This window comes from Puma concolor, chromosome C1, assembly GCF_028749965.1.
Source record: "Puma concolor isolate L17-30 chromosome C1, mPumCon1.1.hap2, whole genome shotgun sequence".
Lineage (NCBI taxonomy): Eukaryota > Metazoa > Chordata > Mammalia > Carnivora > Felidae > Puma > Puma concolor.
In genome coordinates this window covers 139,384,377-140,419,486 of record NC_141674.1, presented here as the reverse complement: position 1 = coordinate 140,419,486, position 1,035,110 = coordinate 139,384,377, and the positions used below count along the sequence as shown (strand labels likewise).

General features: G+C 37.1%; 3 protein-coding genes, 3 long non-coding RNA genes and 3 pseudogenes across 32 annotated transcripts; 5 read left to right on the top strand and 4 right to left on the bottom strand.

Moving 5' to 3' along the window:
• Positions 1-92,379: 92,379 nt before the first annotated feature.
• Positions 92,380-97,702, bottom strand: LOC147578467 (uncharacterized). The gene is made up of 2 exons (XR_015255217.1): positions 94,696-97,702; positions 92,380-92,749 (listed from the first exon to the last, which is right to left on the bottom strand). It is a non-coding gene; the product is annotated as an uncharacterized LOC147578467 (long non-coding RNA).
• An 18,227-nt stretch (positions 97,703-115,929) lies between these two features.
• MBD5 (methyl-CpG binding domain protein 5) lies at positions 115,930-555,253 on the bottom strand. Of its 12 annotated transcripts, XM_086718525.1 has the most exons (16): positions 554,603-555,205; positions 388,746-388,839; positions 344,795-344,942; positions 258,941-259,061; positions 189,587-189,760; positions 178,848-178,958; positions 178,285-178,563; positions 169,277-169,379; positions 167,975-168,155; positions 160,998-163,133; positions 147,803-148,828; positions 145,958-146,169; positions 141,030-142,238; positions 130,201-130,274; positions 121,546-121,621; positions 115,930-118,645 (listed from the first exon to the last, which is right to left on the bottom strand). In XM_086718525.1, the coding sequence occupies exons 7-16, from the start codon at positions 178,395-178,397 to the stop codon at positions 118,574-118,576; spliced, it is 5,202 nt and encodes a 1,733-aa protein (XP_086574651.1). In that variant the 5' UTR covers positions 178,398-178,563; positions 178,848-178,958; positions 189,587-189,760; positions 258,941-259,061; positions 344,795-344,942; positions 388,746-388,839; positions 554,603-555,205; the 3' UTR covers positions 115,930-118,573. The 12 variants fall into 12 exon arrangements, with proteins under 12 accessions (XP_086574651.1, XP_086574648.1, XP_086574647.1 ...); XM_086718522.1 differs by lacking the exon at positions 554,603-555,205 and adding an exon at positions 555,218-555,253 and having other exon boundaries at positions 178,285-178,958; XM_086718521.1 differs by having other exon boundaries at positions 178,285-178,958.
• On the top strand, positions 347,948-352,104 carry LOC112865861 (prefoldin subunit 5 pseudogene; annotated as a pseudogene).
• On the top strand, positions 404,323-406,394 carry LOC112871819 (small ribosomal subunit protein eS24 pseudogene; annotated as a pseudogene). The gene is made up of 2 exons (XR_015255214.1): positions 404,323-404,447; positions 405,853-406,394. The product of XR_015255214.1 is annotated as a small ribosomal subunit protein eS24 pseudogene (transcript).
• Positions 555,254-555,474: 221 nt separating the features above from the next.
• On the top strand, positions 555,475-637,112 carry ORC4 (origin recognition complex subunit 4). Of its 13 annotated transcripts, none has more exons than XM_025930850.2 (15): positions 555,512-555,631; positions 568,583-568,663; positions 593,537-593,610; positions 596,171-596,247; positions 596,830-596,920; positions 614,299-614,374; positions 614,839-614,924; positions 618,024-618,072; positions 619,767-619,918; positions 622,564-622,737; positions 627,981-628,067; positions 633,199-633,307; positions 634,012-634,107; positions 634,193-634,260; positions 636,541-637,112. In XM_025930850.2, the coding sequence occupies exons 3-15, from the start codon at positions 593,554-593,556 to the stop codon at positions 636,727-636,729; spliced, it is 1,311 nt and encodes a 436-aa protein (XP_025786635.1). In that variant the 5' UTR covers positions 555,512-555,631; positions 568,583-568,663; positions 593,537-593,553; the 3' UTR covers positions 636,730-637,112. The 13 variants fall into 13 exon arrangements, with proteins under 13 accessions (XP_025786645.1, XP_025786650.1, XP_025786635.1 ...); XM_086718534.1 differs by lacking the exon at positions 568,583-568,663 and adding an exon at positions 556,965-557,136 and having other exon boundaries at positions 555,525-555,631; XM_025930860.2 differs by lacking the exon at positions 568,583-568,663 and having other exon boundaries at positions 555,475-555,631.
• A 4,161-nt stretch (positions 637,113-641,273) lies between these two features.
• On the bottom strand, positions 641,274-722,598 carry ACVR2A (activin A receptor type 2A). 2 transcript variants are annotated; one of them, XM_086718533.1, is made up of 12 exons: positions 722,401-722,598; positions 676,053-676,260; positions 673,403-673,512; positions 673,069-673,223; positions 660,711-660,734; positions 656,269-656,412; positions 653,830-653,973; positions 652,685-652,830; positions 650,631-650,745; positions 648,007-648,145; positions 644,545-644,675; positions 641,274-643,624 (listed from the first exon to the last, which is right to left on the bottom strand). In XM_086718533.1, the coding sequence occupies exons 1-12, from the start codon at positions 722,453-722,455 to the stop codon at positions 643,430-643,432; spliced, it is 1,566 nt and encodes a 521-aa protein (XP_086574659.1). In that variant the 5' UTR covers positions 722,456-722,598; the 3' UTR covers positions 641,274-643,429. The 2 variants fall into 2 exon arrangements, with proteins under 2 accessions (XP_086574659.1, XP_025790533.2); XM_025934748.2 differs by lacking the exon at positions 660,711-660,734.
• Positions 722,599-738,427: 15,829 nt separating this feature from the next.
• Positions 738,428-742,642, top strand: LOC147578466 (uncharacterized). Its single transcript, XR_015255212.1, has 2 exons — positions 738,428-740,860; positions 741,472-742,642. It is a non-coding gene; the product is annotated as an uncharacterized LOC147578466 (long non-coding RNA).
• Positions 742,643-746,399: 3,757 nt separating this feature from the next.
• LOC147578465 (large ribosomal subunit protein uL24 pseudogene) lies at positions 746,400-746,922 on the bottom strand (annotated as a pseudogene).
• A 199,799-nt stretch (positions 746,923-946,721) lies between these two features.
• Positions 946,722-1,034,777, top strand: LOC147578464 (uncharacterized). Of its 2 annotated transcripts, none has more exons than XR_015254288.1 (3): positions 946,722-946,814; positions 1,033,225-1,033,278; positions 1,034,193-1,034,777. It is a non-coding gene; the product is annotated as an uncharacterized LOC147578464 (long non-coding RNA). The 2 variants fall into 2 exon arrangements; XR_015254287.1 differs by having other exon boundaries at positions 1,034,189-1,034,777.
• Positions 1,034,778-1,035,110: the final 333 nt, after the last annotated feature.

Genomic DNA, 1,035,110 nt, shown 5'->3' with positions numbered 1-1,035,110 from the left:
AGGTTGGTTGGAAAGATGAGTAACAGTAAGAGATGTAAATAGTTGAAGAACTGGGCAAAAAGTAATATAAATGATGGGAAAAAATTAAAAGTGTAAATACTTTACACAGGAGATGACACAAGGCAGTAGGACATGATTAGTTGCCAAGTGAGTTGCACAGGCAACAATGGCTATAAGAGAGCAGAGAAAGGAGACATTACTTTAGCTTGAACTGGGTAGAGAATGTTCTAAAGAGGAAGGGAAATCAAGTTGACACAAGTTAAGTAAGTACCAAGACTATTGTTGACATCAATCTTGGTTAGCCAAGAGTTCCTTGGTTAGTCTTTTAAGCATTACAGCGTTCTTACAAAATCCCTAGGAAGACTAACACATTTTACTATTTTCTAATAACTGATAAATATCTAGCTCAGAGAAAAGTAGGTGGTTGGCTGAAGACTAGAAGTGAAAAAAAATGATTTCTACAGTCATTTCTATATGGCATCAAAATTCTTCCTCCATCATTTCCCCCTCATCTACTTGTTCCCCTCTTCCTTTTTCCTCTTCTTCCTCTTCTCATTGCTCACCACATTCCCCTTTGAGGCAAAATGGTAGATATGGACTTTGTGGCACAGTCTAACACATTTGACCCAGTAAGACCTCAAGCAGTATTTAGCAAGGGCTAAGTGTTTTCCATCTACTTTGTTGTTGGAAACAATGGAGATGTTATGACTCACTTCTTGTAAGCAGTACTTTTCTCAAGCTTATGGGCATGTCCTGCTCGAGGTACTACCCTCTGGAGCAGTTCTAGTTCTCTGCAAAGAACATGATCTTATTGGTAGTGGTCAACACTGCAAGTGTAAAAGGGGGTAGAGGGAGCCATGGTTGAAGAAATGAGTCATCCAGGGTTTTTATCTGGGTGCCTAGCACTTCTCAGATTCAGAAAAGATAACTTTCCCCCCTATATATTGTTATTCTCTTCCTCTTTTTTTAATGTTTATTTATTTTGAGAGACAAAAAGAGTGCGAGTAGGGAAGAGCCAACGTTTTTTGAGTTTCCTTTTTTACAAGTCTATATAATTTAAAAAATACTTAGAAAATAATTAGAACATGTTGTTTAAAATGGAAGCTGAAATACAACTCAAATGAAACACAAAACATTCATGAAATTTATATTTTACCGCTGCTTAGAACTGCTTATCAAGGCAGAACATTTTTAAATTTTCTTTTAAGTTTATATTTATTTTGAGAGAGAACGTGCATGTGCAAGTGAGGGCAGAGAGAGGGAGAAAGAGAATCCCAAACAGGTTCTGTGCTGTCAGCGCCGAGTCTGACGCGGGGCTCCATCCCACGAACCCTGAGATCATGACCTGAGCCAAAATCAAGAGTCAGAGGCTTAACCGTCTGAGCCACCCAGGTGCCCCGTTACTCTCTTTCAAGAAAGGAAATATTCAGTATCTATTATATACCAGGCACTACAGTAGTACTTTAAAAAGTACATTATCTCAATTAATTGAATTCCACTTTGTTCTCATTATAACCCTATGGAGAAATGTTATAATTTTACTAATAAGGAAACAGGCTCAGACAGATAATTTGCTGAGTTTCAACACTAATTATTCACATAAGTGGTTTCAAATCCAGGTCTAGCCTGAGTCCAAAACTCTCGTTTTCTCATCAGTGCCACCCTGCTATCGAAGCTCTTCAGTTTACTGATCATTCAACATTCTAAAGTTGCTCTTCCAAAGTCCTGAGACCTCCCAACCAGTGTCTAATACAGTCATAACCCAAAGCCTAAAAGATGCAGTAGGCTTGAGGAGAGCAGGAACAACATCTGCCCCGTTAATCACTGTATCTCTAGTTCTGTGCCTCACATATAGCAGGACCCTAATATATACATGTAGACTGATATTCCCTGAAGAAATTTACCGATACTGACCCCGATCCATTCCAGCTTGGAGTTCACATACCCTATTGGCCTGTCATTTGACCTAGCCATTGCTGACAATATTTGCTCTTATTATGGCCTACCCTGAATTTTAGAACCAATTAAAGCAGTTCAAAGAAATTCTTTTGAAACCTGAAATTCTATTACAGTAACAGATTTTTGCTGTAGTTATTGTTTTATTCTTCTTTTTCATTGACCATGTAACAGATTTCTTCCCCAAATCTTCACTATCCTCTTGCCCTGTAGTCAATGACTATAGAGCTGGTAATAAAATAGTTTGAGGTTGAAAACACAATATTCTTTTCGAGTGAGACACAGCCTGTGTATTCTTGGCTTCCACTTCAGTACCCAAATCAGAACACCTCTGTTTCATATTTGGAAAGTAACTTTTATTTGAATACAAATATTATTTTTCATAAAGTTTGTTTCTTTTTAAAAATGTTTTAATGTTTTATTTATTCTTGAGAGAGAGCATGAGCAAGGGAGGGGCAGAGCGAGAGAGGGGCACAGAATCTAAAGGAGGCTCCAGGCTCTGATCTGTCAGCACAGAGCCCAACGCGGGGCTAGAACTCACAAGCCGTGAGATCATGACCTGAACTGAAGTCAGACACGCAACCACCCAGGAGCCCCTCATAAAGTTTATTTCTAATCTCTTTGTTAAATGCCTTTATACTTGTTAGAGCTAAAAACAGAAAATATCTTTCCAACTTTTGAGGTAGATCCTGTTATAAAATTTTTTGTCAAAACTTGTTTCAAATGATTGTGCTGCCTAATAGCCTATTTTAATTTCCACATACAATGCACTGAGTACAGTTATTCTCTAATCAGTCCACTTCAAATATGCTTTGGACCAATTCCAAATGGCATGCATTTAGCCAAGCAAGTGTAATATATACACACCCAAGAATTAGAAATAGTTTTAAAACTACTGTCTAAATGTAGCCTAGATTAGCATAGAGGTCAAATAGCTGTTAAGTATTGGGATTATATTCCAATTTCCATTTCCCTGTACTGCAATCAGGGCAGGCAGCTTCCAGATAATGAACAAATTACTTTTTGAAAGAAACCTTAAAACTAGTAAACACAGTTGCTATTCAACTATTTCAGAGTTTTGTAAATGTCACGTTCTTTCTAATTGGCTCCCTATTTCTGAAAACCCAATTGAGAGTTAATTGGGTTGGTATGTGAACTGCATCCCTCCCCTCCGCTTATGTTCCAGGAATGAGCCCAGTACCAATAAAGCTTCGTTGTTTTCCATATGTAATCTGAATGTGGGGTCTGCACTCATTACAATCAACTGAAATCAGTGCCTTTGACTGAATCTTTGAGACAACAGGATGGAGACTGCACTCAGAGGTGACAGGCCAAATATCTACTTCCACCTTTATATTCGCCACAGTGGGAAAACAAGATGCTAAATAAAAATTTGTGCCTGTAGCTCACTCAGCGGCATTGCTCCTCTCAGACCTGGTTGGAATCACAGGGTGCCACCTTGTGTATAAGCTGATGATTTACTTCCCAGTTCCACAAAGGATCCAGATAGACTCAAAAATAATGAGTGCAAAAGCTCTCTATTTTATTAGTCAAGGAAAAATGAAACAGTTGTAATTAGAGGAAACAGATTTGAAAACATACAACTCCAGAGGGTCCATGACACTCCGTTTTGAATCACACAAACGGTCTATCCCATTTCTCGCCCCGCCCTGACCAAAAAGCACACTCAATGCCGCACACAGGGAATAGATTGCTACTCTCCACTCGAGCTCTTTGATGGGGATACCAGAAATTAGTAAAGTTCTTGTGACAAAGCTAATGAATCCACTAAGACAACTATTTGTGTTCGAACAGTAAGCAAGCTCCATGGATTTAATTTCAGGACTTTTGATTTCTGAGAGGAACTAGGTTCTATCGATGTGATGAATATGATCCTCCTTATTTTTTAAAAAGTGCTGAGTTTGAAACAGGGAAACACAATTGATGGAGCAAGGCCACGGGTGGTAAAATAGGATCCTTTCCAATTCAGCTACCTTGCCCTCGAGAAATTCCACACTTCGCTAAATTCAGCATAGCTGCCATTCAGCTGAAACCACCATTACATTTATGGGACTGGCTGGACCTTTCATATTATTTTCAGGAGGCAGTTGAAGAGCCTGGGGCTTTGGGGCTCCAGGTGCACATCTCCTGTCTGGTTAGGTCTCCTGTAACATCTATTCATCTCAGTTGCCTTCCCTGGCCCCTTGTATCAGCACATTTTTTTCTCCTCAAGCATCTCTGAAAGGTAACTTGGAAGGTGCTTGCTCTCTCCTTGTGAAGGCAGTTTAGTCTCGCTGGTGTGCTGGCACACCTCAGACAACTGAAGCAGACCTAGAGTGCCAAGCTAGCTGGGGTCCAAAGTGTTAGCTGAGAGAAGTTCCCTGTCAGGAACCTTGTGTTACTCATGTAAATGTGGGTCCCCTCACCTATGTTTTTAATCTCTCCTGCCACCAAAGGACTAATGTTTATAAATACAGATTTGTGAATGAAGTATGCAGTTGGAGTCCTGAATTAAAGAAAATTAGTGAATTGATTTAGTCACAGCCACGCCTTATTGATCTTATCTTTGTTGTTCCCAAGAACGAAATGGCTTGTTTCCTAAGAAAAGGTTCTGGTATTAGCATACTGAGAGCCCCCTAAGCTCCAGAATGACTTGTTACGAGCCAGAAGGGAAAGCAATTTTAAGTCTCCAAGTTAAAAAACAGGTCTGCTAGTCTTTCATCAGCTATTAAAGGTGATTTGGGCAGAGGAAGAAACCATTGAACTAAAATACACCAATTACCTAGATATTTACTGGTTCATCCACACCCTTCACCTTATTTTAGAAGGGATTTCAGGTGGCTTTTGAGAGTAGCTAAAATGTGTGAGGATAGCATTTGGGCTCTCAATTTCCTGGTAACACGAAATTTCCTAGTCATGTGAAAATAGGAAACCTTGTCAGCTTCACAGTTCACAATGTCCATTAGATAAAATGATTGCTCAGGAGCTTTATGCTTGTTCCTGGTCCTAACCAGAATACCCGAGAGTTCATAAATAGAGCAACTAGGTGGTATGACAGACACCTCAACACTATCCTTATGGAAAACACAAAAGAAGCATCCCAGGGCTGTTTCTTATAGTGATTCTCCATATCAACTAATGGCATCATATGCAATCCAGCACAATTCTGCAGGTATTAGGATGTCTGATGCCATGAGCCCCACCCCATGCAGGTCTGGGAGTATGAATGGACTCTATGATCACCCATGCAGATCTGAGAGTGTAAATGAACTCCATGACCTCCAACCGATCCTCCCTGAACAGTGTTTTTGTCTCCACTGCCTCCTGATAAACTGCGTGGCCGAGAGCTCAAAACTGTGCTCTATTACAATTGCCTAAAATGTGGCCCTTCTAAATGCCCAATTAAGGGTAGACCCCTATGCCTTAAATGACTGCATTGTGCAGTATAGCAGTTAACATTCTTTTAGAAAGAAAGAGGCTTACCAAGGACCAGTGCCTGAATAGAAAGCTGTCCCTCCTACTCTTGCAGTGAGCTAAGGGTGTATTCACTGGCAGGGCCAAGAGGTAATTTTGCCTTTGCATAAACAAGGTGTGCATTGCTGTCTCAGGTTAGATGGTATGGTTGGTGGGACGCAGAGAAAAGGTGTTCTTGCACTCTATATCCACATGAAGGCTGTCCTCTAGTGGGTAGCAATAGCCAGCTTTGTTTTCTAGCTCTGACTGCTTCCAGTGCTTACATTGGTGTGCCTTTACTTACAGAGCAGCCCCATCTCTGCTACTCACCATAGGCAGCGTTTGTAGCCCAGCAGCTGTGCCAAGGCTAGTCTTGAAGGAAACTAAGCTTCAGAGTATCTTCTCTTAAATGAAGACATCAGTTCCTCAACTCAATGCCATGCAGGGGATACTTTTGTACTAAGTCCCTCATCTTCCATGCTTACCCACTCCAGCAATCCTTCACAGGATCACTGGGCTTTCCCCTCACTAGTACACGGGCTCATGCCTACAGAATACCTAGACCTGCCATTTTAGGTTAGCTTAGTGGAAGTCCATGAACAAAGGGATTCCAGAAGTAGATGTTGGTTTGAAGGCCCCACACTGATGTCTTTCACTAAGCTTGGGGGCAACTCTACCTTGGTCCAGGGCTTGCTACTTCAAGGCCCTGCTGACTGTCTTGGTCCTTTCTTCTACTGCCTCTCTATTTCATTGGGATAAAATGGCCTAAATAGTATGTTTCAACCCATGTATGCAATAGCTCCAGCTATTTAAAATGTACCAGAGTGGTTACCCAAAGAAAACAACATGTGAAACCTAGTTTAAGCATAGAGATGAGTCTGGAATATTCCACCAAAATATTCCCTCTAGTGAGGGAAATGAGATTGCTGGAAAAGAGGTGGTAGTAAAGAGAAATCCTTAGTTCTTACTTCATAAAGCCCCTCTGTAGGGTTAAATGATTATAATTCCACATAGATGGTTTAAAAAATCATTTAAAGAATTAAAGTCAGATAGTGGAGCATACTTGGGCTTTGGAGAGAGACAAAGCTTGTTTCTAGTATTCTATGACCCTTACTATATTATTTAACCTCTGTGACTTTATTTGCAAGCTGGATGTAATGTGCCTGTCTCATAGGCTCCTGATGAGAGATAAGTGAGATAACATGCTATAAATTGGCTAATACGGTGGTTGACAAATTGATAGGCCTAATCAACATTAAAACTACTGTGTTTTTCTCCCTTCCCTCTGCCTTTAAAAAAAATTTTTTTTATGTTTATTTTTTTATGTTTGAGAGAGAGAAAGAGAGACAGAGCATGAGCAGGGGAAGGGCAGACATGTGGAGACAGAATCTGAAGCAGCTCCAGGCTCTGAGCTGTTAGCACAGAGCCTGATGGGGGCTCAAACTCACAAGTAGTGAGATCATGACCCAAGCCAAAGTCAGACCCCTAGCCAACTGAGCCACCCAGGCACCCACCTCTGCCTTCTTATTTACATGGCTTGAGATGATTCAGATTAGAGCTGTGGCACATATAAGACAAAACCTTGAGTTTCTACTCTGGCTTATGGTTTACTTTGACCTTTTTAATTTAGAGCTAAACTAAACAGAGCATTTCTCCCAGCCCCACCCCCAATAACACCTCATTCCCTGTCACTATTTTGGTTTTACCCATGGAATGGAACTATTATTCAAATCATTACAGCCATAGGGCCCTGCCAAAGAGGTAACATTAGATTCTTAAAAAAGAGAAGATCTTTATTAAGGATAGACACACTTATATCTAAATACCTAATCTGACTCTCTGAAAAGCCCAATTTATTTTCCATTTTCCAAGAGTTCTGTTCAATAATTATGATAAGATGAATCACATGACCTTAAGACCCAGATTTGAGGGGAAGGATCTACTTTTTCTTCTAATTTCTGCCCACCTCTCATCCTCCCTCCTTCTGTCCCTTGCTTCCACCCTCTTCTTATTTTAGGGCATTCTAAAGCTAATTTTTAGAAGTTAAAGTTTCCATCTGAACAGCAACATAGTTAGCTCCTGTTCAAAATCACAAACAAATGGGCTACTTACCTATGAAAAATCCCATCATAATCCATGAGCTAGCTTGTCTCTGAGTTTATGTTCATCTGTAAAATAATGCTACTGGGTTCACAAGTGAGATCATAAAGGATATTAGCAGGAGTCATAATATAACATAGTGGGAGGCTTTCCAAAAAATTTTACAAGTGATGTTTGAAGATAATGTTTGTATGATTGTTTCCAACAAATCTGTCAGAACTCATCCACCCAAATGTGTGCCCTTTGACACATCCACCTTAGCTTTATAAAAAGCTAGACATCTCTTAAAGTCAAACCTGGTGACTAAAGTGAGCGAACCATTTGAGGGTTTTTTGTTTGGTTTGGTTTTGGGTATTTTGGTCACAGAGGAAGAAGGTAGTGATCCTGGTGTGCCTACAGGATTTGTAAACTATCTCTGTGGGCTTTTCCATAAGAAGAGTTCCACAAATACTGTAAACTTATCCAAGTCTCCACCTTGGAGGATCACATTGATCTGGATGTTTGTATGTTGGTGTGCATATTAAGCCAGGCCCGTTGCCTACTGACCTTCTCTCCTCTTTATTACCCATTGATACAATTTAATTTAGAGGAAAACACTAGAGCATGAGACTGGTAGCCTTGGTTTTACTAACCTTTCCCGATTCTTGAGATATGAGAAAAATTTCCAGTTAAGAGTTCAGCCAAAAAAGAGCAAACGTCCTTCTCAGTGCTATGTTGCCTGACAAGATATTTATTCTTTATTAATTTTACAACTTTACAAACAGCTCTGAAAGCATTCTATTTGAAAAAGATAAAGAGTATGCAAGCTTGATTTTATTTGTTAAATTTTATATAGCCTTAGTCTATACAAATTTCATCACTTTTAGAGATTCCTTGTCCTAATTGGAAATAATTTGAAATAATATGAAATAGTAAGAAAAGAGGGAATAGCCATAAGATACTTAGAATTGAGAATGTCAACTTCATTTCCATCTGCAAACTAAAGATTTGCTTCCCACCCTGAAAGTTGATGCTTGCTCTCAATAGTATAGCTAATAGCCCAAAGCAGGCACAATTATTGACTTCTGTGCCCTGTTGCCCGATCTATAGCAATAAATTCCCAGGGTGGCTGTGCAATTACACACAATGTGATCACTATCACAGCAGGCCCAGCTACATATGGATACACAACATGATCACTTACCCAGTAGGCACCGTTCAATATGGTTAGACAACATGATCACTACACAGCAGGACCTTTTCAATATGGATTCCTAACATGGCCATGACTGATACGCCAAGCCAATTTGCATGTATCCGAACTGCATTCACTGTCCCTGAAGAAACAGTCTGTTGGGGGTATGTCATATAATAGCTAACTGCAATATACACTCAAGAATAGACACCCTGCAAAGGTTGTTTAGCACAGCAGTTTCTGCTATATGGAGAGTTGACCACGGACCCAGTGGAAATAGATTTGGCCTTGCAGACAACATGTGAGAGGACTTTCCAATGGGACTGCTAAGATGGTGGGCAAGATTCTGACTGTAGCCAAGTGTTAATAAGCAAAAGCTTAATGATGAACCAAAGATCTGTAATTTAGAAAACATCATGACAAACGGGCCTGAGGGAAAAGGCAAGGAGCACACTGTCTTATGTGGAGTGTGGATTTTCCTGCACCCACACCACCAGTGCCTCCATCAGAAGAGGATGCCTTTGACATTATCCTGCTACTTTTGTTAGAGGACATCCTTTTGAAGGAAGGTGCTTGTGTCTCTGAGCTGCTTTGATATACGTGAAAATACACCAACTTCTTTGTATAAAGTAATGTTATCAACAGTTGTGCAGAACGAAAAAAGAAAAGCTTTTTAGGCAAATAAATGGAATGCTTCTTTTTTGCAAGCTTTAAAGAAGTAAATGAATTTGCAGATTTGAAATCAAAATAACAAAATCTGAAATCAAATTAACAAAAAGAAGAGTAATTATTTTATCAAAAAGCTTTTCATTTGCTTTTAAATGATTCTACTCCCAAAGATTCCAATTTGACTGATCTGGAATGTGGCCCAGAAATGTACATTTAACAAATATGCCAGGTGATTCTGCATCAGAGTATTTTATATAGCTACATCCCATTGCTTCTCTTTCCTTCCTCATCTTTTCTCTAATTTTCATTTTCCTTTTGCTGTCCCTACGTCTCCTCCCCGTTTGCTTGTCTTTTCTTGACTTATCTCTATCCTCTTCCCTTAATTTTTTTTTTTTTTTCTGTAGGTGTGGACAGGGTTGGAGAGGTTAGTTGGAGGGTCATGAGGAAAAGAGAAGAAAGAAAATACTGTCAATTTCATAAGCCTCAGGCCTGTTCCAAAATGATATAATGTCTCGCTGCTCTCCCCCGCACCCCTTTAATTGTAGAACAAAGATCACGGCCACCTACTTTTCTACAGTCATGCTTAATACAGGGAGGTCACCAGGAGCCAGGAGAAGATAGGCAGAGATCTTGGACTGAGCCTGCGATTGCCCATATTTGCTTCTACCTACTAGAAGATGCTGCATTTAAAATACTTATAGCAAACCTGGGATTGGAGCAACTACTGTCTGAATTTCTCACCAGTGGTCTTTGTATATGAGGCTCCTGTATTTGTGGTCTTCCCTTTCCTCTGTCCTCCACCCCCATTCTCCACCTATTTACTGGTTGTCTGGTTTTGTTTATTTCTTCCGTGGACTTTTTATCGAACATGAGTGAAGCAATATCGTTTGAAAAGCCCCAATCCAGGACACAGGCAGCTGGTACCCACATCTGGCCCTGACACTAGCTAACCTGGGACCTTGGATAAGTCATGCACCATCTCCGGTCTCATCGTCCTTGCTGTAAAGTGAGGGTGCATCTGTAATGTTCATTTAGTTCTAAAACTATACAGGGATGCCTGGGGGGCGCAGTCGGTTAACCAGCTGGCTTCGGCTCAGATCATGATCTCATGGTTCATGAGTTCCAGCCCCGCGTCGGGCTCTGTGCTGACAGCTCAGAGCCTGGAGCCCGCTTCGGATTCTGGTCTCCCTCTCTCTCTGCCCCTCCCCCCACTTGTGCACTCTCTCTCTCTCTCTCTCTCTCTGTCTCTCTCAAAAATAAGTAAAATGTAAAACTATACAGAATAAAAAGAAGTATGATTCCTCTTCTATGATGCTTCAAGATAAATGAGGCTAGGTGTAAATTATAGCAATGTTTTTAGCAATCAGAAGAAGTGATTATTTTGTCCTTAAAAAAAATTAAAACTAGCAGTATCTTATCTAGAGTCAAACTTACATGGCTGACAAATTTCCTACTGTTTTTGTTAGAATAAAATCAAAGGTAGTCTGAGTGGTAAAATACAAACTTAAAAAGAGGTTAATGTTTTCAATTAAACTACTGGCTTCTTAAATTTCCTTATTATTAATGATATATTTTTATCATGGTTATCTTTTAAAGTAACTACTAGAAAGCTTTTTTAAAATTAAACAATTTGAATGGATTCAAAGAGTGGGTATATTATTACCACAACTCATATTTAGAGTACTTTTAATTTTTTCTCAACACTTATAAAAGGGGTAAGAATATAATACAGAATTAACTCATATGAGTTCTTAGGATACAAAATCTTTCCTCTCGGACACAAAGTATCAGCCTTTATGGTAATATTTCCCAGAAGAAGAGATGGGGAGGAGGGAGAGGGAGGACTAACACTTATGGAACAATATCATTTACCAGGTACTATACTAGACACTTTTAGTTTGTTTCATACATAACTATTGAATCCCATCTATACCTAACCTAGGAGCTGAGCATGGAATGGTGAGCAAGAAAGACATAGCCATTGCCCCCCATTTAATTCCATAACAATCTTTAAAAGTCCATATTATTGGGGTACTGGCTGGATCAGTCAGTGAAGCATCCAACTCGATATCGGCTCAGGTCATGACCTCACGGTTCATGAGATCCAACACAGAGCCTGCTTGGGATTTTCTCTCTCCCTCTCTTTTTGCCTCTCCCCCACCTCTCTCTCTCTCTCTCAAAATACATAAACTTCTTTTTAAAAAGTCCATATTAAATACATTGTTTAAAAAAAAAGTCTGCATTAAATAAAAGTCCATATTATTGACCCATGTTCTTTGCACCACTCACCTTGCATTTTATTCTAAGTCACAAAGCTTAAAATGTTTCCTCCCATCCCTCACAGGACATAAATATACCTTTCCTCTTCTATCCTGTACCTAGTGTTGGTGATAAATTAAGTGCTATTGAGTAGAGAGCTATTCAGCATCTGTAAGGCACATATTACCTCCTTTTACTCAATTAACCACATTAATAAGAACATTAGTATCCAACTTTTACCATCTATCCAGACAGAGAAGTCAATTAAAAAATTAACAACAGCCTGAAATTTCCTTGGATTTCATAGAGTTCTATATTTTTTTGTTTCAATTTTTCATTTTTAATTGTGATTTTTTAATTTAAAATTTATCATCTTAACCATTTTTAATTGTTTGGTACAATCACATTGCTGTGCAACTGGTCTTCAGAACTTTTCATCTTATAAAACTGGTTTACCACATATCTTGACCCAAGTTGAATGCTCTATGCCTGGCTGACTTTGTGTAAGTAATTGGGTGACCCCCCCACCCATAAAAATTAAACGGAAGGTACACTGACTGGGGATCTTTGAACTTTTCTAGAGTATGTTTCTGTTCTCAGCTCTGGAATAAAGAGGGGATTTGGGGGAGGGAAGGAAGTACTAGAAAACAATTTCTTTTCCAAAGATCATACTTTGGGACTTTTACTTTTTTCACTTCATTGATTCATTCAAATACTCAGTAATGCAAACTCTGCTGTCTACTTTCTTTTTTTTTTAATTTTTTTAATATTTATTTATTTTTGAGAGAGACAGAAACAGAGCATGAGCAGGGGAGGGGCAGAGAGGGAGACACAGAATCCTAAGCAGGCTCCAGGCTCTGAGTTGTCAGCACAGAGCCCGACGTGGGGCTCGAACTCACAGACCACGAGATTATGACCTGAGCCGAAGGTGGACGCTCAACCGACTGAGCCACCCAGGCGCCCCTCTACTTTCTTACTAAGTAAGGCTTTCTACTAAGTGGAAAAGCTGTGATGATTCAAAGATGAGACAGTATCTGCCCCAGGTGCCTACTGCTTGGTAGAGCAGACAAAGCCTGTACACAGTTAACTATGGTGAAACACAAGAAGTGCTAGGTATCTTACAGAAACCCCACCAAAGAGTCTATGGGAAGAGCAACCATGGAGAAATTACTTCTGGCTGATTGGCTGGGCATTATGACAGAGGAAGTTTAAGGGGGAAATATTATCAGAGCTTTGAAAAATACGTGAACACGTGGAAAAGGGGCAAGAAGTACATTCCTGGCAGAAAGAAATGTGTGGCAAAGACATGAAGGAGAAAAGGATAGGATGCATTCCAGGATCAGGCACCTGAAGAATGAAACATGGTGAGTGAAAAGGTCTAGGAAACATCAGCAAAGCTTTCAATCTTGGTCCTGCCTATTAATGGCTATTTGGTCAATGTACTCAGTTTCTCTCATCCTCAGTTTTTGTTGTTGCAGATGGCAAAATATCAACAAGGTTATTGTAGATATAAAATATAGCAAAATGTGTGAAAATGATATATAAACCACAAAAATCTATACAAATGTAAGCAGTTTTTACTGGTAGGTTGGGGCCCAATGAGGGAGGGCTTAGGGGTTTGCACGAGCCACACCCAGAGGTTCTCTACCGTGAGCTCCCCTTGTTTCCCAGGGAAAGTCTAGTTATCTCTTTTACACAGTGGAATATAATCTGGTACAGCAGCTCTATGTACACGTTTGATAACTGGTGTAGGTTTCACACCTGTAACTCTTGTGATTAAATCAACTTGCTACAGGATCAAAGTTTTAAGTACAGCCTTCCCGATTTCCCTGTTTTCCTCTTCAATAGGCTGACAGGCTTGTCTTTTTGCCTGGAGGTTGGGGTCTCCATTTTGGATTTCCTGTTTTCAAAACCACACCCCCTCAGGCATCCACTAGGTCATTCCTCCCAACTCCATGGATTCCTGGAGAATAGGATTCAATCCTGGTCTAAGGCGCAGAGTCCACTACTTACCTTACACTGAAAGGAATTCCTACCTCACACAGCAGAAAACAATCTAAGTTAATTAAGGGTGAAGATATTTGTATGCCACAAAATTTCAAAGGATCTGCAGTAGAAGTTTAATTGTCATTGACTCTAAATTTCAGTTGGTTTTATTTTATGTTTAACTTTTAGGTTGTCATTAACAATGGATTATTTGCAAAATTAAAGCCATTCAAAGTAAAGATAAATTGAATTCCTTGTACGTGCAGTGGCCTCTTCATTCCCGTGGCACACTCATGGGATGTTCTCAGTTGTGGCACCATTTCTCCATGACCAGATGCTTTTTCCTGGACTCTTACTGGTCTCCTAATTCCAGTGGTCTCCTAACTAGACACTCTTGCTCAGCCTTGCCTTCTTCCCATCCAGTCTCCACAGTGTTTCCAGAATGGTCATTCTGAACATGCAAATGCATTTGTGCATTTCCTTTGCTTCCTTAGCATGGCACAGAGCCCTCCATGACCTCACCCTCTGTCACCCCTCCCCATCCCTCACACCTCCAATGTACACATCTTTTCTGTCATACCACACATCTGCTGTACCTCAAGCCAGCCATGCTCTTTTAGAATTTGCTTGTTTACATTCTATTCCCTGGAGTTTCTGCTTGGTATTCTCATATTCTATCCTCAAGGTTCGTATCTATCAATCCCTTCTCTGTGAAGACACCCTGATGGGGGGAGTCCTCCTATCCTCTCCTGACCTCCAGCATCATTGATTCAGGCCTTCTCTCAGTACTTCATGCACAATTAAGTCTATTGGAACATTATCACTGTTTCACTGTTTGCTCATCTGTCACCTTAATTTTATTTTTTTCAGCCCAGATATCTGGGGCAGTTGAGCCCAATAAATAGTTGCTAAATGAATAAATAATGTACCCATGGGCCTGGACTTTAGAAAGTACTCTACAAATCTTAGATACCTTTCACTCTTTTTCCTAACTCCCATTTCATTTAGTTCCTAAAAATCACAATTTCCATTTCAGCCCAACCCAGGTCATCCTATGGAGATTCCAACGACAAATGTCCACTTTTAGGAAGTCATATTACCAGTCATGATGAAGAGGCCATTTTCTATTTTCAAGCAGTTTTGAGTAAAAAAAATTTTCAAATCCATTGACTATATTTCACTCTCTTGCCTGAATCAAGTTTTCAGTTACACTTACACTCTGGAGACAAATGATTTTGTCATATTCATTTCTAGCCCTGCTTTATAAAAGAGAATTTTAACCAACAGAAGTATAGACAAAAGATAAAAATAGAGGTGATATCCCAGACAATTTAAACTGGAAGTTCACTTCAATATTGGATGACTTCTCTGCACCAAGCTAGGTATGAGATAGGTCTTTGAATATATTTTTCTCTCTGGCTTACATTTACCTAGTTAATTCTTCTCTACATCGCTACAATTGGCAGTTTGGACCAGATAAGGTTTTGTTTTGAGAGTTTTCCAGTGCATCTTTGGATATTTAGCAGCATCTCTTGCCTCTACCCACTAGATGCCAGCAGTACCCCTACCCCAATTGTGACAACCAAAAATGTCTCCAGATATTGCCAGATGTCCCCTAGGGGGCAAAATGAGTCCTACTTGAGACTCACTGACATAACTGATTCCTGCTTATCCTTCATATTTTAGCTAATGTGTCTCCACCTCTAGGATGCCTTCCTTGGACCCTCCAAGTGGCTTAAATGACCCATTACATATTAAAACATTATACACCATTCCTTCATAGTACACATCAAGATTTGCAATTAAGCATTTATTAGTAGGCTTTCTTGCTTATTATTTTCGTGTTGAGCTATAAGATCCATGAAAATGGAAACTGGGTCTGTTTTGCTCACTATTGTACGGTATCTGGTTCATACTAGGCACTCCACAAACAAATGGCTTGTAAAAAAGAGAATGGGGCTGCAGAGATGGAAGATGTAATCTCTGCCCTCAACAACAAAATTCAAAAAAGTTCAGAGGAAATATAGGTGTGAACCATGGACTAGAAGTATCTAAGAATTAACGCAATTCGAGTGTATGAAAGCTTTTAAATGATATTCTTTCTGTATAACTCAAAGACAGTGGAGAGCAGCTATGAAATTATGTGGCAGGAAAGTCTCAGATGAGACACTAGGGGGGATTGAAGGGATGGGCGCAGAGAGGCCCGGGGTCGTCTGCAAGTATTGTGCCATGGGGTTAACGCCCAGAAGGGGCCGAAGCTCATGTAATGGACTACAGGAAGGACTTTACAGTCGCATGTTCAGATAGCAGGCCTCCACCTGCACGAAAGCAACAGGCAGCAGCTATAGCCCTTAAGGGAACCCAGGGCAGGGAGAAGCTCGGGGAACATGTGTACCATCATCACATCCAGCTTCTGATACGTTCTGTATCCATGGCTAAATGAAAAGCAAAGTAAATATTTTTTTTCTTTCCTTTCATGTATGAATAACAGACCATTTCCTTCATGAAGATGGAAGCAAAATAAGTACTAAACTATATCTTCTCTCTTTTTTTTTTTTTTTTTTTTTTTCAACGTTTATTTATTTTTGGGACAGAGAGAGACAGAGCATGAACGGGGGAGGGGCAGAGAGAGAGGGAGACACAGAATCTGAAACAGGCTCCAGGCTCTGAGCCATCAGCCCAGAGCCCGACGCGGGGCTCGAACTCACGGACCGCGAGATCGTGACCTGGCTGAAGTCGGACGCTTAACCGACTGCGCCACCCAGGCGCCCCTCTTCTCTCTTTTTTAAACATAACATCTTCAGTGCTCTTACAATGACAGTTTAAAAAAATTTTTTTTTAATGTTCATTTATTTTTGAAGCAGAGAGACAGCACATGAGCAGGGGGTGGCAGAGAGAGAGAGGGGACACAGAATCTGAAGCAGGCTGCAGGCTCTGAGCTGTCAGCACAGAGCCGGACGCATGCCTTGAACCCACAAACCATGAGATCATGACCTGAGCCAAAGTCAGACGCTTAACTGACTGAGCCACCCAGGTGCCCCTAAACTATATCCTCTTATCTGCTGTCAGCACCTTTTCCAAATAAGGGGTCTTAAACTGTTCTCATCTTTTTATTGCACTAAACTTTTTCCTTTGATTTGTTTGTTGTCTGTTTATTAGAGTGGTGTTAGAGGCAGGGTCTTGACAGGAAGAAAATGGATTGATAAAGGAATTGTTTACAGGATGTATTAGGAAATCAAAGGCTAGTGCCATGTCTGGGTCTAACAGTGAGGCACTCTTGTCACCTTTAGGCCTGAAGGAATATAGGAGGGGAGAGTGGTTACAGGAAGAGAGAGGAAGACAGAGAGAGCTATAGAAAGAGCCATCTGCAATGAGCTGTGGCCACAGAAGAGGACGCAGCCAGCTTGCAGGGATCAGGCAGGGAGGGAGCACAAAAAAGAATCACTTCCTAACCTTGCTCTTTTTTTTTTCCTTTCTCTCTCTCTCTCTGTCTGTCACTTTTTCTCCCCAACTGCTGTTGTTCCTTATTGGTGGCAATCAAGTAGGCAAGGGTTACCTACCAACTCAGTCCACAAAGGTGAGCCTCCTTGGGTCCAGGACAGGGGGGAGAAGGATGAGGACATGGAGGGGCAGGCGAAACTGTTCCACACAGGGTGTCATTACACACCATTTCCAATGGGTGGACGATCACATTATTTTGGACTTAATACCAATGATTTGTAAAATAGCTTTGATTTTGTGACCTCGTTTTTTACTGGGAGATGGAATATATACACACTTGAAAGTAATAAAGAGTAACACAGAGAAATCCTACACGACTATCTCAGAGACCTAATAATTTTCATAGTCAATGTAGTGGCTCAGATTAAAAACTATGTTGACACCAGCTTCCAAACCCCATTATATTCTTGAACACAGCTGTGAAAGACTGGATAAAACCTAATCTACCTCTGCCTCTCTCCTGGAGGAGTGTAATGGGACCATACAATAGAGACTTCTTGCCTTTCCCTATGAGGGGAGTAGAAGTGGCTGAAGTGAGGAGAGCCATCATAGCACTTTGAGGAAGTCTGGGAGGTGGGGAGAGAAGCAGCTGTTGGGAAGGGAAGGACCTTAGGGCAATAGGTGGATGAAAAGGAATGTTAGGATGTTTGCTGGTGTGTCGAGCAACATTAGATCTCTCCCCTTGGAATTTTCTAAGAGACCTAAGTAAAGATTAAATTGCTTCCTAATTTTTTATTTGAATAGGAAGCTGTTCAGATAAAGACCCCAAATCATCCCAGCCTTCTGTAGGCTGCAGAAGCAAAGAACAGATGGCCATCTGGACAGGGGCCCTAGAGCCAGAAGGAAAATACAAAGAGCATGGGAACTCAGAGTTGCCAACCTCAACATGATGCCTAGGTGAACTCTCCTCTACCCTCACTCACATTTTCCAGGAGGAGAGAGCATTTTCACCAAGGGCAATCTGAAAAGTTCATGGATGAAGTAAGTGGAGCCTAGCTCAGCATACTAATAGGCACCAATGTTTAATAACTGTGATCTTGTTAGATCCCCTTTCAGGGTAATGAAGCCTACTAGGGATGATTCTAGTTACCGTCTGAGACCATGCCTTGGCTTATGCCTGCCCCATCTCTTGAGTCCTGATCTGGGCTTGTCGCCCATGCTCCCATCTGTCCTGCTCACTGCTTGGCACTCTCTCCTGTTCATAACCCCAGCCTCCACCTGTCTGTGCCTTTGATGAGCCCATTCGGTAAGCTCTAGCCCTAAGCATGCATGTGAATTAGGAGTTTTGATAACTGCTTCTCTCACCAACATATTTCTTCCAATCTTCTTTGGGATTCTTGACACTGGCTTGCCTTGAGATACACACTATTCTATATAATAACAAGGATTCATTGGGATCTGATGCTAAACCAAGTCCACGGCACTGCCCTTAGGATACTTCAGCCTGGCCAGGGCCAACTACCTCAGTTCCTGCAAACCAATATTACATCACTACTATCGATTGATTCCCCCCCCGCCCCCCGTGAGCCTACCACTTTGCATGAATTATCTCATGAAATCCACAGGACATACCAATCTGCAAGAGCATACTACCTTTCCTATTTTATAGATGAAAATACCAAAACACAGAAAGGCTGCATGTCAATTATACTCCAATAAAACATCTTCCCCTTGCCCACACAGAAAGACTGAGTAAATTCTCTATCAGAGAGCCAGCCAGTAGTAGAGCTGGGATTGAAACCCAATCAGACTTCTGATCCTATGCTCTCAGCTGCTGTGCTACATGTGCCCAGAATTTTCCCAACCCTCCAGAAAGTAGATGATCCAATACTTTCACAGATCTGTGCCATCCAGTCTGGAACACCCTCCCTCATCCTGCACTCGATGAGCTCTTTCTCACCCTTCAGGTCCATGTTTCCTCCTCAGAGAGGCTTCCCTTCTCACCAGTCTAGAGATGGTCTCCCCTGCCTATAGTCTCCTGTGCTTCCTGTCTCTTTTCTCCTATGTTGCATTTATCCCAATAGATAGTCCTTTGCATGTCTACTTGTCTAATGTGCCACCTTACTCTGCATGAGCTAGGATTGGGTCTGTGGGCTCAGCACCATATCCCCAGCACTCTGCCCAGCAACTGACCCAGAGCGGTCAATATCTTTCGAATAAGGGAATAAATGACTAGACTTCCTTCTGGCACTCTTTTCATCCTGGAACCTTCCAAAATTCCATCTATTACCTAAATTGTTGAGACTGTGACAAATGCTTTTTACTGTTTGTTTACTGCTGAGACAGCAAACATCCGGCCTTTGAAGGTCGATTTTATTTTCAGAGATAGATAAGTCTTTTGAGGTCAAATTTGCAATGAACAAGTTTGTCACAATTAGGTAGCCTGATTTTGATTCAAAATGCCTTGTGATTATAATGTAGTAGGACTGGGTCACCTGGGTGGCTCAGTTGGTTAAACGTCCAACTCCTGATTTCAGCTCAGGTCTTAATCTCAGGGTTGTGAGTTAAAGCCCCACTTGGGCTCCATGCTAGGCATGAAGCTTACTTTAACAATTGGAAAATAAATAAATAAATAAAGTAGTAGGAGTGTGTGTGCATGTCCTATAGAAGCTGCAGAAGGGGCTTCTAATGGTTACCCAATGATGGTGGTCCCAGCCCACCTGCAATCTACAGGCAACAACTCAATTGGTTGCATAAATTCTAACACATCTGTTCAAGATTACCTTTATTGCTTTCTAATTAGATTCCAACATGCCTCGTTTAGTCCAAGTGTTCTCAAACTTTTTGGACCTAAGACCCTTCATATTTTTTAAAAGTACTGAGGATCTCTAAAGTGCTTTTGTAACGAGGGTTATATATCTATCAGTATTTACCATACTGAAAATTAAAACGGAGACATTTTAAAGACATAATTTATGACATCACTTAAAAATAATATTTCTTTGTTAGGTTGTTTTGGTTGAAGTATATGAGAAAAAAATCCAGCATCACCCAGATATGTGGTTGGAAAAGGAAGAAGTATTATATTAGCCTTTTCAGATAACCATGGATATTCTTTGATACTATTCCAAAACTCAACAATTGGTAGTTTCTAAAAGATGAATTCAATGTGAAATATGAAATGTTTGTTATATTCCCTTATCTTGAACTTTGGATCCATGCATGATTTTATAATATCATATTGTTTGGTCTCTTAAAAAGTCGTGGCTCACTGAGTTATGCACATCTTGCAAATGTTCATGCATTTTATTATGCAATATCAAAAAAAATATCCATTAATATCACTACTGCTATTGTCAGAAAATTCTTTAAGTATTGGGACGTTGTCAAGTTCACAGTGGCAGACACAATTTTTCCAAAATTAGTTATTTTGGTAATTTTTGTTCGAGGGCTTGAAGTTTATTATTGACAATAATATTGTCAGTTATTTTCCTTTATAATGTCAGGCCCACTTTGTTAATTTTCAAGAAAAGTTCTCCAAAATAACCATGTAAAAGTAGTAGTTCAGCTTGCAATTCAAATAATCACACAATTGCTTTTTTTGAGCTACGTTGTACTTCAGCATAAGACAGTGCTTTATGCATGCTTCCCATTGTGTTGGAATATTAAAGAGACATGAACTCAAGAATCAATATTAAGTGAAATTGATAATTTTTATGATCCCCACCAAGGAAATCCTTAACTTACCTTTTCTTTTTTCTTTTCTTTCTTTCTTTCTTTTTTTTTTTTTTTTGTGTGAATCCATTTTTTCTTTTCTTTTCTATTCTTGTGTTTTCTTCTTTTCTGCCCCGGGGCTACTTACTATCTTGATTTGTGCAAAGGTACCAGCTAGTTTGACTGCCACTCATCATCAGCGCAGATGTTAACAGAGCAGCAAAGCCAAATAACATCTTTATTTATTTATTTATTAAAAAAAAATTTTTTTTTAACGTTTATTTACTTTTGAGACAGAGAGAGACAGAGCATGAATGGGGGAGGGTCAGAGAGAGAGAGAGGGAGACACAGAATCTGAAACAGGCTCCGGGCTCTGAGCAGTCAGCACAGAGCCCCATGCGGGGCTCGAACTCACGAACCGTGAGATCTTGACCTGAGCCGAAGTCGGCTGCTTAACCGACTGAGCCACCCAGGCGCCCCCCAAATAACATCTTAGTATTATAATGAAAATAGTTTTGACCTTTCTAATCCCCCCAAAAGGGGCTTCTGCACTCCCAGGAGTCTACAGAGCACTCTTTGAGAGTGGCTGTATCAGTTTATCCGCTATAAAATTTTCCGAAAGACTTCTACAAAGTTGTGGCATTATCTTCCAGTATGATGTGACCAGACAGCACACCTGTAAAAAGTGTAAGCCAGAAACTGGAAAATGGCTCTAAAACCATGAAAGGAAAAATAAGTGGGAGAGTGCAGACTCAGTTATAGAAACATTTTTGTTACAATGCGTTTGGATGCAAACGCATTATGATGGCGCTCATTCTAAAACCTGCTTTGCTTTGCATACAACGTGCATAAGAACGATCTCAAAGGTCACTGTGTCTTGCCGGCTTCTTCTAATTCCCAATTCTCAGAGCACACCAAGATACGAGTTTGCTTCTGAGGGAAAAGGCAACAGGAATTCAGAGAGATGTCTTATTTTGTAGCCAGAATTTGCCTTTAGCACAATTTCGGTCACTTCCTACCAGTCTGATTTGAGTTCTCACCTGTGCCCAATCTCACTGCATCTTCTCCGTCTCCAGGGTATTTAGTGGCTAATTAATAAATGCCTATAACATCCAGGAGAGGACAACTTTGAGAGTAATACAGTTGTTTGCGGGAGTAGACTTTATTTTTTTAAATGAAGAGCTTAATTGTTCCCGTACAGAATGTTGCAGCTGTAGAGTTGTTCTGAGGGGAGCAAATGGGTTGTGTTCACAATCAAGGATAGAGAACAGGGGAGCCCATCGCTTAAGACCCTTTGTGTAATGTTGAACAACGTGGGATCCTGTGTTGGCATGGCTGGCCACAGGGGAAGGGATCTTGGAGAGGGTAATACATAGAATCTGGGTGAAGTGGGAGAGAGAGGCAGAGAACATCCCGCAGTTTGTTGTCAAGGAAAACAAAGCTCTCTGTCCTTTTGGCATCTTTCTGGCTCTGAATGGTGCAGGCAGAGTTCTCCTGGGCAGAATTCACACCATCCCTGGACATTGGGCTTGCAACAAAACCTCACACCAGCACCAGGCCAGTGAGCCAGAAACACTGGAAGAGGTTACTGACCAGCTGGCCTTACCTTAAGACTGTGGAGGTAGAGCACTGGGATGGACATGGCAGTGAAATCCCAGAAATGTGACAGCAGCTGCTTCCTGTCCCTGCCTCCAAAGTGGATGACTTGGACCCTGCTGGGAACCCTGACTGATGAATTGGAATCAAGAGAATTTTCCAACCTTCCACGTCAATAGGCAGAAGGGAAAAGAATATGAGATGAGAATCATCCAGGAGAAGGGGAAAGGGAGTCAGAATATTTCTCTTCTTGTGAGGGAAGGCTCATTGACTGGAGAAATCTCAACCCGAGCCAAGGTTTTTGTTGAAACAAAAACAATGGTGCCTTACATTTTTTTCAAAAGCAATTTACTGTTATGGAGTATTTTCACATTTCACACTACCACAGTTGCACCTCACTACAACCAAATGAGGTAGGCAAAGGGAAAAGTGAGTAGCTTTTCGTAGCTCACAGAAAGGCTGGGGAATTTTTCTATTATAAGGAAATACACAAGTTCTGAGAGCTGCCCATGCATTTGAGCCACAAGGCTGTTCCTCGGTACAAAGCTAAAAGTAGAAACGAATGCCAATGTGAGCTCTTTTAGAAAATTTCTTTTTGATGTCATAAAAAACAAGAAGGACCTAACCTTTCTCTCAAATGTAGAACATTCGCAATGAGAACAGAAGGTATTCTGTTTTGGATGTTTCTGATGAGATCGTTACATTTTTCTTTTCTTTTTTTCAAAACAAGAATAAAGGCTTCCAGTGACTTTCAGTTCACTTGTAGTCTTTACTACTCCAAGGGCATTAAGAGTCGTCAGTGCACACAATTCTAGTAATAAGTATTTATTTGGGTAAAATTGCCAGCATCTGGAGCTTTCTCAACCTTAAGCTCCCATGGGTCTCCTGTTGGTACCTATAGTCAGAAGAATTGGGAAAAGATTCAACTTCTTTGATGCCAAGCTTCCCATCTGTGAAATGTGATGATAATATCTACCTCACACGGTATAAGTAGTAGATTACAGGTGATATCAAACAGATAAGAGTATACAGCACAATTGCTTGGCACATTAGTATAGAGTAGATTCATTTGGTGATGTGCTGAACTTGATTTATACGAGTTCGCAAGAGCTCATTATTATATTTTGGGGAAATGTGCTGGCCAGTTGCTAAACCATTGGTAGCTTGAAACCAACCATGGTGAGAGTATTCATACCCTGGAAATCAGCAAACTATAAATCAGCAGCATTCCTCATCAGCCAGGGGCTAAAGATTTACAGGCACACCACTACTACTCATATGTGTTTCTCGTAGTTTTCAATTTTCTATTTAATATCATTCTAAAAAAATAGGATGAACTAAATACGTATTGTGTTATACATGTCTTGAAAATGTAACACGTTTTCTTTCACTGGTATACAGTCTCTGTTAGGTTAAAGCACCAATGAAAAATAATGGGATCCCAGCCATGAACAGATTTAATGGTTATGGTAGACACTGCTGGCTACCATCCCAACAATCGCTTTCCTTGCTCTTGCCTCTCTTCCCTCCTCATAGAACTAGATTCTTTGATCTCAGGCAGGGTGGACCCCAGTGCTAATTTATAGCTCCAGAAATGGATCACCATTGCTCTAGTCAGTCATGGTAATGTGATTCTCCTTCAATAATGATTGGTTTACCAGAGGGCATATAACTGAATTCCGACTTCTCAGGTTTTATTTTATTTTATTTTTAAAAAGTTTTTTAATGTTTTTTTTTTTAATTTTTATTTTGAGAGAGAGACAGAGTGTGAGCAGGGGAGGGGCAGAGAGAGAGACACACACACACAGAATCCAAAGCAGGCTCCAGGCTCCGAACTGGCAGCACAGAACCCAACACAGAGCTCAAACTCACAGACTGTGAGATCATGACCTGAGCTGAAGCTGGACGCCCAACCGACTGAGCCACCCAGGTGCCTCTGGACTTCTCAGGTTTTAAAAAACAGACCCCGATTAGAAGAAAGCTCTTGAGTCCTTTATCCAGTCACTTTGGTATGGGGATGTGATGCCATGTGACTATAAGGCAACAGGCAAGCAGGCAGGAAAGTCAACTCCTGGAAGATGTCTGAGGGGAAGAGTGGAGAATGTCTATTTCTGTGTTAGCATCACTGAGCCACTGATCGAACCATGGACCTGTCTCTTACAAATAAAATGGTGTCAACCACAATTGCGTTTTTTCCATTACTTTGTGGCCAAAAGCATTCCAATCAAATATGGAGAGAGTAATATATTATAAGAACAGCTGTCTTTTCAAACTTCCCCAAATTACATTGTGTAGTTGATATCTACTTATAAAGCCCATCCTGGCTCTAATGTCAAAGAGCACAGGGCTCAGAGTGAGAGGGGATCCTATGACGGTGAGGAGAAGGCAGGTATGGAATTGAAAGGTCTGGAACTTCCCCTTGGATCTGTGTGGATTTGTTCAGGAATCAAGCAGAGATGAATATCACTTTGAAGTCCTTAAAGGGACTTGTGCCTCTTGAGATCTTGCTCATAGGGTATTCCTCTAGGCAAAATATCATTAGGATCTTTTGAGGATTATTTTATCCTGAGTTATTTTAAATGCTTACCAGAATGGAATTCTGGGAAATTCATTCACAGCTGGCAAATAAATGAAAGGTTTTAAGGGAGTGTTAGAGATGGGGGTGGAGCTAAAAACTACACCTATTACCCTGTCAAACAAGATTTGAAAAGAACACGTCATCATGCATATGAGAAAAGAAGAACCTGAAGAGGATGAGGATTTTCTAGAGAGGAAATAGTGAACTCGCACATTGTATACTCGCCAGGTGTCAGAATCTGCTTATGACCCTCCTCCCCACCGAAGACTGGGGATTCTTGCCACCAGGTCAGTGGAATGCCAGCAGCAATGGAGCAGGGAGGAGGACATTTCAAAGAAGTAGGTGATAGAGGTCTTGCTCCTGGAAGCAGCCTGGATGTAGAGTTAGAGAAATCTCTGCCTGTCCGGATGGTTTCCCTGCGTGCCCCCACAGCAGGGTTTTTTCCAGACTCGCTGTAGGAGCACTGGGCACCGGGAGACAGGAAGTGTGATTCAGGACGGTATGAAAATAGCCCTATGTGCTTCTTCTCCCCAGTGCCACAGTTCCGGCTCATCTCTTTTTCCACACGGTCTGTGATCGTGTCTGATGGCAACGTCTTCCCATACCCCAAAGGCTATAAGCTTTGGGGAGCTCAGCTGCCAGGCTAGTACCCAAGAGGGACAATGGCGATAGTGAGAAGCCACACTCAGGGCCTTCAACACTGGGAAATGGCAGAGAATGCTAGGAAGTCTATGAATGGCCTCCCAGGCTGCTTCGGGCTTATAAAGTCCTCCTTTCTCCTTTTGCTGAAAACTCCCATGGAAGTGAAAGGAACCTCTGTCTGGTTTATTTCAAAGGGGGGTTTGTAGAAAAAAAAATATTCAACATTATCCAAGTGGCTCCTTACTGGCTAATTTTCAGAGCTAAATATCTCAGCTGCTCCAAAACATTTCTTTTTCATATTAGTCAAAGGGACTGGTGATGGGCTCTGACATCAGATGCATTTTCCATTTATACATTCTGGTTCTCTCTCTTTAGGGAGATAGCCAATACTTAAGCCTTCTCAAAAATGATTTTTATGGAACAACTTCTCACTGATAAGAGTTCATCAGAATAAAATCAACTTCAGGAAGCCGGGTAGTAACTGCTAAATGTTCTTGTTATTTGGGGTCAATGAACTTCAAATCTCTCAAAGCTGTCACAGACCTGTGAAAGAAGCCTGTCCCTCTGTAGAAAAGCAAGCGAGAGCGTGCCAGGGCACTCGAGAGTCATGGCCTTTCTTTGGAGGGTATGAGTGGTATTCCTGAAGCGATGTCTGAGCGAGTGAGAATACAGACACCTCCCTTCCCTCACATCCAGGAAGTTGTGAGTGTGTGTGCCCGCGTTTAAGCTACCATCATGCTACAATTACATCATTCAAAATAAGACTATAAATAGTTTTAGTGACAGAGACACACTCAAATTACCTCAAAATATGTGTGTGGGGAGCAGTACTTCTGCTGTTGCTCTTGGGAACCCAGGAAAAGCCAACCCCCCTCGTGGGAGGAAGAGCAGGAGTTGGAACAGTGAGATGGAGAGGAGGAAATTCTCCCACTGCACACAGGTGACCTGCTGTTCGTGCGCCATTCAGCCACTCTCTCTAGGGCTGAGCCACCATCTTATTTTTGCTTTCTCAGAGTTTTTGCTTCCTCATCTTGCTCACAGTTTGTTTCCCTTTAACATCTCTGCTTGTGTATGGATCCAGCCCTACCTCCCCATTTCTCTCAAAGCACCATTTCAGCTCCCTGCCTCGGTCACCAAGTGTTTCCTCGTTCCAGGTTCTGGGAGAGAAGTTGATGGCCCTGTTCATCTTCTCCTATGTTTCTGGGTATCCTAAGGATTGTTAGCCCTTGGGCACAGCCAGTTGTAACCTAGGAATAGGATCATGTGGTTCAAAATAGCAATCTTGGGGCACCTGGGTGGCTCAGTTGGTTAAGTGTCCAACTTCAGCTCGGGTCATGATCTCATGGTTCATAAGTTCGAGCCCACATAGGGCTCTGTGCTGCCAGTGCAGATCCTCTGTCCCCCTCTCTCTTTCTGCCCCTCCCCCATTGGTCCTCTCTCCCTCTCTCACTTTCTCTCTCTCTCTCTCTCTTAGAATAAATAAATAAACTTGAAAAAAAACAGCGGTCTTGGCATTCTCTTGCTTGGGGGTGTAGATGAGGCAGCTAATAGGACGTTGTTAGGGGATTGCTAATAGTCTTATTAATAATGGTGGGTACCATGACTGATGTGTCTAATACAAACATGTGACTGTGCAGTTGAAGTATCTTCTTAATTAAAACTTACATTAAGGAATTTTTCATTTGATTTGTCTGACTGAACTAAAGTTCGTGTGTGTGTGTGTGTGTGTGTGTGTGTGTGTGTGTGTGTGTTTTATCCTGAATAACAATTCAGAGGGAAAAATACCACAGATTGTGCATCTCAGTTGAACTGTTGCCTCCTCATGGAGCCTTCCTTGACCACCCAATCTAAAGGAACCAATAAGCCACCTACACTCCAAAGTCCTGTCACTTTATTTCCTCCTTAGTTCTTATTATCTGAATTTACATTGTTTTTAAAGTTTTTAAAAATATTTATTTATTTTTGAGAGAGAGACAGTGCAAGCAGAGGAGGGGCAGAGAGAGAGAGGCAGACACAGAATCCAAAGCAGGCTCCAGGCTCTGAGCTGTCAACACAGAGCCTGACACGGGGTTTGAACTCATGAACTGTGAGATCATGACCTGAGCCAAAGTCGGATGCTCAACCGACTGAGCCACCCAGGCACCACCAAATTACATTACTTTTTAAAAAAGAATTCATTGCCTCTCTCGCCCCTTCCCCCAGGCTATATATAAGCTCCTTGAGGCAAGCACTTGCCTGATCTTATTCACTACTTTACTCCCAGCACCTAGAATAGCGACTGACACAAATAAATATTTGTTAAATAAATGAATAAATAAATGGAGTGTGTAAGAGAAAAAAAAATCCTCTGTAGACTTTAGATCTCCAGCTTTAGTGTGCACAAGAATCATTTGTTTCTTGTTGAAAATGCAGATTCTTTGCAGATATGCTGACTGAGTATTTCTGGGGTCGAGCCCAGGGTTCATCAGTGTCCACAACCACTCTGAGCGATTCTGATATGACCGGTGCAATGACCACATTTTGATTATCGCTGCTGTGGTTGAACTTGCAAGACCTTCGACTTGAAATTTCCCACCCAATAAATACAAGGACAGACATGAGGTTACAGGGGGCCAGCATTTGGAAGATCAGAGCTCACTCCTTTGTTCTCAAGGGCCATCACGCCCTATGCGCTATCAACTAGCCTGTTGCCCCCAATTAGATCATGGGCTACTTTTACCAAAAGAAAGAGAAATAGATGCTCAGCAAGTATAAATAGTAGATGTCCACCCAAATATCTTGGCAGGACTGCATCACTCTCAAACTCTTTTGTGTGATGTTGAGACATTTCATGACCTAATTCCTGATGACCCGCTCAGCCACACCTGTCAAAACTAACCAATCTCATTAGTAAGGCAGACATACTGACACTTAGGCGGTTTCCCCTAGATTACCATGCTCTTCATCACCTCTGGCAAGTATTTAGGATCATGGGCCCTTAGTGTTGGCAAGTATTTGTCAGCTGGCTCTTTAAGGGCAAGAAGCCCTGGTCAGCAGTGTTTGCCACTTTCTGTGATGTGGATACTCCCACCTCGACTCATTTCAGGTTATCAGTGCCAAGTCACTGAATGTGGAATTGGGAAAAGAGGCACAGAGTTCCCTCTTCCAGTAGGTATAAGCAGGCTCCAGCACACCACTTCCTCTGGATCTTCACACATTCTGCCCTTTTGCAGGTCCTCCTGGATAAGGGTCCTTCACACCACCCCTCCGCGATGCGTTCAGCCTAATTCCTATAGAGCTTCAACCTGTGGCCCAGCCACAGTCGCCTTGCCTGCGAGCCATGCTCCTCCTTCCTGCTTCCAAGCCCCTGGATTCCCCTCCAGTACAGACGTTCACACGCGTCTCCATGAGACCACAAGCTCACGGCATCCACACACTTTGCTCAACACCTAGTCCATAGTAAGTACTTCAAAATGTTTCTTGCATGAATGAACGAATGCATTCCTTGTGTCGCACGAAATCTCCTCCCGTGGGCAGCTGTCAACTTGATCTGGTACAAGACCACACAGAATATTTTTATTAAAGATGTAAACAGTGCAGCTTGGATATAACTTTCCAAGGACTGGGCTGGTTGCCGGCTCATTCTCACTTCATTAAGATAGTGTGCCCAAAGGATCGGTAATTCTCTTCTCGGTCCCCAATCCTGCGTTTACCTTCATTATCCGTGAAGCCTGAGGGAGGCATTCATTAGTGAACTGGCTCCTCATGCAAAGATGGAAGGTGTCTGTGTGAGCTGAGTGCCTCTCTTGTTTTTGTTTGAGAGAAATGCTCACCAGAGGGACAATAAAGCCATCAGGATGGGGTGTGTACAGCATGGCAGGGGTGCTGGGGCGATAGCAGGAGGGAGATGGGGACAAGAGGCACTCAGAAGGGAAATCTGAGAGATATGGGTTCATTCTCAACATATTTTCTGAGTTTAGGGGGAGTGAAACATTTTATATCCAATGAGATTTGAAGGTTGGTTTAATATTATACATTTTTTTCTGGCAAATTAAAGACCAGAGCTTTCTGTGGGCTTTCTGACTCTCAGCAATAAATAAAAATTAGAGTAGCATTTCAAAGAGGGTTGGTGTCTCCTCGCACAGCAGGTGGGAAATAAAGCTTTTCAGCCTTCTGGGTAGCCGGTGGGAGAGACGTATATGCTCATGTCGCTGATCCCCGGTATGCCTCCCCAAGGGACAGTAACAATTACAGCGCCTGCATGGGCACACATTTGGGGGCACACTGGCTGTGGCAGCAATGCAGATGGGAAGTGGATGACCAACAGCTACAGCCTTGTGGCTGTGCCTTATAATTATGTAGACTCTGTTGAAGGGAAGGGAATCATTTCTTGAAACTTTACTCCATAACATGATTGTTACTGGAAAAGGTTTTCTCCTCTTCTGCTTCACGGACTCCTTACACACCCTCTGAGTTTCTACTGCACTTTCACGTAAGAGCAAACATTTCCATGGCTCTATGGCGTACCCACCCTGTAGTTAGATGGAAGTAGGAAAACAGAGACCTCTATCTTTGTCTTTAAGAGATTTTCTGACAAAAGGAGTGGTTCTTTACCTGGGCCCATGATCCTCAAAGGAGTCCATGGATGACCCTCAGAGGTTTTGCATGTGCCTTGACATTGAACGCAAATTCCAGTTGTCTGGTGGGAGGATCCATAGCATTCACTGTGTCTCAGAAAGGTTCCTGAAGCCCACACTGTTAAGAGATGGGCCTTAATAGATGTGACTTAATAGAGTAAAGCTGCAAGGTGTCAGGAAAGTGCTGGGCTCTCTCAACAACCCCATGTGAGGGGTCAGAGCTCCAGGGTGATGCCCTGAAGGAGAAAGCTCGGGAGCTTGTGCCTCAGCTAGGTGAGCTTTAACTCCTGGCTCTGCCACTGAGCCACAGGGAGAGGTTGGGCAAGCTGTATAACCTCTGAACTCAGGTCCTCACTTGTTTTGAGAATTCCATGCAGCAATGTACAAGGTGTTTGAAATGTTGGGCAACACAGCACAGATTACTTTTAAACAGCATATCAGTTATATTTTTCAAAATGTGCTCAAATGTTCTTTTTTGTTCGTTTGTTTGTTTTCAATCTCCAGATACCTTTTCAGATAAAGAACCTCCAAAGGTAAAGAATGAGGCCAATTCCTCACCTGGAAAAGTACAGTAAGTACTTATTTTCCCTGTTTCCAGACTTTTTCGAACGCTCTGTAGTGCACTGAAATCTAGAAGAATTTTACCTGAGAAGGTATCTGGAGGTTGAAGAAGAAAAGATATTAAGCACCTCATTTAGAAATGCAGTAGCACACTATTTTAAAATAGGTTTATCCTATATACCTGGACTTTTCAGACACCTTCTATATACAGGTTGTTGAGACACCATTTAATTCTATATATTTTTTTCTGTGGAAGAAGCAGAGGTATGTGAATCTCAAAGACACCAGTTGGCAGCATAGATAGGGGTCTCCTAAATCCTGGTCTACGTTTTGTCAACTGTTCACTACCAGCATTCGAGTGCGCATCTGGCCACACGCCCCTGTCTCTCTCTACTCTAGTGGCTTGCAGATGTCTAGCAGTCCTCCCTCGTAGATGACTACCTAGGTCTGGCCTGAGGGGGAAGACTGCTGGTCAGAGAGGAGCTCAGTTGCATTTATTCATATGAACACAGTTTTTTAAAAACGATGGTTTGAGAATAAGAAGCCTGGAGGACTCTTTTTGACCCCTTGCTCAGACTGGGTGCCTCTGCTGTGTGCTCGCAGAGAGCCCTGTACTTTGCCTCTGAGCATTTAGCACTGGGATTGCAATCACTCCTCTGGTGTCTGTCTCCTCTCTGGCTCACATCCAGTACTCACCAGCCCTGGGCGGTGCTTGCTACATAGCACCAGCTCGGCAGGTATGTTTTTAAACAGTTACTTAAAGAAACTTCATGTCCTCCTAAAAATGGAAAGGGATTGTTACTTGAGATTATAGAGTTGTACCTGGAGTTAAATTTTTCTCAACTAAGAAATAAGTCTTGGGGCGCCTGGGTGTCTCAGTCGGTTGAGCATCCAAATTCAGCTCAGGTCATGATCTCATAGTCCGTGAGTTCAAGCCCTGAGTCGGGCTCTGTGCTGACAGCTCAGAGCCTGAAGCCTGCTTCGGATTCTGTGTGTCTCTCTCTCTGACCCTCCCCCGTTCATGCTCTGTCTTTCTCCGTCTCAAAAATAAATAAACGTTTAAAAAAATTAAAGGAATAAAGAAGTAAGTCTTGCTAGTAAAGCCAAACATCTGCACTGCAATTCCCCACCTCCTTTTCTCCCATGAAGTTGTGTCATTGTCATTAACATAGGAAGACACATGGGAAACAAACAAACGTATGAATGTGCTAGCAGATTTTATTCATGAAGCAGAGTGCTACGGCACCAGCTCAGAGTCCTAGATCTGCTTCATAGAAGTTTTCTCTGTGTGAGTAGCACACCAAAGGCACTTTGAGGCCTGCAAGCAGTGAAGGAAGTGGTTTCTAGCCCCAGCATGTCAAAGCATCACCTAGAAGTTTTGGTGATAATACAGATTCCTGAAATATACTCCTGGAGATGCTGATTCAGGAGGTCTGGAGCAGGGCCCAGAATCTGTTTTTAACAAATGCTCCCTGTGATTCAGTTGATCAGCCAAGGTCTGAGGACTGACTTCTGAGGAACCTGTACTGAGTAGTCCTGGACATGTGCTCTATGACTCACATCGAGAGCAGTGGTTGAATATGTGTTAAGAATCACCCACAGAGCTCATTAAAAATGTAGATTAAAAATTTTTTTTAATGTTTATTTATTTTTGAGACAGAGAGAGACAGAGCATGAGCGGGAAAGGAGCAGAGAGAGGGGGAGACACAGAATCCAAAGCAGGCTCCAGGCTCTGAGCTGTCAGCACAGAGCCCGACGTGGGGCTCGAACTGATCAACCACGAGATCATGACCTGAGCCGAAGTCGGACGCTCAACCGACTGAGCCACCCAGGCGCCCCTAAAAATGTAGATTTAAGGGATGCCTGAGTGGCTCAGTCAGTTGAGTGTCTGACTCTTGATTTTGGCTCACGTCATGAGCCTACGAACCATGAGAGCTACACCATGTTCTGCGCTGACAGCATGGAGTCTGCTTTGGATTCTCTCTCTCCCTTTCTCTGACCCTCCCCCGCTTTGCCTCTCTCTGTCTCTCTCAAAATAAAGAAACATTTTTTTCAAATGCAAATTTGATAGCCAATAGAAAGTGGCTCAAAAGACACAGACAGCAGCAAATATCAGTAAAAGGAAAGGGGGAGCAGCTGGAACTCTCATTACATTGCTGATGGGGTTGCAAAGTACAACCATTTTGAAAAGCTGCTAGGCATTTTCTTATAAGGTTAAATATATATGCCTACACTATGATCCAGCAACTTCCCTTCTAGATATTTGCCTAAGACAAGTAAAAGCATATATTCAGTTGTGCACTAATATTCATAATAGCTAAAAACTAGAAACAACCTTAGTGGATACACTCTAAGTAACCTCGATTATCCACACAGCCTGTGTAAATCTCCTCTCCTTGAGACTGGGTGAAATTTGTGCTTCTAATATGGCAAAGATGACAAGATGTCACTCCCGTGGCTTATATCTTATTATTTATTTTTCCTTATATTTTATAGGATTCTGTGTTAGCAGATGGAAGAGTAAGGCTCTCCTGCTGGCTTTGAAGAAGCAGACAGCCTTGTTGTAAACTGCCCCTCGAGAGGACCACGGGGCCGGGAACTGCAGCAGGCAGCCAGTCTCCAGCTGACAGCCCGTAAGACGCCAATGTCCTCAGTCCTACAGCTGCAAGGATCTGAATTCTGCCAACAACATGTGAGTTTGGAAGAGGACCCCCAAGCTCCAGACAGTAATGTAGTTTGGATGATACCATAGTTGCTGTTTTGTGAGACTCTGAGCACAGAACTCAACCAAGTAAGTCATGATAGGACTCCTGAACCACGGGATTATGAGATAATAAGCGTGTGTTGTTTTTAACTGCTACATGTGTAGTAACTTGTTACACAGTATAGGAAATACACAACTGAGATATCCAGGTGAATGTATAAACAAATTATAACACATGTCTACAATGGAATAATACTTAGCAATGAAAAGAAACTAACTACTGATACATGTAACAATGTGGATGAATGAAACATGGAGTGAAGAAGAGAGAGTATATGTGGTGTGATTGAAATGAGAATAGTGATTGCTTCTGGCAGAGGGGGAGTAACTGGAAAGGGGCCTAAGGAAACTTTCTGGAGGGTGACAGAAGTCTTGAGTGGGGTGGTGTTTACATGGGGTGTATACATTTATCAAATCCCATTGAACAGTGTGCTTAAAAGATATGCATTTAATTGTATATCAATTATACCTCAATTTTAGAAAATCATAAGTAACTCTACTTCTCAGATTCTGGCTCAGTAGGTCTTGGACAGTACAATGTAGAATTCTTCACTTCTAATAAGCATCCCCAGACAATCCTAACACATCAGTCCTTGGACCACACTTGGGAAAACATCCCAGAGCAATGGGTCATTTAAGAAGGAAGATGGAAGAATAAGAAACACATGGTTTCTTCTGAGTCAATATAGCTTTCTCCCCAAATCCTGTATTCTAGTTAGAACAATGTCTTCATTTGTTACTCAGCCAGTCAACAGGCAATTTCATTCAGTTCAATTAACTGAGTATTTTCTAAGTACTTGCTATTTATCTTACCCAAAGAAATAATAAGATATAGCCATTCTTCCAAAAGAGGTAAACATTTAATTGAGGGAAAATGCTCATATATGCACGAAACTGGAAACTGTTCAATTGCAATAGAAAGCAAAGAGGACAATCACCCAGTCTTTCTACGTATCGAGTCTAGTTTTTCTTGGTCACTTTCAAAGTATTCCTTCACTCCAGTGTGTCTTCAAAGTGACCTTTTAATGCAATAGTTAATCATTCAGATGTTGTTCCCCTTACTAGGTTACCTCTGTTTTTCAACTCTTAAGAACCAAGGAAGGAAACTTCTTTCCTTCAGAGGCCCAGATGGACAGATGAAATTCAACATTTTCATTCCCAGATGCTGCTGATTTTTACTGAGCTTACCTCACTTGGGGAGATCTCTGTTAACTACCTAAGTATCGAACTTTAATCCTAATGAAGTATCACAGTCTATAATGTTCATGCAGATTCCTACTTCTAAAATCTTCCCGACAATTTTCTACTTCATTTTCCTCAATTCCAGGTCATTCTAAATGATGCTTTCCTACTATGGACAATAGGATGGTCAATGATCCATAAAATAATGTTTATCTTTGGTGATAAAGATGGAAAATTTCTCCTTTATAATGGAAGAATAAGATACTCTGAATTTACAAAGGGCTTTCAAACATATTGCTGTTACAGTAAATTCCCATGTTTCTAGAGTACAAATCCAGGGGCCTAAATAAAACACAACTGAGAAAAGTAACCAGAGAGGAGAATACACAGGGAATCTTTGGTTCAAAGAAGGGGAGGTTCGGAAGGGCTGTCTTCAAATAGAGGATGGGCTGTCAACATGGCTCCAAGAAGTAAAATTAGATGTAATGGCGGAAGAAACACAGTGATGGATCTTAGTGCAACAAATAAGGAAATATTTCCTTACGATGGGTGCCATTCAAAGATAGAGCAAGCTTCTCGCGAAGGTTTATTCATTTTCTGTGGCTGCCGTAAGAAATCACCACAAGTTTAACAGCTTGAAACAACACCCATCTATTATCTCACAGGTCTATAAGTTTTGGAGTAATTTGTTACAGAGTAATAGAGAACTATTACACAGAGCTTTATCCTTGATGCTTTTTTATTCTTACATTCCACATCTAATTCATCATAAAATCTTTTTGGCTCCACTTAGGATACATCAAGAATCTGACCATTTCTCACCATCTCCACTGCCACCTCCCTGGATCATCATCTTTCTGCTTCCATGCCTGCACTACCTCAGTCTCCTCCTCCTCCTCCTCCTCCTCCCCCTCCCCCTCCTCCTCTTTCTCCCTCCTCCTCCTACTCATTCCCCCTCCTCCTCCCCCCTCCTCCTCCTCCTTCCTCCTCCTCCTCCTCCCCCTCCTCCTCCTTCCTCCTCCTCCTCCTCCCCCTCCTCCTCCTTCCTCCTCCTCCTCCTCCCCCTCCTCCTCCTTCCTCCTCCTCCTCCTCCTCCTCCTCCTCCTCCCCCTCCTCCTCCTTCCTCCTCCTCCTCCTCCTCCTCCTCCTCCTCCTCCTCCTCCTCTTTTGTTTATTTACTTATTTGAGGGCTGGCAGAGAGACAGGGAAAGAGAGAATCCCAAGCAAGCTCCACTGTCAGCACAGAGCCCAATGCAGATCTCACAGAACCATGAGATCATGACCTGAGCCGAAATCAAGAGTCAGACGCTTAACTGACTGAGCCACCCAGGTGCCCCTCAGTCTCTTCTTAATGGCACATCCATGATCCTTATAAGACATTACTCAGATAATATCACTCCTCTGCTCAAAGCCCTGCATTTTTTTTTTCTCATTTTACTCATATAAAAGCCAAATTCTTACAGGGACTCTATATGGTGTTTCCTCCCCACCCCAGTCCTGTTGGATGTCATCAACTACGACTATTCTACAACCTTCCCATCCCTTCCTCCCAGTCCTGCCCAAAGCTCCACACTCACCTCTTTGCCTCTATCTAAATGTGTAACCCCGTGTATCCTCTACCCATCCCCATATCCTTCGCATTCATGACTATCTGACATACTGTTTAGGGCCCCGCCATTTCTGCTTAGCTCAGGACTCTTCTGATGGGCAGTCTGGCCCCAGAGTTCCCCACTGTGTTGGCAGAGGTGCTGTCAGATCTGCATCATAGTCTGAAGGCTTTGCCTACCCAATCTTTCCTCCTCTTCCTTTCTATCTTTTATGGGCATTACACCCGACAATCTTTTGCACTCCTAATTTCATCTCAGTGTCTGCTTCCCAGAGACCAAACTGAACGCAAGCACTGCCCCTATGTTAACTCACTTAAATGCTTGGCTTTCCTCCCTTCTAGCTTCTACTCATAGAACTTTCAAAATTTCTTAGGATATAAAATGGCAGCAGCATGGGAATTAACTAAGCCTCCTAAATCCTTACCCTTATCAGCAAAAGTCTCCTGGTTCTTAATGTTAAATCATGGCAAGATTTCCCTAATTTTCTGTTTTTGGAAAGAAAATAAACCTTTTTTGGAGCCCTTGGTCCCCCTCTAATTTTCTCTTTCTTTCCACTGCCATACTTGCTAAACGAGCGGTCTCCTCCTTCTCCCTGCACACCTGTGCTGTGTACCTGGCAGTCTGATGTCCCACAGCCCGGGAAGCTGCACTTCCAGAACTCCTGCTGTAGCTGGCACTCTCCATAACTCCCTGCTTGCAACTCTTGCCTCTGTTTGTTAGTGACCCACATCGCCTCTTTTCCCCTCCTCCACACTCATCTATTTCTTCTGGATTTTCTTTGCTTTCTCATCTTCTCCTTCAATCTCTGCTTTGGATGTTCCCAAAAGCACAGTACTTGGGCCTCCTTCTGTCTATTTCTGCATACCCTCTTCCAGACAACTCATTTATGCACCTGGTTTCAGTTACCACAGACATTTCCTGATGTTGATCTCTATCCCTTCAATGCTTTGCTACCACTTCAGAAGAGGTGCCATAACAGAAAGCTTGACGTGGGAACCAGAAGCCATAGGGCAGACACTAATAAATTTGATGACCAAAAATTTAAAATACCTATATGGCTAAAAAGCTCAGAAATGTGAAAAGAGAACAACCAACCAACCTACCTACCATAAGTAAATTTAACAGATAATCATAAATTGAGAAAGAATACTTATAATTCATATGGCAAGGGACTAATTTTCTTACTATATAGAAGTCCCTTGAAAATCTGCTAAAAAAATAAGAACAATACAATAAAAATAATAATAAAAATAATTGGGAAATATATGAATAGAAAATTTGTCGGGTTAAAAAAGGGAAAGTGGATGCTGGGACAAATGGATACTGACATATGGAAAAATGAATTTGGATCCATACCTCATAACATATTTAAATGTTAACTCCAAGTGGATCAAAGTTCTCAAAGTGTAAGAGCTAAAACTGTAAAACTCTTAGGAGAAAACATAAGTATAAATCATTGTGAACTTGGACTGGGCAAAGCTGGGTTTCTTCGATATAATGCCCAAAGCACCACAACCAAAGAAAAAATAAATAGGGCTTTCAAAATTAAAAACCTCTGTGCATCCAAAAGACACTATCAAGAAAATGAAGAGAAAAGTCACAGATGAGAAGAAAATATTTGTAAATCATATTTCTGGTAAGGGACTATTATTCAGAATATATGAAGAACACTTACAACCCAATAATTAAAAGTTAAACACTTTTTATTACTTACTTTTTTTAAAGTTTATTTATTTTTGAGAGAGAGTGCACATGCACATGAGCTGGGGACGGGCAGAGAGAGAGGGAGAGAGAGAATCCCAAGCAGGCTCCATGCTGTGAGCACAGAGCCTGATATGGGGTGCAATCCCAAGAAGGATGAGATCATGACCTAAGCCAAAATCAAGAGTCAGACACTTAACTGACTGAGCCACCCCAGGCCCCAAAATTTAAACACTTTTTTAATGGGCAAATAAATAAATTTAAAAATGGGCAAAGGATTTGAATCAGTATTTCTTCAAAGAAGGTATCCAAATGGTCAGTAACCACATGAAAATCTATTCAACCTCAGTAGTCATTAGGGATATGCAAATCAAAACCATGATGAGGTATGACTTCATATGCCCTACAATAGTTTTCATTGATTTTAGAAAGGAAAATAAATACTGGTAAAGATATATAGAACTGGAACTCTCATATATTGCTGATGGAAATGCAAATGGTACAACCATCATGAGACATAGTTTGGCAGTTTCTAAAATAGTTAAAGCATTACGTTCCCATGTAACACAGCAATTCTTTTTCTAGGCATATACTTAAGAGAATTGGAAATACACATCATACAAAAACTTGTGCAGGAATGTTTATAACAATGATATTCACTGGGCACCTGGGTGGCTCAGTCAGTTGAGCGTGACTCTTGATTTCAGCTCAGGTCATGATCCCAGGGTTATGGGATTGAATCCCGCATCAGGCTCCACTCTGAGCATGGATCCTGCTTGAGATTCTCTCTCTCTCCCTTTGCCCCTTTCCCCCATTTGCATGCTCTCTCTATAAAATAAAAAAAAAAAATATTTACAATATGCAAAAAATGGAAACAACCCAAATGTCCATCAATTGGTGAATGGATAAACAAAATGTGGTCTCTCCACATAGTGGAGTATTATTCAGCCATAAAATGAAGTAATGACCCATGCTACAACATGGATGGATCTTGAAAACATTATTATAAGTGAAAGAATTCAGTCACAAAAAGTCACATATTACTTGATTCCATTTATAGGAAATGTCCAGAGACAGGAAGTAAATTGGTGATTATTGGGCTGGGACTTAGGAAGAGGCTTCTGCTGGGACTGGGGCAAGGGAAATGGGCATGACTGCTAATGGGTATGGGGCTTTTGGGGGTGATAAAAATGTCTTGGAACTAGGTAGAAGTGGTGGTTGTACAAACTTGTGAATGTACTAAAAACCACTCAATTGTATACTTTAAAATGCTGAATTGTACGGTATGTGAATTATATTTCAAAAAAAAATGAAACAAAGCAAGTGGCTAATAAACTTGGGAATAGATGATCCAATTCACAACAATGTTGAATATGTGAATTAAAATAATAGTCAGGATTCATTTTCCCATCATTGGATTGGCAAAGACTTAAAAATCTATACCATACACAGTGTTTCATGCTTGTAGAGAAACTGTTACATCCTTTTGAAGGAAGCGTAATTGGCATATTGTGTTCATACTCTGAATAAATAACTTCACTTCCAAGAATTTATCCTATGCTTATATTTGCATATATATATATATATATATATATATACACACACGCACACACACACATAGATACATATATGAACAAATGCTTAAAGATGATAGCTGTAGCCTTGTTAAGAGCAAAAAAAATATTTAATTGTATAGCCATACAACAAAATATTATGCTATTGCTAGAACAATAAGGTAGGTTTATCAACAGTCCAACACTTAACCAACTGAGCCACCCAGGAGCACCTAAGGTATTTTAAAGACATCATTTTAGAGAAGAAAATAAAATTTTTTAGAATCTGCCATCTAGGATATCCTAAAGTGCTTTTTTCTTTTTTTTGAGTGTTGCTTTCTATGTCCTTATCATCAGTTCATGTTTTTTTTTTTTTCCCCCTCCCATACATTTACTTACAGTTCTTTTTATCTTTTTCTACCTAAAGAGAAAAGAGCTGGAGCTTTGGAAATAAGGGGCTCCTGCTGGGGGATCATAATCCTGCTATACTGAGAATAACTATGCCCTTGGGGAATGATTAATTGCTAACATTACCATGATTATCAATAACTTCATGGCTAACAAAGAACTTCTGCGCATCTCACCTCATTGAACTGGGGGCCTAGAGCTATTCTGTGTACCTTAAGAGCAGGTTCCTATTTCATTAACTGCTGTCCCCAGGCTCCAGCTTAGGCAAAGTGCACAATAGGTGTTTTCTAAACTGAACTGAACTGGAGCTGGAGAGTGAAAGAGTTGCAAGGATCCCAATTATCCACTTGCATTAGAGGAAATAGGAAGTGAGGAGGAGAATGTTGAAAATAGGAATAGGAATAACCTTTTTTTTTTTTTTTTTGAGAGAGAGAGAGCGAGCGTGAGCATGGGAGGGACAGAGAGAGAGGGAGAGAGAGAATCCCAAGCAGATTCCATGTGTGGAGCCTGACATGGGGCTCGACCTCATGACCCTGGGATCATGACCTGAGCCAAAATCAAGAGTTGGATGCTCGATCGACTGAGCCACCCAGGTGCTCCAGGAATAACCCTTTTAATAGGATATCAAGTTTCTGCCTCCCACCTCTCTCATCCCACCTTTGAAGAAATCTAGATAGGAAGGCAAGACAGGAAGGCCAGAGGAGAGTGATAAGAGACAAATGGACAACGGGAAATGACAAAGTCGAGTTTCACCTAGTCCTTGTTTTCCGGACCCAGCCCTCCAAGCACAGTGAACCATTTTGTGTTTTTGTGTTGTTGTTGTTGTTGTTTTTGTTCTTGTTTTTTGGAAGCCAAGGTGTGATCTATCTTCAATATGTGGCTGAGTTACACTAGGTTGGTATTTGACATTGTCACAGTCCTCATACCTCTCCATGTGTGACAAGCATAGCTCTAAATGCAGGTGGTCCAGAGGTCTCCTTCGAACCTGACAAGTTGAAGTTTCGAGCTGTGGCTTGCAGTAGCTTTAAATTTTCTCTTTGCTCTGAATTCTGCTCAGTTCAAATGAAATTCATGCTTCCTACATCAAGAAAGACAGGAACCACGTGAAATTTCCTGAAACACCTGGTGCCAGGCAGGTTGAGGCAGGTGATCCTGTCCCGCTGCCCTTGACAGGTTTGTGATAGCATCTCTTTTTGGTCTTTATGTTATTTACTGGCAGATTCCAGGTAATGTCAGTGCTGATGAATGCAAAACAGCCACTGTGACTGTGCTATCAGTACCCCCTAGAGCACAGGCTTTGATTGATCTAGAGCAGAGTTTTTCAGACTGGAGGTAGTGTGACCCATTGGTAAATTGAACAAACAATTCAGTTGGACACTTATGTAACACCGTGTTACACTGTGTTTGTGTGTGAGCACCTATAGATATATATATATAAATGTGTGTGTGTGTGTGTGTGTGTGTGTATAACAGTTCAGTGGATTGTGGCAGCATTTAAAAATAAAACCAAGTAGGATAAAATCAGCTTATTATTCACAGAAAACCCAAGAAACTGAAACTTAAGTTCCTGTATTTGTAGATTATAATATAATATTAAATACCTTTCTTACAGTCATGGTCAAAAGAGGTTGAAAGCCATTGATCTAGAGTAGAATTTGGCAACATCCAACTTACTGCCTATTGTTTGTACGAATGGCTAGCTCAGTATGACTTTTGCATTTTTAAATGTTTGGGAAAGAAATCAGAAGAATATTTCATGACATGTGACAATTGAATTTCAGTGTCTATCAGGTATTATTGGCACGAAACCAAACCTGTTTATGTATCATCTGCAGCTGCTTTTGCCCAGAGTTGAGCAGACTTTATGGCCCATAAAGCCTAAAATATTTACTGTCTTTATGGAAAAAGGTTACTGACCCTGATCTAGAGGAGCCATTTTTATGATCTTTTTTTTTGGTCTGTTCATCTGTTTAATTTGTAGAAGAAATAGGGAAACTATGGTAATTTAGGGGTTGTAGTGGACACCACTTCTGCTCCCCATATCTCCTGGGATCCCCTGTCCCATTTTCTGTGGCCCTCCTCTGGAATCTGTGGGTTTTGGTGGCCTGCTCCTGCAGATTTCTGCAGACACTTGCCCTTGTGCTTCTGGAGAGCAGGTGTGCCTACCTGTGCAGGAGCTGGAGGTACCCAGGTGCTTCAGCTCTTGCAAGCAGGCCCTTGGCCAAAATGCAATGGCATGGAATGCTAATTATCTCGCCTCAAATCATGAGGACAAAACTGTGAAGGGTCACTGTCATTCCAGGGTGTCCTGTGGGATCAGGCAGAAGTTCTCCCCCTTCAGATTTAGCCAGAATCACTCTCTCTCATGTGGTTTCTCTCCCTTCTCTGTCCTGGAGTACTTTTTAACAGTTGGGGTCATATGAATCCCAGTCACAGAGTCATCTTCTGGCGATCCCAGCCTCAGAGAGAGGGAGTTGGGGGAGAAGTTTATAAAAGGCAACTATTTGACAAAATTCTGGTTCAGTCCCCAGCCTCTCTTGCTCACTGTGGACTCTGCATGCTGTTGGTACTTTTCAGGAAGGTGAAAGGTGGTTTTCTCATTAAAGATAAATTTGTGATGTGCTGTAATTACAAAGAGCTCTGGGATAAGTCAAGAGAATTGGATTCTAATTCCAACTGATCCACTGGGCAAACACTAATCTCTGTAAGACTCATTCTGCCCCACTTGAAAAATAGTTAGACTCGCTGATTTTTAAAGGTTTCCTCAAACTTTGAATCTCCTTGTGAAGTGGGTGGTTAAAACCATCATCTTGAAGCTGAGTAATACTGATAGAGCCATCTTAGATTGGGCTCCAGAATTTCAGGCTGAAGTCTGCATATTACCCATGCAGTGGAGGTGCTTGCCCTGTGAGCACCCATAGTGAAGCAGAGCACCCCGGGGATCCAGTGCTCCCCCCATCACAACCTAGACTTTGATAGTCAGTTAGCAGCACTCAAGACTTGGCTTTCATAACGTGCAGCCACTGCATTAGGTTTTAGGCTTTAAAACTATCAACTCTCTCCTACCCCCCAACCCCCAGTTTCAGCCTGGACTCTACTGGACTGGGCTTCCTACTTGGCACCAAATCTTTGGTCTGTCATTCTTTTCTGCCATGGTTATGCTCCACAGCTGGCCATTTTTGTATCAGTTCTCTCAGGGTACCAAAGCTCCCAACTGTGAGACAAGAGCAGCTCTCATAGGTAAACCCTGAAAAGGAAAACCTTGAAAAGGAAACAGCATAGGGTGGGGTAGAAAGAAGGTAGACAAGAAGGGGAAGAGGGGCAGAGAGAGAGGAGAGAGAATCCCAAGCAGTCTCTGCACTGATGAAGGGCTTGAACTCATGAACTGTGAGATTATGACATGAGCCAAAACCAAGGTTGGTTGGAAGCTTAACCACCTGAGCCACCCAGGTACCCTGTAATACTTTTAAAATTCTCAATTTTTTCTAACGTTTCATTTATTTTTGAGAGAGCGAGAGAGAGAACGTGAGCAGGGGAGGGGTAGAGAGAGAGGAGGACAGAGGATCCAAAGTGGGCTCTGTGCTGAGGGCAGACAGCCCAACATGGGGCTTGAATTCATGAACCATGAGATCGTGACTTGAGCTGAAGTCAGATGCTTAACCAACTGAGCCACCCAGGCTCCCCTATCATTTCTACTCTTAATTGGGTTTTAGCTTTTAGAGAAATCCTCTTAAAAACTACTGGTATAAGTGCTTCTGATTTAGGCTTTTGTTGGAATTGGTGACAAAATATTTAAAAAGACAACTATAAATTCTCTCTGAAAACACAATTGACTTCTCAAAAATGAAGCTTCCTGTTGCAAGTGCAGAATATTCCCACCTACCCTGGGTCAGCTGAAACTACTCCAAAGAGAAAGTTTACATTTCTATAGTGTTGTGGGGACTGGGTTAGCCACCGTTACCAACTCACCTAGCTACCTTCATTTAGAAACGAAAGTTATGACTACTAATAGCAACTCTGTTACTGAGTGACCTGATCATATCAAACATCAGATTTCCGACCATCTTGAAAGCTCCACAGTTTAGGGGACAAAAAATACAAAGCAAATCTAACAATGGTCAATAAGAGAAGTCTCTCTGAAGTATTATCTGACCGCTCTTCTCACTTCCTTTAGCTTTTTTTTTAATTGAAATATAATTCACATACCATAAAGTTCACCCTTTAAAGTGTACTATTCAGTAGTTTTCAGTGTTTTTACCCATCACCACAACCAAATTCCAGAATATTTTCATCACCCCAAAACAAATCCTCATCCTCCAGCCCCTGGCAACCACGAATCTACCTTGATCTTCTTTTACTTACCCCTACTTGATAGTGACTGTAGCCTTGGGGAGGCAGTGGCCATTAGTATCACAGGCCGTGGGAAACAGTTCTGTTTCCCAAGATGCTTTTCTCTTTTTGCCACCATCAGTAAATGCTATTGACCAAGCACAGACATCCCAGGGAATTCTCCATATGGCAATTATTCTTTGTCATATATATATATATATATATATATATATGTGTGTGTGTGTGTGTGTGTGTGTGTGTGTGTGTGATGACTAGAGAAGGATTAACTGAGGAAGGAGCACATGCACTACTACCTTGGCTGAAGTGGAGTATTGATTGTCATGGACGGCTGAAGATGACATTCTCCCAAAGACATAAAATAGCAGGGCAATTTCTTTTAGAGTTAAACAAAGACACGTGCCATCACAGAGTCCAAGATTGGACCTTAAGTTTGTTAACATAACACAAAACTCTTAACTTGCTGACAATTTGTATCTGGCATTTTGTCTGGAAAGGGAGAAAGGTGGCTCAGGAAAGAGCTACACAGGAAGATGTGAGAAGAAAAGCAGCCTCGAAATCCAGGATTTGATGTGGCACTGACAGCTAGGTCTTGTTCTTTTGTTGAACATAAACAATTTCACAGAACCCTAAAAGCAGACAAGGCCATTCTCTGACCATGAAGGATGAAGAGAAAGCAGAATACTCTGTGATTATGTCTGAACGTGGCCTAAACATGAATGTTGCCCAGACCACAAAGACGGCCCAACATCCTCCTTCCCTGGCTGTGAGGAGTGAGTGCCACTTCCTTACCAACCCCAGTTTTAGCTTATGTCCATTTCTCTCACCTTTTAGACAAGACTTATTAAAATGTCAAGTTACAGAATTACCTTTGCTTTCACACAGCATCCAATCCAGAGCAAGGCTCCACTTCCTTGACCCTCCTCAAAATCAAATAATGCAAGCCAAATCTTATTCATAAGTCCTTTCTAATATCTCTTGCTGAGATATCCCCACAGTTCTCCTTCACTGAAACAAGTAACAGACCCAACTTATTCATCTACAGATGTGTTCCTCTTGGTCTCTGGCTGAAGGACACTGATGGAGAATAGGTCATCTTCTACAAGGATGGTTTCAGGGCACCATACCAGGGGTCCTACCTGAAACTATTTCACCTACTTACCTGCCACAGGAAATACCTGAAATTCCACCATGAGAATGTTATTCCTTTAGGTCAAAACTTTAATGGTTATTAAATCTGAAATGCTCTTAGAAGAGAGTATAACCTGTGAAACACTCAGTGATAGATGTTTGACTTTGAGCAAGACCTTCCATATTTCATTTATTCTTTAAATTTCGCCACATTTTAGGCCTTTGAAATTAGGGCATATCCTATGATTCCTGATGTCTTAAATTCTCTGAGACATAGCGATACTATCTGATCTTCAGTTTCCTCAGTTATGAGTTCTAGTTGTAGGTTAAACACTGTTCCCCAAACCTCAGTTATCTGCGTAAAACTCTCACAATTTTTGCTATATACGTGTGCTACAGTAATGATGTTCATATAATATTTGTCTTTACAGCAATTCACTTTGAAAATTTAAGCAAATGTATCTTTCTCCTCACAATAATATCTATGAAATCCTGGGCAAGATATGCTAGTTATAGCTTTCTCTAAAACATAGTAAGAAATATATACAACTATAACAAAATTATAAAATGGCTGTTCCTGTTCCATCTAAACTCATCTCACTTATCCCGCAGTGGTAGCTGTACCATGGCTGGACAAGCCTGAACTAGCTGATTCCTAGGTGTCTTCCTGTTCCTGTGTTTGGTAGTTTCTATGGTTCTAAGAGGGACACAGTCTATCCCCCAAAGTTTATAATCTAAGGGTCAAGACTGACATGAACAAAAAGAAGAAGAGATACAATCATATACATTTTTCAACACAAAAATAGGCCCTATTCACTATTTATATGGCTTTTAAGTAAGGATAGTTGTGTTGGAGTCCCCGAAGCTTTATATTGGCAAAAACATCAGATCTCTTGATACCCAGAAACACACATGAAGGATTTCAGATGTGACCTTTGTTTCAAGTAATCTGAGGGAGGATTTTGTCCAGAAGATAAAATAGTTTTGTTTTGAATAGTCTGGGAAGGCCTCTTGGAAGGGAAAAGATTTTAGTAATTAAACAAACTCTTTCTTTTATTGCCAGAGGTGCTCTAAGCCCTTCCTGCTCACAGTATGTTTGGTGGACATTGGCATGGCCGGGGACTTGTTAGAAATACAGGTTCTCAGGTCATAACTGCAGTCCTGCTGAACTGGAATCTGCATTTTTCCTGATCCAGGACGATTTGTATGCATAGTAAGTTGGAGAAGGGCTGCTCTAAAGCCACCCAAGCCCACCTTAGCCACCGCTTATCTGAAAATGGTCCTTCCATGACCTATCCCAAGCCAGGTAGCAAGGAAAAGCCTGAGGTCCCTGACAGATGAAATATATCATATTCATGTGTTTCCCCTCTACTGTCTTTGAGGGACACCACATTACACAGTAGACTTAGGAAGCAAACATTTATTTTATTAAGGGGGAAATAAACATCAGTTAAACTAAAATCAAAACCCCAAGTCATAACTTGTGGTCTTTCAGCTGACTGAGGCTAAGAATAAGATTCAAATAGCCCTCATTTTCTTCCTTCTTCTGACCACCCCGCCATCTCACTCCCCTGCACTTACTGGTCCAGAACCCATCCATCCTCCACTGCTTGCAAGCCTCAGTGAGAACACCTAAAGTGATAAAGATCCATATAAAAGAAATCTATTCACATGAAAAAGAAAATGTTATTTTTCACTTGGGAAAGGCACAGGCATTTCTACGAGAAAACATTTTCTCTGGAAAGCTTTACCCCAGAGGACTCCTTCATTGATCATAGGATCCCTAATTCCTTCCTTCATTCCTTTAGACAAATACTCAATAAGTGTTTGTTGAGTGAATGAATGAAAATAATTTCCCCTCATGGGTAATGGCTTAGAAGGCCTCCTTCCCCTCTCAGCCTCTTTGGAAACTGGATTTTTGCCAAAGGCCATTTGATAGCATGTTTTCTGCCATCCCATCAACAGAATTAAATCAAAAGCATTTAAAACATTTTTAGTGACTAAGCAGAAATTGTTTATTAAGAAGGCCAAATGAAATGAGCCAATCAGAAAACAAATAGCCAGAGGCTACACTGATTCTTTTTAAGTGAGCTATACTCTAATATTTGGAAATAAATGAAAATTGTTTAGTTTTTAGTATATTCAAATTCTTTATTCCTAGGTTTCCATTCTGAACCTAAAATATACCAGGTTCTAATACTGTCAATGTTATATTTCTGTGCCATATTTCATCAACATATTCAAAAGTTTTCCCAATGAGCCTCTCAGCAGTGATAAAATATTATTGTTTGAATATTATCTCATGTAATTACATATGATAATGAAAACTGATATATTCATATGAATAAGAGTACAATCATTTATTTGAGCTTATATTTCCCTCAGTATGGGCATTTTGGCAAGCACATTTCAAACCCTAAATACTACTGTGCTTTACTTTTCTCCAGGAACTTTCTAGCAAGAAGGAAGAGTGAAAAGGAATAGCCAATTATTGTGTCCCTATTCTGTGCCAGTTAGTCTGCTGGGAGCCTGGTAAGAAAAAAAGGTGAACAAAATATTAGAATAAGAGATATTATGGGTGGGCTAGTATGTGCCAGGTATTGTTCAGACTCGAAGTGCCTCAGGAAGAAATTCTAATGTAATGGTTCTCAGTGCTGGTTGTAGAGTAGAATCAGCTGGAGTCTTTAAAAGTATACAGTATAAAAGAATGATATGGACCCCATTCCCAGACATTCTGATACAATTTGTTGAAGTGGGGCTGAGTACTCCAGCATTTTTTTTTAAACTCTCTAGATGATCTGCCTGTGGGCCGAGGTCAAGAACCACTGCTTTGAAACATGTGTATTACAATATTGTAATATCATCCATATGTAAATCAGAGTGGTAAATTTATTGAGATTTCAGTGTAAATAATAGATACAACTTTTCTTTTTTAAAGCCTCTTGGGAAAATGGGCCAAGTCTTTTATCTCCAGTACCTATCACAGTGTACAAAAAGTAAATGTGTGTTAAAGATCTCAACAGTGATGATTGGAAAGCTTCTTGAAGCCATACTCAAGCACTTAACATATGTTTTTTAATTTAATTTTTATTTTTACTTATTTTTAATATTTATTTTTGAGGGGAGGGCAGGGGAAGAGAGAGAAGGAGACAGAGGTCCAAAGCAGACTCTTTGCTGACAGCAGAGAGCCCGAGGCGGGGCTCAGACTCATGAAAGGCATGATCATGACCTGAGCTGAAGTCAGATGCTTAACTGACTGAGCCACCCAGGAACCCCTTAACACATGTTTATTAAATGGGAAAAAAAAGCTTCAGTTAATGAAGAAATGATGATGAGGGGACATAGTACCACATTACTTCCTTGAAACAAGGAAGACAGAAACTGCTGGCTCCACTGTTTCCAGCTCTATGGAACTTCTACTGCCTATGTCCTCAGCAGCAAATGAATAGCATGAGTTCTTTGCCACAGTTGGACTCGAGAGCCCTCGTCCTTCTCTTGGACCCTCTCCTGCTTCATCTGAGGTTCCTCACTGCCAGACTCAATTTGTGATCAGGCAGGGAGATCAAGTAGGGAGTGCTTCAGTGTGGGGATTAGACGGGACATTAGCACCACCGGTGAAGAAAGAGTTCCATTGACTCTGGTAACTAGTAAATGAATTCTGCTGTGGGAGTATCTCTTTTCCTTTCTTACTTGGAGTCAAACGTTTGTCCTTTTACAAATTCTTCCCTCTTTGATATGACTAACTACAGTGGGACTGAGCTCTCAAGCATTGAATGAGATTCATAAGATCAAGGGATATTATGCATGTACATGGTCTGTAAGATATGTTTAAATGTCACCTTCTTTGAAAGAGTCCTTTGAACCATTTGTGATGCCAGAATCTATGTAATATATCTTGCTGTCTTAGTACATACTAGGTAAGATGTATCACGTTGTGTTGTTCCCATAGGAGCATCCCACCACATTATAACATTTTATTGCAGAGATTTGGATACATTGAGAATTGAATTGTTTCATGAAACTCATAATGCTATAAAGGACATGTTCGAACATTGTCAGCTCCTTTGGTGGATATTAGTCTCTCCCCCAAATACCAGTATGATAAACTATCCACTATTTGACACTAATCTACGTATCTGCTGCTGTGTGATGCTCTATGTAGGATATTCTAGGAGGAGGTCACATGCTGCAGCATTAGTCATTGCAAATATAATTAGAGTTTCCAAGTGTCTCACCTGGGAAGATGCTATCTCAAATGGAAGAATACACTGTTTCTTGGACTGCAAAGAGCAACCACGGGGGATACGCACAAGGACAGAAGGAATTTGTCGGAACTCTGGGAGCCCTGACTATACACATATCTGTTCCATGATACCATCTGGAAAGGAAATGAGGACATTGGCACAAAGAGGGTTCACTTCTGTATGGTACAATCGTAGGAAGATTCTATGAACAAATTAAACAACCTCTTTGTAGCTCTTGCCTCCTTGCTTAGTCTATCTCCCACAAATACTCTTACCCAAAACTTCACCCTGTGTTCTTGATGCATTTAAAAATACGGGGTGCCTGGGTGGCTCAGTCACTTAAGCATCTGACTCTTGATTTCAGCTCAGGTCATGATCTCTCAGCTTGTGAGTTCCAGCCCCACGTAAGGCTCTGCACTGGAGCCTGCTTGGGATCCTCTTTCTTCCTCTCTCTCTTCCCCTCCCCTGCTCACATTCTCTCTCTCTCTCAAAATAAATAAATAAACTTAAAAAATACACCTGATTTCTAGAATGATGTAGAAAATAAATATGTATCTATATTGAATACCATATAAAAATATGTAGATCCAAAGATCTCTTTCCTTGAAGATTGTTAATTACAGTTCATCCCATTTCACCTGCAGATTTATCACCTGACTCTTTATGAACTTATCTTCTGCCACATTTCTTTACTCCTTCCTCTTGTCACTTACTCTTACTGTTCCAGCATCTCCAAAACTTTCAACTGTTTACCGAACCGACTTTCCCCTTTTCCCCCTACTAATATTTAACACTAGGGAATAGTTACGATGAAGAAAATTACATAAGGTGCCAGTCACACTGTCTCCATTTTCCTAGCAAATCCTTCCTGGGATTTTGTTTATAAAATACTAACCACATTGTCTACAGTTTGATCTTTTTTTTTTTTTTTTCATTTCACTTTCCTTCAATTTCTCTGTTTCTGTACTAAAAGGAGACGATTGCAATCACCAAGGGAAATATGCCTGACAATTCAAGTTGGACACCAGAGTGGATATAATAGTTTGCTAGACCTATTATAACAAAGTATGAGGTAGAAAATAAATATGTATCTATATTGAATACCATATAAAAATACATAGATCCAAAGATCTCTTTCCTTGAAGATTACTTGTTATTACAGTTCATCCCATTTCACCTGCGGATTTATTCACCTGCCTCTTTATCAACTTATCTTCTGCCACATTTCTTTACTCCTTCCTCTTGTCACTTACTCTTACTGTTCCAGCATCTCCAAAACTTTCAACTGTTTACCAAACCAACTTTCCCCTTTTCCCCCTACTAATATTTAACACTAGGGAATAGTTACGATGAAGAAAATTACATAAGGTGCCAGTCATACTGTCTCCATTTTCTTAGCAAATCCTTCCTGGGATTTTGTTTATAAAATACTAACCACATTGTCTATAGTTTGTTCTTTTTTTTTTTTTTTTTTCATTTCACTTTCCTTCAATTTCTCTGTCTCTGTACTAAAAGGAGATGATTGCAATCACCAAGGGAAATATGCCTGACAATTTGAGTTGGACACCAGAGCAGATATAATAGTTTGCCAGACCTACTGTAACAAAGTACCACGAACTGGGTAGCTTAAACAACTGAACGTTATTGTGTCATAGTTCTGGGGGCTAGAGATTCTAGATCAAGATGCTGGCAGAACTAGTTGCTTCTAAGGGCTGTGTCAAATCTGTTTCATGTCTCTCTTCTAGTTTCTGGTGTTTTGCTGGCAATTTTGGTGTTCCTTTGGCTCATAGAAGCATCACCCCAATCTCTGGCATCTTGTATGTGTGTCTATTTCCAAATTTCCTCTTTTTATAAGGGCACAATCATATAGAGCCCATCCTAATGGCCTCATTTTAACTTGATTACCTCTATAAAAATCCTATTACCAAATAAGGTTACATTCCAAGGGACTGGAGATTAGAACTTCACATTTGGGGGAGACTGCAATTGAACCCTTAATAGGGGGTTACTTTTCTGTATTGTGTATGGCTGGACTGGGCTATGCCTTGCTTCCTCAACAGCAGACTTGACTAGACAATGGACAGTTATTCCCACCTTAATTCTACCTTTTGACCACATGACATTGGTCTCACTTGGTATCATCCTTCAAAGGAAATAGTCAATACTGGAGAGTGTGAAAATAGTGACTTGATTTTAAATAACCTGCCCATCTTCCCTATGGGAGAACAAAACCTCATTCATACTCTGCACTTCCTTGTTCCTGTCCCTCCTCATCCCTCCCCACTGCCCACTCCTTCTTCCAAGCTGAAACGCATCTGACCCTCCTCGGAAGTCTCTCTGGCTTAAGCTACTACCTGCTGCTGTGCAGAAAGCCAAAGAAGCAGCTTAGCTGGCTCTCCTTCTCAAATAGCAGAACTGCTGAGCCTTCCTGCTGTGAACCTTTGTCCCTCTCAGCCATTACCACAGGGAAAGACCTTCACTGAACCAGAGATCAGCAACAGGTTTATCAGTGAGTAAAGAGGTCAGTGGGATGAGCTGAAAATGCCACACCTGGGGAGCAGGGGGTGGATGTGTTTAAATGAAAATAAATAGGAGAGTCCACGTGGCCATCCAGAAAATCCTGCAGGGTTTTGTTTGTTTTCCCAGCGCCCATGATGTTTCCTGTAGACCTCTTCCTTCTAGAGAGAGCGTACCCCTTGGCCATCTCTCAGGCCTACGAGAACAAAGCTGCAAAGCCAAGTGGTGGTCCAGATAGTTCTGTTTCAGTTTTTCTAACAGAAAAGCTAGCACTTTGCTCACAACTAAACCATTTGCAATCTTTGTGTTCTTCTGATGCTTTGACATCAACAAAAATAAGAGGTACTTTTGCCTCAGGGAAACTTGTAAGCTAACTGAGTCACAGAGACTAGGAAAACTTATTGAAAATCATCTCCCAGTACATATGGGTATTAGACTTTCCAGAAAGGTGATTGGTTACGAGGGGAATCAGAAAGACTAAGAAGAAATGAAAGAGGGAAAGTACCTTTTGACTGAGAAATTTTGGCAAAGGGCTTAACCTGAGTATGGAGGAAAGGGTGATCATTTTGAAGTAAATGCCTCTTAATACCTCTGTGACTTAACCTTTCTGTTTACTTTTAAACTTGCTAAGTCAGGAAAATAGTCCTGCCTCATGGATGACTATTGCGTTGAGATGACACAGAATTACAATGGTTTTTGCCTGGGCGGGTCACTTGGAAGCAAATTCTCCCGCCTATTTCAATGGAAAGATTTCATTATAGTTTTGATTCAAAGGCAGGAAAGGAATGGACAAGAAAGTGAGAGACAATAGCAAGAAAAGTAAAGTAGCTCCTTAGAGCCCAAGCAGGCCTCTGTGCAGACCTTGTCTGAGGAGCTCCTCTCATTCTGAGGTGCCAGGCTGGCCAGAGCAGGGCTGAGACAACATTCCTGGTCTCACGCTCCCCATCCAGACTCAGTCCCTCCTAAAATTGCACAGAAACACATCCACCTGCACATGCATGTTCATAGATTGACAGGGAAACTTTATGATTGTTCTGGTGTGGGAGTTGAGGAACAAAAAAGACTTTCTCTGATGACTACAGCTCACTTCAAGCATCTCCTCCTCTCCTAATGGTGTTCTCGTTCTGTAGAGTGCTGTAACTGTTCCATATACTGTCCTCTCTCCCCACATGAAGGAGAGATGGGGAATATGTCTTTTATTCCTCTTTTATGGACTGAAGCTCCACTGAGTAGATAGTAGATAATTAAATGCCTTATTAACTGGATTTCCACTCTGGCTAAACAGTCAACTTGTATGAGACCAACTCCACTAAACACAACTAGAATAGCTGGGTTTTTGTTCTTACGTTTATTTATTTTGAGGGGGAGCAGAGAGAGAGGGAAGGAGAGAGAATCCCAAGCAGGCTCTGCACTGCCAGGAAGGACCTGATGCAGGGCTTGAACTTAGGAACTGTGAGATCATGACATGAGCCGAAACCAAGAGGGGCTCGAACTCATGAACCATGAGATGATGACCTGAGCTGAAACCAAGAGTCAAGTGTTTCACTGACTAAGCCACCCAGATGCGTCTAGAACAGCTGGATTTTTAAAAAGATCCATCTGTTTGAAGTCACAGAGTTACCACAGCAGGCAGAAATTAGAGGCACAGTCCTGGAGAGAAAAGAAGTACACTGAGAGGAGAGCCAGCATGGGGCTCCTTCTGTGCTTCAGGTACTTGCTGACTCATAGGAGGGATGGGGCTGAGAGCTGAGGATACAGTCGATCGGAGAGGGATAGCTAATCAATTCTATATCAGTATAGCTGGGGAAAACCCGTCCCCCTCAAAACAAATGTTCTTAGAATTCTAAGAAGAATTTTTTAAAAAAGGGCTGGCTAAGAAACAGAGAAGCTGAGCAGTCTCATGAGGTTGAGGAAATAAAAACTGGGGCTGTGGGCTCATCAGAGAGAAGGGGCCTAGGTCAATGCTTCAGGCTCGCAGTTGTGATCCCTGAAGGGCTGCCCCAGGGAGTAAGGGGGAATGGGAAAGAGTGCTGTTGTCAGCAACACTGCAGCCCAATTCAGTTCAGATCAGTCCAAGTCTAGATTCAGGTGAATGGCCCTATCTGTTGTAACTGCCTTCCAGAAGCAAAAGTAGATCCACTCTGGAGGAAGATAACATCATTTGAAACTGCTATACTTTCTCATATAGTTGTTTAATGATATTTACCTTTATGTATCTCCTCTACACTCACCTTTCAAATTCTCTTGGGAAGGTATGGAAAAGGTATGGAGAGGCAGAAACCTTGGCCTCTAGATCTGTTTCCTTATTTACAGGGTGAGACAGGTTTATCCAGCTTTGAAATTCTCCGTGTCTATGTGTGGAACTGGACTCTGCCTCACCCTGCTTGTATTGCCTCCTATTTTTTTTTTAAGGTTTATTCATTTTTAAGAGACAGAGAGAGACAAAGCATGAGTGAGGGAGGAGCAGAGAGAGAGGGAGACACAGAATCCCAAGCAGGCTCCAGGTTCTGAACTGTCATGACAGAGCCTGACACAGGACTCAAACTCATGATCCGTGAGATCATGACCCGAGCCAAAGTCAGATGCTTAACTGACTGAGCCACCCAGGTGCCCCTGTATTGCCTCCTATTTTAATCACTTCTTGTTTGCCCCACTGTTTGGGGAGGATTCCTGCCTAGGGTTCTGGGGATGACTGAATGGGGGATACCCAACACAAATATACCCAGAGCCTCATATACTCACCACCCAGGGAAGACAGACAGGACACTGCATGCCTTGCAGGGCCACATGTGGGCTGTGCTTGAGAACAGAGCAGACCAGGAATCAGGGCTTTGGGAAGCAGGCTTTGTGGTGTCAAGATGGGGGAATGACCCCTGGCTCCCATGGAAAGAGGTGATTGGTCTGTTTGAAATGTTCCATGGGCTAGTAGGGAAGTGGAACCCACTTCTCAGGGATAAGCAGGAACTGTGCCTGGTCCCCTTGATAATGAGGGTTGCTGGCAAGAGAATCTTACCTGTGGGAGCAGAGTTGGGGAGGGGAACTTGCAGATAAGCCATTTGATACTTTCATGATTTTACCAATTGATAGGGCAGCACATAATACTGAGCCTTCCTTTTAGGCCTTACACCACACCTCCCAAGGGAGAAGGCCGTATACTTACACCCAGCGCCCAGCTTCTCCTCCATTGTCTTGACTTTTCGCCTATCTTTACATCTCATACTCCTTTCTTACATGCTATGGCTCACACTGGACTTTGGGTCCTCATCATCTCCCATCTGTTGTGATAACATCATGTAACAGATTTCTCTGCCTCTGTTCTTTCCGATTGAATCTATTCTTGTCACAACTGACATTACTAGTCTTCACAAGATACTACTTTAACCACTTTGGTTCCCGGTAGCTTCTCACAACCCATCGATAACTCCCTACGGGGAACTTGTATTTGGCTTCCCCAGGTTGTGTGAAAACACAACAGTGGCTAGCACAATGGCAGGAGGACCGAGCTAACCGTGATCCACTGAGCTTGGGGAACCAATTCTCTGACTTCAGCTTGAAACACTAAATTCCTGCCTCCATGTTGCTACTTTCTAAACATGATCACATAATCAACCTTAAAAAGTAAAGGGCTACCTGGGTGGCTCAGTCAGTTAAGCATCCAACTTCAGCTTTCAGCTCATGTCATGATCTCACTGTGGGGATGGTGTGGAGCCTGGAGGCTGCATCGGATTCTGTGTCTCCCTCTCTCTCTGCCCCTCCCCTGCTTGTGCTCTCTCTCTTTCTCAAACAAATAAATAAACTTAACAAAAAATTTTTTAAAAAGTACAGTTAGTGCCAATTTTCTTAGTGACATCTTTTTCAGTAAAATAGGTAATCTTGGTTATAAGAATATGCTTTTTTACTTATCAGAGTCAAAAAGAGCTCTTTTTTTTTGGAGGGGGGAGTACTTTTTATTTTTAATTTTTTAAGTTTATTAAATTTTTTTTAATGTTTATTTATTTTTGAGAGAGAGAGAGAGAGAGAGAGAGAGAGAGAATGAGTGGGGGAGGGGCAGAGAGAGAGGGGGACACAGAAACAGAAGCAGGCTCTAGGCTCTGAGCTGTCAGCACAGAGCCTGACATGGGACTTCAACCCATGGACTGTGAGATCATGACCTGAGCTGAAGTCTGGAGCTTAACTGACTGAGCCACCCAGGCACCCCTAAAGTTTATTTTGAGAGAGAGTGAGAGAGTGAGTGAGCAGGGGAGGGACAGAGAAAGAGGGAGAGAGAGAATCCTAAGCAAGCTCTGAGCTGTCAGCACAGAGCCCGATGTGGGGCTTGAATTCACCAACTGTGAGATCATGACCTGAGCCTAAACTAAGAGGCAGACACTTAACCAACTGAGCCACCCAGGCGCTCTATTTTTCATTTCTAGAAAGTAAACTCTACTCCCAACATAGGCCTTGAACTCATGGCCCTGACTGAGTCAGCCAGGTGTCCCAAAAGGAACTATTTTCATCTTGAATGATTAAAAACAATGGCTATAACCTTTAAAAATTTTTTCTGAGTTGATTCGTTTCAAGAGAAGATTGGGGAAGATAGGCCCATTATAAAGACTTTGATTTTTTCTGCTTACTCCCTGGATGCACTGCCTATCACTGGGTCCACACAGGATCCCCATCACATAAATTCATCACTCATTCATCTGGCTCGCTTTTTAAAAAATAGAATGTATTTTTTAAGAGTAATTTTAGGTTCATAGAAAAACTGAACAGAAAGTATAGAAAGTTCTTATATATGCCCTGCCCCCACACATGGGCAACCTCCCCTACTATGTTCATCCTGCACCATAGTGGCACATTTGTTTTAACAGATGAAACCACATTGACACATCATCATCACTTAAAGTCCAAGTTTTCAGCAGGGTCTGTGCTTGGTGTAGTTTCTATGGATTGGACAAAAATGCATAATGACGTATATCTACCATTGTAGTATCATACAGAATAGTTTCACTGCCCTCAAAAAAATTCTCTGTGCTCTGCCTATCCATTCTTCCCTCCCCACTAACCCTTGGAAACCACTGATCTTTTTACAGTCTGCATAGTTTGGCCTTTTCCAGAATGTCATAAGTTGGAATCGTACTGCATGTGGCCTTTTCAGTTTGGCTTCTCTCACTGTCTTTACATGCCCTCCATGCCTTTCAATGGCTTGATACCTCATTTCTTTTTAGCACTGAATAATATTTCATTGTCTGGATGAACCACAGTTTATCCATTCATCTACTGAAGGACGTCTTAGTTACTTCAAAGTTTTAGCAATTAAAAATAAAACTGGGGGCGCCTGGGTGGCTCAGTTGGTTAAGCATCTGACTCTTGATCTCAGCTCAGGTCTTGAGCTCAGTGTTGTGAGTTCAAGCCCTGCATTGGGCTCTTCGCCGGGCATGGAGTCTACTTAAAAGACAAAACAAAATAAAACATCTGGCATCTGTGCCTCTGGCACACCTTTTGCCTTGTAAACAAACCTATGTGGGCTGTCTAGGCCAAACAGGACTGAGATGGGAATCTCCATTAACAGCAGCTTCATTAAGTGTGGCCGTATGGGGTGTGTTTGGGTAAGATACCAGCTAACTGCACCACACACAGGCTGTATTATAAATTCCAGGGACACCAGATTTCCCCAGTAGAAATCATTCAGGGGGCGCCTGGGTGGCTCAGTTGGCTAAGTGTCTGACTCTTGATTTCAGCTCAGGTCATGATCTCACAGTTCATGAGATTGAGCCCTGCATTGGGCTCCGCGCTGGAACCTGCTTGGGATTCTCTTTTTCTTTCTCTTTCTGCCCCTTCCCCCCTTCTCCCTCCCTCTAGCTCTCAAAACAAATACACTTAAAAAAAAAGAGAGAGAGAGAGAAATTATTCAGTTAACCCCTACAAGCATTTATAGAGTAGTATGTATAATCAATGTTAGGAGGATAATGGAGTGACTTAGAGGACTGCCTGCCCTCAGGATGGCTTGTGCACAGTGTAGAGAGCCCATGACAACTATAACATCCATATAACAATAAACCTTTATTGAGCAGGTACTAGGTGCCAAACTCTGTACTTGGCATTTCATTTAAACCACACGACAACCCAGCAAGGACATTTGATAGAACAGGGAATTGAGGCTTAGGCAGATTAAAGGAAAGCCTTCCCCAGCTGAACTGCAGAGACTTGAAGTACATTTGGGACAATCTGGACCTGCCCCTGTCCATTTGTCGATGTCCATAGGAAGCTAATCTTTGGACCCTAAGGTCCAATACTATGTTTTCAATTACTTTCCTTCTAGGCCAAGGGCAGTTTCAAGAATACATTGGAAAAACTCCTTCCTGGGATTCCTGTGATTCACACAAATCACAAAAAAGCACAACAGGCCTCTTGTCCTAGCAGAGAAACTTGATGCCTTCCTGACAAACTGTTTGGTGCCCCTGGATTTGAGTAAGATAAAGACATGTAGCCAAAAATGACTACACACCTTAGGAGGTGAAGGAAAGAGGGGAAGTCATTATGAGCCTTTTGGGCAGCAGACTGTAGCTTTTGGCCAATACCTTCTCCCAAAGCTTTCTGTGACAAGCCATTCAAAAGACACACTGATTTTTAAAGAGGGTGGGTAGGGAAAGTCAGAAAAAGAACAACCACCATAATAAAATAACAAAACACTAAAGCAAATCAACAAGAAGAAATTAATAAAAATACAAAGAGAAATTAATAAACTGAAAACAATAAAACTAATATAAATAAATGCAAAAGCTGATTATTTAACAACAATAATACATTACTAATTAGTAATTCGTAATCTATACTACTACGCACCATGGCTGGTCTAGCTACTGCCACTGTTGAATGTCCAACTACCCCAACAGGAACAACACTGAGTTCCTAGTAAAGCACCATCCCTCATGGGGACCAGCCAACCAATCAGTGGTGAGCTGGTTACATTAGACTCCTTCCATCCTTCAAGGGTCAGTGATTTCCCTTGACTAGAATGGTCACAGATTACAGATTTTGATTTATCTTTACAACATCACTATCCATCCACTATCCTTTCAATGTTTCATCCACTAAGAGAATCCTGCAGAGTATCACAAAGGATCAAGGGACTCACATTATAGCCAGGGAGGCATACTGTGAGCCTATCAGGGGATGCATTGATCCTCTTACCCACCACTCCACCCAAAAGTTGTCAATCTGATCAAATAATGGGGATGACTTAATGCCGGGTTGCCTTGTAAACACCATCTTCTAGGATGCAGGATGCACCTTAAGACAATGACCATTGTGAAGGATTGTGTCTTCAGTAGGTAGAATCCATGGGTCCAGGAGTCAAGGGGCAGGGGAAGGGGTGGGAAAGAAGGCTGTGCTCACCATCACTCCCAGTGATTCACTTGGGAATTTTATGTTGATAGCTCCTACAACTCTCTGTGTGCCTGTTTAGAGGTCCTGGCTCCCAGAGGGAGAAACCCTTGCACTAGGAGTCACAAAAAAAATCTTATTCAATGTTAAGCTATGACTGTTGCTTGTTCACTTTGGGCTCCTTGAGTAGATAGACCAGCAGCAAGCAGAGGCATTACTCTCTTGGCAGGGGTGATTAGCCTTGATCAGGGAGGACTACTTTCACACAAAGTGGCAGGGTAGATTATGTTTGACACCCAGTCATCCACTAGATATCTCTTGATAGTCCTCTGACCAATTACAATGGTAAATCAACAAGTGCAGCAAGTCTGGCTAAAGAAGGGCATGGCAACCACAGACTCAGAGAGCTTATTCTCCCCAAGAGGATAGCCACCTAGACTAGGATAGGTACTAGCTGAGGCTGAGGAAAATTGAGAATGGGTAGCAGACAATGAAGACCAGTTGTCTCAAGATCAGCTTTAGCTGTGGGGGCTGTAATTTGTGTCACTAACCTTATTTTAAGTTTCCCTAGAGAAATGAAGAATCCTGGGGAACATGTTTCGAATGAGATATGTTTCTTATACTAAAAAGCAGATCTTAATGCACAAGGGGTGGACTGTAGTGCACTGGCTAGAATTCCCCCTTCAGGGCTGAGGCTGAGGCACACACTGTACCAGCTGCTCTAGGAGTGTTGTTTGCCAGAGGCTTGGCTTTCAGTTGAGTCTCTCCCCAAGAATTGCCCTTAGCTGAAGGCAGGGATCTCACCCCCAGTTACAGTTATGCCCCTTGCTGGTCAGCCAGGATCTGACTGACATGAGGGTCTGGAAGGCCATCTTGACTCAATTTGAGACACATCTCTGGAGGGCCACCCCAGCTTCAGAGCTGAGGCCTCTGTTGTGACTGCATCACAATGCAACTTCTCTGTCACCCTGTTTCCCCCATTCCCCTACAGTGTTTTTCTGGAGAGTACGTTCCAACAATCCACCTGCACACAAATCTCCACCTCAAGTCTGTTTCCTAGGAAACCCAACTCATAATATTGGTGACTGGACATTTTAGAAGCTGATTCCACCTCCGCTTTGTGAATACCCGCAAAAGGGAAGCTGAGGGTGAGGGGTGCAGAAAGATGACAGGGAAATCTTGGAGATACCCCCTTGCATCCTTGGCTCCTGGTTGGCTCTGCAGAGCAACGGCAGCAGCAGGAGTGAAGCCAGGAGTTCTACAGGCTCAGACATTTCCCTTTTTCTCTCAGTGGTTCTCCAGAGCCTGAAGCCAGAGGACCTGTCTCATTGCTCTTTTGTGCTGGTTATTCTGCCTTTCCTGACATCCTTGAGAGGCCTCCTGTTAAGCAATCAGCAAAAGAGCTGACTACTGCCAGAAATGAAAATAAAAGTGCTTCTTCTACTCTGTTCTTAAATGTCTCCTAGAAGAGAAACTAAGGGATATTTCCCAAACAGGATGTGGCTTAACATTTTTCTTTTAAAATACATTTTTAGCAGCCTACGGTAAAAGAAAGTTTTATCCAAAAAAGAAGCTTTATCAACCTCAAAACCATTTCATCACACTTCAATTCTCTTCAACTTTTAAAAATGTGTCCTTAAAGTCTATTAGTCATCAAAAAAAAAAAAAAAATTAGAGCAGACCAGAAACAAAGTTGGAGAGACAATGAATGATTCAGAAGATCGCCCTTGTGGTTTGGGGGCCCAGCACAAAGTGAGAATTTGGCTGTATATATTTTTGTCAGATTTTCCGCAGTCCCAAATGTAGAAGTCTCCATGTCTTTTTTAAAAATTTATTTGTATTATATTATTAGAAGTCTCCATGTCTTAAGGTCAGTGTCAGAGCAGGCACAAATGGCAAGTAGAAGGATGAAAAATTGGTAAATAAAGAGTTGCTTCTGCTTCTTCCCTGTGGTCATACAATCCTACAAAGGAGACTGGAGAGAATAGACCCATTTAACAGTTAGGTTCAAAGACTGCTGGCTGCTAGCATACTCTACCTTCTTCCCTGTTCCAGTGCCTTCTCTGATGCCCACCTTCCAGGCCCAAGGAAACAAGGAAAGGAGACTGCCACTTAGTTTGTATTATGATTCTCTCAGGCAGAAGGGAAGGTGCTATGAATGCCAACTGGTAAGTGGAAAGGGATGGCTGGAGGTATTTACTTCAGTCTGTCTCTGCTGCCTGTCATAGGGAAGGACTGATTTGTAGGACGGAAGCTATCCATACCACCTGAGAATGTTCAGGTCATGAAAGCGTCAGTTTACCACAAGATGCATTGATGCAGCATTTCATTGGCCACAGTCAATTTCCTAATAAGCTGACTCTCCTCTTCTCTCTCACAAAGACAGAGCTATCAGGTGAGCTTTTGCTCCAGCAGACTACATCTGGAATACATAGTTACAGGAACAAGCACAGGAAGAGTAGAGCCCTGGCCTGCCCCCTGCCTCTTACTCTCCCTCTGTGGGGTCCCCAGCCTTGACCTTCCTTCCTTTCCCTGCTATCATTCTCCAACTCTTGTCCCAAAAGCTGGGGTGAGGATGTTTCCAGAAGGCCCAGGAGCCTTCTTTTATCAGGCTAGCCCTATGGAAGAGCCACTTTGTACCTGTTAGCACAAAGAAAGCCAGGATGTGGTGATGCTGAGAAACCCCACATGCACAGCACTCTGGGTGGTGCAATAAGGCAGTGTGTTCACCAATGCCCATGCTGCTCTCACCAGCTCACGCCCAGGTCTGGGCAACACTGGCCCCACAGGGGACATTTTCTACACTCTCGAGAGCTTTTAATTTGTGTTAACTTAACAAAATTTTTAACCCTGAGGATGGCCACAGTCTAATATTATGCTCACCCTTGGGCTAAGGAAGGTTTCTGGTTCAAAAGGAAAACAAAGGGAACTGTGGTCCCTCAGGGGCATGGATTTTTTCTCACACATTTCTCTGTGCTTTTACCTCATGTTCTGTGTCCTTCCATCAGAAGCCTTTCCACCATCTGCAGGTCCTGCCATGTCTTTCAGTCCTGTGGCTTCAGTCAGCTGGCCTACGAAAGAGATGAAACAAGACCATGGCTGTGGTGGAACGAGTTGCCAAAGGTCACTTTGTAATTAGGCTGCTTCTAGAAAAATCTCTTCACCTTAACCAACTCCTGTTGGCTATTCCACACTTGATCTTAGCCAAAAGGCTGAGAAGTGATCCTGTGTGCCAATCCAGAATAGGAAGACTGCTGAGAAGGCACAGTTCTGAAGTCCTGCCATTGAGGTATGGCACATGCAGTGATAAAAGGCTGTACAGAGAGACAGCATAGAGGAAGAAGTACATTATCCTTTTTCTTTTTTCTCTTTTTTTTTCCCCTTTAAAAGTGAGGTGGTCAAGAAGCCCTGTAGAGTAGACAGCTGAGTGAGATGTTAAAGTACAGCTTTCAAAGCTGTTGCACTATTCTCAGGTAGGAATATGGAGTATGGACCCTGGAGGTCAAATTCTGCCTCTGCTGCTTGCTAGCTGTGGGGCCTTGGGTAAGTGATTTAACCTCTCTTGTCAGAGTTTCCTCATCTATAAAACTGGAGGAAATAAAAGTTCCTGACTCACAGGTTTATCGTAAAGATTGGGTGAGTTAACATAAGTGAAGCTCTTAGCATAGTCTCTGGCATGTATTAAGTGCTCAATAAACGTTGGCTAGTAGACAATTAAAAACATTTTTTTATTAGTTTTCTTTATTTTTGAGAGGCAGAGAGAGAGCGCGTGTGGGGGAGGGGCAGAGAGAGAGGGAGACACAGAATCAGAAGCAGGCTCCAGGCTCTGAGCTGCCACCCAGGTGCCCTGACAGTTTTAGTGTATCTGCTTTTACCCTTCCTGTGACAAGAGTCTTTTCATCTGGCCAGACAGATATAGAAGTAGAGAAAAAAACAAAACCCAAAAGATGGGGAGAGAAGAGGAGAAGAAAAGAGATGGGGCTGGAAGAGTGAAAGGAAGGGCAGAGCTGCAGGTACATCCGGGGGTTAGGATGGCAGAGACTCCCACAGGCTGCTGTGGCCCAGGTGAGAGCCTTCTCCCCGGAGAAGGAGTGACTTGGATATTCCAAAGAAGATGCATTGCCCAAGCTCTCGCAAGAATCAAAAGGAGAGTATTTATATGATTTCTGAGAAAACTGAGAAGCTGTGAGACCACAAGTGTGGAAGATACACACCCCCCAGCTTCTCTGTCTACTGGGGATAATGCAGCATCATCAGTGGGGGAGATATGGTGGGGCACCCAGGGAAGTCAGTCCATGCACTTTGCATTGTTTTTATATGAGGTGGTGTAGGATATACAGAATCTTCTGTTGATTACATTTCTTGGTGTACATAGGATACAATGATCCAGTACTTCATATGTTCAGGAATGCTGGGGAAAAGGGCAGGAAGCACTGTCATTTGACTACATTCCATGCCACTGATTACCTGGTGGTAAGTGTATGTTTAAAAAATGCCTTCTGTGGCTACCACCAAGGGATGAAGAAGAGTTCCCAGGTAGATAAGCAGGAAGGGGAGAGGCCTATCAAGCAGGAGGAAGAATGTGTCTAAAAGTCCGAATATGAAGAACAGCTTGGAATGTCTCAGCGATAAATTTTACCTGAGGATAAAGTGCAAGCACAGGGAGGTGAGGCTGAGAGCTGGGGCTAGGAGGGACATGGTGGGTCTTGCCTGGGTACTTGGACTTGATTTTTCTGAGCTGTGAGAAATCACCGAAGGGTGTTGAGTAGGGGAATGTCAGCTTAGAACACAGTGGAGAATGGTTTCAAAGGGGCTGTGACAGACAGTGGGAACAATATTAGAGGCATCCTGCAATAGTGCAAGAAGGACTCATGAAGGTCTGAGCTGCTGCAGGACTCCAGGGGATGGGGCAATTTACCCTCTGGAACTTTGCCAGTGGAACTTGGAGAAATTACCAGTAAGAGAAGGGATGATACCCTGGTTTCTGGCTTGGGTGATTGAGGGGATGGCGGTGGCTCAGGAGACAGTTATGTGCAAGTGGAAAGAAAACATCCCGTATGATGCAGGGCGGTGAGGATGGGCTGGGCGGGGAGGGTAATGTGTATACATATGAGCAGAAAGAGTGGAATTAGTGGAAGATGCCTTTTCTAGGCTAAATGGGCAAGACGTTCAGTCTATTTGCGGTTTTTTATGATCCTTGCCACCTCTTCTCTTCTTTAGAGAGTGACTATTTAAAGACACTCCAAAAACAGAGCAACTAATATTTACTAAGTGCTTCCTTTGTGACTTCTTTGGGTGTTAGGCACTTTGCATATATTACTTCATTGATCCTCAAAACAGTCCTATAAAATGAATATTATCATGTCTAGTTAGTGACGAACACATTGAGATTCAAAGGGGTTAAGTAAGGCACTAAAAGCCTCACCATTAATAAATGATAGAGCTGATACCACTCGAGAAGGATAAAGAAAATTTCAGGACAGAAAAAGTAAGAATTTTTCACCGTTCATATTTCTGGGTGGGGGAAGACAGGCTAAGAAATGTAGGTGAACAAATGAACTTTGGCAATTTTATTAACACCTTATGTTTATATGTTCATGCTTTCAAAACATGTTCACATCCACTATCTCAGATTTCTCTCCAAATGTCTACCTGAGGCATCCAGGGCAGATGCTGGCATCTCTATCAATCCATGAAGCAAGTTAGCTAGTCTTTATGCCAACTGAGCTGCTGAGCATCGCCCCTGAGCAAGTCACTGTTCACAGGGTGTTTGCTGAAACTTCACCCATGGTCCTGCTCACAAGAGGTTTACCATCTTGTAAAGAGTTGCTATAGGGGGCTGTGGGACACACAGGCTAAGTGCTAATTGGAGGCTTTCAACCATTCGTTTTCAAAGGAGATTCCCCAGATTCTAGTGCCTCTAGAGCAATGGTTCTCAACGAGTGGAATGATTTTGCCCCAGACATTTGGTAGTGTCTGGAGACTTGCTATATTCTCCCACCTTTGGGGGTGGTGCTGCTGATCTCTAGTGGGTAGACGGCAGGGATGCTGCTCCACATCCCACAAGGCACGAGACAGCCCCCACAACAAAGAATTCTCAGCCCGGTGTGGCTGTAATGCCAAGGTTGAGAAGGCTGCTCCAAGTTAATACGATTACTTGATTTGAATTTCATTTTTTAAATTACACTTTATTTTAAAATAGCAATAAAACAATAGCTATGCTGAAAATTATATATGAAATTTTAATGCATTGTACTCACCAAAGGATTAAACTTGTGCTACCAAATTAAATGCTTTTGTGGAGACTTGGACTAAATCTTCCCGACACGGTGAGTGTGAAGGAGAACAATGTCTTAACATTACCTGCTATGAGGAACATCCTACAGTTTCCAGATAATTATTGTTTTTGAAAATGTACCCATTTGTGACTATGTATCTGTCAGGATTTTCTCAATAAAATACAGAAATAAATTTGGAAGCTGAGGCTGACACAAGACAAGCAGTCATCCACAACACTCAATTTCATATTTTTGTATTTATCAAACAGCCCAAGTGATTGGCTTTGAAAGTAAATGTTAATGGGGCACGTAGGTGGCTCAGTTGGTTGAGCGTCTGACCTCTGCTCAGGTCATGATCTTGCAGTTCATGAGTTTGAGCCCCACAGATCCTCTGTCCCACCCACCCTCTCTCAGAAATGAATAAACATTTTAAAAAATAAAATAAAAGTATGGGGCTCATGGGTGGCTCAGGTGGTTAAGTATCCAACTTTGGCTTTGGCTCAGGCCATGGTCTCACAGTTCGTGGGTTAGAGCCCCTCATCGGGACTGTCAGAGCCTGGAGCCTACTTCAGATTCTGTGTCTCCCTTTCTCTCTGCCCCACCCCTCCCTCTCTCTCTCAAAAAGAAACATTAAAAATAATTTTTTTTAAATAAAAAGAAAAATAAAATAAAAGTAAATATTAAGTTTGAACTTGTACAATTGAATTAATGAATGAATACTGATCTCATTTGGGGAAAAAAACAAAAGGCCTGTGTATTAGAAAGAAATTTGGAAAGCACTGATACGGGGCATAGGATTCGTGGCCTGGCCTTCAGAGAGCACTACTCAGACCAGCAGCGTCAGTGCCACTTAAGCGTTCAGTAAAATGCATGATCTCTGGCCCTGCACCAACCCCCCCCGAATCAGAATCGGCATTTTCAACAAGACTCGACACATATTAGTGTTTGAGAAGCACTGGTCTATAGGACTTCACAGAAAAGGAATCAAGTAGGGCTTACGGTATAAACAGACTGCGCACAAGGTGGGATTTCAACGGGGCATGACTCCAATATTAACTAGGCAGGGAAATGTGGGGAGGGCCTTCCAGGTGGGGGGAGGGGCAAGATGAGAGGCCCAGTAATAGACCACCCTGGCCAGACAGAGGATTCTGCGAACAGAACCCTTAGGACCAGTTTGACGAATCTGGGGGCAAAGGGGAACTTGGGGCTGAGGAATGCAGACGGCCAGCCAGCTCGCCGGCTCCAAGCTGCTTCCTCATGGGCTGCTTCCGGCCCCCTTACCTTGTTGACAGAGCAGCTTTGGTTGAATTCTGGGCCAGAATCACCAACCACTTCACCACCATGAATCAATTAAACCTTCAATAGCCCCAAGAAGTTGGGGCTCATTATCTCCATTTTCTGGATGGGGAGCCAACCACTTCCGAAGCTGTAATTACTGAAGGTCAGAGGGCACCTGAGGCAGGAAGTCTGGTCTGTAACAGCACATTCTTAGCCCTCCCAGGTTCTCCCTCTCCAGGGGCACTGAGGAGCTGCTCACAGCTGCTGGGACCCCTTCCAGAACTTAAGGGGCTTCAAGGAGCCCTGGCAAGGAGAAAAGGGACTATCAGTGTCTCCACTAAGGCCGGGCTCTGGGAAAAGAACAAGACTCATCTTGAGTCAGGAAGGGGGAGGCTCCTGAAAGGGTTTGCTGGAAAGACGCTTGGATAGGGGAGCAAGAAGAGGGTGCTGGAGAGGGGTGGAAGAGAGGCAGCCACAGGGGAGAGCCCTGCCTCAGGGGGAGGCCTCTAGTGGGGCGATTCCTGAGAGGAGCTCGAACTATGATAGCCCTCCAGGCCAGCAGCAAAGAAACTTCAGTTAAGAATCACTTATTTTTCTTAAGAATACAAATAGGCTTAACTGAAGCCTTGTGTGTCAGCTGAATTCTTTACAGGCCCACAAATAAACCCTGGGAAATGAAATGTGCAGCTTGGCCGTTGGCCTGGAGCTTTGATTCTGACTGGGTCGTCCCTACCAGCCCTGGTTTTGCTCGGAGTCTGTCACAGGGTCAGCTTTCTCCTGACCTCTTGAGAGACCTGGTGAATTTCTAAGCCAAGGTAATGGACTCGATACCAGTAGAAAGACAAGTGCCCAAGGATAAGAAGAGGTGTCAGGGCGAGCTAGCCCGTCCCTGAGGGCCCCCTCAGCTACCCTGTCCTGAAGATGGAGAGTCTGGGGCCCTACGCTCACTGCTCAGGGCATTTGTTGACATTCAGCTGGGGCCCCTTAACTCTGCCCTGAGGCTGATTCATCAACTCCTGGAGGCTGAGTGTGTTGAGGCCCTGCCTCCCCTTGATGCTGCCCTTTGATTCCTGGTTAATGACTCCCAGCTGTGCTGTCCGGAGTTTGTTCAGACTTTCTGAGAAGGAATGGCTCTGAAACCTGAGCTCTTCACTTGGTGGCTGTGGACAGGTTTGGGGACACAGCAAGTGCTGCTAATCTACAGTGGAGGCAGCACCATGGCCTGGGGTGTCTCCACACAGGGTGGGAGAAAGAGGCTGGGATTGCCAGGGGCGAAAGCAGGGAGGTCATCCCCACCTCTGGGCCTCTCAGACCTGCCAGACAGGCCTCAGGCACAAGGTCTTTCTCTAAACTCAAGGAATGATCTTTGAGACAGGTCTCAGCCTAAAGAGCCTAGGACTTCACCAAAGCAGAGAGACATGGATCTTGCCTCTCCCCCAAATTCCCGAAACTATTCCTTGATGGTTGCAAAAACCTGGAGAGGGAGTAATCTTAAGCTGAGGGCACCTTACTAAAAGAAGCCTGTTTGGGACCTTCTGCAAAGTACACCTAGGGAGGGGAGAGTGTAAAGAAAAACGGAGGCTCCAAGTTCATTATGCATTCAGGTAAGGGGTGACCTAGGAGGGGTCACCTTCCTCAATCAGGGAGGCAATGTGGGCACTTGAGAGTCTCCAGGGGAGCACTTCAGGGTAAGGCAGGGGCTGAAGAGAGAAAGGAAGACAATGAAACTCAAAACTGAGGGGTCAGTGCAGCCCCAGCCTAGGTCCCAGTTCCTGGTGCATTGGAGAGGAAGGCAGGTCTGGGGGCTGGGCTAGATTTGAGCTGCTGGGGCAGGTCATGAGGAGACCAGACACTGTCACAGCTGACAGATTTACCTCTCCAGAGGCCAGGGCAGCAGAGAGGTCAGGTGATTTCAAAACCTGAAGGCCTGGGGAAGTATAGGATAGCCGTATACCCATGATGTATAATTATATATACATACACACCAACTAGCCACTAAAAATCACACTATTCTTTGAGAATACTTATGTGTATGGGGAAATTCTCTTGATACGCTTGCAAGTGAAAAGAAGCTAGTACTACAAATAATGGACACAGATTCCACTTGCTTTGCTGAATACACACACACGTACACACTGGAAATCCACTGACACATTCACACTGCTTATCTCTGTTATTGTAGTACTGTGAGGAGTGTTTATCTTCTTTATATTTTTCTACACTTTCCAAATTTTCTATAAGCAGCCTGCGTTGCTTTTGTGAACAGAGGGGACAAAAACCGTTTCCTTCGATGATAGCAGATCTATGTAGAGTGTTAAAGAGTCAGTGGAGCTGTGAGCCAGTGTGATGGGAGCTTGGTGAACACTGTTAGTTGCCTAAAAGCACCCATTTCCCCTTCTTCCTTCCTAACTTTGGCCAAATCAGAGGGTAACCTGGGGGCTTCTGGGCAGTTCCTTACTCCTGTGAGAGAATCACAGGAAGAGATGGTCCTTCTAACCCCCTCCTTCCTCTGGACTTTGGCCTGTCTGGGCACAATGCCCACAACTGCTGTGGCTATCAGCGAGGGAGCCAAAGAATCCTCCAGCCCTGAAGGTGGTCTTGCTCTGGCCTTCCTGTCATGTGGAATGCCATATTTCTATATGGTTTACTTTGATTTAGGGGTATGTTATTAGTGGCTGGAAGCCTACCAAAGGATAGAGAGTTTGATTGGTTGTATATTACCTTAAGCAAGGTTGTTCTAACGGTTTAAAGATCCCAGCATCTTTTTAAAAAACTTTCAAAACTTGGAAACTCTTGTAAAAAAAATTCACGATGTATTCAGTGTGTTTACACGTGGTTGGCAAATGGTAGGGAAGCAAAATGTGTAGAGATTTATAGTCAACCTCCATGTTAAATAGGGAGAGGGCCTGAAATAATAACGGTAAGGTAAAACAAAAGTCTGTGTAACACAATTGGATATTCAATTCAGCAAACAACTATGAAACCTACATGCTAGGCACTTAGCACTGAGGTATCAAATCAGAATCAGACACTGGTCATTTTCCTTGAGGTGCTCTTAGATTGTTAAAAAAAAAACAACATTTTTTCTAGGTTGCATTTCATCCAAATCATGGAAAAATAAATGCAAAACTATTCATCTAGCAATAATTGCACCGTTCACCTTCTGTACTGTTCTTGATTATATACTTTGTAAGAAATGTACTGTTATAATCAACATGAATGCAATTCAGAGGCAGAAAAATAGGAAGGAATTTGATTCAGAAAGATCACATAAAGTATGAGAACAAAACTGATCTTTACCCCCAAATGCTAAAAACTATGTTCTGCTTATAAAGTATTACTTGGAACTGTTATAGATCTTTCCCAGGGTCCAGTTGGAAGAGAACTACTTGGGGCTTGGGGGAGTGCGTGCTGGGCCTGCCCACCAAACTTTACAGTAACACAGGTAGAGACGGAGCCATTTCTCCAGCAGCCGACACCCCTGCCCCTTAATTCCAGGACCCAGAAGTAGAAATCCCTCAGTGAGTGTAGAGGATTCCTCAATCAAAAATCACTCCCATCTCTGTGCTGACAGTGCAGAGTCTGCTTGAGATTCTCTCTCTCTCCCTCTCTCTCTGCCCCTCATCTGCTCACACTATCTCTGTCTCTCTTAAAATAAATAAATGCCCTTAAAAAAAAATCACTGCTACAAATCTAATTATACACCAGAGAACCTTTCCTTTGGGTCAAGTAGAATAACTCCATGAATCCTTTTCAAAATTCTAGTTCTCTTAGGAGTGGTGTTCAAATTAATTCACAAGAGTGGCTGATTCAATTTTTCAACAAAGCTCTGGGAGAATGGGACACAGAGGATGAAGAGAGAGATTAAGGGACTGTTGTTTGGGAAGTCTGGCACAGGAAGGAGATTCAGATTGGAAATCCTGGCAGGTGGAAGGCTGAGTGAGGGGCCGCGAGACAAACCACCTAGTTTTTCCTCTCTCCTGGGTCCTATTTCTCATCTCAGCTTAGCCTTCCTTTTTTGAGGAATGCTTAAATAGAAGCCAACCTCAGCCAATAAACTTTCTCAAGTTTTGCTCCATGGAACAAGATACCCTTATCTTGTTCTACAAGATACCCTTAGAAAACTCTGGGTACTGAAAGCTCTTGGAGAGTTACAAATAGGTGAGCACATTGATGCCTCTGCCTCTGATTCCTGTAGTTGGGAATCCTAATCTGTGATTGTGCAATCCAGCATTTTCCAAACTTTTTTTTTGATCAAAGAGCTCTTCAGTGTATGCGAATTATCATGTCTCAGCAACATATTCTGAGAAATGCTTATCTGATGCTCAATTACAGTGTTTTTTTTTTTTTTTTTACCTGGGTTTTTAGATCACATAGTCCTATACTCCCTTCTTTTTCCATTTCCCTAGCTAAGTGCCACCCATAGCATGTGAATAGGAAAGAGAAGAGGCCAAAGGCACACTGGACCCTCAGCTCTTCTTGTCGGCTTTCTTAGCAAATGATTTCATTGGAAATAAATTTAAGCAATTCCTTGCTTTGTAGTTATCATGTTAGCCACAGATTGCAATTATCTAAACTCAGTTCTTCATTAATCTGGAAGAATTGGAAGTTGGCTTTTACTGACTTGTTCTCAGCAACACTTGGCTCCTTTAAAAGCAGTAGCCTCCCTTAGGAAGCATCTTTTCATTATTCTGTAATCTTTGGAAAAAGCCCAAACACCTCTCCTCCCCAAGGGGAGCGGGTTCAGGAAAACCACTATTATTCCTGGCCAGAAAATGTTTCAAATAGAATCATCACAGATATAACTGGATATTCAGGATGTTGCCTGGAAGACACCAAACCACTGGATATTTGGGACCACAAGAGACAGACCCAAGAGCTCATTCTAAATCCTTCCTCAAAGTGATCTCTCTGAACTAACTACTGAGAATTTGTTAAAAATGCAGAATGTGCCCCTCCCCCAGATCAGAGAAGCAGATTCTGTATTTGAGCTAATCCCCAAGTGATTTCTATCACTTGTACATCAGAGTCTAAAAAATATCAGGATTTATCCCATCATTTCTCATTCATTCAACGAGTAATTATTGAGCACCACACGATACAACCGGCTCTCTTCTAGGTATTGAGGAGATGGTAGTTAGAAAAAAAAAGCAGGAAAGTTCCCAGTCCTCATGCAGTTTACACTCTAAGGGAGAGATAGACACAGACAAGTTTAAAATGAAAGATTGCAGGAAGTGGTAAATGCTCAAAGAAATAAGCAATTATGGATTAGAAACTGACTGGGAAGTTGGGGATAAGATGCAGTGGTCAGGGAGGGTCTGTCTGAACAGAGACCTGCACTGTGACACAGAGAGTGGTCCTAGTGATGGTCTGGGGCAGAAACATTCCAGGCAGATGGCACAGCCAGAGCAAAGGCCACAAGGAGAGTAGGAGCTTGGGAACAGCAAGAAAAAAGGCCAGGGTGTCTAAAGCTTGGTAAATTAGGAAACTCAGAGGTCAGGAGGTAGGGAAGGGCCAGATTATGTGCACCAGTGGTTCTCAAACTTAGTGTGCATCTGAATCATGCCAAGGAGGGCTTGTTAGACACAGATTGCTGAGTCCCATCCCCAGAGTTTCTGACTCAGCAGCTCTGGGACACAGCCCAAGAATTCACATCTCTAACAAGTTTCAGGTGATCCTCATGCTGCTGGTCCAGGGACCACACTTTGAGAACCACTGATATAGAGCCTTGTGGGGTCTTGTAAGGAGCTCAGTTATATTCTAAGTATGATGGGATGCCATTGGAGGATCCTAAGTAGGGGAGTGACAAAATCTGATTTTCATTTTCCTCTGTCACTGCCAGAAGAGGAGCAGACCTTTCCTGTCATCCATTATCATCTGAACTCGCATCGCTTTCCTGCCTTACTCATCTCCTGATTTGGGTTTTGTTTTGACTTGATTTTTAAGCTTTTATTTAAATTCCAGTTAGTTAATATATGATGTAATATTAATTTCAGATCTACAGTATAATCACCACCTGATTTGACCCAATTTCCTACCCTTCCCCTCCATGTCTTCCCAAACATTTCCACTGTGTCTTCTGGAATCTCCCCACCCCTCATTCTTGGATCTACAATTCTTACACATCCTCAGCCTATGACTGCCTTCCCTGCCACTTCTTGGCTTGGTTAGAGCCAGGCTCATCCCAAGGACACTGTACTTCTGCAGTTCTTTCTGGGAGAGCCCGTTTGATCTCTTGGAGCACACAACCTTAAAGGCCAGGAGATGGTAAATGCAGGTGTCTGCTTGTTCTCTGTTGTTGTTCCCAGACCATAACTCTTATTCCCTCTTACACAGCCCCTGCCTGGTAGAAAGTCCTCCTGCCTGATTCTATCACTGGATCATGTCCCCATTCACCGAGGGCTACAGGCCCTGCCTCTCAGTCTTCCTGTCTACACAGCCCTCTTTTGTCAACCTCAGTGAGGTTAACTACACCCATGTCCATTCCAGCACCCTGGGTTCTCTGTTTCCTTGATCTTTTCATCTCTAATGGCCTTTTCTTCCTTCATTCCACCTCAAGGTCATAATCTGAACCTTGTCACCACCAGAACTTCATGCCTCTGCAAGCCCTTATGCCCACCATCTTCCCCAGCTTCCTCTCCTTCAATGCACTTGTTCAAGCGCTCACTGAAATAATTCTTCAACTCTGTTGAGATCTCCTTTCCGTTGACTCCAACACTTTTTGCTCTCCATCAGTCACCTCTTGTGTTCAATCTTCTTCTCCAACATAAAGTCCATCACTGTGGACCCTCCCATCAAAACCTCTCATCTGTCCGATCCCCTTGTCTTCTAGGACAGAACCCTACAAAACACCAAATGGATCCAATCATCTATTTCTCTATACTTACACTCAAGTAATTTAAAATTGCTATGGAAAACCATGTCTGCCCTGTAAGCAGACTGTTTTCACTTTATGTTCATGATCACAGAACTCAAAGGAGTGTACATAACTGCTAGGTAACATTACTGTGTTTTCTGGTAAACCAGCATTCATATTTTAATGCCTTTTTTTTTTTATCTTTAAAAGATTTTTTTAATGTTTATTTACTTTTGAGAGAGAGGGAGAAAGAGAAAGAGAGAGACAGGGTGTGAGCGTGGGAGGGGCAGAGAGAGAGGGAGACACAGAATCTGAAGCAGGCTCCAGGCTTGAGCAGTCAGCACAGAGCCCGATGTGGGGCTCGAACTCACAAACGGTGAGATCATGACCTGAGCTGAAGTCAGATGCTTAACCGACTGAGACATCCAGGCACCCCTATACCTTTTTTATCTTTAAAACTCCCATGTCCCTTCCTGCTTCTTACTCAACTGATGAATACTTCTCATATTTCATTGAGAAAAGAGAAGCTGTCACATGAGAACTCCCTCATTTCCCCATTTTCCCTGAAATCTACCCAAGTGCACTTGTTGGCCTCTTCTTCCCTCTAGTCAGATATGTCTGTTCCCATTAAAGGGCCATCAGTCCCCTGGTGCTCAGGGTGGCCTCCCCTCATTCATGCAGTCACCCTCCATAGTGCCTCCGTCTCTACTGAATCATCCCCACTGGTGGATGCACATGCTTTAGTATCTCCCGTCTGTTTCTTCTGTGATTTATACCTGTACTTCTAAATAATGTAGCTATTTTTAGCTTCTTCAATTTTAGACACTTTCAATTGTCTTCCTGAACCCCCTTGTACACATTTCCCCTCCTTCCATCCTCCCAGTGTAGCTATATCACCAATTTTAGTTAAGTCAATGTTCAATATTTGCACTGTTGTCACTTAAGTACTCACAGCTGAACCATTATAATATGTTATTCTTTTATGGGTCAACTTTGTTTTTCTTGGGGTTACTAATTACCTCATTTTTTCATTGCTTAGTTTGTAAAGTATCTATTACTCCTTTCTTTCTTTAACCAAACTTTCTAATCAAATTATAAAATCCCTCTCATGAGTCACAGGTAGCTAATCAAGATGGCTTCTTCACTCTTGAGTCTGGCACCTGGGTTGTTAAGGCTAAAGTACACAAAGCTGGGAATGTCGACCTGTGTACTTGCATGTAGTCTCTCCAGCATGATGGTCATAGAATAGCTGGACTTCTCACATCATAGCTCAGGACTTTAAGAGTGAGTGTTCTGGCAAACTGGGTGGAAGCTGTATGGCCTTTTAGGACATTGGTTGGGAAATCACATAGTATTGCCACACTGTATCAATTGATATAGTCATAGGTTCACTCAGAGTCAAAGTGAAGGGACGTAACTCACCTTTCAATGGGAGGAATGGCAAAGAATAAATGTGGCTATGGTTTAAAACTGCCACAGAGACACATTTATACTTGCATATGAGTCAAATGTCTTTGGAGGGAATAGCAAGAAATTGGTAAGGGGAGAAACTGGGTGACTAGGGAAAGAAGTAGGAAAGAAATTAACTTTGTCCTATAAACCATTTTGTATCTTTTGAATTTTGTGTCATGTGCCTGAACTATCTTTTTAAAAAATTAAATATTATTCACCATATTACAGCTTTGCCTAGAATTGCACCTGTTTCTAAAGGTCTAACAATTTCTAGGATACTCTAGACCAGTGCTCTTCAACAGAACTTGCTGTGATGATGGAAATATTCTATGTCTGTACTGTCCAATATAATAGCCACTAGCCACATGTGGTTATTAAAATTAAAATTAAACCAGACAAAAAGTTAATTCCTTACTCACACTAGCCACATTTGGAGTCCTCACCACATGAGTCTAGTGGCTACATATTGAAGAGTATAGCTCAAGAAAGTGGGAGGGGCTTACACAAGTGGGATGAGGGTAGGGGAGCCTGAGAGGCCTTGGATCAGTGGTCTCCAAACCCTTTTACACGCATGCTTCCTAAAGTAACTTTAAGGAAATACATTACCCCCGCAAAAATTAAAGTTGCCATCTAAATACCTTTAATTTGAAAATTTTATTTTTGGGGCACCTGCGTGGCTCAGTTGGTTAAGTGTTGTGGGACTCTTGATTTTGGCTCAGGTCATGATCTCCCAGTCCGTGGGACTGAGCCCCACATCCAGCTGTGTGCTAACAGTGCCAGAGCCTGCTTGGGACTCTTTCTCTCCTTCTCTCTCTGCCCCTCCCCTGCTCACATGCTCTCTCTCTCTCTCTCTCAAAATAAATAAATACACATTTTTTTAAAGTTTATTTTTGTTAGGAGTTACAAAAGATTCAACATTCCATAAGATGAGAACTAACTATAATTAGAATAAATATTTCATGAGATGGTTTGATAAGATAGGTTTAATTACTCAATCATGCAGATTGAATCTGAGAGAAATTGTGTAAAAAATTTAGCACCACTAACCTATCCTGCTTTAGTTGTTCTAAATTTAGAGTATTTCAATGTGGGCCATGCTTCAGCCTTAACGGAAATACATGCAAGACAGGGAAAGACAGGAAGCCCTAAGAGGCAAAGATGCCTTGATGAATCATTAAAGAGCCTCTCCAGAAAGCAATATATCAATTCCTCCCCACTTTTTGGGGGGGCTTGATGTTTTCATACCCTAGAGTAAAGCTCCGTGGTGAGATTATCATGAGTGAGGGGGACATGGGAACTTTTGTGAGACAGTTTCAGAAATCTGTACTTGGAAGTAAAGATTCTGAAAGCAAAACTCTTTAGATCATTCATGGACATTTATCCTCTTTAGAGTAGACCCTCAGGTGTACTTGAACCCTGGTTTGAAGATGGCTGCCATAGGAAGATGGAAGCTGGGCTTGACACGCAGGTGCCTGCTGGAGTAAAGATGAGGACAGGTCCCAGGTGCCCCTGAAGCTGAGATGGGATGGCACTGTCAGCATCACTGCTGCAGCCCTGGCCTGCTGTCCAAGGCTTGTTTGTTACTAAGGTGGAACGATTGCCTCAGGTTCTTCCATAGGAGCTTGCTTTCCTTGTGTGGAATTGTTAAGCCTTTTCCAAGAGGAAAGGGCCATGCACAGGGCTTCCCGGACTTGGGAACAATGGGCAAGGGCAGAGTGAGTTTCTTCTTACCAGTTGATTCTGTTCATACCTCCTTCCTCACCACTGCTTCCCCCTTCCCTCTCCATCTAATTACTTCAGATGGAATATAGATTAGAGATGAAATTGGACAATCATAGTTCACTAGAATAGGGGCAAAAGGGCTGAGAGGGGCTGACCCGGTGCAACAAAGTGGACAGTAGTCTAACTGAGGTCTGATTAGAGTGGCCTCTCCACAGAGCGGTTTATCTGAAAGCAGGAGATTGCTCATAAGATAAAAACCTCACATAGTCAAAATTGCCCTAAAAAGTCTCTGAAGTCAACCTCTGAATACAGCTCACAGGGTGGTGTTTATGTGCCATACTGGAGACCAATACATCATCTCTCAAAATGTCCAGTATGGAAACCATTTTTTCCTTCTGGCCAAAGAAGGATAGATCAATGTTTCTTTGGTCAGATACTAGATGTGTAGTTGGCTTGCACCTAAGAATTATATTGTGTGAAACATATATTTCTTTGAACCCAGGAATCACACTAAGCATGTAGGGTGCTGACACCGTGAGAGGCTGGAGGGAGCTGAGACCCTGGGGGCAGAGCAGAGTTCTGTTCTTAGGCCTTCCTCACACCAGGGCAGATGAGCATTGTGTGAACTCAAGGGCAGAAGCCCTGAGCACTTATACAGCCATTTGAAAACCTTCCCCTGCCCTTCATTCTTGGCCCAGCAATCTGTAGTTGAATTTTGTGAGTCTGCATCTGTATATGGCATGTCTCTCCTGTATTCCCTCACTTCTTTACTATTTTTGGTTGTCTCAGGAAGGTAGCAGGTACCTATCGATTGCTGCTCCGTGCCAAGCCCTGGGCTAAGCAGCCTGTCCCCATCTTTCAGACAGAGGTTAGCATATAAGTCCTTCAAGGGCACCCCACTCTCCACTTAAAGTAGACCCTCCTCTATCTACTTACAGAGCCATAAACGATATGGATGACTAGGAAGATAGACATGTTTGGCTTACTTCCTCACACATGAGGGCCCCGAGACTGCGGCAGTGGCAGAAGTATCGGTGATTAAACACCTAATGATCAGATGAGAGGAATGGAGTCCTCCTTGGGGGGTGGCAGAGGGTCCCAGACACACAGCAGCTGAACAATTTGAGTTGAAAATGAACACAGATAAGTCTGGGAAAGTAAAGGTATTTCGTTTGCCAAGAGGGGTGCCATCTTGATGATCTTCAGTGGAAGAAGTTTAAGTCAGCAATGTATTGCCTCTAATTTTCTGCTTTGGGGTGACGTGTAAAACATCAATTACTAACTACTACTGCATGTTAACCAATTTACCTGTAAGTGCCATTATAAAGAAAAGCAATTGCCTACGGTGAACATATTTGGCTTAATAGCTTGTAAGACCTGTCTCCATTTATTCCATCATATTAATGTTGGTTGTGGATGCTCATCTCTTCTTGGAAATGGATTCCATATTAACACTGTCACAAGAAAATGCACATGCTGTTTTCTCTTGCCATAGCACAGCCCCATCATTAAGCTTACGATGTCCATTTCCCAAAGACCACGTGGGAAGGTGTGCGGAGGCAGGCTCAGCAAGGCTCCCCCTTGGCCAACTACCTAAATAGCCCATCTCACCCTGCAGACTCCAGGGAAGACACAAGTACAAACCAACCAGAGAGTAAGTGACATGAGCTCCCCAGGGAATCGTTCTTCTGGTCCAACACTACCAATAGACTGCTTCCTGCCATTTTTAATAACCTGACTGATGCTTTATTACCTCTGTCGCTGTATTTTATTTGAAGTACTCATTACCAAACTATCAGGATGCTATTTATCCAAGTAGAAAATAAGGCTGGTGTTTCCCTTTGTAACTTGGAACCCAGCCCTTCTGCATCTCTTTCAGCATCAGGGCTCATCAGTTCCTGAGTCAGAAGCTGAAGTACCATCCACACTAGAGTGTCTGCCCTGGAATTATTAGTTGGCTTGTACACTCTCTGATCGCACACGGTCAGGGCCTGTCTTTTAAACATGTCTTCATGCCTAAACTCGCGATTCTGCTAACACTTCACCCCTGTGAGTACACTTCCACTCTTCTTCTGCTAAGGTCTAGTTGCAAGCAAGGGCATTCTTAGTTCTGACACCCACCAGCCATTCTCTCCCTTTGCTAATGCTGACACCTTTTCTCTCTGAGCTCCGACAGCCCGTCCACGCTGCCCAATTCCACGGCACCTATTTCTGCCCTGGAGTTGCTAATGCATTTGTATGGACAAGTCTTAGCTTCCTAACCAGGTAGGCCTTCATCTTCTTCAGAGCACAGACTTTGGCTTATTTATCTTGGTTCCCCTCTCCCCCCTTACCGGCATGTCTGGCACCAGGCCCTGCACAAGTAGGGGCTCCATCCATGGATGGAGCTCTGTTGCCTGTGCAGCACCCAGGGCCAGAGCTTGAGAGAAACAGTTTGGCCTCTCAGCATGCAATCTGTGGGTCCACAGCTCCTCCTGCCCTCAGCCTCCCTGTTCTTTTCTGGAGTCAAATAGATACTTTGGTGGGCAAGGTTCCCCTTGGGGACTCCATGCTGGAGTGCTGAGTGGCAACCACCTGGGTGGGCTCTATCTATCAGGTGGGATCACTCTGAGAGTCAACGCTTGGGAAACCCTCAGGCAATAGAGAACTTGAGACCACAAGATAGAAAACCAAGGTAGACCCTGCCTTTGCTGTATCTCTTACTTGAATTCCTCAGACAAATAAAAAATAACCTTTTTATTCCCTGCCATTTGACCATGGTAGTCACTGCTTCTAGCCCTGCCACCTTCCTGTCCCCTGCAAAGGAGCTTTAGCCCCTCCATGTGGGCAGGGGTGGAAAGGTCCTGGTTCAGGTCTTTATTCAACAAAGGTTTATGGAGAATCTATTTTGTGTCAGTGAACAAAACAGACCCTGCCCTCAGGTACTCACAGAAAACACCTGTAAGAAGGTAGAGGAAACATTTGGACAGTGGGAGTCAACAAACCACCTCAGATTTCATGTGTCACAGAATTCAAACATATAAAGAGCTCTTTCACTTATGGAAACATCACCCTTATCAGCAACAAGGAGATTTCCAAATAGGAACTGGGAACCTGGTAAAGCTCAGGTTTGGTGGTAGAAAAAACATTCAGAAGTTCCTGGGGTCTTCCTGATGGTCTTTGTGTTCATTTCCTAGGGCTCCCAAAACAAAGTGCTACAAACTAGTTAGCTTAGAACAACAGAAATGTATCATCTCACCGTTCTGGAAGCCAGAAGTCCCAAATAAAGATGTTGGCAAGATGATGCTCTCTCTGAACACATAGGGGAATACTTCCTTGACTCTTCTTCGCTTCTGGAGGGTGCTGGCAATCTGTGGTGTTACTTAGCCTGTAGTTTGCTACATAACCCCAGTCCCTGCCTTTGTTGTCACACGGTGTTCTCCCCGCATTTCTGTGTCTTTACATGGTTGTCTTCTTATAGGGGCACCAGTCATGTTGTATAGTCTCCTTATAAGTAGGGCCCATCCTACTTTGATAGAACCTTATCTTAACACATTATAATGGCAATATATTCCAAATAACATTTTGAGGTACTGGGAATCAGGACTTCAACATATCTTTTTTAGGGGGACACAATCCAACCATAACAGCATCGGATTGGAAGAAACAGGGCCAAAGATAGATGTCCCTTCACAGCTGGCAATCTAACAGGAGAGAGAGTCAGAGATGACCACAAAACTCCCTTGAAAGTGGAAATATTTTCAGAAAGCAAACAAGAACACAAGGGCACGGGTTAGGAAGAAAATAAGTCTTGTGGAGCATCATGAAGGGGAGAGGAAGTAGAGCAAGAATAAGGAGAGAGGAAATACTACTTGGCAATGAGAAAGAATGAAATCTGGCCTTTTGTAGCAATGTGGATAGAAGTGGAGAGTGTTATGCTAAGTGAAATAAGTCATACAGAGAAAGACAGATACCATATGTTTTCACTCATATGTGGATCGTGAGAAACTTAACAGAAAACCATGGGGGAGGGGAAGAAAAAAAAAAGTTAGAGAGGGAGAGAGCCAAACCATAAGAGACTCTTAAAAACTGAGAATAAACTGAGGGTTGATGGGGGGTGGGAGAGAGGGGAAAGTGGGTGATGGGCATTGAGGAGGGCACCTTTTGGGATGAGCACTGGGTGTTGTATGGAAACCAATTTGACAAGAAATTCCATATTAAAAAATAATAAAATAAAATAATAAAATAAAATTAAAAGAATAAGGAGAGAGGAGGTCAAGGGAAGGAGGAGGCACCTGAGCCCAGAAAGACACACAGGCAGTGAGAGGCATAAGAAGGGAGGGCAGGAAGAACGTTCTAAAGGACAGGAAACCACAGATGCAATGTAAGAAATCTCGTCCTTGCAAGTAATTATCTTGGAGTTCATTAAGCAACTTCCTGCATGAAGCTAGAAGGGCAGTGAGTATTCTGCCCAGTGAGTTGATAATCCTGCTTCATCTTGGTTTAAAAGGTGGAAGAGCACATGAGAGAAACCCAGGGTCATAGCATTTTGAGCCAGTTCCCCTGAGCTGTGGCCCCAACCCCGGGCTGATAGACACCTCAGCTAGGGGACTGGCAGAAATGCCTGGAGGAGCAGAGCCCAGGGCCTGGCTGGATGCCGCCAGCCCCAACCTGCAGCAGGAAGCGGCACCTCCAGGTTCTCCCAGCAATCTCCACACGGGAAGAACACCACCCCTAGCAGCCAGCTAGACTCCCCAATGTCACCCTGTCCATCTCTCCTCCAAGGGCACTTGGCTATAGTTCTGTCTGAATGAATGGGGTGGGAGGAGCAGATTCCTCCATGTGGGGTTATAAGGAACCATTTATCACCTCCTTCCAGACAGAGGCTGTACAAAGCACAGATCTTTGTGGAGCACTGATCTTCTTCAGGGTCACCACTCAGATTTAGGAAGGAGGTGGCAGTTCCCCCACAGCCTCCAGTCACCCAGCATCCTGGGCTAACATACTAGACTTCCAGGTCCTCATGGTGGGTCTGAACCTCTTGTGTCCTCCCCCTACCCCCGGAAGTGTCCCTCAAAATAGCCCTATCCTCTGTTCCATTTGTTCCTAATAGTTGGCAAATATTTAATTTGATAAGGCAATCAGAACAATGTAAAAGCCCCAACATATTATTAATGGGTGATCGTTATCAACTGACTCTCTTAGAGATTTTGCTTGTCCAGAGCAAGAAGTGACTCTAGGCACTTAGGTAGGAGTCATTTACTGAAAGGTCAGACAGAGCATAGCAGAAGGAAAAAATCAGCTGCTATGGGAAGCACAGCTGAGCAGAAGTGACTTTTGGGAATGTCTTCTTGGTTATCACCCTGGTGGTTCTGGCTGCTTGGCACTGTTCCCTTGGATTTGACCTGGCTGTACTACCTGTGGATCATCTCCAACTGGCCTGGGCCTTTGGTCCTGGGCTGTAGCATTTGGCTGGAGCACAAAGTCCTGTGTCTCTCCAGTTTTCTGGAGGTGGGGAAAGACCATCCATAAATTCAGTTTCTGTAGTAGAAAGTATAGCCCTTTCTCCTATTTTAGGATTCTTCCAAAATAGGAAGAGTGTTCCATGAGGGCAACTCAAAAGAACAACTGTCCACAAAAATAATATGGTGAGTGTTTGGAAGGGCCTCCTAAGACAACTCCCTAATCCCAAAGAGTGCCCCTCTGGAGATTTCAGGCACTATGGCGGTGAATGAGGAGACTGGCCTGATGTCGTAGATAGAAGCCCTAGATGTCAGTCAAAGCTCAAGTCTTGTGATTATAGATCCATGTGCTTGCACCAGCCTCACTGAGTGCCTTGTACATAGCTGATGCTGAAGGAATATTTGTTAAATTAATGAATGAATTGTGGAGTCTCCCAGTATGTAACCACCTGCCTCAAATACATCATGAAATGAAGCAGGTTAGAATCATCAATAAATAAAATAAAATAAAATCTGAGGGCCCTGGGGTAAGAAGTTATTTCAACTCTTCCACATCTCACTCTCCTTATCTGGTAAGTTAAGAAGTTGGGTAAGTAAGTAAGTTAAGGGCTGATCTCTAAGAATTTACTTTTGAACAAACTATGAACAGAACTTTTGTCACCTGTAAGACAATTTAAAATGTTTAGAAATTTAAACACTGACTAGATAATTTGATAATATTAAGGAATGACTGTTAATTAATTATTTTTAAATTAATGTCATGGTTTGATTTTGAAGAGTGCCCTTTAATATGGATGGACCAAGAGGACATCATGCTAAGTGAAATAAGCCAGACAGAGAAAGACAACTATGACATGATATCACGTATATGTGGATTTTAAAAAACAAAACAAATTAACAAATAGCAACAACAATAAAAAGCAGAGAGGCAGACTCAAATATGGAAAACAAAGTGGTGGTTGCCTAAGGGAAGGCATTGGGGGAATGGATGAAATGGGTGAAGGGAATTAAGAGGTACAAACCTCCTGTTATAAAATAAAGAAGTCATGGTGTAAAAAGTACAGTATAGGGAATACAGTCAATAATATTGTAATATACTTATTGTGGTGAGCATTTTGTAATACATGCAATTGTTGAATCACTAGATTGTACACCTGAAACTAATTTAATATTATATGTCAACTATACTGCAATTAAAATTGAAAAAAAACAAAAGTGTTCTTGTCTTTTAAAGATACATGCTATGGCACAAAAACAGACACATAGACCAATGGAATAGAATAGAAACCCCAGAACTAGACCCACAAACGTATGGCCAACTCATCTTTGACAAAGCAGGAAAGAACATGCAATGGAAAAAAGACAGTCTCTTTAACAAATGGTGCTGGGAGAACTGGACAGCAACATGCAGAAGGTTGAAACTAGACCACTTTCTCACACCATTCACAAAAATAAACTCAAAATGGATAAAGGACCTGAATGTGAGACAGGAAACCATCAAAACCTTAGAGGAGAAAGCAGGAAAAGACCTCTCTGACCTCAGCCGTAGCAATCTCTTACTCGACACATCCCCAAAGGCAAGGGAATTAAAAGCAAAAGTGAATTACTGGGACCTTATGAAGATAAAAAGCTTCTGCACAGCAAAGGAAACAACCAACAAAACTAAAAGGCAACCAACGGAATGGGAAAAGATATTTGCCAATGACATATCGGACAAAGGGCTAGTATCCAAAATCTATAAAGAGCTCACCAAACTCCACACCCGAAAAGCAAATAACCCAGTGAAGAAATGGGCAGAAAACATGAATAGACACTTCTCTAAAGAAGACATCCGGATGGCCAACAGGCACATGAAAAGATGTTCAGCGTCGCTCCTTATCAGGGAAATACAAATCAAAACCACACTCAGGTATCACCTCACGCCAGTCAGAGTGGCCAAAATGAACAAATCAGGAGACTATAGATGCTGGCGAGGATGTGGAGAAACGGGAACCCTCTTGCACTGTTGGTGGGAATGCAAATTGGTGCAGCCGCTCTGGAAAGCAGTGTGGAGGTTCCTCAGAAAATTAAAAATAGACCTACCCTATGACCCAGCAATAGCACTGCTAGGAATTTATCCAAGGGACACAGGAGTACTGATGCATAGGGGCACTTGTACCCCAATGTTCATAGCAGCACTCTCAACAATAGCCAAATTATGGAAAGAGCCTAAATGTCCATCAACTGATGAATGGATAAAGAAATTGTGGTTTATATACACAATGGAGTACTACGTGGCAATGAGAAAAAATGAAATATGGCCTTTTGTAGCAACGTGGATGGAACTGGAGAGTGTGATGCTAAGTGAAATAAGCCATACAGAGAAAGACAGATACCATATGGTTTCACTCTTATGTGGATCCTGAGAAACTTAAGAGAAACCCATGGGGGAGGGGAACAAAAAAAAAAAAAAAAAAGAGGTTAGAGTGGGAGAGAGCCAAAGCATAAGAGACTGTTGAGAACTGAGAACAAACTAAGGGTTGAAGGGGGGTGGGAGGGAGGAGAGGGTGGGTGATGGGTACTGAGGAGGGCACGTTTTGGGATGAGCACTGGGTGTTGTATGGAAACCAATTTGACAATAAATTTCATATATAAATAAAAAAAAAAAAAAAGAAAAAAAAATAATAATAAAAAAAAAAATAAAGATACATGCTAGAATAATTTTGGATGAAATGATACAATGTCTGGGATTTGCTTTATCACGAAGTGAAGCAGGAAAGCAGGTAGGAAAATAGATTAAAAAGGCCAGGAGTTGCTCATCGTCAAGGCTTGGCAATGTGTATGTGGGGGTTGGTTGCACCGTTTTGTCTACTCTTTATATGTAATGAAATTTCCATAATGAAATGTTTTTTCAAAACTTACAATTCTCTTTTCCTACAGCCCCTGTAGTGCCCATCCCAGTCAGAGCTTGTGGTAGACCCTGGTAGCTGCTGACCCAACATCTCTTGTTCCCTGGCTCTTTCTTAAAAAAAAAAAAAAAAAAACAATTCCATCCAGGCACTCACTCTTCCACACAGCCCCTGTGACCCAAGGCAAGGTGACCCCAACCCAACCTCCAGCCCTAATTAGTCTCAGCAGATAAGAGTGAGGCCAACCTTCTCACTAGTGAGTGCTTCTGAGAGGATGAGGACTGAAGGACAGCTTTGCTAGGACTTCTGAGAAGTTTCTCCCTACTCCTAGAGGGTCACTGAAAACACTTTTCTCCTGTTGGAAGGAAGCAGGTGGCCCCAAATGTCCAGCAGCCATGCTGTATCCTAGAGGAAACCAGCCCCAAGAAGACTGAACATGCCGAACAGCAGAGCAGAGAGATGAAAAAATCCAGAGTCCCTGATAAGCACGCTGAACTGCTGGATCCGATAAGCTTGAAGTCCACCCTCTCTCTGGACTCCTCATTATACAATATAATAAATGTTCTTTTTATTTTATTTTATTTTATTTTATTTTATTTTATTTTATTTTATTTTATTTTATTTTATTTTATTTTTTTACAACCAAGAGTATTTATAAGCAAGAGAACCTTAACAGACCCAATCTCAGTGAATACTTGCCTTGACAGTGGTGGAATGGGGACCAAACTAAAGGGAGGGATTCCCCCCACAGTACAGCTACCACCATTTGGGATGCAGGAAGCAGTCAATGAAAGAGAAAAAGAAGGGTGGTGGTAGGAGGGATCTTTCAGAAGGTGGAGACATTGTTATACTCTGTACCATTTTCAGCCCAGATAGTTCTTCCTGATGTCTGGCCATCTTGCTTTGAATGACAATAACCTAAAGCTGCATAAACAAGATCAAGGGTCACCATTAGGAGAGTTGTGCCCAGTCCTTGCTGCTGTGGATTGCCTTTGAAATATGATGGCACCCATTTCTTGGCAGACATTCCTCACAGATATTATGCAAATCTACTTTTCTTGTTATGGGATGCCGAGAAGAGCCATTAGCAGAAGAGGGCGACGGAAGAGGGTATGCAGCCAGTGGAGGGCTCTGGTTTTCCCCATACATTAGAGATGGAATTGTGATCTTCTCCTTGTCTGAGTGTTCTCATCTCCTTCTCAAGTGGATTGAAATCCAGTGGACTGCACCCTTGAATGAAGCCCGAGGTTATTTATAAAACAGAAAGCGTCTCCTCAGTTTCCAGTGGGAGATGGTGTTGAATGTTTTCATCCTGTTACTCCTCACTCAGTCTCTTATTGGTTCCACTTTCCCTGCCACAGCCCCAGTGCAAATCACCACCATCTCTCACCCAACAACTGACCAAAGGGGCACAACTACCTCCCTGAATGGATTCCTGCCTCTTTCCAACTCCGTTCTTCTCACCACAGCCAGGGTGATCCTTTAAAAATGCAAGTCTGATGGGGGACCTGGGTGGCTCAGTTGGTTGAGCTTCCGACTTCAGCTCAGGTCATGATCTCACAGCTTGTGAGTTTGAGCCCCGCGTCAGGCTCGGTGCCGACAGCTCGGAGCCTGGAGCCTGCTTCAGATTCTGTGCCTCCCTCTCTCTCTGCCCCAACCCACTCGCATTCTGTCTCTGTCTCTCTCAAAAATAAATAAACATTTAAAAAAATGCAAATCTGATGGTGTGTTTTCCTTTCCTGGAACCTGTCAGTTGCATTCCACTGGCAACCAGGGTCTCCCTCCCTGTTCTCTTCACTCCAGACACGAGGACATTCTCTCACCTCAGAACTTTCCACATATGTTGATCCCCTAGGCTGGAGCTGTCTGTACTCCATCCTTCCTCATCATTTGCACACAGGCAACTCCTTTAGGTCTTATCTTAAATGTCACTTTCTTGGGGAGAAGACTTCTTACCCCCAGCCAAGCTACATACTCTTTACTTGCATCCACAGTATCTTGCCTTTCTCTTTCATAACATTCAATGTCATTGGAAATTTTGCTTAACATCTATCTTCCCCATTAGATTTTAAGCTCAAAGAGTAGAGATTTTGTCCATATTGCTTTATACTCCATCCCAAGGACCTACCACAGTATCTGGCACATAACCGACACTGTGGACACAGTGTAAGTAAACATTGGTTGGTTACCTAGCAGGTGTAATCACAGTTGAAGCCTCCCAAAAGTGTGGCCCCAATGATTCCTCCAAACCCTGTTCAGCCTCTTGAATTCATGGAGCTTCACACCTACCAAGTCCCTGCTCTAGAGGACAGAGTATGGAAAGAAACAGATGTAGACAGATCAGAGTCCAATTTGGAACCGAAAAACAATGTTGTTGCCTTACAGAGCAAATGGCTCATTAGAATTCAAGACATTCCCCTTCCAAGCACACTTGTTTCTTATTGTTTGCTCTAAAGTGTTTTGTGTGACTCAGAGATACAGACTACAGACTTGAAACAGAAAGCAAAGGCTGAGAGGAAGAAAAGCCGGAGCCATTTCCTGTTCAGTGACAGCACACACCAGGGAGGAGAGTGTCCTTGTCCTCCCCCTGCTGCTTCGGCAATAAGCAGAAGGCTTTCAAGTCCCCAGGTCAATGCTCTCTCCTGGACTACAGGCAGAGGTCTAGCAAGAGAAGCCACAGGTGTGGTGTCCAGGGGGTGGGGACGTCGGGAGGTGCCATGGGTGGGAACTGCTGGCTCCTTTCCCTTGGACACTCAAGTAGTTCAACTTCCTGAAAGGAGATGTGATGGGGTGGGGAGAATGCACTCTTCTTCCTCCACACTAGGCTGTTGAGCTTCCCTTTTCAGGATTACGTAAGCCTCATCTTCACTCTGTGCAGGTGGACACCCTCTTTTCTTCATAGCCAGCCACAACCTCTAGAAATTCATCGCCAAGAATTCCTCTGGGAAAATCATGGAGTCACTTTATCCTGGAGTTAGATGTGGAATGGCTGAGACCGTTCTGTTCAGGGAATGGGTTTAGTTGAAAGTCAAGGGAGCCCAGTGGCAGGTTCCCGGACCCAGTCAGCTGGCTAAGGCATCATGGCTTCCTATAAGTGGGCCTGGCCTCAGGGACTCTGAAAGCCTGCCATATTGGATGGAGATGGAGAAGGCCAGAAGATGGGAAGCATGGGGACAATTTTCAAAAGGTGCAGGGGTGATGATATTCAGTAGGCCTAGGCTTGAATTCAGGCCATGCAGCTGAGAGCTAGCTCTTCACTTCTTGAGGCTCAGTGTCCTATGAAAACATGGGTGTTGAAATGTATGTGGATGCCCTAACACACAGTACGCTCTAGATTCAAGAGGCAACCTGTATAATTATTACCCAGGGGTTGAGCTCAAGAACCTAACCTCCATTCCCTTCTGACTCACCATGCATCCTTCAGAGTGTTTTTTCCAACACATGAGCTGACTCCATCAGTCCTCAGTGAGGGAGATTTGGGGTCTCCCTGGGGTCCACTTCTCAAACTTTTCTGCTCTAGTGTCCCTAACAAGAGTGAATGTGTGCCTCGGAGCAACAGAGATGAAAATTCCTTTAAGTCCCTTGTTCTATTTTAAAAATTCATGTGAATTAGGGGTACCTGGCTGGCTCAGCTGGTAGAGCATGAGACTCTTGATCTCGGGGTTGTGAGTTCAAGCCCCACATTGGGTGTAGAGATCACTTAATAATAAAATCTTTTTAAAAAAAGGTCATGTGAATTTATGTATCTTAATCCATAATATAGTCCTGCTGGTTTAATATAAAAATAATGTATTCTTCAGCTATGCAAATAAAATGTACAGTTCTGGGAGGTCGCTGGGAGAAGGAGAATGCACTGACCACCCACATCTGAAACCTTGTTTCATTCTCCCCATAACTGTTTAAAATAGAGACTTTTTAAAAAGAATGAAAACGGGGCGCCTGGGTGGCGCAGTCGGTTAAGCGTCCGACTTCAGCCAGGTCACGATCTCGCGGTCCGGGAGTTCGAGCCCCGCGTCAGGTCCTGGGCTGATGGCTCAGAGCCTGGAGCCTGTTTCCGATTCTGTGTCTCCCTCTCTCTCTGCCCCTCCCCCGTTCATGCTCTGTCTCTCTCTGTCCTAAAAATAAATAAACGTTGGAAAAAAAATAATAAATTAAAAAAAAATAAAAAAATAAAAAGAATGAAAACATTACAGCCATTACAAAGCAGAATGTGAGCATTCCCCACACTGTAACTCCCTAAAAGAAACCCTTGTGAACAGTATCTGTGACACCTTTCTTTTCCTTGGCCTTGTGAGTTGTTGGACGTCCCTGCCCCCTGGAGTCTGTGAGGTGTCTCAATTGTACAGTCAATCTCAGACACCGTCCCCACCCTTTCAATGGAGAGTGGCAGCCTCCTGCCCAGAACCCATTCTGTTAACTCACTGTAAGCTTTGACCTCAAGTCAGCTCTGTCAGAAATCAAGAGAAGTGTTAGGAGGGAATCTCACTTCTTCAGACTTTTGCCTGATCTTTATTTTAGAAGTAGCTGAACCTAATGGGAATGTGTTGTCTGGCAGAGCCACAAGCTGGTAGCCAGCTCCTCAGGGGTCAGTGTGCAGAAAGAGAGGAGGTGATGTGGACTTCAGTTCAGACCCTGGTAGGGAGGGAGTGGAGCTGGATGGCGTGCTGTCTAGGACTCCTGCTTTGTAGTAGAGGGGCTGGGATTGCAAAGAAGCTACAGGCAGGTCAGTGACCTGCTTGCAGTGGGAGCTTCCAAGACTCGGGTCCTGAGGACAAAATACAAGGCAGGATTGGGATAAAGGTCTATATCCCCATGTCTGCAGGGTGTCCAGGAGCTCAAGGAGGAAGGCACTGCTTCCAGATATCCTGGCCAAAATGGCCATGAGTGGCTTTGGGGGCAGCGGTCTGCAGTGAGGGGCCAGGCAGAAGGGCCTGAGAGCAGAGATTGTTCTTTCACATAGACAAGTCTCCAGCAATACCCAGCGGGAGCCTTACAGGGGATGCCAAGGCACAGGCAATGGGCCAGTATAATTGAATGTTAATGCTTATGTGGCCTAATAAGTATTCGCATCCAGGGACATCTTGAAGAAATTCCGTTTAGGGAAGAATTCTGTCAACCAAGCATTTAATCATGGGATTTCTTTTGCCTGTATATGTTCCTAAAGACAAAAACCAAAAAAAAAAAAAAAAAAAAAACCCACAAAAAAACCCCCACAAACTGGAACTTATATGTGAAATGAATTTGCCCCTTCAAAGTGGTACTTTTGGAGCTAACGCACATTCTAGGATGCTCATGATATTTGCAGTAATCATCTTTGGGAACTGACTTCAGAGCCATCCTAAGAGTCAAACCTCAGAGTCAGCTGGTTTGATCACTCAGCTTATGCTTCAGATGTGTCTTTGAATAAGTTTTGTTTGATTCCAAAGATGAAATCCTCTATCAAGTGATTATGTTTTTTCACCAAGTCTGTTCCTCTGTAGACAGTAAATTTCTTGAACCAATGGAGCATGTCGGGCTCATCTTTGGCTGCAGGAGACCTGGCCGAGCACTTGAGAAATGCTTGATCAATATTTAGTTCTGTGCTTGTTAACTACACTCCATAGGCCTATTTCTGCCACTGTTGTGTTTTGCACACATTGCAGACACACACTGCAGACATCAAAACATTTGGGTTTTCCTCTCAGGTGGCTTTTTGTATTAAATAGTTAATATTTAATCCAGAAAAGGAAGGGTTATTCTAAATCTGCACCCACCAAAACCCACAGTAGAAATGCCTTCTGGAATGAGCATCAACAATTTAGCTTTTTCTGTTGGTTGATGTCACAGAGAACAGTCTGTCAACATTTTCCCCTATGTTGCTTTTCTTTCTGGGGGCACAGAATAAAGACGAAAAATCACAGCTCTGGGAGCAAACAGAATAGAGAGCTGGCACTCGAGGGATTGATTATGTATTCACTTATTTATTATAATTTTTTAAAAAATGGCCCAGCTGCTTCAGCTTACACAAGCTGGGCTGAAATATTTCAGTTGATAGTATTCTCATCTGGTGGTTATAATACTGTTTTTTTTAACCCTAAAAGGAGAAAATAAAAATTAAGTAAAAAAAATAATGCTTGAAACTAAGATTCAAACATTCCAGTGTTCTCAAGAAATGGCCACTGTTTTGTTCTCCCTTCCTTGTGCGTTGATCCATAGTAGCCATGTTCACCAGGGGTACACGTGGGAACCAGCTCACCTGGGAGAATTTTCCAATTATTCACATGTCCCTCATGTGACCTAGAAGGCCCAGGCCCAGACCTGTTCACTTGTACGATGCAGACCACTGATTGAGAATATGTGATCTATAGCAATCTGACCACTGCTGCTCTGTTATTTCTCTCCTGTGGTCATCATTATGCCAAATAAGTTACGTTTTGGTCAAATGATAGACTAGCTCAACTCCAGCTGTCTCAGAGAGAAGGAGGAATGTATTGGCTCATATAACTGGAAAGTCCAGGGAAAGGTTTGGCACAACATATTACTTGATTCAATTACCTAAATGGTGTCAAGATCAGGCTTCTCTTATCTCTTGGCTTGGCCCCCTAATTGGTACTTTTCTCACACAAGCTCTTTTGTGAAGGCAAGATGGCTGCCAGCTGCTCTGGCCTCATAACCTCCAACTCCATTGGAAAGTTAGCCTCTATTTATCAACTTTTGGAATGAAATTCTGTGATACGTCTCTCCTTGGTCCAAATGGGGTCCCAAGTATCTATCTCTTCTGTACCAGACAGAATTCACTCAGAATACAGAAGCCACTCTAGATATTTAAAGCAGAGAGGGATTTCATTCCAGTACTGAGTTCTTACAAAATTGGTGGATGGTCTGAAGGAGTGAGATAGATAGATGATAGATAGATAGATAGATAGGTGATAGATAGATTTATTTAGTAATAGCATTAGGGTTTATTAAGTTGTGCCTTAGCACAGGCTCTGGGACTTGCCCGTGGTGCTCTTGATGTATAAAGCCTGGATGTTCTGCCAATTCTTCTTGAGCAATGGTACCAGGAAATTGACAGCTAAGTGGATGTTGTGCCCAAGCTCATCCTCTGTCATCTTCACATGGCCGATAGCCACTGCCAGACGCCACACCATCTTCAACTGGGAATTTAATTATGGACTTCACTTCACCTACTTTGGCCATCACATTTTCACTGTGGATCAGCAAGGAAAGGAACTTGCCAGCTTTATTCAGGCCTGGGCCCAGGATTTGTGACATTGCCTCCAAACTGCTTCTGAAACCCAAGACACAACTGACCAGATGTGGAACCACTGCTTCATGGAAAGTGTCCATAAGCATGCATGCCTACAGAAAATGTGAACATCATGGGGTGCCTGGGTGGCTCAGTTGGTTAAGTGGCCGACTTTGGCTCAGGTCATGATCTCACACTCCGTGAGTTCGAGTCCCGCGTCGGGCTCTGTGCTGACAGGTCAGAGCCTGGAGCTTGCTTCGGATTCTGTGTCTCCCTCTCTCTCTGGCCCTCCCCCCATTCATGCTCTGTCTCTCTCTGTCTCAAAAATAAATAAACGTTGAAAAAATTGTTTTTAAATAAAAAAGAAAAGAAAATGTGAACATCACAGGGAAATTATCTCTTCCAAATACAGTTTGAATGGAAAATTTTGGGTAATAATTTGCATTCCTATCATTGCCTGTAGAAAAGTATAGAAAGGTGGTTTTTAGCTGTATAACTGCTACAATATGGATAACACACTGGAGGATGGTTTGAAAGGAGGAGAGTGGGAGGGTGCAAGGCTTTCCTATGCAAGGAGCCACACCCCCAGCTTCTGGGACTATCCAGGGTCAAGTACACCTGTAGTTCAGGGATTAATAGTGGGATCACATTGGTTGTCCAGAGGAAATTTATGTTATGGGTTATAGTCTGGGTTAAATTTAGTTTATATTATGCTGCTACTAGAAGGAGAGGAAAAGATGTTGGGTGACAAAACCCAAAATTGTCTCCTGCAAGGTGTATGATGCTTTATCATTACAAGTACCTTCACCTACACTGTTCCATTTGATTCTCACAAAAGCCCCATAACTCGAGGAGGATTGGGGGGGGGCGGGGTAGGGGGTGCAGTAAGGTCAAATACGGTTGTTCCCATCCTATAAAGGAGAAGTCCAGGAGATGTTTCGGAGGTTAAGAACCTGCTCAAACTAATCTCTTACAGCTGGTGAGAGGCAGCACTTGCATTCAGACCCAGTCTCCTGACTCCAATCCCATTTCCTTGGGCTACAGCAGAATGTTCTTTCTGAAACAATGGTTCCCACCCCAGCCCTCATGTGTAGAGCCTTATGCCAGGGGCCTTTAGGGAAAGCATTCCTCTGCTTTTCAACAGCTATGGCCAGATTGGAACACAAGGTCATGGAAGATGCCAATACTAGAGAAGAAGAGGGAAACTTTCACAAGTGCTTGGATGCTTTGTACTTCTCTTCATTTGGTCTTTATCTGAAGAATGAAACAGGGAGTTCACATTTGTTTGTTTAATGCTGGGTGTTCCAAGATGCTATAGTATCATTTCAAATATCTGAATTTAGGACATAGATTGGCTGTTTCTCCCAAACAGCAATATTTTTAGTATTAGCCATTCTCACATAAATGCAAAATCTTCTTTGATAATAGATCAAAGCAAATCCCTCCTCCTAGCCTTCCTTGTGGGCTGCAAAATGACTGGGTTTGCATAAACCAGATTAGAGCCTTGCAGAGCTTCCACCAGCATTACAAATGGCTCCTGGCGTCAGCACCCAGGAACCCCCCGCTGCCTTATCAGCAAGAGCTTCCTCTCCATGACTCTCAGAGATTCAGGCCACCACAGTGACAGAGATCTCAAAACTGGACTACACAGCGTCCCAGAGGCACCACATCCCAAAGAAGGGGACTTGCCTTGAGGCCAGTGGGTCAACAAGAATCTAGGGACGTGTTCCTGGGGAAGAAGAGCAAGCATCACGGCCTGCCCCCTGGAAGTTCTGCCTCGAGTTCAGACCTTGTGGGGCCCACACAGCGGCTGCATGCAAGGCATCTCCACCCCAATGGGCAATAGGGCCAACACTGTGATCAAGGACGTTCTTCCTTTTCACATGTGTGGTTGAGGCATCACACTCCTAGAATCCTCGCCATCTGTCTTAGCTCAGGCTGCTGTAACAAATTACCATAGATGGGGTGGTTTAAATAACAAAACTTACTTTGCACAGTTCTGGAAGCTGAAAGTCCAAGATCAAGGTCCTGGCAGCTTCTGTTCTGATGAGAGCCCTCTTCCTGGTTTGCAGATGGCTTTCTTCTCATATCCTCACATGCTGGAGAACAGAGAGAAAGAGCAAGCTCCTGAATCTCTTCTTATAAAAACAGTTATCACGTTTGCAAGGGCTCTACCCTCATAACTAATCACCTCCCAGATGCCATACTTCCTAATGCCATCACATTGAGGGTTAGGATTTCAACATGCAAATTTGAGAGGAACACAGATATTCAGTTTATAGCATCATCTGGCTGTAGAGAAGACTTTTGGCAGAAGCTGGTCACTCCTGAGGTCCTGGCCCAAACTGGCTAAGTTGGGCCAGTCTTTTTGTCATTCATACCAGGTCTCAGTGAAGCCTTTATGACATTTCACACAGTGAGCTGGTTAGTTCTTTTTTTCTCTCAATGCTTCATTTTAACAAAGTTAAGAAAACACTTCTGTTATAGGCTGAATTATGTCTTCTTCCAAAATACGTATGTTAATCTCCTAACCCCAGTATCATAAATATGACTATATTTGGAGATAGGGTCTTGAAAGAGGTAATCTAGTTAAAACGAGGACATTAGGGTGGGTCCTAATCCAGTATCACTGATGTCCTTATAAGAAAAGATTAGGACACAAACATGTACAAAGGGAAGATCGTGTGAGGACATAGGGAGGAGATCGCCATCTGCAAGGCAAGGAGAGAGGCCTCAGAAGGAAGGAGCCTTGCTGACCATTGATCTAGGACTTCTAGCCTCCATAATAATGAGAAAATAAATTTCTGTTGTTTAAGCTACCCAGTCTGTGGTACTTGGTTACAGTAGCCTTAGTGAACTAATATAACTTCCCTCCAGACCAGCTGGTATGATTTCCTGCCTCCGTTCTCCAGCCCTTTTCCTTGATAGCACTACTGACCATTTGTCCTCTGGATGCAGAGATGACAATGAGGCCATCACTAGTAGGTGTGTGCTTGGAGCCCTTTCCCAAGTACGACCATGGAATCATCCACTTATTCTCTCTTTCCCTGGACTCTCTCTAGGGCCAAGAAAACAATAAAGGCTTACCACATGCTTGTGGCTGGGGAACATTTCATGAAGGGGGACTTCCAGTAGTAGAGGGCCCACATGTGTTTGATGCACCTCCATTGCTACCATTCTAGCCAACTGACTCACCAAATATTTACACCTCTGTTTTCTCTCAGCATCATTGGTTTAATCCATTTGGACCCCACCTTCCTAAGTTTATTTCCAACTATGTTGTCACAACACACAGACACATGGATTGCCTGGATTGGCTTGTGTTTCCTAGACAGGTTTAGTACCTTGCCTCATGCAGACACGATGGGCTCACCCATCTGAACTGATCAGACATTATCGATGATGACAGTTGATACATTGTCTTACTTTCAGCCCTTTACGGTATAGCTTGTGTTCTTGCTACAGTGTATTTAATAAGCATTGTGAACTCTTAGGAGAATAAGGATTAACCATATTACTAGTGGTTGTATTGGGAAGGTTGCATCTCTTTCCCAGAAGTCTTATAGAACCTAGTGTTTTAGCCATCCTGGTTGCTCCATCTGCACTCGAGGCAATGGTATTTATATCTCCTGTCTCCTTAGCAATTGCCTCTTTGTGGACAAGCTTTTGCTGGGACTCTCTGTGACCTCCCCACTGTACCCAGCACAAGTCCTGACATGCACAGGGGCTCAATCAAGATATCCTATAGGAATAAATTATGCTTATTATTTAGATTAATTTGCACTTATTAGTCATTTTAATTTCAAAGTATTTCTCCCTTTTCATCCTCACAGTAACCACCAGAACAGTTAAGGAATCAGAGACATGTACCTGATGTGATTAAAAGGCTTAGGCCAGGGTGCATAAGAAATATTAGAATGCCTACTCGTCTGTATTCTTAATTTTGTAATTCAATGTATGTTTCACTGATATTATTAATGTGTTACATGGTACAGTGTATAATATAGTACATGTATGCACATGCCAACAAACAAACAAACAAACAAACAAACAAACACATTGCAGCTGCCTGCTGAAGAAGTTTCCCTAAGGAGTTGGCATTTTTAGCAATGTTTCGAGACTGAACCAAGACTAAGAACCAGACATCCCTGTCCCTCTGAGCCTCATTTCCTTACCTGTGACACAGGACCATCCACAGGTGTGGTCCTGTGACCAGGGCTCCTTCCCAGCTCTGCCAGTCCACTCTGCATGGACTTATCTAAGGGGCAGATTCCCCTGGAGCAAGAGAAGTTCCTGCCTCCTTGGACATTTTGGACTCTGGCGTGATGATGCGTGTGATGTGTTAGCCCTGCTCCTGGCCCATAGAAACCCACGTGTGATCTCTGCCATTAGTATTACTACTGAGAGAGCCTCAAATGGTCAGCACTAAATAAATGTTTGTTAAATGAACATGTGAGATGCTCTGAAGACCAAGTCCCTGCCCTGGTGCTCAAAGGATATGTGTCTTCCTTACCCTGCTCCTTGGTAAGAGGACCAGTGGAAAGCAGGACTGTAAAGTCTGTAATTTGTCCCTGTCTCCTGCTCCCTTTAGGGTCTAGGAAGGGGATGGGAGATTGAGAGTCTTTGACTTCATGAAAACCTGCAGAGATAATTCTTCATTCCTCTTTTGCCTGATGAGGTGCTGAGTTAGGGTATCCCCATGGGATTTCAGGGTAGCCCTGCCCTGCCTTAAGCCCGGATGGCAGTACAACCCTGGCCATCCCAGCCCCCAGTTCTGGGAGGCAGAACCAGAGAGTGAGAGTACTCCTGGGCCCTGGGGTCTGGGGGAAGCAGGGCCTGCTGCCTGGTGCTCCGGGGCCCCTCAGAGCAGTGCTTATTATACCCCTTCATTCCAGCTGGAGGTTTCTGGAAGGACAGCCCTTTTCTGAGAGCATGGGCAGCTACAGAAACCTGGCTTGTAGTGACATCCAGAGGTCATGGAGAGAGGCAGCTGATTGGCAAGGGAATGCATGAGGGTGGAAATATTTAAAATAAAATTTTTTTTTAATCTTTATTTATTTTTGAGAGAGAGACAGTGTGTGAGCAGGGGAGGAGCAGAGAGAGAGAGGGAGACACAGAATAGGAAGCAGGCTCCAGGCTCTAAGCTGTCAGCACAGAGCCTGACGCGGGGCTCGAACTCACGAACCGTGAGATCATGACCTGAGCTGAAGTCGGACACTTAACCGACTGAGGGTGGAAATATTTTCATCTTAATTTGGGTGAATCTACAGTTGCATTTTTAGCTGGATATCAACGAGAGCCTGGAGGCACAACATTCCCTATGGGCACATTCCCGGAGTGCAGACAAATCCCACTCAGGCTGCCAAAGAGAGGGTCCCAAGGGGAATGAGATCTGCTACAGAATAGCAGAGACATCTACAAACACACACAGCACAACCAGAGAGTCTAGAGAGCTTCCTCAGACATCAAGTGCATCACTGAGCTGGGCAGCTTGTTACAGACCCAGGTTTTGAAGCCCCGCCTCAAGGATTATGACCCTGAGGCTCTGGGGTGGTTCGAGGAAATTTGCAAATGAGCTCCTCAGGTGTTGCTGATAGGGTGATCTGTGAGCCACACTTTGGGAAACACTTTCTTAATGCCCAGAATTACAGTGATGAGAGTTTGGATTGCAAAGCCTGAGAACTAAATAATTTAGAAGCCTGACTCACTTTTTGGGGGAGGTGGGTCTATCCCCACCCAACTACTCCAGAACACTGGTTGCAGGGTGGGGAAGGCGGGGTATGGTTAAGGAGATAGAGTGCCAGGAATGAATGAAGGTGGAGATGCCAGTTTAGCAAAGGAGGTAGAGGATGCAAAGATACTTTCTGATCTTTAAATGCATACTGCTCTTTCCTCTCTCCCTTATGTGGACCACTGTGGGAGGCAGCAGGGTAAGGACCAATCAGCCAGTGAACTTACTCCTTATAGAGGCCAGGCTGGGCCAGCCTCGGTGGGGCCCTGCTATAGTGCTTCCTCCCTGCCTCCCCTGAACCTGCCAGGCCCCTCCAGCACCCCCACACCTTCTCACCTTTCCCCCACCCCATTCTACACGGGCCCACCCCACCTACCATCTTCTCCCCAGGAGAGGCCTCAGTGAACATGTTGGGCCTTGTTCTCCTCTTAAGGACAAAGGCAGGTTGGGAGAAGGCAGGAGGCCATCACTGGCTGCATCTCTACTAACTGGCTTAGGCGATGATAGCAAATGGGTTTCAGACCCTGCTTAGTAAAGCCCCACCTTGGTGGGCAGGTTTCTAGAACTCACTTCTCCCCTTTTGATCAGAGCAGCCCAGCTCACAGGTACCTCCTTTGTTTCTGCTTCCCAGCAAGACTTCTTTTGAAGACAGGCTTCTTGTGGTTTAAAGAAAAAAAATGTTTTCAACCGCAAATCTAGTGTGACTGCCTCGTTTTTCAGATAAGGAGGCCCAGAAAGTTAACTCGCCTTCCTAGTTTTCAGTTTTGATTTGGGTATTTGGAATATTTTCGTAAACGGGATCATATTTTTTATCCAAGTTCCAAAGTGGAACCAAAAGAATTATAGTGAAACAATTTTTTTTTGGAAAGCCAAATTCAGGTCAGTGACATTGGCTATGGCTAACCAGCCAGCCAGCAAAGCAAGCTGCCAGAAAGGAAGGAGGCTGCTTCCCCTCCCCCTCCCTCCTCAAGTGTGTGCAGCTGGGAACACTGGGCTGGAAGTCGGTTTGCAGAGCAACCCGGAAGGCCCTGATTTCTCATGTTCAAACTTTGCGTATCCAGAGTCTACATGTAGCCTCTAAACACTACTCTTCCAGGTGTCCCCTGGCCACTGACCAGTCCCTCCAGCGTTGGACTGTGTGAGGCAGGAAAGAGAAGAGGGAGAAACAGGAGGACACACAGATGGGCTTTGCTTCCGGCACCAACCTTCTCAGCCCACTGCTCGCCTAGCTGGCTACCTCCCGGTCTCAGTCTGCCTGAGCTGCAGGCTGGGGGGCTTAAATAACAGAAATTAATTTTCTCACAGTTCTGGAGGCTGAAAGTCCACAACCAAGGTGCTGGCAGGTTTGGTGTCACCTGAAGCCTCTCTTCTGGGTTTGCAGATGGCCGTGTGCTCGCTGTGTCCTCACATGGCCTTCTGTCTGGGCACGCACTCCTGTGGTGTCTTCTTATATGGACACCAGTACCGTTGGATTAGGGCCCCACCCTTGTGACCTCATTAAAGGTCGTATGTGCCCATCACCCTGGGCATTAAGGCTTCAGCATATGAATTCTGGGGGACCTGATCAGTTGTAATAGTCCCCTGAATCCGGCAGCAAGAATGCGTGGGGCAGAGGCTTACCCTCTCACACATCGTGTCAATCGTCACCTGACTCAGGCCCAGTACAACTCTCACTGACTTTTTCAACAGCCAACTATGGGCTGGGAACCCATGGTCCACAGAGAGCTGCTTCCTCCTGTTTTGCTCATGGAGATCTGAAATCCTCAAAACTCAGCTGGGTGCTAGGAAACGTGCCCTTGTCTGATGTGACCCACGTGGGACCTGGCTGCCCTTTGAAATTTAGGTTAAACCTGGCTCAGACTCTAATTGCATGGCCTCCTTGCAATTTCCTTGCCTTATTTTCTCCAGCTTCTCACTCCTCACTGTGACTTCTTGGCCTCAGACTGGAGCAGGAGTTTGCCCCTTTACGGTTCCCACACACATCCAGACTCACGTAGCATTTTCCCCGGTCACTTACTTTCCTGATTCCAGGCAGGGGCAGAGTGAGATTATACCAGTAGGGAACAACCTTCTGCAAACACCTCCTGTCTCCTCTCAGCCCCCCCACCTTTCCCAAAGTCCATGCTCCCCTGCCCTATTTGGCCCCTGAGAAGTGGGGTTCAGTTCTGGTGCATAGACGATGCGGTGATGTGCTACCCAGATCCTTTCAGGGCTAAGGCACACATCCCCCCATCCACATGGGGTGTTGCTTCTGAAAGTCTCAGAACTGAGCCTCTTCCCAGGAACTGCCCTTGACTCAAGGGAGCTGCCTCACCTAACAGAGCATCCCAAGCTCAAAGAGTTCTCGGTGAGGTGGGTACAAAGGCACAGCCCATCGCTGTGGGGACAGTTCTGAAGAGCTCAAGTTCCCCCCTGGAACTGGCTGCTGTCATTGCTGTGACTTCTCCCTCTGCTCAGCCAGATGCCCTCAGTCCTCACAGGTGATGATACCGAGCACACTCCCTGATAAGCTTCCTGCACTCACACCTCCATCTCAGAAACTGTCTCTGGAAAACCTGACCCAAATGCCAGGTCTGGCAGCCACAGGGGGCAGCCCCATTGTGCTGATCTGCACCTTCCTAGTCTCCCCAAAGTCTTGATAAGTCAAATTCTCTCCATTTTTTAAAATAATCATTCCCATCTTATTGACAGAGAAACCAAGACTCAGAAAGGAGGAGGCATGTGAGCCCAACCTCACCCCTTGTGTTGTGTTGCGCTCTCTCAAAAATAAATAAACGTTAAAAAAAAAAAAAAAAAGAAGCTCCCTCCTTCCCTGAAACCTAGCTACGGAGGCACCTGTTACCCCACAAATGGGTTATCCCAGCATCTTTCCCTCAAATCCAACCTCCTCCCTCCAAAAACCTTCCGATAACAGCTACCAGAAAGGTACAGCCTGAATTATGTCAGTCTTATTTGGTTAGTTAACTGGCTACCATATGGCACTGTGGGTGCCTGATGGTAAAACTAAGCCATATGGTTCTGGCTATGGGAGAGAAAAAGTCTCTCCCTTGCCCTTAATCCCATCCCCCTGTGCTTCCTTATAGGTCTGCTACATGGACACCCCTCTTTCTTTCATTTGGAAAGCCCCAATCTCCCCATCTGGTTTGGTTTGGGTTATTTTGGTTGCCGGGAGCTGAAACCCATTCTGGATGGCTCATATGATCTCAGGATATCCAATAAAACAAAACTGCCTGAGTTTAGGAAGTGTTGACTCCCAAGGGCTGCAGGAAGTGCCTCTCATGTCCCTTTCAAAGGGCAGTAATGCATGGTAGCTAAAAGTAGGAAGTCAGGAGTCAGCCTACTTAGTTTACATCATGGCTTTACTGTGGGTCATCTTGGGCACCACTTCTTTGTGTCTTGGGTTCCTCGTCTGTACAATGAGGATAATCACAGCACCCATATCCAGGGATTTTTGGAGAAATAAATGAGGTACTATCAATGTAAAGGACTTAGTACAGTGCTTGGCATATATGAAGCACCGTGGCTTCGTTATTGTCTCTTACTCATGGCTTCTCCAATTTTCTCCTTGTATCTGTTGTTATCTTGTTCTTTCTTTCCCAGCCACTCTCTGTGGGCCCTCATGACTTGGATATGTACGTGACCTGAAAATATCCACTTTATTTTCCTTTGGTTTTCAGGTCAAGGGTCCATTCCCATGGAGCATGCTTCATCTGTACCTCTTAGTTTGGGGCTCCTATGAGAAGGGATGTGACTGTCCCCAGTCATCCTTTGGAGCCTAATCATTCAAGTGAAAGGTCATTGGCAACTTAGATCAGCCCTCCTCACATCAGGTGCCCACCTCAGTGGAATCATCTGAGGCTGGGAGCATGGAGCTAACCAATGCCCTCTCCCTCAGAAGGCCCACTGGGCAGGGGCAGGCTCTAAGAGAAGGGTGTGTAGGAAGGGCAGCAATCCCCAACTCTGCTTGCTGCATCACTCTGTGAAGCTGATGCAATCTTTGACTTCCCCCATCACTATGGTTTCTCTCACCACACATGTTGAAAGAGTAATCTTTTATGATGGCTTTGCATCCTCTCTACCTCCTTAGCCCTTTGCATCAGACCGCCTTCTCTACCCACTCACCCAGAAGTAATTCCTTGAAGACCTTGCTCAGCCCTTTTTCTCCTTGAAGTGCCTGCATCATTGAACCTCCCAATCACCTCCTCTGTGAAATTTTCCCCTCTCACTTTTCAGGCTGCTAACCAGCCTTATGGTCCTCCAGCCTCACTCATCAGCTTAGCCACTTCTGCTACTTTAACGGATGCTTGGGCATCTAATCTTGTCTTAGATTGTAAGCTTCTAGAAGGCAGACACTATCTTGTACAACTTCATATTCCACAAAGGCTTCCTCACAGTAAGCATGTAACTTACATTATGAGTGTTTTAGTCAGCTTATGCTAGGTTAAGCTGTAGTAACACCCCAAAATCCTAGTGCCTGAAACCAACAAAGGTTTATTTCTTGCTCATGCTCTTTATTTCATGGCTCTTGCGGGTCAGAGCTGTAGCTGAGCTCCATCCAGCTTCATTCTACATGTCTCATCTTCTGGGGGATTGAGAGTGAAAGAATACTCCTCATTTAAAATATAAATTTGTGGATACAGAAAACAGCAAGAAACATGACAGAAACACACAGTGACTCTTGAGGCTTCTTTTTGGAACAGGCTCTGTCACTTCTACTCACAATTCACTGGCCAAAACTAGTCCACAGTCAAGTCTGATTGTCAGCAGGGTGGAGAGGTAGAAAGACATCACAAGTATTTAAAAATGAAGTCCTTTATAGAAAGAGGTTGTAGACAATTAGGGAAAATGATACAGTATTCTACAAAATGATTAAACAGTACTGTTTAAGGGAACCTTGACAGAGGGGCTTAAAGGTATTGCATAGGAGGGGTCATGGTATCCACATTTCTACACAACGAGGGATCCTTTTTAAGTTATGACTCCAATCAGAATATAAGTAATGCCTCCCATGAGAAGGGTCATAAAGCCCTTGCTCCTTTTGGCGCTGTAAATGTGTAGTCATCTCCACAGGGAAAGCACAACAACCATCAGAGTGTGCAGGTGGTAGTGATAGGAAGCTATGGAACCTACCATCCCAGGGCCATTTTTCAGAGCTTGATGGAGGAAACGGAAGCATTTTGAAGAAAACAATTGACACCTAAGTGTTTAATGGCTATGTTTGGTGTAAATGTTGAGGCTTATCACCAAGAATCTGTGGCAAGAGGCACCAGACGACAGTGGACAAGAACAACACAGGAAACCCAAAGTTGGCCTAGATCAGACCTGAGCTGTGCCTTCAGCTAGACAGATTAAGAGTTATTGCCACTTCCCTAATGAAAGGGAGCCAAAGACAATCCTGGAGGCTCTTTGGTGTAAGCATAAAGAAAAAATTTATTTGATTCTCATCACAGAGTGTTGGGTTAGTCTCAGTGGGTACTTGGAGTTGGTTTCATACTCATTGCAGAATTATTACATATCTGGACCAAATGAGACCTACCTTCCACGTAGATTCCTGGTAACCAAAGTAGGCAAAACAAGGTGAACAGCCCCTCAATCCAGAATTTAGTCTTACTGAGGTTTGTTCATATCTGGGTATGACAAGTGCCATAGACACTCAGTAAGCATATGCTCAGTGAGGAAATTCATTCTTCCTGGAACAGATTGGGCTTGATGCCAATCACTGGGAAGGATGAACAGGCTCCTAGTGGGACTGAAACTAGTTAATGAATTCCATCACTCTGTCAAGGACACGAACTACTTGTTATAGGGCATGATTTAAGAACCCAGAGGCTAGTGCCCCCCCCCTTTATTAGCATAGGCTAATTTTGAGCAATTCATGATACAAAACTCACCCTCTAAACTAGCTATAAAAATAAATTGAACTATACACACCCACCATGAATTTTTGTAATTTCACATAAAAATGTTGGAGGCCTAGGGGGAGTTCATGTTACACAGCACATAGCATCTTACAAATCCCTTTGCAGGAAAGAAATCTCTTTTAGATGTCTCTGCTCCTAAAATCTCCTTCTGATTCTCTTACGGAAAAAGGGGTGGGTTGGAAGGCCTGGAAATTGCCTATTTCTTCACCATTCTTCCACAACCCTCAATACCTCTCCCTTCAAGAAGCTCCCTCCTGGGGCATCTGGGTGGCTCAGTTGGTTGAGCGTCGACTTTGGCTCAGGTCATGATCTTACGGTTTGTGGGTTTGAGCCCCGCATCGGTCTCACTGCTGTCAGTTCAGAGTCACTTCTGGATCTTCTGTCTCCATCCTTCTCTCTGTCTCTCCCCCACTTGCACTCTCTCAAAAATAAATAAACATTAAAAAAAAGAAGGTCCCTCCTGCCCTGAAACCTAGCTAGGGAGGCACCTGCTACCCCACAAAGGGGTTATCCTAGCATCTTTCCTTCAAATCCAACCTCCTCCCTCCAAAAACCTTCCAATAACAGCTACCAGGAAGATATTTTCTCCTTATTGTTGGAACTGTACAAGCATATTTTGTGTGTGAGGTTGGATACAGTTATACATCCACTTATTAACTTTGAAAAATCTATTTCATGCACCTGAAACTCATACATGCAAAAGAGAGCCTGAGGAAATGTTGACAGTTTGGCTATTAATGGACAAGCCTGCCTGGGCTCCTGTCCTGGGACTGCCACTTTCTACCTGGGTAACATGGACAAATTATCTAAGGTCTTCAAGTTTTAGATTCCAGATTGATGAAATGGGGAAATAACAGTACCTGTCCTGTAGAATATGGGATAGTTTGTCATTTAACTGTCACACGCAATTATTTTATCTTAGCAATACTTACAGAGCAAGAAGAATATGTTCCAACCACATGTTTTGTTCAAAACTTATGTGGTGGTTTTAAATGTGTCTACAAATTTTTTTTCACTCCATCAAGAAAGGCAATCAAGGGGCACCTGGATCCTCAGTCAGTTAAGTGTCCGACTTTGGCTCAGGTCATGATCTCATGGTTTGTGAGTTCAATCCCTGCATCAGGCTCTCTGCTGTCAGCACAGAGCACACTTCAGATCCTCTGTTCTCCCCTCTCTCTCTGCCCCTCCCCCCGCTTGCACTGTCTCTATCATAAATAAATGTACATTTTTAAAAAATGAGAATATTTCTTTTTTTAAAAAATGGCAGTCAAATTTCCCTTTTCTAGAATACAGGCTGGCTTAAGGGCCTTGCTTCTAACCAATTAGATTGGGTAGAAGCAATGACATGTGACTTCAGAGGTTAGATTAGAAAAGGCAATACAGCTTCCACATGGCTCTTTCTCTGTGTCTTGGAGTATTTGCTCTTAGAAGCCAGACACAATGCTGTGAGGAAGCCCAGACCACACAGAGAAGTCAAGTGTAAGTTTTCTGGCCAACAGTCCTTGTCAAGGTCCTGGCTGACAGCCTGCATCAATCAGCCACTGGACATGTGGAAGGGAAGCCTTCATCATGAGCCCTCAGGCATCACTGACTACTACCAAGATGTCGAATGATAGCCACCCAGCTGAGGTCGGGGTAGGCACACACAGGTGACGTGTACATAGTGGTGGTGAATCTTGACAGGAGGTGCCATTTATGTTTTTTGTTCTTTTCTTCTACCTTGGAAAAAAGGAGTTTCATAGATGCAGAACAACATATGAATTACATGTCATCACGTAAGTGGCATCATTTTTAGGCATGTTGACAAGCACACTACCATTTTGTCACCTGGAATGACAGAATGTGATACTGGGACACCCCACCCCCATCTTCCCTGCCATTCTTGATACAATTGTCAGGCTGTCAGGTCATTTGTCTGATCTCACAGGGATTTGTTAATCTTGGTCATGGAAATTTCAGACATTGAGATGGGCTGGTATAGGTTTTGGTACCCATCAAAGCTCATCCCATGTAGCTTCCTGTTCTGGTCCTGGAGAAAGTATTAGCTTCTTGCCTAATGAGGAGCTGTGCCTCATATAATCTTTTGTAGTAAAAAAAAAGAAAGGCAAAATCCAGTCGGAGGGAGCTAATAGCCTGCTGTGAGGTCTAAGAACAACATGCACACATCAGTGGGATTGTTCCTTGTTGCCCCATCTGTTTGATTTGATTCAGTCCAACAAAAAGGACAGTGTGAAGTGAAGGATTGTGTTGGAGGGGGGTGAGTTACATGGAGAAAGTGCTTCAAAATAAAAACTTAAATTAAAATATAAAAATAAAATTAAATTTAAATTTAAAAAAAGTACTTCAAGAAATTGTCTCTTCATTGTCAGTCCATGAGTAGGTATATCTGACAAAGATTAACCCAGAAGGCCCTAGCAGGGTTGCCACTGAATCTTAGAACATTAATTTGGGGGCCGCCTGTCTGGTTCAGTCGGGAGCACATGCAACTCTTGATCTGGGGGTTGTGAGTTCAAGCCCCACGTTGTGTGTAGAAATTACTTAAATATGAAATCTTTTTTTTAAATAAAGAACATTAATCTGAGAATAAATCTATTATTTCCTTGAAATTAGTAAGCCCAGTGAATGGTGTGATTTGCTCAAAGTCACATGGGTAAACAGGAGCAGAGCTGAGACCACAGTATAAGACTTTTGATTCCAACCTTATGGCTCTGGGTTCTAAATACAATCGTATTAAGTTGTTGACCTTAACCTAGCTATTCCTTATGCCTTAATTTTGGAGGTCAATAATCTCTCTCTCTCTCTCTTTTTAAGAGAGAAGGAGAGAAGGGCAGAGAGAGAGAGAGAATATCTTAAACAGGCTTCACACTCAGTGCAGAGCTCAATGCTGAGCTGGATCCCATGACCCTGGGATCATGAGATCATGATCTGAGCTGAAATCAGGAGCTGGACACTCAACTGCTCTACTGATTCAGGCACCCAGGCACCCTGAGGTCAATGATATCTTGATTGAGTATCTCAGAGAGCAGCTGGGTTTTTACCCAGAGGTCAATGGAGTGAACTTGAACTGTTGGCACTTTTCCAGGAGGATAGGAAGAATGATCCAACCTCTTCTCTGATCAGAGTGACCTTTCTAAAACAACATTAAATGGTGGCATAGAACCCTATGGTCATCATAACACTCATTACAGTTTAATAATCTTTTGGTGTCTGTCTTTGACCCTAGGCTATACATTCTATGAGGGTTGGAACATGGGAGTCACATTTACCATTGTATCCTACAGTAGTGCTGGCATATGTGAAGTGCACAATAAATAAAATTGTTGATACGTGTATAGATAAATGATTGTTGCCCATCTGACTTAAAATGTTTCAAATGGCTTTCCATGTTCTGCTGGCCTAGAAGACCCGCCAGCACCCCACTTCCACCATGAGCTAGCTGGCCTCTCCTTACTTTCCAGGCTTATCATCTCCCGCTCTCCTTCCTGGAAATCAACTCAAGACTTACTGAGTCCCTCACAGTTCTCAGAAAATCATGTTGTTCTCTACCCCTTCCTATCCTCCACCCAGCCCCTAGCCTTTCACTTTATTGCTTCTCTTGTAATATTCTTTTTTTTTTTTTTTCAACGTGTTTTATTTATTTTTGGGACAGAGAGAGACAGAGCATGAACGGGGGAGGGGCAGAGAGAGAGGGAGACACAGAATCGGAAACAGGCTCCAGGCTCCGAGCCATCAGCCCAGAGCCTGACGCGGGGCTCGAACTCACGGTCCGCGAGATCGTGACCTGGCTGAAGCCGGACGCTTAACCGACTGTGCCACCCAGGCGCCCCTCTTGTAATATTCTTTACCCCTGCTGGCAATGCCTGAATGCCTACTCTTCCCTAAGTCACTTAACCTGATTCCCCAATATTTTAGTCTCCCAATATTCCAAAGCTGTTTGTAATTCACACCTTGCAGTGGCTCTTGCCAGTGTACTACAATGATTGTTTATACAACTTCCTCACTCACTGGAATGGGAGCCCTTGAAGGAGGGGCCTTTTTAACTTTCTCTCAGAGATAAGATGCTCTGTAAATATTTGCTGAATGAATGAATGAACAAAAAAAATTACATCTCTTGGAAATCTTGGCATTATCTGGAAGCATGGAAATGTACCTAAATATTTAGAAGTCATCATTGTCCACTTGGTTTATTCTTTAGGGTTACTTATAAAGCTTCTAGGGCTCTGAGTTCAGATGAGAAATCTACCATGAGCCAATTTCCCTCTGAGCTGGGTTCCTCAAGAGAATATTACGCAGGATAGTTAATTCCAAGATTTCTAGGACAAGTTTGTCTTTATGCCTTGAAAAGACCTTAATACATGAATCTGAATACCTTTGTATTTGCACATTTTGCTTTTTGCAAAGCACCTTCATAAGTATGTTCATTTGAACTTCATGGTAACCCTGTGGGGCAGGAAGTATAATTCCAGTTCCCCTAGGGACAGATGAGAAAGCTCACATTGGAAGAAGTTAAGGCACTTGTCCAAGGTCACACAGCGGAGCTGGGCCTAGAACCCAGTTCAGCTCTTTTTCCACAATATCATGGCTTAATGAATGAGATGCCTGGAACTACGCAATTTGGCTACTTGTCAAGAAAGTTCCAGAACTTTCCTGAGACTGGGGATGCATGGAGTACATGTGCATGTGCACAGTGAGGGTGCCTGACTAGGTTTGTGAGCATGGGTGTGGCCTCTCCTACCAAGAGTGGCATGGGCAGTGCTGGGCCTGCAGTCAGGGCTGGCAACTCTCCTGAGTAGGTGACAGAATCTGACAGTGACTCTGTCTCACATCCAAACAGACATAATTAATAGACACTTTGAACTTATAGAGAGATTGAGGTTATTCATATAACCTAACATAAAACATGGATTCCATGTTATTTATCAGATTTCCAAGAATGCTTTCTTTCCCTTACCATTTAAGTAGAACTGAGCACAGAAAGTTGAATAAGAAAAACTGGGTCCCCCTCCTGCAACTCCCTTTGATCACTCAGTGCTATCACTGCCTTTGCTCACTGAAGCAACATATTCTGGCCTCCCTGTATTTCGTCACTTAAAGCAATCTCCGAATGTGGATACACACACCTCAGGCACAGTACAAGATAATCCACTGGGATGAGAGAGGGAAAAAAGAAAAACTCTTATTTCTGTTCAGTTAATCTCCGTCTTTCTTAATTTGTATTTTGTGTGTTTCATAACGCACATCTATAATTATTGCAGTAGTACACACAATACACACACACACACACACACACACACACACACGCATTTGTATATAGTTAGTCCTCAAAGTTTGGCAACCACTGCTTCACAACAAGGAAATCCATTCTTTGAGGGAGAAACCACACCTCTTGTTGATTTTGTTCTTCACTCAGAGAGCTATTCCTCCTCACGATGGCAGTCACCATGGTCTGATCTCTTTTGGCTGACCTGATTGCCTTGTGAAGCACAGAATCACAACGCACACACTTTCTCTCCTCCCAGGATGCCCCACCTGCTCCACGATCGCCTTGGACATTTGGGAAGAGCTGGAAAACAATCAGAAAGGGGAGGGAAGGGTCTCTCTCGCCTTTGGTGACTCTTGCTCAGACAGGCAGCTTATCCATAGCAAGCCAGTGCACTTCACGCCAATTCTTAAACGCTTTCTTTTCCAGCTCCTGTGAGTGTCTGCTTCCCATTCTTTGCCAACTAAACCAGAAGAGTGAGACTCAGCCTGAAATCACAGGCCCCTGACCTCCATGCTTGTTTTGAAATTTGAAGGAACTTATTGATCCTAGATGATCTCTATTTGATTGGGAAAGGGGGATAGAGCCCGTAAAAGGTCACAGAAGATTTCCTAAGGATATCTTCTCTGACCACAAAAGCTGCTTAAGATTAACTTGGCAGTATGTTCTGGGGAGGATTCAGTCACAGTCCAGGGACCAAAGCCCCTGGCGACTAGTCCCCCAGATGCTTTCCCACGTGTGTTGTTCTACAGCAGCCCAGGATACTGAACAGACGGGAAACCCCAAAGAGGCTCTGCCCCTGGGACCTAAGTGCTCAGCTAAAATCGACTCCCTCCATCAGTGTTTAACAAATATCACCCCCTCTTTCAGCTAGATGTGACTAAGAATTCAGTCTAAAAAGTCTAGGTTCAGTATTTAGACATAAACTTCCAATTTAAAAATAAATAATAATTCTTAATGACACTTGAAGATATTATCACTTTAGATTATTTGTTCTTTCCTCTCCCTTTTTGAAAGCATGTCTCAGTGTATTATCTCTTCTCATTTTCATATTAGTCCTCTGAGTATAGCTAACCCTAGGAGAGTTGTGAACACCTTCTTCCCACCCTCCGTGAGTCTCAATTTTTTTTTAGGAAATTCCTGATTCTTGCTTGGTTCACAGTCTTACTCCTCTCAAGAGCATCCCTGTTTAAATCAGGGAAAAGAAATAAATGGTTTAATGTAAACAGTAGGATCCTCTAAAGGGATCATCCCACAGAAGACTGGATCTTTCTTTAAGACAAATAAAAGCTATGTAATTTCCGTCTGTGGATGAAGGAACTGAGGCTCAGCCCCTACTATTAGAAGTAATAATAATGACAACATCTAGACTTGCATAGCATTTACTCTATGCCTGACACTCTTCTAAGTGCTTCACATAGATTGATTTATTTAATCCTCTAGCACATTGATGATTCTATTATCCCATAGTTTTCAGATGATGAAACTAAGGCACCAAGAAGGTAATTTGCCTGAAGTCACACAGCCACTGAATAACTGGTTTTGCATCCTAGGAGTCTAGACCCAGGATCTTTTTAGTGATTTGTCCTAAATCATGGAGTCAGTCAGCGGTAAGAACTGGGACCCCAAATTTCAGTCTCTTAAGTCAAATATACTCTTCTCTGTACTAAGCTCTGTAGTCCTGATCTGACTGATTTGAAATTGTTTAAACTTTTCATACCTTGAGCTACTTACTCAAAGAACTCGTTCTGACTTCACTCTGAGGCTGAAAGCTAGAAGTTCTGTTTCTACCATGGTTGCCACAGTCAGTGAATGCAGTTATATTATTAGAGAAGTCATTTTCCCACCTAGTTTATTAGAAAACCATTTTATTGATTCATTTCTGCATGTGGCATTATGGGAAGTAGAATTAATCTAAGAAACACCATAGGTAGAAGATCCAGAAGCTCAGGGCTGGATAGGAGAACCAGAAAAGGCTTCCATGATGCAGTTTGCTTGGGCCAGAACTGCCTTGGACAGGGAAATAGCACTTTCCTACCTTTAAAGCCTTTCTGGAGAGACACAACTCCTCCTTACCTGTGACACTTCACTGGCAGGAAGCTCCCTTTCCTGATCTAAATCTTTCATACTGCAGCTTAACGATACACGTTCTCTGAGGGCCTGTTATGTGACAGGCGCTAAGAACTTTATCTGCATTATCTCATTCAATCCTTAACCCCATGAGGGAAGTGTTCCCCTTTTACAGGTGAATCTAAGCATAGATAGGTTAAATAACTTGTCCAATGTTAAACAACTGTTACTGGCACAGTCTAGATTTGACTGGAGATGATCTGTCTCCGGGACCCAGTTTATCAACATTATAATGGGCTGCCTCCCTGTCAAGGGTCCGTTTCCTGTATACAGGACCCTGTTATAGAGGGAAGGCCTATTTGCTGGCCTCTGGATCATAGGATTGAATGCCTGTTATTGCACTGCCTCTGTTGTTGTTGTTATAGCTTTTTTTTTTTTTTTAACTGATAATTAGCTTTTAAAGCCCTTATGTTCAATGTTCATTGAATGTAGGAGGTGATAATAGTGGTTGGGGATACTTTGAAGGGCATGTACCTAATAATGACCTGGGATGGATGATGAAAGACCCCTGCGGTCTCCCCTGCTGTGGGATAGATGCCCCTGTAGCCAGATGGCCTTGTCCCGGGTCCCCGACTCCCTGTAGTCCTGCTTTCTTGGGCTTTGACAACCCTTGGTGCTTACCTGGCACCTCTGGCATCTCGTGGGCTCTTCTGCAGCTTCCTGTTTCCTGGTGGAGCTGTGTGGGAGGAAGCAGGCATGCCGAAGGTCTGTACCTGACCTACACTTACCTGTGCATTCTGGTTAGCAGGCCTCACTTTCTAACATTTCTTAACACGGTAATGCTTTGGGGTTCTAAACTTCTGTGGCCTCTGATCATCAAAATAGAAACATTATTGGTCTGCCAGCACAGCACTAATTTGTGTGAAGGAAATAAGGGATTGATGCTACCTCAAGACTGGGACAGGGCTTTGCTCAACAAATGTGGCATGAAGGGTTATGGTGGGCCCAGGATGTTTTTCACTTTTTGAGGATTAAGTGCTTTTCGAAAATGCTGTACTCCAGACGAGATCTATGCTCCTCAGTGTCGTCTCACTCCAAATGCCTGTTCTTCCCACAGCTGTCGGAATAGTCTTTCTAAAACACAGACCTTGATCATATCACGCCCCACCTTAAAACCCTGCAGTACTCCCCACCACCGCCATGCTAAAGTGCAGTCTGGGGAATACTTGTCCAGATCCCCCTTAGGGCTTCACCCCGCTTCTCTTCTCGACTGCCTCATGCACGCTACTCCTCAGCTGTTCTCTCACACTTCCGCCAGCCTCCAGCCTTAAGCGTGCCCCAACACACTCCTTTACCCTCCTCCAGGCCACACACATCTTCTTTGCCCCATTCCTATTCATCTTTCCCTCATCCTCACTAACCTAGGTCAGAGGCCTGCCATGTGCTTCCCAGACCAGCCCTTATCACCCTTTATTGTACTTACGTGTTCCACTGGCCATCTCCTTGGGTTGCTCTGTGGGGACAAAGAATCGGGTCTGTCTTATTCACTATTGTATGCCTACTGCTGCCTACTGGGTATGGCATAGAGAGGAACCCAAGAATATTTATCAAATGAATAAATGTATCAGTGATATCTGCAAGATCTACGAAACTGCTTCTGTCAGAACTAAGAGGAGGATTGCACAAAAACTACTGATTCTTGAACCAGACTGCTATAGAGAGCTGTTAAAATGTATACATGGAATGGTCTCCTTAGCCAAATTCCTCATCTTGACCCAAGGCAGGCAGCTACACTATCAGCCTTCTATTACCTGAAGCTCCATACACACATCCAAAGCGGGCTATTAGCCTTCTTGTAAACTGAATCATGGTATTTAGATAACTCTCCTAAGCCCAACATGGGAGTTCTCAAAACATGATTGTCTTGGGTCTTATGATCACAAGCGCCAAATGTGCTCAACATGAGGCTGAAGCTAATATATTCACTTCCTCATTGATGGATTGAGAAGCACTACTTTGGCATGGATTTTGTTTTGGATTTTGATCTAGGAATCAGTTTCCTGTTGATTACAGCAGGCAGAACATGCCAATATTTCACACAGACATATGTCCCCTAACTGATTCTGTTAAGGCAGTGGTTTTCAAGTCTCACTTTGTCCCCTACGCCCACTCTCCATTCCCCACCCCCACCCCAGGAGACATTTGGCAACGTCTAGCATCATTTTTGATTGTCACAATTTGGAAGGTATGCTACTGGCATCTAGTCGGTAGAGGCACGGGCAGCTGCCAAACATCCTACAATGCACAGGACAGGCCCCACGACAAAGAATGATCTCACCCAAAATGTCAATAGTGCCAGGGTTGGGAAGCCCTGCATTGAGGCGTCCCTCTGTAGACACATTGGTGCATGAGAACTAGGCCCTGTTTATCTGTGTAGTGCTTTCCAAGATGTGTGGAAACAAAGCAGAAAAGAACAAGTTAAAAAATGGTAAGAAGACTGTGGTTCTTCCCTTGCCTATGATTTAGAAATTAAGATGCACAGCCTGTTCCTAAAGCAGAATAATTCAGTTTGGGGAGGTTTCCTAGGTAGGTCCCAGTCCCAGATCAAGGACTCTCCTATGGAAATATAATAAAAGGCATTTAGTATGGAATTGAACAGACGCTTGAGTGTGAAAAGGAGTTTTGGTGATTTCAAAACCATATTTGTTTTCCACATTGAAAATGTTCAGGTCATTTTCTTGTCCTAAGAAGATAACCACTTGGACAAAAATATCCACTTGAAATGCAGGTGAAATGTAAATTGCTACTCTTCTACACAGACAATCCAGTGTATTTATACTTAATCCATAAAGGCATGATGTTACAAAACACATTTGTATATTGTGAAGCCATCTGGCATCAAATTTTCCAATTTATAGACAACTTTGTATTTACATAACAAATTATTAAATCAACCATCTTTCCGGTTTATAAAAGGTCGCTGAGGTACACACACAGTGTGTATAAAAGCAGATAAGGCTGATATTACATATTTACAGTAGATACAAATTAATCTTTCATATTTGAAGATAATGCTTTTTATATATTTTTTCTGTATCAGACCCCCCACTGTTAGCAGGATTTCCCATGCTTGAGTTGTTTATTGCTTTTTGGCTCACGGATTTAAAATTCACTTCTGGGTTGTTTACACGTATGAATTACTAATGGTCTTATCTCTTTGGCTAATGCAAATGTGATAGAGTGAATGAAAGAAAAGATAAACTAATTCAATATTACAGTTCTGGCTGTTGATATTATTTTTTTCATAGCCCCCAAATGAATCAAGTAACGCACAGCTCATTTTATACGCTACATTGAAAAGTCTTTAGACTTGTGTTAAACACCATTTGGGCATCAATGGGCAAAGTAAACAAGGTATCATATTTTCGGTAAGGTCTAGAATCTTGGCTTCCTTTTCAGAAAGAGTAATGTCACCAACATCTGAAGCATCTTAGATTTTAAAATCTCAATGCAAGACCACTTGTGACTTACAAGGGAACATTGCAAACTGCAGAGAAGACTACCGGAGTTAACCACAATGTGTTACCCTGGTCTGAAAGGAAAAAAGAATTACCTCATGGAATAAGTCAGTTGGGAGTCTTCATAAAACTTACAGAAAGCAAAATAGCAGCTCTCTGCTGTTCCCACAATTCTGCAGTGTTACATTCAAAAATGAAGGTGGGGTTTACTTGAAAAAGAGACATTGCCAATAACTCAAAGTCAGGGTCCAACTACAAGAGTAAAAGTGGCCCATGATATCACAAGGGATGAATGCTCTTAAAGCATTTACATTCACAAGGAGACTGAAAACTACAAACCAAAAATATTCCTTTAAATAAATAAAAACCCTGATTACTTTTAATGCTACAAATGAGACAAATCAAACAAGAGCTGCTCAGTTAATTTTCATTCGCTTGAAATAATCTTTAAAAACTACTTAAAGATGTAGTTTATTCTCGTTGTGCTTCCTAAGACTGTTAAGGGACACAAAATAAAATGAGATTTTCTTTTCCAAGAGGGGTATTATGTTCTTTGAAGGAGCAAAAAAATTTTTCATTGTTTCAATTGTCAGATTTGTTGGGGGGAGAAAAAAGTTTACTTTAGGAAATAAAAAATTTAGTAATGTATAAAGGCTAGCCTTCATTTTTAAAAAATGAATTGGCTTCAATACAAAGAGAAAGAAATGGCTCTATGGGCAAAATTCAAGTATGAGTGACCAAGTTTTTAATTGTAAAGTAGGTGCAACATTTAAAAAAATGTTACAGCACTGCATGACCTGTAATGCTAACAATATTTACATTAACTGCTTACACGAAACCATATAACTGTAAAAGAGAAGGGGGAAAACCCCATGTGGACTGGAACAACAACACCTAGCAGCCACATCAAAGCCATAAGCAACTAGTGAAATCATGGGCACAAACATACTTTACATGGTCTACAGATGTAAAGTATACATTGGTGGGGAACCACACATCTAATTAGCTTAAAATATCTAAAAGAAGGCCAGGTGGACACAAACTCGTTCTAAAGACAGGAAAGGCTAAAAAAACTTCTACGTATCAACACACACATCCACACCCACATATACGCAGACACACGCCATGCACAAACACGCATATGCATCTATCTGGGAATAAAAACAACCATGTAGACAGAACAGTAGAAAAGCAGATTGGTGGGGGGACAACAAAGGACATTTATGGTTTAAACATAGCAAACACGCAAAGATGTGTCAACTGAACTACACAAAAGATTACTTAGGGTGACTGCGCGAAGGACCGGCAGGTAATCCCACTGTTACATGAAAGACAAAATGGACCTACCCCTACAAGGAAGGTTTCCTGCCTCCAGGCCATGAAGCCTGGGTGCCAGTTGTATTCCATCAGGCGTGGGGGTAGGGGTGAGGGTGGGAGTGAAAGTACAGTGAGACACAGGAGACCCAGGAGACCCTGGGGGGAAGAACTAAGAGCTGTTGCTATCAAAAGTGAGCCCTGGTGGAGTGCTCTGTGCTGTGGCCCCAAGAAACCAACTGGAAGAATGACCTTGGTCTCCTTTTTCCTGAGTTACTGGAACTCTGCTACATCGTGGGAGTGAGGAGTATGCGGGGTGGATGAGAGAGGAGGGATAGTGGAGGTGGTGGGCATCTGGGGGTTCAGAGCCTGCTATTGAAGGGCTCCCGGCAACTGGAGCATGAAGCTGTTGAGTGAGCCCCAGGCTAGGGGACAAGGCAGCGAGCGCTCTCTAGGGGTTTATGGGTTTAGGGGTGGGGGCTGGTGATTCTAAGAATAAAGGGATAATGGATCCCTTCTTTTGACAATCCATCAGCTGAAGTCAGGCTGGAGGCCTGAAACTTCTCTCAAGTGCGTGGGAGACAGGGTTATACCACCACCACAAAAATCGTGAAAAAAGACGGAAAATCATGTTGTGCTACATTTCTTATTAATAACCTTGTACTTTACAATGGCTCACAGTTTTAGGTTTGTATACTTGTAATGTAGTATTTTCTCTCTACATTTGTTTCACATTTTTTTTCTTACTTAATATAATATAAATAATTTGGTTAATAGATTTAACCTGCACATTTCAGCCACATTAATATATATAAGAATCTGTTAATGGTATAAATAATTCTTTAAATAAAATAAATCTGATATGTTACATAATACTGATAAAAAATTACCATTGCTAATAATTTTGTAAGCCACCTTCACTTCTGGTTTGAGTAATACTGATGAATGGCTATGACACTTGCTGTGATGATTGTTTTTTTTTTTTTTTTTTTTTTTTTTTTTTGCCACTACAAGAAAACTGACTTATAATCAACCTTACCTCTGATAATGGTTTTGAAGGGGGGCTTTTGCCTCCAGGTGTGGAAACAGAGTTTTATCTTGTCCGGTATTGTTTGCCAAAAAAATTCAACTCTGAGCATCCGTGGTGGTGCGGCCTAAGCTATCTGAGTCAAGAGGTGGCTATCAAACATTAACTACAGAAATGACTGAGTAAAATATTCCATCTAAGATTTTTTTTTTTTATAAAACCTATTCTACTTTAAAACTTAGGTAAAAAAAATATGCAACAAATGGTTGCAGTTTCTGAATTCTTAATTTAGACCTGTGAGCCCTCATCCCTTTAGGAATCTGCAAGGTTTTGATTTCCTAGGCACCCGAAATCGGGTCCAGTGCTTCCGGATAAGGTTCATTCCAAACAGACAATAGAAATGGACACTCGGTGGTGTGCAATGTATGTCATAATTCAGGTAATACATCGTCATGCCTTTTCTCTGCTGTTAAATACAAAAACAGCATCTTTTACATTATCATAGAAAAGCATTTAGGTTGTATTTTTATTTATCACTTTACACTGGTAGTCTCTGGTAGGTGTACTCCATAGAAACCAAAGGATTTTGTACACTATTTCTTTGTACAATAAAAGATAAAGTGTGCATTAGGTACGCTTGTACATGACAATATTGTACAATATTTACATTTCTGATATCGCCATGAAATTCTGCATTTTCTATATACAACATTGAAAATTCTTCAGAAACATGTGGACATTTCTTATAATCACAATTTTAGTATTATAGAAAAAGTTTCTCAGTAATCTCTTGACCATTTATTACTCTCATCATTCAGGGATTTTGATTGGTTTTCCAGCATTCATTATCCTTCCTCATCAAAAAAAAATATCGTATCACTGTTTCTTTTAGCACCCTGTGGTGGTGGTAGCTATCTGCCATAGTATAAATACTGATATAACAGTGGCTATATCAATACCTATATAGAGATAATATCTGTGCACGTTCCTTTAATAAACACTGCGCATTGGTGGAGTAGTCCCTGTTATCTGGAGATCTTCCTCCTCTTGGGTTTGGGGGGTCTCATTTGTCTGTCTCCCTGTGGGATTTGGTGAACCTGGAAATAAAGAGGTGGGGAAAAAATAACAACAAAGGTTGAAAGTACAAGCACCATTCGATTTCTGACAAAGAAACAGGGGAGGAAAGAGATTCCACCTTTCATTTCCAATCACTGATCTCCTGAGTCATTTAAAATTTTTACCAAGATTGTCCATAGTCACTATAGGGAATGAGGAGTCCTAGGAACAGATGAGCAGAGCAAACCTGTAACACTGGAACACAAGGGAGGAACCAGAGAACATCATGTGTGGGAAATGACGTGTGCAGTTGCTACCTCTGCTGTGCATTTAAGACAAAAATAAAGCCCTTTTTGTTAGGGATCCCTAGATCGCCAACTTCAGCAGAGTCTAGAAAAGCAGAAAAATACATACCAAACATGTTTTCTTCTTTACTTCATCACCTGACTTATTTTACAACTACTAAGAAGGGTCAGAGATGGTAAGAATATGCACTCAGCTCAGCCCATGGAAGTTTATTTAAGAGAACAATCAGAGTGAAAAATAGAAGATAACTACCATCTGTTGGCAGATCTGAGCTTGTATAGTCTGGAAAGTGTAACTGATGAACTCATCTCTGTATACTAAATGCAGAAACTGTAGCAGTTAGGGCTGTGTATCAGATTGAGCAGGCATGGAGCATGGCAGAGCATGGTTACCAGGTATCGGACAGCAGGTATGGTTTGGAGGGGCAGAGGACAGGTGCTAGGGAGGTGATCAGGTGCCCCACAATGTTTGTGGTTACTGACAGGAGAGGGCAAGCCTAGACCCAGGAAAGGCAGGATGGTCCCAAGGCCGTGGTGTAGCTAATGTTTAACAACCAGTACCCTGTGGAGGGACACAAGCCGAGTGTAGGATATGCCAATTTCCATGGTGTACGTACTTGTACCACAGCCAATTTCAAAGTTACCAACATAATGTCACAGAATTCATAATTAGGAGATGTTCCCAATCAGCTCTCAAGATCCACTACAAGTTGGCTTAATTGTTTTAAAATAATGTTAAGATAACAACGAAGGCCAATGCTATTCGAAGGCAAACGCAAAAAGCTGTTTTAAAAACTTAAATTTTAAAAGTAACATTTATAAGTTTGTCACACTGCCTCTTCCTCCTAACCTGTCCATATACATTTTTTAAAAACCACTAGTTTCTGACGAAGAGTGATAACTAAAAACTTGTTATAATTGAGGAAAGAAGCCTTTATCCAAGGCTGCAAAGAAGTCTTGGTAATCTGTGAACCAAATATGGCCTGAAAAGGTATTTTGTTTAACAGCTATATGATGTTTCAATGTTTACAAAGACAGTTGTCAACATGAAAAAAGTTGGAATTTTACTTCTAGACTTTAGCACCTTATGAAAAATTGGAGGAGCTGGCAATTCTGGCATAATTTCCCATAGGTTTGGACCTGCTGGAGTATGGAAGAAGGAGTTCCTTCTGGAGAGAGCATGGCTGCCAGGTTGCCCCAATCCCATCACTCCTCACTGCCTGCTGGCCACAAAGGCCAAATGTCCTGCAGCAAAGACCAGCAAGAGGCTCACGGAACCCATTTTCTCTTCTTCCTGAACGGGCACATTGTAGAATGCATTTCCTAGTCCATTTGCCTTAAGAAAGCCAGATGAGGGGGTCAGTCCAGTGGAAAACAGCAGAAGTGAGGAGCCTATCCTGGCACCCCTGTGCATACTCACTTCTCTCACCTGCTGGGCTGCATGAAAATGATATGAAGGAGCACTCGGAAGCCCTGAGGAATGGGGGACACTAGAAACAGAAAGAAGAACCTGGGCCTCTGAATGACTGTGTGTGGAAAGCCCTTCCCCAACCGGCACCAGACTGAAGTAAGTAACAGTATCTATTGTGCTGAGCCTCTCAGGTAGCCTCCTTGACCTCTAGTTGGCATTTTTCAATCCACTTGAATTGCTGTTTTTTCTCACACCTGACCCACTTTACTTAGTGTATTTGCCTGGCCTTGGAAGGTGTTGGACTTCATGATCCCTGCTTCCGAACTTTCCTACATTCTGTCAGGAAGTTTAACATCTCAGGGCCTTAATTCATCCATCTGCAAAACGATGGGTTAGATCACAATATCTCTAAAGCCCATACCAACCCCAACATTCTATGAGTCTATAACTTACACCTGTCAATAAGTAGCCACTGAATGGGTTGTTGGGGTCCAGGTGACTTTAACACAAAGTGTTGAGTGAAAGTAAATTAGCTTTCATTGCTGAATAGCCTTGGATAATTCACATTTTTTAAAAGAAATTACCAAAATTATATTTTGAGTGTTTACACTCACCAATGTTTGAATTAGAGAACAATGATGAAACTTCTCACATTCGATACTATTATGTGAACAGTTAAGTAAAAATGTAAAGAAAGAACAGACACAACTTCTTGAAAACCAGAGGTTACTATGTTCAGTAATTTAACAATAGGACTTTGTGCCAAATATTTTACTTTTTAGGTAACAATAGAAAGGAAATGAGAGGTCGATACACTCTTGATCTTGACCCTATTGTTCAATATCCCTCTCCCCCTTTTTTTTGGTTCTATGGACAAAGAGAAATTTGCATTATTGAATATTTAGGCAACAGTAATGGCCACTGCTGTGCAGAGAGTTAAATGCATAAAGCTGTGGTTTGAACTTTATTTTTTGCTGCTTACGTTTAGAAGGAATGTTATGTGGGAAAAACAAAAGTTATCTCAGAAAAAAAGACACAGTTAATACTACTAGGTTATTTTTTCTTAAATTACTTTGAATCTTTTCTGATATCAGTCTTTTTTGGAGCCTAGCAATTTAGTATTGCTACGTGAGTTGCTTGTCAATATTGAAGACACTTTACCAAAAAGTGTAATACAATTTATTTTCAAAGAAACATAGTATAATGGAAAAATAAATTAACTTACAGTCCCAGACATTTTGTCCAGTTCACTCATGGCCTCATGAATAGCAGCTTCTAAATGGTTATTTAGCTTTCCACTTCTGGAATTAATCAAAACAACACACCAGATTAACAAATTAAGGAAACAAAGTCTCAATTTAATCCCCTAATCAGAAAACAGAAGCACCAATTCCACCCTAGTCAATTTATATTTACATTTGAAAAAGTCAGATGACAAACATCCCTGGATTCTCACCACTTAATACTAATAATAAAGTCACAGAACTATGAAAAAACGGAGCACATGATAGGGGACAATGGATTCTTTCCCTTTCCACATGCTTCTTCCACAGTCGGATGATTTTGCAAGAAAACTGGGCCGCGGGTCTCTTTTCCCACAGACGCAGCCTGTCGTCGAGGATTCCAGCCTGCCCTGCACTGCCTGTTCTGGCCTGTCTTTCTCAGGCAGCCAGGCTGCATGGCCAGGGGGAGGGCGGAGGGGCTGAACTGCAGACTCTGGCCACTAGGGAGCTCCCTCTGCCCTTGCTGCCGTATCCCGGCTTCTGAGTTGAGCAAGTGAAGGCTGAAATCCTGGTGCCTGCACAAGTTCTGGGTGGGAAACAGTTTCACAATCTATCACACCTAAGGCGCCCTCCTGGGTCCACCACCTTTTCTGCAAAACCGAAGTGACTTAACTATTTGAACAGATAAAGAATGGTGTCTCAGAGTGTCTATCGCTCGACTTTTTCTCTCTACTCAGCCTAGCATTACACACATGTGCAGCCTGAATAACACAAAACGGTATATTCAAACTATAGGAAGCTGTGCAACGAACTACTTAAAACCAGGCAAATCCACACCATCTACCTCTGTAATTATGTACCCTTTGTCTATTCTAACTAACTTACTTTATTCTTTTTTATGCATATAGTTACGCAATTATTCTGAGTACTAAGCTGATTCATTTCATTTATCTTGTCACAACAATTACTAGAAAAGCTGCAGAGATAAAGCTGCAGGCTGTCAGCATGGTTTTCCAAGAGTTAAGTCTCACCTCGGCACGTACACGGAGATTGGAAATTTGCAGTTGGGGAAGAATTTGGCTCATAGTCCCATTTAGTTTGGCTCACGTCGTGTTTAAAAACATATTTGAACTTTAGTGGAATGCCTTTACATGAGGCCTTTTGGTTTACCACAGCCCCCACCAGGTTTTACCCTCATACGCAGGGACTAGACAATTCGTACATTTAGTTTCTGCATATACCCTGAGGAGTATACTGCTGGGCATATCACGGATGCTCCACATACTTCCTAAATAAAAAATCTGTCCAAAGCTAACACGACGTCTGTATATTCTGGGATATACATATATGAACTTGAATCAGTTTAACTGGAAAAAAAAAAGATTAATGTATTGGTTTTAACTAAATTATGTGGGCAATACAACAGGAACCCCTTACCTTTTGCTGGCCTGTAGGCTAGCCTCTAGCTTTCACATTCTTCCTATTTATTTTTAGAAATATAAACAATGCAGAAAAGTGCATAGAATAAGTTAACCTCTAACAAATCCACTTCTGAAAATAAACTGATAATAAATTATTATTTCCTTTCTTTTTTATTAAAAAAAAAAAGCTGAAGTTCCCATTTGTTATCAATTCCTAGTCTCATTCTCTCCTCCTCTTCTCCCCAAAGGCAACTATGTTGTGTTTTTTTATAGTATGTTTTTATACTTCATACGGTATATCCATGAATGGTACGTAGTGCTGTCTTTTGTGTGTGTGTGTGTGTGTGTGTGTGTGTGTGTGTGTGTTTAATATACACACAAAGGTGTCCATCAAGGGTGGTATGGTATACATGCCCTTCTGCAACTTGTCTCTTTCTCCCTTATCACTGTTTTCGGGCACTGTTTAAGTTGATATAATCTATTCATACACTGTCTTTTATTTACCTACCTATTCCAATTTTAAGGGACCATGGGCATCTCATGGAATTGGTCTGAGTTGCTTTCCCAGTGAGGAGTTTGCCAAGCCTGATTCTGGGTGACTGGGCGGGGGGGCGGGGGGGGGAATCAAATGCCAGGATTCCATGGGGTCATGTAAGCTTGGCTGGGGTTGGATTGGGATCCCATTTGTGGGCTGTTTGGCAAAGGTCTTGACAGTATCATACATTGCCTAGTTGCCTAACACTATTACACCTTGTGTAACATGTTACATAGATTTGTCCTATTTCTTTTGTACTTAAAAGTATGAATATACATTTCAAAGGATATTTGTTATGGATTTTTATTGTAATATCTTATGGGTTTATATTTGACTACCTAAAGTTCTAAATGTCTAAAATGAAGGTAAAACATTTCAATAGAAAACCATTAGAGAATTTTGGTTCTCTCACTTTTACCTTAATAACAAGAATTGTTACTATTTATTGAAAATTGTCTATTTGCCAAGAGTTGTGTTAAATCTTTATATACATCATCTCATTTAATCTTTACAGCAAACCTATGAAATCAGTATATGACAACTGTTTCTATGCCATACTTTATGACTTTATAGGGAGAACTGGTGAAACCGATTCTAATTTGTCAATGAAGAACATGGATATTTAACTACAAACAGTTTTTAAAAGTAATAAATTCAAAGAGTCATGAAAAAGGTTTCCCTATGAAAAATTGCAATAACATCACCATTAAGGTACAAAAATAATTCAATATTACTTGCTGAACAAAAAGATAGAATTTAGGGGTCGCCTGGGTGGCTCAGTCAGTTAAGCATCTGACTCCTGATTTTGGCTCAGGTCATGATCTCACAGTTCATGGAATCAAGCCCTGCATTGGGCACTGCACTGAGCATTGAGCCTGCTTGCGATTCTTTCTCCCTCTCTTTCTGCCCTTTCTCCACTTGTGTGTGTGCATACACACACCCTGTCTCTCTCTCTCTCTCTCTTAAAATAAATGAATAAACTTTAAAAAAAGAGAGAATTTAGGACTTTGTGATCTCTTTCTTCAACAAGATATTTAAAATGTTTATAAAGAGTTTATATTAATTTAAGCTAAATTTATTTTTCCTTTAACAAACTTAAGTACTTAACAGTTAAGTAATTGACTACTTGTGGAAGAGAGAATAAATACAGAGAGGTGGGGCATGAAATTACTTGAATGCATCATGAGATTCAAGAGGTAAAGGGAGACTCTCCCAGGTGTTAAAGCTGCAGACTAATTTTTACACTAACTGGTCAGGTCAGGGAAGAATGCACTTAAAAGAGGAAGAAAAATTTCCATGAGTTCATGAAATGAATAATTAGTCAAAATTCAGTCTTCCAGTACAGAGGGCCTCCCTGTGGAGTTTCATCCACTATTTTCTATTTCCTGCTGACATTTAATAATAAACATTTTTACTAATGGACACTCTAAAACCTACTTGATTAAGCAATAGATGTTCATATAATGACATTTCTAGTTATTAATGGAGATAATTGCCACTTCCATTTTTCACTGCCTATATTGTCACACATTATCCTTATCTTCACTAATCAAGGAAAAAGGCAGGTACACATCTGTGAATGGTATAAGAAATGAGGAAAATGAGGAACCACATGTCGCTCTACACTGTCAGTTTAGAATTTAAGCAACTTGCTTCATGTAGAATGGAACAAATTTGGGTGAGACCTAGACATCAAGAATCGTAGATTCTGAAACTTAATCCGCAGAGAAAGTATGAAGAATTTAAGGAATTTAGCATAACTACAATTTCTTGATCTTAAAGTGGAAATAGGATGTATTTTATCACTTTATCACTTTTGAACTCCACAAAAACCAGGTTGCCAGATTTTAAATTTATGTGTAAGTATAGGTAGAAGATTTGATCCTCATTTCAATGAAAATCATAGCAAATCTAAAAGCTATGAAATTTTTTCTTTAATGAAGCTATTTCCTCTTTCAAGTATAAAATGACCCTGAGTAATGTTTTCAATAAATATGTTAATATTTCTTCTGTGATTAGGCTGTAGTAAGCATATACGTTTAAAGATATTTATTATACAGTTTGGTTGTAGAATATTAAAAATTAAAATGATTACATAGAATTCTAAACATCTAATATGGTGGTAGAATGTTTCCACTGGCAAAAATATCTCATAATTTCATTTGCTTCACCTGTATCTTTATAATAAAAATAGCTGTTTACTAAATACTTACCATGTGCCACGTACTGTGTTTATATGATCTATATTATAACAATGCTAAGAGGTAGATATTAATGTGCCCATTTTATTAAAAAAATTTTTAATGTTTATTTATTTTTGAGAGAGAGAGAGAGAGGCACTGTGTGAGCAGGGGAGGGGCAGAGAGAGAGGGAGACAGAATCTGAAGCAGGCTCTAGGCTCTGCTCTGAGCTGTCAGCACAGAGCCCGATGCAGGGCTTGAATGTGTGATCATGAACATGAACTGTGTGATCATGATCTGAGCTGAAGTTGGATGTTCAATCGACTGAGCCACCCAGGTGCCCCTCTATGCCCATTTTAGAAATGAAGAATTTAGGCTCAGAGAGGTTAAGCAACATATGCAAGGGCATACAGCTATGAAGTGATGGAAATAGGATATGAACTCAGGCCCCAAACCAGTCTCTAAATCATCTTATCCAAATGCCACCTTCCTTTTTCACTCACTTTCTCTCTCCTTTTCCTTTGTCTACAAAAAGCAGTCACATCATTGCCATTTAAAAAATTCTTCCAGTTATTTTTCAGGAAAATTTATATTATGGGTAGAAAGAAGACCAAACTAATTTGTATCAACTCTCTCTACTCCCTTCTTATTCACTCTTCAACCCATGGCCACTTTGTTTTTACACCTGCCACTTTATTGGAAATGGTTTTCACTAAGGTTGCCAATAGCCTCCAAATTGCCCAGTTTCATGGAGATTTTTCAGTTCTTGTCTTACTGGACTTCTGTTTATCATTCTGGAAGCTTTTAGCCTTTGGTTTCTAACACCCTGCTCCCCTGACCCCCTATTCTCTTCCTCCTTTTTGATTATTCCCATCTGCTTCATTATCTCTAGTAAACATTCAAATGCCCAAGAGGTTCAATCCTTAACCCACTGTTCAAATTGGCCAAAGGATCTCTGTGTGATCACAGCCATTTTTACGTAGTCAAATATCACTTCTTCCCAGTGTCAGACATGGGTTCAACATAGTCCACAGGCACCCCACATGCACTCAACAGCCCCCCTGTACTAAATTCCATTTCAGTGTCTCCACCACCCACCAGGTCACCCCAGCTGAAACCCTGAAAGTTGTCCTTGATTGCTTGCTCTCCACATTCCAACCAATCACCATGATGTTTTGTGAATTTTCCCTCCTAAATATTTCTTGACCACGTTCCTTCTCCTCCATTCTCATCACTCCTGTTCTGGTTTGAGCCCTCATTCTCCCTTGACTGCTGCCATGGCATCCTAAACAATGTCCCTGTTTCCAATATGGCTCCCCTAAAATTTATCCTCCGTACAGACATATCTAAAGTGAAAATCCATCTAGCTGTCCCATCAGGCACTTCCAATAAGATAAAGGATCCCACTGGCCCTTACTAACCTCTTCATGATCTGATTGCTGCTTATACCTTTGGCCGCATCTTTTACAATTTCCTGTCTGAGGCTTTATAGTCCCCCAAATCCAACTGCTGATCTCATGTAAACATCATCCCACCCCACCCCATCTTGGTCTTTGTTTTCTTTGTCTGGCTAATACATATGTATTGTGCAAGACCTGGCTCAGATATTTCCTCTAGAAAGTCTTCCTTTACCTGAGTTTAATGCCACTTTCTATGATCCCCAAATACACTATACATACTGCTGTCATTGCAATTTTAATATTTTAATGGCTTCTGGATCTCCCTCCTTTGCTAAACAGTGAGCTCCAGGGGCTGTAGCACTGGGCCCAACACAGGTGTTTGCTCAATTAGTCTCCTTAACTAGGGCAATAACTAAATGATTAAGTAAATGAATAAACACATGATTGGGTTCAATACACCATTCATCACTAATGTGACCTTCAACTAATTATTAAGGTTATTTGGGTTAAAGTGTCTTCATTCATAAATAGGCATAGTTATTCTGGCCCATCTTGTGATTGGGAGAATAAAATAATCGAGTTTAAATACTATATGCAAAATGTGAAGTATTCTAATGGGCATTTATAAGGCAAGTTGGTCTGAATAGACAATAGCATAATAAGTAAAGCTGGTTTTACTAAAGTTTGCCTTAGATTTTCTTCTTTTACCTCTCCAATCCATATTCTAGATTTATGGTTTCATGAGTTTATGTAGATAATGCCACTTAGGACCCATGCAAATTCACCACAACTTGTAAACTAGCTTTGAAGAAAAACAATTTAAAATTGCTATTTATTCCTTATTACCTTTCAAAATTGATTAATACCAAATTTATGGGGAAAATGAAATTCATTTCAAGGCAGTATATTTATAAATATATATTTAAAAAATTTTTTAATGCTTATTTATTTTTTGAGAGAATCAGAGTGTGAGTGGGGGAGGGGCAGAGAAAGAGGGAGACAGAATCCGAAGCAGGCTCCAGGCTCCGAGCTGTCAGCACAGAGCCCAATGTGGGGCGCGAACTGACAAACCATGAGATCATGATCTGAACGGAAGTCGGGACGCTTAACCCACTGAGCCACCCAGGCGCCCCTCAGGGCAGTATATTTAAATATTTTAAGGAGTTATTTCATTTCTGTTATCAGTCAATTGGATATTTTGCACATAATTCAGCTAATGGCATATCTCACTAGAGGAAAGATTTGAGAGATCTTTTACGTCAAATAAACAAGTACTATTGAATACTCCATAGCAAACAGCCCATTGCAAGTTTGTGATTTAGGTAATTTGCAATTTCCCTCCTTTTCTCCAGACCTTGTATTAATTTTATGGGCCTTATCCTACTACAAAGCTCTGCATAGCAAGTAGTACTTCAGTCGGAGCAGAGGGGACTTACCTCACTGTATTCCTTATCAGATCTACAGCAAACCTGGCTATTCACTTGATCATCACCACAACCCTCACTACCTTCCAAAGAACTCCTGAACACAGGGGGAGTTTGCTTATTGTGGATGGCATCTTTTTGTGAGACATTCTATTGAGATGAAGAGTCTCCCTAAGAGTTGTTGAATTTTAAAATTTTACCTCTGGCAAGAATTATTAAAGATACCACTAAAAGAAAAAGTGCTCTTTAATAGGTACTATTGATATCATTATGTACATAAGACACACTATTAATCATTCTGATCTCATAATTCTTAGATGTTCAATAATGTGAAAATTGTAGTAATTGAGCAGGTATGTCAATTATATGTATATATTTTTAAATGTTTATTTCTGAAAGAGAGAGAGAGAATGAGCAGTGGAGGGGCAGAGAGAGAGGGGGACAGAGGATCCAAAGCAGGCTCTGCACACTGACAGCAGTGAGCCCCATGCAGGGCTCAAACTCACAAACCATGAGATCATGACTTGAGGCAAAGTAGGAGGCTCAACGGACTGAGCCACCCAGGCGCCCCCATTATATGTATTTTTAAAATAACTTTTCATGTGCATGTACAGGAGCACATTTGTAGTTCTCTACCTTAAGATGAAATAATAATTATGATACATAAAACTACATTGTATGACAGGGAAACTGTGTTTCAAACATTATCTACTTGTCCTTACAACATTTACCCAGAACATACTAGAAATACTTGAATAATAACATCCCAAAGTACAACTTCTTGTTATAATTCCAAAGAAAACCTATTACTCCTGCCCCAAGAAAAAGAATTATTTACCATCACTTTGACTAACAGTTAATTGGATGAAATTACTTACTTGTGTACAGTTGGGGATATCTCCTCAGCCCCTCCTCCTGAAGGGACAGACTTTTTTTTTTTTTAACTTTTTTTTTTTTTTTAACATTTATTTATTTTTGAGACAGGGAGAGACAGAGCATGAACTGGGGAGGGTCAGAGAGAGGGAGACACAGAATCTGAAGCAGGCTCCAGGCTCTGAGCTGTCAGCACAGAGTCCGACGCGGGGCTAGAACTCACGGACCGCGAGATCATGACCTGAGCTGAAGTCGGCCGCTTAACCGACTGAGCCACCCAGGCGTCCCTGAAGGGACAGACTTTTACTATACTTTTATTTTTTAATTTTTTAAATTTTTAAAAATTAAAAATATATGTATGTATGTTTGTATGTATTTATTTATTTTTTAGTAATCTCTACACCCAGTGTGGGGTTTGAACTCATGACCGTGAGATCAAGAGTTGCATGCTCTCTGACTGAGCCAGCCAGGCACCCCTTGCTATACTTTTAGAAACTACTTAATTGGCAAACATTGAGAGTGTTTCTTTCCCAGTAAACGAGAGGGATGGACATGGAGGGAGTGAGGAAAGAGATGATGAAGAGGGACATCCCACACACAGTACAAATTGTTAAGAAAAGAAAATATTTTCTGTAATAGCTACCTAATTTGGCTTGTCTATAATGATCCTCTTGGGCGATAACCATTAAACTACACTTAGGGAGGCCCTAAGATGGACAAAATTAGTGAGATTTTCTTGTCCCTACGAATAAAATCCAGTAAATTATATACTTGAGAAAGAAATGGCAAAAAAATAAATAAAATAAAATAAAATTGGTGCTTACTTTCTGTTCCTTTTCCGGGCTCGGCTGTAGGCTTCTAAACCTTCTGTTAGTGTCTTCAACTTCTCGGGCTCCACCTGAGTGAAGGCATGAAGACCAAACCATATTACCCAGACCTGCAATTGTTAACACCGTTTTTTACTTTCCTGCTGTGGGGAGGGAGGCTTAACTTTCACTGCCCTGTCAGGTGTCCTGTCCTTGCTCAAGCTGGGGCTGATTGTGTGGCTCCAGGCTGTAACATCAATGGAAATGAAAGATTGGTTGGCTTTCCAATTGTCAACAGTTTGTAAAGAATGTTTTAAGAACAAAATCTGGAATTTAAATAGCCTTCAATTCACAAAATCATATAAATCAGAGATGGCTTGCTTCCCCTACTGCCTGACACCCAGCTACTGCAAATCTGTACTCCAGGAGAAGGGGGACAGGAGCGGTGGTGAGTGAAGGGGGGCGGCCCAGCTACTGCAAATCTGTTATTCCAGCAGAAGGGGAACAGGAGCCATGGTGAGTGAAGGGGGCGGCCTTTGGAGCTGGCAGACGGAAGTTTGAATCTGACCTCCTCGGTTTCTAGCGTGAATAAAACACTCAAATGTTCTGAGCTCAGTTTCCTCCTCTTTAAAATGAGGAAAACGATACCTACCTTCCTGCTACTATGGCTGTGATGATTAAAATGCAGCAAGTCATGTTGAACACAGCCAAGCACAGAGCGGCTATTATTACTTAGGACATGTTGGGTTCTGCAGAGGCCACAATTTGAGTGGGAGGTGGGCCACCTTAGTCCTTACTGCTGTGGGAAGAGGTGTGGCTACACCTTGTGGGCGTGTCCTCTCCCTTCTTGCTTCATCCCTGCCAGCCTGTGTGAAGCTTGCTACTTCTTCACAGTGCAGCCACCAATGGTGGCTGGGGTGTTGGTGGGGGTGGGGAGGTGCAGGCTTTGCCATTCGCCCCCAGTAATCTCTGTCACGGTTCTTGAAGCCACCCCCCACCAAGAAAAAGTTACTAAATAAGAAAACTTGTATGTAACTTGTGAATAAAAAGACCTTTAGAAAAACATTGTTATTTTTTGTCAATCTTAAAAAAAAAAACAATTTAAGTAAAAACAGTGTTGCTTGCTGTGTAAACACAGCTTCAAGGCAAGTCTTCTCAGCCATCGCTTAGCCCCCCCGCCCCATGCTACTTTTATATAAAAATTCAAGAAGTTGTCAAAATGCCTCATGGGTAAGACAATAAATACTAAGAAGCAAGGAAATGATTAACTTTTCTCTTGAAATCTTCCTGAGTCATGAATATCATTATTAAGTAATTTTTCTTTGACCCCTTCAAACTGAGCACACGGTAATGGGTAACAAAGGGTTTCATCTCTCAAGTTTGAAAACAGGTATTTCTAACTATTCAGTGAGGAAAACATATAATGAAGACACTTTCCTCTTCACAATTTTGCGTTTTGTCCTAAAGGATGCAAATACACACGACTTCATGGGGGACACCCAATCTCTTGGATGCTAGAAAAGGAGACAATTTTGTTCTAACAGCACTTCACAGGAGCCATGAAGGAAAGTGTCTTGTTGAAATAAAAAAGGAAAGGAAAGGAAAGGGAAGGGAAGGGAAGGGAAGGGAAGGGAAGGGAAGGGAAGGGAAGGGAAGGGAAGGGAAGGGAAGGGAAGGTGCCTGGATACACTTTCACATTTCATGTTAGAAAAGAGGCTTCATTTTGTATTTACTCACATGAAGAGCATAGGAAAGATATTTCACACATTAATTTATGTAATCTATAGCTAATTCCACAGATATTTAAATAACCTCCTTTGGTAGTAGGAAGGAAGCTCTCTTGTAACATAAACTCATATTAGACACGAGTCGGTGTAGTGAAAGATCTCAAAAGGGAATGATGCAAAGCAACAGAAAGCGGATTCACAGTGAAACAAAGCAAGACGCCAACATGAAGACCTACCCCCTTGGTCTTAGTTCCTCAAAGTTAAGTTAAAACTATTTTTTAAACCTCAGTTTTTATTTTTAGTTAAAGAATAAGGGGTAATAAAAACATTTCTTGTGCATTTATTACGGGAAAGGTACTGTTCTATCATTTAATATGGTAATACTGCAAACTAGTATTATTTTTGTTGTTTTACACATGGGACTCAGTGAATTTAAGTAGCATAGCCAGCATTGAAACTCAGGTCTGACTGCAAAGCACTCAACCTCTCTCCACCATACCAACTCCAATATACATTGAAGTATACAGTCATTTAAACACCCACTCCCCCACCACAGATATACCAAAAAAATAGATCAAATTAATTTAAATCAAATTACATTTTTACAAAAATTTAGATAACACATGCCTAAATTTATCTTTTAAAATTTTTTATGGTTGGATAATTTTCTGGTAATTTTGCTGAACTAATACTCTTCTGTGATTTTTTTTCCCCCATTTAAATCGCCTGTAAGGCTGTAAGGTACTCCATAATGAACTATATTATTTATAAAGGATTCAATGACCTTGACACAGAAAGCAATGATGGTGCTTTCCAAAACTAAATATAAATAAGATACACATCACTGTTTATTTCTGATTTGACAAGATCATACATATCCAGAGGTAAATGTTTAGTTTATTTTGTTTCAGAATTTTAGTACTCTACTGGATTGTGAAATATATGAGGAGCGTACATTGTTTGTAGGGAATTATTCATACACTTATGCAATATTCAAGAAACTGTTTAAAGATACCGCCGTCCCCTCAGATAGTATCAGAGAACAAAATAAATTCAATTTTTAGTCAAATCGAAATCATATTTAATGATTTAATGAATACTCCCTCATAAATTACTTAGCTGACTTGTAAATGAGGAAAATACTGAGAAATCAAATACATAAATGCAACATTAAAAAGGAAAAACACACAAATATTTTTATAAAACTTACACTGAAGGAGCCAGTAATTCAAGACACTTAATACTTTGATCTGTAATTATAACCTTATGTTCCTGTATAGTCATAAGTCAGAAGTTCCATAAATTATTTAACTCTTATCTTGGTGAGAAATCAAGGGAGGACTTTATAATGTATCTTTCCTCATAATCTGCCCCATATTCTTACTCAAATAAGGATGATGTGAATAGTAATGACCAACATTGAATAACTCTCTTCACAGATGTCAGTTGAGACTTAGAAAAAATTACCGGAATTTATATGTATTTATAGCTCACATATTACCTCATGTATAAATATACCCATATACTGAGTATTTTTTTGACTCCTAAAATCCTCCTTTCACTCATTCATATTCTTTAGACATCACAATTCTTCAACACAAATAGTTCTATAGCCTGTTTGTTCAGTATGGTTGGAAATATACCCAGAAACATACCCATATACTCTTATAGGGAGGAAGTTTCAGACTTCTCTGAACAAACCTGAATCTCGGTTGCTGTTTTTGTTCATGAGGCACACATTAAAATTTGGTAATTTAATTAAGTTTGATTTGGGGTCAACATGGTAGCATGTAGTGTATCGTAGAGGTAACTTAAATCTACAACAGAGGGAGACACAAACCTTTAAGGGAGCCAAAGTGACCCTCTGAAAGTGAGGTGGGGTATAGGTTAGAACCTGGATCAAAGATCTTAGATCACTTTTTTTTTTTTTTTGATGTTTATTCATTTTTGAAAGACAGAGAGCATGAATGGGGGAGGAGCAGAGAGAGAGGGAGACAGAGAATCCAAAGCAGGCAGCACAGAGCCCAACGCGGGGCTCAAACTCACAAACTGTGAGATTATAACCTGAGCCGAAGTCGGATGCTTAAACAACTGAGCCACCCAGGAGCCCCTTAGATAATGTCAAAATTTCCTGCAAGCTTGAAACCTGGTAATGGGATTGCATTTCTTGGTGATTTACTTGGCTCCTACTTAGTGCTGAGGCAAAGCTGTTCCACAAAGGTCAAAGGACAGAGTACAAGCCACATTCCAGATTTCCTAAGACAGACAGGACAGCTGAACTCAAACCCGCTCTTCATTCCTTACATTTCATCCAATTTTTACAATGTCCTCAGCTCCTGTTATTGGGGAATGGTATTGTGCACAGAGTACCAAGCTTAGTTTAGGAGACCAGACTGGGTGCCTGGCTTAACTGCCTGTCATTTGTGTTCTCAGGAATGCCACTTTGCTGAGTGTCAGCTCCCTGGCTTGTAAAATGGGGGTGGTTGTGCATCTTTATGGGTCATTGAGAGAATCTAAAAAGATAATGAAGACGGTGCTTTAAAAACACCAAAGTGTCATTGGTGGCACGTGAAACAGGACCAACCTTTAAACACTTTTAATAGTTATATATTCATATGTTTATATTAGAAAAATACAAAGAACATTATACCTGTGATTTCACACATATTATATCTTAGACTAAGACTGAAGGAGTTATTTAAAAAGTGGCTTGAATGGTGCCTAGTTCATAATAGGGGTCCAAAAAGCATTTGTTGAATAAATAAATAAAGGAGTAAGTGAATTTGAATAAAGTTTCTAGCTAAGTGGTCTTACAGGTAGCATGCAACTTTGGCTGAAGCCTGGGAAATACAGCTCTGAAGCAACAAGCAAATATGAGGCATTTATCAGGTTCATTATTGTCAAACATTTATTAAACAGTAAATATTAAAAAATATCTTCAACCTGAAAAAGTCCTGCTAACCTAAGGGCGATATTTCAGTATTTTTTTTTAAAGAATGGGAATTAATGATAAAGAAATACTTTGGAGTAAAGAGTTGACTCACCTGTGACAGAAGGATGAATCTAATTTTCCATCAATCATACTCGTGGAAAAATCCCTAAAGCGAATCCCATTGTTCTTCCAAATGAACTAACCAAATACACATGAACAATTTTTGCCAGTAGCATTATCTGAGGGTGTGTGTGTGTGTGTGTGTGTGTGTGTGTGTGTGTGTGTGCGTGTGTGTTTCCTTTCTTCTTCACTTTGGAAACAGTGTTTTTAAGTAGTGGAAAAGTATACTACAGGACTAGAATAAATCTATTCTAAATGTACAACAAATTTCACGTTGATCTGCCACACATAAATGGAATTAAATGGTTTGCGTAAGCTCATATTTCTAAAGCAGGACTGTTTAAAAGTTCACATCACAGAAACACGCATTGGCCTCAGACTAACTCTATGAACACTGTCCTGACAAGCTCGAGGACACTGTGTGGGTCTCAGCTATCTGCAAATGGAACTAGGCCTCTTTAACCTTGTTTAAGGAAAAAAGGTTACAAAATTCCACAATTCACTTCAGTGATGTTTACAGTCTCACCCGAGGTTTTACTTTGCTTAGTCTTTTTGCTAATATTCACATTTTTGGTCTTCTCTATTTCTTCATTTTTATTATCCTCCAAATTTTGACCAGGCACTGACTTTGTTAGCCTGGATTTTATCTTGCACAGAACTTTCCCAAAACTACTTTCCTCCCTTTTCAAGGAGATTCTGTTGCCACAGAGTGTTGATGGTCCTGCCACCCCACCAGCCACAACGCAGCCCAAATACTGTGGTTGGTGACTGGGTGTGGAGACAAGGACTCATTTCCAACTGTAGTTAAGAAAATATATAAGGCAAAGGTAATACACAAAGAACACTTTCGACAGAGAATAATAGTACTAAAGAATACAAATAGCTAATCTGATAATCAAGCACAGGAAGCTGGTTCTTCAAAGTAAAATGTTTAAACATCGCAAGAAAACTCAAACTTAAGCTATACATTCCCAAAATGCGACGGTAAGCTGTCTTTATGTTTCACACTGTCAAAATATGTGTGTGTGTGTGTGTGTGTGTGTGTGTGTGTGTGTATGTGTGTGTGTGTGTGTGATAGTCACCTGACATACAGAAAGTGTATTGTCCTCAAATAAGTTTAGTTATGAGTTTTAATAATAAATGATGAGTCTTGTCTCATTTGAATGACTATTCAGAGAATTATTTTTATCTCTACCTGCCAAATATAATCATGTGAAAAAAGGCAAAGTGTAATTCTAAAGACAGAACCCTACCCACTGCTATTAAAAACATGCTTTTATTTGGTCATGTAGTGTGGCACTGAAATGTAGAACTTTTCTGGGTAATCAGGAGGTGTCTCTACCTGTCCACTAACAACCAATGTTTCATTGAAAAGAAACATTATGGTGCCAATCTAGAAATAAATCTTTTCCTAAATTTGGCTCAAGGCAGAATACACATTGAATGTAAGAGCAATGACATGAAGACCAACGGGAAATGTTCAAGAAGAGTAAAATTTATGTACTAAAAAAGGAATTTTATTATTTGATTATTACTTTGACAGACAATACTTGTAGGCTAGTTAATGTAAGATCAGAGATGGCAGATGATAATTTCAAAATATAGTTTAGAAAACAGGAGCACTTTTCCCATTTTTAAATAATGACTGAAACAAGTATATAAAGACACCCATTTCCCCCACCCCAGTTTCATAGACTCAAAATGTAAGTTTTGAGTGTGTACATCATGGTGGAGGTGGAGAGGTGTAATGCCAGCCGAAGCCACTTCCCTTTCCAAGAATTCCCTAATACTGTGCCAAGATCTGGCAGTGCGCCTCTCCGGCTATGATGATGTACTGGAGCCCAGCACTGAGGGCTTATTCTTGGCCACTGAACCTTAAACTATAAAGGATTTATGGTTCAGAGAGAAACTTGCATCATTTATTTAGAAAAAGTATAAATATCTTTCAGGCCATACTTCGTGACAAACTGGTAACTGAAGGAAAGAATGTAGCAGAGGGTAAGGAGATGAATGCTACTTTCTGAGTGGTGTAATACCAGGCACAGGATATTCTCTAGTGTTGTCACATAGCTTCAGTATTGGGGCAGTATTCTGTAGGGGCGATTCGGTCCAACTTTCCATGGACTGTTAAAAATCTCTACTAATTAAAATTGTTGTATATGTGGGGGTGGGGTAGGAAGGTAAAGGAAGAAAGTCTGAGTTGGTAGTTTTTAGCAACACTGTTGGGAGGGACTTTCAAGCTTTAAAATGCTTCCAAGTAGAACTCGTGCTTGAAATGAACAGCTAATAACAACTTGTAATCTGATACGCCAATTTGTATGCGATGTGCTGAACTTGATTAACAAATGGTTATCAACAATTTCATCCATTAAACATATATATTATAATCCTCTCACCCTCAACCTGGTTAGTAAATCTTTTATTCATGGATAATGCATAGGTAAACAATAACTAAAGTCAAATTAGCACAATTCCACGGTGGTGAAATCCAAATTAATAAGGTTGTCTAACATAAAACAACAATAACAACAAAACAAAAACAAAAATAAAAAACCACAAAGAGATGAAAAAAAAATGGGCAAGGAGGCTAATTTTTACTGAGCCTCATTTGAGTGTTGGATAATCTACTTATGGTATCTCATTTAATTCTTAAGACATTATTTTGAGTAGGAACTGATATTCCCACTTGGGGGGTGAGGAGATTGCAGCTTGGGTGATTAATACAGCTACCCAGCATCATTTAGGAAACTGATGCCCCTGGGATTAAGCTCATGTGAGAATGCCTAAAGCCTATACCTCTTTCTGCCACACTCTGCTTTCTCTCTAGTTCTCTGTAGACTATGTTCATAGAGTACTTGATGTTTTGAAATAAAACCTCTTAGGAAGCAATCTCAAAAAGTGCTGAACAGTTCTAATGCATTATTAGTAATTCTGTTACATTTAATATCCCACCAAAGATTAAAAATGCCTTTCTAAGACCATAAACTGACCAGGTCATTTACTATGACAGTTGGCTAAGGTATCAACTTAAGGACAACGTGGACATCTCAGCCCTAGGCAGACATCAGTGCTCCAGTCACAGCATTGATCTGTTGGTCCAGAGAGGACCCACACAACCTGAAAACAAGATTGATGCCCAGCTTAATTAATTACCATAATTTTTTTTCTTTTTACTTTGCTTGCTTCTGAAAAGAATTTGAAGTGGTTTGCTGAGAACAAAGACTGCAACAGAAAATAAATGATAGGTTTGTGGGATGTGGGGGTGGGGAGAGATAAGATAATAAATCTATTCTAACACTTGAGTTAACATACACTTTATCTGGAGGGATCTGACAGAATCTTGGATTAATTTACTTTGGTGGACATGGAAATAGTATGAAAAACTGAGAAGCTAAGAAGGTTTAAAATGATAACGTGTAAGAAAATTGGTTACTAACCTTTTCTTCTGAGATACTACAAAGATAAACATAGGGGATGTGGTCCTAACATTCCACATTAGCAAGGTGGAATCAATTAGATTTTCCTATAATAAACAAATTGTTTATGGAGTCAGTCTCTATCTTTCTCTCTTGACTTTATTAAAATGTCAGCCTTTGCTACAGTATATAGAAGGAAACCTAATGCATTGCTTATCTTTTTAAAAGCAGAAATCTGATTATTAATGCACAAGACTTTATTTGTCCAGCATTGCTGAGGACTAAGGGGTTCTATGTAAATAAAATTTACATCATGACTGGTTTGTTCACCGGACTAAGAGTACACATTTTAAAAATGTTTTACTGGAAATCTTTTCAAATAGAATCATGCTTTGTCTTACACAGATATTGAACATAGTTTAATTTTTTTCTTGATGAACCAGAATCATCAAGACATCAAGGAAAGGCCATTTGGCTTGAAGTCAGACAGACTTGTGTTTGAAATTTCACCTTTCCTGGTCTTATACATTGAGAACATTGGCTTTCGGGGGCATCATTAAATAAGCTATGAGGAAGCCCTTCCTTTTTTTGTGAACTATAGAAGAAAAAACAGTGTTTGTGAAACAGCACTTTGTTTTGTTTTTTTTAATGTGCAAAAGTGAGGTAGGTCCTGAAAAGACCAGAGATTTTTAAAAATGTTATGTGCCCTAGAGCTTCTAAGGCTGTTATACCTTACTTTTTAATGATAGATAAATATTTCATGTGTTATCATTAATATTTTATTATATGTTTTCAATTTTGCACCTCTAAATGTATGCTTTACATTATTTTTTGTGAATTACTAAAAATATTTTTAGTGTATCATGATATCAAGGTTTTCATACTAAGGTTGTCAGAATGCCAACTTACAATGTCAGGCAGTGGGGAAGGACATTTGAATTGACAGAAATGTTATGCTCCCTATTAGCAATTCATCTATTGCCTATAATAAGGAAGAAGAATCTGGATATTTTAAACACTTACAATAAACATAGTGAGTGAAAACCAGGTGCTTATTCAAATGCAGCAAAATAAATGTTTCTTGGACTCTTAGATAATGATTTTTTTAAAAGTGTATCTCCCCAAACATTAGTGAGCAACTCAGTCCCAGGAGTTTGCAAACACACACTAACCAGAAGATTAGGACCATTGTTTAATGTGAAATGTGTTAAAAGTACATGCCTTTATTCTCCTGAGGACATGAAGAGATATTTAGACAAGGCATTTAGGACAGGAAGAATGTTTCCAGGAAAGGGAGGCCATAATCTTTTTTTTTAGCTAAGCTTTTTGTAAAATGGCACCTAAAAAGACGTGGTTTCATTTGCACAGAGATTGTAAAACAGTTCAGCATCTACATTTTAAATTTGTAGCAGTCCATTTATATTATAAAAGCCCAATTTTGCTGTTTCTAATTACTTTTTGAATAAACTGTCAAAAGTATTTAGGTTTATCAACCTAAAGAATGTTTTGTCTGGTCTCAGAGAGATTAGAGAATAAAATGTTTTGTGAACAGGAGTATGGAATTCATTTTCTTATCAAACGTAGAAACATTATGCCCAGAGCATATCCTGACAAGTATATATTAGGCATCATAAGCAACGGGTTTAAGGACCTCCTGGTCATTTGGAGAAAGACAATCTTTTTATTGTGCTGGCAAAAATGTTTTTGGTTTCCTGCCATTAAACCTAAGTGCCAGTGGAAGTTTGAGCAGAGTTGAAAATAGCTTTATATAATATACTCTTTAAGAGAATAATATATATTTGTAAGAGTAATTTTTATTTCCTAAGGAGATGAAAAATTACGTTTCTTCATTACATGTGGGGAATGTGCATAATTATCTCCTCCTGGTCAGATATAAATTTTTCTATCTGCTTTGAACATTCTGCATATTTCTTGCCTCGTGAGCCAATTCTACCATTGTGAGAGGGGGTAAAACCCAGAAGACCCCTACTAATTTCTTCTAAATTGAATGGTAGTTTCATGGAGAAGTTTTCATTTAATTTATATGATCAGATTGTGTTAAGTAGAACCAGACTGTGGGGTTAAACATTTCCATATGTTATAAAGGCCCAGAACTTTTCCTGAAAGGAGACACCATTCTGAACACAGACGTTACCTGTGGCTTCCAGAAATGGCTGCAATTGCACCCTGGTTTGGCCCTCTCCTCAGCAGTATGTGTCACATGCGAGCACATGGAGGAGACGCTGTCCCCCGGCACTTCCTGTTGCCCTACCTCTGCCACACCCGTGGACTCCAAAGGTCACCAGATTTTTTTCCCAGTCATTACTACTTGCCTTCATCCTCTGGGTATGGAATGAAGAGTTAGATAAATGCAGGGAAGGAAGGCAGAATTAACAAAACTCTGGAAATCTGGTTCCTAGGTTACAGGCCCTTGTAGAATCTACGAATGCTTCACAACTCACCCCTTGATAGGACATTTTGGTGACTATAACCATCCCCTCTTCATTTTATGCTCCAGAAGTTTGTGAGACCTCAATGAGTCATGAAGAATCCTAATTTCAAATCCAAAGAATCCAAAGTGATGATAACATAAAATAACAATTGACATCTGAACAAAGGTTAGTATTTGACAATGGATAAAGATTGGTATACCTTCCCTTCCTCGGGGCTTTGTTGACATGAATTGTGAACGTCGTCTTCTCTTACTAATTTTCCAGGCCAAGAAGTGAGTCCTTTGATTTGGCCCCAGACCAAGTCGCCAACGTTGAACGTCCTTGGCCTATAATGTATCAACTCATTTGAAGAAGGGGAATCTGGATTCCTTAGGTCATCTTCACTACTAATGCTCTTAGCGTCTGAAGGGCTAGGCACACACCCATTAATGCTTTTGGCATTAAAGTCTCCATTGTAATGGATGTAGTCTTTGACTAGAGAATTTTCCAAACTATTTGAGGAGCTTGGAGATTGCTCCTCTAGGACCAGGTCTTGCCTTGTAGTGCCCAGCAGCTCTCCAAAGCCCCGACTCTGTCGAGGTCTGTTCCCATTAATGTGTGCGCATCTTTCCACAGTGTTCTCTAGTCTCTCCTTAAAACTCATCATAGTTCTTTTGTAGTTATTATACCTGAAATTTTCCTCCAGAATTTTATCCCCTTGACAGTTTCTTGGTGGTAACAGTACTGGGTGCTGTTCCCCAGGCAGAAATGGCAGTGTGGAGACATTGTTGGACCTTTCGTGACAAGGACTACTGTGGACATGGCCTGGATGATCTAAGAATTCCTCACACTTCCACCTGTTTCGCTCCCCTCCAGGGCTTTGCTCCCCATCCCACTGTTTTTTGGATGTGTGGCAACTTGCTGACTTGAAATATTCAAACCCATCTCCTTCATTTGAGTTCTTCCCATGGTCCAGATTCCTGGGCAGCCGAGCCCCTCTTGCATTCCTTAGCCTACCATCATGATCGACACTGCCCATGTTTCGTCCATGAATGACTGCACTGACAGCACTGGGGAGACTTAATGGGTCACCAATCGAGGCAGTGAAGGCACTCATGGCACTCAGAGCTGGAATGGGGCTGATCTGAGTTGTACTGTTGACTGCAGTGGTGATGACAGCCTGCACTCCTTTGCTGGCTGCATCAACCACTGCTTTGTAAATGGCATCCACAGAAGCATCGCCTGGGCCGCCCACAATGAGGCCGTCCTTCACCTGCTGACCAAGAGATGAGTCAATCCTTGGCTGCAACTCACAAGATGGATCTTGGAAAGGTGGAAGTGGGGTGTTTGGATTCTCAGGAAGAGCTGTGAGCCCCGGCTGAGTGCTTATTCTTTTGTTTAGGAGAGCTGCATCTTCCTGCATTCTCACCTTGAAGAAACAGACAGGAAGCAATGAGAGAGAGAAAAGTCTTTAAAGACCTCAAAGAGAAAGACCATATTTTTAAGATTTGCCAAAATGCAAACAAACATAACAAGGAAGGAAATATAAAGGAAGAGCAAGGCTCAAACATGAAATAAAAAGTCACTGTTTACAAAAGCTTGGGTCCCATTTCTTTGGTTGAAATCATTTCACAGATTTTTTTTTTTTAAAGAAATCATCATTACCAAACATTCTTTAGCAAAGTTACAGGTGAGGTGGTTGGACACAAACTGTTTTCAGGTGATGACTCCACCTATTTACCTGTCATTACAGGTTTTGCAACTTGGAATTGAAAGTGAGAAACAAATCCATCACCAGCACTGCTCGAATTACAAAGGGAACCAAATTTTGAAAAGGATTTCTCACTCACTTATATTTCTACTGAAATACAACTAAGCTCCCTCCCTCTCTCTCTGTCTCTCTCTCCATATATATATATATATATATATGAGTATGATATATATATATTATATATATATATATCATACTCTTTTCATAACAACAAAATGTTTCTGATATGACACTATTTTTGAAGGTTTCGGATAGAACAGTGACACCTATTCTTCAATCTTACCTGGCTACTGGCTGGGGGACACCCCTCTGCTGTCAACAATGTCAATGTCTCTCTATAGATGTGACTGTTAATTGGGAAGAAATGAAGGGAGGGAATGCCCACTAGGTAAGAATATGCATGTTCAGGACAGGAAGGATGATGCAGTTTGAAAAAGTCCCCAAGGTTATTCTAATTTCACCAACCCCACCTAAGAATTGCTGCTTCAGACCCTTGACACTTCAATTTTTCCCCTCAATGATCTCTCCCTTCTTGTCTTCACATCCGTTTCCACTAACCAGAACCTGGGATCCATCAGTGTATCAACCACTCTCTTGTTATTCTTCCCCTGTCTACACCTACCAGATAAAATCTCAATCTGGGATCATTTTCACTGCCTGCTTATCTGTATCCACAGTGAAGTTGCTGAGTATCTGTCTAGGAATTCAGGGCGTTCAACTGCAGCTGGGGGCTTATTGTTCTCATCAATCCAGTGACCCTCTAGTTAGGTACCATTCTCTTTCACAGCCATTCAAATCTTCATCCACTTCTTGAAGCTGGCTGCTTACCACCTCTAGCACTATTAGCTGATAGCCTTACTTCACAGAGAAAATGGAGTTCATAAGGTTAAGAATTCTCATAGTTCTTATATTCTGCTACTCTCTGCCCCCTGGCAGGACACACTTCTCTGCAACTGTCTATGCCCCCAATCTGACCCTGCTTCCCAGCGTAAGAGAGCCCTCTTCTGCTCTCTGAAGGTAAGTCCTTCATTTATGCTCTGGATGCCAAGGCACTCCTCAGGGATCTTACCTCATCTGTTATCCCTTGTCTTCCTTATGTTCAATCTTTTCTACTTTTCATTTTTATTTTTCCTTTAGCATACAACCCTGTGCATAGCTTCCATATTCTAAAAGTTTGCATTCAACCTACGTCTGTTTCTCTTATGTTCTTCCTAGTCACGTTTTTGAAAGAGTAATCCATACTCTTTAATCCTAACCTTTTCATCCCTCCACCCACTGCAATCTGTCTTGTGCTCCCATCACCCCACCAAAACTGAATTCCACCATCACTGGTGATGTCCTAAATCTAGTGGACTCTCTTCAGGCTTTATCTGCTTGTTTGAGATTCTCAGTGACATGGTTGAGCACTTTGTCTTCCCTTCTGAATTTATTTTATTCCACAAGATGTACATGGACATATTCTCATTGTCAAAATAGATACAATTTTCTTTATCACTACTCCCCATCCAAATCTGACTTTCCCATCCCACTCTGATCCCATTTTCCTTCTCAGAAGTAATCAGTGCTGGAGAGCATCCTTGCAGACACTTATTTTTAATACATTAAGGTGTTTAGGTGTATAGCTAATTTTCTTTCTTTCCTTCCTTCTTTCACATAAATGGTTTTGTACTTTAGTATTGTTCTATAATACTACAGTATTGAAGTCTTGCAATCTTGTGGATCTTTTCAAATCAGTTATATAAATATACCTAAACCTACTAGTACTAGAAAGATGGATATACCATAATATATTTAATTATTTCCCTACTGATAGACACTTAAGTGGCTTCTAATTTTTGTCACCACAAGTAACGTTGTAATGAACATTCTGGCATGTGCCCTTTTGTTTACATTTGAAGATTTCTCTAAAATAGATACAAAGAAGTTGAACTTCTGGGTCAAAGGGTATGTATATTTATTTTTTACATTATTTTTGAAAAATGCTTATTTTTGAGAGAGAGAGACCATGCACGGGTGCGGGGGTGGGAGTGGGAGAGAGAAAGAGGGAGACAGAGGATCTGAAGTGGGCTCCATGCTGACAGCAGGGAGCTCAATACAGGACTCACACTCACAAACCACAAGATCATGAACTGAGCCGAAGTTGAACGCTTAACTGACTGAACCACCCAGGCATCCCAAAGATATGGGATGGTAACCACCCAGGCATACCCAAGGATAGGTATATTTAAAAACCTGATAGGGGCACCTGGGTGGCTCAGTTGGTTAACTGACTGACTCTTGCTTTCAGCTCAGGTCATGATCTCACGGTTTGTGGGTTCAAGCCCCAAGTTGGGCTCTGTGCTGACAGCACTGAGCCTGCTTGGTTGGGATTCTCTCTCCCTTTCTCTCTGCCCTTCCCCTGTTGGCTCTCTCTCAAAATAAATAAAAGAAACTTAAAACAAAAACCCTGATAAACTGTCAAGTTACCTGGATTTGTATCAGCATACAATCTGTATCAGCATACAATCAGACCAACAATATCTCTAAAAGTCAGCAAGGAATATCAATCAATCTGATTGACACATGAATGTTGTAATTTGTCTAACTCTGATTACTCTTTTCATATGTTCATTAATAATTTATTTTTCATTTTCCGTTCATATCTATTGCTCATTTTTCTATTATCTATTTCTATTTCTATTATCAATTATCTTTTTTCTTCCTGATTTGTAGGAGCTCTTTTTGTGTAATGAATGTCGATTACTTGCCATTATTATGCAAGTATTTTCTGCCAGGTGCCACTTGTCTTTAACTTTGTTTAAAATGCCCTTGATCATATGGAGATTTTAAAGTTTTATGTATTCAACCTTATTACTTCTTTTCTTTTTGACCTCCTGATTTTGTATCTTACTGAAAGAACCTTCTCTGCCTCAAGATTATTAAAAAAAAATCTGTATTTTCTTTTTATATTTATTGTCATTCTTTCCATCTAGATCCTTAATCTATCAGAAGTGTATTCAGCTTGTAAAGGTAAAGGAAGGCGATGTGGCTGAAGCCAGGGAGAGTGGTGAGGGCAGGACTGGAGAGTCAGGCCAAGCTGGCATGTTAAAGATGTAGATTTCAGTCAGGAGAGCAGTGGAAACCACCAAAGGGTTTAAGAGGATCATATGATCAGTTTTTACTGTCCACTCCAAAAGGACCACTGAGAGGCCTCAGTCAAAATAAAATAACCTTCACACAAAAGACTGGAATGTTTAACAATAGTCATTCTTGGGAAATAATAGTAAGTGGACGTGAGAGGGCACATGACCTCCTTTTTCTGTCTCTTCCCCCCAGTTAAGTATTTTAACAGACCTAGACATTGTTTACTATTTGAATAACCCAGGGAAGGAGAGTACCTGAAAGTTCTGAAACAGACAAGCCATAGGGTTACTGTTAGCCGGGCAAGGAATTGTGGGCTGTCCTTGAAATGCTTGCAGGTTCTGGTACCCCTGGAGAAGTTGCTGCTGCGGCTGCTGATTTGGAGGAAACATCTGATTGTTGTTTAACAGCGACTGCAGATGAGTCAGTTGATGGTTATTCAATGTATTGTTTATTGAGGACATGTCACCTATAGTTTGAAAAACATAAAATGTAAGTCAGTATGACTCTTCAGAGATCCTATGCCTATCTATGCACCTGAGGATTCCTGAAACAAAAACTGAAAACTGCACTTGGCATGGTCATTCTTTTCTCTTTTTCTCATCAATGTCTTACTAAGTGGTAAACAGAGAGTATTATTATTAATTAATTTTATCTTTCGTAATTAGTTTTTTGACTTTATGTCCTGGAGACACTACTTAGTTTTTGCTCTATCCATTAGCCAATCATTATAGATTGAGCTTCAGTGTTATAAACTCCTTGATATTATTTTTGTTATAGCACCTAAAACTAAAGGTGGAAATTAATCGTAAAATGTTTTAGTAATCATAAGTATCTGAGCGAATTATTAAAATGAGTGGATCTGATCAGGCCTTGTTAACAAAATTTAGTTCTCATGCCACAGTCGTCAATAAATACCACCAAATAAAATCAGATTTGACCAAGGAATATGTATATTGTTTTTAAGTAAAAGGTTGGTCACCTAAAATTAAAACTGTAAAGAAAGCTAATAATACAAAAGAATTCATTGCCATAATCATTAAAAATGAATATTATTAAATCAGATGGGATTAGTCAACAACTAAGTTCATATTCATAATTCAAAATTAACTTGTTTTAAAATTACATTGAAATTATCTTGAAGACAATGCCATTGAAATGGTCTTGTAACTTGAAATATGTAAACCTGTGATGTATTTTAGGTTATTTAACTATTGATTTTGACACCAAATAGAACTAATAAACTACAGCAACTAGTAAGCTATAAAATTAGTAAACTATATTCTAAAGGTGTCCATGAAATCTGGAAACATTATTATTAATTTTTAGGTACTGCAGATGCCCTTTTGACAGTGTTATGTGTATGTGCCTCTTTCGAGACTTTCTGGATAGATCTCTGCACTTAATATTACAGCTATCTGCATCAGTCAGTTGGATATACTTGCATTATTTTCTAACTTTTTTGCGATAGAATAATATACGTGAAGGATTTTGTTTTTAAGCCACAAAGTTCTAAGGAATTATACTGGCTGAGGAAATCTAACAGCAGCTATTGAGACTGTCTGTTTCCTTGAACTGGAGCAAAATTTATCTTTGGATGTTTTTATGCCTTGTTTCTTATTTTGCTGGATAAGCATTTACTTTTGTTTATGTAGGGGTCACCTGGAAGAAACACTTCCTCAAACAGTTTCCATCCACAGTGCAGCCGCTCATACTAACCCTGTGATGCCACACCAACTAAAATTCAAATAAGAGTTATTTTTATGATGGGCCTGTGCTTTATTGTTTGGAAAATAAGACTCTACTTGGCTTAAGAGAATGATAGGTAGGTTAAGTTTAAGTGGCATCAGAATTAGAAGATCAGAGAAAGCAGATTAAAATGTTATTCAGTACTGCTAGAATAGGGGAAGAGGAAAAAGTCATTTTCATGTTTGTATAACTATGGGTGTGTGTGGGTGTTATTATATTTAGTTCCTTAAGCAAGCTGTGACATAACAAAAACATTTTTAAAAATAGTGTGACAAAATGGAGTTTTTAAAAAGGAGAAAATAGAATTAGAAAAACGTTTCTTTTGTAAAAATTTGTGAAAAAATTTAACTTACCAAGCAGACCTGTCCCCAGTAGAGGGTTAAGTAGCTGTGGCACCACAGAGTTACTGTTGAGTTTAGCTGGACCAGGTGTATTCCCAGCATTATTAGATATATTCAGCAATGTTTCTGCCATTGACACCACTGCTGTCCCACCAAGTGTTGAGACAGTCAGTGCTGCCACTGCTGATGATGTAGTGGTTGTGGTAGTGGTTGCCTGGGAGGAAGTTGCTATGGAAACCTCTGGATGATTAGCGGTGTTGGCCGATGCTGAGTTCAGGACACCTCCCAACAGCTGGGGATTCAAGGCCATTAATCCTGAGGCCCCAGTGACAGCTGGGAGGAAGAGGGGGTTAAAAGTAGTGTCACTGCCTGCAAAGCTCGGTAAAGGGTTCCCCAGGGGGCTGGTTAAAAGGGTCTCAGCTCGGCTGTTCTCTGACTGATTGCTTGGCAAATGGTCTGGTGGGGCTGTCATCTGTGTTAATGAGGGTAAAGGGGTATTTTGCTGTTGCAAAAGATCTGAGATGGTCAGATTGAAAGATGGCAGGGGAAGCATGGCAGCTGCTTGGGCTTGGTTCTGAAGCAGGGCTGCTAAGAGCTGAAAGTGAACAGGCTGCAATACCTGCCCATCCATGTCACCGGAGAGAAAAGCTAAAGCAGCGTTTACATTCGGGTTGAGAAAACCTAAAGGGTGGAGGTTGATCTCAGACTTGCCTTCTCCTGCTGAAGGCTGGAGGATATTTAATAGATTCTGGTTTAGGAGATGCTGTTGATTCACTGGCAAAGAGATAGGTAGAGAACTGAGGAGGCTGGGGTTCAAGGGGTGTGGAAGATGGTTGTTTGAAGTGCTGTTGGATGGAAAATGAAGTGCGTGCTCTTGGCCAACATAAGGAAAATCACTCCCAATAGGCAGCTGACTCTGCAGTGGGTTTCCAGCTGCGGTGGTAACTATGACGCCATCTTGAAGAACAGATGTTGTCTTTGTGATGGCAGGGTGGCTGGTGCCAGCTATGGCTATGGAGGATGATGGTCCTGAACCGCCTAAAATGAAGAAGAAGAAGAAGAAAAAACACTTATTAGTTATGGACGTTAAAGAAGACAATCCCATAAAAATACATTAAGGTGTATTTCAATTAATTTGTTACACACCACCTTTGGGAATTTAAATCAGATTAATTGTAATCAGAGATGATTTGGCACTGTTTAATAACACTTAAATTTAACTCTATACTTCCTCATCTACTTTGAAAATAGGTATATTGAAGAAGTTTAGAAATATTAAAAAATATTAAGAAATAGCTAACTATTCTGTCAAATAGCTTGCTTTTCACAAAGTGGACAAGGTGATGAAGATAGGGCAATCTGTGCTGTAGCTGGTAGACATAGGTAACAAGGCTTTATTTTTCAAAATATATTTTCATTTAAGAAAATGTTTTTGGTCTTTATTTATAACACTACCTTCCTTTTAGTGAAAAAAAAAACCCTAGAATATACATGAGAGTATAAAACAAAATAAAAAATACCTATGGAGATAACTATTAATATTTTAATGTGTAGTTCTGCAGGCTTTTCCCACCTGTATGTATATACATATGCAGACATATATACACATATTACATATTTTAACAAAAATGGAATCATGCTGTTTTGTAACCTTTTTCTTTTATCGATAGGTTTTGACTATCTTTCCATGTTAAGTCGTGTTAACTTTAGAGCCATTTTACTACTATCATGTATGAATATACCAAAATTTAATCAATCTACCGTCATGGATATCTGATTGTTTACAATCTTTTACTGTTGTAAGCAACACTATGGTAAACATTCTTATTAACTCATCTTTGCCAATATGCTCAGTTATTTTCTAAGGATAAATTCTTAAAAGTGGAATTCCAGGGACAAAAGGGTTTACATATTTTTTAATATGAGTACATATTGTCATACTGCCCTACAGTGAAGTTGATCAATGCACATTCAACTTACATTTTCATAAACAGGGTATGGCAGTGTTCATTTCTCACCAACACTATGTTTTATCATTTAAAAATTTTTTGTCACTGATAGCATAAAGATACTCTGTACTTAGGATTCCTTAAATCAGACCAAATGCCATCACCCAAATAGCATTCTTAATCTTGAAAGTCTTACGCTTCAGACGAAAATTCAAGGAACTTAATATTTAAAAATATAAAATTTCAGTTGCTTATTATAATCGTTTTAGTTGTTCTCAATCCAAGCTGCACAACAGAATTACCTGGAGAACTTCAAACAAACAAATAAACAAAAATAATGCCTGGGCCTTATCCCAGGCTAGTTGAAAGCTTGTCTCTTAGGGTACAGCTTGAGCAGTAGTATCCTTTGAAATCACCCCTGGTGATCCAGATGCACAAGGGATGGGGTGAGAATCACATTCTGTTGAAAAGGAACCTACAATCATTGTTTTCATAAAAGGTCTTTCCCTAAAGAGAAGCATTATGTAATATACGCATTCATCAAATATTGTTACAGGCTTATGTAACATGTATATGATATAATGAACAACACTAGTGTTACTGAAAATCTAAAATAATCCAAACACTTTACTGCTGTGCTATGCCATCAAAAACTTTATATTTGACCATGTTACCATTGAGACCTTGTCTAAATACATATATGCAGAAATGTTTCCATAGTTGTAATAGTACTACAAATTTTATATGCTTCTTGTTTTCTTCTAATGGAATAACACAAGAATTTTTCCTTTTTGGTATATGGAAGTTTGCATGAATATTTTTAACCTTGTAGTCTGTGGATCGATATTTGTTGACCTATTCTGATAAAGTTTGGTATTTATATTTTCATCATCGTATATAACACAGGGATGAACATCTTCCTGCATATGATACTTTGCTACCTTTGAGTTTTCTTTAGGAAAAACTGGCATGATTGTTGTGAGAATCAAAAACAGGTCAGTGACAGGCTTGTAATGTCTAAAAGTCTACACAAATAAATGGAGTTATCATTGTCAGCATTATTATTTACATTAGTAGCTGCGGTTAGTAGTGGTGATGTAGTAATAGTAGTAAGTATAAATCAGTATATCCAACACACCTTATAGAATATCTCTATATTGCATGACTTTGCAATTTTTCCCAGCTGTCATGTCTGTTTTTTTTTAAGTTTTCAGTGTTTCATTTAAAGAATGAGATATATAAAAAATCTGTTTAAAAATATATAAATATTTATAAACCTTTATCACAAGACAATGACTATGTGCACAATGAGTAGAGTAAGAACATATCAAATACTGAAGGAAGCATATGGTATACAATTCTTTAAATGTTAATTCAGCTTTGTGATAAAACAGTCAACACCTTAAGCATTTCATTGCTTCGTAAAGCTTCCTATTTCTGTAAGTGGCAAAAAATGTGCTTTATTTGCATTTTGAAACCATCTTTTTAAGCAAGCCAATAACAACTCTTATTTACTGGTAATCACTATCTGTGGCCATTTTTTTCCCATCTGCTAACCAATAATGACATATTTAAATGTACAGATCACTGTCCTTTTAACCACAACCAGAGCACATTTTCAAAATACTCTAGCAAGACATTATAGATGTAGGGTTTCCTTAGAGTTTACTATTATTAATATTTTTGTCTTGTTTTTTAAGAGAGAAACATCTACATTTAGGAGCCATTTGGGGACATTATTCTAAAAGTTCTTCATATAAATATTCTTGAGGAATGACAATAAAGAAAGTATGGTTGCTCTTGAGGAATGACAATAAAGAAAATATTACAAACAAGAAGGTTGTGGACATCCCAAGCTTCTTAAGGGTAATATGTGGATCAAGGCCTATTTTTTATTTTCTCTAACTTTCAACAATGAGCAGGAAGGCTCTGTTAAATAAAAGGATAGAAATGGTGATATAAAACAACCACAAAAACAGCTCCCTGCCCTTTCCTGCAGGAACTCATTGTATAGGAAAAGTGATAAACACACAAATCTCCCTGTCTTTCTTTTTCCTCTTTTGATACACATCTATTGGGAGCTTATATGAATCAGAAATGTTAAAGCTCTGTTCACAGAGCTAGTGTAACTATAATGCAATATGCTAAGAGATTTTACGGATATACAACAAAGGGACAATTGGAAAACTGAAGGTGTGAGGGTAAACTAAGCAATGGTAACATTTGATCTGGGATTTGAAACTGGAAAAGGAGATAGAAACAAGGTCATTAGAAAAAAAGAGAAGGAGATAATGAAGTGCATGGAGGATAATAAAGTACACGGAGGTACATATCCTGAAAACAAAGAAACTGACCAAAAATATTGTATGCTGCTTTTCCACACACACCTCCCCTCCCACCATGGTTAAACCTATTGCCTTAGACAAGCAGCACAGAAATTTGAAATTATCTTTCTAAACCATTAAAGGCAAGGATCACTTCTTATTTCTGAGACCTAACATGGTCTCTAACACACAGCTGACATTCCAAAAATGTTGGTTCAGTGAATCTATTAAGAACATAAAACCGGCATTCAACGTCTAGAAATCAGAGCTTTTAATGCTGTGTGTGTGGCATGTGTGTATGGGAAGTAAGGGAGAGGATACCATCCATTTGTGGATAAAGTAAAAACTGATTTCAGTATTGGTCCAAAGCCAGGAGGTCAGGGACAGGAAAGGAGATGGTTGGAAGGTGACAAGTTACTTTAGACTCTCACATGGTCCAGGGAGTTAAAATCACCTTACAGAGGAAGAGGCACATTCCAAAGTATTCTGAGTTAGTTCTTAAAGTCACTCAAAAATGCTTGGGGTCATCCAAAGAAGACCCTGAATTTTTATATCTGGAGTGAAATTGGAGATTGCTTATTTCTGAGCTGCTTAATCTGCTTAATAGGCACTCTCTGGCAAACCTACTTCACAGTTCTGCATAAAAACCATATGGTCTCTTGAAGCACATGGAAAAAAAATGTTTTCTTAAAGATGAATTTTTTTTTCCAGCCAAGATGTTTTGTGCTTAAACTAATGAAAGGGACAGTTACTAAGTTCTTTTAAAAAGCAAACTATTCACTAAACAATAAGCAGTTAAATAGCCAAATGGCATCTGGAGCCTGGAACAAGTTAGTAAGTTGGAGAAGTCCTTTAACTGAAAAAAAATGATTATTTCACACCAGCCAGCAGCACCATGAACTGGCACAAATTCCTTTTCTCATTGTCTCTGTTGCTTTTAATGAAGTAGGAGATGAGACTGAAAAGTCACTCAAATAAACTTTCCTGGGGTGAGGTCACGTGCCTAGACACCCAATCAGAGGTTGAGATAAACTGGGACAATCAGGAATTGACAGTTAACCTTCCCAGTGGGGTAGATTTCCAGATGTAAACAGTACTCTTCGCATACACATATAATTTATGACGTGTGTGAGTGTATATGTGTGTGTACACACAGAAGTAGCACCAGTAAAATTTTTAAAGGTTTTTAAAGGATACTTTCCTATTATTACTAGTTTCATTCTTGAGATGTTTTTTTCTGCTTCATTTAAAAATTTTTTTTTGCTTTTTAGAACAAAGGTAATATCTACCGCTTTAGATTTATTTCTCTTGTCACCAATATTCTTTAAGGAAAGTCGTTGTTTACATTATGCTAAACTCTTCTATGGTCGGCTCTTAAGTATTAATATTGTTGTACATGTCTTTGTATGCACACAAGAGATGGCATAAAACTTATACCAAATGGATCAATAAAGTGCTTTTAAAATGTCGTTATACCCATTTGATCTATATCTCCAATTTTGAATAAACACTACTTTATGCTAGAAAATTTTTTCAAAGTTAATATGCCCAAATACTGATTTTTGTCTATAAAAATTTAAGAGCCTAAGAGATGATTCATATAAAAGATATGCCTTCACCATTTGACCTTTATAATTTGCTTTGGCAAGTGCACTTTAAATGCAAACAAGGTCAATGGTAATCCTTAATAAAAATGAATGCTTGTAGAAACAAGAGGAAACATCATGCCCTAGTGAGTCTAATAAAATATAATTCACTTTTCAATCCTATGGAAATAGTAAAATTTTCTCCTCTATATTTAAAGGATTAATTTAAAAAATAAATAGAAAGATAACTTGTATGAACAGTCTAGATCTTCCAACAAGACATTATTTTCCCAAGCCTTAGTAATGGCATTGTATATGTATTTATAAAAATATATCAATTTCTATCTTTGTGCTTTGGATCCTGATGTAAATTCCTAGCATTCTTTTAGCAGAAGTAGGCAGGAAGACCTAGGGACCGGTGGTTATTTGCTCTGTAAAAGGAAGGGAGGGAGGGGGACCCCAAACCAAAGCATTTAGAGAAGAATTGGGGGTAAGGGATCAATGGCAGTATCTAAAGAAATGCTTTCTGCCCTTAACAGGGCCAACCTGCTGGGGAGGAAGAAAACAAGTGGAAGGGATGCTTGAATACTGGAATATGAAGTTTGAGTCATGACTGTATCAAGATCAGTCTTGTGGTGGTAATGGTGTCAGGCAAAAAAAAAAAAAGTGAATTTGTGTGTGTGTGTGTGTGTGTGTGTTACTGATCATTTGTTTCCTTAACACAGAATTACTCTTAAACTGTTGGAGTAAATGCAAAAATGCTTGAGATGTTTCAAGTAACAAAGTTTTGGTTTATTTTTAGAAATGCTTTTTATCACATGATAAAAATTTTTATTGTAAGGAAATCAATTTTGAGAAAAGAGGTTAAATCCCTTGCTTGGTGGGATTTCTGCTCTCTGAATATGAGCGTAGAGTAACACTTAAAATGTTTCAATATTCCATTCAGAAGTTTTATCTCCTTATTTTGTTTAATGAGTAGAGTAAACTGAGTTTCTAAGTTATAAATACAGTTAACTTTGTGTCCTTCCATTGTATACTACTTTATCTGCAGTGCTAAAACAGTGCTTAGCACATACTAGGTGCTCAATAAATATTTGTTGAGTTAATTACCTCATGAATATTCTAAGACAGTTTAGACCTATTTGGGGCTGCAAAACCAACTTAGTGTGCCCCAACCAGTATATTTTGATAAATGAAATAGAAAAACAAAAGAATACATTGTATATCTAGGGCACTATTTTGTGCAAACTGTTTCTGCTAATTTATATATATGAGTGCTAGGTCATGTTAGTAGGTGATAAAATCATTTCAGTGGGCCATGACTGTCTTAGAGAAAAAAAAAGAAAGAAATAGAATACGACAGGATAAGATAGCATGGGATCAAAAAGATCAGAGTGCATCACATATAATTGTTTTATTTTTGGAAACTTTTGTTATAAATTAAAAACATATATCTAGTGGATTATAATGCAAGTTAATTTCTTACTGTAGGAAGGAAGAAGTACCAAAAGGCTGAAAACATTGCTTTAGAGTCAGGCCTCTGAGTTGCTCAACTTTGTGGGGAGTGGTTTATGGAGCTGTGCTCCAGGAAGCATGTTTGTCAGAAGAGGTGTCCCTGCGGAGCTGTAGAGCACAGGAGCTCTGCCCTAGGTTATCTATGATAAATACTCTCCCTTGTACCTGTACCCATGGGTCTTGGACAGATATTTTGAAATTTCCTGGACTAGCTCTCACTGAGGAGTAGCTCAGCAACTCCTTCACACTTCTGTTGTTCCATTTTTAATCTGTAGAAAGGTGGGCTGTTACTTTGAATTTGCAAGTATAATTCTTACAAAATAACTTTTAGTCTACTCTTTGCTTGACTGGCATTAATGCTGTTTGATGTAAGTTCCTATAAAGGAAGAACACTAAGATTTATCTAGTACTACATGCATGTGGAAATGAAGTCTATTTTGATGATACCACAGGAATATTTTTAAGCATTATTTTTAATGAGTCAAATTTGTGTAGAGTGAACATCACTGCCTAGAATTGGGTACTTTTAGAAGCTGCATCAGTGTTTTCAGACCACTTGATTTTAGTAAGTAATAGCTTAGGCATGTCCTAGAGAACTGAAGGATTTCTAGTGACTTCATAAGTGAGTTTAGTGTATTGCAATGGAATAAAATTCTCCCAATTTGCACACTGGGACAATTTATTTCTTGAAAGGTACAAAATAGATCATTGAATCAGCAAACATATCACACCACTCTGAGTTCTGTCTTCACCTTTGATTATACAGACTCAATGTCTAAAGTCAAACATATTTTAAGTCCTTCTTTTGTACACAAGGAAACATTAAGCCTGGAATATGTAAACAAACAAGTGGTGTAACCCTGATAATAGGAAACCTTCTTAAACAGCAAGACATTGTTGTAAAAATATCTTACAGCAAAGAAGAAATGGCTCATTTTGCAAAAACTTAACTGAAAGAACAGACATAGATTTTTATCACACAATCAAGAATTTAATAGAGTTTTGGTATTGGCTAAAAAACAAAGCAGAAGGCAACTTTTAACCTAGAAGCCTTGTGCATCAGAGGAGGGATAAATTCTAGGCATTTAATGTTTGGTTGCAAATACTGTCAATAGCAACTATTAGTAATTCATTCACAACCTTAAAGGAGCCTTTGCCCTTCTTCACTCTACATTAGTCTCTGTAAGACTAGAAGATTATTTCCACACAAACGTCACATATCCTGAGAGGGCTAATAACTTACATAGTACAATCCATCCGTGAACATTTTTATCCCATATTCTCTTTGCACCTGTAACTTCAAATGTAGGGAATGACAGTTTCCCTTTATTTTCTTTACTGGCATGTTCTGAGAATAAATAAATACATAGAACATAACACCAAGCTCATTGCTTTGCAGTCTGTTACCTAAAGTGTTCTTTTGTGGTCTCTATTTCATTTTCTTATACCTACCATATCAATGGCTGTACTGAGTTTCAATCACATGCTTTTTGTGCTGAAAGAAAAAACACTTTCTTTTCCAGAGTTTTTAAAATATATATATAAATATCCGTGAACATATATTTATTCATAGGTTTATTTATATTCTTGTTAGTCAGTGTATCTCTTTAAGAGTTAAGGCAAATAAATGAATTATTTTCTCTTCTGGTACAAACTCATACTCTTCCTCTTCAGAGGATTCTATTTTCCTGTGTTTAGAGGAGTTGATTAAATGTTTTTTACTAGAAAAAAAAAGAATATAAAAGGGGTTTTGAAGTGAAAAAGTTGTATTTAATGACTATCACATTGGAGAAGGTAAGGTTGTTATTAAGTTGGTTAGCAGAGTAGTCTCAATCTTTTTGCTTCTTTGAAATTGTGAAAAACCACAGGGCTACGGAAGGGATAAGTTGTCCCAGGGACACTGACAGGACTTGGTCCTCTGCAGAGGCCAGGGTTACTGGCGTGTGTGATCTTGTTCTATGGTCAGCAGGTGAGCAGCGGTCAGAAAACTGAGGAGGCGCAGGCCTGATAACATTTGCCAGTCAAGGGCACCTGATTTGGGATTCCTCCCTGAACAAAAACCCCACAGGACATGTGCTGGAACCATTTAAATGCTGAAAGTTGGCTCTCTTCATAAATGGAAAGTTGCTTTAAATGGACACTACTGATGGATTTCAGAACATACCTGCATTCAACAGTTTGAGTATTTGAACTGAGAATCAGAACTTTGGGGTTTGGTTTGCCAGACCCAGCCAGGCTTGGCTTTACAACTTGAGGAATGTCAGCAAGGATCCTACTGGTCATTTTCTAAATCTGTTACATGGAGATACTAAGCTTTACTTGTAATTTGAAATCCAAAAAGTGAACAGAAACCTGTAAACTTTACGATGAAAGTGTTCAGAGAGCTTTAATGGAAAGGCAATTTCAAAACAGCAAATAGAATTAATAAAACCTTGCATAGTCTTAAATTTTAGAAATATTTTCTAAGCATTTTATATCTTTTACCTGATTTTTTTTTTTTATCTCAGCCTCCAATTCCCATATTTGAGATGTGATACAATTTTAAATGTTTCCCATGGAATCCACATGTAGGCCTAAAAAAATCAGTATCCGGGTTGTTTATAATAGAAAAACTCTTTAAAATAAGTTTCTGACAATAAATAACCAATCAAATTAAGTGTTCTCAGAGCGAGTGATTTCTCCTCTTAAAGTCTTACTGTAACATTTTTGAGTTGCTTAGGAGAGTGGAAAAGGCACTGGAGTAAGCAGGTTACTTGAGTTGTGTCCGGGCTCCGTTACCAGAGAGAAGAGTAGCACTATGTTACCTGTGGGTTTCTTTCACCTTCACTGTGTTGTCATGCTCGGAAGGGCAGAACTAGCATCTGCATAGGTGCCTCCTTCAAAGGTCTACTGACACATCGCCCAGTAGGAAACCCATTCTTATCTGATTGAATGAGGTGATACAAATTCATTAAAATGAAGGTCAACAAATGTGACTCACAAATGAGGGGCATTTCTCTTGACAGTTTGGACATTTCATCTGTGTTGACACAACATCCTAGCATCAGAGTACAGAGAGAAGGCAAAAATCACTGACCTTTGTCTAAAAGTGCATCAAAAGTTTACAAATGTGGCTTGTAACATGCACTGATGTGTTTTAATGTATTATCTGTTGGGTATTTTTAAAAATTTTGAAAGTGAAACATTCAAAGTTTTTTTGACTACTGAAGTTTTTAGATGAAGAACTTACACAGCTGGGAAGAAAATGGATTTTACAATCAGATGAACCTGAGTTCAAATTTTAATTCAGTTATGCACGAGTTTGGTCAATTATTTAAATTCTCTGAAGTTCAGTTACTCATGTGTAAAATGGGGGCAATAATACCTTATACTTTAGAGAACTACACAGATTAGAAATAACATAGGTAAATCACTTGGCACGTCATAAGTACTCGATAGCTATGATAGCTATAAGCAACATTTTAAGAGTAAAATGTATTTTTCTTCCAATGTCTTATTGGTATGCTAGGGCTACGTAGCAGAGATTATAGGGATAGCTGTGACTGCCACCTGCTAGCTCACTCTGCATGCCTAGCCTTGCTACTTATTTCATGGATGAATAAATGTCAGTGCAAATAAATATTTAGGCTAAGCAATTATAACGACAGTGCATTCAGTTGACACAGTTTACTGTGTATCAAAAAGAAACATGGAATTAGAGACGTTTTCAATATTCAGCTCATCAAAAGAGTTACAGTAATTAGTAAATCTACCCATTTTCACAACCAGCTGCACATCAGATCTATGTACTTTAATTAGTATTTAATTTTATTAGGTTTAATATTTTAAAACTTCTTACTGACCTAGATTTTTTATCAAAGTATATGCTTTCTGTTAGCTTACACATGATTGGTCAAATCCATATCATTACTAGACATTTATTCTTGTACAATTTAGCTACTTATATGCTAACACTTTTCTTAGATTAATAAATTTTCAACCTGTGTTTGACACTCCCAGCACTGGCAATCCAGATCTGATGCTTTACAGAGGTTCATGGAACAAGAAAATACATGTCCGAGACCATATAAAATAAGTCTAAACTGAACATTCAGAAGAAACAAAAATATAAATAAATGTTGGTCTTTTCCATTACGGATGAATTGAAATACATCATTAATAAAATATATACACTTTGCAATATTAACTCAGACCTGAAACAAAGTAAGTTGAGGTAAGGGGTATCAAAACGTAAAGATATATAATACAACGAGACTAATAATGTCTCATCTAAATGATTGAAGGCATGCTTAATAAATATGGTATATTTTAAAATAGTTACTGATTTCATGTCACTTTCATCTGCTAAAAGCATAAGGTTAAATTTTCACTTTTGTGGAATTATTTAAAAAGGTATATGAGTCATTGAAAAGTTGGAAGCCCCTTTGGAACAAGTATCCTGTTAAACACATAAAAAATAGTTTCATGAGATTCTTTAGACTAAGAATATCTAGAAGGCACTAATCGTTTCAATTATCTTCTCCACCTTATATTCTTTTTAACACAAGAGGTCAATGAACAGTTCATTAAATACTGACATCAAAACATAAAACAGCACAAGTTGTGGAGGATGGCAGGTGTAAAGAAGTGATGCCAGGAAGGAAAAACACTCAATGTTACTACCAGCAACAGAGACATGTAGGTTCTAATGCTCTTCCAGCATGACGGTAGAATACAGTCTATACATATCCAAACAATATCTTGTTATTAAAAGCCTCAGCAGTTTTCTCATTTCCAGTAGCAATCTGGTTTTCAAAGCCCGTTGTATTCATATCTGAATAATATTGTCTCTACAGTTATCTTTTGTTTCCTCCCTGTCATTTCCTACAAATCTCTCAAACCATTAGTGTTGGGTTTTGGGTATTCTTTCTGAAATACTTCCATGGTGAAATTTTCTGATGCCTCCATGAATTTACCTCTTTAGTGCTTCTTTACTGATTTTTATAACAATTTCTGATGACCCTATTGCACAAAACACAGTTCTTTCTAATGTGTCTACTTTTAAATAAATTGGTCTCCTTCATTATAGTGGATGAAGAGATATAATAAATTTGGGTTCAAAACCTTAATGTCAATGGTAAAAATAATGGCTAAATTCTACAAGAAAACTGTAAAATAATTTCAAGATCAAAAATTCTGGAAATCAGGTTTTCAAGCCTTTTTTATTAGAAAACTTAAATTATTATCTTTTTTTTTAAAGGGAGTAGCCAATATCCATTTTTGAATTTTCTCAACAAATAATAATAAAGGATAGCAAACTAAGATAAGAAAACACATTAGAAGGCAGCTTTCTACTTCATACAACTTCTAGTTACCTTTCCTATCCATTTACCTATTTCTGGTCAGCAGCAAGAACAAAAATTCTGTTTATTTTTGCCTTTTTGGGTTTTCCAAGATGAGCATCATTTACCTGAATACAAACAAAAGCTAGGGGAAACGCTTTTCTATTGGCATAGACCGAGTACATGTCTCGTGAACCAGGAAACCCTGCCTTCTATGGCTTCTTTTGTAGTTTAGAGTCCAATGGTTATACAACCAACCGAAAGTCAAACAAAATTCAAAATGACAGATTGACAACAAGTAACGGAAACACATGGAATCCCCTTGGTTGTTATTTTTTCTATTAGACAAATCCCTAGCATTCTGTAAATAAAATTATAAATACTAAAGAAATGATGACAATTTCACAATGGGGAAAGGATCATTTCTTATCATAATAAATATTTTGGTACAAATTTTAAAAAACGTAGAAAAGTTTAGTACCTTGGGGTACTTTTTTCTAATAAAACCATACCTGCTTCAGAACTTGTTTGATTATAGCTGCTAACAATGCTGTTTGGTATCACTGGAGTGGAGGACGTTGAAATTCTTGACTGAGGTGGATTGGGATGTAATGAATTTCCTAAAGCCATGCCCGACTGACTGAGCATCCCACAGTTCCCGCTAGCCTGAATCTGATTTATTAAACCTGCAAGATGGTGGTTTGGGACTGGGCTGTTACTGTGAACAAAGTTAGTGTTTGCATTGTGGCAGTGCACGGCTTCCCCTCTCAAAGGTATGTTCTGTGTCAGTGAATTCTGAAGAGCACTGGAGTTCATATTGGGATCTGTAAAATGCAGCTGGTTAGCAGAGCAAGGCAAAGCAGTATTTGAGCCCCCACAACCCGGGGTACTATTGCTACTCAAGTGAGAGCTTTGACAACTCATAGACTGTAGTAACTGAGACATTGAACTGATGGGAAATGAACCCTGACCCTGCTTTCTTAGCAAGTCGGGTCCAGGTTTAGGAACTGCAGAACTATCCATTTGAGACTGTCTGAGCAAACTCAACACTGTGGTAGGTGGTTGTTTTCTTTTCCGCAATGAGTCTTTTTGCTGAGACATCAGCTTATCTCTTAGTGCTGCTCGACCACTTTGCCCTTCCCCTGTTGGGAGAAGCATGTTGGCAGTAGGAGTGAACATGGTGTTTAAAGTGCTAGGTCCTTCAGTGTTGCCACTGCCAGCAACAGCTCCAGAATTGCTACTGCTGCTACAGTTGTTACCAGCAAGTTTGTTTTGATTTGCTAGCTGTGCTTTGGCTGCTGCTGAGAGTAAACTACTTGCTGGAAAGGAGGCAGCATTGTGCTGGTTCAAGATCTGATTTAAAGGCATTCCCAGCAAACCAGGCTGACTCTTTATGGAACCACTTCCGGCAGATGCAGTCGGAAAAGCTGCACTGCTTGGGGAATTTAGTACATTACTCATTCCAGCAATTAATGGGTTAGGGATATCCTTGTACTGATGGTGTCCATCGGACTTGGTAGAAGGGCTTGATGGCATTGATGGCCTTGGGGACCCTATTGTTGACCTTGGTGACCTGGGTGGAACCTTAATACCACTACAAGTGGCCTGGGGTCCTAGAGGTGGCATCATGAAATTTCCGTGATCTGATGATGTGGAAGATGAGCGTGATCTTTGGGGCGATGCCTCAATCCTTCCAATTCCAGTCCCCATCATGTGCACTGGGGATGTCACTGGAGAAGGGGACAGGGAGGTTGAAGCTGAATGCTGAACTCTTTGTATATGACTCCCATGATTCATATGACCAGGTTTTACGGTTGGCAAAGGGAGATTACTTGGCAAAGGAACAACAGCAGGAGGCATGCTTACATTCATCACAGGTACCTGAGAGTGGACATTTGAATGGAAACTAGTTGGATTAATGATAACAGGGTTCTGATTCACCGGTTTACTGGGAATAGGGTCAAGAATGCCAAGTGGATCTTTCTCGGATGTTAATGGCTTTTTCTGAAGAGCACAAGAAGGTGGAGGAGGGGGAGGTGGGCCTTGGGGTGGTTTGTGGTGGAACATTGCTCGTGGTATTTCCATATTAGTTGAAAAATTACACATTGGTTTTTTCATTACTGGACTCTTTGTAGTCAAGGTTGGGGAAAGAGGTATATTAGTCCTTCCAGCCATTGCACAGGATGACTGTACGGGAGAACCGTGTAGCATTACTGAAGGTGGAGAAAGAGGAGTCCTATTTAGATGAATAGGACTAGAATTGGGAGCTCCATGAAAACCAGGATTATTTCTTGGGAAAACATCAGGGCTTCCAAGTGGGTCAGTCCTTGGAGAGATTGAGCCATCTCCATATATCTGGGAACCTGATGATGCTGGGCTGGGGAGGCCTCCATGGCTGCCACGGAATGGAGATTTCTGTCCGTGTTCACTGCTGCCCAGTCTCTGCCGGGGGTAGATGGGGTGGAGTTCTTGTTGCTGGCTTCCAGGCAGTTCTTGTACATATAGCCTTCCCATGGCATTGGATGATCCAATCATTAACTTGAAAGGATTCTTACATTCAGGCATTACAGAATTTGTAATTCCTTCATGCGACTTATTTCTTACAGATCTTGGAGTTGCTGCCCGAGAAGGTACTACTGGAGTTGCATCTGGTGTGAAAGAGAGAGAGAGAAAAAACGAATTCTGTTAGTAGTCTCAATTCTTTTGTGTTGGCATGGGGGGAGGGAAGGAAAGGAGGAAATGAGGAAGGGAGGGCATCTGGAAATAGAAATTTTCAAAAAGAAGCTGTGACTCTATGCGATTAAAAAAAAGTTCTGTACTCTAAAATAAACTTTGATGGAAAAAAAATGCACATTATTCTCCCTTAGTTGACCAAAAGTTCTCAATAACTGCTCATTGTGCTTGTTTACTTCTTATCTGTTGAGAAAGGATGGGGATCTGAATCAGTACATACTGACATTAGCCATCCTAATAATATTTATAATGTGAAGATTCAAGATTGACAGCCCATACAGAAGTGGCAATGTTACTATCTTGTTGGGTTTGAATTTTTTAAGAACAGGGTTACATCAGAAAATTAAAATCTGCATAGCATAGTTCCTTATAATTTAAATGCACGGCCATTTTCACCAGAAAGTGTGTTACCCTATAAATCTTTCTGTTTCCTTACTGAAACTTCCTCAGGACAGCTACAAAAACTCTTCCTTATCTCACCATTTTTACTGTGAGAGCAAAAGAGTCTTAATTTTTGTGAATTAAGGGGATGGGGTTTTGAATCTTTTAAAATGGGAGTGATAACAATAGTGAGGGCAGTGATACTGCAATCACGCTTAACTTCATCAAGTTTGTAACACTATCCAACACTGCAATTTCTTTGCCCTTGATCAGCTGTTATTGTAAAAACAGCCTTAGTCAACCAACTTAGGCAAAAGATTGCAATTCTTTTACTAGGCTGGAATTCCAATGCAAAATTTACTCAGAATGCTAAAATCTTCAGTACTGGGTTCCAATCGAGTATTCTCTTTTTGCAGAAAGCATCGCTCCCTCTCTGGCTTTTTGGAATCCCTTCAGTTCCTTTGGAGATCAGACAGAATATAGGCAACAAAAGCAAGCTGGCTCATCACACAGAATTTTCATTTTATCATGTCCGAAGTCTAAGTGTAAGTTTTTTAGCCCCTAAGGATGTTTAACTATTTATAAAATTGTGCCTTTTAAAACAGAGATGGCAAATAAAATCAGTTTCGTATGCCAATTCCCATCAACTGGTGGTGGCTGCTTAGAGAGCTATGTAGAAAGATGTCAAACTCCACTGGGCTCTGTGAGAAAATGCCAATGAGTCTTACAGGCACAGGAGATGAAAGTGGTCCCACGTATACCATAAACTGGCCACCGCAATTCCGAGACTTGCAATATATTAGCAAGTATACTTGGATCCACTTGCAATTAGAGGTATCTTTACTTAAATGGATAACTGTAGACTTAAGATAAATACCCTTTTCCTGTCTGCTAGATCATATATAGGTCAAATTACATCATAACAATTTCTAAGACTGTGGTTATCAATCTGGGGTAAAGTGAAGACTAGGCAGGGTATATTAAAGAAATAAGAGAATGCAGTGAACATATAGTTTTCTTGGAAAAGTGGGCTTTCTATTTCTAGTATGGTAGAGATTATTTGATAAAGTGGTTTATGCATATAATATATGAAAAGTTGAGAACTAATGATATAAGAGAATTGCAGCCGATAAAGTCAACTTATTTTCTTGTTAAAGACAGAATTTTAAGGTTTATAATTAAAGGAATAAAATAATGAAAAATACTTGGAGCATTGCACATAGCATCTAGTGAGAACACAGGTGTCTGTATTAACATCACTAGCATTATTATATGATTAACTGTGTCTTCTTTAGTAACAAAACCACTGAGTTGTGTCTGTTCTGGGTGTTTATACAGTGTACAGTTTATACAATATACAGACGTTGGCATCCTTATATTCAACAGAATTTAGAAAACAGCTGTGGTTTAGAAAGGATGTCTTCCATACCTGGGGAAAAAGAGTTACCATCTTTAAAATGACAGGAATACTGAATAAACAAACAAAAGTCATGCTGACGTTATGTTACGTTTAGGAATTAAGTAGTATAAGAATTGGCAAATAGAAATGCTAGGCACTCATCAAGTGTTTTCATATACACTCAAGTAGACCTTTCAAAAGAATAAACAGAAACCAAATATACCCTTATGCATGCAAAATAAAGAGAGATGTAAACTACTATATGAGTCTTCTTAACTTTTAATTACTTAAATCCCAACCCCATAATATAGTTCAATATTAGGAATTTGAAATAAACACTATGTCTGAAGCTAGTGAAAGAATAGCAACTAATCCAATAAAGCATATCATTTTTTAAAAGCAGAGGTTTTAGGTTTTTTAAAAAATGTTTATTTATTTTGAGAGAGAGAGAGAGAGTGAGCAAGCAGGGGTGAGGCAGAGAGGAGAGAAAGAGAGAGAATTCCAAGCAGACTCCATGCTGCCAGTACAGAGCCCGATGTGGGGCTCAGTGTCATCAACCATGTGATTATGACCTGAGCCAAAATCAAGAGTGGGACGCTTAACTGACTGAGCCACCCAGACACCCCATAAAGCATATCGTTTTAAAAGCGGATGGAGATACACCTCTTATACCTGTACTAGTTAAAGATTTACGTTTAATTTCAATAATGAAATTTGTATGTATAGGGTATGACAAAGGACCTAGATCAAGATACTACTAGGGTCAGGGGCGCCTGGGTGGCTCAGTCGGTTAAGCGTCCGACTTCAGCCGGGTCACGATCTCGCGGTCCGTGAGTTCGAGCCCCGTGTCAGGCTCTGGGCTGATGGCTCGGAGCCTGGAGCCTGTTTCCGATTCTGTGTCTCCCTCTCTCTCTGCCCCTCCCCCGTTCATGCTCTGTCTCTCTCTGTCCCAAAAATAAATAAAAAAAAGTTGAAAAAAAATTAAAAAAAAAAAAAGATACTACTAGGGTCATTAAAAAAGCAACAAGGCAGACTTTGTAGAAAGAGGTAAAATTGATATAATGTGATATGAGAGCGGCAGCAGATATATGCAGGGTGATATGCAAAAATGAGAACAGTTATATCAAGGTGGCAAGATAATGGTATACTTCAAATAATTTATTACTATTAAATAGGTCTTTTAATTGTTGCAATATCTTTTAGTTTAAGAAAATGTAGCTCATTAAGAGAAAAAAAATTCCTAATTTTTTTTTCTTACATACCTTTGTGGAACAATTTTTTTCTGATCATTCCTGTTAAAGTTCAAAGGTTAGAGGGTTCTTGAAGAAGAGCTCTCTGCTAATAACTGCCAAATTTGTCTCTTCCTACTCTCTTCACATGAGTTCTAAGTGTGAATCTTTAATTACCTGTATGATGTCACAACTGTTCCTCTTTGTATCTAAAGCTGTCAGTAATTTGGTCCCAACTTACTTATGCAGGTTTAATCTTCCACTCAAGTCAGACTAGTTTCCACATCGTCTCTTAATTACGCACCACTCATCCTGAATAAGAATTTTCTTATTTCCCTCATATGTCCAAATCTTACCATTTTCCAGGGCTAAAGATTTCTCTGATCACTGCAGGTTATACGTATCATCCCTAATTTTCAGAACTCTGCAGAACAATGTATAATTTGCCTTCATAAACAAATGCTTTGGTGCTCAGCCATATTTTATCTTGAAATATCATTCAAAATATTGTAATATTTTGGAAGGAGTTCATATCCTAACCCATACAAAAAAAAAGTTCCTCAGTCTCAAAGTGTAATTCCACAAACTACATATTAGTTATAAAGGGAAGAGTTACCTTAACAACAGAGAAATTGGATATACCTAACTTTATCCAAGCACTCGAACTTAATGTCATCAATATGGGATAAACTGACATATGTGCCTTCTAATGAGGACATAACATTACCTATGCAGTATTTCTACCAAACTGTGTTTAACCTGAGTATGAATAAATATCTGGAAACAATCAGGCATATCTGAAATGAGAAACACCTGTAAAACTGACCCAGACTCTTCAAAAATAGATTTCAAAAGACTGGGAAATTGGTGTAGATTAAAGAAGTGTAAAAAGTTAATGCAGTTGTACAATCTTTGATTGCATCCTGGGTTTAAAAAACTGTAAGAAATTATTAGGACAACTGGAGCAGTTAGAATATACACTGCATTTTAGATAATAATATTATCATCAGTGTTAAATTTTTTGAATGTGATAATTAGATTGTGGTTTATATAGGAGAACATCTATGTGTTTTGAAATCTTTAGAGATGAACTGTCAGAATAATTGCAACTTTTGCCACAAAATGTTAATTGTTGAATCTGAGCAAAGGGTATATGAGTGCTTGGTGAACTGTTTATGTAATTTTTCTGCACGTTTTAAATTAAAAAAAAAATAAAAGCGTGTGTGTGTGTGTGTGTGTGTGTGTGTGTGTGTGTGTGTGTTTGGTGGAGGTATAAAAAGTTCCTGACAAAGTGACTTCTCTTAGTAGGTGTTCAATAAATAGCTATTCAGTGACTGAAAGAACAACACTCTGGATGATATTGCTACTTGTGGGGGAGGACTTGAAACCACATCCATTCCAGCTCTAGCAAAAAGGTGACTTTTGTTTCCTAAAAACCGATGGCACCTTCTATTTTGTGAGCTCAGCTCTACATACTTGCACAGCATTTGGATGTGCTAATTGGTGTTTATTCTGCTCAGTTAACTCAAGGATTTAAATAGGAAATGTGGGGAAACAACTTTGTAGGAATTTTTCAGAACTAATTTGCTATCTGTAAAAAAAAAATGATAAAACACAGACAACTTTAGAAGCACTGTGTATGTTTTAAAAGGGGACTCAGAAAATGCTTCGCAAAGTGATTTCCAGTGACTCTTCTGGGAGAGAAGTTGCAGAGGCAAATTTCTAAACCCTTCACCGTATTACATACTTGTTCCTCCCCCAGGACTGGTGAGCACCAGAGAAGGATGTGGGGCTTCCATGCTCTTATGAAGTGTGGCCACTGCAATGATTTTTCTTTTATGTATGCATAGCTTTGTGACATCTTCATCTGCTTTAACATCTTCTGCGGTTCTCTGTTTCACAGCAGCTCCAGGATCGAAATTAAACACCTGGAAAAAGCACAGCTTCTGTTAGAATATGTCTGTAAAAACATCAGATTAAAAAAATCTTATCATCAAAAAAAAAGTTTTGCATAGATTAGGGCATATATCTGAATAAAAGTGTCTTGAGTTTTTAAATTTAAGAAAAACAGTTTTATATATAATATAATAAATACTTCTGCTGGACTCATGGTTTTTAGTGATAAAGTAAATAATGCAAATTATCCTAATTCTAAGATAGCCAAGGTAAGTATATGGAAAGGTATAATACCTGATAATGTTTTTAATTTTAGATACTTCCTGATGTTATAACAGTACAAAAACAGATGAGGTATAGTTAAAAACAAAAACAAAAACAACAACAACCCTAAAAGCTGACATTTCTACATGCTAACATTTTCTTTGGCTTTATTTAATTACTATATTAATATTACTTTTTCATGGATTTAAAAAGTCCATTACTATATTTTAAAAAAATCTTACTTGCTGTGTATATATTGATAGGCTGTTTCCAATGCTTTGTGGCGGTATGTGTGTGTGGAATGAGGTGACACAAATAAAAGGAAAAAGTGGTCTATTAATCTTTAGTTCTAAAATTAGCACATAATAGATATTCAGAGAACAATGTCCTGTTTCTATTCTACTCTAAAATAATACTTTGTCATTAAAAATAACTGTATTTTTTTTTACCTTGCAAAGGACTAAAACAGTTTTACTTTTGGCTCAGAGGGGCAGCTTTGTGATTTTAAAAGTATTTGTGGCAGATTTATCAACACTCATGCAAAAAATAATATTGCAGATTGAGTAGTTATAGTAAGGAAGAAAATATTGCGCTATTAAATAATGGGCATGGGTATAGCTCAAATGAAAAGGTGCTAAAAAGATTTTGGTGAAATATTTAATATGAATATAGGTTTGTCACCTTTGAAAATGACTGGGACTTGAACCATTTTCTACAATTTTAAGCATTCCAGAGTGCATGCAAAAGATATCTAATTAGATAAAGACTTTAAAATGCATATATGATTGGAGAAGTAATATACAAATGAAATGCCAGATGAGAAAAATATATGAAACACCTAAAAAAACAAAAAACAAAATGGCCAATAGATGTGTTGTGAAATGGTTACCTTGGGAAGAATAAGAGGACATTCCAAGCCACACTTGCATGTTCCGTCAGTAAGCAGGTATGTTTTAACCTGCTCCAAGCAAGATAACAAAGACCCACTGGGACTGTAAAAAAGTTAAAAAAAATCAGGAAATAATTCTGACTGCACATATTATATGAAAAAAGGCATAACTTAAGTCTTACTGTCCTTCAAAAGATAACATTTTCCTATTAAGGAAAAGCATTTTCTTTGTCAATATTATGTTATCTACTAAATTACAGCTTTTAACACTATCGGTCTTTCTTCTAACCAAACTATTTCTCAGAAAAATAGAGATTTTCATAGAAAATTAAATGAAAGTATTTTGAAAACCAAGAGTGGACTAAGAATGGCAAAGAATGCTGTCCTTAAGAAAGTACAGAAACAGGCAAGAGAGGAACAAGAAAACTACATGAAAGTAATCATTATTTTAAAGTAGATCTACTTTTAAAGCTGTTTGAGGAAAGACTGAAATTTAGAAACATGTTGGAAGTCAAACCAGAAAGTCATTAAGTCTACAAAGTTGTGGCCAGCAAGTTCTTCCTTTTAATCTTGGAATCTAGAACCAAACTGTCCCAATGTTAAAAACAGATTTCTCTTTTTTTCCCCAATCCCCAAACATTTCCCTGCAATGTTTCTTTGTAGATAGATAAGTGTGGTCCAACTCAAATTGTACTGGGGAACCAACCATTTTGGCAAGGAAAGAGGAGCAATGCAGAACTGATAAAGATCACGAACTCTGTAAGAAAACAGGGTTTTAGATGTCAGAAGGTGCTGTGTACATCTTCTGGCTGGTAATTGGGGGTAATGCTCTCAATGTTACTGCTCTGTGGGTCACAAAAGTCAGTATTTTCTGTGAATACTGATCAAGTTCAAGTCTACAGGTTAGGTACAAATTCAGATGGTAGGACAAGTCTTTTGATTTGTATTTACAATGAGGGTTAGTTTAAAATGGGCAATGTGTATTAACATGTTGATTTTAATAGTATTAAATAGATATTATGCTTTGAAAACTATTATATACTTTTCATTCAAGAATAGCTTTTATTTATGACTATTTACTAAAACTTTCACTTTAGTCTTCTGATCAAATTTATCCAGAAAAAATACTCTCCATGTTGTATACAAAGCATTACTCTACTGGGGGCAGACTGCTTGCATAAAAACACAGGTAATAGTTTCATATCTATACATAAATAAGGGGCACCTGGGTGGCTCAGTCGGTTGGGTGTCTGACTTCGGCTCAGGTCATGATCTCACGGTTTGTGAGTTCGAGCCCCGCCTCAGGCTCTGTGTTGACTGCTCGAAGCCTGGAGCCTGCTTCGGACTCTGTGTCTCCCTCTCTCTCTGCTCCTCCCCCACGTATGCTCTATCTCTCTCTGTCTCTCAAAGATCAATAAATTAAAAAAATTGTTTTTATACATAAACCAGTTTTAAAATGCAATTCATATTTTATTTATGGACAGTCAAAGAAGTGACTTATGCACATAGAAAATCTCATTTAAAATCCTCAATTTTGTTGACTGAAACATTCATTTGTTTAGACGAATACTTTTTTTCAGATGATACGTAAAAAGTAATAATTCCACAGACTTGAGTTCCACCCCAGCGGTAGGGGCAATCTCATGCTTTTGAAAGTCTGGTAGTGTTGATAAAACAAGATTACCATTCAGTTGTCATGTGAAGAATTCATGAATTTTGTGAAAAGAAACTGCCTAGCATTTTACAGTTAAAGAAAGTGTATGAACTGAATCCTAGAGGAATCTAATGGTAAAATTAAACATGAAGACAAGAATTCCTGAATTATATTAGAGTACTCTACTCTAGACACTTAAAAACATTTCCTCTCAATCAGTCAGTTGAGTTCTTTCCTTCAGTTGTAGCTCTTTAATTAACTTTTGTGAGTAATAATTAACATAAAAAATAGCTACAAGTCTTACGGCACAGATAAAGCTCAAAAGATTGGAAGCAGGTGGGAAATTTAAGGTGCAGCCTCAATGCCACCCTGAAGCAGGAGCAGCTGGAGACTACCTAAAAATCACAAGCAAACTGCACATTGAGAAGGGAGCTACAGAAGGAGGGCTAGCTTCCTATCCATGTTTAAGTACTAATTTAACCAGTTATATATACAAACAAATAAAAAACCATGCTGACTTAATTTATTTGATGGTGTTTTACCTTATCTGACAAAGTTTGCTTCCACAATAATTCTCAGTATATAGATTTGAATTTGGAGAACTCACACTAAAAGATAATGAAGTCTACTTACACTTGGCAAATCATGAATGAACAAGATAAATGACAGATTCCCAGACTTAACTTGGTTCCACTCAGCTCTCAGCAGTCTGAAAAGCTGATGTATCTTTCTTATGTAGTTTTATAAGATGGAGTAAAAAAATTAAATTATCAAGATTTTAGAGTCATTTGCTCTAAGATGAATATATATTTGCTCCCTACAGACTAGAATAACCACAAATATAAACAACAACATTGAAATCTTGCTATATTTATAAGAAAGTATTTTTAGTAGTTTTTAATAGCATTGGCAATAGGAAACTTGGAAAAAGTTATCCCATATGTCCTTGTCCATCTTATCTACTGTGGGGTGAGCTCCACATTCTCTGCTTTCTTATACCTTCACTCCAATTAACATAGAGCACATCTATACCATTGCAGAAATACTTATGTGCAAAAGAATTTCAACAGGTAATTAAGTTTACCTCAACAAACACCTCAAACAAAGCAAACACACCTGAGATAGAATCTGAACTGACTTTTGAATTGTTAAGGCATGAAATTGTTTGTATTCATATCATACAAAATACTTCATTCATATAAATACATTTTTGCACAAATGGAGAATTCCACTGAAGCTGCGATACAAATCATCACACTGAAAAAAAGAGCATTAATGTAATGATACAATGTGATATCTTTTAAAAAGTCCTAAGCCTGTTTCTAATAGTTTTTTAATTATAGCACAAAGAAAGATTTGTTATCATAAGCTTTCATACACTTACTGATAAACTACAAAATAAGTAACTTAGGTGCCACTTGTTTAATAATAAGACTAAAACTTGATCAAGGTTCAAGATGGTAGTGTAGGAAGATCCTGAGCTCAGCTCCACCCATGGACATAATGAATCTACAACTACAACACGAAGACCTAGAAACTAGATGAACAGAATCTCCACAACAGAGGGCAGCACTGAAATGGATGGAAGAGGCAGAGAAACAGTCTCAATAAGGAAAAGAACTCTAGGGAGGAAGTTCCATGGTTGAGAAGGATCTCAAAGGTATGATATTTGTCCCTTAAAAGCAAGAGATTTTGCTGATGTGGGTTGCCTCCATATCAGGCAGTCCAACCCTTAGATCCTACATGAGAGGGACAAGCCCCCCAAGTAGCTGGCTTTGAAAACTAACAGAGAGTATGTCTGGAAAAAACTACACAATTATAGGGAAACTACACAATTATAGATGGCTCTGGTGGCCAGGTAGGATTTCACTTCTGGGCCCCATAGGACATCTCATATATAAAACCACTCCTTCAAGACCGGGAGATAGCTGAAATGCCTCATACATAGAAATAAACACAGAGAGGTAGGCAAAATGAGGAGACAGAGAAATATGTTCAAAAGAACAAGACAAAACCTCAGAAAAAGAACTAAACAAATAGAGATAAACAATCTATTTGATAAAGAGGTCAAAGTTAATGGTTATAAACATGCTTACTGAACTTGTGAGAACAATGGATGAACACAGAACTTGAACAAGGAGAGAGAAAATATAAGAAAGTACCAATCAGAGCTGAAGAATATCATAACAGAACTGAAAAATACATTAGGGGGAATAAAGATCAGAATAGATGTCACAGAAGAATGGATCAGCAATCTAGAAGACAGAGTAATGGAAATTGCCTAAACTGAATGACAAAAAGAAAAAATAATTTAAATAAATAAGTAAAGTTTAAGAAATCCCTGAAACAACATCAAGCATACTAACATTCGCATTACATATAGGGGTTTCATTAGTAGAAGGAAGAAATGAAAGTGTCAGAAAACTTATTTGAAAAAATTACAGTTGAAGATGTTCATGACCTGGGGAAGGAAACAGACATCCAGGTTTGGGAAGCACGAGAGTCCCAAACAAGATGAATCTAGAGATCTACACCAAGACACATTATAATTAAAACGTCAAAAATTAAAGATAAAGAGAGAATCCTTAAAAAAGCCAGAGAAAAGCAATTTAGTTACACATAAGTGAATCCCCATAAGACTATCAGCTGAATTTTCAGCAGAAAATTTTCAGGCCAGAAGGTAGTGACATGATATATTCAAAGTAGCGAAAGGAAAAAGCTTACAACCGAGGATCCTTTATCCGGCTAAGTTATCAATCAGGACTGAAGGGGAAGATAAAAATTTTCCCAGACAAGCAAAAGGTAAAGGAGTTAATCACAACTAAACTTGCTTTATAAGCACTGTTAAACTGGGCGCCTGGGTGGTTCCCTAGGTTAAGCGTCTGACTCTTGATTTCAGCTCAGGTCTGATCTCACATTGGTGAGTTAGAGCCCTGTGTTGGGCTCTGTACTGACAGCATGGAGACTGCTTGGGATTCTCTCTCTCTTTCTCTCTTGGCCCTGTCCCCTTCTCTCTCTCTCTCTCTTTCTCTCTCTCTCAAAATAAGTAATTAAACTTAAAAAAAAAAAAAGACCTATTAAAGGGAAAGTGGAAAAGGCCATGACTAGAAATAAGAAAATATATGAAAGAAAAAAATCCCACTGGTATAGGCAAACATAGAAAAGGTAGTGGATCAACCTCTTGTAAAGCTAGTATGAAGGTTAAAAGACAAAAGTAGTAAAATCAATTATATCTACAATAATGAAAAGATGCACAAAATAAAAAGATGCAAAACATGACATCAAAAACATAAAATGTGGGGAGAAGAGCAAACATGTAATGCTTTTAGAATGCTTTCAAACTTAAGCGACCACCAACTTAATATAGATTTCTGTATGTATAGGATGTTATATATGAACCTCATGGTGACCAAAAACCTAAAATAGATACGCAAGAAAATAAAAAGAAAGGAATCCAAACATAAAACTAAAGAACATCATCAAATCACAGAGGAAGAGAGGAAGAGAAGAAAGGAACAGAAGAACTACAAAAACAACCAGAAAACAATGAACATAATAGCAATAAGTACACACTTATCAATAAATGCTTTAAGTGTAAATGGACTAAGTGTTCCAATCAAAATACATAGGGTGGCTGAATGGATTAAAAGAAACAAAACAAGACCCATCTATATGCTGCCTATGAGAGACTTACTTCAGATCTAAACACACACACAGACTGAAATTGAAGGGATAAAAAAAGATATTCTATGCAAATGGAAACAAAAACAAACTGGCGTAGCAATACTTATATCACACAAAATAGACTTTATAAGAAAGGCTGCAACAAGAGACAAAAAAGGAAATTTACAAAATGATAAAGGGATCAATTCAACAAGAAGACATAACATTTGTAAATATTTATTTACCTAACATAGTAGCACCTAAATATATAAAGCAAATATTAACAGACACAAAGGGAGAAACTGACAGTAATACTATAAAAGTAGGGGACTTTAACACCCCACTTACATCAAAGGATAGATCATCCAGACAGAAAATCAGTAAGGAAACACTGGCCTTAAATGACCCACTAGACCTGATGGACTTATTACATACGTACAGAACATTCCATCTCAGGTGCACATGGAGCATCCTTCAGGATACATCGTATTTGACTGCAGAATAAGTCTCAACAAATTTAAATCATATCAAGCACCTTTCAAACCACAACAGTATAAAACTAGAAACCAATCACAAGAAGACAAATTGAAAAACCACAAATACGTGGAGACTAAACAACATTCTACTGAACAACCAATGGCCAATGAAGAAATCAAAGAAGAAACCGAAAAATATTTTGAGATATATAAGCACAACATTCTAAAACCTACGGATGCAAAAGAAGTGTTAAAAGGGATGTTTGTGATGATACAGGCCTGCTTCAAAACACAAGAAAAATTCTAAATCTTTTGAGATATATAAGCACAACATTCTAAAACCTATGGGAGGCAGCAAAAGAAGTGTTAAGAGGAATGTTTATAATGATACAGGCCCTTCAAGATGCAAGAAAAATTCCAAAAAAGAATTTAATCCTAAACCTAGATGAACTAGAAAAAGAAGAAACAAAACCCAAAATTAGTAGAAGGAAGGAAATAATAAGCATCAGAGTGGAAATAAATGAAATAGAGACTAAAAATAAAAAAAAAAAATAGAAAAGACCAATGAAACTAAATGCTGGTCCTTTGAAAAGATAAACAAAATCTTAGCTAGACTCATCAAGAAAAAAAAAGGGAGGATCAAAATGAATAAAGTGACAAATGAAAAAGGAGAAAAAACCCTGAATAGCCAAATCAATCTTGAGAAAGAAGAACAAAGCTGAAGGTAATCACAATCCTGATTTCAAACTAAACTACAAAGCTATAGTAATCAAAAACAATATGGTACCAGAACTAGCACAAAAACAGACACAGAGATCAATGGAACAAATTAGAAAGACCAGAAATAAACCCATGGTTATATGGTCAATTAATGAACAACAAAGAAGGCAAGAGTGTACAATGGGGAAAAGACAATCTCTTCAATAAGCATTACTGGGAAAACTAAACAGCTACATGCAAAACAAGGAAACTGTACCACTTTCTTATACCACACACAAAAATAAGCTCAAAATTGAAGACTAGAATATAAGCCCTGAAACTATAAAACTCTTAGAAGAAAACATAAGCAGTAACCTCTTTGACATCTTAGCAATATTTTTTTGGATCAGTCATCTCAGGCAAGGACAGCAAAAGCAGAAATAAACAAATGGGACTATATCATACTAAAAAGCTTTTTACACAGTGAAGTAAACCATCCACAAACAAAATGGCAACTTACTGAATGAGAGAAGATATTCACAAAGGGTATATACAATAAGGGGTTAACATCCAAAACATATAAAGAACTCCTACAATTTAATATGAAAAAATCAAACATTCAGATTTTAAAATGTACAGATGACCTGACTGGACATTTTTCAAAGACATACAGATGGCCAACAAGCGTATGAAAAAATGCTCAATATCACTAACCAGCAGGGAAATGCACATCAAAACCACAATGAAATATCCTCTCACACATGTCAGAATGATTGTGATTAAAAAGATAAGAAATAACAAGTATTGGTGAGGATGGGAGAAAGGGAACCGTTGCACACCATTGGTAAGAATGTAAATTGGAGCAGCAAGTTTGGAAAAAAGCATGGAGCTTCCTCAAAAAATTAAAAATAGAAATACCATACAATCTAGCAATTCCACTGCATTGGCCATGCATACCACTTCTAGATATTTAACCAAAGAAAATGAAAACACTAATTCAAAAAGACAAATGCACTCCTATGTTCATTGCAGCTTTATTTGCAATAGCCAAGATATGGAAGCACCCTCAGTGTTCATAGACAGATGAATGGACAAAGGAGATTTTTTTTTTTTTAATTTTTTTTTTCAACATTTATTTATCTTTGGGACAGAGAGAGACAGAGCATGAATGGGGGAGGGGCAGAGAGAGAGGGAGACACAGAATCGGAAACAGGCTCCAGGCTCTGAGCCATCAGCCCAGAGCCTGACGCGGGGCTCGAACTCACAGACCGCGAGATCGTGACCTGGCTGAAGTCGGACGCTTAACCGACTGCGCCACCCAGGCGCCCCTGAAGGAGATTTTTACATGCACACACACACACACACACACACACACACACACACACGGGAATATTACTCAGTGATAAAAAAAAAAAGGATGAGATCTTGCCATTTGTGACAACATGGTTGATCCTAGAGGGTAGTATCTAAGTGAAATATGTCAGAGAAAGATAAATACCATATGACTTCATTTATATGTAGAATCTGAAGAACAAAACAAATGACCAAACCAAACAAAGCAGAAACAGACTCATTGATATAGAAAACAAACTGGTGGTTGCCAGAGGGAGATGAATGGGAGGATGGACAAAATAGATCTTTCAGTTATAAAACATGTTAGACATAGGGAGGTAATGTACAGCATAGGGAATAGTCAGTGTAACAATTTGTATGATAATAGATGGTAACTAGACTTATTGAGGTGACTATTTCATAAAGTATACAAATGTCAAATCACTATGTTGTACTAATGAAACTAATATAATATTGTATATCAGTTAAGAAAACCCTGAAACTTCTTGGCAACAGTTCAGTTATTCCATTCAACTTGCTGTACACAAGATATATGCCACCAAAATTTTAAAAAGCAGGCATTTGCATTTTATTTGTATGATTTTAACTTGTGATATGAACAGCCATCTCCATCATGACTTTTTCTCTTTTACTGTTATATGCAATGGAATAGATTTAAAACTGTGCAGAAAAAATTAGGGAAATTATTTTTAGTTAATATCAGGAATTAAGAAGACTAATGATTGAAACTGTCTATAGATAAAAACACTCAACCTTATATCAGAAAAGCCAGCGGAAGCACGATGAAGGACAGAATAATACAGTCAAGAAATATTGGGTTTATTTCCAGTATTTTACATTTTCCTATGAATGTGGTAAAGATGCTTATATGTTTCTTTTAGAAATCTTCATATTTTTCCTTATCCTTGTTACAGAGATAAACAGAATGACACCTTATATAAACACAAGTAATGCATAAAAATTTTCTCTTGTAACCTAAGGCAATTTACATTGCAAAATAGTACAGAATAAAACGCTCAAATATTTCTAGCAGGAAGGTCATTTATTCAAATTTATGTGAGGTGCTGTCAGTGACGGTATTTTGTTCCTCAAAAGAACAGACTCTACCTCCTTAATTTGGGGATTGCAAACTTGGAGGTGACACGGATAATAACAAGGCTCACCTGACATAAAGCACTCCATTTTGATCCACACGACGCTGCCAACCCACAGGAACTTGTATAGCTGGAAGACCTCCATCTTTGTCCCCTCCGTCACAGTCCTTGCCTCCATTCATTTTCTGTGTCTGCTTGGGACTTTCCAAAGATATCAGCAATAAGATGATATCCTTATATTACAGGGCATGATGGCCTTCAAAAATGGCCAGTGCAGCACAGTTTTTCCCAGACTGTACAAAATGCATTGGGAAGCTTCGGCTCAGTTTGGAACCAAGTCCTTGAAATCTGCCATTGTGGAAAAAATCAGTTTCCCATTATAATCTACATTAAATAACCAATATTTAATTCCTAAGGATGGTCTACATGGGTAAAAATGAGTGCTTCTGACTAAGGAAAATCATATTCACCAATGCTGGTACCTGTCTGAAGTGGGGGAGGGGAGGAGTGTAAAGTTTTTAGTTCAACATTTTGTCTTGAACCTTGATGTCAGACTAAAATAACCTCTATTGTCTAGAAACCGGTCTCATTTTTACAGTGTGAGTCGGTTAATATTTCCAGGTACTACCCGCCTTTAGAGGCCACATTCTTTAAACTTTCTCTTCATCTTCCAATCTGAATCCAAGATGTTGCAGGTTGGTTCATCTGATGTTTTCATGTCTTCAAAATTCCAATAATGTAGCCTGAAACATATGTAAATGTGTAAACTGTATATTTAATATTGAAAAACAGAGAAGCTGCACACTTTTAAAAATGGAATAAACTGCTACGTGTACCAAAATACTTTGATGTTCTCTGCCGTGAACATCACATGTCAAATTCATCTTTTCTTCTTCCGACTTGCTCCACTCACTCTAGTTAAATCAACTTGCTTGCTCTTCACCACATGTAACTTTCTAATTATTAAAGATAGACCCATAATCATGGCATATCACACACACACATAACCTCCTTCTTACTCACAAGAAAAATATATCACCTCTTAGGTTCTGACAATTGGAAAGTTGTGTGTTAATCCAGTTACATTTTCTCACTCTTTAATGGTAAATATTCTTATGATTTACTTTTCTTTTCTAATCATTTTATTAGCCTGAAGAAGAAAATTTTTTTAAAGAAAAAAATTAAAAGGAAATCTACAGTACCTTTCCAAATATAAGAGATTCCCTACCCCTCCCCCCCAACCCCCCTGTTCTTGCATATAAGAGTGGGAGTTGCTTTATAGTTAAGATTTACAAATTCCCATCCATTACGGGGTACTCTGTTAATTCCTTTATTAAGTCACAAGGTGCTGCTTGGGGAAGACATACTGGCTTGAAACAATAGCAATAAGGGCTAGGGTGGAAAGCTTGTAAAAGGTCATCTTAAGGGATCTGTTAAATAAGAAAAGATGGCAAATAAATTTTTAGAAGATTTAGTACTTACTCCTAATGGAGAATGTGTTATTTCTTGTGGTATACAAGCCTTTCTATAATCAATTTAATATATAATGTGTGATTATACTGTGGGACTCATGAAACTTACTAAAAGATGAATGAAAATAATTATTCTAGTGTTATATAAGTGGGACTTGTGGCTTGTGATAAAAATTTCCAGTGACAGCATCACCCACAGATTAAAAAAAATGCTGTGTCTCAAACAACTTAACTGAAAGTGAAGGTGTTATGCTCTGGAAAGGTCTGTATTAAAAGACTTAAGATTCATATGAAAATATTAAAATTACTTCAAAAAATTTAAATAAAAGGATTTATATTTTAGATGTTTAAAATATGTACGCATAACTTAATGAATGAAACAGTGTAAATAGACACATAACTACTTTACCTACATTCCTAAAAAACTTACATAATTAAGTTAGCTCTGGACATTTTTTGAGCTTTCTTCACAGGAGAATGCCTTATGCTAAAAGGCATCATGTACTCAGGCATAAGCTCTATTTGCAGCTTGGGCTGAGACGGATAGAAAGTGTTGCAATGAAGCATATACTTATTTAGCTGAAAGTCACAAACCATGGGCATGGGTGTGGTAAACATCATCAGGCAATGGGAAAAGTAGCAAAAATTTAGTGGGAAAAATGTGGGGTATAAGGAAAAGTGCCAAGTAGTAGCATTCCCAGTGGTGTCTCAAGCTAACTTGCATTGCTGGGGCCACTCCATTGTGTCTATGTTTCTCACAGAAATGACCTACTTGTCTCCCATCCACTGTACCTTTAACTATGACCCCTGTTGATCATTTATGAGTTTATTGACGTTTCATTCAACAGTTAGTCAACAGCTATTATGTACGAGGTGTTACGCTATGTGCTGCAGTACAACGATGGTGGGACCCTTCTTTATCCATAGTCCAGTATAATGTTTGGCAATAAAGAGCTGTTCAGTGAGGAAGAATATAAAGGAAAGAGGGAGGAAGGATGAGAAAGAATGGAGAGAGCAAGGAAGGGTCAGTCCGGTCCAGTAGAGTTCCCAGTGCTAGTGGAAGATGGGAAAGAGGCATGAATTTTGTGCTATCCTGGACTCCCAGTTTTGGCAAATAGTGACAGACCCTGATTATTGAACCTGTTTTGTTTTTTTTTTTTTAACAGTCCTTTTTCATGCTCATTTTATTAATTTGCTTTTCCTAATGAAATCTCTTTAGTGGTCTGTGATCATTAGATTGAACTGGCTTTCATTCTCCCTACTTCTGTTTTTGAGCTTTCTGATCATTTGATGCCTATTTTCTTTCCTTCCTTCTTTCTTCTTCTTCTTCTCCTTCTTCTCCTTCTTCTCCTTCTCCTTCTCCTTCTCCTTCTCCTTCTCCTTCTCCTTCTCCTTCTTCTTTGTTTGCCTGCTCTTGCATGCAACTCCAACTTCCCCAAGACTGGCTGGTTTGCTCCATTAAGTAATTTGTGTATCCACCAGATAATAACATTGGCTTGATTCCTGCCAAATATCTCTCTCATATTTCAGTAATGAAAAATAGAAATATCTGATGGCTGGGTTTTGCTTAGACCAGCAATTCTCAGAGCATGGTGCTGGGACAATCATTACTGTCAATAATGCCCAAGAACTTGTCAGAAATATAAATTCACAGGCCTGGCCCCAGACTTAATGAATTAGAAACCTTGGGGGCCCTTCTGTTCTTCAAGAAGCCTTCCAGGTGATTCTGATGCCTGCTCAAGTTTGAGACCCACTGACTTAGACTAATGCCCCTGCCTCCCTTCCCAGGACATGGCTGTTTTTTTAATTAATTAATTTATTTATTTTTGAGGAGGGGATTGTTTTTATTTTTTATTATTTTTTTAATATGAAATTTATTGTCAAATTGATTTCCATACAACACCCAGTGTTCATCCCAACAGGTGCCCTCCTCAATACCAATCACCCACCCCCACCTCCCTCCCACTCGCCATCAACCCTCAGTTTGTTCTCAGTTTTTAAGAGTCTCTTATGTTTTGGCTCCCTCCCTCTCTAACCTCTTTTTTTTTTCTTCCTTCCCCTCCCCCATGGTCTTCTGTTAAGTTTCTCAAGATCCACATAAGAGTGAAAACGTATGGTATCTGTCTTTCTCTGTATGACTTATTTCACTTAGCATAACACTCTTCAGTTCCATCCACGTTGCTACAAAAGGGGACATGGCCCTTTTATATCTCTACACTTTGCAGGCAGCCAGCCCTCAACTTCCTTTTGTCCCTGGGGAAGAGGGGTGGGGGGATGGGGCGGCCATCCTTTTTTTGCTGATACTTCAGCCTTCTAGAAGCAGCTCAATTGCAAGGGCCTTAGGGATTCCTCACAGAGTGGAGGTCGAGTATCTACATAGTTATCATTTATTTATCTGTAAGTGGCACCTATTTCCTCAACATTCATTTGTGAATTTGGAAAATTCGGAGATGTTTGAAGGTGAAAATTAAATTGGACTGTAATCTCAGTGTTGAATAACTACTGCAAACCTGAATGTACTTTCTTTTAATCGTTGTTTTTAGAAAATTTTAAAAGCACATGTTAAAAAGAAATTATTATAACAATAAACCACTACTCCAAATTCACAATGTAAGCATTTTGTCAGTTTTGCTTATTTTTAAAAATAAAACTCCATTACAGATAGAGCTAAATACTATCTCCCTCCCCCACCCATCTCTCTTTTTAGTCCTGTTTCTTTCCCTTCCATCTTAAAGGCAACCACCATCATAAATCTGGTCCTCATTCTTATAGGCTTTGCTTTTATATGTTTATTCCCTGTATATGTATATGTAAACAATATTTGGTATTGGTATATGTGTTTCAAAATTTTTATATAAATACTATTACACATATATATCATTCTGCAACTTGCTTTTTAAAATTCAACACTGTTTGAGTTATCTCAGTTGAGATGCATAGATCTGTCCCTGTTTCAGACATGTAGATCCAATTTGTTAATTTTTAACATCTGAATGGTATTCTATCATATTATTATAGAACTATTTATTTATTGGTGTATCAATCATATTAATGTTAGGCTGTAGAGTCTGCACAGTCTCAATTTTTCAGACACTGCCAAGTTGCTCTCCAAAGTTGTACTGAATCCAAGTTTTTTTCATGTTCTAAACATGTCTTTTTCCTTTAAATATTGGATCATGACCACTTTGTACTTTATTTTCATCCTGAGCATTTTACTATGGCATTAAATATTTTTCCAAAATATTATTTTTAATTGCTGGATAGTATTTTTGGGGATACACACACACAGACACACACACACATATATAATTTATTCACTTCCCTCTTGTGAACATAGATTTTTTCCTAGACTCTAGCAACTACAAATAAATCTGAGATAAATATTTCAGCCATTTTGGCATATTTACTGAGAATTCTTTGTTAAAATAGAATTGCATAATTTTAAGATCCTTGATAAATTTCTTAAAGTGACAAAAGGGTAGTTTTGGGAAAGCATTTCAGGCCATGGTTCTCAAACTTTTGAAACCCTCTTGTATGTCCTCTTTTGCTAAATATTAAAATCTCTTTGCCCCTAAGATTCTGATAACTTTATTTCCTAAAGAGATTCATCATAAAATATTTAGTCATGCTTTGTTTTTATAGTTTATATCTAAAAACAATAGTTTCTCCTCTTTTCCAAATTTAACATTAAAAAAAAACCTGCATATCCACAACATTTTCCCTTCATCTCCCCCGAAGATTCCATTATGACCCACCTTGTTTATATGGCTTGGTTTAAGCCCAATAGACACAGGTTAAAGCAGAAAAGATATTGTGATATGAAAGGGAACTACATCTCACCAACACTCAGGATCAGGGGTAGATCTTACACTTAGGACATAATTCAAATTTATTGCACAAACAATTCTAGCAACAACAATATAAAATTCAAAAAGTGGTGTGTGTGTGGGGGGGTCGGTTGTGGGTGTGTGTATATTCTGAGATCTACCACAATTCTACAGACATTTTAATTTTTCTACTTCCTTTCAATATGCAAATTAGTTTGGGAATTGGCTTTTAGTGAAATGAATTTTAGTGGCTTGATTTACTTCTTTGCATTGGCTTCTTTTGATCATTCAGAATTCAAATTAGATGTTACCTCCTCGAAGAGACTATACTGTAAGCCATAGGTAATCTCTCAAACTTTGTCAATTCACTGGTACCTCTCATCATCCATTTGTTTATCATTTATTTGTTTGTTTATTGGCTTTCTCTCCTCATAGACTGTAAACTTCCTCACAGCAGGGACCATGTCTCTCTAGGTCCTTCCTATATTCCTAGTTTCTGGTATAGTGCCTGGTCTGCAGTAGGAGCTTAAATACTTCCTGAAGACTGCATATTCAAATCAGTCAACATAATTTTATATTCTGATTTTTACCATGTAGGCTTATAAAGATTTAGCAACACATGCATCTAAAATGAAAGGTTTTTTTTAAAGTTTATTTATTTATTTGAGAGAGACAGAGGCACTGTGAGTAGGGGAGGGGCAGAGAGAGAGAGAGAGAGAGAGAGAGAGAGAGAGAGAGAGAGAAAGAGAGAGAGAATCCCAAACAAGCTCTCAGCACAGAGCCCACTGTGGGGCTTGAGCTCACAAAACTGTGAGATCATGACCTGAGCCAAAACCAAGAGTCAGACGCTTAACCGACTGAGCCACCCAGGTGCTCCTGAAAGAGAGGTTTTTAAAAGAAGCCAGTGGAGGGGCGCCTGGGTGGCGCAGTCGGTTAAGCGACCGACTTCAACCAGGTCACGATCTCGCGGTCTGTGAGTTCGAGCCCCGCGTCAGGCTCTGGGCTGATGGCTCAGAGCCTGGAGCCTGTTTCCGATTCTGTGTCTCTCTCTCTCTCTGCCCCTCCCCCGTTCATGCTCTGTCTCTCTCTGTCCCAAAAATAAATAAACGTTGAAAAAAAAATTTAAAAAAAAAAAAAAAAAAAAAAAAGAAGCCAGTGGAAGCTAATGAGTGTGAATGTTGACAAAATATATAAAAGATGTTTTGCTCTAGATTTGTCTCTGATCTCATAATCTCTGATAATTTCTGTGTAGAAAGTATGATAGGGCTTCTAAGAAAATTAATAAAGTGACTTTATATTTTATTTGTAAAGTGCATCAGTTTTATTTATGAAGTGGTTTGTGTATACATTTTAATTGTATTAATAAAGAAACCATTAAAATAAATGAATCCAACAATTTAAAATTAAACTTATATTTCAGTAGGATGCTGATTAATACAATAGACCTTTTTTTCTTAATCTGCTTTACTGACATTCTTTTCAACCTAAGAATAAACTCACTAGTTTATGCAGTGTTAAATGTATATTTTAAAAGTTATACTCAAAGCACCATGAAGACTATCAGATTATGACATGAAAATAAGTAAGTAGGTATTCCTCATAAATCTTTCTGAATAACATCAAATGTTATAAATTCTTCTCAATAATGTCACACAAACTTTACTAATGGTAAAATAATCAATTGATTTTTTGAGTCATGTGATATCATGAGTAAATTCTATTAAAATGTTTAAAATGACATCACACATTGATCTTGTGCCTTGTGAGGTTACTTGTATATATAGTAGGATAGAATGAATACCAGATGAACTACTGATTTTTCAAGGTAAGACTATGTAAATTAGGTAAAATACCAATATTTTATGATTATATAAGTCTAAATCATTTATTTTTATATGCTATGATTATAAACTTAGCCCTTGAAATGTTTAGAGTGAAATAAGAAATCTATTCCATTCCAACATTTGCAAGTGAATGTCTCATGTTCTCCAATGAGACCAAGTCTCCCGTAGAAGCTACCTTTACACTTATGTACATACCACAACAGATATGATTGTATTAAACAATAACATCAGCATTAGAATTTTGGAGAGTAATGTCTGAGTGGCTACAACATTATTATCATTTGATTGGGTAATAAATGGATATACTCATAATCTTTCCATTATTATTAGTTAAATTATGCTTGTTAGAGCAACCCTAAATTACATTTCCCCTTTTCAATTATCTTTCACCCTCATATCAATTATTCAAACAGCTCCTTTACAGCACTTAGCCAGTCCTCCCATCCAACTTTCCCATCTGTTTCACCTTTCACCTATTTATTCAAGCTATGCATTTTTATTTATGAGCACACTTATCTTGCAGTTACATCTTTTTTCATTTTTAAAAAACTGCTTCATAGATTATTCCTATTTCCACTCTGGTTATTACTGCCATTTGGTTCTTAATTTCATTTTGCAGCCACTTCTTCTAAAACATACTTCTCAAATGCATCCTATGTAAGGCTCTATTGGGTTCTGCTACCGATTGGGCTCTACTTACTTACCCCAAACTACCCTCAGTGCATTTACATTTGTTTTATACAGCTGTGTAGAGTACCATAAGCACATCTTTCCTGCCCTGATTACCAAAGCTCTCTAGTTTGAATGTCTTTGCCCTTTTAATGCAGAAGAGTATAAAAATTCACAATCTGTACGTGAGGGATCATATTCACCTAGGAAAGTTACATTTTTTCACAAACTTGGAAGGTACAGGGATAGGCTTCTCAGAGTGAGGCCAGTTCTCAGTCAAGGTAACAATGGCCTATGCCCATTTATGGTTAGGAGAATTATTTGTACCAGGCCATTTCTTGCTGCCAACGATAGGCAACTTACACATACATCCTTGCCATAGAGAAGCCTTCAGAGAACTAAATGCTGAGTACAGATAGTAGACTGCAATTGGCCTCAAATACTCTGTAGCTTCTTTTACCAGAAGGTAGGATTTATTGTTCCACACTTTGAATCTGGGCTGGCCTTGTGACTTGCTTTGACCAATGGAATGTGATGGATATGCTACTATTCAAGTGCTGAGTCTAAAACTTGATAGGCCTTGCATCTTCCACTCTCGCTTCCTGGAATGCCATTGTCTCAGGACCAATCTGAGCCTGCCTGCTTGAGGATGAGAGTCCACGTGGAGACAAAGAAGTCCAGCTGGTCCAGCCAGTCCAGCTGAGGGCCCAGTCATGTAAGTAAGTCTAGTCAAAACGATATGGAACAGGGATGAGCTGGCCCCACAGAGCCCAACCTAGACTGCAAACCCACAAAATCATGATTATTTTTCAAATACCCCCAAATTATACTGGAAACAACCTGAAAGTCTAAAATAGGGTTTTATGTAAATTAATTACTGCTTTTAGAAGCTATGTAGCTCTATACTTTATTAGCTTGTGATCTTGGACAAGTTTTAACATTTCTTTCCTTGTAAAAGAGAGATTATAGCCCTACAGAATTGTTCTGTGGATTAAAGTTAAAAGTTTTAAACCAGTGCCTAGCATGTGGCAAATATGTGAGTTGTTGCTATTTATGCATAGCTATTAAAATCATGTTATGGAAAATTTAATAGCACTGGAAAAGATACATGATATTGTCAGGTGAAAAAAACATACTACAAAGTTGCATGTAGAATTATAAATCTTGAGGAGCCTGGCTGGCTCAGTCAGTTAAGTGTCTGACTTCAGCTCAGATCATGATCTCATGATTCATGGGTTCAAGCCCCACATCGGGCTCTGGGCTGAAAGCTCAGAGCCTGGAGCCTGCTTCAGATTCTATGTCTCCCTCTCTCTGTATCCCTCACCACTTGTGCTCTGTCTCTCTCTCAAAAATAAACATGAAAAAAAATTTAAAAAAAAGAATCATAAATCTTCATTTACAAAAATGCTACTACATATGTAGATGCAGGAATACAGAAACACTGACCTCTCAGTGGTTGTCTCTGGGTAGCAGGAATATGAATGATTTTTATTTTCTTCATTGTTTTTCTGTATTTTCAAAGTTTTCCAGAATAAAAATCTATTGACTTTGCAATCAAGAAAAATATCATTTCCAAAAAACTAAATATTATGTCCATAGAACAGCCAATTAATGTTTTCCTAATCCTTAAAAGCACTAGGAATACTTTTTTATTGGAAACAGTCACAAGCTTTGTAGCTAGTATTATGATATTATTTCTTTTTCTGTTTTAGCCAAGTGAAAAAGATACAAAATACTGCATTAACCTGGATGCTCTAAATACTAGAAATGAAAATTAAGACTATCCCTTTGACTGGTTCTAAAATGCTTCAGAGTGTCACTCTTACTTTTCTGCTTGGAATACGTCTCCCATCCCTACATTCTTGTTCTTCATCAAACCAACTTCGGTTTATCTCAGTTTAAATGTCACTTTCTCAGAGAGGTCTTCCCTGGTTTCTCCAGTCATTAGGTTTTCCAACTCTAACTTGGGTTCCCCTTTAATTCTTCCTTATAATATCTAGTAATTCACATGTATTACTACACATAACTGAGCTTTCATTTCACCCTTGTCATTCTACCTGACTGCAAAGAAAGAGAAAATTGAGACAGTTAACTTCAAGTTAAAGCCTCCTTTTGTGCCTCTAAAAATATTTAAGGAAGTAGAAATTGAGGGCTATATACATATGTAGAAAATGCTTACTATGCATTTTAAAAGCTCTCTTAAAAGCCAAAAAGTGCACAATCACCAGCTCATATTCTGTAAAAAAGAATTAGAGAACTGTTTTAAGTATAGTAATAGGTTACACCAGAACATCTATAAACTAATTGACAAAGTCACTATACTGCTGAGGGAAAAATTATCTATGATTTATTTCTGTATATTAGCCACCAGCAGAGTTTGCTATTTTTGCTTTTCTATAGAATAGTGAAGTTTCTCATAGAGGATATTTTTAAAAAATACTTGTCTACATTTACATAGTCTATTTTAGAGCAAATTTGAGGAGTAACTTTCACATTTTATCTGTACGTTACTGGTATTTTGGCTACTCAAGGAACAGCTCAATATACATATAGGTCAAATCATTTTTGAGAAATGATGTACATCAATATTGGTTTTTCCCCAAACTGTACTAGGAATGAAACAATTACGAACTATACTCATTTGGGGTTGTATAACATTTAAATAACTAATATTTATATACTCTTTTAGTCTTTTATATACTCTTTTACTTACTTACTCTTTCTTTACTATACTCTTCAATTCACCTGGCAACAGACGCCAAGTTCATACTTGGAGTAATCAGTTCTGTAGAGAGGTAACGGTGACCCCTAGTAACCTTGAAAATAAGTTCACTCAAGGTGGAAACAGGAAGACATGTCAGCCATTGTAGAAACCTATCTAAAGACACTGTCTCTAAATATGTGTAAATATCTAGGAACACTCTGGTCCAATCAACACGTCCAATAAATGTAATTAAATGTAAAAGAGAAGTATAGTCTAATTAATTGTTCCATAAGGTCTCTAAAAAAGCAAGAAGAGGAATATCGTCTGTACATGGATTCAAAAAATAAGAGTCCAAGATACACAATCTCTAAGTCCCATGAAATAAGCGACCTTTTACTGTGTTTATGTAGCTCACATATCAGGAATAAAATGAGTAAGTAAGTAGTAATACCTGCAGATGTTCAATGGTGTCATATGAAAAGTATCTCAAGGAGACTCCATTTAGCATTTTACTGCTCACTGGAATGCTGAGGGAGGCAGAGAAAATGTAGCAGCCGAAGAAAACTTATGCACACAGTACTCAAGTTGGAGTGGAAAGGAGTTTTAGTATCATAACTCCAAGCATAGAGTATCTTAGAGAACATGCTGAAGAAAAGCAAAACCTATAGAAAATAACATCTCCTATTTAACAAAGAGTTAAGCAAAACATAAGACCAAGTTACAAACAGGAGGACTCTGGGCCAAGTCTTATCTGCAGAAGTGTTTGGCATGTACACAGTTTGAGAATAATAATGAATTAGTTGACAATATTTAAATGAAAGGATATTGTATGAACATTTGCATTTCCTGCTTTACCTGAGAGACTGGATGATGTGGTAATACTAGGTCAACATTCCTGCCTTGCAACAATTATCTGGAACGGAGCAGTGACTGCTCCTTCAGAAAGGACTTGGCTCTCCAGTTCAGTGCAGTGGCTTCCTGCTTCATTCCCACCAGCCTGGCCTCTGTAGGCACTTGGGTTTCCAATCTCTGGAATAGAAAGGACCTTGAGACAAGGCTTGAAAGACTCACTATAGTCCTTGACAAGGAGTACAATTTATTTGTTTCTTAATGACCACTTAACCTATAATTCGTAGTGTCTTCAAAAGGGTGGAGGATGAACTCTCAGTGGATCATCATACATTATTAGTTTGTGAAGGAGTTCTACTAAGCTAGCTAAAACCAAGAGCAGATAGCGAATTTTCTTAATAAAATTGAGTTGACCCTGAAACTGTGGTGATTTTTGAGTTAGAGGAGGTAGAGGGTACACAGAATTCTCACCCAACTTCAATCTTCTATCTTCCATTCTTTCTTAGCCCCATCGTCAGTAATACCACAAATTAGCATTATCTCAAGAACTCATCTTGGGATCAAAGAATCATGGAACCAAATTGTACATTACCATTACTGAGTTATAAAATGCTGCTCTCCTCCCCCTCGCTTTTAATATTGTTTCCTTTCAGCCAATAAGGGAAAAGATTATTTATAAGGACTTTCGAAAGTGTACTTGAGACCTTGTTAACCCTTATCCTATTTTCTCTGAGACATCAAGGAGACACTGACAAGGTTCTTTCTCAGTCAGAGCAAAGTAATCCTTGGGACAGTGTAAACTCATTTGTTCCCTTTCCATAGCTAATGAACAACCTTCTGATTATTTGTTGGATTTCATAAGTGATTTGATATCATTAAGTTCATAACTTGGATATCAGGTACAAGTATTTCAGTCAATGAAAGCAAATAAACAAACAAATGGGTTATGTTTGGCTTATAAATTAATTTCTTGTAAATACAGATGATCTGCATCAAACCCTAGAGGCCCATCACCCTTGAGAGCAATGGAAAATAAATTTTTTCTTCTTTTCTTTTCTTTTCTTTTCTTTTCTTTTCTTTCTTTTTTAAAGTAATTTCTTTGCCCAATACAGGCCTTGAACTTGTGACTCTGAGATCAAGAGTTGCACGTCTACTGACTGAACCAGCCAGATGCTCCTCAACATTTTCTTTTAATTGGAAGAGTAAGGACCACATCCTGGACCAGCCAACTTGCTCTTTTTTTCTTTTTGGTTTAGGGCCAAAGCAGGACAGGGGGATGTGTAGGACAGGGTGTACAGCATGCTTGAGTATTGCTATTTCTCAGAAAGCAGCCAGGAGAGACAAAGGAGCAATTAAGGAATGCGGAACAAAGATTAAATAACAATGTCTCTATAATCTTGATATATTAAAGGTACTCCAAGTATTAGACTTAGTGTTTTAAGCATTTACTAGCCATCCCCTACATGTGAAGCACAATAATGGATACTAAGAAACTGGACATAAAGAGAATACAAGCCCCATCTCAAGAAGCTATGCCTTGGAGGTGGAGGGTAGGGTGCTGTGCAATCCGGTAAACAGGTTAATTATAAAACTGACTGACACTGGCTACAATAGGGCTAAATATGTAGTGCTAAAGGAGTACAAAGAAAGAGCTAGTCTAGTTCTCAGGGATCAGAGAAAGGGGGATGCTGGATACATTTAAGGATGCATTGAAATTAGACAGACAAAGAAAGGTTAGTAGGAGACGTGAAATTTCACCTAATCCATGCAAATGATCTTAGTTTCAAAAGATTAATATTAAAGATTTTACTCTTCTGTCTGGTAATATCAATTCCAATATTGTACTTATTTTTAGCTGGTAAGCAAGCATAAAGGTCTCATTTTGTCAGACCTTTTAACCTTGAGATGGTATAAGGGATGAAGCATTAATGAATATTTTCCACAGGAAGATCTGGATGTCTGCCTCATGCCTGAAATAGAAAATGGTGACCTGACATCCAGATAAGCAAAGAAGAAATACTATCAAAAGACGATGATTCACTTCACTAAGAAAGTATTATTAGATGTGAATGCATTGGAAGCAGAAGCTAAAAGGAGCAAGATATGGATGAGGGAGTCTTAGCCTATAGATAGAGTAGTTCAAAACTGTTTGGAAGTATATCCATTAAAAAAAGAAGTTCCTAACTGATGAAAATAAGATGGTTATTGTTCTAAAGCTATTTTAGACAAATGTATAAATAATATTAGCTGACTTCCTACCATCTTCTGGGAATAGCACTGAGCATTTTATACATACATCTATTAACTAACTTAATACTTGTCACTGTCCTATAAATAAATAGTATTGTTTTTTCTTTTCTAGAGTTAAAGAAATGGAGACAAGATAAATTAAATAACTTTACCTTCTCTTTTCCTCTCTGGTAATTTATATCCGCCTTTCCTATTTTATTGTTTTTCTCCTTAGTGTTTATCACTAACATACTGTATATACTATTTACCCTATATTTCCTCTGATAAAGAACATAAGCTCTGTGGGCACATGGACATATTAGTCATCATAACAGATAAAATTCCCTAGAATTTTTTGCTTTAGGTTCAATAGTTCCTTGAAGGCTGGCTGGATCACAACTTTCATTTCTCATAGCACAAAGTACAGAACCTTACACATGAGCATAATCAGTAGGCATATACGGAGCCCCTGTCACGCTTAGCACTGCATGTGTCACTGTAAGATAGGGAAGGACAAAATACCATCAGTGTTCTCAGAGAACTTAACACCTAGACACAGAAATAGGTAGAAGCATGAGGCATACCTAGGGTGTTCCTCACCTACGTTGTACCTAGGGAAGCCTCACATTCAGATCCAATGTGAGTAATTTCATTACTTCTCTTCTTCAATTACCTAACGATGTCTAAAAGTGCTTATCCACCACTCCTTCCAAGACACCCTAGTTAGTCTGTGGCATTACCCTTTTGTGGAAATGCCAGAACTACTCACAACTCTATGCCTATGCACGTGTTGTTCCCTGGACATAGAAAGATTTCCTTCCACGTTCTTAAAGCAAGCAACCTTGTGCTCTTTAAACTCTCTGGTCAATTCTTCCATGAATCCCTCTTTAGACTCCTTCTCAGAGTTACTCGTTCATTGCTCTCTCATTCTACAGTGCTGCTTACACATATGTAACAGCACTTAATACACTCTGTTTTATGTACACACATTCCTTGCTATATATACCCTGTTTTTGAGTTGCCAAACACATTACCAGGTACATGATATGCAAACAATGTACTCTAAGTTGAATTATTTGTTTTTCTCACCTTTCAAAATGCTAGAGAATGTTTTAAATCCTCTAAAATATAATCATAAAATAGAAAAGTTCTTGTTAGGAATATGTTAAAACCACCCAGTGATATATGAAGGTGGCTAGCTGCAGATGAGTATTCAACCAAAATCAAATGGAGGCTGAATAGAATCTACTTTTCTTATTCTATTATCAGTACAATTTCTAAATGCAGGGGCTGTCTACAGTGCCTAGAGGAGTGCCCGGTACACAGAGAATTACTTGTGAGTAAGTGAATGAGTGCTTGTACGCAAACAGAATGCCATAGCATAAACTAAATGTGCTGTAGAAATTCAGAGATGAGGTAACAAATAATAGAAAGAACAGTGAGGTAAGAGGAGGTTTAGAATCTGAAATTTTCTGGCTGTATAACTTTAGTAAGACAATTAACCCGAGCTTTAATTTTTTAATTTGTAAAAATTAATGGGCTGAACTAGATCAGTATTTTTCAAATTATTTTTGGTGTAGATTTCTTTTGTCTAAGGAAATCTAAATGGAATCTCCATTACATATTACATATGTATAATCTCCATTGCTTACTGGTAATAATTTGTTATATATATAATATGTATAATCTCCATTGCTTGCTGGTAATAATTCATTTTATAAGATCGAATTATAACATTACTTATTAAAATTCATCAGTAAAAATAAGGGACTACTTTGATTAATAAAAAGTATGAAATCAAGAGGTATGGGTGACAGTTGCAATTTTAAATCATCTTCAAAGGAGTCATTTCTGTACTTTGTTCTGACTTTATAATATTAACACAGTTCTGATTACCACAGAAAAGCTATTGCTAAAGGCAACTTTTTTTTTTTAATAGTGCATTTGGCTTCAGCAACATTAAGGTCTCTGCAATTAAAATGGTCAAGAAGCTTGAAGGGAGAGTAAAGAAATCTTTTTTCCACGGACTTCAACCTGTATTACAAAGCTGCAATCATCAAGACAGTATGGTACTGGCACAAAAACAGACACTCAGATCAATGGAACAGAACAGAGAACCCAGAAATGGACCCGCAAACATATGGCCAACTAGTCTTTGACAAAGCAGGAAAGAATATCCAATGGAATAAAGACAGTCTCTTCAGCAAGTGGTGCTGGGAAAACTGGACAGTGACATGCAGAAGAATGAACCTGGATCACTTTCTTATAGCATACACAAAAATAAACTCAAAATGGATGAAAGACCTCAATGTAAGACAGGAAGCCATCAAAATCCTCGAGGAGAAAGCAGGCAAAAAACTCTTTGATCTTGGGCACAGCAAATTCTTACTCAACACATCTCCGGAGGCAAGGGAAACAAAAGCAAAAATGAACTATGGGGATCTCATCAAAATAAAAAGCATCTGCACAGCGAAGGAAACAATCAGGAAAACTAAAAGGCAACTGAAGGAATGGGAGAAGATATTTCCAAATGACATACCAGATAACGGGTTAGTATCCAAAATCCATAAGAACTTAGCAAACTCAACACCCAAAAGACAAATAATCCAGTGAGGAAATGGCAAAAGACATGAATAGACACTTCTCCAAGGAAGACATCCAGAAGGCAAACAGACACATGAAAAAATGCTCAACATCACTCATCATCAGGGAAATACAAATCAAAACCATAATGAAATACTACCTAACACCTGTCAGAATGGCTAACATTAACAACTCAAGCAACTACAGATGTTGGTGAGGATGCGGAGAAAGGGGATCTCTCTTGCACTGCTGGTGGGAATGCAAACTGGTGCAGTCACTCTGGAAAACAGTATGGAGGTTCCTCAAAAAATTAAAAATAGAACTACCCTATGACCCAGCAATTGCACTACTAGGTATTTATCCAAGGGATACATATATGCTGTTTCGAAAGGACACAGGCACCCCAATGTCTATAGCAGCACTATCAACAGTAGCCAAAGTATGGAAAGAGCCCAAATGTACATCAACAGATGAATGGATAAAGAAGATGTGGTATGTGTGTGTGTGTGTGTGTGTACACAATACACAATGGAGTATTACTTGGCAATCAAAAAAAATGAAATCTTTTTGCCATTTGCAACTACATGGACAGAACTAGAGGGTATTATGCTAAGTGAAATTCGTCAGTCAGAGAAAGACAAATATCATATGACTTCACTAATATGAAGACTTTAAGACACAGAACAGATGAACACAAGGGAAGGGAAGCAAAAGTAATATAATATAAAAACAGGGAGGGGGACAAAACATAAGAGACTCTTAGATATGGAGAACAAACAGAGGGTTACTGGAAGGGTTGTGGGAGGGGGGATGGACTAAATGGGTAAGGGGCATTAAGAAATATACTCCTGAAATCATTGTTGCACTAAATGCTAACTAACTTGGATGTAAATTAAAAAAATAAATTAAATAAAATGGTAAAAAAAAAGTCTTGTTTCCAAAATTGAAACACTATATCTAATCATTATTCATGTTTCTGGCCATGAATGTAAAATATAGGCAAGAAATATCCAAAACTAAAATTAAGCAAGAAAACTTGCTTGCTTTAATACAATATTATCATATTAATTTGCCATCGCAAAACTGTTAAGGAATGATAAGGATACATGGTGGGAAGATACCCCTATGTTGTGTTTGCATTTTTTCAATGAAGCATACATATGCTGCAGCAGTGCTCTTGTTTGTATAACTTGATTTGGATAAAAAATAGTGAACTCAAGTTTTTAAAAAGCCCAGCTAAAAGCTTAAAAATAAAAATGCATACCCATAAGAAGTTCAAAATGCACATGAATATTGGTAGCAAAGCTTTAGTCAGCAGTGCATAAAAATATAAACTAGTTGGGGCACCTGGGTGGCTCAGTTGGTTGAGCCTCGGACTTTGGCTCAGGTCATGATCTCACAGTTTGTGAGTTCGAGCCCCGCTTTGAGCTCTGTGCTGACAGCTTGGAGCCTGAAACCTGCTTCGGATTCTCTGTCTCCCTCTTTCTCCCTCTCTCTCTCTCTCTGGCCCTCCCCTGCTTGCATTCTCTCTCAAAATAAATAAACATTTAAAAAATATATACAAACTAGTGTCATGGTTTACTTTTACTTCATGATATGTTTATGTGTTTGTTTCATGATGTGTTTCCAATGTGGTATAATGCATTGAATGTGCATCTTAAGTTTTTTTTACAGTGTTAATATATTTTTAACATTTAAATTTGTGTCCCCCATAAGGAAACCTTTGAAGAATCTCTTCTGAGTTGGATGCTCTTCTGGTCCAGCCAATTCTATCATTTCTACCTAATCTAGAAAAGCAAGAGAGACTTCATAAAGATGACTTCAATTTTTTCAACTCAATCTTACATATGTTTACTGAGATTAAGACACCCACTGGGGTGCCTGGGTGGCTCAGTCAGTTGAGCGATGGACTCTTGATTTTCACTCAGGTCATGATCTCACAGTTCATGGATTCCTGACCCTGAGACAGGCTCCACACTGATGGTGTGGAGCCTGCTTGGGATTCTGTCTCCCTCTTTCTCTACTCCTCTCCTGCTTGTGCACACGTGCGCACTCTCTCTCTCAAAAATAAATAAATAAACATTAAAGGAAAAAAAAAAGACACCAGTGGAACAGGGAAAAGCCTGATCAGATTGAAAGTGTAAAGTTGTGTTAGGAAGTTTCATGAATGTAACTTTAAAAAACATGTCCATCTTCCTAGCATAGGGTGAATCTCTATGTACATAAGCTCAAAAAAGTTTTCATATCATAAATCTGTGACATTTCTAACATAAGCATTGCTGGTCTATAGGTATCTTAACTCATAAATGCAATCTCATTCCTATGTAGTTATTTGCTGATAATGACATCTGTCAGATGGAGAATGACTTAGTGATTTTGCAATTATTTACTTGAAGAACATATTCTAATTTGAACTACAGAGGAAACTCCCTTAACTGACCTCCACTTAAACAAATCTTCAACTAATCAAAACACCATTTCTATTTGAAAACAGACAAATGTTTACCTCTGCTTTTACCAGTTGAGTTGTATGCTTTCCAATATTAGTTGTGTTGTTTCCAAAACTGTCTGAGTCAGTAACAGTTGCTGGTATAATATTTAATAAAATATTTTGTAAACTAATGAAACTTAAGTATAAAAAAAGAATGACTATTTCTGTGAAAATTAAGCTAAAAGCATAACTTTTAAGACAAGCCTCCTAAAAAATGAGGTCACATAAGATGAAAAAGTGGAGAATCTTGGAGTGGGGTGGGGGAACGCTAAAAATCTTGACTAATTCTGTATTCAAATCATCTTGCAAGTGTCTTTGAATTCTTGTTCCTCTTCAAAGTTAAAAAAAATTAGCATATAAAGAGACTGCTGTAAACTCATTGGGAACAAGTAAACTCATAGGGAAATGTTTTGATCTAAAAAGACTGTTGACTACTCTTAACTATAGAGAACCAACTGATGGTTACCACAGTGGTGGTGTGTGGTGGGGATGGGTGAAATAAGAGATGGGGATTAAGGAGGGCACTTGTCATGATGAGTGCGGGGTGATATATGGAAAGGCTGAATCACTAAATTCTACTCCTGAAACCAATACCACTGTATGTTAACTGACTGGAATTTAAATAAAAACTTAAAAAAAAAAAGATTGTTGACTGAATGTACACTTACAGATTATAAATTGAAATGTCTAATTATAAATATTTTTAATGGTCCTTTGCTTTAACACATCTTTTTGATTAATGAACCAATTAAGGGTTGAGATTGTGATGGATAAGAGGTCTCTATTACTGTTACAAAAGTAATGTTTGTTTGTGACTGAAAGTATGAATTCATGTTGAAATGATGAAGTTGTTTGCAATGTAAGGTCTATTTTCATTTGATTCTCATTATTTTAAAAATATATTGATAAGGAAGTTATATAATTATTAAATGAAGAATCTTTAGTGAGGAACAAACTTTGAAAAAAGATATACCGCACAATATCCTAAAAATAATTGACACCAAAAAATGACAGAATTATAATCAGAAACTAATCAATCAACATACAGTGATTGTGATAAATTTATCAGTGGAAACTGATAAATCAAATAGGCAAGAAATTAATAAAGATATACATGATTAGAAGTACATAAAATGTTCAATCTGATGGAAATATACAGAGGATTATACAACTTGGTAAGAATTATAAATACACATTTTTAAAAAGAACACATGAGATTGGAAAAATTAGCACAGTATGGTGGTTGTGAGCATGGATTCTGGACCCAGACTGCTGGAATTAAAATTTCAGCTCGATTACTTTTTAGACTTAGGGTAAGTTACATCTCTGTCCCTCCGTTTCCTCATCTGCAAAATGAAGATAATAATCATATCTACAACATAGTGTTGAGCAAATTGAATAAATGAAGATTTCTTAAGCACTTAGTGCTTGGCCCATAGTCAGCGCTATATAAATAGTTGGTAAATAGATGAAAATAACTGGCCATAAAGACAATCTCAAAGATTTCAAACAAATGAAATCACACGGAATGTATCATCTGATTAATTTCCATAAACACAGAATGTCTTAAGAAACTAATATCCCCAAATACCCCTGTGTTTGCAAATTTTAGAAAGAGTGACTCATATATGGCAGCCTTGAAAGTCAATATGAGGTCAGTGTTCATAAATTTATGGCATAATCCAAAATGTGATCTTATTTACCAGAATATGAGTTGGCAGACAAGACAGCAGAATGAATAGAGTTGGATTTCTGGATTACTGAGTATAGGCATGGAAAAAGCAAAAACAGAATAGATCACATGTTTGCAATTTAATATAAAAATGTTCTAAAAAACACACAAATACACACACAGCATGTGTGTGAGAGAGAATGATAAAGCAAATATGGCAAAATGTTAATTGTTGAATTTGTGTGTAGAGATAATAAACAGATACATAGATAAACAGATATCTAATAAATAGATAATTTATATGTACTGTTGTAACTTTTTGGTAAGTTTGAAATCATTTCAAAATAAAAAGTTTTAAAAATGTAGGGGAAACATGAACAAAAATAAAACAGGACCAGGTTTGTAGAGATGGGTGAGCAAAAGACAGAGAGGTAAGGAAGTTTGAGATATGGCAACTGTGTCACTGAAGATATGGAAAATAGAATCTAAGCTGGAATAAAGGTCTATATGAAGAACATGCAATACAGGTATAAGGAAAGGAGGAAAGGAAATATAAGTGGATAAAAGGCAGGAGAAATGGTCTGATCTGAAGGGGTTAAAATGTTGGGGAGACAAAACATGGACTCATGAAAATTATAAGGCAAAGTGGTTAAATGCTCATATAAATAAAAGGCAAAAAAATTCTGTTTAAGGTCAGAGAAGGTGACTATAAATGGCTACTGTACTTTTGAATCTCTTCCTTATTTTGCCTAACTCCCTTAGCCTCATATGTGGGTTGGAATAACTCACATTTAAGGTAAAGAAATGTTTATATGAAAAACAAACAAAAACCAACAAAAGAAAAGACAAGAAAGAAAAAAAAAGATGTGGAGTTTAAAGAAATTGAGAAAAATAATTCTGATTCATCTTGCATGAATAGGGAAGGACTAAATTTGGGAAGGGGAACAGGTAGAGAAGGTAAAACCTTCTGGAGAAGTTGATAGAAATGGATCCCTTCATAGGTATTTATGTGAAATTGGACTGGTATTAAATATTGACTAATGAATTGGTTTTGAATATTTAGCAAGACCAACAACTGTTATATGAGATATACTTAATAGAAATAAAGAAAAAAAAACTGTTAGTACTTGAGGTCAATGTGATCATTTACTTAGAAAGCTCAAAATGAAAACTTATTAGAACCAATGAAAAAGACATTTGGAGGGTGGCTGGGTATAAAACCACCATACAAAAACAAGAAAGGGAGAATTGCCCTATCTAACAGTAAACCATATTAAAAAGTTGTAGCATTGATGTAAGAATAGGCAAGTAATATAATAGAAGAGTATGGCCACAGGTAAAGCCATAGATAAGCAAATTCATCCTAAAGGTATCATTCAATTCTATAGGAAAAGGATGGCCAATTCAATACATAGAATTGGGACAACTGGATACCCATTTGGAAAAAAAGAATGAATTACTTCCATAACTCATGTAATTCACAAAAAATACATTCCAAATGACTCAAGACTTAAGTAAAAAATAAACACTAAATCAAACTAAAATATAAGTGTATTAAGATAATATAAAAATATGTTTAGGGGCGCCTGGGTGGCTCAGTCGGTTAAGTGTCCAACTTCGGCTCAGGTCATGATCGCATGGTTCGTGGGTTAGAACACCGAACTTTGTGCTGACAGCTCAGAGCCCGGAGCCTGCTTGGGATTCTGTGTCTCCCTCTCTCTCTGCCCCTCCCCTGCTCATGCTCTGTCTCTCCCTCTCAAAAATAAACATTAAAAAAACTTTAAAGACTACGTTTATGCCAGATTTATGAAGCCCTTTTAAAAGAGATGAAAAGCAAACGTCGTAATGAAAAAGATTGTTCAATTTGACGACATCATAATTTACAACTTCTGTTCAGCAAAAGAATAACGAAAAACTTAAAAGATAATTGATAAGCTAGAGAAAGTATTCAAAACATATTTAACAGTCAAAGCATTAGTATCTGAAATGTATAAAGAGCTTCGAAAACAGTGATAAAAAGATAAAAGGTCCAAAAGAAAAATGGACAATAAATATGGATAGGCTGCAAAGGTAAAACAAAAGGCTAATAAATGTAAGAAAGGATGCTTAGTAGTAGTCAGAAATGCAAAATAAAGCAATAAAGAAGTATCACTTTTCACTTATAACAAGGTAAACATGTTTAAAAGATTGGTAATATCAAGTTTGATTGAGTATGGGAAAAGTAGTGGCATGAACTACTTAGAAGGACAAACTGTTACCTCCTTTTAGGAGGGTAATGTGTCAGTATCAATATGAATTTAAGATGTGCATATCCTTTAAAACAGCAATCCCTCTTCATCACGCATGGAAAAATAATCAAATATGTGCACAAAGAATTATGTACAATGGGAGGCACCTGGGTGGCTCAGTTGGTTAAGTGTCTGACTCTTGGCTCCAGCTCAGATCATGATCTCACAGTTCATGGGTTTGAGCCTCGTGTTGGGCTCAGCACTGACATTGCAGCCTGCTTGGGATTCTCTCTCCCCTGTCTCCTGCCCCTCCCCCGCTTGTGTTCTCTTTCTCTCTCTCTCAAAATAAATAAGGTTAAAAAAAAAAGAATTATGTAAAATGATATTCATAGTAGCATTGATCACTAGAATGAAAAACACAAAATAACCTAAATGCCTTAATTAGGGAATGGATAAATAAATAACAGTTATAGAAGATAATACAACACTTAAAAGAGGTAGTTCTATAGTGATACGGAAAGATTTCTAAGACATAGTGAAGTATAAAGTAACGAAAAGAGAGTTGAAGCACATATTCTAAGTGTAAAAACATTTAAATGACATTTAAATATCATACATAAGGTTGTAGTACTTTTAGTATCTATAGATGGTGAAATTGGGTTTCCTTTTGCATAAAATACCATGCATTTCCAACCTTTTCTTCCCTGGGTGGTCTTAGTAAAAACAATCTTTGTATCTTCATCTTTGGAGACTGAAATTACATGTTAGTTCAAACAAACATGTACTGAGGCTCTACTATGTAAGTACTCAAAACCAAACAAAACATGGTATACTTTCTCCAAACCTTTTTGGAAATTACTTGAGAGGCTCACTTAAGTGGCATGAAGCAATCAGGTACTTAGAAGAGAATTATGTTTATTTTTGGCAATGGGCATGAAATGAAATTGTAGTTTCAAGAGCTGAGTCTGGCATAAAATTTAATGCATAACAGAGGTGTATGAGGTCCAATTACTCATATTAAATACTGGCTTTCTATGTTCATTAACATGGACTTTAATATTTTATAGCAAAAAAGCCTAGAATGCTAAACATAAGCTTTTATAAAAGGATTCGACTTTGTTTATTTTCATTATGTAAATATCCTTAGAATTCTTCAGCTTGTAATTCCAGGTTTTTCCTTGATGACTTAAAATGCTTAAAAGAATTTTTGGAGGACCAAGAATGAAAATATGACAGCAACCTTGATACTAACATTGAACACATTAATGTGCTATATTTGAGTTTTAAGAATACTCAGCATGGGAGAAACTCTTGGGAATCTGTACCAGCTTGGACACTTAAAGCTCTAAAGTTGGCTTAGGAGGCTTTATGAACATGAGGAGAGGAGATGATGCAAGCAATTTCATCTCTGGGCAAATCAATTTAATGTTAATGAAAAAAATTTCCATGGCAACGTAATACAGAAGCAAAAGAGCAGAATAAAAAGATAAAGCTTTTTTTTTTTTTTTTAGTTCTAACTATAGGTACTATTTGAAGACTTTATTCTTCATTGCAGCTTTTTGTTTTTAAACTCCTAATTAGGATATGTTTTAATATTTTTATTTTTATAGTTTTCAAGATGGATACTAATGACTCAGATTAACCAATCAGCTAATAAATTAGTCTCTCCTGACTTACAAAGTATGTAAAAAGATTACATAGCTTTAAGGGACATATATTAATTTAGCTCATAGCTGAGCAGTATTATAAGCTATTGATTCATTACATTGGTCAGAAAGATACCTAAATTAGAATCAGAAAACAGATGGTGACAAATAAATAATCTATTAAACATAGCAGGCAATCACAAAACATAGCTAGATTTTTTTACACTAAAAACAAGAGGGACAAATGAAGGAGTTTGCCGAATTTATAAGAAAATAATCCTGAAACCCTCAAGTAATCTTCAAACTTAGACTACTAGGTCATTTCCTATTAGTAATAAGCAATTAATAAATAAATCTGAAGACACGACTGCAATGATAATTCTAATGCTTCAAGCGCAAACACTTCAATAGACAACTGCAGTAATATTTTTTATATTTTAATCATGAACACTTCAACAAACAATATCATTTAAAAAATGCCAGGATATTATAGTACAAGTGCTATGATTTACCTGTATTAAATGACTAATGTTGAATAATAAAGAGATAAAATTCCATACCATTTCATATTTTCAACCATGGTTTTATATCAAACATTACCAAACAGTTCACTACTACATAAGTTCTGTTTTTTAAAGAAAATTCCTCAATATACTTGATATATATAAGTATTCACTAATATTCATATAAATATAATTTAACATATTATGTATAAAATATGAGTCACTGAAAAGTTTCGTATCATCACGAATCTTACAAAATACAAAAAGATCATAAACAGTTAAAAATGAAATTATATGCAGCAAAAACGCATGTTGCGAGAAATGTTGATGTTAATCTTTTTCATTGCTCATGAATAGACGCACAAGGGTAATTGGATCACACTGAACTAGTAATTTGGATCATGAGATTTTTATAATGCCTATGTGTCTTTTTTTCTTCACTGACCTTTTTGATACCAAAGCATTTAAAAAACCTTTGTCAAAAAGTGAATTTTATTCTAAATTTTATGATTTGCTTTCTAACATGTTTATTCATTCATTCATTCAAAAACTGAACCAGGTATAAACTCGGGTGAAATTATTTAAATTGTTCATTAGGGTCTACTATATATCAGGTATGGTTCTAGGCACTGGTGACATTGTATATGGGACGTTGTAGTGGTGGCAACAGAACAAAACCAATAAGCAAATATATAAATACAATAACTGTAGGTCATGCTAAGTGTTATGAAAGAAATAAACAGGGTCTAAGAGAAAACAAGGATGGGGGAGGAGGGATCTCTTTTAGAGACATGGAAAGTTCTCTGAGGAGGTGAAATTTGAGAGGCCCAAAGGAAAAGAAACTGGTCATGAGAAAAGAATCGGGGGAAGAGCTTTCTAGGCAAAGGAAACAGCATGTGCAAAACTCTAGAGTTGGACAAGAGCTGGGTGTGTTCTAAAAATGAAGTTAAGATTGATGTCACTGGAGTATAATGAGGGAAAGGGGGAGTGGCACGAGACTAAGAAACAGGCAAGGAAGGAACCATGTCAGCCGCCTTACTCATCATCACATCTTGAATTTTATTTTTAATTGCAATGGGAAAACAACAGTAAAGTTTAAACAGAGGAGTGACAAGACCCTAACTGCACTTTAGGAAGTTATTTCTTTTTAGCTATATTAAGAGTGGACCGGTAGAAGCAATCTGCTAGAAGTCTTTGGTGATAAAAGCTGACAAAATTTTGGATGCCTATTCACAATGGTCTCTTAAAACTACTTCTTTGTATTTAACTCTGAATAATAATAGGCACAACTAGAATAATTGGAGAAATGGGTCATGTTATCTTGGGGATTGTAATAGCCTAGGAAGTGCACATTGGGAGTGGTTACACAGGTATTTTAGACTTTGGAAAGCATATTTCAAACTATTCAAAGAAGTAAAAGTGCATTGTAAGCATCCATTATAAGGAAGGCAAAAAAGGTTTTAAAGTTATTTAAAAATTTTAAAAAAGAGCATTCTGATCATAACCATACAACTAGCCTAAGCCCAAATATAAAGAAACCAGAGAGAAATCTGTAGAAGCTCAAGGGGTTGTACAGAGAGCTTTCTATGTGGCTTAGTTATAAAGAGGCTGTGTTTAAAAGGCAAAAGGAAAGAAAGGGACATAAATCTAAGATTCAGCCTTTAAGACCTTGTGTGATTGGACCTCTGAATACTTCCTGACCACATTTTATAAGTGTCTCTCCAGTCATGTCCTTTCTTCTGTTCCCTGAATATGTCAAACTAATTCTTGACTTTCGGCTTTTGCAGTTGCTTTCTCTCTTCTAAAATTCTTCTAATATTTGAACTCAAATATCACCTCAAAATACCATCTTGTTTATTTTCTTTATAGCACGTATTGCTAACTTAAATAAAATACTATTTATGTGTTTATTGTCCTTCTCCCATCACTAGAATTTCAGCAAGAGAGCAAGGGCTTTGTCTGTTCTTTTCATGGCATTATCCTCACTGCCTAGCATAGCATCTGACACATTATAGACCTTTGATAAATGGATGGAAAAAAGGAAGAAAGGTAGAAATAGGGGAGGGAAAATGAAAAGGCATCTGAGAAAAACGTCCAAAAGTTTATTAAATCCAGAATAAAGTGGGGTTTTAGAAAAATTCTAAAGATATAAAAGGTATTTTCAAAGATATGATTAGAACAGGAAGATTAAAGTATAGTTGGGTAAGCAGCTGCAATAATAAAATAAAATTAGAAGAAAATTCAACTTCAATTTTGTTTCTATTTTCTTGATTAAGGAGAATAAATCTTATGTCAAAATGAAAAAATATATCTGATTAAGAATAAATCATGGAGGACTTTTGGATTCTAGTCAAGATGGAATAACAGGGGTAAGATGTACTCTTGCTTGAAACAACCCCCACCCAGAAAAAAAAAGGCAAAATATATGAAACAATGCTTTTTGAAGACACGAGACACCAAGCAACCAAAAGAGACAACCAGGAAACAAAGGATAGGAGCCCTAGAATTGTCTTTACTTATTTCCTTGAGTGAGTTTCCAGACTATGTGCAGAGAGGGTGGACCCAGTTGGAGCTCAGCAGACTCTCTAAGCTAAGAAGACATAGCTAGTGTTAGGGGAGACCAAGGCAGTGTAAGTTTTCAGGACAGAGTGTGGGATAAGAAAGAGCTGCAGAGAGAGATATACACAGAGATCTGCAGAGGGTTCCCCCCTTTTTAAATATGGGACTTTACATATACTTTATTATAATTTAAGTAAGCTCTATGCCCCATGTGGGCCTTGACCTCATGACCCTGAGATCAAGAGTTGCATGTTCCAGGGTGCCTGGGTGGCAGTGTCAATTAAACGTCCCACTTCAGCTCAGGTCACCATCTCTTGGTTCAAAAGTTCAAGCCCTGCATCAGGCTCTGTGCTGATAGCTCAAAGCCTGGAATCTGCTTCGGATTCTCTCTCCTCTCTCTGCCCCTTCCCCATTCGTACTCTGTTTCTGTCTTTCTCAAAAATAAATAAAACATTAAAAAAAATTAAAAAAAGAGAGTTGCATGTTCTACTGACTGAGCTAGCCAGGCACCCCAGAGTGTTCCCTTTGAGCATCTAACAGAGAACTAAACAGTGCATGCATGTGAGGAGACTAACTGAGGCCAAGGAAAGAATTCCCAAAAAGGATAAAGCAAGTGGGACTTGACACTCACACTGGGCTAGTAGCTACTATACTGTATAACTAATAGGATATAGAGTAAAATACTCAGAAGTATCTTGCTCAGTAGTGGGGAATATGTAGACTTAAACACTTCTAGTCTTGCCTAATGAGTTTTAAAAGCAAGACCTAAAAGGATCAAATTGTTATTTCCAAGTAATTTAACTGCAATCCAGAGCAAACCTGAAAAATATTTAAATGCATACAAAAATACCCAGGACCCAACAGACAAAATTCACAAGGTCTAGCATCAAATAAAAATTATCATACATGGAAAAAAGCAGAAAAATAAAACACAGAGTGAGGTGAGAAATCAATCAGTCTTTGATGAACTTCCAGCGAATTATGTTGAGTGACAAAAGTCAATCCCCAAAGGTTATATACTATAGGAGACCATTTATCTAGCATTTTTGGAATGACAAAATTTTAGAAATGGAAAATAGACCAGTTGTTGCAATGGTTAGTGATGGGGGTAAGGTGGGGGCAAGATAGAAGTGGGTACGGCTATAACAGGACATGAAGAAGGATTCTTGTGGTGATGGAACTGTACCTTGACTATGGTGGCAGATACAAGAACCTAAACATGGGATAGAATTGAACAGATCTGAAAACATATGGGCACACAAGTAAGTACCAGTAAAATTAGAGAAATCTGAGCAAGATTAGTGCTTTCTATCAGCAAATTCTGGTGTGATATTTTACTAGTTTTACAAAATGTTACCATCAGGGGAAAGGGGATAAAAGGCACAGGGGATTTCTCTGTAGATGAAGCTGAACTTCCAAAGATGAAAAATTATAATTTATCAGATGAAAAATACACTCGGTGGGATGAACAGCAGATTAGAGATTGCAGAAGATTAGTAAACTTGAAGACATAATAGACACTATCAGAAATCAAACAAAGAAAAGAGATTGAAAAAAAAAAGAGTATCAGTGATCTGTGAGGCAATTCAAATGGATTACTATATGTGAAAGTGAAATCTCTAAAGGAGGAAAGAGAGTGGGGGACAAAAAAAATTTGAAGAAATAAAGGATAAAAATTTCCCCAATTTGATAAAAACTATAAACTCATAGATTTAAGAAGCAGAACAAATTCCAAACACAAAAAGCATAAAGAAAACTACACTAAGGTACATCACAATCAAGTTGTTCAAAATCAGAGATAAAGAAAAAGTTTTAAAAACAGCCAGTGAGGGGAAAATGTTATGTACAGAAGAACAAAGATAAGGATGATTTTTCAGTGAAAACAATGCTTATGAGATGACAGTGGACTCTCATATTTAAAGTACTAAAAAATCCCCCAAATCTGTCAACCTAGAATTCTATATATAGCAAAAATATATCTTCCAAAATGAAGATAATATAAAGACTTTCAGATACACAAAAACTGAAAGAATTCATCATTATCAGACTTCCAGTACAAGTATGGTAGAGAAGGTTCTTCAGGAGGAAGCAAAGTAATACAAGATTGAAAGAAGGATCTAAGACAAAGTAATGAGGAACACCAGAAATAGTAATTATTTGTTACTATTGTAACAATACACATTGTTACTATTGTAACAACACACATTTCTTGTATCTTATAAACATATTCTTATATTTAATTTTTAAAAAGATAATTGACAATTTAAATTTTAGAAAATGTAATGCAGGGTTTATTTGAAAAAGTAAAATATATGATGACTATACTACAAAAGCCATAAGAGGAGAAATGGAAGTACACTAATTGTAACGCTCTAATGCTACAAGTGAAGTGATACAATATCATTTGAAGGTAGATGATGAAAAGCTAACGATATATGCTATAATCCCTACAACAACCAATAAATAATGAAACAAAGAGTTATATCTAAAAAGCCATTAAAGGAGATAAGAATCAAATCATAAAAAGTACTTAATCCAAAAAAAAAAAAAAAGATAGAGAAGGGAAAAAGAACAAAAACACATTGGACAAATATAAAAAGGGAAACATGGGGCAAATAGCAAAATGATAGATGTAAACCTGATTATATCAATACCTATATTAAATGTAAATGGTCTGAAAACCAAACTAAAAGGCAGAGGTTGTCACATTGTATGTCTGTAATCATATAGGAAAAAGAAATAAAAGGCATCCAAATTGGTAAGAAAGAAATAAAACTGTCACTGTTTCCAGATGACATAATACTATACATAGAAAACCCTAAAACTCCACCAAAAAACTATTAGATGTAATAAATGAACTCAGTCAAATTGCAGAATACAAAATTAATGTACAGAAATTGCTGGCATTTGTACATACTAATAACAAAGAAGCAGAAAGAGAAATTAAGGAAAAGACCCCATTTATAACTGCAACAAAAAGAATAAAATACTAGGAATAAATTTAACTAAGAAAGTGAGAAACCTTTATTCTGTAAACTATAAAACATTCATTAATGAAACTGAATACAACACAAGCAAAATGGAAAGATATCCCATGCTCATGGATTGGAAGAATTAATACTGTTAAAATGTCCATTTTACCCAAAGTAATCTACACATTCAGTACAATCCCTATCAAAATACCAATAGCATTTTTTCACAGAACTAGAATGAATAATACTAAAATTTGTATGGACAAGCAAAAAACCTGTAATAGCCAAAGCAATCTTGAAAAAGAACAAAGCTGGAGGTATCACAATCTCAGATTTTAAGATATACTATAAAGCTATAATATCTAAAACAGTATGGTACTGGCACAAATACAGACACATAGATTATGGGACAAGGTAGAGCCCAGAAATAAACTCATGTTTATATCGTCAATTAATCTACAACAAAGGAGGCAAGAATATACAATGGAGAAAAGACAGTCTCTTTAATAAATATTGTTGGGAAAACTGGACAGCTACATAGAAAAGAATTAAACTGGACCACTTTCTTACACTAAACACAAAAATAAACTCAAAATGGCTTAAAGACCCAAATGCAAGACCAGAAACCATAAAATTCCTACAATAAAACACAGGCAGTACTTTCTTTAACATTGGCCTTAGCAGCATTTTTCTACACATATTTCTTGAAGCAAGGGAAACAAAAGCAAAAATAAATGACTGGGGCTATCCCCAAAAGAAAAGCTTTTGCACAGTGAAAGAAACAATCAACAAAACAAAAATCAACCTACTAACTGGGAGAAGATATTTGCAAATGGTATACCCAAAAGGGCTTAATATCCCAAATATAAAAAGCATATCTACAACTCAACACCAAAACCCTCAACCTGATTAAAAAAATGGGCAGAGGACCTACATATTTTTTTCCAAAGAAGACATACAGATGGCCAATAGACACATGAAAAAATGTTCAACATCACAAACCACCAGGGAAATGCAAATCAAAACCACAATGAGATATCACCTTAAACCTGTCAGAATGGCTAGTATCAAAAAAACAAGAAAAAATAAGTGTTAATGAGGATGTGGAGAAAAAAATTCTTGTGCACCACTGGTGGGAGTGTAAATTAGTGCAGCCACTGTGGAAAACAGTGTGGGGATTCTTCAAAAAATCAAAAATAGAAATATCGTAAGATCCAGTAATTCCACTATTTGGTATTTACCCAAAGAAAATGAAAACACGAATTTGAAGGATATATGCACCCCTGTGTTTACTGCAGCACTATATATATACACATTGGAATATTACTCAGCTATAAAAAGAAATGAGATCTTGCCAGTTGCAACATAGATAGACCTAAAGGGTATTATGCTAAGTGAACTAAATCAGAGAAAGACAAATGCCATATGATTCACTGATATGTAGAATCTAAAAAACAAATGAGCAAACAAAAGAGCAGAAATACATTCATAAATACAGAGAGCAACTAGTGGTTACCAGAGGGGAGAAGGATGGATGGATGAGCAAAAAGGTGTAAAGGGGAGTGGGAGGTACAGGCTTTTAGTTATGAAATGAATAAGTCAGGAGGATTAAAGTTATAGCATATGGAATATTATCAATGGTATTGTAATAGCATTGAATGGTAACAGATGGTAGCTATGCTTGTGGTGAGCAAAGCGTATGGTATAGACTTGTTGAATTGCCATGTTGTACACCTGAAACTAATGTAATGTAATGTTATGTGTCAACTATAATTCAATAAGTAACAAACAGATTGGGATAAATGTCCCAATAAATAAAAATGCAATAAAATACTGTGCATGGTAATAAATGAACAATAAATAAAAGTAAAAAAGCTAAGCCCAAGTATATGCCACCTATAAAAATCACAATTTAAACATAATGACATAATAGGTCAAAAATAAAATTATGGACAAAGATAAATCCTGTTAACACTAATCCAAAGAATGGATACTTTAATAGCCCAAACTAACAATAACCCAAATATCCATTACAGGTGGTTAAGTGAATTTTGGTATATTGATAAAGAGATTGTAACTCAGGGGGAAAAAAAAAGAATTACTGAGTTAGGTAACAGAAAGAATAAATCTCAAAATAATTTACTCAAAATAATCTCGAGTGAAAGAGGCCACACGAAAAGAGAGTGTATACTGTTTTATTCCATTTATATAAAATTCTAGAAAGTGCAAACTAATCTATAGTAACAGACAGCAGTGCAATGTTTGCCCGGGAAAATCAAGGAGAGTGGGAGGAAAAGGGAGGTAGGAATTAGAAATGAATGTAAGGAAACTTTTGGTGGTTATGGATATGTTCATTATCTTTATTGTGGTAATGGTTTCACATATGTTAAAACATTAAGTTGTACTCCTTATATATGTGTTGTTTATTATATATCAACTATATCTCAATAAAACTGTTCAAAATAAATTAAAAAAGGAAAAACTCTTCTGTACAGAAGTATTTCAATCGATAAATGCAGAAGAAATGAGGGAGATAGAAAACAAAACAGATGAATCATTAGGGAAGAGAAGAAAAAAATAAGATGAAAAGAGAGGAAAGCAAACCATAAGAGACTCTTTTTTTTTTTTTTAATTTTTTTTTTCAACGTTTATTTATTTTTGGGACAGAGAGAGACAGAGCATGAACGGGGGAGGAGCAGAGAGAGAGGGAGACACAGAATCGGAAACAGGCTCCAGGCTCTGAGCCATCAGCCCAGAGCCCGATGCGGGGCTCGAACTCACGGACCGCGAGATCGTGACCTGGCTGAAGTCGGACGCTTAACCGACTGCGCCACCCAGGCGCCCCCATAAGAGACTCTTAAATACAGAGGACAAACAGGGTTGCTGGAGGGGCGTTGAGTGGGGGGATGGGCTAAATGGGCGATAGGCATTAAGGAGGGCGCTTGTTGAGATGAGCAATGGGTGTTATATGTAAGTGATGAGGCACTAAATTCTACTTCTGAAATCATTATTACACTATATGTTAACTAACTTGGATTTACATAAAATTTAAAAATAAAAAAAAAAAAAGAACACCACACTAGTAATTGAGGCAGGCATGATCCATTAGCAAATTCTAAAAACACTAGGTGAATGTTCAAGAAAAAAGAAGATAATTGCATGATATCAAAGTATCTCCTTCCAAATATTTATTAATTACAAAGGGAGAGAATAGCAACTTCACAGTGGAGACACCTGACACACACACCCTAAACCAAGTGATCAAGGTTAACATTATGAATAATAGTACATATCAACATCATGTGACACCTGTTATAGTGCCCTGAGGAAGGTACATCACTTCCAGTATTTGTTCCCAAAATGAATAATCTCCTATAATCAGGACAGAACATCAGATAAACCCAACTGAGGGACAGTCAATTGAATGCCTAGTTAGTAGTGAAAGTGCCAAGGTGTTAAAAAGATAAAAAGAGACTATGGAACTCTCACAGATTGGAGGAGATGAAAGAGACATGAAGATTAAATGTAATGTGGGATCCTGGATTGTATCTTGGAAAGAAAAAGCACACTGATGGGAAAAGTGGTGAAATCAGAATAAAGTCTATGATTTGGGTAATGATATTGTAACAATATTAGTTTCTTAGTTTTGATAATTGGATGGTGGTTCTGCAGAGTGTTAAATTAAGGGAGGGTATGGGGGTATATGGAAATGTTCTGCGCTATTTTTGCAACTCTTCTAAAAGTCTATAATTATTACCAAAAAAAAAGTTTTTTAAACCACAAGCTTGCACAGGAGAAAAAGTAGTTACAGATTTTTAGCTGCTTTAATAGATCTTTTATTTGTATCTTGAACTATATGATTGCCTGAAAAAAACGAACAAGAGAACCTAGAGATGAAATAACAGGATTGGCGACGGTAATTTTTGAAGCACTGTAGAGACTAGAAGAAATGATGGAAGGGTAGATAATGAAAGAGTTTCTAATTTTTTTTTTTAAAAGGAGCATAATGTGGAGAGGTCAAATGATAAACCAGTCAGCCTTTAAATCATGCTTTTTAGCCTTGTAAGATTTCCAGAAGGAATTAATGAACAGATAGTTTTATGTGTACTTAGAACGGAAGGCAATAATAACTATGAGCTAGTTCAGCTTCACCAGGAACAAGTTATGTCAGACTAACATTTATCACTTTCTGAAAGGATGGCTTGTTTGACAGATCTAAAAAATCCTCTAGACCTAGTAACTTTGATTTCAAGAAGGTATTTGGCAAAATCACTAGAAATCTTGTGAACCAGATGGTAAAATAAGAGCTAGATGATATTTCAAAAGTTGTACACATTCACTGAATGACTATTTACAGGTTTACGACTCAATGTCTAAATTCAATCTCCTATCAGAATTCTCTATTGGCAAATCTAAAGGCCTTCTCTACAATCGTATCCAAGTAAACATTTTCTATTAACCAGGATGAAGATACACTGAGTTGGAAGAATGGTTGATGGTTGCAGAACAGAATTAGGATCCAAATATCCTTAGAGGAATTTTGAAAAAAATCTTTAAAAAATAAGATTGAATGGAAGATAGAAGAGATATAATTTATAGTATATGATATAAAAGAGATTTTTTTTTTTGGCTAACTGCAAGTTCAGTAAGTCTGTACAATGCAGTTGGTAAAAGAGTTAACAAGATCATATTTATCAGAGAGTAATATTAACCCTAAATTAGAATGTGAAATTCTTCTGATAAACTGCAAGCATTTCCACTCATCGAATTTCTTTAATTCATAGAAAAAATGAGAATAAATAAATCTTTACGATATATCGAATTTCCATACTTGGAAACAAGAGCTAGAGAAAATAAATAGGCAAAGACAAATACTTATTAATCACTGGTAATAGATTCTGAAGTCATACTCCTGTTGTGTCTTAAGTGCTAGCCTTACTTTATCTAGAACCAATTCTACCTTTATGTTATATATTAGGATTCTATCTGAGATTCCATTAGATAAATCTTCCCACATTTATAAATAAAATAAAGCAAAAGTTTTTTTGATCTTTTAAAATACAAAGATTAGAAAATAGAAAACAGAATAGGGCCCACATGATAAACACTCATGAATTAACCAGACAACAGTAATAAAGCCAAATATAATCAAGTATGCCACGTAATCAGCTTGCTAGGGTTTGGCAGTCTTTGCTAAATAGTTTGCTTCAATATAAATCCTTTTCCCTTTCACACATTTATTTCACAAAGAGAGACTAAGGGCCTGAACTAGAATTCTGAGAGTGAGAGTAGAGAGAAGAGATACAGTTGAGTAATATTTGGGATCTGAAACAAGCAACTTTTATGGATACATGATGTAGGATGTATGGAATGTAGGAAAGAAATGGCAAATAGGTTTTAATTCACGTGCGTTATCAGTCAGGGCCTGGCAGAAAACAAGACAAGTACACTCAAATTAATTAAAAAAGAAGTAATTTGTGGAAAACTTTACATGCAAAGATGTGGGCAAGATTTATGGAAACTGAAAAGGGATAGTATATGATCCCAGGGCTGGCAAAAGGAGACCTATGATCACCCCTAAGTCAGAAATGAGGAGGAATTGATAGGAGTTGTGTCTTTCAGTAAAGAAATGTATCCAACCTGTTGCAACCCCTGTAAGAATAAATATCCCAGCATCACCCTTGTCCCACTTTCCAACCTTCTGTGAATGCCTCTGAGCAAACCCAAACAGAAGACAGGGCAAGAAATCTCTTGAAGGAGTCTTGCATAAAAGTTATTGCACAAAAAGCAGAGTAGCAGAAAAGCAGGGTACCAATCCTAATTGATTGACAGTAGTTGTCTGAAACACCATGTAGAAAAGGATTCTGTGATGTCCTGCAACTTCATTAGGACACATAATCATGAAAGGCATACACCTATTATTAGAATGGGATGAGGCAGTGTTAGCATGTGTGCTCATGAGCCCTATGTCTGTAATAACCATGGGTTGGAGGAAAGGCAGCATGTGTGTCGTATGTTTTTCAACCCTGGACTATGAAGACTTTCATGTTTCTAGTTGGTCTGAATGGTAAATGGCTATACCAACAAATATAACAAAAAAAAAATAGAACAAATTCTGGAGCAGGGATGATACATTCAGGTTAGGAAATGCTGACTTTGAAATGTTTTGATTCTGGGATGCCCAAAGACCATCCGTAGATATTTGAATCTTAAGTTCTGTGGGGAAGTCTAGAATGTAAATAGGAGCTTTGGAATCCACAGTTTACAGGTGATGAAACCATAAAGTGAAGAGAACACAGAGAAAATAATAGTGGGTATGTATGAAATCAAGGGAGTATCAACATTAAGTAAAGGGCATAGAAAAAGCCAGCAAAAAGAAAAAGAAAAAGAACAGTCGGAAGGTTATACACAGCACCAAGGAAACGTAGACTCAAAGAAACCAAGAAAGCAGAATATTTATAGAAAAAAGTTGCCATGAATGTCAAAAGTTGAAGAAAGGGCAGTAAAATCTAGACTGAAAAATATCCACTGGATATGACAATTAGAAGATTATTGGTGCCCTCAATTAGAACAGTTCCAGGAATGTAATAAGAAAGGAAGCCCAATTTCTTTTTTTTTTTATTTTTTTAAATTTTTTTTTTCAACGTTTATTTATTTTTGGGACAGAGAGACAGAGCATGAACGGGGGAGGGGCAGAGAGAGAGGGAGACACAGAATCGGAAACAGGCTCCAGGCTCTGAGCCATCAGCCCAGAGCCCGACGCGGGGCTCGAACTCCCGGACCGCGAGATCGTGACCTGGCTGAAGTCGGACGCTCAACCGACTGCGCCACCCAGGCGCCCCTGGAAGCCCAATTTCAATGGGATGAGAAGTTAATGAGAAATAAGAATCTGAATACAGCAAAAAAATAATCTTTTGAGTACAATGGATGAGGTGAAATGGAGAATGAATTGATGGCAGCTGGATGAAAAGAGGATTTAAAGAGGATTCTTTTTAGAGTTTTTAAACAAATAAAATTAGAGTATGAGGAGAAGAAAACTAATGGAGTAAAACAATATATAAAAATGAAAGGACTATTACAGATGTCTGGAGCCTGTCCTACCAATGCATCCCTGAGGAAAAATGTTTTGCTCACAGCTGCTGTCCACCATAGTACAGGTTATATTATGTGGCATCTCACTCCTCAATACCGGTGATTGACTAATGTAGGCACATATGTTAGCTATCTATGACGAAAAGATGAGTTAAGTCAATTGGATTATCTTTGTTAGGAGTATGAACTAAGAAATATGAAAATAATTGGCTGATTAGCAGTATAATGTCAGATGGAAGGATGGTGATATAAAAAGAAAGGATAGTGTACTCAACACCAAAAAACAAACAATCCAATTTTTTTTTTAATTTTTTTTTTTTCAACGTTTATTTATTTTTGGGACAGAGAGAGACAGAGCATGAACGGGGGAGGAGCAGAGAGAGAGGGAGACACAGAATCGGAAACAGGCTCCAGGCTCCGAGCCATCAGCCCAGAGCCCGACGCGGGGCTCGAACTCACGGACCGCGAGATCGTGACCTGGCTGAAGTCGGACGCTTAACCGACTGCGCCACCCAGGCGCCCCAAACAATCCAATTTTAAAATGGTCAGGGGACAACAGAAATTTTTCTAAAGAAGATCTATGGATGGCTAACAGACATATGAAAGGATGTTCAACATCACTAATCATCAGGAAATGCAAATCAAAAACACGATGAGATACCACCTTATACTCATTAGAATGGCTAAAATCAAAATGACAAGAAATAACAAGTGTTGGTGAGAATGTGGAAAAAAAGAATCCTTGTACACTGTTGATAGGAACGTAAATTGGTATAGCCAATGTAGAAAACAGTATGGAGTTTCCTCAAAAAATTAAAAATAGAAATGTCGTATGATCCAAAAATTCCACTACTGGGTATTTATCCAAAGAGAACGAAAACACTAATTTGAAAAGACATATGCACCCCTATGTTTACTGTTGTGTTATTTACAATGACCAAGATATGGAAGCATCCTAAGTATTCATCAATAGACGAATGGATAAGGAAAATGCAACACACACACACACACACACACACACACACACACACACAAACAGATATTACACAGCCATTTGAGACATGGATAGACCTAGAGGGTATTATACTAAGTAAAATAAGTCAGAGAAAGACAAATACCATATGATTCCATTCATAAGTGGATCTGAAAAAAAGAATAAACAAACAAAAAAGCAGAATCAGACCTATAAATACAGAGAACAAACTGATGGCTGCCAGAGGGGAGGTGAGTGTGGGGTTGAGCAAAATGGATGAAAGGGAGAGGGAGACACAGTGTTCCAGCTATGGAAGAATAAGTCACAAGGATAAAAGGTACAGCATAAGGGATATAGTCAATAATACTGTAATAGTGTAACAGCAATTAGCCATGTTAAAGCTAAAGTTAGAAAAAATTAAAAAAAATATGAGTGGCAAAAGGAAGCATTTATAAGGTAGAACGTGAGGAAGCTAGTTCTCAGAGAAACAGAAGAGGACAGAGATGTGTGGAGAGAGGCAGAGGCTTCCTGAGAGACCATGTCCCTTTAAAGTAGAGACCAAGAGAAAGAGAGCCTCCCTGGTATCTGATAGCTTTTTTTTTTAATTTTTTTTTTTACGTTTATTTATTTTTGAGACAGAGCATGAACAGGGGAGGGGCAGAGAGAGAGGGAGACACAGAATCGGAAGCAGGCTCCAGGCTCTGAGCCATCAGCCCAGAGCCCGACGCGGGGCTCGAACTCACGGACCGCGAGATCGTGACCTGAGCTGAAGTTGGACGCTCAACCGACTGAGCCACCCAGGCGCCCCTGATAGCTTTTTTTTTTTTAAGTTTATTTACTTTGAGAGAGAGAGAGTGTGTGTGTGCGGGAGGGACAAGAGAGAGATAGGGAGAGAGAGAGAGAATTCCAAGCAGGCTCTGCACTGTCAGTGCAGAGCCCAAAGCAGAGCTTGAACTCAGGAAACATGAGATCATTACCTGAGCTGAAACCAAAGTCAGTTGCTTAGCCCACAGAGCCACCCAGGTACTTTTGATAGCTTTCAAGTTATGGTTCATTGATATCCTTACATTAACTCCTCTTTTCTCTTAACATGAATTTGTTTCTGACCCCTGCATCCCAACCTCCAATCTTAAGACCAGGAATAAAGCAAAATCATGGAGAAGTCAAAGTGGAAACGGTTGCTTGAACAAGAAGGGAAAATCTAATCCTCAGTGATCCTAAGAAAGAAAGAATGGGTGTTAATGCGGGAATCAGAAGGAAGTCCATAGTTCAAATATATTTATCAAAAAAAAAAAAGAAAAATATTAAAATTAAATGAGATAAGCATCTACCTAAAGAAGTTAGAAAAGAACCATAAAGCAAGCCCAAAGAAACAAGAAAGAATGAAATACAAATATAAGGGCTGATTATACAGAGAACAACATCAATAATAACTACAATAATAAGAAGAACAATAGAAAACCAAAAGCTGATTTGAAAACATTAATAAGATAAGCAGACTTCTGACAAGACTGAAAACAGACAAAAAAGAATGTGTAAACAAACAAAATATGTACTGAAAAAGGGGAAATAAGTATAGACACTATAGAGATTAAAAAATAAGAATGGGTGTTATGAACAACTATATATTAAAATATTTCAAACTGGTTTTGTTGATTGTTTCCTTTGCTGTGCAGAAACTTTTTATTTTGAGGTAGTCCCAATAGCTTATATTTGGTTTTGCTTTCCTTGCCTTAGGACATATATATCTAGAAAAATGTTATGGTCAATGCCAGAGGGATTATTGCCTGTGCTGTCTTCTAGGATTTTTATGGTTTCAGGTCTCATGTTTAGGTCTTTAATCCATTTTGAACTTATTTTTGTGTATGCTGTAAGAAAGTGGTCCAGTTTTATTTTTTCGCATGTAGCTGTCCAGTTTTCCCAACACCATTTGTTAAAGAGAATTTTTTTCCCATTCAATATTCTTTCCTGCTTTGTTGAAGATCAATTGACCATATAATTGTGGGTTTATTTCTGAGTTTTCTATTCTGTTCAATTGATCTATGTGTCTATTTTTGTGCCAATACCATACTATTTTGATTACTACAGTGAAGGAAATAATCAACAAAACTAAATGGCAACTATGGAATGGGAGAAGATATTTGCAAATGACACATGAGATAAAGGGTTAGTATCCAAAAATATATAAAGAATTAATACAACCCAAAACCCCCAAAACAAATATCCAATTGAAAAGTGTGCCAACACAGGAACAGACATTTCTCCAAAGAAGACATACAGATGGCTAACAGACACATGAAAAAATGCATGTGTCAACATCACTTGGCATCAGGGAAATGAAAATCGAAACCACAAGGAGATATCGCCTCACATCTGTCAGAATGGCTAAAATGAAAAAGACAACAAACAACAAGTGTTGGCAAGGATGTGGAGAAAAAGGAACCCTCTTGCACTGTTGGTGGGAATGCAAACTGGTGCAGCCACTGTGGAAAACAGTATGGAGGTTCCTCAAAAAGTTAAAAATAGAACTACCCTATGATCTAATAATCACACTATTGGGCATCTACTTCCAAAATACCAAAATCTTAATTCAAAGGATACATGCACCCCTATGTTTATAGCAGCATTATTTATAATAGCCAAGTTATGGAAGCAAAGTGTTCATTGATAAATGAATGAATAAAGAAGACATGGTATATATATATATATATATATGTGTGTGTGTGTGTGTGTGTGTGTGTATGTGTGTAAACAAATGTGTGTATATATATATATATATACACAATGGGATATTATTTGGTCATAAAAATAATGAAATCTTGCCATTTGCAACAACATGGATGGAGCTAGAGGGTACAATGCTAAGTGCAATAAATCAATCAGAAAAAGATAATATATTTCCCCCATATATAGGATTTAAGAAACAAAAAAAATAAGCAAAGAAAAAGGGGGCGGGGTGGGGAGAAAGAGAGAGAAACAAAACAAGAAACAGACTCTTAACTACAGAGAAAAAACTGATAGTTGCCAGAGGGGAGGTGGGTGGGGGATGGGTGAAATAGGTTACGGGGGTTTAAGGAGTGTAGTTGTTGTGATAAGCACCGGGTGATGTATGTAATTGCTGAATTTGGAATTGTTGAATCACTCTATTAGACACCTGAAACTAATATAACACCGAATGCTAATATTTTAATGGAATTAAAATAGAATCAAATTAAAATTAAAATTAAAATATATTTGAAAATAAAGATGATATATATAAATTCCCAGGAAAATATGAAACATCACAATTGTTACAAAAAGAAATAAAGAACTCCAATAAATAATAAAGAAAATGAAGTGGTACTCAAAGACCACTTCTCCATTTTTTTAAATTTTTTTATTAAGTAAATTCTACCTCTAATGTGGGACTTGAACTCATGACCCTGAGATCAAAAGTCACATGTTCTACTGACTGGGCCAGCCAGGTGCCCAAAGACCACTTTTTTTTTTTTTTTTAAGAAACTCCAGGACCAGATGGTTCTACCAAATTTTCAAGATATATATAATTCCTATTTCATGTAAGTTGTTCCAGAAAATATGAAAAGAACAAAAAGTACCCAAGTTATTTATGAAGCTAATATGATCCTGATCCTAATACAAGATAAAAACAACATTGCAAAAAACAATCTAGCCACATGGTGAACTTAGTATGGCAGAAAAGAAGAAAAGGGACCTTATACGTTTGTTGATGCAAAAATGTATTCAATATTTGCAAAATCTTAAATCAGATTTGTAGCATAAAGCAGTAAAACATATAAGTTATATACTAGACAGTAATAGTACCATTGCCTACATTTCTACCTTTAAGTTATAAGCATGACCTTTTTCTTCCAATTCAAAATTATAATATATAATATTTTCAACAACTCCTCTTCTTACTCCCAATCTATCAACTTCCCTTCCTTACCATTGTACTGTGTCATTGCTACTAATCCCTCATGTGTGTAGGGTTGAACATGAACATCGTAAACATCTGCTCTATCTCCAGTTTATCTGGGAGGAGGCTGGGCTTTCCTATCAAAGTTGGTGAACTTCAGGCTCAGAAAATCAGACTTCCCAAACCAGGATAAAAGCGAGAAGAGATTAGCGTCCTGGACAAAGTAGATGTCTGCTATTGACCCCCCAAATCTTGTATGTCTGGTTAACTTGAGTTGGAATAACTTATAAACACTGGTTTATAAATCATAGGAATGAGTGAAATTAGCAGCGTTCTGTTCTTTTGATTTTTAGGGTGCACAAACTTTCTCAATATGGCTTCAACATCTATTTCCTGCTACTCGGTGAAGACAACATAAGGCTAGAGATGTCTTTGGAAAAGAGTGATGTCAATCACAGACCATGTGCCTTTTTGTTTTTTTAATTAGTAGGGGAACCAGCAAAGTCTGATTAATTTACTGTTTACTTTGCTTAATTCTAGACTTTTGACTAGGTGATTTATTTCTTTACATTATATCATAGGGGTTAAAGAGGAGATCCTTAAACCTACAGAAAACAGATTAGGTGGATATACATTTAAAAGATTAGATAGGAGTATTTTTCCACACGATTGCCAAACTTCTCAATTCCCTAAAACATTCAGGTAGTTTCCTTTTTCCTTTATCCAGAAACTCTCACAGGAGTCAGAGCTGAGTAATTTGTTTGAAGGCTTTTATCTTAAGCCCTTTTGGTTTCTATATAACAAAAAAGGGTATCTAAAGGTCTGTGGTCTATATTGTTTTTGGAATTAACTACATCCCAATAATAGAAAGCTAAAGGAAATATACCATTACTCCTAGTAGAGAATTTATAGGGTATAGTTAAGAGGCTTGAAGGGCAGCAAAGTTTTTAAACTTGGTTTTAACTGCTCCAGTTTGCAATTACATTGAATGAAGAAAAGAAAGTGAATCTTTCATTGTAAACACTATCCCCTAAGTGAATACTGGACCAAAATATTTCTTTAAATAGAGCAAGAGATAATCATTCCTAAACTCACTATAACAAGTAAGAATGGGACAGATTTTACAAATGTTGCCTATGCTTCAGGCCTGACAGACAAATGCAGGACAACCATCCTGTAACAGATAAAGAGAAGTTCCTCGAGTAAACTAGTGTAGGGTAGACCATTTAGCACTGAATCAGAGCTCAGGCTAGTTCTTGGTTTAAGTTGTTGTTTGATTTGGAGCAAGGTATAAAAGAGCCACAATATAGATATAATACTATTAAGAAGTAATTTGGAAAGATGCTCACCATTATTAATCATCAGGGAAATGCAAATTAAAAACACGATGAGATATCACCTCAGTAGTTATCATCAAAAGACAAGAAACAACAGGTGTTGGCAAGGAGGTGGAGGAAAGGGAACCCTTGTGTACTGCTGATGGGAATGTAAATTGTTGCAGTCATTACGGAAAACAGTAAGGAGGTTTTTCAAAAAATTAAAAGTAGAACTACAATATGATCCAGCAATTCCACATCTGGGTATTTACCCAAAGAAAACAAAAACATTAATTTGAAAAGGTACATGTACCCCCATATTCACTGCAGCAATATTTGCAATAGTCAAGATATGGAAATTACCTGAGTCCACTGATGGATGAATAGATAAAGAAACTGTGGTATATACGTATACAATAGAATACTATTCAGCAATCAAAGAGAAGGAAATCTTGCCATTTGCAACAACATGGATGGATCTAGAGGGCATTATGCTAAGTGAAATCAGTCAGACATAGAAAGACAAATACCATATGATTTTGCTTAGATGTGGAATTAAAATGAAACAAAAACCAAGCTTATAGATATAGAGAACAGATTGGTGATTGCCAGAGGAGGAGTTAGGGGAAGGGCAAAATTGATGAAGGGAGTCAAAACATACATACTTCCAGTTATAGAATAAATAAGTCATGGGGATATAATATACAGCATGGTAACTACATGGTATTGCATATTTGAAGCTTGCTAAGAGAGATCTTAAATTTTTTTGTAACTATGTATGGTGATGGATGTTAACTAGACTTATTGTAGTGATCAATTCACAACATATGCAAATATCAAATCATCATGACATATACCAGAAATTAATATATTGTTATATGTGAATTATACCTCAATAAAAAAGTAGTAACTTGGAGGATGGGACACAAATAAAAAGGCAGGCAACAAAGCTCTTTCAGTACCCAGGCTATGGTGTACAATAGTGGTTCTTGAACTGTAGAGTGCTTAAGAATTACCATTGTCATTTGTTAAAATGCAGATAGCCAGGCCAGACTGATGGTATTCTGACTGAGAAGCTATAACATAGCATCTAGGCATCTGTATATTTAATAAGTACCTCCAGGTAATTTTGACAGGAGAGGAAGTCTAGATATAATACATTGAAAAAACTGGTCTATGATATAAGAAAGAAATAAAATATTTGGCAGTTCTCCATGTGATTTTGTTAATAAAAAGCAATCAACCCCGTAACAAAGATTTGAAATTTGGAACTTTGCTGTGTTACTGTGTATTGTCTATGCAGCTCTTATTCTAGAAATAGCCATAGCAATAAGGAAATGCAGTATCATGTCTTCCAGAAAGCCCATTCTAGTATGAACTTTGTATATATCATCAGAAAAATAGACATTTTCAATAATTAGCACCATTTTTACATTCAGGAAAAAAAAGCCAATGAAATCATTTCTACTTTGTGAGAAAAAAGTAAAACAGAAATTTACATAATGTAGTGTACCAGACTGAAGGAAGCTACAGAAAAAAAATTATTAAATGTTCCATTTGCTTTTCAGTAATTCAATACAAGTCAGAGAAAACAAAAAATACATAAAAAGGTCAATGGAAATATTATTTTATAGAATACATGTTGTATATTTATACTCCTTGAGGAACAAATGCAAAACCTAAGACAGATGAATATTACCTTATCTCTTTTCAGAACAATTACTTGTAAATATTTGCTTTTATCTGACAACTTTATCAATATGTCTATTAGCTTTCAGGCTATTAAGCTTTGACAAGATACAGACTAATTGAAGAAATATGACTATTGTAAAAATATCTGGAAGCTTCCATTAATTCTTACTTACATGGTTAGTAAAATAAGGCAGATGAACACATTAGACTGGAATGCTGCCTGCTGATAAGAAACCCGTTCTTTGTTTTAGGTGACGCCCAAAGTACATTACTTATGAAATATATGATGTCAAAAGAAAAGCATTCTAGAGTCAAAAATTACTTTCAGGCTGGAAAAAGAGATTTAAATAGTATAAATTACATTAGATCATCTGGGTATTTGCTAAAATTCAATGCAGAGAAATATTAAATCATTGAGTCATTCAGTCTGAGCAAAGCAAGAATATGTCAAAAATATAGCTGGGCTGCAAATTAAACCTGAACATTTTTGTTTGTTTGTGTTCTAAAATATAAACTCATGTGACACAACTATTTTAAGATATGAATTTTTTCCCTAGTAAGTACTGTTCTTTAACATTGTTTTCTGCAACATCTAAAGAGTAATCAACATTTCTCTAAGCCCTTTATGGAAGATTAAAAAAATCCCTTGAAATATACCTTGAGACTATCTAAGATTAAATAAAATATTCAGAAACCTCAAAACATTTTCTTCTCTGGTCTCTTACCATTATAAGGTTTGTTAAAGAGTCCTGGGAGTTTCAATTTACTGACTTGAAATGTAGACTTTACAGACTTATGCAGAGTGATTGATGAATATGCCTGTTAAGGGATATAACCATTCCTATCCTAATCAGGCTCACTTAGTTGCTTTTCTTAGAGAAATACAAAAAGGAATTCCTAAAGAGGTTAATATAAGAATTTCTGAACACCAAGAGGATTAAGAGTGTGGGGTCCAAGTTCTATTTACTTTTTTAAATTAAAAATTATTGTTATATGGACTGAGTTGAGTTCCCCTAAAATTCTATGTTGACGCCCTTAACCCCCCAATATGACAGTACTGGAGAAAGGGCCTTTATGGAAGTAATTAAGGTTAAATGAAGGTTAAATGAAGGGTGGTATCCTAGTTCAATAGACTAGCATCCTTATAAGAGGAGAAAGAGACAATAAGGGTGGGACAGCACAGAAAAGGCCATATGAGGACATAGCAAGAAGGCAGCTATCTGAGGCAAGCCAAGGAGAGAGACCAGGATAAACCAAACCTGCCAATATCTTGATCTTGGACTTTAGACTTCAGAACTAGGAGAAAATAAATACCTATTGTTTAAGCCATGCAGTCTGTGGTAGCCTTATAAAACTAATATATTTATATTAAGTATATAACGTATATGTCATATATATGAGTTATAAAGCATAATAATAAAGTAAATGCCCATGAACACACACTAACTCCCTAATAAAACCCTGCTCCAGAGGACATCATTATTTTAAATTTTGTATTCACCATTAGTTTGCTTTGAAAAAAAAAGTTTTATCATATATTTAGGGACCCTAAAAGAATATATTTTGTTCAGTTGGTCAAGTTGTCTATCCCTCTGCCAATACCACACTTTCTTAACTTTATAACAAATCTTGTCATCTTACAGAAGAAATTCATTAACCTTATTTTTCTTTAGGAGTCTATTGGCTATTCTAGCCTCTTTGCTTTCCCACATAAAATTTAGACCCAAGTAGAGTTCCTCAAATACCCTGTTAGGATTTTTCACTGGAATCCCATTGATCTATGAATCAAAAATTTGGAAAATTTCCAAATTTCCGAAAATTTGGAAAAGACTGATGTCTTGTCTATATTTAATGAAATATATTAGTGCAACTCTCCAGTTAGACCTTTAATGTTCCTCAATAAAGCTTATAGTATTTTTTTCATAAAGCTCTTGCACACCTTTAATTCTTTGTACTTTATGTCTTTGTGGATGTAGTAAATAGTATCTCCTCTAAAATTTTTTAATGTTAGAAATGTAGTTTATTATTGTATATTGATTTTATAGTCAGTCACCAGGCTAAATTCTCATTATATTTCTGTTTCCCTGTAAGTTACTTTGAGTTTTCCATGTAGACAATCATGCCATCTACAAATGAAGGCAGTTTAATTTCTTCCTTTCAAATGATTATACTTGATATTTCTTTTCTCTTCTTGTGAGGACTCTGACCTCCACTAAAATGTTAAATCATCCTGTTCTAATTTTATTTTATTTTCTTTAAAAAATTGTTTTAACATTTATTTATTTTTGAGACAGAGAGAGACAGAGCGTGAAAGGTGGAGGGGCAGAGACAGAGGGAGACACAGAATCTGAAGCAGGATCCAAGCTCTGAGCTGTCAGCAGGGCTTGAATCCACAGACCGTGAGATCATGACCTGAGCCGAAGTTAGACACTTAACCAACTGAGTCACTCAGATGCCCCATCTTGTTCCAATTTTAAAGAAAATGCTTCTAGTATTTTATTGGTAAAACTGATATTTGCTGCATATTCTTGATAGATACCCTTTATCAATTTAGGGAATCTTTCCTTCTTTTGCAAATTTGCCAAAAGGATTTTTTTCTCCCCCATTAATGAGCCAACTGAAATAAAAAAAAAAAGTCTATTGAGATGACCATGTTTTTTTTTTTTTCTCCTTTAATTTGCTATGCTAAATAGCATGTATAGATTACCCTCCAACCCTGCCACCAATGTTAAACCATACTTGCATTCTTTAATGCCTTTCTTCATCATGATGTATTTTCCTTTTTTTAATACATTGTAATATTCTGTTTGCTCAAGTTTTGTGTAGGATTTGATATTAACATTCATAAGTGAGAATGAATTGTACTTTCCCTTTCTTTTGCTATTTTTGTTTGTTTTGGATATTAAGGTCTTGATAGAGATACATGTTGCTGAGTTTAAGAATAATTCTTCCTTTGTCTGTTTTCCACTAAAGTATGTAAATTTGAAATATCAGAGGATATTTGAAAGACCAGAGATCAATTGTAATGATGTGAGATTTGTGTTTTTTGTATTAATGAGAAGGTTTAACAAAATAGTTAATTCTTTAAGGGTTACAGGTTGACCCTCACTTTTTCAGTTTTTTCTTGAGTCACTTCTGGTAAGGTATAATTCTCAAGGGTTTGTACACTTCACCTAAGTTTTCACAATTTATTGGTATAAAGTGTCCATAGAAACCTTTACCTTTTAGATATCTACTCGATTTGTTAGTGGAGTATTTTTACTCATAATATTGTTTATTTCTGAGTTTTCTCTTTAATTCTTAACTGATTAAACATTCAGAGGTTGATTTATTTTAAAAGAAGCAATTTTAGCCTTTGCTGATCCTCCCTGCTGAATGTATGTTTTCCATTTCATTAATTTTCCTCTTTGTTATCTCATCTTACATCTTATTTATTTATTTACCAGTCTGAAGTGTTCCTTTTACTTGAAGACTTTTGGTTCTAATAAATTTAAAAAAATTTTTTTTCTTAATGTTTTTATTTATTTTTGAGACAGAGAGAGACAGAGTATGAGCAGGGAAGGGGCAGAGAGACAGGGAGACACAGAATCGGAAGCAGGCTCCAGGCTCTGAGCCATTAGCACAGAGCCCGATGCGGGGCTCGAACTCACAGACTGTGAGATCATGACCTGAGCCGAAGTCGGACGCTCAACCGACTGAGCCATCCAGGCGCCCCTGGTTCTAATAAATTTAATACAGTTACTGATACATCATGGGCAGAAGATACTCTTTGGTTAGTTTCATTTTTTTATTGCCTTGTTAAAAATTTTTCTTAATTTGTTTTTTTTCAGTTTTTATTTATTTTATTTTTTAAATTCACATCCAAGTCAGCATATAATGCAACAGTGATTTCAAGAGTAGATTTCTTAATGCCCCTTACCCATTTAGCCCATCCCCCCTCCCACAACCCCTCTAGTAAGCAGCCCTCTGTTCTCCATATTTAAGAGTCTCCTCTGTTTTGTTCCCCTGTTTTTATATTCTTTTTGCTTCCCTTCCCTTGTGTTTATCTGTTCTGTGTCTTAAAGTCCTCATATGAGTGAAATCATATGATATTTGTCTTTCTTTGACTAATTCGCTTAGCATAATACCCTCTAGTTGCATCCACGTAGTTGCAGATGGCAAGATTTCATTCTTTTTGATTGCCGAGTAATACTCCATTGTGTGTGTGTGTGTGTGTGTGTGTGTGTGTGTGTGTGTATACATACATATATATATATATATATATATATATATATATATATATATATACAACATTTTCTTTATCCATTCATCCATCGATGGACATTTGGGCTCTTTTCATACTTTGGCTATCATTGATAGTGCTGCTATAAACATTGGGGTGCATGTGTCCCTTCGAAACAGCATACCTGTATCCCTTGGATAAATACCTAGCAGTGCCATTGCTGGGTCATAGAGTAGTTTAATTTTTAGTTTTTTGAGGAAACTCCATACTGTTTTCCAGAGTGACTGCACCAGTTTGCATTCCCACCAGCAGTGCAAAAGAGACCCTTTCTCTGCATCCTCGCCAACATCTGTTGTTGCCTGAGTTGTTAATGTTAGCCATTCTGACAGGTGTGAGGTGGTATCTCATTGTGGTTTTGATTTGTATTTCCCTGAGGATGAGTGATGTTGAGCATTTTTTCATGTGTCAATTGGCCATCTGGATGTCTTCTTAGTTGCTCATTTTCTAACTCATTAAACTGGAGGCCTATGTCATGAAATTTCAGCCTCTCTCCCTTTTTTTAACTAAGTATTTAAGGTTATGTATCCTATAAATTTGATTATGTTTAGTTAAACATATTTGTTTTGTCAAATTTAGACAAATTTGTCTAGTTAAAAGCATTTTTTTTAGTTCATGACTTATTCTTTTTTAAAATAAATTTCCAAATGTATAATCATTGAAAAATTGATCTTTTTGCTATTGACTTTTATTTATGTAAGAAGATGTTGGTCTGTAAGATAATTCTTTCAAACTTACTGACCTTTTGGGCTAAAAATATAGTCAATTTTTGTAAATGGTTGGTTACTTGAGAAGAATGCTTATTCTCTAATTGTTGGGTGCACAGTTTTACATACACAAATGTACATTAAAATTTATAATGATATTGATCAATTCATTCCTTTAATTGTATTGAATTGTAATATATTTTGGGGCTAAGTTATTATGTGTATGCAGGCTTAATATTATGCTTTTTCTAGTGAATTGAACCTTTTATTATTATGTAGTAAGCTCTCCTTATCTCTAGTCATGCTTGTTAAATTAAAATTGATGCCCCAGCTTTTGTTCGCTTGGTGTTTTCCCAGCATAACTTTTTACTATTCTTTTATTTTCAACCTTTTAATGTCTGTATGCTTCCAAAGTGTCACTAACTGCAATTGCCAATGTATTTAGATTTGTTTTGAGTATCTTACCTTTTGTTTTTTATTTGTCCAACTTTTCCCATGCTTAAAACAAAACAAAACAAAAACAAAAACACGTCTCTTCTTGTCTTAAAAAATGGACTGGTATAGTTTTTATTTGTTTGAAATGTACTCCATTTTCTCCCCTCTATAGGATTGGATATCATATACTCCTTTTATACTCTTTTAGTGAGTTACTTTGAAATTTCACTATGTACTGATAATCCCTCCTGAACTCTTCCCCAGGCTTTCATGCTGTTGTTGTCTAACATTATATTTCTGTCATTTTTTTCAACCCCGAAACTTTAAATAATATCTATTATTATTATTAGCAATAGTATTATACACATTTTATTCGGTTTGCTCCCATTTGCCAATTTTTCTATTCATCATTCCTTCTAGTATCTCAAATTTTCTTTGGAATAATTTTCCTTTTTTTTCTATCATTCCACTGATTTTTTCTTAATTAATCATTTTCTTTCATAAATTCCTTTAGTTTATGTCTGTTGGTGGTAAACTATGTTTTTGCTTGTCTATCTTTTTTACACCCTTGGCTTGAAAGAAAGTTTTGCTAAGCACCCAATTTTAGTTGACAAGTATAGTTGATCCTTGAATAACATGGGATTTGGGACGCTGGCCCCCTAGTCAAAAATCCATGTATACATGTGACTACCCTCAAACCTAACTACTATTAGCCTACTGTTGACCAGAAGCCATACCAATAACATAAACAGTTGATTAGTACACATTTTGTATGTTGTACGTGTTATATACTGTATTCTAACAATAAGACAAACGAGAAAATAAAGTGTTATTAAAAAATCATAAGGAAGATAAAACACTTTTACAGTACTGTACTGTATATACTGAAAAAAATCCATATAGAAGTGGGCCTGTGCAGTTCAAACTCATGTTGTTCAAGGGTCAGCTATATTTTCTCTTAGCACATTAATTTCCATTAATTTCTAGTTTCCTTTTTTGCTGTTGAGAAGTCTGTTGTCCACTTCATTGTTTTTTCTTTCAGGTGATGTGTTTTTCCCCCCACTCAGGCTGCTTTTAGTATCTTTTCTTGCTTTTAATGTCCTGAAGTTTTACAACACAATTTCAAGGTCTTGATTTCTTTTTATTTTTCTTGTTATATATTGTCATTCTGCTATCTGTAGACCCTGTTCTTCACTATTTCTAGAAAATTAACAGTTATTAGCTCTTTAAATATTCTCTACCCTTCACTTCCTCTATTATCTTGGTGGGAGTCTTTGGTTAGTCTCAGAATTTCACATTTTAGCCTACAAGTCTCTACTTTTATTTCACGGTTTTCATGCTTTTGTCTTTCCCTGTTGTATTCTGTCATTTTAAAACATCTCTTCGAATCCACTAATTCTTCAGCTGTGTCCATGCTGATATATAACCCACTCTGCCATCTACTTGTCTGTTGAGTCAAAACCCTCATTTCCACTCTTCTATACTCTGTTTTATATTGTTAGAATACGGAGTGTGCAGATGTCTGCCCCCTCTGACAAGTTTCCCATTAAATTCTTCCAATAAGAGGCACCAGTAGGAGATTATAAGGGAAGAACTGTTAGTGGGGCAGTAGCGATAAGGTGACTATGGAACGCAGTAGTTTGAGAAGAGGCAGTAAATTTTTGGTAATTCAAGCACTTGTTGAGGTGACACCACTTTGGTGGATCCAAAAGTAAATGCAACAGTATCTCAGTGAATTTAGGCTTACAGGCTCCAACCAAGGAATGTTAGCAGCTTCTGAGCACTGGCTATTACTCTTTTTCCCTTTTTTATTTGCTCTGCCAGTTATCTTCTCTTTGTTTTTCTAGTTCTTTCTAACAACCTAATTCCCTGTATGAAATGGTCCTTTAAAATAATTAGAATAGTTTCTGTTTTATTGACTAAATACGAATGTATCTATTCACTAAAGATTTCTTTTTCATTTGACAATTATATATTCCACTTTTTAAAGTTCAATTCTGCTGGATTATTATTATTTTTTAACATTTCAGATTTGTTTTAGCATATTCTATATCAGCTGTAGTCTTGGGGGTCTACATTTGAAGTTTGTCTTTTCTGCTAACTCTCAGGGTGGCTTATTTCCTTACGTGTTTGATGGATTTTGATTATGAACTCAAGGAGGACAAAAACCCCACCCAGAAATATTTCTTCCAGCTTCTCTATCTTGCTATTGGCCTATATAGTTTCCTTCTGGATTAAGTGTTGTTCTTTTCATTTACTATTGAGAAGACCCCACCTGTCATACTTTTACTCTTTGTGCCTTAGTTTCTATCCAAGTTTTTTCTTCCCTGCTTAAGATTTTATTTCTACCTGTGGAACTCAGCAATGAGAAAATATTAAGTTTTATGCAGGATTTGATTATTTTGTATTAAGGCAGCTTTTCAGAGTAATCTATTACATTGCTAAAAATAGATGTCTTCATACTGATTTTCTACTTATTCCACTTCTGTGCTATTTGAATATTTTCAAATTGGTGTTATTTTTATAATAAAAATTCTAGTTCCTAAAAAACTTTAATATAGCAGTGCAGACTTCAGCAAAAATGTATTACATTATTTTTTCCAATTAAAGATTTCCTTTAAATTTAACAATAAACTATAAAGTTTTAATATCAATTTATGTTTAATTATAATATTTTTATATGTTGCACCTTAATTTCTCTAAATCCTTTTTATTTAATGTAATAATATATAAAATTTAAGTCTCACTAATATTAAAAAGAGGAAGATATAAGCCACAAAAAATTTTTGCTTTCCAAATAGGACAATGGATAGCCAATAATTATGTTTGTAATTACCTAACCACAAATTTGTAAATAAGTATTTTTCATATACATATTATTAAAATATACCTAAGCTATGGCAAATTCCACATGAATCTTAATTAGATTAATGGACATTATGGAGATACATTACAATAAAGCTAGCCAAAATTAATAAATAAAAATGTATTGATCAGAATCTGAGTTATTTCAAGATAATATAAGATAAACATTTCCCCTCTTTTTTAATAATAGAAAAACCTTAAGTATTTCTGGTAAGAAAGTTCTCTGTAAATGAGCTAAAGAGCTATTTATGATACAGTATAAAAACTGAAACTACCCTGATAAAAAGTTGAATTATTTATTCTACTTAAAAGCAATATGAAAAGAAATTTAATCATGCCCTCATACTTGCAAAGCTATAACTTATTAAGCAGTGAAAGAAATGCTTAATGTAAGGAAATTAGATGTTACTCTTCAATTTTGGAAAGGTATGCTCCTAAACTCTTAAAACAGGTTAGCAATTTTGGAGGTTAATTTGAAAAAGCAGCAATATGATTCAGGTCAACTTTGAAATTTATCAAGAACCAAAGGTCATTAAACTGATTTTTTTTTTTTTTACTTATTTATCTTCACTTAGAATAATTAAGGATTAATATATAAAACCATTTCACTCACATAAACTATCATTTTTTAAGGAATGAAAATATATATAAATTAATGAATACTGCAGAATGCATTACAAGAAAAAGACAATTTATAAGGCTTATCTATAGTTCCTTGATAGGCTCTGAATTACAGAAGGATATGCAGGAAGTTTTTTAAAACAGTCTTTACATGCTCAATCCCAAATCTTGACTACATAATAGATAATTTCTCTATTGTGGGAACAACCTTTCAAGTAAATTTAATGTAATGACAAAATGGATACTTTTATTTCATTTGTTCCCATGATAACCTTAAGAAATATGTTCACCAAATTTCTGAGGCACAAAGTTTAAATCCAAAGTATGAACTAATTTTTCCTCCCTTCCTTCCTTCCTGTAGGTAGCCACTGTCAAGATTATCCCTGAGGAAGGGAGAGGATGCAGAATGTTTATACTGCACAGAAGGGGAAGAAGACAAAGCAAAACAGAAGTACTAGAGGAAAGAAGTGAATTACTAGAGGCCTACACAGAAGAGGTAATTAGATTGATATAATTTCATAGATTTTGAGGAAAGAATTTAGGGGGAAGCAGTGAAAGACAACATCAATGGTCAGACTCTAAGAAGCAGAGAAAAAGTAGTCAAAGGTGGTATTTATTTATTTGCATAAATTGTTCATAAGCAAAGACATAGTTGCATCTTAGCAGCTTTCAACAGGCAATGTTTTAGTACCCTAGGAAAATCTGCCAATGTCTGAACACAATTTTGATGATCATTATAGGTGTGTGTGTGTATGTGTGTGTGTGTGCATGCACACACATGCATGTACTAACATGCATGCTACTGGCATCTAGTGGGTAGAAGCCAGAGATGTTGCTGAACACCCTACATTGCACAGGAAAGCCCCCAACGACAAAGAATTATCCATTCCACAATGTCAATAATGCTGAGTATGAGAAACCCTGCCTTACAACAGCAGAAGTGCTCCTCTCTTTTAGTTCAGATATGAATGATGGTTAGAGGAGCTAACATTCGGTAGAAGTGACTCACTAAGAAAACAATTTAGGTGCCTACTGAAGGCAAAGATTGGGATACATTTCTCAGAGGAAGACAATGACCTGTACCTGATCCCTAGAAATTTTAAATGATATAATGAAGATTTTTTTTTTTAAATTTTTTTTTTTCAACGTTTATTTATTTTTGGGACAGAGAGAGACAGAGCATGAACGGGGGAGGGGCAGAGAGAGAGGGAGACACAGAATCGGAAACAGGCTCCAGGCTCCGAGCCATCAGCCCAGAGCCTGACGCGGGGCTCGAACTCACGGACCGCGAGATCGTGACCTGGCTGAAGTGGGACGCTTAACCGACTGCGCCACCCAGGCGCCCCAATATAATGAAGATTTAAGATGAAAACTATCCAGTACAATGTTATCTGTGGACATGGGTTACCTGTGGCTACCACAAAGTTTCAAACACTTTCCTTATACAGTCACACCTTGTTTCATTGTGTTTTGTAGATACTGCGGTTTTTACAAATTGTGGCAACACTACATCAAGCAAGTCTATCAGCACCATTTTTCCATTTGCTGTTGTGTGTGTTCTGTTTTACTGACCGGCTGTTTTCCTGTCTCTCTCCCTCTCTTCAGGCCTCCCTATTCTCTGAGATACAATAATATTTAAATTAGGTTAATTAATAACCCTACAATGGCCTTTATGTGTTCAAGTGAAAAAGAGTCAGTTGATGCAGCAAACTTCACCGTTGTCTTATTTTAAGAAATTGCCACAGCCACCCCAACCTTCAGCATCTACTACCGATTAGTCAGTAGCCTGACTGAATCAAGGCAAGATCTTTCACCAGCAAAAAGATTATAACTTGCCAAAAGCTCAGACGATGGTTAAGCATTTTTTAGCCACAAAGTTTTCTTAAGGTGTGTATATTGTCTTTGGTTTTGGACAGAATGCTACTGCACACCTAATAAATTACAGTGTAGTATAAACATAACTTTTACATGCACTGGGAAGCAAAAAAATTCATTTGAACTCACCTTCTTGTAATATTCATTTTATTGCAGTGGTCTGGAACTGAACCCAAAGTATCTCTGAGGTCTCCCTGTATTTTGTTAATTTTCTCCGGTATGATTCCAGTTTTCTTAAGGCAGAAATCAGAAAACTAGCATTCTCAGACTGTCTTACAGTTAGGTAAACACCTTAGTTCCCAGCAATCAAATTCACAGAGCGTGATTTGCAAATGGAAGCAAGCAACTTGAGGATGCAGCCTTGGAGAACTTCATTTGCTGGTGGAGACATCAGGTTCTTTGGGGATAATAGTGACATTCAGTCTGATGCGTCTTAAGTGCTTGGTGCCAGTGGAAACAGTACTTTGGGACAGGAGCTTCTGGAATATGCTCCCATAATGGTACGGACTGTCTTCAGAGCTGCTCTGTGATTCTGTTAGCTACTTAATAACTTTCAACATGTCTCCTTTATTGTTAAACTGGCCAGAGAGGGTTATGTTATTTGTTATAAAGAATCTTGACTGATACAATAATGTAAGATTTAAAAATATTTCTTCCCTAAATGCCTTAGCTACCAATAAAGTGACTCAAGTTATCATCAGTAGGCCTAAGACATGCTATCCAACTATGATGTTTTGGATCTTGTGCTTATGGTATTTTCATTAATAACATGTACAATACTTTGGAAAGGATGCTAAAATAAGAGAAAAGTCCAAGGCTATCTCATTCAGGATCAATATGTAACATAATATTTATACGCAGCAGGCATTAAATAAGGTTAGCTAAGAGGTTACCTTGAATTCAAAACAAATTCACTATATTGGAATAGTGACCAAGTATTTAAAATAGTACTGTTTTCTAGTACATCTGCCTGAGCTATCATCTTCTTCAGTATCCCAGAGTCCTGAGAGGACATAATCTGTCCTCCATACCACAACCCTCAGGCAAGGGAATGGACTGGTCACCTTTAGGCTCATCTACTATGGAAAAACACTGAAATGGAAGGTCATTAGGGGCTAAGCTTTCATTTTCTGCTCTTTAATATCACCTTCAATTTTAGGTTCCACGTAGAAAGTGTTCAATAGGCACTGGCTAACTAACTATAATTTATGGAGGTTAGAAAAATAAGAAAACAGGACACCTTAGTAAGACTCATAAAAAGAAATACAGAACCTGGTATCATATTGCTTAGTATTGCTCCAAGAGTCTTTTACACTGTAAATGGTAATAAGATGGTTGAGGCTTGTTAGATACCTACATATACATTCAGAATTGTTTTATCTGACTTTGTAATTAAAAACTACCTGAGCACATGCAGGTTCACGTGTCTAAACACACATTCACATATACAAGGATTCTTTTTGTTTGTAACAAGTAAAAGGCCGGTGTGCTATGTACTAAGCTTTGCAACAGTCTAAATGTGGAAAATTGGCATCTAGTAAGGCTCTCCAACCCAATCAAATATTTTAGTATATCAGTAACGTAATCATATATGCCTAGATTCAACATTTAAAAGGAATTTGTGCACCGAAAAAGGAGAGTCTGGAGGAAGGCCACAAAGTCAATAGTAGTATTATGAATAATTCTAATCAGTAAGTACTAAAAAACAAGATAAAAAGGGATTGAGTCACCTGATGACTACTGAGAGTATTTTATTTGGTTCATGTTTTCGTTGAGGACTTTCTAATAAACATAACTGGTTTCAGAGTCTCCCAAGAATGTGACTTGCATTTAGATGGAAGCTTGTCCATTTACTCTAAGCCATCATCAATATTTATATAATATCAACACTGTTAGTTTGAAATTTTCAAAGTCTTGAAGGTTCTAAAACACTTTGATCCAGAAAAGTCTTATGGTTTATCAATTATTGGAAAGATAATGGATGTAATGTATAATAAATGAAAGCAAAAATGGTATTTGTATAGCCTCTCCTTTCAATAACAAATACAGAAGAACATGTTTGTATTTTTCCCCATATCACATAAATAAACAAGGATCATTACTGTATTACAACATTATCTGGTTATTCAATATGTACTTTTCACTGTAATGAAATGCTATCACTGAACAAGAGTTATTATAGCATAATAGTATCTTATCAAAGATACTACGTCTTGGGACACCTGGGTGGCTTAGGTGGTTAATCATTGGACTCTTGATTTCAGCTCAAGTCATGAGATTCAGCATAGTTCATGAGATTGAGCCCCATGTTGGCTCTGCGCTGGGTGTGGAGCCTGCTTGAGATTCTCTCTCTCCCTCTCCCACAAACCCTCCCTAAAAAAAAGATATTATGTTTTTCTGCTTCCTGAAAAGTTTATATAACTATGTTTAGAAAGCACTTTTTATTTGTTATTTTTAAATTATTGTTATTTTTTAAGTAATCCAGTGTGGGGCTTGAACTCGTGACCCCAAGATCAAGAGTCACAGACTCTACCAACTGAGCCAGTCAGGCGCCACTGCTCCCTAAAAAATTTGAATAGGTAAGCCTATTCATAAATTAGGTGTGCTTGCTTTCCTGTGATATCATAAAACTAATATTCAGTGTTTACTAAACTCTGTTCTTACCAAAGTTGAAACTTAATTTTATATCCACATCAACACATAATTCTAGAAAAATTCAGGACCATATCCTGCTAAACTATGTGTTTATTCCAGTATGCAACTAAAGTAGGTCTTCATTACACTGTAAAGAGCTAATTAGAACAACTGCTCAAAGGCTAAACTGCTTTTCCTTAGTTACTTGCTAGCAGAGTTGGTGGAAATCAGAGGCAGAATTGTAGAAAACGACTGCCCAACCTCTCAACCTCAAGTATCAGCGGCTTTACACTAAGTCTTTTTGCATGATATTCAGCTATCAATCTCCTCAAACTTCTTGAGCCAGCTGTATTTTCTTTCATTATCTACTTCACTTAAACTCATGTTCTCTTTGCTACCCTTTCCCACCTTCTTACCTTTCACTTAGTTTCTGTAGTTTCACTTTTCTTGTAGTTAGAAATCTCCCTCTCTGTTTAAGGTGTTTCTTCAAATTTATAAGTACTACTTTTCAGAAACACTGCAACATGCTTTTCCTACTGGTGATGATTCCCAGTATAATAACGATTTATTGTACTCCACACACAAGGATGAAGGTAACGATCCAACTATATTAGTAGGCCATGAGTTTGAGTCAGCTTTTTAGCAGTAAAGGATGGACTTTCATTAATGAACCCATATTGTTCTCCCTGGGTGCCTCAGAAAGCCAATGGTATGTATGAGTTGTGTGGCCTGAATTGGTGTACGCAGTTAACCAACCATAAAGGGCCTAACAATCAGAAGAAATGAGACAAATATTTTCTTAAGAAAAAAAGTCCATTATTATTATTTTAGATATCTAACACAAATGACAAGATTGCATTTGTTGTAACATTTATCATATCATAGATATTCAATAAATTGCTAGCATTAATGGGACTAATGTTTACCTTGAAGTATACTGATTTGGATCACAAAATTCACCTCATATTTTTCTAATCCCATCTTTGGTAATCAAAATCATTGACTTCCTAAACTACCCAGTATGGATTAGGAACTCTTACCACATACCTTTATAGCACATTGTACTACTTTCACCACATTTATTATCCTGCATTGTCATGGTTCAGTTTGCTTCTCAAGCAACTTGAGAATGGGGACTATATCTTCTATGCCTGCAGCTTTAATCTAACCATAGTACTTAGCAAGTATGTGTGTGATTTATGCTGAGTGAATGAATGAATGAATGAATGAATGAATGCATACAAACATATATACAAACAAACATAGAAGCCAAAGCAGCTTTTTCAACAGGGCATCAATCAGTAGTGAATTTAATACATTCATTTTTTTTTTTTCAATAGAAAGGTCACTAGATGTATTAGAGTCTTAAGAGGGTCCTAATACTGGTATTATAGGGGGGAAATCATTGGGAAAAAAATCACTTTTATATTTCCAATTGAGCTATTTATTTCAACCCATACTAATTAGGAGATTAGAGAACCAAAATGGCTTTCACAATAAGTGTAAGGAGATGATAAAGTCATCTGAAGTAACACAGACCTTACCTTGAGATTCTGTGACTTTCTTTCCCACTCTGAATGATGAATTTCTTACTAAAAGATCAGACAGTTTAGAGGAGCTTTAGTAAAATTTTGAAAATCTTAAAGTTCTGGAATTAACCTAGTATTTATAGCCTTGCTTCCTAGAGAATTTTTTCCCTCCATCTGCTGGTTGTTGATATGGTGTAACCTTATATTCAGATTACAGAAACACAGCAAGAATGAGTTTCTCTTTTTTAATATATTGCAATAAAATTCTGGCTTCAAATCTTGGTGTGAGACAGTTATTCTCTCACTAAAAAAATCTCAATGAAAAAAAAGTAGGTCAATATTGGTGCTGAATCCATTCTTATGTAAATAAGAGCTCCAAGGTTTAATTCTATAAATAATTTTACATGATGCCACATGACCATTTTCACAGATAAATTATACAGTCATTAAAAGGGCAAAAATATTATTGACATGTTTTATAGAATACATTTTGAATATAGACTATAAAGTTCTTGGTAGAATCAAAAAAAAAAAAAAAAACCTAAAATAAAAACCTAGTTTATTTGCTGAAATGCTTATACATTTACCTTTCCTTCGAAAGCTATTAAATTTCTGTAAGGAAACAATCCTTCATGTCTTTTAATATTTATAATGTTAAGAGTAATAATAGTCCTTTTTACACGAAGCATCAAAACAATTTTAAAAGCCTGCTTCAGAGATGCTTGGCTGGCTCAGACGCAACTCTTAATCTTGGGGTCATGAATCTGGACCTCATGTTGGGTGTAGAGATTAGTGAGATTAAAAAAAAAAAAAGCCGGGCGCCTGGGTGGCACAGTCGGTTAAGCGTCCGACTTCAGCCAGGTCACGATCTCGCGGTCCGGGAGTTCGAGCCCCGCGTCAGGCTCTGGGCTGATGGCTCAGAGCCTGGAGCCTGTTTCCGATTCTGTGTCTCCCTCTCTCTCTGCCCCTCCCCCGTTCATGCTCTGTCTCTCTCTGTCCCAAAAATAAAATAAACATTGAAAAAAAAAAATTAAAAAAAAAAAAATCCTGCTTCAAGCACACTCATATATTCACACATAGTTCCTCTTAGTTTACCACTCTTTGAAATTGTGTTTTTGCTTTTGGTTTAGACTCTTGTAATTAATCAGATGATATATGAATCTATGACAGCTTTTGCCTCTTGACTGTCTATTAAATGGTAAATAACTAAAAAAAATTAGACTACAGTACAATTTAGTCCTCCGGGGTTTTTTGTTTACTTACCAATGTCAAACCACTAAAAAGTAATGTTGACCTCTGAACAGAAAAAAAATATTGATTTGTTTATAAAGACTCTATAGCTTATGAACACAAAGAAGGTAGAATTTATGCTTTGAGAAAGATAAGGAAATAAAATTATGTTTTATATGTATATAGATAAATATATACATAATATATGTGATCACATACATAATATAAATATACATATAGTGCCCAGTTAAAAAATTGTGATGCACTCAAAATATTAAAAATTGAGGTATTTTAATAATTATCCCATTTTAGAAATAAAATACACTATAGTAATTTATGACACAGGCAAGTATCAAAAACTAGGCAATTTCTTAATAGAAAATGTTTTTTAAAAGACATGTTTCTCAATTTAATACATAATCTATCACCTTTATAGAGTTGTGACAATGATTTATTATAAACTGTAGAGGGCAAAAAAGGTTTCTGGATAAAGCTTTTGTTACACTTAAATTAGCCAGGTAAAGTGGGGCATGAAGGATAAATAAATGTGTGGCAGGTGGGGTGGAGGTTGGGGAGAGGATGGATGTCGTAGTTTTATATGTCTCTTGAAATAGCTCTCTATTGTACATCTTCTAAGTGCATTCACCTAAAATATTAATACCCTGAATTCATGTAGCACATTTAACAGATAATTTAACGCGGCTCACAAATAAACGACCTTTTCTTGAGGGAGGGGTGATTATTAACCATCATATTAATTTTACCTCATACTTTTGTCAATTTGAACAAAGTGCAAGGGGTACATTTCTAAGGTTTGGCCTTTTTTCTTACATACTTGGAACAATTTGAACCATTATACTGAAGTAGGTTTTAACTCTCCATAGGTATACTCAAATTTTAAAAAAGGACTACATCTTTTTACTTCAGTACAAATCAAACTTAGATGTTGCAAGAAGAGGATGAGGAACTCTCGAGAAACTTCATCCAGATTCCTCAGTTGTTTACATTTTGCCCCCTTTGCTTGTCATCTAAATATCTATCTAATTTCTTCTTTTGAGAGAAAACTGGTAATTGTGCCAATTTACCTTTAAAAACTTCAGTAAGTTTCCTCAAGACATACCTATTCTCTTACACAGCCACAATGCAATTTTTGAGATCAAGAAATTTAATATATCTAATCCACAGTTCATATTCAATTTTTGACAACTGTCCCATAATGCCCTTTTAGCATTTTATACTTGTTTTTTTAAACCCGTGGACCATGATCTAATCCATTATCACACATTATGTTTAGTTGTTAGTTTACTTAAAAATGGAACTTTTCTCTTCTTTCCTTGTCTTTCTTGATCTTGACATTTTTGAAGAATGCAGGCCTGTTATTTTGTTTCATGTTCCTCATTTTTAGTTCGCCTGATATTTCCTCTTGATTACCCTTAGGATATGCATCTTGATGGTAATATTACAGATGCAATGCTTTTTTCCTTTTCAAGCACATCATATCAGGAAGCATATGAAATGTCACTTTAATCCAATACTGGTGGTGTTAACTTTGATCAGCTTGTTAATGTGATGTCCACCAGTTTTTCCACTGTCAAATTACTAAGTTTTCTTTATAATTAAGAAGGAATTTGTGGGAAAATATTTTGAAACTATTTTATATAAAATGTAACCATTAATTTTGGTGTCTACTGGTGATTTTCTAACACCATTATCCCTTGTCTTAGTTGGCATAAAGATGGGCTTTCTCTTCTCTCTCATTTATTTATTTATTTATTCAATTATATTAGCATGGGCTGAAGGATCCTTGTTTTATTCAAGGTGTTATATAATTCATTACTATCGTTATTTATTTTGATGTTCAACTTGTTCCAGATTTGGCCAGTGAGTGTTTCTTCAAGCTGACTCTATTCCAAATATTTTTGCAAGTAAATTTTCCTTAAAAGACTTCCACCTTTCACTCTCTCTCTAAATAAATAAAGTGTTCTTCCACTATTTTTTTTTCAAAGCAGAAAGTTACTATAATGTCAAATTCAAAAAATTCTAGAAGAACATGCTAAGGATATACTGATGATTACTAAATTAAGTGATGACAACAACTGTGTTCTATTTTGGAAAAGCGATTTCTTCTTTTACTGTTATTTTCTTAGAGTTGTAATGTATGTAATTTTTTAAAGTACAAAATAATATGTGCATGATTTTAGAGTATTTTATCTAGAAACCATAAAGACTAACACTATATAACAACTTTAAAAATCTTTAACACTCTACTGTAAATACTCTAAAATCATACACATATTACTTTTTAAAATTTTATTTATTTATTTTGAGAGAGAGAGAGCATGAGCAGGGGAGGGGCAGAGAGAGAGGGAGAGAGAGACAATCCCAAGCAGGCTTCATGCCATCAGAGTGGAGCCCATCATGGGGCTCCAACTCATGAACTGTGAGATCATGACCTGAGCAGAAAACAAGAGTTGGGTGCTTAACCGGCTGAGCTACGCTGGTGCCCTTTATATTATTTTTAATTAATTAAAAAGATCTAATTAACCTCATCTAGATAAGGAGCTTCTACACAGCAAAGGAAACAATCAACAAAACTAAAAGGCAACCGATGGAATGATAGACGATATTTGCAAATGACATATCAGATAAAGGGTTAGTATCCAAAATCTATAAAGAACTTACCAAAATTCAACACCTCAAAAACAAATAATCCAGTGGAGAAGTGGTCTAAGAATATGAATAGACACTTTTCCAAAGAAGATATTCAGATGCTAGCAGACACATGAAAAGATGCTCAATGTCACTCATCATTGGGGAAATACAAATCAAAACCACAAGGAGATACCACCTCACATGGGTCAGAATTGATAAAATTAACAATTTAGGCAACAACAGATGTTGGCCAGGATGTGGAGAAAGGGAAACACTTTTGCACTGCTGGAGGGAATGCAAACTGGTGCAGCCACTCTGGAAAACAGTATGGAGGTTCCTCAAAAAATTAAAAATAGAACTATTCCTATGACCTAGCAATTGCACCACTAAGTATTTATCCGAAGGATATAAAAATGCTAATTTGAAGGGGTACATACACCCCAATGTTTATAGCAGTAGCCAAATTACAGAAAGAGCCTAAATGTCCATCAACTGATGAATGGATAAAGAAGATGTGGTGCGCGTGCGTGCGCACACACACACACACACACACACACACACACAAACACACACACACTGGAATACTACTTCGCAATAAAAAATAATGAAATCTTGCCATTTGCAACAATGTGTATGGAACTGGAGGGTATTATACTACATGAAATATGTCAGTCAGAGAAATATATCATATGACCTCACTCATATATGAAATTTGAGAAACACAACAGATGAACATAGGGGAAGGGAAGGAAAAATAAGATAAAAACAGAGAAGGAGGCAATCTATAAGAGACTCTTAAATATAGAGAACAAACTAAGGGTTGCTGGAGGTGAGGTGGATGGGGGGATGGGTTAAATGGGTGATGGGCATTAAGGAGTGCACTTTTTAAAAAATTTTTTTAATGTTTATTTATTTCTGAGACAGAGAGAGACAGAGCACGAGTTGAGGAGGGGCAGAGAGAGAGGGAGACACAGAATCCAAAGCAGGCTCCAGGCTCTGAGCTGTCAGCACAGAGCCCGACATGAGGTCAAACTCAAACTCACAAACCATGAGATTATGACCTGAGCCAAAGTCAGCTGCTCAACCAACTGAGCCACCTGGACGCCCCAAGGAGTGCATTTTTTGGGATGAACACTGGGTGTCATGTAAGAAATGAATCACTGGGTTCTACTCCTGAAGCCAAGGCTACACTGTATGTTAACTAACTTGAATTAAAAAAAATCTAATTAAATGTGGAGTTGTTATAAGATAATCCTGCAAACTAAGACATTTTTCAGATAACACTGGTCCTTCACAAGCACACAGTTGGTTATAAGTGTACATCCTCTTTTTCTTTTAAGGGTTAAAAATGTACATAAATAATTTAAGATCATTGAATATATCATCAGAATTACAAGGAAGTCTAAAATATATTCAGTCCTGTATTTCCCAAACTATGAACTGAGAATCACTTAATATACATGGTACAGATATAGAGTAATACAAAAATCTTTAATACTATATCCATCTTTTGGAAATTCACAATGCACATTAATATTGGGTATGGTAACTTGTTTCACTTAACTTTGTTTAATATAGAATTTCCCAAATTTCAGCACTGAAATTTGAAACTTTTTAGAAGTTCATCCTGAATACCTAGCTGGGATACAGTAATCTTCTCATTTTTCAGAAAAGAACTATCTTTTACAGTGTCTCATACATAGCTGATGGCAGATCCAGAACAGAAAATACAAATCTCTTGCTACTAACAGTTCTGTGTCTTGTTATAACATACTGCTTCCTGTATTAACATAAGACCACTTCCAGATCTTTTCAGTTGGAGTCCTCTTTACCAAGAAGTAGTAAGAGAATGTAATTTTGAAAAACGTGCTTTGAAGCTCATATTAATGTCTAGGGATTGCTGTCCAAAATATGAGATCAGTGTTGTGGAGTCTAGCTTCTACGACTTAACACATTATGTGATCTTTCAAAATAAGTAGCTATGGCAATTGCTTATTTGTCTGTCTATATAAATAATGTGAGCCCTTTTTGTATCAAAGACTGGATCACATGCAAGGTTGCAATAGCCATATTAGTAAATACTAGAAAAATTCAGCCATTCATTCAGCCTATACTTTACCTTTTAAAAATGGCTTTGCAATAGCTGATTAAACACTAACTAAACAGGATAGTTTCTTAAACTGGTGTCCTGAAGAGCACAGCTCCAAAGATGGGATTTGATACGATGTAAAATAGTGTCAAGGTCAAACAAGTTTGGGAAATGTTGGGTTTATAGAACTTGTTCCCTCCAGGACTACTCAGAAGCCTTTATATGATAAAGGGCATTGTGAATTTTTAAGAGAGAAAAATATGAAGTGTGTGTGTGTGTGTGTGTGTGTGTGTCTGTGTGTGTGACTTTAATTCCCCAAATTTACTTGACAACTGATATTTTCTCCCCACTTTGATGATAAAGCTTTTAGAAGATTGTTGTATAAAATACCAGTTTGGGAAATACTGATTTGATTTAAAAAGGAATGAGCTGGAGACAAATCAGAGCTAGGTTTACTGTTTGTTCATTTATAGTAAGTTTTTAGTCCTGATAAGTCTTTTATGCCCACTCCCCAAAAAGGTATTAATATGCTTTCTGTTCAAAGTCCTGCTTCTGGGCCACTCTCTAATATCTGTTTATTGTTTATTGCATCTCATTCTGCACAGCATCTGCCTTGTTTAGTTGCAATTCTTACTTATTCCTATCTCTTCCTGTACGGCGGATTTTTAAATTAAAAAAAAAATAATGTTTATTTTTGAGAGAGAGAGAGTCAAAGCGTGAATGGGGGAGGGGCAGAGAGAGGGAGACACAGAATCTGAAGCAGGCTCCAGGCTCTGACCTGTCAGCTCAGAGCCTGACATAGGGCTGGAACCTACAAACCACTAGATCATGACCTGAGCCGAAGTTGAACTCTGACTGAGTCGCCCAGGTGCCCCCCCTGCACTTCAGATTCGATTCTCAGCATTGGGTTTCCAGATTATGGCCTTACACTCCTCAGCACAGATTCTGGGTATCTGCCTTCATACTTGGTAGTTCTCCCTGGCTATGTAAAACAAACAAACAAACAACAACAACAAAAAAAACACACACACACAAAAACTCATGAAAAAGTTTGGCAAGCTAATCTTTTTATCATCAAGAGGACAAACAAAAACTACACCGCTAATCCTTAGCACATCTTTGTTTTAATTTTATTAGCTGAGAATTGTGATGTAATCTGTTAGTTCTTCTACTTTATGATATTTTTTCATTGAGGAAAGAGGAACCAAATGAAACTTTTTCATTATACATACGATGCTTTACTTGAAAGTCAGTCACCTGTGTACATGCTTTAATTCATTCAATGCTTTCCTTTCAGAGTTTTATTTTTACACAGAAGTCTTAAAGGGTGAACTAGCTTCTTCTACATTGAGAGAATATGGCTTCCTGAATGTAAAAGCTGACTTTTTGTTAGAGATGCTCTATACCAAATTGACATATGATAAAATTAACTTCTCCTGATGAACATAATTTTATAATGCTGATTCTAGATACTATTTTATTTTTTAATAAATTAGCAGAGTTCACTCAAAATTAGGAAATAAAAACTAATTGCACCTTATTGGGGTTAGATTTCAAAATTAGCAGATTAGTATACTTCTAAATGCAAGGTAAATAATGGTGGGGGCCAAAATCCACGATGAGTCACAAAATTTTAAATGAACAATGATTACGTGTGCATTTTTAACTGGAAAGGAAAGCATTATGTTTAATATTTGAATCTTTTTAAACAGTATTTTAATGCCAGCTTAAAAAATTATTGTGCAGACTTTCAGATACCTTTTAAAATATCAGCAATATGAAACAGTGGGCATCCTGTAATTCTAGCATGTGGAATCAGAATGTTTCCAAGGTTTCAAAGTAAATATCAGCAATGCAGCAAATTCTACCTCGATTTTCAATATCTAGGTCACATGGACCACTTTGAATACTGTGAATAGGAAAAAAAAAAAACAAGCAGGAAGATTTCTGTAGAGCTACCAAGAATTCATAACATTCAGATTATGACAAAAAACATATCATGGTTTTTAAAGTAATAATTCCTATATAATATAGAGAATAGTGCCTTAAAATGAATATCTGATCTATTATATAAACTAAATAAACCTTTGAAGAGTATTATATTCTTAAATAAATATCTTTTGTTTTTACTGCTCCCTCAGATGTGTGTGTGTGTGTGTGTGTGTGTGTGTGTGTGTCCATCTGAATAGTCAGGAACAGAGAAGAATACTGAAAATAAATGTATTGTTAACTAAAAAGCACATGCAATTTAGGAAAAGTCCTGCCATAATTAGCAGTAATCAAAAATTCTAACTTCCATTTACAATAAAGGCAAATAGGTATGGTAATAATGATATCTGAAAGCGCAATCTTTTTATTTATATGAAAGAGATATAGAAGGTTGACAATATACTTTAATTATGAAAAGTGCACAGTGGTTTTATAATTTCTCTTCTCCATAAACATATAGTTGCAGATATTTGGAGCCTAGAATTGTCTTTACTGTAGTTTTTATTATTTTCCTTGAAATCTACTGAATTTATTAATTATGAATTTAAAATTTCTCCTTGTCCCTTTCCCAAGTTATTATGTGAAACACAGAAAGTGAAGATGGGAGACTCTAACTCAGCTACCACTTACAATTTTTATACATATATAGTTCTTTTCATGAGAGACAGAAATGAAAGCAACTTGACTGAGTGCATTTTTCTTCATCTATTTGATAACACTAGAGGGAAATCACATATGCATCAGCGCAACAATTAAGATGGGAAATGCTGAAAAACTACATTTAAATGAGTAGGATTTATAGAGATAGAGTTTTAATAAAGATATTATTTATATTACAAAGACTTGGTTATAATCAATGTATATTATTTAACAATACTAAGCCTTGCAAGTATCTTTTAATGAAGCACATCAAGGAGCTGCTTAAGACTGCCAGGAAGCAGAAAAAACACTGTTTACATGTAACATACCATTAGTTAGCTGGAGTTCTTTTTAAGGCCTCAAAATTTTCATACAGATACTGGCTAGAGGATTTGGATTAAAGAATTTACTATAGTTACAGAGATATTTCAGAGGTGGTTTAAAAATGGGTCGATAGTCCTAATATGAAAACCCACAGTGAATATACTCAGCAGGAAAAAACTGAGAGCTTTTCTGCTAAGGTCAAGAATAAGACAAGGATGTCCACTCTCACCACTTCTTTTCAACATAATAGTGGAAGTCGTAGCTTCAGCAATCAGACAACAAAAAGAAATAAAAGGAATCCAAATTGGTAAGGAACAAGTCAAACTTTCACTATTTGCAGATGACATGGTATTATATATAGAAACTCCACCAAAAACTACTAGAACTGATAAATGAATTCAGTAAAGCCTCAGGATACAAAATCAATGTACAGAGATCTGTTGCATTTCCATATATTAATAATGAAGCAGCAGGAAGAGAGATTAAGAAAACAACCCCATTTACAGTTGCACCAAAAGTAATAAAGTTTCTAGGAATAAACTTAACTAAGGAGGTGATAGACCTGTACTCTGAAAACATTAAAATATTGATGAAAGAAATTGAAGACACAATGAAATGGAAAGACATTCCTTGCTCAAAGATTTAAAGAACAAATGTTGTTAAAATGTCTATACTACCTAAAGCAATCTACAGATTCAATGCAACTCCTATCAAAATACCAAACATAGCATTTTTCACAGACCTAGAACAAACAATCCTAAAGTCTATATGGAACCACAAAAAATCCTGAACAGCCAAAGCATCTTGAAAAAGCAAAGCCAAGCTGGAGACATCACAATTCCAGACTTCAAGTTACATTACAAAACTATAGTAATCAGAACAGTATGGCACTAGTACAAAAGTAGACACACAGACCAAGAGAACAGAATAGAAAATCCAGAAATAAACCCACAATTATATGGCCAATTCATCTTCAACACAGCAGGAAAAGATATCCAATGGGAAAAAGACAGTTTCTTCAATAAATGGTGCTGGGAAAACTGGACAACTGCATGCACAAGAATGAAACTGGAATACTTTCTTACACCAGACACAAAAATAAACTCAAAATGGATTAAATACCTCAGTGTGATACCTGAAACCATAAAAATCCTAGAAGAGAGGACAGGCAGTAATCTCTCTGACATTGACCATAGCAACACTTTTCTAGATATGTCTCCTGAGGCAAGGGAAATAAATACAAGCAAAAATAAACTATTGGGACTATGTCAAAATAAAACGCTTCTGTACAGTGAAGGAAACAATTAACAAAACTGAAGGGCAACCTACTGAATGGGGGAAGATATTTGGAAATGACATATATGATAAAGGGTTAGCATCCAAAATATATAAAGAGCTAATACAACCCAACACCCAAAAACACAAATGATCCATTTGAAAAATGGGCTGAACATATGAACAGATATTTCTCCAAAGAAGACTACAGATGGCCCACAGACACATGAAAAGATGCTCAACATCACTCAGCATCAGGGAAATGAAAATCAAAACCACAAGGAGATACCACCACATACCTGTCAGAATGGCTGAAATCAAAAAATGCAAACAAAATGTGTAGGCAAGGATGTGGAGAAAAAGGAACCCACTTGCACAGTTGGTGGGAATGCAAACAGTGGGAAGCCATTGTGGAAAACAGTATGGAGGTTTCTCAAAAAGTTAAAACTAGAACTACCCTATGATTCAGTAATCACACTACTGGACATCTATCCCCCAAATACAAATGCACTAATTCAAAGGGATACATGCACCCTTATGTTTATAGCAGCATTATTTATAATAGCCAAATTATGGAAGCAGCCCAAGTGTCCACTGATAGATGAATGGATAAAGAAGACATGGTGTGTACACACACACACACACACACACACACACAAAATGGGATATTATTTGGCCATAAAAAAGAATGAAATCTTAGCATTGGCAACAACCTGGATGGAGCTAGAGAGTATTATGCTAAGTACAATAAGTAGTCAGAGAAAGACAAATGCCATATGATTTCCCTCACATGTGGAATTTAAGAAACAAAACAAACAAGCAAAAGAAAAAGTGAGAGAGAGAAACCAAGAAACAGACTCTTGACTACAGAGAACAAACTGATGGTTATCAAAGGCGAGGTTGTGGGGGGAGGATGAGTGGAATAGGTGATGGGGATTAAAGGAGTGCACTTGCTGCGATGAGCACTGGGTGAAGTATGGAAGTGTTGTATACCTGAAACTGATATAACACTGCATGTCAATTAAACTGAAATTAAAATAAAAACTTAATAAAAAAAATAAAAATAAAAATGGTCCCGGGGCGCATGGGTGGCTCAGTCGGTTAAGTGACCAACTCTGACTCAGGTCATGATCTCGCAGTTTGTGGGTATGAGCCCTGCGTCGGGCTCTGTGCTGACTGCTCAGAGCCTGGAATGTGTTTCAGATTCTGTATCTCCTTCTCCCTCTTCCCCTTCCCTGCTTGCACTCTGTCTGTCTCCCTCTCAAAAATAAATAAACATTACCAAAAAAAATAATAATAAAAACAAAAGGTCCCATAGGACAAAGAAAAAAGGGAAAGAATGAACATTATATATTTTATCTCATTTTAGTTATCACTGCCAACCTATAAAATAGTTATTTTCATCCTCATATCTGTCAACTTACTGCAAATAAAAGATTATAACCTTCTAGAAGTTAATGGTTGGTTTAAGACAAATTTAGTGCTATTCCATGCAAAATCACATTTATATTCAATGATAAGGTATCGAGTGATAGATGGAAACACTACTAGAGTAGTTAGAGATTCAATTACTTCTGAAGAAAGTCACTTTTGGCCAGGGGAATTTTATGCTAAATATATATAAAACATATATATTTTATGATATAATAATATATAAATCTGTATATATTTATATATAACATATTTTATAATATAATATAAATATATAATAATACATATATTTTGCTTTCAGTAGGAGAAAGTAACTTGTTTCTAGATGATTGTATTTTGTTAAATATTAACCCATTTATTTATTTAAGAATATACTATTTACATCAGTATTTTAATAAATAGTTTTATTACTATATCTTGGGCTTATACCACTTTTATGTAAGTAGTATAAGAATCACAGTTAATTGTAGGAGAACCTAGTCTGTTAGTTGATGTTGCTATAAGTTAAATTTTAGAGAGTGATCTTTAAAAATAATTTTCTTAATGTTTATTTATTTTTGAGAGAGAGAGGGACAGTGAGCAAGTGGGGGAAGGGCAGAGAGAGAGAGAAGGAGACACAGAATATGAAGCAGGCTTCAGGCTCTGAGTTGTTAGCCCAGCGCCTGTGGGCGGGGCTTGAGCCCACGAACTGTGAGATCATGACCTGAGTGTAAGTCAGACACTTAACCAACTGAGCCACCCAGATGCCCCAAAATGATCTTTTTAAAATGACATTTTATCTGGTCGTTTTTTTGACTAGAAATTTTCAAGGCATTCTAAAGATGGTAAGATCATACATGGTTTTACTTCTTTTAAGACCTACTAAAATGATAGTACAGGAATAAAAAATAAATAACACCACAATGGCTGGGCCATCAACAGATGAGAGATTTTGAAAAATTAATGTGAGCTAGAAAACAGAGAAAAACTGCAGCCAAGGGGCACAGGAAACCACAGCCTAGCAGACATAGAGTGATAAATGTTTATTTATTTTTGAGAGAGAGAGCACAAGGAGGGGAAGGGCAGAGAGAAAAGGAGACAGAGGATCCAAAAGTGGGCTCTCCACTGACAGCAAAGAGCCCAATGTGAATCAAACCCACAAACCGTGAGATCATGACTTGAGCTGAAGTTGGATGCTTAACTGACTGAGCCACCCAGATGCTCCAAAAAAAGGGAAGTTTAAAAGGACTTCCAGGTAATATCCTCAGGGACAGCGAGCAGACATCAGATCCACAAAATAGTAATAATGACAATAATTATAATAATAATTATAATAGCAAATACATATAAGACTTACTCAATTCCAGGTTTTATTCCCAGGGTTTTATGTTTATCAGCTCATTTACTCAGGGTTTTATGTTTATCAGCTCAGCTCAGAACTCTGAGATAGGTGTACTATCATTATCTCCATTTCAGGTTAAGGCAGAGACACAGAATTTAAAGTTGCTTAAGATCACAGACTTAAGCGTGGGAGACTGGGATTCAAACTCAGTCTGGCTCCAGAATCTACCCTTTTCAACTTAAAATAAATAAAAATAAACAAAAACTCCAGAGAATATGAAAGACTCAGAAAATAAAACAAAATTTTATATTTCAACCTTCCTACAAATCTCTTTTTGGGGGGTTTTGTTTTAGAATGAAGAGCACTGCAAATGGAAACAGATTTGAAAAGAAACAGAAAGTATCATAAGAAAGATGATCATTAGATGTTCAGCTACGTAGTCCTTCACAGAATGACAGATGTATTACAGAAAGAAAGAAGAAAAACAATAAAGAAGGAAGGGAGGAAATTACTAAAGAAATAATGCAAGATAACCTTCTAGGAATGAAACTCCTTAGATGAAAATGCTCACTGAGTTCAACAGTAAAATATGGACAGAAAAAAGCCAAGACACATCATCAGGAATTGAAAAGCACCAAGGAAAACCAAGATGGGGCCTGAAAGTTGCCAGAGGGAAAACGAGCTGCAGGCTTAGGCTGGTGTTAATGAATTTTAGAAAACTTTCCAAGCTCAGGGAGAAAATGATTAGTGCTCTAGCATTCCAGAGAAACTAGAATTCAGATGGAAGCAGTTAGGCAGCAAGTGCTTCTCTTCAGCATATTCTTTAAAGGTGGTGCCTTTTCTACAAGTTTAACACAATGATTGTTGAGACTTTTATAAAAGGAAGTTAGTAGAAGAGGCACAAAATGTCAGTTTTTATATAGTATCTCATGTGGACCAGGCAGTCAAAACTGTGGCACTTAAAAAAAATGTTTATTTATTTTTAATAGACAAGCAGGGGGAGTGGCAGAGTGACAGGGAGACAAGAGGATCTGAACTGGGCTCTGCACTGACAGCACAGAGCCTGATGCGGGGCTCGAATTCACAAACCATGAGACCATGACCTGAGCAGAAGTCGGATGCTTAACTGACTGGGCCACCCAGGCACCCAAAACGTGGCACTTTTTAATGTGTTTTCTTCCTTTCGATACTGATGCACACACACCCACCTCTCCCCTTTCCCCCAGTGAGGCCGGTCCCCAGGCCTGTACCTTCTGATGTTAGGACCTGGATACACCTCTAATGAGAATAAAATAAACAACATTTCAAATATGTGAAAGTTCAAAAAATTTATCATTCAAATATTTTTCATTGAAAGTTGCTGAGGGATATGCTTCATTAAAGGAAGATGTACAATGAAATAGAGAAAAATGTGGGTTGTCTGTCATCATGCCAATGGGAAGAACAGGAAGGAGAAGCCCAAGGATGACAGCTGTGTAGCCAGAGGATGTAATGAGGCTCCAGAAGAGCATTTCCAAGGGAAAAGAATAAAACCAGAGAGAGAGATCACAGCATGTTATATATAATGGAGAGTCAGAAAGAATCGGGGATATGATAAAGAAAAATAATGTACGAAAAACAAAAGCAAATGAAAAATTTTAAGAAAATTGAAAAATTGCCTAAGTCAGGACATATAACCAAAGAAGACTATTTGGGACTATAATCAATCACTAACTAAAATGATTCTGTTATCAGGCACTGTTTTAGCTATCGGGAATATAGTGAGGGAGCAAACAACAAACAAAAATATCAAACAAAAATATCAAACAAATTAGCTGAAGTAGATGGTATTCCTTGCCTTCTTGAAGCTATAGTCAAGAATGGGGAGAAGGAAAAGTTAAATGAGGTAAGACGTATCATTTGTTTAACAATAAGTGCTATGAAGAAAAACATAACAGGAAAAGTACAGTAAGAATCTCACACAGAGGGGCACCTGGGTAGTTCAGCTGGTTAAGCATTTGAATTTGGCTCAGGTCATGATCTCACGGTTTGTGAGTTTTAAGACCCACATCGGGCTGTCTGCTGTCAGCACAGAGCCTGCTCTGGATTCTCTGTCCCTCCTCTCTCTGTCCCTCCCCTCTTCTCTCTCTCTCTCTCTCAAAATAAATAAACTTAAAAAAAAAAAAGAATTCCAGGTAGGGGAGATGCTATTTCCAATAAGATGTCCAGGAATGGCCCTACTGACTGGCTGCCAGTTGGTTTGAGTATTTAAGGAAGAGAAGGATCAGACAGTGCAGTCATCTGGGTAATGGATGTTCAGGTGGAAGACACAGCAAATGCAAAGAGCCTTTCCACACAATAATGTAAATATTTGATTTTGGTTATAAAATAGATATAAATGGCATCAATTTTAGAGATACAAAAGTGAAAGAACTGAGGACGGAATCACAGAGAAGGTGGGTGCACTAACGTCCTTGTCTGACAACAGGGGACAATCCCAAAGCAGCATCTATGGTTAAAGGTACTGGTTTATTATCCACAGTTACAACAGAGAAATCAAAGAAAGATAAAACTAACTGAGGAACAAAAGAGAAAAGGTAGAGGTAGGGTAGAGTGAGTGAGTGAATGTATAATGCCTCTTTTATTTATGTGTATGATAATAGATGATACCTAAAAGTGACAAATAAAAAATCTGAGGTGAAAGCAAATGACATTGACCTGAATAAATGAAGATATCAGAAGGAAAAGTGGAAAGAGAGGTGAGGCATAAGTGGGAGAAGTTGGATCACAGAACTGTTGATTTTAACCATGTGCACAAATTTGATTTAAACCACCCACACCCCCACATCCCCTGCCACACACACACACACACACACACACACACACACACACACACACCCTTTGGAGGTCTCCCATTACTTGTAGGATTAATATCAAAATCCGAAACAAGGCCTCCGGGGGCCCTTCCTCTCTCACCAGCCTCACCTCTTTCTCCCTCCCCCACACTCTCTGCTCTAGCCACACCTCCCTTCAGTTTCCTGAGCAGGCAAGGCCCTCTAAGCTTCTGAAGCCTCTGTCTATGCTATTCCCTCCATCTGAAATGTTTCTGGCCCAATATTCCCACTCCTGGACTGACTTACCCATCCGGTCTAGTAGGTACAAGAGCCTAGGGCTCACAATAATACTCTTAGGGGTCCACAAAATAGCTTTCTTTTAAAATAAGGGGAAAAAAACCCTTTTAGGTCAAAGAAAATATTTTAATATACAATATTAACATACTTCTCTCTATACCAGTATAAATGCAAATCTCAATTATTAATATTGTTTATGGAGGAAGGGACCCACAAAAGCAAAAGTGTCTAGGGCCCACCAAAATCATTGTGTGGCCCCCTTGGTCTCAAATTCCCCAATTCTACTGCCGGCGTGAATCTTCTCATCCCTTAGCTCCCAGCTGAAACACTCCTTCTTCAGGGACTCTGCCTGATTCTCCAGGCAATATGCGGTCCCTATGTATATTCTCCCATCACTTTGTAATATGGAAACAAACTAAATAATTGTGTAAATTTACATTTAATGAAATCAGGAACTGTGTCTACCTCGTTTACTGCTATATATTCCCAGAACCAAGCCTTGTATTCACTGATATGAGACTCTGAAGGACTCAGAATTTTCTACTGTGGTTCTCTCAAGTCCTTGTTCACTTTTCTGATCCTAGATTTACTACTGATTAGTCTCTGATTGACTCAGTTTCTTCATTTTAAAAATAGGAATAATAATGGGAGTTATGAGTTAGAATAGTGCCTGACACACAGTAATAACATTCTTCATGTTATCAGATAATTACTCCTACACTACCATTTTTAAAATTACTATTATCATCATCATTATTATTTCATACACTGGGTGAATTAGGTAAATATTTTGTTTTGTTAATTTCCTCCCTTTTACTATCTCTTATGTAAATATGTTTTTAAAAGTTGTGGATGCCATTTTAACAACTTAACTCACAAGGTTTTAGGAAAAGAGCAAATAGCTGTAAAGACAGAGGAGAACTGAAGTTTTGGTAACTGAAAATACATAATTATCCATGAAATCAAGACTTCGGGGCTTTCAAAATATCCACACCCACCAACTCATAATTTTACATAAGATCAGGCTAGAAGAATACTTTAGCAAAGTATAGTAAATCAGAATTCTCTCAAACACAAATTTCCAAGAAAATCTAATAAAAATGAGAGGTTGAATTTATTATCTTAAAAAAATCTTACCTATTTCCCTCAAATAGATGCTCTGCAGAGTTGAAAACAATTTTCAATAGCGATATTACTTTCTTAGAGTTATAATTTTTTATACATAATTCCTTCTGCAGGTAAATAAAAATACATACCCCAAAGCAGTAAAAATAAAATAAAGCAACAGTAACTGAAAAGCCTACCAAGGGTTTTCATTTTGGTAAACATTTATCTCACCATCTAAGCTTCAGACTCCTGATATGACCCTCGGGATAATATGACAGACTCAGGTTTGATTCCCTCTGGTATTTCAACCAATACTGTGTACAACCTGAGGACTGTTTTTTTGAGGATAAATGACTGGCTAGGAAGACTAAAGTCCCGAGGCTTTGCCTGGGGCCTATAATCTCACCTAATCATTATTCACAATCCCCCAGAAAAGCCTCGAGCTAAAATTATGATTGCTATTTAGAACTAAACTTGCAAATTCATTTTTGAAAATCTTTTCTTCTTTTGTGATTTCATTTTTTTGTTTAATTCATGACCACCTTTAGATATCAACTATAGCAAGCATTAAAACCTAGAGCAATAGTCCATCTGTTTTGAGTGTTGCTTTCTTTACTAATTTATAAAAAGATATTTTAATAGCAAAAATGCCTAAGGACTACATTGCGTAATACATGCAACTAAAAATGTAAAGTCCTTAAAGGGGATATGAAAAGCAGTGATAATGGAGAAGAGTTCTGTAAATTTAGAATTTTGTAATACAGTTCTCATAAGCCATTTTCAATTTGAAAAGCCAAAATAATTTTTATAAATGCAAAGATGAATTGAAGGATGCAATATCCTCTGAAAATCAGGGAATAAGCTAGAGTCAAGCCATACCACAAATTTCTTTAACTAACCTTTCACTTTTTTTTTTTTTTTTTTACTTAGGATGTAAAAAATACTTCTTGCTATCTATCCTGCCAAAATGTTCCACTCTTGCTTATTTCTAGGATTGGCCATTGCAATCCTCTCTCTGTTCTTCCACTAATTCTACTTTATTTAATAGTGACATATAATTTCTTACTGATGATTACACTTAAGAGTCTCCTCTCTTAAAAACAGCAATTAAGAGTGAGGGCTGTTAAGTCTCAGACTGCCTAGACTAGAGTCAGATTCCTTATCTCTATAAAGGGGATAATAATAGTTGTTACTTCAAAGTATATTGTGAAGATAAGTGAGACAAATGACTTAAAGTATTTAGTAGATTGTCTGGTACATAATAAGTACTCATAAATGTTAGTTATTGTTAATAATGAAGACTTTTTAGAACCTTTTCTTTACTTCTTAAAGGTCTCCTGAGAAAACAAAACACATTTGCTTGACTTTGGACAAACTTGAGCTAAACTCTTTTTTCTTTTGTTTTCTCCTTTATAAAATGAAATAATCTGACAATATTAACCCAAAGGTCTTTCTTAACTGTAAAAACTTACATAATTTTATTTAGCTATGGCTAAGGTTCAGACTTATTTTCCTTTTCTGTTTTTAATGTGCATGGACAATTCTTTTTCTGGTTGAGACTAACTTTTCTTCTTTGATTAAGAACTACATCTGATGATATTCTGTACCCCTACTAGCCCTAGGAATCATGGGGTATTTTCCCAATTTCCTATGTGAGGTACCATATTCACAATCAAACTCTACGGAAGCCCCTAAGAAGGTATTGCTTTCTTCTGAACTGATACTTTCAAAGTGAATCAGATATTAATTACATGTAATATGTAAAATTTTGTGTTCTACGTAATCCAAGGATTAAACAAAAATTGTTATGTTTTTGGAGAGGCATATGTAAAGTTTTATTCAAAAATGTTAACTTATATGGCAAAAATGAAGTACACAAAATAAAAACAAAACATCATATCCAAACATTAAAAAATGAAAAAATAAGAAAACATAATTGTATCACATGTGATTTGTAGTGTTGATAGTCTTAATATGATTCTTCATTCTTATCAATAAAGAGAAAGCCTCAAAGACCACCAAGAATAATTTAGAATGGGGCATAAGTGACATAGGCATGAAAGAAATATAAAAGACAAATAACAATATGCAAAGATGTACATTTTACTAGTAATCAAATAAATGAAAATTAGAATGCCATATACTTTTCTCTTTTCAGATTTATTTAAATTGAATACCAATGGCATTGGTTAATACCAATGGCAAAATTACAGAGAAAGTGGCACTCTGATGCACTGTTGGTGGAAATGCAAATTGGTAGAGCCTTTCCATATATTTCCCCTTTGATCTCCCAATTCCATTTAAAAGAATATACCATAAGCTAGCATTTTCCAAAGTGTTCAGTGGGATGTTGATATGTTCTGATGTTATTTTGTGTGTGTGTATGTAAAAGTCTAAATTTAATTTTAAATGTAAATGTATACAATGGCATTCAAAAACTTTTCTTTCCCTTTTTTTTAAATAAAATTTATTTTTCAGAGAAGTTTTAGGCTCACAGCAAAACTGAGTGTTAAGTATAGCAATTTCCCATATTGTCCCCTGCCCCCATACACCACAGTTTCTCCATCCTGTAGACACATGTTATCTTAAGAAAACATTCTATAGTCAAATAAGTTTGATTTCTCAGACCTTTGTTACTACTATACATAGGTATTCTCCAAGATGGTGAACAGTGGTTCTTTATGTTATAGGCCATGGAATCCTCTTATCAGAGAGCATGCTTAGGAACTAAGAGTCTGCAACACTTACTTTTTTGGAAACTGTCCTAAAAAATCACTAGACACAAATGCAAACATGTATGTACAAGAATGTTCACTGAAGTCATATTTAACACAAGAAAAAACCTGGAAAGATTCCATATACTCAATAATTAGAAAGTGGTTACATAATTTATGTTATGTTCTTAAACTGGAATATTATATAACCATTAATAATGGAAATGCAGATGATATTTACTCACATTACACATAAGGTAATAAGTTGCTAAGTAAAGAAGCAATCTAGCCAAAGAACATTTATATCCTATTGTTACCAATCCTAATCATAATATTATATGGATACATATATTATACATTGTATACAAATATATCAATGAATTCAGAAAGACATACAACAAAATATAAAGAGTAGTTATCACAAGGTGATAGATTACTATACCTTTCTGTTTGTCTTATCTTTTTTCTTAATGAACATCTATTAATTTTATAATAGAAATATTTTTTAAAGGCAATGTGTTTATACGTCTTAACTGTTTGGAGACATCTGGCATTTTATTCTTTAGGTGTCAGATGCTTTTCATATTTAACAAAAATTAAGTTCACAGTCAAGAAAACTATAATTATATAAAGAATTCATACAGAAAAAACACAATTCCTACCTTCTGGAGAGAAACTGATAAAAACATAACAAGTGCTGTGAGAGCCAGCGCGTAATGGAGGCAGTAAATCTCTAGATGCTCTATGCCTTTATGAGTCCCTATAAGGGAGTACCTCTTCTCTCTGTAACACAAATAACATAAACACAAAAATTTATTTAAAGGAGCAGCTGAATGAAAATCATCCTTAAGTATAGCTTGGAGCTATACAGGCTGCCTGTTTCCAGGTGTGATCTCACAGGTAAACAGTTAGAAATATTACCACTTAGTCTCTTTATGACCTTGGAAAAGTTACTTATCTTCTCCAAGCCTCAGTTTCCTCATCTGTAAATGGGGATAAGGATATAACCAACTATAAAGATTAATATTCATAAAGTATTCATAACAGTGCCAGATACTGTTGCTACATACGTGGTTTCTACAAATAAATACCTGAGTGGGATTGATTGTATTAATAGAGACCCTCCACAGAGCACATTACTATTAGTGATATTTTACTTCTGTTAACATCTCAAGTAATTCTCATCTCAATCCTGTAAAGTATTGTTATTATTACAAGCTAGCCCTCAGCTTGTATACCAGAAACTTGATTTTATCAACTCCCTAAACTGATACAAAGAAACTCACAAACAACTGATCAATTTAAAAGAGAACCCCATGGCACAAAAACAGACACATAGACCAATGGAATAGAATAGAAACCCCAGAACTAGACCCACAAACGTATGGCCAACTCATCTTTGACAAAGCAGGAAAGAACATCCAATGGAAAAAAGACAGTCTCTTTAACAAATGGTGCTGGGAGAACTGGACAGCAACATGCAGAAGGTTGAAACTAGACCACTTTCTCACACCATTCACAAAAATAAACTCAAAATGGATAAAGGACCTGAATGTGAGACAGGAAACCATCAAAACCTTAGAGGAGAAAGCAGGAAAAGACCTCTCTGACCTCAGCCGTAGCAATCTCTTACTCGACACATCCCCAAAGGCAAGGGAATTAAAAGCAAAAGTGAATTACTGGGACCTTATGAAGATAAAAAGCTTCTGCACAGCAAAGGAAACAACCAACAAAACTAAAAGGCAACCAACGGAATGGGAAAAGATATTTGCAAATGACATATCGGACAAAGGGCTAGTATCCAAAATCTATAAAGAGCTCACCAAACTCCACACCCGAAAAGCAAATAACCCAGTGAAGAAATGGGCAGAAAACATGAATAGACACTTCTCTAAAGAAGACATCCGGATGGCCAACAGGTACATGAAAAGATGTTCAGCGTCGCTCCTTATCAGGGAAATACAAATCAAAACCACACTCAGGTATCACCTCACGCCAGTCAGAGTGGCCAAAATGAACAAATCAGGAGACTATAGATGCTGGAGAGGATGTGGAGAAACGGGAACCCTCTTGCACTGTTGGTGGGAATGCAAATTGGTGCAGCCTCTCTGGAAAGCAGTGTGGAGGTTCCTCAGAAAATTAAAAATAGACCTACCCTATGACCCAGCAATAGCACTGCTAGGAATTTATCCAAGGGACACAGGAGTACTGATGCATAGGGGCACTTGTACCCCAATGTTCATAGCAGCACTCTCAACAATAGCCAAATTATGGAAAGAGCCTAAATGTCCACCAACTGATGAATGGATAAAGAAATTGTGGTTTATATACACAATGGAATACTACGTGGCAATGAGAAAAAATGAAATATGGCCTTTTGTAGCAACGTGGATGGAACTGGAGAGTGTGATGCTAAGTGAAATAAGCCATACAGAGAAAGACAGATACCATATGGTTTCACTCTTATGTGGATCCTGAGAAACTTAACAGGAACCCATGGGGGAGGGGAAGGAAAAAAAAAAAAAAAAAAAGAGGTTAGAGTGGGAGAGAGCCAAAACATAAGAGACTGTTGAGAACTGAGAACAAACTAAGGGTTGATGGGGGGTGGGAGGGAGGAGAGGGTGGGTGATGGGTATTGAGGGGGGCACCTTTTGGGATGAGCACTGGGTGTTGTATGGAAACCAATTTGACAATAAATTTCATATATAAATAAAAAAAATAAATAAAAGAGAACCCCTTCCCTCTCCACCCCCTCCCCAAATGATATCCATTGAATAAAATACTATGTACTAATATCTGGTCTATGTAAGTTCTGAACCACTTAGACATTATCTGATTAGTATAAAATTAAAGCAAGGAGAATTAAAAACTCATATTGGATCTTTCATTAAGCCATAGTTGTATGATATGCTTTTCTATAGTGTTACTGTAGAAACATTGGTAGGAAAACCAATTTCCTCGTATTCTTGGTATGATACCTGGAGAAGGCACGGCATCACCAATGAAGTATTCTTGCCAAGAATATTCAATCTGAATCTAATAATAAAAGAAATTTTTAGAAAAAAATCTAAATTAAAGGACATGTTGCAAACATTGGCCCAGACTTAAAAAATATCAGTGACATGACACAAAGAGGCTGGGAATTTTTTTTAGATTAAAGGAGATTAAGTGGATATGACAAGTGAATAAAATGCATGATCCTTAATTGGATCTTGGATTGGAGAAAAAAAGACAGCTATAATTACTGGACAACTGGGAAATCTAAACTGCAGACTTCAAAAATCTCTATCGGTTAATAAATTTAAAATTAACTTAGGTGGTTTGTACCTGCAGATAAAATTATTCATTAATTCATTTATATTCATCACGATGTGTTAAATACCTATTCAGTGTGATAGGCCTGAAGATGACAAAAACTCCTGCAAGTAACAAACCCTAAAATACAGATATGGCTTAGCCAAAGAGGTCAGGTGAACTCAGTCTGGCAAGTTAGCAAATGAAGGTATGTAGCTAAACTTCTTATCTGTTATATTTGAGACTCTGACCATCTTCCTACTGAAGTATTCTTCTTTCTAATGGAGGGGAAAATTTCAGAATGTTAGAGCAGGTCACTGCTGCTTCATGCTGTCTTTAGTAAGGTTCCACAAGAAAGAGAGGCACATCAGGAAGCAGAGAAGGGAAAAAAAAGATAGCTTTGCCAAAAGAGCTACTTTCTGTCTGTGGCTGAGAATCAGATCATCTGAAGCCTGGCAGGTTGAAAAAGCCAAATTATAAATGTTTTATGATCAACTTTTACTTATTTTTGAATAGGCTATTTTCATGATGTAGAATTTGAAAGGTACAAAGAGGCAGTGAAAATTTCTCTTCCACTCTTGTCCCCAAGACAAGACTGTTTTCCCTCCTCAGAGGCAACCTCTGTTAACAGATTCATGTATTCCTCCAGAAATGTTTAATGCATTGCGAATCTACAGTTGTATTTACAGAAGCAGAGCAGGTTATACACTCTTCTACAGCTTGCTTTCTTCATAGTATGTTTTGTCAATTGATCATCTCGGTACCTATAGAGTTAATTTTATTTTATTTTTTAAATTTTTTAACATTTATTTATTTTTGAAAGAAACACAGCATGAGTGGGGGAGGGGCATAGAGAGAGGGAGAGACAGAATCTGAAGCAGGCTCCAGGCTCTGAGCTGTGAGCGCAGAGCCTGACGCGGGGTTCAGACCCATGGACCGCGAGATCATGATCTGAGGTGAAGTCAGACGCTTAACCGACTGAGCCACCCAGGCGCCCCGCAGATTTTTCTTAAGCAAAGGAAATAAGATACTGGCCACCAGGAGGAAAGGAGCATTGAGATGTCTAAGTGTAGAGTACTGAAGATAATAACTAAGGAATGTACCTGGGAGGATTTTCTTGAAGACTTCTTTGGATTCTAAGCATGCCAGTGTATTGTGGCAGAGCATCTGAAAAGTTATTGAAGCCTCTGCCATGAGAGGGGTGCAAAAGTGGCTAACACTGAGTTGGCAGACATAAAGGAGACTGAGGTTTGAAGAAACAGGGCAAAGAGTACAGGGTCCTTACAACTGGAGACTGTGGCAAGAATTATGGCAGTAGATCCTGTATATGAAGTCCAGAGGCCAAGCAAGAGGAATTATGTCTTGGTGGATGGTGGTACATGGTGCCGAAATGTCAAGGGTCAAGCAACAACTCAGAGGAGACAAGCAAGCAGAGAGAGGGGTATGGAAACCCACACTCATCCATTGATGACAGGATGGTATGAGCCTCCCTGGAACCTGGAGAAGTAGAAGGGAAGGAGAAAATCCTTCTAAACTAAGGGTAAAAATCTTGGCTTAAAGCCTAAATTGATTCAATTTTACTTCAGAAGTAACCAACCAACTACCAATTGGTAGGATTAATTCCTTTATCTGTGGAAATGGTCATGGGGACAGTGACATACATGTATTAAGTATAACACATTGTTTGGCCCATGGTTGGTGGACTTAATTTCTCTAAAGTTAAAACTATGTTGCCCAGATTTTGATTTGGAAAATTTGACCATCTTTTTAAAATTTTTTTTTATTTTTTTAATGTTTATTATTTTTGAGAGAGAGAGAGACAGCAAGCGGGGAAGGAGCAGAGAGACAGAGAGGGAGACACAGAATCTGAAGCAGGCTCCAGGCTCTGAGCTGTCAGTACAGAGCCCGATGTGGGGCTCGAACCCACGAACCACGAGATTATGAACTGAACTGAAGTTGAACGCGTAACCAACTGAGCCACCCAGGCGCCGCTGGAAAATTTGATCATCGTGTCATATGTCATTAGTATACAAGATTGCGCTCTGTAAAATAAGGCTCCTAGATACTGTTATCAGGCTGATGGAGTAATAAACATCCCCATATGCCATGAAGGAAGCAGGTCTCTGTCATAATAAAAGCATTTAAATATAAAATACAAACATAAACAGCACTCCTCTCAAATATACCCTAAGAGAGGATAAGGATTAGATATAGTTATTCCCCATTTCCCCCAAATAGATATTATCTTTTTTAAAAAAGGTATTTACCTTAAATCTAACAAATGTTAAAAAGAAACTACTTGGTGGATAATAAAAACAATATTGATTTCTGATTAGAGGTAGATTGAACATACACATTTAACTACATTCCTTTTTAAAACTATACTAAAATACAATTTAGTATTAAAATTTTTATTCAAAAGCATAAATGAATGAAGAAAAGGAGAGTGAGAGATGAATTACAGTAACAAAAATTTGGAAGCTAGACGACAGAAGGATGGCAGCTGACTGACAGCTGATTCAAACAAGCAATTCATTTTAGGTAGTAGGTAAAGGCAGGAAGCAATTTCATTTGTACTACAGTGTCCACAAAAACTTGGGAACTGGTGGCACCCAAACTTGTGGAAATGAGTTAAGTAAGAGCAAACCTAGTTAGAAATCTATTTAAGAATTAGTCTTTTGCATTGTCTCTCTACCATTCACAACTGAACAAGTACGCCTCCCTCTCTCACCCTGGAAGAAGAGTAAATATTTACTCTTTGAAGTGTATAAAACAGAAGATTCCCAAAACTGGGAAATTTTGAAGAATTCTGGAGGGTAGAGTACTGTATTTAAAACAGAATTGAATGAAATTTTTATATGATAAATATTAAGACTCCCAAGTCCTCTTCTACTAGGTTTGCAGAATGCTAGTAGCCCATCATAAAACGGGAGAGTGGAAGAGTCTCCTTTGGTGAATAAAACTGGAATTTAAAAAAATGGTGCTCAATGAAATGATATTGGAGGTTCCTGAACAAATAAGCATATTCAGATCTAGGGAATCCATAGTCATTAAGCTCCAGTTATGTGTTATCCTGGCATCCCCCTTTCTTACTATCTGAAATATGAACCGGGACAGCCAATGACCGCTAGACATCTGGGGAAAGCTCCTAACATGAAAGATGGAGACTAAAACAAAACCAAACCAAAACCAAAGCCAAAACAAACAGAAAATAGAAAAAGGAAAGAGAATTAAAAAAACAAAACCCTATGTTTAAAGAGATAAGAGAAGAACTGCATCCATGAAACAAAAACACACTGCTTTATTTATTTTTTAAGTTTATTTATTTATTTTGAGAGAGAGAGTGAGTGAGAGAGACAGCAGGGCAGGGCGGAAGGAGGAGAGAGAGAGAATTCTAAGTAGGCTCCTCACTCTCAGCACAGAGTTCGATGTAGGGCTTGAACCCATGAATCGTGAGATCATGACCTGAGCTGACACTGAAAGCCAGACACTTAACTGGCTGAGCCACCCAGGTGCCCCTAAAACACATTGTTTTAAAAAAAGAAAAGAAAAAAAAAATCCTGGAAACAAGAAACTACTGCTGGGAAACAAAATCATGATAGAATTGGAAGCCTCAACAGAAAGGTTGGAAAATCTCCCAGGAAGTAAAGAGATTAAGAGAAAGAACATAGGAGAGAAAGGATATGAAGATTAGGAGAGCAGTCTAGGATGTTCAACATTCAACTAACAGAAAAAGAGAAAAGAAAATTGAGAAAAAAATCATCAAAGAAATAACTTATGAAAAATTTCCTAAATTAAAGAGCATAAATTTCTACTTTAAAAGGGGTCACTGAGTGCCTGAATGAAAACAGATCTCCAACAGATCACAACATAACAAAATTTTAGAACTCTGTGACAAACAGAAAATTATAAAAGCTCCCGGAAAGGAAAAATATATAAAACAGAAAGTAGAATGTCTCTCAACTTTTCAACACTGAAACTAAAAGACAATATAGACCATAAAAATTCTGAGAAAATAAATTCCAAACCAGAATTCTGTATTTAGCTAAATATCAATCAAATATCAGTAAAGCAGAAAGACATATTCAGACAGGCAAGACCAAAACTATTGGTAGATGTGTTTCTTCAAAATGGGAGAGTAGGGGAGCCTGGGTGGCGCAGTCGGTTAAGCGTCTGACTTCAGTCAGGTCACGATCTTGCGGTCCGTGAGTTCGAGCCCCGCGTCGGGTTCTGGGCTGATGGCTCAGAGTCTGGAGCCTGTTTCCGATTCTGTGTCTCCCTCTCTCTCTGCCCCTCGCCCGTTCATGCTCTGTCTCTCTCTGTCCCAAAAATAAATGAACGTTGAAAAAAAAAAAATTAAAAAAAAAACAAAAACAAAAACAACCAAAAAAAAAACCAAGATGGGAGAGTAAATGAAGAAGGAAAAGACATTAAAAACAAGAGTTTCAACTCAAAACAGGGACACAAGAAGTCCAAAGGTGATAGTGAAAAGTAATCCATACAACGTGGGACAGAGGTTGCTGTTGAATCAGAAACAAGTACATAAGACACAAGACAAAAGAAAAATGAGACAATCATTAATTTTAGGGAAAACAGACAATTGGAAACATGATGTGGTTCAGCCATGAATTAAGTTTACAAAGATATAAATGTGTTTAATGAAATCTTAAACATCAAAATCATGATATAATTGTATTGAGAAGATGAAGTATTTGTGGTGATGGGGTGGGGATATAAAAACTTTACTGTTAAAGTAAAGTTTTACTTTACTTTACTTTTAACTTTACTGTTTCCTTACTGGGAAATTAATAGATTATATGCAAAGCTGAAAAAAAATCAAGAAGTAAAAATATAATCGTATTATTTATGTATTTATTTTTATTTTTATTTTTTTGAATGCTTATGACAGCTTTATCATAAATAGCTCCAAACTGGGAACTACTTAAATGTCTATCAATTGGTAAACAGATACACAAATTATAGCGCATCTATACAGTGAAATACTACTCAGCAATAAAAAGGAATAATACATGCAACAGAAGAATCTCAAAAGCATTACATGAAGTGAAAGAAGCCAGACACAAACCCTACATATTGCATTATACCATTTCATGAGAATCTGGAAAAGACAAAAGTACAGAGACAGGAATCAAATGAGTGTTTGCTACAGGCTGTAGTAAAGGTGGTGGTGGGGGGAGACAGATTATAAAGACACACGAGAACTTGCTGGGGTGATAGAAATGTCCTATAGCCCAATTGTGATGGTTACATTATGTTATACATCTGCCAAAACTCAACACATTATATATTTTAAAATGGTGAATTTTATTGTATGTAAATTATTCCTCAATAAACCTGAATTCATAGGCCATAAAAGGCATTGTAGCTTTCTCCTACTTCTCTCTTGGATCACTCACTCTAAGGGAAGCCAGGTATTGTGAGGACACCCACCACCCTTATGGAGAGGCCCACATGATAAGGAACTGAAACCTCTTGCCAACATGTGAATGAGACACCTTGGAATCTGATCCTCGAGCCCCAAACCTTGAATTAACTGGGGCTGCTGCCCTGGCCGACATCTTGCCTGCAACCTCAATAGAAGTCCTGAGGCAAAACCAACTAGCTAAGCCAGTCCCAAATCCTTGACCCAAAGAAACTGTGGGATAATAAATATTTGTTGTTTTAAGCCACTAAGCCTGGGGTAATAATTGTTACACAATTATAGATAGCTAATATACTGTGAGATGGGGGAATAATCTCAGGTGAAGTTGGTGAAGTGGGTAGAGAGCAGAGATCTTGTAGACTTGTAGGCATTGTGAGTACTTCAGATTTGAGTCTTAGTTCAATGGTAAGGCATTGGTAGTTCTATTCAGAATAACAATCACAATTTCACTTTAAGTGTCACTCTACTATGGAGTGGTCAAGAATGGAGGCAGACAGACCAGTTAGGAGGCCATTGCAGTAGTCTATGTGAGATGATGGTGGTTTAGACTAGGGTGGTGACAGCGGAGATAGATGCATAGAGTCGAGGAAGTAGAGAGGAATCAAAAATGAGTCTAGGGTCTTTTGGTTTGATTAGATGAAATGAGAATAACTATAAAAGGAATATACTGGGAGAAGTGAGGGATGAAAGCCAGTCCCGAAGGAGTGTATAAGCATGATGTATTTGTTGCAAATTGCAAAAAGGTCAGTATGGTTGGAGTTTATGGTGACTAAATGGGAGAAGAGAGTGATGAGAAAGGAAGCTGAGAAAACAGGCATGGAAGAAAGATCCTATTTACCACCATAAAGTATCTGGACTTTATGCAGCTAGCCACTGGAAGCCACTCAAAAAAAAATTTTTTTTAATGTCTATTTATTTTTGAGACAGAGAGAGACAGAGTGTGAGCAGGGGAGGGGCAGAGAGAGAGAGAGAGAGAGAGAGAGAGAGAGAGAGATAGAGAGAGAGAGGGAGGGAGACACAGAATCCGAAGCAGGCTCCAGGCTCTGAGCTGTCAGCACAGAGCCTGACATGGGGCTTGAAGTCACGAACCATGAGATCATGACCTGAGCCCAAGTTGGATGCTTAGCCGACTGAGCCACCCAGGCACCCTGCCACTCAAAGATTTTAAGTAGGAGAGTGAATGATCAAATTCACATTTTAGAAAGGTAACTAGCAGCAGCAATAAAGAGTTTGGCTTGAAGATGGGAGACATTGGAAAGTAGGAGATATTTTAAATAACTTTCTTATTTTAAGGAAGCAGCAAAGTATAGTAGGAAGAACAAATGGCTTTGGAAGCAGACCCAAATTCAAATCTTTTTAATATTTAAGTTTATTTATTTTGTGTGTGTGTGTGTGTGTGTGTGTGTGTGTGTGTATGTGTGTGTGTGTGAGAGAGAGAGAGAGAGAGGGAGAGAGAGAGAGAGAGAATCTGAAGCAGGCTGTGTGATGTCAGCACAGAGCCCAGTTCAGGGTTTGATCTCACAAACCATGAAATCATGAAATCAGCTGAAACCAAGAGTCAGACACTTAACCAAATGAGCCACATAGGCACTCCTCCAAATTAAAATCTTGACATAGCAAATTTCCATCTATTACAAGTTGAATCGTGTCTCCCCTCCATCTCCAATTCATATGTTGAAGTCCTAACCCTAGTAACTCAGATGTGACTTCATTTGGAAATAGTCATTGCAGTTGTAATTAGTTAAGATAAGGTCATAGTGGAGTAGGATAAGCCCCTAATCCAACAACTGGTATCCTTATAGAAAGAAAAAATTTGGTCATAGACATGCATGCAGAGATAATGCCATTTGAACATGAAGGCACAGATCTACAGGTCAAGGAATGCTAAAGATTACCAACAAATCACTGGAAGCTAAGGGAGAGGCATGGAACAGATTCTTTTTCCACAGTCTTCAGTCTTCAGAGATTCTTTCTCACAGTCTTCAATTATACCCCAGTAACCAACTCTGTTGACACGTTGATCTTGGACTTTCAGCCTTCAGAACTGGCATAACCAATGATGAGGCTCCCAAACACAGTCCCAATTCCAGCCCCAGAACCAGCCACCCCAACTGTGGCAGCCCCAGCCCCAATGAACTTGGCTGCTGTGTCGATGTCCTTTGAAACAGTGCTGGTTTGGAAACTGTGGCTAGGAATAAGTGAGGTCAGGGGACGTGGGGCTGCCCAGCTGCTGAGGCTCTCATCTATCAGTGTCTCTGGTGGTTTTAGTGCCACTGCAGACAGTGATCGGCTCGACAGCTGAGAGGTGCTCCTGACCAAGAAGGGGCAGAGACGAACTTTGCACAGGCGTACATTTTCAGGGGATGAGGGACTGTGGCAGGAGAGTTGCTCCCAGTGCAGAGAAGACAGAGACTAATCATATTATTTAGAATGTTCTTTTTCATAAATATAAAAAGAAACAGCTAAAAATAAACTGAAAATGACTGCTTCTGGGAATCAGAAAATTGGTGGAAGGAATTGCAGAGCAGGGGACTGCCTCTGTTTTGTTTTTGTTTTTGTTTTTGTTTTTAAGTTTCATAGGACTCCGTGACTTTTTAAACTATGTCCATGTGTAATTTTTATAAATACAAAACAAAACAAAAAATAGCATAAGATTACCATTAACAATGATCTGTGGAACTTAATAGGTGTTTATAAATTCTTTTTTTTTAAGTATTTATTTTTTTTGAGAGAGGGGAGGGAGAGAGAGAGAGAGAGAGAGAGAGAGAGAGAGAGAGAGAATTCCAAGCAGGCTTCGCACTGTCAGTGCAGAGTCCAACGCAGGGCTCGATCTCTTGGATTGTGAGATCACGACCTGAGCCATAATCAAGACTCAGATGTTTAGCTTTCTGAGCCACCCAGGAGCCCCAGGCATTTATAAATTCTTAAGTGTCATTGCATACGAATTGTTGTATTATACAATCGTATAGGGCAAGTTTTTAGAAAAAAAGTGTTGCACCAGACAAACACCTGCTATGGCAGCCAGCAAGTACTTGGCAGGTATTTAAACATTGATACTTTAATTGGTAACAATGAAAAACAAAAACAGGCACTGTTTTTGTAGAGGCTTCTAGACTTTAGAGGTTCTACCTCTTTTTAGTATATAATCTTGGACCTCTTTTTGCTTATGATTCTTTATCTGTAAAACCCTTATTTCACACTAATGTTATGATTGTAATTGATATAGGAACAGTCTTTAGCACACTGCCTGAGATATAATAAATGGTTAATAAATACTTGCTATTTTAATTGTAATTCCAAATTCTTAATTCTTTATTGTCAGAATCATATCCACTGTACTTCCTTCCACGCCCTTCCATAGAACTTGGAGCAATTTGTTCCCCATAAACATCTTGTTCAACCACCCCACAGAGATCAGACTCAATTGTTACTTTAAAATTAATCATGACTGGTATACTTTGAAACATAACTAGAAGTAAATGTCATACTTGGAATCACGTCTCTCCCCTTTTTTAAATCCATTACTGCTTTATTTTATTTATTTATTTATTTATTTATTTATTTATTTATTTAATAAAAATAAATGGCATCCAGGAACAGGGTTTGTAACCAGAAGACCTAAGTTTGGGTAGGTCATTTAACCTTTCAGAGTATTCATTTTCTCATCTGTAAAGTGGAGGTGATAATACCTGCTGGAACGGACATTTGATGTTTGCCTCCCTACCACGCTTTCCTGCTACTTCTGGTAACTGTATACTGATTTTCCTTTGGACAACTTATCCATTTCCCAGCTCTAGGGGAGGGTCTTACTGCCAAAGTAACTCAGCATATTACCCTATCCCACTGTCCACAGTTACGTGTTCAAGAATGAGCACTTAACCAAATCAGGACCAGTGACACTAAAAACTGCCAGTGTCATCAAGTGTGGAGCTGACAGTGGAGCCAGTTCAGCTCCAAATTAGCCTATCTGAAGACCATTCCATGTTATGAACCAAAATATCCTTTTTTAGTCTAAGCCAGTGTGTGTGTCTGTGCTGTAGGAAGGGTAGGGAGGGGTAGGAGAGGTAGGGCAGAGAGGGAGAATGTTCTTCACTGCAACCAAATGAATCTTAACTCCTATCTACCTTATAACCATTATCTCCACTACTTCTAAGATCAACTGAGACAATAAATGAATTAAAAATTTGGTAAACATAAAGCAATATGCAAATGTTGTTACTATTATAATTGTTAATAACAAAGCCCAACTCCTTCAAAAAGCAAACTATGTCTTGCAATGGTCTTGCAAAAGATTTTCACAAAAACCACAGTAGCCTATTTAAAATCTGGACATGTTAGATATTATTTGTGAATATATGTTTTGTATAAAAACATATGAATATGCAGTTGTTCAAATCACTGTAGGTCATGCATGTGACAGCAGCTCAGGTGGCATCCTTACTCATCAAACTTAAAATGTTAGGCTAGTATCCCCCAATCTCTATTTTACCCTTTGATATTTATGGTTGTATGCTCCATAAACCTGTTTGAATCTTTTAGAAACTATGTATTTTGTACTAGTTACTTACAAGTGAATTTTATCAGACAATTAATTAGTCAAGTCTGGAGTATTTTACAATTGTTTTATTATTTATAAATAAGATGCTAATTAAAGGGAAACTGAAAAATGGTAACTGCTTCCTATAAAAGCTGACTTTAAAAACTGTAAAATAAAATACTTTGAAGTCAGAGGAAAAAATTGGAAGTAAATGGATATTTCAAATGAGTTCAAAGGCTTTGAAAAGGTATTTGTTTGCTTAAATAGATTTATCTCTTCATGTCTATAGGATTAATTTGACTGGCAATTCTTTTCTTTCTGGCTAAAGCAATAGTAAATTGTAGCTCAATTCCTATTTCATTTCTCAGAAACTGAGTAAGTGCAGCTGAAATAAATGCTGTTTTACAGTATTTGCTCCATCCGACATGTCCATGGTCTTATTTCCACATTAGGCTCCTTCAGGTAAAGCATCAGCTAATCAGGTAATGAGGATGATTTTTGGTCTCACCTTTCATTATCACTACCTGATGAAAAGAATGAATATAATGATTTCATGAAATGTTTCATGAATGTAAACATTTTCTTATGATGAAAAATATCTTAAAAAAATGAAAAACTGAGCTATAATCACATTTTTTACAGAAATAAGATGATGAAAAAAGAATGATATTCTCTAGTTGAAAATAAGTTATGATATCAGTTTTGCAGGTAAAAGTTTCATAACAATTAAAAATAGTATTAGATTGACTATTAGTCAGAAAACAATAAAATGCTTCAATTCCAGTTTTCTTCCCAATAAATTCCAGTAACTCTTCTTAATAAACCAGAGTTACTAACTGGGCCTAAGAAGAGTCTGGTATTTTAATATGTATACTTTAAATCAGTTTTGTCTTTCAAAATGGTTATTTTGGGAAGTTATAAACCAACCCCAGAAATGCTGGAATTGTTCGAAGTATTTTTGGAATTTATATTTTGTTAATTGCCTTTACAATTAGCTTTTGCACCACACAAGATCTCTTGTTGTTTTTGATCCAAAAAAGGCATACATAACTTTTGACCCACTAAACTTAGTTTGAGATGACATTTAGTTGGTTTCAGAATTCAGATGAAATTAGTGTGTAGATTCAAAATAGTGTGTCACAGAACAAAAGCAATTCCATAAATATTTTGTGCAAAGGCAGTGCTTATGGAATGAGTCTACAGTGTAAGTCTACAGTAAGTCTCTCAAAAGTTCAACTGAGAAAGAGTCAAATAATAATCCAGATTTAAAAATTTTGTGTTTGTCACTTTCCCTACAATTAACATCTTAAATTAGGAATCAAATAGCAGTCTGAATATGCAGACATAATATATTAAGTTGTAGACTGTGCAGTTAAGTTTTTCTAAAATCAGTAACTCCTGGAAATTAATTCAATTTAACAAGCATTTATTGAGTATATTCTACATACCTATTGTAGTGCTAGGTACAATAGGAAATAAATAAATAATACAAAGCCAGGTCCTCAAGGCACTTATAAGCTAACAGAAGAGGAAATTATATACAATAACCACTAAAACATTCTACTTCACCTCATTCTAGATTGGACTATTCTAAATGAAGTTATAATCTTAATTGTATAAGTTAATTTACATTTAAACATTTTAGTGCTTATTTTCTCATGTGTATCCTATCACCACTACCTTTGTGTACCTTTATAAATACATATCACATTAAATTGTGTAAATTTGTTTATATATCTGCCTCCTCAGCTAGCCTATGAGCTCCTTCACAGTAAGGACTAGAGTAGCATAATGTCTAATAAAATGTGAAACATGCACAACAACTGTATGAATCATGAGGCAGGAAGTTAAGTGTACATATAAAAGATGCAAACTGGTATGAGAAAACTGAACAAAGAATGGTTTAATTTTCACTGGAGAGCTTGGGGAAAGCTTCAAAAAGACAGCTTCAAAGAAAATTGAGATCTCAATAGAAATAGAAGAAGAAAGAGAAGATATAGATGGATGGAACAGGAAAGGTTTGCAAAAGCATGAAAGTAAAAAAGTACTGGGTATGCTTTAAAACTTCATAATCTAGTGTAATTGGAATTGTAAGCTTTTGTGGTTTATTAACAGATGTATTAGAGGTATGGAGAGGTGTAGGAGGAGAAACACCTAGACAAGTCAGTAGTGATCTGAGTGGGTTTGTTTTTCCACACCTGTACAACTGGGGGACCGATACAGGTGCCATGAAAAAGGCCTTTGGGAATCTGTCACATGACCGAACACAATTCAACTGTCTATACTGTTTTAGAATAATGTAGAGCACTATTTACCAAACGGTATTTTAGGGAATAATACACTCAGAGAAGTGTAATACACTTCTGGGTTTGCAGAGCCCAGTTCAATGTAGCGTATTTTCCCAAATAATTTGATCATGGAATCCTTTTGAAATTCCCATTAACATCCCAGTTTGGAAAATATTATTGTAATTTCCCTATATTTAATATGTAAGTTTTCACTATACTTAAACTCAAAATCTGAGTCATCAGATCAGTCTATTCCAAGCCTCTTGATGCTATATTACTAATGGGAATAACTCCTAAATATCCACTAATTTGGTAGTAACAGAGAATATGAGAGAGGATCATGATAAATAAGATTATCAACATGTTTATAGTTGTCTTATATACCTAAACCTACCTGAAATATTTAATATTTCATGACGGATTGATCAAGACTACAGTGAAAATTAGTGAAATAAACATAAGGTTGACTTAGATATAATACCTCAAAAATATCAAGAAACTGGAAACAAGGTGAATGTCAATAAACAGAGGAATCGTTGAATAAATTCTGGTATATCCATACTATATAATATATTGCAGTCATTAAAAATATTACAGGGGAGGGGCGCCTGGGTGGCTCAGTTGGTTAAGTGTCCGACTTCGGCTCAAGTCGAGATCTCATGGCTCATGAGTTTGAGCCCCTTGTTGGGCTCTATGCTGACAGCTAGAAGCCTAGAGCCTGCTTCAGATTCTTTGCCTCCCTCTCTCTGCACCTCCTCCGCTCATGCTCTATCTCTCTCTGTCTCAAAAATAAATAAACATAAAGAAATTTAAAAAAAATTAGAGGGAAACCTGGATGGCTCAGTCAGGTAGGCATTTTGACTCTTGATTTCAGCTCAAGTCATGATTTCATGGACAGGCTCTGCGCTGATGGCATGGAGCCTGCTTGGGATTTTCTCTCTCTCTCTCTCTCTCCCCCCCTCTCCCCTGCTCGTGTGCTCTCTCTCCCACTGTCTCTCAAAATAAAATAAATAAACTTTAAGAAAACTAGAGCTGTTTCTACAAGGTATTATAGAGTAAGAAATGCAAGATACAAGGCTGTGTGTGTGTGTGTGTGTGTGTGTGTATGTGTGAGAGAGATCCCATGTTTTAAAGCAATGAACAAAATTCCTGTCTCTGTATATGTGTATGCATTGAATACAGGAAAGATAATGCACTGGGTTAAGAAGAAAAGACTGAATAAAGATATGATCATAATTTTACATATATGTAAAATAAAAATAAGATCCAAGTAAATGAAAAATATTAAAAACTACAAAATTTACATCAAAGTTAATTATGACTAATACACTAAATCATCCTCTGTTTGAATTTTTTGATGGTTTGCCATTAATTCAGTGGGACCTGGGGTGGGTGGGATGTACATTTCTTAGAAATTGTCATGTATCCCTTCATGATCTGGTTCCTATTTTTTTCACATTACCAGTGTATATTCTACATTCCAGCTATTCTAAACAACCTAGCATTTACTAGAATGCCTTGTGCTACTTCATATTCCTGTGTCTTTGTGCACACCAGGTCCATTGCCTGAAATGTCCTTTTTTTCCCACTTCTCTACATATTGAATTCTTACTTAAAAAATTTATGAATAAGGGGCGCCCAGGTGGCTCAGTCAGTTAAGCATACAACTCTTGATTTCGGCTCAGGTCATGATCTCATGGTTTGTGAGATCCAGTCCCGCAGCAGGCTCTGTGCTGACAGTGTGGAGCCTGCTTGGGATTCTCTCTCTCCCTCTCTCTCTCTCTGCTCCTCCCCCCGCTCTTTCAAAATAAATAAATAAACTTAAAAAAATTACATGTAATATCTAGTCATACAAATACAAGATACAGGGGCACCTGGGTGGCTCAGTCAGTTAACGGGTCCGACTTTGGCTCAGGTCATGATCTCACAGTTCATGAGTTCGAGCCCCACGTCTGGCTCTGTGCTGACAGCTTGGAGCCTGGAGCCTACTTCAGATTCTCTGTCTCCCTCTCTCTGCCCCTCCCCAGTTTTCACTCTGTCTCTCTCTCTTTCAAAAATAAATAAACATTAAAAAATTAAAAAAAAAACCAAAATACATAACATTTTCTATCACAAGCATTAAGTAAGTGTTACAGGAATTCAGAGTCTTGACTGGGACAGCCAGGAAAAGCTATTTGAATTAGGTCTTGAAGGACTAGCACTTTAACAGAAATGAGGTGAGATGGTATTCCAAGCAGGGAGAAAGGACAAAATCCAAGATATATAGGTAGTATCAGTGCAAGATATCTTTAGAACACACTGCCTGGTACAAAGAGGGTATGTGGTAAATAACTGTGGATGGGTAGGTGGATGGATTTATCAGAGATTAATGCAGGGAAATAGCAAGTTATAAGATGGGAAGGTTGGGATGGGGCCAAGTAACTGGGTCTTAAATATGTAGTGAAGATACCCAAAATCTATTCTGTATACCTGGGCTCTTCCAATAGGAGTATGTATACTTTATGTGACAAGAGAAAGCCCAGAATACACATGAAGCATCTTTCTGACTCATCAATTTTATTTGAAAATTTAGAATTAACTAATTTAAATGATATCTAATTTTAAACATTATTTTTATATTAAACCAAATAGATGGGGGTGTCTGGGTGGCTCATTTGGTTAAGCACCTGACTTTGACTCAGGTAATGATCTCACTGTTTGTGAGTTTGAGTCCTACATGGAGCTCTCTGCTGTCAGCACAGAGCCCACTTCAGATCCTCTGTCTCCCTTTCTCTCTGCCTGTCCTCTACTCATGCTCTCTCTCTCTCTCTCTTTTAATGTTTATTATTTTTGAGAGAGAGAGAGAGAGAGCAATTTGGGGGAGGGGGAGAGAGAGAGGGAGACACAGAATCCAAAGCAGGCTCCAGGCTCCAAGCTGTCAGCACAGAGCCTGACACGGGGCTCGAACTCACGAACTGTGAGATCAATGACCTGAGACGAAGTCAGAATGGTCAACTGAGACACCCAGGAGCCCCCCATATAATAAACATTTAAAACAAAACAAAACAAAACAAAACAACCCGAACAGATGTATTATAGAGTGGGGTGCAAAATTTGTGTGACTTTTTAAGATAAAACACAAAACTTCAAAGAAATGTTGAGCTTATGGTGAGGGGCTTTCAGCTGTGCTACCAGATCCTGGTGTATGATGTTTACATCCTTTCCTGGCAGTGGAAATGTAAAGAAAGTCATGAAAGGGATTTGAGCAAGGTAGTAACAGCACAGAAGTGATGATTTATTTGTATTAATCTAGCATTAGGATGTCAGCTGGCCTAGGATGGGAGAACATTAGAAATCTGTACCCTAGCTAGAGAACTACCGTAATAGTCCATCCAGAATGGCAGCTATCAGAATGGAAAGAGGCACAGCAAACTCCATGAAAGAACTTAGTTTTTTTTTTAACGTTTATTTATTTTTGAGACAGAGAGAGACAGAGCATGAACGGGGGAGGGTCAGAGAGAGGGAGACACAGAATCTGAAACTGGCTCCAGCTGACAGCTGAGCTGTCAGCACAGAGCCCGACGTGGGGCTTGAACTCACAGACCGCGAGATCATGACCTGAGCCGAAGTCGGCCGCTTAACCAACTGAGCCACCCAGGCGCCCAAGAACTTAGTATTTTAACCAATATTGCAGCTCCTGTAAGTATTAAAACTTGTTCAGGGATACTAGACCTTCCTTATGTTGCCAGGCAGTCTACTGTTGGTTAAGTAACAACTCTGACACCAGAATGCTTAAGTTTGAATTTTGGCTCAGGCACTGACTTGTGTGACTTTGTTCAAATTATTTAACTGTTTTGTACCTCTAGTTCGTCATTTGTATAATGGGGGTAATGATACTTACTATTAGCTACTTCACTAGATTGCTGTGAAGATTAAATGAGCTAATATATATAAAGCACTTAAAATAGTACCTGCCTCAGTAAACACTAAGTGTTACCTGCTATACTTACTATTATTATTGTCTTCAAAATTATTTATAGTGACCTTCATCTTCCTGAGATTTTAAGTTTCCGGGAATTAGGGAGATCTATAGGTATAAGTATATATTCTCGAATTCTGTGATGGTTCTGGAAAATCCCTGGATTCTAGAATATCAACCAAGAGATTGATGAGGGCATTAAAAACATTATAGGTTGGGTCAGTTCACCAGTACATTTCTACCCTCTTGCTCCTTTCTTAGAATTAAAAAAGTCTCTTTTGAGTTTGACAATTTCTTTTTTAAATGTCCATAGCAAATGTTTCTGGCACCTGGTAAGAGTATAATTGTTTGAAGAAGTAAATGTTTTCTGTTAAAATTAATTGTTGATAACAAAAAATGGAGAAAAAAATGTATTTAAATCTACTCAGAATGGGCAAACTCGATGATATCCTGCATGTTATGGTATGCCACAGCACATTGATAGGTTTTATTAGGCAGAATCACATGAAATTACCCATATTTAATCAATTTTGACTAGCAGAAATGACAATTTCATACAGTCCAACTTAATATCCCTTAAATGTGCTTTGGACAAGGAATATACACTTTTATTTTTCTTAATCAAATTCTACACTTTTCTTTGTTAGTTAAAACAACCAAGAGACAATGTGGACAAATAAGGTCAACAAAAGCCAACAAAACCACTCATAAAAAGTAACAGTCTGGAACTTTGAAAACTCTTGTCTTTACCTTGAACCTCTGATTCTTTTCCCTGCCCCTGCTGTGCTGTTGTGGTGAGCAGGCTGGTCTGATGGGTGGCCTTACAGACTTCTCTCTACCAACTGTTCATAATTAACCACCACAAGCATTGCCTTTGTTTGGGATACTGCTTTTTAAAGTATGCTTAGAAAGGTTTTCTGGTAGGGTAAACTTGTTCTTCAGAAATTAAAGTCCTCTGCCTATACCAATGAATGAAAAACCAAATTGTTTGTTTTATTTACCACTGAATACCTTTTGTAATCATTTGGGGGATTTACTCAAATTCAGAAGGTCATATTTATTAAAATCAGTAGCAGCTCTAATTATTTGGCTGATTACTTGCATTCCGGCCATCTGTAATCATTATTTGACTCTCTGAGATCAATTTAACATACAAATAATATCTTCAAATTTAATTTTAGTTTTGAATGGCTCTTGAAATAAAGACAATAATATAATGATGATATATAAAATGATATACTATAAAGAGACATTATTGACATAGTGTGGTATATCCTTTTTTTACTTTTCGTGTTTAGTTTTAAAAGAAAAAGATGGAAGCTACTCTAACTTTTCAAACAAGCAAACAAACCCAGAACTGCTTTAATACCTAGATATCAAAAGAATCCAATCTAAGTTATATATCTGTATGAAATTAAATGGACTTGATAAAAATTAGAGTCTCTTCATTAGCAAATGTTACTAATAACAGTAAGAAACATGGATAAAATATTGCCCTAGCCTGTTCAGCATCTTAGCGTCAAAGGTTCAAGGCTGCATAATGAGAGAGGGAACATCTTCACATTGGATTGCTCCAAAAGGAAAATTTTAGGATGAGTAGGAGGACATGGCCAGAAGGCAGTGATCAGCTTGGAACAATATAGACCTCTAAATATTATAAGCAGAACTCAAATCCAAGTAAAATCACCAGCATTTCCCCACCTCCAATATTTTATTCATGCTACAGAGTAATTTCTTTCAAAACAGAAATCTGAGCATTACATCTGCCATTTAAAAACCCTCACTACCTTCACATTGTTATTGAGCTTATTAAAAATAAAAATGTATTCAAATGGTCTTGTAGAGCTACTGTGATCCCATTATTTAATTCCTCTAACAGCTTTCTATTCACTGACACCTTTCATCAATTAGTTCACTTTTATCTTTTAGGCGCAGGGTCCCTTCGGTTCCTGCTATTCTCTATGTTCCTTCCAGTCACATGGCTTCCTACTATGCCTTCTGCTTAGAATGTCCTTTCCTTGCCTTTTGACAGAGTTAATCCATATTCTACTGGCAATTAACAATAAGACACTATGATTTATTCTTATTTGGCCTGTGAATGAAGTGCTATGAGGGCTATAGAAAGGTGACTGCTTTATTAGGTGTCTCTATATCTTAGTTGCCAGTGATAGAAACCAATGTGGTTTAATTTCAGCAGAAAATAAATTTATTAAAAGATAGGAAGCATCTCACAGAATTCTCCAGGAAGCTGTAGAATCAGCTTTGGAGGCCACCAGCCATGAAAAGAGGCTGCAATGGGCAATGCTCCTGCTTGGAAGCTTCAAACTAGATGCTACCTCTAGAACAACTTCTCTATTTTTGGAAACTGGAAGTTGCTGCCCATTGCTACTACTACCTCTTTAGAAGTCAAGTCTATGACCTGTTTTCTCATGTCTCTAGTTTTTGCTTCAAAGATTGAGGTGTATATGCCTAATTGGCAGAGTCTTGTTTATGAACTCATACTCAATGTGTGAGGCAGGCTGGGAAAGTAAGCAGTTGGCATTTTGAGCCTCTAAGGTAGGAACTATCTTTAAGTCAGAAGGTAAGGGACCCCTTAAACACAGGAAGAAGGATCTGATACTAATTAACCAAGAAGAACAACAAATATCCACTAGATTAAAAATGGAGATAGAATTGAGGAAAACTTTTCAGAGAAGGTTGCATTTTATTTATTTATTTATTTATTTATTTATTTATTTATTTAAAATTCTTTTTAAATAAATTTATTTATTTTGAGAGAGACAAGAGACAGCACAAGCGGGGAAGGGGAACAGAGGGAGAGAGATAGAGAATCCCAAGCAGGCTCCATGTTGTCAGCGTGGAGCCCAACACAGGGCTGAACTCATGAAACTGAGATCCTGATCTGAGCCAGAACCAAAGTCTGATGCTTAACTGATTGAGCCACCAGGTGCCTTGAGCAGGTCATATTATAGTTGGGTCTCTCTCGCTCACTCTCTCTCTCGTCTCTCTTTTTTGGCTTTTGTTGAGCAAGATTTTATCAGACAAAGTAAAAGCAAGTGTTAGGATACTGAAGGGAAAGAGAAGATAATAGCAATGGGCTTTAAGTAGCTTTAGAATCAACTGAGAAGCTTTTGAATAAATTATTACACATAAAAATTCTGATTCCATAGGAGTGAAGTGAGGCCCTGGTATCTCACAGAATTATCAGAAGACTGTTGCAATCGGTTGGTTAAGCATTTCTGATATCAAAAGCATGGGCATGTGAAATAAATGGTATGTTTGGAGAAAGTAGTGAGTTGTTGGCCCAGTATGAGTAGAACACAGGCAGATCAGAGATGAGGCAAGAAAGGTAAATAGTGGCCACACAGGAAAGATGATGAATTAAGCTCTTAAAATTTAATATTAGAACTCTTAAATAAGTTCTAAACTTTAGACAAAGTTCTTTAAACAGAGGACTGACAGCCTTTTGCCAGGGAAGCTCTGGGAAGAGAATGAAAGAGAGACCAGCCTGAACTCGTGCAGTTTGGGTTAACTGGGGGATAGTCTTCCATCAGAGAAAGGGGAAAATTTCCCTATCCCTGCTGGATAGAGGCAATAAGTGATAAAAGCCAAGACTGGCTGTGATCCAGAAGTGTTTATTCCTTTTTCTTGCAGATGACCTACAAAGTACCATCTATATGAATAGGTATATGAACAGGTTGCACCTATTCACACATGTTGACTTCAAGTCTAAACATGTATTGTGATATTTGGGGGTGCTGTGATTCTTTGCCATGTAGTATACAAAGTCGTTTGTGGCATGATGATGCTGATTTCTAGAGCTAAAACCAATAGACTGATAAACAATAAATCATATAGTAACAAAGATCCTTCTGAGAAGAACAGAATGGTTGATGGGATCCCATCCAAAAGTAAATGTCCCAGATCCACTTGAGAACGGAGGAGGAGTAAGGAGCTTACCAGTGAAACAATCATAACTGGCAAAAATTATAAAGCACAACTATTTAAAAGTTCTGGAAATTGCCCTAGGGGTAAAACCAAATGCAGAAACATTTTGCAATTGTAATCAGCCCTTACTTACAGAAAAGTTTTACTCCAGGTGAGGAAGGCTGAGAACAATGTGGCCCCAATCAGCCTTGTCCCATAGAAGTTCCACACCAGGAGGGGCAAAGAATATCAGAGGTTACTGTTCCACCAATTGTCCCACTCATAAAACAAGGGTGTCACTCCAAGAAAAGTGGGACACTGTCCCTGCCCTTCACTTTGGAGCAGTGACTCAGAGATTTAGCCCAGGGACAGATGCAGGCCTTGAAAACAGAGAACTCTAAAGTTCTCTCCAAAACAAGTCATTTTATTTAGAATAGTGTAGAAAAGTTTAAGATTAAGGGTGCTCTAGATACAAGTAAGCAAGTAAGAGGAGGCTAGTAATTCCACACAAGAAACAAGGCCACATCAGCGAAGGCAGGCCACATCAGTGAAGAATTGGAAATGACTGGATTTATCAGTTACCAACCAGTTAACACGCTAGGAAAATGGTGTTTTTACTAGAGAAAACCAAGGCTAGAGACAGCTTAGAATAGTCCCTCCTTGGTAGGAATAAACTTCAAAGAAAGGCCTCAAACTACTCTAGCAAAGGGACCAGAATTTAATTGGATCAGAGTGTGGAGTAATTTGTGTCCCTAAGCCTTATCAAAAACAATACAGTATTCCACTGGCAATCAGTGAAGCTAAACAGATGTGTGAGATACCAATAGAGGCAGACAGCATAAGCGAGATCAAGGAAAAGAGATAGTCAAAAGAGCGCTGTTATAAATACTATCATTACATGGTGACCACGTGCATGTGCAAGTCTGAACCCTTTGAGGAGTATTATCAGAAGCTGACACAGTGGGGGAAACAGACTTCACTAAAATAGTCTAGCTAAGTAATTAAACAAATAAATAAGCCAGCAACAACAAAAAGTCCTGGGAAAGAGGATCTGTATCTAGAGTTGATATAATATGTTATTGAAAATGTCAAGGTTTCAACAACAACAAAAAATTACAAGACATGCAAAAAACTGACCCAAACACAGGGGGAAAAATGAACAAAAACTAATTAGTGAGAAAGTCCAGATGTCAGACCTAACAAAGGCTTCAAGGGAGCCAGTATAAATATGTTCAAAGAAGCAAAGCAAATACAATGACATAAACTATTCAAGGAGAAATAAAATAAACTGACTCAGGAAGAAATAGAAAATCTGAATAGATCTACAAGTAAAGAGAGTGAATTAATATTTTAAAAACTTCTCACAATGCATCAATATAAGCTCATCATTTATAACAAATGTGCAATTATGGTGGGGGATGTTGATAATGGGGGAGGCTATGCATGTATAAGGAGCAGGAGGTATGTGAGAAATCTCTGTATTTTCTCTTCAATTTGCTGCGAACCCAAAACTGCTCTAGAAAAATAAAGTCTAAAACAAAACACTTCCCACAAAAAAGCCTATGCCCAGATGGCTTCACTGGTGATTTCTGTCAAACATTTAAAGAACAATTAATACCAATTGTTCACAAATTCTTTCAAAAAATAGAAGAGGAGAGATCATTTCTCAACTCATTATGAAACCATTATTACTTTGATACAAAAGCTAGACAGACATCAGAAGAAAACTACAGATCAATATCTCTTATGAATATAGGCTTAAATATCATCAATTAAGTAGCAGCAAACCAAACCCAGCAACATATAAAAAGGACCATACACCATGACTATGTGGAATTTATCCCAGGAATTAACATCTAAAATCAATTAATTTAATACACCATAACAGTAGAATTAGACAAAGCCCATGTCATTATCTCAATAGACACAGAATAAACACTTGACAAAATCCAACACCTCTTGATAAAAATACTGTACAAATTAGAACTAAAAGGGAACTTCCTCAAACAATAAAAAACATGTATTAATTATCCATAGCTCATATCATAATTAACAGTGTAAGACTGAGTGCTTTCTTCCTAGATTAGGAAAAAGACAAAGGATGTCCACTCTCATCACTTCTATCCAACATTGTACTAGAGGTTCTAGCCAGGGAAATTAGGCAAGAAAATGAAATATAAGGCATCTAGATTGGGCATAAGTAAGACTATCTCTATTTCAGATGATATGATCTTGTATATAGAAAATCTAAAGGAATTCTCTAAGAAATTATAATAATTTATAGAAGAGTTTGGCAAAGTTGCAGGACACAAGATTAATATAAAAAACCAGTCACTTTCTCTATATTAACAATGAACAATATGAAATAAAGTTAAGAAACAATTCCATTTAAAATTGTATCAAAGGAGTAAAATATTTAGAAATGAATTTATCAAAAGAAGTATAAACTTACACTCTAAAAACTACAAAAGATTTGAAGAAAATCAAGACTTAAATAAATGGAAATACATTTCATGTTTATGGATGAACATGAGCCTTAATATTATTAAGAGCAATATTCCCCAAGTTGATCTTTAGATTAAATGCGATCTATAAAAAATCACAGCTAGCTTCTTTGTAGAAATTGACAAACTGAACTTAATACTTCTTTGGGAATTTAAAGGCCCCAGAATAGCCAGGACAAACAATTTTGAAAAACAAGGACAGGGGCGCCTGGGTGGCGCAGTCGGTTAAGCCTCCGACTTCAGCCAGGTCACGATCTCGCGGTCCGTGGGTTCGAGCCCCGCGTCGGGCCCTGGGCTGATGGCTCAGAGCCTGGAGCCTGTTTCCGATTCTGTGTCTCCCTCTCTCTCTGCCCCTCCCCTGTTCATGCTCTGTCTCTCTCTGTCCCAAAAATAAATAAACGTTGAAAAAAAAAATTTAAAAAAAAAAAAAAAAAAAGAAAAACAAGGACAAAGTTGGAGGACTCCTTATATCAAACATCACAAAGCTATGGTAATTAAGACAGTATAGCACTAGCATAAAGATAGACATACAGGTCAATGGAATCAAACTGAAAATCCAAAACCAAATCTTTTATGGTCAATCATTTTCAATGAGAATGCTCAGGAAATTCAAAGGGGGAAAACAGTCTTTCCAAATGGAGCTATAACAAACAGATACTCATATACAACTGAATATGATTTTTATAAGATTATTAGGGAATACAAATAAGCGTCAGAATGAAAATAGTTCTACCACTCAAACACAACTGTTAAACTGTTTATTTTTGCATATCTTCTTCCAGACTTTCCCCCATGCTTTTTTCTTATAAAGCACTAATACTACTATACCTAAATTTCATGCATTTTAAACCAAAAAGCCCATGTTTCAACAGATTCTTTGCAAATATTATGTATAACAACCTCATTTTTTATAATATAATAAGCACTATAATTTGCTCACTATCATTCACTATTGTTTATCATTTAGGTTCTTTCCAAATTTAATTATTATAAATAATCTTGCAAAGTTTCCTTTGGATAGGGCTTTTCTAGACTTCTTTAGAATAGGTTTTTAGAAATTAGGTCAAGGATAATAATATCTCTAGGCCTCTGATATACATATATACCTTAATTGCTTTCCAAGAGTTGTACCAATTTATATCTACCAGCAGCATAAAAAAATACAGTTGACCCTCGAACAACATGAGGGTCATGGGCACTAACTCTCTGTGTAGTCGAATATCCATATATAATTTTTGACTCCCAAAAAACTTTACTAATAGCTTATTGTTGACCTGAAGCCTTACAGATAACATAAACAGTTGATTAGCATAAATTTTATGTTACATGTATTACGTGCTGAATTCTCACAATAAAGTAAATTAGAGAAAAGAAAATGTTATTAAGAAAATCATAAGAGAAAATACATTTACGGTACTGTGCTGTATTTATCAAAAACAATTCATACATAAGGTGACCCATACAGTTCAAACCCATATTGTTCAAGGGCAAACTGTACCTGCTTCTACACACCTTCATAAACATATCATCTCATTTTCAGGAGCATTATCATCTTTAAATGTCTTAAGAGCATGAATCTGAAATTCTACTTACAACCTATATTGGAAGAAGAACTAATTATAAGTTTAGTGATAAGGGTGATATTTAATATTTGCTCTAAAGGTTTTGCATATTTTATGAGATTAATGTACCATACATGAAATAGGAGTCAAGTTAATTTTCATTCTGGAAAAGAATGGATTTGTATCAGTCAGATCAAATAAATATTTTGGCCATATCTACAAGGCACTGTAGTAGTAGTGGGAGAATGCAATGGATTATAAGAAGTTTATAGATTGGTTGGAAAGGTATAAGCACAAAAATACTTCAATAGTAATAGGAGATTTAAATAAGTTTCACATGGGGAGCCTGGGCGGCTCAGTTGGTTAAGTGTCTGTCTGACTTTGGCTCAGGTCATGATTTCATGGTTTGTGAGTATGAGCCCTGCATCAGGCTCCATGCTGACAGCTCAGAGCCTGGAGCCTGCTTCGGATTCTGTGTCTCCCTCTCTCTCTCTGTCCCTCCCTTGCCTGCACTTTGTCTCCCTCTCTCTCAAAAATAAATAAACATTAAAAAAAATTTTTTTAAATAAATAAGTTTCAAAAAAAAGCAGAAGGTCTCAAGGTTGGTACAAAATTATTTGTCAAAAAAGCAACATGGAAAATGTAGCTTCTAGAAGTTCAGAGGAGACAGAAATCATCTCAAGTTAGGATGGATTTATTTACTAATTACAGAAGTTAGTACGTATATATAGGAAACCTTTCTATAGAAAAGTCTTTGTCTTAACATTATTTAAAGTCTTTGAACAATAAATGTTAGAATTTTAAAAATTCTGATATATGATTAATGTTTATAATATTTGACTGTTAATATGGGAATTAATAGCTCTCATTTCTAGATTACTGGTTTTTTTCTTTTCATTTCTACTTCAAGACTCACTTCTAACAAATTAGCTTGTGAAATAATGTACTAAATTCATCCCTGCAGTGAGTGGTTAAATGTACCTGTCCTTCATCTAATCCTGTCATTAGGGCTTTCTTTTTCATTGTATGGATTTGTGCTTGGGGCATCTATTGTAATGTAATAGTGAGCTAACTGGCACTGCATTCTTTGGTCTATTATCTATCACACAGAAAAATATCTTGGGTAGTAGAATATTGTTCATGTTAAATAAATATCACTATCAACAATGACAGCCCAGTTTAGTCAATGCTGTGAATGAATTTCCATCTTATTACTTTGAAGAAATCAATTCACTTTTATTCAAAGTCTCAAGTCTACACACACACATACACCCATACACAAACACATTTCTGTGGTATTTTTAAGAAATAGTTGATGAGTTTTTGTAAGATGGGGAAGCTTTTACATTAAACTTGAAAAGCTTCAGAATCTGCCATCCAGAAAGCCACAGTTCCTTATCTGAAAGACTAAAGACAAAACAGAGAGTTCCCATTATCTGAACATTCATCACCCAACAGAAGTTCTCATATTATAAAATACTGATTAATGCATACATTACCCACTAATTGTTCCCTACTCAAATATTCTTCCCTCTTCAACACTAAAGGGCCTGTCCTTACCTATTATGATACAAGTTTTGTTAGTTGTTTTTTTCTAAATCATTGGACATTGCAAATGTATCTATTCTTTTAGGATTCTGTTTATGGCTATAAATAATATAATGCAAATTGACAAAAGTCAGTATCAAGGAAAAATGCAGGATTTCATGAGGTCAGTGAAAGTGATATTTGAGACTATTCAAATAGCACATAAAGCCATTTAGACCAGTTAAAAAGTGAAACAGAAAATCAGCAAGGATCATGACTCAATAGGTGCTTCAAAGGGGAATAATTTGAACATAAAAAAGTGGAAAGACCCTTGGGAAAATTGAAAAAACAAAGACCCTGAATATTTTTGCAAAGAAGTATCCTCTTTAACAGCATCCTAGAAAGTTAAACATTAAGGATAGGATGTCATATTGTGTTATCAACTGTGTTACAAATAACAAAAAAAAAAATTAAAATGCCATTCCTTCTTTAGTGATTTTTATTATTTCTACACATAAAATTGTAACCTGTATTTAAATAGCTGTTGGTTTAACACTTTCCATAATAAAGTCCTACTAAACCTTCCTTTTCTAGTTCCATGCCCCCACTACTTACTATACATCTTTAGTTTCTGTTTCATTTAGATTCCTTGTCCCGGTGCTGATTATTCTTAGATAACAACAATAATAGTACAGGACAGTCATGAAAAGAACTTTGATTCTTAAAATAAATACAAACAGATTAAGTGAATTCCTTTTTAACACAGATGTGAACCTTAAGTTCATGTGCTCATAAACAAAGCATTCCATAGTTCTAATACAGTGTTAAAAAGAAAGCAATGTCATCTTCAATCTTTGTGTATACCATGAAAGACTTCGATGCAGAATGTAGGGTATTGGGTGAACAAGTAATTAAAGCTCACCTAAATAAACAGAGGTCTGTAAAGTCTGGAAGATTAAAATCAATGAAAAGTTATATGGTAAGTCAGCTCGTCAGCTCAGGGATCGAAATCCAGAAGAAATATGATCATAACTCTGATTAACTTTGCCGTAACATTTCTCAGCAACTAAGGCTTTTTAAAGATATATATTAAAAGTCAAATGACATGGATATGGGATAATCAATCTATCACATGAAAAGCAAGGATCATTTGGAAAGTAATAAAAATCAATGATAGTTTTCTAAGATGACAGGAAAATATATTCATTTATTTAGAGGAGAAAAAAAATTCCTATGTTAAGTAGTCCAACCGTTAAATAAAATGTCAGATTTCATGTTTGTAAAAACAAATACTTTAAGAACAAGTACTGCATTTTTTTTAACTGAAATATTATTGGTATATACTATATGGAAACTTGAGAATACTGGTAATAAAAACCAAGTGTTTGCTGATGTTTAAGCAATTAAAACTTTAACTAAAGTATAGAGTATTCTGAAGAATAAGCAGAAAAAAAATGACTGAAGTGGCCATGTATAAAAATGTAGTGAATTAGAGTACACACCCCATTTAACAGTTGTGTGATAATATGGATGCCTGTGGCCAGATATTCTGATTATTCAAAGTCAGAGATGTGAATTTTACTGTAAAATTTCCAAATTTTGAAAGATTATATGACAAATGACACAAGCCTGCTGGCTGAATCTGGCCTGTAGGCAAGAGGTTTTGCAAACTTGGTATAAAGTAATACTATTTTGGTTATGTATAGTTGATTTACATTTATAATGAAGAAAATGTTTCCAATACTTTAGCCCAATCTTCTCGTGTCAATCTTATTAATATCCTTTCTTTTAGTAAGTTGACACAGGGAAATACAAAGTTGTAAGATCTTAATCGTGCTTTCATTTCCAAATGTTTTGACATTGGGTAGGATGCAGAAGAGAAAAGAGAAGCTATGTGTGCATCCAAACTTACGAACATTTAGTGAAGAATAGTTACAATCTCAAAGATACACAACTACAATCTAGACTCCTTTTTTTGTTTTGTTTTGTTTTCCTTCAGTTATCCCTTAGTTAATCAGAGTGACAGAATGCTGTGAATGGAGTTGTCTATTTGTTTCAGGAGCAGATGGGAAAAGTAGCTGCTTTAAAATGTGATTAAAATATGAGGCCTCTGTTTAGTATTTATTTTTCTTTAGGCTTAAGCAACTTTAATCAAGGGAAGAAGGACCAAACAGCTGCTGCAGCTCTAGTCCAATGCTTATGTCTCTGCATGGGAAATGCCATAACAACAAACAATCACAGCAAATAGACAATCAAATCTATCTTTTGCCAAAGCTGTGAGAAAAAGTCACTGATATATTGTTTTGGGGGAGTCCAGTGTGGGTGTACAATCTTTGTGGAGAGTAACTAACCAACATTTATTAAAATTAAAAATGCATTTACTAGGGGTGCCCAGCTGGCTCAGTTGGTGGACTATGCAACTCCGGATCTCAGGACTGTGAGTTCAAGCCCCACGTTGAGTGTAGAGATTACTTAAAAATGAGTCAAAAAAAAAATTCATTTACTATTTTGTATTCTGGATATGGTGGTGGTTATGTAAATCTATGCATGTGTTAAAATTTACAGAACTGTACATCCAAAGAAAGAAATCAGTTTTACTATATGATAATTTTTTTTTTTTTAAAAGAGCAAGTAAACCTAGTATATTAGTGTAACCTAGTATAAAGGTTGTGGCCATTTTCAGGTTAATAATCACAGCACCTTAAAGGTGGGCAATGTTTTGACAATTCTCATCCATTGTCTCATCTGATTTTATAATTACCCAATTAAGACAGAGGTTAGTCTCCAGTTTTTGCAGAAGACTACATCGAGGCTCCAAGAGAGGGGAAGTGACTTGCCTAAAGCCACATGGCAATGGAGTAATGAAGCCCAGACCAATCCACTCCTGTCTACACAATTCTAAATAAGCCCATCCCCAACGCTCCCACTCTGTTGCTCTGAGATGGTTGAAACAATAAAGATTTTTTTTAACATTTATTTATTTTTGAGAGACAGAGAGAGACAGAGTATGAGCAGGGAAGGGACAGAGAAAGAGAGGGAGACACAGAATTCAAAGCAGGCTTCAGGCTCTGAGCTGTCAGCACAGAGCCGATGCAGGGCTTGAACTCACAAACCATGAGATTATGACCTGAGCTGAAGTCGGATGCTTAACCAACCGAGCCACCCAGGTGCCCCGAAACAATAAAGATTTTTTTTAAATGTATGTACTCTCTGACCTAGTAATCCTGCTTCAGAAATTTATCCTTACAGATATCATATACATGTACACAACAGTAATATTTGTTTTCACTGCAGCAGTGTTTATGTCACCAAAGATTGAAAAAAACTCAAGTGTTCCTCCACCAGGAGCTGATTAAATAAACTATGACATACTTTCAATGGAAAACCATGCAGCTCTACACAGGAATAAAGAATATTAACAACAAACAAACAAACAAACAACAAATAACCCCTCCACCCAGAGCTCCAAGCTAAGTTGGTCAACAAAGAAGGCAAAGTACAAAATAATATATACATTATACTACGATTTCTGTAAGAAAGGTGAGAATATATCTGTATCTATATCTATGTTGTTATGTTTATGTGTATAAACAAACAAGAAAGTTGACGCAAGAAACTAATAATAGCCTTGACCAGAATAGGTTGGTGGTGGGAGAAGATGGGGACAGGGGTAGAAACAAGATTCTCAGTGACTACTTTTTAATATTCTTTTGAATTTTGAACCACACTGAAAAGTTAAGACAGTTAAGAAAGGGATTATAGGCAGCTGAATGGAGCTATGTTTATGTGCTAACCTTTTACTCTGCTCCAAGAAGTAGCAATTTTACCTTAACCTTTCTCATGCTCTAGCAAGAACAAAGCATGTTCCACTTAGAGTAATTTCGGCTACATTTGGGTCTGGAGAAGGAAGGGGAAATCTGTACTGGGGACTTAGGTGGAGAACACATTTACTGTGACTTAAAAAGAGCCATCCACTAAGGATAAGCAGCTTAGTTCCTAGATTTGTTCACCATAGTCCACTAAAGGTATGCAATAATTTTATCTGAAGAGTGAAGGAAATACCTACTCAACAGATTTCAGAACTAAAATTAGGATTCCTTTATTTCTGTTATTTCTTTATTTCCTCTTATTTCTGTTTCAAATTGTTAAGAACTAAATGTTGTATGCTGTGTTTGAAAGAGCGAAGGACTCTAAAACCTTGGCCTCAGCAGGTAAACCGTCAAAGACAAATACTAGATCATCCATATCTACTTCACTACCATCCCCTAAGAATCATTCTTCATAGAACCCTCACTGAGAGTTACTTATTGTAAAAAGTACAGAATGATTTGTAAGTGAAACAAACTTTCCAGCCTCAGGGTTACCTGATTTCCATAGAAGCTCTGTAAAGTTGCTACAAATGACAAGAAGCATTCATAGCTTACACTTTTAGAGTGATTTACAATTTATAGACTGAACTCTCCCATCTCATTTCATTTGATCTTTACACTCTGGTATGTGGTGATTATTAACTTTGTTTTATAAATTAAGAAATTGAGGTTCAGAGAGGCGAGGAGGTTAGATAAGATCTTACCTCCAGAGATTGGCAGATAGGCAGAGGCCAGACTGGACCCCAGATGTGATTGTGAGACCAAATGATTTTCAATGATCACACAGTTATATATATATACATATATATGTATATATATGCATTATATATGTGCATATATGCATTATATATTTGTATATATACAATATATACCAAATATTTGGTATATATTGTATATATACAAATATATAATGCATATATGCACATATATAATGCGTATATATTATATACATATATATGTATTTTTGTATATCTTTGTATATATGTATATATGTATATTTGTATTATAGGTATATTTGTATACATATATATTTGTATATATGTATAAATATGTATATGTATATATACAAATATACAAATATATATGTATATATACATATATACATATATAATGCATAAAATTATTAATGCCTGCCATAAACACACATATGACTAGTTTAGACATAATTAGTGATAGTTATATCTGATGAGAAGATTAAGTCTTAAAGTTGGTTTGTAATGGGGCACCTGGGTGGCTCAGTTGGTTAAGTGTCGACTTAGGCTCAGGTGATGATCTCACTGTTCATGAGCTCGAGCTCTTGCATTGGGCTCTGTGCTGACAGCTCAGAGCCTGGAGCCTGCTTTGAATCCTGTGTCTCCTTCTCTCTCTGCTCCTCCCCCGTTCGTGCTCTGTCTCTCTCTCTCTCTCAAAAATAAAATAAACATAAAAAAAAAGATGGTTTGTAAGGAAAAATATCCAGTAGTAAAAAGTATCTTTAGAGATCATTAAAACACTCACCAAATAAAATACATGTAATATGGGTGGTTCAGCAACCCTGGTTCTATTAAATTTCAAAGTACAGGGGCGCCTGGGTGGCTCAGTCGGTTAAGCGTCCGACTTCGGCTCAGGTCATGATCTCACGGTCCGTGAGTTTGAGCCCCGTGTTGGGCTCTGTGCTGACAGCTCAGAGCCTGGAGCCTGCTTCCGATTCTTTGTCTCCCTCTCTCTCTGACCCTCCCCCCCTTCATGCTCTGTCTCTGTCTCAAAAATAAATAAACATTAAAAAAAAATTAAAAAGAAATAAATTTCAAAGTACAAATTAATATATTACATAAATTATATTACATAAATAGGTATATACCTGAATATTTTATGTTACATGCACTTCACAAAAAAGAATGACTACAGGTGAATTTCTATACATATCATGCAACTGCACTACTGTACCAATAACTAACATTCACTGAGAGCTTCCTGAGAGTCACATATTATGCTAATTTTTATGTTACCATATTTAATGCTTTACAGATGTCTATGAGGTAGATCCAAACTCACTAATACAGATGAGGAAACAAAAGTCTTTGAAAGTTTTAGTCACACAGGAAGTAAATACCAATGACACAATTTAAATCCATTCATTTTGAGTTTAGAACTCACACTCCTGGAATATGAATTAGCGTTCATACTCTCGTTTGGATGCACATAACTGTGCATCAAACAAGGCAGCAGAAAGAATCTTACAGATATCAAAGATGATAAGTTTGTCAAAGATTCATAACCTAATTTCCAAATTCTTATGTGAAAACTGTGGCAATGGGACTTCTAATCAAGATGGCACTGGAAACACACATTAGAGACTCGTCTGTTTCAAATACATAGTATTATAAAGTACAGAGAGAAATAAATCAAAAGACATATGTGTACTAAAAAATTTTTTGTTACTGTTTATTTATTTTTGAGAGAGAGAGAGAGACAGAGTGTTAGCAGGGATAAGCAGAGAAAGAGGGAGACACAGAATCTGAAGCAGGCTCCAGGCTCCGAGCTGTCAGCACAGAGCCCAACGTGGGGCTCAAACTCATGAACCATGAGATCATGACCTGAGCCAAACTCGGATGCTTAACCGACTGAGCCACCCAGGTGCCTCAAAAGATATATGTGTACTAAAAATAAAAATCCCCATGTAACAGAACACAAAGCAATAAGTAAGGTTGGTGGTGTAGACTTGTTAAGTTCCAGGTCTGGTAGCAGACAGAGACACCAGGGGTTGACATTGTATGGTAGTGGAGATGAAAAAGACCTGGCAAGAGAGTTCAGCCAGTCTCACTGCATGAAATCTGCACTGAGGAGTGATTCACCAAACTTTGAAAAAGAGACTGGAAAAAGTTCAGCTAAAGCTTATGCAAACCCAGGGATCCAGAAGATGAAGACAAAGCCAACCTCCTAAAATATAGGACAAGACCCTCCTGCTGCCCCTACTTACTCAATGATTAGAATGAGCAGAAAAAGAGGAGATAAGAGAGAAAAGTTTTCTTTTCAATACAAGCCTGCAAGCTAATTTCCAATGCACATGAGGAGAACTTAAAGCAAAGAAAGATAAGACCTCAACAATTAGTAGAGTATATAAAGTTAAAAAAAAGAAATATGCAAAACAAATACATACACAGAGCAATCAGAAAACATCTTAAATGAGGTTTTAAGATTCTCAAAGAAATAAAGGAATAATATCTGTAAAAAGAATGAGAAAATATGAAACAAAGTCATAAGACAAGAATATATGTATATAAAAATACATAAGAAACATCTTTGAAAATGAAAATACTCAGGGCGCCTGGGTGGCTCAATCGGTTAAGTGTCCGACTTCGGCTCAGGTCATGATCTCGTGGTTCATGAGTTCGAGCCCCGTGCTGGGCTCTGTGCTGACAGCTCAGAGCCTGGAACCTGCTTCAGATTCTGTGTGTCCTTCTCTCTCAGCCCCTCCCCTGCTCATGCTCTCTCTCTCTGTGTTTCAATAATAAATAAACATTAAAAAAAAAAGAATATGAAAATACTGAATTAACTGAAAAAGAAAACATTAGTAGACACCAGAAATTCTAAACTGGATATAGGAGAAAATAATAAACTGGAAAACAGATTTGAGAAAATCACAAAGAATAAGACACTGAGATACAAAGAGATGAAAACTGGGAGAGAGTAGTTAACAGTCATGGAGGATAGATGCTTTAACATATATCCAAACAAAATTTTCAGAAATAGAAGATAGAAGGCATGGCAGATATGCAATGTTTGAATATATAATGGTTGAAATATTTCCAGTATTAAAGGTCAGTATGATACCCATGATTAAAAGCATCATAATTGTTGAATCTATAGAAATATACATGAAAATAAATTCACACCTCAACCTTTCATATAGCAAATGCAAAAATCAAGGTTAATAAGAAAGTCTTTTTTTTTTTTTTAAAGTAGGCTCCATGCCCAGTGTGGAGCCCAATGTGGGGCTTGAACTCATGACCCTGAGATCGAGACCTGAAATGAGATCAAGAGTCGGACACTTAACCAACTGAGCCACCCAAGCACTCCAAGAGAAAATCTTAATACCATGAGAGAGAGACAGAGAGAGAGAGAGAGAGAGAGAGAGAGAGAGAGAGGTGGGGGGTGGGGGGGGAAGATTATCTGTAAAGTAACAAGAATTAATTGGCAGGCTTCTTATCTATATCAAAAGATTCTGGAAGATACTAGAGTAGTATCTCCAAAGTACTGATGGAAAAATAACTGTAACCTAAACATTTAAATGAACTAAATTACCATCAAATAGTGAGGCCAAAATAAAGATATTTTTAGGCCTATGAAAACTAGTTTATTGCTAGACATGTTTGTTGAAATTATTTCTTATAGCCAAAAAAACCCCTCCAAAATAAAAAACAAAACAAAAACAAAAACCAAAAACCTCAAAACTGAACACTGTGGAAAGGCATGGGACATAAGAGAAAAATGTGAGCACAGAAATCAAACTAATGTGTGTTTTAGAATAAAACCAACAGGAGTAACTGGGTGGCTAATAAGTGTCGGACTTTGGCTAAGGTCAAGATCTCACAGTTCATGAGTCTGAGCTCCATGTCGGGCTCTGTGTTGACAGCTCAAAGCCTGGAGCCTACTTCAGATTCTGTGTCTCCCTCTCTCTCTGTCCTTTCCTCACTCATGTCCTCTCCTTCTCTCAAAATTAAATAAACATTAAAAAAACTTTTTTAAATGCAATAAAACCAACAAAACACCAAGGAGAAATTACAATTCTAAATACATTTGTAAAGAAAGGTAACAGATAAAATGTGGAGATTATTTGGGGAGAGAATATTCTAAGCAATTTTAAGTTTCGTGAGAAAATACTATAGTACTTATATATATTAAAAATTTATGGGTAATAATTAAAAGAAAAGAAATGCAAACTTTATAGCTTCCAAACTAGCAGAGTGGAGAAAAAAAGGATGAGAAAGAAAGAAATAAAAAAACAAAATAAAAATGGGTCCAAATATGTCTATGACTACAATAATCATAAATGTATTAAATTAACTTCTTAAAAGAAAAATACTATCAAAGTGGGCTTAGAAAAATAACTCCAGCTTTATTATGCTCAGATGGGACACACCTAGAACAAAACGGTTTGGTGGTATAAAAATAAAAAAGAATGCAAAAGACTTTCCAGGCAGGTACTAGCTAAAAGAATGTATGAATGTAGGAGACAACATATTAATAAGCTTTCCTAATAGCTGTATATTAAAAAAAACCCAGCTCCAAAAAATAGGGAATTCCTACTAAGCATACATAATTACTGATTCAATTTATTTGCTGGTTATTGGGCTTTTCATGGTTCCTATTTCTCCCTGTTTCAGTTTTGATAGTTTATATGTTTCTGGGAATTTATTCATTTCTTCCAGGTTATCCAGTTTGTTGGCATATAGTTTTTCATAATATTCTAATTGTTTGTATTTCTGTAGTGTTGGTTGTCATTTCTCCTCTCTCATTTGTGGTTTTATTTATTTGGGTCCTTTCTCTTTTCTTTTTGATAAGTCTGGCAAGAGGTTTCTGAGTTATATTAATATGTTCAAAGAACCAGCTCTGGTTTCATTGATCTGTTCTATTGTTTCTTTAGTTTCTATATTATTTATTTCTGCTCTAATCTCTATAATTTCCTTCCTTCTGCTGGCATTAGGCTTTGTTACTCTTTTTCTAGCTCCTTTAGGTGAAAGGTTAGGTTGTTTATTTGAGATTTTTCTTGCTTCTTAGGTAGGCTTATATTGATTGATATTTCCTTCTTACGATTGTTTTTGCTGCATCCCAAAAGTTTTGGACCATTGTTTTCAGTTTCATTTGTTTCCATGTATTTTAAATTTTTTTAATGTTTATTTTTTAGAGAGACAGAGACAGAATGCAAGTGGGTTGGGGGCAGAGAGAAAGGGAGACACAGAATCCAAAGCAGGCTGCAGGCTCTCAGCCATCAGCACAGAGCCTGACACGGGGTTCAAACTCACGAGCTGTGAGATCATGACCTGAGCTGAAGTCGGACACTCAACCGACTGAGCCACCAAAGCGCCCCTATTTCCATGTATTTTTAAATTTCTTTCTGATTCTTGGTTGACTCATTCATTGTTTAGTAGCATGCTGTTTAACCTTCATGTATTTGTGGACTTCCCAAATTTTTTCTTGTACTTGCCAGGGACTGAAGGAGAGGGGCTGACTACAAAGAGATACAGGAAATTTTTGCGGGTGATGGAAGTTCTATAAATTAACTGTGGTGGTAGTTAAATGAATAGGTAAATTTGTCAAAACTCAGAATAGCACACTAAAAAGATGATTTGATTTTATTTAAATTTTTTTTTCAACGTTTATTTATTTTTGGGACAGAGAGAGACAGAGCATGAACGGGGGAGGGGCAGAGAGAGAGAGGGAGACACAGAATCGGAAACAGGCTCCAGGCTCTGAGCCATCAGCCCAGAGCCCAACGCGGGGCTCGAACTCCCGGACCGCGAGATCGTGACCTGGCTGAAGTCGGACGCTTAACCGACTGCGCCACCCAGGCGCCCCGATTTGATTTTATTTAAATTATACCTTAATTAACTTGATTTCAAAAGGTCTGCTTAATTGCTTAAAATAGTGGTAAAAACACTGCCTCAAACACATTTATTAAATTAGAAAAATGATTAAAAATAGATCAAATGTTTTAATCAAAGAAGTAAGATAAAACCAGAGTAAATGTAGGAAACAAGGTGAGAAATGATGAAGATAAATCTAGCAAGACTGATGAACAAAACAAACAAAAAACCATTATGGGTATATACATAAACTTTACAGACTTTAAAAAGACTGTATATTCATATACAGACTTAAAAAAAATTTTTTTTAACATTTATTCATTTTTGAGAGAAAGAGTGTGAGTGGGGGAGGGGCAGGGAGAGAGGGAGACACAGAATCTCAGGCAGGTGCCAGGCTCTGAGCTGTCAACACAGAGCCCAATGCAGGGCTCAAACTCATGGACCTGCAAGATCATGACCTGAGCTGAAGTCGGATGCTTAACAACTGAGCCACCCAGGTGCCCCAAATCCAGACTATTAATAACACCCTAGGACATATTTGATACCTAAATGAACCGATCAACTTATTTACTTTTTTATTTATTTTTGAGAGAGAGAGAGTGTGCAAGTGAGTGAGGGACAGAGAGAGAGAGAATCCCACAAGGGGCAGAGAGAGGGAGAGAGAAAGGAAGAGAGAGAGAATCCCAAAGTGCAGCTCAAGCTCATGTGATGTGGGGCTTGAATTCATCAACTGTGAGATCTATGACCTGAGCCAAAGTTGGATGCTTAACTGCTTAACCAACTGCACCATCCAGGCACCCCTGAATTGGTCAATTTATACATATATATTATATATATATATATATATATTATATATATAAATATATAAAATATATATCTGGGTTTTTTTCTGGTAGAATTCAAGAAAGGAATGGGTTTTACAAAATGCCTCATACGGTCATACTCCAACCAAATTTTAATGATCTGTATTCATTAAACTCTCACTAGGAATATTTTCCTTATTACTAAAATCTTATCCAACTTTTCAGTCCTAAGGCTTTGAGCTTTCCATAAGCTTTTACCATTTCTTTCCATTGCTCTCTAATTGCCTTACCTATACATATGACTGTTGTCTATTCAACCTCAACTTATGCTTATTTTGTATTCTTAACTGGATTTCACATAATGCTCTATAACTACTGTGAGTGACAAATGAAATTGTTTTTTTTAAGAGTGATGTTGAAGAAAGGAAGACACGATTGTTTTCTGAAGTTATAGAGATAAGAGTACCTCAATTGAGTATATTCAAACTAGAGAAAAAATAAACTTTCCATTTCCTGTTCTCTGGGCTTAAATTTTTTTATGGACCTATATAATCTTCACCAAAAATTCTGAATTCCTGACACTGGGTATTTACAGAACTGCTCTTTATGATGAGAAAACAGAGAAAAATCATCATACATACATATAAATAAGGGGTTTCTTCTGAGGAATCATATCAAATATTTCCTTATGAAACAGATGTACGTCAAGAAAGAGCAGATCACTTCAAAAAATATCTTACATGATAACTAAGGGCAATGTATGATTCTTGACTGAAACTTACAGAAAATAAATGCTATAATAGGATAGTATCAAAATAAATGGCAACATTTGACTATAAGACTGTATATTGGGGTGCCTGGGTGGCTCAGTCGGTTAAGTATCCGACTTTGGCTCAGGCCATGGTCTCGTGGTTCATGAGTTCAAGCCCCACGGTGGGCTCTGTGTTGACAGCTTGGAGCCTTAAGCCTGCTTCAGATTCTGAGTTACCTCTCTCTGCCCCTCCCTTGCTCTCTCTCTCTCAAAAATAAACAAACATTAAAATTTTTTTAAAAAGACTGTATATTACATGATAGCATTGTATCCATGTTAAATTTTATGAATTCAATAACTAATTCATTGTTGCTTTGTATACTGTAAGGAACATCATCTAAAATGAAAAAGATGGAGCGCTTGGGTGGCTCAGTTGGCTAAGTGTCCGACTTTGGCTCAGATCATGATCTCACAGTCCGTGAGTTTAAGCCTCGTGTCAGGCTCTGTGCTGAGAGCTCAGAGCCTGGAGCCTGCTTCAGATTCTATGTCTCCTTCTCTGTCTTCCCTTCCCCCTTTCATACTCTGTCTCTCTTTCAAAAATAAAATAAAAAAAATGAATAAAATGAAAAAGAAAATCAGGTTGACATCAGACTTCTCTCACACAACCACATAATAGAAGACAATGGAGCATGCTCAATTAGTTTTTAAAAGTAAAAGATGTCTACCCAAGAATTCAAAGCTAGCCTAGCTCTATTATTCACCTCTTTAAAAAAAATTTTAATGTTTATTTTTATTTATTATTTATTTATTTATATTATTTACTTTTTATTACAATAAAAAAGTGTGTGCATGCATGTGCATGGGGGGGCAAAGGTAAGAATGAGAGGAAGTAAAGTTATGTTGAGTCTCTTATTGTACATACAGGGAACTATTATATAATTGTATTCACGACACTGAAAGAAGGATGTAGCACTTGCAGAGTAAAAATATAATATATAACTCACAAATGGGAATGAGAATAAAGATAAAAAAAAACTTAGCAGGTTCAGCAAAATATAGGAAGAGAAAAAGAATAGGAAAAAGCAAAAAAAAAAAAAGTATTAAAAACACAGTCCAGCACTAAGTACACATGATGAAAAAGTTCCATATCCATAAGGAACACAGGCAAATTTAAGTACTCTCACTATCCAGGGCTTCTATGAGATAAGATAAAGAAAGAGAAGAAGAAAATGTTTTCTAAAAAGAAGTGTAAAAAATAGTATAAAGTAAGAACAAATCTATTTTTTTCATAATAACAGTGAGATCATTCAGTTCTTTGACTAAAAAAATAAGACCTTTAGGCTTGTCTAAAAAACAAAATCCAATCCTTTGCTGATTTCTATGTTACATAAGCAATTCTATGCTATAAGACTCATATCTTAAAAATTTATAAGCAAAGGTTAACATTAAAGGAACAGGGAAAGATACATCAGATGACACAAACCAAAAAGCAAGAGCAGCAACATTAATAGCATACTTGTGGAAATCAAAGCAAAGTATATGATACAGGCAAAGTGAATTATTTTTAACTGATTAAAAAGTATGGATCTACATTAAGGATATATATTTTATGAACTTTATGCTACAAATAACATAGCACTGAAATATGAAACAAAGCTATTTGAAATTCAAGAAGAATATGAAATTTTGGAAGTAATTGTTGGGAAAATAACTTTTCTCACATAGTCATTTTTACAAATCAAGCATCCAGAATTAAATTAAAAAATCAACCAACACAATGTATGTGCATAACTTTGGATATAGAAGAGACCATAATTTTCTTCAAATGTCCATGTAATGTTTATCAAAATTGATTATATTGTATACCACAATAAAAACTTCATTGAACTTCAAAAGCTAAAAAAATTATAGGTTAGCAACTAATCACAGGACAATAAACCTAAAAACTACTGATTAAAGATAAAATGAATAAATAATACTATCTAGAGACAAAAAAAATTCTCTAAAGAGGAAATAAAGTCATAAATTAGATATTTCATATTTTAAAAATAACAAAAAGGCAGTCAAAAGTTCTTAAGTTAGGTTTCAGTTACGAGATGAGAGGTTGAACTCATATTTCTATCTCCTATCTCTTGAGATCTCATTAAAATACTAGTAAAGAAATAATTTTTAAAGGGAAAAAACATACAATAAAGAGAAGGGATGGAAGACAACCTATTAGTGGAAAACGGAGTTTAACAACTTCAGAGAGAAGGAAAGTAGAAGGAGTTTTAAGTGCTAAAGCAGAACAGTAAAGCAGGGAGCCAACCCACTTGAGGTAGCCCGGAAATGCAGAAAACACAAAATCAGACTTTGGTAGAGAGACATAGAGCTGAAAGCAGGAAATAAATGAAAGTCAGAAGACAAAGTTGTGCATTTCCCAACTACTTGTCACCCTAGGATGATCAGCAGTCACTTCCACCCTTACTTCAATTAAAAAAAATTGAGGTTTCTTGTCCAAAGAAATTTCACACACCATCTGGTATGAATCAGGGTGGCTAGGAGAGGCAGTGCTTCCCATCAGAGACATCAGCATTTTACACTTAGGGTTTGTAAAACACTGACTATTTTCATGTATATCTCATACAAAGTGAAGTCAGCCAATATATGAGTCTATACTAAAGCTCTTCTATTTACTCTATTTAAAAAGTAAACAAGGACCAAAGATCACCAACTACTTGAAGTATATCTGCCACAACAAAGAGAAAAATAAAGACCACAAATGGGGGGAAACTGACTATGGAGAAAGTGGAGAATATTTACAAAATATAAAATAACTTTGAAAAGCTTCCAATACATCCATAAAACAAGAACAGGATATCATTAAGAAAGAATGAAGTCAAAATAAGGAGCCCTTGGAAATTAATATATGATTACCAAATTCAATATTTGGAAGTTTGGAAAATCAAGTTAAGAAATATGTTTAAAAAACAGAATAAAAAGTACAGGATAGGCTTTGAGAAAGAAGTTAAGGAGTTACAGAGGATTGATTTTAAAGGGTTACCATTCAACTAACAAAAAAGCCTCAGAATGAAAAAAACTGGGGATATAAACAAGGAAAAATAATCATAGAAATAAAAGGATAATCCAGAGATTTAAAAAAGGATATAAAACTCCAGATTAAAGGATCCCTGTATGCCAAGTATAATAGATTTAAAAAAAATCCATAATTAGGCATAGCTTCATGAAACTTTGGACCACTAGGTAAGGAGATCTTAAAGCCTTCTAGTAAGAAGAAACAAGTCAGATAGCAATCATCTGATGAGCAATACTGGAAGAAATGGAGCAGTCTTAAAGTTGTAAGAAAATGATTTGAACTCTGGTATCTAGCAAAAGCAGTTTTCAAATATGGAAATAGAATAAAGAATTTTTCAGGTCTACAAGGACTTAAAGAATTTACTTCCTATACATACTTTCTGGAATGATTACTTGAGCTTTTGCATCTAATCTAGCAAAAGAAGAGAGGAAATCAAGAAAGAGGAAGACTCAGGGATCAAAGAAATAACTTTTACTCAGGACATTTGATTAGACACATGTTTAACTCTCAGACTAAAATATAGACTAGCAAATTGAAAAAAAAGGAGTGACTGAAGGAAAAAAGAGTAATTCACAGAAGAATATTTAGCAAAAACACATGCCAATTCAGTTAAGTCTCATTGTTAATGTGCATTGGCAAAAGAAAATTAAGTTATAATTTATCATGGTTGTGGGTGTAGAGAAAGGTGAGAGGAAATTCAAGCATTTTAAAGTTTTTGTTTTGTTAGGATTTACTGATTACGTCTATATTTTATTAAGAGAATGAAAGTTTCTTATACGTGGATGTGGAAAAAAATTAATACAGGATGCAAAATTTCCAAACCACAAAAAGAAAAACCAGGATAAAAAGGAATATTAGATCAGTTCCACTGAAAGCAGGAAAAAAAATAAGATAAACAAATATGCCAAAAAGTAATAAGTAGAAATCTAATTATGAGGCAGGAAATAGTGCAAGTGTATCAATAATCATAATGCATACTAACAAATTCTATTCTTTCATTAAAAGACTGTGGCTACAAAGAAAGAAGGAAAGGAAGGAAGGGGGTAAGGATGAATGGAAGGAAGGAAGGAAGCAAGAAAGGAAGGTAGAAATTCCAGTGACAAACTAGTTTAAAAAGGCACGCTTAAATCAATATGATGGAGAAATGTTGAAAATCAAAGGATAAAAAAGATAAACCATATAAATGCTAACAAAAGAAAGCAGTTATCAGATAAAAAAATATTTTAATGTTTATTTTGAGAGAGAGAGAGTGAACATACATGTGTGTGAGCACACAGGGGAGGAGCAGAGAGAGAGGAAGAGAGAGAGAATCCCAAGCAGGATCTATGCTGTTAGTACAGAGCCTGATGCAGGACTTGATCTCATGAACCATGAGATCACGACCTGAGCAGAAATCAAGGGTCAGATGCTCAACTGACTGAGCCACACAGGCACACAGAAAAAACTTTTTAATTGGAGACAAAATCCATTAGTTAGGACATGAAGGGTATTTAAATTGAAAAAGTCAAATTCCAACAAAAACATAATAATAATCTTGATGCCTTAGTCTTATTTAGAAACATATGTTCCATACATACACACATACACATATATATACTATTAATATATGTAGTATGTGTAGTTTAGTATACAATAGTATATATTACATAATATATAGTATTTATATTAGTATATAATAGCATATAGTATAATATATATACTGTGTGTATATACACACACACAATATTCATAGTACGTATCTGTTTGTATACACATACACACACAGATATAGTTTACTAATATAAGGAGAAATAGTCATATCTACAACCATAGTAGAAAACTAAATAGAGTGTTTTCATAAATTAACAACCAAGTAGTCAAAAATAAATGTCAGAAATATTAAGCTTCATCAACAGAAAATACGTATTGTTTGTAAATACCCATAGAGAATGATTATGTATTAGGCTATAAAGAAAATTTCAATAATTCCCGAAGTGGAAATTATGCAGAGCATATCATCTAAACTAAGAAATAACACTATCAGGGCACCTGAGTGGCTCAGTCGGTTAAGTATCTGACTTTGGCTCAGGTCATGATCTCATGGGTTGTGAGGTCGAGCCCTGCATTGGGCTCTGTGCTGATAGCCTAGAGCCTGTTTCGGATTCTTTGTACCCACCTCCGCCCCTCCCCTGCTCGCACTCTGTCTCTGCCTCTCTCGAAAATAAACATTAAAAAAAATTTTTTAATAAAAAAAAAAACACTATCAATTGACAGCAAAGAAATAACTAAACACATATCCTCTTAGAATTAAAAAAAATATTTTTCTAAATAATGCCTGTATTAAAGAGGAAATAAAAAATAGATTACAGACTATTTAGAAATAATTGACCTCAGAAAAAAACCTTAGAGCTTTAAAAGTTTTTAAAAATGTTTTACAAACACATTTATGTATTAAAAAAAAAAACCTACTTTGAAACATATGAACCAAGCATTTAATTCAAGGATCAAGAAAAGAAAAATAATATAAACCTAAAGAAAAGAGAACAAAGAGATGAACAGTGATAAAAAACAGAAATAAAGAAAACAAAAACAAAATGGTACACTTGGACCACCAAACAAAAGCTGGCCGTTTCTACAGTCCAGTAAAACAGATAGTTCTGGTACTATTTCAGTATTTTGAATGATCTTAGAGAAAGAATAAAAACCTTTAAATTTACTTTAAGAAACTGATGTACTTTGCTATAAAACATGACAATGATAAAGCAAAAATAAAAACTGAAAACTAATCTCACTTATTCTTTCATTCAGTATTTACTGAGAGTGTACTGTATTTCAGGTACTGCACCAGGGACTACGGATAAAGCAATGAATAAAAAGACAAATCCCTACCCCACCACCATTTGCTTATTTTGAAAATAAGCAAATCAATACATGACCAAGTACAGTTTATAAGAGGAATATGAGCTATCTATGTTGAGTATTTAATAAAATATATTATTATATTGATAGGTCAAAATACCCCATATGATCATCCTTAAAAATGGTTAAAGTTATTTGATAAAGTTCAATATCTACTTCTATTTAAAATACTTTAGGTAAATAAGAAATTGTGCATGATATACTTATTTAACATTATTCTGCAAGAATTAGCAGTGCAACCAGATAAAATTATATGAGATGCAAACATTGGAAAAGATTTGGAATTATCATTATTTGCCAATGATAAAACTATGTACATGAAAAAACTCAAGTGTACCAGTTAAGCTAGTAAGATACTTCGTGAAGTAAGATAGTTCATGCCTGTTATAAATAAATGTACAATGGGTGCAGGGGTGGCTCAGTCGGTTAAGCATCCGATTTCCGCTTAGGTCATGATCTTGCGGTTCATGGGTTCCAGCCCTGCGTCCGGCTCTGTGCTGACAGTTCAGAGCCTGGAGCCTGCTTTGGATTCTGTGTCTCCTTCTCTCTCTCTGCCCCTCCCCTGCTCACGCTCTGTCTCTCTCAAAACTATATAAACATAAAAAAAATTAAAAACAATAAATGTACATTAAAAATAAGAACAAGAAGAGTTTTATATAAACAGAAACATAGTAGAACATGTAATAGAAAAAAAGAGAGTTCACAACAGCAACAATGGTAATGGTAATATCATAGAAGCTGCACTATTAAAATCAGTGGGAATAGGAAGAGCTCTACTAGACAATATGTCGGGCTCTGTGTTGACAATGTGGAGCCTACTTGGGATTCTCTCTCTCTTTCCCTCTCTCTTTGCCTCTCCCCTGCTCATGCTGTCTCTGTCTCTCAAAATAAATCAAAAAACTTAAAAAAATTAAAAAATAAGAAAATTTTAAAAAGTGGGAGATAAATCAGAATTAAGTGTAGCTTGATTTGATTGAGTTACTTTATTACTTTCTGTACTTTTAATATGTTTGAAATATTTCATAATGAAAAATAGAAACTTTGCAACATCTATAGTCCATTTGATCTTTATTTTGGTGTAAATTGTGAGATTAGGGGACTAATTTTATTCCCATTGCCACACTATTGAATAATCCATGCTTTCCCCATTTTAATTTGAAATGCCTGTATCATATTGTAAATTTTTCTATGCTTTTCTAATTCTGTCTTCGTTCTATTCTTTTTAATGTCTATTCTGGCCTCAGTACTAATGTTTTAGTTATTAAACCCTTTAAAATAAGTTTATAAATGAATAGACGGCCAAACCTATATTACTTCTCCTTCTCTTTCCTGTCCTTCTTCCCCTCCCCAAAACATTTGCCTGGTACCTCCTTTGTGTTTATTGTCCCTCATAGCATACCAAGTAAATGTTAGAAGATCTGGAATAACTCCTGATGAAGCTTGGAATACTTTATGCCAGCTCCATAAAGACAGGGATTTCTGTTTTATTTTTTGCTGTATCTCAACAGCTTCCACAGAATTTGACATACAGTAGTGTCTGAATATTTGTTCAGTGAATTCATTCATTTAAAAAAATGCACAAAAAAAAACCCCTGAAAAGCTAGGATTTTATTATATTAATAGACTAATGGGAGGATATTTTGCATCTTTATCATATTTAGTCATGCCAACATGGATCTGTTTGTTAATGTGGTTTTAAATGTCTCCCAGCAAAGTTTTACAATTTTCTTCAGCTAAATTGTAAATGGAATTCCTTTTATGTTTATCCTTTGTATGATTTTTATTATTATTAATATCCTTTTTCTTTCTTCTTAAAAATTGGTATTGGTAAACAGGGAGTTACTAAATTTGTGAGTTTATTTTTTATTCAGCAAACTTGCTATCTTCTTTTAATCTGAAAATAATATTTTGTGTTTTGCTAGCCAATCTATATATTTCTCTTCTTTTCCTTTTCTTATTTTATTGGGTAGAACTTGTAGTAAGTTGAGATGCTGGAGTGATGATAGGCAACATTTTTTTTTTTTTTGAGACTTTCAAATGGAATGCTTGCTGTTTTATAAATTTTATTTTTAGATTTTTGTAGATACCTTTTTATCAGATTAAGAAATTTTCCTTCAGTTCTTAATTTGCTATTTGTTGTAATTGTTGTTGAATGTTACTGAATGCTTTTTACACATAATTATACAGTTTTTCTCTTTTAATATATTCAATGTAGTAGATTACCCTGAGAGATTTTTTTTAAAAAAAAAACATTGAACCATTCCTGGAATAAAGCCTACATGCTCAGGAGATAATACCCACATACATAAACATTATTCACTTCAATCTGCCAATATTTTATTTACAATTCCTGCATCAAAGTTTCCATGTGAAACTGGAATATAATTTTTCTTTCTTTATTGTTTTTGCCTTATTTTGATATTAAAACCAAAAGAGAGACACTTTCCCACTGTTTCTGAAATATTTCTTTCCTTTTTCACCTTAGTCTGAGCCACCATCTGAATTATCTTCTAATCTTCCCTTCTTTTCAAATTTATTTTTTCTATTACCTGACCCCATTTTTTCCTTCCTGCATTTTACCACCTCACACATACTCTAGAACGTAAGCTCCAAGAGTAAGGAGTTTGGGTCTCCCAGGAAATTTGGCTTCTATTACCTATAACCTTGTTATAACCCTATAACAAGGGTTCCAAAATTTCTGTTGAATAAATGAAAGAAATAAGATCCTACTTTTCATCGTTCAGGCTGGCAAAGATAAAAAGCTTGAAATGCCCATATTGACACTTTGGGGAAAAAATGAACATACATTTATATGCATATATTCTAAAAAGTAATTCGAAGATAGCAACCAAAAGCCTTTAAAATGTGATACCTTTGACCAAAGAAGGGTACTTATAGCAATTTATTTTTTTGATATACTCTAATAATGTGAAAACATTTTTTATCAAAGCATTGTTTACCAGGAAAAATGGCAAACAACCTAATTGTTCAATGATACGTAATTTTTAAATAAATTATGATACATCCATTGAGTGGAACAGTATGTACTTCTAAAGTTGTCATGGAAAGATGTTTAGGACAAATTGCATACTTTAAAAAGATGGTAATATAATATGCACAATCATTCTATTCTGGTAAAAAAGTTTACTTCTATATATTGAACAACGCCTAGAATGTGCACAAAAATATTGCTATGGTTTACCATTAGTACTAAGATAAACAAAACTCTTTTTCTTTTCCTTTACCCATATTTTTCTACCTTTCTATCATGAACACTATGTTTTCGTTGAAAAGCATAATTTTAAAGCAAATTCTAATATCACGCTGTCACCAATTTAATGAAAAATCTCTGGGTTTGGGAAGTAAGATCAAATATTCAAGTGTGTGTACGTGTGTGTGTGTAAATGACATCTATTGTGGGCTACTCAGTATCTGAACACACTTCTTATTTTGGGGAATCTCACAACAAATTACTAATGAGCAATAATGTGACTTAGGTTCAGGCAAACCAATGCTTCCATCTAGAACTTTCAATTCTGTGACAGCAATGCAGAGACACAGAAGTCATTAGCGATTACTCATTGAACATGTGCCCAACTGAGATACCAAACTCCAAGAGTGTCCAAGGGCAGCAGAGTGCAGCAGCATGATGAAGAATGTCCAGTGGAAACTATGTTAGCAGCAACTCCTAAAGCAGAATTCTTATGGCAAGATATTGGCTATGCTTTGCCTTTTTTGGTTTCTACTACATTCTTAAGCCTGGATCTCCAGTGCCCATACAAATTCTGTAGAACTCTATGATATGTTTCCAAAAGAGTCCTTTTGTGCTTTAGACAGGTTCAGCTTCTATTGCTTAGAATAGATGTACAGTAGGAAATGTACAGTATAGTAGGAAAGGCACTGGAGGATATGTAGCTCCTGCAATCCAAGAACATCTATTGTGGTGAAAAAGAGAAATAGTCAGTTGTAACTACATGTGATAAACGTTGTGATCTAGAGCACATACTGGGGCATATGGTATAATTCTCAATTGGTATAGCTGGCATCTGGTACAACTGCTTTGCAATTATCACCAGTTAATGCTCTTGCATTTCAAAAATTGCCACTATTTTTCTAGGTAGTTCAAAAGTTTACTAGAGAGTGCATGGGTTTAATGCCAGAGAGATCAGGTATGAATACCAGCAATGATATTTACTATTTTGTGACCTTGGACAATAGATCTAGTCTCTCTAGGTCTTAATCTCTTCATTTTTTAATTATTATGAGGATTCAACATGATCATATTAAAATTTCACATATCCCACACTGAAATTCTTAACTCTGCTCCTTTATTCTGTGGCTCACATTATATCTACACTTTTAATTCATGTATACTTCCACTGTAAACACCGCTTGCCAATATGATCAGTTCTTTCTATCTCATCAGAATATGAAACTCCTATGCATAAATCTAAATATCTGCTTTCTTTCATACTATGCATCAGCTACTGCAGTTCTGGTAGAGAAATTAGAAATAGCCGATATAAAGTCAAGCTGCCCTTTGCCCAGACTCACAATGCTATGTTCAGATAAACACAAACAAAATGGTAGCCCATATCCAAAACAGCACTGAAAAGTGAAAAAAAGAATTTAAATCTTTGCTGAACTCTCATGAAGAAGAACTAATGTAAGATTTCATTGCTAATACATAGCAAAAAATCTTAAAATTCTCTTTTGTCATCTCCTTAAATCACAGAGTAGGGCAGCTGCCCAGAATCTTAACTTAGACCCTCAAATCTTCCTCAAACTATCTCTCTAAACTCCACCTAATATAACTTTTCCCCTTAATACACCCTTTCTTCCAGTCTTTCTGGATTATTTTCTCCCTTTAACTTCCTAATGTAAAAGAAGCTTTCTCAGCTTCTTTCAATTCTCCTCCCTTCCCATCTATATAAAACAGTGTACACACACATACACACACACACACACACACAAATGGCCCTGAAGCTGAGCAAACAGAAAAAGATTGATTAACTTTTAAGTATTCATAATCTTTTATCCTTCCCCATGCCTTCTAAATTTCTCTTTCCCTCATTCCCAACCATCTCTCCCCTTGTCCCTTTCTCCCTTCCTGCCCCCCCTTTTCTCTCTTTCTCTCCCTCATACTCATGCCCACACCCCCACACCCCCACACCCACAATTGTATAGATTTGAGCCATGAAATATTTTGATTTGAAACTGCAATTGTGTCTCTAAAAATGCTTGGCAATCCTACATTTTCCTGCTTGGTCTTTTACTCTTTCCCAGCTCTGATCTTTCTCCTGAGCTATAGATTCACAAATGTCTCTATCTTCTGGACATCATTTGGTTGCTTTATGGGCATATCAAACACAAAATTTAAAGTGAATGAAAGACTCAGAAACTTGCTCCTTAAATCTTCTTTTCTCTCCTGTATTCTCTATCCCAACTACCAACTTTCACTTGGTCAGTCAAACAAAAAGCCCTGGTCTGTCTTATTTCAGTCCACTGTTTTTACTATTGTTAAAACAATCTTTTTAAGATGCCAATCTCATTCCATCACTTAACAACATGGGTTCTGGAGTCTACCGTTAAGTTCTGAACCAGATTTAATCATCAACTAGGGAGAGGGGAAAGTGTATGTTATAGTGGGTAAGCACACAGACACTAAAATCTGTTTGCCTTGGTTCAAATGCCAACATTATCTTTATTAATAGATGACCTTGGAACTATAAGTTAAATTTGTAAGACATGATCTTCTTAATTGTAAAACTGAGATAACAAAAGAATCTATACTACAGAGAAGTTGTGAGGATTACATTAAAATAGAAAGCTCTGACAGAGCCATGTAAATGCTATTCTCATTATATGGCCTTACCTAGATATATAGCCTTTTAGTTCTTCAGTCGCCCTATCTATAAATAGAAGTAATATGTACAACACAGGTTTTTTGATATTAGACAACATAAAGAGACTCACATTAGATGTCATATTCTCTGTTAAAATATCCTCTGATCTCTCAATTCCCCAAGGCAGAAATCAATGTATATGCCGCCAGTGCCCCAGTATGTGCTCTAGATCATAACGTTTATCACATGTAGTTACAACGGACTATTTCTCTGTCTTCTTCATCACAATGGATGTTCTTGGATTGCAGGAGCTACATAGCCTCCAGTGGCTTTCCTTCTGTACGTCTGTATATTCCTACTGTACATCAGCAAAATTTTATTCTACAAGTTAATGAATGAATATATATAAAGTGCCTTTCCCAGTGTCTACCAAATAATATGTCGATTCTCTTTATCAATTTTTCAGTCTGTATGGGGATGGGGATGATGGTAGGACAATTTCCTACTAGAGTTCTCTTTGCTTTTAATTTTGACCTCCACCAAAGTACTAGGTCATTTGGTGATGAGCCCTTTTACCTGGATCTAAGCCAACTGTCACTGCTGAGTTTCAGTATCCCAACCTCAATAATCTCATAATAAGAAATTAAGTCACTTTTCCATTTCTGTGTCTTTTTCTGAAGGGCCAACACTGAAGAAAAATGTTTCTAACAATAGTTCAGGGCACATTCTTCAAACACTACAATGCCATCGTGACATCATTAAAATTGATTCTTTCCCCACTAAAACATCTTCATGGAACGGATGAGGTTTGTTAAGTTTAAAGATTTTGCCTTGGAGATCCCTTAACTCTCGGAGGCTTTTCATAAACATATTTGGTATTTTACACATATTCAAAATTAAAATATGAATATGAATCATTTTCTTTCAGTGTTTCTTAATGAAGACACCTCTTATAATTTGGATAGATCTTTGGAAAAATCTTTGTTAGATGGGACTGTTCCATCCTCTGCAAGAAATCTGAGACTTCTGGACCCTTCCACTAGCACTCTCCAATGGCAATAACTCTTTCCCATCACTGTGATAGCCAACAATGCTTCTAGACATTTCCAAACTCTCTTTGGGGAGCAAGAGTCGGGGGAACAAAAATGATCACACTTAGATGAGGATCATTTTCAGTTAGATCATTCATCTAACCTTTAAAATATATCCATTTCTCTGGTATACTTATTACTTTGTCCCTATATCTTACTGATGAACTCAAGGCAAAGGTAAGGGTTACTTATTTTCTCTCTCAAGAAATGTATTTTTTCTTTACAGAGGTAAGATGTTAAGAAAAATCAACACTTGCATTAATTGAATAGGTATATACTTGCTAAGCATTATCTTTGAACTATTTTTATTTGTAGTTAGTTAAACCTGCAAACTTGGCACTCTCTCCTACAATATGAAGGAATTCCTCCGAAAAGTGACCACAGTTCTTCAAATCCATGACTAACAGATATTTTACATTGAATAGAAATTATGTAAAATGCATGTTTTAAATAGATTTTTATGGAAAATTCTACCTATCTAATTATTAGGTATAGTAAGTGACTGGGAAGTTTCTTAAAAATACTATGAATAGATACTGAATATTTTCAAATGCCTGTCATTTTCATCAAAATGGTCATCCAAACTAAAAATATCATAAAAATGAAGACCAATAATTTTTCATTTTGATGATAATAAGAATGACAAACTACAAAGAAGTACAAATTGTATGGGAGTTCTTGGCTTTCTTTACTTATGACAACCTCACTGCAACAAGACAAAAAATCAGTGAGATAAATGATTCAAATACATCAAATAATAAAGTCTTCTGAAGTAGAGTTTTTATATTTCAATTGGAAATATAAACAAAGTCTTATTTTATAATGCAAATCTAACCTTTTCTACTTTGAAATAATTGCCCTGGCATGTTTCTTACATTGTTTCGAAGAAGTCATGCATACCTACCTTTACTCTTTGCACCCATCTGATTCCTAGCTTTTTCTTTTTAAAGAATATTTATTAAACATTTTTGTGTGTGTGCCCACAGCACTCTATTAAGTACTCTGAATTATGTCAGGGCAAGAAATGAAGGAAAAGGGGAAGCGCAAATTAAAACAACAGTGCGATATCGCTACACACCTATAAATGGCCAAAATCTGGAACACTGACAACACCAAATGCTGGCAAGGATGTAGAACAGAAGAAATTCTCATACATTGCCTGTGGGGGTGCAAAACAATACAGCTATTGGGGAAGGCAGTTTGGTGTTTTTTTTTTTTTATAAAGCTAAACATACTCTTACCTTATGATCAAGTAATTGCACCCCTTGGCATTTAAGCAAAAGAGCTTAACATTTATGTCTGCACAAAAACCTACACACAGATGTTTACAGCAGCCTTATTCATAATTGCCAAAACTTGGAAGCAACCAAGATGTCCATCAATAAGTGAACAGAGAAACTATGGTATATCCAGACAATAGAATATTATTCGGTACTAAAAAGCTATCACACCATGAAAAGGCTGGATAAATCTTAAACACATATTACTAAATGAAAGAAGCCAATCTGAAAAGTTACATACTCTAGAGTTTCGACGATATGACATCTGGAAAAGGCATAATTATGGAGACAATAAAAGATCAGCAGTTGTCATGGGTGGGGTGGGAGTAGGGATAAATAGACAGAGCAAAGGATTTTTAGGGCAGTTAAAATACTCTGTATGATATTATACATGTTTCCAAACCAATAGAATGTATAACACCAGGTATGAACCCTAAGGTAAACTATGGACTTTGGGTGATTATAATATGTCAGTGTGGGTTCATCCTTGGTAACAAATGTACCATTCTGGTAAGTTATGTTGATAACGGGGAGGCTGTGCATATGTGAAGTTAGGGGGTTATGGGAAATCTCTGTACCTTCCTCTCAATTTTGTTGTGAATGTAAAACTGTTCTAAAAATAGTCTTTTTAAAAAATGAAGGGAACCAAGAAAAAAGGATGTATTTTTAAAAACACACTATTTTTCAAATAGCTTGCTTTCTAGAAAAAAAAAAAAAAGCCTTAAAAAAGAACTACATGTAACAAGCATGGTACAAGCCACAAAGTGCAAAGTAGCAGAATGGAATAGTAGAAAGAACACTAAACTTGAGTTAGAAAACTTGGGATCAAATCCAAATTACTGTGAAATTGGGCAAGACATTTATATTTACTTTTTCTAAATCCCAGTTTTCTTTTCTGTAAAGTAAGAATATTAACATTTCTTTTAGAGTTGTTTGGAGAATTAATGAGCTAAATCTCTGAAAATACCAGCATAGTATAATGACTGGCACACTTAACTAGCCACCCATTAAATGTTTCTTTTCCATAAGTCTAGGAATGGAAAGCAAGGGGGAGCAAAAACTGGTGGGATTTTTTATAGTTTCATTACTTTGCCTACATGTCATAATTTATAGGGGAAAAACACTATCACAATGTATAGAAGAGCAGGAAAGCCCTGGCTGTCTTCATTCAAACCTATTTCTGCCAAGTCATTCTCCACTTTCTGTATTATCTTATGGGACCCAGTGAAGAAAAAGGTGTATTGTACGGCTAGATGTTAGCTGTAGTAGCAGAATTCAGAAACACTGTTTTTTACATTGGGAAAATGGTCTACGAAGGCAGCTATTTCCAGAAGAGCCAAAAATAGAAAGTAGACAGGCATGCTATGAAAGTAGCTAGAAAGGCAGCTCTAGGGCAGGGTTTCTCAACTGTAACACTAATTGCATTTTGGGCCCCATGGCTCTTTGTTGTGGGGGGCTGTGCTGTGCATTGTAAGATGCGTAGGAGCATCCCTCGCCTTGTATCATACCCCACCAATGATGACAACCTTAATTGCCAAAAGATATTGCCAAATGTTCCTTTAGGAGGAAAAACTGCCCCTGGTTGAGAATCGCTGATTTAGATGGTAACAATGGAAGGAAAAGAAAAAGAAAAAAGAGTGAGGTAACTAATAATACTGCCCAAAAGATTCACAGTTAAAAAACAGGCACAATTTTAAAAGATTTATCAACACAAAAATGATATATGTTTATATGAATCATGTCTGGGGAAAACTATCAGCAGTAGCTCTCAAGTAGATCATGTAATGAGCAGACGAAGAATAAATGTCATATGATGACTGTGTCGAAGGTCAGAAGCTGAGCGAAAGAAATAATGAACTGGGTGGGGGTAGACACAAAGATATGGGAGTGAGCCAGGTCTGCGGTGATTTTTTTCAGTGTGCCAATTTTAACTTTCTTTTTTTTTTTTTTCCAAAAAACTAACTGAGGAAAACATGGTAGTAGATGGCAGGTGGATAGACAGGCAAAAGGATTAGAAATAGTCATTTGAAAGCATAATCAGATTAAAATATAAAAAGTCTTTTGTCCATTTTTCTTTTTTTCTTTTGAGGGGGTATTGATTTGTAATAATTCTTTTTCAATTATATGTGTTAAAATGTCCTCTCCAGTTTGTAACTTGTTTTTTTTCATTCTCTTTAAGGTGACTTTTGAGAGAAGAAACATCACAATTATAATGCAATAAAATTTAATGATCTTTTCCTTAATGACTTTTTTCATTTTGTATCTTAAATTTTTCCCTACTCTGAAGATATTTTCTTAAAATTTTATAGTTTTGCCTTTCACATTTAATTCTTTACATCACTTAGAGCTGGTCTTCATATAAGGTATGAAGCAGGGGTCACAACCATATAAATGTCTCTGGGCTGTCCTAATTCACTCCACTGGCCACCCCACTTGTCTTTGCACCAGTATAAGCTTTATATTAAATCCTCAATGCTGGTAGGTCAAGTCTCCCCACCTAATTCTTCTTAAAGAGTATAATATCATTACCTTAATCCCATCTTTTATTTATTAAACAGATTTCTTTTATGTTCTGTGCAATAGTTTTAACATGTGAAATGTTTGCAAATCTTCTTCTTAGTTAGTATGGTTTCTGATACTCTTTCTTGATACCTTGTATTGTAAGTATTTAATGTAAGCTCATTTTTTTTGGCGGGGATGGATTTCATCTGTGGGAATTTTTTGAGTCCTATATTCTAAATAGATTCTTTAGGAGAGAATTCATGTTTGCTTCTACCAGTGACTTGGGGGATTTTAAACTTGGGACCACACTAAATTCTTGGCTTTAATTTTCCTTTTCGTATCATATTCATAGTGTGAAGCTCAGTAGCAAACCCACAAGACCAGCTTGTGGTTACAAATGATTAGGGAGGTATTTTATTATTCTCAGGGCCAAGATTGGAACCAATCAGATTTTCTTGAAGTGCTATGGGAAGTGATAGGTTGATCTTATTATGCACTCTCACAGTGAAGGTGCAAAGATTTGGAAGTCTATGCTGAGGGGACCTTATGTTTATGAAGAACCTTGGACTTTGATTCTTTCTTGGTTCTCTTTCTTTCAATGAGGACAGAGTCTGTGAAACCCTAGCCCAGGGCTAACCAGGCTCAACAAATACCCTAAAGCTTACCTCTCTGGATGGCACTTTTACCTAGGTTTGTTTGTTTTGTTTTGTTTTAGCCTTTTAGGATAAACACACCATCACCATCTTTCACACCATCTTTCCAGTTCATAGTTGAATGCAATATTATGTTTATATCAATCATATCATTTTTAATTGTTTACCATGAAATGCTAGGGTGTCTAGTTCACCATACTAACAAGACATAAAGGTTAAATTTTATTTTTCTCCTCACCTTATCTATCTGTTCTTTTTTCTTTTTTAATTCCTGGTTTCAAAATACAAGATACTCATTTTGGAAAAAAAAAAACTCAAGTGATATGGAAATATAAAAGTAAAAAAATCACAGCCTCCTGTCCAACCTCCCCATAACTCTAAGGAAAAGACACTGTTATAGTTTGCTCTCATACAATATATATTTTTATTTTTACAAAAATAGTGTTATGCCTATAAACATTCCCCTATTGCTCCTTAACATGGTTTTAAAAAATAAACAAACATACATCAGGTAGAATTTAACATGTCATTAATTATAGATCTACATCATGAATATTTTCAAAAGAAAATACTGTCTTGCAAATATTGAATTTCTTTGTCTTTTCTTCAATATAGAATCCTATTTTCTGAAAGACATTCTGAAAGTGTATTTTAACTTGTTTTATTAAATATGCAATGTTTCATTATGGATCCACGTTTCACTTATAACTATGTTATTTACCAATAAACATAGATTCAACATATTTTCAAGGTTTGATATTCTCATTTCTCTTTGTAAGACTGCATGATCAGAAGTTATCAACCTCAATGGGTTTAGAAATTTGTAAGTTATTAGTTAATAGTAGGTTTACAAAATATTCCCAACATGCTATGCAAGTGTTATTTCAAATGACACTAAGCAGATTTAAAGTAGTTATACTCCTTAAAGGGACACAATATTCTCACTGGCTTTAAGTTACCACCTTCTCTGGCTGTTCACATGTGCTATGAAAGAATAGTTCTGAGAGATCAAATGAACAATTAGTGACATTTACCAATATTTTGGATGTCCAGAATCTAAGAAGATAGATGTTACACATATTTTAAAGATGTGCTGAAAACCCATACTAATTTATTTAAAGTACTAACTGATTAAAATATTCCACCAACTATAGAAGTTATTTATTGTGAGAAAAAGATCAAAGATCTTTGTTTTCAATTTTGTCTATTTTATCAAAAGATGTTTTAAATATGGCTTTTGGAAAACTTTTGGAAACAAGGGAAAAAGCTCTTTAAGAATTAAAGTTCATTTCTGGCAGGGATGGGTTGCAGAAGCTGCAACGAAACCTGCCACAAGTTTAATAAAGTTTAATAAAAAAACAACTGTATAAAAATTAACATTTATGCCAACCATACTTTCAAAGAATAGTGACAGATAGGAAAAAGAATAGGTGGAAAGAATTTTTTTTTCTAATTATAGAAAGCTCATGACAGAGAACAAGAGAAAAACTCTAGGCAATAAAAAGTGCTCTACATGGAAGGAAATGTAATTATAGTATACTAGGTTTTGCAATGAAGAATATTTACATAACACCAGTAAGCTAATTATTTACTTTTAAAACTACATTGGCAAGACGCGGGGGCAGAGAGCCACCAGGTGGTACAAGTGAGCTAGGTCATCATCTAATGATAATAGATAAATTATCTATAATTTCTATCTGGAAACAATGTATAATAATGGTAAACGTACATAGAGCAGTAAACCCCCCCCCCCCCATATTATTTACAAATAGGTGGTTGAATTACTTGGGAAAATAAAAGCAAGTGAAAGTTAAGGCAGTTAAAAATTAAAAGCAGTTAACTGTTGGTGGGCTTGTAGGGAGGGGACACTTAATACCATTTGACTCAACATATGCAAATAATATTTTTTTTTTCTTAAAAAACAAAGGGAAAAGAGTAAGGCCCTAACAGGGAATCTAAGGCTGCCTATGCATTTTCACTCCACCTCTGCATTTAGTATCCAATGGAGAATCGATGTAGCGTGATGAGGGTTGGGTTTGGATACACACAAATATGGGTTTGAATTCTGGCTCTGCAACTGACCAATTCAAACATCTGTGAGATGTCGCTTAATATTTTACAGGCCATTTTTTTGTATATAATTAGTCGGTAATGATTTCTACCATGCAGTGTTACTGTGAGGACTACCAATAACCTACGTGAAGCATATGGCATGTAGAAAATGCTTGTTTAATAGTAGTTGCTATTATTAATCATTATCTCTTGCTAAGGAAAACAACAGCAAACTCAATCAAAGTTTATAATTTCTAAAGCTACAATCTTATTTTGGAATCTAAATCATATAACTATCAGGTGAGTTTTATTATCTGCATTTTACAGTTGAGCACAAAGGATAAGCATGCATGACCATATCTTTCTATTAGTAGGAACTTAAACTTGAAACAAATCTGCAAATAGTCTCTCTCAAAAATAATTCTGCCTCATTTAAACAATAAACAGGAAAGCAGAAAAGGCCTTTTCTGAGGTTTTGTAGAATGTTTTAATCAACAAATTTTTTTCATTATAGTTAGCAATAGGGTGATTAATGGTGGGGAAGATATAAGAAAAGTTCCAAACAGAAAATAGCTGTGAATCTAGGTACCAGTCCAAGGTCCAAGGCTTCCTAGTATTCAAAAGGTAGAGAGAAATGTAATTATTTTTACTTAAAGTAGCCTAGATAATAGACCTAACAGAACTCTAATAGCAGAGTTAGATTTAACTGTGATCATGCACTTCCTGACCTATTCATTTGTACCTAAGTCTTCATAACTGTAAAGCGTGTTAAAAAATTCATCATTCTTGGGGCACCTGGGTGGCTCAGTAGGTTAAGCATCTGACTGTGGCTCAGGTCATGATCTCACAGTTCTTGAGTTCAAGCCCCGTGTCAGGCTCTGTGCTGACAGCTCAGAGTCTGGAGCCTGCTTTAGATTCTGTGTTTCCTTCTCTCTCTGTCCCTCCCCTGCTTGTGCTCTGTCTCTTTCTGTCTGTCAAAAATGAATAAACATTAAAAAAATTATCATTCTTTTAAAATGACAGACTTTAAAGAAGGTGGGCTATTGACATAACTTTTCAAGTCTGATGCTGTCATGTCTTGTTATAATTCATGGAGTCAAAGAGAGAAATGCTCATTCATGTGACATCTACTCCCTATATCTCAAGCACAGCATCTAGGATACTGTGAACCACCTTTGAAGGCCCAGATTTGCAAATCCAGGTCTGTGAACAATGAACTAGAATTCAAACTAAATTTAAACTTTGATAACAGGGACTTAGTCACCAGTGTTTACCACAGTGTCAATGCCTGGCAGACAGCAGGTGCTTGGTCAATATTTGTGAAATGGATAAATAAATGAGTGAAAGAGTGAATAATTCTTAAGTGATTATTTGAGTTTTCATTCTGCAAAGATAAAATGACCAAGTACAAAATTAAATAATAAATTATTTTATTTATAATGCATGAATTATTTTTCCTTCATTTAAACAATAGAATAATATAGATTAAGTGAAGTTTCACTTGTAGGAAAAATTCTGCCACTTACATACATGTAAAGTCAATGGTATAGTTTCACTACTTCTGTTTCATAATGAGGTATTTTCACCTATCCCTTAGTAGCAAAACTAATGAGAACAGTAATAGTAAATGTAACAATGTTTTTTAATCTAAAATACTATAGTCACTATAATATAGGCCTGACATTTATTATCTCATTCACCCTTCACAACAAACTTATGAAACAGATTATCACCACATTTGACAGATGAAGAAAATGGGGAGTTTAAATAGGTAATTTGCACAAGGTCACAAAGATGATAGTACCCAGAGAAAAAAATCAGCCTAATTCGAAAATAACTGGCTTAACCCTAGGGGCAGTTAACACACACACACACACACACACACACACACACACACACACACATAGTCCTACCACATCTCGCCTGCTGTCCAACCCCAACCATGACACAATATTTTATCTATTCTTTCAACATCATTGTACACTAATTATACTCCAGGTCCTATGCTAGGCTCTCCTAAAGATCACTTGTAATTCTGAAATACAACAAAAAATGCCACATACCAACACTGCTCTCTGGAACCACACTGTTGAGAACTAGACTCTGAAAGTTTCCACACTCTGTTCATATGCATGTGTGACATGTGTGCTTTTGTTTGTCTTACTAAGCTACACACTTCTTTTAGGCAGGGTGGTACCAGGTTTATTTTTATATCCCTTAAAAATGCCTAGCACAGTGCTTTGCTCATAAAAAGTTCCTAATAAACACTGTTCAAAAATAACACTATGTGTAAATTGAACTAAATTTCCTTGGCTGAGAGAAAATGTAAATGAAGATTTTATCTTCCAATCTTCTGTGCAATTATCTTACACTTAAAAAAACCATAAATTCCAAAAACAGGACAGTTTTATTATTTTAAATCTTTTATTGGTAAGATTTAATAAAATTGTTACATTTTCATGGAAACATATGAGATCTATGCTGATAAATCGCATGTAGTATGTAAATAGATTTTATTTGCTTTTCATATTTTATAACCTTAGGTAATTTTCTTTTTATAACATGGCCTTCCCCTACAATCCAAGTTAGGACATATGATTGCACAAGGATAAATTGATTCCATTTTAAAGAGGATAAATAATAATTTTTCTGTTTTTTTCTCAGAGCCATTATTATGATTACAGAACTATATGAATACTTGATTATGTAAGAATTAATATAAAAAAAGAAACCACATCCTGGCAGGAATTATTTTATTTCCTCTTCTGACACTGCATTTTGCTTTTTAGTCTAGATAAAAATAAAATCAATTTGAAAAGACAGATTTTAATCTGAGATGATACTGAGCATTTTTTTGTGTGTGTGGAAAAATAAGATATGTGGCAATTCATACTATGCATTAGAGATATGACTCTGGCCCTGAGTTTACATGATTGATGGGTTTCTATCTGAATAGGCATAAATGTGAATCGTAACTGTAATAATGCTTACCAGAGACAGTGGATATGACCTCAACCAGTTTCTCCTTTTATCTTTAGCATTAAATTGTTTCCTCTATAGCAAAATGTTTTTGAAAAGCACACACAAAATCCTATGCATTAGTTAAAATATAACACAAAATAACACATATACACATCCATAGAATGATTTCAGTAGACAAAACAATGATGTCAACTATTCCTAGAAAACCTCATCCAATAACCAATTTCTGAAATTACATGCTTGCCCAGGGTACAAATCATTCATTTGTGAGTTAAAATAAACCCAGAGGGCAGAATAGTTGCATAGCAGTATATTTTGTATTATTTTCTTTACTGACCATATATACAAATGCTACTTATTTTACTAGGCCTGAGTATTCTCACTGAATATTCTGTCTGGCTCTAAAATTAGAAACTTATTTAGACTCATTCTTCTCTGATAGGACAAAAATGCTACAGTGCTATCTTCTGGTCACCAGTCAGTTGGCTGGCTCCTAAGTGCTCACAGAAGAGAAAAGGACATCATCACTCAGTACACTGACCATGTAGTCTTATTGTTAGTAATCTTTGTTTTGTTGTTCCTCCTCTAAATCATAATGAGGCTTTTCTCCTTCTTATATGGTATAATACTGAAATTGAAACTGGAACCCCTGGGAGGCATAAACTTATCTTGCAGAAATGATTTAATTAATCTGTGCTCTTATTACTTAGTAGTAAGATCTTAGGTAAGTCATCCCACATAGTAATATTTGACATTCCAACCTTATAGAATAACTATGGTAATAAAGGGTAGCAGCATTTAAGAAGTCCAATGAAGGCCCTGTGCCACTTGTTTTACATATATTGTCACAATTAATATTCAAAGCAACCAACCTTATAAGGTAAATATGATCATTTCCACTTTATATATAAGGACACTAAAAAATCATAAATTTGAAGTAATGCCATAATAAATGGCATAACCAGGAATCAAACCTAGGTCTACATGACTAAACTAATCATGAAGTGAAATAAAATATATGAAAGTAAGATAATGAAGTGAATAGGTAATTATAAAAGCAAAAAAAAAAAAAAAAAAAAAAAAAATCCCAGGAACTGCAATCCTGGTAATGGTACAGTAACTTGAACCAGACTTGTTATCATCCCATGGTAACAATTACAAACTGAAAAAAATCCTAAAACAAACAAATAAAAAACAACTATTTGGAGACTGATCAAAAGTAGGCAAAACCAGAAAAAGAGACTCCGACCCTTGAAAGAAGAGAACATTCCTGGACAAGATCTATATTTATATAGCTTTTCCTCTGAGGTAAAAAGTTGTGGGAGTAGCCAGAGCTAAAGCAGAAAGTCACATCCTTACTGGCTTGAGGTATTAGAGGCCAGAGTTTAGGGTTGAAAGAATGGTTGAAAATTGAGGGTTGTAGTAGGACGTGGATTTTGGAAAGCAGGGAAACACAGGAGAGATTAAAAAATTTGCATATATTTCCCACCCCTGAACTACACACACATGGGGAAGACTTCAAAGATCCTATTGGAAAAAAATAGCTGAAAGGATGAAAAGGGATTTCTGCTGCTTCCCATTGCACAAGACAAAGAGTTTGGAGTTTGAATCCCACCAAACTGAAGCAGCTTGGTGAACAACTTAGACTTTCCACAGAAATCCCCAAAGGGCCACATTTTTGGAGTTAAGATTATATCCCTGTATTAAAAGAGTCACCCCAGGATTTAAGGTAAAACCAAAAGAGACCCATTCTAACGAGACATAAAACCAAGCCTTTCCTAGAAAAAGATAAGTAGCCAGTAATTTAACTGTTAGAAAAAAAGTTAATATTCTCCAGAGGAAAATAATAGAATCCAGAGTCTCTAAAGTATATAATCTACCCAGTATAGAATAAAAAATCTCAACACATGAACAAATAGGAGAATGTGACCAAAAACTCATAGAAAAAGCAACAACAGAACAAATTCTGTAATGACTGAGAAAGTACTTTAATGCAGCTATTATAAATATTATCAAGAACATGGGAACCCTGGTTGACTTAGTGGGTGGAGTATGTGACTCTTGATCTTGGGGCTGTGAATTCAACCCCATGTCAGGTATAGAAATTAGTTAAAAATAAAATCTTAAAAATAAAAATAAATACTATCAAGAACATAAAAAATATCATCATGATGAGTACACAGAGATTCTTAGAAGAAATGGAAACAATAAATAAGAATCAAATACACTAAAAATGGTTAAAATTATAAATTTTATTATGTACCTCTTACCACAATAAATTTTTGTAATGATTTAAATTGAAATTATAGAACTGAAAGTGCTTTATCAAAACGAAAAATTCACTGGATGGCTTAACAGCATATTGAAGATGACAGGAAAACCAGCCAGAGAACTTGGAGACAGATGAACAGAAATTTCTGAAGAGTCTCAGTGACCCACATAGCCAAGAAACAGAATCAAGTAATTTATCATACATGTATATAGAGCCCCAGAAAAAAAAAGAAGAGAAAATAGGCAGGAAAAAATATTTGATTAAATAATAAGTAAAATTTCCCATGTTTGGTGAAAAAACATTAACCTACAGATCTAAGAAGCTCAGCAAAACTCAAGAACAAAACATACAAAGAAACATAATCTAGGCACATCATATCAAATTGCTAAAGAACATGGATAGAGAGTAAATCTTAGAGTTGCCACAGGAAAAAAGAAAATTTAATTCTGTCATCAGAGAACTGATTCTTATAATTGATGTAACTCTAGAAATTCAACTGTTCATTCAGCCCTATTTCACTTTTTAAAGAATTTTTTCATTTGCAATTAGTAAAACCTTGGATTGTGAGTAATTTATTCTGTGAGTGTTCTGCAAGATGAGAAAATATTTCTAATAAATTTTAACTTGACAAACAGTGATGTCCTGCAATACAAGTAGTATATGTCGCTGAATGCCACATGATCACAGCTGAGCCAATGGTTCTTGAAATTTGCTTTGATATACAAGTGCTCTGGATTACAAGCATGTTTCTGGAGCAAATTATGCTTGCAAATCAAAGTTTTACTGAACCTATTTTTCCTTTACTCAGAGCTATGAGAGCTATGATAGTGTGTGTCATATCTATAGTGGGAAAAGTATTTATAGGTTCAAAAAAAGTTAAAATAATTAAATTAATATTGTTCTGGATATACTAGCTAATTAGGTAGAAGAAAGAAATAGAGATATAAATATTAGAAAGGAAGAGGCACTACCCTTAATAATGGATAAATTCAGATAGAGACTTAATAAGAAAATAGTGGATTGAACAATACTATAGATCAAATGGACCTAACAGACAACTATAGAACACCCCATCCAATTAACAGAAAAATATATATTCTTTCCAAGAATGTACGGAACATTTTCGAGGACTGATCATGTATTAGGCTACAAAACAATTCTCAAAAAATTCAAGAATATAGAAATTATAGCAAGTATGCTTTCTATCACAATGGAATGGAATTAGAAATCATAATAGGAGGAAAGCTGAAAAATACACAAATATATGGAAATTAAAGTGTATACTCCTGAACAAGCAATGGAGCAAAGAAATCAAAAGAGAAATTTAAACAATATCTTGAAACAAATGAAAATGGAAACACAACATACCAAAATGTATGGGGTATAGCAAAAAGCAGTTCTAACAGTAAGGTTTATAAATGCATACACAAAGAAAATAGATCTCAAATAAACAACCTAATATTACATCTCAAGGAACTAGAAAAAGACTAAACTAAGTCCAAAATTAGCATAAGGAAGGAAATAATAAAAATTAGAGCTGAAATAAATGAAAGAATAAGGAAACAAAGGATTAACAAAGCTAAGACTTGGTTCTTTGAAAAAAATAAACAAAATTGACAAACCCTTAGCCAGACTAAGCAATAGAAAGGACTCTAAATAAGATTATAAATGAAAGAGAAGACGTTACAACAGAAACCACAGAAATATAAAGAATAACAGACCTACTATGAACAATAATATGCCAATAAATTGGACAATTTAGAAAAATGAATACATTCTTAGAAATATACAACCTACCAAGACTAAATCATAAATAAAGAGAAAACTCAAATAGACCAATGAGTAAGATTAATTCAGTAATCAAAAATTTTATAACAAACAAAAACCCAGGATTGATAGTTTCACTGGTGAATTCCACCAAACATTTAAAGAATACCAAACCATCTCAAACATTTCCAAAAAAATTAAGAGGAGACAAGACTTCTAAGATAATTTTTACAAGGCCAGAATTATCCTACTACAAAGGCAGGTAAGGATACTATAGTAAAAGAAAACTACAGGTCAATATACCTAATGAATATACAGACAAAAATTTCAACAAAATATTAGCGAACTGAATTCAACAGCATATTAAAAAGGTCTTCACTGTGGGGCTCCTGGGTGGCGCAGTCGGTTGGGCGTCCGACTTCAGCCAGGTCACGATCTTGCGGTCCGTGAGTTCGAGCCCCGCGTCAGGCTCTGGGCTGATGGCTCAGAGCCTGGAGCCTGTTTCCGATTCTGTGCCTCCCTCTCTCTCTGCCCCTCCCCCGTTCATGCTCTGTCTCTCTCTGTCCCAAAAATAAATAAACGTTGAAAAAAAAAATTAAAAAAACAAACAAACAAAAAAGGTCTTCACTATGATCACGTGGGACAGATCCCTAGGATGCAAAGATGGTTCAATACATGCAAATCAATAAATGTGAAATATCATAATAACAGCATGTAGATCAAAATCATACAATCTAAATAGATGCAAAAGAAGCATTTGACAAGTTCCAACATACTTTCATGATAAAAACCCTCAACAAAAATGTCAACATAATAAAACCCTGTATAAGAAGGGTTATATAAAATACTTAGGAATACATTTAACCAAGGAGGTGAAAGACCTGTACAATGAAAATCGTAAGACACTGATAAAAGAAAATGAAGAAGACAAAAATAAGTGAAATGATATCTCATGTCATAGATTAGAAGAATTAGTATCATTAAAATGTCCATACTACCAAAATTCATCTATAGATTCAGTGCAATCCCTATCAAAATTCCAGTGGTATTTTTTTTATAGATAGAAAAAAATCTTAAAATTCTTATGGAATCACAAAAGACCTCTAATAGCCAAAGCAACCCTGAGAAAGAACAAAGCTAGAGACATCATGCTTCCTGATTCCAAACTATAGTACAAATCTAAAGGAATCAATAATATGGTATTGGCATAAAAACAGACACAAAGACCAATGGAATCAAATATAGAACCCAGAAATAAACCCATATATACGGTCAACAAGGGCCCAAACTGACAAGGAAGGAGCCAAGAAAATTCAATGGGGAAAGGATAGTCTTTCCAATAAATGGTGTTGGAAAAACTGGATATTCACATGCAAAATAACAAAAGTGGACCCTTATCTTATACCACTCAGAAAAATTAACTTGAATTTAATGCTTAAATGTAAGAGCTGAAACCATAAAACTACTAGAAATAGGAAAAAACTTCTTGACCTTGCTCTTGGCAATGATGTTTTTGATATGACATCAAAAGCACAAGAACAAAGAAAAATTAAACCAGTGGGACTACATTAAACATGCTTCTACAGTGCGAAAAAAAGAAAATCAACAAAATGAAAAGGCAAGTTATGGAACAGAAGAAAATATTTGCAAATCATATACCTGATAAGGGGTTAATATCCAAAATATGTAAGAAACTCCTACAACTCAACAGCAAAAAACCAAATTATCCAATTTTAAAAATGGCAAAGAAAATAAATAGACATTTTTCCCAAGTAAATACCAAAGGTATGGTCAAAGGTACATAAAAAGAGCCCAACATCAATAATCATCGGGAAAATGCAAATCAAAAACCACAATGAGATACCACTTCACACCTGTTAAAATAGCTATTATCAAAAATACAAGAGATAGTAAATCCTGGTTAGGATGGGGAGAAAAAAGAACCCTTGAGCACGGCTGGCAGGAATATAAATTGGTACAGCCATTATGGAAAACAATATGGGGGGGGTCTTCAAAATATTAAAAATGGAACTACCATATGACCTAGCAATTCCACTTCTGGGCGTATATCTGAAGAAAATAACATCACTATCTCAAAGAGATATCTGCATCCCCATATTCACTGAAGCATTGTTTACAATAGCCAAGACATAGAAACAACCTGTGTCTATCAATGGATAAAGAAAATGTGATCTGATGTGTACATGCATGTGTGTGTGTTTATAACATGAAATATTATTCATCCACACAAAGAAGGAAACCCTGCCATTTGTGACTACAGGGATGAAACTTGAGAATATGAATGTTAAATGAAATAAGTCAGAGAAAAACAAAAACTGTATGATCTTACTTATATGTGGATTCTAAAATAAAAATGAACTCATAGAAACAGAAAGTAGATTGGTGGCTGCTGAGGTGGGAGAAATGGGTGAGGGTGGTCAAAGGGTACAAACTTCCAGTTATAAGATGAGTAAGTTCTGGGGATCTAATGCACAGCATGGTGACTAGAGTTAACAATACTATATTGAATACCTGAAAGTTGCTAGGAGAGCAGATCTTAAACCTTCTCTCCACAAACACACACACACACACACACACACACACACACACACACACACACACACAGGAGCTATATGAAGTGATGGATGTGCTAACTAAACTTATTGTGGTATTCATCTGCAATACATACTTATATCAAATCATCATATTGTACACCTTAAACTTATACAATGTTATATGTCAACTCAATAAACTTAGGTGGGGGGAAAGGAAGAGATAATTGTATCCTTATTTCCATGATAACATGCATGTATATTTGAGAAACCCAAGAAAGTCAACAGAAAACCCCCTAAAAGGAATTTAGAAAGGTACTAATTACATAATTAGTATATGGAAGTCAATGATTCTCCTATATATATATGACATGCCCAATTATAAAATAAAAACTAGTAACAAACTCATTTAATATGAAAATCACAACAAAAATAAGTAACTCAGAATAAACAAATCCGGATATCTATAAGACATGTAATCTGTTTTCAGGACAGATATAACCATTATTCAAAGACTCGTTTTTCTGCCTAAATTAGTCTTTTAATAAGATTCTCGTTAAAATACCAGTAAGATTTTTTATTTTGAGAGCTTGAAAGCTGACACCAAAGTTCATCAAAAAACATGTCATTATCTACAAATATTTTGAAAAGAAAAAAAAAAAAGAGGAGGAAAGAAGAGACCAGTCCTTCCAGAGTATAAAAACACTGTGAAGATACAGTAATTAAGGACTTTTATACTAGAGAAGAAATAGACAAATAGAAAATGTATACCAGAGAATCCTGAAATATATTCCAATATACATAAGATTTTAATCCAATATACATATGATAAAGGTGACTAAAAAAAAAGATTAGTCAATACCAAAAAAATAAAAATAAAATAAAATAAAAAATGATTAATCAGTAAGAGCTGCTGGGACACTAAGAAAATTCCAGGTTATTTAAAGATTTAAATATAATATAAAAACTTTATTTAAAAAAAATGAGAGGGAAGGATGACTAGGCAGAGTATAGAGGATTTTTAAGGCAGTGAAACTACTGTGCATGATATCATGATAGTGGGTACATGCCTTTATAAATTTGTCCAAATCCATAAGATGTACACTGATGGTGAACCCTAAGGTAAACTGGAGACTTTACGTAATAATGATGTATCAATGTAGGTTTATCAATTGTATCAAATGTACCACTGTGGTGGGGAAATTGATAAGGAGGAGGCTATGAATGTTTGGGGGCTGTGGGCCTATGGGAAAACTCTATATGTTTCAGCTTTACTATAAACCTAAAACTGCTATAATAAAGTTTCTCAACAAAAATTAATCCATAAGAGTAGGAAAGAAAAAATGGTGTTATACTCTTGGACATAATCTAAAGAAGCTATAAGAGAAAAGACTGATTATTTGACTAAACCAAAACTTAAAATTTCAGTAGGGGAAAAAAGAAACTACCACAAATCAAGTCGAGTGCAAATTAAACTATAGGAAAAGGTGTGAAATACATAAGAAAAGGTACATTTTATTAGTGTACCAAGAATTCTTAGAATTCAATAAGAGATAAAGGAAAGGCCATTAGTAAAGAAAAATGGATATGCTGCATTTATGTAAAAGAAAGCATATACAGTATATGCCTATGTATAAGTGTGCATATATATGTATGTGTTAAATGTATGTACACACATAAACTTGTATGTGGATAGAGGATTTCTGAAATTATACATAAAATAAGTTAATACAAGTTACTTGTGGAAAGTAGAAATAGGATAGTTTCAAATTTTACTTTTTATTTTATGCTTTTTCACATTATTTGTTTCTTATTTTAAAAATCATGAGTATGTATTGCTTTAATAATTCAAAAGCAAAACCTAACACAACATATTCCTTCTGAAGAAACTTACCGTAATATGCTGATTGTTTAAACCAACACACATTAAAATTTCTGTGGTCCCTCTTTCCACAACTGACAGTATTACATACTGAATTCTATTATGGAGTTTAAACATTTCAAAACAGGTAGTGATTTACTAAAATCCAGTAAAACAAAAAGCAGTAAAATTCTAGAATAAGGGAAGTTATCTAAATATAAATGTAAACTCAATTTTACTTAAGGACTTTTTTTCTTCTCAAATTGTTTTTGAAGTACACAGCAGAAGAAAGAAAATAATTATTGTTTTCATTTTGCTTCTTTCAAGTCAGAACCACAGAGTTTTCTCTAGAAATTCCTTTCCCTTCACTCCCGCTGAGGCTCCAAATCAATGGAGTCCCGTCCTCCAAAGCCCATTACATTCTCAGACCTTTCTCTTATGGATGCTGTTTCTCTATCCGCAGCAGTTTTTATTCCAGGAAACTGGCCTCTCTCCCCAAGATTCTGGCTATTAACAAGCAATAGCTGTATCAAAAGCAACTTGATCAGTTGTAGACTCAGCAAATGAGCATACAGGCAAGGAACAATGATAGTAATTAACATTACTATCCGAGTCTTAGCCTTTAGTAATTTGAGATACAGCCTATAGCATATCGTATAGAGTTTTCAAGAAGTTTCTCCTCAAACATCCTGGATCAAGATGAAACTTTTTCTAATATTCATAATGCAACTTCTTTCTGAACAATTAAGTACACTGGAATTCCTATTTCATGTATTTTGGTTAACGCCTAAGTGGTAATACAAATAACCAATTCATGTATAAATGAAATGCAATTACTCAATGCTTCCATGATACTTTACTGTAGCGATTACCAAATCTATTATGTTCTATGTTTCTTCACATCCACAAATTGTATCTACTAGTATGGTGTCTGACACATAAAAGCTTTCTGAATGTATAGATGGATAAATACTTGTAACAGAAGAACTGTCAATTACTTACAAACATAGCAGATTGGATAGAGCAGGTTAGAGAGGGCCCTAGAAGTTTTCTAAAACTGTAAGAATTCCATAAGTCGCCCCTACCCTATTACTCCCCACCATAACTATCACTGTCATACTCCTAGCATATAAGCTCATTCACTCTCACCAGGAACATGCTATTGATATTAAGTCCTCCATAAAAGAAATCAGTCCATTTCAGTCTCAGATATACGTTGGGCCTTGGAATATAGACATTTGAGGGCAAAAGCACAATGCCCTAATGTTTTCCCTAGGTATGTTACCAGTAATTCGGGGTATTTACTTCACTCTTACTGATGTCTATCAAACTATAAAATCCTTATTGTTTTATGTGCTAATTTATGTCTGCAAATTCCTTACTTTTCCGTTCAAAGTTTTACTAATTAGATCAGCACACCTCTAAGTAGATCTTATGATTTCAATTTCTGTGAGGCACATTCTTATCCAGACGTCCAATACTTTTGTATCATTTCCACTTCTACAAAATCCAATTCTATGGAATAAATAATGCTCAGTCACACAAGTAGTAATTACCAGAATTGAAATTAACCAGTAGAGATAGGGCTAAAACATCTACATTTTTAAAAAGTTCTCCAGGTTATGCTGAAGCATAGTCAGGGTGGTGAACTGCTACTGTAGTAATTTGATCCAAAGTTTAGAAAGTCAAACTCCATTCCTTAAATAGTCAACTGCTCATTTAATCTTGTACTTTGTTTTCTTTCCCCGAAGTTTCAACATTCATTTGGAAAATGAGATAAAAATATAAACCAAAGCCGTAAGTCCTTCAGTTTACTGAAAAATTCTGGGAAATAAAGAACATATCTCCACTCTGCAGCATTTCAAGCTCTCTGGTTTCTGTCTGTTTATCTCCTATACCAAATTTAAAGAAGATATTTAATGTGAAAGGTGTATAACTGAATTAGCTTCAGAACTTCCTTACTTCCAATATCATTCTTTCTGGATGCCGTCTATAAGTAGAGGGGCTAATTTCCTTCATTCACTTCATAAACATTTATTGAGTACCTATTATATGCAAATAATAATGTGAAGCAGGTTTTTACCTGAAAGAAGAGTATGTTTCAGAAATTTTATGTGTTTCATGTAACAAAGAAAAAACAAAAGGGCCCCAATTCAAGAATTTTTTTTATCTTTTATATTTTTAAAAATATTAATTCCAATATAATTAATGTACAGTATTAGTTTCAGTTGTGCAATATAGTGATTCAAAAATTCTACACTTATTCAGTGCTCATCATAGTAAGTGTACTCTGAATTGTCTTCACCTATTTTACCCATTCTCCCACCCACCTTCCTTCCGGTAACCATCAATTTGTTGTCTATAGCTAAGAATCTATTTTATTCTCTCTTTTTTCTTTATTGCTTTTGTTTCTTAAATTCCACATATGAGTGAAATCATATGGTATTTGTCTTTTTCTGACTGACTTATTTCACAAAGCATTATACTCTCTAGCTCCATTCAGGTTGCAAATGATGATTTCATTCTTTGCTATGGCTGAGTAATATTCCATTGCATAAATACACTATATCTTCTTTATCCATTCATCTATGCATGGACACTTGAGTTGCTTTCATAATTTGGCTATTATAGATAATACTGCTATAAACATCAAGGTGCATGTATTCCTTTGAATTAGTATTTTTGTATTATTTGTGTGAATACCCAGTAGTGGAATTACTGGATTATATAATAACTCTATTTTTAATTTTTTAAGGAACCTACATACTGATTTCCCTAGTGGTTGCACGAGTCTGCATTCCCACCAACAGTGCAAAAGTATTTCTTTTTTTTTTTTTTTAATCTTTATTCATCTTTGAGAGAGAGGGAGAGAGAGAGGGGGGTTGGGGGAGAGAGAGAGAGAGAGAATCAACAGGGGAGGGGCAGAGAGAAAGGGAGACACAGAATCTGAAGCAGGCTCCAGGCTCTGAGCTGTAAATGCAGAGCCCAATGTGGGGCTCAAACTCATGGACTGCAACATCATGATCTGAGCCAAAGTCAGATGCTTAATGGACTGAGCCAACCAGGAGCCCCAAGAGTATTTCTTTTTCTTCACATCCTCGCCAACACTTGTTTCTTGTGTTTTTGATTTTAGTGATTCTGACAGGTGTAAGGTGATATCTCCTTGTGGTTTTGATTTGCATTTCCCTGATGGTGAGTGATGTTGAGCATCTTTTCATGTGCTGTTGGCCATCTGGATGTCTTCTTTGGAGAAATGTCTGTTAATATCTTTGGCCCAATTTTCAACTGGATTATTTGTTTTTGGAGTGTTGAGTTGTATTAGCTCTTAATATATTTTGGATACTAACTCTTTATTGGATATGATATGTCACATGCAATTATCTTCTCCCATTCAGTAGGCTATCTTTTAGTTTTGTTGTTTTCTTTGCTGTGCAGAGCTTTTTATTTTAATAAAGTTATAATAGTTTATTTTTGTTTTGTTTTCTTTCCTTAAGGACACATATCTAGAAAAATGTTGCTAAGGCTAATGTCAGAAAAATTACTGCCTATCCTCTCTTCTAGGATTTTTATGATCTCAGGTATCACATTTAAGTCTTTAATCCATTTTGAGTTTATTTTTGTGAATGGTGTAAGAAAGTGGTCCAGTCTCATTCTTTTGCATGTAGTTGTCCAGTTTTCCCAACACCATTTGTTGAAGAGACTTTTTCTCATTGCATATTCTTTCCTCCTTGATCAAAGATTAATTCACCATATAATCATGGGTTTATTACTGGGTTTTCTGTTCTGTTCCCTTGATCTATGTCTATTTTTGTGCCTGTACCATATTGTTTTGATTACTATAGCTGTTATATATTAAAGTCTGGGATTGTGATGCCTCTAGTTTTGTTCTTTTTCAAGATTCCTTTGGCTCTTCAGGCTTTTTTGTGGTTCCATACAAATTTTCAGATTATTTGTTCTAATTCTGTAAAAAATGCAGTTGGTATTTTGATAGGGATTGCATTAAATCTATAGATTGCTTTGGGTAGTATGGACACTTTTGCAATATTTGTTCTTTCAATCCATAAGCATGGAATATATTTCCATTTCCTTGTGTCATCTTCAATTTCTCTCCTCAGTGTTTTGTAGTTCTCAGAGTACAGGTCTCTTACTTTGTTGGCTAAATTTATTCCTAGGTATTTTATTATTTTTGCTGCAGTTGAAAATGGTATAGTTTTCTTAACTTCTCTTTTGTTGCTTCATTTTTAGTGTATAGAAATGCAGTGGAGGGGCCCCTGGGTGGCTCAGTGGGTTAAGTGTCTGACTTTGGCTCAGGTCATGATCTCGTGTTTCGTGAGTTTGAGCCCCACATTGGGCCCTGTGCCGACAGCTCAGAGCCTGAAGCCTGCTTTGTAGTCTGTGTCTCCCTCTCTCTCTGCCCCTGTCCAGCTCACACTCTGTCTCTTTTCTCTCAAAAATAAATAAACATTTAAAAAAAAAAAAAAAGAAATGCAGTGGATTTCTGTATGTTGATTACTCAATTCATTTATATGTTCTAGTAGTTTTTCTACATACACTGTTATGTTATCTGCAAATAGTGAAAGTTCTACTTCTACCTTGCCAATTTAGAAGACTGTTATTTCTTTTTGTTTTTCTGATTTCTGCTGCTAGGGCTTCTAGTACTATGTTGAATAAAAGTGGTGACAGTGGACATCTTCCTCATCTTAGGGCAAAAGCTCTTAGTTTTTCACTATTGAGCATGTGGTTCTTTTATATATAGCCTTTATTATATTGAGGTATGTTTACTCTAAACCTATTTTCTTAAGGGTTTTTATCATGAATGGATGTTATACTTTGTCAAATGCTTTTTCTGCATCTATTAAAATAATCATATGGTTTTAATCCTTCCTCTTGTTAATGTGACATATCATGTTAATTGATTTGTGAATATTGAACTACTCTTGTATCCCAGGAATAAATCCCACTTCTGGTGAATGCTTTTTAAAATGTATTGCTGGATTCTGTTTGCTAATACTTTGTTGAGGATTTTTGCATCTATGTTCATGAGGGATATTAGCTCGTAGAGTTTTTTTGTTTGTTTGTTTTTTGTTTACTTGTTTGTTTTGGTAGTGACTTTATATGGGTTTGGTTATCTGGGTAAAGCTGGTCTCATTGAATGAATTTGGAAGCTATCCTTCTTCATCTATTTTTTTGGAATAGTTTGAGAGGAATAGGTATTAACTCTTCTGTAAATGTTTGGTAGAATTCACATATGAAGCCGTATGGTCCTGAACTTTGGTTTGTTTGTTTTTTTTTTTACTTTTATTTTTTTTATTACTGATTCAATTTTATGGTTGGTAATTGGTCTGTTTAAATTTTCTATTTCTTCCTGATTTAGTGTTGGGAGTTCATATATTTCTAGGAATTTATCCATTTCTTCTAGGTTGTCCAATTTGTTGGTGTATAATTTTTCCTAATATTCTCTTATAATTCTTTGTAAATCTGTGGTGTTGCTTGTTATTTCTCCTTTTTCATTTCTGATTTTGTTTGCATCCTCTCTAGTTTTTGGTGATATTGGCTAACGGTTATCAATTTTGTTGATTTTTCTAAAGAACTAATTATGAGTTTCATCAGTCTGTTCTACTGGTTTTTGTTTGGTTTTTGTTTTTTGTTTCATTTCATTTATTTCAGCTGTAATCTTTATTATTTTCTTCCTTTGGGTGTTGGGTTTTGTTTATTTTTCTGTTTCTAGTTCTTTTAGGTGTAAGGTTATGTTGTTTATTTGAGATTTTTCTTGCTTACAGATAGGCCTGTATTGCTATAAACTTCCCTCCTAGAACAGATTTTGCTGCATTTTCAAGATTCATTTTCATTTGTATCCATGTATTTTTTTAATTTCCTCTTTGATTTCTTGCTTGACCCATTCATGGTTTACTAGTGTGTTATTTAACCTCCATGTATTTTTGGTCTTTACAGATTTTTTCTTGAGGTTGATTTCTAGTTTCATAGCACTGAGAGTGGAAAAGATGCATGCTGGACTCCAATCTTTTTGAATCTGTTGAGACTTGTTTTGTGGCCTAACATATGATCTATTCTGGAGAATGTCCCAAGTACACTTGAAAAGAATGTGTATTCCACTGTTTTAGGATGGAATGCTCTGAGTTTATCTGTTAGAAACATCTGATCCAATGTGTCATTAAAAGTCACTGTCTCCTTGCAGATTTTCTTTTGGATGATCTATCCATTGACATAAGTAGGGTGTCAAAGTCCTCTACTATTATTGTATTACTATTGATTACTTCTTTTATGTTTGTTATTAGCTGCTTTATGCATTTGGGTGCTCTCTGTTGGGTGTATATATATTTACAATTGTTGCATTTTCTTGTTGGATTGTTCCCTTTATGATTATATAGTGTCCTTTTTTGTTTCCTGTTACAGTCTTTGTTTTAAATTTTATTTTGTCTGATACAAGTATTGCTATCCCAGCTTTCTTTTCATTTCCATTTGCATGATAATTGCTTTTCCATCCCTTTACTTTCAAACTACTTGTGTCTTTAGGTCTGAAATGAGTCTCTTGTAGGCAGCATATAGATAAGTCTTGCTTTTAATCCATTCTGTCATCCTAGGTCTTTTGATTGGAGTGCTTAGTCCACTTACATTCAAACTAATTATTGATATGTATGTACTTACTGTCAGTTTATTTCTTGTTTTATAATTGCTTTTGTAGTTCTTTTTTCCTTTCCTCTCTTGCTCTTTTCTTTCACAGGTTGCTGGCTTTCTTTAGTGATATACTTAGATTCTTTTATTTATTTTTTACCTATTTATTATCCATTTTTGATTTGTGGTTACCATTAGATTTACATATGACATTTTGTGCATATAGCAGTCTATATTAAGTTGATGGTCACTTATGTTTTTTTTTTTTAAAGTTATTAAACTGCTTTTTTTTTAACTTGTTTTATTTTTTATTTTTTAAAATTTACATCTAAATTAGTTAGCATATAGTGCAACAATGATTTCAGGAGTAGATTCCTTAGTGCCCCTTACCCATTTAGCCCATCCCCCCTCCCACAATCCCTCCAGTAACCCTCAGTTTGTTCTCCTTATTTATGAGTCTCTTATGTTTTGTCCCCCTCCCTGTTTTTATATTATTTTTTGTTTCCCTTCCCTTAGGTTCATCTGTTTTGTCTCTTAAAGTCCTCATATGAGTGAAGTCATATGATTTTTGTCTTTCTCTGACTGACTAATATCACTTAGCATACTACCCTCCAGTTCCATCCACATAGTTGCAAATGGCAAGGTTTCATTCTTTTTGATTGCCGAGTAATACTCCATCATGTATATATACCACATCTTCTTTATCCATTCATCCATCGACGGACATTTGGGCTCTTTCTATACTTTAGCTATTGTTGATAGTGCTGCTCTAAACATGGGGGTGCATGTGTCCCTTCGAAACAGCACACTTGTATCCCGTGGATAAATGCCTAGTAGTGCAATTGCTGGGTCATAGGGTAGTTCTATTTTTAATTTTTTGAGGAACCTCCATGCTGTTTTCCAGAGTGACTGCACCAGCTTGCATTCCCACCAGCAATGCAAAAGAGATCCTCTTTCTCCGCATCCTCACCAACATCTGTTGTTGCCTGGGTTGTTAATGTTAGCCATTCTGACAGGTGTAAGGTGGTATCTTATTGTGGTTTTGATTTGTATTTCCCTGATGATGAGTGGTATTGAGCATTTTTTCATGTGTCGGTTGGCCATCTGGATGTCTTCTTTGGAGAAGTGTCTATTCATGTCTTTTGCCCATTTCTTCACTGGATTACTTGTTTCTTGGGTGTTGAGTTTGATAAGTTCTTTATGGTCACTTATGTTTAAACTCATTTTAAAACCAGTAAATTTTAGGGGTGCCTGGGTGGCTCAGTTGGTTAAGCAACTGACTTCGTCTCAGGTCATGATCTCACGGTTCATGGGTTCGAGCCCTGTGTCGGGCTCTGTGCTGACAGCTCAGAGCCTGGAGCCTGCTTTGGATTCTGTGTCTCCCTGTCTCTCTGCCCCTCCCCAACTTGTGTTCTGTCTCTCTCTCTCTCTCTCTCTCTCTCTCTCAGAAACAAATAACATGTAAAAAAAATTTTTTTTTAAACCACTAAATTTTAACTCCTCTCCCCCCATGTTTAAGGTACATGGTGTGACACTTAACATTCTTTTATTTTGTGAATCCTTTGACTGATATTTATAGATATATTTAATTTTACTGCTTTTGTGCTTTCTACTTTTATTCCTCCTGCTTATGGTCTCTTTTCCACTCGAAGAGTCTCTTTTAACATTCCTTGTAAGTCTTGTCTAGTGGTGATGAATTCCTTTAACTTTTGTTTGTCTGGGAAACTCACCCATTCTGAATGATAGCTTTGCTGGATAGAGGATTCCTGATTGAAGTTTTTTTTTTTCCCCTTTAGCACTTTGACTATATAAGGCCAGTCCCTTCTGTTTGAAAAGTTTTTGCTGAAAAATCATCTGATAGTCTTAAGGGGTTTCCCTTGTATGTAAATGTTTTCCTTCCTCCTGCTATTTTTAAAATTCTCTCATTATCTTGGCATTTTAATTACTATGTGACTTGGTGTGGACCTCTTTGGGTTGATTTTGTTGGGGACTCTCTGTGCCTCCTGAATCTGGATTTCTATTTCCTTCTTCAGATTTGGGAAGTTTTCAGCTATTATTTCTCCAAATACATTTTCTGCCTACTTTTCACTCTCTTCTTATTCTAGGAGCTCTATAATATGATGTTATGATACTTGATGGTGTCATTATGTTATCTCAGTCTATTTTCATTTTTTATTTTTTTCCTCTTTCCTGTTCAGCTTGATTGCTTTCCATTACTCTGTCCTCCAGGTTACTGGCCCATTTTTCTGCCTCCTCTAGTCTACTAATTATTCCCTCTAGTGATTTTTAATTTCAGGTGTTGAGTTCTTCATCTCTATTTGGTTCTTTTTTATGTTTTCTATTCTTTTTTAAGAGTCTCACTGAGGTCCTCCATTATTTTCTCAAGTCTAGTGAGTATCTTTATGATCTCTACTTTAATTCTCTATTAGGTATTTTACTTACCTACATTTCATTTAGGTCTTTTGTTGTGATTTTGTCCTATTCTTTCATTTGGAACATATTCCTCTGTCTCTTCATTTTGTCTAACTCTCTGATCTGTTTTTATGTGATAGGAAAAGTCAGCTACATCTCCTGCTCTTGCAAGTAGTGGCATTATAAAGAAGAGGTCTTATAGTACCCTGCAATGCAATGTCCCCTGCTCACCAAAACCTGGTGTTTCAGGGGTATCTCCTGTGTGTGTTTTGTGTGCCCTACTGTTGTGGCTGAGCTGCATTTGCTTTCAGTTCAGTGGTCTGCAATGGCTCTCTTTGCCTATTATGGGCAGGGATGTCTACTCTTACCACTGTTGTTCAACACAATACTGGAACTCCTAGCTTCAGCAATCAGACAACAAAAAAGAAATAAAAGCATCCACATTGGCAATGAAGAAGTCAAACTTTCACTTTTCACAGATAACTTGATATTTTACATGGAAAACCTGCAAGACTCCACCAAAAAACTACTAGAACTGATATATGAATTCAGCAAAGTTGCAGGATATACAAACAATGTACATAAATCGGATGTATGTCTCTATACCAATAACGAAGCAGCAGAAAGAGAAATCAAGGAATTGATCCCATTTACAGTTGCATCAACAACCATAAAATACCTAGTAATAAACCTAACAAAAGAGGTAAAATATCTGTATGCTGAAAACTATAGAAAGCTTCTGAAAGAAATTAAAGACAAAAATTGAATTGAATTGAATTCATGAATTGAAAGAACAAATATTATTAAAATGTCTACATCTCCCAAAGCAATCTACACTTTCAATGACATCCCTATCAAAATAACACCAACATTCTTCATAGAGAACAAACAATCCTAAAATTCGTATGGAACCAGAAAAGACTTTGAATAGCCAAAGTAATGTTGAAAAAGAAGACCAAAGCTGGAGGCATCACAATTCCAGACTTCAAACTGTATTACAGAGCTGTAATCATCAAGACAGTATGGTACTGGCACAAAAACAGACACATAGATAAATGGAATAGAATAAAGAACCCATAAATGGACCCACACACGTATGGCCAACTAATCTTCAACAAATCAGGAAAGAATATCCCAATGGAAAAAAGACAGTCCCTTCAGCAGATGTGCTGTCTCTTTAAGGGTGGGGATTCAATTTCCTCTTGTCCTTCCAGCTCTCCTGTAGCTGAGCTTACTGATTTTTAAAGTTCCAGGTGTTATGCCCCAGTGATTGTAAGAACTCACAAATTATGCCCCACAAGTTTTCAAAGCCAAATGTTACGGAGATTTGTCTTTTCTAGGTGGGTTGTTATGCCTGGGGTGAGGGTCTGTTTCTTTCCTCTATCCATGCCTTTAGTGTCTTTCCCTCCTGCAGAAAGTCCTCTGGGTCAGTTTGGCTCTTGACCACAACTCCTACCCTATATGATGTGGCCTCTTTCTATTTCTTGTGGAGAGTCTGTTCTGCCAGTCTTTGGGTCATTTTCTGGGCTATTTACACTGAAGCGGGTATTATATAGTTGTAGCCATAAGATAAAGTGAGCTTAGGATCTTCCTACTTCATCTTTCTTCACTCCCATAACAGTTTATAATGCTTTACTTCCCTTCCTTTTTAGAAGCTCAAAGAAGACACACAGAAAATTTTCTTATTGAAGTTCTGAAATAAGAGGGTACATCTTGTGTAAGTTGTATTATATGAAAAGTTTGTGATAATTATTTAAATATATGGGAAATGGCCATAAAAAAGATTAAAATGTACTGATGATATAAATACCACATACTGAATTATATATTAGAAAGACTTCACTAGAATTAGCTTTATTAGAATAGGCTATAGAATTAATGTTAAAAACATATAGTGGCTATGTTCATTTTGAAAGATCAACAATGTTTCTTAATTTGAATTCAAAGTTAATTTCTTATCCATGAAAATAAAAAAGTAGCTCTGGTTTGAATCAAGATTAGCAAAGGAAAAACTAACTCAGTTCATTTACAAATGTAACTACCAGTACAATTATAAATGCAAATACGATGCCATCTCTAAAGTCTTTAGGGAATCTCATTTGTTGATGTATATAATATGGATACAAGCCTCAACCATAAAACTGTAAAACTAATATTTGAACTCTGAGCTCAAGTAAACCAACAAAATGATAGATATTGTTTTATAACTTTAAATTATAGAGCTAAAGAGTAGCTGGGCAAAAGTATTATCAAGAAACATCTATGTTCAAGAAATGGTACTACCAAATCATTGTAAAAAAAATATGTACATCTACTAATAGAGCGTATCTTGTCACAAGTGAAACAACCTCTTTCCTAGGAAAAGGAAATTCTCTTGTTTTTACAATCAATTTTTCTTCCCTAACTTTATTCTCAGTTCAAAAAAATATATGACAGTATTATTGTTTGAGTTGTGTTACCTCTCCCAAAATATGTTTAAATCTTAATCCTTGACCCTTGAATGTGACTTTGTTGGCACATAGGGTCTTTGCAGATGTAATCAAGTTAAGATGAGTCATGCTGATATAGGGTGGGTTATAGTCTGACTGTGGCCTTATAAGAAGAGGAGAAAAGACATAGAAACACATGGAGAAAACCATGTGATAAGGGAAGCAGAGATTGATGTAATGAGCATAAATGGAAGAATGCCAAGATTGTTAGGCAACACCAGAAGCTAAGAGAAAGGCATGTAACAGATTCTTCCCTACAGCCTTTAAAAGATCATGGTCCTGCAGAGAACTTGATTTTGGACTTTCAGCTTCAAGAACTGTGAGAAAATAATTTTTTTCAAAATTTAAACCCCCAGTTTGTGGTAATTTGTTACAGCAGACCTAGGAAACTAATAAAAGATCCAAACTGCCTGTTTACTTTTATTTTTCTAGTGGAAATATCAGTTTCTCCGACTAAGCACCTGATCAATGTATACATAAAAGATACTTAATCCCAAGAAGAAAATTCTTCAAACCACTCTGCCTTGCACATGGAATATTTCTGCAAATAATAGTGGTTGATATAAAGTTAAAATTTTAGAGCAGGCAGTGAGTTGATGAGTACCCTAGTAAAATTACTTACAAAGTTTGGAATGTATAGTTTTCATGAGACTCAAAGGTTAACAATCATTTTTCCTAACAACTATGATTTTAAACAGTGATTTTTTGATAAACTGCATTTTCACATGTTTAAACATAAACTGCTTGTTGGGAAATTTCAGTAAACAAAATTTAGTTCTAGTACAACAACATAATGGTGTAAAACAAATTTGGCATGGGTATAATGGGAAAATTAACTATGTCTTTTGTAAGAGTTGAGCTTACCATGAGGAAATCTGTTTTCAATCGTTTTAAAAAAGGAGAATAACTATATCGCCTATTTATTGAATTATGAGCTACGGCAAATGCTAAATACCTAAGATTTTTAATTATATCACCTATCTCATTTAATTCTTGAAATTATATTACCATTCAAATTTAAAAAATTTACAAATTGTGGGTCAAAGAGAACCAATAATTTGTCTATGGTCACACAGCATGGTAGGTGTGGCAGAGTGGTGGTTAATTAGTGTTACTATGTTCTTTGAATTTGACTTATTATATAGTGGACTCATAAGTTATACCTGCTATGCTCTAATTGTCTTTCTAGGTACTAAAAGTTTTTACAACTATAATATTCAAATAAGCCTTAAAATATGGCGAAAAAAATTAAATACACTTTTGATTAGAATTATAAATATCTGTGGCTTATTAATGACATGGTCATAAATAGAATGTGATTCAAAGAGAACAAATGACTGGTTTTTAGTATAATGTGGAAGATATATAAATTAGAGCTATCTGACAGAAGATATGTTGCTTTTGGGCTACTTGGGAGGCCCTGGGGTACCTCTGATAGCACAGAGCCCGCTTGAGATTCTCTCTCTACCCCTCCCCGCTGTTCCCATTCCCTCTCTCTCAAAATAAATAAATAAATAAATAAACAAATAAATAAATAAGTAACATTTTTTTTAAAAAAGATATATTGCTGTGGTTAAAGAAAAACTTAGATAGAATATGATATGTGAATAAGTCAAAAAAGGAAATATTAGGGAAAATTTGATAAAAATAGGCTGCTTATGGAGAAGCAGTGTTTATGGAAACTATTCCTACTAATTTAGCAATGGTCAGTTTTAAGTATTTTCTTAAAATAGTTAAGTGGATTGTATCAAACTATGAAAAGTTTTAAATCATGATTAAAGTATAATTCTAAGAAAACAAGTTTTAGAAACAACCACTGAAAGTGTATAGAGGGTCATATGAACTTCCTATCCCCGAGAGCTGTTCTACTAGATTGGTTTGCTAAAGGAAGCAGTGGAAACTATTTCTTTGAAGATCCTTAGGAACAGAAGGCACACATTGCCAGCAGTTCAGAATGGGTTAGGTGTGTCTCTGCCAGAAGGCAGCCAGTGGATAGCCACTCTTGGTTCTCCAAGCCCAGTGACTACATAATAATGCTATTCTTATAACTGTGGAGGCAAGGGCAACACAGCTGCTTTTTCCTTTCTTTGGTGATCAGGATTTGCTGTCCAAAAAGTTGCAGAATAATGTGAATGTAATTAGATGAAATTTTCCCCAACAGGAAATCAAGAATTAATTCTGACTCTAGTTACTGAAAGAAAACTCAGAAGCTCTGCGCTGGACTTTTTAAACATTTATGTCCTCCTTTACTTAGAAAGTGTTCCTCTATGTACAACTTAAAAAGCAGACTCGTTTGCTAGATGACCTCAGGCCTATGAGTTGAATTAGTACTAAATAAAAAATTCTGAGCATATCTACAGTTTCTTTGTTTGTATAAAATCCTTTGAAAAATTCAATTTTAGTGCATTCTACTTAAATTTTTATGAGTTTATTTTTTATTTCATTTCATATTCATCTACTTAAGGTTTTATATTTCATGAAGGTAGCAAAGGCAGATTCCTTATATTTATACTTTTTTTCTTTAAAATACAGTCAATTTCTTTCCAAGCAAACTTTCCCTTTAACTGGTAATGTAATTAATTTCAATTTTGAAGACGGCACTGTGGTCCACAATCCTTGGCTGACTACTCTTCCAAGAACAATAAGAGCTGCTGAGAAAGGAACTAAAAGTTCCATGAGTTCTTTTGATGCAGGATTCTCACAAAATATAAAGCTGTGAGGAATGTAAAGGGATGACTTTCCAAGATTTTGGAGCACTTCAGAATAGTTGTTAAAAATAAGTAAGAAAAAATGCTGGAATGAAACAAAAAAATTTCATAAACAGTATGGATCATTCCAACCAAATAAAAAATAATTATAATCCCCCAAACTATTTAGTATTTGTAGTTAGATGATAGATGTGTCCAAGATGGATACAAATAGCACGGTTTTCAAACATGGGTGCTTAGTTTCTGTTACTTAAATAGCTTAACTATAAGAAATAGCTATATTAGCTATGCTTCATATATAAAATTGTTATATTAAAGAACATTTTATTTTTCCATTAAAATGCAAGATAATACTACTTATTTCTACATACTTAACAACAGAAAGCTCATAGTATAAATATTTCATTGCTTGCCTCCAAAGAATTGTTGACATCCTTTGTGGCCATCTGCCAAGGTGGTCATTCCTTTGTGTGTGATGGAATTAGAGAAGTATCAGGGTTCTATGGATTGATGAAAGAAAGTATTCTGTGCTCTTGGCTTCTGATATTTGTTTCCTTGGTCCTGTTAAAAAGGAAACAAGAGTGAATTTACCAATTTTGAACAGATAGCCAGTTATTGTGTACTTCTTTAGATTCACATTTAAGGACACTTTGAGATGTTTATGAGTTCTCATTAAGAATCATAGAATTTTAACCTTATACACAAGTTGCTAAATTTATGACTGCAAGCAAGAAAGAGCTATGTCAATCAGATGATTCAATCCCCATACTTTGCACTATAGGGAACCAAAATCCAAGAGGTTAAACAACTCAAGCAAAGTTACAGTCAATTAGTGTCAGGGCTAGTATGAAGAAACAGTTCTTATTACTTCAAGTTTAGGGCCCTTTCTTCTGGTTGTCTCTTAGCAGGTAGAAGAGAATAATCTTTGGAAGAGGGAGATTGGGAAAAGCATTATCATGACCAAGCTAATTTCTCAGCCTTAATGCTTACAGAAAATTCTGGAAACAACAAACAAAAAAAACACAATAGTTTAGTAATATTTAGATAAATTCATAGCGCAGCATTTGCTCAAAGAAATATTTTATTAAAGTACGACTAAGATACTATTTTATTAATAAATTAAACTTTACCATTAAATTTCTGAATTTCAAACAGAGCTAGGATCCTTTATTTTTCCAAAAGAATGCCATTTTTATTATTCACAGAGAAAAAGAATGATGTTTTTAAAAAGAAAATTGTATCTTAGATACTGCCTTGATCAAAACCCTCCAAAGATTTCCTATAACAGTTGTGATAAAGTCTTCTCCTGAGCTACATGATTTGGCCCCTGTTTACCTGTCAGCCTATCTCATAACTCTCTTCTTGCTTGGTATTCTACAGCTTTAGTGGCCTTCTTGCTCTTCCTCAAATATGCTAAGCACACTTTTGGTTTCTGTATTTGACCTTGGTCTTCCCTTAGACTGGAACACTTTCCCCAGATAGCCAAATGTTTGTTCCCAGTAACTGAAACACTTTCTTTTCTCTTAAGAGCATCATTGCATGTTTCAAGAATCTGCTCAAAAGTCACCTCCCAGGGCGCCTGGGTGGCTCAGTCTGCTGGGCATCTGACTCTTGATTTCGGCTCACACTGTGGGATTAAGCCCCATGTTGAGTTCAGCACTGAGTGTGGAGCCTGCTTAGGATTCTCTCTCTCCCTCTGCCCCTCTACTTGGCTTGTGCGCTCTCTCTCTCTCTCTCTCTCTCAAACAAACAAACAAGCAAACAAAAAAGTCACCCTTCAGAGATGCCTTCTCTTATTACTCCAGTCAAGCAACCTCCAACACTCACCCTTCCTTCCCAATAGGACCCCATTCTTTATACCTATATCTGCTTCATTTTCATTCATGGTATTTATAATTTGTGATGTTATATAGCCCAACACAATCCTTATAGGGACCACATATATTTTAGAATTAAGTATTATTTGAGTTTTTAAAGGTAATACGGTACATGTACTGTAATCAGGTAACATGCTCCTCCTTCTGTATCTGAGAAGTCTAGTAGGTTAATATATTTATAGCAAAACATTTACACATTCTAAGTGGGATTTTAAAAAAGACGATAGCCTCATACAAGTTTCACTATTAAATGAATTAAGATTATGTCAGGTTTTACCACAATATGAATTATAAACACCTTCAGTTTCAGAGCTTTTTGATTTTGGAATTTCACATAAGAGACTGTGGAATATCCTATATATTAATTTGTTTACTGCCTCTCTTGTATATTTGTATTCCATGAAACACAAAGGAATGACCACCCGGTATGCTCACCAGACCAGAGATTTTTGTTTTTTGTTTTTGTTTTTTTTGCATTATAACTAACCTAACCTGTAAGAATATATTTCTTCTCAATTGAAAGAATAGTATAAAAAACATATTTTAAAAGCTTCTTAAAATTGCTTCTTCTTTTAAGGTTCACTAAAAGAAAAATATGATAAATGGCCTTTCAATAAAACTATAGGAAACACCTGGGTTGTGTGATACAGTGGCAAGAATTTTCAACTAGAATTCTAGGGATCTAGGTTTGATCTTCCTTGCATTCCCATTTTCTAGTTAATTCCTTATCTATTTATCATTCACACATCCATCCTTATCCATCTAGTCCTTTCTCTTTCATTTAGGTATCTCACGATTCTTGGCTGAATGCATTATCTGTGAAACAAGAGCATAGAACTCAGTGGTCTTTAGTAGTTCTATGATTCTACTAACAGTTAAATAATTGAGCTAGTAATCACTCTATCACAGTTGGCTGACCAGTCTGAAAGATACATACATAACCTTGCTCATCTGATCACAATAACAAAAATAGATACCAGTTTTAAATTAAATTTTAGCATGTCTGCTCAACGCCAATGAAATGCCATTTGTGTCAAATACATTTTATGTCACATATATACAGTCCTGAGCTTTTGTGTGAGTTTCTTCATAAGAGTATGCCCAATAATAGCAAGTATTTATTGATCATTTACTCTGTGCCAGCCACTATCCTAAGCTCTTTACAACTTACAATGATTCCATCAGATAGGTAGTAATATTATCCCCTGTGGTATATTGGATCATTCCTCCCTTTCCCTCGTATACCTCCATGGAAGGTATATGTGTACCTCTCTGCTCTTTGACTTTGGACTCAGCCATGTGACTTGCTTTGACCAATGGGATAACAGCAGACATCGTGCAAACAGAACCTTGAAATATGCTTGTGCAGTTGCACTTCTTCCCGTTACCTTGCTTCTCACTCTGAGACAAAAATGCTTTAGTTAGCTCCAAGGAATATGAGCGACATATGGCTCAGACTTAGATCCATCCTCCACTTGAGTCCATTTGAGCCCAGCCTTGATCATACTTACTTCAACTTACTTGCAGTCTCCTGAGCAAAAACTAAAAGCTTATGGTAGTATGCCAGTGAGATATTATGATAGGTACTACAGCAAAAGCTCACTGATAAACTGCTTTTTTTTACAGACAATAAAAATGATGGGCAGAGACTGAGTAACTTGTCCAAACTTTTATAGTTACTTAAGTGATATGAGAGATGAAGCCATGCAGAGTCTCGCTCAAGGGTCCACACTCTTAACACCTAAGCTACAGTGCCACTACGTTATACTAGCTGTATTATATGATATTAAGCCATTTATTAATATAGCAGCAGGTGATTTGGTACACATTAAAATTCATAATTATAAAGGTAGTCTCGTTGTCAACAAAGTTGTCTTGCAGTGAAACGTTTCTTTTTAAAAAATTAGTTAAGTACAAGAAATGTACTATTTCCTAGAAGCAGATTAATAAGTCTACATACATATCTTTTGAGGTGGCTTTCCAGCTCATTCTGCTACCATACAATGGACCTCAGTGCCGATATCTCTAGTACATGATTCCAACCCCTGACCTTGGCTAATTCAGGCATGCATCTGTGATCCAAGCTGGATCAGTCTGGTTCCTTTCTGGTATTTTGAAATCTGGACACATGACTGGGAGCCACCATCAATGGACCTACTCTGGAGAAAATTGAAATCACCAGAGCTACGCCTGTTACTTTCTTTCCCACCTGTCAATTCCATGACAGTACCTCCTCGGAAAAATGCGTTTTTTGACTAAGCTTATTAGAACCTGTTTTCCTTGTTGTAACCAAAAGAAATTTAACAGAATAGATTTTTTAAAAAATACATTGCTTTTATTATAATTTAAAAATGCAGACTAAAGATTTCTTAAAGAGGAGACCAAATAAAGTTTGCAATTGTTTTACATTTTATTAATTTTGCAATTTATAGTTACGGATTGTGTGTTTCCTGATAACCAGCTAAAAATCTTTCAATATATTAAGAACCATGGGCTATCTGTGAATAGAACTACATTTCAGTAAAGTTGAATAAAGTCAATCTTTCTTTGTAATTCTATGTATTTTATTTTATGCATTAAAAAACATTTTGTTTATATATGGCTTTCCACATTCCTTTTGATAACAAAAATCAAGTAAACATATGGAATTATTTGAATTACTAATTCAACTCAGACACTATATATGAGACTCAAATACATTCCAGACATTGTTTTGAGTCCTGGGGATACACAAGGACAAAACGGTCTCTGCTCTCACAGAGTAGTGATAAGAAAGAATATGTGAAATATAATTTGAACATTTTACAGTACCATTAGTAATGAACCTAGAGATCTATGTAGTTAAAAGATAAAAGTAGCTTAAAAGTGTGAGAATGTGGAGGCAAAATGCCTGGAGAAAATTTGTGTGCAACCCTTAATCTATTTCTAATCTTTAAGAGGGGTATATCAGCATAGGGAGCTCTGTCAGAAATCATATGTAAGAGTACATAAAAAGTGCAACCACTAACGCAATGGCATATTTATGTTACACTTTTCACTTTACCAGTGATTTTCATATCTCAGTGATTTCATATATTACAACATGACCTCTTAATACCTCCTTGAGATGAACAGGTACAAATTGAACACCTTTTGTCATCAAGCATATGCTCAAATTACTAAAAACTTTGGAATGGTGTGAAAGACTTGGTAGTGGAGGAGTTTAAGAATTACTTAAAGCATATTTTCTCAACTGGTGGATTTAACCATTTAGAGCAGAGGCTGGCAAACTTCACCCAGAAAACAAATCTGGTCTGACATCTGTTTTTGTATGACCTGTGAGCCAAGAATGGTATTTACATTTCTAAATGGTCTAAAAGCATAAAAAAACAAAAACAAAAACAAAAAACCTTCTATGACATCTGAAGATTATATAAAATTCAAATTCCAGTGCCCATAACTACAGCTGGAACACAGCCATACTCATCTGTTAATGTATTGCTTAACGCTACCTTCACACCTTAATAGCAGAGCTGAGTAGTGCTGGAGATATGTTGGACTGTGAAGGCTAAAATATTTACTACTGACTTTTCACAGAAAAAGTTTGGTGACCCCTGACCTAGAAGATCACAGTTTTCCAAGGAGTTCATAATGCTAAAGGCAATAATGACATCTATTTAAACTTGTAATAAGAAATAATAACTGCATAGTTAAATATTTCTTCCCCTTAAGAGCATCCGAGGCAGATGAGTGAATGACTATCCTAGGAACCTTAGAAGTCTGTTCCCTATGAACAGAAGGCTGTTCATATGGATGACCTCCTTGATATCATGGTGTCTGTGATTATTATACAAGTTTAAACTGTTTAGCTCTCAGGCCTACTTTTGAAACTTACTGTCACATAGACTGATGGTTAAAGATAGCAAGCACAAAGAACTTCTGGTGACATATAATTAATGAGTAGCATAAAATTTCTACGAAGCCTATAAATTTGCCTTCAGACAACCATCATCAAATCTGTAAGTTGCATTTATCTAATCAAAAGGAACTTCTAGAAGTCTCAAATACTTTTTAAAAAGTCAAAATTCAAAAGAATATGATCCTATCCCAAATTTTCTTGAGCGAAATAGCCTTTTTTTTTTAGGTTTATTTATTGATTTTTGAGACAGAGAGAGAGAATGAGTGCGTGCAAGCAGGGGAGGGGCGAGAGAGGAAGAGAGAGAGAGAGAGAGAGAGAGAGAGAGAGAGAGAATCCCAAGCAGGCTCTACACTGTCAGAGCACAGCCTGATGCTGGGTACAAACTCACAAACCATGAGATTATGATCTCAGCGGAAGTTAAGAGTCGGATGCTTAACTGAATGAGTTACCAAGGCACCTTCCCCCACAAATTTTTTTTTTTTAAGTAGGCTCCTGGCTCAGCATGGAGCCCAGCACGGGCTCAAACTCACAACCCTGAGATCAGGACTCACGCTGAGATCAAGAGTCTGATGCTCAACCAACTGAGGCATCCAGGTGCCCCCAAATTTTCTTATTAGAAATTAAAAACAGCTCATTTCAAAAGCATAGAAGATAAAGAACTCGAAAAGATGAGATCATAAAAGCAGTCTGGCACCTACTTTTGATGCTGTAGCTTAGAGTTACTTTTCAACATACATTTAAAAACTCATTTGGCCACCAAGTCAAGTATTATTTAAAATGTCATAATTTTAGATTTACTATTGCATACTATTGTCAAATCATTTTCTCTCCACATAATTAAAAGTAAATTAAATGAGCAGGTCACTTACTAGCAGTGAAACCATTTGAATGTCTCTATTATGTGTATTAAATGTTAGTTTACATTGAAAATAAATTTTGATTGGGGTAGTTAGGTGCCTCAGTTGGTTGAGGAGCTGGCTCTTGGTTTTGGCTCAGGTCATGACACCAGGGTTGGGGGACGGAGCCCTGCATCAGACTCTGAGTGTGGAGCCTGCTTGAGAGTCTCTCTCTCTCCCTGCCTCTCCCCAACTTGCATGCTCGTGCTCTCTCTCAAATAAATAAGTAAAATAAATAAATAAATGAATAGATAAATAAATAAATAAATTTTATGATGTAATTTTTAACAATATAGTTTAAGTGAAAATGTTTATTTACTCATTCATTCATTATTCTTTCAGCAAACAAACAGATGAGTACAAACTCTTTGATAGCTACTGTAGAAAAAAGTTAAGAAATAAATGACAGGTCTTGCTTTCAAGGAATTTTCAGGCCAGTGGCTGGAAAAGAAACAAGTATACAGAATGTTCAAATACAATTTGATTAAAATTCTCTAATTAATGTAAGGTAAACTACTGATAGGTGTAAAAAAAAAACTGCTATATTATAATCTAGAACAAAAATGAACTTGCTTCCCAACACGGCCTAGTCGTTAACATCACTGAGCTGCACCTGCTGCAGTTAGAAATGCTCAAGAACCAGCTGGACCCGAAAGTGGATTTCTTGTCCAGATCAAGGACAAGATGTCCAGATCAAGGTGGTACAGACCAAGTGTGTGGAAGCCAAGGACTGTCTAAACATGCTGAACAAGAACAACGAGGGGAAAGAATTACTCGTCCCACTGACCAGTCCTATGCATGTCCCCGGGAAACTACATAATGTGGAACATGTACTCATTGACGTGGGAACAGGCTACTACGTAAAAAACGAAAATGAAGATGACAAGGACTTTTTCAAGAGGAAGATAGATTTCTTCACCAAGCAAATGGAGAAAATGCAGCCAGCTCTGCAGGAGAAGCATGCCATGAAACAGGCTCTCATGGAGATGATGAGCCAGAAGATTCAGTAGGTCACAGCCCTGGGGGCAACTTAGGCTATTGCCAAAGCCTGAGAGCTTTGCCAAAGCCTGAGAGCTTGTTTCAGAAGTGGGGCAGAGGGACCCTGCTTCAGGAGCCTGGGACTTTGTGGGCACAGCTTTCTGGGGTAAGGGAAGAGAAGGGTCTTATGTTTAATCTTAATAAATGTGCCAGTTGGGGGAAAAATGAACTCAGTTCCTAGAGGTGAAGACAGAACAGGGAGAATGAATTAAGAGATTTTAATAAGGTATAAACCACTGGGCATACTGACCAATGAGATGAGGAAAGTAAGACAAAGACTTAAAATTATTGCCAATAAGGGTGTCCTTTATTTAGACATATATAGAGAAGGAAAGAAGTGTCCACTGAATGCTACAGAGAAAAAAGGATAAATTGAATATTCCCTATAGATGACCAACTTTTCCTTCCCTTTTAATTTCCAGATACTATACACAATCCCTCATCCAATACTTTTTGGAGCCAGATGTGATTTGGAATTAAGAATTTTGTAAATTTTGAAAGGCAAGCGTAAATCTTTTAGAACTATTAAACAGACATACAGAAACTTTTTTTCAAACACAAATTTTTAATTCTACAACGTACATCAAAGACTGCTCAGTACTAAACTATAATTCCAGGCTTCTTGTCACTGAAGATTAATAAGTGATTATTAATTAATAAGTGATTATTATTATTGATTATTAATAAGTGATTATAATTATTAATTATTAATAAGTGAAGATTACTAAGAACAGGCTCTCATTAACTGATAAATAGATATACAAAATGTAGTATAATCCATACAATGGAATGTTATTTGGCCATAAAAAGGACTGAAATTCTAACACATGCTTACAAGATGGATGAACCTTGAAAACATTATGCTAAGTGAAAGTCAGACACAAATATCCACATACTGTATGATTCTATGTATAGGAAATGTCCAGAATAGGGAAATCCACAGTGATAAAAAGATTACTGGTCGCCAGGGACTTGTAGTAGAGGGGAATGGAGAGTAACTGCTAACAGGTGTAGGGTTTCTTTCTGAGGTCATGAAAATGTTCTGAAAGTAGGTAGCGGTGGTTGATGTACAACATTGTGTATATACTAAAAAGAACCAAAGTGTACAATTTAAAATTGTGAACTGTGTAGTGTATGAATTGAATCTCAATAATGCTGCCACTAAATTTTTCTTAAGAATGAATTCATTTGATCAGATAATCTTCAGTTTCTAAAGTATTTAAAGTGAATTGCCAAGACAAATTATACTAGAGAAATATTTCTGTTTATGACTGAATAACTACATTGATCTTATAAAATATACCTAAAAGAAAACAGTAATATAGTTCTTCAGATATTTCACATTTAAAAATCTACACATACATAAATAGGTCTAAAAATGGAGCACACATAATTAGTATGTATACAAAAAGAAACATAAGGAAAGAAACAAATAATAAAATAAGCCTGGGCTAGACTATAGTACGTGCTTACCTCAAAGATGTAACAACAACTAAAAATTTCTATCAAATGATGAAAGCAGTCACAAAAAGTTAATATGGCAATTTTCTCTGTAAATCCAAAGTCCAAATTTATTTTATTCCAGTTTAAGTTGGAGAATGTTTATAAACCAATATAAAGCTATTTTTCACTGTAGACAATGGCTTTTGGAAATGAGAAAATTTTAAATTGAAGATTCAACCAGAAAAATGAAAGAATAAAGAAACTAGAATCTGCACTTGAACAACCTTAAGTTTTAATTTATAAAAGATGAATTATAGAGGAAAAATGAAAAAAGAAAACAAAGAAAAAGCAAAGCCCACCAAAATTATGCTCATCAGTTGGGTCCCTGACTTGATGTTCTATCAGGCTTGTGCTGAAGATGGTTTGGGCAGTAAGATCTGCTAAATGGCCTCTTCTTCTAGCAGATCACAAGTAGTCAACAAAGGGTAAAAAGAGAAATGTACTTCAGTAGATTAGGAAAAGCTACATTGAATTTATACTGCATAGTCTTCTCTTGTATATATACATACATAGACATATATAACATTTATATGTATACATTTATATATATGTGTGTGTATTATACATAAGCAAATATCTAAAAAGAATTTTTTTAGAATATAAATAATAAAATGTAGGTACAATTGAAAATTTACAAAAAAAAAAAAAACAGTATATGTAGCAGGAAACCAACATACTTTCTTTAATATTCTTAGAAAATAAATTGCAACGGGATAAAATTCTTACCAAATTACCAGTTTATTTAGTCATCTAAATTGTTTTTTATAATTTATGTTTTATTCACATTGAGCAATATAGGTAAAATGGATAAGTTTCGATTTATAAATACAACATGATAATATGATTACTAGATTCTGTTATATGACCATGAGCTAACTGCTCCCAATATTTATCCCAATATGTGGTAAATCACAAAAACATTTAAAATTCTCCTTTGTTGTTTTGTCCTTTTAAGATCACAATATAAGTTTAATGTGATGATAATGTTTAATAACATAAAGTATAAAATATAATTGGATCTAGATAATTTAGCAACTGTGAGCTTCCCAATCATTTTTTAAAACCTGCTATCTCTTGAATAGCTTGTATAATATAATACGGCATGTTTGAAGTATTAGAAAAAGAATAGTAGTCTTTCATAAATGGCATACTCTTAACATTGGAGGTAGAAAGGAATGATAGGAAGGGTACATATATGTTAAGATAACGTAGCAAGTAGCAACTGATTTGTACGAAAATTAGCCCGTAGGTATTAATATTTAGAATGAAGAAATTGGGTAATACTTGCAGCAGGAAATTAGGAGTTTTATGGCTTTATTTTCTTTTTGAAATGAAAATGATATTAAGATCTATTATATAACATAAAGATACTGTGATCAAATAGTATTTATTAAGCTTCTTAAATAAAGTCTACATTAGAATTTTAGTTGGAACTGCAAAAGCAATAAAAAAACTAATGCCTTCCTTCAATAGGTAGCTTTATTTTATATTTTTATTACTAAGTAATACATGAAACTAAAAATATCAAACAACTTAACAATATATATAATTAAATGGTCATGTGTAGCAAATGCAGCTATATGGACTACTATGTTTACATAATCAGTTTTATAAAGTGATTAAAAAACTATGCATTCATGGTAAAATTAAATGCAGTTACAATATGTCATGCTAATGCCAATTAAAAGACAGAAGTAATAATATGGGTAAAAATCACATTTGGATTTGGAAAAATTCTGTATTAAACATAAAGATGTTTAATAAATCCCACACAGAAACATAACTGGAGACACTTAATTAAAATTTAATTTGCTTTAAATAATTCTTTTACTATAATTTATAGTAAAAGTATATAGTATAGTATTATATAGTAAAAGTATATAGTATAGTATTATATTTATAGAGGCACGTGGTGACACTATTTCTATTAACTTTATAATTCATGGAAATATTTGCTTTGTTATTAAAAGCTTAGTTTGAGAGTTTCTAAGAAAAAAATAAGTAATTAAAGAGAAAAGTTGGGGAATGAAGAGCTCATATAAATGACAAACAGGCAAAAAGAACCTATAAAAATAATTGTAATAGTCAAACAATCTTTACCAGTAACAGAAAAGACAAGAACAGATAACTAAAAATGTTGAACAAGAATTAGGTATGTGGCAAGATCACAAAATTATTTCCAGTCACACATTTCACCTAGAAGAAATGAAGAGTCTAATAATTTAAGCTTATTGAAGTAGCTATCTGAGTGAAGCAAAAACAGTGTAGTGCCCTTATTTCATGTTTTCAAAATTGTATGACATGCAATCCACGTTAAAATCAATTGATTAATTAACTAATTAATGTAGAACAATGAAAGGAAAATTCTACTAAATTAATCTCCATTGCAAGATATTTTCAAGTCCTATACATAAGAATATAAAATAAAGAATTCTTGGGTAATATAAAGTAAAAATTAACAGATCTGTACAATTAGCAAGAAGACCAAACCAAAGTACACACTATGTATTTTCACCTAATATTATCCTTCCTTCTGCTATGCTCTTCCATTGTCTGTATCATTTTCCAAATCTTTCTCATATTTTAAAATTTGCCCCCAAATTTTCCATAAAGTCGATCCTTTCTACTCCAGCTCATAGTAATCTCCACTTTCCCCAGACTCTTGAAGTGAGTACCACCCACTTCAATTCATGAGATAGACTGACAGTTTCCTGATCACAGAGATATACCATAACTTATTTTTAAAATCACTTTTTAAAGAAATTCATGATCAATACAAAATTCAAAATGCACAAAAGGATATGAAGTGAAAAAAAAGCCTCAATCTTCTTTCTATAGATAAACACCATCAATAATTCTTCGCATGTCTCATTTTATAATTTTTATACACCTCTTAGAAACTCTTGGGGAGGGGCACCTGCATGGCTCCATGGATTGGTTCCATGCAAGAGTCATGGCTCCATTGACTCTTGATTTCAGCTCAGGTCAGGATCTCAGGGTTGATGAGTTGGAACCCCTCCCCCACCCCCTTGGGATTCTGTTTCCCTCTCTCGCTGCCCCTTTCCTACTTGCTCTCTCTCAAAATAAATAAAAATAAACTTAAAAAAAAAGTAAAACTTAAAGAAAAAAAGAAACTCTTGGGGACAAATTATTTAGGAATTTGGAGTTTTTCAGATTTAGAAAGGTAATTTCATTTACTTAATTTTATGTAACATTAGCCAATGGTATTTAGGCAGCATCTCATCATAAAATACATTAATCTGTTTGTAGTGAATATTCACCCTTTTAAAAAATGTTTATTTACTTATTTTGAGAGAGAGAGAGAAAGAGGTTGTGAGCAGGGGAGGGGCAGAGAGAGAGAGGGAGAGAGAGAGATAATCCCAAATAGGCTCCGCATTGCCAGAGCAGAGCCTGACGCTGGGCTCGAACTCACAAACCATGAGATCATGACCTGAGCTGAGATGGAGTCTGACGCTTAACTGACTGAGCCACCCAGGAGCCCCTCACTTTTGATATAAACATAGAATGCAGGGACTCCTGGGCAGCTCAGTCAGTCAAGCATATGACTTCAGGTCAGGTCATGATCTCACGGTTTGTGGGTTCGAGCCCTGCATCGGGCTCTATACTGACAGCTGAGAGCCTGGAGCCTGCTTCATAGTGTGTCTCCCTCTCTCTCTGCCCTGCACCCGTTCACATTCTGTTTCTCGCTCTCAAAAATAAACATTAAAAAATAAACATAGAATATAAATAATTTCACATATTCACAAATAGTTTTTTTCCCCCCTCAGAGGATGTGTCTTTTTTCCTCCAACTTTATTGAGATACAATTGACATACAACAGTAGTAACTTTATGGTGTATAACATGATGATTTGGTACATGCTTATACTGCAAAATGATTCCACAATAAGGTTAGTTAACACATTCATCATCTCACCTAATTATATTTGTGTGTGTGTGTGGTGAGAACATTTAAGATCTACTCTCTCAGCAACTTTCAACTATATAATACAGTTACTGTTAACTGTTATTGTTCATTCAGCACCAGGCTGAATACTAGATCCTAAGAATTTAATTCATTTTATAACTGGAAGTTTGTGTCCTTCGAAAAAAATCATTTCCCATTTCTCCCACTTTCCAGCCCCTGGCGACAACCACCATTCTATTCTCCATATGTATGAGTTTGAGTTTTTTTCCCCAAGTTTTAATTTAAATTCCAATTAGTTAACATACAGTATAGTATTAGTTTCAGGTACAGAATTTAGTGATTCAACTCTTGAATACAATACCTGGTGCTCATCACAATCTTTTTTTTTTTTTAAAGATTCCACATATAAGTGCGGCCATACATAAGTCTGGCTAACATTTCACTTAGCAGAATGCTCTCAAGGTCTATCCATGTTGTCACAAGTGGCAGGATGTCCTTCTTTTCCTATGGCTAAATTTTATTCATCTGTATTTTCTTTATTCAGTCATTCATCCACTGATGGACACTTAGGTTGCTTCTATGTCTTGGCTATTGTAAATAATGTTGCAATGAGCATAGGGGTGCAGTTCTCTCTTTCAGACAGTGATTTTATTTCTTTCAGATAGATATATATCCAGAAGTGGGACCATATGGCAGGTCTATTTTGAATTTTTTGAGGGCCCTACATACTATTTTCCATAATGGCTATACCAATTTATTTCCCCACCAACAGTGCATAAGAGTTCCTTTTTCCCACATCCTTGCCAGGACTTCCTATCTTTGTGTTTTTTTTTTTTTTTTTTTTTTTTTTTAATGTTTATTTATTCTTGAGAGAAACAGGGAGAGAGTGAACATGAGCAGGGGAGGGGCAAAGACAGAGGGAGACACAAAATCTGAAGCACGATCCAGGCTCTGAGCTGTCAGCACAGAGCTGGAAGAGGGGCTTGAACTCACGAACCGTGAGAACACGACCTAAGCCGAAGTTAGACTCTTAACTGACTGAGCCACCTAGGTGCCCCTCTCATTTCTTTTTAATAATAGTCATTCTTACAGGTGTGAGGTGATATCACATTGTGGTTTTGTGTTGTATTTCCCTGATGATTAGTGGTGCTGAGCATCTTTTTATGTACCTGTTGGCCACCTGTGAGTTTTCTTTGGACAAATGTCTATTTGGGTCTTTCTGCCCATTTTTTATTCAGATTGTTTTTTGGTTATTGAGTTATAAGAGTTCCTTATGTTTTGGATATTAATCCCTTGTGTGATATATGGTCATGTAGAGTTTTTAAATTCAGGATGAATTTAAGTAGGTCTGTAATGGTCCCAGGTCAGTTAGGTTTTGCCCAAATGTGCTGAGGGAAAAAGAAACTTTTGGATTGCAGAGCTTTTTGCCTTTTTAGAACTGCAATTTCCAGCCTGTACAACTCTACCCATAAAAACACAATACACTACCAGGGCGCCTAGGTGGCTCAGTTGGTTAAACGTCTGACTTTGGCTCAGGTCATTATCTCACGACTTGTGGATTTGAGCTCTGTGTTGGTCTGTGCTGGCAGCTCAGAGCCTGAAGCCTGCTTCGGATCCTGTGTGTCCCTCCCTCTTCCCCTCTCTGTTCCTCCCCGGCTTATGTTCTGTCTCTCCCTCAAAAATAAATAAACATCAAAAAAAATTTTTTTAAAAACCACAATACCCTACCATACATGTATAGTAACGACAAATTGTACCCTTTTGTTCATTCTTATGTTTCAATATGAATGAAACACAATCTTGTTCTCAGTCACAGAGCTCAATGATTGAAATTTACAGAGAACAGTGCATATTTGACTCTCACTAAATACAGGTAGTAATTTAGTACCCACTAGAAAAAAACCTTACTGCTGAGTTGTTTCTGGATTTGTATATATTTCCTAGAAGGAGATCTTGCAGAGAATTCAGATAAGAGAATTCAGATAGTGGGTCAATTAAAGATGCTCTATCAGATAGTATGTGGTGTATTCATTCCATTTCTTTAACTATTGTCTCCAATATCATGCCTTACATTGCTTCTAGATGTATCCCACATTCCCTCTTTTGCTGTTGATTATATAGCTTATTAATTGTAGATATCTTTTATACATGTTTGATTCATCTTTTGATATTTCCCTCTTTTCATCTTCAACTATTGTGGTTTTTCTTTTTATGTTCTCTTACCAGCTATATTCAGTAGATGTTCAATCTGGCTGATAATCCACCTAATTCTTTCTGATATGCAGGTATGGATTCAATTTTCTCTCCAGATGCCTAACCCAATGTCCAAACAACATGCATTAAATAATCCACTTTCCCACTGATACGTGATGCCATCTGTATCATTTCCAATATTCCTGCACTTATTTAGTCTGGAATTTATTATCCTGTTCATTCTGTCAGTTCATATACCAATATAGACTTTTCCAACTTTGGGTCAGTGAGAGAATTAAATTCTAAAAAATGTGATATGTGACTATTTTCTTAATTATACCATAGGTAGTTTCTATATGCCATAGAAAGGAAGCTAATTCATTATATACATAGCTGAATAATGGTCACCTAAAGATATTATGTCCTAATGCCTGGAATCAACAAATATTACCTTCTAAGGAAAAAGGATATTTCCAGATGTGATTAAAGGACTTTTAAAAGAGCAGATTATCTTGGATTATCCAGGTGGGCCCTAAGTGCAATTACAAAGGTCCTTATAGAGAAAAGGAGATATATATAGAAGGGCAAGAGGCGGGGCGCCTGGGTGGCGCAGTCGGTTAAGCGTCCGACTTCAGCCAGGTCACGATCTCATGGTCCGTGAGTTCGAGCCCCGCGTCAGGCTCTGGGCTGATGGCTCGGAGCCTGGAGCCTGTTTCTGATTCTGTGTTTCCCTCTCTCTCTGCCCCTCCCCCGTTCATGCTCTGTCTCTGTCTGTCCCATAAATAAATAAAAAACGTTGAAAAAAAAAATTTAAAAAAAGAAGGGCAAGAGGCAATGTGGCCGTAGAGCCTGAGATTGAAGTGATGTGGCCATAAACCAAAGCTGCTGGCAGCCCTAGAAGCTGGAAGAGGCAAGAAAATGATTCCCCACCTAGACTCTTTAGACAAAGAAGACCCTGCCAGCATCTTGATTTCGGCCCAGTGACACATATTTCAGATTTCTGCCATGTGGAACAGTGAGAAAATCATTATCTGTAGCATTAAGCCACCACTTATGGTAATTTGTTACAGCAGCCATAATAAAAAAATACACAAACAATATGCCTAAACTATGGTAAATACCCAAACAATATGCCTAGGTACAATATGGCACTAAGGCTTAATTCAGAGTTATTTTGGTATACATGAAAGTTATTCACATGGATACATTATTAATCTCGTACCACAATTATCTTATTATTTGTAGTAGTTACTCAGTTGAATTTATTTGGGGTGGTGGATCCAGGTATATAATATCATCTGCATCCAAGGCTTTAACTTCACTTTCTTGATTTTTAAAAAGCTTCTTGTATCTTTCTCTTGGCTGGTTCCCTTCACCATGATGTTAAATGATAGTCATGACAGTAGATGTCTTTACAAATGTTCCTGACTTGTGCAAATGCATTTGCAGTGTTTCCTCTTTCCTATTTACCCCCAACATCTGCTTAAACTGTCATGAACTGAGAGGAGAATGAATAAGCTTCCCATGTCTAGTGTGTTTTTGACTATTTTTCCTGGTGCCTGAACTATTTTTGTTTTGTAAGTGTTGATACCATGTTATTTGGCTTGTAAATATTCATAAGGAAAAAGGATATTTCCTTTCTACATCATCATTGTGAATTATACCCTTTGCATTAAAAAAACTACATTGTTCATCTCATGGGATGTTTATGTGGACTGATTCCTCTGGTCTGAAATAAGTATTTTGTTAGCTTTTATTTGACTTAATTTTTATCTTTCTTTAGTTTTCAACATTCCTAAAATTCTTTTTTTTTTAAATGTTTATTTATTTTGGAAAGACAGAGAGACAGAGAGCATGGGGGGGGCGGTGGAGAGATTGGGAGCCACAGAATACAAAGCAGGCTCCAGGTTCTGAACTGTCAGCACAAAGCCTGATGCAGGGCTCAAACCCACAAACTGCAAGATCATGGCCTCAGCCAAAGTCAGGATGCTTAACCAACTAGGCCACCCAGGCACCCCTCAACATTCCCCAAATTCCTTAATTTACTTATATTCTTGCATATATCAGAGAACAGAATTTTGCTCTGTGCTTTAGCTGGAAATCCATTAAAAAAATTACATGAATTAAGTCCATTTACATTAATTTTTCTCTTGGCTGATTCCCTTCAGTACAATGTTAAGTGACAGTGGGCTTCTGATAAATAGAAACGGTCTGTTTTCATTCTGTTGTTATTTCAACTTGTTTTCTGGATTTTTAAAAAAGAAAATACATTATCATCATTTATCTCATTTTTCTCCATGTTTAGTCCCTCTCTATCTCTGTTCCAGTAGTTATAACTTTATGCGACTTTTCATTTACAAATTGACTTACATAATTTTTATAACTTTGTTTTTTATTTCTGTATTCAAGATCTATTAGTTTACTCTTATAAGCAATTATGATATTAGCATATTTTCTATTGCTCTGTCCAGCTTTTCCTTTCATTCATCACACTTCAGTTAATATTTTTCTGTGCTTTTTGTTGTACTATTAAATTCTTCTTATACTTTTGTTATTTGCAGCTTTCACTGACATTTCTTGACTTGTAAGTATTAAGGAGGAGGGAATCAACAAACTTATGACTATAAAACCATGGGATGAAAGGAGAAAATAAATGATGTAATATATCATTTCAATTTTTAGGGAATATAGGGTTTACATTTTGTTCTTAAATTTTAGTCCTTATTTTACAGTTAAATCCTTTTAATGCTCACTGCTTATCCTTCTGTGGTAATTTTTCTAGTTATTTCCATCTGGTTGGCCGTTCATTTTCTAGGAATTTTTTCAAAAAGAAATAATATTCTCCAATTCAAAACTGTCTGTAGTCTTCACATCTGGAGACTGTTTGACTTAATTTAAAACACAAAACCCTGGGTGCATGGGTGGCTCAGTAGGTTGAGTGGCCAACTCTTGATATGGGCTCAGGTAGTGATCGTCCAGTGATTGGATCAACCCTGTGTCATGGTCCCTGCTGAGCTTGGGCCTGCTTGATATTCTCTCTCTCCTTCTCTTTCTGCCCCTACCCCTCTTGCATGCTCTCATGCTCTCTCTCTCTCAAAATAAATAAAAAAATAAACATTAAAAAAACTAAAATACAAAACTTCCTGTTTTACAAGATCCAGCAGATGTTATTCTATTGTCAGCTGCCACTAAATGTTGATGTGGATAAATCAGAGAGAAGCCTAAACATTCTTTTCTTGTATCAGTGGTTTGATCATTCTTTGTTCATGATTAAAATCTAGGAACTTCAAGAGGATAAGTCCTCTTATTAATCGATCTAGATTAATTTTCCCTGGCCCATGGTGTGCCCTTTCAATAAGTGGATTCAAATTGCCATCTGTCTATAAAAGTTATTAAATTTTAACTTTAAATACATTTTTCTATTATTTTGGTTTTTTCTTTAGTTTCTCTCTCTCAATTTATCTATCTATACACAATCACACAAAATTTTCTCCCCAATTATTTTGTTCTTTCTTTCTTTTCTTTTCTGTCATTGCCATTTTGATCTTTTATGTTCCTTAAGGTACTTTCTATAATGTCTACTCTCTCTTGTGCTCTTTCCAATTTTATCTTTTGAAATAAATACTTCTTTCATAAGTTTGGCCAGGTAGTAATTCATCCTGTGCTATCTTTACAACATTTTCCCAGATTTCTTGCTTTCCAGACCATGAGTTTTGCTCTCAGAGGTAACTGCTTTATTCATTTCTCTCTTGTCTCTCTGCCTCTCTGTCCATCGATCCATCTATCCCTCCCTCCCTACCTTTTTCTTTCCTTTCCTTCCTTCATGGAGAATGCCATACAATACATTTTCAGCAATATTAAGATTCAGATATAATCCCCAAACCGTAAAATAGGCAAGAGTAGCTAAGACTAGCAGAAACCACATAACAGTAAGTGAGGCAAACAGTCTTGGAGAAATGTAGTGATAAAGGACCCTTGTCATACAGTTCCCAGAAATGACAGCAAAAAATATGGCCTGAAGGTATATAACATACTTAAGTTGCCTTGTTTGCAATCACAGGTATGGGAACGGAGGTGAGCTGAGTTGTTAGCAGAATCCACTAGACTCAGGTTTATAGAGGCAGAGTGGGTGGGAGCTACACAAAGAAGACACAGACAAGCCTACTCCCTTGTGAAGACTAGTGAACCTGAAACAATATTCTGGACCCTCCTACCAACACACCCACCCCCCTCTTGAAAATGCCTAGCCACCTAAAACCATTACAATCGGTCATATGCAATATAAAAGGAACTGCTACAGCACTGATAATAAAAATACTCTAAAATAAGATGATGAAAAGAATAATAAAATATAGTAACAGGCAGCAATCAATCACTAGTGGTTCCACAGTGCAAGGGAGAGGTTGGAAAATTGAACATTTTCATATGTGTATTAGCCATTTGCAATTCTTTGATAAACTGAATGTTCATGTCTTTTATACAAACAAATTATTTTTTCTATATTGAATCGTTAGCGCTCTTTCTATATTACGAAAATCAGCAACTCCCTTATTGTAGCTACCAAATATTAATTCTCAGTTTTCACATAACTTTTAATTTAATTTTTGGATTTTTTTCTAACTCATTAGAAATTTTTATAGTAAAAAAAAATCAGTCTATTATTTTATAGCTTTTAAAGAGTTGCTTTTAAACAAAACACCAAAGTTATCACTCAATGTTTTCCAAAGATGTTTTAAATTCCACAAATCACATCAATCCCATACTTAAAACCCACATATGGCTTCTTCTCATGGTTAAAACAAAACCTAAATTTAGTATTCCTTAACAGGAACTCTAAGGTCCTTATATGTCTTGCCCCTTCAATCTCTTCAGTCTTATTTCAAACCATTCTTTCCCTTACTTTCTCTATGACAGCTCATGAGATTTCTTGCTATGCCTCAGACACATTAGTTCTTGCCGACTCAACAGCCTTTCCATTTGCTGTTCCATTCTGCTGCCCAGGCCACTCTTCCCTCACTCATGGCTTCCACTTATATCACCTGGGTGGTTTCTGCTTCAATATCATTTCCTCAATCTTCCCTAACCACCTTATCTAAACTAAAATAGCACCCTAGCTTTTCATCACCCACTATTGCTTACCATATTTTAATTTTCTTTTTAATTTTTTTTTTTTTTTTTCAACGTTTATTTATTTTTGGGACAGAGAGAGACAGAGCATGAACGGGGGTGGGGCAGAGAGAGAGGGAGACACAGAATCGGAAACAGGCTCCAGACTCTGAGCCATCAGCCCAGAGCCCGACGCGGGGCTCGAACTCACGGACCGCGAGATCGTGACCTGGCTGAAGTCGGACGCTTAACCGACTGCGCCACCCAGGCGCCCCTAATTTTCTTTTTAAAACATGTCACTTTCCGAAATTAAATGATTTAATTATTTGCTGGCTTACTGTCTGTCTCCCATAAGAGGTAGTGAGCTCCATGAGGGAGGGACTTTGTCTCCTTCATTGTTTATATAAGCTTCTGAAATAAGCCCCAGTAAATAATTGGATCACTAATGTTTTTTTTGTTTTTTTGGTTTTTTTTTTTGGAATTTATTTTCGAGTTAGCTAATATACATAGTGTATACAGCGTAGTCTTGGCTTTGGGAGTAGATTCCCATGATTCATCCCTTACATACAAGACTCAGTGCAAAAGTATTTTACTAATGAATGAATGAATAAATAAATAAATATAGAGTTTCCAATGCTTAATTAAAAAATGTTTTCAAGCAGCCTTAAAAATATTGCCTTTATTCATTCAAAAAAGGCATAAGATGACAAACTATTTAGATAAAAAGCACTTCTTTAGAAGTTCTTGCTTTAAAATTTTGCCTTATAATATTCTAAGTGTTTTTTTCTTTATTTTTTTAAAAAAAATTTTTTTTTTCAACGTTTATTTATTTTTGGGACAGAGAGAGACAGAGCATGAACGGGGGAGGGGCAGAGAGAGAGGGAGACACAGAATCGGAAACAGGCTCCAGGCTCTGAGCCATCAGCCCAGAGCCTGACGCGGGGCTCGAACTCACGGACCGCGAGATCGTGACCTGCCTGAAGTCGGACGCTTAACCGACTGCGCCACCCAGGCGCCCCTCTAAGTATTTTTTAACCCCATCAGTACATGTATAACATATAATTTCTTCTGTGGTGAGACCAGACCACACGTACATTTGAAAACAACTTAACTTTGATTTACACTTGCTTTACATGTTACAATTTTATAAAAACTGAGATTCTATATCTACAACTTCCTTGAGAAAGTAAGTGTATTAACTTATAAAATCCTTGCCTTAGTGTTGTTTGGCTTCTAGTGTGGGCACACAAGAAATATGTACATTACATAATGCATCAGAAAATTCAAGTTTAAAAAAAAGAAAAACAAGGTAAGATGAAAAGGGGTTGCCATTTAAAGTAGAATGGTTTTACAAGAAGAAACCCTAAAAATTCACAAATATGTGGCGATTAAACAACATGCCACTGAACAACCAATGGATCAAAGAAGAAATCAAAAAGGAAATAAAAAAAATTGCTTGAGACAAATGAAAATGGAAATGCAACATATCAAAACTTATGGGATGCAGTAAAAACAGTTCTAAGAGGGAAGTTCATAGCAATAAATGTCTGAATCAAGGAACAAGAAAAAGTCTCAATGAAAGAGCCTAACTTTACATCTCAAGGAAATAGAAAGAGTAACAAAGCCCAGAGTTAGTGGAAAAAAGGAAATAAGAAAAATCAGAGCAGATATAAATGAAATAGACAATAAAAATACAATAGAAAAGATAAATTAAACTAAGAATCAGTTCCCTGAAAAGATAAATAAAATGGACAAGATGGGTAGTCTTTAAAGATTTTCTTTTTGTTTATTTATTTTTGAGAGATAGAGAGAGACAGATTGCAAATAGGGGAGGGGAAGAGAGAGAGGGAGACACAGAAACAGAAACCAAAGCAGCCTCCAGGCTCTGACTATCAGCACAGAGCCCAACACGGGGCTCAAACCCATGAATCGTGAGATCATGAAGTTGGATGCTCAACCGACCAAGCCCCCCAGGTACCCCTAGATGGATAGTCTTTAGATAGAGTCACCAAAAAAAAGAGAAGACTCAAATAAATAAAATCAGAAATGAAAAAGAGAAGACATTACAACTGATACCACAAAAAATGCAAAGAATAATAGCAATGAACTATTATATCCCAATAAATTTGACAGTCAATTTGACAATAGAAGAAATGCATAAATTCCTAGAACACTACAACCTACCAAGACTGAATCATGAAGGAATAGAAAATCTGAACAGACCAATTGCTAGTAGGGAGAATGAATCAGTAATCAAAACCTACCAACAAACCAAATTGCAGGATCAGACGGCTTCACTGATGAATTCTACAAAACATTTAAAGATGAATTAATACCAGTACTTCTTAAACTCTTCCAAAAATTAGAAGAAGAAATGCTTCCCAATTCATTGTACAAGACCAGACAAGGATGCCAAAAGAAAAGAAAAGTATAGGCCAATACCTCTGATGAACACAGATGCAAAATTGTCAACAAAATATTAGCAAACCAAATTCACCGATACATTAAAATGTTTCATACATCATGACCAAGTGGGTTTTACTCAAAGGACACATGAATTATTCTACATGCACAAATCAATCAATATGATACACAACATTAACATGATGAAGGATAAAAATCATATGATTATCTCAACAGATGCAGAAAAACCATTTGACAAAATTCAACATCCATTCATGATAAAAACTCTCAACAAAGTGGGTGTAGAGGGAATGTACCTCAACATAATAAAGGCTACATATGATAAGCTCAAAGCTAGTATCATACACAACTGTTAAAACCTGAGTACTTTTCTTCTAAGATCAGGAACAAGACAAGTGTACCAAATCTCATCTCTTTTATTCAATATATTATGTAAATGGAAATCCTAGTCAGAGCCAGTAGGCGAGAAAAAGAAATAAAAGGCATCCAAATTGGAAAGGAAAAAAGTAAAACTGTCATTATTTTCAGATGACATGATAATATATATATAAAAACCCCTGAAGAATATACCAAAAAATGTTAGGCCTAATAAACGAATTAAGTAAAGTTGCAGGATACAAAATCAATATACAAATGTCTATGGCATTTCTATACACACACACACAAAAAAAAAACTATCAGGAAGAGAAATTAAGAAAACAATCCCATTTTATAATTTCATCAAAAGGAATAAAATATGTAGGAATAAATTTAATCATGGAGGTGAACGATTTGTACACTGAAAACTATTAGACATTAATGAAAGAAACTGAAGAAGATATAAATAAATGGAAAGATATTTTGTGCTAATGGACTGGAAGAATTAATATTGTTAAAATGGTCATATTACTGGAAGCTATTTAAAGATTTAATGCAATCCCTATCAAAATGCCAATGGCATTTTCCACAAATAGAAAAACTAATCCTAAAATTTATATGGAACCAAAAAAGACCCCCAACAGCTAAAGAAATCTTGAGAAAGAACAAAGCTAGAGGTACCATGTTCCCAAATTTCAAACTACATTATAAAGCTGCAATAACCAAAACATTATGGTATTGACATAGATACATACACATAGATTAATGGAACAGAATAGAGAGCCCAGAAATAAACCCATGTGTATGTGGTCAATTAATTTATGACAAAGGAGCCAAGAATATATGATGAGGAAAGGACAATCTCTTCAATAAATGGTGTTGGGAAAACCAGACAGTCACATGCAAAAGAATGAGGGTGGACCATTATCTTACACCATCCACAAAGATTAACTTAAAATGTATTAGACTTTAGTATAAGACCTGAAACCATAAAAGTCTTAAAAGAAAACATAGGTGGGAAGCTCCTTGACATTGGTCTCAGTGATGCTTTTTTGTATTTGACAAGGGGGAAAAATAAACAAGTGGTATTACATCAAACTAAAAAGCTTCTGCTGGAGTGCCTGGGTGGCTCGGTGGGTGAAATGCCCAACTCCTGACTTCAGCTTGGGTCATGATCTCATGGGTTTGTGGGTTTGAGCCCCACGTGGGGCTCTGCACTGGCAGTGTAGAGCCTGCTTGGGATTCTCCGTCTCTCCCTCTCTCTGCCCCTCCCCCACTGGCTCTCTCTCTTTTAAAAATAAGTAAACATTAAAAAAATTTACAAAAAAAGCTTCTCCCCTTCAAAATCACCAACAAAATGAAAGCACACTACTGAATAGTAGAAAATATTTGCAAATCATGTATCTACCAAGAGTTAATATCCTAAATATATAAGCACTTATATATTTATAAGAATATAAAGAACTTATAAACTCAATAGCAAAACAAACAATCTGATTAAAGAAGGGGCAGAGGATCTGAATAGATATTTTTCCAAAGACGACATACACAGGGCCAAAAGATACATGAAAAGATGCTCAACATCACTCACCATCAGGTAAATGCAAATCAAAACTACAATGAGATATCACTTCACACATGTTAGAATGGCTATTCTCAAAAAAAAAAAAAAAAAAAAAAAAAAGAAGTAACAAGTGTTGGTAAAGATATGGAGAAAAGGAAACCTTTATGCACTGTTGGTAGGAATGTAAACCGGTGCAGCCACTATGAAAACAATATGGACAGTCCTCAAAAAAATTAAAAATAAAACTATTATATTATCCAGCAATTCCACTTCTGGGTATTCAACCAAAGAAAATAAAAACACTACTCTGAAAATATATCTTCACCCCCATGTTCACTGCAGCATTACAAGAGCCAAGACATGGAAACAACTAAGTGTCCATCAATAGATGAATGAATAAAGAAAATGTGGTGTACAAATGATTTCACTTATATGTGGAATCTAAAAAACAAAATAAACAAAACAAAACAAAAAGCAGATTCTTAAATACAGAGAATAAACTAATGGTTGCTAGAGGGGAGGTGGGCAGGTGGGGGATGGGTAAAGTAGACAAAAGGGATTAAGAGATACAACCTTCCACGGAGATGAAAACTACAGCATAGGGAATATAGGCAAAATAGCGTACTAATGTTATTTGGTGACAGATAGGGACTGCACTTATCATGATGAGCACTGAGTGGTATAGAATTGTTGACTCAATATGTTGTACACCTGAAACTCATATAACATTGTAGGTTAATTATACTTCAATAAAAAAGAACATGTTTAAAATAAGAATACGCATATATGATAGAATATTATTGAGCCCTAAAAATGAAATGTGATATATATATGAATATGTATATATGTATATGTGTGTATATATATATATATATATATGTATATGCATATATGTAACGGAGTATTACTGAGCCATAAAAAATAAAATGATGCTCGGGCACCTGGGTGGCTCAGTTGGTTAAGCGTCCGACTTAGGCTCGGGTCATGATCTTGTGGTTCGTGAGAGCATTGGGCTCTGTGCTGACAGCTCAGAGCCTGGAGCCTGCCTCAGATTCTGTGTCTCCCTCTCTCTCTACCCCTCCCCTGCTCGTACTCTGTGTGTCTCTCTCTCTCAAAAATAAATAAACATTAAAAAATAAACAACAAAATAAAATAAAATGCTGCCATTTGACATAACATGGATGGACACTGAAGGCATTATGCTAAGGGAATAAGTTGGACACAGAAAGACAAAAACTAAATATCATATGATTTCACATATATGTGGACCACCCCTCAAAAAATAAACCCCCCAAAACACAAGCTTACAGATAGAGAACAGATTGATGTTTGGTAGAGGTGGGGGCAGGAGTGGCCAAATGGGTGAAAGGGTCAAAAGGTACAAATTTCTAATTATAAAATAACTCAGTCATGGCAATGTCATGTACAGCATAGTGTCTACAGTTAATAATACTATACTGCATATTCTAAAGTTGCTAAAAAAGTAGGTCTAAAAAAACAGAAATAGAATGGTCAAATAAGCCTTGTCAAGGCTCAGCAATGTTGAAGAAGGGGGGAGGACTATCAACGTAATCAAGACTGCATTTCAAGCTTAGAAGACAATTCTAAAAGAGGAGTTTCAAAATATTAAGGAAGGTTAGCATTATGAGATAAATATACAGTTTCTCAAGATGATTATTTTGGAGGATTTAACATTCATTTGGATCGCATGATGTATTTAAGAGTCAGATCACTTTGCTTAGTTATACTTTAAATGATAGTACAGTATACACGATATCTTTGTAGAGTAGACATTCATGGGAAGTATGTTCTAGAGAACTGTGTCAATAAGAAATCATAGAATCTATATTGATAACATGTTTTCTCCTTTCACACATTACCACATTTATTATTTATTGTTTTTCTTTTAAATGTCAAAATTATAGGTATGAATTCAGATTGAAATGCTGAAATGTATTAATATTAAAATCACTATAAAAATCTGCCACATTATTAGCCTTTGTAATGGCTAGTTTTATGCATCGATTTGGATAGGCTACAGTATAATTATTCAGTTAAATGCTAATCTAGTTAAACAAATTCAAACTAAAACAACTCTGCAGTTAAATGTTAAAAACTATCAAGGATTTGGAGAAAATGATACAATTTGTATTAATTATTGTAATGTAAAATATTTTCATTTTTTAGACATTAGTATAGCTAGTCATTAGACTGAGCTCAGGTGGCTCAGTCGGTTAAGTGTCTGACTCTTGATTTCTTTCAGCTCAGGTCATGATCTCACAGTTCATGAAATCAAGCCCCGTGTTGGGCTCTGTGCTGACAGCCTGTAGCCTGCTTGGGATTCTCTCTCTCTTCTGCCTCTCCTCTGCTCTCTCTTTCTCTCAAAACAAATAAATAAATAAATAAATAAATAAATAAATAAATAAACAAACAAACATTTTTTAAAAAAGTTTCCGATGCTATAGCACAGTAATTCTACTATGAAGAATAGAGTCTATGTAAATAAAAACAAAAACAAGCTTTTCCTAAAACATGTAACAGCAAAATGTTGTAAATATTCTAAATGTGTAAGCACAGATAAATGAAGGACATGATGGTTTATTAATAGAATACATAACCACTGAAATGATGACCATGGAGATGCATTCTCCAATGATAACATATCAGATACTTTATATAAAGTACTCTATGATCTTTTTGGAGAATATCACACATATAGCACATTGAAGTCTTTCTTATAGAAAAGAGACTTCTTTTGATGCTCAAATTAACTATTTTCCAAACTTACTTGAAAACAGAACTCTTTGGGGGCGCCTGGGTGGCGCAGTCGGTTAAGCGTCCGACTTCAGCCAGGTCACGATCTCGCGGTCCGTGAGTTCGAGCCCCGCGTCAGGCTCTGGGCTGATGGCTCAGAGCCTGGAGCCTGTTTCCGATTCTGTGTCTCCCTCTCTCTCTGCCCCTCCCCCATTCATGCTCTGTCTCTCTCTGTCCCAAAAAATAAATAAACGTTGAAAAAAAAAAAAAGAAAACAGAACTCTTTGTGTACCAGTTACTATTGCTGCAGAATAAACAACCTATATTGTTTACAAGTTCAGGCAGAGTTCATCAATATTAGCTTGTTTCTGCTTAACTCAGTGCCAGATGGGGCAGCTTGAAGGCCTGGCATGGAATCATCTTAATCACATGCCTGGTAGGACCTCTTATGTGGCTTGAGATTCCTCACAACATAAGGGCTGGGGTTCTGCCTGGTAGGACCTCTCTTGTGGCATGGGCTTCCTCACAATATCAGGGCCCGAGTTCCCAGGGTGAGCACCCCAAGAGAGATATAAAGTCAGGCAGAGCTGTACTATCTACTATGATTAAGCTTCTGAAGCTACCTAATGTCATTTCCACTGCATTCTACTCATCAAGGCAGCCGAATTTCAAAGAAAAGGGGAACAAACTTTACCTCTTCATGAGAGAATGGATATGTTCTGGAAGAACATGTGGAATCAGAAATATTTCTGTTGTCAGTTTTGGCAAATATAATTTGCCATATATTTTTCATGTAATAACTATTAATTTCCCATATTTGGTAAATGTTGATGGAGGTACATCAAAATAGTTATGTAATGTGTATGCTGCATACATGTTACATATATTCATACATATAATTCAGATATATATTATATGTATTCATACATATATATTATACACATATACATACATATATATTATGTATTTATACATATAATATGTATTCATACAAATATATTATACACACACCATTTGGTCTGGGAAAAAATCCCCTGTTTGACAGTAAAATAGTCCCAGTCATTGTGGATGAATTAGGCAATATCCATTCAAATTTATATGAAACAACAATAGGAATTAGGACTGTCTCCAGCTAGATTTTCCCACTGACCACTTGGGTTAGCAGGTTGTCTACATTCTTGCATTTTACAAGAGACACCAAGTTTCCGAGATACGAAGTCTTACTGATGTTAGTGATGAAAAATATCTTAATTTGACTTACAGGAAATCTATACAAATGGATATATCTATTTTGGCAAAAACAATTGTGAGTAACAAAGTATGATGAACAGAATTTATTCTTTTAATAGCAATGTCTTATAGAATTTTCTTTCTTACAAAAGACAATTTTTCAGAATACTTCTTTTATGTAGTTACAGCCAGTAAATAGAAACTATTTTTTAATGGTGGCACAAAAACATTTTTCAACAGCTACTTCTAATTACCTTTACAAAACATGACAGGTTAAGGCAATACAAATGAAACCAAAGTGGAAAGATCTAATATCTATGGAAATTTAAAACTTAGAATGTTGGGAATGAAAAGTACAGCATAGGGAATTTAGTCAATAATATTGTAATAATTTTGTATGGTGACAGAGAATAAGTACACTTATCATGGTAAGCACTTTGTAATGTACCTAATTGTTACATCACTATGTTGTATACCTGAAACTAATGATATATGTCAACTATAATTAAAAAAAAAAAAGCAATACAAGAGTAAAAAAAAAACCCTTAGAATTAAAATTACCTTTAAAAAGTTAAAATAAAATAAAATTACCTCCTAAACATTCTTTTTCAAGAAACCACTGGAAAACTCACTCTACAAAAATGAGAGAACAAAATAAAAACCGAAGGTTTAAGAAAAAGGAGTTTCACATAGGAGAGAGAGAAAGAGAATCTCACAAATGAGTAAGGGATATCCCAGAATGATACCTATGCCACCAGGGATAGCAACCAGACTAGACTGCAATATGACTCAAGTTGAGGGCTATCATGAATATTTCCCACTGATTCTTTTAATGACTTTTCCTTTCTCTGTCTTATTTTTTGATCAGTCTGCAAGAAGTTTATCAATTTTATTGATATTTCCAAAGAGCTCTTGTGCTTTCACTGATTTTCTCTATTGTTTGGTATTCCCTAATTTATTGATTTCTGCTTTTATATTATTTCTTTGTTTATAGTTACTTTGGGTTTAATTTACTTTCTTTATCTTTTTTTTCAAGTTTTTATTTAAAATACATTTAGTTGTTATACACTATAATATTATTTTTAGGTGTAGAATTTAGTTATTCATTGCTTACATACAACACCTGGTGCTCATCACAAGTGCCCTCCTTAATTCCCATCATCCATTTAACCCATCCCGCCACCCACCTCCCCTACAGTAACCCTCAGTTTGTTCTCTAATGCTCAGAGTCTGTTTTCTAGTTTGCCTCTTTCCTCCCCCCCCATCTTCATCTGTCTTGTTTCTTAAATTCCACATATGAATGAAATCATATGGTATTTGTCTTTTTCTGACTGACTTATATAGCTTAGCATAATACTCTTCAGCTCCATCCATATCGTTGCAAATGGCAAGATTTCATTCTTTTTGATGGCCAAGTAATATTCCATTGCACACACACATACACACACACCCCACATCTTCTTTATCCATTCATCAGTCGATAGGCATTTGGGCTCTTTCCATAAGTTGGTTATTGTTGATAGTGCTGCTATAAACATTGGGGTGTATGTGCTCCTTTGAATCAGCCTTTCTGTACCCTTTGGATAAATACCTAGTAGTGAAATTGCTGCAATGTAGGGTAGTTCTATTTTTAACTTTTTGAGGAACCTCCATACTGTTTTGCAGACTGGCTGCTCCAGTTTGCATTCCCACTAACAGTGCAAGAAGGTTCCCCTTTCTCCACATCCTCGCCAACATCTGTTGTTTCCTGAGTTGTTGATTTTAGCCATTCTGACTGGTTTTGATTTGTATTTCTCTTATGATGAATGATGTTGAGCATCTTTTCATGTGTCTGTTAGCCATATGTATGTCTTCAAAAGTGTCTATTCATGTCTTCTGCCCATTTCTTCACTGGATTGTTTTTTGGGTGTTTAGTTTGATAAGTTCTTTAGAGATTTTAGATAGTAACCCTTTATCCAGTATGCTATTTGCAAATATCTTTTCCCATTCCATTGGTTGTCTTTTAGTTTTGTTGATTGTTTCCTTTGCTGTGCTTTTTATCTTGATGAAGTCCCAATATTTCATTTTTGTTTGTTCCCTTTGCCTCTGGAGACATGTCTAGTAAGAGGTTGCTCTGGCCGAGGTCAAAGAGGATGCTGCTTGTTTTCTCCCCTAGGATTTTGATGGGTTTTGTCTCCCATTTAGATCTTTCATCCATTTTGAATTTCTTTTTGTGTATAGTGTAAGAAAGTGGTTCAATTTCATTCTGCATGTCGCAGTCCAGTTTTCCCAGCACTATTTGCTGAAAAGACTGTCTTTTTTTCCATTGGATATTGTTTCCTGCTTTGTCGAAGATTAGTTGGCCATACATGTTTTAGTCCATTTCTGGGTTCTCTATTCTATTCCATTGATCTATGTGTCTGCTTCATATATTTTTAAGATCTATTGTTAGATGCATACACATGACGTTATGTCCTCTTGATGAACTTTTTTTTTTAATGTTTATTTATTTTTTGAGACAGGAGACAGAGCATGAACGGGGGAGGGTCAGAGAGAGAGGGAGACACAGAATCTGAAGCAGGCTCCAGGCTCTGAGCTGTCAGCACAGAGCCCGATGCGGGTCTCGAACCCATGAACCGTGAGATCATGACCTGAGCCGAAGTCAGATGCCCAACCGACTGAGCCACCCAGGCGCCCCTTGATAAACTTTTATCAAGTTTTTTCTTTATCACTGGTAAAGATGTCTTTCTTCTCATTTAGAAGTCTACTTTAAAATTAATTTAGCCACTTCAGCTTTCTGATGATTTGTGTTAGCATGGTTAATTTACTTTTAACCTATCTGTGTCTTTATATTAAAAAACACTTCCTCTATCCAATATACTAGGGATTGGCAAGCTATGGCCCATAGGACAGCTATTTTTCTTTTTTTGTAAATAAAGTTTTATTGAAATACTGACAGAAACACTTGCTTACATTTTGCTTTTGGCTGTTTTTGAGCTACAACAGCAGAATTGGGTAGGTGTAACAGAAACTGTATGGTCCTCAAACCTAAAATGCTGATTATCGGGGCGCCTGGGTGGCGCAGTCGGTTAAGTGTCCGACTTCAGCCAGGTCACGATCTCGCGGTCCGTGAGTTCGAGCCCCGTGTCAGGCTCTGGGCTGATGGCTCAGAGCCTGGAGCCTGTTTCCGATTCTGTGTCTCCCTCTCTCTCTGCCCCTCCCCCGTTCATGCTCTGTCTCTCTCTGTCCCAAAAATAAATAAACGTTGAAAAATAAATAAATAAATAAATAAATAAATAAAATGCTGATTATCTACTCTTTGATAAAGTTTACCAACTCTTGTGGTATAGAATTTTTACTAGATTATTAATCTAACAAAATATTCCAATTCACTGGAGTGTTTAGACAATTTACATTTAATATGATTGTCATATAATTGGATATAAATCTACCATCTGGCTATTGTTTTCTATTTGGCCCATCTCTTCTTTCATCCTCTGTTCCTGCTTTCTTTTGAACACATCCAATGTTTTAGTATTCCACTTTATCTTCTCTATTGTCTTATTAGCTGCCTTTATATCTTTAGTGGTTATTCAAGGGTTTATACATGCATCTTTAACTTATTGTAGCATAGATTTAAATAATACCATACCACTTCCTGAATAATGTAAAAATCTTATGACATTTTACCTCCAATTCTCCCTCCCATTCTTTGCACTGTGGTCATGCATTTTATTACTACATACATCATAAACCTCACAATCTGGTTCTTACTTTTTATTACTTCTTTTGATTTAAATAGTTCTTCTTTTAATTAAAAATAGATTTTAGTTCAGTATAATTAACATACGGTGTTATATTAATTTTAGGTTTACAATATAATGATTCAACAATTCTATAGATTAATCAGTGTTCATCGTGACAAATATACTCTTAATTCCCTTTATCTATTTTCTCCATACCCCTACCCATGTCCTCTATGTCAACCACCTATTTGTTTTTTGTTTTTCTTTGTTCATTTGATTATTAAATTCCACATATGACTGAAATCATATTGTATTTGGCTTTCTTTGTCTGACTCATTTCACGTAGCATTATATTCTCTAGGCCCATCCATGTTGTAATAAATGGCAAGATCTCATTCTTTTTTATGGCTAATATTCCATATGTATTATGGAATACTACACACACACACACACACACACACACACACACACACATACCTACCTCATCTTCTTTATCCATTCATCTGTGGATGCACACTAAGGTTGTTTCCATACCTCGGCTATTGTAAATAATGCTGTGACAAATACAGGGGTACATATATTTTTTCAAGTTAGTGTTTTCACTTTCTTTAGGTAAATATCCAGTAGAATTATTGGATCACATGATATTTCTATTTTTTACATTCAATTATCTTTTAAAAATTTAAATGAGAAAAAAGCAGTCTCTTATTTACCTATATATTTACCATTTCTGGGGCTCTTCATTTCTTTGTGTGAATTGTGCTCCATCTAGTACTGTTTTTCTTCTACTTTAAGAATTCATTTAACATTTCTTGTAACAAACGTCTACTGGTAATGAATTTCCTCAGTTACTTTGCTGTTTTATCTGCAGAGGTCATTATTTTAGATGTTTTTACTGGATATATAATTTTAAGTTCATGGCTTTCCTCTCTCAGTGCTGATCTCATTCCAATGTTTTCTGATTTTCAGTATTTCTGTAGAGAAGTCAGTAAATTTTTTTTTATCTTTTGTGTTGTATATATAATGTGCCTTTTTTCTGGGCCTTTATGATTTTTATTTTTATTGTTGGCTTTCAGAAATTATGTCTTGGTGTGGTTTTCTTTCCTGTTTGAAATTAGTTGAACTTTTTGTACTTTTCATCAAACACGGAAAAATTTTGGTCATAATTTCTTGAAATATTTCTACTTTCTGGAACTCCGATTACACAGTTTCTAGACTACAGGGTACCAGGACACTAAGGTGTCATCCATATTTTTTTTTTTTTTTTTACAGTTGTCTTACTCTCTGCTTCAGTTTGGAAAATTTATTGAAGTCCACTTATATTTTTATCTGCAGTGTCTAATGCACTGCTTAACCCATCCAGTGGATATTTCATTTCATGTATCATTATTTTAATGTTTTTCTTTAAATCCCTGAATAAGTAAACAATTAGCTGTTTTAAAGACTTTGCTAATTATATCATCCCTGGTAATTCTTAGTCTGTTCTCCCCTGTTGTTTGTTTACTGTATCTGTCATTACATAAGGAGAGAGGCCAGCGCTAAGTCTATGCCATTGTCAGTGAGGTCAGAGGACATATGTACCATATGTATGAGGATACATGATTAAGTAGGCATAATACCTTCCTCATAAGAATGTTATAGTTGGACATAGGAAGTAAAATAATTAGTTCGAAAGGCATATATATATATATATATATATATATATATGTATATATATATATATATTATTTTAGAGAGAAAAAGAATGTGCACAAGTAGGGAGGAGGGGCAGAGACAGAGAGAGAGAGAGAGAGAGAGAGAGAGAGAGAATGTTAAGCAGGCTCCCCAACATGTGAGTCTTGATCCCATGACCCTGGGATCATGACCTGAGCTGAAATCAAGAGTCAGAGGCTCAACTGAAAGGGCCACCCAGGTGCACCTGAAAAAGCATTTTAATAGAGTTATAAATATATCCACATAAAAGGGCTAAATATCCACATGTAAGGGCTACCTATGTAAGCCCACAAAGGTCAAATAAGGCTTCTAAATGAATAGTATGAGCCACTGTGATGTCCTTTATTCTTTACATCTCCAAAGACAAATGTTAGATTATTCAGATGAATTATTTTCCATATTTTAAGAAGGCGGTGAAAATTATATCAATCAGTAATTTTCCTTTTCTTCCTTGATTTCAAATTTTTAGGAAAAAAAAAATCAAGTGAACAGAGAAGAAAAATGCAAACTAAATGCTTGTCACATCCAGGCCCCACATTCCAGTTGATTGGTTCTGCTTTATTAAAATATGTGTGTGTGTGTGTGTATATATATATATATATATATTCCTAATTTAGAGTATAAAAGCAATATATGCTTATCATGGAAATTTAGAAAAGCATAAAAAAGGACAGCAAAAATAAATCCACCCATCATTTTATACTAGAAGATAATCTCTGTCCCATTTTACTGCACATTATGTAGACATTCACTTTTTTTAATGTTTATGTATTTATTTTGAGAGAAGTGAGGGAGAGCAGAGAGAGAGAGAGAGAATCCCAAGCAGGCTCTGAGATGTGAGCGCAGAACCTGATGTGGGATGTGGGGCTCGAACTCACGAACCATGAGATCATGACCTGAGCTGAAATCCAGAGTTGGACACTCAACCAACTGAGCCACCTAAACACTTCTCACATTTCTTTCTTTTCTTTCTTTCCTTTCTTTCTTTCTTTTCTTTTTTCTTCTTTCTTTCTTTCTTTTTTTCTTTTCTTTTCTTTTTTCTTCTTTCTTTCTTTCTTTCTTTCTTTCTTTCTTTCTTTCTTTCTTTCTTTTTTTTTCTTTCTTTCTTTCAGTAGGCTCCACACCCAGAGTGGAGTCCAACGTGGGGCTTGAACTCACGATTCTGAGGATCTAAGACCTGAGCTGAGATCAAGAGTTGGTCACTTAACTGACTGAGCTACACTGGTACCCTGACATTCAGTTTTTTAAAAACAAAAATGAGTAGCAAAAAATTAGTTATCTCAGAAAAGTTTATTCTATCAATATAGGTTTATTTAATTAACTCCTATTGTTGGGCATTTTAATTGTTTTCAAACATCAAACATCTTGATAATATACTTACAAGAAATTTCTAGAAATGTGATTGATCCCTGGGTCAAAAAGTACACACATAGGTAAAGCTTTTGTTAGAGTTTCTTCTTCTGTTAGAGTTTATTCCAGGATGATAATACCAAGATGTTGACTAGAACAACTATTGGATCTCTCTCTAAGCATCAGCTCCAGTAGAAATTATAGACAGGAAAAATCAAGAATAAGAAAACTTGAAAACTCCTCAAAAAGGCAAGGTGGTATAGAGTACCGTTTTGAACTTGAAAATGTGCTTGGGCCATGGAACCTGAGGTTCTAGACAAGAGGAGGCTTATAGGCTGTGGGAAGACAAAATAGGAAGTAAACTAATGGAGTTCTGTTTTGGATTCTTTCCTCTCATTGCCTTGAGACAAAAACTGACTGTTCCCATATCTGCAGGGGCTCAGACTACTATAGAAATGCCTTCAGGAGTAAACAGAGTACTTATAAACAGCTGAGAAAACATGAGGGGACATTGGGCAGTCATGTCCCTATTCTTTTGTACCAAATCAGAGAGTTTGTGAAAAACAATCATCAGTTTTGGTTGCTGCTTCTTTCTGGTGGGATGGGGGAATGAGGGGAAATGTTGAAGTACAGACTTCAGGTATCACTTTGTTGATTTGATAAATTATTAATTGTGATTTTATCGGTGGCTTGGGGCTTTCCTACCTACCTCCCATCCTCTGAGCTCACTGAGAATGACATGGACTGAGTGCTGGCCTCTCCCTATATGTAATGCCAGATACAATAGTCAATCCAGAGGGAAATGGTCCTACAAAACCAAATATCAAGGCATTGCAAGGAGCACAACTATTTCCAAAGAAAATAAAATTGGCATAAAGATTCTAAGAAAAGCTACAATGTTAGATCTAATGGCCCAAGATTTAAAAATAGCCTAATAAACATCCCAAAAGACATAAAGGAACATATTAGCAATAGGTAACAAGAATAAGAAAACAAAGAAGCAAGCAGAACTATGAGGTACGAAAACTATAAAATCTGAAACATAGATTTCATAAAAAGTAGAATTAAAATAACAAATGAATTAATGAATTTGAAGACAAGTTTCAGGAAATCTTCAATGCTAAGGAAAAACAAGGAAATAGAAATATAAAAGAAAGACAAAGGGCTTGTCACTACTATCTGAATAACAGAGATGTGGAGAAAAAAATTAGAAATGATGAAGGTAACAAGACAAGAAACCATGGATTTTCAAAGTATTGAAGGAAACATAAAATCTAGAGTTGGATATATAGCTATATAGTCATTAAAATATAAGGTTATGATAATATGTTTTCAAGTATATAAGGCCTCATAAAACAGTTGTTGATTAAATACTCAAATAGAAAGAGAAGCAGGGTGCCTGGATGGCTTAGTCAGTTAGGCGTCCAACTTCAGCTTGGGTCATAGTCTCAGTGTTCCTGAGTTCCAGCCCTGCATCAGCTCTCTGCTGTCAGCACAGAGCCTGCTTCAGATCCTTTGTCCACCTTTCTCACACACATTCTCTCTCTTTCTCAAAAATAAAAATAAAAATAAAAAAAAGAAAGAGAAATGAAGAATGTCTTTAAAAGATGTACAAAGTAATCTATAAGAGAAAGGATTAAAAATCATACAATGATTTCAATAGATGCAGAAAAAGAATTGGACAAAGTACAACCATTCATGACAAAAACTCTCCACAAAGCACGTTTAGAGGGAACATAGCTCAACATAATAAAGGCCATGCATGAAAAACCCACAGCTAACATCATACTCAATGGCAAAAAATGGAGAGCTTTTCCCCTAAGCTCAGGAACAAGACAAGGATGTCCACTCTTATCACTTTTATTCAATATAGTACTGGAAGTTTTAGCCACAGGAATCAGAAAACAAAAAAATAAAAGGCATCCAAATTGGTAAGGAAGAAGTAGAACTTTCACTATTTGCAGATGACATGACATTATATATAGAAAAACTACTAGAACTGATAAGTGAATTCAGTAAGGTCACAGGATACAAAATCAACATACAGAAATCCATTGCATTTCTATACACTAATAATGAAGCAGTAGAAAGAGAAATTAAGAAAACAATCTCATATATAATTACATCAAAAAATAAAAACCCAAGAATAATACTTAACCAAGTAGGTGAAAAATCTGTTCTCTGAGAACTATAAAATATTGATGAAAGAAACTGAAGATGACACAAGCAAATGGAAAGATATTCAATGCTAATGGATCAGAAGGACAAAACTGTTAAATATGTATACTACCAAAAGCAACCTACAGATTTAATGCAACCCCTATCAAAATACCAACAGCATTTCTCACAGAACTAAAACAAACAATCCTAAATTTGTATGGAAGCACAAAAGACCCCAAATAGCCAAAGCAACTTTGAAAAAGAACAAAACTGGGGGCGCCTGGGTGGCTCAGTCGGTTAAGTGTCCAACTTCGGCTCAGGTCATGATTTCATGGTTTGTGGGTTTGAGCCCCGCGTCAGGCTCTGTGGTGACAGCTCAGAGCCTGGAGCCTGCTTCAGATTCTGTGTCTCCTTCTCTCTCTGCTTCTCCCCAGCTCATGCTCTGTCTCTCTCTCTCTCTCAAAAATAAATAAACATTAAATTTTTTTTTTTAAGAGAAAGAACAAAACTGGAGGAATCACAATCCTAGATTTCAAGATATACTACAAAGCTGTAGTAATCAACACAGTGTACTGGCACCAAAACAGACACATAGATCAATGGAACAGAATAGAGAGCCCAGAAATAAAAACAATTATATGGTCAATTAATCTTAGTCAAAGGAGGCAAGAATATGAAATGGGAAAAAGAGGTTCTTCAACAAATAGTGTTGGGAAACTGGACAGCTATGTGCAAAAGAATAAGACTGGACCAATTTCGTACACTATACACAAAAATAAACTCAAAATGGATTAAACACCTAAATGTGATACCTGAAACTACAAAAGTCCTACAAGAGAGGACAGGCAGTAATTTCTCTGACATTGGCCATAGCAACATTTTTCAACGTTTATTTATTTTTGGGACAGAGAGAGACAGAGCATGAATGGGGGAGGGGCAGAGAGAGAGGGAGACACAGAATTGGAAACAGGCTCCAGGCTCTGAGCCATTAGCCCAGAGCCCGACGCGGGGCTCGAACTCGCGGACCGCGAGATCGTGACCTGGCTGAAGTCGGATGCTTAACCGACTGCGCCACCCAGGCGCCCCGCAACATTTTTCTAGATATGTCTCCTATGGCAAGGGTAACAAAAGCAAAAATACGGTATTGCAACTATATCAAAATAAAAAGCTTCTGCACAGTGAAGGAAACAATCAACAAAAGAAAAAGGTAGCCTACCGAATGGAAGAAGATATTTGCATATGACATATCCAATAAAGAATTAGTATCTAAAATATATAAGGAACTGATACAACTCAACACACAAAAAACAAATAATCCAATTGAAAAATGGGCATAACATGATCAGACATATCTCCCAAGAAGACATGTAGATGGCCAACAGACACAGGAAAAGATATTCAATATCTCTAAACATCAGGGAAATGCAAACCAAAACTATAATGAGATATCACCCCACACTTGTTGTGATGGCTAAAATTAAAAAAAACAAGAAACAACAAGTGTTGGTGAGGATATGGAAAAAAAGGAATACTTTTGCACTGTTGGTGGAAATGCAAACTGGGGTGCAACCTCTGTGGAAAACAGTATGAAGATCCCTTAAAAGATTAAAAATAGAATTATATAGCATATCATCCAGTAATTCCACTACTGGGTATTTAGCCTAAGAATATGAAAACACTAATTTGAAAAGACATATGCACTCCTATGCTTAATGCAGCATTATTTACAATAGCTAAGATATGGAAGCAGCCCAAGTGTCTATCGATAGGTTAATGGATAAAGAAAATATGGTGAATACACACAATAGAATATTATTCAATCATAAAAAAGAATGAAGTCTGGGCATTTGCAACAACATAGATGGATCTAAAGAGTATAATGCTAACTGCAGTAAGTCAGTCAAAGACAAATACCATATGATTTCACTCATATGTGCAATTTCAAGAAACAAATAAAAAAAAGAAAGAAACCAAAAAACAGATTCTTAAGTATAGAGAACAAACTGATGGCTACCAGATGGGGAGGTAGGTGGGGTGGATGGGTGAAACAGGTGAAGGGTACACTTATTATTATTATTATTGTATTTAAGAGTACACTTATTGTGATGAGCACTGAGTAATGTACAGAATTGCTGAATTACTATATTGTACACATGAAAACAATATAACACTGTATGTTAACTGTACTGGAATTAAAATTTAAAAATTTTTAAAGGGAAAAAGAGAAAAAAGAACACTACACTTATTAAAAAGATGATGTACAAAGTAATGCTGATAGAGTACCTTGGTAAAGTTTGTTGTCTTTAAAAATAGCAGCAAAGAAAAAAGAGAAAAATTGACTGCAATATTTTGTTGTTTAAAGTAGATAGTAGCAACATGATGCAGTTGGGGAAGGTGAGAGAGACAACAGGATGTCAGAATGTACAAGAATCTTTTTTAGGGAAGATATATAAATACTACACTTTTAAGTAAGAAAAAATTAAAAAGATACACAAAGTGTGTGGAAAAAAACTGAAATAAGATGGTAGAAACACTTAAATGTATAAAAAAATTATGATAACTATTATATTTTTATTGAAAGTTTGTTTTGTTGTTAGTGGGTGTATGAAATTCTTGCTTATAATCTCTACTTCTTCCTTTTGTAAGTAGAAATAACTTTAATTTTTCTTTTAATAATACACGGTTATTATGAAGTTTCAAATTCTGGGGATAAAGTGAGTATCTTCTAGAGTTAACTACCATTTGGTACATACTATAAAGGACATTAGACCAGATGACTGCTGATTTTTTTCCCAACACAAGCCTACCCTGAACTTATATACCTCACATATTTTTTTGGCAGAATATTTACCATTTATATAACCTTGACACATGTAACCAGAGTATGGCAACAACTTTAGTAGGGGATAGAAGGAACTCAATGCAGGGTATCACTAACCAAACTTTCTGTTTGTGGTAGAGTAGAAAACTAATGGACAGTAGGATTAATTTAGGTATGTGGCAATGGGAGTTTAAGTGAAGCAAAACTGGGCAGATCAGAGCCCATTGGTCAGGGTTAAAAACTGAAGCTCTAATCAGTTCAAAAGGGGGGTGACCATTATCATATGGCTCAGTTAGATGTGGAGACTGAGGCTGTCTAGGTGTATCCTACGAAAGTGAGTCTGGACTATGTCTGCAGGTGGGGAGACCGTCAGGTGTCATCAGTACCTTGGGAGAAGACTGAAGAAGGGAGGAAAAAACTGGAATAGATCAAAAAGTATTTAAAGACATAAATAGCATTCATAGAAGTCTCACAAAAATCCTCAGAACCAGATAGGTTTTTTTTTTAAAGATTTTATTTTTAAGTAATCTCTACACTCAACATGGGGCTCAAACTCATAAAGTTGCATGCTCTACCAATGAAGCCAGCCAGGCACTCCATGAGTTTTAACATGAGTTAAACATTATGAGTTTTAACAAACATTAAAGAAACAGTAAATTCATATCTTGTAAAGCTGTTCCAGAAAATAGAAAAAGAGTAAAAGCTGTCCATCTTATTTTATTAGGCTGGTGTCATCTTAATTGCAAAGTCAGACAAGGAAAGTAAAGAGAAAACAATTACAGCACATTTCATTTAGGAATGTAGATTCTAAAATCCTAAATAAAATATTTGCTAACCAAATAAAATAACATTAAAAATAAAACACCATGATCACTAGAAACACAGGGATGGTTTCACATTAGAAATTCTATTCATATAATTCACAACGTTAATATACCAAAGGATAAATGTCATGTGATTGTTTCGAAGATGCATAAAAAGCATTTTATAGGGTTCAATAGCTATTTATGCATACGAAGCTAGAAATAGAAGAACTTTCATAATTTAGTAAAGGTTGTATGTTAAAAACCTTCAGTAAGCATTATACGTCAGTGAGAAGTGAGAAACTAGATGCATCCTCTTTAAGACTGGGCATAAGATAAGGATGCCCACTGTCTCTACTACTGTTTAGTTCCAGAGGAATTGATCAAAGGTATTAGAAAGAAGAAAAAAGTAAAAGTATGAGGATGGGAAGGGTAGAGAGAAAACTATCACTTTTGGAACTGATATATGATCATTTTTCTAGACAACAGAACAATCTATTAAGAATAAGAGAGTTCAGCAATGTTGTTAGAACTTGTATCAATTTTCAAAAAATCAGTAGCATTTCTGTACACAAATGATATACATCCAGAAAATATTTTAATCAAGTTTTAAAATATTGATGTTTACTCAAAGAATATCAAGCACAAGATTAAAAAGTTGAAAAAAATGGGATGCAGATATTTTTTAATATTTAAAACTAATAGGAAATGAATACCTAGAATACCTATGACAAACTCTTAAAGAACATTAGTCAAAAGAACCCATATGAAAAATAAAGAGTGTGAACAAACAATTTCAGAAAAGGGAAGCCAAAAGGCCAATAAAAATATGAAGCAGTACTCAAACTCATTATTGATAAGAGGAATTAAAATTAAAATAATAAGCTATAAAATTATGCACATAATATTAGCACAAAATATTAGCAAGCTAGATAATGTCAAGGTTGGCAGGACTGACTGAGAAGGTTACTGCTGGTGAAAGTGTGGACCAAAGTATTTTATTTGGTAGAGCAACTGGCAGAACTTGGTCAAGTTAAGTATAAACATGTATCCTATTACCCAGCAATTGTGCTCCTGCATATATATCCCAAAGAAATCCTTGCAAAGTCCACGATAAAGCAAGTGTGATAATGTTCATTATAGCAGTGTTTGTTGTGACAAAAGTCTGGATGGCAATCACTGGGAAATACAAGTACTTAAAACACGGTAGCTACAAACGATGGAATACTATGCAGCAGTTAGAAGCGATGTAAACATGACAATATAAGTAAATGATAAACACTTAAGGTTAATTAAAATAAAATAGTAGGAAGAAAATGAAATACATAGCACAATACCATCTATGCATAATAAAATTTCATACACATAAAATGGGGCAGGGGGCAGGGTAGAGATATAATTAACCCAAGCCCAACCATGAGATAACTGCTGAAGCTGAGAGATGGGCCCATGAAGATTCATAACATATTCTCTTTTTTTTTAATTTATTTTAAATTTTCTATTTAAAATATTTAAAAATACATGTATATAAAAGCAATGCCTTATGAAAATACATATAAACAAAAGAGAATGGTGCAGTAGTTATTATAATGACTGTCAGAATGGTTTCCTATGGGTCAAGGTCAGAAGCATGGGACTAGAAATGAAAATAAAAGAATATGTATAAACAAATAAAATAAGGGCTTTGCATGGACCAATGATGACAGCGTGCAATGAACTGAGGAGCATGTTTAGCTCTATTCTTATGCAAAAGTTCCTTTAAAAAAAAAAAAAAAGACTATTTTTTTCTTTAATTGAGAGGATCTGGTTTAAGACTGTGGAGATGGAGGAACTATAAAAATAATTGTCTAATATTTATAATTCAGAAAACAATTGAATAGCTGTTCCAAGGAACCAACTCACCATATGTTAACTATAGAAATGAATTAGAAGTAAGTAATGTCATTTATATTTTCAAGATAAGTCATTTCTGATAATAATATTCATCACAAAAAACTAGCAAAATCAATAAGCTGCTACCCGCAAATTAAGGGGAAAAAATAGACTCTAAAGTAGTTGTACTCTAAAAGAATAAAGAAAAACAGAACAAAGGGAAAAAATTTCCACAGCAGAGGCTGTAAACTGTTTTATTTCATTCACACATTTGGCAAAGGAGATTTTTTTCACAGGCAAAATTTTGTGCTGATATTTAAAAATTAGGACTTTTCAAAATCCATATTTATTTCTTCTGAATATACAATAAAATTAGATTTTACAGTCTCTTATTTCCACTTAGAGGGGATTCTAGAGCTGAACAAAAATGTCCTATTTACTGGTCACATAGTCTCTAAGGTTACATGGTAACTGCCAGGCATGAAACATTATTTAAAATACTTTTTTCTTTTCTAACATTTTGTGCGCCTCATATCTCACTGAAAACTGTACCAAAATATATTCAGAAATATACTTAATAATGTGAACATGTAAGCAGTCATGGGAGGCATGGACAGAACATGCTAACTGAAAGGATATGGTAGGTAAAGAAAAATCTTTGGGGACTCAAGAAATAGTGAAAAGAGATTTGGTATTCAGAGGTAACACTCTGAGTATATGAAAGTATGACAGAGTTTTTTGGAGTGGTTAAAGAACATGTTCCTAATGTAGTTAAAGAACTGATTAATGAATATGGTATTGAGAAGAAAGTGCAGTGAATAGTAGTTTTTGTTTAATCTTCCAAATTAAACACTACTGAGTTGAGCCCACAGATTTAATGGAAGCTACTTCATTTCTTCTCCATTCTTCTTAATTGGTTTGCACACTTCCATAATAATATATCAATTTTATCCACTTCCTATTATAAATGACATATGACACTTCCTGTTATGATAGTGTTAGGGCATAACACCTTGTGTCTGAATATGAATGAATATAGTTTTGAAGTCGCTTAGATAGGGCTAGTGATAAAACAAGTTTAGCAAGTCAAAGTACAGTCTGAAACCCTAACCATTTAAATGAGATGATTTATGAGGTTGTATCTATTACTTACCTTGAGTATCTATATTTTAAAGATCTTGTCTGTAAACCATATAACCTTCAATATCTACTTCCCATATGCAGAAACTGGCATCCTCAATAAGCATCTAAAAAAGAAACAAAGGAAAATATCATGAATTTGTGGTTATAAATATTGTTTATTTTAAACATATAAGTGGACGTAAAAATTATTCTTTATGATTTTATTAAGTTTGGACAAGGGGAGGCATATCTCATAGGACATATTTTATATAAATAAACACCAGTAATAATGAGATTTTTCCATTTAGAAGAATCAGAAAGTTTTGTGGAACATATATTTTGATTTATGCCAGAAAATTTAGTGCTTTCCATTGTCCTAATTTTATCTGGCTACCAAGTTTCTATGAGCATTTTTAAGAAATATAATTTTAAATACATTGATTCTGAGGTTCTACATGAACATAGCCCTACCCCAGGAAATATTTTCCTTGCTCAAATGGATCACAAAAATATATTCTTGATTATATCTGAGTTGCTTATAAATGCCAAAATCAAAGAGATCAACTAGTTAAATATCATCCTCATAAAAAAGGTCAATATTACTTAAACTGCCCAATCAGTACTTTATAAACACCAACCTAAGGAAGCTTTCAGAGATCTTTTAAGAGAAATTGCCACTAATTGAGAATTAGGGTTATCTAAACAAAATGTTCTTTCCTAAAAGAATATGATTTTGGAATGAAACTGGACCACTTTCTTACATGATACACAAAAATAAATTCAGAATGGATGAAAGACCTGAATTTGAGACAGGAAACCACCAAATCCTAGAGAACATAGGCAGAAACCTCTTTGACTTTAGCCATAGCAACTTCTTACCAGAAATGTCTTCAGAGGCAAGGGACACAAAAGCAAAAATGAACTATTGGGACCTCATCAAGATAAAACACTTCTCAGGGAGCCTCGTGGCTCAGGGGCTGAGCATCTGACTCTTGATTTTGGTTCAGGTCATGATCTCACAATTCGTGAGATCAAGCCCCACACTGAGCTGCCAGCATAGAACCTGCTTGGGATTCTCTCTCTCTGGCCCTCTCCCATCCTCTCTCTCTCTTTCTCTTTCTCAAAAATAAATAAATAAACATTTTTTTAAAGAAGATAAAAAGCTTCTGCACAGTGAAGGAAACAATCAGTAAAACTAAAAGACAGCCTACAGAATGGAAGATATTTCCAAATGACATATCTGATAAAGGGTTAGTATCCAAAATGTATAAAGAACTTATTAAACTAAACACTCACAAAACAAATAATCCAGCGAAGAAATGGGCAGAGGAGATGAATCAATACTTTTGAAGACATCCATATGGCTAACAGACAAATGAACAGATGATCAACATCACTCATCCCCAGGGAAATACAAATCAAAACCACAATGAGATACCACCTCACACTAGTCAGAATGGCTAAAATTAACATCACAAGAAACATATGTTGGTGAGGATATGGAGAAAGGGGAACCTTCTTGCACTGTTGGTGGGAAGGCAAACTGGAGCAGCCAGTCTGGAAAACAGTATGGAGTTTCCTCAAAAAGTTAAAAATAGAACTACCTACAATCCAGCAAATGCACTACTAGATATTTATCCAAAAGATACAAAAATACAGATTCATTGGGGTACATTTACCCCGATGTTTATAGCAGCATTATCAACAATAGCCAAGATATGGAAAGAACCAAATGCCTATCGACTGAAGAATGGATAAAGAAGATGTGGTATATGGGGCATCTGAGTGGTCAGGTGATTATCCAACTTTGGCTCAGGTCATGATCTCAAGGTTCATGGGTTCAAACCCTGCATTGGCTTGCTGCTGTCAGCCTGTCAACACAAAGCCTGCCTCGGATCCTCTGTACCCCTTTCTCCCTACACCTCCCTGGCTCATGCTGTCTCTCAAAAAATAAATGCAACATAGGAAAAGAGATGCGTTACATATGTATGTAATGGAATATTACTCAGCCATCAGAAGGAATGAAATCCTGCCATTTGCAATGAAGAGTCTGAGCTACAGTGTACTATGCTAAGCGAAATAAGTCAGGCAGAGAAAGACAAATACCATATGATTTCACTCATGTGGAATTTAAGAAATAAAACAGATGAACATGTAAGAAGAGGGGGAGAAAGAGAGAGGGAAACAAACTATAAGAGACTTTATGATAGAGAACAAAATGAGTGTTGATGGAAGGATGTGGCAGGGAGATGGGCTAAATGGATGATGGGTATTAAGGAGGGAACTTGTTGTGCTGAGCACTGGGTGTTATATGTTAGTGATGAAATTAAATTCTACTCCTGAAAACAATATTACGCTATATGTCAAGTAACTAGAATTTAAATAAAAATTTGAAAAGAACAAAAATAAGTCTTGAGAATGTAATGTACAGCACAGAGAATGTAGTCAATAATATTGTATTAACGTTGTATGGTAACAGATAGTAGCTAGATGTATTGTAGTGATTGCAATGTATACAAATGTGGAATCTCTATGTTGTACACATGAAACTAATGAATTATATGTCAATTATACTTAAATAAAAAATGGCCACACATAAACACACACAGAAGAATCTTATCTCTCTTTGATTTTTTTTAAAAAACAAGCCTAAGACAAGCAGTTAGGGAAACAAGGATTTGAAGGATATAATGCCATACGAATATGTGATTTTGAGTATTATGGATTCCCAAGCCAAACATCGATAGTTTTTGGATTCAATTACATGATCCTTTTGCTCATTGCTGTAGATCTCTTATTAGAGTAGTTTCTTAGTTACAGCTGCACATTAAAAATACTTGAGGGGTGGGTGCTTGGGTGGCTTAGTCAGTTGAACATCTGACTTTGGCTCGGGTCATGGTCTCAGGTCATGATTTCAGGGCTCGTGAGTTTGAGCCCCACGTTGGGCTCTGTGCTGACAGTTCAGAGCCTGGAGCCTTCTTCGGATTCTGTATCTCCCTCTCTATCTGCCCCTCCCCCACTTGTGCTCTGTCTCTCTCTCTCAAAAATAAACATTAAAAAATATTTGGGACACTTTATACTGAGACTTGGTATATTTCTTAGATACTCTTATTTAACTGGTATGGTGTGGTGCTGGGGCCTAGGGTTTCTTTTTTGTTGTTGTTGTTTGTTTGTTTTTAAGTATTAAAAAGGAGAGGCACCTGGGTGGCTCAGTCAGTTGAGCAATGGACTCTTGGTTTTGGCTCAGGTCATAATCTCATGGTTTGTGGGTTCGAGCCCTGTGCTGGACTCTGTATTCTCTTTCTCTTTCCCTGCTCTCTCTTTCTCAAAATTAAAAAAAAAAAAAATTAAAAAGCATTAAGGAAGGGTATCAGTCCTTCCGTGAGTGGGAGGGGGCAAAAGAGAGAGTGAGACACTGAATCAGGGTCCAGGCTCTGAGCTATCAGCACAGAGTCCAACATGGGGCTCAAACTCATGAACTGTGAGATCAGGAGCCGAAGTCTGATGCTTAACTGACTGAACCGCCCAGGCACCCTCTAAGATTATATTTCTAATCTTAAAAGATAATCCTGAGGCATCCTGGATAAGAAATAACTTTAAAATATAAATAGGACTTTAGCAATAAATCAATGTAGATAAGCTAAAATAATGTTTATGGGTAATGTATTTTGTAAGCTGTGCTATCCTCCTAACCTAAGTAAACTGTGTAGGTAATCAACAAAATACTATGGCAAAAAAGAGAAAACTAAATTATATTCTATAATGACAATTTAGCCCCAAACTACATAAATAATTACAAACATGCCCACAATGTCTCAGAATTAAAAATGTTTTGGCCTTAACTTAGCAGTGGGGAATAAACTCTTCTACTATCATTTGCTCTAAGTGCAAAGCAACAAATTCTCAAAGAAAAAGTCTTGAGTCATTTCCTTCAACACACACACTAACATAGCTTACTAAAAATAAGATGAAATAGGCTGTTAACATTTTAGTCTTGAAAATTCTTTTAAAACAAGTCCAGAAATACTTTGTAATAAAAATAATATATTCATATGCACATACTCTGTAGATTCTTTCTGAAAAAGAAAAGTCTAATAAACAGAGGTGAATATCCAAGTCTGTGCTATACATAATAAGGATGATGATCTCAGTAACTGCTAAATCTTTAAAGAAAATTATAATTATTTTCACTTATCTACCTAGTATGGAGGTGCTCCTAATAAAGTATTCTTTCTACATGCATGTGCTGCTAACTACTTCAGGTTTTCCTATTAAGTTCACATCAATCTTCAGTTTATGACTAAAGTTGATTCTTTTCCCAGAACTAGTTCTGCTTAATAGCTAGTAAACAGTCATGGACTTCCTAAACGTCTTCACAAACACAGAGCCACCTCTCAAATCTGCAGGATCGGATGCAAGTTTGCCTCTGGTTTATAGCTATGCAATGAAATTCCAATGTCTTTTGGCAAGACTCATGATCTTTTACTATTTGACCCCAGATGCCTTTTGCTGTTTATCTCTCATCTCTTCATCAACCAAAACTTGGCTCAAATACTGCTTCCTCCTTGAAGGAAATTTCCATCAACCAGACACTAAAAGCTTTCTTTCTTTTTCTGACTTCCAACACTAATTATTGCCAAGTTACTTAGGTAATTAATCAGGTACTCACTTATGGTCCTTTATCTCTATCTTTTATTTTTAAGATTTGGCATGTTTGCTTTATTCCCTCAACTAAATTATAATTTCCCAGCAAGCCCTAGCTTGAAAGCATTTAATAAATATGCGATGATTTTATTTATTGGTCTTCCCATTAACTGAGCATAGCATTTTACAGTGATTGAGTGAAGCACCCAGCTTTTCTCTTTAGTATACTTTACAACCATGAATGATTTAACATTGTAATTTCCCTAAGCTGCAAGAACTTGCCCATCTCTTTTGAGGTTACTGCACCTTACTCTCTTAATGTCTCACGATGTAGGTAATTATAGCAACTGAGAGTAATGGCATAATAATTGCTGTTAATAATAACAACTGAATCAACAAAAAGGAACATTATTTTTTTAATATTTGAAGGGATACATACATCCTGATGCTTATAGCAGAGCTATCAACAATAGCCAAATTATTATGGAAAGAGCCCAAATGTCCACTGACTGATGAATGGATAAAGAAGATGTGGTGTGTATGCATGTAAATATATGTATATATATGTATATATGTATATATACACATATACATATACATATACGTATACATACACACAACGGAATATTACACATCAAAATGAATGAAATCTTGCCATTTGCAATGATGTGGAAGGAGCTAGAAGGTAAGTGACACAAGTCAGTGTCACAAGCTAGAAGGTAAGTGACACAAGTCAGTCAGAGAAAGACAAAATATCATATGATTTCACTCATATGTGGAATTTAAGAAACAAAACAGATGAACATAGAGGAAGGGGGGGAAAAGAGAGGGAGGCAAACCATAAGAGACTCCTAAATATAGAGAACAAACTGAGGGTTGATGGATGGGAGGTGGGCATAGGATGGGCTAAATGGGTGATGAGTATTGAGGAGGGCACTTGTTGGGATGATCACTGGGTGCTGTAAGTGATGAATCACAAAATTCTATCCTGAAAGCAGTATAACACTCTGTGTTAACTAGAATTTAAATAAAAACTTAAAAAAAGAACATTTAAAAAGTAAATTAAATTCTATTTAAATACATGTAACACAGAAGTCCTAGGGAACATGGTTTAGTGTTTCCTTAGAAAAACTACATACTTCAATAAGAACCAATAACTCTATAAATAGCACAATACTCTATATATCACAAAAGAATTCAATGTATACAGATTACTCTTTAAAGACCAAAAATACAAACTTATAGATAATAAACAATAAATGTGTCCAAGATTTTTAAAGTTGCTAACACTTCTTCCTTGCTTTGAAATACAGTAATGAGAGCTAACATTTATTGATTTCTAAATTCTAACCATCATTAATTAATTTAATCTTTACAACAATCCTAAGAAGTACTATTATCATCTATATTGTACGGATAGGGAAATTGAGGAACAGAGAAATTAACTTGTTGAAACTTTCACAGTTAATAACTGTCAGAGCTAGATTTCAAACTCATGCAGTCTACAATTATCTACAGATTTCTTAAAGGCACTATCCATTAAACTAAAATCTCCAGTAGTTCTGGAAGCCTTACTTAATGTATCTGTATATAAATTTCTGCCTTATACCCTCCACCCTTTTCCAAGGTTTTTGAGATTTCCCACTCAAAGGAGAATGCCACGGGGGTCCACTTCAACTCTTCTTCTCACAAAAAGATGATTTCAAAGTCTTCATTTAGTGTTACATACTTTCTATTTCTGTACAATTTACAGAATAAAATCTGTAAAATTTACATAATAAAGCATAATAAATACTAAAGGTTTATGTTAAAAACCCTGTCTTGATTTGAATGTGATGTTCTATGAGTCTAAAGACATTAAGATCCATTAAGTATGGTTCAATAATGGGATATCATATTCATGGATTTAACTCCTTAGAAATTTTTTAATGAAAAACTATACCTTCTTAAAATATTACTGCACTCCCAAATTTGAAATATGGCAGTTTTTACAGGAAGAAAACATGCTTTCCACTTCCCTGAGCTATGGAACTATACCAAAACCTAAACTTTTATAGGTGGTTACTCTCATAGTATTAGCAGTATACAATACTGTAGACCTCAAGATCCCATTTATTCTAACAGGTGACTTAAAAATAATTCTAATTTAGGGGTACCTGGTGGCTAAATCAGTTAAGCGTCCAACTCTTGATTTCAGCTCAGGTCATGATCTCATGGCTCATGAGTTCGAGCCCTACATCAAGCTCTGCACAGGCAGTGCAAAACCTTCTTGGGATTCTCTCCTTCTCTCTCTCTGCCTGTCCCTCATGTGCTCTCTCTCTCTCTCTCTCTCTCTCTCCTTCTTTCTAAAAATAAATAAATAAACTTAAAAAAATTCTAGTTCACAAATTTCATATGTGGCTGAATGGAAACAGATCATAGCAAAAAATTATGGAATAAAATAAAACTTCACAAAGTATTTTATTTCAATAAAAAACAAACATTAAAGTAATTAAAAATATTTTTAAGCCATGTCTGCTTTTTTTTGTTTCCATATTTCTTCAGTATAACAAGAGTTCTAATCATGCAATCAATGGAAGATTTGTTTTCTCAACTGTTCGTCATAGAGCATAATCTTAGCCTGAGAATATTTAAGCATTGCTTAGTACCAGTTAAGTCCATTATTAGGTTTATTCCCGATCACGTATTTAGTGGACCTTGCATAACTTTGATTTATGGTTTTAACACAACCATTCTATTTTTAAGTCAACAACATAAAAGACTCTTATTGGATACACCCCAGTCAGTGTCAAAACAAATAACCATAGGTAATTTGAAATCCTGTCCATTAAATTAGGCCTTGCCTTTAGTCCTCTTGCAACTTGCCCAGATGACCTGGCTTCAGTTAAGAAACTATATTTAGAGTCCAACATAACTGAAGTTCTTTCTATAAAAGTTGATAATAACCAGGCTATCCAAGGTATAAGAGTAAGTAGCATTTCTTTTTCATTAGAGAAAGAAAAGAAACAATCTTTGTTTCTTCCTTTTTTTTTTTTTTTTGCCCCACCAGCATTCTCTAAAATTGTCCATCTGACCTAGACAAGGTATCTCTTCCACTGGAATAAATTGTCAATTTGGTTCTGACAGACCACCTTAATAACATCTATTATTTGGGAAATACCAATTAGTGATATTTGGGTACACTAACATGCCAAACAATTTAAGAGCTGACCTTTTTGGATAGAAAGAATTAAGTACAACATTTTGGCAAATATAGTACCAAGAACATGCATATAAATATTCTGGCAATAACAAATTCATTATGCTGGTTATCCTATTGGGTTGGTTGATAGACAATTAATGAGCTAATAGGGCTGGGACATAGAAAATGGGTTAGCAACCCATTTATTACTCTAATTCTATGTAGCTTCTCCCAACCTCAAAAATAAGGTATTTGAAAAGCACTAAGGATCTCTCAACTTAAGGTTGAGAAAATAAGTATGTTCTAGAGAAAAACAAATGGGGTTTGGTGATTAAAATAATGTAAATATGAAGGTCTATGTTAATAGGTTTATATTCAATAAAACAAAAACATTTTAAAAAATCATTCCACTTATTCTTTCATGCACCAGAACTTTTCAAGGATTTCCTCTATGGCAGTGTTACAGAAATAAATTACAAAGCTATTCCATATACATTTATTATATTTTATAAAGCTATTTTACTTTTAGAAATAATAAATACACTAATGACCTTGCTCTCTGCCTTGCTCTAAATGCTGGTAATGTTAAAAGTTTATGACTAGGATGATACTGATGTTATATATCTTCTCAGGTTCTGCCTTTTGCCTTTCTGACTCCTGACTCAGTAGTCTCTATGAGACATTTCTAGCAATATATCCCTGTTATTTTTTTCACAGCGTCTTTAGAAAGCACTACCACTGACATCACTTCCATTTTCTTTTTAAAAACCTCATGTTCCTCTTTTTCTCATTATAATCATTAACAGCAGTTGCCCACCTTTCCAGAATGCTGGAAATAAAATATTTTTAATGCTAAAAAGTTCTACAGAGGAAACAAAAAAGAAGAGAGAAAAAAGCAACAGTGATAACTCCTGTTGATTTCTTTGTTCAGGATTATGCTAAAAGTGTACGGGCATACACCTCTGAGATATTATGGGTTTGGTTCCAGATCACCACAATAAAACAAATATTACAATAAAGTGAGTCAAATGAACTTTTTGCTTCCCCACTGCATGTAAATGTTATGCTTACACTATACTGTAGTCTATTCAGCGTGCAATAGCATGATGTCTAAACAATGTATATACCTTAATTAAAAAAATACTTTATTGCTAAAAAATGCTATCGTCTGAGCTTTCAGAAAGTCATAATCACTAATCACCATAACAAATTAATAATAATGAAAAACTTTGAAATACTGTAAGAATAACCAAAATGTGATACAAAGACACAAAGTGACTACTGTTAGAAAAATGGCGCCAAAAGACTTGCCCAAAGGAGGGTGGCCACCAACCTTCAAAGTGTAAAAAAATGTAGTATCTGCGAAGCACAATAAAACGAGGTAAGGTGGTAGATGGAATTACGGACAAGAGATGGGGATATCAAAGGGGGAATTTCAACATCAGAGGGTATGCTTAAATTCCTTCTGAAACATGGTAACCTTGATTCCAACTCCATGATTCTATGAATCTATGATTAAAAATCACACGAAATTTTATGAGCAAACAAGAGAATGCTTTGAAAAAAAAAAAAAAAAAAGGCATTCCTAAGTCAAATACCAAAGTTGCACTGCCCCCTTTTGGAGACAGACAACAGAAATTCATAAATATTAACAGGATATTGTTAATATTTTTAAATTCTAAAGCAGTATTATAGATACAGGCATTACTTGTATCAGTCAGAAATTTGTTCCCCTAACATATTTAACTAAATATGTTATTTGTTGTTAAAACAAACAATACAATATAAATTGATGGCGGGCCAACATGAATAAAACAAAACCTTGGAAGTGCCACCACGATCAAAAAAAATGTAATCTTGCCATTTGCAACAATGTGGATGGAACTAGAGTGTATTATGCTAAATGAAATAAGTCAGTCAGAGAAAGACAAATATCATATGATTTCACTCATATGTGGAATTTAATATACAAAACAGATGAACATATGGGAAGCAAAAATAAGATAAAAACAGAGAGGGAGAAAAACCATCAGAGACTCTTAAATAGAGAGAACAAACTGAGGGTTGCTGGTGGGGTGTTGGGTGGGGGAATGGGCTAAATGGACTATAGGCATTAAGGAGGGCACTTGTTAGGATGAGCACTGGGTGTTATATGTAAGTGATGAATCACTAAATTCTATTCCTGGAATCATTATTATATTATATGTTAACTAACTTGGATTTAAACTAAAATAAATTAATTAAAAAATAAATAAAATTCATAGCACCAAATAAAAAACTGCAAAAACACTAGAATTGAGCCCCCCCAAAAATGATGTTTCTCTTGATGATGAAACAGAAAATGGGTCTGTAACTCTGTGTGTGTATGAGAGAGAGAGACAGAGAGAGGCTCTTACTTTCATTCACAAAAATTAAGAGTTCTTAAAGAAGCTTCACTTTCAAGTTTTTAATGGTGCTATGATATAACATTTGGGGGCATTTGATACATAAAACACTATAATCCTAAAGAAAAACACTATCATAAAGATAGATTTCATGAAGCTGTCATACATCTACTTCAATACCTAAAAAGAAATCCAGATCTAAATATAAACCATAATGCTTTATTTACATGGTGGTAACAAAGATAATAACAAGCCTCAAGTGATTCCACTGTACTGAATGAGATAAACTACTAGAGTGTTGTAGGAGATTAGAAAATACTGAATCAGAACTCAGAAACTCTTTTTAGAAGATGTTCTTTGGGGTGCTTGGGTAGCTCAGTCAGTTAAGCATCTGTGCCCAGCTCTGTGCTGACAGTGTGGATCCTGCTTGGGACTCTCTTTCTCTGCCCCACCCCCACTCACACTTTTTCTCTCTCTCAAAATAAACAAATAAACTTAAAAAAAAAATGTTTCTTTCAAAAAAAGATGAGCACTGGGTGTATACAACACTGGGTGTTGTATGTAGCCAATTTGACAATAAATTATATTTAAAGAAGGATGAACTCTGTATAAAAACAAAATAAAATCAGGTAAGTTAAAAACTAATAAAATATGATAGACTTATTAATTAGTACTTGTTAATTAAGACTAATTTAAAAGAAAACTAAAGGAAAGATATATTTAAATTAACATGTAAATAATTTTAATATAGTTTTAAAGTATGTGCATACAGACTAAAAACTGTCTTCATAAGATTTTTAAAATAAGCAGCTTCAAAATGCAGCTATAGATTATTAAAATCAGCATATGGGGTGCCTGCATGGCTCAGTCAGTTAAGCGACTGACTTCAGCTCAGGTCACAATCTCACGGTTTGTGAGTTCAAGCCCTGTGTCAGGCTCTGTGCTGACAGCTCACAGCCTGGAGCCTGCTTAAGATTTTGTGTTTCCCCCTCTCTCTGCCCATCCCCTGCTCGTGCTGTCTCTCTCTCTCTCTCCCTCTCTCTCTCTCTCAAAGATAAATAACATTAAAAATATTTTTTAAAAAAATCAGCATATAAACTGCTTACAGAAAACATCAAATTTATGCTGTAAGACATTTTAAATGTTCTATTATATGGAAATACCCTCTTTCCAGTATTTATGGCATAATTTTTTTATGTAATGCATACTTCAGCTAAAGTGATTATTCAAGTTATTAATGAAACAAAATAAAACAACCCTCCAAAATGAAGGGTCTTCATTAATGGAAACAAATCCTTCAGTATTATCCTAAGGGAAGAGACTTTACCCAGGATAATGAACAAAAAAGCCATAAGTAGTTGCATCTTGGGAAAATCAAATTCTACCATGATTTCCAATAAAAACAAAAAGATATCAGGGAGAGATGTTAGAACCCCGTGCAAGGAGATGAAATCCTCACATGTCAACGCATTAAAATAAAAAAATGACAAGCAGGGAAAATGCACATAAATGCACAGAATAGGAGTATCATCCTTAGTGATGTCTGAAAAGGAGGTTAGTGTGACCAGAGTATCAAAGTCACCAGCGAGTGTTTGGGGGAAACATCAGGCTCTGACTTTCTGCAGATTTTTAGTGCAGGCACTCATAATAGCAAAAGAAACCATATTACATGAGGAATTTTATGAGCCAGTAGTATGCCTGATTTTATGATATCTGGAAATAGCTTTACCAAAAAAGCATATTTCAAATCCTACCAAGATCAGTTCGGTACTATGCCAACCTGCCAATAATGAAGAGGTTTATTAGAGAAAATAACACAACGACACAAGAATAAAATCCCTATAAACAGAAAAAGATGTCTAGATTACACAAATTGCCTCCAGAAGTAAATAATGATGGGGTCATTTTTGACTCAGTGAAAGATAATTGAGAAATCAAAAAATGAAATCTAAATATGAGCAAGTGCAACCAAAAAGAGTTTGAGTCACTCTTGTTTACATGTTTAAAGGATTGCCTTGTCAAGTTTCTTTTTTGAGATACACAAGAAATAAATGGAATATCATTTTAGATCTTTGAAAGGCAACAGAAAAAATAACTATACATATAAAATGTGAAGAATTTGCAGAGATTTGCTCCATCTTCTCCGTGTTTATAATGAACCTAAATGACTATGCAGAAAAAGAACTACTTAAATGTTTGAACCAAAACATTATAGGTCATTTTGCTCTGTAAGAGTGATTTAAGTCTTAATACCATCTCTCTCTTTAAGCTTAAAATTAATCAAATATTAAATGTTCCTTATATTGCTGGCCTTTATAATGCTGTGACTTTTTCTGATGATTCCTTAGCACTGAAAATATAGTTGTAGATAATATTGTAGATACAGATACAATAAAATGTCCCCTAGATAAATATACGTAACATAGAATTTTAACTTGTTATAGTGAATTGCAAATTAGTGTGAGGAAGTAAAACAGTATGGTAGGTTCATGTTCAGTAGAAGTTAAATATATAACAATTAAAAATACCTATTGACGGGCTCATTGCAACAGAGAGCAATTGAAGCAAAAATAAAATGAAATATTCAGTTGATTCATATAGAAAATAATAAAAAAATTATCTCAATATGTTGGGATGCCTCTCTTTTCGATTGAACCAGGTGAAATTTTTTTATTGTTCAAAAAAGACTGAGGTTTGGAAATTTCTCATGGTTTAAACTAAAAGCACTAGAGTTAGTTCATTTAGTTCATTTTAGTTCATTTAGTTCATTTAGTTCTATGAAACATTGCAATACAAATCAAGAAATAATGTATTCACTGACTAAAACCTATAGTTCAAATAATTTTACTACCACACAAAAAAGGTGAAAGAGGAATAAACATTATAAGTGATTTTTGTTGCTCCCAGATTCTTAAGAGATTATGTGTTTATTTGAGCATATACTGTGTAGATTATTAGGTAAAAAAAATCATCACTGTTTTATTCTTCTTGGATGTTGATAAAGAAGATATAATAAGAGGAAGGTTATAAATGAGAGCAAATTCACATTTGGAAGAGAAGGAAACCAACAAAGTCCTTTATGATATTTACAATAGCTTAATAAATTTTTTGGCCAAGTACTGTAAGGTAAAAACTTCCTCCACCATATATTGCAAGTTCATAATTTTAAAAAATGGCTGACTGTAAATAAAGGCAATCTATTTAACTGTCTATTGATCAATCAGTGAAAAACGACCATATATTTATATAACAGTTTAGCAGAAATTTCAAGGAAAGAATTCTCAATTTTGCCTGATCCTAAAAATGTGTCTTATAAAAACCAACAAAAACCCAAAAATTAACATAGTATTTAAATTTTTATATACATAATTATAACATTAGATGTATCAAAATTAATTTTGATACATCTAATGTTTGGTCAGAACGAACAGTGTTGCTGTACCAGTTGTTAACATACTAAATAGTAAAAGGCTTCCATACTTGTAAGAAAATGGCCACTACTCTCTGTTCCTCTCCCCATGTACTCTTCTCTAGGGACATCGCTTCCACCAAGCAGACTTATCCATATTCTAACCCCTTAGGAGATAAGACCTGGAAGAGCTGGGGGCCTATAAGACCCTTAGATCCACCCAAATTAGTGCCTACGCCATACCAGTTGTTATGTTTCAAATCTCTCCTCTGTTAGTGAAACAGGGATAGTTGCAGAAGCTTTGTATTTGGAGTCAGACAGACTACTACCTGGGTAAGTCACTAGTCTTTTCTGAAATTTTAACTTCCTCTTCTGAAATAGTTATTACTAACTACTTAGTAGAGCTTATTGTGGATTGTGTGAAATAACAAAAAGTGCCTATTAGCAATGGTAGGCATACCACTTACTCTCCTCTCACCCTACTAAAAACATGGTATAGTTGACACCTGAACAAAGGGGATTAGGGATGCCAAACCTACATGCAGTCAAAAATCCACATATAATGCTTGACTTCCCAATACCCTACTGTTGACCAGAAGTCTTACTAATACCATAAACTAATACCTTACAAATAGCCAATTAACATATTTTTAAATATATGATATACTGTATCCTATAATAAAGTAAGCTAGAGAAAAGAAAATGTTATTAAGATAATCATCAAGAAGAGAAAATGCATTTACAGTACTGTGTTTATCAGAAAAATACCCTGTGTGTAAGTGGACCCACACAGTTCAAACCTGGGTTATGCCAAGGTCAACTGTAAATACTACATGGAAAAACAAGCAAAACTGCAGTCCTTTCCTCACAAATGGGTCATGTTTCAAACATTCATTTTTGAAATCGGTAGTCTGGTAATTAAGAATGCACTTTCCTCACAATGATCATTACATAAAAGGAGTAACGTATCTCAACAATTTTATAAATTCTAATTTCATCTACAATATGCTGTTTTCATACATGGACAAAAACTTATTGAGTATTCATATATGCTAGGTGCTATTTTAAGAATTTTACATTTAAGTGGTTTAATCCTCAGAGCAACCTTATGAAATTGTATGCTCTTATCACACCCACATAACCAATAAGGAAACCAAGACAGAGAGGTAAAGTATCATGCTCTAGGTTATAGTAGCTAGTAAGTGGCAGAGCCAGCATTCAACCTACGCAACCAGGCCCAAGGGCGTTTGTTCCTAATCACTATACTGTATTGTCTTTGGAGTTGTCTGATTCATAAAACATATAAACACTTAAAAAATCAAACCATTGAGAGAAAAATCACATGGTAGTTCCTCAACTTGTGATAGAAATCAAACAGCAAAAGATGAAAAAATATACCAAATTTATCTTGCATCCTGGTGGCTTGAAGAAAAGCAGCCTTAGATTAGATTTGTGGAGATACAGACTGTCTACCCTCAAAGGTTTAAATTTTTTTTTTTCAACGTTTTTATTTTATTTTTGGGACAGAGAGAGACAGAGCATGAACGGGGGAGGGGCAGAGAGAGAGGGAGACACAGAATCGGAAACAGGCTCCAGGCTCTGAGCCATCAGCCCAGAGCCTGACGCGGGGCTCGAACTCACGGAGTGCGAGATCGTATCCTGGCTGAAGTCGGACGCTTAACCGACTGCACCACCCAGGCGCCCCTACCCTCAAAGGTTTAAATACTACTATCATGGGTTCTTCATCACAGCTAATGCTCCTGAATTACCTTTCCTTTCCTTATTTATGTATCTATCATCAGTTTCTACAAAACATTACCTAAGGAATGGGAAATGCAGCAGAAAGTCTGGAGTCCCTTACATGAGCTTGGTTTCTCCTTTTTCTTTCAGAGGAAGTGTCTTTTTAAAGACAGTTTGCAAACAGGCCCAAGGCCAACTTGTATTGACCTGGGCTCCCAAGTGTGAATTATCAACAGTGACCAGGCTCTTGTCTGGCACCTTTCCCACAGATCAAGGGAATGGGTGTATTTGTTCCATGGAGATTAAGTTCAGCTACTGCCTGACCCCATCTTCTTCAGACTACACCTAGTACTTCTGTTTATCCTTGAGACTTCTGTGAGTTCTTCCTGTGACCATTTCTTACTTTGAAAGATTGCTCTTTAAATTCAGTTGTTGGTGTGCAAAAATAGTTTCCATCTAATGTTCTTAGTACTTTCAGATTATTTGTAATATTTTCATTTGAGCTTTTTGTTACATTTTACTTTTAGTATCAAGGTGACTGTCAAATATTTTATTTACTTGGTATATTAAATGCTCCAAAAACTACTTTTCAATATCCTAGAATCTTATTACTTTGCTATTTTAAATTCTTTAGCATTTTAGGCATCCCTAAATATTTATATTTAAGCATTTTAAGGGTATTAAGATTTGTTTTAGTTTAAACTGTAGATCTCACAGAATTTTCTGTTAGAATTATATTCAATTTTTTTGGTTAAAAAGCATTTTTTCCTTACTTCCATTTTTAAACTTTACTATATATATTGACTTCAGTATTTTAAAATTATGTGTAGAGTCTCAATGTAAGGGTGACTGTGTGAGATCCTTTAACTCACAAAACTTTGTTAAGTTTTACTCGTATTTGATGGCTAGTAAATAACTTTATCCACTTGGAGTCACAAAAAAATTAAAAGGAATCTATCATACTATATATTTTCAGTCTCAAATTCAAATAGATCATCTTTATAACTGTCCATTTACTCTAAACAACATATCATTAACAGTATAAAATAAATAATACCAGCCTAAATGGGAAGGATTCTTATCTTTGGGTTTATTAGGTAGTTGTCTTAGTGGGGTTTCTAAGGAAGCAGTCTCTGAGAATAAAACTGAGTATACATTTTTTTTTTTTTTTTCATTTGGGAGGTTCAGAAGAACTGGCAGGGAAATGGGGAAGGTGATAAGAGAAGGGCAAGCAGCTAATATAGGGTACACTATTAGGCTAGCTATCACAGAAGCCAACTGAAACTTCATCTTCTGGGGGAAACTGGCAAATGGTATAAGATACAGGTCTCAGAATTGTCTAAGCCAGGGCCAAGGAAGCTGAAACCTGTTAGTCATTGTTTACAGTCTAATCCCAGTGGTTTCTAGAAGGTCAGAGGCAGTCCTATGGCTTAGATGGAGGTGCTGGCCTTTGGAAGGCTGATGTGCACAAAATGGTAAGGGGCTACAAGGGTGTATGAAAACAGTACCACATTAACTATTACAACAACAAATCTATTAGACCCCCCCCCCCCAAACACCATAGTGATCATTCTGACAAAGTAAATTTAGCCCTGAATGTTGGTAAAATTTTGGTAAACCAGTTTTACCTGTAAGTATAAGGTATGCTAATAATATTTAAGTATTACTGAGAGTGTATAACTTCTCATAAAATGCTAACAAAGCAAGAGCATGGGACTATACACTAGGAAACACATATAAGCTCAAGGAATAATATCAGCCTGTGATTTAACTTTTTCAGGAAATAATCTCTTCCTTCCCAGCTGCTTAAAGCTCGGCTGCCATCATGAACGACCCAGTAACTATATGGACCGGGAGGTTCATGACCAAACAACTACTTCAGCAGAAAAAAGTGGTCAGTGATGTTCTTCACCCTACAAAGGCAGCCATACCTAAGACAACATTTTGGGGAAAACTAGCCAAAATTTAAGACCACACCAGAGGTCATCTTTGTATTTGGATTCAGAACCCATTTTGGTGGTGGCAAGACAACTGGCTTTGGCATGATTTATGATTTCTTAGATTATGCAAAGAAAAATGAACCCAAACATAGACTTGCAAGACATGGGCTGTGTGAGAAGACAAAGATGTCAAGAAAACAGCAAAAGGAATGCAAGAACAGAATGAAGAAGGTCAAGGGGATTGAAAGCCAATATTGGTGCCAGCAACAAGTGAGCTGGAAATTGGACAACATGAGTAAAGACTGTACGGTGACTTTAACTGTGGTGATTGTGCAGTTTTTTTCATGAGAGAATAAATAAACTACATTTTTTTAAAAGAAATCCTCCTTATAGATCCCTATAATGTTCCAAACCAGAGCAAGGACAAACACCCATCAGAACAAAAGATATGAATCATCTTCTAAGTAAAATGTGTATATTCCTATTGCAACTTGAAGGCACATGTTACCAAAAAAAATGAACTATGGATTAAACTCAACCCAAGTACAATTTTTTTGTACTCAATTTTGAATTCTTTCTCATCTTTAAAGCCTTTCTTGGTTCCTCTCAGTATTTGTCTGACTTGAATCTTACAATCTGTTCTTAGAGTGTGCATGCATGGCATTTATGTTTCTCAAGGTCAGGTGATAGGTGCCAACTAGAAGGGTTCAGGTCTAGGTCCCAGCTTCACCATAATTCCAGAGCTCCTCTGGTCAATGGGATGCCAAGCTGATGGATTCTTATTTCTGGATCTTGACTCTGCAAGCTGGATTAGGGCTTGCAGCAACTAGATAGCTACAACAGACTAGATGGCTAAGTGTTGAGTCCTGTGGGCCAGATAAGGGCATCTTTGGTCACATACTTTCCACTAAGGTGGGTTTATTCAAGAGTAATGATCTTTTAAAAGCTAAACATAGTGAAAAAGCTAAGTGTATGTAAACTATATATCTGTCCCCAAGACTAATATTTATAGCTGTAAAATGGATTTGTAGTTGCGATTATTTTTTTGCAGAGAATAGAGAAAAAAAAGGTGGAAAACAAGTGTGTGTGTGTGTGTGTGTGTGTGTGTGTGTGTGTGTGTGTGTGTGAAAGTGAAAAAATGACATTTCCCCCCTAAACTGTGCAGGCTATAAACCATACATACTATTTGGGACAATTATGCATGCATTTATTTCCTCTGAATTATATTTTCACTAGATAGTTGCCAAGCATTGGCCTATTTCTACTGCAGGGAGTAGTGCCTGGAATTTGTCAGGGCACCTCTGCAATTTGTGGGTTGTGTGGTTGTCAGACTTACTTTCAGTGTGTACACACAGGGAAAGTGCTTGGGGTGGGCGGGGGAGAGAGCTAACAGGAAATAAGAAGAGGAAGAGAGTCACCTAAGGAGAATACTTTCTGTCTCAGAAAGAGTAAGTCTGGTAAAGAAATATAGTGCATAAAGTAGTAAACATTTAGGAAGCACAGAGCCGGACACAGGGCTCGAACTCACAAACTGTGAGATCATGACCTAAGCCAAAGTCGACACTTAACCGACTAAGCCACCCAGGTACCTCTCAAATTTTTATATGTCTAAATAGATCAATTTGCAATATAAAATTCTATACTATTAATAACTCTTGAGTAAAACAATTATTTTTAAAACATTTTTTTTTTCCAACGTTTATTTATTTTTGGGACAGAGAGAGGCAGAGCATGAACGGAGGAGGGGCAGAGAGAGAGGGAGACACAGAATCGGAAACAGGCTCCAGGCTCTGAGCCGTCAGCCCAGAGCCCGACGCGGGGCTCGAACTCACAGACCGCGAGATCGTGACCTGGCTGAAGTCGGACGCTTAACCGACTGCGCCACCCAGGCGCCCCGAGTAAAACAATTATTTTATGTACAGCATACCTAATTTCTTATCCTATCAAATTGTAATAACAATAATAGATATTTACAGCTGGAAGGAACCTTAGCAATCCCCCAGACTTTGCCTTCATTTTCAAGAAGAGGAAACAGAGCTAAAAGGTTGACTTGCCTAAGGTCATAGTGATAAAAGGGCTAGGATCCAAGTCTCATCATTTCTTCTTAGATTTCTTTTACAAAAATAATTTTGAATAATTACTAACAGGTTTTTTTTTCAATTTGTAGAGCTTTTTACTTGAGTTCCACAATACATTTTCACATAAATAATATTTGTGGGAAGTATTATTAGCATTGCACCACCTCCCAATATGAACATATTTCAAATCTGTGTATCTCTACTTTTAATTCATTTTCTTAAGAAAATAGTCAAGAAAAGATGTTTGTATTATGGGTATATATTAAGAACTATGACTTAGACTATTCTTATCAATTTCATTAATATGAAATATATCTGAAATATTCTAATTTTTAAAATTTACAATTCATCAGTCTCAAAGATAGAGCTATTTTCTGAAAGTCATACCTTCTAAAATCAAGCAAATTGTGGAAAAGAGGGGAAATGAACACAAATCTTTTAAAAAATTACTCAGCATTCTAATCCAGCTCTTTCCCTTCTCCTGTTTTTGTTTTTCACTTCTCCCCAAAACTACGTGTAAATAATATGAGAAAAGCATTTCTATGGCTCTCCATCAATCTATACAAAGTTTTAAGCAACAATGTCACACTACTTCATTAACAAGTCCTCTGGGTACAGAAGTTTTTGTGTGGACATGGAATAGGTTGAAGAAAATTATAGTCTTCAAAAATTTGGCTCAGAACAAAGACTGACAGGGAGAAGATCACAAACTAGTCTAGATCCATGTGACAAAAAGACCCATTTTCTTTCTTTTTTTTTTTTCAATATATGAAACTTATTGTCAAATTGGTTTCCATACAACACCCAGTGCTCATCCCAAAAGGTGCCCTCCTCAATACGCATCCCCCACCCTCCCCTCCCTCCCACCTCCCATCAACCCTTAGTTTGTTCTCACTTTTTAAGAGTCCCTTATGCTTTGGCTCTCTTCCACTCTAACCTCTTTTTTTTTTTCCTTCCCCTCCCCCATGGGTTTCTGTTAAGTTTCTCAGGATCCACATAAGAGTGAAAACATATGGTATCTGTCTTTCTCTGTATGGCTTATTTCACTTAGCGTCACACTCTCCAGTTCCATCCACGTTGCTACAAAGGGCCATATTTCATTCTTTCTCATTGCCACGTAGTACTCCATTGTGTATATAAACCACAATTTCTTTATCCATTCATCAGTTGATGGACATTTAGGCTCTTTCCATAATTTGGCTATTGTTGAGAGTGCTGCTATGAACATTGGGGTACAAGTGCCCCTATGCATCAGTACTCCTGTATCCCTTGGGTAAATTCCTAGCAGTGCTACTGCTGGGTCATAGGGTAGGAAAAAGACCCATTTTCAATAAATAATATAGTGAATATGCTTGCATTCTTAAAAACAGACAACTGCTTATGTTAAGAATAAAATAGCTTTTGGGGGGAGTGGGGAAACCACAATAAATTAATCCAATATCTAGCACAGCTTTTGTAACAAAATGTGTTTTGTTCCTGCTTTGGAGGCTGGGAGAATGTCCTCCTTTTGCCATGGATGGTGTCTAATGGCATAGAGGCAACATGGAGGCTCAAGGAATAAGCCTCCCTCTCCAGAGGAATACAGCATTAGCACAGCACAAAGACAGCATTTGTTATGCCTTCACAAATCAGATGCTCTGAGTCCACAATACCTAGACTCATATTCCTAGTGACGGGGAATATCTATAACAATTTGACCACAGGGATTACAGGTTTCAAAAGGACAAAATAAAATTTCTTTTCTCAACTTGTGAAAATCTGACCTGGATCCAATTAACATTTAACTAAGTTTCTGGTTTATGTCACATACTTTCCCAAATAAAAGGTGATTTAATCATCACCAAAATCTTAGGGTATAGGTGTTATCATCCTCATTTAGTAGATGAGAGAACTGAGAGAGTAAGAGAGGTCAAAGCTCTGGCTGTTGATTGGAAAACTGCAGAGCTAGAACCTGAACCTGTCTAGTGCTTTACTCCATCTTTCCGCACTGCTCTGTTTTATCTCTGATAATGGCTTACAGTTGTGTTGAAAGGAAGACTTATCATATTGTAAAATGATTATTTATTTATCTGTCTCTGTTTATTACAAAGTGATCGAGGTAGCTTATAAATACCAGTGCCACGTATTAAAGTGGGTATATGTGAGGAAATTGAGACAAAGAAAAATTATGATTTGGATATAGTTTAAGAAAGAGTTGTAGGAAATGAATGTTTTACATATCATCATGATGGCACAGCAACGTAACACATAAGACTTTTTTCAAAATATCATCACCAAAATAGAAACTGCATGGGAGCCTCAGCAATGTTATAAGGTGTAAATTCCCTCTGGAATTCTCTTTTCTAGGGGTTTCTTTCATTTCCAGTGATACAGGTGTCAACAATCATCTAAAATCAGATAAGGCCTCTTTTCCAGGTGACTAGGATAATGTGATCTCTGGGAATGATGCCCTAGGAATCTAGTTCTATTTATTAGCTCCTTTTGAATACAGAAATGTATACCCAATTCTAAAACAATTCTAAATTACCAAAATAAAGAATCGGCTGGGGGTGAGGGTTTCAGTAATTTCCTATTTAATGGAGTAATGCCAAAATTCTAAGGGCAATGACCAAGAACATCTACATGGATGTTTCTACTTTCTTTTTTTTTTTTTTTTTTATTTTTTTTTTTTTCAACTTTTTTTTTTTTTTTTTTTTTTATTTTTTTTTTTTGGGGGACAGAGAGAGACAGAGCATGAACGGGGGAGGGGCAGAGAGAGGGAGACACAGAATCGGAAACAGGCTCCAGGCTCTGAGCCATCAGCCCAGAGCCTGATGCGGGGCTCGAACCCACAGGAGCGCGAGATCGTGACCTGGCTGAAGTCGGACGCTTAACCGACTGCGCCACCCAGGCGCCCCTGTTTCTACTTTCTAACATTCATTTCCTAACAGATTTTAATTCAAATCAGATCAAATGCACTCAATAAACTACATTAATATAATACCTAATTTTGATCATACTATATATTATGGAAATTGGAAGATATATTACATATTATATATGAAAAATGGAAGGAAGAAATCGTGAAAAAGTCAAACTTTCCAAAATAACACCTGTAAAATGCAATTTGAACATATCCTTTCAACAAAATATTAATTAGAAATCAAACCACAATTCCCACCTGGGAAAAAGGAGAGTGTATTCATTTAACATAGCACAAAAATAGGGTACAATATAAGGTTTACAAGCTTGGCTTTTAGTCTACAAATGCTTTTGGATCTTATGACATAACAAATTATTCATTACTGTGAAGAATGCTGACACACACCTCAACTTGGCTAAAAGGTAAAGTTGTCAAGTGTGTCTGTCAATATTTAGATTCACATGCTTATGAAAGGACTGATATAGTGGGGAAAAGTGAAAAGAAAGTTTAACCTCACTCCAGCTCAGTCCTATTCGCACGGTATTCTGATGAGACCATACTTTGGTTTTCTGAGTAGGCTTGGCGCTCTGTGGTTTACTAAGAACCTCTCCAGGTCCTCTGCTTCCAAGCCTACCACTGTAGGATCTTGTGAGGAGACAAAATTACACATGATACACGTTTTAAATTCTCTTCTCTCCTCACCTGCTTATCTACCTTCCATTCTTTCCTCCCTCTTTCTTGCTTCAAGGATAGAGATTAGAAATGATATTGCTTACTTCTCCAAATAGACTATGGGAATAAAAGGATACTACTAGGTTAATACTGAAATTTAAATAGTATGACTGAAGTCTATCTCTTAGGAAATAACAAATGCTTACCTATCTAAAGCATTTCCTGTTTTGTTAATAAAACCTAGCTCTTGAAGCTGTAAATGATTTATTAATTCTTTTTGTTTAATTTTTTTTTTTTTTTTTTTTTTTTTGAGAGAGAGCACAAGCGAGGGAGGGGCAGAGAAAGAGGGAGAAACAGAATCGCAAACAGTATCCAGGCTTTTAGCTGTCAGCACAGAGCTCAACGTGGGGCTCGAACTCGCCATGAGATCATGACCTGAGCCGAAGTCAGATGCTTAAAGACTGACTGAGCCACCCAGGTGCCCCTATTAACTCTAATGTAGGTATCTCTGCATATATAATTGGATTTGTTTGTTATTTAGACTTCCATATTGTTAGCATTATAACATCATAGTTCCTCCATTAAACTAACATTAAAGAAGATAACTAGGTCTTCTCTCTTAAATCAATACAATACCATTTTGAAACCCTACTGTGCTCAAGACAGGTTTTAGATGCATCTGAACATTTGAAGGAGAACAAACAGTTGGGGATATAAAATCACACACGAATCACCGTAACAACAGAAGTACAAATAAAATGCCATGCAAGCTAAGAGGCGAGAGAAAGAGAGGGCAACAGTTCCTTTGTAATTCTTGAAGAACTGATATGAAGAAGAATAAATTATGGTAGACTGAGATTCGAAATCCAATACGAAGAAGCTTAGACAAAAGAGTATCTCTAATCATAACTTCCAACAAAAAACCTACAAATTCTTTCTGCTTATTCTTCTCAAAGATCTTGTATAAGACACTGTATGTTTTGAAATGATTCCACTCAACATTTTCCTGTCATATTTCACATGACCCCTGAAAATGCCATCACCTCTAGGAGGATCTAACTGCTCCAATTATCTTTTAGATCTTAACAGGAAGGTAAATTCTGTTCAAAAGCTTGCACTAACCCTCATAAATTGGAGCTACGTATCTACTGTGACTAAGACTGCTTGCACTTCCCTTCTCAAAGCAGTTATTTCACTGTCATGTTACTAACTGCCTGTATGATTCTCTCCAGTTACCATGAATTTTTTAAGGGCAAGCTTGATGGCCCTTATATTCACAATACCTAGTGCTGGGCTTAAAACTGGAAGTTGTTAAAAAAAAAAATAGCTCTTGAATGGGTGCTGAATATGAAGTGTGCAGCTAGCAGCCAATCAGTAGGGTGACCAATGAGAAAGGCCTGAACTGAGGCAAAGGCAGGGAGGATGAAGAGGACAGACAGGACAGTAATATAGGAGTTGGAATCAATAAAACTTCGTGACTTACTAGAGGTAAGAGGAAGAAAAAAAGGAAAATGACAGAGTGAGTCCTGAAGGATTGTTACCAATTTTTAACAAAATGGGTAGACAGGACAATCATGGTCCCTATAAACTCTTTGACCCTTCTCTTACTGCTCTCTCCCACAAGCCAGGCATGATGGCTACCTTATCGTTTCCCCAAAATGCCAGACACACACACCATGTGCAGCTGTTTCCTCATCCTGGAGGAATCTTCCCCCAAATATCCACAGAACTTGCTCCCTCACCTTTTCAGGTGTTTGTTCAAATGATACCTTTTAATGATGACTTCCTAAGCATCCCACTCAGAACTGTAACCTTTATCCACATCTTGGTCCTCCTTAGTTTTCTTTCCTGCTTTATTTTGCCCCACAGAATTTATATCAGATACACAATGCATTTATTTGCTTTGTCTCATCCACTACAAATACGGTCCCTGAGTTGTAAAGATTTGTTCATTTGTTTACTTCACTACTGTACCCTCAGGGCTTAGAACATAGTAGGCATTCAATAAATGTCTAAATAATTAACGACTGAACAAACGAATGAACAGTATTGCCAACATGGGTAACAGAGTGGGAAAAAAGTATGTAGAAGACGACTGTGTTCACTTTTGGATAATGCTCAATTAGAAGAGGTCTCTGAGACTTACAATTGGTGCTCAGGGAAAAGCTTTCAGCTGGTGCAAGAAGCATATGATACTCAGAAACAACGTGCAGAGGAGAAAGAAAATTTTAAAAATCTATAGACATTGGGAAACACCAATGTTTAAGGATTGGGCAAAGGAGGAAGGGTAAGCAAAAAAGTCTGGGAAACAAAAATAACCAAAGGGTAGGAAGAACACCAGAAAAGGAGAAAGGAGAGAATTTTAAGAAGTTCAGTAGAAGTATCAGGTGGATTAGAAACTATAATAAAGGAAGAGAAGGACTCATAGTATCTCATAATTAGGTCATCGCTGCTTTTAGCCAATGCAGGTTTACAGGAGCACAAAATAACAATCAAGAATAACCAGCACTTATTGAGCACTCGTGTGCTATGCAAGATGGTTGGGGCTTCAAATACACTGTCTCTAATCCTCCCAACCAGGTAGCTATTCTATTTACCTAAATTTTATAGGAGAAACTGAAGAAAGATGAAGTGGTTCATGGCTGTATAGATGAAAAAAAAAGTGGAGGAGCTAAGATTTGAATCATAATACATAATAGAAATACACTTGATAAATGTTTTGCTCATTTGACACTCTCGATTTAAATTCCACATAAATTAATTTTCCAGGTATAAAAAGGCTTGCCACCTTCAGCACCAATACTCACATATTTTAAAGATCTTTAAAAGAATTAAAAAAACCCAAACAATCTTATACTTGATAATTTAAGAATGCTATTAAGAATATCAGTTGCTTATATTTATGCCTTTGGGAACTCTTGGGTTGTTTAAATTTTTTGCTTTTATGATGAAAGGCACCACAATGATTTTTTGTTGTTGTTGTTTTTTGAAATTCTGTGTCTTCACTTTATAATTTTTCTGCCTATGGGCCAGAACCAGGCTAAGCGCTATACATATCTCAGGTAATCGTCACCATAACCTTATGATTTAAGTTATATTAGAAGAAAAAAGAGGCATAGAGAGGTTAAATAACGTATCCAATGTCACACAGCCAGTCCCAGCAGAGGTTTTAGGTCTCTGAGTGTCCAACTCCAAAGCTCTCAATCTTAATTCTGACTCAGCTGTTTTCCAGGCTGATATACCAATGAGGTCCTTAGTCATTTTGCAGATAGACCAGATTTCCAGATAAGTATTCCCCTAAATGAACTCTGAGATATAAGACTTCCAAAAATTTTGATGTTAATTGAAAAAAATGTTAACCTTTTGATGTATGAACAAACTCTGAAAATTTAAGAAAAAAAAGAAAAGAAGCTTGTAGCATATTAAGCATTTTACCTGCCTGTTAATGTTTACTAACACAACAAAGCATCAGGATTTGAGTGCTCTGTCCTAATAGTTTAATAATTGCATAATTTCCTATTTGCTGCCAAAACAAATTACCACAAACTTATGATTTAAAACAATGCTTTTTACTACCTTGTTGTTCTATAGTCAATGACCTTGTATAGGTCTCACTGGGTGAAGGCTGAACATAGCTGTATTCCTTTCTGTGGGTTCTTAGGGAGAATCAGCTACCATGCCTTTTCCAGCTTCTAGAGGCGGCCCATATTTCTTGGATTGTGGTTCCTTTCCTCCATTTTCAAAGCCCACAAGAGCAGGAAGAGTCCTTCTCACATGAAATCATTCTTACAGCCTCTCTTGCCCTCCTCTTCCACGTTTAAGAACTCTTGTGTTTATAGGGGGCCCACCTGGATAATCCAGGAAAATCGCCCTCTTTCAAGGTTAGCTGATTAGCAACTTTAACTCCATCTGCAACCTTAATTCCCCTTTGCCTCCTAAGGTAACATATCATAGGTTCTGGAGATTAGAATATGGACATCTCTATGGAGATAGTATTCTGCCTACTACAGTAAGTAAGAAAATCCTCAACTATACCCTAAAGTATGTTCCTATTACTGAAGAACAGGATGGAGAACATGTTTTTTTGTTTTGTTTTGGTTTGGTTTGGTTTGGTTTGGTTTGGTTTTACCAATAGAAGGAGAAGGGAAAAAAATACTAGGCTGAGTGGGAAATACTAATTTGGATTATACTATCTTGCAGGAACATTTCGACTGAACTTATCTTGCAGATCTTCAAAATAATCTTCAGATATCTTCAGTCTAGGCAATAAGACATAGTAGAATACTGCGATGGTCCTGAAAGACACTTACATTCTATAAGAGTATCTTTTTTGTTAGTCTTCATCTATTCCTTCATCCTTTGCCTTTGAAATTTACAAAGACTTTCATCCTTCCTGGGAATGTCCTTTGGCCTCTAAATTTACATATACAACCCAAACTCTAGCTATATAAATGACACATCGAAATATTAGTAATTCACCTTATGTGTTGAGTGAGGCCTACACTTTTCAGAGGTTTTACTATACTTTAGAAGAGCTGATTATGCCAACTAATTTTTCTAGCAGAATGAAGGAAACATGAAGGAAACATTTTAAAGCCGTGAGTGGAAAAACTTAAGTAACATCTGCTTATCAAAGCTCACCTTCCTTGCTTTCCCCAACATTTGTTCCAATTTCCCAGAGGGTAACTTAATATGAACCCCTACTTCCATTGCAATAAGTTGAACAAGGCTTGCTAACCATAAATATTTAAAATAGTGATTCACAAATTGCAAAATAAGGGGGTGGTGTCTCTGATACTAAGTAATAATTATAAACTAGCCTGTATTACAATGCATAGGAATGAATTTAAAACACAAGTATTGGGGCGCCTGGGTGGCGCAGTCGGTTAAGCGTCCGACTTCAGCCAGGTCACGATCTCGCGGTCCGTGAGTTCGAGCCCCGCGTCGGGCTCTGGGCTGATGGCTCAGAGCCTGGAGCCTGTTTCTGATTCTGTGTCTCCCTCTCTCTCTGCCCCTCCCCTGTTCATGCTCTGTCTCTCTCTGTCCCAAAAATAAATAAACGTTGAAAAAAAAAAATTTAAAAAACACAAGTATTATCAATATAAAGAAAACATTGAAACTCTGAGAAAACAGAACATAAATGGAATGGCATACCTTGTCATCAGAATGAATACTGGATGGATGTCTCAATATTAGTACATATTTACTGGAGTCGTTCCAAAAGCAGGGTGCCCCTGACGCGCAGCACCATCACCATTTGAATTTCTTAGATATGCGAATTCTAAAGTTCCAACTCAGACTTAGTGCATCAGAAACTCAGCACACTATGTTTTAACAACCTTTCCACATGATTTTGACATTTATACAAAAATTGAGATTGCTGTTTTAATGTAATCTCAACAAAAGTAACAACAGAAATTTTTCCTCAACAGGGAAACAGAACAAGACAAGCTGATTCTAAAGGTCGTATGGAAAAATACACATTAAAATTTTGGCACGAGAGAAGGGACAAATTGGCACAGAAATCAATGGAAAAGAATAAAGAGTCCAGAAATATTCTCCCTACATAAAGGAATTTAGTACCTAACAAGAGTGGCATTTTATATCACAGGGGAATGATACAGAGACAACTGGTTAGCACTCATGAAAACAAACCAGCCAAATAAATAAATATATAAATGGAACAGTAAGTTCCTGGAAGAAATAAGAGATGAATTTTTATAAACTGAGAAGAAGCAAATGCCCTTCTAAGCAAGACATAAAGACAGGAAGAAGACTGGAAAATCTGACTCCTTAAAAAAAAAAAATTAACAAAGAAAAAAACACTATAAGCTATGCCATATAACAAATAATCAGCTAGAGGAAAGAATATTTGTGATATATAAAACAGACCAAAAGTCTAATTACCCTAACTCACAAAGAGCCATTACAAATCAAAACTCAATTAAAAAAATGAGTGAAGGATATGAAAAGAAGCACTCAGGTGTGGTGTGTGTGGTAAGTGAAGGAAGAATATTTACAAAAAGATGCAAAGGTATTAGGAAAGAAGAAAATTAAAATAAAGAGATATTTTTCATCTTTGAAATTGGCAAAATATACTTGATAATACGATGTGGCAAGAGTAAGGAGAAACCACATTCTCTTTTTACCATAAACAGAAGTATAAACTGATGAAATGTCATTGCAGAGGCAATTTTGCAACATCCATCAAAATTTAAAAACACACTTTACATTTCATAGGTAGGAATTTATCTGACACACAGTCAAAAAGATACCCATGCAATAATGTTCATCCCATCTTTGTTAGAAATAACAAAACAGTAGATCAACCCAAATATTTGTTACTAAAAAAAATGTTCAAATAATGAACTATGCATCTGTGGAATACCAAACAACCACAACAACAAACTGAGATAGCTCCATGTATCAATATCTAAGGTACTGTTTATTCCAATGACTTATTCCATAATGGGAAGCCTGTATTTCCCACTCTGCTTCACCCATTTCCTTTTCCCCTCACCCCCTCCCTTCTGGCAACCATCAGTTTGTTCTCTGTATTTATAGATCTGATTCTACTTTTTGTTTGTTTATCTGTTTTGTTTTTTAGATTACACATATAAATGAAATCATATGGTATTTGTCTTTTAAAAAGCATAGCTCAATTATTTGGAATGGTAAAGGCCTTCAAAAATAACTTGTGCACAAAAGCAATGCAAAACTGGCAAAATCGTCTTTTTCAAAACTCTGGAAATTAACTTTAATTATCTCATTTTTCTCTTAATCTCATTTCCTTCTCAGGTTCTGGAGTAGCCTTGAAAACCAAGAGCCTCACAACTCTGGTAGCTGTATAAACTACCAACCTATTAGCACACAAGGATTAAGACAGGTTTAGAATTCCCTGAAATGTCCACTTGCAGAAAACTGTCACTATTTTGCCTTATCTGGCACCTCATTAAATGATTCCATTTTCAGGGCATTTTATTTCATGACTCAGAGCTACTTCTGTGCAAACAATCTTCTCCCCAAGCATTGTGCTGTTGAAGGAAATCAGTAGCAACTGTTTAACCCTTGGGGCTAACAAGAGGCTGAACAACAAACAAAAATTAAAAGGAAAATTGAAGAGTGGCACCTGGGTGGCTCAGTCTGTTAAGTGTCCAACTCTTGGTTTTGGCTCAGGTAATGATCTCCTGGTTCATGGGTTTGAGCCCCTCCCTCCCCACCACGTTGGGCTCTGCATAGTGAAACAAGAGCAGGGGTAAAGTAACTACATACGTAAATATAAAACACAGTAGAGATATTATGTTTCATTGTAACTCTTGCCTTCTCCTACATGATTTAAAAGACAGCTACACAATTTTAAAATTGTGTTGATGGGTTTACCATGTATAAAAATGTAATTTATATGACAATAACAGCACAAAGTAAAGGGAAGTAAACAGAACTATACTGGAGCAAAGTTTTTCTGATGAAATTAAGTTGGTATTAATCTAAACTAGATTGTTAACAATCACCAGGGCAACCATTAACAAAACAATTCTAAAACATAGTAAAAAAAAAAAAAACAAGGAAATTAAAATAGTATATTAAAAAAATGTGTCAAATACAGAAGGCAACAATGAAGGAATGGGAAAAATGGGGGAAGACATTAGAAACACGGCAAACAGGAAAATGGCAGATGTAATTCTTACTTTATCAGTAATTACATTATATGTAAATGTAATACACACTCCAATCAAAAGTCAGAGATTGGTGGAATGGATAAAAAAAAAAATGTCCCAACTGTATACTGTCTATAAGATACACACCTTAGCTTCAAAGACGGAACTTGATTAAAAATGAAAGTATGAAAAATATGTCATATAAGCAGTAATCAAAAGAAAGCTGGAATGTTTAAACTAACATCAGAGAAAAGAAACTGTAAGGAAAAAACTTTTCCTAGAGGCAAAGAACATTTTATAATACTTTTATAAATAAAAGGATCAACTCATCAGAAAGAAATAACTATCATAAACATATATGCATCTAACAAAAAAGCCCCAATATCCTTGAAGCAAAAAGTCACAGAACTGAAGGGAAAAATAGACAATTAAACAATAATAGTTGGGGGCTTCACTAATCCATTTTCAATAATGGACAGGATAACTAGGCAGAAGGTCAACAGGGAAACAGAAGAGTGAAACAGTACTAAAAATCAACTAGACCCAACAGTAGAATATCATTCTTCTCAAGTGCACATTGAAATTCATGGATTTGTGGAAATTCAATGACACAGTCCTAAATAATCAGTGAGTCAAACAAAATAATACAAGAGAACTTAGAAAAGATTTTAAATAAATAATAATGGAGACAAAATATACCCAAATTAATGGGATTCAATTAAAGTAGTGCTTAGAGGGAATCTTATCGTTGTAAATGCCCATATTAAAAAAAAAGAAGAAAATCTCAGGTCAAATCAGGAACATGAGGGATATCACTACCAACTACACAGAAATGAAAAGAATTATAAGGGCATACTATAAATAATCGTATTTCAAGAAATTAGAAAACCTAGATAAAATGCACATTTATTAAAGTGTTTTTGTTGTTGTGTTTAAATGTTTGTGTATCATAAGTTCTGCAAAGTGTCAAATCAACATACAGTTAACTCTTGCTTTCAAAAAAGGTGAGATGTAGTATTTTTAAAATTGATATTTTTATCAAGGTAACATATGGAGGCAGTTTATGAAATAAAATTATATTAAAAGTTTTATAGTGAAAAATTGCATTCTTCTGCCACATCCCTCTCTATGTCTCCAGAAGCAACTGTCCTTTTATCTCTAGGCTTAACATACATATTATTACATGTATGTTTTTTAATTGAAGTATAATTAATTATAGTGTCATATTGGTTTCAGGTGTACAATGATTCCATAATTCTATACATTACTCAGTGCTCACCATGATAAGTGATCTCCTAAATTCCTTTATCTATCTCACCTATTCCCTCACCTACCTCCCCTCTAGCAACCACCAGTTTGTTCTCTGTATTTAAGAGTCTCTGCTTTTTGTCTCTTTTTTCCCTTTGTTTTGTTTCTTAAATTCTACTTATCAGTGTAATTACATGGTATTTGTCTTTCTCTAACTTATTCCACTTAGCAGTATAACCTCTATGTCCATCCATGTCACTATAATGGCAAGATCTCATTCTTTGTTATGGCTGAGTAATATTCCATTATATATACTTAATATATATCACATTTTCTTTATCCATTCATCTATTGATGGACACTTGGGTTACTTCCATATCTTGGGTATCATAAATAATGCTGCAATAAACACAGCATAGTATTTGTATATTTGTATAGTGATGTTGAGTATCTTTTCATGTGTCTGTTGGCCATGAGTAGGTCTTTGGAAAGATGTCTATTCAGGTCCTCTGCCTTTTTAAAAATCACATATATCATTTGCAAGTACATTCTTCCATCCAGTAGGTTGCTATTTTGTTTTGTTGATGGTTTCCTCTGCTAGGCAAAAAGCTTTTCATTTTTGTGTAGTCCAAATAGCTTATTTTTGCTTTTGTTTCCCTTGCCTCAGGAGACACATTTAGAAAAATGTTGAGATAGGTGATGTCAAAGAAATTACTGCCTATGTTTTCTTCTAGGAGTTTTATGGTTTTAGGTCTCTCACATAGGTCTTTAATCCTTTTTGAGCTTATTTTTGTGTAGGCATGGTATAAGAAAGTGGTTTAATTTCATTCTTTTGCATATGGCTGTCCAGTTTTCCCAGCATTATTTGTTGAAGAGGCTGGTTCTTCCCCATTGTATACTCTTGCCTCCTTTGTCATAGATTAGTTGACCATATAAGTGTGAGTCTAGATGATATCCTTCTACTTTTATTGCTTCATTTATCAATTTTAAACACGATTGGTTAACTCCCAATCATAAATGAAGACTTCATTCTTGTGTATCCTTATCCCACATTTCTACCCATCTCTGATATCAAAATAATGTCATAGTATTGGGTTACACAAACAGCTAATGTACATATAAATAGCTAATGTAAATACTGTAAGCAAAGAAGTGAACTAGGACCATGTCTGTTATCTCCTGGAATTAATAACTGCCTCATTTTTTTCACCCATCTAGTTTCTAAGTACTTAGTACAATTATTACAACACCATTGCTACATGCAAATCAATATTTTTTTCTATATGCTCAAACATACCACTTTCCTTTCTTTCCTGGAGAACTCCTTTGTTTGTTTGTTTGTTTGTTTGTTTAGAGAAGCTTAGGAGGGGAGGGGCAGAGGGAGAGAGTGAGAGAGTGAGAGACAGAGAACCTTAAGCAGACTCCACGCGCAGCATGGAGCTGGATGTGCGACTCCATCTTACAACCATGAGATCATGACCTGAGCCAAAAACAAGAGTTGGAAGATTAATCAACTGAGCCACCCAGGTGCCCCAAGTTTTTCTTTTAGAGAATACAACATGGAGCTGATTGCCCTCCTGATATGTTGAATAGCAGCCATGCTGACATTTTTCTTTATGCCTTTCCTGAGCAAGACCCCTTCATTTTAGTCTCTTTCTCTTTCTTATTTAATCACCTAGAGAAATCACATCTTCCAATAATTTCATAGGCATCAGTCCATGGAAAGTATTTTTTAGGGAAGGGGGAGGTACTCTTTCAACCATCACACTTGATTTGGCTGAGTACAAAATTAGGTAATGAAATTGCTTCCCTACAATTTTGAAGAAATTGTTCCACAGTGTAGTTGTGGAGAAGTCCAGTGCCATTTAACTCTTTTGGGTGTGAACAGTCCCTATTCCTTGCTCATAGGAAGCTCTTACAACCTTTTCTTTATATGCTTGGTATACTGAACTTTTGTGATGTTTTCCTTTGGTGTGGGTCTTTTTCATTTATTGTGCTGGATATTCAGTGGGCTCTTTCAAAGTAGAGACTCGTATCCTTCATTTCTGAGAAATTTAAACATATTAGTTCTCTAAAAATTTTTTGTTCATTCTACTTTATCTGTTCTTCATTAATAATGAATATGATGGGCCTCCTGTGTTAAGACTTGAATCTCATGTTTTTTTTGCCTTCTGGGTTTCTTTTCATCTCTTTGCTTCTTGCTGTATTTTCAAGGAGCTCTTCCTAACTTTCTCTTCCAGTCTATTTAAGTTTATAATTAAATTTTATCTGCTATTATATTTTTAATTTCAATGTTCTGCTTTGTCTAATTTTAAAAATTTAAATAGTACTTTATTCTTGTTTAATGGATACAACAGTTTCTCTGATTCTTTGAAAATATAGTTTGTCTATAACTTACATATGTTTCTTTTTCTTTTTGTATTTTAATCTTCTAGCTACCTTCACTGTCAGTTTCTTCTGGATCACATTTTACCGTTTGATTAGGCTTATCATGTTTTTCTTGTTGGAGGACTTCCTCAATTATTGGACAACTGTTGGAGTGAACTATTGAACATTCACTCATATTAAGAATGAAGCACCAAAAGGAAGTGTGTGGGTATGACCTGTCCACTGGTGGGCTTCACTGAGAGTTAATCAGGTTAATAAGATATGGTGTCCTTTTTGTAGGGGAATCTCCGAAAGTAAACATCTGAAAATCTTTTGTTCTGGGAATATTAAAGTGCTATTTGACAGTAAAGTGCTATTTACTTACTTTTTTTTTTTTTTTTTACTATGCAGGTTTAAACTGTTATTTCGAGTAGTCTTTCTAAAACCTACAGCAATCTCAAAGATATTTCATAAATATATTCACCCAATCTGAAGTATAAAAATTATTTTATAATTAATTCTGAATACAATCTTAAGTAATTTGTCAATTTAAAATGCTTTAGCTAAAATAAAGTTCAAATGATTTATGACATCGCAGATTTTCAGGATATGTTAGACATATTTTATGCATCCTTCTTACCTCTAAATTCATTAGCAAAAAGGATGACACAGCATTTTAAAATTCAAGTTTTAGATAACTCTGACTCAGATATAGAACTAGAAAGGATTTTGAGCTATCATTCCAAATAAACCATCTTATGTTGTAGAATAGGGAATAGCATTGGCATCATTCTTTCGGGATATTAACTAAACTGGAGAATCATGACTAGCTAACTATTTTTATATGAGATGCCGATATGTAAATAAACTTTTTAAAAAGTAGCCATATATTTATTTAAAATTTTTTCTAATGTTTATTTTTTTAAGAGAGAGACAGACAGAAGACAAACAGGGGAGGTGCAGAGAGAGAGGGAGACAAAGAATCCAAAGCAGGCTCCAGGTTCTGAGCTGTCAGCACACAGCCCAACATGGGGCTCGAACTCATAGACCATGAGATCATGACCTGAGCCAAAGTCGGCTTAACTGACTGAGCCACCCCAATAAAGTAGCCATATATTTAATGCAACATTCTCTTAATTGCTTTTGTCTGGAAACAACCTACACACCTATAGAATTTGGTCAATACTAAAATTTATTAGTGGTGTTCAGTGCTTTTGATTCAGTTATGTAAGAGAGTAAAATCTTTTTCTAAACTTTAAAGCAAAAATTTATTCTTATTGTAAATGGAGAAATGAAAGGCCTTTCAAATGATATTTAAATAACAAATCCAGTATGATGTGGTAAAAGAGCACTGAAATGGGAATAAAGGAATCTGAGTTCTAATTTGGTACTAATATTTTGAACATGGGGAAATCAGTTAACCTCTCTGAGCCTCAGCTCAGTATAAAAGTGTTAGACTAGATAATCTCTCTTAGGACTTCTCTGTCACTGAAAGTTTCATTTTCAACAGAACTGTTTGCACAGCAACAATATTATTTACTAATTGATAACTTCAGTGACAGACTTAGTTTTGCAATTCTGATGTTTAAGTTCTGTGTAATTATTCATTTTGCCATTACCACAGAAGAGGAGCTTGACCTTAAAGGCTGGGAAGAGAACAGGGTATGTTGGGGCCCAGCAAGCCAGGGAAGAGGTGAAAAATTCCACACATGTCCAGTGAACATTTCAAGAGACCACGGGAGCAGAGGGGTCATAAGAGTCTCCTGGAGAAACAATGCATCCTATGGGGAAGGGCACAAGAATGACTGTGTCTGCACTTCAGGTTTTCTGGGGAGAGTGGACATAAATAGGACACTACTATGGCTATTTTCTCTGCACACACCAAGGCCTAGATATCACACTACTTTTTCTAATATTCTCACATAAGAAACTTAACAATTATCACATCTACATATTGACTTTAAAAAAGTTTACAGAAAATATTTTGGAACAGTATGCTTAGGAAATCAACCATTTACCCTGTACCAACACATCCCCCAAGCGCAGTCTCTAATTTTATAAATTATAGATAATCTATGTGGAGTATAGCTAGTCTCAAATATGCTGAAAATCATAATTCAAAAATGAAAAAAATTCTTTTAAAATTACTTTTCAAAAACTCTATTAATGAAGTTACAAAGTATTAATCTGGCATGTAAAAAGAAACAACACAACAGTAGAAGAAACTGCATTCTCAGAGATTTAGATCCCAAGAGAAGCTAGAGGTGCATTTGAACTGCTGCCTCCACCTGAAACCCAAATAAGTTGTTTAATAATCCTTCCAAGGTAAACATTTTTTGAAATTTCAAACTCAATGCATTAGCAATTTTTCCTAAAAGGGTTTACCTTGTGGAGTTCAGCAGGACAAAAAATTTGAGGATTTGAATTAGGTACTCTCTCTTCCTTGCCCTTCATATCCATTCAAGTGTCAGGATATATACATAATATATCAGGATATATATTTCTATATCCCAAGCATTCAGATTCCTCTTTGCATTCCTACCACCTCAACTAGTTCAAACTCACAGTATTTCTTGATTACATTGGTGTAACAGCTTCCTAACCACCCACTTCATATTGTGTACCATAGTGATCACTCTAAATACAAATTTCTCCATTATTTTTCCTTAGGCAACTCTTCTAGATAAGCCCTGCCATGTACTATATGTTACATTCTTAAAAAGTTACGTGGACATGCCATTTTATGACAGATTTGTTCCTAATGAATTGAACAAAATTACTTGATAAATGTACTTTTTTCTATATTTTGATTGTATTTTAAGCCTGGATTCTCTGGCTAGACTGCCTGGATTTGAACAGGACTATGGACAAATGTCTTTACTTTCAAGTGCTTCATTTTTTGTATCTGTAAATTTAGTATAATAGTTGGAATGTCTCACAGAATTTTCCTAAGCATAAAATGTGTAAAAAAAATACAAACCTTAGAACTCACATGACACTGTGTATGAGGCCTTAGTGCAGGACCTCTTCTTACACAGTAGGAAATCAGCAAATGTTAGTAGTGCTATTGGCACCATACTTATTACCGTTGTTTTTGCCCTCATTGTTGTTACCTGAGATTTAAGTTTCTTTTCTAATCAGTCCTCTACTGAATAATTTACAACTCACAATCTGACATTTTTATCCATCCATCACACTGTACAGGGCAGAGTGTTAGAAAGGACCTTGAAGGATAGGTAAGATTTTGACAGCCAAATATGAAAAGGAGGACGCCTAAGAAGGAGAGAAAATAACCACAAAAGAAACAAAAGAGGGGCAAGGCAGGGAATATGCAGAGAGCAGTAGAAAGGCCCTAATTGGATGGAGCCCAGGGTAAACAGAGAAATAACAGTTGGTACAGATGGATTTAAACCCAGTTGGAGAATGGGTTTAGCAACCAGAAAAGTTAGTAGTGAATAACACTACCAAAAATTTTAAGGAAGTCTAGACCTAGTTTGTATCTGATGTATGTGTATGAAGTATGAATCCAAAATCAGGAGAAATGTATTTTGGCTACAATCAGATGGACTTAGGGATCTTGGGCAAAAGATTCAAAGGAAATTAAGAAGAAATTCAAGTGTCTGATAACTATATATAAATAGACTCAATTAAGAAGGACAATTCTTGAATTCAGTAAACTGGACAGAGGATTCTTATATTAAGGATTTTGTAAGTAAGATTTCTGCTTAAAGAGAGCTACTGTCTGATTTAGTTACTGCTTTGGCAACTGGATAAAACCTCACATTTTAGTCAAGTAACACTGTTGACCTAATGCATGCTTTACTGCCTTCTTTTTAGTAAGGGAGAAATTAAAAGAGAGAGCTACATGACCAAAGATTTTCTGGAAGAAGACCCCAAATCTTTAGTGATGGTCACAACAAATGTACCCAGAAAGAGATCCCTGTCTTATCACATTTCGCCTAATTTGTTCATATGTAAACTTACGTAGTATCAAATTTCTTAACATTTCTCTTCTAGCCAAAATTTCAGCTTCTCCTTTTTCTATTTCTTACTTGTCTACAACCATTCCTCCCCATCAACCCCAAATTATAAATTCTATCAAATGTATTTTTTTAAAATGTTTATTTATTTTTGAGAGAGAGAGAGAGAGAGAGAGAGAGAGAGAGAGCATGAGGGGGGAGGGGCAGAAAGACAGGGAGACACAGAATTGGAAGCAGGCTCCAGGCTCTGATCTGTCAGCACATAGCCCGATGCGGGGCTTGAACTCATGAACTGTGAGATCGTGACCTGAGCCAAAGTCAGGTGCTTAACCGACTGAGGCCCCGGGGAGCCTCTCTATCAAATGTATTGAAACACAGAATAGATTCCTATCTCAGTTTCCTTATTTGTAAAACAAGATAATCCCAAGTAGAATATATCTAAGATTATGATTCTATAGTTCTCTGAAAAAGTTGAATGTTGCAGTTAAACAAATTCTTTTCACTTAACTTGCTGAGAAAATGGCTACCTGAAAGTGTGTCTCTTATGCCTCCATTTCCCAATGCTAGCAGCCTCCACCTCCCCCTCAGTGATCACTAGGTTGGTGATCACCCAGCTCAGAAAAGGTACATGCGGCAAGACCACAGTATATACTGAAATCCTGGAAGGATCAGACACCCACTTTTGCTCCCTTCTGAGGTCAAGGGGGACTAGGAGTTGTGGTTGACAGGCCAGAGGGTAGCACTAAAACTCCCAGGATACTAAGAATCTTGGTCTTTGTTGAAAGTAAGTACATGATCATGTGTGTAGTCTTAGAAGTTCTGGCTGATGTTTGTGGAAGACTTTCTAAGAAGACATAAAGATGGTCAGAGCTGCTCTCTATTCCTAAAGAGAAATTTAACCCAAATAATCCTGTTGCCTGAAAAAAATGGTGAATAAGCTTGTAAACTGGCATATTTAAAGCTCACAGATCAGAGAATGCTGGGACTCTCACCACTCAGAGGCTGCACAGAGACATTGTTAGGCAAAGGGAAATAATAACGTGCCCAAGGGGCCCCAAAAAGCACAGAGAGAAAGAACAAACCAAACCCTGAGACTTGGGCAGCACCTAGTGGAATGGAATTGCTGGAGGAGAGAAAAAAAACATTAACAGTAACAATAAAGAAGAATGATCAGCTTTAAAACATACTCTAAAATTTAGAAATCTAATTTTTAAATTTAAAAATAAAATAATTGAAAAAAAAGTGTGCCACTGTTGAATCCAGAATTACTGGCTTGTAAGACCATGTGGAAGAAATCATGTCTGGTATTTTCACTGTTAGCATCTTTGCCATAGACATTTTTACTGTGTAACTAATTGGCCGTAAGGTAGTTTTGCCATAAAAGACACAATCATGAAAAACAACAGAGGGACACTCATTGACAGAATGAAACAGGAAAAATGAATAACAAAAAGACTTTGTTGTGAAATACAAAATATTTGAATATATTCAAAATGTATAGTTTCATGGCAGTACTACATAAATAATGGATTTTATTTTCTGCATTGTACCTAAGCACTTACCTTCAAATTCTTTTGTTCACAGTAATGTGTGTGTGTGTGTGTGTGTGTGTGTGTGTGTGTGTGTGTGTGTATTTGTTTTGTTTTGGTTGATTCACCTGCCTGTTCGGCAATGTCCGCTAAAATTTCTTCCTTCATTAAGAGAGATATCAGTTTCCAAATACACGGATGTGTATTTGTAGCTGAGCTTTTTTTGCATTATGAAAACTTTTTGCACTGTCTGTTGTTGGAATATTGTTATATGTCAGTTGACAGATGTTCCAAAGTTCTATGGGTAATGTGGGCTCAAAACTCTGCAACACTGTATAGACCAGTATGACGGTTTAGAATATATAATATAAAAATGGGAGTAGTGCATCACTGAAGAAAAAAACCCAACTTGTCATCCAGTTGATGATACTAACAAACTGTCACATCAAACTGTCAACCAGTCATTTTTCTACCTTTTATGGCAAAATTGCCTTAGGGCCAGTTATCTATGTGGCAAAAATCTTTGGGGTGGAAAAGCTTACAGCAAAAATGCTTGTGGCAAAGATGCTTATGGTGAAACTACCTACAACCAGATGAAATATTTCAAAATACGGAGCAGATATAGAAAGAGAGGGAAATCTTCAGGGAAAACAGACTTGGAAAATAACTACAAGTGAAGTTTCAGATAAGGAAGATAATAATCATAAAAGGAAAGTTAAAAAAAAAAACAAAACAGAGGAAGGTGAGGAATAAAGAAATGACACAAATAAAATTCCCTGATTTGAAGAAGGATTGAGTATGCAAATGAAAGGGTTTACTAAGTTCTACGTAGATTAACCAAAGTAACACATACAACTAGATGTATTTTGGTAAAACTCCTTTATTATGAGGATTAAAAGAAAATATTACAAATTTCCAGAAAGAACATGTTACTTAGTAAAGAAAAAGAATCAGATTGACATCTTACTTTCTAAAGGCAATACTTGAAGCTAGAAGATAGTGCAATACTGAGGACAGAGAGAAAAGGACTGCCAACAAACAATTCTATGCCCAATCAAGTTATCATTCTTCTTGCAGGCTAGAAGAAAGAATTCTGGATATGCAAAGATGAGCTATAATGCCACTCCTCTACCCTATCTGATGAAAATACTCAAGAAAATACCTGAACCAAATAGCATAAGAACCAGAATAGAAATCTCAAGATGGAGATGATGAATAGAAAACAGTGTAATAAGCCTTGCAATATATGTGTTAAAACTAAATGGATAATGATTGTCTGACTGGGAATTGATAATATAACTGCCAAGTAAGGATTCTTAAAATAGAAGAGACATATGGCAAGGGAAAAATCTAATGAATCTGGAACCAAATGTATTGAACTATGTCAGCAAAATTGAGGAGTTGGAAGGGGGGTAAAGCAAAGTAAAAGCACTCTAAAGGACAAGGGGAATGGAATGGGGAATTAAAACACTCTAAATCTTTCATCTAGGAAAAGGGAATAGAATATATTGGTGGAAATATTATTTGGTTTTTGGTTGTTATATAATATTATCAAATTGTGGAGAAATGGATGTTAGGTAATTAGTATCAGAAGTATCAGAATAAAAAAGCACATTATTTGCAGATTAACAAGGCACAACAAAAAATAATAATGCACTGAAAAATGAAATTAATAGTAACTTGAACAAATCAGTAAAAATAAAGAAAAGGGAAAAGAGCAAACAGCAAAATAAATAACAAACAGAAAGCAATATTAAAGAAATATAATGAATGAGATATATAACTTGTCCCTCTACATAGTGATAAGAGGATTTCTCTTAAACACGGAGTTTCAGACTGGGTTATAAGGCAAAATCCAGGTATATGACATTTTACAAAAAAACACACTTAAAAGAAGTTACTAAATATCTTTCTTGTTTTAGTGCTATGAATTTCAGAATATAAATGTAAATATATATATCTCTACACACACCTATCTATCTATCTAAAATTAGGAATAAAAAAAGAAGTAGGCATGATAAGTACTAAGTAAAATCAAATTTAGTACAGAGACAGATGATACCTGGTCATTTAGCAAACACATATATATTTTTTATATTCCAGAATACTCTAGAGGGATATTTTCTTTATGATATTCATGGCAATTTAGATACCTACCTGCATTACCATTGCTTTGCAAATAAATTTTCCTTAGTGTAATGTGAATTTGGGGACAATTTATGTTCCTTCAAAATAAGTTAAAAATAGTATGTTTAACTTGATTTTCCCCCCTATGTTTATTTATTTATTTTGAGAGAAAGAGAGAGCATGCATGAGCAGGGGAGGGACAGAGAGAGAGGGAGACAGAAAATCCCAAGCAGGCTCTGTGCTATGAGCACAGAGCCCGACATGGGGCTCAATCTCATGAACCTCGATATCATGACCTGTGCTGAAATCAAGAGTTGGACGCTTACTCGACTGAGGCAACCAGGTGCCCCTAACTTGTTTTTTTTCTGAAAACAGTATAACTTTATTTAAACATGCTTTTTTTTCTATATTTGACAACACAAGAGTGACAAGAAAAATGAGATGAAAACAAAATGAAGGCAGAAATATCAGACAATGGAAACTTATCCAAATGGAGATGAAAACTTGAGGGTGAACAGGAGCAAATTCATACCTCAACATTCTGAGAATAAATTACTTGGAATGGTATAATATGTAAATGAGGTTTATAAAGTAAACGGCAGTACCAAATCTCTTGAAATATGAAAAAAGAAAATACGCTTTACCTTAAGTGACATTTAATTACCCCAAGAAAAACATATACAAAGATTCTTCTAAAAATAGGATGGATATGGTCTCCTTTAAGAGATGAAGAAATAGAAATTAAACTACTATTGGATCTTAGAAATAGCAGAAGTAAATTTTTTGGTTTCCTTTATAAATGATTGCATAATCCCTCCAAATTATGTATTCTGAGACATTGTCAATTTTTTTTTTTCAAAAGTAACATTCTGTTATAATACTATCCCCACTTTCTAATTAAAACTGTTGTTAAGCATGGACCACCCAATTCTTTTTAGGTAGCAAGAACAGTATATGAATACATAAAATAAGTTACATTATTATGTCATCCTTTAGATAAGGTTTCACTGTTTCATGCATTTTATGTAAATGAACCAATATTCTTATGTAAATACATGCATGTGCCTGTTAAAAAAAATCATAGTAGCTACAGCCTACAAAACAAGGTTCTGGTTAAAAGAAAATCATATTAGATTTTAATATACCAGCGAAATCCAAAATATCTTGAAAAATGATGTATGACTAACTGAAGATTTAAAAAATTTACCAGTCTACCCTCACTGAACTAACCTAGATGAAATGACTGATTACAGATAAAATCTCACTTTCACTCCTGCACAACTTCCTCAAAGATTTGTTTGGGAACTGTCTCATGCTTAGTCATCCTCCAAATATGATTTTTATGAGCAAAAGCAGTTAGCTATTTTTGTGTTATACAAGATGAGAAAAGATGTATGAGTATTCCTTTTTAAGCAACATAATTTGATTTTTATGCTTATTCAATATCAAAAAAAGTGGTTCATTTTTACATTTTAGAATTACCATATGGATATATTTCAATGAAGATCCATTCCTATTGAAAGCCTGGAGAACTTTTGTTTACAATAAGAGGTAGAGCAACAGAGGATAATTTATACATTGTCTATGTATATTTTATTTCCATTCCAATTTTTGAATGGTAGACTTTGAACAGAATAAGTATACTTAGTCTCCAGAAATGTGAAAACATGAAAGAGCAGATCCTTAAAAATCACCACAATGCACATAAAATTCTGTCTGTATCCTCTAATAATAGTTTTGACTGTTTATTGAGTACTTTCAATGTGCCAGACATTGTCCTGTGGATATCTCATTTAATCCCCATAATAGATCTATGTGGCAAGCATAGTTATTCTCACTTTAGTGAGTAAGGGAACAAAGTTAGAGACATCACATGGGAAAAATCTTAGCTCAAAGTCTGACTTCAAAGTTCTTTCACCTAAAATAAAGGCTATTTATCAAAAACATTTAACTCTAAGATGACAATGTGCAAAGTAGTCATTAGCAAATAGTACCCAGAGAGGAATGCACGCATGCACACGCGCGCCCACATACACGCACACACGCACGCGCGCACACACACACACACACACACTCACACTCCTTAGGTGAAAAGGCTAGCATACTAAAAAGATACAATAAAATTTCATTCACCTGGAACCATCAAAGAATTAGAAACTTCAAATAAAAGAGGGTTTTTTTTCAGATATTTAAAACATAATACTCTTTCAATATTTAAAATATTTAAGGACATTTTTCTAAACACACATATATTTTCCTATATTCTTAAAAGAATGAAACTTGAAAAACAACATAACTTTTCTTGATAATGCAGGCTTATTCTTTTGAAAATTGGGATTTCTCTGGTTAACAAATTCAGTGAGTTGTGCTGTCATTAAAGTGATCATCTTAGTATGCACAGTGAGTGCAGTGCTATTTGCCCTTATTGTAATAGGACCTGGATGACCATGTTTTTTGATTTCTTAAATCTTTTCTAAGATTTTCCTATTTTCTTTTATTAATTGGCCTCTATAAGCAAGCCTACCTCTGCCCAGTATGCCCCTCAGTCCATTAAAAAAATCTCTAAACAAGCATGTTAGGAAATAGAAAAACAAGTTGATCTTTCAACCCTACTTCCTTCCTTCCTCTCTTCTGTCTTCAACACATATTATGTGACTATTTTAGATGCCAGGCACTGTGGTAGTTGCTGCTTAAAATTAAATTTTATGATATAATAATCATGAAAATGACCGATAAACAATTCCTCTATAATATTAACTCTCTGGCCTTTGGGACACATAGCTCAACAATGTATAGAGTACCCTATACAGTGAGAGAGCAGCTACCAGATAGGAAAAATTTATAAAGTCCCCACTTAGGCCTTACACTCCTGGAGTGTAAAGAAGATGCTATCTCTACATAGAAGATGCTATGTAGAAAGAATGACATTGTGATAATGTAAAAGGTGCATGTGAAGGCTTATAAGCAGAGGAGCCCCAATAAGAGTACAAGTAAGATAAAGGGCATCTATGTAAACAAAAGCAAAGAGAGGGAGAGAGAGAGAGAGAGAGAGAAAACCCAACTTTGAAGCCTATGATTATAATTACATCATAATGTAATTATATAAACTCCTAATATAATCTAGTGGTAAGTCAGAAGCTGCTTGTACTGGTCCATCAGATCACGGACTACAGAGCCACATCCCCATAGCCTTCTTTCGGTCTTAGATTCTGCCTAGGAATGCTTTATTAAATAACTCAGCTAATGCTGATGCTGGTGGTCCAGAATCCATTCAACAGATTGAATAGGATCCATTCAATGGCTGTTCAATATCATTTATAGAATAATATCAATATTGTAATATCAATATTACACTTGAAAAAGAAAGGTAAGGTTTTACATAAATTGGAAAAAGAAAATGGCTATGGTAGTTCAGGGATGACCTGGGCACAGGTTTGGGTGCAGTGTCTCTCAGTATGGTTCGCTTAACACCTGTAAAATAATCACCCACAGCGCTTGTTAATAAAATGTGGATCCCTCAGTCTTATCCCAGATCTAGTGAATTAGAAAATTAGGCCTAAGCCCAGGAATCTTTGTTTTTAACAACCTCCCTTCTAAGACTCTAAAAAGTAGTCTTTTATAATAAACAGTTATAATGGGAAACTACATTAGAAATAAAATACCCTTGGGGCGCCTGGGTGGCGCAGTCGGTTAAGCGTCCGACTTCAGCCAGGTCACGATCTCGCGGTCCGTGAGTTCGAGCCCCGCGTCAGGCTCTGGGCTGATGGCTCAGAGCCTGGAGCCTGTTTCTGATTCTGTGTCTCCCTCTCTCTCTGCCCCTCCCCCGTTCATGCTCTGTCTCTCTCTGTCCCAAAAATAAATAAACATTGAAAAAAAAAAAAAAGAAATAAAATACCCTTGCAACAAGTTAAAATGGATTTTCTATCTTATCTACATACAAAGACCATTCCTTTGTTCACTCATTAACGATCTATGGAACACTCATTATACGTCACACAGTGTATCTAGATGTTGATAGTATAAAGATGGCCAAGAGATAGTCCCTGAACTCAAAAAGTTCAGTCTAATGTTTGCAAGGACAGTAAAATCAACAGTCTTTTCAACTAATAAGTTTTAATTAATTCCTATCAAAGAACATGGACAAGTGATCATTGTAATCAATTAATATAACTTGACCCATAAATCCTCTTTAAAAGACAGCAACAAAATAAGTCCTTTTGAATGACCTCTATACTGCATTCTAGTCATTCATCTCTTATCGTGAGATGTTATGGATGAATATAGTTTTTAGGTAAGTGAAAAATACTTATAAAGTACCAAATTACTTTGACTCTAATCACCTTTGGTATACTTTCTAAAATTTAATACAAATTACCTGGTCTCCCCAACTTCACCCAGGTGAATGATTAACCATCATTAAATGAGTAAATTCCTGCTTCTGCTCACTCTGCAGCATGGTGCACAAGACAGAGCTGGATAGCAAATCAGAGTCTGCAGTTTGGCGGGTCCATCCTTGCGACTTTTGATTGGAAATTCATATTTAATATCTCTACTTTCTGTCTTCATACATATGCTTGTATCTCCTGATCAGGAGTCAAGAGCACCTTGTTGGTATGGTAATTTTTGTCCCTTGAGTTTCCAGAGTAAATTTTCTTTATATTACGTATTTTATGTTTTCAGTTAGACAATCTCAAACAAGCATTTGAAATTTGCTGAAAATTTTCTGCATGCTTGTTTCTAAATATCTGTATGGTAACAAACAGATATATCCCTGTTACACTAAACAATATATCAAAAATAAATTTGCATGGTTTCATTGACCTAACCTAACTCACCACTTACAGTACCATTCTATAAAATAATGATACTCTAGAGGCATCGGAGGTATACAGAGTCATTGCTATACTGTGTCAACTTCAATAAGTACAGTCCTTCTAATGTGATTTGTAGGAAGAATTGAGAGTTGCCAGGAGAAGCCAGGAAATAAAATTTATTTAATCAACTTAACTAAAACTTATATTAAAATTTTACCAAAATTTTGTATTAATGTTTTTTAAAAAAATTGTAGTAAAGGTAATAGTCCTCTGTTTTAGGACAAAAAGGATGAGTTTTGCCAAGAAATAAGCCTATGCTGATATCGTCAATTAATCCAAAACAAAAAAGGCAAAAATAGACAATGGGGAGAAGACCATTTCTTCAACAAATGGTATCTGGAAAACTGGACAGCTACATGCAATAGAATGAAATTGGATCACATTCTTACAACATACATACACAGTATTAAACTCAAATGGACTCAAGACCTGAAATCTTTATAAAACTCTTAAAAGAAAACATAGGCAGTAATTCCTCTGACATCATCCATCTCAACTTTTTCTAGATATGTCTCCCAAGGCAAAGTAAACAAAAGCAAAAATAAGCTATTTGTACTATACAAAAATAAAAAGTTTGCATAGGAGAAGAAACCATCAACAAACAAAAAGGCAACCTACTGAATGGGAGAAGGTATTTGCAAATGATATACCAATAGGGGCTAAATATCCAATATATAAAGAACTAATACAACTGAACACCAGAAAAACCCAAATAATCTGGTTTTAAAAAGAACAGAGGACCTGGATAGACATTTTTCCAAAGACCTACCCATGGCCAACAGACACATGAAAAGATGCTTAGTATCACTATACAAGGAAATGCAAATAAAACTACAATGAGATATCACCTTACACCTATCAGAATGGCTAGAATCAAAAACACAAGAAATAACAATTGTTGGAGAGGATATGGAGAAAAAGGAACACTTGTGCACTGTTGCTGGGAATGCAAGTTGGTGGAGCCACTGTGGAAAACAGTATGGAGGTTTCTCAAAAACTTCAAAGTAGAAATACCATATGACCCAGTAATTCCGCTCTTGGGAATTCATTTCCCAAAGAAAATGAAAACACGAATTTGAAAAGATATGTGCACCCCTGTGTTTATTGCAGCATTATTTACAATAACCAAAATATGGAAGTAACCCAAGTGTCCATTGATAGACGAAAGGATAAAGAAGATGTGTATTTATATATAATGGAATATTACTCAGCCATAAAAAAGATCGAGATCTTGCCATTTGCAACAACAGAAGTTGATTTAGAAAGTATAATGCTAAGTGAAATAAGTCAAACAGACAAAGGCAAATATCATATAATTTCATTTATATGTAGAATCTAAAAACAAAACAAATACATAAAAAGCAGAAATAGACCCATAAATAAATAAAAATGATGCAGCCAGAGGGAGGGTGAGTCGGGGGGGGGGCGGTGGGCAGAATGGGTGGAGAGTGGGAGATACAGGCTTCAAGTTATGGAATGAATAAGTCGTGGAGATAAAAGATACAGCATATGGAATACAGTCAATGGTATTGTATTAGTGTTCTAAGATGGCAGTAACTATACTTGGGAGCATAGCATAATGTAGAGGCTTATCGAATCACTATGCTGTATACCTGAAACTAATGTAACACTGTGTATCAACTATACTTCAAAAAAGAAAAAGCCCATGAGATTAGAAACTAGTTTCCCTAAATGTTTAGACACTTTGTTTCTAGATCCACCTTTCTATAAAGGAGCTATTTCAAAGTTGAAGGAAGCCACCAAAATGTCTACAATGCCACAAAATTACTTAAATTTGAAAACTGTATTTGAATCACAAACATTTCAACAATGAAAAAATCTTATTAATTCAAAACTTTGGAAGTGTCAATTAGGGAGGCAGTCCAAAGTTCAAAATGGCATTAAATAATATTTATTCTACAGATACAAGTTAGTACAGAAAGTAAAAAAAATTTAAAGTCTTATTTAATAATAAATTAAATATGAATAACATATTCTGCATTTATTTATGCAATTATCCAGTAAAATATAATGCCTGAGCTAACATTTTTTGTAGTGTACTGCCACAAAAAAGCAAAACAGATGTAGAACTAATAATTAGTTTTGTCCCCACATTTCAACATTTTCAACAACTGCCATATGCTTAAAACTTATTAACAATGAAATGTTCCCTATTGTTACTCTTTAAATACACATGACAATCTTCTTTGTACAATGCATCAGCTATATTTCCACTGAGCCTATCTCTTTACACATAAGACTATGATTTGAGTCACTATTTTGGTTAAAAAGTACCTTAAGTTTCCTTCAGCCATAGTTTGTATTCCATTTTCCTCTTAAGGACTGTTAACAGTTCTTTACTGTTTTTAATTCTTCTGGAGTGTAAGATCTTTAAAATTGGGGTTGGAAGAGTAAAGTCATTTTGGAGATCATTATAAAACTGACAAAAAGCAATCTGAAATTGCTAGCCTAAAGAAATAGACCTAAAGATTCAACTGTTATGAGATCAAAACTTTGTGCTAAATCTTACAACTGTACTGATAGGAAACATTCAATCTGATGCCAGAACTTTCTTCTTAAAGAAACAGGAATTGTGCTGGTATAATGCATAAGGATAAGTGCAAACATTTACACACATGAAATCCATTAATTATAAATAAGGCCTTCATAAGACAGAGGTGGAAGTGTAGCTTTATATATTTGCTGCTGGTACAACAGTTTTCAGGTATTTAAAGAGTGACTCAGTAATACATGCATGTCTGTAGATAACAGTATGTGTATTAAATTTATGCATTCCTTTTTGTGCTTATTGTTATTTTCAGTCCATTACATAGCAGGGTGGTATAAAGGAAAAAGAAAACTTGGGATTTACTTTATGCTCCAAGGGTACTTCATGTGTAACTTTGTCATTGAACTTCAGGCTGCCAGGACTTTTTCTACCAAAGATACAAGGTTACTGTGAGGATCCATGACATGTGTACTGTATGTATTACATTTATGTCAAGTATATATGTAGACATGCTTTTCAAAGTAAGGTTTTTCAATAAGATGTCACAATAATTTATTACAAATAATTAAGTACTCAAGTTTGCAACACGTTACTTATTCTTAATGTAAGAAGTATTCAATACACCCTTATACTATAAATTATGTTCTGTCTCTCTTTCAACTAAGTGTATTCTGACACGCTTTTTTGAGGAAGGAATGTGTTGTGTATGTGACTGCCATCCATCACACGCATGGTCATGTTGGATAAGAGATTGGCAACTGCTCTTTAAGTAAAATCAGTTAGGGAGAAAAGATGATATTATCCCTATTATTAAAATAGCCCAGGTTAAAGGCCTCCTCTTAACGTTATAACTTATACAGTTCATACAATATAACTCATACATTCTACGAAATGTAAGTACAAAGGATTGCTTTTTTTTTTTTTTTTTTTCCTTTTGGCATGTGAGGAGTATGGGAAGTAAGCACCTGAGAGAAAGCACTGACTATGTATAGTGGGAGATAGCATAAACACTCTGGTTATCAATATGGAAAGTAATATTTAGCCATCTAATAACTAAAATTATATTTCTCCATTTAAAACCTTAAATAAATTTTCCTTTGTAAGGTACCTACCTCTTGACCTACAATTCTCAATACCCTGGTTGGGTAGATAATAAATTCCTTGAACAGATTTTTATTTTAGTTACTGTTTAGTACAGAAGAAAGCATGCACTTTTATGCCAACACATTTTTCATTTCCTTTTAAGATAGTCATATAGCTTAGTAAATTTCTTTTTCTTTTTATTTTTTTTTTAGTGTAGCAAAAACTTTTCATAGTCAATCTTGAAAAAATATTTGGAAATATTTTAAGAAGATTTCACATCATGATTCACTCTTTGATATTTACTGACCTATTAAGTGGCAGCTAACTTGTTTTGCTATCTACACAGTGCCAGACCTTAAGGAAGCCTAATACGAGAGACAGAAAAATTAACAAGGCATCTTCAGCACGGGGGGCTGTTGGGCTATGCTGGAGACACCTTCAAGGTTGAAGAATGTCTTCCAAGAAGACACCAAAGGCGAGTCCTGAAGTCAGTGTGGGAAAGTGAAAATTCAGAAAGGGTATTTGAAGCTGAGGGAATATCATAAGAATTTATATCCTACATTACATGTTTGTCATGATCACATTTACCTTTTAGAGAGATGACTTTAATTGCAAGATAGAGAATGGATTAGAAAAAGGCAAAAATAATATATTAAACACTATTCCATTTTCATAATGTATGCAAATTCACAATGTAGCCTGTAAGAACTTACATGAAATGAAATAAACACAACATTTAAGGTAGAAAAAGAATGTTCTTTAAGCCATTTTTGGTGATAGTAAAAAGCTAAAAACAAAAATCCTCCCAAAACATAATAAACAACAACAAAAATCCCTAAAATGTAAATAAGGGAATGATTAAAGAATTATGAAATTCAGCCAAGAGAAAGAATTCACTAGTATATTTTCAGAGTCTAAGATAATAGAAATGGAAAAATATAACCTGTATTCAGAGATGTCAAAAACTAAAAAGTACCTCTTAGATTGATGAAACATGCTAATTATATATATATATGAATTTCTATATTTCAAAAACATCTTAAATTTAAAAGCATGTTCTAACAGTATATATACCAAATCATATTACAAATTTGATCAATTGTAGACCACTCACATGCACATGGATGCGTGCGCGCGCACACACACACACACACACACACACACACACACACACACACACCCTTAAGCAAAGTCATGCAACATAGAAGCCAAACATTTATATTTGTATATACAGAGAGATACAGAGATATATAAACATACAGAAAGAATATTATAGAACACAAACTCATATTTGTGATATTCTTTTGCCACATAGTTACTCCAGTAATGTGATTAAGATGAAAATAATGTGGGTGGAAGAAAATAGAGTTGCATATGGTAAGGGTAGGTGAATCTAAAGTGGAAAGATCTGAGGAAGTTATAGACACAGCTGTGATGTGTGCAGGGTTTTAGAAATGCATATAAAAACCGATAATGGGAATTATAATAAACATTTCTAAAATATTGCTCATGGAGTCTAAGACAAGCAAAACTGTTGAGTTTTCAAAAATGTATTTAAACTTCAGACTGCCCTTTGACTTCAATCATATTGCAGGACTGAGTCATGCAAGTTGCAATTTATAAGAATCGTATTTATCAGTGGGAAAATTGAAATAAATGGGTTTTGGGAATGATTAAGTTTATTCACTTATTAAAAAAATAACTGCGTATGTATATACACATATATACAAATATTTATATACACAGATATATATGGACACACATATATACTAATCCCACTTGTATATTTTATACAATATGCATATTATGTGTTTGTATATACTTATTACATATATATTTCTTATATTTAAATAAATATATATGTACTTTTAAAACTCACATATATGTTTTTTCTATTCCTTGATTTTCAGATGGTAACACTGAATACTAGTCTTTCTGAAAAAAATCCATCAAATTTGAAATATACATCACTTGTAAGACATCCTAATTTTAGAAATATTAAAATATGAAGACTTTTGTATTTATTATTATAGGAATACAGTAATACTTGAATATGTAAGAAAATGATTAGAAAGATGCAAAGAAGTTTAACATTTAATACTACAGGGAAGAATGCAATCAGGAGAAGGGCGCTTATTTTTCACTTTCTGCCCTTTAAAACTTTCAGTAATTTTTTTTCAAATTTTTATTTAAATTCTAGTTAGTTGATACATAGCGTAATATTGGTTTCAGGAGTAGAATTTAGTGATTCATCACTTACATACAACATTCAGTGCTCATCACAAGTGCCCTCCTAATATTCATCACCCATTTAGCCCATCCCACGCCCACCTCCCCTCCATCAACCCTCAGTTTGTTGTCTATCAGTAAGGGTCTCTTATGGTTTGCTTCTCTCTCTCTTCCCACCCCCCCCCTTTCCCATATGTTCATCTACTTTATTTCGTAAATTCTACATATGAGTAGAATCTTTTGGTATGCGTCTTTCTCTGACTGACTTATCTCACTTAGCACAATACACTTGAGTCCCATACACATCATTGAAAATGACAAGAACTCATTCTATTTGATGGCTGAGTAATATTCCATTGCATATAAATACTACATCTTTATCCATTTATCAGTTGATGGACACTTGGGTTTTTTCCATTGTTTGGCTATTTTTGGTAACGTTGCTATAAACATCAGGGTTCATTCGCCCCTTTGAATCTGTGTTTTGGTATCTTTTCGGTAAATACCTAGTAGTGCCATTGCTAGATCCTAAGGTAGTTCTATTTTTAAGTGTTTGAGGAACTTCCATACTGTTTTTCAGAGTGGTTGTACCAGTTTCCATTCCCACCAAAAGTGTAAGAGGGTTCCCCTTTCTCACATCCTCACCAACATCTGTTGTTTCCTGTGTTGTTAATTTTAGCCATTGTGACCAGTGTGAGATGGTATCTCTTTGTGGTTTTGATTTGTATTTCCCTGATAATGAGTGATTTTAAACATCTTTCCATGTGTCTGTTAGCCATCTGGATGTTTTCTTTGGAAAAGTGTCTATTCATGTCTTCTGCCCATTTCATCACTGGATTATTTGTTTTTTGGGTGTTGAGTTTGATAAGTTCTTTATAGATCTTGGACACCAACCTTTATCAGATATGTCATTTGCAAATACCTTCTCCAATTCTATAGGCTGCCTTTTAGTTTTGTTGATTATTTCCTTCATTTTGCAGAAGCATTTTATCTTGATGAGATCCCAATAGTTCATTTTTGCTTTTGTTTCCTTTACTTCTGGAGACATGTCTAATAAGAAGTTGCTGCCTGTGTTCTCCTCTAGGATTTTGACGGGTTTTTGTCTCATATTTAAGTCATTTATCCATTTTGAATTTATTTTTGTGTATGGTGTAAGAAAGTGTCCTGTAAAAGATATTGGGCTGTAATGTTTTTAGTGGGCTCTTTGTGTAGTTTTGGAATCAAGGTAATGTTGGCCTCATAGATGGAATTTGGAAGTTTTCCTTCCATTTCTTTCTTTCTTTCTTTCTTTTTTAATGTTTAATGATTATTTATTTTTCAGAGAGAGACAGAGTGCGAGCAGGAGAGAGGCACAGAGAGAGAGACACAGAATCCAAAGCAGACTCTAGGCTCTGAGCTGTCAGCACAGAGCCCAATGCGAGGCTCAAACCCACGGAATATGAGATCATGACCTGAGCCAAAGTCGGACGCTTACCCAACTGAGCCACCCATGTGCCCCAGAAGTTTTCTTTCCATTTCTATTTCATGAAACAGTTTTAGAAGAATAGGTATTAACTCTTATTTAAATGTCTAATAGAATTCCCCTGGGAAGCCATGTGGCCCCGGACTTCTGTTTGTTGGGAAATTTTTGATTACTTATTCAGTATCTTTGCCAGTTATGTGTGTGTTCAAATTATCTATTTCTTCCTATTTTAGTTTTGGCGGTTTGTATGTCTCTAGGTATTTGTCCATTTCTTCCAGATTGCCCAGTTTTTTGGCATATAATTTTTTGCATAATATTCTTTTATAATTGTTTGTATTTCTATGGTATTGGTTATGACCTCTTCTATTCATTCATGATTTTACTTATTTGGGTCCTTCTCTTTTCTTTTTAATAAGTCTGGCTAGGGGTTTATCAACTTTATTAATTCTTTCAAAAAACCAGCTCTTACTTTCCTTGACCTGTTCTACTGTTTTGTTTCCATAGCATTTATTTATGCTCTAATCTTCATTATTGCCCTTCTTCTTCTGTGTCAGGCGTTATTTGCTGTTCCTTTCCTCACTCCTTAAGGTGTAAGATTAGGTTGTGTATTTAAGACTTTTCTGGCTACTTGAGGTATGCCTGTATTGAAATATACTTCCCTCATAGGACTGCCTTTGCTGGGTGCATCACAAAGGTTTTAGGCTGTCATGCTTTCATTTTCATTTGCTTTCATGTTTTTTTTTTTTTTTTTAATTCCTTCTTTAATGTCCTGGTTAACCCATTAATTCTTTAGTTGGATGTTCTTTATCCTCTGTGCATTTGTAGTCTTTCCAAATTTTTTCTTGTGGTTGACTTCAAGTTTCATAGTGTAGTGGTCTGAAAATATGCATGGTATGACCTCAATCTTTTTGTACTTGCTGAGGGCTGATTGTGACCCAGTATGTGATCTATTCTGGAGAATGTTCCAAGCACATTAAAAAAGAATGGGTATTCTGCTGCTTTGGGATGAAATGTTCTGAATATATGTTTTGAGTCCATCTGGTCCAGTGTATCATTCACTGGATAAAGTCCCCTACTATTATTGTACTATTATCAATAAATTTCTTTATGTTTGTTATTAATGGATTTATATATTTGGGTGTTCCAAGTTGGGGGCTTAAGTATTTACAACTGTTAGTTCTTCTTGATGGATAGATGCCTTAATTATGATATAATACCCGTCATCTCTTGTTGCTGTCTTTGGTTTAAAATCCATTTTGTCCTTTCAGTGATTTTTAAAATAATATAATTCATTACTCATGAAATTAGAATTTCTTAAAAAAAGATCACTATGGACATTTATGTTAATTGCTATCACTGAAGTGATCTGTCCTTTGTCTTGTTGGATTCTTCACTCTTCCTACTTTCCTAAGTGTTCTACCCAATCTCCTTCACTGGGCCCCCTTCTACTGCCCAATTTTACATGTTCCCTTCACATTTCAGTTCTTAGCAATCTTTTTCCTGCAGATACTTCCCTTGGAAACATTATCTATTTAATGGCTCATAATCAGCTCATATCTATGTGTTCCTTAGGCCTCACCTCTCACATGTGAATAACAGATGAATAAAATTGGAAATAGTCTGTTACCAGGTTCTCTGATGGACATATCTAAATGCATATCATATAGTCAACACAAAATGAACATATTCAAACACAACCCATTTTATTCATTCTCATTCTTACTTTGACAATTGCTTTACATCTTGAGTAATCTATCATAAACTTCAGAATGCTAGAAACTTCAGAATCACTCCATCCTTTTTACAAGATCCCAATCTAGGCAGTCATCAGCCAACAAAATGTTGAATTTATGCCTACATTGCTTCTAATAGTCTCCCCCTTTTAAGGTCCTATAACTTGCACACATCTCTCATTTAGATTAGAATAACATTCTGAGTTCTCTCTAATCTCCCCATGTCAGTTCATACTAAAGTCATTTTCCCAAAACATAGTAAATCTATTCAGTTGATACTTCTAACTTAAAATTTGGATAAGGTTCCCACACTATAAAGCTCATACTCTTTAATTTTTAATATTTCCACAAATGTTTAGTAAATACTTATTTTGTGCCTATATATGTGATAAACAGGAGAAATACTTCCAAATAACATTGGGATTGGAGGTAAAAGCTAAGGAGAAGAGTAGCACTTGATGAGACCACAAAATTGCATATTCTTAGCTATTACTACATATCACTCAACTCTCCATTGTCCACCTCCACTTGTCTATTGTTATTCTTCTCTGCCTTCAGCCAACTCATTTGGCTCATATATGGACTCTCATATTCACCTATCCTTCTTTAAGGGATATAGAACAGTAAAACATAGCTTTAAAGGTAATGAAAATGGCTAAGAACAAACTCTATAAAACACTTAACAGTTTACAGAGATTGCTTTTACATTCACTTAATTTAACATGATCATTGACCATTACTTGACATTTAGAGTCTAAAATAGCATAGTTCACTGATTACAGGCAAAAAATAGTCAACCTAATGAATAGGTAACCGTAAATCTTATTTTCATCAAGTCATCCTATGGAAAAGTTACAAAATAAAATACTTAAATTACATAGTTTTTAGTAAATGAAGTGTTTGACATCAATAATTTTCTAAGTAACTGATATTTACCATTTCAAATGTCAAACTTAAAAAAATTAACTACTTTTGAAGAGAAGCATTATAAAATATGGGCATACATCATTTCATTGTACTTTGCTTTATTGTGCTTTGCAGATATTGTGTTTCTTTACAAATTGAAGGTCTGTGGCAACCCATTGCTGAGCAAGTCTATTGGTGTCATTTTTCCAACAGAACTTGCTCACTTCATGTCTCTATGTCACATTTTGACCAGTATTTCGAGCATGCTCATTATTATTATATTTGTTATGGTGATCTGTGATAGGTGATCTTTGATATTACTATTGCATTGGTTTGGGGTGCCATAAACTGTGCACATACAAGACAGCAAACTTAATAAATGTGTATGTTCTGACTGCTCCACCAACGAGCTGCTTCCCCATCTCTCTCCCTCTCCTGTCAATACTGATAGGCAAAATTAATAATCCTACAATGGCCTCTAGGTGTTCAAGTGAAAGGAACAGTTGAATGTATGTCACTTTAAATCAAAAGCTAGAAATGATTAAGCCTAGTAAGGAAGGCATGTCAAAAGTCAAAACACGCCAAAAGCTAAACCTCTTACACCAGTTAGCCAAATCGTGAATGCAAAGGAAAAGTCCTAAAAGAAATTAGAAGTGCTACTCCAACTAATACACAAATGATAAGTGAAATAGCCTTATTGCTGATATAAAGAAAGTTGTAGTGATCTAAACAGAAGATCAACTACCACATTGCTTCCCAGCCTTTTGGCTAAGACCAAATGCAAACCAACTACCACCTTTCCTTAAGCCGAAACCAAAGGAAGGTCCTAACATTCCAATTCTATGAAGGCTGAGGAAGCTGCTGAAGAAAAGCTAACAGAGTTTGGTTCATGAGGTTTAAGGAAAGCCATATGCACAACATAAAAGTGCAAGATGAAGCAGCAAGTGCTGATGCAGAAGCTCCAGCAAGTTATCCAGAAGATCTAGCTACGATAAGTAATAAACTACACTAAATAGATTTTCAATGTAGACAAAACAGCCCTCTACTGAAAGAACACCATCTAGAATTTTCGTAGGTAGAAAGGGGAAGTCAGTGCTTGGCTTCAAAGCTCCAAAGAACAGGCTGACTCTTGTTGGGGGCTAATGCAGCTGGTGACTTTAAGTTGAATCCAATGCTCACTGACCATTCAGAAAATCCTAGAGCCCTTAAGAATTATGCTGAATCTACTTTGCCTGTGCTCAAAACATGGAACAAATAATTGTGAATGATAGCACATCTGTTTACAATATGGTTAATTGAATATTTTAAGACCACAGTGGAGAACTACTGCTCAGAAAAAAGGATTCCTTTCAAAATATTACTGGTCATTGACAGTACACCTGGTCACCAAGAGCTATGATGGAAATGTACAATGTGACTAATATTGTTTTCATGCTTGCTAATGCAACATCCACTCTACAGCCCATGGATCAAGAAGTAATTTTGATTTTCAAATTAAAAAAAAAAGACCTTCAGGTCTTTGATTTTCAATTATTTAAGAAATACATTTAGTAAGCTGTAGCTTCCATAGATAGTGATTCCTTTGATGGGTCAGGTAAAGTAAATTGAAAACCTTCTGGAAAGGATTCACCATCCTGGTGCCATTAAGAACATTCATGATTTATGGGAAGAGGTAAAAATATCAACATTAACTCTTCCAGGAGTTTGGAAGTTGATTCCAACCCTCGTGGGTGACTTTGAGGGGTTCAAGACTTCAGTGAAGGAAGAAACAGGAGATGTCATGGAAATATTAAGAGAATGAGAATTAGAAGTGGAATCTGAAGATGTGACTGAATTGCTGCAATCTCATAATAAAACTGACAGATAAGGAGTTGTTTCTTACGGATGAGCAAAGAAAATGGTTTCTTGAGATGGAAATTACTGCCGAAGATGCTGTTAAGATTATTAAAATGATAACAAAGGATTTAGAATATTACATAAATTTAGTTGACTGCACGGTAGGGTTAGAGAAGATTGATTCCAATTTTGAAAAAAGTTCTATTGTGTGTAAAATGCTATCAAACAGCATCTCATGCTACAGAGAAAAATTCTTCATAAAAGGAAGAGTCAATTGATGTGGCAAACTTCATTATTGTTTTTACGAATTTGCCACAGCCATTCCAACTTGCAGTAACCACAACCCTCATCACTCAGCAGCCATTCAATCTTGAGGCAAGATCTTCCACCAGCAAAATGATTACAACTCACTGAGCATTCCAACAAGGGTTAGCACTTTTTAGCAATAAAGTATTTTTTAATTAACATATGTATCTTGTTTTTTAGATATTAATGGTATTGCACACTTAATAGACTACAATATAATCATAGCTTTTATATGCACTAGGAAACCAAAAAATTCATTTGACTCATTACATTATTACAAATTTAGTTTTACTGTGGTGATCTGGAACTGAACCCAACTATTTTCAAAGTGTGCCTGCATACCATACACATTCCTGCCTTAATAAGTAGAAAAGTAAAGAATAATTTTAGCTTTACTAAGTAATTGCAGCACATCTAAAATGATACACTGTCATAATATCATTTTGTATCTCTAATTTTTTTAGATTCCTCTTTAAGTGGAGGTCATTTCTCTTCTATCCAAATCTTTTACAAATCTCTACATTCAAGTATTGCTTCCTAGCTTTTTTGTTCTGGAAAACTAGAAAACTATGTTAAGAGTCAATAAAGCTAGTGAACATCTAAAGAGAAAGGGAGTTGCTTTAATGTGAGAGCTTTGTGATAAGTATTTTCAGTGCTCTGGGTCTTCATATTATTTTATATCTGTTTTAGGAGCTGTACTCCAATGGTGGCTTGTGCTAAAATTCATTTTCCATCAAAAGTGGGGAGGTCAGGTAATTCTAGAATTTTTCTAGGTAGCTAAAACAATGATTTAAAAAATGGGATTCAAATTTTACAAGATGAGAGTAAATCATATACAATCACTGTTCATAAGGAAATTGACATGCTGAAATTGATGCTTTCATCGTTGACTCCAAAGAAATCCAAAGAATTTCATTTTGAAAATTCATCTCAAATCTATATATTGAACTCATAGCAACAGGAAATGAGAAAACTGTATCTGTATATCTGCTTTCTTTCTTTTAATTTACGTCCAAAGGAATTCTCAGAATACAAAATGATATTTTTTTTTTACTCTGACATAAAAAGCCTAGACACTTAGTTCTTTAAATTTTAGGATGTTCTTAATGAATCTAGTCCCCCATGGGAAGATGTGTTGCTTTTCATAGCTATTCATTCATGTTCTCTAAAGAAGTAGTTTAGCTAAACTAAATATCAAAACTGAGGATGTGTCTCTGAAGCTTTTTTACAGACATGGTACATAGCTTTTTAAAAGAAACTTGATCTGAAGAACTGAAGTTACCTGTAATAACAGGCCAGGCATAAATACAAGCCAAATTAATTTAAAAAATTTCCAAAAATTGAACAAAGGTTTCTGAATCTCGTATTATCTGATTTTGTAGGTGCAAAGTATGTAGACTTAGATAAGTCTGTTTGAATATTCTTCTAACAAGAGGAATATGTACATAAAAAACAAAAACAAAAACACTGAGACTAAAATAAAGCTGTGAATAACATGACAATTTCTTAAAGAAATGCCTTCTATATATATGTGAAAAAATATATTGTGATTAATTTGTGCATAAACGATGCATACTCCTAATAACAACACATGGCTGTGTGCTTACAGTGGGGCCAACAAGTATTCTAAATGCTTTACTTGTAAATAGTTCAACCTTCAAAAGGCCCTATAAGTTAGGTACTACATCAGTCAAACCCAAGTCTGCAGATAAGAAAACTCAGGTGCACAGAAGTTAAAGCTGCCCAAGTTGACACAACTAGACAGTAGAGGCACGGTTAAGAGAAAGTAGAAGAGCTGTTAATATAACTTAAGGATGTTTTAGTTAGGACAGTCTCTATATGGTATGACTTCTGAAATACAAAATGTTGAATCCAGTGTAAAAATGGAGTAATGGGTATTTTTAATTCAATAATTTAAACATTACACGGAACAAATTAGAAGAGAAATTCCTCAACCTGTTAAAGACACCCATGAAAAAACCACAGCTATCACAATACATAATGGTGGGAGATTGCATGTTTCCCCTTCTTAAGATGAGGAACAAAATGGGGCACCTGGGTGGCTCAGCCGGTTAAGCACCTGTTGGTTTCAGCTCAGGTCATAATCTCACGGTTTGTGGTTCAAGCCCCGCATGGAGCTCTACACTGACAGTGTGGAGCCTGCTTCAGATTCTGTCTCTGTCTCTGTCTCTCTTTGCCCCTCCCCTACTCTCTCTCTGTCTCTCTGAAAATAAATAAACTTAAAAAAAATTAAAAAAAAAAAAGGTGAGGAACAAAACTTTTACCACTTGTATTCAGTATTGTACTGGAGTTTATAGCCAGAACAATTGGGCAAGAAAAAGAAAGAAAAGATAGCCAGATCTCAAAGGAAAAAGTCAACTGATCTTTATTTACAGAGTACATGAACTTATATAGAGAGAATACTAAGGAATCTACTAAAAAAAACTATTAGAATAGAAGAGTTCAGTAAGATAGTAGGAAAAAAGACCAATACACAAAAGTCAATGGTATGTGTCAACACACTAGCAATAAACAATCTGAAAGTGAAATTAAGAAAACCATCCCATTTACAATAGCATGAAAAAAACTTAGAAATAAACTTTTTAAAAGGTGTAAGGCTTAAGATTTGATAACACTGTTGTAGGATATTAAAGAAAACCAAAATAAGTTGAAAGATATGCTATATTTCTGAATCAAATACTTAACATTGTTAAGACAATAATCTTGAAATTGATCTACAGATTCAACACATAGGTATCAAAATTCCACATGTCAATTTCATAGAATTGAAACCTGATTAGGATTTTACATGGAAATGCAGGAATAATCAAAACAATCTTGCAAAAGAAGAATAAAGTTAGAGAACAGATGCTTCACATAATCAAAATAATGAGGTACTGGCATAAAGATAAACAGACATTAGATTAATAGAACAGAACCATGAGTCAGGAAATAAACCCTTACATTTACAGTCATTTGATTTTTGACAGAGATACTAAGGCCATTCATTGGGAAAGAAGTATCTGTCCAACAGATGGTGATGTGTTCAATTAGAGATCCACATGAAAAATAATGAAACTGGACTCCTTCCTCACACCATATACAAACATTAACTCAAAACTGATCATAGACTTTAGTGTAAGAGCTAAAACTAGAAAACTCTTAGCAGAAAACAAAGGAATACTGGTACAACTGGGTAGCTGGGTTAAGCGTCTGACTTCGGCTCAGGTCATGGTCTCATGGTTCCTAAGTTCAAACCCTGAATCGGGCTCTGTGCTGATAGTTCAGAGCCTGCTTCAGATCCTCTGTCTCCTTCCCTCTCTGCCCCTCCCTGCTCTCTCTCTCTCCCTCTCTGTCTCTCAAAAATAAACATCAAAAAAAAAAAAAAGAAAACAAAGGAATAAAATTTTGTGACCTTGGCTTAGGCAAAGTCTTTTTTTATTTTATTTTATTTTATTTTATTTTGTTTTATTTTATTTTATTTACTTTTTTAAATGTTCATTTATTTTTGAGAAAGAGACAGAGCGCAAGCAGGGGAGGAGCAGAGATAGAGGAGGGACACAGAATCTGAAGCAGGCTCCAGGCTCTGAGCTGTCAGCACAGATCCTGACATGGGGTTTGAACTTCAAGCTGTGAGATCATGACCAGAGCCAAAGTTGGACACCTAACTGACTGAGCCACCCAGGTGCCCCTATTTTATTAACAAATTTTTTTTTTAATGTTTATTTATTTTTGAGAGACAGAGAGACAGAGCATGAGTGGGGGAGGGGCAGAGAGAGAGGGAGACACAGAATTGAAAGCATGCTCCAGGCTCTCAGCTGTCAGCACAGAGCCCAATGTGGGGCTCAAACTCATGAGCAGTAAGATCATGACCCGAGCCAAAGATGGACGCTCACCCGACTGAGCCACCCAGGCGTCCCAAGGCAAAGCCTTCTTTAGATATGACACCAAAAACACAAGCAAAACAAGAAAAAAATAATAAATTGGATTTCACCAAAATTAGGAACTTTTGTGCTGTAAAGATGATACCATCAAGAAAATGAATAGACAATCTATGGGTGGGAGAAAAATTTTGTAAATCATGTAACTGATAAAGGACAACTCAAACGTCCATCAACTGGTGAACGGATACACAAAATACAGTATATCTATATATTGTGATATTATCTGTCAATAAAAAGGAATGAAGTTAGGATACATACTACAACATGGACAAACTTGAAAACATTATCTTAAATGAAAGAAGCCAGTCACAGAAGATCACATATTGTATGATTCCATTTGTATGAAATGTCCAGGATAGGCAAATCTATAGAGAAAGACAGTAAATCAGTGACTTTTTAGTTTGGGAGGTGAGGGAGAAAGAGAATAGGAAGTGACCACTAATGGGTACATGGATATTTGGGGGGTTAATTAAGACATTCTAAAACAGATTGTTTTGTCATACAGCTCTATGAATATATTAAAAACCATTGAATTGTTCACTTTACATAGATGAAATACATGATATAGGTTATATGTCAATAAAGCTGTTAAAATAACAAACATAATTTTTTTTACCTTATATAAACTACTTCATGAATAAAATCTTAGATGGTGACCCTGGAAAATGCTCCCTGTGTGAAAGACAACAAAATGTTTAAATCCTTTTCATCACGTGCTCCCTAGTTTGATCAACACCAAGCAAGAACAGTTCTAGTATTGAACTATTATCAGATAAAATAGTTTAATATTAATCAGTGTAAAGCTAAAATTACTAACCTGTAATAGTTTTTCTTGCAAATATAATCGACTTAGAGCAACAATTTAATACGGCAAATTAATTCATTTTTGCAAGTTGGGGGCACATTTTGAAACTAACTTATTTGGTAGAATGAGACTTCGTCACCCATCATTTTAGTAAGTCCATGGGAACATTATCAAAGAGATTCACTCATTCTCTGTGAACATTTATTGAGTACTGATTATGAGCTTGGCACTGTGATAAGTACTGGGTATCTGGTGGCAACCTTTCCTTGAGGGCAAATAGTGGACTACTGGTAATGCCTACTCTAGTAGTAAGCAGGACAAGATACTTTATGGTGTTTTATGCTTTATGGTAAAAATTTCCCAGGACTCAGTCAACATTGTTTTCCTGTGTGGTAGAACTCTTTTTTAATATTTTTAAATATTTTTACTTTTTAAATATTTTTTACTCTTTTTAAATATTTTTACTTTTTACTAAAGGCGCAGCATGCTATAAGGACGCATTTTTAACCAAATGAGTCACCCAGGCACCCCTATGGATGCATTTTTAATTCACTTTGCTTGGTTTTATTTTTTCTCTGTGTCTTAATTTCCAAATCCACAAAATGGGGATAACTGAATCTACCTTGTTAGGTTCTTATGAGAATTAAATGAGATAATCTATTTAAAGCACATAGGTTATTACCTATGTGCTTGAGTAAAGATTCAATAAACATGATGATGATAATGATGATGATGGTGGTGGCAGTGGCAATGGTGGGAATTTACATATATGTATATATACATACACGTACATATTCCTGTATGTACAGAGATGAATTCTGTCTCCCTCTAGGTCTGTGTTCTGGTTCAGCTATTTATTTAAAAAGCACATAATTTTATCCTTTGCTCATCTTGCTTTCAAAATTATATGGATATATCCTGAACTAGCAACTATGTACAACTGGTTTCAATCCGGCTTCTATGCTATATCTGGGTATAAGAAGTGGTATGTCAGATATTATTTGAAGGTCATGTAATTTGTCCATTCTTCTATGTATTGTAAATTCTATGGTTGCATAAAACATAACTCCCAAAAGGCTACAAAGTTGGACTATATATATCTTAACCCTTTGCAGAAACTCTATTTTTCAATTGAAAAAGTAAAGAATAAACTGCCATAAGAAATCTATTTATGCACTTGTATTTGAAATTATGTAGAAGCTATAGCTATGAACCTCTTAATCATAATCTCCAAAGATGCTTTCACATTCTAGAAATGCATTTTTTTCGCTTCTCTTGAGAGTAATTACTTTTAAAAAACACTAAGGAATGATATTTGTAGAAAATTATTTGTAAGGTATGTATTTTTCAACTCCTTTAGGTACAATTCTTAAATAAACTTTCACCATCAGAAGGCTATAAACTCAAACTGTATTATCTATTATATAAAAAATATAAAATAACAAGGAATGATTTATTTGACTATTGTAATGCATACAAAGGACTGAACTTCTTTCCTACAAGTTTATCATATTCAGTAGTAAAAATTCACTGTTTCCCAACGCTCTCCTGCCAGGGAACCTTTGTAGCCAATACCTACCTATGTGCTAAAGCTCAACTGAGACAACAGTTATTAATAGACCTATACAAATAAGGATTACTGAATATAAAAGGAGAATCAGCAGTTTATTTTTATTTTATTTATTTATTTATTTTAAAGGGAAGAGCAAGGCTACAAATGTGGTATTAGCACCCAATGTATGCAAGAAACAGAAGTGATTGAAATTTCTAATTTTCTTTTCAGTTATATTTGAGAGGTACTGTGTCAATAAAACAAAAATATACTACCATAGAAACAGAGCAATTAACAGTAAAACAGCAAAAAAAAAAAAGTTGTGCTAATCTATAATATTTCCCAAGACATGAAATTCAGAATTTCTCCACATACTCAGTTAATCTGATAGGCAATAGACTAAATCCATTATTATTTTTATTTATAATTCTTATATGTTAGTTTTCAGTTGTTTGTTGTTGGCAGAAAGCAATGATAACATTCAGAGTTCTAGTAGTGCATTTCAAAGTAAAATAGGAATTCATTGTTGAGGGAAGTCCTGTACACTAAAGGAGTCTGGCAGACATCCCTGGCTCCTGACCACTGAATACCAGTAGTTCTTTCTCAGTCACAGTGAAAACCTAAAAAGGACGTTAACATTACCAATATGTCCCTTGGGGGAGTAGAGGAAGAGCATACTAGCCGTATTTTTTTTTTTTTAATGGAGGTAAATATTTAAGCGTAGAAAATAAAAATGATAAAATCTATAAAACAGAATATAAGAAGATAATTTTACTACCTTGCAGTAGTGATTTCCTTTCTTACCATGACATAAAGACCAGAAATCACAAAGACTGACACATTTGACTAAAAAAAAAAAAAAAAAAAAAAAAAAAAAAGTGAAACTTAAATCCAGCAAATTATGTAAAACAAAGCAAAATTATGTAACAAAAGCAAAAAAGTAAATTATGTAAAACAAAGCAAAAATGAATTGGGAAAAATATTTATATTTACAAAAGAGACTAATTAATAATCTTAATATTAAAAATTCTTCCAGGGCACCTGGGTGGCTCAGTCTGTTAAACTTTTGGTTTTTGATATTGGCTCACGTCATGATCTCACGATTCTTGAGATTGAGCCCTGCCTCAGGCTCAGCGCTGTGCACAGCCTTCTTGGGATTCTCTCTGCCTCTTTCTCTGCCCCTCTTCCCCCAAATAAATACATTAAACATTAAAAAAAAAACCTCTTCCATAAAATCAGTGAAAAAGAAACTACATAAAAGAAAAATAAACAAGTACATAGTAGTTGCCTTACATGAATTTCCTCATTAGGAGAGGATATAAAATTCTCAACAATTTTCTAAAGTAGTTTTTAGAATCACATCAATTTTATAGTAAGGTCAATTAGCTTGCCACTGTTACACAGCATGGTAGTGGTAAAGGTTGGGATTCAAGCTCTAATGTTAGAGCTCAGAGTCTTATCATTGCTCTCTACCAATAATAGACAATTTCACTGCTGCAAGTATATTAATTTTATATAATTATTAATAAAGCAAATAGATACCTATATGAGACAGAATCTGCACTCTCTACTTGTAATCGAGAAGAAAAAGAAATAATTTAAATAATTTCCAATAGGGAATTTACTTACTAAAATATAGCATATCCATAACATGTAATATCAGACAGAAATTAAAAATAGTGAGGCAAATATATATGTAGCAATATGGGAAGATGTTAGTAATATGTTGGTAGATTTTTCAAAAAGCAACTTGCACAACAGAATTAGAGTACAATCTCACTTGTATAATTTTGAAATTTAATATATATAATTATATACTTACATAACTCTAAGGAATAATTAATAATTCCAGAGATGAATTTTTACTTTCCTGTGTTTTATATTTGTACGGTTAGATTTTTTAAAATAGCACACATATATTTCATTATTTATAATGAGCAATAAAAACACCCCTATATTGGAAAAAATAAGGGAAAATTACATTAATCAAATAATTTCCTATACAGAAGCTTATAGTTTTTATATATTAGTAAAATGTCCAATGCTGTCACATAGCTATCACTTTTATTTTATATTGAAAATTCCTAGTATGTTATTCCTAATGATAGCAGGTAATAACTTATTCTCACCTCCAGATCATTAACCAACAATTTTACAGCTTGCTAAGAGGTTATCGAAAGTTCTCAGACAGTATTTAAACCAGCTACTTTCTGGGGTGCCTGGGTGGTTAAGTTTATTAGTGACTGACTTTAGCTCAAGTCATGATCTCACGTTCATGGGTTCGAGCCTCATACTGGCTCTGTGCTGACAGCTCAGAGCCTGGAGCCTGCTTCATATTCTGTGTCTCCTTCTCTCCTCCTGCCCCCTCCCCATGCTTTCTCTGTCTCTCTCTCACAAGTAAATGAATATTAAAAGAATAATAGTAATAAAAATGAACCAGCCACCTTCCGTATTGATTTTGTCTAAAAAATAATAAGCTATTTCAGTACAGAGTGCTTTAAAAAAGTAGTTGAGCAGTATGTTTCAAAAAATTAAAAATTTCAATCCTCTTTCATCTAGCTATTACATGTTTTAGTAAGAAGAATTGTGCCTGAAGACTTGTTTCCTGTCATTAGAGCACTAGTATAATAAAAAATTTAAATCAACAATGGGAAGCTGTTAAAGTGAACTACACAACATTACACAGATATATAAAATAATAATGCAGAAGAAAATTAAATAACATGGGTACATGTTTATAATGTACTATTCATGAAAAAATTCAAGTAACAAAATGGCATATACAATATGAACTCATTTAAAACATAAAAATCCTTAAAGAGAAAGATCTGGGAGTATAGGCACCAAAATGATTATCTCTGGATGATATAATTACATGTGATTTTTATCTTCCTCTTGTATATTTTCTTTTTTTCCCTCCTATATTTTCTAAAAGAAATAAATACTACTTTGTATTAACAAAATTAGCTTAAAAGTAGAAAAAAATCAAAACTGTGTGTTGTGACATGTTTACCAGATAGTATACAGTCATCTTCAGATTATTCCTAGAGAGAAGAAAAATGGGATACAAAGGCAAAGTGATGGGCAATCATTTATTAATCTAGTTTTGCCATTCTGTCCTACTTTTCTTAGCAGTCCTTTCCATGCTGAAAATTGGCTGTTCACAACAGAAAAAGGTGTATTTAGGGTACTAACATTCTTCTGCAACATCGGAAGGTAATGAAATGGTGTCTCTATGCATGTCATTTTAGGTTTCTCTAAACCTCTAACAAAACGGTGATGTCAACAACATTTTAATTAGAGATTAGAAGCTGTTAACAGCAAATGCCAAAAATATCAACAGTACAAGTTTGAGAGCAAGTACTATGAATTAAAAAGTTTAAACAAAAGTTTTCAAGGTAATATTCCCAGTAGATGAAATACAATGTGCTTGCCATTATCTAAGAGTTAAACTTTATGTGCAAAAAGGAAGCACCAATTACTGGATCATTGAATGAATTATTACAAAATATAAGAAGCTTCAAGTTATACCAGTTATTTCTCAAGCTCAAACTCACCTCAAGCATTAGAGTTGGAGAGGATTTGTTTAATAAAATGAGCAAGCTGTTTAGGTTTCAGAGTGAACAACTAGAGACTGCACACAAGAAATGGGCATGACTGCGACCGTATGATAGAGCAGAAGTAACATTGGTGATTCTTACCTAAGTATCTTGTCTAATAAAGTTTTCAGAGTACCAAACAGACACAGACATTTAGATGAACAAAGAGATGCCCGAGTTTCAGACAGTCAGTGGCAGAACTGGGCCTCCTAAGATTTGAGACTGAAAGATTTTTTTTCTTCAAGTTCATCATTATAATAGTAGACCAACTGTGAATGACAATCCATAAACAGAATATGATGGAAATCAAATTTAAGTAAGAATTAGATAAGTGGATAGAAAAGGAAATAAAGAGAAAATAGATGAGTCAATATTAAGCATTTAAAAATTGTAAACTTGTTAAAAAATAGCATTTTTGATTCTTTTTAAATTAAGTATCAGAAACTACGAATTGCAAAGAGGTATTATCATGTGATAGTATCTCATGCTTATTTTATTTTGCAATGTGTGAAAATTCACAAAGACATATTCATTTTGCATCAAGTATAAAGTATCTGGTACCAGAGTTTGTTAGGCCATTTTGGAAAACATTTCAAGAAAAGCTAATAAAAAGTATAGTGTTTTTAAATAAGGAAAGAATATTTTAGTTCAGGATATTTATGACAGAACAAAACCTCCCCGAAAAAGTACACATGCTTAGATTTCTGGGGGAATAGTATTTCAGTAAAGCCACTAAAGGTTCTCACAAATGCATATGTGTATACACATATGCACAATTTCTTATAAAAAAACAAGAACTAAAACAAATGTGTCTGGCTAATTCCATTTCATGATTAGATTTAAGTTCCACGTTATTGGTAGGACTACAACAAAAGTGGCAGCTTTTCCTTCTGAAGTGTATATTAGGAGGCACATGATGCCAGATCATCTTTTATTGGTGTTCTGAAGTTTAATTTGGTCTATTTGGTTAAGATGATAATCTTATGGCAAGAGCCCAAATGTCCATCAGCTGATGAATGGATAAAGACGATGTGGTTTATATATACAATAGAATACTATTTGGCAATGAGAAAGAATAAAATCCTGCCATTTGCCACAATGTGGATGGAACTGGAGGGTATTATGCTAAGTGAAATAAATCAGTCAGAGAAAGACAGATATCATATGTTTTCACTCATATGAAGAACTTGAAAACCTTAATGGAGAACATGGGGAAGGGAAGGGGAAAAAATAGTTTCAAACAGAGAGGGAGGCAAACCCTAAGAGGCTCTTGAATAAGGAGAACAAACTGAGAGTTGATGGGAGGAGCGGGGGAGAGGGGAAATGGGTAATGGGCATTGAGGAGGGTACTTGTTGGGATGAGCACTGGGTATGTAAGCAATGAATCACGGGAATCTACTCTCAAAACCAAGAGCACACTGTAGACACTGTATGTTAGCAAACTTGACAACAAATTAAAAAAAAAAAAAGGGATACTATCTGCCAGATTTCTCCATTTTAAAGGTACTTCTTCCTTTCTAATTAATAAGTAATCTGTGAGGTGACACCTTGAGACCATGTGAATATCCTGTTTGCCAACAGTCTTTTATTCAATAATTTTAGCATCAATTGGTGACTGTTACTTGATTCAGTTATTATAACTGTTGTACAATAAGGTGATTTTCTATTTCTACAATTCTTTCTACATTTATTACCTGACATTTTCTGCTAAGAAGCACTTTACATTCACCCCTTCTTCTAATTTCTTTTAAGTATCAGTGTGGACTCATTGATTGCTATTCTTAATTCATTGTGTTTAATCCATTTCTATCATTATTTGATAGTCAAATTGTCCCAGATTTGTCTAGAGGGAGCCCCTTTAATGCTGGCTCCTGTACCCTGTGGACATGTCTCCTCAGGTTTTGAGCTTGTCCTAAAAAACACTGTAGAAATATTGACTTATTTCAAAACAGAAGTCAATATTACATCCAATAGTAGAACCCTACTAGAAGTATTCCCTCCAAACTAGAAAACTGGAAAATTCCTTTAAGAATATGAATTATTATTAATATTAGTTTTGAATATTTTTACAAATACAAAAAAAGAAAAAGAAGCACAATGAATTAATATAACATAGGAAGAGGCAAAATATTATTTTGATAAAATGATTGGATGTTATGAAAGAATCAGCACAGAAGTTAGGAGAACTAAGGAGTTTAATACATTTTCCAGATATAAGTTAAATATATTAAAGTAATATCACCAAATGATAACTAACTAGGAAATACAAAGGGAGAAGAGATTTCATTCCAAGGAAAAACTGCATTATTTAGAATGTAACAGTGAGAGGTACATTTAATCTTTATGAAGAAAACCATTACATTTAATTAGGAAATTTAAACTATGACCTAAATAAATGGAGAAAATGTCATATTCTTGAATGGGTGGCCATAAATATTATAAAAATGAGTTTTTTAGTTAAACATAGTGGATTACACGTGTGTTATCTCCACTCCTTCTTGAAGTCACCATTTAAATAAGAGTAAATATATTTTAAAAAAATTACAGTACTATACAAAAAACAAAAACAGGTAAAATATATCAACATAATTTTGGAAACTGGAAGTTGGATGGATTAAAGATAACCCAAGGGGTGAAAAAAGGTATAGAAGTGAAGGAAAAGAGAGAGGGAGAGGGGGATGAAGGGAAAAGGAGGAGAGAGAATGCAATTCTATTGCAGAATCTCACAAAAGCTTAAATTGTCCTTCTGGATATAAGGGATTAATAGAGAAGGGCTTTAAGTATAAGTATCAGTTCACAATTTTTTTTTAAAGTTTATTTATTTTGAGAGAGAGAAGGTGTGCACACTTGCCCATGTGTGTGGAAGGGGCAGAGAGAGAGAGGGAGAGAGAGAGAATCCCAAGCAGGTTCTGCATTGTCAGCATGACGCCAGATGTAGGGCTCGAACTCACAAAAAGTGAGATCATGACCTGAGCGGAAGTCACACACTTAACCAACTGAGCCACCCAGGCGCCCGTGTTCACAATTTTTTAGTAGAGAACTAATCTCCTTCCCTAATCTGGAGCCAAGTGACTACTCAAATAGGTGACTGGAGTTTTATTCTCTAGAAGGTTGAACCAGAGAGGCCTCATTGTGAGACACCCAGAAGAGCTGACAGTGGAATAATGTGCCTTGTTTAACAACTGGATTTAAGTAAAAGTTTATTATACCACCACTACTTTTCCATTCATTGCCTCCTAGAATGCTGTCATCCAGGCTTTTACCGCAGAGGCAAGACACTGGAAAATTCCTAAGTATAATTTGAACTACCCAAGAGTAAATACTTTGAGATACTGACATTTGGTGATCTCCCAACAAAGAGATCACTTCATTGCTCACTCAACTCTTAGGGAAACTTTTCAGTCAACAGCTCTGCCTATTGTGAACAGGATTCAAACAACTGAAAGAAAAACAGTAAACTTGGACAAACTGATACAATTCAGGAAACAGAAGAAACATCAAAAAAAATATATTTAAAAACCTCACACAAATAAGAAAACTATATTATACTCAGGAAATAAGAATCAGAAGCTTATAGGAAAGAAACTTTCAGAGAACAAAGAGCAGGAAAAAAAGCATAAATGTATAAAAAGGTTCAAAGATAAAAGTGAAGACTGCTTCTACAAGGTAGAACAAAATAATAGAGAAATGAACAACAGGAAACAAAAGATAAGACAATTAGAATCTAAGAGGTCCAATATCCAAATAATAGGAGTTCTAGAAGGATGAAAAACCAACATCACCAACAACAGCAAAATTAGAAGACAAGAAACTATCAAAGAAATAATGCACGAGAAATTTCCAAATGGAATACCTAGGTCAAAGGATAAAAATACAACAAACAAAAAGGTGAATCATTAAGAAAGTATAAAACACTATGGAAAAAGAGAAGATTCCAAAGCTTCCAGAGATTGTCAATGGGGATCTCCTATGTAGAAGATAAGAATCTGAAAGTTATTGGTCTTTTTAACAACCACACTGGAAACTAAAAGATAATGATCTTTAAAATTCTGAAATAGACATGATATTAAGGAATTAGTGCAAACTAATGTTCGTTCCTGTTAATATTTCCTGTTAACAATTATAGAATAGTTTTAGAAACATTAACAGAAAAAGCTCAAACCAGAAAAACAATCAAATAAACCTGAATTTCATTCTTGCTCAATCTCTTACTAGCTTTGTAGTTAGTGATTACTAAGAAGCTAATTACTTAGCTTCTTTAAACCCGTTTCCTTCTTATAAAAAATAATAATGCCTAATTCATAGAGTTGTCCTAAGAATTAAATAATTTTTACAAAATCACAAAGAGGTACTTAACAAATTATGACTATTATTATTATCTCCAGAATTATCATTTGTATTATTTATTTTATGTCCTAGCCATAAGAAATAAATGCTAAAACAGTAAGTATTTAAACAATTGGACAAAATATATTAAATTGTAGTAACTAAAGAATACAATATAATGTGGTCATCAAATTGATATTTGCAAAGCCATTTAGAAACTTAGAAAAATTATTAGAAAATCCCAAAGAAAAAGGGAGATCACAAACTATATGTATAGGATAGTTTAACTACAGAAAAATGTATGTGCTAAGCATTATAGAGTTGAAAAGTCAATATGCAAAAATAGTTGTATTAGAGTATTGGCATTATAAATTATTCTTATTTAAGAATTTATTACGTGGCATATTATCTATTTTTAATAATGTTCAGAACACTGTGGAAAATACAAATAAGTAAAAAGAAAATGTGTTAAAAATCATGCAAAACCTCATTTGCAAGAGCTATTACTTTTAAACTTTTGAGACCAATAATGGATATATATACTCCATTGTTTTAAAAAAATTAGATTGTTTGTTTAATTTAGCTTACAATCATATCTGTTTCCCTTCAATAAAGTATCATGAACTTCTTTTGATAGCATAAATATACTTCAAAGACATTTTTAAAAATAGCTATTTAGCATTTTATTATATGGATATCTCACATTCAACCCATTCTCTCGTGAGGCAATTACTTGTTTTCATTATTTTAATTTTCTATAAAGTGATGAAATGACCACCCTTGTGGATAAATCTCTGAACATAACTTTAATTCTTTTCATAAATTCTTATAGGTGAAATTTATATGTCACAAATATAAATATTTTAACAACTTGGATATACACTGCCAAATTGCTCTGCGTAGGAGTTGCAGCAATTAACTTCTTGCCAGTAAGAGATATGACGGTATCTAGATTCTTGAATGTATGTTAACTTGGGGTTTCCAATTCTGTTTTCCTTCCTCCCTCCCTTCTTTCCTTTTATTCTTTCCTTTTCTAACTTGATAAGAAATGTAGTATTGTACAGTTACTTCCATCTGTATTTCTTGAATGACTAATGATTATGAATACGTGAAATATTTGTGTCTGTTTGTTCTTTGTTCAGTTACTTCTTGAAGCATGTGCTCAATGTCGATTTGGGATTTTTGTCTTGGTTTAGCTATTTACAAGCTGTATAATGGACTTCTATACCCTGTACCATGAGTACCACTTAAAGACAATGAAATAAAATAAGAAATATAGGGAAAAAAATCTCAAATAATCCCATAAGCTAACAAAAATGTATGGAATTCTGATAAGATTGAGTGAAGACTGATAAGGCAGGTACTAAAATTGTCTTTTACCTTAAGAATATTTGCTGAAGCAGTTGGACCTGAGTATTAATTTTGTGGCCTCAAAAGGTAGGGTATCCAACAGTAGACCCTCCATAGTGCTGGGACCATAAAGCACTACTCAGTGTAAGATTAAACTAGACAGGATAATGATGATCATGATAATAATAGGAAACATGGATAGAACTTACTGTGTTCTAAGTGTTTCAAAGATATTAACTCATGTAATCCTCACCAAAATCACTGAAAGGCACCATTATAATCTTTATATTAAAGGTCAAGACAGTGAAGCACAGAAAGGTTAAGTAATTTGTTCACAATTAGTAGTACATCTAAAACGCATATTCAGACAGTCTGGGTCTAAGGACAATACTCTTAAGCACTATGCCATACCAACCCCCCTACTCCCCCCAACCCCCCCCCCCCCCCGCAAATCCCACCCAGAGAAACTACAAGGAAAATTGTACATACAGATCTTTGGCACTGGGTGGATGGGAAAAATAAGTCATCTCTGAGAATTTGCAACCAGAAGCTAACCCTCACTGAAGTCTGCAGTCCAAAGACTTACTACTCATTTGCTTCATAAAAACTCAATCCACGAATTTAAAGTGGTCCTAGATCAATGGTATCATACTAATAGTGTTCTCAGGCATCTAATGGAAGGAAACAAAGGTAAACCTTGAAAAATCCATCTTCATCACAGATAGTTCAAGATTAAAAAAAAATTCCCCTAATGTCAGGAACAAGACAGGGATGTCCGCTCTCGCCACTGTTATTCAACATAGTATTGGAAGTCTTAGCCTCTGCAATAAGACAACACAAAGAAATAAAAGGCATCCAAATCGGCCAGGAGGAGGTCAAACTCTCACTCTTCGCATGATGACATGATACTCTATACGGAAATCCCTAAAGATGCCACCAAAAACTGCTAGAACTGATTCATGAATTCAGCAAAGTTGAAGGATATAAAATAAATGCACAGAAATCGGTTGTGTTCGTATACACCAACAATGAAGCAACAGAAAGAGAAATCAAGGAATCGAGCCCATTTACAATTGCACCAAAAACCATAAAATACCTAGGAATAAATCTAACCAAGAAGGTGAAAAATCTATACACTGAAAACTACAGAAAGCTTATGAAAGAAATGGAAGAAGACACAAGAAAATGGAAAAAGATTCCATACTCCTGGAAAGGAAGAACAAATAATGTTAAAATGTCAATACTACCCAAAGCAATCTACATATTCAATGCAATCCCTATCAAAATAACACCAGCATTCTTCACAGAGCTAGAACAAATGATCCTAAAATTTGTATGGAACCAGAAAAGACCCCGAATAGCCAAAGCAATCTTGAAAAAGAAAACCAAAGCAGGTGGCATCACAATCCCAGGCTTCAAGCTATACTGCAAAGGTGTAATCATCAAGACAGTATGGTACTGGCACAGGAACAGACACTCAGATCAACGGAACAGAACAGAGAACCCAGAAATGGACCCACAAACGTATGGCCAACTAATCTTTGACAAAGCAGGAAAGAATATCCGATGGAATAAAGACAGTCTCTTCAGCAAGCGGTGCTGGGAAAACTGGACAGCGACATGCAGAAGAATGAACCTGGACCACTTTCTTACACCATGCACAAAAATAAACTCAAAATGGACAAAAGACCTAAATGTAAGACAGGAAGCCATCAAAATCCTCGAGGAGAAAGCAGGCAAAAACCTTTTTGATCTTGGCCACAGCATCTTCTTACTCATCACATCTCCAGAGGCAAGGGAAACAAAAGCAAAAATGAACTATTGGGACCTCATCAAAATAAAGAGCTTCTGCACAGCAAAGGAAACAATCAGCAAAACTAAAAGGCAACCAACAGAATGGGAGAAGATATTTGCAAATGACATACTAGATAAAGGGTTAGTATCCAAAATCTATAAAGAACTTATCAAACTCAACACCCAAAAAACAAATAATCCAGTGAGGAAATGGGCAAAAGACATGAATAGACACTTCTCCAAAGAAGATATCCAGATGGCCAACCAACACATGAAAAAATGCTCAACTTACTCATCATTAGGGAAATACAAATCAAAACCACAATGAGATACCACCTTACACTTGTCAGAATGGCTAACACTAACAACTCAGGCAACAACAGATGTTGGTAGTATGTGGAGAAAGAGGATTTTTTTTGCATTGTTGGTGGGAGTGCGGGCTGGTGCAGTCACTCTGGAAAACAGTATGGAGGTTCCTCAAAAAACTAAAAACAGAACTACCCTACGAACCAGCAATTGCACTACTAGGCATTTATCCAAGGGATACAGGTGTGCTGTTTTGAAGGGACACATGCACCCCCATGTTTATAGCAGCACTATCAACAATAGCCAAAGTATGGAAAGAGCTCAAATGTCCATCGATGGATGAATGGATAAAGAAGATGTGGTATACACACACACACACACACACACACACACACACATACACACACACACACACACAATGGAGTATTACTCGGCAATCAAAAAGAATGAAATCTTGCCATCTGCAACTACAAGGATGTAACTGAAGGGTATTATGCTAAGTCAAATTAGTCAGTCAGAGAAAGACAAATATATGACTTCACTTATATGAGGAATTTAAGAGACAAAACAGATGAATATAAGGGAAGGGAAACAAAAATAATATAAAAACAGGGAGGGAGACAAAATAGAAGAGACATAAATATGGAGAACAAACTGAGGGTTACGGGAGGGGTTGTGGGAGGGAGGATGGGCTAAATGGGTAAGGGGCACTAAGGAATCTACTCCTGAAATCATTGTTGCATTATATGGTAACTAATTTGGATGTAAATTAAAAAATAAGTAAATAAAATGAAGCAGAGAAAAAAGATAAAAAAAAATCACTTAAATACATAGAAAACAAAGCACTCTATTGTAAAATAAACAAACAAAAATATGTATTAGAATCACTCCCCAAAATTTTCCAGGTATCAGAATTACTACACACACAATACACATATGCTTAAGATGCTCCAATAAACAAAAAAATTAACAATATAAGAAAAGAACACAAATTCTGAAAAAAGAAAAATCTTAATTTTTAAAAATGTAAAACATGTTAATTAAAACAAAGGAAAAATCAATCAGTAAATTAGGCAATAATTTTAAAATAGCTGAAATGAGAATTAGAAAACTGGAATAGACAAATTAATACTATGTCAATGGTAGTCCTCAGAGGTAAAGAGGCACGGAAAATATTGTGAAAAGATCTAACATGCATTTGAATTGAAGTTCTATCAAAAACAGAAGGAGGTGGAGGCTATACTGGAAGAGCAAAAAGTGTAGAAAATACAAGGGAAAAAAAGATCCCAAAAGAAAACATAGAAAAAATAAATTACATTCAAAGGATTGACAGACGAGTAGTTAAGTTTTTGAAAAATATAAACACCAGAAGACAGTGAAATAATACCTTTCATAAGCTAAAAGAAATTCACCAATAACCTAGAATTCTATACTCAAAACTATTCTTTTAACAGTGTGAATGAAATAAGGTCATTTATAGATAAAGACTGAGAGACTTTATCACTCTTATATCCTCACTGAATATACTTTCAAGCAAAAGAAAAGTAATACCAGATGGAAGATCTGAAATGCCAGATGAATGATGAGAGGAAAAAAGTGGTAAATATGAGCAATATTAACATTACAAAATAATGTTAATTTCTTCCACAATTAAAAAATGATACAATTAAATACATAAAATAAATACATATAAACTGGGAAACAGTAAGCAGAGTTACAATGTTCTCTTCTAAGTTTCATTTTGTATGAGCAGAGAGTAAAGGTAATTTTAGAAGTCCAATGCGCTATCCATTGCACTATGGAGCCACCTAGTAAAGGTAATTTTAAATGACACCTGGAGTAATCAAGTAAAAATAGATAATATAACTTCCAAACTAGCAGAAAAACAACAACAACAACAACAACGACGATGACAACAACAACAAAATAATGAAGTATACAAAAAGAAGGCAATAAAGGGAAGAAAAAGAAACAAAGAAATGGTGGGAAAATAAAAACCCAGAATAAAATAAAAGTGAACCCAAATATATCAGTAATTACAATAAATGTAAAAGGACTGTATGTTCCAGTTAAGAGATAAAAATTGTCATTTTTCATTAAAATGTTTTAGCTATATTGTTTTCTTTTTTAAAAGATAGATACATAACATAAATAAAAGTACAAAGTGGACAACTATGTTAACAGAAAATTATGCCAAAAGTTGTATTAATATAAGTGAAAATGTATTCTCAGGCAAAAGACATTCTTAGAAATAAAAAGGACCATTTTTAAATTCTCCTGGGAAGATAACAATATCCAACTTATATGCAACTAATAACATAACCTCAAAATACATAAAGCATAACTTGACAGGGAGAACTAAACAAACACTGCAAAATGGAAGATTTTTAATATAGCTTAGTAATTGAAAAGTCAAAATGGCAATGTCATAAGCACATAGATTTGACCTATTACCTTTACCTAACGGACATATATATAAAATGGCAACACTAATTATAGAATACACATTATTTTCAAGCACATTTCCAAAATAGTACATTTTAAAAATCTGACCACAATCTAGACCACAAAAGCAAGGTTCAGCAACTTTTAAATAATTGACATTATACAAACCACATTCTCAAACAAAATAAGATTAAGATAGAATGTAATAAAAAGAAGATGACTAGAAGTAACTTACTTGATTTGAAAATAAAAAAGCATAATTCTAAATAAGTCAAAATGGAAACTGGCATTAAATATTCAGAACTAAATGACAAAATCTAATATGAAAATTTGTGGTATATAGCAAAAGCAATAATTGAAGAAAATTTTATAACCTTACATGCCCTACCATGGAAAAGTATGAAAATTCATGTCAGAATCCAATAAAATGGGTTTGGTAAGAGAAACAAAATAAACTTAAAAAAAGCAGAAAAGGCAGGGCGTCTGGGTAGCTCAGTTAGTTAGGTGATCAACTCTTGAATTTGGCTCAGGTCATGATCTCACGGTTCATGAGTTTGAGCCCTGCATTGGGCTCTGTACTGACAGTGTGGAGGCTGCTTGGAGTTCTCTCTTTCTCCCTCTCTCTCTGTTCCTCCCTACTTGTGTTCTCTCTCTCTTTCTCTGTCTCTCTCAAAATAAATAATAATAAAAAAAGAGTCAATTATGTCTCAATAAAAAATTGTAAATTAAAAAAAAAGTAGAGGACAAGAAATAATTAAGAGAAATTAGTGAAATGGAAAAAAATTAAAATAGACATGACAGCAAAACTAAAAGTTGACTGAAAAGTCTAATAAGACTGAAAATGTCTGGAGAGGTTTAGCAAAAAGTAGTAAGAAAGGAAGGAAAAAGGGAAGCTCTTGAGAGAAGGAGAGGAAGAAAAGGAGGAAAGCATGTAGAAATAGCTAATGACAAACTACATTAACTATAGATCCTGCAGGCAGTAAAATCATAAGAGGATATTAAAACAACTTTGTGCCAATACCTTTGAAAACACAGATGAAATGGACATCTAAGAAATTTCTAGGAAATATATATCTTACTGCCACTGATTCAAATTCAAATAGAAAAATCTGAACAATACTATTAAAGAAATTGGATCAATAGTAAAAATCTTCCCGAAAGTTAAATTCCAGACCCAGCTGTACAACTAAGGTGTTATTTAATTTCTGAATCTTAGTTTATTTAATTATAAAATGGGATATTATAATATACCATTATATTATCTCATAATTACTATGCTATCTCACAAGCATTTAATTTGAGATTATATAAAACATTACATGAAGACAATCTGCAAACACTCAAAGGTTATAAAAAAGAGCATTATTTATCCAATTTTGGATTTAAGTCAGGAAACCTATAACTTTAAAAATAGATACATTCCAAAGAATCCACAAAAAGTCAAGTTTTCACCATAAGGAAAATCTTATTTTGCGACTGTGTTCATTAAATAACTAAGGGCATTTTCTTTGGGAGGAAAACTGGCCACAAAATAATACAACTACAAATTAAGAATGCTGAAAAAACTTTAAATTCATGTTTTCAAAAAGTCACTATTGTGTGTTTAAACCTTACTGACATAGTTATAAATAACAACTATTTTTTTTAGTGCAATAGGCTCAAGATCCAAAACCCAAAAACAATATTGCAGGATGAAGAAGAAACATAACGAAGACACTAGTTCAATGTTTCATTGGTAATGAGTTAATGCTTGTTTCTTCCTGAAACACCATCTTTTATGAATGTGTGCTTCATAAAATACCTGTAAACCTATTCATATTCATTTTTTTCATGTATGCATTCATTTAACAAAGATATTAGTGCTTACCAAGTATCAGGCACAAGATTAGTTGCTGAAGATAAAAAGATGAAAAACAGTGAGGTTTAGAATAATTTTACAGTCCAGTGAGAGAGGAAGAGATAAAGTACTTGAGTATGTACAGAGTGCTACAGATGTTCACAGGAGAGGTACACTTAATGTAAAATGAAAAGATCAGAGAATGTTTCCTGAAGGGATGACTCCTAAGTTGTATATTAAAGAAGAAATTAGAGTTAGTCAGGGGAAAGGGGGGAGTTGGATGGCATTCCAGAAGAAGGAAACTCAGGCCACTGCTGTCATTGCTCCTATGTACATATATGTTATACTACACTGGTCAAGCATGGTGACTGCTATAAAAATTATTTCACAAAGAACAGGGTTTTAAATTCACTACTGAATAATGTTAAATATGAGTTTTAATGATATGAGTTATATAATAAATCATTCTAACTCTGAAAAAGATACCTTAAACTCATTTTGAAATCAAACTTCAGAGATCTATGTTTGACTAAAATACAATAAAATTAAAAAAAACAATGCTCATCTTGCTTCATTTTTCTATGCACTGGCATAGCTAGAAATTATAAGAAAGAAACCAGGGAATCTATGTTGGGATGGGAAAATTGGTCACATCTGGTCCAGAAGCAAAGAAAAGGCACTTTACTGAATTGAGCTGACTTTCCAAACTAATTCATGTACTAACTTCCCACCTTACCACGTAGCATGTGAAAACATCAATAGGTTATATGGCTTCCTAAAAAGATTCCCTAACTACAGCTACTGTCCTGGCTCTTCCTCCAGCAGTGACTGGCTTTAGGGAGTTTTCTTACACCACTATTTCTACCTTAACTTTTTTATGACTCCAGTAATATTTACCCATGAGCCACTACATTAAATACTAAAGTATTTTCAAGGCTGCAGTGTTTTCAATTACATTAATTTTGATCTCTGTAAGAAATGCAACCCCACCGTTAGGGATATATGTTACTCTGAAGAGGAAAAAAGTCACTGATGGAAAGCAAAAATAATAGAAAGAAAGCAGTAAGTAGCAACACAGCTGGAGTCGTGTTTGGCTTTGGTACAATAAAGAAAAACATAATAAAAGTGGATAATGTACTTTTTATTTTCTTGATGCTGCCTACATGGATATGTGAGGAATTTATTGTAAGGCAACAGTTTGATTTCTCACAGAATGTTATATTTTCTCACAGAAAACTTTTTATGTTCTGATTAAATTTTTCCATCTATCTTTTTCTTAGTGAGCTGGAATGTTCTGGTCTTGTATAACATAATAAATTATGCTATTTATAGTTTCTTTTGTATAAATTTTTGGTGATAAAAAAGACCTTAAAATTTTTGATTAGCCAATGAATAGACTGAGCTCCTAGTAGGGCCAATCTTCTTGTAAGTCTTCTGTTCCTACAAAAAGCCCTATATAAACAATCCAGATTTATATACATATGTAGCTGAATAAAACAAGGAATATAATTCTGATCATTCACATAAATATTAAACCAAAATCAAAGTAATATTTACCTGAGAAATATTGTAGAAAAATTACAAAACTGAATGAACACAGTATTTGGACTTAGACCTAGCCTAGAATCTTACTGTCACCACTATTTCACAGCAGTGTAACAGACAAGCTATTTCATTTCTTCCAGCCTTTTGCTTTCTTTACTGTGAAATAGAGAAAATAACACATAGTATTTTGAGTTGTTTTGAGGATTAAATAAGTTAACAAATGCACAGAACCTGGCAAAAATAGTGGATACCACAACTTTTCAACTCTACTTTTTATTAAAATAGACTGGTCAGAAGGTGTTTTTTTTGGTCAGAGATGGTCTAAAATTTGGCTAAGTAAGTGAAAACTATATCCTGCTTAACTTCATGCCAAGCTCAAACTTATTCCTACCATATTTTTGAGGCAGGAGAAGGGAGGATGGGATAGATTAGAATAGCAAACTTGACATCAAGAATAGATACATGGTATTTTAAACCTTTGTTTCTAACTTAATTAAGACCTCCCTGGATCATTGTAAATCAGAGGATGCAGTGGATGGATAAGATAAGTGAAACAAGAAAGGGCTTATTTGGGGATTTATAGCTATTATGAATGTATATATTGTTCAACACATTTGTGTATATATATACATGCAAGTGTGCACACGTGCATGCACACGCACATCTTGCACAAACATATATAATTATGTGCATGAGAAAATCAGGACCAACCAAAGAAAAACAAACAGAAATGTAATGACTTGTACTTTTAGCTTTAACATCTACTTTTACAGAAAGAATACATTTTTTTTGAAGTTTAGTATTCTTTTTTATTATACTGAGGCTAGCAGACAGCATAGTGCAATGAAACGAGATTCAAATAACAAACCTGAAACCGTCTTACCTAGTTAGCAGACTTATAAAGATGATAAAGTCGTACTGAAGTTCCTTTATACTTAAAATCATTTTAGGTTCTGAGAGGATGCTCACTTAATTATATTTGTTTATATGTGTAAAGTGACAACAACAGCAGTAGTTATAGTTCTGCATACAATCATTAAAAATCTTTAATTTCCAATGGAAGCATAATTTTTCTTACTACTACTTCAAGGTTTCATTCTGCTTTTATACAAAGTGGACAGGGTGGGGGCTACTAACACTTATACCTCAAAAATAATGTCAAAGACATTATGATTGCTAACATGTAAGCTATAAAGGGCCAATTAGTGACTCTTACTAGTACAGTGGAACATAGATTCATTCTTATTTGTGAATATTCTTAAGTGAGGAGTGTGCAAGAGTATATTTTCCAGGGGCGCCTGGGTGGCTCAGTCAGTTAAGCGTCCAACTTCAACTCAGGTCATGATCTCACAGTCTGTGAGTTCAAGCCCCGCATCTGGCTCTGTGCTGTCAGTTCAGAGCTTGGAGCCTGCTTCAGATTCTGTCTCCCTCTCTCTCTCTGCCCCTCCCCACTCATGTTCTGTCTCTCAAAATATGAATAAATGTTTAAAAAAAAATTTTAAAAAGAGTGTATTTTCCAAAGATGTTAACCAATCAATCAATTCTTTCCCATATCTCTTCTTACAATGTGACTAACACTCTTCCCACTGGGAGGTAGGTTCTATGTCCCTTCCCTTGAACATGGGCAAGGGCTTAGACTGACCACTCCAATAGATATATTATGATAAAGATGATGTTATGTAATTTCTGAGACTAGGTTATCAAAAGGAAAAAGCTTCTACTTAGTTCTTTCTTGAGATGCTTGTTCTGGATCTTGGTCACCATGCTGTGAGAAAGCTCAAACTAGTCCTTGACAGAGCATATGGAGAGGCCCTTTTTGAGAAGAATTAAATTCCCCAGTCAATAGTCAGAATCAATGGTTAGGTGAATGGACAATGACACAGATGATTTTGGTTCTCCCAGTCTTCCAGACCTAAAGTTGAGATTCCAAACATCATGGAACTGAGACAAGCCATCTGTACTATGCCCAGACTCTGAGTGTAACAAATGTTTATTCTGCATGTTTGAGTAATTTGTTATGCAGCATTAGATAACTGGAACAGATTCTTCTATATACACAAGTTTGAGACCTTGACATTTGAGGGCTATATGTAGAGGTTTATACTCACAGGAAAATCAACATACCGCTGATGATAGAGATAGGGAAGACAAGGGGAGGTTAAACTCTCATCTAATTTTCCTAGTCAGTATACGGCTGTTTGCTTTCTCTTGTCTTAAGAATGTTCTACTCTAACTATTCCCTGAGTCTGAACATTTATCCTCCCCAGTGACCCAACACTCTGATCTTCACTTGGCAAATTCCTCCTCTCCTTAAAGGTCTTATGTCTCTCATGAAATGTCACATTCTCCCAGAAGACTCATCTTACTGCTAAGGAATAGGTTTGGGTGCCTTCTGCAAGATTATAATGATTTTATCCTATTATATTTCAGTTGTTTAATTATCTGTCCACCCCACCAGCCTGTATACTCCTGAGGGCAAACATATTCTTACTTACTACTGCATACAAGCAAGAAATAGAGCTGCATGATCAATAAATATCAGTTTGATGAATGAATTAATGCTCCTTTCTACCTCTACCCTGGTAAAGCACACGGACTGAAAGAGTAAACCTTGGAAAATTAGAAGAGGATATTGAGAAATTGCAGTAGGTGAACAGAAATGAACACACTGAAGTTAGCAACTTTCCAAATAAGTCTTTCTAATTCAGAGCACCCAAAGTATACCAAAGGCATCATGTTTGATGAATATCAAGAGGTAAAGCAATCTCCATTCTGGTTCCAGAAAATTTGGCAAATCAGACACAGTTCTCCCTCTGTTCCTGTCTCTCCTGACACTTTGTCTCACTTCCTCATGTTACCCTAGTCTGTAGACTTTCATGATAACCTCCAGATTCCAGTCTCCTAATTTATCCAGATTTGCCATCATAAGTGCTCTTTACTTAGGGTCAAACACCTGGTAGGTTTCAAGACAATACTGATTTCATACATTTTTTTTTATCCATTAATCTAAACCTCAGTCTACATGAAATAACATCATTATAAAAACTATCACATAAACACATTCATGAATCAAAATAAGTGTGAGAGAGATTCCAAGTGTTTGGAGAGAAAATAAGGACATTTGACTAACAATTCCAAAATTACTCTCTCCATTTCTTTTAAGTTTTTACTTCCACTCCTTAATGCTGATTCAAACTAAATATTGATTTCATTATAACAATTAACTCTAGAGTGCAAATCACTTTAGCCCTCCTGGAGTTAACAACAGGAAATAAGAGACTTGTTTACTTGAATGAATCACCTACAATGGATATGAAGAATTACTTTTGCGTTAGGAAGGTCTGTCAGTATTTATTGTCTACTCCAGGTATTCTATACAAAAAGTCTCTCAGGAAGTACAAACTCATGCCTTTTTGCAGGTTCCTATATTTACCTGTCTTTCTTGCTGTCATCTACTAGGTAACATCCTCTTCAAAAACCCCTTTCGTATTTTATTCTCTGTTACCTGGTTCAAAGGTTTTCCCTCCTATCCAAATATTGCAGTCTACCAAAGTAACTTCAGTATGTTACATGAACGATCCCATACTTATCTTCCATTTCTCGATATTTTTGTTGGTGATTCAGTCAACCATTTCCATAGACATTCCTAAATGTCATACTGCTATACCCTCAAAATAATACATTCAGACATTCTGCTCCAACCTTGGCCTCCTAGCTGTCTAGCATTCTCTTCTAATTACAATCCAATATATAGATCCTCCAGGCAAGTAATATCCAAAGTAGGATATGCAAGATGATATAAGCTTATATAAAGCATATTAGCATAGAGGTAAATACATATAATTTATAATTACACATATACGTTGGTGGTATGCATTTAAAAAAATTGGAGACCACTTCAGACGCTACTTTTTCCATATCTACCTTTTATCCTTTTTCTTCACTGCCTTTCCTACTCTGCTTTTATCACATTGTACATCACTTCAACCTGTCAATATTTTCAATTCCCCTGCCTCTGTCCTTCCATTGTATCTAGGTCCTGAGTGCTTCAAGGAGAACAATGGCAAAATATAAAACTATACAGACAGTGGCCACCATAAATTCTTGATCAGCATCATCTGGGCCCCAAAGATGCCAGGTAATCGTATTAGCTTTCTCTATTTAGCTCTCTATTCTTCCACCGTGATTATCTCAAATATTCATCACTTCTCTAAAAACTCTTACCCCGTGCCTAGCAGCTAATATAAAGTGCTGGTTAACGGAAAAAAAATAATTGCCTTTAGATGAGATGAGACTTCAACTCCCTCAATTTTTTACCATCAGTGCTAAACACTGACAGATGGATTTCCAACATTTCCTTCTCCCCTCCTCTTATAATAGAAAGGTGTTTCTCTTTCTGTGCTGTGCCCTTCTAGTCTCACTACTCCCCTTACCTGTTTCTCCTTTCTGATACTAATTTGTTCATACCTCTACAGCCCTTAGCAGTTAAACTTGCTCAGGTTTCTCCCATTATAAAAAGAACCCTTCTCCAACCTCAACTTCTCTCCAGCTACTATGCTTTTTTTTCTCCTCCCTTTCATAATCAAACTCCATGAGAGACATCAAGACTCCTTTTCTTACCTCTCATTTAGCAAATTACAGCAATGAGGCTTCCATGACCATTAATTCAAGCCATCATTTCATATTTATACTGGCAAACCCAATGACACTTTTTGATCATTATTTTTCATTACACTTCAGCAATTCTGATTCAGCTTATTCTTTTTTTTTTTTAATTTTTTTTCAACGTTTTTATTTATTTTTGGGACAGAGAGAGACGGAGCATGAACGGGGGAGGGGCAGAGAGAGAGGGAGACACAGAATCGGAAACAGGCTCCAGGCTCTGAGCCATCCGCCCAGAGCCCGACGCGGGGCTCGAACTCACGGACCGCGAGATCGTGACCTGGCTGAAGTCGGATGCTTAACCGACTGCGCCACCCAGGCGCCCCTGATTCAGCTTATTCTTTAAAATTTTTCTTTCTTTGGCCTTGGAGACAACAGATAGTTTTCAGCCTATGTCAGTGATTATTGCATGTTAGTGTTTTCTTCATTCTCTGGCTAACCCTATATCCGTGGTTTTCAATTTTGGCTGTACATCAAAATCACCGGGGAAGCTTTTGAAAATATAGTATATCTTAGGACACACTGAGACCACGTGAATCACAATCCCTGGAGTGTGGACACCAGGCTTTTCATTGCCTTCAGAATAAAATACCTTAACACACCTTATAAAGTCCTTCATGACTGTGCCCCTGTTTATCCCCTCCCCCCACATTCAATGTTCAAGCACTTAATTTCCAGTACTTAGAAGAACCATCCTTCTCTCTCCTCTAGGTATTAGCACAATATTATTTCTACTTGAAATAATCTCTCTCTTTCCAGGTCTAGCTAACTACTTCTTATTTTCCAGGTCTCAATTTAAATACCACAGCGTCTAGAAAAACCTTTCCTGACTTGTCTAAACTGTGGTAAAGACCAATGGCAGTGCTAGTGCTCAACAAATAGTCAAACGTAGCTGTTCTGCATTTTCTAGCATTTTCAGTTAGGTTGTAACAATGAGGCTGGTTGCTGGACAGTAAGATGTGCGGGAAAAACATATAAATCACTTACAAGACTGGTCTTTAAAAATGTCCAATGGGATTTTCCAGCTCTCCCTTTCACTGTCATGACAACTGATAAAGCCACGTTTCTTTTTTTTTTTTTTTTTAATATTAGTTTCATGTGTACAATTGAGTGACTCAACACTTCCATACAACACCCAGTGCTCATCACAAGTGCTTTCTTTAATCCCCATCACTTGTTTAACCCATTCCCTCACCCACCTCCCCTCTGGTAACCATCAGTTTGTTCTCTACACTTAAGAGTGTGTTTTTTGGTATGTATGCCTCCCTCTTTTTTCCCCCATGGTTGTGTGTTTTGTTTTGTAAACTCCACATGAGTGAAACCATATGCAAATCATATGGAAATCATAGTGAAATCAGTGAAATCTTTCTCTGACTTATTTTGCTTAGCATAATACTCCAAAACTCCATCCTTGTTGCAAACGAAAATATTTCATTCTTTGTTATGGCATATATATATATATATATATATATATATATATGCCATATATATGTGTATGTGTATATATACATACACACACACACACATACACATATATACACATATATATGGTATATATTATATGTATATAATACTCCATTATATGGATATAGATGTAGATATAGATCACATCTTTATTCATTTATCAGTCGATGGACATCTGGGCTATTTCCATAATTTGGCTATTGTAGATAATGCTGCTATAAACATCTGGGTGTATGTATCATTTCTGATTAGTATTTATTTTTTTGGGGGGGGGAGTAAATACTTAGTAGGGCAATTGTTGGATTGTAGAGAAGTTCTATTTTTAATTCTTTGAGGAACCTCCATACTACTTTCCAGAGTGAAAAGCTACATGTTTTTGTGAGATGGTGGAGGACAAGTAATTGAACATCACTCAAGTGAAAAAAAAATCCTTTAATGATGAATTATGGAGATTTCTGATTTAATTTGTTAGCAAGTTTAGCCCAGCCTACCCTTACTAATAACAATACAGGTCTTCAGCTATATACACCTACTGGACTCCTTTACTACTTAGCACAATTTGTTATTGCTTATCTGCTTTCCGTCATAAGGCTATTAGCATTTTAAGGAAAAGTTTTGTCCCTACCTTGCTCACTACCTTGTCCCTAGAATCTAGCATAGTACTTGAAACATAGAAGACATTGAGAAATATGCTACATGAATAAATGCATCAATATAATCTGCTGTATTAAATGGAATGCTGTAGTACTACCCTCTGAATTTATAAGTAATATTATACACCAGATATTTTACCTGCCAGTATTTTTCCTTTCCTTTTAGTTAAAAGGTGCCATATAAATTTTGTATCTTGTTTTATTTTTTTTTTACTTAACATAGGATGTACCTTTGTGATCACACATTCATCAGAAAAATCATTTATAATGAGTACATAATATTCCTTTATATATAAATACTGTCATGTACCCAAACATGTCCTACTCTTGGACATTCAGCAGATTTCCAGCAAACAATTTTATTTATTAATTTTTAAATGTTTATTTACTTTGAGAGAGAGAGAGAACACACAAGTGCGTGAGTGGGGAGGGGTAGAGAGAGAAGGAGAGAGAGAATCCCAAAGAGGGATCTCCCAAGGAGAGGAGAGATTCTGCACTGTCAGCACAAAGCCTGATGCAGGGCTTGATCTCATGACCACGAGATCATGACATGAGCCAATATCAAGAATGGGACGCTCAACTGACTGAGCCATCCAGGCACCCCTCAAGCAAACAGTTTTAGATGCAAGATAGTTACCTTCTTTGTTCAACTTAAATTTTGAATAATTTCTCTCACATTTTAAAGGTTTCATTTTCTTTCATCCTGTAGTTTCTCTGAAAGCTAGAATTTCATCTTTAAATTCTTACACCCTTTTCGTATGCCTTGTTAGATGCCTTGAACTGAATAAACATGGATAATATACATTAAATGTTTAATGGAGAAAAAATTGAAGCTATCAATTCCAAAACAAAGGGTACTTTAGATATTTTATAAGCAAGGGGACATCTGAACAAACTAAATATAAACCCAATTACACTGTAGTTAAGAGAAACAGAAATGGAGACACACCATTGACTTTGATAATTCTGTTGCTTTTTTAATCCATTATTCTCCAAAATTAACTGAAGTTGTGATTCTAAGAACAATGAGAAGCAAGGGAAGCAAACTAACTCAAAAAGTCAGGAGATCCAAGTTCAAGTTTCGGCTACTTCATTTAGTAGTTGTGTGGTGTTACACATATCTCCCTGTATTTCTATTATTTTGAAATAAGGGGAATATGTCTCTTTCTAAGACACAGTTTCTTAACCTAACACTATTAACATTTTAAACTAGAAAATTCTTTGTTGTTGGGAACTGTCCTGTGCATGTATGGTGTTTAATAACTTCCCTAACCTCTACCCACCAGATGCCAGTTGCAACATCCTGATTCTCTCAGGTAAGGACAAACAAAAAGATCACCAAACACTGTCAAATATGTCCTGAGGGGCAAAATTACCCACAGTTGAGAACTACTGCTCTAAAATAAGAACAATACTTCTGCAGCTTTGTTATTTCAACAACTTACCCCTCAAATTTTTTTCAGAACTCCTAACAAATTAGTAGGTTAAATGTTTATAGTCTGTCTGTAGTATTTCCTTTTCTTTCTCTGTAATTTCCTTTTCCTTGTCTGCTCTCTTATAATTTGCTTTTAAATAGTCAAAAGCATATCAAAGAAAAAAAGAAAATGGAAAAGTGTAAATGTTAAACTGATTATACAATTTGTCCTGGGGTAATTAAATATTGATAATATTGCTCTTTTAACTCTTAGCAGTATTTCAATTACTTTTTTCCTATATTCTCTTTTAAGAAGAAAGGACTACCTCAATTTCCCTTCTCCCACACATAAGACCATTTAAGGTGGCTTTATAGCTCAGGGATTCCAATTAACATTTAACATTGCAAACACTGAACAGCACCTAAAACTGCTTCTCATTCAGAACATTTTTTTTCAAGTCTGTTGAAGGTAGTAAGAAGACTCCAAAAGAACCTAACTCATAGTAATGGAATTAATTAATTTATTAAAAAAATTGTTTTAATGTTTATTTTTGAGAGAGAAAGAGAGAGAGACAGCACGAGTGGTAGAGAGGCAGAAAGATTCTACACAGAATCTGAAGTAGGCTCCAAAGGTCCAAGCTTTCAGCACAGTGCCTGACATAGGCCTCAAACCCGCAAAACAGTGAGATCCTGACCTGAGCCAAAGTCAGACACTTAACTGACTGAGCCACCTAGGCGCTCCAGTGAAGGAATTAATTTAAATATGAGTATTATGCATAGAGACATATTGCTCATAATAAGCAATTTGTATTTATACTATACCACACACTCTCAAAACACTATAAATGTTAAATCTAATAATTAAACATTCCCACCTTTTATAAGAGGGGAATAAATTTTAAGCATCTGAAAATGAGTCTTCAAATAAAAGTATCTTTTTTAAAATATACTCTGTATTACTACAGCATTTTAATGGTAACTCAAACACACTTTTACTTAAATCCAAATTGTATATATTAAAGGTATTATAGAACTAACAATATATAGTATGACAAGCAGTCAACTATAAATCATTTCCCAGCAATTATGTTTAATTTTATATTTCCTTCAGTATCTAATGTAGAAATAACATAAAGAAGTACTGTGGTTTTAATTTCTAAAGCAATAGAATAAGGGAAAATTTTTTCACTTACAAATATTTATTTTAAGGTGTTATCTTAATATTCACTGTGTTCTTTTAGGAATCTGAAAATGAACATTTCTATGACAAACAACCTTTTCCCACATATTAAAAAGAGTTGCTGAATCTGTATTTCTTAACCATGATCCAATATTTTCAAGTGATTAGGCATATGCTGGGAGTAATGTCAACCTTTTAACTACATTTAGTGAGTAGAGAGCAATCAGTTGCCATAATTTTATTTATTCATTTATTATTTATACTGTGCTAGCTTCCAATAATGACTTAAGATGATTCACCTGTTTTTTTTATACATTGGAATTATAAGGCAGCACCGAGAGAAAAAGCACTGTTTTGAATCAGACACACCTAGGTTTGAATCCTGTCTTTGTGGCATAGTACTCATGGAACTTTGGTCAAGTTACTTATTCTCTGAATAGCATATTTTATGGCTATTAGAACTATTAACTCAAATATCTGTATATACCTGGTTTATGGCCAGCATTCCATAAGCTGTATTTCTTCTTCAAAGATGTTTAGGGGCGCCTGGGTGGCTCAGTCGGTTAAGCGGCCGACTTCGGCTCAGGTCACGATCTCACACTCCGTGAGTTCGAGCCCCGCGTCAGGCTCTGTGTTGACCGCTCAGAGCCTGGAGCCTGTTTCAGATTCTGTGTCTCCCTCTCTCTCTGACCCTCTCCCGTTCATGCTCTGTCTCTCTCTGTCTCAAAAATAAATAAACGTTAAAAAAAAAATTAAAAAAAAAAAAAGATGTTTAGAGTTTCAGAAAATTAAACATGCTAGTTTTCACAGTATTCTATTCTAGATAAAAAAAAGTTAGGGCACTGGTACTGTGCCTGATAAGAAAAACATCAGTATCTGAAAAATTAATGCCGATGCCATTCTGGACTCATTCTTTGTTTGAACTACTTTATATGTACTCATACCATTAAATTTAGTTAAATACTACTTAAAGGGTACATATGAAAATTACAGTGTAAATTAATATTTCAAGACAGATAAAATATAAGTGAGATTTTGAAAACACTTCAAAGTCCCTGAGTGAACCTTATTTTAGAGCAGTGGGCTTCAAATACAGGGTTCTATATTGAATTTTCCTTCTAAGGATCTGTAGGAGATACTGGACTATGCTAATCCTTAGAATGCCAATGCACGTCTTTGATCAAGCTTTGTCTACAACTACTAAAAATTTAATTAATCTTTGGAACAGTTCATCACAAAATAGATTCAAGGAAATTCTAAACTTCCTTAGAAATTAGCATAATGTAATTTATTTAAAAAAAAATTTTTTTTTTTTAACGTTTATTTATTTTTGAGACAGAGAGAGACAGAGCATGAACGGGGGAAGGGCAGAGAGAGAGGGAGACACAGAATCAGAAGCAGGCTCCAGGCTCTGAGCCATCAGTCCAGAGCCCGACGCGGGGCTCGAACTCACGGACCGCGAGATCGTGACCTGGGCTGAAGCCGGACGCTTAACCGACTGAGCCACCCAGGCACCCCTAGCATAATGTAATTTAAAAAATACTTTTGGAAACCAAGTCTTATGATATTTAAGCAGACAAAATCATGTTCTCAATTCACGGAATTAGCTATATTGACTCTCATTAGAGGTGTACATTTTTGAAATTTCTACATGTATGACAATTTAAAAAATATATTGCTAACAAAATCATGTACAGAAAAAAATACATTTTAAATATGGCAGCCTGGGTTTAAACAAAACAAAACTGATAATTCTGACAATTGATTGGTACAAAGTCTAAATGTGTGGTTCTGAACCAGAATCACTACCTGGAAAGCTTATTAAAACAGACTGCAAAGCCCCACCTCTAGAGTTTCTGATTTAATAGGTCTTGGATAAGTTCTTGGAATTTACATTTCTAACATTTTCAGGTGATGATGTTGGCTAGTTTAGCATGCTATGAGAATCACTGCTGCAAGGATCCCTAAATGTTTATTATTCCTAATCTTCTTTAATCTGAATAATGTGATATGTAATTTTCTTGACCTAATTTATTCATTTGTTCCTACAACAATTTCTTGGCTAGGTTGTTTCAGGTTCTGGTAATAAAGTGGTGAACAAAATAGACAAGATTTCTGCTGTCATGGAGCTTACAATCCACTGGTAAGAGAGATAATAAACATGTAAACAGGAAATGCTAGATTGCAGTAGGTGCCATAAACAGAATTAAAACAAAGTGATGTGACTTGAGTGATTTCTTGAACTTTGGTAGTGGCTGGATAAGACCTCTCTGAGGAATTAACATTTAAGATGAGACCTGACTGGACATTCTAGGCAAAAGAAACAAGTCATATAAATGTCTTGATGGAGGAATAAATTTTGTGTGTCAGGAGATAGGTCAATTTGGATTATACATGAGAGCGAAGACAGTCAGGAGTCAAATCAATCATATAGGGTCGTTTGGACCAGGGTAAAGAGTTTGGAGATCTCCACTATACCATACTCAAAAATTTCCATTAAAATATAAACAATGAATTCTGCAATTGATCTGCTGGCATCATATCTGTAAGGAAATGTTTCACCATATAGATAACAGAATATAGTTTTAATTGGTCAAAGGCTCATGCCCGTAGTAGTAGGCACAGTTTAAGAAATTTAGAGCACTTTAATCATAGAGGCCAAATACAAAAGACCCACAACTACTATCATCCTCAAAGTCAGGAACACAACAGGGATGTCCACTCTCATCACCTGAGAGTACTATGTGTTCAACATAGTACTGGAAGTTCTAGTCTCAGCAATCAGACAACAAAAAGAAATAAAAGGCATTCAAAGTAGCTAGGAAGAGGTCACACTTCCGCTCTTCACAGACATGATACTCTATGTAGAAAACCCAAAAGACTCCACCAAAAAATTGGTATAACTGATAAATGAATTCAGCCAAGTTGCAGGATATAAAATCAACTACAGAAATCTGTTGCATTTCTATACACCAATTATGACGCAGCAGAAAGAGAAATCAAGGAATTGATTCCATTTACATCTGCACCAAAATCCATAAGATATCTAGGAATAAACCTAACCAAAGAAGTAAAAGATCTGTACTCAAAATTATAGAACACTTATCAGAGACATCAAAGAAGGCACAAAAAAAAAAAAATGGGAAATCATCCATGCTCATGAGTTGGAAGAACAAATATTAAAAAGTCTACATTATCCAAAGCAATCTATACCTTCAGTGCAATCCCTATCAAATTAACACAGTATTTTTCACAGAGCTGGAAGAAATAATTCTAAAACCTATATGGAACCAGAAAAGACCCCAAATGGCCAGAGTAATGTTGAAAAAGGAAAGCAAAGCAGGAGGCATCATAATTCCACATTTCAAGCTATATTACAACAAAGCTGTTATCATCAAGACAGTATGGTAGTGGCACAAAAACAGATACTCAGGTCAATGGAACAGAATAGAGAGCCCAGAAATGGACCCACAAGTATAAGGTCAATCAACAAATGGTGCTGAGAAAAGTGGACAGTGACATGTAGAAGAATGAAACTGGACCACTTTCTTACACCATACACATAGGTAAATTCAAAATGGATGAAAGACCTAAATGTGAAACTGGAAACCATCAAAATTCTAGAAGAGAACTCAGGCAGCAATCTCTTTGATGTAAACCATAGCAACTTCTTATTAGACATATCTCCAGAGGCAAGGAAAACAAAAGCAAAAATGCTTATTGGGACCTCATCAAGATAAAAACCTGCACAGCAAAGGAAACAATCACAAAATTAAAAGGTAACCGATGGAATGGGAGAAGATATTTGCAAATGATATATCAGATAAAGGGCTAGTATTCAAAATCTAAAAAGAACTTATTAAACTCAACACCAAAAAAAAAAAAAAATCCAGTGAAGAAATGGGCAGAAGACATGAATAGACATTTTTTCAAAGCAGACATTCAAATGGCTAACAGACATAAAAAAACGCTCAACATTGCTCATCATCAGGAAAATACCAATCAAAACCACAATGAGATACCACTTCACACATGTCAGAATGGCCAAAATTAACAGCTCAGGAAACAGCAGATGTTGGCAAAGATGTGGAGAAAGGGGAACCCTCTTATAATGCTGATGGGAATGCAAACTGGTGAAGCCACTCTGGAAAACAGTATGGAGGTTCCTCAAAAAGTTAAAAATAGAACTATCCTACAATCCAGCAATAGCACTACTAGGTATTTATCCAGTGGATACAAAAATACTGATTTGAGAGGGCACATGCACCCCAATATTTATAGCAGCGCTATCAACAATAGCCAAATTATGGAAAGAGCCCAAATGTCCGTCAACTAATGAATGGATAAAGAACATGTGGTATATGCACACAAAGGAATTTTATTCAGCCATCAAAAAGAATGAAATCTTGCCATTTGCAGTGATGTGGATAGAACAAGGAATGTATTATGCTAAATGAAATAAGTCAAAGACAAATATCATATTTTACTCATATGTGGAATTTAAGAAACAAAACAGATGAACATAGGAAAAAGGAAGGAAAAATAAGATAAAAACATAAAGGGAGGTAAACCATAAGTAACTCTTAACTACATAGAACATACTGAGGGTTGCTGGAGGGGAGGCAGGTGGGGGATTGGCTAAATGGGTGATGGGCATCAAGGATGCTATACCTGGGTTAATCAGCCTAGTGTTTCCTTCTCCCTCCTTCCTACTGACCGCTTTTGTGCCAATTTCTATATCTATGCTTGGAATCTACTCACTTCTGCTGTCAGGAACTGCTCTGACTTCAAATTAGACTCTACCTTCTATTGTTTAAGAATTTATATTCTCCCTTGGGGGTGGCTAGTCGGTTAAGTGTCTGACGTCAACTCATGATCTCGTCACCATGATCTCGTGGTTTGTGAGTCTGAGTCCTGCATTGGGCTCTGTGCTGACAACTCAAGGCCTAGAGCCTACTTTGAATTTGGTGTCTCTCTCTCTCTCTCTCTCTCTCTCTCTCTCTCTGCCCCTTCCCTGCTCATATTCTGTCTGCTCATGCAAAAATAACTAAACATCAAAAAAATTTTTTTAAATAAAAGAATTTATATTCTCCCTAAACGCAAAAATGAACTATTGGGACATCAGTTCAAGATAAAAACTTTTGTACAGCAAAGGAAACTATAAAACTAAAAGGCAACTGACAGTATGGGAGAAGATATTTGCAAATGACATATCTGATAAAGGGTTAGTTTCCAAAATCTATAAAGAACTTATTAAAATCAACACCAAAAAAAAAAAAAAAAAAAAAACCCAAAAAAAAAAAAAACAAATAATCCAGTGAAGAAATGGGCAGACGACATAAATAGACACTTTTACAAAGAGGACATCCAGATGGCTAAGACACATAAAAAGATGCTCAACATCACTCATCATCAAGGAAATACGAATCAAAACCACAAGCAGATACCACCTCACACCTGTCAGAATGGCTAAATTAACAACTCAGGAAACAACAGATGTTGGTGAGGATGTGGAGAAAGGGGAACCCTTTTGCATTACTGGTGGAAATGCAAACTGGTGCAGCCACTCTGGAGAACAGTATAGAAGTTCCTCAAAAAATTTTAAAAAACACTACCCTGTGACCCATCAATTGCACTACTAGGTATTTATCCAAAGGATATAAATTGCTAATTTGAAGGGGCACATGCACCCCAATATTTATAGCAGCACTATCAACAATAACCAAATTTTGGAAAAAGCCCAAATGTCCCTTGACTGATGAATGGATAAAGAAGATGTGGTATGTATATACAATGGAATACTACTTAGCAATCAAAGAGAATGAAATCTTGCCATTTGCAATGATGTGGAGAGAACTAGGAATGTATTATGCTAAGTGAAATAAGTCAGTCAGAGAAAGACAAATATATTATTTCACTCATATGTGTAATTTAAGAAATACAACAGATGAACACAGGGGAAGGGAAGGAAAAATAAGATAAAAACAGGGAGGCAAACCATAAGAGACTCTTAAATACAGAGAACAAGTTGAGGGTTGCTGGAGGGGAGGTGGGTGGGAAGACTGGCTAAATGGGTGATGGGCATTGAAGAGGGCACTTGTTGGGTGTTATATTTAAGTGATGAATCACTGGGTTCTACTCCTGAAACCAATACTACACTGTATGTTAACAAACTTGAATGTAAAGAAATTAAAAAAAATAATTTTTATTCTCCCTTCTAGAGTAGCTAATGTTCTGAATGAAGCTCTGTGTTTGCTGAGACCCTTATTTTCTATATCCTCTTATCAGCCTAAATCAACTTTAATCCTTGGCTTTTCTTGGCCTACTTCATCTCATGACACTGATAAAAGCAGTGTTAACTTTTCTGAAAGTACTGGTTTATGGTTATAAAAAAAATGTCTTCCTTCTATATATATCTTCTTTACAGATGTCCCATCAACCTCCTTAAATCAAATAAAATGGAAGCCAATAGTCAAATGTTTTGAAAAAAGACAAAAATATTATATTACAAAAAAAGGAAAGTAAAGGCCAAATTTAAAGATGGTCAAAAATATTTAATACAACTCTTTAAAACCCATCATCGATAACTATCAATTTCCAACCAAATAAATAAGGGAAAATGATGGCAACAAGGAAATATTTCCTTGGGTCTGGGGAATAGGGGAGTGGATTGTTTAAGAATGGAAGAAAAAGGACTCCGGAAAAAAAAAAAAAGTCAAGCACCATTAAAAGAAATTGCAAAAATATTCTGTAAATAGTAACAAGATATATATATATCTATATATCTATATATAGATATATAGATATATAATGGCTTTCTTCCAATGAATTCATGGTGATGTATTTTTTAAAGCGAAGGCATTTTTTTTTTTTTTGAGAAGATGAGCCAATATGGGATCAGCCTGAATTGCTCTTAAAGTATATGCTATTTCCATATTGAAGATTAATTACTTGGTCCTAAAAACAAAAAAAGCAGAATCTATTACAGATAGTAAAGATATTGTTTTTCATCTGAGATAAAGATTTCAATAGGCCCAAGTTTCCACTGAACAGTCAATGTAATAATGATGAAAAATATGTACTGAAAAAATAACTTGGAAGTCAACAAACATTGTACTGAAATATGTAAATATTTTAAAAATCTTTAAGAGGTAGAAAATAAGGTAGGTATTACTTGAGATCAGTGTCAAAATTGTTCCACTTTTTCAATGGCTATTATAATATATTGCCTTTTGTATTATTTGTTCTTATTTTTGGGATTAAATTCTACTTGAGTAAATTTTATAATCCCAACAAAAAGATAAAGCTTTAGTTAGGCATGTCACAGTGAGTTGGTGGCATCCCATATAAGAACAGAAGCATGCAAAAGGTTAAGTAATCTGCCCAATATTAATGGTAAAGCAAGGCAGAGTTCTTATTTAATTTCCAGCCCAATGCTATTAAATACTACATAAATCTATATTCTAAAACATAAAACTAAGTATTAAATTGCAAATAAGCAAAACAAAAAAGACTTTATATCATAGCATTTCTATGCCAGGTTTTCCTTTTGCAGGGGAGGTGCAATCTTCATCTAGGGGGAAAAGTCTCCTAGTAGTGAAAATGTGAAGGATATAAAAATATTTTTCATAAGTGATATATACAATGGATGAAAAGGGAACTATTTCAGTAAGGGCAGGATGGAATATAGGGCCTTTATTGGGGTGCTTTACTTCTTATTTTTGGATGAAATATGTTAAGTGAATGTTAAAAAGTGAAAAATATACATATTATACTTCAGAGGAAACCATATATGGTGTCTTTTTATCTTCTTGTTTTAAAAAATTTCATCTGTAACAAAGAGAGTTATGTTTGCTGACTCGCAATCAAGCAGAGGTTATGATTTAAAATCATGTATAATACTAACATGTAATCCTTTTCACCAAAACATTTTCCACTTAGTAGTAAATATTTCCCAGGGTCCCCAAAGTCATAATCTCTTTCACAATCAAAAACAATCAACCAAATATTAGGTTTCTGAATATGGTTATATCCTGATTTTTAAAATTAAGATTCCCTGACATTTTATAGAACAGAAATATTGGATGGTTAATAAGAGAAGGGGGAACATAAATTTTACACATTTGACTTTTGATGAATTTCACTAGTGATGGAAATCAGCAAACAGGAGAGAGAATCGAGCTCAGGTTTTGGGACCAAACAGACTTGGATTTGAAATCCCATTTTCTCACTTGGTATCTTAATAACTTTGAACAAATAACTAACTTCTTTGTGGTTGTTTCCTCATAAGTTTGTTATGAGGATAAAAGGAAATAATACCAATAATGGGCAAGAAACATGCCTAATAAATATTAGTTATAATTACTTATTTTTTAAATTTATTTATTTATTTTGAGAAAGAAAGAGAGTGCAGGAATGGCAGAGAGAGAGAGGGAGAGAGAGAATGCCAAATAGGCTCCATGCTATTAGCATGGAGCCTGATGCAGGGCTCAAACCCATGAACCATGAGATCATAACCTGAACCAAAATCAAGAGTCAGACGCTTAACCAACTGAACCATCCAGGCGCCCCTAGGTTATAATTATTAATGAGACATTTATAGAGGATAACATACTCATTTTGTTGGAAACATGCCAAATGGTCTTGAAATTGTGCCAAAGGTACCAGCAAGCAGGTAAGATTATTTTATTCTTTTTTGGGTTGCAAATGTACAGGAAGTTATGTAATAAAAGCGTCCTTCCCCTGAACTCACATGCAGATTCAGTAATATAAATGTAATAGTTGTAGATGTGTGAGCTTAATGTTTTATGCTTCAATTGGACAGCTACGTTTATTTACCATTTATCCTAACACCTAGAATGGCTCTGGTACATAGTAGTGACTCAATAAATACCTGTTGAATGACTGAATAAGTGAATGTGCTAATGTCAATCAGAGAAGATATAAAAAGGTCAAAAGATAAATAATGAGAAATATAACCATCTAAGAGGAAAAACAATCCAGAATGAGATGCTGGTGGCCCTGGGAAAATGGCAGAGACCTGGGGAGTTTAGAGAACCCGTCAGAGCCAAAAGGAACAGACTTGAAAAAACTGTGACAGCAAGATGCATATATGCTCTAGAAAGGGGAAGATACTACAGGAGACACAGAATGACAAGAATTGGAAAACTCAGAACTCGAAGTGACAGATGCTATCACATAAACATTCAAGCAGTTCTGGAGAGAGCAGTTTTAGCCCAAAACTTTAGAGGTCTAGGGCTAAAGAAAGAAAATTATGCGGTCTCAGAGTCTAAAGGATCCATGAGAAATGCCTCTGATTTTGCATAAGAAGTGTGAAATATTTTCTCAAAGAGGAAAATATGGAAGGAGACAACCAAAAAGAATAAGGCTACAGAATAAATGAAAGCAGAAGATTCAGAAGAGGCTAAAGATCATTTACATAGAATCATGCTGAAGTGAATGAAAGGAAATAATGAGTATACTGGTCATGAGCAAGACTAAATGATTTACCAATTAAACTAATGCAATCACTTTCCAAATGAGCAGCTATTTATATTTTATATAGTTTTGTTCTAAGATACCAGGAACTCCCCCACAAAACTACGAGTTACAGTGCAGTAGGTACCATGTGGAAGAAACAGAAGGGCTAAAGTTGTGATTCTGGGGTAGACCCCAAGAGTAGGATGCATCAGGTCATCTAAGTATGCACAGAGTGGGGGCCACCTTGAGTTGTGCTGCAATACAGGGTCAATTTATGGAAAGCAGACCAGGATTATGGGATATACCTATCACTTCTCTGCTACTACTGTATCTCATTCCCTTAGAGCCACATGTTTTGCTGTGAGTGAGGGGGATATAACTCCTTATCAAGGTTGATCTTGCTTGGTCCCAAGTTGCGATATTCTCTATAGTTCAAGGCATCTTTAATCCAGTTTCATATTCCTCTGGTTTAATAGCTTAAACAAAATGAGATGGTGAGGGAATAGGGAACATAAGTTATTTAGACTGGAACTATCTGTACATAGTTAATTAGGAGTTAATTGCATATCTCTCTCATTTGTTACTTATTCACTCATTCATTCATTCATTCATTCATTCAACATACACTTATTAAGCTCCTACTATGTCCCAGAAATTATTCTAAATACTAGGGATATAACAATTCGAAAAGACAGACAAGAACTCCACCTTTATAGTCTTTATTAAAAGTGTTTAGGGAAATGAGGTTTGAAAGATAATAAATAAGTAAATGTTTGTTTGACCCCTTATACTAAAACTTACTTGATACTAATTTTGAAGATTGCCTAGCACCCTGACACTGTGAGCTGTGAGTTGCTTCTTATGCTGAAATATACTCTAAAGATAGTACAGTCTTTTAGGTATATGAACTATCCTTATATTTAATATAAGTGCCTTTGAAACATTTGCCATAATTAGAAGCAGCAAATGCTTTTCTGTATTTAATCTTAGCTTTCTTTATTGCATTTTACAAAAACATATTTATCCTTCTCATCATAAAAGTAACAACCATGTTACAGAAATATTGGAATCTAGAAGGAAAAAAGGCCCTAATATTAGCAATTTATTACAGCATTTTGATACATTTTCTTCTAATATTTCTCATGCTTAAATAGCTATATGTTTACATATTTGCAATACAATATATAATAAATTTGATGTTTTAATTTTATTTTAAACATTTTTCATTACTTCATAATTTTTTACTTTTAAAATTAGTAGACCACATATTAGGAAAAGAACAGCATATGTATTTATCTTTCCCCAAAACCATATAAAAACTTTAAGAATGAAACAAAAAGTCTATTTAAGGGACACCTGGGTAGCTAGTTGGTTAAGCATCTCACTTTATTTTTTTTTATTTTTTTTATTATTTTTTTTTAAGCATCTCACTTTAGCTCAGGTCATGATCTTGCAGTCCATGAGTTCAAACCCTGTGTCAGGCTCTGTGCTGACAGGTTGAAGCCTGGAGCCTGCTTCGGATTCTGTGTGTCCCTCTCTCTTTGCCCCTCCTATGCTCGCACGCTCTCTCTCTCAAAATAAACATTAAAAAAAATAATAAAACACCCATGCTCTTAAAAAAAAGTCTATTTTAAGCATAACTAGTCTTTAAATTGAGGTCCAATACTAAAGGTTTTAAGTCTAAACAATGCCAGGTTCAAAATCTGATGCTAGACATTTTTTTAAAGCATTAGTATATACAGCAAAATGTTGTATTTATATTACCACAATTTCTACTTTAGATTTGTTATTGAATAAAGTTAATGAGAAAATTGATGAGATTTTTCAATAATAAAGATTTATTTAGCAACTAGTGAAATATCAGTTTCCAAACATATAACTCAAAAGTTCAGAAAACTGAAGAATCACATTTTTTTAAAGAAAAGAATATTTATCCAAATTAAACTTCTGCATCTCTCGTGACTCAACATTTCTGGATCATTTTTAAAGTTATCTGTAAATACGTCTTTAAAAAACGAAATACAGAATAGAGTGAATTTCCATATATACTGATTTTACTGAAGAACTATGATTTTAATAAATCTCTTGCATTACATGATATAAATGTCTCAGCTTGACAATAGCTTACTCATAAATAAGTTTAGTACAGGCCTACTTCAGAGAGATTGTAGCTTTGGTTGCAGACCAAAGCAATAAAGCAGTATCTCAATAAGGTGAGTCAAATAAATTTTTTGGTTTCCAGTACATATAAAAGTTATGTTTACACTATACTGTAGTCTATTACGTGTGCAATCCACTATGTCCAAAAAACAATGTATATGCCTTAATTGAAAAATACTTTATTGCTAAGAAATGCTAACCATTGGGGCGCCTGGGTGGCGCAGTCGGTTAAGTGTCCGACTTCAGCCAGGTCACGATCTCGCACTCCGTGAGTTCGAGCCCCGCGTCGGGCTCTGGGCTGATGGCTCAGAGCCTGGAGCCTGTTTCCGATTCTGTGTCTCCCTCTCTCTCTGCCCCTCCCCCGTTCATGCTCTGTCTCTCTCTGTCCCAAAAATAAATAAATGTTGAAAAAAAAAATTAAAAAAAAAAAAAAAAAGAAATGCTAACCATCATCTGAGCTTTCAGGGAATTGTCACTGATCACTATAACAAATACAATAATGAAAAAGTTGTAATAATTGTGAGAATTACCAAAATGTCACAGAGAGGCACAAAAGTGAGAAAATGCTATTGCAAAAACAGCACCAACAGACTTGCTCAACTCACAAATCTTTAATTTGTAAAAAACTCAGTATCTGCAAAGAGCAAGAAAGTGTAGCACAATAAAATGATATGATACCTCCATATGATACCTGTCTACTCTACTTGAGGAATAGATTAATCCACTATTTCTATGCCTCCAGACTGTACCTTTACCTTGACTCTATACTTCCTCTACACAATGAGGGTTTTTGTTTTGTTTTGTTTTCACTTTGTTTTAATTCTAAAAGATCCACTAAAAATAAAGTAGTATTTACTAGCATGACAACATGATTTATCAAATTAACTAGATTCAGGGATCTGGACACTAATGAAAATAGGCAAATATAGGTTTTTAATAGAGATGAGGTTGGTCACAACTATACTTGAGATGGGGATGAAGTGAATGAGAAGGGACTGCCTCTCAGTCTTGAGAATTTCAGGTACATAAAAGATGGTGTATTTTCTGTATTCACTCACTAAGCATGAAGATTCTATGAAGCTTCACTTTCTCTAGTTTTTATTAGCAAAAGTGACTACAACAATCTCCTCAGAGGCTGTTATTACTGCTAACACTACTGTTACCCTCTAAAACATCTGTCAATCACTGATATAAGACAGGTTGAATGAGGCTAGGCTAAACCTAGTACCCAAAATGTTGGCAATACAAAGGCAGTGGTTTTGAGATTAGAAGACAGAACCCCAACTACTCATAATTCTGCTGACATTCCAAGTCAGCATTTTATGAATTAGAAGTGGTATAAGTGGTAATGAATAACTTTAAACACATGATCATTTCAATATTGTTTTAAAAACTTTAATGATGTTGACCCGGAAATGTATTTCAATGGATTACTCAAAATGAAGACAGAAAAGCTATACATGAAGAATAGATGGAAGAGATGAGTTAACAATATTAAACATTATTTTTCTATAAACATGTCTAAGAAGGTTAGCTATGGGGTCGTTTGTTCCAGTCTCTGTAGCATTCATCTCCATGGATAAAATATTTTGATGACAAAATAATTTATGCACTAATTCTTTTATAGTATTAAATTTTCCAACAGAATAGCAGGATTATTGACTAATTCCAAGTTATAGCTATGATACTCAGTTATGTGAAAATTACATTTGTAATTAGCATTAACCAAAAGAAGTTCACAATAATCAAGAAAAAAGCTAAATTTGTAATGTAGAAATCAGAGATATGAAAGGGTCAAAGCATATGTGTTAAAAGAAGTATCAATGGGGGGGGGGGCGCCTGGGTTGCTCAGTTGTTAAGTGTCTGACTTCCACTCAGGTCATGATCTCATGGTTTGTGAGTTCAAGCCCCATGTCAGGCTCTGTGCTAGCCTGGAGCCTGCTTGGGATTCTGTGTCTTCTTCTCTCTCTGACCCTCCCCCACTTGTGCTCTGTCTCTCTCTGTCTCTCAAAATAAATAAAAGAAGTATGAAGGATAATATATACTTAAACTGGATTACTTTAGCTACAGTAGAAAGGGAAGTCAGTCATATGACCTTGTTATATAATGGTACATTTGTGGTTGATAAGCTGTAGGGCAGTTCACTTTAAGGAAATTAATAATAAAATGACTACATAAGGAAAAAGGCGATTTTAAATGATGATCTCAGAATTACATATAGCAGCAGTCAATAGTCATGAGAAATGGATCATACAAAATCCATAGTAAACGCTAGTGCATTCAGTCTACTTTGAGTAATCTGTCAGTCCTAAAACAAACAGAAAGCTGGCAAAATACTATGCCAGCCTGACATGTAAGTCAACTGCACCCAGTGGATACTGCAGGCTATTCAGTATACAAGCTCAGAACCTGATTAGAGTTACTCAGATCCACAGACCCGAGCCACGTCTGTCATCTGGTCACAATCAGTCCTAACGCTAGAAAGAACCCTAGGAATCACTTTGAAAAATATGCTTGCTCATTGTTCAAAAATAAACTTCAGTGATTGTGAAATAGTTGAGAGTAATGTTTTAAGGGTTCAAGCTCTGAACACCAGATCTGAAGGAGGATTTTCTCCTCATCTATAAAAATTTGATTCTTATAAGTGACTCAATAGGAAAGAAGCTGACCTTGATCAAGACTAGAATTCCACAGACTGTTGTTAAACAGGTGTTTGTGGCACTGACAATCTACATTTCACCTATCAGAATACCTTAAGTAGACTGTAAAACTGGTGTGGAATCTGGTAAAGGCTATAATCGAACATGCAAGAAAAAAAAAATGAGGATCTAACTGAATTGAGCTCTGGTGGTCAATACAAGAGTGAATCAAGTATAAGCTTAAGGCATCTTTTCTCTCATGCTATGAAAGCTACATATTTTGGAGGCTTTGCCTCTGGTTTAGAATAAACCAGATTTGTTTTTATACAATCCTATTCCTCTCAAACTGAATCAGAATACCCTCTTCCTTTATTTTGAACTTGAGTATCTGGGGTGATTCTCACTTGTCCTTGTATCTCAAGTGCCTCATTCATAGCAGGGAATCTACATATAGTCTTTGAACTCTATATATACTTTGAACCACAGTCTCTTGTTCTGTTTAAGAAATAACTAAAATTATATTCCTTAATATAGTACAGTCCATAGTACAGAAAATTTTTAAAATCTACTTTTATGTGTATTTCCATTCACTGATTTTAATTTTTTTATTTTAATTTTTTAAATGTTTATTTATTTTTGAGGGAGAGAGAGAGAAAGATTGTGAGGGGGGGGTGGTGGGAAGGTGGACACATAAAGTAGGCTCCAGGCTCTAAACTGTCAGCACAGAGCCCACTGTGTGGGGCTCAAACTCATGAACTGCAAGATCATGACCTGAGCTGAAGTTGGACGCTTAACCAACTAAGCCAACCAGGTGCCCCTGATTTTGATTTTTAAAGTCCATAAAGTTTAGGTCTTATTTCTCTGAGGACACAGACATCTTCATGGTTGTTTTACTTCCTGTTCTTGACAAATAATTACTTAATATCTGCATATACACATTTTAGGAGACTGACCATCTTGTAATCAACTGTGCAGCAAATTGAATAGGTACTTCATGTCTCCAGTGCCCAATAACAACAAGATCACTCAAAATACCAATAAAAATCACCATTCCAACAACACAGGAAAACATTTATATTTCCATAGAAATGTAGTATCAGATCAGCAAGGGTGGTTCAATATCTGCAAATCAACATGATACATCACTAAGAGAAAGAATAAAAATCATATTATCATTTCAATAGATGCAGAAAAAGCATTTGACAAAGTAGATATCCAGTCAGGATAAAAACCCTCAGACAAGGTAGGTTTAGAGGGAATATACCTCAATATAACAAATGCCATGTATGAAATACACACAGCTAACATCATCCTCAATGGGGAAAAACTTAGAGCTTTCCCCTGAAGTCAGGAACAAGACAATGTTGTTCACTCTTGTCACTTTTATTCAACAAAGGACTGGAAATCCTAGCTAAAGCAATCAGAATACAAAAAGAGATAAAAAGGCATACAAATTAGTAAGGACGAAGTAAAACTTTCACTATTTGCAGATGACAAAATACTATATATATACAGAAAATTACAAAGATTCCACTAAAAACCTGCTAGAACTGATAAATGAAGTCAGTAAAGTTGAAGGATACAAAATCAATACACAGAAATCCACTGTATTTCTACACACTAATAAAGAAACAGCAGAAAGAGAAATTAAGAAAATAATCCCATTTACAACTCTACCAAAAATAATAAAATACCTAGGAATAAACTTAACCAAAGAGGTGAAAAACCTCTACCTTGAAAATATTAAAACTTTGATGCTCATGGATTAGAACAAATATTATCAGAATGTCTATACTACCCAAAGCAATCTACAGATTTAATGCAATCCTATCAATATACCAATAAGATTTTTCACAGAATTAGAATAATCCTAAAATTTCTATGCAACCACAAAAGACCCCAAATAACCAAAGCTTTCTTGAAAAAGAAAAACAAAACTGCAGGTATCACAATTCCAGACTTATATTCAAAACTGTAATAATCAAAACAGTATGGTACTGGCACAAAAATAGACACATAGATCAACGGAACAGCACAGAAAGCCCAGAAATAAACCCGCAATTACATGGTCAATTCATCTTTGACATAAGAGGCAAGAATATGCAATGGTAAAAAGACAGTCTCTTCAAGATATATATGGTGTTGGGAAAACTGGACAGCTACATGCAAAAGAATGAAATTGGACCGCCTTCTTACACCATGCACAAAAACAAACTCAAAATTGATTAAAGACTTAAATGTGATACTTGAAACCACAAAAATCCCATAAGAGGGGGCAGGCAGTAATTTCTCTGACATTGATCTCTGAAATATCCTTATAGATATGTCTTCTGAGGAAACAAAGGAAAAAAGAAAAAAAACAACTATTCAGACTATTACAAAATAAAAAGCTTTTGCCCAGGGAAGCAAACATCCAACAACCTAATAAGTAACTTACTGAATGGGAGAAGATATTTGCAAATGACATATCTGATATAGGGTTAGTGTCCAAGATCCACAAAGAACTTCTATAACTCAACATTCAAAAACAAATAATCTGATTTAAAACTGGGCAGAAGACATGAACAGATATTGCTCAAAGAATACATACAGATGACCAACAGACACATACAATGATGTTCAACTTCACTCATCATCAGGGAAAATGCAAATCAAAACCACACTAAGGTATCACCTCACACTTGTCAGAATGGCTAAAAAGAAAAGAAAAACAAAAACAAGTGTTGGTGAGGATATGGAGAAAAAGGAACCCTCTTGCACTGTTGGCAGGAATGCAAATTGGAGTGGCCACTGTGGAAAACACGAGGGACGTTCCTCAAATAATTAAAAATAGAATTACCCTATGATCCAGTAGTTCTGCTATTGGGTATTTACCCAAAAAATACATTACCACTAATTCAAAGGGGTATATGCACCCCTATGTTTAATGGAGCATTATTTGAAATAGCCAAACTGACTAAAAAACAGACTTTTAAGCATACAGAACAAACCGATGGTTACCAGAGGGGAAGTGGGTAGGGGAAGGGGTAAAATAAGGGAAGAGGATTAACAGTATACTTATGTCCTTATTTTTTGAAGAAAATTTCAATTTTTTAAGATTTAAAAATAAACAGACTATGAGATCCTGGAGAGAAGGGATGGAATGTATTTTATTCATTTTAATATTTCTATTGTCTAGTCTAGTGATTTGCACATAGCAGCCATTCATTAAATATTTGATTTATGAACAAATGAATGAATAAATGAATGAAGAAATCTGTTAGCAGTCGGGTAACAGAATTATTACTTATAGGATTAGTTATATGTAGTGTTCACCAATAGTTGGTTCTTCTCTCTGAGATTGCATAGAAAACTAACTTCCCAGCCTCCTTGTGATTGGATTTGTGACTTATAGGCTAGGACATTTAATTGTAGATGTAAGACCTTCCAGGGCTCTTTTTTTTCTCTTTTTTCAGTGTGATGATCAGCAATGATTGAATGGTGGCTGCTCCATTAGGTCCCTAAGTGACTATTATGAGCATAGATACCTCTGACCATGATGGACATGCAAAGAGAATAAGAAATAAACCTCTATTGTTTCAAACCACTGAGGTTTTGTGGTTATTTCTCACTACCTCATAATATTGCTTAGCCTGACTGATACACTACCAACCACATTCTTATGTTCAGGTTGTATGCAAACTATTTTAAAACTCATGCCTGTCTGCAGTACACAGCAGAAAGACAAAAGCATTTTTATCACTCTGCTAAGAAACCAAGGGCTCTGAGTTTTCAAACTAGTTTCTAAGGGTAATCTGGGATAAATCACCAATTATTCCATTTTTGTGACCTGTTTTCCTAACCTAGATAGTATAATCAAGATAATATTTACATTCTAAGACCACACTTGCAGGGCAAATTAAGAAAACAACTACATAGATATTATTTACAATGAAATAAGTTGGATAATTACTAGTGGTTCCTGATTTCTTGTAAACTAGTTATTTTCATTGTTAATGCATTTATGTGAGGACTGTGTAAAAAACCTCAATAAGTACTTTCTTATAAATATAATCACTACAATATACATTGTTATTTTCTAAGATCTCTATGGTTAGAGAAATTATACATATAAGTCTAATCAATTATTAATCCTGAGGGAGAAAACCTATAGATACAGAAACATGAGCACCCTCAACTAATTACAATGTATGGATCTTATTTAGACCTTGATTCAAACAAACAGCCATAACACACACACACACACACACACACAAAGCCATAATTTTAATGCAATTGAAAAAAATCTGAAAATTGACTGATGTACAATGATAATTAGGATTATGTCTAACTTTTTAAAGTGTAGTAATGGCATTGTGGTTTCTTTAAATTGAATTGTCTTTTAGATATACATATAAAAATATTTATAGATGAGAAAAGTTCTAATAGCTGATGTTATAACCCTCTCAGAACAATTATTCCCATTTCTCTTAGCCTAGTCTAGAGCATTAGGAAAGAAGAGCAATGAGATAGAGATCAGACAAGGAAAAGAGGAATAGTGGGCAGGGTTCTAGACTCTCATTCTGATTTCAAACAGTGTAAATCAGTTTCTACTTCTGACTGTCATTACCAAACAACAGCAAATAAACAAACCTGATTAAATCTAGTTTACCCCAGTATGCCCTATAGCCCTGTCATCTTTGGCTACTCCCTGAAACAGAAACCTCTCTTCTAGAGTCATCTACAGTCTTCCTTAGTTGCCTCGTTCTACTCTGGGCTTCTTGACTGAGCTACCTTTTAAATAATCCATTCCTGTAATGTTTTTTCTACTGTACCTCTATTACTGCTACTCTAATCACCAATTAACAATTTACAATCCCCTTTACCTCATCATCTTGACAAAATGCTCCCTCTAGAGACCTATTTGCCTTAGTAGAAACCCAGAGAACACCTTTTTCTGGTGGATCTTTCTAGAGGAAGCAAGCTTTATTCTCTCAAACCCCTTGTATAACACAAGAATCTGAGGGAAGTAGGAGGTCAGCATTCCTTAAGCCACTCACGATCATTTCCAAATCATTCCTGCCATATCCGCATGTAAAAAGTTCTATTCCATTGAGGTTTATTATTTTACAGTTATACCCACTACTCTTTTTAAAAAGAAATAGCATACCTATAAATCTGTTTAATCAGAAAGCTCACATTTGTTTTTTTCCTCATCTTCAATATTTATTAGAAGTCCAATAAACACCAAGCTACATTATACAGAGGTTTACAAAGGAAAGAGGAAGCATCCAAAGGGAAAAAAAAAGATACACACAAATTACAAATATAAAAGGTGCTTCTAACAATGAGGGACTTGAAGGCAAGCAGACTAAGCAGTGTTACTGATGCTTAGTAGAAGTTAAAGCACCAAGATTGATGGGGAAGGGAAGAAACACAAACCAAAAAATGAAAGAGAGGATACTTTGCGCAGTAGTTTGTTTCCAAAACGCAAAGCTTTATTTACTTTTTCTGATTGGAAAAATCATAAATCTAATTATAAAAAAATTCAAAGAAGAAAACAATTATCTGATATCTTATAAGCCAAAATTACCAGGGTCAACAATTTCATGCAAATAGAATCATATTATATATTGTATATTATTTTTCCCTGTTGTTTTTATAAATAATAAATACTTCCATATTAGCAACAAAGATTTATATAGTATAGTTAATAGCACTGGCTCTGGAGTCATACTTCTGGATCCATAACCTAACTTTTCTTTTTAATAGCCAGGTGAACTTTGGCAAGCTATTTTTCTTTATCTATGGTAAATCATACTTAAAAGTACCTATCTCATGGGTTATTGAGGATATGAGACGTATTCCATGCTAATTGTTCAGAATAGTACCCAGAGTATAAGTGCTCAATAATTATTACTAATTTTTACTTTTAAATATGTCATTTTCATATTAATAATTATAATAATTTGACATATGTATATATTGCAAGTAATTACCACAATAAGTTTAGTTAACATCTATCACTGCACATAGGTTTTTGAGAACCTATTTTTTTTGAACTTTTAAGATCTACTTTCTTAGCAATGTTGAAACATACAATACAGTATTATTAACTACAGTCACCACGCTGTACATTACATCCCCAGAACTTACCTAATGTATAACTCTAAGTTTGCCCCTTTTGACCACCTTCACTCATTTTATAGCACCATCCCCACCCCCTTGCATCTGGCAACCATCAATCTGTTCTCTGTATCTGTGAGTTTGTTCTTTTGTTATTGTTTGTTCATTTGTTTTAAATTCTACATAGAAGTGAGATCATACAGCACTTGGCTTTCTTTGTCTGAGTTATTTCACTTAGAAGAATTCCTTCAAGGTCCATCCACATTATCACAAATGGCAGGATTTCTTTCTTTTTAATGGCTAAATATTTCATTTTTGTATGTGTGTGTATACACATGTATACTTTAGTATATACACACTATATATAATATATACATATACATATACATATCTATCTACATATATATCTATATAAATATCGATATACATATATATAGAGAGAGATGATCACATTTTCTTTATCAATTCACCTGACAATGGACACTTGTTTCCATGTCTTGGTTATTGTAATATAGTCTACATCCGCCATTTAAAAATGGCTCTACAGGGGCACCTGGGTGGCTCAGTTGGTTAAATATCTGACTCTTGATTTTGGCTCAGGTCATGATCTCACAGTCTGTGAGATCAAGCCCCACAATGGGCTCTGTGCTGACAATACGGAGCCTGCTTAGGATTCATCCTCTCCCTTTCTCTTTGTCCCTCACCCACTCTCTCTCTCCCCTCTCTCTAAAAATAAATAAACTTTAAAAAGTAATGAAATGGCTATACAGTATGCCATTATAAGAAAGTGCTGTATGTATTTAAACTATCCTCGGAATGGATATTTAAGTTGCTTCCACTGAAGCAATGTTCTTGGGTTTGTATTTGTTTTTTGGGGGGAGAGGGTACAAGTGAGCGAAGGGCAGAGAGAGAGAAGCGGGGTTCACCTGAAGTAGGACTTATGTTCACCCAAAGCAGGGCTTGAGCTCACCCAAAGTGGGGCTCGTGATCACCCAATGTGCAGCTTGTGCTCACCTGAAGTGGGGCTCAAGCTCACCTGATGTGAGCTGAAATGGATGTGTCACAAATCATGAGATCATGACCTGAGCTGAAGTCAGATGCTTAACCACTGGGCCTCCCAGGAACCCCTGAAGCAATGTTTTTACATGTAAGAGCAAGGAAGACAGAGGGATAACAAAGTCATTTTTACACAGTTTTAATTTAATTTATGAAAAACAATGACACTATATTTTAACGTTAACTTCAAATCCACCAATTTTAGCAATGTACCCTCCCCTTAACTCCCAAGAGTTTTATTTGTACAAGATAAAAGGTTTAATGGGCAGTCTGACTTACACCTCACGCCCCTCTTCTCCAAACCCAGTAAATCTAAAATTAAGACAATCATAACCTTTTTTTCTTCTAAACGGACTTTATCACCCCAGTAGGGAGCTTAATCTTATCCATCTTCTTGTCACACAGTAATAAAAAATCATCACTGTGAGAATATCACTCTTCTGAGTGCAGGATATTTAGATTACATCAGGTACTAAGAAACTAAAATATTTCTTCCTGAGGATTCTTGGCCAGTTCTATGGGAGGGGTTTAAGGCCTTGGGTTTGCAAAGAAACCTAGATGGAATATTTATTCCATCTATCACTCCATCTCATCCTTTTTGTTAAAAGGATAAACTTTAGAACTGCATATGTGTATCCCAGAATATTAACAAGATAAAACAGAAATTTGTATTTCTTGATCAAATCACTGTTGTTTAGAGAGCTTAAAGAAAACAAACATAAACATTTACCATGGGTGAAAGGAAATACTATCTCCGTCAGATCCAACCAATCTAGCTTTCTTCATGGGATATGAAAATTTGAATGGTAAAACTTTTGAGTTAATAAATAAATCTGATACATTCATAATATAAGCGCCTGTCATGAAAAGTGATGATCTATTGGCAGAAGAAATCAAATGCCATTTTATTCAGCTTTTAAACAACAGCTAATTCATGTACCCCTTAAGGAATTAAAAGTATTCAACTGGGGTGTCTGAATGGCTCAGTCAATTAAGCGTCTGACTCTTGGTTTTGGATCAGGCCATGATCTCATAGTTCATGAGTTCGAGCCCTGCATCAGGCTCTGCAATGACAGCACGGAGCCTGCTTGGGATTTTCTTCCTCTCTTTCTGCCCCTTCCTTGGCTTGCTCTCTCTCTCTCTCTCTCTCTCTCTCTCTCTCTCTCTCTCCCCCAAATAAACAAACACTAAAAAAAAAATTAAAAAATAACAGCAGAAGTTTTACCCATTAAGATTAAAGTCTGCATTTTGGCATATACATTTTTTAAATGTTTGATTTCTGGTAAAAGAGAAACCTGTTTTGCATCTAAAAATATATTATCTTGGGGCGCCTGGGTGGCGCAGTCGGTTAAGCGTCCGACTTCAGCCAGGTCACGATCTCACAGTCCATGAGTTCGAGCCCCGCGTCAGGCTCTGGGCTGATGGCTTGGAGCCTGGAGCCTGTTTCCGATTCTGTGTCTCCCTCTCTCTCTGCCCCTTGCCCGTTCATGCTCTGTCTCTCTCTGTCCCAAAAATAAATAAACGTTGAAAAAAAAATTAAAAAAATAAAAATAAAAATAAAAATATATTATCCTGAGGGATGACACTGTGTAAAAGGGCACAATTTAGTAAACTTATTTTTAACTAAATGATGACTCACAGTATGCAGATTTCAGGCAACTATACAGGTTTACCCAGTTCCATTACCTAAAGGTGTTTGTTATTAGAATTTTCAGTAGGTCTCAAGACATTATATCTACTACAAGAAATGCTATTATATTGGAGAGTGTAAGCAAGGTAGAACCTACCTTTCAGTTAGCATACTAAATTTTCTAGGTGAATGTACATTGGCATACAATGATTAAAACATGGAGTACAGACATGTGCATTTCGCTATGATTTATTTCCTCCAGATAATGAGAACACCTGATCATGTGAGACATTTTGTAAAAATGCACTTTCCAATTAAGTTTTAAGATTTTCTTCACATAATCTTTCAAATTTAGTATTAGAACTCACCATGAACATTATTTTAAAACTTAATGATTCCAAAACTCAGAGGATGCTAATTTTTTATTCCATTTTCAACTAAAAAGATAGCTAACATAACATCTATGCAAAATTTGTAGGAGGAAAATAATAAACTTTGTTCTTGAAAAGTGTTTAAAACAAAAGGCATTTGAAAGGCAGAGGCCAGACTAAAAGGACTCAGAAGAGAAATGGGTAATACTGAATTATCAGAAAGAAGATATCTCAGATCATTTTTTATAAATATATCCTCAAACAGGTGTAGGAACATATTGAGCATATATGTATATATTGGCTACCATATCAGAAAACACTGAGAGACCTGAGTTTGAGCCCCATGGTCTATTTTCTGATGACTGTGTAACCTTGAACAAGTTATATCTCTCTATATGTCAGTTTCCTCATCTCAAAAAAAAAAAAAAAAAAAGGGAAGGGGGGGGCTGAGGCACCTGGGTGGCTCAGTCAGTTGAGTGTCCATCTTTGTCTCAGGTTGTGATCTCATGGTTTGTGGGTTCTAGCCCTGCATTGGGCTCACTGTTATCAGCGGGGACCCACTTCAGATCTTCTGTTCCTCTCTCTCTTCCTCTCCCCTGCCCATGCTCTCTCTCTCTCAAAAATAAATATAAAATAAACATAAAAATAAATATAAAAAAGAGGGCTACAAATAGGGCCTATTTCATTGGATTATTAGCAGGATTAAATGAAAATATAAAGTGACTTAGTCCAATGCCTGCTTCAATAAACTGGCCCTCTGGTAACTATTCACATATTTACATGCACAAATTTATAAATCCACCACCTACTTATATACACACAGAGAAAAAATACATTATATATAAATACCTATGTATGTTTACATATGTAAGACAGTTGGAATTTGTCAGAAAGAGGGGGAGAAATCATAATCTAGTAGGCTAATATTAGTGATTTTAACTTTAAATTAAAATGCTTCTCAATATTTTAGCCTGTATGTCTATTAATTTGTTAAATTACTGCCTTACTCAGAATTATCAATTTATAGTAATATTAGTGTTAGTTTTACACTTACACTTTAAAACACTATTGTATAAAGAAAATAGTATTAAGATCTTGATTAATGTTCTTTCTGTATTTCCAATTTTTATACTAGTGAAGCTGCCAGACTTTTCTGTAATTCTAACAATCCAGAATTTGTTGGGTCACAAGAATGGCATGAAGTCTAACAATACAATGAGCAAAAAATTTTCGATATATGCTTGTGGGCAAGATGGCAAAATGTGAACTGGAGACGTGATCCTCGGACTCTCATACCTTTTGTCCTACCAACTTCTCCATCAAAGAACCCTGGTCCCACCGTGATAACAAACAATGGTCATTTTGTCTAAGGAATTTTTATTGGTTTGTTTTTCTAAGAGATCTCTTAATGGTGTTAAGTTCTAACAATTCTGGTGGTATTTTTGGATAGTGATGTTGGGATTAATTAGTATATAACAAATAGACTATCAATATCAAATTAATGAAATGGATATTACATACACCATGATATAGAGCACCACTGGCTTAACAATCTTACCCCTAGAGTGCTATTCAATGTAGAAAGAAGTTTTAGGGAAGTGTCACATACTTTTGTTCTTTGGTCCTATTCAGTATTTTTATTAATTAATGAAGACATTGAAAGGGGGAAAATAGTTTCGTCATACTTTTATAAATGGGAACTGCGTACTCTCGTTCCCCACAAGCTCCTTATTATCCAGCAATGCAACATAGCTGCTAAACACAGGAACACAGTATAAGCTGACATTTATATAAATATTAAATCCAGCAAAAAGCATTGGTTGGATGTTCATTTACAGTTTTTTTTTAAGTTTATTTATTTTTAAAAAAGAGAGATTCCTGTCAGTAAGGAAAAAACATAAAAGCCAACAATAGTGGATTGGTCAAATAAATTATGGTTCTTCCATTTAGAACTCTATTCTGTATTTTAAATTATGTTGATGAAAATGTATTGACATGGAAATGTATTCATGATGTATCAAGTGAAAAAGGCCTGTGTAACAGTATGCACATTTTGATTCCATTAAAATAGAAATAGATCCATCTCGCTTTCTCTCTCTCTCACTTCCTCCTTTCTTCCCTTCCCTCCCCCTTCTCTGTGTATATACACAGAATAATAAAAGGCTTGGAATGAGAAACATGAATGCTAACCATTGGGTATCTTTGAATAACAGAATTATACATTTTGAAACTTTTCTCTTATTTATCCAGACATAGCAAATTTTCAAAAGAGAACATACATACATTGTTTCTGTAACATTAAAAAAAAATTAGATGAGTGAATCCTGCATTAGCTGAAAATTTGGGTTTTAGTTTAAAGTCTTTCCCAATTTTGAAAAATCTGTGATATTTTCCTTTACCTACTAGTAACAACACATCACTTAAAATTATGACCAAGGACTGAAAAGCTTCTTATAAATGACTTTAAAGATCAAATTTTAAGTAAAAAAATGGAAGATCTATCAATATAGTATACAGAGCAATGATATAGTGAAAAGTGAATTACGATACCCCAAAAGTGCTAATTAGTTACCATTATTTCTTCACCTCTTAAGATGGTCCCTGAAGCATAAAAACAATAAAAAAGGAAACTACCAATGCATTATCAGTGGAAATATTTGATAAATAAACAAATATTGCAACGCACAACTACATCAGACTTTCTCCAACAGAAGGTATTTGTTTTAAGTATTCTATAAACTACTGTGGAAAGAACTCTACAACTCAAGAAGACATGGGTACTATGATCACAAAGAGACAGCATCACTGTGAAATAACTAATCCAAGATCTTTGCTTCTATTCTTTCAATACAATCTCTCCTTAGCACAATTCTGGAAAGAAAGTGTAGCCAGATCATCAATACCCACTAAAAAATCTTCTTAGGTTCAACTGGATGTACAGACTCACAAGACAACCATAGGCTACTCTGAACACCAGTCTATCCAGCATGTTATAGGATAAGCACCAATGTCTGCCAGCAGGGCAGAGTCAGCTTTTCATCTTCTGCAGGGGTCTTTGCAGCACTCTATAGAGTGGTTCATATAGTCAGCCATCTGGGAGCTTTCTTTCCTGGCCTTCTAGATCATGAGTTTGGTACAGGATAGACCCACATCAAACAGATGAGGAAGTTGCACTGACTTAGACACCTCATGTACCATCTGTAGTCAATATCACTTATAACAATTCCATAGGCATAGCTTCCAGGATTCCTCCAAGGGACATTCAAGGAAACCCAAAGATATGGCTTTCTGCTAAGTATTTATAGTGCTACCAGTACAGATGAAGTTTACCAATTAGGGGACATTTTTTCCATAAATAATGTTATCTAGTGATACAGCTGATATACCACCCTTATCACATAACCAAGGATACAAGGTTGGAGAGTTAACAGAGTTAACAGAAGGTCAAACCCTCATGCTGAAGGGGAAAATGTTTTTGTTAAGCCTTTGCCCATACAGGGCAAGATACTTCCTTGGAGCACTGGTGAGAGATGACAGTAAGAATGAGCATTCAGTTACCATGAGACTTTAAGTCAGCTTTGGAGGATGGAGGGATATAGGTGGGAAGGGTAAGAAGTAGGGGGTAGTATAAGACAGGGGAAAAGAAGTGAATGAAATTATTTTGTAATCCTGAACAACACCTATTTCTATTTAATTCTAGTTCGTGTTTGAATAAAAACAGAATCTACATTCAATGAGTTTATTTTGTAGACAAGCAGACAGAGTGAAATCCTAAATTCTATTTACTTAAGTAACAAGTCATCTGGAATAAATCTATAAAATACAGATCTATCTCTTAAGGCTTGGAGGTATCAGAACTTAAGAAAAATGTATTTATGCCTTGGCAAATGAAATAAGATGTTTACTGAATTCTTGGAGATTGTATCTTGCTCTATGTCTAATGATAATCTGTAAAGAAAATCAAACATAACAAAAATGTCTAACAATTACTGAGTAGCTCTTAATGTGGAGTTCTAAATACTTCTTTGATGTAGATACATTCAAAGCTCTTAAACATGTCGATGTCTACTATAGTGTCTGGTTCAAAGTAAGTGCTCAATAAATGTACCGAATTAATGAATATTCAGAGAGTGTATCTTTTGAGTTCTATTTTTTACAGTTATTATGAATAGACTCAAAACTTCTACCAACATTAACTAGTATTTTCTTAGCATTAACCAGAATAAGTATAGATATTCTTAAATTTATACTCCATTCCACAAATACTCATCAAGTACTTCTATGTGCCATGATCTGTACTAATCACTTGGGAACACCATCTTTGCTCTCTAGATATTTCCAGAAAACTCTAACATGGCTGAGAGTACAATACTGGATGATGCCATTAGGTCACTGAAGGATAAAAGAAGCCTCACAGGATGTCTCAGCCAAACCTTAAGTAATAAGTAAGAAAGAAACAATCACAGGTAAGTGAAATGCATTCTTCATTGAAGGAATAGCTTGAGCAAAGGTCTGGAGGTGAGAAAAAACATGGTATATGTGATAGATCTGAAAACAGCTTAGTATTGCTGAAGGATATATTAAATACTAAAGTGAGAAAGCAGCAAGAGATGAGGTTTCATTTGGAGATGAACAGAAAATATTTACGTATTAACATGTGGCAATAAAGACAAATAAATGTCTTTAAATCTACTGAATGGAAATAATGCTACAAATGTCTCTTGCCCCCTCCTAACTCCCAAAGCTTTAACAACACCATGTGCTTAATTTTGGAACAAACAAATAACAGATATATTTTAGTAGCCACATATCAATTAAATGCTAAGCTCATGTTTTTAGCTTTGCTTTGTATATAATCCAGGCAATGTGTATAGACAGTTCTTCCTACTTTTAAGAGAACTCATACAAGGCTCAGAGTTTATGGTCTTTTCTACTGAAAAAGCCACAGAATTTTCAAATTTAGCATTCTATAACATTCCTATTCCCCACTTTCCATGTCATCCCTGGTTTATCTAAAACACAGTCATTAACTGTAACACATTCAACTTAAAAAAATTCATATTTTATTACATTATACTGTGATATCCCTATAATAATTTCCTTTCCTAAGATTGGTTTTTTCCTATATCTTTTGTTGAATGATGATTTCAAATGGTCATGACACTGCTTCGGAAATGTTACTGTTCAAGGAGACAGTCTGGTTTCAACCAATGGACACAGAATGCTCACAGGCTAGGAAAACACAGAAGCACCTCACAAACTCAAAGGTTTGCCCTTCTCAACCAATAGGTAGAACCTCTGGTCCACATAGCCTACTGCTCCCAGCTTCCTCTAATCTTAAAGTTACTCTCATGTCACCTTCCTCCCTCCCTCTATTTTAATAATGCTGGAAAATACCAGGCTACCCAAAAATAAGAAAGCCTCATCATGGAGCCTATAATGGCTTCTGGAAAGAGGCCTTCTAGGCCCCTCTTGGTATATGCTCCAAAGGAAAGCAAAGATGTTTTACCCTTCCCCTATTCCTGCTCCAAGCAGGTCAGGCTTATACATGTAAAACACTAGGGATGAGACTGGGAGTTATCTAGCCCCAAATCTTCCTTTTAGAAAGGGTGATGCCTAAATTTATTGTCTCAGATGCTGGCTGTGCAACTCTATCTCTGTTAGACTCCAAAGCAGTAAAGAATCTCACCTACCTACTAGATTTTGGGGCTTGAAGAAAGTAAGACAAGCATGAACCATAATTTTAGGTATCAGGAATTGACCATAAGGTATAATTTCAGCTCTCAAGTACATTTTCAGAAATACATTAATATAAAAATTGTGGGCTGCAAATAAGTATGAATTGCTGTCAATATTTTATGTATTCTGTTTTTCATACATCAATTACTAAAGGAATAAAGGAAGGAAAGAAGGGAAGAAAATGGAAGGAAGCATGAAGGGATGGAAAATTGGAAAAAGTGGCCTATATCAAGCCTCTAATTACTTGCAGTATTATCTAAAAATTATAGCTCCTTTAATATGTTTGTCACTAAGTAAGAGAATAAAGGTGAATTCAGGTTTAGGGCTTGATGGGCCCCATTGTAAAATTGCTGGGAATGGGAATAGTTGGGGCTGGGGGCATTAGCTATCTCAGAGAAAGGTGAATAGCAGCCAAATTAGTGTCCACAGGGTGATGAAGAAGAATGTATATTTGAACCAGGGTAGCACCAATTTCCAAATTATCTTATCTGGTAGTAGGAGCAATATGAAAGGAATCCTTGTGTGGTGGTGACATTTGAAGATAACTGATAGAAGCATAAGTGTCCTCAAGATCTATACAGAATAGACCCGGAGGCATAAGGATTCTCTGCCTGGGCATAATGGGCTGCAGTCCCATCAGATCTCAAGAAAAAGAAGTTTACTAGTACTCAACAAGTTATCAAGTCAGACTGAGCAAATAGGGTGGCAGTGGTGGGAGAAGGTTATACCTTGTTGACATTAGAGCACTTCTGGAGTCAACCTAGCACCTGGATATTGGGCTAAAAATGAGAAAGATTAATGGCCATGAAAGAATAAGATCACTAACACCCCGGCTCAGGAACAGGGTTGGATAGATATGTAGGGCAAAAAGTCTTAATAAATAAGCAAGTAGCAATATTATAACTGATACATTGATGGGTTTTTCAGAATGTATAAACTGTACTGATGGCAAAAGCTGCCAAGATCTGCAACTTTTTAAAACAAAGTAGTCCTTGGTCACACATAGGCAGTGTCATCCAAAATATACATTAGCACAGGAGTCAGCAAACTAAGCCCATCATCTATTTTTGTAAAAAAAAAAAAAAAAAAAAAAAAAAAGAAAAGAAAAAAGAAAAAAAGAAAAAAAGTTGTATTAGAACACAGGCATGCCCATTTATTTGTGTATTGCCAATAGCTGACTTCACACTACAAAAGCAATGTTGAGTCTGTTTCATAAAGCAGAAAGGGCCTTACTATCTGGCCCTTTACAGAAAACATGTATTGAGGTGCGCATTAGGGTAATACTATCTAGAACAAATCCAAAGGACCTCCAACTTCCATCCCTGCCATTTATTTTACTTCTATTTCTCAGATACATTAAAACCTGGATTTTTTCAGGTCAAGATTTATAGTAAAATAAAGACAAGAAATGTATAAAGGTTCTAAAATTTCAGGAAAAACATAAATTCAAAACACTTGAATAACAAATTCTAAACAAATGAAATAACATTGGTATACAATGGATCCACAATCCCTAAAGCAAATTCTAAAAATAGTATGTACTTCAGGTTTCTTTAAAAACATTTGTGGTTTTTCTCCCTATTAGTGACCAAGATGATTATTTAAAAGTTGTATTAAAATAGTGAAACAAAGAGTGGCTAAGAGAACTACTTCTCAAACAGGGTCACAGGTCCCAAGGAACCTGTGAATATGTTCAGAGAAATTCTTGTGCCTCCAAGACAATGTGTAATTTTGCTTTTGTTTGTACTTTACTTTGTTAATGTGGGGGTGGTAGCTACAGGTATATAGGAGGTATAAGAAACTGAATTCATACCTGCTTTCTAATGATACATATATATGAAATTTTTGAGAAGAGTCTACAACATTTTTTCCTTTTAGTGTTGTACATACAATAGTAATATTTGAGAAATCCTATCAGAGTATGTCAGTAGAAGAGGGAAAATGACATTAAAAAATCATAGCAACATAGTTAAAACTCAAGTGATTTTATAATTTGACTACCATTAATTATTAAAAACTCCTAAACCAAAGTCCAAGCTAGATTTGTTTGCGTGTAACAGTAATCATACATCTGCAAAACACAATGGTTACATGAAATTAAAACAGAAAGACTTCAGCAAAAGTTTATATATATTACTTTGAGCTTATAGAATATAGACAGCTATGTGTTAAATGTTTAAAATACTAAATACACATATAAAATTATACACAATTTGAAAACATGTTAAGGGACTCACATTTTCCATGGTTACTGAAAGCTCTGAAGAGTGTAGTTTAGAAAGTATTCACATTTTGAATAAAGACTACAAATGCTTTAATAGCAGGAACCATGTCGTTTTTACTTTTTACAAATTAAGATTCTAGGAAATCACATCAAAATTTATTATCTTGCAACTTTCCTCTCACCAAAAAAAAAATCTAAAATAATATATGTGTGTATATATATTATTATATCTATTCATCTCAAGGTTAAGACTGCCAACAGAAAGAGAATTTGTAGAACAATTTTATAATAATTCTGATTCCAATTTAATATATCAGTTGACCCTTGAACATGGGTTTGAACTGCACAGGTCCGCTCACACATAGATTTTTAAAAGTACAGTACTGTAAATGTATTTTCCTTACGATTTTCTTAACATATTATTTTCTCTAGCTTACTTTACTGTATGAATTCTGTATATAATACATGTACAAAATATGTGTTTATCAACTGTTTATGTTATGGGTAAGGCTTCTGATCAACAGTAGGCTATTAGTAGTTAAGCTTTTGGGGAGTCAAAAGTTATATGCAGATTTTTGACCATGTGGAGGACTGGCACCCCTCATCTCCACATGTCCAAGGATCAACTGCGACAAAATGTTAATACCCACACTATATAATATATTTAATATTCATAAATTTAAAAATTAAGGCCTTAATAGAAAAAATAAAAGAACAAAACAAATTTCATGAATAAATATCTTATTAAGATAAAAAGAAGTACCAATGGTAAGGAACACATGATATATTTTACCATCCTGAAGACTAATAAATAAAAATTAAAGATCTTAAAGAGGAGAAAATTCAAAGCTTTCAATTGTACAGTAAGTCATTCTGATATATTGCCAGATGGGATATATGAATCAGTTTCATCTTTCTTAAGCAAACTGACAACATGAGTCAATAGCTTTAAAATTTTTCATAGACTTTGCCTCAGAAATTTCATTTTCAAGAATTCTAGTCTTTGGGCATTGAGATATTGACAGTCTTATGTAAAAAAGCATTCACTGATATGGAATAATGAAATATTAGAAATAATATAAGGTCAAACATTAAAGGAATGGCCAAATAAGTTATGATACATACACATAAGAAATACTACATTTGAAAGTTTTGTATAACATGAAAATATATATAGATACATATATATTTTAAAAATTTTCTTTACAGGTTATTTTTGAAAGAGAGAGAGAGACAGAGAGACAGAGTGTAAGCGGGGGAGGGGCAGAGAGAGAGGGAGACACAGAATCTGAAGCAGGTTCAAGGCTCTGAGCTGTCAGCACAGAGCCCGATGACCAATGCAGGGCTCTAATTCATGAACTGTGAGATCATGAGCTGAGCTGAAGTCAGACGCTTAACTGACTGAGTGACCCAGGCTCCCCAAAAATATATTTATGAGAGAGTATATTTCCCACTTTCTTTGAGTAAGAAATACTGGATGCACAATAAGATCTTAATTATGAAAAGGAAACGGTACACACACACACACACACACACACACACACACAAAAACCAAAAAAAAAAAAATGCTAAAGTCTTAAAAGTGGTTCTTTCTAATTTTATGTACTTCCTAATTATCAGAATGAGCAGGAAGTAGACTTAAAATCAGAAAAGGTAAACATAAAAAGGAAAAAAATAATTGCCACTGTGCCATTGATCGTTTAAATACTATTACTAGCTACGTATAATTATACGTATCTTATAATTACAGATCAGGCAGATCTACACCTCTAGTAAGTAGGCAAGCAGTTATTTATGATATAGGGAAGAGCATTTTGTAACAGAGTAATATTCTAAATAAAAATTCTATGGGATTGTGAGCATATTAAAAATGGAAAACTAGTAGAAATTATTAATGTTACTTTAATTTGTAAAAACCTTGACAAATTTCAAACCTCAAAAACTATTTCAAAAATTGAGTCAACTATATCAAAATTGAGATTTGGAAACTATTTTGCAATGGAGAAGAAAATATGTAAAATACAAAGAATAAAAACTGGCATCAGAAACTAGTCCTTTCTAACCTTTTTAGACTCTTGATGGAAACGTGCAAAGCGTCTTTGGTTAAGTAATGAACAAACAGTAAAATACCAAAGTAACAGGAGGCATCTAAGTATATGAAAGGAGGCAAAAACAATATATATGATTTGACTGAGGTTAGGGAGGTTCTGTCATTAAGGGAGAAATGATAAAAATATATTTATAGAACAAATAATCATGCTTTATCAGTCATAAGAAAAAGAAACAGAAATAAATTTTTCTGTTTCTTCTGTGACATCTTCTATTTAATACGTTAACAAAAGTCTATGTTATTATCAAGGACACTAACAATAAAATATATATTTAACTTAAAAATTTTTAATGAATTTTGGAATACTTGTCCACACCTCAGTTAAGTCCTTAGAATAATCAGTTTACAAGTGTATGCAATATAAACAATTAACCCTCACTACTGTGGAAAGAAAATATAAGATGGAAATTTATCAAGTACCAAAAGAATGAAAGACAAAAACTTGTTTTGAATAAGCCATATAATTAAAAGATTTATAAAATGGGGCATTTTAAAGGCATGGTTCCATGTATTTGAGGCCTTCAAATGCCCGAAAGCATCTCACCAGTTATCAAGAACCAAGATTCCTCTTGGCACTGTGCTAAAGAAATCCTTTAAAGAATTAGAAGAATTTCCTTTAATTATTTTTTAATTGAAAAGTAATTTTAAATGTACTTAAATTCAGACTATTATACATTTTAATTATACTAGTATATTTGTACAGCTTACTTAATACCAGTTATATTTCTACTAGTATCAAGTAAAACAGCTTTACTTATCTAAACTTAAGAGTATGGTGATATGTATAACATAATGACTACAGTTGATAACACTGTAGTGTATAACTGAAGTTTGCTAAGAGAGCAGAACCTAAATGTTCTCACCAAAAAAAAAAAAAAAAAAGACAAATATGTAAAGTGATGGATATGTTAATTAACTCAATGGAGGAAATCCTGTCCCAATGTATATATGTATCAAATCATCACATCATAAACTTTAAATTTTAGTTTTAATTATACCTCAATGAAGATGAAAAAAAAGTGTGGTGATGTCAATAGGATAAAAAAGTTGCTTACTGAGTATTCCATTATTAAATGTGTAAATGCTGTAGCTCATTGTATATATGGAAGGTAAATAGTAAATTATACTTTTTTTCAGTTGTCAGAACCAGCTTTCATACATGTGCTAACATTTCATAATAAAAAAAGCCATTATAGCAGTGCTATCAACAACAGCAAATTATGGAAAGAGCCCAAATGTCCATCAACTGATGAATGGATAAAGAAGATGTGGTATATATACATATGATGGAATACTAGTTGGCAACGAAAAAGAATGAAAGCTTGCCATTTACAACAAAGTGGATGGAAGTGGAGGGTATTGTGCTAATTGAAATAAGTCAGTCAAAGAAAGACAGATATCATATGTTTTCATTCATATGTGGAAGTTAGAAACTTAACAGAAGACCACAGGGGAAGGAAAAGAAAAAATTATATACAGTTACAAAGTGGGAGGCAAACCATAAGAGACTTTTAAATACAGAGAACAAACTGAGGGTGGAAGAGGGAGGCAGGGGCTGGGAAAATGGGAGATGGTCATTGAGGAGGGCACTTGATGGGACGAGCTCTAGGTGTATGTAAGTGATGCATCACAGGAATCTACTCCAGAACCTAACAGCACATTGTATACACTGTATGTTAGCTAATATATGTATCTATATATAAAGCCATTGATAACTCTTCAGTTAAATATCTATTTATAAATGATGCTAAGATGCATATATGCAAACTACAGAGTAGATACATAACTTTTTATACAAGTACATAATACCACCATGGGAGATATAAGTTCTTACGAGGGCTCTTCATCCGAAGTCTTCCTTCCTTGTTGTATTGATAACATTAGCAATATCGCAAATGTACACATACAGGAGACTAGATACTACAAAAACTTATACTATAAAAACTTTCATTTATCCATCTATCATTCATCCATCCATCCATCCATCCATCCATCCATCTATCCAAAACACTTCATGAAACACTCTCATTGAGTTCCAATGACTTAATTTAAATATTGAAATAGCCAGAAGTTCTGACCAAATTCATACAAGGCAACTATGTTTTTCTGCAATGCCATGTTTAATAAACACACACACACACACACACACACACACACACACACACACACACAAAATACATTGTGGCAGGAAGTTTTTAAGCTAATAACTCACAGATTTTGCTTAATAGATATTTTTGAACAAACCTTTTAAAGTCAGACAGAAATAATGAAATCTACCTGAGAAAAACTTCAAGCACTGTGTCTACCCTATAGAGATATTAGAACTAATTGGGGCACCTGGATGGCTCAGTCGGTTATGTGTCTGACTCTTGATTTTGGCTCAGGTCATGATCTCACAGTTCATGGGATTGAGTCCGGAGTGGAGCTCTGTGCTGACAGTGCAGAGCTCTCTTGGGATTCTCTCTCCCTCCCTCTCTCTCTGACCCTTGCCCACTCATGCTATCTCAAAATAAATAAACAAACATTAAATAAGTAAATAAATAAGTTAATAAATGGAAAAGTATGTAGGGAGACAGAATCAAATTTTATGATTACACTTTGCTCATTTTTTTAAATGAAGTAATGAAACAAAAGCTAAATGACAGTAGAGAATATTTAGTAGTAAACAAGTTAGAATTTCTGAAAATCTTTTCTAAAAGCATTTGCAATGCATATAAAAGCAATCTAGAAAGTCAAAATAAATATTCAAATATATAGGGACATGTTAAGCTATCCATAATTTAAACGTGTTTCTTGGGGAGCCCTGGGTGGCTCAGTCAGTTAAGCGTCAGGTCATGATCTCATTCTTTATGAGTTTGAGCCCCACATTGGGCTCTGCACTGACAGTGTGGAGCCTGCTTGGGATTCTCCCTCTCTCTCTGCCCTTCCCCCATTCACTCTCTTCCTCTCTCAAAATAAATAATATACAAACTTAAAAAACTTTAAAATTAAAATAAACTTGTTTCTTAGTAAGATCACACATATCACAAAAGATTTACAGAGTAAAACTTATAGAAACATAAAAGCTGACAACATTGGGGTTAGATGGGCTTGAATTCTGGGTTTCCCCACTTACTAGCTAAGGGATATTGATGATTAAATTTAGCATTTCAGTTAGGTTTTACTATCTGGAATATATAGAACACTACCTAATTTGTAGCATCCAAGAAATAGTTCAGGGAAAACAGTTCATGATACTGTTAAATGATAAGTAAGAGTTAAATGCTAAATAAATATAATACATATTATAAGATAGAAGTAGGGAAAAAATACTGACTCAAACTCTGAGGTACAAGGTAAGGAGACAAGAATCATACCTTCCCTTCTTAAAACAGCACTCTAAGAACAATATTCATTGTGGAGTTTAAAGTATTTCAAGTATAAGGTGAAAATGTTATCATTGATGTAATAATGTCTCTGGGAATGAACTATGAATAACATTGAAGATTTTTAATGTCTGTTCTTTATAATCAACAAATGTGAACCACGTTTACACTAGTGCTTATTTCAGGGTCCAGAAAACAAAACATATTAAAAAATAAAACAACAACTCAGTTAGAATTTTTAGAATCCAATTTTTTAAGCATGGGAATGATGTTGTGGTCATTCTCTTCATGCTGCTGCTAACATCTAGGATCTAAGATTCAAGGTGAGAAACCTCAGTAATGATGGTACTACAAATGCATTTTTGGCTAAATTACAAACCCTAAAGCACACTGGATGTAATTTTTTTTTTTTTAGCATTCTGGATTTAAAATTCAAAATCTTTATCCCATGAACATAATGCCTTTAAAATTTAGCAATCAATAACAAACAAACAAACAAAAGATATTCTTAAAGGCTTGAGGCAAACAAAACAAAACACTTTTAAAGAACTCAGAAGTCACTGAAGAAAGCACAATAGAAATCAAAATATATTTATAAGAAGAGTAACAAAACCCTACATTTCAAAACTTGTGGGATATAGTTAAAGCAATATTTAGTGGATATTTAATGGCCTTAAATGTTTACATTAAAAAAGATAAAAGCCTGAAAACTGATGAGAAAGTATCTAAATTAAAGTTTAAAAAGTCAGCAGAATATATAACGAATAAAGTAAAATTAAAAAGTAAAAGAGGGACACCTGGGTGGCTCAGTTGGTTAAGCCTCAGACTCATGATCTTGGCTTGGGTCATGATCTCATGATTCGTGGGATCCAGCCTCATATTAGGCTCTGCACTGACAGAGTGGGGCTTGCTTGGGATCTTCTCTCTCCTGCTCTCTCTGCCTGTCCCCCACCCTCAAAATAAATAAATTTTAAAAGAGGAAGAAAAAATAAAAGATAGTTATAGAAATAAATTAAGTAGGAAATAAGGATACAATATTATCAGTAGTACCAAAAGCTAGCTATTTCTTCAAAAAGAAGAGCAAAATTGATAATGCCATTACAAGGTTAATCATGAACAACAAAAACACATAAATAAAAAATGTTGTATATGAAGAGTGGAATGTAACAAATAATGCATATATTAAACAGATAAGAGAATATTAGGAACACCTTTATGCCTATAAATAAGAAAAAACAGATATAGGTAACTTCCTAGAAACTTCCTAATGTATTACCTAAAGAATAAGACTGAATATTCTTTAACCACTAAAGCAATTATATCTATAAAAGTTAAAAACCTTCTCTCTCACACACACAAACACAAACAACAGCTCTGATGGATTACAGATATTTTTCAGCATGCATTCAAACAAAATTCCAACCTTATATAAACACTTCCAAAGAATGAGAAAAAAAAGGATAAATACCAACTAATTTTTTAAAAAGGACATATACAAAGCAGTCTTGCTTCATGAAGAGATGCAAAATGCTCAAACTAAACATTTAAAAATCTAATCTAGCGATGTAGAAAAAAGGTGTTACAACATGACTAAGTTGGTTTAAAACAGGAATGCCAAGTTAGTTTAATTTAGAAAATCACTTAAGCATAATTTAAATTAACATTTTCATTAACAGATTAAAGAAGAAAAATCATATAAATAACTCAATAAACTGCATTTAATATAACTCAGTATTTGTGTGTGATAAAAACTTTTAATACTGGGAACAGAAAAGGACTTTAAAAATCTAATAAAAGGCATCCACACAAAAAAATTCATACTTAAAAGGTGACATGTAGAAAGAACTCTTTTTAAGAAGCAACATTACAAAGATGTCCATTATTATCAGCACTGGAGATTCTAGCTCCCAAATAAAGGCAAACAAGAGAAATAATAGGTATAAGGCTTGGCAAGGAACAAATAAAACTTCACTATTTGCTGATTATGGTGATCTATTTTGAAAATACTCTGAGAATGTACATATAAATTATTAGAATGTAGAAGAGTACCTAGTAAGCCTTCTGAATAAATAACAAATATGCAAAAGATAACTGCATTTCTGTACAAAAATGAGATACAATGTATTTTAAAGTACCAAAACTATACTGAAAAAATAAACTGGGAAAATCTCAAAATTTTGTGAAGACATTAAAGACTAAAATACAAGAAGTATCCCATGGTCTTAGACTTAAAGACTTGTTATAATACTGAGGTCAATTAGAATAAAAATCCATTTGAAGTTTCTAATAGACTATGACATTCTGATTATCATATTTCCATTGATGCACTATGTGATAAGGCTTATGCTATCAGCTATCAGGATTTATTTTAAAGGTGTAGCAATTTTATGCAACAGTTAGACAAACAACTGATGGAAGTTCAGAAGCTGACCCAAACATATATTAAAACACAATTTAAGCGTCGGGCTCTGGGCTGATGGCTCAGAGCCTGGAGCCTGTTTCGGATTCTGTGTCTCCCTCTCTCTCTGCCCCTCCCCCGTTCATGCTCTGTCTCTCTCTGTCCCAAAAAAAAATAAATAAACATTAAAAAAAAAAATTAAAAAAAAAACACAATTTAAAACAAATGGAGTATTAAAAATTAATGGTAAAAGGGAATCCATTCAATAAACAATGCTGTTACAATTAGCCATTGAAGGGAATAATAAAATTAGATCCTTATCTCAAAGTCTACACAGAAATCACTTTCAGATGCAGACAGGTATAAAGAAATGTAGAAGACAATACTTTAAAACTTAAAAATATGTTATAGGAAAATTTATTAAACACAAAATAAAAAGAATTAAGAACTTCTTTTCATTGAAGAACCATAAAAACAAAACGTGAAATGGAAGAAGGTATTTGCTACATGCATAACCAACAGATAATTAACATCCAGACATGTAAAGAATTCCTAAAATGCCAAATGGAACCACAACTATATCATATACCTATGAAAATATATTTAACCCCCCTCATTAGTCATTGAAGAAATGCAAATTTTAAGGTAAGATTTCACACCTACCAGATGGCAAAACTTTTAAAAAAGGGGATTGGAGGGTGGGAGGGAGGAGAGGGTGGGTGATGGGTATTGAGGAGGGCACCTTTTGGGATGAGCACTGGGTATTGTATGGAAACCAATTTGACAATAAATTTCATATATAAATTAAAAAAAAAAAAAGAAAAAAAAAAGGGGATTGGGGAAGGAAACATCAAGGGTCAAAGAAACAGCAGAGCAATGGAAATTCTCATACCCTGGTAGTAGGAGAATAAACTGATACAATAATTTTGGAAAACAGAATGAATTTATCTTATAAAGTTGAACATATGTATACACTGTGATTCTGTAATTCTATATAAATCTACCTTAGAGTAGTGCTTCTCAAACTATCCATTGTGAACAACCAGCTGTATTTATTAAAATTTCCAATCTGTTACAGATCAATACTCCTGTACAATATAATACAAATGAATTGCTAGATAACTAGTCATGTGCTTGGATGTTGCAACTATTAAAGTTTCTAAACATTTTCAACTTTTATACTTACTTTGTCACAGAACAGTGACAGTTTGCAAATCAGTACTGGTCCGTGAAACACAGTTTTAAAAAGCATTACGTTAGAGCAGTACTATCCAAGAAAATCTATGATAACAGAAATGTTGTATATCTGAGCTTGAAAAGCTGAACTCAAAGTGTGTTTTCTGATCACAAAGGGGTGAAATTTGAGGTCAACAGCAGAAAGAAATTTGGAAAATTCACAAATATGTGGAAATTAGACAACACATTTCTAAAGTTGTCTAATAGAAAATACTTGAAAACAGGAGAAAATGAAAGCACAACATATGAAAACTTAAGGTATGCAGTGAAAGTTTAGTAGGGAAGTTGAAGGGTCTCCATTTTAGAAAGGCTCCATCTCTGTTGTTTATCTGTGAGGCCCCACTTATTCATGTTCCATATTTTGTCTCTGAATAAGCCAAAGAAGCTGTGTTCCCACTTCAAGGGAAAGAAAAAAAGTTAATCATTCTCTCAGTTTTGTCCTAGGCCCCAAACACTTGTTAACATCTAAGAAGACCCAGATCCCAAACACATTTCAGGACATTAGCTTCAAAAAACTTCATTTGTGACTGGCTTCCTACCTTCAGTAATTTGTGGAATATCATGTATCTTCACCTGACACTCACCTTTGATTGGACCCTACTGTGGATTCCTGAAGGAACCACAGACCCCTTTCTAACATAAACCCCAAGCTTTAAGAGATGACTCATTCTGCTTTCCTTTCCAAGTCTCCCAGAGACACTGCTATTCTCTTTTACTTGCACTGTTCATTAAACTCTGTTTCCATTTTCTCTGGCTCATGTTTAATTTCTAACCTGTGTGAAGCCAAGGACCCTCTTCCCTGGTCCTGTGAGATGCCTCTCTGGGTCCTCAGACCCAGCCTGCCAGCATCAAAAGCAATATTAAAGGGGAAATTTATAGCTGTAAATGCTCACATTTAAAAAAAAAAAAAAAAGAAAGAAAGATCTCAAATCAATAACATAATCTTCCACCTTAATAAACTAGAAACAGAGCAAAGTAAATGCAAAGAAGAAAGAAGAAACTTAAAGTTTAGAGCAGAGATAAAGAATAGAGAACAGAAAAACAAAAGAGAAACAATCAACAAAATCAAAAGTCAACTGCCTGGAAAGATAAATAAAATTGACAAACCTTTAGCTAGAATGACCAAGTGAAAACAAAAAGAGAAGATTAAAACTACTAAAATCAAGAATGAAAGCAGGGACATTACTGAGGACTTTATACAAATAAAAAGGATTATAAGAGAATACTATGAACAATTGTATGGCAACAAATTAAATAATGTAGATGAAATGGACAAGTTCCTAGTAGAAAATCTGAATGTACCTGTAACAAGTAAAAAGATTTAAATCAACAATAAATAAATTACTAATATAGAAGTCCAGAACCAGATGGCTTCACTGGTGAATTCTACCAAATGCTTAAAGAAAAATTAACATTAATCTTCTTCAAGCTCTTCCAAAAAAGAGAAGAGGAAAGAATACTCCCTAACTCATCCTATGAGACCATTATAACCTGATACCAAAACCAAAACTAGAAATCACAAGAAAACTATAGACCAGTATCTTATGAACATAAATGTAAAAATCATCAACAAAATATAGAAAATCAAATCCAGCAACATTTATATGGATTATACATTATAATCAAATTGGATTTATTCTAGGAATGCATGGTCAGTTTAACATTTGAAATTCAATGAATTATAATACACCATATTAATAGAACAAAGGGAAAAACCATATGATCAATACAATAGATGCAAAAAACATATAACAAAATCCAACAACCTTTCATGACAAAAAAAAAAAAAATACACTCAACAAACTAGGAGTAGAAGAGAAATTTCCTCAACCTGAAGGAGCATTAAAAAAAAAAAAAAAGAAAAAACAAAAAAACCCACAGATAAAATCATACTTAATGGTGAGATGGTGAAAGCTTTCTCCCTAAGACCAGGAACAAGAAAAGGATCTTTGCTCATGCCTCTTCTATTCAACATGAAGTTCTAGCTAGGTCAATTAGGTAAGAAAAAAACAAACAAACAAACAAACACAGTATCTCACTAGAAAGGAAGAAGTTTAAAAAAAGAAAAAACTATCACTATTTGCAGATAACATAATTTTATTGATATAAAACCCTGAAGAGTCTGGAAAAAATTATTAGAGCTAATGAGTTCAGAAAAGTTATAGAATATAAGATCAAAATACAAAAAGCAGTTGTATTTTTCAACACTAGCAATGAAAAAACCAAAGAGAAAATTTAAAAAAAAAATCCATTTACAATAGCATCAAAAAAAAAGTAGATAGGAATAAATTTAACCAAGAAGTGTAGGACTTGCACACTGCAAACCACAGGACATTGTTTAAATAAATTAAAGAAAACCTACATAAATGGAAACACATCCCATGTTCATGGATTGGAAAGCTAACATTATTAAGACTGTAATAATCTCCAAACTGATCAATCTATAGATTCAATGCAATTTCTATCAAAACTCCAACAGGCCTTTTTTTTTTTTTCTTTCTTTTCTTTCCTTCCTTCCTTCCTTCCTTCCTTCCTTCCTTCCTTCCTTCCTTCCTTCCTTCCTTCCTTCCTTTTTTGCAGAAAGAGACAAGCTGATTTTAAAATTCATATGGAAATAAAAAGGATCCTGAGTAGCCAAAGCAGTCTTAGAAATTAAAAAAAAAAAAAAAAAAGTTGGAGGGTTCACATTTTCTGATTTCAAAACTTACTACAAAGCTACAGTACTCAAAACACTGTGGTAGTGATATAAGGAGAGACATATAAATCAATAGAAAAGAATGGAGAGTCTGAAATACACCCATACATTTATGGCCAATTGATTCTTGACAGGGTGCTGAGATCATTCAATGGGGAAACAATAGTTTCTTCAGCAAACAATGTTGGGAAAATTGGATGTACACAAGAATGAATTTGGACCTTGGCTTCATACCATATACAAAGTTAACACAAAATGGATCAAAGACATATGCAAGAGCTAAAAATATATACTGCTAGAAGCGAAGGTATAAATCTTTGTTACCTTGCCTTCGACATTAATTTTTTAAACAGGACCCTAAAATTTCAAGTAATGACAAAAAATAGACAAATTGTAACAATTAAAATTTTTTGTGCATCAAAGGACATTACCAAGAAAGTAAAAGACAACACACAAAATGGGAGAAATATTTGCAAATATATAGATTTGATAAGAATCTACTGTCCAAAAATATATATAAAAAAAAAAACCCTCTTAAAACACAACAATAAAAAGAAAATAAAGAGACAAATAACTCATTTTAAAAATGGGTAAAAGATTTGAATATACATCTCTGCAAATAAGTTCTGCAAATGACCATTAAAAACATGAAAAGATGTTGAATATCATTATCCCCAGGAAAGTCAAATCAAAATCAAATGAGATACCACTTCACACCAACTAGGATAGCTGTAATACAAAAGACACATAACAAGAATGTGCAGGAATGTGCAGAAACTAGAACCTTCATATACTACTGGTGGGAATGTAAAATGTTGCAACCACTTTATAAAACAGTCTGATAGTCCCTCAAATGTTAAACATGTTATCATACAACCCAGCAAATTCCACTTCAAGGTATATGCCTACCTATACTGAAAACATGTTTACACAAAACTTGTACATAAATGTTTACAACAGCATTATCCATCACAACCAAAAAAGTGAAAGGAAACCAAATGTCTATCAACTGATAAATAAACAAAATGTGCTGCTATAACCATAAATGAAAAATTATTCCACCATAAAAAGGGCTGCAGTATTGATATACTACCACATGGATTGAGCTAAATAAAATAAGCCCAGACACAATTATATGATTTCATTTATATGAAATGTCCAGAATAAGCATATCAATAGGAAAAGAAAGTAGATTACAGGTTGCCAGGGGGTGGTAGAGGGGGAAATTTTAAGCGACTGCTAACAGGTTTCTTTGGAGTGACAGAAATATTCTGGAATTAGTGATGATGGTTCCACAACATTGTTTATATACCCCAAACTACTGACTACACTCTAAAATGGTCAAAATTAGATTTTATCTCATAAAAGTAAAAATAAATCCTCCCCCCCACCCAAAAAAAAAAAAAAAAACAAAACAAAACCCAACCAACCAGAGCAAGATAAATGCTCAACAAATTTCAGTTTTTTCTTCTTCACCTTCTGGTTTAAAAGATATTGCAATAGGCCTCATAGTTTGGAAATAGTTGGAGCATAAAACAATAGAACAATTATTCTATGACTAGTACATACCCAGAGTTTCCAGGGATTTCTAGTACTACCCAAATTCTTTCCCTGGTTCAAAGGAAAGGTAAAGAATAGCTGACTCTCTGGGATATCCCACCACCTCCACATGTCACATGATTTCTAGCTTCTAGAGAAATAAGGTGCTGTCCAATTTCTGGGTACAAACTACTGGGCTGCTAAGAACCAGTGAGTATACCACCGGGCAGTCAAGCCACAGTCTAGTCAGTCAATGCATCACATGTGTTGTTACCAGAATCTTTAAGCAACCACAAAAAAAGTTGGCAAGAAGTTGGCAACTTCTTACCAACTCCCACAACATGCTGGCACCACCTCTCAGAAACTAGTATCACTAATGAAATGGTGTCACTTTCCTCCTCCTGTTTCACCCACTGACTCAGTGCTCAATGCTCACCGTTCAGAGCACTACCAATGTTTTCTTAGACCCAGGCAAGACTCCATGCCTTATGAGTGGAACTTGTCAGTACCTCAGGCTGTGACAGGGCAGTTTTTCACCCTGAGGATTTTCTCTCTTCTCTCTTCTCAACTAGTGAGTTCCACCTGAGAAGATTCAGGTGTATGTTTCCTACTATCATCCTTTTCTTTCAGAGGTTTCATGTCACTTGTTTTTCTCTGAACAAGTTATACTGCCTTAACCTTACTTTCCCTGGAAAGCCTCAGTCCTATTCAGCCTCCAACTCAAAACCAGACAACTGTTCATTCTCCAAGTCACAGTTTTCCTTGATGAACTTTTCTAATGCCCCCAAGTAGTTTTGGGTGCTCCTTTCTCAGTTCTTACCTTCTTATAACCTCCCACACCCACCATTAAAGCATGTGTTAGGTTATAACTGTTGATTCTCAGTATACAGTAGAATATAGTACATATCCTCACTAAATTATAAATTCTTCAAGGGCAGAGGTTGTGCCTTACTCATCTTTGTAATGCCAGCACCTAATAAATAGTAAGCAATCAATAAATACATCTTAAATATGTGTATTTAATGTGAGATTAAAAAAAAAAAAAGGCCTATCAGGAGTCCTACTGAGACCTTCTTATGGACTAGGCTCTGTGCCAACAGCTCTGTATGCATTCTCTCTGAATCTTTGTAAAAACTTGGAGATGTAGGTAAAGATAATATCCCCTTTTTCTGAATGGATAAAATGATGCTTAAATAAGCTAAGTATTTCAGGATTTGAACTCAAATTCTGATATCCAGTTCATGCTCCTATCTACTTTATATTCAAAGGGAAAGGATAAATTAATATAAAAGGATTTTTTTTTTAAGAGAGCATATTTCAACATTTAAGTTGGGAATTATCTATGGTATCTTAATGGAGGCTTCTTTATGAGGCTTTCTAAAATAAACAGCCATTGGTATGAATTCTTGCAAACAATGGTGTCTCTGAGCTTGCTGCTTTTGCACTTCATACCTTAGTATAAGCTGTTGTTAGTCTACTAAGTCCTTACCACCTTATTCATCTGTAGAATTCCAATTCACACTTTAAAACTTTGTGAGGGCATCACTTTGGATTTGAGATTTTTCTGCCAAAAATATATTTATCATAAGGAGTTTCTATAAATCAGGATTAGTTTATTAATGCAAATTTCTAGACTTTATTTACTTATCTTTCTTATTCACTCTGAATTTTTTCACATGCAGAATCCATTTCTTACTCCTCCTTGTATCTGTAGTGATTGTGTAACACAAAGCCACACATACATTGAGGCATTTAATAAAAATCTTGGCCAACCACATTTCTATGTCTCCATTTGGCCCCTGGGTAGATTTGAGGTATGATTTGCCCCTAACACTGGCCAAGAAGGATGTGAAAAACATCCAGATTTGCTATTGCCCATGTTCCTTCCTTTTTAAAACTTCCCGCTTCTCCACACAAAATGTATCCATTCCTTTTGGTTGCAGAGCCCTTACTTCAATCCAGGTCTGTCTCTTTGCAAAGGTCACGGTCTTAAAGTCTACAATATACCTGAGACATGAATCTATTATGGCTTAGGCTAGATTTAAAAGTACAAATAAAAACAAAGCAAGCACTAGAAAATCTTGGGAGTAGTTGGGCACTGAAGGTAAAGAGAGAACTTTATCTGATGATAAAAAAGATAAATGTGTGTGCCGTTAACTAGAAAAAGTAAATTAATTTTGCTGGGGGGGGGGGTTTAAGATGATTTGATAGTAACATCTAAATTGGGCTTTAAAGTAAAACATGTTCATTTGTGGGGGGAGGAGGTGGGCAACCAGGAATGGGTAAGGTAAGAGGCATTGTACAGAAGACAGCATATGTGTAAAGGCAAGGAGACCTGAAGAAGCACAACATACTCTTGAGGAGGAAGCAGTTTGCTGAATTGCAACAAGACAAGGGGAAAAGTAATAGGAGGTGAGGTTGGAGGTCTAAGATAAAGTAAAATAAAGATAATGGACTTATGTGCCAGACTGAAAATAAGGTTTTATATAAGCTGAGATGAAGGGACTTTAATCAAGAGTAGTGACATAATTAGACTTATGTCTGAGAACAACTAACTTCAGTGAAGACAGAATATGGAATAGAGAAGGCCAAAGGCAGATGCATTAGCTAAAGAGACTATTTACTATCATTGCCTAGACAAGGAATGAGCTAAAGCAACAGAAATAAGCATAACGTGAAGATAGAACTGAACAGACTTAGGTGTTAGGAAGGAGACAAATTCTATATAGGAGTTACTGACTAGCTGACTATGGAGGTAAAGCAAGGGATAGCAGAGGATTGTGACATTTCTAATTTGGGACCTGGGGGGAACAGAATGACACTATCCTAGAGAGTAAATATAAGCAGAAGAGACATTTGTGAGAGATGTTAGTGAGTTTAATCACAGAAATGCTGATTGAGAAGGACCTTTGGGACACAACGTTAACCACTTAATCTAGGACCTAATCATATGTTGTTGAATTAATTTGATGTGTTTATGTAGACTTCTCAACCAATGCTAAAATTTGTGCAGATCTTGGATTTTACTTCCTTCACATCACTCACATATAAAGACTTCATTAAAACAACAATAAAAACAAACCCCCTGGTGAACTGATTTGATTTGTGTGGACCATGAGTCTGTACATAAATCTAGACACAATTTTATTATCTATTATAGGGTTAAGAAAAATCATCAAAATTTCTAGATTGCTATACACAAAGAATCCTAATATACTTTGTAAAATGAAGGCAATTAAGAAAGAAAAAAGATAACATTTCTATACATTTACTAGTAGCTAGAGGATATTTTCACCTGTAACTCCTGGTTTATCTGCTCTTTATCCTGGAATAATTATTATCCAGCCTACTTGAGAAAATGACGCGATCCAAGTTCAGTCTTTTATTCACTAGTCACGAGGACTATGGTGTCAGATATTGGCACTTTCAGATAATGTATGGCCTTCAGCAAATTAAAAAGTGGATCCTTAGCTTAAAACTGCAGAAGAGGATAACAAGGCCTATCTCATAAATAAGAATTAAATGCTATATGTAAAAGTGTCTGTAATTATTTCTGATATATAATAAGTAGGCAAGTTAATAGTTTTCCTTCATGAGTTCTTCATGAATGGAGAGAAAAATCTGTATTTTTTTTTAAATATTGTTTTTAATATAAGACTTTGGATATTATATTTTAAAGTCATCTTCAAAGTTAGTAACGTATACTGGTTAAAATGTCAAATACTGAGGAGTGCCTGGATTGCTCAGTCAATTGAGCATCCAACTTCAGCTCAGGTCATGGTCTCCGCTTCAGATCCTGTGTTTCCCTCTCTCTCTGCCCCTCCACCGCACATGTGGTGCTCTCTCTCTCTCTTTCTCCCTCTCTCTCTCTCTCTCTCTCACACACACACACACACACACACACACAAACAAAATGGAAAAAAAAAGTCAAACACTGATATTAAGCCTAGATTAAAGTTTATTAGTCATATGACCTTAATGGAGTTAGTTCAAATATGCTTTCTTATCTATAAAATGGGAATAAGGGAGCTTGGGTGGCTCAGTCGGTTAAGCGTCTGACTTCGGTCCAGGTCATGATCTCACAGCTCATGGGTTTGAGCCCCGCGTCAGGGTCTGTGCTGACAGCTGAGAGACTGGAGCCTGCTTCAGATTCTGTGTCTCCCTCTCTCTCTGCCCCTCCCCTGCTCATGTTCTGACATTCTCTCTCCCTCAAAAATAAATAAACATTTAAAAAAATTTAAAAATATAAAATGGGAATAAAAACTTTACTTACTTTGAAGGTGACTGTGTGTATTTGGTGACTGTGTGTATTAAAAGGCATACTGCACATAAACAATGTTATTATTATGTACCAGTTTGTATGTTAATCCAAACATTAGCTGCTATTATAACTATAAACACTGTAATCCATTTAGTCAAATATAAAAATATATGTCATTCTTACTGAAGAAATAAAACAACATACACATATGTGTATGTATACATGCATGTGTGTGTGCTCCCATGCATGTGAGGAAATGAAAGGGAACCAAGAAATTAAATTCAATACACTGAAAAAGATACCATAAAAAGTTGTATGTTGTAGGAAAACATAAATAAACTTTTAGTCAGAAATAAGATGCAGTGATAAAATTATTAACTAAATTTTAATCCTTGTAGAATAACTATCTAAACTGTCATTTTTATGTAAATTTGGATGATCACAGGAAACATGGAAAAAATTTATAGGGTATTTTCATGTATTTTCCAGAAATAAGGACCTTAGGAATAACAGATTTTACATTGATAATATTTAACTCTAATCTGCTTTTAAGAAAGAAATACACAGATGGGCATTTACAGGTCTTTTTATTTTATCAATAAATAATGTAACAATAGCACAAATATTTTTCCCACACAGAAATGATATTTCTGACTTACCACTGATCACCTTATAAGTTTTTTTCCTCTTAGCAATAAAGATCCTTCACTGAGCTATTTATATTATTTTATCTGGACTCTCTTGACTCCCAACAACATGTTTGATATGAAAATTGACTAAAATACATTTTATAATCCGTAACTAGGGAATTCTTTCTTCTGTGTTTAAACAAAAAGTCCTAAGAGTACTGGATTCATAACCCATCTCTCAGTGCCATGGTGAAAAAGTGTTTATGCATTAATACTAAATAGTTCAGCAACATGGGCATACTAGCTCATTAATCCAGATTTAATCATTTGAAATGAGATAACGGCATGTCCCTATTAGTCTAAAGTTCAACCCTGAATTTATCTATGAAGGAAACCAGCAAAAATAAATTAAGACCATAATAAGATTTAGAAGGAAATGTTTCTCCAATTTTACATACTATTTTCAAGCAGTCTTTAAACTGTTTTAGCAGCATTGATTTACATACTGCTACTTAATATGTGCATTACAAATAAGGCTGATTCATTCAGATATAGAGATGATTCTTCTTGGAAAGAGTTATATCACTATATACATCTGAAGTAAAGATGAATGTATTTTTAAACAATTGCAAAAGTCACTGGATTACCTCAATTATTCTGATTTAGCAGTACTCTCAAGTAGCTATCATTGGAAATCCTAGTCTAATGTCTATTAAACATTTGAGTAACTGCAGATATATTTTAAGAGCAAATATGTATATTTTGCTAAGACTAAAATAAGTCTTAAAGTCTTAATAAAAAATTTCATTAATTTGTATTATACGTACCTACAGACCCAGGGGCTAAAATGTTTATTACTCATAACTTATTTCTTTCAATTTAAATGAGTAACCCAGTACAAACAACTGCGGTGTTTTACAATCCTCATGCTCATTAATGTCACCGATTTGATATTTTGTAGCTAGGTTAAGAATTTAGTAGGTAATGCATTAGGTATTTATCCAAAGGATAAAAATACACAGATTTGAGGGGGTTACATGCACCCCAATGTTTATCAATAATAGTCATTATCAATAATAGTCAAAGGATGGAGAAAGTCCAAATGTCCATTGATTGATGAGTGGATAAAGATATGGTGTGTGTATAAACACACACAGGAATATTATTCAACCATCAAAAAGAATGAAATCTTGCCATTTGCAATGACACGATTGGAGCTAGAGTGTATTATGCTCAGTGAAGTAAGTCAGAGAAAAACAAATACCATATGATTCCACTCATACATGGAATTTAAGAAACAAATGAACATATGGGAGGCGGGGGGAAGAGAGAAAGGGAAACAAACTATAAGAGACTCTTGAAGACAGAGAACAACTGAGGGTTGATGGAGGGAGGTGGGTGGGAGATGAGCTAGATGGGCGATGGTTGTTAAGGAGGGCACTTGTTACGAGGGGCACTGGGTGTTGTATGTAAATGATATACCACTGAATTCTACTCCTGAAACCAACACTACACTGTATGTTAACTAAGTAGAATTTAAATAAAAATCTGAAAAACAAAATTTAGTAGGTAATGTATTGTAAGTCAAGTATCATAGAAAACCTTGTTCCTTGGCCAAGGGCAGAAATGGCATAATACATAAAACTCTAGAGAAGTAATTCTCAAACTTTAGCAGTAGGCAGAAGAATCCTGTAGGAATGCTTGTTAAAATGCAGATTCCACAGCCCAACTCACTGGAAATTCTAATACAGTAAGTTTGGGGTACACTGTGTAGTTTAATACGTAACTCAGGGGACTCTGAAGCAGGTGATCTAGGCGGCCATTAGTCTTCAAAAGGTTAAAAAATTCCCTGGTACATAAAGAAGGCCATAAAGGATTTTTCATTGACACTCTCCCTTAAAGGTCCAATACTTTTATTTATTTTTTAATGATTATTTTTGAGAGAGAGAGAGACAGGCAGAGACAAAGCACAAGCAGGGAAGGGGCCGAGAGATAGGGAGACACAACATCTGAAGCAGGCTCCAGGCTCTGAGCTGTCAGCAAAGAGCCCAACACGGGGTTCCAACTCATGAACCACGAGATCATAACCTGAGCCAAAGTTGAAAGTTTAACAGACTGAGCCACCTAGGCATCCCAAGAGTCCAATACTTTTATCAGATTCTCAAACAGAGCCAAGACCCAAAACAGGGCAAAAGCCACATTGCCTTTGGTAGCCCTGAAGCCCCAGTAAAACAATCCCTGACCAGCAATGGGATTCCGACAACTTGTAAGATTTCTTCTAGTCTGGTTTTCTTTACCTTTTTTTTATACTTAGAGGCAGTCACCCTGTAATTTTTATAAAATTACCAAATGCTAGTATAGAAACTTTATCAACATCACGTTTCTTTCCAAGAGACTTTGAGATCTGCAACTTCTCTTATTTACAGTTTGGTTTTTGAGTGTTTCTGTGGGGGCTCTTTCCTCACCTTCCTAAGTTTGTTAAAATAAAGTAACTACATTACTCTTTATTTAATGTGGATTTTAGAGGAACTGCAGTTTAAAAAAAAATAATGTAATGTGACTTGATAATGTAAAAGTTTAAAAATTGTCCTTGTTTTTGAGAGGCTAACTAGCTTCAGATATTCAATGGCATTATTTAAAGAGAAAAAAAAAGGCTCTTTGGCCTTTAACTTGAAGTTCCCTATAGTTTACTCATAGCTGTGAGAAATGTTCTATCTTTAGGTCATAAACCCCTTTTCTTCCTCATAGAGGCATATACTTCTCACCAGTTATGTAAAGGAAGACTTAACTTTAAAGTGTTATTCAGGCACTAAAAACAAATGGTAGGAAAAATTGCCAAGAAAGGGTATAGAGAGATGTACAATCACTGAATTCTTAGTGTAGCAGTGCCTTGTTCATCAGCATGTTTAGTTATTCTAAAGACTATTATGTAGGAAAAAGGAAGAAAATGTTTTTTTCTGAACCATGGTAACATCTATCTAATAGCTCTTATTATAATAGTGTTTACTATTTCTATCCCCATAGATTCTTATAAAAAAGAAATTCGGCATTTTTAAAAAAGAATACTATATGCTAATCACTTATCTGCAACTTGACTGCTCATCTGAGGCTGAGTAGTGAACAGTATTTTTGTACATCTTTTATGTATTTGTTCACAATGAAAGATAAGGAGCAAATCAGGAAATGAGCCATCTCCCTTAGGTGGCCAGAGCTTTTCTATCCTTTCCCTTTCTCTCCGAGTAAAAACAGTTAAAGACACATTTAACTTGTTAAGACTACTCTATTCTGTCAGAAGATGCCAATGTGTACGCTTCCTTCACCTCTATTTAAGGAAAAAAATCCATTCCCCTAAAGGAATTTCAAGTACAAGCCAACAGGTATTGAAAGTTTTTTGTTTATGCTTTTGGAGTGGGAAGGTTGAAGGAAAGCAGAAGAAAGGCAGTGGAGACAAGGAGACAAGGAAGAATCTTCTTTTGCCTCAGTAATCAATTTCTGCATCAAAACATGTGTAACCTTACTTGATTTAGAGTAACAGGGTGGCAACTGTGTAAGATATGCCTGAGTGCATGAGTACACTGGGACAAGGGGGAGCACTGTTACAGAGGATAGCCTGTTAATGCCCAGTTCTCATCTTTCTCCCTAAGAAAGACTGTACATTATGGCATGGGGTAGCTTTTTTGGAGGTCCACTGCAAGGCACTTCAGGACATGAATGGCTATATAATTGGCTATTTTTAACTATTACTTTCTGGGACTTCTAAACTCACTTCAATTTCACCTAATTGAAAAAAGTCCCCTCTCCCTTTTTTTTTTTAATTTTTTTTTAATGTTTATATTTGAGAGAGAGAGAGAGAGAGAGAGAGCGAGCAGGGGAGAGGCAGAAAGAGACAGAGACAGAATCTGAAGCAGGATTCAGGCTCCAAGCTGTCAGCACAGAGCCCAATACAAGGCTGAAACTCAGGAGCCGTGAGATCACGACCTGAGTGGAAGTCAGACACTCAACCAACTGAGCCACCCGGGCAAGAAAGCCCCTCTCCTAATTCTCCCCTGGGCTGAGCAAGGATGAGTGCTCTCAGCTATCCTGCTCTAGTCTAAGCAACCAGAGCTGAGAATCTAGAAGCCACTCTCACAGGAATCTTCATCACATTCTATTATCAGTTACAAAACAAGTTAGAGTCCAGATTCTGCAGTGCCATCAGCCTTCCAGCAACCTGTGATCCTGGTGTTTAAGGATCTCTCAAGTGAAAGGCATGAAAATGTTAACCCAGCAGACCTTAGCCCTAGAACAATAATTCTCAACACTGGCTGCACTTTAGCATCATCTGAGAAACTTTAAAAAATAATAATAATACAAGAATCCTCATCTTCAGATATTCTGATTTAAACTTTATGGCTGGTCTTTGATGATTTTAATGTGTATCCATTAGAAATACTACCTTACATCTAGGAGGAAGAAGTGTGCAAAAACAAACAAAAAGTATTGCTTTGACATGTCAAATTGTTAAGAATGAGATAAGCAATTAATAAATAGTGGATGTATACATATGATAAAGATTAAAATGTGTTATAAAATCTGATACTAGTGTTTGGAGAAACAAAATAGAAAAAAACAGCTGTATTAAAAAACACTATTATTATCATTTATAGCAATTATATATTATATTTGCCTAATTATGAACTTCAACAATGACTCTAAACACCATTAAATGTATAAACCATGTTAGTTTTCATTAATTAGATTACAGAAATACAGAAACAGAATCAGAGGACTAGATACTCTGTGCATACACCATATGTTCACATTTAGTGGACATGAACTTCTTTATAATTTAAAATAATTAAGGAAGATATTACTTATCAGTAGGGTGCTCTGATTAAATACTGTACTAGACAATAGCCCAGTATTATAGACCACTGGATTCCGTTTTGCTAAATGAGGAGCAATAGCACATACACAAACTATCAAACATTTTGAAACATAACGAACAGGCCAGTGCTTTTGTGCTTAATTGATACTCACACAATAATGTCATCTTTATACATAAAACTCATTATTCTATGTATTATTTTCATTTGGACTGTAAAAACTACTTTCAAAGATAACAAAATTAAAGAATATACAGTAGTACTCAAAATGAATATATTCAGAAATTAGATTCAAACAGAGTTTCTATATGCAGAATACCTTTTCATTAGCTTATGATTAAAATTTCAGAAATGTTTTACCCTCACTTCTGATTACTATTCAAGCAGCAGTGGCTTCTGACATTTCAGCACTGAGTTTTCTTCTATCTCTTTTAGTTAGCCCAGGGTAGGAAGTGATTTTAAAAACACTTATGTGCATCAGAAGAGCTTTCTATTTAAAGGAATTCTTCAGTGAAACCTTTTTCATCATTTACTTTACAGTCTTTATAGGTTCAATTTTTCATGTAACAAATTTATTAAAATTTGGCATAATAAAGTGAATACAGTATGTGTCCCTAAGGGACAAAAAGCACAAATATATACCCCCCAAAATATAAAACATACAGGAAACATTATGCTGTAACTATAAATAATGTAATAATATGAAGTAAATACTTTAAAAAGTTTCCTATAAATCAAAATATCTTCATATCATTATTATCTGGAAGAAAGATATAGTATTACTATTTCTGAGATGACAGATCTAAGGTTGTAAAGCAGAATATATGTTTTTAACTTCCAGCTATTTTATCTGTCGTCTGTTGCACCACCTTTCTCCTTTACCATATGCATTGTAGGTGGGATGCTTCATGTTGTTACTATGTCTAGCTTTGCAGAATCAACTTTCAAACTCTTTTATTTACTTCTCAAATGTGATCCTATAATTGTGCTTTATTGTCCCCAAGTCAAAGTAAGTTACTAGGATTTGTAGTTTTTCTATTTAATATCCTTAAAGAAAAATTCAAACTTATTTAAGCTATAACATCAAAAATACAGAAATTACAATGGAAACAAAGATGAAATCACATAACTTTCTTACAAATCCTTGTAATTTATCTATTAGTTTATTCAAAACTTTATTTGTAATTGGAATATCCTTTATAATTTATTATGAAGCCTTTCTTATCAGATACACCCAGGACTAGTGTATACAAACAGGATTTCAAACCAGTATTAATCAAAAGTATCCCAGGAAAAATTGTGTCTTTAATCTTTTAGCATCCCATTTTTCTTTTTACCCAGCAAAGTACACTGTAGCTTAGCAAATTCAAGATAATTAAAGTAAACAACTTTCTTTACTGAGAAAAAACCCAGAATAAGCCCCTGAAAAGTTATAGTGGACAAGAGCCTCAAGAACCATACAACCAACATAATGGTTTACAGGGGCACAGAACTCCCTTTTAAAAATTTTGTACAAATATGGATGTAGTGTAAAAAACTATTTAGTAAATGTTAAAGGAAAACCAAAGGAAATTTAAAGAAATTCAAATAAAGTAAAAACAAGCACAAAGAAATAAATAAATTTAAGAAGTACAATTTCTCAAAATACATAAACTATGTTCAAGTCCAAAGTGTCTGGTTCAAATTTTTAGGTACCTTGCCTTACTTTCTTCTCTTTCAGCTTCCTGTTTTAATCCAAGTGGCAAATATAAAAAGTCCAGGAGGCAGGGGACCTCAGTCCTAGATACACCACTTGCTATATGGCCTTGGATATACCATTCACCTTTTCTAGTAACAGATTTCTATTTCTTCATCAGTAAAACTAAAACACTGAAAATTACAAGCTTTTATTATTATCATCTCGAAATGTCTGTCTTACAACTCAACTTGTATCTCTATTCTCTAACTACCTGAAACACTTGTTTAGTCTTTGTAATGTGGATCACTCTTGAGCATCTTGGTCCCTGTCTGTCTTATTTATTGCTGAGTAACTAACTCATAGCAAGTAATCAGTATTTGTAGAGCAAGTAACTGAATGAATGAATGGAATTTATGCTTCTCTATACCACTATGAAAAACCCAAGATTATTTCTTGACTCCTAGGTCTCTCTTTACCTAACTACATATATAATAAGAATCAACACAACAATCCATGTTTTCTCTCTCTTTGAGAAAAATTCCTGCTTAGAAAAATACTACTATTCCCTTGAGTTAGAATTTGATGTCCCTTAGCCACTGTTAGCCTAAAATGTCCACAATAATCTCATGTAAAGAGATTAATTATTTTCACAAGACAGAACTTAAAAAAAAAAAAAAAGACTTAGACATAACTTGATTTTTTTAGCAGAAACATAAAAGTGGTTTAATGGCATCAGAATTTGCAAAATAAAGTAACTTGAGTTTTCAAACTAGGTTGTCAGTTGATTAGGATTCCTGAGTCTATGCCCCCAATCATCAGAATGAATATATCAAAGTACCAGAGAGAGAGAGCAAGTGTGTGCACAAGCATTTTATAGAAGTTGTTTACAAAATATAAACATTATTTCATGTGGAAAGTAGCAAGGTCGTTGCCTTTCCGTTAATTATCTTCCTATTTTAAATACATATGAAATTGTATTTGTTTAATTTTCTATAATGAAAGTGACATTTTTGTAAAAATCCCCATAAATGTTAGCAAATTATTAGATTGGAATACTAAACTTTAAGTTTTGTTATTTTTAAAAAGAAAATTCATAATAAATTATTGTACACAATAATCCTACCTCCTAAGCAACTATGAACAATAATTACAAACTTGAAATTAGATACTATTATACTACTTGTCTAAGAAATCATTTACAATTCTCTCTCAAAGAGATGGTTCTGAGTCTTTTGGTCTTAATCTTACTATTTTCTGTATCCCAACCAGGCTGTTTATCACTTTCTTAATGCTGAATTATAAACACCACATAATATTTTAAACAACTAAAGAACAACTTTTTAATGTTTCTCTCATGTGTCTTTACAGAAACATACTGTTCTTATAATCCTACTACTTTTCAAAAGCTAATTGTACAATAATTTACTCTTTGAAATTGGAATTACTTTTCACAGAAATGAAATATTAACAATGATGGTTAAGTTTCTAGGATGGCTTGGAAAACTACATTGAGCCCATAATATATAGTATGACATACTGACAATATGAGAAACAGCGAAGGAGTTTTTTAATTAGTTCATGGCGGGGGCGGGGGGGGGGGGAGCCATTGATACCTTTAAAAAAATACTCGATCCTTAAATATCCAAAGAGAAAGCTTTAATCTAATCCCATTTATTTTTTTCTTATTTTATTTAAATTTTTACTTATTTATTTTTGAAAGAGACAGAGCAAAAGCAGAAGAGGGGCAGAAAGAGGGAGACACAGAATCTGAAGCAGGCTCCAGGCTCTGAGCTATCAGCAGGTAGCCCAAGGCGGCTAGACTCAAACCCATGAACCACAAGACCATGACTTGAGGTGAAGTGGGACGCTTAACCAACTAAGCCACTCAGTCGCCCCATTAATCCCATTTAAAACATTATTTTCATACAAGTTTTCAGTGAATAAAACTTAAAAGGACACATCCACAGAAACACAAGCCAATAAAATTTTTGAAGAACAGAGTAATATAACTTTAACATTTATTTTGCCAACGAATAGGTGTGTTGTTTGAATACTTAATAAAGAGCAGACATAGCTGGATCAAAATACTGGCACATGAAATATTCTGAATTCTAATTTAGTCTTTTTTTTTTTTTTTAATTTTTTTTTCAATGTTTTTATTTATTTTTGGGACAGAGAGAGACAGAGCATGAACGGGGGAGGGGCAGAGAGAGAGGGAGACACAGAATCGGAAACAGGCTCCAGGCTCTGAGCCATCAGCCCAGAGCCTGACGCGGGGCTCGAACTCACGGACCGCGAGATTGTGACCTGGCTGAAGTCGGACGCTTAACCGACTGCGCCACCCAGGCGCCCCCTAATTTAGTCTTTCTACTAACTTTTCTACTGCCATGCTTTAAAAAGTATGAACTTTCTGTATGTCTCTGTTTCTTTATGGGAAACAATGAGGAGGTTTTTCCCACTATGTTTCAACAATAAGATAAAAAATTTAAAAATAATGTAAAGAATTTGGAAAATACAAAATCCTAAATAAAAGTCTGACATAGTTTTCAAGGAACTGTAAATTAAACTGAATTTGTTTTATTCTGCAAATGAAAAATTACCAAGTTAGACACTCACCATATTTAAGCCATCAGTTTTTCAATATATAATTGCTAGAACAGTTAATGTTTTTAACAGTAGTGCCAGGCATTTTTAAAGATATATCTACATATATATGTGTGTGTGTATATATACATATATACATATATATGTATATATACACACACACATATACATATATATACACACACACATATATATATACACATACATACATATACAAATGTACACACACACACACACACACACACACACACACACACACGCACACACATATATATTACATACCCTGATCTTATTAAACAATCCTGAGGTGGGCATAATTATTACACCTATTTTACTAACGATGAAACTGAGGCAGATAGGAAATGGTAGAATAAGGATTTGAATCCAGACAGACTGGCTCTCGAGTCCAAGCTCTTAACTTTTTAAAAATATTGCCTATTGTTTTTTAATTAAAAAAAAATTTTTTTTTGAGAGAAAGAGAGTGCAAGTAGGGGAGAGGGGCAGAGGGAGAGACAGAATCTTAAGCAGGCTCGCTCCATGCTCAACGAGAAGCCTGACATGAGGCTCGATCCCACAACCCTGGGATCATGACCTGAGTTAAAATCAAAAGTCAGATGCTCAACTGACTGAACCACACACATCCCCTAATACTGCCTTAAGTTTGATGTGGAGAAACTAGACAAAGAAAAGTAACCTATTTATATATTATTTCACTTAATAGAATTACCAAAAGCACTGCTGTAAGCTAGGAATAGAATATTTACATTAATGAACTATGATCAATTCTTCAAATTTCTCTAATACCTGAGCCCAGCAGTATTTATAGGTACCCATTTTATTAGCTGAGCGCAGGAAAGCAAAAGTAAAGAGGAGATTAGGTCCTCATGGGTAGAATTTCAGGGAAAGTTTTAAAGTATTTTTAGGAGTAATGGATAAATTTTTTAAAAAGAGGAGAAAAAATTAAATTCATAATTTCACAAAGATTCTGAAATGTGGTTATTACTAATAATAGAAGCAAAGAAAGAAAAGGAAAGGAAATTAAATTTTAGTGAATGTCCACAACATGCTATGACTTCATATGCACTCTATTATTTGATAATCATAACTGTGTGAGAATGGAGTCACTATGCTAATTTTACAGATAATCCCCCAAGTTCAGAACCTTAACAGCTCACCAAAGGCTACATACTATACACTCAGTATGTGGAGCCAGTGCTCAAACTGAGGACTGCTTCTGAAGCTCTAAAAGTTGCTACATATTAAAAAAAAAAAAAAAAAAAAAAGTATGGTTATCACTGATCATCTGTGAATAGTACTATAGTTGTACTATATAGCTTTTTGGTATATCTCAAATTCTGGAATTGTGATACCTCCAACTTTGTTCTTCTTTCTCAAGATTGTTTTAGCTATTCAGAAGTGTTTGTGTGGTTCCATACAAATTTTAGTATTATTTGTTCTAGGTTAAAAATGCTGTTGGTATTTTGATAGGGATTGAACTGAATCTGTAAATTGCTTGTGGTAGGATGGACATTTTAACAATATTATTTCTTCTAATCCCTGAGCATGGGATATCTTTCCATTTGTTGTTTCATCTTTTTTTTTTTTTTTCTTTTTAGAGGGGAGAGAGAGAAAGAGTGAATGAATGCACGCAGGAGAGGGGCAGAGGAAGAGAGAATCTTAAGCAGGCTCCATACCCAGCATGGAGCCTGACACGGGGATCGATCTCACAATCATGAAATGATGATTTGAGCGGAAACCACACTTAACCCAACAAGCCACCCAGGCACCCCTGTGTCATCTTCAATTTCTTTCATCAGTGTTTTATAGTTTACAGAGTACAGGTCTTTCACCTACTTGGTTAAGTTTATCCCCAAGTATTTTATTCTTTCTGGTGTATTGTAGATGGAACTATTTTCTTAATTTCTCTTTCGGCTACTTCATTATTAGTATATAGAAATGTGACTATTTCCACGTATGAAACAAATAAGTCACAGGAATAATAGGTGCAGAAGAGGGAATATAGTCAGTGGTATTGTAATAGTGTTGCATGGTGACAGATGGCAGTTACACTTGTGGTGAGCACAGCACAACATACAAAGTTATTGAATCAATGTTATCTACCTAAAACTAATATAATGTGTGTCAACTATACTCAAATAAAAAATTAAATAGTTCATTCCAAATATAAAATATACAGAGAAACATACTATTGAATATTTAATTTTAAGCATAAATTTCCCAACCTTTCTTTTCCAAAGCTATAGGTTTGTAACAGTTTAAAGTGCTATTTGTCTCACTTTTACATTCTTAACAGACTTTTTTGTATTGGTGCTTATAAGCAGTGCATTATATGAAGAATATACTTCTGAATGTTTTTTCTGGTCGTTAAGAGGATTAAATAAGATAATGTATGTAAAACACTTAGCAAAGTGAATGGCAAAAAGTAAGCACTTGATACATGTTAGTGATTTACTACTGCAGTAAAAAATCCTACCCAGCATTCTTTAATCATAATCATATTTTTCTTTGAGAAAGAGAGTGCACATCAGGGAGGGGCAGAGCAAGAGGGAGAGAGGATCCTAAGCAGGCTACATGCCCAGCACACAGCCTGGTGTGGGGCTTATCCTCAGAACTGTGAGTTCATGACCTGAGCCGAAACAGTCAGATGCTTAACCGAAGTCACACAGGTGCCCCATAATCTTACTTTCTAAACTTAATTTGATAAAGGAACTTTGGTGGGGGTGTGTCATACCTATTAACTTATCACAGAACTAGGGATCTCTGGAACACACTTTGATAGAAAAACAGGAAGGTGTAAATGTAAAACATAGAACATATCAATCCCTAAACAATTCCCAAGTGATTCCTCATTTCTGTTTAAAAAGTACCTTGACCCGTCCGAATTATTAAATTAATTTGGTAAATTATCTTTTCAAACACAGTAAGCTTCCCAAACACTTATGGTCTATGAATCATCAGTGGTCAGCTAGACACTGCATGAAAAATAAACCAACGTTACTGATACCGTCTCATTAAGAATGCTTTATCAATTAGTTAAAAGACAAATAAGTGAATAAATAACACAAACTCAATTCTGTAGTTCTTAATTTTAGATGTTAACTTGCTTTAAAACCGTGGTTTGCCATTTCTGAAAACGCCAGAAAGTGAAGTTCAAGATCACCAGATGGATGACGCACTGGCAGAATTCACCAACCAATAGTAACGTGATACAACTTGTCCCTTCAGTAAATGCTTATATATATTTACCTCATCCTTACCATTTAACACATCTTTGCCATATTTTGGTCTTATACTAACTAAAGTGACTTAATCTATTTTTATAATGTTCTTAGTATTTGGGATATTTCTTGAACTTTTAGTTATTAATTACATGGTTTCTTACTTAACACAGACAGAAACCAGGGTTAAAAGAGGCTTAAAATTTAAAGATCAACATGAAGATATTTTATCAGCAATATAAATTAAATGGAAAATAACAATTAAAAATTAAATTTCTTCAACTTTGTCTTTAAGCTACAACTTCAATTGAGATACATCAATATTTTCAAAGCTAATATTGAGGCCTAAAATAGTTAATGCAACTTAATAATTTATAATTAATTCTGACTGTACAAATTATTCTAAAAATTAACAAAATAAAGTTGGCATTGTACTGTGATTAGTAATTCTACTTTTCTTAAGGGAATTAAAAAAAATTTATATTCTAATAACATCAACACAAATATGCCCTAGATTTGCGACATTCTGTTTGTGAATATGATGTCTTCTACTCTGTTTGTCTTGGTTTGCTACAGATATCACATTATATGTTCAGGTGCCAGTTAAAGGTCTTCTCAAGATGTCCCACTGAATGTGTCCCTCACAATCATTTGCTATGATATCCTCTATCAGCCTACTATACTTGCAGACTTTTTCTTTTTCTTATTTATAACTCAATCACACCCTGGATATTCTCTTGAATACATACAAACATCAATTTTAATACCCTTTCTTCCTTTTCTTTTCTAACCTCTACCTAGTTATGTTTAGGGCATGATGTTATGTTCACTACTTTCCATTGTTATCTGTGTTAAAGAGGTTTTATAAGACCTGACTACTATAATCATAATTCCATGAGAAAAAGCATTGAGTTTTAAACTGAAATAAAAGTGAACTCTTATAAAACAACCCTTTTATATGTGGTAGTAAATTTTTGCATTGAAAATAAAGAATATTAGTCTAAGTATGAATATTAATCATAAGGAAAAGAACACATTGGCCTACATCTTGCAGTTTGGTTCCTACATTAATCCCTAGCCATCACCTTTTCCTATGCACTTTCTAGTTCTTGAAACTTCTGTCGTTCTGACCTTCATTTAATGTTAGGTACTATGCTCCTTCCCCCTCAGTACCGTTTTACATACTATTCCTTCCTTTCAGAAAACTTTTCTCTCTCTTGATCAAGTTAACTAATTTATCAAGATTTCAGTTAACTAAGCACTTCCTCCAAAAAACCAAAAACCAAAACTAACTTCCCTTGATCCCATTGATTGGTTAAATTATCCTTCTAAGAGCCTCATATTAAATCCCATGTACCTCTCTACAGCATTTGGAATAGTTCCAACCCTGCATTCATTTATACAATTATTTGATTACTATCTTTACTCTTTAGGATAAGTTCAAAAGAGCAAGACCTATGTCTATTTTTGGTCACTATTCCAGAACACATAATTGATGTCAACATATATTGGCTGAAGAAAGACACTGGCAAGGCTCTGGTAAAAAAAAAAAAAAAAAAAAGAGAGAGAGATAAGGAATACTGAGTACTTAAAATGACCCCTACATAAGAGAAAAATCACTGACTTCTCAGATGAAAACAAAATGCACAGCCATATTTGATAGAACTCTTTAAAACTGACATTTTTCAGGAGAAAAAAAAAAGTTCAATTTGTGATGGTACAGATAGGTGGATTGGTAACTGACATGAGGCAGCCAGATGGAAATAAATTATGCCAGATGCAAATAAAACTCAAGTAAATGGAGAAAATATAAGCTATATCTTCTTGTTATTTTTAGAATTTATATGTAAGATTTACAGTTTTAATTATATACTAATTACTATTGATCCTAGGGACCAACTTGGGTATTAATTTTAATTATGAAAAGAAAAAGAACCTCAGCTAATATCCTTGAATAAAATTTTCTTATTTTTTTAAATTTCTTTTTAAACTTTTTTTTTTAATGTTTATTTTTGAGAAAGAGCAAGCAGGGGAGGGGCAGAGAGATAGAGAGGGGGTACAGAGCACCCAAAGCAGGCTCCACGCTGACAGCAGTGAGCCCGATGTGGGGCTTGAATTCACAAAATGCGAGATCATGACCTGAGGTGAAGTGGGACGCTCAACCAACTGAGTCACACAGGCGCCCTCAAATTTTCCTGTTTTAACTACATAGCATTTGATTTCTAACTCTTTCAGAATATATTTGCTTTGGGATCCTGACAAATTTTCCAGTCATAACTATAAAGAACTATTCACTTCCTTATGTTTTATGTAAGTTATTTTTTCCCTATTTCTTTTCTGACCTGCATTCTTGGAAATGAAGTGTTAAAAACATAAATGCAAGGTATATTATTTCTAACGTCTGTCTTAATTTACCAAGTTATTTTGAATTTTAATCCTAGCTTTCAAACTACTAAAAATAAGCTCCCCTAACCTCATATCGCATTGGAAGCTTTGTCTTAACTTGAATTACTCTCCTGAGCCAACCTATGATTTCTCCTCTACCTAAACTCTGATTAACTCATGTCCTCCCAAGAAGCCCACTGTGATTAACTCTACAGAATTCTAATTGTTTCTTTACTCTGCGTATTTTCATACTCAGTTTGATGTTATTTTACAAAAGCTCCTGAAGTGTTTTTCAAGTACATATTCCAGTCACTTAAAAAAAAAAAAAAAAGACTTAAAGTTAAAAACTTGTTTTATCTTTGTCTTCTATTCAAACCAGTACCTGAATACAGAAAAATTATAAAAATGTTAAGTGACTATGCCATCTGTATTTTGAATGAGGATATAATAATTTGGAGCACTGATTAAAATAATAAGAGTTTATCTTAGGTCCACCACATATTCTATCTGATCTCAGACTGAAACTGTCTTATCATCACCACTTTATGACTGACATTCTTTACCACCAGTTCCCCAGTTGATATTTTCCCAAGTTCGTGAGAAATTCATTTAGCAATAAGAAGCAAAGTATTTTAAAGTCAGGATAGATCATATTCATTGTTCCTCCCTCAATTGACAATGCTTTTCACCCTGTTAGATAAGATTAGATCAGTCTAACAGACCTTATTCTGTATCGAGCTATGATGATTGTTAGCCAATACTCAATTCTCTTCAAGGTATTCAAGGGGATATATTCATGTGATGATTAGGGGATGGGACTGCAATTTTCCTGGGTCATTCTTTTTCTCATTCCTTTATACATAAATATTTCTTTCCATTATAAAATTACTACATGAATATAAACTATTGTTAAAAATAAACCCAAGTAAAGTATGCAAAACTGTAAGAGTTCTTAATTTTCTACCATCCCACATACTTTCTCTAAACCAAGGATATAATCTGCTACATATTTTCCAAATCTTTTCTTAATATATTTACATAAACATAAGGCATATATTTTATGCAATTTTTATTTTATAAATATATGTACATATGGTATAAAATATGTATTATATGCATGTAAATATAAATTCTTATATTTATTCTGTTTGGGCAATTTTTTACATAAATGGGATCATACTGTACACATCATTTTGTGCCCTGTTTTCAGTTTAGCTTATCTTAGAGATCTTTCCATATTTTTTAGCTTACAAATCCAAATTTTGCATGGCTGTTGTTAGTTCTTTTTACTTTTTTATTATTATATTTTTTACTTTAGAGATGGTGAGCATTGAGTGGAAGAGAAAGGCAGAAGGAGACAGAGAGGGGGAGGGAGAGAGAGAGAAAGCAAGAGAGAGAGAGGGAGAGAGAGAGAGGGAGAGAGAGAATCTTAAGCAGGCTCCATGCTCAGTGCAGAGCCTGATGCGGGGCTCATTCCCATGACCCCGCGATCATGACTTGAGGCAAAATCAACAGATGCTCAATCAACTGAGCCACCCAGGCTCTCTGATTGTTGTTAGTTCTTATCCTCAAACACTCTAGGTAGTATTTTTTAACTTTCTTGTAAAATTTCAAAATAAATGAATCCTTTCTTTCAGTGCCAGGAAAATGTGTAATGTAGATTTTTCCATTGTAATGTATTTTAATTAAAAGCATTATAGCAAGTATTCATTGAATTTAATATGATTTTTCATCTTTCCTAAAATGTTTAAGCCTCCTATAAACTTGTTTTAATAAAAAATATATGTATGTACATAAAGAATGTATAAATTTAGTAATCAAGGTCTAAAATTAGTAAAAACTAAAATTTATTCTTATAAAAAGAGAAAGCAAAATAACAGCAAATTTGCCTAGTCATTACAAAATTAAACACATACACACATAATTCATTTTCTAAATCAATGAGGTAGAATGAGCAAAAACAGTGAAGCTGCTGAAGAAATGTTTTTAAAGAATTCTTAAAAGTTTTCAAAAGAAAAAAATTTAAATACTTTACCAACATACTTAGAACATAGAAACCACAAACAGCAGAGCAGCAGACCAGAAAAGCAACATAAGATTAAATTAAAATCTGTACTATGCGGGTCTAGTCTCCTCACATACACAAAACACTGGAGTAATATGACTGTTACTTTTGTTTTCTATTACGCAACATATCGCTACTTTCTTCAAACTGGAAACCTGAGTTGAATCAATTAGCTAACAAACATCTACTATCAAATTTATTAATTAAAAAAAAAAAAACAACTAAAAACTAAACTGGCCATTTAAATAAGATATACAATAATAGAAGCTGTTTGGTTTCATTATCAAAAGAAACTGCTAAAGAAAATGCTTTACTACTGGTAGAAAATAAACTTCATCTTTAGACTTCTATGAAAGAATTAATGCTAATACCATCTAAAATGAAAAAAGTATTCACAAGGAATGGCATAATTTAGGAAGGCCTATGGCTACACAAAATCATTGCCATCATTAGTGGTGATTTTGTAGCTGGTATAAGCTTTCTGATATATAGTGAACTGAACACTGCAGCTTTAATTGAAGTTTGAATGTTATAAACAGTTAGATGTCTGGCTCTGGCCTGCATTCTAATACCATCAGCAGAACAGAGATGGGAAGTATAAACAAACCTTTTAACTAGATTACAGTCTCTAAAATGGCCAAGAAATCCTTCAGCAAAAACTCGTGTGACAAATGTGGAAGAAGGAAAATGATTTTGGAATAATGCTAAAAAATAGCCTCTATAGTTCTGTCATTACTGCAACATGTATTTGACTTTCTAAATATTTTGATGTTGCTTAATATTCATTCATTAATGATACACTTTACATTTGACTTTCCAAATAAATAAAAATCCTTTCTAACTTACATAGCTGCTCTTTTTTAGATCAGTAATCCCAAGTAAGGAAAGTTATTTAAAAATCAATACGTTTCTTTTGTTGGATGTGGAATACTTCCCTCCTCCAACATTAGTGACTGTATATATACAGCCAAGATTATTATTTTTAGATAGTAGTAACATTAAGATTGTATAAACTAAGTTAATTAATGATCAACAGATCAGTAGAACATGTCTGGACTCAACGTATATAGAAAAAGATGGCTTTGGATGCAAGGATAAATCTAATTTTGCATTCAGTCAACCTGAAGAAACAAACTTCCATGAGTTAGACACTAAATTAAAAAAAAAAAGGGGGGGGCAGCACAAGAATGTAAATTTTAACACTAGCCCCATACAGAAATGTTTCCTCTCATTGCCTGAATGTTGGTTGGTTGGCAAAGAACTCAGTGAAGCATGGATGTGCAAAAATTTTTCACCACTGCAAGGCTGGTGACTGATTTATGTAACTCATTTTAGTCCTTTAACATAATATGTTCTAATAAATTATTCAATGACACAAAATTTAATTACAAGTTCTCTAAGAAAAGGTTATATAGGTCAACTGAAATAGGACTCAAGTTAGAATTAGTCACCTACAACTTTGAATGAAGTGTATGCTTTACACCAGTATGATGTCATTAGTGATTTTCTTTTCCATTATGTCCAACTACATTAGAAGATATGTCTTTAATAGATGTTAAGCCTGGTTCTCACCTTGTCTTTCTGAAAAATTCTGAGTCATTCCAACTTTTGAAATTTTACATGATATAGAAGTACCTCAAACAGAAACAATGACAAGTAAGAATCTTTACTTTTAATCTTTATATTTAGGTATTACCTTTGGGTAATATAGGTACCTTTGGGTACCTATATTTAGGTATTACCTCTTAAGAATTACCTTTGGGTTATCTAAGGAAATTACTGGAGACCAATGATTTATTCTATCTGACCAATTACTTAGATTGTTCTTAAAAACAATAAAACTAATTTGGTATAAAATTTCCTTTCTGAAGTATAATAGATAACAGAGAATAGTTCCTCAGCATTTAAAATATTTTGAAATTCTACAGGACATAATGCATTGGCATAATTGCTTATAGAATGATATCAGCGACTTATGCATATAGGATGAATGTGTATCTACTTAGGATAAATATGAAAATTACTTGATTAGTAATTTTTACAAATTACTCTTTTCTCCTAGAAGCAAAGAATGTAAAAATCAACTCTAGTTAGCTAGATCAAAAAGTATTTTAATTCAGTAGCTGCTTTAAAGAATAATAATTTAGGAATCTGGAAAAACCAACAAGTTGTCCATTCTTATACTAAAAATATTTCTGAATTTAAATAGTACTAAAAAGAATACATTAAACTTAATTCTATATGTGTAATGTGGTAATTATGAAAATCTTTTAAGATACAGGATCCAGAAGATATGTGTATATAAACACTCAAGCATTAGACAATATAAAGTCTCCTCTATTTCGAGGTTTTCCATTATCAACATTTACATTACAATGTTTATAGTAAATATTCACTGGGTCACAAATTGTTGGAACTTTCAAACTTCATGTAACAAAATGCTAAATGTAACTCATGCAAGAGAAAGGAAGTTCAATATGTAGAAAGCCTAAATGTAATTTTTGCCATACAAAGAGAAGATTGACTTTACGTTTACAGCTGACCCTTGAACAATGAGAGTGCTGACCTCTGCGCAGTTGAAAATCCAGTATAATTTCTATCTCCCCTAAAAGTTAACTACCAAAAGCCTACTGTTGACCAGAAGCCTTAACCAATAACATAAACAGTCAATTAACACACATTTTGTATGTTACATGTATTATATATTGTATTCTTATAATAAAGCTAGAGGAAAAAAGTTAAGAAAATCATAAGGAAGAAAAAAATACTTACAGTGCTATAAAAAATTTGCATGTAAGTGGACGAACAGTTCAAACCTGTGTTGTTCAAGGGTCAAGTGTATTTTACTTCAAGTTGCACACTGATCTGTATCTATGCTCCTTATAAAGAATTGGATTTTTTTAATTGTTTTTCTGTCCTTGTAAACTTTTAGAAATTTTCCATCACTCCATCAATAAGCTACTGGGGCAATGATTTTACTGATGTTTACCAGAGAAATCACTGACTGATAAAAGTTACTGTGTCTGTATTCTAAATTAAAAAGTTATGAATTTACTGAGATTGAATATTTTGCTGCTATATGTAAAATGCTGTTTTGTCAGTAATGGGTTTCCCCATTTGTAACATGGGAACAATGTTCAAAATTCATAGGATGAGTGTTTTGTTAGATTTGTCACAGTATTAGATACTTATAATAAATGGTAATTATGATTAGTACTAAAATAAAAGTTAAGAATGACTTTGAAAGAGATCAGATTGACCTTCAGGAATCTATTTACCTGCACAAGATACTGTACCAGCAAGGGAGCCCAAGCCCCTCCTCCTTCCAAATTGTGAATCAATATTACTCTAAGAGGTACAGTTGAAGAAGGACAAAGAAAATCCAGGAAATCTCTCTCTAATCTTTAAATTACATACGAAAGCCATGATAGGAACCAAGATAGTATTCTTTGGTTTTGAAACATCCATTAACTAAGAAATTAATAACTCATTTTACTGAAGTTACATAACATAGGATTAATAATTGCAACTAACCAATTTAGAGGTAGAACTGGAAAGTTTCTAATGAGGATCTTGGAGGAATTTATCTAGTACACAATAAAAATTCCAAAACTCCTGAACAGTATATACCATAATTATTCCATGATAAATAAATTATACTGTTAGCTTAAACTACAGAAAATAACTAAATGATCAAAATGAAAATGATGTACCATGTATTCCAATGAACCATGAAAGATAACCTGGTATATGAAATGTAAGAAAAGAAGTTACTTTTGAGAAAAAAAAAGTTTAAGTTTGGAGAGTTTGGGTTTTGTTTTTTGTTTTGGAATAATTTTATAAGAGATACTTCAATAAACAATGTTGATAATCTTCAAATAAAAGTATGTATCAATAAAATACTAGTAATGATGGTCACATAGACTATTTTTATGGTCTAAAATTAGTGAATTATATACAGAATAGAAAGCCCCAGAATACAGTATTAAGTGGAAAATTTTTCATTATATATTTCTATTTTAATAAAATACAGCAAAATCCTTCTTAAACATGCATTTTTCCACCTAACAGTATCCATTTATTTAGTTAATATAAAATTTATTTAGAAACATCAAAATAAAGTTATGACCAATATACTTGTGGAATACAATTAAAATACCTCTTCACATTAAACTGTAGGGACCATCCTTGTTTCTCAGATGCCTAGCACAGTGCCTGACAGACAGTAGATGCTCAAAAGATGTTTAATGAATACCTAAGTACAATCTGTTTTGCACATACATTCAAAATCCAGACAAGTTTGCAAAGGTACATAAGTTGGACATAGGCTTTCTGGCTGACTTCATGGGGTCCCACTGATGACTAGGAGTAAATCTTCATATCCATAGAAAACTGGAAAGTTGATAAGTGTCTGGGTAAGGACCAAAAAAACAAAGTCAGGGAAACATGTCACCTAAGTAACAGTTGCTTTATAGAGCTGGTAAAAGTGGCCTAATCATTCTAGTAACCTATCGCACTAGTCTCTCAATGAAATGAAATTTAAGTGTATCTTGAATATTTGCTAGGATATTTTTAATAGGAATTTTTTGAAATCTCTCACTAAAAATAAATTACTTTTGTCAAATTGTATCCTGTACAGGATTAGAGGGAATATGTTTTTACTTTCTATGAGTACTATATTATTAACAGGATTTAATTTGGCTAATAGAAAAAGTGAAGCTACAGTAAAAATAAAGAAAAAAAATTCATAGTAATGAAGAAATTGTAGCAGGGAGGAGAGGAAAGGAAAAAGGAAGAAAGGAAAGGAACCCCACATATGGGAGTAAAGAAATTCAAATATGCCTAACTCTAATACCAATTATGGCAATTAATCAGTAGGGCCTACTGTGCACCGGACACTGTACCGTGAGGGATGTAAATCTTAAGATACAAATCTTTAGTCTTAAGTGGTTCACAAAGCAAGACTAGCAGGTAAATGTTTATAATACAATATGGGTCATTATTATATATATGTCTCTAATCCAAGCGTAAAAAGCATATTTACTGATTAATTAGAAGTGCAGAGAAAACATAAGCATCAAGGGAAACAAATAATTCTCAAAATAGTAACTATCCACAATGAGAGAAATCAGTACCTTTTAAATCAACAAATTATTGAATTATAAATAGACAAAATTTTGGCTTAAAGCTATTTACCTAAATATTCTTAGGATAACACGCCTCCACATAAAATCCTTAAGTGCTATAGACAAAATTGTGAATGACAGTTTCATTTCCAACAAAAGAAAATGAGGTCGTGTAGCACAGGAAATGTTAAGAGACCTAAGTTCTCTGGTCCATGCTCTGCCCACTTACAGGCCTTGGAACCTAGGTAAGTTCCACAAACTCTCTGAACTTCAGCAAAATGGAAAACGAAGAGTTGGATAAAGTGACCTCCAAGATGTCACTTAGATGAAAATTACAATCTTAAATTATGTCTTAATATTTAAAAAATAAGCTAGAATAAAAAAGGTTTTTTAAACATAAATCGTTATCCAACTCAGAGGAAGTCTAGAAATCTCAAATTATACAGGGTTAGCCAGGGAGTGGTGAGATAAAGGAATGTTTTCAAAAGAAAAGCAGACATATATTAAGTAAAGGTATTATACTCAAGACTGTAAATTTTCACTCAGCTGCCGACGGGGCAACCACCATCCAATTATCTGCACAATTTGCCTTATTTAAAATTGATTTCTTCACTAAGTTCTACTTTCTCCCTCTTATGTTAAGGTTGCTGAGGTATTAGAGTGAGGACAAGAAATCCTAGGTGGACCTGGAATATTAGTATTGATGTTGGGAGAAAAACTTGAACTTGACACAGATTTCTGCTGAAATGCACCAATTACACCTTAGAGAAAGGTAAGAAATTGTTCAAATTTATAACAGAAAGGAAGGAAATAAGGCCATATTGTTTATTGCTACAGAGCTTTTTTCCTGTGTCTAAATGTCTACTCTTGTACACATTAATGAAAATTTACAGAACAAGTTTCTACATTTGCAATGCTTTTCTGCCACTAAAATATAAGCTTATTATATTTTGGCTTTGCCATAAAAAAATAAAAATTAAAAGTATTATCCTGTTTTATAATATTTATGTCAAATATCCATCTAGATTTATTTTTCTTCAATCCTTTCTATTTGATCAAATTGCTGTTTTCATATTATCAGTCTGATCATAAAATTGCTGTTTTACAGAAGAATATTTTTTGCTGACATAAATTACGGGATCAGAGATACCAATGCAGTTACAAAAAAGGGTGTGTGTATGTGTGTGTGTGTGTGTGTGTGTGTGTGTGTGTGTGACAGAGAGAGAGAGAGAATATATGAATGTGTGCATCCATCTTCAAGGAAAGGATAAAGAAATGTATGTATGAAACAAAATAACACTTTCCAATGTAAGCTCTAGTAAAAGGCCTATATTGGAAACATACTTTCTACCATTTGTGAAATAAAATACAGCACTGAAATCGAAAGCCACAGTGATTTTTATGAAGACTGTTATTCTATAAACCTAAACCTGAATTTATCTTTCATTTATGTCTAAACTACAGTGAATATACTAACTACAACTTCATGATTTGACTCATGAAAATATATTTTTGAAATTTGTCTCCTTTCACATATAGTGAGCAATTTGGTTCAGTACCCCAAGAGATGAAAAACTCATCTCAATTTACAACAGTAAATAAATAATTCAGTTAAAATTGAAAGTGGTACCAATCCAGCAAACTATTGATGGAGAGGTTTGGCCTTCCATGAAGCCAGAACAACATAAAGTTTTCAATGGGGATTACTTGTTCAGACAAGTTACAAAGATAAGAAAAATATCCAGATTAATTACAAAATAGCTAATATTCTCATCTTGTGGAAAATATCAAGAACCTGTGTAAGGAGAGACAATACTAGTGGTATTGAAACTTTAAGCATTTTAAGCTTTGAACTTTATATGCTAATATATGAAACAAACATTTAACAAAAAAGGCTGTAATACAAGTCAAAACCTAACCAAAGGCCTCTATCAACTAAAAATTTGAAATCTCCCATGCAAGTCAGACACAACAAAAAAAAAAAAAAAAAAAAAAAGAAAGAAAGAAAAAGAAAAAGAAAAAGAAAGAAAGAAAGAAAAATTAAACCCAGAAAGCAAAAACCAATCAAGTCTGTTCCAACACTGAAGTCAATTTCCAAATCACATACAGAACCAAAAAGGGGAAAACACTCAGGTCTACAAATGGATAAGCAGTTCCAATACAATCCAGATCCCGACATTTTCCCACTCAGAAACAAATGCAGTGGAGCTTTTCCTGGGGAAAAAGGAAAAAAGCTCTCCAAATGAATTTTTTCAAGTGACATCTAGAAAGTGTGCCTCTTTCTGTCTCTTTCCCTGGCGCCTCATTGGAGGAAGGAGGGGGTTGTTTTTGTATTTTCCCCCATTGGAGCAAGACACAATCAGATGTTAGCTGGAGAAGAGAAACCACTTTTGACAACAGCAAATAAAAATAAAAGTGCCCTTCCTCCTCTGACAGGATGGGCACCCACCTCACACACCCCTCCCGACTCCAACCCCTCCTTCACTCCCCCCCCCCCCCAGCACCACCCCCTCCTCACCCCGGAGCTCCACTGCGTATGTGGTTTGGTGCTACTGTTGCCCCGGAGTTAAAGTCAGAGCCAGAGGAAGGCAATGAAGCCCCCACAGACACACTTACCTTTCCTGCCCCCCACTTTTGAGTGCCTTCCCTGGAGCTGTGGAGGATGACACAAAGGGTAATAAAGGGGGGGGAGTGGAGGAGGAGGAGGCGAAGGAGGAGGAGAGCTGGGGAAGTGGCTGCTCCTGGGTGTAGTGAGATGTCTCCAGCCAGGGCCAAGCAGCAGCAGCAGTAGCAGCAGCAGCAGCAGCAGCAGAGAAGGGTCTGTGTTGCTAAGAGGCTTTTGGTCTCTTTCTCTCCTCCTCTCACGGCCAAAGAGGAGGAGGGTGGAGGGGGCTCGGGAGGGAGGCTAGTGGAGGGGTGAGGGGGTAGGAGTCGTGGATGGGGGTTTTCGAAGAAGAAGAAACTCCTTCTTCTTCTCTCTCAGGCTCAATCCCCCTCTCAGGTCTCAGGGCTGGAGGGTGGGGGAAGGAACTCAGCCGCCTTCCCCCCACCCCCCTCAATTCAAGGTTGAAGTGGGGTAAAATTAGTGTCCTGTCCCTTTAAAAATAGAAATAAAAGGTGCCCCCCCTCTGCCACTGCCTCTCTCTTCATCATCAGCTGCTGCTGCTGCTGGGGTCTCTCTGCTGGGGGGGGGGAGGGGGGGTTCGGGTAGAAGAGACGGGAGGCACTCACTGCGCATGTCTCTCTCTGACGGGAGGCTGGTTGGTTGAAGGCAAGAGGAGGGGGAGGGGAGGAAATGATCTGGTTTCCCAGAAGGCTCCGAGGCACTTGCGACCCGGAAGACATTGTAGCAGGGGGTAGAGGGGCGGGGGCGGGGAGTAGGAGGAAGTCGCTACTCTTTAACAACCCCCTGACCCCTCCTACCTCCTAAGGGAAAGTGGAGGAACGGAAGTGGGCGTGGACGGAGACTAATGTAGGTCACGTGTTTGGGCGGGAGTGGGGCGGGGTGGGAGACGCGCTGCGTGCGCGGGGAATGCCGGGAGTATTGGTGTACTGTTGGCAGTGGCAGGTGAAGCTGAGCTGACTACGCGGCCAGGGGCGCTTGTGAAGCGGTTCCTGTGGTGGCTAGATTGCTGCTCTGCCGTGGTAAGGGCGTCTTTTCTGTGAGAGGTAATATGGGCTAGGCTGGCCTCGAAACGAAGGCCTAAGGTCGCCAGTGGTGAAAGGCGAATCGAAAAGAATGAGGACGGAAGGTTGTGGAGACTCAGAATGCGGGAAGGGGGCAGGCTTGTCTAGGCCAGGCAGGCCAGAAATCTGGAAGGCCACTTCTGTCTCGTGGCTTTCCTGTGAGGCTGCCTACAAATCTCTGAAGCTTGTAGGGATTCCTCATGAAACTAGGTCTCTGGCTGGGTGTTGACTACACCCGATGGTGGTTGTAAGGAATGTGGTGATACTGCTGTCAGAGAGAAATGGAATCTTTGGAGCCTATGCAGATGACTGTTGACTGCTTCAGAGCAGGGGAAGAGAGAAGCGCCATGTGTGAATTTTGACAACTCTGGCATTAGATGCATTGCTTGTATTAGGTATTGACCATTATTCCTTACTTCGCTACCCTCCTTGGAATTCTGGAGTGGTTTTTGGGGAGGGAGCAAGCTTGGGAAGTCTTGAATGGAATTTCCTCTTTATAGCTTGGCGTTGTTGCTGCAACAAAACGCTTATGCTTGCTCTCAGAAAGCGATATGGGATTGTGTAGTCCTCGATATGGAGGAATGTAACGGTTGATAGAGAAGAGACATCACAAATTTTTCCTTTTCTATGGTGTAGATAAGTGATTTTTAAATGAATATTTTGCTTTAAGTTTTTTTGGTTACTAGTCTCGGATTTAGATCCTTTGGTTTCTCAATTAAATGCTACCTATTTTTGCTGGAAATGTTTCCCTCATAAGATAATAATTCAGACTATTAAAGGATTCGTGTATTTACATCAGTAAGGGTTTTTTTCAGTAAAGTCACACCATTTTTCACATCATTTCATAAATCTTAACTAGAACCATTTCAATCTTTAATTTCTTTTGTAAAAGTACTTTGAAAGATTATCATTCTGTATACTTTCTTTTAAGGCCAATAATCTAAAATTCCTCATGTTTGTTCCTCATACAGGTATTTAATTCTGTAATAATTATTCTTTAGGATACACTATCAATTAAAGTTGTTACTTGTTTTCTACATTTTACTTACGCTTTGGCAATTAACCCTATTTATGCATCATTGCCTAGTACTTAACTGCTTTCTTTGTGTGCAGTAATCTTGTCGAGTGGAATCAAAACTAGAGTCCTGTGCCTTAAAGTGTTGTTTATATTGTAACCAAATATATATCATTTTATAAAAGAAAAAAAGTCACAGCAAAGTAATAGAAGTGCTTTAGGTAACAAATATTAATTTCTTACGTTAAAATACTCACTATGCAAAAAAATGCACAGATCATAGGTATACAATACTATGAGTAATTATTAAGTGAGCACTGAGTGATCACTACCACAGTCAAGAACTAGAACGTTCCTAGTACTGGAGACCTACTCCTCCCCCCATCAATTCCTGAATATTCCTCCTGCCTCACCACTACAAGAGGTTAACAGCAACCGGATTTTTATGGTAATTATTTTCTACATTTATTTCAAGTATTTTTTAACCACCAGTGTTGGCATTACTACCCAATTCAGATGAATTTTATCTGTATTTTACCTGTATGTAAAAAGAGTTACACGTTTTGTGTTATTTTCCTCACGTGTCACCAATATTTAACCCAATTAGTACATTTAGCTATTGTTCATGTTTTTTCATTTTATATAGTAATGTCTATAGTGTGATGTAGTCTTTTTCTGAATAAACCACAATTAATGTAACTCATCTAATATTAATAGGCATTTGGATCGTGTCCAGTTTTTAGCAGTTACGAGCAATGCTATTGTGAATGTTCTTGTGCATGTATTTTTCCACGCATAGTATGCATTTTTGTAGAATGGAGATTATGCCAAACTTTTCCAAAATAGATCAATTTATTTTTTTTATTTGTTATTTTTTTTCAAACGTTTATTTATTTTTGGGACAGAGAGCGACAGAGCATGAACGGGGGAGGGGCAGAGAGAGAGGGAGACACAGAATCGGAAACAGGCTCCAGGCTCTGAGCCATTAGCCCAGAGCCTGAGCGGGGCTCGAACTCACGGACCGCGAGATCGTGACCTGGTTGAAGTCGGAAGCTTAACCGACTGCGCCACCCAGGCGCCCCGAAAATAGATCAGTTTAAACTCCCACCATCAGTATATGGTAGATGCTTTTTTTCTACAGTCTCACTAACAGTTGATGTCTTTTGTTGATGCCAACATGATGAGTGTGGCTTTATGTTTTTACAGTTCCCTGGTTATTAATGACTTTGAGCAATTTGTAAAATATTTGTAGGCTGTTTGGATTTCTTATTTGAATTGTCACAATGTTTCTATTGGGTAGTCTGTGTTTTACTTAAATATTTGACTAGTATCGCAAATATCTTCTCTATAATTGGAGCATTTCTCGCTTCCTGGATGATTTTTATCTTCATTTCATTCCTTACTGGTTTATATGCTAATTCCTATTGTTTTAAATTTATTTGTAACTTTAACTCGAAGAAGTTCTATACTTGTGCTACCCAATACTGTAGCCAGCTTGTGGCTGGCTATGGACCACTTGAAATCTGGCTAAAAGTGTTACTGAGGAACTGAATTTTTAGTTTTATGAAGTGTTAGTTTAAATTTGAAAATTGATACTTGATTCAGTTGTTGAAAAATGCTTAAGTATGTTTGGAACAACTTGGGTATGTAAATGAATTTTCTCAACTGTTTTTGCATCTCTGAATTCTCTTTGAGGATCTTTTTCCTTTTGCTTTTAGTACACTGTTTAGAATCTTTTTTTTTTTTTGGGGGCGCCTGGGTGGCGCAGTCGGTTAAGCGTCCGACTTCAGCCAGGTCACGATCTCGCGGTCCGTGAGTTCGAGCCCCGCGTCGGGCTCTGGGCCGATGGCTCAGAGCCTGGAGCCTGTTTCCGATTCTGTGTCTCCCTCTCTCTCTGCCCCTCCCCCGTTCATGCTCTGTCTCTCTCTGTCCCAAAAATAAATAAAAAACGTTGAAAAAAAATTAAAAAAAAAAAGGATCTTTTTTTTTTTTTAATTTATATTTTGAGAGTCAGAGACAGAGGGTGAACTGGGGGGTGGGAGTGGGGGCAGCAAGAGCTACAGAGACGCAGAATCCTACGCAGGCTCCAGGCTTGGGGCTGTCAGCACAGAGCACGACACAGGGCTCGAACTCACGGACCACGACATCATGACCTGAGCCAGAGTCTGACGCTTAACCCACTGAACCATCCAGAGCCCCTAGAATATTTTTAATTCAGGTGTACTGATGGCCAATTACCTTAATTTTTTTGCTTACCTTCCAAGTGTCTTTTTTCACCTTCAATCTTGAAGAAAGTTTTGGGTCTTTTAAATTGTAGGATTGTGGTGGTTTTTCAGAATCTTGAAGATAATGTTCCATTGTGGGTTTTTGTTTTTGCTTTTTTTTTTTTTTTTTTTGATTGTTGATTTTGAGAAGTCACCTGTCAGTCTAATACTGGCTGATTTGGAAGAAATCTTTAAAGAATGTTTCTTTGTCTTAAGTTTTCTTCTATTTCTTTATGGCATTTTGTGTAGAATTTTTTTTTCCTGTTTTGAATTAATTGAAATTCTTGAATCTGTGGGTCAGTGTCTTTTTAAGAAGTAAATCACCTATATCTATTCTTACTGTTTCTAGCTACTTACTAAAAATTACTGTGGCTTTTATTGGCACAGTATTCATAATTGTTGTTTGTGACCAGTAATTCCAATTTCTTAATTTGTAATGGGTCTGTTTTTGCTGGTTTATGATTTTTCTTGGTTTCATGGTTTTTCATGTGTGCCTGTGTGCCAGTTGTTGGATTTGAAAAATTATAAGAATATGTGAGTCCTAGGATAATGATATCTTTTTCAAGAAGCCATGTTTTCCTAGGAAAGATAACAGGCACACTACCAGTCCCAAGTCACTTAGTTCATATTCAGGACTTCAGAGTAATTCTGTTTTACACTTAACTTTAAGTAGGACTTAAGTCATGAGTTCTACAAGTTCCATTTTACTTCCAGTTCTTCCTAATCCAAATGATGTTCCTTAAGATCTCAACTTTAATTTGAGTGATGATTTATTTGCATCTGGGTTTGGTGAGTCTTGTGCTTCGATTTTTTTCTTCATAGCCCAGCAGAGCTACCGGTAGTTCAGCCTTTCTTCTTGTTTCTCAGTCTTTTCTTCTGGATAAGTACAAGTCTTCAGGAAAAAGTGACTGACTATGGTGTTTATTTTTCTGATTTATCCTCCTGTATTTTGGCATGTAATTTCATACTGCTTTGTTTCTTTGGTTTTTATTGTGAAGGTTTTTTGTTGGTTTTAATAGGATTGATCTGCCATTACCATATATGGAACCCTTATCCTCTTTTCTTTTTAATTTTTGAGATTTGATTTCAAGATCTTTCTACTTCCAGCCAAAATTGTGTGTTTTAACTTGTCATACATTAGTTTAAAATTTTTCAATCAAATTGGCCTCTACAGCATAAGATGCCAAGGTAATTAAAATTTAGAAAATATTTTCAAATATATTTTTTTAAGTATTAAGTTTCAAATGTAAACGAACATGCACTTGAAATATTAACTATTTGTACATGGCTTATTAAAAAAAAAAAAAAAAAGCTTAATTTATTTGTCACAGGTTCAATTCTCCAGAATGTGGCCCACCAGAATTGCACCATGGTGGGTTGAAATGGTTGGGCCTTTATCTCCACACCTTGCTAGGCCCCAGGGAGGATGTGATGTTGGAAAAAGTGACTGTTAAAGCCTTTACTTCCCCCTCGCTAGGGGCAAAAACTTTTAAAGCTTTTTTTTTGGCTAATTCTTTTGATATTTAACTCTGTATTTACAAATAACATCTTATATGCTGCCACTTGATTTTTCCATGTTAGGCATTATCCGTTGACTTCCACAGTGAGCGATGTAAATTTGTTTTTTTTCCCACAAATACCCAAGCCCTGCGCCCCCCATCATTTCACTGATATCTTAGTTTTTGGTAAATAACCATCCTATGTCTGTGTAGTTTCTCAATATTTATCATTAATTCAGCCCCGAACAATCTGCTTGCTTATTGTCAGCACATCTGCATAGGTTCAGAAGTATCAATTTTTTAATTTTTTTTTTTTTTAAATCAGTTTAACTATCGCTGAGAAATTTCTCCTAGAACATTCTGATCTCCGGTTTAGGCTGGCTCCTTGATGTGGTTACCCCTCATGCAACCTCTCTCTATTCTGTGATACATCCTGTATCCCATGTAATTCTTCGTTTTATGTTAATTTTTGCATCTCTGAGTTTTCTTTGAGGATCTGTTTTCTTTTGCTTAAGTACATGCTTCAGAATTTCTTTAACGTAGGTTATCATCATTAAAAGATTAATGGTTATCCATTAAGGTTAATGATTATCCTCATATTATTTGGTCACAATCTCCAGTAGCCATCTGAGAGGCGAATGGTCTGAGGGGTTATGTTCTGTATGTAAATATCTTTAGATTACCCTAACTTAGTTTGGATGTAGGATTTTAAATTGGAAATGTTTTTCTTCAGAATTGCAAAGGAATTCTTAGTGTCTGATATAAAATCTGAAGCCATTCTTATTTTCAACACTTTGCATTTCACTCTTTTCTTCTTTATGGAAGCTTCTGCACCCTATTTTTGTTTGAAGCTTAAAGAATGTTCTTTGTTGTTCCCAGTGTTCTGAAATGTCACAGTGTTTGTTGTGAGGTGACTTTGCTGTGCATTTCATGGGTTCTTTCTGTCTGGCAACTTGTTTTCCTTACCTCTGAGAAAGTTTCTGATACTTGTCCTGTAATATCCTTACCTCTATTTTTGGTTCTGAAGCTGCAATTAGATATTACACTCTTAGAGCTGTTTCTTTTCTCCCATTTTTAAAATCATCTTCCAGTCTTGCTTTACAGTTTTTTGGAAACTTGCTTGATTTTTTAAACATTTGAGACTTTAATTTTTGTTGTTATATTTTTAATTTCCAATACCTTTTTTGATCTCTGCATTTTTAAAATGGCATCCTGATATTTTTTCTCTTTCTGGATTTAATTGAAGTTTTGAATGTTTAATTGAGTTAAGCATTTAATTTAATTTTTTCAAGTTTATTTCTCCCTACTTACTTGGTTGTCTCTAAGTTATTCTTTCTGTTAGGATGTTTCAGAGGCTTTCATCTTAGAAGTTTTCCTCAGCTGTCTTGTGATTCTTGGTTGTGTGTTCAAATTTATGTAAAGGGCATCAGGAAGCTATTTCAGGCTGTGAATTTGGCTGAGGCTTGCTAGTTATTAATGGTTCTCACTGGAAGGATTTGTCTGGAGCATATTTGTGGGGGGATCACCGACATCAACTTTTTATTCATTTGAAAGCCTTTTCTCTTGGGCTAATAACCCAATGAGTAGAATTTTCTAATCTTTTGCCTCTAATCTTTTGCCTTTTCCTGTTAGTGGTTCTCAGCTGTGACAATATGACTCCCAGAAGACATTTGGCAATGTCCAGAGACATTTGATTATCAAGAGTTGCAATTGAAAACTGGTGGATAGATGCTGCAGATGCTGTTGAATATCCTATAATGCATAAGACAGCCACTCACAGCAAAGCATTAGTTCGAAATGTCATTAGTGCCTATTATGAGAAACCCTGTTCACAGAAGGCATAAGCCTGATTGCCAGGGATTTGAGAACCAGCTGAAAACAGCACAAGAATCACAACATTTGATTTTTTTTTATATGATATCCTCGCCTTCTGTTGTGTCTGGTATCTCCCAATGTAAAGTCCTTTTCTTACTCTGTAGAATCTCTTGTCTTCTGATGGAGTGGGATAGAGGCTTCCATCTTAATTTTAACTGTTTTAGGAATGTAGATTTTTGAGAGATGGCTTTGTAAATGAATTCTATTGCAAATTAAAATACTGATTATTAAGTGACCTTGTTATGTGTTTATTCTATTTGAACCGGATTGGCTGATGAGACTGTGTTTTATGAAGTGCTTAAATGAGAAAATAAGATGCAAGTTGAAGATTATAAACTAGGAAATGGGTGAAGTCTGGAACTGACAATTGTTCCTCATCCTTCTATTTCAGTTTTACTACCCCGTTTCACTCCAGATTTTTCCCAGGTGCTTATTTTCAAAGAAGCATCTTTTGGGGTTGCTAGTTTTTCCTGATTTCTTCTTCCCCTTAATAGTATATTCTTTTCCCAATGTCCCTTCTCATCCCAATGTCCCTTAAAAACACAATAAAATCTTAGATATTTTACTTCTTCCTTGAATAATGTGACAGATTAGTATGAAGTTTTGACCAAAAGATTGAAATCAGATTTGACAAGATTAAAGGTCTAAGTATGTTAGCTTTTCTTTTGGTGTGCCTACACATTCTCACTTTCTCGCATCTTGCCACCATTGTAAAAATAGACATTTTTTAATATAGATGACCCAGAAATGTCACCTTATATTGTTTTCTTAAAGTAATCACTTCTAGGTTTGTGTATGTTTTAGTCAACTTACTTTACAATGAGTAAAAAGCAATGTATTTTCTCTAAAAGCTGTGTTGTAGCTAATAACTATTAGACTTTTGTCCAATGTGTTATATATAGCATCATCCTGATGCAATGTCTGACGGGTATCATGTATTAAACTTAGGTTGAAATGAATTTTACATGTGTAACATGTTTAGAAGCTAAAATAAAATGTTTATTGGCCTAGCACTGAAAACTTTATATAGTCAAATTATATATTACTTGATTTAAATGTGCAACATTTTTTAAAATTCAAAAAAGGTGATACATTCAGTGTAAAAGTGGTGAGAAAAAATGAAAATAATCTGTTATTCCTGCACCTGGAAACAATTCTAAGATGTTGATTTATGTAATTTTAGTCCTTTTAATCTGTTTCTATGGATTTATTAACAGCCAGATCATAAAGTTTTGCCGTGTACTTTTATTTTTAAGAAAATGTTTATTTTGAGAGAGAGAGAGGACATGGGAGGGGCAGAGAGAATGGGAGAGAGAACCCCAAGTAGTCTCCATACTGTCAGTGTAGAGCCTGACCTGGAGCTTGAACTCCCAAACCATGAGATTATGACCTGAGCTGAAATCAAGAGCCACCCCAGTGCCCCTTGTGTACTTTTAAAAGAAATAATATGTAACTAATATCTTTCCAGTATATTACATACTGTTATAAAATAGTACTGTGTATATTTGCTTTATATTGTAGAAATAACCTGCCAGCCTCTGGGAGTTATGTTCCTAAATAGTGCCATGATCAGTGTTGACAAGAACAAACTATAACAATTTTTCTTATTTTTGTATATAAATATTCTTCTTTTTGCGTTTGTTAATTTTTGAGAGAGAGTGTGTATGCGAGGCAGGGAAGGGGCAGGGAGAGAGGGAGACAGAGGATCTGAAGCGGGCTCTGTGATGACAGCAGGGAGACCAATGCAGGTCTTGAACTCAGGAACTGAAATACCATGACCTGAGCTGAATGAAGTCAGGTGCTCAATCGACCGAGCCACCCAGGCGCACCAGATAAATTAGTTTTAAAGTATTTTTACTCGTGTGTGTGTGTAAGTATGTGTTTTTCATGTTTTATTTTTGAGAGAGAGAGAGAGAGAGAGATTGAGAGAGAGAGCACCTGCCCGTAAGCAGGGGAGGAGCAGAGAGAGAGGGAGACAGAATTAGAAGCAGTCTCCCGGCTGAGTTGTCAGCACAGAGCCTACACAGGGCTGGAACTCATGATCCCTGAGATCATGACCTGAGCTGAAGTCAGCGCTCAACCAAGTGAGCCATCCAGGCGCCCCTAAAGCATTTTTAAAGTAGCTAATATTTCCTATGAATTACCATTATTGTTTTGCAAACATTTCTGTACGGTCATATTTTGCTAAAACAGATTTTGTCTATATGTTTTACTTTACAGAAATTTTTACTTCATTTTATAATCTGTATTAGTAACTTGAAACTATGTTTTTGGTACTTACATTTCATTTTCACAAATCTTCTGTAAGTTTGTGTTTTCATCTCTGTTTTTCACAAATTATCATTAAAAAGAGTAAAGCAGTTTTGAGTGTGTATTTTTGCATGTTTTTTGGGGTCACCATAGTTGTCCACATGGAAGAGTAAGAATGGTGACTTTTGATCATTTCTTCCTTTCTTTTGGATTTTTTTTTAATAAACTTTTTTAGAGCAGTTTAAGGGTTTAGAGAAAAATTAATTTGAGAGTACAACAATTTTCCATATATTCCTACTGGCCTAGGTCCCCTAGCATTAACCCAGTTTACCTTATTATTAGCTTCTTGCCTAGAGTGGTATGTTTGTTACCATTGATGGACCAGTATTGATACATTAGTATTAAGAAAAGTTCATAGTTTAGATTAAGGTTTACTCTGTGAGTTGTACATTACACGTTTTGAGAAATGTATTATGACATATACCCACTGTGACAGTATCACAGGAAAATCATTTAGCTGTCCTAAAAGTCTTCTGTGCTCCACCCATTTTCCCTTCTCTTGAATTCTTGGCAACCATGATCTTTCTGAGTATCTCCATAGGTTAGCCTTTTCCATCCATAGAGCTGGAATGATACAGTGTCTATCCTTTTTCAAATTGTCCTTTGCTCCTAGCAATATGTGTCTAACTTTCCTTCATTTCTTCTCATGTCTTGATAGCTCATTTCTTCTTAGCAGCAAATAATATTTCATCTTATGGATGTATCACAGTTTGTTGATCCATTTACCTATTAAAGGATATCTTTGTTGTTTCCACTTTTTCATAGTTATGAATAAAATTATTACAAACAATCTGGTGCAGGTTTTGTATGGACATAAGTCTTTAACTCATTTGGATAAATACCAACATGTCTGATTTCCAGATTGTGTGGTAAGAGTATGCTTCATTTTGTAAGAAACTGCCAAACTCTTCCAAAGTAGATGTACCATTTTACATTCTAGTCTGCAGTGAATCAGTTCTTATTATTGTATGTCCTCACCAGCATTTGATGTCATCATTTTTTGGATTTAGACATTCTATCAGGTATAGAGCAGAAATATCATTGTTTTAATATGCAATTTTCTAGTGACATATAATACTGAGCATCGTTTCATATGCTTATCACCTATATATTTTATTTGGTAAGGTGTCCAGATCTTTTGTCCATTTTTTTAACTGGGTTGCTTTTTCCATTTTATTGTTTAAATGTTGTTGTATGTTTTGTATACCAGTCTTTTATCAAATCTGTGTTTTGCAAGTATTTTTTTATCAGTCTGTGGCTTGTCTTCATTCTCTTAACAGTGTCTTTTATAGAGCAAAAGGTTTTAATTTAAAATTCAGTTTATCAATTTTTTCTTTTCTAGATTGTGCTTTTGGTGTTGTACCTAAAAATTCACTGCCAGACACAAAGTCACACAGATTTTTTTCTGTGTTCCTTTTTAGAAGTTCTACGGTTTTGTGTTTAATGTATAGGTGTATGTTACATTTAATTTTTGTGAGGTTTAAGTGCTCTGTCAACTCAGTTTTTTACCTGTGGATATCCAGTTCCAGTACCTTTAGACTTTTATCTTTTGAATTATCTTCTCTTCTTTGTCAAAAATATTTTTGTGAGTCTATATCTGGGTTTCTATTTTGTTCTATTTATTTATTTATTTTTCTATTTTTTCACCATTACTACACTGCAGTTGACCCTTGAACAACACAAGTTTTAGGGTTGCAACTGCCTGTACAGTTTAAAATGAGTGTGTAACTTTTAGTTCCTCCCAAAACTTCACTACCAATAGCCTACTGTTGACTGGAAGTCTTAACTACTGATAACATAAACAGTTGATAATACCTGTTTTGTATGTTATATGTGATATATGCTATATTCTTAAAATAACCTAGAAAAAAGAAAATGTTAAGAAAATCATAAGGAAGAGAAAATACACTTACAGTATTGTACTATATTTATTAAAAGAAAAAAAAAATGTGTGTATATAAGTGGATCCAAGCAGTTTAACCCTTGTTGCTCAAGGGTCAATTGTATATGTTACTTTAGCTTTATAGTAAGTCTTGTAGTAGGGTAGTTTCTGACCTCCAACTTTGTTCTCTTGCAATATCATATTGGCTCTTCTGTGTCTTTTTCCTTTCCACGTAAACTTTAAAATCAGTTTATATCTACAGAATAACTTTAGAATTTTGATTGGGATTTCATTGAATCTATAGATTAAGATTGAAAGAACTGACATAATAACAATACTGAGTCTTTTTTTTTTTTATTTTTTTTTCAACGTTTTTTATTTATTTTTGGGACAGAGAGAGACAGAGCATGAACGGGGGAGGGGCAGAGAGAGAGGGAGACACAGAATCGGAAACAGGCTCCAGGCTCCCAGCCATCAGCCCAGAGCCTGACGCGGGGCTCGAACTCACGAACTGCGAGATCGTGACCTGGCTGAAGTCGGACGCTTAACCGACTGCGCCACCCAGGCGCCCCTGAATACTGAGTCTTCTTATCCGTGTAAATGGAATATCTGTTCATGTATTTAGGTCCACTTTGATTTTTTTTAATCAGATTTTTTTTTCCTCATGTAGAAAGTAGTTGACATTGGTATATTAACCTGTATCCTACAACTTTGCTTCAGTAGTTTATTAATTCCAATAGTGTGTGTATATTCTTTGGGATTTTCTCCATTCATGATCTTACCCTCTACAAAGAGATGATTTTATTTCTTCCTCCCTATCTGTATACATTTTATTTCCTTTTCTTGTCTTACTGCATTAGCTAAGTGTTCAAGTATCATTTTGAATACCAGTGGTGATCCTTCTTGATCTGAGTGGGAAATCATGTAATTTCTCACTATTAAAAATGGTGTTAGCTGTAGATATATTTTTTTAGATGTTTTTAGCATTAAAGAAATTCCCTTCTAGTCCTGATGTATTTTTGAATTGGTATTGGATTTTCTGAAATGCTTTTTCTGTATCTCTTGATAAAATCATATTTTTCTTCTTTTATTCTATTGTTGTTATGGATTAATCATTTGTTTTAGGAATGGTGAATGAGTCTGGCATAGTTAGAATGGATCCCACTTATTTTTATGTATTGTGTGATTTAGTTCACTACTACTTTGTTGAGAATTTTTGCATCTGTATTCATGAGAGATATTGGTATGTAGTTTTCCTTTCTTGTAATGTCATTGTCTGGTTTTCCTATTAAGGTAATGCTTACCTCATACAATTAGTTAGAATGTATTCATTCACCTTTATTTCCTGAAAGAGACTTATCATTAGTAGGGAATTACTATCATTTGTTCCTTAAATGTTTGGTGGAGTTTACCAGTGAACCTATCTGGGCCTGATGGTTTCTGTTTTGGAAGGTTATTTATTGACTTGATTTCTTTTTTTTAAATTTTTTTTTTCAACGTTTATTTATTTTTGGGACAGAGAGAGACAGAGCATGAACGGGGGAGCGGCAGAGAGAGAGGGAGACACAGAATCGGAAACAGGCTCCAGGCTCTGAGCCATCAGCCCAGAGCCTGACGCGGGGCTCGAACTCACGGACCGCGAGATCGTGACCTGGCTGAAGTCGGACGCTTAACCGACTGCGCCACCCAAGCACCCCGACTCGATTTCTTTAATACATATAAACATATTCAGATTATTTTTCTTGCATACATTTTGTTAGATTGTGCCTTTCAAAGAAATGGTCCATTTCATCTAGGGATCAAATTTGTGGGCAGAGATGTTGTTCATAATTTTGCCTTATTACCATTTTAATGTTTAAAGGATCAGTGCTGATGGCTGATTTTTGCTGTTTCCTCTTGATTCATTCTTAGAGATTCCATCTCTGCTTACAATGCTTGTTTGTAATTGCATGATACCTGCTTTTTCCATTAGAGCCCTTAACATGTTAGTTGTAGTTGTTTTATACTGCCAGTCTGCTAATTCCAAAATCTTAGTCACATCTGAGCCTCATTTTGTCTTTTCAGGCTATGTCTTTTTTCCTTTTAGTGTGCCTTGTAACATTTTGTTGAAAGCCAGAAATGATGTACTGTCTATAAAGAACTGAGGTAAGTAAGTCTTTAGTGTGAGATTTTTATGTTTATTCAGCTTAAAATTAGTTGTGTTTATTGTTTGCTGCACCCTTAGGTGTCAGAAACTAAAATTTCTTCTTGTGTTCTTGCTTTTGTCTCCAACTGTTTTCTTTGGAATTCCCTAGAGATTTCGTAAACAAGGTCTGAGAGTTCTTTCACTTGTAAACCCCTACTTTAATACAGGAGCCCTGTTAATGTGGTGGGAAGATGTTGAGGGAGGAGAAGCATCATATATTCCTGTAATTAGGTCTCAGTTTTGTGTGTAAGAGAGCCTATGCCCCTGAACATAGTACCTATACAGGTACTTCTCAGATTCCCCCACCCTCAACAAGTAACACACACATTACCCCTTTAGGGGAGTCATGAAGGGAAGAAGGGGCTAGAGTTGGGTATTTCCCTTCCCTAAGAGAGCTGGACTCTGGTAAAATAATTTGCTTTGCAGGCAAGCCTTGTTAAAGAGGACAGAATGCTCTAGATATATTTCAGTGTGTCTACTTTTCCCGTATCCCTGTTGCAACAGGAGGAAATTTTTTCTGATCCTTGTTAGAAGATCAGAAGTGTCTAGAGAACCTGGAAGCGTACTTCGAGGTAAAACTCAGAATAAGTGTGGTGTCTTCCCTAAGACTGGCCCTCCTGGAGTTTTTAACTCTTAAGCTTTTTAACATTGAACCTCTAGCAAATTGTCAGTCACATTCTAATTTCGTATACTTTGGAACTGCCTCCAGTGCAGTCTCTGTACCTGGGCTTCTGCTCCAGTAAGCTATGATTCTCTATATCTGCCTGTGTCTAATACTGGAAGACACAGTGCCCTCTGACCTCATTCTTACAGATCTAAGAAGAGTTGTTGTTTTTCAGTTTGTTCAAGTTTTTTCTAGCTATGAAGAGAAGAGTGTCAACCTCCAAGCTCTTTACATGCTGGACAGAACCTTGATCCTTTTTGAATAAAAATTTCTGGTTTTGTTTGTTTTTACTTTAAAATCAAATTAGTGAAGACTGTAGTTGAAGTTTTTCATTGTGTGTGTATAGTGATGTAGTTAATTAACTTCCTACCACTAGCTATTTAATTTTTCCTTTTTATAATCAGAATTATATTAAACATCCTTATAGCTAGGTATCTGTATATATCTGTAATTATTTTTTTTGAGTAAATTCCTGCAAGTGGAATTGCAGGATCAAAGTCTGTATTAAATTGAGCCTCCTAGTAAAGATGTGTTTGTACCATTATTTTGTGTTGCTTCAATTAACCACAGCCTTCCCAATACCTTAACTCAAACATTTTACTTTGTGTTCCAAAATAGTACCTCACTTAATCTTTTTAAATTTAGTTTTAATGGGAAAGAACTATATTTTAAAGATGAAATTCACTTTGTTCTCTTCCTCAATTTTTTTATTCAAATGTAATTAATATACAGTTATTAGTTTCAAGTGTGTACTATGATTCAGCAGTTCTGTACCTTTCTCAGTGCTCATCAAGATAAGTGCAGTCTTAATCTCTGTTAAGACTATTTGAGCCATCCTCCAACCCACCTACCCTCTGGCAACCACCAGTTTGTTCTCTGTACTTAAGAGTTTGATTTTTTGACTTTTTTTTCCTTGTTTCTAAATTCCACATATGCACGAAGTTTTATGATATTTGTCTTTCTCTGATTGACTTATTTCACTTAGCATTATACCTTCTGGGTTCATCCATATTGTTGCAAATAGCAAGTTCTCACTTTTTCTTTATGGCTGAGTGATGTCCCTTTATATGTGTGTGTTTATGTGTATTTCAATATGTATGTACATAACAATTTCTTTATGCATTCATGTATGGATGGACACTTGGATTGCTTCCTTATCTTGGCTATTATAAATAATACTGCAGCAAGCATAGGGATTCATATATCTTTTTTAATTAGTGTTTTCGTAGTCTTTTGGTCATTACCTATTAGTACAATTACTGGATCCTTGGTAATTGTATTTTTCATTCTTGAGGAACCTCCACACTGTTTACACAGTGGCTGCACAAGTTTGCATTCATGCCAGTAGTGTACGAGGTTCTTTTTTCTCCACTTCTTCACCAATACTTATTGTTTCTTGTGTTTTTGATTTTAGCCATTCTGACAGGTATAAAGTGATATCTCATTGTGGTTTTAATCTGCATTTCCCTGGTGATTGGTGATACTGAGCATCTTTTCATGTGTTTGTTGGTGATTGTGTATGTCTTTGGAAAAATGTCTGTTCTAGTCCTCTGCCTACTTTTTGTTTGGATTATGTTCTTTTGGTTTGAGTTGTGTCATTTCTTTATATATTTTGGAAATTAATCGTTTATCAGATATATGTCCTTTGCAAATATCTTCTCCCATTCAGTAGATTGTCTTTTAGTTGTGTTGATGGTTTTCTTTGCTATGCAAAAGCTTTTTGTTTTGGTGTAGTCCTGCTACTTTAATGTTGCTTTTGTTTCCCTTACCAGAGGAGACATACCTAGAAAAATGTTTCTATGGCCAACATCAAAGAAATTACTGCCTATGTTTCCATCTAGGAATTTTATTATTTCATGTCTTCCATTTAGATCTTTAATCCATTTTTAGTTTATTTTTTGAATATGGTGCAAGAAAGTGGTCTGATTTCATTCTTTTGCATGTAGCTGTCCAGTTTTCTGAGCACAATTTGTTGAGGAGATTGTCTTTTCCCCATTGTATAGTCCTGCCAACTTTGTCATAGAGTAATTCACTATAAAAGCATGGGTTTATTTCTAGACTTTGTTTTGTTCTGTTGATCTGTTTATACTTGTGCCAGTATCATACCATTTTGATTATTACAGCTTTGTAGTATACATTGAAATCTGGGGTTATTGTATGTCCAGCTTTGTTCTTTCTCAAGATTGATTTGACTATTCAGAGTTATTTTGTGATTCCATACAAATTTTAGTATTATTTGTCCTAGTTCTGTGAGCAATCCTGTTGATGTTTTGATAGGAATTTGTATTCAATCTATAGAATTCTTTAGGTAGTATGTACACTTTAACAGTATTAATTCTTTCAGGCCATTAACATATATTTTCAATTTCTTTAGTCAGTGTTTTATGGTTTTCAGAGTACAGGTCTTTCACTTTCTTATGTTTATTCCCAGGTAATTTATTCATCCTGGTATAATTGTAAACAGGATTGTTTTCATAATTTCTCTTTTTGCTATTTCATTATTAGTGTATAGAAATGCAATAGATTTTTGTATGTTAGTTTTGTATTCTGTGACTTTCCTAAATCCATTTATCTTTTTTTTTTTTTTTTTTTTTTTCATTTATCAGTTCTAATGGTTTGGTGGAGTCTTAGGGTTTTCTATATTAATACCATGCTATCTGCAAATAAGTGGAAGTTTTACTTCTTCCTTAACAATTTGGATTCCTTTTATTTGTTTTCCTTGTCTGATTACTGTGGCTAGGACTTCCAGTACTATGTTGAATAAAAGTGTTGACAGTAGACATCCTTGTCTTATTTCTGACCTTAGAGAAAGGGCTCTCAGTCTTTCCCCCACAGAATATGTGAGGTGTGGGTTTTTCATATATGACCTTTATTATGTTGAGATGGGTTTCATCTAAACCAACTTTGTTGAGAGTTTTTATCATGAATGGATGTGTTATTTTGTCAAGTGTTTTTTCTGCATTTCCTGAGATTATCCTATGGTTCATATCTTTCTCTTGTTAATGTGATGTATTATGTTGATTGATTTGATTGTAAATACTGAACCACCCTTGCATCCCTGAAATAAATTCCACCTGGTAATGGTGAATGACTTTTTAATGTGTTGTTGGATTTGGAGTGCTGTTATTTTGTTGATATTTTTTTTGTAACTGTTTTCATCAGAGATATTGGCCTGTAGTTTTATTTATTTGTTTGTTTTCTTACTCTTGCTTGATTTCTCTAGAATTAAGTATTAGTGGTAATAGTGGATATATTCATGATTTTATTTGTAATACCGTTTACAGTGGGTTTTGATACCTATCGTATTATAATTGAAGAACCAGATTTTTCCAAGTCCAACATGGGGCTTGAACTCATAACTCTGAGATCAAGACTGAGCTGAGATCAAAAGTCAGAGGCTTAACTGACTGAGCCACCCTGGCGCCCCAATCTTTTACTTTCTAAAAGATACCTTTTTTTATTTATTGGACTACTGGCTAATAAAGATTTGATCCAGAATCTTTTATTCTGTTTATGAATTCTGTGTGAGCCTCATCTGCAATGATATTTTTTGCCTTTTGCCAAGTTTTATTAACAAAGCTTATATCAGGTGCATAGAATAAAGTACGAAGGCCTATATCTTTTTTTTTCTAGATTTTGGAATTGTTTAAATCCCTATAAACTTCTTTTTTGAATATTGGTTAAAAATTAAATTTCAAGGGTTCCCTGGGTGGCGCAGGCAGTTAAGCATCCGACTCTTGATCTTGGCCCAGGTCATGATGATTTCATGGATCATGAGTTCGAGCCCACATTAGGCTCTTCACTTCTGGTGCACAGCCTGCTGGGGATTCTCCTTCTCTCTGCCCTGCCCTTCTCTCTGCCCCACCCCGCTTATGTGCATTCTAGCGCGTGCTCTCTCCCTCCCTCTCAAAATAAATATAAAAAGAAATTTAAATTTTAGAACTCCTTGGTGCTATAGCTATTTTTGTGCGAAGTTTTGAGCACCCTTCCCATTTCTTTTGTGATCACTGATTTTTTCATGTTTTCTGCCTTTACTTTTCTTACTATTTGTTTTGTAATTATTTTGTCATTTTTCTGCCTTTATTTTACATTATGCACTTTTTCACTTAAACTTTTTTAGTTTTTTAAGTTAAATGTTACACATTTCACATTTAGTTTCTTTAATAATAAGTTTGCAAGCTTGTTTAATGCCAAGTAGTTCTGCACCCAGTTCCAACAAAAGTATTGGAGGGAGTGTTCCCCACACCACCAAGCAATTCTCAGACCCTAGCTGGGTGGCCTCCAATTCATCTCAATTCTGACATTGTTTACTTAGAGATCATATCTGATTCCACAGTTTAAGAGCTCAGTCCTATAAAACTACTCCCCCGCCCCCCACTTCATATGCCAGTCACAGGTTGAAGTTGTCACCTGTTCTGACTAACCTGCTGTAGATCAGAGGTTCCAATGTTCCCCTGCTATTGAGTGGCTCACAGAATGCAGAAAGACATTTTATTTATTAGGTTAGCAGTTTATTATAAAAGGACATAACTCAGGAGCAGCCAGGTGGATGAGATGCATAGGGCAAGGAATGTGGGAAGGGGTGTAGACTTTAATGTACTCTCTGAGCATGCCACTCTCCCTAAATCTCTCCTGTGTTCACCAACCCAGAAATTCATTGAACTTCATACTTTTGGGATTTTTTTTTACTTTTGGGAAGCTTCATCACACAGGCATGATCTATCATCATCTCCATTTTCAGTTCTCCCTTCTCAAGAGAATAGGGGTGGGGCTGAAAATTCCAAGCTTCGAATCATGGCTTCCTCTTTCTAGTGACCGGGACCTATCCACAATTCCACTAAAAGCTGCCTCATTAGAACAAAAGAGACTCCTGTCAATCAAGAAATTACAAGGGTTTCAGGAGCCCTGTGTAGGAACCAGGGTCAAAGATAAAATATTAGAACCAAAAAAATGCTCCCAGTGCTCTTAACACTGAGGAAATTACAAGGGTTTCAGGAGTATGTGCAGGAACCAGGGCCTGAGATCAATATTTTTTTATTATCTCAAAATACCAAAAGTTTTTCTCTGGATTTTGTGGGGTTTTTTGTTTTTCTTTATGGTAGGGGAAATTTACACTATTTATGATCAATTCTCTATTAATAATTGGGTTATCACTATTAGTGTTTTTTATAAATTCTTAAGTAGGAAATACTGGTTATCAGTTGCTATGTAGCACACTGTTTCACAACAGTTGCAACCAGTAGTGTTTTAAAACAACAAGCATTTTTTTCACACTGTTTCTGTCAGTCATGAATTCAGGAGCAACTTAGTTGGATAGTTGTGGTTCTTCAACTCTCATGAAGTTACAATCAAGATGTTAGTTGGGGTTGCAGTCATCTGAAAGCTTTACAGGAGCTGGAGAATAGTTCACTCACATGGTTGGCAAGTTTCTACTGACTCTTGATAAGAGGCTTAGTTACTTACCATATGGACCTGTTCATAGAGTTGCAGGACTTCATTGCATGACAGGTAGCTTCCCTCAGAGTAGGTGGTTTAAATGAAATCAAGACCTATCCTCGGAAGTCACACTCCATTATTTTCACAATATCCTCTTGGTTACACTGGCCAGCTCTATAATGTGGTAGTGGATTGGTTACAGATATGCATACTAGAAGTTAAGAACCACCGAGGGCCATTTTGGAAGCTAGTTAAAATAAAGTGGAATTACTAAATTTTCTTTTAGGTTGTAAGAAAAACCTTGCATTTTGAGTATGAGACCTTCTCTTATGCATGCCTGTCTTCTGAAAAAGCTCTCACTTTACGTAGATAATTATAGTTTTGTGCATTTGAGTTGGATAAATGGAACTGCTGAGTTCAAAATTAGAGATTGGTAGAAAAAAAAGGGGGGGGGAGGGGGACACCTGGGTGGCTTAGTTGGTTGACCATCCAACTCTTGATTTGGGCTCAGGTCATGATCCCAGGACCATGGGATTGTGCCCCACATCAGGTTCTGTGCTGAGCATGGAGCCTGCTTGGGATACTCTCTCGCTCTCTCCCCCTCCCTCTCCCTCCTCTTCCTCATCTCCCCCACTTTTACTTCGATGCTGTGTCTCAAAAAAAATTAAAGATTGGCAAACTCCTTTACCATTCATTTTCCTCATCTCTTTTATGGTTTTTGGCCTCTTCCTTTAGATCTTATAGTTATTCTAGGGTCCTAAGAGAACTTAGGTTTTATGGAAGTCTTTTACAAATACTGGGTTATAATATCCTCTGTTTAGTCAGTGTGCTTTATGTCTTAACAGAAGTTTTTCAGCATTCTGGTCGTGTCATCTTTTTAGCTTACCTGATGGTATAGATTTGTTCTTTTTATTGTAAACAGGAGCCTAATGGTTTGTCTCACAATTATGCAGTGTAGTCTGGCTCCAAAGGGAGAAAAGACTCCTCTTTGCTTTCGTGTGTATTTACTTCAAAAAGACCATTTTTTATTAGCAAGCATATTGCACCACAGATCTAGTGTTGGGAATTCTGTGTTTGCTTACCTGATGCCTTTTCAAGGAAATAATGTGGGTTTCATGAGCTACCTTTATCTTATTTAAGAATTAGGAAATTCATTGGTCAAATGTATTTGAACTTTTTCCGCTAGAAGAGTGAGTGCTCCCTGTAGCCAGTTAACCAGACCAGTGCTTTTGTTTATTGCTGGGAGTTTTGTTTCAATGAGAGTGGTTTTTATTTTTGTTTTCCTTATGTCACTGATTAAAGAATAGCATTTTTTTTTTCCGAATAGAGAATGGTGTTTACATAAGAAGAGGTGTATAAAAAATGACACAAATATAGGAAACAGTATATTTGAACCTGTCTGTCCACAGTTGATCATCAGTTAGTCCTCTCATTGACAGCCCTTTAACCTTGGGTGGGTGGGGATGGGTTGCAGAAAAGGATAGACATGTTATTGCACCTGAGTTCTTAACCTGAATATGCCTGCAACTGGGTCTCTGAGTAAATTTGTGTCTCATTTTTTTCTTATGTAAAAATGAGGGAGTTATGTTTGATGATCTTGCTAAAAATAAGTATCACTTTTATGAAGACATTTTGGGTATTTTATTGCCTTAAAGTCATCATGATGAACAGCTATTTTCCAGTACAAGGAAAAATGTAAGTTCCTGAGAATTCTGGTTTGGAGTGTCAAAAAGATAAAGTTTTCCTCTGAATTTGTACCATGTTATATAAGAAAAAATTCTAAGCTGTCCTTTTAAAGCAAAAAAAAAAAAAAAAAAACTTTTTGGGGACTCTCTCCCTTTAAAAAAATCCAACTATTTGGAAACCTAATTACAGTATAAATGTTTAAACTTATATTTTTATCTGTCATGGCAGAGTTATCTAAGCATGCTGATGGGTGTAGGGAATGTATATGCATTAATATTCATTAGCAAACACCATGGGAGAATATAATTTTGGGCCATAGTACTCAAATTATAGGAATTTGATCTCCCTGTGTTTCCTGCACACGTTGAAGAGTCTCATTAGAAACAACAAACTGTTCTTAAAGTTTTTAGGATAAATTGTAAGATTTTGGGTTTACATGGGGTTATTTCTAGAAATTCTCAAAATTTTTTTCCAAAGGCAGTGTTTTCAGTCTTTTTTTCTTCTAAAAGTAGTTTAACATTTGTTAATTGATTCACTGAGGTTGTAGCATATCGTATTTACATTTACATAAATTTATCTGGGAACATGTCAAAGGAAAAAAACTAAATAGTGGGGATGATCCTATTCATTATTCTTCTTAAATGAACATATGCCCTGGAGTAATTGCACTTGCAAGCAAATACAATACTGTACAATATTACACTTTATGTCTATAAAGTATACCATATACTTTTCAAAAAAAAAAATCTATATACACGTGTTCTCTCCTTACTCACTGATTTTAGAAGCCAGGTCTTAAATCGACTCCTATTTTTGGTACCTTCCTCCATTCAAAACAAAATGATGTTTTTGTTGATTCAAGTCTTTGTTGTCTTTATGCTGTTTATCCACCTAAGTAAGCATATTAGCTTTGATTCACAGACTTCATTCCTCTTTCTATTCAGCATATTTCTAGTCACATTCCATGTGCTCAGAGAAAATAGAGTATAATTGACCAGTATAACATTTAGGATAAACTTACAAGCTAAATCAATGCCGGTAAAATGATACAACGCATTTCAAAATCTGAAAGGATTTCTAGATTATTTGCAACTGTGTGTTGCGTCTTTCATTAGCCTATATAATTCAAAAGTGAATATATTTTAAATGTGTGCTTTAAAGAAGTTCTCTCAATATTTTCTTTTACACTAATACAAAATTGATATTTATATGGGATGTTTCATCGTTAATAATCATAAAATGTTGCAGTAACTTATAAATGCCTTTTTTACCTGAAGATTTTGTGTTATTAAACCTATGATTTTCCCAATGAGAGTATTTACTTATTTTGTTGACTGCTCATCCACCAATGTTCTTAGAAACAACTCCGTGGGCATATTCATTAATATGAAGATTCTAATAGTACTTTACAAAGTACTGTATGTATCTATGCACATAAATGTACATAGATACATATGTACATGATATGTCTCCATGTGTATATGTGGTTCCAGGCACATTGCTATGCAGTACTGAAAACTAAAAGGTAAGAGAGAGCATGGCTTTTCTGGAGAATTGTAAACCTTTCAGTCTGAATTATTTGGTCAGTTTTGAGTATTAGACATTATAGAATTTTTTCCTTCATTTTAATATCAATGAAGAGAATAGCATGTCATTATGTAATTATACTAAAGATGATTAAACTTTGAATTCATTTGAGCCTGAGTGAGTTTCTGAGTAAATTGTGTCCCCTCTATTCCCTGAGAACAAATGAAGAAGAAAAAAATTTAAGAAGTTGTCAGGAGTTACTAGTTACTTTACTGTGGATGACTTATATCTAGAAACAACAAAAAAACAATTATTTGGGATTATTTGGGATTACTCTTCATCTCTGGGGAACTCAAGGAAACATCTCACCAGAGGCTCTGCCTAACTTGACTTACTAAATTCACATGATATCATAGATAGCATTTCAACTTGATCCTTTTAGGAAGTACTAACAATATGTTTGCTAGTCTGTAAACTTGGAATTTATACCTATTTTGTCCCTTATTTCTCCCACCTTCAACCCTTCTTTAATTCTATTTTAATCTTTTCCTTGCTGCAAACACTCCAACTGGCAAGAGATAAGTGTGGAAACTAATTCTAGCTGGCTGAAAAACATATATTCTAACCTCAGTTTCATCTTAAAGAATAATGACAAAATGTGGAAACCGCCCACAGATTTCTCCTAAAATATTTCTTGTTTTACAATATTTGACTATTTATCCAATCAAGGACATTTTTCTAACTGAAGAGAGGCAGAGTTCTAATGTTTTGTGCATTCTTACTGTTCTTTGAAAAATGTCAGCCATACTGAGTTAGACACTAAGCAGTAGTAGAATTTGTATTTTTACTTCTACCTAAATTAAAGATTGATAGTGGTATTATTTTCAATTTTTTTTCTTCATCGGAGTTTTTTTTTTTTTTTTTTTTTTTAAACCAGGAGTTCTCGTCACAAAGTAATACTCCTCTCTGCTGGAACTTCGGAGTTTTGTTTAAAAAAAAAAAAAGTCTTGTAAAAATAATGATTGTATGTTTTTCATTTTCAGTCCAGTCCACCAATTTTACATAGATTTTGTAGGAGTTCTGTTAGTAAATTTCATCTTTACTCATGTAAATTGGGTGTTTTTCCAAGCTGATTGTAAAGGTGTTTTTATATTTTTAACAAATTGATATAAATAAAGCTCATTCTGCTCTTTATAGGTATATGTGTTAGAAAGTCTTCTTCCTAAGTGTCAATTGTATATTTATAAAGATTTTTATAGATAATATACATCATTTTCAGACACAAAATCAGAGATGAAAACATTTTTAAAATGCTTTCTCCATAGCACAAATTTCTTTCAAAAATCTTTCTTTCCTACCTTTATTTTTTTTTTTTATTATTTTTTTTTTTTTAATTTTTTTTTTCAACGTTTATTTATTTTGGGGACAGAGAGAGACAGAGCATGAACGGGCGAGGGGCAGAGAGAGAGGGAGACACAGAATCGGAAACAGGCTCCAGGCTCTGAGCCATCAGCCCAGAGCCCGATGCGGGGCTCGAACTCACGGACCGCGAGATCGTGACCTGGCTGAAGTCGGACGCTTAACCGACTGCGCCACCCAGGCGCCCCATCCTACCTTTATTTTTAAAGTTCTACTTATTTTTGGTTTTTCTCTTTCCTTGTCCTTGTCCTTGTCCTTGACCTGTCCTTCCCCCCGCCCCCACCATAGTACTTGAATTAGTTCATCTTCCTTTAAAACGTCATAACAATACCTTTAAGTTCATTATCCATCCAACTGGACTCACACACCTAACTCATATAGTAAAAAGCTGAACGTGAATAAACATGGTGCAATTTGTAACCCCTATCTTTTACTTACCACCCATTCTTTCTTAGGGCTCCTAGATTGCTGTTGTGACATGACATGACATGACTAGCTAACACAGATCAAGTGGAGGTATTAATGTCAATTTATATATTAAATATTATCTAAGCTTAATTTAATTCTCATGTTTTAGATAAATATTTTAAATAGAACCCTTTAAATAAATACTTGTTTTACCTGAGAGAGGGTTTTTTTTTTGCACCAACTAGTTTGGAGCCTATTCATCTGCAGGGTAGGAAAGACTCTGTTGTGTCTTTGACCTACTTGGACAATTTTAAAACTAAGTAAATGGGACATATTCTCACCTGTTTTCTCTTGTAAATGCTTTCTTTGGTATACAGTGTTACAGTTCCTGCTCACATTACTAGTGTAGGCTCCATTAAAATTTTTTTCTCCTTGTAACTTTACTGACTCTATTCCCTTGAAAAAGAAGTGTTTGCTCCCCCCCGTTTTTTTTTTTTTTTGTATGACCTGACATTTTCTATTTAAAAAGTGAGCATTTGAATCTAATAATTTACATTTCTAGAAATCAGAAGATATCCCTATTCTGCAAAGTTTGCTGGGGTTTTTTGTCTTTGTCTATTATTTTACTTTTTTAATTGTTGTAGTGTGTCTCTGTGCCAAAAATCAGCTTGAGGTATAAAATTACGATCACCTTTCCCTGGGTATGTATCATGACTTTCTAATTCCCCTCATTTGTACAGTTTCTTTTTAATGTCCTAGTCTGTAATCTCTGGCTTCCGAAAAGAGGAAGAAAAAACTAAAGGGACGGAAAGTGGGCACTAGCCTTTTTATTCCCATGGAAGTTATACCTGCAGGAGAAAGAGGGACTTCCAACAATAAGGGGAAATGGAATAATAATGGCAACCTGTCTCTTTCTATTTCTGAGGTGAAAAGCCACCATCAACACAAATCCCTGACATTTGGGCAACAGGATCCCTTTGTCACCAGTCTGTCACCATAAGCTATGTGCAAGATGCTCAAGGAACAGGTTCATAGTTGCCTACCATTGGGCTCAGTAGTGGGGGATAGATAGCTGCTACTGAGCAAAGAGCTGAAATTAACCAAAATTATTGGCAATTTGCTTTGCAAGTCTTCCTCTGAATATTAAAAACCGTAAATAGACTCTAGAGTTCCAAAATACTTATATTGGATTCTTCCCTGTACAGTTGCTTTCTAGGTGTGGAGAAGGATTCCTGGTGCTTCCTAGGTTCCATAATCCATTTTCCCATCATCCCCCAGGACATTTCTTCGTTATTAGATATTGCAAGGACAAGTATTCTCTGATTTCATTTTGCTCAATGATCCTTATCCACATGGCTCCTTATTGGCTTTGCAAAGTTTCTGTGATAAATAAGTATTACTTCTAATGTTAAGTTTTTTTATCTTAAAAATACAGATATTTATTAAAAACCTAAGTTGTAGGGGCACCTGAGTGGCTCATTCTGTTAAGCATCGACTTCGGCTCAGGTCATGATCTCATGGTTTGTGGGTTCGAGCCCCACATCAGGCTCTGTGCTGACAACTCAGAGCCTGGAGCCTGCTTCAGCTTCTGTGTCTCCCTCTTTCTCTGCCCCTCCCCCACTCATGTGTGTTTACGCACCAGTGCTCACTCCCTCTCTCGCTCGCTCTCTCTCAAATAAATAAACTTTAAAAAAAATCTCTCTGCCCAATTTCTACTCTTAATAAAAAGTGTACTGTATGTTCTTTAAGACCCGTTTCATTACTAAATCCATGAGTTTATTCCTTGTTTTGTACTTTCACTGCTTTTTCTACTTTTATATTCATATATCTTATTCCAGTCAGACTTGAAGCTTTTTGAGGATAGAGACCAACTTTAATATTTTATCTTTCCCATACTGCTTCTCATAGGGCCTTGTAATAAGTACCCATTCACTAAATATTTGTTAAATTGAATTCATTGAGAATCTTTGTTATTAGCTTGGTGCTACTTGGTTTTCTCATTATAATACAGGGAGGCAGTTATACATTTATTTATTTAAATAAATATTTAATCATTTTTTTTAGATTGCATTTATCTTCTGTTTTGTTTGTAATGTCATTCCAGGTAACAATTTCTATTTAATGGGGTGAAAATATTCCTTTAAGCAGTGTCTGAAACTGAAACCATAATCATTTATACATATATATATATACACACACACATAGACACACAAATATGTTGTATAGCCATCTTATTTATGTCTTGAGTGAAATTAGTCAGGAAATGTTAATCACCATGTAATAATACCACCAAAAAATTTATATCTAATTTACACAGCTGACAAGTTGAGTACCTAAAATCTATGGCATAAAAGGACTTAGTGACTTAAAGCAACAGTATTATTTTGGTGAAACAATGTTTTTTACTTTGAAATATTTGTTAAATCAATTCAGTAATTTATTGAGCAGCTTATTCTCAGCTATAGCTGGTGGTTATCAAAGCAAGTGTCATAATCTGTGCCTTTGTAAGATTTGATAACTTGAAGTTCTTTTAGATATTACCAGTTACAATTTGGTTTTATCTTATAATACAGATATTATATCCTGTTACTAATCAGCAAGCTGGGAGATATTTGGTCAATTTACTAAACTTTAAAAAATCTGATTTTTTTGTTTGAATTGGTGAAATATTACTCAGGCATAAAAAAGAATGAGATCTTGTTATTTGCAACAACATAGATGGACCTAGAGGGTATTATGCTAAGTGAAATTATGCTAAGAGAAAGACATCCCTTATGATTTCACTTATATGTAGAATATAAAAACCAAAACAAGTGAATAAACAACAAGATAGAAACAGACCCAGAAATACAGAAAATAAAGTGATGGTTGTCAGAGGGGAAGGGAGTTGGGGGGGGGGGGATGTGCAAAATGGGTGAAGGGGAGTAGGAGGTATAGGCTTCCAATTATGGAATGTATAGGAAAGGTACAGCATTTCCTCATGGAGGTGAAAGGTACAGCATTTAGAATATAGTCAATGGTATTGCAATATTGTTGTATGGTGACAGATGGTAGCTACACTTGCAGTGAGCAAAGCATAATGTAAAGACTTCTTGAATCACTATGTTCTCTACTTGGAGCTAATGTAACATTATGTGCCATCTGTAGTTCAATTAAAAAAAAAAAAATCTGACTTAAAAGGACTTCCCCAGGAGTTTATCCAAGTTGGTTTTCCCTGAATCATTTCTTATTCTGTTAGTCTCAAAGACAATGATTAGAACCAAACTAAGGTGAAGACATTAAGTTGGCTGTGCCTACCTGGTAGATTTATATTTACCATCTCTAGGCTGGGAAAACAACCTGACATCTTGCTGAATATTGAGCTCTATTTGGGAATACGTTATTACTGTCATTTATTTCTTTTCTTGTTATGTTTTTACAAGTTAAGAGATTTTCACAATAATCGCTTTTATGTTTTATTGTTGGCCAGAGTTAATTTAAAATATATGATGTAGTCGGGGCGCCTGGGTGGCGCAGTCGGTTAAGCGTCCGACTTCAGCCAGGTCACAATCTCGCGGTCCGTGAGTTCGAGCCCCGCGTTGGGCTCTGGGCTGATGGCTCAGAGCCTGGAGCCTGTTTCTGATTCTGTGTCTCCCTCTCTCTCTGCCCCTCCCCCGTTCGTGCTCTGTCTCTCTCTGTCCCAAAAATAAATAAACGTTGAAAAAAAAATTTATAAAAAAAATAAAAAAATAAAATATATGATGTAGAGACAATGACGTATAGAGGCTCTGAGTGAAGGTTGGAGCTGAGGAAGGCATTATGATAAAGAAGAGCTATAAGTGCCCATTGAAATCTCAGGAGCAGTAAAGGACATGTTTCATAATTTTTAGGAATTAGTCAACATGTAGTTTTTGGAAAGAACAGAAATGGGTAATTACTGTGATAAATAAGCCACCTCAGTTGGTAAGTGGAAGCTGAATATACACATGATTGTATCTTAAATTAATGTAGTCATCCTGCTTTGTTTAACATCTCTTTAAAAGTCTAAAATTCCACATACAGGTTTGCTAAGTATCCATCAAGGAATATATTTTAGTGTTTCACCTTTTAACATTTCTTCTTCAATTAGTATGAGTTGTAGGGACCATGGAAAATGTAGATAGGCTACTCTGAGCAGGCAGCTTCATGTGACATAATTTTATAATTCCTGTCGTTTTGGTCATTTGTCAACATAGGAACAAATTTCAGTGGTCAGTACTTTTCTGATTTACAATTTAGAAATGTTCTGGAATTGGTGTGGTGAGAAGCTTTCCACCCTCTATATGTATCCACCTTTATGTGTATGTCAGAACTGAGTAGAATGACCTAAGAGAAGTCAGAGCTACATTGCAATTCACTTATTTGAGCCAATAGTGTAGAGCAGTGAGTCCTAGACCTGGAAGTAGAGCAAAGTTCATCAGAGAACATTCTGTAGACCCAGATTTATGACCAAGACATGCAAATCATGTTTTAGAAGAATTTTCCCAGGCAATTAATGATATTTGGGAAACTTACATAGAGTAAAGCAAATGATTGATTCTTTGTGTATGTTTCTAATTATAGTTTAAGGTTACCCTTGGGTCCAAAACTTCATTAATGCCAGCTGATTTTCCTTTGCCTTTTTAAAATAAAAAAGTGTAATAATTTGTGAGCTTGTACTCTTGTTTTGTGAGAAGAATGCTTTCACTGGACCTACTGCATTTCATTGTACATACCACATTAAAGGTACCTCACTGGGTGCACAGGGATATAAGAAATAATAAAGAGCAGAATCCCATCATAGATGAATTGGCTATGATCTAACTACCCTTTAGTTTGATTCCACTATACTACATGATTCTGAGGAATGTTAACAGTATAATTAGATGAGAAGAATGATTAACATTCAGACATTTTATTTTTTTATTATTTATTTTTTTAATGTTTATTTTTGGGAGAGCGAGCGTAAGCAGGGGAGGTGCAGAGAGAGATGGAGACAGATCTGAAGCAGGCTCCAGACTCTCAGCTTTCAGCACAGAGCCCGACATGGGGCTTGAACTCACAAATTGAGAGATAATGATCTGAGCTGAAGCTGGATGCTTAACGGACTGAGCCACCCAGGCACCCCGGCATTCAGATACTTTAAAGATGCCTGTTCTGTGTAGCTTTAGCTTTTTCTCTATTGACAGCTAGCTTCTAGTGAAAGTAAAATCTTGGGTAGCATAGCCAGGAAGCCTTTCAAGTTTAGTGCCTTAGCTCTGGACATATAAGAACATCTAGAAGACCATTAATGAAAAACAAATTATATCTGTTTGTGTGTGTGTGTGTGTGTGTGTGTGTGTGTGTCTGTGTGAATATTCCGTGAATGGTATGCTTTATTTGGCTGTTGCGTGAATGAATATTCTGGCTTGAGTAGCTTCATATGTGCACATTTATGCATGGGTAAAATGACATTGTTTATTTTTAGTTATCTGGTTAAGAGTTTTTAGTATCTTCAAGTGTGAAGGTTTTTTTTTTTTTTTTTTTTAAAAGTCATTGCCTCATTTGTATTCTGAACCCTTTGGTCTGGTGGTAATATATATAGAGAAAAGGTTATATAATTAAGAATCAACTTTAACTCTCGCATAAACGTGTACAATAAATAAGGGCAGGTAATTAATTAGATTAAATATCTATTCACCAAGACCAATGCATGGAAACATTAAGTAAATAGGAAGAAAAGGTGTGGTTTTTGTTTAATTTTTTTTTTTTTTTTTCTGCTTTACTGCTCTTCACAGGGTATCTGGTAGCTTCTCTGCATTTTTTAGGCTGTGAGGTCATCACATCCTCAACAGTGTTTGAAGCAGGTGGCCTTGGGCAAAAAAGTACCTTCCTTCTGTGGATATTGGCAATAAATTCCTCTGATAACAATCTCATATGGTACACTTAACTGCTCAAGAGATCAGTGTCTAGGGAAGTGGACAAATTAACACAGACCTAAGTTGCTCAGGTTTTATAAAAACCACCCCTTTGTCATTTACCAGCAATTCTACAGGCATGTGCTGTGACACTATTCCAGTTTTTTTCCAACGCTATATATCAGAATAATAATTTATGGCACTAAAAGGGGGGAGGGGCGGATTCTACCCCTAAAGATTCAGATCTATTGCCCTGGGATTTTTTTTTTTTTTTTAAATGACCATTCATCCATTTTGCTCATGTTTACCTGAATACTACTTGTTCTTTGCCATTGACCACCCACTTGGCATCATAGTAACTGACACAGCCTAACAGTGCCACACCATTAGTGCTTTTCTCATCTTGTCATTGGAACTGTGAGACTGTAATCTTCAGTTAGCACCATTATTTAGCTGGCTTCATCAGAGCAAATGTTTGTCCTATCTCCTGAATCAAGCACATCTTATTGTTCTTTTTATATTAAGTGCTTTTCATGTTGTTTGATACCAGTCTGAGACTGGTACTAGGTTAATAACTATTTTCCAAAGTATTTTTTAGACACTAATTTTTACTTTTAATTTTTTTTAGCCTAGGGATTTTAATTTTTCCCAACAAATCTTGACGAATCAAAAACTGTTTGTAAAAACATTGTCTTCTATGCTGTTAAAGCATATATATCAAAACAATTTTAAAATTCTTTGCAGGAAAGGTTTTTGAGTTTCTTTTAAATCAGGGGACAACATGTAAATGTAAAACATCCAGGCAACCAAAAGAATCTCTCAAGTAGATCACAGAATGTATACTGTTTTGGAATGTCCTCCAAAGTCTCTCTGAATTATCAGATGATAGGACAAAACCTTTGTTACTTTTCAGTAACTAGAGGAAAGAAAAACTCTTCTCACTTTCTTATTCTACTTGTGATTTATGTTCAGTGGTCTATTTTTCTATCTAATAGGAAGCTTTCTAGCTTATTTGTTTATTTACCGTGATAAAAGTCCCTTGGCTTCCTGGTGTCTTTCCTATTCCAAATTCTCCTGTTTTGATAACCCTTAGATAACTATTTAAGTGTGATCCTTAGATACTGTTTACCTTTAGGCTTAGCTTGGTTTGAAGAGATGTTTTCTATACCCATGGATTTCTTTACCTTCTGTGGTCTCATCAGTTTTACCAGGTCTGATGTGGAATGCAAAGTAATTAAGTCAATTTTCTCAGTAGTACACAAAATATGGTTTGGGGACTAGCAAGAGGAGCATCATCTGGGAACTTAACAGAAATGCAAATTCTCAACCACTACCCCAGACCTATTAAATCTGAAACTCTGGGGATGCTGCCCAGCAATCATCTCTTCCAGGTGTTGAATAGCTTCTTACAATTAGTGCTTTGAGGTCTTTGGGATCCATGTAACTATAGACTGATCTGCCCATAATTTCTTTTTATTATACCAGTCTTTAAAACTGTATTATTTTGTATTGAGCAAAACTCAGTGAATGTATACCATTGAAGTATGCTCTCATAGTTCTGAGGTTGAAGTTGCACTTGACATTTATTGCATTGTCAAAGAAGTACTGTCACAAATTGTTTAGAACAAGATGATGTGCTTCTGCACCCCTCTCATCCTCATTTTGGTTCTTCTCTAATGTAATGTGATAATTTAGAAAGGGTACTGTGTTCACTGTGCATGGGATTTGACAGCATGGCATATCAAGTAAACCATTTAATTTAACCCCCACAATACCCAGTGAGTTAGATAATAGTTTTATCTCAATTTTGCAGAGGAGAAAACTAGGACTTAGGAAAGTTAATTTGCAAAAGTGACACCACAGAACAAGAACCCAAATCTAGGCCCTGCTAGTAACAAAGCTCTTTAAGGACGCAATATTGCTACCAATTTCATTTCTCTAGTTCTCCTTTTCCTTGGCTCTTTCTGAATTTGCGTTTATCTTAAATTTGATATAAATGGTCTTTACCATTTACTTCTCCTTATTCACAGTTCTAATTTGAATAATGTTCTTAAATATGTGTGTGTGTGTGTGTGTGTGTGTGTGTGTGTATATATATATTTAGTTTCATCACTTGTGACTTTCTAAGAAAAACTAAAAATTTCTAGAAAAATTCTGGTATCTTCATATTCACTTCTTATACCTTTACTTTTTTCTGGTTTAATTTCAAAAATGGAAATCTTTTCATATATTCAGTAAAAGGTTTAAAGTATTGCCAAATTTTTCAGACATGCTAAAATGCATCTAGCATTTTCAAGTTTGAAGTGAGTAAGGAGAATATTCCAAATCATGGCAAAATTACAAATTAGAAAAGGAAAAGTGTAGCTATTGACTAGTAATTTTAATCTTCATTTGGAATAAATATTCCTCCTAAACCTCAAGGTTTAATTGAAGGCAGTAAATAAAATTTGAAATATACAACCCTAATTCCAGAAAGAATATTTTGCTAATTTTTTTAATGTTACTAGCAAGCTGTCAGTCACTTATAAAAAGATAAAAACTCCTGATGTCTTTGTCTAACAATAATTGACGTTAGCTTCTTTTGAATCACCAGACATACAGCTTTATATGCTTTGCAACTTGATTTAAAAATTATTTCTTAAAAAATTTTCATGTACTTTATCTTTTGTTAATCTTGTAAGTTCTCTGTTAAATGAATTTCATAAATAATTTAACTATATTTTAACCATTTTGAAATTCCATTGCTGTGACACTACCATGAGATATACTGCATATATTTTACTTGAATTAGAGAATAAGTCATTCTGTATTTTTATAATTTATTATTCTTTTATACTTGGCAGTTTTTTTTAGAGTCATGGCATGTAATTGCTAAAAAATTTGAAACTTAGCTAAGAAGTTGATTTAACCTGGCTTTGGTCTTTTTTGGCAGCTAGTTTACCTGTGGACATCCTCCACTACCTAGCATGTGTTCATTTATCAAATACTTTTCTTGAAAACCAGTTGTATGCCAACATTGTACTGGTTGGTTTGGATACAATGATAGGCATAATTTCTGAACCCTTCTTTTAAGGAGACTGTGACCCAGTGGAGCAAACATATAAGTAAGCACAGAGTTAGTTTTATCACACTGTGTGATGATTAAGTTTTATGAAAGGAGAAGATAGCATATATCCTGAAAGCATTTAAGCATTTGACAGACACATCCCCTCAGACTTTACCCAGAGTAGGAGTATATAGGGGTATCACAGGAACGTATTCCAGAGGTTGGTATGAAGCAGGATACAAGAATTGTTGAATGTTCAGACAGAATATTAATAGAAGGAGCTAGTAAGTTAAACTGAGAAGCTAGTCATTCAGAGCATTCCATTTATTTATTTATTTATTTATTTATTTATTTATTTATTTTTAACGTTTATTCATTTTTGAAGATGGAGAGAGACAGAGCATGAGTGGGGGAGAGGCAGAGAGAGAGAGAGGGAGACACAGAATCTGAAGCAAGCTCTAGGCTCTGAGCTGTCTGAGCCACGTGGTGCTCGAACCCATGGACCCCAGGATCATGACCTGAGCAAAAGTCAGATGCTTAACTGACTGAGCCATCCAGGCACTCCATTCCTTTTTTTTTTTTTTTTAACTTTTATTTTAAATTTTGTTTAAATGTTTTTATTTATTTTTGAGAAAGAGAGAGAGAGAGAGCACAAGGAGGGGAGTGGCAGAGAGAGGGAGACACATAACCTGAAGTAGGGTCCAGGCTCCAAGCTGTCAGCACAGAGTCCAACTCAGGGCTTGAACTCGTGAACCACAAGATCATGATCTGAGCTGAAGTCAGACACTTAACTGACTGAGCCACTCAGGTGCTCCCAGACCCTTCCTTTTAAATGGTGTTAGAGAATTTGGAATTCAGAATTTGGGGGCTTGGGGGGAACTGAGGGGTTTTTATGTGAAAGTGGTATCACTAATGAGTATAAGAGTTGGAGACCGATAAAAAAGTTGCTATAGATTTCTGGTCTAGAAATGATGTTGATGTAAAATGGGATCGAAGCAGCTAGTGATAGAAGTGGATTGGGTTGAAATTCTTTAGGCAGTGTAATAGGCCAATTGTTACTCCAGCATCTGAGATTGAAAACTGGTGCGTTCACTCTAGCAGAACATAATTTGAGAGGCAGGTCCACTGGAAGCTAAAGAAATAATATGAGAGTAAGCCATTCCTTGGAATTACCCATTTCACTGCTCCTTGAAATAGTATCAGTAAGTAATAGTAGGTTGTACCAAAATTCCTACAATTAAAAAATTAGAGTCACCCAGGTTCCACCAATATGAGTAATAGTCATGCATAGACATTCAGCTCTTCTTACCCTTTATCTAGTCCTACTATTTTAGAATAGCAAATAAAATCATATTATAGAAAGCAAAGTAGGAAGTGGAAGTAGTCCCTGGATGCACTGGTATAATTTGAAGAGAAATTCAACCAAGCATACTCTAATAATCAATTTTCAGATAATCAAGATTTAGTTGTACCACTATTACTCATTTCATTTTTTGTCATTAAGCAGTTGGGGGAAAAAAACTTTAAAATTAGAATTGTCTTTTTCTTAAATTTTTGTTTTGAAATTATTATAGACTCACAGAAGTTGCAAAAGTAGTACTTAGAGTCCTGTAAACCAGTTTCGTCCAGCTTCTGTTAAGGGTGACCTCTCATGTAACTCTATATATAGAGTTATACGTATAACTCTTGTATAACTATAATACAATACCAAAATCAGGAAATTAATATTGCTCTAATATCGTTAACTGGACTATGGGTCTTATTTGGTTTTTAAGCAGATTTTACTTGCACTGATTTTTGTATGTCTGTATAATTCTCTGTGATTTGATCCCATGTATAGATTTGTGTGACCACCACCTCAATAAAGATACACAACTGTTCCACCATTACAGAGTAACTCTCCATGCAACCCTTTTGTAGTTATACTCACCCCTGCAACCTTGACTCTGTCTCTTAGCCACTACCACTCTGTTCTTAATCTCTTGTCATTTCAGTTGTACCAGTGGATCTTGGGACTCCTTCCACTTCCCTCTGTGCTTTATTTTATTTACTTTTCCGAAATAGTAGGACTAGACAAAGTGTAAGAGGAACTAAATATCTATACATGGCTCTTAATCATTTTAGTACCAAATGTAAGCTTGAGTGACTACAATTACTGTAGAAGTTTTTAGTACAAATTATTATTCACATTGTTTCAAGAATGTTGTTTAAGTGGAATCAGAAAATATGTAATTTTCTTTTGAGGTTGGCTTTTTTTTTTTTACTATGGGTAATCAATACTGTTGAGATCCATGTATGTTGTTGCATGTATCAGTAGTTACTCCTCTTTTTTTGCTCAAGTATATTCCCTTATATGGATGGATGTTTGAGTTTGTTAAATTCTGTTGACTCATTGGAGAACATCTGTATTGTTGCCAGTTTGAGGGTTATTATGAGTAAATTTGTAATGAGCATTCATATTACAAGGCTTTAGGTTGAACATAAGTTTTCATTTCTCTGGGATAAATACCCAAGAGTACAGTTGCTTGCTGTGTTGCATGGTAAGAATATATTTAGGTTTTTAAGAAACTGCCAGCAAGAAACTTTGCATAGTGGCTGTAACAAGTTTGCATTCTCACCAGTAGTTATGTGAAAAATCCAGTTTCTCTGCATCCTCACCAGCATTTGGTGTTACCTCACTTTTTTATTTTAGCTGTTCTAACAGATATGTATTGATATTTCATTATGGTTTTAATTTGCATTTTCCAATGGCTAATAATGTTAAACATCTTTCACTTGTTTATTTGCCATCCCTATATCCTCTTCAGTGGAATGTCTGTTTATGTCTTTTGCAGATTTTTCTAATTGGATTGTTCCTTTTTTGTTGAATTTTGAAGATGCTTTATATATTGGTCCTTTGTCAAATGTGGATTACAAATATTTTCTGTCATGCTCTAAAGCTTGTTTTTTGTCTATTAAATTAGAATTGTTTTTTAAAATATTCTTTGTTATGGAGTGCAGATTTGACTGTTATTTGGAGGGGCAAAATGTATTAAAATTAATCTTTTGACTAAGATTTAATTTACAGTGAGGTAGGCACTGAAGTACTGTGTGTGTTTCTTTCATGAATGATCCCCAAAAGAAGACAAATGCATGCTTTTAATGGTTTACTTGAATTATATTTGATGCAAGGAGGCAGATTAGACACCTACCTATGACCTCAGGCATTTTACTTAGCTTTCATGAGCATTGTTTTCTTAATCCATGAAATGGGGAAAATATTTTTTAAATTCAGTGATAGTTTGAAATAGCTATTATAGCCCTAAAAACAAAAGCATATTGTAAAAGCTCTCCCCCACTTTTTAAAAATTCAGTCCTCATTTTCTAGTAGGCAATTATTTCATGTTTTTTTGTGAGTTCAGATGTTGACTTACAGATCTTTTTCATAATCAAGAGTATCTTAAACCACAGTGAGGCTGTCATTTCATTTTGCTGAAAGGGTTTTCTAAACCCCACATACAACTCTGATTTAAGGGAAAAAATAATTAAGTAGAATCAAGTAAAAATAATTAATGTAAAGATGCTCAAACAAGGTGCCTTGCATGGACATTAGGCTGATAGAAGGTGCCTTTTAGGGATTAGGTGCCTTCTAGGGGCAGCTGAGAAGACTAATTTTCTCCTAAGAAAAAATATTCTTAAAGGTTAAGACAGCAGTTGATGACTCTGTTTTTGAGTTTCCAGTTTGGGAGCTTGGCACCAGAAGCCAGAGTTTAGGCCCTGGCTACATAGCTTATACAATAAAAGGAAGACAGATTTTCTTGCTATTTATCTGTCATAGCCTTTGTCAGATGTTACCCTGTTAGCATTTCCAGGGAAGCATAAAACAGCATTCCAGGGGTTGGCATCTAATTGTCAGTATGTGAAATTAAAAATATGAGTTAATGAGTTATTAAATGAGGTATATACGAAGCACTCATAACAGTTCCTGGTATAAGTAAACACTGCTTAAGTTCTTATTACCAGACTAGTAAAGGATTGCTATTGGAAGTCAATGCGAAGAAAATTAGATCTTTTAACCAAAAGTATTTATCTGTGAATATGTTGCCCTAAAGAAGAATTTTACAAGTTATCTTTTTCTTAATAGTATATATATTTTTCATTCCTGCTATCATTCCCAACTTTATTTGGACATTATGCTAAAATACATCTAATTTTGAAATATACTCAGTTTGGGGATACTGGCAATTAAGTGGAAATCTTTTTTAATGTAATTTGATTATGGGTAAAGAGAAACACAGGCAATTATGGATGTTCAGAGAAGATGCATTTTACCTACTCTCTAATGATTGTGTATGGTTGGTGAATGGAGCAAGAAAGCAAAGGTTTTGTGGAATGTGATGATCCTGTGGGATGGATGGGGAGGGAAACATTCTGTATAAAGGAAGCGCATAATTAAAAAAAAAAAAAAAAGTTAAGGAAGGGATGTGAATAGTAGATTGAAGAGAAATGGAGTAGTTGTCTGTAAGAAAGAAAAAATTGACATACATTAAGGTATGAGTTTGAAGTGTATAGCATGATGGTTTGATTTACATATACTGTGAAATGATTATGACACTAGGTTTAGCCCAAATTTTTTGAAGTTTGAGAAATTGAACATTTTCATGTTTTCATGTTTTAAAACTTGTGTTTATTTTGATTCTATGATAGTAAATTCTTAAATAATCTTTTCAAGCCAGTAATGTTTTGTATTCATGCTAATTTATTTTTTTTTAAGGATTTCAGTTTGTTGAAATGAGCAGTCGTAAATCAAAGAGTAACAACTTAATACATGCAGAGCTCCTTTCACAGGTTAGTATTTTCATTAATCCTAAGGTGTCTTAACATGCAACGCTGATCAGAGAATTGTCATCTTCTTAACTGGAATTCTCCCTTTAACGTGAAGGGAGAACATAACTCCCTTTCCATTCAAAAGGGTAGAATGTCTTACACTACATTTATTTATTCTTTGTAAGTCTTTGGATAGTTAGAGTGCTAACTTGACTTCTGCCTTCCCAAATGTCTTCTAATTTCCATCTACTTTAATGTAATCTTCAGAGTTTTGTACTTCTTTGTTAAATTTATTCCTCTTTTACTTCTTGTGATGCTGTTATAAATGGGAGTTTTTTTCTTAATTTTTTTTACTTGTTCATTGTTAGTGTATCTAAGTGAAATTGATTTTTGTATATTAACCTTGTTTCCTGTAGCCTTGCCAGACTTATTAGTTCTAATAGTTTTTAGTGTATTCTTTAGTTTTTTAATATATAAGATCATGTCATCTGCAAATATAGTTTTACTTCTTCCTTTTCAGTCTGGTTGACTTTAATTTTTTTTTATTGTCTAATAGCCCCAACTAGAACTTTCAGTGCAATATTGAGTAAAAGTGAAAAGAACATTCTTGTTTCATTTTTTATATTTGGGAAATACATTCAGTCTTTCACAATTGATATGATGTTAGCTATAGTTTTTGTAGGTGCCCTTAATCAGATTGAGGATGCTGTCTTTTTTCCTGGTATGTTGGGTGTTTTTATCATGAAAATTTAATATTAAGTGCATACTGTATTCCAATGGTGAGTATACATGTATGTGTGTCTCCCTTAAGGAATATAGTAGGGAGTGGGTATAATAACTGCTCTGGTATTTCTATTTATCTGGCTTGACCAGAACTGTGTGTTTTTCTAATAAAAACTAAATGTAAGTTATTGGCATCCCTTCATATAAGACCTTACTTTCTTTTTGGAAGGAAAATGTTTAATTCTGTTTCAAAGAAAGTTTTTAGCTGAAGTATAATTTACATATCCTAGTAAAGTGCACAAATCTACATACAGTTCAGTTTCTGTACATATATACACCTATTTAACCTTCATCTCAGATCACTTGAGATTTTTGAACCTTTCACTGTTCACTACAGCTTCACTTCACTTTACCCCTTAGATGTTATACATAGTTCTTGCCTTTCTATTAGACTTTAATGAAGTTTGAGAAAGAAAAAAAAAGTGAGGTTTATCTTTTGATTTCTAATGATCTTACGTAAGTAGAGAAATAAGCATTATGTTTAGTTGAGTTTCTGTAGATGCTCATTTAAATGTTTTATAGGTATCAGCTGTTACCTATACAATACCTGTGTTATGTTACAGATGACTGCCTTATTTAATCTTGAGAACAGGCCTGCCAGAAAACTGTTTCATTGTTTCAATTTTGTATATTAAAAAAATTAACACTTAGAAAAGGCTAACTTTAAAATCCATGTAGTTGACTTCTGGCATCACTCCTTATTCTTTCCCCTTCTTAGAGAATGATAATATGGATTATTTTATCTCTACTGAATAATTTGCTTTGCTTAGCCTCTGGTACATGTAAACAGGACTCAGATTTATCTTTTTGGTACATGAAGGATCGGTCCAATGTTGTCAGTGTGGGAGAAGCAAATAATCTTGGAAGCTTCTTTCTTCTGATGATGGGACCAAATCTGAAATAGCCTCTTAAGACTTTTGTCCCTGAAAGACCTCTGTAGTAGCAGCAGATTGAGAAACGGAATGCCTTTAATGGTCTATATTTTTAAAAATTATGCTAGATTGTCTGACATAATTTTTTAAAACCCAGTCTAAGCCCTTTTTTCTAAGGCAAACTCAAAATTTAGGTCCTTACAAGATTTTTTTTCTTAATTCATTCCAATGATTCTTCATTTTATAGGTGTAGATGAACACAATTTCTTCCATGTAATTGAGCATTTCCTTATATGCTGAATTACTACTTTTTTCAATATGTCATTTCTTCCCAATTTATTTGCAGTGTTTCTTTAGGCATGGGTCATGCTCCTTTAGTAGTAGTATGTTCTGAATCTAATAGGTCCTCAATAAGTATATAGACTTTTAAACTTTATTTTCTCAAATCCTGACTGTCATGATAGATGTAGATAGATAGGGCTTGAACTAAGCCAGTTTAGATGTGTTTGGTCTCTAGAGATTGAGGTGTGGTTCATGAGCATTATTAGATGACATTACGTTATTCGATTCTTTTGTGTCTTTGTTCCTTGGCTGATATGTTATGTACAAAGTGAAGCAATCATTTATTCACATGCAGTAAAACAGCCCTCCAATTGCTGATGTGGCTAAAGTAATTCTCTTGTTGGATTTCACAAGTAAATTCTCATCTTTCTTCTGGGACTTGGGATAATAAAAAGAAAAAGAAAAAAAACCCACTAATTTTACAACTCATGAAAATGGTACCAGAACTCTTGAACATAAGCTATTTATGGAGGGTTAAATAAATTGATTAATACCTAATTCTGACTGCTATAAATGTGTATTCTCAGTCATTTTGATTTCATGAATAACATTTTCATTTGTATTTACTCACTTCTTTAAATCAGGTACAAAGAGTTTTACGGGAAAGATTTTGTCATCAAAGCCCACATAGTAACTTATTTGGAGTACAAGTACAATACAAGTAAGTTTAGCTATCCCTTTTTCTACTTAAAGATGCCCTTTAGGTTTTTCAAAAACCTACATAGATTTTACGTTACCTTACATGGATTATATCTTGAATATGGCTAACATTTTTATAGAGATAAAAAATTTTGCTTTTATACAGAAGCACTGAATATTATAAAGCAAGAGCAGATATAAATGTTTTCATAACAGGAAAGCTCCTTAACTTTGAATCTTTTGTTGTTTCTGTCATCTGGTATTATGGAGACAAATTCTGAGGTCTTGTACCTGATTCTCGAGTGCCAGCTGTGGAGTGAAAGGTTCCAAGAATTGCCACTGTTGTCCCTTGTCCCATATCATCATAAAGCCAAGATATTTCAAACTTAACTTGGTTTCCTCTTGAAGTTTCTAGAGATTCATATGGACTTACTATCTCTTCCTGTGTTTTTCTGTGTAGGACTATATACAGCATAAGTGCCAAGTGGGAGAGAAAAAGTGAATGCCTATTTTCTGTGCATATTCATATTCAGCTTTTAAAAAGTATTATCTAGCAAGTTATTCTAGCTACCTTTTTAAATGTTGGCTATTTATGTCATTTCAGACACTTAATTGAGCTGCTAAAAAGAACTGCTATCCATGGAGAAAGTAACTCTGTTCTCATTATTGGGCCCCGAGGATCAGGAAAGACCACGGTAAAACTATTGATTTCTGGTATTTCCTTGCTTCTGTAGACATGTGATGATTCTTCTAGCCAATACCGGAAATATCTTTTATTTTCATTATTTTGTTAATTTTTCTTTTGTTTTTATTCTTTAAATAATAGAAGACCTACAAAGCCTTAAAACTTAGGGTGGTATATTTGAATTGAGCATATCCTTTTTACCTTACTTTCCTCCTCAGTAACAAATTTTCATTTGATGTTTTCCCATTGTCTTTTGTCCTTGAAGAATTAGTGATTGCCAGTAGCAACAGCAAATTAGCATTATGGAGCATGTTTCTTATGCTTTTTATCTATGTTCTGTACCTTAACTTGTGCTTTTTATCTGTTATCAGTTTTATACTAACCCTGTAAGGTAGGCATTGATTCTGTTTATAAATTGGGTAACTATCATACCATGCATTCTTTTCTCCCTACTATTTGATTAATATTTACTGTTTAATCCTAACTCAAGTAATTTTTTCATTATACTCCCATCTTCTAGAATTCTTTTCTACTTTCCCTCTATCATATTTCGCTTAGTTACCTCAAAAGCATACTCTTGCTTTTTCCTCTGATTTTGTCTTTTCACATTCTTTTCGATATATGAGACAAATTATAGCTGTTACGTTGAATATATTACTATTAACTTTCAGTACTTGGGCTGCGTAAAATTTCTTTTCTGCTATATTCCATGCAATGAATTTAGATTTTTCACTAACATAGTTATTTTTATGTGTTGAAGTAAAATTATGTATTAAATAAAATTATGTAAATTATAAGTTAATTATAATTATTAAATTATATTAATTAAGTTAAATTATAAGTAATATTGCTTATTTTATAACCAATAAATATTGACTGTACATTAGGTAAGGTGAGGAAATAAGGAGTTTAGTATTTTACTCTTCTCACCCATTTCCAGTATTTGAAGTATATAAGTTGGGAATACAGATCTAGGTAATTTCTTTTCTTTTTTAATCTTGGAATACTTTTTCACATGTATTATATTACAATTATATTTAGAATAATTTTTTCATTTTGACTGTACTGTATTTGATTCAGTCCTTATGCTCATTTTATATAACCACTATTTTTTTATTCTTGCTTTCTTTATTATGATTTTCCTTTGTGTTTGACTTCAGTGCTGTTGGGATAGCTTTAACAAGAGAGCCATATGATTGGTATGCCTTTGAGCTATTAGAATATTTTAAATTCTTAACAATAATATTAACAATAGAAACACTGAGCAAAGGATATGCACAGAAAGGTCACAGAAAATTAAATACAAATCTGTCTTAAACTTATAAGCATCTTCAATCTTACTTATAAGTAACAAATTTAAAGCATTAGCACTTTTGTCTACCAGGATGACAAAACCTGTAAAATTGAGAACACTAAAATTGTGAACTTATAGGAAAATAGACACATGTTCCTACTGGTAGTATAAATTTACATAACTAGAATAAAAGACAGTATCTAACCACATTACGAATTCATATGCCCTTTGACTCAGCAACAGCATTCTAGGAATTTGTACTTTTTAAATGATGTATATATACTTACTCATTGCAACAACATTATTGATAGTGAAAGATCAGGAACAACATAAATGCCCATCAAGAGAATACCAGTTAATAAATGCTGGTTCATCCATCCATATGATAGATTATTATGCCAGCAAAAAGTAACATTTGTCTGTAGTCCAGAAGAAAAGGGAAGAGGAAAAAATATCCTATTTTTATTGGTTTGTACAGGCATACCTCATTTTACTTTGCTCTGCTGCACTTTGCATATACCGTGTATTTTACAAATTGAAGATTTTTGGCAACCCTTTGTTGAGCAAGTATGTAGGTGCCGTTTTTCCAACAGCATGTGGTCATTTTGTGTCTCTGTCCCATCTTGGTAATTCTCAAAATATTTCAAACATATTCATTATCATATGTGTCATGGTGATGTGGAAACAGTGATCTTTGATGTTACTATTATAATTGTTTTGAGGTTTCAGGAACCATGTGCATATAAGATGGCAAACTTAATGGATTGATGTGTTTGTTCTGACTGCTCCACCCAGTGGCCACTCCCCCATCTCTGTCCCTCTCCTTGGGCCTTCCTATTCCCTAAGATACAACAATATTGACATTAGGCAATTAATAACACTACAGTGGCCTCTAGGTGTTTAAGTGAAGGGGAGAGTCACACATTTTAAATCAAAACACTTTAAATCAAAAGGTAGAAATGATTGAATTTAGTGAAGAAGGCATGTCAGAACCAAGATAAGCTGAAAGCTAGGCTAGGCCTCTTACACTAGTCAAGCAGTGAATACAAAGGAAAAGTTCTTAAAGGAAATTAAAAGTGCTACTCCAGTAAACACACCAGTAGTGAGAAAGTGAAATAGCCCTATTGCTGATATGGAGAAAGTTTTAGTGGCCTACACATTCCCTTAAGCCAAAGCCTAATCCAGAACAAGGCCCTAATTCTGTTCAGTTGTTCAAAGGCTGAGAGAGGTGAGGAAGCTGCAGAAGAAAAGTTTGAAGCTAGCAGAAGTTGGTTCATGAGGTTTAAGGAAAGCAACACCTCCAAAACATAAAAGTGCAAGCGCTGATGTAGGAAAAGGGAGAATGATGAAACACAGACACATATTCTTGTTACAGTTCCTACCCAGAGGTGATACAGACTGCATCTCCTCACACTTGCCTGGCCAGAGTGTCACATGCTCATACCTAATTTCAAGAGAGCGAAGAAGTGGATTTCTCCTAGATGCCTAGAAGGGATTGCTAGAAGTATTTGGTGAATGTCTGTGATGTTCACCACAGCTAACTTGTTTTGTGTGTGATTTTTCCCTGACTTGATAGTTGTAGAATTTCTTTATCTTAGCAGTGTAAAAATTTCAGACTATAAGCATAGGTCATAAAAACTGATACTGTATAAACTCCCTTAATATGAATTTAGATCTTTTTTCAGTAAAGGTTAATTTTTTTTCTGTTTTCATTGTTCTGTTATCTTTGGAAAACACATCATCATACAAATGTTTAAAGATTATTTTTAGATAATGCTTTAATTCTTCAAGAACTCCATTAGTGATACTCTGAGAAAATGAGATGTAGGAAATCAGTACATTAGACCTATTATTCCATCATAAACGATGCATCTTGAAACAAAGTGGCATTACAACAGAGAAGTTGTATCTCAGTGGTGTGTATATTAAAGGGTCTAGCCTAAAAATATAACTTGGGTCGCAAGCAAGCAACTGAATTTATTCTGAACTTCATCTTGGAAGTTTGTCCCTAAAAGCATGGAGAAGGTTCAAAAAAAAAAGGAAGTAGAGTTAGTAAACACTTGTAAAGATGTTTAAATACAAATTGAAACTTTACTCATTTAATTAGTAAATTGGCTAAAATAGACCTATTTTTTACCAAAAAAAAATTTAAACATGTAAGAGAGTTCCCTGGTTATTTTTTTCAATATTTATTTATTTATTTTTATTTATTACTTTGTTTTATTTTAATTTACATCCAAGTTAGTTAGCATATACTGCGACAATGATTTCAGGAGTAGATTCCTTAATGCCCCTTACCCATTTAGCCCATCCCCCCTCCCACAACCCTACCAGTAACCCTCTGTTTGTTCTCTATATGTAAGAGTCTCTTCTGTTTTGTCCCCCTCCCTTTTTTTATATTATTTTTGCTTCCCTTCCCTTGTGTTCATCTGTTCTGTGTCTTAAAGTCCTCATATGAGTGAAGTCTACGATACTTGTCTTTCTCTAATTTCGCTTAGCATAATACCCTCCAGTTCCATCCATGTAGTTGTAAATGGCAAGATTTCATTCTTTTTGATTGTCGAGTAATACTCCATTGTATATATATGCCACATCTTCTTTATCCATTCATCCATCGATGGACATTTGGAGTCTTTCCATACTTTGGCTATTGTTGATAGTGCACTATAAACATTGGGGTGCATGTGTCCCTTCAAAACAGCATACCTGTATCCCTTGAATAATTACCTAGTAGTGCAATTGCTAGGTTGTAGGGTAGTTCTATTTTTAATTTTTGAGGAACCTCCATACTGTTTTCCAGAGTGACTGCACCAGTTTGCATTCCCACCAGCAGCACAAAAGAGATCCTCTTTCTCCGCATCCTCGCCAACATCTGTTGTTGCCTGAGCTGTTAATGTTAGCCATTCTGACAAGTGTAAGGTGGTATCTCATTGTGGTTTTGATTTGTATTTCCCTGATGATGAGTGAAGTTGAGCATTTTTTTGTGTGTCGGTTGGTCATCTAGATGTCTTCTTTGGAGAAGTGTCTATTCATGTCTTTTGCCCATTTCTTTACTGGATTATTTGTTTTTTGGGTGTTGAGTTGATAAGTTCTTTATAGATTTTGGATACTAACCCTTTATCTGTTATGTCACTTGCAAATATCTTCTCCCATTCCATCGGTTGGCTTTTATTTTTGCTGCTTGTTTCCTTCACTGTGCAGAAGCTTTTTATTTTGATGAGGTCCCAATAGTTCATTTTTGCTTTTTGTTTCCCTTGCCTCTGGAGACGTGTTGAGTGAGAAGTTGCTGTGGCCAAGGTCAAAGAGGTTTTTTGCCTGCTTTCTCCTCAAGGATTCTGATGGCTTCATGTCATATGGTTAGGTCTTTCATCCATTTTGAGTTTATTTTTGTGTATGGTGTAAGAAAGTGGTCCAGGTTCATTCTTCTGCATGTCACTGTCCAGTTTCCTCAGCACCACTTGCTGAAGAGACTGTCTTTATTCCATTGGATATTCTTTCCTGCTTTGTCAAAGATTAGTTGGCCATACGTTTGTGGGTCCATTTCGGGGTTCTCTATTCTGTTCTATTGATCTGAGTGTTTTTGTGCCAGAGAGTTCCCCTGTTATAACCATCCCTCCCCCCCCCCACATACACACATACAACTTCCCCTGTTATTAATATCTTTCCTTAGCATGGTACATTTGTAGAAATTCATGAACCAATATTAATATGTTGTCATTAACTAGCGTCTCATAGTTTTCATGAAGGTTCACTCTTTCTGATGTACAATTCTGAGGATTTTAACATATGCATAGTCATGTGTCCAACATTACAGTGTCATACAAAATAATTTTGCCACCCTAAAAATCCCCTGTACTTAACCTATTAGTCTTCCCACCCCCAATCCTTGGTAAGCACTAATTTTCTTATTATCACCATGGTTTTGCCTTTTTCAGAATGTCACAGTTGGAATCATAAAATTAAGAAGATTGGCTTCTTCCACTTACCAGTATGAATTTAAGGTTCCTTCATGTCATTTTATGGCTTGATAGGTCATTTCTTTTAATTGTTTAATAATATTCCTTTGTATGGATGTACCACTGTTTATCCATTCACCTATTAAAGGAACTTGATTAGTTCCAATTTTGAGTAGTTCTGAATAAAGCTTTTATAAACACTTGTATGCAGGTTTTTATGTGGACATAATCTTCAACTTAATTGGATAAATACTTGGGAGCAACATTGTTGGATCGTATGGTAAGACTGTTTAGCTTTGTAAGACTGTACTAAGCTGTCTTCCAAAGTGTCAGTACCATTTTGCTTTTTTCACCAGCAATTAATAAGAGTTTCTCTTGTTATGCATCCTCATTAGCATTTGGTATTATCGTTGTTTTTAATGTTAGCCATTCTAGTATGTATGTAGTAGTATCCCAATGCTATTTTTTTTTTTTTTTAATTTTTTTTCAACGTTTATTTATTTTTGGGACAGAGAGAGACAGAGCATGAACGGGGGAGGGGCAGAGAGAGAGGGAGACACAGAATCGGAAACAGGCTCCAGGCTCTGAGCCATCAGCCCAGAGCCTGATGCGGGGCTCGAACTCCCGGACCGCGAGATCGTGACCTGGCTGAAGTCGGACGCTTAACCGATTGCGCCACCCAGGCGCCCCCCCAATGCTATTTTTATTTGCAATCTTCTAATTATGTATGATATTAAGTATCTTTTCATATGCTTATTTTCATCTGTATATCTTTGGTAAGGTATTTTCTGACCATTTTTGAATTGGGTTTATTCATTTCTTATTGATATGTTTTGAGAAGTCTTTGTATATTTTGGATATACCAGCTATGTGTTTTGCAGATACTTTCTCCAAATCTGTGGTTTCTCTTTTAATTCTATTATGAGTTTCCTTGGCAAGCAGTTTTTCCATATCAACTTACCAGTTATTTCTTTCATGGGTTGTGATTTTGGTGGTATATCTAAAACTTCATCACCAAATCCAAGGCCTTCTAGGTTTTTCTCCTATGTGTCCTTCTGGAACTTTTATAGTCGTTGTGTTTTACAGTTGGGTTGGTGATTTATTTTGAGTTAATTTCTTTGAACAGTGTAAGGTCTGTGTTTAAATTCTTTTTCTTTCTTTTTTTTCTTTTCCTTGTATATGAATGTTTAAATTGTTTCAGCGGTTGTTGACAAGGCCGTCTTTTCTTCAGTGATTACCTTTGCTTCTTTTTCATAGGTCAGTTGATTGTATTTGTGTCAGTCTGTTTCTGCCTGTCTTGATTACTGTAGCTTTATAGTAAGGCTTAAAGTTAGGCATTGACAGTTTTCCAACTTTGTGTGCTGCTTCAGTATTATTTTGGCTATTCTGGGTACTTTGCCTTTTTATTAACTTTAGAATTTATGTATTTATTTCCAAGTACTGGAATTTTTGTATTCAGTTGTGGGATTTTGTGTTCAATCTATAGATCACAATGGAAAAATTGGTTTCTTAAGTATACTGAATCTTCACATTGATAAACATGGAATATCTTTTCATTTATTTAGGTCTTTCATCAGACTTTTGTGGTTTTTCTCATATAGATCTTACACATATGTCATTAGATTTATACTAAGTAAATAGTTTTGGTGCTAATGTGAGTAGTATGACATTTTTAATTCAGATTCCACCTGCTCATTGCTGATACATACAAAAGCAAATGACTTTGTGTTTTATCTTGTATCGTGCAATCTTGTTGTAATTGATCATTTGTTCCAAAAATTTGTCAATATTTGGGGATTTTCTACAATCATGTCATCTGCAAATGACAGAAAGTTTTTATTTCTTTCCTATTTCCTTTTGTACCTTTTATTTCATTCTCTTGTCTTCCTGCATTTGTCATTCACAGGCTATGTTTAAGCACTGATCATAAAATTAATATTATTCAAAGCCTCTTAATATGAATTTAGGTCTGTTTTCACTGAAGAATAAGTTTATATTGGGATATTTCTTCTCATTTATTTCTTCTTGTCCTTTCTTAGCATTAGCATATCCAATTCTTAAGCCTTTGTTCTTATTTCTCTATGTCATTTCTCCATGTTCTTTCTTTTTTTTCCCCCCTCAGCATTCTGCCATATCACCAGTGTGATTTTCTTCACCAGCAGTTCCACACTTTGCTTCTTCTAATGTGATACTGCATTTTAGCTTCTAACAGTCCTTCCTACTTGTCTGCCTCCTTGTCATGTACCTTCTTAGTCTGTTGTTTTGTGTTTATCTAAGTCTGGCTTAAACAGCTCACAATATTTATTTTCTAAAATACACATTTTCAGTACTAATTAGTCTTTTTCATCAGCTTATGTCCTTTATGTAACATAATTTTTATATAAACTCCCATGTTAGTTTTTTCTATTTATTCAAGGTTAAAGAAAACGACAGCCATTAAGACATAGTATTTATCACTTAATAAAACAGATTGTTCGTGGTATGCTGACAGTTTGTCCCATTGTTGTTGCTTCTCAAACCAGAGAGGCCTGTTCCGGTGCTTTAAAGTCATTTATCAAGTCTGACTTTGCTGGAATAGGGAAGAATCCCATACTTGGTATTCCATTTTGTTATGATTTGACTTATTCCTATTGCACCCCAATATTGAGAGGACAGAGAGCCAAGGAGGATTGTTTAACTTTTGTGATTTGTTGTGTGTGGAGTATCCTGAGACATAAAGTAGATGATTTTAGACAAGAACTCTTATTAGTATAACTTTTTAAATGTAAATTTTAATTTAATAAGAATACAGTATATTTTTAATACTCTCTTTGGCCAAACTACTTGAAGTACAAAAATTTTCAATCTGCAGTTAACTGATAAAGATAACAGAAAGTTAGTGTGATTTACTGTATCTCAAACATTTCATAGAAAAAATACATGTGGTTCCAAATGACAGATTGTATCCTGGAAAATACTTTTCTATACAGAAATTACTGTAGACAAAGAAACAAGCATGTGGTAACAGTAATAGTAGGTAAGCATAAAAATCCCTGATTGCTGGTAGGTCTAAGTGAACTATGCCAGTATGTTTGGAAAATTAATTGTTAGCTACAAAGATTGTGGAAATGGGGTAGCCATCTTTGTTATGGTGGTTGGTGTAATATAATATCAACTAAGTATTTTTAGTATATAATGTAGCTTAAAATATTTGGAAAGATGAAATTGTATACAGTAAAAAATTTACCAGTTACACAATTCGTTAAAAAATTACACAGTAGGGGGGCACCTGGGTGGCTCAGTCGGTTAGGCACCCGACTTCGGCTCAGGTCATGATCTCTCAGTCCGTGAGTTCGAGCCCCGCGTCGGGCTCTGTGCTGACAGCTCAGAGCCTGGAGCCTGCTTCAGATTCTGTGTCTCCCTCTCTCTTTGACCCTCCTCCATTCATGCTCTGTCTCTCTCTGTCTCAAAAATAAACGTTAAAAAAATTAAAAAATAAATTATACAATAGGTAACACACCAGTCAGTTTTAGCAATATGTGGATTTGAACTAAAATTATTTGAAGACACATGCTAATACATTTAAATTATCATTTCAGATCACACAAACACATCATGTAAAAATTGTGAGCTGATCTAGACAAATGATAATAAGTTGTTTAAAGTAAATTTAATGGAAAGAATGTTATAAACTTGTTTTAACTCTTTTAAGTTTTTATTTTAACCACCTGGTGCTCATCACAAATGCACTCCTTTATCCCAACAACTATTCTACCTATCCCTCTAACCACCTCCTCTCTGGTAACCATCAGTTGGTTCTCTAAACTTGAGTCTTTTTCATGGTATGCCTCTCTCTCTTTCTCTCTCTTTCCCTTTGCTTGTTTTGTTAACTCAATTCCACATGAGTGAAATCATATGGTATCTGTCTTTTTCTCTGACTTATTTCACTTAGCATTATACTCTCCCTCCATGCATGTCATTGCAAAGGGCAAGATTTGATTCTTTTTTAATGGCTGAATAATATTCCATTGTGTGTGTATACCATGTCTTCTTTATCCATTCATCTATCAATGGACACTTTACTTCCATAATTTGGCTGTTGTAAATAATGCTATATAAACATGGGGTGTGTGTATCTCTTTGAATTAGTGTTTTTGTATTCTTTAGGGAAATACCCAGTAGTATATTTGTTGGATTGTAGGTTAGTTCTCTTTTAACTTTTTGAGGAACCTCATATTATCTTTCACAGTAGCTGTACCAATTTGCATTCCCACCAACAGTGCATGAGGGTTCCTTTTGCTCCACATCCTTGCCAGCACCTGTTCTTTTGTTTTTTATTCTAACCATTCTGGCAGGTGTGAAATGATATCCTTGTGGTTTTGATTTGCATTTCCTTGATGCTGAGTGATGTTGAGCATCTTTCAATGGGTTTGTTGGCCATCTGTATGTTTTCCTTGGGAGAATATCTGTCTTCTGTCCATTTGTAAATTGCATTATTTGTTTTTGGGGTGTTGGGTTGTATCAGCTCTTTATATATTTTGGATACTGACGCTTTATCAGATATGTCATTTGCAGATATCTTCTCTCATTCAGTAGGTTGCCTTGTAGTTTTGTTGGTTTTCTTCACCATCCAGAAGCTTTACATTTTGATATAATCCCAATAGTTTATTTTTGCTTTTTTTTTTTCCTTGTCTCAGGGGGAGCTATTTAGAAAGAAGTTCCTAAAGGCCAGTGTCAGAGAAATTACTATCTGTGCTTTCTTGCAGAATTTTTACGGTTTCAGATCTCACATTTAGGTCTTTAGTAGATTTTGAGTCTATTTTTGCATATGATATAAGAGAGTGGTCCAGTTTCATTCTTCTGCATGTTTCTGTCCAGTTTTCCCAGCACCATTTTTTGTTTCTTAATTTTTTTTAATGTTTTTATTTATTTTTGACACAGAGAGAGACAGATCATGAGCAGGGGAGGGGCAGAGAGAGAGGGAGACACAGAATCTGAAGCAGGCTCCAGTCTCTGAGCTGTCAGCACAGAGCCCAACACAGGGCTCGAACTCACAGACTGTGAGATCATGACGTGAGCCGAAGTTGGATGCTCAACCAACTGAGCCACCCAGGTGCCCCCATTTTTTGAAGACATTATCTTTTTCCCTTTGGATATTCTTTCCCCCTTTGTCGAAGATTAATGGACCGTATAATTGTGGGTTTATTTCTGGGTTTTCTATTCCATTGGTCTGCATGTCTGTTTTTGTGCCAGTACCATACTGTCTTGATTACTGCAGCCTTGTAATGTAACTTGAAGTCTGGAATTGTGATGCCTCCAGTTTTGCTTTTAAGATTGCTTTGGCTATTTGGGGTCTTCTGTGGTTGCATAGACATTTTAGGATTATTTGTTCTAGCTCTGTGAAAAATGCTTAGTATTTTGACAGGAACTACATTAAATGCATATTGCTTTGGGTAGTTTAGACATTTTAACAATATTCTTACAATCCATGAGCATAGAATGTCTTCCTATCTCTTTGTGTCCTCTTCATTTTCTTTCATCGCTGCTTTATAGTTTTCAGGGAACAGATTTGTCACCTCTTTGGTTATGTTTATCCTAGATATCTTACTCTTTTTGGTGCAATTGTAAATGGTATTGTTTTCTTAATTTCTCTTTCTACTGCTTCATTATTGATGTATAGAAATGCAATGGAGATCTGTACATTGATTTTATATCTTGCCACTTTACTGACTTCATTTATTTTAGCAGCTTTTTGTTGGAGTCTTTTGGGTTTTCTATATAGAGTATCATGTCATCTGCAAATAAGTGAAAAGTTTTACTGCTTCCTTACTGTTTTGAATGCCTTTTATTTCTTTATATTTTCTGATTGCTGTGGCTAGGTCTTCCAGTAGTATGTTGAATACAAGTGTTGAATACAAAGACATCTTTGTGTTGTTCCTGACCTTAAGGGAAAGGCTCTCAGTTTCTCCTCTATTTTATGTTTAGGTATGTTTCCTCTAAACCTACTTCATTGAGGGTTTTTATCATGAATAGATGTTGTACTTTGCCAAATGCTTTCTCTGCATCTACTAAAATAATCATATGGTTCTTATTCTTTATCTTATTGATGTGCTGTATCATGTTGATTGATTTGCAAATAGTGAACCGCCCTTGCAACCCAGCATTAAATCCCGCTTGATTGTGGTAAATAATTTTTTTTAATGTATTGTTGGATTCTGTTTGCTGGTATTATGTTGAGAATTTTTGCATCTGTATTCATCAGAGATCTTGGCCTGTAGTTGTTTTTGTGATATCTTTATCTAGTTTCGGTGTCAGGATAATGCTGCCCTCATAGAATGAATTTGAAGTTTTCCTTCCTTTTTTATTTTTTGGAATGTTTGAGAAGCATAGGCATTAACTGTTCTTCAAATGATTGTAGAATTTGAGAAGCCAAGTGGCTCTGGACTTTTGTTTCCTGGGAGTTTTTTTGATTACTGATGTAATTTTCTCACTGGTTATTAGTCTGTTCAAATGTTCTGTTCTTCCTGTGTCAGTTTTGGTAGGTTACATGTTTCTAGGAATTTACCTATTTCTTCTAGGCTGTCCAATGTTGGCATGTAGTTTTTCATATTGTTCTATGAATGTTTGTGTTTCTGTGGTGTTATTTCTCTTCTCTCGTTTTTGATTTTATTTGTTTTTTTTCTTTTTTTTTTTCCCCTGGTAAGTGTGGCTAGAGGCTTACCAGTTTTATCATTTTTTTCCCCCCAAAGAACAAGCTCTTGGTTTCATTGATCTGTTCTATTGTGTTTTTGGTTTCTATATCATTTATTTCTGCTCTAATCTTTATTATTTCCTTCCTTTGCTGGTTTTAGGGTTTTTTGTTCTTTTTAGCTCCTTTAGGTGTAAAGTTATTTACTTGAGATTTGTCTTGCTTCTTGAGGTAGGCCTGTAGGCTCATATTGCTATAAACTTCCCTCTTAAAACTGTCCCACAGGTGTGAACCATTATATTTTCATATTTATTTGTTTCCATGTGCTTTTTTATTTCCTTCTTTGATTTCCTGATTGACCTATTCATTGTTCAGTAGCATGTTAGTTAACCTCCATGTATTTGTGGTTTTCCGAGATTTTTTTCCTTGTGGTTGACGTATAGTTTCATAATGTTTTCATAAAAGATACACGGTATGACTTTCATTTGTTGAGGCTTGTTTTGTGGCCTAATATCTGGAGATCTGTTTTGGAGAAAGTTCCATGTGCGCTTGAGAAGGATGTGTATTCTGCTATTTTTGGATGGAATGTTGTCAATATATCTGCTAAATCTTTCTGGTCCAATGTGTCATTCTAAGCCATTGTCCTTGTTGATTTTCCGTTTAGATGATCTGTACATTGATGTCAGTGGGGTGTTAAAGTCCCCCACTGTTGTATTATTGTTGATTCATTCCTTTATGTTTGTTATTAAAGGTTTTATGTATTGGAGTGCTCCCATATTGGATGTGTAAATATTTACAATTATTATAGTCTATTGGATTGTTCCCTTAATTATTACGTAGTGTCTTTCTTGGTCTCTTGTTAACAGTCTTTGATTTAAAGCCAATATAAGAATTGCTACTCTGGCCTTCTTTTGACATCCATTTACATGATAAATGTTTCTCCATCCCCTCACTTTCAATCTGCAGGTGTGTTTAGGTCTAAAATATGTCTCTTGTACACAGCATATAGATGGGTCTTGGGGTTTTTTGTCCATTCTGTTCCCCTCTGTCTGTTTATTGGAGTCTTTAGTCCATTTACATTCAAAGTTATTATTGATATGCATTTATTGCCGTTTTATTACTTGTTCTGTGGTTGTTTCCGAAGATTTTCTGATTTGTTCTTTTCTTCTCTTTCATGGTTTGCTGATTTTCTTTAATGATATGTTTGGATTTCTTCTCTTTATTCTTTGCATATTTATTAGTGGTTTTTGATTTGTGGTTACCATTAGGTTTGTATATAACATCTTCTGCATAGAGCAGCCTGTATACAAGTTGATGGTTGTTTAAGTTTGAACCCATTCTTTACTCTTCGTCTCCCCATGTTTTATGTATGTAGTGTCATATTTTATATCCTTTCATTTTGTGAATTCCTTTACTGATTTTTTTTTTTACAGGAATACTCATTTTTACTATTTTTGTGTTTCCTGCCTTCATGCTGTCATTTTGGTCTTCCTTTATTTACACTCAAAGAGACCACTTTAATATTTTCTGCAGGGCTGGTTTAGTGGTCATGAACTCCTTTAATTTTTGTTTGTCTGACAGACTCACTCTTTCCTTCTATTCTGATAGCCTTGCAGGAAAGAGTATTCTTGGCTGCAGATATTTCCCGTTCAGCAGTTTGCATATAACATGACACTCCTTTCTGGATTGGAAAGTTTCTGCTGAAAAATTCTCTGATAGCCTTATGGTATTTCCTTTGTATATAACTGTCTATTTTTTTTTTTTTTTTTTTTTTTTTTTTAAATTTTTTTTTTCAACGTTTATTCATTTTTGGGACAGAGAGAGACAGAGCGTGAACGGGGGAGGGGCAGAGAGAGAGGGAGGCACAGAATCGGAAACAGGCTCCAGGCTCTGAGCCATCAGCCCAGAGCGTGACGCGGGGCTCGAACTCACGGACCGCGAGATCGTGACCTGGCTGAAGTCATACGCTTAACCGACTGCGCCACCCAGGCGCCCCTATAACTGTCTATTTTTATCTTGTCACTTTTAATATTTTTTCCTTTACCACTGTATTTTCCCATTTTAATTACATATGTCTTGGTGTGGATCTACTTTTGTTGCTTTTGTTGGGGTTTCTTTGTGCCTCCTAGATCTGGATATCTGTTTCCTTCCCCAAATTAAGGAAGTTTTCAGCTATTATTTCTCCAAATAAATTCTTTACTCCCTTTTCTCTGTGCTCCTGGGACTCCTGTAATATGAATGTTATTACATTTGATGGAGACATTGAAATTCTCTACATCTGTTCTCATTTTCCATAATTCTTTTTTCTTTCTTTTGTTCAGCTTGATTATTTTACATTACTCTGTCTTCGGGGTCATTAATTAGTTCCTCTTCTTCCAGCCTGCAGTTTATTCCATCAAGGATGTTTCTCATTTCATTTATTGAGTCCTTTTTCTGTGCTGTGTTACTTCTTATCTCTGTGTTAATGGTCTCATTGATGTGCTCCACTCTTTTCTCAAGTCCAGTAAGTATACTTGTAATCATTGCTTTAAATTTTCTTTTATCTGTTTCACTTAGGTTTTTTGCCACGTCCTTGTCCTGTTATCTCATTTGGGAGAAATTCTTCTGTCTTCCCATTTTGTATAAGTCTCAGTGTCTGTTTCTATGTGTGAGGGAAGTCAGCTACTTCTCCTATTTTTGAGGGCAATGGCTTTATGAAGAAGAGGTCCTGTGGTGCCCTGCAGTATAGTGTCCCTTCTTCCCCAGGACCTGGCACTTCCAGCAATGCTAAGTGTACTCTGCTGTTGTGTGGTCCTGATAGTTTTATGCTTCAGGGCAGTCATCTACAGATGCCTATTGTGGGCAGTGTTTGGTCCCTGCCCTGAATGTAGTGCATTTTAACTAAATGTGTTCTGGTCTGCTTTGTGAAATAACCTGTCACCACCATCACCTAAACTGCAGCTTTGCAAAACTTACCAGATAGGAGCCATAGTATTGGCACGGGTTTGGGCCAGTCTTGTAGGAAAGGGGGCCTGCCATGCTGCCACCTAGGCAAGAGTGACTAGGAAGGTTGTTTTCCCCAGATTGTGAGGGGGTGGGTGGGGCTTGGTGTAAGCAAGTTAGGTAATGAGTGTGGGCCCAAGACTGTTTTTTGCCGGTAGCTCTGTATTCTGACAGGCAGGTGAGGTAATTGGTACCTGCCAGTTCCTTTTTACCTGGAGGTCTCTCTCTCTCTGAATGCCCTCACTCTGGAACATTCTCAAAGAGGAGTAGCTAACCTCCCTACAGTGTGCCCCAGGCACTATCCACATTGGTTTTTGCAAGCTGTGTCCATCCATAGGCTGTTTGCCCAGCCTTCTCTCCAAGAGCAGTCCCAGTGTCCCAGTCCCAGCTTTCCCTGAGCCAAGCATGCTGACCTTTAGAACTCCAGGCTTTAAGCCCCACTGGTTGCAAGAACTCAAGAAATTCAGGCCCTCTCACTTTCCAAGCCAATTGCTGTGGGGATTCATTTCCTGTATACTTCCCTATGTGTTAGCCTGTCTCTTGCCCTTCTCCAGATGGTAACTTCCTCTCTACCCCATTGGCTACGATACATTTTTCTCCCAAGTTGAGTCTCCATACTTCCTACCTCCTTTGATGTGGCCTCTTCTCTACCTTTATTTGTGGAGGGTTTTTTTGTTTTTTTTGTGGTTTTTTTTGCTAGTTTTCAGATTGATTTCTGGGGTATTTAGGATGATTTGATTGTTAGAGATAGGAAGTTTGTATTACCTGGGGACGAACTCTTACGATAGACTCATACTTAATCTAAAGGCCAAGAAGTGCCACCTCATTTTCTAATGGTTTTCTATAAAGAATGTCACTTCTTACTAGGCTTTATTTCATAGTATGTCACTTAATATTTTGAGATTATCCCTTTTTTAGAGGACTTAGTTTAACTATGATCTGACATAGAGTTCCATTTGGTTTTAAAACAATACAGATATACCAGAATGGCTAGTATGTTTGATACCATATTGTGAAACCTAATAATTTAAAATGATATTTACTTCTTCCTATTTCACAAAGATGTTGTAGTGACAAATAGAATATTGGAAATACAAATAGTATTTTGTTTTTCAAAATGGCTTACCAGTTGTTCCATTGGGTTTTTTTGTTTTTTGAATAATCCTTTTGTCCTCACTAAATTTTGATACCAACTTTAGTAATTTAATTTTGTATACACAGCCTATTTTGGGCGACCATTTATTTTGTAATAGTCCTTTCTATTTTAATATTAGAAGGAGTAGTCCTTCATCATTGCTCTTCCTTTTAAAAGCTTTTTTGCTTTTCTTAGTTGTGTTCATTTTTAAATTAAAAAAATGAATGCAATATTAATTTGAAGAGATGTATATTATATTGCAGTGTAATTGTGATATCACAAGTCAAAAAAATAGAGAATAGAAAGTATGTGGCATAGGAACCTGTAGTTACACAAATCCAAAACTTTATAATTAAAACAGTTTAAGATGGTATAACACTTTGTGAGTGTATTTTTAGTAGTAATTATATTAGTAGTAGTAATTTTCTTATTACAAGCTCTACGTTTCTTTAATAGGGTCTTGTTCTGTATATGGTAGTGTCCTCTCACCCATAGGGCATACATTTCAAGACTCCAGTGAATGACTGAAACCACGGAGATAGTAACACACCCTATATGTACTGTTATTTTTTATGCATATATACCTTTGGGAACGTGTAATGTATAAATAAGGCACAGTAAGAGATTAAAAATAAATAGTAATAAAATAGAATAGTTATAACAAATACAGTGAGTTATTTCAGTGAGGTGTCTCTCTCAAAGTGTCGTTTTGTCCTATATTTACCCTTGTGATGATGTAAGATGATAAAATGCCTACATGATGAGATTAGGTTAGGTGAATGATGTAGGCATTTTTATGTGACATTAGGCTACTATTGACCTTTTGACCATAACATCAAAAGGAGGATTCATCTGCTTCCACACTAATGGAAATTAGAACTGTGGATGAGGGATGGGTACTATACCTAGCAACTAACAGAGGGGCCATCTCTTTTTTCAGGTTATCCTCTTGGTAGTTTTTACTTTTCGAGTTTTTATTTCATGGTAACATACAGAGTACTTAACAGTATTTCATAGAAATCGATATATTGATTGGGGTTGATTTTTGTAGTCATTTGATACATGTGACTTATGTGACTTAACAGACAAAAATGTCTTTGTAAACTTGACGGTTGCTTATAAACATTAGTTTGGGGAGATGATTGAGAGAGTGTGACATCAGTCTTGTCTCTGGCATCTTGAGTCGGACATTAGATATTCTACTTAAACCTTTTATCTGAATAATGTGCAAATTTATTTATTAGTTTCAAATGATATTTTTATTATGTTCTGTTTCTATTATTCATAGTTTAAAAAAATACAAGCTTATGATTTTTATCTAAATATTCCATAAACTTTTTTTAATACCATTTAGTTAATAAACCATGCTTTGAAAGAACTAATGGAAATAGAAGAAGTGAGTGAGAATGTATTACAAGTTCACCTAAATGGTAAGTATGTCATAATTTTGCCATTGGAAATGATATAAGCCATGTGAGCTTTTTATAATACAAAACCTAATTTACCTAAAATGTTTAAAGGTGGATGACAATTATATTTTAAAAACATGATCCATGTTTAACAACTTCCACTTTAAAGTACCATATGCATTATTTTTAGAAACTAAAATAATAATAATAATAGTAATATACAAAGGAAGCACATAAGGACTCTTGTTTTTTGTCTTTCTTTTCTTAAAATAAAAGAATCCCAAGGTAGATAGTTCTTTGAGTCTACCACGTCTTTATTGCTGTGCTTCAAAAAGGAAGTAATGTAAACAAACAGGCTTTTGACTTTTTTCTTTCTAGTTAAATTTAAAAAGCGTTAGAAAACTTACTTGACTGGAAAATAACCTGTGCTCTATCAAATAAATATTTCATTTTAATTAAATATTTTTAAATGGACTTTATTTCAGGACTGCTGCAGATCAATGATAAAATTGCCCTAAAGGAAATCACAAGACAGTTAAATCTGGAAAATGTAGTTGGAGATAAAGTTTTTGTAAGTATTGTTTCTATTCCTTTATTAAATAGGCTTTAATGTTTGCATGGCATAGATATTTTTATATTTTTGAAAGACTAGGGCAGGTTCAGAGATTCTAAATTGAAATCTGAAATATTCTTGTCGTAAAAAAGTATAAGGTTCTAGGATGCATTTATTATCATATCTTTAGATTTTTTAAAGTAGATCACACTATAAAATAGTCAAGAAATCCGTGTTTCTGTAGATATTATCTGAGTTTGTTTCTTTACGTGTTAAGAGAAATATCTTGATTCTCTGTTCTTGGAGGTAGATTAATATATTTTTTAAAGTACTACACTCTAGGGGCGCCTGGGTGGCGCAGTCGGTTAAGCGTCCGACTTCAGCCAGGTCACGATCTCGCGGTCCGTGAGTTCGAGCCCCGCGTCAGGCTCTGGGCTGATGGCTCAGAGCCTGGAGCCTGTTTCTGTTTCTGTGCCTCCCTCTCTCTCTGCCCCTCCCCCGTTCATGCTCTGTCTCTCTCTGTCCCAAAAATAAATAAACGTTGAAAAAAAATTAAAAAAAAAAAAAAAGAAAAAAAAATAAAGTACTACACTCTAGCAGTCTGTTTTTAGTCTTTTGAGACTTGGGTAGCTAGGTGTAATGGAAAATGTGCTGAATTTGAAGCTATTAAATGTGGATTTGAGCCTTGTCTTGAAACTGTTGACTACATGGCCATCATGGCTAGTATCTCTGAAGTTTTCTCATCTGTGTTAAATGTGCATTATCTTCTCATACTTCACAGATTTATTCTAAAGACAAAAGGGAGCATTGAACATAATTTATATTTGAAAAATGCTGGTTTTGTGATGTACTATACAAATTTCAGTTATCTCTTACAAATGTCAGTTATCTCTTACTATTAAAATGTTTTCAGAAACTTATTTATACCTCATTATTGTAGCAGCTCGGAATCTCAGGATTGGTGAACATCAGTTACTTAAATGAAACTGATCAGCAATGTTCTGGAACTTTTATTAAAATGTTTACCCTATCACTTTATTTATAGGGTTCTAGAGAAACATTAATTTATAGCTACCTTAACTTTCATAATGAAATGACTACCTCTCCTACTGCTTACTCAATTAAAGTGGGTTGTATACATCCCAGTTCATTTTCTGCTCACTGGTGATCATACAGTACTATCACTCTAAAATGTATACTCTTTTCTGCAATGGCATAGCCATAGTTGTAAGCCTCTTTAGTAATTACTTATAAAAAGTTGAGCCAATCATGTGTTATCCTTCTACACTGTCTACAGGTTCATAATGCCCCTTCTATAAGTCTAATGTTCTGTCTCCTATTCAGACTGTACTGTTGAATACAGTGGCCTACCTGATCGAGGAGATTTACTATTAGATAGGCTCAGTGTGGCCTTCGGTTTGCAATCGATGTAGACTGGTGTTTCTAACTTTCCTAAATGGACCTATTTATATTGGATTCATAGGAATTGATTAAAAAGTCACCGTTGTTTAACATCCTGGGTCATTACTTTTGTTAATAGCATCACATAAAGACATTATTTAACTTCTACATTATATACATCAGTCACCTGAGGCAAACAATATATTTAGCTTACCTAAGGTCATAAAATGACAAAGGCTGGACATTAAGAACCGAAGTCACTTAACTGAACCCAGAGTCTTTCTGTTTTGATATACTTAGAGCAAATTTCTATATTCCTGTAAATGTATATGGATATCTATATACAATACATGTATATGTACTCATATAAGGATATTCTTATATGTGCATATGTATTTATATAATGATAAACTTAATGTCAGGTTATAACTGTCTTTAAAAAGAAGGAGGGTGGCATCTGGGTGGCTCCTTTGGTCGGGCGTCCAACTCTTGATTTTGGCTCAGGTCATGATCTCCCAATTTGTGGGATTAAGCCCCAAATCAGGCTCAGCACTGACAGCACAGAGTCTGCTTGGGATTCACACACACTCTCTCTCTTAAAAATAAATAAATAAACTTTAGAAAAAAGACTAACAGGCTCAGCACTGACAGCACAGAGTCTGCTTGGGATTCACACACACTCTCTTCTCTCTTAAAAATAAATAAATGAACTTTAGAAAAAAGACTAACAACCTTTGAATAACTTTGGCTAGTAGTTATTTGGCTAGTACTTTGGCTAGTAGTTGAATAACTTTGGATAGTACTGACTTACCCACAGCCTGTGAGCCTTTATTTATATTATGGTAAATACTTCTTGCCCTTCCTGTCTTGGAAATAATGTTGATTTGTCAACATGCAATTATAGTAAAATATGTGCAAGTTCTTAAAAACCTATTATGCTATTTTGTATCAGTTCTCTCAAAATTGGAAAACAAGTGGATTTCTTTTCTCTGATATGTCTTTGCAAATTTAAAGTTGGTTATTTAAATCAAAAAATCTGAATAACGTAAAAATTAATGACTTAAATGAAAAAAATATTTTAAAGGGCCTTTATCCACAAGCTGGAACATCAGGGTAACGCATGTGCTACTCTCTTAATTTCCACATAGAATATATTTAAGTTTTATCCAAAAATGTTTTGGCTGTGTTCCAAGTAAACAGCCAAATTTGATATGATATATACACATTCTATGATATGCTCTTGAATAGGTAAAAACAATTATAGTATGGAATATTTGAGGCAAATTTCTTCTCCCATTTCCTTTTGGATCTGATTTAAATTCATGGGCATTTTTTAATGTTCAAATTAATCTGAGACTGGCAAGAGCTTAATGTATTTGAAGCACAATGGAGTTTTAGTTCTCTGACTGTATTTAGAATATAGCAAGTCTTAAAAACAACCTTTAAAGTTAACATTTTTACAGATTTTATCTGGAAAATGTAAAATTGTAAACATGACAGAGTTATGCCGTTTTCAACACTATGCCATCCCTGCTTCAACATTTTAAGTTTTTAGTGATGCACATAGAAATACCCAGCTCAGAATCTTACTGCTGACTAATTTGAATCTAGAAAAAAATAGATACATAATGCCTATATAATGTCCAAATATCATAGTCCTCTTTTATTCTTTATTTCATTAAACTTTTAGTCATGGTGTCTATTTTTGTTGTTCAGGGAAGCTTTGCTGAAAACCTTTCATTTCTTCTGGAAGCTTTGAAAAAAGGTAAATATTAGCATATTTAACACCATCTGAAGATATCACCTACAGTATATCACTGATACAGATGGATGTAATTTTGTATAAGATTAAAATAATTTTCCATATTGTATAACCTGTATCTTTTCACTTACTTAACGGTGTGTTGTGAACATCTTTCTGTGTCAGTAATTAGTGAGCTACACCATCATTTTTATGGTTCTCATTTATTCTGTTTTATAAATTAATTATGCTCCAAATATATTAAATTAGGTTCTTAATCACCAGTTCTGGACATTCTAACTTTGTACAATTAGGAAGAAATGCTTAAATTGTCATTTGGATTTTTCCTGGGGTAAATTTTAGTGAGTAGAATTCTTGATCAAACTGTACCACATTTAAAAGTATAAATATAACCAAACTACCTTGGAAATTCTATTTTCTAAACATATTTGAGAGTACCTTTTCCTTCACAACTTTTATTCAAAGTTATTATTTTTCATGTTTGCCTAAGAGAAAAAAATACATCTCTTAGTTTAATATGCATAATGTTGGTGTTAATGATGCTCACCACTTCATACTTTTATTGGGCACTGATATTTTTTGGTTTGTGTATTTCCTGTTGGTTCTTATGCCTTATTTTGGTGATGTTTATCTCATACTCATTCATGAAAATTCTTGCACTTATTTTTCTCTTAAATTTGGTTTGGACTTTTCTGCTGAAGTTTTAAATTTTTTACATAGTCGAAATTTTTGTCTTTAGATTTTGAAGACATCTAGTTAATGTTTTCATCTAACATATACTTATAATCTGGTGAGAACTTATTTTGATAAGGTGTAAAGTTGAGATGTGACCTTGTATATAAACCACTTTTCCCCATTGATTTGTAATGACATATTTTATCAAATACTAAATTTCTATATTATATAGGTTTGTTTATAGACTTTTTAAGTAGTCCTCAGGCTTTTCATGCCATTTAGGTTTCTGTATATGTTTTATTATCTGTTAAATGTCCTCTTACCAGATTTTCTTTTCACTTGTGTATGTAAATATAAAGCCGTAAACTTTAAGGTAATAGCAATTCGTCTGTTAAAGTAGTTTCCCTCATTGTAATGAGAAAAATGAATTCACAGAGTCATGTTGAACTTTCCCTATTGTTGAAATATTAAAATTGTCAGGGCAGGGCTCAAAAAGGAGTTAAAAGTAGCTTTGGTTGAATTCATAATTTAACAATTTATTTGTAAAAATTTTAAGCACCTGGGAAAATGCACTTTGTATTTCTGCTAACTAAACAAGTCTCTTTTGAAGCAAAAGTTTTGTTCATAAGCTAGTTGCTCCCTTTATTATTAATACCAAAGTGTTTTGGAGTATGTAGGTGTTAAGAGATCCTTGTCAATTTTTTGATGGTAAAAGATTATGTTTCCATAATTTAAAAAATAATGGCATAATCACTTAAATAATTCTTGAGTTTTTTTATTAGTAAACTAGAATCTGGTAATTAAACTGTGAACTACTTGAGGGCAGTAAGGGCTATCTTGTCATGTGAACAATTTTTTGTTGAATAAATGTACATGCACTGTTAAGTATCCTACCCAAAGTAGGTTTTTCAGTATGTATTTGTTGAATTGAGTTTTAACAACTAAAATGTAGTGAATAATTTGGAAACTTAAGAAAGGTTGATATAATTGCTTATTAATATAAAACTCTTATTTTATCTTAGGTGACAGGTCTAGTAGTTGCCCAGTGATCTTCATATTAGATGAATTTGATCTTTTTGCTCATCATAAAAACCAGACACTCCTCTATAATCTTTTTGACATTTCTCAGTCTGCACAGACTCCACTAGCAGTTATTGGTCTTACATGTAGATTGGTAAGTTATTCTTTCTATTAAAAAATTGATTATAATATTTAGATAATTAAAGCTTAATTACTGATGTAGTCACTTATGTAGGTGATTATATTAAGCATTTCTTTCAAATGTGTTTTATCAGTGCCTTGTGCATTTATCCTACTTTTCAGCTCAGATTGAAGGAAACAATTATTCACACATACTCATAAACTAATACCTCCCTTTCTCCAGTGGAATCACTGAATGAAAATGCGAAGTCAGATTATGCTAGTATAATTTCTACATTAGCAAGTAAAAAGACAATGAAATAATCTTACCATCATGTTATAAAAATTGCTAATTACTTTTATATTTAAGATTCATTCTATATTTTGATAATGCTTGGAATTGAGTAAAAATGATACTATCCCCTCTTTGTAAGTACACATCTTGAGAAATGGAAGGGATTACTTCTGTCAAGATGTCACAGTAGATAGTGGCTTCTTTGCTTTTTGGGGGGATTTTAGAATGATTGTAACCATAGTCTCATTGTTGCTATCACATTACTTTGTGAAGACTCTACATGTTGAACCCTATGTACCTTCAGATGGCTACACAGGCCTTTTTTAATCTTCTTTTACATTATAAACTTTATTACTGAATTCAGATAAAACTGGTACTTAAGGGTCATCTCTCTTCTCATGCTCTGGCTGCCATGAGTCTGTTGTTTTCATCCTTCTTTTCCCTCCTGCATTCTTGGTAGCCTTGTATCAGGCTCATTTACTTCTTTTTCTTTCCTGCAGCTGTTTTTTTTTTTTTTTTTTAGAACAGTGAAATGCTTTAAGTCATCTTTCAACAGTCCTCCTGCCAGTGCTGTTTTTCTGTGTAGTGTCTTTCTCTGTTTTCTTTTCCTGGTGCTCTAGAGCTTATGATATATGCCTTCATAATAAGCCTCCCTCATAGAACATCTGCCAGGTCTTTATTTCTCCTTGCCAAAAGCAGCAGTTATACCACAGGAGTTAAGGAAGCATCTTCTTGCTAAAAAAAAAAAAAAAAAAAAAAACCAAAAAACTCTTTGGGTAGAAGAAGCAGTGGCAAATGTTATTGCCCCAATGAAGGACCAAATAAAGAATCAGCTGCTCCCTAGTAGTGTTATCTTAGGCCTTTAAAAATTCTACATGTATAATTCTCCAACTATGCAGTTCAATTCTAAGTATATCCGTATGTCCATGTCTATAGGAAAAAAGTCAAAAGATGGGTGGATTAGTGAGTTTGCCAGCAAACAACCTCTTCCCTGTGGAAGTATTTCTTTTTTGGTACTATCCCCTCTATTCCCACATTGCCAGCTTCTGTCATTACTCTCCACCACTAAAATATCTTTTACTTCTACCTCTTTCTTTCCATTCCCAAGTTCAAGCTTTTAATTATTGGTTGTATAGAGTGTTGTTTCCACTACCTTTCAGGCACCTACCTATATGGATGATCTAGAACTACTCCTTAATAGAAAATAAATTTATAATACTGCTGTTTCTGAACATAACTTTTGTCTCTTTTAATTATGCTGGCACTTAACCTATTAAGAACATTCCAGGTTTTTTATTCACCTTCTGCCTTCTAAACCCAAGTTATTAAGTCTTTCCTGTCTTCCTTTCCAGACTAACCATGATCCCATGTTGATCACTTGAATTCTTTCAAGCTCTATATGATTGGTTTCTCAACCTAGTAATTAGGAAAATCATCTGGGTAGATTTAAAAATCCATATTTTAGGGCCTCACCAGAGCATTTTTAAGTTTTTTTTACTATAGAAACTTGACAGTAAACTTGATTTTAACTTTTTAAGGACAAATAGCACAAATGCAAGTAGTTTCTAAAATATCACTATAAAAAGACAAAAGACAGAATAACTTATCAGTGTCATGCCGTGTTCCTTCAAGTTTCCTCTCCTATAGTTTGTTCTTGTAGTTCAGCTTGCTTCAGCTTGAATTTATAGGTAGTTTTGTGAAGTCAACTTTTCTCCATTACATGTACTATTTCTTGAGTCTTTGTTACATAAAACAATGAAGATATTTAAATTTGCAGGAATGTAATAATCTTACTACATTTTACCATTTCTTTAATCTGAATTCTTTATAGAATATGCAATTCCTTATTGAAATTCTTGGTGATGGGGCACCTGGGTGGCTCATTCAGCTAAGTGTCCAGCTCTTGATTTCGGCTCAGGTCATACACTCTCTAATGGTTCATGAGATCGAGTCCCGTGTTGGGCTCTGTGCTGTGCCTTTCCCCCAGTCACACTCACTCTCAAAATAAGTAAATAAACACTTAAATTATTGGTGTTACTGTGGTGTAGAACTATTCAGTAATAGTTACAATTCTTTTGCAATTATTGTTGGTCTTAGAATGTTAAAGATTAACTGATAGTAGCATAGTAGGTAAAAGGCATGATAACACCAGGCCTAGCAATGCTTAGAAGGGAATTAATAAAATTAGCTTGTGTAATAATTAAAGAAATCAAGGGAATGATTTGAGGTTTTGGAGGCTTACACAAGTTTTAAAGTTCAATTATGTATTATAGGATAAACATTGTTAATTACAGGTGATTGTTCGAATATGTATACTTCTAATATTGGTATGTTGTTTTTTAAAAAACATGCATCTTATATGGATTGTTGTTGTTGTTTTTAAGGATATTTTGGAACTCTTAGAAAAAAGAGTGAAGTCACGATTTTCTCACCGGCAGATACATTTAATGAATTCATTTGGTTTTCCACAATATCTTAAAATATTTAAAGAACAATTATCTCTACCTGCAGAATTTCCAGACAAGCTCTTCACTGAGAAGTGGAATGAGAGCATTCAGGTAACTTGGAACAGAGGCAATAATGTTAAAGTAATTTTTGTGCTTTGGTATACCATTGAAAGCAATAAAAACCTACAAATTAAAAAAAAATTGTAAATTAGCACAAAGCTTCTAATGTTACTGTAGCATAGAACTGCATTAATACAAATCATACACTTAAGTGTGCGTGCATGTGTGTGTGTGTTTTAAAGGAGATTGAAATGTCATATCTTAAATTTTTTCTCAAAAGAACTTTAGTGAGATTTTTGTTTTATTTATATCTACTTATATTTTAGATTATTTTGTTAATATTTAGGTTACTAAAAAAAAATTATTTTCTTTATTTACAAGTTTAGCAATAGTTTAGCTTAATGGTTCATCACTAACTATCCAGTGTGGATTGTTTTCTTTTCTAGTTCTCAGACAGTTTTAACTTTTATGTCATTTGGGTCTCTTAAGTCAAGTAAGGTTTGGCATGGTTGTATTGTCTGTGTTGGTGAATATCATCATGCAGTCCCTAGAACCCTGAGAGTCTTAGCTACCAAGGCACGCTCACATGTTGATTTAAAAGTTAACTAATAAACCTTGTGGACTCTATAAATTTACCTAACCTTAAGTTGAATAGCCTAACTTATATAGACCATTGTCATATCAACTCAGCATACTAGCATCAGTTTATCTTACACTGACAAGAGTTTTCAGGGGTACCTGGATGGCACAGTTGGTTAAGCATCTGACTCTTGATTTCAGCTCGGGTCATGATCTCATGGTTCGTGAGATACTTTGGATTTTACTTTTGCTTTAGATTCTCTCTCTCTCTCTCTCTCTCTCTCTCTCTCTCTCTCCCCTTCCCCCACTCACACTCTTTCTTTCTCTGTCTAAAAATAAACAAACATTAAGTAGTTTTCAGTTGGCAGGATGAAGGGAGAGAGTATGCCAGGAGTGTGTTTAATAACAAAATTGAAAAACTATTGCTGAATAAATCCCACATGGTAGAATCTTTCAAAACTATGGGTCTTGTGAAGGTGGAAGATAATGGAGAGTCCTTGGTTTTCAAAGAATTTGGAGGGGAGCCTGGTAGGCTCAGTTGGCTAAGCGTCCGACTCTTGGTTTTGGTTCAGGTCATGATCTCACAGTTTGTGAGTTCCAAAACATCATCAGGCTCCATGCTGACAGTGCAGAGCCTGCTTGGGAGTCTCTCTCTGCCCCTCCCCTACTCCTCTGTCCCTCCCTCTCTCTCTCTCTCAAAAGTATATAAACTTAAATAAATAAATAAATAAATAAATAAATAAATAAATAAAAGAATTTGGAAAAACTGATCTATAATATTAAATACTGATGCAAATAATTAGATCTTTAGACAATTAAATTTGCACAGTGTGTATTCACCGGCTCTAAAAAATATTGTTTATGTCAAAGCAGTAATTTTTTTTTTTTTTGCAGTTTCAAGTTTTTATTTAAATTCTAGTTCATTAACATACAGTGTAATATTAGTTTCAGGTGTAGAATCCACTGATTCGTCACTTGCATACAACACCCAGTGCTCATCACTAGTGTCCACCTTAATACCCATCACCCATTTAACCTTCCCACTCCCCTCCCCTCCAGCAACCCACAATTTGTTCTCTATAGTTAAGAGTCTGTTTTATGGTTTGCCTCTCTGGAATGAAACTGGACCACTTTCTTATACCCTTCACAAAAATAAATTCAAAATGGATCAAAGACCAAATTTGAGAAAAGAAACCATCAAAATCCTAGAGGTGACCACAGGCAGTAAACTCTTTGACATCAGCCGTAGCAACTTCTTACTAGATATGTCTCCTGAGGCAAGGGAAACAAAAGCAAAAAATGAACTACTGAGATTTTATCAAGATAAAAAGCTTTGGCATGGTGGAAGAAACATTGGACAAAACTAAAAGGCAACCTATGGAAAGGAAGAAGATTTTTGCAAATGACATCTGATACAGGGTTAGTGTCCAAAATACATAAAATACTTACAACATTCATAAAACAAAGACATCTTCTTTTCCAAAGAAGACATACAGATGGCTAACCGACACATGAAAAGATGCTCAGCGTCACTCATCATCAAGAAAATACAAATCAAAACTACAGTGAGCTATCACCTCATACCTGTCAGAATGGCTAAAATTAACACAAGAAACAACAGATATTGGTGAGGATTCAGAGAAAGGGGAACCCACTGCTGGTAGGAACACAAACTGGTGGAGCCACTCTGGGAAACAGTTTGGAGGTTCCTCAAAAAGTTAAAACTACCTTATGATCCAGCAATTGCACTACTAGGTATTTACCCAAAGGATACAAAAATACTGATTCAGAGGACACCAGCATGGCTTAGTCAGTCATCTGACTCTTGATCTTAGCTTAGTGTTGATGTCGGGGTCATGAGTTCAAGCCCTGCATTGGGCTCCACGCTGGGCATGGAGCCGACCTTAAAAACAAAAACAAAAGCAAAAACAAAACCTGATTCAAGAAGCAATAGTGATTTTAATCTTGAATATCAATACCAAATTAAATGTGAGAACTTTGCATTTATTTTGCTCTTAAACAATTTTTTAATTTTTCCCAGCTTTGTTGAGCTATAATTGATAAAATAAAAATTATATATATTTTAGGTTTACAGCTTGGTGTTTTGATATACAAATACATATAGAAATGCCACAATCAAGCTATACAATGCATCTATCACTCCATTAGTTACTATTTTCTTTCTATTCTTTTTCCTTTTTCCTTTTTCCATTTTTATTTTGTGGGAGGAGGTGAAAACACTTATCTGTCTTCGAAACAAATTTCAGGTGTACAATATTGTTTACCATAGTCACATTTTTATGTGATATTTTTATTTATTCATCTTGCATAACTAAAACTTGATTCTTGTTTTGATTATAAAATATAGTCTACTCATATAAGTACTGTTAATTTTGTCATTTTTTATTTTTTTAAAGTTCCTCAAATGGGAACACGCTACTGGCTCATTTGGAAGAGCATGTGACTCTTGATATTGGGGTCATGAGTCTACTCCCCACATTGGGTGTAGAAATTACTAAAAGTTCACTGAGTAAAATTTAATCAGTTCATAGGAATAAATATACGGTGAAAGGTGCATGGCTCAGGGCTCAGTTGATTGTCTGACTCTTGATTTTGGCCCAAGATACCAGGGTCGTGGGATTCAAGCCCCATGTTGAGGTCCACACAGAACTTGGAGCTTGCTTAAGATTCTCTCCTTCTCTCTCTCTTAAAAAAAAAAAAAAAAAAAAAAAAAAAAAAATACAAGTTTCCCTTATATCCATGCCTATCTCCCTCCCTTTAGTACGGAGTAATTATTTGGCTTATAGCATTTCAAACATATACATACTGAAGTTGTTACTACATAAAGAGTTCAAACTTTGCATGTTATTTTTGCTTTCCCTTTCCCATTTTGTTCTGATGGATACTTCATATTATTCTTAGTATAACTGTACAGAATTGTATGCAAAAATGGTTGACTTTATTCTTAAAATTCACATATTGTGCTATGATATAATTAGGTGTGGGTTTTCCCTTGTACCCTTCTCCCCAAGTTAATCTCACCTGGGACTCAGATACTTGTCAGCTCAGGAAAGTTTTTTTGATACTGTATCTTACTATAAGATTCTGTTCTTTAGGAACCCTTTATATTTGGTACTTCCACATTGTCCCTTTCCTTAAATAGGTCTGTAGCGGATCAGAGCTCTGGATCTTTGGCCTCTGAATCCACTTTCAGTGCCTCACAGACTTTCACCTTGTACAGTTACAAGACATTCAAATGCAGTCTTTCATAGTATTTAAATGTCTTTGCCAGGTCTTCTGTTATTTCTGTCTCTACTTCCTGTCTTTTCCCAAGATGAATTACATAGCCCAGGTTGTACTGTGCTGTCATTTATCTTTCTGTCCTTCCCAGCTATATTGCATTCTCTGCATCTGAGTGGGTATATAAAGGAAGTAGATGATAAGGGCTACTGATGAAGCATAATTCTGGATGATTTAGAAAATGGTAGCCGTGTGGTAGGAGATGGCTAACGCTTGTGTTTTTGGTCATTTTTTGCTGATTCTATATCACTGAATTTAGGGGCAGATGGTAGAAATGAATGTGAGAAGATAGAAGACTGTCTGGTCTTTTGTTTGTTTCCTTTTTACAATTTTGCAGTTCTTTAATAAGGTAGAACTAGTACAACTGGAGTTAGTTCTAGAGTTTTCTTCCTTTTATCCTAATCCTCATTTGCCACTTACTTTTGGTGTGCTAATAGAGGAGCTTCATTTGAAAAATAAGTCAGCACCATGGCCAGAGGCCCTGTCCTGTAAGAGGGGAGGGCTGCATTGAGGGAGCTATCCTGTCTCTCAGTACTGACTATCCAGCAAGTTTTTCTGATTCCCATCTTAAAACCAAAGCAATGGTATAGATAACAGGTTGCCTGTGGAATTTCATCCAAGAAACATATTCAGGATAAGGTTGAACCTGGATATTCTGCCTAACTTGAATGTTTGTTGTAGTCCTACCCCAAATGAATCAAATAAGTAAAATGAACACCATCTCAGCATGGCAGTATAAGCGAAATTCCTGTAAAAGAGCATTTAAAAGGACCATAACTAATTCTCCTCAAAGGAAATTCCCCCAGAGTACTATAGCTAAGTTCAAGGACCTTAGCCACTGTCGTAACCTTTCCTGTTTAGTTAACAGAAGGTGAGAAGATTTAGCAGGAACTGACCAGGAGAAAACTGAAACTTGGAGGTACAGGACTACTCATCTTCTGTCAGTATGCCACAATCTTCCTACATTGCTCATGCTGTTCCCTGTAGATGGAATGCTTTCTTTTTAGCGTATTGACTCATACATACAGTTTAAGCATTCTTTGTAATGCTTTACCTTGTTTTCCTAAATATAGTAATTCTTACTCTCTGTTGTATTTTGTGCTGAATTTTGGTCATCCCACTGGTGTGACTATAGATTCCCTTTTTAGACCAGAAACTGTGGGATAGTAAGGATTGTTTTACCTTTGTGTATATTTAATCAACATAAAGGGATAAGAAGAAAATCAATAGACTGGAAAGTTCATTTTGACCTATTTTGATCTTTGTATTCTACAAATAAAACCAACGCATATTTAATAATAAATAAATGTCAGAATTAATGAGCTACAGCAACAAGTGAGGCACAACATTATAGTTAGGTTTTAAACTGCCTTTTTACTACTTACCTGTTTTACTGGGTTTTTTTTCCCCTCTAGTGTCTCACAGAAGATAGAAGTGTGCGAGAAGTACTACAAAAGCATTTCAATGTCAGCAAAAACCTGCGGTCATTACACATGCTATTGGTTTGTATTCATTTTATTTTTACCTCTCATTTTCTTTCACTAGGTAATTACATTTTGATGGGAACTGATTAAGCCTACAGGTAAATTTTGGGAGAATTAGCATGATTACTACACTGAATCTTCCAATCCAGACTATGGTACATTTCTCCTTTTACTTAGTTTTTCTTTAATTTATTTCATCATCATTTTATAATTTTTACCACACATATTTTGTACATGCTTAAAATGTATACCTAGGTATTTCATTTTCTTTGAAAATTATATTATACAAATATCATATGTAAATGATATCTTGTTTTTAATTATGTTTTTAACATGCTCATTGTTAGTATATAGAAATGTAAGTCTAATGGTATAATAAATGTCTGTGACTATTAAATTTATGGCTGCGAGTAGTGTAAATATGTATAGATACTTTGAAAAACAATTTGGTAAATTAGATATCCAGAGAAACTCAGATGCACAAGACGGCATGTACAAGATTGCTTACAGCAACCTTGTTTATAATTGCAAAAAAAGGGAAATAACAGGTATCTATCAATGAGGATATATGATGGGAAAATGAATAAACTGGAATTGATACCTCAACATGGATAAATTCTCGGAATAGATGTTCAATGAAGAGAGTTGCATAAGTACAATATGGTATTTATATAAAACTTGAAAATTACACTGTGTTGTCTAGGAATGTATACATATGTAGTAGAAGTATAACAGCATGCATGGTTTTTTGTACGAGAAAGAGTAGGAGTCCAACCAGGGAAGAAATAGAGTCTGTAAAATTACATTTTATAAGCTGAGGAAGTGGTCATAAATATCTGTTACATCATTCCTTTGCCTTTTTGTATGTCACAGATATTTTATAATAAAAGGGAAAAGTTACAGTTAAGACTATGAGTAAGAGAAGGAGTTACTATGTACCAAGTTCTCTCCCAATAGAGAAATGAAGGACAAGGATTTCCAAACTCTTCTGTTCAACTAAGGACCCTGGGCCCTAGTTAACATGGGGGAGAATTTCTAGTATAAATATTTTCCAAATATTACAGGGTACATAGTTACACTAAGAAATTATTCATTGTTTACCTGTAATTCAAATGTAAGCAGTTGTCATAACATTTTCATCTGCTAATTCTGCTTACCCTATGTAATGACTAAATTTAAATATTATGAAAATTACACTTAAAGGAATCTTCAAATTGTTGGAAAGCCAAGTAGCTACATGACAAGTTGTCTCTAGGTGTCATTTTGGCTTTTATTTTTTTTATTTTTTTTTTTTTTTTATGTACAATTGAACATAAAGTGGGTAACTTCTGTCACATAACACTAACCTGAACTAGCTAATTTGGTAGCCAAAAAGTTTATACAAGTCACAGGTCTGCCTTTGTGATTTGGTCTAGGGCTTTGAATAATACTTTGTTTTTTAATTGACATATAGTTGACATTCAGTATTATGCTAGTTTCAGCCACACAGCATAGTGATTCGACATTTTAATGCATTATAAAATGCTCACCGTAAGTATAGTCACCATGTTACCTGATTTCCTGTTTCAATCCATTATACCTGGAAAACATGCTTAATATGATTACAGTCTGATTAAAGTTATTGAGACTTGTTTTCTGGCCTAACATGTAACCTGTCCTAGAGAATGTTCCACGTAGACTTGAGAAGAATGTGTTTGGCGCTGTTTTTGGATGGAATGAGCTGTATATATCTGCTAAATCTACCTGGTCTAGTGTGTTAAGGCCCATGTTTCCTTACTGATTTTGTCTGGATAATCTATCCACTGATGTAAGTGGAGTATTAAATTACAATTAATGTACTTATAAAAAGTATTCTGACAGTTTAGAGCCTGGAGCCTGCTTCTGATTCTGTGTCTCCCTCTCTCTCTGCTCCTCCCCCGTTCATGCTCTGTCTCTCTCTCTCTCCTTCAAAAATAAATACATTAAAAAAAATTTTTTTTAAAGTATTATGGTCAGTTTCTCCCTTTTTGTGTTAATATTTGCTTTATATATTTAGGTGCTTCTGTGTTGGATGCATATATATTTACAATTGTTATATTCTCTTACCGGATTGATCCCTTTATCATTACATAATGTCCTTTGTGTCTTATCACAGTCTGTGTTTTTTGTTTTTTTTTTTGATGTCTGTTTTGTCTGATAGAACCTTTGCCACCCTCCCTTTTTTTTTTTTTCTTCCCCCCATTTGCGTATCTTTTTCCTTCCCTTCACTTTTCAGTCTGTATATATCCTTAGGTCTGAAGTGAGTCTTGTGTAGGCAGCATATAGATGGATCTTGTTTTGTTTTTTTCTTTTAATCATTCAGCAACCTTATTTATGTCTTTTAATTGGAACACTTAGTCCATTGACATTAAAAGTGGTTATTGATAGGTATATACTTATTGCTCTTTTGTTAATTGTTTTCTGGTTGCTTTTGTAGTTCTTCTCTATTCTTCTCTTGCTGTCTTCCCTTGTGATTTGAGGACTTTTTAGTATAGTGTTTGGATTCGTTTCTCTATTTTTTGTGTATCTGTTTTAAGTTGTTGGGTTTGTGGTTGCCATGAGGTGTATTTATATGTATATATGTACATATATACATGTATATATATATACACACACACATACACATATATATACATATATAAATATAACACTGTATGTTAATCTATTTTAAGTTGGTAGTTTAAATTCAAAAGCATTTTAAAAGCACTGCATGTTAACTCTCCTCCAACTCCTACAGTTTATGTGTTTGGTCTCATATTTTACATCCTTTAATATAAGCCTTAACTAATCATAGATATAGTTGATTGTATTACTTTTGTCTTTTAACCTTCCTTCAAGCTTTATAAGTGATTGCTCTCCTCCCTTTACTATATGTTCACTTTTACCAGTGAATTTTTTTTCCCAAAATTTTTTAAAAATTCCTCTTGAGCTCTTTTCTTTATTGCTTTAAGCAGTGCCTTTAACATTTCTTGTGAGGCTGGTTCAGTGGTGATGAACTCCTTTAACTATATCTTGGAAATTTTATCTCTCCCTCAATTCAGAATAATAATTTTGTTAGGTAGAATATTCTTTGTTGTAGGTTTATTCCTTTCGGCACTCTGAATATTATGTGTCTTATTGTAGACCTCCTTGGGTTCATCTTCTTTGGGGCTTTCTGTACTTCTTGGACCTGGATGTCTGTTTCCTTCTCCAGGTTAGGGAAGTTTTCAGCTATGATTTCTTCAGATAAGTTTTCTGCCCACTACTCTCTTTCTTCTCCTTTTGGGACCTCTATAATGTGAATATTAGTATGCTTGGTGTCCTAGTGGTCCCTTAATGTATCCTCATTTTTAAGATTCCTTTTCCTCTTTGCTGTACAGCTTGGGTCCTTTCCATTACCTTGTTTTCTGATTACTGATCCATTCTTCTGCATCTTTTAATTTGTTGATTCCCTCTGGCTTATTTTGCATTTCAGTTATTGTGTTCTTCAGCTCTGATTGGTTCTTTTTTATTGTTCTTATATCTTTGTTGAAGTTCTTGCTGAGTTTGTCCACTCGTCTTCCAAGTTAGGTGATCATCTTTATGACCATTATTCTGAGGTCTTTATCAGGCTGATTGCTTAATTATATTGTTTTGCTCTTTTTCTGAGGTTCTTTTTTCATTTGGAACATATTCTTCTGTCTCCTCATTTTGTCTGAATTTGCGTTTGTTTATAGTAGATAGGTCAGCGACATGTCCTGGTCTTAAAGGTAGTGTGGTCTCATGTAGAAGGCATCCTTGGAGCCCAGAAACACAATCCTTTCTGGTCACTAGAACTGGAGCTTTCAGGGCTGTTTCATGTGGGCTGCTTGCACCCCCCTGTTGTTACTGGGCGCACTTGTCAGGGCTGGCTCCTGGCCCAAATAGCTGCAGCGCCTCACCACAACTACTGCGGGCATACCAGTGTGTGCAGGTGGAGCTGGCCCTCGTGGCTGAGAGAGCAGACTGTAGCTGCTGAGGGTAGGTGGGTGGGGCAGCCCCTGTGTGGCTGGTTGTGAGATCCCACCATGACTCTTCTGTGCTTGCTGGTGGGTGGGGCTGGCTCCCTCTTTCCTTGAGTAGGACTCATTTGGAAGGGATACCTACTAGGTGGGTGATTTGGGTGGGGTTGTTCCACAGAGGAATGCCCTTGGCATGGATAGTGGTGCTAACAAGGTAGATGGATAGTGCCACGGCTGGCTCTTGTAAGTCTAATGAGCTTAGCTGAAGGAAGACAAGAAAAATAGTTCTGCCAACATTTCCATTCCCAAAGAAAGCTCCTACAGAATCCTGCCCCTCCAGCACATACCTTAAATTGGTTAATGTACTTTCTTGTATGGCCCAGATGATTTTCAGACTGCTCCCTCTGAACAATTGAAATTGCGTATGGGGTCTGTAAGAATGGAGTCTCCATGTCCTGTAGCCCTCTGGCTCTCCCAGAATTAAGCCCCACTGATTTTCAAGGCCAGAAATTATGGAAGCTTGTCTTCCTGGTGCAGATACCCAAGGCAGAAGTTGCCCACTGTGGGGCTTGAACCCCTCACTCCTCAGGAAGGACCTCTACACCAGTGACATCCCTCCTGGTTGTGGGGCACTGCACTGGGTATTTGGTTCCTACCCCAACCACATCTCTGCCTTTATTACCCTTTGCAGTGTGGCTTTTTAAAATCTCTTCAGCTGCTAGTTTTCAGGGCATTCACAGAGTTGCTTTATATGTAGTTGCAGCTTTGGTGTGTCCATGGGAGGAGGTGAGCTCAGGTATTTCCCTACTCCATTTTCCCATGAAATTAAAATAACCTTTGAATAGTAATCTTACCTATTTTGGCTCTCTTCCTTGCTTTACTCCTTTTTAAATGCTTCTCTTTTGAGGAATGGTAAATAAGATATGCAAATGGGAAGAGGGATAGAGAACAACAAGAACTTTTTTTTATGCTCTTATAGACTTACATGACATTGGTACTGAAATACTGTATTTTAATAGAGCTAAGCATGAGAATACCTTTCCCAAGCAATTAATACTAACTCTCAGAATAGACTCCAGATTAAGAAATTTTGTTCAGTAATATCTCCAGATATTTTTTTCTGATCCACATTTTCCTAGATGTAAATGTTTTTCTGATCCACATTTTCCTAGATGCTTGCTTTAAATCGCGTAACAACATCACACCCATTTATGACTGCAGCAGATATGATGGAGGCCCACCAGTTCTGTAGCATGGACTCTAAAGCAAATATCGTACATGGTGAGAAACTTGCTTGATTTGTTTTTTATAAGTTTATATAATGGAATTCTTTCAAAATTATGCTTGACATTGGGTATGATACAGACTACTTATATATCCATACAGCCTTTAACTCAGCCCTGCAAAAGGTATTATCACTCCCATTTAAAGTGAAGGAAACTTGATGCACCTCCCTTGCTACATTGAAAGTCCAGCTAACACTGTATTGCAGGATTCACATTGCATCGAGTACTAGTAAAGAGAGTTGGCTCTTAGCCAGTTTGGATTCACTATCCCTTTTAAGAATCTAATGAATTTTCTTCTGTCTAGAAAAAAAAAGAAACTTTTAGATATAATTTCCAAGAGTTTAGGACTTCTCTCAATATTCAAGGAAGCTGTGTGATTTAAAACATAATAATTGCCATTTCAGTTTATGTTTACTATGGGCTATAAGTGCTTGATGATATTGTCTCTCATCTCTATAAGTTTAAGAAGATCCATAGTTTGCGTATATGAAAGCTAAGCCCAAGAAGGGTGAGTAGCTTGCTTAGGATTGTATAAGTCATTGTGACTGAAACACATTTGAACCTCAGAGAGGTCTTGATCTCCTGCCACCCTTCAAAACAATGTCTTTCACTTTATCATTCTGTTGAGAGGACAGTTATTTCAATCTTCTGGATCAGTGAGAAAACTACAACTCATAATTTGTTTCCCTTTTACTATAGGTCTGTCAGTCTTGGAAATCTGTCTTATAATAGCGATGAAACATTTAAATGACATCTATGAAGAGGAGCCCTTTAATTTTCAAATGGTCTATAATGGTGAGATGAGATGTTGGTAGTTTTTTTCTGACTCTACTTCACTGCTTATTTTAAGGTGTTAATGTTGTTGTTGCTTTCTGTACAGAGTTTCAGAAGTTTGTTCAAAGGAAGGCCCATTCTGTTTATAATTTTGAGAAACCTGTTGTCATGAAGGTAAGATTCAAGAAGTTCATAGTTATTTTTCTGCTGTCAGGTATATTTTTGTATCATTTGATTGTATATATCATAGTTACTCTCTTATTAATTTGGAAACATTAGGTATTTGCCATATGATCTTTTTTTTTTTTTTTTTTTGCGTAACAGACCAAAATGATCTCAAAATGAAATGTTTGAATTCTGAAGAAAGCAGCCAATGGTTTCCCAGTTTGTGGGAATATACTGCCCTCTACTGTCTGTTTCTAGCACTGCATCTTGCAAAGAACTATATATTGCAGTTCATCAAATGCATCAATAAAACTCTGTCCCTTTACAATCCAAGGGTTGGATTTGTAATCTTAGCAGTAGAAAGACAAAAATGCAGATATTAGCCATTAAGAAACTAAAGGACAAAATTTCATGGGATAGTGAGGACATACTAAGTGTTATTAGGAGTTGGAGTAAGTTTTAAAACTTGAGGAACTTTATTAGAGCATTCCATTGTCCACCAGAAATACATGACTCACAGTGTAATTTTGGATTTTCTAGTAGCAACAAAAATGTTAAAAAGGTGAAATTAATTTTAATTATAAATTTTATTTAACCTAATATATGAAAATATTTTAACCTATTATCAGTGTAGAAGATTATTAATAAACTATTTTTATGTTTTCTTAGGTATTACATTTTAAAAATTTCATGTGTGTTTACACTTAAAACACATCTTAGTTCACTAAATATGCATTGGAAATACTTGCTCTTTAGATTGCTTAAAATTTGTAGCTGAAGTAGATTTATATTCTGAAATTGTTCCAAACTTAAAATTTTCTAATCAACTTGACTATCAAATTTTAAATTAAACTTAATTACATGATTTAATTTAAAAAAATTCAAAACCAAGTTCCACAAATAGCAGTAGCCCTGTGTGGTTACCTTACTGGACAATGCAGCTCTAAAGGACTTTCTGCGAAAAAGCATTTTTTTCTCTTTTTTTAAAATATGTGTGTGTGTGTGTGTGTGTGTGTGTGTGTGTGTGTACATATATATATATATATATATATATATATATTTTTTTTTTTTTTTTTTTAACATTTATTTATTTTTGAGAGAGATCGTGGGTGAGGGAGGAGGAATAGAGAGAGAGAGGGAGACAGGGAATCCAAAGCAGGCTCCAGACTCTGAGCTGTCAGCACAGAGCCCTACATGGGGCTTGAACCCACAAACTGTGAGATCATGACCTGAGCCCAAGTCGGACACTTAACTGACTGAGCCACCCGGGTACCCCTTGTTTGTTTGTTTTTTTAAAAGCAGTGGACCCGTAAGTCTTTTATCATTCTTAGTGGTCAGAATTTTATTTCTTCTACCAGCTAAAAAATGTGATTACAGAGCATTGCCATTTCTTCAAAACAACAGAAAAAGTGTGTTTAGCCTACGGAGGTTGGTTTTCCCCCCTTTCTAATGTCCATGTTTGTGTGATAGTTTTCTGTGAGTAGAAAAGGTTACGTGAACATTTAAATTCTTATGAGCAGTTTTGTAGCTGCTTGTTTCTACATTTTAAATAAAATATTTGCTGCCTAGAAATATTTTAGCTCTCAATTTTATTCAGCCCCAATAATGCCTGCAGCCGATATTTTCTCATTTTCAGAAATGCTGGTGTCTATTTTTCTTTTCATTGGAAGAATTCTTATGATACATAAAGTATATATTTGATATTTTTTCACAATAGAATAGAAATAGAAAGTTCCAGAATCTTTTTCAATGTGTCAGTATTTAATGGTTAGTAGTCATTAATGGTTTCTTTTTCTTCATACACTAATAAAATACCTAAAACAATAATCAGGGTGAGAAAAGACATAATACATGAATGTTAGAGGTGAGATGAAACAGTAGACAACACTATTAGAGGGAAAGGTGGAAGAAAGGGACTTTTTTACAGGTTATGGTATCAGATGTTGGGTTTTTAGAGAGAACTAAAAGCCCTTCCTTTATCTTAAGTACTATTAGGTGTTAGATATCGAATGAGGTTTGGAAGAAAAACCATATTGTGCAGAGTGAATTAGAGTTTGCCCTGTTCGCATTCAACAGTTCAGGGACAGAACTGTATATTTGACTCTGCTTCACCAGATACATGGAGTTTTTATGAGGTTGATGAGAGTTGTTTTGAACCCTACTGATTTCTATTAAGTTTTGTTTCCTGGTACTCTGTTCTACAACTGACCACAAACCTAATTGTTTACTGGATTAATGTTGTTATTTTGCTTCCTCTATTCAACTTACACTGTTTCTTTCATCTTTCAGGCTTTTGAACACTTACAACAATTAGAATTAATAAGGCCCATGGAAAGAACTTCAGTAAATACACAGAGAGAGTACCAGCTGATGAAACTACTTTTGGATAATACTCAAATTATGAATGCTTTGCAGAAATACCCCAACTGTCCTACAGATGTTAGGCAGTGGGCAACATCCTCACTAAGCTGGTTATGAACATAACCAGTGGCTTCACTTATGGAGTTTCAGGCATACTTCTCTAAGGAACTAAAAGCTATTGTCCTTTAACAAGATATGTTATTACATTTTCTTATATTTATAAAACTGTATTTTTGTATTTATGGGAGACTGTTATACATGTAGGTCTTGGCTGTGTCTTGCCTTTGAATCATGAACAGTTACATGATTTATAATTCCAGTGGTTTAGATTATATTGTAAGAGTTCAAAGAAATAAATGTGACTGTTTTAGGAAATGAACCATATGCTTATTTAACACTTGTCAAGTATTTATGTGGCATATATATTTGAATAGTTCGTTCCAACCCAGCAGCCAAGTGTTTTTCACAAACCCTAAAGCAGTAAAGAAACAATGGTAAGAGTTGTGGTGTAATGATGAGTAATCTTTTTATCCATTGGGAAGTGCTGCATTGTTTTTCTCTGTCCATGGAATTTTTGGTTTCTATCCCAGACCCAGGTTTTCTAGCTCAGGATACTGACCAGTTTGGCCATAAGATGGTTCACATGGAAGAGAAAAGAGAAAAGTTTGAACATTTTCTTCCAGGCTTCTCAAAAGTGGTACTTACATCATTTATAGAAGAATGCCTTGTAGAATTTTTTTTACCAGGCATATTCTTGCACCTGTCATAGGCCCAAAGGATCCGAATTTAGAATGTGTCTTTTTAATAGGGACTTTAGGATATGCCTGGAAAAACATTCTCACAATTAATGGGAAGTGCTTGGCACTATCAGGTAAATATATTTGTATCAAAAATCCCTAAAGCGAATGCGGAGAATGCTTACCTCATAAATTCAGGAGTCCAGGAATTAATACAGGTATATGTTTAAAATGAAATTTAGTAAGTTAGTGACTTCCTTTATTCAAGAATATTTAATTGCCTATTGTTTTCATGGAAGGTTTACAGTAGACAGTCCATATGCTTGTGTAGTTCATAAACCTTTTAAAATATCAAACGCCCTATGATATTCCGGTTCTGTTAAGAAAACATGGTAGTGGCAGTGTTCAGAATCACAGAGGTAGAGAATGATGGACAGATCCTGGAATTCAACTCAGGTTTGACTGACACCAAAGCCCTGCCATCAAGAGCTAAAATGCATTAACAAGTTTTGGCACGTATTTTTTAAAGTACGCTGTAAGAAATGACTTATCTGGTTTTTAAGAAATAGCAGATGAAGAATGGAATGTAAGATTTCTGTGCATAAAAGTAGCTCTTCAGTTCAACCTATTTTTTTGCAGACATAGCTGGTCCTTCCCTGCCTTCTCAGTCTTCAGATCACTGTCATTTACTTTTCAGCAGTGTCTCAGTAAAGGTAAGGCTTGCATACTGGTTCTAAATAGTCTACAGATTTTTAGGAGATATTTTGCCAAAATACTTAGCATGGTAGCATCACTATTAACTAGAAGCAAGGATTTTTCACTTGAGCTTAAGTTTTCCCTTTAAGAAAAATTTCTGAACTATTTTAGGGAAGTATTATCTGCCTTAAAGGCACTCATTGTGAAAGAAAGCACCTAAAGAACTTGATTTGAAGATTGCAAATTACTAGCTTTTTTAACATGCCACTAAAAGGCTGGAAGCTCTCATCTGCCTTCCTGGATACATAAGACCTACAGAAGCTCCATCAACATCCAGGTATACAAATTATATATTTATATATATAACATATATATTATACATCATTCTCAGTGAAACAGTTCTTAAAAGCAAATTAGAAAAAAAAAATGTTAGCAAAGGTCATACAAATAAAACATATGCCTACGTTAGAAAGGAATTGAGAGGAGGAGTGTTGATGTTCCCCTTTCTGTATTCCCTAATACAAAGAAGCTAAGATGTACTGGGAAAAACATTAAGGTCCATCTCTTAAATTGCTTAAAACATCATCAAAAAAATCTGAAAAGCTTTAGTGAACAATTTTTAAGAATATTAACAAATAAGGCTTAAGGATATTTTCTTCATGTACTAGAGTCATGTAGCCTTTTAACAGCACAAAAATACATGAGCTCCATGGGTCATCAGATTGGAAAACAGGTGGGGAAGAGTTTTAGAGGCCTCAGTGTGATCCCTACAGTGCCCTATCCGAAACAGGATCTTATTCAAAACAAAACACCTCTCCAGTTCACGCGCACATGCTTGTGAATGGCTCTGAGGAATTAAAACCTGTTGGTCCAAACTTAGTATATCATAATGCTATGTATGTTGAGTATATACCATCTATCAACTTTTGAATCAGTTTGGGAGAATACGCTGTGGAAAATAATTTCAATCTTTCGGTAGAGATTCAGTGCATATTCCACCATAGTTTGCATTTTCATTCGGTTTAGAAGGCAGTGCAGGTTGTTTCAAACCACCATTACTTAAATGTCCTTTCCTTCACCTTTACCCTCAAAAATACTGAGAACTCATTGGACTGAACTGTGACACTCAGTGCTACAATTTGGTGCTTTCTATTTCCCTTTCCTTTGAAAGCCACAGGATAAACAAAAGCCTTGGTAACAAAAATGTCAAAGCTAGCTTGACAATTACTCTTACTGATTGATTACCCTAAGTGAAAATGCCAGAATTCTTTCATGCAGTAGAATGGATATACCCTTAGGAAGTGTAGTTTGTATCTTTGATGATTATTTCTTAAGCCACATTTTTCTGTTTCTATATAACCAATGCGAGCTAGCCTCTGGTTTCCTAAAACTGGCAGGACCAACATACAAACTTTCGTGGGAATGCCGTCTGCTTAGACAATAAAGGAGGGAAATGCCACCCTTGATAAACTTGCCTTCTTTCACCACTATCTCCATTCTTGCATATCTCAAGGTGTGAGCCTCACCATATTACAGAGCTACTTTTCCCCTCTTTAAGAATAATGTAGGGGCGCCTGGGTGGCTCAGTCGGTTAAGCATCTGACTTCAGCTCAGGTCATGATCTCACAGCTTGTGAGTTTGAGCCCCCCCCCCCCCCCCCCGTTGGGCTCTGCTGATATAGCTCAGAATCTGGAGCTGCTTCAGATTCTGTGTCTCCTTCTCTCTCTGCCCCTCCCCCGCGAGCACTCTTGTCTCTCTTAAAAACAAAACAAAAAGAATGTATAGCAAAAGGAAAACTGCATAAGCAAATAATACGATATTCATTTTTTTTTTTTTTATTTAACTCGGGGATGGAATGGGGATAGCATACATTTTATTTGTACAATATTTAACAATCACTTATCCAAGGTGGGGTTTTATGGGGCTTTTTTTTTTTTTTTTAGCTTTTTGTTAAATACTTGCAGAAAAAAATAGCAAGTACAATTTGACAGTAGTACAACAACCTGTGCCCAAAACACTGACAAGAAATACAGAGTAAAGCTAAAATAATTGCTTACCAATATTTTGAGAGGTAACAAATAGGATATGGATTGAGACTGCATAAAAAATGTACTGCTGGTTGAATATCTGAGGTAAATGATGTTCAATCAAGATGCTACTTGTATCATTTTGCCCATAAATCAGTAAATAATTTTATGCACATTATACCAAATGTTTCTAAAAAGTAATTTTTTAAAAAGGTAAAAAAGAGAAACTGGAAAATATTTGTGGAGAAGCATTTTTTCTAAAATAGTAATCAGTTTAATTCCACTTAAACTATCATCTGGCCAGGGTTTTTTCCCCTACCCACCTGCATTTTACTTAAATGTAGCTGTTACTTAGGGTTGAGGAAAGGAGGAAGAAGAGGTTCTTTTTAAATTTGATGACAGATGATTCTACTTTAAATTCCAAACTCCTTTTGTTTTGTTTTCCTGATTGTATTTTTAAAACATCACCATGAAAGATAGTGCAAGTTCATGGGACCAACAATTGTGAGGCACAGTCTCTGTTCTGGAATTCACAAGGTACCTGTAATAAACATTCAAACGAGAGTCACACTTCACATGCTAAAAACTTCCTAGCATCTAAAATACATACAAGAGCTGTGCAGGGCATAGACTTCGAATAAAGCCAAACACTGGTTAATCCATCAGTCCTATGGCAGTTGATCATAAAGCATTCCTTACGCGGAGATTTGGGCAAGGTTAAAGAGTGGAAGAGCAGCAGTTCTGATGGGTATCAGAAAGGCAAAATACAAGACAAATCATAAAGAGCACCATACACATGAGGAAAAAAATATTGGAGTCTCAGTTCACCCCAAAACAAAGAAGTCATCGTTTTTCTCATTCTTGGATCTATTTTTCAGTATCCCTAGCTCAAACCTTTTGTAAGCTTGCCCACTCTGCGCTGACTGTAAACCTAACATGAAAATGCCCTGCAAAAGAAAGTTTTAACAAGACTAGGTATCAGGACAGGTAGTCACTGGAACATTCTTATTTTACTGCTTATAAAAAGTGTTTTTCTATTAATATAGTTTTCAAAAGGATACAAGTTTTAAAGTTGGTTAGCTAGAGTTAAGTATAATACCCAGGATTTCTAAAAATGTTTTCTAACATGAAGAGAAAATAACTGATCTTATAAAATTTATCTCAAGTGCTCACATAAGCCAAACATTCATCATAATATTCCTTGTTTTTGTTTTGATTTGTTTTTTTTACTCTTAAAAATAGAATTAAATGTTTAGAACAGGTAGAAATTGGTCTTCAGGAGATTGACAGTTTCCATGTTATGAACATTGTCATTTTCCCATCTTGGTAAGTTTCAAAGTGGAAGTAAAACGAAATCAAGAAATTGAGATGTCAAGTACTTTTTGAAATAAAGAGGTGAAACTCAACATTGAAATGGGAATTCTTAGGAATACAATGAAAACTTGGGTATATATGTGACCCAAGAGCACAAAATTCTGTATGGTGTGTGGCACACAGACAACAATGCTATTACTCTTCTTTCCCTCCCTGCTTAGAGTCTGTTGACCTATGCATTATCTATAAATAATATAATTTATTACTCCCAGAGATTAAGTGCACATTATATGTAAAACGTAGTGTACTGTGTGGTTAAATAGCCATTTGAAGATAATACATTCACAGTGAGCTCCTGATAGTGACATGTAAAAAATTCTTGTATAAAATTAATGTATGGATTTTTAAATGACCTGACAAAAGTACATAGCATAATACTGGCTATTTGTTGGTCAGTAATCTAGAAATTCAGGAAATTAATGTTTTACTTTGGCCTGTATAAATTTGAGGAAGAATCCAATTATATTCTAATGTAATAGTGTTTTTAAAAGCACTTTGGCACCTACCTACCATCAGTTCCATTTTCTTATCAAGGAAACTATTCTAAATATCATAGTTGTGAAAGCAATTTATGGGAAGAGGCTAGGTTATATTACCTATATCAACATCGGTTACCTCTAAATGTCATTGCATATTTTAAGTTTGTAAGTTTAACTTGTTATCCCTGATTTTTTTTTTTTTTTAAAGCAGTAACATCTGAAATCTGTGCTTAAAATTTAAAACCTCTATCCTAGGATAATTCTTCATGTATCACAGACATCAAATATTACTCTGACAAGATGGCACCAAGCAGAAATATAGTGATAAAGTTACAAGTCTCAAAGCAGAGAGTGAGGAATTCTGGGTAATGACACTTCCTGAGGTGATCCTTAAACAGTGATAAAGAATGTCCCACACACTGTTTGGTGAAAAGAAATACACTACAATTTTACATATATAAATAGGAAAAAAATCTATTTTAAAAGAATAAAAATGAAGAGCTTTCCAGTGTCACAGCTCACTTTAAAAAATTTAAATCATGCTTTAAATTTTCAAATATTCCCCAAACACAGCACACCTTAAAAAAAAAAAAAAAATACTTAGGTAAGTATGCAATAATTTGGGAACTGGATAGAAGATGAAGCTTTAAAACATGGGAAGAAGGGGGAAATGACATCATTTTTTCATTTCAAAAAACAGCACTTTTTTTTCCTTAAATTACAAGCTAGCACAAGAAAAGCTAAAACACTGCTTTACAAATGGCCACTTAGTGTTGGCACTAAGCATAGCTTACCTTTTTTTCTTAAATAACACAGTGAATTTGTAATACCTTGTTAGAAAACATGGATCAATTTATTATTCAAATTTCGTTAGTGTTTTCAATTTTTATAATTTAGCAACCGTGGAACTGAGGTATACCTTGTTGAGGGAGGTTAAAGTAATGCTTGGAAGCCTCTTTACTGTACCCCACTTTGATGACTTTGTTTATGTACACAGAACAGCAGCACACTAAACATTCACAAGCTGTGTCATATTGGCATTACAATAGTCATTTATAGAAACACAACAGCAAATGCAATAAAAACAAGTTACCCTTTTTAAAATCTGAAATGAAAAGTTTTTGATTTAAAAAAAAAAATAGCAGTAGTTCATTTAAGGAATTAGTGTCTTCTGACAGACATTAAGAAATCCAATGTCAGTTTTCAAACACTTGATTAGCCAGGTCCAAAAGATCCTTGATTTGGAGAGGGCCATGTTCTTCATGTACACTTTTTCAAAAGTTTCTTTAGAGTCTGCAACTTTTCTTAGTCTCACGTCCTTCACGTCTCTGCTGCAGGCAATGCTGTACGTCTCCCAGAGCCACATTTTCAAATGAGGGTCATCTTGACGTGTCCGGGAGACATCCTACGCATTTCTCACAGAAAATAAACTGTAAGCAGTTTCGTTAGCTTAGCAGCTCCAGTTCAGAGTCCTGTTTCTCAGTGTGTACACATGGTGCAACCATCATAGACTAGATTCTTTGGGAGGAAAGTCAACATTTGTCACCATCGTGACCACTGTTACAATGTCCTCTGTAGTAATGATATTTGTAAGTCTTTGCATCTGAGTAATTCTTTCACCTACACATCCAGCTGATAACCTGGCTTCTGCATCGTGATCCCAACATTCTTCTATCGTTTCACAGAGCATTGCCATTCCCTAAAAAGGAAAAACATACACACAAAATTTGTTTTCTAACAGTAAACAGTAATTTCTAACAGCAAACAGTAATATTTCCAAAAAGAAATTGCTATTTTTGTGAGTCAAAGAAAGTTCAAGATTAGCCAAGTTTGATATTATTTCTCAACATCCACTTATGAATATCTATTATATGCAGGAAACTGAAGGAAAGCATTAAAAAAATCAAACTTCTTAACAATGGAGACTATCACAGCAGGTAATTAGGTATTTTTAATTCAAAAAATCCCTATCCATTGCTTATAAACCAGGTCAATTTGATGCTAACCCTTGAACTGGATTCAAAACTAAGGTGTATTTTTTTAAACCAATTTTTGTTGTTTTCTTAATATCAGCATTTCTGTCTTGTAGTTAAATAGAAAAAAAATATTAGAAAAGCATCCTCGAGATACTCTACCTGATTTTATCGACGTTTCCAGTTATATTTGGACCAAAATAACGAGGGCAATACTGTTCTATTCTGCACCTATCTAAGTCTCTAGTTTTAGAGCATTCTTAACCTGAATATATCCCAATCCCAAATCAAAACATGGAGAGCAGAAAACGGCTTCCCTTTTAAATCTAGCATTAGGTGGTGATCATCAAGGTTACCCCAGTATCCACACGCTCAGTGTCAGGTACTCCTTCCCCCTGGGAAGCTTTCCAAATAGGATACAAACTCGTAGGACCACAGCAATGAGAGCTGCCTTAGGCTCTATGACTTTACCGTCTTCCCTCATAGCTCTAAAATTCTCTTGTTTCCAGAACTCTAGATAGAATATCCTGTATGAATATAACCTCCCCCAGAAAATCCTCCCAGAAGAAAAGTGTGCAGAGATAGAAATCATTCTCTGAAAAGCATTTTACTGGAATTTCAAATGAAAAGCTACCGTATAACTTACAGCATGTTTCTGCCAATAATCTCTTAAAACAGGCCTCTTTTTTTTATGCACAACAACTTCCTGCATATCTTCAAGAGATGGATGCTGGCCAATTTCCTCCTCAAATGGCAACATGTATTCATCTACAGGTCCTGAAATGTAAAGAAAAAAAGTCATTTTAATTCAAATCTTCCTGACTTCCAAACTGGAACAAATTTTCTGAAACATACTCTGTATCACCTTTTCCCAACTGTTAACATGCTATAATGACAGGAGAGAAACAGACTCAACTACTGCCACAGTTTGACCCAAATGCTAATTTAGGAGAAATCAAAAACTCCGTGATTTGGCATGTAAACCTGCTAAGGATTCCTTAAAGGAGCTTTCTTATCTACGGAATGAGGAATGCCAATCTCCATATGTATATAGGACAAAGGGAACTTCCCCATCAATATTTGCAAATCAAGGCTATAATGTCCCTTTAAGGTACTTCTTACAATTCAAATCAGATGGGTAAACAGTGGCGCTTCCATTTCTGACAATTTGGGGCAATGTCTTGTAACAATCTTTACTCTGTGACACACCCTAACCGCCCCTTCCCCCGCCCCCCCGCCCCCCCCACACTCCGCCTGCACAACTATGTACCTGAGAGTCACACCTCTTTGCCCTCAAAAGAGCTGCCAAGAATAGTTTTTAAAAAATCACAAACATACTCTCCAAATAGGGTTCCCAACCAGTCTTCAGAATGTGCCTTCACAGATGATTTATTCAACAAAATAAACAGTTCCTTTTAGGCATACTCAAATAGGAAAATGCAGTTACGAATTAATAATCTTATAAGCACTTATCCTAAATAGGAACTTCACATATGTCATTTACTTACATTTTACCTCTATGCAGTGAAGGGAGCATTACCTCTATTTTACAGATAGGAAAGAAGCTCGGAAAAGTTCATGATTTACACAAGAGCATTCAGTGGTGGAGCTGGAATTTGAATCCACCATTTGATGGAGTCATCTCTGCATGACTCCAAAGTCTGTGCTTTCAATCACTACTACTGACCTGCCCTTGAAGGAAACCAGTCACTGAAGAGCAATTTCCTATATAGACCTAAACCTTGTAACAGATACTCCTGGAGAGAAGAAGGCCAACTAACATCTAACTCCACCCTGTCTATATGGAAGACTCCTCCCTCAATGCCTGGAGGGCCCGTGTCTGCTTGAGTGCTTCCAATGCCTCAGAGTATTGGCATTCTAGAGGGTCTATTCTGCTCCTGCTACAGTCCACAGGTCAGCAGCACTGGCACCAACTAGCTTGTAAGAAATGTAAATAGCAGGCTCCAGCCCAGACCTACTGAGTCAGAACATGAACTTTACCAGGAGTTCAGTACATATTAAAGTCTGAGAGTTGCTGATTTTAAAGTTTACAGCACTCACTTTAGCAGTGTTCACACCATCCCCTCCTGCCCCATTTCAGACTTAGCCTGAATCTAAGTATTTCATAGCACATGCAAAAGCATTTAAGAAGTGTCAGCATCTGCCCTTTTCATTTTTCATAAAAACTTCTCTGATAACCCCTCTACCCGGAAAAAAAGCATTTTTCATTCCTCTAAACTCCCATATCACTCCTTTACATTTCTCAGGTATTATATTCATCCAAAATAACTCCCTGGATATGTACGTACTGAGCATGGAGCTGGACCGTTCACACTTACCTTACTCTAGAGTTAATTGTCCAGGGTATATTTTATCCCTGTAATTAGACTGCACATTACTTAAGGGCAGGGCCTTGTACATCCCCCATAACACCGTATCTAATGGTTTGATTTGGAGTGTTCATATTATTAAAGTTCTTATGAAATATATTTTCCTAGAGTATCTGCCATCCAACCTACTTCTGCTTCTATAAATGCACATAATAAACATACCTCCTCTTCCACTTTGAGCCAACCTACACTGAACGTTCAAGCTTACTCTTCCTTGCATAGAACTTCTAAGCTAGAATTATATCCAAATTGCTTCAAACTTTCTTAGGTCTGGATCAACTCCCATGCCAAACCCCTGATCTTAAAAGAATGAATGGCTGTCCATTCCTGAGCACTCTACCAAGTTCCCCTTAAAAGCACAGTACCCCAGTGGCACCTGGGTGGCTCAGTCGGTTAAGCATCCAACTTTGGCTCAGGTCATGATCTCAGTCTGTGGGTTTGAGCCCCACGTCAGGCTCTGTGCTGACAGCTCAGCACCTGGAGCCTGCTTTGGATTTTGTGTCTCCCCCTCTCTCTGCCTCTTCCCTGCTCCCACTCTGTCTCTCAAAAATGAATAAACGTTTAAAAATAATTAAAAAAAAAACAATGCAGTACCCCAGATCAAATTTCATGTACCAGAGGTAGTCTGTCCTACACTGAGAAACCATTAAAGCACTCGGAAAATATTCTTACAAACACAGGTTAAGTTAGTTTAAGTACTCTACAGTTTCTTCTATGGTCTTTCACAATCTGCAGGAAGTTTTTAGGTAATTATAAATTTAAAAAGATCAAGCTAATTTACATTTGTCAAGATGTTTGCCTTGTATCTGCACAACCAAAAGAAAGTGCTGTAACACAATTGAAGAGAATAGAGGCCTTATGAGAAGAACTAAGGACTAATTTTCTCACACCAGGAATATAGTATGCAAGTTTATAATCAATCAGTGCAAATATTTATAAGACTTGAACAAGGATTTAAATAACAAAAACAAAGAATAGGAATCCTTTAGAATCAGTGTGATAGAGAATGCAGCTGGTGTTCACAATAATGTCTACATCAGCTCAGACTTTCAATGCTTTTAGGAGGCAGAATTTAACCTATGGTATATCCAAAGGCATGCTCAATTCTGTCATGGAGGACAGACTGTAAATTCCATCTGGTTAGGTATATTTTGGGCATCATGGGAGTGATGAACAGACTCAGCTGTGAGTGACTTGGGACGGAAAATCCCCCAGCTCTTCTTCATCCATCTCCTCTTGCCATGAAACTTGACTTTGGAACCTGAGGGCAGGCAGGACCTGCAGGACCTACAAAAGTAGCAGCCCTGTCCCTACATCTGGATCAGAGTTTCAAATCTAGGTTTTACCATGTACCACCTTGAAGCTAAAACTGACAATCTGCTTAATTTCTACTTAAAATTTGAGACTCAAATTGTTCACTGGTAAAACTAAGATAGTAACTACCTCCAAAGTCGTTTTAGGAAATAAGCTAGACATATGTGAAGTGCCCGGCAAAACACCTGGCAATGGTAAAGATCAATACATATCAATCAATACCTTCCCTCTCCAGCCTGCCCTCATCCCCTGCCTCCTGAATTCTCTTTAAGCTACTGGAGACCTGGAGTCTACCTAAAAAAAAATTTTGTACTTTAACATAATACCTTGAGTGTAATCATCCCTTTTCGTACATGTGTAGTAGGCAGTAGGCATATCTTTTTAAAAAATATTTTTTCCCTTACCATCTGCAGCAGTACAGCGAGAAGCCAGTTCCCACAGGACTAATCCCATGGCGTACATATCTATCCTCAAAAATGCATCCCTTTGGAAGTTTATAGCACCCTCTAATACCTCTGGAGCCATATACCTCCGGGTACCAACCTGAAAAAGATGTTGAAAGCAAACAGTACTTATTCATTAACTTTATGAACTAGTATTTTATGATTCTGTAAAGAGAAACAAAACCAAGCATGGTCTGCTATCAGGTAAGGTAACTAAATTATGACCACCAGACTACAGAGTCCAGCAGAATTTTACTCCGTTTCAACTAGTAACAGCCAAGACACTGGAAGTGGGAAGTTTCCATCAGTAGGGATTGCTTTAACAGTACCATGCAGCTCTTAAAAAATGTGGGGGTAAACCTGGACTGATAAGGAAAGATTCCCAAAAACACTGTACAGCAAGGAACAAAACAGTATATATGCTAAGATCCTTTCTGGGCATACTTAATAAATACATCAGCAGACATGCTGGATGTTGGCTTAGAATTTTTCCCCCTTCTGGAAGTAATCACAAAAACACTGGTGGTTTTGTTGGAGACAAGGACAAGAAAAACTACTTTTCAGTTGTCCTTCTGATTCCTGTTTGAAATGTGTCTTTAAAAAAAAATACTCCTTTTTGAGGGTTTCTCTTTCTCTGTTAAAAAAAAAAAACAAACAAAAAAACTAGTATATAACAAAAAGAATTAGCCAAGTAAAGGATGGATAAACTTTCTAAAGTTCTATTTCTATAAAGTCTATAATATTTATTTATTCATGAATTCTGTCTTGGCATTCTTTATTTATATCTGTCCCTAACAATTTGGTATTTCTTAGTAATGTAACTATGGTTACCAAGCTACTATTGCTTGCTTTGGTTGACAGTATTCATATATGAATGCTTAAAAATTTTGTAAGATAGCTGGGTGGATCACAATCTAATTGAGTTTTTGTAGATCTAGGGAGTAGCCCAGATAATGGGTTCCAAAAAGCTCTATCCTTAGGTGACTGATCTCTAGACTAGAAGTTAGATGATTATCTGCAAATACACATATAATTGAAGTGTTTAAAAAAAAAAAAAAAAAAGGAAATAGATCACTAAGACTCCCAAGTTCAGGTTTTTAATTCATTTAATAAGGAGAATGCTTTAGAGAAAGAAAAAAAATAGCAGCTCTGTTTTGCTACTCTGAGTAACTATTTAATTGTACTAGGAGCAAGGATTTCTGAACACCTCCTAAAGATAAATGTATGCCATCCAAAGTAGTTTTCTTATGAAATGACAACTACCTTCAAGCATAAAATGTCCTCTTTTATGAATTAATAAGATAAAAATCTTATTTTTCTCCAGCATTCTTTGCAGTATATAAAATGTACAATAAAGTGTATTTGAAATTTTCTGGTCCATGAAATATAAAGTCAAGGGAATCACTTATGTAATTATTTTTCCTTCTCATGTAAACCAGTTGAGAGGGCAGTAAAAGATATGAATGGGTCCCAAAATTATTTCATAAAAAAAGGAGGGGAGGGTTATGAGATGCCAGAGGATTAAAGTATTTCCCAATTTCAGTTTTATGATAATCACACCATCAGCTCAGACGTTTGTCCCTAGGCCTCCTGCACAATCTCCCATCTCTGTAATCTACTCCACAAGACTGCCTTCGTTCCAAACACATCTGGTGTCAACTTTTCGAGAACTATGACTGCTGACCACTGCTCTAAACCAGATTCTTATATCATTACTCAGTACTGCCAAAATTTGTTATGCGATGATTCTTTAATAACTATTCTTGGAGGTCAATATACTAGGAAAAATGAAAGCTGAGAATTTGATTACCAAATTATTTCCATGATTTGAAAGATGAAGAGATAATCATACCAACTTGGTAAGGAAATGTCACCTTTCAGGTTAAACTGGTCTTCTTAACAAAAAGGTGATCTTTTGGAGTGAAAGCACCTTTACTAACCTTACAGTTTCTGAGGATAAATGTATGGATAATGTTACTTTCCTATTTGGCTCTCTTAAAGATTCCTGTTGTTGACAGCTCTTTGTACAAGATCCTGACTAGACAGGCTCATTGCACAGGGCTTTGTAAGTGCTTTGAACTCTGGAGAGAATTCAGAGAAAAGCTAAGAAGTAATGAAGCACTAAAGACCAAGAACCAAGAAACTATCATTATTGTCTGGAAAAAAAAAACAGATAACAGATACACAGTAGCATGAATAGTGACTGATTATTCTGCCATTCCTCTTAGGATGATGAAGTTAACAAATTAAAACTACTGAGTTAATACTAAGAACTCCCTAAGAATTAGATTTAAATGTGCTGGATTCTAACTTGATTTGTTTTAAAAACAGAATCCCATGACATATGTGTCTAAATTGTTTTATGAACTGATCTAAACCACTGGAGCTCCTAACAGTCTTTCACCACATGAAAATGTCTTCCTCAGCAAATTTAACGTATTACTTTCTTTAAGAGAGTCATTCTGTATTAGATGCTGAAATAATAACCACACAATAATTTTAGAACAATTCAATCCAGATATGCCATTCTAAGAAAATATGGGACAAGATTATTCTTTCTTACAGTTTATAGTTATCATCCTTACCTGTCCATGGGTATCACCAGCAGACTTGCCAGCCTCAAATTTTAACGCCAACCCAAAGTCTGCAATGCAAGCTGTCAGGTTGTTTTTCAACAGCACATTTTTACTTTTGATGTCCCTTGCAAATAAAAAGACAAAGTATTCAAATTAATTTTAAACAAGTTATTTCTTAAAAATTTTCATTGAAATGGAGAAAGGAGTGTATACTATAGAAGTCTGATACACAGAAAAAAGGAGAGGGAGAAAAAGCTTAAGCAAATTCCCCCTATACCATGAAGTACACAAGTAGAGTGACAAACTCATTTTTCATAACATGGACAGTAAGGAACTTTCTCCATGAAGTAGTTTTTTAAAGAGCTGCTATTCTAAAAATACTGTCTAGGTCATTCCTTCCTACCTACCTACCAAACATAAAATTGTTTTTTGAGGTAATAAGAATATTTCAGAGTTTATAGTTGGAGAAATTCCCACTGAAACTGAAATTTAAGAAACCAAACAAAGAATATTCAAACAAAATGAACTGGCCTACTGGTACAGGCCTACATGTTAGAATGGTCCCTTAGCGGTTCTTATATTCATAAGCTTTGTTGTAGAAAAAAGCATCTTTAAGAATATGTAACTCTCTAAGAATGTGTAACAGAAATTTTTCACCATAAACATAAACAGCTCCAGCTAGATCCTGGTGTTCTGAAGAGTAACCATTTTAAAACCATCAGGTATCTTCTTCTACACACTAGCTTCAAGGATTCATCCTAGAGATTACTATACTCTAGCTAAATACATCTATGCCATGAGCAGTGGTTAAATTTATGTGCCCAGACACAGAACGAACAGTGGAACACAGAAGGCAACAGGTACACACCCATGAATGCTATAAAAACCAATCAGTTTTCACCTCAGAAGATTTTTTGGAACCTTACTCCCAATAATCTTTGGGGATGCCAAAGAATGAATTCCCTATAGGCCTAGGTGAGGTAAGCAAAAACCCAGGAAGAGACCGACTATATGCAGGAAGGTGAGAAAAAAGGGGAGCTCTTTCTGAGGTGGAAGTTATTCAAGATTTGCAAAATCAGAAGCTATGCTAGAGTTGAATTAAAAGAAATGCCTCCCAGGAACCCAAAACACCCAACTGTTGGCCCTCAGCTAAGTATCTGTTAAATGAATCGGTTCATAACTACTTTTAAAGCAAATCTTTTTTGTTTCATTGAAGTATAGTGGACATGCAACATTACATTAGCTCCAAGCTTACCACACAGTTATTCAGGAAATCTATACATTCTGCTGTGCTCACCACAGTGCAGCTACCATGTGTCACCTACAACACCACTGACTATATTCCCTATGTTGTACCTTTTAACGCCATGACTTATTCCTTCCATACCTGGAAGCTTCTTGCCCATTCCCCTTTACCCATTTTGCCCATACCCCCCATCTCCCCTCCCCTCTGGCAACCATCAGTTTGTTCTCTGTATTTTTGGGTCTTTTTCCAAAGCAACTATCTTTAAATTGAATACAAGAAGACAAACTGATCCCATGTTTAAAGGAACTAACATTTTCCCTCTTGAAGGTATGACCATCGTTGGGTCCAACTACTATTGCTTCACTGATGAAGGCAATTGACTAAACCCAGTTATCCAAATGATGCCTCCTTCTACCTCAGCTCAGGTAGTGATCACATAGTCATTACAAACATAAGAAAAAAAAGTAACTCAAAGTCTCTCCATAATTATATCTAATAATTATCCTTGAAATAAATGTTTTGAGGCAAAACAAATTTCTTCCTTTGTGATAAAATACATTTTCAATGTTATCCATGCTTTCAGAAATGAGACAAAACGTAAGTCAATAATTAAATTTTGCTAATGATATTAATATATACATTATCCAAAATACTTCCTAGCCAATCTCAAAGCCAATATGAAAAAGAAATGAAAATCAACTGCCTCCTATAGCATGGTTGGAGAATTAGGGGGAAAATAAATTTTCCACAAGATTATTAAAAATTTAAATAATAAATATTGACTTATTTGGGAAAACAGTATAAGTTTTAGCTCTACCTGTGAGATATGGCAGGTTTGTGGCCATCTTTTAGGCCAGGTATATCCTCATGTAAGTATGCCAATCCTCTTGCCATGGTTTCTGCAATATGACACAATTCGTTCCAAGAGACCACATTAGCCTTTAGAAAGTCTGACAGTGAACCCTAAAGAAAAGGGCGGGGGGGGAAAAACAACTTATGCTCTTGATAAAAGTCATATGACATGGAGACTTTACTTTTAAGAAATGATAGGAGGCAACATATCTTTACTTTTAGTGAATATTAACATCTAAAAATCCATTTTTCTGGAATGGTTCAAGTTTCCTCTTAGTAAACATTTGAGTAGGAAGGAATACCCCTAATCTTTAAAGTTTTGCTACAAGACACAGTCAACTTCCTCCTATTTAGAAGGCAGGAGTTAAAAAAAAAAAAAAAAAAGACTATTTGAAAATTTAAGTTCAAGAAATATTTAAAAAGTTAAAATATACAGACTACAGAGATGTTACACCATAGGACTGGGAAACCCAAAATTAAGACCAATAAACTATGTCAGAATCTTCCTCTAAAGATTATTGCCATCCTTTTGGTCAAGAATTTAGGGAAGTATAAGAGCCACTTATATCTGACAGTGACGAAACTGACTGCCAAGGAGAACACAATTTCCTATTTCATTAAAATGTACTTTCACACTAAATCTGAAAGTAGAAAAATTGAGGAAAAATAGCAGGTATGTTTTAGTGATAACTACTCTACAAATCAGTGACAGAACAAAGATCATCAGATAAATCTCTTGCCTCTATTTTTGTCACAGGCTACACTGTGAGAAACAAAATTCAAGCTAAAAAATGGTCCGTGTAATAAAAATGGATCACGTATGGTAAATGAAAATTACTAAGCACTAGCTACACTGAAATAATTATTTGTGAGAGAGGTATAAAACTGCAGCACGAGAAATAAGGGACAGAAGACTGGTATTATGTAAGTAGAGGGTTAGGTGAAAAAGTTGCCATCTTTGCTCTTATATTATTTTTTTAAAAAATTTGTAAATATTAACTGTCTATAGTAACATACTGTTCCCAGAAAAATAAATCTGAGCGATTTGTGGCCAACATTAAGTAGGTAAGCCAACCCTGATCTGGAGTTAAAATGAAAAGTAGTTTTTACCTTTTCATGAAATGCTGTGATTAGCCAAAGGTCCACATCAACACTGGTGCCTCGTTTTTCTGCACCAATGAACTGTAATATGTTCTCATGTTTCATTCCAGGTAAACTATAAACTTCATATTCATTTTGCCATGACTGTTTGTCCTAGAGTTAAAAAGGAATGGTAAGAATGCAAAGAACACAGGCAAATAAACCATATCTAAGAGATAACTGAAGTAGATTCTAAGGCAAAATTTAAAAATAAAGCTGTGTGTTAAAAGACTCTTTGATTTCATCTTATTTTTTCATAAAAGAAATCTGACAATAAGGTAACAACTCCATCACAAATGCCTGCCCTGCCCCATTCGCTCAAACATTCTTTTTTGTGTTTCTTGCTTGTAAATATAGGAGTTAGAAATGCCATACTTCTGTATCTAACGATGGTAATACATTCTGCTTACAATTTAGTACTGTAGTGTAATTTTATCATGGTATGAAGTTACTTGTGTTTATTCAGAATAATCTCTGTAAGATATGAATTTCAGGTAGAACGACTTCATCTCAACAGAAGACAATGTTTTTGTTCAAAGACTAACATTATATCAAACATTCTTAACAAAATGTTGAGAATACCCCGCAAAGTCAATAGGAGAGCAATAGGGTATAAATAGGCAATACAATAATTTTAAATACTATACGCTCATTTGTGCCTGCAAGTGATCCATGCTTACTATATGTCTACTTATAAAGAATTAGTTTCTCTTCACAACAGAATAATAAAAGTTTGAGGCACCATAGCATAATGGTTAGGAACCCTCTGGATCCAAACTATGTTAAGAACCTTTGCCAAGTTACATCATCATTCAGTTACCTCATTAACAAAATGGAGACTATAGTGTCTGCCCACAGAGTTGTTGTATTATAGGTATACTGTATGCTTTATTCTATGTATGAGTACTGTATCGATACGTATTACAGAGTACACATATGTGAAGCACCTCTACCTGACACAACAGAAGCACTCAATAAAACATTAGCTACTGTTATTCTTGCTGTTGTTACCTTTATGTTAATATCCAAAGGCCTTTCTCTAATTTTTTTTTTAAGTTTATTTATTTTGAGAGAGCAGAGGAGAGGCAAAGACAGAGGGAGACAGAGGATCCCAAGCAGGCTCCACACTGTCAGTGCAGAGCCCAATGTGGGGCAAGAACCCACGAACCATGAGATCATGACCTGAACCAAAATCAAGAGTCGGATGCTCAACCGACTGAGCCACCCAGGCACCCCAGCCTTTCTCTCATTTTTAAGCTTCTTCCAACAATGAAAGAAGAACCCTGAATTTGTGAATATTAGCAGTACAGACCCAACTCTTCCTCTAAGAACTATAGTTTTAAAATATCTGCATTGCTACCAAAAAAAAAAAAAAAAAAAAAAAAGGTAAAAAACTTCTTCACCAACTCTAACAGGCTTTAGAGGAGGCAAGAAAGATAAAAGATAGGTATATTAATTTGACTGTATAACTTTGGAATAAGGAAGATCTGTGAAGATACAGTGGTGGAGCCTGCATCACCAAACCCAATCAGGATTGCAATACCACACATGGCATTAGCTAGAGGGGTGTATAAGCAAGAGACAAGGAAGAAGAAATCATCATAGATCGATACCACCAATGGAATAAAACAAAACATAAGAACAGCTCAGAGGTGCATTAGACCAGGGTTTTATGAGGTAAGCCCCCTTTAAAAGAAAAATAAGTCGGGGTGCCTGCGTGGCTCAGTCAGCTGAGCGTCCAACTTTAACTCGGGTCATGATCTCACAATTCATGAGTTTGAGCCCCGCATCTGGCTCACTGCTGTCAGTGCAGAGCCCGCTTCAGATCCTCCATCCCCTTCTATTTCTGCCCCTCCCCTGGGTTCTTTCTCTCTCTCTCTTAAAAAAAAAAAAAAAAAGATTAATAAATACTTTAAAAATTAAAAAAAGGGAAAGAAAAACAAGTCCACAGTAAACCAATTACTGGGCATCCTGATTCACTGCCTCTGATAATTCACCAAACAAAATGAATCAGTCCGGGTAATAATACCTTTAAATAACTCTAAAACAAGCATGCTATTCTATCATTCTTCTGTTTGTTTTCTGATAATGTCAATGGGACATTAAAAGTTATCCAATGAAATTATATTATTGGAATCCTCATCTTCATTTTGCACTTCTGTAGAATTTTTATTGGCAAAAGATCTCCTGTGTGTTCATTTATTGTATTTCCACCACTCCAAAGACTACTGTACAATTCCATGCCTCAGATGAGAAGGCGAACAAAAGGGATAACCATTTTCCTCAGTATCACAAAGAACCACCTTGAAATATATGGTTTGTATTTTCAGACTGTTTCTGAATTATACTAATCGAGCCAGGTGTATCTTTTAAAAAATATGTGCAGATCAGAAAAATACAATAACATACCTGTATTGGAAATATTTTCACAGCTACATATTCATTGAGCAACTGGGCTTTCCAAACACAACCAAATCTTCCCCTTGCTTTCACTTCTAATAACTGTAGTGGCTTCAAACCTAGTAACGGAGAAGGTGGGGGTGGTCCTGGGTCCTAAGATAAACAATAATGATAATATTAAAAAGCAGCACACAATACATATCAATTCTAAATATGAGAAAAAAGGGAGTATACTGAGGAATCAATTGACAGAAATGGTAAACACATACAAATGACATTAACTTCAGTCTTGCCCAAACTGATTTCTCAAGCATTACTAATTATTTATAGTGATCATAAGGCAAGCCACTTGAATCAAGAGTTTTCATAATAACATTCAGTGAATAACATTCACTACTGCTACCTAAGTACAGCAGGAGAAATCTCAAATCATTTTTAGTCTCACTAATTTTCTGGACTAAGATTTTCTGTGACTTTTAGGATATTACTTAACAGTATTTCAATGGTTTCATCTAGTTGATACTTCATTAGAAGAGGAGGATTTTAAAAGTGCCAGCAACAGCAAGTTATGACTATGTCTCAAAGAAAAATACTCCTCAAAATCCACTACTTTCCCCAGTGACTGTTTATCTTTAATCTCAGAAATGCCCATAGTCCTTCTCAAACACACTGCAAATAAGTGTATCAAAGCACATAAGAGAAATATTTTGAATAGCCAAACTATTACGTTCATTCTGATTTTTCAACCTATTAGCAATTCATCCCTTTGCTTATAATTACCAAATTGACCAGAAATAAAAATTATTAGTGTTCTGAGTCTGACTGGCAAAGAAAGTACAAATTATAATCCAGAAAATGAGTGGTCACTGTAGTAGATGTACAAGGTAAGTAAAACGAAAGAGAAGAGTACTGCTACAGGTAATTTAAAAAATGGAGGAAATACAGTATGTGAACAGGAGCACAACATTTATGAAACACAAGGGAATCCTCCCTATACGAACTCCTCACTAGAAGCCTCGTATCAGTTCAAGATCTACAACTAAAACAAGATGTAGGAAGCCTTCAGAAAAGCTTCCAGAGCAAAGTAATAAAAATGTTTGAAAGGCTGCATAATGAGTATTGTAAGGAGGAACTAAAATTTCTGTGGCAACAGCAACAGACACTGTGACCCTGGATGGCATCTAAGTCGCTTGGAAAGAGTGTGCCATACCCTTATCCATGCAGCTCTCTTTCCCTTTCCTCTCAAGACAAAAATCTCTTCTAATGCCCTAAGACTGTCAGTGCTCCCTTTAGGTATTATTCAGCCTATTGGTGGCACTCAAGAATTTTAAAAGTTGACATCTACATTAGAAAGACCCTCAGAAAATAGAAACATTGCAAAGTATAAAAGAGGAAAAATGTACAATTTCACTGTGGGCAATCTTTATAACATGGCTTGAGAATTCCTATTTTAAAATAGGAGGATAAACTAGAATACTTCCTGTAACTAATTTCAACCTCAAATGTTTATTTTTAAAATGTCTACAAAAGCTGCTTTTCCTTCACACATTGAAAAGATGAAAGGTTATACAGTAGAGCTAAAGAGTGCTGCGGTTTCACAGAGTGAGGAGCCTAGGAAGTCAGATACAAATCTTAGAGAAGTATGGCCCCCAAAGTTACGATTCTCAGTGGGAGAGGACAGAAGAATCTATGGAGAGGTTTTATCAAAACTAAACCTACCCTACCTCATTTCTTGACTGGTCACTTATAACTGTAATAAGAGATTCTACTGAAAAAGAGTATGTTATTTACGTGGATGTGGAGACAGGAGAAAAAAAGGTTGAAAACTACTCTTGCGGAGGCAAGAGAAACCACTCATGTTCAAAATCCAAGAATTATTAGATAACTGCATAAACTAATTAACGTTAACAGAAAAATTTATGTTTGAAAAACTTTATAAGCATTTTTTTTTAATGTTTATTTATTCTTGAGATAGAGGAAGAGACAGAGCATGAGCAGGGGAGGGGCAGAGTGAGAGAGGGACACAGAATCCGAAGCAAGCTCCAGGCTCTGAGCTGTCAGCACAGAGCCCGATGCAGGGCTTGAACTCAGGAGCTGTGAGATCATCACCTGAGCTGAAGTTGGACGCTTAACCGACTGAGCCAACCAGGTGCCCGTGAAAAACTTTAAAATGACTATAAAGTTAAAATCAATGATTTCCCCCCTTCTTTAGAAATAAGTCAGAAACGTCAAGTTGTCAAAGCAGGGATAACAAAAACTAAAGTATGCAGATAAGAGCTGAAAGGTGAAGAGGCAAAATAACGAGGTAAAGAATAGAATCGCTCTTTAAACATTAAGATTTTGAATAACTTTAATATAAATTGATAATGTCTCTTGATAACATTCTATATTACCAATTCTGTTCTAAAGAGTACCAACCACACAGCTAGGATTTAGTCTATAAAACAGTATTGAGATGACTTAATCCACATCTCAAATTAAGAATATGTCAGCAATTCAAAATAATACTAACCTTAATTGTAGGAAACATGCAAGAACTCTCAATGTCTATACTTAGGGGGAAAAGATCACTGAATATTTTCTAAGTGCAAAGATAAACTTCAAGGTTCCCATAAGTTTCCAAGGTTTTGTTTGGCAAGTTCTAAGCTACCATTATTTCAGTGAAGCATCTTAGGTCACTCTCCCAATGACATTACCATTCTATTCAGTATTATATCATAACAACCTGAAAACAGACTGTTGTCAAAATTACTTATAAATAAAAAGCTTAAATTTAAGAACACTGGCAAATTTTTAAAGGGTGAGGAAAAGGTCTACAAAAACACATTCGTATAAAATCTCAAAACTTTTAGAAATGATACATGTGTTTTTAAATAATACTCTATAATACTTAAAAGTTGAGACTCAAAATGAGCTAATGAAGTACAGCTAACTGAATAAAATACATAGTGCCAAATCAATATGCCTTTTTGTTTTAATGAAAAATTACTAGAATATTCTATGTCATACTTTTCAACTCTTCATTAAATTTATAAGACGCTTTAACTGTATCTCTAATATTTGGCTTTTATTTATCCTATTATCTAAGAATATCAGAAATTATTTTCAGTTTATGAGCATCATTATACTAATTTACCCACCAAAAGTCAATGCAGTTCACGCTTGAACAACATGGGTTTGAACTTCAGCGGTCCACTTATTATGTTTCTTTTTTCTTCCAATAAATATAATGCAATGTATTTTCTCTTCCTTATGATTTTCTTAATAACATTTTTTTGTCTCTAACTTACTTTATTGTAATAATAAAGTAAGTATGTATATCAAACATACAACATACAAAATATATGTTAATCAATGGTTTGTGTTACCAGTCACAAAATTTAGTACTTTGATGGGGGTAAAAAGTTACATGCAGATTTGACCGTGTAGGGCGTCGGCACTCCCTTCACCCCGCATTGTTCAAGAGTCAACTGTACTTGATTCTAGGAATAAAAATTTATACCTTTAAAATATATCAACAACCCAAAGAGACAAATTCAGATTTAAACTTCATAATGACATCAACATTCTGATGTTATCCATAAAACATGTCTTCGCCCTGCTACACAGAAAACCACCTTTTAGGGAGCCATGGTAAGGTGTGCAGAATTCCTGAAAACTTGCCCTAAGTCTCTAGTTCTCTTGCAATAAATACCCATGCTACTTTGCACAGTTAAGAAGACATGTATTAGAACATAGCTCTGATTACATCTCTTCTTTACCCATTTGTATATGAAAATTATACAATTCTGGCATCAGAAGACCTCATGTTGAGAAACAACAAATGGCAGTAGCTGAAAAAAAGTGCACCTACCCAAACACCACTACCCTCTAGAATTACTAAAATCAAGACTGGAATAAATTAGTACAAGTGAAGAGCTGCAAAGTAGTCTGTGATCATTTTCTTTATTCTGAGTTCTCAAGGGTGAGAAGGGTGAATTCTAATCTAAAATAAAGCCTTAATCTCTAGACAGCAAAAGAGGAACTGGCTAGCCCATTTGCTACAGAGGCTAAAGATGCAAGAAACTATCTGAAAATATAGATTTCATGATAAAAGATAATGGGTTCAACCAGAAAGTCAGCTCCTGTTAAAAATGTGCATACGTGAACATTTAAGCTAGTGACATTTCTAGCCACTAGGGGTTAATGTCTACTCAACTAAAACCGTTGTTTCTACATTCCATCTTAGATAAGTATAAATGCTGGTAACGATTCCTTGAAAACCAAAACTATTACGTGGCAAATCAATCATGTTTTTAATACTAAAAGTGGTAAAAAAAAAAAAAAATCATAACAAATTTATAAAGGATGCACAATAAAGCAACAACGACAACAAAAATCTAAAAACAAAATGTTCAGTATGCATCCACAAAAAGTTCCACAACCATAAAACAAACATCAATGCATCTTACCTCTATCATTATATGAAAGGCGTGCTTGTGAAGAAAAAACACAGGCAAAAGAAATTACGATTTATATCAAGAATGAAATGAAAAATGACACATCAGTTACAAAAGTGAAAGAAAGAGAATAATGATTTAGCTTTTTAAAATTGGCAATGATCCAATTTATCATATTTTTAAAATAAAAGTTGGGAACACTTTCCTTATAAACAGAGGAAAGTAATATCAAACAAACAAAAAACTTGGACATTACCTTTCAGATAAGGGGTATTATTATATACATGGTTCTGGTATGACCCCAAGTTACCTGATCCAATAAACTTCCGAGTCTTAAGTAATTGTTACGTGTTTTTCTAAGAAGTTTTAGAGTCTCAACTGGAAGAGTAAAATGAGCAATTTAATTGAGAAAATATCTTGGAATTGGCTTCTGGACACGAGAGGGCAGTATTGCCTTTAACAAAAACCAGGAGCAGCACAGGAGACATTTTTATGTAACTAGAAGTTGGTTCTCAGCCCACACTCTAACAGTTGTTTTACGAATCTCTAAAATCTATTTCCTGAACTGCTTCACTCCCTTTTCATGGAAGACAGTAGAATCATAATAGAAAAATGTTCCTGATGTCTTTGTGTGTGCAACATAAACAATATACTAGGGTAAGAAAATAAGACTGAGGAAAAAATTTTAAAAATGAGATTTAAGGAGAACACAGTGACAGGCCAGGCCCACTGTTGACTACTTACTAGCCACATAAGAGTGAAGAAGTCAAGTAGTGGTGGCCATGAGAACAAGTATCCATACATATTTTTTAGTCTGAGGACACTTAGATACTGACAAGACTTTTGAAAATAAGATTTTCATTTTCCCAGTCATCCTAATATAGTTAAGGGCCTAAATTTATAATTAAGAGAAATACTGTCACCAATATAAAAATCCCCTCCTTCAAATCCCCTCCAATCGCTGAGTATAACCGCCATTTCTAATATCTCTACAATATTTATACAGAGAATAGCACTGATTTGACAACTCATTATCTGCACCAGCAGCTTAGTTTTTCTTCCTTCTTGATTTTTCTCCTATGATAATGGTTCAGGATTATTTATAATTCATCTAAACGGCTTAGCTAATCCTACTATCACAACATCTTATCAGTACTCCAGAGTAAAATTCATCTCTTTGAAAGAAATACATGCCAAATGAATAACTAGACTTTAGCTTCCCAGGGCATAGGTATGTCTCAGGTTTTGTTTTACAAGGAATTGTAACAGGGATAATAAACCTACCACTGCAAGTAACACTGTGCAAGTATGTGCCATCCATGCATCTTACCAAAAAGTCTATCTTTGCTCAATATACTTCTCAATAAATGAACATGAGAATAAGTCCTAGAATGATCAAGCTAAACAAGAGATGCCAACGACAGGCCTCAATGTGTAAACTATGTTACAAAATAAAAGGGTCAAAACAGAATCCAAAAAAATTAAATCACTGAAATACATGGATAAAAAGCAACCAAGCCAAACAAACAAACACACAAAAAACAATCTGAATTCACAACACAGAAAATGAAACTTGACTATCATGCACTGTAACTGGAGAGAACAGTAAAAAACAAATCAGCACATTAATGTCAAGTCATTAGGCTCCTGGATGCGAAAGAGACTTCGCTGCTTATTCCATAAGGGGGAAAGAAATTTAACTAAATTATATTGCCAAATATCAGAAAATAATGACTAGGACTTCTCCATTCACTCAACCAATCTTTACTGAGCACCTACTTTGCGCCAGACACTGATTATCTGGCTTCTCGTGATGCTTACTACAGTGTGGAGAAGTAAGACTAATCAAAGATACCACACTAATGAATGCATCATTATGAAATAATTGCAATAAAAAGAAATTCAGTATCCTGAGCACCTGTAAGGAGAAAACTGACTTACACTGGCAGGTTAAATAAGATTTTCCTGGGGAGAGGATCCTTGAAAAATGGAGTAAGTACTAGAGGGAGACAGATTAGGTACGAAAATGGCATTGGGATACAATGACTCCTGCAACCAAATGGTTACTGGTTCTATTTACTGAGAACAAGGTTTGGAGAGATTATTTCCCTGAATGTTAACTACTTGGAAATATCTAATTGCTGATGTTTAGTAGGCAGTTAGATATACAGAAGAGGAATACAAATAAATCTTTCTAGATTATAGATTCTGGTTCATTTATATACTATAAACATATAGGACATATACTATGAATTTTCTCCTATTTACTACTTAAATCATTCCAAGATTGATATATTTTATGTGTGTGTGTATGTACATACACATATGTGTATATATACATACACACACACATACATACACACACATATATACATATATATATCTAACAGGGGGATAACTCACTAAATATCTTCTTAGGACCTCAAGAAGAATTAAGGACCCCTCCTACCCCCTGCCCCCTACACAAAGTATTTGAAAACCGACCAATTCTGAATTTGTCTCATCTTAGTCATCTAATTATCTCATGCTGTAGGAAATTTTACAGTTGCTAATTTTAAAAAAGACTATTGCCAAGCAGATAGAAATAGAATATATAAAGAAATAATATAGTGTATGTATCAGAACAAATGTTTCTGAGCTAGGAAGACATTATACATTAACAGATTCAATAATATTGATACCGCCAAATGCACAGCCATCATTCTATCCAGTTAGATCTTCAAAATTCCACTGTGATGCACCAACTCCTACTTCCTCCAGTTTCTCTCAACTAACTCCTGAAAGCAAGGCAAAGGCAGACAGAGGTGGATGAGACAGTTCCATAATAAGTTCTGAGTAAGTTCCCTAAGGAGAAGGTAGCTCCTCAGGGTAGTTAGCAGGGGGGAGGTTAAAAATCTGAAGAGACCAATCTCCTTCTGGCCACTGCTCAAAAGCATCAGGTTTATTATTAAGGATAGAAGAAATTTTTATTTATTTTAGCATTTGTATTCTTCAAGTAAAGCTGCAAAAAGGAAAAGGATCACTACATATTCTATAAATTATGGCGTGGTAAGATGGTTATGTTTACCTACAGGGTTATATGTACTTACTATAAAAGCTATTTTGACTTTACAAATATTCGTTGTTTATATTTTTTAATGTTTTTTTTTTGAAAGAGAGAGAGAGCGTGAGTGGGGAAGGGCAGAGAGAGGGAGACACAGATTCCAAAGCAGGCTCCAGGCTCTGAGCCATCAGCACAGTGCCCAACGTGGGGCTCAAACCCATGAACCGTGAGATCATGACCTGAGCCGAAGTCAGACGCTTAACCAACTGAGCCACCCAGGCACCTCTCGTTGTTTATATTTTTATATAAACAGTAACTCAAAGGGTATACAAGGTTGTATCTGAGAAGGGAAACGTTTTGGAGATGAAGGATACAAAAGGGACTTCAACTTTATCAATAATGTTTTATTTCAATTACGTTTTCCTAAAGATCCAAAGTAGATGTAAGAAAATGTCTGTTCTGAGTGGTAGGTGTTTGTAATATTTTTCTCAAAACTTCCCTGTATTTTGCTCCTTTATTTATGACATAAATGTAAATAAAGATTTAGTTATCAGCCAAAAAAACAAAATACTTTAAACATACTTTATATACTCTGATCGTCCTCTTTATCCTACTTTAGTTTTTTACAGACCCCACCTAATTACTTACTGGAATAAATAAGCCACTCAATTAAAATCATTTCAGTGAATAATAATCCTTGGATATAAATGCCCAGACTCTACCATTCCAAAGACTGACACTAGAGCAAGACACTTCACCTATCTGTCCTTTGTTTTTCTTGTCAATAAAATGGACTTAATAAAACAGAACCTATATTTGGGGTGTTGAAAGATTAATCTGTGTAAAGTGCTCTGTGTAGTCCTTGACAGAGTACTCAAAATGAAATTTTTTATTACACTAATTTCAAAGTATTGGCATATAAATATGTATCTTCAATGGCTTCAATAAATACAACTTCGAGTACAATTCTGAAGTTGTTACTCTGGCAGCAATAATAGCTAACAGGTTTTGAGCACTTATCATTAGATAAGCGTCCCAGATATGGCTCCTGGTCACTATATAACTGGAGTCAGACATTTCTCCTCTTTTCCTCCACTCTTGCTCCCTTCTTACTCTGCCCGTCATTGCCAAGCTGCAAAGCCAAACAACCAATCAACCAACCTATTTTTTGTTCCCTTATATACTAACTGTGGGCTTCAAAAGGGAAGAACTGTCCCTCCGATGCTTATCACCACACATCAGCATGATGCCCAGCACACAACAGGCTCTCAAGCATTAGGTGAGTGGTTACACTAAAACAAAACAAACCCGAATGAACACCGAACACCCGACAGCCTATGTGATACAAGCAGCTTTTCACTAACAAATGGGCCTTTTCATTTTATTGTCTCAAATTAACAGAAAAGATTTGACAGTGATGAAGTAGCTAGGAATGAAGGAACAGATCTACGATGAGGTCCAGGAAGTAGAGGTGAGAGAAAATCAAAGTCACTTCTTCCTATCTTCCATCTTGCCAGATAAGAAAAAAGAGAAATTTTTTATTTTTTTTAATGGTTATTTAATTTTTGAGAGAGAGACAGAGCTAAGCAGGTGAGGGGCAGAGAGAGAGGTAGACACAGAATCCGAAACAGGCTCCATCCAGGCTCTGAGCTGTCAGCACAGAGCCCAATGTGGGGCTCGAACCCATGAACCATGAAATCATGACCTGAGCTGAAGTAGGACACTTAACTGAGTGAGCCACCCAGGCACCCTGAAAAAGGAGAAATTAGGTACTCTCATCTATATGCATCAGTCCCATTTGTAAATTGGAAGATGCGGTCCTCCACAGTCCAAAGAAAAACTGAACTCAAGATTTTAAAAATTAAATGGAAGTCATTTTTATTTTTATTTTTTTTTTCAACGTTTATTTATTTTTGAGACAGAGAGAGACAGAGCATGAACAGGGGAGGGGCAGAGAGAGAGGGAGACACAGAATCGGAAACAGGCTCCAGGCTCTGAGCCATCAGCCCAGAGCCTGACGCGGGGCTCGAACTCACAGACCGTGAGATCGTGACCTGGCTGAAGTCGGACGCTTAACCGACTGCGCCACCCAGGCGCCCCTGGAAGTCATTTTTAGAAATAAAGTGCTCCATTATTAACTTTAGTGTACAGCTTTAACTCATTTTAAACTTTGGATAAAGCTTTTAATTTTTTTTCCTTCTCTTCTTCCCTTCTTTTTTTGCTTTTGGATATAGAATTTCAGCAAATCTCAAGCAGACTTGTCCATTCATTTGTTAAGTAAAATAATTCATATATGCCTAAGAGAGTAATTTTTTGTCAAGCTGCAAGTCTACAAATAATTTATGACACTTCTCCCAACAATCAGTTTAGAAGTATACATAAAACTTAGTTGTAATTTAAGTTGTAACAAAAATAATCACACACAAAGGTAGAACACAGAAGAAAGAGACATTTGCAGTAGTTCTGCACTATTTCTTAGGCATGTACCAAAAAAAAAGAAAAAAAAAAAAGATGCTCAACTGCAAGACAAGAGCATTATATCACCAGATTTTAAACCTACTAAAATAAGACAGTTAAAAATATTGTGAAATGTAGACTCCAGGTCTTAGCAGAAACCTAACACCAACTCAAAGCTAATAAAACATCAAGTTTTGAAATTTCATGAGCATACATTAGAGCTCCACTAAGTTTCACTTAAGAACACATCACTTAATCAGAATGAGACTGAAAAGTATTGAGCTGAAAAGCTATCCTCAGTATACCTTTAAATTAAAAGAAACCAATTGTGAAATAAGATTTGTAGTTTATAAAAGGGAAGGAAAGCATGTATTCAAACGAATGAGATTAGAAAAAGGTGTCAGAGGATACATATCAACCCGTTAAAATTGATTATTTCAGGAAAATGATAAAGGAAAAAAAAAGGAAGAACAAATGGTTCTATCTCCTTTCTTTTGCACACACTTCCTTCTGTAGAATTTGTCTTATTATAACAAGCAAGTATTATAAATTCTTAAAAAGAAAAGAATTAAAAAGAGAAAGTGAGTCAACCTATTTCAAGATGTGGTTTTGCAAGTATAACAATATTAGCATGTTAAATACTCACTTAAATTTAGTAAATTTCCCCTTCATCCTCCCCAAATAAATAAGCAGCACACTTTCCTAAACTGGCTTGGTTGAATGTTAGGCTACCCTTTCAGTATCTTATTAATTTTAAATGGGTACACATACAGACTCATGTTCAACAGCAAAGTCCTACACAGCATTTTCAGACAGCTTGGTTTCTCAGTGGACAGTAATTTGGCAGAGCATGAAATGACAACCTATTATTACTTTAATATTAAGGTCAACAGGATTATTTTGTATGCCCAATTCAGTATCCCAAACATCTGACAGCCTTTATTCTCTATCAGACCAAAATCTAGACAAAATGTCATGATGCAAAGAACTGAAGAGACTGATGTCACTTAAATAAGTATTAATGTTGCAATACTACAGTACTATTTATATAGCCTTTAAAAATGCACAAGAAGTTAACTTCATACCTTGTTAAAGGTAGGTAATTTCTAGTTCCTAAAATCTGCTTTCTTATCAGCAAGTGTTTTTTATCAGCACAAATATAGATCTTATTAACAGGAAACTGAAGCTCACGTATGGTTTTGAGAGCGATGCAAACACTTTTATTGAAACCACATTAACTCTAACCACAATAAGACTTCTTAATCATAGAGTCAATGCATCTATTCCCTCCTATTCTTGACTCACCGGCACTAGAAAAACCAGTTGTGTTCAGTTTACTCACTGTAGATACAAGAGCAAATTCCTACATGTGGAAAGACAGTTTCAGCACAGGCAAAAGAAAAGGACCTAGGTGATGGAAATTAAAAGGATGCTTCAAAGCTTGTGATTGCAGAAAGAACTGAATACTGGCATTCTCCTATAAAAGCCTGAATACTTCAACTTATTCTACCCTAAAGACATACAGCCTCAATATTTTTCTTAAAACTAAGCCCTAAAGCTTTTTATTAAAGGAATCCAGGGCATGCTGCATTATCATCTCAGTACAACTCTAAATGCAACAAAGTCAATTCAGTAATTCGTCACTTACAGAGTGGTTATATCTACAAACAGTAGGTGACAGACAGTAGTGATTACAATACACCCATGGTATTCAAGGGGCTTACAATCAAGTGGGAGACTGGAACATGTACACAAATGACTAGTGCCTTTCTCAACTGGGGCTATTCATCTGAATCACACAAGATATAAACGGACTTCAGCACTATTTTCTCAATTCTTTCAAGGACAGTACATAACTAATACCATTCCAGATATATATAATGGATGGCTTAAGGTGTAATGGGAGGAAAGAATAAAAAGGTAGATGTATGGAGGTATGGAAGCCCATATGTCATACTCCAAACTGTGTATTCTTTGCTGTGGGTCATTGAGAGCCCTCAAATATTTTTTAAAACAGAAGTAACATGGGGCACCTGGGTGGTTCAGTCGGTTAAGGGTCCAACTTCAGCTCCGATCATGATCTCACTGTTGGTGAGTTTTGAGCCCTGCGTCAGGCTTGCTGCTGTTAGCACAGAGCCTACTCTAGATCCTCTGTGCCCCTGTCTCTGCCCCTCCTCTACTCACACTATCTCAAAAATAAACAAACGTTAAAAATAATAATAATAATAATAAGTAATATAATCAGACATGTAAAACACTATTCTACAGTAACAGTATAGATGAAGAGAGAAGACCAGCTGAGATTACAGAAATAATCTCAGCCATAGGTGTAATAATGTCCTGAACTACAAAAGATCAAGAAAGATAAAAAGGTGAATGAACAGGACTTGGTAAATGACAGGGCCAAAAAAAGTAGCAGCTGTCTCCAAGGATTTCCATCCAGGATGACTGGATGATACCAAGACAGTAATACCATGGAACAATGTTAGAAACATAATAGTAACAGATTATAAAGAAAGAAGGATGGCTTCGATTAAAAAAAAAAAAAAAAGAACAAAATTACTTTACCCATACTTCTAACTATACTAGATCTGAGAATAAATATTTTTTACTGGTTACTAAGAACCATAATTAAAGACCAGATTTTAAAGCATGTATATTTCCATATCACTTCCTCACAATAAAATACTAACACCAGAAGAAATTCTAACTCAATGTCTTAGAAATAAAGAATCCTACAATTTAGCTGTCAGAACCAGCTTAGTAAAAAGATACATGTGGATATCTCTCGTCTTCCAGGATGCCATAGGACTGATCTTTTAGCCCCCAGTGAGAATAAAAGACTGAGATCAGACCAAGGAATGATCACAGTATGTATAACTTCAGCTTGCTCTGTGAGATTCACTGTAAATTCTCAAGTATAGTTCTTATTGTAGCAATGACTTTTCAAGAAGATATTACCACAATGAGACTAATGTCTTACAAAGACCAATTAATTCACAAACCAGCCTTTAGCCAAAGCTTTAAGGAAAAGTTTACCTAATAAAAGGAATGAAATATTTCATGACACTGTCTAAAAATGTTTGAAAATTTGGGAGGAAAAATCCACAAGAATATAAGATCTTTCCAGAATTCCTAAACCTAAACCCTGGAATTTTCCTAATTCATAAACCTTGAAATTAAGCTTTGAGTATGGGAACCTGAATATGGACGAAATAGGGAAATCACTGTAAGACTTCAAATGTATGTCTCCCTTACTACCCCTGTCTCTCACAAAAGTCTTGAATAACTAATAGGCAGGGGCACTATCAATTCAGAGACTCAGGAATCCTTACCTACAACCAATCAATGCTGATAAACCTTATTCTAAAATGTGCTAAAAATTTTTCTTAATGGAAACACAGGAATATGCCCTTCTATATTTCCATGACTTTTCCTTTTTGTCCTATGTGAGGCCATATGATGATGTTATTACTCATTTTAGTAGTCAGACTATTCAATATCCAAAGTAGGAAAATAAATTAACCTATAGAATGATTTTGAGATGGCAGTGATGTTTACTGAATTTTTAAAACAGCAGAGACATCAGCTTCCTGGGGGGAGGGGAGGAGGCAGAACAGCACAAAGCAGTAAAGGTTTAGTGTCAGAGTCCTTGGTTCGGATTCCAGCTCTGACACTTGTGAGTTTTGCTATGTCTCAATTTCTTTATCTATAAAATGGGGATTGAAACTACATAAACAACCCTGTAAGGTAAAATCAAATCAGCATTTTTCACACCTGGCTGGTCACAAGAATCACCTTGGAAATTTATTAGAAACATAAAATCTCAGGCCCCACTCCATACTTACAGGGATGTGGCTCAAGAATTTGTATTTTTTAACAAATTCCAAAGATGAGCCTTACATACCAGTCATAATTTAGGAACCATGGAAAAAAAATTTATGTATGTTTTTACATATTCTTATAGAAAATTCTTGTCTTTATATATTTATGTAACTTACCAGTATCCTAGTACAATACGTTCTAAGTGTTCAATAAATACTTGATGTTATTATCAATAATTACTTTAAAATAGGAGATAAAATTGATCATTTTGTAACAGGATGGCCACTAAGCAGTGTTGCAGAACTACTTTGTATAATCCTCTCACCAAAAATGAGACTTAAAGCATGATACTATACTGTTTGAGACAGTGAGAGATGATATAAACTAAGTTCCAAATTGATGACAACCCCTCTTTTGCACAACATAGTTTGCAACAGATGGAAAGCATAAAGTTAGGCATGTTTATATTTTTCCTAAGAAAGCTTGACCATTCCAGATCATTCCATCACAAAACCATGCAAATTCACCACAGAGCAATTCAAGTGCTAAATAAATGTGTACAGTATCATTAATACGGTAACAAATATCCAAAGCCCACAGAAATGGATATTCATTGAAGATTCCTGATTCTCAGTTATTTATGAATAATAACTGCATCTTTCCTTTTTAAAGTCTAAACGTTTGAATTAATTATCATTTCTTTTTTTTTAATTTTTTTTTTTTTTAATTTTTTTTCAACGTTTATTTATTTTTGGGACAGAGAGAGAGACAGAGCATGAACGGGGGAGGGGCAGAGAGAGAGGGAGACACAGAATCGGAAACAGGCTCCAGGCTCTGAGCCATCAGCCCAGAGCCCGACACGGGACTCGAACTCATGGACCACGAGATTGTGACCTGGCTGAAGTCGGACGCTTAGCCGACTGCGCCACCCAGGCGCCCCAATTATCATTTCTAAATAAAATGGCCTCATGTGTTAAGATACTGAGCCTTTTATTTTTTTTATTTTTTATTTTTTTTAACGTTTATTTACTTTTGAGACAGAGAGAAACAGAGCATGAACGGGGGAGGGTCAGAGAGAGAGAGGGAGACACAGAATCTGAAATAGGCTCCAGGCTCTGAGCTGTCAGCACAGAGCCTGATGCGGGGCTCGAACTCACGAACCGCGAGATCATGACCTGAGCCGAAGTCGGACGCTCAGCAAATTGAGCCACCCAGGCGCCCCGATACTGAGCCTTTTAAAAGAAAGGCCAACCACACCTTTGTGCTAATATTATGTAAATATCAATGCTTTCTATAAAATTACATGATTTTTTTAAGTTTTATTAAGAAACTTAACAAATTTGTTTTTAAATTGAGTTTCCAGTTTGTTTCGATCATCACACAAATCTAGGGTAAATTCAGACACTACTACAAGTACTAAATACTCTCCCTTCTAAATACAAACATAAATAAAAAATAGTTGCCACCAAGAGAAGATAAAGTGTACAGCCTACGACCATTTGGAGTAAACTACATATATTTATTAGGCATTTATTTTTTTATTTTAAAAAATTTTTTTTTCAACGTTTATTTATTTTTGGGACAGAGAGACACAGAGCATGAACGGCGGAGGGGCAGAGAGAGAGGGAGACACAGAATCAGAAACAGGCTCCAGGCTCTGAGCCATCAGCCCAGAGCCTGACGCGGGGCTCGAACTCCCGGACCGCGAGATCGTGACCTGGCTGAAGTCGGACGCTTAACCGACTGCGCCACCCAGGCGCCCCTTATTTTTTTATTTTAAAATGCTTTTTTAGAGACAATTTTTAATAAACTCATAACTTAGTTACTAATGTGCAAAAGTCAAAATATTTCAGCTGCACAAAATAGCATGTTTACCTAATTTGCAGAATAAGGTATTTTACTTTTGGGTTTATTTCTCCATACACACATCTTAAAAGATTATGGGGATCAATAATCTAATGCTAACAGATTGCTTCAAGTACTAAGGAAGAAGGATGTTATGTAAATAAAGCTTAAAGGGAAAGAAATTATTTTGGTCATTAAAATACAGGACTCCACCATTTTTTTCTATCAAGTTTTAACCATTAATCCTAGTGGTATCAGAGAAACAAAGTTAAACCAAGAGAGCCAGAAGGCCAAGGTAATCTGATCTTAAGAGTTAAAAGAAACACAGTAAAAACTACAGTTCAAAGATGTCTCACACAAGTATGCCAAAGCTTTCACCACTCCTCAGCCTGCAGAACATTAACTACTTATATTAAAAGAGCTTGTAAACCACTGTACCAGCACCACTGCCTACATGACAGGGAATGAAGAAAATTTCATGAATTTAATTTGATTACTCAACATATCTACATTTTCAGGTATATTTGGGGTCAGGAGAGTGAAATTGAGAGTATTACAAAAGTTTTTAGTCTTCAAAAAAAAAAAAAAAAAAAGCTTTTAGTCCTCAGTACATGCTTGATATACTGCAAACAATAACGATGCACCTGCAACTACCAATGACAAGTAATGAGAAGCACTGATTATCTGCTCTTCTTCCCAAAACATTTTTATGCATATATCTTCCTGGCGCCTTTGTGAAACCTCTTTTTTCCACACTTTCTTGATTATCTTGCTAAATCCCTCCCTGTGGTTAAAAGGATAATTTGGCAAGCTGTCTTGAAAAAGACACAAAAATTTAAGAATGGAAAAAAGAATGGAAGGAAAGAAAGGGTTGTGGTATTGCTTCTCCATCATCAATTAATTCTCAAGAAACAAAGCAGGGAGAATCTCCCACTCGAAAGTACTACAATGACAATAAAACTGTCCAAAGAACAGGAATACCCTTTGTTCCACTCTACTAGCTCAACTCCTGAGTAAGAGAAGTTCAGGATATAGCACTTAGTACGTTTGGAAAACTAGCTATAGTTCTCATAACAACAAACATTCCAAAAGTTAACTCCAAAAGAAAATGGTTTATAGCAATTTGGTGGGTTTCACTGCAGTGGTAGTTCTTTAAAATATAAAATTTAAAAGAGCACAAAATACAAGACAATAACTTACTTGAGTTGGAACAAGTACAGGAGGGTAGGCCATCTTATGATGCCTGTACACCCAAAACGCACAAATAACAATCCCCGCAATTAACATAAGTGGCACCAAGGAATAGAGCAATATGTTGTAATAGGGTGGCTTAGGTGTAACTGGGTTCGAAGTAGCTGTGGAAAATGGAAGGAAAAAAAACAATTCAGATTTGGCCTACAAAATTCCACAAGAAATATTTATCATGGTATCAAATTTTAGGAGAAGGTATGAGTAAATTATTCCATCAACACAAATATGCTTTGTTTTCAGTGTACTAGTTGAACAGACCTATGTATTTTCCCTGTAAACTTACGCTGTGTAACTTCCATCTCTGGAAAGTAGGAAAACCTTTCGTTACACATATTGCCCTCACAGCAACAAAAATATACTTCAGGGCTGTCCTTTTTTTCTATACAATCAGTCCTATAAACAAACAAAGGAGAAATAATTAAAATCAACATTATATTGAATCTACAATGAAGTTTTGCTAAAGTTCTTCTCAGAGATGAAATAATGAAAAAGTCATTCATAGTCAACCTCAAGATTTTTATTAATATTCAATGATCAATTCTTAAGAGCCAAAAATGTTTCTGTAATCCTGTTATTAAATCTCATCAAAACACAACAGATGATTTTATAGCAATCACACTAACTCCTTGAGACCACTACTTTATTTTGGTTTTTAATGATCCATCTAAGGCAACCACCTTTTATTTATTTCTTTTTAATTACTAGAAAAGCTTGAAAAGGAACATTAAGCCAATGAAGAAATTTGCTTTAGGAGTGCTTTCTCTTATAGGAAATACAGCTTTCCTATGGCATAAATACAAAAGCTAAATGCTATCAATAAAATTATGTGTATGTATACATAATTATATACATAAATATACATAGTATATACACACATAAATAGTATATACACACATAAATATACATAGTATACACAAAAGGACACAAGTTCCTATCATGGCAGAACATATCTCAGCATCAGAGACCCAAGCTAGATTTGGGAATTAAGAGTGTCAGGTTTTTTGTTTTTGTTTTTTTGAGTAGATTTAAATTCCCTAAACACAGGGCCGCCTGGGTGGCTCAGTCAGTTAAGCAACAGATTCTTGATTTCAGCTCAGGTCATGATCTCATGGTTATGGAAGTGAGCCTCATGTCAGGCTCCATGCTTAGCCTGGAGCATGCATGTATGCCCTCTCTCGCTCTCAAAAATAAACATTTAAAAAAAATCTTCATATATACAATATGGTCTTATTAACTGTAGTTGCCATGCTACATTACTAATAACCCTAGGACTTGTTTTATAACTGGAAGTTTGTACCTTCTGACCACCTTTAACCATTTCACCTAACCATCCATATCCCAACACTCGCCTCTGGCAACTAACAATGCCTGGTTCTCTATATCTAGGCATTCATTTTATTTTTTGGTTTTCTTTTAAGATTACATATATAGGTGTGATTGTAATGGTTGGTATTTGTCTTTCTCTGTATGATGAATTTCACTTAGCATAATACCCTCAAGGTCCATCTATGTTGTCTCAAATGGCAAGATTTCTTTCTTTTTAATGGCTGGGAAATATTCCTCTGGGTGTGTGTGTGTGTGTGTGTGTGTGTGTGTGTGTGTGTACACACATCACATTTTCTTTATTCATTCATCCATCAGTGGACACTCAGGCTGCTTCCACATCTTAGCTATTGTAAATAATGCTGCAATAAACATGGGGGTGCATATATCTTTTTACAAGTTAGTATTTTCATTTCCTCCAGAGAAATACCCAGAAGTGGAATTGCTGGATCATATGGCAGTTTTATTTTTAATTTTTTGAAGAACCTCCATCCTGTTTTCCTAGTGGTCCCACTTACCTTTCATAATAGCAAATATCACTTGATGATCACTTCTGTTAATCAGGAGGCTATGAATCAGAAATGTAGCTAAAAATGTGTAATTACAGAGAAATAATACCTGGAAAATTTACAGATTTGGAAATATACTCTAAATACTAAATGCATACCCAAGATTTTAATTTCTCATAAAAATTAATATAATTCCATTTTCATGGGCTTATTCAACACATTTTGCTATTAATCACATATGGCCAATCAACCACAGGTTCATGGTAATGAACTGAGGCTCCTAAAAGTGGAAAGGCAAGTACCTAGTGTTCCATGAGTATATCAGTATTTTCTGGCTCCAAAATGTCTGTTTAACTAGGACCTTACAGCCTCTCCGTGATCAGCACCCACCTACAGTGGAAATCCTGAGGCCCAGTCAGTTTCAGTGATCAGCCCAACATCTGTGGGACTCCTTACAGAAAGATCACAGGCAGTCAATAACATGTCTAATGTATTTTATTTCCAGTACAGAATAAAACAATTTAAGCACAATCTTTAAAATGTAGCTTTCTATGAGGACTGTGTTAGTTCTGATGTAATTCTGAACGTCAAGTTAAAATGTCTCTTGGGGGTAAAGAACAAAGGCTTACTTTGCAAGAAAAAGAAATGCAGTAAGATCAATTTCTTCCAGATACATAAAGAGGGAAACTAAAAGGAAATTAAATACTATGATTAGGCTTACTCTCCTTGAGGACAGAGGATAGATTTTCAATAGATATACTGTCTAATTTTAAAGCAATTTTAAAAATCCTTTTTCCTTAAAATTGATATTAAAAAAGTTTATCATCCTAATAACATAGGGGAAAAATGGTTCTTATCTATAATTCTCACTACTTGGTAGACTATTCAAAGTATATCAAAGATAAAACATAAACATCACATACTTATTTTATTACTTTAAAATGTGTATCTTGTCATTAGAGCATGTTAAAATGGTTTTCATAATCTCATCTTAAAAAAGAAACCTTTAAGTGAAAATCCACGCACTGATCTTTCCCCTTTAAAAAGGGAATAGAGAGGATTATTCAACATTCTCATAAAAAAAATAAAATGTTTCCTTACCTGTCATAACAGTTGATATCATCCAGCCAACAACCTTGCTTCACTATTTCAATGGAACCAGAAATATTCTTCCAGGTAGCAAAACAATGTCGCCTTTTATCTTTGTCACCATAACAGGGTTCAACACCAGTTCGATTGGTTCTATCTCTTTCCCAATTAGCGTTATAGAAAATACACTCCTGAGTTTCTGATCTACCAAGTATAGCACCTATAAGATAATAAAACAACAACTTAATATAACTGTATTAGCTCTTAAAATAAGAAACTCACAGTATACCAACCTCAAATGTTCCTAAAATGTCAGTAACTTACTGTCTTCCTAGTGTTGTAACACTAAGTTCAGGTTTCCAAGTCAATCTCTGTACTTGAAGTATAATAAACATAGTAATACAAAGTGACCACATTTATCACAACATTTCTCTGGAAAAGGCCAGTCTCACTTTTAAGAATGTCCTTGATAAAAAGCAGTAAAATTGTTAATCTAAGTGTATCTTGACCCTAGGTAGACTTCTTTTCAATATTCTGTGTGACAAAATGGGGACTAGGCAAAAGTACCTGTGCTGCTTATTGAAGTACAATGGTTGCCTCGAGAAAAAGCCTTTGCATGACTGAGTTGGGAACTACACCAACTATGGTTATTCAGACGTCGATATGTGACAGACCTGTTCTCAAAAATGAACCAAATAAGCCTATTACTTCAAGAAAAACAACTGACAGTATGCATTGCCAATTATAAAATCTGAATTTTCAAGCAAGGGAAGAAATTTGGAAAATCTGTATTGCCACCATCAGCCTGACACTTTCCCAACACTTGATTCTCTGAAAAAAATCAGTGGTGATAACTAATTTAACTTTTAAATATTAAATAATGAAATGTGCCAGTAATTAGTAGGTGTATATAATTCAAGAAACCAATATTTTCTAAATGAGTTACGTGTGATGTTATAAAAGTATTCACGGGCTTAAAAAATTCATTCAATGTTCAAGACAGTCCCATAGATTTTAATGTTACAGAGGATTAATGTTTCAAATTCTGCACTGTAAAACTAACTTTTAAAAAACTATCTCTTGTCTTATATGGAAAAAAGGTAAATGGAATACCCAAAATAATTCTAAAAAGATTTACAAAGGAAAATTCATACCACCTGTTTTTAAAATTCATTATAAAGCTTCAGCAATCAAGACAGTGTGGTCTTAGTGAAAAGACAGACACATGCTTCAATGGAATAGAACAGAGAATCCAGAAATAGACCCACACATAATGTTCAACTGACACACAGCAAAGGTGCCAACACATTTCAATGGAGAAAACACGGTATTTTAAACAACTGATGCTGGAACAACTGGACATCTTATGAAAAAACAAAAACTTCAATTCACATCTCACACTGTTTACAAAAATGATCTCTAAACATATCAAAGACATAAAATAAAACCTAAAAATACAAAACCTGTAGAAAAAAACATGAAAAATCTTTGTGACCCTAAATTATGAAAGATTTCTTAGAACACAAAAGACATGAACACGAAAGAACTGATAAGTTGCACTTCATTAAAACTAAAACTTTTCTTCAAAAGTTAAAGAAAACAAAATTCACAGACTAGGAGAAAATACTTGCAAATTATATATCTAAGTAAAAGGGTTGATATTCAGAATTCAGAATACAGAAAAACTTCTAACAACTCAATAATAATTTTTTAAACCACCAAATTCCTTAAAAAAAAAATGGGCAAAAGATTCAAAAACGTGCTTTGCTGAACAGATATGAAGGGAAAAGATTCTCAATATCATTATTAGAGAAATACAAACTGAAACTAATTCTAATATTGATTAGAATGGCTAAAACAAAACCATCTCAACGTTGGTAAATATGTAGAGGAACTAGGACTTTCACATATTGGTGGTAGGAATGCAAAATGGTCTACCCACTTTGGAAAGCCAGTTTGACAGCTTCTTATAGTTAAACATACACCTACCATGCTACCCAGCAATAGCATGCCTAGCTATTTATCTAAGAAATGAAAAGATACGTTCATGTAAAAATCTGTACATGAATGCTTAGTGGCTTTATTTACAACCCCCCCAAAACTGGAAACAACTCAATATCCAGTACTGGTAAATGGATAAACAAACATCCATACAACAAAAAGAAATGAACCAGTGATAGCTGTAACTACAGGAATGAATCGCAAATACATTACGTTATATTTTATGTGATTCCATTTATACAATGTTCTGGAAAAGGCAAAAATATGGAGACAAAAATCTGATCAGACGCTGCCAGAAGCTGGGAATGATGGAAGAGGACTGATTATAAAAGGGCATGAGGAAACTTTTCAAAGTGACTGAAATATTCTACATAATGACTATGGTGATGGTTACATGACTTGTGGGTTAATGAAAACTCACAGAATTATATACCAAAAACAAAACAAAAAAAAACCCACACACATTTTATTCTTTGTAAATTAAACTTCAGTAAACCTAACTTAAAAAAAAAAGAGCAAAATCACTACCACTTGCTGAGTTTTGGTATAGTATCAAAGAGAAACATCCACAATTATCTAAAAAAGCTATTAAAATACTCATTTTTCTAACTATGTATCTATGTATGGCCAGATTGCCTTCATATCAGAAGAACATATATATCACAGCAGAGTGTATGGAGAGGTACAAGAATTCAGTTGTCTTCTACTAAAGCAATCATTAAAGAGATTTGCAAAAATTTTACTAATTTTTTTTACAAAATATTTTCCATAAAGATGTTCTTTTGTGAACATACAATGGATTTATTATTGTTACTTTTAAATAAATATATTAAAATTTTGTCATTTTCTAACGTGACAAGGATGATAGATATAACCTGTATTTACAAAAAAAAACCTCTTTACAGGGGCACCTGGGTGGCTCAGGTCATGATCTCATGGTTCACAAGTTTGAGCCCCACGTTGGGCTCTGTGCTGACAGCTCAAAGCCTGGAACCTGCTTCAGATTCTGCCCCCCTCACTCTCTGCCCCTCCCCCATCTGTATTCTCTCTCTCTCTCTCAAAAATAAATAAAACATTAAAAAATAGTAAAAAAAAAAAAAAAAAACAAAAACACCTCTTTGGGACTCTACATTTTTTAAAGTCTTAAAGAAGTTCAGACCAAAGAGTGTAAGAACTGCTGCTGTTCTACAATGTCCTACTACACAGGTGTAATTATAAGCTGCTAAAATCTGTGGCAGTATCAGTGCTATGGACTTCCTCTCAACTACATAAGAAATAATAGCATGAGCTCACAGACTATAAGGCTGGTAACTCTATGTTCTTTGTATTCTATAAAAACAAATGAAAAAAAGAAAAAAAGAAAAAAAAAAAGAAGGGTTATTTCTATTTACCTGTATAAAACAGCAGCTATTTCCTAAGTTATTCCTTTTCAGAAACTTGTTGAAAATACCAGCAAAATAAGTTTTGTCCTTTACTAAATAACCCAAAATCAATCATTCACTGTCACATTATTATCTCAAAACAAGGGAAGGAAAACTTTTTCTGTAAAGGGCCAAAGAGTAAATATTTTTGGCTCTGCAGACCACATAGTCTCTGTCACAACTACTCCATTCTGCCATTACAGCACAAAAGCATCCAAAGGACAGTAAATGAATGAGAACTTTATAGACACTAAAAGCAAAATTTCATATTTTTCCAAGTCTTTTTTCAACCATTTAAAAATGTAAAAATCTGGGCGCCTTCATGACTCAGTCAGTTGAGTGACTCTTGATCAGACCTGATCAGGTCGTAACCTCACAGTTCATGAGTTCGAGTCCCACAATGGTCTCTGCAGTAGTGCACTGACAGTACGGAGCCTGCTCCGGATTCTCTCTCTCCTTCTCTGACCTCCTCCCTTGCTTATGCGTGCTCTCTATCGCTCTCTCTCAAAATAAATAAACAAACAAAAAAAGAAAATAAATTTTAAAAACTATTTTTAAGAGCATTATTTTTAATTTCCAAAGAAGACACCATTGAAGCACAAGAACACCACTTAAACAAAACCGACAAAAATAAAACAAAATATTGCCTAGAGCAGAAATGTCAAATAGGTTTCATCTTTGGTGTCAATTCCAATCAATTAATAGTAGCTGAGTGGAGTAGTATATTGAGAAAGATTTTTAAGTAAAAGGGTCTTGAAATTAGCATGGAAGGAGGGGGAGCAAAATTAGTCTTTTATTTGCCATCTCTGGTCTAAAGAAAAGATAAACAGGGGCACCTGGGTGGCTCAGTCGGTTGAGCATCCAATTTCGGCTCAGATAATGATCTCACGGTTCGTGAGTTTGAGCCCCATGTCAGGATCTGTGCTGACAGCTCAGAGCCTGGAGCCTGCTTCATTCTGTGTCTCCCTCTCTCTCTGTCCCTCCCCCACTCACAATCTGTCTCTATCTCACACACAAATAAATAAACAAAAAAATTTTAAAAAAAATAAAGAAAAGATAAATGACCATTTCTTCAATTAAAAAAAAGAAAACTCTACCACTTAATTTTTAAAGGCAAACAAGATTTCTAGATGGTTTTTTGATTTAGACTACCATTTGTTATTTTCCAGAGACAGAAAGAAGGAAAACTGTGACAATTTCATCACCCACCCACTAGCTCAATCTGATCCTGTAATCAGTCTCTATCCCATCATATCTCTAGCTGAATACTAAATATAGTAACATGATAATTGTACAAATAAAATCACATCACATATATTTTTATGTTCATAAGCTCACATTGTGACTTTAAAGGTGTAGTTATAAAAAAAAAACATGGCAGGAGCGCCTGGGTGGCTCAGTCGGTTGAGCATCCAACTTCGGCTCAGGACATGATCTCACAGTCTGTGGGTTCGAACCCCGCATCGGACTCTGTGCTGACAGCTCAGAGCCTGGAGCCTGTTTCCGATTCTGTGTCTCCCTCTGTCTCTGCCCCTCCCCCGCTCATGCTCTGTCTGTCTCTGTCCCAAAAATAAATAAAAAACGTTGAAAAAAAAAAATTAAAAAAAAAAATTCTGACCAACTTGAAATATACAAACTTTTGTATATTTATATGAAACAGTTCAACATACACTTATTTTAATTAATTTAGTTTTACAAATGTTTTAAAATCATAAAGCACAAAAATTTTACAAAAAAATTTAGTTCTAACTTCACATGCATCTCTTGACAAGGGTCCTCTCAATACTTTGTGAGTCATCAAAAAGCATAAAAATATGAATCATCTTCACTTTAACTTGCTTGAGAAGGAATATGTGTTAAAGTCATATAGAATATTGTCACTGGAAACGTTTTTCCAAGCCAATAATATCCATTCACATAATACTAAGATTTTTTCCAGTGTTCTATAGGTATACTTTGTGATCTTCATAAAGTAACTACTTACAATATTATTTTTAAAAATGAGTTTTTAAAGTTTCTTCACAGTCTTTGTAAACAGTTTACAACAAATGATAGTAAACTACCCAAAACCACCACCCCATCAAGAATAACTTCTTATTTTTTTTAATTCTTTATCCCCTTCTACGTCTTTCCTTAGGAAACTGACATAAACACTTAATATAGCACTAACTGGCATCATTTCGAACTTGTCTGCCTTCTCCAAAGGAAATAAAATTGAGAGAGCCTCAAAATATGGAAAACTTTGTATTTGTATTCAACTTTGTATTTGCATTTGTATTTGTATTCAACCTTGTATTTGAATTCAAATACAAAATTACTTTTTCTGAGGAATAATCTTTTAGAGAAAATTATGCTTTATAGTGAGCATTTACTGCATATTGACCATATGCTTGCACTGTAAATTAACACACCAAGATAAGGGCTCCAGATAAATGCCAGAGAAATTAGAGATGATAACATAGGACCTCCATTAGACTTTGAGCTTCTAGAACAAGCCCTGTCACCACTTCTGTATCACCAGTGCCTGGCACAGTACAGCAACTTCATAAATGTACACAAAATCAATCGATTCACACAGAAAAGAAAAAAAGAAATGCTTTATGGAGGAAGTGGGACTAAAGCAAACTACTAAGGAGAGGCAAAACTATGGTAAACAGAGGCAGAGAAGATAAACACGAGTATGTGAATAATCAGAGCGTTTGACAAAACTGCTGTCAATAGACATGAGCATTCCATATTGTTTAGTATCTGGTATAATCAAGGCAGGTTTGCAAGACATCAGAAGTTAAGAGAAAGAATTGAAGTGATATTTTAAGATTAATCTGAATACAATAAGCAAACAGTGTTGTAATGGAAAGAAACCCAGTAAGTCATACTAACTACCCAATAAAAACCAAGGGTCTACAATATCACCTGTTGACTAGACAGCCCCAAGTATCAAAAGGACTGGCAAATTAGAATACAGATATCAAATTTTTGCTTTGCATAGTCCCTTACTTGGTCCCTCTGAGTGTAAGAAAGTAAGAGATAAAAGCGATTTGATTTATAAAAGTGACTTGGGTTTAGATGGTTGGCCGTTTCCAAATGTTTATGTTTCATCATCTGACCAAAAAAAAAAAAAAAAAAAAAATCTTCCATACTGGTCTACCCTTTGTTTCTCTTAGTTGCTAACTCTCTTCCTGATATTTATTCTTACTGTCATAAAAGATCCATATTTTCAGGATAAGTAAGATATCTTCAAAGATGAGGCACAACAGAAAAGTGTTTTTGCCTACAGCCACAAAATGTGTGGGATATCTATAAATGCCCAGGACGCAAGATTAAAATAGTTCTACCCAGTTCTCTGGCACTCATTCGAAATATGCATTACATCAAAACAAATACAAGTAGATACAAGTATTAGCTAGACTGTAAAATAGATTTCTGATATTAGATGTTCATCTTATGAGGGCAGGGGAGATGACGGTGACTGCAGCCAGAGGCCAGTACTCCATCGGAATTAATGGGCTATTTTAGAAATTGTACAAAAGCCAAAACTGGGCATAAATTTAGAATAGTAAGAGATAAAAGGTAAATTCTCAAAGTCGGAACAGAGCTCCTAAAATAGATTAAGGAAACACACACACACACACACACACACACACACACACACACACACATATATAGTTCCTACTAAAAACAATCTACGAGTCTCAATTACACCACAAAGACACTACGTACATGAAGGTTTTTTAGTACCTTATTTACTTTGGAAGATGCAACCTTTTTAGTAAATCATCAAACTCTTGTCTGATGTAAAAAGACTATAAAAATGGATCATTTCAGCTCCTATGAAAGTAAATGTGAAATATCACCCTTGAGGAGCCAGTAGAATCAAGAGTGAGAATCTGAGGCGTGGCTCACTCAGTTAAGCATCCAATTCTCGATTTTGGCGCAGGTCATGATCTCAACATTCATTCAGTTCATGAGACCAAGCCCTTCATCAGGCTCCACGTGGACAGTGCAGAGCCTGCTTGGGATTCTCTCCCTCCCACTGCCCCTCCACAGAGGGCTCATGCGTGCACGCGCTCTCTCTCATAAATAACTTTAAAAAAAAGAGAAACTGAAAAAAATAAAATAAAAAAAGAGAAACTGGAAAAAAAAAACCACCTCAGTGCAAAAGTGTTCATCAAAGTGATATCAGGCACTTTAAAATCCGCAATTGAAGAAAATTACCAATACTTAATAGAGTAGCTTTAACTAGCCATACAATTCTATTAAAGGAAAAGAATGCAGACTAAAAACAAACTGACATTAAATAACAATGGGTACAGAATCACTTAACTAGCCTTATTTTAAAAATCACCAAGAGCTTTCTTCATATTTATAACCAAGACTCCTAGTATTAGAAAAGAAAAAAACCTAAAATTCTTGTTATTACTTTTGCATGTTATGTAATTTCTGTCCTATTTCAAATCTCAATTTAATAATATTTTCTATGCAACTGTAAGTACATTACAGGTCTTCTGGTATCCTTTCTTTTCTATATTAGTACGCATCATAGAAGACAAGTCACCTTCCCTATTTGGCTGCCCTGGGCTGTTTTTAAGCATTACCAAGAAAAGGAAATCCACAATGTCCCAAAAGCCTTCTGATAAACATACCAGAAATATGAAGAAGGAGAAATAAATTTTCAAATAAAATTTCTACATGCTAATAAAAACATTTTAGGCCCTATCTTTTTTTTTTTTTTTTAACCAAGTACTTCCATACTACCAAACAGTCACTTCCAAAGGAAAACACAAACACTTTCTGGCATTCTTCCCGGAAATTTTTTTTTTTTGCTTTACCTATTATACCCTGTACTTAGTACTATCAGTCTGACAAAATATTGCAAGATTCCATCCATCTAGCTCAAGTAACATAAACTAGAAACACAACTAATATGGAATAAACTAAAAATCTAAACGTTGTATGGTGTAACACTAGACACAGTATGTGCACGTGTGTGTGATAAAGGAGAGTAAAAGTACTTAAAAACTGAAGTGCCTGGGTGGCTCAGTCAGTCAAGCATCTGACTCTTGGTTTTGGCTCAGGTCATGATCTCTCGGTTTTGGTTTCGTGAGTTCAAGCCCCATGTCAGGCCCAGTGCTGCCAGTGAGGAGCCTGCTCAGGATTCTCTGTCCCCCTTTCTCTCTGCCCCTCCCCCACTTGTGTTCTCTGTCTCTCTAAATAAATAAATAAACTTTTAAATAAATAAATAAATAAATAAATAAATAAATAAATAGTACTTGTAAGTCAACATTTAATCACTGGTTATTTAAGGACTCCTAATGTTAATTCCATATTAATTTCTGACAAATCACTAAGATAACCACCTAAAGTATATTTGAACACTGTTAACTCATAAGTGACTAATTTTTCCCACATAGATAGTTCCAAAATAAACATATATCTACTTTGTAAGGACGAAGATTTTCTTTAATATTATTTTTTTAAATTTAATTCCAGTATAGTTAACACAGAGCTAAATTAGTTTCAGGTGTACCATTTGTGATTAAAAATTCCATACATCAACCAGTGCTCATCACAAGCGCCCTCCTTAATCCCATCACCTGTTTCACCTATCTACCACACACCTCCCCTCTAGTAACTATGTTTGTTCTCTATAGTTAATAAAGACCAAGATTTGAAGAAAAACATAAATTTCTCAATTTCTCAAACCTCTTTCTTAAGAAGCACCTACATAAATAAAGTTTTAGATCCTCAAAGAGATCATCAAATTTGTAATGGTAGAATTTCCTTTTTGAAAGAGGCAAACAGCCCTCTTTAAAGTCCTTACAATGTCTAATTTTTTTATTCACTTAATTATATAAAAAGATGCATTTCTTAATTAGCAAAGCTTTTAGAGGACCTCATTTCTTAAACTCTTCTCTAAATACAGAAGATAGTTGGGGCGCCTGGGTGGCTCAGTCGGTTGAGTGTCTGACTTCTGCTCAGGTCATGATCTCTCGTTTTGTGGGTTCAAGCCCCAGTTCGGACTCTGTTTTGACAGCTCAGAGCCTGGAGCTTGCTTCGGATTCTGTGTCTCCCTCTCTCTCTCTGCCCCTCCCCCACTCATGCTCTGTCTCTCTCTTGTCTCAGAAATAAACATTTTAAAAATTTTTCTTTAGGGGCGCCTGGGTGGCGCAGTCGGTTAAGCGTCCGACTTCAGCCAGGTCACGATCTCGCGGTCCCTGAGTTCGAGCCCCGCGTCAGGCTCTGGGCTGATGGCTCAGAGCCTGGAGCCTGTTTCCGATTCTGTGTCTCCCTCTCTCTCTGACCCTCCCCCGTTCATGCTCTGTCTCTCTCTGTCCCAAAAATAAATAAACATTGAAAAAAAAAAAAATTAAAAAAAAAAAAAAAAAAAAAAAATTTTTCTTTAAATAAATACATACATACGTACATACATACATACATACAGAAGATAGTTTACAAAGGCATTGTTCAATAAGAAACTACCTAACCTACAGTTGATTACTAAATTGATAAATAACAAAAGCCATCCGTTATAATGTCTTCTCCCAAAAGAAAATTACCTAAAGTTGGTATATTTGGTTGGTGGCCCAGAACAAAGCATTGATTTTATCATCAACTATCAAAGAACTTCACTTTCCTGAATACATAAAGTATATATAGAATAACAGGAACCAAGAAAAGAACAAATTACAAACGCCTTACTTCTGATTCAAATGACGAGCACTTGGGACCATATTTAAGATTACTTTTCTAGGACAGTCCAAGAAATCCTGGCAAGCTTCCAAACCTCAACCTCCCTGTTTTTAATAGGGGTAAAAAGTCAGGAAGGAGTAATGGTTGTAAGAAAAGACCTGCTGTCTTCTAATTTTAGCGAATATAAGTAGGTTTCTGATAACATTATGAGGGAGAGATTTCCACCAAAAAACAACAGGAAAAGAGGCCCAATGTTTTCTCCTTCACAAATGAGAAAATTCTACCCCTCTACAACCCCTTCTGTCCCTGGCAAGACACTTTTTAAAGTCTATTTTGGTGACATGCTACATGAAATCTTAGAGGATATTAAGTATTTCACAGAGGTAGAGCATCTTCTATGTCCAACAAATATAGTGTTGGCCATACTATGTGCCAGGCACTTTGACACTTGGGTACTAAGCAGAAGTAGTGAAAAAGAAAGTATTTTCAAAATTTGAGAAATCTTTAACCTCACCTGGGAAAAAGAGAAAAAAAGGAGAGACTGAATTTTCAAAACAACATACTAAAGTAGAAAGAAAAAAACACACAAACCTTTAGATACTTCTGAATTTCAATTAAGGCTTACTCTAATTTCTCCAGTAAGGTAAGTGGGAAGGCAGGATAGATTAACGATCAGAAAATCACAAAGGCTAGGGAATTTCCAGTATGCTTTTTTTTTTTTTAATTTGTTTTTAATGTTTGTTTATTTTTGAGAGAGAGAGAGAGACAGAGACAGAGTGTAAGCAGGGGAAGGGCAGAGAGAGAACGAGAGACAGAATCTGGAGCAGGCTCCACGTTCTGAGCTGTGAGCACAGAGCCCTATGCAGGGCTCGAACTCATGAACTGCAAGGATACATGACCTGAGCTGAAGTTGGATGCTTAACCGACTGAGCCACCCAGGTGCCCCTCAAGTATGCTTCTTTATCAATGTATTTTATTTAAAGGAAAAAATCATGTTAGTGCCTCTAAAAATATAGACTTTGTCTTGGAACTAAATTGACAAGAAAAAAGGTGAATAAAGTAATATAAAAATCAAGTGAGAAATCCTGACTTGCACACAAAAGTGTTCACTACTAATCACTGCTTGATATTACAAAGCAGCCACATTAACTCCTTATTGTAGGCAGTTAAGGACCCTTTAAAAAGTAAATAAACCCTCTATAAAGGTATTCATACTAACTATAAAAAAACCATGCATTCATATTAGTAGCTCTAATGAATAAAACAATAAAATAATGTCACCCAGCTTGTCAAGAGTATTTATAGATAACTAAAATTTTAAAAGAACAAAACCAAGTCAGGGATTTAAGTCATAAGCAGCAGAATTCAGAGAAAATCTAAGCTAGCTTTTGAAGGAAGTGTCAGTGGATTAAGAAAGTTATTAGTTCAAGTCAGCCATCTCTTCCTAGACTAGAGCAATGGCTTCCATAACTGATTTCCCAGCTTCCACTTCCATCTCATTCTATCAGCTCTTCATCCAGAAGTCAGATCCTTTAGTAAAGCAAACAAAATCCAGTCACTGCCCCAACTTAAAGCCATTCAATGCTTTCCCACTGCCCAGGCATTTAAAACAAAACATGAACAAATCCTAGGCAATCCACAATCTGGCTCCTCTTTAGCCTCAATTCACACCAGACAAAGAACAAACTCCTTCAGGTTGATACATTCTACTACTCCTTCCCTATTTCAGACCCCTTTGAATGGCTGACATAATGGAGTGGAGTAAAACATTAAGAAAATGCTTCAAAAAGTTGAGAAAAGTTACCAGATCATGGCAAAATATCAACTCTAATTTGGAAATAGTTCTCAAACTACTGAGAACACAGTTTGATTACATTTAGTAAGTTCTTTAAATATGTATATTTAGCAGCACCTGGGTTGGCTCAGTCAGTTAAGCATACAACTCAGCTCAGGTCATGATCTCGCGGTTCACAAGTTCAAGCCCCCCACATCGGGCTCCGTGCTAACAGCTCAGAAGGTGGAGCCTGCTTCAGATGTTGTCTCCCTCTCTCTCTGCCCCTTCCCTTCTTGTTCGTTTTTTTTCTCTCTCTCAAAAATAAATAAAACATTAAAAATTTTTTTAAGAAATACATAAAATATGTATATTTACCATCAAATTTTCCATTCCCAAGAAACCAAGCTCTTAAAAATTAAAATAGTTATTTTTCTATGATATGTCTATAGCCATTATCCATTCCTCCAAAAAAGAAAGCCTCATTTGGTATTTAATTCATAAGAGACAAAGGTAAGCCCTTAAATCTAATAACCTTTCTCTAAAAATCCCAAGTCACAATAATACAAAACATGTATCCTTCATCCTAAACCCAGAGAAACCTAAGCAAAAATTTCAGATGAACATTCCAAATCAAATGAATATCTGACTCTGGTTTCGTTACTGGCCTCTTGCTTATTAATAAAAATGTATTCGTTTATTTATACAAGTCACATTTGCCCACTTTGAAGATAAAAGTCCATCCAACATCTTTCAATAATGATCAAAGTTGCTTCAAAATACTGGCTTGTTCGGGCGCTATGAAAGTAGAAGTAGAAGGAATAATAAAATCAGATTAACAAACACATTTTTATTTAATATTTCAAAATATACTTCACCTAAATCTTTCACATTTACAATTTTAAAACATTTCTTCCAAATCTAGCTTTAACCTTTACCTTCTAAACTGAGGGAAAAATGTTTTTCTTCAACACTAAAACAGTCTTCCTTTAATACTGCCCAAAATATAAGAATTTTGTTCTATGCTAATTACCACAAAATAATTATTTTAATAGCACCCCAATAGAGTTTTCCCTCCACAACTTAATGGAATAAAATATATATACTACTGCATCCATTTTTAGTGTAAGTATTTCTATTTCTCTGTATAACCAGTCAGTAGTTAAGAAGTAGGGTTTTCAAAGAATAAAAAAAGGAACATGATAAATATAACACTAACAGTTTCAATCAAGGATCAAAGTTATAGTAGAAAATAGTCTACAATGAGCCTTCCTCAGAAAGCTTTCACATACATATCTGTAAAGCCTATTACATTTAGTACACAAATTTTATCACCCTAATATAATGTTCACTTGAAATGTCATGTTTACTAAAAACAAGTGGTTTACTTCAACAGTAATTAATAATTGATCAGTTTTACCATGTGAATGATTATTTTCTAATATGCCAACACCTACATCTCATTAATGAAACCAAGAAAACCACTATTCGCTTAAGCTAATAGTTAAAAGAACTTTTTGTATTCAGGAATATGACAGACAACCTTAAAAAAGTAAAACTGAAAAATAGTAAATAAACTATTTACTTTTCAATACAATCATAGAAGAGAGTTAACACCATGATACACCTTTGCCTAATATACTAGTAAGTTAAACATCTTGAAAGAATTGTTATTCCACCTTGAATGGCATTCTACCATTTCTTAACATCCTCCCTCCTAGAAATGTTTATGACAGACAACCGTGGAAAAGTAAAACTGAAAAATAGTAAATAAGCTATTTACTTTTAAATCCAATACTGGAAGAGCGTTAATACCTTCATGTACCCTTGCTTGTGTTCTAGTAAGTTAAATATCTTGAAAAGAGTTGTTAGCCCACCCTGAATGACAGTCTACCATTTCTTCAACATCCTCCCTCCCAGAAATGTTTACATCCATCGTTTTGTTAAAGAACAAAGACCTACAGAATCCTAACAATTATTGGGGTTGTTCCCAGTCTTCTATTTGTGAAACATTTAAACATAAGGCAAAATATTCTTACTAATGAGCCACTGAAAGATACCAAAATAAGGCTCAAAGATGTTCAAATATAGGGCACTTTACTCCCAAGTTAAAAGCTACTTTCCCACTGCCAGAAACTAAGGCCACAGATGGCCAGTGTTTAGGTTCAGATCTACCCTTGGAAGTCTGGGATCAAGATGTATAGCAGAAAGCAAAGGAATTCAGAGAAACAGAAACTTTAATAATGCTACTATTGTTACCCCTTTTCATACTCAGTGATGTATTTGTGCACTGAGGAGACTGAGAAGGGACGAGAGCAATGGGACAGAAGGGACAGGAGCAATGGGACAGAAGACAAGGATGGAGACAAAAAGCAGTTGGAAGGACACAGGAAACAACTGCATCCATCAGAGTTGTTCTTAGTGAAGCAGCTGGCTGGCTGCTGACTCAGGGGCCAACAATTCTAATCCCTGGCCTTCCACTAAGTCTGAAAACCAATTCCTGGTGGAATTCACACACCCTCTTCCCATTTAGCACATATACCCACCTGCCCCAATTTTCAGTGAAGACCAATTTTCCCTTTGAAAAACAAATTAAGAACAGGAACAACTGCAATGATAGTTTGAACCCAACAGGAACTTACATATCTATAGGTATTAAAAGTCTCTTAAGTTTAATGAGGAGAATGACAGTGACAGGCTGATGACAATTAGGTCCCACATGCCACACAACCCAAGATCCGTCTTTAACATTAGCACTTTCAAATATAAATAAGCATTTATGGCATATTCCTAACACCTGAGGAGAGATTTGAGGTTAAATACCTAAGAAAAATAGCAGCCACACTGGTGTAAAGAAAGTTTAACAAAACAAATTTTAGTTTTTTGTTTGCTTTGGTACTTAGAAATTTTAATTTTTATAAACTATTTCATTTATTTTTATAACTATTTTATTCAGTAAAAAAGGGAAACCAATAAGATAAGAGAGACAAAAAATTGAGACACATTACAAGAAAAACAGAAAAAAACAGTGAGCGAATAGACTGCTGAAATGAGAAACAGGAAAAAAAGACCAAAATCTAAGGATTGTTCATGGGAGTGATGGTACATAATCCTTCCAAGAGGTGAACACTAGTGGTGTAGAAAACACGCTGGGAGCACAGAACCAGGCATACAATAATGCTCAATAATTTTTCTTAATAGAAGTACCAGACACTGCCTGTCTATACTATTTTCTGCTTCCCTATTTATTTTGCCACAAAATCTTAACAGTTTTCACTAATGGACTGACTGTAACATTTTTGGATCTCTGAAACTAACTTAAAAAGGAAGGGTGAGAAGTACAGACTTCTTTGAGAGCCAACCATGTTCTATGATTTTCTTTTTTCTAAAAATCCTTTCTGGATACTAATGATTTCTGGTTTTTAACCTAAAGGTGATAGGTTTGTCCCCTAATTTGACATCTGTGTTAATACCTTATTTTGAGTCACTAGGGAAAATATATGTGCACAAGCGCCCACACACAGAGTTCTGATGTGCAACATTTTTATGTTTCTTTTCAAGCTGGAAGCATACTATTCCTAAGTCACGCCATGCAATTTATGTGCCTACAATTTATGCCTCTGGATGCAACCAGAAACTCAGAGCAAAGTGTGGGCCCTGTACAAACTCCATCAAAATCACCAAAATGCTGATCTCTGGGCCCCATTCCAGACCCACTAAATCAAATTCTCTAATAATGTGTTGTCTGTTACGCTACATTTTTAGTAAGTATGGCTACATATTATGTGTAGGGATGAGATACAAAAATAAGAATTTTTGAAGATGAAATGCTGTATCCAACACAAAATAGATGTTCAGTAATAGTTTGCTCTCTCTGGAAATGGAGAAAATGGGGGATTATATTTTATTATCCCCAGAAAGTACCCTTGTGTTGGTGGTGGCTTTTTACTCTGGGCTGGGTTTTTTGTTTGTTGACGGTAAAAGAATATTGCAGGTAGACTTCAAATAATCCCCAAACAAGATTTCTATTTAAATAATAGTCACAGAAATACTTTTTAAAAATTATTAATACTATTAGGAATTATTTCTAATATTAATATTCCTAACCTTAAACACTTTAAACTTCTGTATTTAAAAATTAGAAAAGACCTGAGTCTTTCCTTCAAATTATATATTTACTTCGCTTGAATATCTACAGTGCTGCTTAGCCTCTATGCAACTAATAAAAGCAAAAAATTAATGAAATGAGGTAAATAAAAATTCATTGTTTTGTGCATAAGAAATCTGGTATCATATACTTAATAGGAACTGTTATCCACCAAGACTCACCTAATACAGAAATCATTATAGTTTACAGCTAAGCGTCACTGCCTATATATACAAATAAAAATACATGTGTTAGGGGCGCCTGGGTGGCGCAGTCGGTTAAGCGTCCGACTTCAGCCAGGTCACGATCTCGCGGTCCGTGAGTTCGAGCCCCGCGTCAGGCTCTGGGCTGACGGCTCAGCCCTGGAGCCTGTTTCCGATTCTGTGTCTCCCTCTCTCTCTGCCCCTCCCCCGTTCATGCTCTGTCTCTCTCTGTCCCAAAAATAAATAAACGTCGAAAAAAAAATTAAAAAAAAAAAATACATGTGTTATATATTGTAGTATATGCACAGGTAATATGCATTATATATATTACAATCTATAGCAGTCTAACATTTAATTATCTTTTTACTTAAACTGACTTTTAAAAACAAAGATATCTTACTTAATCCTTACAACAATCCTATAGGGTAAAAGGAAGAGCTATCATTATTCCTACCAATTCCTACTCTAGGCTTCTAATACAATCAGAAGATTCATACTTGAACCAAACAGAACCATCCCTTCCAGTGTTTCTCAAACTGGATGTGGTGTAGGTCAGGTGAGTGCTAAATAAAACTTCCTTAGTTCTACCCTCAGAGACTGATTCAGAGGGTCTAAGGTGGAGCTCAAGAATCTGCATTTTTATCCAAGTACTCAAGGTGATTCCAATCCTGGGAGGACCTCAAACCACAGTTTGAGAATCACTAAACAATTCAATCCCAACTGAGACCGAGAGAGATGATGTGATTAGCTCATTACGTGGCAGCAGTGGGACTCAAACCCAGACTTCTGTTCTCATTTTCACTATGCACACCTTTCACAAAACAAGACTTAGAAAGTCTTTATTCACTTAATAGGAATTATGTGTAAAGAAATTTTCATCAATTGTTAATCAAGACTGCTTTAAGGGATATTAGCTTTGAAGATGTGGTATGAACACGTATTCCAAGAAAACACTATGGTAACTCTTCTCTTCCATCTAGATATTCCAAACTAAGAGAAGTAACAGGAAGATCAGACCAGTCAAGATGCATACTCATGCATACTCACTTAATCCATACTTATCAATGAAGTTGATACTATTTCTGCCCATTTTATGAATGAAGAAACTGACACACGCGTAACTGTAACTGACCAAGGAATATAAAATTCAGCGGTCAGGCCAGGCCAGAACTAAAGTTAAAAGTACGAGCTCTGAACATCACTTCTATACTGTGACTAGTGTCCCCTATCACCAGGTGCTCTTAGTTCACTGCCTAAGCAATAAATTATGATCTAATATTCTGCATAATCTTTCACCTGCTCTTAAGTCACCAAGAACTTTGTTCAGTTCTTATTTCATTAAAATCAATCATTTACCTTAGACCCTTCCTCTCTACTATCTTAGTGTAAATCATCCTCCCCTGCCTCACTGCTACCCACATTATTTCTCTACAATCAGTTTTATCTACTGATCTCAATGGTTTCTCTTGAATGTCATTGTGAGTAACTACTGGTCTTCAGTAGTGACATAGCCTACGCTAAAAAGTCCTTGGTTGGGAAAGATGTTTTCCTTAAAATAATTATTTTATCTGTATCATAGAATACTGTCCACTGTCAAGTCCTGCCATTTCCTATTTTCATCTTCTTTTGAATCTCTGCTGTTCTCATCTTCCAGATGGTTTCCCCACCACCTACCAAAGCTCTGCTTCACACTAGTTCCTCAATCTCTCTTCTGAAATTACATACCATTTCATACAGAATTCCCTGCACTAGGTCTATCTTAAGAGATTCATGTTTGCTCATCTTATGCCTTCCCCAATATCCTGGCATCACCACAATTTCACCAAACACTCCAGACCTCAGCTGTCTGATACAGTAGCCACTAGCCATATGTGGTTCCTGAGCACTAGAAATGTGGCTAATCTGAACTGAGATGTGACATAACTGTAAAACATATAGCAGATTTCAGAGTACCAAAAACTCATCAATAATTTTCATATTAATTACATGTTGCAATAATATCTTTAATATACCGAGTTAAAGTATATTATTAAAATTAATTTCATTTTTGGGTTTGGTTTTTGTACTTTTTTAATGTGGCTGCTTGAAAATCTAAAATTATACCTTGTGGTTCACATTATTGTGAACTTGTGTCTTACATTATTTCTTTCGCAGTTCTGCTTTCCTTAGCCTAACTGGCCCAGGGCCCTCATTATAACACATCATATGAGACCTTCTTAGAATATGCCCACTGTCTCTGTTGAACCATCTCCTCAAAGCTATATCAATTAGTTCATCCCATAAAAAATTTCAAAACATTTCACCACAAATTATATACATGTGCATTTCAAGAAACATCATCTAGAAATGAAGCTACCATGAACGTCCCAAAGTGGGAAGTACAACTTAGGTGTCAAGTAAACGAGCTGTTCAAAGGCATATAAACTACCATGCTTAGTCTAAAAATTGTCCCCTCCTATACTTTGAACTTTTCTTGTTGCTCTCTCTCCTGTGTACTTAAAAGCTACCCCAAGAAGGTAAGGCAATGGCTACCTCTAACAAAGGGAAAAAGAAAACCCTAGGAACTATAAGAAACACAAACATAACTTCTATCACTAAGGTAACTGTATGTAAGATATCTGCATAACTTCTATCACTAAGATACCTATCACTAAGATATCTGTATATAAGATAATGTATGTAAGACTCTGAGAGTCAGAAGATCTGTTATTAAGAAAGAAAATCATTATAACTTTTAGAAAAGATGCATTTACCACCATATGCCACAAATCCTGCTTAACTAGATAACCTGGAGACAGTGGCAGGTGACTCAGACTCCTATCATGGTCATCTAGTAGCATTTCTGTCAAAGGAAGAAGTCACACCAATATTTTTCTAATTGTGGGAGTCAAGAAATGCATCAATGACAACTTCCCTGAATTTGCAGAAGTGACAGTGAGAAACCAAAAACATCAGATGAAACCACGCAGTCTGTTGATGTCAGACTGGAAAAGGAGGTTTCTGTTGAGAAACATTCTGTAAATATAAAGTACAACAAAATGTAAGCCATTAATCCTTTAAATCAATTACTCAACATGTTGAATATCCATGAAATCCAACTTTCCATTAAGACATAGTAAAGAAGCTTTTTGCATCAAGGCACATTTTACTTTTAATTGGGCTTTACAGAACACATTCTACGTGGAAAAAATAACACATGACTCCCTTTTGATAGATGCGAAATTAGTAGGTGAGACACATTTAAGAAGTCAGCTATCAGTCATTAAAATTTTACTGTGGTAGAATAAATACATACTAAACCATGGGCTCCATGTTTTCAATGCTAATTCAGAGGAAATGGAAGGGAAAGTACATGATCATGTTTGCCACTCTAAAGGGTAAAAAAAAAACTTGTATCAGAGAACAAGAATCACCAATAAGGCTCCCTTATACAGTAGATGCTAAACAAACTGTTTTTCTCCTACCTATGCCAATGACCAGCAAACAAACAAAATCAAGTCACAAGAAATATAAACGGAAGTAACAAGAGAAAGAGCAGAATAATTAACAAGATGTGAACTTGAAGAAGAACAAGAAGAAGGCAATGTGAGCAGCAATTTAAGATGTCCCAAAAAGCAGGAGGCAAGTTTTTCTTTAAAATGAAATCTTAACAGATGGTTAAGTAGGGGACTTAGTCCTCAGAATATTTATAAGATGAGTTTTTCAGCATATATCTGCTCAATTCCACTGACACTAAAGGCTTAAGAGGAGCTATTCCATGCTTTTGCTTGTTAGGACTTACCTGAAGCAGATAGCACAGCTTTTTACTTTTCTTCCACCACAAAATAGTGATATATTATCTGTAAAAATGTATTTATAATTAAATATATCATATGTACTTTTATGCACAGGCACCCAGCTCGGATATTCTGCAGATCTTTCTATCACGGAGAACATACAATATTCTTATTTGAATAAAATCCTGACTTAAAAAGCAGAAGCAAACCAAATTATTTATTGATGGTCATTAGAATTTACGTATTAGAATTCAAAGAAAGTGATTAGCAAAAGGTAAGTAGGAGAAAGCTTATTAACAATTTAATTAGTAATAATGTATTAACTTGGCGTTTACTCAACATTGACCAAAAGCAAGAAAAAAATGTCTTCCTAACACATTTTTACTATCATAAAAATGATAATAAAATAACCAGAACTGTGTCCCAGGGAAAATACCTTTTGAGCACATGATTTCTGGGTCCTGGAGAGGAGTACCAACCATTATACAAAAACCAAATCTAAGTACTCAGAACACTCAAAACATTACAGAAATATAGCACAAGTCCTTTTTTGACCTTGGGGAATCTGCAATCCACTCTGAATATCAAACATGCCAAAAATTTAGAACTTATTTAAAATAATTTGTGTGTTTATTTGCAAACCAAGTACATGAAGAATGTGAAAATTTCATGAGGAATGTAAAATGTAAAAGGATATATATGATATAAAGGATTAATTAGAAAAGTCTTCATAGAAAAAGTTCATGGAAAAGATTCTAGCTATATTTGGAAAGTAAAGATATTTGATCATCTAAAGAAGGAAGAGGGTAGTCAGGGTAAAGAATGACACATGTACAGAAAGCAGTCTGTACCAAGAAGTAATTAAAAGGAAGCTCATTCATTAAAAGGGAAGAAGGGAGAAGGGAGAAGGGAGGTCTTCACAATATAGTCAGGATTAACTAAACAGGAGAATGAAAAGAGAAAAATGGGGGTAAACAGTTCTGCAAATAAAAAACTTATGATAATTACCTATGGTATTCAGAGTCACTGCATATTGACTTTATTAGGCCAGAGGGTGTAAAGGGTAAAACTCCATTCTCGGTACCCCACAAGGTACTAGACAGGCCAAAGAACTGAATAAACTGTGACACCTGCTCTCAAGTTGCAAATGCTCAAACAAGAAAACTCAGACGTGGCTTATTAAACTCAGCATTCTGGCAAGGTATACTTAGAGACATTCAAAAGAAGCACCAATAGGTAGAATTATCAGAGATGAAAGGTACAACTTTTGATTAAAGTAGCAGAGATGACCAAGTAGAATATTAAAGGGAGGAAGAAACAGGCCAACACTTAATTTGAGGATGCTATGCTACACAAAAGTACCACAATGTCTAATAGACATGTCTGAATATTGAAGGTTTCCTTATACTTGGGACATTTTTCACTTCACTTTCTTTTTTGCCTTGAAGAGGACACTCTTAACACTCACACCCTCCATACACACCCTCACGCTCCCACATACCGCCACGCTTAGCTCCCACACACAACCTCTTCTCACACAGCCCACAATACCCTCACACTCCTACACATACCTTCCTCTTACAGACTCCTACACAGCTTCGTAGCTCATACACCCTCACATCCTCTCCTCTCACACAAACCCACAACTTTCACACCCCCACATAGCTTTCACATCCCCAAGCACATCCACACATCATTCAACACAAATAATGTCATTCTCATATTTCCAATATCCATATCTTAGTTCATGTCCCTACACTCAACTCACAACAACTCCCCTGCCCCCCACATACACACCACTTTCCCAACTATCTAAATTTTAATTCATCTTTCAAAGTCCACTGAAGTCCCATTTCCTTCATGAAGCTTTCCAGACTACTTTGCCTCTTGATTTTTCTTGGTCCTGAATTTCTTAGTTACTCAGCTAGTACTCAGCTGGTTTCTCAAGCAATTCAGCATTTAAATATAAACTATATTGTAACATTTACTGTTGATTTATATATAGAATTCTCTCCAACTAGAGCATAAGCATAGATCACAGCTTTCTGTTTTCTCTACAGGAACACAATATATGGCACACACATACCCCTTGTGAATGGCTGTTACCCTACATGCTATTCCCCATTTTGATCTAATATTGTCTAACAGTCCCCCAAATGCATTTAAATCCCTGGATTTCCTTACACAATCTCCCAATATCATATTTAAACACATAACTAAGAGGGTCTTGCAGTCATAAACTGGACATTGGCTTAGGGAATACACAAAAGGCAAGAATGAATAGTCAGTCTCCCTTATCAATGATACAAAATCAATTTTAACAGATTTTACAAATAACCTGGAAAAGTCTGTGTATAGCAGAATCTCCACACTTACAGATTCCAACAAGCAATTCTAGGAAGCACATTACCATGCCAAAAGGGAGCAACTTTACGAAGTTCTCTAAAGGGCATAAAAGTGTAATATTAGAATGTTTTCTAATATTAAAGGAACAATACAAACTGTCCTTATTAAATAATTATTTCTAAGAGAAAAACACCTAGAAAAACATTGAGAAGTCATTAAGGATTGCTCTAAAAGATATTAAAAGACAGTGACAGAAAGTACTGATCTAGGCATAAAGGGCAATATCTCATAATCTTTAGGAAAGAACTAAAAAAAATAAAAACAAATTACTAAAACCTTGAACAAAAAAAGACAGGTTATCTTCCTTTTTTTTTTTTATGTTTATTTATTTTTGAGAGCAAAAGAGACAGAGCACAAGTGGAGGAGGGGCAGAGAGAGAGGGAGACACAGAATCCAAAGAAGGCTCCCGGCTCTGAGCTGTCAGCACAGAGCTCCACAAGGGGCTCAAACTCCCAGATGGGGAGATCATGACCTGAGCTGAAGTCAGAGGCTTAACTGACTGAGCCACCCAGGCGCCCCCAGGTTATCTTCATCTCCTATTTCAAGAAGATACAGAGCCCTTCCTCAGAATTCTAGAGTTGGTGTTACTTCCCAGTTTAACAATACACAAGGGCTGCTACAGGGGAAAAAAGAAAATCTTAAAGCACTCCATTTCACCTGTACCCAACTTATTTTTCTAACCCTCTCCCCTATACATTTTCTACCTCTTCTCTCCTATCTAAAAGAGGCATTCAGCTTATCTGTAAGTATTATCATGTTTATTGCCTGGATGCTCTTCCATATGCTGGCCTCTCTGTACAGAATCTTCTTCCCCATCAAAGGCCAATGGGATTACACTTGGTGAAATCCTACCATTCTCCCCCAGTCCAGTCAAATGCCACTACTTCCACATATAATTCTTTCTACATCTAATCCTTGAACATGAGCTGAGCACCTACCTACTCTAGCAGCACTGAGTCAGGCACCAAGAATTCAGAGATGAATTAATAAACAAACCCCTTACAGATCTCACGTGAAAAGAAAACCAGAGAAAAATGTCAATAATGTAGGAAGTATAACAACTTCCTGAATCAATAAGGTGGTATGGAAACACAGAAAGGAGCAGCTAACAACTTGCTAGGGGAGGTCCGCCATGAGCTGCAGCAAGTACAAAATGAGTGGTGTTTGGAGGCAAAATCAAAGTATGTGGGGGAAGGGGAGAGATTAGAAGTTTTTTTAGTGTTATAGGATCAAAGTGGGAGACAGTGAAGGCCAGGAAATGAAGTTGGAAAGGAACAGTTCCAGGGGGTCTTGTATGTCACGTTAAAAAAGCTTGGCCTTCATCCTGTGTAGGTGATAAGTCAGTGCAGGGGATTCAAGCAGGTGAGTGTCAGGGTCAAATCTGCACATTCATGACGCATGTTTTAGTTTCTATAGTCTCTATGGTTTCCAGTAAAGAGTGTGGAAGACAGGTTTTCTTATTCCCTGGTGCTTTTTTTTTTTTTTTTTTTTTCGCTTTTTTTGGGGGGTGAGGGAACAGTGTCCATTCAAGAGTGTGGGGAAGGAATGGTCAAAGGGTAGAATACTCTGGGAATGGGAATGGGTAAGAAAGAACAGATTCAAGAAATATTCAGAAGGTAAAATTTACAGGATTTAGTAATTTCTCAGATTTGGCACAACACTAAGAAGTGTTGAAAATGGCACCCAAGTTTCTGGTTCCAAAAGGTTTAAATTTTAATCTTCCCCTTTCTATAATCTCTCTCCTGAACCAACTCCTTAAGCACATGAACATCTCAACTTTAGCTTTCTTTCCATTGCTTCACATCACTTCTCAGCTAACATTTCTTAAAAAATAATTGACCACAGCTGAACCCACCTCCTTATTCGACAGCATGGTTGTCTCCACCATTCCAGTGAAATGTCTCTTGCTAACATTACAAATAATCTCCGAGTTGACAAACTTAGTGCTGACTTTTCAGGTTCTATCTTATTTGGTCTCTCTGGCACTGCTGAATAGACTTCTTACAATGACACTATATTTGTTTCCTTCTACCTTTCTGGCCACATATTAGTCTCCTCTACAAGCTCGTCCTTGTCCTCTCTCCCTACCCTGAAAATGTTAGTGTTTCCCAGTTTGACCTTTAGAACTCTTTTTATTCTTCCTTCTGCCTAGTTGATTTCATGCCTATACAGCTGTTAGCTGAAGACTCAGATCTCTCTCCAGTTAAGATCTGTATCATCAACTACTTATTTGATATTCCTATCAGGATAAGCTACAAGTAGTTTTTGACCTCAACTTGATGAAAACTTAACAAATCTCTTTATGCTGAAGTTCTAATCTGATGAAGCACTCTTTGGCTCAAAATGGCCCTCCGGCAGCCTTCGGCATGAAGTTAACATTCTTGCACAAAACAAGTCCTTCGTGATCTGATCCCTCTCCAACTATGCAGACTCATCACTGAGTCGATCACTGCTTCCTGAACTAATGAACTCATGTCTCATGAACTAATTCCAGTTCCTCAAACATTATCCATGTCTCCATATAAGTTGTTTTCTCTGCATGTGTCTGGCCATTCTTGGCTCCTCTAGTCCCTCTCTACTCCCCAATACAGAGACTGACACATAGAATCACTAGGAATTGTTAGAAATGCAGAACCTCAGGCACCACTCCAAACATACTGAATCAAAAATCTGCATTTTTCTTCTTTTTTTTTTTTTTTCAACGTTTATTTATTTTTGGGACAGAGAGAGACAGAGCATGAATGGGGGAGGGGCAGAGAGAGAGGGAGACACAGAATCGGAAACAGGCTCCAGGCTCTGAGCCATCAGGCCAGAGCCCGACGCGGGGCTCGAACTCGCGGACCGCGAGATCATGACCTGGCTGAAGTCGGACGCCCAACCGACTGCGCCAACCAGGCGCCCCAAAAATCTGCATTTTTAACATTATCTCCAAGTGATTTATATGCATATTAAAGCCTGAGAAGTACTGCTTTAATTTATCAAAACCATTACTACAACGATGTAGATAACACAGAAAAGGACAAATCTAGCACACATTACTTCCAGAGCCTTAATCTAAATCATTTCTTTACCCACACTGCTGCTGACTGAGAAGTAATGGATTTTGTTATTAACTCTCCTTTTCAGACAGTCACTTCTCTCCCTCCGGATTTACTGCTTGATACCATTTTGTTGGCCACGACATTGGCTCCACCGAAAGATGCTCACTCTCTGCCCTGTGGCTGTGTGTTCTCAGACTTTGGAGGCTTCCATAATGGACTGTCTCACCACCAGGAAGCATACCCACCAGACTTGACAAAGACAACATAAAATATTCCTCCCACTCCGTTCCCCTGGTGAACTCCTAGTCATCATTCAAAATCACCTCAAACATCTTTGAGGGAAAACGTTACCCGCCTCCCTCTAAACCGAATTAGGCCACCTTTTTCTGTAGTCCCTAGACACTCTAACATAGATATAATGTGCTACATAACTGCTCCTTTACTAATCATTCTCCAACAAAACTGAGTCCTCTAGGGTAAAGGCTGTGTCTTATTCATCCCCCTATTCCCAGTTCTCACATATACTTAATGTTCACTGGATGACTAATAAATAAGTCTGGAGCTCAAGAGGGAGATCAGAGTGAGAGATATCTCTGGACATCTACATTTAGTTAAAAATAAGAGATGGGATTACTTCACCAGGGAAGGATATGCAGATTAAGAATTCCATGAAGACTGAACTCTTGAGAAACACAAAACTAAAAGGACAGGCAGACTGAGTATTGAGGTGGTGAGGTGGCTATAGTCAGAAAAAGCGGGAGAATAAAGGGACAAAAGAATTTCAAGAACAGGTAGACAACAACATCAAAGTTACAGGAAAGTCAAGTAGTGACTGAACATAGGTAAGAAGAATCCTTTAGGCAATTAGAAAATGAAGGGGATTATTTCACTTACTTCAGGATGACAATGGGTTGAAGAGAAAATAGAAGGTACAGATGTGAAGCCAGTGTAGGGCAGAAACCTTTCAAGAAATTGGACAGAGGAAAAAGGGGGACTGGCATTAATTCACTCAAAAAATACTGAGCACTGGGCATAAGAATGCAGTGATAAACACGAAGGCCATAATCTCTATCTTCATGGTGCTTTTACTGTAGCAGCACTAAATTCAGGAAGAAACAAAGCCAAGAAGGCTTTTTCTGAAATGCATCCTTTACCTATAAAGTCCTAAAAGACAACCAAAGCCTCCAAACGAGAGAGAGAGAGAAATGCCCCTTAGTGCCTAACACCATTAATTTTTTTAGTAATTAATGTGTCAAATGCTTTCTGTATTACATTAAGTTTCAAAATGTTTATTATGTTTCAGAGTATAAGGTTTATCATTCCAACGTGACTATTTCTTAAACAAAACCTTCATATTCCTTTTATAACCTCCACAGTACCTGGCATACTAAGAAGGACACAGCAGGTACCCTTTAAATATTGGCTGATATCAATTCTAGAGAAACAGATAAAGGATATTACAATATTCGTTTTTCTATAAATTCAGTCACTTAAATTCAAACCAAATCCCTACGGATTTCTGAGTTTCTACTACTTGTTTGTCATTCATTCTTCCTAATGTCAGAAACACAGAATAAATAAGGGACTACCTTCTCTTCCTATTCTCTTCATCATTCAGTTTTCTGCACGCTAACCTATAAAAGTTACAGTAACAGAAAAACTAAGTCCTTAGATTTTGCAAAACAAAGTATGTACTTTATCTTTTTATCAATCTGTCTTAATATGGGCAAGAGAACCACAAATCCAAATGCCAGCACCATTCAAACTTATCTAATACGTTCTTTCTCACTCACCCAGCACAGGTAACAGGCACCGAGTCAGCAATTAACCATTATTACCATTAAATTATTTTCCAAATATCACTCAAAAAGAATCTGGATTTGTTTTCTTCTACACAAGCAAATTTCAATTAATTCATTCTCTCTGAATCAAAGTATAATCATTTTTAAATGATTGGATCCTTTCATTCACTAATTTCTCAAACGGTGATCAGAGCAAATGATTTCTGACTTAGTTCTGATTCTGGCTCATTGTATAGCCAAAAGGAACAACTTCTGTTTCTCAGTCTTTAAACAGCTGTGAACTTTTACTTAGGAGGTGGAGAAAGCTCTGCTTTATCAGCTACAGGAACCATGGTTAGAACATCAAAATCTCAATTTGATAACTCAGCCTTGTTTACTGCACCATAGGTTTTAATGAGTGACAGCAACAGCAGCTACTGTCGGGGTGGGAACATGGGGCAGGAACATGGGGCAGGAACCTGGGGAGAACAGGCTCAAAGAAAATCACACTGCCCTGGAATTGGTAACTTTTATTTTAATATACATTTCAAAGTATTTGACTCAATAGAATAGATGTAAGCCCTGCAGACCAAGGTAACATACCATGGCTCTGCAACTTATTTAGTTTCGTAGCCTTAGGTAAGTCACTCTCAGGTTCTTCGTCTATAAAATGGGAATAATATCTATCTTGTAAGGTGAGTCACACACATTATCACTAAAACTTAAAAGCACTTAGCCCAAGGCATACAATAAGTGGTAGCTATTAATAATGGCAGCTTTACCAAATGTTAATCATTAATAACATTGTTTCACATAATGACTGAGCTATGACATAATTTGTCAGTCCCAATTTGACCAAAGAATATGATAATGTAAAATTCTGACACATGCATAATGGGACTCACCTAATAATGACCCCTTTGGCAAAAAAAAATTAACCAGTCTTCATCAAAAGCAAAAGTAATTGAGAAAAGCACATCTGCAGCAATCAAAGGCAGGATTTACCTACAGCCACAATTAACATATGTGGATTTGTGGTTGCCGTCAAGCTGTCAAAAAAGAGCAAAACAACCCCTGCCCTGGAATTGGAACTCACTTTGGTGTTTCTTGCTGCTGTACAGCTACTTCCAGCTCCCCACTTCCCCACCAAGAACGTATTTCTCAAAGTGTACTATAAGGATTATTTGCAAAACAACCACCTCTATAATTGACTACAAAGACCTCCCCCCACTAAGGGTGGGAAATGGCAGAGGAAGATGAGAAAAAAGTTAGTAAGCGCCGTTTACTTTTACATAAGAACATTGAACTTAAAAATGAGGGTTTAAGTTCTAGCTCCACTGATTAGTGAATTCAAGCTATTTTTCTAGAGCTCAGGGTCTGACTTAAAGCAAACTAAAAGACAAAACAAAACACGAAACTTATTTCAAACAGATTCAAATATGATCAAATAGGAACATACACAAAATCATGTCAAAAACTATAAAGCATTAATAAATGGAAGTTCTCTTCCCAGAAATGATGATAATCAAATGCTGAAAAAAATCACGTAAAATACACTTCTGGAAATTTCATTTATTTCCCCTAACACACTCACTTCCTTTTTGTCTTCATCTCATTTTCGAAAGATTCTGAGATGTTCCCCTTTGGGAATACACTACTAAATGACACACTACTCCATTCTTTGTATAGTTTTCTGAAAAGATCCCCCCAAAATCTCTTTACAAAATACCACCAAATTACATAATTGAAAATATTAAGGGGCGCCTGGGTGGCGCAGTCGGTTAAGCGTCCGACTTCAGCCAGGTCACGATCTCGCGGTCCGTGAGTTCGAGCCCCGCGTCAGGCTCTGGGCTGATGGCTCAGAGCCTGGAGCCTGTTTCCGATTCTGTGTCTCCCTCTCTCTCTGCCCCTCCCCCGTTCATGCTCTGTCTCTCTCTGTCCCAAAAATAAATAAACGTTGAAAAAAAATAAAATAAAATAAAATAAAAAAAAAATGAAAATATTAGTATTCTTCCCTGAAAACCAACTGATGTTCTAGAATTAAACCAGAGTCCAGTAAATATATAAATAAATAGAACTATTATAAATAAAACAAACTATTATATCCTGAACAGCACAGCCATCTGCAAAAGTATAATTTCTCGGAGTGCCTGGGTGGCTCAGTCGGTTAGGCATCCGACTTTGGCTCAAGTCATGATCTCACAGTCCGTGAGCTCGAGCCCCGTGTCGGGCTCTGTGCTGACAGCTCAGAGCCTGGAGCCTGCTTCGGATTCTGTGTCTCCCTTTCTCTAACCTTCCCCTGTTCATGCTCTGTCTCTGTCTCAAAAATAAACAAACATTAAAAAGTATAATTTCTCACTAAATATACCAGAATTCCCTCAGTTTTAGATTCTACTCATTCATGTTCAATAAACAGTTCAAGCTAGACATGGTGCTAGGCAAAAACAATAAGCAGCAGCAGCAATTATTTTTTTGAGACTTAATTTTACTTTAGAACAGTTTTAGGTTCACAATAAAAAGAAGGTACAGAGAAACCTCATATACCCCCTGACCCTACACATACCTAGCCCTCCTGCATTATCAACATCACTCACTACAGTGTTCCATTTGTTACCAAACCTTGATACATCAGAATCACCCACAGCCCATAGCTTATCTTAGGGTTCACTCTTGGTGTTGCACATTCTATGAGTTTGGACATAACCACCATTAGAATATCATATAGAGTATTTTCACCATCCCCAAAAAAACCTCTGTGCTCTGCCTATTCATCCCTTCTACCCCTGGCAACTACTGATCTTTTTACAGTCTCCAGAATTTTGCCTTTTCCAGATGTCATGTAACTGGAATCATACAATATGTAGCCTTTCCAGATCAACCTCTTTCACTTAGTAACATGCATTTAAGCTTCCTCCATGTCTTTTCATGACTTGATGGCTCATTTTTTTTAGTGCTGAATAATATCCCATTGTTTAGATGTACCACAGTTTATATATCCATTCACCTACTAAAGGACATCTTAGTTCTTCCAAATTTTGACAATTATGAATAAGCTGTAAACATCCGTGTATATAGGTTTTTCTTTGGACTCAAGTTTTCAATTCCTCCAGGTAAATACAAAGGGGCATGACTGCTGAATCGTATGTTAAGAGGATATAAGAAAGCACCAAATTATCTTCCAAAGTAGCTGTGCCATTTTGCATTCCCAATGAATGAGAATTCATATTTTTCTACATCCTTGCCAGCATTTGGTGGTGTCAGTGTTCCAGATTTTAACCCTCTGAATATGTGCGTAGTATCATCTTGCTGTTTTAATTTCTATTTGCCTGATGACTTACGATGTCAGAGCATTGTTTCATTATGTTTATCTACCATTTGTATATCTTCTTTGGTGGGGTGTCTGTTAAGGTCTTTGGCCCATTTTTAAATCTGGTTGTTTGTTTTCTTCTTATTGAGTTCTAAGAGTTCTTTGTTTATTGAGGACAACAGTCCTTTATCAGCTATTACCAAATATTGCAAGTATTTTCTTCCAGTCTTATCTTTCAACTAATATTTTCACTGAGTTATTTAGAACCTTTACTGTGTGCCAGATATCATTCGAAGCACTTTACATATATTAACTCATCTACACTTAATAACAACTGTATAAAGTACCATATTATCTCCATTTTCCAGATGAGAAAAAGAACTTCATCACAGCGCCAGAAAATAATGCAGCCGGGATACAAAACCAGGCACTCTGGCTCCAGGGCTCTTATACCTACCTTCAGCACTAAGCACTATACTGAAAGAATCTAAAAGAATTCAGTGTCAGCTAGTATATGGACACATTAAGAAGCAATTCTAATACAGAATATGGTAAGCACTACCATAGGATTAACCAACAGGGCTAAAAAATATTAAGTCCATGTCTTCAGATATTACCAGTTGAAACTAATTCTATATATAAATTAGTAATTCCCATTGGAAAATCAAAACTCCCAACTCAGCCTGACAAAGATTAACATATTTTTTATGTCATCTTTCCATTCAATTAACCAGGTATCTATCTGTCTGCTATGGTTTTGTTACTTTTCTAGTTAAGAACAATAGCCTTCCTATCAATCTTTTTCTTCCCAAGACAATTGTAAATCAAGTTAGAGATCAGAATCATCATAAATTCGTTTTCACCATACTTGCTAACAAAATATATAAGAGAAACAGAAATGTCTTAGACATTTAATATAATTTTTAACTACTTAAAATGGGTAACTAAATCTGGACTAACCAAGTATTGTTTAAGAGAAGCTTCTCCTTAGTAACTGGAAAGGAACTATTTTAAATTAGCATATCAAAGCTACTAGTCTCCAACGCCTAGACTTCTGCTTGTAACATGATTAGTAGCAGTCCCTGTTTTACTTATACCCACTTATAAATCGCCACCTGAGAATAGCGAACCCGTTCAGGTGGCCAGGTGGCCCTGCTACTTGGGTTTCCCTCCTTATTCTCCTTTCAACTAAAGACAAGATTATATTACTCTTCCTCACTAAACCTCATCGTCTAGCCCTTGTTTCTGATATTAGTTAAGAGCTAACACTGCTAGTGAGGTATGAAAGAGCAGGGCTAGCAGTACAGAGAGGAAGAAAAAGAAAAATAAAGGCAAAATGACAGAGCCCTCTACTCTCTTACACATCCTATCACTCTTCATACAGAGTTCCTAACCATTTTCTTCCTACAACCCTGTCCTAATACTTAAGCCAATGCCCTGTCTCGAGAAATCTGGTGAGTTGCCACCAATTGAGATATTTTTTGTCCTCTGTAACACAATGGAAGTCATATATAGCTTCTTTCCCTACAAGCAAAACCACACAGTATGATGGAAGAAGTGCATATTCTAAAATACAGGTAAGGTAAGTGTCTATATGAATATCACTTCTGAAGCTTATTAGTTTAAGATCCTGCCTTCTCATCTATTAAACAGATAACTACCTCATGAAGTAACTTGGTACCCAAAACACACTGTAGCAAGCGGTAAGACTTCCTTTCAATTTTTCATTTTGGTCTCATATACAATAAGCGGGTGGGGGGAAGATCTCAGGATTAGTATCTTAAACCCTTAAAGTATAAATTTTCAAACTTTATGACTACGAACCACAGTAAGAAACACATTTTTCATTATGACCCAGCACATATGCGCATATAATCACACACATAACTGAAGTTTCACAAAATACTACCCTTACTACGTATGATCACTCTAATACTTTCTATTTTCTTTCTTCTCTCTGCTCCCCCTGGAACTCTTTTCCCTCCATGCCCTCCTCCCTAATCACATACAGGAAGCTCTTTTTATTCTTGTCATCATACCACCATACTGGAGCCCCAGGGAGCCAGATACTTCCCAGGATGCAAAGCCCAGCAGGTAGAAAAGGAGGGATTCAGAAAGAAGGAAATTCTGCTGGTGCTGGAAGAGTCTATTTTTCTTCTGGTCCAAGAAAGAATTCTATACCCATATTCTCTCAGAAACAATGTTATTGCTGGGGAGCAGAGTTGTACTGCTGGAATAAAGAACACTAGAGGTAAAAAAAAAAAAAAAAAGGCTCAGATATTAGACTGGGAACTTAACCAACATATACGACAATGATTCTATAAGAAAATTCTTCCTAGGTTCCAAAGTTTTTAAAACATAAAACATTTCTAAATTGGGAAAGGGGTGCTATTTATACAATGTCCTATGTCAGAGGCTGGTAAACTACTGCCTGTGGGGTCAAATCTAGCCTGCAGCCTATTTTACTATAGCCCCTAAACAATGGTTTTTACATTTTTAAATGGGTGAAAAAAAACAAAAGAATATTTTATGACACAGGAACATTACATAAAATTCAAATTCCAGTATTTATAAATAAAGTTTTATTAGAACAGTCACCTGGAGAGTGCCTAGCCAGCTCAGTCAGAGGAGCATGTGACTCTTGATCTCAGGTTTGTGGGTTTGAGAACACAGTCACATTCATTCATTCATGTATTGCCTATAAATGTTTCTGTGTTAAAATTAGTAGCAAATAGTTGCAAAACAGACTGCCCAAAATATTTACTATCTGTCACTTTACTAAAAAGTTTGTGAACTCCTTGGTATTTGAAAGGATTCAACATTCATTCACAAATATCGTTTAAACACTCTTTATGTGTCAGACACTGGGAAAACTAGAGTGAATAAGTCAGAGATGGTTCCCCCCTCATAAGTATTCATGGAAGGCAAGTGAAAACAAAAGCTAGGGGGAATAAAAAGCACTTGGTTTGTTGTGGGAACAAATAAGGTGGCAAAAGATGAAGTTGGAGAAGGGCCATATCAAGCAATGACTTTAAGGTCACTGTAAGGATTATACATTCCTCTAATATTTTATTGTATATTCAGTTTTTTGTAGAATTAATCTCTTTATTCACAATGTAAAGATAAATAATGTCTACTGATGAAGAATCACAAAGTCTGATTTAAAACTGTTACAGTTCACTTGAACCTAGCATTCTACTGCTTTCCTTAAAAAAGTCATTGCATTGATTACAAATATCTGGAATAATATTTCAAAGTTTAAAAAGTTTCAAGTGTATTATGTGAGTGTGCTTGCATTTGTGTATATAGCCTTGGATCCTCACTGTACTCCTGTAAGGTAGGGGTATAATAAACTCCATTTTACAGATGAAGATTACAGAATTTTCCCAAATCCACACAGTATATCACACCATGATTTAAAAAAAAAAAAAGGCCCAACACCCAATTTTCTCCCTAAGAATGCCTGCTCTTTCTACTATATCAGTCCAAGAAGTGCATAATTAATTACTTTCACTGAATTTAAGATAAAGAACGTTCTTACTACTATTTGTTTTTGAGAAAATCATTCTGTTTTAACCAACAGCTATATTTGTACCAACAAGATTAGCTTTTATTTCTATTAACTAACCCTTACTGGCCAACAGGTTTCAATGGTAGAAAATTCTATAATCTGTAACAGACTGGGCTCTTCTGATTTCTTCTGCTCTCTGGCTTAGTGAGCTGATATCTTTACCTATAATGAAAACAAGACCAGATATTAATTTTAAAATATTGTTTAATCAAGCTGCTAAATGTATGTTGCTAACTAGGTTACTATTCTTGGTGTGAGGTTATTCTAAGGCTGTAGTAGTGAAAGATAAGATCTGTGGACAAAAGATCAAAACCACCCTTCACTGATTCAAAACGTTAAAAGTATAACCAACACTCTTCTTCTCTGACCCTAATCTTTTAATTTTACTCCATCCTTCAGAAGTGAGCATGAGCTTGAATAGCTTATTCCTCAAAAAATCATACTGATAGAGGCAGTTACTAGAAAAAATAGTACCTGACTGTCTGTTAGGCCCTCTCAGCAGTTAAAGCCTCCTAATTTAATTGTTTCTATTATTTCTAGCCCTCTCAGCAAACAGGCAGTTTCTATTTACATTTTAACAAACAATTAGCAATTAATTTCCTAATTCAACACCCAAACCAGATGTATGTATCTCTAAAGAAATAAAGAAGAGAATTAAAAAACGTCAGCTGGTAAGATTTGTTATGTAATATTTATGTAAAATGAAAGGATGATCAGGAGCTATTTAATCATTTTCCCCATCACACAGAAAGACGTTTTACTCTACTTCTGAATGTCTACTGATCAAATTGCTTTACTATTATCATGCCTATCTTGTATAAGTTAGTTATCTCACAACTGCCTTTGCTCACTATTTACCATTCTCTTTTAACTTTGACTTTTCACTTCTCCCCATACCATTTTAAAGTATACTTACACAAGCAGTTTCAGGTCTTAGCTTAAATAAAAACACTTAGCAATTTCTATTCACAAATAATACACTATGAAATTCCACTACCAATTAACACAAAACCTACCAAACCAGTTATTTTTCAAGAACTACTTTAAGGTAATAATAAATAAAATGACCTATTTATAATATTTACAGGGTAAAACTACACTTCTTTATAGAAGGTGGCTTACCAAAGACAGCTTTACCTGCTTCCATAATGAAAGAAACCAAATGAAAAGAGGCAGCTACCATTATACTTTTAAATTCAGTAAAGTTTAATGTTTCTTCTGGTTTTATCTCTGTGTAATAATACAGTTTTTCCTAGTCAGAGATGCTGCTGCTGAACTTCTGCCAATATAGAGTTGATTTCCCTGTGCCAAGCACTACCTCCCCCTCCTACCAACAGTAGAGGTTTGAAATCTTTCACAGATAAAAATATTCAAGCTGACTACTTAGAGGCCACAGCCCTGAATAAAAATAAGGACCCATAGTATTAACTATCCTTTCAGCCTTTATTGTAAGACCTCAGTAACCTGTAAAGATATCAAACTCCTAAGAATTAAGATACAAAGTATGCTGTTTCTACTTCTGAATCTTCAACCATACCAACAGTAACTATGTTACATGTTTAAAACAATAAAGAGGTGATCTTGTGAAAATATAGGCATATGAAAAGGAGTAAAGTCAAAATTTCAGAGAACTAGAAATGGTTAGTAAATAAGGATATGAATTAGCAGATGTACAAAATCTAAATGTAGGCACTAGCCACAAAAATTCAATAAACTCTGGTCTGTGTTTTATTATCTCTTTTTTAAGAGTTTTATTTCTTTTTTTTTTTTTTTTTTTTTTTTTTTTTTTTTTTTTTAGATGTTGTATTCAAAGTCCTCAGGTGCACAATAAGCCTATCCCTTCTTTTTAAGGAATAAGCAGGGCGGGGCGCCTGGGTGGCGCAGTCGGTTAAGCGTCCGACTTCAGCCAGGTCAAGATCTCACGGTCCATGAGTTCGAGCCCCGCGTCGGGCTCTGGGCTGATGGCTCAGAGCCTGGAGCCTGTTTCCGATTCTGTGTCTCCCTCTCTCTCTGCCCCTCCCCCGTTCATGCTCTGTCTCTCTCTGTCCCAAAAATAAATAAACGTTGAGAAAAAAATTAAAAAAAAAAAAAAAGGAATAAGCAGGGCGAATATGAGGTGACTAAGAAAATCTGAGAGGAAGACTGGCTAAGTGTAGGCAAGTTTTAGAATACAGAGTATGTTCAAAGCTAGAAGGGTCTTGGAGAGTCTCTCCAGTTTAGGTTGATGTAACAGCCTCCTAATCTCACCTCTTCACTTCTACATATCTCCAACAGATTTTCCAGAGAGCTGCCAAAGTGATCTTAACACATAACCCAGATCCAGTTCCTCCTTAAAACTCTGCTTCCCACTGCCCTTTGGATTTTATTCTAACTCCTTCCCACATTAGATCAAAGCCCCTGCATGATCTGGTCCCAGTCTATCTCTCCAGTCCCAAGCCTGCATTCACTTCCTCAGGCAGACAGACAAACATTTACTGAGCTTCTTTCTATTCTGTTCTGGAAACTGTGCATCCCCTGAGGGTACTGTAATAAAGGTGAGACCCCCCTCTTAGAGTGTACACTCCAGTAGTGGAAAGTGCAGATGGTAAATAGGCAGATAAACTAAGTAACTAGAGATTTCTGGTATGTGAAGTGAGGCGAATAAAGAGTTACCCTGTCAGGGCCCTGTTTGTTTCTGTCAGAACTCATATGATGATTTGTAATTATTTTTATTCATTTGGCTACTTACTTTAAGACTATAAGCTCCATAAGCACATAATCATATCTGTCTTGTTCAGTGCTGCATCCCAAGCACTTAGCGGTGTCTAGCATGTAGTTCAATATTTGTTAATAAATGAATACTTATTTCATCCTCTTTAATTTAGAGATGAGTAAAATGAAATCTTAGTGATTGCCAAGGTAAAAGAAGAGTAAGTAGCAAAGTAGGAATTTGAATGAGACTCTTAAGTTTTAGTCCAAAATATTATACCACATTCAAAATACTGATCTCAAAACTTAAATGATTATGTTTTCAAAGCTTGCAGCTGTTACCCTATAAGAGACTTAAGAATCTTTCAAGACTTTACTTTTACATGAAAAATTTTGAAACACTTAAGGTTTAAGTGAAACTAAGAAAAATATTTTAAATTCCAATAAATAGAAATGAAAATGTACTCCAATGTTTCCTTTTAATGCATGCTGGAACAAGGAGACCTTAAAGAACTCTTCATAAAGAAAAAAAAAAAAAAAAACTTATCTGAATGTTCTAGATATTTCCTGGCTCCTATTTGGCACTCTTTAGTGATATTTTCTTTGGCTGAATCATTTAGTCAGAATATTATTTCATATTGACTGATAAGTAACTTACCAGCAAATTAAAAAACATATTCCAAGAAATGAATCTGTATTTTTAAATGTTTTTACAAATTATATTCTTAAAAATAATACTTAAACACAGATTAGAAGCTAATATGTGTATGTAACATCTACTATAAACCATTTACTGTTATGTGGCACGTTACTTCATTTAATACATCGTGGTTTACAAATTTAAAAAATTAATCTAAGAGGTTTAGAAACTTGCCAAGATCTCATAATTTGCCCTGCCCTGGTTTCTTAAAATAATGCTTTGGAGCAAGCTTGACTTATGTATAGTCATAAAGATGTGAAGACTCACAGATATTTCCTAATAAAGGTTTCATTTCTATAAAGTATATATTATAAAGTTTGAAATCTTAAGTAGGAAAATTCCTTTCTCAAAGCTTTATATATAGATAGATTATTTTTATTACAATATGTAAAGATGGTTCATTTTTCAAATCTTTTAAAAAGCAACCACTCCCTAATGGGAACTTCTAATAATTATCTTATTGCTTTACTTTTCTTCAGCAAATTAGAGAATAAAATGATTCCCAATGTAACAAGAGCTACTAAGAAAATAGTTAACTGAAGAAAAAAGTGCTTTTATCTAGTCCAAAAGAATGATATTGAAAAGGTTTAGGATTCAGACATGAACAGCATATATCAAGTCAGAAAAGTTTCTAAATCTACTTATACAGAACCAAGACCTACTGTGAGGAAAATGCCTCACGAAGATTTCAAAGAATATAATCTGGATGGCCAGTATGAGCAATAATTGCAATTACTGTAATCTGACCATTATTTAACACAAACAACATATTGAGCCACGAGTGCTTAGAATTCTTTAACTATACAGTGAAGACTTTTCCATCAGTGTCTCTGCCCCATAAAAGAATATCACACGTACTCACGTTTCCTGTGTACTCTTATTATTCCAAATCTATGTCTGTATTTTCATTTGTGTTTATAATCTAAATCCGTATCTGTCTTTAGAATCTCTTTAGTTATGAAAATGCACCCTATTTTCTCCTGGTTTATTTCCTTACCAATTTTATTTAGCAGTGCTACCAAATTGCTCTTCTATATTCCACATTTTTATATATTTGAAACATCCTCAAGATCTGTATCATCCACTCCTATCCCCTCTTAGTTTTAATTACCTTTCATCTGATTGAACCCCCTTGACTAAGATTGTTTTACTTCTTCTAGCAATTATAAACATCTTCTCATCTCATAAATCTCTTCCTCAGAGTTAGTCAAAATTCCTTCATTTCAGCTTGCCTTCCATCATGGTCAGGTTTACTGTCAAATGTTCTCTGTGTTAATGATACTATTTTGTACATTTTCCTTCATATTAAGATGAACATCCCTCTCAACTACCTGCCAAGATTATTTTTTTTCCCTATTATTAGGATCTATCTATGTCCTCCAGCAAGCCTTTCATGGGGGGGGGGGGGGGGGGGGGGGATCTGAACTCTTCAAAATTACAATCTAATTTTGTTTTAACACCTTTATGTGTGCTTAATTTATCCAGCGAATCCAGAAGAGACAGAGCAGGTCCATGTTCTCCCTTGGGAAGTTTTCCCTATATTCTGTACATAAGTACACATTCTCTATTGTAGATTAAATAATGAGCACATCTTTCAGCTCCCATATTTTTCACTGCACATATTTACTTTGTAGTTTCCTTCTCTAGTCAGAATATTGGGTGGAGAGAATAAGGAATTGTTGAACTAGGTAGGTCACTATTTCTTAGGAGGTTAGATCAACCCATTAGTTGATCACTGAATTAATTAATGGATCACAACAAAAAAAAATAGTGAAATAGAATATAAAAATAAATAAAAGTCTTACACATAGTACAAGTTCACAAAAATATTTCTAATACATATACATATTTATGTTTAAGGGAACTGAGTCATGATGCAATGTGTCATTTCTTATTGTGAGTTATGGTCAAAAAAGCTGAAAGTCACAGAACTTGATGCTAAGATGCCTTCGATATCTCTGCAATTCCAATTACATTAAAATATTTAGTCTAAGGATCAGAAACACAGCATTTCAAAAAAATGAAGAGAACTTAAGGACAGCAGCAAAACAACAACCAGCAAAATCATTTTTTCTTAATAAAATATCACTATTAAACTCTAACCTTAGGATTATAGAATCATAAAGCTTTTAGAGACAGAAAAAAAGTCCAGGAATAATCTAATCCAAGTTTATTGCTTTAGTACATAAAAGAAAATTCAGGCCCAGAAATTAAAAAATTTCACTTCATTCATTCACTAAACATTTACTCAGCACCTAATGTGTGCCAGATTCTAGGACTGGGTCTGTAGATAAAGAGGTCTTCGGAGAGCTCATAGTCTAAAGTATATACAGGCAAATAAACATTTGCAATAATTGCTGGAATCAAGATCATTTAGAAGAATAGAAAGTAACTAGCTCAATCTGGGTTGGGTGGCAAAAAAAAACCTGCTTCCAAAGAGAGGATATTTCTCAGTCGTAAAAATTTAGGAGTTAGCCAGGTAAAGGACGAAGAAACAACATATACAAAGGTACCATACTGATACACAATAAAGGAGAACACATTCAAAAAACTGCAAGTCAACTTTGTACAGCTGGAATATAGGAGTCACAGTAAGGAGGAGCCACATCAGAATACCTAGTATTTATGTGATATTTAATCTTCAAACCACTCTCTCAGGTAGGCACTGTTAATATACCCATTTTGTAGATGACAAACTGAAGCACAAAAAGTGAAGTGATTTGCCCAAGGTTAAACTGTGAAGCCAGGATGTAAACCAGGGAAATATAACTCCCTTAGCCAACCAATATACTAAGATGTTAGAGAACACATGCAGGAACCAATGATAAAACACCATTCTAAGTACATGCCATTCCAAGACTTTGGGTTTCATGCTAAAGGTGACTCACAGTGAAACATTTTAAGTAGGAGTGACATATTTAGATTTATCTTTTAATGAGATCAATCTGGAAGTCATATGTGGATGGAATGGAAGAGGAAGTAGTGACAAGAACCTAGGTCGTCTTAACTAGAAAAGTGCAACAATAATTCAGGTAAGAGAAATGATGAATGAGCTGGACAGTGGCAGTGCTGGCACCAGAACCAAAGTCCACTGACACCACGACCACATTCTTGTCCAGTATCCGTAAGAACCTCCCATTTTTTTCCTTTAAGCCCACCATTTAACAGTTTTTAAAAATCGAACCTCAAAGACAACAATACATTTCCTTTAGATCCCTTTATTAAATGTGACTACTAGATGCATTTGGGTATACGCAAGTGCCTAACAGAAATCCAGTTGGAGAATGACGGAAAGTCAATTGCTATCTACAGTAGTTTTCTTACCTCTTGACTTCTCTTTCTCCTTCCCCTATACACTATTCCTGGAACTTTCATGTTCAATAGTCAATTTGAAATCAATGTTCTGTCTAGACATGACTATCATAACCTAACAAAATTAAATCTACCACAGAGGAAGTCTGATGTGGTCCCAGCTGTAGCAATAAATATATTCTCTGGTCTGGTCAAATTTTGGCTTAAACAGAGATGATGAATGAATAATAACAAAAGACAGACTTTCCGAAAAAAACAAAGAGTTAAAGAAAACCAGAATATTAAAAAGGGTGTAAGAGCAATCTACAGTTCAGGTCATTTGATTCCAAGAGAGTAACACTACTCCCAAGTGTAAGTGTGTGTGTGTGTGTGTGTGTGTGTGTGTGTGTGTGTGTGTGTGGTATTCCAGAAACCAACAATTTAAAGAACAGTGGAAAAGACTATCTGGTTAATTCTCAAACATCCTAAACTGAACCTGTTTTCATTTAAACCATGGGTGTGCCCTCTTGAGCCACCCCTGATGCTAAGCAACAAGTGGGTTCCACAAGCAAGCAGCCTATAGTTTAGGGAAGTACAGAAGGAACAGTGGGGAGCAGGCCAGGAAGAGAGTAAACAAAGAAGGCAGAAAGTGGAAAGGGAACAGAAGAGATTATAAATTACAGAATATGGAATAAAAAGTGAAGGAGTACTAGTGACCCCAATATCAAACACTGCTAACCTTACTTTGACAAGTAGCAACATAAAAGAACATGAAAAGACAAATTTAAATCACAGATTTCTGAGACACCAAAGATGAGATATCAGAGTACACTACTTACAAAAGTAAAAAAGCAACAAAATAGTTTTAGAATCTAAAGGAACATTTAGAGATTATTAAAATCTCATTTGGTTTAGTTATGCTTTACTTCTCATGAAACAAGGAGTCTGGTAAACCCAAAAGGTAAAAATGTCAATAGTACCAGAGATATATATGTATGGGGAAGTGTTACAAAGATAGTATAAGGCGTATTTGCATACTTGTTGTGGGAGAGATTTCAGAATTTTTCCTTTCACTGGTGTAGTGCTACTTAAACTTTTTCACTTTAATCCTTACCTGGCTGGTTAACTTCCTTAAAACCAGATTTCAAAACAAAGTAAGCACTTATTAATTATGGTCAAATTTTAACCTTAAAAAGGACATGGGTCTGTGATAGAGCACAGAATATTAATTAGTATACCCTACATGAGCCTAATGATAACCAAAACCCAGCCAATGGTTCTTCAGAAAATTATGTAATTAAGAAACTACTTTAAAAGTTTCTTCAAATTGGGGCACGTGGGTTGCTCAGTCCAGCGTCCGACTCTTGATTTCAGCTCAGGTCATGATCTTAGGGTCATGAGATGGAGTCCACGTTGGGCTCCACACAGAGTGTGGAGCCTGCTTAAAATTCTCTCTCTCCCTCTCTCTCTGCTTTCCCCTGCTCACATGCGTGTGCACACACACACACACACACACACACCACACGCTCTCTCTCTCAAAAATAAATAAATATTTCTTCAAATTAAAGTTATCTAAAAAAGATGAAATACCCTTTTAAAAAACCCTGAATTTATACTCTGAAACCTTTCACAGACATTTAACAGTAAACATATTTCTTCCATATGAAACTTACAGGCACCATGTTCATCTCTTTCTCTCACACATAATCCTGTTGCCACCACACAGTCCAGACACTGATTTTAATAAGGATAAAAGGAAATATCCTTAAAGATGATTATTACAGCAAAGACACTACTGGATCAAAAGCAAATATAATTAAACTTGATACCTTGACCAATCATTCATCCTATTCATGAATATACAGTCTTCATGGACTGTCCATCATAGCAAAGTGATTGGAGAGTTTATTCGTAAGTCAACAAAATATTTTCATTAAAGTATAATAAGATGAAATAATGTGCATACCTATAGTCTGTTTCTCTAATATAATCATTCTAATTTTAAAAGATAAAAGATGGAAGCTCTCAATACAAGGTCACCTGGAGATCAATAACATGTACTTGTAAAATTTGGATGATTGACCGTGGGAGAGGAAAGCAAAGCCCTTTTACTAATATACCAATGCTTTCAAAAATGAAAAGTTTAAAATAAGCCTTCTTATTGTCAATACTATTGACATTTTGAGCCAGATAACCCTTCACTTCGGAAGGCTGTCCGGTTCATTATGAGATGATTAGCAGAATCCCTGCCCTTTACCCACTAGATGCTAGTAGCACACCCTCCCCCACAATTGTGACAAGGAAAAATGTCTTCAAAGGCCCCCTGTGGGGAGAGGTGCAGGGGCAAGGAGCAAAAGACACCCAAGCTTGAGAACTACTGTCTTAGAAAAAAATTCAAAATGAATGAGTAGGAGAGGGAGTTTATTTTGTTTCTCTTATGGTCTTAATGTTCCAATATATTATATTTGAATTTGATCACAGACTAGATTTAAGAGATTCTGCCTGTAGAAAACAAAGCATTTAATATCTATCACTTGTTAGCCAAAGTTCAGAAGAGTCCCAGAAGATTCACTGTACTGCCAATTTTCCCTCCAACTGCACATACACTCACTCACAGAAACACACACGGGCCACACACACACACACACACACACAGACACACACACACAGTATTGTCTAACTGAAGTGAAGGAAATGCAGATAATTACTTTATTTCCAGTTCTTATTTCATGGACTATATGGACCAGACTCCTTCAGCTCTCACAGAAATCCAAACAAATTCTCAACTTATACAGTACAATTCAAATACCACAATAGCTGCATCATTCTAGGTAGGATAAAACTAAGTACTAGAGCAAGTATTAAACTCAGCTTCACAGTTTAAGGAATTATGAAGAAAGATACAAATTAACCACAATGCTTTAAAACCATACAAATAAAAATCTAAGAAACAGATCTGTGTTTTGAAACAGAATCTGAGGAAAGATAAGGAGAATGAAAAAATTCAAATACAAAAGGAAGCTGAAGGCATTTGAGGATGAAGGAAAAACTCCAAAATGTTTCCCCTGGAATTACAGAAAGAAATTACATATTTGGCCATATTCTACAAGAACGCAGAATATGCAAAATCAGTCTGCAAAATCAGTCTCCAGTATATATAACACAGGATAGAAACTGAAAAATCAAAGTCCACAAAATACTAAAGAAAACAATAAACGTCCATCCAAAAATCCTGAAATACAAGAGCTCTTTACCACCATTTCTCATTTGCTTAAAAAAAAAAATCCAGAAACTAAAAACTGACAACTTGAAAAATTTTTTAATTCACATAAAAATAGCCATCCTCATGCTTCCAGCATGCCAAATTTACATATTACACAGAAAAATCAATTAGGAAAAGAAACATAATAATTTTTTAGAGTATATTTGATTCATAACAAAAGCCTTTTAAAAAAAATCAGATATTTTAAGTACTAAAATCTTCATACATAAACATGGATTAAAGTCTTTCAGATGATTTCAATGATCTTCAGCAGAATTATATTTTAGTTCAACTAGGAATTTTTATTTGAAAAAAAAACTATGCAACAATATTTAGTAGCAATTTTATGTAATTCTGTGTGCTATATATATATATATCTATATGCTCTAGAGCAACAAAATTACTGTATTTTAAAATTTTAGTTATTAACCTCTTGGCCCAGTTAAAACGATCCTACAAAAAAACTAATGCTCAATTCTTTTTACTTCCAAACCAAGCAGAGGAAGCTGTAAGATCTGTAGCGACAGCATGCTTTTCCAGAAGTAATACCTTGAGACTGCTCAAGAATAACCTCCTTCACCAATTAGTGTGACTCAGGTGGGTTTGGGAGGGAATAATGTCCACAATTCCTTGGTCAGTGGCCATGATGCCCCTCCTCCTCAAGGGCAGGAGATCAGAGAAAGGGATTTGAACAAGAGGAGTTTACCAACCAGAACATACAGGAACACAGGATAAAGAGTACTACGGGAAAAATAAAAACTACACAGTTAAGTCATGTCACAAAAGCAAAAGGTTTAATGTTATCAAGGTATTCATTCATTTCAGAGACACCATTGTTTATCTTCCTCCCCAAACCGTGCACAAAAAGAACTGTCAGCCTGCCTTAAGCATGTTCCTTCTTCCATTTAAACAGACATGATTCTTTGGTTAATCTCTGGCAATGATCGCCATTTCACAACACATTTAGCCCACCCGGAACTGATCAATACCACTACAGACATAAGACTAGACTTTATCCATTTATTAACCACAAGGAAATGTACCATTCAGCAAAATTCTATACATTACAAAAGATTCTATTAAAGGGGGGGAGGGTTGGGAGGATGGACACACACACACACCACAGAGGTACACAAAGAAAAGACTAACACCCTCTAATTTCCCTGTAGCAAACGAGATAAAGACATGGCCATGAAACCTGTCAATTCGTTTCCCCCCCCTATAATTCTGTCACAACCTAGTAACTGAATATTGAATTTTATGATAAACAGATCCATTGTGACTTTAAAATTGTTTCATCTATCAAACAAACTCTCCTGTTATGTACATTTGCACCTTTGAGCTAGATGATATATTCATTTACAGAATTTCAAATACAAAGGACTAGATAGTTTTCCAACCACTGGTTGCAAGCATAGAATGTTCTCACAAAATCAAAATTTCAAATATAAAAGGACCAAATTATTCTTCCAACCTTGGGCAAAACCTATTTTATGATTATAGTGTATTTGACAGTATGAACAATCTCAAATGGCTGCTCTAAACCAAAAACAATGCTTCAATACAACGCGTTTAAAATAAGTATTCCGTAGGTAAGCAAAATCTATGCCAGAAAAGAGCACATAAATGGTGGTTGAAAGCCAGCACATTACCAACACACAGAGGCATACCTCTCCAGCACTGGGTTATTGTTAATACTCCAACAACAACAACTACAACTATTTTTAACACTGCTGGACAGTGAAGTTGAAGAAAACGTAAAGGGAGACCCAGATGAAATTGCTGATATGATGCATTGTTTCTCACGGTCAAAATTAAGTAACAACTGGCTTGATCTCTGTCGTGATAGTCACTGGTGAAGCACTAATTAAAAGACGATTAAAATAAAACACCCTTATTTTGGAGAATGCCACAGTAAATGACATTCCAGAAAACGCCTTTCGGTTCTCAAACCTTTGCATAGATTGTCACTTGTGGTATCTGTGGCTTAACTGCAACCCAACCAGCGCTGTCATCCAGTGTTATGGCCACAAACCATGACTTTCTCACTTCCACAACAGAGCAGTCACTCTTATCAGTTCGCCAGCCTAACTCTAAACGAGAAAAATTCACGGAGGTTTCCAGATCACAATCAGACCTGGGGGGTCGCAGCCGAGGGGCTCCGGGTCGGGGAAAACCTCCCCAGGCTCCACTGGAGCTCGCCGACCCAACAACAACCTCGGCCAACAACAACCGCGGCCGCCAGCAGCGGCGGCAGCGGCAGCAACAGCAGCAGCCCCGCCGCGCCGGGCTCCATGCACCTACCTGAAGAACAAGAGATAAGAAAGACGGCAAACGCCAACTTTGCAGCAGCTCCCATTTTCCCGAGGCTCCGAGGAATCCGTAGGAAGTTCTCGCTAGATATCCAGTTCCCTGGGTCTTCCTCGGAGACAAACCTCCTGGTGTAAAATCAACCGTCATAAAACATATTCGGAAGCCCCGACCAAAAAAACGTTCACGGGGTTAAGAAGGAAAAAAAAAAAAAAAAAAAAAAAAGAGAGAGCACAACAATAAAAAAAAAATGCACCACGGGGGAAAAACCGCCACACACACGCACAACACACAAAACCAAACAACGAAAAGCCAACAACAACAAAAGCGGGTTTAAATCACTGTCAAAATCACTGTCAGCTCCGCTCGCCTCTTGGGTCTCTCGGAACAAAACGCCAGGCTGAGGCGACGAGGAGGCGGCGGCGTCCGCTGCCGCCCGGACAGTCCGGGAACCGAGCTGGGTCCGACGTCCGGACCGACCTTCAACCCGGACACCCAAAGTCCGCGGACCACTGACGGCCGAGCTCACGGCCGTGGCGGCCGAGGCAGCTGCGGCGCGGGGAAGGAGCAGCGGGCGGCGGCGGCGGCAGCGGTGCAAGCGGCGGCCAAGTTCTGGTCCAGGCTCTGGCTCCGGCTCCGGGCTCCGGGCTCGGCCGCGTTTTCGGTCCCCTGGCCTCCGCCGGCCCCGCCCCCCAGACTTCCGGTTCCGGCCCGAAGCTGGAAGCCAGGCACCGCGGAGAAACGCTCCGCCGCGGCGGCGGCGACGGCGGCGGCGGCAGCGGCGGCCGGGCGCAGCGCGCGTGCCGGGCCGGGAGCGCGAGGAGATTGTCGGGGAAGCGAGGCGGGAGCGGGGGAGGGGTGAGTGCGAGGGCGGGGCCGGCTGGAGGGCGAGGAGGCGGGGCGGATGGAGGCTCGTTACCGCGAGGCCTCGGAGTCCGGCCTGCTGGGCCTGCTGGGCTGCGGGGCTCGAGTGGGTGGGTGACTGGATGCGATCGGGGACCTGGATCGCCTGGTTTTCTACTCGCGCACCCCGCTGGTCTCTTTGGAGCGTACATTCGCAAGATCAGTGGGAGCCCAAGAGGAACAGGAGCCTGAGGCAGGGCGGGTGGCCAGTGACTCCGACGGGCGTCTGCGGCACCCTGTCTTTCCTCTGGGGGGACGCCTCGTCCGCACGGAGGCGCGGGGGAAGCCGGGGTGAACCAGTCCGAGCGGAGCTCAGTGCGCGCGAGCTGGTGTCTGTGCCCCCAGTCTTAGCTCCGCGTCCCAACCCTGTAGCTACTGCTTAAGTGTTTTGTCTTTTGGCTAAAAAAGAAAAGAAGGGAAAAAACTCGTGGAGGATGGGCTGTCAACCCGGTCAGGATATCCATGGCAGTTATCACCGTGTGCAATTTGAGTGCATTCCCACCATCCCTTTTATACACAAAGCATTGTGTTGAGAACTCTTCTCCACGTAATAGGTTCGCAGATACTTATTATGTGCCGAAGAGGAAATCTGATTTCGATCGACATATTTGATGGTCAGACAAGTATTTACTTTTTCAAATTTTAGTTCTTTTAGGACTTATTTTTACCCCTTAATACGAGTTGATGGCTTACAAGGTGCTGTGCTAGAGGCACGGAATGGATCCTAAATGCAAAAACAGGATCCCTACCTCAAGGAACTCACAGTATTTGCTACACTTGAAGTTGGCTACAAAATACAAACTTAAAACAGTATTAAAGGTATTACCTTTCTCATTTACCACACTTTAGCGAGCTCCGTGAAGGTAGGAATCTTACGTCTTCTCCATTTTATGCCTGCACTCAAAGTGTCTAGCATGTGATAGATGTATAATTGTATGGATGACTAGGGGATTATTGCCTTTTTCTTAAGTGCAATATTCTTGCGTGTACTCTATAAATTTGGGGGTTTATTAATAAAGAATAATAAAGCAACTGTACTGTATGGCTAACTCATGTTTTACTGGTGGTTTACTGATTCCCACATTTTTCCCACAAAGCCAAGCCTTCTCCCTTGTATTCATAGTGTTTTATTTTTCTCTTCCTCTAAATTACTCTATATTTCTGTCTATTAAGTTCATCCTGTAATTATCTGCCCATTTCTACAACTTGTCAAGGTTATTAGTAATTATTGTGACTCTTTAAACTCTCTCCAAGATTTCCAGTTCTCAAGTTGTGGTGCTCAGAATTTGACTGATATTGTGCAAGAGTTAAGAAAAGTCCCAAGTTGGTCTTCAGAGTGTCTAAATGATCTCATATTATGTAATTCTCCGAACTTTATGAGCTGGTCAGAGGAATAAATATAAACCTTCTTGCATTTTCTAGTTGCACTAAAAGTTGCCACTAATGTTTCTGGAAGCGAAGAGTATATTTAATTCATTCAGGAATTTGATGTCGGTTATACCCTGGATCGGGCCTCACTGTTGTCTTATCTCTGCATCACTTCCATATTTCTTGAATTGTGAAATCAGAGCAAGTGGAATAACTGGAATAACCAGTAATAGGACTAAAACTTAAAAATATATTCCTTATCTAACCACCTAAATTTGCCAGTAAAAGAATGTAAGAGAAGATGGAAATTATTTTTCTGTAGTATGAAAGAGGAGCAACAAGTCCACGTACTCACTAGAAGACTATTCTTCTCTAATAAAGAGTTTAACCCCATGCGAGAAGTTATTAATATCCAGTAATAGTAGTTACCTATTTTGTTCCTAAAATCCCCCATCCTCTGTATATTTTTAAAAATTCAAAAATAATTTAACCTAGTAAGACATGAGAGAATGTGACTAATTCCCACTGGAATTCCAAAGGTTAAAAAGAAGACAAAGGTAGCTGCAGCTAACCCTACTGCCCCTCTTTCTTTCCTATTTCTAGAATCACTTTTTGTTAATCTACATATCCAACACCTCCCTAACAGTGCAATCTGCACAAACTGAGGAAGAAAGGAAGGAAGGAGAAGAAAGGGAAAGGAAACATGAATTCTGGTCTGCCAGAGCATTAGACAATTATGTATTAAACATCTTTAGCTAACACCACTCAATCTCCATGCCTGAGACCTGGTCTTCTATTCACTCTAATGCTGGAATTTCAAGTCCAGAGTTCAGACAAGAAGTTCAATTGAACTGCAAGTTTTTCCCAGCTGGAGGAATCTTGAGAGGCCAATTCAATCTAGAAATTCAAGTGTATGTTGGCTAGATGAGGATACAGAGGTAAACAAGTGTCATAGACTGCTTCCAAAATAAAGGACAATTGATTTTTTATGCTAGAAACTCATATGGCTCTAAAAGGTATGGAGTAAGTTTAAATCTTCAGCTCTGAAATAGAGCTGGAATTGAATTAGGTCAGATTTGAATGTGCCTTTGAGATTGGGTGGTATGCCATATATTGTGAAGAAACCCACTGTAATGTACTCACTTGCCTTTGGACATACCAACAGCCACATATAAATTAAGCATAGACATGCCAAATCTCTCTTCCTTTATCATCAGTAAAATGACTAAATTCTTTGGAGTATGAAGGATGTTGAATTTCCCTAAGATGAAGGATTTAAAAATATTTCTGCTGCTTTCGATATGCTCTAAAAGTATATATTTGTGTAACTATGTGAAAGTATACTATAAAGGTACTATAAAAGTCTTCTCCTGTTTTCAGATAACATGGATGTTCCTGAAGTGGCATAAGTAATGAATTTTTCATATACCAATGCTGTAAAGCATAGTACATGGGGAAAATCTTGGTAACTTGGTAAGTCAAAGGAAGGCAAATAATAGCATATCTTCTATGAACATTCTCCTCTCCCCAAATGCTCAAGGTGGAAATGAAATTCCCCATATCCTAGCTTTTGCTACTGCTATTCCTCTCTTTTTACTTAGATCTAGGCATAGCATTGCAGTATGTCAATGGTGGGGTGTAAGGGGAGGAAATGATGAGAAGAATATAGATGTGGGAATGGACGTGGGACAAAACATGAAGGCAGAATATTTTAAGGCAGGAAAATGAGTTAGGAAAGTTAGGAAATACTAGCTGTGGTGGAAATAATGTATCCAGCACTTTGATAAAAAGGCTATACTAACCAGTAGTAATAGAATCCTCAACAACCAGTTGGTTCTTGTGTAACATCCCAAGGGTAAATTTTGACTTTTCTCCCACTCTCGTGTCCTTCAAAATCCAGAGGTATTTCCCCACCCTCCAATTTATATTCATGACTACAGGGACTTAGTTTTCTGTTTTCATAGTTTTATAACTTTTTTTCAACTAATTTTCTAACTTTTATTTCTAAATTGTATGCCTATGTTATACATCTTATGGCTTTTATTTTGTTTTCTATTTTACTTCTAATGGTTTTCAACTCCTCTTTCTATAACAAAGGCTAGATGAGCTTTGAGATATAGTGAATAAATCAATCCCAATGACCCCAGTCATTCATTCAAGTTGGAGTAAAACAACACTACTCAAAAATGCAGTTCTCAAACCAGCGTTGGTTCAAACTCTTTGTTATGATCTTCAATGCGATTGGCATAGACATTGACAACATTCAATTAAAAAGTTTTATAGAAACTTAAAGAATAATGTTAAGTCTGTGGAAGTTAAAAATAATTTGGCTTATATTTTGTTATTTTTTTATTTCATGTTTTTAGTGATTTAGTTTTATTGTATTTTATAAAAGTCTCATAGATGGGAAAATCACCATAGATCATTTGAAAGGACTGGAGTGGAAAATAGGCTATATACCTAAGACTCTGTCTCAAAAATAGTGCTTTCCATCCATTTTAACAAATGTTTAAGATCTTAAATAAAGCTTCGATGGTTATGGCCCTAAAATTGTCTCTAATGCAAGACTGCATAAGAATCGGTCATTTTCATCACATTGTCCATCTTTATCTGTGGTATTCATTTATTCCACAAGTAATTATTAGCTACAGGATCTGTCCTAGGTGTTGGTTGTATAATGATAAAAGAAGTGGATATCATCTCTTCCCTCATTGAGCTTACAGTATCATAAGGAAGATGGAAAAATAGCAAGTAAACAAGTAATTGTCAAGTGGGAAAGATTATGTATAAAAGCAGACAGGGTGCTGAGATAAGGAAGAGTGGTGGAACTGGAGAGGAAAAAAGGCATTATTTAGAATAAATCAGGAAGGAAGTCGTATTTAAACTGAACCCACAAGACGAAAAGGAGATAGCCATGAATCGAGCTAGTTAAGGAGGAACAGTATGTACAAAGCCTATAATGTATTCCAGAAATTGAAAAGAGGATCTCATGGCTATGAAGACAGTGGTATGAATAAGGAGAAACAGGAATTCAGGCCCCAGACCATGCAATATCTTATAGACAGAAGTAAAGTCCTTAGATTTTATTCAATGTGAAGCATCAAGCCATTGGGCAGTTTTAAGTAAGGGAGTTCTAGCTTAGGTCTTTAAAGATTATTCTTGCTCTTATATGGAGAACAGGTTGTAAGAAATTACCAAAGAAAGCAGAGACCAGTGAGAAAGGTGTCACAGTAAGTCAGGCAAGAGATTATGGTACTATGAACTAATATGGAAAGAAGCAGACAGATTCAAGATATAATTTGGAAGAAGAATCAACAGGATTTACTGATGAATTGGATGACTTCTACTTTTTTCTTAAGCAAAGGAGCAGAGATAGTGTCATTGGTTGAGATGGTGAAGATTTAGAGGGAGGGATATAGAAAAGGAAGCAGAGAGATGAATAATGAAAGAACTCAATTTTGAAAATGTTAAATCTGAGATGACTGCAAGACATCTGAATAGAGATGTAAAGTAAGTAAGCATTTGGATGTGGCTGAAGTTTCACGGAACGGGCAATCCTACAGATACAAATTTAGGAATTATCAGCACATAAAAGGTATTTAAGTCCATGGGAATGAATAAAAGTGTTTAAGTAGAGAGGGGACAGAGAGAAGAAATTTAGCAAATGGAAGATAAAGAGCCAGGAAAGGGGATGAAAAAGTAACAGCCAGAGAGATGAGTAAAAACTGAGAAAGATGTCATACAGATGATTGAGTTCTACCTTGGTTGGGTTTGTTAAGTAAGTGATTTTTGAGTAAAAGAAAAACAAGAAAGTTATAGGAATTGTATTGAAACACTGAATAATGGAATTTGAGTTGGACAGGAGAAAATGCAATCTAGAAGAGGCTGTTGTGGGTAGAGTTGTGATAGGAGCAATGGATTAGAAGGCTGACACCATTTGGACTCATTGCCTTCTGGCTGATATTTAAGCAAGTGAACTAGGATAGGAACTATTATCTAAGAATAAGAATTCAAGGTTTTGGAGGGGAGTTGTGTCTGTGATGACAGTGGCCAGGGAGTTACCAATGCAGTGATAGAAAAAAATTGTGACTGGCAGTGGATTCAAAATTGGATGTTAAAGCATCCGGTGAGCTGAATGGGTCATTTCTAAGGAGGTGGAAACTACTTAGAATGGTGACAAATATTAGACAAGGGAGTAAAAACATTAAGACTTCAAGAATACAGAGATCTTTCTTGGAGGCTATTAGATGACAGCATTCCTTAATGTTATCTCCAACAAGACAAATGGTTTTCAAAGTGTTTTGTTATACATACTTACTTGATTTTCATTACAACTTTGTTAAATAGGTAGCCCTAATGATATTATTGCCATTTCATAGATTAAAAAAAAATGAGTCTCAGTCTAGTACCAGTGCACTAGAAATAGTTATAAAGAGATACATGGTAAAGAAAGTCAACTTATTGTCCTCTATTTTAAATTAAACTCAAATTTGTGAAAAAAAATTGAGGGTGATTTATTAAATTTTTAAAGGCATTCTTTTTAAGGCTTCCTTTCAATGGCACCTTTCCTAAATACAAGTATTTTGAAAATTTCTCTGTATTAAAAAAAAAAAGATTATCTACATTTTTTCAAAAGCGTATATTATGCAAAGCAAGATAAAGTACCAGGCAAAGGAACTATCCGAATATTTGCTCCTTTTTATGATATGGTGAGAGCATTTTTTAAAAAATCTGTGCTGAGATAAAATTATCATAAAATTTAACAGTAATTATTATTACAACTCCATTCTAGAGAATTATAAGAAAATGAAAAGAGTGGATGTAAGTTTATTGTTATTGTGTGTAAAAGTGAATTTTTGCACTGAGGCAATAGAGAATAATACATGTGTATGACAAATAATACTCTTTACAATTAAAAAAACAATGGGCAAAGAAAAATTATTTTTCTCTTTATTTCTAAAAAATTTTTGTTTTCTCAGGCTAAACAACACTGGATTTTCCCATCTGTTTAAGCATGCAAATTAAAACACTTATCTGCACTTTATTGTGCTTCATTTTAACTTAAATCAGAAGAATTTTAATCAAAGCAATACTGAGGCTTTGGGGGGAACTGAATTGTAGGGACACTTGTAGTAATTTTAACTGGTCAAATATATTGTATGCATTTCTTTATATTCAAAATTAGTTATTACTACCTACTCTTTCAAATAAGTGATCATTTTATCCCATTTTTTAGGTGAACAAATGCAGAGGTTAAATGTTTTGCCCAGGGACATAAATTGAATCAGTGATAGAAGTAGGATTATAACTCCAAACTACTGACTCAAAGCTTAGTCCAATGAACCATGCTGTTTCTCAAGTAGTAAGCATATTAATTGTCCCTCCAAGCAGGAAACTGAGCTCTAAATGGAGCATGTCCCATCCAGAAGACCTACACAACATAGTAAAGAGACCTATTTCTTTCACTTGAAAAGAAAAAAACAAAAAAATAAAATAAAAACAACTTACATACTGAAGTGTCGGACTTACCTTTCTGTAGAGAGAAAATATATGTTATGAATTCAAGAAGTAATACAAAATATGTTACAGAAAGGCACTATATTTTATACTTATAAAACCAATAGAGTGTTTTAATTTTGTTGTTCAATACTGACATTAGACCTGTAATACACAGAATGCTGAATTTGCAGTATTAGACTAACACCTACATAATTCAGGAATCCATTTTCCCTTTGTTATTTAGACTAACCATAGAAAAATAGCAATTGTACAGATTTTATTTAATATTTGAATAAATGCCTCCCTGACTCATTTTTCTTATTTCAAGTTCACCCAGGTACATACTTTTTCTGACTCAGTTTTAACTCTGCAGTTTTAAAACCACAAATGAAAGACTATATTGAAAGTAGAGATTATGGAAAATTGCAAATTAAAAGTGAATGATTCAACTTCCACTTCTAGCTATGATAGAATAGCTTGTAATATTTTAACTCTCCTGTTGAGAACAACCATTTAAAAATAATATATACAACAACTATTTGGAGTTACCAGAGAAGAACTAAGGAAGCCAGTACTAGGGAATCCAAGATCCCAGAGAGGAAAAAACTGTAATGAATTGAGCCCCACATTCACCTCAGCTTTTCACTTGTGTATTGGCAGATTCTTGGCATGGGTAATAGAAGCTAAGAAGAAGTGTCAGCCTGGGCTTATGGCAATCTCACTGGGTTAGGGAGACAGATGCTGTAGTTTGAGGCTACAAAGGTGATTGTGACTTGAGAGACTAAGATACATGAATTGAGAAAACCATAGAGGAGCAAGCCCAAACTTATGTACAATGTCCCCTCAAGGCATGTGCTGACTCCTAAACTGTGCAGGGTAAAATGCAGAGAAACTAAGTGCAAAGGAACAGCTTGGATGTTAAATAGCTGAGCAGAGATTTTCACAGCCTTGGAAACCTTGGGAGACAGAGATGAAAATTTAGAAACCACCTAGGTGCTAGAGCCTAAGTAAACACCTCAGGATTTCAGAAGAGAATCCAAGAAGGCTACTTCTTAAAAATTAAAGGCTATATTTTAAGAGTTAGAACAAACTGAAAATCAATAAGGCTAACAAAATCTGAAACCCAGCATTGACTTGAGTAATGTGCTCAGTCCATATGTTATATGACTGGAGCATATCGAATCCTTTCAGGATAAAAGATAACTTCATGTAGAATCTTTGCAATTTTTCACACATGATGTTTATCATCCAATTTAAAAATTGCCAAGCATGTAAAAAACAGGACCAAACAGAAATGCTAGAACCGAAAGTTACAAGAACTAAAACAAATTGAAAGATGAGTTAATAACAGATTAGACACATCAGAGAGAATAGTAAAAGTAAACTAAGAGAGAAGTATAAAATATTCAAGTTTAAGTATAAAGATTAAGAGGAATAAAAACCACAGAAGAGAAAATATGAGTTATGTGAAACAACATTTAAAAGTCTGATATAACAGGAGAGACTGGGTGGCTCATTTAGTTAAGCAACCAACTCTTGATTTTAGCTCAGGTCATGATCTCATGGGTCATGAGTTCGAGCCCCACGTCGGGCTCCACACTGTCAGTGTCAGCTTAGGATTCTCTCTCCCTGTCTCTCTGCCCTTCGCCCCTCTCAAAATAAATAAAAATTTTTAAAAAGTTTGATATACCAGTAATTGGAGTCCCAGAAGAATAGGAAAGCATAAATTGAACAAAAGCAACCTTTCAAATCTACTGGCAACTAATTTTACAAAACTATGAAAGATAGCAGGTCATGAATTCAAAAAGTTCCACAAACTGTATTTAGGATAAATACAAGGAAGCTACACCCAGAGTATTATAATCAAACATCTGAAAAACAACAATAAAAGGAAAATATCAAAAGTAGAGAAAAACTTTTTAAGCAACAAAGACTTCAGCTGACTTTTTAATAGAAACCATGGAAGCCAGAAGACAATGGAATGACATTCTTGAAGTTCTGAAAAGACCAAAACTGCCAACCAAGAATTCTATTCCTACAAATATACTTAGCAGAAAAGAATGTGAAATAAATTCATTTTCAGGCAAGCAAAAGCAGAGCAAATTTGTTTCTAGTAGACCTACACTAAAAGAGAGTCTTAAAGGGATTTTTTCAGGTTTAAATGCAGAACTGCAGGAAAAAAATTAACATAGAGAAGGGTAAACAAATGCAAATAATAGTAAGTAAATCACTGTGGGACTTAAAATAAGTATAGAATCAATATACGTGACAACACTAAAAGTATTATCCAAGAAGTCATAAAAGCACAAAAATGCAATGAACAAAGAATGAATCTTGGCATTTCATATTTTAGGGTGACTAATAAAATAAAAAAATATATCACTAACAAGCTAACACACATATATATATATCACTAACAAGCTAACATGGGGCAAATGGAATAATTAACATTTGATTAATCCAAAAGATGATACAATAGGAAATATATAGTAAAAAAAGGTAGATTTAAACCTAAATACATCAATAATAACACTTAAGTACTTGGATTAATAGTCCAATTAAATGACAAAGATGGTCAAAGTGGACAGAGAAACAATAACCAACCATATACTGCTCATGAAAGATATGCCTTATATATAAGGACTATTGAAGATTAGAAGTAATAATATGAAAGATATAATGTGAAATGATAACCAAAGGAAAATGGTGTAGCTGTACTCATATCAGGCAAAGCAAACTCTAAAACAAAAAGTATTACTATAGAAAAACAGTGTTTCCGAATAATGAAGAATCAACCGGAATATAAACAAATTTAAATATACCTAATAACACAATATTAAAATATGTACATGATTATAAAATAAATATATTCTAATTTCTCCTGTGATTTTTTTCACGCTTTGGTGTTTAGAAGAGTGTTGTTTAATTTCCACATATTTGTAAATGTCTCAAAATTATTTTCTGTTAATTTTTTTGGTATTTATTTAGTGAAGTATACTTGACATACAAGATTACCTTCTGTTATTGATTTTTAATATCAATCCATTGATGTTGGAGAACATACATTGTCTGATTTCAATTATTTTACATTTATTGCAGCTTGTTATATGGTCTAACATATGGCCTATCCTGGAGAATTATTCCACGAGCACTTGGGAAGAATGTGAATTCTGTTGCTGTTGGGTAAACTGTCCTATAGATGTTTGTTAGGTCTAGTTGGCTTATATTGGTGATACACTTTTATATTTTCTTCTTGGTCTTCTCTCTTTATGTTCTATCCATTATTAGAAATGGGGCATTGATGTCTCACTGTTATTTTTTAATTGTCCATTTATTCAATTCTGTAAACTTTTACTTTGCATACTTTGGAGTTCTGCTGCTAGGTGCTTATGTATTTAGAATTGATATGCCATCCTGATGAATTGACCCACTTTTTATTATAAAATGCCCTTCTTTGGCCCAAGTCATCAGTTTTGTTTTAAAGTCTATTTTGTTTGATACCATTATACCTATTTTAGGTCTCTTTTAGTTACTGGGTCTCTATTACAATAACCAAAGAGACTATTCCCCATTCTTTAACTTTCAAACTCTTTGCTTCTTAAGTCAAATGTGTGTCTTTTATAGCCAGCATACAGTTGGGTCATTTTTTCAAAATACATTTTGCCAATCTCCATCTTTTGATTCAAGTGCTTAATCTTTTCACATTTAATGTAATTGCTGGTAAGGTAGGACTTTTATCATTTTGTTATTTGTGTTCTATGTATTATGTTTTTTCCTTCTCAATCACTGCATTCTTCCATGTTAGATATTTTCCAGTGTACAATTTTAATTCTCTTGTTGTTTCTTCTATTATATTATTGGAGTTAATTTTCTTAGTGGTTTCCATGGGGATTGCAATTAACATGCTATCTTAAAACAATCTACTTCAGATTAACACCAACCTAATTACAATAATATACAAAAACTTTGCTTTAGTTCCTTTCTGCTCCCCATTTTTGGTGTTATTATTATCATATAAATTATATTCTTATGTATTAATGTCCATTAACAAAGTTTTATAATTCATGCATGTATCTTTTAATTCATATAAAAGAAGAAAAGCATTACAAACAAAAATGCATTTCTACTCTTTGTCTTTTGAAGTGTGACTATCATTTACATATGTAAGAGAATGGATCTCTTTATGTTCATCATACTTTGAGTTTGTTGAACTTCCTGGATCTACAGATTAATGTTTTTCATCAAATTTGAGAAATGTCTGTCCACTGTTTCTTCAAATATTCTTCTGTCTCTTTCTCTCTCTTTTCTTCTGAGACTCCCATTATGCATATACTGGTACTTCTGATGATGTTCTGCAAATCTGTGAGGGTCTGTTCTTCCCCCCCTCCCCCCAAATCTTTCTGTTTCTCAGACTGGACAGTCTCTATTGACCTATATTCAAGTTTGCTAATTCTACTTTTGCCAGCTCAAAATTTATTTATTTATTTATTTATTTATTTATTTATATATTTATATACATACTTATATTTATATACTTATATATAAATATATACTTATATTTATATATATAAATATGTATACATATACATGTATATACATATATTGTATATATATGTGTATATATGTGTATATGTGTATATATATATATAGTTGATATTCTTTATTCTATTTTTTTAATGTTTATTTTTGACAGAGAAAGAGAGAGAATGAACAAGGGAGGAGCAGAGAGAGACAGAGACAGAATTTGAAGCAGGCTCCAGAGTCTGAGCTGTTAGCATGGAGCCTTATGTGGGTCTTGAACTCACAAACCTGACATCATGACCTGAACCAAAGTCGAATGCTTAACCTACTGATCCTCCCAGGCACCCTGATATTCTCTAAGTCATCTTTCTCATATTTCTCTTTAATTCCTTAGCTATGATTTCCTTTAGCTCTTTAAACATGTTTATAGTAGCTGATTTTAATTCTTTGCCTAGTAAGCTTAACATCTAAGATTCCTCAGGGGTAGTATGTATTAACTGCTTTTTCCACTGTATATGGGCCATAACTTCCTGTGTCTTAGCAAGTCTTGTAATTATTTTTTGTTTTTATAAACTGAAATTTTTATGCAATATAATGTGGTACCTTCATACCATAGGGGTTATTGTTGTTGCTATTTGTTGTTGTTGTTGTTTTTAGTGACTTTCCTAGACTAATTCTGTAAAATTAATATTTTTTGTTATATATATATATATATATATATATATATATATATATATTGACGTCTCTGCTTGGTGAGCTTAGTGGTCAGCTAATAATTGCAGGATGACTTTTTTATAAGTCTTGAAACAATAAGTGTCCAAGATTTTGCCAAGAGACTCTGTGTGTGTTTGTGTTGGGTATGCCTTCAGTGCTCTGGCATTTTATGTCTGCCTTAGCCTTCACTTCCTGTTTGCACTGGGTCTCAGGTTGGGCTAGAAATGAGAAATAGGGCCTTTTACTTTTTCTGAGAGATGCATACAGCCCTACACCACCGTGTGGTCTTCTAGATCCCCAGAAATAATTTGGAGCTTTTCAAAGCCCACTGTGCATATCTGATTCCCAGATTTCCCTTTAAAAAAAAATTATTCATTTTTGAGAGACAGAGAGAATGGGGGAAGGGCAGAGAGAGAATGTGACAGAGGATCTGAAGCAGGCTTTGTGCTGACAGCAGCAAGCCCAGTGTGAGGTTGAACTCACAAACCATGAGATCATGACTTGAGCTTCAGCTCACTCAACTGACTGAGCCACCCAGGCACCCCCAGATTTCCCTTTTAAGTTTTTGTCAAGTGATATTTATTTCTGTTTTAGGTAGCTGTGATGTTAAACAATTACCACTCACTGTTTTGGACAATGCCTTGGGGATAGAGCCCTCTTCACCGAGCAAACCCTAGTTCAGGTAAAATAAAGGCAAATATGAATGGCGGCTGTTCCAGGGAGTTGCTGGATGGGTCAAATAGTGACAATTGACTGGGGATTTTTTGGGAGCTCCAAACTCATTCTCTCCCCTTCATTGTCTACTTGGGTGATTTTCATAGCTACTATGGTGTAAAGCTGCTGGGTTTCAAGGTTACAATAGAGCTGAGGAGAGGGTAACCAGAACAGGGCAAGTTAAAATGCTGCAAAGCTTGCTGTTTTCACCAAAATTCAGTTATTTTTCTTGAATAAATGCTCTTTAGATTGTGCAAGTCTTTGCTTTATTTCTAGAAGTCAGAAAAAGTTAGTTTTGACAATTTTTATGAATGTTCTTATTGCTTTTATAGAAGAAAATCAGAAGTCTTTACTCTGCCATTCCAGAAGTGCCTTTGTTTTGAGATTTTGTTGAAGTAAAGTAGTATACAGCAATAAAAGTAATGACTACTGTTTCATGCAACCACCTTGACGCATCTCCCAGAAATGACATTGAGCCAAAGAAGCCAGACAGAAAGAGTACCTGTTGGTGGTTTTATTTATGTGACCTTCCCAAAACAGTTAAAATGAGTCTGTAATGATGAAAGTGAGAATATTAGTTATCTTTAGGATGGTTAACTGGAATAGAACATGAGAAAATATTGTAGGATGTTGGTAATGTTCCATATCTTGACCTGGATGGTGGTTACACGAGTGAATTTATTTACTAAAATTCTTTGAGCAATACACTATATGAACTTTATGGTATGAATGTATACTCTTTGAAAAAAAAACCACTTTAAAAGCAAACAAAAGTAAATGGTTAACCTCAGTCCCTTCTTTAATTCTTGGCTATAGATTCCGTTGCAGAGTGTTATGTGAGGAGTGAAAGTTCTCATATTTACGGTTAAGAGAGTCAAATGTGTACCATAGAGACATAGGAATGATTTGTTTCTAATATTATTGTTTCTTCTAATTAACAGAAGCATATATGTCTACAAAGCGCTATGATTCTTAAACTGCTTTCGCATATATTATCTTGTCATCTGTATAGCTATTGAAGTTGGAGGTCAAGTGTTATGTTTTCCAAATGAGGACACTCAGATGAAGAATCAAAATCTGTGAATAATAGACTGAGGATTGATACCTTATGTGTCTGACTCTTAGATTATTATGCTTCTTTACCACACCTACAGTCTTCAGAGTTGCTCGACACCAACTTATAAAAATTAGATGTGTGTCAATGGTTTCAGAACTCTCTAAAAATTCTCTTAAATCAGTTCTTTTTTAATTTTTTTTTCACCGTTTTTATTTTTTATTTTTGGGACAGAGAGAGACAGAGCATGAACGGGGGAGGGGCAGAGAGAGAGGGAGACACAGAATCGGAAACAGGCTCCAAGCCATCAGCCCAGAGCCTGACGCGGGGCTCGAACTCAGGGACCGCGAGATCGTGACCTGGCTGGAGTCGGACGCTTAACCGACTGTGCCACCCAGGCGCCCCTTAAATCAGTTCTTAAAGTATGATATTAATTCTTGAATCTCTAGATAATCCCAAGATTCTAGAAACAGACAGAATTCTGAACTTCCTCTTTTAAGAGTCTCTGTGAGATACAAGAGTATTTATCATCTAATTTATTTTTATTTTTATTTTTTTTTAAATTTTTTTTTCAACGTTTATTTATTTTTGGGACAGAGAGAGACAGAGCATGAACGGGCGAGGGGCAGAGAGAGAGGGAGACACAGAATCGGAAACAGGCTCCAGGCTCTGAGCCATCAGCCCAGAGCCCGACGCTGGGCTCGAACTCACAGACGCGAGATCGTGACCTGGCTGAAGTCGGACGCCTAACCGACTGCGCCACCCAGGCGCCCCATCTAATTTAAACATATATTTTGAGAGATTTCATAATGCTCGCTCATTAGATATCACATACTTTTTATGATAGGAACTCATCCCTTATTATACTAAGTTTCTATTCTGCAGCCTGTTGTTTCCCTGACTTCTACTCAAATATAGAATGATTGATCACAATCTATGATTCCTTTCTAAATATCTGAGGAATATTAAAAACCATCTTCACATTAGTGATCATTTCCCTACTTCATTTAGGCTTTCCTCCTATCGTTTCTTAAATATTTGCGTATTTGTTGAACTTCTCCCTATCAGAAAATATCCTTGTCTTGTCATTTCATCTATGCTATGAAGCTTTATTCTAGAAAACAGTACTCTGGTTAAGACCTGGTCAATGTTAATACAAAGATTTTATTGTTTTTATTGTTTTTGATATATCATGATTACTATATAATATTCTGCCATGTTTATGTAAATTTCTAACATCTATTCTTTTACTTAGGTGATTTAATCTGCATTTGTTCCTTGAATTAAAGGTATTTGATTTGTGAAGATGTGTTTTCCTAAGTAATAGGCATGCCAGCTAACTTTGCATCTTTGGCTAGTTTAATAAGTATACTCTCAACATAAATCCTGGGATCACAAATGAGAATAATAAATAAAGCAGGGCCCACAAAGCTGCTATGTATTTGTGAATAGTTAGTAGAAAGCCTTAATTTGCTTTTCAGGCAAATGAAGAATAGCACACAAGTGAGAAAGTGCCATTTATAAAGAGAATAAGGGGCTTGGAATATTTATTTATTCTTTTGCAATTAAGTTCTAAATAGCTGATGAAATGCCACTCCAGATCCCAAACAGAAAGCAACTTTAGTTGGATTTTCTCTGCCCCTCATCTTGAGCAAAAAACTTAACTTCTCAACCACTCGAAGACTCAAGCGGGGGAGAGGGGCGATTTTTCTTTCAAATATCTCTCTACAGCGTCATACCCTTTTTACCTCCCTGGATCACACCTTTCCCCTTATATCCAACCAAGATACAGTACACGGAATCTGTTGAGTCCCACAACTAATATTACTTTCCTCTTGGGCTTCAGGAAAAGCTATAGATGGATGAGGTGAGTTACTGGGGTACATTGTTTCATCAACTCAGAACAGCCTGAAAACAATAACCCTTCTCTCCTAGGCCATCTCAGTTCTTTTCATTTGATGCTCTCTCCTCGAGTCCAAACCATCGAAATCACTGCCTTTCTTCCTAGTTCAGACTGCTTCCATCCTCAAGCCGAGGGCAGATAAGCGCCCCCACCTTTTTTTTTTTTTTTTTAGAAAACTTTATCCTTGAAGGCAGGGTCTTTTTCTGGCTGGATCAGTTTTGGGCTAAAGCTACAGTTCTTGTAGGCATCTGAGTATTAACCCTGTGTGAGGTCTTTGGGATTGAACTCACAGAAATCCCATGATCAACCTTCTTTCCTTTATTCTGGGTATGTGATATATGCAGAGATTGCCTGAGTTCAGCTTTTCATTATCAGCTGTTCCTATGTTTGTTCTTTCCCTTCTTTTTTCATGTTCTTTTTTACCATCCAGACCCACAGTTCCTTGAAAACCTTATTTCCTTGTAGCACCTTGTCTAATCCACACCGGGTCCCCTCTAAACATATAAATAAGTTCGTCAACCCACCTCAGTAGCCCTCTCTTCCAGCATTCAGGGATACCATCACTTTGCTATCTCTCTACTTTTCTAATCGTATTATTAAATACAGTAAAATTGGGGCGCCTGGGTGGCTCAGTCAGTTAAACGTCCAATTTCAGCTCGGGTCATGATCTCTCATTTTGTGAGTTTGAGCCCAGTGTGGGGCTCTGTGCTTGGAGCCTGCTTCAGATTCTGTGTCTCCCTCTCTCCCTGCCCCTCACCTGCTCACACTCTGTCTCTCTCAAAAATAAATGAGCATTAAAAAAAACTTAAAAAATAAATAAGTATAGTAAAATAATAGCACATTTTCTTCAACTATACTTTCATCTCTGTCTCTGGCCATAGGTCCAATTTGGGGGATGAGGCCAAGAGTAATTTAGAGGCTATCTGATAAAATTCACCACAGCAAAAGAGACTCAGAATATACTTTAATGTCTATTTATTTTAGTATTTTGTTATGGAACATGTTTGAAATATACCAAAGTAGAGGAATACTATATTGAACTCTCAGGTATCCATCACCCAACTTCTACAATTGTCATAGTCTGCTTATGTTTGTTATTTTTAATTTTTTAAATTTATTTTGTAAATGTTTATTTATTTTTGAGAGAGAGCGAGTGTATGTGTGTGAGTGCGGGAGGGTCAGAGAGAGAGGGAAACAGAGGATCTAAAGCGGACTGACAGCAGAGAGCCCCATGTGGGGCTCAAACTCAGAAACCATAAGATCATGACCTGAGCCCAAGTTAGATGCTTAACCAACTGAGCCGTTCAGCTGGTTATTTTTAGAAGAAATGTTTTTGGTCACTATATTGTATTAATATTGCTTTCTCATGAATTATTATTCCCCATGACCAATCTGCTCTTTATTCTAAATCCAGTCCTGAAACCAAATTAAACACGGTTAAAAAAAAAAAAAAAATTTAGGGGTAGAAAAAGAAAAACGAACAAACTGAATATAGTTCTTCTAATTCCAGGAGTATCTCTTTTGTATTATCTTTACCATATAAGGCAAGTTATGACATAAAATGTCTTATAAATTCTCAATGGCTAAAGGGGATTCTAGAATATTGAAGTTACTTTTCTTTCACCACACTAGTGTTGTTATAATTATCCTACATTGTATTCTTCAGTGAACCTCTGGACAAAATTGAATCAGTTTCAATCCAGGCAGGTTGGGCCTGGGGATATCTGCAACATCTACAAGAAGAGGAGAAGAAGCCTTCAAACAACTATAACAGTGAGGTCTGGTTTATATCACTTCTGGATAATCAAACAGTTTGACAAAGTTACAACAGAGTAGTTAGCCATGGTTGTGTTTCTAAATTTTTTTTTTCAACGTTTATTTATTTTTGGGACAGAGAGAGACAGAGCATGAACGGGGGAGGGGCAGAGAGAGAGGGAGACACAGAATCGGAAACAGGCTCCAGGCTCTGAGCCATCAGCCCAGAGCCTGACGTGGGGCTCGAACTCACAGACCGCGAGATTGTGACCTGGCTGAAGTCGGACGCTTAACCGACTGCGCCACCCAGGCGCCCCCATGGTTGTGTTTCTAGATGAGGTGAATCAAGTGACAATTAGTGGAAACGTGCTATGAGGATAATTTTCTTCATATCTTTATTGATGTCCTGGATAAAAGATTCAGAGCATATTGTCAGACTCACAGGGAGCTGAATTAAGTGGTTTGCTAATATCCTGGAATGGCGAGAGAAATGACTTGAAAGTTGATAAAATGTTAGTCTGAAAACAAAGTGTAAAATCAGAGATGACAAATACAAGGTGAGGTTTAACTTCAAAGAAATTCCCAAAAATTTATTTTGAAAGATAATCCTTCCACTCTACTTTTCATTTGACAGACTTGTACTAAAACAATTTTGTGGACAAAATTGAGGGATTTCAAAGATTAATGGCAAAATCAACAAAAGTAGAGAAAAATTCAGCCTACAAGAGATTCCAAAGAGTTCCCTAGCTTCTTCCAGCATGTGAGGATACAATCGGAAGTCTGAGACATGGAAGACGGTCCTCACCAACCCTGCTGGCACTCTGAGCTCAGACTTCCATCCTCCAGAACTGTGAGAAATAAATTTCTGTTGTTTATAAGCCACCCAATCTGTGATATTTTGTTAGAGCAGACAAATGTACTATGACAAGGACAATGCTGAATGGTGTGTTTGCGTGTGCTTAAAAAGGGTTACAAAGAAGAGACTTAAAGAAGGAACCACTGTTTTGGGCCAAATTCCTTTTATCTTCAAAAATCAACAAAAAAAAGTAAAAAAACAAAAAAGTATTTTTCCTCGTTCTTTTTCCAAAGTGTGGCTTTCATGTGTACTTTTTAATAGAAAGGATTCTTTGGCAATGAAAAAGCTAGTCTTAATTGACTTCCCACTCTCCCCAGCAGCAAGTGACTTGCTGGTGACTAGGGCTGTAAAGGAACAGCTCCTCCTGGCAAGCACGGTCTTCCCTCCCCCCCCCACCCCCACTAAAATGTCATATATTCACATAGTGCAAAATTTTCAAAAAATGTAAAAAGGCATATAGTGAAAACTTGTCCTCTTGTCCTGTCCACCGTTTACACAGCTCTCTTTTGCACACACACACACAGCCATAATTAATTCTTATATATTCTTGACAGATTATTCTTAACAGATTTCTTTATGAATTGACCAGAAAATATCAATATATAGTTGTATTCTTCCTCTTTTTATAAAAAATAGCACATAATATACACTGGCTTATATCATTTTTTTCACTTTTAAATGTACATCTTAATGATCAATACCAGAGAGCTTCCTCAGTTTTTTAAACCACTGTGTAGTACTTCACTCTGTAAATGTTCAAGAACTTTTTAACTAGTCTCCTATTGATGGGCATGTGAGGTGTTTCCAGTTTTATATTTCAAGCAATACTGACCCAGATAACATTACACATAATGTCATTTCACATGTGGGCAAGTATATCTGCAGGATAAATTCCTGAAAGTGTGATGTATGTGCAGTTTTAATAAACCTTGAAAATGTCTTTCCATCAGAGTTGTGCCACTTTCAATTCTCCCTAATGTATGAGGAGGGCTGTCTTCCTAAAAACAACAAAATGTGTTATCAAGCTCTTAGACCATTACCAAACTGGAAGCTGATATATCAGTGTAGTTTTAACATTTATTTCTCTTATTACCAGTGGACTTGATCATCTGTTTATGTTTATAAGCCATTTCGATTTTTTTTATGACATATATGTCATGTGACATATCTTTATGTGTATTCCTATTTTTCTACTATGTGATTAGTCTTTTATTGGTTTCTAGTAGCTCTTAATATGTTAGGGAGGTTGGTATTTGTCTATGACATAAGTTTCTCATTGTGTCATTTATCTTTTGACTTTGTTTATAGTTTCATATGTTGTTAAATTTATTTTATTTTATTTTATTTTATGGATTCTAGAGTTTGAGTCAGAAAAAACCTTCTCCACTGAAATGTTAGAAAGGAACTTCCTGTGCTTTCTTCTAATACTCACATGCTTTCATTATTTTGTATGTATATCTTCAATTCATTTGAAATTTATCCTGGTTCTGCTACCTTGCTAGAGTATGGTATGACGTATGAGTCCAACATCTTTTCTTCAGATATTCTATCACCATTTATTGAAGTGTTTATTTTCTCCACTGATTTGAAATGCTATCTTTTTCATGTGGCGAATTGTAGTATGCATTTGGAATTATTCCTGGGCTTTGTATAATATTGTGTTGGTCAGTTTGTCTAATGATGAACTGATACCACTGTGATGTGTTCAGGTTTTATGCTTATGTTTTTGTAAGACATTTGATAATTTCCCCTCATTGCCCTTTCCCTCCCCCAGTTTTCCTTCCCATTTTTGATAATTTTTCCACAAAACGTCATGATCACTTTGCCTAGTTTCAAAAAACTCACTGTCAGTATTTTGCTTTTTGTGCTCTTGTTGAAATTATAAGTGAACTCAGAAAGAATTGACATTTTTTAATGTTAACTCTACCAACTAGATACATCTTCACTCTGTACAGAATTTCTTGTGTGTCCTCCAGTAGGATTTTAACACTTCTTATTAAGTTTATTCCCCTGCCTTTAATCTTCTTTTCTTTTTAAAATGAGTACTTTCTTCCATTATATATTTATACTGTTTGTTGTTTTTATTTTGTATATTAATTTTGTGCCCCACTACTTTGCTAAATAGCTTTTCTAGTTGAGTCTCATGAGTTTTCCAGGTATATAATTATAATACCTTGCAGGAAGATTCATAATGGATGCTGATAAATCTCAGAAAGGACAAATATAAATACATTATGGACTCTTGGGTACTCTAGACCAGACTAGGTAATGCCCAGTGTTCAAAAACTGTAGTATCATTTTAGAAGGGATGTATTGGAATGATGATTGTTTTAAAACAAATAATTCATTATGATCTTAATCCTAGTCATCATAATCACCATCACACTTATATTTGTAGAGAGCACTCTATTTTATTTTATCTATTTATTTATTTAAACAAATTTTTAAATTTTTATTTATTTTAGAGAAAATGAGGACATGTGCACATGAGCAGGGATGGGCAGAGGGAGAGAGAGAGGGAGAGAGAGAATCTTAAGCAGGCTCCACGCTCAGCATGGAGCCTGACATAGGGCTCAATCCCATGACCTTGGGAGTATGACCTGAACCAAAATCAAGTCGGATGTTCAACTGACTGACCCACCCAGGCATGCCACAAGAGCACTCTATTTTTAAAAATTACTGATACAAAGCTACCAATTTGTTACCACTATTGTTATTACCAAACATTTCAAAAATACCTCTAAGATATTCATATAAGTCTCATGGAGTTTAACTCTAATACAGTATCATAAAGAAAAAATCCAGTTGTGTATGCAAGCAACTACCCATCAGTCCTGAAGTGGGATTTATATTTAAGTAGCTTAAATGAGTTGCTTTGTGTTTATGATGGGCACAGCAAATCCTCCTTGCTGGTTGTTAAACCCTCCTCACCTAACAATGATCTTCTTTGTTGATCTTCAGGGCATGGTGTCTCATCTGTTTAGTTTGGCTTTTTATTTGACTTTCATTGACTTTGCAGCCAAGCCAGTTTTCTTTGTTTGATATGTTAGCTCAAATATGTAGGTGAACTCAGCCATTCAATGATAGGCATATTATTTTTAAAAATAACATATACTAGATTTTGATGGAAGAATATAATTTTCTCTTGCAAATGGAGAAGAAATGTTTGACTTTATTTTATTTTTTATTTTACAGACAGCATGCAAGTGGGGGAGAGTGGCAGAAGGAGGAAGAGAGAGAGAGAGAGAGAGAGAGAGAGAGAGAGAGAGTGAATGAATCTGAAGCAGGCTCCACGTTCAGCTTGGAGCCTAGCACAGAGCCCAACGGCGCTCAGTCCCACGACTCTGGGATCATGACCTGAGCCAGAACCAAGAATCAGATGCTCAACCAACTGAGCCATCTAGGGGCCCCCAAATGTTTGACTTATGAATAATAACTTGCTGTCTTTTAGAGGACTTGTCCAACTGTCTTTTACTAGGAGACACAGATGTCTGGTTGCTGAATTTCTGTTAGCCTTTTTTCTATACACAGTTCTCAACCTTAGATTAGATAGAGACAACTTTACATCTTCTTTAAGCACTTCCTAAGGTATTAGCACCCTTTAGTGCTAGTTACTGAGGAGCCACAGCTGTCACCCAAGTCTTAGTACTGAGCTAGCCACGGTCAGATACAATGTGGTGTGTTGAAGAATCTTCTCATTTGAAGCACCTCACAAGTTGTGCCATATTTCCAACTACTAGGAAAAATGTAAACATATCTATTGGGAAGTATGTCAATGAACACCAATGAAGTATAAGAGAAAAACCAAAGATTGTGAACATGTACATATGTACCTGTGGATACTGAAATCCTGATTTGGTCTAGTAAATTCAACTTCATTGCCTTCTTTCTGGTATGGTTGAATCTCAACATTTTACCTCTCTTCTACAAAATTCTCTTTAATAAAGCCAAGTTATAAAATGCTTTTAAAATCCTAAAGTTTTATATAAATTTTAGTTTTCTCTGAGACATTAATTTTGGTGTAAAACCAGTGACACTTACAATCAAATAATGTGAGGTATTCAAATCTTAAGGACTGCATTGAGAGATGTTGACAATTAGAATATTCTCATCAGTAGGAGGTTTGTGTTGGCTCCAAATGTGGATTACTTATGTAAATGCCCCTTTGGAACCTCTGTTTATATGATAGAGACCTTAGGGGATGTTAGAAAGGGTGTTGTCTTGTTTTATAGACTTTCTGACTTGTTAACATACTTGAAGTTTCAATATTCAAAAGTCATTCACGTAACCTCTTTTTTTATTTTGAAAAGTTTCAGATACTTACTTGTGAACGCTTCCCAAGAACATTTCGTTGTGTCTGGGGTGTACTATGACATTTACACTCTTTCACTTTCTTCTCTGGATTATTTTAAAACATAGGGCTTTCCAAACATTGTACCTCTTTCACAGAAAGAAGACTCAGAGAAGAAGGGGCAGAACCAACCCCAGGTTTTTTCGTTGACCAACAAAAGAGCAAAGGAAGGCACTCTTCTCCTATTTTCTAATTGACCAAGATAGAATTTTTTAATACTAAGGGCCCTAATTTTATTTCTGGAATTATTTGATTATCTCAGTTTGCTGATGCTAATCGATATCAAATCAATAAGCAGGAACTTGAAACAATCTCCCATCCTTTTGTGCAGTGGGAGTGTGGGGCAGTTGGTGGATCACAGGAATAGGGTTGGGGAGTTGTTGTTGTTGTTGTTATTGTTCATTTGAGCAGTTTGTATTATGAAGATTGTATATAAGGTTACCTTATTTCTGCATCTTCTCAACTGTTTTGTCTTATATTTACCCTTTACCTCTCCCACTTGACAAGATTTCACTTTACATTCAAAGATCTTTTTGCTGTGTTTGTCCTGTTTTAGCCTAGTGGTGATCACCTTTTAGGGCTGGTGCTGCCCACTTGGACAGTTGTGTCATTGGCTTCTGTTGCACATGTTTGATGTAGATGACACATTTCTTTCCATAAACTTGGACTACTTTGCCAACTTGCTGACCTTTGTTATGTCCTCATACAACCTGAACTGTTTCATCCTTTCAGATGGACATGGATGGAACATTGTACTTCTGTCTCAGCTCTTTGGAAAGAGGGAAAGACACAATCTTCCTGCAAATGTGGGAAGGTATATTGAAATGTCTTTTATGGTTCTTGCTCTGGTTAGAAGTCACAAAGGGATTGAATTTCATTTTGGCTGCTGTTGCTTCAGCAATGGCCATAAAAGAGAAAAGAAGATGGTTTTTAGATCAGTTTCTCTAATATAATCTCTTGGTCTGCTCAAGTGTATGGTTCTGCCTTTCTAATCTCTGCTCAGCCTTTTTCTGGCCTAGTCAGTGTTTTTCTTTTAAAAGCTAGGATGTATAATTTTATACATGTGGAATCCTAGTTAGGCATTAGGCACCTCTTTTATTTTTTTTAATTCTTTTAAGTTTATTTTATTTATTTTGAGAGTGAGAGAGAGAGTGCAAGCAGGGGAGGGGCAGAGAGAGGGGGAAAGAGAGAATCCCAAGCAGTAGAGCCCAATGCAGGGCTCCATCTTACTAACCATAAGATCATGACATGAGCCAGAATCAAGAGTCAGACGCTCAACTGACTGAGCTACCCAAGTGCCCTTAGTTGCCCCCTTTTAAATGAATGTTTGATTTCATCTTTTCTATTACTGTTGTTGTTGTTGTTGTTTTAAGTTTAAAGAGGCATGTTTTAAGTCATATCAGAGAGAGGTGCAGCTCAGGCTGCACCCTGAGCAGGTAATGCTTGAGCAGAGACTTGAAGGAGGTGGGAGAGTGAGTTTTGTGGATACCTAAGGGAAGAGGGGGTGGTAGGTATGTTATCCTGAAACAGGGAGGCCAGTGTATCTGGAATGCAGTAGGACATGTACCTAGACAGACAGCAGAAGCTGAATCATGTGGGACCCTGTAGGCTACATGTGAGAACTTTGGGTGTCACTCTGAATAAAAGTGGAGCCATGAGAGGGGGGTTGAACAGAGAAATGACATGATGTGACTAATATTTAAAAAAGAAGCACTCAGGCTGCTCTACTAAGAGAAGACTATTAGATGGATGAGGGCCTAGGCTGGGGAAACCAGTGACGAGGCTTCTTTAGTGAATTGTAATGGCCTGGACCAGAATAGTAGGCAGCAAAGGAAGTGGTGAGAAATGACTGGAATCTGGATATATTTTGCATATAGGGCTGACATAACTTTTTGAAGGATTTTTGTAAGGTGTGGGAAAAAAAGAGGTGAGTAAAAGATGGCTCCAAAGTTTTGGGCCCAAGAAACTGGAGTTTCTGAGAGAACAAGACTGGAACATGACCAATTATTTAGGAGTTGGGGTGAAGATGGCGATCCAAAGTTTGGATTTGGATATGTTAATTTTGAGATTAAAAATGTCTACTAGACTTAAAAGTAGAAAATTTCATTAGGCCTACAAAGTCATGAGACTGGCTGGGAACTACCAGGGAAAGAGGATGGATACACACACAAGAGACTAAATCCTGGGTCCCTCTTGCATTAAGAGGTGCTGGAGATGAGGAGAAACTGTCTGATTTGTTGCTCACAGTGAAAGTTGTAGAGGAGTACATTTTGAGGAAATTTATATTCACCTTACTTCCCAATTCAAACCCTAAGAAATTGGGGTATTTGCTTCCCAGATCATTTCCACATTGGAGACACTAAAACCTCTAAAAAAAATAGTATAGAGCTAGCATCAGTAAATTTAGAAATGGCTTATAAATGTGTCAAATGTAGGTAAGTGGAGTAATAGGCAGAGCTGGGAAGTGATAGCCAGTGTTTTTAAGAAGAAAAGCCATGTGGTTAGTTTAGAAATGGTTCATGAAAGAGGTGAGCCTTGATCCAAATTTAGGAAGGAGAGAGCATGGATTTGTAGAAAGGAGAGAATTTCAAAATTGAGACAGGCCCATTAGCCACTGGATTAGTAGGACTAGTTTTTGATGAATGAGTCATTTCTTCTTTATTGTATCACTCAGGATCATAAGAACAGATGGCTCACCCAAAAAGAGCAATTTAGGAGAATATAATTAATGAACTGTTTATAAAATTATAAGCAGGGTTAAATCAATAGGAAGGGCCAAGCTAGATTCTGTAGGTCCAGGGAACAGGCAAGGCAACTATGGTTGTAATTATAGGACAGGACCAGCTGACAGGGGCTGTGGTCTTCAGTGAAGGACCACAGGCACTGCCAACCTGTAATGTGGCTTGGAGAGAAGTAGGGGAATAAATACCCAACTTCAATGTCCTTCCATTGTCTGATATCCTGTTGGAGCCTCTCATTAGCAAGTTTCAGCAAAAACTAAAGAGCAAGCAAGTCTAGTGATGTGTTCCATACAAATCAGCTGCTTAGGGTACAGATCAGGTGGGGAGGGATGGGAAATGGATCCAAAGGACACACTGAGGCCATTCAGTACCCGTGTCTCCATAAAAAAGTTTATAATATGACTTTGCGAAAAGTCAAAGAATTGTGAGAATTTCAGCATCGGGAGACCTTTGAACAATTGTAACTTGAATAGTATACTCCCAATCTCCAATGTTAATTCTTTTTTTAAAAAAAAGTCATTCACCTTTTTTCCCCTTCCTTTTTTTTGGGGAGGGGGGCATTATTGTTTTGTTTGTTTTGTTTTGGCAAAGTTCTGCCCAAATTTGTTGTTCAATATTTATAAAGACCTTGACTTGCCTCTTCCTATTTAAGAAGAATCTGCTTTTAAACTGGGTACCAGGTTTTAAGTAAACAAGATCTTGGTTGGCTGTGCACTGTGCAGATAGTTTATGTCTTCAATATTGATACCCTAGCTTAACTTTTCTTCCTATTAGTTGTAATTGGATAACTTGTCACCAGATACAGGGAGTTAAAAGTCTCATGCAAGCAAAATAGTCACTCTGGAAATTGTCATTTTCTCCCTTCCATACGTTTCTTGTTGACTCCAATATTTACAACCATTCTCCTTTAAAACCTTCTTACCATAGACATCTAATGAACATATTTAGTCCAACTATGTAAGTACAGTTAGTAAGATGAGGTAGAGGCTAAAGAAAACATATCACAAAATTATAATGTTAAGGATGTGTACACTTATCTTGAAAATTATCTTAGAACAAACTTAATAACCTATTAGGAATATACATATCACTTGCAAATATCCATTATTTTCTCCCACAAGCATGTAGCTTTTGTTAAGGAGGGTTAACTCTCCCCTAATATCAATTTGCTCCTTCTTTCTTTAGTATTAGAATTCTCAATGTTTAGCTGAGCACATGGCTAGCTAGATAAAGACTACATTTCCCAGCTACTCTTACTGCCATGTTTGGCCATATATTTTAGGATCTGGCCAATGATACGTAAGTAGAATCCAGCCACACTAGCAAGAGCTACAAAAGCCATTTTAGACTGGGGATGAAAGCCCTGTCTTGAGAATGGCAGAATGACAGTGTAGAAAGTGCCTAGGTCCTCATGACTGAAGACCTGCCATATGACCCCTCGACTGCTTGTACTCCAGCTCTTATATGAGAAAGAAATCAATGGCTATTTGTTTGAGCTATTGTTCTTTTGGCCTTTGTGACAGCAGACAGACTTGTATCCCAGTTTACGCATGGCCCTTCTAATAGAGGCTAGTGTGCTAAAGTGCAATAATAGTTGTCCTTTATTATCTGTTGATAGAGAACATACATAATGACAAAGAGGCGTTATAAATACAGGAAGATTTTAAATGGATTTTTATTTAATTAATCACAGCTATGTATATTTGAAAAACAATAGTACTTGCCTAGCTGAAATATATTGCTTAGTCACTCTACTGATAATGCTTAGACTGGCATATATATTTAAGGACTCTCTGTCAGATCCCTTCCCCAAACTACTTTTTGAAATCCATGGACTTAAGCCTTAGAGTTAAAAATGAGGTTAACAGAATAGGATCCAGCTCAGAAGATGCAAATAAAATCTGAAATGCCTGGTCAACTATGCAGCTGTTGATTATAACAGGTAAATGAAGAGAGTTGAGGCCCAGAGGGCCCAGCATCTAGTGGACATTGTAGGCACTTCCCCAGTATCACTTTGCCACTTTCCCATCACATAGCAGCCATCCTGCTTAGAAGAGTGTACTGTGTTGAATAGTGTCGCCCCAAATTCATGTTCACTTGGAACCTGTGAATGTGTCCTTACTTCGAAATAGGGTCTTTGTTAATACAATCAAGTTAAGATGAAGTCACGCTGGATTGAGGTGGGCCTTCATCCAGTGACTGGCATCCTTATAAGAAGAGGGACATTTAGACATGGGCACATGGACGATCATCATGGGAAGATGAGGTCCAAGATTGGAATTATGTTACCATAAACCAAGGAACACCAAGGATGGCCGGCAACTACCAGAAGCTACAAGAGGCAAGGAGAGATCCTTCCCTATAGACTCTGGAGGGAACATGGCTCAGCCAACACCTTGATTCTAGAAATATAAGAGAATGAGTTTTTATTGTTCTAAGGCACTCACTTTGTGGTACTTTGTCATGGAAGCCCTAGGAAACTAATATAGTGGGGTTGATAATGCCCTCAGCTATAGGCTGAGGTTATAGTCAAAATGTTTCACATCAGGGTTGATCCATCTAAACAGAAGAGATGCCTGCTGCATTGCCGGAGCAGGGACCAAATGGATCCTTCCTTTGTAGATGTTAACTTTTAGTTGCTGGATAAAGGTAGGTCAGGAGGATTCCAGGATGGATTGCTGTGCAGTGAGGAACATGTAGGGGGACACAGAGCATGGGCTACTTATCATCTGGTTTAGAAGCATTTCAATATTTAAAAAAAGCTATGGGGGGGCGCCTGGGTGGCGCAGTCGGTTAAGCGTCCGACTTCAGCCAGGTCACGATCTCGCGGTCCGTGAGTTAGAGCCGCACGTCAGGCTCTGGGCTGATGGCTCAGAGCCTGGAGCCTGTTTCCGATTCTGTGTCTCCCTCTCTCTCTGCCCCTCCCCCATTCATGCTCTGTCTCTCTCTGTCCCAAAAATTAATAAAAAAAAAAAAAGTTGAAAAAAAAAATTTTAAAAAAAGCTATGGAGTTATGTCAGCGTGTGCTAAACATATGCCTTTGTTGGTTTAAACTAATACATCTTGCCTTCCTGCTACTACAGATGATTCAAGAGTGGCCCAAATTGGATCAATCAGAATAAAGCTCAGGACTTTCATTTTCTGGGTGGGGAAGAATACACTCCCTCTTGGGAGATGTGAGTGGGAAAGAAGGTGACCCTGGTTGCTGTGAGCTAAAATTGTGCAACCTGGAAAGAAATTGGTCTCAGGACAGAACCAATAATCAAAGAAGGGAAGAACTGAGACAACTAACTGCAGCCAAATCATCTGTAGCTCTGGTCATTTGCACCTGAGTCTCTCCCATCCTCTGGACTGTTAGTTACATGAGCCAATAAATTCTCTTTATTGTTTATGCAAGTTTGGGTTGGGTGTTCTGTTGTTTATAACTAGAAGCATCCTAATTGATACGGTCCCTGTGACTTTCTTAGCAGATATTTATCAGGTCCTTTTCTCCGAAACATTTTATTTTGATGTCTGCTAGTGTAATTATTTTGTAATTACCTTTTATGTTTGTGTTCTGTTAGTAAATGAAACACCAGCCAAGCTTCAAGGAAATAGGACTTTGCTGAAAGACTACTATCATCAATTTTATACTGAATCCTTATTTTAGAATACAACCTAAAATCAAACAGACACACATGCACACGTGCAGGCAAGCATGTACACACACACACACACACACACACACACACACACACATCTGCAATATCCCCCACTGCATTCCTTGCCATACATAATAAAACCTAACTTGTATTATAGATGCTATTGATGGGCAAAATGGCACAAACAAACAGGAGAGGATATGTAATCTATGGGGGATAGCAGAAAAATAAAGGAAAGTATTCACTCAAAGAAATATGGCTTTGTGACTGAAATTTTCTTCTATAAGAATAACTCCAGGATAAATCAAATGTTAGTGCAAGGGCCAATTTAAATATAGAGGCGAGCAAAGGAATGGAGATGGAGAGAGAGATGAATAGAGGCAGCCAGGGAAAAGTCATGAAGTTTAAACTCCTTTTCCTCTGTCTCGGCCTTCAAAATAAATCTTTCTTTTGCAGTTACAGGGGCCATTTCAAAACAGGGCTAAGGAGGGGCAGAAACAAAGTACCAGTGTCCTCTGTGGCCCCTTAAAAATGAAAAATTTGAGTTGACTCCATTGATTTAGGTTACCTTGAATACTGTTCATCTATTTGCATCCTGAATTTGAGGCTTCTGCTTTGTACTCCTCCTGGCAGTTACTGTCTGTACATCGTTAACAATAAATATTACAAAATGCATTTCCAGATTTGGCCAACATTTCAGTTACCTTTGATTGATTTTGGAATTAGTATATTGCTTTCAATAATAAGGAAGAAAAAAGTTTAGAAAGGAAACTGTAAAAATGCTAAAGTAGTTTTTTCTCAGTATGCAATTCCTGTTAGATCGCTGGTGTCTGAAGAATACAGAACTGAGATCTTATCAATACATGCAGTACCACACATTTCCTATTTTAGTTGCTAATTAGTATTCAGGTGTGCAATGGAATACATGAAATTCAATGCTAATGCTGTTTCATTTGTTATTTAACATGTACGAGTTGTTACTATATGCAGCATTATCCTGTCAATGCACATGTATAATTGTTGTTTTTTCCTTTTTCTTTGTAATCGTAGTATCTCCATGTATTCATTTGATTCAATCTTCTAAGGGCATGCTCTGAATACATCTTCTTGGTTACAAACAAATGATTACTTTCTGTAGTTTAGAAGTGAACATAAGAGATATCTGAGAGTCATTTTTAAAAGGTTTCTGTTGAGGCCTTACTTTAATTGACCAACTTGTTTAGAAATTGTAGTCTCCCCCTTTATTTCGTTTCACATAATTTGTGATTAACAGCTACATAAAATTGTAAACCATCAAATGGAACTAGTTTTATAAATATTGCGTGCCATTTTATGTTCTTCAATTTGTACTTCCCTTATCAAGTATTTTTATGTTAAAAAATTTCAAAGTTAATGTATGAGGAAGTAACTAGCTACTTTAGTTAGTTAGATTTCTCTTCCTTGAAGAAAATTACTATAATGGTTACTTTTGCTAAAATGCAATTACTGTCACTGTAACAATCAATCATATTTTTATATAAGAAACTTTAACAACTTTTGAATGCATTAAGAAAAGTAAATGAAAAAGACTCAGTGTGAAACAAGACTAGACACCCAAACCCCCACCCTGACATCTGATGTGAAAAAACTCAGCCACCTTTCTTGTAATTCATTTTAATACCTTAGCTAGGATCACTATAGAAGTTTTATAATACAGTAGTAAAGCAAGTTTCTTAGAACATCACTGAAAAATGCAATGTATATTCAACAACTGGTGCTATTATTGTTTCTGGTGAATGGTTTACTCCTAAGCTGTCAGAGTCCGTAGTACGAGTTTTGTGAACTAAACCAGGAGACACCATTTGCATAGATTTAGCTTTGTTAATACTCCTAGAGATGAAAATATGGTTAGGAAATATGAACTGTATCAGTTCTTGGCTTTGAAGAGATTACTAGTTGAGGTCAGAAAAATGGTTTTTGTCTCAAAATATTATGCAGTCACATGGAGACAGAGTTTTTCCCAAAAACCTATAATATTCTCATAAAGCTGGAATACTAAACATAACATGAGATTTCTGTACTGCTACTCAGAATATCATACCCCTCTTATAATATTGGAAATATAGAAACAGATAACATGGTGCAAACTATTACTTAATAACAAGTATTTTGACAGAATGAATACATTTAAGTGGGGGCATTAATCAAAATATATAAAAGGATAACATGTATGGGTGAAACAGGTTGTTTTATGTTATGCATGCAATTAATGTCTGGGCTCATAGGCAATCATGAGCTCCATTCTCTTTCCTACTCCATCCCAGTCCTGCCCTCTATCCCCATATCTGTTTTGTTTTTCTGTTTCCCCTAATATCTTTAATGGTATCTCCATCCAGCTAGTCTCCTAAACTGGATACAGGAGAGGTATTTTGATTCCTCCCTCTTCCTTAGCTCCATCATTCAATTTATTGCTAGTAATTTCCAGTCTCAATTTCGGCCCCATATCAACCTTCTCTGTACCCTCTTCAAAGCCCCAGAATAATCAGTCTCTCTCTCTTGTCCTGCTTCCAGAGTTACCTTTTCAAATTGCTTGGCATGACATCAATTCCTGTCCCATTCTGTCTGGTCTCACCCTGTTAGTTTCCTGGGCATTCCTTCCCACTGTTCCCTGTCCGGCCATTGACATGATTAATTCACAAAGTCCTGTAACAGTGGGTGCTGCCTTTTCTTCCTGGAATATCATTTTCTAGGGCCTCTGATTAGAAAATTACTATTTTCCCATCAAGACCTTGATCTAAAAGGCCTTCTCTGACAACCCCAAGCAAAATTCATTGTTTGCTCCTCTGTGCTGTCATAAGCTGTCTGGACATAAGAGGTTTGTAGCACTGTCTGTTTCTTGAGCTTTCCTCCACGACACTACACTGGAAGCTTCTCCAGGGCAAGGACATGTCTTATTCTTTTTGGTATCCTTAGTGCTTAGTTCATTCAGTGCATGACAATACAGTGGGCTGTCAATACAGAACGAAAGAATGAGGGAATGGATAATCCTTTAGTGCTCTTAGTTGTGAACCAATTTCAGTGTTATTACCTATGCATTACATTTTGTCTGAAACAAAACCAGTAAGAAAAATAATAATTCTAAGTCATGCTATAAAAATTAGCTTTTAACCAATTTACCTGAAAGTAAATCCATTACAATTAGAGGTCATTCTTTATTATCAGGAAGTCTCTCCATTCTTATGGATTCTTTTCTTTTTTGGTATTAGGAACTATGAACTGTGAATGACCAATGGGTGACAGCTGCATACATGATTATTTGATAATAAAACATCCTAAGCAAAGGCAAACTATTACAGGATATCTGTTGGACATTTGATTTTTTTTAATTGCTTCAAAGCTAAAGCTGGCCATAAAGTTCATCTGGTGGCAACTTTTTGAATGTATTTTAAATTGAGATAGCAGCAGGCCAGTGCTATCTATAGAAAACTGCATTTGGTTCTATTGCCAATATGTGCTGCCTTTTTTTTTCTACACTCCGTCTGTTATCAGGTGCTTCTTTACGTCACTGTCATGCTTTCTAGAAAAAGGAAAAGAATAATAGCATAAACTTCAACATCTTCCTTTGCTACCAATGGAGACTCTACAATTATTTGATTTAAGGTACATTTGCATTAAATATCAATCATTTTAATCTGACCAGAACCTCTGTGTTATTTGAGGACTGGCTTCTCCCTCATCCTACATATTTTGGTAGAAAGGACAGTCTCCGTGTCTTGCAGCTTCTGCTGCAGGAGTGGGCAGGAGACCCAAGCCTGTCCACTCATGGTGTCTCACCCTTTTGTCTTGACCCAGACAAGGCAACTTTGTGTGTGTGTGTGTGTGTGTGTGTGTGTGTGTGGTGAAAGAAAGGGCTTATTTATTTTTTGCATCTCAAGATTTAAAGATGCACACTTGGAAATACTGGCACTTATGTTTTCTGACATGTGAAGATAGTCTGTTTGGAGTAGGAAAACATGTGCCTTATAATCAAAGAGAAGTAGGGACTAGCATGGTTGAGAGATGCTAAATAAACTTTAATGATACTATTTGCACACCTGTACCTAGCCATTCCTGAAGTGAGAGCCATCCTTAAATTTCCAGATATGTAAGCCAACAAATTCCTTCTTTTCTGCTTACACTGGTTTGAGTTCTTCCAACCAAAATAGTATATATCAGAGTGACATTATGCTGAGAAAAACTAAGTGTTATGGCTCCGTAAGTATGAAATGTCAGGGTTAAATAAATAAAAAGTACTCACGATCTGTCACTGCATGGGAAGAAGCTTCTGGACATGAATTCTCTGACATCTCTCAGTATTTTCCACTCTAGACACTTGAAAGTTCGGGAAAATCACTTTATTTCATACTTTCCTACGTCAAATACAAGTTTTAGTTAATTCACAGTAAAAGTACTAACATGGTGTGATGTCTTTGTACCATGTCAATTTCCCCAAATTCTCCTCCCATATGGTTCCAGGTTAGGATTTGCCACAAGAGAAATTTGTGCAGGATTTGGCACTGAAGGGTACCCATTTCTCAGCTCTGAGGATTGCTGCAGGGTGGGTACTGTTGGAGTTTGTGCATGTTGTCATGGATCTGCTGGTGGCAAGGACACCTACTGGACCCATGGCACCCCCTGCTCCCATCAAACTCCTTCAGCCTCTGAGAATCCCGGGCTAGGGGCATGTGCAGCCCTATGGTAAAGAGATGTTGGCTTATCCCTCAAGTTGCCTAAATTATCAGGACAGAAGTCAGTGATTAGGTGATCTTTCAGTTTTTCCTAGCAGGTTCTGCTTTGTTTTTGGTTGTCCCTTTGTGTCCACCTTCTCTTCCTAACTGCTGATGTTTGGGCTCATTACCAGACCTAAAGGTGGCAGACATCCATGGCTGCGTATGGACTAATGTGTGTAAGAGTGAATTCCTTGGTTCTGTCTGCCTGCTTGAACTCTAACTGATGGGTTGTCCATTTTTGTTATTCACTTCTGAAGCCATATGAGAGTTTGTTTATTATTGGGAATCAACACTGGTGAGGTTGAAAGAATTTAGGCCTATTCTCAGTTTTTATAATCTGCCTTTGCCACTTGCTATCTGTATGACTTTGACCAAGTTGTTTGATCTCTTGATGCCTTAGTTTCTTTAGCTATCAAATGGGAAAGAGAATATCTACCAGTAGGATTGCTATTAGGATTCACAAGGAAATTACATTTGTTTTGCCACTAGGCTATTGTTCATTATTGCAATCCCAGCATGTAGCCCCCAAATCAGTACATTATACCTACTTCACCATCTTTTCTAAATTGATGGATAAACAGGTATGTGCTTAATACATGCTAACCTCTTCTAGTTCTTTATTTGAGTTATGATAGAGTCAACTATTTGGCAGATAGTATTTAGTTTCTTCTGGGGCGCCTGGGTGGCTCAGTTGATTGGGCATCTGACTTCAACTCAGGTCATGACCTCACAGCTCATGAGTTCGAGTCCTGTGTCAGGCTCTGTGCTGACAGCTTGGAGCCTGGAGCCTGCTTTGGATTCTGTGTCTCCCTCTCTCTCTGTCACTCCCCACTCATGCTCTGTCTCTCTCTCCTTCAAAAATAAACATTAAAAAAAGTTTTTCAATACATTTAGTTTCTTCCTCTAAAAAAAACCTCCAAGGAAGAAGCATATTTCCCTATTTCATTGATGTTGATCTTGGCTATGTGACTTATCTTGACCAATGGGATGTTAGAAATGTGAGCAAAGGTTTGATATATGCTTCCACAGTAGGATTTGGTCTCTTTCTCTTCTGCCTCCACCAGGATAAGAATATATAGCAGGTAGCCACTGCTCCTTCAGTGTGGGCCTCTGAATGAGACCAGTGAAGCAAAGCAGTTCTGGTGCAGTCTAAAGAAAAGACACTCCAAATAACCCATAGACATGTGACTAAGAATCAAAGCTTATTTTCTACGACTGAGTATTGGGGTGGTCTGTTATGGAACAATTTCTTACTGATACAGAGGGGCTTAATTATAAAGATAGAATCAATATTTATAGATTTAGCGTGTAAAAAAACCTTTAAAACTCAATTGGGTTTATGTGCCTATTATAAATTAGACAAACAGATTTGAACAATAGTTTTTAAAAGAGTCTTTGGCCAGATTAATCCAGCACTAACATAATCCATGAGTACAATTCTGCTTATACTTCTGGAATGCTGTAATGAGTACTTGAAGAGCACAGGAGTTGGTAACCATCCTCAATGAGTACATCCTCAATCAGTGTCCTCAGGAAAAGTGAGAATCTTCTTTTTAAAAATACCTCATTTCAGGGCTGCCTGGTTGGCTCAGTCGGTTAAGCATCCAACTTCAGCTCAGGTCATGATCTCACAGTTTGTGCGTTTGAGCCCTGCATCGGGCTCTGTGCTGACAGCTCAGAGTCTGGAGCCTGCTTCAGATTCTGTGTCTCCCTCTGTCTGTCTGCACCTCCCCTGCTCATGCTCTGTCTCTCTCTCTCTCAAAAATAAATAAACATTAAAATTTTTAAAAAATACCTCATCTCAGAACTCCGTAACTGGCTCAGTATAGGGTCACTGTGTTGCTTATTATTTGGACATGTAGAAAGAATCCTGCACTACTTAGAGACTGTGACCTTGGAGAAGAAGAAACTCAATTCATTTCCTCATCTTTAAAAGGAAGATGATAATATTTACCGCCCAATGGAATTGTGTGACCTAAATGAAAGCATGCACACAAAGCTCTTAGCATACTGTCTGGCACATAATAAGCAGTCAATAGAAGTTAGCCCTTGTTAGAGTTGTTATTATTGTGAGTGACAGAATGCTTAGGCAAGATGCCAGGCTAATTCTGCCATTCTAAACCACAGTGAAGTGATAGAACATTCCAGCTTGACTCCATGATTGGACAGTGAGTCTCATAGCAAGAAGAATTCATTAAAGGGATGATCTAGGAGAACTTATGAAAGAGAAAATAATGTAGATCATAATTTCTTTTTATGACTACTTTAATGGAGTCTTTTGGATCAGATTTTGGATTTCCTTTCTGTAGACTAAGAAATCCAAATAAATTTAGCCAACTTTGTTGTTTATCTATGAATTACCTATTAATTTTTCATATTTGTCATTTTATTTTGTTAACACTATGGATCAAGGAAGGTCTGATCTGAGCCAACCATGGTGGTTGGTATAGAGTACATCTTTTACCATCTTATTTTATCATTTTGTTTTATTTTGTCTTGCAGTATTCATTACCATCCTATCTTCTTCTATTCTTAGTCAATGATGTGGTAGGTGGGATTGATGCTATTTGTAGCCCTGGACTGGGTCTTATTTGGCTTATCAGTATCTCATTCCTGAGATCCTGGCCCTTGTGATTGGTTCAGAGTTAGCCATGTGATCCAATCTGGACCAAGAAGATCCTGAAAAAAAATTTGTATTTGATTGTTGGAGTCTTTCTTTTCTTGGCTGGCATGATATGAAGATACCACATTTGCAGCTGTTGTAGATGGGGCCACGAGGGGCAAATATGTGGAACTGGAGAATCAAATCAGCAGCGAGTAAGATAAAGTGGGAAAGATAGAGACAAATTGGCTCATTGGTAAAATCAATGAAGCTGCTAAATTCAGCCTTACCTAAAGTCAGAATTGCCTCTGGATTTCAGCTGCTTAAAGCACTGTTTAAGGCAGTTTGAATTTGGTTTTCTGTTATCTGCAACATAAAGAGTAATCCACACCCTAATGATACACCCTATGGAAAGCTTACGTGATCAATAATAATAATGAGGTTAAAAATAATTTATAAATAAAAGTCTTGCTTTAGCACTGTGGCATGTTCAGCTGGCTGCCCAGTTTTTACTATTCTTTTTCCTTACTTTTGACTAGGGATGTGTAGCAGAAAAAGGATCCCCTAATTACACTTTCAAAACACTTTCTCAAGAAAATAGAATGTAAGATGTAATGTTAGATGAAGAAAGCAGGGCAAAAAAAATCTATCTATATACATATATACATACACATATATAATGCATATATAATTCTATATATAGTATATCTCAACTATGTGACAAAGGAAAATATTACTTTCATCATAAAAAACAAACATTATTAAAAATACTCTTCCTACCATGGCACTATTAATATAGGATGTTGTCTTTTTAGGCATGAAACACCCCCTCACTATCTAGATGGTCCTTGCGACACTTCTGTTATGCTCATTTGTCACACGATCATTTCCCTTAACAACTAAATTATGATCAAACATTACAGCGCATTAATTCCCTAGTGAGACAAGTTAGAATATAGTGTGCCCTGCTGTTTTGTCACATTTTCCTCTTTTTATTGTAACTTTCTTTTAACATCACCAAATTTGGTGCTTTTATCAAAATGATTGACTCTTAAATTGGAAGATTTGTTTGATGGTTAGGCTCCATATCTTGAGTTACAGCATTTCGCTTAAGATTTATAAGAGCCTGAGAACGGCGTTATCTTCACTGGCCTTACATAACACATATATCAGGTACTTTGTTTCTCATTCCTGAATTGTAAGTTCAAAAACAAAGAGAAGGTGAAGGAAAAACTTTCTACTCCTGAAGGTAAGTATAAAATGTCTTAATGATTTTTTATGCACTCTCTCTAATTGTTACAAAATTCTATTTTTCAGATCTTGTCATATACCTTTAAAATAGTTGTCTTTCTGACAAAGCAAAGGAAATGAGTTATTCCAAGTGGGGGCTAATAAAGCTGACATTAATAAGAATTTTGAAATATCATTGACATGGTTGATTTGTAAGCTCCATGACTATTTTTGTTGTTTTTTGCTGTCAGGAGAATATGTTTACACTTCCAGGAGTACAGATGAAGTGATGGAATTGTTATCAGGAGGGAAAAAAGTTTTAAAAAAGGGTATATTGCATACATCTTCCTAGTGAGTGATGTAATCACTAGAGTGTTTTTAAAAATGTGAGTTATTTTCTAATGTCTTTGACCATAGCTTCTTAGGGTGTACCTCTTGCCCTTTGAGGGGATGAGGTGGTGGGAGGGGAGGGAATGTGGTAAGAGAAGGAAGGCCAGAGATATAGAAGGGAGACTTGGGGATTTGCTTTGTGTTGGTTCAACAAGGAGAATTCTGTATCTTTCTCAAAGTTGGACTTTTAAAGCTCTGGTGAAACAATGGAGCTACTGTGATAACATTGGTGACAGAGATAAAATTTACATTCATCATTTGGGTTTTTTCTACATTTTAATGAGAAAGATATGCCAGGATCATTATTTGAACTAAAATATAAATCTGATTCACAGTAAAATGAAATTATTGCAGGATGATATTATACTTTGATTCCACCTAGATCTTAAGTTATATATCTTGGCACATTAAATTATGGTAAATGAGCATTTCTTTTTCTATCAAGATATTTGTAGTAATATACTCAATTATAGATAAGATGATAGGCAAAATTTTAAACAATTTTCTCTCTTTGCCAAAGATTCATAGTAGAAATTCAGTAGATGCTGTGTGCATGGAGAATGCTTACTGAATAGCCATTGAATTTACTGTGATATTTGAGACAACAAATGTTGACCAAGGTTAGTTAGATTTCATTCTTTCCTGATGTGAGGGTTCTATTCCACTTGTTCTTAGCTTATATTACATAACACACACACAAATCTTTAGGTACTTTGCATATCTCAAGAAAAAATTTTACATATGGCATTTTTTCCCACTCAGTGTTAAGTTTAACAGTTGTTTTAGAAGTTATTAATAGGGGCGCCTGGGTGGCGCAGTCGGTTGAGCGTCCGACTTCAGCCAGGTCACGATCTCGCGGTCCGTGAGTTCGAGCCCCGAGTCGGGCTCTGGGCTGATGGCTCAGAGCCTGGAGCCTGTTTCCGATTCTGTGTCTCCCTCTCTCTCTCTGCCCCTCCCCCGTTCATGCTCTGTCTCTCTCTGTCCCAAAAATAAATAAAAACGTTGAAAAAAAAATTAAGAAAAAAAATTAAAAAAAATTTTAAAAAAAAATTAAAAAAAAAAGAAGTTATTAACAAATTGACAGATTAAAAATTCAAATAATTAACTATGGTTAGTATCAGAGAATATTTTTAATATATGTGCATTTAAAATAATTATCGAGTATTTAAACCCATCTTGAAAATACGAAATCTATCATTATTTTCCCCAAATCTGAAATGGTGCCAGAACTTTAGCTCATTTTCCATATTCATAATTAAGTATGTTTAAGACTTCTAAGAGGCATGGACAGATAATATTCTAATAACTGTCCATGGACCTTTAACCTACAATCTTTTAAAAAAATTCTCTCAGTTGTGAATTTAATAGTATACTAAGGAGTTTAAGAGCAAGGACTCTGGGACCAGGCTGCCTGGCTCAGTTCCACACTAGCTATCTAACTGAGTTTGTATTATTTAACCTCCTTTCTCTCAGTTTCCTCATCTGTAAAATGGAAATAATTGTATAGCTCATTATAGGGCTGTTGCCAGGATTAAATGAGTTGATAAATGTAAGCTACTTAGAATTGTGCCTGGCATAGAGGAGGCTCAATAAATCTTAGCAGTTTTGATGATTTTTTACCTCTCTTAAGGGCTGATTTAGAATAATCTAGGGGCTCCTAGTTGACTCAGTCGGTCATGCATCTGACTCTTGATTTCAGCTCATGTCATGATCCCAGGGTTGTGAGATCAAGCCACATTTTGGGTTCCACACTGAGCATGGAGCCTGCTCAAGATTCTCTCTCTCAAAAAATGAAATAAAATAAAATAAATAGAAAAAATAAAATAATCCAACGAATACTACTTTATTACACTTCAAATCACAGTATGTCACACCAAATATACATTGAGTCTCAAACCCTATATCACTCTATTTAATTGAAAATTACAGAATATCTAATCAATACTTTCAACAGCATTTTCTACTGCATTATGGGAAAAAGACAATCAATTAGTGAAAACTTTATTTTCTTCATCTATGTCACTACTATTCTGAGGAACTAAAAAGTAAAGCATATAATATACATGTTACAGGAAGCACATAAGTGTAATATAATAACTTGCTCATTCCCAGGGTGCTTGTGAAGTTTAATTAGTTAACATTTGAAATGTGCTTTGTGGATTAAAAGTGCTACATAAGTGCTAAATCTTTATTGTTAGTAACAAAAGACCAAGTTTGAAAGAACACATCAAGCATATTTTACAAAGGAATTGTATTTTATTGTAATTTTTGCTTTTCAACTTTGTAGAAAACTGCCATTAACGTTTATTCTTGTAAGAGATAAAAGCAGATCACTCCCACTGGAAAGCTCAGCTCAGTTAACCTGGTGATAAGGGTGGGACTTTGACTAAACCACCCCAGACCAATGTCTTTTACTTTCATTAACAATGAAGTAAAGATGATCATACTTAACCCCTACCTACTTAAGATGCAGATATGAAAATAAGGATTCCTGGAGGTATTAGCTAACATTAGCTTTGAGTTCTTTGCAGGACATTGCAATTTATAATTGTTGTGATTATTGTTCAGTGACACTGCACTCCCCATGTGTTTGGGGCAATGGTGTTGAAGCATTTAAAGAGTCTTTGTCTATAGTATTGACTGCAGAGCCAGGCAATGCCCTGTCCATTACCTTCCATCCCCTCCTAAAGAGAGAAAATGGGATAGCACAGCAAGATGGAGAATCCCTGAGCTGCAAATACCTTGAGACCACCTAATCCAACGCTTTCATTCCCTGGACACAGGTAAAACGTACTTTGAAAAGAAAACAGTAAATGGGTGGACTGTATGGTGTATGGATGACATAGCAATAAAATTGTTTTTAAAAAACACTTGTATGAGCAAATACGTTTGTGTGGTGGATGTAAATGTCTGCTTCTTTGGCCGTTCTCTAAACTGAATGGCAAACCTACTTCACTGAACTTGTTCTCATTAATTTGTGATCTTTGATGGATTCCAGAATGCAGTGATGTTGGTCAGACAAGAACCCCAGGTGATCTCTTCTTTCTTAAGAGTCAATGGCAGGGGCACCTGGGTGGGTCAGTCAGTTGACTCTTGATTTAGGCTCAGGTCATGATCCCAGGGTTGTGGGACTGAGCCCCACGTCAGGCTCTGCACTGAGTGTGGAGCATGCTTAAGATTCTTTCTCTCTCCCTCATGCTCTGCCTCTTAAAAAAAAAAATAATAATGGCAAACAAGTTATTTAGACTTTTCTCTTTATCAGATGGCACTGACTTGACTTTTTAGGGGTTCTGAAAAGATCTTGTTAACTTATCAAACTTTCCTTTTCACACTCTTTTCCAATTAGGTTTCTTACCCAGCCCCTGGCTGTTGGTTTCTGACATTTCTTTAACCTGGGAGTTCTATTCCTTTAGGTCAGTAGTTCTCCACTGGGAGTTTCTTACGGGGCACCTGGTATTGAGAGGAGACCTTTTGGATTCCTACAATCAATTGGAGCAGGAGACAGGGATGAAGATAAATGCCTTTCATGAGAAGTCAGTCATGTAGAACAAAGAATTATCCTACCTAAATGCTAAGAGTGCATGTGGCGAGAGATACTGACAGAGTCCAGATTTAAAATTTATTCCTTTTAACTTTTAAATACAGCAACCTCCCCTTATCCACAGTTTTGCTTTCGGTGGTTTCGGTTACCTGCAGTCAACCATGGTCTAGATGCAGATGATCCTCCTTTTGTCGAATCATCAGAAGGTCAGTCAGTAGCCTACCACCACGTCATGGTGCCTACATCTTTCACCTCACATCATCTCATCAAGTAGATGTTTTATCATCTCACATCATCACAAGAAGAAAGGTGAGTAGAGAACAATAAGATACTCTGAGAGAGACTACAGTCACATAGCTTTTATGACAGTACTGTATATTAATTGACTTTTATTGTACTACTGTGTATTGTTGTAACAGTATTATTTTATATTAGTTGTTATTGTTAATCTCGTACTCTGCCTAATTTATAAATTAAATTTTGTCTTAGGTATGTATGTTCAGGAAAAACATGGAATATGTAGAGTTCAGCATCATCTGCAGTTTCAGGCATCGACTAGGGGCCTCTGGATAAAGGGGACCTATTGTACTGGAGTTGTCACTGTCATTCAGAACTTATAAATTCAGTAGTCTTTTCTTGGAACTCGTTTTGATATACAGACTGGTTAGAACTGGTGGGAAGAGTACATGTAGATGACTGTCTTGGAAATAATGCTCTCGTGGGGGCAAAGAAGATGGAAAGGGAAGAATCTGTGTGTGGCAGGTACTGTTGGTTGACTGACTGACTGACAGCAATTCCCCGTCCCCCCGCACCCCCACCCCCCCCACACTTTCCTTATTGTCTCTTTTCACCAAAGAGGCTGGAAAAACTAACTGACTTCCTCAGCTTTCCTTGTAGATGACTGACCATGTGACAAAATGCTAACCCATCAGGTGTAAGTGAAAGCCTACTCAGGGTGGGAGGAGGGGCTTTGGGTAAACTATTGCTTTCCCAATAAAAGTCATGGTGTTACCCCTTTCCCTTTTTCCTGCTCTGAGTAGGGATGTGATGTCCAGAGCCATCTTTCAATATGAAATGAAAACCATACCAAGGAAAAGCCAGTACACAGAGTATGGTAAAGAAGAATAGAAAGAGCCTGAACCTCAGTACATCCTTGAGCAGCCAAAATAACCCTGGCAACTGCCACCCTTGATCTTGTAATGTGAGATTTGATTTGAGGCAGTTAGGTTTTCTATTATTTCTAGCTGAACACATTCCTAACAATATAGAATCAAAGGAAAATTGCCTACGTATGCATTGTTTTGTCTATGTCTATGTCCATGCCTGCATCTTCCCAGAATATTCTGTCAGTCAGGATCACCCTACTCTATGCCCCAAAGAGTTAGCCAAACCTGACAAGGCCCTCATTTAACCAATTTCTACATTTACTGAGGGTCTACTACTTGAAAGGTAATATAGCTGAGATAAAAATGAATAAGGTATAGTCTCTACCTCAGTGAGCTTGAATTTAGAGAAAAATAAGGTAGACAAATGATTTTACTGAATTATTCTGATCCATTCTGTATTAGCACCCTTAATATCATTGATTTGGAAAGCATAGACTGTGGTTTGGAGGTGGGAGATTGGAGGCAGAGAGGCCAATTAGGAAGTTATTGCTATCATTCAGATGAAGGCAGTGTCTATACTACAATGTGGCTCAGGAGATGCCATTGCTCAGTGACCAAATATGATATAACGTAGAGCTTCTGAGTTATCAAAGATACTCTCCTTTTTACTTGAACAATTGGCCTTTCAACTGCTTTTCCACATTCTTATGAATGTGCTTGTTGAACTCATCTATTCTCATATCAAAGTTTGATTAAGCATCTATGCTGTGCTTAGTGAAAGTGTTGCTTAGGGGTCAAGAGTGTATACTTTGGGTTTGAATTCCAGTTTTGCTACTCACAAATGTGGATTTGTATTTACGCAAGTTACTGAACATCTCTGTGCTTTGGATCAATCTGTAAAATGGGGATAAAATGGGGATAAAATTAACACTACTTCAATGTGTAGAACAAGGCCTGGCATATCGTAAACGCTTAATAAATATTAGCTATTCTGTATATGGCATTGGATGAAGCCATTGGGAATGCAAAAAGGGATCCAAAGAATGTTAGGGCCATGAGCCTGCCACTTAGGGGTTTAACACTATGGGGGAAGGGATTTGAAGGGGGCAATTCAGTTTATTAAAGATACCTAGAAGAAGAGAATTGAATTGTCTTAACTGTAGCAACTCTAACATACACTACCTGGTTCTGTATGTACTTCAATCCAGGTTTTGTGTACATACCTCAAGCCTGGTGATTTTTTAAAGTTTTTATTTTAATTCTAGTATAGTAAACATACACACACACACACACACACACACACACACACACACACACATATATATATATATAGTCTAGTATAGTTAACAATATAGTGCTGTATTAGTTTCAGGTGTACAATATAATGATTCAACTATTCTAGACATTACTCAGTGCTCATCACGGTAAGTGTACTCTTAATCCTCATCACCTATTTCACACCTCCCCCACCACCTTCCCTCTGGGAACCACCAGTTTGTTTTCTATAGTTAAGAGTCTGTTTCTTGGTTTGTCTCTCTCTTTCTCTATCTTTTTTTTTTTTTACCTTTGTTCATTTGTTTCTTAAATTCTACATATGAGTGAAATCATATGCTATTTGTCTTTCTCAGACTTATTTTGCTTAACATTATACTCTTGAGCTCCTTCCATGTCATTGCAAATGGCAAGATTTCATTTTTTAAAATGTCTGAATAGTATTCTATTGTGTATATACACCACATCTTCTTTATCCATTCATCTATTGATGGACACTTGGCCTGCTTCCATAATTTGTCTATTGTAAATAATGTTGCAAAAAAAATGGCGCATATATCCTTTTGAATTAGTGTTTTTGTATTCTTTGGATAAATACCCACTAGTGCAATTAGTGGATCATAGGGTAATTCTATTTTTAATTTTTTGAGGAACCTCCATGCTGTTTTCCACAGTGGCTGCACTAGTTAGCATTCCCGCCAATAGAGCACAAGGTTTCCTTTTTCTCCATATCCTCACCAACACTTATTATTTCTTGTGTTTTGATTTTAGCCATTCTGACAGGTGTGAGGTGATATCTCATTGTAGTTTTGATTTGGCATTTCCCAATGATGAGTGATATTGAGCATCTTTTCATGTGCTGTCAGTTATCTGTATGTCTTCTTTAGAGACATGTCTGTTTGTGTCTTCTGCCCATCTTTTATTTGGATTATTTGTTTTTTGGGTGTTGAGTCTTATAAGTTCTTCACATATTTTAGTTACTAGCCCTTTCTGTGAAATTTTATTGATAAATATTAGCTATTATGTATATGCTATGTATATGTATATGTATATTAGAGAGAGAGAGAGAGAGAATGGGGGAGAGGAGCAGAGGAAGAGACAGAGAATCCCAAGGAGTCTGCATACTCAGCATGGAACCTGGTTCAGGGTTTGAATCCATGGACCCTGGGATCATGGCTTGAGCCAAAATCAAGAGTCAGATGCTCAAATGACTGAGCCACCCAGGTGTCCCTAGATACTAACCCTTTATTGGATATGTAATTTGTAAATATTTTCTCCCATTTAATAGGCTTTTAGTTTTTTTTAAATTTATTTTATTTGAATTCTAGTATTAAAATAAAATTCCAGTATAGTTAAAATACAGTGTTGTATAAGTTTCAGGTATACAATATAGGAATTCAACAATTCCATATGTCACCCAGTGCTTATCAGAACAAATGCACTTCTTAATTTCCAACACCTATTTCATCCATCCCTCCACCCACCTCCCCTCTGGTAACCATCAGTCTGTTCTCTGTAGTTTAGAGTCTATTTCTTATCTTCTAGCTCTCTTAGTTGTCTTTTATTTATTTATTTTTTATTTTGCTGTGCAGAAGATTTTTATTTTGATGTAGTCCCAATAGTTTGTTTTTGCCTTTATTTCCTTTGCCTCAGGAGACATATCTAGAAAAATGTTGCTATGGCTGATGTCAGAGAAATTACTGCCTGTGCGCTCTTCTAGGATTTTTATGGTTTCAGGTTAATCAGTTTTGAGTTTATTTTTGTGTAAGGTGTAAGAAAGTGGTTCAGTTTCATTCTTTTGCATGTAGCTGTCCAGTTTTCCTAACACCATTTGTTGAAGAGACTTTTTCCCATTGCATAGTCTTGTTTTTTTTTTGGTCAGTGATTAATTGACAATCATGAGTTTGTTTCTGGGCTTTCTATCCTGTTCCACTGATCTATGTTTATTTTTGTGCCAGTACCATACTGTTTTGATTACTATAGCTTTGCAATGTATTTTGAAATCTGGAATGTGATATCTCCAGCTTTGTTTTCCTTTTTCAAGATTGTTTTAAGCCAGGAAATTTTTAATGCTCCCCCACATATATGCCACCCCCTCCCTCCAAAACCCTTCACTTCTAATGTAAAACTGAATGTGCAGCTAACATGTGGCTGAGTAATCTTTCTAAGGCAGCTGGGAGGTAAGATTTGGACACAGACACTCTGAACAAGGTAGAGTCCAGCCTACCTGCTACTAAGACTGGGGAGAAAGAGACATGATTGGGTATACTTGCCCCATTGTTCAGAAACGATTTGTAATGGTTTATATACAACACAATGGGATAAAAGGTAGAGGAAATTTTAGGGTAAAATGAAAGAAATAAGAATAGGAAAACAAGATTTAACCTGGATTAGGAAGGCTTGGAAAGAATTTGTTGGACTCTCTTAAACTGGAAGAAGAAAAAGGAGTAATTCAATTTTAATCTAACAGAGAATTGATCAAAATACTTTATATGAATGGCTGTCTTTGTCTTTTTTTTCCCAAAAAGGTGGCAATGTTTTTTTATTTATAAACAACGTGTATAGTTTTATACAAATGTATGGTTTATCTCAGTGCTCAGGAATGCATATATACCAACATCATCTTGTAAATGTATGAGTTTTCTGAGATTGAATTACATCATTACGCCCACATAGATATGTAAACTTCATGCTGCATTTATTTAACACAACAAGACCCAGTTACTAAAACATCCTTTGTGTCTTTCATTTCCACCACATGATATTGTTTAGAGTAGTGTTTTGGTTCCAAGCACATAAGACATTTTTTTAAATAAACGAGAATTTATTTTCCTTGTGAGGATGTGGGTTGTCTGTTTGAAGCATTAGCAAAGTCATTCGTCGGGCTTTAATGTTTTCATTTGCACAGAGATCTGCAGGAATGTACAGTAAGTAAGTTGTTGAAGGTGAGTATAAGACATCTCTAAGTGTTCCAATAGCCAGGATTGGAGATGTACTTTCTTTGTATTTCTTTCTCCTGCGTGTACACACATGTATGGAGTCACAAACAGATCCCATTTACTCAGCTGTGAGTAGGTATTGGTGATCCTGTGACAATCCTCTACCTGTTTCTATCACCTCCATTTGTGGGCATACATTCCAGGGCAGAGTGGAAAAATAAGGAAGACACAACCAATGCCCCATTCAGAGACGGAGCCTCAGAACTTCATTCTTCCTGTACTAAAAGGCATAGAGGTATGCTTCTTTGTGTTTTGCACCTTTTAGCATATTTGGAGCTAGAGAGCCAGCCATTAGGTAATGGCAGATGAAAGCACTGATGAGAAATTGTACAAAAGCCTTGCCATTGGTGTATCAGAGAAATTTTATTGCAATGAACTGAAAAGAGATCATTGAAACAAAAAAATATTTTTTGTCATTTGTGATAAGATTTGAGATTGCCTTTTTTTGCAACACAAAAAGATAAGGAAAATTTCTGACAACAAAATACTATTTAGCAGACTTCTTTTTTTTTTTAAAGCAGACTACAAGGTCTTGTTTGTAAGATTCACAAACATGTTAATATTAATTCAATTGGTGGTAAAGTTGTTAAATTGGAAAACCAAAAGAATAATAAAAACTAAAACAGTAGTTTTTCTTCATTGTTGTGTGATATAGGAAAATCAAACTAAGAAACTTTGCAGGTTAACAGTGTGTACTTTAGTTCTGTATTTAACAATCTACCCTTTGATATGCTTTGAAATAACCTACAAATGGGCATGTGTGTTCTATAAATAAATAAATAAACTAGCTCTACATTTTTTCATCATGATGTTTAATAATATTTCATAATGAGGACATTTCTTAATTTATTTTATTTAAATTAACAAAAATTGTGAAGCTTGGTTTACTATATATTTATAGTAAATTATTATATCATGGGAAAAGGAAGGAGAGAATGACGCTAGTTTTTGTCCTTTTCCTCTCTCTTTGAGTTGACCTCATTCATAATAAAAGCTGGTGATTATGATTTTTTTTTTAGTTTTTTTAATATTTATTCATTTTTGAGAGAGAGAAAGAGCAGGGGAGGGGCAGAAAGAGGAATCTTTCAAGTTGTCAGCACAGAGCCTGATGCAGGGCTCGAACCCACAAACTGTGCGATCATGACCTGAGCTGAAATCAGACATTTAACCCACTGAGCCACCCAGGCACCCTGCTGGTAGTTATGGTTCTTAAGCTAACTCCTCTCAATGCCTTTACATCTATATTTGTATTTAAAAGGGAGGAATAAATGATTGATTTCCTTTGTTTTCAGGAATAAGAAATTATTGAAATGTATATCATTGTATTCACATCCACGGTCAGTTTTATGATTATTTCTAATGATTCTTCAGGTACTTTGTTCCATCTGATTATGAATTATTTGAGTGACTGGGTTTCCTGTAATTGGCATAATAAAATATTTCATGATGGAGTAAAGGGAGACTTTTTAGCTTCTGGGCCTTAAGTGGTAATGGGAACGTTTCAATAAAGGTGAAGTTTTTCTTTTATTCTTGAGGCCCATGAACAAATATGAAGGGGTATTGAAGGGCATTTGAGTGTCAAAAATGCACATGGTACTGTGCAAGAGTGTGCCAAAATAATCAACAAGACATGATCTCCAGTTACCTGGGGCTCATAATAAAAAAGTACAACCTGCCCATTTCTAGTTCTCTCTCAGAAGTGGCCAGAGCCTGCCTAGATTACTTCTAGGGCTTGGACCACTATGGTTGTGGCCTTGCCCGCCAGAAGACTTGCAGAGGAGGTAGAGGATTTTCACACTTGAATCTATTTGTTATTTTTATCAGGCTCTTTTCCCTTAAGTAGAAAGTTCTCCTCTAAAGCATTGCTTGTTGTGTTTCTTGTTAAATACTAAGTCAGAAAAGAGTTTTCTTTTGTTACTGTTGTGGCAAGAATGATTTTTTTTTTTTGGAGAGAGAGAGTGTGTGTGTACAGGGAGGAGCAGAGAGAGAGAGAGAGAGAGAGAGAGAGAGGGTCTTACGTAGGCTCTACGCCCAGCACAAAGCCTAAAGCAGGGCTCGATCCCACAATTGTGAGATCACAACCTGAGCTGAGATCAAAGAGTCAGATGCTCAACTGACTGAGCCATCCAGATGCCCCAAGAATGAACTTTTTATATCAAGCAACTGGCCAGCTTCTATATAATTATGCTATATAACCATAAAAAGCATGAAAACCAAAAAACACAAACCAAGAAAAATGTGAAAAGCTATAATAGGGATATGAGACCTCAAAACTAAAACTATTTTTATAGATTCATGCTTTATGATGTTTTACTATTCAAATCAATATTAAAGAGGTAACATTGGTGACATTCTATTGGACCACAGGATTTTGTTTATATACTTACAGTTTCATCATGTGAAGGACATCAAAAGTTCCTCACATCCTGCCTCCATACTTCCAGTGTTTCTTCACAGACTGCAATTTGCACAAAAAACCCTGGATATCATTGCAACCATGAAACTACTGTTGTGTTCAGCATCTGTATTTTATTGTAAATTTCTCTGATTAAGTTTGGACACATGGAAGTGGCAGAGGGGACACGTACATTCTGTGGGGAAACAGATGAGGAAAATTGAGAATATCTGTGGTTACAGGACTTCTCCTATGGGGGCCAAGGCAGCCCTACTACCTTGACAATGGGAGGAGGATACTAGAAGGTTCATTTTTTAAAAAAGGCAAAAAGTGCAGAAAAAAAGATTTGAAAGGGTACACAAAGTTATCTATTTCACATTTTTGACCAGAGAAGGCCATATCTAGACACCACACTGAAATAAGATCTGCCAACTTATGACTTTGTAAGAAGTAAATGAGCAGATGATTCATGCAAATTTATTCTAACCGCAAAATGAATTTTGAAAGCCCCAGAAGTTTAGAAATATAAATATATGCTTTATTCTAAGTCCATTGAGCATAAAGAAAATGTTATATAAGGTAAGTCTAAGGATGGTATGCCAAAATAATAAAAATAGTGAGATCAGATAGTGGAGGCTCGAGGTAGGCTGAAATATGCAGGGGAAGTTATGAGGAGGCCACATAAGAGATCTGAGGAATTGGTAGGATTTAAATAGATCAGCAGAGAGGAAAGGAGCTGATATTCCAGAAGGCAAGAAAAGCTTGAGCAAACACAAGGGGATGGGTTTTCCTTGCATGTTTTGTGGAAAGAATGGTGAGCACAGCAGAGTCTTCTCAGCTGGGAGCTCAGGTGGGACAGGCCAGCATGTGGCAGTCATGTTTGATCACACAGTTGAGGAGTCTGCACTCTATGGCGGTGCCACAGAACAGGTGATATGTGTATAGTCAGATGCATTTAAAATAATTGTGCTTCTCGTAATGCACCTTTCACTTGCAGTTTTAATATATTTGATTACCCTGTATAATATATGAAAGCAGCACTGGATATAAAAGCAAAGGGTGGAGTGAGGTAACTAGCATTTATTATATGCCTTTCAGGCAATATATATATATATATATATATATATATATATATATATATAGTTCGTATAACTTGCCTAAGTCATACAGTTACCAACTATATGACTTACAGAAGTCATCTTTCTGTGACTCTGTTTACTTGTATATAAAATAAGAACAAGAGTATCTCTACAACTGTGTGCCTACCCATCCACTCATACATCTAATGGATTGGAAAATTAAGGGAGAGTCTGCTTTGTGGTTAGTATGTATGTATAGTGAACTCAACAAATATTTGTTCAGTGGATACTTGAATGGGCTGTTTTAAGGAGTGAGTGACTTGAGTATTAACTGAGAAAAGTATTTTATAAGCATCAGAGTAATACATAAATGAAGAAAAAATTTTTCCCTTCTGCTTCTGTCCCAGATCTCTGCAGAGATTCTACTCATTCCCGGTCTGAGTGGAGAGTCATTTTCACCTCAAATTCAGGCTACCCGACTTGAACTAGGTCACTATAGCAGGGAAACTGTCATGGACTCACCAAACCCTTTACTTTTTATCCATGGCAAATAGCTAAACAACATCTTCTTACCTTTCCTGCAGTAAAGTGAGGCCTTGTGACTGAGTTCTAGCTAATGTTATGTGGATAGATGTCATATACAGCCATAGCCTCTAAAATCTCCAGGAATTGACCCTGAAGTCTCCTGCAAGATTCTCTACATTTTCTCTTTCCCCACCTGCTGATTGGTTGACACCTGGGGACTAGGAAGCCATATTAGTTTACTAAGATGGCCATAACAAAGTATCATGGACTGGGTGGCTCCAACAATAGATTTTCTCACAGTTTTGGAGGTTGCAAATCTAAGTCCAAGGTGTTGGCAGGGTTAGCCTTCTGAGGGCTATAAGAAGGATCTGTTCCTGGCCTCTCTCCTTGACTAGTACTCTATACACATGGCCATCTTCACCCTGTATCTTCACATCTTCCCTCTGTATGTGTCTGTGTCCAATTTCCTCCTCTCATAAGGACAAGTCATATTGGATGAAGCCCACCCTGATAACTTCATTTTTATTTAATTGCCTCCTTAAAGACCCTGTCTCCAAGTATGGTCACATTTTGAGATAACTGGCAGTTATTCTCAAATATATGAATTTGGGGGGAGATACAAGTAAGGCCATAACAGAAATTATGTGTTAAAATTAAGGAGATCCTAGTCCCCAACATGCATTGACTATGACATAAGCTAGAAAACGTTATTGTTTAACTCAGATTTGGTGTATTACAGCAGCTCAGATATCTTGACTAAGTATCATATCTTGACTGGTATCAAAACTGGGGTAACATATAATAAAAACCTAAAATATATGGCATTGGCTTACTGGTGGGTGTGGTGGGGTGCAGGTAGCAAAGACACTAATATTAAAGTCTGAAAAAATGGCAATCCATGTAATATACTGGAAAATTGTTTGGTGCGGTTGTCATCTCTTATATTTTGTGAAGCAAATACATCTATATTGAGAAATAGCTCTATAGGATATGGTAAAAAAGAATCAAACTGTCAATGTGTATTGACTACCTTTGGCTAATTTTTAAAAAATATTTCAAAAAATAGATAAGGTCAGGAAAGAACTGGCCACTCAGTGAGCAGAAATGAGATAAATGGAGTCTAGAAATTTAGGGCCTTGAAGGGTGGGCAAAGGTTATCATTTCTAAGCCCCCAATCAGTAGAAAATAAGATTGAAAAGTTAAAAACCCACTAATAATCCAAACATTTGGCAAATATCAGATTAAGAATGTGTGGTTTTCCAACCAAGCTTGATGGCATTGAGGCAACTGCCATTAATGAGACAGCAGGTGCAGAGTGAGGAAAAAAAAACATATTTGAGAATTATGTCTAGAAGATAATTTTGGGATGTTTATTTAGCTAATGAGATGAGCATGAGTTAAGTAGATTAGAAACATTCCATGCTTTTGAGAGAACTGCATTATCAAAGAAATTGCAAACTTCAAGCTTGGATTAAAAACAAAAAAATACTGTTTAGGGAGTAAGACCACTCTTGGACCCCCAAGTTGTTCTAACAGGAAGCAGCCTAGAAATTGTGCAGTCAATAAGAAAGGAGTACTCCCAAGTACCCATTTTAGATATGGCCAAAAATGTTGCATAAGGAAGGAGCTCCTAGAAGGTCAAAGGAATCCTCCCAAAGAGGAGAATCAGGGCCATTAGAATGGCTTTAACTCATGTCTGCTTCTGCTTCCCAAATGGGAGTGCTTTTTGGTGGTAATTCTGTGCCCACTCTACCACTGAATTTTGGGAGTATGTAAGTTGAGAGGCAGATGGCTCATGCCTTTTTTTTTTTTTTTTTTTTTTTTTTTTTTGCTTATAATTTATAAGAACTTGAGAAATCCCACCTGGAATTGATGGAGAGCTTGATCATTACTGAGAGATCCTGGCATTGGGGCTGGATGCAGTTCTTGAATGGGAATTTGGGCTGCCTCTTATGGGGAGGTGGTGATTTTGTTTTATGTTTGAAAAAAGAGGTTGAAATAAATATGTGATGACCAGAACGGCAGACTGTGGCAGAAACGTTTTCATGTGCTTACCAAATCTGCTTTTTTTTTTTTAATCCAACTGGTCTGCAACAAAATTATTTTTTTGCCAGAATTTCCTGCAGTTGGATGAAGCCATATAACTGTGGTCTGACTATGCATAGAAGCAATATATTCCTTTTCTGGGTGTGACCTCTGAAATGTCTTATAAATACTCCACAATCCATCTTTCCTCATCCTCTTGTTGAATGATACTAGAGTGGTCTTGACACCACAGTAGAAAGGTGAAGAAATTGGAGTCCCTGAATAAGTATATGAAGCAGAGTCAAGCCCCTCACTTACCCTAACCCTTTACTCCCTCTGAACCTCATTAATTCTCATTGAACTGTGATCTAAGCAAGAGATGCATGGTTATTGTGTTAAGCCGCTGAGATTTGGGGCTGTCTGTTACAACAGTTGCTATAGTCTGACTGATACAGCCATTGATGTTGCAAGATGACCCTTTCACTCCTTCCCAGTGTATTCCTTCTCAGGTTCCCCACAATGATTTCTTCATAGAGCTCATAAATTGAATGGAGGAGCAGAAAATTCAGCTAGTTTACCCTCACATTTAAAGGCCCAGTTGACTCAACCCCGCCCCTTCTACATCCAAATCCCTGAGAAGTAGTCTCATGTACTATTTTAAGTAGTATTTCTGTATAGATGACCCCACCTACCTCTCCAATTTAGACTTCCCTCCTGAATTCTAGACCCAAATTTCCAACTGGCTACTGAGCATTTTTCTAAGTTAAGTTGAGTCTGATTTTCAAGTAAGAAATACATCACTAACATCATTGTCTTTCAAAACCGGGTCCTTTCTTCTCAGTTAATGATCAAAAGTCTTACTGAAATCCAGCTTGAAGCTTGAGAGTCATTTTCAACCCCTCCTTCCATCTGACCCTCCATCTCCACTCTGATACTGGACAGTTTTCTTTTGCCATCCCATACATCTTTTCCTTCTCTTCCCTCTTTCAGGAATCAGGATCTCCTCATCTTATCTCTGGTTCACTAATAGTTTTACCTGACTTTAGTCTCTTCCTCCATTAACTCCATCCTTCTTTCTAATGCTTGCAGAATTACATTTTAAAAGTTGTGGCTGGATCAGGACACTCCTTTTCTAAGAAGCTCTGGCAACATTTCATTATTTATAAAATAAACCTGCATTCTTTAACTTACCATTTGAGAGTCTTTATTCATTTATCCCAACCTAACTTTTTAGTCTCTACCTGAATGCTCCAACCACATCAGTCTTTTCTGCATTATTCTGCATGTCTAACATGCTAACATGCTAACAAAGATTCTTAACTACTCTCAATGACTATCTCCCTCAGAATCACTAGGGAACTTAAACAAATTATGTTCCCAAGCAATACTCTTATAGATATTATGGTCCTCTTAATCTGTTTTACATTGACTGGGCAATGCAAACAATCTCTTTTTGGAGATGGGAATAAGAATAAGAAAAAAATGTAGCAGCTTTAAAAATGATACAGTTTCTTTGGGTGTTTCAGAGACTACTGAAATCAGAATCTGCAGGGGTAGAGGGGCACCTGGATGGCTCAGTTGGTTAAGTGTCCAACTTCGGCTCAGGTTATGATCTCACAGCTTGTGAGTTTGAGCCCCATGTTGGGCTCTCTGCTGTCAGCACAGAGCCTGGAGCCTGCTTTGGATCTTCTGTCTTCCTCTCTCTCTGCCCCTCCCTGGCTTACTCTCTGTCTCAAAAATAAATAAACATTAAAAAAAAGAGAGAGAGAGAGAGACTCTGAAGGGGTAGAGTTTCCCTGAGCATTTCTGATATGCAGCAAGCTTGGGAACCACTGATAGGCAAGCTGGACTAAGAAAGAATAGAATAAGGCATTAAATATGTACTCCAAATAATACTGCCAAGGGACAGAAAAGGGAAGTAGCGTTATGAAATAAGGGAAGATTTATTTGAGTCAACGTGTTTACAAAAAATTAGATACAGTAGGATCTGGAGTTTGAAGAAGAGAAGGCCCCTTATTCTTGTAGGATCTTCATCACTGGGAAGAATATGAATAAAGGGAAAATGACATCTTTAAAGTTGACAAATTGTTAAATTATACATGAGACTCAAACTGCACTATGGCAAATGCCATATCTAGCAACAAAGAGGGCATATGCGCTCAGGAAAACTACCCTCTCAACAGACAAGAAACAAAAGCACACTGACAAGTGTATAAAGCGGGAAGGCATGAGGAGGCGAGATGACAAAGGTATTTGTGTCCAACTGGCTATGTAAGCCAACTGGCTATCCTGTCAAGTGGGGAGTGAGAAAGAAAGAGCCGTTAAGGACTCCACTGTCTCTGGCCTAGACCCTATGTTTCTGCCCTGGATGAAGGAAGAAAAACAGCAATTGAATAGCTCATAATAACAAATGAACAAACGGGTAGTAAAAAGGACTGTGACTAGCTAAGTAAGGACTCTCTGATGAGTCAGCTTCTATTTTGACCTCAACATATGAATAGGAGAATTATGTCCATCTTGCTTTTTTTCTTGGCTTCAGCAATCTGTAAGCCATTGGATGCCATACAGTAAGTAATTTAAGGTAGAATGCAGCCACCATTGTGTGAATGTCATATGCTGAGATACAAGCAAATATTTGGATACAAAATGATTTTCTGTGACATTTTTTTCTCTTTAACTTTGAGGATAATCATTTCAAGGAATTCCACATCTTGAAAAGGATTAACAATATAGTGTTTTGAAACCAGATCTGATCTGTTTTTCAAGCTGTGCTGTGTTTAGTTAGAGATGTATTTAGTTCTGTGAATGTCTTGAGTCTATCGTTGAAATTGGACTTTCCCATCAAAACCAGACACTGCTTCTCGAGGAGCCAGAATAGGGCGTTCAGTGCTATTTCATGGAATCACTTTCATTCTGCCTTCCAGTGTGTGAGGGAGCATCACAGCAAAAGAGCTGATACAGTTCTTTTCTTTTTGTCTGGCCCAGAGAAGCTATCTCCAATTGGTGGTGCGATGCAGGTTATCAACTTTTATTTGGGAATTGACTTGACTAAGAACAGTCTTCAAGAGGTGTGCAATTTAATCAGTCTCAGAGTTTTTAAAAGATGTAGAAACAGGAATTAAAAAGCATTATTTGGAGAATAATTGATATTCTTTCCAGAGAAGAACTGTTGAAAATGGTGAGGGGTGAGGGAGATGTGATGAAAAAGAGGGAAATATTGAATATTCTGGCAGTTCAAGATTCTATGAGCCTCCAACTTGTCAAGAAGTGAGGACCCAAGATCTGAGGAACTCAAGATTATATCTGAGGTCGGAATAAACAAAAGCAAGAACCATTCTTTTTTAAGTTGGGGACTAAATATTTATATAAATGGTCTAGGGACCATTGAGTATGGCAAAAACCTGGCACATATCTCATCTGATTGAATAGATTTTAAAAAATCATTCAGGGTAAAATGGTTTTCTATTGCTATTGTGTTATTTTGTCCAATTTTTTCCCCAAAGGTGTGATTTACATAACAAAGTTAGCAAAAAATTTCTAGGCCTAATTATCACTTTCAAAATAGAACCTGGAAATCAGCCATTGGTAACTGAAGATTACAGATTGTTTTTCAAAAAGCAAATCTTGACTTCAGCTCAAATGTTACCCTTAAAACTGGATTGTATTATTTTGCCACATCAAATCAAATGCCTTTTTGGCATCAAAGAAAACGGCTCCAAGCTAGTTCATAACTCAAGTGCTGTCAATTTAGGCTATATTAGAGCTTCAGCTTTTTTAAAGTTAAAAAAAAGACAATTGTGGCTATATTGTTTATAATGACAATTTGCCCATGTGGTATTAGACATTAGTTGGAAACCAAAAATATGTTATTTTTCTTCAATCTATGCTCTATTATGGAGACAGCAGGGGAAGTAGTTACAAGTATAGGCTATAGGTTAGATTTCCTGAATTCATATTCTGGCTCTCTCACTCTCCAGCTCTAATTCCTTGGGCAAGTTTTGCAACTTCTCTGTGTCTCAGTTCTCTCATCTGTGAAAGGGAATAATAATACGACTTCTCTCATAAGGTTTGTTGAGAGGATTAAGTGAGTCAATACATGCAAAGCACTTAGCTCAGTGCCTACAAATAGAAAGCAATCAGTATTTATTATACTCTGAAATATTCTCTACATTAAATTCAGGAATATTCAGACTTCTATGCATAAAAGAATACTTATCACTTCTGGTCATACTCATGCTAAGCTAGTTGACAATTTTTTTTTTAATGTAGAAAATCCAGAAATTAGTACAAAAAGATTTTTTCAGTGTGGATATGATTTAAGTGATTTGTTTACAAAGTCAACTAATTTAAATAATACTATCAAATACAGGCTTTTATGCCCAACTTCTCTTTAATAAAAGTTTTTTTCTTAAAACATTTGGATAAAAGCCTAACTTGTATAGTTCAATTAATAAATGATAAATAATTTTTGAATTCTTATGGAAAGTGAAGCTCTGTGCTGATAACTATGGACAAAGTGGTAGTGGTAATTAAGAAAGTCACACATACAAATAAATATAAAACACTGATCCTACTCTACAGGAACTTATTCATTTTTGGTAATTTTATCCCTATCACAAACCATTCGGAATCCAAAATGCTTTAGATTGTACCATGAAATAGAAATAAAGTCTTTGTGTTGAAGTATTGAGGTTTGGGGCTTTTCTTTTATAGCAACAATAGTTATTTACCTTAACTAATAAAGTTGGGGTTTGAAATCTCTAGTAGGACTAAGAAAATAAGATTTGGAACTGCTGTTAAGTCCAGTGTTGTTGGTGGGTCCCAAGAAATCCTGCCTCAAGAGCATAGCAGATTATACTCCTTTGTTAACATTTTGAAATTTTGTGGAACACCTACTGCATAAACAGGTGCTATATAAGACATTGGGAATAAAAAAGAGTAAGGGGTGCCTGGCTGGCTCAGTTGGAAGAAAATGCGACTCTTGATCTTGGGGTCATGAGATCGAGCCCCACGTTGGGTGCAGAGATTACTAAAAATAAATAAATAAAAACTTAAAAATAAAGAAGAAGAAGAGTTGCTGTCCTCAAGGAGTTTATGAACTAAAAGCAGCCCAGTGAAATAATATAACTAATATTTATTGGGAGATTATTGCATGCCTTGCATTCATTATTTTCTTTATTCCTCATAAAAACTCTGTTAGGTACTTGTTCCAGGTCCATTTTGAAGAAGAGGAAAGTGGAGTCTAAAAAAAATTAAGAAACTTGGAAGTATTTCCAAATACTATAATAGAAAAAATATGCAAGTAAAAGACAATGGGATTAAAACTAATTGAATACCTGCAATGCCTATGGCATGCTGGGCATTATGGTATATAATTATATACTATTATATATTACCATTATATATATAACATATATATATATATATATATATATATATATATATATATATATTGCATTTAATCCAAGTATTTCCCCAAATGCATATATTATCTCTAAGTTACAAAGAAAGAATATAATAAAATTCAGAAAGTTTAAGTAAATTCATCCAGGTCAGATCATTCAGTTTGTAGTGGTGGGGTAAGAAATGTAAATCTGCATCTTTCTGGCTTCAAAACCCAAGTTGTCTTCACCATATCAAATGGTCTTTGCAAGGTTAACAGAATAAGAGAACTGCAAGAGACAAGGCCAGATCATGTTGAACCGGTGGGGTGGGGGGTGGGGTGGTGAGAAACAATTGAAAGATTTTGGCAGAGGAATATCAGATTTGTTTTTCAGATAGAACAGTCTGGTAGCAGTTAAGAAGAATGATTCTGCCTGAAAAAGTTGTATAAATTACAATTACTATGCTACTTTCTTTCTTGACTCCAAATATTACCAAAATGAAGGTCATGAACAAGACGCTTTGTCACCCCTTTTTCATTTTGAGTCTTAGATTCTGTACTTTCCCTTTTTTCCAGGGGTAGATGACTCATGCTCTGGTCCTACCCAGTCTTGAGTCAAAGTTCCCAGCTTTTATGAGAATGCCCACTACAGATGCACACCCCTTTCTGTGTGCATTTATTCCATTTCATATCTTCTTTCCACATTTATATGATAACATTGTCATCTAGATTTGACAATGGATGATATTCTCAAGTCAGTGTTGTAATAGAGGTATTTCTTGTGTGTTATAATAGTATAATAAGGCAGAATATGTGCTTGTTTGATGAAATTATCAATCCTATATTATTTATCTAGCAGTGTATTATACTAATTAAGAATTAGGGCTCTATACAAGAACTGCCTGGGAGTAAGAATTCTGCCAAGCTACTTACTAGCTGTTAAGCACTTGGCTCAAAGTCCTTTAGTTTAATAAATAATTGAAACACAATGCAAAGAGTATGCTAGGTGCTATGCTACATGCTTCACATATCACATTGCACTTAATAAGAACATGGCAAACCTTGGTAGATACATGCTTTACATACATACTCTTCATTTAATAAGTATATGGTGGACTTGGGAGTAGGTTTTATTTCCCAAAGTTGATCTGTTTGTGCATTAGTTTTCTTATGTTTATAAGGATAGTAATAGTAAGTATCTCTTAGGGTTATTATAAAGAGTAAATGAATTAATCCATTACTATGTGCCTAGCACATAGTAAGATCTCAATTAATATTAACTATTACTGGATGAATCAAGAAGTGATTCAAAGTAAAAGCAGATGGCCTTTGAGACACAATGTAGAAATGGGTTTATTCATATTTAAAGAGAGAAAGAAAGAAAGAAAGAAAGAAAGAAAGAAAGAAAGAAAGAAAGAAAGAATCCAGCAGGGAGAAAACAGGACCATTTTTTTCCAGCTGGTTTATTAGATTAAAGTAGAGCAAGCTGACTAGCTGTAAAAATTGTGCTGTGTATCTATGACCACAAGTACAGAAATAGCACCAGTTTTTAGATTTAAACATCCTTGATAATTTATTGAAAAATCTTACAAAATGAATACTTTAAGCAATTACATGTTCACTGATTAAACCACAGAAACTAAACTTTAATGAAAGAAAATCAGCTTAACTCTTAAGTGTACCAATCTAATGGAATCCAAGTCAGAAAATGCTGAATTTAAATTCTATGAAACTGAAAAATGAGTAGATGAAATTGCCTGTAAATATCAATTGCATGTCATTTTGATTTTTAACCAGTTTTACATATGTAAATAACATTCATTTGCATAAAGAGAATGTTGGTTAGATGAAAATGCAACCTTATCAAGAAAAACTTATAGGAAAACAATGTGTAGAAAGAGAAAGGGGCATTACTCATCACATCAGACTGAGCTGAAATCATGAGTGCCCTGAGCATTCAAACATGGTATTTTTCTCATTAAATGTCAGAATAACATTCAAACTTTCCTCTATGAAACAGTAACATGATTCTTGACACATGTGAGTGGCCATACTGATCAGTTTTCCCATTCTGAGGTATGGTCCAGTGAGACTTCTGTTTAAATTGGCCTTTTTTCCCTCTGTAATCGATTATTGGGTCAAAAATACCAAATCACCCTGCCTTCACTCTTCTGAGTATTCAAGAGCTATTTAACTCCTGATATATTGGCAACTTTCATTTCTTTATTCATTGGGTGTCCATTCAAAGAAGGAGTTTCTGAGATAAATCTCAAACTATATTTTCTAACTACTGAGAAAAATTTAGGTTGATTTTCTTATTTCAAATCACTTTCTTCATGTGTCTGGATTTCTATGCTGCCTTTGTGCTTGGAGCTTTTTCTCAAATATAGACAGTCAATTTGGAGAAGGATGAACCCCTAAAGTTTTGAAAACTAAATGACTGGTTATGGGTTGGAGACAGTTTAAATAAGGAGATGGTTCTATCTGCTAATACTAAAAGAATAAAGACATAAAAAAGGATTCAGGAGACCCATTAGTGAGGAAATAATCCCTTTATCCCCAGATTTAGGGGTCAATAAAAACTAGAGATGGTTGGTTTTTGTTGTTTTGCCTTTTCTCTAGCACCAGGCATCTGTTTGGAGTTGGCGGTGGAAGTTGTGTGAGTCTGAGTGTGTGTGTATGTGTGTGTGTGCGTGTGTGTGTGTGTGTGCACGCGTGTGCATGTGCATGTATAAGAAAACCAAGGTAGGAGCTGGGGAAAGTATTACACAGGGATCTTTCTTTGTGAAGATTTTATTCTCGAGATGTTGCTTGTGAGGTCCATTGGACACTCAAGGAGAAAGTCTAAGTTGCTGGAATTTTAATATTTTTTCCGCCCCTGTTTTTATTCCCTTCTGAAATGCCACTAATTCTTTAGTAAGGAAATTTGCTGGAGTCTGTGCTGCCTGGTTAGTTATTCTTGTGGAAACAAAAAAGCTAGTGTGGCAAAAGGAAGGGAAATGCATTTTATCCTTTCCTCTCCCAGTAATGCTGAGTTGCAGATGGAGATCTAATACTGAAGGCCATCCTACAGAGAAGCCCTCAGGGAGGGATCAGCTCCTGGGAAGAACATGGCAGCAAGAACAGGCTTTGACTGCAGCCAGAAAACAGATACCACCATTTTCCTGAAGAAGAAAGTAGTAACCCCAGGGAACTCCTGGGTTCCTTATAAAATGCTTCAGCTCTTTTTCTTTTTGAGAATTTTTTTAAAGTTTGTTTATTTATTTATTCAGCTTGAGTAAGGGATGGGCAGAGAGAGAGGGAGAGAGAGAGGATCCCAAGCAGGCTCTGCACTATCAGCACAGAGCCCAATGTGGGGCTCAAACTCACGAAACTGTGAGATTACGATCTGAGCCAAAACCAAAAGTCAGAGGTTTAACTGACTGAGCCACCCGGGGTCCCCTAAATGCTCCAGCTCTTGACCTGCTGCTGGTTGCTGGGCAACACATCTCCTCTTGCATTTCCACTTACGCTTCTCAAGAAACATCTTACATTTATGCGGCATCTCTTCCTCTTCTTTTATCTTTCTAGATTGTCCTCAACATCCATTTAAAGACAACATAAATTTTCATGGTAAAAAAAATGTAATTTAAAGATATCACTTGGCAAACATCACCTTCTCAGTGAGACCTTCCCTGGGAACCTTATATAATTGCATCTCTTCTCCACCAACATTCCTTATCCCCCTCGCCTCATATATTTGCTCCATAGCATTTATCACCATTCTTATATATTATATATTTTACTTACTGATCTATTTGTCTATATAACAAGAAAGATCCATGATGGCAGAGATTTTATCTCACTACTACTATATATTCCCAGTGCCTAGAACAATGTCTTTTCTAGTGGTCATGCAATGACTATTTGAGGAATGTTGATGCAGATGACAAATGAGAGTCCCCGTTCCCTTCTGTTTATGCCCAAAGTATATAGGTGAGTCCCAGTCTCACATGGGTAGCTCCTTCATGAAAGTTAATTTGAGCCATCCAGTCCAACTGTGGCGACAGTCATATTCTTCACAGGGTCAGTTTTTGCACACCGCAAGAAGAGTGTAGCACATCCAATTATTTCCTTTAGCAAACTGTTTTCTGTGTTACCTGGCTCCCTTGGTCTTTCGGGAGCCTCTCACCTGCTCAAATACCTGCTATTACTTGCTGCAGGTAATGTGTTAGTCCAACAGTCTTGAGTTATTCTGGCTTCCCCTTCATGGTCTCAGTCAGAGGAGCTGCTCCTGGAACCACAGATAGGTCTCCCTTTTTGCTGACCTCCCGGGGCTTTTTTTGCTTGCTTTCACCAGTCTTTGCTACCTCCCCCATCGATGTTCTCCCTCCCTCCCAGAGCCAATGGATGCTTCTCTGATTCTCATTTTTGGAAACAAACAAACAAAAACTCCAAGCTAAAATCTGTTCCTAGAAAGGCATGTGCATGGGTTCTATAGGCTCCCACTCTCGTTCTGAAATCCCTGGGAACTGAGAAAACAGGAAGGCCAAACTGGCCAGAGCCATTAACAGTTCTTTGCCTGCTGGTGAATTTGTGTAAGGAACAGTAGCACAGGCTTCCTCCCTCGGCTTTGTACCTCACTCTCTGGACCTTTGGGTCTCTGGACCCCTCTGGACCTCTGCCTTCTATTGCAAATCTTGTGCTTGAAACTATTTCTGGTTCTAAGCTTGATCCCTGGTCTTGATGCTTTGGGTTGTCTGGTCTGGCATTAGGACTTTGAGTCCCCTTTGGCCGTAGTCTCAAGCTAGCCCTGACCATTGTCCTAGATGCTGCTACTTTTGGAGCTGGGAAGGTTGAACCCTAAGGGTTTCTGTCCCAGCCTTTCATTCCCTAATGAGAATGGCTAGTTTCAACCAGGGTGGAGTAGAAGTGGACAATGAGAAATCAAACACCTTAATTTGTGTGTACTAAAGCCCCTGGATCCACTGATGGCAGAAACACAGTTGACCCCAAGAAAATTTAGATAACCACTCTACACACTCATAACACTTACCACCAGCATTGCCCTAGATCAGCTTTCAGCAGCTGAGTAATTTTCCCTTCTCTAAATTGACATGGGCTATGGGACCATCGTCTTAAAGCACATGCATGTTGTCTAACAAACTCTGCCTTTTCCTGTCCAGAGCAGCATTTGACTTCTTTACAGATGGGGAAGCCCAGAGGGGTTTCTTTGGGGCTTTAAATGTCCTTGGAATAGGCATTGCTTACAGAAAGCTTTCCCCACAGGGGCTCTCAACCTTGGAACATATGGAGCATATTTGGTATCAAGAGCAGACTTAGAGGTAAGGGGGAATGTTACATCATTCAATCAAGCATCAGCTCTCAGGCCAGGTTGGGGAAAGATGGAAGTGGTCAAGGTATTACTCACATATCATATGCCCACTTGGGAGTCTTGATGTCATCAGGGCTGTGATGTCAACAATCTGTTATCTTTATATACAGAAACAAATGCAGTCTCTTGCGCATTTATTAAGTTTTAAAATAGTTGCAGGTAAACATTTTTAAAAATGTTTACTTATTTTGAGAGAGAGAGAGCATGAGCAGGGGAGGGGCCGAGGGAGAGAGAGAGAATCCCAAGCAGGCTCCATGCTGTCAGTGCAGAACCCAATGTGGGGCTCGATCCCACGGACCATGAGATCACGACCTGAGTCGATATCAAGAGTGGGTCACTCAACTGACTGAGCCACCAGGGCATCCCATTGCAGATAAACACTTACTGAGCATCTACTATGTGTACATTATTGGGCTGGGAGATGGAAGTGCTGCAGTTTGTAATGAACAAAATCTATTCCCTGCTTTCCAAAGAGTTTACTGTTTTGTGGGGGAGACAGATAAGCACAGAAACAATACAAAAGGGTAAAAAGGGGCATCGCAAGTGATGAGTGTGGAGGCTGAGAATGGAAGTAGCCAGCAAAAGTTTCTAATTTTGAGCATTAGTGTTACAGTGAATGTGGCTTTTATTTCTTTTGCAAAAGGAAGAATAAAAATTCTGTGATCTTTTTTTATAAGACTATTAAGCTAAACTACTTCCAACAACTTAGAGAAATTTGGTTATTCATGAGAATAACACCTTTTCTAAAAGAAATAAAGTTAATTTTCTGCTCTTCTGCAAAGGAGGTCATTAATTATACATTTTAGATTTCATCAATTTCAGTTAGATGAGACTAACATTTTAACTAGATGTCAAAGAAGACATAAGATATTAAGTTAAATACACTGGATGACAATAAATGGTTATTAAAGAACATAATTCTGTTACTCTCATAATTTTCTCACTTGGGTATCTAATTGAAGGCCTGGGTTTCACATTTAGGCAGATAAGTCAATGTATAGCCATCCTGTGAGCTATAAACAAAAGCTTCTAAACCATTGAGTCATTTCCAGATTAAGGACAGATGGATGGCATTTTTTTTAAGCACTTAAAAAAACAAAATCAACAAAACACTGGCATCCACAGTAGTAACTATCTATCTGCAAAAGAATCAACATACCTCTTATCTTGCTCCCACTAGGAATTTACTATTTTAGAGATAGGAACTTTATCTCAAAAAAAATTAATGCATGTGATTCTATGTTTTGGTGACTCTCATTGCCAACAAATGTAGAAAAAGAAGGAAGGAAAAGCTAAGAGCACTAGTAGTTTGGCATGCTTGGTGATTTTCCCAGGTTGCTCTTCTGTGTTCATCTCCTACTGTTTTTTAAAAATTGCCCTGTTTGGACAGCCCCCTATCAGGAGAAACAGGAGAAGTAACACCACACTCCCTCCAATGCTGCATGGGGTAGCAGGAGCCATCTTTTATTTTTTCACATTGTCTTCTGCTTGCTTGGCACAGATTCACAAATGGAGAATTGTTTCCTTTTAAAATTCTTTTTCCTTAAGGGATCCAATGAGAATTTAGTGAAATTGCTTTATTTATTTGTTTGTTTGTTTGTTGATTTATTTATTTTATTTTACATGTTCTTTTTTATTATTATTATTAATTTTTTATTTCAGAGAGTGCAGGGAGGGGCAGACAGAGAGAGAAAGAGAGAGAAAGAGAGAGAGAGAGAGAGAGAGAGAGAGAGAATCTCAAGCAGGCTCCACTTCTAGCACAGAGCCCAACATGGGGCTCAGTCCCATGACTGTGAGATCATGACCTGAGCCAAAATCAAGACTAGGTCACTTAACTGACTGAGGCACCCAGGTGCCCCTGAACTTTGTTTTTATTAAACCGATGGGGAGGAGGGCATTCACTTTCCAATGAAGATTTGAATTAATTTCTTGAGTATAGTTCGGGGATTAAAAGATTCCTTTAAACCCTTTGAATTCATACATCTGTAGTGACATTTGAGTAGTTCAGACAACTGTGTGATGAAAGATTGATATATGTGGGTTGCATCTATTTGACCCTGCTTTCTTGTCCTATGGTGTATTCCATAAGCACAGTAAAGCAGTGAAGCCTCTCACAGAAGTGACAAGGGAGGTGAACTGTACCATAGAAGTTAGGGTGATAAATCATTCTCATCTTGGATTCTGGTCCTGCATGGATACTCAGCCTGGCCATACATATTTCTCTATATTTTTGCATGTCATTCATTGTTTTTGTATTCGTTAGGTTTGTTTTGTCCCTATTAGATTTTGAGTTCCTCAAGAGGCATACTTATTATCTTCTGCTTCCTGTTTCCTCATACAGAATCCACTTCAGTATTCTGCACATAACATCTGTTTAATAGATAATTATTAGCAGACTAATCTTTTTCTTCCCAGTAATGCATTGCAATTGGGTTCTTTTTCTTTTTTTCTTCATGTTTGCGCCAATGCAAAATCAGTGACCTTAATCTGCAGTGTGGTACATAAAGAAAAGAGATCGCTGGAGTTGACACGAATTTGAAACAGCAAAGAAATGGGTCATCCAAACTGAAGTCAACAATGTGGAGACTTTATGCGTAAAAGAAGCCTCTGCTTTGTAAAGTAACCACTCACTATTAGTAACTGTCACTTACTTTTTGTTTCCAACTCTTATGGGCTTGATTTTCTTCAGGGTGGCTTTGAAAGACCTCTAAGAGTAAACTCATCATTTAACAATGCTTATTTATTCCCAGTGTTGCCCTCTTTTCAATGTGACATACAGGCATTAAACTGTAAGATTCCTGTTAAATGTCATTGGAACTGAGGGGATAAATTCCCAGTGCAATGAAGATTAACAAAAAAAAAAAAGACTTTTTAGTATTCTTTAAGAGGAAGAAGCAATTATATTTTGTAGGTTTGAGAGAGTTTCCCTTCTTTTCCTTTTTCATTCTGTCATTTTTGCTTTATTAGAAAATAAGTACCATCTGTTTTTTATATGAAAATGTTTCTTAATTGTATTTATATACAAGCCAGTAATTCCAAGCAACATGATTAATATAAGGCAATAAATAAATAACTTCAAGAAAATACTTATAAAAGCCACTACCCTTCAAGTTGCCAGTTTTCCTCACATTCTCAAGTTTCTTGGGTAAAATCCTTCCTGATTTCCCAATTGTTACAAATTTTCATTGCAATTATTACCAAAAAAGGAAGGTCAGTAGGAGAAAATTTAATCACTGCACAAAAGAGAAAATTTGTATCAGCTACCTGAGCTATGGCTTATCTTTCAGAGGGCAATTGGATAAATCTAGAGCCAAAGAAACCTTTAAAAAACCCTTTTTAGCCATGTCCTCACAGGAAGAGGCTGTCTAGACAGCATGGCCTATTAGGTCAGAAAAAAGTCAGGCTTTTCAGTATGATAGAGATTTTCCCACATAATTATATTGTAATATGGAGTCTAGAAACACTTATTCCAATACACAAAATGGTTAAGATAATCCCACTGACTCTCACTGGCTAAATGTTTTAGTTCAACTCTTTGTTAGCTTGTCCCTATAGATTACTTTATTTGAAGAAGCTTTTCCTGGTGTGTATAGTTGCTTATATAAGCAGAGCCATAAAGTTAAAAAAATGTATTCAGTTAAGGCAATTGTGGAATGAATATGAGTTTTCATCTCATCTTCTTTGTTCTAAAGTAAATTATAAAAACAGATTTCAGAAGGAAAAATATCTAGTTATTCAGAACATCTCAAACCACCTCAGACCACCTCTCAGACCACCTCGCATCTCAGACCACCTCAGACATTTTGGAAATTTGAAATTTAGTTATAATGTATTTTCACATACAGCCAAAAAATTGATCAGTGATAATCTACTATTGAAACATCATTTAATCAATATTGCTTGTGCGCCTTATGTATATCAGGGTCTAAAGTAAACTCTAGAGACACAGTGTTTTTTCTTTATGGATGTTATATGCTAGAAGTTCTAAAAATAGGGAAACAAAATGGCACTTGAGATGTGTGTGAGCATTCTGGGAATTAATCCTCTATTAATAATTGTTCTAATACTAACATATGCCTTGAACAGGGTATGAGGTGTACTTCTGGGCACGAGTAGGGTTATCTTAACGTTGGTTAAGACAAATAGAAAAGAAGATTTATGTATCTTTGAACTTGGACTAAGTAAGGAAAGGCAGAGCAGATACTTCGCTATCTAGTTGAGGAAGTAGAAAGGTGACCCAAGAGAAGTTGGATCATCATGTCTTTAAGGTGGGGAAAGAAAATGAAATTAGAATAAGAGGAGAATGGAATATATGTTCAATGTGTCCATATTTTATACCTAGCTATCTTGAAGAAAGCTTTTCTACTTTCGGTTGGTGTTCCAGTATCAAAAACCAGTAACAAAGGTAATAAATCCCAGCCCCATTTGATTCTGGTATCTTGGTCTCCTTTAGCTTATTAATGTGCCCTTGGAAATTTAGTAATATATGTACAGTTATTTGTGGTGAATGGTGTAGCTGAGACCAGTATGTAATTTAGCAAATACATATGTGTATACATACACACACATATACTTATTTATATTTACATATATAGTTTTATTGTGGATTAATGATTATATGTGAATACTCAATTTGTGTGTTCAAGCATACGTATACTTAAATCTCTAGACACACTGATGGCCAATATTAACAAGGATTAAAAAACACCAGATTAGCAAATTCACACATTTTCTCCATAACACATGGTTAATTACACAACTGGGGGATCAAAGTCCTGTGCTATGAAAGTATGTTTGCTTTTCACACCAGGGAGCCAAGTTTAGTGGCACTTGAGGAATTCAAACAGAACCTGTGTTTACTAACCAGAGGTATGGTAAGAGCCAAAATTAGGTAAATGCCCAGGGTATAGAAAGATAAGCATAGGCACAATATATGCGCTTTTGCTTACAGTTCTTTTTCCTTTCCTCCTCTATAACATGAATTTCCACCTTTCATCTATAAATTGGTCAGAGTTTCTAGTTGCAAGCCACGTAATCTACTCTGGCTAGGTTAAAGAGAAAGAGATTTATTACAGTATTTCTGGTAGCTCGGGGTACCTAGGTGGCTCAGTTGGTTAAGTGTCCAACTTCAGCTCAGGTCATGATCTCACGGTTCTTGGGTTTGAACCCCACATTGGGCTCTGTGCTGACAGTTCACATTCTGTGTCTCCTTCTCTCTCTGCTCCTCCCCTACTCATGCTCTCTGTCTCTCTCTCAAAACAAGCGAGCAAACAAACAAACAAAAAAAGTGTTGCAGGTAGCTCAAAGAATTTTTGCAAGGTTCATCAGGCCAGGTTTAAATGTAACAGATTCTCCAACAATACAGCTTGGAGGTCTGCTCTGCTGCTGCAGAACTGTTATTACCAAGACATCAATGCAGCCCCCCTTCAATGATTGTCCTCGGTGCTACATGCCAGCACCTCCTGAAGAGATGCTTCCACTTCCATGTTTGCCTGGAGGTTCATCCCCTACATGTGGCCATGGTTCATGTTGCTACCTTCCACATTTTATTCCCAGAGTCTTATAATGGGTGTATTTGCTTGACACAGTCTAGTTCTGATGCTTGCACTGTAGCTACAAGTGAGACTGAAAGAAGCAGTGTGTGTGTGTGTGTGTGTGTGTGTGTGTGTGTTTAATTTCACTTCAGCAAGGTTGGATTCATGATTTGAGAATCTATCAAAATATTGAGAATTTTTAAAAGATATCAGACAGCTACAAATGACAAAGTTCCAAAGGCTATGACTAAAGAACCTCAGTGAGGACACATTTATTTCAGGATGAGCTGGAGATTAAAATTAGGTGGCACATTAACAGGATGCGCTGACTAAAAGTTGGAGGCTAAAATCTTTTTGAATCTTGATGTACAGGATATGGACAAATTATAATTTCTAAATTGCAAACATCCAAAACACCTAGGAATAAACTTAACATGAGATATGCATGACCTATGAGGAAAGTGATAAAATATGCCGAGGAGCATAAAAGGAGACAAAAAATTTAAAGACACCTTCTTCTCTTGGCTAGAAACACTCACTAATGTAACCATGTCAATGACCTCAAAGTCAATCAATGCATGAATGGTAATCCTAATCAAGACTCCAGATGGGTTTTTTGGAGGGAACTTGATTAAATGAGTCTAAAGATTATATTGGATCATAAATATAGCCAACAATATTCTGAAAAGTATAATAGTCAATGAATGTAACAGCCAATTAAATTCCAAAAAAGAAAAGAGATGAGGGGTAATTGTCTTTAGTATCAAGGCATTAGTAAGTAAAGCTGCCAGCACAGCAATACATAGAGAGATGAGATGAAACAGGGAGTCCAGAAGAAGATTCATGTTAGTGCGGGAATAAAATAAGACAAAGGTGGCAATGCCAAAAAGGTAGATTATTTAAAAAATAATGTTAAGATAACTGGTTAGTCATTCAGAAAAAAAAAAGCTCACTACTGACTTCAGTTACTGTGTTAATAGAGACTCCAAATGGATCATAGATTTAGTTCAAAAATTAAACCATAGAATTACAAAAACAAAACAAAACAAAAACAAGGGTGGTGCGAAAAGTTTTTAACCATCACATAGACACACACACACACACACACACACACACACACACAGACAGACACTCCCCCTCATATACATCAAAAGAAAATATCGACATATTTAAGCATACAAAGAAATTCAGTATAGCAAAAGAAACCATGAAAAACAGAAAGACTATGAAACAAATTGGGAAAATATTTGAAACAAAGTTTTGAGAATGTATATGAAAATAAAATCAGGTGGCAATACAGTCCTATGTTTAAGGAGTTCTCAATCTTTTCACACACAGAGTGTGTATATATATATATATATATATATATATATATATATATATACATAGACACACACACACACACATGCATGCATGCACACACACATACAGATACTGTGTCTCTTCCATAATTTAGTCCCTTTATAGAATTGCCATTGGCTGTATATTTTAATAAAGCAACTATGCTGAAACATTTTAAGAGATTTGGTTAATTCATCTGGCACATTTTTTAGGTTCAAAAAGTATATTTCTTTTAAAAAAAAAAGAGTTGTAGTTCACGGTATGAAGTCAGATTTTGTATATTGAATGTGTTTCCCTTAACAAAAAACTCTTCAAAGGAGTTGCTTTTCTGTATAAATTAATAAAAAGTCTTCTGGGGTTATGTAGAGTCTTCTAGCTTCTTTTACTTTCCTGAATCCAAAGGAAGGGAAGGTAAGATTTTTTAAAGGGGGATTGTGTTTCCTTCAGATTGTTATTCTAAATCTGACTTGATGGCAGAATGCAAAGTACATCATCTCCCAAATAAAGCTAGCTGCTTGCCAGACTGCTCTGTTACAATTGAACTGTAAATGGCTCACATCAGCACATTCTGTCAACTTTATATAAACCCTACTTTATGTAATATGATTATAGATCCCCTGAACACTGTTCTGTACCTGCAACTTACAGAATGATTGTCTTGATATTCTCTACCGGATATTATCACCATGAAAAGCAGCATGGGCTGATGTAGAGGACACAGGCAGAGATAACAAGTGGCTAGTGCCTGGTAGTTTCATCTTTCTAGAAGTCTGTGACTTTAAATGCAAAAGATAGTAGGTAATTGTGTTCTTTCTCCCTTTCCCCTCAAGCTCTTACTCCTTGATCCCTGTTTTTATCACATGTAGAGATGTTTGGAGATGGCTTTCTTTGGACAAAGGCTCTGACCACTCCACAGGAAGAGCACACGATTCATGTGGTCAGTATGCCCTTCTGTGCAATGTGATTTAACCAGGAAAGCTTCACTCTCCATTTCTCTTTGACAGTATGATTCCCTCTGGTGCATAATCAGGCTGACCTGCCAGCATGAAGAGTTCCTAGGAGATTCAGTTCAGATCAACAAGCATTTATTGAGCCTCTGCTGTGTGGAAGCACTGAATGAGGCACTGTGGATACCAAGACATAAAGTGCAAGATCCCTCTTTTGTGGAGGTGACAGCCTAGGGGGAAAACAGACAAATGCTAGGGGGAATATGACTAATGCTAAGATAGGACTCCTGGATGCTGAGCACAGGTAAGCTACTTAGTCTAACCGAAAGTTTCTCAGGGAGATGATGCCTGAGCTGAGTCTGGAAGGTTGAGAGAGAATTGTATAGGTGGGAAAAGAAATCTATGCAAAAAGTAAAGCCTGGGGGCACCTGGGTGGCTCAGTCAGGTTATCTTTGGACTCTTGATTTCGGCTCAGGTCATGATCCCAGGGTCATGGGATCAAGCCCCTCTTCAGGCTCCATGCTCAGTGCAGAGTCTGCTTAGGATTCTGTCTTATCCCTCTCTCTCTCTTTGCCCCTCCCCTGCTTAAGCTCTTTCTCTCTCTCTCTCTCAAATAAAAAAAAACAAGAAAAACTAAAAAATTTTAGAAATTTAAAAAGTAAAGCCTGAAAAATGTCACAAAGATGCAAAACAGCATCGGGACAAGGGCAGGGAAATACCCGGATTTCAAGAGTTACTGAAGGGAAATGTATTAGGTGTGGAATGGCGGGAGAGGAGGCTGAAGAAGGAAGCAGGTATTGGGTAGGGAAGGACTTGGATGCTGTCCTATAACCTTGGGACTTATTTTTCAGGCAATGCCAAGTCCTTTATTCCTTTCTTTCTCTCATAACTACCTTCAGTCCTTCAGCAAACCCTCTTGACCCACCACCATAACCAACAAGGCTAAGCTACCATGGATCATAGCAATAGCTCAGCAATGATAATGGGAATCAGTCTCGTCCCATTTCTGCCACTGTGAGGTCAACCTTCTTCACAGAAGTGAGAGCAGTACCTCTAAAATATAAATCAAGGCACCCGGGTAGCTCAGTTGGTTAAGCGTCTGACTCATTGGTTTCGGTGTAGGTCATGATCTCATGGTTCACAAGTTTGAACCCCTCATCAGGCTTTGTGCTGCTGGTGTGGAGCCTGCTTGGGATTTTCTCTCTATTTCCCTCTCTCTCTGCTTCTCCTGCATGCTCTCTCTCCCCCTCTCTCAAAACTAAGTAAATAAACTTTAAAAAAACAAATAAAAAACTTTTAAAATATAAATCAGATGACGTTCCCCAGTGAACACTCAAGCCTCTTCACATTTAGAATAAAATCCACATTCTTACCAAGGTGTAAAAGGCAAGTCCTTACTTGAATTGGTCCATGCCTTGCTCCTCATTTCACCTTCAACGCCTTTACATCTTGCACTCCAACCATGCAGGCCTCCTTGCTGTGCCTGGGACATTCTGGCATATCTCTGACTTAGGGCTTGGCACTTGCTAATCTCTCTGCTTGACATACTTTTCCTTCCTTCCTTCCTTCCTTCCTTCCTTCCTTCCTTCCTTCTCATGGCTGACCCTCTCCCCTCCTTCCCTTCTGCTGAGAAAGGGCCTTTCTTCATTGATTACTCTCTCTAAAACTTATCCTCCACCTCCATTACTCTGTCTCTTTTTTCTGCTATAGCTATACATCTATCATTGTATAGTTATCTGCTACTGCCTGTCTTACAGGGATGTAAGCTTCAAGAAGGCAAAGGTGTGTGTTTTTTTATCTGTTGTATTCCCAGTGCTGGATCACTGGGGATTTGTTGAATAAATTGATGAATGAATTAAGAGCCATTCAAAACTTGGGAGTGAAAGGATCAGGTGTGTGTTTTAGGCAGGTCACCTTGGCTTCAGTGTGGAAGATGTATGTAGGGGGATAGATTGGGCTGGGGGAGGTGGGTAGATAGGAGTTAGATCAGTTTGGAAGTTCTTGTGTTACTCCAGGTCAACAGAAGGAAGGACTGAACTAAGGCAGTGGTATTTTGCATGAAGAAAGAGGAGATAGATTTGAGAAGTGTTTTGGAGATAAAATTGGCCAAACACGATGAAATTACATCTGGGCCTCCCTTCAGACTCTTGACTACAGAAGGGATGATAAAGGATGCTGGAACTGGAAGTGGTCCAGAATCAGAGGGAGCAGGATGATGTTGCCTGAGTGCCTTCTGGGACTAGTGCTTTTCCATTTCAGTATTTCCCTGGGTTAAAATTTCCAAGGCATTTATATGTCCCTTGTGAAGCACAGAAGCGTTGTCTTGCTGCAGATCTGAATGACTGCAATGAGTTGGATGTATTTTTGGCACCAGATACATGTTCAATAATAGTTTTAATGATAGTTTCTACAGCAATTGGGTTTACCCTGGAGGCTGTCCATCTCTAATGACTAGGGCCAAGCCTGCTTAGTTTATAAAATCTGGCAAAATTACAGTGCGAACTGGTAATGCCGTGGGCTGTTATACAAATTATACCAGGTCTGTCTTTGAGAAACTTACCCGAGCCCAAGTGCCTGTAGGGACTTCAAGAATACTGACTTCAAAGGAAGTACTGTGTTGTTATGAACACCACAAACCATGTACCTAGCAAAACAAGAAAAAGACCCATGGTGCCTAACTTGTAGAAGTATTTGATCTGCTTGAAATTTTTTTGAAAAGGGTTTGAGCTGTTGAAATTGACAGAGCATCACAATTTTGTTTTCAACGTGGTTTGGGAAAGTTCCTTTTAGCTTGGGGAAATTTATTATCTTAGCCAAGGAAAGAATTATGTATAGGCCTCAGATCTATAAACTCTCAATCCAAGAGAGATTATGAAATTATTTTGGATGATTGAGACGGAAGCGTTTCCAAATAAAAGGTTTATCACATGGGTGATTTAAAACACTACTAAAATTGCCCCTCCAAGTGATGACCTAGGAATCTGACAATGCGATAATGAATTCTCAAACAAAACAAACAAATACAAAAATCACCCTGGAACATTTCACAATTGGCAGGGTGAAAACTGGCAACAATGACTTCTGGAAAAGTGTGTTGGATCTTATAGCATTAAGATGAATTTTGGGACTATAACATGAAGTCAACACTTTGGTGAGAATTTTGGAATGCTCAATTTCCCACAAGCTCATCATTTCTCTGCCCGACAATTGTAATTATTCTTTGTCAACTTGACAGTCAAACTTGCTTCCTGTAGTGATGATATACCTGCTACCATCCTGACCATATTGGACAAAGAGCTTTTTCTTTGATAGGTTTGTTCATTTAGAAACTAACTTTCTATGTTATTCTAACCACTCTCTTACATTATTCATTAACTAATCACTATTCATGTTTGACAGTAGTTTGTAACTTTGGGAAAAGATGAGGGGATATACCATTGTCTCCCTGGTTGCAAAGAAAAGAGTACTTCACTTATTTCACATATTAAAACTAATTAGTTACTTGAGCAAAGTATGACATACTACTTCAGAAAACATTGGACAACATTGTATGTTTCCACATCATCCAAGGTCATTAAGTAATTGTGGATTTAATGTATGAAACGTTATCAATTTGAACAGGTGGAAAAAATAAGCAGGGGACATTAAGGCCAGGTCATGTGTTTAAAAAAGAACAATAATAGGGAAAATAGAATAATTATAAAGTAAAAGTGCCTGCTGATTATAAAAAAATATCTCAAATCTCTTCACTTAATTACTTATTCAATAAGTTTTGACTCCCTTCTGAAAAGGTGACATTTGAGTTAAACTTAAAGGACGTGAAGTGCACTCGTGGAAACAACTTTCCAAGCAGAGGGAATGACGAAGGCCTCGTGGTGGGGGTGGGATCATGCCTGGAGTTTTGGAAGTGGTGCAAGGAAGACGGTGGAGGCTGTGTTCTGGAGGGCCGGGGGAATGAAGTCAGGTGGTGGCTGGAGATTTCGGCTTCTATTCTGTGTGAAATGGGGAGTACTTGCAGCGTTTTGAATTAAGTTTTAAAAGATTCAGTCTGTTTGATGCTTTCGGAGTAGATTGTAGAGGGCCTGGGTGGGATCATGGAGACTCTTTAAGGGGTTGATCCAGGACATGGAGGTGGTGAGAAATTGGGCAGGCTCCTGGTATATTTTATAAGTAGTCCTATTGGATGAAGTGGCAGTATGAGGGAAAAAAAAAGGAAAACTCCAGGAGTTTTGGTGACCACCTGGAAAGAAAGACTGGCCATTTGCAATAGATTTGGGGGATGCTGTAAAAAATTACCACAGATTAGGTGGCTTAGAGTGACAGAAATGTATTTTCTCACGGTTCTGAAGTCCATAGGTCCCAGATCAAGGTATTGGCAAGCCCACACTCCCTCTGATGACTCTAGGGGAGAATCCCAGCTTTGGTGGTTGTTGGCTTCCACTGACATTCCTTGGCTGCATGATTCGAGTCTCCGCCTCTAGGTCACATTGCCTCTTGCTCTTTTGTCTCTCAGGGCCCATGTGGGGGAAATCCAGGATGATCATGCCATAAGATTCTTAACTTAATTATATCTGCAAAGTACCTTTTACCAAATAAGGTAACTTTCAGAGGTTCCAGAGATTTGGATTTGGATCTATTTGGTTGGGGGGGGGGGCATCATTCAACCCAGTACATTGTTCACTGAAATGGGAGGAGCTCGTGGGCAAAGCAGGTAGGGTGAGGGAGAAGAATGTATATAATTTTTCTTTTACCTGACAGAAGACCTGATAACAGCCTGAGTTGCTAAATTAAATAGTCAGGTATTATTATTATTATTATTATTATTATTCAAGATAATTCATTTTATTGGTTATATAAAAGAATAGATTATTGAATCTCTATAAAAACCCAATATTCTGCTCAAATTTAGCCATTCTGCTCATTCTTTATGAATTATTTTACCTCAAACTGTTGAAAAAAGTGAATTGTTCATGTTTCAATTTTATTTCCTCTCCATTTCACCAAACTAGGGTTTGTTTAAAAAATCCATTATTTTTTTAACAGATATTTATTTAGCGTCTAGAGTGTGTAGTTCACCGGGCTGGCCAACTCAGAGATACAAAGATTATGAAGAAATAGTTTCCATCATTAAAGAACTTACATATAATAATTTGACTCAAAGTAGTATCCCCCACCCCATCCTATCCTGATGTGGCTTATTAAACATATGCCTTACCTATAGTAGTTATGTTGTGAGTGAGAACACAGGTGATTAAATCTCCTTTGTTAGGCAAGGTTGATAGCAGTCACAAAATCTTTCTCTTGCTTTTTGTTTCCCAACCATTTTCTCTCTTTACATTGAGAAAGTTTGGGCAGTCAGAGACAGTGAGCTGCAAGTCCCACAAATGCAGAAATGACACCAGAATGAATACACAGTGGAGGGAATCAGTTTTCTCCGAAGAGCTTTTCCTAGAAATAAGCTATCCACTACTGATTTGGAGAAGAGAAAGTTTGCTAAAGAGATGGAAGGCTCACCGAAATAAGCACCATACATTGTAACCCGTGGAAAAGAAACTGTAATTTTGGAGATGGAAGCATGTTCTTGGCAAACGATCCTTATGGAGTTTAGGAAATGGAAAGATGAGGGGTGAGTAGTTTACCTATGACCACTCAAGAGGAGAAAGAGACTCTATTTGATATCATTAGTAATCTAATCCCCTGAAAAGGGATGAATTCTCTGAACTCTCAGATAGTCTGCTTTAAATAGTTCACGGAACTATCCAACCACCTTTGCAGTGAATCTGGGCTCAGCAGACACCAGACTATTACTGTAAAGAGCTTAGGGGGCAGTGCCTGACACATCATATGAGTTCCACAAAGATTAGCTATTGTTATACATTGTTATTTTATTTTCCTTGCTTCTTTATCATTTCTTCCAGTGTGATCAAACTGATGAAACAATGTATACACCTTCTTCAGCCTGTCTAAACTGTGATGGTTCTGGTCAAGATGTAATCAGGTTATTTTATTTTATTTTTTTTTTTGGTGTCTCCTCTTCTGTACAACCTTATATTGTTACACTGTTTCAGAGCTCCATTCTTTTTTTTATTTTTATTTTTTAAGATTTATTTATTTTTGAGACACAGAGAGAGAGAGAGCATGAAAAGGGAGGGTCAGAGAAAGAGGGAGACACAGAATCTGAAACAGTCTCCAGGCTCTGAGCTGTCAGCACAGAGCCCGACGCGGGGCTCAAACCCATGGACCCCGAGATCATGACCTGAGCCGAAGTCGGACGCTTAACTGACTGAGCCACCCAGTTAATCAGGTATTTAACTAGCCACTTCTGAAGCAGTCTACTAGCTCTCTCCTAATATTGCACCCAGCATGTTACTCCACACTGAGATAATATTTGCTGATAATTGTCATGTATCATCACCTAATTATCATCTCCTTTTTAATCATACTGAGGCACTGTTTGCTTATGCCCTTCTTCCTCAAAACACCTTTCAACAGATCACTGGTATCTACCAGATAATCTAAACCCCTTAAAGTAGCATTCAAGATCTGCTTATTACCATTTGATTCCAACCTGGTTCCAACTTATTTTCCTTTTTTAAAATTAATTAATTATTTAATTAATTAATTAAAATATAATTTATTGTCAAATTGTCTAACATACAGTGTGTAGAGTGTGCTCTTGGTTTTGGGGGTAGATTCCCGTGGTTCCCCATTTACATATAGCACCCAGTGCTTATCCCAACAAATAAGTGCCCTCCACTGTATTATTTTTAGGTTACCACCAAAATAGATTATTATGTCTCTTTTACAAAACGTATGCTCTCCTATTTCTATGCCTCCTGACTCCTGGAATGACCCAACCTCTTGTAGTTACTCATCTTCTATTAGACTCCTTGCCATTGCTCAGGGGTCAGCTCAAAGGCCATCTCTAGTTCCCTCTGGCTGAGAATGATTGCTGTTAAAACTGTGTTCATGGGTCTGCTTTTAAGATGTTTTCCATGTAATAACAGTTTGTGTATTGTGGGAGACATATTGCGATATCACAGAGGGGAACTAATGTTCCTTGGAGTCAGACCAACAGGTCCTACTTACTAGTTTCATAACCTTGAAACACTTACTGAACTCTGTGAGCTTAGTTTCCTTATCTATAAAATAAGCATAATAACACCTACCCTGTATTGTTAATATGAGGATTAAATGAAATCCCTCAATGTGCTATAAAGTTCTTGGTACAGTCCCTGACACAAAATGTGACCCAACATATGTTTGAAATTACTATTTTTTGATATTATTATGTCCTCTTCTATTTAATGATTGTAGTCATTTTGAGGTCAAGGACATGTAGTCTCATTCCTCTTTGTATTCTGCTTAGCATAATGTCTTGTACAAAGGCCCTCATTTGCTAAATTTGTGAGTGTATGCATATCAGTTTTGCCTCTCCAACTAAATTGCATGTTTCTGGAAGTCAGGACAATGCCACGCATACTACAGTGCACAAGTTTAGTGCCCAGTTAAAGGCTGACATAATGTGTATATACCCAGGTAGGAATATGACCTATTCAAGCACCCTCTGCCAGCAGTAACACTTACCTACCCTGGTCACTTTGGGCAGCTGAATCTTGACTACAGTTGTTAGCTGAGGTCTTGGGAATCACCTGATTTAGACAACATTCTTTAGTAAGGTTTGAAGGAATTGTGTATAGCTGAGAATAACTAAATCCATGATATGAAATTAGTACTACTATACTTAAAATTAGGTTGTACTTAAATACATATACAAAAACTTACAATGAGTACTGAGTGTTATTCAATTCAGTGGCATTCATCTCTTCACATGAAGGAATTGGTGGCCTCTTAGGTAAGTGTGGGTCAGAGAATATCTCTGACCTAGTGTTAATCCCTTTGCACAGCTCCTTTTCCAGATCCTACACCCTGCATGTTCTACAACTGCCTGCCATGGAATGGGTGTGTATTGCCTCAGACTCAAGGTTACTATTGTAAGAGGATGTTTGTTTGCTACATTTACAGTTGCATATGAAAGCCTCTAAGTAGAGTTTTCACAAATCATTTCTTTAGGTAATTGCATCAGATGTAATTTGCATTACATTCAATGCAAATTCATTATTGCATCAAATGTAAAAGGGATTCCTGTGCCTCCCCTGTCGTTTACAAATTCCTTGCCCTTATTTTGTCCCTGGAATGGGATTGTTCTTTGTAAGCATTGCTGCAACTTGCTTTCTCTGGGAATTTTTTGATTTGCCCTATATTGCAAGACTGGGAAAAAAATTATATGTGTTTCCATGGATTTTTAACATAATGGAGCAAGCTAGTGTCTGGATTCAAACTGAAAAATAGTCCTCTGTTGTGTAGAAATCATGTCTATGGCTTCGTGGGTGTTATAGTCAAATATCTTCTATGCCTACCTCTAGTTAAAAAAATTTAAGCCTTGCTTGAGTTACATGGCAGTAATAAACTTCCAATACTTATGGAATAACTTTGGAGTTTATGTTATTCTTCTTACAGTTCATAAGATATCTGAATCCTAAGTATACCAAGTATCTGAAAAGTGTCTTATAACAGCCACACGAGCTGTATATTACCGTTACTGATGAGGCGTAGGCAATTATGTACCATTATGACAGTGGAAAGATTACTAATTGTATTAAGTCTGGTCGTAATAACATTATCATAGTATGAAGGAGTAAATTCAGAGAGGAAGCTGAGATGATGAAGGGAAATTAATAAGAAACCTGAAATCATTTAAACTTTTTCTCTGGTGGATTGTTCCCCAATGTCTCTCTTTCATCAGTCATGATATATAAATTATACATGCTTTTGCAACATTAAAGCCATCTCTCCTATAGGTACTGGAATTTATTTGCTTCTAGAAACAAAACTGGATTTTTGTTTGGAAAAGAGATGATTTTTGAAAAGGAAGGGGAGTTATAATTCAATCATCTTTTCACAGCTGGATAGAAATTAATTTTGGCTGATGTCAGAAAAATTAAGTGCTGGAACAGTCTTTTTGCTCTGAATAAAAGGAATATTAATTCTGATGGTGAGTCTTCAGTCCACCTGTCTCAGTTTAGCACATAGGAGAGATGGATATTCAAAGACACAAATGACTTGTAATACAACTCAATTCTCTTCTAATCCAGGGCATTTTTCACTACTTTTCATTGTCTATAATTCTATTAATTGCAAAATTCATCAGAAATGACCAGTATTATGGATTGAATGTTTATGTCTCCCCAAAATTTATATGTTGAAGCCTTAAACCCCAGTGTGACTATATTTGGAGATGGGGCCTTTACAGAAGTAAGTAGGGTTACATGAGGTCATGAGTATGGGGTCCTCATGATGGGATTAGTGCCCTTATAAAAAGAGATACCAGAAAGCTTTCTGGCTCTCTCTCTCTCTGTCATATGAGTGCACAGGAAGAAGAAGGTGGTTGTCTGTAAGCTAAGAAGAGAGCCATCACTAAAAAGTGACCAGGCCGGGGGCACCTAGATGGCTTAGTCAGTTGGGCGTCTGACTTCGGCTCAGGTCATGATCTCATGGTTTGTGGGTTTGAGACCCATGTGGGGCTCTGTGCTGACAGCTCGGAGCCTAGAGCCTGCTTTGGATTCTGTGTCTCTTTCTGTGTCTGCCCCTCCCCAACTTGTGCTCAGTCTCTCTATGTCTCTCAAAAAATAAATAAACGTAAAAAAAAAAAAAAAAACATGATCAGGCTGGCACCCTGATCTTGGACTTCTCAGCCTTCAGAGCTATGAAAAAAGAAATTTCTGTTGTTTAGGCCACCCAGTCTATGGTATTTTGTTATGGAAGCCCAAGCAGACTAATGCAACCGATGAAAGAAAGAATACGTTCTTTATATGGCCAAATTTGGCTACTTTCCCATTGGTTTGGTATTGGTACAAGTACTGATGTTGCCTTGATGAAGTACAATTAAATGGTGAGAAGGAAAACAGAAGTCTTTATCTTTATCTTTACTCCTGTAGTGCTAAGTTTCTATAACTCATAAATTCACATTTGTAGATAGAGATGTGTTGTGTGATTTATGTGCAAATTCTATCTTGGACCTGCCCTAGAGATGGAGCTGCTTATGCAAACACAGATTAATTTGATTAAAAAGAATATTTATTATGTCTTAAAATTTCTCTTTCAAGTGGGAATATGTTATTCACTACTGAATGTTCAGGGCTAAATTAGGTGCTTCCTAATTATCTTGGTCAAAGGGGTTAGTAGCAGAGGGAGTTTTACATTTTTTATTCTGCAGGGCATCTATTCACACTATTGCCCCAGCTTCCAATGAGATAAGAATTAGCTGGCAAGGTAAAATTAGGTCTACAACTTCTACCCAACATTTAGGGAATCTAAACATTTAGGAAAGAACTCTTGATTTTCTCATTGTAAGTCAAATCTAGATGGGTAATGTGTTTGGAGGGGACACTGTAGTTAATGTTTCAGTTTTGGATTGAGAAGTGTCGGGGGGGGGGGTCAAATCCTAAGTAAATGTGTGTAATACTGATTATGATAAAGACATATCTGGGAGGATTTGAAAAGAATATTTAGTTCATAGTGGTTATCTCTGGGAAATGAGATACTGCAATATTTTATTTTTATGATTTATGTATATTTATGTTATCAAAATAATGTTAAAGCAAAGATAACCAATAGGATTTTTAAGCTTTTTTTGTTTAAAGCCATGCCTTTAAAATCAATGAGTTTTAAGTCAGAAATAAAATATATTTTCATTTGGAAAAAAAAGGCATTTAGGAAAGTAGCAATATTACAGTATAAACACATCTAGAATGTAATATAGATTACATTATAAACATGGACTAGTAGAGCAAACACTAAATTTCAAGCTTTCCAAAATATTTCTCTTAGGATTTTTTTCCTGCAGCACAAGGATGCTTAGGTAGTAATAACAATAATGATATGTATTACCTAATTGGGTTTCATAGCTTACCAGCTAAAGAACATCCTCTTATTTGAACCCAATAAGAATACTCTCCGGTAAGCAGGGCAAATGTAGCTTTCTTCAACTTACTCATTAAGTAACTGGGACTCACAGAAAGTAAGTGACTTGTTCAGGTTGAGAGGGTAAGAAATGGCTGGGTCAAAAGTAGAAATAATGTCCAGTGTTTTTCCACCATAGAACTATATTCATGATCACCACTTAAATCACTTCCTACTCACTTAACTCTCCCTGGGTTTTTTTTTTTGTTTTGTTTTGTTTTTTTTCAACGTTTATTTATTTTTGGGACAGAGAGAGACAGAGCATGAACGGGCGAGGGGCAGAGAGAGAGGGAGACACAGAATCGGAAACAGGCTCCAGGCTCCGAGCCATCAGCCCAGAGCCCGACGCGGGGCTCGAACTCACGGACCGTGAGATCGTGACCTGGTTGAAGTCGGACGCTTAACCGACTGCGCCACCCAGGCGCCCCTCCCTGGGTTTTTATACCACTCCAGTGGGCTCACCCTTACAAAGATCACCAAGGAATTCCATCTTGCCTTGTGATTTTTAAAAATTTTTTAAATATTTTAATTTATTTTTAAGAGAGAGAGACAGACAGACAGAGACAGAGCACAGCGGGGGAGGGGCATAGAAGGAGAGACACACCGAATCTGAAACAGGTTCCAGGCTCTGAGCTGTCAGCACAGAGCCTGATGTGGGGCTCAAACTCATGAAGCACGAGATAATACAAAGATATATGTATATAGGTATATATATATATATATATATATATATATATATATATATATATGCTTTTATTTACTTGTATCAGAGATAGATAATACACCAAATATACTAATCTAAACTGTGACTTGTTTCATTTAATCATATATCTTCAGGAACCTTCCGTATGGTACCTGTAGAGCTGCCTCATTTTTTTAATGGCTGAATTATATTCCAGGATAACCATAATTTACTTAACCAATTCCCATAATTTTATTAGTTATTTCAGGATGAGTCATAATTTATTTAACCAGTTCCCTGATGATATATATAAGTTATTTCCAACCTCTTACTATTGAATATTGTTCTTCAATATATATTGTTGCACATTTATCATTTTGCACAAGTATAAATATACTAAAGGACCACTTCTCAGAAGTAGAATTGCTTGGTCAAAGGGTCCATTCACACTTAAAATATTGATATTACCATGTTGCTCTCTATAGAGAATGTGCCAATTTATACTCCCACCCACAATACATGAGGCTGTTTCTCTGCAATCTTGCCAATGTGAATGTGGTGTGTTACTGAACTTTTTGATTTTTGCTAATCTGATAGGTGAATTTTATTAGTAAATTTTATTTTATTTTTTGATTATGAGGGGTATTGAGAATCTTTTGTTTCCCAAGATCCATTTGTATTTCATTTTTCGGTCACAGTGTTTCTATATCCTTTACTCACTTATTTTCTCTGGATGCTCTGTAATTCTCAATTTCTCACCCTCCTGGTTTTCCTGCTGCTGGACTGGTTGCTCCTTCTTGGTAACTTGTGCTGGGTCTTCCTCTTTTATAGACCTCTAAGTAGTAGAATGCCCCAGGGCTCAGTCTGTTTTATTTTCTACTCATTACCTAGTGATCTCCTCCTGTTCCATTGGAAAGCTGGTAGCATCCAAACTTATACCTCCAACTCCAGTCTCTTCCCCAGTGCTTTGTCTAACTGCTTTCCAATATCTCCACCTACGTGTCTAATAGGCATCTCAAATTTAATGTGTCTAAAGCATAACTCTTGATTAACCCCTTTTCTCTCCAAGTTGTCCTCATGTCAGTAAAGAGAACTGCCACTCTACCAGTTGAGCAAGATAAAACACAAGTTATTCTTGATTTCTCTCTTTGTCTCGCTCCCAACAGCCAATTCATTGGTAGGCTTATCAGCTCTAACATTAGAATATATCCTGAAATCTACCAATTCTGATTACTATAGCTGCTACTGCCACTTCTACTGCTGCTGCTGCTTCTACTACACTAATCTAGTCCAACGAGTCTCTTGCAGTTTTATCCATGTGCAGAGGTACAGGGTGTCTTCTCATGTGGATCAAAGAATCACTGACCATGTACTCCAGTTTTATTGTATAACATTGGTAGGAAATGATTAACACTTGGGGAAGAGTGCTTGATCCACAAATTCCTGGTTGCCAAAAGATTCTCACTGCCTATTAGATTGGGGCATTTTGAGAGCCATTCAGGACTGCTTTATTCATCTTTGTATCCACAGCACTCAGAATAGGGACCAGTAGGTGCTCAATTAATGTTGGTTGAATGAATGAATGAATGACTTGACTATTGGTAAGAGGTGGCTGGCATCATGCTAGAGAGCTTAATGAGTCAGTAGCCACAAATAATTCATTCAACAGACCTTTAGTAAGTGTCAGGGGCATAAGCTCACCTCACAGTCTGCATTCCAGGTCATTTAATGTTAACAGAAAGCATAGGGTTCTTGAGTAAACCACTCTGATTCCTTGACTCCATTTTTCCTTTGATTCTTTCAAACTGAACATCTGCATTAAGTCTGCCACCATGACCCTGTTTTTTTTTTAAGTTTATTGATTTAGTGTGTGTGTGTGTGTGTGTGTGTGTGTGTGAGAGAGAGAGAGAGAGAGAGAGAGAGAGAGAGAGAGGCAGAAAGAGAGGGAGAGAGAGAATTCCAAGCAGGCTCTTTTCTGTCAGTGCAGGTCCTGACATGGGGCTCAGTCTCATGAACTGTGTGATCATAAACTGAGCTAAAATCAAGAGTCAGATGCTCAATTGATTGGGCTACCCAGGTGTCCCTACCCTGTTTTTATTTGGGTAATTTTTGTTAGGAGATCGACTCAGAAACTCAGATGTTCAGCTTACTGGTCCACCTCCTATTTCTGTGGTAGGGCTAATAGTCAGGCTCTTATTCTGCTTCAGTACCCAATTTCAGTAATCAAGTCCTTGTCATCCCTGGGACTACCTTGATAGTTTCCCTCATACAGCAATTGCTCTGGGATATATCTTACTTTAGATCCTTTTCCAGGTTTCTAGGGTCCTGCCTTTGGTCTCCATGCCTGCAGTTGAATACTTGATATGTTTAGAGACCTAATCATCTCTTACCCAGATCTGTGCTTATTGCCTGCTGCCTGACTCCTTAAAACTTGCCCATCTTCTCAGGCGTCCTTCCTTCCTACTATGTCTGTGTCTCCAGGTCCTGCCACCTCTGGTTTGGATTTTCAGTCAGTTTCCCTCTGACTCCCTCTTTCACTCCCTATATTGAGGTACAATGAATGAGAAAGTCAGCTTGCAACTCTTTGTAGCCTGGGCATGATCCCAAAGGAAAAAAACTCATGGAGATAAAGGAAAGAAGCTCTTTGTCCTTCACCCAAGTTCATAAGTGCTATGAACATTACATGCTTTGAACTCGATAGATTGCTTTCTTCCTTTGTTGAACTCCTACAACACATTCTGGATGTCCTAGAGTGCATTGTCATCACTTAGATGTCCCAAGTGAGATAGTAATCTCTTCCCAACAAGATGATAAGGTTCTTACAAGTGTACATCTCAAGCCTTCTTGTTCCAACATAAGTTCCAATATCAGTACCGACTACCATTTTTGAACGCTTATGGTATGCTAGACACTGTGCTAAGTGCCTTATTCATAATACCTTATTTAGTCTTTGGAACAATCTTATAAGGAAGACTTGAATGTAAGGGAAATTGTTATTTGCTGGGTATAGACTTTTAGTTTTGCAAGATGAAAAGTTCTGGAGACCTATTGTGCAACAATGTGAAAATACTTAATACTTAAGTGTACACTTAAAAATTGTTAAGATGGCAAATCTTATGTTATGTGTATCTTATCACAACTTAAAAATTTTTACATGTAGGACGTAGACTGAAATACTATATAGTATTGTGCTACAGCCAACAATACATACACAATATAATTTTGCTATTAAAGATGGTAGTTCTCATGACGACAATGGTTAAATGCTTAAACTATGCAATTGCAATTTTTATAAATATCATCATCATGTTGAACAGTTGTTAAGAAAAATTAGTGAAAGCTTAAGACTTTGTCTCATGTCTCTGAAATTTGGTTAGAGGTGATTTTCTTGGGAGCACATACATAATATACGTTATGTGCATGCAGAGACATAGCTTTACCACACACGTTCTGACCCTTTAACTTACTGTGAAAATGTGTATTATTTAGTGAGTCAGTACCTTCCCTGAGTGACAAATGTGCTTGTTTACACTTTATTTATATCTAGAAAAATTACACATCTGGCACCAAATATCATGGTTAGACTTATATATTTCATTACATTTGAAAAGAATATCTTCTTGGGCTTATATATTACAACATAAAAAAAAAGCTACATTTTTAGTGAGAAAATGCCCTTTATTTCATAGCTTTTTGGTATATTGAATAGGTAATCCCATTGCCTGTTATTTTCCATTAATGAAAGTTCATATTGCTTTAGTTTTTATAATATCCAAATGTATTATTTCTGATCCTTAAAATGCCAAAAAGTTTCAAGTGTTTCAATTTATATAGTGTAAATAGCCTGTGGATCTGACAGGAAGCTGGGAAGTTTCCCTGCTCCAAGATATAGGCCTACTGTGGATGTTTGAAATGCCACCAATAGTGATTCATTGCTTTCTGCTAAACTTTTCCTTCCTACAGTGGTTCTATCCTAAATTGCAAATACTCCAGGAAGGGGTAATATACTGAGTAACTCATACCCTATTATGAAATAATTGATCATATCTTTTCTATGATGGGAGAGACTACACTGGAAGTCTTCACCCAGGACCCATGAAAGAAAACTAGGTAAGGATGGTCCCAATCAGGTAACATGTAGTCTGGAAAGGATTTCTCCTTCCACCTGAACAGAAGCTGAGTTCCTGATCCTTGTATAAAATGAGTTTCTCAATTGCAAGTTTAAGTTTTGTGGATACAAGCAAAGTGCAATAGAAATCTGGGACAATTACCTAAATTATTTCATTTTTTCAAACCTTCATTAAATCTAAACAGGGATTTTTGGCTTAAATTATTCAACAGGACTAACTGCATTAAAATGATCTAAAATTGCCTTGCTCTCTATTTCACCTTATCTGTTTAGAGAGACAGACCTTAGGCTGTGTCTGCTTCACCCTGTATGGATTGATTTGGGGCCAAAAAAAATTCAATTAATTCTATTCACAGAGGACCATCGTAGTGCTGAGCAAACGGCAAAATGAATGCTTCTGATTTCTTGCTGCCCCATCCCACTATTAAGTCTGGGAGGGACTGAGCCTGACATATTTAATGATCTCAGTTCAGTTGGTTCACTGCGTGTCTATGTGGGTTTCCATTTGACGTCTTATTTTAGATATTTTGGCTTCAAAAACCGTGTTGCCTTGGGATAATCAGTAGAGCCAGTTCATTGTTTCAGAAGCAAAGAAAGCAAATTGAGGCAGTGTGTTGCTAGCTAACATCTACTGTGTGCTTGTCATGTGCTGGGCATTCATTAACTCATTAATCTGAGGTTTATTGTAAGTGGTACAGCAGCTTCAGTGCTTGGCGGTTTGACTCTATAACCTGTGTGCTTACGTGTAGCTCTGTGCTGAAAGTCAGTGGAGCACACCGGTCAAGAGTGTGGGCTCCAGACCCGGATTGCTGAGTTATATAACCTTATTTGCCTCAGTTTCTCTCATTGTAAAATGAGGGTGATAACAGTTTCTATCTCATTGGGTGGTGGGGAGGATAGTGGATACATGTAAAACACTTAAAAGAGTGCCTAGTGCGTAGCAGATTACTTAATAAATATTACCTGTTATTATTAATGGCATTATTATTATAGTCCCTGTAGTCAATGAAGCAATGCTTCTGAAAGGGGTCGTGTGGAAATCCCAGTCTTTTGCCACTCAATTTGCCCCTCCCCCACCTTTTACTCTTCGCTGCAGCACTCCAATCCAGCCACCATTACATATTCTTAAGAATTAAGGTTGGTTTGGGACTGTGTATTTCAGCAGAGTTATAAATCAACACCAAATGAGCTATTTTGGTTCATGTGACAGTCATATGCTTATTATCTTTTTAATTAAAAAATGATCATAAACGTCATCATGATGATGGGAATTGTGTAGCATGTTACCGTGTTAGTATATTTTTATATTCATTTCATTTGATATAGCAATACTCTGCAGAAGATTGTGCAGATGTGACTTCCATCAATAGAAATTCTAACACAGAGAAGTCAAATCATTTGCAGAGAAAGGGAAGGGAATTCAGGGACTCCCTGTGGAGTCTGCCTGGGGCAGGAGAAGTGGAGGGGAGTGGATGAGAAAAGTTTGGTATTAACCTGGGAGTTTGGAGTTACTGGGATTTTCAGAGTCAGGCCTATGTCTGAGGACAGGAGTGAGGGAATCTTCAGAAAGAAAAAAGAGAGAGAGATGGAGAGAGAGAGGAGACAGAGAGGCCAGTAAAGCAGAAAAGGGAAAGAAAAAGCAAACAGGGAAAAGAGGTGGACAATCTGGGAAGAACAGAGGACTAACAGCGGTTTCCCCCACGTTGCTGACTATTGACATCTAAAAACGGAGGTTCCTCAATGGCAGGGTCTTTATCTAGGTCCTTAATTTTCTCATGGCACTTAGTGTAGTATTGTTGAGTGCCTAATGAATTGTTCTCTCTTGTGCAAAGGACCTCCACTATGGCAGCAACTGTGAGCCTAAATGATGGGAAATGGTTCATTTGTCCCGTTGAGGAGAAAGGAAGACCTCCTATGAAGTCAAGGAATTGGATGAAAATGATGGGTATTCTCTGGGGTGGTTGAAATTAGAGCTCTGTGGTCCGGAAAATAAACTGTGCTTCAGTACAGATACATTTATGGAAACATCAATAAACACTGTGATTAAACTGCAGATAGGATTCCATCAGAGAGAACAATTCAAATAGTATCACAAAGTTTTTTTAAACCCCTATTCATATTTGCAGGTAAAAATTCCAAATTAATTAACCAGATGGGTTATTTAGATGGTTTTGTTAAATTCAAATTATGTTAAAGTAAAAACCTTGTGCTGCAGGATATGGAAAGTTTTCTTTTCCCCCCTCTGCTTTCGTGTGTACTCTTTGCAAATTCTAGCTTCCTAACATTGAAAGTTTTGATGGGGGCATGAATTATTTCAATCAAGAAGCAATCATTGGGGCGCCTGGGTGGCGCAGTCGGTTAAGCGTCCGACTTCAGCCAGGTCACGATCTCGCGGTCCGTGGGTTCGAGCCCCGCGTCAGGCTCTGGGCTGATGGCTCAGAGCCTGGAGCCTGTTTCCGATTCTGTGTCTCCCTCTCTCTCTGCCCTTCCCCCGTTCATGCTCTGTCTCTCTCTGTCCCAAAAATAAATAAACGTTGAAAAAAAAAATAAAAAAAAAGAAGCAATCATTAAGTAGTTATTGTGTGGTGAGCTTTAGGTTTATGTAGAGGGAACCCTGATAGCGTCCTTGCTCCTGAGGAGATTAAAATCTTTTGGAGATTAAAAGACAGTGTGACAATGACAAAGGCTCCTAGAGAGACAAGCTCAAAAGACCATGGGAACTCAGGAGAAGGGCAGAATCGGCTTGATCTGTGCCCTAGCTGTATATCTTGGAGGATGAGCTGGTGAGGGTGACGAGCCATTCTTTGCAGAGAGCTGTGCATGTGCAAAGATGCAAACACTCAGGAGCTGAGGATGCTGGCTGGAGTACAGATAGGGACGGGGAAGAGATGGGCGAAAGGATGAAGTTGGCATTGTAGGTAGGGTCCAGTCTTAGAGGGTCTTGTCTGTCATTCTAAAAGTTTGAAGTTTATTTGGAATACCCTAAGGGTGCCACTTAAGGAATTTAAGCATCAGGTCAGCATGGGAGGTAGAAGGAGGGGGCAAAAAAAAAAAAAAAATGGGAGTAGAAAGAGTGTGTGCATAAATGATGCATTTTAGATAAAAGCCCTCTGGGCTGCTGGGTGAAGAATGGATTGCAGGAGGGTGTGACTGAAGTCAGTAGGAGGTGGTTGGAGGAGTCTGCAGGAGAGGTGGTGGCAGTAATGGAGAAAGGGGGACAGGTTTGAGCAACAGTTAAAGTGGAAGAGTTATTGGAACTTGGATGTTGACTCAATGGCAGTGAGTGAGGGAGAGGAGTCTAGAAGACCCCCAGATTTAAGGCTCAAGAATCTAGTAGTTTCTTTAATTGAGAGAAGTGTACTGGGGGGAAGAGAAGGAGTGAAGTGGAAGATGATTTAAGATGACTGTGTTCGGGAAGAACTGTTGAAATTAGCATTGCTTAGAATGGTAAATGTCAGGGTTTCCTGATTTCTGCTCTCTGGTAACTGTCTCTGAAACTTTGGTTTTGAGTGTCCTGCCCTGTCTTCCCTTTCTTCCTGTCCCTGACTTCCTCTTACTTTACACCACTGCTGTTTTCTTTCATCCTTACCTGGCTCTGCTAATGCTTCTATCTCGGTTCATTCCAGCACATCCCCCCCAACCCACCCCCCACTGAGACTCAGCAAACCCACACATTTATAACAGATAGAACAAATACTGAACCAACATTTTTGTTAAATAGCTTGACTGCTTTGTGGACAGGGATTTGTCAACACATCTGTTCTAAAGGATTTTCTTTTAATAGATTTTTTTTTTTTTTTTTTTTTTGTGAAAACCAGATCAGCAAAGCACTGTTACCATGGTCTATCCTTGGAGACCTGGAAATTGCTGTACTAAGCAGAACTGATTAAATGGTATTTTACCTGTTTGGAATGAAACTCACAATCTGTTCCTGAAAATTGTTGCCATTACTTGGCAAATGGTAGTTGAGGAGAGGAGTATACTATTTGTTATATTCTAAGACTGAGATTTGTCATCTATGTATACAGACAATGGGCTCCATCCTCAACTGGATGAACGCAAACTGAACATTGAAGGGGACTCGTTGAGAGCAGAGGGAACTCTGTAAGAGGGAGCACCAAAGCTGACCATCAGTATAACCAGGGACACCACCAGATTCAGAGCTAGGGTGCAGGTCGAGCAGACGACCACCTGGATCCAGCATGGATGAACTACTGCTTCTCAGACATACCTTCATGTGATGCTGCGAAAGGGTCTTGATTACAAATCAAGAAAAAGTGAAACATGGATCACCTTGATGTATAAGTTCTAAAGATGTTGGACCTGCAGAGTGAATGTTATCCTCCTTCGGGAAGGCAGAGAGATAAGGAGAGTCTGACAGCTCTAACGCCCTTTTACAGAAGCAAAGATTCAACCATGCCTAGTCTTCACCAAGAACACAGACTACACACCTTTGAGGTAGTATAGTAGCAATTAAGCTTCATCCATCCAGGCAGCCTGACATGACAAGATTAACAGCAGGGACTCTGGCAGACAGGGTCCAGCTTGGCCTTGCCTCTCTCCTTCACTTCCCAGCAATGTAACTTTGAATAAGTTGCTTAACCTCTCCAAGCTTCACTTTTCCTTGCATATGAGGAGAATAACATTACTCATCACATTGGGTTGTGGTGAGGAGTAATAGCCACTGTGCTTACCATGCTTAGCATGTTGCCTGGCATGTAATGAGAGCTCAGTAAATGCTGGCTGGGGCTCTTAGTGGCCACCTAAGATGCGAAGACGAAGTTGGAACTAGAGGGCTGTAATGAAGGGCTTTGTCAAATAAAGATGTTTTCCTGTGATGGCATTAAGAAATTGGTCTTTGGGCATTGGGTTACAATGAATATGCTACAAGGAATAATCTTATACTACATAAGCATTCTTGAGGTTTGTAAAAGTCTCCTTTTCTCCCTGCTCACGCTTTACCATGTTCAACAGTATTCTGTAAACTGCTGTCATTTAAAGTCAGTTTTAGTCTCTATCTCTGATCACTCTTCACCCACAACCAATTACCAACTTGCCCAGGGAGTTTCTACAGGACATGTGAAGGGTATGCCACAGAAGTCAGAATCCTGACTCTGGTTTTGTCCATCTCTGACCTCTCTTTTTTCCTTTCTTTCTTAACCTCCATTGCCAAGGAAATTAAGCATCTTCTGGAAGAGAATTAGAGCAGTGGTCCTCACTTCTGGCTGCAACCCAATCAGTTGTAGAGCTGTTAATAAATTGTAGATGCCCAGGTGCCTGTTGCTGAATGCACAGAGGACAGCTTACCTAATTCCCCGTAGAACTCCCGTGTGTGTCCTTGTCAAATCAGAAGAAGCCAAGGACCACCCACAGTTGTATTAAGCAATCAGGAAACTTGTGAACACCCCCCTGTAGCTATTGGGCTCTGCACATGTCTCACAGAGCTAGTACACCCATATAGAAGTCAGTCCTGTTTGGACTTAACTCTCCAGTACAGTACTTTCTGCTTCACACATGACATCTGTCAATTGCACTTGTCTTTGACTCAAAGTTTTCCCTTCGTTCTTTTACAAATGTATCAAATGGGAGAAATGTAGGATATGTGTTTTCCCCCAAATGTGGGAAACTCTTTAAAACAGGTTTACAACAAAACTTTCTTCCACATCTGAAATAAATCTGTGAGGAGTTAACTGGGCAGAGAGAAGATGATCTCCTCCCTGCATTTCTCCCTTACTGGTCAGAAGCCCTTTTCTCTGTGGCAGTTTATTGTTTCAAGATATCCATGCATGCTCCTCCTCCACCCCCCGAACTGTAATATCCAGGGTTACAGACGGTTCCCTTGTGAAGAAAGCATGCCTTACTGGGGCTCTTCCTTTTAACAGCTTAATGCCAGCATCCATTAAAGCTAGAGCTCCCTCCTCCCTGTGAAGTTTATTCACAGGTAAAATTTAAGGTTACAATATTTTTATCAGTACTAATTTGAAGGTTATAATTTTTTTTCATAAATTATGTTGCATTTCCTTCTTTGTCCCAAATTACAACAGACTTGTGAGCATTTCTCAAAAAATGTTCCTTCATTCCAGGGATGTTTATAAGCGTTGTTGAAAAAGAAAAATGTTTCCTGGTGAACAAAACTTGGGGAAATGCTAGAAAAACAAGTTGGTTTCTCCTCTATAGAATCATTTAACCTGGTAATATTCACCGTGTATGCAGTATTTTCCTATAAAACTTTCTTTATTCACAGAGAATCTCTCAGGACTAGGTTTTGGGGAAAATGCTTTGGGAAATGGTGTCCTAAATTTCTTAAACAAGAACTGTAGAAGAGAAGAGAGCAGATACATATCTTGAAACCAAAATTGATACACATGATCTGACATGTTCTTTGGTAATAAGACATTTTGAAATTGAATCTGCCTCAAATAATTCAGAACTTTTGATCAATGCGTACCTCATGCCATAAGGATGATGGGGGACAGCACAGCCTTTCCCAGGCAACCACTTAAAAACAAGAGTCTTTGATGTTGTTGTCCTCAGTTGGCAACATCATCGAAAAAGTGGGTGCACAATACTGAAAATGGGGTAATCCAGACCAGTCCTGTAATTCTACCACTGTTGCTGAGGGAGTTATGAGATTTGGAACAAAAACCATGGGGCCTTTTAGAAATAGGCATGATGTTAAATTGCATTAGAGATAAGTAGGCAACATCTAAAGTGTGGGACAGCTGTTGTGGCTGGTACTGCTCAGTGGACAGGGAGAACTATTGGATCATCTCCTGGGTTAACATCTGTGTAGCCAACTATTAAGAAGGATTCACATTCCTGTTGTTCCCGTTCAAAGCATCCACTAATTAACTCCATAAATACTTACTGGATGCCTGCAAATTAGTAAATACTGTTCTGGTCACTTGGGCTAGAGCAGTGACAAAATAGATAAAGTCCCTGATCTAAAAGGTTTACTGTCTAGTTTAATCTATATAGTGCCCCCATTTAATAGATGAGAAAGCTACTCTAAGAGATTTTAAGAGATTGAAACTGTAGATTTTTAAGACTGGAGTACCTTAGAAAACATTTTTATTCAAACTCTGCATGTGACTCATGAAGAAATACATTTAAAGGGTTACTCCTTTTTATTAGAAATAGTGACAGCTAGGGGCGCCTGGGTGGCTCAGTCGGTTAAGCGTCCGACTTCAGCTCAGGTCACGATCTCGCGGTCCGTCGGTTCGAGCTCCGCGTCAGGCTCTGGGCTAATGGTTCAGAGCCTGGAGCCTGTTTCAGATTCTGTGTCTCCCTCTCTCTCTGCCCCTCCCCCGTTCATGCTCTGCCTCTCTCTGTCTCAAAAATAAATAAACGTTAAAAAAAATTAAAAAAATAAATAAAGCAATCTTAAAAAAAAAAAGAAATAGTGACAGCTAGGACCAAAAGCCAGGTCTTCTACCTTCCAACTCTGGTCTCTCATCCTTACCATATGCCGCTTAGAGAACTGACATGGATGTGTACGAGGTAGGCCCTCCATAGAGGTGTGATTCTCAGACAGTGGGCACATTCTCTGTCCTAACACAGTTGGAATTTGACACTGTCAGCTCAAGCTGCTAACTGAAAATCCAAAAGCAGCAGCGGCTTAAGGACCATGCCAAAGAGTATTTTGCAGGGTAAAAAGGGGCGGGGATCCCCATCAACTGAGAAGGATGAGATAAATGGTCCCAGAACTCTTACTTGCATCTTGTTGGATTATGAAAGCACAGTGGATGTGCTCCAATTTAAACTTGGCCAGACACTGGGGGATTAAGTTTCATGACACAGGAGGTTGGTATTGTAATCTTTGTAGGTTCTCCGTGAGAAGATGGAACTCTTATATGTCATTACATGTAAGGAAGTGATTTAAGGACCATATTTCTGTTACAAACAGTATTAGAAATAAGTATTTCATTTCCCCTTGATTGCAACACTAAATCTAAGAATGTCAAGGGAGAGAATGTACTTTATGGAATGCAGAAAACTTAGTCAAAAAAAAACCCTAATTGGTAAAAGTATATCAAAGAAAGCATATAAAAAAACCCCAGCAGACATTTCATATTTCAAATATATTTATTTATTTAAAAATATTTTAAAATGTTTATTTATTTTTGAGAGAGAGAAAGAGAGAGAGAGCATGAGCAGGGGAGGGGCAGAGAGAGAGGTAGACACTGAATCCGACGCAGGCTCCAGGCTCTGAGCTGTCAGCACAGAGCCCGACACGGGGCTCAAACCCACGAACTAGGAGATCATGACCTGAGCCGAGGTCAGGTGCTTAACTGACTGAGCCACGCAGGCACCCCATCACATTTCAATTTTTTATTTGAATTATCTAAATGGATATTTGATTGAATGCATGAAAGAGAGGTTAGATTAATATTAATAAACAGGCATGTATTAAGCATCTAGTGTACAAAACATCATTAGATAGTAAGAAATACATCTTAAAGGTGAATAAATCTTGATCCCTGAGAGATGGTGAATCCGGCAACACAAGGGATGAAAATTGTCATCTTCATTAAGAAGCATGACATGTTTGGGAGAACAAAACTATTTCTCACTATGGGAAATATAATCATAAAAGAGCAAGCAAACATTTGTTGCCTATGAGAATGTTGGGTCTTAAGAACCTGGTTAGGAATGTGCCACAAAATTAAGGAATTACGTGATTTACCTTTTGGAAACTTAATTTGGTATGGATGGTATGATTCAAACTACCATTTGCAGTATGATCTATAATAATAGATGTTATTTTTTGAGATGATGTTATATTGGCCCGGATCCTTCTGAAGTTGGTTCTGACATTTATAAGGGAGCAGTTAGCTCCTTTGCAGACAGCAAGCTCACCATCCTTGCATACTTGTATCTAAAATAGTCCTAAAATTCTCTTTATTGCCACTACACTGTTTCCCAAAATGAAGCATGAGATCATGGTAGTATTTAGTTATTGGTTCAGTTTCCTGTCTTCTTAGATCTTTTTAAAGCTCATATGTCCTTACAGAATGACCTCCTAGCTTAATGCCTTATCATGTGATCAGCTATTTACAAAGTACTGCTGTTCTAATTTGATTCCTTTTGATAACATAAGAGAACATTTAGTTGTATGGTCTGTGGTAAGTATAATTTATTTCATACTCTCAGAGTTCTGAGATTGCAATGGCAGAAAGCAGACCAACTAAATAGCAACATTGCATGAGAAATTAAATCAGCCTTTCTGTAAAGGAATTTCTTCCAACTATTTCCCCTTATTGATTATATAGGTCTAAATGAAATAGACAAAAAAACAAAATTCAGCCGGTGAATGTGCTAAGCCATGCTTTGTCAATTTTATTATAAAAATATGTTAAATGTCTGTGTATTGTGTATATCACATCTTACTTGTGTAGGATTATGTACACTTTAGAATACAGTCAAAAAATTTTTTACTGATAGTATTTATAGTATTAGTTACTAAAATCCTTACCCCAGAACTCACAGCTAAAGATTCCTTTAAGGCAAATGTGCTGAACACCAGTCCCCAACTTTATTGCAAACTTATTATGCATACATAACCATTCCACACTCTTGCAAGATACAAGTCACTACTCCTCAATAACGTTCTTACACACAACTCTGCTTTTCTGTCTCTACAGGAGTGAAATATCTTCCTGAGTTTGCATTATCTTGTTTTGTGAAAGTTTTGTGAATTTTACCTATGACCACAGAGACTTGGTTGTGATTTTACTGAAAACTGTAGAACATTATTCTTATGCAAGTTTCCATGAGTGGCTATTTTTGTTCTCAGTTCTCAACAGGAACAAGTGAATACTGCAGTATGAGTTATTTTTAAGGGCTTTTAAATAGTGTTTGTTATTTCAAGGCATTAATGAGTAAAACTTCTTAGAAAATACTGGTCAGTTGTGTTTATTGCTTTATGTCAACACGCTTGTCATTTTGAGAAAGTGTCATAATCCTAGAAGAAGATGGTTTGCACTCCTTGAGTCTGATTCTAATCTGAGAAGTGTTCTGTGTATCCCTGCATATCTCGCAAAGGATCTGTGGCTGCACATCTGTAAGCATCTTGCTTCTCACAGCAGAGCACACGCATGTTGGGAAGGCTTAGGTTCTTTTCTTCAGCAGTGCATTTGCAAATTGGGTAGCTAATAGGAAAGAGTGGAAGAGTCCATATCCACCTGTAGTTTTTTTTTTTTTTTCTTCTCTTTTTTCCTCTCTGCACTCTTTATATTGTTGACATATTTAGGTTAAGCCAGTTTTATTTAATGGTATGGACTGAACACAGAGATATGGACTCCAGGCCTGCACTTGCCCACAAGCGGTTATTAGACTTTAAATGTAAACTTCTTGAGCCCCAGTGTCGTCATTGTGTGAAGTGAGAGATTTGCAAACTGGTGGTTCACAGCTTAAATCTAATGTGCACAGGTGTTTGGTTTGGGCCACATAATCACTTTAAAAGTCAGGAGATTTTATATATGATTCTTAATGTCTCTTACCAAATGGGAAGATCTGGCAACATGGAGCCTTCATTCTCAAACAGCACCAATTTTCTGGGCCTAGTTTGCTATCCTTGCACTTGACTGGGTTTTGTTCCCTTGATCTAAAATGGTGTGACTTTTTAGGTTTTGTTTCAAGAAATTTTGTGGGAAAAATTTAGTTCCTTTTAAAGTTCATTAGACATGTTACTTTCCTTTCTACCTTATAAGGCCTTAGTTTTCCTCTGGTTCCTTTCTGTCCTGACACTCTTACAAAGGATACAGTACCCCACTTGTGTCTGTTCTGTCCTACCCATGTATGGCCTGTCCCTGTCTGCCACCTCTTTAGGGCAATGGTTGAGGGGAATAACCTTGGCTTTATTTTTCATACCCCCATTTAACTTTTCTCCTTTCATAGTTTGCTTCCAGATGGATAATGTAAAATGATTTATCATTGCTTCTGTGGAAATTAGAGAAACAATGACTTTCTACTCATGAAATTCGGAAAGTATGTGGAACTGAGAATAAAATAGTAAATCTCACTTTCTGAAGCTGTACTTGTTCATATTTTTTGGTTACCACACTGTATCTAATGAGATTCTTGCAAAGCAATGCTATGCATGCAACAATTCTCCTATAACTCTCTTTGGAGACAGAGTCCAGCTGCTGTGGTGAGGGTTAGTTGCTTCTTATGGCTTGGGATCATCTTTCATTAACAATCACAGATGGTAGTGTATCCATCTTGGTATAAGAACTGATGTAAGCTTTGGTCAGGCAAAGGAGGACTGTATGACCATGAAGAGCTTCTTCAAGCACCACATCCCTGAATCATGTCCAATGGTCATGTATCTTCAGTTGAATCCTCATCCCTGATTCTTGGGGAGAATCAATATAGTCAACGAAAATCCAGGGTAGGAAGATAACCTTGGATCTATAAGGGGGCTTGTGGAGAATGATGAATGAAATATTTATTTCTAATTGTTTTCTTAAGAGTTGAATTTGTATAGCTAAAATAGCATTAGAGAGATGGTTTAGAAAAGACAATTGCCTATTTGCTAAAAATAAAGCCTCATTTTTTTTTAATTAGGTTCTTACAACATGGCTACTCTTCAACAGCTTTAGAGAAAAGCAAATGTTCCTTATTATCAAATGTGATCCTTGAGCTTGGTTATTGACAGCTAAGGACCATCTAAAGATAACACACATTTTGCAAGATGATTCTCTTTTACCTGCTGATTGAATTGTGAAAACTCTGAGCCCAAATGCAAATTTCCCTGTTCCTGTTTTACCGGATAGGCTCCCAAGACTAAGACTAGAGGTAATACAAATTAGAGAATTTCCACCAGTTGATTCAAGGAAATAGCTAGCTTGAAAAATAAACCTGTTAGCAGTGAGGTTTTGTAGAAAAATACAAAAGTAGGAGCTTTGATTCAGTTAAGGAGCATTGGGGGCAACACGATTCCTTTTATAGAGCTATTACTCAACCTATGAAGTAGATTGACTAGATTCTCAATTTGTGAGCTTATTCTCTCTTTTCCTCCTCATCTTTTGTCTGGCTTCTCTTTGCTCAAGGTGGCCTACTGAAAGTAGGGCAGAACACCTTAGGGTAGACCCTCTACCTCTGCTTTTGCAGTATGCATTTCCCTAAGTCCCTCACTGGGAGATGCATTCCAAAATAATGTTGAAAGCAGAAGGGGGTACATTTTGTGAGGCACACAGGCAGTGAATAACTTGGGCATAAAGGGCTGATGAATTGATCTCTACTTCATTTCTGACTAAATTTTTAAGAATTCCATGGAAAGTGAAAACTCAGACATGATTCCACAAAAGACAAAGATGTCTGGAAGAAGGCATTCTTATGGATGTTAATCTCAACTTTTTTCATATCTGGTCATGATTTGGCTCTGGAAGTTCCTTAATAATATAGACAATTTGGTAAAATTTTATAACAAGTTTCTACCTGGTGTCGTTGAAGACCTCATGATCTGCTGTAAGATTATCATCTGCCAAACTATGCAAGGAGGGTAACAATCAGTCCTGGGTAAACATTTAAAAGTGCTTTATGAATAAGCAATTAAAAAATTGAGGTGGGGCTGAATACTATTTTATAAGCTTCATTTATATTTAAGTTTGAGAGGGGACTTGGGGGCAGATGGACCAACGCCTTCATTTTACAGATGAGAAAACTGAGGACCAACGAATGTCAATGCCATAATTTAGGTTACATAACTTTGTAGCTGCAGAACCAGAATGAATTCTTGATTCCCAGCCCAAGGCTTTGTTATTAGGGCATGCTGCCTTAGATTTTCCCACCAGATCAAGCTGCTGGCTTGGGTAAAATTCTAATAATTGATATTTCATTTTTGATAAAAGTTTGTTTTGTGAAGCCTGCATCACATTATGTCCTTTCAGCACTGTAAAAAGGAGCTTAATTTGAATGTCCTTGTAGCATACTGCACCAACTAAGTGTACCAGCTTAGCCAGTACAGTATTATCACCAGGCTCCAAGAACACTGTGTAACTTTTCCCACCTGATGCTAGACCCTATCTGTCATGTTCAGCTTCAGTTTTGAAAAGCTGCCCAATTCTTCCTGTATCTGACTAATCTTACAGAAAGATGCTGCCTTTAGTGTATGGTAATTTTCAAGGAATCCTCCGCCCAAAACCTGCTTCAAATTAATGCACATAAGTAAATGGAGTTATGTTTTTCATAGAAAACATTGGCATAAATAACAAAACATATATAACAAATTAGTTGACCGTTATGTTGAGACATCTAAGTTTACATAAAAATTGCTGTTGTACTAAATCATGGAGCCAAAGTCAAGTATGTATATGAGACCTAGACTTTGGATTGCTTTTCTTTTCATTAAATGCTTTATTTATTTATTTATTTATTTATTTATTTTTTGAAAAAGAGAGAGAGCACGAGGGAAGGGCAGAGAGAGAATCTCAAATAGGCTCCATGCTCAGCACAGAGCCCGACATGGGGCTGGAACCCACGAACTTTGAGATCATGACCTGAGCCAAAATCAAGAGCTGGGAACTCAACTAATTGAGCCACCCAGGTGCCCCAAGACCTAACTAGCCTTTGGATTTCTTAAGCTCCCTGTCTGAATGTTAGGCATCATGGAACTGTTATAATTGTCATTTTGGGTATCCAACTTTATTTATTTATTTATTTATTTATTTATTTATTTATTTTTAAGATTTATGAAGTCAGACTGCTAAGTGGGAAAAAAAAAATTCTTCTTTAAGAAAAAAATGGGGAGATCTGAACATGGAGAAGGCCCATCAGAAAATATCTGTGACTCAAAGACTATCTTTGAGTATTATTTCTGGGCCTGAGTGATCTTCATGGGTTTTGGGTGTCACAAATGTCATGGCCTGGGAGAAGGAAAAGATAGTGATAGAGGATTTAAAAACAAACAAACAGGGGCGCCTGGGTGGCGCAGTCGGTTAAGCGTCCGACTTCAGCCAGGTCACGATCTCGCGGTCCGTGAGTTCGAGCCCCGCGTCAGGCTCTGGGCTGATGGCTCAGAGCCTGGAGCCTGTTTCCGATTCTGTGTCTCCCTCTCTCTCTGCCCCTCCCCCGTTCATGCTCTGTCTCTCTCTGTCCCAAAAATAAATAAAAACGTTGAAAAAAAAAATTTAAAAAAAAAATAAAAACAAACAAACAGACAAAAAACCAGAACACAAAAAAAGCAAAGGAGAGAGTAAAAGGAGAGAATGGGAGTGGCAGAGTACTTCCAGAAATGATTCCAAACACGTACGTATGTGCTGTGTTCTCGCTCAGGTTTTTTAAAAATTTTTTTTTAATGTTTATTTATTTTTTGAGAGAGAGAGACAGAGTGTGAGCAGGGGAAGGGCAGAATCCAAAGCAGGCTCCAGGCTCTGATCTGTTAGCACAGAGCCCAACATGGAGCTTGAACTCACGAACCACGAGATCATGATCTGAGTTGAAGTTAGATGCTTAACCGGCTGAGTCACACAGGCACCCCCTGCCCTTTTTTTTTAAACAGCTTTATTGAGTTATACTTTACTTACGTAAAACTTCATCTGTGGCAATTATGCGATTCAATAATTTTAAGCACTTTGAGTTTTTCATTTAAGTTTGTCACTTGGCCTCCATTATGTCTAATGAAAGATTAGTAATTAATTGCATTTTCTCTTCTCCTTTGTCAAGTTCCCACATTTTTCTTCCATATTACATTTTCAGGTTAAACCTTCTAGTGAAGTTTTCATTTCAGTTACTGTAGTTTCAACTCTTGAATTTCTTCTTGGCTCTTTTATAATTTGTGTCTTTTTATTGAGATTCTCTATTTACTGAATCATTGTCATCATATTTTCCTTTAATTCTTGTTTCCTTTCATTCTTTGAATATATTTATACCACTTGTAAGTCTTTGTCTGCTAAATCCAACATCTGGATTCCCTCAGATGTGTCAATAATGTCTTTTCACTACTTTCCTCCCTGCTTGCCCCACCCCCCACTCCAAGTATGGGTCATAATTTCTTGTTTCTTTGCATGTCTCATAATTCATAATTTCATTGTTGAATATTGGACATTTTAGATAATCTCTTATAGCAATTCTGGATTCTGACTTTTCCCCCTGAAGGATTTGTTGTTTGTTTAATAAATTGCCTGGTCTAAACCTATGCAGTCTGTCTCCTCTGCAGTGTGTGGCCCTTGATGTTTCTATTCTGTTTCTTTTTCTTCTTCTTCTTCTCCTTTTTCTCCTTTCCCTCTCCCTCTCCTTCTCTCTCCTGCCCCCTTCCCCTTCCTTTTCCCTTCCCCCACCCCTTCCCCTTCTTCACTTTCTTCTTCTTCTTCTTCTTGTTTTTATTCTTAAGTCTAACTTTCTACGGATCATCTTTGTGCCTAAATTTCTTAGTGTTTGTCAACAATTGGTCAGAGACTATGCTCAAATACCTTGAATCAGTATGGATTCTGTTCCTTGCTGATGGATCGGTGTAGGCCTGGGAGTATATTCAAACTTCAGGTCACTTTCAAGTCTGCATCATCTTTTGCCTTCTGCTAACCTCTCTTGAATCTCCTTTTCATATGCCCAGACTCAGCTCTGTCAACTAGGAACAGTGTGGGTGGCTGTGTATGTGCCCAGCCTCTGGTAAATTCAGGATATTTGAATCACATCCCCTCTGGATGTCTCATATCCCACAACTACCTCTAAAAACTCTGGCTACTCTACCAATCCATTGCTTGCCCCAAACAGGCAAGCTCAGGCTAATGGAGACCTGGCCCTCCCTTGCCACCAGATCTCCTTTTAAATTAACTATGCTCCAAATCAAGTGAATCCCCTACAGCAGCAGCAGCAAAGCTTATTATTTTCACAGCCAGTCCCACTCTGGTTGTACTACTAGTCTGAAAACTGAAGGAGAGATGATTGTAGCCTCGGGCAAAATGCCACAGACTTGTGCTGTCCTTACCCAAAGTTTAGTAGTTGTCATGAATAAATGCTTCTCAGTTTGTTATATGTCTCTGGTCAAATTCCAGAGTGCTGAGATGATTGCTTTTGACTATTTTGTCCAGCTTTATAGTTGCTTTTGGGAGAGAGGATTTTTTGAGTGTTTTTTTTTTCTTTTACTCTTGACTTATTTTATTCTGTCACAGTAGAAGTCAGAAGTCTCCTAAACTTTATTTTAATGACAATATCTTCATTGAAGATAAGCAGCCCATACCCTTTGCGTGTGGATATAAAAGCTCAGCACATATTCCAAAGGTCATGCACTATATTTTATAGTATGCCCCCAAATAGGTAATATTCTGTCCACCACCCATCTTTTAAGAAGCAGACAGGTTTGAGGTCTACCCACACCTCTTCCCCTATGTTCTGGTGAATAAGCATTAAGTGTTTTCATACCTGAATGCGGATAACCAAGGTGCAGAGGATTATTCTTCTCCTTGGCAATAATAGTAGTCATGTAGTTTTCAGGTTGGGAGATTGGCAATGGAAGGACATTATCTTTCTGCCTCCTTAGTAGTAAATATTTAGAAAGTAGTAAGAATGTTACAATGTAGTGAGTGCTTACTATGTGCCAGGTAAGCATTGTTAAGCATTCATTGTTAAGCATTTCACAACTTGTGTATCGTTATCTTCATTATGAGGCTTAGAAAAGTTAAGTAACTTGCCTGAGGTCACTCAGCCAGTAAATTGGGGAGAAAGGATTCAAATCCAGGTCAGTTGGATACCTAATTCCATGTTATTAATGAGCAGGCTGTACTCCTTTGGGGCATCACTACTCCCAGACATCAAGCCAACAAAATGAGGTTTACATTTGTTTTGAGAGACTGGCTTCCAATAAGGTGGCATTGCTGATGATCTGTCCATGGTGATTCATGTCTGTTTCAACTGAAACATTCCTTCTTCAGCCCTTCTTTACTGGCTCACTAAATTTACTTGTAAGTTAGGTAATGGAGGAGGGGTTCAAGGAATTGTGCTTAACAACTGATTATTTTTCTAAATCTTTAATTTTCTCATCTTGTCACAGTTTGGGTCCCCTGGGAAGTAGTATCTAAAATGGAGATTAGCATATAACATGCATGAGAGAGCGCTCTTGAGATCAATACCTTTTGAAGGGACTGGAAGGGGGCAGAATTGGGCAGAGGAAAGAAACTGAGCTATGATGGAATTTCAACAAAGTCTTCAGTCAGCCCTATGGGTAGTTTTGAAGCTAGGATACCTTTTCAGAATTTGGGGGTAGTGTCTGGGCCTTTCATACCCACAAAGATCTATCATTGGATATGGGCCACCTGGGGGGATGGGGTGTGACTTGGGGTGAGGTGGCATTCTTCAGCTGATGTAAGCCCGGAAGGGGGCTGACCCCCGAGAGTTATCAGCCAGCAGCACTTGCTTCCAGCTGGGGAAAGTACATACTTTGTTCCTTAAGGAAGATACAGGCAGTTTGTTGGAGTACCCTGCCCGACCATTTTTATTCAAATATTTTTTCTGTAATTATTACTTTTTTAATTGAGCAAAATTGTTTATGGGAGAAAGTATTTTTTTGTGGTTGTTGAGCTATAATTGACATAATATTGTATTTGTTTAGGTGTGCAATATAATGATTTGGTATATGTGTATATTGTAATTCTTTATTCTTTTGCTTATTCAAGCAACATACAATTTTTAAGTGTAAAAATTTCACACAACACTATGTGAGAGGCTGAAGATATGAAAATGAAAAATACCTACGGAGTTCCTGTTCTTATAATGTTTATAGCTTGGGGGAGGCTATTTGTATTTAATTTTCTTCCTTGAAGTCTCTTGTTTAATCAGAACTTGGTTCTAGGTCAGTAACTCAATGTGGCCTAATTGAAGCCAATTTTAATCTCTCATCCAAGCCTTAAGCATTTGGTTGTTGTTTCCCAAATTCTTTTAAATTAAAGGATATCTTTCTTAGAAATACACTAGACAATGTTTAGAAGTTTTTACCATTCGTAAAGTTACAATTACCAGTTTAATGGGCTGTGAGCTGAGGGAAAGGAGCCTCTGAATTTTAAAAAAGGCATTAAAAATTAATTATAATTTTTGACAGAAAGTGGTGATAGCAGCAGTTGAATTTGTTGCTCAAGATTTTCCTAGCTTCTTAGTGTTATCCTATTATCCTTAAAAAAGAAATAGTGTGTTTTAATTGTAATTACTTTTGATAATTTTTTTACCCTAGGAGGTAAATTATTAATTAGGGCGTGCATTATAAATTACTTTTTTATTAGGTGATTTCTGTCTGACAATAGTTTCTAGCTTTTTTTTAATTAAACTATGTCTCTAGGATTTATTATTAATAGCTTTGGGCTCTATTAAGAGGGAGGCTAATCTGATTTCCACCTTATGACCCCACATATACCTGGAAAATGATTCCACCCGGCTGAGATAACTGGTAAATTATGTGTGTCCGATACCAATGGCTCTGGGTGAGGAATCATTTTTAAATGAATATTTCCTTCTCACATTTTTTCATCATGGTCTTTCACTATAGATTTTAAGTTAATTTGCCTCACCATTACACATGTGTCAGGAGGAATAGGTCTTTAAAAAACTAATCCAGGCATAAAAAGATATCAGGGAGAGAACAAGAAAACTCAATGTAGGATCAACTCCAAGTGATAAAACAAATGAATGAATGGATCACCAATAACGTTACCATTTATGTATAAATGGGGTACCTTGGCTAAAATTGAGTCCTAAGACTATTTTCTCTTCTGAAATTTCATAGGTATAAGTGAAAAAAACAAAAACAAAACCAAACCACAATCCATAAAAATCTCCAACAACAAAACTGCTATGAAGATAGGACTATTTAAAAGAATAAATTAGTTTTTTATTCAGTTCACCCTTTGAGCAAACAATCTTTTGTTTTGAGAAATCCTTTGAAAGAATGGGGTCTTAGAAGAATATCTGTTTCATGTAGGTTTGGAACAGAGCCTCATAACCATACTCTTTAATATTTCTACACTTAAGTAGATAAATAAAGACCATATGTAGCTGCAGTCTGTTCAGGTCAGATTTGCTACCTAATGAGTCAGCCCCAAACTTAGGAAAAGACATTTGATTTTTAGAGATCTTTGGATTTCAGAATTGTGGGTAAGAGACTGTGTACCTGTACCAGCGAGGTACCTGTCTCTCAGAAAACTAGAGTCATTTATTTCCGGGAAAATATTTTGAGACTTCACCTCTCAAATAATTGAATTAACCTTGGAGGCAAGTGAAGTCTTTTGATATGGGTGCTGGTGCCCTTCTTTATTTGGGGGTGGGTGAGGATAGGGTCTGCAGCCTCAGAGATGACTTTTCCCCTCACTCCCTAAATGAAGCCTGAATGTTTGTTTTACCCATGTGCACATAGCTCTCTGTTAGGTTTCCTACTCAGAGACTTCCAATCTCCCAAGTAGATTGGTTTGTGCTGCAGCAGCAAAAGAACCCTTAGCAGCCCTTTCATCGTTTTTTCTTAAGTGTGACCGGACAGGGGACCTGGGTGGCTCAGTTGGTTGGGCATCTGACTTCGGCTCAGGTCATGATCTCACGGTTCGTGGGGCTCTGTGCTGACAGCTCCGAGCCTGGAGCCTGCATCAGGTTCTGTGTCCCCCCCGTCTCTCTGCCCCACCCATGCTTGTACTCTGTCTCTCTCTGTCTTTCAAAAATGAATAAACATACAAAAAAAAAAAATTAAGTGTGACCGGACAGCCAAGGAACACAGAGAAATCTAGCACCATGAGAAAGAAGGACCAAGATAAACAGACAAAAAAACTAAACCTGAAGGAAACCAAGATCATTTAGGAAACAGAATAAAACTTAAAAAAAAAAAAAACATTCATAGTCAAGAAAATATTACATAAAATAAGAGCAATCAGAGAAGTAAGAGCTCTTAAAGAATAAAAATATTATTGCCTATATAAAAAGACTTTAGTTCAAGAGCTGGAAAATGAGGTAGAGGAAATCTCCTGGAATGTGAAACAGTAATACAAAGAAATGGAGTATATGAAAATGCATGAGATAAGAGACAAAACCTGGAGGTCCAACATCTTCTGAGAAAACGAACAGGGAATGTGAATGGGGAGGAAATAATCAAAGCAATTAAGAGAAAAATAGGTTCCCAGAGTTGCAACACATGAACGTTCAACCTGAAAGGGCGTACCCCGTGAGTGAAAAAAAGTCTCTGTTCAGAGTACTGAGGAGGACCAAGAGGAAGAGTGAGGCTTGGAGTCTCTCTTTGGAGAGCCCAGAAGTAGGTGGGGGTGAGACCTGTCCCTTTTGGTGGATTGTTCTGAATCCTATTTGTAGAGGAAATTGTGATTTATTTCTCTATATCATTCTGACCAAATGGTGGTGGTGGTGGTGCTGGGGTGAGAGAAAGTGCAGCACATCTTTTTCTACCAGGAAAATACAAAATGTTAGATTCAGATTCTGCTAGCATTTATTAAGGCACTTTATTTTTTTTAAATTGTATTTATTTATTTTGAGAGAAACAGAGATAGCACACAAGCAGGGGAAGGACAGAGAGAGAGAGAGAGAGAGAGAGAGAGAGAGGAAATCCCAAGCAGGCTCTGCACTGTCAACATGGAGCCCCAAGTGGGGCTCGAACTCATGAACCATGAGATTACAACTTGAGGTGAAATCAAGTGAGCCAACTGTGAGCCACCCAGGCACCCCTATTAAGGCACTTTAAAAAAGAGCTTTGAGTGCCCTTATTAATTCAAGAGTACAGGGGAAAAAATAGATTATAATATAGAATGTGTTCATGGTCTCATTCATTGGTACATGCATGAGAATTTAGAAAGTAATCTAGAAAGATATATTCCATCTCTTGATGGTGGAACGATGGGTGCCTTTTATTTTCTTCTTTTAATTTCCTTTATTTTATGAAATAAGTGTACACTTGTTTCACAAATTTAAAAAATGCCAAACTTGCTTCCATTTGTCTGTGTGTGTGTGTGTGTGTGTGTGTGTGTGTGTGTGTGTAGGGGTGGGGGGGGACTTTTTATATTTAAATTACAAATATCCCCAGAGAAGGTAAAAATCTGAGGAAAGTAGCTTGTGAAGGTAAGAATAGGAGAAGCACCTTAGGGTGTTGAGAAAGATGGCCTGGAGGGGGAGAAACTGACTGGAGGGGGAGAATAAGGAGGTTGTAAAACCCGGAAGGTTAAGCTAAAGATAAGCTTCATCTACCTCCTGGTTCATGCAAGACCTGTCTTAACAAATTTCTGAACCGAGATACATAATTTTCTTACACTGATGACACGTTGCTTGAGGGCTGATGCTATCCAAGATTATCTACTAAAGGGCAGAAGAAACAGAACCAGATCTGGAAAGAGTCTGGCCAGGGCTCAGCTGTGAGAGCGAAGGGAAGGAGCCCAGGGCTTACAGTGAGGTAGTTGGGGCATTCTCTGAGTGCAGAGATCTTTCAACTTCTCTTAAATTCATTTAAAAATAGATACACAATGCTTTGCTGATCATTCCAGTGTCCTTAAAGAATAAATCTGTGGCCATTGTCCCTATTGTCATCGTGAAGACACATTTGCTCTCAATTGATCCATGAAGAGGGCTATTCTGGGCACTTTAAAAAGCAGGTTAATAAAGTAGAAGTGGTTTCTTTTTCTCTAAGAGCTTGCAGATTGTGAGAGAGAATAGTTTAAAAGCTTACTTTGTGTAAAAACAGAAATTATAGAACGTAGCTTCTCACAGTGAAGTGCTGAACGACCATGTGATGATCCAATTGGTTAAAAACACCCCTTAATTGAGTTTAGGTCACTAACTTTGGCGTTGTCCCCCACGGTAGCCCAAATTTCAAGAATATTCAATATTAAATGCATCCAGATTAATTTAATAATCCATTTAAAATAACAATGATGGAGAATTGTCATAAAATTTTCCATCCAGGTTAAATTTTTTTCTCCAAAAGAGCATTATGTTTATAAGATTAAAAACAAATAATTCAAGCTCTAAAAGTTACTTTTCCCTACAAAAAAACTATTGTGAAATTCTGTTTTTTTTTTCAAAGCAGAGAGTAACAAAAGCAGGGGGAAGGTAGGAAAGGAACAGAAAAGTGGATTTAAGAGATAATGTATTGCATTTAAAGAATTTGAATGCCATTACTTTTCATCACTTAACTTTTCAAAGAACACTTTCAGCTTCCTTATTTGCATGTTTCATTGTTTTCCAGCCTTTAAGCACTGTATGTTTAAAATGCAAATGGAATAATATAAGAAAAATGAGAAGTAATACTTGGAAATGTTCTGTGAAAATGTTGAAAGAGGGCCTGGTTTCCATCTGATTGAAAGGAGGTGAGGCTTGAGAGAGCAATCAGACTGGATATATTTTACCTTAAGGTCTAACTAGTAGCCCATTGCTACCCCTCATTCTCTTGTGTACTGTTGAAAATCAGTTAACATTTCCTTTTTCATGACTCTCTTATTATTTATCTATTTCTCTTATTCTTCACATTAGGTACCTATCAATCAGTTAACCTCAATTCAATGAACATTTATTGAGCACTTATTAACTAGTCATTGTCATATCTGGAATGTAGAATCAATAGTTCTCTATTAAGAAAAGCAGGGTTTGGATAAGGGACAAACATGGGGAAACATTTGTCAGCCTCCTGCTCCACCCCTTTTGATAGCTGACTCTCCACTGGATGGGCTAAAAAATCAGACGTCTTGGGTTGGAGTCCTGCATTGCCATTTCTCAAACATGCTACTTACCTTCTCTGAGCCTCCATCTCCTCACCTGTAAAAGGGAATGATAACATCTTTGGTGGCTGTGATGACTGAGACAATACAAATAAGATGCTTATAGCAATAGCGCAGATGATCTCTTTCCTTTGGTTTGTGATGCAACAAAGAAAGTGTAGGGTGACCAGACATCATAGTTTGCCTGAGACTGATGAATTTCCTGGGACATGGTTCTGTCAGTTTTAAAATGGAATGGTGCCAGACAAATCTGGATGAAGTTGTCAGCCTAGAGACAGAAGGATGTGTATTCAGTTAGTCTTAATCCCAACTTGAATAAATCAAATTACATGCTAGAAGAACAAAGTTATACTGGGGCATAGAGCAGAGCATAGCAAATTCCTTCACAAAGAAGAAGGAAAGAGCATGTCATACAGAGGGAGCTGAAGAAGCAAAGGCATGGAGGTAAGAGACTACATGGCCTGCTTGCAGAGGCCTTAAGCAATCTCGTGCGGGAAGCATAAGGGCGTATGAGTTAGTGAGTTAAAGGTTAGTGAGTTAAAGGTTCAAAAGAGTACGGTATGGTCAGACTATCTGAGGCCTTGAGTGTTATGCTGAGGACCATGGAGTTGTTCAGAGGTAATGGGGAGATGGCCATCAAGGGGGATGGGACAGAGGTATGACATATACTTCTCAAGCCTCAGTTTAATTCTGCAAGAGGGGCGCCTGGGTGGCGCAGTCGGTTAAGCGGCCGACTTCAGGCAGGTCACGATCTCGCGGTCCGTGATTTCGAGCCCTGCGTCGGGCTCTGGGCTGATGGCTCAGAGCCTGGAGCCTGTTTCCGATTCTGTGTCTCCCTCTCTCTCTGCCCCTCGCCTGTTCATGCTCTGTCTCTCTCTGTCCCAAAAATAAATAAACGTTGAAAAAAAAAATTTAATTCTGCAAGAGAAAGCACTCATGTGACCTCTTCAAATAGATTAAAATGAGCATTTTGTCTATAGCTCTCATTGTATTATCAAGTAATCACAAATTTTCTGTTATACCAAGTATTTAAGGTGGCTCTCCTTATACGATGGCATGTAGAAGGTACAAAGTCATTTTTGCTTCCTTCCACATTCAAACTTAGGGCCATTTGACTCTCCTCTTCCCATTATCCTCCTCATCTAATCGGGTGGCACAATATGTTGGTTTTTGTCTTCACAGCCGAATTTTCTTCCTCTCCATGCCCTCGCTTAGGCTCTAGATATGTTCCCCTAGATTCAACAAACCATCACATGTGGCCCATGCTCCCAGCCTCTCTCTAGATATAAACATTCATGAATATTGTGCCCAATTAATCTTGTTAAACGATATTTTTGTCATGTCACTTTACTATTCAAGAACCTATCATGATTTCCTACTAACACTTGGATCTAGGCCACTTTTGTCAGCCTGCCTTTAATATTTCTTCATCAATGGGCCGTTTCCCTACAACTACTCAGGTTCTCAGAAACCATTTGTGCTATTCACATCCACTTGCTTTTCGCCTTTTTGTTTTGTCTCGTTTGTTTTTGTTTTTAAATTTTCAGTTGTGGTAAAATACACATAACACAAAATTTGCCATCGTAAGCATTTTTAGGTGTACAATTCAGGAGTGTTAAATATATTCATATTGTTGCACAACCACAAATCTCTAGAAACTTTTCATCTCTTTTTGCCTTTAACACCAGGCCTTACTCACAAATCCAGCCCCTCCATCTGTTTCAAACCACTTGCCACGCATGGAATTGAGCTTCTTTGCTTTCTCTCTTACTGTTTAAATCCACAGCCAAACTCCAAGAAGAGAAATCCTATGTAAAGTCTATAAAAGAAGAGGTGCTCAATAAATGGATCAAGTTCAAGTACTATTGTTATACTTAGTATTGTTATACTTTGTATTGTTATACTTTGTGTTATACTTTGTGTTAGTCATAACTTGTATGTGGAGAACAAACACATCATTAACAGGTCTCAGGCACATTGGTTATCTCAACTGGTCCTCACCACAGCCCTGTATGATAGATGCAGTAGATGCTCTTATGTGCAGTTTTCAGATGAGGAACCCGAGAATGATTAAGGTACTTGTCCAAGGTGATGCAATTAGTAAGTGACAGAGTTGGTAGTAGAATCTAAGTATTCTGACTCCTAAAACAGAACTATTTCCACATTGTTTAGCTGCATTTCTTTGAGCATAATCTTGTCTCTCCAACAAGAGTGAAAGCTCCTTGAGAGAGGGAACTATAAGAATTATCTTCAGCAGTCCTAGCGTATGGCTGAGTCTTGGGCACAAAGGTTCTGTTTCCTAGGTACTTAGGAGCTTATTGATAATTCACCGCACTGTTGTCTATGGTTTCTAAGATATTTTATACGTTTTATGTATAATCCATGTATATCCTTACATAACTCAGCAGAAGAGACTTTCAGTTCTCACTGAATTCTTTTGGGTACATGGGAAAACTGTATCTTCCTTGCCTCCCCCTCACATTGGGAGAGGTCATATGACAAATTCTGGCCAACAGGTTGTCAGTGGTGATGCCACAAATCTCTCCAGTCTCTTTTCTCCTGCCACCCCATCATGGAGGGAGACTTGTGTAGAGATGGTAGAGTCCAGGATCTAACTAAGCATCAGGGATGTTACCTGGAGACTTGGAGAACATCTCCCCTGGAGAGTGGCCCAGGTCTGCCACAGACCTTGTGACATAACCAACTTGTATCAGGTTAAAACACAAAGATTTTAGTTTAGTTTTTTCTTTTAACCTCAGCACAATCAAATGGCAAGCACATTAGCATCTCAAACTGTCATCGTTGCCCTGGAAAAATCATAAGGAATTCTTCTTAATTTGTGGTTAGGAAAAAACGAGGGTACAGAAAGGTTAAAGGAATGACCTTGAGCCACTCCTCAGATCAGTCTCTTAATCCAAGTTGGTGATCTTTCCCCACATATGTAAGGACTACTATAGGAAATGTAAATCAGGTGCAGAAAAATGCAGACTGACACTCAAACCCTCTCTGTTTGTGCATAACATCCTGCAGCCACAGTTCTCCACCCGACTTCACAGCCATCTTCCCTTTTCTTCCCTGAGGAGCCAGTTCCCTCCTTAACTGACAGCTGAAGCCTTTACCAGGGCAGACTATGTTGAAAAGGGCATTATTTATCACTGTGCTGCTGGAGTAACACCAGCCTGCACAAAGGTGTGGTTGAAGGACTGGAATGTGTACGAAAGATAGTTCCGTTGGTCTTGCATGGACTTCTCAGTCCTCATCTCCCAACCTTGCCCCGTGTGAGGAAAAGATGGGGATCAAGCTTGCTGCCTTTATAAAGAGGAGCATATCTCTAAGAAAGAAGGAGAGAGAGAGAGAGAGAGAGAGAGAGAGTTGCACAATCCCATAGTTTCAGTTCAGTGATGGTCATTACAGCTTTTCCATTGCTTCCATTTCAATCCTTTCCTAGTCAAACTCATTCTTATTAATAACTCCAAATAAAATCCAATTACCAGAGTTTAGGGTCTTCTTTTCATCTTCCCAACTTTGGTTGAAATTTAGACTTTTGGCTTATTTCCCATTAGACCTTATTTCCCTAAAGTTTTACACATACACATGCACACACGCACACGCACATGCACATGCACACATCTCTTACATAATATATAAAACTTTATGCACACAAAGTTTATATTATTTTTTCAAATTTCCTTCTTTTTTTTTTTTTTGAGTTGAGTCTGGCTTTTGGAGGAGCTAGAGGGTGATGATTGAGACATTAAGCCTTGGATACAGACTAATTTTTCTATATAAATTTGCATGGCCTACCGGGAAGTTATGAATGTTTCTTTGCAGCATTATAAAGTTGAACAGATTATTCAATTCATATTTTAGCCTCACAATTTACAACTATTAGGAAAAAGCTGAGAGGGAGGCTGAAAAGATGTTCCTTAGGGGAATTTTCATTGCTGAAATAAAAGATACCAATAGACTCACAAAAAGTTCCATAAAACAAATGGGAAAAAATGTTACACTGAAGATACAGATAATTTGGGAAGCTGCAGCCATCTGGTTATGGTCAAAATAGCTGCTTCTGATGTCCTTAGATGGTACAAATTACTGGCAGACCTCAAAAACCAAAACAGGAATCCATTTTGAGATCAGATTCCTTTTGCCTTCAAGACATGTTTATAAAGAAGTCAAGATTAGAGGAAACAGAGGAAGAACTGAAGTGTGGAGAGAACATATCACCAAATGGTTACTTAATTTGGCCAGTGATTAACATGGACTGCATTTGGATGAGAAGGCAGATGGATATCCAGCCCCAAGTTTTGGCTTTTTCATTTTACTAGAGCCATCAGTGCCCCCAGCCTCCCACCCCGGAGCTATTTGGTGATCTCTTAAGAGCTGTGTTACCAGTGGCAATCAAGAGGCTTCTTCAAGGAAGGGAGCGGACATGAACCATAGAAGACATCAATTGGTGACTAGTGGACAGTTGCTTTTAAGCACATAGGACTCACTCTTTGGAGGCTCCACCAAAAATGTCAGGGGAGTACTTTGCAGGGTTTGGGCAAGGAGGCTGAGAACTTCGTTTGTAGGAAATACTAATGTGATTTGAGCATTTGAAGTAGATGTACTCTTGGGGTGCCTGGATGGCTCAGTTCGTTGAGAATCTGACTCTTGATTTCGGCCCAGGCTGTGATCCCAGGGTCGTGATATTGAGCCTTGCATCTGGCTCTGTGCTGAGCACGGAGCCTGCTTAAGATTCTTTCTCTCTCTCTCTCTCTCTCCCTGTGCCTGAGTCCCTGCTTGTGACTGCTCTCTCTTTCTAAATAAAAAATTAAGAAAAATTAAAGTAAACATATTCTAAAAAATAAAAAGTAAATGTACTCTAAAAAAATAAAAAAGGGAATTTAGAATTCACACTTCAACAAAACCTTACTCTTCTGGTCTCAGTATTGAACTGCTTCAAGCAGCCTATGAGGGGCTTGTTCACTGACTCTTTCTCCCTTCAGTCACTGCACAGCTAACTGTGGGACACCGTCAGCTGCTCCTTCCAACCCCATGATCCCTGGTTGTTGAACATGGCACTTGCTTCCCCTTGTTTTTAAGCTAAGATCATCTTTCCTTCCCCTTATATCTTCTCTTCTATCTTCCTCCTAATCTCCCTCCCTAATTTCTAGGACTGGCCTCTGTTCAGGTCCCTGTTCTGATTTCTGTTCTAGGAATCTGTGAGGTCAGAAACTAAGAAATCAAGTAGCTTCCTCAAAAGACTCGTTTTTCAGTAATGGGGAGGGAGGAATGAGGAAGAGGGGGGATATTCTAGTACGTAAAAAAAGTAATTTGCATACTTTAACAGATAATTTAAGCATGCTATTTATGCAGATTTTAAAATTATTTGAAAAAAAAATTTTAAACCATTTAAAATATACTTCAGAGTAATTGCATGGAACGTTGAAGAAACAGCATCTACCTTACATTGGTTATATGCACATTGTTTTCGACTTGGTCCTTGCATTGTTCAAAACACCGAATATCTTTTTATGTCTTCAGTTGAGATGGGTATTGATGCACAATTTGTGTAAATAAAAAAATCTTACTCAAACAATTACTATATAGCATCACAGAAATTCACTTGTGAGGGTCCTGGGGGCCACTTCAAAGACATAGGTGTTCATTTTCCAGATAGGCTGAAAGGGAGGCATCATTAGAAACTCTTGGCCTGTGAATTAAGGAGGGTACTTTGCATGTGTCAAGGTTCCCTGAAAGAAAACCAACAGTTGTTTCAAAATGAGTCTTAAGTGAAAACTCTCAAGGGTGGATGTTCTGATTTGTAGACGTTGATTCACAGTCAAGCTAATCTATGTAGATGGGCTTCTAGGTAAATAAGGGAACTTATCTATAGGTGGTTAATGCTTCTGCTGAGTAATACCCAGGAGGTCAGTCAAAACTGAAATGATTTTAACACATTTGGAGCTTATTTTTGCCTGAAAAATGTGTCCGTATTAGGTAGGATAGACTGACTGCCATAAGAACAGACCCCAAAATATGTAATCACTAAGACATGGAAGTATATTTCTTACTCATATGATGACACTGGGTAAGTGAGCAGGTCAGAAGGGTGCCCCTCTTTCATGAAGCCATGTAGGGGCCTGGGCCAATGGAGGCTGTGCCATCTTTGACATGCGGCTTCCAAGTGCACAGCTGGTAGGGAAAAGGGCATAGAGGAGCATGCATAGAAGGTTCTCGGGGGCCAGGCTGGGAGATGGGCACACATCACCTCTGCCCACGTTTCACTGACTACATGGCCATATCTAACTGCAGAGGAGGGTGAGAAATACAGTCTATTGGAGCACCCAGGAAGAAATAGAGAACATGGGTGTTAGTGAGGAGCTGGTCGTCTCTGCCAGTGTCTGTGTATCAATCAGTGGCTGTTGGGACCTGTAGGAATAGATGTATTTCATTCAAGAGATGGATTTTGTCAAAAAGATTTAAAAGGGAGCTCTCTTTCCAAAGCATTCAGATAACTGTGACTTCATCCAAGGGAAATGTTTATTTAACATACAATGTTACAGAACTTCATACTCCATGCAGCCCCATCTCTGTGTGTTGTGTCCCCAGATCAAACAGGAACAGCATTCTGCCTTCATTCCCCAAGGCAGTCTTTTAATATCCTAAGGCTCATACTCAGTTTTTTTTAACAGAGTGTTTAACAAAGCTTTACTTAATACATTATCACTGAAAATGTTTGAGTATGTATTTGTGTGTGTACGTGTGTGCGTGTGTGTACTTTCTGTCATTGAGATGAGGGTCTCTACCCAGGGAATGACATAACTGTGAACCTAACTCACGTGTACTGCAGCTACGCCCTCTAAGATCCATTCATTATCAAGATGAACATAATACCCTCCTTTGGACGTTTCTGGCATTTGAAAATGAATAAACACACCCTGGTTGGATAGGCAATGGGAGTAAGAGACCTTAAAATAACTTAATGACCTTGTTCATTACTGGCCTTAAATTGTGTTTGATCTAAGGGCGGGCCCTTGCTGCTGTCTGACTCGCAGAGCCAGTTAAGTTCCAAATAGAATGACTTTGCTCGCCTAAAATCAGAGGTGAAGTCTTTGCCTAGGCTGATTAGGTGGGTAAAAGGGCAAAGCAAACAAAACTGCTTTGGAGCCAACTTGATTGTGCAGGCTTATGAAGAACAGTGAATACTGTGATAACTGAAACATGCAGGTAATCCCTAAATCTCACTGTACCCATTGGTTTTAATGACTTCCTCCTTGGGTTTGGTACCAGGTGCGTCAAATCAATCACTTGGTGTTTCCTCTTACCCCTGCCCTCAGCCCCTGTGGGCTTGTTCCTCTAACAGACGGTCTAACAAATGGGTGCTATGAAGACAATGGTAAGGCTGGGTAATCCATAAACTGTCTAAGAGGCCCCAGGCAACTGAGGATTGACAGCAAATGATCTTTTCTTATCACTGGGCTCATGGCACAAGCCAGGATAAAGAAATGGGGTGTGGGCTCTGAACCCAGACAGACGTTGGTGCAAATCTCACCGTCACCGCATGTCAGCAATGTGATTTCAAGCAATGATTTAATTTCTCCGAGTCCTAGCTCCCCCATCTGCAAAAGGAGACTGAAGTCATCCCTTTCTCATAGAGCTGTGGTAAGGAGTAAACGAGATCCTGTGTATTTATTACATTCCTAGTCTGGTGCCTGGCATGCAGCAAGCACTTAATCAGTGTTAGTTACAATTACTATCCAGGAAAAATTTGGACACCCCTTTCTTCCCTTCACGTGCCACACCCGTCTCTATTCCTGATAAGAAGCAAAGGGGCACATATTGTTGAAATTCCTCAACCTGGTGCTGTTTTAGTGGTTAACGCACTAGCCCTCAATGCCCTTTCTGACCTTAGGGATGAAATAGCTTGGTGGTTCAGAGCAGCTCTTCTTCTCAGCTCTATTTTGTTCTTGATATAGCTGTTCTATTCACACACCTTGCAATCTGTGAAGTTAAAATTAACCTATTTGCCAACCTGCGTCTCAGTGAGAAACTGAAAAATTACACCTTCTCTACGCACTAGACAGTGTTTTCTAGTGCATCTTTGATGAAGAATATGTTAAAGGAAGAGATGGCTTAAAGGGAAAAGACTGAGTTCTATCTGCGCTTAGTTTATTCCCTTGGAAGAGTACTCTGCAAATGTCAAAAGCTGGATTGAGAGAACAGGATGTGACATGGAAGTCGCTCAGTTGTGTCTCCACACACGTTTTTGAAATGGGGAATCAAAGTGTGCCAGTGTAACTGTCAGATTTGGGCATATGGAACAATCTAAGGAATCTGACTCTTTCCAGTAACAAGTTTAGCAACTTCCTTTTAAGAGAGAGAAAGAAAAACACTCACTGCACTCACAATCAATGGTTATCTTTAGTCAACAGTTCCAAGGAGTCAGTCCACTTTTCCATTTCGTGTCTGAGCTGACATTTCCCTGACTCCGGGAAGGAGGAGCACAGCTGACCTGGAGGTGCTGCTCTTTGATCTTAGGTGCCCTGGATTAACCTGCTAGTCTTCTGCCTCCCTATTACTTCAGAGCCATGGCAGCTGGCAAAGGATGGATCTGTTTGCCTTGACCTCGTCCCGGAGGGCAGCTGGGTGTTATCATCTGTCTCCGAGATAGCCTGGACCACCGCACCAGGCTGCACAGATGTACACTCTTTTATTTCCTCTCTCCTTCGGTGAGCCATTGTGAGATATTCCTCGGTCCTTTCACAGCATATTTCCCCTTCCTCCCCCACCTCTCCCTAATGATTCTTAGAGACTCTGAAGTTTCAGGTTTTAGAGACTAAAATCAGTGGAGATGGGGCACAAACTTTGAGGGAGTGGTCTTCAAGGCCTAGGCCTAAGAATTCCTAAGCCATCCAAAAAGCTACTTGAGATTAGATCCTTAGAGATGTTGGTAAGAGGAGAATAAGAGTGAGAAATACGTGCTTCTCGCCTGGCACAGTGAACCCAAAATCATGGTGAGCAGGTGTCTGTATAGTGGGGACTGAGGTATTAGTCATAACTCTCTGCCCTGAAATGTTCTATTCATTTCTGTAATTTTACTGCTGGAGACTTATTCTTTGGATTTGGAGATATTTTAGTTTCCAAAAGGTCTTTGTCTATATCCTTTTGGGAAATAAAATTTTAAAGTGCTTTCACATAAATTAATCTAATCCTTAAAACAACCATTTGAGTTATGTACTATTATCATTCCCATTTTACAGATGAGAAACCTGAGGCACAGAGTCACTAGCCACTTTCCCAAGATCCCACAGTTGGGCAGCGGTGGAGCAAGAATTTGAACCCAGGCAGTGTACCTCCAAAGTCCCGGCTCTTAGCCCCATCCCCTATGTTCTACACTAACAGCTTTAATTCCTATTTTGCTAACCCTAGTATCTAACTACTATTGCAGAAACTCCAGTCTCCAGCAAAGTACCCACTGATCCCACCCTCAATTATTTCTGGGAATTCCCAGAGATTGGTAAGTGTGGACAAGTAGATATTGGTATAATGTATAGTATCTATCAAATCCCTTTCTCCTGTTTGGGTGTCCTTTGGATATTATCTTGCTTCTGCCTCTATATTACAACAGTTTAACCTAAGGAGGCTATGTTCTTTATAGCCCCCAGTGAGCTAAAACCATGTGGTGTTCCGTATAGAAGGAACTTTTTGCCAGTGTGAGACACTGGGGCTTTGAGCAGCACTGTGTTGTGCCCAGCTGTAGAGGACATCTGGCATGTGGGAGTGTCTGCCTGGATCCCTTTACTACAAAATGCCCCCCTTCCTTCCATCCTTATAGTTAATATAGGAATAAACACCCGAGTATCCCTTCACGTCTCTGTTCCCAGGCCCTACCTTACAGATCCACCACGGAAAGTGGACCAATCCCAGCAGGCCTCCCTCTGGACCCAGATGATGGTCCAAAGCTGATTCAGACAGGGCTAATGAGTCTTTTCCTTGGGTGGACTGGTGTCCAGAGAGAGCTTGAGGGCAGCCTCTTTCTAGGGGTTAAATCTGTAAGATGTAAAACTTAGCAATGCTCAAAGGTCATGTATCCTCTCATCTGAAGGAAATCATTCTGCAGGGGGAGAGGATATAGTAGATAGGCAGAGAGGTAAGAGTGAGGAACAGAGGAAAATCCAGTGTGCACCTGATTCCTCAATTCTGGTAATTTCAGAGATTCGGCAGTATCTCTGCTCTTCCCATGTCTGACTGTTCTTTCTTGGATACCATGAGCCAGTGAAGTCCCATATTTACTCAAGTTGATTTGAACTGTGTTTTTGTCACTTGCAACTAAAACAAATCTGAAAGTCCAGCAGGTGACAGTTTCTGGCTTGTGTCTTGATATTTCCTTGTAATTCTCCCTTGGGCTTTGACTGGAGGAGTGGGTCAATTGAGAATTTTTCACTAAAACACTTTCCTAAATTCCATTCTACTCTCCCCACCATATTATAATTAGTTCCTGAGACCTAAGGCTGATGATTTTAAAGCTTTCACTTATATATGCAAATACAACTGGGAAAAGAAACACCTTAAACCAATATCAGCTAAAAGCCATTATCTGTAGAGACTAGCTGACAGTCAGCTAAGAATAAGACTTCTGGGAAATGAGAACTAGTTGGAGAGAAGCAGAAATTTGATGTGTAAGTCAGGGGAATGGAAGATAGAATTTGTCAAGGACAAGTCTTATTTTCCGGATGTCCTCCTTACTTTAGCAGGATAAATCCAGACATTTGTATGTTTATTGTACTTCTTTTCCTACTGAGAATGTGATTAAGTCAAGACAAAATATGTATTCTGTGCTGTATTTGAGTAGAGCCCAGGGGATTGTTGTTTATTTTATTGTACATACTTTAAGTTTAGGCCTTTTAAAACTTAAGATTTAGACATTCCAAATGGGATGCAAATTGGTAATATGTTCTTTTTGAACCAAAGCCTCTGGAACTTTAAAAAAATCAGATTACAATACTGCAAATCTACCTTCCTCATTACGATTTAACATTCACTGAACTGGGGAAATGGCTGGGGTTAGGAATCCTGTAAATAAGTACCTTTGATTTTCTCCTGGGTTGTTAATCAGCCTGTGTAAAGCCAAATCTTTGTTGCCTTCTCTTCAAGAGAAATGGAAAAATAGAAGAGAACTTAGCTATCCCGAGTTTTGCTTGCTTGATGCTTCCTCAAAGGCTCCCCTAGCTTCTTGTGTTGTTTCAGGAACGTTTATTACTAGGAAATTTATACACCTGTGCTTTCTGATCTGCTCATTTTATCCAACTGTGGAATTTTAGATCTCAAAGGGACTTCAGGGACTGAATTATCCAAATCTTTTGATCATAGACTTTAGAAGATTAAGCTAGTTTGATCAGGCTATTTAGAGGTCTTTAACTCCTAGGACAGTGATATTTCCAGGTAAAACATAGGATTTTTCCAAATTAGATCTGGTGATCATATATCAAAGCAAAATTTATGTTCAGTCTCCATTTGTTTCCTTTTGCTTACCTTTCAAGGAAGAGCTGACGGAACTCATTTTTGCTAATTTTTGATTCCCTTCTAGGTTCAAGGAGCTTGACCTAGGCTAGCAGGACCGGGGGGGGTGGGGGCATTGGGTAGGGGGGATTGCCTCTCTAGTCACCTGAAGTAGAGTCAAGGGAGCTCCAAAAGCCTATCCAGATAAGGATCTGAAGTTCAGTCCAAATTGAAATTTCAATTTCTAGGAACTGAGTGGAGATGGAGATCAATGGCTGAAGAATGCAGGATAGAAAATCAGTGAGAAGCAGGAAGTTGGGAAGGGAGTTCTGCATGGCAGAGGTAGATGAAGTGCCTGAAGCCTTAGAACTGGGGAACTTCCTTCCCACCTCCCCGTGCCTGCACCCTTCTTTGAGGATGTGGGGGAACTGATCTGTACCCACAAGATCTTCAGTGATTACATAAAACAGAAACTTTATCAGAAAACCTTTGTTGGGGCGCCTGGGTGGCGCAGTCGGTTAAGCATCCGACTTCAGCCAGGTCACGATCTCACGGTCCGTGAGTTCGAGCCCCGCGTCGGGCTCTGGGCTGATGGCTCAGAGCCTGGAGCCTGTTTCCAATTCTGTGTCTCCCTCTCTCTCTGCCCCTCGCCTGTTCATGCTCTGTCTCTCTCTGTCCCAAAAATAAATAAATGTTGAAAAAAAAAAATTAAAAAAAAAAAAAAAAAAAGAAAACCTTTGTTAGAAAACAACCTTTATCAGAAAACCTTTATCAGAAAAACTGTGATTCTGGATGGTATTTTTGGCTGAATATTTGTCAGTCTTGTTTATTTCCTAGTTGAAAAGCCCAGTGCAGGATGACATGGTTGCTTGAGAAACCTTCTTAAGTCCATGGGTCTGTTATGAGCCTAAGAGATATTGCTGATATGCAATCAAAGAACTAGAAAGTGTGAGAAACAATATTTTATGTATTTTAAGGAATATATATTTTTGTGGCAAATTCTTGATGTACTTCCATGCAAATAATTTATGATTAAAATTCTCCCACCTTTCACTTTGACAGATTGGTGTTGAAATTAGAACAATGAGTCCCTTGAGAAAAACACTGGAAAAGAATTGTAGAAATATGGATTTTCATGCTGGCGTAAGACTCACTTCTCTGTTCCCTGCCTGAATAGGGAAGGGTGTGGAATGAGGAAATCTGAGGGAGAACTCTAGTTAGAGAACTTGTTTATTTTTCTTGTTTTCATCTTCCATTTCTGACGACTTCTCCTTCTCCTCCTCCTCCTCCTTCATTTGACCTGGATTCAGATTTAAAAATTTCAGAAGCCATGAATCATATGTGTATTTCTTGGAATAATGTAATACACAAATAAATGAAAGTATTTTAAACTTTCATGACACAGGATGAAAGTGCACAATGAGGCATAATGTGTTGTTGGTGTATAACTGGTTAGAATGCAGGTATGGTCAGAATCTGAGTAAAGCAAGCAGGCTGATCCTGTGTGCTTGCTACGTTCCTCTTTGCTACTGGTACAGCGCGAAGCATGTGCCTGCCCTGCCAGCGCCTGTCATTTCATTACTGACATTTTCAGTTCTCCTTTCCAAGCATACTTTTGAAGTTCTGTGCTTTGCCCGTACTTTACTGAACTGTGGTCACAAAGGGGTAGGAGATTTGGAGGGAGTTTAGGAAAAGGGAGTGAAGGGAGGTACCCCAAAGAATGGTTTGCTGCCAGGACCACCCTGGAGGTCAGGTAGGTGGGTGATACAGAACCAGTGCCGATGATCCTGGTTGGGCCACATCTTTTCACTTCATAGATTTGTGCAGACAAAATCTGGTTAAAATGATTATCATGGGAATCACTAAGAGAAACATTCGCCTCTTTACCCCATCCATTATCTCCCTGAGGCTCCAACTCCTTTCTTCACAGCAGAGAAGTACTCCTCCCAATTCTGTGTGCCCCTCCATACAACATGGGGAATCTCTGAGACTGCCTCCTTCATGCACTTCCAAATGGTGCAGAGTGAGCAGAAGCTCTAGGAAAACCTTGCGCTGTAGGTACTTTTCTGGCTGCCTTTGACATACTATTCCCCAAACCAGTATTTCTCCCCTCCCTCCCTTTTTTTTTCTGGATGGGTGGGGATTAGGGGATTCTGTAACAGTATCTTCACTCTAGGATTCGGTTGTTCTGGAGTCTTGTTTTCTGTATTCTGGGATATTTAGCCTGATGTGAATAGGTGTTATATAAAGAGTCTTCAGAGGATGAACATGCATGGTGGGTTCTGTGGCTCATTGATGACATCAACAAACCAAGCTCTTTCAATCTCCTGTCCAGTCATTCTCAATGTGTTGGTATTTGGCTCTTGTGCTGGTTATCTCAGGGCCATAAGAAGGCTACCACAACTCCTGACAACATAGCCATGTTCACAGACAGAAAGGAGGAGTGGGGGCTGGGGTAGGTAGAAGAAGAAGTGGCTTAAGGTAGTTCCCTCCTTGTCTCTGTTTCAGGCTCTCTCTGTGTGTAGATAGATTGATAGATATATAGAGACCTATAGATATATAGATATATTAAATATATCCACAAGATGTTCACTCATATCTCGTTGACCAGAAACATGTCCTATACCACCTATAGTATAAGTATGAGAAAGCCAATATTAGGCAAAAATGAATGGGATCACTAACAATGGCTTAGCTAATCATGATTCAAATGGTGGAGATTGAGCACATCACTGTTCTGCACAAAATGGTGGTTCTGTTGGTATGGAAGAAGGGGTGGATGGCTGTTGTGGGGCCCAACAATAGTTCTACCACACTAACATAACCATGGTTATGTTTTATCCTCTTCTGTACTGTCACGGGAGTGTGAATCATTCATTCTAAGGGGCTCCCTTCCCAGTCCTAGAGAATGAATCATGATCATGAGTGATTTAAGCCAATCATGGTGGCCCAATTCCCCTTGCCAGTGGTTGGATTAAGCATGGAAGTGTGACACAATTTTGACCAATGAGATGTAACAGGAATTGGAAAGGGGGCTTCTGGGAAATATTTGCCTCTCTGACTAAAAGTGACACATGAGGGAAAATAGTATTTGATTTTTCCGGAGGATGTTGGCATATATGGTGTGATGATGGCTGGTACTACTATAGTCAGGAAGGGAACCACACAACCTTTGCTGAGAAAGGCAAAAGGGAGAGACAAAAGTTCATGGGGCCTGATGACAATTCTGATCCACTGAACTAACTATCCCTGCAGACACTTAATGAAGAACTTATATGAGTAATAATTCTTATTATTTAAGCCACACTGAATCATTTTTTTTCTGTTATTTTCCATCCAAAGAATCTCAAGGCAAGGTATTAATTAGGTGAGTTTCCCAAAGTCTATAACTCAAAATATTACTCTCTAACCCAAAGTAATCCATGATCAAATAAATGTGGGAAATTTGAAAACTATACATGTTTGTGGAAGTTAATGATCATATTAGCATATCAAAGGCTCTGAGCAAAATTATCTTAAAGAGAATCTTTGCCTCTACTCATAATTCTATAGCTCCCGGGCACCTGGGTGCTCAGTTGGTTCAGCATCTGACTTCGGCTCAGGTCATGATCTCACAGTTCATGGGTCTGAATCCGGTCGGGCTCTGTGCTGACAGCTCAGAGCCTGGAGCCTGCTTCAGATTCTGTGTCCCCCCCCCCTCTGCCCCTCCCCCACTTATGCTCTGTCTCTCTTTCTCTCTCTAAAATAAATAAACATTAAAAAAATTAATCCTGGGGCGCCTGGGTGGCGCAGTCGGTTGAGCGTCCGACTTCAGCCAGGTCACGATCTCACGGTCCGTGAGTTCGAGCCCCGCGTCAGGCTCTGGGCTGATGGCTCAGAGCCTGGAGCCTGTTTCCGATTCTGTGTCTCCCTCTCTCTCTGCCCCTCCCCCGTTCATGCTCTGTCTCTCTCTGTCCCAAAAATAAATAAATGTTGAAAAAAAAAATTAATCCTATAGCTCCCATTTAAGAAAAGAATTAAATAAACAGTATATAGGTAAGATAAATCTCTCTATTCAAGAGATTTTGAATAGAAAATATATTTGATATACTAACCCCTCTCTCCTAGTAAGAAATCCATAAAAACCCCTGCTCTTCTCTACCCCTTGGACTTGAATCTATCCTTGACACTGGGAAATCACTAGCAGGACTCTTGTTCTTTGCAACAATCTTGAGGTGGTCCATTGTTTCCACTAAAAGACCAGCTCTCAGTTATAGCCACACAGGCCAGCTTCCCTGACTCTTACAATCATCATAAGGGCCTTCCTGTTAGTCAACAAACATTGATGATTGATTATCAGCAATAAACCCCAAACTCTGTGAAATCTGAAGAAATACAGGTATAAGATGTGGTCTATGTATTAGTTTCCTAGAGCTGCTATAACAAATAATCAAAACCTGGGTGGCTTAAAACAACAGAAATTTATTCTCTCATAGTTCTGGAGGTTGTTGACAGGGCCATGCTCTCTCCAAAGGCTGTAGGAAAGAATCCATTCTTGCCTTTTCTAGCTTCTGATGGTTGTTGGCAATCCTTGGCTTTGTTTGCTTGTGGCAACGAAACTCTGCCTCTACTTTTTCATGTAGTCTCCCCTCTGTGCATCTGTGTTTCTCTCCTTATGAAGACACCAGTCATTGGAATAGGACTCACCTGAGTCCACTATGATCTCATCTTAACTGATGATATCTGGAAAACCCTTTTCTAACTAAAGTCCTACTCTGAGGTTCTGGATGGACACTATCAAACCCAGCACAGTCTGTAGTTGAGGAGCATTCACTGTGGTTAGGTTTGCCCCACGTTTCTGTTATTGGCAGTAAGTGTCCTTACTGTTAGATCCAGGTGGCTCAGAGAGAAGAAAGTGTTCAAGTTGTTTGGATGGGGTCAGGGAAAATGTGTGGATGAAGTGGAACTTGAATGGAACTTTGAAACAGGGCTGGAATTTCGTCTAATGGAGGTGACAGAGTAGAATGTTTTGCATCTTGGAGATGGGAAAAATTCATGACCAAGGACTGTGAATTAACAGCTCTATTCTGAATAAATGAATTACTCAACCCCTTACTCACTTGGACTGTGATTCCTGAGGACATATGTAGTCAGGGCAGGGCAAAGTTACCATTCCCAAGGCCCAACCTCTTCTTTATAGCTGGGAGGGGTTGTTGTAGGGAAAGAAGATGTGTGTGTATGTGAGGGGTGGGGCACAGAGGAATTTCCTTTATGTAATGAAAATGGTCTGTCTCCTTGCAAGAAAGAAGTTGGGGATAGTAGCAAGAAAGGATTATATACTTTAAGTAATCATAAAAGCTTAAGACAGAAGATAGATATTACCCACTTAAAATAGACATATGAAGACCACAGTTGTAGGTCAGATTTAGATGTGGATTTTTTTGGCTTAAATCCAGAGGAAAATTTAAAATCTTGATTATTATTATCTACAGTTTTTTCTTTTGCCAGCACTGTTTTTTTTAAGTCACCATCAAGATTTGTACACCTGTCTAAATTTATTTCCAAATATCCTAATAACTATTTACTTATAGCCTTCTAAATTTTTGCAGTATTGTTTGGATGCTCCAACTATTAACCTTAGTCATTTTAAAGTAATTGTAACATGGCTCCACATGCAAAACATTACTAGAAAAGACTTTGCTCTGCTTCACATAGAACCAGCTGAGTATTTTACTTCCCTTTCCTTTATATAGCTTCTTTTCCCTATATATAGATCAAACAGTTTTTAAAAGTATCTCTAATTCCTGGTCTTCAAAGTCTGCTAGAGCAGCCCTGAAAATTGTCTCCAGAAATAAGTTTCTTTGCAGCCTACTAATTTAATTCAGCCGTCCCCAAATTTACGAATGGTGTTTGCTCCAAAATGACCTCCTTTTCCTTTGCTACAACCACAACTTTGGTTTAGTGGACTTTTGACCATTATTGCCATCCACAGTGCTCCTGTATCACCACTGAGAGTTTTACCTGATACCCTTAGGTCATCTGGAAATATGTCTCCTGCCTGTCACTGGCTTCTTTGATAAATCCTATCATATTTTGATGTCAAACTTTAGGTTTCAGTGGCAAAATTGTCCTTTTCCCCCTAGCTTCTGCAGGATGGGATCAAGACGCACTATCCATGTTGAAACTGATGAGGCTGAAACAAAATAGAAAAATATTTAATGATATGAGCAAAACCAGAAAAAATCTATCTGACAATTAAAGAGAAATGATTAAAAGGGGTGTATCCAGGGGCAAGGCACAGACTCTGATAGAATGGTGGCCGGGTGGAAACATCTAGAGTGATTATTCTTATGGATACTGATTGCCTTTTCCAGGCTGTTTGCTATCACTCAGGTTCTCTTTGGGTCAGTTGGCCTCTTATTTCTGTGATGGGCTGCTGCTGGAAGGTGTGATGTCACACTTCCTAATGTACCGAATGACTTTCCTTTTTGAAGAAAGCTGTTACTTTTACCTCGAGGATCATTTTACAGAGAAACTATTCAAGGGGTCTCTCCAGTTTGTAAATTTGAAACTGACCCTGAAGTGTTTTAGAGAAAAGTTTTGGAACACTTCTGGCAGATCAACTTTTTAGTCGTAGAGGTTGAGGAGAAATTAAAGACTTGACAGATATCAGAACTGGGAAATGCTTTTTAGTTAAAATCGGGATAGAAATTTCTGGGAGTTTGGGGGCCTTGAAAGAAGTAAAAGGTATTTGAAGTGTGTTGGCTACAATGTTGAATCAGGCTTCAGTGTTCTTATGTGAACCAAGATTGAGAGAATTGTGTATAAGTTCTGTGAGGTCAGGGACTAGGTCTGCCATATTATTACATTTTTAGTACTTTGCTCAGTGACTGGTACATAGTAAGCTCTCAATAAACATCTGGTGACTGAATGGATAAATGCATTAAAAAATGAATGCCTCTGAGATCTGTGGGTAGTTGGATCTTACTGGTAGATGAAAAAGACTTGAAATTCCATTAGAAATTAATTACTTTGGTTTAAATATTGCTTTTTTACCTCCCACACCTTCTTTGAAACACAAATACCCCTGAGCAAAGTGACATGCTAGTCCTCTGATGTTTTACTGTGAATGGGTTTATCAGATCATGATGCCATGTGACATTAATGAAAGGGAGGAGAAACTAAATGGAGGTAAATTGTTGCAGAAAGGGAGGCCAGAACACAGGAGACCAATTTGATGCAAGTAGTTTCCCTATGGCTGCTTTTGTAAGGAGAACCCTGCTCCAGCTGTTATAGTCATTCCCGGGAGCACCTGCAGCTTTTGGAAAGTAGCACAAATTAGGGGAAAGAGAAGAAAGGTAGTTGGAGAGTGGACTTTTTTATTCTGACCTAGTTTTCTATTAATAAAATGTATTTATTACTTACGCAACATTTTTCCCAGCAGGCAAATTATAACTAACAACATACAATTTTAAGCTAACATTCTTTCTGCTAAAGGCCTCAGTCATAACAGGTGCTATTAAGGGTAATAAGTACTTGACGAGGGAGAAAGAACAATTCTTTTATTGGAACATTAGTGGAAGGTCCAGTCAATGTAGTTAAGAATTATGTCAAGTACCTTATTTTTCTGCTCTCAGGGAAGACCACGATCTGTGAATGATTTTACGGTGCTTGGGTAATAATGAATTCTGGTAGATACAACTGAAACAGTCCTGTGGATGATTATGCCCTTGAAGGTAATGACACTGGGTTTAAGGAAAATGGATATTTACATGTAGGAATTGAAACAAACACTGAACGTTCAATCTGTGGTACTGTATTGCTATTAAGTTACCGAAAAGAGAGAGAAACCCTGTACATTCTCAGCTCAGAAAAGAGCGCAAGGAAGAGGAGAGCTGGGAGATAGTACCAGATGGTCACCCTTCCTACGAGCAGTAGTGGTGCTTTGAAAGTCCTCTGGAAGAGCATCAACTCCTGTGAGCGCATTCCTTGGGCCACTGTTTTTTGCTTTCTTCCTGAGCCTGGGTGTCTGGGGTGCATGGAGTTGGAAGAGGGGCAGGGATGGGCTGCTGCTCGGATCTGCCACGTCCAGCATTTGCAGCCTAAAGAATATAGGACCATTGTAAGAGTCATTTATCGTCGGGGCACTTGATTGGTTTTAAGAATAGACACTCACTATTTTATTTAGTTGTGAAAGCTCCCTTCTGGACCCAAGGGCTGCACAGTCTTATTAGCAACCAGTTTAAGTTCACATTGATACCAGGTTAGTATCACTCATTTCTTTAGCACATTGAGTGCCTACTATGTGCCTTATTCCACAGCTGGGTATGCTGTTGTGAAAAAAAACAACAGAGTTTCAGGATTGTCAGAGCTTATGTTTTAGTGGGGGTGATATACCGTAAACAGCACATAAAGATAGAGAGGTTGCTTTTAAAAAAATAGTCTCTACCTTGGAGGATGTAATTAGACAGACTAATATATCAGCATATACTTAACAGATAATCTAGAAAGACAGTATCAGTAACTTAGAGGACCTTTGTGGATCTCCAGTCGATGTCATTTACCCTGTTATGGGGCATGTTACAGTTGCATCTTTACACTTCAAGCTGACTTGGAAACTTTTTCTTGTTATTGCCCTACCCCTTTCTGATAATGTAATTACTTACCTTACTGGAGAAATTAACATTCTGATGAAATAGGTCACTGTCACATCGTGACTGTTGATTTGCATGCTGTTCTCCTACAGAAAGTAAGAGAACTGAACCAGTCCTCATTGTGACTTTCCATTCCCACTTTTCAGTTTTCAGATAACATCTTGAAAAGTGGCCTCTGGCCCCTCTTACCCCTCCCCCCCCAGTTGTTTTTTGTCTCCTTGGTTTATCCCATAGTGTTTATAAACAAGAAGAGGAGGTAAGAAAAATATGTGAATAACCATGAAAACAAGGCAGAAGGTGTAAAATGCTACAAATAATTATAAATAGTGTTAAGTAGATTTAGTAAAAAAGAAGTCACTTATCTTTTTTTATTTCATATTTTAAAAATATTGAATCCTTGGAAAAGATGAGGTCTTATACATCTATATCATCTATATCTATATCTATATCTATATCTATATCTATATCTATATCTATATCTATATCTATCTATATCTATCTATATGTATCTTTGAATCATTGGACAAGAAAATAAAGGTCCTGAAATGTTAACAAGATTTATGAACACAGGAACAAGGTCTTATAGAGGCGATTGAAATATGTGACAAGCATTAGCATTTCAGAGTAGTGATGAGCTATTTGTATAGATTGATGTGGCTAAAAATTAGACAAGGCATATTAAAAGCTGAGATCATTCAGGCTTAGGAGCAGCTGAATATGAGCAATTATGAAGCAGTTAAGCCATTAAATAAAACTGAATATCTTGTGAACTGCCAGAGCAAAAAGGCACCTCCGTGTGACCGAGAGCTTTATCACCAACACTCTCGTCTCAAAAACATAAACATTAGGAAATGTTGGTGCCAAGGGCGATGGAGAGGTTCTTTGAAGGCAAATCATGTCACATGTTGCTCAGGACAGCAGCCTCATGCAGAGAAAACCATCTCTAATTGGGCATACCGATTGTGTGAGCAGAATGTGGGGATAAAGGGATTAAGGCCACCGTTTTGGTTTGGGGGCTGATACAGGGTCTGAATGATTCAGACCCTGTGGTGAATGGTTCACCTGGTTTTCGTCATGCTCCTATAATTGTACATTCAGACTGGCTGCCTTCATCAGCTGATCCCTCTTGTGTGAAGGATTGTAAACATGGGTAATGCTGTCTATGTGAAGATGATTATTCTATTCCCGTTCTGCTCTGGTGTTAGGTGCTTTAACATGAGAGGGTTTCAAGAACACACTATGTGAGGGGAAATAATCCTGAAAACATCTGTTCTTTCTCCAGTCCCTGTGACTTGGCTATACCATATGATAGTAAATAAGATTATTCTGTGAAGAATAAGCTGAGGCAGTTTCAGAATGGATCTGCCCCCGTGCAGTAATGCTGTGTCTATATGCACAAGTCGTTTGAATGGCTTAATTGGTTGTCAATAAAACATCTAATATTTATTAGGAATCTGCCATGTGTTAGGCATGGGGTAGGCACGTTTACATATTTATACAGGAGAAACAGGGCGTCGGAGTAGAAAGAGCACAATTAGAGCTTAAGTCTTGGCATAGCCTTTAACTAGCTGGGGCAACTAAACAAGTCATTTAAAACACTCAAGGGCGCCTGGGTGGCTGCATCAGTTAAGCATCTGACTTTGGCTCAGGTCATGATCTCCCAGTTCGTGGGTTTGAGACCCATGTTGGGCTCTGTGCTGACAACCCAGAGCCTGGAGCCTGTGTCAGATTCTGTGTCTCCCTCTCTGTCTAACCCTCTCCTGCTCACACTCTGTCTCTTTCTTTCTCAAAAATAAATAAAAACATTTAAAAAACCAAAACACTCAACAAATGTAGAAAAGGAAATCAAAGTCTCTAGATCTGTATTTATTTTGCTGTTTAAAAGCATGTGTGTGTGTGTGTGTGTGTGTGTGTGTGTGTGTGTGTATGTGTGTGTGTGAGCATGTGCATCTGCGTCTGGAAGAGATTATCTTTCATATTCCCTCCAGCCCTAAAGTTCTATGGGCTGTGCGTGTATACAGCTTTATTTATATTTTTGACCCTTCTGCTTTTTCTTGGAAAATATACTTTCCATTTGCTGTATTTTCTTTCTTCTACATCCAAGTCAGTCATCAAATTCCACTTTGATTCTTCTTTGAATTCTCTCTCAGATACCTTGCTTTCAACCAGTCATTCTGTATCAGGAAGCCCAGTGGTTAGAAAAGCAGTCTCTAGAGTAGAGTAGATGTAGGTTGCAATTCCTCCTTTACGGTTGGTAGCTGTGTGATCCTATGATCCTGTGATCTTTGCTATTTATTGAAAGTGTTTGAAATTCAGCTTCCTTATCTGTAAACAGGAATGGTGATTTCTAACTCTCAGGATTGCTGTGAATATTAAATGAAAGAGTGCATACAAAGTACTTAGCAAAGTGTCTGGTACAGAAAACTCAATGTTAGCTAGTCCTTATACTGGTACACTATTAGTAGTAGCAGTTGTGGAACTGCTTTCCTACCATCGCCACCGTTGTTTTCATCCTACCATCCTTTTTCATTACACTGGTTCACTGCAACAGCCCTGTAGCTGATGTGCTAACACCATTCATGGAACATGTACTATGAGAAACAACTCTACAACAGGGTAGACTCTCTCTGTGTTTCATTTTGGAGAGTTTCTGTCATTTCAGATCCAGGTTTATTCATTTTATTCCTGTGGCGTCTAATCTGCTGTTTATTTCACTCAGTGTATTTTTCATCTGATTGCATTTTTCATCTATAGAAATTTTAATTTTTTTGGAGCAATTCTCCTTGACTTGCTCATGGTTTCCTCTACCTTAGTGGTGCTCAACCAGAGGTAATTTTGCCCTTGAGGAGACGGATGAAAATGTCTGAAGATATTTTGCTTGTCACAGGGGAGCATGGGGAACGCTACTGGAATCTAGTGGGTAGAGGCCAGGCTGCTGCTAAACATCCTATAGTACACAGGACAGCTCCCTCAATGAAGAATTATCTGGCTCCAAATGGCAGGAGCACCAAAGCTGAGAGACACTGCTCTACCTTGGATAAATGGAATATAGTTGTGGTATTTGTTTTAATATTTTTGCCCACTTGTTCCATCATTTGTGTCATTTCTGAATCTGTTTCTAGTCATTGTTTTTCTCCTCATTATGCTTCTTTGCATGCTTGGTGATTTTTCATTGGGTGCCAGTTAATGTGAATTTTATCTTGTTGGGTGCTGAATATATTTTGCATTCTTTTAAATATGCTTGAACTTTGTTCTGGACACATTTAAGTCACTTGGAAACAGTTTGATCCGGTAGGCCTGTTTTGAAAATTTGCTAAGTGGAGTAACCTTCCGTCCAGGAATAATTTTTTCTCACTACTGAGTCGATAGCCTTCTGAGTCCTCCACCTGATGCTCTGTGTGTTATAAGGTTTTCTACTCTGGTGGGGGCAGGGGAGAAATGGAACTATTTTCAGATGTGTGTGAACTCTGTGGATTGCTTCTTTTCAGCCGTCTTTACCTGTCCTCAGTAATTTCCTCACACATACGTGTCCTTGTCAGCTGTCAGGTGAGTACTCAGGGAAACCCTCTGTATATCTTTCGAACACGAGATTCCCCTCTCTGGTACGGCGTACTGTGAATTCTACCTACTTGGCCTCCCTTCTTAGTCAGCTCTATCTTCTCAGCTCAGGGAGAAAGCCAGGCTCTGTTTGGCTGAGCCTGTCTCCATTATAGCCTAGATACTCTCCAAGGCAGTAAAAGGGAGCAGTCGAGGTAAAACTCACCTGGTTTGTACTCTTTCACTCAGGCATCACTGACCTGTGCTTCCTATTGTCCAATGTCTGGAAACTAGTGCTTCATATGTTTGGTCTGTTTTGTAAAGTTACTTAAGGTGAAAGGGTAAATCTGGTCCCTGATACTCCATCAGGGTCAGAAGTAGAAGCTTGCAGTAGACTTTTAATAAAGGTACACAGACAGTGCTCTATATTATATTTAAAATAGAATCTCATTTTGTTTCCACAGCTGTGCTTCTAGAAACATATTCTATCTTCAGAATCAAACTGGCGTCAGTGCTGAGATCTAAGCCACAAGGTATGCATTTAGCAGAATAACCTCTGAACTCTTCCGTGTTGCTTCTCTTCTGCTCTCTCTCTCTCTGTATCTCTCTCCACGTGGTGTTCTTCTCTTGAGAATGTACTTCAGGGCTTCAGCTGTTCCATTTTAAACCTTTTACCCTCCTGTATCCTATTACTTGCTCAATTAATTTGGAACTTTTTTGGTTGCTCTTGGCCTTTTCTGCAGTCAGGTCCTAAAGTTTATGTACGGCTCAATAATTCATATGTCTGTTTGTTGGTTACAATGCAATTTAATGGTGTATTTATATTGCTGTATTTATTAGCTTTGAAATTCCTAACAGAGGGATCCATTTTCTGCCCTCAGGGCATGCTCACATTTTAATTACCACTCATGTATTAAAGAATATTTCTTTACATGTTTTCTAGTCACTTTTTTTTTTTCTTAAAGGCTTTCATTAAGATATGTTTATTGAAGAGGATGGGGGCTGGAAATATAATGAGAACTGGGGAATGAAAGCAAAATAAAATACAACTGAGTCCCAAGTTTCAGTGCTTGCCAGCTGTGCCATTACTATTTCTCTTGGTGGCAGGATATCTTCAGATTTTTCCAAAGCTAGAGAAATGTTAGCTCTTCGTGGCTTGTGGTCACTAGCCTGGAAGTTACTAATCCTGATGCTGTTATACTGTAGCTTGAGTGAGCTTGATCTGGTTAGGGGCTTGTTATGCTATTCCACGTAGTATGATGCTTGACAATAAAGCCCAGGATTTAGGTTGAGTGGCTCATAAGATTAGAGATGGGAAATGTGGAGTCTTTCATCTTTTGGTTCTTAATTCAGGGCCAATCAAGAAGTCATTGGATTTAATGACCTCCAGTTAGAGGATTCTGTGAAATAAGCTGTTGCTGTCAATCCTATTTTTAATGGACAAGAATCCCCATAATTCAGTGCCACATGGTACCCTTTGTTCTATAGGGTTGATAAATGGGCTGTGAATTGATGGTTTCTGGAAACAATTTCTCCCTCCCTCCTCAGAGCTTAGGCAATTTGATAGGATAAACTATAGAAGTGTAACCAAACTTTATTACTGATCTAAATATGTTATTTGGAGTTGTTCCAGGATTTGGGGTTCATGTGGAGAATGGGGCCGCAGTAGGAAGCGAATACTATGCAAATCAAAGGAAGTTAGGATCCACCATTGACCTAATAGCTTAGGGAGCACTATGGAAAAGTGTCAGCAGTTTCCAAGCCAGGGAACCAACTCTTTATTCCAGGGTATAGCAGCTGTTTGAGCTGCCAGCTTGAGGCCAGGAGGTCAAGGCCAAGAAGATAGTAAAACACTGAATACGTACTTGAATAGCAGCCTGAAGATATTAGCAATAGAGAGGTTAAAACTGAGGCTCCCCCCTTGACAGAAAGTCTCTTACATTTTTCCTTCCAGTGGGTGTAGATGAGCCAATTTAAGAGAATAGCATGTAGATTGAACAGTATGATGCAAAATGACAACAGGTTATGACAAATGGCAAGAGGTCCCAACATACTTGGATTTAAATCACTTGAATTCAACTCTATCCACTTGGGGGAAAAAAGAGAAGAAAAAAATAATTTAAATGGAGTGGATGATTCTGCTTGCCTTTTCATCCAATAAATGAGCAAGAGATAGATGTGAACCCAAGTTGTTTCCTGAGTTGGTCTCAGTCCTTATGTGCTTCTTACACTGAGTACTTCTATGCACAATGATTCAAATGTTTAAGGAGACTTAATTTTAACAACAACATGTCACTAAAAGCAAACTAAGAACTTCACCTAGTGCTCGGTCAGAGAAGGAACTGGGAGAAGGGGTTATAAACCTTCCTAATAGATTTTTTTTTCCCAATGGTAATTTTGATTCTGTCAGTTTTGCTTCTAGTGCTAATCCTAGAACCTGATTTCCATAAAAGATGCAACTACAATAGAATGGCATAATAGCTGGCACATGGTTGGCACTTCACAAATATTGGTAAATTGAATGAATGTATGAATATTAGATATACTTATATGAGCAGAATGACAGGCAATCCTTTTCTAGAATATTTGATAGCTCTGCTAGAAATGTCTCTGTGAATTGCCCTAGCTACCATACATATATAGGTCTCATCTGTGTATCTTTTAATCGCTCAATAGATCAATTTATCTAAAATATAGTTGTAGCTACCACAACTCTTTAGTACTTTGAGTACTAAAGAATGATCTTGATAAAATTTGAGTTGTAATACTGAGTGGTAAGTGTTATATTTTGTGACTTGCTCATCTTTGAGTTTAAAAAGAAATCTCTGTCATTAAAACAAAATAAATCAAAGAGTGTTGTTGAAAACATATTGTAGAAATAGTCCACATAGGCAGAAATTCACCTTGAGGTGAATACTGGAACAAGGACCAACAATTGAATTGTAAGCCTTCCATTGGCCTTCCTAGCTGACTGACCATGGGTAAGCTGTAATCTTTCCCTTCTCACTTTCCTTTCCTGTAAAGTGAATGGGTTGGATCAGAACAAACTCTGAACTCTTTAGACTTTAAACATTTCATAGTGAGTTTGAAAAAAAAAATCTTTGAAAATACTTTAGCAGACGAAAAGATTAAGGGATTTTTATTAGACTGCTTTCCTTTTTCAGAGATCTCTAGCATTGTGATTTGGTATTTACAGAAGGGGCCAATCTTCAGAGCAAAGATTTCTACCTTAATACCTAATTTTCACCTCTTTAGAAACATTCAGAAATACTATTTGGAAGTTTCTTCTTAATTCTATAGTGGTTCTTAAATTTTATGATGCATAAATATTAGCTGGGAGGTTTGCTAAAAATGTGCATTCTGGGGTGAAGCCTAGAAATCTGAATATTTATGAACATACTAATTCTGAGGTTATGGTCCCTGAGCTCATTTTAAGAAACACTGATTTAAGGTATAAATACAATTGTCTTTGGATAGGAAGGAGCTCAAGAAATAATCAAGTCTAATCTATCCTCAAAGATAGTTTATTCTCAAGGCCCACCATAGAAAGGTATTATACAAAGTTCTACTTTTATTTATTTATTTATTTATTTATTTACTTACTTATTTATATTTTAGACACAGAGTGTGGGTGGGGGACGGGCAGAGAGGGAGATACAGATTCTGAAGCAGGCTGCAGCTCTGAGCTGTCAGCACAGAAACCGAAATGGGGCTCAAACCCACGAGCTGTGAGATCAAGACCTAAGCCAAAGTCGGCTGCTTAACCAACTGAGCCACCCAGGCTCCCATACAAAGTCCTACTTTTAATTTATTCACATCTTTAAGAATTCCTTCTTTGTGTTGAACCTAAAACAATCCTGTTTCACTTTTATGGTTGCTTTTCTTTGTTGGCCCCAATACTTCTAGTAAAAATTCTTATGGGATCATGAAATCTTGGAATTGAAAGTGACACCAAGGGATGGTTTTATTTAAGTACTCTGATTTTTGGCTGGACTAGAGTAAAATAAATTTTTAAAAAATCGTGAAATGATTAGAAGGCTAATATAAAAAGATTTGCTCAGTAAAAGACCTTAAGGTCATTTTGGAACACACAAAAAACTAGACAAAAATAAGGAAGCAATTAAAGACATTTCAAGACACAGAGCATTCCCAGTTAACTACCCTTAGGGAGTCATCTTTAAAAGTAAGCGACTGCCTGGCAGGTTGGTAGGTAAAAGGTGAGTAAGTAAAATCTGCCCTTAGGGATTTGTGGAAATGTAGATGGGCCACAGTTTGAGTAGAAGAAGGCAAGTGAAGAGAATAAGTCTTATGACTCTTACCCACTGATACTTGGTACCATTAAGCCTCCAGTTAGCTAGTGCCTGGACTTTATAGATGGTGCCTAATGACCTAAGAATTGTTTTCAAAGTCAGGCATGGCTCACAGCTCTGCCTTAGGGTATGGTGGAGGGTGGGAGGTGATGGTAGAGAAGATGAGTTTGTCAATACCTTTTGTCATAAGCATGTGTGGGCTTGAGCCTAAAAGTTGTGTTGTTTATTTTGGCTTCCTTGCCACCTTCCTGTAGTGAGAATGCTCTCCAGAGTTTCATCATCTCTCAGAGGTTACTGAATGTCTGTTCTTTGTAGTATCAGAGGGGATGATTACCGGCAGCGACATTCTGGCTTTCACTCCTTTGCCCTTCTGACCCCAACAAATGTGTCCCATGGACAAGTCCATTTTTACTCTCTAGTCTGAACTTCATCTTTGATTTTGATTTGAACAACATCACATAATAGAAGAAAATGGAGTTGGAATTGAGGGCCATGCTTAAGGAAAATAACAGAAATTGATCAGATAAGGCTGGCCTAGGACATCCAAAGTAAACTTCAGTTTTGCCAGAGTTTCAGGTTGGTGTTGTCAGAAAGCATTTACCACCTCCCTTGTTCCTTTTTTCCCCCACTAGTAAAGCAAAAATCACATTATTAATATTTTTTAATTGAATTAAGTTGAATTAAATTGAATTAATTGAATTCAATTAATTGAATTGAATTAAGAGAACTCTAAAAAGACACATTTTGCTGGTTTTTAAAATACTACATGTGAGGTCATTCAGTTTGTTCTATAGCTCTGAATTTATTCAGAATTTATTCTCTTGATAACTTGTTCAAATAATTTTAAAGTTTGGGTTGAATTCAAACAAATAACTTGAATAAGTAATTTCCAACTGGATGGTTTTCCCCAATCCCTTTTTTTGAATGAAATAAAAATTGTCTCAATTGTAATAATAATGGTATAAAAAATAAATAGTATTTAATTCCAATTTATTTGATCATCAATACTAAGGAAAAGATCCTCTCCAAAGAAAAAATCAATAACCTCAAACTCAAGACATACTTTTCCAGAAATTTCTGAAGCCCCGACTAGGTCATATGTTCCTTATCTCTGCTCCTACAGATTCCCATGGATACCTTTGTCATAAATTTTACTAAAGTACTATAAGACAGTAGTATAGCAGGAAGGGCCAGTGTATAAGCTAAAACCTAAAGCCTGAAGTATAATCCAAACTCCAGCATTTACTATCTCTGTGATTTTAAAAAAGCTAATTAACTCCTTTAGACTCGGTTTCTTCATCTGTCAAATGAGGATATCACTAGTATTTACCTCATACTCCACACATGAGGATTAAATGAGACAATCCATGTAAAGTGCTCAGAGCACTGCTTGGCATATATCGGATGCTCATTAAAAGTTAGCTAGCTATGATAATTGTCTGGTCCCTCCTCTATACTGTGAGTTCTCACAGAACACAATTTATATGTCAACATTCATGTTTATTCCTGAAGTTTGTGGCATATATTCTCTACTCCATAGATGCTGAATGGCAAATGCTTTACTCTTGGTGACACTGTGGAATCCAGTTTGCAAATGGAATTAAACAAACACAAACGCTCAAAGCTAATATTGTGGAGTATCCACACAAGGAAGCTGCAGATACATTATCTCCAACATTACATTGTGTGCAGTAGGGACAACAATGGAGCTTTAACAACAAATCTGCAACGGTTCTCTACCTTCTCCAGTTTGTGCTAAATATACACAAATTTTAATACTTAGGAGAAGATTTGCAATTCGCCAAGTCGACAGAAGACTGCAAAAAGATTATGGAATTTTGGTGCTAAGAGGGCTCTAATCCTCTCATTTCATTGATGTGACTTTGTCCCTAGTGGTCCCTGTGGTTGATGCTAAGACACATAAGTAGTCATTAGAATGTCTGGAACCAATACCATGGACACCCGGTTTCTTGGAAAGGCTTTTGTGAGCAAACTTGCATAACTGAGGATAGTATGAGAATTTACTGGGTAATCTTAATGAACAACAACAAAAAAAGGGAGATGGGGTAATAAAAAAGCCTGCTAAAAAATCTTTGACTGAATACCCCAAGCAGCAAACTCTATCGCCAGCAGGGTGCTGGATTGCTGTGATGTAGCAGAACAGTTTTGACTTTGAGGTAGAAGGATAGTGCTGCTTAGTGGTTTGGAGCCTTGGCCGTGGAGTCAGAAAAACCTGGGTTCTAACCCCAGCTCTGTCCTTTACTAGTTCCGGATCCCTGGAACCTTAAATTCTCTCTTTGTTATCTCAAGTGTATTTATTTATTTTTTAAAAGTTTACTTATTTATGAGAAATAGAGACAGCATGAGTGGGGCAGGGGCAGAGAGAGAGAGACACACACAGAATCCGAAGGAGGCTCCAGGCTCTGAGCTGTCAGCAGAGAGCCGGACGTGGGGCTCAAGCCCACAAACCATGAGCTGAAGTCGGAAGCTTAACCGACTGAGCCACCCAGGTGCCCCTGTTTTCTCAACTTTAAAATGCATACAATAGTACCTACTTCCTAGAATTGTTTTGAGGATTCTCTGAGAAAATTTATATATTTAGTATATAATATTCAATAAGTGATAGATGTAGCCTTTGAAACTTCATTAGACTCTCTGAGCCTCAGTTTTCATATCTGTACATTGGCATAATAACCTGTAATTTGCAAGACAATTGTAAGAATTAAACTTTCAACAAATGTTCTTTTGAAAATACCTACAATCTGAGTGTATTGGCTTCTTTCCTACTTTCTTCTGTCTCTTTGGCCTGTGTTTCCTCCTTCTTCTCTTCTCCTACCCAAGGATCAGGACCTTACATTATCTGCTGGTAGTCCAATGCTCCTTATTGATCTGACAGTTCAAACCTAACTTTCTTGTTAGTGCCCTGTGCTTCTGTTTTCATTCTTCTTGTCAAAAAGTCACAATTCTTTTAGTGTTCATCTTACATGAGTATCAGTAAGGAAAGCAATCTGATTAAAGCAATTCACAGTCTACGTGTAGATAACTGGTAAATTAACTCAGAGACATTTGTGTTTTACAGCTCATGCTAGGAGAAATATTCTTACCTTGAAAAAACACATACAATTTATTAAATCAAAGAAATCAGCAACAGCTGTGTGGAAGATAAAGATAAAGAAGAAATAATTTGTGGAAGAAATATTTTGGGACAGTACACTTTCCTCCTCTGGCAACTTTCCCTTAATACATACAAAAGAAAGAAATGGGTCAGCATCCCCACTCTGGAATGGTTGCGTAAGCAAGAGGAGTCTTTTAAAGGTGAGAGTGGATGTAGGTATTTAGATTTGGGTCTCTCGTGGGCCTAAGTGTCTCCTGTTCATGTGCCTTCTCTAGAGATATAGTCTGTGAGATCTCATTTTTTTTGAGACAGCCCCAAGTACCGAAAACATAGACTTTTTTTTTTTCCTTGAGAGCACAATGGAAGCCTCTATTTTTATCTTGGCTGGAAATGAAAGGGAATGCTTCCAAATGTTTCAAATCTTCAGATGTCTTTAGTTTGGATGGAATAATATGAAAGATGAAGGCTGGCGGGGATGTGATTGAAGTCTATAAAGTCACGAAGGGTCTGAGCAGGGTGAATACAGATTTGCTCACCAAATCTCTGAAAGCTAAAGCCAAGGGCAATGCCTTAAAGCTTAAAGGGTGAACTCTTTGCACTTAATTGCACCTTAGCAAACATTCCTTTAGTTACAAAGAAAATAGAGTAGAATTTGAAGAGGCTGATGGGGAGTTTACCTCGAGAGGCGCTAACTGGACATGTGAGTAAACTCTGGGAGAGTTTAGGTTTATGTTCTGCATCGAATCTGCAGCTGAAAGGCTTGGATTAGAGAATACTTCAAGAGTCTCTGACATCCTGTGGCTTTGTATGTGATTAGTGAAAAAATTATGGGGTGCTTCTGGGTGCGTCCCTACCTTTCAGAGGCTGACATGGTGTAAGAATATAAGTTCCTTAGTGTCAAAATTGGAGACTCCCTACTGGATCCAGAGTGTCTCACCTTTGCAGGTCCTCACTTCTCATGAGGTGAGTTTATCCAGGGGGAAAGTAATTTCTGAATTCTTAAACTAATTGTTGAATTCTTAATTGCCCACATTGTTATATGAAAAAGCAGAAGAGAATGTCCAAACCCTTGAGATTTATCAGATGCTCCTAATGAAATCATATTAGTATTAGCAACAAAACAGACACATTTAGTTAAGTTCCAATATATTTGTTTCTTGACCTGCCGTGATTCTATTAGTTTTAAAAAACACAGTGCTGAACTCAAAATGGATTGTTCTCTTGTTATAGCAAATGTATATTGATTTGATTAAAAATGCATTAATTTCTTTACATTTCAATAACAGTGGATTTTTTTTCAGAAAGAAAGGGCTGGAAAATGTGTAGTCATGTAACCTGATAATCTCAGATAAGTGATATTTAATATCACTCAACAGGAAATTTTTTCCCTTATACCTTTAAAGCAAAAATCTCCAATATTAAGTAATGTATGTAGTGCATATGAAACATTTAGAAGAAAAGAAACCTCTCTAATTTAACTCAAGGTCATATGAACATTGTCAGAGCAAAGAGGGAGCTGTGAAATTATCCAGGGAACTTGAAACAGTCTAGACAGTCAATCCAGATCATTTAAAAAGATATGTTAAAGATGCTCATAAGAATAAGAGAGTTCTGCTAATATGAAGATACAGTTTGGGGACAAATCAAGTTTTGTTCTGTTTAAGAACTGGAGGTCTTACTTGCAATTCATTTTATTAGAAACATATATGCTTAAAATAGTTCCAAAGATAGGAAATTATTTAATAAATTAATATGTTTTATTTGTTTATCATGCATACACATATAGCCATAGAAATAGCCTTAGAAATAACCTCAGGGTACTCTCATTAAATCTCCCATTGACTGTATTTAGGCAAGTCCTTTATTCTTTTTAAATTTTTTTCATTTGTAAAATGAAGACATGATAGCTGAAAAGGCACAGAATAGATCATCTCCACGTATGGCTTAACATAAAATTGAATAAACTATGTCTATGTACCTTTACATCATACAGACATACCACAATGTAAGTCTGCAACAGTTAGCTAATTATATAACTGGGGGAATAAATAGCAAATTAATAAATTATGCTTTTGTTTACTCTTCTGCAAAGGATAATTGCTCAGTAGCTCAAGCTTCCAATTAGTGGGAACTCATTCAATGATTGTGGAATTGAATTGATTGTGACCCATATCACATAAAAATGGGCTTGAATTCTAGCAGATATGCTTGAATTTCACAAATCTTGCATTCCACACTAGGGAAATCAGCCTCCAAAAGTATTTTCACTATTTTCATGGCTTGGATAAAGGTGGTAGGTTTCACTACCAAATAGCTATCTTTGAGAACAGAAATATAAACAAAATCACAGCTTGTATGTGAACTGATTCTCCTTTCCAATGCAGACTGAAGGCCAAATGTGTAAATATACGTTAGCAGTGCGAAGGCTCTCTTTCAGACAAACTGACATGCTAATTCTGCCAGGAGAATGTCACACACTTGCCTTTCTCTCCATTCTCAACATTGTCAACATTTTCATTGCTATCACCGCCCTGAAATTACTCCTGGATGACTTCTTTGCCCCCACCTGAACTGTTCAGTACAGTAGTCATAGCCACTGTGGCTGTCGAGCCCTTGAAATGTAGCTAATTCAAATGGAGCTGTGCTTGACATGTAAAAGACACAGCGGGGTTCAAAGACAGTATAAAAAAAAAGAATGTAAAATAACGCATTAGTATTTTTTTATGTTAATTACACATAGAAATGATAGTATATTGGATACACTGGATTAAGTAAAATATTTTAGCAAAATAAATTTCACCTCTACTTTTTAAAGTGTGGCTTTCAGAAGATGTAAAGTTACCTAAGTGGGCCCACATTAGTGATTCATGTTTTATTTCTGTTGGATCGTGCTATTCTTAAGTATATGCTGAAAATGAATCGTTGCCACACACTCTTTCTCAGAAACTTTCAGTGGTATTTGAATCCATCCACATAACCTACATGTCTCTTTTAGCTTTCAAGGCCATCTCTAGTCTACACCTTTCCTATTTAACTGTTTTAGGAGGAGATTTCCTCTTCCCTCCTTGATCGTGTTGTTTACTGTCCTTTTTCTCTCCTTCCCGGCTTGTGCCAAGACTCTGAGCAGTTTCATTCATCTCGCATTTACTGCTTTTACTGCTGGGCTCTGGGGCTACAGTCCCTCCCTCTTGGAATATACAGTCTAGAGGAAGAAAGAGACAAGTAAACAGTAAATGGTAATATAGCTTATTCGTGCCACAGGGGGCGAGAACAGGGGGGAGGAGGGGACACAGATGGGTCCCAACTCAGGTTCAAGAGTTTAAAAAAGACTTAGCAGAGGAATTGAAGTGTGAGTTGAAGCCTAAAGAATGAGTAGAGTTAACTGGGCAAATGTCAGGTGAGATGGGGGAAGAAATGGCCTTCCAGGCAGATAGAAATTAGACCAAGGCCAGGATGTGAGAGAACACCAAGTCTCTTAGTGAGATGAAGAAAGAGATATGGGTGGGAAAGGAGACAGTAAATTGAAGCCATAGGTCAGAGTTAGCCATGGGTAAACCATGCCAGGGAGCGTGGTCATGTATACACTTTTGCATTTCTCTCTTACCTGTCTGCTATGGGTTGATTCCATTCATGGACCCACATCTCAGCCTTTTCTGTATCCTTGCCCCTTGTCTTGTGACATTGCAGTACTTCTCACTAAATAGGCAAAGTCTATTTTCTACCCTTCAATCTGGATTTGGACATGTGACTTGCCTTGGTTAATAAGATATTAGCAGATCCTATTTAAAAAGTGCTTGTGCATTTTGCCTGTGCTTTTGCACTCTACTGTTGCCATGAAAAGGACATGCCCAAGATAGCTTGCTGGTCCCAGAAGGGGAATGAAACACTAGTCACCCTTGTCAAACTAGCTAAGGCCATACTTGACCAGCCTATAGACAACCAACCCCTAGACATGTGAGAAAAGCCACCCAAGATCAGCAAGTTCACCTAACAACCCCAGATATGTAAATACTAAGTGCTTACTTTGCATGATTATTTGTTATTCAGCATTTTTTTGTGGGAATGTATATCTGATACACTAGCCAACTAGTTTGTGTGCTCCTTGAGGGCAGGTCCATGTCCTTTCTATCTTTTTTCCAGTGCTCAAAAAACCAGTAGCAGTTGATAGATTTAAACTTTTTTTGGGTTGATCAAGGATTTCAATGCCACAGTTTTAATGAAAAATGGGAGATTTCTCAAGGTAATGTTAATGACCTTGCTAAAGCTTTCCATCGAGGAGAAAGATAGCACCTAATTCTCCTTCTTTACTCTATTAAAGACCCCACTGACAGCCCCCGAGGGAGGAAAGATGAGGAAGCTAAGTGTGATTGCTTAGTGGGTTTTCTGTACCAAGGAGAACCCCCCCCTCCTTGATCCCAGGGTGCCAGTAGGATTTAGGATACTTTATAGGGGGGCCCACACAGTTTTTAAAAGCAGCTGACATAGGAGAAATGTCCAGTACAACTTCTGGAATGTAAATCTTATTTGACAGTTTTTCTAGAATGCCCGTCCTTCCCAGTAAAGCTTGGCTCTGACAGATGCTAAGTAGACTGCCAGAGAAAATTGCTAAGCTTCATGGACTTTGGTCAGGTGGGTCAGAGTTGATGGCATTGTGTCATAGTCATTTTCCTTCACCACAGGAGAGAGGGAGGCTTCTCAAAAGATCCAGCTCTGCTCTATTTTGTGTAGCTATACTTCAGAATGCCACTAGACATCTAAGAACTGATGTTAGTCTCTGCTTCAGATCTCCTAGAAAACTTTCCTAGATCATCAAGAGTTACTGAACATCTAAAGTCCTTTCTTAATATATATATATATATATATATATATATATATATATATATATCACACTAAGAAAGGCACACATAAGCAGATGTGAGGAATATTGGTCCACTTTGTGGAATCAGTGCAGTGCTGCGGTCTGAAGAATGAAATCACATACCCATGCCTATGTGAGGAAATCCCTGCCCTAATGGTGACAGTCTTTCTTGTGAATCAGAGATAAAAAGTGGCTTTGGAGTCACATTTCCTGGGTTTGAATCCAGCTCTGTTACTTATCTGCCACATGATCTTGAGCAGGAAAACTTAAGTCTCTAAGTTGTCTCTTGGTAAATGTCCTCTCTTGGAAGATGGAAATGAGAATAGTTCCAACCTCATTGAGTTAAGGCAAGGACAAAATGAGATAAAGCAGGAAAAGGTGTTGAATTCAGTGTGTGGCATTAGTTCTCAGTAAATGGTCCATTATTATTAGTGATTTTGCACTCTGTTGACTTTGAGAGCCAGGTAGTTGGCAATAGTGGTCCAGCTTGTCCTATAAGAGAATGACTGGCATAACTGTGTCATTCAACAACAGTTGAATCTTTAGGGGAAGCTGAGGTTACCTTAACGGTGGATTGCTTGTTCCATTATGAGGCTTGTGCTGGCTGCAGATGATGCTGTTGTGCCACCATTACTGTCCTCCCTATTGTGGGTGGCAACCAAACTGTTCTGAGAATGTTTTATGCTCACCTACTCCTACTCTCCCAAGTTTGGGCCACAGACTACTAGAAAAGAATTTTGCTCAACAGTGGAAGCTGCTTACCATATTCACTGCTATTGGATAATTCTTCACTCCCATTGGCTATAGTCTGGCATGATGGTAACTTTGGATGATATAGAGGCTTGGTATTCCAACAGGCCAGTGGCCACAGATGGCTAGTATCAAAGTTTTAATAAGTGCAAGGTATGCCACTGTGAGAGGTGTGTGTGTGTGTGTGTGTGTGTGTGTGCGTGCGCACGCGTAGGGTGCAAAGGGTATCTGGCTTTTACTTCTCCTTTAGTTGTTTAGTCTTTCAACACATGTTTACAAAATGTCTACTGTATGCTAGGCACTATGCTTTAAGTTAAGTAGATATGCCTCACTGATGAATTGTTTACAGATTAATTTCTTGATCTTTTCCTGCAAACTGTGTTTTCCAGATTCCCACATCAAGTGGCTTCTTGCTAGATTCAGCCAATAGGAGGTACTAGAAAAAGATAGTTGAGCAGGAATAAGAGGAGAAGCAGTGGTATTTCTCATTGTGGCCCCCATCTTCCACATTGGGAAGTGGCTACATGTTCTCTGTGTCCTGCCTCCCACAAGGCATATTCTGTCATGAGTCCTGCTCCCACTAAACAGCCCAGATCTTGGGATAAAGTACAAGTCCTTCCTTTCATTTTCCTTCTAGCCCTAGTAGGGGCTTCCTGCTCTTGCTTCACTCTGTAATGTTTCACTCTCAGTTTTTCCACAACTTTGCAACTAGTTTCCTAAATTAAATGCCTTCTGTTAAACTATCTGATGTGGTCTCTGTTTTCCTGACTAGATTTTGAGTGATATGTTCTCAACACTTTACATTTTGGGGGGTGACAGATATTATTCAAATAGCCCTCCAAATGTCTAATGACATTCTGTGATCTGCTATGAAGTACAGGTACAAGGAGGGCAGGTAAACTGGGTGGGAAGCTGTGTTGATATGGTTTAGGGTCTTGCTACTCCAAGTGAGGATTGCAATCCCCTGAGGGCTTGTTAGAGATGAAGATTCTCAGACCCTAGCCCAGTTACAACTGGTTAAGAATCAGTATTGTAACAAGCTTCCCATTCAGAGGAGTGATCCAGTGATGGCCTCTAGTTTCAATCTGATTACCATAATGCAGTCCTCCCAGCTATAGTCTGTTGGGATTGTACAGAATCACTGGTGGCCCTGAATCTCAGCTCCATTCAAACAAGGGAACTTTATAATGCCTGCCTCTTGACTCTGCCTGAGCAAACACTGTGGGCTGGACTCTTGGGCCAATGCAAGACAGAGGGTAGAGAGTAGGGTAATTCAGGTATAAAAACCAAAACACTGCCTCTCTGCTGGCTGTTTTGGGATAGCTGGAACTGAGCCCCAGAGGACTGGGTCTTTGAAATGTATTGAAGAATGTTGTGGGAAAGTAAATATCTTCCCCAAAGTGACCATATCTTACATCAGCCAATGTAGGACATTTGATTGCTATAACATTGCCATATCAGTAAACTTCAGATGAGACTCACATGCATTGTTTTCTTAAACCATAGTGGAAGAAGCTTTCATAAGAGCAGAAATTGTACAAATGTTATAGGCAAGTTTTTACCAATAATCTCTTCAAGTTTTTAATAGTTCTGCCCACTCCCCAGACCTAGTCATTGATTTTGGATGTGCTATTTCCTTTGCCATGACCATTACCCAGAAGTGAGAATAATGTAAGAGGAATAGAATCTGGAAGTAGAAGACCATTTCAGGTCCCACTCGTGCTGTTCTGTGGGCAGTGCTAACTTGGACCAGTGCCTTAATATTTCTGATACTTAGTTATTTCACATGCCAAATAACTGAAACCTACTTACCCATCGGTTTGTGGTATGGTTCAGATGGTATAAGAATGCTCTATAAAGTGAAAGGAAGTAACTGGTGTTTGAAAACTACACTTAAAGCAAAGCAAACTGGCAAAACTGTGGGGAGAAAGTGAAAGGTGTCAACAATATGATTAAAATGAGATGCTTTACAGCCTCTATGCTTGGGTCAAAAGGACTAAAGACTGCACAGTGTCCCTTGTAAATACTTGTGTGTGTGTGCGTGTGTGTGTGTGTGTGTGTGTGTGTGTGTGTGTGTGAATGCTAGTCTGTACATCTTTCAACCACCCCTTGCCTCTTGTTTTGAATTTGTGGCTGCTAATACTCACTTCTTTCTTACTTGTGGCCATGCATGTTGAAATTCATTCTATGCATATTTATTGAACACTGACTCTATTCCAGGCACCATTCTAGGTGTTTGAGATACTCTGTGAACAGAGTGGACCCCAAGCTCCTGTTTTCATGGAGTTTACACTTTAGAAAGCTCAAGTGACCCTTCTGGTTACACTCAAGTCTGTCAAATATCCATCAACTCTGCCTAAGGATGTGAAACCTAGCTGATCTTAGGTGGGGTAAATATGAAGATCCCTATTTCAGCTGCTTACTGGTTGTAATGCTGTTTGTACAGCTCTGATCTTATAGTAAGTAAAAGTGTTCCATATTTACCCCACTTCTGGGTATCTTCATGCTACCCTCCCCTTCTCCCATGACTATGTCAACTCTACTTCTGATCTCCTGGAATGAGACATTCTGCTTGCATGGGATTTCTTTATTCATTCACTTATTCATTCGTTCACTCATTTCTTCAACTGGCGTATACTGAGAACTTATGCTAGTCACTGTGCTAGGAAATGAGGCTATAGATATGAACAAAATAGAGAATGATCCTGTCTTCATGGATCATCCTTTCCAGCAGGGGAGCCAGTAGATACAATTAATTACTCAATTATAATTATGAAAAGGACTACAGAGGGTAAGTTTGCCATATTAATAGAGTGTCTAATAGGGGTACTTAGACTAGTCTGACTTGTTCACTTTCTTGAGGAAGACATTTGAACTGAGTTATTGACAATAAGGGAGTGAAGGGAGGATTAGTGAGTAGTGGGGGTGAATAAGAACCTTTTATATGGAGGAGCGCCATGTACAAACGCTCCAAGACAGGAAAGAAAATGGCATATTTGAGGAACTGGAAAAGATTGGTATTACTGAATCACAGAGAGTGAGTGGAATCAGGAAATGGGATGAACTGGAGATATATTTAATCTTGTATGTCATGTAAAGGTTTTGATTTTTATTCTAAGATAATGGTGAACAGTTGACGTGTTTTATGCTGAGGTATGGTATGATTTCATTGTGTTTCCAAGTAAACATTTTGGCTGCAGTGTTGACAATGGTTTGGGTTGGAGGTATGGCCAGAATGGGTGTGGAGGGACCAACAGGGAATCTATTACAGCTGTCCAGAACAAGAAATGGAGTTAAGTTGTATTAAACTAGTGGCCTGGGTCATGGAAAGAGGTGGGTGGATTTAACAGGTATCACTGAGTAAAATGTGTGCAGGATGTGGTGACTGAGTGGATATTGGCGCTAAGGAAAAGGGAAGATCCAGGTTGACACCCAGGATTCTGGCTTGAGCGTCTGGGTAAATGTGGTATCATTCACTGAGATGAGACATACTGGAGAAGACCTAGGTTTTGGAGACAAAATGACTTTGATGTTGGACTTGTTGGATTTGCGTGGTCTTTAAAATTTTCAGAAGGAGATGTTGAATAGATAACTGGATGTACAGGTTGGTAGGTCGAAGGTAAAGTTTGGGCTGCAAATTGCTGCTGCTAACTACCTCCATCATTGTTGACTAAACACTTCGGTTATTGAAATAATACTTCAGCTCTTGACTGATGGCAAAAGCATCCTATCAGTTCTCCCCATGAAATGGGTGTTCCAAATAACATTATTTTCAATGCCTCTTGATAGACTATTAGACTTTTACAATGCCTCCATGTTAACCCTTGGGCTTTTAGATGTAGGATGCCAAATTGCTCTGTACTGCCAATAACCAGATACCGAGTTTTGATGATAATGAAATGTACTTACTACAGATATTGCTAGCTGCTTCCCAATGTCCATTCACCCTTATTCCTTAGTAACAGAGTCTGGGCCACCTTTCCTAGCCTCTTTTGGAGCAATATGTGGCCCTGTGAGTGAAGTGCTTGCCAGTGCGATGTGAAGAATAGTAATACCATGTGGTCAGGGAGGGAGGGATGGGGAGAAACTCATCTCCTCCTGCCAGTTTCTTGGAAGCCAGATGTAATGGCTGTAAAAAAAAATACCAATTTGGATTATGAAGTTCATATGTGGCAGAACAAAAAGATAGAGGGAGCCTGGGTCCTTGATGACTTTTTGCAGCCCCAAATATTAACCTTCAGTTGACTAAAGTATGTCTTCTCTTCCCCTCAAAGAGGTGCATTTACTCTAAATTTGGCAATTATCTGGATACTGTACTGTAATACAACCTATCGCAACAAAATTTGGTGTAAAGAGAATACGTTTGAATCTCATTCAAAGAAGTTTATTATTGGAGTGCTAGTGGAATCTTATTATAATATTTTTATCTCTTGCCCAAGTCCTGATCAAGAGGATTGTAAAGGCAGGGATCCGGAAGATCAGAAACTGAGATTGGGTAGTAAATAGGAACTCCAACTGAAGAAAAAGAAAGAAATGAATTAGTGATTAAAAAAATACACAGATTGTAACAGTGAGTTTTTGCTGCTTAACAAACTACCCCATATTTAGCTGCATAAAACAATAACCATTTATTTAGTTTATGCTTTCACAAATTGGAAATTTGGGCTGGGCTCAGCTGGGCTGCTCTGATGATCTGGGCCAAGCTTGGCTGCTCTTGGCTGGAGCCCATCCAGGCATCTGTGATCAGTGCCAGGTCAGCTGGGGCTTACTGGCTTTTGGCTGGGGTGCTTTGGTTCTCTTCTATGCAGTCTCTTATTCTCCAGAACTTGTTCACCTGGTAATGGTGGTGGGGGGTCTTAAAAGAGTGAGTGAAAGTACGTGAGACTTCTTGAGGCCCAGGCTTAGAACTAGCACAAAATTGCATCTGTACCCGTTTTTGGCCAAAACAAGTGACAAGGCCAGCCTAGACTTAAGGGGTGAAAAAATTGTTTTGTTTCTTGATAAAAATAACAAGAGAATTTGTAGCTGCTTTTGCAGTCTACCGCATGGATACCTAAAGGTCTAATTTAAAGGAGAAATGATGTAAGATATCCAAATTCCTTTTGTAGGAAATGTAACCCAGGAATTAGGAGTGTGTCTATGGAATTAGACAGAACTGGATTCAAATCCTAACTGTGTTGTTGACTGGCTGAGTTGCTTACTTATAATGGCTATCTCATGGTTTTGTGAGGATTATATGTATGTAAAACTCTTAGGCACAGTGCCTGGGATGTGCTAAGCGATAATAAAAGGCAGCTGTTGTAGTTGTTATTATTACAGGATACTGCTGTGGCATAGGGCCTGGGTTGGAGACAGGATTTACCAGGTGGAGGGTTGGGCAAGAGAAAGTTGGCTCAGGTTAGCAGAGAGAAAAGAGAGTTATCACAGGATTATGCAGTGGACCACAGCATCTGACCACAGGATCAGATAGACTAGGGACTCATCAAGGCAATAGGCATGCATATTGGCACAGGCCTTCTACCAACAACAGTGATAGTTAACATTTGTTGAACACTTACCATGTGCCAAGCACTTTTGTTGAGTGCTTTGTAAGTATTAACTCATTTAATCCTCATAACACACTTATCTAAGTATTTTTGTTATTCCCATCTTAAACTTGGGGAAACTGAGGCATAAAGAGATTCTAGCACATTGCCCAAGGCCACACAGCCCATGAGTGGTGAGCTGGGATACCAGCCAGGTTTGTCTCACTGCTGACTCCAAGCTTCTAGTACCTCACTACACTGTGGGATGATCTCAGGTAGGAGTCAATGGCAGGCAAGTGAGGTTCCAAAGTTCCCAGAGAGGTAAGGAAGATTCAAACAACCACTTGTGGCACCCAGAGAACCATAGCTGAGGAACTACTAGGGGCAGGGGGAAGATTGTCTTAATAATTGAAACGTCTATAGCTTGGCACTCCCATTTGCACTGTCTCTGGCATTAAAATCTCTAGTACTCAGAATGAGGAAGGTGAGAATTGCTTTCCCTTCACAACTTAGCTACTGGAAAAAATAGTCTCCACTTGTTGACTTCACTTCCTCCTCTCCTCCTGCATTAGCCCCCTGCAGCCTGACTTCCAGCCCCTACCTTGGTCAAGGTCACTAGTGAACTGGATGGTCACATTCAGTGGACTCTCTTCAGTCCTCATGGCCCAGTGTTGAAGAGTGATGGTTATTCATTTATTGAAATGCTTTCCTCCCTGCCTGATAATTTTGGCCTAGGGGAGCAGACCCACCTTTTCAAACGTGGCCTCAGGCAGCCTACTCACTCTCCAGGCCAAGTGGCCTCCTTTCTTCAACTGTCTTCTGTATTTACAGCAGCATATTCCTATCCCTATGGCCAATTTCAGGCATGTCCACTGTTTCAAAAATTTTTTTCTATTCCTTTGAATGATGAGAACATAAATACTTCCACAGTCTCTGACTCGTAGTCTAGAATAAGTGCAATTGAAGTAGGGGAAGTTACTATCATTTATCGAGCCTATGTTGCAGTACTTCTTTATAATTACAGAATGTAATTAATTTTCACACAAGTCTGTGAGCCAAGTAGTACCATTTTTATTTTGCATATAAAGAAACTGAGGCTCAGAGAGAAACTCAACCTACAGCTGATAGAGGAGTCTGGATTCAAAGACACCCTGATTGGTTTGACACCCAAGCCTGTGTTTTCCTAGTGTTGCATGCCGCCTCTCATAATTCACGAATTGTATACCATGGTATCAATAGCACTGTCTGCAATAACACAAGAGTCTAATTTGCATTTATTTGTTTGTTTATTATTTATTTACTCTCATTGCCTTTGGGACACAGCAGACAGACCCTGCCTAATTAAGGCGAGTTTAAGCATAGACCTGCTTCCTCAGTTGCCCAGGGTGTGAACGGACGGCCAAAGGTCTGAAGTCTATTTGGATGCCTGGATGCCTCCTTTTCTGTAATTTGTAGCCAGGCTCTGTCCTTAATTAGAATGTCCCTGGGATTTTATGAGGAGGGAAAAATGCACTGGTGAGATTACAGATCAATAGCTCTTCCATAAGACACAGATATAGAGCAGGTAAGAGATTAGAAATTGCAATCCAGGCATGAAGGCACCTTGGAAAAACACATATTTTATCCCACCCCCCTTTGGGATCATTGAGTGTCACTGAAGCCAATAAGTTAAAACTTAATATGTGAAGCTTAATGGGCAAAGCTGCATATTAACGGGGGAAAACGAGAAGCATTTCTTGACCTGGTAATTTGGAAGGAGAGTAGGTGAAGTGTGTAAATTAGAGAAAATTCAAAGGTGAGTCATTTTGGAAATGTATAGTAGGCATATATCACACTAACTGCAGCTCAGAATTGTGGATCTTACTTCTGAAATCCATTAGAGCAGGGCTTCCTAGCATTTTTAGCATTTTAATACTTGCATCGTTGTTTGCTTGATTTTGTCATATGTGGTCTATGTTTATTTAAAACTTCAAATGAATTAAAATGATTCTTCTCTGAAGTTTTAATGATGTTCCCCTGAGGTAATTAGAGGCACTCTGTGGTGGGAGGTGTCCCAGGGCTGGGAGTAATGGCATTATGGAAATAAAACCCACGTGCTACCTCTTTCCATTTTTAATTTAGAAGGAACAGCTGGACGTAGTGTTTAAGTGCTGAGGATAAAAAGAAAGGAAACTCAGTGATTGAAACGACTGGTCTGAAAAGAGAAGCAGGAAGGGTGGTGACCTTCGAGGGCCTTGCCCAAGTCCACATAGGAATTACTGTTGTAATCGCAGGAAAGAAAAAGTCTATGGCATCTCATTCTGTCACGAATCTCATAGCTCTGCCAGTCTTAGGATGCTATCTCTAGGAGTTTGTTCATTCCACTGCTGTTTGTTATGTTTAGGCTCTGTGGTACACAGTGGGCATTCAGCTGGGAGTCAGATATGGTCCCTGTCTTCAAGAAACTGACATTCTGCTGGGGTAGATTAACAACAAACAAATAAATAGAGTTTTATGTCAGCTGGTGATAAGTGCTATTGAGAAAGAGGAGGAGAAACAGGATAAGGGAGACGTTTGAGGGACGAGGTTCTGTTTTATCCAGAGTGATTAGGGAAGGGGTCCCTGAGATGGTACTATTTGAATAAAGGACTGGTCTGTACCAAAATTCAATGGAGTGAAAAATAACAAGAGCAGTGTGCTTGTGGACCTACGTCATCAGATGGAAAAGAGAGACAGTTCATTAGAATTCATGTGAACTCCAACAATGCCTTTGGCTGCAGTGTGACAGATATTCAGAAAAGACCCTTGAGTTCTCATTAGGGTCTCATTGCCAGAAAGCTACCATATCCTGGCCTTGAAATGCTGCAGAGTTCAATATCCTTGCTAATAATTTAAATCTGGGATGGTAAGAACCACTGAACAATCCCAGTTTGGACACTGATTTAGTTTATCATTGCACCTGGTCCCCAGTGATGACAGGAACAGGCAAGGCAATTATCCAACTCCAGGGAAAAACAAATCAAGATGCTTGGACCACGCAATACACCATAGTCATTCTTTTTGACAGGTTGTCGTGGCGTGTTAAATAAAATTTCTCATCTACACATCTGAGGGTGAGAAGTGCCGTGGCATAGAAGCTTCAGCGAGAATAGAACTGGCTATCTGGGGGAAGTTTTACCTTCAAGACAAAAATCACTTGTTTACTTAAGTAAGCCATTATCCATCTGCTTTCTTATGTCTGAAACTTCTCTCTTATAGTTCAGGTTTTGCCTTGGTTGTTTTGTTTTGTCTTGTTTTGTTTTTGTTTTTGTTTTTGTTTTTTTTGTTTTTTTGGTCTGTTAGAAAAAGAACCCATTCAGACAAACTTAAGAGGAATTTGAGGGATTTATTAGGGACATACAAGGCAATAGCATGGAACCCAAAGAAGGAAGTCAGTCAGTCAGGGCTCACAAGATGCTGGAATCCCAACTAGAAAATCATAAAGAATGGAAGTTACTTTTCCTAGGTCTCTGGGATCTCATAGTCTCTTGTCTTTGCCTCTCTCTGCTTCTTTCGTGGCTCTCTCTGAAGAGTGGCTTTCTAGGTTTGTCTGAGCACATGGCTGCTCTAGCTTCTGTCGGTATATTACTTCCTTGTTCATTCTTAAAAAGAGACTCACTAGAACCAGTCCCATCCAATGAATAATTGCATGTAAAAAGCAAGTTATAAATAAATATACATGGTGTAATCCTATTCTATAAACAGTTTTAGTACGGGTATGTATGCTTAGAAGAAAGGAAAGAAATGCACTAAAGTGTTTTTAATGGTTATCTCTATGTGATAGGATTATGTGTGATTTAAGTTTTTTTTTTCTTTGAGTATGTACTTTTCCATCATTACCAGATAGTATTTTTGTAATTGTGAAAATTATTGAATAAAAAGATGAGGTTGAAATGCATGTAGTAAATCCAAGTGGTCTAGGACTAAATGGTGGGTCGGACATCTGCCAGATCTAGGGTGCAGGGAGGGGAGAGTTTGCCGAAGCTGGTAGCCAACTGTACTGGGGAAGGTAGCAGGAAAGACTTCACACACAAAGAGGAGCTGGCTCTTTACTTCTCCATTTATTTAATGGTTTTAAAGAAAATCTTCTCAGATAGTTGTCAGTACCATCATAGGAAGAGCATTTGACAATAAAAAGCATGTCATGTTCCCTAGGTCTCTGGATTTTCTTTTTCCTCCTGCTTTACTTGTACAGCTGTATGTTGTCTAAGATTCAGTCGATCCTATAGCATCCCATGTTGTAGGACTGACCATCTGGTAACATCCAGGTGATAAAGCTGAGATCCTGAGTTCCATCTGTTTTCTGAGTTGCCTCTTTCTTGGAAGACATCAGAGTGATCTTGTTGGTTTCTCTCCCTCTACAAGATACCACCTGAACGAGCTGGTTCTTAGAGCCTTTCTCTGGCTCCCACCATACATGGAATCAAGTCCATACAGCTTAGCATAGCAAAGAAAGCCCTCAGTGCCCTGGCTCCTGCCTACTTGCCATACTGTCCCACCCTCTCACTTCACCTACAACACGAAATTGCTTGTAGTTCTTTTAACACACCATAGCATTTCACACTGACTTGCATTTGTATATGCTATGCCTTCCTTCTGGAATGTTCCTCTCCTCCCTTGTCTGCTTGGAAACCTTCTCTTCCTTCCTTCTGCTCAGATGTTACATTTTTGGATGGATTTCTTTGAAATCACAAATAGAAGCTATTCTCTATGTACCTTTGTGCCTTTAGGCACCCCGATATTGCTTCTACACAGCCACATAGTAATTTCTTTGTTTACATGCCTATCTCTCCTCCTAGAGGGCAAGAACTACTTCTTTGTTTCTGAATCCTCAGTCTTATTAATTAATAGGTGCTCAATAAATGTGTCTTTAAAAAATTTTTTTCAGTGTTTATCTGTTTTTGAGAGAGAGAGAGAGACAGAGTGTGAGCAGAGGAGGAGCAGAGAGAGAGGGAGACATAGAATCTGAAGCAGGCTCCAGGCTCTGTCAGCGCAGAGCCCGACACCAGGCTTGAACCCACAAACCATGAGATCATGACCTGAGCCGAAGTTGGACGCTTAATGGACTGAGCCACCCAGGTGCCCCTCAATAAATGTGTCTTAAACAAATACATAAATAATTCCAATCTGGGACTCCTGCATATATTGTGTATTAGAAGGTACAGAGGACTACAGGGAAAGGGAAGGGGTGGATAGGCTGTAAGAGAAGCTTTACAGACCTTATTTCCTTTAATCCCCAGAATAGACATGTGAGATTTTTATTATTCATCCTATTTTACAGATTAGGAAACCGTAGCTCAGAGAGATTAAAAAACTTGCCCCAAGCCCTGCTTCTAGAAAGTGGCAGAACTGGGACTTAAACCTATGCTCTTTTAACTGCAGAATCTGTGTGATTCTGAACCTTTGCCTGCTACTAATGAGCCATGTGATCTAAAACAGTTCGTTTCATGTTCATTATGGTCAGGTTTTCACATTCGCCAAGCAAACTAAACTCTAAGGAATTAGTTCTCAAACCCTGGTTGCGCATTAGAAGCCCCTGAAAAGCCTTTATAAAATACTGAAGTGTAGCTTTCATACTGAGAGATTCTGATATCATTGGTGTGGGGGTGGTGCCAGGACATCAGTGTTTTTTCAAAGCTCCCCAGGTGATTCTAATGTGCAGTCAGAATTAAGAAGCATTGCCTTAGCTCAGTACTTCTTAAACTTTAATATGCATATAACTCATTTGAAGATCTTGTTAAATGAAGATTCTGATTCAGTAGTTTGGAGGTGGGGCTCTAGATTCTGCAATTCTAACAGATTTACCAACTGCACTTAGGGTAGGGAGCCCACATCCTATCTGACCAAATCTAAATTCCCCAAACAAAGATACTTGTTGTTATCACCAGCTCTACCTAGCGAAATGCAGCTTCTACTGGCCATTCAACTCAGCTTCCATGGATGTACAGTCTTTGACCCTGAGTGGCCCTGACCACCATCATCTTTACAGCTAGGTCTGGTAACTGGCTGTGTTTCATCTCTTAATAGGTTTTCAGAGATTAGGAAGATAGGAAAAGACCTAACTTAGGGCATAGTTCAAAAAGGACCTTGGCTAGCAATCGGGGCAGCAGAGAGAGTCAACCAAAACACCAGGGAATCCAGAGTAAGGCACAATGGAGGGTATGGCAAGGCTGGTTGAGGTCTAGAAGCTAGTAGAGTAATGGGTGTGTTAAGAGGTCAAAGGAAGGTGAAGGCAAGGGATAAGAGAACTGTTAAAGTTTAACTAAGGGCTTAGAAAGAGACAAGATGGCATCCCATGAGGCCAAGCTGTCAACAATCATTAATCAATCAATACTCAGCTCTTCACTATCTACTACCTACCACTCCTGAGCTGGGTGTGTGTTCTGTGGGAGGGTGTGTGTGGGATAAATGATTTGTGTAAATGTTTGTGAGTCAGAGAAGAAACCTGGCTTGCAAAGGCCCTGCTTCCAATAGAGAGTGGACCCCGAGTTCCCAATCAATCCATGAAATCACTTCACAGTGAAGACCCACAGGTAATTTATTATTGAGAAGTGCTACACCTTGGTGGGGCAATCTCCTTGAACTTGATATTCACATCCCTGCACGAATGTGGATGCAGTTCAGAATGTTTGGTGTTCATATTACCAATGAGAGGGAGATTTGTCCCTTTATAGGGAAAAAGCAAGAAGAAAATTTAAAGTGAATCAGACATTAGGGAGAATTTCCTTCCCTCAAAGTTTGAAGAACCACTGATGGAAGGAAATATGGATCCTTACTCTCTGAAAATTTCAGAGTTCTCTTTCAGGTTCAAATCCTGCTTGGCCCGAAGGCAGGGCAGTGCTCAGATGGCCTTTCAGGATGATCTTCCAGCTCCAAGTTTAGTTCTGGGTTTGTGGCTTGGAAAACCCAACACCTTAACTGCTTAGATATCCTAGACACTGAATGTTTTTCACAGATTTTGTAGCAGGAACACCCTACTTCTTTGTTTAGTCACTTGAAAAGGAGGATTAAAGAAAAAAAAAATCAGAGGCTTGCCACAAATAGATGGAGTGGAGCTTCTTTTGTGAAACAGTGCCTCAAATTGTGCCCATATTCCTTATGGAAACTGAAGACAGAGACAAGTCTGCTTTGTTCAAATTTAGCAGCTTTGGGACCCCTTGGCAGAATGCCATACATAGCACCCCTTGCTTCGGCGATGTTTGTGCAAAATTTTTCTTGGTGAGGCCTTGCTTTCTTCCGAGGAGCAAACAGGGTAGAAATTCCTGATCTAGCTTCGTATCACCAGTAATCTGACCTGCAAGCTTGTACTTGAATACTGAAACCTTGGGGTTCACTGCTCAAATAGAATACTTGGGAAAAGAAGAAACGGAGTAAAGAGACTCTTCTTAACCTTTGCAAATGTCACGTACTATTTATATAACATTTACCACTCTTATTTTCTACAGCCCAGGATTTTGTGAGGAGAAAGGAACAGGCATCTTAAGTTAAACTGCATTCCTCCAGGTTTTAAATTGCAGCTTCTCCTCTCTGAGGGCCAAGCTAATTGTATGGACATAATTCTTCAGGGTCTGATTGCCTCATAAACAACTTGAATTCTACTTTTTGGATAATTCCTGAAACTGGCTTTCTCATAGCTTCAGGAGGAAAAAAAATTTTTTTTTCTCCTAAATTAAGTAAATTACCGGTCCTAAAAGACAAGTTGCTGTCTGTTGGATGGAAGTTTTGGAATTCTTTCAGTCTGTGTCATAATAAATGCAACAAGTTTTTATTTCAAATCCAATCTTCTTAAATAAAAATTGTCCTTTTATGAAGACTGGACTCAGATTAAGTTTCCATTGTCTTGCTTGTGTAACCAGTAGAAGCCTGAACTTGACTGAATGAGTTGCTATGGCAAGGCTCGTGAGTGGTTTACAAATTCTAGCAAGGAAGAAGCCAGAGTCTCAGTTAGACAACCTCACTAACTGTAGGTAGATAAGAAAAGCAAACAGAGGTTAATGCCACCCAGGGATAAAGAGAACATGAACCTCTGGGAAATATGATAGACAAGTGTGTAAATGCTTGAGGACTCCTCAAAGGCATTTGTTTCCACTACGATGCAGGTGTCATATATTTGATCCTTTAATGAAACTAGACATTTTTAGACCAAGAGCTTCTAAAGAGCTGAAGTTTTGGAGTGTTTTAGAACTAATATACCGTACCTTGTCTTCAAATGGCTGCCATGACTAAAAGCAGAGGTCGGTAAGTGGTAGAGTTCTGGCCGTGTCTGACCCAAAAGTTGTGTTTGGTTTACCCCCTCCCCCGACCCCCCCAAGTGTGTGGAAATGAATTTGTTGCAACATCTTCAAATGAGGATGTTTCAAATAAAAATACAGATTTCTGGATTCTCTTGAAAAATGGGCAGGTTCTATAAGAATTGGCCATACCCCCATTTGGTCTTGATTGGCTGGCAGTGGGTAAAGGTTGCCCCTTACTGGGGCACATACCTTCCAGTTTGGCACAGGTGGACTGAGACCCACTTTGCTCATGTATGTTGCCTCCTTGACCCCAGTAGGTGTTTGGTTTTTTCAACCAAAACCAAAGCCTGGATGCTTCACTCTGGCACAGGGATGGCAGCCTATGGCAGCAAGTCCTGTAGGTGCCACCTGAGACAGGTTGTGTCGGTTTCTTTCATTCCCAGGTGAAGACAATTATTTTCTTTTTCTTCTTGAGGAGGCATTATAGCATCCATGAAGGAGCCCTGGATTGAGGGGTGGGGACTTGGCTCTAGTGATAATTTCTTTCATTTAACTGAGTGAATTCAGGAAAGCCACAATCTTTTAGTCTCAGTTTCTTCATTTGTGAAATGAAAGTTTCCTTGATTCTTTTATTCATTCAGCTAACAATGTAAGGCACCACTGTTCTGCTCCACAGGTTTGAAGATGGACCAGAGTACTCAATTATAAAAAGAAACAAACTGATGTACAGATACGCTCTGTGTCTGGGTCTAACACCTCTTTGAAAAGGCTGAAAGTTTTAAAAATATTTTTCTAATGTTTATTTATTTTCAGAGAAAGAAAGAGAGAGAGCACGAGCATGGGAAGGGCAGAGAGAGAGAGTCCCAAGCAGGCTCTGCACCATCAGCACAGAGCCCCACATGGGGCTCGATCTCACGAACCCTGAGATGGTGACCTGAGCTGAATCAAGAGTCAGATTCTTAACCGACTGAGCCACCCAGGCGCCCCTGAAAAGGCTGAATTTGAATGCCTGTGGATGTTCTCCCACAGTCCCTGATGCTCCTGGGCAAGCAGACTCTCCATTACCCATCGGGCCTGGCAGTCATTTGAGCCAACCAATGACCCCAGACTCCAGGCCCTTTTCCTGCTAGGATGTCCTGTGTTTTTTCCCTCTCATCCAACACTTGCCTCTTCTGCTACCTGGCCTCTCTCTTTTGTTCTCTTCCTGTCTCCATCTCCCCCAGCCTAAGGCTTGCCAGGGGCTTAGCTTTTAAAGTCTGCCATAGAATTTCTGGAGAGAGAATTCTTTTGGCTTTGTCCCTTTGTTGCTTTTCATCCTCACCTTGACAATAAGGACATGATTCTCAGTTTTACTCTGTAGTTTGGTTTACTGTTAACCGCATTTCTCCCCCCCCCCCCCCCTTCTTTGCAGCAGCTGTTCTTATTCTTCTAACCAGTTTTTAAAAGGCTTGAATTTGGAAATACGGTCGCTGTGCGCCTCTTCAGAGATTCATCCATAACTGTCAGAGCCTTTTCATTCCCTGTCTTTTGTATAGGTTTCTTTTATGAGCAGAGTAATTTGCATTTGTCTTTAATTCTTAATTTGTCTTTGCATTTACTGTGGATGTAACATGCAGCTGAATTTGCATTTTCTTTTCACTTCCCTTCTCATGGACTGGGGCTGTCTGAGGTGTAAACCATGGAGACATTCAGGAGATGTTTGCTAAGTGGCAAACTTGGCTGCGCTGGTTTTATCTTATTCTCCCCTCCCCATACTCTGAGTTGTCTTATTATATTTAGATGCTCTAAAGTGTAACCAGACATAGCCTCTGTTTTCCAATCCATTGGTTACTTAATCCCATTAGCCATTAAGCTGCATTTGTACTCATCAGAAGAAACTTTATGTATTAGATTCTTGAGTACAGAAAGCTGGGGATTTAATTCTGTCCCTACCACCAACCATTTGGATACATATCATGTAGCTTTCTAGTCCTCAGTTTCTTTGTGGAAGAGGACTGATACTATGTTTCTGGCTATTTCAGAGTTCTCCAAAGGTACACGTGGTTGGATGGGCGTGGAACCTTTTGAGGAGTGTCATACTCTAGACAGATATAAAGTATAGTGCCCTGAGGACTCCAGGGAACACTGCCCTTCAGCACTCCACTCAGTTTCTGCGTGGTTGATGATATAGCTTTGGCTCCATAGAGTTTCACCAACAATGGCCACTGTGTTTCAAATCATATCAAAGTTTCCTATTAGCAAAGGTAAAAGGACCAGGTTAAAATCCACCTACAGCCTCACCCTAGGGGCTTCTCTTCAGTGCTGTGAAATAACATTTAAACAGAAGGTTAATGCCTTGCACTAAACCTGTAGTCCTGATGTGCCTACAAAAAGCATTAGTTCTAATTACTCTTCATAGAAAAGCAGAGAGTAGAATGTTGAATATTCCAACATTCAATTAAAAGGTTGTTCTTGAGAAATAGGTTTTTTTAATATATAAAAACTGTGTTGTAGAATGTTGAGAAAATTGTTAGTTGCTTCTATAGCCCATTCTGTAACAATGTGTAATTTTTTGCCTCTCTCAGAGAGAGGAAAATTTTAAGTCAGTGTGAACTAATTGTAGGGTTTATAAAAGTAGTTTTCAACAAAGTCCAGTGATCCCTTCTCACCACTTCCTTCATCAGCCTAATTACCAGAAGGCTCTTGAGGCATTGGAGGGGTGTGTAGATTTCTTATAAAATGTACCAGGTCCCAGAGAAAGGGCCACCCCCTTAAACCATGAACCTCTTCCCTCCCTGCCACCCACTCCTGCCCCAGAATTAGATCTTTCTCTGTTGGAAATGTTTGAGACCTATGGACTTAATAGATTTATCTGAATCAGAGGGTCAGTTTGATAGGTTAGAGAGGGGGTCCATTTATTTTCTGGCTAAGGATCCATTCCCTCTCAATTCTTCTTGCTACCCCTTTACTACTCCAGGAACCCTTGTTTTGGGTTGAGGAAGAGGAAAGATTTCAGTTACTTTGCAGAGATCTCTGCTCCAGCTGGTTCAAATGTGGATAATAAGGATTTTGGTGGGAATCTAAGCCCACTGCCCTTGAGATATACCCCCAAACCCAGAGGCCAGATTGCAGAAAAGAAAGAGAAAAAGAACTCAGGTTGAGAGGTCAGAAAGGTACAGGGGACATCCCTAGGAAAAAAAACAAAACAAAGCAAAACACACACACTAATTTGAGATAAACTGAGGAAATCATTGCTTTTCTTGAAATTTTAGAATGAAAGGTTGGGTTCAGAGGGTTACATTTTATTTTACAACCTATCAGCAATATTTCATTGTAGCAGGAATGTTCTTCACTACAATCTTTGTCATTGCATAAGACGCTATTGTTTTCTTGAAGTTTACCAGAACTTGTTGACAGTATTAATTCTTAACTATGAATCAGAGCTAAGGAAATGGATTTATTGTCCTATTTAGCCTTGCCTGAGTGACGAAATGCAAACTTCATTTCAACTGATTTCTTTGGAAGCGGCTTCCCAATTTCTGTGGTTGGGAGGACAGGCCATTTCTTCTTTAAAACTCGATGGGCTTCAATGGGGCGACTATAAATTCTCTTCTGACCTAATACCTCGCCTAGGGGAGGGTTATTTTCTCTCCAGATTGCTGACTGACTTCCTTCCTGTAGTGCTGGAAAGCCTTGTTCAAAGATCTCAAAGACTGGCTGCATCTCTTTCCTAATGAAGCACCCTTAGCTTGAAGCTGGGGGAGAAGGTCCATCTGGCTTCTGCCATATGTGTGTATGCTGTCAAACCAGTAAACACAGCAGAGTTTGCTGACAGTGAGGAGTTTCAGTTAGTCAGTCATAAATTAGAGATGAGATATGCTGTGTTCCTGCTGCTGCGAGCTTTCACACTCCAGAAAGGAATCTTTACTTACCTATCCCGAAGAAGAGGAAAATGTGGATCAAGGAGGGCATCTGATGGGGTGCCACAGCAAGTCCAACGCACATATACTATTCAGAGACAGTGAGAATATGCACGGGATTAGGAAGCCAAAATCATTTCCTGAGCACTTGACTTCTATCTGTTTGCTTACACAGTGGTACGTTGGCTCTTTTGTTTTAACTCATATATATCTAATTATGGGATTTTCCCCCCACTTGGGGTAAGTATTGGGGAGCAATTCCTTGAAGAGTCTTCAAAAACACTCCTGTGCTGGGTGAACATATGTATGGTTTCCCCCCAAATGTGCCTTGTTCTTGTCTGATAATCAGATAGGGAGACAATAATTAAATTTTAATGCAGCTGTCTTTTTAAAGAGAAAAGTGCTTTCTGACTCCTAATGGCAAAATTTCATTATTATGATTTTAATGCTTTTAGACCAAAGGAGAGTTTACATTGAAGCTGCAAAGAAGCACAGCAAAACTATTCCTTGAAGACATATTTGTTTCATTTATGGGCTTGTGTTGAGGTATGTTTTAATGCATTACATTTAAAGCAGACCATGATATATTAGACTATTTCAACATTTAAACCGGAATAGCTTCAGATAACATTGCTATCTGTATCTGAAGGTATTACCACAGGAGGGTCATAATTTCTAAAACAGATTATCACACTTTTTATTCTGAGCACCCTTCTTACTGAAGAGGTCCTATGACCCCCACACGTCTTCAAACCTTCTCACTCTAAAAAAAGAGTAAGATGTTCAGATACTTACAATAATATGAGAAGTGGAAAACTCATGGCAATCTATTTTATTTGATTAGTTCAGAAATGGTCAGCCCCTGATCTCAGCCATGTTTTGTTTCTTTGAGGCTGGGATTTAGGGCAGGGGCAGAAAGGTGATGACAGATGGGGTAATCAGAATAAAGAAGTTTCTAATTCATAATAAAAGGTTATTTGGGAAAGAGGAGGGGAGGGGGCCAAGATTATGGTAGGCAAGAAAAGGGGACCATTGGTTTTATTCTAGTCCCAGAAATAAACATTATAGGCCCTTTGAAATTCCCTGTCTGATACCTACTATGAGTAGGATTGATATAATTTTAGAAAAATTTCAGATCTTGCATATGTAATTGGTTGTGGCCATTATTTAATAATACCCCAAATTGATACGTTGCTACAGTGGGTTGAATAGTGCCCCTCCAAAATTCTTGACCACTTGGAATCTCTAAATATTACCTTACTTGGAAATTGGGTTTTTGTGAATGTGATTAGTTGAAGACCAAGATGAAATCATTATGGATTAGGGTGGGTCTAATTTTGTACTTTCAGTATTATACCACTGGTCACATTTAGTTGTATGTATATACGTATGTATTTAATACATGTTGTACCTGGAGCTTGAACTCGTAACCCTGAGATCCAGAGTCATGTGCTCTACTGACTAAGCCAGCTGGGTACCCCTGTAATTCTTTAATTCATTGCCTTCCCCATTAGAATGAAGCTGCATGAGGTCAGGCATAGCATCTAGTTTTGCTCCATATTTTATCCCCAGCACCTAACTTTGTGCCTGGTATATTAGGAGTTAATAAATGTAAATAGTAGTTACTATTGTAACTGTAGTACTATTGTACTATTAACTGTAGTTAATAAATGTAAAATTGAATGCATAAACACATGTACATACATATGGATATACTGGAAAGGTTCTTATTTGTTTTAGGCAGTCCATTTGAGGGGACTGTTGTCAGTGTGGCCTGGAATTCTCAGCCTCTTTCCAGAGTTAATACCCTTAAATAATTGTGCTCTCTCCAGATCAGAGACTTGCCCTGGGGTGCAGTCTTTGGGACCCATTCTTCCCAGCTGCCATTTTTTCCAGTCACCATGTCTTTAGGTTACCTCTTTCCCAGCCCTAACCTTGACCTACACCCCATTCTCTCTCCAGTGGCTATAAGATGGAAGTTTACATCAGAATGCCTATGGGAACATTTCTAAAGTAAGCTTGTTCAGACCTCTACTACTTTCCAAATTCTGACTTGGTAAGTTTGGGGTGGGTCTTCGGCATTTAGGTTTTATAGAAGTCCCATAGATTATTCTGGCACACAACCTGGCCTTTCATGGCTTCTAAATGTGTGGTGTGACTACTAGGAAACCAAAGAGTGTGAAAGTCACATGGCAGAGGGCCAGAAGGAGAAAGATGTCGTCTGTAACTTCTGTCCACCAACTAAGGCCTGTGCCCTTAGTTGTACCTATGGCACATTTATGCATTCCTCAATGTTCTTCCAGGACTCATGACTCTTCTTTTATTGCCTAATCCAGAGGAGTGACCTTATGGTGACTCTGTCAGAGGATTGTCAAGGCCACACAGACCACGGGAGGAGATATTTGAGGTTGGTGGAACACTGTAGGGCTGTCTAAATTGTAAACACAGCTAACCTCTTTTGGGGTTCATATGACGGGAAAGTTTTTCTCCCAGCTGCATAACTGAGGCTGGCTTCTGTCAGTCTGCAAGAAAGGGGACCTGGCACTTTGCTGTGGTGTCACTAAGTGTTCCACTTTATGTAACACAGCCTTTAGAGCATTGCTCTTAAATATATGTTAGGATTGGGCTATTTAAAGCTCAAGACTTATGCTGCTCAGACATGAAGCACAACACTCTAACATAGCTTTAAGTTATGCAAATTGTTTCTTCTCAGTTGCTGCAAGAAGCTTTGTTTTGTGATATTGGCCTAGGGCCAAACAGGTAGCGTGATATGAGTAGGCAGCCTTCCTACTACCTCTTAAATTGAAGGCTTCAGCCATTGCTATTCTCAAACATCCAAACAAGGTAGAAGCAAGTCTGAGGAAAGATGTGATGAGAGGTGGCACGGACCGGTTACGTACAGCCAGCAGCTGACCAGGAGGTAGAACACCTGGGACTGAGGTTGGCTGCAGCACCGGAAGGGTGTCCACTCACTTCTCTGTCTCCCAGTCTCCACTTGGTCCTAGCTGGCCAGGGCCATCTTTCTAAAACCTAAAGTTTTCTTCTTAAAAGTTTTATTTTAACATTGGCATACATGAATAAATAACAAGCATCAATAGACATCACATATCGATAGCCTCATGTCAGCCAAATCTCTTTTTCCCTCAGAGATTTTGTCTAACTCGGATCCTAGTCAGCCCCAAGGCATTGAAAGTCCAGAGTTCTCTCATGATTTCTATCATTTCCAGGCTCATCCCCTCATGTCTGTTTCATTACCTCCATCTCTCTGGGTACAAACTCAGCCCAGTTTACAAAAGCAATCCACTTAGCATTTTGTAAGCTTTGGTGGAATGTATTCATATATATGGAGAGGAGTCACTTCCTGCTAGGCATGGCCTCCTGCTACCTTCCTGGCTCCATTCCCTTCCTCTCTCCTCTGCTCCCACCTCCTCTTTCTACACTCCCTGTCTTCCACTCCCAACCCCATGTCATCCCTGTTATGTATGTAGAGCAGTCTGGTCTCTGGGGCCAGTGGAGGGAGGTGGGGTTCAGCCTCTATCCCTGAACCTACAAGCCCAACCTTGAACGACTTACTGCTTTTGTGATTCACCCTTCTTAGGGAGCAGTCTTGGTTATGGATGATTTTTTTCTTCCTTGGTATATATTTGTTTGATATCTTACCATGAGGTAAGGTTTATCATGCATATGTATACAGTGGAAACTGTAGAAATTTTAGAATGTACAGGTGGGTTCTCCTTCAGGCAAGCTGTGTGATGTTATTAGCCCTAAGCTATATAAAACCAGCAAGACGTTAAAGCTTGAAACTGCACTATTTTGGTGCAAGAGAGAAAGTGATGTTGAGGAAGAATGAGAGAAGAATTGGCGTCTTTAGGTATAGATGTGCAACTTCCAAAGCGAAAGGTGGAAAAATATATAAACCACCCTATGAATATTAATAAGAATACTTTGCAAGGCACTCTGAGTTCTCAGAAGAAAGACGCTACATAAGCACAAGCTTTACCTCATTAATCCTAACAGCATCCCTGTGAGAGGAGAGCCAAGGCAGATTATTCCATTATAAAGGCAAGGAAATGGAGAAAGGAGGAGACATAACTTGTCCCCAGCATCATCATTACCTCTGTTGCTGAGATCCTGCAAATCTTTCCTCTATAAAGTGTCCTCGCACAGGCCAGCCTCACTGCTGCATCCATTAAATCCTTTACTGCTGGACTCTGTTCACAATTTCACCTGTGAGGAAAGAGACTGGGCCCTCAATGTTTTGCATCTCTCCCTCCTATTACATCCAGCAGAACATCAGGGTCGTAATAAGTACTTAATAAATGCTTGTGGACTGATGAACAGTCATTGCAGTATGGAAGTGACAGTGGTTTCACTAGCTGTATTTTCTTTTTTTTTTTTTAATGTTTATTTATTTTTGAGAGAGACAGAAACAGAGAATGAATGGAGGAGGGGCAGAGAGAGGAAGACACAGAATCCAAAGCAGGCTCCAGGCTCAGAGCTGTCAGCACAGAGCCCAACGTGGGGTTCAAACTCACGAACTGCGAGATCATGACCTGAGCTGGTCAGATGTTTAACTGACTGAGCCGCCCAGGCGCCCCTAAAACTAAAGCATTCTAGAAGTTCCCTTTGTCTATCACCATCTTCTCAGATTTAATCAGTGATACATCATAGGATTAAGCACAGTTTTAGTAATATATTTTGGAAAAGTAACTACATGTGCATAGTATAAAATTTTAAAGGTTTTATAAGAGGATATTCTGTGAAAAATAACTATCTCTTTACCCTTTCCTGGAGCCTCTTGGTCCCCCTTCCAGAGGCAATTGTCATTACCAGTCTTGTGTCTTTCCAGGGATGTTCTGTGCATATACAAGAATGTATATGCATGTAATTTTTTTTAACCCAAATGATAGCATATTGTAGACATTGCTCTGTACTGTGCTCTTTTTGCTTAGTAACATATCTTGGAGATTGTTTCTTGCCAGTATTTATAGCTGCCCCATTCGCAGTATTTATGTGGACATACCATCATTTCACTACTTTCCTACTAATGAATAATTGGTTATTTTCCATCTTTTGCTTTTATAAACAATGTTAAAATAAGTGTTTTTCTACATATGTCATACTGCATATGTGCAAATTCCTAGAAGTAGAATTGCTGTTTGAAGAATTTGTGCATTTAAAATCTTGAAGGATATCGCTAATTGCTCCCCATAGAAAAAAGTACCAATATATGCTTCCAATCACAGTGGAAGAGAGCACAGTACATTTTAGAAAAGCCATATATAAGAGACAAAAATGTGGGGAAAGTACAAAAATTAAATTGTAGCATAGTAGCATGTCCCAGTGAAGATGTTGATGGCTAACATTCATATATAGAGCTTACTGTGTACCAGGCCCTGTTATGGGCTCAGATTCATTAACTCAAAATGGGTCTGTAATTATTAGGTGATTTTATTTGAAGGACTTTAAATTGGTACATTGCCTAATAGTTATAGTAGCTGATATAAAAAAACATTTTGAATATCTCCTAAGTATCAGATATAGAGATAAACATAATAATTCTCTATTATTTAATCCTATGAAGTAGGTATTATCATCCTCATTTTTTTTTTTTTTTTTTTTTTGATGAGGAAACAAATTCAGGTTAAGTAATTTGCACAAGATATGCATTGGAATTAAAGAAGGCCTTTCTAACTTTCTGCTATACCACAATGGCTTGTGTGATTTGGAAGACTAACAATACTCAATTAAGAATTGAAATGGCATTTTCCTAAGGAAGAAGGTTATAAGTCCAATGGTATTGGACAAGGATGTTGAAATATATGTATTTTGAACTTGTCTGCAGAAATAGAAACCACCTGGTAACCAAAGGATATTTTCTGATGTAAAAATCTCAGCGATATCACTGCTCTCTCTCTCACTTAGTGAAGGTCTTAGAGATAGATCTGTCATTATTACACATGATGACCCCATGTAAGAAGGAACAGATTTTAACCTCAGCATCATTTTAGAAATTGACAACTTAAGGAAAAGGAACATAAAGGAGTAGAACACAAGTTTCATTTTCATGTTAGGATATGCAGCTGAGCTGGGACACTATCAGTGACCAAAATTTGAGTCCTGTGGTTACTGCTGTGATGAAATCCTGTGGAAAAGGGAGTTTCACTTCCAGACACAGATTGACCACCAACAGAACCAAGAAGACCCATGCAATCTTCTGCTGGTTTTTCTCTACCAAAGACAATTGGCTGTGAACCTTTTGCCAGAAGCCAGGAATGGCAAGGTATACCTTCTGTGAGTTTGTGTTCAAAAGATGGTAGTGCTGGGGCATTGGGAGTATCTTTTTAATAGGGGTATTTTGCATACTGAACCTCAGTGAGCAGTTCTAACACTATTAATTAGTTTAGTTCAATAATTACATACTGTGTTCTTGGCAATAGGAGAATATCTCCATGATGCATCAGCCGGAGGGTACATGAAATGTAAACTCTTGTCTTTATGTACTATATGCAGAGAAATATTTAGCCTAATGGTGTAGCTAAAAACACATACACATGACAAGCCACAAGACATTCCTCCAACAAATGTTGCTCAGAATCTACTATGTGAAAGACACTAAGCCAGTTCCTCAGAATACTAGGTTCACAGGAAAAGAGATCTGGGTCCTTGCCCTCCTTATTTACAGTGTAGATGGGGAGACAGATGATTGAACAGTTACACCAAGTGAGAATTACAGAAATAACTGCTACAAGTGTTCAGAGAAGTTATGCTATTGTAGGTTGGTGGAAGAAAGCTTTAAGTAGAGGGTAGATATGGAAGTCAAAAATGCACATTACCAAATATTTTTATTATCTTTTTTCTGGATAGAAGAAATTTCCTACTTAGAAGGTGGGTATGGAATCATAAGTGCTGCTAACCAAATATTTCCATCTTTCTTTTTTCTGGGCACATGGAGAATTATACTTTCCCACCCTCTTTGAAGTTAGGCCTGGCTGTTGTAACTTGCTTTGGCCAAAAAAATCAAGATTGATATGTGTCACTTCTTTTTTTAAAAAATTTTATTTTTCATTTTAATTCTGGTACAGGTAACATACAGTGTCACATTAGTTTCAAGTGTACAATATAGTAATTTGACAATTCTATATATTACCCAGTGCTCATCATGATACACGTACTCTTAATCCCCTTCACCTATTTCACTCACCATGCCCCCCACTTCCCCTCTAGTAACTATCAGTTTGTTCTCTCTATTTAAGAGTCTCTTTTTTGTCTTTTTTTGCTTTGTTCATTTGTTTCTTAAATTCCTCATGAGTGGAATCATATGTTATTTGTCTTTCTCTGATTGACTTATTTCATTTAGCATTATATCCTCTAGATTCGTCTATGCTGTTACAAATGGCAAGATTGCATTCTTTTTTCATGGCTGAGTAATATTCCATTATTGTGTGTATGTGTGTGTGTGTGTGTATATATATATATATACACACACACATATATATATACACACACACACACACATATATATATATATATATATATATATATATACACATATATATATATATACCACTTCTTTATAGATACTTGGGCTGCTTCCATAGTTTGGCTATTCTAAATAATGCTGCAATAAACATGGAGGTGCACATATTTTTTGAATTAGTGTTTTCATATTCTTTGGGCAAATACTTAGTAGTGAAATTACTGGATCATATGATAATTCTATTTTTAATTTTTTTGAGGAAACTCCATACTTTTTTTCACTGTGGCTATGATATGTGTCACTTCTTGCTTTAAACTTTACATTTTTTTTTTGTTTTTTTTTTTGTTTTTTTTTTTTTATTTTTTTATTTTTGGGACAGAGAGAGACAGAGCATGAACGGGGGAGGGGCAGAGAGAGAGGGAGACACAGAATCGGAAACAGGCTCCAGGCTCTGAGCCATCAGCCCAGAGCCCGACGCGGGGCTCGAACTCACGGACCGCGAGATCGTGACCTGGCTGAAGTCGGACGCTTAACCGACTGCGCCACCCAGGTGCCCCTAAACTTTAAAAGCCTCATGCTATTAACCACACCTTGTGGCATTGGTGTGCTGATCCTCATAGACACATGAGTTGAGAGAAAGCCTCTGTCAGTCATGGTCCCCAAAGGATCTAGTCTTGGTAAGGTGTACAATGCTGTGGTTTTAGCCCACTGAGATTCTGGAATTAGTGTTTCTGTAGCCCATTCTGACTATTCCATTCATTTACATTTTTTAATGAAGATTTATTGAGGAATTCTAAGCATTATGCTCAGGTGCTAAGAATAAATCATAGAAAAATACATATAAAGTTTTTTTTCTTTTGTTTTTTCTTAATTTCTTAATGTTTATTTTTTTTTTAATTTTTTTTTCAACGTTTTTATTCATTTTTGGGACAGAGAGAGACAGAGCATGAACGGGGGAGGGGCAGAGAGAGAGGGAGACACAGAATCGGAAACAGGCTCCAGGCTCCGAGCCATCAGCCCAGAGCCTGACGCGGGGCTCGAACTCATGGACCGCGAGATCGTGACCTGGCTGAAGTCGGACGCCTAACTGACTGCGCCACCCAGGCGCCCCAATGTTTATTTATTTTTGAGAGAGAGAGAGAGAGAGACAGAGTGTGAATGGGGGAGGGGCAGAGAAAGAGGGAGACACAGAATCTGAAGCAGGCTCCAGGCTCTGAGCTGTCAGCACAGAGCCTGACGTGGGGCTCGAACTCATAGACTGTGAGATCATGACCTGAGCCGAAGTAGGACGCTTAACTGAATGAGCCACTCAGGCGCCCCAAAGTTTTTTCTTCTTTTAGGGCTTATATTCTAGTTGCACGGAGGCTAGGAGATGAAACTGCAGGCTAATAACAACTGAACAAGTAAAAACATAATTAGATTTTGATTACGATAACTCTTACTGTTGGTGAGATAGAGAATCCCTATTTAATAGGGAATGTTTTAGACAGGGTAGTCAAAAAATACTTCTCTGAAAAGGCGATATTAGTAGCTAAAATCTGAAGGATGAGGAAGAATCAACATGAGAAAACCCAGTGGAGAGTGTTCCTGAAGGAGAAAACAGCAAAAATATCTGAGGTGAAGAAAGAAGATGGCTTATGTGGACAATAAAAGACCAGTATGGTTTAAACAAGGTGTTTATAGGGAGGTGAATGTGGTACCAATTGAGATCAGAGAGTCAAGAGCCAGTGTGGTAGACTGCAGTGAGAAGTTTTGAATTTTAGTTGAGGTAAAAATGGAAGTTCGTTGCAATATTTTATGCAAGAGAGTAATGTCATTTATATGTTAAAAAGACCACTCTTCTCTGGGAGAAGGCTGAGCATGGATGTAGGAAGGCCACTTAGAGGACTCTTAAGACATTTCAGAAAAGTGACTTTGGGGACTTGGTTTAGGGTGGCAGCAGTGGAGATGGGGAGAATTGGGCATATTCGAGATATATTTTGCTAGTATAACACACAGTATTTGCAGATGGATTGAATGTGGGTAGTTAGTAAGAATGGTGGCTAAAATTTTGGTTTGAGTTAATTAATAGTATCATTTCCCGAGAGAGGGAGAATTAGAGTAGAAACAAGAAGGAGATGGGAGAGGTGAACTAAGAGTTCTGTTTAGATAAGTGTAATGTGCATAGTAGATATCCAAGTTAGGATACTAAGACAGAGCCTGGGGCTTAAAGCGAATGTTAAGCCTGGAGGGAAAATAAGGAGTCCCCAGCAAACAGATAGCATCTAAAGCCATGTGTGTAGATGAAATAGATTAGGGAATGTTTGTGGATAGTAAGAGAAGAAGAGCCGAAGCCTGAGACCCCACACGCTCCCAAATTTAGAGGCTGAGTAGAAGAGTCATGGCAGAAGACTGGGAATGAGTTACTCATGGGGTAAGAAAAAAAGTGGCAGTGTGGAGTGCTGGAAGCCAAGAGAAGAAAAGTTAAGAAGGGAGGACATATTGACTGCTACAAAGGGGTTGGTGAGATGAGAAGACTGATCTTTCCATTGATTTTGGCACAGAGCTGGTTCTTAGTAAATTGAACAAGGCAAATTCAGCGGAGCTGGATGCTAGATTGTATGGGGTTGAAGAAGGAATGAAGACAAAGTGAAAAAGTAGAGAAGTTGTAAAAGCCAGCAAGGAAATGGTCTGATTGATAGATGGTGGGTAGATGAGGTGCATGTGGGTCAATGGAGATTTTTTTCTTTTATTTATTTTTACAGATAAGAGGTTCTAAAGCATGTTGTATGGTAATGGGGATGATTCAGGGAAGAGAAGGTAAAAGAGAGAGGGGAGGGAAGGAGGAAGAAGAGGAAGGAGGAGAAGGTGAAGACTCCAAGTACAAAGTGCTTGAGAGCATATAGAGGTATGAACACCAGCAGAAAAGAAGGCATTGGCTTCGACCTCAGTGGGTGATTAGAATTTGTGTGGGCAGAGAGAAGTGGAAACATCATTAGCACAGGTGTATTTGTGGTATTTAAGATGGCATTTTGGTGAAAAACAAATTAGTAGGATTGATTGATTAAAGCCATGGCTTTATTAGGGAAATAGTACAACTAAAATTGGAAATACCTAATACAACTGGGGACTCAGAAAGGAAGCTTACTCAGTGCAGGAGTCTGTGCTATCACTGCCTTGACAGGCATCTATCTGGCCTATGCTTAAGGTGAGGGTGGATTGCAAAGGCACTTACATCTGAACTAGCTTTGGGAATTCATTATTTAGGCCATGAGAATCCAGAGTGCATTTTAGAGCAGGGGGGCTTGATGAAAACAATATTTTTCAAGGTCAACAATATTTATCAAGGAAGGAGCATTTAGGAGGACTGAAGCAGGAAGGCTGTGGAGGTGGAGAGGCCAGGTGGGAGGTCTGTGGGACAGAAGCCAAGAGCCTGGTGGTACTGGGATTGCAGAGGAAGGGAAGCAATGTGGTGGATAACATTAAAGGCTGTAAGAGGAAGCATTTAAGATGGTTGATATCTGGGAGGAAGTGTGAGGAAGGGGTGAGGGCATACATTTTTTTTTTTAATTTTTTTTTTTCAACGTTTATTTATTTTTGGGAGAGACAGAGCATGAACAGGGGAGGGGCAGAGAGAGAGGGAGACACAGAATCGGAAACAGGCTCCAGGCTCTGAGCCATCAGCCCAGAGTCTGACGCGGGGCTCGAACTCACGGACCACGAAATCGTGACCTGGCTGAAGTCGGACGCTTAACCGACTGCGCCACCCAGGCGCCCCAAGGGCATACATTTTTAAGCTTGGAGATGTTGTGAACAGAACAGGGCAAGTTAGAGATATGGAACTGAGTTTTGGGGGTAATTCTCTTATGAGTGATTTTTGAGTCAGTGAGATTAGATGAATTTGTAGACAGAAAGTATGGACAGAGGAAAGCAGGGCATAGAGGAGAAAGAAGAATGAGGGAAGAAGACAAAAATGAACAGTGGAATAGAGAATAGAGCTTCAAGAAGAACGCGTTCCTTGGGATCAAATGCAACAAAGAGGCGATTCAGCTGGTGTTGATTGCTAATGCTGTACCTGCTTAGTTTCTGAAGTGCTCTCACAGTGTTTCATTTCATTTACAAGTTTTAGGTCTTCTTAGTAATTCTCAGAGGTAGGGAGAGGGTCAATATTCTCACTGTCAGAAAATACACTTGCTGAACATTGCATGGCAACTTCCACAGAGCCATGGGTCTCAAAATGAGGTCCCTAGTGCAGTGGCAGCAACCTCACCTGGGAACTTGAAAATGCAGATTGTTGGACCTCATTCCACACCTACTGAATCAGACACAGTGGGGTTGGGGCCCAGCAATCAGTGCTCTAACAGGCTTTCCAGGAAATTCTGTGGCATGCTAAACTTGGGAACCACCATCTTCCATATAACAAGCACATGGCAGAAGGAAGACAGATGCCAGAAGGTTAAGAAGTGAATGGGAAGTAAGAAAGGAAGGCAGCTGCACTGGTTACTTTCCCCAGCTAGGTCTGACCTCATTTCCTCCACTGGTGGTTGGAGGGTGCTCATTCAGGACCTCTGGATTCTGCTTTTTCAGTACTATCTTGACTTCCAGTTGACCATAAATTGCTTTGGTAATGCATTTATTCAGTGCAATAGTATTTGTGGGAGTAGGGATTTTTTTAATTAAAAATCAGATTTTATTAGTGTAAGGAAGAACCATATATATATGTTCTCACAGTGCTTAACAATGGTGATCCATATTCCATGATTTCTTAGCAGGGACTCATTAACATCTCTGTGCATCTGTAAACTACAATGTCCAGGCATGTTGTGCTATGGCTATTTAGGAGAAACATGAAAACAGACTGATAGAGCAGTCTGAAGTAATAAGTGCCTAAACAAGCATGTGATCTGCTCTTGGGGATATTTGATAGTCTTGAGGATCTTTGGGGAAAGTTGAAAAGTAGGACCTACGAGAGTTGGTTAATAAAAGATGACTGTTCATTTAGTACAGGTTAGTGAATTAGCATGGTGTTACTTCAAGGAGAGGAATTACAAAAACTTTTCCCTTTAACAATTTGTGTTCTCTAAAGAAGAGGATAAGCATGTTGAATGTAAATGTTTTCTGTCTCTGTCCCTGTTTATCAGTAACGCTTTCCCTTGCCCCAGTGTCAAAATAGAGTTCACTTTTTGACTTAGATAACTGGCTACTGATCCATTGAACCCCACGTCCTTGGCCTTGACCTTTCCTCCTTGGCATCAATGCACTTTCTAACTTTCTTGGCTCCTGGCTCTAGCTGGGAAGTTCCTTACCTTTTTAGGGTCTAACATGTCTGTGTTCTTTCTCCTTAAGGACATGATTCTTCATCACTTAGGCTTAATGTCTTTGGGTGTTGTGTATGGCTCAAGGAAGGAAGTAAACAGATTCTGAAGGTGCCATGTCTGTGTACCAGTTGTTTTTCCTTCTTCTATTTTGGTCAGGCATGTCTTCCATAGTCCAAGGGGTCAGTCAGGGTAGGAAACACCACATTTCCTAGTCCTCAAATAACTCCTGCCTGAGAGAATTCTTGATTGACTTTATAGAAAAAAAAAAAAAAAAAAAAAAAAACGCAAAAAATGCTTTTGGCAATCTGCAGTAGGACAGATGGAAATGTGCCTGGCAGCGTTTGATGTTCTAGGATGAAGTTTCCATCATCTTTTGTCTAGTCACAGAAGGTACTTTGGAGTAAGGAAAGTAAAACTGAGTTTGATGTGGGCTCATTTGGCTAGATATATGCTAGTCGGACATGTAAGTTTTTGGCATGGGTGTCTAGTGTTTTCTGCAGTGAATGGGGAACTGAGTGAGCATTTGATGAAGAAAACATAAGACCTCAACAATTGCAGCAATGGAAAGAAAACATTAAAATAGGAAATTAAGATCGACACATGTGTCTGTAAGTATCTGTAAGTGTAGACAAAAACATGTTTATGGGCCAGACTAGAGCAAATTTAAGGAAAGATCTAGGTTAGATCAGCTAAACAATTGAATACAATTGGCAAGTTTACCGAGCTTAGGGGCTGAGCAAAGGTGTTCTGCAGTTTGTATTTTTGATGTGTGTTGTTAATTAATTAAATGCATGCAGCCTTCCTGTGAAGTGAGTCAGTGTTCCTCATTTCACGTGTGAGGAAACAAGGGCAGGAAGGATAAATGACTTGCCATTTTGCCAACCAGTAGCATCACCCTAGCCATATTGCTAGAATTTCCAGTGGGGTTTCAAAGAAAGACCTTAATTTCAAATGAGTCTGGGTTCATGTAAGGCCACTGAAATGAAATTTTCATGTCTGTGAAGTCACTCACTTGGTCCTGCCTCAGAGGTAGATAATGGTCAGTAAGAGTCTACTTGGAAGGTGTGGAGATTTTAAGTGCTTCTCATTGTGACTTAAATTAGCACTTGTCTTGCTTTCTTAGTATAAACTTGCCATCCCTGAGTGCCACTTATGTGCGATACAGAACAAAGAGCAAGCTTGCTGGAAGATTAATTAATTCAATAATTGGTGGCAAAGGACCTTGAAAGTTTGCCAGACCAGCAGCCCAGTGTGATTTGTAGCAACAGAACAGAAAAATACCTGAGGAATGAGTTTCATGTTTATTTTTTGGGCACAGTAATGATCAGCAATGAGGGAAAGGGGTCAGTGAAAGTAAATGTTATGGATTCAGTTATTCTCTTACATGATGGGAGTTCTCTGTGTGGAGTAACCCCCTACACAAGATGGAGCACTTGGTGTGTTGGTAGAGGAGCAAACTAAACAGATTGTTACAGGGCAACTAACTGTGCTTTGGAGGACTGAATCAATCCACACGATTAGTGAAGTCAGTGTGCCTCCTTAAGCAAACTGTGCAGAGAGGGCACAGAAACCATAGAGTCTGAAAATGGAAACAGGGTTTAGGAAACAGCCAGGATTTTGAAGGATAAGATGTTACCTATGGGCAGTAGTGGTGGGGTGGCTGGGAAGGAGGAGAATGAAAGTCCAGTATTAGGTTAGAGAGAGGTCCTCCTGGAAGATGGGAACGTTTAGGCTAGCGGGCAGTGGAAGATTCCGGTTGTGTGCTTCATTCCACAATCTGTAAATAGATTATTACTCTTGCATTTTGCCAGTGGGAAAGGGAACTAATTAATTAGAGGAACAGGGGATCTTACAGTATTGGGACACTTTGAATTTCAACGGAGAAGTTGTCAAAGTGTTTCAGAATGAGTCAGAAGGAGCTAAATGTTTAGGGGTGCATGGGTTGTGAGTGTATGATTCATAAGGGGAATTTTGTGTGCTAAAAATATCATTGAGTAAGTGGGCTTTCCATTTTTTTCCTTTTAAACAGCAAAACTCTAATATGATGTGATTATATTCAGGAAGCTATGTTTTAAAAATCTGAAACTTACATAATTTTGTAGATAAATTTTAGTATGGTAATTTCGTATAATGACCTTTCTTAAAAGAATCTTGATAAAAATATCAGCAGGTGTTGAATGGCTGCATGAAAAACATCATGTCAAGTTCTTAAGGGGCTTCAGAAAGAATATTTATAAATATAAATATTTATATTATTTATATAAATATAAATATATATTTCTAATCTAAAGACCTACTTTCAAGGTATATCAAAATTCCCAAAGATTGTTGTACTCTTTCTTTCTCTAAACTCTTTCTGGGGGTCTGTTTTTATAGGAATAATCCAAATTGGAAAAAGTCAATGTGCAAAGATATTGATTAACATATTTACATTAGTGACATAGGAAAAACATTGGAAATTACAACAATACCCATTTGATAAAGCATGCTATTTATGTTCAAATAACATTAATAAAATGATGGCAATGCAGGCTATATGAGGAATATGGGAAAAAGTATGTAAACTTATGTTACATGGAAAGATTAAACTAATAATAACTAACATTTACTTAGCATCTATTAGGTATTATCTCTGTTTTAAGTCTTTTAAATGTTTTAACTCACTTGATTATCACAACAATCTTAAATGGTTGGTACACCCTCATTTTGCAAATGAAAGAACTAAGGTTATGTAATTTTCCAAGGTTACACAGCTAGAAAGAAGTAGAGCCAATTGGCCCCAGAGACAGGCATAAAACTGTATCTACCGTATGATTAAAACTATTTATAAAGCATATATGAAGAGAGAATATGTTCATTTTCAAGAGTGAAAACACTTCTTATATATAACCATATTTCCACAGGGCGGTTAGCTTCTGTGGTTGTCTACTTAACTAGCCATGTAAATGAACATGATCTTATTAAGGCTCAAAGTACTGAATGGGATGTGTGGCTCCTTTTGGGAACACATTGGAGTTCTTTTTCTGGCACTGTGTGGGTAACCTGCAGTAATAGTGTTAGCTATAGCTCACCATTTCTTTTACTCTCTGTGAATCTGGTTACACACAATTGGAGGCCAGAAGAGGTGGCTGATGTTGGTGTAGATAGAGCTAAATACAACTCTGCCAGGTGGTACTACCCTTGGAGCACATTGTGGGTGCTAATTTCAGACTCATATGAGGCTATCTTATAATATTATTACGTGACATTTGATTGCTATTTACAGTTCATCCATCATTTTCATCATCTCATTTGATCTTCGCAAAAAGATTTCCTTTATTTTGCAGATGAAGAAAGTGAGATTCAAAGATAACTCAAATTGCAAAGCCTGAATCCAAACCCTACTATTCTACTCTTTTGCACAAAGATGTGATCATACTATATATACCTCACAGTCCTGTATATATGTGTGTATCTGTCATCTATCTAACTTCTCTGTAACTTGCTCTTCTCACTTAATACTATATCATATACCTCTCTCCAAGCTAAGATGTAAATCTGACTTGTTCTTTGAGTAGCTGCATAATAACCTGTCCCATATGGATGCATCGCGGTCTGTTCAACCATTCCATTCTTGTGGACGTGAAGGTGGTTGCAAGTTTTGGCCATCACAAACACAACTGCAATAAACATCCTAGTATGTATGTCCTCATGTGCTGGTACTTTAATTTTTACAGGGTTGATTCCCAGAAGTAAATTTGCTGAGTCAAAGGATATGTGCTTTTAAATTTTTAATATATCGTGTCAGATTCCTCTCCAAAAGGCTGGGACAAACACTTTTCCCTGGATGTGTTGGATGTCTGGAAGTGCCTGCTTGTCTGCACCCTCATCAGCGCTGGGAGTTGTCACTCTAGTCTCTTACAGAAGAAACCCTGACTATAAGTCTAGGCCTCTGTCTTTTCAATTAAGATGTCTCAAATACAGAGACTTTGGGCAGATTTTTAAGAAATAATTATCTTTAGGAGATTATTCACAATCTAATAGGCTTGGGTGCTGCTTTTGGCCTCAGCCATTGCTTTGTTATACGCACAACATATCAATAAATAATAACCATTACGGTCGAACATTAGAGTTGACAGTGTAGTAACTTATGAACAAATCTCCTCATTAGCAGCACTATTATTTCGTTGTTTGCAGCAATCTAGTAGTCACAGCCAAGTTGAAACAAGAGCCATTATGTATGTAAGACATTTTTAGCTCATTTACTCTGAACTCACTTTGCATACAAGAGCACTTGGCCCGCACCATATGGTGTAATGTCAGAACGAAGTGCTATTGGAAGTAAGGAGGAATAGGACCTCTGTGATGTGAGGGTGCATTGTCATGTACTTGGACTCTTGTGGCTTGAGAACTGAGTTAACAATTGTTTCTGAATAGATTCAGATTTTAATTCCATCTGATTGACCCACATAGTTTCTTGGTGTTGAAATGGAGGGGCTACAGTCCTAATATATTTACTTACGTAGGTCTGTGTTTGTTGATTACTCCCAAGCTAGTATTGTGACATTGTATCCCTAGACTTAATTTCCCTTTTTAAAAATTCTTGTCGTTATCTCACAAGGTGAGGTTGGGGAGTTCATTAATTTGAGTGCCAGATTGGGTAGCCTTTAGCTGGCTGGCAACCATTTCCTTTTTTTCTAGTAATGGTAGGCACTTTGATTTTACTCCGGGGAACCTCCCTCCCCAGAACCTCCCTCCTTCACTCCAAGGATGAGGCTTATATCTATATATCCTCCCTTGGTATATGGTTTGTTCAGGGAGGAGCATGTAACCTAGTCCTGGACCATTGTCTGGACAATGACACTCAATTCTGAGACACTAGTTAGGATTAGAGGGAAAAGACAATCCCTCTCTTCAGTGATTGCTAGCTCTGAGCTGAGGTCAGTCTGAACTACAAATCTCTGAGAGGATGGAGTCTACCTGAGAACGAAGCCAACACAGAGGTCTGCCAAGAGGTAGAAAGAACTTGAGTCCTGAGGATACATTTGAGCTTCTGGTTCAGGGTTCTCTGGACTGTACCATTTTGTTAGCCAATAGTTTCCCTCCCTTTCCTTATTTTTAACTTTACCCTTTTTGAGTTAAATAATGCTTTTTCTTGTATCCAGTTGCATCCTAACTGATTTAGGTTTTTAAATTGTTTTGATTTTTCTACTGCATTATTTGTATGATTTTTCAGTGGCTTCACTGTTTCACTGCATAACCAAAGAAATGTATATATATATATGTGTGTGTGTGTGTGTGTGTGTGTGTGTGTATACACACACATATTTTTTTTTTTTTTTTTTTTTTTGAGAGCAAGTGAGCATGTGTAGGGGAAGAGGGAAAGGGAGAGAGAGAATCTCAAGCAGGCTCCATGCTGGGCGCAGACACAGGGCTTGATTTCACTAGTGTGAGATCTGAGCCGAAATGAAGAGTCGGATGCTTAACTGACTAAGCCACCCAGGCGCCCCAGCAAAGATATTTTAAAGTGACTTCTAATGCAAAGTATTAATTAGATTTAAAAAGGAAACATAGATGCTGAGAGATGAGCTTTTCTTTAGCAGTTCAACAAATATAAAAAGTTAGTCTTTCTTATTTTTCTAGTGAGTTTGTTTAGTATGTTTTTAGGTCAGATGTTGGCATCTGAGTTCCCTTCCTCCTTGGTCAAAGTTAACAATTTTATGGGATTTTTTAATGTTTTTAGTTCTTCAGATAATAGCATACAGAAGCTTATTACCTCAGCATGTTAAATATTGCCCCAGGGGCTGAGAATACAGCAAAAGCTACTGGTAGTGCTAACTGAAGCCAGGTTCCTTCTTTGGGGAACCATTTATGTGAATCACAAATGATTTCTTAGCTTGTATTTTACTGGTTCTTGTTCCAGGCACCTAAGGCAGCTTTAGAAATTAATATTCTCTCCTCTGAGCTGAGATAGATCATATGTTAATTGTCTTAGAAGAGTCAATAACAGTGTTTAATTGTTTTAGAAATAACATGTAAAGGTGGGTAGGGAAACACAGCATATTTTCCCCCAAAACAGAGCTAGGGGAGGGCAAGTCATTCTCTGTTTAAAACCCAATCTGAAAAATATTTTTCTCAACAAAAGGATCTGCAAAACAAAACAAAGTTTTCTCCAACAGTCTCAGAGTGGCCAAACATGGGGGCAAGACTGGGAGTCCCCTGAATTAGGGACATGCAGAGAGTACCATAGGATGGAGACACACTGAAAGAGGCATCTTTTCTGAGTTGGAGCTCTAAAAAAAGGAAATACTGGAGGAAGAAAACATTCTTAGAGATACCATTGCTGTAAACGCCACACTTAAATTATGTCCCATACAAGGTAAAAAGAAAGACTAAAAATTATCTAGAATTAACCATAATGGAACTTGCATGAGGAAATGACACTCCAGAGCATAGGACACAGGCATGACAAGGACAGTGTGGAGCACACAGAATATGATGGATAGTGTAAGGTGAGACCTAGATGGGAACTTTAGAGCAGACACATTTCTCTCATCCCTTCCTGGCTGAGTTTTCACCAATTACTTTTTTTTATTAAAAAAATTTTTTTAAACGTTTATTTTTTGAGAGAGAGAGACAGAACATGAGTGAGGGAGGGGCAGAGAGAGAGGGAGACACAGAATCCGAAGCAGGCTCTAGACTCTGAGCTGTCAGCACAGAGCCCGATGTGGGGCTCAAACCTACAAACCTTGAGATCATGACCTTAGCTGAAGTTGGACGCTCAACCGACTGAGCCACCCAAGAGCCCCAGAGTCTTCACCAATTATTACTGAGTGGAGTTGATGAAGAAAAAGTATTTGTAGAGTGAGTACTAGTGGCCATATACTATTGGTAGTCCAAGGTCAGATGAATTTTATATTTGCTTTGTATAATTTTTGCTTATGTTAAATGTATATAGAGCACTGCTCATGGTTCTTATTCCACAGAAAGAAATCTATCATTGTAGGTAATCATCTGTAGTTTCCATGAAGTCTTCAGCCTGGTACACCTCTCCTGAGTGATGCCCAGTGTGGGTGAAAAAGAGGAGTGCATCCTTGGTGAAATCATGCTCTTGTTGGGGTGAATTCTATATTTTGCTATCTGGGCCATCTTCCCATGTAGTGTATTCAAGGAGGTTTGAGGCTTCCAGTCATACTTTTTCTCTCCAAAGCCACAGACCTAGGCATATACCATGCCAAACCTGCAGATATTCTTTTTAATAGCTTAACCTATTGGTGCAAGGAAGTCTCCGCAGTGGTATCTCTGCATCTCACCTATTCATCTGGCTCTGTTCTTTTTTCTTTTCCTTCAATATTTGTGTGTGTGTGTGTGTGTGGTAAAAGACCCAGAACATAAAATTTACCATGTTAGCCAATTTTAAGTGTTCAGTTCAAAGATATTTAATATTTTCATAGCGTTGTGCAATCATTACCACTATCTGTAAGTAGCTCTTTTTATCTTGTAAAACTGAAACTGCATACCCATTAAACAATAACTCCCCATTTCTCCCTGCCTCCAGCTCCTGGCAACTACCATTCTTTCTGTTTCTATGATTTTTTTGTTTGGCTCTTCTCTTGATAACATTTTAGCTGGTCAGGGAAAGTAGGAGGTGAGGGAAGGTGGTCAAAATAAGGAACTGTAGGAGATACAATGAGGAAGGATGGGACCTGTACTTTGTTAAGCATCCAACAGAGTTAATTATAGGATCTTGCACAAGTTCCTTAACCACACTGTCCTCAGTTTCCTCATTTGTAAACAGGGATAATAACAATACTTTACCACATAAGATTTTTATGATGAAGAAAGTATTTTCCATGTAAAATATACAGAGCAGTACCTAGCATGTACTAAGTAAGCACTAAATAAATTTTAGTGATAGTGATGATGATGATGCTCTCTAATTAGGGTAATTAACATTGGTCGAATTAGCCAAGTCAAACAGAATACGAAGTTATAGCTGACACAACCCTACCACGTTCTGTGGAAATAGAAATTCAGTTGTGAAGATGGTTTGGTTGTTCAAATGGCCTATATGCTATTTCATGTTTATGCCAGCTCATTCACATTGTGTAGACTTGCAATGTTATTTTTTGTTGAAAGCAACTTATGATAATGTGAAGGATACAAATAAATCAACATTACTCTTGTGGGAGGAAACCCATATGTCTACCATTTAGGTCAACGATCATGTTAGTGACTACACCATTACGTGAAAAGTATTGGCTATTACCAGAGAAAGTATCCAAGGAGCTATGATAAAACTGCTGTTAGAGAAATTGGCATTTTCTTTGCATATGGCATCACTGCTTACAACTTGGGCTTTGAATAGCTCAAGAGATGATATGGCTTGAGATTGAAAGGCCAAACTGAGCCTGTACTTACTTATGCTCCACTTGTGCTTTGCAGACAGTGGCTGCAGCATTTTTTAATTCCACTCCTACCTTGATGCTGTTGCTTGTTTCCATGGCACTAGTTCTGGGAATGGCACCAGGCACATTCAGCATCTGCAAGTGATGGATTAGATAGTAATTGATGTGTGTTACGAAACTCACATCTGGGCCTTCCACCAACTGAGAGTCAGTTTGATTTGATCTGGCAAAAGGAGTTTCAAAGCATTTGGTTTTTAAATTATAGTGATTTATAGAAAAGTGCCCCTTAAGATGACTATCAGCTGGTAGCAGGTTGAGTTCCCAGAAAAAGTGTGCATTCTTTGTCCTGATTTCTCCAAATGGCAAACCCACTAGGGCACTCCTCTTCAACATGGCCTCCTGGGGCTATCTCTTCCTTTTGTTGAATCTGCTGCCTACAGATAGGATTGCTGATGTTAAGATTGTAGCACACTGTGCTGTAAGTTTATTTTGTTTCCTGGATAATACTTGGATTACCAAAACTGTGGGAAAAAAGTACTCTGATGCTAAAGATGGACTTTAAAAAATCTTCATAAATTTATGTGAACAGTTTTTTTTTTTCAATTCAAAGTAGTGTTTGCCCTACAAAAAGTATCATGCCTTAAATTCTGTTTTCCTACATTTCTCTCATTCTGTCATGTTATCTCCCAAATATACAACCTATAAGAATTGAATATCTTTCTTCTCTCTCAACCCCCCCTTCCCTAGCAAAACCTGCAGAAATCTACTATCAGCCATTTATTCATGTTTTTGAATTTCACCTTAGGATGATTAAGTTTCTGTCCATATTTAACCTTTTCTGGGTATTTGTACTTTAGGCTTTTTATTTGTGGTTTGGAAATGAAAGATTCTTCTCCTCTGTTAAAGGAATTTCAAGCATCACTGAGCAGCAAGAGAATCTTTCTGGAACTGGGTAATACAGGTTTTTGATATTCTAGATCTTATAAGACAGGTGCTGGAGGTAAACATGATTTAATCACACTGGAGGCATCTGAAAGAGAATCATCAGGAATCACCTTCTACTCAGCTATGGCTGCTGGAAGCTTGTACTGGATGAGGAATGGTCATTAGGTATAGGTCTTCTATGTAGACTCCCAGAGAAGTGCTTCTCAAACTTTAATGTGCATATGAATCACCTGGTACCTTTTTCAAATATTGAATTTAGTAGATTTGGCATGGGATCTGAGATTCTACATATCTGGATTCATCTCATGTGATGCTAATGTGGTTGGTCCCTAGACCACAACCATTAGAGTAGCAAGGGTGTGGAGGGTTCTACTTTTGCAAATCTTCTTCATTGTCTCTTCTTGACCTTATTCTCCTTTTCCTGAGATTAAGTTTATATAGGAATACATTATGGCATCTTTAATGTTATTGTTACTAGTAATTGTAACATTCCATAAGATAATTCCTTTAAAATAATCAAATAGCAAATGGCAAATTATTCATTCAAAAATATTTATTAGCCACTCACCTAATACCTAGGGTGCTAGGTATTTTTCTACATACTGAGCATATAGGAGTGAACAAGACAAAACCCTATCCTCATGGAGCTTTCATAAACAACTATCAACTAATAAATATACAAAAGCATGCCAGATGGAGGTAATGCTATAGAGAAAAATAAGTCAGAATGATTGGATAGAGAGTGAGGGGGTAAGAGTGGGGAAGATGTAGGTCTATGGTAGGGTTATTTCTCTTCTCTTCAAACTAGAATAAGGGTTAAACTATTAAATTGATTATTTAAAAAGCTTGTATTTAATTCAAACACTGGAAACCCAAAGAAAGATTTACTGAATGAAAGCAGTAAGTTGTATTTCCTCACTGCTAAAAATTTTGAGTTGCAAATGCAATGTACATCAAATTACATGATTCTCCCTAGGAGTAAACCATTCATCACCTGATATGTGGACTCTTTCAGGCTACTAAGGCACCACTTTATATTTCCCATCGGCACTTCTAAGTACTCTAGAACATTAATGACTTCTGAAAAACAAATCAAAAAATCTTTTTTAAAAAGGCTTAATATCAAGAACCTACATAGAATAGAACCACATGAATGTAGTCAACTGATCTTTGACAAAGGAAGAGTGAAACAAATATAGTCTTCTTCTTCTTCTTCTTCTTTTTCTAGAATTTCTTTCTTTCTTATTTTTTTTAAAATAATTTATTATCAAGTTAGCTAACATACAGTGTATACAGTGTAGTCTCGGCTTTGGGAGTAGATTCCCATGATTCATCACTTACATACAATACCCAGTGCTCATCCCAACAAGTGCCCTCCTCAATTCCCACCACCCATCTTCCCTGTTCCCCAAACCCCCCACCCCATCAACCCTCAGTTTGTTCTCTGTATTTAAGAGTGAGCAAAGATAGTCTTCTAACAAATAGTAATGGGACAACTGGACATCCACATGATATCCACATGCAAAAAAAATAAATTGACACACAGACCTTACACTACTTCACAAAAATTAACTCAACATGGTTCATAGATCTAAACATAAGATGAAAAATTGCAAAAATCCTAGAATGTAACATAGGAGACAACCTAGATGAGACTGAGTATGGTGATGATTTTATATATAATACCAAAGGTATGATCCGTGAAATATATAATTGAAAGCTGGATTTCATTAAAATGGAAACATTATGTTCTGTAAAAGGCAATATGAAGAGGATGGGAAGACAATCCACAGAATGGGAGAAAATAGTACAAAAGATACATCTGATAAAGGACTGTTATCCAAAATATATAAACTCAAAAATAAGAAACCAAAAACCTGATTAGAAATTGGGCCAAAGAGGGGTGCCTGGGTGGCTCAGCTGGTTAGGCATCTGACTTCGGCTCAGGTCATGATCTCACAGTTCATGAGTTCGAGCCCATGTCAAGTTCTCTGCTGACAGCTCAGAGCCTGGAACTTCCTTCGGATTCTGTGTCTCCCTTTCTCTCTGCACCTTTCCCACTCATGCTCTGTCTCTCTCTTGCTCTCTCAAAAATAAATAAAAATTAGAAATAAATTGGGCCAAAGATCTAAAAGACACTTCACCAAAGGAGATATACAGGTGGTAAATAAAAATATCAAAAGATGCTTCACATCATATGCAAATTAAAACAGTGTGATACCACTATGTACTTATCAAAATGGTCAAAACCAGATCACTGACAATATCAAATGCTGGTGAGGATATAGAACAAAAGGAACTCTCATTCATTACTGATGGGATTGCAAAATGGTACAGTTACTTTGGAGGGCAGTGTGGGGGTTTCTTACAAAATGAAACATATTCTTGCCATTGAATCCAACCATCATGCTCCTTGGTGTTTACCCAAAGGAGTTGAAAACATGTCTTCACAAAAACGTGTACATCAATGTCTATAGTAGTTGTATCCATAATTTCCCAACTTGGAAGCAACCAAGATGTCCTTCAGTAGGTGAATGGATAAACAGCCATTTCACATCCAGACAATGGAATATTATTCAGTGCTAAAAAGAAATGGACCTATTAAGCCATGAAAAGACACAGGAATCTTACATGCATATTACTAAGTGAAAAAAACAATATGAAAAGGCTACATACTATATGATTCCAACCATGTGACATTCTGGAAAAGGCAAAACCGTAGAGATAGTAAGATCAGTGGTTGACTGGTGTGGGGAAAGGGGGAGAGGGATGAATAGGCAGACCACAGAGGATTTTTAGGGGGATGAAAGTACTCTGAATGATACTCTAATGATGGGTACTTGTTGTTATACATTTGTCCAAACCCATAGAATGTACAACACGAAGAGTGAACCTTAAGATGAACTCTGAGTGTGATGTCCCTCAGTGTAACAAATGCACCACTCTGGTGGGGGGTACTGGTAAGGGGGGAGGCTATGTAAGTGTGGGGACAGGGGTCACACAGAAAATCTCTGTACCTCTTCTCAGTTTTGCTGGGAACCGAAAACAGCTCTAGAAAAAAAAAAAAAAAAAAAAAAGACCCTATTTCATCCCTTTCCTCACTTCACTGATCAGAGGCTCTGATATTCTGATATGCTGCCTTCAGTATTTCTAACAAGCCCAACCTCCTGGCTTTATAGATGAGGATCCTGAGGTGGAAAGGGTGGGAGCTTAATGGCCCAAACTCCACTGGAGATCTGTAGGAGCTGGGACCCGGAATGTCTCTCTAAATTGGCAGCTTCCTTGTCTCCTCCTGCACTGTTGCCTCAGGCAAGGCGTGCTTCAATGGATAGAATTGCATAGAGTTTTAAACACAATGCTTAAAACCTTTCAGGGAAAAGATCAAACAAGTATGCTAATTCAGCCCCCTCCTCCTTTTTTTCTCTCCAAAACTCGGATCAAATAGTGTGGATTCCTAGCCTGTCTGTACAGGGTCTACGCCAGAGCATCTGTACTTGGTTGGAGCAGAGTTCAGGAAATATCAACAACAACAACAAATCGGCATCTTTGAAGTCAATATCTTTTTTGAAAACTAGAATTGATGATGGCGTGATATGGCCAGTATGTCTGGTCAAAACACAAGTGTTCCCTCAGAGAAAAGCAGCTGGAACTATAAAACGCACTTTTGAAAAAGAAAAAAAGAAAAAAAAAAAAGAATGAAGTAACTTCTGAGCAAGTTTTCCACGGCAAGAATACTTAATTTGTGGCATCACTCTAAAAATTAGCAAATTAAGAACGTTTGTTTACATTTAAAACCAGAACTGATGATACTGACATTAAATAAGCACTTTGGGCGCAGGTTGTTGAATGGGTGGGTTGCTGGAGCGCTGGCAATCCCAGTGTGAGCTTTCCGCCCTTGGGCTGTCCAATTACACTGGCAAACAAGATAGGTAAGAAGCAAGCAAAAGCCATCTGGGCAATATGTCTTCTTAATTTAAGGTTGGTTTTTGTTTGTTTTGTAATTCTAACCTCTAGTTTTACCTTTATTTGATCCTTCAGCTAGGGAACGTGAATTGGTTTGGGTTTGTCCTTGTTTGAAATCTATGTACATACAACAAAGAAAATTAATGTAGAAAGAGTATTTCCTGTTACTGAAGGTTTCTTTTCTCTCTCTCCCGTTCTCTCTCTTTCTCTCTTTCTTCCTTTCTTTCCTTCTTTCAATAGCAAATCTCTCTTGTAATTATTCACTGATCATTTCAGAAGCATCGTGTGAATTATACCAATGGTAATTCCTTTAGAAAGATAAAATTTTTAGGTTTTTGCCAATTGAAGTATTCAGTGTAAAAACAGATTTCTCCAAATGTAGCAAATTGTTGGTTCATTTACTAACCATGTTTGTTTCATGTATTTGCATTTGCCAGACAAACACTGAGAATATATATTTTAATTTTATTGCAAAACTACCATTTCAAGGCATACCGTGAAATTATAATTTATGTTCCTGAGATTTTTGTAGTTTTAGAATGATCATTTCAATTTAGCCCTGGGTACCTTATACCATTATGCTAGGAACACTTCCAGTTTAAACATATATAATTTATTTTTAACAGATTTTGCTTGGAGTACACAAATGAAATGTAACAGTCATTACAGAGATTGTCTTGGTTCATTTACTAAACATGAATCCATGTTCTTTATTTCCCTTGTTCTGTGCATGACTCCCTGGCTGGGCTTCTATTCCCTGCTTTGATGCAAATTGCAGGTTGAAGGGGACTCTGAGCATGAAGTCCCTTTTGGGTGACATTCTTGGCAAATGGGATGTGTGTATCACTCAGATATTCTGTATTTTTAGATAGTTCTTTCTGAAAAATCCAATTTATAAATGGATCCTTCCTCCATTCCTAGCCACCTTACACATAGAATCCCTCTTTACTTCAAAACCCCCAACGACCGCCTTGATCTTGAGACTTTCTTTTTGGAAGATGATGATTCCATTTTTTTGAAGTTATTTTACCTTTATTTTGAAAAACGTATTCAAACTCAACTTCTAATGAGAGTCCTCCTTTTCTCTCAAGCAGCACAGATCAAGCAAAGGTGGAGATTCTGTGTGCCATAGCTCCATGGGTTTTTCAGCAGGAATTATGCGCAGCATTGACTATATATAAATTTAAATAATGTAAAAACACTTTGTGATAGCCTTTGTATTGAACCTATGCCCAGCAGGTTTTGGTCTCCCAATATTTACACTGAGTTTGAATTACCTTTGCACATCAAATCTTTGTGGCTTTCTATGTATTGTCAAGCTTAGTACAGCTGGTGTACAAAATATTTCCTTTTTTTAGAGAATGTTAGAAGAATGTTTGAGGAAGGTCTTCCAGTGTAAAGCTGTTTGTTGTGTGGACAGATTTTATGCTATTTGAAACTGGAATTAGGTAAAGCAGTTATCGGGAGTGTAACTGAGTTTTTGGATTCAGCAAAAGGGGGGGGGCTCACAAATTAGGTTTTCATCAGAAGGGAATAAAAGTCTCCAGGGGATTAAGGTAGCAGAGTAAGCTTTGCAGATTTGTATGCACCATGTACTGAGCTTTCAGAAGATGCCATAAGGAGTTGTAGAACTTCCCTGGCAGAAGCTGAAAAATAAAGATGAATTCTGTGAGCGTTATGGGTTGTTAGGTGATTTTGCTTCAGGCTATCAAATAAAAATGGCACGTGTCATTAGCCTTATGGAGAGGCAGCTTTAAATATCTTTTTTTCAAAATTATATTCTCTTGTGATTTACTCTGTGGTCCTTTTATTTGTCTCATATTTCTGAAAGAGGTCTGTGACGGGGTGGGGTGGGGGGGAGCCAAGGGATCATCTCTCTTTTAATCTGACATGTTGAATTTTGTATAATCCACACATTTTTTTTCTTTGATATTGGATACTGTCCAAGCGCCGAATTAATTCTGCTGTTTAAAAAAACAAATCAAAACAAAAATCTCCTTAAGAGAGCAAAACCCTTAAAATATGGCTGTGTGTCTTTGCAAAGCAGAAGCCTGTGTCATATTTGAATAACTACAAATATTTAGCACACGATGAGATGCTCTGGCCTCTTCATGGATGACATTTTGATGGTGCTTTCAGTTTTCGTTCATGCACATAGCCTCTGTTATCTTGGATATTCCATCTACAGAGAGAAAGATGAAGTGTGTCTTCACAGGGAGGCACATGTGTAATAAGAAGGTGGAAGTGACTTCAGTGCATAAAGGTCTGCCAAGCACTGGCCCGCAGGCTCTCATTACATAGAGGTTGGAGGAGAGCAATAAAAAGATCAAATTCAGCAGAGATAAACGGCACGCATCATCTTAACTGATCGATAACCAGCTTCTGAGAGTAACCAATGTCAGCTGATCTGAGTCGGTCTCTCCTAGACCCACCAAGGAGTGAAGATCACATCCCTTTCGAGCTGGGGGAACTTTAAAGCCAGAAATACCTAAAGGGATACAGGCATGTTGTGATGATTTCTCTATAACATTTTGAAGGTTTGTTTTACTGATGGAAATAGAATAATTTCACCAACGCAAGCAGTGTGAATTTAAAAAAAAAGATAAATTATGCCATTATTGTCACATTTTTCACAGCCGCCCTAGTAAACACTGACGTCTTAAGAGAAGCTTATATAAAGACGAACATTATTTTTGATACAATACTAACTTGTGGGTTACTGAAGAGAGTACTGGAGAACAGTTTGAGCATGTTCTGACTAGAACAAAGTCTTAGAGGTGGCTTCCAGTCAAGCATAGCCACATATTTCATTTAGACATTTCCAGAATGAAAGCGAGAAAAAAGTTTTAAAAGGCCTTAAACCCTATCTCCCCACCCGTTCCTTCAAGTATAAATTTAGATAAGTGTAATGTACAGAAAATAAGCATCCAAATAGACTCATTTGATTATATGGCTTTTCTGTCTAGGAATTATGGATACAGGATGCTTTATTTGATCTTGGGTTATAATATTACTGAAAGTTTTTGCTAAGGTTAATAAAAAGGAAATTCAATAGATACATTAATATGTCTGAAACAGGCTCGTGAGTTAGGACACTGAGCTCACTGCACTTAAAGCTTGAAAGTCAGAATTCTGACGCCACTCAGCAGTGAGTTTGTGTGTGTGTGTGTGTGTGTGTGTGTGTGTGTGTGTGTGTGTGAAATGGGAAGTTGCTCCAGGAAATCTCTTTTGCTCAATATTTTAGAGCATGTTGCTTCAGAGAAACACCTTTTAATTGGCATTTAAACTCTTCTATTATTACAAGTTGCTTTGAGAATGACGATTTTCATTTCTGGAGACTGTTTACTACCATTCTCATCAATAATTAAACATTGGGAAGCAAGGAAGGCCTATTAGGTTATTTCAAGGATTGGTTCAAAATCTGTGATAATTTGAATCAAAATTTCCTCCGAGAAAACTTGGAAAACCTGTCTGGCTAGAAAGCTTTTCTTCTTCCCCATCCCTTCCTAAAGTTCTTCTGAATTGTGAGCCCAGGGCAAGTTTAATTATAATTAGTTAATGTTAGTTAATTAGGTAATGTTCATGTAGTGCTTTGAAGATGAAAAGTGTTTTAGAAATGCTAAGTGCTATCATTATTAATATCAGCAAAGGGGAAAAAGTCAGCATGATGAACACTTTTGGAAGCTGCAGAATTTGAACATGAAATGCTTGGTGCCACCATCTCATCTGTTCCTGGCAGAACGTGAAGCAGCCTTTTGTCTTAATTGTTTGGGTGTCCAGAGCTCCTATCCTTCCTCTTTCCCTGTCAAATATGTATACTTGAAAACATACACGCAAGTCTGTTGACACACATAACTCAGCTTTCAATGTGAAGTTCGGCTCATGTGTACTTCTGAACTCCAAGACGTTCCATAGGTTCCAACTCCTAAATATTTTCTTTAATCTCTCTTATTCCATATTTCAAAAGAAAACAGTAGGGAATTCACAAGAACAAAAAGGACCACCGTTCTTTGGATTATGTAATTCACTGAAGGAAATGAACCTGCCAAGTAAAAAGTAGCATCTCCAAGTTTCAGACATAGGGAACCCTCTTGGTTGTAACTGAGATGCAAACTTTGGAGGCACGTGGCTCCTAAGTTTTAGAAATGCGAGGCTGTCCCATGCAACTTGCAGGACCGAAAGCATTTGTGGGTCATGTCAAATCTGGATGGGGCTTCACACGACTTGCTATTAGCCACGCTGATAGCTGCTATATGGTCAATATAAGTTCTGACGTATTGGTGGAGGAAAGCAGGCCCCGGCCTGAGCTAAGCCCAGGTAAGGATGGAGGTGGCTATTTGGACAGTAGCGCTGATTGGAGACAGTGCCTTTCTCCGATCTGTCCTCCAAACAGAAATCACATTTCTTGTAGATTTAATTTTGATGAGGAGTATAATAAATAATACAGTAAGGCTTGGGATCTTGGAATGAAATAAGTCAGTATATGGCAATCAAGACTCACAAGGGCTGGAAGAAGTTTCAGGGCCAACGTTGCCACCTCACGGTGGGCTTCTACAAACAAGTGTAGATGTCTGAGTGATCCAAGTTCACAGAAAGTCATATGGGAAACTCTCGCTGCATGATTCCTCACTTCTTTCTTTAGTACATTGATTCCTTGCTTGCTTTCCTTAATATAAATTGTTTAGGTGGCAGTAATATCGGGAAAATGGCATAGATGCATCTTGGACTTGAGTTAAATTATTCCCAAGCGTCCAAATTGGTTTCTTACTGTTTGGTGGAGTAATTTGTGCATCTCACTAAAGGGCTAATGAACACTTCACTTTGGCACTTGGAAATAGACACATTCAGATCATGTTAATCAAACATAATTAACTTTCAAGGAAGGAGGCTGGAAGAGTGGGCCAAAACAAATATGCTGAAATAGAACAGAGATGAATGCAAAGTCTTGCAGTTAAAAAAAAAAAAAAATCAACTGCACATACATAGAACAACTCTGTGGTTTATTAAAACAAAGCAAGACAAAACAGTATCCACCCAGCGTTAAAGGCTTTGGTTGACTAAAAGCTCCACATGCATGCAGTGATGTGACCGGAATGCAAAAGTGCCAGGATGCTTCAGCTTCACACAGCAAGTGTCCAGCACTGAGGCTGAAGGAGGAGCGCTTTGGCCTGGTGAGACCACATCCTCAAAACCAAGTTTTCCTGGTCTTTGAGTTCTTGGAATACTTGAGTATCTTGAGAAGAATAGTTGAACTGGGAGAGATTTAGCCTAGAAAAGTAAGGTATCTAGAAATAGCATGCCATTTTACTTATTTTAATTTTTGATTTTGAATTTTGAATTTTTTAGAGAGAGATTGAGAACATGAGCAGGGGAAAGGGGCAAAGGGGGAGCGAGAGCATCTCAAGCAGGTTCCACACTCAGCATGGAGTCTGACTCAGGACTTGATCTCACAGCCCTGGGATCATGACCTGAGCTGAAATCAAGGGCCAGGCACTCAACCGATTGAACCACCCAGGTGCCCTGAGAGGATGGCATTTTAAATTTAAATTAAAAAAAAATTGGCGGGGGCGGGGGGGGGTGGCGCCCGGGTGCTCAGTCGGTTAAGCATCTGACTTCATTTGGCTCAGGTTGTGATCTCATGGTTCATGAGTTCAACCCCACGTCGGGTAAGCTCCAGCCCTAATTTGGACTCCACCCTAATGGTACAGAGCCTGCCTGGGATTCTCTTTTCTCCCTCTCTCTCTGCCCCTTGCTCACTAGCGCCCCCGCTCTCAAAAATATATAAAAATGTTAATAAACTGTTTTAAAAAAAATTTTTTTTTTCTAATATTAAAAAGCCTAACATCTGGAGGTGAGATTAGACCCAGAATGACTATGGCCAAGGAAGAAACGACCAGTTAAGCTGTTTCTGGACTTTAAATCCTTCCACACATCAACCCAAACCTTCTCCCTCATGCTATTCCTCCTTGCTCCTTTATCAGAATCCATCCACCCTGGCTTGCCTCACTGTTCTCTAAATGCACCTTCCTGGTTCCCTAGAGAGCTTTCCCTCCCATTTATGTTGTCCCTACTGCTTTTGTGTCCTGTTGAATCCTTCAGTCTTGCCCAGTCTTTCTCAACCTTTGGCTACATATTAGAATTACCTAGAGAGCTCTTAAAAATGCTATGCCTGGGCTCTACTTCCAGAGGTTCTAATGTAATTGGTTTGGGGTGGGGCCCAGGCATCAGTATTATTTTAAAGCTCTCCAGGTGATTTTAGTGGAAACCTGGTGTTAAGGACCACCAGTTGAGTCCCAGCTGGACTTTGGCGATGCATTGCTCTATTTCACTTATTCCTCTGAACTCCTGCTGAGAAACTCACTAATAATTAATATTATGTCTGATTTAATTCATTCAACAAGAAAGAACTACCTGCTTTCTATTGTTAATCATCTTTCAGGGTGCATACATCTCACTTCGTCAGTTGAACCCTCAGCTCTTTGGATGTATCTTATATTCCATACTCTTTTCTGCCCAGTACAATACACAGCACAATACGTTACACATGGGAGTGTGCATGAATGAGTTTTTATTATAGAAAATCAATAAATATCTCTTGCTTATTTAGCAAATAAAATATGACGTTTGATAGTTGATACTAAAGTTACAAAAATCATTATAGCCAGAAATGTCTGTAAGAAAAGAGTGGGCTGCGAAAGTTTAGTTAAACTATTGGGTGAGAACACAACAAGATAGGAGCTAAAGAGTATTTTGGCTGCATTCATTTTTGCAGTAGATGTAACAGAGAGTAACTGTGACAGCTCACCAAACTTATCACCTGAAAGGCACAGAATAACTGGGAATGGCTCACCCTAGGTGGCTTAGCATGACTTTACTTATGAGTAGTTGGGTCAAGAGACTGTGATAGGGTGCAAGGTTAATTATTTCTGGCTAATGGGGCTATCTCTGGTTTCTTTACTATCTGCGGGAGAGTGGATTTTTGAATTGTTGTGCTGAATTTTGATGTATTCCTACAGGTGGATTTGTGCAAGTCAGAACAGAAACTAATGCCAAGAGACTGATGGAGTAACTAAGCTGTTAATAAATTCCAGTGCCACTCTAATAATAATACTTTGTGTTTATATAGCGTCTTTCTTGGAGGAGCTCAAAGTACTTTATGGGCTCTGAAAGTTAATCAAGTTGGGAATTTTTCAATCACTGTGGGAGTGAGATCCAGAGCTCCAAACCCCCAAGCTGTAAAGCTTGCTTTCCTTATTTTATACATGTGGACCCTGTTAGTTGGGGGACCTAGTCTCAGGCTCTTTGGCCTTAGAGACATTGTAACATGAAGTGAACTGAAATTCATTTCTAGCCAGCTAGTATAAGATAAGCATCCAAACAATGTTTAAAATATTTTAACAAATAAAAACATCGAAAGATAGCATATGCAGCTGTCTGGCATTACTTTGTCATCATGACAATTGCCGAAATACAATAATCCCTGTGTTTGTGTTTCTAGTTATTATAGAAATAATTGTGAAGAGGAAGAGTAAATTTTACTTTAATTTTATTTATTGAAATTTTCTTGTTTCTCTTTATTCTAATATGTATCATCTCTGAGTACTGACAAGGACTGGGGAAGTAGAGCGAGAGACATAAGTTCTTTCCTGGGCTAAGCTATGGCATGAAATAATTTTGTTTCAGAATTTTGGCTAATAATAAGATTCATGCAAATGATCCATGTCTTCAAAGCTACTTACATGAACTTAATCTTCAAATCTGACCTGTGGGCTGTTGCAGCCCTTGCTTTGGAACCCTTTCCTCAGCGCTTGGACTTGGAAGTTTTATTGTGGAGCTGGATTTTGTTTCGGCAACTACTTTTTTTTTTTTTTTTCCTGGGGTCCTCGGGACTTGAAACGAGTTACATGTAGCAAGGTTTTATGTATCTTCTAAAGAGCCAGATGGGATTGACTTTGAGCATCTGCCATATTGTAGTGGAGTAGGTCTTCCAAAATTAGAATATCAGCTCTTCATCCAAAGAGACTTTTAATTCCGAGCTCAGTGCAATGAAAATCACTGGGCTCTGTAAGCATTTGTTGATTGATTTTCTTAATACAGGATTTTCCAGAGTGAGATGAGCAGCGTGGTGATGGTCAGAATGATTTTAGATGGGGCTGGAGCCCTACAGTTCATAAAATGGAATCACATAGAAAGTTATTCTTTTCCAATTCTCCTTCCATTTTTCGGATTATACTCAGGCCTAGCTGAGTACTGGTATGTCTTTAACACTACTACCTTTGAAACAAAAAGAGTGAACCTCAGCCTTTGCACTAGCATATAGAGAGATTTTAGTATAACATCGTTTAATATAACATTGTTTGGTCTTCGGTATAAGTGATACTGGTTTTCCACTTTTGGTAATGATACAAGGTATCTTTTAAATAAGTTTAGGTAGAAAAAATGAAGATATTTAAAGAAAATATTAAATAAACAACAGCACAGGTGGTATGTATATGTTACAAAAATTAGTTTCTGAAACTGACTAAATTCCCTTACCATTTGGGTTTATTGCTAACTCTAACACTTGCTTTCATTTTCTCTTATTTTTTTTAATCAGAGTTGCTTACTACTTTTTAAATGTGAGTTTCACTTCTTACTACCCCTAAATTATGTCTATATAAATGGCAAAAACTATCATTTTCCACTATTATGTTACTAATTGGCTAGGTAAAAAGGTATCCTCTTCTGAGTAAAGGTTCTAGGACAGAGTTAAGCATCCACTGTGTGTAATGAATAAGCTTGTCACTTATGCATTTAGAATAATACTATCTGTGTACCATTTTAGGGAGGCTTGGGAAAACAGTCATTCTGTATTCTGTGATTCAGATGAGGAATCATGGTTGAGAAAGGTTTTGAAGTTGTCAAGTCAAACTTATTAGCTTAATTATCTCTGCTTTGAGAACCCTCAGTCACGTAAAGAAAGGGAAGAAATATCAGGGAGAGGTAAGAAAGAAAAGGGCAGAGGTGGAGAGAAGTGGGTACATTGAAAGAGCAGGGAGGGATAAAAAGTGAAGAGGAATCCCATGAGATCAGAGGAGGGAAATTGGAAACAATGTAAAAACACATTGTGAATTAATATGTTTGTTTATGGAATATTTGGTGTTAACAAAACTATTTTTCAGTATGTTGAAATACAGATAATTTATGTCCTGATAATGTTTGCTCAAGGGAAGGCACATTTGGGCTCAAATAATGTTACCTTCAGTTAGCTCTGTGACCTTGGGCAAGTCATGGAACTGTTCCTGTGCAATGCAATTCTAGCATCTACCTTACAGGATTGCTGGGTGCCTTAAATGATAGCTGATTGTGAAGGGCAAGCAAGAACTCTACTGCAACACAACTAACAAGTACGTTGTAGAACTGGGATCACCAACCCCAAACACAAAAGAGGAAAAATATTTTCTTTGTTTTTTTACGAGACAAACAAATAGTCTGAAAGAATGTTAGTCTCTTTGCTCTTTTCCTTAGCAGCCCTCAGTATTTCATAGTGATCATGCTCTCTCCCTGGCTGCAGTATCACTGTGAGCTTATGACACCAGGCTCTGGAATCTGCTTCTGGCCACCATCCAGAGATTGACTTTCGGCTTAAGCTGAATTGGGGTGGGATCCTTAAGACAGTTGCTCTGATGTCTGTAGGGTGTCAGTGAATGTACAAGTGAAGCAAGATGAGTTCTTCCCTGGCCAAACTATGGCATAAGGGAGTTTTATTTCAGATAACCTTTTTGCCTTATTTTCTCCTTCCACAGGACAACTCCTTTTCAGGTACATAAGATCCTTGTCTTATATCTCCTCCCTGTGATCACCCAACCTTCATCCTCACATCAAAACTGCTCTCAAGAAAGCAGCTATTTAGACTTTGTGTTAAATCGAGTTAAGAGTTTTACCTTTCCCAGGTGTGTTTGCAATTTGAGGTTTTTATTGCAAGTTGTGGAACCCTGCTCCTGTTAAAGGGATTACAGACAATTCCAGAATTCTCTGGAAAAGGGCCCTTGGGAGCAGGGTCTTATAGGCATAATCCTGGAAGTGAGCCATGTCCTCATGCCTCATGGGCTAGCTCTCTGGGGGGCCTGTCCCTACAGTCCTCAAGGCCAGTGTTTCCCAGAGCAGTCCTCATTTAAATATTCTACTCTGTGTATCAAACCATTTTCTTGATTTGCTGGGTTTGGTTTGGGAAACATAATTATGTCTGGTGCATAGCAGACACTTAATTCTCGTTTTAATGGAGTTGTTCATTGTCAATACATATAGGCAGCAGACCCAAGTGTCTTTATCTGTTGGTGCTAAGTTGGCTCTCTATCCTTCCTGGGGTATCAGTGACTCCTGACCCTGTTTAAGTCTCCATGACTAGAGCATTGTACCTTGCTAAGCATATTCATAGCAGGCTCAGCAGCAATACAGCAGGCCCTGTAGCAATATTATCTTTCTATCTATCTATCTATCTAAAATCTATTCAACTATCCATTATAAAGAAAATGGAGAGAACAGAAGGCTTTCACACATTTTCTTTAGACAGGTCAAGATTTTGGATAGCTCTTCCTACCATGTCCCTTCAAGAGGCTGGGCTTAATAACATTTAGGACAAAATGAGAAACCCCACCTCTTTCCACAATGCTGCATGGTAGAAAGGTCTCTTGAGATTTGCTCTTGCAGGCTGCTAGCATTTCGTTTTGATGTTATTGCTGCTGTTCTGGGTTTTAAATGAAAATTTTTATTGAAATGAAAATTTTTATTGTGTTTGTGGACTGGCTTTTAGCAAAGGCTGCAGTTTAAGAAAGTCTAATAAATGAATGAGAGATGTGTATAAAGAGAATTAAAACTGAAACCTGGTCAACTCACACTTGCAGAGCATTTCATAAAACACGAGAGAATCTGATGTTGTTTTGGAAAGTGACGTGCCTGACAAACTGGAGAACTAGATTGGGCCTCTCTTTCAGAACTATTACAAACCACAAAAGTCTGTACTTTCTGTGTTGGTTTGGTGAGTATTTGATGCTCTCCTCCTGTCAAGTGGATCAGTATTGTTGTCGTAATGGGGTCTGCATGTTTCAGAGCACTGCCCGATGATACAAAGAACAAAGAAAATGAAGAAAGTGATGTTCTACCTAGAAAACCTAGCCTCGTGTAACTGTCTCCTTCCTCTTGCAAATAAGTGATGAAATCTTATCCGTGAGAGTTCTCTGTTTATAAATGTATGACTAGGCCTAAATATCTAAGCCTGTGTGTAAAATATTTCCAATGAGCAATAGGGCTCGTTTCGTGAACTGTACCCCTTCCTCCCACCTCTGGTTGTGATGCCTTAGGGCCTTTCCATAAAAGATGATCTTATGCAATCCAGCTTGGTGGTTTTCACATGCTTTAAAAATGCATTCTCTTTTGGTGTGATGGGGCCAGGAGCACCATAGGATTGTGTGGGCCTATCCCTCCCTTCCAAATGTCCAAAGACAAAATGGAAAATAATTATGAAATGTGCTGGTGCTGGTCATTTCCTTGTTGGCTCTCAGACCTATTCCTTGCCCTTCTCAGGCTCTGCTCTGCATAGTCAGCCTCCGCCAAAGAGAGGTAGTGAGCGCAGGAAATTGGACGGTGGGAGGAAGGGAGAGACTTGGGTATTCTGCATTCTTTCTTTCTCAGGTAGCAACTCCGGCAGTGTTTCCAGCTCCCAAACAGCCCCACTCTTTGTGGCCCTGGCTGCCCCCTGGCAGGCTTGTCTAAACCCAGCTGTCTCCAGGCTGCCCCAGGCTCTGGGATCTGGTAGTACCACCTCCTGCCTCCTTCCTCCCATTTGTAGTAAAAAAAAAAAAAAAAACAACAAACCATTATTTTCTCATTATATATATTGCATGATTATTGTAAAAAAAAAAAAAAAAGAAAAGAAAACAAAGCTATAAAAAGAAATATGTTGAATTACCTGAAATCCCACTATCCAGCAATAACCATAATCAACATATCAGTGTGTTTCCTTCCTGTATTTTTCTGCTATAAATACGTATAAACTGGGAATGTTTTTGGAAACATCTACTAGATGCTATTAGTGGCTTCTCAGGGCTATAATTTGTGGAGGAGCTTCTGAGATAAAAGCTTTGCTATCAGAACATCAGTCCAGTTCTCAGGATGATGGGCACAAATACCAAAATACGGCAAGTTGTGGATATGGTCCCCTGATCATGTACCAAAATACACACGTGCACACACATGTGTGTGAACATACCAGCACCCGCAAACCCAGTTGTCCTGAAGGCACCTCCGGGGTAAACGTCTTTGGAAGAAGCCCCACCTGCATATTGCCCACTGCCGGTGGATACCGACTGGCTTCAAAGATTTCTTTCCAAAGGGAAGCAGGCTTGCGCAGCAGGTCCGGGAAGCCCACGAACAAATGTGTTCCTTGAGTGGAGTAGCAGCCATAGCAAACCCTGTATGCGTGAGGTGCTTCTCTGACCGGGAGCTGGAAGGTGTTCTGGCATTATCCACCTCATTGTCTTTTCATCCCTGTGAGGAAATGGGGAGCCTGTTTTTATTCCTTCTTTGTAGATGAGGAACCTGGGACTAGCAAGGTAACCACAGGTCCAACATCTCCTGGTGCTTTCTAACTCTGAGAAGTTTATGACTTCTCAACTGCAGCCCTGGGCCCCAATCCCAGTGATTCTGATTCCATAGGGGCTGCTCTGGGGCCAAATAATCTGCATTTTCCCCAAGCCCCTCAAGGCGTTGATGTGTAGCTGGGCTTGGGAGCTGTTGCAGTGGGAACCTTGTTCTATCCACACTCTTGTTTAAACTCATGTAGCGCGTGCTAAGAGCTAGTATTTGTGAAATTTTTGTGTTCTTTACAATGTCAGTCCTTCAATCTTAAGGTGGCTAAATTGGGAGTATTTGGTCCTTTCTTGGTTGTGATTGGTCTTCTTCCTGCTTCTGGTTTTCTGTGTACGTGGTCTTCTATACGGTCGCCTCGCCTCACGTTTTGGAACCAGAATGTGGGCTCATACCTGTGATGACAGGGCAAGTTCTAGGCAACACTGGGACAGGGTCAAAGCTCCTCCCTGGGTCCCTCCCTTCTACTTTCAGGCCCTGCTGGCTCTCCTGTTGTAAAATTTCCCACTGTGCCCCACACTGGCTGGTCCTCTCTGAGAGTATGAATTGACTCTAACTGATAAAAGGATACAAAATATCTGACTTTCCCTTTTTCTTTAAAATTCTTTAGTCCCAGGCCTGATTTCCTCAGTGGCTGAGTGGTTAGCCATTCTGAATTAATCTGTTGGTGGAGGAAGAGTGGATGTAGGAGACATCTATTGCTGCAAATAAACTAACCCAATACTGAGTGGCTCAAAACCACAAACACGTATTATCTCACAGTTTCTTTGGGTCAAGAATTTGGGAAGAGTTTAGTTGGATGGTTCCGGCTTGGCTCTTTTATGACATTGCAGTCAATTATCATCTAAAGGACCGGTGTCCAGGATGGCTAGCTCATGTGGCTTTGACTGGAGCCTCAGCTCCTCTCCTTTTCCACAGGACTGCCTGAGTGCCCTCATGGCATGGCAGCTGGCTTCCCTCAGAGTGGGTGATAGAGAAGAGGGTAATACAGTCAATGATACTGTAATAGTTATGTGACGGGACAGGTGGTAGCTACACTTGTGGGAACATAGCATAATGTATAAACTTGTCAAGTCACTGAGTTGTATACCTGACACTGTTACATTGTAGTCAACTATACTCAAATAATAATAATAATAATAAAACAACAACAAAGAAGAAGGTAAGGAAGAAGCCACACCTCCTTTTATGGCCTAATCTCAGAAGCCATAAAGTATCACTGCCACTTCTACCACATTCTTTAACTAGACACATCACTAAATACAGTCTGCACTTGAGCGAAGGGGGATTAGGTTGCACCTTTTGAAAGGAGGAAGATCAAAGAATTGATGGAGTATTTTAAAACTATCACACTGGAGGAACGCCTGGGTGACTCAGTCGGTTGAGAGACCGACTTTGGCTCAGGTCATGATCTCATGGTTCGTGGGTTCAAGCCCCGCATCAGGCTCTGTGCTGATGGCTCAGAGCCTGGAGCCTGCTTTGGATTCTGTGTCTCCCTCTCTTTCCCCCTCTTTCTCTGGGGGAGATTTCGGTCTCCCCCACTCTGTCTCTCTCTGTCTCAGAAATAAATAAACATTAAAAAAAAAATAGGGGCGCCTGGGTGGCTCAGTCGGTTGAGCATCCGACTTCGGCTCAGGTCACGATCTCGCGGTCCTTGAGTTCGAGCCCCGTGTCGGGCTCTGGGCTGATGGCTCAGAGCCTGGAGCCTACTTCCGATTCTGTGTCTCCCTCTCTCTCTGCCCCTCCCCCGTTCATGCTCTGTCTCTCTCTCTGTCTCAAAAATAAATAAATGTTAAAAAAAAATAAAAAAAATAAATAAAACTATCACAGTGGGTAACCCTTTAATGTGCTAACGCTTCCAGATACCATATTTGCATATTAAAAAAGCTTCAAGCTGTTCAATGCTTAATAAATGCTAGAACTCCCTTCTCTGACCTACTGACTTTATTTTTTTTTTAATTTTTTTTAAGGTTTTATTTATTTTTGAGAGAGAGAGAGACAGAGCATGAACGGGGGAGGGGCAGAGAGAGAGGGAGCCACAGAATCGGAAGCAGGCTCCAGGCTCTGAGCCATCAGCCCAGAGCCTGACGTGGGGCTCGAACCCACGGACCGCGAGATCGTGACCTGAGCTGAAGTCGGACGCTTAACCGACTGAGCCACCCAGGCGCCCTGACCTACTGACTTTAAAGAGGGAACAATGGGCGCATTTCAGTCTTTGGTTGATTTTTTAATACCCTCCCCTGTTTGTGATGTGTACACACACACACACACACACACACACACACACAGGCAATCACTTGCTAGTTCTGGATCTGGTCCACATCTGCTGAGTCATCTGACCTCTGTTGCAAGCAAAACTTTCTCTCCCACAGGGCCTTCCCCACCTCGATTCCCAGTCAGGCTCTGGTCTCTCTGGTTTCTGACTTTTATTTTGAATACCTCATCCCCGTAACCCTATGCTTTGTCCTCAGTTTGGCCTTGAAGAAAAGCAGAGCAAGAATTGGAATGACATTTGTAAGAAGGAGGAAAATCTTTTCCTTCCGCCTATGTATTCAGGAGTTGTGATATCCCTATATCCTAGCAACAGTCTTAGAGGTGAGGCAATGCTTTGTGAGAATCAAAGCAAGTCTGACTGTAGAAGCGTGAGTATTGAAAAGGCCTTTGAAAGATGAAAAAACTGCCAATTATATGTCTTTGAATTGGATTCCATCCAAGCCCTCCCTGAAGGAATCCCATTTACCTGGAGTCTGAGCAGGGACAGGAAGGGAGGAAGGAAGCCTGGAACTAGGCATGGAGTGCCCTAGTGCATGAAGCAATTCCTCTTTACAAAGAATGATACCTGTTTCCCAAGTTAGGTTAGTGAAATGTGACGGATGGATAAACCGAAAATTATGGCTTTGTCATGCCTCATTCAGGACACCATGAGTTAAAGACTTGTAAATCACCTGCAAATATGCCATTAATCAATGGTAAAGAGGAGTAAGAATGCTTCCCTGTGTAGGTCAAATATGCAAAGGAAATTGCTCTGGGAGACTCATCTTCCAAGCCTCCTCTCTGTATCTAGCCTGAGGAAGACATGCTTTTGTAAGCCTTTTGGAACGAAGACCTCATTATTATAAAAGATATAGAAACAGTGTTGCTGATCGTAAAGTGGCATGTTTTTATGTCTTCCTAGGGACATGGACAGAATCTGACTTGGTTTGTTATTTCATTTGGGTGTGTTTATGAGGGATGTTAATTAGGAGGAGCAGGTGGCACTGTGTAGATTTGATATATAAAGCATCCTTTTCTGAGTGGTTACTGAGTGCCAGGCATCATGGCAAGGCTTGTTACTTGCATTATTTTATTTAACCATTATAACAACCCAGAGAGATTGCTTATTATTAGCTCTATTTTTTTTTCTAGATGAAAAATTTGTTTCAGAAGGGTTAGGTAACTTGCCCATGGTCACACAGCTAGTAAGCAGCCAAACCAAACTTAAACTCAGATCTGGGGGCTTCCAGCGCTGTGTGAACTCTACTTTGCCGTATAGATATAAATGTTACTTGAAGTGAGGGGGTTACCAAAATCTCCCACTTCCCATGTGGCACAGTTTTAGGCTTTTCTGAAAAGCAGTGAAATGACTTCTTGACTTTTCTCAGCACCGTAATCTGTAAAATGGGCTAATGGCTAGATTGATGTGGGGATCACATGAGATATGTTAAAGTATCTCTGAAGCTGGAAGGTACAACTTAAATACAAGGCATTATGCTCCCACTTCGTTTAACCTGCTTCAAGAGTGGTCAGATTAGCTAAAGGGCATGTAGTAGCTTTTGGATGTGTCCAAAGCCGTTTATTAAAAATGAATATTTGCAGAGTTTAGGCGCTAATGGGATTTCTACCTAGCACTCTTGTGTCATTTCTTGAGAATTGGAGCATAATGAGTATTGGGGCTGACTGAAATTGTCACAGCAAAAATGGTAACATTGTTTGCATGAGTTCTATGCACTCACACTTCTGAAGTTGAGCTATGTGAGTAGTAAATCACCACCTTTATAGAAGATAAGCAGCTGCCCATTTTCAAATACTAAAATCTAAAAGAGGCAAAGGAAAACATGTTAAAACTATTACTTAGTGCAAAATGCAGGAATGACCCTGAGTTTCAAGTACAAAAGAAAAACAACCCGAGCTCTTCTCCATAGAAATTCAGGTGGGAAAGAGCCATATACAATGAAGTAATTGAATAAATAACATGAGATATTTATAAGATGAAATTTCTCTTCCTAGAGAGACGGTCCTGAATGCAAAATGTAACATATTTATCTTCTTGCTATTCACCATTGTCTCTTTTAAATAAGGTTGTCTAGTTCATTAATAATGAAGAAGACAGCAGAACACGATCATTCTTGAGACGATTGTACAAATTTATAATAATTCATCATTTCTAGGTGCTTACTTTCACACATTAGTTTTCTGGGCATCCAGAGCTGCAAAATGGAGGCTATCAAAATTGTTCTTACTTAATGGATTCAGAAACCCTGCAGTGCACAGAGATGAGCTTCCTGTGATGCAATACGTTGAAGAAGGGGTGGGTGAGAAAACTTGAGTTTAGGTTTATTTTGGTGTCCAAAGTGCAAAATCCCCAGTCCACTGCCTCCTACAGCATCATTTTGCAAAGGAGATACCTGAAGCCTGAATGGACACACTGGTGGGCTAAGGAGCTGTGGCTAGAACCTTGGCACTCTGTTTGTTACAGCTCACTTTTGTTCAGCCCTAGTGTGCCTCGTACTGAGCCACTGCAAGCATAGCGTGGTGACACAGAGAGGCTGCTTTCCTGCCCTCTGCTTTGCTTTCTGGTCGGAGCTGGGGTATGCAGGGAATAGTGGGTGTGCGGAAGTCAGGACACAATGGGAGGCAGCCGTGTGAACGATTTCAAAACCCCTTAAGCATTTTTCCAGCCCACAACATTTGCATTGGCTCCACTCCCTGCCCACCTAATCATCTTATTCCCCACCAGACAACACGTACAAATGCCGGCAGTCATGGCCTCGATTTTCCCAAAGCCACCAGTTCCTGTAAAGCCAAGGGAGAGCAGGGAGAAAGTCTGAGTACTCTCAGCTTAGCTTCTTCTTGGAATTGGCCCAAGTTTCTTCTCTTTTCTCCAGATTGCTTGCAGTCTCTCTAGTCACCTGAGTTTATTTTCGAGGCTGGTGCGGATGGTGGAACACAGATACGCGGAGCTGTGTGCCCACGTGTAACTGCAGGGGCCAAGATGGTGATGTAAGATAGCTGGATGTTCCCAGAACCAGACAGATGGTTGTAAACAAAGTGCAGAGTGAGGCTGAGAGTGGCTCCCAGCAGGGAAAAGAAAGGTGCAGGTAAAGCACAGGACCAGCTGAATCTCTAATCTCATCTCTAATGCTCCTATTTTAATTCAATGCTATATCGTTTGCCCCTAGATAGGACTGGCTGCTTTGGGCTCGGAGCAACAAACATGTTCCAGACATTGTGCTAGGTGCTGGAAAAAACACTCAAGGATAAGACACATTCCTTTATCCTCCAAAGGTCATCACCTTCCTCAGCATCACCTGGAGACTTGATAAAAATCCGGACACCTGAGCTTCACTCTGAACCTCTGAACCTGCTGAATCAGAATCTCTGGGGGTTAGGCTCAGGGATCCGCTATTAAAGCAAGCCTCCCAGGTTAATCTCCGTAAAATTTGAGAGAAGGCAAGTGAGAAAGTCCTGAATCAGAGGTGGAGGAACACTCGTGTGTCCTAGCTGGGAAAAAACCCTGATGGGCTCTTGATATCCAGAGGGATAGAATCTTTTAACTTGGGAGTTTGCCGGGGCTTGTGGGTGATCGGCTGGGATTCTGTAGGTGTGAGGGATGAATAATAAGAACCACTTAGAAAATTTTCGTTAACCTAAGTACGAAAATCAAGTTAAAGTCAGGTCAAGAAATATTTACTGATACCTACTATGGTCACGGCGATTTGGGGGATGAAGATGTCCAAGGTAAGTTCCTGCCTTCCATTTAGCAGTGGACATAAGACTTACTGATGTAAGCCAAAGGATGAAAAAGAAGTAAAACTTTAGGGAGGTGAGAGTATGGAGAACGTCATCTTGTAACGGGTAGGGGTGTTTAAATGTGCCCCTGAGAATACTGAGGAATGATGTCAGCATCATCAAAGGTCGCTCCTTTTTGTCCCCTTTTTAACAACTAATTAGGCATCCATCCACGAACAAAAGTGTTTCTGTGAGAGTTGTAGAACCCAGCACCGTTTACACAGGAGGACTCCTTGGAGGAGGAGGAGCCCACCAGTGCGTCTGGTGATAGGCAGACACACCTTGGTCTGGGCTGTGGGACCAGCAGGAGCCAGCAAACCAGCCCCAATCCCTCTCTCTGCTGCAGCTGGGGAAAACCTAGAGCATGCCCATGGAGAGAGACTTTGTAGAAATCCAGCCTTCTGGAGGGGAGAATGCAGCACTCGGCTGGAGAATCCCGGGAGAGAAGGTGAAGTGGGTTGAGGTGGATGAGGATACTCACCGATGGGGACATGGCTTTTTTTGGAAGGTTCATGGAATTAAATGAGTGCTCCTAGAATTTCTATTAGTTAAAGATGAATGCTTTGACGTATGGGTATTAATCTCCTTTATCGTCAATGGGTTAGATGTTATTGCTCTTCCCACTTCCTAGATGAGAAAATTGAGGCACAGGGACGTTAAGTCAGTTGCCCAACGTTGTACAGCAAAGAAGCAGTAGATCCAGGATCTGACTCAACAGTCTGTTTCTGGAGCTTTGGCATTGTGTATGCAGTCTGTCTCCCCGTTCAGGGAGCTGGCTGAAAGATGTGCACTGTCCACATGGCTGTGCTTGCTCTCCCTTCTAGGCTTCTGCAGAAAAAGTTCATGAGGGTATCCCCCGGAAGGGGAAGGGAGAGCTGTAACCCTTAGGAAAGTGTACCCTGTGAAGGAAAGGATGAAAGAAGCTAAGAAAGCTAGAATAAGTTGAGACTTTGACAGAGTCAACGAAGACAGCACAACACACATCAGGTCATTTCTTTTCTTTCCAGGGGTGAAAGGCAACCTGTGACCTTTCTTGGCACTCAGGTGTGCCTTTGTATTGGAGCCAGTTAGCTCTCCTTCAGCTGCTTGTTTTTCTGCCGGCGTCAGCAGTTCAGGGCAGGAACAGAGAAGCATGGTCAATTTTACTGAGGATCAAGGGTTGGCAATGGGGGTTATGTAGCCGGAAAAGGTAAACCGTTTGAGGAAACCTAGGGCTCTAGCAAGAACACAGCTGTAATGCCTGATCTTGACGTTGGATATGGAGAAAAGTGAAGCTGGTTGACTAAGATGGTTGGGAGACCCGCACGGATGGTTGTCAGATGGAGGACAAACAGCATCAGAAAGGCAGACTTGAAAGCTGGGAGGTACTGGCCACAGCAAGGCTTGTGAATGACCGAAGTGGTCCAAGGGAATGCTCGGAGCTTATCGGTGAGGAATTGAAAGATGAAGGTGTTGAAGGAATCATTACGTGAATGCTGAGGTCACAGAGTATGTTGGCAGTGTTGGAGCAACCTGGTGTAGAGGACTTTTGGAAGTGTCCTTGAGTGGGTGGAAGGCAGTACGATCTGAGTGAGATGTTCTAAATTACACCAGATCTCGTATGAAACAAGCTGTGACCTGTGGGCTACTATTAAATGATGGTAATAAGAGGCAGGAGACACCACTGATTAGGGAAGCGTTTATAGAAGAGGTGATCCTTGCACTGAGTCTGAAACCAGGAGAGATTCTTGATGGGCTGGCAGAAGAAGAGGGCTAGCTATAGAGTGATGGGAGCAGAACTGAGGAGGCAAAGCATGAGACAAGTTATAGGGGGGCTGCTTAGAACTTACTTCACTATAGAATAGTTGCGTTTTATAATTATCAGTTGTGCAAATGTGTATATTGCTTATTAATATAAGTTGCATTGGGACTTGCTTTAATAGTATCGCCTCTTGGCCCCGGTAACCTTTGAAAGGTAGTGCAAACAAACACTATAGCTGCAGAAAGAGGCCAGTTTTTTTAGAAAATTTCCCCCTGAAGTTCTAAGACTGGCAAATATATTACTACATGGCAATAGGGAAATGTTTGCAGATCTTTGTCTCTCCCTTATTGCCAGTATATTCATTTTTATTCTTTCAAGAGAGAGAGAGACTTTTTTTTTGAAATTTAGTGATCCAGAAAATTAAATTTTCTGTTCTGATCAATAACTTTGAACAAACACCTCTATCCCAGAACCTACTGGGGGCATTCTGGCATAAATTGGGTTTGGGCATCTGTAGGTATATTAGAGATGTCTTCTCAGAATATGTCTTGAAATCTTTATGCTAATATTTTGGAGGTTTGGTGAAAATTGAGCTGTATTTAAATGTTTTTTAATGTTTATTTTCGAGAGAGAGATCGAGCACGAGCAGGGGAGGGTCAGGGAGAGAGGGAGACATAGAATCCAAAGGAGGCTCCAGTCTCTGATCTGTCTGCACAGAGCCCGACATGGGGCTCGAACCCATGAACCACAAGATCATGACCTGATCTGAAGTCAGACCCTTAACAGACAGCCACCCAGGCACCCAGAGCTGTATTTAAATGGAGACAGAGAGTGCGCTTGTGAGAGTATGCACGTCTGGACATGACACTCCCGCCCTTTGTCCTAGAGCTGGCACTGGTCCTGCTCAAAGCTACTGTTGCTTGAGATGCTGATGGGTGAAATAATTATAGCAGATACTATACCAGTTACTGCATCCAGAAAAACTGGGTCCTGATGTTCTGTGATGTGTGGGTTAGAAAGTCGACTTAGAGAACTTGCTTTAAAAGAGTCTTTTGAAACGGAATGAAAAGACTTTAATATTTTGGAGAGAAAGGAAAAGGTGACTTTTGTATGCTTCTTAATGCATATGTGCAGCTTTGAATGGATTTATTATAGAACTCAAGAACAGAAGATTAAGAAATTAAGGATCATGATGCTTAAAATAGATACCACATTTTTTTTTCTCACTTTAAGCAAAGCAATCTGCTAGGCAGGTGAGATTTCTGAAATGATAACAATAAAATATCCAGAAGCCTCGGAGGCTATTCCTCTACCAGTAATATTTCCAAATGGACTTTTGATGAATATTTTAACTGTTATTGTAGTTAGAGATAAGCAGAACTAGAGAAAACTAGCTCCTGCTGCCCATCAGGCTGGCCAAAGTACACTAAGCATAAAGAACTGCGATGCATTTAAAGATGTTCTTAATCTCCTACAAAATCAAATTGGTGCCCAATTCTCTTTCTTTATCAGATTACAGATGTGTCTTTTTTGTTAACATTGGTGACGGCTAGGAAGGAAAAAAATAATCACCCTGGGTATTTTTTACAAGCTGTATAATTGTGTTTCTCCTCTCATCAGATAACTTTCTTCTTCCATTTGCTATTACTGCCATTAAACCATAAACAGAGACAGGGGGTTCAGCCTCGCTAGGGTCCCAGTGAGACCAGTATGCACAGTTGAAAAAGTGTAATCACGACTATAAGTATACTGCGTCTGAAATTGATCCTTAATAAATGCAGATACTCCGTTTCTCAGGAGGAGGTAGCCTGTTACCTCCTGGAAGTCCCGTGGTACTCTATTTTCATGTCTCTGCCTAGGATTGTATTTACATCCACTTCTTGTCTTCCATATCGTCTACTCCTTAAAGGCAACAGCTTTCTGTCTTCTTCAACATCTTCAGCTGAACCTTTCTATTAGCAACAGCTAATAAATGCTACTTTAATGAATGGAAGATACAGATAGAAGGAGAAAGTCATGTTTGTTTGTTTTTAAAAACTACATGTTTTTATTTGAGGGATATGAAAACCTCACTGTCTCTAAATGTATTGTCTCTGACTTGAAGTTTCTTCATTTCATTGTCACTTTCTTGGGGTTAATTAAAAAAAAGAAACCCAAAAGTTTCTGTGAAATCAAAAGTCTTACCTGGGAATAGCGCCTTGCAGGCATGGGACACAGGTAGGTGTGTTTTGAATGGGAAAGGCTGGTGGGAAGGAGGTAAAGTTGGAGCGCAGCTGGTGGAGACAGTCCTACGTGAGGGGATCTGGGGGGAAGAGGCTGCTGAGAGATGGTAAGATAGTATCAAAAGAGGTATATTTTGCATGTTTCTTAAGATTCCCAGCGTAAGAGATGGGCAACTAGAAAATCTTGCCTGTTAGGAGTTGCAATGCAGTCTGGGCCTGCCCACAGAATTGCCATCTCCCAACACAGACCCCTAGTGTATGCACCCATGTCTGTGTGCCCCTCAGTGACTGCTCTCAGCAGAACTGCTGGTGGCTGTCGTCAGGCAGGGTGAGCTATAACCTGTGAGGACATCCATCCTTTCCAGGTCAGCAAGACTTGATTCTGCACATAGGAGGAATTTCTAAAAAGCATTCACTTCCTTTAAAATCCTCCAAAAGACTTTAGCAGGATGTAAATCCAGATAGTGATCCTGAGGGAGCATAACAATGCTAGAACTTTCCAAGAGGAAGGAAACTCTGGCAACAGTCACAGGCAATGTGTCCCAAGACACTTGCCACTGCATCCTTCATGACCCCCTCCCAGTACTTCTCCCTTGCCTTTCTTCAGAGCCCTTTATACACAGTTAGCAAGGGACTCCCATATAAAGGGTTGTTGGTTATTGCTTCTGGTTTTGCCCTTCGGAATCCCTACCTAACTGGGAAGGTCTGGGGTCACACAAAGTCGATGTTGTTAGATAGCATGTTCAAGGACAGACGTGTCAATCAAAGATACAGTAGCCTTTGGCCAATAAATAATATTTTTATGAGTTCTGATACAAGGTAGGGTTTTGAGTATAGAAATCAAAAACTGGTCTAAAAATAGCACCATTCCCTTGTGATAGTGGAAATGGGAGGAACAGTCAAGAAGGTGGACCAGAGAGGGTGGGAGGCCCTGGGTACTGAGCCTGTATTTCAGGGCCTGCAAACATTTCCATTACTGAGACCTCCCTCAGGTGACTGTAACTAAATGTAAATTAAACATTTACCCTCTGAATTGAGAGTTATCACCTGGAAACTTATCTTGATGGTATTTTGCAGCTTTTTGAAGAAGGAGAAGGATGTACTCCCCTCCCCAGCCATGTTAAAATTAGAAAAGAAACATAGAATGCCTACTTCATTTGGCTATTTTTGAGAGACCTCTGAAATAAGATAATGTAATGTGGGTTTGGAAGCAAAACTTTTTCTATTTCCACAGCTCCCTTTTATTTTTAAATACTGTCTTAATTTACATCTTCTTCTTTGCCTTCCAGAATGTGTGTGTGCTTGTGTGTATAAAATATATTATTCTTTATATCAATCCTCTCTCCACCTCCTCGCAGACCAAACATTTGTTCCTATCTGCAAGGCAGTGTGCTTTGGGCTCAGAAAAACAAAGAATAATAAAATATTCTCTGTCCTTAATAGCAAATTTCTTTTCTGTTGGAGAAACATTTAGTTTGTTTCTTTTTCTTTTTTTAAAATTAAGGTAGAATTGATAGATAACCTTATGTAAGTTTCAGCTGTACTTGTAATTCGACACCTGTATGTGCTACAAAGTAACCACTAGAAGTCTAGTTACAATTCATCATCATACAATTGACCGTCTTCACCTGTTTGGTGCCTCCCCTCCAACTCCCTTCACCTCTGATAACCATCAGTTTGTTCTCTGTAGCTATGAGTTTATTTTTGCGTTGTTTTGTTTGTTCATTTGTTGTATTTTTTTAATCCACATATGAGTAAAATCAAATGATATTGGTCTTCCTCCAGCTAACTTATTTTACTTAGCATAATACCCACAAGTTCTATCCATGTTGATGCAAATAGCAAGATTTCATTCTTCTTTATGGCTGAGAAGTATTCCATTGCATACATGAAGCACATCTTTATCCACTCATCTATAGATGGACACTTAGGTGGTTTTCATATCTTGGCTATTGTAAATAATGCTGCAGTAAACATACAGGTACATACCTCATTTTGAATTAGTGTTTTTATATTCTTTAGATAAGTACCCAGGAGTGGAATAGCTGGATGATAAGGTAGTTCTATTCTTAATATCTGGGGAAACTCAAAACTGTATTCCATAGTGGTTGCTCCAATTTATATTCCCTCCAACAGTATGTTCTTTTTGCTACACGTCCTCTTCAACACTTATTTCTTGCTTTTTGACAGCAGCCATTCTATCAGGTGTGAGGTCATATCTCATTTTAGTTTTGATTTGCATTTCCATAATAAATTTTTTTTGGGGTTTATTTATTTATTAAGGGAGGACAGAGAGAGAGGGATGGGTGAAGGGAAAGAGTAGAAGAATCCCAAGCAGGCTCCATGCTCAGCACAGAGCCCAACGTCGGGCTCAGTCTCATGACCCTGAGATCATGACCTGAGCTGAAATCAAGAGTGGATACTCAACCAACTGAGCCACCCAGGTGCCTCTGCATTTCCCTAATAATTAGTGATGTTGAACATCTTTTCATGTGCCTGTTGGCTATCTGCATAAGACATTGGAAAAATGTCTATACAGATTCTCTGCCGATTTATAGCTTATAATTTTCTGTCCATATATAATATATATAGTTGTTTATTTTCTTATTGTTGACTTCTATGAGTTCTTATATATTTTGGATACTAACCTCTTATTGGATACGTGATTGGCAGATATCTTCTCTTATTCAGTAAGTTATCTTTTCATTTTGATGGTTTTCTTTGCTGTGTGAAGCTTTTTAGTTTCATGTGGCCCATTTGTTTGTTCTTGCTTTTCCCTTGCCTTTGGAAATAGATCCGCAAACTCATTGCTAAGACTGATGTCAAGGAGCTAACTGCCTAAATTTTCTTCTAGGAATTTTATAATTTCAGGTCTTACATTCAAGTCTTTTATCCATTTTGAGTTAATTTCTGTGTATGGTGTAAGAGAGTGGTCTAGTTTTATTCTTCTGCTTGTAGCTGTCCAGTTTTCCCAGCACCATTTTGAAGAGTCTGTCCTTTCTCTGTTGTATGTGCTTGGCTCATTTGTTGCAAATTAATTGTTACTATGTGTATAGGTTTATTTCTGGGCTCTCATTTATGTTCTATTGATCTATGTATCTGTTTTTTATGCCAATACCACACTGTTTTGATTACTATAGTAATCTTTGCTGCGGTGCAGTTTGAAACCAGGTAGTGTAACTACCTCCAGCTTTGTTTTTCTTTCTCAAGATTGCCTTGGTTATTCGGAAATGATGCTCAACATCACTCATCATCAGGAAATACAAATAAAAGCCACACTGAGATACCACCTCACTCCAGTCAGAGTAGCTAAAAGGAACAAATCAGGGGGCGCCTGGGTGGCGCAGTCGGTTAAGCGTCCGACTTCAGCCAGGTTACGATCTCGTGGTCCGTGAGTTCGAGCCCCGCGTCGGGCTCTGGGCTGATGGCTCAGAGCCTGGAGCCTGTTTCCGATTCTGTGTCTCCCTCTCTCTCTGCCCCTCCCCCGTTCATGCTCTGTCTCTCTCTGTCCCAAAAAATAAATAAACGTTGAAAAAAAAAATTAAAAGGAACAAATCAGGAGACTACAGATGCTGGCGGAGAGGTGGACAAATGGGAACCCTCTTGCACTGTTGGTGGGAATGCAAACTTGGTGCAGCTGATCTGGAAAACAATGTGAAGGTTCCTCAAAAGATTAAAAATAGAACTATCCTATGACCCAGCAATAGCACTGCTAGGAATTTACCCAAGGGATACAGGAGTGCTGTTGCATAGGGGCACATGTACCCCAATGTTTATAGCAGCACTTTCAACAATAGCCAAATTATGGAAAGAACCTAAATGTCTAGCAACTAATGAATGGATAAAGAAGTTGTGGTTTATATATACAATGCACTACTACTTGGCAATGCGAAAGAATAAAATCTGGCCATTTGCAGCAACGTGGATAGAACTGGAAGGTATTATGCTAAGTGAAATAAGTCAGTCAGAGAAAGACAGATACTATATGTTTTCACTCATAGGTGGATCTGGAGAAACTTAACAGAAGACCATGGGGGAGGGGAAGGGAAAAGTTACAGAGAGGGAGGGAAGCAAACCATAAGAGACTCTTAAATACAGAGAACAAACTGGGGGTTGATGCGGGTTAGGGGAGGAGGGAAAGTGGGTGATGGGCATTGAGGAGGGCACTTGTTGGGATGAGCACTGGGTGTTGTATGGAAACCAATTTGACAATAAAGTATATTGAAAAAATTAAGTTTTAAGTAGAAAAAAATAAAGGCATGGTTCTAGTAAAAAATAAAAAAATAAAAAAACAGAATCTTTTGTGGTTTTTTTAATAAATTTTAGAATTATTTGTTGTAGTTCTGTGAAAAATGCCACTGGTATTTTAACAGGGATTGCATTTAATCTGTAGACTTCTTTGGGTAATATCTACATTTTAACAATATTAGTTCTTCTAGTCCATGAGTGTGGAATATCTCTCCATTTATTTGTGACATCTTCAATTTGTCTCATAGTGTTCAGTTTATAGGTCTTTCACCTTTTTGGTTAAATTTATTCCTAGGTATTTTATTCTTTTTAATGCAATTTCTTAATTTTTCTGATAGTTTGTTGTTAGTGTGTAGAAATGCCACAGATTTCTGTATATTTATCTTGAATCCTGTAACTTTAGGTTTGTTGTTCTTGTTGTTCTTGTTGGTGTTTTTGATAGAGATATTAGGGTTTTATACATATAATATGGCATCTGCAAATACATGACAGTTTTGCTTCTTCCTTTTCAATTTGGAATAATTTTATTTTTCTTACCTTATTGCTGTGGCTAGGATTTCCAATAATATGTTGAATAAAAGAGGCAAGAGTAGACATTCTTGCTTTGTTCTTGATATTAGAGGAAAAACTTTCAGCTTTTTAGCATTAAGTATGATATTAGCTGTGGGTTTGTCATAAATGGCCTTTATTATGTTGAGGAACATTCTCTCTATACCCACTTTATTGAGAGTTTTTAATTATAAATGGATGTTGAATTTTGTCAAATGCTTTTTCTGAATCTATTGAGTTGATCATATGATTTTTATTTTTTATTTTGTTAATGTGTTGTATTATGTTGATTGATTTGTGGATGGTGAACCATCTTTGCATACCTGAAATGAATCCCACTTTCCCACTTGCTTATGCTATATGATCCTTTTAATGTATTGTTGAATTCAGTTAGCTAATATTTTGTTGAGGATATTTGCATCTATATTCATTAAGGATATTGGCATGTAATTTTCTTTATTTTTTGTGGTAACCTTGTCTGATTTTGGTATCAGGGTAATACCAGCCTTGTAAAATAAGATGGGAACATTCCCTTCTCTTCAATTTTTTGGAACTTTGAAGATAGGTATTAAATCTGAATGTTCAGTAGAATTCACCAGTTACATGATCTGGTCCTGGACTTCTGTTTTTTGGGAGATTTTTGACTATTGATTCAATATCTTTACTAGAAATTGGTCTATTCAGATTTTCTATTTCTTCATGATTCAGTCTTGGATGGTTGTGTATTTCCAGGAATTTATCCATTTCTTCTATGTTGTCTAATTTGTTGGTTCATAGTAGTTTCTTATGATGAGTTATATTTCTCTGGTATCAGTTGTAACTTTACCTCTTTTCTTTCATATTTGTTTACTTGATCCTTCTTTTTTCTTGGTTAGTCTAGCTAAAGCTTTGTCAATTAGGTTTATCTTTTTAAAGAAACGGTTCTTAGTTTCATTGATCTTTTCTATTACCTTTTCAGTCCCTATCTTATTTATTTCTATTCTGATCTTTATTGTTTCCTTCCATCTACTAACTTCAAGTTTCATTTGTTCTTCTATTTCTAGCTTCTTCAAGTGTAAAGTTTGATTGTTTATTTGAGATTTCTTGTTTCTTGAGGTAGGCCTGTATTGCTATGAACTCCCCTTTTAGAACTGCTTTTGCTGCAGTTTGATGTGATGTTTTTTGTTTTCATTTGCTCTAGATATTTTTAAAATTTATCCTTTGATTTCTTCAATGACTTATTGGTTGTTCAGTAGCATGTTGTTTAATTTTCACATTTTTGTGGCTTTTCCAGTTTTCTTCATATAATTAATTTCTAGTTTCATACCACTGTGGTCAGGAAAGATGCTTGATACACTTTCAGAGTTCTTGAGACTTGTTTTGCGGCATGATGTGATCTATCCTGGAGAATATTCCGCACATATTTGCAAGAATGTGTGTTCTGTTGCTTTTGGATGGAATGTTTTGTGTATATCTGTTAAATTCATCTGATCTATATGTGATTTAAGGGCAATGTTTTCTTATTATTTTTCTGTATATCCACTGATGTAAATGGGCTGTTAAAGTCCCCTACTACTATTGTATTACCATCAGTTTTTAGTTCTGTTAATATTTGCTCTATATATTTTGGTGTTTCTATGTTGGGTGCATAGATACTTATAAATTTTATATCTTCTTTCTGATTGGCCCCTTTATCATTAGGTAATACCCTTCTTTGTCTTTTATTAGTCTGTTTTAAAGTCAATTTTTTTGGACATGAGTATAGATATACCAGCTTTCTTTCTTTTTTTTTTTTAACATTTGCTTGGAATATTTTTCTCCATCCCTTCCCTTTCAACTGTATGTGTCATTATTTCTGAAGTGAGTCTTGAAGGCAGTATATGAATGCGTCTTTTTTTTTTTAATCTATTAAGCCACTCTGTGTCTTGGAAAATTTAGTCCATTTACATATAAAGTAATTATTGATAGGTATGTACTTATTGCCTACTTGTTATTTGTTTTCTGGCTGTTTTTCTAGTTCTTCCCTGTTCCTTTCTTCTCTTTCTCCCTTTCCTTGTAACTTAATGGCTTTCTCTACAGTTGTGTTTAGATTTTCTCTGTTTCTTTTGTGTATTTACTATGAGTATGACTATGCTTTGTGGTTACTGTGAGGTTCATGTATAATATTTTAAGTATATAACAGAAAGTTTTAAGTTGATAGAAACTTAAATTTAAATACACTCCAAAATTTGACATTTTTACTCCCTCCTAAACCACATTTTATATTTTTGATGTCAGATTTCACATCTTATTTTCTGCATTCCTTACCTAATTATTGAAGTTTTAGTTAATTTTGCTATAATTATTTTTTTAACCTTTATATTACATTTGCTTCATAAGTGATTGATCCACTACCTTTTTTATGTATTTACCTTTTCCAGTCAGATTTTTACTTTCATGTGTTTACTTGTTATTAATTAATTAATTAATCTTCAGTCTGAAGAAATCAGTTTACAATTTCTTATAAGGCTGGTTTAATGGTGCTGAACTATAGTTTTTGTGATTTTTGAGAAACTATCCCCTTTTAAATTCTGAATGATAACCTTGCCATGTAGAAAATTTGTGGTTGGAAGCATTTTCCTTTCAGGATGTTAATCTTAAAAATAAAAAGGCAGTTATTTTTCTAACAAAAGTGGATTTAATAGGAAATAGCAAAGAATTGTAATCTGGGACAAGGAAGCTACTGTAAAAGCATTGGCAAGTCCAGAGAACAAAAGAGAGTTTTTTTTGTTGTTGTTGTTGTTTTGTTTTTTTGTTTTTTTGTTTTTTTTTTTAGAAAACAGGACGTAAAGAGGGCTATTATAAACTGGGAGTTTAAAGTATAATGGCTTTTTAAATAAAGTTTTTATTTTAATTCAGTCAGTTAACACACACATACAGTATTATATTAGCTTCAAGTGTACACTATAGTGATTCAACAATTTCATACATCATCTGGTGCTCATCATGACAACTGCACTCCTTAATCCTCATCACCTATTTAACACAACCCCCTATTATTCCCTCCTCTCTGGTAACCATCAGTTTATTCTCTTAATTAAGAGTTTGTTTCTTGGTTTGTCTATTTGGCTGAGTTGTGACAGTCTGTCATTGTGTAAGCTGTTCCTTCCTCCTACTGGGATAGTGAAGTAGTAGCTAAAGCAGTATGGACTTGAAAGATATATCTCTAACTGTTGTGCTTGCAATTCGGATGTTGTTGCACAGGGCTCAGGTGTGCTATCCCTCCCTACCTGGGCCAGGTGTTCGAGGGGTGTTGCCTATGTGAGCTTTGTGTGCCTGCTTGCTGCCATGGGGCCACAGCTGTGGTGCTGGCATGGGTGAGGCTATCATTTGGCCCAGCCACTGTGCACTGTTATGGCATGGGGTGGATCCTTGGCAAGGTGGATCTTCTCATAATAGCAAGCTAGAAGAAGAGTTCCAAAATGGTGCCCACCAGCACTGGCACCAGCAAGTTAGAATGAGATCGTAAAAATGGCCCCCGTTAGTGTCTCTGTCCCTGGAAGGCGTCTCAACAAGTTCCTGCCTCTCTGGCAGACACATCAAGATTAGTGTGTGTCCTTCACATATGGTCTAGGCATTTTTCAATCTGCTGCTTTTGTGCTGGGGCCTGGGGTGAGTGAATCTGTGTGTGAGCCCCTTAAGAGGGGATTCTTGTTCCCTACAGTTCTACGGTTTTCCTGGACATCCTCATTGGGTTTCAAAGGCAGATGTTTTGGTGTCTTGTCTCCTATGTAGGATCTAGGTGTTGGGATGCTTGATGTGGAGCATAGACCCTTCACATCTTGGGAAAAACCCCATATTTTTCAGATCCTTCCCAGCTGTGGATCACAGAGCCTGGTGTGTCTTTGTGTGTGTGTGTGTGTGTGTGTGTGTGTGTGTGTGTGTGTGTGTTTTCATGGGACTGTGTCTCTGCTTCTCCTACCTGTTGTGATGCTGAGCTTTTATCCTTTCTTGTGGAGGCTGTGTTCATAGATTTTCAGGTCTTTTTCAGAGGAAATTGTTCCATATGTAGTTGTGAATTTGTTGTGTCTGTGGGAGGAGGTGAGTTCAGGATCTTCCTACGCCACCATCTTGAACAACCCCTCTGACTGTTTTATTTTTCTATGTTAAATTTTAACCTCATTGAAAGTAAAAGCTGGCGCTATAGTCATAAATGTACTTAACAAAAACAAAACACAACACAGTCTCATAAAAAACTTATGTCTTCAAAAATGGTGACTTTCTTTGATATCATTATTTTTTTTTTTCTTCAACATTCCTTCTGTTAAGCCTGACTAAACTCCAGAAGACATCCTACACTAAGGTGTGATAGGCAATATAATGATATCTCAAAGATGTCCACATTATAATCCTTGGAACCTGTAAATATGCTACCTTACTTGACAAAGGGGAATTAAGGTTGTTAATCAGCTAACCTTATAATAAGGACATTATTCTGTTTTATTGAGTGGTCTCTTGTGATCACAAACGTCTTTAGGAGCAAAAGAGGGAGGCAAAAGAGAAGGTCAGAGAGATGTGACATGAGGACATAACCCTCCATTTCTGGCTTTGAAGATGAAGGAAGGGGCCACAAACCAAGGAATATGAGTGGTCTTCAGAAGCTAGAAAAGGCAAGGAAATGGATTCTCCATTACAGCTTCCAGAGAGGAGTATAGCCCTGTCAACATGTTGATTTTAGTGCAGTGAGACCTATTTTGGACCTGTGACTTCCAGAAGAGTAAGGTCATAGTTTTTTATTGTTTTCAGTCACTAACCTTGTGGTAATACATTGCAGCAATAGAAAATTAATACACAAGGTAAACATGAAATGATTCACCCCAATAGATAAACTCCCTTTCTGGCTGATTGGATCCCTCAAATTGCCTGAATTTCCTGAGGGCATATTCATTAACCCTCATTCATATCCTCTCCATTTCAAACTGTATGCCATGGACTTTTTAAAAATTTTCCTGTATCTCCTATTTTCTTCTCTAAAATTACCCAAGTTTCATTGTTTAGGGTTTCTTTCTACAGATGAGAACATCTCTAATAATAACTATCAAAGTTGATATTTTAGAAATGGGAAAATTATGTTCTATATGGTCCATATCAGTCAGGATCCAGTATGAAGATATACACCATGTAGTTGTTTGAAGAAGGAAAGTTACATATAAAGAGTTATTAGCTATAGCAAGAGGATTGGAGTTTTGAGGAATTAGAAAACTAAAGAATGCTAGAGAATATAGAAAAAACACATATGAGGAGCATGAACTACCTGGGGCTTAGCTAGAGCACCAGAGGAAAAGTGCCCCCAGGGCTGAGATCCAGATCTTGTTGGAGGGCATGGCTGTGGCTCATTGGATATTTGTTGTGGTATCTTGCTGGTATAACTTGCTGAAAATCTGTCCTTTGGAATGTTACAGAAGCCTAACTTCTGGAATGCCAAGGAAAGCCTCCCAGGAAGGTGTCTTGCTGGAGACTTTGTGCTGTGAAACCACCCAAGGAGGGTGCTGGGGTAAGCTGTCGGCCACTGACTGATGCTGGCCTTTCTGCACATAGGATCTGGATGCTGGAGAAGCTGTTTATGCTGCAGGGTCTGGGTGTTGAAGAAGCCATGCGTGCTGGATCTGAAATCAGGAAGGAAGCTCCCTTCCTCACACAGTGTCTCTTCAGCACTTTCTGCTGACAGAGCTTAACATCATGCCTGCTGACAGAGGAAAATATTCACAGGGCTCATCTTCATTTACAGAGCAGTCAGTGAGGGGTAAATTTGGAATTGAGAGGCAATAACTTGATAACTGGCAAATGGTCCCAAAGGGCATACAACATAGGACAATGGTTCTCAAAGTGTGATCTGTGAATCTCTGGGTTCCCTGAGATCCTTTCAGGGCACGTGTGAGGTCATAACTTTTTTTTTTTTTTTTTTTTGATAATATTAAATTACTTTTTTGCCTATTAACTGTGTGGGCACTTGTGGTGCAAAAACAATGGTAGTAAAACTGCTGGCACTTTAGCCAAAAAGAAAGCAGTGCACCAAACTGTACTAAGAGTCATTGTATTGTTTACTACCATTCATGTGATGTATAAATAACTTCTTTTAAAAATCGCCTTGATGCAACAGTAGAAATGATTAACTTTGTGTATCCACAAAGAAATTTCATACTTTTTAAAAAATATTCTGCGTGATGGAATGGGAAGAATGCATAAAGTAATTCTTCTGTGTATCCAGTTACAACAATTGCTCTGAGGAAAAAGCAATTGTACAGTTGTTTTAGTCGCAAACTGTATTGGCTACTTTTTATCATAGGATGATATTTTAATTTGAAAGAATGATAACCTATGGTGATGCAGACTTGGGTATTTGGTACACATTTTCTTAAAAGTGAACAAAATGAACCTATCAATCCACAGAAACCTGAGCATGTGTTGCCAATGATAAAATTCAAGCTTTCAAGTGGAAATTTGAATTTTGGAAAACTTAAATCTCCCATCATGAGCTTGACAGCTTCCTAATCCTTAAAGATTCCTCTGACAAGATTAGTAGCAATATCACTAATACGACTCTTTGATATTCTATAATGAAACGTGTCAACATTTAGAAGATCTGATAACCTAGTGAATTAGTATTTTCTAGATAACCAATGCATGCTGTCACAAAATCATTCATGGATCAAAGATCCATTTAAAGCGTTAAGATAGATCAATGGATTTTAATGCAGCAGAAGACAAAATGGCCATTGATACTGTTTCAGATTCTATATTGCAGCTAACCTGTAAGACACTATCATGAATTGAGTTTTGGGTATTAGGCTAAGTGAAATTAGTCAGAGAAAGACAAAAATCCTATGACTTCACTCATATGAGGACTTTAAGAGACAAAACAGATGAACATAAGGGAAGGGAAACAAAAATAATATAAAATCAGGGAGGGGGACAAAACAGAAGAGACTCATAAGTATGGAGAACAAACTGAGGGTTACTGGACGGGTTGTGGGGGGGGGGTGGGCTAAATGGGTAAGGGGCACCAAGGAATCTACTCCTGAAATCATTGTTGCACTATATGCTAACTAATTTGGTTGTAAATTTTAAAAAATAAAAAATAAAATTAAAAAAAAATTTCCAGTTACCTGAAAAAGATATCAAAAATCTCGTCCCTTTTCCAAGTACTTCCAAGATTTCCTTCTTACGCTCCAATCAACATATCACAACAGATTGTATGGAAGCGGGTATGAGAATCCAGCTGTCTACTATTAAGTCAGAGACATTAAAGTTATTTGCCAAGATACAAAATAATGTCACTCTGCTCACTAAATTTTTTGTTTTAAGACAGTGTGGTTATTTTTAATAAAATATTTTATATATGTTAATGCATAATTGGTTTATTATTTTTATACTTATTACTAAATATTTAAGTAATTCTCTGTAAAAATTTCAAATATAGTAAGTATTAATATTAGAACTCACAAGCACAAAAGCTCTCTGGGCACCCCCAAATTTTGAAAGATTATAAAGGGGTTCCAAGGACAGAAGCTTGAGAATTACTGACATAGGAAAATAAATGGGTATAAATTGTATATTTTAGTTCAAGATAGGAAGTACTATCTGAAATTGGAGCTGTCACAATCCCACTAGTAATTAAAACAAAAGTAAGTTAAAGTACCAGATAGAAATGATTTCCTACCCCTCACATTGGCAAAATTAAAACAATCTGATAGTATCAAGTTGGTCAGAGTGTGCGAGTGTAAGAACTCTCATTTATTGCTGGTGGAAGTTTGAGTGATATAATCACTGGGGATAGATAATGGACAATCTCTTGTTTGATTGAAAATGCATTTTATAATCAGGCAATTCTACTTTTTATTATATGTTTTTGAGAATCTTTCGCTGTTGTACTCAACGATGGCATGGGCACAGAGGCCTACTGTTGGCCTTTTTTTGTAATAGCAGACAAGCTAATTCAAAGCAGCACCATTATATACCCGGATCCCATATAATTGTTAAAGTGAAGGTGCTAACTCTCCAAATGTATTTAGAGGTCTTTAAAACATAATGCTGAGTGAAAACAGCAAATTACAGGGAGACATATATGGTACAGTATCATTTATGTACATTATAAAAGCCACACTCACAAAATATCTATGTGTTAAGTTGAATGATGTGAAATTGCATTCTTTAGGTCAAAAAATAGTTGAGGATTAGCAAATCCATATCATTCAAGTGAAGGTTAAAAGACTATCAGAAGTTTAAGAAACCTAGGAATTTATCACACTACATTCTTCTGGGGAAGGCGATATAGGCTGGCCAATGGTGAGGGACTTCAACTTTATCTGTAATTACTTTCTTTTATAATAATGAAAAACAGATAAAATATCAAAATGAAAATTATAACTGATAGGAATTTGGGTGTTTATTTTGCTATGGTATCTCAAGAAATTATTGCTTTTAACTGGAAATGTCTCAAAGAGGATGAAATGAGTCAAGAGGCAGCCTGCTTCTTTTACTGCAGTGTTCAGGATATTGTAGGGGACATTCAAACATCCAGTTCTGGGGCTTCTGGGAAACCCACTGCCTTTACTCAAAGACATAAATGTGGTTAGAGCAGCTTCTAGTTCTGTGGCAGCTTGTTGTGGTAGGAAAGAGGCGTGAGAACCGTGAATTTCTTCAGAACTCCTATCAATCCCAATACCTAATTAGGTTCATAAAGGCTGACTTCTGGTGCTTAGTGAAGGAAGATTTTTAGCTAGCAGAATATTCACTTCAGCAGACCTGAAAATACTGACTTCATCCAGTCCCTCTAAACAGTCCATTTGGATATTTTTCACCAGGACTGTGAAAGTTAGACTGACCTATTAGACACAGATAAAACAAACTTAAGATGTATAAATTGTAGTTAATAGGCAGCATGTAACCTAATGTATTACAAGCATCTTCTTTGGATGGTACTTTGTTTTTTCTTTGTTTCTGAACTGCCTTAAAAGTAGGATTTTTAGTGGGAGCCTTACAAAATTGAAAACAAATGACACAATAAGTTAGTATTTAAGTCTTTCATGCGGTTATTCTTGCAGAGCTTTGGTTGGAGAGGAGAAGGGAAGATCTGACCAGGACCTTAAGAATATCCCAGCCTAACTGGATAGCCAGAGCCCATACAAATGACGTTCCTATCAAACAAGCTATAGGAAGTGATAACACTGAGTTTTGGCAGCCATGGCTAGAGAGAGCACTGTAGCTGTTGTGGAAAGATTGTGATAAGAGCTGGCTTGGCATGTGTTTGGGAACAGCTTCCCAGGGGAGATTGAAAAGGGAGATAGATGGGCCAGTTTACCTGTGTGAGATCCAGTTTACTTACTGTGGGACTTGTGATTTTCTGCTGAGCTTGGAGGTTAATTCTGGAAGAGTGGATTAAGCCCAGCAACACCGTTGTGATTCACGGCAGAGTCTTGACTCTTGCAAATGAGTCGGGAAATATGAGGAGTGTGAAATATAGCAGGCGATGGCTAAATAGTTCAGTGGTGGTTATTGTTATTAGAATGTGTGAGGCAGTCTTCTATTTATAGCACACTGTTCTGAGCATTTGTCCAGCTCTACCTCTACCCAAAGAACTCAATGTGACATCAGGCTGGAGAGCTGCTCATCTAGGTGAAATTACTAAGGGGATTCCAGTGGAGCTTCAGATTATTCACATTTCAATGACATTTCCTCACAAAAGATATAGGACTGCTTATATATAGTCAGCTGTCAGACAGCGACACGGAAATGTGCTCTGAGATGGGCCCTGGATGCTGTGGGGTTTATTTCTCTAGCTTAGGGCCACACCAAGGTAGAATCTTTAGCAACTCTGCCCTTTTTCACACGTCCTAAGTCATAGTGGTCCAAATGAATCACCTTTTGTAATATATTTGGACATCTTCTTATTCTTAATGAATCTCTGTCTTCTAGGCTTAGCATCCTGACAGTTTATTCAGTCATTCATTTGTTTAATATGTGTTGAGTAGTCTGCTAAGTGCAGTTAAAAATAAATACGTTTTTAATCTAATGAAGGAGGTAAGGAACATCCTCAAAGATCCTTAAAACAAAATGGAATGAGAAGTGCCATGTCAACCAAGAGCAAGAAGGGTTCCAAGAATGGCAGTGTTCAGATGGCGGTGGGTGGAAGAGGTTGATAATAGAGGGAGAGCTCCCTCTCAGGAGGGAGCTGAGAGCCTTACAGGAGAAGCAGAACAAAGGTGTCAGCTTCATGACCAGGTTTATGGCTTGGTAGTCCTTCTAACTGATGGTTTAAAAATATCTGTTCAACATTTGTTTAGTGGAAAATAAGACCCACAGAAGCCTCTTCTCTACTGCCTCAAGTGATTTAGTTCTGGTCCCCAGCTTGTATACCCTATTTAGGAGGGGAAAAGCTCTGTGGTTACCTGGATCCACTCCCTCTGGAAGGCAGTATAGCCACCTGCCATCTGTGGTTATTCACACTTACCCCTGCCAATCCTCCCCAAGCCCAAGTGGCTTTATTAAATTATTCCTTCTTAACACCTACAGTGCTGTTTCTGAATGGAGTCCTAGTAAACACAGTTTGCTCCATTTCGCTACATTCTTGAGCACTACTGGAATAGTTGCCATCTGGCCCTCTCCCTAATCTAGCTCTGAAGAGAAGCAACAGCCTGAGCAAAAGTTCAGACTGGAGAGCTTGGGGGTGACATTCCAGAATATGAAATATCATCTGTAAAGAAGTAGTGAAAGAAACTGCTGCAAAGGAGGGGCATCAGCTTGTAGAGGCCTGTGAAGACTAGTCTAGTCTAAGTGAATGGGCCTCTGTTCACTAAGTCATAGGAAGGCACTAAAGGATTATGAGCCAGGATTATGATTTGCAAAATCAGATTTGTAGTTTGGGAATTCTTTTTGGGTTGATAAAAGGAAATAGTGGACCTAAAGATGTATGAGAGTTGTACATTCTCATTCTTTATAAATGTCTACATTTCAAAAATTTCTATAGTCACTAATAGTCATACTCAATGGTTAATATTTTGCTGTTTCTGTCCAGTTGTATTTCTTTGTGCATGTTTATGTGGTTGGGATTACAATGTCTATACAACTTATTTTCAGTTTTTGTACCTACCATAATAACACTAATGCCCCACGTTATTAAAACTCTTCACGAATAGTTTTTAATTGGTTGTACCATATTTTGTAGAAATCCTTTTTTTCTCAACCATTTCCTTAATGTTGAGCATTTGAGTTATCATCTATTTACTATTAAATCATGTTATAATTATTTAATTAAGATTCATTTGGCAGCAACATGATTTGGAGAAGAAGGTTATGTTACACAATAACACATAACTGAAATGGGAGACAATGACAGGAAGAAGTTTCATTGATTCCACGTCTAATTTGGGTAGGAGTGAAGGAAGGAATGGAGGAAATCTTATGGGATTATTGTGAGCTTTTCAAGCTTTGATTTTTAAAAGGCCCGCACCAAGTTTTCTTCCTCTTTTATACCCAGTGAGCCCTCATTACATGGTTTGTTTAATAAATGGATGATGAATGAGTAATTGAACACTAGGCTTTAGCAATGCTGCTGTTGCCAAGTACCATCACATGCATACATTCTAAATAACATTTTTACTATGGCTTCCCCAAAGAAAATGGTAACCATCCTTGGCAACTATTATCTAAACCATCCCAATGCACCAATTCCCTGTGATGTGTCTGATGTATTTATTTACTTCTTTTTGGAAACACAACACCCATGAAAACAAAGAGTGGTCAGCAAAGAAATTAATACATTTGCTTGTGTTTTTTTTTTCAATATTTTTCATTTACTTCTGGTCAATAGGCAAGCATGTATAAAAATTTCTATAATGTGCCAGTGCTATGCTCAGTGCTTTGGCAAGTAAAGTGTGTATTCTGCCTTATGCATGACTTATAATTTAGTCATGTAGCAGAAACTAACATGCAGAGATAAAAAAGAGAGAATGATTGAGAGATCGTGTTTAGTGAAGAACGCATTTATTATCTACTGAAGCTTAGAGACAGGAATAACAGAATGGGATAAGAATATTAGTAAACACAAAGAAGGCAAGGTGAATTTCATGAACCAAGTTGAATTTCTGTCAGTATTGTGGTTTTGTCTAATTCCTTGAAATGGAGGCAGGCAACGGATGGTCCCCACTTCCTGTGTAGGGGATCCTTCTTTACTTCCTTATGATAAATGGAGACCCCTAAACTCATTTAATCAGTGCTTTACCACCACATTCTCAACTGCGATGTTGGCCTGAGTCTACAACCCCAGAGACAGACAGACTTGCACCTAAGACCTGCTATAATCCACGTGAATAATCAATATTTGCTGGTGCAATGATCTCACTCTGGGAAATAATGCTTCTGAGCTAATTGAGCTAATGAGAATATATTAGCTATTGGTCTAGTGAAAGTGATGGCAGAGTAATCTAATTCCTACTGGCTCCTGGATAACCTTCAATTTAAAGGTAATGACATTAAGAAATGTTAAACTGAGTATGCTCAAGTGTACATGATATGTACTCATTAGGCAGTGCAAATGGCCATCAGTAAGTCATAATGATTCTTTAGAGCAGGGGCTCTTCACCTGGGGTCCATGGATAGAATTCAGAAAGTCTGTGGACTTGGATTAAAAAGAGAGTACAACCTTATTTTCCCTAAATTCTAATGAAGTTGAGCATTTTCCTTCATCAGGAATATGGGCAGCAAGTTACAGTGGTATTCAAGGTACCCGTGACTTAGTCATGAATAGAAACTACACCTATTTTTGTATCACATTGCGTTTGTTTCCTATATCCTATAAGATATTGTTTACATTCAACAGTACTTTGCAAATATGATAATTAGACCTGCAAATGGATCTTGCTATTTCATACATTAATAAAGACTATGTTGTTATATCAATAATTTTTTTTTTAACATTTTGATATTAGTATTTAACTATAACTGGTTTTCTTTGTATTCTTTTTGGGGTTTTTTTGGTGTGTGTGTGGGTTTTTTTTCTTTTGCTTTAAAAAAACTTTGTTGTGAGAAGCCATCATAGACTTTACCTGACTGCGAAGGGGTTTATGCACAAAATGATTAGGGACCCTTACTTAGAAAGAGGAACCTTTTGTTCCTGGTGAAAACTTTGCTACTTGCAATACAAATTCTTTCTGTTTTTCTGACACGGGGGATCCTACCAGTCCCTTCCTATGGGGGAGAACTTGGAGTGGCTCCGCTGTCAGTTTACACAGTGAGATCTTACACCATATGTAACTCTAGAGGCTGGAGAGATGACACTCTGCCAAAATGGTTGGGAAACATGGAGAAACAGAGAGCTGGTGGCTGGACCATCTTACAAGGAGAAGTGACTTCTATAAAATTTTATCATGTTGCAGACTGTTGCCTTTCCTCCTCGGCTCTTCTCCTTCTCAACTCACGTCATATCAACAAAAGTTTTAGACAAATAAACTAGCAAAATACAAGGCTGCGTGAGCCAGCCTTTCTTCCAGCCGTCCAGTTTGGTTGGGGGGATGGCTGTGGAGAAGAAAAGGGAGAAGAGATGGCCAGGGTCAAGTTGTCATTTCATCTCCCCATGTAAGACCCCACTGGCGGTGTGACATTGCTTAAGTAACACATCCTTTCTAGTCTGTGATTTCATCATATTAAAATGAGAGGCCAGTTCTGATTCTGACTGGGTTCTGAGTGCTGGGAAAGATGGAGTAGTTGTTTAAGGGCTCAAGATTTTGCTCCTGTGGCTCTGACTCCCTGACAGCCCAGACATACGCCAAGAGGAATGGAGAGAATCACTGGACCTCAGCTTCTCAGGAGCCTCTTGAAAGCTGATCTAGAATGCTTCAGGGTCTGCCATGTGAGGAGAGAGCACAGGGAGGCTCTTTGGCACTAGCTTCCTTGGGTCTTCCAAGGTGAAAAGTTGAGCAATGTCACCAGTGAGGCAGTGCAGATCCATTTCACAAAGATCTTTGGAAAGCAGACTCCTCCCCGACTGTGCTCTCAGATGGCTGGTCTGTGTCTGTCAGAGCGTAGGAGGTTATTTGGGCCCAAAAGTAAGTCCGATTCAAATGGTCATTATTTTTCCTGTTGCTTACTTTACTTTCCATAGCCTGTCTCCTTTTAAATTTATTTTTATTTTTTGCATCACTTCTGCTGATTTAAAAAATCACTCATTCTCATGCACTCCACTCCAAGAATGAAAATAAGCCTTTCAGATAAGGTTTTTGTGGCCTAAATTGGGGAAGTAGACCGGTACAAGGAAACATGTATGATGTTTATTTGGGTCCAGGTTTATTTGGGCTTAATTGTGAAAATGTGTGGTTTCTCAAGCTGCATATTCATTTATTACAATATTAAAATGATTATGGTAAAATACTTCACAGAGGCTCCTTGACTCAGTAAACAGACATCGTGGTGGTCTGAGCAAATAGCTTCTGTTATTGAAGACCATGAGGGAAAGGAAGGGGAAAAAATAGTTACAAACAGAGAGGGAGGGAAACAAACCATAAGAGACTCTTAAATACAGAGAACAAACAGGGTGGATGGGGGTTGGAGGAGAGGGGAAAATTTGGGATGGGCATCAAGGAGAGCACTTGTTGGGATGAGCACTGGGTATTATATGTAATGATCCATGGGAATCTACCCCCAAAACCAAGAGTACACTTTCACACTGTATGTTAGCCAATTTGACAATAAATTATATTTTAAAAAAAAAGAAGAAAGGGGAAAAAATAGCTTTTGTTATTTTCTGAATCTGAAGCCCACTCTTCTAACAACTACATCTTTGCTACTGAATTCTAAGAGAAGAAACTGCTTGTGAGCTCTTGCACTGGTTCTAAGGCAGCAAAAGATTACTGTATTAGAAGTTCCCTAGCTCTACAGGATTTTACCCAGGAACATTTTGTTTGTTCTTAAAACACAAAGGTCTTAATTTAGCAGAATTTTTAATTGATGGTAATTTTTGTATAATCGATCTTTAGGAGAAAAAAGGAAATGCCAATGAAATACCTACTGGTGCTTTGCTCAAGAAACCATCTTTCATTTCATGACTTGAGATTAGTGAAAAATCTGTTTAATCTCCTGTACCTGCTATCTTATGACTATACTTTATGACTATGATTAACATTCACAAATGACCAAAGGCAAAGCAAAACCTCAAATCGTTAAAGATCCAGAAAGCTTTAAGAATAGCAAAATTTGAAACTCAATTTTTCTTGCTTAACAACCCTCATTACCAAATCTTATATTGAATATGCTGATTGATTTAAGTTTTATTACCCTTTAGAAAAAGAGCCAAATCTTGTTAAGCTAGGTGCTTGAATGGAATGGTATTTGACCTCCCATTTAGCATGAAAGACAGTATATTTAAGGTGTATTTTGAAGGCTATAATATAAATTTAGATTTAGTCACCAGTGTGGCTAAGGAATTAATATCCACTTCATTCTTAATTTATTTGGTTTGAGTATTCTGCAGAAGATGAGAAAATTATGCTTAGTTAGGAAAGACCCAATGAGGCTAAAGGAGGAACATTTAACACAGTGTTTAAACTTCAGAATGAGAAAATTTCTGGAAACAAAAGAAGAAAATGAAATAAACATTTTATGATTTTTAGGTTCTGACCTCTAGTCTTTGGGGGAAGCAATGGTGGGTTGAACACTCTTTTGATTATTTATTCATGTAATTCCCATGATCATTGGCAGGATTTCTGGAATATAACATTTTAATCACTAGATCTAGACTGGACCAAGGGTGGTATGAGATTTGTTTATTATTTCATTTTATTGGAGAGTCTACAAGAATGTTATTCAGAGCTCTCAGCTTCTCCCACCCCCCCCCCCCCCGTCCATCCATGTAGCATCTCTTTCAGCCTCATTATTTTATGTCTGTAACAAGATGAGTCATAAAATCAAATGCAAAATGTTCCAGTTTGCACCCCTGGACAGAGGAACCAGCGTACAGCTCAGCGAAATGAGGCAGTAAACCTAATACTTTTGTGCAAACTGTGCAAAACTATGTACTTTTGTACATTCACTTAAAGCTTTAAGTCTGGTGGTTTAATAGAATCTTTAAGTTCATGAACAATAGGAAGAGAGGCAAGAGATGCAGAAATTAAATGAATAGTTACAATTCCATATAATAGAATGTGTAACTTTAATCAGCTTTAATCTTACATTTTGACCCCTTGTTTCTAAGCCAGTCATTCAGAGAACGAGCTGGGGTTTTATTCCACAGTATCTTGGCCATACCCCTTGCTCTGTGTGTTGTCCTTCTGTGACTTAATGTTGTGTAGTCATTTTTGCCCTGTTTGGACATCAACAACTTCCTACCCTCCTAATTCAGATGGGGACAGCCAAATGCAGCTTTATAAAAAATGATCATTTCCCATCCATCAACAAATGCTTATCAGTGGGCCAGATATACATGCTGAGAACATAGCAATGAACAAAGTGAACAAATTTCTATCCTCAGAGAACTTATGATCTACTTGAGAAAAAGACGCTAGTCAAATGAAAAATTATATAATTTCAATTTGTTGTAAGAACTTCAGTGGAAAATTAAAGTACAGTCTTTGAAGATAATTATAATTGATGTTAGTTTGGGAAGTTAGTTTGTCTTTCTGAGAATGACATGAAGATGATTTGAAGTACAAGTAACAATTAGCTGAGAAGTGAGTTGGAGAGAAGATTGTTCCAGCCAGATGGAAGCACAAGGATGAAGGTCCTGGAGGGGGGGAAGAACTGGGAGCGTGTGAGGAAGGAAAAGGTGACTAGTGAGGCTGGAGTGTGGTGTGCATGGTATGGGTGTGGGAGTAAGGGTGATGGGCTAAGGCCAGAGCTACTGGGGACTGGGAGTGGCCAGATCATGCAAGGTGTGTGGTCTTTTTTAAGGACTTTGGATAATAAGCCATTGCAAGAATTTAAGCAAGGGAATTATACAATCGAATTTAAGTAGACAATACCACTTTGGCTATTGTGTGGAAAATCAGTTGGAGGAGGAGGCAAGAATGGGAAATGGAATATTACTGCTTTAGCCCAAGACAAGATCATAGCAGCTTGGACTCCAGGGATAGCATGAAGATGGACTGGAGTTAGTGGATTCAGGTAAAGCAGATAGGACTTGGAAATGCCTTGCAGGAGGGGATGAGAAAGAAAGAAGTGACAAGTGTGACTTCCAGATTTTTGGCTACTGCAATTAAGTGTGTGGAAAAGATGCCATTTGCTGAAATAGGGAAGGCTGGAGTTGAAACAAATTGGAGGGAGAAATCAAAATTTAATTTTAATATGTTATGTTTGAAATATATTTGAGACTTTACAGTGGTGATGTTAAAGAATTCATTAGATAAAAGGGTCTTTGTTTAGAGATGCAAGTTGAAAATTAATTGGTACATAGATGCCACTTAAAGCCATGTGAATGTATATTTATTTTACTGATAAATAGCATATACTAAGAAAGGAAGAAGCTCCAGGATGGAGAGCTGAAGAACTCTAAAATCTAAAGGTCACATAGAGGAGGTCTTGTTGTTTAATAAGCCTAAGAAGGTACAAGTAAGAGAAATAAGAAAACATTTAAGATAATATGGTGTCCTAGAAGGGATCAAAGAGACCATTTCAACAAGAAGAGGGAGGTCATTTTGGTTGAATGTGGTTGGCAGTTTAGTAAGATGAGAACCTAATAATTTAGAGGTCGTTGGTGGATTTAGTAAGAATAACTTTGGAAGTAGAGGCAGCATTTAGATTATAGTAAATGGGCAGTAGGGAAGTGGATATAGAATGTATAGAAAATGTTTTAGGGAAAGATAGGCTGTGAAAAGAAGCAGAGAGGGGTGTGGTCTCTGGTGAGGGTTACAGGTCAAGGGGGGACTTTTTAGAAGATGGGAGATACTAGAGCATCTTTGAGTACTGATAGGAATCAAAAGGAAAGAGGAGGTGTTTGAGGATGAGAGGGATTAATGATGGAGCAGCCCCTCTGAGAAGGTGGGAAGGGTGGTAGATTAAGAGTGAGTTCTGCTAAAATGTCAGAGTTAGCAGAGTTGGGATTTTTCTAGGCAGGGGTTATTGAAGGGGCAGGGGATTTGCAGGCATTTGCCAAGGAGTAATTTTAATGATAGATCAATGATTTTGATGTGGGTAAGGAAGGAAGTAAGGACACCAGGGTCTTAATGAATAGAGAAATGGAGAAGTCTATGGATTTGAAGACTTGAAGGCAATGAGTGCTTTGGACAAGAGTTTCTACATGGATGCTAGCTTCACCCATACATACTAGGGTCTTTCTTTTTCAACTGCCCTACATCCTAGTTTGCATTATGTATTGCCAAATATCTTTAGAACTCCTCCACAAAAAATTCCCATGCTTACAAACTAAAGTAGAAAAGTAAAACAAATAAGCATGTCTTAAATTTCACTTAGTCTTCCCTCCTGTCTTAACATACTTCTTTTTGGCCTGAGGAGCATTGATCATGTGTTTGTTGGAGAAGAATGTTTATTGGAATGTCAGGATCCGTTCACTTAATTCTGCTTCTAGTTAGATGCCTGAATTTATGTGGTTCCCCCACCAGCAAGCTCTGTGCAAAAAAAAATCACAATTGTTTGCTTTTTCTATATAGACCTTCTAGACACAAATGTATTTCCTGACTAGGACCAAAGTATGCCTAATTATTAAAGTTTTTTTTTTTCTTGTTGGTTTCTTTCCAAACTAGATTTTTGCCCTTCATACTTAGACTTAGTTATTCGTTGAGTACCTATCAACTGACTGGCAATGTGCTAGCTTCTAGGAATAAGAAAATTTGAAAACTAATTTGCTCTGGGGCAGGCATGCAAATCCCAATTTATTGTAAATGCTTTCATTAGGCACTTATCGAGGACTAGGGGAATACTGAGGAAGGGAGCAATTAATTCTACCTTGGTAAAGGAGTTAGAAAAGGAAGGTATTTTTGAGAAGGGCTATTAAGAGTAAGTAGAAGTAGGTAGCAAAGGTGCGTATGTGAATGATAATGTTTGCAACCTGGAGAGGAGTCTGTTGTGGTTTGTGACTAAGCTGTACGGATCTAGTCCCAGGATTTCAGTTTGAAAGTTTTGCTTGACCAAATTCTGACAAAATTTATGGTCAAGCTAACAATTTGCATATTATTCTATAGGATAGAACTTTTTAAAGGTTTTAAAATAGAGGACTGATTTGATCATTTCTGTTTCTCTTGCCCTATTTCTGTTTTCCTTCTAGTCTTAATATATTTCTGTTAAGCAACTACTTTTTACCTCAGTCAAAATTACGTCTCGGAACTGACACCACTAAACTCCAGATGCCCCAACTTGAGCTGCTGATTTTGACAACTCTGATGTCCCCACTGGTCCTTTTGCCTCTGCTGCCTGAGAAAGTGGCACCCAGCCTTGGAATGATTCTCTGCCAGCGCTGCTTCTTTGAATCAAAGTCTTGAGTAGATGAGTCTGATTGGCTAGGTTTGACCATGTGACTACATTAGTTGCAAGGTAGCCTGGGATGATGAATGTCCCACATTGCCAGTTTCCATACAGAAGCTGTCTCTGCCCTGCATCAAGATTCCTAAAGGGAAAGATTCTCCAGACATAAGTAGAGTTACAAATAATGATCAGCTAAGAAAAAAAAAAAAAAAGAGAGAGAGAGAGAGAAAGAAAGCTGTTCATAAACCATCTTTTATGGATGAGGAAAGTAACTTGTCCAAGGCCACAGTGGTATAAAGCAGTGAAGGAAGGACCTGAACAGGAAGTCTGACTCCAGAACTCATATTCTGAGCCACTACATCCTATAATTAAACTGTAGAGTGATAAAGACTTTGATAAGGTGTGCACAGGGATGATAGTGATATACTGGAGAGAGTAAGGAGGTTTTTGGCTGTGAAACAGAGTGAAAGTAAAGGGTCCACCTGTACAGGAGTTGGGCATATTGGTTTTGTTAGCACCATAATGTCACTAGGGGTGGGGCAGGTTGTTACAGCCATAGTCAGGAACAGAACAGGGGAGGTGCTTGATTAGTTCAGAGCCTGTAGTTTGGCCAACTTAACCAAGCAGCATGGCTAATATTCCTGAGACTGACTTTTCAAATCTCTGATCTCTGTTGATCTATTTCTCTTAGATCTTTGCGTTTTCTAGCCTCACTTATGGGCCCCTAACCCCCTGCCTCTCCCCCCCCCCCCACTTCCCCACCCCATTTCTGACTTTTCTTTGATGTTCTTCCTGGTCACAGAGAATTTAAACTTGAGGGAATATTTAGAGGGCCTTTTCTGAGAGGAAAAACATCAGTGTTAGTCAGATATACACACACCAGATGCAAAAACAGGAATAATAAAAACGTGTAATTTTAGCTAAAACCAAATCTGATCATAAGATACATCTAAGAAGTTAAGTTTCAAATTTTTTGGATCCTTCAATGGAAGTAAATAAATTGAACGATTTTTTATAAACACTAGTCAAAATGTTGCAATAAGTCACTTCTAAGCTACATAAACATTTAGGCCCAATTACATAATTTCTATTTTTTTAATCTTGAAAAACAAAACAACCAAAAGGAGACCCTTGTGATTAGTCTTTCTGTTTCATTCATTTTCCAAGTGTTGGATTCTCAGTGACTCTAAGTTTGTAGAATGTGGTATTGCTTTCCCTGGGAATGAGCATTTCCAAAGCATCTTTCTTCTCTTGTTTTTACCTCATGGCATTATCTAGCTATCAATATCAAGATTTATTAGAATGTTCTTTATCCACCTAGAAGTCCTTAGACTCTTAGTAGGGCTTCCAGTTAAATTTTGTAAATTCCAGGCTATTGGTGAATGCTCTACAATAATAAATACTTTGTATTCCTTTCATATGTTAGTTATCCTTGTGGAAATCAGAAGTCTCCTGGCATTTGAGGGGAATATATACCTACCATCAAATACTCATGAGATCCATGGTCTTTTCCATCATGCCACTTATTAGGGTTGCTCACAAATCCGAATACAGCGTTTTCCTTTTCTTTCAGCCACTGCCAATATTTACCTTTCATTTCTTCTGTTTCCCACAATTATCCACATCTAAACATTATCAGAACTGTCCCCAGGCGTCTAAACTTTAAATGAGATTGTAACTTTTCCATTCAGGTCTTGTTTCATTAAACAAATATGTGGGTGCTACATGATTTTGCAGCAGATACTGTTTATGTGGGAGTTGGATTTGTACTGTTTACAGTTAAAGAGAAAAAAAATTCAACACTTTATTGGACATGTACTAGCATGTGGGTGAGGTTGAAGAAAATAATTGAGTGTTGAAATCAAACACATGCCTGGGAAAATATTCCTTTCTGATGGGGCAGGCAGGAAAGGCCAACAGCTGGCACACATGGAGAAATTTAGGGATTAGACCTTCTTTTTTAGAATGTTCCTTCAGAATGCCCAGTCTCCTAACTGGACCTGATTGCTCCAACAGAATTCAAGGCAAACTTCTGTCTATTTCAGAAGCAAGACATATCACCAAAGAACAAACACCATGTATCTTTATCCCATTGTACACGATCTCTCTCCCATGCTCCTAAGAGCCATTCATCCACCTGTCTGTCTGTCTATCTACCTATCATCCATTCTCATCGTACATGGTAGTTATGTTCTATCTAGTTGCTGTGAACATTGAATTAGTGAATGCTGAACCACTGCTCCTAGGATAAATGCAGGGTTGGATTCCATGTTCGCCAACTCATTATTACATACCTTGTTTCAATGTGTGTTTCTGTTTAAAGACATCTTATTTAATATGTATTGTTGATTCATTGACATTGAACTCACAGCCAGCAGTGCTATAACTCATACCTGAATGAAGCTTGTCTAACACAAGTATTTTCTTCGTAAAGCACATCACAGCCTTCTTGCACTTAGACATCATAGACAGCACTTAACCACTATGCTTGTGGGCTATTTAAAACAGTGAAACCATCAACCGAAAAGCATAAAAATGTAAAAACTATGCCACAAAGTGGAATGCAAAAAGATCTGTCTATAGTATGAAAACTAAAGCAAGAAGGTAGAACAGTGCCTTATTCAGCTGACATGTATGTCAGGTGACTCCATTTTTTTGCTGCTTCCAGCATGTCCATGAATAACTGAAAATACCATAAGTATTGATCTTGACGTGACAAATTTTAATGAACAGGAAAATTTGGAAGTACAGAATTTGCAAATAATTAGGATTGATTGTATCCATCTGTTCATTGATCTATTATCCATCCATTCATCCCTTTATTTATTTTCAGGGCATAAGGCATACTGAGAATTTCTAGTCATTTTATTTTGGTAATGTATATTGCAAATGTGACTTCGTTATCCTGGTTTTAAGACTCTTTAAAATATGCAGTCCTGAGATCAAGGACTTGCAGCTCTTATTCACTGCTATATTCCCCAACCATAAAACAGAGCATGGAACACAGTAGATTCTCAATGAATATTGAGAGAGTCAATGAGGGTTTGGCAAATGGCACTTGTTGCATAGAATAGCATATTTTTCTTTCTCTCATATGGACCTCAGGTAGAAACATCTCAGAAATCCAAAAATGTCCCCATCACTTAGGTTATTTATTTATTTATTTATTTTTGCACACAGTCTTCAAAGAGGAGGATTAAAGTAGAATAATCAAATAAATAGGATCTATGGAATCAATGGACCTCACTTTAGCCATCAATTTAGGAAGACGAAAATCTGTCTCCAAACTTTCTCCCCATCTCCTACTTCTACTCCAAATTAAGAAAAATCCATAACTTTCCCAAGTATTTATGTCAGTATTTAAAAAGCTCCGTCACCTAATAAAATCTTATTATTTTTTTCTTTTTATCTTTCTATATGTTAAATTTTCCCTTTGTCTTTCTCTCTTTGTGTTTCTCTGTTTCTCTTCCTTTCTTCTTTTCCTTCTCAAACCTCCTCCTTCCCCTCCTCCTCCTTCTCTTTCTTCTCCTCCTCTTCTTCTTCTCCTCCTTCTTCTCCTTCTCCTCCTTCTCCTCCTTCTCCTTCTTCTCCTCCTTCTCCTTCTTCTCCTTCTCCTCTCCCTCTGTCCCTCTTATCCTCCCTCCTTCTCTCCCTCTCTCCCTCTCTCTCTCTCATGCCAGGGTAGACAATAGCCCTATACATCAAGACCTTTTAGACTATCAGGCTATCATCTTCACTTTCCCAGGTGAAACATTACTTCTGGGAGAGTACAACTGGGACTCTGTGTGTTGATCGAGTTGTTTAACGCAACATATGCCCAGAATTGTGTAAAGAGAAAATAAATGTCTGAAAAATAAAGATGAAGGAGATTATATTTTTAGCATGGAGGTCAAATTATGGCATATGAAAGTAATCTTACAGAGTATGGGAGTATAGGACTTTGTGCAATTCAACAGAAGAGTTAGATTTATAAGTACAGTAGTCCCCCACCCCTTATTCACAATTTGTTACCTGTGGTCAACTGTGGTCCAGCGGCAGATGATCCTCCTGTTGTATTGTCACAAGGTCAGTAATCGAGTAAGACTATGTCGCAATGTCTGTCATTCACCATACTTCATCTCATCACATAGGCATTTTATCATGTCACATTATCTCAAGGAGGAAGGTAACTGACTATGGCCCAGTAAGATATTTCAAAAAAGAGAGACCATATCATATAACTTTTATTATAATATATTGTTGTACTTGTTCTATTTTTTTATTATTTATTGTTGCTAATCTCTTACAGTGCTTACTTTATAAATTAAAGTTCCTCATAGGTATGTATGTACAGGAAAAAACATAGTCTATACAATACTTGGTACCATCCACAGTTTCAGTCATTCTCTGAGGGGTTTGGAACATATCCCCTGTGGATAAGAGCAGACTACTGTAGCAGTGATCTTAAAGCTCCTCAGATATGGAAGGAGGTAATTATGGGGCTAGAATGAATTGCCAGGGAAGCTGCTGGGACTTAATTGTATATACAATGTTGTTGTAAATAGATTTCTTTTCTCACCCTAGAGTTGAGTCTCTCATAACCCTGGAGGCAGTATACTGCCGGGTATAGGGTGCTAATTGAACATCATTATAAACCTGTTCTCTGAAGATTGGATGCATGTGTTTGGAAAGTGTATGTGGTAGAATAGTAGAGTTGTGGGGGCAAGGTTACTGGGAACGATATTATAACAGGTGCCATTTAAACTTGATAAATTCAGGTATCACGATAAATGTTATATTTTTCTTTTTTTTAATTTAATCGTCAAAACTCTTTGGGGCGCCTGGGTGGCTCAGGTCATGATCTCGTGGTCCGTGAGTTCGAGCCCTGCGTCGGGCTCTGTGCTGACAGCTCAGAGCCTGGAGCCTGTTTCAGATTCTGTGTCTCCCTCTCTCTCTGCCCGTCCCCTGTTCATGCTCTGTCTCCCTCTGTCTCAAAAATAAATAAACGTTAAAAAAACAAAACAAAACTCTTTGAGGTGATATTGTCTCTATTTTGCATATGAGGAAAATTCATCTCAGAGAAGATAAATAAGCTGTCCAAGATCATAAAACTGGTATAAGGAGCAAAATAAGACTCTAGTACAAAGCTACATGGCTCCAAAGTCCCAGGTATGTCTTTCTGTCTAAAATGAAAAACAGACCAATACAAAGGAATAACTTGCTATATTTTTATGACTATAAAAAGCAGTATATAAAAAGGTTCATTGTAGGAAACTTAGTTCAAAGTAAATAAAATAAAAATCACCCAAAGCACTATATTTTAAAACAAATGAGCAAAGGGGGAAAAAAGAGAGAGAGGCAAACCAGAAAGAGGCTCTTAATTATAGAGAACAAACTGATTGTTAGCAGAAGGGAAGTTGGGGGGCGTTGGGGGGGGGGAGATAGGCAAAATAGGTGATGGGGATTAAGAGTGCACTTGTTGTGATGAGTACTGGGTGTTGTATGGAAGTGTTGAATCACTATATTGTACACCTGAAACTAATATTACACTGTATGTTAACTAACTGGAATTAAAATAAAAACTTTTTAACAAGTATTGTGTTTTGATGAAGTTTTGTTCAACTTCCTTTTAGTCTTTTTCTGTGTTATATAAATATATTTTTCATCTATATGTTTTATATCTATGTATACAAATATATGTGTATATGAAATGTATATGAACAAAAGCATAGGGACACATTCTTTGTGTTCATACACAAATATAATTGGAATTAGGTACCATATAATAATTTTATGATGTATGTTAACAAAGAATATAGTACTTACAATTCTTCAAAATCAATGTGCTTAATGATTATTTAATGCTTCGTGGAATATATATACTGTAATTTACCTATTTTTGGATATTTAGGAAATTCCAACTTTCTTTAGTGTGACAAGTAATAGTGTGGTGAGCCTTGTAACTTTATGTATTTTTAAAAAATGGTTATTTATTTATTTTGAGAGGAAGGGAGAGAGAGAGAGAGAGCGAGCATGAGTGGGGGAAAGGTAGAGAGAGAGGGATAGAGAGATTCCCAAGCAGGCTCCACATTGTCAGCACAGAGCCCGATACAGGGCTCCATCCCCCGAACGATGAAATCATGACCTGAGCCAAAAACAAGTCTGATGCTTAACCAACTGAGTCGAGTCACCCAGGCACCTTGAGTCTTGTAGTTTTAAAAGTATCTGATTATCAGATTATTTCCTCATGAGGGATACTTAAAAGTAGAATTATTGGGTATAAACACAACTTTTAAAGCTCTGTGTAACAGTCAAGTTGCATTGCCCAATTGATGCACTTCATTTTCAATATAGGGAAGTACCAATATCAATCTCTGCATATAGTATTATTAGAAATTCCTTGCAATTTTTAGTTAAAATGGCATATTGATAGTTTAAGCTTTTTTTTTTTCATGTTTTTCAGTTCATACCATCTTTCACAGCATCATGTACATCATTTTGATTCTTTTAGTTGGCTTCTATAATGTGACTAAATTTTTACTGCATTCGTAATATCTCTACCTTTTGGCTTGTTATCATGTGACCTTGAAATTACCAAGCCATCAGTTATGCTGGTTTTTGTGACAAGGGGACATTGGATGCCATGTGGTTTGTGGGAGAAGCTCTGGATGAACTGCCTGAGGCTTTGCCTGTCCCAGTCCCATCTAGCTAACCCTGGCAGGCTCAGACCTCGGGAGTCATGGAACCGCTGGGCACCAAATGAATGTGGTATCTATAGTCATATCCCTATTATAGGTAGGGTTTAGAAATAATGTAGGCTATCCAAGTGTCTGGAAGCTGTTGCAGTCTTGGTCTGGCAATGGCTTATACTGAGACCTTCCCATCAATGTGTGACCAGGCAATCCCAATTGATCTTCTGAGTGGAGCCTTGGCCTTCGTTCTCTCTGCCGTATTTCCTCTGTGTGGAAGGCAAATGCACTCAGTGTTCTGAGGGTTTACTCTGGACCCCTGGCCAGTAGGCCAGGAGCCTCTTCTTCACTTGGCTTTCACCTGTCTAATCCCTAGTGGAGAACCCTGCTCCCTTACAAGAACTACCACGTTGCAGAAGTCTTAAAGTCCTATATCTCCTGCCTGGAATCCATTCCTGCTTGAGATGGATTTGAATTTGGTTCCTATCCTTTGGACTCTGACCACTTCCCTTCCCCCACTACAGGATCCCATACATTTTCCTTCTCTTTCCCCATCTCCTTTCCTACATCTCTCTCCTCTTTTCTGTGTCTAAACCTGAGTTGTCTGCATGGTATGGAGCTATACCGCCACTGCTGGAAGATGTGGGGTTCCCGCTATCACTTCTAAAACTGTGATCTGGCCAAGATATTTAGATTTTCTGCATCATAACTTGTTATGCTGTAAAGTGAGATTCATTATTTAAACCAACATTTATTCATTATTTAAAGCAACATTTGCTGAGTGCATATGTGTGCGGTAAGTGACCTTTGGCCTTCAACTTCTAGAATTACACCTCTTGAAGTCAGTAAATTTTTTCTACATAATGATGGTACATCTTCCACTTTACTTATTTTATCTTACTTATAATTTGCCCCATATGTTCAAGAAGACTCCAACATTCCTTTAGAATTATATCCTATTTTACTAATAGCAGTGAAATTTCAATTCAGTGGAGAATATCTATAATTCATTATCACAATGTAACATCCTACTCTTCCGCACAATATCAGGCTGAGAGGACCTAAATGCTTCCAGAAATGTGGCTGGCTTATTAAGCTGACTTTTAAAAAATCAAATATAACTCTTAGAATATAAGCATTCTTTTGGCTAGAATTCCTAAACGTCTCCTGTAAGTATATAACATTATAAAACGAGTTAAATTCTTCTTGATTCAAGCAATGAAGAAAATAATCTCTGGCCTATATGTTGTGTAAGCTCAAGTGTGTGTGTGTACACGTGTGTGTTTTAATAGGGTTCTAACTGTATTTAAGATTATTCCACATTGTCGACAGAGTATTTGTGCTGCATTATTTCTAGGGAAAAAGTACTGTATCCAGTGGGCTGAAATGGGGAATCATGGGCAGTAAAACCATGCTGAATAGAGTCTAGAATTCAACTTGGATCTTTTAAAATATTTTTTTGCTTAAAAAAAAAGAATATGGATCAAATACAGGCATGTTTTTTCCTAATATATGTGTATATGTCTCTATGTAAACATGTGTAAATAACAGTGTGCGTATATGCTATATTTTTTTCTGGAGCAGCCTATCTCTGCAAAGATTAGAGGCTCAAATCTTCTATTTTTTTTTTGAAATGATTGAGCAAAAACAAGGCTGATTTATAAACCTGCCAATATCATGGCATCCCAGAATGTGATGTTTTTCTACTTTGGAGATTGATGACCCTTCGAAGTGATACACCATGCCTGGTTCAATTTTTGTTACAGAAAATAAAATAACCTAGTTGTTCTTTTTCTTAACTGATACTGCTTTTCAATCTTTTTATGGGATTCCTATATTGATTTGCATTTTAAAATGTTTTTCCCATCTGAGTCTCCTGCCATTCTGAATAATTCCAAAGGTCTTATTGATTAAGATGGAAACCTCTGTGAAGTTTGAAGAAATTATTTTTTATTTACAAATTTCAAACAAAGCTTTATTTACCATAATGAACAGTTAAGTCTTAATAGTGCATTTGTGCATTAATCTTTAATGCTTTTATAGGCAACTTAGAGCTAAAAAAAAGACTTTGGCCAGAGTATATGGTCCCAAGCCTTGAGCCTCCTCCTTGAGGCTCCAGACACCCAGCCCCAATCTGCCTTCCTCTCTATTCCTTGCCCTGCTCTCTCTTCCTGGGTTTAGCATGCAGTGATATTAGAGGAGGAGAGGCAGGGATGGAGTGACTGGGGCAGGTAGGGAAAGAGACAGTTATTTGGCTGATAATCATTTATTGAATGCCTGTATATGCCAGGTAGTCTTCCGAATCCTGGAGATGCAGCAGTGAATCAAAGAGGCACTCCCTGCTCACCAACAGCTGAGTTCTGTTTTTCTTAACCAGAAAAGTGGGGACAAGATGTGGGAGATCAGTAGCATTAAAACTTCGTTGCTCCTATTCTTATTTTAATTTTGAATGGAAGATGGTACTTAGCATTTATTTCATGTCTCTACTGTGTCTTAGGCAGTGTGCTAGAGGCTTTCCCTATATGTAGTAACAACACATTCACCATAAAAATTATAACCCAAGTAAAAAATCAGTCCCTCTATTTGAGGGACTCTATTCTCTCCAGTAATAGTGATTGCAATGTGTTCATGTTACCTTAAGTCTCTCCTGTCTTATTGTTCATTCTGGAAAAAGCCAAGCTCATACCTTGGCCTTGTATCTTCCAAAAAATTCATGGCGTCTATTGCTTTGCGCATACAACACGTCTTATAAAAATATGAATGAGCAAATGTGTGTTAAATATTTAGTGTCAACATGAAAGTTAGTGAGGTTTGGTTTGTTAATGTCCAGAATATAAAACTCAAGGCTTTAGCAAAAGTTCCATGTATATATTAAGTTGCTTTCCTTATTTTATTTTTTCAGCATATAATTGAATGCCATATATGCATGGGGTATGGTAGTAGAGACTCTTGATCACAAATTTAGTCTGAGTGGATTATTTCAAACAGCTTAAATATGCAAACATAATTTTTCCTTCTTTTAAGTTTATTTATTCATTTTGAGAGAGAGAGAGAAAACATGAGTGGGGGAGGGCAGAGAGAGACGGAAAGAGAGAGTCTCCTAAGCAGGCTCTGCACTGTCACCACAGAGCTCAGTGCAGGGCTCAAACTCACAAACCATGGGATCATGATCTGAGCTGAAGTCAGACGCCACCCAGGTGCCCTACAAAATAATTTTCTACTAATCATATATATGGTAGTTACTTTTACAAAGAGTAGCATGATGGCTTTTATTAACAATCTCTAGCCATGAAATAATATTACATATCTTACCAATAGACAGATCATCACATTTGTTGTGGATCTTTCAAATTAAGAAACTTTGGGGTTGAGGGTGCCTGGGTTGCTCAGTCAGTTGAGTATCTGACTCTTGATTTCAACTCAGGTCATAATCCCAGGGTCATGGGATCGAGCTCCTTGTCAGGCTCCATGCTGAGTGTGGAGCCTGCTTCAGATTCTTTCTCTCTCTCTCTCCCCTCTTCCTCTCTCTGTTTCCCTCTGCCCCTCCTCTGCTCTTACTCTCTCTCTCAAAAACAAAACAAAACAAAACCACTTTGGAGCCAAAGGAAGAAATATAATTTATTAAAATAAAATTGGAATTAGAATATATTCTCTGTCTAAATTTCTAGAAACTATGTTTGGTGATTGACAACTGTCTTAGTCCATTCAGGCTGCAGTAACAAAATACTGCAGACTGAGTAGCTTATAAACAACAAGCATTTTATTTCCCAAGTTCTGAAGGCTGAGAAGTCCAATATCAAGGCACCAGTGTGGTTTTCTTCTGGTGAGGACCCTCTTCTTGGTTCATAGCTGGTAACTCTCTTGGCATCCTTAAGTGGTGGGAGGGGCAAAGGATCTCTGTGGCATCTCTTTTACAAGGTCACTAATCCTATTCTTGAAGGTTTTACCCTCAGGTGCTAGTGACCTAGGGGCCTCCCAAAGACCTTACCTCTTAATACCATCACCTTCAGTATTAAGATTTCAACATAAGAATTTGGGGCACACAAACACTCAGAGCATGCCAACAACTGTATTGTTTAACAAATAGACAATCATTTTTTGGAGCACATAAAGTGGGGCCCTACATGGAATCTGAGAATGGGCTAAGGTTACTTCCTACCATCTCCTCTGACCAGATAATTGTCTACCCTCCCAGCCATGAGCCTGATGTAGGAGTAATAGGAAAGTAATCTAAGGATAATGACAGCATAAGGGTCTCTCTTGACTTCTGCTGAAATAACTTCACCATTATAATCTTACAACAGAATCATCAGATGATAAAACAGATGTTGGGCAATAATGTCATTTTTGTAACATTTTAAATTGGATGCTAACGTGAGGTTCACTTTGATGGGGAATTCATGTCATGTTGCAAATCTTTTGAAAAAAAAGCATTATAACTCAATTCCTACAGATGCTCATTAAAAGTATTTTGAAATTATGACATTATATGATTGTGAGTTTCTCAGGCTCCCTGCAGACTTGTGTTGAAATTGTGATATCTTTATTACTTTGTGTTTATTGTACATGAACATTTTCTAGCAGAGCTTGAACTTCCTGCTCACATTGAGATGTTTACAAATAAACAGGGAGATTTGCTGGCAGTGTGAAACTACACCAAAAGGACGGGTACCATTATTTTAAACATGAACCTTCTAGAAAATAATGACCAAAACACGAAAAGTTAATTCTACCCAAGGTAAGCCTTTGGAGGCCTATGAACCATCTTGATATATTTACACGTAGATAGTAAACTCTCAATAAAGCTTGCTGAGTGATTGACAGCGTGTGGAACACTTTGCACCTAATAGTGTTCAATAAGTGATCTTCTCCCCCAAATAATTCTACAACAGAAAAGCATATGAAACAGTCCTTTCCCTAAAAGCATTTATAATCCGGGTGAAAAGTTCAAACAAGAAGTAATTTAATAAAAGAAGTAATTTAAGAATATATTATAAGTTAACAGGCCATTGGAAGGAAAATAATACAGGACAGATGGATTTCAACCTAGGAGAATGGGCATAGAGGGTATATTCATTTGGTCTTGGGTAAGTGGCCATAACTGAACAAAATGAAATGGTTAAGATTAAAAATAAAGCTAATGAAAAAGCAACCTTATTTTTTGTCTTATTTTGTGTCAAGTCCTGTGGTGCTACTTCATAAGCATTTTATTAAATCTTTACAATAATCCCAATAAGCGCAGTTATCCTCAGATGATGATACTGAGGATTGGAGAAGTAATTGTTGCATATCAAACAGCTAGGGGGTGGCAGAGGTGCAATTTGATTTGACATCTGTTTTAGGTCAGTATGCTGTGCTATTTTCCTAGGGTCTGGTAAGATGTTTGTCTACCGAAACTCAAAATTTTTACATTTGGGGTGGTGGAGGAGCTACGAACAAAATCATGGAGAGTTAGGGATTCTTTTTTTTTTTTTTTTTTTTTTAATTTTTTTTTTTTTTTCAACGTTTATTTATTTTTGGGACAGAGAGAGACAGAGCATGAACGGGGGAGGGGCAGAGAGAGAGGGAGACACAGAATCGGAAACAGGCTCCAGGCTCTGAGCCATCAGCCCAGAGCCCGAAGCGGGGCTCGAACTCCCGGACCGCGAGATCGTGACCTGGCTGAAGTCGGACGCTTAACCGACTGCGCCACCCAGGCGCCCCAAGAGAGTTAGGGATTCTTGAACACCCATTGATTCTTGAATCAATGAACACCCTCTGAATTAGAATAATAAGATAGGTTTGTAAGCTCCTGGAGGCCCAGAGCTATAATTATTTCTTGAGGAGGTAATTTTTTTGTAGTATCTCAGGCAGGTTTTTGAGAATTTGGATAATGATGTAGTCATAGACTAAGGGGTTATGAAAGCTGTAAAGAAGGAGTAGAGGCAATAATAGAGATATTTCCTGCTTTTTTAAAATTTAGGTTTTAGTTAGTTAACATACCATGCAATATTGGTTTCCAGAGTAGAATTAAGTGATTCATCACTTACATAGAATACCCAGTGCTCATCACAACTAGTGCCCTCCTTAGTACCATTCATCTAGCCCATCTCCCATCTACCTCCTTCGGTCAATCTATAATTTGTTCTCTAGCATTAAGAGTCTCTTGTGGTTAATTTCCCTCTCTTATCTTCTCCTCCCTTCCCATATGTTCATCTGTTTTGTTTCTAAATTCCACATATGAGTGAAATCATACGGTATTTGTCTTTCTCTGATTGGCTTATTTTGCTTAGTATAATACATTCTAGTTCCATCCGCATCATTGAAAATGGCAAGATTTCTTTTTTTGAGAGCTTATTAATATTCTATTGTATGTATACACCACATCTTCTTTATCCATTTATCAATTGATAGACATTTGGGCTCTCTCCATAGTTTGGCAGTTGTTGATAATGCTATAAAATGTTGATAATACTATAAACATTGGGGTGCATGTACTCCTTCAAATATGTATATTTGTGCCCATTGGGTAAACATCTAATAGTACAATTGTTCGATTATAGGGTAGTTCTATTTTAGTTTCTTGAGGAACTTCCATACTGTTCTCTAGAGTGGCTGCACCAGTTTGCATTCTCACCAACAGTGCAAGAGGGCTCCTCTTTCTCCACATCCTCACCAATACCTGTTGTTTCTTGTGTTGTTAATTTTAGCCATTCTGACAGAACTAGAACAAACAGTCCTAAAATTTGTATAGAACCACAATAAACCCCGAATAGCCAAAGCAATCCTGAAAAAGAAAAGCAAAACTGGAGGCATCATGATTCCTGATTTCAAGCCATATCACAAGGCTGTAGTCATCAAAATAGTATGGCACTAGCACAAAAACAAAACACATAGATCAATGGAAGAGAATAGAAAATCCAGAAATGGACCCACAACTACATGGTCAAGTCATCTTTGACAAAGCAGAAAGAATATCCAATGGAAAAAAGACAGTCTCTTCAACAAATGGCTTTGGGAAAACTGGACAGTGACATGTAGAAGAATGAAACTGGACCACTTTCTTACACCATATACAAAAATAAGTTCAAAATGGATAAAATACCTAAGTGTGAGACAAGAAACCATCAAGATCCTAGAGGAGAACACAAGCAGCAACCTATGTTTTACCTCAGCCAGAGCAACTTCTTGCTAGACACGTCGCTAAAGGCAAGGGAAGAAAAGCTAACATGAACGGTTATCATCAAGATAAAAAGCTTCTGCACAGCGAAGGAAACAATCAAAACTAAAAGGCAGCCTATGGAATGGGAGAAGATATTTGCAAATGATGTATCTGATAAAGTGTTAGCATCCAAAATCTATAAAGAACTTACCAAACTCAATACTTAAATAACCCAGTTAAGAAATGAGCAACAAACATGAATAGACACTTTTCCAAAGAAGACATCCAGATGGCTAACAAACACATGGAAAGATGCTCAATATCACTCATAACCAGGGAAATACAAATCAAAATCATTATGAGATACCACCTCACACCTGTCAAAATGCCTTTCGATTACTTTCAATGACTTTAGCGAGTAAGGTTTTTTTAAAAAAAACATGTTTGATGGAATATTGAGGCTCAATCATGCTAGGTACTAAAGGAATTCAGTATATCCTTAAATTTGTTTTGTATAAAACATGAGGTTGGGAGTCAGGGGAAAGTAAAAAGGGAATCTTAAATGCATTTAGGACAATTCTGGAAAGGTAAGTACTACTTTGACCATGTGTATATCTTCGCTGTGATTGGATGAGTCAATAACATTCTCAAAAAAAAAAAATTAGTGATTGTCTAAGTGTAGTTTTGGAACTATTAAAAGAAGGGGTGTGGAGGAAGGCTTAAAGTGACTTATTTTTGGCAGAAAATGCTTCCAAGTGGTTGGTGTTGATGATTGCAATGGAGTTCCCATCTTCAAAGTTCCAATAATAGGTTTTCTAAGTGAGGACAAAGGCTAGGATTCCATTTTCCTAACGACACATGAACTCTGGTGGTTGCTGAGGAAAGTGGTCATTATTCTCTGCATGATTGCGGTTGCTATAAATCAAAGTTCATTTCAAGCTAGTAGTCTGTCTCAGTTGGACTCTACCAATTTGACATACTGAACTTGGAAGGTTTCAGAGAAAAAAAAACAAAACAAAACGAAACAAAAAAAACAAGGAAGAAGGTGGAAAAATGCTGGAAGCACTTCAACTTTTATTGAATGATATACACATGCAAATTTGTATTTTAAAAAAATCACAAACTTGAGGACCTGTCATAATAAGATTGCAGTCCTATTCCTTTTGATGCTTTAAGTATATTTCCACTTAAAATAATAATAACCTGTTCCCAATAGCCTCTTTCGTATATTAACCTCTATCAATGTTACCTTTGAATAGTTCTACAACCTCTCCCGGTGCACATGTCTCTGTTTAACTAACACTCTTTATTTTATTACATTCAAAATGTACTTGTGAAAATGGAAGTGCTTTGTATTGCTGTTATAGCTCCAACAATGTGATTATTTAGCACTTTGCAGAGACTGATTTCCTCGTTAGTATTTATACAGCCCCATGTACCTGCTATGAGCAGTACAAAGGTGCAAACAGCATTGGAAAGTTGGAATTTTTTAGCATGTTTTGGAACAAGAATGACAAGGACTCACAGTAAGAGGAGAACAAAAAGGAACATTTCTCAAAAGTGACATTTTTAGGCTTCTGTTCACAAACCTTCTGAACATATGTGGAACATAATCAAAATAATCGCACACTGCATGTGAAAACCAAATTCTGAAGTCAAGGCCTACCTATTCTGAAAGTTCAATGTCACACCTGATGTTTTAGCAGATGACAAAAGCTTTGTTCACAATAGCCAAATGCTTATAGAACACCAAGCAGAAGTATGTTTAGATGAGGAAATATTTCCTAGTTACCATGGGTCCATCCTTAAAAACTTCCAGCTCCAAAGTTGTGAGTTTATTTGAAGTTTAAATTCTTTCTGAAAGAAAAATATTACTTCTGAATTGAGTTGCTTCTATAGAAATTTCTGGAAAGCAGAATCAAAGATAACCAAGAATGACTACCACCTGATAAAAACTTCATCAAAACCTAATGAAACTGTGTAGGTTCACATTTCCAATTTTCTCTGTATTTAGAGACCAAGGACTGAAAAGTCCTCTATGGTATGCATTTTGTACCCCATTGCCATATATGTTTTCCAGCCTTGAGAACATCAAGTGAGGCACTGTAATCTGCTAACCGTTGACCCAGTGGTAATGTGACACAGCAGAGGATTTTGGTAGTTCAGAAATAGGCCTTCACAAGCAGAGCTACAACCTTTAGTGTTATGATTCTGAGCTTTTCTTGCTGTTTGATCTCTGACTGAAATACAAATAGGGAATGGTTAACAAACTATAATGCATCAACATAATGGAATATTACGCAGTCTTCACCAATCATAACTAGGAAGAAAATATAGAAACTTACCACTCTTTACAAAATAATTGAAAACCGTATTGCAAATTGGCATGGACACCATGGTGATAGATTTGTAAAGAATACATAGGAACTGGAAGGTAATAGGCAAAGTTAAGAATAGAGGTAAATTTGGTTTATTTGAGGATTAATTGTTTCTTTTTTTTTCGAAAAAAGTTATTTCGAAAAAGTTATTTCTTCAATATGTAATTTTTACACAACTAACTGATGCTTGGTATAATTTGAGTAACCATGTAGAATGTGAGTTTCTAAAATGTGTGCACTTGGGAACAGCATGGTGGCTAAAATATTTGAATTGGGTCAAACTCATAAAGTTAACTTGGTTTAAAGTGATTACATTTTATGTACATGGCTATAATAAGCCATTTTAAAGAACTGAATGAAGTAATACCCTGCTTCCTGAACTGTCATGATTATCTTTCTTTTCTGAAGGAAAAAAGACAGTTTCTTCCACAAATGGTGCTGGGGATACTGGACAGCGATATGCAGAAGAGTGAAACTGGACCACTTTCTTATACCATACACAAAAATAAATTCAGAATGGATGAAAGACCTAAATGTGAGACAGGAAACCATCAAAATCCTAGAGGAGAAAACAGGTAACAACCTCAGCCATAGCAACTTCTTATTGGACATGTCTCAGGAGGCAAGGAACAAAAAGCAAAAAATGAACTATTGGGACCTCATCAAGATAAAAAGCTTCTGCACAGCAAAGGAAACAATTGACAAAACTAAAGGCCGATTGATGGAATGGAAAAAGATACTTGCAAATGACCTATCAGATAAAGGGTTAGTATCCAAAATCTATAAAGAACTTCTCAAACTCAACACCTAAAAAACAATAATCCAGTTAAGAAATGGGCAAAAGACATAAATAGACACTTTTCTAAAGAAGACATCCAGATGGCTAACAGATACATGAAAAGATGATCAATATCATTCATTATCAGGAAAATAAAAATCAAAACAACAAGGAGATACCACCTTACACCTGTCAGAATGGCTAAAGTTTAACAACCTGGGAAACAACAGATGTTGGTGAGGATGTGGAGAAGGGGGAATTTTCTTGTCCTGTTGGTGGGAATGCAAACTGGTACAGCCACTCTGGAAAACAGTAGGAGGTTCCACAAAAAAATAAAAATAGAATTACAACACAGCAATTGCACTACTAGGTATTTATTCAAAGGATACAAAAATGCTGATTCAAAGGGGCACATGCACCCCAATGTTTATAGCAGCACTATCAACAATAGCCAAATTATGGAAAGAACCCAAATATCTATCAACTGATGAATGGATAAAGAAGATGTGGCATATATATAAAATGGAATACAGCTCGGTGATCAAAAAACTGAAATCTTGCCATTTGCAACAATGTGGATGGAACTAAAGTGTATCATGCTAAACGAAATAAGTCAGGCAGAGAAAGACAAATATCATATGATTTCACTCATGTGTAATTTAAGAAACACGACTGATGAACATAGGGGAAGGGAAGGAAAAATAACATAAAAACAGAGAAGGAGACAAACCACAAGAGACTCTTAAATCCAGAGAACAAACTGAGGCTTGCTGTCAGGGTGTTGAATGGGGGGATTGGCTAAATAGGTGATGGCCATTAAAAAGAGCACTTGTTGGGATGAACACTGGGTGTTATATGTAAGTGATGAGTCGTTGGGTTCTACTCCTGAAACAAATTCTAGACTATATATTAACTGACTTGAATTTGAATAAATAAATTTAAATTTAAAAATAAAAGAAATGTAGCCAGGTATCTTTACTATGGGAATTTAAGCATAAAAGGGAGGGAGCACTGAAAAATACTAACATTTTCTCAGCAGCTGGCAAATGGATAAATTGGCTATATTCTATGGCCTTTCTGAAAGTATTTTCTCCAAGGAAAAGTTAGATAGACTACAATTAAGTTAGCAACTTAGTGTAGAATTTCATGATTAAAAGACAAGACCTTAAAGATCACCTGTTCAAGTAGTTTTACAAATTCTAGAACCCCAGTGGAACCCCAATATAGGAACCAGTTGTAAGAGGAGCTACTTTTGTTGAAATGTGGGGCTATGCCAACTCCCTTCCACCATGTTGACTGTTGAGACTGTCTCTGACCTCCTAGATAATCCTGGTCCTTCTGGTTCCTGATGTGGGGTGACATGGCCTGAGTTCCATTTCTAAATGAAAACCTGGGACTCTTGACACTCACCCAATGGTCTTTCTACTAAACCAATGTTTTCCAGACCTCTTGTAGATCCCGAGGACACAGCAGGTAGGTTTCTGTCTCTGACAGAGGAGAGTAGTACTGGAAGGGGGAGATGAAGCAAGGATCGGGGTCCTTGATCCCATCTGACCAGAGCAGCTCCACTTTTACGTTTTTATATAATGGAGTTAATTTTTATATTCTAGGGGAAAAGCATTGCATTACCAAAAAAAGAAGAGGAAGAAAGGAAGGAAGGAAGGAAGGAAGGAAGGAAGGAAGGAAGGCTACCACAGGACTATCTTTCTTCACTTTATTTTCTTTTTTCTAAATAGTCTAATCTTAAAGTGACCAGATCTTTTTATCTCATATTTTAGAGGTGAAGATAGAGAGATATACACAAACACACAGAAAAGCATTTTAGAAAAAAAATCGCAAAGCAATGGAAGCTGGATGGTGAAGCAAAATTCCTGACTAGAAAGTGGATGCTTAGCAACGAGGACCACAATGTTTCTGGCCTGGCCACATGAATTGATTTTCTTTTTTAAAACTCTGATAATAGCTGGAGACTATCCTGTGGTCTGGATTAGTGATTCCCTGTGTGTCTTTGTGAGGTTATTTTGTTTGATAGGCAGCAGTCAACTTGCCTTTACTTCACCTCTATGTTGAGAGGGCACTTTGGATCACTTGCCAAGTCTTTTTGGACCAGCACAGAATGGTGTACCACAAGTTGTGGACAGCTGTTCCGGAAAGCAGAAGTCTATAACCAACAGCTTTCTTAAATGGAGAAGGATGGGCTGCTGATTGGCAGAAAAGACTCTGATTACATAGTTCAAAGATCCAATGCAAAGAAATAGATGTTGAAATGATTTACAGGGAGTGGGTAAGCCTGAGGTGTTCAGCTATGAGATACAAAGGAAAACATGCCCTCACCACTCTGATGGGAAAACAATGTTTTATGTGTTTAGACTCCATTCCAAATAAAATCACTGGTCATTTTCCTATGGAAAGAACGGATAGCCTGACATCTTACTATACTTGGAAAACAAATACCATGAAAGCAACAGTGATACTACAGTACAAAGATGTATGTTATTCCTGTTGACCTCTAATGACTATGATAAAAATTTTTTCAAACCTGTACATTTGGAGAATCTAGTCAAGTAGAAGAATTTTAAAAGGGTAATAGTAAACATTAGTAAACTAAAAATGTTTGGTTAGGTTTGCATGTAGGATATCATGCCAGTGAAAGTTCCTTGTCTGTGTGACTAACTTGCATGTTTACTTATATGTTTGATAACTTGACTGTCCATCTGATTTAACAGAAAAAAATTTGCACCCGTTTAGACCTCATAACCATTTAAATATACTAAGGAATCCCAAGGAATGACCATCCTAAGCCATCCAGAAAGTAGTCTTTATTTTGAACAGCTTTTGAGTGCTTCGAGACAGAATGGAAAATAGTTATGAAAATGAAATTTTCTCCATTTCCTATCTTCCTGTTTCTCTTTTTGCCAGGCAGTCTTCTCTAGCCCAACATTCAGCAGGACCTATGATCTTTCCTTCTCCTAGGGTGTTCTGGGAGGCATCCCTCAGGTTTGCCAGCAGATGTACATCCCGAGGTGCCTGGGGAGCTCCATTTCCTCCTGCATTGTGCAAAGTTGCTGCCCTTCAATCGTTTGGCTCCTTGGCTCACTTTGTGTGTGGGGGTGTGTTTTTCCTGTTTTCTAACTTGCATTTTGTTTGGTGGGGTGGGAATATCTTTGTCCAGATGGTCCCCATCCCAGGACATTTTGTAGAGTATCTGTGAGCCAGAAACCACCGGGGATTTTTTTTTTTTCTTTTGACTCAAGAAGGTCCCTCAGTCTGCTTCATGTTGCCAATTCTTCTTGTAAATCTCAAGGCATGTTCCTTTTGCAAAACAGTTCTCTGAAAACACACACACACACACACACACACACACACACACAGTTTTATTAGTTAAAAAATTAGTCTGTGGCAAATTCTTGCTAAAAAGGGATAAATTCTATCTCTTCAAAGAGGCTGGCAGACCTTTCCTGTTCATGATTTTGCTTTTTAAGCAAAACCGTTGACCCCCTAGAAATGCTCTTGTAGCACATGCCCTGCGTGGACACCCTAAAGAAGCTGATCCCCAAGACACAATGTCAGCCTAACCACCTCTCACCATCCCATCCCAGAACAAACCTGAATCCTTTTGAAACAAATCACGTGGAATAAGCCAGATTGCAAATGAAAGCCGTACGGTCCATTGGAGGCAGCATAATTTGTGTTTATTATGCTCTTTCAAGCGATGCTGTATTCCCCTTTGTCTCATTTTCTTGTTGCACAGTAGACATCTGCTCATGACTGAAATGCCTTGGAAGAACTTGATCCCTTTGGGCTTGGGGAGGTAAGGGTGGAACAGGGGCAACTTCATCTAAATATTGCTTATAAACCTCACTCTTACAGCCTTTTGCAGAACAATCTTTTTCCCCCTGCTTTAGCATACCACACCCCCTCCCCATTGTCTTCCTGTGTGCAGGATCCATCTATGTAAAGGATGTTGTGTTGGATGACTACTCCTGATGAGGGCTTTTAAACGCTTTAACATGTGGCATCATTGTTATAGCTGTCATTGCTGTCTTGGAATTTATTCTCAGCTCTGAGAAAGGCTTTTAGCCATGTGTCAGGCAGCACGTCAGCAGAAATTGCCAACAAGCACGATTTATATTCAGCCTTTTGGGGCCAAGAGAGTACTGCCTCAGGCTGCTTCAGATCTGAAAGAGGCTAGAACCACACCTTGGCAGTCTATGACCTATGTCTGCCCTTGGTCAGGCAAATCATTTTATTTGTAGAATTACAGACATTTTCAGGGGCATATTCCTAAATCTGCTTTCCCTGACAGAAGATAAGAAAGTGGCATGGCTCTCTTACTCCATTGCCTATTTTGTCCCATGTTTGCAATTACCTTACCCTCCAGAATACAAGGGCATTAAGGAAAAGGTCAATCTCACTCTAGTTGCCCAACTCTAACTTAAAGTGAGACAGAATTGCTAAGATCTGTCTATAGGGATATTTATTGCAAGATAGTTTAGAAATAGGGAACTGGATTAAGAAACATGGTGCATCTCATTCAGTGCAATGGTTCTTCTTCTTCAATGGTATACTCCACAGGCATTAAACAGATTCTTAATTCCATATTAATGAAAATTTGATAAGCAAAAAAGCAAATTACCAACCTAAATGTTCATCAACTGATGAATGGACAATAAAATGTGGTATATCCATACAATGGAATATTGGTTGGCCTAAAAAAGGAATAAAGTACTGATACTGATACATGGTACAACGTGGATAAACCTGGGAAACATTATGTTAAGTGGAAGGAGACAGGCACAAAAGACCACATGCTATATTATTCCATTTATGTGAAATGTTCATAATAGACACATAGAGACAGACAATAGTGGTTTATAGGACCTAGACAGAGGAGGGAATTGGGAGTGCTAATGAATATTGTTTCTTTTTGGAGTGGTAGAAATTTTCTGCAATTAGATGGTTGCAACTCTAAATATGCTAAGAAAAACTATATTGTACACTTTAAAAGGGATGTTACACTATGTGAATTACATCATAATAAAACTGTTATTAAATAAAGGCTAAACAAAAAAGAAAAAGAGCAAATTACCTAACTCCATGCACTTATGATTTTATTTTTGTAAAAAAAGATATTGCATATATTAATATATTTATTTAAATGTATATATTAGTATATATTAATTAAAATTAAATATATTAACTATATATTAATACATATATATTAAATATATGTAAATATACAAATATATTAAATATATTAACTATATATTAATACATATACACACATTTTTAAAAACTAGAATAATACAGTTACCACTATGGATGAAATTATAAGAATTTTGCATTTTCCAATTTTTTGTATTTTATTTTTTCTAATTACAAAAATTATGCTGGTTAGTTTTATAAAACTTTGAAGATGTCTAAAACTTTTAGACATACTTTAAAATGTTTCTCTTTTCTTAAAGAGACACTGTGGGCCTAGAAATTGAGCACCAAATGGGAACCTTAAAATATGGTACTATGTGCCAGAAAAAGTTAATTTCCTGTTCCTCTACTTCCATTTTCTCCCACTCAGTAAATAGTATCTCATAAAGCACATTGTTTTGAGTTTATGACAGAGATAACAGGGAGAAGAAAGTAATTTAACATTTATTGAGGGAACCTCGTTGCCAGGAAAGAGCACTACATTGTCAGTCGCATGAACAAATGTTCTCTATGACTGGAGTTGGTTACATTCAACACTTTCATTCCATTCTATCAGAGAGAATGTAATCAAATAGTCATACCTAGCTGCAAGAAAGGCTGGAAAACAGTTTCTAACTGGTTGGTCATGGGCCTTTCAAGAAGTATGATAGTTTAGAAGGGAAGAGTGTATTTTGGAAGAAACTATCAGACTTCCATACCAATTGTTCAGAGATTATTTTTCAAATGTAGCAAAACTGTATTTATACATGAAGAAAAATATCTTGAGCCAAAGAAAAATTCTGAATTACTATGGGAGGTAGTATAATTATTGGAGCTGTTTAAAAATATGTAAACACCCTTTGATTTGGTGGTTGATGGATATTCATCTGCCGATAGGCACGTTGCTAAGTTAAATGACCCATAGAAGTAATTTTGAGCTGCATGATCATTAATATGCTTGATCTTTGTTCTTTTTTATTAAACATTTTTTAATGTGTATTTATTTTTGAGAGAAAGAAAGACAAAGCGTGAGCAGGGGAAGGGGGAGAGAGAGAGAGAGAGAGACAGACAGAATCTGAAGCAGGCTCTAGGCTCTGAGTTGTCAGTACGGAGCCCAATGCAGGGCTCAGACTCATGGACTGCGAGATCATGACCTGAGCTGAAGTTAGATGCTTAACTGACAGAGCCACCCAGGTACCCTGTGTTCTTTTTTAAATTTTAAACAGAGATGATTCTTTGTAAGCAAACGATGTGCTTGTTTATCTTTGAATCTAATTTTTCACCACATCAAGTGGTGTCACATCAGGGTGGCTTTTCTATACAAAGAACTCATTATGTTAACTTAAATACTGTTATAATTCCTGTATTAATATAATACTAGTCATTGTAATGAATAAATTCTCAAATTTCAGTATCTTAATGGAATAAAATTTAGTTCTTGTTCAAGCAATAGTGTAATATGAATGTTCAAATAAGCAGCTTCCAATGTGGTGAGCCAGGGACCCAGGCTCCTTCCTTCCTTTGATTCTATCATCTTTTAGATGTCTGTAGTCCTTAACTTCTAGCTGGTAGATGGGGATAAAAAGAACCATTCAGGATATAAAGGGAGGTTTTTATGTCCCAAGCCTGGCAGTGGACTACAAAACTTTCACCCTCAGCCCATTGGCCAGACATTAGCCACATGACCACATCTAACTAAAGGGATACTGGGAAATGTAGTCCAGCTTAAGTCTCACTTAGGAAGAAAGAAAAGAGAGTGGGGAACAATTAACCTGTTTCTGTTATCTTTATCTTTATCTCCAAGGAGATAAAGTCTAAACTCTTTATCAAGGACTACAGGGTCATTTACAGTTTGTTCCTGTTTACCTCTAGAGCCTCATCTTGTCTCTTGAACCTATTCCATTTCAAGTCTCTAAATCATAGAGGATGTTGATAGTTCAGGTAATAATATTGTTTGCCGGTAGAACAGTGACTAGCAATTATTCAAATCTTTTGATCTTCTTATCTTTAGTCCCATGAGAGGAACTAGCTTTTATCAACACTTTTCCCACCAAAAAGAAAGACAGAAAGACAGACAGAAAAAGAGAGAGAGAGAGAGAGAGAGAAAGAAAGAAAGAAAGAAAGAAAGAAAGAAAGAAAGAAAGAAAGAAAGGGAGGGAGGGAAGAAAGGAGGGAGGGAGGGAGGGAGGAAAGTATTGTGGGCACTATTGCTTGCTTAACCACTGTTTGATGATATTTGGGATAAGTTTGGGGTTTGTTGTTGTTTTGCCTCCAGTAAATCTTAAAGACTAGGAGATAAGGAGTTTCCACTTAAACACCTGGGAGAATCTGTTAGTTTCCTGAAGGGCTGTCTGGTCTTTATCCTCTTATTTTTCCGGGTGGAGAATGGTTTAACTGGAGTTACCTAAGATACTGGTCCCCAAACATTCATGTGCTTAAGAATCACTTGGGTAGTTTGTGAAAAAGGTAACTTCAGGATCCCATCAGGGAATCTGATTCAATAAGACTGGTGTAGCATCAAAGAATGCATATTTTTATGTTTCTAATGTAATGGTCCATGGAGTGTGGTCTGAGAAATATTAAACTGACAGGTTAGAGAGTATAGAATAGTGGACAAGAACACTACTCAGATAAATCAGCTGTATAACTGAGTAGTTAGTTCTGCAGTCTGGGGCAATTTTATTAAACTGTGTGAGTGGCTGGATGGGGACCAGTGAAAAGCTACTAGAAGCTCCTATTAATGTTGCACTTGCTTTGATTCTAGAGTGCCCTTCCAACTCCTTCAGTCGTCTTACCCCACTGGATTCCCACTCTAGCCAGCTACAGTATGTTTCTCAAGAAGGGGTAATGCCTTCATTCACGAGGCCTGAGAAATTGGCTTTTAGGACCAGGAAAGAGTATAGGCTCAGGGAAGGAAGGAGTCAGAAGCGTAGTCATTTTCTTAAAATTTCCCTTTCAAACCAAGTCCTTAGCTATCTGCAGATAGGGAGCCACTGGTGTGATATAGCTGCTAAAAATCCAGCACAATCATGAACTGCACTAAAGAGATGTTAGAATTCATATAAGCAAAGGGGAAGATTCTATTCCACTCTGTGGTGGCCGCAGCATATCTGCAATTGTATTCCCTTATGGAAGCTAACTCTCCACCTAAACAAGAGCTTTGACAATCTGGAGCACATCCAGAGGCAAGTGAACAAAATGGTATGAGGTCTGGGACCAAGTCCCATGAGAAAGCATTCAGTCAAACTGGGAAGTTTCATTTTTCTGAAGAGAAAACCTGGTGGTAGTTCAGGGTGATGGTTCAAGGACACAATGATTAATTTAAAATGCTCCAAGAGACAAAAAGTGTAAGAAGATTTAGATTTGTTATTTGATGCCTTCTAGAGTAGAATGAGGACAGGGTAGGAGACAGATTAGGATGAAAGATGTTTCCAACCCCAGAAATGTTCAGTTGTGGGAAAAGTAGAGGCTGGTGACAAGTTCCAGAGGTGTTGTGAACAGCCTTTCTCTTTCAGGATTTATTTATATTATACAACCTAAGGTCCCACACCTCACTATAAGATTCTATGTTTGGCCTGAGGGGCCGTGTAACTTCGTGGGATGCACCATGGTATTTCTCTTTCTGCTTATGCTGTTGAAATGTGTCAGGTGACTTTGGATGCCCAGGATTGTGTGTTTTCATCTATTCTATGGAAACAGTGCTATAAAAACCCAATTTACATGATGCTTGTGAGAGCAAACTTACAAATGACAGTGGCTTTCCTAAAGCATAACTTTCCCCATCTGAATTTGTTTGGTGGTCTTTGAGAGTAACAGGATGATGTTATCCTCAATTCTCTGCTCATCTCCAGCAGTGGAGAGAGAATATTGTTCTTGGCTTCTGTCTTTAGGAAGGATAGGAGAATTAAGAATTGGGAAAAGTTTTGATGGTATTATGAAAGAAATAAAATGAGAAAGAAGAATGCCTTGATGCTGTGTTGGTATAAGCTTTCTTTTATAAAGTTCCTGAGGCAGATACACATAAGAAACAATACAGATAGGAGATAAAGGCATCACTTTTTAAATAAACTGGTAAAATCAACACAAAGCTCTCTAGTAAAAGTTGAGTTAGTATGATATAAATTTGGGGTGAGGTTTTGATGGTATTAAAATGTATTATAGTCATGGGATATAAAAATACAGGAATTTTGCCTTGGTCACCTATACTGTAAGAAGTTTCCCAGAAAGCTCCACCAATGAGCAAAAATGACAAATATGAAACTAAGTTTTACTTTGCTAGTGTCTGGATGAATATCCCTTTTACAGATGTAAGACTTTCTACTGAAAGCTGTGTTGGCATAGACGGCCAGCCAAAGATCCTGAAGAGCTCTTCTACAAGCTCCAAAATTTTGTATCCTAATCCCTTTTGACAAACCAATAGATACAGAGACATGTGGAGCATTACATGCACTTATGATCATATTTGAGGAGAATGAAGAATCTGGACCTCGTGATATCTTGGCACAGCTTACCCCATGACCTTGGGCAAGAGAAAAAAGTATCACAAAGGAAAGCAAGATAATCTGTGTGTTCAGGTGAGGGTCCATTACTCATTCAGGAGAACAGAAGCTGCAAACAGTGAAAGAAAGCCATGCATAATTGGGTGACCTTCAAATGGATAGTGATTCCACCCACTGAACCATGTCTCTACCATTGCCAGCTGGGACCTTGTTCAGAGGAATGAGAATGCCATAGTTCAGAGGACATAAGAGGAGGAAAAGCATCAAGACAACCAGTTCCCCAGTAGATCTTGGCCTATTCAGTAAAACCCACCTCATGGGGAGTGTGGCAAAGCATAAAATAGGTCTAAGGTAAATCCTGGCTTGCTTTCCTGGGCATTTAGCCACATGGAAATGGGACACAGACAGCAAGATGGCCAGGTTTCTGGGGAGAGCTGGCTCAGCTCACTAGCCTGGCCATATAACATGTTAATGGCAGAGGCCAGAGCAAGGTGACCAAATCAGTTCAAGTCTTAACTACCCAAAGGCATGGAAGCTGGAAGTAGAAAAAAATTATTTCTTTGGTGGGATATTTAATGCACAATGGCCCTATTCAATGTGGTTTTGTCAGCAACCTGAATCTGCCCAGCAATATTACCAATCCTTTCTCTTGGTTTGTGAGTTGGGGTGAGGGTGGGCAGGGAGGGCTTAAGATCTTTCCATTCCCCCCAAATATTCATGCTACATGGAATGGGATAATTTCTAAAATGACTCTTAGTTCCTCAAAGATGCAAGAAAATTTGACTTTCAGGCTGTTGGGAACCTATGGTTGTTATCTTTGGTCTTGAGAGCCTCATTCTTATGTTATAGAAACATGAAACATCTCCAGGAGAGGTCAGCCTAGATTCTCACTATAAGAAACAGAAGAGCAGTATGGTATAGTGTTAGGAGTCTGTACTCTGGAGTTTGACTTTCTGAACTCATATCTCAATTCTGTCCCTCCCTACTTCTTTAAAAAAAAATGTTTATTTGTTTTGAGAGGGGTGGGTAGGGAAAGAGAGAGAGGAGAGAGAATCCCAAGCAAGCTCCATGTTGCCAGTGCAGAGCCTGACTTGGGGCTTGAACTCAGGAACCATGAGATCATGACCTAAGCAGAAACCATGAGTCGGACGCTCAACCAACTGAGCCACCCAGGAGCCCTGCCCCTCCCTACTTCTAAATATCAGTGTCCTCATCTGTAAAATGGGATGATGACATTAGTAAAAATGTCAAAGGGAAGAACATATACAAAACATCAGACTCAAAAAGTTAACTGGTTTTGTTTTCAGGGAAAAATGATCATATTGGCAAAGAATGATCCTCCAGGTTTATCAAATATAGATAGCCCCCTTCCTCTAAGGAGATGAAAATGCATTCCTAGTTGTAATACTAGTTGTCTTCATGGTAACATGGGGATTTGAAATGATTTGAGATAAATGGAAACTTTTGGAACTCACAACTATGCCCTGTGTGTATTCTCAATATGAAATACATTGATTTTTGGTAACATGCTTGAGGTGATTAGAGCAGTGCCCTATGGTTAGCACCCAGAAGTTCTGCCGTCTCTTCCCATGTACCACCCATGATAGCTGGTCTGGTCTTTGGGCCCCAGAGAGAACTTGTAGTTTTTTTAACAGCACTGTCTGAACTATGGGGCTGAAATGTGGGTGATCTTGCTGTCACATTGGGCTACAGAGCCAGAAGGAAAGAAGAGAGGGAGACAAGCTGCAGCTGGCTCTGGGTGCATGCTCTTGTCTTGAGGGGGTTGGTCCTTGAGTTTCTCTAGAGTCTGTAATAAACTTTCTGTCTCTTATTTCTTGTGACTGCACTTGAGGTTATCCATTCTGAATTCCAGAAACAAACAGGCCCAATTCTAGGAATTCTGGCATTTAGAATCACAGGATGTTACATTTTTCAGAGATTATAGATCATCTTCTTTAGCCTCTTCAGTTTGCAGATCACAAAACTGAGTCCCAGGAAGTTCAAGTAACTTTTCAAAGGTCAGAGAGCTAGTTACTGGAATAACTCAGATTATAGTGTATGTTGTATAACACAGAGGCTAAGATTCATTACGAACACAGTTTCTGGAGCCAGCCCGCCTGCATACAAGTTACCAGGAACAGCTCTTCCTCAAATAAGAAATGTAAGAAAGTTAACTAACTCCTTTATTCCTCAGTTTCCTCATATCTGACTGAGGGTGGTACTCACTTCATAGGTTGTTGTGAGGCTTAAATCAGGTAAAGTATGTAATATACTTTTAGAACAATGCCTGACATTTGGTAAAACACTTAATAATTTAACTCATTACCATTAATTTTAGATCACAGTACTTTCAGTCTGGGCACAGGATTTTAGGCAACCGTAGATAGTTGGTAATTCCTTCTATGTAAAAACACTTCCTGACTCTTCTTAATAGTTTTCATCCCCTCCACTGACAAGTCCTAGACTCAGCCCCCTTATCTCTCACCTAGATTACTACAGGAGCTCTCTCATTGGCTCTACTCTTCCTTTAAGTGGTGCATAACAAACTACACTGAAATGTTTGTTCACAGTTTTGTGGGTCAGGAATTCAGAATTGTTCAGCTTGATGGCTTGTCTCTACTCCTTGTGTTGTCACCTGGGACAGCTTGACTGAAGCTGGGGAATGTGCTTTCAAGATGGTTCACTCATATAGCTGGAATGTGGGTGCTGGCTCTTGGCTATAAGCCTATCCAGGGCTATCATCTGGGGGCTTCACTTCCTCTCCAAAATGGCTTTTACTTGAGGCTACCTGAGTTTTCCACATCATGGTGGCTGGGTTACATGAATGAGTGTTCCAAGACACTGGAAGTAGAAGCTGCCAGCTTCTGAATGCCTTGGTTCTGACAACTGGCAAAGCACCACTTTCGTTACATCCTATAAGTTCAAATAATCACAGAGCCAGCCCAGTTGCAAGGGGAGGAAAAAATAGATCCCACCCTTTAATGGGAGGAGTGTCAAAAAATGTGTAACTGTCTTTTAATATTCTATGTCCTTCTATGATCAGTTATTTTCAGGGTATCACAAGCCACCTTTAAAACATATAAATCAAATAATGTCACTCTCCATTGCTTTATAACTCTTACAAGTTAAAGGTGGGGGGGGTGCAGAGAAAGAGGGATAGAGAGAATCCCAAACAAGCTCCGCAGTGTCAGCACAGAGTCCAGTGGAGAGCTGGATCTCACAAACCATGAGATCATGACCTGAGCTGAAATCAAGAGTCAGACACTCAACCAACTTAGTTGAATTTCAAACATCATTTCCTTTGTCACTTCTTTCTTTCTTTCTTTCTTTCTTTCTTTCTTTCTTTCTTTCTTTCTTTCTTTCTTCCTTCCTTCCTTCCTTCCTTCCTTCCTTCCTTCCTTCCTTTCTTTCTTTTTCTTTCTTTCTTTCTTTCTTTCTTTCTTTCTTTCTTTCTTTCTTTCTTTCTTATAGTTTATTTATTTATTTTGAGAGAGAGAGAGAGAGAGAGAGAGAGAGAGTGCTCATCTGGGGGGGAGGGGCAGAGAGAGAGGGAGAGAGAGAGAATCCCAAGCAGCCTGAACTGTCAGCCTGTCAGTGCAAGTCTGTCACAGGGCTTGATCTCACAAACTGTGAGATCATGACCTGAGCTGAAATCAAGAATTATATGCTTAACTGACTGAGCCACCCAGGCAAACCTCCTTTATTACCTTTTCAATTTGTATTCTCTGACACCCTATCTAAAACAGTACCATGTTACTTTCTACACCTTTGCCCTGAATTACTTTTCTTTATGCACTTATCATTGCCTGACATATTTTTTCTATTAATTTATCCAACTCAGCCTCCTGAGTGAGGCTCAGTTGTGAGTCCATGAGGGCAGGGACTTTAGTCAGTCTCCTACCTCCATTGCCTGCAACAGTGTCTATCAAATAGCAATGCTCTATAAATATTTGTTGAATTAATGAATTGTACATTTTGCATTGTTTTCTTTGCCAGAAAAAAAAAACAAAAACACTTCCGTTTTTGTGTACTTGACTTTCTGCCGTACTTTCCCTCTTTCCCTGGAGAGGGAGTAGCCTTTGTGTCAGTCAAGTTTATTTACCTATGCAATATAAGGAAGAGAAGCAAGATGAAAGATACAATGCTTTTGGCAGGGGAAAGGGTTGAAAATCAGTTGGCTAATATTAATGACAAGTCTCACTATTGACTTAGGTATTTAGGCCATGTGTATGTAATAAGAAACAAATGATACAATCTGTGCTCTCAAACAGTTTAGAATTAGGGAAATGTCAATGTGATGATGACTCAAGGATGGCAGAAAGTCTAAATGGAATTATCAATGGCACTGAAATTAGACAAACTTGGATGCCTTTCTCTAGGCATGTGACATAATAATCAACTTGCTTAACTTCTTTGAACCTTTTTTTTAATATGTGAAGTATAAATACTAATATTCTCTTAACATTTCTGTGAGAATTAAATGTGTCACTCTATCTATGGTGGAATTAAAACACAACTGCAAATTATTTCAACTCCTGATTTTGGCTCAGGTCATGATCTCATGGTTCATGAGTTTGAGCCCCTCATCAGGCTCTCCTGTGCACGCTCTCTCTCTCTCTCTCAATAAATAAATAAACATTGAGAAAAAAAAAACCACAACTGCAAATTCTTTGTTACTTCTTCCATTAAGAGGTGCAGGTTTATGTACCTTCCCCTTGAATTTGGACGGATTATGTTCACTTGGGCCAGAAGAGTATAGCAGAGGTGATGCCATGTGACCTCCAAAGCTAGGTCATAAATGGCCAGAGTTCCCATACAAGAAGTCTGACTACTACCCTGAGGCCACCATACTAGAGTGGCCACATGTAGGCCTTCTGGTTGAGTCCTAGTTGTTTTTCACCGTCCCACTTGGGCAACAGTTATGTGAGTGAAGAAGCCATCTTGAGTGTGGATCCTCAATCTATTCCAGGCCTTAGTTACTGAGTCATTCCCAACCCTGAAAGTTACTTTGGGCAGGGCTCCAAACAAGATGAACGGGGACAAACTGTCCCCACTGTGTCCTTTCCCAGTCTCTGACACACAGCATTCATGAGCATGATAAAATGGCAGCTGTTTCAAGTCACTATGCTTTGGGATGGTATGTTATACAGTGAGAGATAAATGGAACAGAATGGACACCATCCAACACAGTCTTTTGTATAAAGTAGGTGATGTGAGCATGTCCTTCTAAATTTAATTCTTCTAAATTTAATTCGATGTTAGAGAACAGGGACATGGCTGAGGGCTTTGTGGTGTGATGGGTTTTGAGTTAGGTCTTATAGGTAGGGCAAGATTTCAATAGGGAGATGAAAGGGTGTCACAGAAAGACATTCCAAGCAGGGATATAGGTGGGAGGAAGCGTTGATTATGGCCAGAGACTTAGAGTAAGTCTTCAGATGACTCACTGCTAGAAATATGCAGTGGTCAGCCCCAGCTCCTCAGACAGGAGATAAAACTGCTCAGAAGGAGGCTTCCTCAGTGGTCACCTCCTTCATTTTATGCTGATAAGTGAAATGCAGTGATGAGATCTTCTCACCAGGGCCCAGCCCTCCAGGCCTTGTCCTCACCAGAAGTTAAGTCATAGATTGGAGGGATGCTGGGATCCTCACACTGTTCCCTTGCTTCTGGCTTGGTGAATTCTCTGTGCCTGCTTCTCTCTGCTCTCTTCTCTGGTCTAAACCTCAGCATTTCTTCTTACCCCACTTGCCCCATTCTCATTCTCTTTGCTTACTGCTTGAGACTGTCTCTCCAATAGCCCAGACTTTCTCTCAACTATTTCCTCTGTAGGAGTAGAAATAAAAATGCAATTTTGTGACTTTCATACTTCAATGAAACATGGATATCTTTTATTATTATTATTATTATTATTATTATTTTAAATGTTTACTTATTTTTGAGAGAAAGAGAGAAAGCATGAGCAAGGGAGGAGCAGAGAGAGACAGAGACACAGAATTGGAAGCAGGCTACAGGCTCTGAGCTGTCAGCACAGAGCCCCAATGCAGGGCTCAAACTCACAAGCTGTGAGATCATGACCTGAGCCGAACTTGGACGCTCGACTGAGCCACCCAGGTGCCCCCAAACACGGACATCTTTTAATTAGGGGGTGTCTCTGAGTGTGTGTTTGAACTTGCCATTCATGCTCACCTTTTCTTTTTTTTTCAGGAGGGATTTAGAGTAAAAACAGTGTATTAGACAACAGTCTTTTCAGGAGTGAGGACCATGCCTTTTAGGTAAATTATGTATCTTATATAGGATAGCTGTCAAGTGTACTTGCACTGAATAAATAATGGGATACCATGGAAGAATTTTCAATTCTTAGTGTACAGGAAATCCTTTTCACTTCAGTGGTACAGCAGAGTTGCTGGAAGAAATGTCACCACCATATTATGCTTCAGTCTGAGAGTGGTTTCGAGTACCCCAACCTTCTTCCCTTTCCCTACTAAGGTAGAAACAAGCGTCTGAGATCCCCATTGGAACAGAATTCAGCACAACCTGATGGCAGAATTTTTGATCATGGATTGATTAGTATTATTAGTCACTATATTAGATCAATTTCAAGGCTCTCCTCAGCTCACATGGACAAAATTTTCTTACTTCATTTTCCCAACCTGATGGCTTCTATCTAGAAACAGGGCAGAAAGATTTTTCATGGTGTGTTGAATCACTAACATCTCAAAAACTCTTTTTTTAAAGATTTTAGTTTTAAGTAATCTCTACACCCAACATGGGGCTTGAAGTTACAACCCCAAGATCAAGAAGTTTCATGCTCTACCAACTGAGCCAGCCAGGTGCCCCCAAATCACAGTAACTCTTATGTTCCAAGAACAAACTACCATGGTGCCACTATAAAACTAACTCTATTTTTCAAAAATACTGCTTCTATAAACTCAGTTGGTCCTTCCCCTACCCTTGGATAAAATCTTGGCTAAGCTTGGAATTCATCTTATTTTCAGATAATAAAATGCTCTGTAGTCACTTTAGAACAAACAAACAAACAAACAAACGAACAAACTAGACTCAGTTCCTTTTTTTAGTCTTGGTTTAGGATAATGATCAAATGTAGGAACCTCATTCAAAGGTAACACTTTAGGCCTACATAGGTAGAAAGCTGGTAGTGGGCAAGCAGGCTGGGTGGGAGGTACCTGAGTGGCTTTTTCTACATTCTTCTTTTCAGTGTTGCATTCTTACCCCTTCTCCCCCAGCTTGCCAACAACTGTGGTTTCTGACCCTCATCCCCACAAGTCAGCTTGAAGTTGAGGAATAGCTATGACAGAAAAGGTGAAGGACAGGAGAGGCCTTACATGACTAGGATATTACCAGTTGGTGCTGGAGCCCTGTGGGGTACGTTAGAGGTTTTGGAGCACCTCTCCCCCAACAATGCATCACTGAGGATCTTTTGCCTGCTGTGTTCCCTCACAAGTGAGGTGCATTCTGACTGGTTGTCTATGTTACCTTCTTCAGCTCTAGGCATCTGGTGATAAACAGCACATTTCTGTTGAAGTTTTCTTGCTCTTCTGGAGGGTCCTCATACTAGTATTTTTATTGCCATGAAGTAAATTACTAAAAAATGAGTGACATAAAATAATGTAAATTTATTATCTCACAGTTCCTGTAGATCAGAAGTCTAGACATAGCTGAATTGAGTCCACTGCTCAGAGTCTCACTAGGCTGAAATCAAGGTGTTGGCCAGAGTGGTGATCTCAAATGCTGTTAGGGTCCTCTTACAATTTCATATGGTTGTTGGTGACATTTATTTCCTTGCAACTCTAGAACTCACAGAGGCTACATCTTTGAGGCCAGCAGGAGAGTGTCTCTCTGACACTTTGTCATCCTTTAAAGGCTCATCTAATTAGGTCAGGATGCCTCAGAACTCTCTCCTTTGATCAACTCAGAGGATTAGTAGCCTAATCCTGGCAGGGATATCCTATCATATTCCTGGGTCTTGCTCATTGGATATGATTATAGAAGGAGAGGAGATTTTACAGGAGTGGACATAGGGAAATGAAATTTTGAAGACTTAGAATTCTGACCGTGATATCTCTCTTGGGAAGGGCCTACAATTCCTCCATGCTCCTCATCATCTCTCCTGTGGCCCACGTCTGTGATACTCTTTCTGTAGTAATGCAATTACTTTCCAGGTCCAACTCTCTACCGTTCTTCAACGAGCCACTACAGCCAGCTCTGGCTCTTTATATTTCTCATATATGGCCCAGTTTCCATTCACTATGTCACTCAATGTCCATGAGACCTCTAACAAGCTCACCAAGTTATCTCCTGAATTCTCTCTCATTAGTACCGAGGTGAAGGTAGAAATTTCCAACCTTTCATTCTCCCAGCCTTATCAAATGATTTCTTTAGATGCCCATGAGTGGCTGAGGGGACAGGGTCAGAAAACAATTTGAGAACTTCTCCTTTGTAAATCCTGTTCAGGTTGTTTGGTATCTCACTTTGAAAGTTGGGAATAATTGGCACCCCTCTAGTGGGCTCGGTTAAAACTAAGACAAAAAGAATTATATAACATTGTGGTATTTGTTTACTATTCCTCATTTTTATTCGTTTTTAAATATGTATTACCCTCAAAAAAAAGATACAGAGAGGGAGAAAGGCAAACCACAAGAGACTATTGAATATGGAGAACAAACTAAGGTTGGATGGCGGGGTGGGGGAGAGGGGAAAATTGGTGATGGACATTGAGGAGGGCACTTGTTGGGATGAGCACTCGGTGCTGTATGTAAGCCAATTTGACAATAAATTATATTCATAAAAAATATGTGTTACCCTCCACTAACTATATAAAGAGTGAAAACTGAGGCTTAGAGGCTAAATATCTTGTTTGGGACCACAGAGTCGATACATAGTGGAACTGCAGTTCGAAGCCAGGTTTGACATAGTAGCCCTTGTCTTAGCCACTTTCTGTATAGCCTTCCTAATTTTTTTGTTCCCAACTTATTTATTTATTTATTTATTTATTTATTTATTTATTTAGAGAGCTAGAGAGAACGAGTGGGAGCAGGGGAAAAGAAAGAGGAGAGAGAGAATCCAAGCAGGTTCTGCATTGTCAGCACAGACCCCAATATGGGGCGAGATCATGACCAGAGCTAAAATCAAGTCAGATGTTTAACGGACTCTGCCACCCAGGTGCCCCACTGTTCCCAACTTTTAATCTCTGAATAAAAACATATGGGTGCATTGGATCAAATTGCCTAAGGATAATTAGACTGCTGAACTTATTATCATGTTGGTTCTATCTCTACCTATTTGTGTTATATGTTTATGGACATGTCTCTTGATAAATACTGATACAGTTAGAGCTGCTTCTTTCCTCCAGCTCTGGGAGAAACATCCCCAATGTTTTGATCAATTCATTTCAAACAACTGCAGATCTAGCCCTTTGTTAACTACCAGGGCAAAGAAGGCTTAACAAATTCAGAGTCTGAGAATACAGTTGGGCCATTGGGCATAGGTGACCAAAGGAGTACCTTGTTTACATCTCTGGCAATATCTTTTAGGTGTCTGGTTTATGTGGCAGTCTTAGAGTGGGCCACAAGTAGGAAAGTTAAGAAATTCTATTCCATGCACGAAGAGCTAATTGTGTGCTGTTGATTTCTTTCTATTCCCTGTCATAACCAAAGAGACCACAACTGGATGTGGATATTTATTGCATATATTTCAGAAATGCCTTTTTCTAAGTGTCTGGTTGCCTTATGTTGTAGAGAACACTCACCACCTTGCTACTCAGCTGTGTTTTTGGTCACAGGCAGAGTCAACCCACCAGATAGAGCCAAACCTCAGGACTGCAGGAGACTCAGCCATTCTCTATGCTCAAAATGTGTTTTAGTAACAATAAGCCACCATGAGGCATTTGAAGTGGGCCAGCTCTCCTTGGCTTGGGCCAAGGTGGCAGAGAGCAAAATGATTGCATTTCGTGTGGACATACTTCTGAAGTAACTTTAGCCCAGTGGGGAAGGAAAGTTTGGGAATGGTACCAGAATAAGAATAAAGACCAAATGTGCAGGCAGAAAGGCAGACTTTAATAGATTGTTGGTTGTTTAGCGGGACACTGAGTGCTGTTTCTGAGCTAAAGTTTTGAAATCTTTAGGTCTTTATCAAAGATGTGTTGTTCTTGATTAGCCACACAAACTATTTCTTCTGTAACATATTCACAGTGAAAATTTAATCTCAGGCTGTCTGCCATTGTTATCAAATGGAATACGCTCAGAGAATGGAAATTAATTTCAATAGTTGACTAAATAAAACCCAATTAAGAAGATAAATTTGCTCCCAGGAAAACATGTACCATACATTCCAGAACAATGCAGAAATGACTTTGGATAGTTTGGCTTTATTCCTATGTTGCCTTCTCCATATTTCTGTTCCCTAATTAAGGAAACAACCCAGAGGAGACTAAGGGGAGAGTGGCTTTCCTTTTTATTAAGCTTTAAAAGGTCATCACAGGCCCATGAATTTAAGTCCATGGAGAGAGGAAAGTGGTGGAGAAACTCTGTGCTTGGATGGGGATTTGTGGTTAGGTGTGATGCAACCAGGAATGAGTGTTGGAAGTTATGTTCTCCAGATGGCTTCGTGTCTCAGACCAGGCCAGAGATATCATGCAATTCCCTTGAGCTGCTTGTGTTAAATATGTCTGGGATAGAAAACACAACTAAATAAGAAACTGTGAAGGAAGAGCCAAGTTCTGGGAAATTCCTTTCCATGCAGCTGGTCTCAGCCCTTTGTAGAGAATTTCACTGGGCTCCCTGGAACAGGATTCCTGGGAAGAGAATGATCACCTAAAGAGAAGTCTTTATTGGGATGCTATTGACAAAAGAAAGGGAAGAAATCTCACCTTTGCTGGGAATCTACAATGTATCCTGAATTTAATTCACAGATGATTGGATGAGATAAAATATAAAGTTTTTACCCCCATTTTACAGAATGAGGAAAATGAGTCAAGCAGTGGTAAAAGTAAGTTGCCCAGGAACTGAGTGAAGATTTGAACTGAAGCAAATCTTTCAAATCCCATGGTTTCTCTAATACTATATTGTTGCAATAACATCATTATAAAAATAATAGTTAATATATATTTAGTATTTAATAACTTTCAAAACTTTTCACCCTTACTTCCACAATAAATAAGGTAGGTATAAATGACATAAGGAGAAATTGAGTGATTTCTCTAAAATCATACATAAATTTGAGATCAGAATCAGAACCAGACCTAAGGGGCCTAATGATTATTTCAGGGAATTGTATTTCAGTTCTTACTTGGGAAATCTGACGATCAGCTATCTAAGTTGTTAGAGTCCTGTGTGGCAATTTCTTGTCTCAGCTCTTACTCAAGCTAGTACGGTATTGTCCTTGAAGGAGTGACATGGTGAGCAATTACTGGGCAACCTTGTTCCTTTTTTACAGAAGAGCTATATTTTTCTGGAGTGTCTTTGCCTATTATAGAGCTTCATTCTTGTCATCATGTTATCTGTACAGAAGACAAATTTCTGGTCGTAACTGTTGTATCCTGCTGTGTGGACCATAGACTGCCCAAAAAGACTCTGATATATATGGTACCTTTGGACACCATGGCAGCTGTGCCCAGTGAGCTGCCCAAAAGGCCAGTAATTGGGTTTTTGGGAACTCATTTTCCTTCTTAGGTCCCAGTGCTACAGGCTGATCCTCTATCTAACACATCGGTCAATCCCTTAAATCCCCTAGGCTCTCATCAGAGTCAGGGTTGCTCTGGGCCCTGTGGTGATGGACAGAGATGCCCTTGTTGAACACACCAGCTAAGACACTCTATTCCCTTAACTGGGAAAGGGACCCTAACTAGGAAAGAGCCAATGTCTCATATTGGCTTAGTAACAACGATTGCCTGTCTATTCATCTATCTACAAAGAAAGAGGATTAATTTGTCCTTAGGACTACCTGATTGTAAGAGTATTTGGTCCTTCCCCTTCACTAATCTTATTTCAGTCTGTGACTCCATTTGTTTATGTTCAACTCTTTTGAATAAATATTGTCAAAACTTTTATGGGCAGCTGTCATTGATTTATTGATGTAAAATGATGTAAAATTGTGAGGGACCTTTGAAATTCTTAAAGGCCAACATTTGCATTTCCAGGAAATTTGAAAATAGGTAGGGCAAAGGAAAAGGATTTTGTGCCCAAATTTCTCCTCTGTACTTAGCTTTTCTCTGATTTAATTTGTAAGCAATAACAGCAAAGATGGCTGGTGACTTTGTGTGTTTAGATTAAAAACACTATCACTGTGCTAATAATCACTGTTGATTGACACAGCAGATTAGGCTGTATTATCATTAAGAATTAATCTTTGCAGGCTTTAAGGTTTATTAAATAGAGAATTTTCTCTTCTGGAAAATATTAATAATAAACACCCTAGTTCTCTATGATTAAAAAAATCTTAGCCTGGTCAGAAGTGACAATTTTATCTATAACAAGAAGGCGATAATTGGGCCAGGTCACATTTGTTTGTTTATTTTTTATTAATGTGTATTTACTTTTGAGAGAAAGAGAGAAAGAGAGAGAGAGAGAGAGAGAGAGAGAGACAGAGGTGTGAGCAGGGGAGGGGCAGAGAGAGAGAGAGGAGACACAGAATCTAAAGCAGGCTCCAGGGTCTGAGCTGTCAGCACAGAGCCAGACCCAGGGCTCAAATCCATAGACCATGAGATCATGACCTGAGCTGAAGTTGGATGCTTAACCAACTGAGCCACCCAGACACCCCAGCACATTTGTGCTTTTGTGAATAAGAAACAGAAAGATTTAATTCATTAAAGACTGAAGTGCAAGTAAATGTTCTTTGATGATAGGTTTTACAGGGCTTACTGCTGCCCATGGTTCCAAAAGATGATTTCGCAGGAGGTGTAAGAAATGATCTTATATTCTTAAACCTAAACTGTTGGAGAGAGAGGAGAAAGAGAGAGAGAGAGAGGTGCAGACAGAGAGACAGATAGACACACTACACCACTAGTGTATGTGCATGTTAGATTTATCTTCCTTTGTGAGATGTGTTCAGTTTACATTGAAAAATGGGCCATGGGCAAACCAAGTTTGGGGTTTTGTTGATAGAAATGTGACCAAGAGCTTCCATGTCCCTCTTCTGGAATTTCATCTCTTATAATGTCCTTACTGTATATCTTGGAAGAGGTCTCTTTTTCTGTGGGTCCCTTCACATTTCTCTATCACCCAGAAGGACAATTTCTTCAGAGTCTGGTTGGGGCAGCAGGGCCAAACCTCCTGATCCTTTTGGGGATTACAAACACCAGATCTTTTGACATCACTGCACCTACCCACTCCTCGTAAAAATGCTGGGTGGTACTTTTAAAATGAAAGTGAATTAACACCATTTGTTTTCAGACTTTGGAACATGGTAAAACTGGATAGAATTCATTGCTCCAAAGACACTGGGATGGTAATAACAGCTTACATTGATTGAGTTCTTGCCTATGTGCCTGGCACTGGACAAAGCAATGTATATCCTTATATCCCCTACAACCCTGTGAGGTAGTCTTGTTACGAGCACTATTGTAGAGAAGATAAAAGCAAGGCAGAAAGAAGTGAGGTCCATCGACAAGGTCACCCAGCAGGTAGTGGTGGTGGTTGTCAAAACTGATGTGGTAATTAAATTCCTTCCCTGACTGAAGTAGGACCAATTCATCCTACTTCAGTCAGGGAAGGGATTTGCTGTATTTGAGGCCTATGGGAGAGGTCATCTCATGGTCTCTTGTGGTAGCTCTTTGGGGGTCACCAGATAACATGCTTTTAGGGGTAGTTCTTTTTTGCTAATGGCATTAAGGCTGCTGGGGCCATGCACAGGTACCAAAACCACACTTTTGGAAGGTATGGAAGGTATTGGACTCATCAAGAAAGTGTTCATCATTTTGTAGTTATGCTAGATGCAAGGGTATAACCAAATGGTAGGCTGATTCTCAAAAGGTTTTTGGGTAGATGATAATGTATCAATGGAGCGGTCTGACAGTATATTACAAGCCTAGAACTTCCCCCTGTTGGGGGGAGCAGCTCCTATTGGGAGTTCACATTATTTGCTGCAGTCACTCAGGCTTCTTGCCTGATCATATCCCTGGAATGGGGTTGAATTTCCCAGTGGGGTGTTGTGTAGGCTCTTCTGGCGTGGAGTGGCATGCACAGAGACAGTTGTGAGATCAAATAGCACAGAATTGTTCAACCCACAGCAGTCAGAATTTCCTGAGTGCCTACCCTGAACAAAGATGCAGAGCCGGTTACAAAAACAAGGGAGACTTCATCTTTGCCCTGAAAGGGGATGATAACCTAGCTTGGGACACACATACCAATAACTCTTTTGCAAAACCAGAAACATCCCATTTCAATTATCAGTCTTGTCTAGCATCTAAGTCATCCTTCTCTGAATGTTGAATTTATAGTTGATGATTCATTAGCTGTGGAGAAAGAGATGGTGCTTATGTGGATACTTTCATTTTTAATCCAGTCATTCATTTATTTAATCAATGGTGGCTCTTTTCCTCAGAAGTTTGTAGCAGATAAAAATATTAGTGTTGTCAGGTAATCACCTGTCTTATGTTCACTTCGCCGTTGTTGCTATTTCAGGCATTTGTTTTTCCAGCCCTTTGGATCCTGTCACTCTCCTGTTTAACACCTTCGAGGTCTGCCACTGTTCTTAGGATAAAGTCCAAGAATGACAATGTAACCACCACCACCTTGTCTGTGCTCAGTATACTCACCTTCTTTTATTCATCAAATGTGTACATACTGCTGACCGTGTGCCAGCCCTGTTATAAGTGTTTTTACATCAGTTAACGCTTTTAAGCTTCATGCTAATCCTATAGGGCTGTTGCTGTGTTCCTCGTTCCCTTTAAACTGCTGGGGAAACCGTGGCACAGACTGGAGAACTTGCTTAAGGTCAGGCACTGAGTAGGGGCCAGAACATCAGAGGCTGTGTAGCGTGACCCAGCAGCCTGACTCTGGAGTCCGTCCCCCCAGCCGCTGCATTTCTCTGTTGCTTTCCAGTGCCTGCCATCCTCTTACTCATTGCAAGACTTCAAAGATAAGTTCCTTTTGCCAGGAATCCAAGGGCCTGCCTACTCCCATCACCACCATCACCACCCCTTTCTCCTCCCAGTCTGCCTGCCTCTCGCAATCACCCTTTTAGCTGTCCCTTTAAATAGCACTTTTCCCTAACCATTACCCCAAACTGAGTTACTGACCATATTACTCACTCTGAAAGCACCCTGTATTTTTCTCTTATTGCACAAAGCACATTGGTGGTTAAATGATTATTTGAATAATGAAGATATTTTTCTTTTTCACTAGATTGCTATGCGGGGGTAGGGACCGTGTCTGTCTGTGTCCTCGGCACCTGGCAGAGTACGTAGGCCATGGTAGGCACTAAACTAATATATACCACATTTAAGAAGTTAAATTAATCATCAGACTGGGGACAGAGAAGCAGGGAGACATTGTGAGGTTGTGGAACGAAAGCAGATGTCTAGAAGGCAGGAGGTGTGGTGCTGGTCCTGCCTCCCTCACCGATTGGCTGAATGGTGTTGGCCAAGCCCCTTACTCTCCTAGCCTCCCTTTCCTTATTTGTAAATAGGGCCACAGATAGCTGCATATCCATCCTAAAAGGTATTGTGAGGACTGAATGAAAGCGGAGGGGAGGGCTCACAGGCCACTCTGTCTTACCTTTTTGTTGGTTGTCATATTTTTTTTTCACATTTACTGAAATGGTGTATTTGACTCCATTTGCTTTCTGAAGCCCTGTCAAATGAAAGTTACATAAGAAAAATAAATCAAAGAAGTCTGATCAACCCTGTGATTTGTAGGAAATCCCTAGGAGAGAGAAACGTGTGGAACTACACCATGGTATGCAGTGAGAAAGAGGCCAATGTGGGAGATTCCCTGGCTCAGATGACCTGGAGCCTTCAACAGGCAAACTGTAAGGGAGACAAAGAGGTGATGGTGGTGGTGGTGGTGGTTGTGAGTATAGACTAACATGACTTCAAAGGTATATCAACTTTTTAAATGAGCCAGACAAAATTAGGGCCCAGGGATGCTCATTTGGGTGATAAACCTAACAAGAAAAAAATTGCAAGGAAAGGATTACCATCAAAGTTAGGTTATTGGTTATGCTTTTTGGGAGAAGAGGTCTGGGTAGCTGGCAATATTCTATTTCTTGACCTCCGTGTTGGAACAAGAGTTTTTGCCTTATAAGAAGTCATTATACTATATATTTGTTTGTGTAGTTTTTTGTATCTCTTCTTTGGTTTTCGATAAAACACTTTAAACATAACAAACTAAAACAATACAAAGAAATAACCCCGCCAACCAACGGATAATAACTACATAGAGCTATAAATATAAAATTAAAGGGATGGTTGGAAACTCACAAACATCAATTAACTATGTACACTGGGGGTGATCTCAATCAGGAGTGGGCAAACTTTGGGAAAGGGCAAGATAATACATATTTTGGGCTTTGTGGGCCATAAGGTCTCTGTCTCAACTATTCAACTCTGCCATTGTAGGCAACAGCAGCCAGAGATAATATGTAAACAAATGGGCAGGGCTGTGTTCCAACAAAAGCTAATTTATAAAAACAGTCTGAAGACTGGGTTTGGCCTAAGGGTGCTGGTTTCCTGACCTCTAATTAAAAATTTTAAACCTGGATGTTGTCTGGCATGTCTTCCCAATGTCTACAAGATGAAAACCAGCCCAGTCTATAATCCAAAACTTCCCTCAAAGTAGCTACTAGAGGGACCTACCTACTAATTCTAATGCTGCTTTATCTTTCAAAATGCTTTGAAAGTGTTATCTTTTGGAATTCCCTTCAGAGATGAGGTGGTAGTGCTGGTGTGTCTGTGCCTTTTAATTTGAATATGAATTTTGGAAATACCTGTACTAGGCATTCAGAGCCAAAGCCAATGAATATGATGAGTGATCAAACAAGGTCATGGTGTTTTCCCTCAAAAACGTTTTCAGGGAAAGCTCATTGCAAGCTAGAGCCCCATAATAGGCTACTGTTCTTTCCCTTGTGTGGAGCACACCTTCAAATCTTTCAAATAGTTTTTTGTTAAATTTGATGGAACATCTGGCTTTAAGGATGTGTTTTCCTTCCGATAATGCCACCAATATCAGAGAAACAAGTTCGACATCATCTGTATTGGTGATTTGGGTATATATATTTTTGTTGCCGTTGTTTTATTTTGAATGATTCTTAAGGCTTTCTACTGGAATCCTTCATGGTGTATGTTCTAGCCATGCTGCAAACTTCATGTTTCATCACGAGTGGCAGCTCTTAAAAACAGGGTGTTGTTTGTTATTAATTTTCCCTGATTGATAAAAACACCTGCTGTCATCTCTGAGTAGTCCTAGTAATACGCAGTACAATCTTTGCAACAGCTTGACTAATTTTTCCCTACAGTGAACCTATTGCTTTATTTACTCAAACCTAGTGAGCCCAGATTCTTGTGTTTGGCTCCTTACTTGAATGACCCCAAATCTCTTGCCTTTTTGCCATTTTTCATAAGTCCTATGTACAGATAACTTAGATCAATACCATGTACATCTTCTCTGTAAAAATCTCTTTCACTTGATATTACTTTATCCTCATGACATTTTTTGGGGATAATTTCTACTGGCTCACTTGAAGATTTATTTAACTTCACCTTGTATTTGACATTACTGGTTTTCATTTAAAAATCCACCATATGCAAGCTTATATACTAGAGCTATTCTGCCAGGCAGCTATGCATTACTTTGAGGGGATCTCTGAGCTGAAACAAGTTGCAACATATCCTTGCAGTGATTTCTGCCTCTTGGCTTTCAGACACCTTGTGAAATAAACATTCTCACTACTTCAGAGTCCTGTCTTATTCCTGCATCATGATAGTTGGAAGGAACTTGACATGATTAGCCTTTCATGTGGAAAGTGATTGGATTTATTCTGTAAACCAGAGTTTATGGGTGGAAGTTATAGCAGCTAAATTCTTGAGTTCTGATAGGGCAGGGACAATACTTGTCTGACTCATCATTTGTACTAGATTGATTACAAGAACGATCACAGTTGTTTATGACTTTCTGTTTCCATACCCTTTGTAATGTGACTTTTTAGCTCCTCCCATGAAGACATAGATTCTATCATCTCATCTTCTAATTTTGAGCTGGATGTGTCATTTCTTTGGCTAATAACGGGCAGTGGGAGGGGTGGTGTGTAACTTCTGGGACTAGACCTTCACAAGCATTGCATGCTTCTCTTTGCTCTCTTGGTCCCCTGTGACTACCTACTGGGGGACAAAAGGTATGTTTCCAGTCACTATTGCCCTAGCCAATAGTCAGTCAACTGCCAGACATGTGAATTCTACTGTCTACACTAGCCTAACCAACCAAACTGCCAGTTGTCCAGATAAATGAGTGAGGCTGGCTCAAATCAGTAGGTTCACTGAGTTTTGGGGTAGTTTGCTATACAGCAATAGCTAACTGATATACCACTGGGATTCTAGGACCTAGCACAAAAACGCGTCACTATCATGGGATAAACACATAATACATATTTTTTTTAGTAAAGTCATGCATGAAAGAATGACTACTGATCACTAAGTGTAAATCACAGCTATCAAAGGATGGATGGATCTCTTCAGGAGAGAGTGTGTTTTCAACATGGTCTATGTCCTGGCCTTTCAGGATCTTTTTTGGATCATAATTCTATCATCCATCCTTCAGTTATTCTATCCTTGCTTCATGTCAAATGCAGTTTTAGTGGGCAAGGGTCTATCCATACTTAGAAATATGATTTAAGACTATTCAGTCTCACCTCACCACTATTTGCCCAGGGACCCATGACGGCGCTGGGCATGACAGGTACAAAGCAGCTGGACTGGTCTGGTGGAAAGATCAGTGAATGAGTATTAGGAGACCGGGAATCCTGTCCCAGTTCTTGTAATACCTGTCTGTGTAATATTTTGCAGGCATTTTTATTGTAACATCATTACACATTTCAATTTTTTCTTCTAGTCTCTCACACTCTTATTTGTAAAACTGAAAAAGGTAACATTTGCCTAACATATAACATGAGAATTTTCTACAAATATAAAGAAATAGCAGATAAGATATATTTATATCAGAGGCAGGGTGCTTCTCTAACATTTATTTTATTTAAATACCAGCTATTATTAGCCTGAGACCAATGTTGTCATATTGTCAAGTATATTGTCAATTTTAATTATAATTCCTACTTGTGTGGAATACGTCCCCTCAGGACCTTGTGTAACTTTTTTGGGGGGTGGGGTGAGGTTCATACGCTCTTACTGAAACCAGTTTATATCTCCAAATTTGCTTTCTGTTTAACATCAATGAAATATTAGTGATAAAAGTAAAATCTATTCTAGAGTTAACAAAAATATTTTTCTAGATCCTACTCTAATGTTACATTTTCTTAATGTGCTTTTTAATATCATTAGACCTAACTGCTTTAATAAAGAGTTGTGTTTTTTTTTTAATAAAAGGTATTGATTAGATAATTGATTACCTGAATCTTAGGCTTTGTCATCTAACCACAACTTCTTACAAAGGTACCACCCCTTATAGAAGGGGCATTATTTTGGGGCTGGCAATGTGATCTCCCCCCAAATAACTTCTTGAGTGTCAGACTCAAGAGCCTTGATCTATAAAGTGGAAGTTTTGGATCTCACAGAATCTGTGATGATGAATACTTCTGATATAAACGGGTTCTCTGACTATACAGTTCAAGCCGTGCAAATGGCCACGTAGATTTATTTTGCCATGCTTCATAGAGACCCTCAGAAGGGGAAGTTCCTTTATCATGTTTGTGAGTTAATTATTTTTTATTGCTATTAATTCTTGAAACTCTGAGTTTTGGATTCGGTGGTGGGAGTGGGGAGGACTGGCTTCAGGGCATCTGATGTTGGTTAACTAAGCTAATCATGTGCAAAAATAAAGTTGGCTCACACACTGAACTCTGACTACTTTTCTAAATAATTCTATGCCAGCGCCAGGCCTCAAATTAACACCTCTCTCCATATCTCACATTTCTTTCATGTTCATTCTGAGCTTTCAGTCATCATGAACCACCTTGATCCTCAGTGCAATTCTAACAGACGCATCTTGGAAGAATTTTTACAGAAATTTAGACTCTAGTCCTAAAGGAAAGAAGTGATGTAAGGTTTCTTTGAGTGCTCCGTGATAATCCCTGCATGGCCATGGACCGCCATGGACAAGAGACCTGGAACTCTTTTCTTACATGACATCATCTTTCTGGAGGCTCCCAAGATACCAAGCTCCCCTCCCCTTTTAGGAGGATCATGCTTTTATTTCTTCCCGGTTTGGAGTAGGGAGAAGATGAATGGAAGACAAAGGGCAGAGTCCACATTTCGTCCTCTGAGTTCCTAAGAAAGCTGTGGTTTTAGTGATATTGTAGGAAAGGATTAAAATATAGATCAGTCATTTTTTGCTAAGTGGGCCAAAAAAGCATATATAGGATTATTTATTCATGGGTACAAAGAAGTCATCTAAATATTTTAAACACAAATTAAAATTTTAAAAATGCATGAAAAGAGATTACAGTGTTTAAACTAACCTTAACTCATATGTAGGCATAGGTATAAACCTGCTTTTGAGGATAAATGGTGCCATTATCTTTCTATAAGTTTGCCCTTCTTGATGAAATTATAAATACAAAGGCAGTTTTGTGGATATATGAGGTGTTCTATTTTACCTTACTATGAATTTCCATATAATTTTGCATCTGATTGCACATGCTGAACCTTTTTAAGAAACTCGGTACAGTGGTTGTTAGAGTCTGTGGTGCTCACCAGATGTGACTGGGGTGTGTGCGTATGTGTGTGCAAGTCACTTATGTCCCAAATTCTCCCATCTGCCAACCCTACTACGGTACCTGGCATGGCCCTGCTGGGTGCTTATTTGGGGCAAGGAACCAAAGGCCCAGTGTAAATTTAACAGGGAAAGAGAAACATTAAGGCTACCTTAGCACAAATAGCTTATTGTAATGAAAGGAGCTCAGTCCTTAGAATCAAGCAGTAGGGTTCAAATCCTGGCTTTACCGCTTACTACCTATGGTATCAAGGACGGGTTATTCATCTTCCAGATTCTGTGTTTCATCATCGTAAAATGGCCCTCGTCTTCTGTACCAGAAGGTGTTTGGGGATTGAATTGGATGTGTGTGGCACACAGAAAGTGCTCAACAAATGTTCCCTTTCCCTTCAGAGAACAGGGCCTATGGGGAATGAGCTGCACAGATAAGCTGTTTTATGGGTGGAGAGGTCAAGGGATCAGGAAGATGGTGGCACAAAGAAGACTTTCTCTGTCAGCGAAACACCACTTGGGGCAGCTGTGGCCATGTGGTGACTGTCTACCCCCTCCAAACCAGCTCACTGGGTGAGGGGAATGAGTGCAGCCACAAGCTTGCTGGGGGCTTTGACCACAGACTGCTTATCTTTCAGTGATGTTGCAGGTTGGCTCTGGTGTTGGCCTATATTTCTTACAGCTCCTCGTTCCCCACAACATGGGAATAATGCCAAGGGTATATAACCAGATATTGTCTAAAAATCCAGTAACAAAATAATAATGTAATTTGCATATTGTTACTTTGTCCTTCTCCATCCCTGTGATTCTCCAAGGTTCATCTTTTTAAAAAATTGCCTTTTTCCCCCTACTTAGCCTGCAGTATCTCTATGTGCTAGAATATTCTATTCCTTTGGCTTCTTTCCAGCCTTTAGAGTGAGAACTCAGTGAACACTGGCAATTTCCTGCCTGCCTACCAGCTACCTCTGGGAGCCAGGTGCATTTACTTTTTACATTTCTTTTCCATTATCTTTCTCTACATATATGTGTGTGTGCATATGCACATGCACACATATCCCTAGTGTGTTCCAGGCACTGAAATGGACATTAGAGATACAGTGAAGAAAAAGACACAGTTCTGGCCCTTTAGCAGCTGGCATAATTGATGAGATATATTTTAAAAGTGCTGACAATTTCAGAACATTGTGCACGCAGGAAGCTTTGGGAGCCTGTGAAGAGGCATCTAAGTCAGTCTGGGTTTTTCTAGAAAATCTTCCTCAGTGGAATGATGCTTAAGTTGAATTGTCAGGAAGTGTTGACTGTTTATAAGGGAGGCAAAAATGAGACTCGAGGGGTATCAGCAGTCCTTTCAACAGACTCTCTGAACCGTACTGACCCTTGTTGAGGACTCCACCCTGACTGATGCGGAGTTGGTGTGTGATGGGGATGTGGGATGCAGGACAGGTTAATAATGATGTTCAACAGGAAAAGACACAATCGGATGTGGGTAGTTGCGCAGATCAGGGTCTGAACTATGTCAGCAGTGCTACAGGTTGAAACAGGAAAACCATTACTGGGCTTTGAAAATGTGTTTCCCTGACAGAGAAGGAGACCAGCAAACAATACACATCTAGAAACACATGAGTGTGAGTCACTTTAAACCTCCTGGAGTAACATTGTCACTGTTCTTACCAAGTAGGCAGTATCGTCAGGAGGCTGAAGAGAGTTACTCCTCGACATTTACAAGTCATTTATTCATTCAAAAAGTATTCATTGAGGAGCTGCTCAGTGTTTAGGCTCTACAACAGGTCCTTCAAAGTTTTTTTAAAATGTTGCATATTTATGTGTTATTCTTCAGCTAAATTATTTAAGCTCTAGGTTCATTTTTGTTGAGGCCCTTTCATGCCTGAAATATTCATTCTTGTATCTTGCACCTAGGTACAGTCTGGCATGAAGTAGGCTTGTAACAAACGTTTGCTGAATGAATTGGCTATTAAACCTAACCTTGCTCTGCAATAGGAAAAGCAAAGGAGGATGACTGAGGTAGTATAGAAGCCAGGGTCCCCGCCAACCAGTGCCACTGTTACCATTTCCCCTCTCAGAAAGCACGTGCCTCTTCCTCCTCTTCCTCCCTCCCTCTAGTAACACTTGAGGGGGGAATAAAGGGCGGAAATCAGCAGGGCCTCCAGAGCACCTTTGACTATAGATGTGTCTAATTTAGCAAACCTAAAGAAACGAATCATTAAGAAGTAATAACTGAGAAGTGGTCCAGTAAAGTGACAATGAACTATACATGTATCCGGAGAATTGCCTTTGTTGAGTAGAGAACTAAATTGACATGTTTCTCTTGTAAAAATAGAAAAAATACAATTTTTAAATCTTGAATATTTCTTTCCTTCTTTTCCTCCCTGCCTCCTTTCTTTCTTTCTTCCTTTCCTTTCCTTCCTGCTGTGTCTTAATGTCTATATAGCTTATCCCAGGGGATTAACTGGAAAAGTGATATTCTCATGCTTGAGCACGAGAAATTATGTTAGCTGTTTACATCTCTGTGGGTTCAGGGGATGGATATTCTTGTGCTATTTTATTTTATATGTTCATTTATTTTTGAGAGAGAGAGAGAGAGAGATTGCACACAAGCACATGCCTGCACATGTGGGGGAGGGGCAGAGAGACAGAGGATCCAAAGAGAGCCCTGTGTGGGGCTTGAACTCATGAACAGAGAGATCATGACCTGAGCTGAAGCTGGAGCCACTCAGGCACTCCCATTTTTGTGCTATTGATGCGTGTCAACCTGCTGCTCGAATGTAAGATCAAACCCCAGGAAGAAAGCTGCTCTGAAACTTGGCTTCTTGGAAGGGCTTAACAAACCTTTCTGGACAGGCGGGAAGTTTTATCCAGGGAGGACACCAGAAAGAAAAAGATATTGAAGGATGTAGGAGGAAATTAAAAATATTCAATACGTTGATTAGAAGAACATGAAATGGAGAAGAGGATGAAGAATATTAAACTCTGTATCCCTGGAGTTCTGGGAAGAGGTTGAGTTTATTCCTCTCAAGGTGGTGAAGCTGGAATCCTGTATAAGAACTAGCACTCTATGCCTTAGCAAGCAATGGAGAGGATTAACATCAAGTAGTGGGTTTTAGGACTCCCGTTACTGGTCCAGAAGGGATACGAGAAGGGCCTAAGATGGTTTAATAGAAAACTGCACTGTCTCCCGCGATTTGCATGAAACAGGTTGATGAATGAAAGTCTTTAGAGCTGTGTTTGGCATGTGGTAGCTCTTAAGTAAGTGTTGATTATTTTCATTATTATCACTTTTCCTTCACAGGCTGTAGGATGTAAGGGTAGAGCCGTAGAGACTCAACAAACCCATTATTTCTCTGCTGGTGGCCTCCACCAGCAACCCACACTTGTACTTTTCCTTGCCCAAATTTCTCCATTACCTGTAAAAATCAGGGTCAGGAATCTCAAGAACTCCTGAACATGGGTGCCGTTTCATTTCTCCTTCTAAGGTAATGATCATAATTTTGAAAGAGGAAAGAAAATCTGCAAAGGTATCGTTTAGCCCCAGAGACACTGTTAGACTGAGTTTTTTCAAATGTGGCTTGTGAAAGCAAAATGACAAGAGGCTGAGCACACACCAAAACACCAGGAAGTGTAAAGAATAAAGTAAAAGGGCAAGAAGGCTCACCAGTTTTATCAAGAAGACTTGCAGGTGCAATTTGAGGCGGGGAGAGGAAAAAGGCCTACAAACTAGATGTTAGGAAGACAGCATGGCAGAGGACGCAGTGATGAGGGAGGTGCTCAATAATTTGCTGAAGGAAATAACAGGGGAGATGTTTGAGAACTACATTCATAATCTCAGATTATATAGAGATTAAAAATAGTGGGGCGTCTGGGTGGCTCAGTTGGTTAAGTGACCGACTTCAGCTCAGGTCATGATCTCGTGGTTTGTGGGTTCGAGCCCCGCGTCGGGCTCTGTGCTGACAGCTCGGAGCCTGGACTCTGCTTCGGATTCTGTGTCTCCCTCTCTCTCTGCTCCTCCCCTGCTTGTGCTCTATCTCTCTCTGTCTCTCAAAAATAAATAAATGTTAAAGAAAATTTTAAAAAAATAGTGAATTAACAATCTGGAGTTTCAGAACCAAAATCGACTAGAACCAAATCCAATGCCATTGAAAACACTGGGACTTTATGGGCTAGAATTTAGAACAACATGCAAAGGTTTGTCTTGTCCAAAGGAAACTGATGAAATAGAAATGATGGACATGCCCCAGAGCCTTGGTTATTTCTGGAAATCTGCAAAATCGGAGCATACATGCGCAGTGGAGAACATTAATAGCATAAAGGAGAGCAATTACAAGTGACTTGGGGTTAGGGGGTGAGGACAGACTGTGAGTTCCCTGGCCAGATGAGCAGTGCTTATGTGACAGTTGAAACATAGTCCAAGCATAGCAGTAGCATGGGCAGATTCCACTATCCAGGTGTCCATTGACCTTTCCTTCTGCTAAAAGCTGAAGATTTGATAAATTGCATACCATTTATTAGAAGTCATAAACTATAACACTATGAATCTGCTGCTGATCCCTTGGAAAAATCTGAGAAATTGTAATTCAATAGAAAAGTTTAAGTACCTGGTAAAATGAGCCAGGTGTTAGATGGGTATGCAAAGATGAGTAAAACAGACAAAACCTTGCCTTCTAGTGGAGGATACAGATGTTAACTAACAGAGTCCCTGTCTGATTATTTAAATTGCAATTGTGAGACCGTTACAAAGGAGAAGAAAGGGTGAAGTGAGACAAAATTGGAGGACCCTCTGGGGTTGAGGAGCAGGGGAGCTCAGGGAAGACCACAGGAAATAACATTTATGTTGCTATTGGAAAAATTTACTTGGCAGGAAGTCCCTGAGATGGGATATGGCAGGGACCACAGGGTGGGTCTGTGGAGGGTAGGAACTGAGGAGAAGACTGTGGGAGATAAGGCTTCCTCATGGGTTTCTAAACTTACATTGTTCCCCATTAATCTCTTTAAAGGAGTGAGGTTACAAGGCCATGTAAACTTCAGAAGACCTCTCTGGAAACATTCCACGGGCCTCCATCCTTACGGTAGGCACTGCCATGTGGTCAGAATTATTTTGAGTGGCTGCAGAGAGCAGAGTCAGGACTCAAGTGTGCAGGCTACAGGGATGCAAAGTATATGAGAGGTCCTTCTAACAGCTACCCAGCGAAGGAAAGGCCTGCCTGCCTGGGAGAAGCCAGCTGCTTTACCTATATGCCTGCAAAAGGGTCAAGTGCAGGCCAGTGAGCACCTTTCAGCCCAATCTTGTCAGAAAGGAGTCCTTCCAACTGGGGAGTTGGACAGTGTATAACAATACCCACCTATGGAGCACTGACCCTGTGGTAGGCATTGTTTGTTTAGGCTCCAGGAACACAGAGCTGATAAAGATTACCCCCTCGTTGGTCAAGTGGCTGGGAAAAATAGGATGCCATGTGAAAAATGTTCTCACATGTGTTGTGCTTTCAACCTTAGACAGTCTCTTGCCCAACCCTCCCTCAGTGTCCTGTCTGACTCCACCAAGAACATCCTTACTCACACCTGCAGCTGACACCACGCGCTCTGAGCCTCACCTGCACAGCCTGGTTATGGGGATCGGGTAGTCCTTCAGTTTTGCTTCCTTTTCTGTCTCCACTAGCTGCTTTTTTCTGCCATTTATGCTTCTGCATTGATCTGGCCCTTGATCTCTGATTGCAACTCTGTTCTTCATCCTGTGCCAGCCCCTTGGACCGAGGCAGGTTTGCTTTTTCACTCTGGGTACCCGTCTGGGCACAACACATACTGCTTCTTTTACTCCCTCCAAATGCTCCTGCCCACTCAGCCCCTGGATTCCCCACAGGCTCCCTGTCATCATTCCCTGGGGAGAGATGATCCACGAGTGCTGGAAGAGTCCTTTGAGAGCTGTGGGAGCATTTGGGCTGGGGCGGGAGATCCAGCATCAGGGTTGAGCAGGAGTTTCTTTAGAAGGAGAAGGACTGGGAGGGACTTTCAGTCAGGATATTCTAGTACTTCCTGTCTACCCAGGAATAACTGCTCAGTCTTTGGGCAGCAGAGTGAAGAGCACGCTGACACTGGGTGTCAGATCCAAACCTGTGACACCGCCAATTGCTTGATCTTCCCCAATATCTCACAGCCCAGTTTACTACCTAAGCATGAATATATCTGCCATTCTGACCCCCAAAGGACAGAATTGTGAAGATGAGGTAAGATGGGACTGTCATTTGGCTTCTCAGAACAGAACCGTAGAGATAGACATTTTCATCTAGTCTCTTCAGTGACCATTAACTAGAGTTCCATTGTGTTACACACTAGAGCTTTTCATTATTGATTTATTCAAACAAGCTGTTGGTGGAAAGGCCACTTGGGAAAGAGAATTATTCGTAAAGCCGGACACTGAAATTTCTACAGGCCGCCCTCTGCTTTTGGTGGACAGTCTTGGAGAGAGCAAGCTTCCCTTTACCGCTGTCCTGGCCTGGGAAATCTCAGAGTGTGATTCTACTGAGGCTCTCTGCTACTCAACCTCCTGATCAGACACTGCCAACTGGGCCTAAGTGAAGAGAATCATATTCTCCAAGGTGAACCTGTGTAATTTTTCTCTTTGGAGTCTTTTACTTCACTCTTATCTTTGGCAAATGTTTTCGTATCTGAATTGTCAAACTGAAAGGAATGAAGAAAGGAAGTGCTGTTGAGGTGTCATTTACAGTGGAGGATTCTAGAGCGAGAGAAGCTCCTGGGACCCAGAGCAAAACACTGGCACTTGGCACGTTTGAGCTACCCAGACTGACGTTGCTCAACTTCATCAGTCAAATGAGATATTTCAGAAAGCATGGGGCATAGGAGCCCACTTATCTTGGAAAATGTTTGTGCCCCTGGGTGGATATACGCACCTCTTTGGGGCTCTAAAACAGTGCAGAGTACCAAGAACACCTCTGGGCACATCTGGAACAGACAGAAGACCAGCAGCCCTATAAGTTCTGAAAAGAGATTTGGGCTAGAGGCCAGGAAACCTGCATGCTCCTCCTCCTCTTGCTGTCATAATTAGCCACGTGACTTCAGACCAGTTGTAGACTCCAGGCCTCATGTTAATCACCTATAAAATGTTGTGGGCGGACCCATCAGAACCTTTTCTTGTGGGATATTCTAGAATTCTATATAAGACTTGCTTCCAAAGACTTAATAGCAGCTTAGGGCTAAATCTTCTTCAGAAAAGTTAATTTGGTGCAAAAGGGAGCTCAAGACTCTATAGATACTTATTTTCAAATAATCACTACAGAATCGGGGTTTGGACACTACTGCCCTGGGTCAGAGAGCTTCCTTGATTTTATGTGTGTGTGCATATATATATATATATATATATATATATATATATATATATAATTGCTTAGTTGCTGGTGTAGATGATGGGATGTGATCTCATGTTTGTTGAATAAAAAAGAATATGCAAAGAGTACAAATATCTCTTTGAGAGGGTTTGATGGGAGATATTTTCCAAAGTTGGGATTATGGGAGGCCCTTGATGTAGCGGTTATGTTATGGGTTGAATTGTGTCCCACTAAAAATGATACATCATAGTTCTAATTTTCAGTTCCTGTAAATGTGATCTTATTTGGAAATAGGGTCTTTGCACATTTAATCAAGTTAAGATGAAATCATGAGAGTAGGCCTTACTCAATATTACTAATGTCCTTATAAGAAGAGGGAATTTTCAGGACGCCTGGTAGCTCAGTCGGCTACATATCTAACTTCAGCTCAGGTCACGATCTCATGGTTTGTGAGTTCCAGCCCTGTATCGGGCTCTGTGCTGACAGCTCAGAGCCTGGAGCCTGCTTCACATTCTGTGTCTCCCTCTCTCTCCGCTCCTCCCCCGCTCATACACATGCACGCTCTCTCTCTTTCTTTCTCTCCCTCAAAAATAAATAAACATTAAAAAGAATAAAAAGTAAGTGTATTAAAGAAGAGGGAAATTTGAACACACATGCACGGAGAGAATACTATGTGAAGGCAGAGATCGGGGTGATGTATCTACAAGCCAATAAACACCAAAAGTTGTCTGTTGTCACCAGAAGTTACAAAAGAGGCATGGAACAGACTCTCTCTCTCCGAGAATCTTAGAAGGGCTGCCACCTTGATTTTGAAGTAGGCTTTAGAACTTGAGAGAATAAACTTCTATTGTTTTAAGCCATCTAGTTTGTGGTCTTTGTTATGGCAGGTCTAGGAAACTATCCAGGTTAGGAGTACAGGCTCCAAATCCAGTCATCTTAAGTTAAAATCCTGTCTTTTGACTTACTAGTTGGGTGGGGGCAAGTTACTTAACCTCCCTGAGACTCAGTTTTCTTAACTATAAAATGGGGATATAATTCTCTTACCTTTCTTATCTTTAAAATAGGGATATAATTTCACCCACCTGATAGTAATGCTGTGATGATACAGTGAGGTAACCCTTGAAAAGGGGCCACCAGTAGATTGTGACCCATATTAGATGAGGTCATCTCCTTGTATTTGTATCTGAACCAGAGACTGTCTCTTAGGGCCTTTGAAGATAGGGACCGTATCTCATACCATCTCACCTAGGATTGAGTGTTGAATGTGGTAACTGCTCAGTGACTCTTTGCTCCCATTAATAACGCAGATACATATTAATTTTGTCAAAGCCCAACTGAGTATGAGTGACGTTGGACACGTCCTCCTCTTAGGCTCTCCTCTTAGCTCTTCTTGGGTTTTTCTTGGTAATACTCTAACATCAAGCCGAACAAAGTAAGAGGGAGCACAGGGCGGGGGTCAAACCCTAGTTGTTACATGTGGTTATGTGTTCTTGGAGAAGTTATCCCTCTCTACTGTGCTTCAGTCTCCTCCTCTGTAAAATGGAAAAGGGGGTGGATTAGACTTGTGCTGTGCCCTCCCCCAGGGGAGGGCTAACCACACCTACTTCTTAACTCTTAATTTCTGCTCCCAACTGCCTCCAATCCTCCCTAAGGGGCCGCATTGTTTTCAACACTAGCTGCATGAACAATACACCTTAAGGAGGGTTGTAACTAATGGTTTTAACAATTTACGCATACACTCCATGTGCACAAAATAATCAGCTCAATAAAAGCAACATCAAGGGCCTGGCTGAACCTTGATAATTTCAACTAATGTGGAAACTATGGACTTGGCAGCCCGAGACTTTACTGATGTGGGAATCACTGGATTTGGGGGCACATCTTATAAAACACGTGTTTTGGCTGAGGAGACCCCCTTGGCAGTAGATGTCGTGGGGGAGGCCAGTTGCAAAGTCCAGGCTTCACTGTCAGTTGGCAAACCTTTCAAGTGTGTCAGCTGCACACTTGTGGAGTGTGGAGAACTGCAGAGGGAAAGCTGAGCCCTGGGGAGAGCGGGGCTGGGGGAGAGTGACAGATGAGGTGTGTTTAGTGAGGATCGTACAAATTGTTTCCTTTTAACAAGACATAAACCTTACTGAAAACATCATCTGTTTTTGGCTTGCTAATTACACTTTTTGCCTTTCCTCACTTAGCTGAAGCTTTGACGGCCCTAAATTTCCTAAAGGCCTTTTTAAGAAAAATAAAATTAAGGTTTAATTAAATGAATTATACTACCTATATATTATTTTTTAGGATCGCTAGGGGGTGCCCCACAATTAGTGAATTCGTTCATTCATTCATTCATTTGACTGCTTCGGGTGGCCCCAGGCACACTACTGGGAACCATGTGTTAGTTACCTGGCGGCTGCAACTAATTAAGATTTTCAGTAGTGGTTTTCTATGTCCTGGGGTCTCCGTTCTAGTGCTGGAGCTGGCATAGAGCCTAGACTGAGACCAGTCTTGCCCTCATGGGCTTGCCATCTAGTTGGAGGAAGAAGGAAGACTTATTTGCAGCCTTCCCAAGGGCTGCGTTAGTAACAGTATAACCACAACGGTGATAGTCATAGAAATAATACTAAGGATAACAGCTAACATTGATCATTTACTGTGTGCCAGCTCATAAGTGATTTAAGTAGTTATGTTATTTAATCCTCACATAAACCTCATGAAAAAGTTGCTAATATTCTATAGATGAATAGATGAGTCCATTCTACAGATGAGAAGTGACAGAAGTTAAGTAACTTGCCAGGCATGGCACATGTATGTAGGAGGTAGCAGCCCTGGGGTTGCAACCCATGTGATCTGGCTCCGGAACCTGCCCTCATAATCAATTCTCTGCACTGCACACGTGAACTCCATTTTAACAGTGGTACCAACTGCAGCTTTATATACATAAAGCTAGATTATTCACTTTTATAGGAGGATTTCATGAAATGTTTCTGTAAATAGCAAATGCTCTTGGCACACTGAAAAGAAGGTTCAATTGGCAAAAGGTTGATTTATGCATTTGTCTCTGGGAACATATCTATTCTATACCAGGAAGTTCACCTGATATAAAATTGTAATCAGCTTACAGACATAGCAGAGGGAGGCACAGGTGATACAAGGGACAACCCTGTCCCTCTACCCATGAAAACGTCTTTATTGATAGTTTTTCATACATAAAAAAATAATGAAGAAAACCAAAATGTAAATTACCTGTAAATACACAGATAACCGCATCTGAACTTTACTCTAATGCATCTATTACTTTTACTTTTTTTTAAATACAGAAAGTTATAAAATAAAAAAATAAAAGATCTCTTTTCCATCTTAAGCCCCCACTATTGAGCATTGTTCTTCGCTCATCCTTGAGGAAACCATGTGGAATTGAATGTCTCTTGAGGACACTAGAAGGGGTGATAGGTCACTTTCTGTTGTGTGCCGAGTCCCCTTCATCCTGAGGGGATGAAGTCATAGAAATAAGTATCACTTTATTCTGGGCGTTAAGTGTAGGATGTAGGTGGAAAGGAAGATGGACAAGACCTAATCAATTGTCTCCATCTGAATCTCATGGTGATTTGGACCCATTGGTCCCTCATTAACCTTCCATGTGGCAAGCACACACACTCGCTGTCATCTAGTAGAAACACGATTCATATGTCTTTACTAGTTGCCCTACCCTATTTCCTCATTTTTATCCTTACAACGCTGATGGGAAGATTTACACTAAAATCCAATGCACATTCTCCTTCCTACGCCTACTCCTTCCTGTTTTCTCTGCTTCCCCTCTCTCCTGTTCTTCCTTTTCACTTTCTCCTCTTTCTCAAACACCTCTGTGCCTTTCCACTAAATTTTAGACCCTCGCCATTTTCTCTGCACACGAACCGGTATATCTGACAGTATATAACATTGGAGTTTGTGTGCATGTGTCTTTCCAACAATTGTCTCTTGCTCACATGATTCTGTTTAAGTCTTTAACAGCATGTACAAATCCTTTGTGGGAGATATCCAGAGTCAAAAGTGTCCTCACTCTCATCCTGCCGGCCATCACTGAGTGCTTCTTTCATCAATACACCATTGCTAGGCGTGAAATGGGGTATTTAGGATTTTAAGAGCCAAATGTAAATGTGCTTAATGAGCCTCAAGGGAGCTGTGGCATGGCCAGGGAAAAAAGGCTTTTAGCAGCAAATGCAGACAAAAGTATTGGATTTCATTCTCTGGGTCTCCTGAAAAGTCAAAGACAAAGAAAATGGAGATCCTGGCCCCTGATGGGGTAGCAGTCAGTCAAAACCTAAAACCCAAGCAACTGGAGTCTCTTGACATTTTTCTCTTTGGTAAAGAATTCAACAAATGGTGGGGGGTGGAGGGGGGTACAGATAGAGTATAATGATTTGTTCTGATAGTTCGAAGCCCCTGGTATTGTTGGGGACACCCTAAAGGAGCTCAGAGAAAGCAGTGATGGAGAAGAAATCTTTGCAATACTTTTAGGATTCTGAGCAGTGACTTTAAAAATTTTTAGATTTTTAGATGAGTTTAGAAAAACTCATCTGAGTATTCCAAATCTGCCCGAAATCTCTTTTTGGCTCTGTCAAAACAACATTCTTTGTCTCTTTACTAGTAAATATGAAGGCTAGTTCAGGCATCTCAGTGCATTAGAAATCTGTTGAATGTCTCAAATTTACTCTGCTGTAGCTCGGGGCTGGAGTCTGGGAGACTTCCTGCCTCTGACAACTGTTTTATGCCTACCCAGGTTGGGCCAGCTCTTCTTGAGTGTGTTAAAAGTGGTATGTTTCTGAATATAACAATGCTGATACTTGATCCTGGCAGAAAAAGAAGTGAAAAATAACTCATAAAAAAATTTTTTTTTATGGCTTTAGGCGAGTCAGTAACTCTGGGCAATCGTATGGTTTACATTCTGCAACAGCTGAGCTTCTAGCATTCTCCTCCCCTGGGAGGCGGACAAAGGCGGGGTCACCCACACTGTTTGCCTTGATACCCACAACGCTCCTACACTCTGGTTTGGAAACTTGAGTCTGGCTGTGTCCACGCTCAGCCCACACTGTGCCTCTCTCGGCGTCCCTCCTGCCTAGTTTCATTCACTTCTTTGATCTATTTGTGTACCTATGTGCCTTCCATTGCCGGCAAGCCCGGGGAAGACAGGGGTAGTATCTCTTTCGTGATCTCTCAGAGCACCGAACACAGAATTTTGCCCGTGGAAACTGCTAGGTAGATATTTGCTAAATGGTACTAATTTCTTTTTAAAAAGTCATGCATTTTTGTCCTTTTGATAAGTATCCTATTCTCTGGATAAGTCTGGCTGAATTTAAATTCTTACTACTACTGTAATGATGTCTCACTTAGTTTATGTGCTTATGAGCCTAAATTCTATGATTAAAAACAAAAACAAACAAACAAAAAACTAGAGGAACGTGGGATGGTATACCCCAGAATAAACCACATAAAATCTTGATGTCTCAAGTTTTCTGTCTTTTTAAAAGAATGAGAAGAGTTACTAGAAGGTACAGAAATATAAGATTGAGAGTGATAAGGGATGACTATTGCAGTGCTGGCTCACTGGCTGTGTGATTTCTGCCAAATTACCTGAACTCTCTGTTTCCTTCCCTATAGGTTAGGGATAAAGCCTAATTTGCAGAGTTGTGACTAAGAATGAATGAAATTCAATGAGATGATACACACATAGCTTTGAAACCATGCAAGTGTCCAGTGAAATCCATTGAAGAGGACTGACTGCTTCTGGGGAAACACATAGAGATGAGAGTCCAAAGGGATCCCCTCTGGGGTTCCAGAAGGAGAGCAGATTTCTGGGGTCTGGGACAGACAAAGGGCCACATATCTTGCTGCCGGTCTGTATCTTGAGGTGAAAACACAGTCTTAGAGGCTACCCGAGGGACAGATTTTGGGCCTGGAGTGCTGGCCTTGCTCATGTTTCCAGGCCCAAGTGCACTCAGAAGCATGGAGCAGTGGATCTAGAGAGACTGTGCAGGCTGGGACAGAGGGTGTCCCAACAACTCGGCACTGATGGCCTGTGCTCCCCATGGGACTTTAGAATGCCTTGGAACTCTGAAAGACCTTGAAACGTAGCCCAACACTGGGCTCCCTTAGAATGACTGAAGTTGTGTTTCCCATCACCCAAGCAGGAAGGAAACTTGAAACTAAATTGTTTTCTAGAAAATAAAGACATGCAGTATTTCTTACATACTTACTATCTGTATCATTAAAAATATTAGATCTGCCACAGATTTTTACTTGGATGTTGGTTCTATTTTCACACTATTTAAGAGCTTTGAGGAAAGACGAATTTTTAAAATAATATAACATTAGATCCATTCAGATTACATATTTGGCAGCTTTATAAAGCAGTCTTTTTTATTTTTAAATAATTTTAATAGCTTGATTCTCTGTAAATTATGACTTTTACCCTCTGACATGACATGGCCACCTCAAATCTTATGTAAAGGCAGACAGATTAAAATATGTACTGATAAGGATAAACAGACAGTAGATCATCGATGTAATAACACCTAATATAGTGCCCTACATAATTATAGATCTTCAATAAATATTTGGGAAATGAATGAATGAATGGGTAGATTCTAACAAATTGTTAGAATTATTGACAAAAATGTCATTTTTATTCACCTTAGCTTTAGTGTTAGTAAACATTACTTTATTCCAACCCTTATAATGTTAGTCATTGGTGACAATACTCTATTAACCAGAATATATTCTTAATCAAAATAGATAGACCATTTCCTGGTGATACTGAATAATAGGGAATTTATAGAATTAGGTGACACTGCTGGTGGGTATCTCAGTTGGTGGGTATCTCTGCTGGTGGGTATCTCAGCTGAAGGCAATGTTGCCCTTAGATGAAACTGAGAAGGGGGAGGAGTTTGTTCCTCTTGCTCATATTTCTTCTCCCTTGTGTAGCTCTCGGGCTCTTGTTGAGGACTTTCCCTATCCCATGGCCCTTGGATGACAGGGGCCTTTTACTATACCAGCCCATCTCTTGCTTTTTCTCTGTTCCACTCTCTAATCATCTTCATAAAAGATTTGTGTACAAAGATGCTCTTTGCCGTTTTAGATGTAATGATAAAAAACGGAGTTAAGCTAAATACCAAATAAATTGTGAGATATTCTCAAATGTCTAGCATGAAGCTATTACAGATGATGTCTTAAAAAATTATGTAATAACCCAAGGAAATATCAATGTCACTAAGTCAAATGAGAAAATAGCATATAGTTTAGACATGTGGTTCTGTGGGCACATTAGAGAGGATTTGGGGCTATGAAGAGGAATTATTGGATTACAGTTGCCTCAGAGAATCCTTGGTCAAGAATTTTTCTCTATGTGGAGTTTTTGAAAAATATGGGGGTGGGGGCTAGTGACTTCAAGGTCACACTCTCACAAACACCTGGAATGCAGTCTTTCTATGTTACTGGTTTAGGTGTAAGGTAGAGCTGGGGTGGGGGTGGAGGGTTGGTTGATATCCTTGTTTGAAAATTACCAAACTAGAATGGAGGCTGAAATAAAAGACTCTCTCACTTTGGCTTAGAGGTGAATCAAAGGAATATCTATGGGTGGGGTAAAGAATTTTTGTGGAAAACAGTTTTGGATTTCTTTGAACCCAGAGGTAAATGACTGATCAAGAAAGCAGATTATAAAACTGTGCAGCAGTAAGTATGGTTATCTCTTGGTAGAGCTGTGGGTTGTTTTAATTTTCTTTTTGAAAACTTTGTTTTCTAATTTCTCTGCAATGAGCATGCATAAGTTTTATAATCAGACAAAAGTAACAAAAATTCTTTGATTTGCTTTTATGCCTAGCACTCACTGGCCTGTGTATCTAGAACTAAAGCACATGTTTATTCATATGCAAATTATAATGCCTTTGAGCTCCCTGCCACCCCCATGCGGGAACTTAGGCTCCTCAGTTCCTCTCTAGGTTTTTATGAGCAATCTTCCAGTACTTTCTTCCTTTCTAACTTCCCTGTCAATCTATAATGTACAGGCAGGTACTCTTCTAGTGCAAGGTAACTGGCCTTTCCTGGTGACATTGCTGGCTTGCACCATGGCCCTGGTCAGGGGAGAGGAGCTCTGTCCCTCCCTTTACCCTTTTCCTCAGCGTGTTCTAGGATCATTCTTCAAATTCCCAGAAGCATAGCTGAGAATAAGTTGGGAAATTTCCCAAGGCTTTGGTGAAGCCATGGAGCAACGCTGGGGGGAAATACATTCTAGATGCTAACATACACTCGTGACTACACGGGGTTGGCCTCAAAGTCCACAGACCACAAATACCCTCAAAATCCTTTCCCACTGCTTTACTGCCCACCTGCCCAGCCTCTCACTCTTCACACTTCCTGGAATGCTTTCTAGGCCTTGGAGTTCACATCTGCAGCCATCCCAAAGAGACCAAAGTGTTCCTCCTTCTTTCCAGACTAAGGTTCACCTCCTCAGGCCTTATTTCTGGTCTCAGTATTTTCCCAGGATGATTGACAAAGAGAATAGCTGCTGTCTTAGGAAGAAACTCAAGCCCCGCCCGTCAAGTGTGTGTGGCCAGGTCATTGCATTCCCACAGAAAACCAACTATAAATTATTTAAAAATCTATTTGTTACATTAGTTCTTTCTGAAGGTTTCAAACAATTCTACATAAAGAACCTCAAACGTCCAGTCCATGTTTCTTTGAGATTTCCCAGTCCAGTTCCTTTCATCGTCTCTCATCCATCATGAGGTCAAGATCAGGCTGGTGTGACCTTTTTCTCACTCTCTCCAACTTGTCTCCTTCAAGTGGTCAAGAAAACACACACACACTCACACAGACATGCACTTACCACAGACATGCACATACTCACATGTCCACAAGGATGAGTTGCAGGTTGTCTACATCAAATAGTACAATAAAAGAAACATTCCCTGAAAGAAACCAGTATGAAGAATCTGGCAATAAACCTGTACCCCATGGTTTATATTACCAAACAGAACACTTAATTTCTCAGCTGAAAACACCTGCACTCAGTTTACTTCACAGTATTCCCCAAGGACAATAATGGGTGGGGACTTCCTTTATATTCTTGTCAGTGAAGGGGCCTCTTGAAACAATTACCCCAAATCAAAGGAAGAGTCTATCCCAAAGGTGAATTCAGTCCTTTTACTTAGGAAGAAAATCCGCCTTGTTTTAAAATGGCAGTTTTACAGGCTATACATAACCACGGTTTTTTGGTTTTTGTTTTTTTTAAAGAGAGGAAAATCTGAGGGTACACTTTTAATTGCATCTGGACACCCTTTTGCACAAGTGTAATAATGATTTATGCACCAAAGTTGACTTTTCATCTGCCCTGTTTCTACAGGGCTTGCTTCCTGTGACATCTAACCCCAAAAATGAATGATCAGGAATGCAGAAACCATTGATAATAGCTGACTCTCTTCCTCTTCTCTGGTATCATTAGCAGTTTGGAAGCTGTCTTCAGAGCTCTAATCCAGCTGGGTGACTGGGGTGAAGTCTTCTGGGACCAAGATGGCTTTCCAGACCCTGAGGTGGAAGTGGGGTATTGCGGGGGCTCTGTTCATAGTAGTAGCCTTTGCTACGAGTACAGTCAACTAAGTGGCTGGAAATGCAGCACGTGAGCCAGGATTCCTCAGCTTTGCTCAAATTTTCATAAGGCTTCCGTGTTTTAGGAACAGGATCAAAACATAGAAAGAATGGAGGAGAGAAGCCCCAAGGAAGGGATATTATGTGTGTGGGTGATACGTTTTGACAAAAGTAAGTGAAGAAAACTTTAAAAAATTTTTTTTTTCAACGTTTATTTATTTTTGGGACAGAGAGACAGAGTATGAACGGGGGAGGGGCAGAGAGAGAGGGAGGCACAGAATCGGAAACAGGCTCCAGGCTCTGAGCCATCAGCCCAGAGCCTGACGCGGGGCTCGAACTCACAGACCGCGAGATCGTGACCTGGCTGAAGTCGGATGCTTAACCGACTGCGCCACCCAGGCGCCCCAGGTGAAGAAAACTTTAAATGAGTTTCAATTATTATGAGGTTGCTTACAGGGAGAATTTATGATTGCAGATATAAAGGCAGAACCAGAAAAAGTGAACATGTATCTCTTGAGGAATGATATTAAGAAACTAGCAACAACTCCTGATAATAAATGTGATTTGGTGCCGCAGGAGGGTGTGGCATGCCACCTGCTGTCCTATTTCCTACCACAGCGAAGCCAATTTCTTCTGAAGTTTGATACCTATCCCCTCCTTCCTTCTGTCCCTTACTCAATTTTACCTCTTCTTTCTCTTTAAAAAAATACTGTCCAACCTAATCTGGATGGTCACCTTATTACATATAGCATATAATTGCCTCTCCTCCCTAACCTCTGACTACCTTACAAGTAATGATACCTACACTTGTCTACTAATTACATCCTTCAAGGCCCAACTCCCATTTCCTTTTCCTGCACAAGGCTGGCCTTGAATGTCTACTCTGAAGGTCATACATACTTCACACATTTTAGCAATTAATTGTACGCAGTAAACACTCCTTCCTTTGGAGGCTTATAACCCTTTTAATATGTACCAGTCATTTGTCATCTGTAGTTTTGCATTATTAGTTTGTGTTTTACATCTTTAGTCATTCAGTAAATATTTACTGAATACTTGCTTTAATCCAGGCACTGTGCCTGGCGCTGGTAACAAGAAGAGTAAGGCATTGTCTGATCTCAACCAGTTCTTGTGTTAATGGAGAAAACAGGCTGACAGCACTCTCTGATCTGGTATGTGCCTTAAATGAAGTATGGAGTAACTTCTGTAGGCTCTTAGAAGAAGACATACGTAACTCAGCAGAAAAGGCTTCACAGAGACTGGCTGGATCTTAAAGAATGGATTGAAATTTTCCAGGCAGAGAAAGAGGAAGGATATTTCAGGCAGAGGGAGCAAGATGTGCAGAGGCAAAGTTCTAAGAGGGTGTGATGTTGTTGGTGACTGGTGAACCGAATAGTGGAGTCTAAGCATATGCTGTGTGCATGTGGTTTGGAGGGTGGGAAAGAAGATTAAAGTGATAGCTGGGGCCAAGCTTGTCAGGGTCCTTATCTGCTATGCGGAGCTAAGCAGTTTGTACATTTAGCTTTCAGAGTGCTGAAATGTATAAGAAAAGTACTGACATATTCAGATTTATTTCATGGGAAGAGAATTCTGGCACATATATGGATTATGGACACAGTGGAGGAGAGAGACAGGTGGCAAAGAGGCCAGTTATGAGACTAAACTGTAGCTGTGAGATACAGAAGAAAGGCTAGATTCTGGGAAATAGAAAAAAAATAGAAGAACCTTCTGTGGATATGATAATAAATTCAGTTAAATTGTACATGCCAGGAAGAGATATACAATAGGCAAGTTGAAAAAAGGACTTTATCTTGGGAAAGCAATCTCTGCCTTGGATGGAGAACTAGGAGCCACTGGCTTAGAAGCCATGGCAGTAGAGGGTAGGTAAGATTACTCTAAGGAGAATATATAGGCAGAAGACAAGGAGGCTGGGAGGACATTTGAACAATACAGGAAAGGGAGGGACAATTGGAAAAACAAGATCTCAGAATAGGCAGGAGGGCATCGAATCTGGTACCTGAGATAAAAGGGATTCTCCCTAAAGAGGTGTCCTGTATTTGAAGAAAGATGAGAATTGACAAGCTAGAATACTGGATTTAAGTAGTTTGAGAGTAGGGATTATTTCTTTACTTATATGTTAGTCCTTTGTTGCTCATAAAACATTGCCTTGCACAAAAGAAGTCCATAATGAATATCTGTTGATTTACAATAGTTTACTCTTTTTGCATGAAACTCATCTGTTTATCTTTCTTACACTTCATTTATTTCCTTGCAATATTTATGAGGTCTAATAGGTCTAGTTTCCTATTCTGAATTTCCTAGTTCCTGGGCGATGGGCTACTAGACACTTGTCACTCAAGACGTGGTTCATAGAGTTGTAACATCAGTATCACGCAGGAGCTGAGTGCAAGATTGTGCCTCCATCCTAGATCTACTGAATCAGAATCTGTATTGTAACAAGATTCCCATGTGATTGGAGTGTACATTACAGCTTGAGAAGCACTGGCCTATAGACACCTTTTCGAATCCTTTTGTTCAAAACTCATTATTTTTTTGTTCTTTGCTTCTTCATTAGGCCCTCACTATGGCTTCTACAAGATCAATTTCCAGGAACTGTTGCCCCATGAGGAAGTTTGATATATTTAATTTTATAAAATTACAGATGAGCTTGTACTCGTTTAACTGAAGTTCTTCATGTCATTATGAAAAATTAAAAGATCTATAACATATTCATTTTATAATCACACAAAGAAAACCAACACTGATATAAAAATATTATGTTGCACAGGACCCCAAGGGTTTGTGTTAGATATAATTTAGAAATTCTCAGCTGTGCATCTGCTTTGTTGCTGTTTTCTCTCTCACTGACATAATTTCAAGGTCACCAGTTCCATCTTTTATGGTGTGAGGAGTAAATCAGACGCAGAAGAGAAGGGCAAACTTTCCCTGAAGAGCTGGAATTCCAAATAGAAATGGAAGCAAAATATTGGAAGGGACAAACCTAGGGATGCATGTACTTTCTATTCTCCTGCTCTTTATATGAGAGTGTTTGGCTCCGTTTCTGGTGGAGCCAGAACTGTGACTGTGAGGTTTTGCCTATTCCTTCGAGTTTATTGTTTTGCTTCACACTTTTAAAATATTTGCAACCCAAGAAGAACTTGTGTAACTCTGGGTACGAATGCATGACTATAAAGATCTTCTGAGAACAGTTTATTAGAAATAATAGATTAAGTGCCATTTTCAGTATTTCCTCTGGTATTTGATTTATGTTATCACCACATAAACAGTACTGGTTAGACTTGCTTATAAAAAAATTGAAAATAAAAATTTTCTTTCCTCAGAATTATTGCTTATGTTTCTAGAGTCTCAAAAGAAACCAAGTTGTAGACATGTCTTGACAATGTCCAATATGGCTGGCCTTTCTATTTTACTGATGTCATTTATTTTCAACAAAGGAGTAAATTCCCTCTTCTTGGACTAAAATGTGTCTTGAAAAGTAAAAGAAAATTATGCCTAGTGTGGAATTTCAAACCTGAGTGCAAAACATCTGAACGCTGGGTGTTCATCTTTCTAACAAGCTTAGCAGATGGATGGGAAGTGATGTTTGCTGTTTATTTCCTCAACATATCAATATGTGAGGATGTGGTGCAAAATATGGTTTTCCTGCAAATGAGCAAAACCATGCCAGAAGAGTACAGGCAACATAGTTTGTACTCTGGAAGAACTTTAGAAATTGGAGGGCCACTATTAACTTAAAATCTTTCCAATTCTTTTTACTCATCAAAATCTTAGAACTGTTGTGATCAGGGTTGAAAGGACACAATTGTTTCTGCTACTCATCTAACCATTTCAAGAGCACTTAAAGGGTTCTTTCAGGCAAGAAACACAAGGACAACTGAAATCTATCTGTATTCATGGCTTTGAATTTTTTTAAAAAAGAAAGAACTGTAAACGTAAGCCACCAAAAGAGGCAGTTCATATCAAGTGATTTTTCCAGGATTTTAGTGGGTATTTTTGTGACCAATGACCTTTCTTTGGCTGTCAATCAGTTAAGTATTAGGCCACAATCATGGTTTAATAGCCAATCGGCATTATTTGAGAATAGTTCTAGAATTAGTCATGGCAACTATATAAGGATTTTTGCAGGAGTGTCACACTGAAAATTGGGGAGCTATTGGGAAGGGAGAAGTGGCTCAGTAGTATACAAAACCTGGACAACTGTCTACTTATTTTTTAGGATAAGTAAGACTTAGCTTTTTTGTTAAATTCTTGGTGCTAGCCCAAAGCCTTCTCCTCTTCTTTTGTTAATTATTGTTTCTCAGTGGCTTTTGTTCTCATGATATTGATCATGGGTTGCCTACATTTCCTGAGAAATAATAAAAATTCCTCCAAGCTAAGTTGTCTTATCATCCCAAGAAGAATAATGAAGTAGATTAAATGCTGAAAGATTCACGTTCCTATAGCTTGAGGTTAGACATTTATAGTCATCATCTTGCTACTAGTGACCTATAAAATTTTAATCTATGCCTGGGGCTGAGAAAACCAGATGCCTTAGATACTCATTGTATAGCTTATTCTTGGTTGCAGGTTTCCATCATGTTGGTGCCCCTGTGGTAGGGAAGGTATATTCTAAGCAACTTATGCTAGGAGAAATATTTTTATCTCAGTTCTTGAGTTGAGAGCAACACCTTTAAACTAGAGGTAGCACTATAATATTTTGCCCCAAGAACTAGTGTTGGACTTAAGCTGATCCCCAAGGAAATCTGACCTGGGGCTGGAGAAAGAGTCCAGCACTTTCAGGCCCAATGTGATTCCTTCTTGCTAAAAAGCAGACAGAAGACTCTTTGTTTCTCAGTGAGTTCATAAGATTATGTTATTGCTATTGCAGTGGATGGAGCAGAGGTATCTGGTCTTTGCAAAGGATTAAATATCTTCCCAAATTCTATTTTGTGGCTTCCAATCTTTCTACTCTGTTGAACTGGTCTTTGTGAAAGCACTTCATTCTACAAAAATATTCTGTGAAGTGAATGTAAAGATGTGTCCTGTAGTGGATAGAAGACTATAATGGATAGAGGACTGCATTTCTTGTTAGGAAATCTGGGTTCTAGACCCAAATCTCTCTCCTTGGTAGTTGTTCACTTGGCCAAGTCACTCAATTTCTCTGACACTCATGTCTGACATTTGTAATAATGGAGGTTTAACTAGCTGTCCTATCTATGGACCTGTGTTTTGATGGTTTCTCCCACATTCTTCTTAGTAAGAAGTACAAAGAAGCTAACTGTAGAGACGGATGCCTGTTGTAGGCAAAACAAGAGGGAGAGACTTTTCAGTACATCTAAATGTTTGGTATAGAAAGTTCTTTAATAAAATCCAGAGCAGAGAGAGGATGACTGTGTCTTAAATATGGTGGGGCTAAGGTTATTATTTCATATAAACTTGGGTCACAATCAAATAAATGGAGGAAGAGGAGTCCATCAGGTAGATTAGACAGGTGATCTTTGGAAAGAAAGAAAACCAGGTGATGGCAAGGTGTGTTTTTACCTAGTTTAGAAGAAAACCAACCATATCTAAATTTTTTTTTTTCAACTTTTTTTTATTTATTTTTGGGACAGAGAGAGACAGAGCATGAACGGGGGAGGGGCAGAGAGAGAGGGAGACACAGAATCGGAAACAGGCTCCAGGCTCCGAGCCATCAGCCCAGAGCCTGACGCGGGGCTCGAACTCACGGACCGCGAGATCGTGACCTGGCTGAAGTCGGACGCTTAACCGACTGCGCCACCCAGGCGCCCCAGAAAACCAACCATATCTAAAGGGAAGCCCAGAATCATTTTTTCCTGGACCAGAGATCAACTTTAGTCTTGGTAGAACTGGTTTTCAATGAAGCCAGCAGAACAGAGACAAAAGCCATGGACATTCAACTGATAGCTATGTGAAGCTGTGAAATGTACAAGATGAAAAAACTGGGAATACATACGGCTATCCAAGCTGGAGAACTAGTAAGGCCAGTTAATCCTCTGGAATTCCTTTCCAGAGGTTACTAGAGGCACACCTGGTAAGGAAGAAAGGAAGAGGCTGGTGGTTGCATTATACAAGTTTTGCTGAGGACCTTCTAACTCCCTCATCCCATAGTTCCTGATGTGTCTCACTCATTCAGTGCTGACCACATTTTGCAGTGTAAAATGTGAATGACAAAATCAGACCATACAGTAACAACAGAAAGTGGGCAAGAGTTTCTCAGTATTTCATGACCTTAAAAAAAAAAAAAATTGAACTTTTTGCTGAAAAACATTAACAAGAAGTTAATGCAACAGAGACCCTTATCTCTGATCCTTAGAGAAAAGTTGTGCAATGGTTTGGCATTTTCTGCTTGTGACCCAGAGCCACATCCAGGCAAATCAATCTTAGTTTTCAAAATCATACCCTCAAAAGGGAAAGAGTAAAGAATGGTATAAGGACCAAGGTAGGGATGTGAGCACTGGAGACTGGGTGGAGGGTCTATTTAAGCTTTAATTGTATTCCTTTTGTTCTGCATTTCCCTGTGTCCCTGATGTCAAAAGGGCCAGCTTCACTGTTGTCATCATCCTAGCCCACTGTCTTCATTTCTGATTTCTACTGGGAAGTACCACTTGATTGGATGACTCATTTGTATTTCTTTTTCTAGCTTTCTGGTCTACTCACCTCTTTGTTCTGGATGTGTTCTTAATTTCTTTCACCCAGTTCCTGATCTATACCCATTTACCCCTCAGTGATTGGCCCTGACCCCCACCTGTCAGGAAAGAGGGATTTGGACACTATGTTGCCACATGATTGACGAGATGGTATATGAAGAAGTCCCATTCCAGTTGAATAGGTGAGGGTCCTCACAGACAAAATGGCCATGGCAGGTACTGTTATTCTTTCAGCAATCCAAAGTTCTCCTTTGGAGGTCAAGGGCTGCCTCAGAACAGCACGACTGGCCAACCGTGCCAACACAACCATGAAAATAACAAAAACAGAAAAAAATCCCTTAAATTAAAACCTTAATAATCTCCCCTGCACATTGGGGGTTCATGAAATTAAATCAGGTTGACACATAGCAAGAAATCAAAAACTGTGAGTTTCCTTCTTCTCTAAGAGGGAAACACTTTAAAAATGCTTTTAAGCCTCTCACATCATGACTATCACATCAAGAAGTCAAATATAGAATGCAAGCCCTTCAATGGCACTTACCTGACTTATGGTGGAAAAGGCTTTTTCTTTCGTGGTCAGAGGAGGAGAAAATCTGACGGTGAATGCTGTGAAATCCTAATGTAATTATGCCAACAGTGTTCTTCACCTATGGCTTGTGATACTCATATTAAATTTCTGTCAAGTATTTATTCTTACTGTTGGCACTGTGAATATGAATCCATTCATGTTAACCTTTAATCCCATTTTACAGCTAAATAGTACTGTTAGCTGCTTGATTACTTCTCCAGAAGGAGGGATTTCTACGAGTCCTTGGACACGTGTTCAGTATAAGATTCAGGATTCCTGGCTCTGCCAAAAGTGATCTCTGGGATGTTCCCACTGAGAAGACTTTGGATGCCAGTTTTCACATTTAATGCACTGCAAGCTCTTAGTGACTTTTGGAATTTAGTGAGGATCAAGAGAGAAAGTAGAAGGAAACCAGACAGAGAAGGAAGAGAGCCTGATGGAGAAAATCTGCTGACTTGATAATGGTCTTTCATTATAGAGTTCATGTTTTATATCATTTGGTCTTTCAAACTACCTTCTCTATTTAAAGTGTTAATTAATTCCTTTATTCTTTTTGGCCATCAAAGACCTATGTAATTGATGTTCTGAACTCCCTGAGATGTAAATCCTATGTTTTCTTTCTCTAAAGCAGAGTAGTTAACCAAGCATTTACTCACAAGTATCTTTTTTTTTTTTTAAGTTAACTCATTATGCTAAAATTGACTGTTAGTGTTTTTGTATCATTAAGAAAAACTTCCCAAACTTTATTACAGGTTTGCAGATCTTTCGGTGTGTGAGGACCTCAGACTGATAAGCATAAGGCTAAGGTTGGTTGTTTTCAATATCTTCTATATGTATTCATATATATGTTTATATATATATATATATATATATATATATATGCACTTATATATATAGTACAAAAGTCTTTCTTAAAAGAAATCATAAAACGAAACCTCCATATGTAAAGTAGCTAAAAATATTGCTGAAACCGCTGAAGAGCACTCTAATTTTATCTGTTACTGTTACCTCTTTTAATTTTTTTTATGTTTATTTATTTTTGAGAGAGAGAGAGAGAGAGAGAAAGAGAGAGAGAGAGAGAGAGAGACCAAGTGTGAGCAGGGGAGGGGCAGAGAGAGAGGGAGAAACAGAATCGGAAGCAGGCTCCAGACTCTGAGCTGTCAGCACAGAGCCCGATGCGGGGCTCAAACTCATGAACTGTGAGATCATGACCTGAGCTGAAGTTGGACATTTTACTGACTGAGCCACTACAGATGCCCCTGCTACAATTACCTCTTAATTGCTCCAAATGTACCTCAACAAAACTCTTGGGGTCTAAGGAACATAATTTGAGCTCCATCAGACTAAGAAACAAAAAGTGAAGGAGGGAATTTTAACAACTCATTGATGCAGCATTCTTATCCCTCTCTCACATGCAGATAGTAGGTAACTGGGCCAGTAGTAAATGGGTCAAAAGATAAAGAGAGTTTCCCTTTGCTTATCCACCTGTGAATCATTCATATGTTACTCATGAAGACAGAGAATTTGACTCCCTCTTCCCCATCCTATTTATAGAGGACTCTAGCCTGTGATCATATCTGACAGACCTGCTCCAGATCATTGCATGAAGAAAACCAGAATATACTCATTCTCAAAGTTCTGTATTTCATTGACTTATAGAATTAAAAAGAAATATGAGAGACTAATACGGGCTTTTCAGTGTTTCATTTTGTCAAGAAAGGATACTTCTAAGAGCAGCCACTGAAGGATACTCAAGAAGCTTCACACTTCATAAAAGACGGGACATTTTAACAACAAGATATTGGGGAAACCTCGGTCTCAGAATTACTCGAGTCAATATTCACAGTTAATCGAATGGAGGAAAGAACACTTTTCTTTTTGGAATAAGACTCAAGAGTGAATCCCAGCTCTGCCAATTATTCCTTATATGACACTGGCTGAGATAATTAATATTTCTGAGCCTCACAAATAAAATCACGCAATGAAATCACGCAGCCCACATGGTTTTCAGAATGCAACCAATGAGTAGTTTTACATTCCTATGCTGTTTAGTACATAGTAGGTGCTCAAAAATATCCATTCCCTCCCTCCCACAGCCTTTCCCCCCTACTCATTTTACTCACCTCAGAGGATTGTTGTGATGATTGAGTAAGACAATAACAAGAGAATGTTTGGTGAACCGTAGGCATTATTTAAATGTAAGTTTCATGAGACAGAAGGTGCTTTGCTTTAAGCACATGCATTTTCCTTTTCATAAGATGTGTAATATGTGGTGCAGGAACCCTCAGGAAAAAAAAAAAAAAAACAACAAAAAAATAACTAGTGCCTTGTCTGATGCCTCCAAGACTCACATAGCCCCTGGATGAAACTGTATATAAAATGTAGATGTTATTTTAATAAATACTGTCCACATAGTGAACATAGTGTTTCTTTTGCGTGTTTTTTAAACAAAGAACTTTAACCAATCAGCTCACAGATTTTCCTGCACGGTAAACTCTATAAGGTGTAGTTATAAAGTCCACTGGAGTTATAAAGCGTTTGGAGTTATATTGCATTAAGCACTATTGCATTCAATCTCACCAAGCTATTAAGGTGTTTTATAATGGGATGTAAATATTTATGACCTGTTTGAGAATAA

Bases quoted from the DNA above. Each gene is read 5' to 3' on its own strand.
- MBD5 (XM_086718522.1), bottom strand. From the start codon at position 178,397: ATGAATGGAGGCAAGGACTGTGACGGAGGGGACAAAGATGGAGGTCTT. The intron at 146,170-147,802 runs GTAAGTTAAATT...TTCAAACTATAG, and splicing joins ACTGGGGACAGGTCTGCTTG to GTGACATGTCCTCAATAAAC. The intron at 118,646-121,545 runs GTAAGTTAATTT...CTTTATTTCCAG, and splicing joins TGGACAAAATGTCTGGGACT to GTTCACCAAATCCCACAGGG.
- ORC4 (XM_025930860.2), top strand. From the start codon at position 593,554: ATGAGCAGTCGTAAATCAAAGAGTAACAACTTAATACATGCAGAGCTC. The intron at 618,073-619,766 runs GTAAATATTAGC...ATTTTATCTTAG, and splicing joins TCTGGAAGCTTTGAAAAAAG to GTGACAGGTCTAGTAGTTGC. The intron at 633,308-634,011 runs GTGAGAAACTTG...CTTTTACTATAG, and splicing joins TAAAGCAAATATCGTACATG to GTCTGTCAGTCTTGGAAATC.
- ACVR2A (XM_086718533.1), bottom strand. From the start codon at position 722,455: ATGGGAGCTGCTGCAAAGTTGGCGTTTGCCGTCTTTCTTATCTCTTGT. The intron at 660,735-673,068 runs GTAAGTTATTGT...TTTCTTCACAAG, and splicing joins CTGTACTTGTTCCAACTCAA to CACGCCTTTCATATAATGAT. The intron at 644,676-648,006 runs GTAAGGGAAAAA...TTTACATTTCAG, and splicing joins TCGCTGTACTGCTGCAGATG to GACCTGTAGATGAATACATG.